The sequence below is a fragment of the Haliotis rufescens genome, unplaced genomic scaffold (assembly GCF_023055435.1).
Source record: "Haliotis rufescens isolate VD_foot unplaced genomic scaffold, xgHalRufe1.0.p SCAF_13, whole genome shotgun sequence".
Lineage (NCBI taxonomy): Eukaryota > Metazoa > Mollusca > Gastropoda > Lepetellida > Haliotidae > Haliotis > Haliotis rufescens.
Window position 1 is genome coordinate 7,577,027 of NW_025963813.1, and position 847,500 is coordinate 8,424,526.

General features: G+C 39.9%; 6 protein-coding genes and 2 long non-coding RNA genes across 29 annotated transcripts in view; 3 read left to right on the plus strand and 5 right to left on the minus strand.

Annotated features, from left to right (window-relative positions):
• Positions 1 to 12,252, minus strand: part of LOC124149290 (neprilysin-1-like) — a 70,796-nt gene extending 58,544 nt beyond the window's left edge. The window contains exons 1-2 of one of the 2 annotated variants that reach the window (XM_046520778.2): positions 12,095 to 12,252; positions 1,040 to 1,136 (exon numbers count right to left, since the gene is read on the minus strand). In XM_046520778.2, the coding sequence (XP_046376734.1) occupies positions 1,040 to 1,122 (83 nt within the window). In that variant the 5' untranslated portion in view covers positions 1,123 to 1,136; positions 12,095 to 12,252. Of the gene's footprint in view, positions 1 to 1,039; positions 1,137 to 12,090 lie in introns of both variants that reach the window. The other variant, XM_046520779.2, reaches the window with a different exon arrangement.
• A 12,641-nt stretch (positions 12,253 to 24,893) lies between these two features.
• Positions 24,894 to 29,777, plus strand: LOC124149289 (proteasome subunit beta type-6-like). The gene is made up of 6 exons (XM_046520776.2): positions 24,894 to 25,048; positions 26,152 to 26,219; positions 26,450 to 26,581; positions 27,666 to 27,795; positions 28,564 to 28,708; positions 29,529 to 29,777. Exons 1-6 carry the CDS (start codon positions 24,947 to 24,949, stop codon positions 29,657 to 29,659), a joined length of 708 nt encoding a protein of 235 aa, XP_046376732.2. The 5' UTR covers positions 24,894 to 24,946; the 3' UTR covers positions 29,660 to 29,777.
• Positions 29,778 to 33,201: 3,424 nt separating this feature from the next.
• On the plus strand, positions 33,202 to 39,962 carry LOC124149288 (ankyrin repeat domain-containing protein 49-like). Of its 2 annotated transcripts, none has more exons than XM_046520775.2 (5): positions 33,202 to 33,317; positions 34,185 to 34,269; positions 35,784 to 35,880; positions 38,428 to 38,588; positions 39,420 to 39,962. In XM_046520775.2, the coding sequence occupies exons 2-5, from the start codon at positions 34,198 to 34,200 to the stop codon at positions 39,753 to 39,755; spliced, it is 666 nt and encodes a 221-aa protein (XP_046376731.2). In that variant the 5' UTR covers positions 33,202 to 33,317; positions 34,185 to 34,197; the 3' UTR covers positions 39,756 to 39,962. The 2 variants fall into 2 exon arrangements, with proteins under 2 accessions (XP_046376731.2, XP_048250093.1); XM_048394136.1 differs by having other exon boundaries at positions 33,212 to 33,321.
• Positions 39,963 to 51,975: 12,013 nt separating this feature from the next.
• LOC124149287 (agrin-like) lies at positions 51,976 to 524,258 on the plus strand. Of its 8 annotated transcripts, none has more exons than XM_048394137.1 (37): positions 51,976 to 52,584; positions 208,288 to 208,323; positions 294,568 to 294,780; positions 359,028 to 359,264; positions 446,550 to 446,765; positions 452,129 to 452,179; positions 456,573 to 456,788; positions 459,463 to 459,572; positions 462,647 to 462,749; positions 466,189 to 466,280; positions 470,524 to 470,638; positions 475,675 to 475,893; positions 477,787 to 477,907; positions 482,010 to 482,122; positions 489,655 to 489,804; positions 491,251 to 491,343; positions 493,058 to 493,222; positions 495,138 to 495,278; positions 496,957 to 497,193; positions 497,607 to 497,762; positions 499,207 to 499,338; positions 499,477 to 499,629; positions 499,955 to 500,156; positions 501,238 to 501,450; positions 502,815 to 502,954; positions 504,476 to 504,583; positions 504,725 to 504,862; positions 505,365 to 505,487; positions 506,570 to 506,687; positions 508,830 to 508,941; positions 510,057 to 510,074; positions 516,826 to 516,942; positions 517,557 to 517,743; positions 518,262 to 518,343; positions 519,263 to 519,502; positions 520,061 to 520,164; positions 521,611 to 524,258. In XM_048394137.1, exons 1-37 carry the CDS (start codon positions 52,125 to 52,127, stop codon positions 521,757 to 521,759), a joined length of 5,580 nt encoding a protein of 1,859 aa, XP_048250094.1. In that variant the 5' UTR covers positions 51,976 to 52,124; the 3' UTR covers positions 521,760 to 524,258. The 8 variants fall into 8 exon arrangements, with proteins under 8 accessions (XP_048250094.1, XP_048250095.1, XP_048250096.1 ...); XM_048394140.1 differs by lacking the exon at positions 51,976 to 52,584 and adding an exon at positions 163,325 to 163,773; XM_048394138.1 differs by lacking the exon at positions 510,057 to 510,074.
• Positions 226,138 to 227,950, minus strand: LOC125378585. The gene is made up of 2 exons (XR_007220328.1): positions 226,791 to 227,950; positions 226,138 to 226,392 (listed from the first exon to the last, which is right to left on the minus strand). It is a non-coding gene; the product is annotated as an uncharacterized LOC125378585 (long non-coding RNA).
• Positions 524,259 to 545,378: 21,120 nt separating the features above from the next.
• On the minus strand, positions 545,379 to 547,585 carry LOC125378787. The gene is made up of 3 exons (XR_007220497.1): positions 547,428 to 547,585; positions 545,669 to 545,693; positions 545,379 to 545,621 (listed from the first exon to the last, which is right to left on the minus strand). It is a non-coding gene; the product is annotated as an uncharacterized LOC125378787 (long non-coding RNA).
• A 9,585-nt stretch (positions 547,586 to 557,170) lies between these two features.
• Positions 557,171 to 847,500, minus strand: part of LOC124149284 (D-glucuronyl C5-epimerase-like) — a 349,514-nt gene continuing 59,184 nt past the window's right edge. The window contains exons 2-12 of one of the 13 annotated variants that reach the window (XM_046520758.2): positions 826,269 to 826,320; positions 763,271 to 763,361; positions 714,872 to 714,953; positions 676,293 to 676,360; positions 652,314 to 652,467; positions 621,862 to 621,985; positions 570,266 to 570,412; positions 568,911 to 569,109; positions 567,650 to 567,821; positions 565,295 to 565,531; positions 557,171 to 564,067 (exon numbers count right to left, since the gene is read on the minus strand). In XM_046520758.2, coding sequence (XP_046376714.1) covers positions 563,034 to 564,067; positions 565,295 to 565,531; positions 567,650 to 567,821; positions 568,911 to 569,109; positions 570,266 to 570,381 — 1,758 coding nt within the window. In that variant the 5' untranslated portion in view covers positions 570,382 to 570,412; positions 621,862 to 621,985; positions 652,314 to 652,467; ... (2 more) ...; positions 763,271 to 763,361; positions 826,269 to 826,320 and the 3' untranslated portion in view covers positions 557,171 to 563,033. The other 12 variants (XM_046520755.2, XM_046520759.2, XM_046520763.2 and 9 more) reach the window with 12 other exon arrangements.
• On the minus strand, positions 772,408 to 774,315 carry LOC125378849 (extensin-like). Its single transcript, XM_048394822.1, has one exon. It carries the CDS (start codon positions 774,313 to 774,315, stop codon positions 772,408 to 772,410), a length of 1,908 nt encoding a protein of 635 aa, XP_048250779.1.

The window sequence follows — 847,500 nt, forward strand, 5'->3', positions numbered from 1 at the left end:
TCATGATCATGGGTTCGAATCCCGGTTCGCCCTCATTATGTTTTCAAGTTTATCAGCACCATAACCGTACCCGTGGGTTTCACCAAAGTGATAAACGTTCAAGACCTTCATCACTTCGGGCTTCCTCCCACACCAAGTGAGTGAGTGATTTGGGGTCATGTCGCGCATAACTGTATTCCAGTTTAAGCAAACGTAGAGCAAGAGGCGACTAACGGGATCGGGTGGTCTCCATCCTGAATTAACCAGGGTATCATATTTCCATTCTAGAATGACAAGTATCCTGGACCCATACTCTCCTGTAGCTTCGTTTTCAGTTTGTCATACAGTCCCTGTCCCAGCTGGAGCCACATGGTCGTGGCACAAACACATTGCTATTCATCAAACATCTTATTACGGTTGGAAGAACAAACATGGTGATGTTATATTTCTATCATGCAAATTATGCCTATAGTGAGGCAACGTGGATTCTTCCTTGACATAGACTCTGCCAGCGAGTATCATAAAGCTGTACCCGCACCTGTCTAAACAAGTTAGAGTGCATAAGATCAAGGATAGCTTTTGTTTGTTTGTTGTTTAACGCCACACTCAGCAATATTCCAGCTATATGACGGCGGTCTGTAAATAATCGAGTCTGGACCAGACAATCCAGTGATTTACATCATGAGCATCGATCCACGCAAATGGGATACGATGACATGCATCAACAAAGTCAGGAGCCTGACCACCCGATCCCGTTAGTGGCATCTTTCGACAAGCATAGTCGCCTTTTATAGCAAGGATGGTTGCTGAAGACCTATTTTACCCTGGGTCTTCACGGGTAGGTGCTATCTGCGGGATGACTCCAGTCCAAGCTACAGACTCCCACGTCAACAGTTAATGAGCATCCTTAAAGATTTATATCACATCATCCAAATTAACTAAACGTACTGTTCAGGACTAAAACAAGACAAGCCAATATGGATTCATTCCAGTACTGTTCGAGGTCATTTTATGGAACGTTCCTATAAGGTGAGGACTAATGCTGTAATGTCATTCTTACGTGATATCTTCCGCGTACAGAACATTTTTACTTCCGGTGACGCTTGCTAGACTTCCGGCCTTACTTCCGTCGGCCATGGCCATTAACTTTGAATCTTCTGAAATGAAAATAGATCATGTTCATTGTGAAAGCAACATTTGACGAAGAAATATCGGAACATGGGATACAAGACAGACAGAGAGACGGATATTTTATTAAAGTCTCACCTCAACATCTGATACATACGACCGCCTCCGTGGTCTTGTGGTAGAGCGTCCGCCCGGAGAGCGGAAGGTCCGGGGTTCGATCCCCGGCCGCGTCATACCAAAAGACGTTAAAAGATGGTACTTGTTGTTACCCTGTCTGGCGCTCGGCATTAATGGGCTCAAACAAGGACTGGTCGGCTCGGAGTCAGTATACTGTGTCTGAGTGGGGTATTCATGTTAAACTGCGGCATGGTATCTCAGTGAGCTAGCACTATAAATCGGCATCAGTCCGGACTAGTACAAGCAGCCACAGACACACACGTGCATGCACGTCGCTATATAAGTGCAATAATCTTGGACGCGACGTTAAACCCAATTTCACCTCACCTCGGAAGTGTCCTTACCATCTCTCTTTATCTCTTACATGAGTACATTCTGATTTGAAAACTAGCGATCGTCAGAGTCATGCTATTGGAATCGGGCTCAAAGTGAAGCTTTTAATGTGAATGGGTCCTGGGTATCTATCATAGTATGATGGAGGTATGATATCCTGGACATGTGATAAAGCAAAAATGCATCCCAAAAACCTTAGACAATTGTTACAAATTAAATTAAATGATATAAATGCAGAATGGTTTGACCGTTTCTTTTTTTTTAGTAACTTTAAAAAGTGGAATAATGCACAGAAACTTTCCCACTGTTTTAAAAAGATCTTTGACAATCGGTCAGGAATGAAATTAGCCTTTTTGACGAGGTGGAGATATTGTTCAAGGACAAATACGTTCACTTGACTGACGTGGGCCCTTTTAGAAACTGTTATGGGAAACCATAGATACTTATTTGGAAGACTTGACCTCGACGGCTAGCCTTTAATATTTAAGTTGAGCGAGTATGGTTTTACACCGCTTTTAGCAATATTCCAGCAGGTGGACACCAGAAATGGGCTTCACACATTGAATCGAACCTGGGTCTACGGCGTGACGAGCGAACGCTTTAACCACTAGGCTACTCGACCGCTCCTGGTGACTTTGTGACTCATACTTTACATGTTCATGGCTTCATATAATAACCATGACAACATATATTTATTCAAATTATATTATTTCTGAATGTGTTCTTCAGGCACCAGGACTTTTTTTAAACTGTGTCATAATTATTCCAAATATGAATCGAGCCCGGGTCTTCGGTTGACGAGCAAACGCTCTACACACTAGGCTACACGACCGGCCCTTTTTATGTAAGACGAACATGGACGTAATTGACGCATTTGTACGGAGACTACATCGTTGTTATCATCACAGAGAACTTAAAGTTTCAGTACATGCGAATAGTTTAAACGGTTGGTCAACCCACTTCCAGTGGTTGCTTGGGACAATCCAAATACTTGGACTCAACTTGACAAATTGGATATGGAGACGGGCATGACAAGCCATGCGTCACAAAATTAACCCCAGTGACATATAATGCTACCACTGATTCACAAAATGATGTTTTCATAGAAAAACGAAGTCAAGCGCATAAACTAGTTCACGGAGAGACATACTTCAAGGTTAACAATGTTCACTGTACAGTAGGCTACATTATTACCCGATTCGGAAGTCGTTAAAAAGAAAGCGTAAGCATTAGAATTCTCAATATATTTTCATACACATTCAAATATTGTTCAGACTAATTGTTTCATTTCGGAGTTGTTTCAGTTACAGCACTGCAGATTTCATATTGGGGACTGATCAACCTCATACTAATTTTTGAATGTTTTATTTCAGGGTTCTATGGTGCAATATGCATGGAGCAAGGCGCATGTGGACAACAGAAATACCGTCATGTGACGTAAAATACAATGATGAGAATTCAAATACAGTCATCAGATTTGAATATTTCATGGTCATGTTGTCCACTTACACATATAGGGTCGACTTTGAACTTTCGGGGGTGGGGGGTGGGGGGGTGGGGGGGTGGGGGGGGGGCGAATAAGATTATTCATTTTTTATTCAAGTTTACTTTCACAAGGAAAAATGATACAGTCGGTTATTGCTGTAGAGTTATCAGAGAATGCACTCAGACAGTTCCAAGGATTCATAATACATGGAAACCTTTCTTTCGAAACATGGATGATACATAATATCAGGCCAAGAACAGGCAGACCCAGGGTGACCACGCCCCATGATGACCGGTACTTGCGTACCTTGCACCTCCGAAATCGCTTCCTGACAGTGACGTCATCGGCGACAAATGCCATAGGTCACAAGGTTAGTCGACCGACAGTGGCCAGGAGACTCAGGGCTCATGGAATCAGGGCTTTTGGACCATACAGAGGACAGCTATTGACAGCGCAACATCGTCGTCTACGATTGAGATGGGCCCGTACTGTACGACGTTGGCAACGACGTGACTGGCAGAGGGTTGTCTTCACTGACGAAAGTCGATTCTGTATGATTAGGGCTGATGGAAGACAACGTGTTTACCGCCGAAGGCGGCATGTTGCTTGCAGGAGGTCGTACCATATGGTGGCGGGAGTGTCATGGTGTGGGGAGGGATCTGTGGGCAGGAGAGGACACCGCTGGTCATCGTTGACGGAAACTTGACAGCTCAGCGTTACATGGATAACATTCTTCGTCCAGTTGTCCTACCATTTCTCCAACAGCAGCCACGTGGTGTCATGTATCAGCATGACAACGCTAGAGCCCATACAGCCAGAATTGTCACTAACTTCCTCGCAGCCAACAACGTCAACGTCCTGCCGTGGCCTGCACGCTCACCCGACATGTCCCCCATAGAACACCTCTGGGACTTGATGGATCGTCGTGTTCGACAACGACCACACTCTCCAGCCAACCGGCAAGAACTGATCTTGGCCCTCCAAGAAGAATGGCGTCAAATCCCACGTGACCTCATCAGCCGACTGACTTTTTCTGTGCGTCGAAGAGTTTTTGCGTGTATTGAGGCATTAAGTGGTCACACACGCTACTAATGACTTGTTATTGAACATGAGCGATTGTTTATGTACTCTGCCTATTGTCCATGATTCTGAAAGCTCGAGTTTTGTACCACATTCAACTTTGGGGAGCTCTGACGTCATTCTCGGTCGTGGTATGATTGTCATTTTCAGTGTTGCTTATGTTGATATATTGATCTTCTCAATACACTTTACTTCATGCATGTATGGTTTGTTGTTTTTGAGCAAGAGTGATTTCAAACTCTGGTAAAGTTTCTTTTGGACGTCAGTTTACTTCCCGTGCTTTCTTAGTGAAGTTCGTCAGATGTCGTCATCTATGGCTAAAACAACTGACGTATTTCATCTGCTCTTTCTGGTATTGACACGAATCATACAGCCATTAAACAAGTCGCTGGACGGATAAAAGATGGAGAGAGAAGTATTTTTGTTGATTTACGCCTTATTTCACAACAGAGTGTGAAAGCAAAGGTTATTTTGCATAATTTAGACTTATTCATGTCAACCTGAAATGAGTCCTTACAGTCGATTTACTCCGTAATTCTGCTCATATGCATCAGAAAGGAATGCCATCACTGTCCACATAGTCTGAGCTGAAAGTGTCACATGTTTACATGCATTAATGCTCAGCCTTCCTCGTATTTTCCTACTCAATTGTTCATAGTGGTTTAACATATACAAATTGCAGATTGATGGCCGGACCCTTTTCTGCACCTCATCCGCTGTGGTCTGGTCCACACCAAATCAATCATCTCGCTACATGCTTGCTGTCCAACAAGCTCTGGTGCTAAGACATCACACCAGCTACGAGGGCCTATTCTCTGTCCTTAACATCTCCCAAGATGTCACCCCCAGCTACTAGCTGTGAATGCATCAGCTTACAGTGTCAGACAATGACCATTGAACACTCTTGCAGTTGTAGGAACATTTCATCCGTCACTTCGATGGCCAAGCCAAGGACTGAGCAGTGTGATGGGACAAGGCCGTGTGTTCTGACATTGACTTTTGTTGTGGCCTCGCAGACAGTGGACAGCCTTGGGTATACCTTACCAATCAGGACACGATCTTCTGTTTTTTTAGACCAGAGAGCAGCCAGTATATTCGAAGGGCCAGATACATCTGAAATATTTTTTTCGGAACGGTGGTGCCATATTTTGGCCATAAGCAGTGACATTTGATATTTTGTAATAATTGATTGCTTGTGTGTTGTAATTGATTAATATATCCTGATGTGTATGCTTTGAGGTTATACGAAGTTACATAGGATCATTTCTCTTCTTCTTTGGTATGTTGCTCAACATATAACCCCCTGTTTTTTTCTGGCTATTTACAGACCAGAGGGGCGCACGGGTGACCCAGTCGTCTAAGGCGCCGCGATTCGCTGTGCACAGTTGCGTCCCTTGGGCACGCCAGAAACCTATGATTGTGGGTTCGAATCCCGGTTCGCCCCGATTATGTTTCTAGGTTTGGTCAGCACCATACCCGTGCTCGTGGGTTTCACCGAAGTGGTAACGTCTGAGACCTGCATCACTTCGGCTTTCCTCCCACATTAAGCTGACATGCCGTGATATAACTGGAATACTGTTAAAAGCGGCGTAAACCAACTCACACACTTTTGGTATGTTAGTATATTTTGAAGGTGATCATATTCGCTGTTTTTCCGGATATTACTAAATATTTGAAATTGATGACAAAGAAAGGTCAGACTCGATCACTTTAAAAGATACCTTTGACACAAGCAGAGTAGTGCGGGCTTGCAGTTGACCTGGACACATCGCCATCACTCGTTTACCCATTCGGGCCTACCATGTCTGGTTTAGAAGTTGTATTTTGAGGGGGGATGGATTGAAGCTCAGTACATTGTTGTGTTAATGGGCCAGTACATGAATACTGACTAGGGCAGTTGGGAGTAACTGTAATCCTTGACCAGGTGAGTTGTATCGTCATGGCTAACATTGACCGTGACGACACGGAACGACAACTCGTTTTGATCACTGTTGTAGGGTCCCAATAGACCAAAAAGACAGACAGTCGAGGATGCACCTATCCTATGTTCTTACACACTTTTGCATCTAATTCAATTAGAGCTTCGATAATTGATGATCATGGCTAGCATTTGAAGATGCGCTCGCTGCAACACCTACTCATTGATGTAGTAGTGAGTGAGTGAGTGAGTTAGGTTTAAACGTCCGTTTTTAACAGTATTCCAGATATACCATCGCGTGTACCACTTTGGTGACACCCACACGCACGGGCAGGGTAAAACCTTGAACATAATCAGGGCGAACCTATTCATGCTGAACGCATTTTCAGAACTTCCAACATTCTCAGAACTGCTCCTGTTTACAAAGTTACCATCATTCAACCACGGAAGGGCTACACGCACCCGCAAACTATCCTGAGCAAAGAACATTCAATTCATGCACGGATACACATTAACTGACAGAGTGCCATGCAAGGCTGGAAACAACAGGTCTAGTGGGGTACACATATTTGAGTTGACAAATCGTACCTGTTGTGGCCTTGGTCGTTCACCCCGCAAAGTACACAGTCACTAATTCATATGAATGTCCTGCTCAGTGTATCGTGACCATACTGCCCTCTCAGTCAGGTGTATCAAGGTACGCTGTCGCGCGGTATACTGCCTACATTCACTAAGAGGATGGAGGTGGTGAATTGGAATGGGTTACACATGGCGTTCAGGGTCCTTTGCACTTACTTATCGACGTGTGTGTGTGTGTGTGTGTGTGTGGTGTGTGTGTGGGTGTGTGTGTGTGTGTGTGGGGGGGGGGGGGGGGGGGGGTAGAATTGGAAAATGGGTATTCGATTAGTGATGTTTGGTGATACCGGTCGCGTCCAAGATTATTGCACTTATATAGCGTGTGTGTGTTTGAGAGAGAGAGGAGAATGAGCGAGAGAGAGAGGGAGAGAGGTTGCCATGCTGCAGTTTTAACATGAATACCACAATCAGACACTGTAAACTGACTACGAGCCGGTCAGTCCTTGTTTTAGCCCCTAAGTGTCTAGCGGCAGGCAGGGTAACAACAAGTACCATCTTTTAACGTCTTCTGATATATGACGCGGCAAGGGAATGGAGCACCCAACATTTCGCTCTTCAGGCAATATCACGACGGGGACTCCTGAAATACTTCAACATTGTTGGGAATCGAACCCGAATTCGATGTAAATGACCTACATATACAGAGCATCATTGTCTTGTATTGAAAATGCATTTTGTTCAAAGTTATGGACCAAAACACGAGACCAAATACCGAGGATGTCCATGTGTTAGTTATAAATAAATGCGCCAAGATAATTTCCATGATCAAAAGAACTCTCTGCTAAAAGCAGAGTCCATTGCACGATTCCGAATATATCATAAGCATGTATTTCAGAATCGGGTGTGCGCGAAACTGTGAGCGTATCGTGCTCCAATTTGGCACCCATCACAAACACATGCAAGGGCAAGTCAGTTTTTCACCAGAAAAAAAATCAAAATAGGGTATTGCATCGGACATTATTTTGGTCATTGATGCGTCAACAAAGCATGCCCGGTGTGGCAATACATGTGACCAGAATTGGAATTGTGGCCCTTTAAACGAAAACCAATACCTATTGAGCAGACAAATAACCTATACAGACCCACCAGTCGAACGCTAGAGAGTTGAGACAGAATAACTTCCCGGTACTCCAAATCGGAAAAAAACAATGTTTGTTAGTTTTGTTTGTTGTTTTACGCCGCAGTCAGAAATATTCCAGCATTATCGCTGTGGTCTGTGAGTGAGTGAGTTGGGTATAACGCTGCTTTTAACATTATTCCAGTTATATCACGGCGTGTCAGCTTAATGTGGGAGGAACGCTCGAAGTGATGCATGCCTCAGACGTTTACCACTTCGGTGAAAACCACGAGCACGGGTATGGTGCTGACCTAGAAACCTAGAAACATAATTGGGGCGAACCGGGTTTCGAACCCTCAATCATAGGTTTCTGGCGTGCCAATGGGACTCAACTCGGCAAAGCGAATCGCGGCGACTTAGACGAATGGCTCACCCGTGCCCCCTCTGTGGTCTGTAAATAGCCAGAAAAACCAGGGGGGGGGGGGGGGGGGGGTTATATGTTGAGCAACGGTTGACATCGTCGCACCGAGCCTGACCACTTGACTCACTTGGTGTTTATGACGGGTCCCACCTGTATGGCAGGATACGCTCACCTTTTCGCGAACGCCATCTTCACAATTTGATACATTTGAATATAAAAAGGGTTTCGTCGCTTTTATTTGTACGACAAGTTTATGTTGTTTGGCGCATATTGTAATCCGAAATGCACGCATGGTGAACTTGGTTAGAATTTAGACAGGTGCCATCTATGAGGTAATCATCTGCCACCTGTAACACAGTATCACTTAGAGTGAGTGAGTTGGGTTTAACGCCGCTTTTAACAGTATTCCAGTTACAATACGGCGTGTCGGCTACGTGGGAGGAAAGCCCGAAGGGATGCAGGTCAGACGTTTACCACTTCGGTGAAACCCACGAGCACGGGTATGGTGCTGACAAACCTAGAAACATAATCGGGGTGAACCGGGAATCGAACCCAAAGGGACGCAACTCTGCACAGCGAATCGCGGCGGTATCACTTAGAAGTTGAGGGGAGTCGAATAGTTCATCTTTGCAGGTAGCAGCATTTGGGGGAGCATGGTTTCACGCCACTTTCGGCAATATCACGGGGGACACAAGAAATGGCATTCATACATTGTACTCATGTGGGGAATCGACCCCGGGTTTTCAACGTGAAGAGCGAACGCTTTAACCACTAGGCTATCCATTTTATGTCATATTTCGGGCGTTAGTTTGTGACCTGGCGTATTGTATCACATCGTTCCGCGAGGTTGGTTCACTATTGTTCAATCACAGGTTCGTATTTGGGACTGGGGTAGAGGGGATTATGCTTCATTTCTGGTGTCCCCCGCCGTGACAGTGCTGGTCTATTGCTGAAAGCGGCGTAAATCCATACTCACTCACTCACTCAGACTGTTGGAAAACAATCAATTGTCTGCCACAAAAATTAGATTGTGGTAAGGTGTTATTTGTCTAAAAAATATTTTGACTCAAGTTGCAATTTTTTAAAAACAACTGTTTTTGCATCTGAAGCTGAAAAAAAAATCAATTCTCCAAACAAACAAAAACAAACCCGAATGTCAAATGGCTGATCCCTAACACTGATCAGATTACTGACACGATGTTCGGGGACATACATAATGCATTACCAAACTATCCTCCACCAGTGTGAAGTGAAGCGTTCAGCCTTCAAGCGTGCTGATTTGTAATGTTGTATGTCCGACAGCACGTCTCCATCCTGAATTAATCAGGGTATCATATTTCCATTCTAGAATGACAAGTATCCTGGACCCATACTCTCCTGTAGCTTCGTTTTCAGTTTGTCATACAGTCCCTGCAACAAATGTATCCATTACAGCCCAAGCCAGTCTATAATAGACGGCAAGTCTAGATTACTGCAGTTTCTCACCCGTGAAGATACGGGATAGAATAGGTCTTCAGCAACCAATGCCGTAAAAAGCGACTCTGCTTGTCGTAAGAGGCGATTGACGGGATCGGGTGGTCAGGCTCGCTGACTTGGTTGATACATGTCATCGTATCCCATTTGCGTGATCGATGCTCATGATGTCAATCACTGGCTTGTCTGGTCCATACTCGATTATGGACAGACCGCCGTCATACAGCTGGAATATTGCTGAGTGCGGTGTAAACAACAAACGAACAAACATGCTGCTTTACTGCCATTTAAGGAGTCAAAAGGAAAGTCGCCCTTCAAATTTTCTTTCCCTTTCAAACTGATATGCACCTCTTATAGGACATAGCAATAACCAGAGATTTCACCACAAAGTTTTCAAAGGACACAAGCAGAAAATTAAGACTTTTCAACATTCAATTTTCACATATTTTGAAAATCTATGGGGTCCAACTTCAGCCTAACAACAAATCATTCAAAGTCTGCCAAAGGAAACACATTGATGTTGAGTCATGTTCTTCTAAGGGATCACTATTGAATTACAAAATGACGATTATCATACATCTGTTTGCCAAAAGATTGGTTGACCTCACTGCTAAAACAAAAGGGTTAACGTTCGTCCGTTATTAAATATTACCCATAAATTTGACCAAAGCTTTTGCACAGCCTGATTAGATGTTCATATGCTATCGCTATGTCTACTCCTACAAACATAGCAGAAAGTATGTGAAGATGAAGTAATCTAATGCCCCTGCCCAAGTTTGACCACACACTGCTGTGTCCTGCTTACAGCTGCTGCCTTTCAACCCACATTGGACAGGAGGTCAATTTTGTCCAGATTGTAGATTTGTCAGAGGAAAATAATATGATTGTGATTCAAACTTGGTTCCTCTTATACTGGCTTGGCACCAGATTTGTTAAGAGTTATATGATTCTGCCCTGTGTCCAGCTGGGCAATGGTTGAGGAACTCTGGAATGTCAGCTGACCATGTTCCTGATCTGGCGGATGTACAACAAACAATATCCTTCAAGATGTGGTCATATTCTGCGTATTGCATTTGAGAATATCAAGGAAGGGAGAACTATGTTAGATAACGAATACCCCACAGTTCGGTTTAGCTCGGGGATTTGATGAGTAGGCAAGTAATCTGTGGAATGGCGGTAATAAAGTAAGGTGGAATAAATCTACTGCTAATTTCACCGAGCTGGAATAAATCTATAGACGTGGAAATAATACCCTATCAATGACACAGTTACCTCAGTGCGACATTTAACAAGGAACCCTCTGGGAAGTAGTTCGTACAGAGTTACACAAATTATAGCTGTTACTTTATCTGTTCCTTTTGGATACATGGGTATTGGGAACGATATCAGTTAATTCCCTCCTCGTGCTGGAAAACGCGGTTAAATGGGTATCGGTTGGCCACAATGAGTGCTCTGTGTGGACAATATTCTGTTGTCAATCACTCAATATAATTTATTCAGAATGAAGGCCTCTCAGCCCATAATTCTCAGTATAAGCAGTTTATGTCATAAATAATTACACATTATCCTAATTGCCATTACAAATGCGTATAAACAGAATACAACATACTGTAAACTACGGTTATAACGAACTCAAAGGGACCACCCATTGTAATTCGAAATATCCGTAGTTCGTTATAAGCATATATACAGCATATACAACAAATGGCCATGACTAAAAAATAAGTTCGTAATATCGGTCAGTTCGTTATAAGCGTGTTCGTTACAAACGTAGTTTCATGTACTGCTTACCTCTCGGGGGAATATTCTGTTGTTGTTGTCACATAAGTAAACTGTTTGCTATTTGTACTGGCGTTTCTTGTTCATGTGATCAGTCAAACAAAAATGCCACAAATAATTGTAGATATATATTAACTTAAAATAATTAACGTGTCCTGTGAGGATTCATCACAAAACGACCTGTGTGATGGATGGACGATCAACCTCCTTTCCGCTGTCGATTGTAATATACACATCAAGAGTAGACATAAACCAGACATTAACTAAACATATAAACTGCCGGACAAAAAAAAGTATACAAACGTTCCTTGGTTGAAAACAGTCGCTGAAACACCGCAAATTTTAGGTCTAAAACACAACTGTGATTCCCGCATCAAATACATCACCATCGAATGACCATTTCTTGTTTGTTTCATTTTTTGTCACCATCAAACATAGTTGTGTACTTTCTCTTGGCCGGCAGTTTAGTCACCATCAAACATAGTTGTGTACTTTCTCTTGGCCGGCAGTTTAGTCACCATCAAACATAGTTGTGTACTTTCTTTTGGCCGGCAGTTTATATATTTTGTGTATGTCTGGTGGTGTATGTCTCTTAAATATAACGAACGATAAAGTGGTCGTACCTACCTTCGGGTAATTTCCCTCTGTTTAAACCAACGCCGTTGAAGTCCCCTCAGTCTGACCCGATGTCTGAACACCGTGTCGATTATGTGAGATCTCGAGCTACCCGAGTGTGTTGAATATCTGACGCTCGCGACGCGACCCGTGTTTGACCCGGCATCATTGTGTCTTCTGTCATTTGAATGTGGCATTATATGAAAGGGACGAGGGGGTACAGAAAAGAAGTGGAGCTGATGGGGGTCATATGCAACGGTGAGGTGAGGTAAAATGGGGTTAAAGTTGCTTTCAAGATTACTGCACTTTTGCAAGCCCTCTCCGGGCGGGCGCTCAACCACGAGGCCATGGAGGCGGCCCATATGCAACCGAATATAAACAACTCTAACATGTAACATAATCATGTAAACTACATGTTCTTTTACTTTACTTAAACTTATGTATATACATCTCGAGGCGAGGTGCGGGGTTTAACGTCGCGTCCAAGAGGTGTGTGTGCTTGCTAGTACATGTAGAGTTTACAGTGCTAGCCCACCGAGATACCACATAGCAGTTTAACATGGATACCCCACTCAGAAACAGTATGCAAACTCCGAGCCGCCCAGTCCTTGTTTTATCCTTGTTTTATCCTTGTTTTATCGCCTTGGAGTAACAACAAGTACCACCTTTTAACCTTTGTGGGCGTGACACGGGGATCGAACCACCGACCGTCCGTCCTCCAGGCTGACACTTTATCCACTGCACCACTGAGACTGTATACATTTCTGGAAAAAACAATATAGTTCTTCAAAATCGAATCCTGTATTCATTTTGGGACGAATCACCAGTACTGGAGGAACATACTGTTTTCTTGTGTAGTTTTTAGTGAGTATCGGTGGTATTTAAGACATTTATCATGATGTTTGTTTGTTATTTAACGCCGGACACAGCAATATTCCAGCTATTTGACAGCGGTCTGTAAAGAATCGAATCTGGACCAGACAATCCAGTGATTGACATCAAGAGCATCGATCTACTCAATTGGAATACAACCAAGTGAGCTAGGCTGACCACACGATTCCGTTAGTCGCCTCTTACGTCAAGCATAGGTTGCTGAAGACCTATTCTAACCCGGATCTCCACGGGGACATTTATCATAATGAGACCAGGGTCATATGTAAATGTGTCCAGCATTTTTCTAATTGCACAATCCTAAAGATCTCACTGTGGGTGTTGACCTACGTGTTAATGCACAGTGCGTGCAAAAAGCCTGATCTGATGGATCAACCTGTATCATTCTCATAACATAACAATTTAATGAATGAGTCTGGTTTAACGCCGCTTTGAACAGTACTCCGGTTATAACACAGCGTGTCAGCTTAATGTGGGAGGGAAGCCCGAAGTGATATAAGGCTACAAGGCTTAACCCACTGTTCTACGCACGCACATATACCCACATCAGTGTACACGGTTGTCACCTGAACAAAATACGTGTAACGGGGCAATCATACATTGTAACAGGGCAACCATACATTGTTACAGGGCAATCATACATTGTTACAGGGCAAACATACATTGTAACAGAGCAAACATACATTGTAACAGGGCAAACAAACATTGTAACAGGGCAACCATTCATTGTAACAGGGCAAACATACATTGTTACAGAGCAAACATTCATTGTAACAGGGCAAACATACATTGTAACAGGGCAAACATACATTGTAACAGGACAACCATACATTGTAACAGAGCAAACATACATTGTTACAGGGCAAACATACATTGTAACAGGGCAACCATTTATTGTAACAGGGCAAACATACAATGTTACAGGGCAAACATTCATTGTAACAGGGCAAACATACATTGTAACAGGGCGAACATTGTAACAGGGCAAACATACATTGTAACAGGGCAAACATACATTGTAACAGGGCAAACATACATTGTAACAGGGCAAACATACATTGTTACGGGGCAAACATACATTGTAACAGGGCAAACATACATTGTTACGGGGCAAACATACATTGTAACAGGGCAACCATACATTGTAACAGGGCAACCATACATTGTAACAGGGCTACCATACATTGTAACAGGGCAAACATACATTGTTACGGGGCAAACATACATTGTAACAGAGCAAACATCAATTGTAACAGGGCAACCATACATGGTAACAGGGCAACCATACATTGTAACAGGGCAACCATACATTGTAACAGGGCAACCATACATTGTAACAGGGCAAACAAACATTGTAACAGGGCAACCATACATTGTTACAGGGCAAACATACATTGTAACAGAGCAAACATACATTGTAACAGGACAACCATACATTGTAACAGGGCAAACAAACATTGTAACAGGGCAAACATACATTGTAACCGGGCAAACATACATTGTAACAGGGCAACCACACTTTGACGAAGGTCACAAACACGGACATTACAATTCTGTTTCAGGGGAATATGTATGTACAGACACACATGATAACGTAAAGTGGATTATATCAATTGTCTGACAGGTGCATGAGTGGAAAGTTGAAAGAAACTAAAGTGTTAAGAGTGTGATGATATAAGATTTTTAGGTTTTATGTGACTCTTAAAGCTGTGAGTGTGTGTTTGTCGCTCTGCTAAGCGTGAGTAACCGGGGCGTTATTGAAGGATGGGGTGGATCTATGGGTGAGTGGGTTTCAGCCGTTTACAGGTAACAGGCAGTTTGTAAGAAACATATTGTGGGATCAGCTTACATGATGCCTGTTGACCACCACACTCTCACTGGAAGCCGGCTCAGAAGCGGATTACCAGTCGTCTGAAGCGTCGCCATTCATGATTCGCCTTTTATTATTATTATTGCTTCGTCCGCACTATACCCTTGCTCCTGGGTGCTTTTGTATAATTATACAATACATTTGGCCAGGGGTCCGCTGCTTCTGTTTAACCATACAATTCACTACTCGAAGGGGCACTTGCTTTAGTCTCATACAAAACACTACTTGAAGGGGCACTTGCTTTAGTCTCACACTACACTACTCGAAGGGGCACTTGCTTTAGTCTCACACAATACACAACTCGAAGGGGCACTTGCTTTAGTCTCACACTACACTACTTGAAGGGGCACATGCTTTAGTCTCATACAATACACTACTTGAAGGGGCACTTGCTTTAGTCTCACACTACACTACTCGAAGGGGCACATGCTTTAGTCTCATACAAAACACTACTTGAAGGGGCACTTGCTTTAGTCTCACACTACACTACTCGAAGGGGCACATGCTTTAGTCTCATACAAAACACTACTTGAAGGGGCACTTGCTTTAGTCTCACACTACACTACTCGAAGGGGCACATGCTTTAGTCTCATACAATACACTACTTGAAGGGGCGCTTGCTTTAGTCTCACACTACACTACTCGAAGGGGCACATGCTTTAGTCTCATACAATACACTACTTGAAGGGGCGCTTGCTTTAGTCTCACACTACACTACTCGAAGCGGCACATGCTTTAGTCTCAAACAAAACACTACTTGAAGGGGCACTTGCTTTAGTCTCATACAATACACTACTTGAAGGGGCACTTGCTTTAGTCTCATACAATACACTACTTGAAGGGGCACTTGCTTTAGTCTCATACAATACACAACTCGAAGGGGCACTTGCTTTAGTCTCACACTACACTACTCGAAGGGGCACTTGCTTTAGTCTCACACAATACACAACTCGAAGGGGCACTTGCTTTAGTCTCACACTACACTACTTGAAGGGGCACTTGCTTTAGTCTCATACAATACACTACTTGAAGGGGCACTTGCTTTAGTCTCACACTACACTACTCGAAGGGGCACATGCTTTAGTCTCATACAAAACACTACTTGAAGGGGCACTTGCTTTAGTCTCACACTACACTACTCGAAGGGGCACATGCTTTAGTCTCATACAAAACACTACTTGAAGGGGCACTTGCTTTAGTCTCACACTACACTACTCGAAGGGGCACATGCTTTAGTCTCATACAATACACTACTTGAAGGGGCGCTTGCTTTAGTCTCACACTACACTACTCGAAGGGGCACATGCTTTAGTCTCATACAATACACTACTTGAAGGGGCGCTTGCTTTAGTCTCACACTACACTACTCGAAGGGGCACATGCTTTAGTCTCATACAAAACACTACTTGAAGGGGCACTTGCTTTAGTCTCATACAATACACTACTTGAAGGGGCACTTGCTTTAGTCTCATACAATACACTACTTGAAGGGGCACTTGCTTTAGTCTCATACAATACACAACTCGAAGGGGCACTTGCTTTAGTCTCACACTACACTACTCGAAGGGGCACTTGCTTTAGTCTCACACAATACACAACTCGAAGGGGCACTTGCTTTTGTCTCATACAATACACCACTTGAAGGGGCACTTGCTTTTGACTCATACAATACATTACACGAAGGGGCACTTGCTTTAGTCTCATCATACAATACACAACTCGAAGGGGCGCTTGCTTTAGTCTCACACTACACTACTCGAAGGGGCACTTGCTTTAGTCTCATCATACAATACACAACTCGAAGGGACAACTGCTGAAATTTAATGATACAATACACTAGTCCAAGGCGGCACATGCTATATGTTATCCATACAATATTCCTCGGGGCACCTGCTATAGTTTTGTCATACAATACCAACAGCATACGGCGTGAGTCTCGTGATATTCAATCGATTATCAAGCTCTCAAGTCAAGATCCAATCGTAAATGCTAAAGACAAATTTGGAGGAAAATATTGTTTAGGTGTGATGCCTTTTCCTTTCTGCATGTCTAGAAATAGTTTTTTTCTGAGTTGGAAAACTATAAAACGTCATACACTTCTGAGGTGGTTCGCCCCATGAACCTGGCCCTCAAGCCCTGAACAAAAATAGGATTGAAGTGAGTGCGTGATTGAGTGACTATGGTTTTATGCCGTTTCAAGCAATATTTCAACAAACACAACGGGGGACAACATCCATTGTAACATTGGAAGCTCTGCTGAGCTGGTTCAGTGTCGTGGACTTAGAGGGGGATAATTGCGTACAACAAATCAAGAGTTATCTCCCTTTTACCCTTAGCCGAGCGCGTGACACCTTCGTTTCTCATCTGATAGCATCGCTGCCACGAAGGTTGTTGGGGCCTTCGTCAGATCAGGTAGCACATTAATCTACCCGAGGTAGAACTCCGTACACAGAAATCTACCCAACCACCGCAGTGCTGACAATGCGCGAGTCCAACACACTCTCACCGTTCTGAATCCGGTTTAATTTCCGGAAGAGTTTCCTTTTTTGAGAAAGATGGCGACCTCGCATTCGCACAGGTCCCAGAATTCGGACAGCATTGAGACAATTTTCTTTGTTATCAAGACATTTTAAAGAATGCCCAGCTTCACCGTGATCGAGACCGCCTCCGTGGTCTTGTGGTAGAGCGTCCGCCCGGAGAGCGGAAGGTCCGGGGTTCGATCCCAAGCCGCGTCATCCCAAAAGACGCTAAAAGATGGTACTTATTGTTACCCTGTCTGGCGCTCGGCTTTAATGGGCTAAACAAGGACTGGTCGGATGGGAGTCAGTATATTGTGTCTGAGTGGGGTATTCATGTTAAACTGCGGCATGGTATCTCAGTGTGCTAGCACTATAAATCGGTATCAGTCCGGACTAGTACAAGCAGCCACACACACACACATACACGTGCATGCACGTCGCTATATAAGTGCAATAATCTTGGACGCGACGTTAAACCCCATTTCACCTCACCTCACCGTGATCGATGGGATATTATCCACAGATTGCGTGGGGTAAAGCCCGATTAAGTCGTTGAGAAAGACTTAAATACAATCACAATCGAGGCGGGAATGACGATAAAACAGGAGGAATCGATATTTACAAACCGGGAAATTGCAGAATGGTAAACCAAATGGTACCAAATGGAATGGAAACGTCCAATCCATGGATCCTGACTCTCAAGCGGTGAACTGAGATGGTGTTGGAAGCTTAGGTTTTCTCATACAGTACACTAGTCTTCGGGCACCTGCTATATATACTCTTGAAAAAAAGAAACGCAAAACGGATATTTTTGGCCATAAAAGCAAAATTAGCGGACCAAAAGGTGCAAAATGAAGAGGTTTGATGTGTTATAGTGTCAGTGACAAATTTCCCGGATCAAAATGATCACAACAAGGACATTCAAACCGTTAGTCGGGAAACACGGACGATGCTGAAAAACGCACCCAGTGCATTAGCAAAAGGGGCACGGAGCTGCACGCACTGCATGTGCAGCAGCACTATGAACGGTATTAAAGTACAGGATTTTGATCTGCGTCAATCGAACAGTGACAGTTCAACAACATGTCAAGATAAACAGAAGTGCAAAGAAACAACGTCATAGGCCTCTTGCAGGCAGGGGAATCTCAGTCAGCTGTGGCCAGGGTTTTCAATGTAGCGCCCAGCATCATCATCATCAAGGCTATGGGATCGGTTTCAACAGCATAGGTCAACACGTGATTGTGGGACATGCCGAAGGTAATCGATTCTATGAAGTCAAAGTCAGGTGACATTTGACCATGCAACCTGTTACGTCAGGTAAAGGTGACCTTACACGTATACCTTTTTAGACACCCCTGAAGACTTTGCTTAGGGCTAGCGAGAACTGAGATCTGATTTTAATGCGATTAAAGTGTGCGTGTGTATGCGCGCGCGCGTGTGTGTGCTTGTACTAGTCTTAACTAATGCTGGTTTTATAGTGCTAGTCCACTGAGATACCATGCCACAATTTAACATGGATACCCCACTCAGACACAGTAGACTCCGAGCCGAACAGGCCTTGTTTTATTCACTTAATGCTGAGCGTCAGCCAGGGTAACAACAAGCATGTCTTTTGGTATGACGAGGCCGGAGATCGAACCGCAGACCTGCCGCTCTCCGGGCTTGAACACAGCTAGCTGGAAGATAGGCCCAAACCTTACTTTTATAGATCCTGGAGTTTAATTGAAAATCATCTGCAATACTTGTCTAGCATTTGTATTTTGGGGTCTCTGTCAGACACAAATTATTTCTCAAGTCGCTGCTTTCATGTGCCGTTGGGTAACCATGCGGTTAAAGCGTTCGCTCGTCACGCCGAAGGCCCGGTTCAATTCTCCACATGGGTACAATGTGTGAAGGAATATTGCTAAAAGCGGCGTAAAACTATACTCACTCACTCAGTGCTTCCAGGGTCCAGACATGCAATTTCTCTCTCTGAAAGGAGGCGCCAACATTATTTTTTAACACACATTATTTTCTGGACACACAGCATGTCTGTATCCTCGATAATCGAGTTTGTCATCCAAAACTGGCTCCCACAGGAAATAACTACATTGTTACCATGACGTCACAATGGAATGACATCACTAATGGCAAGCCTCAGAGTTTTTCCACTTGTATCATCTCGTGTTGATATTTTTCATATCAAAAGACACTCGGGAGGTTTGGAGGGGGATTCTCTATTTATTATATCTCCTTTCTATAACGATAAATTCCCTGGACCCATTCGCCTCCATAGTTCACTTTTAGAAAAAAGCTCGAGGCCATAGGTTGATGACGCATTTGTTTTTAATGAATTTTTATTTTCTAAATACATTTTGCTTTTATCAGTTTCACCAGGAGCTTTGACAAAGATCAAAGAATATTTTTGGGCTTACAAAAGTCTACAAATATCCAAATCACTTTATCTTCCGCATGGTAAACACATAATCGAATATCTGTTTTCACCCCAAGGGGGACCTGTGTTTCAACTGCTTTCATGTCTCTGTTGCTTGTCGTAAGAGGCGATTTAATTATAAATGAAATACTTCATCTACCGACTGCGGCGTATTCAACAACAAGCATACAAACCGTAATGAGAGTTACTTAAAGTGATACGATTACGTATTATTTAAAACATATGTGGCCACCATCTCGGAAGGAAAATCCATAGCGTCAAGACTGCCTCCGTGGTCTAGTGGTAGAGCGTCCGCCCGGAGAGCGGAAGGTCCGGGGTTCGATCCCCGGCCGCGTCATACCAAAAGACGTTAAAAGATGGTACTTGTTGCTACCCTGTCTGGCGCTCGGCATTAAGGGGCTAAAACAATGACTGGTCGGCTCGGAGTCAGTATACTGTCAGTCCGGACTAGTACAAGCAGCCACACACACACACACACGTACATGCACGTCGTTATATAAGTGCAATAATCTTGAACGCGACGTTAAACCCCATTTCACCTCACCTCACCATAGCGTCAACGCTATCAGAGCATTGCGGGATAGACTCGGGATTTTACGCCCGCTTCAAATAATAATTGATAGCTCAGCCTTGTTCCCTGGGGATGCTGCCCTGGTCAGTGTAGCGCCATCGCAGCATCCCAAGGCAACCAGGCTGATGATAGATGAGCCAAGTCTTTTCTGAAAATGGAAATTATGTAACATGTGAATTTTCACCCATAGTTTTGCATTTATGTTGACAAATAACACTGAGAACGTCAGGGTTGGCACATGAATGTGTATGATATATTCATTATCCCTGCACTAATATAACAAGTTCAAATAGATGTCCTGGCACATTGTTCCTTTGGTTATAAACTGCCGGGCAAAAGAAAGGATGCACCCATGTTTGACGGTGCTAAAAAATGAAACGAACGAGAATTTAAAAAACATTGTTCGACAGGGATGTATTTGATACGGGTATCACATTTGTGTTTTGGACCTCACGTTTGTAGTGTTTCGGCGACTGTTTTCAGTCAAGTTACGTTTTCATAACGTTTGTAATTTTCCGTCAAATAAAGTTTTCAAGTGTATACTTTCTTTTGATGGGCTGTTTAGTATTGTATTTGAAAGAAGCATTCAATGACAGTGTCGATCTGTTATTCTGTGTCATTTAGGTTATACAATGGGTTGTGTTTACATCTTGTTTGTTTGTTTGTTGTTTAACTCCGCACTCGGCAATATTTAAGCTGCATGACGGCGGTCTGTAAATAATCGAGTCTGGACCAAACAATCCAGTGATTGACATCATGAGCATCGATCCACGCAACTGGGATACGATGACATGCATCAATCAAGTCAGCGAACCTGACCATCCAATCCCGTTAGTCGCCTCCTACGACATCTCTGCATATTAAGTGAATGTGTGAAAGGCAATGTTGTCCACAACACAATCAGGCATATTTTAACTATATAATCGAGTCAGGGCCCAGCAAACAAATGGTTAATGGCATGTGCAACGTCCCACGGTGTGTGGAGCTTGACAGTGAAGAAGTTAGGATTAAGATGGTCTGATAACACATGTCAGTATGTGTAATCTTCAACGCATCAAAACTGACAAAATGGCAAAACACGTTTCTCATCGCCACTTTCGAGTAACACGAGGAATAACGGATACTATCAACCGTACAGATTGAAAGATCGAATGTAACACGGGGTATAACGGATACTATCTCCTGTATGGACTGAAAGATCGAATGTAGCACGGGGTATAACGGATACTATCTCCTGTATGGATTGAAAGATTGAATGTAACACGGGGTATAACGGATACTATCTCCTGTATGGATTGAAAGATTGAATGTAACACGGGGTATAACGGATACTATCTCCTGTATGGACTAAAAGATTGAATGTAACACGGGGTATAACGGATACTATCTCCTGTATGGACTGAAAGATTGAATGTAACACGGGGTATAACGGATACTATCTCCTGTATGGATTGAAAGATCGAATGTAACACGGGGTATAACGGATACTATCTCCTGTATGGATTGAAAGATTGAATGTAACACGGGGTATAACGGATACTATCTCCTGTATGGATTGAAAGATTGAATGTAACACGGGGTATAACGGATACTATCTCCTGTATGGACTAAAAGATTGAATGTAACACGGGGTATAACGGATACTATCTCCTGTATGGACTGAAAGATTGAATGTAACACGGGGTATAACGGATACTATCTCCTGTATGGATTGAAAGATCGAATGTAACACGGGGTATAACGGATACTATCTCCTGTATGGATTGAAAGATTGAATGTAACACGGGGTATAACGGATACTATCTCCTGTATGGATTGAAAGATCGAATGTAACACGGGGTATAACGGATACTATCTCCTGTATGGATTGAAAGATCGAATGTAACACGGGGTATAACGGATACCTTCTCCTGTATGGACTGAAAGATTGAATGTAACACGGGGTATAACGGATACTATCTCCTGTATTGATTGAAAGATTGAATGTAACACGGGGTATAACGGATACTATCTCCTGTATGGATTGAAAGATCGAATGTAACACGGGTTATAACGGATACTATCTCCTGTATGGACTGAAAGATTGAATGTAACACGGGTTATAACGGATACTACCTCCTGTATGGATTGAAAGATTGAATGTAGCACGGGGTATAACGGATACTATCTCCTGTATGGATTGAAAGATGGAGTGTAACACGGGGTATAACGGATACTATCTCCTGTATGGATTGAAAGATTGAATGTAACACCAGGTATAACGGATACTATCTCCTTTATGGATTGAAAGATTGAACGTAGCACGGGGTATGACGGATACTATCTCCTGTATGGACTAAAAGATTGAATGTAACACGGGGTATAACGGATACTATCTCCTGTATGGATTGAAAGATCGAATGTAACACGGGGTATAACGGATACTATCTCCTGTATGGATTGAAAGATTGAATGTAACACGGGGTATAACGGATACTATCTCCTGTATGGATTGAAAGATCGAATGTAACACGGGGTATAACGGATACTATCTCCTGTATGGATTGAAAGATCGAATGTAACACGGGGTATAACGGATACCTTCTCCTGTATGGATTGAAAGATCGAATGTAACACGGTGTATAACGGATACTATCTCCTGTATGGATTGAAAGATCGAATGTAACACGGGGTATAACGGATACTATCTCCTGTATGGATTGAAAGATTGAATGTAACACGGGTTATAACGGATACTATCTCCTGTATGGACTGAAAGATTGAATGTAACACGGGTTATAACGGATACTACCTCCTGTATGGATTGAAAGATTGAATGTAGCACGGGGTATAACGGATACTATCTCCGGTATGGATTGAAAGATTGAATGTAGCACGGGGTATAACGGATACTATCTCCTGTATGGATTGAAAGATTGAATGTAGCACGGGGTATAACGGATACTATCTCCTGTATGGACTGAAAGATTGAATGTAACACGGGGTATAACGGATACTATCTCCTGTATGGATTGAAAGATTGAATGTAACACGGGGTAAAACGGATACTATCTCCTGTATGGATTGAAAGATTGAATGTAACACGGGATATAACGGATACTATCTCCTGTATGGACTGAAAGATTGAATGTAACACGGGGTATAACGGATACTATCTCCTGTATGGATTGAAAGATCGAATGTAACACGGGGTATAACGGATACTATCTCCTGTATGGTTTGAAAGATCGAGTGTAACACGGGTTATAACGGATACTATCTCCTGTATGGACTGAAAGATTGAATGTAACACGGGGTATAACGGATATTATCTCCTGTATAGACTGAAAGATTGAATGTAACACGGGTTATAACGGATACTATCTCCTGTATGGACTGAAAGATTGAGTGTAACACGGGTTATAACGGATACTATCTCCTGTATGGTTTGAAAGATCGAATGTAACACGGGGTATAACGGATACTATCTCCTGTTTGGACTGAAAGATTGAATGTAACACGGGTTATAACGGATACTATCTCCTTTATGGATTGAAAGATTGAATGTAACACGGGTTATAACGGATACTATTTCCTGTATGGTTTGAAAGATCGAGTGTAACACGGGTTATAACGGATACTATCTCCTGTATAGACTGAAAGATTGAATGTAACACGGGGTATAACGGATATTATCTCTTGTATGGATTGAAAGATTGAATGTAGCACGGGTTATAACGGATACTATCTCCTGTATAGACTGAAAGATTGAATGTAACACGGGGTATAACGGATACCATCACCCTTACAGATAGAAAAATCGAAAAACAACTTTCCAATATTTGCACATGTGCATTTAACGATTCTAAAACCTTTGCATCCATACAAAAACATACAGTGTCACACAGTCTTAACAAAAACATTCTTAAACGGTATATCTTAATTTTTTCCACACATATCTTGCTATCTAGAAGCTAGGTATTGACAAATGACTGAACTGTATCGCCGTGACATTATTTTTAAATTTTGAAAAAGGAGAAACAAATGCGAAGGTTTTGATATTCACATTATAGGAAGACATATATTCAAATTTTCTTCTGAAGAAAATATAAATACTAACAATACACAAAAAGTAGAGAACATGTATTATTAATTTGCAATAGCCTAATGGTTTTGGATGAGGTTGTTTAAGACAAGATATGACATTCATTTAGCGGCCTATATATAGTGTCATTTATTAAAGGGATGGGTGTTAAGGTTTGGGGAGGGGCAAAAAAATGACACAGTTCTTTTTTTTTTAAATGAAATTTTATATTTTTTTACATTATTTAGGGAATGCTCATTTATTTATTTAGGGTGAGGTGTCACGGAAAATTGTTACATGTATTTGGGGGTGGTATGATAATATGCTACACAAAATGGGGTGGTAGTGGTGCCGCAAAATATTATTCAGTCCTCAGACCAATCTCACCACCCCCTCTCCCTTGTAATAAATGACAAGTCCCTTTCACTGCTTCACACCCATCATTGCAGCTGAACACTGCGTGGAGCTTTGGTATGAGGTTACCTCCCTTGTGGACGAATCCGGTAACAAACAAAAATGGCTGCTACCATGATGACCAGCAAGTTTGGTGCAGGGCATTCTTCTGCCGTTAACGGCGATTTAACTCCAGATTGGTTAAATGCAGAACTTACAACTGGTGTAAGTATAAAACGGGAAAGGAAACCTGTGTGATACCCAGTACTCTGATCGTGTTGTCAGTTATATGCCTGACCAACACCATTCACATGCACGCTTCTCAGTTCTCTCTGTCTCACTGGGGAAAATCATGTTCGTTTTCCCAGTCTTTTGTCATTTTGACGAATGGTTTATCATTGGGAACTTTCTACATGTTGAACATATTGTGTTCATGAATAAAGAATTTAAATTTGGGTGTTTTTTAGGATAAAACCGCGTTCCTTTTGTAGGATCTTGTTGGTATCTGCTCTGGGCCTTCAGCCGTTGAGGCCAATGCAATTTGTAACTCGAGATCAGACAGTCAAGTCCTGAATCACATTTGGGATTTATGATATATGAGAACAACAATGCAGGCATCGGTTGAAGCTTCGCACTAACAATTGCCTCCAGCTTCAGGCTGTGCCTTTCATTTCACTGATAGAGCTTGCCTCTTCAATTCTTCGGGTTTGTTCTCTTTGGGTAGGTTGCTTGCAACTCTATCCTTAGCCCTTCGATACCATTTTCGATCAAGCACCCCTTTACAATCATTTGGTTTTGGTACCTGTTTCGATCAAACACCCTTTACATTCCTTGGGTTTTTGCTTCCTTTTAACGTCAAACATATATATTTATTTACAATGTCATGCAAGCAGGAACCTCTACTTTTCTGGTTATCTGATTTACATACTGTCATGGTTACTGGTCATGCATGTTGCATTTCATGAGCATTTTAATGGAGAAATGCTTTAGCAACATGTTTAATGAGATATTTACCATTAATTTGGGAAGTACTTGATTCTGATTGGTCAATCAGAAGTTTCAAATTTTAAAAAAACCCACCTCTGATTGAAACAGATGATTAAATGAGCTAAGATGACTGTATCACTGCAGAAGCTATTATTTATAGACAAGAACTTCACAATGATTGTCAGGCGGCATTTTGATATAATATGTACAATTATGGGTTACAAAATACGTTTGTTATGCAACAATATTCAAAGTAAAGCTACAGTTAATCCAGCTCTACTTTAAAAACACTATGTTTATCTCCTAATCATGCTAAGTATCATACTCATCTTGATTTACAGACGACAATAGCAGCAGTGGAGTTTGATGGCGGAGTGGTGATTGGAGCTGACTCCAGAACAACAACTGGGTAATGGTTAATTCATAGAGTCACCAAAACAGTAAAATATAATGTATCTACTGTTTAGGCTTTCATTATGTTCGTTGATATTGATAAGTGTAAATACCTATTTACCATGGTTTTCCATCTGGATAATTACTTTTAGAATCAGATCCAGGTATTCATGGTATCATTGATCAAAAGATATATAAAGCTGTTCTAAATACATGTTTTCAGTGTATGTGTTTTGCTTGTCTCAGATCATACATTGCCAACCGAGTGACTGACAAGCTGACGAAGGTGACAGACTACATCTACTGCTGCCGATCTGGTTCTGCAGCTGACACACAAGCTGTCGCAGACATCGTCAACTACCATCTCAACTTCTACAAGTGAGTCCCAAGTCAATCCAAACAATATTCATGTAAATCGTCAATTTGAAATTTAGTTTTCTTATTTTTCAGATTAACATATCACTCTGTCAGAATTTTCTTAGACTGGGATAAAATTGTGTTATTGGTCTTATATTTGATTTTGAGCTGACCTGACTGAATGTCAAGTGAGTTTATGTCATGAGGTGGTTTCCCGGTGTCTGCCATCAGTACCTGTGAACATTACCTCCTCAGAAACCATAAAACCAATGAAGCTAAATGTAGTTCATGTCCTTGTTCAGACCAATTGTGAAACCCAAATTTGTTCAAGGGGTTTGAATCTGATTCGACCGCCTCCGTGGGCAAGTGGTAGAGCGTCCGCCCGGAGAGCGGAAGGTTTGAGGTTCGATCCCCGGCTGCGTCAAACCAAAAGGCGTTTAAATATTGTACTTGTTGTTACCCTGTCTGGTGCTCGGCATTAAGGGACTGAAACAAGGACTGGTCGGCTCGGAGTCATTATGCTGTGTCTGAGAGGGGTGTTCATGATAAACTGCGGCATGGTATCTCAGTGGGCTAGCACTATAAATCAGCATCAGTCCGGACTAGTACCAGCAGCCACACACACACACACACACACACACAAACATGCGTGCATGTCGCAAAGTAAGTTCAATAATCTTGAACGCGACGTTAAACACCATTTCACCTCACCTCACCTTGAATCTGATTCTCAATATGGCCGCCATGACACACATTGAAGATCCATTTTATTATTGAAATGTATTTAAAGTGTGTGTGTTGTTTGCAGAGGGAGTCAACATATATGTTCCATTCTTTACGATGTTTTAATTTTTTTACCTAGATTTGACCTTTGCACTGTAACCATGCTCCTAGATTTTCCTAAATCCGTTTACTTGCAATGTAGACTTCATCTCCTCAGAAACCCAGGACCAGTCATTAATTCTGATTATTTGTTTTTCAAATGTTCACCTCCATCCCAGAATTTCAAGTCACAATTGTTTACTGCATGAAGGTGATCAGTGTCTGATGTATAGAAGCTTATGTTGCACAGGTTTACAGTAGATTATGTTATATTTTTTATCAGAATGGAGATGGGCGAGGAGCCTGAAGTGAAGACAGCAGCCAATGTTTTCCGAGACCTGTGTTACGAACACCGCGACAACCTCACGGCTGGCATCATCGTCGGGGGTTGGGACAAGCGAGGAGGGGGACAGGTGAGTTGATGATAACCGTCACTAAGATTATTATGCACTCAGCCTGCATTTCATGACGCATATTGTTGCTATCAGACAGAATGTATCCATGGAAAGATCTATCTTTAACTCTCAAAATAATTATCATTAACTCTCAAAATAATTATCAATAAATATCTAAATAATTATCATTACCTCTCAAACATCATTATCATTACCTCTAAAAATCATTATCATTACCTCTCATAATAACTGTCAATACCTTTAATAACTTTGAACAAAATGACACTAATAACAATAATATGCACTATAAGTTGACATAGTGTTATTACCTCTGTACCTGAACATATTTGTATTTTCGGCACAAGGAAAACTTTGGTCAAATGATATAACCATGATAACAGTCTTTGTTCAAGAGGGGGCACAGGTGGCTCAGTCGTCTGAGGGGGCACAGGTGGCTCAGTCGTCTGAGGCGCCGCGATTCGCTGTGCAGAGTTGCGTCCCTTGGGCACGCCAGAAACCAATGATTGTGGGTTCAAATCTTGGTTCGCCTCGATTATGTTTCTAGGTTTATCACCGAAGTGGTAAACGCCGGAGACCTGTATCACTTCGGTCTTTCCTCCCACATTAAGCTGACACGCCGTGATATAACTGGAATACTGTTAAAAGCAGTGTGAAACCCAACCCACTCACTCACTTTGTTTAAGGACAAGCACAAGTCATGTATTTTATAAACGTTGGTACTGTATACAAAGTGATATATTTTTGTGTGTGTTCTACTCGTTGCAGGTGTTTTCTATTCCCCTGGGAGGTATGCTGGTGAGACAACCGTTTGCTATTGGTGGGTCCGGCAGTACCTATCTGTACGGCTATGTTGACTCTCAGTTCAAAGTGGGTCTCTCCAAGGAGGAATGTCTGCAGTTTGTAGCAAACGGTAAGCAGTCTGAACTCAGAGTCTAGTACATTTTCTTCTGGTTGAGTACGATCAGTTTATACTAGTCCACATGCTGAGACTAAAATCCCCTGAAAATAACGACAAGTTTACAGTCCTTGTAGGCTTAAAACCTTTGGGCACCGCTCAAGTTGGAAAGTAGCATTAAGAAGCTTTGACCATACCTACTGTAGCACCAGCTGTTGGTAGTTCAGCTGCAGTAGTTTTTGGTTTGGTGTTTCATTTTTCACCACGCTCAAATTCCAGCTATTTGACAGTGGCCTGTAAATAAAAAAATAGAGTATGAAAGCTGTGATTGGTATAGTGAGCAACGCCCCACTCTGTCTGGACACAATGACATGCCATCACCAATGCAGTACACCATTTAGTCTCTTTTATTGAGACGTACTCACAAACACTCTGTCTCCAGTAATTTATGGCAAGACCTGTACCCGTGGTACCAGACTGTTGGTAGCTAATTGAAAGTAACGCCATCAGTTAATAGCTACAATAGTAACTCCTGCAGTTTACAGCTTTTAGTAACACAGACAGTTAGTAGCAAATTTTAGTAACAAGCTGTTGGTAGCTATACATAAGTGATTTGTTGCTACTGTAAGAAATACAGTTGTTAAATTGGTCAAAGGTAACTGTCAGTAACATAGGTATCCTATCTTGACCAAATATTCATTTAAGTTAATGGTTCACAAGTATTTCTGATATAAATCAATGTTCACCTTGTGATATTGTATGACGCTCCTATAATTTTCAGTGTATTCTATACTGATTGTCCAAAGTGTATTTGTGATTTTTTGTGTACTTTCAGCTTTGTCACTTGCCATGAACAGAGACGGTTCCAGTGGTGGGATTGTCCGCCTCGCCGCAATCACGAAGGACGGAACTGAACGATTCACACTAACAGGGGATCAGATCCCCAAGTTCTATGAGGGCCATTGATCTTACTCCTGTAACTTAAATCTGTATCATAAATTCATACACGTCAGCCTGTCCATGTTGTTCCTGTGAAGAGCTTTGTGCTATGGTTATAAACTGAGATAAAACGCTGTAACGTCCATTATGAGTTTGTTGATTATTTCACTGTGACTTCCTGGCATGACCCTGTGGGGATTCCCTGTTCGTAAAGGTCACCAGCAACCTTAGTCGTAAGAGGCAACCAAATGGATCGGGTGGTCAGCCTTGGTAACTTGCTTGATTATGTCGCCTTGCATCCCAACATCGTGGATTTTTGTTCATGATATCAATCATTGGAATGTCTGATCGGGATTGGATATTTACAGGCCGCTGTCACATACCTGCAATAAAGCTGAGTGCAGCATTAACAACAAACAAAGGGTATTTCTTAGTATGTTGTGTCAAGCTGCAGTCAGCTATGTTCAAGCTTTGTCAGTGACAGGGCAGTAGGGTAGCCAAGTGGTTAAGGCGTTCCCTCGTCACATGAGGCCCCAGTTTGATTTCCTACATAAGTTCAATATGCAAAGCCCATTTCTGGTTTTCTGGTTGAAGAAATGTAAAAACTCAAAGTTGTGGTGGTCACTTGGAGAGAGTGTTGGCGGAGAAGGAATGTCAGTATGAACTCACAATGCGAGGAATGTTAGTGGTTCACTTCCCCAATCGTATCAAGAGTCATTAAAATATAATTGTTTCCCTGCCTGGTGCTCCCCAAACAGGAGATAAAACAAGAACTAGTCAGGTCTGAGTCGGTCACAACATAAGTGAAATACAGGGATGCCTGGAAAGTTCTGAGCCTCACTATGGGATGTATGGTGCACTATGAACAGTTTGCGTGTCTTAAGTTCAATACTTTTCATTCTAACACACTGCATTTGAACCCAATACACACCCAGACAGCATATATCTGCAGGCATCAAACTGACAAGGTATTCTCTATTGAAAAAATGGCCACTGCGCTAACTGAGAGGGATCATCCCATACCCGTGCTTTCCTCCCACATTAAGCTGACACCCGTGATATAACTGGAATACTGTTAAAAGCTGCATTAAACCAAACTCACTGACTCCAACAGCCATCCATGCGGACATTGTGTCAACTTTTGGGGATGATGCTCCTCCTTTTGCCACTGTTAAGACGTGGACAGCGGAGTTCATTGGGGGAGCCACGAATATCATCCAAGATCAGGAAGACCTGTACCTGGCACGAGTAAGGAGAATGTATTATGATTATGGATGCTCGACGAGTCACCACACATTGAATTCCCAAAGCAGGAGGCATCTCTCACGAGACAGTTGATAACATTCTGACTTCTGACTCCTGATGATCCTAACTCCCATACCTTAACATAGGCTTACTGTAGTCTTAGCGCTGACATCGCTTTGTGCAAGGGGCCCTGATCAGAGCAGCTCCAGGTTCATCATCACGCGTGAGAATTTACTTCGTTTTGAAGCACACCCAACTGATTTTGTTGAGCGATCTGTAACCAAGGATGAGTCTTTGATTCACCACTATGAGCCAGAGAGTGAACAGCAGTCCAAGTGGTGTCATCATCTCACGTCTCCTTTGAAGAAGGCAAAGTCTGTCCAGTCCGCTGGCAAGGTCATGGATTCTGGCAAGGTCATGGCTTCTGTGTTCCGGGATTCCAAAGCAATCTTACTGTTGGGCGGATACCAGGCGATTCGTACCAGCGAAAATGGCCAACCCGTATAAACTTCCCGTCAGATTCGTACCTGTTTTGGGGCATTCGTACTTTATTTGGCTGACCCGAACACAAAGTTTTACGACCCGTATTCAAATTTGGACGACCTGTACCCATGCTTTTTCATTTAATCCTATACATTCATTTTACAATTCAAACATTCGTTCATTATTCATTTCAAACATCCATTCATAAAACATTTCGAATGTTCATTTATTATACAGTTAAAACATTCACTGGTGGTTAGTTAATGACGAATGGACATGATCAGTGACACTAATTAATTAACTAACTACTAACTAACTACTAAGTTCTTGGAAGTCGGCCTGTGTGATAAGAAGGTTACACTGTCGGTGATTGGACTACCCATGTGTTGTTATATGAAACACAAAACAAACAAGCGTTTTAACGTGGCGTTCAAGGTAACTGCACTTATATACATGTAGCTAGGTGCATGCACGTGTGTGTGGCTACTTGTACAAGTCCAGACTATTTATGCCGCAGTTTAACGTGAGTGAGTATGGTTTTACGCCGCTTTTAGGAATATTCCAGCAATGTCACGGCGGGGGACACCAGAAATGGGCTTCACACGTTGTACCCATGTCGGGAATCGAACCCGGGTCTATACTGACTCCGAGGCGACCAGTCCTTGTTTGTAGTTCCTTAATGCCGAGCGCTAGGCAGGGTAACAATTTTTGAGCGTATTTTGGTATGACGCGCCCGGCGATCGGACCAACGACCTACCACACTCCGGGCAGACGCTCTATCCACTAGACCACGGAGGCACTGAACATACTCCGTATTCACCTGATTTTTCACGGTCACATTTACACCCCTTCCCAAAGTATTACGCAAATAATGAAAACATCATTTCGGCTGTGGATGATTTTTTACACAACCAGGAGACATCCTTCCACACCAGTGGGATCCAGGCACTCCAGCATCGTTAGCAGATATATGTGGACCTCGGATTTTTTTATGTTGAAAACTGATTAACAAGGAACTCCACCAACGCGGTCCATCATTTTAATCCCAGAACTGTTCGGCCACTCTCGTAATCTTGAACCGTTTCACCTCACAGTGACGTGTGAGCTAGGGGCCACGGGTGGCCAAGTCGTCTAAGGCGCCGCGATTCGCAGTGCATGGTTGCGTCCCTTTCGGCACGCCAGAATCCTGTGGGTTCCAATCCCGGTTCGACCTGATTATGTTTCTAGGTTTGTCAGCACCATACCCGTACTCGTGGGTTTCACCGAAGTGTTAAACGTCTGAGACCTGCATTACTTCGGGCTTTCCTCCCACATTAAGCTGACACGCTGTGATGTAACTTGAAATAATGGTAAAAGCAGCGTAAAACCATACTCACTCACAGTGGCGTGTCAATAGGATTTGGCAAGGTAGACTTCAGCATGAGCAATGATCCACGCTCTTGAAGAAACACAATCAGCCCGAGTACAAATGCTAAATACCCGATTCTTATGTTAGTAGTTTCTTAAAACTAATTTTGGATAATTCTTTGCCCGACATTTAGAAGTTGGAAGAACGTGAAGATATGTCACGTTTATAGATAACATCTTTATTGTTTGAAAGGACGTTTAAAGGGCTAAATCGTGTCCCTTCACGTGTATCTCTTCATACTCTCTCGGCTCTGTTAAACGTACATTAAAGTTATCTGATTAGTATCCGTTTTAATAATATTCTATGGTTTATATTTCTTTATGGTTCATATTGACCCCTTTCTCTTTTGGCGACTTTGGTGATTTTATGAGCGATTCGTACTTTGGTACAAACTCGTAACAATGCGTGGATACACAGCGACTCCTCCTAAAGGGCAAGTAACTCACACGGCCTCGCAGAGGTAAACATGTCGGTCACATTTTTCGAGGAGAAGTGTTTTGATTGATTTTGCGGAATCGGGCCTTGTCTCGAAGAACTTGAAATCAACAGGCAGGTGTTACATCTAACTCTTCATCAGTTAACGTTGCCATAATCGAAACGACAGAAGTCGTTAATAATAATATTCTCACGTTTAGTGACGATCACTGTCGATCATCGACTCGATGTGGTGGTGATAATTGAAGTGTGACATTTCTGCCTACCGACTAAACATAAGAAAATGAAAAAAATGAGTTGCTCAACTGTTTGAGAACTGTTAACGGTAAAACTTCCGCCCATATCCCCCTTAAAAAATACATGATAAAAAGGACTGACCACCAATGCATACATACATAACTTTTGGAGGGGGGATACGGGTGGAAGTTTTTCCAGCAGGATAAGTATAGATCTAAATGATATTTTTAACCTAAAAAAATCATTTACATGGCCCCCTGCCCTTGCTGTATCATTTTTTTATTTTCATCGGCTCCCCCTCCCCTATAATGAATTACCAGAGGGAAGGGGGCAAAGATTTTACAAGAAACTACAACCTGTTATTATATAGATCAAAGTCATTGAAAAATGACATTCACTGCGTTCAAATATGGATCCAAAGTACCCTAATTCTTCTGTTTGGCACACATATAAAAAAGCTGTGGTTACCGTATCTCTGTGCTGTTCTCTTGACACTATTTTGATGTTCACTTTTCACAACTAATTGGATCAGATTTGGATCTATTTGGAAAACACTATGGGACAGCCGGGAGCACTGTGTAGCAGTCTGTCAAAGTCAAACTTGTTTATAAGTAGCAGTACAGCACCTTAGCACCAGTTGCACTGAATTTCTGTCCCAGCTTCAAGTCTTAGAGGCTAAGATCTTGTGTAAGGAGGTGCTTTAGACTTTGTGCAGCAATCATAATCTTTCTGTACGATTAACAGGCACAGATGGAAGATGGCCGAGCCTGATGATTATGATGATGTGCCTGACCAACTAGACCCTGAGTGTGCTGATGTTCTTCATCAGGTTAGTGCTGCTCTTAAAATACAGCCCCAGGAAGATCCGAGTTAGAAGTCTTTATCAACCCATGGTTGTTGTATGGGGCTTCTAACAGGATCAGATTCGCTGACTTGGTTGATGCATGTCACACGCCGCTTTTAGCAAAATTCCAGCAATATCACGATGGGAGACACCAGAAATGGGCTTCACACATTGTACCCATGACCTGAATCGAACCCGGGTCTGCGGTGTGACGAGCGAACGTTTTAACCACTAGGCTACCCTACCACCTCCATCATGCTTGGGGGCTTAGGTTCAATTCCCCACATGGATCTATTGTGTGAAGCTCCCTTAGTGCTACTGCTGGGAAATTGGAAAATGTGGAGTAATACCAACTCACTCACTCACTCACGTTACTGTGTCATCAAAGGCTGATTACGTAGGTCAGTGTTCACACTATCAACTGGTGCTGGGACCATACACCGGTGCATCTGTGGATCGCAATTTACACACTAAGTAAAAAGTATTGATTCTTACCTTAAAGGGGAAGGGTACACGCAAAAATCACTTTCTTTCTTTTTCTAAACAAAACGCAATTTTAGAATTAGTTAGTATCTGTGTTTGAAAATATACACTCATTTTTTCTCACAGTGAAAGTAGGAAGCTCACAATAGTGTTAAAATGATATGCCGTTATGAGGCCTTCGTTTTACGAGCAAAACAGGCCTGAGTTATCCCCCTTAGATTATGACGTAATTGGTGCTAATTCAACTGGGTCCCTGTCTATTCTCAACACAAAAGATATCAAGGACCAGTTTTTATGTAAAACAACATGGTCTACGACACACTCCGGCGCAGTGGTGACTCAGTATAACACAATTCTGGCTGGCATCTGAGACGCTAAAATCACAAAACTGTACCTACACCACGTGAAGCGGCTCTAACAAAGCATGATGACGTCATAATGTTTATCAATTGGCACCAATGACGTCATATTGCAAGGGGCATAAGCCATGGTGTTTTTGTTATGGAAATAGAACACTTAGTAAATGTGAAAAATATAAATCGTTTTAATGCAAAAAATATGTTAATTAAATATGATGTTTTTATATTTTTGTCTATGACACTTCTATGTTAACACTTTTATGTGGAAAAAGTACAAGAAAAATTGGTTCATTTCCGTGTGAACTTGCCCTTTAAATGTTTGCTTTGATAACCGTAACACTGAACAACTAGTAATGAAATTTTACAGTGAAAATGTAAATATTTTCATCCGTTGTGCCATACCTCAAACTGCCGACTGGAAATCAGGTATTTGGCCATCCTGTCTAAGAAAAAGGGACCACAGATAAGAGCACATGCAAGTATCATATCGGATCGTAGGTAAGGTATCGTGATACATACTGGATCGCAAAGTTGGTGTATTGTCCCAGCCCTGCTATGAACCACTGGTTTGTGTTACTACAGGAGCAATTATTACCTGTTTCAAATTTTAAACTTTCATTTTTGACTGTTGGTCTTCATTGCAACACTATGTTCCAGATTCTGCAGGCCAAGGATGGAGAGCCAAACAAGTTCCAGAGTTTCTGGGAGAATGATGAAGATGATGTGAACGAGTTCACACAGGAGGAGATTGAAAGTGAGCTGTAGAACTGTCAGGGGACCTCTCGGGGTTCCTCTCAGGCAAGGGTGGAAACTGGACTTTTAAAGTCAGTTAACTCTCTTGCCTCGGGAAGATGCTCTCAGGGGAGCTCTCAGGGGACTGCAGGGTCATTGGAGGTCCTGTCCCTGTCCTTGTCCCCGGCTGCTATTTTGCCGTGCTGAGTTACCTCCCTTAATTATGTTAATCATGTTAATACATTTAAGGATCGGATGTCATAATGGTCACGAGTGGCCCAAATGTCTAAGGTTCTGCAATGTGCAGTGCAGACTTGCGTCCCCAGGGGTAGAAACTAACAGATTCAGTCCACTAGTCCTTATAATGAGAACATATAGCAAAACCCCCAAAATGGCAAATTTCTACTTGCCTTATGATACCTTTGCTATTGGGCAGATTGGCAAGGACTACAGGACCAGTGCCAATTTCTAACACTGGGACTCCCTTTGATGTGTCAGGATTAGGTGATCATTGGTTGTTGCAGCAATTTTATGATTTGTGTGCTCTTGGGTTTCACCAACGACTTTCCTCCCACATTAAATTTAAGTCATCACACCTTGATAGAACTGAACTGTCTAACAGCATTAAAACAAATCATTATAAGTCAGTCACTCGGTGACCTTATGGTGAAACCACATTAACTTGAACTACTGCAAGACTTCAATCTCATTAAAATCAGATCTTAGTTCCCACTGCCGCTAAACAAAGATCTGAGGACATCCCATTACGGGTCACGTCAGACTGACCTTTCGCGAAGTTTACCTGACCAAGGAAATGACTGACAAGAAGTCGACATTAGCCTATCAGAAGGCAGCTTTCTCGTGCTTTACAGCACTAATTTCAAATTGGCGACTACGCTTCGAAACATTTTGTCAAATTCTCGCTTAAAAATGTGAAACCAGAACAAAAGAGCATTCTCGAATGGCTAATATATGGTCTAGATTGTATAGATTTAGTCGTTAAGCCCGTAACTATCGTTCGGAATTCGCTGTTTTAAAGTTTTCGAGGTTGCATGATTAGAACTTTCTGACTGTCATGTTCATGATCTGGTAAGCGACGCTCTGATTGGTCGGATGAAAGGTCGTTCTGACGTGACCCCTAATGGGATGTCCTCAGATCTTTGTTTAGTGGTAGCGAGAACTAAGATCTGATTTTAATGAGATTGGCAAGACTTCATCTAAAGATTAATCTTACCATATATAGTCAATGGCCAGCTATTCCTCTGAGGATATTTGGAGGTGGGGTGAACAAGGTTTTTGCATTTATATAGCGATGTGTATGTGTGAGAGAGACTTACAATCATAGTGAGACCAAGTACTAACTTTTAACATCTTTTGCTAAGACGCAGCCGGGAATCAACCCACTGACCTTCCACACACTGGGCAAACGATCTATCCACAACACTACGAGGGTGGTCAGAAGTCAATAAACAATGCTATACATAATATTTGATGCTAACAATCTCCTCAATCATTGCCTCTTGGCAATCCTCGCAAAATTCACTTTGTTTGTCTTCTATTTCCGATTTAATGTTTGCATTTGTTTGTTTGTTTTCCATTTCCACTATTCCATTTGTGTTATGTGTCTGTAAATAATCAAGCCTGGACCAGATAAGTGATTGGGGATGCGATGACATTCATCAACCAAGCCATGTCAGTGAGCGTGACCATCTGATTATGTTAGTCGCCTACTGCGAAGAGCATGGGTGCTGAAGACCAGTTCTAACATGATCTTTATTGGTGACATCACAAAGTGGGAGTTCTGGAATTGTCGGTTTCATTGGGGTGGTCACTGACTTGATGATTTCAATAAATAGTTTGTTTTCAAAAAGTCAAGCATATTTGCAGGTTCTGTGCCTATTGATCTGAATGACTCCTGGCACATTAGTGTCAGATTTTACCGTATTCGACGTAATAAGCGCCCAGGGTGCTCTCAAAATTAGAAATAGGGGGCTCTTATTAGAATGTACTTTTGGTGAAAGAGTTAAAAGATCATAAATTTCGTGGTTTATGCTGACAGCCTTAAATGATACAAAAGAAAAGTCTGTGCGTATTATACACGACAGATATATTTTTCAACAATTTAATTCCCCGTAATTAAGGGTGCATATAACACACGTGTGCATATTATAACGAATTAATATGTCTTGTGTACATTGATCAATCGGAAGGGTGCTAATTGGGATTGTTCACTTGTCATTATATTAGCAAATATCGCCGGGGGCGCTTATTACTTCGAATACGGTAAGTCTGTTTCATTTGACTGATGTAACACAATCACCATATGATGGCACAGTGAGTGAGTGAGTGAGTGAGTGAGTTGGGATTTACACGGCAGTCATGATATCATGGTGGGGCACACCAGAAATGGGCTTCACACATTGTACCTATGTGAAATTATTTGTGATCATTTGTGGTCAGCCGCCTCCACCCCCTGGCATTTGAGAAGCACGAGTGTCTTGGCTCCCAGCATGGGAAGATAACGTGGAGCCTGTCCATATCTATGTCTGACTTGAGTTTCCCCTTTCAGATGACCCTGAGAAGAGAATACTGTGGGCTGCTGAGAACAACAAACTTGCAATCGTTGAAGAGACGTTGCAATCTTGTCCTCGACTTGTCCACTCCCATGATACCGACGGCTACACACCCCTGCATCGAGCATCATATAATGGACATCTCGACGTCGCCAAGGTGAGCCCCTCACAGATAATGGTTAGAATGGTCCCCCAGTAACTGATGCTTGTCTAACAGTGACTAAATGGATGGGACATCAGTCTCGAGATTATTTACAGACTGGCTTAGTCATAGTATTGAGCCTTCCACAGATAATTGTTAGAATGGTCCCCCAGTAACTGATGCTTGTCTAACAGTGACTAAATGGATGGGACATCAGTCTCGAGATTATTTACAGACTGGCTTACTCATAGTATTGAGCCTTCCACAAATAATTGTTAGAATGGTCCCCCAGTAACTGATGCTTGTCTAACAGTGACTAAATGGATGGGACATCAGTCTCGAGTTTGTCTTACCCAGACTTGATTATTTACAGACTGGCTGACTCTAGTATTGAGCGCTCCACTACAATCTGTAAGACCAGTCTGGAAAGTAATCCAGTGGTGCCCTGTACTATGCCTGAACAATTTCTTGTGAATGTTATAGATTATTTACAGAAAGTGTGGAAGGGGTATAAATTGTTTCGAAAAAGTTTCCTCAAAGTTTGTTCTCTTATGGTTGATCTCTGACAACATTTCAACTTGTACATGGTTTTAAGGAGCACACACAAACACAAATGCAAGCACTCACACACATGCACTTGTCACTCTTCATGGACGCTTATTACATGGAAATTGGAGGCTGGATTATTGCTCACTTTAGCATTAAATAAAACAAACAAAAAGGTTTTCGTGCTGAAATTTCATAGCTTTTTCTGTTGCCGGGTTGTTTTCTGACGAATAAACAATTCTTCAATTGTCAGAATTGATTATTGTTTTAACCAAATTATGAATACATAATCTGTTACAGTGCTTGTATTCCCATGGAGCAGACATCTTAGCAAAGACAGTGGATGGATGGCAGCCATTACACAGTGCGTGCCGATGGAACTCCACAAGTGTGGCTAGTTTCCTGCTGGACAACGGTGCTGATATTAATGCTCAAACAAACGGAGGATTAACTCCCTTACACTTAGCCTCATCGGAGCAAGACAGTCGTGAAACTCTGGAACTGTTGCTTATGAACCCTTTCATCGACCCTACCATTAAGACTAAAGTCGGGGAGACCGCCAAGCAGATTTGTCAGCGAACCAGTAGCCATCACTGGTTGTTTGAGATTGTAGAAGACAGCGTGAATAAGATTTGATTTTATATACATGCTGGATTTGTATGCTCTGAATAAAACCATGAAGGGATTTATGTAAGATTCCCAACTTAGTGCCCTTGGGGGACAAATTCAGGAAAAATATTATTTTGGTCGAAATTGAGATTTTTATATTTGTATTTTAACATTGAATTTTAACATTGCTTCAATGCAATGATGTGAAACTAAATATTAAAGACTCTTCTTCTATATTGTTCTTGTTATCTGTGAATTCTTTAATTTTCATATCACATTACTTAGCCAAAGCGTGAGTTGGGAAATATTACTGCTGCAAACCTGGAGCTGAATATCAGCCTCTAAACAGGTCTAGGTAAATCCCCCATGTGGGAGAAATCTTGTCAGATGGGATGCATGAATGTGTTATTGTGGAAAATGGGTTGCCGAAAGTGTTTGTGCAATTAATTGACATTTTCCAGCCAGTGAATTCTGTTTGAAATCGACTGCCTCCCTGGTCTAGTGGTAGAGCGTCCGTCGGAGAGCGGAAGGTCCGGGGTTCGCTCCCTGGCGGCGTCATACCAATAGACGTTAAAATATGGTACTTGTTGTTACCCTGTCTGGCCCTCGGCATTAAGGGGCTAAAACAAGGAATGGTCGGCTCGGAGTCAGTATACTGTGTCTGAGTGGGGTATTCATGTTAAACTGCGGCATGGTATCTCATTGTGCTAGCACTATAAATCGGAATCAGTCAGGACTAGTACAAGCAGCCACACACACACATGCATGCACGTCGTTATATAAGTGCAATAATCTTGGACGCGATGTTAAACCCCATTTCACCTCACCTCACCTGTTTGAAATCTGTGAATGATTATTTTCAGTAATATTTGGTCATTTAATGAATTGGGGATATTCAAACTGATTTAACAAACATATATAAGTTCGATAAACAAGGTTTCAAGGCCAGTTTTAAGGATTCCAAGTAGATGTGTTTGTGGACAGAGAGTTCGGCTATTTAATTCATTGTTATAACTTATGAACGATACTGAAAAACAATGTGTTGCTTTTTTTATCTTTAATCAATCATGATCATTAATCGATCATCAGCTGGCTCGCCCCCTCACTTTTACATTTCTGGCCAAATCTCTGGATTCCCTCAATTCCCAAGACTGATTGCCACAAGACAGTGGTGTATTTAGCAAGTGTTCTCCTTCTGGCAGCCATTTTGTATTGTATCTGAGGCTGTGTTTTATATTTTGTGTGTCCTTGATGAACACAGGTTAACGTCTTTGAACTCGTGTTGAATTTCGTCAGATATGTAGTAACCTCGGTTCACTCAAAGTTAAAAATCGAACGCTCGAACTGTCCGTCTGGGTGTCGTGAATATTTTATGTCTGTTTCAGTGTCTTTTGTCCGCTGAGACGTATTGAAATAAATGTACTCTCCCTGTTAAAAATAGTTATACCCAGACGTCCAAGTCTTAAAACACTTTCTCCACAATTTTACTTTTCACTTGGGAATTGGTTTTTAGATTCAGTTCTTCACGAAGCTGTTATTTTCTGCTCTTGGGCCGATATATTCTGTTGGGAGACCTGCCACGTGTCAGTTGTTAGCTTTGTTTGTTGTGGGGAAGCTCTGAGTGAAACGGGGGCAAGGGTGGCCCAGTCGTCTCAGGTGCCACGATTCGCTGTGCAGAATTGCGTCCCTTGGGCGCGCCAGAAACTTATGATTGTGGGTTCGAATCCCGGTTCGCTCCGATTATGTTTCTAGGTTTGTCAGCACCATACGCTCGTGGGTTTCACCGAATTGGTAAACGTCTGAGACCTGCATCACTTCCGGATTTTCTACCAAATTAAGCTGACACGCCCAGATATAACTGGAATGCTAGCCGCCTTAAACCCAACTCACTCACTCAATCAATGAGTGAACAGGTCTTAGACTTTTACGACAAAGGTGAAACCAACGAGTATGGTGTTGGCAAACCAAGGATGATAATCAGGTTGAATCTCGGAATCGAACCCACCTTCACAGTTGGTTGGTTGGTTGGTTGTTTTTCACCGCTCTCAGCAATATTCCAGCTATATGACAGCGGTCTGTAAATAATCGAGTCTGGACCAGACAATCCAGTGATCGACATCATTGACACAGAGGATTTTCATATTTTGGACCCCTTCCTTTTAAAAATCATGGATCCGCACCGTGAAGATCCGTGGTATAGAGGGATAGAATAGGTCTTCAGTAACCCATGCTTGCCGTAAAAGGCGACTTTGCTTGTCGTAAGAGGCGACTAACGGGATTGGGTGGTCAGGTTCGCTGACTTGGTTGATACCTGTCATCGGTCCCAATTGCGTGGATCGATGCTCATGATGTCAATCACTGGATTGTCTTTTCCAGACTCGATTATTTACAGACCGCCGTCATACAGCTGGAATATTGCTGAGTGCAGCGTTAGCAACAAACAAACAAAACATAGTACAGAGTGGTATCCAACGACTTGTCAGGACAGCCAAAAGGCCCGATCCCGTTCACCTTTAAATCGCGTTGCCGTGACGTTGTTAGTTGTGTCAACGTCCTTGCAGCTTTGTGACAATTATCAGTAATGCTTTATGTGAATATATGTCATGTCAAAGCGCACGTAAAATATCTACTTTCGCGGCCTGACAGCGCGTGTGATGCATCGGCTCACTGTGGCGGAGGTACAGTAACAAGATAATAGATACCACACGTCTCCCTTAACCCTGCAACAGCTTGGTAGACATCACGGCCCATTCACAGATAACTTGACGAGAGAATGTCTGATAGTTGAGCTGTTTTTTCAATGAAGTGACGGATTGGAACTCTCGGCTATATATACCTGTCTTTGAACGAAAGTATATATATTGTCGAGGTTTCATTCAAAATTGGTACTTCCAATCCTTAAGTATTCATATGCTACACAAAACAGTTAAGGACCGCCTAATTCGTTCATATTACTATAGTTAACCTGTCATGTCAGTGCGTTTGTTATGTCAAGTACAGTATATTTTCTCAGTATTTTATCTCGTCGTAGGCGACAGCCCAAACATGACGCTGCAAACACATTGATGACAAGGCGATATATTTATCCATGAGTAAGAAATATGAAACCGATATGTCTGTCCGCACTTGTCCTCAACTTTCCACCCCGTCTATAACGCCTCCTTGTCTCAGTATACCGCGGATCGGGATACATGCCAAGTATGTCCCTCGCTTCTCGTAAGGTTGGACTGAAAAAAGATCCGTCAGCCGTCGTGGGTGTGATTTTGATAAGGTACAACGCCTCAGACAAACTTTCGCCTGTATCAGTAGACCTATGGTACGCCATCAGCTGATGGTTATGACCTGCTCGGACAAGGGAAAAATATAAATCGTTGTTATATATTTGTTTTAAACATCATAAGATGTCCGTTACAGAGATTCCTTTGTAAATGATGTCACCCGTGAAGATCCGGGTTGGAATAGGTCTTCAGCAACACATGCCTGTCGTAAGAGGCGACAAACGGGAACGGGGTGTCAGGTTGTCTGACTTGGTTGATGCGTGTCATCGATTCCCAATTGCTGAGATCGATGCCCATCTTGTCAATCGCTGGAATGTCTGGTCCAGACTCGGTTATTTACAAAAAGGCGTCAAAAAGCTTGAATACTGTTGAGCGCGGCTTTAAACAAAAAACAAATGAAAGAAATGTTATTGATGTCCGTCACAGATATTCATTTGTAACAGATGTCCGTCACAGAGATTTATTTGTAATAGATGTCCGTCACAGAGATTCCTTTGTAACAGATGTCCGTTGTAGAGATTCCTTTGTAACAGATGTCCGTTATAGAGATCCCTTTGGAAATCAATTTACGTTACAGAGATTCATTTGTAATAGATGTCCGTTATAGAGATTCCTTTAGAATAGATGTCCGTTGTAGAGATTCCTTTGTAATAGATGTCCGTCACAGAGATTCCTTTGTAATCGATGTCCGTTACAGAGATTCCTTTGTAACAGATGTCCGTTGTAGAGATTCCTTTGTAACAGATGTCCGTTATAGAGATCCCTTTGGAAATCAATTTACGTTACAGAGATTCATTTGTAATAGATGTCCGTTATAGAGATTCCTTTAGAATAGATGTCCGTTGTAGAGATTCCTTTGTAATAGATGTCCGTCATAGAGATTCCTTTGTAATCGATGTCCGTTACAGAGATTCCTTTGTAATAGATGTCCGTCACAGAGATTCCTTTGTAATAGATGTCCGTCACAGAGATTCCTTTGTAATCGATGTCCGTTACAGAGATTCCTTTGTAACAGATGTCCGTTATAGAGATTCCTTTAGAATAGATGTCCGTTGTAGAGATTCCTTTGTAATAGATGTCCGTCACAGAGATTCCTTTGTAATAGATGTCCGTCACAGAGATTCCTTTGTAATAGATGTCCGTCACAGAGATTCCTTTGTAATAGATGTCCGTCACAGAGATTCCTTTGTAATCGATGTCCGTTACAGAGATTCCTTTGTAATAGATGTCCGTTATAGAGATTCCTTTAGAATAGATGTCCGTTGTAGAGATTCCTTTGTAATAGATGTCCGTCACAGAGATTCCTTTGTAATAGATGTCCGTCACAGAGATTCCTTTGTAATAGATGTCCGTCACAGAGATTCCTTTGTAACAGATGTCCGTTATAGAGATTCCTTTAGAATAGATGTCCGTTGTAGAGATTCCTTTGTAACAGATGTCCTTTATAGAGATCCCTTTGATATAGATGTCCGTTAGAGATTCCTTTGTAATAGATGTCCGTTACAGAGATTCCTTTGTAACAGATGTCCTTTATAGAGATCCCTTTGATATAGATGTCCGTTAGAGATTCCTTTGTAATAGATGTCCGTTACAGAGATTCCTTTGTAACAGAAGTCCTTTATAGAGATCCCTTTGATATAGATGTCCGTTAGAGATTCCTTTGTAATAGATGTCCGTTACAGAGATTCCTTTGTGATAGATGTCCGTATACCCGTGAAGATCCGGGGTAGAATAGGTCTTCAGCAACCCATGCTTGCCGTAAAACGTGACTATGCTTGTCGTAAGAGGCGACTAACGGGATCGGGTGGTCTGGCTCGCTGACTTGTCCGTTTTAGTGTTGATTCCATAATGACAGATGTCCGCTTTAGAGGTGAATCTGTAATGACAGATGTCCGTTTTAGTGATGATTCCATAATGATACATGTCCGGTTTAGTGATGATTCCATAATGACTGATGTCCGCTTCAGAGGTGATTCTGTAATGATAGATGTCCGTTTTAGTGAAGATTCCACAATGACAGATGTCCGTTGGACCAGGTCGTTCCTGCCTTGATTCAAACCTGAGCCACACTTAAGTATCGGTGCTATCACCTTACGTTATCAGTGAATATCACACCCAGTCGACACCCTCCTTGTCGAACATTTATGATACACTACAAACTGTGCCATGGCATATTGTTGACAAGTGCTATAACAATATTTCACTTTCAACACCTGTTGTATGCGATTTCGACCAATCATTCCGCTCTGTTTCACCTTGATCCACATTGACATGTAATTCCCATACGAAACTAAAACGATGCAGTGTCCCAATCAGTCATCTAAACTAATATACATCTGAAGGTTGATGCAAACCTGACAGTAATATGAGAAATATGGGAATAGAAAACGCCACACACACACAATGTATGCTCCCTACCGTGACCACACACTTTGGTCTTGGCGTAGATCAGCTGCTGCTTATCACTAAGTGAGTGAGTGAAAGTTGTTCAACCCTACAGTCACAAATAACCCAGCTGGATCATTGCGGCCTATAAATAAACGAGTCTGATCCAGATAGCCCCGTGAAGTTCCGGGTTAGAAATGGGCATGTCATCGTATCCAAATTGCTCATTATGTCAATCACTGGTTTGTCTGATCCAGACTCGATTATTTACAGACCTCGGCCATATTGCTGAATATTACGAAAAGAACCATCGTTAGTGCGGCGTTAAACAAAAACAACAAACATTCAACTAATGTCGTGACATCAGGAAGTCCGACCAAGACATATACTGCTGACCGCAGCGTAAAACAGCATCACTCTGAGGAGAAACACGTTTCTGTTCGGGTGGTTACTGTCATATTACGACCCGTGAAGATCCGGGGAAGAATAGGTGTTCAGCAATCCATGCTTGCCGTAAAAGGCGACTATGCTTGTCGTAAAAGGCGACTAACGGGGTCGGGTGGTCAGGCTCGCTGACTTGGTTGATGCATGTCATTGATCCCAATTGCGTGGATCGATGCTCATGATGTCAATCACTGGATTGTCTGGTTCAGACTCGATTATTTACAGACGGCCGTCATATTTAGCTGGAATATTGCTGAGTGCGGCGTCAATCAACAAACCAACCAACCAATCAACTGTCATTTCAAATATTCACGACTGTTGCATTTATGTGTTTTCCAAAGAGAGCAAGTGTTTATTAAGCCAAAAGTCATTTGATCATGACCACGGGACAGTAAACCAAGAAACTCATTTCAAAACGAGGCTCCCCAGCCTCGGTCCTGAAAGGATGAAATATGGCATGTTTGGAATGCAGCGATATCCTTATATGAAATTGACCGCCCTGGCCAACTTGACGAAAACGATGACGTTGGCGTTTCTCTACAACTGAGAAGGCTCTGTTTTCATATATCCTCTCCATGTATCGTGAGCGGTTTTGGACCATAAATTATCTCAGGACATTTTCATGATTTAATCATGTTTTAACACGTTTTGTTTGTGTGTTGTCGATGCCACAGTCTGGTCCAGACAAATCAGTAGTGGACATTAATCGCAACGACCTACGTGATCCGGGAGGTTGAAGTCATCCAATTCATGAAGCCTGACAACCTGATCCAATTTAAAGTCGCTTCTAACGACCAGCAAAAGTGTTCTGTGGACCGATTTAAGACCCTGTCTCCACGGGGTTCCATTTTTATCTCACTTTCCAAAACAATTTTATTTTATGTGTTTATTTTATTGCTGACGACACTCGAAAAACAATTTTGTCAGTGACCTGAAATATGGACCACTCGGAAAGCCTGACCAATTCAACCTGTCTGACCCAGTGGCCTGCACATGCCACCAGGCGCTGGGGCATTCCAGTGGTTAAAGCGCTCATTCGTGTCATGCTGGTGTCCTCCGTCGTGATATTGCAGGAATATTGCTAAGAGCGACCTAAAGCCATACTCACTCAGTCGAATTCCAGACTAACCCACCGCCTCCGTGGTCTAGAGGTAGAGCGTCCGCCCGGAGAGCGGAAGGTTCGGGGTTCGATCCCTGGCCGCGTCATACCAAAAGACGTTAAAAGATGGTACTTGTTGTTACCCTGTCTGGCGCTCGGCATTAAGGGGCTAAAACAAGGACTGGTCGACTCGGAGTCAGTATACTGTGTCTGAGTAGGGTATTCATGTTAAACTGGGGCGGCATGGTATCTCAGGGAGCTGGTATTATAAATCGGCATCAGTCCGGACTAGTACAAGCAGCCACACAAACACGTGCATGCACGTCGCTTTATAACTGCAATAATCTTGGACGCTACGTTAAACCCAATTTCACCTCCCCTCACCCAGATTAACGGTATCCGTTGTCATCCACTACCCGGGATTATGCACAGTGGTAAATGTCTACCACATGTGGCACTGCAACCGCAGATCGCCTTTTCAGATCACTCATTTATGAACATGACACATATTCCACATGTTCTATGATAACAGAAGCCACTGGTTTATCTGATTCTCACCCGAAGCTAAATGTAAGAACTTGTAAATGAAGATCGGACCCAATAAGATCCGGGGTAGAATATGTCTTCAGCAACCCATGCTTGTCGTAAGAGGCGACTAAAGCTATCGGGTGGTCAGGCTCGCTGATTTGGATGATCATATCAATTGCGTGACTCGATGCTCATGATATCAGTCACTGGATTGTCTGGTCCAGACCATCGTCATACTGTTGGAATATTGTTGAGTGCGGCGTTAAACAACAATCAATCACTCAATCAAATGCAGATCGGATGGTCACAGTGTGTTGCTGGTTGCTGATGCTATCAACCACTGGTTTGCCTGACTTCGACTCAGTAGTTAATATACCGTCGTGATATTGCTGGAATAAGGCTGACTGCGGCTTTCAAGATTCATTCACTCGCTCCCCCATGGGATGGGCATGGGACCTTGTAGCCTACCACATTCCAAGCAGGGGACAATTTCCCTGGTCTTATCCCATCACATTTATCAAAGATGAAAACAAATATCGCGTGAATACGCTTTGATATTCATATCTACAGGTGCGCGTCATATATGCCACGAGACAAAGGATTAGAAGCCGTCAACGTGACACCTGAAAATAGTAGCTCTAAAATATGAAGGAAACCCTCGTGAAAATATTTGGATGACATTTACTCAAATTAATAAGAATTAATGGCAATATGTCATGTGTTAACGTGACATTTTGAGTCACACACCAAGAATAGTTAAACTCAAACATCGTCCCTGCTTCATTTCCGGGGTCAAAAATGATCATGCACGGTGCGAATGTATCGTGTTTAAATGTAACTGATGAAATAACGGAATTATAAGGTAATAAACACCATTGTAACAAATAACGCGCTCTCGAAAGATCTAATTGTATATGAAATACTACACATGGATGGTCAGGTAGTCAAATTTGCGATTCGCTGTGCAGAGTTGCGTCCCTTGGGCACGCCAGAAACCTATGATTGTGGGTTCGAATCCCGGTTCATCCCGATTATGTTTCTAGGTTTGTAGGCACCATACCCGTGCTCGTGGGTTTCACCGAAGTGGTAAACGTCTGAGACCTGCATCACTTCGAGCTTTCCTCCCACATTAACACGCTGTGATATAACTGGAATACTGTTAAAAGCGGCGTTAAACCCAACTCACTCACTCACTCACTCACTAATAAACACCATCATTGTAAAAAATACCGCGCTCTTGAAAGATCTAATTGTATATGATATACTACACATGGATGGTCAGGTAGTCAAATGGTTTTTTTGTGTTCTTCATGCCCGGGTTCGATTCCCCGTCTGGGATGCGCAAATTCGGTGCCACCCCCTCACTATAAAAGACTGAAATTCATCCTCACTTTGGTATCATCTACCTTGACAGTAATATAAAAGAACACTCTCACTAAACATGGTTGACATTAACATTAGTTCGGGGATAAAACAAGGACTGTTCGGCTCGGAGTCAGTATACCGACTGTGTCATCGTATACCGACCAGTGCTCATGCCTGTCAACCACTGGTTTGACTTTCCTGACACAGACTCGATTAATAACAAGACAACTCAATTTGGCCGGAATATTTCTGACGGTATATGGCGTCAAGCAGTATTCACTCACTGCATCACTGCAATCATGACCTTATATCGGTTTTGTCTGTGATCCTAAGTTTCTTGCATTTCAAAAGCAAGATGCGCGTGTACATGCACGTGATTAACACCTGTGTCATTGGATGTTGACACATAGTTTGCATGCGAGCAAACGCATTGTTTGTTTGTTTGTTTGTTATTTAACGCCGCACTCAGCAACATTCCAGCTACATGACGACGGTAAGTAATCGAGTCTAGATCAGACAATCCTCTGATTGATGTCATGAGCATCGATCCACGAAATTGGGATACGATGACATGCGTCAACCAAGTCAGCGAGCCTGACCACCCGATCCCTTTAGTCGCCTCTTACGACAAGCATAGTCGCCTTTTTCGGCAAGCATCGGTTGCTGAAGACCTATTCCACCCCGGGTCTTCACGGGTCGCAAACGCATTGAGTCTTGAACGGGTAACAAGCCGACCGTTTCATCTACTTCTGTATACACTGTCAAGTATTTAATGAACCAAAGATGCAAAACAGGTGATGTCCCAAAGTTAAAAGTTTATTATTAATCACGGTCATGTGTCGATGTGGTTGTTGTCATTCCACTTTGTTCTAAGATACGAAATTTATTCGGGATATCCAACATACTACTTCTTCAGGTCTCAGGCCTCCAAGGTCTAGCGGTAGAGCGTCCAATCAACGGCCGTGTCAAACCAAAAGACGTTAAAAGATTGCACTTGTTGTTTCCCTGTCTGCATGGCGCTCGGCATTAAGGGGCTAAAACAAGGACTGGTCGGCTCGGAGTCATGCAGTATACTGTGTCTAAGTGGGATAGTCATGTTAAACTGCGGCATGGTATCTCAGTGGTCCAGCCCTATCAAATCGGCATTAGTCCGGAGTAGTTCAAGCAAACACGCACGCACGCACGCACGCACGCACGCACGCACGCACGCACACACACACGTGAATGCACGTCGCTATATATAAGTGCAATAATCTTGGACGTGACGTTAAACACCATTTCAACTCACCTCACTGGTTTATGGGATACGACATGTATCATACTACTTGTTCAGGAGATACGATCTATATCATATGATTTTGTTCAAAGATACGATATACATATCACAATACTTTCTTCGCGATATATGATATATATATCACATATCTTCATTCACCTAATACGATACTTATTTCACACAGGAACAACAAAGAACGTCTCTTTGGGTGGCAGGTACTTGGTCGGTCCTTCCTATTTATAACTGCTAATGGTATCCGACGTGACTGTTGTTTTAACCGCATGCAGCCATATTCTTGTTGTTTGATAACGATTTATTGAGGAGAAAAACAAACTTATAACCCCTACAAAACTCTTACAAAACCCAACAAAAGACAAATAATCGATAAATTACAAAAGAATATACAGTTCTAAACTTACTTGCTTTCGAAGTATTTGTAGTTTTGGCCACAAGGCCTTGATGTTGTATGAAGATCTCTGTTTGTCATCATTCGGTTCTGATGTTATATCTGAAAGTACGGCTGATCATGTCGCAGTTCCCTTCTTCCATGCATAAAAGACAAATCCCATGTGAGAGCGTCAGATTTTACGCCGCTTTTAGCAATATTTAATCTCTGTAACGGCATGGAATACCAGAAATGAGATTCACGCATATGATTGTACCAGTGTGAGAATCGACCCACAAATAATAAAACAGGGACTGTTTATACGGACGGTACCGTACCAGAGCTACGTAAAATACCCCCCAGAACCCAATTACTTTCAATTACGTTGCCTTCAGAAAAGCATGCATTAAATGGAAAACGCAATTGTTTGAAAACAGCACGCGTAAATACCCAATGAGATTTTTTCAGCATGCGTACAACGGAGCTAATTTCCGAAACACAATTACGAGCCAATTTACTGTCCAAGGCAAGCCTATATTTAGGACCGTTATATACATCTAAAACATTATTTCATTTTTCTTTTAATCTCAAAATGCGTTCTCATTTTGGGAAAAAAAACCAATAGGGTGATGAATAGATGAGTGAAAAATATTGGTTACCCAATGAAAATGCAATAACCCAATTAAAATAGAAACCTTCGAGTAAAAACTCAATTGCTCAAATAGTTATCTGGAGCTCTGCCGACCCCCACCCCAACCCCCTCCCTCCCTCCCTCCCTCACACACACACACACACACACACACACACACACACACACACTTCCAATAAGGTGTAGGATTGCAGGATTTCCATACTAATGGGGTTTCACTGTATATGACGAAGCAAGGCCGTAGTTAACTATTTTTAAAAATCGGGGGGGGGGGGGGGGGGGGGGGGGTGTGGCACTACGGCACTGCGAAGGTAGGTGTTGTAAAGCATCTCACACACATACTACATTACATTGGGCGGAAGCGGGTGCACGCGACATTTGGCAAGTTTCGCAGATAACTTTCATTTGTTCACTGCTGGTAAGAGAAGAAAAAAAGCATAATTCCTTTCAAAAAGTCGTGAACATATCCAGGGGTTGACACCTAACCTGAAGTATCAAATCGCAGTCTCAATTGTTACTCAAGATTTGTCCCTTAAGTGACTTCCTCGCCGCCTCAGTGCATTACTTTCGCCCTGCAAACATTTACGCATTCACTTTACAACCATGACACAGAACGATACAACAAACTTGACCGACATTACAAATGAAAAAAAAAACATGAATGAACGTTATATTTAAGCTGAGTTCGTTTTCTCTACCGACTCTAAACATACCCGTATAAAATATGGGTCGCATGCTACAGTTGACGTCCTGGGTCGATTGTATGTCGTCTGCTGTGTAGTTTTGACAGGTCGGTACTACTCGGGTATTTCCGCCACATTCCGGGAGGTGTCGGGAAGTCAGTGAATGACAGTCTGGCCTGCGATATCACCTGGTTCAGGTAAAAGTTTGTGCATGGAGTTTATCTGAGCAGCTGACGGATTTTTACCTGGATAATTTCGCCTGAAGAGGAAACAAAGAGGAATCTGGACATTGGAGTACACAGTCATGGAGTTAACTCAATCGGGCAAAGGGGGACTTTGTCTAACGGGACTCGTACTGATACTGAGCCTTCAGTTTACCTGTGGTCGACCAAAATCACCATGCGTTGAACAACCCCTCGAATACCGCGAAGAAATAGCTAATGTTGTTATATCGGGGACTGTTAAAGACATTATGCCCGATGCTAATGGGAAAAACATGTATAAGAGCGAGATTGAAGTTAAAAGGGTTTTTAAAGGCGACAACATTGTGAATGCACATGTCAATTTTGAGGACCCAGTAACCCATCATAAAATGCTCATGATAGAAGGTTTCGGGGATGAAGGCATCTGTGACAGTAATGTCCGAAAATTTGACACGAGGATATTTTTACTAAATAAAGGTTCCAACGGGGATTTGAAACTCAATTCAAGTATCGTCCGAATATCGCTGAGGAACTTGGAACACACAGACGCTGTTGTAAAAGGTAGGAGTATTCTGAGCGTGATTTCTCGCCCAACTTTTGACAATTTGTATTGGGATTACATATAATCCATGTTTATACCTTTCAGTGGCACAAAACTTTGTTTCAGGTTTAAGTAGAGAAGAGATCAATATGTCTCAAAACAGTCAAATTCTTGACAGGATACTTCCAGTGTTTATAACGCTCGAACTACCCATGTATATGAAAACCCCACACAGGACGATAAGAAATCTAAATTTGTCGCTGATTCGTCAATAAATATGTTCTTTCCATTCGCCGTTCTGTTTACCAACCCGTAATTTTATATTGTACTTTGAGTAGCGGACGTGATATTTATAAACCTTCAGAGCTGATAAGAACCAAAAATGATCAACAGACCACGTTTTTTTCATTCGTGTGTTCGTATCGACATTCACGATCTATATGAACGGCTCTTCTGTTTAATGTAACACTCGTGGAAATATTTTGACTCGTTTTTACTTGTGATTTCAGTCACGAACTTGGGTGATTAATTATATATATGCAGAAACAACAAGCATGTTTGGCAGCTACGTGTGTGAATCTCATCGCGAGCACAGGGGGTTGTGTTTAGAAAAGAAAATCCATTCATGACGACTCTGAGCTAAACACTTATCACCCACTTGTCAAATGTTCCGTTATACGTGGACAGTATGATAAACAATCACACATACAGTTACACAACCCGTTTAAATCACGACACGTGTGTCTAGGAAAAAAAACAGTCTGCAATACCAAAACGACCCAGTTCATTAACCCTTTATCAGATGCCGCTGCCTAAAATAGCTCTTCTGCAATTTGCTGACACAGTGAAATCTCCCTCAACCATGAAGTGGTGGAGAAGTACGGAATGTAATGGAATGAAATAATTCGTGTTCATTTTCTTTCATGGGCTTATTAATTGAAGTGCTTGAGTAGGTAACACCTTGTGACTAAGAGGATCAATTGTGGTGTTAATCATGTCATTGTGGTGTAATTAGTGTTAATGGGATAAGCATACTAGGCAGCTTATTGCACTATATGAACTGACAGAGGTCACAGTCGTCAGAGTGGCCATGGCGGTCCTGGGAATTATCTCTCATCAACACACACACTTATCAGTGGGATCTTGTAACCTGTGATATACATTCTCAAGCCTTTCGGCTTGTTTTATGTTCTTTATATTATCAATAGTTAATGTATATGAACATAGCTATTTAATGTATAGCTCCTAAAAATATTGATGAAAATAACATGCTTGTAATATTCATTATCCATGTTGATATTATTACTATGTCTGAAAATATGGAATGTGATTCCAAAAACTTGATTTACCGTATTCAACATAATAAGCGCCCAGGGTGCTCTCAAAATTAGAAATAGGGGGCTCTTATTAGAATATTACTTTGGTGGAAAAAACAGAGTTGAAAGATAAATTTCGTGGTTTATGGTGACAGTCTGAACTGTTAATATACGACAGATACATTTCCCCAGAATTTAATTGCCCATAATTAAGGGTGCATATAACACACAAGTGCGTATTATACACGAATAAATAAGTCTTCTGTACATTGATAAATCGGAAGGGGGGCTAATTGGGATTGTTCACTTGCCAATATATTAGCAAATATTGCTGTGGGCGCTTATTAGAGCGGGGCGCTTATTACGTCGAATACGGTATGTCATAAAATGTGGTGGATGCAAAGCTGAATACATTGGACAGACAGGGGGGATACCCTAAGAGCATGAGTGAGAGTCCACCGACAACAAATTCGGGACCCCTGAGAAAGACAAAAGACAGTTATTTTATTAATACCTACAAACCAAAATGAAATGGCCTCCAATAATTGAATTATTTTATACAGTTATTGTAGATTTCCTGCCACTACAATACTTATTTCTGTATGTGAGGTATGCACGCCCAACACAATGTTGTTCATCTTACTGTGATGTCACAATATGTTAGATTGCACTATGGCGTCATACCATGTTTGAGCGAACTGTGACATCGGTATAAATGTACTCTTTAAAACCACGTTTGTGAAACTGGTTGAGTAATTATACAGCTCATCTTTTGACTTTTGTATTATATAATATATTTGTAACATAGGTTTAAAAAAAAAGACTTGTACTATTTTTTGTTCAGAGTATGAATTTTGTACTTCTGTACATCCTAGCTTGAAGACACAAAACTTTGAAAATGAAGGTCATGTCACTAATTACAATGTTTTCGTGGTTAGTGATAGAATATCATGGAGCATGTTGAGTTGACAGACAAGCATTATGATTCATAACAACCAGATGTAAATATATACAAGCAGTACAGCCAGCCAATAATAATAATCAGGATAGTGTGGAGTCAGCCCTTATATCCCTGTGATAGTGAATGTTTCATCACAATGCAAAGAAAAACTTCTTCTTCTTTAATGAAGTGTTCAGAGACAAAGACTTACTTTGTCTGGTTTAATGACATATCTTATGCTGAGAGTTCATAGAAGCTGGAGAAATTAAGTATCCTAATGTTTCTGTGTTTTTTAAATGTGAAGAAAATAGACAAAGACTTATTTTGTGTGGCTTAATAACCTGTCTGAGGCTGTGGGTTTTATGGTAACTGAAGCTGGAGAAATTTACATAGTTTTGAAAATGTTAAAAAAAAATCTTTTCTTGATATAGTGTTCATAGACAAAGACTTATTTTGTGTGGCCTAATAACATGTCTGTCACCTCTAACAGGTGCCCTCTGGACAATACACAGAGCGTGGCCTGTGGCAAGGATGTGTTTTTATGCGATGCCTTTTATGCATGACAGCAGAAGACTACATTTCTGACCATGTTAATGCAGGAAACAGGATAGGTTTATGTCTCATAGCCATGCTAAACTGATCCTGGCTGGTTATGGCAACAATGAGCAGGGGGGGAACAGATTGGGTATATTTTCTGTCAAATTCTCATGCATGGAAGTGTATTCTCGGGGATGTTTTTATGAGAGGCTTTAGAAGGTGTGATGTGAAGGTGTAGCTTTACAGATGGTTTAGTCATAAAGGAGCGAGGAATTTTTCCATCTCGTGTTCATGTTTCGGTGTACATCTTTTGTCTATTCCATGTTTTTGATGTTTGCTTCAATATTTTCAGTTTTATTTGAAGTCTGGACAAAATATGGAGATTTATTATTTTTTAATATTGCTTTCTCTATTCACTTCAAAATGCTGTTTCTGTATTTTTAAAAAAGTGTTTAAATTGAGAAATGTGTTACTTGATTTAAAATCTAATGTACATCCTGATTCCTAAATTACTGAATAAACTGTCTGTCAAAACCAGCATGAAACCGTACCGTACTTGCTCACACACTCACCAGTTACATACTGTTGGTTCCAAAACCCTTTGTTGTGGACATCGAAATAATTGGTTTGTCTGAATGATCTCACTGCGAAAAGCACCTTCCGCAAACCTTCCATTCAATTGCTTTTGGGAACATCTTTAAACAATTGAATTTACCAACTGTGTTATCATGATTCAATGATCTTGAAATTTTTTGTCTAGATTATTTCCCCGGCATTGACTTTCAAGAATATCAGGGTTTAAGTACACCAGGTTTAGGTATAGTGTTGTACCTAGTATATTATTATACCTTTGTATAGTGTATAATATTCACAGCTGGTGTTAAGTGGAACACTTACTCTGGATATTAAGTCAGTTTTCGTGCTGAAGCATAATGCAACCTGGGTCAGTTTGACAGTGTGTGAGGTTGCCTGTTGCCTCCGTTCACACACATTAACACACATAATCACACATCATAAACTCAGCATTGGTTGGAGTACAGCGCCTCAGTAATGGTTGGAGAATATTATCTCACGAAATAGTCACCTTTTCCACCTTTGTAGATTTTGTGTGTGTTTGTTGTTTTGTGTCACAATCCTCAATATTCCAGCTGTATCATGTCTGGCTGTAAATCATCCAGTTTGGACCAGACAAACCAGGGGTTGATATTATGAGCAATCGTTGTATGATTACACACAACCAACCAAGTGTGATCTTGTCACTTCTTCAATGGAGTGCTGGGGACCCCTTCGGTCACTGTGCCATTATATGTAGAAAGTATATATATTTTTGTTATAGAGTTGTTGAATTGTCGTGAAAGGCGACTAACGGGGTGGTCAGGCTCACTGACTTGGTTGATGCATGTCATCGATCCCAATTGTGTGGATCGATGCTCATGATATTAATCACTGGATTGTCTGGTCCAGACTGGATTATTTACAGACCATCGTCATATAGCTTAAATATTGCTGAGTGCGGCGTAAAACAAGAAACAAACAAACAAACCTACCAACTAACATATCTTGTAGCAAAGAAGAAGGACCTCAGCTGTATGCAAGCTTTATTTGTCAATATCAATGACATTTGTTCCCATACAGTACATGTTACTGTGTAGAGTGCACAGGTCACATACCAGGTGAAGTGGGGCAATGTTGGTCAAGAGCAGGCAATTGGGTGACCGTGTTCAGCAGGACTGACTCCTGAGCGTTTTAAGGGCTTTGGAGCTGCCTCACTCTGAAACAGGTTTTAATAGGCGTCTTTATTCTAACTCTTCCTCCAAACAACCAGCAATGAATGGGTACCAAGTAGGTTGAGATGGTAATGTAAGTTCAAAATTTTTAGTGCCTTGTAACATAAGGAAGAGAATCTATGGATATCAACTTCTTTGTAATTATATGCTTACTCCTCCATGAGGTGAATGAATGCTATGAGACAGAAAGCACATATATGTACATGTAAGGACAGCAAAATTAATAAGATAACAAACAGTGAAACTAACAAGGTGTTGAAACTAATAAAAGTTCTGCAAAAATATTCAAGGGAATGCAACAGAAATTGTTAATTTGGTAATTAAGTGTTTGAATCAACAGAATGGTCATGGTTTTACTTTTAGTTATCAATATCTTAGACTAAAAGTTGACCATGCATGACTCTACATTGTGCTTATGACTATAAAAAATATGCAGTGAAATACAATGACTCCTTTTCTTAGGCTAGGTGATACCCTCAGTTACAGTTTAACACACATTTGGACTTATATTTTTCTCTTGCAAATTAAGTGCATAATCACAATAAAACAAAACGAAATGGATTTTGCTGAAATAAAACTCAAAGAAAGATGAAGATGAATGCCAATGGATGTTTGTTTATGATGGTGAAGGAGATAGGGATGTACAAATGTTTTTCAGAACTTTTTGGTCTACGATATCTCCTGGTAACAATTTATACATCCAGATCTGAACTGATTGTGTCTGCCTACAGTCCCTTTGTTTCATAAATCTGCGCTGAGTTAGATTTCACCTTGACTGAATTGTGTTTTCAGTAAGTGTCAGTTTTGATCGTCTGTGACAAAATATTTTGCAGATAACACACAAATATCAGTTAAATCTAGAAGATAGTATTCTTTGTCTTTCAATCTTTGAAGGTAGAGGAAGTTAGATTTCGGGCCGATTAATTTGACATCTTATGTTCGGAGATTATAGTGTCTGCTGGGATCTGCTTTTCGTCACTTGACGCTGAGTGAAGTCAGTCGCACGTTAACGTACACGTATAATGTTCAGATATGCTGGGAAACCATTGAATGGTGAAACAAGATCGCATAATTTGATCTAACAATGAAGATGTTATATGAATGTATCCTTGTGTGAAATGCTCAGTGGATAGTATTGCGGTTACTTGCCGAGGGTATTACAGTTTCAAACTTAAATGTGTCAAGTTTAGTTTGTGAAACAGATTTGGTTAAGTAGCTTCAACAATGGTGGTTTTGACGAGTATCCAGTCGCTCAAAGTTCAAGAGCTAGTGGAAGGTTTTAAAGGTGTACTTTCTAATTGAATTTGTTTTTAGCTTATGAGTCTGTGCAGTTCATATTTTCACACCTATCCACCTTTATTGACATAGCAGTGTAGTAGCTTTGTTGTTGGCTTGTCACCTCAAACCCCATGTTATTTTCCCACATGGAGAGGGTGGTCAGACTCGCTGACTTGGTTGATGCAGGTCATCTTATCCCCGTTTCGTGGATCGATACTCATGATGTCAATCACTGTATTGTCTGGTCCAGACTCGATTATCTACAGACCGATGTCATATAGCTGGAATATAGTGTGGCAAACACAAAAACATACAAACACAATGTGTGAGACATATTTGATGTCCTCGTCTGTGATATTGTTGGATTATTGCAAAAGGGGTATTAAATCATAACTCAGTCATCATGGACGTGCTTCTTATCACCATTTTGTATGGATGAATATTTCACAATCGATTTGCATCCACATCTGGTTACTGCTGTTTGTGTTATGAGTGATTCATGAGGTGCAGGACCCAGGTAGAATAGGTCTTCAGCAACCCATGGTTGCCGTAAAAGGCGACTATGCTTGTCGTAAGAGGCGACTAACGGGATCGGGTGGTCAGGCTCGCTGACTTGGTTAATGCATGTCATCATATCCCAATTGCGTGGATCGATGCTCATGATATCAATCACTGGATTGTCTGGTCCAGACTCGATTATTTACAGACTGACGTCATATAGTTGGAACGTTGCTGAGTGCGACGGGAGGGAGGGAGAGGGGGAGAGAGAGGGATGGGGGGAAGGAGGGGAGAGAGGGAGAGCTTAAAATTACAGGGCCATCATCACAATCATCATAAACACAATTTTTCAGTTTCTTAGGCTAAAAAAATAATAGTCTTGGTTCTCAGGCATTGCACGTTCTGCTTTTGTTTCCATTTTCCATTTTTTTTTGTGCATTGTGTTTAAGTATTAGGATTTTTATATTTTTTTGAAAATGGAAATAACAACAAAATGTGCGGCAGACTTTATGATGATGCGGGTGGTGCCGGAGAACCAAGACTATTATTTTTTTTTAGCCTTAACAGTATTAACCCGTGTTTTGAGTGTAAAAAGTAACGCGGACCAGCTTCAGAGTCTAGTGATGTCATTTGATTGTGATGTCATGGTTACTGATCATGTCACAATGGTCTTCAAAGCACTGTGATGCAATTTCATCTGCAAGCAGTCTCCCAGGATATATCACTTTATCTCCCTCAAGTGATGTAGCCTGTGGTAGCCAGTTTTCACTGGTAAATAAACACAAAAACTACACTATCCCAGGCTAATTGGATCAGAAGATCTCACGGAGCACTTTAAAAGTTTGATTTTGAATATAAATCTTAATTCCTTTTATTTGGTGATGGGGTTAACAGGTCTGCAAGTTTTTCATCTGACAAAATCATGTTTAAAGTTTTTTCTGCAGTTCAAGACAACACATTACAGCTCTAATCACCATGCTTTACTCTGTCAGAGCATCATCAATATTGTGAGTAGAACAAGTTGAAATACAAGGAAAATCGTGCAAGTTCGGAAACTTAATTTGGTGGGTTGGTGATGGTCCACAAACTCTGTTGTGCTGTACATTTATGTTATAATTTATGGTTTATTTCTTCATGATAATCTTTTTGAGGATGTCAGTATTTTTCCAATTAAGTTTGAAGGGGTTTGGGGCAATGTCTCCAAACTTAAGGAGTACTGACATGGATCTTTTGAACAGCTGACCCTGATGAACTTGAAAAATAGTTCTTTATTTTAGCGAAAGCAAGTAAAGATAGTTTTCTTATCCTTATTTTGACTTATGGAAGTGTATGGTGAAGCAATCACAATCTTACCTGGTCCCGCTTTTTGTTCATTCACACAGCAAGCTCAGTACTTTTTGCCAACAGGTGGCAGCAAAAATATGTGGTACAAATTTGTGCAATACCAGGGCCCACTTGCACAAAGTGATCTTAGTGCTAAGATGATCTTAACTCCCATACTTTAACATAGGCTTATGATAGTCTTAGCGCTAAGATTGTTTTCTGCAAGTGGTCCTCAATTATGAATGTGAATATACAGGGAGACATGCATACTCCTTGAGAGTTTTGAGTGATGAAATTAAAACAAAGTGCTCTGCTGGCGTAATTTTGGCAAGAGCAATTTCATTCACAACAGATTTCACCCAGTCAGCTATATTTTTTTTTATTCAATGCAGAAGACCAATGATTGGCTGCATTAATGTCGTCCTACTGAAGCTTACGAGAAATTGACCACCACCTGTTAGGTAGACAAGACCCAGTCACACATAGCTCTATGGCAAAACCAGTCACCTCAGAGCTTAACCTGGAATTCTTGTTTCATACTAGCTTACATCAAGCTCTCTGTGAATGACCCCATTGGTATTCCTGTTCTGAGTAGGTCCCCAACACCTCATGCTTGTTTTAAGAGCTACAATAAATGAGGTTACAATGTGTGACTGGTTGTCTGTTGTCATTCCCTGACAGTGTGTTGATTGTTGTTCATGCTATCGACCTCTAGTTCTCTGACCAAAACATGGTTATTTGAGGCCAGAGTTCTATTGCTGGAATATTGCTGACCATGGCATAAAACTACATTCATTAACTCACTCACTCTACTACAACAAATGAAGCTAGAATTATCATTTCAACCTCACTGATTCTTAAGAATTTTACTTTTTGTTAATTTATAAATTTTTAAGGGCTTGTGATAATTTCCAACACTACAGATCCGTGAAGATCCGGGGTAGAATAGGTCTTCAGCAACCCAAAAGGCGACTATGCTTGTCGTAAGAGGCGACTAACGGGATCGGGTGGTCATCCTCGCTGACTTGGTTGAAGAATGTCTTTGGTCGAAATTGTGTGGATCAATGCTCATGATATCAATCACTGGATTGTATGGTACAGACTCGATTATTTACAGACCACCGTCATATAGCTTGAATATTGCCAAGTGCGGCGTTAAACAACAAACAAACCAATCCTACACTGCCTTTACAATTTACCTATCACAGGAGTTCAGTTATGTTCAAACTTTGTTTCAACTCAGGGAATATGAGTGTTTCTGTGTTGATTGGTTTGTGGATGTGGTATGGTTAAGTTCTGTCCTGGTTAGACAAGGAGGTTGGCTAGCCAAATTGTTGAAGCATCTCCTCATTATGTTGATAGACCAAGGTTCGATTCCCTGCAATATGTGAAGACCATTGCAGGTGTCCCTGCTGTGATGTGCTTGAAATGTTGCTAGATGCTGAATTAATCCATACTTGAATTTCTGGTTTAACACAAGGGAGCATGGGGGGTTCAGTCGCCTCAGGTGCCACAATTCTCTGTCCAGAGATGTGTCCCTCAGCTGTACAAGAAACCTATGATCAAATTGGTTCAGATCCCAGGTTGCCTTGATAATGTTTTTAGTTTTCTCAGCGCCATACCCTTACTTTTGATTTCACCAAAATGGTAAACATCTACAATCTGCATCACTTAAAGCTTTCCTCCATCATCAATCTGACATGTCATGATATTACTGAAATACTCAAACAGCATAAGACCAAACTCGCTCACTCACTCACTCACTCACTCACTCACTCACTCACTCACTCACTCACTCACAGATTAAACATTTAATTCTTACTGTTCCCTGTTGCTGAACAACTCCCAATGCAACACTAAACCAAATTCCTAAAAATTGATGACCAACTATTCTTAACCCCCACATTGTATTTATTTCCCTTGCCATTCAGAGTAGGGAGTCGCAGGATCCTTTGAACGAGGAGCTCGGCGCACCACACTAGGCATGTGATATTAATGTTGTCACAGCATGTGGCCCTGTCAGGAGTTCAGGTCTGATAAACTTTACCCCATTCCTTCGTCTTTTATATCAGTGACAGTGAAATCTGAAACTAGGTATGTGGTTTCGTGAACAGATTGGATTTTGAGTATGTACAGATGCTTTACAAAGAGAATAAAACTGTGTTGTGTAATAATGTCCTATAACAATATATGGACGTTTTATATGATGTTTGTGAAACTTTATGAAACTGTTTGTGTACATAGCTCTCGTACGTTTTGGGCCATTGAGGATTCACCACACTGTGAGAGAGCCTGTTTGTATTGGATCACAAGTGTATTTCAAACCTTTTTTGGCTGAACTTGGTAAAAACTTTTATTTTCATATCTTTGTGGAGGGAAACAACCTAAGAAATTTAGGTGAGGTGAGGTGAAATGGGGTTTAATATCATGTTGTGCGTGCGTGCGTGCGTGCGTGCGTGCGTGCGTGCGTGTGTTTGTGAGTGACAGCACTTCTACTCCTCGACTAATCTTGACATGTTGTGTGTGTGTCTATGTGTGTGTGTGTGTGTGTGTGTGTGTGCGTGCGTGCGTGCGTGCGTGCGTGCGTGTGTTTGTGAGTGAGAGCACTTCTACTCCTCGACTAATCTTGACATGTTGTGTGTGTGTCTATGTGTGTGCGTGTCTATGGGTGCATGTGTGCATGCATGCGTGCGTGCGTGCGTGCATGCGTGTGTTTGTGAGTGAGAGCACTTCTATTGCTGTTATAGTGCTAGCCTACTGAGACACCATGCCATGGTTGAACATGGATTCCCCACATTGACACAGTATACTGACACTGAGCCAACCAGTCCTTGTTTCAGCCCCTTAATGCCAGGGAAACAACAAGTACCATAATTTAACATCATTTGGTATGATGCAACCAGGCTTTTGAACCACCGACCTTCGCTCTCCAAAAGAGAATGACTAAAGTATACAAAATATTTGTAAATTCTGAAATAATTTTCAAATTTTTAAAAAACAAAAACTTTGTTTCTGAATTGAAACAATACTTCCTTCATTCTCTCATGTGGTGAGCAGAGAACATCTTCATTCTTCATTAAGAAGGCAGACATTTCCTACTATTTCTGTAACTGCCTCCGTAGGGCAGCAGATAGAACATTTGCCAGAGTGTGGAAGGTCATTGGTTTGACCTTGCATCATACTGAAAGATGTTAAAAGATGGTACTTGTTGTTTCGCTGCCTGGTGCTCGGGATTAAGGGGGTTAAAACAAGGACTGATTGGCTCGGGATTCAGGGGGCTAAAACAAGGACTGACTGGCTGGGGGTCTGTATACTGTGTCTGAGTGGGATATCCATGTGCATTAATCTGTCACCAACAGCGGGACAACCAACATTTCCTTTTAACACATACAAACAGGGACATATCTTGGAAGCAAGAAAAGCTGCGAGGTGGTTGACAGGATCCAGACTTGTAGATTGTCTGCCATTAGGACTGTGACAGAAAGGATCGTTGAAGATAATTCATTCCTTGATGTCGACACCAGTGTTTACTCTTAATCTGAGGTGTAAACCACAAAGCCATAATGCTTGTGTGAGCCTGGTGACTTTCAAGCTGACATACGCCATTATGAAGATATATATACACCAGTGTCCAGTGGTGAGTGGTTGAGTGGACCTGGTCATTGCTTGGACAGATGCTGGGGTCATGCATTTCTCAATAGGTCACGACAGAGTTTAAACATTATTAATTAGTTTGAGGATTTGAGTTGTGCCATACTTAAACCCCAATGATTGTGTGCATTAAACTAAGTGAATATATAAAAGTGCACTGTTCACACAGAGAATTGACAAAGGGGGCGCTTATTAAAACCAAACATGAGTTAAATATATTTTTAGAGATTATACGGTAGTGAATGAACTTAGTTAAAAGTCAATGAAAGTAAGATTATTTTTATGATAGTTACTAGGCCATTATTTAACCCCTTTTTCACTGCTGGTTTATTTTTGTTAAAAAAAGTGGAATGTGTTCCTTCTTAGTAGGGGGTCCTCATAAAGACTATACAAATTGATCAATTAGGACAGAGTGCTTAATACAGAGATTACGGTTTATCATGTGGTGATTGGTCAAATACTTGCTTGTAGTCAAAGTTGTTTGTAACTTTAACATTTGATATTTCTGACGCACTTTTATTTTTTTTTAGTTGGTTTACAATTGTTTAGCCAGAACTCATTGTAAATAGCAAGAAAAAAATATAATAATTCTCTGCTTCAAGATTAATATTGCAACTAATGAATGAAAACCAAACATGTTTTGGATGCTGCTGCAAAATAATTGATTGTGGGACTTTTTAGAATAAATATATTCATGCATGTTATTTCCCATTACTTTGAAACATTGGTGTTAAAATGTCATGTTTTTTTGTTCATTTTACCTAATTGTGAAACACGGTCCGCCAAATAAACATTCTTTCATATTTCAGGGGTATATCTTGTTGGTCGGTCTTGTAAATCAACTAAAAAAATATAAGTCCTTGTGGGCCAAAAGGGCCCTTATCCAACCTGGTACAACAAAAATGCAAAGCTCTACTTGTTTAAAAGGCTTATAAAAATAAAAGAATTGGTTCTCAGGCAATGGTTTTTGAAAATATAGTGCAGGCTGGTGGTGTATTTTTTTTCTTTTGGTTGTTCAAGCTAGTACGTAACCAAACAAACAGCTGTAAAACCAAATAAACAGTTGTTTTCAATCAACCTGGAAAGGGCCTCCCTACATAAATGTTTTCCTTGATGAGTAAAATACTGGAATACAATATTTGACTACCGTTGGAATTATTGATGTTTTTTTTTTAAACATTTTTAGCTTAACATGCACAGTCTTCATTTGGGCAACAGAATTTTGGGCTAACAGATTAGACTGATTGGAGTCAAAAAACAATCAGAACTAAAATGTAAATGGTTTCGATTAATTGTTTATTTTATATTTTTTTCCCACTAAAATGACCTACTGAAAGACCAAATTCCAAAATTAAAATATTCAGGTCCATAAATTTATTTAAATTTCGGAATTGATTGGGATAAAGTAAGACGAGTTTGGCCGGCTAGACTGCAAGCACAAGGTATTCACCAGAGACACACCAGATTAAGACATTTGTGTTGGTAGCTGAAGCATGAATTTCAATTCACATCAGATGGAGATAAGGTCCGTCCATTACCGAGTGTGTCCAAGCAGTGACCGACTGTATATCACGGCTCACTTGACCACCACCTGACATGCACACATTCCTATGTGTAGTGTGAGGATATATGCAGAGGTACGACTGATGCCACATGACCTTTGTAGTGATGTACATGTTTTGTTCGTTTGTTTTGTTAGACTTTGTTTTATAACAAATTGATAAAGAGTTGTATATATATTTACTTGATCAGTGGTATGGGATATCAGGACATATTTATTGAACATCAAAACTTTAAAAATGAATCAAAAAAGATATTCTGTTTATTATAGTGATTCCATTATTTGGCCATAACTGTGATGATATTTGGCAAGTACATGGTGCATTATTGATGCATGGTCTAAAAGAAAAAATATGTAAGAAACATTGAGTTGACTGCAGCAAAATCCCGACTTCACATGCGCATGTTGTTGCTCCCTGAATGAATAGAAAATAGATCAGTTTCTTTTTGGGTACATCCAATAAATACAGAGTTAGCCCAGTGTATGCCAAAATGAAAATCTTTTTCATCTTAACAGTCCCCGAACTAAGTAGTCACTCAATTCCTGCATTAAACATGAGATATTGCTGTTTAAATAAACTGTTCATATTAGCTTAACATGATTTCCTGACAGAAAAGCGTCAAAAGTCTTGAAAACGAATATAATCAGGGAGTTCCAAATGCAAAAAAAAGTAACCAGGTTGTTATATTGTTTCGGATATTTTAGACATCCTGTCATATCTGAGCACCACGGCAAAAAGTGTACTATCTAGGGTGTGTTTGTGTTTTATGGCGGTTTCTTTTGTTGATTAAAGTAGTAAACAAATGAAGCTGAAACGTTTAAGAAAGCTGACATCTCACTGGCCCTCTCATCCTTCAGTTAGACTGGGCAGTCACAGTTCTCTTGGTTCACCTAACATTAGTGGTCATCAGATTTTCATGTAGAGAGGTATTGTATCGGAGTAAGAGATCTGATTTTAGTGCAATTGCATTTCATCAACATATTTTAGTGTCATAAAACAATTTTGGCAATTGGCACCACAACGAATGAGGAAGGAGGACATTTTATCCCAAATGGTTACATGAACGACCATCATGTGCATGCACAAGGAGAGACTTTTTAGTCCTCTATGTTACTGAATGAGTCCCATGATGGGATTCTAACCATGGACCTTCTGATCCTGGGTCGGACGCCTCGTCCACATGACCAGAGAGGTTAACCCCGTCAGCAAGCTGACAAGGTTGGGTATCATCTGTGGGATGACTCCAGCCCTGCCACATGTACATGTTCGTTTCTTGTTTGAATGTTTTTTCGTTCTTATGGTTCTAATGTATATATGTCTGCAACATGTAACTCTAGCCCGGGGTTTCACACCACCATCTGATCGTCCTTTCCTCTGGGGATTAGCAAGAAAGACAACACTGTTGGAGTAAGCAAGCTGCCCCTACACCTGTCGACATTGAATACATCATCTGACAAGTCACTGGATACTCTAGCTCCATCCATACCTATTGTTCACACCAAGATCAAATGGACATTCACATACATGCTCGTTCATGTGAACAACTTCTATTTTTTAGGGTCCATCTTGAACACAAGGGTGGTTATTTTGTTTGAAAACATGTAGCTTGCCCTAATAGCAGACTGTCGTGAAGTCTTGTGCCTGACTGATCAACTGGAAATTCTTTTATCCTCAATCCCTCTATTTCCCTTTCGGCATCTCAAAATCAATTTACCTATGTATACAGTTTCCGCCATGGTTGAAGTCAAAATGGTTTATGATAAAAAGGGATTAGCATCCTGTCGGGATTCAATTCCCAGTTTGAAGGGTCATGGCCCCTGAAAGGGGCTAATACAATGGTAGTAAATGAGACATGGTATTCCATTTGTAAATTGATGATCAAGGAAATCTGATAAATTTAGGATTCCTTTCGGCTATTGAGTTTTGCTATTCTATTTTTTATTAAGGGGGGAGGGCGGTTGGGTAGCCTTGGTTAAAGCATTTGCTTGTCACGCCAACCCGGGTTCGATTCCCGACATGGGTACAATGTGTGAAGCCATTTCTGGTGTCCCCTGCCATGATATCGCTGGAGTATTGTCGTCCCTGCATTCACTGATTTTAGTCGATCCAGCAAATCTGACACAGCGTGATACATTGGGGTTCAAAACTCCTTGCATTAGAGTACAAATGACATATTTGGAATCATTATGAGACAGTTTTAAAAAAAGTCCTTGTGCCTGAAGAACACATTCAGAAATAATTTTATTTGAATGAATATATGTTGTCATGGTTATTATATGAAGTTATGAACATGTAAAGTATGAGTCACAAAGTCACCAGGGGCGGTCGGGTAGCTTAGTGGTTAAAGCGTTCACTCATCACGCCGAAGACCCGGGTTCGATTCAATGTGTGAAGCCCATTTCTGGTATCCCCCGTTGTGATATTGCTGGAATATTGCTAAAAGCGGTGTAAATCCGTACTCACTCACAAGGTGAGAATTCAGACATTGAAAAGGGTACTACCGATCACAGTGGAGCGGAAGAGGAACACTTTCTGCAGTATCACTGCCTTATATATCTTCCTTTCGGTGATATGACAGTCAGTGAGAATGGATGAAAAATAAGCCTCACATTTGAAATAAACATGTAAAGTCACCCTGAGAATTCAGACATTGAAAAAGGGTTCTATCGATCACAGTGGAACGGAAGAGGAACACTAACTGAAGTAAAATATATGTAGCTTGTGGTGACATGACAATCAGTGAGAATGGATAAAAATATTCTTCTGTTGAGCACGCTGAATTACAAAGGCACCTACCGTATTCGACGTAATAAGCGCCCATGGTGATATTTACTAATATATTGGCTAGTGAACAATCCCAATTAGCACCCCTACCGATTGATCAATGAACACAAGACTTATTTATTTGCATGTAATACGCACCCTTAATTATGAGCAATTAAATTCTGAAAAAATATATCTGTCATATATAAACATTTCAGGCTGTCAGCATAAACCACAAAATTTATCTTTCAACTCTGTTTTTTTTCACCAAAATGATATTCTAATAAGAGCCCCCTGTTTCTAATTTTGAGAGCACCCTGGGCGCTTATTACGTCAAATACGGTAATCATGTCTGTGCTAGCCCTATTGCACACTTGAAAATGAAATACATTTTATTCCCTGTTATGATGTTTTATGTTATTTCCTGTGAACATTGGTACTCGTGCCATATGACAGCGGCCTGTAAACAATCAACACTTTACCAGGCAATCAACACATTTTCTTCAACAATAAGGAAAAGGCAAACTGACACAAGATAAGACATGGTTTGAATCAAGAAAATGGCATATTGGGTGTGAGTGATAATCAGTAAATTACATTTAATTGTGTTAACTGTGTGCCTGAATAGTGTTGTCTGTAACAGTTGGTTAGATATGGGGGCATTCAACTTGTTGTGGCCTAAGTCTGTAGTATAGTATTGTCTGTAAGGCTCGTGTAAGTTAAATACTGGTGACAGTATTGTCTGTAAGGCTCATGTAAGTTAAATACTGGAGACAGTATTGTCTGTAAGGCTCGTGTAAGTTAAATACTGGAGACAGTATTGTCTGTAAGGCTCGTGTAAGTTAAATACTGGAGACAGTATTGTCTGTAAGGCCTAAGTAAGTAAAATACTGGAGACAGTATTGCCTGTAAGGCTCGTGTAAGTTAAATACTGGAGACAGTATTGTCTGTAAGGCCGGTGTAAGTTAAATACTGGAGACAGTATTGTCTGTAAGGCCTAAGTAAGTTAACTACTGGAGACAGTATTGTCTGTAAGGCTCGTGTAAGTTAAATACTGGAGACAGTATTGTCTGTAAGGCTCGTGTAAGTTAACTACTGGAGACAGTATTGTCTGTAAGGCCTAAGTAAGTAAAATACTGGAGACAGTATTGCCTGTAAGGCTCGTGTAAGTTAAATACTGGAGACAGTATTGTCTGTAAGGCCTAAGTAAGTTAAATACTGGAGACAGTATTGTCTGTAAGGCCAGTGTAAGTTAAATACTGGAGACAGTATTGTCTGTAAGGCTCGTGTAAGTTAAATACTGGAGACAGTATTGTCTGTAAGGCCTAAGTAATGTAAATACTGGAGACAGTATTGTCTGTAAGGCTCGTGTAAGTTAAATACTGGAGACAGTATTGTCTGTAAGGCTCGTGTAAGTTAAATACTGGAGATAGTATTGTCTGTAAGGCCAGTGTAAGTTAAATACTGGAGACAGTATTGTCTGTAAGGCCTAAGTAATGTAAATACTGGAGACAGTATTGTCTGTAAGGCTCGTGTAAGTTAAATACTGGAGACAGTATTGTCTGTAAGGCTCATGTAAGTTAAATACTGAGACAGTATTGTCTGTAAGGCTCGTGTAAGTTAAATACTGGAGACAGTATTGTCTGTAAGGCTCGTGTAAGTTAAATACTGGAGACAGTATTGTCTGTAAGGCTCGTGTAAGTTAAATACTGGAGACAGTATTGTCTGTAAGGCCGGTGTAAGTTAAATACTGGAGACAGTATTGTCTGTAAGGCTCGTGTAAGTTAACTACTGGAGACAGAATTGTCTGTAAGGCCTAAGTAAGTTAACTACTGGAGACAGTATTGTCTGTAAGGCCTAAGTAAGTTAACTACTGGAGACAGTATTGTCTGTAAGGCTCGTGTAAGTTAAATACTGGAGACAACATTGTCAGGTCAATACTGTCTCCAGTATTTAACTTACACCGGCCTTACAGACAATACTGTCTCCAAAATTTAACTTACACAGATAATACTGTCTGAGGTATTCAACCTACTCAGGCCTTACAGACAATACTGTCTGAGGTATTTAACTTGACTAGGCCTGACCCGACAATACTGTCAGTTATATTTACTTTTCTAAGGGTTTCCAAGCATTGGATTGCGGAGATACTGTTTAGCACGCCAATGAATGCACTTCCTCCTCCTGTGTGTAAACTGTGTCTCGAGACTCCGTGACATGAACATGAAGCCGATCAGTCCCTCTCCTTCCCATCATGCACTGTCCAGACTCCTGACTGCTAAATGAGTTAACTGTAGGCCACCAAATAGTTGAATAATACTTCTTGGCTCTGTGTTAAGGTGGTGTCATGCCCTGCAAGATTAGCACTGTCAACATCTGGACCTGAAAGAAATAAGCAAATTCAGGTCTTTGTTCATTTGGGTTGAAATATATGTTGATTCCAGCCAATTATATGTTGTCCACAAACCTAATTCATAAACATTGTCTTTCACCTGAGTACAATCCTATAATTGTTGAACCAAATATGTCCATAGATGTATGTCTTTGGACGACCAGAAAGCTGAGACACAATTTTGTTTACAGATTCACTTTAAGCAGACAAAAAGTGAAAAAATAATTTGTAAAGCAATATTTTTGTTGTTCAAAAAAGATCAATAGGTTAAACTTCATGACGATAGGTTGCAATTGGGTATATGATGGGACAAGCTTAATAAACACAGGGAACATAGAGAAAAATAACGTAACTAAAAATATGATCTGAAATATATTTTTTATGTTATTTTTGTTTTACCTTCCTACCTACTTTTCCCTAAATATGCTGTATACGAAGAAATAAAGAGTCTAAAGCTGTAAGCATGTCACTATTTAGTCATTTGTAAATATGAAACGTTAATGCCAGAGAATAATCTCGATAGCCTCGATTATCTGCCAAAACAGATCCACTGTGCACAGAAGTCAAAATTGCAGTGAAAATAACATGAATGGATCACTGAAAATCACACCAGGAAGTTGTAATCTGTACTTTAAAATATCTGCCAGGAGCCCATCCTCCAAATCTTTAAAAAGATAAGATAAAAAGTGGTAGGACGGTATGATCTGCTGTTGATGCAATCTGTGTCGTTCTACAAATATTCGGAATTGAATCTGGGGTCATGAATCTGAGGGGTGAACACTACATGAGGGGGGGGGGGGGTCCATAAGTTTTGCAACTTCAATATAAGACCAAGTCGCAGAATATCTTTTGCACTTTTATTTTTCAATATAATCTCCATTCACCTCAATACACTCATTCCATTTGTCCCTCAAGCTTTTGATACCACTTTTATAGAAATCCCCAGATTGGCCCTCTAACCACGCCTCTGTGGCAGCCTTTATGTCCTCGTCATCCTGGAAGCATCTTCCACGAAGGGCAGATTTCATTTGCCGGAACAGGAAATAGTCACTTGGGGCTAAGTCTGGGCTGTAGGGTGGGTAATTTAACTGTTCGAATCCACATTCACATTCACATATTCACATATGGATCTCTTTTGCTTTGCATCCCTCCTTGGTAAGGAACTTTATTACAGCGCGTTGTTCATGTTTGAGAGAATTCATGATTGGGACCACCCTTAGGTGAATGAAGCCATCACATCTAACTTATTGTTGTGTCTGGAACGTGTTATGACACGTGTCAACCTAATGTTATGACTAGTGTCACACCTGCTACAAGTTGACATTGTTTGTGTAAACACAAATGCCCAAGTTGCAAAACTTATTGAACACCCCTCGTAAGTCTTGATGTGAACAGAGCCTATGACACAAAGATTGACACAGGTTAATACATGAAGCGTTCGACAAAATATTGGGTACTCATCCCCTGCAATCCCCACACTCCCGCCTGGTTCTGCTAAAAGACTGAACCACGGAGGCGCGGTTGGGTGGGGTTGATGAGGCGCTTTTGGTGAGAATACTCTATTCCTGAATATGCTTGTAAAAATAAAGTTGACATTAGGTTTTATCCCCAAAATAAATCACTCACAGGACATGCAAGATGTTTTGAAAAATAATATGTTGTGGGGCTAAATAATTATTGCTTGGTTACTTTTTTCACCTAATTGTTTTTATGAATAGGACTGAAAGAATATTCCGCCTCAAACAAATATGACGGTGCCAACCCCCACTCCCAGAACCCCGAATACAATCTAATTTTAACTTCAACACTCATTTGTTCACCCTTAATCCTTAATACTACTCGATAATGGCAGAACGAAAACCAAAAGAACATGTTCCTTTGTCATAAGAGGGTGGGATTTGAAGTTAAATTACAGATAATATATTGAAAAAGGAAAATATATTGAGGAAATTGTGACGGGGTTTATAATGTTCAATCTGCATACCAAATACGATTTTACTTGCTTTCCATGTGCTACACTGCTGATTCCTAAATACCCTCTATATATACCCTGAATCCCATGTGCCAGAAGGGGGTTAGCAGACTCAAAATACCAAGCTTCCCCCAAAGAATACCATATTAAATATTTTTTTCACTAACAGTGAAGTAATTTCCTTCCTGAACACATTTTATAAACCATTAAATGATTAAAGTGTTTGATATAGAGAAAATAATGTCCGTACATTCTTAAATTCTGAAATGTCATCTCTTGCACAAGCAGCTCCTGCAGGCGAGGCACAGCGAGACACAGCGTTAAATACCCTGTGTAAATTAGTTCTGGTTTTGGTCTTAAAAGCAAGAGTTATAAAAACAGGAGGGAGATATTTAACGCTCCACAAAGGGGCTCCACACTGCGGGAGTGGTTGTGCACTTGTCTCCGAGTTAGATTGGCTGGACATTCCGATGGAACAGTTCATTCAAAGGTGAAATAAGGGCCTTCACCTTTGACCTGATTGTCTACAGCATTTGCTTGTCATGAAAATATGAATGAATTATGAGAAATATGTGATATAAAATATATGACATGTGCTATATTAATTATGATAAATATACTTTATGCATTATGAGACATGCTGTATGAATTATGTGAAATATCCTATATGAACTTTGAAAGATTTTCCCTTATGGAAAATGAGAAAAATACTATGTTAATTATGAGAAAAAGTCCATATGAATTGTGAGAATTTATGCCATATGAAATATGAAAATATTCCATATTAAATATGAAAAGAAATATAAAGTGAATTATGAAAAATATTCTGTATGAATTATGTGAAATATCCTGTATGACTTATTATGCGAAAATCTATGTGAATTCTGAGAAATATGCCATATGAAACATGAAAATGTTAAAAGAAATACAATATGATTTATGAAAAATATCTGTATGAATTATGAGAAATATGAAATATGAAAATATACCATATTAAATTTGAGAAAAATCCTATATGAATTATGAGAAATATGCTATATGAAATATGAGAAATATTCTATATGAATTATGAGAAACAAACTATATAAATTATGAGAAGAATACAGCATCAATTGTGAAAAAAATCCTATTTGAATTATGAGAAATATGCAGGAACAGGCTTTGTAAGCTGCAACTATTTTTCAGTAAATATTTCTAAGCAATCGTTGGATAACTGAAAAGCCACAATGGATTATTCATAAAAACCTGTTGTTTTACACAGTGTGTGCACTGATTTTTATGTATATATCTCCATAAACGCAACGAAATTGAAGTAAATACTTGATAAAAAACAGTACTGTTCAAGTAAAGAAAGAAATGAACACTTCTAGAGATTTTTTGTCTTAGGGACAATGCAATTGTGAGAAACAGGCTGTTTGGTGGTGATATGGTATCAAATTCTAATTTTTAATCTGTTATAGCCTTACATTATTTTCAGTGAATGGATTTGAGAAGATTCTCTCAACACTTGAATGCTTTTTGTATTAAGACACATGCATCAGTGACAAAACATGGCATGTCAGAACTGATCGTAAATACTGTGTCTAAATATGATAACAATATTTAAAGCCGTATATCTTTAAAACCATTATGAGATGAGAAATTGTATGTTGTTTGCTTGCAGTAAATTCTAAATAGTGAGTCGACCATCTCACCAGCGACTTACAGCCATTGTTTACACGTCCGGCCAGGGAGGGTGTTATTTTATTGGAAAAGTATTTGCTGAATGAATTAAGATATGCCTTTTATGATTAACTTATTGAAAGGTAATCAATATAAGATTGCAATTCAAACATTCACTTGCATTGACGCTAAAAGTCTATTTGATCTCTGCCAGACATCAGTTTGTTTTCATTTTTTTACATACCTTTCAGTGTGAATGACATTATGCTAAAGTCTAATGTATTTGTTTGTTTTACAGTTATTTGTCATTTGCTAGTGTCACGTAGTAAACTGTCTAGATTAATGCAGTTCAAAATAAGTGTATAAATGTTTATATAATAGCTCTCATTCCTCTTCCATGAACCCCATTAAGATTCAGAGTGATATATCCATATTTACCTCCCACCTTGAGGGTCAGAGTGATTTACCCATATTTACATCCCACCTTGAGGTTCAGAGTGATATAGCCATATTTACCTCCCACCCTTGAGGTTCAGAGTGATTTACCCATATTTACATCCCACCTTGAGGTTCAGAGTGATATAGCCATATTTACATCCCACCTTGAGGTTCAGAGTGATATAGCCATATTTACCTCCCACCTTGGGGGTCAGAGAGGTATACCCATATTTACCTCCCACCTTGGGGTTCAGAGTGAGATACCCATATTTACCTCCCACCTAGGGGTTCAGAGCGATATGCCTATATTTACCTCCCACCTTGAGGGTCAGAGTGATATACCCATATTTACCTCCCACTTTGAGGGTCAGACTGATATTCCCATATTTACCTCCCAGCTTGAAGGTCAGAGTGATATACCTATATTTACCTCCTACCTTGGGGTTCAGTGTGGTATACCAATATTTACCCCCACCGTGAGGCTCAGAGTGATATACCCATATTTACCCCCAATCTTGAGGGTCAGAGTGATATACCCATATTTACCCCAAACCTTGAGGTTAAGAGTGATTTACCCATATTTACATCCCACCTTGAGGTTCAGAGTGATATAGCCATATTTACATCCCACCTTGGGGGTCAGAGAGGTATACCCATATTTACCTCCCACCTTGGGGTTCAGAGTGAGATACCCATATTTACCTCCCACTTATCATATCCTGCAAAATGAAGTGAAAAATTATCAGTATAACTTCAAACAGAGTCCACATATTTTCATTCATGTCCCGAGTCACTGAGAGATTTGCGAACAGGGTACAATAAATACTGGTGTAATCTGAGAGCTTGTGATCAGTTAGGATCAGTGTGATAATGTATTAATTATATGACATCAATCACGCTTTATTGTTTCGTCTGGCGTCGGCGTGGGCAACAGACGAGTGTCGTACTCGGACAGGTAATCAGATTATGGCTGACATCAAAAGCAATGACGAGACTAATCAGCTGTAGATCACCTAGATACAATGTAACAATATTGAGGGTCAATAGGTCGTCGGGATGATCTACGCTGTCCTGGGGCTGACTGTCAACATTTACTGAACACTTTGTTACATGCCTGTCATGTTTTTCTCCATGTTTCTTTCTTGTTTCTGCATATTTCTTTGCCGAAGGCATAAATCTGTACCTTCTGGAGTTTGACATTGTGTTTGATGGTGTGCTTTTGCCAGAGTATTAAGGGTCAAAGTGAGTGAGTATGGTTTAACGCTGCTTTTAGCAATATTCCAGCAATATCACGGCGGGGGACACCAGAAATGGGCTTCACACATTGTACCCATGTCGGGAATCGAACCCGGGTCTTCGGCGTGATGAGCAAACGCTTTAACCACTAGGCTACCCGACCGCCCCATTAAGGGTCAAAGAGTTTCTTATCATAACATATGGTGTTCATATCGGTCTCACTCACTCACTCACTCACTCACTCACTCACTCACTCACTCACTCATGACTTCAGAAAAGCTCAAAAGGAAGTCATTTATATTTGCGGAAATGTAAAAAGGTCAACATTCATGTTATATAGAGCTTCAAGAATTTTGGCCACCTTGATATTACTGGAATAGTGCTAAATATGACGTTAAACCATACTCACTCACTTACTCATTTTTTTAAGGGATAAAATGCATGTAAGATGGTTGCTGCTGGTTGAGAAATTATCATGATTTTTTCCCCATGAAATTCAGTGAGTGGCTGTAATGGCTCTGGACAAAATGTCAAACAATTGATTAATTAATTTGTAGTACAGATGAATAAAACAGTTTATGAAACAATATGTATCATAGGATGAAGCGTATGCATCGTAATACTGAGTGTAATATGGTGCTCTCCTCGCACATGAACCTGAGATGCAGTGGTATAACCCGAATACTGTTCAAAGCAGCACTCACTCTCTAAAGCATGGTGAATCGTCTCAGTCGTTATACCTCCTAAGGAAATCATCTGAAAGTTCATATTCATATGGAAAAGGATGTGTTAACTTCACTTGCTCCAAAAACCATGACTCCATAATTTCCCTAGAGTTAAAAGATGCAGATAGGAACATCCATGCCTGTTCCACTTTGCTGTTGTTATGGTGACTGATAAGTAGATGTATAAGAAGTTTATGTTTGTTTTTATCTCAAATTAATATCTTTTTATAAGAATCCTGCTTTAATACTCCTTTCAAATTTTGTATTCTTGAAATTTTCTGTATTGTATACAAACTACAAGGAATCTCACAGGGCATATTTTTCAATTTCTTCAATCAAGAATAAAATAGTTTTATTTACACTGGTTTCAGTACGTTGTGGTCATCCTTTGTGAAATAAGATTGTTTGGAGTAACAGAACTTCACCTATGTTAATTTAAGCAACACAGAGACCCTAAGTCATTAATGGTGTATAGAAGCTATATCGGGCAAGTCCTGATTTCTCCATGACAATTGACCCAAGTTCTCACAGGGGTGATAAGTGTCGACAAAGAATTGTGGCCAAATTGGACTGTACGAGCTAGTTACACAGATGAATGCCTTTCCCTAAATTACCCACAATGCTCATTGTCCGTCTTTATCGCGTGTATGCTAGTAACCCAGTAATTTTACATCTACTTGGCACAATGTACACAGATTCAGACACCATCTCGGAGGGTAGATCCGTGTTGCTGGTCTTGAACATGTGTTCAAAGGATGGGAGGGGTGTGGATGTTGTAAAATATTGTCAATATTTTCAGTACAAGGTGTTACCATCCTGTGTTTGCAGTCAATTGAGGGAATATGCTGTGGGTGTGCTTTGGGAGAATTCTAAAACGTTTCAATAAGTTAAAAGTATTTTATTCATTTAATTGCGCAGAATGCTTAAATTTAATTTAAGCACCATTTCTGATGAAAAAAATTATTTTAAAGATCTATTATTTATCAGAGATTTATATGGAATATGGATATTCCCAGTGGCTGATATTCAGCCCCAAATCTGCAATAAATGTGAGAAGCAATCCCAAACTTGAAGTTAAACTGCACGAAAAATATATGACTTAATATTTTGGTAAATGTTTTTTACAAAATTACAAATAAATAACTAATTTTTGGTTTACATATGTAAATTGTTTTTCAAATGAATCATTTGTGTCCTTTTATTTTAAGTGCACACCCTTTTAAAAATTGTGGAATAAAATAAAATAATTTTATTCTGCTGAACCTTTTAATATACAATTAATATGTAGTTCACTAAAAAAATTAAACCATCATTGCTATCAACTCAATTTTCAAGAGTATGTATGTACTAAATGTTGCTGTTGCTTTCTGGTTGTGGTAGTTTTTGTTTTAATAGTCATATATTTATTTTACCTATTGACAATACAATTTACTGAGGACTTTGCAGTTTTATTTGTATTTCGACCACAAACCCTATGATTTTGAGAGAAACATATAAACCAAACATTAGGTAATAAAATGCCTAAATTGGAATACCAATATTTCTGAAACAAACATTATGTTTGAAAAATATTTATGACCATAGGTTCTGGAGTTCACCTGCATTATGTTAATACAATTGATTTATTCTGACCCCGGCGTTCTCTAGCCTGAATGGCATGCAATGTGTATGTGCACCGTGTAACTGATAAATCCTGTCATTGTTGAAATATTATATATGTAAATGTTTAAGAGGCCAGAAGGCTGTTGCAAAAATATGCTTCCGTTGCGCTTTTCCTGTTGTACGTGTTTTTGATCTGTATCCCATACCCATACCCGCATACCCGCATACCAGCATACCAGAAATGTAGGTCAAAGACTTCCATGAATTCGCTTTTGTCGTTCTCAAGTGCGATTTAACTCCATTTATTTTTTCCCCATTGCTCGCAAATCTACGGCTTGCTCCCCTGTGATTCAATTAACTTGTCTCGATTCAATCCTCAACCGACGACATACCGTCAAGTGGCATTCACCTGCAATTCAGGTCATGAGTGTAGTCTGTTCAATTGCATATAAATAATCTTTTTCACGTAACACATTCAGAACGATTGGGTGAAAATAGCTTGCAATGTGTATCATTCTGTTGCTTGTGCGTGCGAGTCTTTGTAGGACGGTTTGTTTGTATGTGTGAGAAATATCACAGATCAGAAGTCATGGGAAAAGGGTTGTTTGTTTATTCCAAACAATGCACAAACTATTTGGGCGGTTTGGCGGATCAGGAAAGTATGTTTAGCTGCAAAGAAGTTAATTTGGTGTAAACTTCTTGTATATTTGATTCATAGACGATATATTTCTCTGAATAAGCAAAAGTGAATATTCACAGAACTAACTGTTGGAAAACTTTAAGCATGTAAATTCAAATAACAATTGAAAAGTTATATTTAATTATGATTTAAAAATTTTTTTTACCGTATTCGACATAAAAAGCGCCCAGGGCACTTTCAAAATTAGAAATAGGGGGCTCTAATTAGAATATTTTTTGTGTGAAAAAGACAGAGTTGAAAGATAAATTTTGTGGTTTGTGCTGACAGCCTGAAATGTTCATGTTTGAAAGATATATTTTAATTGCCCATAATTAAGGCTGCATATAACACACCAGTGCGTATTATATGCGAATAGATAAGTCTTGTGTACATTGATCAATTGGAAGGGGTGCTAATTGGGATTGTTCACTTGCCAATATATTAGCAAATATTGCCGTGGGCGCTTATTAGAGTGTTGCGCTTATTACGTTGAATACGGTATTTGGAAAACTTTTAATGTAAATTCTACTCAGATCATCTGACCTTTTATGAAAAAGAGTAAACATAAGGCCATAAGATATTATAATTTCATCACCTCACAACCAGACACCCCACCTCACATCACTTATTGTCCCCAAGGACCTGGAGACAAAGAAACTCACTGCATGTGTTGCCTTCTTTCTTTACTGGATGAGGAGGGTGAAATGGGGTGGAACGTTGCATTCAAGATCATTCCACTTTTATAGCGACATGTATGCACATGTGCATGTGTGTGAGTCTTCTATTCTAGACAGGACTAATGCTGGTTTCATGGTGCTAGCCCACTGACATACCATGCCACAGTTAAACGCGAATACCCCACTCAGAAACAGTATACTGACTCCGAGCCGACCAGTCCTTGTTTTAGCCCCTTATTGCCAAGGTTCAGGCAGGGTAACAACAAATACCATTTTTTTAATGTCCTTTGGTATGATGTGGCCTGGGATCAAATCCCGGACCTTCCGCTCTCTGGGCAGATGCAGTATCCACTGGCCCTTTTGATGAAATACACCATAAATATAGTCCTTTCAAACATTCATGCTTCATGTATATGGGGTGGTCAGGTAGCATAGTGGTTAAAGCGTTCGTTTGTCACGCCGTAGACCCGGGTTCTATTCCCGACATGGGTACAATGTGTGAAGCCCATTTCTGGTGTCCCCCGCCGTGACATTGCTGGAATATTGCTAAAAGCGGTGTAAAACCATACTCATTCAGTCACTCATGCTTCATATGCATTTCTGTCAACACAGATGCTTTAAACAGTTAATAAAATAAAATGGTAAAATGAAACATACAAATGTCTCCTGCCTCAAATTAAAAAAAAAATTAGGATTTAAATCAGGAAGAAGTAAAACCATATTATAGAATCAAACTTAAACGCTCCGTGTCGTTGAGTACAGAAACTACTCCATTCATGTGTCTTCATTTAACTTGAGTCCCCGGAGATTTATAACAGTGCTTGTAACTGGACCACTGATGCAATGACATGTAATTATATCCCTGAACAAGACACTATACAATAGCCTTGTATAAACCATAGTCACAATTAGGAATGGACGTCAAGACATCCTTGTTATTACCCCAAGATTAAAAGTTTATAATAGGTCCCTCAATTCAAACAAGATGGCAGCAAACTCCAAGACCCCTGGACTCACCGTACATGGGACGAGGCTTGGGATAATTGACAGTCATGACAAGCTTTCTTCAATTCATCCACTTCGTTTCACTGCCTGCTCAATTTTTATGTTGAATGAGATTGTTTAGGAGTTTTGAATTATAATTACCTCATATATGTGTGCACCAATTATGATGTAGATCTCAATTGTGTACATGTATTACAGAATATAAGCCAGTGGCACAGGTACATTCATTCATTCATTCATTCATTCATTCATTCATTCATTCATTCATTCATTCATTCATTCATTCATTCATTCATTCATTCATTCATTCATTCATTCATTCATTCATTCACTCAACCAACCAACCAACCAACCATCCAACCAACCAACCCAGTCAGTCAGTCAGTCAGTCAGTCAGTCAGTCAGTCAGTCATGTTACACACTCTCAAATTTTGCAATTTTATGGAATCACCACACTTTCAATCTCCCCGGTGTTTTCTTTATATTTCCTTACCTCAGGCCAGCATCAACTTACCTGTCATGGAGAAATATTTTTTAGGGGAATTAAAAATCTCATTTTTGAGTTTTAAAAATTTATGGCAGTGACATTTCCCCTCAATTTCAAGAACAATTCAAACCTCATTATGTCAGTATATCACAATGTCAGTAATATGGCCCCCTGTTTTTTTTAAATTTCAGTATGATAAATGAATTTAATTTCAGGCATTAAGAACTAAATGGCATGGCCATTTTGTTGCAGAATTTCTGCCAAAAGTGTTGAATTCCAGATTCTCCCTGATATTGTTTCTACATTTGTCAACACTTACCTGTTCTGGGGCAGTCGGGTAGCCTAATGGTTAAAGTGTTCACTCATCACGCCGAAGACCCGGGTTCGATTCCCGACATGGGTACAATGTGTGAAGCCAATTTCTGGTGTCCCCCGCCGTGATATTGCTGGAATATTGCTAAAAACGGCGTAAAATCATACTCACTCACTCACTTACCTGTTCTAAAAGCCTTCACGGTCTTAGATCTGCATCACTTTTAACTTTCCTAGAAAGTTAAGCTGACATGATGTGATATAACTGAAATACAGAACTGTGTTAAACAAACCTCGCTCACTCTGTCAAAAGAACCATATGAACTTCTGTATTATATAGTGAGTTGGGTTTAACACCACTTTGAACAGTTTAACACCATTTTGAACAGTATTCCAGTTGTCATGGCATGTCAGCTTTATGTAGAAGGAAAGCCAAAAGTGATGCAGGTCTCAGACGTTTACCACTTCGGTGAAACCCACAAGCACGGGTATGGTGCTGACAAACCTTGAAACAAAATTGGGGCAAAGCAGAATACAAACCCACAATCACAAGTTATCACTTCTATTTCCAAAATTTTATGAGAAAGAACACTTTGTAAAGGTTACACTTTGGGCATCAATGATACATTTAGTTCTACTAGTCTTTCGATGAGTCATGTTAAGTAAATCATTTTATAAGCAGGTCAACAAGTATTGCAGCTATATCGTGGCGGCCTGTATGTGATAAGTCAGGGAAAGGGAACTAGTGGTTGACAGCATGAGCATCACCCAGGGAGTGGTGACACATCACACATTGGAACCAACCCATCATCAGCTGTAGTGAGTGAGTTGGGTTTAACGCCGCTTTTAACATTATTCCAGTTATATCGCAGCGTGTCAGTTTAATGCGGGAGGAAAGCCCCAAGTGATGCAGGTCTCAGACGTTTACCACTTTGGTGAAACCCACGAGCACGGGTATGGTCCTGACAAACCTAGAAACATAATCGGGGCGAACCAGGATTCGAACCCACAATCATAGGTTTCTGGCGTGCCCAAGGGACACAACTCTGCACTGTAATAAGCGACCCGGTTGCTTAGAAAATTGACAAAAGGGGGTGTTTACTAAATCCACACACAAGTTAAATGTGTTTTCCGAGATCAAGCATTAGTGAACTCAAACATTTTAAATAATAGTTACTAGGCAGTCATATATCTCTTCTACGGTACTGTTTTCTGCGACAATCTGTATCGATTCCACATTCCATTAATTCTTATTCGATACATGAACATATTTCAATGTTCGTTTTGTACATCTCAACCCATTTGGGTGAATGAAAAACACAATAATTACATTCAAAGAATTTGAAAGGGTATTCTGAAGACTTCATTGAATATTCAAGAGTTGTGGACATCAAAGATGTGTCAGGAATGCAAAAGTGTGCATGTTGTTGGGGAATGTTGAATGGAGATTTGAGGAGGGGGGGGTGGAGGGGGGGGGTGAGGGAGAGGGGGATGTAGTCAGATGGGGGCAGGATGGAGGGAGGGAAAGAGGACAGGGTCTGTGGGGTAGTCTGGGAGGGGGGGGGATAGAGAGGGGAGTGAAGTCAGATGGGGGCAGGATGGAGGGAGGGAAAGAGGACAGGGTCAGTGGGGTAGTCTGGGAGGGGGGAGATGGAAAGGGGGGTGAAGTCAGATTGTGGCAGGATGGAGGGGAGGGAAGGAGGACAGGGTCAGGGAGGTAGTGGGGTGGGGGGGGATGGAGGGTTATGTCAGATGGGGGCAGGATGGAGGGGAGGGAAGGAGGACACGGTCAGGGGGTAGTCTGGTCTGGGTGATGGGAAAAGTAATCTCGGGTTAATCCTGGGGAGGTTGGTGTAGGTCTCTGATGGGGTATGTGTGTGAGCAGCCATGTTGACACACTTGTCAGACTGTGTCTGACGTGTGATCGGACCTCCATGTATGACCTTGGTGACCTTTGCACTGACTGACTGAACGGCTCACATGAACTCATGGTGCTGACTGGTCGGATGCACGTTTGCAACCAAAATACTCAAAATAATAATTCAAACCTCAGGTCGTCTGTAACGTCACAACTAACCAAGTATTTGTTCTTCGGATGGTGAGGATGTTATTAGAGCCTACTGTTTTCAGAGCTTCGTTATTCTGATTTAAGCGTTATTTTGGCACTACAGATTTTCTTCAGTTACTGTATGTAAAAAATAGCTGATTAAAGTAAACACACATAATTTTGGCATTTACTGTTAAAGCCCCACCCTGACTATAAATAGCCCGCAAGGTGGCGGTGTTTCAGTTTCCAACAATGCCTGACAATGTAAACACAACCGAGTGTCGGGAGACGTTTTTTGAAAACCATACGGGAACCAGATCACCATTGACCGTCAAACTTCGTATCAACTTGAATGACAAACCTTGGATACAACAAATGGCTCCATATCAAGATATAAGTCAATAGATTTTCTGTAGTTTTATCATAAAAAATCGTATCGATCGTGTTTGGCGTCTGCATCAATCACAGTGGGCGGAGCTTATTTACGGTTGCGCTATAAATAGCAAAGCACATGGTCATGTGTACATGTGACACATTCAATGCATTTGTGGTCAAAGTGAATTGTGTTGCATATTTTTACGGCAGAACAGCAGCAGAACATCAGTTTCGGTTAATGTAACAGTAACGATATTTAAATACGAAATTGACGACGCGATTCTTTGAGTTCAATCCGAAAATTACAGATATTTGTTTAGTTTTGGTCATTTGCATTCAACAGTTAGATTTGTGCCACACAATAATCAGTTTATATTTATAAAACCTAAATTATTACACAGATTTTTCAACTAGTGTTTATGAAGGGGCCTAATTTGAAGCACTAGAAGTTGCGCCAATATTTCTCAGCTTGACTACAATAGATGAATATGTCACGTGTATCAACATAACAATGCACATAAGCAACTGGTAAATAAGTAACGAAATATACTTGATGTTTTGACCTACTGAAGGCGTATCCAGATAATATTGTACTTACGATAAACGAAAACTCCAATACACATATTCCAAGACAACTTTAATTATGAATTTCCTTTTCTTTCACAGAATTTTCACACACAAAACTGAGTTTGATCATTAGATCCACACTTGTCCCATGTATTTTTTGTTCGGGATATTTGGATACACTTCGCGCACAAGTTTTAAAATATAATCTGGGATCCCTTTCCCGTTTTGTCCACACCGATCCTTCATCTGCTGCAACGTTTATTTCCGTTTCTTCAAGTCCAAGTATCTACGATCTCTCCAAACATTTCGTTTATTTAGCTCAGTCCAGAAGCAATGTGTTCGAATCGACGAATTTCTGCAACATGGTGGCCGCACCATTCCCTAACTGCGATTGCCTGTGCCGTGTCACGCATGGTTGACAAAAGAAATGTGAACATACATATTCGGCTTCATCTGGTTCCACAATGAAATCTAGCTGTGACACTGATTCACTAATCCCAAGAATCGGCACTGAATTTATCAAAGTTTCTGTTGCACTTGCAAGGGCGGGAAGAGAGGCGCCATCTTGTCGATTCGAGTTGTGAATCGGAATGATGTCATCTTGAATTGGAACTTTCTCCACGATAAAGTCACCAATGTCATAATCGAAATTACCTAAGGCTCCCTGATTATCTCGAACAATTCTTCGTCAAATTAGGCTTCACATGAAAATGTTTTGTTGCACATATTGAAGACAAGCGAAATTGCAAAGTTCTTGACAGTTGTAAGCAGCAACTCGATGCGCTCATGGGGCGTGGTTGCTAGGAGATCGCGTGGTCAGAAAGGCGAAAATAAAAAGTTTTAGAAAGTAATAAAAGAAATGCCCAGAGCAATCCAAAAGTACCATGTACAGGATATTAAAAAAAAAAAATATTCACGAAAACAAATCTTTTCTAAAAATGCAAAATAATTTATTAATTTATCCCAAGGTCGTAACCCTGATCACGTGGTGGGTATTTGGAAGGAATCTTTGCGATGAGGCCGTGTGTATTACATTGTTGAAATCAGCTGCCCAGGAATGTTGAGGCATTGACATTATGACAGATGTTCGTCATGGATGGAGAGGAAAATGTATCTGAGAGAAACGTTGTTGCTTTGAGCTTCGAGACAAAACATGTGTTAATGCCGAAGTAGCCAGCGACCTGAATGTAAGCTTGATGAAAGTAATGTTGAAACCCATTTTCACGCACATGACAGAATTAATGTAAACAAATATTTATCTGACCATCGTTTCGAAGTCTGTGAGGCTGTCCGTATTTGAATATTTTTATCTCCATTCCGACGTGAAATAATATAATGTCTTCGTGTCTCAATTTTGCTGCCGCTGTGGAAAATTGCGCACCGATCTAATAAAAGAAATACTACTAGATCTACAATTGCACCGTCATAAAAGAACCAGGTCAACTTTATCTTTGTTCCGTTGTTTATTAAAAATTCGTTTCCGAAGAAAAGCGAATCGATCTACATCATAAATTAATTCATAGACTAGATTCTAGTACCAAGTGTTGAACCTTTTTTTTAAAATGTCATCAAATAACTTACACAATTATTGAAAGACTTTTTTTGATAAGTCATATATTTTATTTCGTCCGCCCGGTCTCTGATTAGTTGAGGCTTGAGGGGAGAAACACATACAAAAAATATGGATGGCCTTATGCAAATGACACTTGGCATGCCAATCAACAGGGATCTGGGTCACTGGGACCCGCCAAGTTTCACAGATCGAGTTACTTCGGCATGAGGAGCTTCATCGGACAAGTGAGACTTTGCCAAAATACATTGCTACTGGGCAATGAAAAAACGACAAGAAACTACTTTGATCACTTGAAAATATTTTTGACCATTACCAGGGTTTTTTACACGACCATTGTCATCCAGATTCCAGATGAGGCAAGACGAACACAACGAAGAAAAATATTGTTGAAATCACCGATTACTGTATATATTGTGAGAAATGCAGATATACCGTACACCACAGGATAGCGATTGGTGCCCCAACACATATTATGTTTCTTCATTTACACTGCTCATATGCATCACGACAAACGTATTTCGTTCTAGTCCAGAGATCTAGAACTATAATTTGTGTGTTGGATAAATCGTGGACATTCCACGGTATCATTTTATGAAGATGTGAAGACGACATGGCAGGTAGGTTTTGAAACCAAAGACGTACGCGTTTGTTGAAAAGTCTTGGAATCGTTTGGTAGATATTTATATTACCATTAAAACTTACGTCCTTGTTGTCAAACGACCCACGTGGGTGGGTGTTTACATGACGTCATTCGTTTACGTATTAACCAATGAAATGTATGTGTTATCATGACGTCATATTGACCTGTCAAATCACTTGTATAAGCTCCGCCCACTAGAGTGCGGTAGTTACTACCGCAGATGGGGCTTTAACCAAAACCTGTTAATCTTGCCACCAAATATTGGAGGCAGTATGGAAAGTTAAAAAGTAGCAAAAAAAGACGTTTTTTACCAGAAAATAATGCTACAAAAAGTCTTGTGTAAAACAAAAGGAAGAAATTCAATAGAACAATTTACCAACACACTCTTGATTTTGAACAGGTTATCAGATATACTGAGGATAATGCAAGTACAACTGGACATTCATTACAAATAATATACAAACCAACGAAGCTGGCGAGTATTATTATTTGTAATGAATGTCTGACTTAAAATACAACATGAAAGTAACAAAATACTGAGTAATCAGACAGAAAGTTATAATTAAATTAAATTAAATTAAATTAAAGACAACATCAATATGCTGCACAGTTTTCATGCAGTACGTACATAATACATGAGAATCTTTAACGTCATGCTTCGAAATTCGTGCTGCATTTGAACTAGCCTGTGTATTCTCACTGAACATGTATCTTGAAAAATATTATGCGCAGAAGAAATTACACCGATTTGATCGTTGTAGCAAGTACATTCATAATGTACATGCTTAGAACTACCATATTTTCTTGTGTATAGTGCGCACCCAATTAGGGTCCAAATTTACTACCCGAGTACCCGCCCTCTATTACCCAACCCTACCTGGGTACCCACTCTAGGTCTCAGGAGATGTCTCAAAATGTCCAATTGGGAACTTTTTTAGCATAGCCCTGGCAAAACATATTAAGATACATGTATTGAACAATCTGGTCATGCATACACTGAAGTTGACTTAAGTTATATCTTTATTCAACCATATGAAAAATCAGAAGGAATGGGTGCTAATCAGAAAGAAAACCTAACATAAATGACTTGTAATATAACCATAGAGTTCCAGATAATTTTAGTCACTTAGACAATATATAACGCGACTAATCACAGGTCTGGGTAGTCCTGTGGGTACCCGGATCCTACGCTGTACCCACCCGACCCGGGTACCTGAGTTACCCGTCCCAGCCCTACACCCAAGTATAATGCGCACCCCCCTCTAGTGGATTCGGTATTTTGAATTTTTTTTTTTTTTTTAAATATTATGCGCAGAAAGAAATTACACCGTACCCCTTCAGCGAATTCCGGTAAACGAACGGGTGAGTAGAAACTTGGTCAGTACAAATTTGAAATGTTTGAGCTTACATTTTGTGTCGCAGAAAGTAGGTCAGTAAACTGTCAGTTGTTGCAGTTGAAACAATAGCGTGACATCGGAGCTGTGTACTAACTCCAGACAATACAATGTTTGAACATATATCCTGTCTGATGTTCACAACTATGTAAAATTTCAGCAGACATTGGAATAATGAAACAATCTGATTCAATGAACGCGTAGAAAACAGGATTTAGACTCAAGGCACATGGTTCTCATGCACCCACGGTTCTGGCTTGTCGTGACAAGCAAGAGTCAAAACGCTTTTCAGTTCCTTTTTTCTTTAAGAAAAAGTGTATTCATCCTTGAATATTATATAAGGATGTGAATTTCTCACAAGCTTGCCTGCATTGATAAAACAGAATATTCGAGTATTTTAAACATACACTGTCAAAGTATGTTCAGATATATGAATATTTTGAATGTTATCAATGGTATTTGATAAAATTAAATGAATTATTTAAAATGATTGGTAGGGAGATAACAATATTGACATTTGTCTTTCTGCAATTCAAAAAGTATGTATGCTAAAGGCCACAAAAAATAATTATTAGATTTTCCATGAAATTTCTAAACATGTGAGTTGAAAGCATTTTATTTTTTACATATATGTTTGAGAAAAATAGTTTTAATCATCTGTGCACCTTAACTGTCAAAGGATTATCCATATGAAGCATGAATGTTTGGTTGGTTGATGTATATAATGTATTAATTCCTGTGAATCCTTTACCTCTTTTCCATCATAGCCATAATTCCTGTATTTTGGCTGCAGACACACTATAACGAAATCATTAGATTTTCAACAGAAGTCCTCTTCACTGTCAACTACACACAACTAGTTGTTCCCCTAATAGCACATGTAAAGAAATAAATCAACACATATACCAATTTGTTCTTGAGATGAAAACAGTTTCCAGGGTTGCCAATTACAAGCCTTGACAATCTTCATAAGGAGGTGGTTGGGTAGTCGAGTGGTTAAAACATTGGCTCATGCCAAGGACCTGGTTTGAATCCCTACATGGGTACAATGTGTGAATCCGTTTTAATTTATGTGAATAATCAAGTATGCACCAGAAAATCCAGTGACTGACATCATCGATCTATGCAATAGGAATACGATGATATGAATCACCAAGTCATCGAGCCTGACGACCTGATCTCATTAGTCGCCTTTTACGATAAGCATAGTCGCCTTTTACGACAAGCATAGTCGCCTTTTACAGCAAAACAGTATTCTCTTCACATCACAACTATAATTACTTCCTTCCAAACTGCCTGAGGGAGGAGACACACGTCCCCTTGTTAAAAGAGGGACATCTGTGTCCCAGGTATTTTAATTTATTCATATTTTACATACCTGTGTTTTTACCTGCACAGGTAAGACAAATGGCAGTTGTTCAGGTGAGTCTGTCAAGGTCCAGTTTAGACAGAAACGTTGTCTCGACTGGGTTCCGTGAAGTGTTCTAGCCTTTGCTAGTCTATCATTGCCGGAAAACTTAATACAATCAGTACCTGAAGGCTAAATTCCGGATTTACTAAGTTAGTGACTTTGATTTGATACAAACAAATATCACTTATATCAGTGAAACAATAGTTCATGTGATTAACAGGGGTGGTCGGGAAGCCTAGTGGTTAAAGCGTTTGCTTATCACGTGGAAGACCCGGGTTCGATTCCCGACATGGGTGTCCCCCGCCGTGATATTGCTGGAATATTGCTAAAAGCGGCGTAAAACCATACTCACTCACTCACTCACTTGTGATGAACACATGGCAAAAACATACAAAATAATTCCAGACCCTAGGAGATTACATGATTGGTCCCCTGGCTTCAAGATGAGCATCGTTCCTGTTCTGCTATTTCCCGCGGACTCGTGCTCCTCGTCACAAAGGCAGGGTGGGGAGCCGCGCACTGATTGTGGTATGCAGTTGGCCACTAGAAATGTGTGACAAGTATGATGTATGTCTTCTCAAGGGGGTGTTTCTCTGGAAGGTGGGTGGATGGGGTCGGAATGGGAAAACATACTTATCATGTTTGTGGTGGTAGTTCTTCGTATACAAGTCTCAAGTGCAATTTTGTCACTCAGGTTTTGATGGGGCCTGTTTCCTGGACAGTAAACACAGCGTTAAACTTTTGGTATAGGAAGAGAAATGTTTGATTAAAAGCTTTGAACACAATGAAAGCAACATTTTCATTGTTGTTTGTATAGTCAACAGATTGAAGAATATTGTTTGAAAAAAATTAAATTTATTATTTTAACGATGAAAATGCCCATTAAAAGATCCTACATGTTTTTTGTCAGAAATCTGTTTGCCTTAGGTGAAAAGTAATTCTTTTCATATTTCTTTTCCCCTTCACTTCCCTAAGAAAAACAACAAGCACAACAAAACAAACAACAATCCAAACAACTCCCTGTCACACTCCAGCCTGTCCACTTGCTTCAGAACATCTGTCGACGGCTGGTCAAGCTGTCCGTCCCTGTGTTTGTATTCAAACCTGACACCCTGCATCTTGTATCGTCATCTATGCTACCATGTCCCAGTGAAGGCCACAGCTTTTAGCCAGATTCCCATGTTTCCAGTACAAGGCTGACACACCTTCACTCCATACTCCCATGTCCCAGTACAAGGCCAACACATCTTCACTCCATACTCCCATGTCCCCAGTGCAAGGCTGACACACCTTCACTCCATACTCCCATGTCCCAGTACAAGGCCAACTCATCTTCACTCCATATTCCCATGTCCCCAGCACAAGGCCAACACATCTTCACTCCATACTCCCATGTCCCAGTACAAGGCCAACTCATCTTCACTCCATATTCCCATGTCCCCAGCACAAGGCCAACACATCTTCACTCCATATTCCCATGTCCCCAGCACAAGGCCGACACATCTTCACTCCATACTCCCATGTCCCCAGTGCAAGGCTGACACACCTTCATTCCATACTCCCATGTCCCCAGTGCAAGGCCGACACACCTTCACTCCATACACTCATGTCCCAGTAAAAGGCCGACACACCTTCACTCCATACTCCCATGTCCTAATACAAGGCCAACACACCTGCACTCCATACACCCATGTCCCCAGTGAAGGCCAACACACCTTCACTCCATACTCCCATGTCCCAGTGAAGGCCCACAGACCTTCACTCCATACTCCAATGTCCCAGTACAAGGCCGACACACCTTCACTCCATACTCCCATGTCCCAGTACAAGGCCAACACATCTTCACTCCATACTCCCATGTCCCCAGTGCAAGGCTGACACACCTTCACTCCATACTCCCATGTCCCAGTACAAGGCCAACTCATCTTCACTCCATATTCCCATGTCCCCAGTACAAGGCCGACACATCTTCACTCCATACTCCCATGTCCCCAGTGCAAGGCTGACACACCTTCATTCCATACTCCCATGTCCCCAGTGCAAGGCCGACACACCTTCACTCCATACACTCATGTCCCAGTAAAAGGCCGACACACCTTCACTCCATACTCCCATGTCCTAATACAAGGCCAACACACCTGCACTCCATACACCCATGTCCCCAGTGAAGGCCAACACACCTTCACTCCATACTCCCATGTCCCAGTGAAGGCCCACAGACCTTCACTCCATACTCCAATGTCCCAGTACAAGGCCAACACATCTTCACTCCATACTCCCATGTCCCCAGTGCAAGGCTGACACACCTTCACTCCATACTCCCATGTCCCAGTACAAGGCCAACTCATCTTCACTCCATATTCCCATGTCCCCAGTACAAGGCCGACACATCTTCACTCCATACTCCCATGTCCCCAGTGCAAGGCTGACACACCTTCATTCCATACTCCCATGTCTCCAGTGCAAGGCCGACACACCTTCACTCCATACACTCATGTCCCAGTAAAAGGCCGACACACCTTCACTCCATACTCCCATGTCCTAATACAAGGCCAACACACCTGCACTCCATACACCCATGTCCCCAGTGAAGGCCAACACACCTTCACTCCATACTCCCATGTCCCAGTGAAGGCCCACAGACCTTCACTCCATACTCCAATGTCCCAGTACAAGGCCGACACACCTTCACTCCATACTCCAATGTCCCAGTACAGGCCGACACACCTTCACTCCATACTCCCATGTCCCAGTGCAAGGCCAACACACCGTCACTCCATACACCCATGTCCCAATGAAGGCCGACACACCTTCACTCCATACTCCCATGTCCCCAGTACAAGGCTGACACACCTTCACTCCATACACCCATGTCCCCAGTGCAAGGCCGACACACCTTCACTCCATACTCCCATGTCCCCAGTGCAAGGCCGACACACCTTCACTCCATACTCCCATGTCCCAGTGAAGGCCGACACACCTTCACTCCATACACCCATGTCCCAGTGAAGGCCGACACACCTTCACTCCATATGCCCATGTCCCAGTACAAGGCCGACATACCTTCACTCCATACACCCATGTCCCCAGTGCAAGGCTGACACACCTTTACTCCATACACCCATGTCCCAGTGAAGGCCGACACACCTTCACTCCATATGCCCATGTCCCAGTACAAGGCCGACACACCTTCACTCCATACACCCATGTCCCAGTGAAGGCCGACACACCTTCACTCCATACACCCATGTCCCAGTGAAGGCCGACACACCTTCACTCCATATGCCCATGTCCCAGTGAAGGCCGACACACCTTCACTCCATATGCCCATGTCCCAGTACAAGGCCGACACACCTTCACTCCATACACCCATGTCCCAGTACAAGGCCGACACACCTTCACTCCATACTCCCATGTCCCAGTGAAGGCCGACACACCTTCACTCCATACACCCATGTCCCAGTGAAGGCCGACACAGCAGGCTTCAGAATCACATTCACAGACATTCTTGTCCTCCCTATAGTATTCATCTCACTCGTTCAAGGGTTAAATTTCCTGTCTTTCAAATTCCACTCCATATGGTAGCGCTGCTATTTATTAGAAGTCGTGATCCTGTTTTATTTAACCTTTCATTCATGTACAACCTTAGCACTGTGACGAAAGAATTTTTACATGCGTCTTGGTAACAGATGTGTATGTGTTTTTAGTTTTCTTAGGATGTGGTCCTGTTTTTCTCAAGTATTTTTCGAGTATTGAAATGCTTAAACATCAAATATTTATTTTGACAACAGATCCAACTTTGAAAATGTTTTTTTAATTTTGAACCTGACAGTTATGCGAGAGTGTATGTTTGGTGGAGTGCTGGGCTTTTGTGTCTATACTTGTGGGTGGTTTGTTAACAAAGACCATCTCTGTATAGGATACAACTCTTGGGTTATGAGTTCGAGGTATGAGACAAGCTGAGGAACAAGGCATGATTTATTGTCACTGTTTCTCACGTGCCCACTTACCCCATAATCCAGAGAAAATAAACAAGTTTCCTATTTTCCAACTGCGCAACTATTTCAATAATAACTATGTCAGAAAAGTAAAAGAAATATATAATGATTTCTTCAAATTCAGCTTCTAAGAGACATTTTTTTGGTACAAATTATACATTATACCTGGTAACAAATGCATGAAAAGGTAATAAAATATAAATTCTAAAAAAAACTCACTCACTCACTCACTCACTCACTCACTCACTCACTCACCCACCCACCCACCCACCCACTCACTCACTCACTCACTCACTCACTCACTCACTCACTCACTCACTCAAGGATTGTGAGGACTCTTGTCATTCATCTAAGCTCAACTGCTTGGCAAAAGAAAGTATGCACTATGTTTCATGGTGGCTGAAAATGAAACAAACATGAAATGGTTATTTGATGGTAATATAGTTCATACGGGTATCAAAGCTGTGTTTTGGACCTTACGTTTGCAGTGTTTTCCAGGTCTGTTTTCAACCAAGTAACATTTTTATAACATTTGTAATTTTTTCTTCAAATCCAATATGCAAATTTATGTTTTCTTTTCCCTGTCTATTTTTGTGTGTCTGTTTTGATATAATAGATTTGAAAACACATTATTGATATGGATGTTGGTGCAATGATTTTCCATTTTCATCACTCTAGGTTTCACATGACATTGGCAGATAAATAATTAAAACATCATTGATATGAGCATGTGAAAACATGTCAGCGTTGATTTACGCCTGATCAAATACACATTAATCAATTTCACAGGAAAATCACACATTTCCAGATGAGAGAGCAACCAAACTGACCAATTTTCAATTATCCTTTTGATTTTTTGTGCTTAATCGGCCCACTGGACAAAGCATATCAATACTGTATTTTGATTTTGTTTGTCGAACATAGAAATGCTATTTCGATGACGATTATTGAGTGCTAGCTGTGATGGTGGGAAAATTGGACGTTGATTTCTTCAGGTTTTGGTGTTGATATAGTCAACATGATCATGATCAACAACAGGGTGTGGTAAAATGAAGTATTCGGAAATCCATTATAGAATAATCTGGATTTATTTGATGTTTGTCTTTTATTTGTTCTGCCGATTATGTAAACGCTGGATATTCAGGGTTGCAGCTAATTGCAATGTGATATGTGATATTGACGCAGAACTGAGTTCTATTGTGATGAAAGTATTGATACACTCAGCTTAATGGGGACCCACTCATTGAGCAGCAGTACCTTATTCTAAATGATGGAGAAATTGCCGTGTCCATTCGCTCTTTCTTCCTCTTGTGTCTTTTTTATTGGAGTTTGATTGTTATAAAAAAAGTCTTTCTTTTTCATTCTTACATCTGTATTAATTCCTAAAGTTTTTCTTTCACTGCTCTGAACAAGGTTAGCAGATATATTCATACATAAAAGTCCAAGACTATTGCTCTTATATAGTGTGTGCATGCATCTCCTTGTACTAGTCCGGATTTATGCCGGTTTTATAGTGCTATAGCCCACTGAGATACCAAGGGTTGAGCATGGATGCCCCTCTCAGACACAGTATACCATCTTCCCGAGGCAAGAGAGTTAACTGACTATAAAAGTCCAGTTTCCACCCTTGCCGAACTAGGCTGGTATTATGGAGTTACATTTTGGCTGGACTAACGAGTCTATGCATAGTCCAATCAAATTCACCCACCGAATCGATATCCAGTTCATAAACTGTCATGCAGATTTCGGTCGATTGCAGGATTTGCAAAGCATGTGCACCGCCAACTCATTGTCAACAGATATTTTTTAAACCTTTTCATGTGCTCAAGGTGCTCGCGTGATATGATGCACTTCGCGATGTTAGACACGTTTTTTCACAATATATATCTTGATTATTGATCGCGATGTAAGACTCGTTTTATGACAATATAGACCTTGATGATTGACCATATCGTCTTGACTGGGCGCCGCCATTTTGTTTGAAACAAATGCAAGTGATGGGATGGGATTGGTCCATAGGAGAGGCTCAGAAGGGACATAACTCATAATAGCCACTGGTTGCGCTACGATCCATCCCGAGAAATTCCAGCCTAGTTTGGCAAGGGTGGAAACTGGACTTTTAAAGTCAGTTAACTCTCTTGCCACAGGAAGATGACAGTATACTTTGTTTTATGCCCTTAAAGCTGTACTTTAGACAAAAACCATGCCACAGGTTTTCAGTATTTCTACTTTCAAATTTATGTATTACAGTGAAGTGGTATGTGGTTTGCCTTTCTTGAGGGCAGGGTTGACCCTCGTTGTCCATTGTTCGTTTATGAATAGCACTCAATATGTGCTTTAAAATGTCCCTCCTTGTAATTTGGCGATTTGTTTGTTATCAATTGAGACAGTTATGCCTTCGCTGTGGATTTTGTATCTTATCAATGTTACCCTACTGATATAGTTCGTGCTTGTGAGGGTAATGACCGAGTGTGAATGGCGAGTCTTGACTATCATGTTTCATTTTATTCACTTCATTAAAGATCCATTGGTGTTTTGTTAATATATGATATATATGCAGTCAACATTTCGGTTGGTGGTTGAGTGGGTGGGTGAGTGAGTGATTGAGTGAATGAATGAGTTGGACAACAATAAAACCTTGTTTTATTAATATATTTTCGGCAGTTTAAATGTGGATGGTCGGATGAGTGACTGGTTGGGTGAGTGAGTGAGTGAATGAGTGGGACAACAATAAAACCTTGTTTTATTTATATATTTTCTACAGTCTACTTGTGGATGGGTGAGTGAGTGAGTGAGTGAGTGGGACTTAATATATTTTCTGCAATTTTAATGTGGATGGTCGGGTGAGTGACTGGATGGGTGAGTGGTAGGAGTGAGTGGGACAACAATATATCCTTGACAAAATGTTCAAACTGTCCACTCAGTGTCCAAGCCTTGGAACATTAAGGTAATAGAGCCCCTCCATCTCCATGCCATTGTCAAACAAATGCTCAGGGTACAGAAATAATTTCCACAAAGAGTGACCAAATACGGCATTTTGTTCTCGGTTAGTGATTCAATTTTGGTAATATTCCGAAGTCGGCATTATTTCAGCGTCAAACAGCAGTGTCTTGTGAAAGCAAATTAATGGTCTTGAACTGGACCAACAAGATTTTTTAATCCTGAATGTTGCCATGGAAACCTACTGCATAATGTCGCAATCAAAGTCAGGATTAAGCGGATAAATTGGTCTAGCCTTTTTAAAAGAGTAACAGAAGAATGTATTTCAAAATGATTCTGGCTTGATATAAATGGTGCTTCAGTGACCCCTGTGTTTGCTGGTGATTGCCTTGGTGTTCAATTCCCAATATGGTTAAATCAGGAACAGAAGTTCGCATAATAGTTTTTAGATATTTTTTGCCTTTTCTGCTAATCAACTTTATGGGTTAAGCTATAGTCACTCACTCATCCTGCAACATGAATTATCAAGATGTCTCACTGGGTAGAGTTGTGTCACTAAGGTGTGCTAGAAATTAGAATCATAGGTTTGAATCACAGTTTGACTGATTTTGTGTCTAGGAGTGTCAGCACCATACCCATGCTCGTGGGTTTCACCAAAGTGGAAGACATTTTGGATGTGCATCACTTCAAGCTTTTCTCCCACATCAAGTTGACATGCCATAATATTACTAAAACTAACCACTCACTCATTCACAATATACTTCCAACATCACTTCTCTGTATGTGTTTGAACATTGAACCACGTCTTATAGCCAATAATGAACACTTAAAGGTAGATTCCAATTGATCAGTCTTGTAAGAAGCTAATTTGGTGTAAAATTACCCCAAGCTGAGAGCCAATATGTGAGTCTCGCTCCACTGATCAAGTACGCTTGTCTGCACCTTCTTTGTAGCACTAAGTGATTGTAATACCAGCTCACAGATTTGTCTTTCAGTGTGATTGACACACCTGAGTTACTTCCCTTTGAAAATATGAATTATGGCTAAATGGTGTTTTGTACTGTGGTGAACTCCATGTGAAGAAATGATACTGTTTCTTGTTGGTGCCTCAGCTATTAGTTTTCTTTCACACATGAGCTGTATACCAAATATTTGCCAAACAAACCTTAATAATGTCCCTGTAAGTGGGATTGCTTGTACTTTGTTGTAGGTCAACTGTTGTCAAGAACTGAAAGTTTTTGTTACTGCCTGGAAATCTCTGTGCTTAATAACTTGTAGAGTCCTTCATTCATTTCAAAATATTTGGTTGATAATATTTTGATTTTTGGCCACTCACATGTTTTGCTTGTTTTAATTCTTGCCAAAAAGGCAAAATATGATAATTATGTTTTGTGCTTAAGAACTTGTACAGTTTTTCATTCATTTCAATACAAATTTTTAGGGAATATTTTTGTAATTTATTTTGGACATGACAAATGTTTGCTTGTTTTAATAATTGGTTAATGCTAAGAGGCAAATTATATAAAATTGTTGTCAGTGTTAGTTTGAGGTCAAATTATTATGTAAATAACTGTAAGTGACATAAAAAAGCGATTTTCAATACAATTATTGAAGGGAAGGTGTTTCAATAAAACACCAAATAAAATGATCGGGCAGTGAATCAAAATCCTATTTGACTTCTTGATGACATAGGGCGGATAAGTAGCCTAGTAGTTAAAGTGTTAACTCGTCACGCCGAAGACCAGGGTTCGATTCTCGACATGGATACAATGTTTGAAGCCCATTTCTGGTGTCCCCTGCCGTGATATTGCTGGAATATTGCTAAAAGCGTCGTAAAACCACACTCACTCTCGATGACGTAATTGTTACAAATGATGTTTCAAAATATTTCTTCAAATTAAAGTTGAGATAATTAAAAACAGATTTAATTTCTTTCCAGAATTGTGATAACAATTAAAGTTATTTCCAAATATTCTATTCAGTTTTACTTACAGAATGTAGTTTTCAACATTTATAAAATGACAAAAAGCCAAATTTCTAAGTTGCAAAATAAATAAATAAATAAATAACCAGAGATATATATCATGATATGCTCCGCTACAGCCACTATCAGACCGGTGCTTGGTACCCTTGCCCTCTAGCTCTCTGTTCACTTTCACATTTCTGCTATGTTTGTTCAGGCAACATCCTAACCCTGTGAGAGGCAGACAGTAGACAGAGTCAGTTTGGACAATCAGCTGGACCCCTTTTTACCCATGTAAAAACTTAAAGCTCAGCCCTCTCAATCCTCGAAGTAGGAACGCTGAGTTTATTAGAGATGCGCTATCGCTGTACCGATGTTAAACATTTACTGAGGGTGTAAAAATAATTTGTTAAAATTGAGTGACAGAAGACGTTATGCTTTAACCACAAGGCTGCCCCACCGCCCCCTGAAGTCATAAAGCATCTAACAGGGTAATGAAATATGATTCTCTGAACATAGATTCCGAATAAGTCATACATGTTCATGTTGGTGAGGAAAAAAATATACTCAAGAACATGTATGATTAATTCATCATCTGACAGGTAAGGTTAAACGTGAGTGCAGATGGTAAACACACTCCAGCAAATGTGTGCAAGCATTGTTTACACTGTGAATGACAAGGTGTCATTCTCACCTGTGTGGGTAATTAACAACCCCGTCGTCATGTTGTTAACGTCTGTTGATGTCATTTCCGTGGTAAGAGTGTTGATGGATATATCTGTTGACAAATCACTGATTGGTTCAGGGAATATTTTTTGTAAAAATTGTTTCACCACAGAAGATTTGTCCATACCATACTTGAGCCCTGAGAGCCTAGAGATGGTACTTGTTGTTACCCTGCCTGGTGCTCGGCATTAAGGGGCTAAAACAAGGACTGGTTGGCTCGGAGTCAGTATGCTGTGTCTGCGTGGGGTATTCATGTGAAACTGCAGCATGGTATCTCTGGTCTAGCACTATAAATATGGACTGGTACAAGCAGCCACACACACACGCACGCACACATGTTGCACACACATTTCGCACACAAATGTCGCATGTCGACACATGTTACACATGTTGCATGTCGCTATATAAGTACAATAATCTTGGCTGTGACGTTTAACTCCATTTCACCTCACCATACTTGTAACTGCAAAATTGATGAGCTGGCTAATGCTGCCCACATAGGAACATCCTCAGAAGAAACAAATAAACCCATTTATGTTGAAAATAAGCCCCAGAGAGATGGGGAAATGAGGAATTAGATGAAGCAGATCTATACTTGCTTCATGTAGGGCTTTGCATAACAAAATTGGCTGGGCAGATGGTAAAATAATAATAATAATAATAATAATAATAATAATAATAATAATAATTTTTTAAAAATAATAAAAAAATAATAATAATATCTTTCAGGGGATGAGAGACAGACTTTTTATGATCAGTAAATATTTTGATGAACATACTAACATACAGTAAACTACCTTTATAACGAACATGCTTATAACAAACTGGCGGATATAACAAACTCTTTTTGGTCCCGTCCATTTGCTGTATATATGCTGTATATATATGCTTATAGCGAACTAAAATTAGTGGTCCTTTTTAGTTCGTTATAACCGTAGTTACTGTAATCTGAAATTTAAAAAAAAATAATTTTTTCACTTGTGACCAAGATGTTTTAAGAAAGTATTTTGAATCACCATCACCGATTTGGCTTCCCTTGTGGCCGGGGAATAATAATTACAATAGCAATTTAGCGGCATGGGGGACAACTACAGCAGGTCTCCAGTGTCTGATTCTTTTCACAAGAGCCAGTAGGGATGTGTGATGTATATGATTGTGTCATCGTATCACGTGGACTGGCTTTCACACTATCAACCTTTGGTTTGTGACTAGAGTGGCAATAACATCAGTTTTTTATTTCGTAAGCTCAGGTTGTGCCACCATGTGTTGGGATAAGGCGGTGGTCTTTGGCACTCCCTCATCAGTAATAATGGAATATTGTTGTATAATTCTCTCTCCTACAATTAACATGTATTCAGTTACTTGAGCTGTCTGAATTAAAATAATTGATTATTGTGTCATGTCCACTTTATGTCTTTGTGTTATTTGTGTTATTCAAAATTCATTGCAATCCATGTCAGTTTGTCATGATTGGTGGGCTTTGAATTATTTGAATTAGAAGAAAAGAATGGGATGGAAATGAAGGATGTAGTTAAGTGACTGCGCGCAGGTGTTTCACTCCCAGCCTTGTACACAGTTTTCCATCAACATCAGCATCAGCATCAATTGTGCATTCAAGTTCTCTGACGAATGGCCGTTCTCTTCTCAACTGAGGGGAGGTCGGGTGGCCTCGTGGTTAAAGCGTTCGCTCCTCACGACGAAGACCAAGGTTCGATTCCCTACATGGGTACAAAGTGTGAAGCCCATTTCTGGTGTCGACTGCTGTGATATTGCGGGAATGTTGCTAAAAGCAGCAAAAACCATATTCAGTCACTCTTCTCAAAACTTTTGTTGAATCACAAGTAATATAAATTTTGTCAATATGTTGATGCAGAGATGTTTTGGATGGATTTTCATTCAATTTGGATAGTTTTGGGTTTTTCATTTTATTTGCAGTTTTATTTATGTACATATCTCTATATCACATCTCTCCCACCGCCTATCCAACTTCTGTCTCAATATCACATCTCCCCCGCCCTGCTGTCCTACATGTATATTTCTCTTTGTCACATCTCTCCCACACTGCTATCCAACTTGTATCTCAATATCACATCTCTCCCACACTGCTATCCAACTTGTATCTCAATATCACATCTCTCCCACACTGCTATTCAACTTCTGTCTCAGTATCACATCTTTCCCTCCTGCTATCCTACATGTACATGTATATATCTCTATATCGCATCTCTTCCACCTGCTATCCAACTTGTATCTCAAATTCACATCTCTCCCACCTGCTATCCAACTTGTATCTCAATTTCACATCTCTCCCTCCTGCTATCCTACATGTATATATCTCTATATCGCATCTCTCCCTCCTGCTATCCTACATGTACATGTATATATCTCTATATCACATCTCTCCCACACTGCTATCCTACATGTACATGTATATATCTCTATATCACATCTCTTCCACCTGCTATCCAACTTGTATCTCAAATTCACATCTCTCCCACCTGCTATCCAACTTGTATCTCAATTTCACATCTCTCCCTCCTGCTATCCTTCATGTATATATCTCTTTATGACATCTCTCCCACCCTGCTATCCAACTTGTATATATCTCTATATCACATCTCTCCCTCCTGCTATCCTACATGTACATGTATATATCTCTATATCACATCTCTCCCACACTGCTATCCTACATGTACATGTATATATCTCTATATCACATCTCTTCCACCTGCTATCCAACTTGTATCTCAAATTCACATCTCTCCCACCTGCTATCCAACTTGTATCTCAATTTCACATCTCTCCCTCCTGCTATCCTTCATGTATATATCTCTTTATGACATCTCTCCCACCCTGCTATCCAACTTGTATATATCTCTATATCACATCTCTCCCTCCTGCTATCCTACATGTGTATATCTCTATATCACATCTCTCCCTCCTGCTATCCTACATGTACATGTATATATCTCTATATCACATCTCTCCCACACTGCTATCCTACATGTACATGTATATATCTCTATATCACATCTCTCCCACACTGCTATCCTACATGTACATGTATATATCTCTATATCACATCTCTTCCACCTGCTATCCAACTTGTATCTCAAATTCACATCTCTCCCACCTGCTATCCAACTTGCATCTCAATTTCACATCTCTCCCTCCTGCTATCCTACATGTATATATCTCTATATCACATCTCTCCCTCCTGCTATCCAACTTGTATCTCAATTTCACATCTCTCCCTCCTGCTATCCTACATGTATATATCTCTTTATGACATCTCTCCCACCCTGCTATCCAACTTGTATATATCTCTATATCACATCTATCCCTCCTGCTATCCTACATGTATATATCTCTATACCACATCTCTCCCTCCTGCTATCCTACATGCATATATCACTATATCACATCTCTCCCACCCTGATTTGGCAAGGCTCTCAACATACAAGCTTGGCTCTGTGTCTCCGTATTCCATGTGTGTGGACTATTAGCTGCTCTCCGTGTCACCTCACACAAGGGGCAAGGCCCTGTCTAGTGGGGACATTTTTTACGCCTCGTTAACACCATGTGACACGGCCAATCAAATTCCTTTCCTCCCACCGTCTGACGAATTCAGAGGTCATTTTTCGCTCGTTTGTTTCATGAAGAATGGTTGCCTTTACGTTCCAGAGTCTTGTTTGCGAGGCTGTCGCATGCATTGTATTCAGTCGGGATCATTTCTGAACGACTTTGTCTGGGAATTCTACACCGATTTAAAGGTGCACTTGCATTGTGTAGAACTATGGGTATATTTAGCTACATGAATTATGGGGAGTAAGTGGGGTGGGTACCTCTCACAATGAGGAAATTGATTGTGTTTGTGATTTCATCTGACACAGCTTGACACCCCAATGCATTCCCTCGACCTTGATGGGCTCACGTTGACCCCATGTGTTAGGTGCATGTCTATGAGGTGTCTGAAGTTGATGATTATATTTATTTTCATTCTGAAACAAAAATTGTGAAAAGACAAAAACTACTTTTACATGGTGGTTTGAAATAAGCATCCTGTAAGTTCGAGGCTGCTACCATCCCTATCCCTCAGCTTGAGGCTAGTTTTATTTTTCAAAATCTGTAATCCAGCTCCAAGCAGATCAATACCCAGCTGTACTTCATAACACCAGGACACAGTATTTCTGTATCTTTTACAGTTTTTCATTACTTTGGGCAAACAAAATTTGATATAAGAGGGTTTTCTAAATTGATAAGGACTTTTTCAATTCTATCTCATCAAATCATTCAATGCCCCTTTACCATTTACGGAATCTTCCCTCCTTTAAAAGGGCGTTCAGGTTGCTTGGTGGTTAAAGTGTTAACTCGTCACGCCGAAGACCAGGCTTCGATTCTCGACATGGGTACAATGTGTGAATCCCATTTCTGGTGTCGACTGCCATGATATTGCTGGAATATTGCTAAAAGCGGCGTAAAAAACACACTCACTCACTCACTCACTCACTCACTCACTCACTCACTCACTCACTCACCCCTTTAAAGACCCTTTTCACAGTATCTCCTTCTGTTGTGATAGACACGTACCCTGAACTTTGACTAGCCGATGACAAAACATGAAAACTATGTGGACAATCTCAACATGATACCGGACACCAGCACTTACACAGACAACTCTCGTAATGTCAGCTATTTTCATATCCCTTTAATCTTTGTACCGATCTACCAGTCTGGCTTATGTTCTGTCGAGCCACCCAGACTGCCAACTCACATGTAACACTCGTTAACGACCCCCGCAACTCCCAGGTGCCTCTCCGATCAAGTGACTTTTTCTTATACCATTTTGATAGCACAGGTTTTCTTTTGTTACATTTTAGTGTTATTTTGTGTGAAGATTCACAATGCCTTGTTTTCATGAGTAGTCTTCACAGCCTCTCAGGCAGCTGTGTTTCCAGCAAGGGAGGTACACTACTGATCACAGTTGGCTTAGTCTGAGGTGTCACAGTACAATGTGCTGAAATGCTTCGCTTAGTTGTGCCAGGGTTAGAACCATTCATCACTCTCCCCTTCCGAACCTGCAAGAAGACTCGTCCCCCTGTTGATGAATGTTATATGCGAAAAAAACACAAACCAATCAGAATGTGCATATGACTTCAAGTACAGTAAACTACGGTTATAACGAACACGCATATAACGAACTGACCGATATAACGAATATATTTTTCAGTCCCGACTATTTGTTGTATAAATGCTGTATATATGCTTATAACGAACTACGGTTATTACAAACTAAAATTAGTGGTCCCTTCAAGTTCGTTATCCCTCAGGAATAATTTTGCTTTTACACATGTCTAAAGATATACCCTAGCTACAGTTAAATGTGTCCAATCATACTTTATAGATTCTGTAAGTCCCGATGTGTTTAAATTGCATACATGAAATAGGGGGAAATATACGCGAATCATTACGCAACAAGTTGACAGTTCTTTCAACTATGCCCATTTGCTCTTAGACAGAACCAAGTCGCAAAAATGGCCATAGTTTGTAAGCACAATACCTGCGTTAATTCATTCACTCATACTGCTGATATGTGTCCATATAAAATGCCTCTGGTCTTGTCGACGACTGGGGAGTGGAATGTCGGTGTTCAATCCCCAGGCGCATCACACCAAAAGACATTAAAAGATGGTACATGTTGTTTCCCTTCCTGGAGCTAGGCATGAGGGGATAAACAAGGACTGGTCAGTATACGGTGTTTGAGTGGGGTATCCATGTTTAAAAATGGCATGGCATCTCGGTGGGGGGGCTAGCACTTTGAAACCAGCATTAGTCTGTACAAGTACATGGATAGGACTATTTGGTTGGGCAAGGCTATCATGAATGTTTTTGACAAGAACGGGAAATGAGAATTTTATTCTTTGCATTGCATTATAGGTAAAAGTCAAATGTCTTTTCCTTCATAAACTCTCCATAAAAGTCCATAATAAAATAAATGGTATTTATATTGCATGGATTAGGTATGATAATGAAAGCATTCAATTTTCAATAACTTGTATGATTCATAAAGGTCCTGCATTTCTTTGTAAGGTCAAATTTTATGGCAGTTCATCCACGTACAGTGTGAAAATATCACACATTTTTCCATCATTTTTTGTCTGGTCGGAAATCCATTTAAGCCATAAATGGGCCAATCACTATGAGGGCTACTTCATGTGAGTGCGTAAAATGAAACTCAAAAGCACCGTCACATAATGAGTCTGTGTGTGATGTGGAACCCTGTGGTGTCCCCTTCTTGTGGCCCTTCAAGTTTTTCCCCATGTTAGCCCCGAACCCATATCCCACTGTGCAGAGCGGGAGCCGGGACGAATGCACCCACAAGCTGGTGTCGTTCAACTATCTAGCGGAGGCTAGACACAATAGCCATCAGCACAAGCTAAGGTGTGAATACAAGCATGGATTTTGACACCAGTGTTGCCGACTATGGGATATTCTCACTAAATTCTTGTACACAATGTTCCCCCGCATGAGCGATCTGTCACAAATGACGTACCCTTGTCTCAGACTGATAGTCGCAACAGACGTCTCCTTTGTAAATCATGTTATCTCAGGATGGAGAGATCGGAGATAAATTACCATAAATCGCTGAATAAATGAGACGGTAGATAAATGTTTGCCAAGGTGTTGAGGCATTCATTCACATCACTGACATGGGGTATGCCCAAATGCTATCTTTATTGGTCAAAGGTCTCAGCGGCATGGGTAGGACGGAATCTGGACTTGATAATTTTCATATTATAATAAAAATTAAAATAATAATAATAATAATAATAATAATAATAATAATTATAAAAATAATAATAAAAATATTTTTTGTTTTGTTTTAATAATGATGATAATTAGTTTAGAATCTGTCGAACCCTACTTGCCTTATTACCCTTTCATACCAGTCACATGCTCATATTTATAGCTGTTCCCTTACTGCTTTCCATACTTATTTTTTCGATGCAAAACTATATTTTATTATTTATTTATAAATAGTTTGCAACTGATGGTTGAGGATTTTGCTCGCCACACCAGGTTTGATTCCCCGGCATGGGTACAATGATATTGCTGGAATATTGCTAAAAGCGGCTGAAAACCATACTCACTCACCCATTCCAGCCTGAAACTTGTATCTCATTTCTGATTCGTGCATATACACATGCATCTCCGTTGCCTTGTCACTCCTGACTGTTTGGACGAATTGCAATATGCTTGTACTTGTCCCGACTTGTGTCACTCACTCACTCACTCCCGGTTAGAATAGGTCTTCAGCAAACCATGCTTGCCGTAAAAGGCGACTATGCATGTCGTAAGAGGCGACCAATTGGATCGGTTGATCAAGCCTGTGACAAGCCTGTGTGCCCCAAGCCTCTTACCCCCACGTCGTATGACGTTGCACATGCCATTAACCATTTGTTTGCTGGGCCCTGACTCGATTATATAGTTAAAATATGCCTGATTGCATTCTGGGCAACATTGACTTTCACACATTCACTTAATATGCAGAGATGTCGTAGGAGGCGACTAACAAGATTGGATGGTCAAGTTCGCTGACTTCGTTGATGCAGGTCATCATAACCCAATTGCATAGATTGATGCTCATGATGTCACTCACTGGATTGTCGGGTCCAGACTCGATTATTTACAGAACGCCGTCATAAAGCTGGAATATTGCTGAGTGTGGCATTCAACAACACTCACTCACACACTCAATCACTCATAATCACGACTTCTCACCCACCCACTCACTTTTTATCAAGACTCACAAACGACCGAACGAAGGACATGACTTCCCCTTCAAAATCTGCTTGTAGCTAGTTTACCAGGAAAGGACATGGTGTTCATATTCATGTTTGTTGGTTGACATGTGATTTTCAGCTAATTCCAGTTAAACTCCAGCCATTAGATTCCATTCAACCCATTACAAACCCTCTAAATTGAGGTGTATGTAAACAGGTCTCAAGAAGGAAATGAACAGCCCCGCCACTTCATTTCCCCGAACTGACCGCTGTAATCTTGCTCGACCAGAGTTAAGAGCGTCCCTCTTGACCAGCTTGTATTGTTATAAAGGTTTCGCATATCATTTGTGTTGGTCAAAGTTCAGCCAAAGGGTCAAATTGTATCAGTGGTCTTTGATAGTACATGCAGGAAAGGTTTAAATGTTTAACAGGGTGAAATTTAAGATGGTGGTGAAAGGGTATATTTAGGACTCGGCCAGTAAGGTTCTCCCTAATTGTGGTATGATTATGGTTGGTCATTTGAAAGTAATTACAGGTAATAACGGGTATTTACAGGTGTTTAACTGACCGTATGGGCAATTCACTATTCATGGCCCACAGGACAGACATTTCAACCTCTTATTATCTTGGATTAACTTAATCCCCAGATGAGGAGGGATTATCCTACCTGATTTTATCGGCAAGATTGATATCAGCAGCAAGTGTGTTAGGAATCTGCTTGGTACAGGGTAAATTGTTTTCGTCATCTCCATCAAAGTAAGCCCAATTTAATTTAAGTAAACAGTTATTTATCTGAAACACATCGTTGATTCTTTTTAATGAATATCCTGGACCCATTCACAACCATCCTCGATAATACAGGGTATTACGTCTCCATTCTATTGTTATAAAAACCTCGGAACTAATATCTATCATTGGTATATTTTGAGTCCGATTCAAATGCACATAATTATCGTTGGATCATAGGTTTTCGGACATCATGAATTTTTTGGACGGCCATGTTTATCGCGATTACTAGCACTTTAGCAAGGGTTGGGGCTCACACGGACATTGAAAATACTCAGATGATCGCCTGTTTTTAAGATAAAGTCGTCTTTTATAAATGAGTGAGATAATTTACAGTTCTGGTGATTAGAGAGAAAACTATGAATGTTTCACAAGCGTCCGAGAACCCATAACACCCATTAATAGTCATCTAATTAAATTAAACTTGTGTGCAAAAGATATTCTGTGTGAACTTGTGGATGGTGCTGGAAGCGTTCCTTTCCAAAGGAAGCAATTGTGGTGAATGAGTCCAGGTGTGTGTCGTTATTTGGACATATTGTACACTGGATACCGTATTCGACATAATAAACACCCAGGGCGCTCTCAAAATTAGAAATAGGGGGCTCTTATTAGAATATTATTTTGGTGAAAAAAAAGGAGTTAAAGGATAAATTTCGTGGTTTATGCTGACAGCCTGAAATGTTTATATACGACAGATATATTTTTCCAAAATTTAATTGCCGATAATTTAGGGTGCATATAACACACGATTGTGTATTATACGAGAATAAATAAGTCTTGTGTACATTGATCAATCGGAAGGGGTGCTAGTTGGGATTGTTCACTGGCCAAGATATTAGCAAATATCGCCATGGGCGCTTATTAGAGCGGGGCGCTTATTACGTCGAATACGGTAATTATTAAATTAAAGGCTGGCTGTACAATATCTCGCAGCTCGAAATTCTTTGTCTGAGAGTGCAATGACACTTCTGAAATCATAGTGTCTGATGGGCACACTCAGAAATCATGTTGTTTAACAAAAATACCTTATGATGATACAAATTACATGAAGCCAGAGGTTAATTTACTTTTCCAAGCCAAGATTTGATCATTTTCCCTGAGATAGAACAAGATCCCTGTAGTGATTCCTGGTTAGAACTGGTCCACAGCAGCCTATGACTTGCTTGATTCCATGCCATCATACTCTGATGTCAAGCGACATTGTTAATGATGTCTATCACTGGTTTGTCTGGTCCAGACACAATTATACACAGGCCACCTGGGCTATTGCTGTGTGCGGCATTTTACAATGAATCAACAAAAGGGATAGAACTTGTCAACAGCTAATGTCAGGTTTTAACCTCACAACCACATCCCCTACCTCACATCATTTTTTTGCCCCAAGTACCTACATCAATGATTAGTTTCTTCTATTGCCTTTTCCCTTCACTGTATAATGTTCCTACTAGGGCTGGGACGAGTCCAAATTTACTACCCGGGTACCCACCCCCCCTATTACCCAACCCTACCTGGTTACCCACTGTAGGTCTCAGGAGATGTCTCAAAATGTCCGATTGGGAACATTTTTAGCATAGCCCTGGCAAAACGTATTTAGATACATGTATTAAACAATCTGGTCATTCATACACTGAAGTTGAATTTAGTTATATCTTTATTCAACCATATTAAAAATCAGAAGGAATGGGTGCATAGTCAGAAAGAAATGTGAACATTAGTGACTTGTAGTGTAACCATAGAGTTCTAGATAATTTTTGTCATCAAACAATATATTACGTGACTAACCACGGGTCCGGGTAGTCCTGTGGGTACCCGGGTCCTACTCAGTACCCACCCGACCCGGGTACCCGAGTTACCCGTCCCAGCCCTAGTTCCTACCAACCCATTCCATTCTTCATGTGAATCCACATCGACCCACAGTTAATGTACACGTCTGCTTGGAACAGTTTGTTACAGTATATTTTCAAAAGATGTCTCCAGAGTTAATGAATATTCTGCATATCTTTCCAGGCTATAGTTTGCTATTTTTGTTTTTAGTATTTGCAAACACATTCACAGTAACAACTTGAACTAATGTATAAAAAAGGAGGCGGGAGATGTCTTTGAGTAAAAACACACTCTAGTTTTTTGTGGGTTTGTGGAACAGTTTCATGTCGAGTGAGTGAGTGAGTTGGGGTTAACGCCACTTTTAACAATATTCCAGTTATATCACGGCATGTCAGCTTAATGTGGGAGGAAAGCCCAAAGTGATGCAGGGACAGACGTTTACCTCTTAGGTGAAACCCACGAGAACGGGTATGGTGCGGACAGTGTTATTCCAAATGTCTTACCAGCCACAGATTGAAGTAGATCGAAGCTATGTCTATATCCATGATGTACTGATGTGCACAAGAGGTGATACCATATAACTGGAAATATCGTCATATTATGGTTTAAAATAACCACAGGTGACACAAATTATGAAAAGATCTTTATGAGATCTCTCCCTCACTAGAATCTGTGCAAAAGGATTGACAGAATCAACAAAATAATATGTTTCAAATAAATTTTCTGGTTGGTGATTGTCTGTGTGTTCTATCAGTGAATGTTAGAACAAGGCATATTTACATTGCAACATAGCAGTGAAACAGAGAAACATTTGTGTTGTTTATGCTGGGAAGAGTTGTCTCCCTTATTGTATGCGGCCTGATTTATATTCTCTGACCCCGTAAACCAATTTTCAGTCTGATCTTATTATGCAGAACATCTCAAAGCTTCACAGCAAGATTTATTATGAAGCAAGGTCATATATATTTTTTGCTTGTTTTACAATACTGAAAAAAAACCCACTGAAATGAGAAAACAAATATGACTTTTGACAGCATCAATTTAGGCCCACTGTTTTACTATATGGTGTAATGAAAATACCATGAGATTTTGGTCCCTGGGGTTTGTGACAAATGGTGAATAATACATATGAAAAAGATGGTACAGAAAAATGTTTACCGTATATCGCTGTGTATAAGGCGACCCCACGTATAAGACGACCCCCCTGTACACGCCTTAAAAATCAACCCAAAATCCTATACTCCGTGTATAAGGCGACCGGGAATGAAACACATCACAAGTCTGACTGATATAGAAGATTTAACGTGCGCTTTCCGACTGTAGCGTATTTCGCACACATCACAAGTGCGCACACAAACCTTATATATGCAATAAAAATATGTTTATCTTGCGTTGTTTTTTTTTCTATAATGATAGGTCGCGTGTGTAACTCCAGCACACGTCGCCATTTTGTGTTTACACGGTACGACACCTAATTGGGGCCCGTAAAATAAAATTCATTTATGAAGTAATAACATATAAGAGACAATGGTGAGTAATTTAATCGCCAATTAACTATGTTGTAACTAACTAGGCTTATGTTTGCTTCACATTCAGCGTGTATATTCCACAATCACTTGTACACACCGTCTCCAACACTTGTTAATACAACTGTAAAAACAGCGGGAATTGATTTCAGCTTCACCAGTTATCACATGTTAGGTCACATGTGCAATATGCAAATGCTTACCGGTACTTCCGGCTCTCTGCTCACAGATGTTGATTGTTTTACCGTGTCAGGTGGTTTGACAATCTGCATTGAGGCGAGGGTCATTTCAACTTTATTTGCAGAAAGTATTAAACTTTATTCAAGGAAAAGAGATACAAATCATGTTTATGTATGGAAATAGTTATTGGAACAGTTATTTAGGACGAAATGCGAAGTTTTATTGTCAAATGCTGGGCTGGCTATCGGACGCCGGTTGACATCGCCAGTGGAAAAAAATGTGAGATCTTTGACTCCGTGTATAAGACGACCCCCCTTCTTAGCCCCCTCATTTTAGGTATGAAAAACTCGCCTTATACACAGCGATATACGGTACCAATGCATGCGGGAAGTGAGTGGAGAGTGTCCATCTGTATGAAACCATAACTTTCTATATTTAACATATTCGCTGCATTAAGTGCTCCCTGACCCATAACGTACTCCACAAAATGAACAGCAGGTTTGAGGATTTTATTCATGGTACAGCAGCAGATGATGTGGGACACAGGTTAATAAGTTTTTAATTTGAAGTTTACACGATATACAGCTTTTCCATTGGTCGAGAGGTCGGTCACATGACCACGAAATTGTCGTTCATAAGTGTATAAGCTTAATGAATCATAGGAGGAAAAGCTAAATGTATGTGAATGTGATTGCAACTGATTCATTGTTTACAAGGAAATATGATTAAACAATCACCTTGTCCAGTTAGTTTCATTGACATTTGAACAAATTTAACTTCTCTCTCACTCGATCTCTGCCATCATATTTAACTTGTGTGTGAGTTCAAGAATAGACCCGGATGTGTCATACCAAAAGACGTTAAAAGATGGTACTTGTTGTTACCCTGTCTGGCATCGGCATTAAGGGGCTAAAACAAGGACTGGTCGGCTTGGAGTCAGTGTACTGTGTCTGAGTGGGGTATTCATGTTACACTGCGGCATGGTATCTCAGTGAGCTAGCACAAGGTACAGGTTATTGACATGAGGATTGTGAAAATATGCGGGAAATACCCACCTGTGCATAAAATTTACTTGTTCGACATTGCTGAGGTCGGATTCTATTGAGGGAGTCATCATTATTTAAATAGTGGTTTATATTTTTAAAGCTTGTACCTATTATCAACATCCTTAAAGAGGCTGTACATAATGTTGATATCTTCTATAAGAAACAACTCCCACTCGTCGTTTATTTCTTAAATATAAATTTGACATATTGTGATAATTATTATTGTGTCCTAGGCAAGAGAGATACAACTTCACCTGACCAGTTATAAGAAATTGAACCATATATCCTTAGTTATTTATGCTAGAATAAAAAAGTATGAATTCATGGTTACAGAACAAGAAGTCAATGTTAAATTAATATTGTGAAGTAAGTATTCAGCACAAGCCATCTTTCATTTCTTGAGCTGTAAAAGATGTTAAGAGTTTTTTTCACACTAAGAATACAATGCAGGGTCTGTTTGCTATCAACCATCTGAAGCGGAACTTTTATATGCAATAAATGATCTAAACTCATTTGTGTCCTAAGCTGGGGTCCATAAACAAAATGAAAGACGAACCATTCGTAAACTTCGTAAATGAATTCTTTTTCAACAGAGATTTATTGTTGAACATGAAAAACGGTTTTATGTCCCTCTTAATAGGAGCTACTCATATAAATGTGTGGTTTACTCCCTTGCATTTCAAGAGGAAGTGTTTAATGATGCTCGACAATATGGTACCCGGGTAAAACAAGCTCCTTGTTCTTTCCTGAGTAGAGGGTGATGGGGCTGCCTAGTGGTTAAAAGCGTTCGCTGTTCAGTTCCCCACATGGGTACAAAGTGCAGCACACGTTGCACACGTGGTGTCTCCTGAGGCAAGTGACTTTGTTCGAAATGTGCCTTTGTTCTTCCAGCAGTGAATGGGTACCCAGTAGGATGAGATGGTAATGTGGCTGTTAACCTTCTAGCACCTCACAGGCTGCTTGGGTTGTATACTCCCCAGGGAGCTGAGAATGAAAATGGAGTGCACACTGATCTATTTACCAGAGTAATAATGTAACCCTTTGAGCATGCTTTAAGGCATGGATTTGATGTATTATAAATATGCACATTATAGTTATTAAAGTGATGCCCATTTCTGGTGTCCCCCATTGTGATATAGCTGGAGTATTGCTAATAGCAGTGTAAAATCTAACTCGCTCACTTCATGAGAAGTAAATCGATGTTTATAAACTGAGTCTTGATAGCTGATTGATAACTAGTTATTGTGATGAAATTGCAAAAGTACTTTTTCCAAATAAGTCAAATCTTTATTTCACTAACTGGACTGTATTTGTAAAAAATTATTTTAAGGATATGTCATATATTGATTTGGAAAAAAAACATCCGCCTGTATGGTTACAAGCATCCTGATGTAATCGGGATGTTTCAGGTTTTGTCAGAATTTGATAACCACTGCTTCACTTTGTTTTTGAAATTACTTAGTTGTTGGAAGGGATATCATATTATAATTTCCTTAAAAGCTTTTGGACAGTGTGGTAGCCTTGTGTTTCAAGTGTTAGCTTGTCACTCCGAAGACCCAGGTTCAATTCCCAACATGTGTCAAGCCCATTTCTGGTGTCCCCTACTCACTCAGTTTTGTTTTTAGCAATGGTAGTGAAGGTCTGCTTCTGTTTTTAGCAATGGTAGTGAAGGTCTGCTTCTGTTTTTAGCAATGGTAGTGAAGGGCTGCTTCTGTTTTTAGCAATGGTAGTGAAGGGCTGCTTTCTGTTTTTAGCAATGGTAGTGAAGGGCTGCTTCTGTTTTTAGCAATGGTAGTGAAGGTCTGCTTCTGTTTTTAGCAATGGTAGTGAAGGTCTGCTTCTGATTTTAGCAATGGTAGTGAAGGGCTGCTTCTGTTTTTAGCAATGGTAGTGAAGGGCTGCTTCTGTTTTTAGCAATGGTAGTGAAGGTCTGCTTCTGTTTTTAGCAATGGTAGTGAAGGGCTGCTTCTGTTTTTAGCAATGGTTGTGAAGGGCTGCTTCTGTTTTTAGCAATGGTTGTGAAGGGCTGCTTTCTGTTTTTAGCAATGGTAGTGAAGGTATTCCTCTGTTTTTAGCAATGGTAGTGAAGGGCTGCTTCTGTTTTTAGCAATGGTAGTGAAGGGCTGCTTCTGTTTTTAGCAATGGTAGTGAAGGGCTGCTTCTGTTTTTAGCAATGGTAGTGAAGGGCTGCTTTCTGTTTTTAGCAATGGTAGTGAAGGGCTGCTTCTGTTTTTAGCAATGGTTGTGAAGGTATTCCTCTGTTTTTAGCAATGGTAGTGAAGGTATTCCTCTGTTTTTAGCAATGGTAGTGAAGGTATTCCTCTGTTTTTAGCAATGGTAGTGAAGGGCTGCTTCTGTTTTTAGCAATGGTAGTGAAGGGCTGCTTCTGTTTTTAGCAATGGTAGTGAAGGGCTGCTTCTGTTTTTAGCAATGGTAGTGAAGGGCTGCTTTCTGTTTTTAGCAATGGTAGTGAAGGTCTGCTTCTGTTTTTAGCAATGGTAGTGAAGGTCTGCTTCTGTTTTTAGCAATGGTAGTGAAGGGCTGCTTCTGTTTTTAGCAATGGTAGTGAAGGTCTGCTTCTGTTTTTAGCAATGGTAGTGAAGGGCTGCTTCTGTTTTTAGCAATGGTAGTGAAGGGCTGCTTCTGTTTTTAGCAATGGTTGTGAAGGGCTGCTTCTGTTTTTAGCAATGGTTGTGAAGGGCTGCTTCTGTTTTTAGCAATAGTAGTGAAGGGCTGCTTCTGTTTTTAGCAATGGTAGTGAAGGGCTGCTTTCTGTTTTTAGCAATGGTAGTGAAGGGCTGCTTCTGTTTTTAGCAATGGTAGTGAAGGTCTGCTTCTGTTTTTAGCAATGGTAGTGAAGGTCTGCTTCTGTTTTTAGCAATGGTAGTGAAGGGCTGCTTCTGTTTTTAGCAATGGTAGTGAAGGGCTGCTTCTGTTTTTAGCAATGGTAGTGAAGGGCTGCTTCTGTTTTTAGCAATGGTAGTGAAGGGCTGCTTCTGTTTTTAGCAATGGTTGTGAAGGGCTGCTTCTGTTTTTAGCAATGGTTGTGAAGGGCTGCTTTCTGTTTTTAGCAATGGTAGTGAAGGGCTGCTTCTGTTTTTAGCAATGGTAGTGAAGGGCTGCTTCTGTTTTTAGCAATGGTTGTGAAGGTCTGCTTCTGTTTTTAGCAATGGTTGTGAAGGTATTCCTCTGTTTTTAGCAATGGTAGTGAAGGTATTCCTCTGTTTTTAGCAATGGTAGTGAAGGTATTCCTCTGTTTTTAGCAATGGTAGTGAAGGGCTGCTTCTGTTTTTAGCAATGGTAGTGAAGGGCTGCTTCTGTTTTTAGCAATGGTAGTGAAGGGCTGCTTCTGTTTTTAGCAATGGTAGTGAAGGGCTTCTTTCTGTTTTTAGCAATGGTAGTGAAGGGCTGCTTCTGTTTTTAGCAATGGTAGTGAAGGGCTGCTTCTGTTTTTAGCAATGGTAGTGAAGGGCTGCTTCTGTTTTTAGCAATGGTAGTGAAGGGCTGCTTCTGTTTTTCGCAATGGTAGTGAAGGGCTGCTTCTGTTTTTAAATTGGTGTCTCAATGGAATGGGTCATTGCTCTATCTTTCATGGGTCCAGACTCAAGTGAGTTGGTTTTATTGCCACTTTGAACAGTATTCAAGTTATAACACAGTGTGTTAGCCTACTGTAGTGAGAGGAAAGCCCGAAGTGATGCAGGTCTCAGACGTTTACCACTTTGTTTAAACCCATGAGCACGGAATGGTGCTGACAAACCCAGGAACATAATTGGGGTGAATCGGGATTCGAACCTATGATAATAGATTTCTGACATGTTCAAGGGATGCAACTCTGCACAGCGAATTGCGACAACATAGACTGGACTATCTGTGCCGGTGAACTCCCCCAGATTCAAGGCCTCTGTAGCTGGAGTATTGCTGAAGAAATAATGCATTTTCCGTTATAATTACATTGGTGTAAAGCATGGCCTGTCGAGGGCAATTTGATTCCACCAAGTGATCCAACTCAGTGAAGGCGTTGTATTGGACAGGATTAAAATTATCATTGATCATCCTACTCTTAGATATGCAAATACACAGGCAGTGCAATCAATAATGCGCACAATAAAGATTTCAATATTATTTTTAAATTGCATGCAAACATTTAGCCGTGTCTGATTTGGAATAATTTTCCTCTTTCTTTTGATGATACTTTATACGTGAATTAAATTAAATGACAGTTGTATTGTAACATGTAATCAATTCTTTTCTCAAAGCATTTGATTGAATAACAACCAAAGATTATATATAATGATGGCTTTGTGATTCTGAAAAATATTGTTAGACCTCTTGGTAAAAAGTAAATTCAATGTTTCCATGATTGATGACAACATTGACAGAATCTCTTAAATTCCAACTGGAAGAGTTGATGGTGCAATAAGTTTTAAGATACGGATAATTCATCATCTGTCATGATCACTATCATTAGCTCATCGATCATGTTGGACTGATATTATCAAAAATGCGTAACGAGACATAATTAAGTGTGATTCATTTCACTCAAGCTTTTGAAATTGTTTCCCATCATATTTTTGTGAAATGTTATTTTACATCATGAAAAGTGTAAATTATACATGCAAATGTTGAAGTAATAACTTGTTATCGTTATTTTTTCCCTCTTAATAGGTGTTTCTCAAATCATCATTCATTGTTTCAGGAGTGATTAAGTATAGAAAAACTGTTTATATGGGTCATTAAATCTTGGAAAAGCAAATGGATCGGAATAAAATGTTTAAAGACCTGAACAGATTTGGAAAATGGCAATTTGCCAAAAAGTAATGTAACTGTCTTGGAATTTCTGGATTTACTCCTTAAAGTTTATGATACTGAATTAAACTCTCTGATTGAAACAATTGACCATCATAATGTGTTTATTGATTAAAACTCCAAAAACTGCTAACCAATACACAATGTCCACTGTCACAATGTCCTCATTGAGTTAAACTCCGAACACTGCTTACCAATACACAATGTCCACTGCCACAATGTCCTCATTGAGTTAAACTCTGAACACTGCTTATCAATACACAATGTCCACTGTCACAATGTCCTCATTGAGTTAAACTCCGAACACTGCCTACCAATATACAATGTCCACTGCCACAATGGCCTCACTGAGTTAAACTCTGAACACTGCTAACCAATACACAATGTCCACTGCCACAATGGCCTCATTGAGTTAAACTCCGAAACACTGCTAACCAATACACAATGTCCACTGCCACAATGGCCTCATTGAGTTAAACTCCGAACACTGCTAACCAATACACAATGTCCAATGCCACAATGGCCTCATTGAGTTAAACTCCGAACACTGCTAACCAATACACAATGTCCACTGCCACAATGGCCTCATTGATTTAAACTCCAAACACTGCCTACCAATACACAATGTCCACTGCCACAATGGCCTCATTGATTTAAACTCTGAACACTGCTAACCAATACACAATGTCCACTGTCATGATGTCCTAATTGAGTTTAACATCGAACACTGCCAACGCACACACTCACTCACTCACTCACTCACTCACTCACTCAAGTCTCAGTAAAGTCTCAGTAAGTTAGCTGGAGGGATGTTTTAAAGTTGTATTTCATTTTACTGCATTTGATGTGTCGTTGATCAAAGTCAAACTCAATCTCTCCCTCTGGTGTATGACCATCTTCCCAAGGCATGAGAGTTAACTGACTACAAAAGTCAAGTTTCCACCCTTGCCGAACTAGGCTGGTATTATGGAGTTATATTTTGGCTGGACTCACGAGTCTATGCATAGTCCAAAGGGTGGAAATTGGACTTTTAAAGTCAGTTAACTCTCTTGCCGCGGAAGGATGGGGTGTGAGATAGCTTCTTTGTTTTCGTTTTGGCGAGTGAAAATACAACCTGGGAGGCCTGGCTGGCTTAAGTTTCTATCTAATGAACTATAAGATATAAACCTTTCTTACCCATCCAAAATGTTCACTTAAAAGTAAGACCAGTTTTTGAAAACAGTAATATTTCCTGTTATTCAGCTGTCACAACTTACAGAAGTTCTGCAAGTGAAAAAGATCTCTTTGATTTGTGAGTCTTTTTACTAGGGCTGGGACGGGTAACTTGGGTACCCAGGTTTGCTGGTTACTTAGTAGGACCCGGGTACCCACAGGACAACCTGGACCCGTGGTTAGTTATGTAATATATTGTTTAATGGCCAACATTATCTGGAACTCTATGGTTACACTATAAGTCACTAATGTTCGCATTTCTTTCTGATTATATATATATGCACCCAATCCTTCTGATTTTTCATATGGTTGAATAAAAATATAACTTAAGTCAACTTCAGTGTATGAATGACCAGATTGTTTAATGCATGTATCTAAATACGTTTTGCCAGGTCTATCCTAAAAATATTCCCAGTCGGACATTTTGAGACCTCCCCTGAGACCTAGAGTGGGTAACCGGGTAGGGTAGGGTAATAGGGGGATGGGTACCCGGGTAGTAAATTTGGACTCGTCCCAGTCCTACTTTTTACCCAAACAGATACAACAAGAAATCTGGAAGCAAAGAGGCCCAAAATAATTCAAGTCACCTCGCCATCCTGGCAGACTGGAGTAGGTGAAAAATTATTTCACACACATCCTCCCTCCGAACTTTCCTCTGACTGCACATTAAACAAAAACATATCAACCAGCAGACATCCTCCTGATCTCAAGCACTGATGACCAGGGAGAAAGCGGTCCACACCTGAATAAGTGTGTATTTTCTTCAAGGGATGTAACTCTTCTTGGTTTATCTTGATATACTGTAGACATTTTAAGGTGCTTCACTAGCCTTTACGTGAAAGCACACAAACTTACAACAGACGTTATATCAATAAAAAAACATGAGAGGTGACAGTATTTGAATAAATTTAGGTACTGTCTGGTATGTGAATCTTTTCCTGGGATTTCATTCAACAGTTATGTTCAAGATGATGTAGATTCTATATGTAAGGCTGTCAATGTTCTTTTACACTGTACTCGGCAGTATTCCAGCTGTATCACTGTGACCTGTAAATAATCAAATCTTTGACAGACAATGAAAGGCAGAGAGTATTAGCAGCAATCCACACTGGTTATGATGACCTACAATCCTGATCCCATTTATGTCACCGCTTATGGCAAACATGGGCTCCTGAGCATCTGTTCTGCCCTGGGATCACAGAGGTAGTCTGTTTGTCAGAGAGGGTATCTTCCAAAAATATAATTATCAATGAGATTGAGTTTTCAACAATTGATCTTTGATCAAATATTCCTTGTGTGTAACTCTGTTTCACCTTAAAATGCAGATGATCAACTTTTGAACTTTCGTTGCTGAGAGCTCTGATCTTTCCATTGTAGCACCACAAGCACCTGTTTTTTTAGCACTTACAATGGCCAGGAAATATCTGAAGAAGTTTTCAAGATCAGGTGCTTTTCACATGAGAGCATCTGAAAAGGATTCACCAACACTGTTGATAGCTTCTAAGTGGAGGAGAATGTTTTAGAGGGAATTGTTATTGATGCACAAGAAGTGCTGCCATCTGGGACACTGCAGATACAAATGGCACATTTCCAAAGAATCACTTCAATGCCTTGATCCTGTCTAGGAAGCGTTTTTACACATCTGATGACACGTGCAGGTTTTTTTATACAGTGACAGAGACCTTCCATTTATAACACTACCAGGAACATGGGTGCCACAGTCGTCTAAGATGCGGACATTTGCTGTGGAAAGCTGCATCCCGTAGTCATCGTGGGTTCAGATCCCGAATCACCCTCATGATGTTTATACTCAGGACGTAGGTGATGAAGGGCATGGGCGCCCAGTCGTCTGAGGCGCCGCAATTTGCTGTGCAGAGTTGGGTCCCTTGGGCACGCCATAAACCTATGATTGTGGGTTCGAATCCCGGTTTGCCCCAATTATGTTTTTAGGTTTGTTTTCGCACCATGCCCGTGCTCATGGGTTTCCCCAAAGTGGTAAACGTCTGAGACCTGCATCACTTCGGGCTTTCCTCTCACTACAGTAGGCTGACACAGCGTGATATAACTGGAATACTGTTAAAAGTGGCATCAAAAACAACTCACATCACTTTGGGCTTTCCTCCCACATGAAGCTGACATGCCGTGATATAACTGGAATACTGTTAAAAACAGCGTTAAACATAACTCAATCTCATTAAAATCAGATCTTAGTTTTCGCTACCGCTAAACAAAGATCTGAGGACATCCTTTGACCGACCAATGGAATGACCAATCAGAAGGCAGCTTTCTTGTGCTTTACGCCACAAATTTCAAACTGGCGACTACGCTTCGAAGCATAGTTTGACAAATTCTCGATTACAAATTTGAAACCTGAACAAAAAACATTCTGGAATGGCTAATAGATGGTCTAGATTGTAAGGATTCAGTCGTTAAACCCGTAACTAACGTTCGGAATACGCTATGTTAAAGTTTTCGAGATTGCATGATTAGAAATCACATTCCGACTGTCACTTTCATAATCTAGTAAGCGACGCACTAATTGGTCGGATGAAAGGTCGTTCTGATGTGACCCCTAATGGGATGTCTTCAGATCTTTGTTTAGGAGTAGCGAGAACTAAGGTCTGATTTTAATGAGATTAAACATAACTCACTCACTCACTTGGTGCATCACTTGATATTTTCCTCCCACATGAAGTTGACATACTGTGATATAAGGGAAATTCTGTTCAAGCTGTGTTAAACAAAGCGCACTCATTACTGAGATGGAAGGTCAAGGTCAAAAGACAAAATGTAATGTCATATCAAGTTTACTTGAGGCATGTTTTCAGTTCTATTGCATAAATACTTCATTTGACCAAAGTGGATACATTGTCACTAGGAGTGCTTGGAACTTCCTTATTAAGGCTGTTAGAGGCATGGCAGATTCTGTTATATGGTTGTATCACATTAGAGGTGTGATTTACAAAGCTAGAAGTCGTAAATGGCATCATCTGGAGAGCCTAAAAAACTCAGTTACAGGAGCCAGAGACATCTGACTTTTGGGTTTCTAGTGGCATGAAATGACTGGAAATAATGTCGTAAGTCTCGGCTGAATGTCTTGTGTGATACTTTGTATCTTAACCAGATGTGATCAAACCTGAATAGAAAGATGTGGGCTGTCACCATCCAGGAAAACATGGTGCTTTGTCTGCTCCCTTTGGTGTGTACTGTAAAGTCCTTTCTTGTTGCTGCTGCTGAGGTGCTGATAAAGATAGTGGCGATGAATGAAGTGATGTTTAGGAGATAAGGATAAAACCAAAGGCAGTGGTGATGGAGGTGTTGTGATGAAGGTGTGATGTTAAAGGTGTTGTGATGTTAAAGGTGTTGTGATGTTGAAGGTGATGTGATGAAGGTGTGATGTTAAAGGTGTTGTGATGTTAAAGGTGTTGTGATGAAGGTGTGATGTTGAAGGTGTTGTGATGAAGGTGTGATGTTAAAGGTGTTGTGATGTTAAAGGTGTTGTGATGAAGGTGTGATGTTGAAGGTGTTGTAATGAAGGTGTGATGTTGAAGGTGTTGTGATGAAAATGTTGTGATGAAGGTGTGATGTTAAAGGTGTTGTGATGAAGGTGTGAGGTTAAAGGTGTTGTGATGAAGGTGTGATTGTTAAAGGTGTTGTGATGAAGGTGTGATGTTAAAGATGTTGTGATGAATGAGTGATGTTAAAGGTGTTGTGATGAATGAGTAATGTTAAAGGTGTTGTGATGAAGGAGTGATGTTAAAGGTGTTGTGATGAAGGTGTGATGTTAAAGATGTTGTGATGAAGGTGTGATGTTAAAGGTGTTGTGATGAATGAGTGATGTTAAAGGTGTTGTGATGAATGAGTGATGTTAAAGGTGTTGTGATGAAGGAGTGATGTTAAAGGTGTTGTGATGAATGAGTGATGTTAAAGGTGTTGTGATGAAGGTGTGATGTTAAAGATGTTGTGATGTTAAAGATGTGATGAATGAGTGATGTTAAAGGTGTTGTGGTGAATGAGTGATCTTAAAGATGTTGTGATGAATGAGTGATGTTAAAGGTGTTGTGATGAATGAGTGATGTTAAAGGTGTTGTGATGAAGGTGTGATGTTAAAGGTGTTGTGATGAAGGAGTGATGTTAAAGGTGTTGTGATGAATGAGTGATGTTAAAGGTGTTGTGATGAATGAGTGATGTTAAAGGTGTTGTGATGAATGAGTGATGTTAAAGGTGTTGTGATGATGGTTTCATGAGGGTGATGATTTTGAGGTTGGTGATGATAATTCCTACAAGGAAATACACGGACTAAAAACACATATTACCAAATAGTAAGTGACGATGGAAGTCTAATTACAGCTGGGCTTGAGCTGATTCTGAATTGACATCACTGTGTTTGCAACAACGGTTATGATTGATGGTTCCTGTGAGATATGCAGCTCTTCACATGTCCACTCCAAGAGAGAGTCTATTTTTGTTTTCCTTATGAGGAGTCATACACCACTTAGACACTGAAGGAGTCTTTTCATCAGAAAGACCCATCCGAATAAGTCCACTTATTCAGACCAGATGAGTACATTGTCTATTCCCAACCCAGAAATGTCAAACACTGATGTTCGAACCAAAAATAAGGCGCACTATATGTAATTACATTCTCCCAAACATGACGTCGTATGTGTCATGATAAGTGACAGTTTTCTGTGGTCAATTACGCTATTGACGAAACACTTGACATTGTGGGACTTTACGGTCATTTGCTTATTTCACAAGCTTTTACGTTCATTACCCTTAAGGAAATTGCTGCCTAAACAGCTTCTTCAAGGCAGGACTTTTAGATTTATTCTTTATCAATTAGTATGCCTCTCCTGGGAATAATAATCAATTATTAGAGAATAACAGTGGGAAAAGTTGTCGGTAAGTCAGCGTCAGTGGATTGCTGTAAGGAAGAGGGGCAATCCTGGGTCTGGTTGTGTCCGAATTAGCGGTGTCTATCTTGCTGGAGCCAATAATGACATTGACAATTATCGGAGATGTCATTTATTGGTTTCTCCATCAACAACATTTACAATAGTTAGATTATGGGAGATTTTGCCACATGATTGGCCCGAAATCTCTTGGCGAGCATTGTTGTTCTGAACAGCTCGTTTCTAGTTTTGACATGTGTCTGAAAGGTACATAAGGGCAACATTGTTTACTTGTTTGTTTCACATTATCATCAGGGTAGGAGTTTAAATATTACAAAAAATGTTTTTAAACCAAGGCCCTGTCATGATACTGCAGTATTATCTTCAAATTTACTTGAGTTCCCATACAGATAATATGACCCACTGCCTGTACAAAATGGTCAACCCGCTCAGAAATCCATGTGTAGCCTGTCTTCTTCATGATGGGGTATACGAGATTTATTCTCCTGCTCAGAAATTTATTTCCCTCCCAGGCAAGATACATAGCATTTTATCAAGATCATGTGAACCAATTAGATCTTACATTCAGACATGTAGGTATGGTAACATCTCTTAATACCACAACTCTCTCATGCATGCATCCCACCTGTCTGCTTGCCTGCAGAATTTAAGCCATAAGTTCAAACCCAATGTCTTGTGAAATTTCTTTTGGTCTCGTGAAAACAGATAATACTAGTCTATGTAATAGGTGAGGTGAAATGGGGTTTAACGTCGCGTCCAAGATTATTGCACTTATGTAGCACCGTGCATGTACGAGTGTGTGTTTGTGTGGCTGCTTGTACTAGTCCGGACTGATGCCTATTTATAGTGCTAGCTCACTGAGATACCATGCCGCAGTTTAACATGAATACCCAACTCAGACACGTACAGTATACTGACTTCGAGCCGACCAGTCTTTGTTTTAGCCCCTTAATGCCGAGCGACAGACAGGGTAACAACAAGTAACATCTTAATGTCTTTTGGTATGATGCGGACAGGGATCGAACCCCGGACCTTCCGCTCTCTAGGCGGACGCTCTACCACTAGACCATGGAGGTGGTCAGTCAATGTAATAAGAGCGTCTGTCCGGAGAACAGGAGGTCGGTGGTTCCATCCCGGCCGTGTCATGGCAAAAAATGTTAAAATAAGTTGTTTCCCTGCCTGACTTTCGGGAGATGAAAAAAGGATTGGTCACTTTGAAGTCCTGTGAAGGGTATCCATGTTAAACTACAGCATGGTATCTCAGTGGGCTGACTATGTGACACAAGTCTGGACAAGTACAAGCATATTGCAATTCATCCAAACAGTCAGGTTGGTTGGTTGGCTTGTTGTTTAACGCTGCACTATTTTCCAGCTATATGACAGCGGTCTGTAAATAATCGAGTCTGGACCAGACAATCCAGTGATTGATATCATGAGCATCGATCCACGCAATTGGGATCGATGACATGCATCAACCAAGTCAGCAAGCCTGACCACCCGATCCCGTTAGTCGCCTCTTACGACAAGCATAGTCACCTTTTACAGCAAGCATGGGTTGCTAAAGACTTATTCTAACCCGGCGTCTTCACAGGCCTCCAAACAGTCAGGAGTGACAAGGCAACGGAGATGCATGTGTGGGTATGCAAGATTCAGAAATGAGACACACCATTCAGGCTAGAAGAGTCAAATGTACTTGGGAGAGATTGATCATTGATCCTAAAACTTAAAATCATGAGGACTCATGCTGCTGTACCTATACTGTTCATAAGAGACAACATAGTGGATTGGGTGGTCCGTGTCTGTGACTTGGTTGATTGCATGTCATCGTACCCCAATGTCTCGGATCATTCTTCATTATATCAATCACTGGATTGTCAGGTCCAGACTTGATTATTTCTCAAGGTTGTTGCCATACAGTTGGAATATTGCTGATTCCATAGAATGAATATTGCGAAAAATGACCCCTCATGTCTCGAAGATCAGACGCAGTAGACTCATCCATCTGGTGATGTGGAACGCAGATGTCAGAAACCTGGCGCGACTGTCAGAAAACATTTACAACAATTATCAGTCTCTAGATGTCCCTGGTGGTTTGTGCTTTAATGGAGATTCTCAAATAGATGCTTTCTGGATAATGGACAAATGAACACCATGTAACTAACGGTTAGACTCGTTATCCGAGAACTGGGGAATTGGGCTTCAGTGATTGCACATGTAGCCACACATAATGACAGGCTGGGTCCTTATTAGGGCAAATTATGTATCGATATTCCTACATTATAAAGACTTATTGAATTAGGTTAATATCGCAAGATCATATGCTTGACTGGTATATTTCTGTCAGTGAAGAAAGAGAGTTGTGTACTTTATCATTTTAGCTAGTTACAATGTTTAAGGTCAGGATCAGTGTGTCTCGAAACATGGATTATTTAGGAATTCTGAGTGAGTGAGTGAGTGAGTGAGTGAGTTGTCACTTTGAACAGAATATCAATGATCCAGGAATTATATAATTTTTTTAGCGTTATGCTATGAAATTAATATTTACATAAGGTGAAGTAGGGTTTAATGTTGCTTCAAGATTATTGCACTTAGGTGCGTGCATTAGTCCATGCTAATGCTGATTTTATAGTGCTAGCCCACTGAGATACCATGCCACAGTTTAACATGAACACCCCACTCAGACACAGTAATAGTGGCTCAGTCCATCCAGTCCTTTTTTTGTTCCCTTAATGCCAAGCGCCAGGCAGGGTAACAACAAGTACCATCTTTCAACATCTTTTGGTATGATGCAGCCAATGATCGAACTTTCTCCCTTCCACTCCCTGGGCAGAAGCTCTATCTGAATTATTATTTTGAGTGAATGAGTATAGTTTTATGCCACTGATAGCGGTATTCCAGCAATATCACTGTGGGGGACGCCAGATTTAGAGCTTAGAACACACTACATGTGAAATTGCTATCAAAGGAAACGTTCCATCTGTTGAAATGTACTATTACTAATTCATGTTAATTAAAAGCATCAAGCATTTAATGAAAAGATGGAATCAATTAGTTTAGTACATAATCATAATGTCAGTTTTTGGGGTTATTCACAAGTTTCAGGATTAACCTATTTGTGTATAATGAATTGTAGGAATTATACGTGTATATACTTTTTTTATGATTTTATGCACATAAATAGGTAGAGGACATCAATGACATGGTGTCTTGGTAACCAAGCTTTAATATGGCGTATGTTCACTTTTTATCATCTGTTCCAAGAGGTGATATTTACAGTAATTAATATTTATGGTGTGGATATGCAAATCACAAATTAGCCATACGCTTGTACAGTTTAAACTGTCGAACACATACATATTTACCCCAATAACTAAGGGTCAACACAACTGCAGTTGATTATAAGGACAGGGAATGTGTTTTAAGACAAACAGGTCTTATTTCTGTATCTCAAATATGAATCTAATTGGGGAGTTCTGAATGCAAAAAAATAAAGCTGCATCATTATATTGTTGTGAATATTTAAGACTTCTGAGCGCCATTGCATATACACCAAAATGGGTATACACTCTAGGGTATATTTGTGTTCTGCGACTTTTTTTGTCATTGCTTTGATCAAAATTTTAAAATTAAGAAGGTACCAAAATAAAAGCAACTCGTTTTAGAAAAGTGACATTTAACTGACTCAAGATACCACACATCCTTTAATTGGATTGGGCAGTCAACATTCATTGACATGACCGTCTATGGAGGTGGCGTCAGATCTTAACAAGAGAGGTATTATAGTGGAGGGAAAGACAGGGTCCCACATAGATATGATAGAGGGCGATGTGTGGTACAGGGTCTTGTGCTCATTTCTGGCCAAGGTTTGTCATTGCAATTTGTGCACCTTGTGTGAAACTGAGGCACAGTTTCTGTGTAATTAGGGTCATCTTAAATTTCTAAATTGATATAAATCATAAGTTTTGATCTGGAAGACAAACAGAAGAGTTTTGAGGGTCTTCCAAAAAACTTTTTTGGGCTGTCACTTGGCATGAGAATAGTCCCATAAATTCAGTCTTAAATTTCACTAAAACGGTAAAGGAGAATGCTAATGACCACTTGTGTTGTGTAGGTTTAATGCAGTATCTCTCAGACTACATTTTTTTAACATTCTTTATGGATTTTTTTACAGCTAAATACATGTCAGTAAGAGAAAGAAATATAACAAAATATAATAAAAAGCAATTCAGATTTTTTTAGTCTTCTAATCGTCTACAAGTAGGCTGGTATAAAAAAATAGCTTCTTTGATGTATCTACAAAAAAATCTTGTTTGTTTGTTTATTAAACATTGATGCAGAATTATCAATCATGGGTCTTTTTGTCAAAAATATTTTTGGCTGTTATAAGTTAATAGTTTTTCAGTAGGACGAAAAAAGGGCAAAATCAGAATTTTATCATTTTTCATTTCAACAAAATTTACAGTCAGCAGATCTGTAAAGCAAGAAAAAAATAATGTGTCCCCAGTAAGGACAAGAATATTGATGCTGTGAATTCAACTGACTGCAAGTAACCTGACATTCCAGGCTGTGCAGTTTGTCATCATACATATGTGGATCTTGTCAGTTCAACTGAGATTATATTGACAGATTTGATGTGAGGCGAAACATTTTGTCAGTTTCCATTTTTCAAAACCGTAGATGAGGAGTCATTATAAATTGATTCGTTATTTACAGACAGCTGTGGGAGATAAATGGTTGATTTGTGAGCACATAGATATGACATTAAATTTCTTATCTACATCATTTTAAAATCATTGTCTTACAGTCGATTGGAGAAGATTGAACTGGTGTATATTATACTAGTCAGTGTTGTCTTTCAATTCAAATAAGTCACAAGAGATAAGAATATACCGTAAATCTTGAAATTAACGTGAGCGTGAATTAAATGCGAAAAATGTGAGTGGTCTTTGCTCGCATTATTAAACATCGCATTTATATCAACAATATGACATTTTGGGTAGCAGAAATACCAACTTAGACATACACTGAAAACAAACAACTATGTATTCCACAACACTGTTTATTGAGCAGCACTTGTTACAAGTACATAAACAATGTCATTCAAACAGTAATTACATCCTGTGAATTGTTACTGCTGGGGTCAAGATAAGAGTTCTACCTGCTTATGTCATCACTGATCACACCTGCAAGTCCAGACAGATGCAACCCAACACGGTGTCTTTGCTTTTTGTGACTGCGTCAAAGGCCGACACGATCCAGCGCGCATGTATTGTTTTAGCGGAAGTACTCTACTCAGAGCTAATAAGCAGGGCTATTTGGTGTGTGATTGGTTTATGCATGGTTCGATTAAAGTGAGGATTCTACTGTAAACCTGACAGAGGTGTTTTCTTTGTATATAAATCCACTGATGCTTGAGAGGAGGAAAGCGTACGTTAAATCTCCAATGTAAGTAAGTAAGTAGGAGAGGAGGGGGGTGTCGCATTCATATTGAGTCACATTTTTGGCTAGGGACCAGCGGTCACATTCTTTTGGAGACACATTAATTTCACAATTTACAGATCTGATATTTACAAAAATGTACGAGTTCAATTAGCTATATTCGTAGTCTTTAGAAACTGATGTATAATTTAGGTGGATAAGTGGTGGGATGGGGTGGATAAGTGGTGGGATGGTTGGATAACTTGATGGATAAGTGGTGGGATGGGTGGATAAGTGAGTGAGTGAGTGAGTTTGGTTTTACGCCGCTTTTAGCAATATTCCAGCAATATCACGGCGGGGGACACCAGAAATGGGCTTCACACATTGTACCCATGTCGGGAATCGAGCCCGGGTCTTCCGCGTGACGAGCGAACGCTTTAACCACTAGGCTACCCGACCGCCCCGGGGTGGATAAGTGGTGGGATAGATGGATAAGTGGGTGGATAAGTGGGTGGACAAGTGCTGAGATTAATGGATAAGTGGTGGGATGGGTGGATTAGAAGTGAGTGATTAGCAGTGGTGAGTTTGTGGTCTCCCATCTACTTATGACATCATAATTTAGGCAGACAGGAAGATGTTGTCAGTATGTCAGGCCATCATCACTGAAAACTTGGTAAAAATCCCAGTTTTACTCCAGTTATGATCCCTCAACTGTCAGTACTAATAGCTTTCTCAGAAATAATAAATGTCAAGGTCCTGCATCACTTTCGACTCCCACCTCATTAATAATGCATGCTGGGATATGACGAATACTCTGTTCAAGGCTGCTAAGTCCCACACACCTCACTCAATTACGTCTCGCTCAATTATATCACAATTACAGTCTAAAAAAGTCAGCGCTATGAAGGAGCAGGTGGGTAGTCTTGAGTCAGTGGCTGTAGTTCTACACCACACCAAAGTCTTCATGTCTATTCCCTACATTGGCACACGATGTGATGCCCATTCATGGCACCAATGCAAATTATCTTGACTATTCGCCTTCGTATCTCCCTTGTAATTACCAATCTGGTTTCTTCTCTGGTGCTTTAGTGTTCATTGAACACTTTATTAATTGATAAAGACTTTGGATAAGTCTCCTGTTGGTTAATTGCAAGTTGAAAGCTCTCCTGGCCTAACCTAGTGTGCCATAAAACCCCAACTCACAGGACTGTGGCCAGTGCAGGCAACCTATTCTTTCTGGAGGGGTTCACTCAACTCTTGCCCTTTGACACTATCCTCCTCTAAAATAGGAGGGCGTTCGGGTAGCCTAGTGGTTAAAGCGTTCGCTCGTCACACCGAAGACCCGGGTTGGATTCCCGACATGGGTACAATGTGTGAAGCCCATTTCTGGTGACCCCCGCCGTGATATTGCTGGAATATTGCTAAAAGCGGCGTAAAACCATACTCACTCACTCACTCTAAAATAGGAACGGGTGGTCAGGCTCTGTGACATGTGTGGCATCATGTCGGTGGTTTGGCTTGTTTGATTTGTTTGTGAACATTTCCTTGCTTTTGCTGCCCTGGTCTCGATTACAGGGTGGTGGTAGCCCAGTGGGTAAAGCTGGAGACCTGGGTTCAAATCCTTTCCTGGAGACCACCACTGTGGTTGTGTTGAAATATTGAAAAGTTGGTGTTGAATTCATAACCATACACACTCACTAACTCACACATCATGAATTGGACTTTAAGAATTCAAATTTCTTAAACAGTTAAAGGGGGCCCTTGCCCCATGACACATTTCCAGCCTGGATCAAGTTATCCTAATCTGCACTATGTGTGAAATTGAGATATTTTCTCTGTGTCATTAGGGTAATACTTAACTGCAATATGCATAACAAAGCGAGAGTAAGCAGACACATGTATATGTGTGTCTGAATAACTTGAAATCCTTTAAATTGCTATTCTTTAGGACATCTTGTCACTGCCTGTCAATAGAAACTGGAAGATGGAATAAAATTCTGTTGAATGAACGTTTATGCAAGTTGTGTGATAGTTTTGACATTGGAGTTGAATTTCACTACATCTTCAATAAACAAAGGGACATGTACATCCAAAAACACAATTCGAAAAGACCAAATGTGTTGCAACTCCAGCAATTATTTAACTGCCATACGATCTGTCTAAAAGAAACTATGCGAATTTGTTAACATTATAATGAAAATTGTAAAAATGTCAAGTTAACCTCTTTCCACCGCAATGAAAATACTGTTTGTACTTCATATGCTGATGCACTCTGCCTGAGAGAAGTAAAGTTGTTCTGAACTAAGTTTGAGACTTCCCCATTGTCCTGACCACAGTGCCCCTTTAAGTCAGAGGAAACCATTAAAGAGTTTCCAGATAAAACAGCCGTTCAATACTAAGCTCTAACAGTGATTTATCTTTGCAGAGTTAGATGATATTACCCAGCTAAAGTAACTCTTTGCTATCAACATGGCGATAGATCATGTCCTTGTTTTGTTCTAGCAATTTCATTGTTGACATGCCAAATTAAAATCGAAACAAATTCACTTGTTGTGCTGACATTTCTAAACAACCTTCTTTGGCATACTGGTAATAGCCTTTAAAACAGCAAAACAAGATGCTCTGAACGACAGGCCATTTTCATGCCCTGTTTTCCGAGACAGAAAGAAAGAAATGTTTATGGTTTCAGGAAAGTTTTTAACGTTTGACTTAAATGACTTCCTCCTTCTTCTACCACATTTTCCCTTCGGAGCTGCTTCAGGAAATAAAACAGAGCTTTCAAGGCAAAAGAAACAGCAATGTGATACGTCTACTTGTTGAAGTGTCAACGATTGGCAAAGTCTCCACAAGGTTTAACCGAACTCTGTTGATTGGACGAGTTGGCCTAATTGAGCAATTTAATCTTTGTAATGGAGAAATCTAAATACAAGGCTTGCTTGGTAGATGCGCAAGCACGAATGATTGATGTTTCTCCTCTGCTGCTATGCTGATTAAGAGCAATATTTCAAACATTGCATACGTTTCACAGGGGTGAAGTAAATACAGGCGCTCTCCATTTTGTCAGGAATCCTGTTGTCAGCTTTATTACCATCTTAAGGGATGCAGTCATGTTTACAAAAATAATTTGTTTGCAACCAGAAAATGATTATTTCTGTTTGGACTGGAACTCTTATTAATTAAATCTTACAGGTGAATAAATGTGTGAAATGGGTTTTCTTATTGAATAACTTTTCTTATTTTCTTAAACTGAATTGTAAACAGTATCACTATTTCAGTTTAAAAAGAGGATTTCCATTGGATATTTTTTAACGTCCTCTCAACATTGACAAGCAATGTGTTAAAATCTTGAGGTCCCAGGAGAGACAGGTTGGTGTTGGCCGTGTCTACATCTTCCTACTCATCCTGACAGTCAACATCCCTCCATCCCTCTGTCTGTTGCAGCAACTGAGTACTTTCATCTCAATCTTAATTATATATGACAGTTCTGACATTCAGCTTCTACTGACATTTCAATACTAATCCGTTCTTGCTGAATAGACATTTTGTGTTAAGGAATATATTCCAAAGGTCTAAAGTTTGAATATCAGAATAGCCTGCCTTGACCTGGCTGTTTCTGATCTAAATTTGGTCATTGTTGAAAAAATGCCATCGTTTCCCAATGTTTAATTGCCATCATGGTGTCAATACCATGATTTCTTACAGTGCTTTTTGTCTGCTGTGATGTGCCAGTGGACTGTCGAATATCAGCCAGTTGGGGTCCTGTGGTATAAATGGGACAATATGCTTTGCAGAGTTGCATCCCTTAGCTTTGTCAGGATCTGCTAGTCATGGGTTTCAATCCTAGATTTGTCCAATCTGGGTCAACAAGTGTCAGCTGATTGTCTATCATCAGCCACAGGTTGGGCCTGGCGTTTCCAGTGATGTGAACATGTGTCATACCAAAAGACATTGATGGTATGTCTTGTTTCCCTGTCTGGCGCACGGCATTAAGGGGCTAAAACAAGGACTAGTTGGCTCAGAGTCAGTATACTGTGTCTGAGTGGGGTATCCCTGTTAAACTGCCATATGGTATCACAGTGGGTTAGCACTATAAGATTGGCATTAGTGAATGTGTGAGTGAGTGAGTATGGTTTTACGCCACTTTTAGCAATATTCCAGCAATAACATCGTGGGGGACACCAGAAATGGGCTTCACACCTGCATTAGTAGTCACACACACGCACGCACACACGCAAACAAACAAACAAACAAACAAATACATACAATTAATGTATATGTACAATAATCTTGAACACAATGTTAAATGCCATTTCACCTCACCTTCACCAGTATGATGAAGCAATAATAGTTCAAATCAATTTAAATGCTTAAGCTCAAGACAACAGAAAGACTCTTCACACAAATAAATTAAATTTATTTATGACAACCAGAAGATAGTCACAAGCAAAAATTTAATTCCTCTTTCATTTCATTCTCTGCCTTCAACTAGAACTAAACACTATTCAGAAATTGACAAAGGATAATTTGGTAGGTACATTGTACTATATTTGATTTGTTTGGCCTGTCTGATTACTTTCCTAAATTGGCCCGGGTTATTGGAAACAGACTGGCAATGGAGGCCAATGTTATAACAATATTCTACACAGTATTGTATATATTGTATATCAATGTGTGTGTGTGTAAATGTCAGTTCGGTGTCTGACAGCTGGACATGCAGCTAGCAACTGAATAATGTATGCTGCACTGAGCAACAAATCATAGATATCATATCAAAAAGATTTTATGAGGGAGTCGGTATAATAATTATCATATTTTGATCCCTTGTTGACCTTTGTTGCTAAGTATCCTGTTGTCAAGGAGGTTACTGTTGAATTTACTGCTTGGATAAAAGTCATGACACTTCTTGGTATTTTTTTAGTTGAACATTCGTGCACACCACTCAACCTCTTTTACAAAGACCATTCTGCTTGTATGGTGACTATGCTTTTTGTTAGACAGGTGAGGTGAGGTGAGTTGAAATGGGGTTTAACGTCGCGTCCAAGATTGTTGCACTTATATAGCGACGTGCATGCACGTGTGTGTGTGTGTTTGTGGCTGCTTGTACTAGTCCAGACTGATGCCGATTTATAGTGCTTGCTCACTGAGATACCATGCCGCAGTTTAACATGAATACCCCACTCAGACACAGTATACTGACTCTGAGCCGACCAGTCCTTGTTTTAGCCCCTTAATACCGAGTGCCAGACAGGGTAACAACAAGTACCATCTTTTAACGTCTTTTGGTATGACGCAGTCAGGGATCGAACACAGGAACTTCCGCTCTCCTTTTGTAAGACGGGATCGGATGGTCAGACTCGCTGACTTGGTTGATGCATGTCATCGTATCCCAATTGTGTGGATTGATGCTCATAATATTAATCACTGGATTGTCTGGTCCAGAATAAATTATTTACAGACACAGTCATATGTAGCTGGAATATTGCTGAGTGTGGCGTTAAATAACAAATAGACAAAAACCAAATGTTAAGTCCCATACAGACTGATCGTTAGGAGTGCCCCTTTAAGTCTGTGGCAACACATACTGACAGGTTAGTCAGTTCGATAATTCACTTCTGATAGTTAGGAATGCTCCTTTAAGAACAGTGCTGTATCGTTTCTCCAAGAAGGCAGCTTGATTACCAAGACTCCCCATAGCCAGCTGTTTTTCTAAAGTGTTTCTGATAATGTGCAGCTTGAAATACATAAATGTGACATGATCTAAGCACCTTGTGAAACACTGGAAGTTAGAACATGTCAAATAACGTTCAAGTTTATTAGGGGATAGATCAAACCATTTTCAGAGTTCAGCTTCAAGGGAGTCCAAGCATTGAAGGGTAATCTTAAGGGAAAACCATTCCTTGAATGTGTTCGCAAGTTGACTAAACTGTGCCGAGAATAAGATTGTATGATGTATTTCATCAGTTGATCAACTCCGACAATCAGAAGAAATGAAGTCCGCCCTGTGAAGATCGTTAGCATAAGATTCGGAATCAATGTTCAGCCCGCAGTAGAGGAGAGAGGGAGCATCACCCTGGTCAATGATTTGGTAGTTTCCAGCATGTGGGTTTTCATATTGTACCTGCAAAAATAGCTGTAATTTACAGTGTGTTTTGATGAGCTTGTCATGTACAACAAATAGAAACTGTATTTATTGCTTTTGCAAGGGTTGTAAATGATGACCCGTTCTGTAGAAGAAGTCCCAGTCCGACATTAATACAAGTAACAATGTCCGCCGATAATGAAACTGTTTCGTGTACCCAGTACATTTCTCAAGCAAGGAATGTGTTCCTGTTGGCGACAATGCTAATTTGTAAGGGAGAAATGATTGTAATGCTAGTGATAATTTGTGACGATGTCTTTTAAAGTAGAGTTTTAAACTTGGGATCTCATTTTTCTCGTGTACGGTGTTAGAATTTAAATAGTTATGCCGACCCATGCAAGGGAGCTGCGTCATCTGTCTGTTGGAATGTGAGCTCTGCGGCTGCTGGTTTTCTCAACCACAGGCTTATAAGTGAGTGAGTTGGGTTAAACACCACTTTTGATAGTACCGTATTCGACGTAATAAGCGCCCCGCTCTAATAATACCCACGGCGAGATTTGCTGATATATTGGCTAGTGAACAATCCCAATCAGCACCCCTTCTGACCCCTATTCACATAATTCGCACTCGTGTGTTATATGCACCCTTTATTATTGGCAATTAAATTCTGGAAACATATATCTGTCGCACATAAACATTTCAGGCTGACAGCATAAACCACGAAATTTATCTTTCAACTCTGTTTTTTTCACCAAAATAATACTCTAATAAGAGCCCCCTATTTCTAATTTTAAGAGCGCCCTGGGCGCTTATTACGTCGAATACAGTATTCCAGTTATGTCACAGCGTGTCAGCTTAATGTGGGAGGAAAGTCTGAAGTGATGTAGTTATCATTCATTTAGGTTTTTGGTGAAACCCATGAGCAAAGATATGGTGCTGACAAACATAGAAACATAATCAGGGCCAACTGGGATTAGTTGGTTGGTTTGTTGTTTTACGCTGCATATATTCCAGCTATATGACAGCAGTCTGTAAATAATTGAGTCTGGACCAGACAATCCAGTGATTGACATCATGAACATCGATCCATGCAATTGGGATCGATGACATGCATCAACCAAGTCAGTGAGCATGACCGCCCGATCCCGTTAGTCGCCTTTTACAACATGCATAGTCACACTTTACGGCAAGCATGGGTTGCTGAAAACCTATTCTACCCCGGAATCTTCACAAGTCTCCAAATTGGATTAGAACCCATGATAATAGGTCTCTGGCATGCACAAGGGTGCAACTCTGCACAGCAAATTGCAACGCCTTTAACGACTGGGCTTAAGGTTTATGACAGATGTTAAAGACATCATGCTGGAAATTGTTTCTGACATATGATTCAATAACATTGAAGGTCAAGGTCATTCAGTTGAGCTTGGCATTAGAAAAGCTTGTGAATGAGATAACTTAAAGGAATAGTTCTGTGTGTTTTTAAAATCATGAATGAAGTCATTTCGGAGTGCAACGTCATACCTTTAGTTCATGCCTGATTCAATTCTCAAAACAAGACAGTAGAGCTTGACACAGTCAAGCTGACAACTCAAGTGCTGCGCAGAATTAACCATGTTTAGTCATGTTTTTCATTGGAGGCAAATTGAAGAGATCGAAAGCTTGTGTTGTTTTCTTACGGATGAGTTACAAAATACAAATTGCCAGCTTGATTAGATCAGAAGCCAGTGTTTATCAAAGCCTAGATTACAATGTAAATATGCCTCAGTCGTTTGAAGCCAATCAGTCTCCTACCCAGAGTTCCTTCAGCCAGCCTAGTAACTCTGTCACATCATCACATCTGACACTGTCCATTGATGTTTTTTAGCTGTTTTATTTTGGAAGGGTCTACACATTTAGAAAACATATGTAAAGAAATGTTTAACTTTCATTGTGAAAATATCCTAAAACGTGAAAAACTATTTCCATTTTCATATTTCTCCTCGATCCACTTGCTTTCATTCCAGCCAGCCCTATGGAGAGGTAGCAATACAGTCACCTTGATGTGTAAAGCTATATTGTCATGCACCTCACTGTTGCAGTTGTAGTAGTATATCTATATCATTTTGCAAAACAATAGGTAAAGGCTTGTACTAGGCCCTCCTTATTTGAGAATCAGTATGTTTGTTTTTAAACAAGAGAAAATTCTGGTCACATGATAATTATTTAAGAATTGAATTTTATTAGACTTCGTGTACATGATCTCTAAAGCGAGTTCTTGATTGTATAAGGTCAGGGTCACTTGATGTTAAATTATGAAAGTATTGGTAGTAGTAAGATATGGAGGCTAAATATTTGTAATGCCACTTGGAATCAAGGGTGAGTAATTTGCGATCGCCAAAAACCCAGGAGCGTAGGTTCACCAAAATGCGAGTCTTGGACATGTAGATAGGATACTAAATTTGCTACAAGCAATGTTCTCGTTAGCATTAAACATAAATGTGATAAATTGTCAGTGGGTGTCAGGGACATTTGGCCATAAATACCAGGGAGATATTTGCATATTTTAAGATAGCAACCTTTAAGTTTAATTAATAATTTACAATGGATTAGTACCACAAAGGTCAGTTCTTATCCATTCTCATTTAACTTGCTTACTAGGCCTTTATATATTTAACAGACAAAAAATAAGAGAATGTTAATTTAAATTTATCTCAAGTTAATTTCTTGTTTTTTTAAAAAGGACAAAATAAATTATTAAGTCTAAATGATGCATGAGATTTGTACCTATTTACATTTTTAGATTTAAGATAACAATCGATCAATGATAATTTCAGATAATAATTAATAATAGCTGTACACACACAAAATATTTTTTATTGATCCTGTATCCATTGGCATACATAGGGCAATAATAATAAAAAGATTTACAATCTACCCATATCAATTTCGGTCAAAGATCATCTCAGATAAACGCAACAAATGTTGAAATTTAATGATAGGTATAGTTTGACCATTTAACGTTGTGTTCTATCTTACCAATCTTCTGGGTTGATGCAGTTATGGCAGGATTCGGTTAAAATATGCCATAGAAATATCAAGCTTGTTTATCCTGACTCAAAATAATTGCCCCTTATTTAATTAAAATACTATGGTTTTTTTCTGTTTCTGTCTGCTTTGGTATTGAATTATGTACATAGTCTGACAACTTCGCTTCATAAATGTCCTAGAAATGTTCGCTCCATTCAATTTCCAAGAAATGTATGCCATGTTTGGAAATGCTTTTATGTTTTTACTACAATTTATAAATGAAGTGCCTCGTTGTCTTTGTTGACCTTTCTGACCTAGCTGTGTATCAATCTTATTGGTTGAGTAATACCGTTGCATGCAAATGAGATTACCGATTTGGGACACTTGCCGAACTATCAGCCAATCAGTTTGCATAAAATAATCACGTCATACATGCTCGCTAAATTTGACAAAGTTCGATGCGTTGATTTTTCTGTCCAATCAAGTCACAATGTCAGCTGAAAGGCAAATTAACATGAGGCTTACTTTAACTTTGACATGTTGTTTTGTCAACTACCAAATCCACCAATCACACATTACGTGGTCTCTGGAGAAGGCGCATGCTGGTCTTATTTTGTTTTCATTTCCGAGAGTCTAATGGCGTAACTTTGAGGTATAGTGACATTTTAGCATAGTTTCTGATAAATTTGATAACCAATAAAATCATATATAACTGGGCTGTTCATATGTATCTAAGTTTGTATTAAATTATGCAGGAATATATACACGGAGATCTTGAAATTAATGTGTCTCGAATTAAATACGACTGCTGACCCCCATCTAAAAATGGGACTCAAAATCAATTTGATTCCCCCCCCCACCCCATCCTCAGTGTGGAATGATACATATCCTATCTTTTTGCTGATTTAGAGATTTTGTCTGAGATGATGGCTTTGCTATATGATACTGTGATGTTGTTGTGCTGAATGTAAATAATAATGTAACTGTAGTTATGGAAGATAATCCAGTAATTAAACACTAACAGAACAGTACTTATCTTTAATGCCAATTATACAATGTATGCTATTGCTCATGTCACTATCAATACATTGCTATTTGTATATGTACCATGTTTGGGAGAGGCATTCAGATAAGCAAAATTTGCTTGTTTGCCAATCCCTGACTGACTGACTGACTGATATAGGAGATTTAACGTGCACTTTCCGACTGTAGCATTTTTCGCACACGGGCCTGGCCAGACCATTTAGTGTATTCCGAGAAGGGTGAAAGTGGTGTGTGCAACACAAGAGGGGGCTTTTTAGGGGTTGCTCATATTGAATTTTTTGAATTTTTAAATTTGGAATAAATGCCGAAGTGGGTGGAGGGGGGAACTAAGGGAGCCGGGTGAGGTGGGTGTTTGTATGTTTATTGGATTTTGGATTGGTAGATTAATGAGTTTTTAGATGCGCTTAATTAGATCTGTTTTGATTAGGAATACGCCTAGGGCCTTGAAGTTTTCTAGTTTATTTTGAGGGTTTAGTATTTCATCTAGAGTAGGAGCCTTATTTAGATTGAGGGTGGTTTGTAGTGTGGTTCTGTGTGTTTGGTAGTGGATGCAGTGGATGAGTGCGTGTTCTGAGTTTGGATGAGTTTGTTTTAAACTATGCAGGAATATATACATGGAGATCTTGAAATTAATGCATCTCCAATTAAATACGACTGCTGACCCCCATCTAAAAATGGGACTCAAAATCAATGTGACTCCCCCACCCCATCCCCAGTGTGGAATGATACATATCCTTACCTAAATCCAATCAAACAGCAAGTAGCATCGCTTAAAGCACTTCTGAAATAACAATAAACAGTGTTTTTTCTGTTATCTGGCATAAAGGAAGTTTAAAGGCAATAAAATATTTGAACCAATAACAGTTCACTGATTGGAGTGGTCAGTAATGCCTAGTGATGCCTAGCGATGCCTAGTTTGACGTGAGTGGGAAGAACTCTTGACCCCAGCAGTGATAACTCACTGGATGCCTATTGTGTGGTCTCCTATTCTTTAAATGACATTGTTATAAACTTGTTACAACTGCTGCTCAATAAACCATATTTGTGTTTATATTCAAGTTGGTATTTCCCCTATCCAAAGTGTGCAATGAGGCCGTCTTATTGTTGATAGTCATTTTGGAGACATAAATGCGAAGTTTCATCAATACGAACAAAGACTACTCCCATTTTTCGCATTTAATTTACGCTCACGTTAATTTAAAGATTTACAGTACTAGGCTAATTATTCATTTCAAGTGCAATCTCATTAAAATCAGATCTTAGTTCTCGCTACCGCTAAACAAAGATCTGAGGACATCCCATTACGGGTCACGTCAGACCGACCTTGCGCGAACTTTGACCGACCAATGGAATGACCAATCAGAAGGCAGCTTTCTCTTGCTTTACGGCGTCAATTTCAAATTGGCGACTATGCTTCGAAACATATTTTCACAAATTCTAGATTACAGATTTGAAACCCGAACATAAAAACATTCTGGAATGGCTAATAGATGATCTAGATTGTAAGGATTCAGTTGTTAAACCCATAACTATCGTTCGGAATACCCCATGTTAAAGTTTTTGAGGTTGCATGATTAGAAATAACATTCCGACTCACTTTCATAATCTGGTAAGCGACGCTCTGATTGGTCGGATGAAAGGTCGTTCTGACGTGACCCCTAATTGGATGTCTTCAGATCTTTGTTTAGGAGTAGCGAGAACTAAGGTCTGATTTTAATCAGATTGTTTCAAGTGCCCTTGAGGCACCTAGCTTTTCTGACAATCTGAGTTTTATTTACAGTTTACATTGTTTTATCGTTCAGCATATGGATTTAACTACCAGCACCAGTTGATTACTAGACAAAAGCCCCCTAAGGTTGACCGTGATAAGGGTCCCTCCCGGACAGATCGGAAGATATCACATGTGTGATTAATTGTTTGACACATGACAAGACTTCTATATGTTATTGCACAGCTTCATCTAAAAGATCAAATTGGTGCATGTTTGGGTGTATACAAAACCTGGATTCCAAATAAAAAACGGAATTGTGAGTGGAATTGTATTCCAGTATCCATATTGATGTGAAATGGTTAGGAACACTTATCTGTTCATGATGGAATGTTCCCTCTAGTGATACCCTTCAGAGGAATATATTCTCTACTGTCGTAGAATGATCTAACCTGCTGGCATGATTGAGTGAATGAGTTTGAGACCAGATAAAGTTTGCTTAATAGATTGACAACCAATGTAAAATTAATTTTCCTGAACTTGTTTAAATATTGATAACATATAACAAGACTTTTAAGAAAATGGTTAATGGGTCTCCCAGACTTGGAAATAATGAAAAGTAGACAAAATCAAATCTGAAAGGTGCTTTCCTTTTGTTCTTTCAAATGCAAAGTTACATGTTCACCATAACTGTTGTTGCATACAGTAGACTGCAAGACATTATAAGACCTGAATATACTACTCACATGACAACATGTTCAGACAACTCTTTGAAGCACAAAAATAAATCGGAAATGTCTTTATTTCATTTCACACCTCCCCAACTATTTATCTCACACACAAAAAATCTAAGCAAACTAGTGAAAATAGGACATCTTGCGGAAGGCATCGTTTCAACTGGGGCAGATTGTTTCAGAACAGTTGGCAAGTGCCTTATGTTGTCTCTGCAAGATCTGCAGTAATAAGGTTGTGATTGGGTTTGGAGATGACATTTGGGGTTCATTGAGTATGATTAGATGAGGGACCAGAATCTTAAATACATACTACCGTATTCGACGTAATAAGCGCCCCGCTCTAATAAGCACCCACGACAATATTTGCTAATATATTGGCTAGTGAACAATCCCAATTCCGATTGATCGATGTACACAAGACTTATTTATTAACGTATAATACACACTTGTGTGTTAATATGCACCTTTAATTATGGGCAATTAAATTCTGGAAAAATATATCTGTCGTACATAAACACTTCAGGCTGCCAGCTTAAACCATGAAATTTATCTTTCAACTCTGTTTTTTTTCCACCAAAATGATATTCTAATAACATCCCCCTATTTCTAATTTTGAGATCGCCCTGGGCGCTTATTACGTTGAATACGGTATATTTTGATGATTGTGACATCTGAGTTGAATTCCTTTGGGGATTTGGAGCTAACTATGTCCCTAAGCTCCCCATGCTAATTCGAAGACCTGTGACGATTCCAGTGTAGAATATGTCCCACCACCCAATGCTAATCATAAGCGCCGACTATAATGAGGTTTCAATGGTTACAATGCTTGACCTCACTTTTTGTGTGTCAGCATACCACAAAGGTGTGGATCATTGCTTGTACTGTTTGTTTCTGGTCCAGACTATGGATGTACAGGCTGCTTAGAACTAGAGGAATCTAGGGAAACAGGCAGGGATGAAAAAGGCTGTGAAAAAGACTCCAAGGGGGACATCTTCTATGGACATTCCCTGTATAAGTTTGATGTTCTCATTTGTCTAATGTATGATACTAGTCATTGTCTCTGTGTAACATTAGCTGATTGAATGATCATACAACTGGCTGACAAGCAAAATGGTTTGGACACTTGAATCAAAATTGCTTGACTGGCAGTTGTCCGGAGCATACAGCCTCTTTAACTGAGAGACGGGACGATCACGCTGGCTCTTGCTGGACTGCTCATACAGTTGACGCCTGATAATGAGATTGACCATCTCTGGGTCCCTGTGTTTGAACTACAAGTACGCAGAGCCCTCAGTGCGAAAAGTCGGTGGGACCAGTTGACCATCACCAATAATCTTCATTATAAATGCAGGCCCAAAGGCCCTATCAGATTCCTTCCTATCGGCCTGAAATGAGCAGTGGGGTAGCCGATTGATTAAAGAGTTCATTTGTCACATGAACTTAGGTTAGATTCCCCACATGGGTCATCTTCCTGAGGCAAGGGAGTTATAAAAGTCCAGTTTCCATCCTTGCTGAACTAGGCTGGCATTATGGAGTTACATTATGGCTGGACTAACGAGTCTATGCATAGTCCAATCAAATTCGCGCAACGAAATCAAAATTTGGTTCGTAAACTGTCGTGCAGATTTTGATCAATTACAGGATTACAGCATGTACACCGCCAACTCGTCAACAGATATTTTCCAAATCTTTTCATGTTTTTAATGAAGGTGCTCACATGATTTAATGCATTTCGCAATGTAAGATCCGTTTTGTCACAATACAAATCTTGTTTATCGATCAGATCGTCTTGACTGGGCGCTGCCATTTTGTTTGAAGCAAATGCAAGTGATACGAGAGGTGGAATTTGATTGGTCCATAGAAGAGGCTTAAAAGGGACATAACTGGTAATAGCCACTGGTGGGGCTATGATCGAGCTCAGAAATTCCAGCCTAATTCAGCAAGGGTGGAAACTGGACTTTTTAAGTCAGTTAACTCTCTTGCCTCGGGAACATGCACATGGGTATGATCTGTGAAACCCATTCTTGTGTCCTCTACTATAAACATGACAGGAATATTGCTTGAAGTATAGCTAACTGTATGTTTGAATAAGAAGAACAAGTTAAACATTTTCAATAATCTTCAGGGGCAGTTGAGTAGCCCTGTGGTGAAGGAGCCATACAGAATTCTCCAGTTTGATTCCCCAAGAGGAACAATGTTTCATTTAAGCTGGACTAATGCTTGAAACATGGAAGCACCATGGGGAGTCCGGGTGAGAATAGCTCCTAACCTATACTGGTTGCTAGGCAACCTATGCTGGTTGCTAGGCAACCAATGGATCAGATTGTCAGGGTGGCGACTTGGTTGATTGCATGACCTTCCCCACCAGCATGGTATATTGCTCATGATATCAACCACTGGTTTGCGTGTCTCCAACTCTGTTATCTACAGGCTGCACCGTGTGTCTTGATTATTGCTAAATGTGGTGTTTGAAAAACATTTAAATAGATAATAAATATAACAAAGAACACTCTGGAACCCAGGGTGCACTCAATAATTTTGCACTCAGAGTTTGTTTTGAAAATGCGTTCATTAACCCAGCGTTGTCCATGGAGTCGTTTGACATTAGTAAGGCTACTCCCAGGAACAAATCCCTTTTGTTGCCATGATTGCAAGCCATGTTAATTTCGGTGGCTGACACAGTTACACCCCGCGCTGGTTTCAAGTCAGGGCATTTTGTTTAGGTTGGAATGAATTTAACACCAGCTATGCAATTAACGTGGAATCTTGACTTGTATAGCTGTTTATTTGACAGGGGATACTTTAAAAGCACTTTGTCATTTATTGATGAAAGTTGTTCCCCGACTACAATGATTAAACACTGATTTGATTTGAGTTAGTTGAGGAAATGTGGTAAATGCATAAAGTGCTCTTAACCTGATGATGCTGGGGCAGTGTTCGGTGTTACGATAATACCATCAGACAGAATTATGCAGACTATTGGATTACCTTGCTATCACACATTCACAAAACTCGCCATAATTGACAAGATATTTGGTATTGACATATCTACGTCGTTTGTCTATCTATACTGTCTCTTACACTGATCGTTGCATCTTCTTGAAAGGTCACTGATACAAACTTGAGCAATATACCTCTTGGAAATAAGCAAGTATCTTTCTGAAATGGAAATATGTTCCATGTGATGAATATTTCACATTGACATATACTGAAATAATGTTTTATTTTGGATTGTGACTATCTGTCAGGAAGATAGTTTTAGGTCAGCAATCTTGCTTTAAGGTTAATGATCACTTGACGTCAATGAGTTGTAGTTCATACATATATCTTCCACTAACAGTACATGTTAGAGAGGACAAATCAGTTAAACCTTTAAAATAACTAGAACGCTCCAAACATCCGATATCAAACTACCGTATTTCCTCTATTTGATGCTATGCCGTCTATTAATTTCGCGAGAGCCCTTGACTCGGCGTGTATTAGAGACCTGGCGTGTATTAGAGGAAATATAGATATGTTTTACATTTCATATGGGGGTGATTGATCGGCAGCCATTTTCTATGAATCGATGTGTAGGCTATCTATGTATTCATACGCATGTTTTTTGTGAAAAGGCTTAATATATTTGAAAGGGGTTTCTGTAGCAAAAAGGAAACCTCTTTTTAACCAATCAGAATCAAGCATTCATCAATTTCATGGTAGAATATGAAGTACCCTATCACTATCACTCAGTGTATTATTGGCCTATTGTATATGAGGTTGAATGTCTTAAGCAAGGAAGACAGGCTTATGACAAACAGACCTGTCCAAAATACGACATGTATATATAACTGTTTGTGTGTTTGTTGTTTAACGCCGCTCTCAGCAATATTCCAGGTGTATGACAGTGGTCTGTAAATAATCTAATCCAGTGATAGACATCATGAGCATCGATGTACACAATTATGATATGATGACATATATCAGGACCCGTGAAGATCCGGGGTAGAATAGGTCTTCAGCAACCCATGCTTGCCGTAAAAGGCGACTATGCTTGTCGTATGAGGTGACTAATGGGATCGGAGGGTCAGACACGCTGACTTGGTTGATGCATGTCATCAATCCCAATTGCGTGGATCAATGCTCATGATATCAATCACTGGATTGTCTGGTCCAGACTCGATTATTTACAGACCGCCGTCATATAGCTGGAATATTGCTGAGTGTGACGTTAAACAACAAACCAACGAAACCAAAGACATATATCAGTGATTGAGTATGGTTATCATCCAGAAAGTGAGTGAGTGAGTATGGTTTTACGCCGCTTTTAGCAATATCCCAGCATTATCACTGCAGGGTACACCTGAACTGGGCTTCACACAGTGTACCCATGACATGCATCAATCAGGTCAACAAGTCAGACCACCCGATCCTGTTAGTCACCCGTTACGCCAAGCATAGACCAATTCTCACCTGGATCTTCACAGTGTGAATATGTGACAGAAGTTTGAATGCTACTTTGTATTCATAACAGATACACATAGGAGATATACATACTGTGTTGTCAGTGTAGGGATAGTTTACCTGTAGATTTAACTGCGAGGAATTGAGTGAGTGAGTTTCGGCTTTCACCAATATTCCAGCAATATCACGGCAGGGGCACCAGAAATGGGCTTCACACATTGTACCCATGTCGGGAATCAAACCCGGGTCTTCGGTGTGACGAGAAAAGCTTTAACCACTAGGCTACCCAACCGCCCCCAGTGCAGAAAATAGTTGACGCACGTTGCCAAACCATGTTTCAATCAGAGGTGGTTATTGGGATTTGAAACCTCTGACTGACCAATCAGTTGATTAACTATAGGAGAGGGATGTAGTCATGGTGTACAGAACTATGTTATCTAAAAAATGGCCATTTATGTGAAAAAAAGGTGTGTTGTTTATTAGACATGAAAGATGTTTTTGTATTACTGAAATACTGTTCAAAGCAACATAGAAAAAAGCTAATTTGCTCACTGAAACTTCAAACATGAGATACTTAGTTATTTCCCTGAAATTCCCTTGTGTGACATAAGAATTAAAGAGATCATTATCTGTCACAGCATTGAGGACCTTGGCATGAAAGTGTATCACATTTAGGTCACCAGACGGTAGGGTGATAAAATCCAAGATGTTTCGGATGAGGTGTTCATTCAAAATGCTCAGTTATAAGATAAAACCTGTAAACCTCAGATTGAAAAATCTTGACCTTTTAACTTTCTCACTCCCCAGCAAATCTTGAAGGTCAAACGTATATAAACTCTCTTGAGTCTGGTTGGAAAGGACAATTTGATTTTTCAATGTATTAGGTCACAGTAACAAAAACATCCAAACATCTGTCCAGCATATATCGTAATTTTACATTGCTCTGAGGGGCACAAATATCTTCATCATGTCTGTTTGCCATTTGTTTTTATTTGTGGTTGTGATATTTGTGAGATTGATTGTCATTACATATGTGAACATTCTGGTTAAATTCTTCTTAGTATTTTATTGTGTTCCAAGACGAATATGGTTTGAGAAGTACGAACTTGTATAAAATATTATCTGAGTTGAAGTTCTGGGAACCATCAAATATGTGGCAAGTTACTTATAGCCTGAGACTCAGGGGGCCAATTTTCTGATATTAGAGTAAAATGTGAAGAATTTGTTAGTTTGTTGTTAAACGATGCACTCAGCAATATTCCTGTCTGTGAATATCTGAGTCTGGACCAGAGAATCCAGTGATTGACATCATGAGCATTGATCCACACAGTTGGGTCACCGAGTCCGACCATCCGATCCATTTAGTCGCCTCGTACAGCAAGCATGGGTTGCTGCATACCTATATTCTCACCCGAAATCCCCATTGGTTTTCTCATCAGTAATCTGAGGGACACCAGTGTGACATTGTGTTAATGAATTATCCTGTGCTGCTTGTAAATGTGCTGCCGTATGTGGATCCGGAGGTCACAATGGCTGTCACTTCACACACTATCTGCCATGTTCACTGTCGGTCATGTTCATCATGTGTCTCACTGTCCCATGCTTGTTCCAAGAGCTAATAGGGGCGGGGGACCGCTTCCGTGGTCTAGTGGTAGAGCATCCGCCCGGAGAGCGGAAGGTCCGGGGTTCGATCCCAGGCCGTGTCATACCAAAAGACGTTAAAAGATGGTACTTGTTGTTACCCTTTTGGACGCAACGTTAAACCCCACCTCACCTCACCTCACCTCACCTCACCTCACCTCACCTCACCTCACCTCACCTCACCTTATGGCCCTTGTTATATCTATATTTTTTGCGTTTGGCCAAATGAGGATACGGGTTCTGAAACTTTGCGTAAAAATCAAGCAAGTGTCTTTGAAGTTCCAATTAGGGTAAAGATTGCTGCTGGTTCCAAAGCTTTCATTATTTCTACGTGAAATTTGTGCAAGTGTATTCGGGTAGTTGGGAGTGGTGGCTATTGTTTTCACAGAACTCAAAACTATTTTTTTACAATTATAAGCATGCAAGGATTGCAGGTAAAATGGATGACTGTCTTCTTGTTTACAGACTAAAGTGATATACTGTAAATCTTGAAATTAATGCGAGCGTGAATTACATGCGAAAAATGCGAGTGGTCTTTGCTTGCATAAATGAAACTTCACATTTACGTGTCCAAAATGACTATCAACAATTGGCACACTTTGGATAGCGGAAATACCAACTTGAATATTATTGAGCAGCAGTTGTAACAAGTACATAACAATGTCAAGTAAAGGCTGGCGGAGGTCGCATTGATTTTGAGTTGCATTTTTGGCTAGGGCCAGCAGTCGTATTAATTTGGAGATGCATTAATTACAAGATTTACAGTAGCTGGAATATGGCCAGCCTAGAGTTGTTATTACACAGTTGCGGTACAGATGGCCTTTGGTTTGTTTAATCTTTGAGAATTTCTTCCTTAATGTGTCACACAAGGACTGTCTCAGGCTGCCTTTTCACATTGTCCACCCCGGCTAAATGTGTGAGTGAGTGAGTATGGTTTTATGCTGCTTTTAGCAATATTCCAGCAATATCGGCAGGGGACACCAGAAATGGGCTTCACACATTGTACCCATGTCAGGAATCGAACCCGGGTCTTCGGCATAACGAGTGAATGCTTTCACCATCCACTAAGCTACTCGCCCGCGGCCCCCCCCCCCATACATCAAAAAGTGTGGCCTAATATTTAAATGTAAATAAGTGCCAGTTTGAAATCTGTATTAAATGTTTCCTGAATTGTATGTATGTTAAATTAACTGGATCGTCATTTTCATACACAATGGGAAAAGTTCACTCTTGAATACAGTTAATATGCACTGCTTTTAACACTGTGCAACAGACACACATCAATAACATTTACATATAACTGTACATGTAATATGCTATCATTCTGATACAATGGGTGGTTGCAAAAGCAGGATCAAACTTGAAAGTGGAAGGTTATTACAAAACATTACTTTGTGTGGAAATGTAACAAGTAACAGTCTGTGATGTGATTTATCTGCAGACAAAAGTTGAAATTACTGGAGGCAGGACGTGATCATGGTTATTTTCTGTAATTGTGCAGGCATACTGTCTGGGTTATCAATGATAATTTAAGTCCTGGCTTCCTGTTGTCCCTTGTTATCAACTATCAGCACTAATTTACTGTGAAGTGTTGGCTTCCATTTGTCCATTGGAATCACCTATCAGCGCCAACTGTCTGTTGGCTTCCCTTGTTAAGTTTCCACCTTTGTTATCTTATTACTTTTGTTGTTCTTACAGGTACATATATATATGTTCTCTGCCTCATAGCATCCATTCACCTGATGAAGGAGTAAGCATAAACTCCAAAACGTTGTGTTCCTCATAATAAAGAAGTTGACATCCATAAATTCTCTTCCTTATGTATCACTTCTAAATGCTTTTTAAGACTTGAAACTATCTTGCCCCACACGAGGACATACGGTACAAGTCAATATAGAGAATTGCATCAGACATCATTTTTGTCACTGATGCGTCAAATTTGAAAATCTATTCCACATGTCTACCATAAAACATTTTGAAAGCTTTACTGAGGAATAAGGCAGCCATTGGTGATATGCTCTCACTGGCACGAAACCTGAGCTACAGAAGAGCAAACTGCAGGTCAACTGAAGTTTTAAAAAAAAACATGAGCTCTTCTTAGACCATTTTGAGAAACATCACTCTCTTATGGCTTGAATAAACATGGCAGAAACTAGACTTAATCAAATTCATATTGATATGTCTTGCGGCAAAAGCTCAGTAAAATATCAATGACCATCAATATTTGATTTGATAAGGGAAAACTTTTAGTACCCAGTTTCACCCCATATTTTTCTCCAAGCTGTCACTTTTCATTTTAAAATATTTGGGAAATACACATATCTGGAAAGTGTCTGAGGACCCATGTATGTCTGTGAGTGTCAATATTTTGTCTCAGATCTGTCATCAAATCCAAGGTGAGGTGAAATGGGGTTTAACGTTGCATCCAAGATTATTGCACTTACAGAGGAACGTGCATGCACGTGTGTGTGTGTGTATGTGTATGCTTGTGCTAGTCCTGACTGATGCCGATTAATAGTGCTAGCCCACTGAGATACCATGCCGCAGTTGAACGTGAATACCCCACTCAAACACAGTTTACTGACTCAGAGCTGACCATACCTTCTTTAAGCCGACCGCCAGGCAGGGTAACAACAAGTACCATATTTTAACATCTTTTAGTAAGACACGGCCGGGGATCAAACCCTGGATCTTCCGCTCTCCGGTTGGACGCTCTACCACTAGACCACAGAAGCAGCCAATCAAATCAAAACTCAAAATCCCAAACCAATATGTCCCCAAACATGATCTGTCGTCTGTTGCTGAATCCAGTGCCCTACTTATTCTGTGCACACAGCAGGATTAGCACAGCTCTGTGCATACTTACACCAGAATTATCCTGATCTAGCATAATCTACCCTGCATGAAACTGTTTACTTTGAGATATTTCGATTTCCACACCATAATGCTGAAGTTAAGTAGCCCCATAATGGAATCCCGAGTCACTGAAATATATAGGGCACATATCAACTAACATGAGCCGTGTTGGTTGGCTTGTGTTGTCTTAATTGCCAACAGCAAGTTGATATTTCACGGCCTTCTCCTGAAACACTCTGTAAATTATGGTAGATTTTTTCCCAACAAGGTAAATTTTATGTGACAAATAAATGAGGGTGGTTTTCCATAACAGTTTAGACTGTCAATTTTGGCCAGGATGGAGAGAGTGTGTTGTGTCTCCAACACTGAGGACCAAGTCACTAATGTGACAGTTGATGGAAAAATCAATACCATCCTTGGGGTATAATGGTGACATTCAAATGTGATATCAAACATGATGATACCGTTTGAGGTACCAGGTGTCAATACAGATGAACAAATGCAGTCATAATGGAATTTAGTCTTGGAAATTTAATCATTTCTATTTTATATTCTTCCCATTAGACTAAAAATGGTATCTAAGGAGAAGGTGCAAGATCCGCTTCTGGTTACAGGTCTCCAAATAGATAAGTCTTCAAGTATCTTCAGCCACAGAAAAATATTTGTTTTTCATCCAATTTTGTCAATATATATATTTTTTTAAAACAAATCATCAATGCATCTGTCAATGGATTTAGTTCACAGGATGTGTAAATGTTTGGGCGGACTATGCACATGGTGTATTTTGTCAAGTAAATAAAAACGGGAACAGACATTGCGATTTTTGTCTGGATGTATTTGGGGACAATGAAATGATGTGAATGATACAAAACCTCACTCACACAACCCATGGTAATTCCTGGTGAGACATGCTGCTAGGTAAACACCTAAGTGGGTTAGGTGGTCAGACACAGTGATTTTGTTGATGGCGTGTCAACGTACTCTGATGGCGTGGATCGTTGATCATAACATCAATGGCTGGACTCTCTTGTCCAGATTCACTCACTGGCTGCAATCATAAAGTTGGAATATTGTCAAGTGCTAGGTTAAACTAACTACTCACTCACTCACTCTTTCACTCACTCACTCACTCAACCAACTACTCTCTCAACGACCCACCCACCCCATCACCCAACCACTCACTCACTCACTCACTCACTCACTCACTCACTCACTCACTCACGCACTCACTCACCCAACCAACTACTCTCTCTCAACGACCCACCCACCCCATCACCCCATCACCCCATCACTCACTCACTCACTCACTCACTCACCCACTCACCCAACTACTCATTCCCTCACCGACTCACTCACTCACTCACTCACTCACCCAACTACGCATTCCCTCACCGACTCACTCACTCACTCAGCCACCCACCCACTCACTCACTCACTTACTCAGTCACTCACCAACCCTCCAGTTGTTGGTCTGTCTGCACCAAGCTTGATCAAGCATTGTTTGTCACCATTAGCTATAATTCCCATTTATCAAATCTTCTGATATCATCCTTGCAACACCTTTTTATATTTGATGATGCCTCTCTCATCTCTGAGGCTGTTAACACCACACTACCGTGGAACAGATTTTCTAAACCATTAGCAATGGAAAAAAAGCAAACCTTTGATGTAATGTTTGGTTGTGCACTTTTGATGAGGTGCTGCCAAAGTGCAGCAACTGCACCCACCGTTGTTGTGCAGATCCACTGTGTGAGCACCACAAATGGTAAATCCTCTCAGTTGTAAATAATTACCATAGCAACGCCATCATATGTTATGGTTAACGTAATTACAGTTCCGCTCTGTGACTGCGATGTGATAAACTCATGGTAGACCTGAAAGGCTGGAAAACAGGAAATGTTTTTTTGGCATCAGCGTGTCACTTAAACCCTGCATGTCAATCATTTTTATTGCCAATAAATATCTTTTTGAATTTCGTGCATCATTTGAAGTAGACTCTGTTGATGACAAGCTTCATGGAGAGCCGGTGTCAGTATGTGTCCATCTGTGTTTGTTTGTATTGCTGGTGGGAATAATATAAACAGCGTTCTACGGTGGCCCATAAGGGACATGGAGTCTGTTTTTCTATATTTTGATGTTTCACTTACTTTTATCGTAACCTTTTGCAAATTAACACAATTTGTCATGTGATAAATCATGTATAAAAACAACCGAAAACATGGAAAAGTAGCTATTGAGTCGCTGAAATGTGAAGCGAAAATGTCACAAACTAAAATGGAAATGTCAAAAACCAAAACGAAAAGGTCAAAAACTAAAATAAAAATGTCAAAAACAAAAACTAAAATGTCAAAAACCTTAATGAAAATGTCAAAAACAAAAACGAAAATATCAAAAACTAAAATGAAATCACAGAAAACTATTTCCACCGCGGTGATAATATTATCACCGTGGTGTAAATAGTTTTCACCGCGGTGGAAATAGTTTTCTGTATTTTCATTTTAGTTTTTCACATTTTCGCTTTTGTTTTTGAGTGAGTGAGTGAGTTTGGTTTTACGCCGCTTTTAGCAATATTCCAGCAATATCATGGCGGGGGACACCAGAAATGGGCTTCACACATTGTACCCATGTCGGGAATCGAACCTGGGTTTTCGGCGCTTTTTGTTTTTGACATTTTCATTTAGGTTTGGGACATTTTCGTTTTGGTTTTTGACATTTCCATTTTAGGTTTTGACATTTCCATTTTAGTTTTCAGCGATTCAATATCTTCTTTACACATGATTTATCACATATTTGTAAGACAAATCGTGTTAAATTGCATAAGGTTACGATAAAAGTAAGTGAAATATCAAAATGTTGAAAAACAGACTCCATGTCCCTTATGGGCCACCATAGCATTCCTCTATAATTACTGTTGATTTCAATATATATACAAAACCAAAAACATTTGGGATCATTGAATAATATATTCCATACTCATCTAGTGAAACTCACTGCAAAAAAATAACCCCCAAAATATTCATGATTCCTAATATTTTGGGTTCTGTGTATAATACAAGAAACTCCTACCTCCCTCATGCACGCCCTGAGTATTAATTTGCATTTCAGAAAGTAGGTCAGTAAACTGTCAGTTTGTTACAGATAATTTACAGTAGAAACAACAGTGACATTATTTAAGCTGTTGTAATGCAGAAGTTTCTGAATCCCCAGGTCTGTTTTGTGAATCATACTGTGCATAAACATGTTTGAATATTGATTTTTTTATTTGTATATTCATATATACAAATATTCCTTTTTACAAATGTAAAAATGATGCACTGAGAAAGACAGATATTTTATAAGTACCTACAAACCAAAATTAAGTGGCCTCCAATAATTGAAATATTTTATACAATTATTGTAGATTTTCTTGCTACCACATACTTATTTCTGTATGTGTCATACCCCTGCCCCACACAATGTTATGCGTCTTCTTGTGACGTCACAAAGTTAGATTCCACTATGACGTCATGCTATGTTCGAGTGCACTGTGATGCCAAAACAGCGTTACAGTATAACTGTACTCTTGAAAACACATTCATGAAACCGATTAAGTAAATTATACAGCTCATCTTTGGACTTTTGTATTTTATATATATATGTATTTACTTGTCACTGGCTTCGTGCAATACATGTAAGGTATATGTTATTACTTATTTCAAATATACCTTTACAATTTTAATCATGTTATTGCCACTCTAATACAAGGAATATCAAAGCCTGGCAACAGTGGTATAATTATTATATATGTAATAGTATCACAACAGTAATTTAACTATCCCATGCCTATTGTAATATTTTTTATGCCCCCCAATAGTTATAGCCCAATCTATTGCCAAAACTTACGGACATATTGACTCCCATATCAACTGGTAGCCCAGGGTATTGTGACAGGTTGATTTATGTTGGAAAATGGCTGTTGCGTGTCCAGTGGAAATGGATTGCCATCCCCAAACATCAAACAGCCATTTTACTGAGCTCTTTGTGGCCGGTCATTTATTCGTTTGGAGTTGTGCCCTTGGGCACCGTTTTATTTGCCCAACAGATCCTTGTTGATAAGTATTGTTTTGTAATGACACAGGACAACACAGTGTTATAATGCAGCCTGCCACTTGGTATTGTGGTGCTCCAATTTGCAGTACTTGGTGCATGTTTTCAGCCTATGTGTTGACAAAAACAATACTTTATATATATTCATGAATGCAATGTGATAGATCAATGAAAATGAACAGATATCAGATTCTCCAGTTAGGTTTTTCAGAGAGTTGGGGTAGACATGTTGTCAGTGTTTGGTCCTCGTGTCATAGTCTGGGTTTTATTCTCCAAATGGCTATTTCACTCGAAGCTTGGTGTGGTCGGGTAGCCTAGTGGTTAAAGCGTTCGCTCGTCACGCCGAATACCCGGGTTCGATTCCCGACATGGGTACAATGTGTGAAGCCCATTTCTGGTGTCCCCCGCCATGATATTGCTGGAATATTGCTAAAAGCAGCGTAAAACCATACTCATTCACTCACTCACTCACTCACTCACTCACTCACTCACTCACTCCAAGCTGTGATATTGAACTTGGTGCTGTAGTTGTATCAGTCCTGTGTACAGCACACGTCACAAATCAGGTGAAATAAAGCAACATTGGTTGTTTAATGGGTGATCACGGTTGGCAGCTTGACTTCAGAGAGATCCGTGGGCTTCGGTCCTGCCCCACGCTGACACACAGATTACAAGTGACTTTGTTCAAAGTATGCATCTCTTCACCCAGCAGTGAATGGGTACCTGGTAGTATGAGATGGTAATGTGACTGTTAACCTTAGGTTTTATACTCCCCAGGGAGAGAGAAAGAAAATGGATGCATTTACCAGTCCATCCATCTGTCCAATTCTTAATGGTGACAAATTTTCTCAAAACCTATTTAAGTTGAGAAATGAAATTTCACATACTGATGTTACTGGTCACGATGTGAAATGAGTTAAATTAATTTTTTACAGAGGCCCTTGCTCAATGCTTTTCAACTTTGTGCATACTTCATGATATGGTGACGAGTTTATTCAGACTGGAAGTTACCTGAATGAAACTTGCAAACTTATCTAAGAGATACTTATAAAGACTGACTTCTAGAATTGGTGCCATAAATATTTTTTTTTAAAGACTGAGCCTTTTGTCTGTTTTAATTTCACATTTAATCATTTTTTCTGATGACATAAGCGCCAGTCTCTTTTTAAGGCTTTATAGGACTCATTTTAAAAGTTGACATTAACTTCTATTTTCTTCACCATTGTATGAAAAAAACCCAACTCAAATGTGCCGTGTGAAGGGGGATAGTGACAGTGCTGTTTACTTGTCCTCTTATTATTTCAAATAATTAGTAAAAGTGTTGAAAGACTGTACTAAAACACTCATTCTATATACTGTATTCCCCGTAATATTATATCGCTCTAAAAATTAGAAATAGGGGGGCTCTATAATTAGAATAATATTTTGGTGAAAAATAAACAGAGTTGAAAGATCATAGATTTCGTGGTTTATGCTGACAGCCAGAAATGTTTACATACAACAGATGTATTTTTCCAGAATTTAATTGCCCATAATTAATGGTGCATATAACACATGAGTCGAATACGGTATTTTTTTTTTTTTAACCAACCCTATCTCAGCGATTTTGGCAGAGATATTATTCTGAGGTTGTTTTTTTGTTTCTTGCCACCACACTCAGAAATATTCAGCCAAATAACAGAGACAGGCAAATAACCAAATCTGGACCAACAAACCAGTGATTGATGCTATGAGCAACGTTCCATTCTGATGAGGTATGACGACGTGCAAGTCACCGAGTAGGACCACCAGAACCATTAGTACAATCCTGGCCCAGACTCCCGTTATTAGTTAATATGAGAAACAGATAATACTGAATTAAAATTCATGAATATTCTTCGAAATAGAAATCTTATTTTTGTGAAAAGTTGTTCCTTGTTTGCCATTTTATTGAAGTCATCTCGAGCAATGCCCTGACTGTGGGAACAATTAGCTGATGGTTCTGTTTTTTGTGCCATTTCTGACCTTTGGCATGGTTGTTGATGGTGAATTTGACAACTAATTCAAACAACACAGACTTATGGAATGTCAGAAATGTTCAGTTGGGACATTTTCAAGAGATTCGTAACACCATTGTCGTAATGAAACCTTTACACATTTGTCAATAACTGACATCGACACCCCAGTGGTGAATTGGGTCAGAATAGGTCTCATGTTTGTTGTCAGCATTTAAGTTGGATATTTAATGTTAATAATGAAAGCTGACTGTTCGATACATGGCTCTGTGTAGAGAATAGGCCTTTAGCAAGCCATGCTTGTCATGACAGGTGACTATGCTTGTCATAAGAACCGATTAATGGGATCAGGGGGTCAGGTTAGCTGACTTTGTCAATGCATGTCGTCGTATCCCAATTGCATAGATCGATGCTCATGATGTCAATCACTGGATTGTCCTGCCCCAACTCAATTAATTACAAACCAGCATCAGATAGCTGCAACCAAATAAATCTATCTAAGTGTGCACAAGTTCTGTGAATTGACAGGTTTAGAAAGCACCGCCGTCATATTGCTGAGTGAGGCATTTACCAACAAACAAAAATTACAGAGCTAGGTGAGCTACAGTGCCATTGCACTATTTTTGACAGTAACACAGTGATCAATTTTTTTTGAGGGAGGATAATGATTACACATAGCTTCTGACACAATTAGCACTTTCACGATTTCGTTGTGGCTCACATGATCTATTTATTGAAACAGGCGGATATGAAGGTATTGCAAGAGAACATAGACTTTGTAGGATTTGTAAAACTGATTGTATTGAAGATGAATATCATTTTTTATTTGAATGTCCAGGGTATAATGATTAAAGAGCAAAATATCTGAATAACTATTTCTACCACAACCCAAACAGTAACAAATTTTGTAAATTAATGACTTGTGATTGTGCAGAAACTTATCAATGTTCATTTGTCATGCTATAAAACTAAGAAAATGTATGAATTTGTAACACGGCCCAGACAATGTACTATAGGCCTTATGCCTCATCAGTATGAATAAATATTTATTGATTGACACCATAATCTGCTTTAAGATTTGGCTGTCCTGACCATTTTGTGAGAATATAATATCTTATATCACGGAAACAGCTTTACCAAATGTAGTCAAGGATGCTACATAGATATCATTCTGCCCTCAGAATCACACGACACAGCCAATCAACAGCCAGTTGACTCGAGATGCATGGTAATTCGAAATTCTAATTAGTATGTATCACAATATGTTTGGAAATTACCGATACATCATGTTTTTTATAATCATGCAAATTTCCGTCATGTTGGCAAAGTTTACATCAGTGACAAGGCAAACTGAAATTCAGAAATTAGGAACTGATTCCTCTGGTTGAGAAATCAAAACTATTCACAACCAGCCTCCTGCATATATTGTGTCTATAACGACTAAAACAGCATCCAACAAAATGGTGGACGATGAGGAAGTTGTCACAAAAGTGCAGGGGAAGTTCGACGTATGGGTCCATCTCGGACTTAAAAAAAGAAACCATGATGAGAAAATAGCAGATAACATTGTTACGTGTCAATTCCCGGACAATGTGAAACAATGTGTTAATCCAAAATGTGTACGTAAAAGCACTTAGTGTGAAACAACAAACAAGTTGTATACAATCAACAAATGTATTGCACAAATAACTAAGTTCCGAAATCAATACAAATTACTGCACAGAAATTACAAAGGCAGAACACATAGCGTGGTTGTCCAATATTCAATGGTAATATATAATATGATGGCAGTTGTCAGTATCAAATACCAAGATACAGTGGTGATAGCAAAAGTCAGTGATGGTACAGTGATCCTTCGCTACAACGCTACCTTTGGGGTCCAAATAATTGATGAGCGCTATATATATAGACGAACAAAGGTTTAACCAAGATGGAGTCACAGGGGGTAGATGACCAACACAACAGTACATACTTTCTCTGCAACAAATTGCAATACGAAAGTCAGGCCAATCCCTGTGACTACAGTTAACAGCTCTGTTCTCCTTACTTGATGGCCAAAGGTTTCACAGTAAAACAATCAGCTATCTTTGCAGGAACCAGGAGAGATATTGTGTCTGGTGCTATTTTGTGTGGGTGGTGATCACCAAGTGGTTTAAATAAACTTTTTTGGCGCACTATGCTGATGCTCAGTGTTTTGTTGCTCCCTGAAGTAATGTGCCTAGAGTTTGGTTTGACAGTGCTTTGAACAGTATTTCAGTGTCATAACAGCAGGATGTGGGAGGAAAGCCAAGCTGATACAGGTCTTTGAGGTTTGTCTAGTTGGTAAAACCCAGAGACCAAGTATGGTGCATAGAAACATATTCGGGCAAATTTATATTCCAAATCACAATCCTAGGTTTCTGGAATGCCTATTAGGGAGGCAACCCTTCAGTGAGTGAGTGATGAGGACAACTGGGCCACCCTTGGTCCTGATGTTGCCAAAACATCACTTAAATATGGGAAAAAAACAGGCATGAGCACCCACTTTCAGTCAAAGGTGTGTTCTGACTGAACATGTTTGATTGCATTTTGAACGATGGAAATGCAGGACTTCAATCATTGGAAATGTATTCTTCTCACTCTCCCAGGCAAGTTTCAAGTTGAATGTTGAGTCTGGGCAAACCTAACTATTTACAGGAATGGGTATGGAATGGTGTGTTACAGAGAAAAGAATGAATTATTTAAAACTGGCTGCTATTTGTGGTGAAAGAAAATGCAATCAAGAAAATCAAACTTAACGTAAAACTGTTCAAAAATAGTCTTTCTGCATGTTTTATGACACATGGAACCAACCCTGTGCTTAGCTTCTTTTCTTTCCGGTGGACCTTTTCAATCTGAAGAGTAGTGTCAATATGTCAATGCCCCCCCCCCCCCCCCCCTCCCTCCTGATTCAGAAGTGATCCCCAGCCATCTATGCTGGTTGTAAGAGCAGCCAAAAGGATTGGATGGTCAGACTCAGTGGCTTGGTTGATGTCATTTCAACATACTCTCCAATGGCATTGATCATTGCTGATAATATTACAGTTACAATCATTAACAGGCTGCCATTGCATAGCTGGAATATTGGGGTGTGTGGTGTTAAACATCAATCAAATATAAATTCAAATATGTCTTTTCAGTTTGGGGTTTTGAAATGGTGGCCAAATTCCATCCCCGCCCTCACATACCCTCATCCTCCTGACATTTGACAATCATATTAAGATCCCAATGACATAACCCATCAAAAATAACATTATCCAATCATATTAAGATCCCTATGACATAACCCATCAAAAATAACATTATCCAATCATATTAAGATCCCTATGACATAACCCATCAAAAATAACATTATCCAATCATATTAAGATCCCAATGACATAACCTGCCAGAAATAACATTATCCAATCATATTAAGATCCCTATGACATAACCAACCAAATATATTATCCTTTATAATATTCAAACACAGACAATATCATCGTTATCCCCATTTTGCTTAGCCCCTCTCCCCCCAAAAATCAAAATGCACCTGTCATCACCACTAGTTTGTCTGGATTGACTCACCATGATATATCTTTGAACAACATCTCACAAAACACACCCACTCAATTGGTAAAGTTCATCGTGTTTCCCGTTTCATAGAGCTGAAGGTGAGCTTCAGCAGCCAGCCTCAAGTCTTCTGTAAGACCTTAATTCTGTCCAGAGACAATAGTCTATATTTATTACAACATTTGCCGATTCAATCTTTTATGATAACTATGCGTTTCAATTGGATTGCATGCTAATCACATTGACTTCTTACTCCATAGCTCTGACCTTTCCTTTTCTGAATTAATGCTGGAATTCTAATTGGAAAGTTAATAAGAAACCCAGTATCTCAAAGCATGAGTAAGACAAAGCAGAAGCAGAAAATGCCTGGCGTTAACGTGTAAAGATACATGCTGTTTCCGATTTTATGCTAAATTTACGTGGTATACATATATTACAGGATAAAAGCATGAATTCGTACTTTGATCTTTTCCAATGTATTTGATCGTGAAACTCTTGAATGAGATGTTTTGTTTAATCAATAATGTTTGGCATGGACAATTGGAGGTGATTTAGTCGTGAAATTTCATGAAAGCATCAAAAACATGAACACTGAACAAAGCAGTTTTTGCAAGTAATTCAATTTGCTCACGTACTTAAGTGCTCAGTGAATTTTTTAAGGGTGTGGGTTTTATTGTTTGGAACACATAAACAGTGTCATGCATGTTTACTAAACTTTTGTAGTCATTAGGTTTGCCAAGTAGTGATGTTTGCTCATCACATAGAGGAAACAAGTTCTATGGTTTGTGTCCCGTCATAAGGCTGGATTATTGCCTGAAGTGGCTGAAAATCATACTCACTCACCTACTTACTTTCTTCTTATGTTGATATCATGAGTAAACCTGGCTTTCAAGATCATTGCCATGTGTGTGTGGCTGTTTGTACCAGTCTTGGCCTATGCCGCATTTTCACATTGAATGACCACGCGGGCACAATATGCTGACACTACGCCAACCAGTCCTTGTTTTTATCACCTTAATGCTGAGTGCTTGTCCGCGTACCAACAATTTTTTTTTCGTCTTTTCGTATGATGCGACCAGGGTATGGAACCGCGGACCTTCCCCTGTCAGACGCTCTATCCATAAGAGTGAGTGAGTGAGTGAGTTGGGTTTAATGCCGCTTTTAACAGTATTCCAGTTATAACGCGGCGTGTCAGCTTAATGCGGGAGAAAAGCCCGAAGTGATGCAGGTCTCAGACGTTACCAATTCGGTGAAACCCATGAGCACGGGTATGGTGCTGACAAACCTAGAAACATAATCGGGGCGAACCGGGATTCGAACCCACAATCATAGGTTTCTGGCGTGCCCAAGGGACGCAACTCTGCACAGCGAATCACGGCGCCTTAGACAACTGGGCCACCCGTGCCCCCTCTATCCATAAGATCACGGAGGAGGTTCACTCACTTGCTTATTGATAGTCAGAGTATGAGTCTGGTGTTGTGCCTTATCTCACTGTTCAAATGAAACTGGTGGATCGTTTACATCAAGACTGACCTCACTATAAAGTAGATTAACAGGGATTAACCAGGACTCACTGATTAGATTAACAGCCAACGTAAATGCTGTTTGAACATCAAATATTTATCCCCCTATCTGCAAGGAATCATAATAGAGTTAGTGTCTTGACATGTCTTGAGAACATTGATATAAAGCAAATTGCTTAATTATTCTTTTTGCCAGAATTTAATAATATATTTTGGTTTAGAATTTTTCAAGAATCATTTCTAACTTTGTAAAATTTACAAATTAAGCATTTTGACCCCCAAAAATTGAAAGCTCCTCTTTTCTTTAATTCTCAGATATTCTATGCTTCTAATACAAAAATGAAAACATTAGCCATATTGGCCTATGGGAACAGGGCTGAGATAAATTCTCAGTCCTCCATTGAGAAACTATGCCTCTCAATATTTGATAGGGACATTTTTTTTAGAGTGTTGCGTAACACGAGGATAACTTATTGAACTGTTTATTTATGGTTAATCGACTTGAAATAAAGCTTCATTTCTTCAGTTCCAATAAATATCAAATGCTGTTATTATGACAACATATATTAGCAATCAGTCACATTCCAACCCTTACTTATCACTCCTAGAACATCAAAAGTTGAGTATGTTAATATTTAATATGTAATCTGTTGTTCTCAAACAATTGATGTGTTTCTGATATAAGAAAATTTGCTGATTGTCATGTTAGGTAGTGAATACTTCCAGCTGACCAGGTAGACTTTGCTTTTGTTACAAATGATCATTCGTTATGTAGTGTATTATGAATTTGAGGGGGGCATGGGTGGCCCAGTCATCTAAGGCGCCGCGATTCGCTGTGTAGAGTTGCGTCCCTTGGCACGCCAGAAACCTATGATTGTGGGTTCGAATCCCGGTTCACCCCGATTATGTTTTTAGGTTTGTCAGCACCATACCCGTGCTCGTGGGTTGCACCTTAGTGATAAACGTCTGAGACCCTTGTCACTTCAGGCTTCCCTCCCACATTAAGCTGACACGCCATGATATAACTGTAATACCGTTAAAAGTGAGTTAAACCAAACTCACTCACTCCCTGAATTTGACTTAAGTCAAGGACAGTAAATTTTGCTGACCAAAGCATAAAAGTTTCACGAAAACAGTCCCATCCATCAACACCTCAGGCTCTCACTCAGTTTAAACTACTGCCCTCAACACTAATGCCAATGAAGGCGGGACTTAAAAATGTCCATTACTCAGAAATTTGATACAGATTGTTTGGCCTTTTTTTGGTTCATTTCATTTCATTTACTCACATTAGCTTTCATTGTATCCCAAATTAAGACTTACCTTCTATCTGCCAGTAGTCCGGGTTTTGGAGTCTGTTGGGACTTACTGTGTCATGCCTTTCCGACTCAGATACCAGCTTGCAATAAATTTGGGTTGAACTCGTCAGACCAATGTATTCCCTTGTTGGCCATTACACCCTCATGCAACGAAGCCATAAAAACAGCTCTATCTTTTACCTTTTGTCGAGAAAATCCAGATTTAGAAAAAGACTTTAAGTTTGGAAGCATGCTGCCCGATTCAATTCACATTTCTGCTTATCTTTATGGAGGCTATTTCCTGAAAAAAATCCTGAGTGTTGCATTTTTTACAAATTAGGGACATAAACTTATTGTTTTTATCTGTGTCCTATTTGGTTTTCATGAGTTGTGTTAAACAGAAATCATTTATATACTATAATGATTATCATATCAACCAAATTATTATTGATATCGAAAAATTTAAAAATTGCACTTTTATCATTAATCTTTAATAATTAAAGAAATTTATTGCATGTATTTCTAATTTTTAATTTATTTGCCCAAAGCTGTGAGCCATTTCAGTCAGGTTGAATGTGTAAAGTAATATTTTGGATAAAATATTTATTGAACCTATTTATGGTATAAAATATATCTGTTATCAGTGAAACATGCATTATTCCAGAGGTAAACTAGTTGACTTAAACCCTGCTCTGTCTCTACAACAGGTAGGAAAAGATTGTCGAGAAACCAACACCCATCCAGGCTGTATTGATTTCTGTTCAGTGAACACTGTGAGGCTCCTACAGTAGCGTTCTTCCTGTATTGGACGCTAGTGGAAATAGCTACAGTGATGGTCAAACAACCATAGGATGGTCAGAAATACGAATATGTATAGCTTGTGTTTCAATGGGTTGTGACTTACCGTCACCTTGTATATAGCACCTCTGTCAACGGAAGTAGCGATGGATGGTGGACGATGCTGATGACCGTGTTGGAGCATAATTGACAAGTGTTGTCATTTTGTGACGGCGTGTGACAAAGTGGATTGGAATGTTATTTTTTTATTTTGCTGTTCATTTCTGATTGAGACCCGTTTGGAAGGATGTCCGTTACAACTGTTGCCACGCTAAAGAAACGGCACTTTCTTCCCCAAGGTGTCCGTAAATGTGTACGAGCTAATAGACTTGCTCTTCTTTGCTGTTCCTTTGGATTATTCTGGTGTTCTTTAGCGGTTGTCATGATCCTACTGTACTCCAAACTTATTCTTGAAGGTTTGTAAAAGAAATTATTAACAAAGTTTTGTGTATAAACTCATACCCATACGTCATAATGAACTTTATTTCAGGTAGAAAGCACAGTTCTGTAAGTCTTCAGGCTTGAAACTACTGAAGATTGGTATGTGTGCAGTAATCATCTAATGACAAGATAGTATTGATAATCAACTTCTTTATTACAATTGTGGTGATGTTTTCATGTTAATTCTAACACCATTATCAAGCTAGTGATGGTTGTTATAAAGAAATCGATCATCCATGCTATATTATCCTGCTTCCACCTGACCCTCAAAGACCCAGTGTTGTAATTATTGGCCAGAGTTTTCCATTTCAAGTCTCAGAATCTAACACATGTTATCAATTTCAGGAATTTCCAGACTAATATTTGTTGATATTTAGTTCTAATAGTAGAAATACTGTCTTGCCTTCAGGATTTGGGACTGATTTATATTTACCGACACATAATGTGTATAGATGATAACAATATTTGGTGTCAGTTACATATTTATACTGTATAATTTGAAAGAAGGAAGAATCTACAGTAAAGATAACCTTATGTTTGATGGGAGTTGAACAGTTTCTCCCGTGGTAATTGAGCACTGGGGATACTGTATATGAAAATAGTTTCTGCCCTCAAGAAGCGAGTTCCTTGTCCAGAGCCTGCCTTCTCATATTCTTGTTCCGTCAATGCTAGAATCTAGCGGAAAGGGAGTGAGTTACACTTTTACGTCGCTTAGAAAGTCAACAGTTGACATAGTAACAGCATAGCAGGAAGAGTGCTTCCACTTTAAAGGACATTTGTAAAGTTGTTTGTTTTCCTTTGAGGAAAATTATCAAACACAGTCATTATGTCAACATGGAAAAGAATATTTTCTCTGCAAATGGGTAACTGCTGATTTATGGGACATGCTTATTCTTGCTGTGTTTCAAAAAGAGGCTGTAGGAAAAGTTTGTTTTCTATATTTTTAAAAAAAAAAATATTATGATCAATGAATTCTGGAAAGCTATTTATCATCTAAAACTGGTTCCCCAGGAGATGCTGCTTTGGTGAGATGAAACGATATCTCCTAGTAGATATCGGACCCGTGAAGATCCAGGATAGAATAGGTCTTCAGCAACCCATGCTTGACATAAAAGGCGACTATGCTTATCGTAAGAGGCAACAAACGGGATCGGGTGGTCAGGCTCGCTGACTTGGTTGAAGCATGTCATCGTATCCCAATTGCGTGGATCGATGCTCATGATGTCAATCACTGGATTGTCTGGTCCAGACTTGATTATTTACCACCGTCATATAGCTGGAATATTGCTGAGTGTGGCGTAAAACAACAAATCAACAACTAGTAGATATCGGTGCAATGAAATTGCATTATAATGCTTTGCAGACCATTGTTACATCATCAATTACCAAATGACATCACATTGTTATTATATTTGATATCAAAAGACATTTGGGGAGATTTCTATATAACATATTTAAACATTTATCTGTAATGGTGAAAATACAGATTTTATTCCCCACATAGCTAAAATGTGCAAAGCTCACTGCTGTGATGTGGTTGGAATATGCTCATCTTAAGGTTACAGTAAAGTCATACAAGCGACAACAAATCTGGAGAACACACAAAAACATAATTGTATCATAATGTACTAGCTGCATTCTTAGTTGCACAAATTTTAAAGCCCCAATGTCTGGGGCACTGGCCTAGTCATCTGAGGCGCCGTGATTCGCTGCATAGAGTTGCATCCCTTGGGCACGCCAGTAACCTATGATTGTGGATTCGAATCTGGGTTCGCCCCGATTATAGTTCTAGGTTTGTCAGCACCATACCCGTGCTTTTGGGTTTCACCGAAGTGGTAAACATCTGAGACCTGCATCACTTGGGGCTTTCCTTCCACATTAAGCTGACATGCCGCGATATAATTGGAATACTGTTAAAAGCGGCGTTAAACCCAACTCACTCACTAACGGTGTGCCTGCTGATCCACCAACTTTGGAATGCCCCTTTAAGACCAGTCCCATGTGGAACAAGTGATAGGACAATCATCTCCAGATAATCTATTGTGCGACTCTCGCTTCTACTCCAAGCATGGAGCCAGCGCAAGACCATAGCGTCTCCACGGGAAGCTGGTTTGGATAATGTCAATAATGAAGCGAGGATAGTAAGCTCAACGGTTAAAGCATTGGCTTGTTCCACCTGAGGTCTTGGTTTGGTTCCCACATGGGTACAATGTTGTAAGACTATTTCTGGTGTTCCACAGCCTTTCAGATGGAGGCAACCTAACTAATGAGCAAATTTAAGAGATTTTGATTCGTTCTGAAACAATGTACAGAGATTAATTAAAAAATAAACGATGAGTAGTCGTTTTTTATTGTACAGTAAAACACTGCAGGGAGAATAAACCATGAGTGATGAAGCATTATTTACATCCTTTAAATATACATATCTTTTTAATGTTCAAGCTTTAAATATTTAAAGTATTTAGATAATGCCTCCCTGAATACAATCTGAACTCTGCAATGTCGGACAAGTCCATTTTATGTACAGGGCAGTTAAACTTGGTATTTCCCGGATATTCTCACAATTTTCACATCGATTACCTGTACCTTTTCTCCCAATACAGATTGTCATAACTTGCCCACTTTTGAATGTGATCGTTCGGCCAGCACATTTATCTTCATTGCCCAGCGACATCTATGGGGAACAAGTCACGAGACACTTCCTTCTAATAAAATAACCTCCAATTTACGTCTTATAGTTGCGAGCACATGTTCGAATCTCCAGAAATTATGTCGTTATAGAAAAATGTTTTATCGTGAAATAAACCATGCTTTGTTCTTCATTTTTCTGTGCAATTGATCACATAGTATCTTAAATTATAATATATATCATACATTTTACCACAAGACCACGGAGGCGGTCTGGTCTCCAGTAACTCTTGGCTCAGTTATAGTGAGTGAGTGAGTTGGGTTTACCTGGGTATATCACGACAGGGGACACTAAAAATGGGCATTATGAGCAAACACTTTAACCACTGGGCTACCCCTAGTCCCTTAAGAAGCGATATGTGCAGAGTTGCATCCCTTGGCCACGCCAGAAACCTATGATTGTGGGTTCAAATCCCTGTATGCCCTGATTATGTTTCTAGGTTTATCAGCACCATACCCGTGCTCCTGGGTTTCACCCAAGCGGTAAACGTCTGAGACCTGCATCACTTTAGGCTTTTCTCCCACATTAAGCTGACACACCGCTATATAACTGGAATACTATTAAAAGTGGCGTTAAACCCAACTCACTCACTCACTGAATTTGACTTAAGTCAAGGACAGTAAATTTTGCTGACGAGAGCATAAAAGTTTCACAAAAACAGTCCCATCCATCAACACCTCAGGCTCTCACTCAGTTTAAACTACTTCCCTCAACACTAATGCCAATGAAGGTGGAACTTAAAAATGTCCATTACTCAGAAATTTGATACAGATTGTTTGGCCTTTTTTTGGTTCATTTCATTTCATTTACTCACATTAGCTTTCATTGTATCCAAAATTAAGACTTACCTTCTATCTGCCAGTAGTCCGGGTTTTGGAGTCTGTTGGGACTTACTGTGTCATGCCTTTCATTGCCAATACTTTAAACATGTTAAACAGTATATGCATTCATATTTTCTCACTTAAGAAGCGATAAGATGGGTATCAGTTGGTCACAATGAATGATCAGTATGGATAATGCAAGGAAAAGTATGACCTGGGTGAATGTGTTTATTGACATCTTTTGCTGTGGTAACAAACACTTCTATTACAAGCACATAATATGTTAATTACTTGCAGATTAGGTTGATTATTTGTGAAGACCTTTAGCCAATGGTATGTTAAACATGCATACATTTGGGAAATAGTGATTAGTTTTTTTTAGAATTGAATGATTTACCAATCTTTTTTTACCTTACATGTAGAAAAAAAGTTAAATTTAAGATAAAAAAAGCATTCCCTGAGGGTATTATCCATTGTTTGATTGTAAGATGAAAATTGTTTATTCCATCACTGTCGCGGCAAATTAGGTTTTAAAAAGAAATTCCAGTCTACAGATATCTGGTTATGTTCAAACTGCTGAAATCTAAAAAAAAGGGACGAATAGAAATGTCTTTGTTCATCTGTCACAGACAACTGGAGCACTGCTGATGCAAGGATATTAACCATTTCTCCATTAAACAGTGAGTGAGTGAGGTTTTACGCTGTTTTTTAGCAATATTCCAGCAAAATCTCGGCGGTGGACACCGGAAATGGGCTCCACATATTGTACCCATAATACAGATGTATTACAAAAGACATGCTGTTTAATTAACGATACTTATTTCACATATGTAAAACATGCATTCTGCATGTGTATTTAAAGCCTCATTGATTTTTTGTCTTTAAATTTGAATAAGTCCTTGTATTTTTTTGTCAAAGTCATCGTGTAGGATCTTAATTTTTGCTCTCACTTTCCATTTAGATGTCGGAGGTGGACCAGTGGTTTGATTTTTTTGCGCCAAAATTTCACTGTACGGAGTTGCATCCCTTGTCTGTATGAGGATGTGCTGGTCTTGGGTTCAATTGCCAGATTCCCTGTCAGCTTGAGGGTTTGAACAAAGTCTATTTGAATTTTCCTCCCACATGATAATAAAGTGGTAAAAGTTAAGTGAGAGTGAATTAGTGAGTAAGTTAAAATGATTGCAGCCATATGTGGATGGCAAACTTTGCAGACCTGCATCAATTTAGACTTTTTTTGGCATAAAAAAATGACTGCTATCTTTGAAAACAGTGCAAAACTCATCCACTTTCTCGGTCTCCATATGTTCTTGTACACTGAATAAGGTAGTAATAATTATTAAGATTATCTGCCAAAACAGATTGACTGGATCACTGAGTGCTGAAGGCACTTGAAGCACATTGGAAGCACATTGCAAGCACATTGGCATGAGGAATAAGATTATACCTTCTGTCCCCTGTGAGGCCACATAAAAGATAACACAGCTGTTGCTAGATTGGATTTGTCAACAAGGGTTTAGCAAATGGTCTCAACGGTGTTTGGATCAGTTGCAAATTTGGGGTCCTTTTGATAAATGTAATCAAGCCATTCAGTTGTCTGACCATTCACTGGTTCTAAAAGATGCTTGTCTTGATTCCTAAACAGTGGCATCTTTCTAAACTGGACTTCTGTGGGTCCAGCACCGAGGTCCAGATAAGTAAGATTAAAGCAGATGATAAAGAAACTGGGATTATTGGTAAGGGGTATTATTTGTCATAGCATAATCCTGACTGTAAATGTCGTCTGGTATTTATAGAAGTCTGGATTAGTCAGAGTCAGGTTCTGATCCTTTCACTCCAGCTTCTCCCCTCGTGCACCGTGCTCCGCCCCACATGGACTACAACCTCCCTCCCACATCTCTCCCACACACCCCATCCACATCCCTCCCACACCACACCCTCCCAATCTAACCCGCCACACCATCCTCTGTACCCACCCTCATACACTTCCCCCCATACACACCCCTCCACATCCTTGTCACAACACACCCTGCCACCCTACCCCCACCCTCTCCCACCCATACCACCCCCCACCCCCCACATCCTTGTCCCAAAACACTCTCCCACCCTACCCCTCTACCCTAACTCTCGTGGGTTTCACCGAAGTGGTAAACGTCTAAGACCTGTATGACTTCGGGCTTTCCTCCCACATTAAGCTGACATGCCGTGATATAACTGAAATACTGTTAAAAGCGGCGTTAAACCCAACTCACTCACTCACTCACTCACAGTAACATTTCAGGTTCATTAAATCCATGACTGCATGTAACCACCATTGTTGGAAGATCCTTCAGCTCCACATACATCGTTCAGAATTCATGTTGTTGGCTTATCCATCAAGAACCATAAAATACCAAATAAAATCCAATAAACCCAAACAGTTGTATCAATGCAAGGCCCCCCACTGGTATTTGATTACTATAAGTATTTAAACACCTCTTAGACCAGTCACAGTCCTGTACATCATGTCTAGACTACCCAAGCACTGGAGGCACAGCACAGCCAGCAGGGAAATCTTAATTGATAGCCAAACAGTGACACTCCTATCTTACCAGTACAGAGATCTGAAGAGTATTGGGCTTAAAAGGGAAGTTTCAGATTTCCAAACAACCATGTATTTTGGACCCAACAGTGTTGGAAATTGAGAGGTGGCTTGGGGGCAGTCAGATTTTCAGCAATAGTTTTTTTGCATAAAGACCCTTCAGCCTTTTTGAACATAACTATAAAATGCGAATCAAAAGACCATGATCCTTGTTTTCTTAACATTGAAACAAGCAGTTTTTTTATATTCATACTTTTTTCAAATTTTTCATTTTACACATTTTTTTTTGTCACCATGTCAAGATGCAAGGGGGAGGGGGATTTAAAAAAAATTCTAATGTAGTCACTGTTGGTTGAAGGGTGATAACTTCAGGTGACTTCTCTCTCTCATGTATTAACTCATCAAAGTTTTGTATGTACTACGTACTCCACTACAATTACATTATAATGAGGAAAAGGTTTTCTCAGAAACAAATACCGTATTCGACGTAATAAGCGCCCAGGGCGCTCTCAAAATTAGAAATAGGGGGCTCTTATTAAAACATTATTTTGGTGGAAAAAAAGTTGAAACATAAATTTCGTGGTTTATGCTGACAGTTTGAAATGTTTATGTATGACAGATATATTTTTCCAGAATTTAATTGCCCATAATTAAGGGTGCATATAACACATGAGTGCGTATTATACGCGAATAAATAAGTGTTGTGTACATTGATCAATCGGCAGGGGTGCTAATTGGGATTGTTCATTAGACAATATATTAGCAACTTTCGCCGAGGGTGCTTATTATGTCAAATATGGTACATACAAATGTTACTATAAAAATGCTTAACATTGCCATGTTTAACAGTATAAGCATTCATATTTTCTCTGTAAACCAATTGACCCACACAACTAATGCCAAATATACAAATTATAATTTTGAACTACACAAATGTTATTTTTTTATTTTTTTATTTTGACCTATGCAAACAACTTAATGCCAAATGATAAAATCAAAAGTTGAATAAAACAAGTGTATTATTGTTTTATTTTGACCAACCCAAGCTAATTGCTGAATTATTTTTAAAAAATTAACGAAAGTGTTTAACAATAAAACAATAACAAAAAAAACCATTGTGGCCATAGGAAGCCAACACCCCTGATGTTAATAGTAGACTGAAAGGGACGAGGTTGCGGCTGGGGTGATGGAGATATTGAAGATTTGCTGCAGCTATAGATCGTATTGTGAAGATGGATTGGCTGGTGTAACTGGCTACCTGTGACAGTGAGAAATGTTGGTCTGTTTTTAGCTCATTGTTTCTGTTGTTACACGAACAAATTGAAAAACCCTGATCCAACATTTGTTTTTATTAGACATTAGTGTAAATCTGTTGTCTGTGAATACAGGAGTTCCGGCCTGTGACATATGTGTTTGACGACATTGTAAGACATTGATCGATGTGCATATGAATCACAGACTCTATACGTCTGATCTGTCAATATGTATAAACTAGCTTATCTATTTTACTGCATTATGTATGGTTGACTTTGAAAGAATGTGATAATGAGAGTCCTAAACTGATTATTCGTTTGAAATATATTTCTTTCTTTAAATAGTAGGTTTGTTTTCATATTCCTGACCTGCTATTTCAAACTTTGGAATAGGCATGTTGAAAAAAGGTGAAGTTTTTTGCTCAATTGACTGAAAGTCAAGTGAGGTTATGCCATACCGCAAGTCATAAGCATAGTCGTCTCTTACGGCAAGCATGGGTTGCTGAAGATGTATTCTCTTCCTGGATCTTCACGGATCTCTGGAGCTTTGAATGAAAGATGCCTGCTATGGTGTCTCAAAAAGTTGCGCACAGAATTTTGATTTGACTTTAAACATTTTTTTTCCTATTATTTCTTCATGATTCAGTGAGCTACAGAGCCTTGTGCTCTGTATGTTTTTATTGATTGGTAAAAGAAACAAAATGATCACGTAGAAAAACTATACAAAAAAACAAAACTTAAACATCAAATGCCATATTATCCTTAAAGTATATTCAGCCACATAATGAGAAATATATATATTACTCAACGTTACATAGGGAATATGCTTTGAGATGTTGTCATACTAGCATCATTTTGACATTGTCACAGAATTTGTGCTTTTCTAGCATTTGTGGCCCTGTCGTCTATGGCATCACAGATGATGTGTTCCATAGGTGTCAGAAAACTATGAGACCCATGATTTTCCGGGGTAGAAGAGGTCTTCAGCAACCCATGTTTGCCATAAAGGGCGACTTTGCTTGTCGTAAGGGGCACCAAACGGAATTGGGTGGGTGGTCAGGCTCGGTAACTTGGATGATGCATGTCATCGTATCCCAATTGCGTGGATCGATGCTCATGATTTCAATCACTGGATTGTCTGATCCAGACTCGATTGTTTACAGACCGCCGTCATATAGCTGGAATATTGCTGAGTGCGTCGTTAAACAAGAAACAAACAAACAAACATTGTGCCAAGACAAGGTTGTGGATTATTGCTCATGCAATCCACTACTTGTTGACCTGACCTAGACTTGATTGTTCAGGGGCCGATGTGATATACTTGAATATTGACAATGGTGTGAGACAACGTTCATTCAGAAACTGACAGAAGTGACCCTGTCTTGCAAAAGTCTTTGTGATGTAGTACGCATTTCCCAATCTGTTTTACATACCAGTCTTCAGTTCACATGGATAACAAGGAACACAAAACTTTGTGAAGCAATAGGTGGTATTTTTGCATGTCAACAATCATTAGGTTTCTGTTGGCTGCTGAATTATACATCTTGTACAGCTTGCCCTGCTTATACCATGAATCTAATGATATATTCTGTTGCTTTTTGTGAAGGATGGTTGGAGTTATCTGCAACAAAGTGTCACTTATCACATGTCGACAGACATCAAGTCGTCGTGTTTTCATGATGGGTAAATGATATCTCTGACCATTGTGTTCATGAAAATGACTTTGGAGAGAATGAGTTATGTACTTTAAAACAATCCAGTTTTTTAAAGCAAAAGCAAACTCATCTTGCCAATGTTCAATTGGGACATGGAATGTTTTTGTTCTCGGTATGCCACAAGGCACACTTTACCCATTTTCAAAATTGGTGAATCTTGTTTCAACACGGGACAGATAAAAAGCAGTTGTTATTTTCAATTCAATTTATGAATCCCCAGGTATAGTTTATGAATGGGAATCTAATATATTTTTGAGTACCCTATTTTCAAACAACACCTATTTTCGAACAGCCGAATATTATATTGATTTGTCGCATTCTCACGAGAGGTGTGACATCATCAGACGGCCAACTTGAGAATGCATACTTTCGGGCTGTCAACATTGTAGTCATGTGAAGTACTGTACACCTGTCAGAATATTCCGTCGTCATTCAGAATTTTGGTGTCCGTGTCATGATGAAGAGGAATTGTAAAATAGTCTGAACACCATAATTTGACCAATATTCATATTTTGTGAAAACTTTTAATTACTTGTTGAGTTTTTATGCTGACCTTCAAGAATTATGTCCAAACCAATCTGGTGTTAGAAAATAGGTGACGTCATTTTGAGTGCAGCGGAAGTTTACAGACGCGCAATGGAGGTCACGCCTTTTCTCGAGGAGTTTTTTTTTCTTTCAGAATGTAACTGAATTCTATTGTTGAAGGGGCCACGGGTGGCCCAGTCGTCTAAGGTGCCGCGATTCGCTGTGCAGAGTTGCGTCCCTTGGCCACACCAGAAACCTATGATTGTGGTTCCTAATCACGGTTCGCCCCAATTATGTTTCGATATTTGTCAGCTCCATACCCGTGCTCGTGGCTTTTACCAAAGTGGTAAACGTCTGAGACCTGCATCACTTCGGGCTTTCCTCTCACATTAAGCTGACACGCCGAGATATGACTGGAATATTGTTAAAAGCTCACTCACTTACGGTGTGCCTGTTAACTGTTGTATACTCATTTCCCATTTGTACTTTTATCACGAGCTTCATGTTTGAAACATTATCAAAAGGTGTTGGGTTTTAAAAAGTGTTTCTTAGTGTGTTCTTCAGGCACCATGAACTTATTTTAACCATGCCAATATGATTTTAACCCTGAAAATACTTGAACTTAACACCCTTGATTATTCTGTGTATTTTATCTCATCATAGATTTATCGCTAGTTACATTATATCTTTGACATTTATCTTTTATTCTTATCAAAAATACTTTTCGATACTTTTGTTTTCTGAAAAATAATTCTGATGCCTAAAAAAACCTCTTAATGATCTTTTTCTGTGACATACACCACTTAAATATCCTTGACAATGGGAAAACTATGGGGGCACATGGATATGTTAAGAATTTGTGTTAATATTTCACAAAGTAAATTCTTGATAAGAAAAAGCTGGTTCTGCTCCATGAAGCTTATTTTGGATGGTCTTTATATTGAGAGTGTAAAAAAGCTTACATTACATTTAATCTTTTTCCAATAAAAGGTTAAGATATCATGTCACATCGAATTATCAGCAATCTCACTACCAGTATAAGGCAGTTAAGGATTTATGTTTTAAGTTATTGGTTACAGTGGAATTGGGAGGGTTTTGAAAGAATTTTTGCGATTTTCACTTTTTATACCATCGAATGAACTCTTGCTTCATAAACTATGTCCTGTGATGGATGGTTCCTGTATGTATTTATTATTAAAAGGCATGATGTATGTGTGTTCATAATTTGTCTTTGGTTGGGTCCATAATGCAATGAGTAAGTGAGTGAGTATGGTTTTACGCCGCGTTTAGCAACATTCCAGCAATATCATGCCGGTGGACACCAGAAATGGACTTCACACATTGTACCCATCGGGTATCGAACCTGGGTCTTCGGCGTGATGAGCGAAGGCTTTAACCACTAGGCTACCCTACCCTACCTCCCACCATAATTAAGGGTATGCATTCTGAAGCATTGATTTTCTGATTAAGGATCCCTTTATACAGTAAAACCTTGTTTATGTGGATTCTGTTAATGTGGAAATCCTGTTTTACGGCTGGAAATGTCTGCAACAGGAACAAAAGGAACTGGTCATATTCTTTCTGAACTTTTTGACTTAATTTTAAGTGGAAGCACTTGCTGCCTCTGTGGTAGTTAAAGACTCCGGCCAGAGAACATAATGTTCATGGGTTCAATCCCAGGACTTTAAAAGGTGGTACTTGTTGTTACCCTGCCTGGTGCTTGGCATTAAGGGGCTAAAACAAGAACTGGTCTGCTTGGAGTCCATGTACTGTGTCTGGGTGGGGTATTCATGTTAAACTTTGGCATGGTATCTAAAAGGGCTGTACTATAATTCTGGCATTAGACACCGAATAAGTGCAATAATCTTGAACGCTACGGCAAACAAAATTTTGTCTAACCTTTAGAAGCATATAACTCAACACATATGTCTAATGTTTTAGAGATTCCAAGTGTTCTTTAAATATTACAATTGTTCCATACTAGTGGGGGGCACGGGCACAGTTGTCTAAAGTGCCGTGATTCTCTGTACAGAGTTGCGTCCCTTGGGCATGCCAGAAACCTGTGATAATGGGTTCGAATCCCGGTTCGCCCCGATTATGTTTTCTAGGTTTGTTAGCACCATACCCGTGCTCGTGGGGTTGCTCGTCTGAAACCTGCATCACTTCGGGATTTCCTCAAACATTAAGCTGATACGCCGCGATATAACTGGCATACTGTTAAAAGCGGCGTAAAACACAACTCACTCACTCCATACTAATGATTAACAATCAGAAAATAGCCAGACAGCTTCACTGGGAATCCTACCATCAAAGTCTGTGGCATAAGCATCTACTCCCTCTGAACTTTGTCATCAAAAGCAAGGTCATGCTCACTAACAGTTGGGAAAGTTTGTCAAGTCTAGCCTGTAATTCAGCCTTGCAATCCTAAACAGAATTTATCAGTATCTAACAAGAATCCAGATATCTGTCGACAGCTTCTGAGGAAAAAAGAGGCAAAGTTTTTTATGCGTGTCACTCGATGTATTACTTGGTGTGTGTCTTTATAGATGGGACTTATTACTGCTAAAATTAACACTTTGAAGTTTACATCAATAACTTGACATTGGCAGGAAAGGCTTGACTGGTCTCGTTAGGGTGATTGAAATATCTGAGTCTGTTTTATGTTTTGTTTCAGTTTTGTTTTGACTGTCCCAAATGCATTAATGAATACATACATTAGGCACAAAAACTTTCTTTGTTCTTGAATTAAATAATATATTTATCTTTCACTATCTGTAGCATTTCATTTTTGTTGTTCTTCTGAAACCTCCGTTTCACTCACTCACTCGCTGACTGACTGACTGACTGACTGACTGACTGACTGACTGACTCACATGGTTTGATCCCCGGCCAGCCCTTAAAAGATGGTACTTGTTGTTACCCTGTCTGGCGCTCAGCATTAAGGGGCTAAAACAAGGACTGGCCGGCTCGGAGTCAGTATACTGTGTCTGAGTGGGGTGTTCATGTTAAACTGCAGCATATTATCTCAGTGGGCTAGCACTATAAATCGGCATCAGTCCGGACCAGTACAAGCAGCCACACACACACACACACACACACACACCGTGCATGCACGTCGCCATATAAGTGCAATAATACTGCACGTGACGTTAAACCCAATTTCACCTCGATCACCTCACCTCAACTCAGTGATTCTTTATAACTTGTTTACCTGACCACACCGCCTCGCTTATACCCACATACAGGGGCACGGGTGGCCCAGTCGTCTAAGGCGCCGCAATTCGCTGTGCAGAGTTGTGTCCCTTGGACACGCCAGAAACCTATGATTGTGAGTTCGAATCCCGGTTCGCCCCAATTATGTTTCTAGGTTTGTCAGCACCATACCCGTGCTCATGGGTTTCACCGAAGTGGTAAACATCTGAGACTTGCATCACTTCAGGCTTTCCTCCCACATGAAGCTGACATGCCGTGATATGACTGGAATACTGTTAAAAGCGGCGTTAAACCCAACTCACTCACTATACCCACATTCATAGCTGTGAAGAATGACCGCCATATCCATGTTACATGATATGCTATGATAGTTAAGAGGCCCATGTTTTCTTGAACTTATCCTTGGGCTAAAAAAATTCTAAAACTCATCAGGACAGTCTTTTTCATGTGTACTTCCCCAGCAATAGCCTTTCTTCCCTAGGGACTTAAGTCATTGCAATTAACGATGTACTTAACCTTGCACTTAATTCTGCAGCTGGTGAAATAGACGATCAGCTGATGAAATCGACGTCCCCTTGTGCACTCTAGGTTCTGTTAAGTAGTGTAGGTAAATAACCGTGCTTACTCATTTGGCGGTAATCTGAAATGGAAAAAAATCTCGTTCCTTATCGTTGTAGATGGTTGAAAGAAATTCCAACACAAGGTTTATGAATGACAAGATCTCCTGCTAGTATTGATTCTGGGAATAAAGCAGGCTTTTTTCCCCTCATTTCTTCACAGGAATTGAATATGTGGTTAATCCAAACTGTCACGTTGAAATATACTGGTCATATTGGACTTGTCAGCCTCTTAAAGGGGCAGTGTCCCTCTCTGAAATGTCTCAGCTACATTGTCACTGAAAGAATGGTATACGTGTCTTTATTTAGAAACATTAATTAAAAAAATTGTTTTGCCTGAAGACATATATTGAAATGTTATCCTTGAAAACATAAAGAGATTTTTTTATTAATTAATCAGTTGAATTGCGGAATGACAAATTTACACAAAAGTGAATATATAAAAATAATATTTTCCTTGAAAGTTGTGTTTCCCTCTTAACCTTATTTTAGCAGTTTATGCAAATAGGGAAAGGGAAATAACTCTTTGATTTCACATACACAGACATATTTCCATTCTACATTTGCCTCACAATACCTGAAAGTGACTTCAACAAAAATATGGTAATTGTTCCACAACACAATTGCAATGGTATGACTGATTCACTCACTCACTCACTCACTCACTCACCCACTCACTCACTCACCCACCCACCCACCCACCAGCAAGCAAGCAAGGACATGCTCACTGACAGTTGGGAAAGTTTGTCAAATTTAGCCTGTAATTCAGCCTTGCAATCCTAAGCAGAATTTATCAGTATCTAACAAGAATCCAGATAGCTGTCGACAGCTTCTGAGGAAAAAAGATGTAAAGTTTTTATGGGTGTCACTCACTGTGTTACTTGGTGTGTTTCTTTATAGATGGGAGCTTGACTTATTACTGCTAAAATTAACACTTTGAAGTTTACATCAATAACTTGACATTGGCAGGAAAGGCTTGACTGGTCTCATTAGGGTGATTGAAATATCTGAGTCTGTTTTATGTTTTGTTTCAGTTTTGTTTTGACTGTCCCAAATGCATTAATGAATACATATATTAGGCACAAAAACTTTCTTTATCCTTGAATTAAATAATATATTTAGCTTTCACTCTCTGCAGCATATCATGTTTGTTGTTCTTCTGAAACCTCCGTTTCACTAACCACTCACTCACTCACTCACTCACTCACCCACTCACTCAACCACTCACTCACTCACTCACCCACTCAACCACTCACTCAACCACTCACTCAACCACTCACTCAACCACTCACTCACTCAACCAACACTCACTCACTCAACATTCCACCAGAAGAGAGTGTGCTCCAGTCCCCCTCATTCACGCACTCTCTCCATCACCTCAGCATATTGATGCAGCTCTGGTCGTTTGTATCAAATTACAAATACCTGTCAGTCATCTTGTATTGATATTTCAATTAATTTAGAAAATCAAAAACATTTTCGCCAATTAATGAAATGAGATGTTCATATCATCCATACATTCCCATTTGTGGAGGATTGATCAAAAGAAAACTGAAGCCCTTTTGCCATAAAATGAATTTAAAGGACCTCTTCCAATCTAATTACCTGTGATGGATGAAATCACATTACAGAGCTGCATCTCAAAAACATTCCTAAAATATCATTTTTCATCTTTTTGCTGTCTGTTATCAGATGTTTCTTGAAAACCTTAATTGCATTTGAATCGAAAACTAATTGAATTTTACATCTCGTTAAAATAAAAAAAACATGTTTGAGAAATGTTTCTATTTAGCTCACCTGATTGTTGATCTGGCAATTGATGATTTGTTCCTTCAACTCAACTTCTGTTTTTATCAGTTTAGGTTTGCTGTCCAAAATTCTTATAACCTCATTGGGATTCCTGGGTAGAAGAGGTCATCTGTTTTCCCTGTTTGCTTAAACAATGACTTAAAAGTGTTGTGGATCAATACTGCAATCCGGCTGACTATGTGTTATTTTACCCTAAAGGTGTTGAGTGTTGTTCATGCTATCAACCATTTCTTTACCTGATCTAGATTTGTGAATTTGTGCCCCACTGGGGATTCAGGGTAGGTGAGTGAGTTTGGTTTTACGCCGCTTTTAGCAACATTCCAGCAATATCATGGCGGGGGACACCAGAAATGGGCTTCACACATTGTGCCCATGTCGGTAAACGAACGTGGTTCTTTGGGGCGTTTGACGAGCGAACGCTTTAACCACTAGGCTACCCGACCGCCCGGATTCAGGGTAGGACGTGCTCCCCAGCAACCTATGCTTGTTGTAAGAGGCATTTACTTTGTGGATTGGATGTTCAGATTTGGTGAAGCCCAAGTCGTAGATTGTTGCTCATAATGTCAACCACTGGGTTGTCTGGTCCAGGTTCAATTATTTACAGGTCATCATCATATTGCTGGAATATTGGAACATGTGGCATTAAACAACAATCTGAAATAACACCATTCATTTGTAGGAGATGCCAACTTGATTATTTGTTGTCAATGAGAGAAATGGGCAGCTGGGTTTGGGTAGGATTGAGTGGCTTGGATGGAGTTGAATAGTGTTGGGTGGGGTTGATTGGTGTAGGCTGAGTGATATGGGTGGGATCTGTTGAGGTTTATTCGTGTGAGGTTTAGTTATGTGGGTGGTGTTGTGTGATATGGGGTTCAGTGGTGTGGGCAGGGTCTGATGGGGTTTAGTTATGTTGGTGGGGTTTATTAGTGTCATGGGGTCTGGTGGAGTTGTGTGGTGTGGGTGTGGTTAGGTTGAGTGAATTGGGGTGGGGTTGAATGTTGTGGGTGGGGTTGAATGGTGTCTGGTATGGTTCAGTGGTGTGGGCAGTGTCTGATGGGGTTTATTGATGTTGGTGGGGTTGAGTGATATGGAGTGGGATTTATTAATGTGGTGGGGTTGTGTGGTGTGGGTGTGGATTGGTTAAGTGGTGAAGGCATGGTTGGGTTGAGTGAATTGGGGATGGGTTGTTTGGTGTGGTAGGGGTTGGGTGGAGAAGATAAAGAAAATAATGGAAAAGTCACTATGAGGTAATTCAGATGGAGAGCCATAGAATACCACACAACTTGGGGAAAGGTAATGAAAAATGTGTATCATGTTGGTAAATTGGTAAGTTCAAGTACTGGAGAACACAGGGGACACTATCTTCAATAGCAACACAGTCAGCATTGCAGAGTTGTTTCCCTTACGAGTGCCAGAATCCTATGATTGTTAGTGTGACATGATTTTTTGTTTGGCAGCACCATACCCATGCTTATGACTTTAGCGAAAGCATAATGTCTTACACATGTATGACTTTGGTTTCCCTTCCAACATTAGCTGTCACTCAATATGTAATATAACTGCAGTGTTGGCCCCAGCTCACTCACTAATACTGACATACATTGTTGTCCCTACATCAAACACAGCAAGTGAAGAAGGAGAATTCAGGAAAAGCCACTATTATTCATTGCCATCTAATAGCGCTGTAGAAATACTTAACAGTCTGACCTTTTGATACTTGAGCACAAAACCTGTATCCAACTCTTTGCTAAGAGCTATCTGAAAGACATTTACCGTATTCGACGTAATAAGCGCCCCGCTCTAATAAGGGCCCACGGCGATATTTGCTAATATTTTGGATAGTGAACAATCCCAATCAGCACCCCTTCCGATTGATGAATGCACACAAGACTTATTTATTCATGTATAATACGCACTCGTGTGTTATATCACCCTTAATTATGGGCAATTAATTTCTTGAAAAATATATCTGTCGTATGTAAACATTTCAGGCTGTTAGCATAAACCACGAAATTTACCATCTTTCAACTCAAAATAATATTCTAATAAGCGCCCGATATTTCTAATTTTGAGAGTGCCCTGGGCGCTTATGACGTAGAATATGGTATGTTTATTTTATCAAGATGATTTAAACATGGGTTCTTGTGCCCCAAAACTCATGTGACCTTTAAAGGTCATGTGACTGTCAGATGTCATGCAGTGCTTCCATGATAAGAAACTCTAACTGATAGCCATTGGTGTCTGCGTTTGTTTTGTACATGAGATATATGACAGATATTAGATTCCGATAAGACAGGACCAAGTTTGGTTATTGTGATTGTGATTTAGAAGAGCTGGGAAAATGACGTATTGAAAATTGCCATTCATTTCAGCCATTGAGTCTATCTTATTCCCTATGACAAACACTCCCACTATCCTTCTATCCATCTTATGACAATAAGCACTCCCACTATCCATCTATCCATCTTATTCCCTTGACAAACACTCCCGCTATCCATCTATCCATCTTATGACAACAAGCACTCCTCTATCCATCTTATTCCCTTGACAAACACTCCTGCTATCCATCTATCCATCTTATGACAACAAGCACTCCCTCTATCCATCTATCCATCTTATGACAACAAGCACTCCCTCTATCCATTTGTCCATCTTATGACAACAAGCACTCCCTCTATCCATCCTATTCCCTTGACAAACACTCCCGCTATCCATCTATCCATCTTATGACAACAAGCACTCCCTCTATCCATCTGTCCATCTTATGACAACAATCAATCCCTCTATCCATCTTATTCCCTTGACAAACACTCCCGCTATCCATCTATCCATCTTATGACAACAAGCACTCCCTCTATCCATCTGTCCATCTTATGACAACAAGCAATCCCTCTATCCATCTTATTCCCTTGACAAACACTCCTGCTATCCATCTATCCATCTTATGACAACAAACACTCCCTCTATCCATCTTTCCATCTTATGACAACAAGCACTCCTCTATCCATCTTATTCCCTTGACAAACACTCCCGCTATCCATCTGTCCATCTTATGACAACAAGCACTCCCTCTATCCATCTATCCATCTTATGACAACAAGCACTCCCTCTATCCATCTGTCCATCTTATGACAACAAGCACTCCCTCTATCCATCTATCCATCTTATGAGAACAAACACTCCCTCTATCCATCTATCCATCTTATGACAACAATCAATCCCTCTATCCATCTTATTCCCTTGACAAACACTCCCGCTATCCATCTATCCATCTTATGACAACAAGCACTCCCTCTATCCATCTGTCCATCTTATGACAACAATCAATCCCTCTATCCATCTTATTCCCTTGACAAACACTCCCGCTATCCATCTATCCATCTTATGACAACAAGCACTCCCTCTATCCATCTGTCCATCTTATGACAACAAGCAATCCCTCTATCCATCTTATTCCCTTGACAAACACTCCTGCTATCCATCTATCCATCTTATGACAACAAACACTCCCTCTATCCATCTTTCCATCTTATGACAACAAGCACTCCTCTATCCATCTTATTCCCTTGACAAACACTCCCGCTATCCATCTGTCCATCTTATGACAACAAGCACTCCCTCTATCCATCTGTCCATCTTATGACAACAAGCACTCCCTCTATCCATCTATCCATCTTATGACAACAAGCACTCCCTCTATCCATCTTATTCCCTTGACAAACACTCCCGCTATCCATCTATTCATCTTATGACAACAAGCACTCCCGCTATCCATCTATCCATCTTATGACAACAAGCACTCCCTCTATCCATCTGTCCATCTTATGACAACAAGCACTCCCTCTATCCATCTATCCATCTTATGACAACAAGCACTCCCTCTATCATCTATCCATCTTATGACAAAAAGCACTCCCTCTATCCATCTGTCCATCTTATGACAACAAGCACTCCCTCTATCCATCTTATGACAACAAGCACTCCCTCTATCCATCTCATCCCTATGACAACAAATGCTCCATCATCCATCCATCCTTATCCCCATGACAAACATGCCTGCTACCCGTCTGCCCGTCCATCCATCCATCCATCCATCCTTATCCCCATGACAAACATGCCTGCTACCCGTCTGCCCGTCCAACCATCCATCCATCCATCCATCCATCCTTATCCCCATGACAAACATGCCTGCTACCCGTCTGCCCGTCCATCCATCCATCCATCCATCCTTATCCCCATGACAAACTTGCCTGCTACCCGTCTGCCCGTCCATCCATCCATCGATCCATCCATCCATCCATCCATCCATCCTTATCCCCATGACAAACATGCCTGCTACCCGTCTGCCCGTCCATCCATCCATCGATCCATCCATCCATCCATCCATCCTTATCCCCATGACAAACATACCTGCTACCTGTCTGCCCGTCCATTCATCCATCCATCCATCCATCCATCTTATCCCCATGACAAACATGCCTGCTACCCATCTGCCCGTCCGTCCATCCATCCATCCATCCATCCATCCATCCTTATCCCCATGACAAGTTTGCCTGCTACCCGTCTGCCCGTCCATCCATCCATCCATCCATCCATTCATCCATCTTATCCCCATGACAAACATGCCTGCTACCCGTCCGTCCATCCATCCATCCATCCATCCATCCAGCCTTATCCCCATGACAAACATGCCTGCTACCCGTCTGCCCATCCATCAATCCATCCATCCATCTTATCCCCATGACAAACATGCCTGCTACCCGTCCGTCCATCCATCCATCCATCCATCCATCCATCCTTATCCCCATGACAAACTTGCCTGCTATCCATCTGCCCATTCATCATCCATCTATTCATCTTATCCTCATGGCATCAGGCACTTCTCCCTTCATGTATGAACAAAACCTTCCTGACAATGTGTGTGACATGCACTGCTGCCCACCTGCAAGCGTCTGCCACCCACATTGCATATCTCACATAGGTTATCAGAGACTCTGTGCACTGTCATGTTTCACACTGATTTGCAGCCAAATGTCAGGCCTGAATATTTACAAGACAAGTTGTAAATTGCCAATTTATGAAACGGTTGAGAGGATCAGCAATTTTCAATGGTCTAAGAGAGTCAGTTTTCGGCTGCTTTGGATGTAATGAACCTTCGAACAGTGTTATAGTTACGTCACATCTTCTCAGGTTAATGCGTGGGGAAGCCACACAGATGCAAGTACCTCTGTGGAGAAACAGTGAGGAGAGGTGTGGTGCTGATACACCATTGTGTAACCATTAATGTCGTAACTCAGGCGTTCATACATAGACAGAGAGTTGGGGTGCAGGGCAGACCGTCCACTTTTGGAAGCATACAATGAAAATCATGTTGATCAAAATGAGATAACTAGCTAATTTGAAGACATGTTTTCAACACAACAACTCAATGACTTATTTGGGGCTAACATATCCCAGATTATATGTCAGTATTATATGCTAGATCATATGTTTGTATTTTCAGTGAGTGCCCTACTTGTAACTGAAAATGTTACTGGCTTGCTTCACACCATCTTTCTCCTCTGATGCCACTTAATAATAATGATAAAACAACAACAACATCTTTTTCTTTTTGCTTTGTTTACAAATCCGCCAACCTGAAAAATTGAAAATTCTGAAAATATATAAAATAAGAATGACAAAGTTTTTTATACCACTGATGGTAAAGATTGTTTTGACAATAAGAATAATCCAATTCATATGACAAAAACAAAACTATTTTCTTTTGTTTTCTTTTTCACATTACAGATCCAAATAAAACTAAAAGATAATTTACAAAATCCTGCACAATGCATTATATTTCATTCAACCCACCCACAAATATTTTACTGTTAAAATCTGTATAAAAAAACAAAAACTCGAAAAAGACATAGATTGTTAAATGTTAGGATCGCCATCATGAGAAGGTGAGCTTCATGACCTCCACTGGTACTTTGCTCTGGTTTTTGATACGTCTGTTGCTTTTGGGAATGTCTGACAGGTTCACAAGAAGACAATTAAAGATATGCATCGTGATGTAGTGAGCCTCCTCTAGTTGGAGTTAATGCAGGAAATTAGGCTATTTAACCCTGTCGTTTTCCAGAGTGAGCTAACCGAGGTCCCCCTTGCATAAACACTTCTCAATCTGGTGTATACCTCTCCAATCTCCTGTGTTAATACCTCGCTTATCTCCCTTGATGGACTCTCCAGACATATGTGATATTTGGTGTGTGCAGACGATTACGTCTCGAGACAACTATCGAGAGACATCTTCTCAATTAGCTTTGTCTTGGTGTCTGGCTTAGAGAGTAATTAGGCATAATTGATACATTGCAACAAGGGCAGGGTGGTGTACAGTCTTGAACCGTCACACCTGTCATTGTTCGTAGTGAAAGTCAAAACTGCTGTGTATGTTGAGAAAAGGACTTCATTGACCCTGTGTTCGGACTGTGTGTGGATTCCAGAACATGAATTAAAAGGTGGAATTTTGGAATAGATGACATTACCTGATCTTCGTTTCTGTTGAAGAGGCTTGGGGCCAGTTGTCTGAGGTAGCGTCTAAGACCTGTATCACAGCTGAATGGAGAAAATGAAATCATGTTCAAAAGGGTTTTAAACCCAGCTCACTCACTCTTTTAGTTGTCTCTTACAGCAAGCAGGGGTTGGAACATTGGTGATCTCCTGTGAAGCTCGAAGACATATTGGATTAGGCTGGCTGTATCACCTCATCATACCCAAACAGAGATATCTAAGGTTGATAAGACAGAACTAGCTGTAAGATCTGCTGGGCACTTATATAACATCAAGGTTACACACAACCAAATGTTTTCCCATAGACTTCTATAGTAACATTATATTTTTTTTTAAATAACTAAGCATTCAACAGCTATTACCTGTACGTGTGTGCACAGTTTGGCCTTAGAGCAGCAATAAAAACATAAAAAATTACTAGCTTAACCAGCTCCTTTTCCGAGTACAGGAAGCTAAGCACACCACCCCCAGTTTCGCACCAAATGTCACCTACTTGAAAATAGCTGTGGTCACATTCAGCATAAGTCATCATGTTGAAAAAGACAGTACTAAATATAGAAAAACATGGTCAGTTTTAATAACTGGACGGATGTACATTTAAAAGACATAAAAATCTTACAGAATATCCTCCAATCACAGCCTGCAGATATCTCTCGATCTGCACTGAAGGCTCCCAACTGGTTCTGATTTGGTGTAGTAGAACCTCAAGGGACAAGGTTTTATGTTGAGGAACCAGAAACAATTTGCAATACTGGTATTTCAATTCATATATTCTATAAAAGAATTGTCCAACACCTTAAGAAGCATCTGATCCTTTCAGTCTGTTTTTTTCTGATGCTGGGCCGTTTCTGTCTCCATTCCAGAAAGAGCTTATGTAGATTGTACTGTCAGAAGAAGCTAATCCTTTGTGGGGTATTGATGGTCAAGTCATGTAAGGTGACGCGATTTACTGTGCAGAGTTGCGTGCCAGAATTGTGTGATGGTGGGTTGAAGTCCTAGATTCTTCTCAATCGTGGTTCTTGGTTTGTCAGTAAATACTTATCCTTGTCGGGTTCATAATGGTGGTATATGACCTACATCAGTCTTAGCTTATCCCCCACATTAAGCTGACACGATATGGTTACTGTCCAAAGTGGCAAAGAAACTCGCTCACTCACAAAGTCATTCACTTACTTACTCCCTTTTCTTGACAGTTTCAAAATTCAAACATCTTTCAAGCAATTCTTTTACAACTCATTCGCTCACTCTATCATTCTAACCATTTGTATTTCTGTTGTTATGATGCTAGACCGTAGAAAACGTCTGAGAAATGTGTTTTTTGGCAGGAAGATTCATTCAGGTCTAAAGTCGGATAGTGAATGTAGTTGAACACGGTAGTCAGAAATATTCTTTTCAGGGGATGACGAACCAGTGGATAAAAACATGAGCACTGAACCATGCCGTCAGGGGACACATAACCATCTCAAAGTTCTAAATAGCAATGCAGCGAAAAAACGAAGTGGAACCCAGAATTTCAATTGCTCGTTGTTTTTCAACTTTTACAACTTCGGGTAAATTATCATTTCACACTAAGCATCATTTTATCGTCATTTTACCTCACACTTTTATGGCAAACATTAGACCGTATTACACTTTGTGTTTTTAATTCATTTTCCACCAGTCAGTAAACCCACCAGGGCCTTCTTTCCCATGGTTGCTTAGCTACCCCAACTTCTCATGTATTTCATGTAAGACTGAAATTTCCCTGAGGTAGTTGTAGATGTAGAAGAACTCCACATGCTGAAAATACTTGACATGGAATCCATCACGACAGTGTTACTACCAGGGTGAAGTAGGGTGGAAATAATAGGATGGTATGCGGGAGATTTATGATATCGCATAAAGCCTCATTCAATTCCGAAAAGGACATGACATTGATCTGACTTTTGAAGCTGGTACTTGAATCCTCCTTCATTCAACATGAATGTTCTCCACCGTACCATAGACCTAAAGGGACTTTCCACAGTTATTTTTGGCATTGCTGTGAGATCTATAGAGAATCTGTACCGAGTGTCTTTTGATACCAAATATATCAATACAGGTTGACAGAAGTAAAGCACCAGGGTGCCTTTGTACAAAACAACCATAGCGCTATGACTGTATGGGAGGTAAGGCATGGAGGTACGATCCCCTTAGCGCTAAGATCACTTCGTACATTGGCACCATGGGCTTGCTAAGGAGATGCAGATGACATGAGATGAGATGAGATTCTGTTCATCATCCAAAATCATTCTTGCAACTTTTTAAGTTTGTAAACAGTAATAACCTGTAATAATAATAATAATCATCATCATCAACAACAACAACAACAACAACAACAACAACAACAACAACAACATCATCATCATCATCATCATCATCATCATCATCTCTGTGCTGCTCCCTGTGGAAGACCACCCGATCCCGTTTGTCGCCTTTTACAGCAAGCATGGGTTGCCGAAGACCTATTCTAACCCTGTTAATTTCTCAAACATATACTAATCTTAGACATAAATACATCCCAGGAAAATACAATGTCCATCCTACATTAAATAAGTTTAACATATTGTTGTCATCATGCCATGCCGAAACCTTGACAAATCTTTCATTATTTATATTCCATTCCATGAATATTAGAGGCTCTTTAGTGGCCATTGTGGACCTGACTATCTCCATGTTCAATGGGCCAATGGCCTACAGTGTGTAATGAATAAAGAAAAAGATTGTTGCCTGTATTTGAATGTTCCTTCAGTCGACATGAACATTCTCCACGGAACCATAAGTCTGAAGGGAGGTCACCATATTGCTGTTGTTTTGATTGCTGGGAGATCTATCATGTTATGATGCTTAATATGAGTGGTTGGAATGAAACATTGATGCTTATTCCCCTGGGGAACTATTGTGCTTAAAGAATCGCCGACTGATACTTGTTAAGGAGGGACTCTGGTTGATGGTCTGACGCCACTTGTCAGTGTTGGCCCAGACATGTAATGTATGCCTTTAGAAATCTGAGACCTTGTTTCTGTGCAGTTGGGATAGTCATCATTATAATAATAATAATAATAATAATAACAACAACAACAACAAACAATAATCATAACAATAATCATAATAATAAGAAGAAGAAGAAGAAGAAGAAGAAGTCCATTTATACTGCGCCAGATTCCATTATCTGAGAGACTGATACGTACATCACAAACTGGAACACAAAATGGAACAAATGGACTTGCAGGAATCAAATTTTTCTTCGACTGCCAATTAGCCTTGCTAAAAAAGGGCACCTAAGCATTCGGTTCCAAATTATCATTAGCCCGAGCAAAGTGCCCCAATAAAGAGAGATATCCAACAACCTTAAATATTATTAGTCTCAGTATGTAATTAATGCTACGTGTACAATTTGTCATCTCAGTGTAATTTGGGTTTTAACTGACAGACTGATTTATACATATGACTTATTTGACATTAAATTGTTTGAATGACGTGAATAAAATTTGCTAGGACTGCACGTCCATTTGACCTTGCCTAGACTGCCTGAAAATGTTATCATCCTGAGGACACTGTTAATTGTCATGTTGTTTGGAATCGCAGGGTTGAACTGCCAGGTTCTCACTATCCCAGATCTTATGGATGTGGGCGGGTATGTGTTCAATGAGCAACTCGGACTGTCGTCTTTTGGGAGTCATTTCATGAAATGTGCAAATGAATCTATTGCAATGATGCACTGCAGACAAGAATCATAGACTAAACGTCAAATCGTCAAGTATTTTGTATAATGTATCAAACAAAAAGTGAATTAATTACCATTTTATGACAAGTCACATTTTGCTTCTGGAAAAGAGACTGAAAATAGTGCCACATTTTTCTTAAACTATGACAACACTGCAGTGTAACATGGTATCATGACATCACAGAACATAGCCATTGCTCGCTAAAACTCAACAGAAAAACGTAAATGAGCAATTTTTATCCATTTGCAAATACATTATTTGCATGTAAAAGATTTCTCGGTGCAAAACCCAATACATCTAACACAATGGTTTATGGAGAATGTGGTAGATTTCCTCCATTCATATATTCACAGCTGAAAGTCATAAAGTACTGGCTGAAACTTCATAAAATGAATTCATTGAGATACCCTAAGAGATGTTACAATATGATGATGTTATATGATATGAATGAAAAGACTAATTGGGTAACTTATGTGAAAAAATTGTTATTCAAAAGTGGTTTTGGAAGTGTTTGGTATGATCAGTTTGTACAATCTGAAAAGGTATTTACCAATTCATTTCTACAGAGGTTAAAAGATATTTATCGTGGACATTTTCGTTGACATTATCGAATAAATTTTTATATTATAGAATGTTGAAAACTCATATATACACTGAACAGTATCTGTTTTATATGAATATAAAGAAATACCACAATTCATTGGCAAGATTTTGATGTTCATCCCATGATTTATGCATCGAGAGTGGGAGATACACAAAAACTCCAAGGTCAGAACGATTATGTAAAATGTGTAATAGGCAAGATGTAGAGGATGAATATCACTTTTTACTTGAATGTCCATTGTACTCCACTGTGAGAAAAAAATATATTCCTGTATACTACTTTAAATATTTAAATATTGTGAAATTCCGACAATTGTTAAAGAGTCTAGATAAATTAATAATGCAAAACTTAGCCATGTTCATATTCCAGGCACTGTTATATAGAACCAAATCTGTAAATAATAGTTAAAATTGTGTGCAACATCTCTGTCACATGTACTATAGGCCTGGGGCCTCTTAAGTACTTGAATAAAGATTGATTGACCTTTAAAATACATTATCACACAAACATATTCATTAGGATTTTTTTGTTTTAATGCCAAATTGTTAAATGGTGAGTGATTTCCCTATAGGCTGCTTCAGAAAAGTGTGAATTTGGCATGGTATAAAGTTTGCCAAAAGCTAAACCCTTCTTTTGTCATTTGGAAAGTTTGATTAAATCATCTTGATTTAATTTTTTTTTAAATCTTAGAAAAGTGAAAATACTCTGAATACAGTCCAGCTGAGAGCCATAAAACAGGTGAATGAGGATGGAGTGGTAACGGGGTTGTCTTGTCCTTCTTCCCTGCTGACCTGGATTGTTGCTCATGCTTTTAGCCACTAGTTTGCCTGGCCCAGACTCTGTCACTTACAGACTACATGATACAGCTTGAATATTGTTTGTTTTTTGTTTAACGCTGCACTCAGCAATATTCCAGCTGTATGATGGCAGACCAGACAATCCAGTGATTGACTTCATGAGAATCAATTGATGTATTAGGGATACGATGACATGCATCAACCAAGTCAGCAAGTCTGACCACCAAGTCCCGTTAGTTGTAAATTTTGACAAGTATGGGTTGCTGAAGACCAATTCTAACCTGGATCTTGTAATAACATTGTACATAAAGGTAAGGGTGCACTATTCCTGTGAGTGTCTGGTGTCAACCTACAGCTGGGAAGTAAGGGTGCACTATTCCTGTGTGTGTCTGGTGTCAACCTACAGCTGGGAAGTAAGGGTGCACTATTCCTGTGAGTGTCTGGCGTCAACCTACAGCTGGGAAGTAAGGGTGCACTATTCCTGTGTGTGTCTGGCGTCAGCCTACAGCTGGGAAGTAAGGGTGCACTATTCCTGTGTGTGTCTGGCGTCAACCTACAGCTGGGAAGTAAGGGTGCACTATTCCTGTGTGTGTCTGGCGTCAGCCTACAGCTGGGAAGTAAGGGTGCACTATTCCTGTGTGTGTCTGGCGTCAACCTACAGCTGGGAAGTAAGGGTGCACTATTCCTGTGAGTGTCTGGCGTCAACCTACAGCTGGGAAGTAAGGGTGCACTATTCCTGTGAGTGTCTGGCGTCAACCTACAGCTGGGAAGTAAGGGTGCACTATTCCTGTGTGTGTCTGGTGTCAACCTACAGCTGGGAAGTAAGGGTGCACTATTCCTGTGAGTGTCTGGCGTCAACCTACAGCTGGGAAGTAAGGGTGCACTATTCCTGTGTGTGTCTGGCGTCAACCTACAGCTGGGAAGTAAGGGTGCACTATTCCTGTGTGTGTCTGGCATCAACCTACAGCTGGGAAGTAAGGATGCACTATTCCTGTGTGTGTCTGGTGTCAACTGACAGCTGGGAAGTAAGGGTGCACTATTCCTGTGAGTGTCTGGCGTCAACCTACAGCTGGGAAGTAAGGATGCACTATTCCTGTGTGTGTCTGGTGTCAACTGACAGCTGGGAAGTAAGGGTGCACTATTCCTGTGTGTGTCTGGTGTCAACTGACAGCTGGGAAGTAGCTATTGCCTTGGGTTTCATATTAAAAACACCAAGGTCATTTTCTCTACCAAATGAGCTTCAGCCATTTTTCGTTGAAGAAGGCTCAATTTCTTGAACTCTCACAAATGCAAAGGTTTCTTGAGTTTTCTGTAAAGATGTTTTGTTTTTCAGCAAAATACATCAAGTGTTTGTGAATTGGTTTATTCACTATGGAAACAGACTGATTTAGTTTTTACAAAACTTCAGTTACTGTTGCTTGTTCATTTTGAATAAAGCCAGGGCCAATATATTTTTTGTTTTGCCAAATAGGATGCAAAACATTGAACTAGACGTCAACAGCAAAATAAAATATGTTGTTCTGTTAAAAGTGGCGTCCAGTGTGGTGATATTCGATCAGAATAGGTCAGAATAGCTGACAGCCTCCGTGGTCTAGTGGTAGACCATGCGCCGGGAGAGCGGAAGGTCCGGGGTTCGATCCCCAGCTGCATTATTCCAGAAGATGTTAAAAGATGGTACTTGTTGTTACCCTGTCTGGCGCTCAGCTATATGGGTCTGAACAAGGACTGGTTGGCTCGGAGTCGGTATACTGTGTCTGAGTGGATATTCATGTTAAACTGCCACATGGTATCACAGTGTGCAAGCACTATAAAATCGGCATTAGTCTGGACTAGTACAAGCAGCCACACACAAACACACACATGTGCATGCTCGTCGCTACATAAGTGCAGTAATCTTGTACGCAATGTTAAACCCCACCTCACCTCACCTCACCTCACCTCACCTCACCTCACCTCACCTCACCTCATCTCACCTCATATGAGCTGACTAATGACTCACTCACTCATGACCCTTGCTCAAAATAGCAATGACTCGATTCACTCGAATACTCTGATCCAAACTCTACTATTTACAAGCTGCTGTCATATAGCTGGAATATTACTCAGTGTTGTGTGAAACATCAAATTCACTCATTCACTCACTCACTCGGGGTTTGGGGGTAGCCTAGTGGTTAAAGCTTTCGCTTGTCGTGCCGAAGGTCTGGGTTCAATTCCTGATATGGGTACAATGTGTGAAGCCCATTTCTGGTGTCCCCCACAGTGATATTGCTGGGATATTGCTGAAAAAGTGTTTTAAAACCATACTCTCACACTGGCATCAAGTCAAAATATGGAATGGAAAATACTGATAGATTAAGGAAAGCTAAACCCCAGGAAAAGAGATAGCATTTCTTTTATTTTCAGACAGGTTTCTTTTTTCACTGTTTTAATTTTGTGAGAGAACACAAAAATTGAGTTAAAATTTGTTTGCCATATTTTCGTATTTTAGCAAGTACCTGATAGGAATACCATATTAGCATTCTGTTAACTTTAAATAATGTTATATTTTATCCAACTTTTTGTATATGCCCAATGGCATAATGTGCATCTTGAGTAACTGGTTGGTAGTTGCTATTTTCTAATACTTCTCAACTTTATCAGAAGGAAAGGAAAGCTATTTGATTAGAGATGCTGTAATTTTCTGTGCAAAGTTATTTCCCTTCATTGTGGCAGGATCTGCTGTGACTTGTAATACTTCTGGCTCTGGCTTTCCTACCACATTTACCTAACACCCAATGACCTGAGTGAAATACTATTCAAGTGACATAAATCCCATATCACTCACTGCAATTGATCGAAATCTGGTATTACAAATTGTTAAGTTCAGTCATGTGAACAAGTTTTCCACTAAATATCTATCAGCAGAATTCAATGCATAAATCAAGTGTACCAGATGAGAAAATGAATGTTTTGACCCAATAGCTTAAAATTCTGGTGTATTTTTATCAAAGAAATATACTCTTTTCCAATATATCAAATTTCGTGTTATTATTAAAATATGTAAATAAATATTTCGTGGGTACAAGTGATATATTTAAGGCATATGTTAAGTCTGTGGAGTCAGTTAATCAGGTTTTAAGCTTGAACTTGTAATACATATTGCTTGTATTTTGTGTGTGAGCGTATTTGTTGACCTTTTGCCCTCTCCGAGATCCTAATTGTAATTGATGGTTGTGTGATTTGGAATCTGTTTATGGCATGTTTAGAGATGGGATGGAATATTGTATACCTTGACTGATGGATGCTACTCTTTGAGACCCCAAGGGGATTCAGGGTCACAATAGGTCCAGCGCCTGTTGGTCCTCAGTATATTTCTGTATGAGATAGTTAGTCATGACAAGTGGTTATCTGATCTACCATATTTGACGTAATAAGCGCCCCGCTCTAATAAGTGCCCACGGGGATATTTGCTAATATTTTGGCTCGTGAACAATCCCAATTAGCACCCTTCCGATTGATCAATGTGCACAAGACTTATTTATTCGCGTATAATACGCACTCGTGTGTTATATATATGCACCCTTAATTATGGGCAATTAAATTCTTGAAAAATATATCTATCATACAAAAACATATCAGGCTGTCAGCATAAACCATGAAATTCATCTTTCAACTCTTTTTTTTTCACCAAAATGATATTCTAATAAGAGCCCCTTATTTCTAATTTTGAGAGTGCTCTGAGCGCTTATTACGTCGAATACAGTATCTGAAATATTGAGCATTTTGGATGGTCTGCATTGATTGTTGCTCATGCTATCAACCACTTGGGTGCCCGTCCTTGGCTCTAATTATACAAATGATTTATCTTATAATGGTTCCCCGTGAAGATCTGGGTTAGAATAGGTCTTCAGCCTCCCATGCTTGTCGTAAGAGGCGACTAACAGGATGGGGTGGTCAGGCTCGCTGACTTGGTTGATGCATGTCATCATATCTCAACTGCGTAGATCGATGCTCATGATGTCAATCACTGGATTGTCTGATGCAGACTCAATTATTTACTGACCGCCGTCATAAAGCTGGAATATTGCTGAGAGCAACATTTAACAGCAAACTAATTATATGATGGGTTGGTTTCTCAGCAGAAAAAAGCCAACTGATTAAAATAGTATCTGTTGGGGTCATTTACAAACATATGTATAAAAATAAAGCAGGTAGTACTTTCAGTGTTATCAAGCAAACATGGCATCACCCTTGGCAATAGTCGATCAGGTCAAAATTGACCATCAGGAAGCTGGACAAATTAATGGGATAATAGCACACAGTTCAATTGAGAAGGCAACTCGGTTCAGATCGATGGGACAGATACCGAAAATCAGTGTCTCAGAGATAAGTCTCTGTTGGAAGTACATTGCCTGTTGTGACTGACTCGTCACTGGCCCGATACAAACTCATGTGCATATTCCAGGTATACCTGTTCAGGTCCTGCTTATGATAGAATCCTATTTTCGATAATAGAATTTTTTCCTAAAGACATAATATGATAACGAGTTGGTCACAATAATGTTTTTTGGGATGATACACATGCTGTGTTGGGTTTAAGCACTGTGTATTCAGCTCACCAAGGCCTCACTGAATACAATGTCTGTTCCAAATAATGGATCTTTACCATCCACCCAGTGAAGATCAGGGTTACAATTGAGATTCAGCAACCCATACTTGCCGTAAAGGCGACTATGCTTGTCGTAAGAGGTAACTAACCAGATCGGTGGTCAGGTTTGCTGACTTGGTTGATGCATGTCATCGTATCCCAATTGCTTGGATTGATTCTCATGATGTCAATCACTGGATTGTCTGGTCCAGACTCGATTATTTATAGACCTCCGTTATATAGCTGGAATATTGCTGAGTACGGCGTTAAACAACAAACTAACCAACACTTAGCAGTGGTCGGGTTTGCATGTCATGATATCCCAATTGCGTGGATTGATTCTCATGATGTCAATCACTGGATTGTCTGGTCCAGACTCGATTATTTATAGACCTCCGTTATACAGCTGGAATATTGCTGAGTGCAGCATTATAGAACCAATAAACCAACAAACTGTTACCATCTCAAAAAACACTTGCATGATATCCTCTGTTTATCTGAAATATTACTGACTCTGTATTGCACAGCAGTCCTCACTCACTTGTTTTGACCTTAAATTTGGTAACCCAGTGGTTCAGGTGTTAGCTGTTCCTGGGTTTGAATCCCTGTGCGGATTAATATTTGCATGAAGACTGCTCTTGGTGCTTCCTGACCATCATCTGGCAATGACCATTCCTAAAGAGTGACATTTCTATTCATATCTATTGAATTATGAATCTGCATCCTTCTCAAACCAAACATCCAGCGTGGAGCTGACATTCCCCCGTTGTTTTATGTGTCAATGTCTGAAGGATTATGGCGACATGAGTATGTTTACTGTGTATCGTCATCACTCTCAGGGAATACTGGCTTGCCGACTGAATTACACAGCTGTGCACATGCGCAATCCAATGATTCAGTGCTGTGTCAATGTGACGATTATAGTTCTGAGTTGTCTGTCTGCAACAGCTCTACAATATTAAAGCTAGGAATATATTTCACATAATATTTTTCATAAATTTAAATATGTAATGGTAATATCATTTGAGTCTGCTGATTCCAAAAATCAACAAACCACTTTTGGGCTCAATGATTCTACTTCCGGAATCAACAAATTCGAATGATTTGGCTCGTTGATTCTGATATGGAAAATACAGATTCAAGTGATTACTCCCACGGAAGGGAGGGTCTAAGTTTGTTTTGATGGCAATTTGAGCTGCATTTACGTCATATCACAATAGGGAAGAAAATCAAGAGTGATGCGGACACTTTTTTTAAACCCACATGTGTAAGTATGGTTCTGACAACCCAGAATCATAATCAGGGCGAAACTGGGATTTGAAGCAATGATCATACTTTCCGGAATGATCTTGATGTAGAAAACTGGGTCACGCATCCGCCAAATAATTACTCATGTAATAGTGGGTGAGTATGATTGTATGCCGCTTTTAGCAATATTCCAGCAATATCACAGCGGGGGACACCAGCGATGGGCTTCACACATTGTACCCATGTCGGGAATCGAACCCGGGTCTTCGGCGTGACGAGCGAACGCTTTAACCACTAGGCTACCCGACCACCCATTACTCATGTAATAATGTTAAGTGTCACATTGTCATTACATTGACATATAACCTTTTTTTCTGAATGCTTGTGGATTCTTGGTCAGACTTATCTTTTCATTGTCCATTGTCATAATTAGGATGCCCATCGCTCGATGCTCATCATGCAATGCCCTAATCCTGCATGACTCCGTGTTGCAGTAGATAGAGCATCTGCCAAGAGGGTGGAAGGTGGGTGGTTCGATCCCCAACTGTGTCATTCCTTGTTGTGACCTTGCATGACCCTTGGCATTAAGGGATAAAACAAGGACTTACTGGGTCTGTGTCTGGGTGGGGTATCAGTGTTGTGGCATGGCATCTCAGTGGGCTAACACTATAAAAATGGCATTAGTATGGACTAGTACAAGCAGGCTGTGACAGACACACAGACAGACAGGCCAGCAGACATTGACACATGCATCCACAGACACACACACGCACGCACACACACACACACACACCTGCATGTCACTATGTAAGTACAATAATCTTGAAGGTGACGTTAAACACCACTTCACATCCACCTCACCTAATACTTCATAACCAAATACAGTCAAGTCCCGTTAATCCGACATCGTTGGTTGCATATGATTATGTCGGATTAACGAGTATGTCGGATAAATGAAATTAAGTAGTATCAACGTTCGTGATCGAAAATCGGACAACTACACAATAGGTAATGATACAAACACATAAAAAAAATGAAAAATGAAATATTCATATTGTTGTATTACATTGTTAGCGGAATATGTTTTCTAATCATGCATCGTTTAAAGCTTAGCACAAAACAACTTTTACGGACTGTATGACTTATTCAAAATAATTTAGAAAGGAAAGTCTGGAATGGAAGTCGCCAGTTTGAAACTGGTACCGCAAAGCTTGAGAAAGCTGCTTTCTTAGTGGCTAACGTTGACTTCCTGTTAGGCATTTCATTGGTCGGTCATAGTTCATGAAAGGTTGTTCTGTTGTGACCTGTAACGGGATGTCCTCGGCAATAGCGAGAACTTGTATCTGATTTTAATGAGAATGAGGTAATCTAAGCATGTGATTAATCCTGTATTTAAAGCATTAATTGTTTATTGTTAAACAAGTTTATCTCTGCATCCGTTGTAATATGCAGCTACCAGCCCACTTGTCTCGCATCTAAACACTGGCTGTGTACTCTTTGGCTGATCACTGTGTCGGATTAACGAGACTGATTGATGAGTGATTTCGGTAATTCGTTGACAATTTGGTGTGTCGGAGTCGGAGTGCGAGACTGTCGGATTAACGGGTCTAAATAGCACTGATTTAATCGGTTCCCATCATTAGTGTCGGATAAAGCCGATTGTCGGATTAACGAGTGTCGGATTAACGAGACTTGACTGTACTTTCAAATGCTGATTAACTGAACAGGTTCAAAGGCCACAGATATGAAATAGAATAAAGTTATTACATTATTTTCATTTCCCCACCCTACTCAATAAATATCAGTTTTGATATAAAAATTACAAAAAGTAAAATTTACTGTATATTTTTTAAATAATAACTGATAAGATATTCATTGCTTTAATTCAGTCAGATATCTGGCCCTTAACATGATGCATCCAGAAAAGGTATTCTAAGAATATTTTCTTTCTTAAATGTATCCTTCACTGACACTTACGAAAGTTGTTAGATATTCAGCAGGAAGGTAACCTTTTATCATGTTTCATCATTGCAGAATAGAAACAGATAATGCACCAATTATTGACCTAATTTGCCTCAGATTTTCTCAGCTGTTGAAATCAATTTGGAGCGAAGTGTTCCAATTTCGGCCTTTGTTGTGACAGCATCTTCATTTCCGTATGGAAATGGTTTTGTCCGAACTATTCCTGCCCAATCCTTCATTTACACTTGCTGAACAATTTGTTTCCATGTCAGCCTTTTTCAACTGACAAAATTGATTTTATTCATCTTGATATCACTTTATCTATTTTTTCTGAAAAAAAAAGTTTATTAAAGTTGATCAATTGCAAACTGTGCCGTTTACGTTTTTGTTTAAAGACGTCTGAGGAGAGGCTTGTGTTATTGGTTGTCCGTGCATTGATAGAAGGGATCTAGTGTTGGTTGTTGGAAACTAACTGTAGAATGTTTGTTTTATATGATTGCTTTATTATGTGAGATGTGAGTGAGTGAGTCTGGTTTTACACCGCTTTTAGCAATATTCCAGCAATATCACGGCAGGGGACACCAGAAATTGGCTTCACACATTGTACCCATGTCGGGAATCAAACCTGGTTCTTCGGCGTGATGGGCGAACGCTTTAACCACCAGGCTACCCGACCGCCCCTTATGCGCGATGTACTCCCAATATTTGTATTGCTGCAAAAAGCTGCAAGATTGCTGAAGCGATGTAAGAACAATAATCACTCACTTACCCACTCAATATTTATGAAAAGATTTGATATGACTGTCAAGATGTGTGAATGCAAGATTTAAAAGTAAATGTTTGAATTTGTTTGTAAATATAAAATCTGGGGGTGATGAGAGTGTAGATGCCTTTCTGCTTTATTAAAGGTGAGAGCAGAGGTCTGTGTGAGGGGGAAAGGGTCATTAAATTAGGGGAAGATGGAAAGAAGAAAGAATATAAGAAGGTATAGAAGAATCAGTGAGTGAGTGAGTGAATGCTGCTTTATGCCTGAGTCACAGTGATGTGACCAGATAGATTATAGCTTCAATGAAAGATGAGGTCAGATAAGAGTGAGGTGTATCGGTCTTTGAGTGAGGGAAGATGGAAAGAAGAAAGAATATAAGAAGGTATAGAAGAATCAGTGAGTGAGTGAGTGAGTGAGTGAGTGAGTGAATGCTGCTTTATGCCTGAGTCACAGTGATGTGACCAGATAGATTATAGCTTCAATGAAAGATGAGGTCAGATAAGAGTGAGGTGTATCGGTCTTTGAGTGAGGGAAGATGGAAAGAAGAAAGAATATAAGAAGGTATAGAAGAATCAGTGAGTGAGTGAGTGAGTGAGTGAGTGAATGCTGCTTTATGCCTGAGTCACAGTGATGTGACCAGATAGATTATAGCTTCAATGAAAGATGAGGTCAGATAAGAGTGAGGTGTATCGGTCTTTAAATGAGGGAAGATGGAAAGAAGAAAGGATAAAAGAAGGTGTAGGAGAGTAAGTAAATGTTCAAGTCGGGGCTTGTCACAGCTGTGGTTCACAAACAACAAGCCATCATGACAAGACACTGTTTCAGACAGATCTTGTAATGCAGTCTTCATGAAGGACACTTGTTCAACCAGATATTACAATCTTCATTTTGTCGACCACTATGACGATGCAGCATGGGGTACTGCAAGGGGACCACTGAATTCTGCCCAAAAATCCACACTAAGGATTTTCTTCTGGATTTCTAAGTATTAATTTTCAAGAAAAACTATTTTCAACAAAATCCACACCCCGCTGCCACAACAACCAACAGTTTTTTATTACTGACAAAGGAAAACATTGTTTAAGATAAAAAGGCCTTTAAATATTTAATTTCTCATTTGTGAAATGCCTTGTCTAATCTACCTAAATGAATTGTGAAGACATGACACTTATTTATGGATAGCAGCTTCTTTGTATTCTTCGTCTATTGGCTATAAGTGAGATGAATCAGGTACAAAGAATAAAAAGAAGCTTCTATTCATAAAAAAGTGTCATGTATTCATAGCAATATTCCAGCTATATGACGGCGGTCTGTAAATAACTGAGTCTGGACCAGACAATCCAGTGATTAATATCATGAGCATTGATCCACGCAATTGGGATCGATGACATGCTTCAACCAAGTCAGCGAGCCTGACCACCCGATCCCGTTAGTCGCCTCTTACGACAAGTCATCTTTTGCAGCAAGCATGGGTTGCTGAAGACCTATTCTAACCAGGATCTTCACAGGTCTTTGATGCAAAGAAATTTGGATTGGAGTGAGGATGTGGAAGATGGGAGTGAGGATGTGGAAGATGGGAGTGTGGATGTGGAAGATGGGAGTGTGGATGTGGAAGATGGGAGTGTGGATGTGGAAGATGGGAGTGTGGATGTGGAAGATGGGAGTGAGGATATGGAAGATTGGAGTGTGGATGTGGAAGATGGGAGTGAGGACGTGGAAGATGGGAGTGTGGATGTGGAAGATGGGAGTGTGGATGTGGAAGATGGGAGTGTGGATGTGGAAGATGGGAGCATGGATGTTGAAGATGGGAGAGTGGATGTGGAAGATGGGAGAGTGGATGTTGAAGATGGGAGAGTGGATGTGGAAGATGGGAGTGTGGATGTGGAAGATGGGAGAGTGGATGTGGAAGATGGGAGTGTGGATGTGGAAGATGGGAGTGAGCATGTGGAAGATGGGAGTGTGGATGTGGAAGATGGGAGTGTGGATGTGGAAGATGGGAGTGTGAATGTGGAAGATGGGAGAGTGGATGTGGAAGATGGAAGTGAGGATGTGGAAGATGGGAGTGTGGGTATGGAAGATGGGAGTGTGAATGTGGAAGATGGGAGAGTGGATGTGGAAGATGGAAGTGAGGATGTGGAAGATGGGAGAGTGGATGTGGAAGATGGGAGAGTGGATGTGGAAGATGGGAGTGTGGGTATGGAAGATGGGAGTGTGGGTGCGGAAGATGGGAGTGTGGATGTGGAAGATGGGAGTGAGGATGTGGAAGATGGGAGTGTGGATGTGGGATGGGAGTGTGAATGTGGAAGATGGGAGAGTGGATGTGGAAGATGGAAGTGTGGATGTGGAAGATGGGAGTGTGGATGTGGAAGATGGTAGTGACGATGTTGAAGATGGGTGGGATGTGGAAGATGGGAGTGTGGATGTGGAAGATGGGAGTGTGGATGTGGAAGATGGGAGTGACGATGTGGAAGATGGGTGGGATGTGGAAGATGGGAGTGTGGATGTGGAAGATGGGAGTGTGAATGTGGAAGATGGGAGTGTGGATGTGGGATGGGAGTGAGCATGTGGAAGATGGGAGTGTGGATGTGGAAGATGGGAGTGTGGATGTGGAAGATGGGAGAGTGGATGTGGAAGATGGAAGTGTGGATGTGGAAGATGGGTGGGATGTGGAAGATGGGAGTGAGGATGTGGAAGATGGGAGTGAGGATGTGGAAGATGGGAGTGAGAATGTGGAAGATGGGAGTGAGAATGTGGAAGATGGGAGTGAGAATGTGGAAGATGGGAGAGTGGATGTGGAAGATGGGAGTGTGGATGTGGAAGATGGGAGTGAGGATGTGGAAGATGAGTATGTGGATGTGGAAGATTGGAGTGTGGATGTGGAAGATGGGAGTGTGGATGTGGAAGATGGGAGTGTGGATGTGGAAGATGGGAGTGTGGATGTGGAAGATCGGAGTGAGGATGTGGAAGATGGGAGTGTGGATGTGGAAGATGGGAGTGAGGATATGGAAGATGGGAGTGAGGATGTGGAAGATGGGAGTGAGGATGTGGAAGATGGGAGTGTGGATGTGGAAGATGGGAGTGTGGGTGCGGAAGATGGGACTGTTGATGTGGAAGATGGGAGAGTGGGTATGGAAGATGGGAGTGTGGATGTGGAAGATGGGAGTGAGGATGTGGAAGATGGGAGTGTGGATGTGGAAGATGGGAGTGTGGATGTGGAAGATGGGAGTGTGGATGTGGAAGATGGGAGTGTGGGTGCGGAAGATGGGACTGTTGATGTGGAAGATGGGAGTAAGGATGTGGAAGATGGGAGTGTGGGTGCGGAAGATGGGACTGTTGATGTGGAAGATGGGAGTAAGGATGTGGAAGATGGGAGTGTGGGTGCGGAAGATGGGACTGTTGATGTGGAAGATGGGAGTGTGGATGTGGAAGATGGGAGTAAGGATGTGGAAGATGGGAGAGTGGGTATGGAAGATGGGAGAGTGGATGTGGAAGATGGGAGTGAGGATGTGGAAGATGGGAGTGTGGATGTGGAAGATGGGAGTGAGGATGTGGAAGATGGGAGTGTGGATGTGGAAGATGGGAGTGTGGATGTGGAAGATGGGAGTGAGGATGTGGAAGATGGGAGTGAGGATGTGGAAGATGGAAGTGTGGATGTGGGATGGGAGTGTGGATGTGGAAGATGGGAGTGAGGATGTGGAAGATGGGAGTGAGGATGTGGAAGATGGGAGTGTGGGTGCGGAAGATGGGACTGTTGATGTGGAAGATGGGAGTAAGGATGTGGAAGATGGGAGTGTGGGTGCGGAAGATGGGAGTGTGTGGATGTGGAAGATGGGAGTGAGGATGTGGAAGATGGGAGTGTGGGTGCGGAAGATGGGACTGTTGATGTGGAAGATGGGAGTGAGGATGTGGAAGATGGGAGTGTGGATGTGGAAGATGGGAGTGTGGATGTGGAAGATGGGAGTGTGGATGTGGAAGATGGGAGTGTGGATGTGGAAGATGGGAGTGTGGATGTGGAAGATGGGAGTGTGGATGTGGAAGATGGGAGTGTGGATGTGGAAGATGGGAGTGAGGATGTGGAAGATGGGAGTGTGGATGTGGAAGATGGGAGTGTGGATGTGGAAGATGGGAGTGAGGATGTGGAAGATGGGAGTGTGGATGTGGAAGATGGGAGTGTGGATGTGGAAGATGGGAGTGAGGATGTGGAAGATGGGAGTGAGGATGTGGAAGATGGGAGTGAGAATGTGGAAGATGGGAGTGAGAATGTGGAAGATGGGAGTGTGTGGATGTGGAAGATGGGAGTGTAGATGTGGAAGATGGGAGTGTAGATGTGGAAGATGGGAGTGTAGATGTGGAAGATGGGAGTGTGGATGTGGAAGATGGGAGTGTGGATGTGGAAGATGGGAGAGTGGATGTGGAAGATGGGAGAGTGGGTGTGGAAGATGGGAGTGTGGATGTGGAAGATGGGAGTATGGATGTGGAAGATGGGAGTGAGGATGTGGAAGATGGGAGAGTGGGTGTGGAAGATGGGAGAGTGGGTGTGGAAGATGGGAGTGTGGATGTGGAAGATGGGAGTATGGATGTGGAAGATGGGAGAGTGGGTATGGAAGATGGGAGAGTGGATGTGGAAGATGGGAGTGAGGATGTGGAAGATGGGAGTGTGGATGTGGAAGATGGGAGTGTGGATGTGGAAGATGGGAGTGTGGGTGTGGAAGATGGGAGTGTGGATGTGGAAGATGGGAGTGTGGATGTGGAAGATGGGAGTGTGGGTGTGGAAGATGGGAGTGAGGATGTGGAAGATGGGAGTGTGGATGTGGAAGATGGGAGAGTGGGTGTGGAAGATGGGAGTGTGGATGTGGAAGATGGGAGAGTGGATGTGGAAGATGGGAGTGAGGATGTGGAAGATGGGAGTGTGGATGTGGAAGATGGGAGAGTGGATGTGGAAGATGGGAGTGAGGATGTGGAAGATGGGAGTGAGGATGTGGAAGATGGGAGTGAGGATGTGGAAGATGGGAGTGTGGATGTGGAAGATGGGAGTGAGGATGTGGAAGATGGGAGTGTGGATGTGGAAGATGGGAGTGTGGATGTGGAAGATGGGAGTATGGATGTGGAAGATGGGAGTGTGGATGTGGAAGATGGGAGTGTGGATGTGGAAGATGGGAGTGTGGATGTGGAAGATGGGAGTGTGGATGTGGAAGATGGGAGTGTGGATGTGGAAGATGGGAGTGAGGATGTGGAAGATGGGAGAGTGGATGTGGAAGATGGGAGTGTGGATGTGGAAGATGGGAGTATGGATGTGGAAGATGGGAGTGTGGATGTGGAAGATGGGAGTGAGGATGTGGAAGATGGGAGTGAGGATGTGGAAGATGGGAGTGTGGATGTGGAAGATGGGAGTGAGGATGTGGAAGATGGGAGTGTGGATGTGGAAGATGGGAGAGTGGATGTGGAAGATGGGAGTGTGGATGTGGAAGATGGGAGTGAGGATGTGGAAGATGGGAGAGTGGATGTGGAAGATGGGAGTGTGGATGTGGAAGATGGGAGTATGGATGTGGAAGATGGGAGTGTGGATGTGGAAGATGGGAGTGAGGATGTGGAAGATGGGAGTGAGGATGTGGAAGATGGGAGTGTGGATGTGGAAGATGGGAGTGAGGATGTGGAAGATGGGAGTGTGGATGTGGAAGATGGGAGAGTGGATGTGGAAGATGGGAGTGTGGATGTGGAAGATGGGAGTGTGGATGTGGAAGATGGGAGTGTGGATGTGGAAGATGGGAGTGTGGATGTGGAAGATGGGAGTGAGGATGTGGAAGATGGGAGTGAGGATGTGGAAGATGGGAGAGTGGATGTGGAAGATGGGAGTGTGGATGTGGAAGATGGGAGTGAGGATGTGGAAGATGGGAGTGTGGATGTGGAAGATGGGAGTGAGGATGTGGAAGATGGGAGTGTGGATGTGGAAGATGGGAGTGAGGATGTGGAAGATGGGAGAGTGGATGTGGAAGATGGGAGTGTGGATGTGGAAGATGGGAGAGTGGATGTGGAAGATGGGAGTGTGGATGTGGAAGATGGGAGTGTGGATGTGGAAGATGGGAGTGTGGATGTGGAAGATGGGAGTGTGGATGTGGAAGATGGGAGCGTGGATGTGGAAGATGGGAGTGTGGATGTGGAAGATGGGAGAGTGGATGTGGAAGATGGGAGTGTGGATGTGGAAGATGGGAGCGTGGATGTGGAAGATGGGAGTGAGGATGTGGAAGATGGGAGTGAGGATGTGGAAGATGGGAGCGTGGATGTGGAAGATAGGAGTGTGGATGTGGAAGTGAGGGAGGTGGTGTAAAGATGTCATTGATGAGATAACTAGTCACTTGATGCCTTCTTGCTCTATTATAGTCTGACATGCATAGTTCTGGGTGAACTTATTGTAAAACTGTGACACATGCGCTCCTATAATGCTGTCAAGTAATTCTGTTTTTCATGATACAACCATTAATCTCTGAACGTGTTTGTAGAATTACCCCAGTGCATCATGGGATACCTGTTCAAACACAATCAGTCACGACACACTGTCTGTCATTAGTTGTGTAATCTCCGCTAATGCTGAACGTGAATGTGATGCCTGATCCACAGTTCAGCGTGCCCCAGGGATAAGACATGTTACGTGTAGATTGAGGCACTGTGACATGTTTCCATATGTTTGTAGATTTCTTATATACTCCAAACCAAAGGTAGCTGGATCTCCCCCATGTGGGATATTAAATCATATATTATTGATATTTTGTCAATAATACCTTTTCCTTTTTCTACAAAGAGATTTGTAAGCAATCCTGGTTATAATAGGTCCCCATGGATCTGTGGTCAGACTTGGTGACTTAGTTGATTGCGTGTCATCGTAACCGGATGGTGAGGTGAGGTGAGGTGAAATTGGGTTTAACGTCGCGTCCAAGATTATTGCACTTATATAGCAACGTGCATGTATGTGTATGTGTTTGTATGGCTGCTTGTACTAGTCCGGACTGATGCCGATTTATAGTGCTAGCTCACAGATACCATGCCGCAGTTTAACATGAAAACCCCACTCAGACACAGTATACTGACTCCGAGCCGACCAGTCCTTGTTTTAGCCCCTTAATGCCGAGCGCCAGACAGGGTAACAACAAGTACTATCTTTTAACGTCTTTTGGTATGACGTGGCCGGGGATTGAACCTCGGACCTTCCGCTCTCCAGGCGGACGCTCTACCACTAGACCACAGAGGCGGTCCGTACCCAGATGGCAATGGAAGTTTCTTATAGTATCAATCACTAGTTTGTCTTGTCCAGACTTGATCATTTGCAGAGATGCTTTCATGTTGCTTCAAACATTCTGTGTGAAGTGTTCTACGAAAAACAAAAAACATAATTTTGGTGGGTTGTGTCCTTATGTTGTTGCTCTCAAGTTGCCCAAACTAATGCAGCTTCTCAAAATGAATGAAGGGAAGAATTGTCTCTGTACAGACTTGAATGCTAGGCTGAAGTGTTAATTTAAAATATGAGCTAGTTAAGAGTAAGAAGACAGAGATGAGACATTAGTGTCACTTGGTGGTGTAAACTGATCGCAGTTGATCAAGCATGTACCATAAATACAAATGACTTGCGATTAAAACCAGGTAGTTTAGAATGTCTGCAGAATCTGGTCAGAATGGACAGGAATACTGGAGAAATCTGGTGGTCATGAACATAAATGTGAATAGAATTTGTCAGTCATGGCTAAGGATGTCCATAGAATCGAGTGGTCCTTACTAAGGCTGTCCAAGTCATTTGATCCAAGGGGGCACGGATGGCCCTGTCGTCTTAGGTGCTGCGATTCGCTGTGCAGAGTTGCGTCTCTTGGGCACACCAGAAACCTATGATTGTGGGTTCGAATCCCGGTTCGCCCCGATTACGTTTCTGGGTTTGTCAGCTCCATACCCATGCTCGTGAGTTTCACCAAAGTGGTAAACTTCTGAGACCTGCATCACTTCAGGCTTTCCTCCCACATTAAGCTGACACGCCGCAATATAACTGGAATGCTGTTAAAAGCAGCGTTAACCCCAACTCTCTCACTCTCTCACATGATCCAAGGGATCAGGAGGAATCTATGTCCATGGAATAAGTGGTGATTGCCAAGAATGCTCAGGAAATCTAGTTGGTTGTCAAAATTGAAAATGTCATTAGAATTTTGTTGTCATGGAATCCAGTTGTCATGCTCAGATTGGTCGATGTAATCTGGTTGATTGCCAGGATTGTGCATAGCGTCTGGTAGTCATAGAATCTAGTTGTCATGCTCAAGATTGTCCTTGAAATATGATTATCAAGGAATTAGGTGGTCATGATCAAGAATGGCCATGAAATCCAGTTGTGATAGAATCTACCTGGCATACCCAAGAATGTCCATGGAATCTGGTTGTCAAGGAATCTAACACACTAGACATCAAGGAATCTGGTGGTCATGATCAAGAATGTCCATGGAATTTACCCAATGAACTGCTTGAGATTTCCTGACTACTTAAGTACTGATTAATTAACCACATTCCTCTTCTTGGTTGATACAACATTATCTTGAGGCAGACTGTAGCAGTTGACATTCCATGCATGTTGTCATGGAGTACCAGGTGACTTGTAGAATGCTTATGCTCCAAGAGATTAAATCAGCCTATAGTGAAGAAATAAATAGATAAAAGGTGAGAGTGAATTTGAGACCTGGAAAAATCAGAGAATTGCAAAAATTATGGATGGAATTTGTGGTCATGACAAAGAATGTCCAAATAATCTGGTTGACTTAACCAAAGGTATGTTTGAATGTGGTCAGTCTTGACCAGGGATATTCTGGTAGTCATGTCGAGGGAACCTAGTTCTCATGACCAAGAATGTCCATAAAATCTGATGGTCAGTACTATAAAAACAAAAGCATTGAATTATTTAGTTGATTGCTAATTACATGCTAATAGCTTTATTTTATTTTCCAGATATACCTTACAAGAAGCCAGAGCTTCCAAAGAAATGTGAGTAAACAAACTCTACATTTTATTGTATTTGTCGTTGTCATAGTCAATTGCAACACATTCATGATGTTTACAGTTTGGTCGCTGATGGCCAGGGATATCTACTGAATCTGGTTATCATGACCATAAAGTCAATGGCCTCTGTAGGTGATGGTCAAGAATGTCCATGGGCTCTGTAGGTGATGGCCAGGAATGTCCATGGGTTCTGTAGGTGATGGTCAAGAATGTCCATGCCCTCTGTAGGTAATGGCCAAGAATGTCCATGGGCTCTGTAGGTGATGGCCAAGAATGCCCATGGAATCTGTAGGTGATGATCAAGAATGTCCATGGGCTCTGTAGGTGATGGTCAAGAATGTCCATTGAATCTGTAGGTGATGGTCAAGAATGTCCATGGAATCTGTAGGTGATGGTCAAGAATGTCCATGGAATCTGTAGGTGATGGTCAAGAATGTCCATGGCCTCTGTAGGTGCTGGTCAAGAATGTCCATGGAATCTGTAGGTGCTGGTCAAGAATGTCCATGCCCTCTGTAGGTGGTGGTCAATAATGTCCATGGAATCTGTAGGTGCTGGTCAAGAATGTCCATGGAATCTGTAGGTGCTGGTCAAGAATGTCCATGGAATATGTAGGTGATGATTAAGAATGTCCATGGAATCTGTAGGTAGTGGTCAAGAATGTCCATTGAATCTTCTAGGTGCTGGTCAGCAATCTGAGATTTCTTTTGCAAAAGCTAATGTGTTCCAGATAATAATGGGAAAAAAATAATTTTGACGAGGGTTGTACTCAAAACAATAATAAGTCAACCTTGTACCGTAAAATCAACACAGACACCATGGTGCTGTTCATAATACTGTCACAAAAACAAATTGTCAAACTAGCTAGTGAACAATTCCAATTAGCATCCCTTCTGATTGATCAATGTACACAAGACTTATTTATTCTTATATAATATACACTCGTGTGTTATATGCACCCTTAATTATGGGCAATTAAATTCTCGAAAAACATATCTGTCGTGTATAAACATTTCATGCTGTCAGCATAAACCACAAAATTTATCTTTCAACTGTTTTTTTCACCAAAATAATATTCTAATAAGACTCCCCAATTTCTAATTTTGAGAGCGCCCTAGGCGCTTATTACCTCAAATACGGTATTAGAATATATCTTTGAACATAGACATGATCATATCACATGCTATTCCCTGTGGAATTCAATGTCTACACAAAAAACTTTTGTATAATGGGAATAAAAGTGCATATGGAAGAACTGTTTCATGTTTCATGAAACTTTCTCAGTTAAGTCAATCCTGTTTCATCACATATTTTATTCAAATATTACAATTTTCAAGACTAAGATGGATGATAAACAAATGTTAGTGATTAAATCAATCGCGTATCATATAACAATTTTCATGTCTGGCTTGCCTGTGGCCAAGATATTAGGATGACGACAACAAACTTTGGGTAGGAGAATGGAAAAATTAAGATAGTAATATTTCTATATTGTTTCTTCCATGTGGTTATGAGAATGGAGGGAGTATATAAGTGAGTGAAAGCAGAATGAATTGAGAGAATATTGCATTGATAGCCTTTATTCCACATGAAGCTTGTAAGTAATGAGAAACTATAAACTTTGGTGCAGACGGAGGGAAGCTGACCTTCAACTTCCTGTAGGCCGCTCACCAGGAGGAAGTTAACATGGATGTACGAGTGTGTTATGTGAGAAGACCAGTTCTCGGGTGATAAAATACAATTGATTTTAACTTAAGAGTTCATCAGTACGAGTCAATCCAGTAATTGCAATTCTTAGCTCAATTGACCACCTATAGATCTCCGAAACTACATCCTAACGCTTAAAACATTGGCCTGAATAACAATATGCTCCATGACTAACCATGCACATTAAGTGTCGGCAATATATATATTTGTACCAAAACTACTTCCCTAGTAAGTTATTTCAGGAGTGGTGTCATTAATGTATGTCATTTGGAAATCGTAATGGCCTCAGCCAGGTTTGGGCCTCTAATTTATTGTTCAATACTGGATCTTTGTGTCTAATTTTCTTGACCTCATTGTCATCTAACTCAAACATCATTTATGCAAACGGAGAGGGCTATTTTTGTTTTCTTGAGCTCAAATTTTAGAATTTTTTCTTTGAATCGTTGTTCCCCTTTTGTAAAATTAGGGAAATAAAAATTGGTTTAGGCAATATTTTGAAATTACATTTATTTCTATTTAAGACTGAAAACTATTTACTCTTGACATTGTTAATATTGGATTAAATAATAGAAAAGCAATTAGGATAACAGCAATTCTCATATCGTGAGTGAAATTATCCACGTTTATTTTACTCTGATAATAACTAATGTTTTAGCTTTGCCAAGGTGACTTGTGCTTGCTGATAACAGGGCAATAAAAAGAAAAACACTTTCGCATCATTGCGTTGAAACTACCCCTGAATTAAAGAAAAATGACTTTAATAGAATTCACAATTTAAAATGAATAAAATATTTTGTTCCCAATTACCCTGTCATGGGTATTAAGTTTACAAGCGGAGATAAATCCAGTATCATAAATTTCTATTATAACCGGATTATTTTGCTGTTCTGAGTGTTTGTGCTGCTGTTCAAGCTATATCAGCGACTACAGCTTTGGTGGTGAAATGGGGTTTTAACATTGCATTGAAGATAATTGCACATATATAGCAGTGTGTGTGTGTCTCCTTGACCAGTGCTTGTTTTACAGCCTGGCTTACATCATACCTTTATGGTATGGATAGTTGCTTGTCTTGTCAACCACTGTCCCAAACATGCCATAATTCCTGAGAATCCTCTACTTCTATTACATCATAGCCATAAATCCTGCATTTTGGCTGCAGACACACTATAACTAAATCTTCAGATTTTCAACAGAAGTTCTCTTCACTGTCAACTACACACAACTAGTTGTTCCTCTAATAGCACATGTAGCTCATCAGCTCTTCTGTGCAAAAAGGCGGGAAAAACGTCACTTCTTTCCAAAACATCTCACCACTGGAGGCAGATGAATTTGGGAGGTGGGTGGGAGTACTTCCTAATGTAATAGAGGTTGTGTTCTTAGAATTATTAACAATGACAAATATTGTTTGATGATTTCATGCACGATATAGCTGAAACTCCATTGAGATTCCAAGTTGGGATTATCCCCAGTAACCTATGTTTGTCATACAAGACAACTAAATGGATCCATTTTTCACAGACTAATAATATCAATCACTGGTTTGACCCAGACTCCATTTTTCACAGACTGCTATTGTATATATGGGATTTGCTGAGTTCAACAACAAATAATTGAAAACAAATACTGCTGACAGTTGCGTAAAACAACATTCACTCATATGCTGATGCAAGGTACATATGCTGTATTCTAGTATAACAACAGACATAAAGTAAAAGTGTTCCTTCTCTGAAATACTATGAGGCGAAGGATGGTCAAGTGGTTAAAGTGTTTATCTATCCCGCCATTACTTAAGTTTGATTCCCAAAATGGGGAAAATGGGTGAAGCTTTGACTTAAATTGCTGCAAACGACATGTAACATTATACATCCACATGTGGGAAGACAATCTCACACAGAAGTCTTATATAAATTTTTAATCCTATTAAGATAGTAGAAATCATCACTGACAATCATCCATTCATCGGATAATATATAATTAATTTGGTTATCTTTTCAAACTTCCAGCTCTCCTGAATTTTTAAAAGGACATAGTTTGCATTTATTATCTGAAATATTTTCGTTGATAGTGATCTGTTTGTAAATATTCAGGGTATAATTTATCTAGTCAGAGATAGACTGTAAAGAAACAAGAAATTGGGACTTGGATGAGTTTATTATGAAAATGCTGGAAAATTGACTCGTGTGTCCTATTTCAACCATCCAAAGTGTTGTAATCCTAGGCGTTCTGGCCATACCATTGACGGGAAGACACAGTTGGTTTGAAAATGATATGGCCAATTAACTTCCTGTTCATGTCTGGCTGCAATAAAATTCCCTTTGAAGACTCTGACAAGACTTGACGGAGAAGAGATGAAGAAGATGTCTTTCAAATATTACCTTCTGAAAACTGTCAGAGTATTCTGGGAAATCCCCAGAAATGATGTATGGAGCAGCTCTTGTTTCGAACGTACCAACGCCAAAACCTATACCAATATTTTGAAAAATGTCTGCTGTGGCAGACGACAAATTTCCTCAATTGCTTCCACAACAATACCCTTGATATTGGTGTGTGTGCTTGGTGCTTTCAGAAGCCTGATTATTCGTCATGAAGTTCCTCTTCGTTATGAGAGCACACACAATACTAGCAATTCTATTTTCCAACTTTTCAGGCATCCCACTCAACGACATTGATGCACTGTAGACAAACATGGCCATTTGAGATGTACAATTGTAGTCCATTAGTGTTAAATCATGCTACGTACCCACCATTTCGCCGAGGACCACTTAGCAACGGAAAAAAGGGATATTATTTATGAGATTTGTCCCAAACGCTGCTTTGAATTCCCAGTTTCCATATACACACCATTTTCAACCATTGTCAGAATGTTCTGGTTGTGACGTTTTGTGACCTCACTTGGAATTCATCTGATACTGTCGAGCAGTCGTCTGTTTTTATGGGCCAGATCCAGCTCAACATAAGGAATATCAGGTGGCCAATAATCCTGTTTTATGTACCCCGGATTGAGAATTCGTTTTAGGTATGATTACTTTGATGGTGAATAGGCAATTTTATGGGTTTGAAAGTGGTATAAATAATATAGAACGGACATTGAAGTAAGTATGAAAGGATTTTGAAAACTCTTAATGAGTTTTGTCGTGGCACTCTGTTCTGTTTTTGAATCTATTCTTTTCAAATAAATTGAAATTGAATCTCAAAAGCTCCTTCATCAGCTTCAGAATAGGGAAAATATGACACACCTATTGAATAAGGAAAGCAGTGTTGGGACTATCTTCGACATTGAATAGATATAATATATTTTACGCTTTTCATCCTACTCATGTTGATGGCTGTTTCATGCCCATGAAATTTCAGGACACAGTTTATTGCCTTCTAAAAGATTTCAACTATTATTTTAAATCTGTTTTTTCTTGTTAAATTGGTAAAAGAATTCAAAGCAGATATAAAGTATACTTTATTTGTTTTAATGATACAGACATATATTGTTGAATATTGCTTTTTCAGGTTAAAAGAGCAATGAATATCCATGAGGTTTATCTTCAAGCCAATATATTTTCTAAACTTGAAAATTTTCCACAAATTATTTTAAACTCTTGTTCATGAAATAAATGTTTACTAGATGCCCTTTTACAAAGTTTTCCAAAGATTATGGCTTTATTAACACTACATCCTCATGAATATTTTAACATGTCAAATTTAGTACAGTAGAACTTTTTTATCTGAAACTCTATTAACTCTAGTATATTGTTAAAGACAATGTCACTTTAAGCGTAGTGGAATCACCCCAAGGAAATGCCATCTGCTTGTCTCAAAATATTATGAGCTTAATGTGATATTGATATATTTATTTGCGGAAGTTTTCTAAAGATTATGGCTTAATCAACACTACATCCTCATGAATATAGTAACATGTCAAATTTAGAACAGTTGAACTTTGTTATCTGAAACTCTGTTAACTCTAATATATTGTTAAAGACAATGGAACTTAAAGCATAGTGGAAGCATCCCAAGGAAATGCCATCTGCTTGTCTTAAAATATTATAAGCTTGAAGTGATATTGATGTTCCCATCAAGTTATCTTTATTTGGAAACAAATAGATGAATAATAATAATGATAATAATAATAATGATGATAATAATAATAATAATAATACCAGACTCAGTTTTTCAAGGTTTGACTATCTGAGCTACCACTGCATCGAGTTTATGTGCAGTGTGTTGAGAACATCAGCAACCCTGCAGAGTCCTTTGCTGGGATGAAGTCGACTGGCCTGAGAAGTGAAACAAAAGGCTTTCTGTTTGCTGCTCAGGACCAGTCACTTTCCAATCAAAACTGTCGATGTGTGATTTGGCATCAAAATGTAAATATGAAATGTAGATTATGTAATGAATTTAATGAGACTGTCCAACACATTGTCAGTGGATGCTCAGCTTTGGCAAAAAACATGATGGAGTAGCTCGATCATTTTATTACCGTCTTCGCCCTGCTTGTGGTTTTGAAGTACCTGGGTTAGCTGTCAGGAATACAGCCCTTCTGACAATCCGGGTAATGCAGAAGGCTGCAGTGTTGGGGAGTCTTCACATTCTTCGAAAAACTTCTGGGTGGGTTTGACTAGGCAGCGCTTCCTGGGAGAAGTCCCATTCGCTGTCTGGGCTGCATGTAGAGGGGGCAAGGGCCCTGAGCTGATGATGAGCCTAACCAGCCTGACTGTGCCAGGATCACCCAAACCCTCTTTGCTGTATTTATATTTTAATCTGTATACCTGTATAATGAATGACAAGTATATGGAGCCTCATTTCCAATGCATAGACGTTCAATGATGTTTGTAAGTATATTCAGATGTAATTTATTAAAATACATTAAACCATTCTGATGTGACATCAACCTATTGTTGTTGCAGTTGAATCTGAGCCAGGAATTCACTGGCCATTCTGAATGTGCATTTTGAACAAATAAAATTGATGCAACTACTCAATATAGGTCTTCAGCAACCCATGCTTGCCGAAAAGCCGACTATGCTTGTTGAGGCAATTAACGGGAATTGCATGGTCAGGCTTGCTGACTTGGTTCATGCATGTCATCGTATCCCAATTGCGTGGATCGAAGCTCATGATATCAATCACTGGATTGTCTGGTCCAGACTCGATTATTTACAGACCGCCGTCATATAGCTGGAATATTACTGACTGTGGTGTTAAACAACAAACAAACAAACATGCAGAATTATAGAGAAATAATATATCAACAATAACATAGTTAAAGTCGTAGAAATAACTCCTACTACAAAAGTCCAAACTAACAGAAAGCTCTTCAGTGGACCCGATGCTGTCAAGCCAGGTGACCATTGTCCACCGTGAATGCACTGACCAACCAGGAAGCCTCCATGTGGTGGTCACAAGCCTGACCAAAGGCAAAAATGCAAGTTTTAACTTCAGCATTGTTGAATCTATACTGGAAAAGATTCTGAGAAGTAGTGGGTTTTGTACATTCTCAAGAGAATTTCTATGCATTTTTGCACATTTGAGTTCAAGTGGAATAGCTTCCCATTATCGTATGGTCTAACAGAACACAGAGTGATAAGGATTCTACCGGGACCAGAACGTGATCACATCTTAAAACAATATGGCTGCTTCAATAAAACCACGGTCTTAATGGTGTAACCCGTAAAGGGAACACTTACCGTACTCGATGTAATAAGTGCCCCGCTCTAATAAGCACCCACGGCGATATTTGCTAATATATTGGCTAGTAAACAATCCCAATTAGCACCCCTTCCGATTGATCAAAATACACAAGACTTATTCATTCAAGTAAAATATGCACATGGGTGTTATAACACCCTTAATTATGGGCAATTAAATTCTGGAAAAATATTTCTGTCATATATAAACATTTCAGGCTGTTAGCATAAACCACAAAATTTATCTTTCAACTCTGATTTTTTCACCAAAATAATATTCTAATAAGAGACCTCTATTTCTAATTTTGAGATCGCCCTGGGCGATTATTACGTCGAATACGGTAATCAGATTTTACCATCAGTGTTTCAACAATTAAGGTGCTTATCTACCTGGTTAGTCAAGTTTAAGAATTTTTCCATAATACAAACAGAATATATTTGCACTTCAGGTTTTCTGCCCCAAACAAATATGGTTCTTTTCGTGACACAGTCCTGTTGATTTTCTCAAAAAAACATTGGTCCAGTGGAGATTCTGGGTTAACAGTGGTCCCCTGCATCGTGTGCCCTTCGAAAGCCACTACATTGTGGATTGGGTGGTCAGGCTCAGTGACTTGGTTGATGGCACATCATAACACCCCAATGGCAGGAATTGTTGCTCACAATATTAATTATTGGAATGACTGGTCCAGAATTGACTCTTTACAGGATCAGTACCCGTGAAGATCCAGGTTTGAATAGGTCTCCAGCAACCAATGCTTGTTGCAAGAGACGACTATGATTGTCATAAGAGGCGACCAATGGGATCGGGTAGTCAGGCTCACTGACTTGGTTGATGGATGTCATCGTATCCCAATTGCATAGATGCTCATGATTTCAATCACTGGATTGTCAGATCTAGACTCAGTTATTTACAGACTGCCATCATACAGCTGGGTTATTGATGAGTGTGGCATTAAACAACAACAAACAAACAAACAAACAAACAAACAACAGGTCACAATCATGCACAATGGCCACAGGAAATGATTCAAATGGTGGTCTACAGGTCACTGTTGACTATATTTCTCTGATTGGAAGTGGAAATCTGGTGCGCAATCAGCAGCCTAAATATCCCTTTGTGGTACATTATTTTTTCAATGAAGATTAATATGCTTGTCCTGATCAACATGACTGGTAGATTCGTCCGCTGGTCAGCTGGTCTGTGTCAAACACTGTCATCATTCATTTCTGTTAAATATTACTTGTAAGGAGTTTTCCAAGCAAGTTCCAGATGTGATTAAAGTGTCATACTTGCACTGAAATCATCATGGTTTAATTGGTCTGGTTACACACAAAATTTTCAACTCACCTGTTTCTAGGGAAAAGGAGTGAGTGAGTGAGTTGGGTTTAACGCCGTTTTTAACAGTATTCCAGTTATATCACAGCGTGTCAGCTTAATGTGGGAGGAAAGCCCGAAGTGATGCAGGTCTCAGACGTTTATCACTTTGGTGAAACCCACGAGCACGGGTATGGTGCTGACAAACCTAGAAACATAATCGGGGCAAATTGGGATTCGAACCCATAACCATAGGTTTCTGGACAAAACTCTGCACAGGGAATCGCAGCACCTTAGATGACTGGGCCACCCATGCCCCCAAGGGAAAAGGACATTCTTGATCTAACTATTACTTGATTTTGTTGTTTTATTAAAACCATTAAATATTCTCAGGGATGGAGACCTGGAGGCAAACCTTTCTATCCCAGTTTTTCACAAACAATAAATATTTTTGAAAAGATCCCATCCCCGCACGACCATCCTACAGGAGTGGATGTGGGGGTGGTGTTGGGGACCTGGGGGGAAAGGAATGGAGGAAGGGGGCCTAACAGATAGAGTAATTAGTCTGTGTTAAAGAGCAGCAGATACAACAGAGACTGCACTAGCTTCACTTTGTTGGATGAAATGGGCCCAGGGCTCATAATATAATGATGACTGGCACAAGTAAGCGCAATGGTCCTGGACGCTGCCAGAGCGTTTATCATAGTTTGATGGTCTTGCTTCCGATGGTGGTCTGTCTGGATAAGTTCAAGATTCCGGCCTATCTTTATTGTGTCCAAATACAATGAGATTGATTGCCTCAGCGCCATGCATTTTTCACTGCAAGACATCGATAGATATGAAATGCAATGCTCTCATTCTGATTGGGATATAGCAGAAATTAATTGGTGCCAAGTGCTGTTTGATACTGGGCAGACGTTTGACAGGGCACACTAATATTACATGTATATTGAGTATGAAGAAAAGCCTTTAGGTGCGTTTAACCTTTTATATGTTGTTCTATTGAACAGGATCATTTGACTTGGTTGATGGCTTTTGAAGGTGAAGGTCACACATAGGTCATTACGTTTTTTACTGTTAACATTGTGGGGATTTGGAGGGCCAATTAGGTGTGCCGAAAATATTTTGTTGGTAAAATGAACCATTATGTAAACTTTGATGAAAGTGATTGAATATAGTTCTTAAGAATACAGTATGTTTAAAATGGGTGAGGTGGTTAAGGTGGTCTCTGATGGCATATTTACATTTAGATACTCTTTTTAAAGCCAATATATATTTTCGTTTGCCTTGCTGTTAATTCCTAGAAACAGTGAGTTAAGAATAACTCAGTCCCATATTATATTGTTTTGCCTGAAGTCATTTGCAAATGTCATTTAATGTCAGTGTCATAAACATTCATCTTATGTCGCAGTAGCCTGGGAATTGTCTGGGGGAGCAAACCGGTGATTGATGGCATGAACAACTATTTTCAATGTGTTGTGCCTGATAACACGCCATCATTGTAACCAAACAAGTCTTATTTATTCACTCTTACGACAAGGATTCCTTAACAATGATGCTCTCAGAACAAGCACTTACCCAAGGACCCCCCTTCAAGACCCCTTCTGAATACCCATTGACTCCCCTTCAAGACTCCTTCTGAATACCAAATGACCCCCCTTCAAGACTCCTTCTGAATACCCAATGACTCCCCTTCAAGACTCCTTCTGAATACCCAGTTACCCCCCTTCAAGATTCCTGAATACCCAACGACTCCCCTTCAAGACTCTTTCTGAATACCAAATGACCCCCCCCCCCCCCTTCAACACTCCTTCTTAATGCACACTGCAGCTCCTGCTAAAGTGAATTTCATATATATATTAGTTGACACATCCAGGCTGTAGAGACAATTGAAGTTTATTCTCTTGTCTGATGCTGAAGGCCAAATTGGCTTTTATCGTCACCTGGAAATGCCAGACGTAGAATTTCCCTTGTCTTGTCTCCAGGTGATGGGGATATTTAATAACCAGGCGGGTCAGAAACTAAAACCTTGACCTTGACTGTATTCCTGTCTGTGAATCTCAACTGATATAAATGAGGGAAAGCCCATCCAGTGACAATAAGTACCCTCCTCTTTGATGGGGAAAATAATTATTGGTTGTCTGCTGGTCTGACTCCTGAAAGGGATGGTTGCATCAAAACTGATATATTGAGTCATTCAAAAGTCATTCAGTTGTTTGTTGGGATAGATCTGGTAATATATAGGTTACTGTGCTTGAATAATGTTGGAGGTTTTGTCTCGGAGATAGCAATCTGCTTCTTCAGGGGTATTTGCCACAGATCTTTAGCATAGAAAGACCCTGTGAGGATTCTATTCAGAAAAAAGTCTCTGTACTGATTGGTCAGTGATCAAGCCACTTAAACAAGTATTGAGTGACCACAATGGCAGACGAGTATGGACAGATACTTGTCATCTGATACATTTTTTTTCAATAGAGTATGGATCAAAGTTCAGATTTTTTTCAGTCACCATGGGGATTTCAGGTCTGGTTAGGTCCTGCTTGACTGTCATATTTAATAGATGATCAGGTGGTCGTGATTTGTCATTCAACCCCTTTGGCATGGATTTGTGCTCATACCATCAACCACTGGTTTGCCCAGCCTGAACTAGACCAGTTCTAGCATATTCAGATGAGCTACAGATCTTCTGGTTCTAACTTTTTTCACTTCACAGGTAGGATCTTGAAACAAAGTTGCTTTTTCAAGAAACATGAAATTATATTTTTTAATTTGTGAGAAAATTAATGTCCACTGTGTGTACCCATATGACTGCATAAAGAATGGTTCAAAGCAGATGTGGATGAATACTCTCCGTCTGGCTATTCCTGATGCAAGTATATTGATGATAGCTCCAAGGATTACACTGTATTCATAATGACATACCAGATTAAATCCTTTTCTGTGGCAGATGACGGCGGCTGGAAGAAAGAATCCAAGAAAGCAAACATCGTTACAATTTTTTTGTGAAATTTTCTGTCAAGTTGTTCCTTAACATGTTCTCACAAGCTTGTTTAAGGGAAGATCTAAAAAAAAGTGGTATTAGTCGATAATTTATTCGAAGCTGATGAAATCGATCACTCTGGGCCGTGATCAGTGTCCAGAGAACAAATGTAATTAACTTTCAAAGTCATGTTCTTTGATTTGCCTGCCTCAGCAGGTTTTGAATTAGCAGGAACGCTGAGAGCCTAAGTCTAGTGTACGTTTTCTCTGACACATTCCCAATTGACATTTGTCGTGAAAAAACATCTCACTTTGGTAGCCAATAAATGCACGTTAGGCCTTTGAGACCTCAGCGCTATGAGTAGAAACGTCTTGTAGCTGAAACAGAATCACCAGCTGTATTCTACACCTACACTTGTCCTTTTGTTACGGAAATAAGAGTGTTTTTGTATGACTCTTACTGGTCGTATTGATAAATCAACAGAGATGGGTTATTTATCTACTAGAAAAGAAGTGAGGTGGAGTTTTTTGGTTGGCATTTCATTGCAATTCTGGTAATTCAATATCGACATTGTAGCTCACTTTAACTCATGGCTTTTTCAGCTGGCTGTGAAGTCTTTGTCTGTTTTTGTTCGCACATGAAATATATTTTTTAAACATTTGGGACATAAAATATGTTCCTTTGTTTGGCATATTTACTTTTATATTAATTTGGTTTCGATACTTAATAGTTTTGTTTGGCATTTTTACATTAATGTTAATTAGGTTTTGGTAATTATCTTCTTTGTTTGGCATTTTTACTTTAATGTTAATTAGGTTTTGGTAATTATCTTCTTTGTATGGCAGCATATAATAAGGTCTTTAAAAGGCATTTAGAAGTAATAAGGAAGAGAAGATAATATATGGATGTCAACTTCTTTATCATGAGGAACACAACGTTTTGTAGTATTTGCTTACTCCTTCATCAGGTGAATGAATGCCATGAGGCAGAGAGTGTATATATGTACAGGTAAGGACAACAAAATAATAAGATAACAAAATAAAATATTATCACTAAATATGCTATACCCACAGGACTTAGCATGTCATATTTATTTTGAATAAGTAAAATCTAACAAACATCAAGAATTACTTGATATTTCTGTAGCTCTGTTCTTGTCCTTTAATAAATAATAGGTCAAAATAGGACGAATTTCCCTGAGCGATGGAAGAATAACGATAACAATAGCATAAACATGACATGGAACAAACAATGACAAGTGTGTACAGTGACCGAAACCACTGACGCCAAATTCTAACCCGAATCTTCAGGGGCATGGGGTGACCATGCAGCCAATCATCATTAGCCGTCTCTTAGGACAAGTGTGAGTACTAGGGGTAATTGATCCTAGGAATCACCACAGGATTGCTCTCATGTGAAAAAATACCCAATCAAACTGAAAATGAATCAAATGAAACCACAATAACAGACCTCTTAACAAATGTGAAAAAAAACGTACACTGGTGTGAAGAGACAATTATTTGATGTTGTTCTGTAAGCCACAGACAGATACATCGTCTGCTTATTCCCATCTCCAAGAATGGCTGCGGAATATTACCAAATGTATCCGGGTCATCAGGGAATATAGGTAATGGAGGCCAGCATGCAATCCTTCAAGGGAGACTGTCTCGCTGGATTGGCTATACTGACAGGTGGTCGCCTCATAGTCTGAGGAATCATTGGAATTATGCAGCCATTAGCTAGAGTGTTGGTGGATGTTGATGTTACAGTCTGTAACATGGCTGTGGTTTACCTGTAGGAGGAAACATCGCAGTTATGCAGCCATTAGATAGAGTGTTGGTAGATGTTGATGTAACAGTGTGTAACATGGCTGAGGTTTACCTGTAGGAGGAAACATCGCAGTTATGCAGCCATTAGATAGAGTGTTGGTGGATGTTGATGTAACAGTCTGAAACATGGCTGAGGTTTACCTGTAGGAGGAAACATCGCAGTTATGCAGCCATTAGCTAGAGTGTTGGTGGATGTTGATGTTACAGTCTGTAACATGGCTGAGGTTTACCTGTAGGAGGAAACATCGCAGTTATGCAGCCATTAGCTAGAGTGTTGGTGGATGTTGATGTAACAGTCTGAAACATGGCTGAGGTTTACCTGTAGGAGGAAACATCGCAGTTATGCAGCCATTAGATAGAGTGTTGGTGGATGTTGATGTTACAGTCTGAAAACATGGCTGAGGTTTACCTGTAGGAGGAAACATCGCAGTTATGCAGCCATTAGCTAGAGTGTTGGTAGATGTTGATGTTACAGTCTGTAACATGGCTGAGGTTTACCTGTAGGAGGAAACATCGCAGTTATGCAGCCATTAGCTAGAGTGTTGGTAGATGTTGATGTTATACTCTGTAACATGGCTGAGGTTTACCTGTAGGAGGAAACATTGCAGTTATGCAGCCATTAGATAGAGTGTTGGTGGATGTTGATGTTACAGTCTGTAACATGGCTGAGGTTTACCTGTAGGAGGAAACATCGCAGTTATGCAGCCATTAGCTAGAGTGTTGGTAGATGTTGATGTTACAGTCTGTAACATGGCTGTGGTTTACCTGTAGGAGGAAACATTGCAGTTATGCAGCCATTAGCTAGAGTGTTGGTAGATGTTGATGTAACAGTCTGAAACATGGCTGAGGTTTACCTGTAGGAGGAAACATCACAGTTATGCAGCCATTAGATAGAGTGTTGGTAGATGTTGATGTAACAGTGTGTAACATGGCTGAGGTTTACCTGTAGGAGGAAACATCGCAGTTATGCTGTCATTAGATAGAGTGTTGGTGGATGTTGATGTTACAGTCTGTAACATGGCTGAGGTTTACCTGTAGGAGGAAACATCGCAGTTATGCAGCCATTAGCTAGAGTGTTGGTGGATGTTGATGTTACAGTCTGTAACATGGCTGTGGTTTACCTGTAGGAGGAAACATCGCAGTTATGCAGCCATTAGCTAGAGTGTTGGTGGATGTTGATGTAACAGTCTGTAACATGGCTGAGGTTTACCTGTAGGAGGAAACATCGCAGTTATGCAGCCATTAGCTAGAGTGTTGGTGGATGTTGATGTAACAGTCTGTTACATGGCTGAGGTTTACCTGTAGGAGGAAACATTGCAGTTATGCAGCCATTAGCTAGAGTGTTGGTGGATGTTGATTTAACAGTCTGTAACATGGCTGTGGTTTACCTGTAGGAGGAAACATTGCAGTTATGCAGCCATTAGCTAGAGTGTTGGTGGATGTTGATGTAACAGTCTGTAACATGGCTGAGGTTTACCTGTAGGAGGAAACATCGCAGTTATGCAGCCATTAGCTAGAGTGTTGGTGGATGTTGATGTTACAGTCTGTAACATGGCTGAGGTTTACCTGTAGTCGGAGACATCAGATTCCAGTTAATCAGGTTAAAAGTGCAAGCCTCAATTAGAAAGACAATTATTTGTATGTGACATGTTGCCTGTTGCAACCATAACCAATATTTTCATTGGATTCCAGTCTCACTGAAATAAAATCTTTTTCTCCAAACCTCTGTGTGAAAAACTGAAGAGACCCCAAAATGAGGTGGCGTCTTGAGAACCCTAAGTGACCACCTGATCTAGATGAAGGATGCATAGATTCTTGAGCCAATCAGATGTAACTTCATTGCTTCATTTCTTTTCGACCTGTGAAGATCCGGGGTAGAATAGGTCTTCAGCAAGCCATGCTTGCGCCTATGCTTGTTGTAAGAGGCGACTTACGGGATCGGGTAGTCAGGCTCAGTGACTTGGTTGATGCTCAATCGCTGGATTGTCTGGTCCAGACTTGATTATTTACAGACCACTGTCAAAGAGCTGGAATATTGCTGAGTGTGGCGTTAGACCCGTGAAGATTCCGGGGTAGAATAGGTCTTCAGCAACCCATGCTTGACGTAAAAGGCAACTATGCTTGTCGTAAAAGGCGACTAACGGGATCGGGTGGTCAGGCTCGCTGACTTGGTTGATGCATGTCATCGATCCCAATTGCGTGGATCGATGCTCATGATATAAATCACTGGATTGTCTGGTCCAGACTCGATTATTTACAGACCGTCGTCATATAGCTGGAATATTGCTGAGTGCTGCGTTAAACAACAAACTAAGCAACCAAATCTAAATTTCGGATATTTACTCGGAGAAATGAATTTAAAAAAATAGCATATTAGTGATCACGGGTATCTGTCTTTTATGAAATCACCAATGATCATTCCAAAACATCTCTGATGACCCTAGAATTGTTTCGAATGTTTTGGAAAATATGCAAACACGAACGCTGAAGTGAACTTTCCGCCTTATTGGATAGTGTTTATAAAATCATTTTTTATGTACACCGGTTATGAGATGCCTGTAACATCACATTCATTTCAAACTTAGCTGCGATACATACATCCTTGAATTCCTCATACATTTAAGAATCAAATGATTAATGGTCTTTGTCACCAATACAAAGTGCCTAGATGAAATCAACCAAAATAAGTTAGGTGTGAAAACGGATGCTGTGCTCGAAAAACTGCACTTGTTTGAAATGTAAACACAGCAAAATTCAGATTTTACACAGTGTAGCATTTTGTCCTATTTTGAGCTATCCATTTGTCTATTTGTTCAAGATATTGGCTCATCATTTTCAGAATATGCATGGGAAGAGAATCGTAGGAAGAATTAGGGAATTTAAAATAGATACATTGCAATGATTTGATATTTTCAACAGAAATTGTCATAGTTACTGTCCTGTGTGACGCCATGACTGACGCAAAATCATGCTCAACGACAACGGTATTTATCAGAATTTCTGATGGTTTCAATGAAATATATAACAACAAATAACAGTACATATATTGTCAGAATGTTTCTGATAACTTACACGTCACATTTATGTATAAACGATCCCTGAATCAATGAAAGACCCCTCATAAAATCCCACGTACTGTTGACAGTCAACACACCATTTTGTAATAGTCGGTCATTGGTAGTGATGTCATACGTCAACATTGTTGTCCATATTTGGTCATTTCTTTGAGGTGAAGGTCCCTGAATGAGAGTGCACACGATCGTTGTATCATTTTTTCACACAATTAATTTCACTTTGGATATTGTCAAATATAGGCCACAACATGTATGAACAAACCTTTGATAATCTCCTGTTTGTTTGAACATTGTTTACATCAGAATTGATAGGTTTATACGATATTTCAAATACGATATTTCTTTCCTTAGGAAAAGTGTTACAAGATGAAGTGTAAATGTAACTGCAGCATGTACGTATTTCTTGGGATGTGTAATAGTCAATACTATAAGTTCATATAACAAATGTCCATGAATAGGCATTTAATTTTATTTTATAACTAAAACTGAACATATTACTTTAACAAAATGGATAATATTTTTCGTTAAAATATATGCTTACATTTCTGAAAGAGTTGTCTTGGTCTTGGAATTGTTTTTTTATGTCGTTTGATACACAGAACAGTGATATTAAATGATTTGCCAGGTGTGCATTAGTCACAAACAATTTATGAATTATTCCTCTCGTTTTGCATTATATTATCAATGGGTTCATTCTTTTTTCAATATTGTGTTATTTCTCCAGGAATTGTAAAAAGTATAAAAATAAAACCCATGCCATGTATCCTGGGCCGTTGGTTCAACCTGATACGATTATCCTGATAATTCTATACCAATAGAGCTTTCTTTGCATCTTTTATTGTGTAATTCTAAAACAAGATAAAGAGAAATTATTACATAATAATAAACAAATATATTTCCAATATTGAATATAATTTTGGTTGTTTTGAAATATTCTTTAGGGTATTTTTCGTTACGAAAATTGATGCCAAACAGGTGCGTGTCTTGTCATGATACACGATAAACTATCTAATTGTTAATTTATCATCCAAAACTGGCTCCCACAGGAGATATCGCTTGGGTGAGATCAAGCGATATCTACACTGTAGATATCACATTTGCGATATCTACACTGTAGATATCGCTGTTCTGAATCACTGATTGGCCAATATAGGTCACATGACCATTATGACCATTGGGACTACTTTTACCTAATAAACATCAACAAACATGGCCGACATAAACATCAAAAAGTTTTATTCAGGTGACAAAGTGTCAATTGATGGGTCTGGGCAAGCAACAATTGTTAAGAATGTTGGTGAAGGAAACTATCGGTGTAGACTGGATGGAATAGACTACGAAATGGAGCTAATGGAGACCAGAATCAAGCTCATCGGCACATCAAAGAGATCAGGTGGGCAGCCGTCAGCGTTAACGTCATCAAGGTCAAGTTCAAGTTGCACAACTCCAGGGTCGAGCGAGTCCCGTACACTCCCTGAAACCAATCCCAATCCACGCCAATCGAAGTCGATGATAGTGATATAGACAAAATGATCGATATGCAGGAAAATCAAAACACTGCTAGAAAAACCCTTCATGACATGAAATTGTTGAACCAGTTCTTATTGTCTATCGGCGAAAGTCGTCTTATTCATGAAATTCCACCCAAAGATCTCAATACAATAATCTGCAAATTCATAATTTCTGTGCGGAAAGAGGATGGGGGTGAATTTGAAAGGAACACACTGCGTGGTATTGGTTCATCAATTGAGAGATACCTGCGCCGACACAATTACGGCTACTCACTTCGAGATGACACTGGGTTCACTCAGTATAGAGACATAATGAAAGCAAAACAAAAACAATTGAAGTCAAAGGGTAAAGGTAACTTACCAAACAGGTGTGACGCTATATCCGACAATGAAATTGAAATGTTGTGGGAGACCAAACAATTTGGAAATTCGTCGCCAGATGCCATAATTAACACTCTTTGGTTTAATAACACCACACATTTTGGTCTCCGTGGGTCCGACGAACACAAAAAAATGTTGTGGGGGGATGTTGAGCTTCGCGTTGACACAAATAGTCTGGAGTATCTCGATTTCACAGAAAGGGTATCCAAGACAAGACAAGGTTCCGATCCCAAGGGCACTAGGGATGTTACTCCTAAAATGTTTGCCACTCCAAAAAATAAAGCTCATTGTCCCATTGAAATGTATAAGCTCTACCGTAGTTTGAGACCTGGCGATTACTCAACTCCAGATAGACCTTTCTACATTGCAAGCTCCACTGTCAAAATCAAGGTTCATTACCAGGTCCATGGTTTAGAAGGCAAACTGTTGGTATCCACAAAATTGAATCCATAATGAAACGCATGGTAACTTCTGCGGGAATGTCAAGTGACAAGAAACTGACAAACCACAGTGCCCGTAAATATTTGGTGCAAAAGTTGAACGATGCAAACATCCCACCGTCTCACATTATGCAGATATCAGGCCACAAAAACGTACACAGCATCAAAAATTATTCCCATATTAACTCTGAACAACACAGGGAAACATCCTCCATTCTTTCAGGATCAAAGACCAGAGCACTTGTACCGCGTTCTTCTGAGGTGAACAGGGAGGTAAACAATGCCAGCTGTTCGCGGTATAGCGAGGTGTGTCCGGTTGCTACCATGCCGCCTGCTTCGAACTCAACATGTGCTTCGTCGGTTTCATGCACTTCTTCAATGAAACGCGACCACATATCTTCAGTTTTTGGATCGAGTAACATTTCAGGTGGCACTTTTACGATTATTGTCAATTATGCTTCCAAAAAACGCCGAATTGCCGTAATAGACAGTGATTCCGAATCTGATTAGCACTCCTCTCGCCTCTGCCGCAAACTTGCAAATGTCTACGTGACATCTCGCACATGATGATGTTATTTACTTATTGCTGTTAATATTTTCTTCCATTGAAATATTTTTGGGTGATAAAGGCACATAAAAATGCAATGATGCATTCATTTTGCCGTATGAACTGTGACTTTAGTCGAGATAACGGCAATTTCATTGTGCACTATTTTTTGTCAATGAAGGTACACACAAAAAATCTGTCGTTTGTTTTTATTCACATGACGTTGCTAAATGTATTCATACGCCAATAATCTGCCGTTCGCCCCGCGAAAGTTCTTTTTTCGCATATTTTGATTTAAGAATGATATTGGATGATAAATAAAATCTCACCCGAGTGTCTTTTGATATCAAATATATCAACACTCGTTGATATATTTGATATCAAAAGACATTCGGGTGAGATTCTCTATATATTCAAGACATTATTTACTTGGTGAAAGCAGTCATTTTATGTTGTGTCGAAAAAACATCAAATTCTGTTTTACACATCGAGAAATTTACATACCATGAACAAAAGTTAGGGGAGATATATTTTAATCAAAATACCAGTGTCGTCTTTCTCCGAAATTATCAAAGACATAAAACCAGCCATGACGTCAAAAGGAATGGTGTTATCTTATTGGTATTTATCATTACATTTGATGATAAGGTTAGTGCTCCATTAATAATGGTGCAACATAAGTCAAATTACACTTACAAATTCAGGAGAATGTTGGAATCTAAGGACTAAGTTATATCTCAGATAGGGCCATCCATTTATCTTTTACCTCTTTTTTATGAAGTACGATTTCATCATTTCTTATTGGTTTTTTTATAACTAAACGTATACAGTTTCAATATTGCTATTTGTGTTGGAATAGTTTAGTTCCTCGTGAAGAAAACACCACAGAAATATATTGTCGTACGATAAAAAGCAGAGGAATTTGCTGTTTTTCAACGCAGAATATATTCTCGGACAACACTTAGCAGTGTCATTTTTTAAAACCGCTTTCATATTTGCAGTTAAATTTACACCATCAAATTGCGTAATTTTATAGCCAGAGGTAGATCCAGTGCCGCGCGAGCGCAATTCTCGTACAACCTTCACTTTTCCGATCTCAGGAAAATGTGCGTCAGAAAAAAATCTCGGCATCCAGAGGGTAAACAACAAACAAACATACAAACAAACAAACAAACAAACAAATCATTTCTTTTCCACCTCAATTTGGAATTTCGATTTTAGCAAAAGAGACCCCACATTGATCACAGATATACCGTTGATGGTGACACTTTTGGAATGCATGCAATATGTACTCAGAAACAACAGGCTGTTTAACATACACAACATATAACAGTGCAGCTTTATTATTTAGCATTCAGAGCTTTCCGTTTATGTTTGTTTTCAGAAATGATATATGTCTGAATACTTTGCTCACACATGCTTAGAATTTAGAAGCCTTAGCGCTAAAGGAGTGTCCTCAAATGTTCAATCAGAGAGGTTACACATCAGTGCCAAAAATTCTAATTTGTTGCTCATGCTATCAACCACTTGGGTGCCCATCCTTGTCTCTTATTTTCAAATGATTTATCTTATAATGGGTACCCGTGAAGATCCGGGTTAGAATACGTCTTCAGCAACCCATGCTTGTCGTAAGAGGCGACTAACCGGATCTGTTAGTCAGGCCAACTGACTTGGTTGATGCAAGTCATTGTATCTCAACTGCAATGCTCATGATGTCAATCACTGGATTGTCTGGTCAAGAGTTGATTATTTACAGACTGCTGGAATATTGCTGAGCGTGGCGTTAAACAAACTTTTGAAATTATAAAAAATAAAGTCTTCAGTTGCATTATTGTGAACGAAGTATAATTCATTAGTTTGTGTATTCATCATATTGAAGAATTCCTTTCATCATACAGTTTTACATCTGACATACCAGTTTTGTTTGGTCTTCAGGAAAGCATGGAAGGTCAACAAGTTGTGAGGAGGATTCCTCACAAGGAAGTATTTGTATGTCAGTTTCAGGATAACCAGACATGATGACCAAGAGTGTCTGGCTTCCTTATAATCGTGTATAGAGGAATTGCCTGGTAGGCAGGGACAAGTCATTTACCTTGCTTTCTTGAGCATCAAAACACATGAGTATATTACACATAACCTAGACCAACATCTAGTCTCTGAAATAAACATATTTTACAGAAAAAACAGTTGTTAAATAATGGTTATAAAATATATTTAAAAGGAGTCCAGAGACTTTCTTCATTTCCTGATACTGGAGTAATCTGGACCTGCCAAACGTTAGGCCAGGTGTTTTATATTTTTGGGATTACGGACTGGCTGATTGGATTTCAGGAATCAGATTTCCATTTTTTTATCCCCGCTGATAGCCGTGTAGTCAGTTATTTTATTTGTTATCATCGCCTTTTAGTAAAAAACATATGAATTTACCGTTGTAAACTAGTAAAGAGATACATAATCGATCTTTGTTGATCTCGAAGCCGAACATGAATAGCCTCCCTTGACAATTGTCCGTGTTGCGAGTGGTAGACATCTTATTGTTACAAGGGGCTCTATCGTCACCAATGGCGGTTTTTAAGCACAGAATATGTTCATAAAGTATGCCAGAGGCATTCTGCATTAAAAAAAAAATGCTTCTTGCTGTCTTTTTCTTTTTTTTCCCTCCTCCAACCCTGGACTATGGGCTGAAAAAACCGTAATCCTACAAATAAAAAAAGCCTGGCCTTATAGACTTGCATGGGCTGTATTGGATATATTTGTTTCAGGGTCTGTATGACAGACTATACACAACCCCATGGCTCCAGTTAATCTTTCGAGCCACGGAGTATTTGCTCACCTGTTTTCATTTACTTTGCGTATTGATAGTTTTCTCTTGGTATTCAATATATTTTTACTCCCTTGGTATTTTTACACCAATGAGTAAACATTTTTCCTAATAATTTTGTTAAAATGCTGTTTCAGGTGACTTCTAATTTGTATTTGTTTGTGTACTCTCCCAAGTGTGTGATATGCTGCATTACCTTACAACAGCAATACACATGTCAGTGCACTTTTTGTATTATGCACTGCAGATGAGGTCGTGTTTGTGTGATACCTGCGCTCAATTAGTAAATACAAATTTATAAAGAAATACATATTCTCAAATTGAAAAGAATACATTAGGTAATTATTTGTTGTACTATTGGGTTTTGGAAACTCAAAACTAATTAGGTAATGGTGATTTGTCTGCGAATGTAACACAAATATCAGGAGCTCTGCAACCCTAAATCTAGGTTCAGGTTTCGTAATAATTGCCTTCCTATGCACAATGCACAGTAGAAAACTTAAATAGCTTTCTTTGAGTAAAGTTGAGGATGGAACTAACAGAAGATGACAAACTTGTTGAAAAAGACATCATAAAAGTAAATGTTTTGAAAAAGATTCGTAGACACGACATGTTTACAATGTTAATGGTATTTCCCACTGTTCTGTTAGGCATTTGTATACACAGGTATCAATATTATCGAATGTGATTTTTTCATTAAATAACCTGGAAATAGCAATCACCTGAACATATGCTTTTTTTCCCTTGATCTAACAGTGATTCAATTAAAATATTCATTAAACAACACAAGTGATTTTAAATGCACATGACAAAGAATCTCTCTCTTATGAAACTTCTACCTCTATTACATATCTGCCATATATCCTGTATTTTGGCTTTAATCACACAAACTAAAATTTTCAGATTTTCAACAGACGTCCTCTTCACTGTCAATAACACACAACCAGTTGTCGCCAAGTAGTCTTGTAATAATGGCGGCAATATCACCAGTGAAACAATATTCTGACATCTTGTCGTTTTTGTTGCTTGTCCTAAGAGGCAACTAACGGGATCGGGTGGTCAGGCTCACTGACTTGGTTGATACATGTCATCGATCCCAATTTCAATCGATGCTCATGTTGTCAATCACTGGATTGTCTGGTCCAGACTTGATTACTTACAGACCCGCTGTCATATAGCTGGAATATTGCTGAGTGCAGCGTTAAACAACAAACCAACAAAACAAACAAACCAAGAAGACAAATGCAAGTGGGATTTCATTTTAAACAGTTATTTTTTCTTAATTAATCAATTTGGTACCAAATTAAATTTAGCAGTTTTACATCTACAGGGAACCCAGCCCTTCATTGAAAACACAGAACGTTTATCCCCCAACTCATGAACTATATGCAATCGCAAACATTGAAACCATCCACACATCCCTGCTTTCTCAATGTCAGTATTCTTTCAACCCTGTGAAGATCTGGGTCAAAATTGGTCTTAGTAACCCATGCTTGTCATAAGAGGCAACTAACGGGATCGGGTGGTCAGGCTTACTTACTTGTTTAATACATGTCATCATATCCCAGTTGCATAGACTGATGCTCATGATGTCAGTCACTGGATCGTCTGGTCCAAGCAATAATACAAGTACGGCGTTCAACAACTAAAAAACAGTATTGTTTCAGAATTTGGAAAGAGATATTTGCCCATCCTTACCATAAAGTTGTGTCTAATTATTTTCCTGTACAAAATTATTACAGATTCCAAATAACGTAATTATGTATAACAGAATTAGTTCCCAATTCATGAGTTTCTGTGGTTTGTCACCAAAACACTTTAATCGTGGAGAAAATCGACTTTTTTGTGAAATTTTGATTTACTTTTTGATTTATTGATCAGACATGTAATATCCTGCTCGATCCTATTCTGTAAAGAACAAAACATTTGTTTCTTTAATATCCGTGTTTGGGCGCTGTCTTTTGAATAAAGACCAATATATTCCCCTCATAAATATTATTCCATCGACATGATTACAGGAAGGACATAAACTTCTTTGAAAGATGGTGGGTTTTCGTGTCCAAAGCAACACACGCACAACATCATTTTGGAGGAAAGGAATTTTCCATCCTTCTCGGACCAAACCCGAAAACAGACGGGACTTGATGTCACACAAACTTGAAAATCTGAATGAAAACATTGCCAAGATTATTCATCTGTTATAAGCTGATTGTATGCGATCAAAATATTCTTGATTAACAATGGAGGATAGTTGATGGTCTGATCAGAATGCTTTTATGACCTTGAATAAGACGTTGCTCTGAAATGTTCCACTGTAGATGACGTCTGCTCGACATTATACGATGGAGGATATTTTATTACCTAATTGCAGTCGTGAACGCCGACAATGTGTGGAGAAAATGTTTTATTTGCCAGATTATTGACGTATCGACTGACAATGTGAACTTGGCCTCAAATACAATTTGGAATTAACAGCAACTTTCGCTTTCCGTTACGAGAAATATTCTTTGAGGTTTACAGTAATGGGCCAGGTGAAGTGTGTTTTTTATGTTTATTTCCCATGTAGTGAAATGGATTGTTGAATATTTGATAAAAACTAACAGTGAATGGTGACGTGATCAGATGGTTGACAAGCTACCTTCACTGTCGTTGGATTTTTCACATTCTTCATGTTGTTATATGCACTTCAGCTCAGAAATGGACATTTTCGGTCTTGTCAGAAGAAGGTATGGATCAGGGAAGCTAATGAGTAGGATACAATTTGCCTTAGAGATTAATCCCCACCATAATCATTCCAGCAGAGGGACTTGTTTGCTGTTAGGATTATACCCCTGAAAGAAGTTCTCTTTCCTATTATCCCAGATTAAAACTGAAATTCTGCTCAATTTTTGCGAGATTCACCTATTTTCCTAGTTTTCAATATGTTTGGAACTGGCTTGCAAATTCTGAAGATCTTTTTCGTTCGCTTATGTTGTAGGGAGGACGATGTCAGGGACTGGATTGTCTGTTCCAAACTTAATTATTTACAGACCGCTGTCATATTGCTGGAATACTGACTAGTGCAGCGTTAAACAAACAAACATATGTCAATGGAAATTATGTGGATTCTACTCACCTCGGTGAACCTCACTCACTCATATACTCTATATATATATATATATGACCATTTGACAAGATATGATGAATGTGCCAATTGGTCTTGCATCAACACAAGACAAGACATGTAGACCTATGCAGGAGTCACTCACTCACTCACTCACTCACTCACTCACTCGGGGGGGCCCCGGTTGGCCCAGTCCTCTAAGGTGCCACGATTCGCTGTGAGGAGTTGCATCCCTTGGGCACGCCAGAAACCTTATTGTGTCATGTATAATACACACTCATGTGTTATATGCACCCTTAATTATGGGTAATTAAATTCTGGACTATATATCTGTCATGTCTAATATGCACAGACTTTTCTTTTGTATCATTTCAGGCTGTTAGCATAAACCACAATATTTACGATCTTTCAACTCTCACCATAACTATATTCTAATAATAGCCCCCTATTTCTAATTTTAAGAGCGCCCTGGGCGCTTATTATGTCTAATACAGTAAATTGGTTTGTGTCGTGTATTCTGTTAGTTACTCATTTAAAATGACATAGGTCTCAGTGATGCCATCATACACCGGGGGTCAATGAGAGTAATAATTGTTTGGGATCCCCAGCACACAGGAAAAAGCAGCTCTGCTTACTCGTTTTGATTGGTCATCAGTGAGTCTCCATTTTATCTGTTCATGTCAGTGTGTTACCAAAACGTTTGTCAGCGTGGACATGAAAGCTTTAGGTGATGAATTATCTGGTTATCATTTGGAAGCCTTTTAAGCACTTAGAAAGGAGATTTGTACTGTTTTGTTGATAGCTGCAGTGATAGCGGTGAGGATGTTTTGAAATCAGATTGGACACACTGAATAAAGAAGAAATAATTTTGAAACTTTTTTGACAATTTACGACATGGTTGTGTGGTAGTTTTGTTTGGACAAGTTCAGTGGCTGTCGCTTGTGAAGGTTTGATGAAAAGGTGGTGGTGGGGAAGGAGAGGAATTTAAATTCTCAGGGAGTCTGATTTTCTGAAATTTGTAAGGTTTCTGGTTTGACTTCATCTAGAATGGTTTGATGGTCCCTCCGAGACGAAGGAGCAAGACACAAGATTCAGCTTCTCATGATGTGTCAGGAGGTCTTGGTTGTAATTCTTTGATTTCAAAATTAGCTCATGCATACCAATTCACTCTGATAGGTTTTTGGGTGCTGAGCAAATGGGCAATCTTAACATGGCTAGTGTCTATAATATCCCTGTTGCACGTCTGGAAACTGGTTAGCCCAGTGTTTGAAGTATTCATTCGTCAAGTGGTGGTTCTGTTGGGTACAATATGTGAATCTTTTACTCGGTAAAAACCTAAACTGCTTAAAATCTAACACACTTTATCACTTTTTTGGTTCTGATATGATATGATCATATTTTTATGTAATTCTTTTCCAAAAAGATTATAATGCAGGTGTTTAATGAAAAAAAAATACCCTTCCTCACCATACCAACCCCAATCCCCCAACAACCAACCACAACCCACTAACAACCACCCACCAACAACCACCCACAACCCCCCAACAACCACCCACCAAATAGTGGTCTCTCTCTACCCAAACTGATACCAACATCAACTCACTCACTCACCTGGCGGTCGTCTAAGGTGTTTATTTTCTTCCCAATAGATACAAACATCAAAGTGATCCCGAGCCTTTGATCCTTTTCTCATCTTCTCACACGTGCTTCTTTATCAAACTGGGACACATTGCACTTCCTGATCGACATCCTGCCCTGATATTCTTTACGTCAGAATGCATTTATTGTTAAATGAAACTGAAATCCTGTTCATGGCCATATGACATGTTTGATAAAACTTTGTTGATATGAAATGACATTACCAACAAAAACAAATTCTGCCAAAGTTACTTTTTTAGATGATTTAAGATTCCAGACTCATTATTGTTAGGCTTTCTTGTTCTGGCTTGCTTCCTTTAATAAGTGCCTTGTCAGCATTTCTTTCAGTCTTGCTAAAATGACTTGTTTACGCAAGATTCCTGAAACAACAATACAAAAATTATATTATTTTCTTCGAGCAATTAATAATTCATGTTTGACAACCATATGTGTAGTTGCCATTATCAATTCATTTTGTAATCTTTCTCAAATTCCTGCATGGGGAAGAAATTTCAATACAGAGCACACAAGGAGATTAGAATTTCTATAATGTTTCAATTGATTTTTACGTCTAGTTGACTGTGAGTGTTTAGTGAAGCAAATTCAGAACTCTTTATGATGACATCCAGAAAATAACACTGCTGAAAGAAAAAACCCATTGAAACAACAATTCCTATTGATAACACATTTTGCAATAAAGTAATTTATTTTGATCAAAGCGTTCTTTCCTGAACTTTTGAAAATGTAGAAAAAATCAATAATCATATGCAATAAAATTCAATATTTTGCGTGAAAATAGGAAAGAAATCTAAAATTGGCTTCCATTTTAATCCATATTCTGACGATATTTGAACATGTAATACCTTTGAGTGACACCCAGTCCAACAGGTTTAAAATTGTATCCTGTTATGATCAGGATAAAAAGATTTATTTTCATGTCAGCAAAACATTCAGAGCAGAATGGAGACTAGAGACTTCCCCTACCTGCAAATATATCCAATTTAGAAAATCTTAAACTCATCCATGGAATTGGTCATTCCCAAGAGTTATTTAGTCCTGTGTTTGCTAAATTCCAATAGTTTCGTATTCCCAGACTGGCGTGTTATTGTCATAATCCACGATCTGCGGGCAAGACGAGACATATGATTATGGCTTGGGTTGAGAGTAATTGTTTTTGGCCATACGTGGTAGATTCGTTATCATCCAGAAATTGCACACTGGCTCTTAAAGTGAAATCCTAACTCTTTATGGAATCAATGGTAACTTCTGCTGGAGATTAAGTTTTGGCTAGTGCTTCCATTGTTTCTGTTGTGTGGTTTTCTTGTAGTCTCACGGATCACATGAACTGTTTGTGTGATCACATGAACTGTTTGTGTGAACAAGTCAAAACACTGTGAAAGAGGGAGTTTGTGAAATCAAGAATTCTGCTTTTATATATAGAAGACCGCCTCCGTGGTCTTGTGGTAGAGCGTCTGCCCGGAGAGCGGAAGGTCCAGGGTTCGATCCCGGGCCGCTTCATACAAAAAGACGTTAAAAGATTGTACTTGTTGTTACCCTGTCTGGCGCTCGGCATTAAGGGGCTAAAACAAGGACTGGTCGGCTCGGAGTCAGTATACTGTGTCTGAGTGGGGTATTCATGTTAAACTGCGGCATGGTATCTCAGTGAGCTAGCACTATAAATCGGCATCAGTCCGGACTAGTACAAGCAGCCACACACACACATACACGTGCATGCACGTCACTATATAAGTGCAATAATCTTGGACGCGACGTTAAACCCAATTTCACCTCACCTTCAAGATATAGAAAGTTGATCAGGTGTGTTTTATTGGTCTATCAAGGGGATGAAGAATCTGAGAGCTATAATGCAGAATTAGGATTTTATATTGCAGAAACTAAAGGTCGAATACCTCTGAAGAAGTCTGGAATTGCTCTGCCTTTATGTTGAGAGAAGGTATCGGGTCACCCATGGGTGCCATGATCAGACTATGTTCCCAGTCCACAATGAGATTCCTGAAGGTCAAAAGAAGGATGGCAATGTCTTTCTGTATTTGTGTCTCGATCTGGGTATTTATCTGTCTATCTTTCCACCTTCCCCTTTAAGGAGCTGTGAGGTAGCCTGGTGGTTAAAGCATTATCTTGTCACACCAAATACACAGGTTCGAATCCCACATGGACACAATGTGTGAAGCCCATTTCTGGTGTCCCTTGCCATGATATTGTTGGAATATTGCTAAAAGCGCGTTAAACTCACTCACTCACTCACTCACTCACTCACTCACTCACTCACTCACTCTTTCCTCTTTATTCCATCCTGTGTTTACCTTTCATTCCTACTTTCATTCCTTCCTTTCGTCTTTGACCTCCTCCTTCAGTTCATGCCTCCTTCCTTTATTCCCTCTTGTTGGCCTCTGTTGATTCCATCCTTTTTCCTTCATTAATTTCCTCCCTTCCTCCTTACCTCTTGCCTCCTTCCATCCTCATTTATTCTCTCCTTCCTATTCCTTACCTCCCTTCATTCTTCCTTCCTTCAGTGAGTTCCTCACTCACACTGCTTCTGTCTACACCATCATCAACTGTTGATGCTTCCATATATTCCTTCTCTTAGTGTCTAAGATGCTGTTTGTCATAAACCTGTCTATTTTCACACCATCATCAACCGTTGATGGTTCCTTCTCTAAGATGCTGTTAGTCATAAACCTGTCTATTTTCACACCATCATCAACCGTTGATGGTTCCTTCTCTAAGATGCTGTTAGTCATAATCCTGTCTATTTTCACACCATCATCAACCGTTGATGCTTCCTTCTCTAAGATGCTGTTTGTCATAAACCTGTCTATTTTCACACCATCATCAACCGTTGATGCTTCCTTCTCTAAGACGCTGTTTGTCATAAACCTGTCTATTTTCACACCATCATCAACTGTTGGTGCTTCCTTCTCTAAGACGCTGTTTGTCATAATCCTGTCTATTTTCACACCATCATCCACTGTTGGTGCTTCCTTCTCTAAGACGCTGTTTGTCATAAACCTGTCTATTTTCACACCATCATCAACCGTTGGTGCTTCCTTCTCTAAGACGCTGTTTGTCATAATCCTGTCTATTTTCACACCATCATCAACCGTTGGTGCTTCCTTCTCTAAGACGCTGTTTGTCATAAACCTGTCTATTTTCACACCATCATCAACCTTGGTGCTTCCTTCTCTAAGATGCTGTTTGTCATAATCCTGTCTATTTTCACACCATCATCAACCGTTGGTGCTTCCTTCTCTAAGACGCTGTTTGTCATAAACCTGTCTATTTTCACACCATCATCAACTGTTGGTGCATCCTTCTCTAAGACGCTGTTTGTCATAATCCTGTCTATTTTCACACCATCATCAACCTTGGTGCTTCCTTCTCTAAGACGCTGTTTGTCATAATCCTGTCTATTTTCACACCATCATCAACCGTTGGTGCTTCCTTCTCTAAGACGCTGTTTGTCATAAACCTGTCTATTTTCACACCATCATCAACCGTTGATGCTTCCTTCTCTAAGACGCTGTTTGTCATAAACCTGTCTATTTTCACACCATCATTATGTCATCCACCAATCATGGGCTTCACACATTGTACCCATGTGGGAATCAAACCCAAGTCCTTGGTGTGACAAGCGAACATTTTGACCACCCCTCTGGCCACATCTATGAAATCACTCCACACCCACTTGTCATAAGGATAAGGGTGGAATGGTTACAATGTGTGACCATGTGTGTCATCAGCTTGGATTATGGCAGTTGTTGATATCTGGTTGTTTGCCTGGCACCTGTGATATAACAAGAATATTGCCATGAAAAACAACATTTACTCGATCATGCTTTTATTTTCGCTAAATTTTTGTCATTTCAAATAAAGGGAAAGAAATAGCTAAGGTCACGGAGAAATGGACCCATTCTTCTGCCAGACAAGAAAACAATCTGTTGAGTCCTGATTTCCTTACCTCACCCTACCCCTACCCCTACCCCTACCCCTACCCCTACCCCTACCCCTAACCCAACCCCTACCTCTACCCCTAACCCTAACCCTACCCCTACCCCTACCCCTACCCCTACCCCTACCCCTAACCCTAACCCTAACCCTAACCCTTGTCATGTCTTCAGCAGCAGTTATGTTATGCCCACATAAGTAATCATGTTCTTTTATAACCCTTAACCCTGTCTATATGTTTGAACATCCAATAGTGCATTATGTGAACTTTTACACACTCAGAACAAGGAGGCTTAGAGGCTTGGAGGCTTGGAGGCTCAGATTACCTCCCTTTGCTCTAGGCGTGACATTAATTCCCTTTCTGAGGTCTAATTGTGACAAAAAGCTGAGCCATGTATGTCTATGTTCAAGAAACGCTTACATCCCAGACAATATAAATCTGATTTCTCAGATACATTTCATGTCCCTTTAGGTAGGTGTGTTCCAAATGTCAAATTGTTATTAAAGTAAAGGTTCAGGGTCTATGTCATTAATTAGTTCGAATAACAAAGCTTCATGTTTCATAAACAGCCATACACTGTTAGTCTGGACTCAATATTATTCTGGATGTCAAACCTTCCGTAGCGTACTCAGATATTTGTTTCATGACGAGGACGATGTTGGAGATTCTGGTTGTTCTGCAGACTTTTTTTGGTACATTTTTATGTTTTACATTTTGACTCAACCTCCCCTTCCTCCCTCGCTCCCTCGCTCCCTCGCTCCCTCGCTCCCTCACTCACTCTGAGAAGTGCAGCGTTAAACAAACATGTTGGTACAAATGGAAATTATGTGGGTTCTGCTCACCTCTGTGAACCTCACTCACTCAACATTGATGGAATATTACTAAAAGCAACCTAAACACAACTCACTCACTCACTCACTCACTCACTCACTCGCCCAACACCCACCCACCCACTCCTGCAAGGAGATTTCAGAGTGAATCAATACGCCAGATCTATATGTGTAGATGAACATCGCAGTTGGTTGCCATGTTGAAATGACCTAATGGGTCAAGCTGGTGCAACATTGTTCATCGACATCAGAAATGAAAATACAATCTGACAATGCACATTTGCCATCAAAGTGTGGAATGAAATGGCAAGCGCCAGATGATAAAAGCTTGTTGAAGTAAGAACGATGATGGAAATGTATCTTGGGATCACACAAGCCGGCAGATGGATAATGGATATGACTGATCTACATGCTTGGGACAGATTTCACATCTCTGGCCTGCAGCCATCTTTCTAACAGAGTTTATTTTAAAGTATCAACTGTGAACTGTCAAACATTTCTCACTGGTGTGAATATGTATGCAGCTCAAGGAGTGTATGAGTTCTATGAACATTTAACCTGCATTGGAGTGCAGACTGACAAAAAACATCCTTCATCTTTGCACAATGGCATATCACTCGCTCACTCGCTCACTCTCACTCACTCACTCACTCACTCACTCACTCACTCACTCACTCACTCACTCACTCATCTGGCTTATTCAGCATTCAAAATGGCTTGTTCAAAACTACGGACAGGATACGGGATTTTTTCTAGTGAACTGGCATTTTTACCCTTAGAAGATGGCAACTCTTTAGCATTTTTTAAAACTTATGAACACAGAAAAAATAATTTCCAACATTTGAAACCTTCAGTGGGGTTGGTTTCAAATGATATTTCGAGGCATCAAATGCTTTTTAACACCTGCAACACCAAAAGTCTTGGAATGCCGGTTTTGTCGATTGGTTGTTGCACTATCATTTTGTTAATGTTACAATGTGTAATCACACAACACATGTCCTTGAGTTTCGTTCACCAACATCGTTAACAAAAATAGACATTTCTTTAAAGTTCCTCTCAAGATGGGTGATCGGTGATGGATCATGTTTTTACTGAGAAACAAATTAGTCTGCGTGACATGTGCATGCGCAGAATTTTTTTCTGTCAATCTTGTCTGCGAGACTATTTGCAAAGGTGCAAATTTCAGTATTTAATGAACATCTCCTGTCAATATGATGGCATGACGGATTCCATCCATGAACCTATAGCCTCAGATTGTCAATATTGTAGATGAAAGATGGCTGTGACTTTCTTCAGAAGTTATTATAGTCCAGCCTGTCTTGCCATGACTCCATCTACAAGTAATCGGGCAGAGAGTTAGTGAGTCCCTGGTGGGTCATAGCTCTCTCATCAGACAGGTAATCTCGAACTAAACAGGACCAACTGAAAATGACCTGTCTAGACTAACAGACTCAATGTCATGGCAGCTAATAGAATAGACAGGTGTGACTATATATTGGCCCTCATAAAGAAAATTTTGAAATTTGTGGTTTCATTTACAAAAAGAAGTTGTGTTGGAAGGTGAAAAGGTGATAGACAGTTACGAAATTGGTTAATTCTTTTTTTTAAAACCCCCAGAATATTATTGTATGAGGGTTGCATCTAGACACACAGACACCACAGATGCGACTTTGTTCTCACAAAGGCCATGTGGTAAAGTAAAACCCTGAACCAACCACATCTGCAATATTACAAATATTGAAACAATATATATCAGATGCAGGTATACACATACAGTTTAAATGCATACTAATACTGATGAAGATGCACTTATTTGCTGTGGTACAGATTTTATTCCTTTACTGAAAGATTGCTCAAACACAAATTCCAACAAGAAAACAGAAACAATGGGACTCATCAGTGTTAATTCTTAAGTGCATTTGTATTAAAACACGCCACACTGTTCTGCCCACCCCAAGTAACATCCTAGATTCTCTGCCCACCCCTCAGTAACATCCTAGATTCTCTGCCCACCCCTCAGTAACATCCTAGATTCTCTGCCCACACCTCAGTAACATCCTTGATTCTCTGCCCACACCTCAGTAACATCCTTGATTCTCTGCACACACCTCAGTAACAACCTTGATTCTCTGCCCACCCCTCAGTAACATCCTAGATTCTCTGCCCACCCCTCAGTAACCTCCTAGATTCTCTGCCCACCCCTCAGTAACCTCCTAGATTCTCTGCCTACCCCTCAGTAACATCCTAGATTCTCTGCCCACACCTCAGTAACATCCTTGATTCCCTGCCCACACCTCAGTAACATCCTAGATTCTCTGCCCACCCCTCAGTAACATCCTAGATTCTCTGCCCACCTCTCAGTAACCTCCTAGATTCTCTGCCCACCCCTCAGTAACCTCCTAGATTCTCTGCCTACCCCTCAGTAACATCCTAGATTCTCTGCCCACCCCTCAGTAACATCCTTGATTCTCTGCACACACCTCAGTAACCTCCTTGATTCTCTGCCCACCTCTCAGTAACCTCCTAGATTCTCTGCCCACCCCTCAGTAACCTCCTAGATTCTCTGCCTACCCCTCAGTAACATCCTAGATTCTCTGCCCACCCCTCAGTAACATCCTTGATTCTCTGCACACACCTCAGTAACCTCCTTGATTCTCTGCCCACCTCTCAGTAACCTCCTAGATTCTCTGCCCACCCCTCAGTAACCTCCTAGATTCTCTGCCTACCCCTCAGTAACATCCTAGATTCTCTGCCCAACTCTCAGTAACATCCTTGATTCTCTGCCCACACCTCAGTAACCTCCTTGATTCTCTGCCCACCTCTCAGTAACCTCCTAGATTCTCTGCCCACCCCTCAGTAACCTCCTAGATTCTCTGCCTACCCCTCAGTAACATCCTTGATTCTCTGCCCACCCCTCAGTAACATCCTTGATTCTCTGCCCACCCCTCAGTAACCTCCTAGATTCTCTGCCTACCCCTCAGTAACATCCTTGATTCTCTGCCCACCCCTCAGTAACATCCTTGATTCTCTGCCCACCCCTCAGTAACCTCCTAGATTCTCTGCCCACCCCTCAGTAACCTCCTTGATTCTCTGCCCACCTCTCAGTAACATCCTTGATTCTCTGCCCACCTCTCAGTAACATCCCCGTTATTCCTTGATTCTCTGCCCACCCCTCAGTAACATCCTACTTACTCTGCCCACACCTCAGTAACATCCTAGATTCTCTGTCCACCTCTCAGTAACATCCTTGATTCTCTGCACACACCCCAGTAACATCCTAGATTCTCTGCACACACCTCAGTAACATCCTTGATTCCCTGCCCACACCTCAGTAACATCCTCGATTCCCTGCATACACCTCAGTAATATCCTAGATTCTCTGCACACACCTCAGTAACATCCTTGATTCCCTGCCCACACCTCAGTAACATCCTAGATTCCCTGCATACACCTCAGTAATATCCTAGATTCTCTGCACACACCTCAGTAACATCCTAGATTCTCTGCACACACCTCAGTAACATCCTTGATTCCCTGCCCACACCTCAGTAACATCCTCGATTCCCTGCATACACCTCAGTAATATCCTAGATTCTCTGCACACACCTCAGTAACATCCTTGATTCTCTGCACACACCTCAGTAACATCCTAGATTCTCTGTCCACCTCTCAGTAACATCCTTGATTCTCTACCCACACCTCAGTAACATCCTTGATTCTCTGGTCACACCTCAGTAACATCCTTGATTCTTTGGTCACACCTCAGTAACATCCTTGATTCTCTGCACACACCTCAGTAACATCCTAGATTCTCTGCACACACCTCAGTAACATCCTAGATTCTCTGCACACACCTCAGTAACATCCTTGATTCTTTGCACACACCTCAGTAACATCCTTGATTCTCTGGTCACACCTCAGTAACATCCTTGATTTTCTGCACACACCCCAGTAACATCCTAGATTCTCTGCACACACCTCAGTAACATCCTTGATTCCCTGCCCACACCTCAGTAACATCCTCGATTCCCTGCATACACCTCAGTAATATCCTAGATTCTCTGCACACACCTCAGTAACATCCTAGATTCTCTGCACACACCTCAGTAACATCCTTGATTCCCTGCCCACACCTCAGTAACATCCTCGATTCCCTGCATACACCTCAGTAATATCCTAGATTCTCTGCACACACCTCAGTAACATCCTAGATTCTCTGCACACACCTCAGTAACATCCTAGATTCTCTGTCCACCTCTCAGTAACATCCTTGATTCTCTACCCACACCTCAGTAACATCCTTGATTCTCTGGTCACACCTCAGTAACATCCTTGATTCTCTGCCCACACCTCAGTAACATCCTTGATTCTCTGCCCACACCTCAGTAACATCCTTGATTCTCTGCCCACACCTCAGTAACATCCTTGATTCTCTGGTCACACCTTATCCTTGTTTTTCAGCCAACCAATTAGTAACTCACAGAAATGCATTTTGGAAGAAATACTGTTTTTTTAAGAGATGTTTTAAATTAAATCAAATTACAACACCTGTGAAAAAAGGTTATGTCAGATGCACTTGCTGTGACATGAAGAAATGTGACAAATTAGAAAAGTTGCATGGTGGGGTTTTTTTTAACAGGAGGGTTTTCAAAATTTTCTACCTGATGAAAAAAATACAATGATTTGTTATCTGGCAAGTTGCCATCTTAGAGAAAGTCCTTCGTCAGCAGTTCTGCAGTTTCGCAGTATACCTTCGGTGTGTGTGTCAGACTTTTTGGTTGTGTGATCAGATGTTGGAAAATGCTGATGGCCCTTGACCTAGTAAATACAATCCTCAAAGAATGCCATCAGAATAATGCTGATGTTTTTGCTGTATATGTGAAGTGTATTGATTTACGTAGACATTAAAACAAACAGATACAATCAACTCTGTGGAAGCCTGATATTTGAAGTATAGTTCTTCTGAAAGTGGACCTGTTCCTTAGGCACATTTCTGTTTTCCTGTTTTGTTAAGTTAGGAAAAGGATACCCTATAAGTTTGTAGATAAAATACCGTGTTGAGTCCTCTGATCTACTCCAGTGTGACATAGCTTTATATCACAGACCATGTTGAGCATCACTAAGATGATAATAACTCCCATACTTATCATTAACTTACAGAAGTCATTGTGCTAAGATCACTTTGTGGAACAGAGTCTGGGGCCATTTCCACACAGAGATCCTTGTACAATTCTACATAAGATACAGCTAACATACATCTGTTGGTCAGACTTGGCAAGACTTGTTTATTTGGACTATCATGATTTGAGTACAGGCCATTGTGATATAGCTTGAATACTGCTGACTGGTGTAAAACTGCATACAATAGACCCCTCCCCATCCCGCCCCCCACTCCAACCATCACCAACCCACCCCACTACCCCACCCCCCACCCCCCAGCATCACCACCACCCTTACATCACCACCAAACCCACTCCCCCTCACCACCACCAACCCGCCCCAATCCCGGTCCCCCCAGCATCACCACACACCCCACCACCACCACCACCACCGCCACCACCATCCCAACCCACCACCCCCACCCCCTCAGAAAGACAAAACACTTGTCTGTGTGTCTCTGTGCTCACACTCTCCACCACTGGTTTGTCTATTCCAGGCTTGAACACTTACAGGCAGCTGGGGATCTTTTTGCCCTGTTTTCACTCTTTCACTCTTGCTCCAACCCAACTCTAGGAGAAAACAGTATGCCACTTATTTTGAATATGAATGTGTCGGTCTTTAAAATCTGCACATAGCAAATGCTTTTCTGTATCATCAAAGAATTACAATTTCAAATTTCCCCTGTGCAACTGTTCCTTTGAAATAGAAATAGAAATAGCCTGCATTCAGAACTGTTTCCCCGAGTGACTGTGTTCTGATGTCATTGGATGTGTACGCAGTCAACTTATATAAATATATCACCGAGCCTGCCTAACAATATCCTGAAATCAGCAGGAATGGGTCCAAGTGCTAATAGTGCTGTCAGACACTCTGAAACTCAATTATCAGCAAAATTATATTTTCTCAGGCTTATATGTATAGCACCATATATATATTATTAATAGCACACAGGTGCCAGATTTTGTTGTGAAGAGTTAAGCCCCTTTTTCATGCTAGGATCCGCTGCTTGTGGTTTTTAATCCAAAATTCTTTGGATGATAATCTCTCATTTGTCAGCACCATTATTGTGCCTGTGGGTTTCGACAATGCGATAAATATCCAGAACATCTTCAGACTTACCTCCTGCAATGAGTGGAGGTATCATGACAAATGACAACATGTATTCAAAGTAGCATTAAAACCAAGTCATTTATTCACTGCAACATTTTGTATTGCAGTTAGGCTCTTGCTTGAGGTCTTTCAAAATATAAACTCAAACAACCCCATCCCATCACCAAAACCACCCTAGTCCCATCCCAGCACCACTCAAACCCACCCTTGTGCCATCCCAACACCACTCAATCCCATCCTTGTCCCATCCTAGCACCACCAAACCCACCCTTGTCCCATCCCAGCACCACTCAAACCCACCCTTGTCCCATCCCAGCACCACTCAAACCCACGCTAGTCCCATCCCAGCACCACTCAAACCCACCCTTGTCCCATCCCAGCACCACTCAAACCCACCCTTGTCCCATCCTAGCACCACCAAACCCACCCTTGTCCCATCCCAGCACCACTCAAACCCACACTAGTCCCATCCCAGCACCACTCAAACCCACCCTTGTCCCATCCCAGCACCACTCAAACCCACCCTTGTCCCATCCCAGCACCACTCAAACCCACCCTTGTCCCATCCCAGCACCACTCAAACCCACCCTTGTCCCATCCCAGCACCACTCAAACCCACCCTTGTCCCATCCCAGCACCACCAAATCCACCCTTGTCCCATCCCAGCACCACTCAAACCCACCCTTGTCCCATCCCAGCACCACCAAATCCACCCTTGTCCCATCCAAGCACCACTCAAACCCACGCTAGTCCCATCCCAGCACCACCAAACCCACCATGTAAAGCAGATGAATTAGTTAGACAAATTAGCTACAACGTTTGTTCTGGGCATGGACATGGATTGTTGCTCATGCTATCAGCCACTGGTTCGCTTGGGACAGCATATTTACTGGCAGCCAGATGTATGGCTAGAACATTGCTCATTACAGTGAACACTATACTTGGGCTTACCTCTTACAAATTGGGACCATTCTGGTTTTGACATACAATGTAGTATCAATGAACAGGTGAGAGCATTCTCACTTGGAGAAGAATACTTCATCTAATTATATCCTGGAAGTTTTCTGCACAAGATTCTGCAGGCAACTTTGGACCTGCTGTATTTCGACATAGTGAAAACATTATTTGTCTTTCCTCATTAATAACCTTGAAATTAACTTATGCAGAAAACATGTCATCATTATCTTGGCATTTTGACACGTCTTTCAATTTAACCATTTTCATTACTGCCTCATTTTACCCCAAGGAAAGAAGGTGGCGTGTTCTTTAATATTAGGCCATGAAAATTGATTTTGTTAATTTATGGTGTGGGTAATACAGCTGAAGATGACAGAAAGTGAGGGGACTTCGACAACTCGGAATCAAAATGTTTGCCATTGAATCTAAATTGTTGTTTAACTGGTTGATTTTGAAATGTTGTTTAGCCTCGGTATTGATTCTGTGATTTGGCGTTTTTGAAAGAGAGTTTTGATATTATTTCCCATGCCAATGAAAGGATAACTCGTCAATTACAACAGCCGCAACTTTTGGTTCTGAATTGAATTTAGCATTTTTAACAAGTTGATTTTCAATCATTCCGTCCTAAATTAAGCTGTTTTATTAATGTTCATATCGTTAGGAGACTTTAAGTTTGGCTTTAAGTGGACAGGAGAAAATGTGTATTGTTACCATATTTTATTAAGTGCTCTCTATTAAATTAAATTGACAGATGATGTTTTGGTGAGAAAGGTGGTGTTATGAATGAGGTCGAGGCAAGCTGTGTAATGTTGGTCTGTCAAATCTGTCTCTGTGCTTATTGCTTTGTCACCTGCTATGGGTATATCATGCCATGCTTAATTCTGCTGCTCATCTAAAGGTATCCCAGACCCTTTGACCCGACACGACCTGGGTACCCGCTGTAGGTCTCAAGAGATAGTACAAAATGTCTGATTGGGAAACGTTTGACCATACTTATGTCAAAATGCATTTAGAAACATGTAAAAACCAATCTGGTCATGTATACACTGAAGTTCATTGAATTTTTATCTCAAGTCATAGGGAATGTGTGCATAGTCAGAAAGAAATGTGACTACTTGTCACTTATAGTGTTACCATCGAGTTCTTGATAATTTTTGCCATTAAACATTATAATCACGTGACTAACCACGGGTCTGGGTTGTCCTGTGGGTACACGGATCCAACTTAGTACCCGGCTGAGTACCTGAGTTACCCGTCCCAGCCCTTGTGTTCTACTCGTATCTTCATTGATGGCATTTCAGGTGATAAGCTCTTTTTCTGCAAGGACATTCTTGTTCAAGTTTGTTCATTTTCCAAAGGTCACAGACCCCTGCTTGAGGTACTGACTTGTCCCAGTGAAACTATTTGCTCAATCTACATCATTTAACTATCCCCGATTCGAACCCACACTGCCAGAGTGAGGCACCTAATTGCCAGCACACAAAGTCAGCGATCTAACCCACTTAGCCACAGAGGCTTCCACAAAAATTAAAGTCCCACAACTGGTAGTCTAGATCGCGTACTTTGTGTACCCCTCTGACTTTTCGCTGAAATTGTGTGCTGGCATTTTGGTGTGCCTCACTCTGGCAGTGTGGGTTCAAATCCCGGATGAGACTCACTCCCCCCCCCCCAAAAAAAGTACTAGAATCTATACTTTACTGAGAAAGTGTTATCCCAAATATAACATTTGTTACAATATCTAAAATTGTCCAAATGCCAAATACATATATATATATATTCAATCCTAATAAAAAAGTCCTTGAACAAGCAGTTTCATGACATATTTCTCTATGTGCCTTCCTTAAGTATAAGTGCATTCAATCGTGAACAATACCAGGTTTATTTAGCAAGTCTGTATTTTGCCCTCGATAAACTGAGGAGGGACAGCCAGAGATTAACACTTGAGGAGAAACTCAGCTTTGATGTGTGACACAGATGAATTCTTAATGTTAATGCCTCTCCCAGGAAAACTTAAGCCTCGTCCCAACCTGTCTGTGAATCCCCAGCCTTGCCATTGTGTTGAGCGTGATCGCCGTTTGTTGGCAGGCCTCACAGCGGAAGCCAGACTTACTGATCAGGGACTGAAGGCCATCGGTGGTATAAAGGTGTACACCATCCAATGAAAGGCGTATTATAAAGAAAGTAATGAGCTCCTCAGGAACCGCAAACATAACTGCCCATAGGGTAGTGGCAGTAATTGGCCAGATTCTGATCGCTCCAATATAGGATCATGCTGAGGACAGGAAGATTGAAAGAACTGGGAGATAAACTGGTTTCCTTTGACACTTTGAAAAAAAAAATGTTATGGTTTTTGACGGATACTTGAAAGTTTTGAAAATTTTATGATCTGTCGTGTCACATGTTTGTTCGATAATCTGAAGCAGTAGCCCAAGGTATGGTAGCTGTATGCTTTGTTTGTTATTGGATTATTTTTTTAAATTTGAAATATTTAGGGTTTGATGTATGGTTTAAAAGAATGTTTTACTGTGGTGAAAAGCCACATTTTCTGACAAAAGTTAGCATGACACTGCTGTGTGGAAAGTTCCAAATGAAAAGTTTTAATTACAGGTGAAAACGAGGTTATAGATTGATGTTTTAAAATCTCGGCTCGGCTCGTTGAGGTGAGGTGAAATAGGGTTTAAACATCGTGTTTATTTAGCGATGTTTTTGCACATGTGTACATGTGCTTGCTGTTATTGTACCACATTTTAAAATGAATGCCCCACTCAGACAGTGTACTGACTCCGAGCCAACCTGCATTGTTTGATCAGCTAGGGACCCAACCACCGATCTTCTGTTCCCCAGGCAGATGCTGTGTCTACTTTTCCACCTAGTGGAAGTCCATTATTGGGGTATGTAAAATAGTTGCGCGATAAATCGCAAAGAACAATGTTTGTTTGTTGTTTAAAGCTGCACTTAGCAATATTCCAGCTATATGACAGCAGTCTGTAAATAATTGAGTCGGGACCAGATAATCCAGTGATTGACATCATGAGCATCGATCCACGCAATTGGGATCGATGACATGAGTCAGCCAAGTCAATGAGCCTGACCACCCGATCCCGTTAGTCGCCTTTTACGACAAGCATAGTCACCTTTTACGGCATGCATGGGTTGCTGAAGACCTATTCTACCGCGGATCTTCAGAGAACAATGAAGAATGAAGTGTGGTTTATTTCACAATAAGGCATTGTTCCATTATGACGTTATTTCTGGAGATTCGAACATGTGCTCGCAAAGTGAAGACGTATAAAAGTCGACGTTATTTTTGAGATGGGAGTTGTTCCCCAAAGACGTAGCTGGGCAATGCAGATAAAAGCGATGGCCGAACAAGCTCTTCGAAAAGTGGAGAGATATGACAATCGGTATTGGGAGAAAAGGTACAGATAGTTGACGTGAGGATTGGGAGAATATACGGGAAATACCCACCTGTGCATAAAATGGACTTGTTTGAGATTGCCGTGGTTGGATTCTATTCAGGGAATCATCATTATATAAATAAGGGTAAATATTTTTAAAGCGTGTACTATTTGCTAACATCCTTAAAGAGGCTGTACTCAATGTTGACATCTCATATAATATGAGATTATAATTGACTCGTGGTCATTGTTTATCGAACAATAAACAACTCCAATTCATCTTTTATTTCTTAAATAAAGACTGCTACTGAAAACTGAAGAAGATGTCACAATAATGAAATTGCATCACAATGATTTGCAGACCATTGTGATGTCATAGATAACCATGACATCACATTCAAAAGACATCACTAATCTCTCTGCCACTGAAGCTGGACAGCTGTAGACTTTTGTTATACACTGTTTACAAACAAGAATGCTTTTGGATGATAAATAGAATCTTACCTAAGCGTCTTTTGCTGTTGAATATATCAACACTCGTCAGTTACAGTTTAAAACCCCAAGTCAAGCCTCGGATCTCTGACTTAAAGGGGGAAACAGGTGGCCCAGTCATCTAAGGCATGGCAATTCACTGTGCAATTCACTGAGTGGCTTCCCTTTGGCATGCCAGAATCCTATGATCGTGGGTTCGAATCCTGGATCGCCCGGCTTATGTTTCTAGGTTTGTCAGCCCCATACCCGTGCTCGTGGGTTTCACCAAAGTGGATTTGGTAAACATCACCTCCCACATTAAGCTGACACAATGTGATATATATAGAATACTAAACAAGCTCCCGTGTAATACCAATTTTATGAAACGAGTGAATAGTTCTGGTATCTGACGAGCGAAAGCGAGTCAGATACCATAACTATTCACGAGTTTCATAAAATTGGTTTTACACGGGAGCGAGTTTAGTATTTTATTTATTACTGGCCATTTATAACGTTTTTAGAATTATACTGTTGAGTGTGAATAGGCTGACACCTACACGATCCATGGCATAATCCAACTGAGTTTAACACAGTAATACTTCAGTAATACTTCAAATACGTCAAAAGTTGAAACGTGTGAATTTAATACCATCCAACGGTCCACCTTTAGAATTCAGGCGTCCGTTCCACAAAATTATCGTAGCGTTAAGGTTATCGCAACTCATATACCTTAACTTTGACCAACGACTGTCGTCGCGCTACCGTACGATCACCTTGTGGAACGGGGCCTTGCACCTCAAAGTTTACAATCACGTCACAATACCCGATTACGTAATTTGTGGAATTTTGTTGCAAGATCCTTCGGCGAAACAATGCCATGTGACGTCAACCTAGCAACAAGGTTGCTGGGGTCATCCAGTGTGCATAAGCTCCTCTCAGTGATCTATCATCTCCACAAGCAATGTCGTTGAATAAGCCAAGGGATGTTGAGAGCTTTCAATATTTGTTCGTGAAACGTGTTCCGAGAGTACATAAGCACGCGTTTTGGTATTACACAATGTGTAATACAGCTGTATGTTTATTAAACGGGTGATCTCTTCACGGGCAAGTAATAAAAAAGGAATACTGTTCAAATAGGTGTTAAGCCCAACTCACTCACTGACTTTGATAGTGTTTGAGACAAACAATATTGTCCACATTATGCAAAAGAAGTCAAAAAGGGTATACCGGTAAATATACCATGAGTGATAAAATGCTGATCTCTCATTGGACAATATCATTTATAGCCATTTGTTAACATTTGACTTGTATCCCATAGGAATCAATATTCTGAAAAAAAAATTTTTTTTCAATTGGTGTTCTTAATTTGGTTATCAATGAATATCTCTCTCTCTCTCTCTCTCTCTCTCTCTCTCTCTCTCTCTCTCTCTCTCTCTCTCTCTCTAAAGTGACAGATTCTCAGTAATTTATCATTAAACTTTTTCCTTGAAATTAAATACCAGTCAATTAGCCACCTGCAAATTTAGTTTCCAATTTTCATTTGCAAGACAGATATAACGACATTCCTGTGGTTAGACATTTCACAGTATGCACTTGTAACCATTTTAACCGAAAGAAAAAACACAGGTTGTACGTCTTTAATTTTATTAAAATGTGCTCTTGAGGCGGGGACAAATTGTCTTCAGCTTTACAGGACAAAAAAGAAGCAATCAAATAAATGGGACAGTACAGCTAATTGTGGGAGGGACGTTCAAACTGGTCGTTTATTTTTTTATAATGACACCCACTACTGATATGCAGTTACCATTTATACCCATTCTAGCATTTCTATCAAATGTGAGAAAAAAAGAATGTTATACTGCGATAACCCATGACAATGCATATAGCAGAAACGTAATTCCCCATGCAATGCAGCTAAGAAGTCATTGAGCTTTTAAGTACACATTGGAGAGAGATCGGAGTAGGTCGATAATGTAAATTAGATTTCAAGAGCAAGATGGGGGAAAAAACACCTGCACGTAACTAGCGTCATTTAAATGGTGCAAGCAGATCACCCTTGTTAAATTTTCTAATCTTCATCTTCAGGAATTTTTCCAATGCCTTGCCAAGATCAAGTATGAAAAAGATCCAATGCCAAAGGTTTTGAGGACTACCTTTTAGACCCAGTTCTTGGAGTTTTTGTTCCGGATTAAAATTTCATCCGAGCCATCGTTTTGTCCGCAAGGTTTTCATATTTATTTTAGTTAAACACAGTTATCAGGCTCTAGTGTTTCGGGTCTTGACTGAATCAATAAAAAACTCAATTGTGAAGCTTTCACCTTTTTGCATCTTTGATTACATTGTGAAATTTATGTTTGTTTCAACCGGTCTCCGGTAAAGACGGCTGATTTTGTATAATTGTACTTCCTTGTGTGAAGGTATCGATTTGAAATTTGACACTTTAAGTAAAATGTATATTGTTTTAAGGAGCATTGCTAACAGAAATAGAAAATAATGCGTTCCTGTTTGACTGAGGTTGCGGTAATATTAACCAGTGACACTGACATTTAGGACTCTTTCTTTTGTCCAAGAAAGTTGGCAACCTAATTTATGTTGTATGACGTTTTTGAAAAAAGAAAACAGATCAAAGGAATTAGGTAGAAATAACACCTTCATTTGATTAAAACTGTTACTTTTTCAAAGGCCTGTTCAAATTTGATTAGTGGTTTTGAATTAAGTCGTGTTGTTCAAATATAATCAACTTTTTACCATAAACCTAACAGTTTTCAAGTTGTTTTCCATCTTCAGTGTTGATATACTTGTGACAGAATGATGTTATTTGGTCACAGTCTGGAGGTATTGATAACATATATTTTGTAAGTTAAACTTTTGCATGCTCAGCCCAATAAGCTTTATACTTCATGTGAATCACAACCGTCCTTCGTTAATGTATATATAGAATACTAAACGAGCTCCCCTGTAATACCAATTTTATGAAACGAGTGTATAGTTCTGGTATTTGATGAGCAAAAATGAGTCAGATACCAGAACTATTCACAAGTTACATAAAATTGGTATTACACGAGATTGAGTTTAGTATTTAATTGTTACTTGCCATTTACAACTTTTTTTAGAATTTAACTGTTGTGTATGAGTGGGCAGACACCTAACGTGACCCACAACATAAGCCAACAGAATAATACTTCAAACACGTCAAACATTGATACATATTAATTTAATACCATAAAACGGCCAACCTTTAGAATTCAGGGCCTAGATTTTCAAAACGATCGTAGCCCTAAAATTATCGTAAAGTTATCGTTAGGAAATCGTAGGCTATCGTAGCCTATTTTCGAAACTATCGTAGCCCTAAGATATCTTAAGTTTGTCGTAAATCTAAGATAGCCCTATACCTGTCGTAAGTTTATTTTATCTTCATCCAAGATGGCAGCATACTTTTCCATAGATATTTTGCCAAACAATTAGTCCGCTTTACGTTCAAACATTGACATTTCATTTTGTAAAACTGAGTGATTCAAATTGACACTTCGAAAACACGAAGAACGCATCAAGGATTTCACGTCAAAAATGTTCTTAATCACGACAGCGATCCACATAACTGTGGAGTGGATAGCTTACATTATCTTTCTATCCGAGTCCATGCTGAAGAAGTGTGAAACAACATACCTTTACGAAAATTTGGGAAGGATAAAAACGGCAGGTTACAGTAATGACCGTGACCTCATTGATAACTCAGGGGGAGCTAATCTTAGTTCAAACTCTAGTTGAGAGTGGTTTCCCTGGGACACCTTCCTCAATGTTACAGTTTTCATAAAACACAGAGTTCCGCTGTTATATTTTCTGGATCGCATTTGTGTCAATGCTTTAGTCTTGATTTTCGCATTTTATAAAATTATATCAATCTACATATGTAAAAAAAAACCTGAAAGGTTTCGCATAAGTTTTTACATCTAAAATCATGTGGGATGGGTGGTTTTAATAATTGAATTTTAACTATACAGTGTAGTATTTATTGACTTAACAAGGAAATACATGTGATCAAATATTTGTATACAATATCTAATATTTTTCTTGCAAAAGTAATTGTAATTTGTTTCGTTTTACCACTATACTTATTGATTAAAACATTTTTTGGCTTTGAAAAATGCTATTGCATGGCACACGAATGCTTTTTGAGTTTGGTTAGTCATGGCATCTTTTATCATAAGAACAACACGTCTACATATGTAGGACATATGTAGGATTGTACAGAATTTCACTTAAATATGTGCGTTATAAACAATGTGACCTGACAATGTGATCATGAATTCCGTGTCATTTATCTATGTTGTTGTTATTGTCAGCAGCTGGGAAATCCCCGTGACGTCATTGGGAAACACCCGCTTTTTCGATCTCTAACACAAATGAGTTCTCTGTCAGAGTTACGATAGGTATCGTAGCTCTGAACGATCTGCGACAGGTTTACGATAGTTTCAAAAATCTATCTTATCTTAACCTTAAGATATCTTATCTTTGAACGTAAGTTGTTAAGATTTATCTTAGCTAAGATCGTTTCGAAAATCTAGGCCCAGGGGTCTGTTCCACAAAGTTATCGTAGGACTAAGGTTATCGTAACTCACATCTCCTCACGCAATGTCGTTGAATAAGCCAAGAGATGTTCAGAGCTTTCAATGTTTGTTCGTGAAACTTGTTCCCGCATTACATAAGCACGCGCTTTGTTATTACACAATGTGTTATACAGCTGTATGTTTACTAAACAGGTGGTCTCTTCACGGGCAAGTAATAAAAATCAATATGTTGTCATAGAAAATAAAAACATTATGATATAAAACTATTTCTTGGTCCTGTCGTCTTTCGGCACTGTGGAGAACTGTGTCCCTCAGACATGCGAGAGACCTGTGGTTGTTGGTTCAAATCATAGATTCACACTGATTATATTGCAAGGTTCCTCAGTACCATACCCATGTTGTGGGTTTCAGCAAAGTGGTAGACCAGTGAAGACCCGGGTAGAATAGGTCTTCAGCAACCCATGCTTGCCGTAAAAGGCGATTATGCTTGTTGTAAGAGGCGACTAACGGGATTGGGTGGTCAGGCTCGCTGACTTGGTTGATGCATTTCATCGTATCCCAATTGCGTGGATCGATGCTCATGATGTCAATCAATGGATTGTCTGATCCAGACTCAATTATTTACAGACCGCCGTCATATAGCTGGAATATTGCTAAGTGCGTCGTTAAACAACAAACAGAGTAACAGACAACAAAGTGGTAAACCTCTAAGACCTACATCACCATGGCTTTTCTCATACATTAAGCTGACACACCATGATATAACTGAAATATTGTTCAAAGTGGCATTAAACTCATTGTACTCAATATAAAACAACTATACCAGCGAACAACCACTCTCCATTATCCACCAAAAGAAATTCCATTGGGTATCAAATAGTCTGTCTTACAGACCCTGATACAAATATATCAAATACAGCCCATGCAAGTCGATAATGTTTGGCAAGTCTAGATTTCTGCAGTATCTGAAAATGAGCATAGTCTCTGGGCTCCTTTTTATTAAATTTTTATTAAGATAATTTAACTATTATTTTTCTGGGATATGTTCATTTCAGAGACTAGATGTAAGTCTAGGTATCAAAGGCAGAAAAGTGGTGAAAATTATATGAATGGATCACTGACAATCAGTGATGACACCAGGTGTTCACGAAAAGTGTAAGCATGTCCTGCCTACCGGTAGCACCTGCCACTCACACAATTTGCATAAAAAAGTTAGTATTTGTTGCCTGACAAAAAACAAGGCATATTTGGAAGGGTTTGGACATGCTGAATATTAACAACGATTGATGATGCCGTCTAAACACTTCCAAACATTATTCCCTGCGTGAGATTGTGCTCCAACTTGAACTTCAGTCGAAGCCTTTGTGCACACCAGTAAATTAGGCACGAACAAGTGCACACTGCCCTATGGGAGAAAACCAATCGTTATCAGTAAGCCTTATTTTGACAGGTACTTATTGAAAAAACAGCACTTATTCAAGGAAATGTTTCAGCAGCAGCATCTATAAGAGGATATGTGTTGTTTGTGTTCCAAGGATGTTGACACTAAACCATGATATCTCCGCATGAGAATTTCTAGCTTCTGAAGGCAAGATGACAGAAAATATTCTGAAACACTTGGGGGAGTGTTTCAAGACTCCATCTAAGTTGAAGGAAACTGGTATCCTTTTCTTGCAATTATTATACATTTCATGCCTTTTACCCAATGTCATTTTTGAATTTGTTTCTCATTTTTCAGGATCATATTCGGTTGAACCACTTAGATCATTCAAATGAAACAAATTTCTCCCAGAAAATGATGACCTCGTGGGATATTACATAATGGTAGATGACTTTCTCCTCTGTCATCTTGTCACTAGGGATGCTGCACTGTTTCGTTGGTCTTGACATCAGCTCTAAAGATATTAAATTTATCATTGACTTGTTAGTGTTGGATGGCATGCTTATTTATGGCGTCCGTTAGGCTTCTTTCATATCAGGCTTGATTTAATTTTTATAGAGCTTTAACCATTTGATATAAATTTTTAATATAAATTCATCAAACAAGATTAATAATGTAAAGAGGTTCTTGTTGTTTCATATACTCAGTATGATGTAAAAGACAGCATTGGTGGATTTTATGTTCAACTGGAATTTTATCTGAAACATTTTTTTCTGATCCTATATAGTTCTGTTTTCTTGGACTTTTGAAATACCCGAGGTTATTGGGAGATAATTTGTAGGGGAAATGACACAACCAATATATTGGAGAAGAGGCTTGCCAAAAGACAGACTGTCTATTAAAGATTTATAGTTTAATTTCTTCTAAAAATGTAAATTGTTCAATTTGAACCATAAAAGTGGGGAAAATAATAATAAATGCCTAAGAGAAGTCAAAACTAAACATGCTGAGACAGCAAAATATAAAAATGTAAAATACACAAAAGTGGCGATAGGCGATGGTTGAGAGGAAATTCCACACAAAAATGACTGAACTTCCATCCTGTTTGGAGACAATTTCAGGAGTGTCTTGTGGTGTTCTGTGGAAGTTGGCGCCAAGTCCAAACCATTGAAAAGGGCACAGGAGATAAAAGGTGACACTAACGTCTGACAACCACAGGGAAACACCGAGGGTAAAGGCTGCTTCACAGCTCGGTGTGCTTTATGAGGAATTACTAATGAACTATCTAACACATCGCATAAAAGTGTTATCTGTTATAAACTCGTGTTTGTAATTTCATTAAGTTAAAAATTTATTTGTAATCCAGGTCTCAAACCATCCCAATTTGTCAAACAGGTGTGGAACAGAATGGGTCACTTGTACCCAATGCTTGTCATTAGGGTCAGGGGCCTTGGGGCAGCCTAGTGGTTAAAGCGTGGCTCGTTATGACCAGGTTTTGGTTCCCCTCATGGGTACAATGTGTGAAGCATATGTGCATCATCTTCCTGAGGCAAGGGAGTTGACTGACTGTAAAAGTCCAGTTTCCACCCTTGCTGAACGAGGATGGAATTTCTGGGCTCAGTCGTTGCGCTACAAGTGGCTATTACAGGGTAATGTCCTTTCTATGTCCCTCCTATTGACCAATCAGATTCCACCTCAAATAAAATGGCGGTGCCAAGTAAAGATGATCTTATCAATAATTTTGTAATAAAACAGGCTTTACTTCGCGAAGTGCATCAAATCATGTGAGAACCTTGATTAAAAACATTTGGAAAATATATGTTGATGCTCAGTGGTCAGTGCAAATTACAGTTGGAATGTTTTTGCTGATTGTCAATCATTCAGGAATGAAACAATATTTCATTTGACCTTGACATTGATTGAGTGCTTCCATTACATAAAACTGCTTTTTTAATGACCACGATAACTTGAGTGGTAAGAATATATATGGTAGTGTTTGGATTATACCACCGCCAGCCCTGACAAAAATTCTTCCAATGATTCAAGATTTCATTTCTTCCAGTGTCCATCCCCCAGTCTCGCACATTCCGGAAGTTTTTATGAGGAGACGTTGCACTCAAACTCTTACAGAACTGAATAAAAACATGGACTCCTTTGTCCTATTTCATAGCATGCTCCCAAGCAAAAAAATACCCATCAAGGTTAATTAAATTTGATTGTCCAAACCTGACCTGTTTCCTTGCTGAATGAAATCATATCGACCGTTTGGTAAATAGTTGGACTCCATAAAACAATTTAACGGGGCCGTCCGGTCGAGTTTTCTTCCGCAGCGGTGTGAAAAAGTGAGCCTTTTCATTTCAAAATAACATGACGTCGATTACTTAGTGAACGATCCAACACTATAAAATGATTAACAGGCACATGAGTGAATGTCGCTTTAGAGTATCGTCAGTTTCAGAGTCAATATTCATTCTTGTTCACCACTTGCCTTCTACCCTAGTCATTGATTGTAATTTAGACTTCTAATATTTAGACAGAAAGATGTGAAATGCCTTGGCTTTAGTGTGAAGACGTCCAGAGCCATGCCAGTCATTGTGTTACAGTTTGAATCGTGTTACCAGGGACAAAAAGGGCTTGAGGAATAACATTAGTGTGAAGATATGCCAAGCCATGACAGTCATTGTGATATGGTTTGAATCATGCAGCCAGGGATAAAATGGAGATTTGGGTTAACAGATGCCTTTATGAAAACGTAAAGACGTGTCACTGTCGTATGGTTTGGTTCGTGGAAGCAATGATAAAAAGGGGATGAGAAATAACATTTTGAACATTAGTGTGAACACATGCAGAGCTGTGACAGTTGTGATATACTTTGACTTTGTGACAAGTGAAGTGAAAGGGTTAGGTTCACTTGATGCCTTTGTGTACTTTAGTGTGAAGACTTGGTGAACAGTGACAATCACTGAGATTCATGGAATATAAAGCCTATCACAAAAAATAGATAAGCTGTTTTACTTGAATAGTATGTTTATCTATGGTCCCCTAAGACTTAACCATGTTTGCGTGAACAGCACTGTAAGTGATGTAATTCATACTGCTTCGTATTCAAATTGAAAGTTTGCGATATTCAAATTTAAAGTTTGACAGTTATTCCTACAAGTTCAAAGCTGTGACAGTGACTTAGTCTCTTAATGTTCTGAAAGAAAGAATAGAAATGTTGACAATTTGTTTGTTAGAGATTCTTAGCAATTTTCGGGGGTACATTTGGTCCTGTCATCTACGGCGCCACAATTCGCTCTGCAGAGTTGCGTCCCTTGGGCATGCTAGAAACCTATGATTGTGGGTTCGAATCCCGATTCACTTTGATTATGTTTCTAGGTTTGTCAGCACCATACCCGTGCTCGTGGGTTTCACCAAAGTGGTCAACATCTGAGACCTGAATCACTTCAGGCTTTCCTCCCACATCAAGCTGACACGCTGTGATATGACTAGAAACTCGCTCACTCATAGCAATTTTCCTTGGAATTTTGAGCCTTTAGTTCAAATATTTCTGGAAAAAAATAACATGATGCCAAACTATTTCTTTATAGTTCTACTTTTTTATGCGTATGATGTTTTGTAACACGCACGCCTTAGCAACGGAGGAGGCTACCGATGGCTGGGTCTGTGATAATTCACCATTAGTAGAAGTTGCCCTAGGGCAGACTTCCTAACAGAACAAAACTGTGGTATTTATGTCTGTCTCGGACACACTATGACCCAATGGCATATCGTTTGACCGTGGTCAATATTTGTGCTAATGCTGACATGACACTCTCATTTCTTGGTCAGATTAAACGAGGTGATGGGTTCACGGGTCCGTAAAGTCAATTACTTGGGTACATTGCCAATTACCTGTATTTGAGCCTTTAAAGAGAGCCAATTTGCCGTTTCCAGGGATGTTATTTAAATGTGGATTTCTGCATTGTTACTTAGGGCATGAGAGTTCAATGTTTACTAAATGACTTGATCAGAGTCGGAACTTGCAGTGAGAAACGTCTACATTTGTAACTGTTTCTGCTTCACAATGCATGCACACTGTACAATATGAAACATTTCTTAATTGCTATTGATTGCTCAATATTCAACTGCCCAACTATTGATATTCCCAATTATTTTTAAAATCCCCACTATTTTAAAATTCACCACTTTTCCAAATTGCCCCCATTCCAATTCACTATTCCAAAAATTCCCACGTTCAAATTCAACACCATTCAACTAACCCATTATTTAAATTCACCCCCATTATGAATTCCAACATTCAAATTCAAGGAAATAAACAAATCTATATTCAGTTGAAGAATTTGAAGAAAGAACATCTGAAGCAGTCAAAGACTTTCAGAAATCGGCACAGCTTCAAAGGATCTCACAATGATAACTTGAGCTTCCATGGTCGTGAAACTACACCTACTCTGAAAGGAATAAAATCACATTACACTGAGACAGGAATATTCTTGCTTAGCGATGTATCATGCAAAATGTAAAACCTTTCTATTCCATATCGACATGATCGTCAGCAGCAGGCTTCAAAGAAAGTGGTCAAATTTAACTTTATTCACAAGAGGTTAATCCAAAAATCATCTTCTCTCTGTGTGTTCAGACACACGTGTTTGCCGCAATTAATTTGTCCGAGGCTCTTTTTCCTCAATGCAAATCTTGACGTGTTTTCGGACGGTGACCATCCGTCTCGCAGAATCAATACTGCTTCTATTGACCCATGGAGCAATGTTTGACTTGGGATCATTTTGTCATGAAATTTTCATGTGACGTAATGCCATCGGTTTCCATGAGAGCTTTAGATCCTCATCTATCAGTAAAGAAGAATTACCATATATACCAAAGTCAAGACATTTTCCATCCTGATACCAGATCTGTTTGATTTTGCGTCGCCTTGGTTGAAAATATTGACTTTATCTCTTTTTCCGTGAAAGCTGATGCTGACAAATTTATGTTTTTCCATATTCTCATCCTGGAACTTCTCCTTCTGTGAGAACCTCGTGTTTAGAGATGACGTTTAGATCTATATATCTACATTTCTATTTGATAATGACAAACAGATGGTACCCCTTAGATAAATAGCAAACATGATTGAAGACATGGCCATGTTGGGAGAGGAAACACTTTTGAGAGTTTTGTGGTTGTTTGGTTGGGCCATGAACCTTAATAGTGTTATATTGGTCTGTGTTTGGGCCATGAACCTTAATAGTGTTATATTGGTCTGTGGTTGGGCCATGAACCTTAATAGTGTTATATTGGTGTGTGGTTGGGCCATGAACCTTAATAGTGTTATATTGGTCTGTGGTTGGGCCATGAACCTTAATAGTGTTATATTGGTCTGTGGTTGGGCCATGAACCTTAATAGTGTTATATTGGTCTGTGGTTGGGCCATGAACCTTAATAGTGTTATATTGGTCTGTGGTTGGGCCATGAACCTTAATAGTGTTATATTGGTCTGTGGTTGGGCCATGAACCTTAATAGTGTTATATTGGTCTGTGGTTGGGCCATGAACCTTAATAGTGTTATATTGGTCTGTGTTTGGGCCATGAACCTTAATAGTGTTATATTGGTCTGTGGTTGGGCCATGAACCTTAATAGTGTTATATTGGTCTGTGTTTGGGCCATGAACCTTAATAGTGTTATATTGGTCTGTGGTTGGGCCATGAACCTTAATAGTGTTATATTGGTCTGTGGTTGGGCCATGAACCTTAATAGTGTTATATTGTTCTGTGGTTGGGCCATGAACCTTAATAGTGTTATATTGGTCTGTGTTTGGGCCATGAACCTTAATAGTGTTATATTGGTCTGTGGTTGGGCCATGAACCTTAATAGTGTTATATTGGTCTGTGGTTGGGCCATGAACCTTAATAGTGTTATATTGGTCTGTGGTTGGGCCATGAACCTTAATAGTGTTATATTGGTCTGTGGTTGGGCCATGAACCTTAATAGTGTTATATTGGTCTGTGTTTGGGCGCAAGTTGAAGAATACCGTTTCATAGTTCTGATAAAAGAACATGTTTTACCATTTTTCCTTGGACCTTTCATCATAGAAGCTTGCTTGTGGGCTCCGATGCTTCCAGTTCTCAAAGAAAGAATTAAAGAAACATGTTTTCTTTCTGTAACGAAATATTGAGCCTGTATTTGTTGAACTTACAAGACGACAAACTTAAATAATTAGTGGTTCTTTGAGTACATGATATTTTTTATGTCTGTGAAATGTAGTTTTTTTACAATGGAAACAAATAATCTTTTTATCTGTTTTCATGTATTCATGTGAACACTATTTGTCTACAAATAACATCTTGTCATGAAATACAATTAATATGCATACCACAAATCTTTTGAAAAAAAATTGGATGAAAAGTTAATCTTTTTTTTTACCTGAGGTTTAACGATAAATTTGTATGTTTTTTTTATGGATGGTATTTTGTTTCAAAGTTTACAGATTTTTTCAGTGGCAATGTAGAATGAAATAAATATTTAAGCATCTACATACTATTTATTCTTTTGCGATTTTTGTTGATTGGGTTGATTTTTACACTTAGTAGAGGAAGAACATCGAAATATGCAAGATGCAAATTATCTTTACAATTTCCAGTATTCACTTCTTTCAGAAAAGGTTTTCTTCTCCAAGTGTTCCAATGATGTATTAAATTTTTCTCATAAAAAAAGTCAAGAATAGATTGAATTCAAAATAATCAATAATTCTATTGGTTTCTTAATACTTTTTTGTCACTCAGGAAACAATATTGACCCGTGAAGATCCGGGGAAGAATAGGTCTTCAGCAACCCATGCTTGCCATAAAAGGCGACTATGCTTGTCGTAAAAGGCGACTGATGGGATTGGGTGGTCAGGCTCTCTGACTTGGTTGATGCCTGTCATCGATCCCAACTGCGTGGATCGATGCTCATGATGTCAATCACTGGATTATCTGATCCAGACTCGATTATTTACAGACCGCCATCATATAGCTGGGACATTGCTGAGTGCGGCTTTAAACAAACAAACAAACAAACAAACAGGAAACACTATTAATAAATGCCAGATTGTAGAAACATATATGTTAATTATATGTAGTTATATAAGAGTAAGTAAAATGCACTTGATATCAGTACATGATGACAGTTTAGTAATTAATTCAGATTAATAGAAATAATTCACATTTATGTCTACAACATTATTTTGATCTAGAAGTTAATAAGTTTCTTTGAACATGTCGATATGTTCACGACATGATGGCACTCTTCACACAGCTTGTGAAATAAGAAAACCCTGAATCCACGAGGCGTTTCACTCAGTTCATCCACTGTCGATTACAACAACACTAATGTATTATTCTAAGTCACTCAGCGTCTTCCTCCTCTGAAGTGTAGTCAATTTCTAATAGGCCATCATCAGTATTTCAAAGACTTGAATGCATGCACTGTCTACAACACTTGTTATTGGCCTGTCAGATACAAGGCAGTGATTTCCAAACTTGGTTTGATCAGTATGGACGGGGCTGTGCTCCCTATCTCATCCTAAATGTGTTTGTTCTGTGTGAGACGGGGATTTTATTTGCCTGTCATACGATATTGCATTCACTCTCAACCGATAATTCTCTGTGAAATCTTGTCATTCGACCCAGCCCATGGGTTTGCCGTTGGGCCCGAAGGAATCATTTTAGCTTCACGATTCAGTAATGATTATTATTTTTTATAAAAAAATTTATTATAATTAATTGAAAGATAAATGTTTCTGCAATCGTTTTATATAGAATATAACCAAATAGGAACAAATATGCCTATAAATATTTATATGATACCCCTGTGGGGGATCTTGGTTAGAATTGGTCCCCTGTGCTAGTCGTGAGAGGCCAGTTAACGGATCCGGTGGCCAAGCTTGGTGTTTGGTTGATAGCGTGTCAATGTACCCCAATGGTGTGGGTCATTGCTCATAATGTCGGTCACTGGATTGTCTGGTACCGATGCAAGTATTTACAGGCTGTCATCTTATAGCTGAAATAAAAACACTATAATCCACCAAATCAAAATTACATAAACACACAAACATCCACCATACCCAGCTCCCTTAGTTCTCCTCCCCTACCCCATCGGCATCTATTCCAAATCTCAAAATTCCCAAATTCTATATAAGCAACCCCTAAAGCCCCCTCTTGGGTTGCACACACCACTTTCGCCCCTTTCGGAAACACATTAAATGGCCTGGCCGGGCCCGTGTGCGAAATACGCATCAGTCGGAAAGCGCACGTTAAATCTCCAAAGTAAGTAAGTAAGTAAGTATAGCTGAAATATATATGGCTGTGTGTGGCATTAAACAACAAACATACACATTTTTACAACGCACTAATTTACAGATGCATAATATAAATGAATAATATTTAACCATTACAATGATGTCACGCTATTGGTGTTGCAGTTGATTCTGAGTCAGAATTCACTGGCCATTCCGAACGTGCATTTTAAGCAAGTAAAACTGACACAATAGGTCATTCAAAATTATGGAGGAATTATATATTAACCATAACATGGTTAAAGTGAGAGAAATCACTCGAATCTGTTGGATCCAGAAGTAGAAACAAGTCAAATCAATGGCCAAAGATTTGTTATTTAAGACAATCTTTTTCTTATATCCCATGTTGGTCTAGGCTCAAGACAAAACAGATACATGATCAGATTGTGAATGAACCAAGGTCTATCAGTGCAAGTCTGTTGACCAGATGATGGAGAGAAATGATCAATACACATAGAAATGTATCATGTACGGTTCATATCACCAAAGTTGTTATCGATGTGCACTCGTGGACCTTACTCTTTGGTTATGATTTAATATTAAATTCAAGGTCACACTTGGAACTGAGAGTGTTAGTGAATTCAGTTTAATAATGTTTTGAACCTTGTTATCCCCCCCGACATATAATGCGGGGGGATATAACAATCATCCAGTCTGTCTGTCTGTCTATCCATCTGTCTGTCTGTTCGTCTGTCTGTCTGTCCGTAATCATTATCTTTTCTGGGAAACCATTCAGTGTATTTGATCGAAACTTGGCAAATCTATGTCACATACTGAAGTGGTGCCTTTTGATATTTTGGGATTTTTCGAATTTTTATTTTAAAAAATCTTTATGGAATTTTTATGGAAAGAAGTTGGACATACACTTCATTGGGGATGGGGTTCGTTTATGGGGCAGAATTCTTAAACCATTCAGTGTCGCGGGTATATTTGATTGAAACTAGAAAGATGTATCAATCACATGCTGAAGTGGTGCCTTTTGCTATTTTGTAATTTTTAAAATTTTTATTTTTAAAAATCTTTTTGGAAAAGAAGTTTGACAAGGAAATGATTGCTAGTTTCACGGATAATTTTTGTGCAACTTGTTTTTGGAGAGTTACAGAGTAGTTTCTTGTAATTTGTCATGTGTTTGCATAAAAAACACACAGAAACACACTTGTTTTACTTTCCATTTCATATGGATGTGACCATGGTGGATCTTTTGTGGGTAAACAATGTATGCTTCTTCAAGAACATTCAACTCTTGACTCATTACATACAGAATTGCACATTTACTTGTGGTTACTTTACAGACAGCAGCCGGGGGGATATGTCATCTTTCTCATGACTCTTGATTTCTTTCTCAGTATTACGTTTGAGGAAATCTCAAGATGACACTCAGGTGTTTACACTTTTGAGAAACAAATCAGTGCAGGGTGCTGAAAAAATGAGGTTCTGAATCAGGATAAATGTAGGAGTTGAAGCCAACATTATTGGATCCTGGCACATCTAGGGGAAGTGACTGCACAGAAAATTTCAGCATCTTAGACCACTAAAAATACACTCTAAATAGTTCAGTCATCAAAGAATTGGATTACTTAATTTCTCATGGACCTGGGACCACTTGCACAAAGCGATCTTAGCACTAAGACTGTTGTAAGCCTATGTTAAAGTATGGGAGTTACGATCATCTTAGCGCTAAGATCGCTTTGTGCAAGTGGGCCCAGGACTCTGTTCCACAAAGCGACCTTAGCACTGCGATTGTTGTAAGCCCATGTTAAAGTATTGGAGTAAAGATCGTCTTTGCGCTAAGATCGCTTTGTGGAATGCTACCCTGGCATGAGAAACCTACTTGAGATAACTGGTATCAAACATATGCATGAGATTGAATTCTAGGCCCGTGATTGGCTACTCCGTGGTGATGACCTAAGGTCAGGCTATGAGAGACTACTTGTGGTTCTGTCGACTTCACCCTCGTCTGTGTGGAAACTTGATGGTTTCAGAGAGTTTAAGGAATGTTCTTTGATCTTATCTTATCATTGCCTTGATAAGCCACAAATATGATGGAAAAGTAGGGTGACATAGGGTCACACTAGGTGTGATTTTAGGGTGAGTAAGAAACCGGTGCCTGTCTCATCATATGACAGAAACTCATGTTATTATCTATATCTACTACATGCTTGACAAACACAAGGGATATCATAGAAAAAGGACTTTGTGTCAGAGCACAGAACATGTTCTTGTAAGAAACATATTTGTATGAAACTGCATCAAGCTATGAATGCTGTAAGGTAGCTCACTGAAAGGTGTGCTTGCTCATTATACAGAAGGTCTGGGTTTGAATCTCAATATGCACTATATATGAAGCCCTTTGTGGTGTTTTGGCCTGTACTGCTAGCACACACAGAAGGGATGATTGTGTCTCCAATGAATAGGACAAAGTGCAACAAGGCCCAGAGGATCTGCAGACCTGGGTTATTTAAGAAATAAGCACATCCTATAGAAATTGTTGGAAACGGTATCAATGTGTTTATTTGTAACTATAGGTTATTTCAACATGTGCATTTTTTAGACTTCAAACACTAAGCATATAGGAAAGGCTAAAAATGTCAAAAGACTGATTTGTGAGATTTTTGCAGAGTGTTACTAATATGAATAAGAAATTTACCCAAGATGAATTAGGAGAGGTGAGCAAAAAAAATACAAACGGGCTTGTTCGTGTTTAGAAATTTGCCTTTGAAGTTAAAAGAATCAGCCATTTTTGTTCATTTTAGCCATACATATGTCACAAGTCAAAGGCTTAGAAGGAAAAATGGCTGTTTTGATAAACCATTATAACATATCGGGTAATTTTATACCAATATTCCGAACTTATTTGAAACTTTGAAATTTGACGTTTCTAGCGGGCCAGACAGGGCCCTTTAAACTTCTGTCAGAGGGTGGCATTGTAACAGTATCATGAATAGGACTGCCAGGTGGCTATTTTGCAAACCTTCCCTGTGTGAAAAGGCAAAGTACCTGTCAAAACTACTGGGATTGTCTTCAGCAGGTATGACACCAACTTTTCACAAGTGCATCTCTGCAACTGACCAACACGTCTGTTTGTACCAGAAAGTGTAAAACAATCTACTCCCTCATTTGAAAACCAGTGGTAGGCACAGGCTATTATCCAATTGATATGTCTGCCTTGCTTTCATTTTGTTGTCAAAGAGAGTAATATTTTGTGAAACATGTCTGCCCAATAGACAATAGTTAGGAAGCTGATGCATGAAGATGACATGTATGGGCATCTCTTAGCTGGATCTAGGTTCTATCTTAGGACTTATAACCATGGAGCACCGAATTCACCCGAGTGACAGACGTTTACAATACTCGCATTAAATACAGGGATCCATGGGAGATCACATGATGTAGACATCTTGATTGGTGAAAAAGTCTGCCTTGTTTGTTTTTGTGCAAACTGTGACACGCCTGAACACATAAATATAGTGTCTGTGTTGTATTGTTCTAATGACTGTCTGCAAAATGTATTTGCTAACAGTGAGTGAGTATGTGAAGGTGAAAGGGTGTTTAAGGATGTGTTCAAGATCATTTCACTTGCGTGGTGACTTGCATGCTTCTTGTACTCGTCCAGTTTTATAGGGGCTACCATATTCGATGTAATAAGCGCTCAGGGTGCTCTCAAAATTGGAAATAGGATCCATATTATACACGAATAAATAAATTTTGCGTACATTGATCAATCTAGAGACCATATACGTTTATGGTCACTGATCAATCGGAAGGGGTGCTTATTGGGATTGTTCACTTGCTAATATATTAGCAAATATCACCATGGGCGCTTAATTATGTCGAATACGGTACCATGCTCAGTTTAACATGGAAACACTACACGGGACACATTATACTGACTCCCAAGCTGACCAGTCCTTTTTTTCATCCCCTTAATTCCGAGCGCCAGACAGGGTAACAAGTACGATCTTTGAACATCTTTTGGTGTGACACAGCCAGCAGTATTGAACCACAGACCTTCTGCTATCTGAGCAGTCATTCTGTTTCACTAGACTACAGAGACCTAGCTTCCTTCAGACCCTGACAGACTGCAGTGATATCCATAGTGTGCATGAAAGGTATTGTCAATATCAGCTCTTTGATCTCCTGCCTGTCATAAAGTTAAGATGAAAGAAATTATTTTTCCTTCTAAGAGGGTGCATGTCTGGTCACCATTAAAAAATCGTGGCAGAATTCTCAAAATGTTTGAAAGCATTTCTTGTTTTTTGGTAGTGATTGACAGAACGTGTAAGCTTTGTTTCTTCTCAAAAAGAGATGTCAAGTTGATGCAATATGTTTCAATGGTCTTTAGTTTTTGAACAGAAGAATGTTTCTCGTCAGCCATTCTGATCTGAGCAGCATCTCTGTGGGGAGGCCAGCCACCTATGCTACTTGTAAGAGGTAACCAAATGGATTGGTCGTCAGGCTTGGTGACTTGGTTGATAGTGTGTTCTTGTACCAAGACGGCATGGATAGTTGCTCACAATATCAATCACTAGATTGTTTAGGTTGGACTTAATAATTTACAGGCCGCAGTCATATAGCTGGAATGTTGCCGAGTGCAGCGTTAAACAATAAACAAACAAACACACAAACAAACAGCTCTGTGCATCATTCCAGAGTCACCTGTGGAAATGATGGAATGAGTGAGTGAGTGAGTGAGTGAATGAGTTGGCGGAACAGCTGTCTAAACAGTATTTCAGTTGTATGACACCATTTCAGTTTGTGTTTGGTAGAAAGCTAAACGTTATTAAATTTTCCTTTTTGGGATCATCAGCAAATATTTGATTGGAACCCATGATCAGCAGATCCTGGCATTGTTAAGGGATGCAACTCTGTATGATTGAATGTCGCTGTTCTCTAACCATATGAGGATCATGATGTCACAATGTGTGACCTTGCTTATTTTGTATCATTGTTCCCTTATAGCATGGATCATTTGCTCATGCTGTCAACCCCTGGTTTGCCTGGTACAAACTTATAATCTACAGCCATGATAAAGTTGGAATGAAGCTGACTCTGTTTTCAGCTGTTTTGCAACACTACATTCATATGCTGTCATGTTTCTATACCCTATGTGAGTGTACCACCTTCTTGTCTCCGGACCACTATGGTTGATGCATAAGACCTCCTCCGTGGTCTAGTGGTAGAGCGTCCACCCGGAGAGCGGAAGGTCTGGGGTTCGATCCCCGTCCACGTCATATCAAAAGACGGTAAAAGACAGTACTTGTTGTTACCCTGTCCGGCGCTCGGCATTAAGGGGCTAAAACGACGACTGGTCGGCTTGGAGTCAGTATACTGTGTCTGAGTGGGGTATTCATGTTAAACTACGGCATGGTATCTCAGCGGACTAGCACAATAAATCGACATCAGTCCGGACTAGTACAAGCAGCCACACACACACACACGTCACACGGCGCTATATAAGTGCAATAATCTTGGATGCGACGTTTAACCCCTTTTCACCTCACCTCACCTCACCTCACCTCACCTCACCTCACCTCACCTCACCTCACCTCACCTCATTAATTACTATTGTTTAAATTTATGACTGAATCCATGTCAGGTTATTCTGGCAATATATGCCTTGGTCCAGAGAGGAAGGAAGGATCTCACCCTTAGCCAAGATAGTGTAAGGCTAGGTGCTCGAGAGCACCACCACCACTTTGACTGTATGCTGACCTGCCGCATAGTGCTTCTTGTACAAATCTGCCTGTACATGAATCATATAAAGTATATCACGGCAACCCCTTGTACAACTGGGCCACCCCTTGTGTGTCATCATACCAAGGTGTTTGCCATGATAAGTGAACACACAAACTATTTGGCTGATTGGTGTTGCTATCAAGTCCAGGCACTGTACTTCCACCTGTGATGTTCTACCCATAATTGCAAGGACTACACAACATACAAATGCTCAATTTAGAATGTACAAAGAGCGTTGATTTCTTATTCATCATTTCAATTCCAAGACGTTATTCTCTCTTTGCCTGACCTCGCTTTGACTTTTGTGACCAAACAAGATGGCGATTACGACAAAAGCACAATTTGACTGTTTCCGTCAGAAGACATGTGCTTACTGCAGAAATATTTCCTACCTATCGATCCCATCCATGTCCTCATCATGTTTGAAGATGGTATCAAATCATTGATAAAGATGAAAAATTGGCTTGCCATTATTTTCGATTGGTCAGAAAATCAAAGCCTCAGGCTCTTTGAACATGCTAAAGTGGGAACAGTTAAACTAGAATCATGTAGGAAGGAATTAACTGTAATACTGCAGAAGAGAAAGGATCTTATTCTCTGGCGACAAACCTTTCTCGGCATAATCAGTGAACGATGTAAATTTGTTTCGATAGATTAATGCCATCTTTACCATTCTTAAGATTTTGTGAAACTACTTAAGTTGAGTGCCAGATCAGAAGATTGCAAGAAATGATAGTTTAAATGGCATGTTGAAACTGGAAAATGTAGCGCTTATTGGTGTGTTGAAGAGTTCTGCATGATCTTTGATATTTTGCTTGAATACCTGCAATTCTCTCATAGACAAGAAATCGTTATCTCTATTCTCTATTCTCCTGGTGCTTTGAGGTACCGTAATTCTCAGCCATGCTATAACGTTTGTTTTTGAAATTTTTTCATAGGCTCAAACAGATTTTTGTTGAGAATGCTTTTACATGTTTGAAATCTAAGAATCAAGTTTTTGTCTGGGGATGAAAATTATTGGAAGTGTGGGTTTCAAAATGAGTTAATTTCAGAGAGCATCCTTTTGGAATATTGAATTTTAAGCTCACCTGACTGATGCTTTTATTTATTATGTGCAACGAAGCTGAGGTCCAGCCCAAATTGCATCCTATTGGTAAGAAAACATCTCCAAACAAACAGTTTCAGATACAGTTCTTCTCATCATTGCATCAAAAAAAATTGAAGTTATATAAGTGGGTAATTTTAACCGAACACAGATAGATTGGGAGAAAATGTGTGTTCAGCCGATTGCTGTTTCCGGCTTACAATACAAAATACACACAGTAATCTTGATCTCTGCATATAAAACAATGCTTACCAGAACAGGTTATATCCTCATTCAACCATATGAAAAATCAGAAGGAGTGGGTGCATAGTCAGAAAGAAATGCAAACATTAGTGACTTGTAGTGTAACCATTGAGTTCTAGATACTTTTTGTCATTAAACAATGGATCACATGACAAACCACGGGTGTGGGTAGTCCTGTGGGTACCCGGGTCCTATTCAGTACCCATCCGACCCGGGTACCCAAGTTACCCGTCCCAGCCCTAATGCACGCATCTTGAACACAGCATGAAACCCCATTTTAAGACATTGAGTTGATTCAGAATCTCATGTCAGAATAAAAGATACACTTCAGACATCTCATTTGTTTCATCATTCCATTTCCATATGTTCCCTATTCATTGTTTTTAGGTAACCCTATCTTTAATGTATTTTGTGGACAGGCTTTATTGATATTATGGATACACAATGGTCATGTTGGCAAACAATGGAAAAAATTGGCACGAAGATTCCTTTCCACTCTCTTTCCAAACACTGCCTGTTCTGCTTGTCAAATCATCCTACGACTTAATTACATTTTCTGCTGAGTTCACATTATTTTCTCAGAATGATTTATACTGTTATTTTATGCGCAATTTGCTTAGAACCTGGCTGGTAATAATTATAGCCACCATTGATTGCTATAGCAACCAAAGATTACCATGGTGACTGTACATTATGATTGTAACTAATAACGCACACTGATTTGGGGAACGATATATCTTTTTGCATTTTTCCCTTTTAATTCTCTCGAAATAATTTGATAATATGCAAGTGTTATAAGAATCATGTCCTCAGGGAATTACAGGAAAATTTATATTATCAAGCCACAGTTCACTAATGATTTTAATGGAGAAGGCAAGAATAGGCTAAATTGCTGTAAAGGTATTTTTATCTAACTGAATTACGAAAATGATTGACAATTGCGTGGAATTATAATATAAAAGTATGACCACCTCAGATGATTATGTTATTTGTTGGAAGTAGATGAAATCGTTTATGAAATTGTGTTGTCCCTAAGAGACTTAAAATAATTGTTTGTAGTTGCTAAAAGCCGGTGTGCAGCCTTGACACTTGAGATTACTTGCCTATCACTTGTGGAGACAGGGTGTTGTGTGCACACACATTAACAGTAGGTAATGGATGCCGCCGTGTGCGGCACTCTCGTACCTCATGCGTCTGTGTAAATACAGCTAAGTGACTCACAGTCTAGCTTCTCTTAGGCTGTCTGTGTTGTTTTCTGTGTTTGTCATCATCTGCCCATCCTAAGTTACTGTCCTGCTCAAAAATATTTGATCAAGTTTTATGTCCACCCTGTCACAAACAAAGAAGAAAAACTGTTGTACAAAAAAACACCTTCCAAGAAGATGTTCAAAAACTCAACTTCATTTTTTTCTCCTTTCTGCTTTGTCTTTTGGGGCTGAAAAGTATTCAACACTGATACAGCAACAGTTGCACAAAGAAAATGGCACAAACAATAGGTCCATGATATTCAAATTCTGAGACCGCCTCCGTGGTCTTGTGGTAGAGCGTCCGCCCGGAGAGCGGAAGGTCCAGGGTTCGATCCCGGGCCGCGTCATACAAAAAGACGTTAAAAAGATTGTTACCCTGTCTGGCGCTCAGCATTAAGGGGCTAAAACAAGGACTGGTCGGCTCGGAGTCAGTATACTGTGTCTGAGTGGGGTATTCATGTTAAACTGCGGCATGGTATCTCAGTGAGCTAGCACTATAAATCGGCATCAGTCCGGACTAGTACAAGCAGCCACACACACACATACACGTGCATGCACGTCGCTATATAAGTGCAATAATCTTGGACGCGACGTTAAACCCAATTTCACCTCACCTCACCTTCAAATTCTGAACAATTTTTGTACATTTCTTAGTATGGATGGGAAACGTGTGAAGCCCCTATCTGGTACCTCCGCCATGATATTACTAAGATATTGCTAAAAACGGCTTAAAACCCAACTCACTCATTCTCTTAATATGGAACGGACATAATATGGTATGGATGGCCTTATTTTTATGAATGTCCACGATGTTTCTTATCATTAGGGCTGTAATGATTCACTGATACCTGCAATATCATCGATACTAAGGTACAGACGATACTTGAATCATCAGTTTGTGAGATTGTGATATACTACAAACAGCACAAATACTGACAGAGTTACCTCCTGTAATGGCAGAAGTAGTATGGTGCAACTTCCAAGCATGGCAGAACACGAGGACATGCCTGCCATTAAACTATTACATTTTATAACCATCCCTTCATTTGAAACTGTTTTGTTCTTATTTTTTTGTTCACACGTTTTTGTTTTTGAGTGATTTCCTTATTTTTTCCTATTTGTTGGCGTATCGTGATACCAGTGGTATTGTCGGTATCATGATACATATTGTATTACAAGATACCAGGCGATACTCAGCTGTTATGACTGGAATACTGTTCCTATCAATCAATCAATCACTCAATCAATCAACCAACATACTTGTTTGGGTGGGGGGGATTTGGGGTCAGGGTTGTGCAAGTTTGGCCTGGAGTTGCTGTTCAGAGTTGTCTCCCTTATAGGAATGCCCAAATCTCAGATTCACCCAAATATGATTCTTCATTAATCAGTGTCAAACCATACATGCTCATGGGTTTGCAAGTTTGGCCTAGAGTTGCTGTTCAGAGTTGTCTCCCTTATAGGAATGCTAAAATCTAAGATTCACCCAAATATGATTCTTCGTTAATCAGTGTCAAACCATACATGCTCATGGGTTTGCAAGTTTGGCCTAGAGTTGCTGTTCAGAGTTGTCTCCCTTATAGGAATGCCCAAATCTAAGATAAACCCAAATATGATTCTTCGTTAATCAGTATCATACCATACTTGCTCATGGGTTTCACCAAGGGGGTATCTTTCAAATCTCTGCTTTCCTTCCACATGAAACTGAGAAGCTGTGATATCACTGAAATACTGTTAACCAGCACTGAACCTAACTCCCTCACTCACTCACTCACTCACTCACCCTCCCACTCACTCACTCACTCACACACTCACTCACTCACTCACTCACTCACTCACTCATTCTTTTCAACTGAGCTGATCAATTGTGCCAAGTCTTGTGAAGAAAATGGCATTTGTAATTTTCAAAGCATGCTTGTTATTTGTATGGATGATCTGATCCTGGTTTGATGTGACCTTTGTGCAACCTGCACAGCTATGAACAATTTCCAGTTCCTACACCCTAGCCTCATCTATTATGTATGCTGTTATTCTCTGATTTCCTGTGTCAGACAACATCCTGTCACACAGATGCAGGCACAGTGACATGCTCTATATGCATTTTTAGACAAATTTTTATTTGTTTTGTTTAACACCACACTCAACAATATTCCAGCTTTTCGATAACGGTCTTTAAATAATCAATCCAGTGATTGACATCATGAGCATCAATCCACCCAATTGGTTTACAATGACATGCTTCAACCAAGTCAGCGAGCCTGACCACCCGATCCCATTAGTCGCCTCTTACAACAAGCATAGTCACCTTTTACGGCAAGCATGGGTTGCTGGGGACCTATTCTACCCCGGATCCTGAAGTCTATTTGAGGAGTCAAAATGGTTTATGACAAGCTCTTTGTGTGTCATGCTAGGAATTAGTGCTTGTTCAATCCAAACTTGGTTATTCAGTATACATCCATTTTTGATAGAGGCTTAAAGTGAAACAAAAAAAGAAGTGGTTTTTCAATGTATTTAATACGGGTCTCATAGGCAATATTGCGTTTGTCAAATCGATGAGTGTCTCACAACATGTGATGTGCAAGTGATATCTCATGCTTCATGTCCCAGAATCTGATGATTTGTGGAAATTGAAGCATTGACATGCAAACAAAACCTTTTCCCATTCATAAGAAATGAAGATGAGAATACAAAAGGAAAATATCAAACCCCGCTCTAAAGATTGAAATGTAGTGTTATAGACGTTTCTCGACAATCAACTTTCATCATGACCATCTCTACACAAGCACATGTATGGAAATGCAATAATATTTCCCCAATAACAAATCATACAATTCCATAGCAAAGTGCATCAATAAAATACAAGCCTCGTGTATGTAATGTCTGTCTCTTGTTTCCAGTGACATCAGTTCAAAATGTCACGGATATGTTTGGGGAATAATGTGTTTCAGAGGTCAAAGGTCATATCCAACCAATCAGAAGAAATATGACCTCAATGACCAGGTCAATAGCGACATGTACCGTGGTTGCAGACACCGTGAACCAATCTATTTGCTAATAAGCTAACATCCTGCATGGTCTTCCATTTGATTTTGATACAAGAACTGGCGGCAGATTGCTTCAGTGATTCACTACAGTCATACTGAGAAATCTGCTTACTATCTTAATTGCGATCACTGAATGCCAATGGTCGCACTATCTGCGTATAAATCTGATATAGCTGATTCAATTGGTCATAAAGTTTGTTGATAACGGCAATTGGTGATCTTTTTCTTATCTTACTATCATTACGCTAATGAAAAGAGTGCCATGTTTTTATGAGAGGGGTTGTGATTTCCATGCATACTACTCAACTGTATTTCGTAAACTTGTTGAAGAACTGATTTTTTAGGAGTACTTTGAAAATTAAACTTTGAAATGAGGTATTGACTTCTTTCAAATGGATGTAGAAGTTGTACAAAAACACCTTCAAATTATTTTATCGAAAAGATTGTAAGTGTTCTTGATGTGTTCAGGAATCTGTCAGGTTGTTTTTTGGCAGTTGGTGAAAATTAAAGGGGGACTGTCTGCTCCAGGGTCTAAAGTCCATAATTCCCTGTGCATAGTTGCTAGGATTGGGAGGAGTCCAAATTTAAGTGTGTAAATACCCGACCCCCTATTACCCGACCCTACCTGGGTATCCAATGCAAGTCTCAAGAGTTGGGAACAACTGTCTGATTGGTAATTGTTTTACCGCAGCCCTGGCTAAAACTACTCAGGACCCACCCGACCCGAGTACCCAAGTTACCTGTCCCCAACAGTTGCATCCCTGAGGTGTGCCCAAAACCAATGACTGGGTTCAAACCCATAATTCAGCCTGATTATGTTTCTAGGTTTGACAGGACCAACCTGTACTCCTGGGTTACAACGAAGGGGTAAACGTCTGTTACTTGCATACCACGTGGCTTTCCTCCCACACGAGGGGGCACGAGTGGCCCAGTCATCTTAGGCGCTGCGGTTTGTGCAGAGTTGCGTCCCTTGGGCACGCCAGAAACCTATGATTGTGTGTTCGAATCCCAGTTCGCCCCGATTATGTTTCTGAGTTTGTCATCACCATACCTGTGCTCGTGGGTTTCACCGAAGTGGTAAACGTCTGAGACCTGCATCACTTCAGGTTTTCCCCCCACATTAAGCTGACACGCTGTGATATAACTAGAATACTGTTAAAAGCAGCGTTAAACCCAACTCACTCACTCACTCACTCACTCTTCCCACATGAAGCTACTTCGCTGGAATACTTTTCCTATCTCTCGATAGATTGATCAATCAGTCAATCAACCAATCAGTCAACCGATCAACCAACCAACCAATCAATCAATTTAAGTTTATCCAGTTAGTTACTGAACATATACTGGTGGAAAGATATAAAAAAAAATCAGAGAACAGATAGAAAGGGCAGTAACTCTGTGTCAGCAGTTTAGCAACTTTAGGTTCATCTGTGGGTCTGATTATGTTCACGTTTTGAGTATAACATGGTAGTAGATATTCCTTGCATACATTCTTATATGCCTCTTTTCACCCAGCAGCAAATGGGTACCTGGTAGGATGAGGTGGTAATATGACTGTCAAACTTCCAGCACCAAAAAGGCAGCTTGGGTTTTGACATCAGAATGTAGTTGAACAAGTTGACGCCATGCTATAGGGCATGGATAGTTTCGGTGTTACATGTTTTCAGTGCTTTTGTGTATTTCAAGATGTCTGGAGATGAAAATGTGGGAGAGAGTTGTCATGTTATTTAATTACACAAGACTGCCTCCGTGGTCTAATGGTAGAGCGTCCGCCCGGAGAGTGGAAGGTCCGGGGTTCGATCCCCAGCCGCGTCATACCAAGAGATGCTAAAAGATGGTACTTGTTGTTACCCTGTCTGGCGCTCGGCTTTAAGGAGCTAAAACAAGGACTGGTCGGCTCGGAGTCAGTATACTGTGTCTGAGTGGGGTATTCATGTTAAACTGCGGCATGGTATCTCAGTGAGCTAGCACTATAAATCGGCATCAGTCCAGATTAGTACAAGCAGACACACACACACACACACACACACACACACACACACACATGTACATGCAAGTCGCTATATCAGTGCAATAATCTTGGATTCGACGTTAAACCCCATTTCACCTCACCTCATGACACAAATATTGTACATAGCCTACAGAACGCAACCTCAGGTCAAACATATCAGACATATTTATGAAGTACTTGTTCTCCTTGGTCATTACAATAGTCCCAAGTTTAGACCGAGAATATTATATTTCTCAAAGTGATGAGTGAAGACCCAGGCCAGACATATCCGTTATGTTTATGACAGCCCGTATAACCTGAAAGATCCTAATTAATTGCTTCTCTTTTGTTGGTTCTTTTGACAATGGAAACTATGCAAACAACATTTCTCAATTTTGGAGTGTTTTCGTGAGATAGGAAAGTGATCTGTCACAGCTCTGATTACTTTTGCTATAAAAGTGAGAACTTGCTGCTGGCTGCTTCAACCAGATAGGGAAATACCCTGTCTTTATGGCCACTGTTTTGGGGGTCTGATTATCTTTGTCCAACATTTCAGCTGTTTTATCATAGTATTAATGTGATTTGGGGATAGGAGAAAACCTGACTTGATAAAATTTGTGATAAAAATCCCAAAATATCACCCTTGTAAGTGTGTAAATACCTGATAAAGGCAGTCAATCAGGTCTTTTTCACATGCAAAAAACACTTATAGTATGGAAGATAACAAAACTGATTAAGTTTTTCCATTGATTAAGTAACAAAATCCTTTATCTTAAACAGAAATTGTGCTGTGACATTACAAAAAGTTTGATAGGCATTCTATTATGTAATCAATCAGATAACACAAAGTCCAAAGAGTCAGACAGTATCTCATAGGAAGTAAAAAATGAAATAACCTCAATTGCATTTTTCGAAAAAAAATAGATTTCTATTTTGTTTTTTTGTTGTTGTGATGTTATACTTGACTGAGGCTGTACATTTTTAGGTCATTTAGAATCTTTGGTTCAAGATTTATTTGTAAGGATTTACACAGAGTGCAAATACATTGAAGTCATTTGTGACAAATACATATGTCAACAACAACAACTTCACAGACTGCTTGTTTAATCATTTACATAAAAAACTGATGACAATAATACAAAACCAATACATCAGTCATTGCAATAATACAACACAAGCCCCACCCACTCTATTATCAGCCAATCAGGAAACAGTAGGTGTGGCCTAGTTGTTTTTAGATTTATCGATTGCTTGGTTAACCAATCAAATGCCAGGGAATCAGTTGCAATTTATGTGCTAATAATATTATTTTATTATTATTTTATGATTAACCTGAATCAATGTTCATCTGACCTGTGAAGATCCAGGTTGGAAAAGGTCGTCAGCATCCAATGCTTGTCGTGAGAGGCGACTAACAGGATTTGGCGGTCAGGCTCACGGAGTTGATTGATGCATGTCATCCTATCCCAATTGAGTGGATCGATGCTCATGATATCAATCACTGGATTGTCTGGTCCAGCCTAGATTATTTACAGACTACCATCATAAAAATTGGAATATTGCTGAGTACAGCATTAAACAACAAACAAACAAACAATGTTCATTTCTACAGTTTCTGATTCATTGAAATCATTCTTTAGTGTCTATTGAAGCTATGAAAAGTCTTCATTTTTAATGTAGACTAGCTTACAGTTTTGCTTGTTTGTTTGTTTGTTGTTTAACGCCGCATTCAGCAATATTCCAGCTATATGAAGGCGGTCTGTAAATAATCAAGTCTGGACCAGACAGTCCAGTGACTGACACCATGAGCATCGATCCACGCAATTGGGATACGATGACATGCATCAGCATGCCTGCATCAGACCACCCATATATTCTGATATTTGCGGATGTGCACTTCAGTGATTCTCAATGCTAATTGGTCAGCTGAAGCCATATGACGTCACAGTGCTTCATTGTTGAGAAAAATATATGACGTCATCCATATCTCATGATGTCACAAATTGATGTCATGACATCATCTGAACAATGGCTGCACCCAGTGATGTTTATCAGTATGGTTGACGTTTCAAATGTTTTCCTTCATTTTCTCTCTTAAAATGTCTATGAGTAACATACAGAATAACCTATGTGGGACTTGCAACTTTCATTCACTCGAGACAGATAATCCATAATTCCTTGTAGCTGATTGGTTATTCTCTGAACAAAAAATGTTTTATACATTTAGCTTATTCTGGATTTGGCCAGGCTTACAGAATTAATTTGTCATACAAAAGTCTGTGGTCAGTTTGTAGTGGCCATAAAATTTCAGAGTCCCATGATGGGATTCGAACCACAGACCTTCTGCTCTAAGGTTGGGCACCTTGTCCACGGGCAAAATTAATAATGTCCAATAATGTCACCAGGGTTGATTTGGTGTAAATTTTCCTAACAAAATCTCTTGAATTTTAAGTGTTAACAAAACTACAAGAAAAAAGTTGTTTAAAAATGCATATTTTCAACTGAAGACTGAATTTATGTTTGTTTTAACTTTTGCAATGTTCTGGGTTGACGAACAAATATTCTGGTCCTAATTATAAGAAATATGATTAAGTGATATTTTTGTTAATTTAAATTGAAAGCAAATGGTCATGAGTCATGCTTTTGCTTTTGTCATGAAACAAGTGGTGATATTATGAAACAATTTCATGAAAAACCTAAGAAGAAACCCTTTGTTTCAATGGGAGAAAGCAATTGGACAATTTTTCGTTGATGTCATTGAAAGTTATTAGAAACAGAGTTTTTGGTAGGTGTTATTTTCAGACAGCAAGGATTTAGTTTTTCTCCGTCTATTAAAAAACTATCAATCATGGGTATTAACTGCTTGTAGCATTTTGTTCACTCAGTCGAAAGTTTGATAATTATTCATATTTTGTCAGTTTACAATCCATGAATAACATGATCCTGTTATTATCCACCTGTCAAAATGCACTTTGCCTTAACATCAAATAATCATTAAAAAATAGAATTATTTCTTTGGTTGTCAGTGAAAAAAGGATAAATAATTCATTCTTTAGTCTTCGTAATCTGATGCAGCCAAAACAGTACGGTAATCAAAGGTAATGAAATGCTGGCATTACTAGCCTCATCTCTGGAAGGGCTTGCATCAGCATTTCTATGAATATAAACGACTGATTTGTGCGACTGTTTTGGCCAAATGGAAATGATGCAGTCGTGGCGAAGGCGCATCTGGGATACTGTAAAAACATGAGATTTGTTTCTGTAGAAACATTAATAGGGAATTGATGAAAGAGACATTGACGCCAAGAAGATTGTTTTTGTATGGAATCAATGAATTGGAAATATGATAAGTTGTAAAACTCTTTGAGAGACAGACTCACAGATGGAAGGGTTGAGCTTCATGGCTGGAGCAGATCAGAGGGAAGATTGGTGAGGTAGTTGTGTGGACAGATCAGTGGGTAGCCTGGTGGGGCAGGTCGGTGGACAGATTGGTGGGGCAGGTTGGTGGGGCAGGTTGGAGGACTGGTTGGTGGACAGATCGGTGGGGCAGGTCAATGGGCATATTGGTGGGGCAGGTTGGTGGACTGGTCGGTGGACAGATTAGTGGGGCAGGTTGGTGGGGCAGGTCGGTGGACAAATTGGTGGGGCAGGTTGGTGGGGGAGGTTGGAGGACTGGTTGGTGGACAGATTAGTGGGGCAGGTCAGTGGACTGGTTGGTGGACAGATCGGTGGGGCAGGTCAATGGGCATATTGGTGGGGCAGGTTGGTGGACAGATTGGTGATGTGGGTCGATGGACAGATTGGTGGGACAGGTTGGTGGATTGGTTGGTGGGGCAGGTCAATGGGCATATTGGTGGGGCAGGTTGGTGGATAGATCAATGGTGTAGATCAGTTGACAGATTGGTGGGGCAGGTCGGTGGACAGATTGGTGGCGCAGGTTGGTGGACAGATTGGTGGCGCAGGTTGGTGGACAGATTGGTGGCGCAGGTTGGTGGACAGATTGGTGGCGCAGGTTGATGGACAGATTGGTGGCGCAGGTTGGTGGACAGATTGGTGGGGCAGGTTGGTGGACAGATTGGTGGCGCAGGTTGGTGGACAGATTGGTGGCGCAGGTCGGTGGACTGGTTGGTGGACAGATTGGTGGCGCAGGTTGGTGGACAGATTGGTGGCGCAGGTTGATGGACAAATTGGTGGAGCAGGTTGATGGACAGATCGGTGGCGCAGGTCGGTGGACAGATCGGTGGGGCAGGTTGGTGGACTGGTTGGTGGACAGATTAGTGGGGCAGGTTGGTGGACAGATTGGTGGGGCAGGTTGGTGGACAGATTGGTGGGGCAGGTTGGTGGACAGATTGGTGGCGCAGGTCGGTGGACAGATCGGTGGCGCAGGTTGATGGACAGATCGGTGGCGCAGGTCGGTGGACAGATCGGTGGGGCAGGTTGGTGGACAGATTGGTGGGGCAGGTTGGTGGACATATCGGTGGGGCAGGTCGGTGGACAGATTAGTGGGGCAGGTTGGTGGACAGACTGGTAGGGCAGGTTGGTGGACAGATCGGTGGGGCAGGTTGGTGGACAGATTGGTGGGGCAGGTTGGTGGACAGATCGGTGGGGCAGGTTGGTGGACAGATCGGTGGGGCAGGTCGGTGGACAAATTGGTGGGGCAGGTTCGTGGACAGATTGGTGGGGCAGGTTGGTGGACAGATTGGTGGGGCAGGTTGGTGGACAGATCAATGGCGTAGATCAGTGGACAGATTTGTGGGGCAGATCAGCAGAACTAACGTTAACATTATTTCACTAGTCTTCAGAGTATTTGAGCCAGTCCTGCTTCAACAAGACAAAAATGTTTACTTTTTCTGTCAGTTTTATTAAGTTCCAATTTGTAGCAAAACAAGCACTGAGAAATGCCACTAGTCAAGGAATACCATCACTGGATATGTCCTTGTTCTCAGCACAACAAGTTAGCCTCAGGTTTGCAGACTTGTTCCAGAAGTCTGCCCCAGGAGATTCCTGGCCAGATGAAGACCCCAACATCCATGATGGTCATGAATGCAAACTAACATTGTTGTGTCCTGACTGGTTGTGGATAGATGCTCATGACATCAGTACCTGGTTTATCGTGCCAAGGCTTGTTGTTTTGACATACAGCTTGCTGAAAGAATTAATGATACCATCCATCTACCATACTACTCAGAGAATGGTAGATACATTCTGAAAATGCTGATAGCATCATGGAATATGATAAAGTTCTTATTTTAGGTTCTCATTAAGATTTCTCGAAGTGATAAACAAGGTATTTGAAATCTTTTGTGGACTATCTTGTGGTGAATGCACACACATGACATGGATGAGTGAACCAGTTAAAATATCAAATCAGTGAATTACTACATTTTATTCATGCCGGAACTCCTTACAATCCTTTTTCAATTTGTGTTGAATGATTATTTTAATTGAGGAAACACTTTTTGTAAAGCCTGGAAATTAATATTATCTCAGTGTGATTGAGAAAATATTCCAGTTCCAAAGTTGATTATACCCAAGTGGATGTATTCCTTTATAGTTTTCTTGATATTAGTATCCAATCAGCTGATGTTTTGTATCTACATGATCTTAATTGAATGACCTCTACCATGACCAATTGACCTCTACTGCAAACATTTGACCTTGACCCATACCTATAGACAGTAATAATTATCTTTACAGTTCCGATCCGACCTCAGTTATAGGAAAAGGTCAAAGGGTATGAGAACCTGCAAATGAAATAAGATTTCTTTGGTTTTGGAGTCCAAATGCAATATTTGTATAATGTCTGGGTCAATATGTGCAAGTTGAGCCATGAATAGTTGCTTGAAATATAATTGGACAAGACTGAATAATGTGTGGTTAATATTTTTAAACTTCAGCGATGAGTCAGTGCATTTCAATCTGTGAAACCAGTCGGGTATTTCAGGCGCAAATCACATGGCAAGTGAGGACATACGCATCAAGCCCTAAAGATACTGAATTAGCTCTTTAGTAAATGTGTAATGATATATTGATTCTGGTGAATTGAAATTCATTATATCAGTACAATCTTGCTGAACCTATTTTGAAATCCGATACAATCTTACCATAGCTTTTTTTTTTTTTACATTTTTCTGTGAGTTTTCAAAATGTCACATGCATATAGTGATGCATCAGAGTTAAGTGCACTAATTTTGTCCATTAATCATCAATACAATCTTGCAGAACCCGTTTTTCTAACAGATAAAGAATGTCTCAAAAGACAATGTATTTAGAATGTAGCAAGGCACAAAAAGTGAAGATAGCTTCACGAACCAACCAAAATAGCAATAAAATTCCAGATTAAATGATAAAACATACATTCTGCGAATGTGCACAATGAGAGGAGAGTCATTTCACATGTTCATCATCGTTCTACATCTCGGTCCTTGTAACATGCAGCCACTGCAGCTGTAGTGCTTTTGAATGGTAGTTTGTGATTTCCCCATGTGTGTGTTCTTAATGAAAATGTCATGCAGGGCCCTGTTCCAAAAAGCGATCTTAGGGCTAAGTTGATTGTAACTCACTAGGTACGCGATCTTAAATTTTGGTTACGATCAGCCGCCCGTTCCACAAAGCAATCTTAACTAAGAGAGTTGTAAGTTAAGATCAAAATGCTAAGTTGCTCCGGACCAACTTAGGATCGCTAAAATCAATCTTAAATATTGTACCATAACAACAAAGATGGCCATATTTCGACAATGCGTCGTCTGCTAAACATGACCAAGGAAGGCCACACTTAGGGAAACTTTCGTATCTTCATGGCTGAAGATTCCGATCTTTGTTAAGATCGGCTACTAAAGAACTTGTAAAGTTACAATTGCCCTAAGATCGCTTTGTGGAATGGGCGTAAACTTTAGCTAAGACGATTTTATAATCGAAGTAAGTCTCTAAGATTGATTGTAGTTACGATTGCTTTGTGGAACGGGACCCTGGTTGAAGCATTGAAGACAATAAGTGTTGAGTAGATGACATTGGTGTTGATACAACAAGGCTGGTGTCTATAAATACCTCCTACAACTAATGATTGTGTATTACCCTCGGAGTAACATGATAGTCTTTGTAATGCATGCATGCATATATATTGTTGTGGACTCAGTGTTTGACTCAGCACTTGACTCAGTGTTTGACTTCGTGATCGGAAATTCACCATGAGTTTGAATCCCAGGTTAGGCCTGATTATGAGCCCTGGTTTGTCAGCACCACACCCTTCTGTGGGTTTGATCTATCCTGGGTTTGAATCCCAGGTTTGGCTTGATTACGAGCCCTGGTTCGTCAGCACCACACCCTTCTGTGGGTTTGATCTATCCTGGTTTTGAATCCCAGGTTAGGCCTGATTATGAGCCCTGGTTTGTCAGCGACACATCCTTGCTGTGGGTTTGATCTATCCTGGGTTTGAATCCCAGGTTAGGCCTGATTATGAGCCCTGGTTTGTCAGCGACACATCCTTGCTGTGGGTTTGATCTATCCTGGGTTTGAATCCCAGGTTAGGCCTGATTATGAGCCCTGGTTTGTCTGCACCACACCCTTCTGTGGGTTTGATCTATCCTGGGTTTGAATCCCAGGTTAGGCCTGATTATGAGCCCTGGTTTGTCTGCACCACACCCTTCTGTGGGTTTGATCTATCCTGGGTTTGAATCCCAGGTTAGGCCTGATTATGAGCCCTGGTTTGTCTGCGCCACTCCCTTGCTGTGGGTTTGATCTATCCTGGGTTTGAATAAGTGGTGTAGAGGTAGACTAGTGGTTACAGCACTTGCTCATCACACTGAATTCATGGGTTCCGATTCCTCACATGGGTACAATGAACTGATTATTGATGACCTAGTTACATGACTGGAATATCAACAAAATAAAATATACTCAAACCCATACTCTAATATCAGACTTCATAGGTTGATTCGATCTAAGATCCTATCCATGTAGCCATTGTGGTCAATGGATCTCCATGTTACAATATGCATGTAATACTTGGAACTGTAATCCTGGCAACAAGTGTCATACTCCCAAATCTGTTTATAAATACTTGGTACTATTTTGTCAAATAAAGTGAGTGAGTGAGTTTGGTTTTCCGCTGCTTTTAGCAATATTCCAGCAATATCATGGCGGGGGACACCAGAAATGGGCTTCACACATTGTACCCATGTCGGGATTCGAACCAGGGTCTTCGGCGTGACGAGCGAACGCTTTAACCACTAGGCTACCCGACCATTCACCCCTTGTCAAATAAAGACAATACTTGAGTAGAGCACAGTCACATACCAAGTGTCATGACATGATTTGGTGAGACAGTGGTAGAGTGTCTGAGTGCACTGGTTTGGAAAACTCTCATGGCATCAATAAGTGGAGGAACCCCCCTGGGGTACAAGCCAGATGCGTCGCTCACACTCTCGACGACTCCTAAATAAATGGTCAACGTCGCGACCTCTATAATGTGATAATTTTCCTGCTGAGCAAATCCAATTTATAGAAAAATAAATGTATTTGTGGTAAGAAAATTGTCCCATTTTGCCCCATGGAATTAACAAGGTCTCCAATGAATGTCTCAAATGCATGGCTTCAGGCAAGACAGGCTGGCTGCTGAAAGGGATTTGATTTTCAATATGTAGCTACCCATGTTTCCTGGGCTGCCTTACACTGACATTTGTAAATAGAGGACCTCTTGTTTATTATTTCAGTGCACTTGGACTTTGGGTCCTTGTGACCCCCAGTACTATGTAACATCATTCCTTCAGGGAGGTTGCTAGGGATGTTGTTAGGAATGTTGTTAGGGATGCTGTTAGGGATGTTGTTAGGGATGTTGCCGGGGAGGTTGTTAGGGAGGTTGTTAGTGTTGTAGTTAGGGAGGTTGCTAGGGAGGTTGTTAGGGTTGTAGTTTAGGGAGGTTGTTAGGGATGTTGTTAGGGAGGTTGCTAGGGAGGTTGTTAGGGAGGTTGTTAGGGTTGTAGTTAGGGAGGTTGGTAGGGAGGTTGGTAGGGTTGTAGTTAGGGAGGTTCCTGGGGATGTTGTTAGGGCTGTAGTTTGGGAGGTTGTTAGGGAGGTTGCTAGGGATGTTGTTAGGGAGGTTGTTAGGGCTGTAGTTGGGGAGGTTGTTAGGGAGGTTGCTAGGGAGGTTGTTAGGGTTGTAGGTAGGGAGGTTGGTAGGGAAGTTGGTAGGGTTGTAGTTAGGGTTGTAGTTAGGGAGGTTGTTAGGGTTGTAGTTAGGAAGGTTGCGAGGGAGGTTGTTAGGGAGGTTGTTAGGGTTGTAGTTAGGGAGGTTGGTAGGGTTGTAGTTAGGAAGGTTGCGAGGGAGGTTGTTAGGGAGGTTGTTAGGGTTGTAGTTAGGGAGGTTGTTAGGGAGGTTGGTAGGGTTGTAGTTAGGGAGGTTCCTGGGGATGTTGTTAGGGCTGTAGTTGGGGAGGTTGTAAGGGAGGTTGCTAGGGATGTTGTTAGGGAGGTTGTTAGGGCTGTAGTTTGGGAGGTTGTTATGGAGGTTGTTAGTGTTGTAGTTAGGGACATTGCTGGAGATGTTGTTAGAGAGGTTGTTAGGGATGTTGCAGGGATGTCGTTAAGGATGTTGCAAAGGATGTTGATAGGGATGTTGCAGGGGATGTTGCGTAGATTGTTGCTTGGGATGTTGTCAGTGAAGTTGCTTGGGATGTTGCAGGGAATGTTGATAGGGATGTTGCCAGAGATGTTGCTAGGCATGTTGCTGGGGATATTGTCAGGGATGTTGCCATAGATGTTGCTTGAGATGTTGCTAGGGATATTGCTGGAGGTGTTGCATGGGATGATGTTAAGGGTGTGGCTGGAGATGCTGCTGGGGATGTTGCCAGGGATGCTTCTACTGATAGGGATGTTCTTGGAATGCTGTTAAGGATGTAGGGAGCACCTTTAGAATGTAGTACCACAACTTCTCGTGAGGATGATAACTGGCAAAGGTCACATGACTCAGAGACAAGCAACCAGTTTTTGTGAGAATCTGTTGGACGTGAACTCACGACCTTAAGATGATTGTTAGCCCTGAGACTGAGACTGAACGGAAAGGGTCGAAGAGTTGACGCAGACTACAACTAGGGGTAGGCATGGTGTTAAACTAATACTTAGTCAGTGAAAACATGTCTTTTAAAAAAAAAAAGTTCTTTGGAAGAACCTTTCCTCTTCTGCTGTTTTTGGGTGGTTTCCATGGGGAATCAAGCAAACCAGACTTGGTTAGTTTGAACTAGACTTGCCTAGGCTTTTAGTAAAAAAAATACCGAACAAATATAAATTCCACAGTCATGGTGCATCATGGTGTTTCACGACTATATTCTACAGACACTCACAGGTGATCCCGATGCCATCTGGCACTCGTTCCATTCCGTAATCTACAAGATGCTGAGTGGTGAGGTATGAGTGGTGAGGTATGAGTGGTGAGGTATGAGTGGTGAGGTATGAGTGGTGAGGTATGAGTGGTGAGGTATGAGTGGTGAGGTATGAGTGGTGAGGTATGAGTGGTGAGGTATGAGTGGTGAGGTATGAGTGGTGAGGTATGAGTGGTGAGGTATGAGTGGTGAGGTATGAGTGGTGAGGTATGAGTGGTGAGGTATGAGTGGTGAGGTATGAGTGGTGAGGTATGAGTGGTGAGGTATGAGTGGTGAGGTATGAGTGGTGAGGTATGAGTGGTGAGGTATGAGTGGTGAGGTATATCCACGAATGGCTCCAGGCATCAAACGTTGAATTCATGAGTAGGCATGAAATGCAGGGTTTTAATAATTCGTTGGGTGATTTTGTCACAGAAAAGTGTGGTTTGGAACACTATAAGGATAACGGGATTGTAATAAGGAACTAGGAAGGCATAAGCATTGCTACTGACACCACGTGGATGAGTGTTTGGTCTGGCGTGGTTTAGATGTGTGCAACGTCAATAATTAAATACCAAATAAACTGCCTTCCTGTGCATAATAATTTAAACTAAAGAAGCCAAAAAACATAATATGCATATTAGTACGCATTTACAATCCATTCTTCCACATGAGCTTATTTGAAACCCCAAAAAACATTTTTGAAAATATAAATTCTTTCATAAATTTCTGCCTGCTATAAAATGTGCCGTCGCAGGCTAAACAAATATTGAAAACTCTCAACATCACTGGGCTTATTCAGTGACATCTCATGTGGAGATGATAGATCACTGAGAGGAGCTTATGCAGGCTCAATGACCCCTGACATCACAGGGCATTGTTTCACTGGTGTATCCGGCAACACAATTTGACAAAGTACGTCTTTGGGTATTGTGACGTGTTTGAAAAGTTTGAGATGCTGTATTTTAAAGTTGGGAAAGTTTCTTAGAATGTTGTTAGGATAATGCTGGGAACGTTGCATGGGAGTTATAGGAAGTAGAAATTCTGTTATTGTCTGTAATAAGGTTATGAATGTGTTCTGATTGGATGCTTCTTCAAACAAGTGGCGACACAGAAAAAAATAAATGGTAAAATTAATGATTATAAATATTTGATAATATTTTTACATACATGAAAACTATTGAGAATGTAATATTGATGTCAACTATTGACATTGTCATCAATTTATTGCCTATTAGCCATAGACAAAAGCAACACATCAATCTGCTGTTTCACTTCTATCTTTTGTATGTATACTTGATCAGAACAATGGCAGTATTAAATTTAATCCTTTCTCAGCTTGCTGTTCCAGTGTTATATATGGGTGCTATGACAGCCATATCAAATATGCCAAATCAGGAATATTTTGTCGGGATGTACCGATATTGAAACTCCTATGATACTAAAAGGATAATTTTATGTTGCTTGGCAACAAGATGGGTACTAAAATATCTGGCTTCCCTCAAAATAATATGATCCATGTGTGATTAATCGATTCAACCCAGATATAACACTCACTTCAGATGGAACTTACGAGAAACATAATGAATCAAAGAAATGCAATGATAATATTTGCACATCTGTTGATGACATTATGGGAAAACATGTGTCTCGACATGTATTGATGATCGAAAAGACTCAGTAATCAATGACTCTGTGAATAAAAACATTGTGATACACTGTCCCAATGTCGTCATGTTCTTGACTCAGTTGAATAACAGTGTCAGTTTAAAGAAATTCACTTTGGGGCCTTAAGTGGTAATGTCGCCGGGAATTGAATTGCAGTTGTCAAAGATTATGCCATTGAGTCTGATAGATCCTGTCAGATTATTTTCATGTTTTTCATACATACATTTGGGAATTTTATTCACTTTGGAAACCTCTGTTGGAGGTTTTGAAATAAAAAAAACATGTCTTTAATTGAATATTTTATTAATTATTTTTTTCAAAGATTCCCACCAGACATTTATATGAATATTTTTTTGCTGTAAGAGTTGAAGGGTTTTGTCAGAAATAAGGGATGTTTTGACTAAGGTTCGCAGTTTCAGATGTTATTTTTTTCAATTTATCATGAAAGTAAGAAATGCGTGGAAGAGTGTCAATCAATGTAACTGAAGGAGAAGGATGGACATTTCCTTTGACATTTCATGTCATTAGCTGGAAAGTTTTCAAACAAAGTTTGTCTTTTAGTTGTTAGCAGTGGTACACCTGCTATCATTAGGTTTGGTTTCATGTGAAGACCACCTCCCGAAAACACCCGAGTAAAATCTGTGTCCTTTTGACCAATGATTGAGTATTGGTCAAGAACAACTCCTGAAAACACCCAAGTAAAATCTGTCTCCTTTTGACCAAAGATTGAGTATTGGTCAAGACCACCTCCTGAAAACACCCAAGTAAAATCTGTGTCCTTTTGACCAAAGATTGAGTACTGGTCAAGAACCACTCCTGAAAACACCCAAGTATAATCTGTCTCCTTTTGACCAAAGATTGAGTATTGGTCAAGACCACCTCCTGAAAACACCCAAGTAAAATCTGTGTCCTTTTGACCAAAGATTGAGTACTGGTCAAGACCACCTCCTGAAAACACCCAAGTAAAATCTGTGTCCTTTTGACCAAAGATTGAGTACTGGTCAAGAACCACTCCTGAAAACACCCAAGTATAATCTGTCTCCTTTTGACCAAAGATTGAGTACTGGTCAAGACCACCTCCTGAAAACACCCAAGTAAAATCTGTGTCCTTTTGACCAAAGATTGAGTACTGGTCAAGAACCACCTCCTGAAAACACCCAAGTAAAATCTGTGTCAAGACCACCCCCTGAAAACACCCAAGTAAAATCTGTGTCCTTTTGACCAAAGATTGAGTATTGGTCAAGACCACCTCCTGAAAACACCCAAGTAATATCTGTGTCCTTTTGACCAAAGATTGAGTACTGGTCAAGACCACCTCCTGAAAACACCCAAGTATAATCTGTGTCCTTTTGACCAATGATTGAGTATTGGTCATGAGGTGACCAAGAGCTGATGGCCCTGGTTTACTTAAAAATTGACTTCAATATTGTTTGTGTTTATTAAAGTATGAATGTGAAAACCATACTGTGTAAATATATCAACAATAATAACTTCACAGACTGCTTTTTTTATCATTAACACACAAAAATGAAAATGATGTCAACTTGAGATAGAAATGAAGTGTGACACTTATTTTTTTTTAATAATTCAGTTTGATCAGAAGCAATGTCGATAATATAAGCAGCTTTGTAAATATTAGAAAAGATTGATCCTTAGTAAAATATCTTGCCATTGATGTGCCACATTCCACTAGGCGGCATCAATATCACAATATGTAATATCTACGCTTCACACAATATTTGATTAATCAGACAGAGGGTGTGAGTACCATCACACCAATGTAAGTATTTTGCCGGATCAGCTGTTCTTGAGACCTGCTGTGGCATCGGCCTTTATTAGCTATCAGTGTAAATAGCAAGGACAAACACTGGCATTGTTGATGAAGTAATTTGTGTGGGTGATTTGAGAGGGAAAGCTTCTGATCAAGTGGGTCATTGGGTGGGTCTGTTAGTGAGTGAGTTGACGTTGGAATCATTTGGGGGAGAAATTAATTAACCTTGCCCAGAAAACAATTTTAAAAAATGATTCTTCCAACTTAAAATACCAAAAGGTGCAAGTTCACCATGGAGTGAGTGAGTGAGTGAGTGAGTTTAACGCCGCTTTTAACAGTTTCCAGTTATATCGCGGCGTGTCAGCTTAATGTGGGAGGAAAGCCTGAAGTGATACAGGTCTCAGACGTTTACCACTTTGGTGAAACACATGAGCACAGGTATGGTGCTGACAAACCTAGAAACATAATCGGGGTGAACCGGGATTTGAACCCATAATCATAGGTTTCTGGCGTGCCCAAGGGATGCAACTCTGCACAGTAAATTGCGGCTCCTTAGATGACTGGGCCACCCGTGCCCCCCTCACCTTGGAGTGAGTGAGTGAGCAAGGCCTCATTATATTCAGATCAGGTCTAGCATACAACATAACATACTTGGTTTGAAAATTACAAGTGCTGTTTTCTTCACAAGATCCCAAAGACCCGGGTTCAATTCCCCACATAGGTACAATGTGTAAAGCCTGTTTCTTGTGTCCCCTGTCTTGATATTGTGGTAATATTGCTAAAAGCAGCGGAAAACCATATTCACTCACTCTTCACAAGAATTGACACCATGTTATCAGTTCAGTGGAAAATAACTAACTTTGTTCAAGGTTCATCTTGAGGAGAATCAGTCAGTGATCTCATCCAGCATAAAGCTGTTAGTCGATGATACAACCGAAATACAGAGGAATCATGCTTGGCCTGACCCCACTTATCCCAGAACCCGTCTATCAAGCGCCTTTTATGAAAAAAAAGAGCAAAAAAAACCGCACTGTTATGAAATGGCCGATTTATCTGCAAATCCGGTTTCCGGAACCGGAAGGTGAATTTCACTAACCAACAATTGCACACAATTATGTACCACTTACCGGACAGCGTCATTGGGCAACCATGTTTGTTTAGTAGAGCATCACACGGCAGCCAACATCAAAATATCAGGTTGCATTTGATCACAGTGGATTAAGATGCTGTTTGGATTGATTGACTGGCTATTTATCCAATTTTGATTGGACAATAAGTACCAATTAGAAATTTGACACTAATTTGCCAACTTTTAAACAACATATTGGTTGCTTGCCTTTTACAGTCAGATGAGGTCACGTGACAAAAACTGAATAGAGAATGTGCACATGAAAGTTAGCTTTTTGTTTTATAGTGTGTTTGCATTTGGCAGGGGAGCTAACTCTTGTCAGTTTACTTAGTGATTTACAAATATAGAAATCCATTTGTCTGGATGAATACTTGAATTGGGATAATCAGGGTTCCTCTGTATCTTTTAATGCCATGTGAAATCATCTGACTGAAAGTGAAATTTGCCTATGTTATGGCCAGGTTGTGCCTCATCTGTTGACATCAACATCTGCCTGTGCATCTTAAAACAACTTACCTCAAAGACCATATGTATTGGACCACTGAAGTTGAACTCTGACATACCTGTTCCGACCAATGATAACACCTGAATATATGCAAGACATTTTGAATATGATTGTCAATATGGCCGCCATGGTGGCCATATTGAAAATCCTGTAAATGGATATTTATAGATTTTTGTTTTAAATTGTAATGAAATTTGGTATATATGTTGTTTGTCATGGGCTCAACATTTTTGTGTCCTTTTTCAGCTCCCTGTGAAACAAATTTCTGTGCTTTTGGGGCCCACTGCATGGTTAACAGCACAAGTGGGACGCACTACTGCAAGTGTGACACTTCCTGCGACGACCTCTTCGCGCCAGTATGCGGCACAGATGATGTCTCGTACATCAACGAATGCTACCTGAAAAGGGAAAGTTGTCTCTCAAAGCGTCGCATTAAAGTGAAGCGTCAGGGAAATTGTGGTAAGTGAAATATTTTTCTCAGGCAGATACCCAGCTCCTTGAAAACCCTTGCTGATGCGCTGCCTGGTCAGTTTTTCAAAATGTTTGTTCCTAGCCTTGAAGAAAAGTGTTGCCAAAGGTTTGCTTCAATTTTTTCTTCAGAATGTATACTCCAATGTATATTTTTTCCAGGAGATATATCTTCTTCATTTCTTCCTGTTTCTTTTGTGAAATAATTGTTTTGATTTTTTTTCCAGATGTTTGTTTATAGCTCATTCAATGGCATTATCGTTTTACATGCATGTAAAATATTTCTGCAATGATGAATTTGTTATGTAACATTTGGGCAATTCAATTCTGATTCATTGAAATATTTCTCAGAAAACTGGAAAAGTTTCAAATACCTGGGGATAAAAAATTGTTTTTGATTATTTGTAGCAATCCTTCCTGTTGAGATGGGGTTTCGCTCTGGTATCATGTTATGAAACTAGACCAATTACAGTCTCATACATTTTAGATACCGTATTCAATGTAATAAGTGCCCACAGTGATATTTGCTAATATATTGGCTAGTGAACAATCCTAATTAGCACCATTTCCAATTGATCAATGTACACAAGATTTATTTATTCGCGTATGATACGCACTCGTGTGTTATATGCAACCTTAATTATGGGCAATTAAATTCTGGAAAAATATATCTCTTGTATATAAACATTTCAGGCTGTCTGCATAAACCACAAAATATATCTTTCAACTCTGTTTTTTTCACCAAAATAATATTCTAATAAGAGACCCCTATTTCTAATTTTGAGAGTGCCCTGGGCTCTTATTACGTCGAATACGGTATACATTAATTTTAATTCAGACCTCAGAGGACAAGTTGCCAACTTTTTTAAGTGTATGATCACCATACATTTGCCAACTCACTCTAACTAGATACAAACCAGATTCAACTTTAGTTATTCCAATGCCCCTGACATCATACATTTACTGGAGGAATTCCTGTTATCAAAAGCAACTATCTGATTAAATTATGTTTTTGAATTATGACCATGTTTAAAGTCCCCTTTGGTCATATTGTGGTTTGCATATTTTTACCCCTGTATACCATGTGCCCCAACAGAACTATTTCATTTTCACATTGTGCAAGTGAGAAAGCACAGACCAGACCCTTGAGGATTCCGAGTACGAATGTACGTCCCGAGCAATCTTTGCTTGTAAGAGGTGACTAAATTCGGGGTCAGGCTCACTGACTTGGATGAATGCAGGTCATCATATCCCAATTTCATGGAGCGATGGTTATGCTGTCAACCTCTGGATTGTCTGGTTTTGAATATTTACAAATAGCTGGAATATTGCTGAGGACACCCCACCCCACCTCTCAGCCCTCCCCCCACCCCACCTCTCACACCTCCCCCACCCCACCTCTCACACCTCCCCCCCCACCCCACCTCTCAGCCCTCCCCCCACCCCACCTCTCACACCTCCCCCACCCCACCTCTCAGCCCTCCCCCCACCCCACCTCTCACACCTCCCCCCCCACCCCACCTCTCACACCTCCCCCCACCCCACCTCTCACACCTCCCAACAAGAAGTTAAGACACAGAGCACTTACATATACAGTGTGGATATTTATCTTTTTTCTTGTCAAATGATATGTTTATCTCATTGAGTGACCTGATGAGTTGATATTTTCATGAGTGGCACAACCGCATGTGGTAATGTGACCAGTGGAGATCCGGGGTAGAACAGGTCTTCAGCAACCCATGCTTGCCGTAATAGGTGATTATGCTTGTCGTAAGAGGCGACTAACATGATCGGGTGGTCAGGCTTGCTGAGTTGGTTGATGCATGTCATCGTGTTCCAATTGCGTGGATTGATGCTCATGATGTCATTCACTGGATTGTCTGGTCCAGACTCGATTATTTACAGACCGCCGTCATATAGCTGGAATATTGCTGAGTGTGGCGTTAATCAATAAACAAACCAACACAGACACAAACAAACAAACAAACACACACACAAACCAAAAAAACATGCAGATGTCAACTTTGATGGTTATGAATACACAATGCCTTTTAGAAAGGGGTTAAATGTAACAGTACTTTTTGGGGTTAAGTCCCATCCAAGTTTTGAACCCACACTCTCAGAGTGAGGCACCTAATCGCCAGCACACAAAGTCAGCGATCTAACCCACTCAGCAAACTTGCAGGCCATGTTATTAATTTGACAAGAAAAAGACAAATATTCAATGTACTATGTATTTTCTTGCATGATTTTCCTGATCTATCTGAAAACCTGAATATCATTGAGGTAAACTGAAAGTAGTTCTGGCTTAGACGGTTATTTCACTCGAGTGAAATATATCGATTTTATATATGGAGATAACCATAGTATTTCCCACTAAATAAACAATAACGCCTCGTACTGTTCACAGTAATAATTTTAAACAGTCCATGAGTAAAAAGTGATGGATGTTCCTTGGTTGATTTGTGTCAAGAACAAGGAATAACAGTCAGGACTGATGTTCATTTCAGATTAACATCATTACTGTCCCATCTGCATTATGGTCTATCCATAGAAATTCACGTCAATTTCGAAATGAATGCATGTCAATTTCTCCACGACGTGTCAGAAACAAAGTACCAGTGAGCTCTATGAAGGAATTGATAACGGATGAAGTAATAGGTGTTTTCTTCCCTGATGCTGCCTGAACAATATCCAATTACGAGAATGCTGATGGCCCCAACATTTTGTCTGGTTTATATTAAAACAGTTTCTGAAATATAACATGATTGGTTTATTTTGAGGAAAACTGGTTAATTGAAGGTATAGAATTTAGAAAGAAATCCATGAAAGCTGAGAAAATGTCAAAATACCAGATCTTTTTTTAAAATTTTGAATGTGAAACAATGTTCATTACATTGCAGAAATATTTTTTCGCGAGGTTCATGGAAATGGGTTTTCGCAAAACAAGGGAAATCATACATAGATATTTTTCAGATTTGTCAAATTGGGAAAATTTCTCTTCAGAACCTTTTGATTTTAAAAGGAATATGGTGTGCAGACCTGTTCTTAATTCATGTTACTTGTTTTGCTGAAAATTCTCTCTTGTAGTGATGTTATGTCATGAAACATTGGGATGATTTTTGTCAGAAACTCAGTCTTTTTCTGTCCCTGCTTGCAAATATATATTTTTATTCTCAAACCAAATAATTTAAAAACTTTTCACATCAGAGTATTTTTTACAACATGTCTAGCAAACTATTTGTCTTTTTTGATAGGACGAAAGCTGTATTAGTTAATGGGCCAGGGTATTCATTATAGGCGGATCCAGAAGGGAGATTCCCCCACCCCCTTTTGGACACCAAATAGAGAGAGGATTTTGATATGTTGGACACATCCCTTTTAAAAATGCTTGATCCACCCTTGGTATTTATAGTGATGTTTTAGAGCTATGTCATTCAAATCAGACTCAAAAGTAAATGTTATGGTACTGAGTGGGTCCAGGGTATTTACCTGGAAGGAAGATATTATATCCTGGATAAAAGAAGATGAGAAAAAAGTGGGGTGGTGCTAAAAAAGATATAGATTTTGGTTCATCCCCAACATTTTATGGCTTATGTCTTATATATTTATTACTGTATTACCAAGCACAAGGCAAATATTTGTGCAATATAACTGCATTTTTATATAATGTTATTCTGCCAAGGTAAGTTCTGCATGTATCAGATTTGCATGAAAATAGATTCTTGGTTCCGAGGCATAAGGTCATTGCAAGTACATATTCACATCAAAATCATTAAACCTAGGGACATTGGGCAAAATAGGTCCCCGAGCCAAAACCTTTTCTTCTTTTTGATAATGTGGTTCAATGTGTGACCTGACTGATTGTTTGTCATCATATCCTGATGGCATGGATCATTGCTTATACTATCAACCACTACTTTTAACTGTTTCAGTTATTTACAAGCTGCGGTGATAGCTGGAATATTGCTGACCGTGGTGTAAAACAACATTCACTCACTCCCCAAAAACAGACTCATCGTCACCAACAATGCTTGGGAACCATTCATTATTTGCCAATATGCTTTGTTTTCCCCCTTAATGCTTCTTTTTTCCCTTGATGCTTCTTTTTTCCCTTGATGCTTTTTTGTTTCCATTTTATTCTTCATTTTTTCCATTAAGTTTCATTTTTTTCAGATGGTTTATTTTCAACTTTGCAATGGTATATGCTTTGTGTTACTGCCAGTTGGTTAAACTTCCCCTACATTTTCCCTTTTTTTTGTAGCATGTTTTGATTAAAGATTATTCCCGCATGTGTGTTTTGTTGTGTTTTGTTCCCATGCATGGATACTTTTTTAAGCCTGCGCTGCTGTTTGAGCAATGTTTCAGCAAACAGACATCATGGATGCTACTGTCAGTGGGGTAACACTGTCAGCATCAAGCCATATCGTCAGCATGGGTTTGAAATGGTTCCACTTGATTTGTGGCAATGATTGATGAAGGATATTCAGTTCAGATAGAGATTTTATATATTCCCACAAGTGTACAGTTTGTCCTTTGAGTTCAGTATACACAGCTGCAGACGTTGATGACCCCTTGCGATGGAGCAGCCAACAGTCACGACTGCTCTGTTCCAGTTCGTCTTCATCACTCTCTCCATCCCTCCACAGGGAAACTATTGTGTATAGATGGAGGTGACCCACTGCACAGTTCTTATGGGCAACACAATGTAGATCTTGTATGTTAAAGTAAGGTTGTGGACGGAGAACAAGTCTAGACAATGGAATGGGGATTTTCTGGTTGAAGGCAGATTGCCAGGGACATTCAGTACACAATAAGTTGTGTTTACAACACTGACATAACTGTTGGGTCTTAGCTTATTCTGAACAGTTGTAATAATTAGATACAATGTTCAAGAAAGAGAGAATCTCACCTGACTGTCTTTTGATATCAAATTTATATCAACACATGTTGATAAAAGTGGAAAAACACCGAGGCTTGCCGAGGAGTTTTTCCTCTTTTATCAACTAGTGTGATATATTTCATATCAAAAGATAAGAGGTTGAGATTTTATTTATCATCCAACATCATTCATCCAACTTTTTCAGTTTGTAGACAGTAATAAGCAGTGTCTCAAGTGTAAAAAGTACTGCTAACAGCTTCAGTAGCAGAACAATTGGTGATGTCATTTGTTTGTGACGTCATGGTAACAATGACATCACAATGGTCTGCAAAACCTTGTGATGCAATTTCATTGCAGCAATATCTACAATGGATATATCGCTTGATCTGACCCAAGCAATATCTCCTGTGGGAGCCAGTTTAGGATGATAATATTTAATAATGATATCATGGTGAATTCTTAGAAATAATGACACTTTAGCAAGCACTATGATGCTTCCATTACACAACCTTCTAATTATAGCTTCAAAAGGAAACTGCCTCCGTTATTTAGCTGAAATGTGTGCAGTATTAAACAACAAAGAAGGAAGCTGATTCCTTTAGGGACCATCATTTAGCTACAGTGGAATGTCATTAGGAGATGAGCCTGTAATCACACTTACAAGTTAAATATGGCGCTCTGTGTCGTGTGATTTGATGATGCATGAGGTCAGACATCCCCTTGACTTTTTACTGTGCACTTATTCTAATGTTATCATGACTGTGTACAGGGTAAAGTAATACCTGTCGGTATTTAAGATACAGTCAAGTCCCGTTAATCCGACATTGATGGTTGCATGTGATTATGTTGGATTAACGAGTATGTCGGATAAACGAAATTAAGCAGTATCAACGTTCGTGATCGAAAATTGGACAACTACGCGATAGATAAAGATTCAAACACAAAATAAAAAAAACATAAAATAAATATTCATATTGTTATGTTACATTGTTAGGGGAATATGTTTTCTAATCATGCAACCTTTAAAGTTAAACTAAATAACTGTTACGGACTGTATGACTTATTCAAATTCTTTAAAAAGCATGTGGAATGGAAGTCGCAACTTTGAAACTGATACCGCAAAGCTTAGAAAGCTGCTTTCTAAGTGGCTAACGTTGACTTCCTGTTAGTCATTTCATTGGTAGGTCATAGTTTGCAAAAGGTTGTTTCTTTATTTGAAGCATTAATTGTTTATTGTTAAGCAAGTTTATCTCTGCAGCCGTTGTTATATGCAGTTTCCAGCCGACTCGTCTTGCATCAATACACAGGCTGTGTACTCTCGGGCAGATGACCACGGAGTACAATGATCACTGTGTCGGATTAACGAGACTGATTAATGAGTGATTTCGGTAATTTCGTTGCAAATTAGGTGTGTTGGAGTCGGAGTGCGAGACTGTCGGATTAACGGGTCTAAATAGCGCTGATTCAATCTGTTCCCATCATTAGCATCGGATAATGCCGATTGTCGGTTTAACGAGTGTCGGATTAATGAGACTTGACTGTATAAAGTATTCGCTCCCTTGTACAGTGTAATAAAGGATAGTTTTGCCCTGAACTATAAAAGTTATAGCACAAGGACCAAGGATATGTTAGATCACGGGGGAGGTATTTGAACAGCATCTTAATGCAACTCAAAGAGTGTACTTTATCGCAGGATAAAGTATAGTCGGCGCCTTTGATCTTTCAGTGAAGCATCTTAGAATAACCGGTTAATTTAGGGGTTTTCATGCGGAATTGTTGGTTAAAGGGTTAGAGCATCATTTTTCAATTTGTATTTATGTTATTGTTATAAGTAGAAACGAGAGATCCTGGAAAGAAATTTGTATAGTGTTTTCATACAGATGTTTTTCAATAATTACACTTTTTATGAAGGTTTTGGTTTTGAAATGAACCAAATCACAAAGGTTTTTTTATAAATCTACATTGTGTTTCCCTTGTTCAGTGATGGCTGTAAAAGATGGATCTCTTTCCAATAGGGTGAAAGAGGAATAAAGGTGATGATTTATCAGATTTGAAACAAAGTTGAAATTAATAGCCAGAACCAGTGAAATCTTAATGTGGGTATGGAATGAATACTAGCATGAGGCATTGTAATTGATTGGGTAAGATTTGCAGTGATCTAAAAGGCTTAAAATGAATTTGGTTTAACCTTTTTGTCATTGACCGTCTTTCTGAAGGAACTATGGGCTTAGATGATTAGTTCATAATGAGATTTTCACAGCGGAGTAGGAAATTGCTGGTTCTTTGGTTGTTGGTTTTCGGTTATATTTTCAATTATTTTTTCTTTTGTTTAAAAAGTGGTATTCTTTCAGTCCTTCTGTGAACTCAGGAGCAGATGTTTTTCAAAGTAAACTTACAATTGATTGGTTATATTGATGAAGCAATTATTGGAGTGGCTTACTTTTCAGGGGAAGTGTCAGACATCTACTTTCCGAGGTGAATTCCATGCCCTGTTTGATTGTGAAAACAAACTTGAGATTTCGGACAAAAAACATGTCATGAAATTCAACTGTTCTATAAACTGCGCCTGAGGTGGAATAATTTGTGAAGTTATTTCCAATATTTGAACAGGGATTTGTGAAATTCATTCCAATTGGCAGGGACGAAAGTCAGGAATTTAAACATTGTGGTCAGAATGGAAGAAATGATTTTTTCTTCTGAATGCAGTTTTCCATAAATTCAGCACTTTTAATTTAAAAAAAGGTATTTGAAGTATTTCTTTGTTAAAAAGTTAGGTGTTAGACATTTGTCGATTCACAGGAGTGTGGTTTAAAAAATTGTGGTCAGAATGGAAGAAATTATTTTTTCTTCTGAATGCAGTTTTCCATAAATTCAGCACTTATAATTTAAAAAAAGGTATTTGAAGTATTTCTTTGTTAAAAAGTTAGGTGTTAGACATTTGTAGATTCACAGGAGTGTGATTTATTTCTGCATATATCACAGACGTTGTTGAATGTGAGATGAGGTGAAATAGGGTTTAACATTGTGCTCAACATTACTGCACTAAATGTGCATCCACTTTTTTGTGTGGACTAATGCCACCTCGGTAGCGCTGAGATTCCATACCACAACTTAACATGGATCCCCTATGCAGACACAGTATTCTGACGCTGAGCCAACCAGTCCTTGTTATAGCCCCTTAATGCCGATCACCAGGAAGGGTAAAAAAAAGTACCATCTTTTAATGTCTTTTGATATGATGCGGCCGGGGATCAAAGTACCAATCTTCCTCTCTCATTTGAACAGATGGATAGAAGAAACGATAGCTTGTTTAAGTTTTTCTGTCTTAGTTTTTGAGGAGAGGGTTTAATACGGTCTTAGTTCTTTCTTTAAATGTCTTTTAAGTTTATTGACCTCTTCATTATGACTAATTATTTCACTGCCACATGCTTGGAAGATTGATGCATTAAGGTACATGTTTCACGATCTGATGAATGGGTTCACAGAACCCTACGTTTGTCATTTGGCAGCAAGATCATTCAAAAAAGTTTCACCTCAGGTTGTAATTATTGTGAATGATCAGTTCTTGTAGCTATGGTAACCAATCACTGCCATCTTCAGGTTTATTGTGCATAACATCCCCCATGGGAATTCCACTGTCATCGATCCCAATTGCGTGGATCAATGCTCATGATATTAATCACTGGATTGTCTGGTCCAGACTCGATTATTTACAGACAGCCGTCATATAGCTGAAATATTGCTTAGTGCGGTGTTAAACTACAAACCATCCGACCAAAAACAGGCGGTGGGGTAGCCTGGTGGTGAAGCGTTCACAATTGTCACGCCAAAGCCCCGGGTTCGATTCCTCATGTTGTATCGCAGTGATATTGCTGGAATATCGCTAAAAGCAGTAAACCTCTCATCCACTCACCCACCCAACCACTTACTCACTCACTCACTCTGACTGCTGAATTAATCAATACTCATTCACTCTTTGTCTACATAAATGATCAAATCAGTGTCAAATGTAGCTATTCTTTACAACAATATACTTGACAGCAATATTTTGTAAAGTTTCATCTGGAATTTAAGTTTCAATGTTACAAGTCTCGATGTAGTTTCCTAAGAATTCACTTTGAAATAGCGCACATGACCCTGAATACTGTAAAGCCTTTGAACAGATGAAGATTATTGTGAACCTCAACATTTTTCCATCTGTTTTCAATTACACCAAGAAATCTAAGCTGAGCCCAACATCAACTTTTTAAGGATCAATGTGACTGAAGTCTGACTGACAATATTCAAAATTGAAATTGTATCTGACATGGCAGATTTGGTTCTATAACTAAAAAAATTAGCTTATTATTCTAAAAGGTTGATTTGAAATGTTAAAACATGCAGAGACATGTGCTGTATTTTTTGTTAATATCCTTAATGCAAAATTTGAAAACAAACATGATTGAATGTTCTTTGTGGCGATTTAAAAACCAAACAATCAAGCATCTTTTTCTGATTGGTAAAGGTCAGGACAAGTGTTCAACACATGACAAGATCTTCTTCAGCACCAAATTGAATGTTTTAAAGCGTCAATGTCCTCCAGCTTCTGCAAGACACACTTCTAGAGCATTGGTCTTTGGACTTTTCCCACTCCTACAGATTGAGTTGCTGGTGCAAATGCATTAACTTGGGGGAAATAATACCTTAAAATAATTTCGTCCTTAGACACCAAGCACAATAGTGTCTAGTTAGGCTATCAAATGAGGAGAAGTCCATTTGTAAAAAGTGAATATGGAGCAGGCTCCGATCTTGCTTCTGCTCACTGGCTATAGGTCACGACTGAGGATGGTCTGTTTTCACTATGGCTCGGTGTGCGGTGAAATATGAAGGGTGATTGGGGTTTAACATAGCATTCGAGATTGTTTAACTTTTGTAGAGACATACGTACATGTGTACTAATCTGGTTGGTTTGTTGTTTAACGCACACTCAGAAATATTCCAGTAAAATGACGGTCTGTAAATAATCGAGTCTGGACCAGACAATCCAGTGGTCGATATCATGAGCATCGATGACTTGGTTGATGCACGTCATCGTATCCCAATTGCATAGATCGATGCTAATAATGTCCATCACTGGATTGTCTGGTCCAGACTCTAATATTTACAGACCGCCGTCATATAGCTGGAATATTGCTGAGTGCAGCATCATGCAATCAATAAACAAACAAAACAAATAATAAAGCCATTCCTTCTGAGAACCAGCTATTCCATGTACCACAACGCTGTCTCCATTTGGAGACCCAGGGCAGAATAGGTCTCAAGTACCTACTGCTTGTAACAGTATTAATTCCCTTGGGGATTCCAGCAAAGAATATGACCGTGTATCACAAATATGTCTTCCCATGGTGATTCCAGGGCTTTCTCCACTGGGTTCAGGGTCAGAATTGGTCCCCAGTTCCCATGTTCATGAGAGCAAAGTGATGAGGACTGGGTGTCATCATACCCCAGTCGCAAGCAGTGTTCATGCTATCAAGCTATCATGCAATAACACTCACTCACTCTGAGCTTTAATATTTCTGATTGTGGCATAAAACAACACTCATTCACTCAGAGATGGGATATTGCTGGCTGTGGCATAAAACAACAGTCACTCACTCAGGGGTGGAATATTGCTGACTGCCATAAAACAACAGTCACTCACTCAGGGGTGGAATATTGCTGACTGTGGCATAACACAACATTCACTCACTCAGGGGTGGAATATTGCTGACTGCCATAAAACAACATTCACTCACTCAGGGGTGGAATATTGCTGACTGCCATAAAACAACATTCACTCACTCAGGGGTGGAATATTGCTGACTGCCATAAAACAACATTCACTCACTCAGGGGTGGAATATTGCTGACTGGCATAAAACAACATTCACTCACTCAGGGGTGGAATATTGCTGACTGCCATAAAACAACATTCACTCACTCAGGGGTGGAATATTGCTGACTGCCATAAAACAACATTCACTCACTCAGGGGTGGAATATTGCTGACTGGCATAAAACAACATTCACTCACTCAGGGGTGGAATATTGCTGACTGCCATAAAACAACATTCACTCACTCAGAGGTGGAATATTGCTGACTGCCATAAAACAACATTCACTCACTCAGGGGTGGAATATTGCTGACTGCCATAAAACAACATTCACTCACTCAGGGGTGGAATATTGCTGACTGGCATAAAACAACATTCACTCACTCAGGGGTGGAATATTGCTGGCTGTGGCATAACACAACATTCACTCTTTTAGAGGTGAAATATTGCTGAACGTAGCATTAAACAACAGTCACTCATCAGAGGTGGAATATTGCTGACTGCCATAAAACAACATTCACTCACTCAGGGGTGGAATATTGCTGACTGTGGCATAAAATAACATTCACTCTTTTAGAGGTGAAATATTGCTGAACGTAGCATAAACAACATTCACTCACTCAGGGGTGGAATATTGCTGGCTGTGGCATAAAATAACATTCACTCTTTTAGAGGTGAAATATTGCTGAACGTAGCATTAAACAACATTCACTCATCAGAGGTGGAATATTGCTGAATGTGGCATAAAATAACATTCAATCTCTCAGAGGTGGAATATTGCTGAACGTAGCATTAAACAACATTCACTCATCAGAGGTGGAATATTGCTGAATGTGGCATAAAATAACATTCAATCTCTCAGAGGTGGAATATTGCTGAACGTAGCATTAAACAACATTCACTCATCAGAGGTGGAATATTGCTGACTGCCATAAAACAACATTCACTCACTCAGGGGTGGAATATTGCTGGCTGTGGCATAAAATAACATTCACTCTTTTAGAGGTGAAATATTGCTGAACGTAGCATTAAACAACATTCACTCATCAGAGGTGGAATATTGCTGAATGTGGCATAAAATAACATTCAATCTCTCAGAGGTGGAATATTGCTGAACGTAGCAATAAACAACATTCACTCATCAGAGGTGGAATATTGCTGAATGTGGCATAAAATAACATTCAATCTCTCAGAGGTGGAATATTGCTGACTGTGGCATAAAATAACATTCACTCTCTCAGAGGTGAAATATTGCTGAACGTAGCATTAAACAACATTCACTCATCAGAGGTGGAATATTGCTGAATGTGGCATAAAATAACATTCAATCTCTCAGAGGTGGAATATTGCTGACTGCCATAAAACAACATTCACTCACTCAGGGGTGGAATATTGCTGGCTGTGGCATAAAATAACATTCACTCTCTCAGAGGTGAAATATTGCTGAATGTGGCATAAAATAACATTCACTCTCTCAGAGGTGGAATATTTCAGAACGTAGCATTAAACAACAGTCACTCATCAGAGGTGGAATATTGCTGAATGTGGCATAAAATAACATTCACTCTCTAAGAGGTGGAATATTGCAGGTGGCATAGAACAACACTCACTCATCAGAGATGGAATAATTCTGACAGGCATTAAACAACACTCACTCATCAGAGGTGGAATATTGCTCACTGGCATAAAACAACATTCGCTCTACAGTACCGCCAAGATTGTTTGCTGACATGGATCTCGTCCAGAAGAAGAACAAACTTCTTGTCTTTAATGCTGAACCCTTCCTCCTTGCATCACAGTCCGAGTTCTTGAATCAGCAGTAACGGGAATATTTTGAATTTAATATTCCAGTCACTTGCAGTTAAACTTTGAGTGTCTTTGAAAATCTTTTTGTCTGGAATAATTGAAAACGCCCCTTGCAAAGTCATGTAGCAAACAAAATGTCTTCATAAATAACATCAAATGCAGGTTTGGTCATAAAATTTGTGGCAAAGCCTCTTAATTAAACGGCAAATTTGACATCGGAACCCTGTTCACCGGGTCCTGCTTCGGCCTTAGAACCAGGGTACTTTCATTTGCAGCTAACAATCGCCTGTACCGTTTTTTACATGATATTCTCATGCTTTAATTGGTTTGGCAAAGAATTTCCATGAAAAACATACCGCTTTAATTGAAAATGCAAGAGTACTTCGTTTATTAAGGCAGAGAATTAGACCTAAAAACTTATTATTGATTTTTTATGGGTAATGGACTGTGTGTGCAGATTAATTGAAGCGACAACAAAAAACAACATCAAAAGGATAAGAAATACTGAAATTGTGTAAACGAACTGACCTAGATGTTCTGTGAAAGTGTTCCACAAACCGTGAAGGAACGCGGATGTGTGCATACTTGTAGGAAAGCTGTGAAGTTGAGAGGGCATTCTCACCGCAACGCTCCATTAAAAACCAACTGCTGTTCCACCAATTCCTGGTCAAATAAGCTACTTGGATTGATGCCTTTTTTCAAGGCCAATGTAGAATTAATAGTCAATATCAAACCGGGTTTGTGAAGAGTTAAGGAATATGACGGGAGTCACATACTGAGGGTATTTTTTAAAAAAGGTCATTAATAATCAAATTCAGATTTGCACCGAACAACATTCGCATTGGTTGAGTTTCGGGGTAAAGAGTGCAGGTATTGGAGGAACTATTTTGAATGTAACATGGTACTTAACTGTTTGTCACATAACCCATGAATGTGACCGCGCCAATTTTCATCAATTACACCATGACACAAGTCTATAAGTACACCTCACACACGCACGCACGCACGCACGCACGCTCACACTCACGCACACACACACTCACACTCACGTACACACTCACGCACACACACACACACCAGACTGCATGTCATGCAATGCCACTCCACGCCACGAAACACACCACACCACACCACACAATAACACTCCTCACACACCACACCACACCACACCACACCACACCACACCACAGCACACCACACCACACCACACCACACCACACCACACCACACCACACCACACAATAACACTCCTCACACACCACACCACACACACCACACACACCACACAATAACACTCCTAGCACACCACACCACACCACACAATAACACTCCTCACACACTACACCACACCACACACACCACACAATAACACTCCTAGCACACCACACCACACCACACAATAACACTCCTCACACACCACACCACACACACCACACACCACACACACCACACAATAACACTCCTAGCACACCACACCCCACCACACAATAACACTCCTCACACACCACACCACACCACACCATACACACAACACAATAACACTCCTCACACACCATGCAATGCCACGCCGACCCCCCCCCACACACACACACCATGCCACGCCACGCCATGCCACACCATGCTACGCCACACACACACACACACTCCAACCTCACATGAAAGAAGTACAATTGCCAAATTGCCTGTATTCGAAACCAACTGAATGCTGAGTCATCAGATGTGCTGTTCTTGTTTTAAATATGATTACTGTTTACGTTTGGAGGATGTTGATAACGCCAGCCTTTTATTGATGGACATCTCACCGAAAGAAGCCGAGCCCTGCAGCACTGAAGGAAGGAAATTACATTGTGTTGAGGGGATAGCGAAATTACAGAGCAAGGGAGGCTACTCTTCCTGGTCTCACCTGGGAGATGACCACTTTGATAGTTATGATTTCAGAGAAAAGAGCTCAGCCATAGATTTGTCATATAACATGGGCAGTTTTCTTGACAATAGCATTTTGTTTGTATTCCATTGATGTTTAATCAGTATTTATTGGTATGTAAATAAATTGGAAGTGATTTTGTGGGTACAAAAGCAAATATATTTACATAAAAAAATAATAAAGGCCACGCCCACTAAAAGACTACTGGTGGATAATAGAATGGTTGGGGCTTTGTTGCATTATTGCTATGCATGATGTCACAGGAGTTTTTGTGTGTTAATGGTCAAATAAGCTGTCTGTGAAGTCATTATTGCTGGCATATTTATTTATAATAACTAAGTTCACTATTGTATGTTAAAATGTAAAAATGTATGCAGATTTACACAGTATGCATGCTGGCTTTTATGTGTATAACTCCATAAAAGCAAAAAAAATATGGAAATCCTATTTTTGGTATTCATGATCTCTAAATAAAATATGTGTGTGTAATTGCTTGAAATTGTGTGAAGTGCCATTTTCATAATTGGTTAAAAGATAAATGTTTTACTCAATTTAGTTTACCAGCAGCATGAGACTTGTATTAGAAGTGGACATTATAAAAACAAAGTACACCTTTACCCTGAAAAATGCATTTAAATGGGATATATTCGTTGATAATTATGTTATCATTTATTGCTAGATATGAGAAAAAAGTGAAGTTTCACAATATTCCTCATCCTTTCAATAATTTATCGGAACAATGAAGTAGCCTTCTGGATGAACTGGTAAGAGGGGACCAACCCGTCCTCCAGGTATCTGGTCTTCACATCCAATTATTTGTTTGTTTGTTATTGAACACCCCGCTTAGCAATATTCCAGCTATGTGACGGCGGTCTGTAAATAATCAAGTCAAGACCAGACAATCCAGTGATTGACATCATGAGCATCGATCCACACAATTGGGATGCGATAACATGCATCAACCAAATCAGCGAGCCTGACCCCCCGATCCTGTTAGTCACCTCTTACGACAAGCATAGTCGCCTTTTATGACAAGCATGGGTTTCTGAAGATTTTTCTACCCTGGATCTTCACGGGTCGACATCCAGTTAAAGACCTCTTGAGCCATATCAGTGTACACAATTGTTATGCTTCAAGTAGACTGGGATTGTCACACTGAGTACAGAAACTGGTAGACTTATAAGCTCAGGGCTAAATATTTTATTGATTTGTTACTATTTGTAAGAAAAAGAGACAAAAATAAAATTTTCAACATTGAAATACTGGCATCGGCATACCAGGTAAACATTTCATGACATCCAAAGTACTCCACTGCAGGAATTCCACTCCAGAAACCACTTAACAGACCTCGGCATTCAGCGTACCGAAATGACAGTGACACATTCTATTAACACAACAGGCCAAAGAAATACATTGTTTCAGTTGGCCACATGGGTACAATGTGTGCGGCTATTCTTGTCATTCCCTTGAGTGATATGTGTGGAATATTGCTAAACTCAGCATCAACTGTTTCATTAATACTTCCTTTCACTTTTTTAGAAATCTTTATTTTTTAAATTCAATGTAACCAATTAATCACCATCAACAACATTGATATATGGGTAGTTTGAAGTAGGTGTAAAATCTCTCTTCAGTGGAGGAAATGTTATGTCCAAATTCAGGGTATTTATCATACTATCCTACAGCCTTCCACAAGACTTGACAAATTTACAACTGTCACCAAAAAGCAAATAAACACAGACCCCATGTGCTTGGGCATTCAACAGAATAAAGAGAATTGAAAAGTGGTTTCCTAGATCTAATTTAACTTTAACGGAAGGTGTATGTTCAGACAGAAATAGGAAGGTGATTAAATAACTCCCTTTATTCATTAAGTTAGCATGCCTCTAAATGAAATATTCACAGTTCGTCTTGAGGAAAAACTGAGGCGCGAGATAAGGGTATATCAGATTGACTCCATGAAGCTCCAGCTTCCAAGTGTTAGAAAAAGTTTGCTGATAAAATCGTTACGTTGAGAGTAATTTCATTATCTCCCTTGAATGGAGGGAAAGGTACAATTGATTTGTATGGTTGTCTGGGAGGGTTCAGTGTTGAAGACATGTGAAACGTGATTTACACAAAGATGGCCTTTGAATGTCACTGGTCCCATTGCTTGCATTTTTAACAAGATTGTGAGTGTCATTTTGATTTAAGGCCCTTGACTGTAATGTCGCATTTGAATATTCTTGAAACTCTTATCAGTCCTTAATCAAGCACTATTGAGGATGTTCAAATACATTTAGGTGTGTTACATACTTGGTATTAACCGTGGGTTATCCTTCTTTTAGATACTGGAGTCACCTGAGTTATGCTTATTAAGTTATTGACATTTATGGAGCATCGAGGCTGTATTCATGTTGTTATTGCATCAAGATATGTGAGTTGTTCCAGTGGCTGTGTCTGTATCAGATGTGACTGATGCTATTTCACTGACATCTGTTCAGACACCTTGGGTATAATTGCTTGTTAACTTCTATGTATGATTGAAGAAAGGTTGCTGTGTGTGTACCTATAGTTCATTAGGGTCAGACCTTTTAGTAGCGATGCAGATATTTTACCAAAAGGTCGCGTCAGTTGATAAAAATAAAGATAAAATGCATTTTAAAATAATTTGTTTAATCTCCCCTAACTGCTTAGTAGGTAAGGCAAAAATGTTGAGACGGGAGTTTTTAAGATAAATTTTTCAACATCTTTTCATTATAGTATTTTAATAATGTACTTACATTTGAGAAGCGACAGAAAGGGAGGTTTGTTTTTAACATTTTACTTACTTAATGGTGGGATAAAACACCCACTTCTTTTTGTTTGTTTTTTAAATTTTCACATTTCGATTTTTTGGAGTCAGTGGATTCGTAAAACAAGTTTTAAGAAATGTCTGGTCTGGATATTGCTGGATCTCGAAGAGTAATATTTGATCCTCTTCAACACGGACACTGACATCTTCATCAGAATATTCAGATTAACAAGAGTCCAGACCAACTCACATTGGACTTATAATAATGTTGTAAGTTTGAAACCAAGGAATCCATTGTTCATGAACAATACTTGCATCCTAAGTTTATCTCAGTCCGAGATCTGTGTTACCATGACAACAGAGACTGCATTGAACAATTCTAAAAAGATTCTATTTCTCCTGGGAATCTTCCACTGACATTTTGATCCTCTTAATGTTCATTTTTAAAGATTGCCACAGCTTTGCCCAGATGTTCATGGTGCCACATTTAATTGTGAAGAGTTGTGTCCCTCAGGCACGACAGGATCCTATGATCGTGGATTCAGATTCCAGATTCGCCCTGATTATGTGTCTTTGTTATTCCAATACACCTTGCTCATAGGCTTCACCAAAGTGGTGATTTAGATGTGTGAGACCTTCATCGCTTTTGCTTTCCACTGACATAAAGCTGTAATACCGACATTAAACTGAAATAACGACATAAGGCTGAAATACAGTTCCACTCAATTTAACTCGTCTTATACGTTCACCCCATGTTAATCTCAGCAACAGTATCAGGATATAGACACATCTGTTTCATTTTGGAGAAGAGTAGAAAGAAAGAAATCTGAAAGTCCTTGGAGTAATGATGTGAAACATCAAAGAAATGAAGCAGTAAATCCACCGAGACACAGTTCTGAGAACACACAGTACAGGGAAAGGGTCTTGTGTATATGTGTGTCTGTCTCTCTCTCTCTCTCTCTCTCTCTCTCTCTCTCTCTCTCTCTCTCTCTCTCTCTCTCTTCATCTCTTGCTCACCCTCTTTCTCGATTTCACCCCCTCTCTCTCATTTATTTCTCTCTCTATCCCTCTTTCCATGTCTCTCTAACCCTTCTCTATCCTTCTTTTTCCAACCCTCTCCCTCTTTCCATCTCTCTTCCTTTTCCCTTCTCTCTCTCCCTTTTCCCCTCTCTCCAGTCTCCTTTGCTCCCTCCCTTTCTCTCTCCCTCCATCTCTCTCCCTTTTTCCATCTCTCTCCCTTTTTCCAACTCTCTCCCTTTTTCCAACTCTCTCCCTCCCTCTCTCTCTCTTTTCTCCTCTCTCTCCTCTCTCCCTTGCTCCCTCCCTTTCTCTGTCCCTCCATCTCTCTCCCTTTCCTGTGAATAAGGCATCGATTCATCACATATAAGCACAGAGTTTGATTCCTAACGAGGGTATACTGTCTGAGGCCCATTCTAAGCTCATTATGAACAGTGTAATTGAACACTAAATCTAGGCAGTCATCACCAAGTTCTGCATGAAGTGTGGACAGTTTGTCTGCGGTTCCTGGTAACCTTGTCAAATAATCGTATATTTACAATAAAAACACTGCTTATCCATGTTTGCTGATTAGTTTTTATTGTGTTTAGGTGCATGAATTTTACAACACATTTTAGCCAGGGTTCGGCGATACATGAATTTGGTGATGCATTCATTTCATGGTTTATAGTATAACTGGAAACTTGCTAAAAGCAGTGAAAACCTCACTTCCTCCAACCAAACCCAGTTAATCTTACAATATACACATAGGATATTCTCATGCTCAAACCCAAATATGAATAATATATACAGTTAATATGAAAGTATGTTTATATTTTTATGAAATTAATCTATACTTTTAGATGAAGGTGTAGCAAAACACTAGATAACACAACATGAAAACATAACCAATCTAATTCATCATCTTGGGCCAACCAAGCACATTCTCAATCAGGATTATTCAGACTGCACAATCTGATAGTACAGTACAAGAGTCCCCCATAAAATCTCTACATCCTCCCATCAATAAGGCTGAGCTGTAGCAGGAGGTGGTGAGGTGAAACGTCGCGTCCAAGATTATTGCACTTTTGAAGCGACGTGCATGCATGTATGTGTGTGTGTGTGTGTGCGCGCGTGCACGTGCGCTTGTTAGTGTGGCTGCTTGTACTAGTCCGGACTGATTTATAGTGCTAGCTCACTGAGACACCAAGTTTAACATGAATACCCCACTCAGACACAGTATACTGACTCCGAGCCGAACAGTCCCCTAAATGCCAAGTGCCAGACAGGGTAACAACAAGTTAACGTCTTTTAACGTCTCTTGGTATGACGCGGCTGGGGATCGAACCCCGGACCTTCCGCTCTCCGGGCAGATGCTCTACCACTAGACCACAGAGACGGTCAGCTATTGCAGTTTGCAAGATGAGTATTTTCATGGAGAGTGTAGGAATTATACCCCAAAACAAAGCAACTTATAATAATTTATCATGTTGTAATTATTTACACAAGCAGGACTCAATACTCCTTTTTTATTCTTTAAAGACAATAGGTTTTTAATTTTAAGTTTTGTTGATTAAATAACAAATTCATAGATTAACATTCAGATTCAGTCTGGCAAGTTTTGTGGTGATGGTGAATGTCTGGGTTTTCATTGAGGGACATACAGCAGATTAAAAGAGGAAGAAAATTTGTTTGAAAAATATTTGCATAAAAACAGCATCAAATTACCTTGACTGTATTGACCACAGGTTCTGGGGTAGTTTGGAGTCCATAAAGTCAGTATCATCATAATTATTATTAATTTTAAGTCATCAGTTTATATGATCATAATTCATTTTGGTTTTTCGTATATGCTGCTTCAGTTCAAATTGCTTTTTTTAATGTTCTAGGTTTTCTTGATGTCAGAACATTCAATTTGATCAAAGTACTAAAGTCAAATGACCTCTGAAAGTGTATGTCATTATTATGCACCCTATCAAGTGTTTGTCCTGAATGTGAATGACAAAAATAATCCAAAATATTATGTTGTCATTAAAAAAGCACAAATATTGGTAATATTTAACAGTAGACTAACTCCATTGTTTTATGACGCATGGTTCTCAGGGATCATTACTTGGTGATGTGTACCATGGCAAATTGGGAGCCAGACAGCTACTCCAGACAGTGCCCAAACTGACTCAAGGCTAAGGAGATTAGCATTACTTTCCTTCTACCTGAGACAGTCAGCTTGATATACTGCGACATGGAAACTGAGAGTCTATCCAAGCAGCACTGTTTAGCTCACCTTATTCTCAAAGTCAAGTGTGTTTCTGTCATGGCGCATTGTTCATTCGAACCTTGCTCACCGACTTCTCCTCTGAAACTTCAAGCCTGTGGAGCTGAAACTGTGTATCTCAGGGTCACTAAAATCTGGTTGCTGTTTCTGATTTGAGTATAAACATGGCTGCCACGGCGGCCATATTGAAAATGTAACATTTCCCCATTACTCAGGCATTTCTGCATGTACCATTATGAAACTAGATATGCAGCAAGTATATGGCATGTGAAACCGTATATGCTATTTTTGGGGGGCATGTGTTGCTTTTTTATTATCAAACTATGACCTTTGAACTGCTGTTTTTCAAGTGTTGTTGCACTTTTGACATCACAGAATTGCTCACAGAATTCGAGACCCGTGAAGATCCGGGGTAGAATAGGTCTTCAGCAACCCATGCTTGCCTTGAAAGGCAACTATGCTTGTCGTAAGAGGCGACTAATGGGATCGGGTGGTCAGGCTCGTTGACTTGGTTGATGCATGTCATGGATCCCAATTGCGTGGACAGATGCTCATGATATCAATCACTGGATTGTCTGGTCCAGACTTGATTATTTACAGACCGCAGTCATATAGCTGCTCACAGAATTCCAGACCCGTGAAGATCCGGGGTAGAATAGGTCTTCAGCAACCCATGCTTGCAGTAAATGGCAACTATGCTTGTCGTAAGAGGCGACTAACAGGATCGGGTGGTCAGGCTCGCTGACTTGGTTGATGCATGTCATGGATTCCAGTTGCGTGGATCGATGCTCATGATATCTATCACTGGATTGTCTGGTCGAGACTCGATTATTTACAGACCGCCGTCATATAGCTGGAATATTGCTGAGTGCAGCATTAAACACCAAACCAACCAACCAATCACAGAATTCCAAATCCAATTTTCAACATGGTAGCCAATATTTTCCTTATAATTCAGATGAGTTTCAGAGACTTGTGTCTCTATTTTTATTTTATTTGGCATGTTGTTTGGGTTGGTCGTGTTAATCGGAAAAAACAAATGTGATTTGACCATTTCTTTTGTCAAATTTGCTTTAATTTTTTTGTGTCTCTATGTTCTTCTAATCCATCAGTTACATTTTGGAGCAGTTGGCCAATAAAACCAAATTTTTATTTACATTTTATCATTCTGGAATTTGCTTCAGGTGACTGCAATCCATAAGGGAAAAAACAAAAAAATAATCAGCTTCCTTTATGTTATATTCTGGTATGATTGCTTGTGTAAAACATTCTTAAAAAACTGAAATGTCTCCTTTAAAGGTTTTCCCTTTTGGGAATTTAGCCAGTGTGGGCTGTAGACGGCCCTGTGTAGTTTTAAGCTATCAAATATCAGGGTCAGTTTGATAGGTCTGTCTATCCACCTTTATTCACAGAGGTCAAGCGGTGATCTTGGGCACTTGGCCAGAATCTTCTTGGTAAACATTCCTTTAATGTGTCCATCAAACCTGGCAATCTTGTGTGTGCTGATTGCAATTTTGTTAGCTTACCTCATGCGAGCAAATAATTATTTTCTTCCTTCTCTCAATACTGATGACAGAGTGCATCAGAGATATTGGTTTGATACATCTTACCGAGGCCTTCACTGACTATGAAAGGCCAGTTTCCACCCTTGCTGAACTAGGCTGGAATTCCAGAGTTACATTTTGGCTGGACAAAGGACTTTATGCATAGACCAATAAAAAAAAGCGTAACAAACTAGACATCCGGTTCATAAACAACATCGATTTCGATATGCAGATTTTGGTCGACTGCAGGATTTACAGAGCATGTGTACCGTCAACTGGGCGTTGACAGACATTTTGCAAATCTTTCAGGTTTTTAATCAAGGTGCTCAATTGATTTGATGCACTTTATGTGGTAAGACCCGTTGTATCACAATATAGATCTTGACTGGGCGCCACCATTTTGTTTGAAGCAAATGCATGTGATATGAGAGATGGAATCTGATTGGTCAATAGGTGGGACATAGTAGGGACATAACTCATAATAGCCACTGGTGGCGCTACGATTGAGCCTGGAAATACCAGCCTAGTTTGGTCATATTGATACAGTTCTCAGGAAAGAAGGCAACGAAATGTGATTATCATGCACATTCCATAAAACTCATGAATACTTGGATACAAAACTTCTCATACAAGGTCAGATCAAAAAGTTCAAAGCCTGACTAACTTTCAACTATGGGCCATAACAAAATAAACTAATCAATGCAGTACAGTGTTGAGTAGTTCATTGCAAGTGTATTTGGTCTGTTGATGCCGATTGTATATTAGTGACAGCCAGTTGAACATGATAGGGGTCCAAATGGACACAGAAATGGAAAAGAACAGGTACCAAAGTTTTTGACTTCAGAGAAAAGTACTCCCCAAGAAATTCATGACCCCATGTCACAAGTGTATGGGGCTAAGTGCCATAGCTATTCCACTGTTAAACTTTGGGCAGCTATGTTTGAGGCTGGGAGAGCAAGCCTTGATGATGACCCTACGTCTGGTCGTCCCTCAACTTTCATCAATGAAGATTCCATCAAGGAAAAATCAACTTATAATGTCAGATAGACGTATTACCATTGCTGAACTTGAGGTAGACACAGGTCTAAGCCATGGATCCATTGAGATATTATTCATGAAATTTACAGATGAATAAGATATCTGCTTGTTGGGTGCCAAAGTTTCTAAATTCTGATCTTAAGGAAAAAAGAACTGACATTCCAGATAAAGTTTAGAGCTAATTGAGGAGGAGGATTTCAACAAATTTAAAAAGAGATTAGTAACGGGTGATGAAACATGGGCTATCACTATGATCCCGAGTTAAAATGTCAATCGATGGCATGGCAACATTCCCAAGGCCGTAGTTAACTTGTTTTGACAGGGGGGGGCAAATATTTGTACAAGTATCACTTGTCCCCAACTTGATTCAAATAAAACTGTTTTCTATAAAAAATCTAGGGGGGCAACTGCCCTCCCTGCCCCCCCGGCTGGCTACGGCACTGATTCCTCTTCCCCGGCATCAAAGAAATTCAAGTCTTCAAGGTCAGTGAAGAAAGTTATGGCCACTCTAATCTGGGGTGCAAAGGGTGTGATCCTTGTTGATTACTTTGAAAGTCAAAAGACAATTACTGTACCATGTGGATTTGCTTCATTACCTGAGAGATTCTATCAAGGAAAACGGTGATGAATGCTGACTGCTGGAGTTCTACAATTTCATGACAATGCCTCTTCTCACACCTCTCGACTTGCAAAGGTTGGTGTTCAACAATGTTGGTTCCTCACCCTCCATACTCACCATACCTGGCTTCACCTGTTTCTTAAACTGAATGAAAACCTTTGTGGAAAGCGTTGTGATGACAACGATGACCTCGAAACTGCCGTGAATGGGTTTTGTAGGGTGGCTTCAGAAAACTTCTTCCCGACTAGAATTAAAAATTTACTATCTATATGAGAAGTGTACTGAATATCAGGGAGATTTTCACAATAGTTGGTTTTTGTTTGTTAGGCTCAGAACCTTTTGACCAGCCCACATACTCGTTGAGGGTCATGGGCGGCGTAGCTGTCTCAGTTGCTGTTCCCTGATTATGTTTCTAGGTTTGTAAGCACTGTACCCTTGTTCATGGTTTCGACCAAAGTGGTAAACGTCTGAGACCAGCATGCCTTTGGGCTTAATTCCTCCCACATTAAACTGACCTGCTGTGATATAACTTGAATAACGTTCAAAGCGGCATTGAACCCAAGTTACTCACTCTGATACTCGTTACATAAACAACTTACAAACACACAAGCTTCTTCACCACAAGTTAATATTAAGTGTGGCAAATGAAAATTATAACAGTCATGTACATATTGCTCAGCCTCAAAGCTAGAGAGAGATGAAAAAAAAAGCAGACTTTCAATTGTAAAATAGTATCTGGCCCAAATATCATGATCTTTACGAAGACATTTCTTGCAAGACTGATTTTCATGGTTAATTTTGCAATTGCATTCATAACTTTCAACAATTCTAAAATATTTGGGACAATATTTGGAAAACACATCATGATTTTCTGATTGAAATAAAGATTTGCTGAAATGTTCCATTAAGATTGTCGGCATATAATATTTCAATTTTGACAACATGATACGACCTGAGAGTATTGATCTGATCTCGTGTTTTGTGCACATAATCAAAATTAGAACTTGCGAAAAATGATGTAAAAACATTTGAGCCGAAAATATTTCATTTTGACAGCATGACATGATTTCTGATTATTGATTTGATCTCAATGTTGTGTGTGAATACGCCAATCTAGAGGTGTGGGATGTTCTATAATGGCATCATTACAACAGATTAGCTACCAAATCCTTTGGGCACTGGGTAATTGGCCCAATACTTGCATGTGATTTGAACAGATCGTAAAGAGGAGAGGTTTAGCTGGATCTACGATGGATCTATTCACGAGGAATTTCATTCTTTGGTTCAAGGTGGTGTCGAGGGGGTTGGAATTCATTTTTTGACATGGTTCATATGTAGGTAATAAACATGTTAGTGACGTTCCAAAGGAAATAACTTGAAGAATGGTCATCAATTTTCTGCGTGCCCTTGGTTCAGAACCATCCACTCCCAGAACATTTCTGCTGGGGTGAGGTTAGGCTGAAATAGAGAAATGTTTTTTAGGTAATGGTGCATCACTTTAAATCCTGCACATCTGTCATTTTTATTGCCTTTAAATTTTAATTCCCAATGTGTTGATTGCATACTAGACAGCTGACATTATATTCAAGAGCTGAGGTCAATGTGTGCCTTGTTGTGTTTGTTAGTATTCTTGGGGGGAAAATGAAAATAATGTTCCTCCTTCATCACTTTTACTTTAAATATAAACATTTTAAAAAGTTCAACCTCACCTCACTTTTGAAAGAAATAAGACTGAAAAACATTTTTTTTAAATGCGTCCTTTTGGTTTCTGGAAATTCATATCCATTGGGAATCTGAGGTGGGCTTTGTGGACAAAGATCCTGCAGTTGGATGTGCAGAGTAGTATCCCTTAGATGTTACTGGATACACTGGGCTCAAATCTCACAATCATCACAACTAGGATTCTTGGATTGTCACACCATGCTTGTGGTTTTCAGGAAAGCTGTGAACATGACCCTAAATTGCTTTGGTTTTTCCTCCACCATCAAGCTCTCATGCAGTAAAATGAGTGTCTGTGCTGAAATCTGATTGCTTGAAAAATGTTGTTAAATAGGATGGGATCCTCGAAATCCTGAGAAATTTTCACGAGGTATGAAAACTTTTCTTGATGCATATCTAGCCTTTTCTCAATTCCAATCTTGAAAAACAAACATTGGTTAATAATACTACACCAATATAATATTAAGTTTGATAAATAATTATTAACTCGTCCAAATAAAATGTACAGGCATTGAATACTCAATACCTATAAATCTGAACACGCATAATGTTTATCTCTCAATTAATATGTATGTGGGCGATTGATCGGTATTGTTAGGGATGTCAAACCAATGGTAGATGGAGTGATGAATTCATGTTGTCATGGTGATACAATCTCCCTGGCAACAGAAATCTCACTCATCCAAAATCTATGCATTTTCTCCTGCCATTGGCGCCACAGAGTCCTGATATATTTGCCTCTTCTGAGACATTCCCCCTTTGCTTCTATTCTGCATTGGAAACCCCTTGAAAGAGGTCAGTTTGAAGTAGCATTAATACTGGATACTTAAGAAGCAGCTAACAGGCTAGGCTGTATTCACTGTCCACTGTAATTATCTTACATTTGTAGAGGGAGGGATAAATACAATTTTTGTACCATTGTAACTAAAGGTGCAAGTTTTGGTATGAAATGATTGCCTGGTGTTGTTTCAAGATGGCAAGAAAAGAAATTGTATGAAATTATATCTTAATTAGGACATGATGATGATGATGATGATGATGATGATGATGATGATGATGATGATTTTGTTGGAGATTTTATTATTGCGATTTTGTTGGAGATAGTATGAGTGATTCAGGAAGAACCAATTTTGCACACAGGATACACCGTTGCATGTGAGGAGTGGATGATTAGATGAGAGTAACTGTATTTTAAAAGATAACCTATGAAAAAACATATTGACAGATTCCAATGAGTAAAACTATGTGTTTCGAATAGTGTGGGTTTGGGGAGTGAGTATCGTCTTGATTGTGTATCAGGGTGTGGAGCAATCCCACAGATGACATTCTTACCATGTCAGCATAACAGAGTTACCTGTTTGGTCATGTAGACAAGGTGTCTGACCTCGGTTCTAATCCCATCACAAGACTCATAAATGTTATGGCCGCAACATTGTGGTAGGATGTTCTCAAACAAGGCGCATCACTGGTTGTTCTATATATAAGATCTAATGTCAGCACTCTGTGAGGCTAATGGATGGCACCATTTCCTCTGTGGATGTGCAGCAGTGCTCGGAACCAGACAAGCAATCAGCGCTGACAATGGGCCAACTAAGAACACAGCATGGCAGACATATTGTGATGTTATGTGTAATTATGAAATGACATTATCTCCTTCACTATGTGGCAATTACCAAGGATGAGGCTCTTGTTTAGGAACAGAGATGCATATGAGCTGATGATTCAGCTCATTATCTGTAGGGAATGTCCATCAGTTCTCTATGACAAGGTTGCTGAATATTACATACCGTATGCGACGTAATAAGTGCCCCGCTCTAATAAGCGCCCATGGCGATGATATTTGCTAATATATTGGCTAGTGAACAATCCCAATTAGCACCCCTTCCGACTGATCAATGTACACAGGACTTATTTATTCGTGTATAATACGTATGTTATATGCATTCTTAATTATGTGAAATTAAATTCTGGAAACAATATATCTGTCGTATATAAACATTTCAGGTTGTCAGCTTAAACCACGAAATTTACGATCTTTCAACTCCGTTGTTTTTCACCAAAAAAACAAATTCTAATAAGAGCCCCCCTATTTCTAACTTTGAGAGCGCCCTGGGCGCTTATTATGTTGAATACGGTATTTTCCTTTTGGGAGGGTTGAAGGTAAAACAATTGCATTATTTTTAGAGGGGTTAGAATTGAATCATAGATTGATGCATGTCATCATATCCAAATTGCGGAGATTGATGTTCATGATGTCAATCAGTGGATTGTCTGGTCCAGACTTGATTATTTTTAGACATCTGTCATATAGCTGGAATATTGCTGAGAGCATGTGCCAACAAACAAACTCATTCTAGTTTTGACAGCTTCATACCTGTGCTTATACATGGGTTGAAGACAGTGGACAAGTGATGTTGCAAGTGCATGTCATGCTGGTGTGTTTCCGCGCCAGCCTCTCACGTGGTTGTGTTTTTGCAATTTTTCCATCTTTTCACCAAAATCTGCAGGACTTCCTTCTTTTCACACATATCAATCCCCATCCTTGCAGAAATGACCAATTCATGATGATGGCAACACGCTGTCAGATGTTTATGATGTTAATACTTTCGAATTTCTTTTTTGCAGAGTATATTTCTAATCTAACAGTATTACTATGATCTGCAAAACAAACTTACACCATAGAAAGCAGACATAAATCTGATTGCAACTCATATGAAAAACATGTATAGCCAGACTGGCGCTCTTTAAATCTTTCCTCAACCCAGCAAAACTAAGATATATAACTCCACTTAATTCTCTGTTGTCCTCCAAAGCTCTCCACAACAGCATTGGACTCACTTTTGCATATGGTCTGCATGCACAAGCAGTGCTGTGATTAAGTATATGAAAGGGAGATAACTAAGTTTCTTTCATTGAGCCAGAATTCTCAAAGCAATCAGTTTGATTATTGTAAGAAACTTTATGACATTAATAAATGAATACCTTGCAGTAAATTAGGCTTTCAGGAAGTTACACATTTTAATTTAATTTAATTTTAATTAAGAGATTTTTATTTTGAATGACCTGCATGTGTGTGTCTGAATGATCGGAAGCTACACCAAGGAAGCTCGCAATTTCAAAATGTTGACTGAAGTTGAAAAAACACGAAGTGCCTAAATGAGCTTCAATCTGAGGTATTGTTTTATTTTATTTTTTACCAGTTCATCTTATAAATTGCATTCCTAGTTTTAACATTTTCACCAATTACTGAGCGCCTGTTGGAGATTTCTTCTTAATCTAAAGGACATATTCTAAATGAAATTTAAAATTCCTGTAATTAAAGAAGGCTTAGAATGACACTTCTTGCACTGTGAGTGAAGTTAAATTAGGAATTGATTTTCTCTCAGGACAAAATCATTAAGCCTTCTCCCCTCAAAGGGAATTCCTTGCTTTTGGCATCAATGTAATCTTATTTTTTTTTCCTGAAGAGTTCATCTGGTAAATGATTCAAAGCAGACCTCGGCTTAGATATTTCATCTATGGCATACAAAGATCGAAAAGCAAACATATTTCGCTCTGAGAAAAAAATTATTGGAGAAAAAAAGTGAGGTCATTATAATAGCATTTAGCTTTTGTGAAGCACAGTGAGTATTCTCAGTGCTTGAGAATCTATTTTAGTTACATAAGCCTTCCCTTAACACGATGGATAATTCATAATGTGTGTGGTGGCGTTTCTTATAAAATGTACAAAATATGAATAAATTATTTTACTTTATCAATGCATGCTGTAATCTGCTTCGACATATTTGTGTAGATCGGTTCCCTTTGGAAATATGTATCTTGTGGGTTTCACTTTTGAATAATATTATAGTTTCACAAATAGACTTTGCTAATCGTTGAGACTGAATCAATGTCTGGCTTGGCTAACTGTTACTGATTCTAGTGGACATAAATTCAATGCAATTCCAAAGATCGTTGGCGGTATTATTCATGTTAAAATAGTGTCATTGATGTTCTGTGCTATCAAGGTTTCTTTCACTGTACGTCTATATCCCTGAGGAAGAGAACAAGCTCCCTATGGCAGTCATGGAGATGCGATTTTAAAGTCATCTTATTGGATTATTCTGAGATCACAGTGGTCAGCAAGGATAGGCCTGTCACTCTGAACCCTCTTGGGGCATTTCAGGGCCAACATGGAGTAAGGAGTCGTTGGCTAACATTATTGTCATCGAACTGAGAACTTGGCCAAGAGACTATTGTGCTATAACTGTATTAACATCCATCTTTTAGCACTGTTTGTTTGTTTGTTAGTTGTTTAATGCTGCACTCAGCAATATTCATGCCTTGTAATGGTGGCCTGTAAATAATTGAATATGGACCAGGGTGCCGTTGTACAAAACAATCATAACGCTATGACTGTCGTAAGTCTATGTTATGGTATGAGAGTTACGATCACCTTAGTGCTAAGATCGCTTTGTACAACGTCACCCAGACATCCAGTGATTGATATTATGAACATGATCCTTTCCGTTGGGGTATGATGACACACCATCAACGAAGTCACGGAGCCTGACCACTCTGTCCATTTGGTCGCCTCTTGAGACCATTATAGGTTGATGGGGATCATTTAAAGAAGAACTCTCATACAATCCATATTTTAGTACTGACTAATAGTCTTAGCAGTACAGACTCTGCAGAAAACATGTAACACGATAAATATCGTATCTCTCATTGTGTATTTTCATCCTCTCATACTTTGGAAGTGCTTACATCACTTGTATAACAAGTGTAAAAGATGATCAGTTTCACAGAGGACCCGTGAAGATCCGGGGTAGAATAAGTCTTCAGCAATCCATGCTTGTCTTAAAAGGCGACTGTGCTTGTCGTAAGAGGCGACTAACGGGATCAGGTGGTCGCTGACTTGGTTTCTGCATGTCATCGTATCACATTTGAGTGGATCGATGCTCATGATGTCAGTCACGGGATTGTCTGGTCCAGACTTATTATTTACAGACTGCCGTCATAAAGCTGGAATATTGCTAATTGCAGCGTTAAACAATAAACAAACAAACAGTTCCACAGAGAATTTATTCCAGGCAGACATAGATCGAACTAGTGAAGGTGTTATCTGGTAAAACTGGTTCCTGTACTGAACGTTCTATTACAAAAAACCCTGGACAGAAGATTGAGTAGAGATGGTCCAGTCATTTACTATGCCTCAAATAGCTGTATAGAGTAACATCCCTTTGGCATGCCAGGATATGCTGACTGTGGGTTCAAAACAAAGATATTGCCCTGATAACGTGCCATGGTGTTTCAGCACCACATCCTGCTTTTGGTCTTCAATGTCTACGACGTCAGACTGACTTAAAACAGACATAAAACTTCATGCTGTGATTTAATGTGACATTAACACCAGCTCACTTGCCCAGATACTTCTATATTTACAGGGTATCATTGTGAGAGTGAGTGAGTGATTATGGTTTTACGCCGCTTTTAGCGATATTCCAGCAATATCACAACGGGGGACACCAGAAATGGGCTTCACACATTGTACCCATGTCGGGAATCGAACCTGGGTCTTTGGCGTGACGAGCGAACGCTTTAACCACTAGGCTACCCGACTGCCCCTCATTGTGAGAGTTATATTGCTGTGGTGTACCGTGTGACTCTCAATTATTCCCTTCCGTATCACCGTGATGGTTTCAGATGAAATCAGTTGGTCTTTCCAAACAGTTAATATTTCAGACTGACCTACATCTTATTTTAATGTCAAATGTCCTGATATCTCAAACCTCTTCTTTGGTCTACAGCTTGTGTCTTGAATGCAAAATAAGATAGAGAACATGAAATATCAGTTTACATCCAACACCACTGAGCCTATGTTATAACAATACAAAGTCATTCAAGGCCAGACACTTTTTAAAACTATTTTATGAACTCACCAAAATGAAATTTTTTTTTTTTTAATTCCACAAAGAAATCAATGAAATGTAAAAGAGAAATTTTCAATTAGTGTCGCTATTAATATTTTTTAATAATTTAGAATACTCTAAAAAAAACCTAGAAAATTATCTTAAAACTCCCACTCCCACTTTTTTATTCTACCAACTTACATTTTGAAGGGAAAGAACAAACGGTCAAAGGAGTGTAAAACACAACTGGCCACGGTCATGGTTCTTTCAAGATGGCAGTGCTGTCCTCTTTTCAGATTATGTTCGATTTTGAAGTGACAAATCCCAAGGGAGACATTACTGAATAATTTAATGCTTGTTTTGTCCCATGATGCATTGGAGGTGTCAGGTCACATAATGACCGCGGGACTCGGGGGATGGAATTAACTCGCCTTAATTTCTCCTGTAGTAGGTATAGAACTGCCTTCACAGTTGTATAGCATAACACTGCTGGCATACAATTACAAGGGCTAGTTGATCTCAAAGGATAATAAGTACAGAAAATACACAGTGACTTAAATGTTCTTCTTACCTGACAGCACACCCAGGGGGACAGGAGTCCAGTTACATGAAGCAATCATAGCGCAAAGATGATTGTAACTCCCAAGACCTTTACAGTGACTGGCAGCTGTTGTTGAGCTAAGATCCCTTTGTGGAACTGGGCCCAGGTTTAGAACAGATCCCCAGTACACTATTGCTTGTTGTATGTTAAAAATTTCCAGTGACGACAGGGTGGTCGGGCAGCCTAGTAGTTAAAGCATTCACTCGGGCAGCCTAGTGGTTAAAGCATTCGCTCGTCACGCCGAAGACCAAGGTTCGAATTCCGACATGGGTACAATGTGTGAAGCCCATTTCTGGTGTCCCCCGCCGTGATATTGCTGGAATATTGCTAAAAGCGATGTAAAACCATACTCACTCACTCCAGTGACGACATCCTATTGTTCTCCTGTCAGGTTAAATCTCATGAACAGGGATGTTATAATATCACCATGGATTTTATTAATACAAGTTCTGTTTTTTTATAACATGTAGATGTTTCTCGCTAGAAATTTATTTTGCATTTGAACACAATGCAATGAAATATAAAGTCAAATGACAAACGTTTTCTTTATATTCCCGCGGATCGAACATCAACCTTCTTGTCTGTAGCCCAGTGAGTGTTCTGTTTCCTAAGGTTCATGGAAAGTATGTTTGAAACATAAAAATGTTGATACATGTTGTTTTAAGTTTCTCTTTTTGGTTTACAAGTTAGATAAAACACTTACCCTCGGGTTTTAATGAGATTCCAATCCGAATCCAAGCGATAAAACTGAGGGGCATCAGATTCTCTGACATGGTTTATCCTACATACAATATATTGGTTTCGGTTGTTCAGTTGACTTACTGTTATTGTACCCTGACAGTTTTGAACATTGCTCATAAGGCCAGGCGTTTTATATTTTTCGGATTACGGACCCGCCAACTCTAATTTTTGAGAAAATGTAAAAAAATAATCAGATTTCCATTTTTTCCCCTGCCGATAGCCGCGTTGTCAGTTATTTTATTTGTTATTATCACCTATTAATAAAAAACATATGAATTTACCGCTGTAAACAAGTAAAGAGATATATAATCAATCTTTGTTGATCTCAAAGCCGAACATGAATAGCCTCTCTTGACAATTGTCCATGTTGTAAGTGGTAGAATTTTATTGTTACAAGGGGTTTTATTGTCACAAATGGTGGTCTTTTGAGCACCGAATATGTTCATAAAGTATGCCAGAGGCATTCTGCATTAAAAATATGCATCTGGCATTTTTTTTCCCCTCCTCCCACCATGGACTTTGGGCTAAAAAATCTGTAATCCTAAAAATAAAAAAAGCCTGGCCTAATGTCAACCACTTGTTTGTCTGGCCCATACTTGATGATTTACAGGATATAGCATGAGCAAGACTGACTACAGCATAAAACTACACACAATCAAAAGACTCCTGCAGTTATTACATAAAGGGGGGCGGTCAATAGCCTAGTGGTTAAAGCGTTCGCTCGTCACGCCGAAGACCCGGGTTCGATTCCCGACGTGGGTACAATGTGTGATGCCCATTTCTGGTGTCCCTCGCCGATGATATTGCTGGAATATTGCTAAAAGCGGCGTAAAACCATACTCACTCACTCACTCACTCTACTCTTCAGGTCTCACCAGGAAGAAGTCAAACTTTATACTGGGTCTTACTAGTAAACTGTAAAACCTCATGACTGGGATGAGGTCTTACCCCGAAAACTTAAAACAATCTAAGAGGTTATTACGAAAGAACAAATACAGTCCAAAACAATGGTCAACATCTGTGATAGGTTTATGATCATGTCCAAAGCCTGGATTTGATTCTCTAAAATGGGTACAATGTTTGAAACTCATTTCTGGTGTCCCCCGTCATGTTATTGCTGGAATATTGCTAAAAGCTGCATAAAGTTAAACTCTCTCCATCTTGTATTTATGGTTGAAAGAGTTTGAAGCACTGATCATATTCTAGTCTTAATGATTGCCAAACAATATAAACAAATTCAGAATTATTTTTAAGGTTCTTTGTTAAAAATCAATAGATTCATATCAGCATTCAAAAGATATAGCTTGACATCCTGACACAAGACAAAAAAATGTAAAGTTAAACCTCATTCAATGTGATTCCGTAAACAAATCGGACCAGCCGACACTATTTTTTCTACGTTGGACATGTTGAATTGATTGTAAATGTGCTTTCCATTGAAATGTTGTTTCTGATCTGTTATTTGATTTTAAGAACACAATAATCTCATCTGTACGGCTCATTGAGTATATCGGAGAACTCTGCAACTGTGAATGTTTGATATGTCGTGAGTGAATTATTCAGTTTGGAGTAATGGAGCCAAATGCTTGGTTACACTCCAGGAAATTGCGTACAGCTCTTAAAAGCATTTTCAGTTTTACAAGTTTATTACCAATTACAGAGGAGAATTCCTCAGTTCCATATCTTTGATCAGCACAGAATGCTTTCCTGAAAACTGGTTTTGTAAGAACAGCGTGAGACTTTGAAAGCCTTTAGACGCTGTCTGTCAAAAACAGGTTTATCTTAGAAATTACTCATTGCATGCAAGTGATGGGCACATGATGGTTCTTATAAATTCTTTATTATCTAGTGGTAGTAAACTGTGGAGGTCTTCCTGGGTGTGGGTGTGAATTCAGCAGCTGAAGCGTTTCAGATTCACAGACTGTTTTATTAGAATTCATGTGCTTTGCTTAAAAAAAGTTAAAGTTAAAGAAAACCAGGAAATAAGAAGGAAACTTTTCTCAAAGTCTGTGATGAATCTTATACATGTTCTGCAAGCCAAAACCCATTTCTGGTGTCCCCCGCCATGATATTGCTGGAATATTGCTAAAACCATACTCACTCACTCACTCACTCACTCACTCACTCTGCAAGCCAAACACCATAGTATCTAATCAGGATACAAGATTTTTTATGACCATATTTACTCCTTAACTCTAACCTAGGCTTACAATAGACAAGCACTAAGATGATTGTATTTACACCTAAACTCTAACATAGGCTTACAATAGACTAGCGCTAAGATGACTGTATTTACTCCTAAACTCTAACATAGGCTTACAATAGACAAGCGCTAAGATGACTGTATTAACTCCTAAACTCTAACATAGGCTTACAATAGACTAGCGCTAAGATGACTGTATTAACTCCTAAACTCTAACATAGGCTTACAATAGACTAGCGCTAAGATGACTGTATTTACTCCTAAACTCTAACATAGGCTTATAATAGACAAGCGCTTAGATGACTGTATTTACTCCTAAACTCTAACAAAGGCTTACAATAGACTAGCACTAAGATGACTGTATTTACTCCTAAACTCTAACATAGGCTTACAATAGACAAGCGCTAAGATGACTGTATTAACTCCTGAACTCTAACATAGGCTTACAATAGACAAGCGCTAAGATGACTGTATTTACTCCTAAACTCTAACATAGGCTTACAATAGACAAGCGCTAAGATGACTGTATTTACTCCTAAACTCTAACATAGGCTTACAATAGACAAGCGCTAAGATGACTGTATTTACTCCTAAACTCTAACATAGGCTTACAATAGACAAGCGCTAAGATGACTGTATTTACTCCTAAACTCTAACATAGGCTTACAATAGACAAGCGCTAAGATGACTGTATTTACTCCTAAACTCTAACATAGGCTTACAATAGACAAGCGCTAAGATGACTGTATTTACTCCTAAACTCTAACATAGGCTTACAATAGACAAGCGCTAAGATGACTGTATTTACTCCTAAACTCTAACATAGGCTTACAATAGACAAGCACTAAGATGATTGTATTTACTCCTAAACTCTAACATAGGCTTACAATAGACAAGCGCTAAGATGACTGTATTTACTCCTAAACTCTAACATAGGCTTACAATAGACAAGCGCTAAGATGACTGTATTTACTCCTAAACTCTAACATAGGCTTACAATAGACAAGCGCTAAGATGACTGTATTTACTCCTAAACTCTAACATAGGCTTACAATAGACAAGCACTAAGATGATTGTATTTACTCCTAAACTCTAACATAGGCTTACAATAGACAAGCGCTAAGATGACTGTTTTTACTCCTAAACTCTAACATAGGCTTACAATAGACAAGCGCTAAGATGACCGTATCTCCCATACTCTAACATAGGCAATGATAAGTGTAATCATCTTGAATGCAACATTAAGCCACATTATCTCACCGTACTTTAAAATACTAGCTTCTGATTGGTTGAGGAGCAGGCAATTATTTTCCATGAAGCCCAGAGCTCCTGATAAGCTGCGTATCTGCGTAAAATACGCATCAGAAATGCAGAAATACGCAGTAAAATAATATCCAATCGTATCAAATACGCAACAAACATTACAGATACGCTACAAAAATAAAACTTGTGCGTATCATCAAAATGTTGTGAAGTAACCCTGCGTATTCGATTGGCAAATCAGCAACTTATTTTGAAATTATAAACGGGCATTCCGTCAACCTTGCCAAACTCCACGATGATCATTTGCCATCACACTTTCTTGTGGAAATATCGTGGTATTTTTGAGTCCTATAAAGCTCTCGAACCCACACAACACCAGTTTGCAGGGACTAGATGAATAGTGTTTTTAAATATTTAACTTAAATACCCACATGTGTAAAAACTAGTGGGTAACAGAAATGTGAATACCCAGATAGAATTACTGATACCCAGTGATTTTAAAATGCATGGGTAAAATACCCACAACACCAAAAGCTTATCTGGAGCTCTGAAGCCCCTACATGTTCCCCGCTGAGAAATCAATGGGAACACACCTGAGGTAACTTGCTTATCTCGCATAAGTATCGTTGAGCTAACATGAACCGATGTTTATCTAAATGCTTTCGGTAATAGGTAGTAACTCGATTCATTGTGTCGTCTGCTAGTTGTTTGTTCGTTTGTTGTTTAATGACGCACTCAGCAATATTACAGCTATATGATGGCGGTCTGTAAAATAATCGAGTCTGGACCAGACAATCCCGTCATTGACATCATGAGCATTGATCCACGCAATTGGTATCAATGACATGTATCAACCAAGTCAGTGAGCCTGACCCCCCCAATCCCGATAGTCGCCATTTATGACAAGTATGGGTTGCTGAACACCTATTATACCCCGGATCTTCACGGGTCTGATAGTTTTCAAATTGCTGAATCAAAGCTTTTTACTCAATGAATCTTTGGACATATATTCCGTGTCTGTGTGAATGAATCTTAGTGAGATAAATTCGTTATCAGTTGATCCCTTTGGGCATTTGGTGTGATGTACCTTGTGTGTGAGCCTATGTACCCTGTGTGTGAGCCTATGTACCCTGTGTGTGAGCCTTTGTACCCTGTGTGTGAGCCTTTGTACCCTGTGTGTGAGCCTTTATGGCTTAGGGTACATAGGCTCACACACAAGGTACATCTCACCATATACCCCTCAAGATTGGATGACAACTTATATTGCACCTCACCTCACCTCACCTCACCTCACCTCACCTCACCTCACCTCACCTCACCTCGTCTCACCTCACCTCATCTCACCTTGTCTCACCTCACCTCGTCTCACCTCACCTCACCCTGTCTCACCTCATCTCATCTCACCTCGTCTCACCTCACCTCACCTCGTCTCACCTCGTCTCACCTCACCTCACCTCATCTCGTCTCACCTCATTTCATCTCACCTCACCTCATCTCACCTCGTCTCACCTCACCTCGTCTCACCTCACCTCACCTCATCTCATCTCGTCTCATCTCACCTCACCTCACCTCACCTCACCTCACCTCATCTCATCTCACCTCACCTCACCTCAGAATCTCTTCTCAGGAACCTCATGTTATCTCTGTTAGGATTGCATAAATACCTTCCCACAGAGCACTGCTGCAAATGTCAGGGGTTTATATTTGAACAAAGAAAATCATTTTAAATCTGATTCTTCACTTTTAATGCACAAGGTAGCAGTTCTGGGGAACTATGATATGTGATCTATTTCTTGACAGAAACAAATTCTATTTACAAACGATGGATTGAAAACTTTGCCATGAATACAAAATCTATATTGGTCATATCTTAACCGATCCTTGTCAATCTGAAAATCAGTGGAACCCTCAACAACTTTTTATTGGACAGATTTAGACAGAGATTGAATGAAGTTTCATAATCCCAAAGGAATAACCTGCCAATTTTCACGGAATCTTTGCCACTTTCTATAGCTGTTCCAAGAAACCTCCAAATGCCAAAACACCTCCTTTGGGATGTTCTTTAAAATGGTTGGACTCCCAACTCAGAATTCTGGTAAAATACAATGAAAACCATTTTGTGTAAGGAGGACAACCAGGTGAAACTAGTAGACACATTCAGCTTAGCCAGTTTAACACTTCACCACTCAAATTGTATCATTTAATAATGCACTTTGGACTGTAGTGACCCATAGGAATAACCGGACCGCCTAAAATCAATATGACTGACAATTTCATAAAACAGACATTTTGTGCAAAATGATTACCCAATTATGTTCTGTGCTGGGAAGAAATCTTAGTAAAAATCAATGGGGACTTGTCAGGCAATGGTTTTGAAAAAATTATGTCCAAATAAAAAAAAGAATCATGAGGTTAAAAAGTGTAGTTTCCTGCACTGCACTGCCAATTTCCAGAAGGAAAAAAATGAAGTAAATAATTCTTTTATATTATAAAAATAGAATTGAGTGTAAGACTTCTTTTTTTTAAGAGTCCTAAAGGTTCCTCAACTTTCTATGCAGAGTTGTGTCCCTTTTTTATGCCAGGATCTACTGATCATGTCTTTGGATGCCAGATTTGCACTGATTGTGGTCCTTAATTTGTCAACGCTATACACATGAGTCATTTTCCTCCAAGTCTTCTGACATCCAATGAAATGGTTGAAAATACTGTTAAAAAACAAACTCCAATATTTCACACATCAAGAGAGTGCCCAAGTTTTCCAATGAGAACACATCCTTTTTGGGACAGTCTGTCCAATGCGACTTTAATTTTTGATTGGACTAAATTTAGCTACTGCTCGCCACTTGGCTACCTAAATGTAAACATTACTGGCGACAATATCTGTTTATGATATGAATAGAAAGTAATTTCAAATCTTGTTTACGAAGTTGTGTTTGCAAGGCCAATGCTGTATACATAATTAGTTATAAATATTTCTTACCATGATGTATATTTATTAACAGTTAATACAATTACAGGGGTTTCATTTATGGCTTGGGTTTTGTTCCCTGTTGCATAGGAATTAACATAAGTGATATTCTACCATAAGAAAAGATTTACATTGTTATGTAGTGTACCTGTCTATTACAATTGAATACCTGTCTTTTGACTTTAGATAAATACAAAGTTCTTTGGAATAGGTCTGTGTACAGCCTTAGACCTATCCAGGCCAACAAACCTGATCTTGTCCTTTTTGATAAATCCAATGAAATCATGTATATCATTGAATTTTCTGTCCCTTTTGACAATTATATGATTGACAAGATTCAGGAAAAATATGGCAAATACGCTTTCGAAATGTCGAGCTTGCATCCCGAGTACCAAGTTGTACGACTCCCCATTGTTCTCGGTGCATAAGGTTTGGTAGAGAAGTCTCATTCGCTCTCTGGGCTGCGTGTAGAGGGAGCAATGGCCCTGACGTGATGATGAGCCTTACGAGCCTGACTGTACCAGGATCACCCAAACACTTTACTGTGTTACTTTATTTTAATCTGTAGTAGTAGTAGTAGTAGTAGTAGTAGTAGTAGTGGTAGTAGTAATAATAATAATAGCAACAATAATATTTTTTCTTAATACAAGCCAAGGATGATGATTGTGTTGATTGTTCTGTACTGCTGGAGGGTACGAGTGTCAACTAAAAAAGGTTCCATATTAGTTGGCACAAGCTCAGTTTGCAAGAAAAGGCTCTCCAAACAACCACTGCATTGAGTTTATGTGCAGTGTGTTTAGAAGAACAGCATCCCTGCTTGGATGAAGTCATCTGGCCTGAGAAGTGAAACAGAAGGCTTTCTGTTTGCTGCTCAGGGCCAGTCACTTCCCACTTGAAAATGTCAATGCGTTATTTGAAAAGTTTATTATGCAATGAATTTAATGAGACTGTCCAACACATTGTCAGTGGATGCCAAGCTTTGGCACAAACACAGTATCTTAAGCCAAATGATGGAGTGGCTCGATCTTTTTATTACCATCATTGCCATGCTTGTGGTTTTGACACAGAGGTCCATCCATGGTATAAAATGATAGTTATATAATTTTTTGTAATTGGTCGGTATACAGCCTCAGACATATCCAGGCCAACAAACCTGACCTTGTCCTTTTTGAAAAATCCAATGAAATCATTTATATCAATGAATTCTCTGTCCCTTTTGACCTAAATGTGATTGACAAGATTCAGGAAATAGACAGCAAACATGCGGACCTCGCTTATGAAATGTCACGGTTGCATCCCAAATACCAAGTTGTCTGACTCCCCCTTGTTCTCAGTTCCTGAGGTACCTCACAAACTGTTGACTGACATTGGGAGAGTACCTGGGTTTGCTGTCAGGAATATAGCCCTTCTGACAACCTGGGTAATGTAGAAGGCTGCAGTGTTTGGGAGTCTTCACATTCTCTGAACAGCTCTTGGTGGGTTCGACGAGGCAGCACTTCCTGGGAGGAGTCCTATTCACTGTCTTGGCTGTGTGTAGATGGGGCAAGTGTCCCCCGCAGTGATATTGCTGGAATAGTGCTGCAATATTGCTCACTCACTCACTCACTCACTCACTCACTCACTCACTCACTCACTCACTCACTCACTCACTCACCCACCCACCCACCCACTCACTCACTCACTCACTCACTCACTCACCCACTCACTTTTCTTATATGTTGTAAGAAAATGTCTGAACATCTCTTCAAATTATCAGCATTGTTATTACATTGTCAGTAATTTGTCGTGTAATACCATGACTCGTACCAAGATGGCTCCACGTCTGCAAATGTATAACATGTATTATATGTTTGATGTTGGTGATAATGTCTCTGATATTACTCTATCAAATGTCAGGTTAATATATCAAAGCTGTACCTTCCCACAGACTGTTGGATAGCTTGTGTGCATGGGATTTTGTAATCACAGTAGAAGTTGCAGAAGAAGATCTGAGACGAGAGCGGGGATGTTGTTGATCATGACTATATACTACAAATCATGAACTTAAGTAGAGGTGCATGACTGAAAATGAGGTCTTGGTGGGAGTAGTAAGACCTGAGGGGGGATAGGTCAGAGAGTAATACCTGAGGGAGGATAGGTCAGAGAGTAATACCTGAGGGGGGATAGGTCAGAGAGTAATACCTGAGGGGGGATAGGTCAGAGAGTTAGACATGAATTTCTATGGTTGGGATGAAGTTTAAGTGATACTTTGCATACTGACACCGCTAGAATATCTTTGAATGCTTATGAGTGAGTTGGCTTCAACGTCGCTTTGAACAGTATTTCAGTTATGTTCAGTGTCAAATTGATGAGGGAGGAAAACCTGAAGTAATGCATACAGGTCTCAGACGGTTGCCACTTTTGGGAAACCCACAAGCATGAAATTAAACCTTGAAATATAATCAAGGTGCACTGGGATTCAAACCCTTGATCTTAGGTTCCTGGCATACCTAAGGGACATAACTGTGCACAGCAAATTGCAGTTCCTTTGCCTCTAATATGCAGTGCTGAAGGTTTAACCTTGGCAAAACATACTGGAAGGTCATTTTATTCTCTCATGTTGCCATGTAAGCCTTTCCTCCAACCTAATAGTTACCAATACTCACTCATTCATTCACTCAAACACACTCATTCACTTAAATTCACTCACTCACTCACTCACTCACTCACTCACTCACTCACTCACTCACTCACTCACTCACTCACTCACTCACTCACTCACTCACTCACTCACTCACTCTTCACATTCTCTAAACAGGTCTTGGTGGGTTCGACAGCACTTCCTGGGAGAAGTCCTTTCGCTGCCTGGGCTGTGTGTGGATGGGGCAAGTGTCCGCCCCCCCCCACCTTGCTGGAATAGTGCTGCAATATTGCCAAAAGCGGGATAAAACCTCACCCACTCACTCACTCAAAAATTGTCTTCATAACTTTCATCTGAGCCATGTTAAACAATAACTCACTCAATTGTTGGTGCAACTTGAGGCTTAATTCAGCACACACATTAACTGAACAAATTTAAATCCAGTTAGATGAACAAGACGTTCGTGCTTAGGGGGTCGTAAAACACTCACTCGCTGAGAGAAATGCTTTGTCATGAGAGATCCCCAACAACATAACAACATGTGCCGCTTGCACCTTTCATTCTTTCAACTTTCTTCAGTAAACAACAAGAAAATAACCTACAATTAACATTTTAGTGCAAAAATGTAATCCCAACAGCAATACAATCTGACAGACTTCCTATCATCTTCTGATTATGGAAATAGATACTTGGCCATTACACCAACAATATGTGAGACGATTATGAAGATTTAGGACTTTCAGAGGAAAAGTAATTTCATTAATCCCTCATAAATAAAGGCGTTATGGCTGCCGGGAGATTGTGACTATGATAAAAGGTGCCCAGACGATACATACGAGGACTTTACAGCATTTGATTGTTCCTCAACAAGGGGTAATTATATATAAACATGATGAAGCATTCTGGATGGTTGAAGCCTCAGTGTCTCAAGGATTTTGTGTTCTGTTAATAAGTTTCTGGTGTCGTCACAGTGAATAAAAGCATAATTACATAAGTTAATTAGGAGGATATATTGATTTTGATAAATCACTTGTTTGAGGGGCTTTGTGGGATCTTACTTAGGAAACGTGAGACGGATGATGAAATCTCTGAACTGGTTGAAGATTTCATGGGAATACAGGGAAAGAAAGGTCTCCAGTAGGGTGGGGAAGGTCTCCAGTAGGGTGGGGAAGGTCTCCAGTAGGGAGGGGAAGGTCTCCAGTAGGGAGGAAAGATCTCCAGTAGGGAGGGAAGGTCTCCATTAGGGTGGGGAAGGTCTCCAGTAGGGAGGGGAAGGTCTCCATTAGGGTGGGGAAGGTCTCCAGTAGGGTGGGGAAGGTCTCCATTAGGGAGGGGAAGGTCTCCATTAGGGAGGGGAAGGTCTCCATTAGGGTGGGTAAGGTCTCCAGTAGGGAGGGGAAGGTCTCCATTAGGGTGGGGAAGGTCTCCATTAGGGTGGGGAAGGTCTCCAGTAGTGAGGGGAAGGTCTCCAGTAGGGAGGGGAAGGTCTCCATTAGAGTGGGGAAGGTCTCCAGTAGGGAGGAAAGATCTCCAGTAGGGAGGGAAGGTCTCCATTAGGGTGGGGAAGGTCTCCATTAGGTGGGGAAGGTCTCCAGTAGGGAGGGGAAGGTCTCCAGTAGGGAGGAAAGATCTCCAGTAGGGAGGGAAGGTCTCCATTAGGGTGGGGAAGGTCTCCATTAGGTGGGGAAGGTCTCCAGTAGGGAGGGGAAGGTCTCCAGTAGGGAGGAAAGATCTCCAGTAGGGAAGGAAGGTCTCCATTAGGGTGGGGAAGGTCTCCAGTAGGGAGGGAGGGGAAGGTCTCAAGTAGGGAGGGGAAGGTCTCCAGTAGGAGGGAAAGGTCACAGAAAGCTCCAGACAGGAGTTTTGTTCTAGAATTTAATGATGTGACAATTTCTGCAGAAATTCTGCAAGAATGTTTTGAGTGTAAAAGACAACACAGATCACAAATAAGGAGAAGTCAAGCACCGTTGTTCTTGGAGAGTAGGTGGACAGGCATGTCTGACCGTTACTATGTTGTGAGCCTTTGAGGTACCTGGTCATGGCGATGACAAGAAGGGTTAATTGTCTACAGGGACCCATAGGGCTACTTTTAGGATGTTGTGACCCTCTAGGGTATCCTGTCATGGCTGGACATGAAGGGTTAGATATCGGCAGGGATCCATTGGTCTCTCTTCAGGATGTGGTAAGCCTTTAAGGTACTTGAAGGGTTAATGGCCAACAGGGATCCATTGGGCAACTTTGTGATGTGGTGACCAATATGGTGATGACATGAAGAGTTAATTGTTGGCAGGGATCCATTTGGTTCTCTTCAGGATGTGGGGAGCCATAAGTGTACATGAAAGGTTGATCGTTGGGAGGTATCCATTGGGCAACTAGGGGGCACAGTCGTCTAAGGCGCGGCGATTCGCTGTGCAGAGTTGCGTCCCTTGGGCACCTTGTAAACCTATGATTGTGGGTTCGAATCCCGGTTCGCCCCAATCATGTTTCTAGGTTTGTCAGCGCCACACCCGTTCTCATGGGTTTCACCAAAATGGTAAACGTCCTGCATCACTTCGGGCATTCCTCCCACATTAAGCTGACACACCGCGATATAACTGGAATAATGTTAAAAGCGGCGTTAAACCCAACTCACTCACTCATTAGGCAACTTTTGGCATTCATGGCTAGGACATGTAGGGTTAATTGTCGACAGGGATCCATTGGGCTACCTTTTAGGATGTGACGACCCTGTAGGGTATCTGGTCATGAATGTGATATATAGATTGTATGGTAGACTGGTTCAATGAGCACCTATCATTAATCATTTCACAGTTGGTTTTATTGATGAAATTGTCATCAGGCAGCGTTTCAGATGGCAGTAATCAAATATTCATGAATAGATCGTAAATCTTGATAAATTGAGTGGTCATGTTTCCATTACACTAATGAAATAAATCAAAGGGTTATCAATAAAAGCATGTTGGTAGCATAGTAAATAAGATTAATATTTCACAGTCTCTCTGCACACAATCGAGCACAGTGGGTATGTTTTATGTACTTAATAGGATGAGATTAAAAGCATCCTGTGGCCATTCAGGGATAGGTCTTATTTACCCACTTGTCATTGGAGTTGTTCCCTGTGGAATTAGATGGCCCTGAATGGCAAGAACGACCTCGTGATTGTAATCACCCGGCAATATGTCCAATAGTTACGAGGGGTGTTCGATAAGTTTCGCAACTTTAATATAAGACCAAGTCGCAGAATATCTTTTGCACTTTTATTTTTCAATATAATCTCTATTCACCTCAATACACTTATTCCATTTGTCCTTCAAGCTTTTAATACCACTTTTATAGAAATCTGCAGATTGGCCCTCTAACCACGCCTCTGTGGCAGCCTTTATGTCCTCGTCATCCTGGAAGCGTCTTCCACCTAGGGCAGATTTCATTTGCCGGACCAGGAAATAGTCACTGGGGGCTAGGTCTTGGCTGTAGGGTGGGTGATTTCACTGTTCGAATCCATATTCACATATGGTGGCCTGTCCAATTCTTGACTTGTGAACCGGAGCATGTAAGGAATTTGATACAGCATGTTGTTCATGTTTGAGAGAATCCATGATTGTGGCCACCCTCAGATGAATGAAGCCATCACATCTAACTTATTGTTGTGTCTGGAACTTGTTATGACACGTGTCAATCTGATGTTATGACTAGTGTCACACCTTTCCAAGTTGCAAAACTTATTGAACGCCCCTCATAAATAGTTAAAAACTGTTGCTGAAAGCTGTGTTAAGCCATATTCACTCACTAAGTTAAAAACCTACAGTGATTCCATGTGAAAATTAAGCCCCCAGCAGCCTATGCTTGCCGTAAAGGGATTGGGTGGTCAAGTTCGGTGAATTGGTTGAGAGCGTGTCAAAGTATCTGGATTGCATGGATTAATGCTCATAATATCAACCCCTGGATTGTCTGGTCCAAACTCGACTGTCATCATGTCTCGGGGATATCACAATAAACAAGCGAACAAAACTCTTCAGTCACCAGGAGATTATATGTTGTGAACCTTTACTTTCCCATAATGTTGTGCAGGGAGTCCGAGTTTGAACGACCCGTGAGGATTCTGGGGTAGAATAGGTCTTTAGCAACCCATGCTTGCCGTAAAAGGTGACTATGCTTGTCGTAATAGGCGACTAACGGGATCGGGTGGTCAGGCTCGCTGACTTGGTTGATGCATGTCATCGATCCCAATTGCGTTGATCAATGCTCATGATATTAATCACTGGATTGTCTGGTCCAGACTCGATTATTTACAGACCGCCGTCATATAGCTGGAATATTGCTGAGTGCGGCGTTAAACAACAAACCAACCAACCAACCAACCAACCGAGTTTGAACAATTCCCTAGTAACGTATGCTTGTTGTAAGAGGCAACTGAATGGGCCTTAATCTAAATCTTGGTGATCTGGCCGATTGTCAACATATCCCAACGGTGTAGGATGTTGCTCATGATATCAACCACTAACTTGGAATTTTGCCAACATTTGCTGTATATGACAAGCTGGTACTCAAGACTTTTCATTGGTGTAGATTCCGGGCATTCTTTGACATGACTCTGTGACATGAGTCTGTATACATATAATTGTGATTGAAAAATAACTGCTTCCATGAGCTTGTAGATATATCATTTGCCCACTGAAGTCTGTGGTTCGATCCCTTGGCCACATCATACCCAAAGACATTACAATAGTTTTTTTCCTTGGTGTTTGGCAAAAAGAGTGAGTGAGTGAGTGAGTGAGATGGGTTTAATGCCACTTTTAACAGTGTTGCAGTTATATCGGGGCGTGTCAGCTAAATGTGGGAGGAAAGCCCGAAGTGATGCAGGTCTCAGATGTTTACCACTTCAGTGAAATCCACAAGCAGGGGTATGGTGCTGACAAACCTAGAAACATAATCAGGGCAAACCAGGATTCGAACCCACAAATCGTAGGTTTCTGGCGTGCCCAAGAGATGCAACTCTGCAGTGAATCGTGGCGCCTTGGAGGACTGGGCCACCCGTGCCCCCTTTTGGCATTAAGGGGATAGATAAGGACTGGCCAGCTCATAGCCAGTATACTGTGAACAACAGAGGTCCAGGAGATTTCCACCATTTTTATCTCATTTAGTAATTTTTTTCAGCCACACTACCATTTGTTATCCCCCCGGCATATAATGCGGGGGGATATAGCGATCAGCCAGTCTGTCTGTCCGTCCGTCCGTCTGTCCGTCCGTAATCATTTCCTTTTCCGGGGCAGAATTTGAAAACCATTCAGTGTATTTGATCGAAACTTGGCAAATCTATCAGGCACATACTGAAGTGGTGCCTTTTGATATTTTGGGATTTTTCTAATTTTTATTTTTTTAAATTTTTACGGAATGAAGTTGGACATAGACTCAATTTGGGATGGGGTTCGTTTCCGTTGCAGAAATCCAAAACCATTTAGTGTATTTGATCGAAACTTGGCAAATCTATCAGGCACATACTGAAGTGGTGCCTTTTGATATTTTGGGATTTTTCTAATTTTTATTTTTTTTAATTTTTATGGAATGAAGTTGGACATAGACTCAGTTGGGGATGGGGTTCATTTCCGTGGCAGAATTCGAAAACCATTCAATGTATTTGATCGAAACATGGCAAATCTATCAGGCACATACTGAAGTGGTGCCTTTTGATATTTTGGGATTTTTCTAATTTTATTTTTTTTAAATTTTTATGGAATGAAGTTGGACATAGACTCAATTGGGGATGGGGTTCATTTCCGGGGCAGAATTCGAAAACCATTCAGTGTATTTGATCGAAACTTGGCAAAGCTATCAGGCACATACTGAAGTGGTGTCTTTTGATATTTTGGGATTTTTCTAATTTTTATTTTTTCAAATTTTTATGGAATGAAGTTGGACATAGACTCAATTTGGGATGGGGTTCGTTTCCGTTGCAGAAATCCAAAACCATTTAGTGTATTTGATCGAAACTTGGCAAATCTATCAGGCACATACTGAAGTGGTGCCTCTTGATATTTTGGGATTTTTCTAATTTTTATTTTTTTAAATTTTTATGGAATGAAGTTGGACATAGACTCAATTTGGGATGGGGTTCGTTTCCGTTGCAGAAATCCAAAACCATTTAGTGTATTTGATCGAAACTTGGCAAATCTATCAGGCACATACTGAAGTGGTGCCTCTTGATATTTTGGGATTTTTCTCATTTTTATTTTTTTAAATTCTTATGGAATGAAGTTGGACATAGACTCAATTTGGGATGGGGTTCATTTCCGTTGCAGAAATCCAAAACCATTTAGTGTATTTGATCGAAACTTGGCAAAGCTATCAGGCACATACTGAAGTGGTGCCTTTTGCTATTTTGGGATTTTTCTAATTTTTATTTTTTTAAATTTTTATGGAATGAAGTTGGACATAGACTCAGTTGGGGATGGGGTTCGTTTCCGTTGCAGAAATCCAAAACCATTTAGTGTATTTGATCGAAACTTGGCAAATCTATCAGGCACATACTGAAGTGGTGCCTTTTGATATTTTGGGATTTTTCTAATTTTTATTTTTTTAAATTTTTATGGAATGAAGTTGGACATAGACTCAGTTGGGGATGGGGTTCATTTCCGGGGCAGAATTCGAAAACCATTCAGTGTATTTGACTGAAACATGGCAAATCTATCAGGCACATACTGAAGTGGTGCCTTTTGATATTTTGGGATTTTTCTAATTTTAATTTTTTTAAATTTTTATGGAATGAAGTTGGACATAGACTCAATTTGGGATGGGGTTCGTTTCCGTGGCAGAATTCGAAAACCATTCAGTGTATTTGATCGAAACTTGGCAAATCTATCAGGCACATACTGAAGTGGTGCCTTTTGATATTTTGGGATTTTTCTAATTTTAATTTTTTTAAATTTTTATGGAATGAAGTTGGACATAGACTCAATTTGGGATGGGGTTCGTTTCCGTGGCAGAATTCGAAAACCATTCAGTGTATTTGATCGAAACTTGGCAAATCTATCAGGCACATACTGAAGTGGTGCCTTTTGATATTTTGGGATTTTTCTAATTTTATTTTTTTTAAATTTTTATGGAATGAAGTTGGACATAGACTCAATTGGGGATGGGGTTCATTTCCGGGGCAGAATTCGAAAACCATTCAGTGTATTTGATCGAAACTTGGCAAATCTATCAGGCACATACTGAAGTGGTGTCTTTTGATATTCTGGGATTTTTCTAATTTTATTTTTTTTAAATTTTTATGGAATGAAGTTGGACATAGACTCAATTGGGGATGGGGTTCATTTCCGGGGCAGAATTCGAAAACCATTCAGTGTATTTGATCGAAACTTGGCAAATCTATCAGGCACATACTGAAGTGGTGTCTTTTGATATTCTGGGATTTTTCTAATTTTTATTTTTTTAAATTTTTATGGAATGAAGTTGGACATAGACTCAATTTGGGATGGGGTTCGTTTCCGTTGCAGAAATCCAAAACCATTTAGTGTATTTGATCAAAACTTGGCAAATCTATCAGGCACATACTGAAGTGGTGCCTCTTGATATTTTGGGATTTTTCTCATTTTTATTTTTTTAAATTCTTATGGAATGAAGTTGGACATAGACTCAATTTGGGATGGGGTTCGTTTCCGTTGCAGAAATCCAAAACCATTTAGTGTATTTGATCGAAACTTGGCAAAGCTATCAGGCACATACTGAAGTGGTGCCTTTTGATATTTTGGGATTTTTCTAATTTTTATTTTTTAAATTTTTATGGAATGAAGTTGGACATAGACTCAGTTGGGGATGGGGTTCATTTCCGTTGCAGAAATCCAAAACCATTTAGTGTATTTGATCGAAACTTGGCAAAGCTATCAGGCACATACTGAAGTGATGCCTTTTGATATTTTGGGATTTTTCTAATTTTAATTTTTTTTAATTTTTATGGAATGAAGTTGGACATAGACTCAGTTGGGGATGGGGTTAATTTCCGGGGCAGAATTTGAAAACCATTCAGTGTATTTGATCGAAACTTGGCAAATCTATCAGGCACATACTGAAGTGATGCCTTTTGATATGTTTTTTTTTACGAATTTTTATTTTTTACAATTTTTATGGAAAGAAGTTGGACCTAGACTCAATTGGGGAATGGGTTCGTTTCTTGGCCAGAATTCGAAAACCATTCAGTGGGTAAACAATGTATGCTTCTAAAAGAACATTCAACTGTTGACTCATTACATACAGAATTGCACATTTACTAGTGGTTACTTTACAGAAAGCTGCCAGGGGGATATGTCATCTTTTAGATGACTCTTGTTTGATTAGGCCAGGCTTTTTTAATTTTTAGGATTACAGATTTTTCAGCCCAAAGTCCAGGGTTGGAGGAGGGGGAAAAAAAAGCCAGATGCATTTTTTTTTAATGCAGAATGCCTCTGGCATACTTTATGAACATATTCTGTGCTCAAAAGACCGCCATTTGTGGCAATAAAGCCCCTTGTAACAATAACAAATTCTACCACTTACGTACAACACGGACAATTGTCAAGGGAGGCTATTCATGTTCGGCTTCGAGATCAACAAAGATCGATTATGTATCTCTTTACTAGTTTATAACGGTAAATTCATGTTTTTTATTAAAAGGTGAGGATAACAAATAAAATAACTGACTACGCGGCTATCGGCGAAAAAAAATAAATGGAAATCTGATTGATTTTTTTTACATTTTCTAAAATATTTGGCGGGTCCGTAATGCGAAAAATATAAAACGCCTGGCCTTATTTAAAATTGTCAAAATTAACTTTTGTTTTAACATGTCATAGTTATACTGTCAATAAGGACAATTGCAAACCATCAATAGTTTCATCAATTGCTATTGTGCCCCTATTACAGGATATGTGCAAAAACAATTTGAGTCTACTGGCCAAGACTTGGCTCTTTGTATCTGTTTCTGCAGATAGTAGTGTAACAATAAGGATGATTATTAGATGAGTTCACTTGACCAAACAGTTCTTCACTTAACTTGGCCTTTGGACTTCGCCGACTGCTATCACTTACTATGATTTATATTTATTGACTCCAAACATACTCCTCAAGCATGGTAGGGTGGTGGGGTAGACTGGTCATGCTAACAGTCCGAGTTTGATTCCCCACATGGGAACAAGACTATTCATGATTGCCCTCCTTGCTGGAATATTGGTGAAGGTGCTTTGGTGTTTGTGATTAATTAAATGCACACATCCAAACATGTGTTACAACACGAAGATGCCCCCTGCCGTGATTAAATATTGTGAAAAGTGGCTTAAAACACCAAACTCGCTGACCCACCCAAACATGAAAGACAGCTGCGGTTTTATTGACCCCCTGTATCCGAGACCACACATCACGTGCGAACACAATGCCGCATTAGTAATTATGACAGGCTTTTTATTTGCACAGTTCTCTGTCTGGTTGATTGAGCAGAAGAACAGGTGCTGTGTGTTGGAAGGGATTCGATTACCAGACATGCTAGTCAGTGCGCTGGAATCTGGCTGCTGGGACAATTACGGCCATCATTAAATCATAAGCCCATCTCGAGCACTCTACCTTGTACTGTACTTAATGAGTTCAATGAGTATAGTGCATTTCCATTTACCTGAAGCAGAGTGGAAGTTTTGAGTGCAGTATTGTTTGTGGTATTTACCGTTACAAATTGGTCTTTTGGTCTGGTGTGACCAGTTCAAACAAGCCATGTCAGATGTGCATGTAGTGTATTTGGATATATTTCCTCTGTTGGGTACCAAGTGAAGATTATATACTGGTATTTGATTTACGCTTGGCACTTTTATAACCCAATTATACACACATTATGATCACTAGAACCAAGTATTGTCATATAATAGTATACACAATATATCAGTGGAACGTAGTATTATCATGCAATGATGTTGAAAGTAAGGATAAGATATATGGATGAACAACTTCTTTGTTACAATTAGGAGCGATGTTTCGGTGTAGGTTCTAACATTGTAATCAAGCTCATCCATATATCTTATCCTTACTTAGTACTCCAACTTCAAATGCCTCTCAAAGAAGAAATGATATACATATTACATCACTGGAACAACGTATCAAGATTCAATGATATACACATTATATCACTGGAACTAAGTATCGAAATTCAATGATATACACATTATATCACTGGAACTAAGTATCGAAATTCAATGATATACACATTATATCACTGGAACTAAGTATCGAAATTCAATGATATACACATTATATCACTGGAACAAAGTGTCGAGTTTCAATGATATACACATTATATCACTGGAACTAAGTATCGAAATTCAATGATATACACATTATATCACTGGAACTAAGTATCGAAATTCAATGATATACACATTATATCACTGGAACAAAGTGTCGAGTTTCAATGATATACACATTATATCACTGGAACTAAGTATCGAAATTCAATGATATACACATTATATCACTGGAACTAAGTATCGAAATTCAATGATATACACATTATATCACTGGAACAAAGTGTCGAGTTTCAATGATATACACATTATATCACTGGAACTAAGTATCGAAATTCAATGATATACACATTATATCACTGGAACAAAGTGTCGAGTTTCAATGATATACACATTATATCACTGGAACTAAGTATCGAAATTCAATGATATACACATTATATCACTGGAACAAAGTATCAAGATACTCCTGAAACAGGGGCCTGAAACAGAGGCCTGAAACAGAGGCCTGAAACAGAGGCCAGAAACAGGGGCCTGAAACAGGGGCCTGAAACAGGGGCCTGAAACAGAAGCCTGAAACAGAGGCCTGAAACAGGGGCCTGAAACAGAGGCCTGAAACAGAGGCCAGAAACAGAGGCCTGAAACAGAGGCCTGAAACAGAGGCCAGAAACAGGGGCCTGAAACAGAGGCCTGAAACAGGGGCCTGAAACATGGTGGGTGAGATGGTCACCTCTGGTAGTACCAAGGATAGCTGCCAGTGGCCATACTGGAGAATACAAAATATCATGCGTAACCTATGGAAAACAACTTCTCCTCATGATCCACTTGACTGATGAAGCATAAACTTCACATGCTTGTTCCCACACCTGAATTGGTTAAATTTGAGAGTTTTTTAATACTCATGCAGAAAATGTTTGGATTGGAATCAGTATACTCACAGTGTCTGACAGGGTTATGGCTAAAACTGGACTAGAACAAGCAGCCCCACACAAATACATACACGTTGTTATATAAGTGCAATAACCTTGAGTTAAACCCCATTTCACCTCACCTTACCTAAGCAACATATCATTTACTGCTCCAAAAACATTTACTTGCAAAGAAATTTTGTTTTGTTATCTCTATACGTTACCCAAAAGTAACAGTGATGCAGGAGAAGGACACTTGCGTGTTTGTTGCAGAGTTGTAACGGGAGACTGATTGGTCATGACATCGACATCAAAAGAAACTACAAGACACTCCAATTAACCAGCCACCTTTACAAAGGAAACATGTTTTGTACACAGTTGTAAATCACCAATATTCTCTGTGATAAAAAGCTAGAAACATAATCAGGAATTAGTGTAAGGAAGAAGTGTTGTGAAACAGAAAGCCAATATACCGCATGGAAAACTAAATTGAAGAATTCATCACAGAGTAGACAAATTGATACGTCTAATTTCCAGAAAACCGAAAAATAAATAATTTCAGTCCAAATAAGGAAGTACAAAGATCCATCAAGTTAACTGAAGCAGCAGTATCACCTCATGGCAATACATCATCGCCGACAGCCCCCATATCAAGATACACTACGAAGTGTAGTTTTACTGTACATGTTAACCGATCGTAAACCCAAATCCACGAAGGGAAGAAGCCACATAGAAGCCATAACATGAAATGTACATTTAGTTGGTTGATGGGTGGACAGGGAGTTGTCTTTTGCTGTTATTTATCCTTCTGCAGAGATTTCTCTTCACCTGTTAATGTCTTCGTTTTCTGATGCCGGTCTTGGATGGTTGATGTTTGTGTCAGATTGTTGTACAATATGGGGGGAAGTTTTGCTTTGGTTTCTCTGAGAAAAAACAGAGAAGGAAAAAGTGCAAAAGAATTTAAGAAAAAAAAGTAAGTTCTCATTTAATTTTTTACCATGAAACTAAACAGAGAGGAATAAGGAAGATTAACGTACAAAAAAATAAAATAAAAGAGCTTGTTTTTTAATCATTAGTTGCTCCTACTGTATCCGCAGAGGGCCGGGGCAGAAAGGCAATTCGTTGTTAAAGCCTTTGCTCGTCATGCAGAAGACCCGGGTTTGATTTCCAACAAGGGTACAACATTTGAAGCCCATTTCTGGTGTGCCCTGCAGTCATATTGCTGGAATATTGCTAAAAGTTGCATAAAACCATACTCCCTCCCTCACTCACTCACAAGTCATGTTAGGCGCAACAGTCAGCTGTGCTCTTTGATTCTTTAGACTGATCCTTTAGGCTGATACTTTAGACTGATCCTTTAGGCTGATCCTTTAGGCTGATCCTTGAGGCTGATCCTGTGTTTGAATCTCAGATTGCCGTGGTCTGTTTAGCAGTTACTATTGAAATCATAAGCTGATGAAAATAAAACTGTTGCCCTTAATGATAGGCGATCTTTATCCTTGCTGTTTTACAGGTTTAGCCCACTCACGATTATAGAGAATGTCACCCGAGTGTCTTTTGATATCAAATATGTCAACTGAAGTCCAACAAATGTTAACACTCAAAGGCTTGCTGAGATTTAAACATTTATTGAGTGTTGAGATATTTGGTATCAAAAGGCACAAAGGTGAGATTCTATTCATCATCCAAAACCATTCTTACAAGCTTTTCAGCTTGTAAACACGAACAAGCAGTGTCTTGAGTGGAAAAAGTACAGCTACCAGCTTCAGTGGCAGAGCGATTAGTGATGTCATATGATTGTGATGTCATGGTAACCCATGATGTTACAATGGTCTGCAATGCATTGTGATGCAGTTTCATCATTGAAATATCTCCTTCAAGATATTGCTTGATCTCACCCAAGTGATATCTCCTATTTATTAAACACATGGTGAAGATATAGGTTGTAAGATACTAAATCTGTTCGTCACATGTGTGTTGTACAAGGTTGACCTTGTTTTATTCGTTTTGATTGGATAACCGTGACCTCTGTCACATTGTAACTACTTTTTTCATTCATAAAAAAATCAAGCGACATTGTTCACTTTTACAACTACAAGGCAGAACTGAAGGTATCTCATGGAAGCGAGTGACATTTGCACACTCCTTATTAAACCAAACAAGATGGTCACAGGCAACAAATTCACGTTGCATTATATTAGTTCTGCATAATAATTGTCCCATGCCGTGCTAGTGTGAAGTCCAGGTGAGTGAAGGAGACCATCTGGAAGTGGTGATTCAGTTTGTGATACAGATGTTGCCATCTCTGTTTTCAGCCATGTGATACCCTACACAGTGTCCAAAATGATTCAAAATCTCAATTACTTTCCTGCTGCTAGTGATACTTTTAGCCCAAGTGCAAGATTTAGATGTTTACCTGGTTTGATAGTTCCGTTTGAAGTATTGTATAGAACGTCATCTGCTGATGACCTGATGCATCTCTCAGCCTTGACACCAGGTGATCTTTGGGCCTTGGAGAGCCTGTATACAATGTTCTAAAGAATCGCATTAAATCACAGGAGGGTTGACCATTACCCTTTCCTATAACTTGTGCTGACAAGGGCAATGATAGATCCTTTGACTCATCTCACATCCTGATTATTTCCTGCCTCAGAATAAAAGCTACATCCACTACACGTGCAGAATTTGACTTTGCTTGTGCCTCAGTGTACAAGACCGCATCCTCATTTGATAGACTTCAAGAAAAAATTACTTTTCCTTTTCTGTTGGAGGATTTGGTACTCTTTATTTCATTCTTGTACTTGTTCAGTAATTTAGCTTCCACCTTCTGTGCACTGTATTTAGATTCACTCCCAAGCAATGTCACATATTGTTTATGCAGAGATGTGAGGTATTCAGCACCATTTTTAACAATAATTTCTTGTTCAATATAGAGTGACAATGTCCTGAAGGCCGTCTCATGTGCATTGTTGGTCAGAATGCTCCATAGATGCTCCCTGATTGATGGATATATTTTCTGTTCTTTTGAGGTAAAGCCTACGACAAGAATGGTGATATTTTACTTCCTTCGATATGAAATCTACGTCACAAATCTGAGCTAGTAGCGCTTGGTCACACAGGGTTTTAGCAGCAGATTTTTTTTTTTCTTCAGCATCAAAACTCTCGCATCTTCATTCCCAACACACTTTGAAACAGCTTTGCAGAAAATGCACACATTTTCAAATACCCCAGAGGAAGTACAAGCAATACCAGGCAATTTTGAACGTAGTAAAACAGATGCATTTCTTTCGGGCTCAGTTATCTCTTTTGGAATAGCTGTGAAACTTTTGTAGCAGATGATATGATATCCATAGGACAGTTCAATGGCATCTAGAGTTCTCATGCTTTATGGTATTTTGATGAAGAATACTTGTTCAGACGAAGTTTGGCAGCATTTTGTATTTTTTGCCACGACTCACTGTCAAACCTTTTGACTGGTTCTTTTGAATGTTGACCCAGATGCAGAATACATTTGAGATTTTGATCACCCATTCTTAATATTTAAGTGCCTCTGCAGTCAATGAATGGTGTTGCTACTACACAGCATCTAAAAAACAAACAAATTGCTTTATAAATGATTAATCAAACTTTAATAGCCCCAAACTAATACAACAACTGCTCACTGGAAATACTTGTAATTAAGAGTAGTCTCCCTTGATAACCTTAACTTTTTGCAGGAGCTTTATAACTGATCACAAGACTTCATACTGTTGAACTGGTGATGATATTTTCTGTGGATCATTACACAACTTATGACAAACAGTGTAAAAGTTACTGATAAGGGTATTTACAACAACTCAACCTTTCCATCCTGCTGTCTACATGCTTCCAGCATTGTGGCCATCTTGGCATCAGGGACCAGTCATTGCACTTGATTGAAATTATATACTAAAAACTATTCATTAGAAAGATTAATTGATTAACTCTATTCAAATCTGGTCCTTTTTATTACATTAATTGTACTTGAACTGTCTGAAATGTCACAGTTTATGATTTAAGGATGGGGTTATCTCCCTTTACCAAATATAAATCATTCTGACTCCTTTGAATAAAACTCTGAATCTTTATGAATAATCATTTGAAAGTATAGAAAATGAATAAAATTGTTTCAATAATGTTGGGCTTGTAAAGCAAAATTACTGAGAAAATTAAGACCTCATATTACAGGAGTAAGAAGAAACAAAAAATGGTACTTTGCAAACAAAATCATAAATATTATATTTCCTATCACAGATAAGACATTTTGATATAGTGGGTGCAATATTGTGTTCTTTTATAAAGTATATGCTCATACCTTCACTTCAATACCCAAATAACTTTAGTCATTCTCAATTTTTATTAAACTTATCGCATTTTCCTTAATCACATGTGCGCTAAAAACAATTGCAGAGTCATGCCTTTAATGGCATACTGTGAGGAAATGGTCAAGATACAATTTGTAAGAAATTGATTTTTTGAAAATATACTCAATTTTCTTCATGATCCACATTTCAAACCTTTTGGACCTCTTAGGTAAATAAATTCCATGCTTTCTCTTGGACTATAGAGCTACTACAGACATTATAGAATCAAGCTCTGTCCATATGCAATGTAAGACTACTGATAGATCTTTTATCGAGGGTACCTATGAGTGTGACGCACCCGACCACTTTCGCAAATTTCAATTTGATTTGACGTGAAAGGTTAAGCGTGGTGAAATGAGATCAGTTTAAACTAGCTGGACAGATATCTAGACTTACGTTGCATGCTCCGGTTGTGCCATCAGTGTTGGTCTGAGAATCAAAGCGCTGTGTTGACTCTATAAGTTTTCTTTCAGATGTCCTGCGTACTAACAGCAATGCGTTTGAATTACCATAAGTTGAAGACATTCTTAAAAAAAGATGTTGAGCATTGATGTTGTCATGTTTGCACACACAACAGCAGGAACATGTTGTTAATGCATATGCATAGAAATGTCAACAATGCCCATATTTGGGCATATATCAATATTCATGCGCTACCAGATTTGCAACCAGTTTCAGTTAAGTCTGTTGACAAAAGAAAGTTGTTATATATTTGCATTTCATACACTTTTAACATGGGTAATAAATATTATACCACACTCGTTCTCGTTAGATACCATTTTTATGAAATGTGAACTTTCTATATGGTATCCAACGAGAATGAGTGTAGCATTCTCTATGGATGCCAGTTTTTGATGACAAATCCTTGTTTTCTACAGATTTAGTTCCACTCCAGTGGAAGTTTTGAATGAAGTGTATCACAGAGCCAAATCAGCATATCTGACAGTGTCCATATTGATGTTATTCGAAAATTGAAAAACATTAGCTCTACCAGTGCTTTCATTGCTTTGATAAGTCCCTAGAGATGTTCCAGACAAACCATGTCTGATAAATGTAAGTGAAATTGATGGAAAGGGAACTGCAAGTTATTGCCCTCAATCAAGGGAGGTAACTTTGCAAGAAGCATACTGTTTAGTGACATCTCCCAGACAGATTGTCTATATGGCTTATGTTTAAAAATACAGACATGTTGTGGTTGCCAAATATTATCAAGATCAAATATTTACACAAGTGCAGGATTAATCATGGTCAAATACAGCTATTTCCTTTACCAAATAGGGAATTATGGAAATAAACATGCACAAGCTGGACACTGAGGACTTGCTTACTTAATGTGGAAAATTCAATGACGGAATTGTCCTTGCCGATCGTGCCAAGCCAAGCGAATATTGAAATTGTGACCCTGAAAATGAACCCTCTTAGTTACTTGATGGTGCAACATATCATTATTATCATAATAGTCCATCATGCAAAATATTTCCATCCAAACCCTGACATTAAGGACTTCTTGGGCAGTAAGTTGGCGCCCAGTATGGCTGCTTGGCAAGAACCTACCGGTACTTGAACTGTTATAGACAGTCTTGTCAGGTTACCATACACAATACCATTGTAGACGGAGCCTTTGTGAAGGAGGATGGGGCATGGCCACACTTCATGAGTGAGTGAGTGAGTGTGTGAGTAAGTGAGTAAGCTTTAATGGCGCTTTGAACAGTTGTTTTTGTTGTGTCACGGCATGTCAGGTTATACATGGGAGGGTTTTTTAATGCCTGAAGTGATACAAATCTAAGACATTTACCACGAGCATGGGTATGGTAATGACAAACAAAATCATCATTATAATAATATTATAATTCTACTAGCCTGTTGGGCCTGTACGCTTTTTCACACTTGCTGTCAATATCTATTGTCCTCTCACTTCCTCCAAAATCGCTGTGCCAGACATGAGTCTTAATATTTGAATGTGTTTATAATGCATTAAAGATAGAAATTTGAAAGTCTTCTCATTTTATGAGGACTAGCAACCTCTTGCAGCACTATTAGAAAATGAATCCCACTGGCCTTGTGGGTTTGTATGTGTTTTTAGATAACTTCCATCCCTGCATGAAACCCCTGATTCTATTAGTCCATAAGCGAATGATTCATCTGAATGTATACATACCATGAACTTCTCATGCGAATGAGTCTAACTAAAGAAACCTAATTATTGCACTGTGAATGTTTCACATCGTGAGCCCAGAATTAAGTGTGTCCTATAATTATAAGGCCAAGCCTACTGTAGCTGGAGTAATGCACATTCATTAGCCGATGGAAAGATCACAGCCCAAATAAAATGCATGCCGGCGATTACTATTGGCTGAATAGTCCCAATGGTGGGGAGTGATTTGGCATCATATGATGAGAGTATTGATCACTGCTATTGATGAAGTACTAATAGAGAGAAGGGGTAAGGGTATTGATGTGAAGGTCACGGTCGACAGTTGTCATATCATCTGTCAACTTGACACGAGGCTGCTCCCTCGTTATGTCTTTGGACTGTCAGGAGTTGACAGGTGCAGATGTAGGTGTGTGGATCCCAGAGCTTGACAGGTTCCTGGCATAATTTTTTTTTACTGTTGGGCTAAAATGGGGATCAGATGATCACAATGGTTGCTAGGAATGGGCTGGCAGAGTGAGTAACCTTGATACAGTGTAACTGTAACCCAACTATTTGTGCAATATGTACAATATATAACAACGCAACTCTAAATACAATATACAACAACTATGAATACAACATACAACAACACAACTATAAATACCATTCCCAACAACACAGCTATAAATACAATAAACAACCACACAACTATAAATACAACATACAACACAACTATAAATACCATAAACAACATTTCAACTATAAATACAATATATAACAACACAATTCTAAATACAATATACAACAACTATAAATACAACATACAACCACACAACTATAAATACAACATACAACACAACTATGAATACAATATATAACAATGCAACTCTAAATACAATAAACAACATTTCAACTATAAATACAATATATAACAACACAATTCTAAATACAACATACAACACAACTATAAATACAATACACAAGAATACAACTATAAGTACAATATACAACAATACAACTATAAATACAATATGCAACATCTCGACTATAGATACAATATACAACAACATATTCTTTATACAACATACAACATAACTATAAATACAATATACAGCAATGCAACCATAATTCAATATATAACACAACTATAAATGCAATATACAACAATACAAGGTTAAGTGCAATACACAACAACACAACTATCAATTCAATATATACAACAACCAGTTTCATGTGGCAAGACATGTGGGTTGTAGGTTCAGTCTTTATTATGTCGGGGGCAGGGGTGGCCCAGTCGTCTAAGGCGCCGCAATTCGCTGTGCAGAGTTGCGTCCCTTGGGCACGCCAGAAACCTATGATTGTGGGTTCGAAACCCGGTTCGGCCCAATTATGTTTCTAGGTTTGTCAGCACCATACCCGTGCCTGTGGGTTTCACCCAAGTGGTAAACGTCTGTGACCTGCATCACTTCGGGCTTTCCTCCCACATAAAGCTGTCACGCCGCGATATAACTGGAATACTGTTAAAAGCGGCGTTAAACCAAACTCACTCACTCACTCCTTTACAGTGACCTTGAGCTGCAACAAACATAAAGTCATTATAAACTAAGCTGAAATAGCAATTGTTGTCAGTTCTTAGACATACCCATGCTTGAATAAGACAGTCTCTTCAGCCCAGAAAATTCTTGTTCAGTGATAAAAGGAAATGACAGCTGTGTTTTCAACATGGACGTAGACCTGCCATCAGCCTCTTTAGGGGGTGTCAGGAAGTCATACAAATGCTTCCTGATATATTCCTCTGTAAATTTGCCCAAAGTCTCACATTTCACTGTACAGAGTTGTATCCCTTTGCCTGGTGATGATCCGGTGATCATGGGTTTAAATTCCAGACTTGGTCTGATTATGATCCTGGAGCTGTACATCCTCGAATAGCCCCCGGGTTTAATTACTGACACAGGAACCCTTACAAGCATGGATATTTTTGTTTTAAAGAGGGTGAGCACAGCTTTTTTAAACAGGAGTAGGGGGTGCACTTAAAATTTAAAAAAATATGCTGGATGAATGAAAATAATGTGTTTGTAAACCATGACATATTTAAGTCATGGTTATTTTTGTTGAAAACATGTTGGCAAATGATTCAGTTATTTATTTTTGATATGTTAACATGATTACTACATTATTATTACATTGTGTGTCTGTGTGTGTGCGTGCGTGCTTGCGTGCGTGCGTGCGTGTGTGAGTGTGTGTGTATATGTGTGAGTGCGTGTGTGTGTGAGTGTGAATGTGCATGTGTGTGTGTGTGCGCATTTTATTTTTAGAGAGATTTTTCCATCAATTCTTTTTAATTTGTGTCATTGTCTCTTCACGATATTTCAAAGTATTTAGTTAAACAAGACCTTATTCAATCAGATGCTTATTCAAAGTAGGTATAATTGTTCGGGGTTCAACAGTATATTCCTGACTAGGGCATAAGAGTCTCTCATTTTGAAATCCTCAACTTCATCAATTCTCAGATTACAATGAAGGAGTAGAATTGTAAAGTGTAGAAATTGGTTCATGGAAAAACTTGAAATAGGCCATCAAACTGGTGATGGGTGTTGAACCACTGCCTGTCACACAGTCATCCTGCACGTCAGGCAAGGCAGCCCTGCAATGGGTGAATGTGCCAACATGAAATTGTAGCCTTTCAGTTCAATATTGAATTCAAATTCAGATTTAATCCGTTCATGTCAGAGTGGTATCCGGATGAAATTGATGAGTAATATTATTAATTCTTAATATGATGATTAATTTTCCTTTTTTTGTGTGGTCAGCTTAGTTAATATGTGTGGAAAGGCTATGTAATGATATATAATACTGCAATTGCAATAAAAAGCACTTTGTGAACGTAAAAAATGACAATGGATGCTTTTTAGAACCCTACACAGCATCTTAAATTTGTTGTCAGAGATCGAGCAATATAGTGACCAAACTTAGTACAAAAGTCAAGTAAACTAAAACCCTTTTGATCATAGTTACCAGGCAATTATACCCCTACAAATGTGTAATATATGCTAGAGAATATGGAATATATGTTAAAATATGTAACTTTTCAGCTTATACAAGGGCACATATGTAAAGATTAAAGATCTTTATAAAGATAAAAATCAATTGCTAAATATGGTAATTACGGTACATTTATACAGCCCTTGGCCATACTGGATGTTATGATCGGGACAATACATATGTGTCAGCTTGAATTTTATTCCCAGCTCCCTGGGCAGTATGCTACCCCATGCTGTGCATTCATCATCACTTAAGCAAAAAAAGCCATTTCTCGACAATGTTGGTGAATATTTATGTTTGTTGGGCCAAGCAAGACAGAAACAATCAATATGAGCAGAGATCAAGAGGGAAAACAACTCCAGAATTTCATTTTTTAGGGTAATTTTATCTGACATAACAAATGTAATTTCGCATGTTTCATTATGTTATTGAGAGGCTCGAGAATTGATTTTTGAAGCCATGCACAATTCTCATCCTAGAATAACATACCCTGTTGTTAGAGTATTACATTTGCAAGAGGCCTTCAGTGTGAGATTACTGAAACGTTTGTATGATATCCTTACATTGCCATGGCGAACTATTACCGATGTCAAGTTATACGACATGGCCATCTCAGCAGAAGGCTGGGGATACGGAATTCGGGATTTATCTGACATATGGCGGAGCTACGTGGAATTAAATGTTTTATAAAGAGGAGGGTGTTTGCACCAGTTCAGGCATACAGCTCATATTGTCAGAGATGCTAGGCCTCTTTCACTGAAGCGCAGTTTCGAGTGGAAAAGCAGATTCCCAAGTGAATGATTCATAAATATTTCAGAATTATTGGCAGAGTGTTATGGGAGGGAGAGAGGAGCACCAGTAAACGAGCAAAATTTGTGCTAGACATCTCTCCCATGGTCGGTTGACATAATGATTTGATTTTCAATAATACCAATGGAGAAAAGCTTGGTGAAGACAAAGGAAAAGTGTTTCAGTGCCATTATTGGATTTTGCTAGAATTTGGCGGCATTGTTGCAGAATGTGAAGCTGGAAGGCAGCAGTGTAGCTACGTTGAAGCTACAGGTCTCGTTAGCTGGAGCATGGTGTATTGGGGCTCGAGTACATGTATTGGAATCAGCCTTGGAATTACTTTGTATTATCTGACTGGCCTCTGTCAACAACTAGGCTGCAGTGACAACGGGTGGTGATTATATCCCAGCATTCTCGGCTGAAACTAAATCCGCGATCGTGACAATGTCGTCTGCGTGTGAAGCTTTACCGCGGACGGAGGAATGAATGTGCGATGCCGTTATTGATTTCCTGCAAGGATGCCGTTACCTACAGTTCCTTGCATGACTTGATGCCGTGTTACCGTGATTCAATTTTATGTGTTCACGTGTGACCAAACACCCGAGTTTTCTATTTATGCAGTAATTCTGCATCAAGCAAGCATTTTCCAGCATCAGTGACACATAGCATATACCATCATGCCTGTTGGAATAGCCCACGTTCCACAACACACAAGTGCTTCATCGCCTAGTGGTATGCCAGAGGGAGTTCATACCGTCAAAGAAAGATCAAGGAAGGTCTATTTTTTTCAGAAAGCTGAAGGTGTATCCCAACCTTGTCCAAGAAACAAATCCTCTCTCTCCATGAGAACAGGGACTTTAAAATCGTGGAAAACTCATTTTCAGAAAGCGGAATTCTCGGGTATCCATTCCAAACCCTCTTTGATGATGCTGGGGCAATTGGCGGTGCAGGTTGTGATAGTCATGTTTTTATTCACTGACCCTGTAATGGCATGTTATAAATTTCCTCCAGGGAAGAAGAATCCATGTCAAGATCACCCATGTAACTTTGGTGCGATATGTGTCCCATCCCTGGATGGCACCTCACACAGATGCACGTGTCAAAACCGCTGTGACTCGTACGGAGACAACGTCGGAAGTACGCCAGTTTGCGGGAACAATGGAGTCGACTACAAAAACATGTGTGAGCTGGAGAGAGCAGCATGCACATCCATGAAAGAAATCCGTGTCAAATATTTTGGAAAATGTGGTATGTATATTATGCTTATGGTGTTGGGTCAAACTAACCTATATGTTTGAAGGGAGTTAATCCAAAAACTCTCCCCAGTTTTGTTTCATAATCCAAACTCACCATTTATTTCATGTTTATTAACCTTAGATTGTTTCACAACCCTGTTTCGTAACTCGCAAGCAATTTGCAAGATGACAACTTCTTTGTTTACAGTGAGGTTTAGGAACAGATGCTTCCACCTTTATCAAGCATTCGTACCTAATCCCTACCATGCCAATCACATGCCATTCACCCATGAAAGAAGGTGCTATGTCCTTTTCAAATATATTGATCATTTTCTTTTTTCAGACATGTTAATGAATTGTTTGCTTCAGAGGTTGATAATTTCTTGAAATACTCATTCTGATCATGTATGTTTCTAAATGTTTAAACCATGTGTGAGAAGTCAGCCATGTTTTTTCCTTGATGCCCAAGTTGGAAATTGGTTTCACATTTTTGTTTCAATTAACCCTTTCTGTCACATCTGTGATGTTTCTGTTTGACAGATTAAGGTTAACAGCAACAGACAGTGGTATAATCTGTTGCATAGCAACTGTTGTACCAATAATGCAAAATGGACAGATGAAGGCAATAAAAAATGATTGCAATCTAAACTTGAAACTGAGTTGCTGTTTCTCATGTTTCTGTGATAAACGTAGGGCTCAGGTTATGATTGATAAGATCGGCACACAGATCACTGAAATATATATCCCAGGATTCAGGATCACCTGGTGATGCTGTACGTGATGCTGCAGGGTCTAGTAGCTCTCTTGGGCTAATTGTTTTGTACATACTGAGATCTCTGTTCTCACAGGTTTTGTGTGTTATATTTCAATGGAAGATGTCATTATCTTACTGAATTTACTGAAAGATAACGAACAAGTTCTGTTAGGCTACAGCAAATCTCTGTTACAAAAAAAGTTTGTTTCTATTTGCCATTTCTTCTATTTTTCTCCAAAAAGTGCCTTTCCTTTTATCTTTTGTGGTGAAAAAGTAGAAAGCAACTGAAATCGTATAATTTTCTTGAGTGTTTTCCAGTTGTTTTTCCATTGTTTTTCATTTTTTTTAATGAGGGGTCAACTCAAAGAAGACAAAATGTGCTGATTTCAAGTTGTGTTTTTACAATACTAAAAAACGCAACCAGTAATGATGTTCACTGAATCGTTTTCTAGGTGAAGATAACAGAAAATCTAGTTGTCATATTTTCATGTCATTGGTTGTGACTATGCTAATATATTTTGTAAATGTAAGGAAATGTTGTTTTCCACAGCAAACTAAATATACTACCAGTACTAAGAAGTAAAGGCATGACAGATAAACTCTAGTAATATGAAAGAATCAGGTGGTCATTAACCTCTTTTGAGTAGTATATCTAACAGATTATGCACATCCTTAGTTTATGAAGATTAAGGAACATTTTACAAACTATTTATAGCTGACATCAGAAGAAATAGAAGCCATAAGACTGCCATGCCCCATTCAAGAAATGCATGCTTTTGATAGCTATGTTGGACACTAGTCAAACAATGATCAGAATGAGTGAGTGAGGTATTATGCCGCTTTTAGCAATATTCCAGCAATATCATGGCAGGGGACAACACAAATGGGCTTCACACATTGTACCATGTCAGGAATTGAACCCGGATGTTGGTCGTGAAGATCAAACACTTTAACCACTAGGCTACCCGACCGCCCACCATGATCAGATATGCATATAGAAATTTTAATGTGTCAACAGAGAACACCGACAGCAGAGAAATACTCGTCTGTTTTCTGCTAAATCAGATTCCATTGGGCATAAAGGGCAAAATACGGGTGAAAATGATATCAATGGATCACTTTAACTCATTGATGATAACATGTTTGTGTGAAGAACTCAAAAGCCTTTGCAGCTCAAAAGGAAAAAATACCAGCTCTCCTTTAAAAAAAAATGTTTTAATTTCTTTGCTTTGGTCTGACCCGGCCCATCCCTCCAAAGTTACATATATATAGTATTGATTAATTGACTAACAGCTCCACCTATGCAGACCTGCGTGATTGGTTCTTTTACCTTAGAGAAATTGGTTTGAACCTCTTGTATATCACTGGGTGCGACGATGTGCAATTACTGCGAACTTCACTCCTCAAGACGAATGCATTCATGTTCTCAGTTGTCTCAAGGGAGTGGTTTCCATGGGGGGGGATCGGAATAGTTTAAATTATTTATCAGATTTATATGGTTCTTAGTTGTAGTGCATTGAGACAAGAATTGTCGATTTTTCTAGATAGTGTAAATTATTTATCAGATTTATATAGTTTATAATTGTACTGCATTGAGATAGGAATTATAGGTAATTTGTAGACAATGGAGTTTTATTTTTTGTTTCTGGATGATTTTTATGTAGTTATTTTCAAATATGTTGTTAACTGGACCATGATAGATGTAAGATATCCTTGAAGTATTGCTTGCTAGATCATGATAGATGTAAGATATCCTTGAAGTATTGCTTACTAGGCCATGATAGATGTAAGATATCCTGGAAGTATTGCTTGTTAGATCATGATAGATGTAAGATATCCTTGAAGTATTGCTTACTAGGCCATGATATATGTAAGATATCCTTAAAGTATAGCTTACTAGGCCATGATAGATGTAAGATATCCTTGAAGTATTGCTTGCTAGATCATGATAGATGTAAGATATCCTTGAAGTATAGCTTACTAGGCCATGATAGATGTAGGATATCCTTGAAGTATTGCTTACTAGGCCATGATAGATGTAAGATATCCTTGAAGTATTGCTTACTAGGCCATGATAGATGTAGGATATCCTTGAAGTATTGCTAACTGGACCATGATAGATGTAGGATATCCTTGAAGTATAGCTTACTAGGCCATGATAGATGTAAGATATCCTTGAAGTATTGTTAACTGGACCATGATAGATGTAAGATATCCCTGAAGTATAGCTTACTAGGCCATGATTGTAACAGTGGCGAGTGTTTTGACTCTTGATGCCAAGATCAGATTCAGGAGGATCACAAGTTCCAATGTATAATGCTTGACCTCCAGGAGACAAATGTCCCTTGTAACAGTGGCCAGTGTTTAGACTCTAGATGCCAAGATCAGATTCAGGAGGATCACAAGTTCCAATGTATAATGCTTGACCTCCAGGAGACAAATGTCCCTTGTAACAGTGGCCAGTGTTTTGACTCCAGATGCCAAGATCAGATTCAGGAGGATCACAAGCTCCAATGTATAATGCTTGATCTCCAGGAGACAAATGTCCCTTGTAACAGTGGCCAGTGTTTAGACTTAGATGCCAAGGTCAGATTCAGGAGGATCACAAGATACCAACACATGGTTCTTCATCATTCACATCACACAATTGACAAAAAAACATTCTTTGCTTTCCAACCAAGCAAATCATGCACTAACATTGTTCCTTCTTCCAGATTTTAGTATATTGATAAACACTGTACAAACTAATTCAAGTCAAAAAACTTTAAAACATCAAAATCAGTAAAATCCATCCAATTAAATGAAAAGAAAAAAATTATGATCAAAATCAGTAAAATCCATCAAATTAAATCTAAAGAAACCAATATTTGAAATTGTTTTTGAGGGGAGTTCAACTTACTCTTGTAGAGTGGTCAGTTTCAATTGAGCCTTCCATTCCAAATCGGTGTTGCTTTTTAAAATTTTGCAACATATTTTTACACCCAGAATGTCCAGAGAAGATTTATCTTTTTTAGTAGTGGGAACACCTGAGAACAAATGACTTTTTCCCTGTCTTTTCTGGATGAAATTGCCTTCTTTATATATATATGAGTTATTGAACTGTATTCCAGTTATATCACAGCAAGTCTGCTTGATGTGAGAGGAAAGCCCAAAGTCATGCAGGACTTAGACATGTACCACTTTGTTGAAAGCCACTAGTAAAGGTATGGTGCTGACAAACCAAGAAACATAATCAGGGCAAACCTGGGACCATAGGTTTCATTAGGCTTGGTGACTTGGTTGATGCTTGTCATTGTATCCCAACTGCCTGGATCAATGTTCATGTTATTAATCACTGGATTGTCTGGTCCAGACTTATTTTTACAGACCACCGTCATATAGCTGGAATATTGCTGAGTGTGGCGTAAAACAAACAAACCAACAAACCAACAAACCAACATACCATAGGTTTCAGGCATACAAAAGGGACACAAATCTGCACAGAAAACTGTGGCACCTTAGACAACTGTACTAACCTCCTGTCCTTAAAACAATAATAGCAATTACCAGGATCTATTTCCACTGAACAATCTGACCCAAACAATTCCATGCCAAATAATTTGAATTATTTCTTTTCAACTGACCCAATATATTTGGTTAGCAATAACCCATAAACCCTGAAAGAAGTGTGGCCGAATATTCAGCCCAACATGGTATCCCAGTGACCTCCATCTGCTGAAAATGTACGATACTCTCCAGGGTCTACTCCTGCATCAGCAACTACTCCAACATCCATATCAGCATCACTACATTATCACCAGTTTCAGTCAGCATACACAATATTCAATTAATGCTGTTTTTGTCTAGACTGTCTCAGGAGGGCTACACGCCCCTAAAACAAGATCTTGATTAATGCCATAAAGTCATCCTTTACAAACCTATTTGACAAACTGGACAGACTCTCTTGCTGCCATTTACGGTACTGGTACATTATAGTTAAACACAAAACTAAGGACGAATGTCTTAACTAACTGATGAACCATTTTACTGCAAGAAATTCCATAACAAATAAGAAAACATTGGGATACCTTAGAGTGAAAAAGAACAGTAGTCACAGTACAAAGTGAATTCGATGACGAGAGGCAAGAGAAATACCCTGTGCAGCATGAAGACAACTGAAGTCATGACATGTAAGATTGAATACCCTTTCATCACCTGCCCCAGTGGCTCAGTGGGAGAACAATTGGTTATAATATATGTTAGGTTGCAGGTTCAATTCATTGAATTTCCACGTGAAGAAATTGTGACTTTTTAACCAGTCAAAATTTGACATTAGAAACATATTAAAAGGCTGTTAATACAATTCGACTGTAGAATCTAGGTCATACTATCTTTCGAGTATATCTTACAATTCATATTTGAAAACCCCTAAACTAATGGGATTGGTGGTCAGGCTTGCTGACTTGGTTGATGCATGTCATCGATCCCAATTGTGTGGATCAATGCTCATGATACCAGTCACTGGAATATCTGGTCCAGACTAGATTATCTACAGACCACCGTCATGGAGCTTGAATATTGCTGAGTGTGGCATTAAACAACAAACAAACAAAGTAATAATTATTAATAAGTAATAAGAATCTCATGATTGTGGGTTCATAGCCAAGATTCACCCAGGATCTGATTCTTGGTTTGGTAGCACCATAGCTGTGCTCGAGTGTTTAACCAAAGTGGCAGTTAAGATGTGCATCACTTTTGGCTTACATTTAGCTGCTTGTTGTGATGTATCTGAAATACTCTCTAAAACAGTTCAGTGGTTACTCTCTCATTCACAAGGGGCATGGGTGGCCAGTTGTCTAAGGCGCCGTAATTCACTGTGCAGAATTGCGTCCCATGTGCATGCCAGAAACCAATGATTGTGGGTTCGAATCCCTGTTCACCCCGTTTCTAGGTTTGTCCCCACCATACCCGTGCTCGTGGGTTTCACCGAAGTGGTAAACGTCTGAGACCTGCGTCACTTCAGGCTTTCCTCCCACATTAAGCTGACACGCCGTGATATAACTGGAATAATGTTAAAAGCGGTGTTAAACCAAACTCACTCACTTACTCACTCTCATTCACACCATCGCATAAGATGTTTTTAATGGAACATTAGAAAACTTGAGGAACTTTTCAGTATAGCCAAGAGAAATAAGATGGGAGTTATTTCAAAGAAAAATGGCACATCAAATATTATAAAAATATTGTTCTGTTGTCAATTTTCATCTATCACTAATACAGGCTGAAGCAAGGAAGCATTGGTTTCTTAAGAATTGATTTTGCTTTTTGGAAAGACATGATTCAAAGTCAGTGTTTTGCATATTTTGATACATTTTTGGGGTCCACTTTAGAATGTCTAGATTGATTTCGACTTTCATTAATTCCATTATGACAAAATTATTTTCCAGTAAAACTTCTAATTAATCACTGCTGTCAAACCAAATCACATTTTGCCATTTAAAATATGTTTCTTTCCCAATATTAACAACAAGTGGGAGTCCTTCAGTCTGATGGCCTCATCAAAATTCGTTGGGTTACTTCAGTAATTGGACTTTGTTCAAGAATTATTCAGACTCAAAGCTTTTGTAATTACAACAGAAACAGTGAAGTAATGGTTATTGAAACAAAGTATCAAGCATTTTGATTAATACATAAAAAAAACCACTGTGAAAGATATTAAATATGTTTTCATGAGTTAAGGTTTTCATTTTCCATTCTCTCTCAACCGTTCTTGTTATAAAGATACTAGCATGACTATTTGTGTATGATTGAGGTACTGATCCTTGTCCTAAGGCACTCCACCCCTAGGTGAGATTTGGCAACACTTGTTCCTTCACACTGCACTCAAATGTGAATATTGGCATAGCTCCTTCCAAAATGCTCAGCACAAATATGAACCGAGGCAACACTTGTTCCTGAGTACTGTGTAGCAGGACGTGGAGTCATCCCACAGATGACATCCTCGCCTTGTCAGCTTGCTGACGGGGTTAACCTCTTTGGTAATGGGGACAAGGGGTCCGACCTCTGATCAGAAGGTCCGTGGTCCGAATCCCATCACGAGACTTAGAAATTTTATGGCCGCTACAACTGCATTCATTGTGAACATTGGAAGATGCTTCAAGGTAAATAATGCTGTGTCCTTTTTCATTGGTGAAGAGGTTTTTGTTTATTTTTTATGCAAATTCAAAACAGTGACAAATAACGTGCAAGTCTTGCATGCTCTCCATAGGGGTGGCCACTTCATGCAGGCTTTGATATGAAATAGCTGTTCTACTTGCTTTATATGCAGGTAAAGTTTATTGATGTGAAAAGTAAATTATGTATAATCACATAAAGCACAATTCTTTGTTTAAAGACTATTATCGGTATTTCCTGAACTGAAATCAGCAATGCGTTGAAAACAATGGGCAAAACCCACTCTTCTTCATTTAATATCTTTGGAAACCCCAAAGAGTTTGCGTTTAATTTTGTCATGGTAGAAGGGAGACAAACACTGTGTTTCCCATTCGGAGCTAGATAACTACCTGTAGTTTTTACTATGCTAAATTAAACATTTGAAACCTCATGCTGTGCGTTCGGTCCCAAAGTCATTTTAGTAGTGTTAAATCCACAGGTAACCAAGCTCTAAATTGAAAACCCAGTTTGAATATATCCTTATTCAATCTTCTCAAACAAAACATATGCATGCCTAGTCTTGTTGATTTGATAGCTGATGGAACTAATCTATCAGCTTCCATAAAGCTAAAGTTGCCAGTCAAAATGTGGACATTTTGAAATCTTACTTCAGAGTGGGCAACACAAACATTTGCTGGTATGACCCACTTCCTAAATGACAAAGTTGAGAGCTAGAACTGTTATTGCACCTTTCATAAAGACCAAGATATTACTCTCAGACAGAACTGTCCCATTCCAAGGATATATGGCAGGAGTTATGTCCCCTTGGGGGCAATTTCTCAAGATACCACATCTCTGGTAATGGTGAAATGCTCTGAAAAATAAATCAGGTTCTGATATTGGGTCACGAAAATACTGTCAATCAGCAGAGCAGTCAGGAAGTATATTTTTCATTGTCTGAATTCAAAAAGCTGTGACAATTTAATGGTTTATGTCTGTAGAATTGAAATGCACAATTAAATGTGAGTAAGGGAGGCGAGGTGAAAAGGGGATTAATGTTGCGTTCAGGATTATTGTGCTGATATAATGACATGCCTGAGTAGGACTGTACATATCAGTTACATCACAGTGTTACAATATATTATCTTTACTGTTGACAGTGTTACAATATATTATCTTTACTGTTGACAGTGTTACAATATATTATCTTCACTGTTGACAGTGTTACAATATATTATCTTCACTGCAGACACAGTGTTACAATATCTGATCTTTACCGTAGATTGGTTGGTTGGTTTGTTGTTTAACGCCGCACTCAGCAATATTCCAGCTATATGACAGTGGTCTGTAAATAATCGAGTCTGGACCAAAAAATCTAGTGATTAATATCATGAGCATCGATCCACCCACTTGGGAATGTTGACATGCATCAACCAAGTCAGCAAGCCTGACCACCCAATCTCTTTAGTCGCCTTTTATGGCAAGCATGGGTTGCAGAAGACCTATTCTACCCCGGATCTTCATGTGTTTACTGTAGACATTCTTGAGGTTTTGACAGTTCAGCACAGTTATGATGGTTGAAATGTTAGTATCAGAACATATGATGCTGTGACATTTATCAGTCCATAAAGGAACTCAAATATGTCTTCATGAAATAATTGTAAATTGTGTTTAATTAAAACTTGATAAACTAAATTCTTCAGGGAAATCAAATGGTAGAACATTATTGCGTGATCCTGTTATGACATCTTCATGATATAATAATTAAATGTTCATTGAAACAAAAGTTTGCACATTTGTTTTTCGATTCATACCTCAAACAAATACCGAAACACAGTCAATCCTTAATTGGCTTTGGAAGAAGATTAACTCACTGTTTTCCTCTGACAAAGATGGTTATAAGTTCTCCTTAAGACAGTGAATATTGCTTAATGGCATCATTAATTTCAAAACTCATGACTAAACATATTCTAAATATGTTGATGACATTTGGTTTGAATGACTACTTCTTCAGGCAAAGACTATTCCAATCTCTGCCAATGAGGTTTTTTGTAATGTGTACCAGAACTTATATGAGGTTCAGAGAGGTTACTAGCCAAGTGTGTTTCTATAAATGTCATATGTTAGGAATACACACCACAGTAGGCAGGCATATGTTTAATCTTTATTCATCATCATCATCATCATCATCATCATCATCATCACCCAAAGGATTCCGCACTCACAGAAAGACACGCACATCTTTCTACATTAATCGGAACTTTAGGCAATAGTTTATTGAGCTAGTAGGCATTGCATATTGTGTACAATTTAGCACAAGTAGTTCCTGACACTTGACATGATTTGCATACTTATCTAATCATGCATGGTTTATGTGATTGGTGTAGGTGATTGGTTTATCTGATTGGTCAACAATGAGATGAGTACGATATGTTTGTTCACCATGTCATGCTGTTGTAATCCCGCAGCACAAAAAGTAAACTTAGCAGTCTTATGACATGATATATCTGTTTCAAATGAATGGCAGACACATTTATTTTTCTTGTCTGAAACCAATAAAAAGGTCATTTGAGTTGTTTTTTTCTCTTACAAATTATTTACACAGTTCTATATATTCTTTTTTATCTTTTGTTGCACTTTGTGAATGTACAATAATAATAACAAGCATGAAATATTTCATATCCCCACCAATGTGACATTTCTGTTACTATGGCAACTCGAAAAACAAATTTTTAAAAATTCCCAAACCATCAAAAGGCACCAGTTTATCTCTAGACCTATCTATGTGCAAAGTTTGGTTAAGATATCTCTCATGGTTTTTTTAGTTCTGCTCCGGAAACAAAACGTGACGGATGGACAGCACCCATTCCTATGTCCCCCTTCCTATGTCCCCCTTCCTCTTGGTGGGGGGGATAATAAGTTCACTGTTATGCACCAAATTCCATACACAAGTGCATGCTTCTAGCGCTGCAGTTACAAAAAATGATGCATTATATGAAGAACACATTCCTGGAATGGATGTTCTCAGTCCACCCTTGAAAGATGGAAGTGTGGGCGACAGTTTCAGTTCTTGTGGCAGTCGGTTCCACAGTGGAGCGGCCCCAAACTTCTCTCTGACAAAATGATTTCAGTCTGGTTGCAGTGATTTTATGCTGAAGTTTGTTTTTCTTGAAGGTGTGTATTTCTCGAAGAGCTCAGACAGGTACAATGTGACTTACAGATGTGTGTTGTTTATTCCTGTGTGTGACAATATTATTGTTAGGCGTACTTGGAAATACTATGGGGAAAATATAAGACATCAACATCACAGAGTTATCCATTGAAGTTTAGCAACATCGGTCGCAGAGTCCTTGGATGGATAATTGAAGGCTTTGGTCCTGCCCTATGCTGTAGCACAGGTGGTGTTTCCTTAGGCAGGTGATAGCAGGAAGCAGTGAATGGGTCAGTGGTAGGATGAGATGGTAATATGACTCTTTCCTTCCCGCACCTCACAGGAAGCTTGAGGGTATACTTACCAGGGAGCTGAGAATGAAAATTCTGATCCAGTGACGAGGGTAATAATAACACCTATCATTGTCTGAGGGCATTTGGGCAGTTAGAAATTGTAAAGTGAGCTATACAAATTCTTCAGAGATATGATATGATATGATATGATATGATATGATATGATATGATATGATATGATATGATATGATATGAGAATGATATCTGGCATGGAAAAGTGCCATACAAATGGTCTATTATTGATTTTTTTTTTATTTGCTAGCTGTAATAATTTTGGCACCAGCATGCATTAGTGGTGTTATGTTCACATGTACCGTACTTTAACTGCTTTGCTGAAGGTAATTCAGCTTCAAATCAGGCAAGGCATTTACGCTTATGCTTTGCTGATTTAGGTTCTCCATTGGTTTTGAAATAAACAAATTGCATGTTTTGATAACATTTTCCTGCAAGAGAGGGCGTTATGCCTTCAGATGGATGCTTTAATGTTTCATCCTAACCAAATACATTTGGCAGCTTTCATACATGAAAGATTAGGATCCTTTGTGGGACTCAAAGCCAGGTAATACACTGGTTGACTATTTCCTGTCTAGCGTGCCATGAGATCGTATAAATAGATGCTGAAGAGATTCAATATGTTTCAATCATCAATTCTAAAAAATTGTAGAATGCTTGTTCCATACCTGACATATCTGTTCTGGTTAAAAATGCGGAAGGTCCAGGGTTCGATCCCCGGCCGCGTCATACCAAAAAACGTTAAAAGATGGTACTTTTGTTATAACAAGGACTGGTCGGCTCGGAGTCAGTATACTGTGTCTGAGTGGGATATTCATGTTAAACTACGGCTTGGTATCTCAGTGAGCTAGCACTATAAATCGGCATCAGTCCAGACTAGTACAAGCAGCAACACACACACACGTGCATGCACGTCACTATATAAGTGCAATAATCTTGGACGTGACGTTAAAACCAATTTCACCTCACCTCTGGTGAGAAGTACACTCAAAGTTCAGAGTGTGATTGGTTGATTGTCATAAATATAACATTTATGCAAGTTTTCAGATTTCTGCGCATGTGCAAAGATATGACTTCAGTGAAATTCCAAATCTAGTAAAGCATGCCAAAGGTCACAGCTTACGACCCCAGGTTCATGTCTTGGATCCCAAAACTTATTACCGAGAGAACCCTGTGGGAATTCCAGGTTAGAATAGCTACCAAGCAATCTAGAGTGGTCATTAAAGTGACCCAATGGTGGTCAGACCCGGTGACCTGGTTGATTGCATGTAATGCAACTCCATTACATGGATCGATGCTCATGATGTCAATCACTGAATTGTCTGGTCTGATTATTTGCAGACTGCCTCATACAGCTGAAATAGCTGAGTGTGGCATGAAACACCAAACAAAAGCAACCATTAGACTCAAAAAGAGATAGAGCAGGTAAATCCTGGGGAGGCCCACATATGTTTTGTGAGTGTAATCACCAGATTGCGAGACTTGGATTGTGCAAAACAGGAAGTGCCGTCTCATGATGGCATGTATTGGAATGGAGACTTGCATCCCCTTGGGGGGTTGTGTTTCTGTGTCAAACTCAAATTACTCTCAGTCACACACCAATCAATATTGCCAGTACTGGCGTCCAATATTGTTTTTGCTGACACTTGATCATGGTCATTGAGGGTAGCGAGGCCTGTACCCTTTTGACATTAGTGCTGAAAAAATATATTTTGTTTTTTATATACTGTAAATCTTGATGTTAACGCAAGCGTGAATTAAATGCGAAAAATACCAGTGGTCTTTGCTCGCATTATTAAACATCGCATTTAAATCAACAATAAGACTTTTTGGACAGCAGAAATACCAACTTAGACATACGCTGAAAACAAACAACTATGTATCCCACATCACTGTTTGTTGAGCAGCACTTGTTACAAGTATGTAAACAATGTCATTCAAACACTAATTACATCATGTGAATTGTCACTGCTGGGGTCAAGACAAGCGTTCTACTCACTCATGTCATCACTGATCACACCTGCAAGTCCAGACAGAAGCCACCCATGCAACAGGGTGTCTTTGTTCTTTGCGACTGCATCAAAGGCTGACACGAGCCAGCGCGCACACATTGTTTTAGCTGAAGTACTCTAATCAGCGCTAATAAGCGGTGCTATTTGGTGTGTGATTGGATTAATGTGAGGTTGGATTAAGGTGAGGGTTCTCCTGTAAACCTGACAGAGGACATTTTGTTTACATATAAATCCACTGATGCTTGAGAGGAGGGAGTGTCGCATTTTTGGCTAGGGGCCAGTGGTCGCACTCTTTTGGAGACACATTAATTTCACGTTTTACAGTATATTATATACATCAGGTCATTAATGTTATGTTAATTAGTGTCATTTGTGGTTGTTTACATGAATTTAGTTATAAGTACATTGTATATTGGTGTCATTGGTGACTGCTTTGGAAAAACCTAGGCCCACTTGCACAAAACGATCTTAGCGCTAAGATGATCATAACTCCATACTTTTACATAGGCTTATGATAGTTGTAGCACTAAGATTGCTTCGTGCAAGTGGGCCCAGATGACATCACTGATATTAATCAAGATGGTTGTTCTCTGTCATGTTTAATATTTGCGTGTCTGTCTGTTTACATTTACCATAATCAGTTATTGATTTCATATCTCTTTATACAACGGTGAAGATGTGAATGTGTGTGTGTGCGGATGGTCCCGCATCTTCCCGGGGCAAGAGAGTAAACTGACTTTAAAAGTCCAGTTTCCACCCTTGCCGTACTAGGCTGGAATTCTGGGTTCGATGGTAGCGCCACCTGTGGCTATTACGAGCTATGTCCCTTCCATGCCTCTCCTATGGACCAATCAGATTCCACCTCTAGTATCACTTGCATTTGCTTCAAACAAACTGGCGGCGCCCAGTCAAGACGATCTGATCGATAATCAAGATCTATATTGTGATAAAACGAGTCTTACATCGCGAAGTGCATCACATCACTTGAGCACCTTGATTAACAACATGTGAAGATTTAGAAAATATCTGTTGACAATGAGTTGGCAGTGCACATGGTTTGCAAATCCTTCAATCGACCGAAATGTGCATGACAGTTTACGATCCGGATTTCGATTTCAATGTGCGATTTTGATTGGACTATGCATAGACTCGTTAGTCCAGCCAAAATGTAACTCCATAATACCAGCCTAGTTCGGCAAGGGTGGAAATTGGACTTTTATAGTCAGTTGACTCTCTTGCCTCGGGAAGATGGTGGTCCCGAGGGGTGATGCAAGGTGTCATGCCACACACTTTCAGTCACCTGTGTCAACTGGTTCCAGTCCCTTGAGTATATGGTATGTGCCACACCCCTTTTCAAAATCATCCTCATCTTCGAATTTATCACACACACGATTCTGACACACATGCTATTTCTATTTACCTAATTTGCAATCAGTTTGGTTGGTTGGTTTGTTGTTTTACGCTGCACTCAGCAATATTCCAACTGTATGATGGTGTAGCAGGGCGTAGAGTCATCCCACAGATGACATCCTTACCAGTTTGCTGACGGGGTTAACCTCTTTGGTCATGTGGACAAGGCGTCCGACCTGTGATCAGAAGGTCCGTGGTTCAAATCCCATCACGGGACTCGGAAATTTTATGGCCGCTACAATGGCATCTGTAAATAATCAAGCCCGGGCCAGACAATCCAGTGGTTGACATCATGAGCATCAATCCACGCAATTGGGACCGATGACATGCATCAACTAAGTCAGCGAGCCTGACAACCAAATCCTGTTAGTCGCCTCTTACGACAAGCATAGACGCCTTTAATGGTAAGCATGGGTTGCTGAAGACCTATTCTAACTGATTAGCTTGGAAATATTAACCTTAAAGACAGCCAGAGTCTGAACATACTGAAGTTTTGACTGATAATACCCCATTCTGAGAACCTCTTTTCTAACTTGGAGACTTTATGTTCAGCACCTCAATACGAGGAATAGTATTCTTGTAAATATTGAAATTGTGACAATTGTTACCCCACCTGGAGCCCCTCACTGCTGGAAACGTGATGATACAAGCTACAGCAGGTTCCATTGTTTTGAAACCCTCAGCTTTCAATGACAAGGAGACAGTGGTTTATGTTCAGCACATTGACTCAGGTTAATACCAGGAATATATTTTATATGATCTTTTGTAATACTGCAATAGCGACAGTTGCTACCCCACCTTGAGCCCCTCACTGCTGGCACCTTTGATGAGACAAGCTACAGCAGGTTTTCTAACAAGGACACAGTGATTTATGTTCAGCACATCTGCAGATTCAGAAAAACTACAGGAATATATTTCATATGTATTCATGTAATACTGGGGGTGGTCTAGTGGTTAAAGCGTTCGCTCATCATGCCGAAGATCCGGGTTTGATTCCCGACATGGGTACAATGTGTGAAACCCATTTCTGGTGTCCCCCGCCGTGATATTGCTGGAATATTGCTAAAAGCGGCTTAAAACCAAACTCACTCATTCACTCACTCATGCAATACTGACAAAGTGACAGTTGGTACCCCACCTCGAACCCCTCACTGCTGGCGACTGTGATGAAGCCAAGCTACAGCAGGTTCCACTGTTTGTATAAATAAGTAATACCCTCGAAGCCTATGCTCCATGACCTCATCACCCAGACACACATTGTCCTATCTATCATTCACACCACTATTGATGACATTATTAATTAATTAGTTTAATTTACAAAGTGGTAAATGTTCTCCTGAATGAGTTACGTTGGTGAAGTCTCCGTGACTAACTCCCACCAACCACAGTGAGAGGGTCTTCATGTATGTGTTATTGATCTGACAACGTTTTACAAGATATTGTGTTCATGTAATCAATTTCATTAATTGATGCACATGTGTAAAAAAGGTTTTCTGTCTCATGCGATGAAATGCTAAATAATTCATTACATTGCCATTGCCATCAATAAAGGAACCTGTTCATGCAACCATATTTATGTCATTTTGGTCTTACATCAATGATGCTTTCAAATGATAGTTCAAACAGTTTTTCTTTGACAGTAACAGCAGCCAGGTTATGGGTTACCTTTTCGTTTCCACTTTTGCTCATAACACATAAGGGGCGGTCGGGTAGCCTAGTGGTTAAAGCGTTTGCTCGTCACGCCGAAGATCCGGGTTCGATTCCCAACATGGGTACAATGTGTGAAGCCCATTTCTGGTGTCCCCCGCCATGATATTGCTGGAATATTACTAAAAGCGGCTTAAAACCATACTCACTCACTCACTCACTCACTCATAACACATAGGGGGCACAGACGGCCCTGAGTCATCTGAGGCCCTGCAATTCAATGTGCAGAGTTGTGTCCCTTGGGCACGTCAGCAACCTATGAATTCCGATTCGCCCTGAAAATGTTTCTCGGTTGGTAAGCACCATGCTTGTGCTCATGGCTTTCATCAAAGTAGTTCACTCACTCACTCACTCACTCACTCACTCACTCACTCACTCACTCACTCAAAGAGTGAAAGTTGGAAGAATGATGTTGATGATAAATCTCACCCAAGTTTATATTGATGTCAATTATATCAATGTCCTTTAACTATTTTAATTCACACTTCAGTATAGAAACGCATACCATGTTAACAGTTTTGCATAAAAGTAACATAAATAGTATTTAACCTTTCATAACATATGGCCAAAATATTCGACTATCAGAAATTTTATGTAAAAATAATTTCTCTCTGTAAATGTGCACAAGTTTTAGCAAATTTATAAAAACGTGCGCATTTATGTATTTTCCAAAATTTCTAATACACTGGGTTCCACTGATATCACAGCACAGCGCCATGACGTCAGTAACACGATACAGTGAAGTTACGTCGACGTCATTGTTTATCTCATTCACTTTTACAGTAAGCAGTAAACAACCTAACATCAAATGGGACCTAATTTGCTTGTTCTCTGGTACATTACGCAGTATATTTGATGATTTGACTTAAAGTCTGTGATTCTTGGTTTGATCCCTCAATGACATCAGACTGAATTGATGTGCCGGTATGTCACAAGGAGACAAGCTGCGCAGTGAAGACAAGACTGGACCAGCAGACATTCTTAAGTTGCTTTGATAATATGTTCAAAATATGCCTCCGTTCAACAAGTGGGTACCCGGTAGGATGAGATGGTAATGTGACTGTAAACCTTCTACATCTAGCACCTCACAGGTGAGATGAAATGGGGTTTTACGTCGCGTCCAAGATTATTGCACTTATATAGCGACGTGCATGTACGTGTGTGTGTTTGTGTGGCTGCTTGTACTAGTCCGGACTGATGCCGATTTATAGTGCTAGCCCACTGAGATACCATGCCGCAGTTTAACATGAATATCCCACTCAGACACAGTATACTGACTCCGAGCCGACCAGTCCTTGTTTTAGCCCCTTAATGCCGAGCGCCAGACAGGGTAACAACAAGTACCATCTTTTAACGTCTTTTGGTATGACGCGGCCGGGGATCGAAGCCCGGACCTTCCGCTCTCCAGGCGGACGCTCTACCACTAGACCACGGTGGCGGTCAGCACCTCACAGTCAGCTTGGGTTGTGTCCTCCCCAGGGTAATAATGCATCGCTTCAAGCATACATGGAGTAATGTGTGGAGTAATGCACTTTACAAATGGACAACTACAGCAGAAGGACAGGTCATAGTTATGTCATACTCACTCAGCTCAGTCAGGAAATTAAAAGCAAACAGTTCCATTAACCGTTGTTTTGAACGTCATGAAGAATATCGTTAATGGCTGATTGTTCCTTGAAAGATGTTATGCCTTCAATTAAACAACTGTTTTGTTATCTCAGCGCAGACCATCTTGAATTCAGGAGTATTAAAGACTTTGGATTAACTTTGTTTTTTTTCAACTAAGTATATTTGCACTTAGATTAGGAAGGGCATCCAACAGCTTTCAGTTTAGTTAGCTATGCACTATCTAAAATATTTATTCACTTCGTGGAAAGTTTAAACAAGACTTAGCATGCAGTGTTTCAGCCAATCGATTTTGGTTCGAGCAAACAATTCCATACTCTCATACATATTCAGGGCCTTGATGCTAATACATGTTAACCATACAGATTGAGGGATAAAAAGTGGTCCAACGTAAAAAGTTTGTTTGTACACCTGTATGTGACCAACTCTTGAAATTGCCTAAATTCTGTTTTACTTTCAAGAGCATGCTGAAGGTCAGGCTTGTTTAAATTCTGACTAAATACAAGTTCAAACCGGATCAATAATTGTACGTTGGAAGAAGAGAACGTCAAGAAGTTTGTTTTCAAAATTAATGGCAGTTCTGATTATGCATGTTTTGGGCCAACCTGAGGGCTCAATAGAGAGATGCATTTTTGCTGTAACAGGAATTGTCAAGATCAGTTCTTGGTGCGTTTAAGGCCAAATTCTTTTGTTTTCAATTTTGTACATGAAATTTAAATGTAGATAGACCTCAATGAGATGCAAGCAAATTCCTTCAGCTTATTTATGAGTGGATTGTGTTTTCTCTGCTTTTTGCAATACACCATTGATATTATGGCAGGTGACATTATAAACGGGCGTCAAACATTGTGTTTCTAAGTTATATTGACAGTTGAATAAGTGAGGTGAGTTTAAAATTAATATTTTTCATGAATGCCTGGTATCTTCACTGATTCTCAGTGATCCCTTCATGTAATTTTCACGGCTATTTGCCTGTTACACCCAATGGCATCTGTTTCAGTGGATAATCAAGACTGGTTATTCTCTGGCATTGACCTTTTATGTTTTTTGGAACAAGGTTCATGGCGCATGGCTGGCCCAGTTATCTAAGGCGCCACAATTCATTGTGCAGAGCTATGATCCAAAGACGTGCCAGAATCTATATCATGTTTCTAGGTTTGTCAGCGCCATACCCGTGCTTGTTGGTGAGCATGGTAAACATCTTTGTTCTGCATCCCTGCATGCTTTTCTCCCACAAGCTGTCTTTGGCGCCACATTTCGCTGAGCAGAATTTTATTGCGATGGCAAGAACTTTTTTTATCATTGCTTCTATCCTTATTATTTTCCTTGGTTTGTCAGCATGATACCGTGCAAGTTGGTTTCACATCGTTAGCATCCAAGACCTGCATCACTTTTGGCTTTCCTCCCACATTAAACTGTCAGACTGGGATATAACTGAAATACTGCTCAAAACAGAGTCAACCTTACTCAATGTTTAGTGAGCAAATGGGAGTAGCTGGGGAACGTTTCTGCCCCACAATCCCATCGAGCATTTACTGTTTTTGAAAACTCAAGTCAGATTGGATGTTCAATATTCTACTTCATATCTTCATCAAGTGTCATGCAAAAAAGCCTGTGCATGCTTACCAGAAGTTCATCTTTTATGTCAAGATTGAAACGATATGAAGTGAATAACTGATGTTTGCTCATGCAATTACTGTTTCATGACATAGGAATTAATCTTGTAACAAAATCATATTATGTTCCTTTCGGTTGTCTACGTTTGATGGATGATCTTATTGGTTGAGAAACCTGTTTCGATCACTCTCTGATTGGTTGAAGGAAGTCACGTGACTGGTTGTGATGGTGCCCATATCTAAAGCTCATGATTTAAACATATTTGGGATTGTATTTCAATTAAGATCTGTTCTTGTTTTCATGATTCTCTTATTTCATGTTCATATCATGTTGATTTGATATTCTTGAATTTACATTGTACATGGCATGATCAGGTTTTTCTACAATAAAAACAGTTTAGTACTTTGACTATCGTATGTCAGCATTCATATACTGTTTTGTCAAAACAAGTTATTGCAAACCTTTCAAGCTTCTGTGATACAATACTTTCTGTGTGCTCGATTTACCTTTTCTGTATGGCTGTTTGACAAAATATGTAAAACATTTTTCTGCCTCGTTGATTAAGGAGTGAAAACAGAAATTTATTGTGATATTGTATTTTTGACATTCAGCTCCCTTTCTGAGAATTCTCATCATTTTCCATTTTCAAAAAGGCTGCTGCAAAAGTAACTACTCAAAGAATCACAGTGAAATTGATAGAGCTTTCAAAATCTTTAAGTTAGTAATAGCTCCTGCAGCCATTTTGAATATGTGTCATCTTTTCATAAATTGGTGGTTGTCAAGATTTTTGTCACTATCATTAAATCGCTCTGAAATTAAGGACCACTATTTAATATTGGGGGAAGCTGGGATTTTATTAGAGACAGGATATATATTTCTGGTATACTTCAAAACATGCAATTTTTTCTGTGAAGAAAGCAACTATTTTCTATTTTTTACAGAATCCACAATGTTCTATTTTCTATTGTTTGTTTCCAACCAATTATTTTTAAAAAACAATACAGTACATCAGCTAGATGCAGAGGATGGAACAATGCTATTACACAGTTGCAGTTTTATTCTTGACATTGTTTTGCGATGCTATGCATCATATTTACAGTGAGTCATTAACACTAATTTACTCAGACATCAAAGTGGGTATTGAACAACTTGAATAGAACTGCCAGGGGCTGACAAATTGCCCAAGCCTAGATCCCCTGTAAGGTCAAGGTCACGATGAAACATTGATAGTCTGGTTTCTGGAAGATCCACCTTCTAGACACCAGCTGCCTAGGAATGCTTATGTTTTGTTTGTTTGTTCTTTAATGCCGCACTCAGCAATATTGCAGCTAGGGGTGAGAATCTTCCGTGGATTCATGAATTAACACAAATTTTAGTGGCCACAAATTTGTTAAATTTGACCTCTAAACCCCATTAACACCTACAAATTATGGACCACGCTCCATTGAAAAGAACTTTCAGCTGAAAAGGAAAATATGCATTCTCATCCCTGTGTATGGTGGCGGGGAATGTTTCTGTGCATAAAAATGACATAACTCTATACCCATGATTCAATAATCCAGAAATTGGTTAATCCAGACAATTTCAGTACGATCAACAGCTTCTGGAGCAATGGGGTTTCGCAGTATAAGTTTTAGGCTTCACACAGTCCCTGAATCATATTATTTTCCTTTGTGCAAAGAGTTTACGGTAATGCTGTAGCCCTAAATGAAGCAAGTCTAGATTTTTCACAGGTTTCCTATCTCACTGGGCCTCCTATTCAAGTTAAATGTAGTTGCCTGCTTCTATCAAAATAATATGTTTTTAGAGAGTACGAGCAAGTCTGGATTTCTCTCTGCAGTGTAAGTTAAACAGTTTGTCAGGAACCCAAGGCCTGGAGGTAATCATGTGTCTAAAGAAGAAATATTGTTGAAGTGTTCAGTGGCCGATACTGGGGCTTCAATGACTATAATCAGCATTGACAAGAAATGTGCAGCCCTGAAATCAATCATAAGCCTCCAGGTGAAAACAGACGAGGATGCTTTTTTGTCAGATTTCATTGTTTGACATCAGTTGTGCATGAAATCAAAGAAGAATATTCCTGTCTTCAACTTTGAGGATTGCCTCAGAAAATAATTTCAGATGTTAGTAATTGTTAATAAGTTGAAAGTATGTAACAATGCATGAAAGAAGATGACACACGTTTTTGTTTAAGAATGATGTAATTTCTGTCATGTAATTCTTCTGGCTCCATATTGGTTGGTACCTTGTGTGGTTTTTTTATGGTATTTTTCCTGTGAGTTCCATCAGGGTCTTACAGTGTTGTGTGCATTGATGTTGAGGTGAGTTGGGTTAAAATTAGGTTTAACGTAGTGTTTAAGAATATTGCGCTCATATAGCGACGTGTGTGTGAATGTGGCTGCTTGTAATCGTCCAGATTTATGCTAGTTTTGTGTTTAGCCTTGAGATACCATGCATATGCAGGTTAATAGTGTTAGTGTTCTTTTGTACTATTATTTCCAGGGTAATTATTCCCATGGAACAGTGTTTTCAATGAAAATGATTCCTCGATACATTTACACGAGCAATACTTGTTCAGGATGGCATTAACTCCATGTGAAGTTGACCATGGTTAACACAAGCTCACTGACATACCATGCCACATTTTCTAACAAGGATACCCCACTAAGACACATTATACTGACTCCGAGCCAACCATTCCTTGTTTTTTTATCTCAACTTCAAGTACCGTCTCTTCACGTTTTTTGGGACCTGTGAAGATCCGGGGTGGAATAGGTCTTCAGCAACCCATGTGTGCCTTAAAAGACGACTATGCTTGTCGTTAAAGGCGACTGACGGGATCGGGTGGTCAGACAAGCTGACTTGGTTGATGCATGTCATCGATCCCAACTGCGTGGATCGATGCTCATGATGTCAATCACTGGATTGTCTGGTCCAGACTTGATTATTTACAGACTGCCGTCATAAAGCTGGAATATTGCAGAGTGCGGCGTTAAACAAGAAACAAACAAACAAACTTAACGTCTTTTGGTATGTCGGCCAGGGATCGAACCACCTCCCAACCACTCTCCAACAGATGCTGCATCCACTTGACCACGGAGGCTGTTGTGGAGGTCATGGGGTTGGAGGTCATGGGGTTGGAGATAGCACATTACCCATCAATCCTTCACTGCCAGTAGTCACATATACTGCATTATCACGATTAGCAGCCGGCTCGTTGGGCTTTTAGTCAAATTGGATAACCCAACACAGAAATCTTGATGAATATGAATAACATTGGAACTCTTTAAGTGTACAATCACATCAGCTTGATTTGGGATAAAGCATCAGAGCCCAAAGATTTATCGAGTCTTTTCTATCAAATATTAACATTTAATCAGTCAGTATGGGTATTTTATAGCAACCTAGGGGTCTGGAGTTCCTCTGTATTAGTGTCTTTCATTAGGACTGGAACCCGAAGGTTTGGTGAGGGGAAATTTATGACAGCTAGACTTGCTTTACTATTCAACTAACTTGATTACCGTCCAGGAGATGCAGAGAACATCCTCACGTGGTATTAGCTATACTGTGTCATGAGGCTGCCATGTCATAAATATCAAGTGCTTGGATTCAAGTCAAATGAAAACCAGTTTATGTACCTTGTTGGAGTGGCCGTGACCGGGATTGTGCTGTGTATAGGCTGCCAGCCAAGTTCTGGTTCATCTGATTTGAAAACCGTTGTGTTCTCTGTACCAGAGGTCATGTCTTGGTGGTGAAATGAGAGGAAAAGAAATGTGTATTCATAATGTTTTAGTTTTGAAAATAAGTGTAAAGCGTTTGTATGGCTTTTTAGATACACATAACCAAGAGAATTTATTGATGTCAACACATTTTGGAGTACATGCTTACTCCTTCATCAGGTGAATAAATGCTATGAGGCAGAGAACATATATATGTACCTGTAAGAACAACAAAAGTAATAAGATAACAAAAGGTGGAAACTTGACAAGGGAAGCCAACAGATAGTTGGCGCTGATCGGTTATTGCAATGGACAAATGGAAGCCAACACTTAATAGTAAATAAGGACTGATAGGTGATAGCGATGGATACCTGGAAGCAACCCGATACCACATTCAGAATCACTGTTATGCAGAAGGGGCATGGGTGGCCCAGTCTTCTAAGGCGCAGCGATTTGCTGTGCAGAGTTGCATCCCTTTGAAACCAGAAACCTATGATTGTGGGTTCAAATCCCAGTTCGCCCAAATTATGTATCTAGGTTTGTCAGCACCATACCCGTGCTCGTGGGTTTCACCGAAGTGGTAAACGTCTGAGACCTGCATCACTTTGGGCTTTCCTCCCACATTAAGCTTACACATCAAGATATAACTGGAATACTGTTAAAAGATGCGTTAAACCCAACTCACTCACTCACACTCACTGTTATGCAGTTCCAATACAACTTGTATTAAAACTGTAAAGCATAAAAACCACCTTCCCTCACTCACATGTAGAAACACAATTATTTTGTACGGTGACTTTCAACACCAAAATAATTGCTGGACCAAGTACCCCCCATTTCCACTTCGCAGAATTCTGAGTCAAGCGAAGGTTAACTTTGATCTGAGCCTAATCAATAAGTCCCCTCACCTTCCTGGCAAAACTTGTTCTAACTCCATTGACATTTGAATTAGAGACAAGGGTACTTTTTGTACCCAACTCGCTGCTTAACGCAAAGAATACCCAATAATCCAATTCAAGCTCTTCCCATCTTTAAGCTGTTGTGGAGGTTTAAACCTCTGTCAGTGTCAGGAGCTTCACAGCTATGTTGAGAACCTGCAGCTGTTCAACATGGTGTCCAGAGCTTGTTTGAGTTAACGAAGCTCAACAATTAGAGGGGGACTTAAAATTTAAAAGAGCCTTTTCTGTCTCCCTACCTCAAGAGGAACTTCCTTGCTGTGACAAGGCGACAGAGGGCTGGAGATGTTTTGTATTGTGTATAATGTAGCCCTTGGGAAGCATGAGAAAAGTAATTTCTCCCTCAATCGTATATAGGTGCAAAAGTTTCCTTCCTCGCCAAATGAAGAGTCTAGTAAGTTCGGGGAGGAATTCTTTGATCTGTGGAATTATATGGGCTGAAATTTCAATTTGGGAAAGATAACAGATAACAGTGCTTTTTACTTCCATGACTCAACATGCAAGGAGCTCCCATATCTTGTGTAGAAGATCAATGTTTGTTCAACTGATAGAGCCATTTAATGAGTCATATTCCTTGTATACATATGTATTTGTGGTTATTGTCCTTGATCTTCATGGTTAAGTGGATAGAGAGTATGCCTGGAGAGTGGAGGGTCGATGGTACACTGTGTCTGCAGCGTAGTACCACAGTGGGCGAGCTCTATAGAACCAGCAGTAGTGTTTGGGCGAGTTCAAAGCAGACACTGCAGACACAGACACAGACACAGACACGCACACACGCATGCACACACGCACCTATTATTGCAAATGCAGTATTATATATCATTACGTAGCCTTTCCACACATATTAACTTAACTAAGCTGACCACAAAAAAATGAAAATTAATCATCATATTAAGAATTAAATATATCATTCATCAATTTCATCCGGATACCACTCTGACATGAACGGATTAAATCGGAATTTGAATTCAATATTGAACTGAAAGGCTACAATTTCATGTTGGCACATTCACCCATTGCAGGGCTGCCTTGCCTGACGTGCAGGATGACTGTGTGACAGGCAGTGGTTCAACACCCATCACCAGTTTGATGGCCTATTTCAAGTTTTTCCATCAACCAATTTCTACACTTTACAATTCTACACCTTTATTGTAATCTGAGAATTGATGAAGTTGAGGATTTCAAAATGAGTGACTTTTATGCCCTAGTCAGGAATACACTGCTGAACCCCGAACAATTACCTACTTTGAATAAGCATCTGATTGTATAAGTTCTTGTGTAACTAAATACTTTAAATTTGTGAAATATCATGAAGAGACAATGACACAAATTGAAAAGAACTGATGGAAATGTCTCTCTAAAAATAAAGTACACATACGCACATGCACACACAGAGAATTTTAATATATTATGTAACCATCTGGAATCTACTGGCCCTGAGTGAGAGGGTGGGTTTTGTAATAGTGCTGACTGAACACTTTTCAAACATTTTCTGAATTCTTCATCTGCCTCTGTATAACAGAAGTAACGTCATGATATTAATGACATGTTGATCTGCAGTGTTGCTTCTATCCTCGAATTTGTTTTGTTCTTGATATGCATGTGGATAATAACACTTTCCTCCTTTTCATTCATGTACAGTTTTTCGCTGTCTATACAGCCAGTTTTTGGTACCTCAAGTGAGTGGGATACGAAGGGGGTCGTACTATGCACAGGGTAGAAGATCTCTCATTTCTTTCTTTCTGTTTCAGTCTCCTTATAACAGTGTAGACAGGGTATTAAATTAGCAGGGATCACATTATTGTAACCGGGTTTTCTTGGCTTTATCCATTATTTTATACAGATGACACCAAGACGGCTACGGGGTGTGAGGCTTGTAGTAGAGCTTGGGTTGTGATTCATCACTGAGGGGCTGGACTTAGAATGATGGGATAAAAACAAACCTCTGTTGAATATAGTTCAACAAAAACAAAACTTGAAATAGTTTTATTTACAAACAAAGCTAAAATACAATTATATACACCTGCTACATTATTGGCAAAGTCAGATTATAGATGGATATACAGGCTATGCATATCAGCATCTTCAGATACCCTGTCTTATTACTTGCCCGTGAAGAGATCACCCGTTTAATAAACATACAGCTTTATTACACATTGTGTAATACCAAAACGCGTGCTTATGTACTCTCGGAACACGTTTCACGAACAAATATTGAAAGCTCTCAACATCCCTTGGCGTATTCAGCGACATTGTGTGTGGAGATGATAGATCACTGAGAGGAGCTTATGCACACTCGATGACCCCAGCAACCTTGTTGCTAGGCTGACGTCACATGGCATTGTTTCGCCGATGGATCTTGCAACAAAATTCAACAAATTACGTCATCGGGTATTGTGACGTGATTGTAAACTTTGAGGTGCAAGGCCCCATCCACAAGGCGATCGTACTCTTGCGCAACGACAGTCGTTAGTCTAAGTTAAATTATGTGAGTTGTGATAGCCTTAGCACTACGATCATTTTGTGGGACGAACGCCTGAATTCTAAAGGTGGACCATTGTATGATATTAAATTCATACGTTTCAACTTTTGATTGTTTGAAGTATTATTCTGTTAAACTCAATTGGATTATGCCATGGATCGTGTAGGTGTCAGCCTATTTACACTCAACAGTATAATTCTAAAAACATTATAAATGACAAGTAATAAATAAAATACTAAACTCGCTCTCGTGTAAAACCAATTTTATGAAACTCGTGAATAGTTGTGGTATCTGACTCGCTTTCGCTCGTCAGATACCAGAACTATTCACTCGTTTCATAAAATTGGTATTACACGGGAGCTCGTTTAGTATTCTATATTTATAGAATATGTCTTCATTGGGAGATGTATCAGATGTCTTGAGGGGGAAGACAGAATCCCCTCTCTTCCCTACATCTTTTAACTGAAAGTGATTTTTCTATCTTCTTTCAAAAGAGTCCCTAATTGTGACATAGTGCCTGAGTTAAGTCCCTTTGAGTCTTTGATCTACAAATGGCTTTTATGAGTCTGTGGATCAGGACAGGCTTGATGTGTTAGTTCCCCATTCTTAAACTATGACTTAATAAGGTAAAAGGTTTTTGAGACAGTCTCGTGACAGGGCAATATGTCTTCTTTCATGCTACACAGTTTTCCCATTTCTTCGTGTTTCATTTGGTAAAGAATTTCCACTATTTTTGTTTGTCAATGATCTTTACAGATTTAAGATCAGTTCAAAGATGACTGAGATTGTTTCTCGAGGATAGAACTAATTTAGACATGTTCCCTGTTGTGTATTTTTGTAGCTTCCAAGGACATTGTTGTGATATTTCTCTCACTGAAGAAGGAAAGAGGACCAACAATCTGTAGCAACTACTGTAACGTGTTCAAGTTTCCATGTTAGGTTGATACAAAAACTGGGAATTCAAAATAGGATATGAAACGTGCTTCTTATTCATAGACAATTTGTTATTATCATAACAACATCATTAGTTTTGATTGTTGGACTAATTAAAATTAAAAATAAGAAATTTAATTACATTAACATCTACGACTATGGGGATTTGGAGTGAAATCCACCCACTTCATGAACAAATAGGTCATGTATCTACTGGTACTGTTCATGTCGTATATCACCAATTAAAAGGTCATCTGCTTTTTGTTGGTATTTCTTGTTGAATTTTGCTCAAACTATCAACCACTAGTCAAGCTTGATTACTTTACAAAATAAAATTGAAGGGGGTGATTTCATTATTAAGTCATACCCAACACATCAAATTTGTTGTCAGAGAGAACAAACTTGTTTCAAATATCACTGAAACTAGAAAGAAATTTTTGATAGCAGTTAAAACCAGTCACATATCCAATCTACACTGTTGTTATGTCTGTTAAAAATCTGTAATAAACCAACAAATATATGGACTGTATTATTTATTAATTATTATTTAGCTGATCATGGGACACTTATAATGATTACTTTAATACAGATTGGTGTAAAAGGTGGGCAGGGGTGCTTATTGGACAGGGTGTTTAATATGATGAATACAGTAGCTGTAATATTGCTGACGACAGTAAAATGTCTCACTCACTCACTCACTCACTCACTGCTGATGGGTTAAAAAGAATATTTACTGCCTCACCAGTTAACAAATCCCAAGCTCCTGCTGTACAAAGTGATCTTATCGCTAAGATCATTGTAAGTCTATGTTAAAATAGCTAAGATTATTTTATAACTAGCCAGTACATTGCATTATTGATCAGGGCCCACTTGCACATAGTGATCTTAGAGCTAAGACGATCGTAAGCGTAAGCCTATGTTAAAGTATGGGTGTTACGATCATCTTAACACTAAGATCGCTTTGTGCAAGTGGGCCCAGGAGCACTAATGCAACTGTGACTCCCATAATATGGGGGTATTACACTTTTAGCACTAAAGTATCTTATTGAATCAAAGGCCTCATCTCAATAAGCAATCTTAGCGTTTTATATAAAGCTACACTTATATATTCACAACAGTCATAGCGCTAAGATCAGTCTTTGGCATACTAATTGTAGTGCATTAGCTGTTGGCAACATGACCCATTCGTTCATTAATGTATTAACCAAGATGTATTCTCATAAGGTGGTTATGGCTTTCATATTTCTTATCTTTTTGCTCGAAGAGCTCTTTGTGTGGCATCGGATTCTACTAATTCTGTTTTGAGGATGCAATCTGGATTCAATTAGTTTTAGGACAAGACGGAAGTGTATCCACTCTTGTCTTAACACTTCAGAGGAGCAACTAATCTGACAAACCAAATTTATTAAACCATGGTCGACTGGGACGAAGTTTGGTAATGGTTCTGTTAAAGTATATAATTTGAAATAATGAACACTCCCTGGCCTTGGTGTAGTAAGGGGAAATATCAATAAGCATTTCTGAATGTAACTCTGAAATTCTTCCCATACAGAGTAATCTAAATGTAGATAACTTCTTTAACATTTTAAAAAAACAATAATTCACTTAACTCCTCAGAGTATTGAATTTACAGCATCTAAAAAATAGCATGTATTATTCAGAGTAGCTAAAAGAACACCCTTTTTCATATGTCATGGCCATGGTCAGAAATGTAAATTAAGATAACTATTTTAACAGTTTCCTAGGCCTATAATTGATTCAACGCCTAAGAGTATGAAGTTCACAGTATCACAGAAATAACACATACTACTCAAAAGAAGATATGAACACCTTAATTTCGTTTTGAGTAGTATACATTATAAACATACAAATTGACTAAATGTGAATGCTGAAAAACTATCTTCGCCAAATAAAACTAATGGCTTGTGTTACTTTTTCCATTACTGTTTTGCATTTATAACGGAAAGTAATTTTTTCCTGTAGAGCAGCACACTTATTGAAAATAATTCCTACATGATTGACAAGGTGGAGGACAAAAGGTGATATGTCAATTTCTTCGGATCTTTACCCAAGCCTGTGTCTATCTCAGAGGAGTCTTCCTTGCAATTACCAGTCAATTTGCTCCGGTTGTAGTTTTTGTTGTCTGGAATTGAAGATTTTCTCCTTTCTGTACTTAATGAGTAGTTGATTACCATCTGTAAGTTGATAAAGAAACTATGGCAATAAAATAGTCTACAAGACACAGATAAACATATTTTAATTTTCACTTCAAGGCCTTTTGAATATCGTCTCATGCTAATTGTTATACTTAGATGTCTTTGTGTCATAAGAGTGAGTACGGTTTTACGCCGCTTTTAGCAATATTCCAGCAATATCACGGCGGGGGACACCAGAAATGGGCTTCACACATTATACCCATGTCAGGATTCGAACCTGGGTCTCAAGCGAATGCTTTAACCACGAGGCTACCCGGCCGCCCCTTGTGTCATAAGACCTGGAAGTATCTACCAGTGGGAGTGTATCAAGATATAATGAAGGATAGTTAAGTTTGTAAGAGCAAAACAAGTTGGAAGAGTTCCAACATAAGGTCTGATTTAATTGTATATATCTTTCATCACACCTGCATCTGCTCTAGTGCATTCCTGTACCTGCATTTATTACCATGCCCATAAAATGCCAAACCCCACAAACATGCCCTCTTGCATGCCCTCTCACACACCCACAAACATGCCCTCTTGCACGTCCACAAACATGCCCTCTTGCACGTCCACAAACATGCCAATGCCACCACCACAAACATGCCCTCACCCACAACCACAACCATAACCACACCATGCCTATAGCCAGACCTCATGCCCACGCAAACACCCACACCCACACCCTCCTCCACACCCCACACCCACACTCACACACTCCTCCACATCCACACCCTCCTCCACACCCACACCCTCCTCCACACCCAACACCCACACTCACACCCTCCTCCACACCCCACACCCACACCCACACCCTCCTCCACACCCCACACCCACACCCTCCTCCACACCCTCACCCTCCACCACACTCACACCCTCCTCCACACCCACACCCTCCTCCACACCCACACCCTCCTCCACACCCACACTTACACCCATACCCACACCCACACCCTCCTCTACACCCCACACCCACACTTACACCCATACCCACTCCCACACCCTCCTCCACACCCACACTTACACCCATACCCACACCCACACCCTCCTCCACACCCCACACCCACACTTACACCCTCCTCCACACCCACACCCTCCTCCACACCCACACCCTCCTCCACACCCCACACCCACACTTACACCCATACCCACACCCACACCCTCCTCCACACCCCACACCCACACTCATACCCATACCCACTCCCACACTCACACCCTCCTCCACACCCCACACCCACATTCATACCCATACCCACTCCCACACCCACACCCTCCTCCACACCCCACACCCACACTCACACCCATACCCACTCCCACACCCACACCCTCCTCCACACCCCACACCCACACTCATACCCATACCCACTCCCACTCCCACACCCACACCCTCCTCCACACCCCACACCCACACTCACACCCCCTCACTCTCATCCATGCCCATGCTCACTCTCAGGGCCATGCCCACCTACTCCTACTCATCCAAACCCACACCCTCAAACACACCCCACACCCTCAAACACACCCCACACCCTCAAACACACCCCACACCAACACCCATGCCCATGCTCAGGGGAGGGGGGTAAGAATTGTCAAACATTTTAGGTGGTCACTCGAAAGATAACATACATTAATGGAGGGCTTCTTTAAAAAATGAAGCATATAATTCCTGGAGGTCATCTTGTTTCTCAAAATGCACTCACCCATAAACTTTTCTCTGACAAGTCTTGGAGATATTGATTGTGAAGACTTTGGGATATTCATCTACTTGCATCACACTCGGTGGTGGGACACTGCATGTTTTGCTGAAGTTTCCTGCGTGAATCTCCACTATACGACATCTCAAGGGGCATGTTAAACATGATGAAACTACAAGTTTTCCCACAATGCCTGAAAGCCTCCATTATTTCCTGATAATTGAAATCAGAAATCTACAATTGGAGGATGGCATCATCTTGTCAGGACTACATCTCAATCTACTAAAGGTCAAAGTTTAAAACCGTCCCATGAGATGAGTATATGGCAATGTTAAATGTCCAATTTAATGCGCCTGTGTGGCCCTGTTGTCTCAGTGAGGCACCATGCAAAGTTGTGTCCCTTAGGTGTACCAGGATCCAATGATGTGGTGTATGGATCCTATGACCAAAGAATTGTTCATGTTTGTTCATTTTGTTCGTGTTAGAATGCATACCTTATCTTCAAAAACAATCGATAACAATTTCAAAGTGAATTGAGTCATGCATAGTTTGTGAAGATTTCAGATCAGAACTTTATTTCTGTAATCTTTTTTGACAACTGTCAGGACAAATTTGTGTACAAATTTGGATGAGCAAGCTTTTCAATGATTTGTCTTTTGGGGAAATGTTTTTTGAACACCAAGTGTCAAGGAGCATAAATCAAACCACAGTTTGGGTTTCTTTGTGTCCTTGAATGAAAGGAAGATTGTGCATGTTGTGTTTGGAAGGTTCCAAACAATATTCTTTACAAGAAGATCCGGGGTAGAATAGGTACTCAGCAACCCATTCTTGCCGTAAAAGGTGACAGTGCTTGTCGTAAGAGGCGACTAATGGGATAGGGTGGTCAGGCTCGCTGACTTGGTTAATGCATGTTATCGTATCCCAATTGCTTGGATAGATGCTCATGATGTCAATCACTGGATTGTCTGGTCCAGACTCGATTATTTACAGACCCCAGTCATATGGCACGAATACTGCTGAGTGCCGCGTTAAACAACAAACAATTAAATAACTACAGTTGGTACCCTGCATCATCAGTGGTTGTGCAGGTCTTGTTTCATCAAGGTTGGCCAAGAAGCTCCTACCACTTACAAAGAGTTAAAGATGAGGACAAATCAGGATGAAATTGTTTTTTACCTCTAATTTCCTATCATTAAAAAGTATGACTTTCATGAATTTTTTACATAAGTTGATAAAATTAGAAATCAGTAAAAGCATCTCAGAGGGGCTGCCAGTCTGACATAATAGTTTCAAATTCATTCTGTGGTTGTGTTGTCTGAAGGAATGGACGTTAATTTGACCTCTTGTCTGAACATGTCGTACTGGTACATAGATATTGATTACATTTCACAAGATTCTTTCCTCATGACTTATTCATGTTCAATTCCGTATTACCCACAAATTACACTCATACCCTGCGCATGGAGAAAGGATACATCTGTCTCAATCAAATTCCAGATATTTAGTGCTGTTTCCAACAGGGCTTCAGCACACGACTACCAGGGCAGAATAGCTTCATGGAGCATGTTACTGACATAGGAGCATTGGGTGGACGATGTGTTTGGTAGTGTTTGGTGGTATGGTAGTGTATGGTGGTATGGTAGTGTTTGGTGGTATGGGTAGTGTTTGGTGGTATAGTAGTGTTTGGTGGTATGAGTTGCATGGGAGTTTCTAGCCACTTATCTGAAGGTTTAGAATCACATGAGAGATCTCCTGTCAAGGGAGTTTCTAGCCCCTTATCTGAAGGTTTAGAACCACATGAGAGATCTCACGTTCAATGGAGTTTCTAGCCCCTTATCTGAAGGTTTTGAATCACATGAGAGATCTCACATTCAATGGAGCTTCAAGCCACTTATCTGAAGGTTTAGAATCACATGAGAGATCTCACATTCAATGGAGTTTCTAGCCACTGATCTGAAGGTTTAGAATCACATGAGAGATCTCACGTTCAAGGGAGTTTCTAGCCCCTTATCTGAAGGTTTAGAATCCCATGAGAGATCTCACGTTCAAGAGTGTTTCTAGCCCCTTATCTGAAGGTTTAGAATCCCATGAGAGATCTCACATTCAATGGAGTTTCTAGCCACTGATCTGAAGGTTTAGAATCCCATGAGAGATCTCTTGTTCAATGGAGTTTCTAGCCACTTATCTGCAGGTTTTGAAACTACAACAGAATTCCAAAAGTCAAGGCAGTCTCCCTGGCTTTTTATTTTAAGTTTAACGATTATACCTGATTCCTGACATTCACCGCAGTTCCCTGCCACCTGTCTGATGTTAGGGATTACTCCAGAGATTTTAAGTTCAAGGTTCATCGTCAGATCTTCCAGTTGATGCATTTACACTGAAAGCCATTTACCAACTAAACCTGTCTTGTCAGAAAAACAATACCATTACATCAGGTTCCAAAGAGCATCATGTCACGAATGTCTGACACAAAATGCTGCAAAGGTGTCAAGACTTATTCCAAGTTCTGTTACAGACTCAGGGGATAAAAGCTTTTAACATTTAGCAGGGGATCCTTTCCTGGTTGTGCCAAGGTCGGCCACAGGATCCATCAACTTTTCTGGAAGATTTGCTATTTATGGTTTACTTAAAGGGTTAACTCACACCAAACCTGAAGGTCCTTCTTAACCATGACAGTATGATTCCAGGCAGTTTCTCAGTGCATCTCAAGCATCATAGGGCTTCCGTTGATGTAAGGCCTATTTTAACAAGTCGTTTGTTGCTCTCTGTTGCTGGAGCTGCCATTTGTCATTTGATGTGGCAGTCTGGAAGAATACAATATTAGATTACGTATCGCACATACAAATTACCATTGGCATCAACAATCCCTGTAGTCTATGACAGGTGTTGATGCCTTAAAAGCCACCATCAATATTTGATTAGTAAGTTAGACATGGGGAAAATGGATGGAAAGTAAATTGAGATAATTGGAAGTGATAAACAGATTTATGTTTCTACCCCTGTGGGAATTCTGAGCAGGTCGTCATTCTCTGTGAATGTCCCAAGAGGTAACAATGTTGGAGATTAGGTGGTCCCCATTCCCTGTGAATGTCCCAAGAGGTAACAATGTTGGAGATTAGGTGGTCCCCATTCTCTATGAATGTCCCAGGAGGTAACAATGTTGGAGATTAGGTGGTCCCCATTCTCTGTGAATGTCCCAAGAGGTAACTATGTTGGAGATTAGGTGGTCCCCATTCCCTGTGAATGTCCCAGGAGGTAACAATGTTGGAGATGAGGTGGTCCCCATTCTCTGTGAATGTCCCAAGAGGTAACAATGTTGGAGATGAGGTGGTCCCCATTCTCTGTGAATGTCCCAAGAGGTGACAATGTTGAAGATTAGGTGTCCCATTCCCTGTGAATGTCCCAAGAGGTAACAATGTTGGAGATGAGGTGGTCCCCATTCTCTGTGAATGTCCCAAGAGGTACCAATGTTGGAGATGAGGTTGTCCCCATTCTCTGTGAATGTCCCAAGAGGTAACAATGTTGAAGATTAGGTGGTCCCCATTCTCTGTGAATGTCCCAAGAGGTAACAATGTTGGAGATGAGGTAGTCCCCATTCTCTGTGAATGTCCCAAGAGGTAACAATGTTGGAGATGAGGTGGTCCCCATTCTCTGTGAATGTCCCAAGAGGTAACAATGTTGAAGATTAGGTGGTCCCCATTCCCTGTGAATGTCCCAAGAGGTAACAATGTTGGAGATTAGGTGGTCCCCATTCTCTGTGAATGTCCCAAGAGGTGACAACAGTGGACTTCTAGTCAAAATATGACTTTTGTACGGGAATATATGACCAGGCCACAGTTGAATATTGAAAATAGCTATGCCCTAAATGTAGATAATTTAGATTGATATTGATAGACCCTATGTATAGGAGCATATACATCATGAGAAAATAATGATGAGTTAGTGGTAATGATTCCATGGTGACGATCCATCTGCATCCACAGTCTGCTTGATGCTCCTTATATCCGTCGCTAATCGGAACTACAAGACCCAGACATGGTATTCTTGAACTTGTCTGGCAATAGCTGACAAAAATAGCTTCTCTGATTACAAACATACGTACCTCTCAATCTATTTTATGTTGTTCTGTGGGAAGTCAATATGTTAACCAGTATGTGTAACTCCTTGTTAGCAGTAAATAAAGAAACAGTACTATTTGGTCTGATTTCTTTGGTTGGTGGTTGTTTTATGCAGCACTCGGCAATACTACAGCTATATGACCGTGGCCTGTTAATAATCAACTTCAGACCAGACAGTCCAGTGATCAAAATCATTGACAACGATTCGGGATACAAGGACATGCAGTGAACTAAAACACCCTGCCTGACCACCTGATCCATTTGGTCCCCTCTTAAAAATACCATAGGTTCCTGGAGACAAATTTTAACCCATGGGGACCCAGTTTCTTTTGGAATACAACACTGAACACATTTGTTAACTGATCACTGGGCTTCTGTTAAAAAAAACTCCCCCATGCTTGTCAAAGAGAAGGTCACATGAGGATCAGGTAGGAACTATGTGTTATGTTTTGTGTCATTGTATTTCTGAATATGAATTAGTTTTCATATTGTCAACCATTGGTTCATCTTCCCAAGGCAAGCGTGTCCACTAGCCTATATGAAAGCCTAGTCCCCTTGGCAAGTGTGTCCACTAGCCTAGATCAAATCCTTCTCTCTGTGGCAAGTGTGTCCACTAGCCTAGATCAAATCCTTCTCTCCGTGGCAAGTGTGTCCACTAGCCTAGATCAAATCCTTCTCTCCGTGGCAAGTGTGTCCACTAGCCTATATCAAAGCCTAGTTTCTACCCTTGCCACATCAAGGCCACTTTTCTGGGCTCCACCCTGGCGCCACCTTCCATAGATCACAAGTTGTGCCCCTTGTAATGAAAACTAGATATACAATCAGATCGCTGTTCTTAAAGATGGCGACTACCGGAGGTAATGAAAAAAGTGCGATTTCATAAAAGCGTAGGCAATTGTTGGGGGGTTTAAAAGATCTAAAAGACATATTCATGTCCACAAAGACAGACTGTGGTAAATCACTTTCATACGAAGATGTCATGGATGTTGACTTTGTGAAATTTTCTCTAATTGGACTATTGATATGTGTCCAATCATATTTAGCACAGGAAAGTGGGCTTGATGTGGCAAGGATGGAAACAAGACTTTGATATAAAAAAAAGGAGAGTGAATGCTCTTGCCTCGGGAAGATGTCATTGGTTTGCCTTAAATTGCCTAGGTTCAAACATTTGCAGGTTGATGGGACATAGCTTTCAACTTCCTGATTGGTGCAGAGCATGATTCAGTCAATCACTCATGAGCCATGTTTCCTTTGTGATTGGTTGGTTGGTTGGTTGGTAGGTTGGTTGGTTTCTTGTCTTACGCCGCACTCAGCAATATTCCATCTATATGACAGCGTCTCTAAATATAATCGAGTCTGGACCTGACAATCCAGGGATTGATATCATGAGCATCGATCCACGCAATTGGGATCGATGACAAGCTTCAACCAAGTCAGCGTTCCTGACCACCTGATCCCGTTAGTTGCCTCTTACAACAAGCATAGTTGCCTTTTACGGCAAGAATAGGTTGGTGAAGACCTATTCTACCCCGGATCTTCACGGGTCACCTTTGTGATATTCTGAAGATGTACTTCTGTAATTACCCAATATAAAATACGGTAACATCAGTTTCATCACAAAAGTTAAACATGTTAGATTTTGACCAAATGACCTGTATGTTAATTTTAAGAAATTTGCACATTTGAAATTTGTTTTGATGAGTCATAAAGGAGAGTTCTCAAACATAACCGCAATTATTAAATGAGTTTGAGTGTATATGCTATGAAATGTTACAACAGAATTCATGTACAAAGAAAATGCACCAAGTGATGTGTTTGATCATTGAATTGTGTAATGGGAAAAAATAATGTATAATTTTTCTTAAAACATCTGGAAAACAGATCATAAAAGTAACAGCAATGTTTTACAAATTCAACTCCAGTGATCCTGAAATAACAGTCCCACTGAAACAAGCCTTGATCACCACTCAGTCAGAAAATGTCATGAAACAATGGCCATGTTTCAGCTTGCATGTATTCACAACGTCTCCAGGGATATTGTTCATTTATATATCTGACAGGGTTATTTCAAACTTTAACTTAGATGAATGGACTTGTTTCATGTTTATCTAAATGTAATACTGACTTATGGATAAGAAATAGACGGAAGCTAATTCTCCTGAGCAGTGATAATCATCCATGTGTATTTGCATGTCATGCTGACATTCTGAATTTAATATCAATGCAGAATTTAGGCTTAAAGATCTTCAAAGACTGAATTTTATTGAAATGTAGATGACTGTTTAAGGAACTTACACAAAAGAAAGTAAGCTTTTGAAAATGATATTGGCTGTAATAGTATCTGGAAATTTGAGTCTTTACTGGTCAATTCAAACAGAAAGTTCTAAGGTGGTTGACTTTGAAACGAAATGAAAATCTCCCATTCTCCTGTCCCCTAATGAGTCATGGTGTAAAGTTTTGATGTCTTGGTCAATTTGTCTATAATGCTTTGTGATAATTTAAATCTAAAAAAATATATGGCTTATATTGCATAGTTTAGTTTGAATATGTCAAGGAATATGTCAAGTTTTGATGTCTTGGTCAATTTGTCTATAATACTTTGTGATAATTTAAATCTAAAAAAATATATGGCTTATATTGCATAGTTTAGTTTGAATATGTCAAGGAATATGTCAAGTTTTGATGTCTTGGTCAATTTGTCTATAATGCTGTGTGATTAAAACTTAAAAAAGACAATATTGCTTGTTTAGTTTGAATATTTCAAGGAAGTATAACGAGTTGCGTAAATTCTTACTTATTCCCTGTATTGCCAGGAAGCATGGGCAGACAAGTGGCCGAAAGCATTGACCTGACCTAATCTATTTCAGAGGGGGAAGGCCAGCCTAGGACAGCTCTTCCCCTTCTGAATTTTGATATACTGTTTGTAAGAATGGCAAGGTTTAGCCTAGGACAGAAGGACAGCTCTTAACCTCTGAATTTCAGATATACTGTTTGTAAGAATGGCAAGGTTTAGCCTAGGACAGCTCTTAACCTCTGAATTTCAGATATACTGTTTGTAAGAAGGGTAAGGTTTAGCCAAAGCCAGAAGGACAGCTCTTAACCTCTGAATTTCAGATATACTGTTTGTAAGAAGGGTAAGGTTTAGCCTAGGCCAGAAGAGCAGCTCTTAACCTCTGAATTTCAGATATACTGTTTGTAAAAAGGGTAAGGTTTGGCCAAAGCCAGAAGGACAGCTCTTAACCTCTGAATTTCAGATATACTGTTTGTAAGAAGGGTAAGGTTTAGCCTAGGCCAGAAGAGCAGCTCTTAACCTCTGAATTTCAGATATACTGTTTGTAAAAAGGGTAAGGTTTGGCCAAAGCCAGAAGGACAGCTCTTAACCTCTGAATTTCAGATATACTGTTTGTAAGAAGGGTAAGGTTTGGCCAAAGCCAGAAGGACAGCTCTTCCCCTTTTATATTTTGGATACACTGTACATAAGAGGGGGAACCATTTCACCTCACCTCACCTCACCTCATTTCACCTCAATTTTTTATTTAAATTTGTAAAAGAAGTAGTTATCTCAATCAAGCCTCACAAATAGTAGAAGACTGAATAAAACCACAATGTAAAAATGTATCAATTTTTGAGAGTGGTTGGGCAAAAATAAAATTGAGATCACTTATATTAGATTTGGTTTCATGTCTTGTTATTCCATATCTTCGAGAAGGTTGGCCGTCTGAGTTATGTAACATGTCTCCATTCTCCACTGACATTTTGAACTTCAAGGTGGAATGTTGCCACAGAAATCGAGTTAATAGTTTGACTTTTATTATGAAATGACAGAAATACGGAAAGAATTCACTTTGGCGCCTGTGAGTCTGGAAACGGAGACAAGTGATTTTACAAAGCCTGGTTCTTGGCAAGGATGTCAGAACAGCATAGGTCAGAGGTTTAAACAAAAACCAAGATTTCTTTACTTGGCGAAATTGAATTAGCAAGCAAATCATGGGAGAACGCATTCTGTATTAAAGGAACACAAGAAGAACGGCTGATTGTTGGTTGAGACTTGTTCTGCTACAATATCATTTCATTATGTGGGGGAAAACAAACGAGTCAGTTTGGGCTAAAGGTGCCATTAGATATGGCGCTGTGGTTTCTTTGGGCGTTTCTAAATAATTGTTGTGTGTCCTTTTTGATAATGGTCATTAACTGAAGAGCTTTCTCTTGTCATTTTGCATCATGACTGACAGAATTGAAGGATATAAGGAAGTACATTTAGATGTTCGTGTGCCAGGAAGATCTATAATTCAATTAAGGGCAATGAATTTGCCACTTGAACTAGGAAATGAACTCAGGGTTTGTTAATTTTTTTGGCCGATTCTTTTTAGAATTGATTTTGAATTGAATTTTTTTCATTGAAGAAAACATATCAGTTTGTGCGTTGTGGGGTTTATTATCTTTTTAAATAGAAAAAGTGATGTGATTGGAATGGAAGATTAAAAAGATTTCTAATTAAGTTAAGCATTGCTTTCTTTAAGTTTTGACACCAAAAAAAATCAACATGAACAGTTAATGGCCACAATACAGAAGTACAGGTTTATTGTTATCACAACGGGAGAACAGTCACGTTCAGGGTTTATTTTTTCATATAAAGGAAAACTTTTCAGAACTTTTATAAATAATTTCAATTTGAACTGAACAAAACATTAACTCTTGAAAAGCAAATTGTTTCAGAACTGTAGTTGATCACATATCAAATTATTTTTATTGAAGAACAAGAGTGATTTAAAATTTTGTGAATTAAAGTGAAAAGGGAAGTTAATTTTCAAGACTTTTTTCAGTTTTGTTGCAGTTATTCATATTTATGTTTTCTAGAGTACAAGTGGTATGTTTGTCTCTCTGACTCTTGTGCTTCTACCCCCTGTTATCATGTCATTGTGGCTCAGATTTTGTTGGGGTTTCCCTCTCCCTTTTACTATTTTCATATGATATTTTTGTTACAATGGTAGCTGACTTGTGGGCTCACAGCTTTATATAAACATGTCCATGTTTTAAGGAGAATGTCTGGCTTGTGGGTTTCACCATCTTCCCGAGGCAAATCGTTGACTGACAATAATGTCCAGTTTCCACCCTTGCTGAACTAGGCTGGTATTATGGAGTGACGTTTTGGCTAACGAGTCCAATCAAAATTGCGCAACGGAATCGAAATCCGGTTCATAAACTGTCGTGCAGGTTTCAGTCTATTGCAGGATTTGCCAGAAACTATTTACCGTATTTGACGTAATAACTGCCCTGTTCTAATAAGCGCCCACGGCGATATTTACTAAAATATTGGTTGGTGAACAATCCCAGTTAACCTTCCGATTGATCAATGTACACAAGACTTATTTATTTGTGTATAATACGTGTGTTATATGCATCCTTAATTATGGGAAATTAAATTCTGGAAAAATATATCTGTCGAATATAAACATTTCAGGTTGTCAGCATAAACCACGAAATTTACAATCTTTCAACTCTGTTGTTTTTCACCAAAATTATATTCTAATAAGAGCCCCGTATTTCTAATTTTGAGAGCGCCATGGGTGCTAATATGTCGAATACGGTAAACCATTTTCAGTTTTCACTGTTTATCTTACATTTCAGGTATGGAGAATGCTAGGGACCCAAATAAAATAGAAAATTTATCAAAAGTGGTGTTTGTAATAAACTGGATAATCAATTCTTCAAAAAGAAATGTGATGGATCTCCCATTAAATGACCAGGAATGGTCAATATCTATTCTCATAAAAACATCACCTTGCACGCCTCTCAGTGGGCTCCATGATTTTTTATAGAAACCAAAACTACACACAGTCTATCACTTTCCACAGACTTATCTGTCTATCACACACCAACTGTCTCCATTTTTAATGGAGAATCACTTTTTGTGCAATTTGTCCCATTTCTTGCTGGTTCAATATGCAACCAATTTACAGAAGTGTCTCTTGAAGATCCTTCTAACCTTGTAAGGTACAAATCAATTCTTAACAAGGACCTGTTCTTGTGAGAAGGGAGACCCTACCTTTCTCCTCAACACTTTGAAGTGACGGTTGCATACAGGTTGACCATCGGCGCCTGAACCCAGATGAAGCAACACTCATGAAGAGCATGCTTATGGTGACGGCCATGGGATTGTTTAGGTAGTTCTACTCACAAGAATTGGTTTACTGGAACTGTACAGACTTCACATCGAAAGGATTAATTCAAGCGCCGCTGTAATGGGCAGGAGTCAATTAGAGATTAAAGAAGATCTGCCAACTCAGATTTGGACGCCCTTTTCCATTTTCGCTCAGTAATGAGACGCCATTAGACGCACTTATCTTCCGTGATTAACTTTTCCCACAATCCCTTCCCACAGGATGTGTTCATGCAAGGCTCTTTAAAGCTTTGTAACCTTTTCTTCTGTCATCCGGGCAATGGTACCGGTATCTTCAGGATTCCATGTATCGTTGCAGCTTTGCAGTGACTTAGAAATTCTTGGCAGGACATTCCTCACAAAGTAATAAGAATGTGTACATTGAATATTTTGAAATCTTGGAAGAAAATAAAGTGTTGTGTCTTTATTCAATATACCGTACATTGAAAATCTTGTGAATGTATGTGTTTAGATGTCAAAACTGGTTCATTAATATGATCCACACTAATCTACTGTCAGAAGGTTTGTTTTCAATTTGAATATTTGAGAAAATTTATTCTAATAAAAGGCAAAACAATTTCTGAGTTTCTATATAAAAATGAATTGGCACAGACAATGAAAACTCAGCTTCATTTGATTTGAATGCAAACCCTATCAAGATCCATTTACAAGAAAAGGTTGATGCATGTTTTATTTGCGTATACTGTTTACCTAACAAGTAGTCTTTGATTTAGTGGAGAGGAGTCCCACTCGAAAACAGGGCTGGAAAGTCAATCACACTTGGGGCAACAATATTATGTCATTTATTAGCGTAGACTTCATTTGTGGGACTTGCATGTTTCTCATCATGTTTCTCATCATGTAAGATCAGATTATACATAAGATCTTAGCTATATTTACCAAGCTGTCTCAGTGTTATATGCAAGGGGTCTAGACAGCTAATATAATACATTGTAGATGTGATGTTGTGTTAGCTACTGTAATCAGAGGCTCTTAACGCCAAAGGTCCAAGCAAATGACCTCCAGCGAGAGTCGCGACTTGATTCTTACCCTGGTTGATGGCTGTGATGGGTCTGTACCTTCCGGCTGAAGTTCATTCACAATTATGATTAGTTGTATGACAAGGAGTACCTGAGGCCAAGTAGCTTGTTTGCATGTGCATCGAGAGATATTGCCGAAAGGGGTAGAAACCATCTTGGACAGAAAGCGACCCTGTCAATAATTGCTTCCTCAACATGATTCTGACATCTCCAAGACCCATGGTGCCTACAACAGCAAACATCGGCCTGATGAATGTAATCACTGTACGTGACAAACATGGACATTTATTCTTTTTTAAGAAAACAGAAATCACAGATTGTAGGAAATGTACCTGTACACAACTACTCATGATAAGATCTAATTGTTGCCAAACTGTTCATTCCCATAACTCAATTATTGTTTTCAACAATTTGTGAACGTGCAGTAGCTTGTACCATCAAGATCAATTATAACAGAAATTAAATTTGATTTAATTTAATTTTTCAAATTTTAGTGTGGTTGAAACTTGAAAGTCTTGTAACTTGTTAACTTGTAACATCAAGAGTAATTTTTTACAGAAACTGTCAAATTAGTGTTTAAATATTAACTTGTCATGGGTTATATCAGCCTTTGTTTCTTGGGATGTTGTTTAACCTTGTGGATACAGTGTTGATTCATCACATCAAGGTTAGTTCAATTCCCCTTCCATGAAATTGATTTAAACTTTTATACAATTGCTAAAGCGATAAAAAAATAAAAGCTACAAAATCCTCTCCACAATCAAAGAAATCTTCTCTCAACCTCACTTTCATCCCACTTGTTTTCTTCGGTAACCTCTCAACCTCACTTTCATCCCACTTGTTTTCTTGGGTAACCTCGTGGTCATAGTGCTTGTTTGTCACACTGAAGGCTTGGGTTTGATTCCGAACAGTGTGGGACAATGTATGAAGTTCTTTCCTTGTGTTCTCTGTTAACATATTGCTGGAACATTGCTAAAAGAGGCACTCACTTCCTACATTGGGTGGTCCGACTTGCTGACCTGATTTATGCATGTTATTATATCCCAAATGTATCCCAAATTGAGTGGATCTTTGCTCATGGTGTCAATCACTGGATCATCTAGTCCAGACTCAATTATTTACAGACCGCCATCATATAGCTGGAATATTGCTGAGGGGGAATGAGACAAACTTTTGCCCAATACCGATGATCATAAATGTCAATAAAATATGTTTAAAAACAAACAAACAAGACTAACACCATTTAATTCACCTATATTTTTTATTGTTTTTTTAAGTAATTGAAAACACTTTAAAAGTTGTTTATTTATTATATATAGTCATATTCAGTGAAAGGGTATTACTTCAAGAAAATCCCCCTGCGAGGATATCGTAAGTCCTTGTCATTAAAAAAATATTTACATCTACTATGCTTTTAAACGAAGCATATTTGTCATTTTAATGTACAATGGCCAGTGACTAAAGGGTGGTGTAAATCCTGCTGGGGTCCATGCAGGTAGCAAAGGTACTGTTAGCCTTGGTCCTAGTATAATGATCTACCTTCAGTGTCTGGCGGTCTATAGCTCATTTTCATCATGTATTGTTACGTATGGTGATATATTTTTATGGTTCTATTCTAGTTTTAAATAAAATCAGTGATAAGTCTAGTTATTTTACTGTCCTTCGACAACAGGTTTTTATACAATTTAAATATATCTATTTTCAATGTAGTACTTACTCTCATCACAATATAGCTGAAATATTCCCGATGTGACGTTAAATTTTAACTCACTCACCCACCACTTCAACAAAACCCGTAAATATTACAAGCTTGACAGTTACTCACTATCAGCACGAGACACATTTATGAGACATGAGTTATGAAAGCAGATCAAATCGAATGAAACCTTTTAAAATGTTGTTTCATCAGAACCAACATGGGATATTTTTGTCTTTGAAGAACTGTAGCTGTAGACGACCACTGACCTGTCCATTTAACGGCTGGTTCTCAGGCCACTCCAATCAGATGTAGAAAGGTTGAGGTCATCCGGGATAAATCTGTAATAAGGGAGATCAAACACTTTCATTTCCTCGTCACACTAGAGGTCTGGGGTCGTGCTTTGGTCGCGATACCCGCTCTGTGTTTCCGTATGAATAGGAAATGAAGTCCAGTCCAATTCATGCTCAGACGCATACAAGTCGAAATTTGCCTGAAATAAATTGTGGATTCAATTGATCTTGATCTACACCACTGGTCTATCCATCTTACCTCTGTCACCGGCGTTTACAAAGTTTGACAGATTAGGAACCAATCGAGTGTACACACGGCCGTAATGTTTGGCGAAAACAGATTAATGTGCATGATTTATCATTCACAACGCGTGAAATCAAAGCATTGTCTCTTGCCAGCTTTCTTATTGCTTGAATTAATGATTTTTGTATGTTTTTGCTCTTTTTCTATTTTTACTTTTGGGGAAATCTTTATTCATGTTTTTGAATCTTATTAGCCTAAAGAAATACTATCAGTCATCCCATAGTTGTTCTTGTATAACTGTATGCACCATTGTTGTTGCTGGGCCCACTTGCACAAACGATCTTAGCACTAAGGCTATAGTAAGCCTATGTGAGAGTATGGGAGTTAGGATCATCTTAGCGCTAAGACTATAGTAAGCCTATGTGAAAGTATGGGAGTTAGGATCATCTTAGAGCTAAGATTGCTTTGTGCAAGTGGGCCCTAGTGCCTTTTGACCAGTTCTGTAGAATCAGTTGAACCTGTTTTGAGGGGGCATGCAAAAATGTAAAATAACATAAAGATCTAGCATGTTCAGGGCATTCAAATACTGCAGCAGCAAACATCAGGTTTACCAGGATTAGCCTCAGTGACTAACACAGAGAACCCACCAAAAAGACTAATCCCCTGTTTTCAGCCTACAAAAGTATGAATTCCATATCATTTTTGAAAACAGGTCCAAATAAGGGAACACCAATCTAAAATGGGCTTGTAATGCTAAATTTAATTTTGACTTCATCTCCAGAAGGGGCATGGGTGCCCTGTGGTATTTAGCATTATAATTCACAGAGTTGCATCTCTAAGTTGTGCCCTGATCTGATGGTTCAAATCCAAGATGTGCCTCCATAATGGTTCTTTGTCTGACAGCAGCAAGCTAATGAACTACAGTCTGCAAGACTTTGAGGCTTCTCCCACATTAAGCTGTTGAAGCAGAAAAGTACTTTTATCAGCTGTGGTTTATTTCTTGAATTCTGCAGTTGTCTTTCATCAATAATTCCCTGACTGTCCATCCATCCATCCATCCCTGCCATCCCTGTCCCTATCCCCACCTTCTGTCCCTCTTCCATCCATCCCCCTCCCATCCCTCTTCCCATTGCTGCCTCACCTGCTGCTGCTGATTGTGGTCAGAGACGTTGCAAAGATGTAGAGTTAATGGCCACACCTTAGTCTGCTGCCTCCCAGCATGTTGTGCTAATGTGTTCGTGCTCAAGCAGTCATCAATTAGTGATGCCACTAACAGGCTTCTTCTGCATTTCAGGTTAATTGTCTGTTTTGGATGTTTTTCGGTTGAGGCTTGCAAAGGTTTCTCGCCTCATCCTGAGATGTCATTTTATGTATCATAGGCCATTACTTTTTTATTTGTTTCTTTACGGATCTGCGGACCCTATTTTCTTCAAAATCATCTATAAGACTTATGATGCTCAATTTGACATTAATCAACCGATGTCATCCTCAAAACCAGTGGAAACTTATATTGCATCCTTCTCTGCCAACATACACATATTCCCTTCATATTTAATCATATTTTAAAAAAAAGATTTATGTTTCCAAATCTTTCCGTGAACAGGAAGTCTTTGTCAGAGTTTTTATATAAAGTTTACAAATATTTGAAATTTTCAAGGAAATCGGCACCAATTCACCCATGATATCATGGATCGATATTCTAAAATCGAAAAGATTCCAAGTATAGTCCCCAATGCATTAATGGCAATATCTATTTCAATAAATAAGAAGACTTAACTGACATCTTATTTACAAAAAGCCTTCTGAGTGTTGTGTTTGCTGATGCAGTTATTATTTATATTAAAAAACACCTGACAATCATATTGTAATTTGTTTTGTAGATTTATTTTTTTGTGAGTTATGTTTGACACAGCACAAGCAGTATCCAATCAGCACAAATAATTAAAATTAAACTTTCATGGAACAGAACTATTTTGAAAAATTGAGTGAGTTGGGTTAAATGTTAAATATATATTTCATTTCTATCAGAGTGTGTCAGCTTTGTGAAGGCAGAAGTCCAAGAGCATGGTATAGTTTGTTGTTAATGGACCCGGGAAGATTCCAGGGTAGAATAGGTCTTCAGCAACCCATGCTTGCCGTAAAAGGTGACTATGCTTGTCGTTAGAGTCAACTAACGGGATCGGGTGGTCAGGTGCACTGACTTGGTAGATGCATGTTATCGGTCCCAACTGCGTGGATCGATGCTCATGATATCAATCACTGGATTGTCTGGTCCAGACTCAATTATTTACAGCCCGCCGTCATATAGCTGGAATATTGCTGAGTGCGACGTTAAACAACAAACCAAACCAAATCCAGTTATATGAGGGCAGTCTGTAAATAATCAAATCTAGACCAGACAGTCCAGTGATTGACATCATGAGCAGAGATCTATGCAATGGGATGACATGCATCAACAACTTCAGCAAGCCTGACCACCTGATCCTGTGACTTGCCTCTTGTCACAAGCATCGGTTGCTGAAGCCCAATTCTAACCCGGGTCTTCAAAGGGCCATGGCATGGTAATGATGATAATACACAAAAGATCATTATTATGGCAAATCCGGGATTCAAACATTTGACAGTTGACCCTGTTGAAGTCAAAGATCAAGGGATTTTCGTGATTAAACATACTTGAAATTTTTCGTTTAAACAAGAAATTGCAAGTTAGCTTTGAATGAACTTAAATTGGCCGTATTCCCTTGGCGCCAGCCATCTTTAAGCTTATGGAAACCAGGGAATTTGTTCCAAAGAATCCTGTGTTTAAACAGACAGCTCTGCATGATGAACAGAGCTGTTATTGACAAGTGTGACCAAGTATTGTTGACTGTACGTGGTTGGCAATGCTTCGCAGATTGTATTCAACACTTCTGCAAACGTCGCTGTTGAGGTAACTCAGAATGGTATGGCCACAGCAATCTGAAGTAGCATCGATTCTGATGACGGACATCGTTTGTCATGACAATCTCGGGGATATTAGTGAGCGATTGAAGTTTCTACCAATAATGACACCGATTTACTGGTCAGATCCTTGATAGACTGCCATGTCCCCTTGCTGATATTCGTCCATAATCTGGGGTCAGTGCTTGTTAGTTTTCATCAAGTCCTGTGGGAGTTCTTTGAGAATAGACACAATTGATTTTGCATTTGCTGTTGATAATATTGAATGTTTAAAAATTAGTTTTCAGGTATGTATCATAATTGTTAAAGAGAAATTATAAGGAGGTGTTGCTGAAAAACAATTCTATCCAGATGATCGTGGGTGAAACTGTATAATATGCTTGAAGGAAATACCAAATCCAAAAAATCAGAACATGTGGTTTCTTCTTATAGAAGTGTATTCATCAATGTCAAATTGGGAAAAAAAAATTCTTTCTTATACTTAACACACATTATTGGGCCCAGATGGTTTGAAAGGGTAATTGTGCCCTGCGTACCTGTCTGTGATAACTGTGTTGCCGGACTGGTGAAGCCTGTAGACTGATAGACACATTACACCATTCTCTTGGACATTGCAGAGCGTGTGATTGGCTTGCACAGTGGCATGTGTGTGTGATGTGAATATTGGTGAAGGTTCATTCTTTCCAGGTTTATGACATGACCTGTCTGTCACACATTTGGTAGACGAGGGACCATGGGTTACAGAATTATTCCTGGGATTTAGGACCAGATAAATATTGGAAGCGTAATTTAGCATATTTTGATTGTTTGCAATATGTAAAGAAAATGGGATGTTGAAATGAATACCAAGAAACATTTTGTTTTGTAATACACTTAACTATGTTTATAATGAACGTGCTTATAACAAACCGACCGATACAACTTATATTTTAGTCACGGACATTAGCTTTATATATGTTGTATACATGCTTATCATGAACCACGGTTAGTACGAACTAAAATTAGTGGTCACTTTCAGTTAGTTATAAACGTAGTTTACTGTATAAACAAATCCCTGGCACTGATGCCCAAGATGAAATAATTGGTACCTAACCCGATCGTAAAATATTTCATAAGGCAACAATCACCCTTGTGGACTGACTGATAGATGATAGAAGGATGAAGGATTTCACCACATTACATTGTTGCCATTGCTGCTATGCATACAACACTGGCTTCATAAATACTCATCTCAGCTGTCATCAGTAATGACATCATTTATCATATGTGCTGCTGATTCCAGTGTCTGAGGCCATAGGTTCATTTAGTAAAGTAGAGAGTGTTTCCCAAGCACCTGCTTGTTGTAGGGGCCCACTGGGGGCACGGGTGTCCCAGTCGTCTAAGGCGTTGCGATTCGCTGTGCAGAGTTGTGTCCCTTGGGCACGCCAGACACCTATGATTGTGGGTTTGAATCCCGGTTCGCCCCAATTATGTTTCTAGGTTTGTCAGCACCATACCCATGCTCGTGGGTTTCACCAAAGTGGTAAACGTCTGAGACCTGCATCACTTCGGGCTTTCCTCCCACATTAAGCTGACACGCCGTGATATAACTGGAATACTGTTAAAAGTGGCGTAAAACCCAACTCACTCACTCACTGTAGGGGCCCACTAAAATAAGCCTCAAATAGTTGCATCTTAATTGTGTGTTATAGCTTGATCTTGCAGTCAACCACTGGTTTGCTTAGTCCCGACTTGATCGTTTGCAGGCTGCCTTGATGTAGTTTGAATATTGGGCTAAAATACTTGATGTCCTCAAATTTCAAAACTGAGATTTATCTCCTAATTTTGTCATGAATTTGGGAAATACTTGATTCTGATTGCTCAATCAGAGGTATCAAATCACAGTAACCACCTCTGATTTAAACAGCTGATTTGATCCTTGCAACACCGTGGAAGATAATATTGATAGAAGGTACTTCTTCTGTCATTGTTGGTAGGTATTTTAAATAATTATATTTACAAATATAGGTTATTCAATGTAGATTTGAGGTAACTACAATATTCAAAGTATTTTTAGCAATACATTTTGTGCAGATGACATGATAGAAATCGACTGAGAGAGTATTTCAAGTTTTAGGAACATCATTGAGTTTGAAACTTGGCGCTTTTCAATAAACGACAGTTACATCATATTTTTTGCATCCCAAAGTTTGCTCTTGTTTAGGGGCGCCTTCTTCATGCTGCTTACAAAGTAGCTGTGCAACACTATTTCTATGCCTGCGCTAAATGATAGTAAAGCATATTGAAATAAACAAAATAATGTTCATGCACAGAAAGCGCTGCACTCAGGTTTCTTTCATTCAGATCGACAACCCCCTCAAAACATTGGACTCTTCACAATGCCACTTCACTCAATATCTTTGCTTAAAAATAAAATTTGCTTTTTATTTTCTCATGGGAGAATGGAGATAAACATACTGTGTTTTCGGCTTTGAGCTGGGTTACCTGTAGATTTAACCATGTAAATTAAACATTTGAAACCTCACGCTGTGCCTCACTTCCAAATTCAATTTCACGCTGTTAAATCTACAGGTAATCTGCTCTAAATTGAAAACAGAATACACTCTGATATAGAACACATTGACTTCACTTCATTGCCCCAAACCAATGGTAGAGCTAATGATGTAATGATTGAACAAACGATACAATGATAAGATATTGTTGTTAAGATAGCCTCAATTGTTGGTGTGTTCCCCCTTTTCATTAAAGTTGATCCTAACAGCGTTTCACGTAGCCAAAGTATTACACAAGGATGAACTTTGAATGATTGTGTAATAGCCACTCTGGAACTTTCCGAACTGATGTGACAGGGGATTCTGATACTGAAAATGTCGCAGACAGTTTTATTAATACCTGTCCATTCTGGTTAAGGTGTGATAGTGGACGCATTGCTTCGTCTGGTCCGAGATTGATGTTTGTAATCCTTTCATATCGCACTCAGACGACTGTTTATCGTCTGTCACTCTCAATAGGTGGAAATGAAGTCGAAGCACTGGGGAATATTGATGTTGGCCACAAGAGCTGAAATATGTCATCGGTAATTGATGGATGTCAGATTTCTTTTTGGATAAAAGCTAACTTGAAGTATCAAGCTTAGAGGTGATACCTTTCCTCTGAACCAGTCCTGTGGGGAATCCAGCGAGGACAGGTTTGTCCGGAGATGTACTTGTAGGCGTTGGTCATGATGGTCCATTGTAAGATGTACTTGTAGGCGTTGGTCATGATAGGCCATTGTAAGATGTACTTGTAGGCGTTGGTCATGATGGTCCATTGTAAGATGTACTTGTAGGCGTTGGTCATACTAGGTCTATCAAGAGATGTACTTGTAGGCGTTGGTCATCATAGGTCTATCAAGAGATGTACTTGTAGGCATTGGACATGATGGTCTATCAAGAGATGTACTTGTAGGCGTTGGTCATGATGGTCCATTGTAAGATGTACTTGTAGGCATTGGTCATGATGGTCTATCAAAAGATGTACTTGTAGGCGTTGGTCATCATAGGTCTATAGAGAGATGTACTTGTAGGCGTTGGTCATGATGGCCTATTAAGAGATGAACTTGTTCTTGGCATTGATCATGATATGTCTAGATCTATTCTAAGGTATACTAGAAGGCATCGATCATGAATTACAACTTTTTCACTTTTTCACTCCTACTCGCTCCAGAACCATTGGCATGTTGCAGACATCCGTCTTTGCTGACAACCTTTTCAAAACCCCATCTACTCTGATCATGTGAAATATCATCAGTCTTAGTTTGAAATATCATAATGCCAAAGAGTTTACAAGTTTACATATTGATATTTAGATAACTGTATATGTGTAATGTCACCTTTCAAATTTAGATGTAGTTTGAGATCTTAAAACTTTAATGTATCTGAGAAAACATTTTTATGCTTATGCAACATTCTTTTTATCTACATGAGATTTTCATATTGCAGGAACATTATTTCACAGGTGACAAAGCATGCACAACAAAGAAATGTCTCATAAATCAATTTGAACTTAATACCAACCTGGTGGCAATAAATCTCTAAAGCTTGAAAAAAGAGAAACATGATAAATCTCCTGCTGTGAATTCTCGTCTGAATGCATGGCCATTTGCCCTGTGATTAACGCTGTCATATTTCCATGGGAAGGTCCACGTGGGCTATAATTCATGGAAACAGAATATCTGGGAGGATTATGTCTGCTAAATTATTCCATAGAAACAGATTGATGGATATAAGAGAGAGTGGAGGATGAAAAGAAGGCTAGTTGTAATTGGACAAAGTTTCAATACTTACTCTGTGTGGGTCCAGGGCATTAATATCCCCAGGACATCATTATTGTCACCTCATGGGATTTAATGACAGAAAATACCCCCAGTACACCATGCTTGTCTCCCCATGGGATTCAATAACAGAAAATACCCCCAGTACATCATGCTTGTCTCCTCATGAGATTCAATTACAGAAATTATCCCCAGTACATCATGCTTGTCTCCCATGGGATTCAGTTACAGAAAATACCCCCAGTACATCATGCTTGTCTCCCCATGGGATTCAATTACAGAAAATACCCCCAGTACATCATGCTTGTCTCCCCATGGGATTCAATTACAGAAAATACCCTCAGTACACCATGCTTGTCTCCAATGGGATTCAATTACAGAAAATACCCTCAGTACACCATGCTTGTCTCCCATGGGATTCAATTACAGAAAATACCCCCAGTACATCATGCTTGTCTCCCCATGGAATTCAATGACAGAAAAGATCCCCAGTACACCATGCTTGTCTCCCATGGAATTAAATAACTGAAAATATCCCCAGTACATCATGCTTATCTCCCATGGAATTCAATTACAGAAAAAATCACCAATTACCCTATGTCTGTCTCCCCATTTTTGTCATTAAACAATATATCACGTGACTAACCACAGGTCTGGGTAGTCCTGTGAGTACCTGGGTCCTACTCAGTACCCACCCGACCCGGGTACCCGAGTTACCCGCTCCAGCCCTATCCTCTACAGTAATGTGTGAATCTGTCACTGTAGTTAATAAGTCAGGCTAGTGCAATATTTCATTCGGAGAGTTTGATTAAATAAACACCTATCTTAAAAAGGGAACACTCTGAATGGACTTAAAGAGACTTAAAACTAATAGTGCTGACTAAGTTGACGTAGTTGAGCATTCACCAGGAGAGCAGAAGGTCTGGGGTTTGATCCCTGGTGGTGTCACGCCAAAAGACGTTAAAAGATGGTATTTGTTGTTTCCCTGCCTGGTGCTCAGAATTAATGGGATAAAACAAAGATGGGATGTCTTGGAGTCAGTATGCTTGTCTGAGTGGTGTATTCATGTTAAACTGGAGCATGGCATCCCAGTGGGATTGCACTACAAAAACAGCATTAGTCTGGACAAGTACAAGCAGACACGCACGCACACACGCACGCACATACATGTCGCTATATAAGTGCAATAATCTTGATGTAGATCCCCATTTCACCTCACACCACTTAAGTATAGTGACTGAAGAAGTGAGGCGAGTTTCTCACTGAAAGGCAACGATTATTTCCACTTGATGGTGCAGTCAGGCAGACAACTAAGCCAACATGTAACTAGTGATCTGATGCAGACAGGTGCTGGAGGAACATAACCGATAGAGACACTCATGTGTTGATAGCTTGCTAAACTCTCTGTAAGCTTGCCTTTCCAGATAGTCCACTTGCACGCAGGCTTTGAACTTACTGGATGGAGAAAACAATCCCACAATGAGCATTATATCAAAGGGCAATCCCAGCTGGGTTATCAGCTGAAAATAGATTGACCAAAACTAATCACAAAAATCTATCTATGTCCATCATAAAGATGTTCCAGCACACGGACATCAAGGAACCAGTCTGTGTGAGAGAATCATTGCTGTGTTGGACATATTAATTTTGCATGAGACATCATTGCAAGGTGTTTGGGGAAATCTGTATGTACAATAAATGGTAATTTCATACAAAATAATTCCCAGTGCAGATTGGGCCATGCACCTTTGATATTGTTTTTATACATACACATTGCCCCATATATCAATGTCGTAATCTCCCCAAGGAGATGGCTAGACATGAAGAATACATTGTGTCCCAGAACTGGTCATAATACTGTCTGGCCCTCCTCCACAGCAGACATTCTTAGTGCCAGATTTATTGGATATTCCCTTCCATGTAAATAGATCATTATTAACATCATCATGTGATTGTCTAATTCACATCCTTCTTCTCACACAACCTTTCTTCTGCCTTGCCCTCTCTCAGTGTTACAATAATAATACTTCTTATCAATATCGCGGTCATAAAATTTCCGCACAGACCTTCTAATCCACACCCTGTTCTGTCATAAATCAGGCCCATGAAGGTTTTGGGGTAGAATAGGTCTTCAGCAACCCATGCTTGCGATAAAAGGCGACTATGCTTTTCGTAACAGGCGACTAACGGATCAGGTGGTCAGGCTCGCTGACTTGTTGATGCATGTCATCGATCCTAATTACGTTGATCGATGCTCATGATGTCAATCACTGGATTGTCTGGTCCAGACTCGATTATTTTCAGACTGCCGTCATACAGCTGGAATATTGCTGAGTGCGGCGTTAAACAAGAAACAAACATCAAGAATCAAACATCTCAACCCAAGACCTACTCAGCCCCAATGAAAGTGCAGTGTAAATTTGTTATATCTACAATTCTACAATCGTCACAACAGCAAGCTAGATATATCTTTATTCCAACATAAAGCTATGAACCATAATTCAACCATACAGATCAATACAGACTCATAGTTCACCAGTAATAAACAGTATTTGTTAGGAATATAGTCCCTCAGCTCAGTAATGCTAAATGGACCTAAAAAGCAATGATTATGGAAATGGTCCAATTATCATAATGAGTCCAGGATGTGTGTCTATTGAACTGAAGGGAAGTCGTTTTTGCATACACCGTCTTCAATAGGCTTAACCTCCATGGGATATGGTGTAATTTTTGGCATGGCGAAGTGCTATCGTGTATTCTGGTGTATTGGTTTCCGACAGTCTTTGTCAGTTGAAATGTCTCTGTCTGGGTCAGGGAAATAATGGGGGAAATTGTGTCACTTGAGGCTGGCATTGATCTGGAATTGTATCTTGGAGGTTTGGTTTTGCCTCATGTCGTTTATAGCAACCAAGTACTTTTCGTGTAAATAGCTAAAGAAATGCCGACTTGAAACACCGTTGACTGAACAAGCTTACTCGTGATAAGTACTGTTTATCGTACATGCCAGGAAAGGCATGGATCATTGAATCATATTGAGGTACACAGATATATATTGATATATTGATGATGCATATTGGTACTTAGTTAAGGTTTCTGAATTCTGTTTACAGACAGACAGACTGTCTCAATTCTGTTTGATACCATTATTTGATATTTCACAAAATCGTTATTTTATGCTGAAAAAAAGAACTTGTGGTGGATGCTTCTTTTGAAGTCAATATGATTTTGGCCATCGTGTCCGGTAATTTTTATATTTGATAAATTTACATATATATTTCCAGTAATTTTATCATCAATAACACCTTCAAATCTGAAAATAAAAGCAACGAAAAAATAATTTTCATCATCACAAGTAATCTCTTCTAAAAGTGTCCGTTGTACGATTCTGTCCAATAGTGATGCTGCCAGTCATTCGCGAAAAGATGAGTGTATTGTGCCCCACTGGTGGCAACAGTCACAAACACATGCAAAGGCAAGTCAGTTGTTCCCCTGAAGAAACACAGGATAATAATATTATGTACAAGTCAAAATATAGAAATGCATCGGATATGATTTTTTTCACTGATGTGTCAAATTTGGAAAATCCTCTGCTTGTAAATCATAAAACTTTTTGAAAGTTTTTAGTTTCTATGATTATTTATTGATACAGTCTACTTACTTTTCCAAGATTTCTTACACTTTACATGTCCAGATTGAGACATATATCTTAACAAAAAAAAGTTTTAAAAGTTCTTTTATGTTTTGTTTGGCTCATTGCTTTGTGATATAGCCACTCATTCTGCATATTAAGTCCGTTTTGCATCCAGCTTTCACAAATTGCATTCAGACCAATGAATTCCTGGCAAGTTCTTAAATCTATTTAGTTAATCTGGACATTGTAACAGTGGTTGATCCTGGGTGGAATATCAGACACCACTGAAAGGTCATAACATCCTAAATCTGATCCCAAACTCATTTATTCATCAGTCAATTGGTGCGCGTTGTCTTACACAATGGACATCATCAGCCTCCCTCCTGAATACCTTAATTATCCAGTGGCAAGTCATCAGTGACGTTTCCAGTACTAATGTACAACCACCTCTGCACATGGCTGCCTCTGATTCCATGCCATCACAGCTCACAGATTCCAGAAATACCAAGGGAATCTAAATGTTTCACCAATGAACCTTAAAATGTTGTAGCTGTATGTTTTAGGTGTTGAAAATTGCCCATAGTTTTGAAAGGCCATAAAACAAGGCCCACCTTGTGGCAACCGATCATCTGGGATGTTCTGTGAATGTTTGTGAATTTTCTATTGCAATCTGGTTTGCAGTTCAATAAGAACTGGTTTTTTTCTAATTAGCTAGTAAGGTGAGGAGATAGTGTAATGAGATTCTAAACTGATCTGTTCAGTCCAACTTGTTTTTTATCCAGTGTCAGCCGTCTTGTTCTTTTTATATTTCTGGTTAAATTTGAGTCTTTCTTCCAGGAGGTAATATATATGCAAATTTGTCATCAGTATAGATTTAGGTCCAGCATTATTTCTTATAAAAACCAATGGTGCAGTTGTTACTGTTTGTGAGGGAATGAAATGGTGTTATATTCTGTCAGTGATATGTTTGTCTGGTGATTTCATTGTTTTGTTTCAAATATTTCAATGTGTTGTTCAGTGAAGTGGTTTAATTCTTAAGTTCAAGTTTTGCTTTTCTGTTTAACATGTCACACTGTTGCTTATGTTTTTCCGCCAGCAAGCAGGCTAAAACATATTCTTCGGTTTGGTTTCCTATGAATACACATTTTGGTGTCCCCGGTGGAATTTTGCTTAAAAACCAGCATTAATATACTCACTCACCCAATTTCTAGCATACTAGAATACAAGCATTCTGCTTGCTCTGAATGTTGGACCCAGTCTTCTGAGGTGCCTCAGTTTGCCCTGCAGACCTGCAGACCTGCAGACCTGCAGACTTGCATCCCCGAGTCATGCCAGAACCTATGAGGTGTTTGTGCGTTCTAATCCCAGTTTACCCTGATTGTGTTTCCAGGTTTGTCAGCATTATACCCAAGCTAAGCTAAAATACTCACTCACTCACTCACTCACTCACTCACTCACTCACTCACTCACTCACTCACTCACTCACTCACTCACTCACTCACTCACTCACTCACTCACTCACTCACTCACTCTACATGCAGGTACAAATTTAGCCTTTATAAAATTACCCGACTTACCAGTTCAAGCTATTACAATGCCTATCATCATACGTGTAGTGGGATGGTGGGGTAGCCTTGTGGTTAAAGCGTTCGCTCGTCACGCCGAAGATCGGGTTCGATTCCCGACATGGTTACAATGTGTGAAGCCCATTTTTGGTGTCCCTCGCCTTGATATTGCTTGATTATTGCTAAAAACGGCGTAAAACCAAACTCACTCACTCACCCATACATGTAGTTGATATTTACCGTGGGAAATAGATTAGGAGTTGATATACGTAAATTATAAAATATTCATTTTTGAGGTGATGAGGCTTGAGTCTCAAATGAGATTTGCATGTCTCAATAAATTTCCCTTAGCTATTATTTACTTATAACAAACTACGGTTATAACAAACTAAAATTAGTGATCCCTTTGATTTCGTTATAACCGCAGTTTACTGTATTTTGGAAAAAATATCATCAACATGTATCCGTGAAAGAAGCATGATGCTGAAGATTATGGTCAATTCCGTCGGATTCTGTTTCCATTTGTCAAAAATCGCTATCCAAATATTCCCATGCAATTTTCATCACTTGTGTTTGTACTCCAATTTGCGAGGACATCGTAAAGTTGCGGATTCCCTGAAGAGGAGAAATTCATGTCGACCATTTCATAAAGATGTGATGTTTGGCCTGCATTTATCGAGAGGGAGGAGAATGGTGGTGGATTCCTCACAGACGTGTCGTTATTAGCATCATCGGCATTTCATTGATTTTTATTAATAGTTTGTTGGGGCTAGCAAAAAAACGAGAGCCCATTTTACATGAAATTATTGATCGGGGAGAAAGATTTTTTGTGTAAATTGTCTTATTGCAATTTTAATGCATCGGCTGGGGTATTTGAAATGATTGAACGCATTGGCATCAAATGGGCTATTTCTGGACCTGTCGAAAGTAGAAATACATGATCTAATAAAGAAAACAGTGATATACTTACAGACATATATTCTTCGATTTCCTTGTGTAAAGTATATTGAATCCGAAATGGCTGGTATTTTCTGTGTGATTGTGAGATACTATGTGTGTTAGATGCTTTGTGTTTATCGTGTTAGATGCTTTGTGTTTATCGTGTTGACGCAAGAACAGGGTCTTATTTTATTTTTAATGTGGTTTTTGTTTCACTTCTTTGTTGTTTGACTCTGCTCTCAGCTATATGATGGCAGTCTGTAAATCATCGAGCCTGGACCCAACAATCCAGTGATTGACATCATGAGCATCAATCTACGCAATTTGGATACGATGACATGCATCAACTATGTCAGCACATGTGGCTATATGTGTCAATCTGATAAACTGCATAAAAAAAAAATCTTATTTCGCAGATCAATAATAATCATTTTCTAACTATCCATTATATATTTCTCAAAAGAAGTTAAAGAACACCCATTTTTTTCATAAGTCTATAGTTAATATGTCATGGCATAACACGTTAATAATAGTTGTATGAATAATTTGGGTGTTCTTTTACTTTTCTTTTGAGTAGGACATTCTCCACCTCCACTCCCTCCCTTAGCAAAGGTTTCCAAAGGAAGGTCTTATTACTGACCTAATGTATCAAGCAGTATCGCCATCAAATTAACCATCAGATTACTCTGAAGAAATTCTGTGAGAAACATATCGGAAATATATAGCCTTTTAATGTTGCCATAAGTTCTGCGAAGTCACTATTCTATCTTCAGAATCTAGCTAACGGATCCTAAAATCTCAATTATGGCTCGTCTGTGCTTTCGACCATATTGGGAACGTACCGTTTGACCACCTTAAGAATAAATCTAAGCGAGTGTACATAAAGGGTATTATCCAAGAATTCCCATGGTTATTTGTGTTTGCAAAGCAGCTGATTAGAGATGCACTTTCTTCACCTTAAGTCCCGAAACAAATTAATTAAGGAAGTTTGAATCTGTGTGATGGAATAGACTATATTCATTGGGTGGGATGGATTCATTTCGTTGTGTGAGCCGTGGTGGAGAGCATTTACTACGTTAGCGCCGGGATGGAGATGGTAGTATCCCAGAGTGCCATGATTCCCCTCACCATGTTTTATTGCTCAGTGGAATTGTCCGCGGGAACGGGGGTTATTTGCGAAAGAAAATAAACAGTTTGGTGTTTCCTGGTTATTTCAATCTTCGGCCAGCCTTCCTGGTCTCATGATTCGGTCTCACTGTCATTAAGCAGCTTCGTGTATATTGGGATGCTTTAAGGTTTTGAAAACCACCAAATTTTGTTTCCGAATCCTTGTTGGGTGGACATCTCAGGGATATCGTATAAACTATGTAATGTTCCTGTTTTGACCTGGAAAATATGTTTTGAAACTTTTATCAGTCCTGGGTCAAGGTCATGCATTCTCAAGGTCAAGGAACAATGAAGGCGGTGAGACAAACAAATAATTTTCCATATTTGTATTTGGATGCCATCTTTGAAAAAATCAAGCGCTTCATGAATCTTTCATTCTCCATGCATGAACAATGATTACGGGGACAGTCCCGACAGTATCGTGTTACAGATTTATTGCCGCGTGTTACAGGAGTACAATTTCAGGATTTAATCAGATCAATGTGTCATTTCATTCAGTGGAATCAACAGTCAAGAAATATAAGTCACATCTGTAATTCTGTATTCGGTCCTCAACAAATGCACTGGCCCGGTAATGTTAATCCAGCAGGAATCATTAAGTGATTTGTGGTATTGGTTGGAGGAAGAGACCAAACTTTTACACACAAAATTATCTTTTACATTTATGGACTAATAGAGATAAATGAATTATCTGACTGATATTGCAGAGGTTGACTTGTTTAATAGAAATTAAACATATTTATGATATAATTAAAGAAAAAGAACATATTTATATTTTTGTGTTTTATTTATGTTTTATTGATAATTTGTAGTTGTGTGGCAATATTTCCATGGGAAGAGTCACTTTTCAGTGGTCCATTTCCTGTTGACCATTTGAAAATTTCCCTGTGAGGATTCCAGGTCAGGAGAGGTCCCCAGTACTTCATGCTTGTCCAACAAACAGACCTGATCTGGATTAGAATTGGTCATCAGCAACCCATGCTTTTTGTAAGAGGTGCCTAACTGGATCAGGTGGTCAGATTCAGTGACTCATACGTCTCATTGTATCGCAGTTGTGTAGATCGATGCTCATGATGTCAGCCATTAGAATGTCTGGTCCAGACTCGAATATTTACTGACCGCCATCATACAGCTGGAATATTGCTGAGTTTGGCGTCATCAACAAACAAACAAATCTTTTGAACAGATTAAATTGGTGATTGGATGGCCAGGTTCTGATTGTGTCATCCAAGCCTGATTGTGTGGGATGTTAATCATGCTGTATCAAGCACTTGGTTGCCTGAGCAATACTGGATTATTTACATGCAAAGATAACTTTGCAATATACAACAAACAAACAAACAAAATTGAAAAGGTGGTACTTAGGTAAAATTCTAATTTTTCTCCTTGAGCTTTAATGCTTTTGTTGTCACTTGCAATGCCGAAAGTCCTTCATTGGCAATTAAATCCCCCACTTTCAAGGAAAGTTTTTTGCCTGAAAAAAACCCTCTACCTGCTTCGTTGTTAGATTGAAAAAGTGTGTATCGTTAAGTGTAAATGGGAAAATGATCAGACCTTTGGAAACCCTGAATGACCTGCATTATCATTGTATCCCTAATGCAGACATTTCCCAGCATGCAATTTGAGCCGCGTGATAGATAATCGCACAGTTCTCGTTTCATGTGATGCCTTCTCAGGATCTCATTGATTTAGGCTGCCATTTTGCCACAGAAGTTCATGTCACTGTTTGATAAGGCAAGGAGATTTACCACTGGTCAGACCCTGGTCACTTGTGGTTGAAAAAACATGCCGTAATTGAGGTTGAAAAAGGCCCAGGAGAATGGAGGATTATATGCCCCAAAACTAACTTTATTTTCACACAACTCAAAGCTATCATTTCCTGCTGCATCAAATTGCACATGAGTTTGGCAATGCGATTGGGAGATTTTTATGGGTTTTTTATAATCTTTCACAAAAAACATTTTCCTCATTTTCCATCTTCCTGTGTTTTGGACATGATTGAAAGCCTGTTTGGAAATTGATACACATTTCAAGTCAAGACCAGGGTACTGTCATGCAGGATGTGTGATTTCCTGTAGAATTTCCCTTGTTGTTTTTATAACCACGGCAGAATTCAATAAATTGTGTTTACCACTAACTGTGGAAAAGCAAGAGGGTTGCATGCTGATATGGCAGTGATGCAGATGAAGAGACAGGAAAACACTGATGACTGGACTCGTTGAAATGTCATGCCCATGCATATGCAAGAAGGGTTATCAGTTTTCTTATAAAGGTTATAATAGCCAAACGTAACTCATGTTTGGGTCTATTGTTATCAGTGATGACATTCTGACAAGATTTCCATTACCTTGACTGAAAGGTTTGGGAACCTATGCTGACACTTCCATCGAGACAATTATCACACTCAAACATCGTGATGACTTCGCAGTATTCCACTGTCACAAACTAATTTACATTGTATGTGACCGGATTCTTTTCTTTGTTTGTGAACCAACGCGCTAATACTGTAATCAAACCCAATAATAGAAGTATCTATTACTGGTCCTAATGGGACTGCATTCAAATGGATTAGTGAGTGAGTGAGTAGGGTTTAACACCGCTTTTAACAGTATTCCAGTTATATCGCGGCGTGTCAGCTTAATGTGGAAGGAAAGCCCGAAGTGATGCAGGTCTCAGACGTTTACCACTTCGGTGAAACCCACGAGCACAGGTATGGTACTAACAAACCTTGAAACATAATTGGGATGAACCGGGATTCGAACCCACAATCATAGGTTACTAGGGTGCCCAAGGGATGTAACTCTACACAGGGATTCGTGATGCCGTAGACGAATGGGCCACCCGTGCCCCCTCAAATGGGCATAACATGAGACATATCCGAAGTAGGTTTATAGTGTTAGCACAAAGAAATAATCTCTGAGTCCCTTTGATGACAAAAGATATGTCTTGCAAGATGGTGTTCGCACATGGTTATGGGTGGTCAGGTAGCCAAGTGGTTAAAGCGTTCACTCGTCACACCGAAGACCCAGGTTCAAATTCCGACATGGGTACAATCGGTACGAATCAGTGTCATGTTGAACACAAGGAACCCTAGGCAGATCAGAGGACAATGATGTTACCTATAGTGTTCGAAATCAACATCGGCCCCTAGGCCCAAGGCCAACAGATTTCTTCTCAAGCTGATAGTTTTTAATTTCAGCAGGCCCTTACAGCCTGCAGTTTATTTAAGTAATTAGTTATTAACCATTATTTAAGTAATGTGATCAACATAACTTTCATATATATAAACAGTAGGATTAGACCTTTCAAATGACAAGAAGTTACAAAGATGCTTTACAAGTTGATAATTTCCTGATAAATGTTGGCTTCATCTATCACCGAGTCTCTGAGAATTCAGTGTGGTTGCAGGAAAAGCTTCTGGTTGACTGGTTGTGTTTTGTAATTTATATTGCAAGAGTATATCACCCAGCTTCAGCTAAAATCTTTGGTCCTACAGTTTTTCCACGGGGCCTACAGTTTTTCACGACAGTTTTTCAACTGGCCTACAGTTTTTCCACTGGGCCTACAGTGTTTTAAATGCACTGGCCTACTGTTTTTCCACTGGGCCCACAGTTTTTCCACTGGGCCTACAGTGTTTTAAATGTGCTGGCCTACAGTTTTTCCTCTGGGCCTACAGTTTTTCCACTGGGCCTAAAGTGTTTTAAATGCGCTGGCCTACAGTTTTTCCACTGGGCCCACAGTTTTTCCACTGGGCCTACAGTTTTCCCACTGGGCCTACAGTGTTTCAAATGCGATGGCCTACAGTTTTTCCACTGGCCTACAGTTTTTCCACTGGGCGTACAGTTTTTCCACTGGCCTACAGTTTTTCCACTGGGCCTACAGTTTTTCCACTGGCATACAGTTTTTCCACTGGCCTTCAGTTTTTCCACTGGGCCCACAGTTTTTCCACTGGGCCTACAGTGTTTTAAATGCGCTGGCCTACAGTTTTTCCACTGGGCCCACAGTTTTTCCACTTGGCCTACAGTGTTTTAAATGCGCTGGCCTACAGTTTTTCCACTGGCCTACAGTTTTTCCACTGGGCCTACAGTTTTTCCACTGGGCCCTCAGTTTTTCCACTGGGCCTACAGTGTTTTAAATGCGCTGGCCTACAGTTTTTCCACTGGGCCTACAGTTTTTCCACTGGGCCCGCAGTTTTTCCACTTGGCCTACAGTATTTTAAATGCGCTGTATGCCAAACATGGTTCTCTGACACAAAGCCATAATTCTGGCATGTAAGCCTGTCTTATCCTCGGAGGGGATTCCTGGAATCAGTGTCACGGTTGTTGTGGCAGACTATATGCAAGAGATGATAGAGGTACTTTGATGGCCAACAGCCTGTGTAGAAGAACTTTAGATCTTATTGATGTGTTATCTCTATATAAATGTGCAGACACTTTTGATCAACCACTGTTTCTTGGGTGGAATCAGAGCCCAGAACTGCACTCCTCTCACTCATTCACTCACTCACTCACTCACTCACTCACTCACTCACTCACTCACTCACTCACTCACTCACTCTAATCCACTTAACCATCCACACAATCAATCACTCTCTCATCCACTCAACCACTCTCTCATCCACCCAACCACTCACTCATCCAACCACTCACTCACTCATCCACCTAACCACTCACTCACCCAACCACTCACTCACTCACTCAACCATTCAACCACTCACCAAACCGTTGACTTGAGGTCAGATCATGTTCTGAAGGTCGTCCAATGTTGCTGTCTCTGGTGAATTTCACTCCCTGAGTGAGTTAAAGCTCTGACTCTGGCAGCAACAGAAAGACTCATTACAAAAAACATGACTTTTGTCAGCAAACAATGCATGTGACAGCTTTAAAGAACTGTCACTTTTTTCTTGTTAGTTCCCAGAATGCATTTCATGAGTTCCTTTGATCCAGGAACAAGGGATTCCAGTTTTACAAACCTCAGTTCGTGCATTTTGGCAGATTTAAAATTCTAAATGAGATTTTTACCTTTGATCGTTGTACTGGTTAGAGTTGAGGAATGTTTTTATTGGATACCTTTTTTTAGTCGATCACTGAAGTTTCTGCACATGGCCTCTGAAGTAGGGTATAAACTCTGGCTTGTGAGTTTTGTTTTTGTGGTGGAAGTTATTTGACTTGATCTTTATAAGATGATGTTTAATGAACAAATCTGAAAGAAACTCTTAAAGCACGTCCATAGTTTTACATGCTCAGCTGTAATTTGATGGCATCAACTGCATGTTACTGTAGGGAGTGAGTGAGTGAGTTTGGTTTTACGCCGCTTTTAGCAATATTCCAGCAATATCACGGTGGGGGACACCAGATATAGGCTTCACACATTGTACCCATGTCAGGAATCGAACCCGGGTCTTCGGCGTGACGAGCAAACGCTTTAACCACTAGGCTACCCGACCACCCCTGTTCCTGTAGGGATGTGTCCCCAGAACTGCATTGCTTATTATATAAGCCTTAAGAGTATATTAAGGTCTTCAGAGTAAATTGGGAACCGACCTGTGAAGATCCGGGTTAGAATAGGTCTTCAGCAACCCATGCTTGCTGTAAATGGCGACTATGCTTGTTGTAAGAATACGTTCGATCATTCAGATTGGTTGATTAAAAAAGTCTTTCCCACGACTTACAAATAAATAGTAAGAAATTAAATACAGCTTTTGACAACACCTTAATGCTGGATGTAGAAACTCTTCTCACATTTGACTTGCATCCAAAACGTCTTTTAAAATTTATGCCGCCACTTCATATACTATCAAAGGTGTTTGTAAGAATGGAATATTTTCATCCATCATTGAGTAACCAGCCTTCTGGATACAAGACCGGTCTTCAAAGGCATTTGAAAGAAACTTTGTAGTGGCTTAACTGTCATAATTTTCACTTTTGACCAGAAATATATCTGAAAGAGAAGATCAAAGCGGACATAGGGACATTTATGTGACTTCAACAGATCCTAGAATTCTGTTTCCTCTATTAAGACCTCTTGTTGGGATGCCCTGCAATCGTGCATCACAATTTTGCCCCCCGGCTTTGACTTGTGTCAAATGATTGATTTTCTTGTCACTTTGTCTTGGTATCAAAATCGAAGTCTCTCAAGCTCATGGCTTTCCCTTGATTTGGTCCCATTTGATCAAACTAGCTCAACCTTGTGATTCTATGTTGTTAGGAGGGAGGGAGAGCCCTTCCTGATCAAGGTTTTCGGGATACTTTTCTACAGGCTAATCATGTAACATAGTGTTGTATATCGGTTGAGGTTGTTTGACATTAATTTAATCATTTGATGTTATATCTTTATGAATGAGGAATTATTTGAGTGAGTGAGTTGGGTCTTATGCTGCTTTGTACAGTGTTCTAGTTTTATCATTGTGTGAGCTTGATGTGGAAGCAAAGCCTGAAGTGATGCAGGTCTTAGATGTTTACCACTTTGGTGAAACCCATGAGCACGGGTATGGTGCTGACAAACCTAGAAACATAATCAGGGTGAACCGGGATTCGAACCCATTGATTATAGGATTCTGGAAGGCCCAAGGGACGCAACTCTGCACAGCAAATTGCAACACCTCAGATGTCTGGGTCCCTGTGCCCCCAGACTTATTTGAACTGACGAGATAAACGAGTGTTTCTATTCCTTACTGTTGTGACCTCATGATGTTGCAGGATGAAAAGGGCTTTGGTAGCTGCTTAAAAAACAATGCCTGTAGTTATAACTAAGTTTGTGGTATCATTTTGACAGAAAATGAGGTACTTAGCTGACTCTTCTAGCTCCCATCAGCTGAAGGTTGCTGATGCGATATAATTGAATTTTCTCAGTCATTCTCTCCAACCTCATTGAAGAACAAGGACTCAATTTCTGCAGTCTCATGTTGTCAGATAAGGGACTTAACAATAATCACTTATTCCAGTCTGCATGAAATAGATTTAGGCTATGAAGAATTACAAACATGTTTCTCATTATCCTCATTCTGGTCATAAAAAATGCATCGTGATCATTACTTTTCAGGATGATGAATTATTCTTACTTGTGTTGGTTATCTGTATATAATAGTAGTTGAATGTGGAATGACCAGGTTTTGATGGAAGAGTTGTCTCTCTTGCATCAAGAGTCAGCCATTGTTGAGTTCAAGGAAAGAGTTGTCTTTCCTTATTTAGAGTTTAAGCCCAGGTTCTTTTTGAGACTAACAGAAGAGTTGTCTTTCCTTGTTAAGAGTCTTAACCCATAAAGATCTGGGCCCCGTTCCACAAAGCCATCTTAGCGCTAAGGTGATCGCAACTCCCATACTTTAACACTGGCTTACGATAGTCATAGTGCTGTGATCACTTTGTGGAAAGATGCCCTGGGTTAGAAGTCTATGTGAAATGGGACTGACAGGGAAAGGGTGATCAGGCTCAGTGACTTGGTTGATGCATGTCATCGTATCCCAATTGCGTAGAGCAATGCTCATGATGTCAATCATTGGATTATCTTGACCAGACTTGATTATTTACAGACTGCCATGATATAGCTGGACTATTGTCGAGTGCGACTTTCAAGAAAAAATAATTTAAAAGTGTAGAATCTCAGTGACAGATGAAGATGAATTTATTTTATTTTCTGCCTTCTGAGATAATGTTTTTGAACACCATCACTGATTTTCAGTGGTCTATTCGTATAATTTTCACAGCTATTCTGCCTTTTTATTTGTGTCCATGGCTTTAATTCATTAATCAGTGTATTGTATCCAGAAACATAAACAGTGTATATAGTTGTCAAGAAACATGCATGTAGCTGATAAGCTTGGAATGATTCCTGTTGTTGTTTATACATCAAAATAAACCTCAGAAACACTCTCCTACCCAGAGTTCCATGCGGCCGGCAGCGCCATGTGACGATTCGTCACATCTTTCACTGTTCATTCAAGATATTGAATATGCTTTTCATCCGTTTCATGTTTGACAAGTCTACACATTTTCACATACAAATGTCACAGAATGGTTACGGTTCATTAAGAAAGTATCCCAATACGTGAAAATCTATTTGTTTTTGCATAATTATCCTATGTTTACATTGGTTGTACGTCTCCACGTGCTGTCATCGAAGCCAAAACGGAGAGCTAGCGATACGGTCACTTTGATGTATAAATATATATTGTCACGAAATTCACTGTCGCAGTTGCAGTAACATATCTACATAATTATGCAAAACAATATGTTAAGCGCCCCAAATACTTGCATTAGTCCGTTCTATACTGATATCTGAAAAAGCGCGTTTGTTTACAAACAAGAGAAAAGTCCGGTCACGTGATATGCAAATTAGCCTGTGGCAGTGGTGTTATGCTGAGTCACCACTGCGCCGGAGTGTGCCTCAGAACCTCATCTTACATGCTTTGAATAACTGACATGAAGAGTGCCCTAGATTCAGCACTTTATTTCAATGATCATAAAGTTATCCCTTAAAATCATAGTTGTCACGCTTGTTTAGAATATACATATGTTACAACTGCAAACTTAATAAAATGAAGACCACAATATTCTTACATCAGAACATATTGATTAATAACAAGAATAAAACCATTTAATAATTGAACATCCTATCAAATGTCTTCTTGTTTTGAACCATATTAAGAGCCACCATCTTAGGTTTGGGGGCATATTAAGGCTAATATTTCTCATATAATGTACCTCAGTATCTTCCAGATCTTTATACCGATAGTATTTCAAGCAATAAACTCCCACTTTTATTGGTTTGTTGCTTTGAAAGGAGACACATTCTTTCTTTAATTGTATTAGGGATTGATGAGACAAGGAATGGCTCAGGTTAAAAGTAGCTAATATATTGAACATAATGGGGTTTTTTTGTTAAAGAAGTTCTAAGACTCCAATTAGTCTGTCTATATAGCAATTTGATGAGCTATTCAAATTGAAATTTGTTTAAATTTCTAGTATCTATTAAACTTAAAAATTCAAGTTTTCTTAATCTCAAAATCCTCAGAAATAGCAAAACCATGCACAAATTCAATCAAATTGTGTGGAATGTCTACAGTAAATACACAGTAAAAAAAGTGTTGCACCCCCACATTAATACGTTTGATACATCACAACATTTAAAACGCCCGACTCTGGTTTTAATGGTAGGTATTCCTTGGGGATCTGATGTTAAATGTGTAATGTTTTCGGAGGGAAGATGATCACCAAAACGTAGCAATCAGCACGTGAATTGCATGGTGCATGACATTTGCAGATTGCAGTATCTTCTTAAGCTCAACATCGCCTTTAAAAGATGTTCTCTGACAGCCCAGTTTATTGTAACCCACAATGCCGGGTAGACGATTGTCAGAAGCAGTCAAGTGGCAGATTATTGGCCTTCATGGAGCAGGTCTTTCGTTCAAGGAGATTGGCAGAAGAACCGGACATCACTACTCAACAATAAGCCGTTTGGTCAGAAAACACGCACAAACTAATGATGTGAGGAATCGCAGACCCTCTGGCAGACCACGTGAAGACCACAGTTAGAGATGACAGAGCGTTGTTGAGGGTGGTAAGGCGTCATCCATTTGCTACAAGCACAACCTTGAAACGTCTTTGGCTTCCTCGTCAACAGTTCAGTACCCAGACCGTGAGAAATCGTCTTAAAGCTGCAGGGTTGAAGTCCAGAAGGGTTATCAAGCGACCTAAACTCACAGACAACCACAAACGACTACGTCTAGCCTGGTGTAGACTGAGACAGAACTGGAACTTGAGGTCCTGGAGAAGAGTCCACTGGTCGGACGAAAGCAGGTTCCTTCTGCATGTTGTGGATGGCAGAGTGAGAGTATGGAGGCGTCCTGGAACAGCTTATACTGCAAGAAACATCATGCCAACTGTACCATATGGAGGTGGATCTGTTATGGTCTGGGGATGCTTCTCATTTGATTGTAAGCTTGATTTAGTGACCATACAAGGCAACTTGACAGGGGAGCGCTACATCCAAGAGGTGCTGAATCCAGTTGTGGTGCCCCATTTTGACAATCATCCACTGGCCACCAGACCGATATTCATGGATGACAATGCCAGACCACATCGTTCACGAGCTGTGACCCAGGTTATCCACAACAATGCTCCGACGCAGATTCCATGGCCAGCAATGAGTCCAGATCTGAATCCTCTGGAACATGTATGGGACATTTTGGGACGCCTGATTTATCGTCGGGACCCTCCTCCACAGAACTTGCGTGAATTGGAAGCAGCATTACACGAGGAGTGGCAGCAGCTGCCCATGGAGCAATTCCAACGTCTGGTGAGGAGTATGAGACGAAGACTTCAAGCTGTGATCCAAGTGCTTGGTGGAAGTTCTCGATATTGACTTACTGTGTTCGTCAAATCTCCATATGACATTCTTACCCTATTGGATGAATTTGGTCACTAAAAATTATTGAGATGTCACCATACTTAATGCGTCTTCGTTGTTCGTTCATTTTTCGTAAAAGTTCAGCATGAGATTATTACATGCCATAAGGTCATGGAATACCCCATTTCAGTTCATTGTATAGACAATACACTGGTTTGTTGGTATACACGAAATCCTGGTTATAATATTAATTCGGTTATCTTTACACCCTTTCAAAACACCCCTCCATGAAAAAGTATAGGGGGTGCAACACTTTTTTTACTGTGTATATGTATCTAAAGCCAACATTATAATTAGAGCCAGACTCAACATACCTGGTAATCAAGTTTCAATACACAACAAATCCCCAAAAATTATTGATGAAAATGTGAAAAGACCATGCATGTGTGCGAGTTCGTTGTATCCAGCCTTGAAGCTAGGGGATATTACATTTTTTAAAGGTCCAAGAGCTGTGTATATGATCTGGGTGTAAATAAAGAGCAAAAAAATATCATTTTTGTCAGCAACTGAGGAAATACAGTAAGCTACGGTGATAAGGAACACGTTTATAATGAACTGACGAATATAACAAACTGTTTTTTGGTCCCGTCCCTTTGCTGTATATACCGTATTTGACGTAATAAGCACCCAGAGCGCTCTCAAGATTTGAAAGGGCTCTTATTAGAATATAATTTTGGTGAAATAAAACAGAGTTGAAAGATCATAAATTTTGTGGTTTATGCTGACAGCCTGAAATGTTTATATGTACGACAGATATATTATTCCAGAATTTAAATTGCATATAATTAAGGGTGCATATAACACACGACTGCGTAGTATAGACCAGTAAATAAGTCTTGTGTACATTGATCAATCGGAAGGGGTGCTAATTGGGATTGTTCACCTGTCACTATATTAGCAAATATGGCCTTGGGGCGGGGTGCTTATTACGTCGCATACGGTATCTTATAACAATTTATGGTTATAATGGCAAAAATCAGTGTCCTCTTTGAGTTTGTTATTACCGTAGTTTACTGTACCAATAAATATATATTATTCTATCCTAGTTTTACATTGTAAAGCTGGCTTGTTTAGCTCTGCGCCATATTGGTGAGGCGGTTTGATGAATGGGTTCCAGATATATCGGTTTCACCTCTTGACTTAAAAGATTTGCTCCTTCCATTTAGCCTATAACTCTTTAGTAGACTAAGTAGAAAAAGTACTTCTCCTGTCGAATTGTGCATGCTGGCTCTAGAGTCCATTGCATTGTGGGTAATAAGGTCATGGAATTGAAGTAGTGTCATTTAGTCAAGATCGCATTCAGCGTTGATTTCATCAGCTCAGTTTCAGTTCTTCTGAGGGAAAATTTGATTTGGGCATTAGGTGGGATGTGTTTGAATTCATTGATTTCTGATTTGTCTTGTAGAAGGAAACTCATCCGAGACCACTGGATGATGATTCGGAAGGAGTATATATGGTTGTAGGGTTCACATAAGGACATAAGCATATGGGTTTATTGATTTGTGTTTCAGTGTCAGATAATGTCAATACTAGACTTTATACTTATGGAATATTGTCATTTTTTATAAGGCGAGTGAAATATTTAATAAATGTTGTCAATGTCAAAAGTGTTTTGATTATGATTACCGTATTCGACGTAATAAGCGCCCTGCTCTAATAAGCGCCCACGGTGATATTTGCTAATGTATTGGCTAGTGAACAATCCCAATTAGCACCCCTTCCAATTGATCAATGAACACAAGACTTATTTATTTGCGTATAATATGTGTGTTATATGCATCCTTAATCATGGGAACTTAAATTCTGGAAAAATATATCTGTCGTATATAAACATTTCAGGCTGTCAGAAAAAAACACGAAATTTATGATTTTTCAACTCTGTTGTTTTTCACCAAAATAATATTCTAATAAGAGCCCCCTATTTCTAATTTTGAGAGCGCCCTGGGCACTTATTGTCGAATACAGTAATTAATCTCAGATGCAGTGAAATAAGGCATTATTTGGGCCCCAAAAGGTTTTGTTTCGGGATGATTCCAAAGAGTAACACTTTTGTCGAAATAATGATGGGCTTGTGTAAAACTCATTTTTATTGTCCTAAGAAGGATTTTAATCATTGTTCATTTCCTCAGGCTAGGTGATGGATGTTTGACATTTATACACAAAGAACAAAACATTTACATAAAGCCTTGTATGTTATTCTGTGTCTTGTTTTTTAGTGAGAATATGTTTTAAATAAAGTGTGTGTGTTTCTTGTTGATGGGAGGGTTGGATGTTTGCTGTAGTACACAAATTTAGCTTAGTGTTTGTTTGTTGTTTCCCGCCACACTCAGCAATGTTCCAGCTGTATGACAGTGGCCTGAAAATATTCGAATCTGGACCAGACAATTCTGTGACCAATATTGTGAGCAGTGGTCCATGTCGTCGGGGTTAAATTAAATGCAATCAGCCAAGACACTGAGCCGACCATCTAATCCACTTTGTAACCTCTTATGACCAGCATATCTTGCTGAAGACCCATTCTAACCCAGAATCCTCAGACCACCTCCGTGGTCTAAGGTAGAGCATCCCCCCGTAGAGCGGAAGGTCCGGGGTTCTATCCCCAGCCACGTCATACCAAAAGACGTTAAAAGATGGTACTTGTTGTCACCCTGTCTGGCGCTCGGCATTAAGGGGCTAAAACAAGGACTGGTCAGCTCGGAGTCAGTATCCTGTGTCTGAGTGGGGTATTCATGTTAAACTGCGCATGGTATCTCAGTGGGCTAGCACTATAAATCGGCATCAGTCCGAGCAGACACAGACACAGACACACACGTGCATGCATGTCGCTATATATAAGTGCAGTAATCTTGAACGCGACGTTAAACCCCATTTCACCTCACCTCACCAGAATCCTTAAGAGCAAGACTAGATGACATCACCCAACCCATTAAGTGACCTTGTAGGACCAGCATAGGTTACCTAGTATCCAAACAAAGGCCTGTGAGAATTATTGTCGTGTGACCCTAGGGGCAATATATCAGTTCTAAAAATATAAAACTACTAGATTGTATCCTTTCTGTTTAGTGCTAGACTTGTACATTACCAGAAATACATCAAACAAATTGAATTTGTTTGACGCAAAGAATCCCAATTTTGCCCTCCAGACTTCACTTTTATAATATTAGCAGTTCTCACAGATGTGTTTATGCTCCCAATATACACCACCATGTATCAGAATGAATACTTCGAAAGACAACATCCACAAATACACTCAACATTTATCACAATAAGACAGGTTACAACATATTTTTGGAAATTTCAATTTTTGTCATCATTGAATTTTTTTGCACCTGTGTGTCCTGAGATGAAATATTTTGTGTAGTGAGCAGTTTCATTACCATGCAGTCCTGTTTTTGTCTCGTTCGCTGGCTTGATGGAAGTGAAAACAGTTTCCGTTCTCAAGGTTTTTGAGGCAACGCAACAGTTTGAAATGACAAGTAACAGTTTCGACTTATTGATTTCACGTCCACGTACGGAAATTGGTGTACAACAAAGAGCTTCCATTTCAATTCACTGTGGTGTATCTATTGCCAAATCCACGTTTTTACTCCGTGGAACAATACTTTGGGAGACGTTTGAACGTGAAAATCAATTCAAAATCTTAAACTGTCACCAGTCGTGACAAAAAATTAATGTTTGCAATTGCTGTTGGCTGGCAAATTGAAAAACAGAATTTCCTCATGTTTTTATTGTGTGTTAGGGCTGTGACCATCATTGATGTCAATTCTAGGCACTTGTAGCCTGCATGGTTGCTTTGAACCGCAAGCCGAGAATCTCCAAGGACAAGTCAGTACATGAGCTTCTTCAATTACATAAAAGCTGAAATGGAAGAACAGATTCTTTTCATCTACATGTTGTATATTATAACCCAGATTGACATTCAAACTTCCTTAGAAAACAAAATTATTCTTTGAATCAACATTATTGAAATGGAGCCTTCTTGGTTAAGAGGGGAAGACAGTAGTCAAATAGACACAGTGTTTGTTTATCATGAAGTAGGCCCAAGTTTGATTCCCAGTGTGGGTACAATATTTGAAGTCTGTTTTGCTTTGTCCTCTTTTGTGATTTCACTAGAATTTTCTTAAACATGACAAAAAACAACCTGATTAATTCTTAATTTATATTATGATCACATAATTTAGCTATGGATTCATTTTGGGTGAAATGATGGATCAATATTCATGGCCCAATTACGATACGAGGAGTAGCTCAGTAAATCTTTTTCTATGTGAAAATTTGCTTTAAAATGTCAGAAGGTGTTTTTCAAATTTGAAATAAATGTGTGACATGACCAACTTAAAACATTCAAGCCACTTATCATGTTGTGGAGGATCATCAAAAACTCTTCAAAGATAATTTTAAAAATATCTAAGGCTTTGATGATTACCAAAAAAAGCATAAGTCCCTGAAGTTGACAGAACTTGGCAATGACCATAAACCATTCACAAAGCTGGTCTGTCTAAGATCCCTTTATAAGTTCCAAAACATCCAAATAAGGGGATAGTCTTGCATTGATCTTGATGTAGCCACAGATCCAGAGAGTTCGGGGAAGTGGCAGCATGGAGGCTAAAGGGAACACTTTCCATGTTAAATGTCAGTAGCTAATGCCGGCTATGGCAATTTGCTTAAATGGAAGCAATTTCGTCAAAATGCCCAAAGTGAAAACTACCCAAAGCATCCAGCATTAGCTGTCAATCGCACCAGGCTTCACGATACCTTGGTGTGACTCGATGTTTTATGAATGTAGACACTTTAATATGAATCTTCAGAATAATGTAGTTTATATGTATTGCATGACAGTGGAAGAGATCTATTTCTGTCCCTTATCTTGATAGTAAGATTTTTATATTATTTTTTAAATCATCACCATTATAAACGTAGGGCACCAATTGTTTGATGGGGGTCTCACTATGCAATAAAAATCTGGACTGTTAAAAAAAATGGAAATGCTGAATATATTGCCAGACTTTTTCTTGGATTGTGGAAGTACAGTGGACGCACAAAAATGTTAAAAAGTCACACATGATATGTAAAAGAAGTTTTTCCACTCTAAATATCCTTGGCGATATCATCGTGAGAATTTACTGTATTGAATAGTTAGTAAAAGGATTTTGACAGTGAAGAAGCATGATATTTCCTCCTTATTGTGATCCTGTAAATATATCTTGAACCTCAATGCCATAATCTGATGAGGACATGGGTACCTATGAGTGAGTGAGTGAGTTGGGTTTAACGCCGCTTTTAACATTATTCCAGTTATATCACGGCGTGTCAGCTTAATGTGGGAGGAAAGCCCGAAGTGATGCAGGTCTAAGACGTTTACCACTTCGGTGAAACCCACGAGCACGGGTATTGTGCTGACAAACCTAGAAACATAATTGGGGTGAACCGGGATTCGAACCCACAATCATAGGTTTCTGGCGTGCCCAAGGGACGCAACTCTGCACAGCGAATGGCAACGCCTTAGACGACTGGGCCACCCGTGCATGCCCCTGTGTACCTATGAAATACTAGAATGTGACATTGTCTATGGGGACTATTTTAATTATTTAAGGTTGGGTAGCCAAGCGGGTAATGTGTTCATGCAGAAGATGTGTCTGATTCCTTGGCTCTCATTCATCTTCGATCTACCAGTTCTTGTGACTTGGATGTGGCAGAGGAGCCCAGAAGTCAGTGGTTTCGCTTGTCATGGACAAAACTTGGAGTATGGTGGAGGTCATTGTAACTATTGCAATAGTTTCCAACAGTTATAAATATTGAGGTATTAAAATCAGGCCATGTGCAATCAGTTGTAGGACTATACACCGATACATCAGTGGATCACGATTTTTACTTCTCGGTACAAGTATCGATCACAATCACATACAGAGTAAAGAGTATTGATTCTTACTGTAAATGTATTCTTTAATAAATGTTACATCAAACACTAATTACTAGTGAAAATTACTAGTGAAAACGTAAATATTTTCATCCATTGTACCATTCTTGCCACTGCCAACTGTAAATTGTTGGTGTGTCACGTAATTGGCCTTCCTGTCTATAAAAACACATGGCTTACACACCACAGATAAGAGCACATGCAAGTATCATGATACGTATCGGATCGTGAGCAAGGTATCGTGATATGTATCAGATCGCACAGTTGGTGTATCGTCCCAGCCCTGTGGGTAAAACAACACATCAATAGCTCATTCCACACCCCCAGTAAAGGCCTTGGTTCCTATCTTGCTCATTGTCGTCTGTAAAACTCCCCAGGAAAGTTCCGCTGTGGAAGGATCACAGGAAGCATAATGTCCATAAATGTCCATAAATGTCACTTTTATGTGTCCATTCTCAAACAACATACATTTTATATTAACCCAATCTGAAAAAAGCAATATTACGGACATTAACTTCATATCAAGCTTCAAAGTATAACTCCAAAAACAAATCTTTGTTGTTCAAGCAATGATGCGCTGCTGAGGAAATGCTGTCCTTAAGCCTCAGGTTCAGGAAATATTCAGTGAACACTTCAAGTGAAAACAAACTCTACCTCAACCAAGACACATACTTGTCAGACTTACTTTCCTAAATCCACTTGTGCTACAAGATTTATAGCATGAGCTGTAATAATGCTCCTTTTGCCTCTTTGCAATTTGTTTTAAGCTGAAGTTGTTCTTTATACATGGACAAATCCACATGGATATCTTTATGAGGATTCTGCTACTGGATTGCAGATCACCCAACTCTGTAGAGTGTTCATAAATCTTGCCTTGCCATCATGTGAATGCTGCTCTTAAAGGAAACCTGTCTGTAAAAATGAAACAGGCATGTATTTTATTTTCCTGAACAGATTGGTTGATGTTTTGACAATTCAACTGTATGATCTGTGCATGCAGTGAAAAATGACAGTTTTGCAACTGGATTGCAGATAACTCAAGTTTTGTGAATGTTCATAAATCTTGTTTTGAATCATTTAATGCTGCTCTTAAAGGAGACCTGTCTGTAAAAATGAAACAGGCATGTTTTTTTTATTTACCTGATCAGATTGGTTGATGTTTTGACAAGTAACTGTATGATCTGAGCATAGAGTGAAAACTACACAATATTTTGTGTTTAGAGAATTTTGTGAACTGAATAATTGCTTTTAGTGAAGTTTGTGTCCTGAATTTGGGGTGAGTCCTTCTTTAATCTCTGTATTATCAGTGCGTGTGAGTGCTCGATAATATCCAGCTCATAGAAGTCAGTGCTTCTGGTTTACAGGATCACTTGTAAGAGTTGGTCTCTAGTGACCTATGCTTGTCTAAGTGGCACCTCTGGACCAGGTGGTCCGGTGTGTCATCATAACCCAGCTATATGGATCGTTGCTCATAATTTCTGTGTCTTTGATCTTTTTAAGTGGTGTGCTATTGCTTGTATTGGACGTTCAGTTGAACCAAATATGTAATACGTTAAGTTCCTTGATGAACATTTATATGTTGTCAAACTGTTTTTTCATGAGCTTTTATTCTGATGGAAAAGGACCCGATGCAGATATTTCTGATCAGATTCTTTCATCAAATCTTACAAATATTTTTTTCATGTTTTTTAGCAAATGTTTTTATGGAGTTACATGTTTGTGCACTTTGCAAAATTCTGTTGTTCTCCTACTTGAAACCAAGTAGAAAAATAATATTTTCAAAACAAGATTGATTTTTTAAATTTTTTGCAATGAAAACTTTGCAAGTGTATAAGGCACTGAGGGCATTTGATATTTAGTAGAAGTGTCAAACTTTGATAGTTACTGGGAAGCAAAATGTTACCAAATTGCCAAAATCAATTTTAGTAATATGTTTAACACATACACACTTTCATCATAGATGGAAAAAAGTATCCCTTTTAGAAGATCCTGTTTAATGACTACAAGCCGGGTAGCCCAATGGTGACACTGAACACCTAGGTTCAGTTCCATACATGGTTAAAAGTAATGCGGTCGATCCATCCCCCATCCTGAAATTGCTGGAATACTGTTGAAGGTGGAGCTCAACCCTGCTTTACATATCTGCCATTAACTTGTTTGCCACGATGTGTGTGTAGCAGGGGTCGTGGAGCCATCCCACAGATGACATCCTTACCTTGTCAGCTTGCTGACGGGGTTAACCTCTTTGGTCATGTGGACAAGGCGTCCGACCTCGGATCAGAAGGTCCGTGGTTCGAATCCCATCACGGGACTCGGAAATTTTATAGCCGCTACATGTGGTTAGGTAGCCTTGTGTTTAGAGCATCGTGCCAAAAGCCTGGATAATGATTCCCCATTTGAGTAAGAAGCCTGTTTCTTGTGTTCCCCACTAGTGCATTGCTGGACTGAAGCTAAAAGGGTCCTTAAACTCCTCTCACTCTTCCCATGACATTAGAGCTGGAGTTGGTGAGTTGCTTTGTTTATTGTTAGAGTCGATTGTTTATTGGCCGCCATCGCATATGGCAACAAATCTAAAACATAATTGCAAGGTATTTCAAGGTTTAGTAGCTGGTGGAGTCTGCTCACTTGTTTACAGTTTATTGAATTTTTTGAAAGGTTTGATAGACAGTTCACTGGGAAGTTGGAAGTTGAAGGAAAGAATAAGAATTTGTTAAAATAAACTGACACCAGCTCTCTTTTTTTAAAATGGATCATGGAATTTTTTCGCAAATGTTACCCGTGAGAGGAAGAAAAAATTACGAAAAAACTAAAGAATTCTCCATCTTTAGATCCATTGTCTGCTAGAAGCTTTGTTTAATTGTTGTTTTTTTCTTGGAAGACAAAGGGAGTTAATTTCAGCAAATTCTGTGTATCAAGGACAAGGTACATAACTCTAGATTTCTTAGGGAAGGATTTTGGCAACAAACTTTTGGCAAAATATTAATGTCAACACTGAGCATCACAAGTTGTTTTAGTGACTTTTTAAAACACTGAATAATCTCCAAATAATTTGGTGTGCATGCATGTTTATACGCACACAAAAATAATGTTTTCTCTCCGATTTTGAAGAAAATTGCATCAGTGGATCTGTGATCCAACAAAGAAAAAAATAATGGCCTAATGTCAGTTCATTGGTTTGTGAAGTAGACCAACCATGCAACTATCCAGTCTGATGGAACACTAAGGTTGACTGGTCAGTTGATTAAGTCCATCAGTTCAAATTCATTCATCAGCTCCCCTTGCTTATTGGTTAGTAATTATGCTGCATGGATTTGGTTGGTTAGATATCCTATTTGCTGGTATGTCAATTTCTGGCACTGATTCAGTTGGTTGGTGATGTGATCCAATGATTGTATGTTTCGATAAGTAATATCACCACAATTCAAGACAGTTTCGGATTCAGACAAATTGACAAGTGATAAAGTTCCAGTAATCAGTCCTCAAGACTCCCCAACAAATCCATTGTTACATTTCAAGCAAAAGGTCTTCGAAGATGAATCTGTCTGTGTTGCCATCTGTGAGATCTTTTTTCTATGGCCCTCAGCAGAGTGCTACAGTGTGTGTATTTATATCTGTAATGTATCGTGGTCATTGGTGGAATCCGAAATGTTGTGACAATCACAGCTAGTGGGGAGAAGGCTGGTATTGAAGCTGCTGTGGACAGGTTGACCCTAGGGGGCTATAATTGCTGGCAGCAGGTGATGCTGGACAATGGAAGCTGATGATAGATAAATGGCTTATCTCCTGATATGGAATTGACATGCACCATGAGGAGTCCTTTGGGAAATCTGGGGATATATGGGTCTCTTTTGAGAAATCCTTGGGGATTTCTTTCAAAAGAGTATGTCACTTGTTTGAGGAATTATTTTTTTCAGCTGAAGGTCATTTGAGGCCTCTAAACAGTTATTTGTTTCTAGTTTCTTGCAAATACTGTGAAACCTTATCAGCTTAAACTTCATTAAGTACCGGTAGACATGGTGTCTTATCTGACAGGGGGTCTTATATGTCTCTCCCCCACCCCTACATACAACTGAGAGGGGAGGTCGACAAAATATGATTGATCTCTCGCACACACCCCAACTCCCCACCCCTCACCTCACCTCACCTCACCTCTCTCCCCCACCCCTTCACCCCTACATACAACTGAGAGGGGAGGTCGACAAAATATGATTGATCTCTCACACGCACCCCAACTCCCCACCCCTCACCTCACCTCACCTCAACTCAACTCACCTCACCTCACCTCACCTCACCTCACCTCACCTCTCTCCCCCACCCCTTCACCCCTACATACAACTGAGGGGGGAGGTCGTCAAAATATGATTGATCTCTCACACACACCCCAACTCCCCACCCCACCCCACCCCACCCCACCCCACCCCACCCCACCCCTCACCTCACCTCACCTCACCTCACCTCTCTCCCCCACCCCTTCACCCCTACATACAACTGAGGGGGGAGGTCGACAAAATATGATTGATCTCTCACACACACCCCAACTCCCCACCCCACCCCACCCCACCCCACCCCACCCCTCACCTCACCTCACCTCACCTCACCTCACCTCACCTCACCTCACCTCACCTCACCTCACCTCACCTCACCTCACCTCTCTCCCCCACCCCTTCACCCCTACATACAACTGAGGGGGAGGTCGTCAAAATATGATTGATCTCTCACACGCACCCCAACTCCCCACCCCACCCCACCCCTCACCTCACCTCACCTCACCTCACCTCACCTCACCTCACCTCACCTCACCTCTCTCCCCCACCCCTTCACCCCTACATACAACTGAGGGGGGAGGTCGACAAAATATGATTGATCTCTCACACACACCCCAACTCCCCACCCCACCCCTCACCTCACCTCACCTCACCTCACCTCACCTCACCTCACCTCTCTCCCCCACCCTTTCACCCCTACATACAACTGAGGGGGGAGGTCGACAAAATATGATTGATCTCTCACACACCCCAACTCACCTCACCTCACCTCACCTCACCTCACCTCACCTCACCTCACCTCACCTCACCACCCCTACCCACCCCACCCCAACCTACCCCATCCCCACCCATACCAAATGTACAGCTCCTAACACAAGCATCGTCCATAACAGACAATATAATTCCGTTACAGAGCCACTTCATGGTACTGAGACATGTCAGACAGCAATAGGCAGAACCATTATTGCTCAGTGCCATTGTCTTGCCACATTCTTATACAATGGTTCCAAAGGAATATGTTCTTGAAAGAAAATACAAATCTCCTGGGTAATAAATGCCATCCTCCTTAATGGTATACATTTGGGTAGGAGTGCCTTCATGATGCAAATCTATTATCAGTTGAAGGACGGAAGTGGGACAATACAGGATATGCATCCCCAGGGATATATTGATTGTATTGTACAGTCTATGAGATATGCTCTTTATGCTGCTCCCGGGGGTAGTTTAATGATATCTTACCTTGGATGGTCAGAATATAACATAGTCTAAGAGATGTGGAAGGGTCTGGCGTTTGTCGAACGGGATGTAATCGTGACATCACATGCATTCCGACTTCCTTCCAACCTTTGATGTATTCAACATTTTTCCATGGGGTATTTTTGTGATATTGACTATCCTTAGGTTGTATATATGTCTGGCATCTGAATTACCTAGATATGGTAAGAAAATCGGTCTATTTCTGGATAGGTTCAGGGTTGATATGACCTGTGAATATGCTTTAATGAGAAGCCTGGGTTCTTCATGCTTGTTGTGGAGTGTGACTCAGTTGTGTAAATCAGTTGGAAGACTGTAGTATAGTCGAGTCTTGGATAGCCCTGGGGAAACTCTGGTGCAGAAGGGGACCCAGGTCCCCATGTTGAAAGAAACAACAAAAGAGGTGTTGTGTCATGAGGTTCAACGTTGCATTCAAGATTATTGTACTAAAATAGTGAGGTGCTTGCGTGTGTGTGTGTGTGTGTGTGTGTGTGTGTGTGTGTGTGTCTGTCTGTGTCTGTGTGTGTCTGTGTGTGTCTGTGTCTGTGTCTTTGTGTGTGTCTGTGTGTTTGGCTGCTTGTGCTTGTCCAGACCAATATAGTGAGATACCATGCCACAGTTTATACATGACAATCCCACTCAGACATAATACCCTAACAACAGGTAGGGTAACAACAAGTATCATCGTCTTTTGGTAGACACAGCCAGGCATCAAACCCTGACCTTCCATCTCAAGGCTGACACTTTATCCACTGGACCATGGAGGTGGTCAGCATCTGATGAGGAATGGACAGTGTGATGTGTGACCTGGCTGATTGTGTATAATCGTACCCAGACTTCATGGACCATTGCTCATGTCATCGACCACTTATAGGCTGTGTATAATTTCAGACCGCCATGATTGATGACAGTGTTATTCAACTGACTGGTGAAATTCAAACATTCACTCATAAACTGTAGTGAGTGAATTGGGTTTAACGCCGCTTTTAACAGTATTCCAGTTATATCGCAGCGTGTCAGCTTAATGTGGGAAGTGATGCAGGTCTCAAACGTTTACCACTTCGGTGAAACCCATGAGCACGGGTATGGTGCTGACAAACCTAGAAACACAATCGGGGCAAACCAGGATTCAAACCCACAATCATAGGTTTCTGGCGTGCCCCAGGGACGCAACTCTGCACAGCGAATCGCGGCGCCTTAGACGACTGTGCCACCCATGCCACCGCTGATTTAAGAGCTCAAAAGCAATGGACTATATGAGTTTCTACTCGCCAGGCCACCACACTGCACTGTTGGTTCTGTACTGGCTAAAGGAATAGATGCAGTCAACAACATTATCATGTTTTCTGATAAAACTTGGTGCCATCATCTTATGGAATTCAGGTTTGCAAGTTGCTGGGACGGAAAGCCAGCGGCCATTTCCGTATATAATGCTAATAGAATCATATGCATATAATGTCTTGAAATGCATATGAAACTGACACTTAAATTGGCGTTTACTGCCATCTTTGATGGACACAAGGCCATAATACTTGCAAGACACCAAGCCTTGATTAGAGTAATATTGAGATATTACCAACATTATTTCTTGAACATAACAGTTGCAGCAGGCATCCACCTTGTTTCTATGCATCCATTAACACAAGGGGCATTTCCAGCGTTATTTCTTGTACACTAAAGACGCAGCAGACATCCTCCATCAACACGGGCATTCAAGGTGCACGTGTATGCATCATTCAGTACAAGGGCATTCTGCACATGAATGCATCAATCAATACAAAGGCATTCTGCACATGTATGCATCCATCAATACAAGGGCATTCTGCACATGTATGCATCAATCAATACAGGGGCATTCTGCACGTGAATGCATCCATCAATACAAGGGCATTCTGCACATGTATGCATCAATCAATACAAGGGCATTCTGCACATGTATGCATCCATCAATACAAGGGCATTCTGCACGTGAATGCATCCATCAATACAAGGGCATTCTGCACGTGAATGCATCCATCAATACAAGGGCATTCTGCTCATGTATGCATCAATCAATACAAGGGCATTCTGCACATGTATGCATCAATCAATACAAAGGCATTCTGCACATGTATGCATCCATCAATACAAGGGCATTCTGCACGTGAATGCATCCATCAATACAAGGGCATTCTGCACGTGAATGCATCCATCAATACAAGGGCATTCTGCACATGAATGCATCCATCAATACAAGGGCATTCTGCACATGAATGCATCCATCAATACAAGGGCATTCTGCACATGAATGCATCCATCAATACAAGGGCATTCTGCACATGAATGCATCCATCAATACAGGGGCATTCTGCACATGTATGCATCAATCAATACAAGGGCATTCTGCACATGAATGCATCCATCAATACAAAGGCATTCTGCACATGTATGCATCAATCAATACAAGGGCATTCTGCACATGTATGCATCCATCAATACAGGGGCATTCTGCACATGTATGCATCAATCAATACAAGGGCATTCTGCACATGAATGCATCCATCAATACAAAGGCATTCTGCACATGTATGCATCAATCAATACAAGGGCATTCTGCACATGTATGCATCCATCAATACAGGGGCATTCTGCACATGAATGCATCCATCAATACAAGGGCATTCTGCACATGTATGCATCCATCAATACAGGGGCATTCTGCACATGAATGCATCCATCAATACAAGGGCATTCTGCACATGAATGCATCCATCAATACAAGGGCATTCTGCACATGAATGCATCCATCAATACAAGGGCATTCTGCACATGAATGCATCCATCAATACAGGGGCATTCTGCACATGAATGCATCCATCAATACAAGGGCATTCTGCACATGAATGCATCCATCAATACAAGGGCATTCTGCACATGAATGCATCCATCAATACAAGGGCATTCTGCACATGAATGCATCCATCAATACAAGGGCATTCTGCACATGTATGCATCCATCAATACAGGGGCATTCTGCACATGAATGCATCCATCAATACAAGGGCATTCTGCACATGAATGCATCCATCAATACAAGGGCATTCTGCACATGAATGCATCCATCAATACAAGGGCATTCTGCACATGAATGCATCCATCAATACAGGGGCATTCTGCACATGAATGCATCCATCAATACAAGGGCATTCTGCACATGAATGCATCCATCAATACAAGGGCATTCTGCACATGAATGCATCCATCAATACAAGGGCATTCTGCACATGAATGCATCCATCAATACAGGGGCATTCTGCACATGAATGCATCCATCAATACAAGGGCATTCTGCACGTGAATGCATCCATCAATACAAGGGCATTCTGCACATGAATGCATCCATCAATACAAGGGCATTCTGCACATGAATGCATCCATCAATACAGGGGCATTCTGCACATGTATGCATCAATCAATACAAGGGCATTCTGCACATGTATGCATCAATCAATACAAGGGCATTCAAGGTGCGCATGTATGCATCCATCAATACAAGGGTATTCTGCACATGTATGCATCAATCAATACAAGGGCATTCAAGGTGTACTACATGTATGCATCCATCAATACAGGGGTCTTTCAAGTCTTCACAGGCTTGCTATTGTAGGCAGGTCAAGGACATTATTCTTTGAATATTCGAAGGACATGACCGACTGATGTTTTGTTGGGTTTTAAACAGTTATATATGACTATTGACTGGTTAGATTGCTGAAGATAAGTGGAAAAGTGAAAATGGTTAATAATTGAAAAATGGTAAATATGCATTTTAAAGAGCAAATTCATTTGTAAGAAGATTGACATTTATATTTGGATATCAATAATGCACCATGTATTATACTCTATTGAAATTAGTTAATGTGTTGTCTTTAGGGCAGTTCTATTTTCCATCTTGGCCTTGGGAGTGGTTTCCTCAGTGATAATTGAGTTGGAAGACGGTGGTTGTTACAATTTGTTGATCTTCAATAAACGAATGTAGATGTGTGTATATCCTTCATTGAAAGCCTTGTTAGCTTTTCATACATAAAGTTTAGTTGATCCTGTATGCTTCAGCTTTGTTGGAAATCAAGGGTATATGGTATATAGTGGACAGAGTGTCTGTTTGGAAAGCAGAAGCTTGGGGGTTCAATCCCCAGCCTCATCGTACCAAAAGATGGTACTTGATGTTTCCCTGCCTGGTGCTCAGCATTACGGGAGCAAAACAAGGACTGGTATCTCAGTGGGCTAACACTATAAAACTGGCAATTTTGCTTGAAAGAATGCTTGAGGCCATTGGTGATGAACTTTGACACAAGTAATCCTCAATGGGCAAGAAGACAATATATCTTTCATTAAAATATTTTGTTTCTTTTTTCAGAAATGTATTTGAGGGCAGCTATGCCTACACTTTGTGTTTGTTACATGTTTCACTATAAGGTGGCCATACTATTCAAGCGACAACACTAGTTCATTTGGTTTCTTCCAATTTATTTTTCAAAATTGAAACGGCATTTTTTATTTTTTTTTATTTTTATGTTGCTGAAAATTGACCATCTTGAAGGGTATTTCTAGCGTCCTGATAGCCATGATTGTCAGGTGTTGGTCAGCATGACAAGAAATGGAGGGATTTTTTAAATAAATTGTCAAATGTCCTTGTTATGAAATCTTAAATCAAACCCATTTTTATTTAGGATAACAAAGAATTTCTATTCTTTGGATTTATTTTCATCTTATCTTGCAGAAATTCCCAAAGGTTAAAACAAAATATGGATCAGCCTTAAAAAAAAATCAAGATCATTTATTGCTCTGTCAGAACTTCAAACTGTTTTAGTTTGTTTTTTTCTTTCACTGCATCTGGTTTCAAGGACATTTTTATTTTAAAGATGTCTTTTACAAATCTAAAAAATATGAGACTGGAACAAAGATAAATTGATTATCGATGGAAGTGTTCTAAATAATGGTGGAAAAATGTCAGCATGGGCCTCTGCAAGAAAACAGCGGATGTAATTGCAATTCTTTCTCATTTTGATGGATATGGGTTAAAAAGATTTCTGACACCACTTGTTCAGAATGTCTAGAAATACCACAAATGAGAAAAGAATTATTTTCTTAGTCAAAAGATGGCTGTACCTATACAATCTCTGTGTAAATCTGAAGCCATGGTGTTTGTGTCATGGCAAGGGGGGAATATTCCCTAATCCAGCTTGTGCGTGGAGGGCTGCATGGGTCTACATTACAAATGTGTTTTTTTATATAAATGTAACATTTGACCAAAATGACCTTTTAGAACATGTTTAAGACATGGTAAGAAGAAAAAGTGTTTTCTGCAAAAGCCAAACCTTCCATGTGCCCAAACATCTTCATACCAAAACTTCTCTATGTCAAAACTTTGAAGATGCAACTAATATACACCAGCCATCAAATCAAATCTCCAAGTAGACCATCCACACACCATTATCTCCAAGTAGACCATCCACACACCATTATCTCCAAATAGACCATCCACACACCATTATCTACAAGTAGACCATCCACACACCATTATCTCCAAGTAAACCATCCACAGACCATTATCTCCAAATAGACCATCCACACACCATTATCTTCAAAGAGACCATCCACACACCATTATCTCCAAATAGACCATCCACAGACCATTATCTCCAAATAGACCATCCACACACCATTATCTCCAAGTAGACCATCCACACACCATTATCTCCAAATAGACCATCCACACACCATTAGCTCCAAATAGACCATCCACACACCATTATCTCCAAGTAGACCATCCACACACCATTATCTCCAAATAGACCATCCACACACCATTATCTCCAAGAGACCATCCACACACCATTATCTCCAAGTAGACCATCCACAGACCATTATCTCCAAGTAGACCATCCACAGACCATCATCTCCAAATAGACCATCCACACACCATCATCTCCAAATAGACCATCCACACACCATTATCTCCAAGTAGACCATCCACACACCATTATCTCCAAGTAGACCATCCACAGACCATTATCTCCAAGTAGACCATCCACACACCATTATCTCCAAGTAGACCATCCACACACCATTATCTCCAAGTAGACCATCCACAGACCATCATCTCCAAATAGACCATCCACACACCATTATCTCCAAGTAGACCATCCACAGACCATTATCTCCAAGTAGACCATCCACAGACCATTATCTCCAAATAGACCATCCGCACACAATCATCTCCAAATAGACCATCCACACACCATTATCTCCAAATAGACCATCCACAGACCATTATCTCCAAATAGACCATCCACACACCATTGTCGCCACAAACCGTCGACAAGCCATCGATGGACCATTACCAACCCACAGACCATCAACAGACCATCAACAGACCATCAACAGCCCATTATCATCCAATGTTACATCATCCATCCATCTGTCCACAAACAGCTTTCATACAGCAGCCATCTCTGTTTTCAGGCCCGTGCAAAGATTTTCACTGAGAGGGGTCCGTAGTGTATCATCGAGACAAACATACATACACATACCTAATAAACCAGCAATCTCTGTTTTCAGACCCGTGCGAAGGCTTTCGTTGTGAGGAGCCCGAGGTGTGCCATCTCGACAAACAGCGCAAGCCCATCTGTCGCTGCAATTTTCAATGCGCTGACGTCTTTGAGCCAGTTTGTGCCACAAACGGACGAACATACAGCAATAAATGCTTACTGCGCAGGGAAGCATGCAAAGCTCGTAAAGACATTGATGTGTTATATTCAGGCGAATGCACTCCAGGTTGGTAATCCGTAGTTATGAAACGCACTCCCATGCACATTTAATTTATGGTTTTGTTCATGTTGTGTTCATGGGTTTTTTTATTGCCAGAGCATTCCAAGCCAGCACACAGCCAGATAATTGAAGATATATACATTGAGTGTGATACAGACACAACTGTCTGCATGTTTCTTAATGTACTTGTTACTATTTTGAAATTTTTAATCATAATAAAATGTTTTTCATAAGCTATCGAAATATTCCTAAGAAATGCCAAGAAACAGGTTTGACACTTGATGTCTTTTTTGCATCACAAGATATTTGGCTCAAATAAATGTCTTTGTATCATTTAACATATCTTTAAATATCACACACACAGATATCGCTTTCTTGTTTGGAATTAATTGAGAATTATTTGGATTAACAGTTCTGATCTGAATTTACCAGTAGTCAAATTCGGGTGTGATATTGGAGAGATTTGGCATTTTTGCAGCAAGTTATTGGAGCTGGTCTTTCATTTTAGATGGTTGTTTTTTGTCTATAATAGTTTTGATGTTTTTTTAATCATTTTATTAATGTACATAATGTAACTTTATTATTACATGTTATTTGTGTACAAAATTTTTGTATTTTTTGTAATCTTATCAAAATTCTTGGAAATTGTGCGGAAGAAATGTGTTTCTGAAGTCATTTGCTTCGTATAACAGCTACCAAACTTTGCAGTTTTTATATTTTATTTCATTTTGATTGAAGCACTTAAATTTTCTTTTGTAACAGTGACAATGTTCAATCTCATTAAAATCTGGTGTTTTACTCTGATATTACATCTCTCTGCATGAAGATCTGAGGACATTTTGAAAGGAGGTCACATAAGGTGACCTTTCTCATCAACCAATCAGTGTCAAGGCTTCTTAATTCTCGATTTGAGTGAGCAAAACATTCAAACCAGCATATCTCATCTCTGTATCGGAAAAAAAGGAATATATTCAGAGTGCAAAAAAATAAACCTACGCTATTTATGTTGTTGATATTTTATAAACCATGTCATTTCTGAGAGTCATGGCGTTTACACCAAAAACTGTGTACTAAGGAGGGGACCTGTGAAGATTCCGGGGTAGAATAGGTCTTCAGCAACCCATGCTTGCCGTAAATGGTGACTATGCTTGTCGTAAGAGGCGACTAACGGGATCGGGTGGTCAGGCTCGCTGACTTGGTTGATGCATGTCATCGATCCCAATTGCGTGGATCGATGCTTATGATATTAATCACTGGATTGTCTGGTCCAGACTCGATTATTTACAGACCGCCGTCATATAGCTGGAATATTGCTGAGTGTGGCATTAAACAACAAACAAACAAACAACTAAGGAGGGTTTATTTGAGTACTTTGGCAGTTTTCTTTTGCTGAAATCAAAATTCCCAAATTGAGGTGGCACAGTGAGTGTAGTTCTACGCTGCTTTTGGCAATATTTCAGCAATATCACAGCAGTAATGGGATTCACTTATTTGACCCATGTGGAAATCAAACCCGGGTATTCGGCGTAACAAGCGAGCTCTTTAACCACTAGGCCCACCGCCCCTCTAAATGTTCATTAAGTTGATACTGTAAGAAATGAAAGTGAATCATTCAGAAAATTGACACCTGACACAAACTTCTTTGGAGTCGTCCTCAAATCTTTACTCAGAGAGGTGACATATCAGATCAAAAGATCTGATTTTCATGAGATTGGAAGAATATTTAACCTTAATGATCACAAGTCTTTCATCAGTCAGTATTGAATATATATTTAATAGAATAAGGATACCACAACAAGAAACTTTAGAGCACCCTGGAATATGTACAATCAAATTTCTACAATTGTTATACTGACTATGCAACATGCACAATTAATTTATGATCCAAAAAATTCAGAAAAATTTAAAAAAATATTTTTTGTGTTGTTTGCAGCATTATAAATTATCACACTTTGGCTTAATTGAAGAAAAAGGTCTGCATATGGGACAGTGTTGTCCTTGAATGTATGGATACATCAGTGATAGGACTAAGCCTTGTGCCCTCATTTCATAATTCTGATGGGGATGGCTGCAAAATTGCTAAGGCGGGTTAATTGCAAAATATGTCTGTGTTCATATTGTCCTGAAACAAAATTGATTTTCATTCAGCTATCAGTAATATTATTTCATATAAGCCAGTTTCAAGAAAGCAAAAGTGAAAATATTTAGGTACCATCCGAAGGTTTGTTTTGATATGTATAATTGCTCAAACATGTTCAAATTCTCAAACTCCTATTAGTTCAGATACAGTAAACTACAGTTATAACAAACCAAAAGGGACCACTAATTTTAGTTCGTAAAAACCGTAGTTTGTATAAGCATATATACAGCATTTATGCAAGAAATGGCCAGGACTAAAAAATAAGTTTGTTATATCGGTCAGTTTATTATAAGCGTGTTTGTTATAAACGTAGTTTAATGAAAATGCTATGACTTGGACAGATGGCTTTCAGATTTGGGGAGGGGCTGAGAGACTTATGGCCTAAAAAAGTTGTAGGTAGAAAAATATAAAATATTTAAACTTCAAATATATTTTATTGGAGCCCTCAAAATGATGAAGGTATGAGGAAAATGGGGATGGGGGAATATGGTAAGAAACAACACCAAATGTCTTGGCTGGATTGGCTGTTTATTGCAATAATAGGTCCTTGAATCCACTGTGTTTGCTTCTCTCCATCTTTGAGAGAGCAGAGTGTACCCCCCGTGAACATTCCGGGGTAGAATAGGTCTTAGGTAACCCATGCTTGCCGTAAAAGGCGACTATGCTTGTCGTAAAAGGCGTCTAACGGGATCGGGTGGTCAGGCTCGCTGACTTGGTTGATGCATGGCATTGATCCCAATTGCGTGGATCGATGCTCATGATATCAATCACTGGATTGTCTGGTCCAGACTCGATTATTTTACAGACCGCCATCATATAGCTGGATTATTCCTGAGTGCGGCGTTAAACAACAAACAAACCAATGAGAGCAGAGTGGACAGGAGGCTGGATGTCCTTCTACTTCTGCCCATGTATACCAACAGTAAATTAGTTGGGTTTCAATGTCTAACTGCGAGACTGTCCCTCCACCCTGGTCACACAGTGTGGCTTTAATCAAAGAAGGAAGTGAAACAGAGCTCACCATGTTGAACTTAACACCTTAAATACCTGATATTACAACATATCACAAAAAGTTTAAAACAATATATTGAAATATGTAGAATATATGAATATTTTAAAGCAATTAACATATAAACAAACCTTGGTCAGCTGATGAAATGATTTATATTCATTTATTCATATTTAATAGCATCTGTGATAGCACAATATTTGAAATTATTACCTGAAACTATGAAACATGAAACTCAGTTGGCTGTGTAATGATATCATCAATGTTTAGGAAAACAATAAAACATTTGATGCACAGGGCAGCATGAACAAGATGTTTTGTATCAGGTCCTAAACAATTTAAATCTGTTCTAGAACACCCTTTTGTGATAGTTTAGAAATGCTTCTTAATTTGTATACTTTTTTAACTGCACTGGTTTAGTTTTGGTCAAGATGAACATTTTGAAGATCACAAGCATATAACATTTCTCTTCATACTGTCTGGAAACTTCAATGTCCGATATTTATTGTTACTTTTCATTACAACAATTTTGAGGAAATGAATACTCACTCACACTTCTTACAGTTCAGTTTTACCAAATCAAGGGCGGATCCAGCATTTCTAAAAGGGAGGGGTTCAAAATATCAAAATCTTCTCTCAGATAATTTTACTGCCTTCAACATACATTTGGTTTTCAAAAGGGTGGATCCGGACCCCTGGACCCCACCTCTGGATCCGCCTGTGCACATCTTCCCGAGGCAAGAGAGTTAACTGACTTTAAAAGTCCAGTTTCCACCCTTGCCGAACTAGGCTGGAATTCCAGGGCTCGATCGTAGCGCCACCAGTGGTTATTATGAGTTATGTCCCTTCTGAGTATCTCCTATGGACCAATCCGATTCCATCACTTGCATTTGTTTCAAACAAAATGGCGGCATCCAGTAAAGACGATGTGATCGATAATGTCTTACATCGCAAAATGCATCAAATCACGTGAGCACCTTGATTAAAAACATGAAAAGATTTGGAAAATATCTGCTGACGAGTTGGCGGTGCACATGCTTTGCAAATCCTGCAATCGATGGAAATCTGCACGACAGTTTACGAACCAGATTTTGATTTCGGTGCACGACTCGTTAGTCCAGCCAAAATGTAACTCCATAATACCAGCCTAGTTCGGCAAGGGTGGAAACTCGAATTTTATAGTCAGTTAACTCTCTTGCCTCGGGAAGATGCCTTTGCATAACTCATATGAAAACAGCTTCATGGGGTCCAGTATGATTTTGAGTAAGCAGTTGTGTCGGGGGCAGTTAACAAATGCCTCAGTTTAATTTTATTTGGAGAACGCAGGATAATGCAACTGAGATCATACAATAATATCTTGATCATTAATTTGATGGCAAATACAGGTTGCAGGTTTGTAGGAAAATGTCTGGATTCCAGTTTGTTTTTATTACAATTCATATGTCACTAGATGCTTGAATACATTGTCACAAGGAAAGTCAAACTGAAGTGACAAATCATGTTATAAAGTATCTTTTCGCAGCAAGAGCATCAACTAGCCTTTTTATCAAAGTTTTGTTTCCACCCTTGCCACATCAAACCCACTGTGCTCAATATGTGCGATAGTCCAATCAGAGAATGTTTTCAAAATCAACATCCACGACTGGTGCTCCTTCGTATGAAAGTTGTTCCCAAAATCAACATCCAAGACTGGTGCTCCTTAATTCGTATGAAAGTGATTTACTGCTCAAATATGTCTTTTACATCTTTTAAACCCTCAACGATTGCCTATGTTTGTATGTCAGGAATGAATGTTTTCCTTGTCTGATCGACTTCGTTGTCGCCATCTTTTTGAAGCTATACAGACAAGAACAGCTATCTGATTGGATATCGCATTTTCATAACAAGGAGCCAAGAAAAGTGGCCTTGGTGTGGCAAGGGTAGAAACTCAACCTTGAGATAGGCTAGTGGACACACTTGCCTCAGGAAGATGGTTATAAAGGTCCAAGAACCAAATATCAAGAGCAACTTAGCAATAGACAATGAAGCTGGAATCCATGCAATGTCTTAATTTATATGCCACTCAAACAATATCATAAGGACAAAAGAAACTTTGACATGATTTGCACTTTTGTACAAGAAAATGTCAGACAGATATTTAAGTTTGAGTTCTGACTGTGTTGTGTATGGTATATAAGCTGTTATTACATGACTGTACATATGTTATATGTATGTCACCAGGAATAAACGTTATCAGTCCTGGGGCTGTACAGGATGAGTATAAGACAGACGGTAATTTTGACACGCCCACTTTCTATTTCTAGATTACCCATATTTTTAATCACACACTGTTCACCTGATGATGTTCCTTGAAGTTGAGAAAGCGTTGCTCTGGCATCAACTATTTTTTATAAATTCATAATTTACGTATTTTCTACTTTAGTTGTTGTGATTGTGCTTTTTGCCCTTTTCATTCTATGACATCTAAAATTATGCAGGGAGCAGATTTTCATTGTCTATATGAATATTTTGAAAATTGTAGTATTAACGATAAATATTTTGATAATTGAATGATGTACTTCTTTAGGCATTGTTGATGTCATTGCAGATGAATTTATATTTCTCACAAGTGAAACTTATGACACAACATTAACACTTAGCACAAGCATTGCTATTGTTGCAGTCTAACATTTCAGCTTTTTTAAGCCATGGTTTCCTAAATCAATTTCAAATTTCAGAATCTACAGTTTCATTCTTTTTCCAGGCTCTAATACAGCAGTTTTTTTCTTCATAGTTTGTAACAGCCAATCAGCTTGCAGTGTAGCTGTCATTGGTCAGAACCATAACAATAGGAACCAATCAGCTTTCAGTGCAGTTGTGATTGGTTGAAACTAAGCATAACAACAAATCAACTCAAACATTTTATTAGTCAAAGCATTGTAATAGCCAATCAGCTTGCTGCAAGATATGATTAGTTAAAATATTAGCCAATCATACTGCAATATAGTTTCAAAAGTTGAAAGAGAGGGAAATTTGAAACCAAGGCTGCTATCACTGTCGTGATTCCCTTTCCCAATGGGTGTTAGACCGTATGATGTTGTGTGGTGAATATTGTCTGGTTGTATCAATATTGTGTCTTCCTCTAACTTTCTCTATTTGATGTTGAGTGACAGATGCTGTTTTCTATGATTGCATTGGGTTCTCAAAGCCAAGGCCCAGGTGTGACAGAGCTTGTTATAAAAACTAATGACTTATATAAATATAACCTGGAACAATACAAAACTTTTGCTTGTTACAAAACAACACACAAATATATCCTAGCTATTGTGTTTTGTCAATAATATTATAATCACCCTCCAAGACATAACAAGTTCATTACTTCTTGCAAAATTCCCTGTAGGGGTTTCGGGGAAGTATATTGTCCCCAGTATCCTCAGACTGAAAATGGAATTTGTGTTGCAAAGATGTCCACTAAATATTGAATAATAGCCTAAGAGATTCAAGCTTCTGTGTGCTACTGTATGCAAAAGGCAAAGCTCACCTCCACACAGGCAATCTCTGGTTATCTGCCCTTGGCACTGGTTGGGTAAAAAATGTGGAATTCTAAGTTTAAACTGAAAAAAGATCATCATTCAAAGTTTGGTAATGTCAAAGTTGATTTTATTTTTATCGAGTTTGTGTGCAGTAAGATCATTCAAGTAATTAATTGAATTAGAAAAAGTCCAAATATGGGTGTTATAACATAGTGTCTGTATGCTGCCTGACATCCTGTTGATGAAACCAAGCATACACATCCAGGAGTTGATAAAAACTGTCTGAATTGGAAATCACTACGTATGAAGCCAGGGATGGAAGATTTATGGACCATTTCAAGAATTTTCAATTTTGTTTGAAAAATGTTTTCTTAAGTAAATTAGAGTCATTTGTCTTAGCAGTTGTAGTCATCGTACGGAAAAGACAATTCTCAATTCTATTAACTGAATGAAACAAACTGCCGAAACTGCAAGGAAATTAATGATTTTGCTGACTTAAAAGAATGATGTCTTTTTTTCCATTGAGACAGGTCCCAGTTTCAATACCAGTAGCTTCAGAATTTAGCAGAACACTTTAAGTGATTAGAAGTTCTAGTGTCAGTGATAAAAATTTGACATATCGATACATCTTCAGCTTAAATTTCTTCTGAAAACTATTACATTTTAACTGTGAAATATTCATTTAATGCACTGGGTAGCAAAAAAGATTTATATTGATATTTTCTAAATTTTAAGCAGGTATATTATGCACTTGAAATTAAACTATTTTTTTACAATTGTGACAGATGATAATATAGATACATGTTTTATTCATAGTTTATTTCATTGGAATTCTTTTTTGGAATAATTTGGTCATACAATCACATACATTTAAGATTGAAAAGGATTCATTTATATTTAGGAGATTTTGGAATATTTTAACTTTGAAAGTATAGTTTTAGGTTATAAGGGCTCATCAATTGTAACACAACTATAATTCATATCACCCATATAAAATCCATCTCGAAAGAAAAATAGATTTATTGGAACCGAAGTAAGATGAATTGAGGCTTCAAGAGAAATTCTGTGAACTGTGTACTTCAATTCTGCAGTCTTTTTCACATCCGTACCATTGTTCACATGATCAATAATGAAATAAAGCAGCAGAAAATTATTAATTTGCACTTAACATTTTTTGTTTAATTACATGAATGATAAATCAAATATTTTAATAGTTTATCTTAAATACACCTTACATCACTAAACAGTTGTCAGTGAATATAGGTTTCAAGGTTTCAGTTTTCGGTGCAGAGTTGTCTCCTTAACTGTGCCAGGATCTGCTTGTCATGAGTTTGAATCCCATACTGATTTGGTAAGGATCCTCGTTTTGTCATCATGATTCCCATGCTTGTGGGATGCACTTATAAGTACAACCTATAAAATAAAAGATTCAGATGACTGAAATTCTATGAATTGAAGGTGAGGTGAAATGGGAGGTTAAGGTCGCTTACATTCGAGTTTATAGCATTAATATAGTGACAGGCATGCATGACTGTGTGTGTGTGTGTGTGTGCTGCTACTTGTACTTGTCTGAGATAATGTCGGTTTAATTGTGCCAGCCCACTGAGATACCTTGCCGTATGAATACCCAACTCAGATACAATATACTGACTCCGAGCAATAAGTGTGCACATGTGCCAAATCCCAGTCTTTTCGGACAATAAAATATATTTAAAGCAAACAAGAAACAGTATACTGCCTCTGAAGCCCCTTAATGCCGAGTGCCAGGGCATGGGATCGGACCGCCAACCTTACATTCTCCATGGCGATGTACAATCTACTACAAAATACTGTTTAAAGTATTTGGATTGAGGGTTAAGGTTCTTTATGTTTTTAGTCTCCATAGCAACTTTGATTAGAATATGGTTCAAATTCTATCATTTAGAAAAGCTTTGTGTTGTTTGTCAGTGTGTTTGATATTGGTGTTTACTAATTGTTTATTTTGATGTTTCTTTTCGATGTTTATTCTTGTTGCACATTTGTGAAATACCATTTTCATTGAAAATGACATCAGTATGTATAGAATTTATTTGTTTATTTATTTGTAACATCATTTACAGTAAGTGTCAATATTCATTGATAAAAAGCAGTTCATTAGAAACAAGAAGTAATAATTGTCAAACGATGTAATGAAATACCTCTCGACATTTCCTGCAGTAAAAACTGTCATTTTCATATAACACCATTCTTTCATGAAGTTGATAAAGATATTATTCTTCATAATCACTTTGATACATTACTGTTTCTAACATTTTTGCCAGTTTTACTTCATGAAGAAATTATATATATTTCTTTGTCATTCAAAATGGTTACCCATTTAGAGGTTTATTGTGAAAAAACATTCCACAGTTCCTCATGTGCCAGGATGCTAATGCATGCTCCAGTCCACACTCTGAGAATGAACAATTCCTTAATATATTTGTTCTGAAGAACGTTGCATCTATACTAGAAAAACTCTGTTGTCACTTCCATTATAAACTTTGTTATGCTGTAAGTGTAGCCTACAAAGTCTGCATCAACAATCAAATTGTTTAAAAAACAGATCCTTTACTTTTGTGCAAAATCTTTCAAATTCAAAGAATATGAAGTGAAAATCTTTATTGTAACTCATTTATCACATTTTATAATTAAATTAAACATACATTTTGGTATATATTCACCTTTAAATGTCCTCATTTTTTAAGCATAATTTGAAATCAGTGGTTATTCTTCAAATTCAGATAATTATGTTATTATTTGTAACTCTGTAAAAATAGATTTGACTCTGGTGCAGATTTTGTTAAGATGTGAAATAATATGCCTAGAAGCAGAATTGTACATTTGTATGTCTGTTGATTTCTGAAGGTTAGTGAGATGTTCTTTTGGATTGTTGGCTTAAAGTATATGCTGCATGTAAGATAGAGCCTGTATAACCGTATAACATCATGCATGGTCTATACCCATGAGAAGCCAAAACTTATAAACACACACTCAAGAATATTCATCAAAATCCGGATTTTGCAGCAAAGAAATTTTCTTGCAAAAACATGGAAAATTTAGTCGATTGAACCACGATGTTTATTTCAAATATTAAAAGTCATGTCTCAATTTTTTTTCGACCAATCCCATTACAGTAACTAACCCATGTGACAAGATTCGCTGCGGAGATGAAGAAGAATGCAGTGTTGATCGGCAAGGACGTGCCTCCTGTGTGTGTCCTCCACCATGCCAACCAGTTGTCCGGCAAGTCTGCGGCAATGACAGCACGACATATGACAGCGAGTGCGAACTACGGCGACAATCGTGTACACAGAAAGTGTATGTCGTGGTAGTTCACACAGGCCCCTGTGGTAAGAATTAAAGGTTGAGGAAGCATTTGCCATACATGAAGTGGGCCAGAAATGTATTTTAAATATTTGCATTGTAACCCTCTTGATAAAGAGGACCCATGAAGATTCCGGGGTAGAATAGGTCTTCATCAACCCATGCTTGCCGTAAAAGGTGACTATGCTTGTCGTAAAAGGCGACTAACGGGATCAGGTGGTCAGGCTCGCTGACTTGATTGATGCATGTCATCGATTCCAATTGCGTGGATCGATGCTCATGATATTAATCACTGGATTGTCTGGTCCGGACTCTATTATTTACAGACCGCCGTCATATAGCTGGAATATTGCTGAGTGCGGCGTTAAACCACAAACCAACCAAACCAACCAACTTGATAAAGAGATTGGTAAATTCTTGTCAAATCAAAGGTTATGTTTTTCAACTCTGAAGACAGGATGATAATAGTAATTTAAGGGACACTTTTAAAAAATATATTTGTCCACAGTTACAACAACAGCCCAGAATAACGGAACAGTTAAAATGGTTTGAAATTTTTTTCTATTCACCTGACTGCTCTGTCTTTGATGGACCAGAAAAAAAGAAGATTACGACTACTATAACCTTAATGAAAAGTAAACGGTGAGGTTTTAACTAATCAATGATGGAATGGACAGTTATAGATATGCGTATAGTTTTGTCTGGCCACGATAAGGTTTGTAGGAGAAAAAGATGAAGAGAGATAAAGCCTTCTCCATCACAAGTAAATAAATGCTCATGTCACTGTAAAGGTAATAAGTATCCTGCACTTTAAACATATTGTTTCATACTAAAACTAACCATCCCAAACAACCCATTCCCCCATAACTGTAAAAAAAAATGACCAATACAAAAATATTAATATTTTGACCTTCCAAAACTAAGAGTTGCTTGAAAGGGCCGAGGATTATGATGAATGACTCATGTGGCCGTCTGTATATGAGTATTGAGTGTCTGTAATTCCTACCACGAGAGTGATTAACAGCTCTCATAATTATTTTTTATTGTTTATTTTGCCTTGGTAATGTTGTTTGAAAAAGAAGAGCTTGTTTTTTCTTTTATATTTTCAACTATTTTAAAAAATACCTGTAATAAATCTTATTTCAATTCAGTATGTTACATTTGAAAATCATTTGAAGAAAATCTCATATGGACATAGTACTAAAAAATGTATGATTTTATAATTGATGTGACAAACTCTAAGTAAAAAATTATAATCCACTATGATGTATCAAAGGGCTTGTACGTTGCCTGTGATAATGTCACTCAAAACTCAATTTACTAAAAAACCTATCTCCTCCGTGAAGATCTGGGTTAAAATTGGTCCTCAGCAACCCATGCATGTTGATTTGGTTGGTTGGTTTGTTGTTTAATGCCATACTCAGCAATATTCCAGCTATATGACGGCGGTCCATGCATGTTGAAAGTGAGTGAGTGAGTTGGGTTTAACGCCGCTTTTAACAGTATTCCAGTTATATCGCGGCGTGTCAGCTTAATGTGGGAGGAAAGCCCAAAGTGATGCAGGTCTCAGACGTTTACCACTTCGGTGAAACCCACGAGCACGGGTATGGTGCTGACAAACCTAGAAACATAATCGGGGTGAACCAGGATTCAAACCCACAATCATAGGTTTCTGGCTACCCAAGGGACGCAACTCTGCACAGCGAATCGCGGCGCCTTAGATGACTGGGCCACCAATGCCCCCGCGTGTTGAAAGGGGTGACTAACGGGATAGTCAGGCTCACTGACTTGGTTGATGTCATTAGTGAGTGAGTGAGTGAGTGAGTTGGGTTTAACGCCGCTTTTAACAGTATTCCAGTCATAGCACGGCGTGTCAGCTTAATGTGGGAGGAAAGCCCGAAGTGATGCAGGTCTCAGACGTTTAACACTTCGGTGAAACCCACGAGCACGGGTATGGTGCTGACAAACCTAGAAACATAAATGGGGCGAACCGGGATTCGAACCCACAATCATAGGTTTCTGGCATGCCCAAGGGACGCAACGCTGCACAGCGAATCGTGACGCCTTAGACGACTGGGCCACCCGTGCCCCCGCATGTTGAAAAAGGTGACTAACGGGATAGTCAGGCTCACTGACTTGGTTGATGTCATTAGTGAGTGAGTGAGTGAGTGAGTTGGGTTTAACGCCGCTTTTAACAGTATTCCAGTCATAGCACGGCGTGTCAGCTTAATGTGGGAGGAAAGCCCGAAGTGATGCAGGTCTCAGATGTTTACCACTTCGGTGAAACCCACGAGCACGGGTATGGTGCTGACAAACCTAGAAACATAATCAGGGCGAACCGGGATTCGAACCCACAATCATAGGTTTCTGGCATGCCCAAGGGACGCAACGCTGCACAGCGAATCGTGGCGCCTTAGACGACTGGGCCACCCGTGCCCCTGCATGTTGAAAGAGGTGACTAACGGGATAGTCAGGCTCACTGACTTGGTTGATGTCATTAAATCTCAATTGCCTGGATCGATGCACATTGGATTGTCTGGTCCAAATCAAATATTTATGGTTCTCCATCATGTGGCTGAAATATATTGCTGGGTGCTGTGTTTAACACACACAAAAAAAATATTCTACTCACATGACTTAGAAATTCTTAAAATTATTTCTCCAAGTTTTTTGTAAACATATCTCTATTTTCTTCCTCAGGTCATGACATCCCCTGCCGATCATTCAGGTGTGACTATGGTGCGATGTGTGTGGTCAGACATGGCCAGCCCTCCTGCCAGTGTCCATCATGCAATGAGGATTTTGACCCGGTAGGTGTTCCATATCTGTCAACAGAATGATGACCCTTTTGGGTGGTCATATATTTCCACATTCAGTCATCAATGGGTTTGATTGAAGAAACATGATCTTGTTAGTATTCCATACTTTTCTTAGTTGAAGAAATAATGGGGCAGCAGGGTGGCTGTGTGGGTAAGGTTATGCTGGAAAACTCTGTTTGGTTCCCTGCACCAAAGATGTTAATTCCATTCCTCAGACCAAAGACAACAATGGTACTAATATCAACCCAATTCCTGAAGCTCCCCCCACAACCACCCACATCATGATAATGCTAAATGGTGTAGAACTCTACCCTCTCACAAACATATCAAAGAATACAAAATGAATGACATGAATTCTGTCTAACTATATCTTGAAGTAATTATGTGTTTGCCTTGTCCATGATCTAGTGAGGTAAATCAATGTATAAAATTTCAAAATTGATTTCACAAAAATGTCATCAATTATTTGTATTATTTTGGTAGCTCTTGTAATGCTGGCATGCCAGTCTGCTATTAAATAATTAAATTTTCAAAAGTGACAGATAATATCAGTATTATCATTTTGAATAAATTTTTTTTTTAAAAACCCACCTCATAAATAGTCACCTTTGGGTAACATGGAAGAAAGAGTGCAATAAACAAACTGGTGAAAACATTAAAAAAAAAACATGGAGCTATCCTCTTGAAAAAGATACAGGTGTTTTGCACCATTAAAAGAAAAACATTTAGATTACAAACTGACCATTTTGTTTGAAAAATACATATCAGCTGCACTCAGAGTGTGAAATGTTTTGTTTTCCAATAAATTCTTATAGATTCCACAAATGGCTTGCAGGGAAACCAAGCTAAAGGATCATCATTCTCTTGTATCTTTGATTATGGTGAAGACCCAGGTTCGGTTACCAACACGGTCACAATGTGTGAAGCCTATATCTGGTGTCCCCTGCTGTGATATTGCTGGAATATTGATAAAAGCATTGTAAAACCAGACTCACTCCCTCATTTGATTGGCCACATAGGTACAAAGTGTGACATTCTTTTCTGGTTTACCATGCTGTGATATTGCTGGTATAGTGCTCGAAGCAGCAGGATGACTATGGTTCAATTTTATCTGACACCAGTGGGATTCTCTCTCATACCATTTTCAGTCCTCGCAATTCACTGAATAATAAAGTGACAGTCGAGGCATTGCACGTACTGAAGTAACATCGTGTTTGTGCCACCATTTTCTGTGTGATGTCCTCATAAACTTGAACAACGTCTTCTTCGTGTCAGTGGCATCACCTCAGATTAGTGTCAGTGTACGCGAGGAGTGTGAACATCAGTCCAGCTGTGTGATATATGAATCATGTATGATGTTTTTTATGTGTCCACTTCATAAAATATGGACCAGAAAATCAATAGAAATCCTTTTTGTGTGGTGTTTTCCCATCTCAGTTCCTGCTTTTTTCGTGTTTATGTCTGAAATCTTGCAACAATTGTTTCGAGTAATGTGTTTCTTGTCATATTTTGTCTGAAATTGCAATTTACTTATTTTGGGGTTTATATGGAGCTCTGAATAATTCACATGTTTTGGACACTTCAATTGTTTTATGCATGAAATTATTCCAAAATATTTTTTCATTACTTTTATGTGCTGGATGTTTGTGTTTGAAATGATGTGGTCTTTTTCAAAACTTTGTAGTCATGAAAGTGATGGAATTATTCTCAAAATATGTGTAAATCATATGACATAAAAACAGACTTGCCTATATTTGCATATTTTTGGTTCAGGGCAGAACTTAACAGAAATAGGTTTTAAAAAATGGTTTAGAAGTTACGACCAGCTCGAGACAGTAATCTTTGTATCTTAACCTGACTGAAAAAGTTGACATCTAACCCTACTCATTAAATTATCAACAAACAAACAATGACATAAACATGTTATTTGACAAGGAAGCCAAATATCCTGCATTTCCTCATGGGTGGCATCAGCGGCTTATCTAAGATTCGCTGTGCAGAGTTGCGTCCCTTGGGCACGCCAGAAACCTATGATCATGGATTCGAATCCTAGAGTTGCCCTCATGATGTTTTCAGGTTTCTCATCCAGTGTCAGTAACTTTGGTGTTCTTTGCTTAGGTCCCTGTGCTGGTCACAAGAGGCGATTAGATTTGGAACAATTGGGGATAAGGTTGACACCATCAACCAAGTCACTCAGCCTTTCAACCCTATCCAACTGGTCTCCTCTTATGACTGGGGGCACGGGTGGCCCAGTGGTCTAAGGCGCCGCGATTCGCTGTGCAGAGTTGCGTCCCTTGGACACGCCAGAAACCTATGATTGCGGGTTCGAATCTCGGTTCACCCCAATTATGTTTCTAGGTTTGTCAGCACCATACCCGTGCTCGTGGGTTTCACCGAAGTGGTAAACGTCTGAGGCCTGCATCGGCTTTCCTCCCACATTAAGCTGACACGCCGCGATATGACTGGAATACTGTTAAAAGCGGCGTTAAACCCAACTCACTCACTCCTCTTATGACCAGCATGGGTTGCTGGGGAATATGGCTAAGATGAATAGAATTATCTAAAACCACTCGCATGTTATCAGAAATGAGTGGTCCACTGTAACTTGACAATGCCCTCTTATTGCTTGATGACGGGCCATTATCACGCCCACTGTTAGGTGACGTCATACTTATGTTCAGTAGTGACGTCATCTGGTTTGTTCTGTGACGTTTCCGTATTTGTAAAAGTGGGTCAGTGACATTCGTTGTGTGTTGATTGCAGTAAATGTTTCACGACTGATATTGTTGTTTATTCTTATTTGATGACAAATTCTATCGATATTAGGTATTATAACGGTTATGCTATTTTTCAGGGCATTATCATTTACAGAAGCCCTTGGTCGTTGCAGCTGCCCTCCTTCGTCGGGCAGTTAATGGATGACCTCAGGCTTCTGCAAATGATAATGCCCTGAAAAATAGAGTTACAGTTACACAAATTGTAACTCAGAATCTCCACAGAAATAGTGTGACCTCAGACAGCCTGCTGTCACCTGACATGTGACACGTGTACCTGTGGTGTTGCAGGTGTGTGGCGAGGATGGAATCACCTACAATAACGAGTGTAAACTCGGGCAGGAGAAGTGTCAACACCGGATCAACATCCGCATCAAGCACAAGGGACCTTGCAGTAAGTTTTGCAGTATCTTCACCATTCTCATGGGAATGTTATTTCAAGAGTAAATTGGAAAATTGGAAAATAAAATGTTCTATCATAGGTTTGAGTAGAAACAGATTGTTCTTGTTCTGGGTTCTAACTGCGGGGGGCACGGGTGGCCCAGTCGTCTAAGGCGCCGCGATTCGCTGTGCAGAGTTGCATCCCTTGGGCACGCCAGAAACCTATGATTGTGGGTTCGAATCCCAGTTCCCCTCAATTATGCTTGTGGGTTTCACCGAAGTGGTAAACGTCTGAGACCTGCATCACTTCAGGCTTTCTTCCCACATTAAGCTGACACGCCGCGATATAACTGGAATACTGTTAAAAAGCAGCGTTAAACCCAACTCACTTACTGACTCTAACTGCGGGTTCTGGATGTAGGTGCTAACAACAGGTTCTTGCTATGGGATTTTGCTGTCGGGTTTTGCTCGAACTGTAGATTCTAACTATATGTTCTGGTTGTAGGTTCTCACTGTAGATTCTAACTTTAGGTTCTGGTTGTAGGTTCTCACTGTAGATTCTAACTATAGGTTCTGGTTGTAGGTTCTCACTGTAGATTCTAACTATAGGTTCTGGTTGTAGGTTCTCACTGTAGATTCTAACTATAGGTTCTGGTTGTAGGTTCTCACTGTAGATTCTAGCTATAGGTTCTGGTTGTAGGTTCTCACTGTAGATTCTTGTTCTTGCTGTGGGTTCTGGTTGTAGGTTCCTGGGGTATGTTGTTGCTACATGTTGGTGTGGGGTCTTGCTGCAGGTTCTTGCTTAAGGGTTCTGCTGTTGGTTCTTGTTCTAACTGTAGGTTCTAACAATGGGTTCCTGATGTAGGTTCTTGCTGTAGTATCTAGTTTTAGTTTCTAGCTGTAGATGTTTCTGTAGATTATTGCTGTAGATTCTTGCAATGAGTTTTTGCTGTTTCTAACTGGAGGTTCTTGATATGTTTTTGATGTAGGTTATTGCAGTAGGTTCTTGTTGCATGGTTTGGCTATAGGTTCTTGCTTCATGTTCTTGTTGGAGGTTCTGACTGTAGGTTCTTGCTGTAGGTTCTTTCTATAGGTTCTAGCAATGGGTTCTTGTTGTAAGTTCTAACTGTAGGTTCTTGCAATGGGTTCTTGTTGTAAGTTCTAACTGTAGGTTCTTGCAATGGGTTCTTGTTGTAAGTTCTAACTGTAGGTTCTTGCAATGGGTTCTTGTTGTAAGTTCTAACTGTAGGTTCTTGCAATATGTTCTTGTTGTAAGTTCTAACTGTAGGTTCTTGCTATAATTTCTTGCTGTAGGTTCTAACTGTAGGTTCTTGCAATTGGTTCTTGTTGTAAGTTCTAACTGTAGGTTCTTGCTATAATTTCTTGCTGTAGGTTCTAACTGTAGGTTCTTGCAATGGGTTCTTGTTGTAAGTTCTAACTGTAGGTTCTTGCAATGGGTTCTTGTTGTAAGTTCTAACTGTAGGTTCTAGCAATGGGTTCTTGTTGTAAGTTCTAACTGTAGGTTCTAGCAATCGGTTCTTGCTGTAAGTTCTAACTGTAGGTTCTAGCAATGGGTTCTTGTTGTAAGTTCTAACTGTAGGTTCTTGCAATGGGTTCTTGTTGTAAGTTCTAACTGTAGGTTCTTGCAATGGGTTCTTGTTGTAAGTTCTAACTGTAGGTTCTTGCAATGGGTTCTTGTTGTAAGTTCTAACTGTAGGTTCTTGCAATGGGTTCTTGCTGTCAGTTCTAACTGTAGGTTCTTGCAATGGGTTCTTGTTGTAAGTTCTTACTGTAGGTTCTTGCAATGGGTTCTTGTTGTAAGTTCTAACTGTAGGTTCTTGCTATAATTTCTTGCTGTAGGTTCTAACTGTAGGTTCTTGCAATGGGTTCTTGTTGTAAGTTCTAACTGTAGGTTCTAGCAATGGGTTCTTGCTGTAGGTTCTAACTGTAGGTTCTTGCAATGGGTTCTTGTTGTAAGTTCTTACTGTAGGTTCTTGCAATGGGTTCTTGTTGTAAGTTCTAACTGTAGGTTCTTGCTATAATTTCTTGCTGTAGGTTCTAACTGTAGGTTCTTGCAATATGTTCCTGTTGTAAGTTCTAACTGTAGGTTCTAGCAATGGGTTCTTGCTGTAGGTTCTAACTGTAGGTTCTTGCAATGGGTTCTTGCTGTAAGTTCTAACTGTAGGTTCTTGCAATGGGTTCTTGTTGTAAGTTCTAACTGTAGGTTCTTGCAATGGGTTCTTGTTGTAAGTTCTAACTGTAGGTTCTAGCAATGGGTTCTTGTTGTAAGTTCTAACTGTATGTTCTTGCTATAATTTCTTGCTGTAGGTTCTAACTGTAGGTTCTTGCAATATGTTCTTGCTGTAAGTTCTAACTGTAGGTTCTTGCAATGGGTTCTTGTTGTAAGTTCTAACTGTAGGTTCTTGCAATGGGTTCTTGTTGTAAGTTCTAACTGTAGGTTCTTGCAATGGGTTCTTGTTGTAAGTTCTTCCTGTAGGTTCTAGCAATGGGTTCTTGTTGTAAGTTCTAACTGTAGGTTCTTGCAATGGGTTCTTGCTGTAAGTTCTAACTGTAGGTTCTTGCAATGGGTTCTTGTTGAAAGGTCTTACTGTTGGTTCTAGCAATGGGTTCTTGTTGTAAGTTCTAACTGTAGGTTCTAGCAATGGGTTCTTGTTGTAAGTTCTAACTGTAGGTTCTTGCAATGGGTTCTTGTTGTAAGTTCTAACTGTAGGTTCTTGCAATGGGTTCTTGTTGTAAGTTCTAATTGTAGGTTCTTGCAATGGGTTCTTGCTGTAAGTTCTAACTGTAGGTTCTTGCAATGGGTTCTTGTTGTAACTTCTAACTGTAGGTTCTAGCAATGGGTTCTTGTTGTAAGTTCTAACTGTAGGTTCTTGCAATATGTTCTTGTTGTAAGTTCTAACTGTAGGTTCTTGCAATTGGTTCTTGCTGTAAGTTCTAACTGTAGGTTCTAGCAATGGGTTCTTGTTGTAAGTTCTAACTGTAGGTTCTTGCAATGGGTTCTTGCTGTAAGTTCTAACTGTAGGTTCTTGCAATGGGTTCTTGTTGTAAGTTCTAACTGTAGGTTCTAGCAATGGGTTCTTGCTGTAAGTTCTAACTGTAGGTTCTTGCAATGGGTTCTTGTTGTAAGTTCTAACTGTAGGTTCTAGCAATGGGTTCTTGTTGTAAGTTCTAACTGTAGGTTCTTGCAATATGTTCTTGTTGTAAGTTCTAACTGTAGGTTCTTGCAATTGGTTCTTGTTGTAGGTTCTTAATGTAAGTTCTTAATTTGGATTCTGGCTGATGGTTCTAACTGTCGGTTATTGCTGTAGGTTCTAACTGCAAGTTCTTTCTGTAGGTTCTTGCTGCAGGTTCTATATATATTAGCTTCTTGCTGTGGGTTCTTGCTATAGGTTCTACAGGACAATGTTCATTATACATGCTTTTGATTTCAGATGGTTGTGAAAATGTGAAATGTGACTTCCATGCAGTGTGTAACAGCGATGGGCGCCGCGCTGAGTGTGTCTGCATCGAGAAATGTACTGATGTAAGTATAGATTCAGTGTTGGGATGAGTCAGTGTGTGAGTGTATGAGTGAGTCAGAGTTGGAGTGAGTCAGTGTTGGGATGAGTCAGTGTGTGAGTGTGTGAGTGAGTCAGAGTTGGAGTGACTCAGTGTTGGAGTGAGTCAGTGTTGGAGTGAGTCAGTGTTGGAGTGAGTCAGTGTTGGGATCAGTCAGTGTGTGAGTGTATGAGTGAGTCAGTGTTGTAGTGAGTCAGTGTTGGAGTGAGTCAGTGTGTGAGTGTATGAGTGAGTCAGAGTTGCAGTGACTCAGTGTTGGAGTGGGTCAGTGTTGGGATCAGTCAGTGTGTGAGTGTATGAGTGAGTCAGAGTTGGAGTGAGTCAGTGTGTGAGTGAGTCAGTGTGTGAGTGTATGAGTGAGTCAGTGTGTGAGTGAGTCAGTGTTGGAGTGAGTCAGTGTTGGAGTGAGTCAGTGTTGGAGTGAGTCAGTGTGTGAGTGTATGAGTGAGTCAGTGTTGTAGTGACTCAGTGTTGGGATCAGTCAGTGTGTGAGTGTATGAGTGAGTCAGTGTTGTAGTGAGTCAGTGTTGGAGTGAGTGAGTGAGTGAGTGTATGAGTGAGTCAGAGTTGTAGTGACTCAGTGTTGGAGTGGGTCAGTGTTGGGATCAGTCAGTGTGTGAGTGTATGAGTGAGTCAGAGTTGGAGTGAGTGAGTGAGTCAGTGTATGAGTGAGTCAGTGTTGTAGTGAGTCAGTGTTGTAGTGAGTCAGTGTGTGAGTGAGTCAGTGTGTGAGTGAGTGAGTGTATGAGTGAGTCAGTGTTGGAGTGAGTCAGTGTTGGAGTGAGTCAGTGTGTGAGTGAGTCAATGTGTGAGTGAGTCAGTGTGTGAGTGTATGAGTGAGTCAGTGTTGTAGTGACTCAGTGTTGGAGTGGGTCAGTGTTGGGATCAGTCAGTGTGTGAGTGTATGAGTGAGTCAGAGTTGGAGTGAGTCAGTGTGTGAGTGAGTGTATGAGTGAGTCAGTGTTGGAGTGAGTCAGTGTTGGAGTGAGTCAGTGTGTGAGTGAGTCAGTGTGTGAGTGTATGAGTGAGTCAGTGTTGTAGTGACTCAGTGTTGGAGTGGGTCCGTGTTGGGATCAGTCAGTGTGTGAGTGTATGAGTGAGTCAGAGTTGGAGTGAGTCAGTGTGTGAGTGAGTCAGTGTGTGAGTGTATGAGTGAGTCAGTGTTGGAGTGAGTGAGTGAGTGAGTGTATGAGTGAGTCAGTGTTGTAGTGACTCAGTGTTGGAGTGAGTCAGTGTGTGAGTGAGTCAGTGTGTGAGTGAGTCAGTGTGTGAGTGTGTGAGTGAGTCAGTGTTGTAGTGAGCCAGTGTGTGAGTGTATGAGTGAGTCAGTGTTGTAGTGAGTCAGTGTTGTAGTGAGTCAGTGTGTGAGTGAGTCAGTGTGTGAGTGTATGAGTGAGTCAGTGTTGGAGTGAGTGAGTGAGTGAGTGTATGAGTGAGTCAGTGTTGTAGTGACTCAGTGTTGGAGTGAGTCAGTGTTGGGATGAGTCAGTGTGTGAGTGTATGAGTGAGTCAGAGTTGGAGTGAGTCAGTGTGTGAGTGAGTCAGTGTGTGAGTGTATGAGTGAGTCAGTGTTGGAGTGAGTGAGTGAGTGAGTGTATGAGTGAGTCAGTGTTGTAGTGACTCAGTGTTGGAGTGAGTCAGTGTTGGGATGAGTCAGTGTGTGAGTGTATGAGTGAGTCAGAGTTGGAGTGAGTCAGTGTTGGAGTGAGTCAGTGTGTTAGTCCGGCAGTGTTTGTATGTCCATGTGCGTAACAGTTTGGGTTATTATGCTGTGGTATACATTGGTACAATGAGACACTGGTTAAAGATTGATCATCCTCAGGCTGCCATGAGATCTGTGAAGTTTGGTGAAGACAATCACCCAAGAGCAATGTGACTCTTTAATAGTGCCACAGGCTAAACATTGATACCTGGATAGAAGACAGTGATTGAATGTTGGCTCTCTCTTGGGACTTCATGGCTAGTTCAGTGCACATGAAGTAATATGAACAATATTGGAATCAATAAGCTTCATAAAGCACACCTCAGCATAGTTTAATCAGCAGTTTAAATGGAGCCCAAAAATATAGTGTTTGAAACAGCAGTTGTCTCCCCTCACAATAGTGTCACCTCAATCTGAAAGCTAAAACTTCAGGTAGACATTAGTATGACATCAATAAAACACAATATCATATTTAATTTTCCAAACTAGAAATGGGTGATCTGAACAGGTGTTATCAGTAGAGCTTTCAAAAATATTAGGGTCAAATAAAATCATCTTGTGAAATACACACAAAAAATTCACATGCAATTGAGTAACATTTTCATCACATTCTACTTGATGAAATAAACACATCATGTGGAAGATCGGAGAAGCATCCATTATATATTGATTAACGTAGAAAGCCATAACTCTGGAATAATACAATTTCATGAGCTGGTAGACTTGTTAATTCCTGTATATCGCACAGCGGCAGACACACCACGAGACTTGTGTGCCAAGAATAAATCTAGAATAATTTAATTTTCATTGGCACTGTGGGTGCTTCGTCAATGCCAGAAACCATCGAGAGGCCGTATCTCTGTTTCCTGATTATGAAATGGGATCATGTATAACACCTACTGTGCAAGAACATTGAGCGACTGTGCACGGGTGAGGTGTGCTTTTCTCTGGTATTGAATTTTGTCAGTACAACTTGGTCACAATGTGTAATAATCACAACAACGTGAAATGGTGTTCACCTGTTTTCTATCATGTATGGAAAATGTTGTGTTGTATTCTGTTGGAGCTGACTTTTTGACACAGAGAGATCCCAGGTGTACAGAAATACTGTTTCTGATCAGTGAGTGAGTGAGTGAGTTGGGTTTAACGCCGGTTTGAACAGTATATTTCAGTTACATCCCAGCGTGTCAGCTTGATGTAATCGGAAAGCCTGAAGTGAAGTCTCAGGCTTTTACCTCTTTGGTGAAACCCACAAGCAACCGGGATTCGTCCCACAATCATAGGTTTCTGTTGTACCCAAGGGATGCAACTCTGCATAGCGAATCACAGCGCCTTAGACGACTGGGCCCCTGTGCCCCCCAAAGATTTTAGAAATCTTTATGAAATTATCAGATATGTTCGTGTGAATGTAAATTAGATTTTTGTTTCAAAAGTCTGGTAGGGTATCGACAAACCTAGAAACGTAATCAGGGCGAACTGGAATTTGAACCTATGATTATAATTTAAGTCATGGTCAAGGGATGCAACTCTGCACAACTGCCCCGTTTCTGATTAAGCTGACCTGGTATGTGCTCGTGTATGAGAACCCTAATATAATGTATAGTGGGTAAAAAATCAAATGCAGATGTGCATACAATCGGCTAATTAAGCTAATTGAACACAAGTTAATTACTGACAAAAACAAAGCATCATGCTCATACCATTAGTTGCTTGGCTCGTACATCCTTAATTTTCACATCAGACGCCGCTTTTACCACAATTCCAGCAATATCACGGTGGGGGACACCAGAAATGGGTTTCACACATTGTACCCATGTCGGGAATCAAACCCGGGTCTTCGGCGTGACGATCAAACGCTTTAACCACTAGGCTACCCGACTGTCCCCAGACTGCAGAGAAGTGTTAAGAGGTGATTTCCAAATAACACAGAAATTGGTTCACACAGAACTTAATTGTAAATCAGTAAATGACAACACGCAGTATCAATGATTAATCCACAAACTCAATTCAAACACTCAGATTTAGGTTTACAATCAGAAAGCCAATACTAGGGCCACATTATTGGCAGCAGAAGTAAGTAACAGGCTCCATAATAAATGTGAGTGCACAAAAGTTGATTGTCTCCATCCTTGAATCCAGAATAGTGATGAAGCTGGCAGGAATTCAGTGTTATCAGATAGGTATCGAATCAACACTAACAAGTAGATAATATACAAATCAGGTCGAAAAAGACCTGGAATCGCCCTCTTCTTTCTTTTACGTAATAGGTACAGCCATCCTTCTAGAAACTGTCTCATCCTTAAAGTCTTGAATGATCAAGCCTGACATGTTCATAAACAATCAGGGGCAGTAACTCTAAATTCCACTTCCGCCTTCAAATCTGCCAATGAAAGGCTCATCATTTTACTGGCACTTAAATCATTTTGCTGCCTGACAATTTCTACAAATAAATTTACAACAGACATACTGGCCACTTGACAGTATTATTTTCTGTCTTTATATCCAGGTAAGAGATCCAGTGTGCGGAGACGATGGCATCACCTACAAGAATGAGTGTCTCATGAAGGTCACATCATGCCGATATCGCAAGTTCGTCTCCAAGGCTTCCGGTGGAGAGTGTGGTAAGGGACTGATCTGGGCCCACTTGCACAAAGCGATCTTAGTGCAAAGATCATCATAACTCTGTTATTTACCATAGATTTACGACAGACATAGCATAAAGATTGCAGCCCGGGACCCATCTGACCAAGTGATCATAACACTACGTCTATCGTAGCCCTGATATTTTAATAACAACTTATGACAGTCTTAATGCTGACACCATTTTGTGAAACTGGACCCATGACAGTTTACAATCCCATTAGTGATACTTATAGCTCTTAAAGGAAGACTCCACTTTGTCAAATTGGCAGTCATGGCAAGTTTATTTCTAGTCATGTAGGGTTATTTTGGCTGCTAACTCAAATTTGATGATGTATGTCAGACAATGTCAGGGTCTGGATCTAGAGAGGAATGGGCACCATGTCAGAGTGGACCATATTTATTTTTTAACCTCCAGTAGAAACTAGTCAAAACCAGTTTGGAAGAATATAGCCCTTGTCTCTTAAAGACACCAGGTCTTGTAAAAGTGTACATGAATGATGCCCTTTAGGAAAACATGCATATAAAGAATAGTTCCTAAATCGCCCTGAAGAAATTGGACATGAATAGATTGCTGTGTCATTTTCAAGTCCAAGGTGAGATTAGGTGAAATGGTGTTTAACATTGTATTCAAGATTATTGCATTTACACAGCAACGTGCATGGAACGTTTGTGTGTGACCGCTTGTAGTAGTCCGGACTAGGGCTCGGACGAGTCCAAATTTATTACCCGGGTATATCCGACACTCTACCCTACCCCGACCTGCTGTAGATCTTAAGAGTTGGGTACAAAATGTCTGAATGTGAATTGTTTTACCGCAGCCCTGGCAAAAACTGCTTAGATACACGTATAAAACAATCTGGTCATGCATACACTGCAGTTGATAGACGCTTTATCCTTACTCAAACATATACAAGTCAGAACGAATGCCTTCATAGTGAGAAAGAAATGTGAACATTAGCTATACTTGTAGTGTAACCATTGTTTTATTGTTAATGTCATTACATTATATCACGTGACTAACCACGGGTCCAGGTAGTCATGTGGGTCCCTGGGTCCTACTAAGGACCCACCCGACCCAAGTACCCGAGTTACCTGTCCAAGCCCTTGTCCGGACTAATGATGTTTTCATAGTGCGAGCCCACTGAGACCCTGCCACAGTTTAACAGACACAGTATACCAACTCCTTGTTTTATTCCCCTAATGCGGAGTGCCAGGCAGGGTAACAGCAAGTACCATCTTTTGACATTTTTTGGTCTGACATAGCCGGGGATCGAACCACTGACCTTCAAACCGGGCAGACGCTCTGTCCACAACACCATGGAGGCGGTCTGTTATGTCCAAAACTATAAAGGGAACATTGTCTAATTTTGGTAACCATTATCAGCTTGATCGATATACATCATAAATTGGATAGACGGGCAGAGTGGGTTTAGAAGGAGATGAATCAAACTTGCCAGGACTGCCAATTAACCTGGGCCTTGTACCTCTTTATCAAATTTCAGGAACTGAAAAAAACTTCACAGGAGGTAAAAAGTGAAGGGAACTAACTCTTTGAGTAGACTTTAGAAGCAATGTTTCTTCTCTATTTCATGTGAATGCCAATATGTTTGAGGGATGACTTAAAAAATTCTTTTTGTATATTCTATTCATCCATTGACACAATCTGGTTTTGTAAAGAAATTTGTGTAGCAAGTAATAAAAAGAGAAGACTGGTGGTGCTACAGACTGATAAAAAAATCAGGAACACTCTGTTCCTGGGAACACTGAAATGTTTTTTGTTTTTTGCAAGCACAGTGTGATGTATTTTGAAGTTATCGCTTTGTAGTGTTGTGTATGTCAGACCTGTAGAGTGAGTTAAAATTTAAAGTCACATCGGCAGTATTTCAGCCATGTCTTGACCATCCAAGCCCAGTGTGATGTATTTTGAAGTTCTCTTTGTAGTGTTGTGTATGTCAGACCTGTAGAGTGAGTTAAAATTTAAAGACACATCAACAGTATTTCAGCCATGTCTTGACCATCCAAGCCAAGTGTGATGTATTTTGAAGTTCTCTTTGTAGTGTTGTGTATGTCAGACCTGTAGAGTGAGTTAAAATTTAAAGACACATCAACAGTATTTCAGCCATGTCTTGACCATCCAAGCCAAGTGTGATGTATTTTGAAGTTCTCTTTGTAGTGTTGTGTATGTCAGACCTGTAGAGTGAGTTAAAATTTAAAGTCACATCGGCAGTATTTCAGCCATGTCTTGACCATCCAAGCCCAGTGTGATGTATTTTGAAGTTTTGTTTTGTGTATGTCAGATCTGTAGAGTGAGTGAGTGAGTTAAAATTTAAATATCACATTGGCATTATTTCAGTTGTGACTGTCCAAAGTTATTCATAAGAACAGACCTGTAGAAGGAACTGTTTTGGTTCTACCTAGTTTCTATCAGGGTTGCAGACTGCTTACTTGAAGATCATTGCCAGTCCAAATTGTATGGCATCAAAAAGTGACGATGCATCTTTATTTCAGTTGATACTAATATTACATCAAACTTGATTTAGTCAAACCATATAGGAATATTAGGTCACCTCGTGACACACTTCAGTATTATAATAGCGAGGTTTAATTTCATGAAACCATCTTCATTTTGTTTCCAGTCTTCTGATTTTAATACTCACGATAAACATTAATTTAATTTTAAAATAGAAAAATAAATTTTAAATCTTTAATATTAAGTAGTTTGGTTTGAGATGACAATTTTTTGTTAGCATGTGTGAATGCCGATTCCTGATAAAATGATACCGGTATTTAGCTAATCACTCATGTGTTTATATTTCATGGGATTTGCAGTACACTAGGCTAGAAACTTCTTTGTACTTGAGATCAATAATACTGCATTACTTCTCTTTTTTAAACATAAAGGGTTCTTGACTTTTTGTACAAAATTGTACTAATTGGTAGAAAAAATATAACTGTCCATTATATGGGTCATTTTTGTATGACACCTGTTTTCAGTGGAAATAGGTGAGGTGAAATTGGGATTGACGTTGTGTCCAAGATTATTGCAATTAATTACCAACGTGCCTTAATGCGTGTGTGTGTTTGTCTGCTTGTACCAGTCCAGACTTATTCCGATTTTATAGTGCTAGCCCACTGAGATACCATGCCATAGTTTAACATGAATACCCCACTCAGACACAGTATACTGACTTCGAGCCGACCAGTCCTTGTTTAAGCCCCTTAATGCTGAGCATGTCTGGCGACAGGGTAACAACAAGTACCATCTTTTAACGTCTTTTGGTATGACGCGACCAGGGATCAAACCCCGGACCTTCAGCTCTCTAGGGTAACGCTCTACCACTGGACCACAGAGGCAGTCCCTTGGTGTTATTAACCCATCACTGATTGTTGGACAGGCTGTTCTTTGCAACTCTGTTTCAATTGGTAATGGCATCTCTCATCTGTTTCCTTTCACATGAACGACGAGGGCAGACGACTGGTCTGGATAATCACATACACTAATCACCTGGAGACTGGGCTACAAGACTTCCAAACACTCTTAATCTGATTCAGTTTGGAATTATGTTTGATATAATATTATATGTGTCTTTGATATAATATTATAGTCACTTTCAACTGTTTCACAACAAGACAGCCTCTTGATAGGTCCCACCCCCCAATTGTATATCACATTGATTATCACCTAAAGACTTTAAGACTAGACCAATTGTATATCACATTGACTTATCACCTAGAGACTAGGCTTTAAGACTTCCCAACATTTTTTATTTGATTTATTTTGTGTGTGTTTGGTATAGTATATATTTCCTTTGATATTATATTTTAGTCACTTTTAACTGTTTCCTAGCAACAAGACTGTCTGTTGATTGATAGGTATCCCGCCAAACATAAATCAAATTTTGATAGGGACCCATTCACCACCGTAGCTTAGTACTTGTTGTTACCCTGCCTGGTGCTCGGCATTAAGAGGCTAAAACAAGGACTTGTCAGCTCGGAGTCAGTGTCTGAGTGGGTATTCATGTTAAACTGTGGCATGGTGTCTCAGTGGGCTAGCACTATTAAATAGGCATTAGTCTAGATTAGTACAAGCAGAGCGTGCGCGCGCACGCACACACACACATGTTGCTATATAAGTGCAATATTCTGGTTCAACCCTGTTTTACCTCATCTCACCATAGTTTTGTGTCTGGGTCCTGTTCGAATGTGACAATGAGGTCCGATCAATATATAACGTCTTCTATTATGATTTAAGCAATGATGATATCACCAGTATTCTACTTTTGCATGTCATTTAAAATACAACCAGACTGAAGCATCCTCAGCTTATGCAGGTTCCCTGTGGGAGTTCCGTGTTAGGAGAGCTCACAAACAATCTTTTCTTGTTGTAAGAGGCGACAAACAGGATGGCGTGGTCAGGCTCGCTGACTTGGCTGATGCATGTCATTGCATCCCAGGGTGCCCTGGAAAAGTGGGGATGATACATCCCTGGTTATAATTAAGCTCAGACCAAATATTGTTAGGGTGTTTTTAGTGTCCCCTGAGGACTTATATTCTTACCAAGAATCCACAAGGTAATTTTGTTGGTATGCCTGGGCCCATTTCACAAAGCTATCATAGCACTATGACTGTCGTAAGTCTGGATTTACGCAAGTCGAAGCACTTTGATCACTTTGAGAAACAGGCCTTGTATTAATCATATATGTCCTCAGGTCAGTTTCCTTATGGGATTAATGGAAGAGTTGTCTTTCCTTGTTAAGAGTCTCAATCCCATCTATGCTTGTTGTAAGAGGCGACTGACAGGGAATGGGTGATCAAACTTGGTGACTTGGTTGATGCATGTCACCATGTCCCAGTTGCGTGGATCGATGTTCATGATGTCAATCGCTGGATTGTCTGGTCCAAACTTGATTATTTAAAGACCAACATCATAAAGCTGTATTATTGCTGAGTGCGGTGTTAAACAACAAACAAATAAAAAATACACACCAAATAAACTGATTTTCCTATTTTTCAGGCAGATGTTCTGGCAAAGTTTGCAGATTTGGAGCCAACTGTGAGAATGGTGCCTGTGTTTGCCCGATCCTATGTGAAACTACCCACAAACCAATTTGTGCAACAAACGGTCAGACGTACGTGAACCGCTGCGATATGAAGCGTGCAGCATGCGCGCAGAACATGGAGTTGGACGTGGACCATGAAGGGGAGTGCCCGGACCATTCTGGATCTGGTGATGGTACTCTTCTTGTTGTTTTTTGTGGCTGTGGTAGGTTTGGCGGATGAAGCTTTCAGGAAAATTCAGAGGACATGCTGACTTTTTTAAACCTATAGTGTAACAGAAATAATACATGTTGCACCAAATGGTATATGGTCTATGGTTGGGGATATATGTTTCTGTTGTAGTTACTCTGATTATACGTACTATATCAAAGGGAGACTACTGCTGAACAAGCTTAAGGAATATCAGGACCTGATAAATTAACTGACATATCTACATAATCCATGCCATCAACAACAGGGGTGGCAGGTTTGCTCGTGGGCCAGTCCACATGGTGCATTGATAAATAAACTAAAAGAATGAACATCATTCTCCAATGCTGTCCCCTGTTAAATGGATATGGCTTCTTCCATTGCAGGAGAATCGCCTACTGTCCGAAAACGTGATTTAATTCACACTGATTTTTCTTGAGATTGTTTAGCAGAAGAGTTGGGGTAATTTGAAATTCAAGCAAGTTTGATTGAAGTTATTTAAACATAACTTTGGCTGACTTCTAAATCAATCAAGCTGTTGATAGTGACCCTATTGTTTCAAAGGTCATGCACATCCCTCCTTCTTCAAGGCTGCTTCACTCCAGCTTCAACCAACCGAGTTTTTGTCAATGTAAACTTTGTGGTTAGGCAATTTTAATTTCAAGATGTATATTTTCTGCTGCTCTTATTTTCTGTGTAAATGTTTTAATTTGAATTTTTGATGTGTTTTTTTAATTCTATGTATCTTCGTATTCAGTTTGTTATATTTGGCAGGCAGCAAACAGTTGCAGCTAAAATGTCATTTGTGTGAATCCACATCAACAGGATATGGTACAATAGGTTGTGTTCAGAGTAGGGTTAGTTAGACTCATTATAATAATAATTTTAATAAGAATTACAGCATGACATTCTGGATACTTGTCTCCTTGATACTTGTCTCCAATTGGTCTAGTTATTTGTTCCATAATCAACTTCAGATATAACAAACTGTAAAAAAACTCAACTTTGACAAAAATGCCACTCGAGTTGAAACTATCTGAGACCAACAGTACCAGTATTTGACCTTGTTTTAAGTTTTATGATGCAGTATTCTTATGCATATAACTCTAAATATTACAAACTGTTTGTGGCAAACAAAAAGTTAAATATATGTCGGTGTCACATGAAACAGTTAGATTCATTCACTTCTGTGTTGGGGGGCACGGGTGGCCCAGTCATCTAAGGCACCACAATTCACTGTGCAGAGTTGCGTCCCTTGGGCACGCCAGAAACCTATGATTGTGGGTTCGAATCCCAGTTCGCCCTGATTATGTTTCTTGGCTTGTCAGCACCATACCCGTGGTCATGGGTTTCACCGAAGAGGTAAACGTCTGAGACCTGCATCACTTCGGGCTTTCTTCCAAAATCAAACTGACACGCTGTGGTATAACTGGAATACTGTTAAAAGCGGCGTTAAACCCAACTCACTCACTCACTCTATTTATTTGTTCCATACAATCAACTTCAGATATAACAAACTTTAAAAAAAACTCAACTATGACAAAAATGCCACTTTAATTAAAACTATCTGAGACCACCTGTTCCAGTATTTGACCTTGTTTTAAGTTTTATGATGCAGTGTTTTAATGCATATAACTCTTGATATTACAAACTACTTGTAGCAAACAAAAAGTTAAATACTAGGTATATGTCGGTGTCACATGAAACAGTTAGATTCATTTACACCTGTGTTGATTCACACACCTGACATAAGTTGTCTAACTAACCTTATCTTTTATCAAACAGCTGACAGGTAATGTATGGAGGTCTGCCAGCGGTGGTCATGTGACTTTTCAAATGATCACATGACCTATCATATGATCACATGAGTTATTTTTAGAGGGTTCTGGTGACTTCATGGAGAAATGTGACGACACAAGTTGCCGTTTTGGTGGCATTTGCACAGCAGCTTGGGATGGCTACTTTACATGTGCTTGCAACTTTAACTGTGAAGCCCTGAGGTAAGACGGTTTACTTTAAGGACGAGAGTTTATGGATGTCAACTTCTTTATTATAAGAAACACAACGTTTCGGAGTATGTGCTTACTCCTTCATCAGGTGTGACCACATTATGTTTCTCATAATAAAGAAGTTAACATCCTTAAATTCTCTTTCTATGTGTATCACTTCTAAATGCCTTTCAAAGGCTTGACGATTTCCTTGTTAGGTTTTTTTGTTTGTTTGTTGTTTAATGCCTAACGCAGCATTATTCAAGCTATTTGATGGCACTCTGTAAATAATCAAGTCTGGTATAGACAATCCAGTGATTGACATCATGAGCATTATTCCAGCAATATCATGACACCAGAAATTGGCTTCACACATTGTACCCATGTGGGGAATCAAACCCGGGCCTTCGGTGTGACGAGCAAACGCTTTACCCACTAGGCTACCCAACCATCCCTCTAAATCCCTCTAAATTTCACTTCTTATGACAAGCATCTTGTCTTTAATCATTTGGGGGATATAATAGTGAGACACACACAGATATTATTACCCCAAACTAGGCCTGCGTAGGACCTCCACAGAGTATGTTCAATAAACTGATAAACTAAAGAATGTGTTGCAAGAAACATGCTGCTTTAAACTTCTTCACTGGCCTAGATGATCCCTTTAAAATATTGATCCACTTTAAAAGGTTTAAACCCTTGCACCTCAAAAGTTGGCAAATGTAAACATCAAAAGCTGGAGTTGCAGCAATATTGCTCGACATAAAGGGAAAGTTTGTCATACAGCCTTGTGGAGAGTGTTTCGTCAATCTGAATCTTTATGTGGGGGTACGGGTGGCCCAGTCGTCTAAGGCGGCGCAATTCGCTGTGCAGAGTTCCGTCCCTTGGGCACGCCAGACACCTATGATTGTTGGTTCAAATCCCGGTTCCCCCCGATTATGTTTCTAGGTTTGTCAGCACCATACCTGTGCTCGTGGGTTTCACCGAAGTGGTAAACGTCTGAGACCTGCATCACTTCGGGCTTTCCTTCCATATAAAGCTGACACGCCGTGATATAACTGGAATACTGTTAAAAGCGGCGTTAAACCCAACTCACTCACTCACTCACTGAATCTTTATGCATAGATCTAAGTATGAAACAGATGAGGTGGTTTCACTGGTCTCCATTGATACTTGTTCAGGTGGGGAAATCAAGGGAATAGGTAATTTGACAGTTATTGAACGATAAACAATGCCCTAAATATACGATGGACATATATCATATGGACAAAACCAATCACCATTAGAAGTCATGTAATAGGAGGGAGAGGAATTTTACATTTATATTTTTGTAAGATATATTGTTGTTGTTATTTTCCTGAGCTGTGTGATTTTGTGAATTTGTAGGAAAATCCTTTTTGATGCAATGAACTCATTAATGCTAAAGATGTTGCCACTCGGTTATTCCATAGCTCCTAATTTTGAAACCATTATTCCTATGAAGCTTAAATTTGCACAGAACATCCACGGTATAGTGTCTCTGAATATTTCTCACAGAATTCAAAGCCAATGTTTATTTATGGCAACACCGTTGTAGGTGAGGGGAGGTGAAACGGGGTTTAACATTACGGTAAAGATTATTGCACTTCTATGGCGATGTGCATGCATGTGTATGTGTGGCTTCATGTACTAGTCCAGACTAATGCCTGCTTTACTGTTCCTGCCCACGAAGATACCATGTCAGAATTTTACATGGATACCCTACTCAATCTCATTAAAATCAGACCTTACTTCTCGCTACCGCTAAACAAAGACCTGAAGACATCCCATCAGGGGTCACGTCAGAACGACCTTTCATCCGACCAATCAGAGCGTCGCTTACCAGATCATGAAAGTGACAGTCGGAATGTGATTTCTAATCATACAACCTCGAAAACATTATCACAGGGTATTCCGAACGATGGTTACGGGTTTAACAACTAAATCCATACAATCTAGACCATCTATTAGCCATTGCAGAATGTTCTTTTGTTCAGGTTTCAAATTTGTAATCGAGAATTTGTCAAAATATATTGCGAAGTGTAGTCGCCAATTTGGAATTAGTGCCGTAAAGCATGAGAAAGCTGCCTTCTGATTGGTCGGTCAAAGTTTGTGCAAGGTTGGTCTAACGTGACCCGTAATGGGATGTCCTCAGATCTTTGTTTAGCGGTAGCGAGAACTAAGATCTGATCTTAATGAGATTGATACCCCACTCAGACACACTGCTGACTCCAAGCATCCAGTCCTTGGTTTATTCCCTTTTAAGATGAGTAACAGGCAGTGAGTGAGTGAGTGAGTATGGTTTTACGCCGCTTTTAGCAATATTCCAGCAATATCACGGCGGGGGACACCAGAAATGGGCTTCACACATTGTACCCACGTCGGGAATCGAACCCTGGTCTTCGGCGTGACGAGCGAACGCTTTAACCACTAGGCTACCCGACCGCCCCTCAAATGGATGAAATGGGCTCCGTCAGGGCAACAAGGGTTGACAACTCCACGTGGACAAAGATTCCGTTGTACCACAACTCATTTTTAATAATTAACCCATGCTTGTCGTAAGAAGCGACTAATGGGATTGGGTGGTGAGGCTTGCTGCTTGGGTGATGTATGTCATATCCTTATTGTGTCAATTGATGTTCATGATGATTATTTGGTGTGGCAGACTGGGGATCAAACCACAGACAGTTTTCTCTCCGGACAGACACTCTATCCACAACGCCATGCATGGGGTGCTTTGTTGTAGTGATGTTTGAATAGCAAGGTGGGCCCTTATGGGTGCCAGCTAGGATTTGCAAAGATAAAAAATATGAATTGTATATGAGAATCTTCAGTTTTGAATCTAACCAGTTCCCCCAAACGAAATATTCAAGATGTGAATTCAAAATAAATTGATTTCCCCGTGCTTTTGATGTGACCTTTTTCAAAAAGAAACTGTCAAATTCATCCTGAAAGCATTCCTAATCTTGTGAAGCTCACAATCAATACAAGACCATCTGGGCCTGAGAGGTTGGAAATCAGTGTCTGTTGTAATTGTTGCATGACATAGGATGCAAGCTTCTGTTGGGCGAGAGATAAATTTCTTTATGCATATTTCATATTACAAGAAGTGAAGCATGCTTCACCTTTCAAAATTTGACAGTTTTGGTTTGAAGCACTTCCCATCAGGCCTTGCAGGCAAACCCCAACTTTAACTGTGGCATTTCATGTCATTTCATGTCATCTTTGCTACCCAAAAATTTTGTGTCATTTTTTTTTACGTGACCCTAAAAATGTTGAATGTTGGCAGTGAAATGAACATGCGAAAGAACACAAGTTAAAAAAAATCTTGATTTATTTGGAATAGTATTGCTGAATCAGGGTAATTACCCTGCAATTAAATAGCAGTTGACAGTCTGTGCATGTTTAGGAGGACAGTACACAACGATGAAAAGCCGATTTCTGAATTGAACAAGTGAAGGAAAAGATGGAAAAAAAGTCTTGACTTATTTGAATGGTATTGTTGAATTATGGGTAATTACCCTGCAAAAAAATAGCAGTTGATTCCCAGTGCGCATTTAACAGAACAGAACACGACCGCCCAGTCATCCAAGCCACCGCTATGCAGGTTATGTTTCTAGGTTTGTCAGCTCCATACCAACATTAAACTGACACTCTGTTCAAAGTGGCGTTACACTCGCTCGCTTGCTCGCTCGCTCACTCACTCACTCACTCACTCACTCACTCACTTATTCACCCACCCACCCACCCACCCACACACCCACCCACTCACTCACTCACTCACTCACTCACTCACTCACTCACTCACTCACTCACTCACTCACTCACTCACCCACTCACTCACTCACCCCACCCACTCACCCCACCCACTCACCCACTCACTTCTTCCACGTATTCTCCACCAAAGCTTGTCAGTGTCCCTCCCTTAAGCACACAGCCAAGTGTGCTCCATGCAGTGGTGCAAGGTGTCCTAATTTACCAAAATGTCTGAGACATTAAGCTGACACAAAGCAGGGTCAAGCCAAACTCAGTCATTCTGTGTTTCCGATGTCTCGGACAAGCTGACTGTAGCTGTTTCTAACCCTTGCTTCTGCAGGTCCCCTGTGTGTGGCTCGGATGGCAAGTCATACCCTAATCAATGTCAGATGAAGTACGAGTCTTGTCAACAACAGAAAGAGATCCTTATCCAGGACAGCGACAACTGTGATGGTAAGTACAGCTGATAAAGTAGGAAATGAAATATGTCTAGGAATCATTATATCTCATCGAACTACTGCCTAAATAAAGCCTTCCAGATCTCTCCGTTCTCAGAATAACCACCTGCTACAATTCCGGGAAACCCGTCACAAAACCTTTGGTCAGAGATCTTTCCAGTTCTGCGCTTCGTCGCTATGGAACAAACTACCATCTGATCTTAAGCTCTCGCCATCACTTTCATCCTTTAAGGCTCATCTGAAAACACACCTTTTCAGACAACACTATCAACTCTACTCCCCTTTCATCAGCATTATTTGCTAAAGCTATGTAACGCCATGAGCATTAACTTGGTGAATGGAATCTGGCGCATATAAATGGACTTATTATTATTATCTGCAGGGTTGGTAATTTGGACCAGTCAATAGGACTAGACCAAAACATACATGTTGAACTTTGATGTGTCGAACTTATGGTGGTCTCAAAGTGAAAGCTTGGTCTCTGCATTTTCCCTCTTTATTCATCATTTTCGGTTGTGTCGAACCTCAGACAACTTGAAACATTATGTAGGTCCCTTCAACTTCGACACAACAGTGTTTGACTGTATTTCACAAACATCCACAGAGTTGGCAGTTGGCACAGCTATATTTCAATATGTAGTAACATCATCTGTTACTGTAGTCATCGAGGACTAACATCATTGAAGTTTTAGTTGTCCTCAGCACTTTAGTTCTTAAAGACTGATGTGTTGTGTAGATGGTTGGGCCCTGGTATGGTCATCTTCCTGAAGCAAGTGTGTCCACTAGCCTATATCAAAGCCTACTCTCCGAGGCAAGCATGTCCACAAGCCCATATCAAAGCCTAGTCCCTGTGGCAAGTGTGTCCACTAGCCTATATCAAATCCTAGTCCTTGTGGCAAGTGTGTCCACTAGCCCATATCAAAGTCTACTCTCCGAGGCAAGCATGTCTACTAGCCTATATCAAAGCCTAGTCCCAGTGGCAAGTGTGTCCACTAGCCCATATCAAAGTTGACTCTCCGAGACAAGAATGTCTACTAGCCTACATCAAAGCCTAGTCCCTGTGGCAAGTGTGTCCACTAGCCTAGATCAAAGCCTACTCTCCGAGGCAAGCATGTCCACTAGCCTATATCAAAGCCTACTCTCCGAGACAAGCATGTCTACTAGCCTATATAAAAGCCTAGTCCCAGGGGCAAGTGTGTCCACTAGCCCATATCAGAGTCGACTCTCCGAGGCAAGCATGTCTACTAGCCTATATCAAAGTCTACTATCCGAGGCAAGTGTGTCCACTAGCCTAGATCAAAGCCTACTCTCCGAGGCAAGCATGTCCACAAGCCCATATCAAAGCCTAGTCCCTGTGGCAAGTGTGTCACACTAGCCTATATCAAAGTCTGCTCTCCGAGGCAAGTGTATCCACTAGCCTAGATCAAAGCCTACTCTCCGAGACGAGCATGTCCACAAGCCCATATCAAAGCCTAGTCCCTGTGGCAAGTGTGTCACACTAGCCTATATCAAAGTCTACTCTCCGAGGCAAGCATGTCCACTAGCCTAGATCAAAGCCTACTCTCCGAGGCAAGCATGTCCACAAGCCCATTTCAAAGCCTAGTCCCTGTGGCAAAGGTGTCCACTAGCCTAGATCAAAGCCTACTCTCCGAGGCAAGCATGTCTACTAGCCTATATAAAAGCCTAGTCCAAGGGGCAAGTGTGTCCACTAGCCCATATCAAAGTCGACTCTCCGAGGCAAGCATGTCTACTAGCCTATATCAAAGTCTACTCTCCGAGGCAAGTGTGTCCACTAGCCTATATCAAAGCCTACTCTCTGAGGCAAGCATGTCCACTAGCCTATATCAAAGTCTACTCTCCGAGACAAGCATGTCTACTAGCCTATAAAAAAGCCTAGTCCCAGGGGCAAGTGTGTCCACTAGCCCATATCAAAGTCGACTCTCCGAGGCAAGCATGTCTACTAGCCTATATCAAAGCCTAGTCCCAGTGGCAAGTGTGTCCACGAGCCCATATCAAAGTCGACTCTCCGAGACAAGAATGTCTACTAGCCTACATCAAAGCCTAGTCCCAGGGGCAAGTGTGTCCACTAGCCCATATCAGAGTCGACTCTCCAAGGCAAGCATGTCTACTAGCCTATATCAAAGTCTACTCTCCGAGGCAAGCATGTCTACTAGCCTATATTAAAGCCTAGTCCCAGTGGCAAGTGTGTCCACTAGCCCATATCAAAGCCTACTCTCCGAGGCAAGCATGTCCACAAGCTGATATCAAAGCCTAGTCCCTGTGGCAAGTGTGTCACACTAGCCTATATCAAAGCCTACTTTTCGAGGCAAGCATGTCCACTAGCCTATATCAAAGTCTACTCTCCGAGACAAGCATGTCTACTAGCCTATATAAAAGCCTAGTCCCAGGGGCAAGTGTGTCCACTAGCCCATATCAAAGTCTACTCTCCGTGGCAAGCATGTCTACTAGCCTATATCAAAGCCTAGTCCCAGTGGCAAGTGTGTCCAAGAGCCCGTATCAAAGTCGACTCTCCGAGACAAGAATGTCTACTAGCCTACATCAAAGCCTAGTCCCAGTGGCAAGTGTGTCCACTAGCCCATATCAAAGTCTACTCTCCGAGGCAAGCATGTCTACTAGCCTATATTAAAGCCTAGTCCCAGTGGCAAGTGTGTCCACTAGCCTATATCAAAGCCTACTCTCCGAGGCAAGCATGTCTACTAGCCTATATAAAAGCCTAGTCCCAGGGGCAAGTGTGTCCACTAGCCCATATCAGAGTCGACTCTCCGAGGCAAGCATGTCTACTAGCCTATATCAAAGTCTACTATCCGAGGCAAGTGTGTCCACTAGCCTAGATCAAAGCCTACTCTCCGAGGCAAGCATGTCCACAAGCCCATATCAAAGCCTACTCTCCGAGACAAGCATGTCTACTAGCCTATATAAAAGCCTAGTCCCAGGGGCAAGTGTGTCACACTAGCCTATATCAAAGTCTACTCTCCGAGGCAAGTGTATCCACTAGCCTAGATCAAAGCCTACTCTCCGAGACAAGCATGTCCACAAGCCCATATCAAAGCCTAGTCCCTGTGGCAAGTGTGTCACACTAGCCTATATCAAAGTCTACTCTCCGAGGCAAGTGTATCCACTAGCCTAGATCAAAGCCTACTCTCCGAGACAAGCATGTCCACAAGCCCATATCAAAGCCTAGTCCCTGTGGCAAGTGTGTCACACTAGCCTATATCAAAGTCTACTCTCCGAGGCAAGCATGTCCACTAGCCTAGATCAAAGCCTACTCTCCGAGGCAAGCATGTCTACTAGCCTATATAAAAGCCTAGTCCAAGGGGCAAGTGTGTCCACTAGCCCATATCAAAGTCGACTCTCCGAGGCAAGCATGTCTACTAGCCTATATCAAAGTCTACTCTCCGAGGCAAGTGTGTCCACTAGCCTATATCAAAGCCTACTCTCTGAGGCAAGCATGTCCACAAGCTGATATCAAAGCCTAGTCACTGTGGCAAGTGTGTCACACTAGCCTATATCAAAGCCTACTTTTCGAGGCAAGCATGTCCACTAGCCTATATCAAAGTCTACTCTCCGAGACAAGCATGTCTACTAGCCTATAAAAAAGCCTAGTCCCAGGGGCAAGTGTGTCCACTAGCCCATATCAAAGTCGACTCTCCGAGGCAAGCATGTCTACTAGCCTATATCAAAGCCTAGTCCCAGTGGCAAGTGTGTCCACGAGCCCATATCAAAGTCGACTCTCCGAGACAAGAATGTCTACTAGCCTACATCAAAGCCTAGTCCCAGTGGCAAGTGTGTCCACTAGCCCATATCAAAGTCTACTCTCCGAGGCAAGCATGTCTACTAGCCTATATTAAAGCCTAGTCCCAGTGGCAAGTGTGTCCACTAGCCCATATCAAAGCCTACTCTCCGAGGCAAGCATGTCCACAAGCTGATATCAAAGCCTAGTCCCTGTGGCAAGTGTGTCACACTAGCCTATATCAAAGCCTACTTTTCGAGGCAAGCATGTCCACTAGCCTATATCAAAGTCTACTCTCCGAGACAAGCATGTCTACTAGCCTATATAAAAGCCTAGTCCCAGGGGCAAGTGTGTCCACTAGCCCATATCAAAGTCTACTCTCCGAGGCAAGCATGTCTACTAGCCTATATCAAAGCCTAGTCCCAGTGGCAAGTGTGTCCACGAGCCCATATCAAAGTCGACTCTCCGAGACAAGAATGTCTACTAGCCTACATCAAAGCCTAGTCCCAGTGGCAAGTGTGTCCACTAGCCCATATCAAAGTCTACTCTCCGAGGCAAGCATGTCTACTAGCCTATATTAAAGCCTAGTCCCAGTGGCAAGTGTGTCCACTAGCCCATATCAAAGCCTACTCTCCGAGGCAAGCATGTCCACTAGCCTATATTAAAGACTAGTCCCAGTGGCAAGTGTGTCCACTAGCCCATATCAAAGCCTACTCTCCAAGGCAAGTGTGTCCACGAGCCTATATCAAAGCCTAGTCCCCTTGGCAAGTGTGTCCACGAGCCTATTTCAAAGCCTACTCCCCTTGGCAAGTGTGTCCACTAGCCTAGATCAAAGCCTAGTCCCCTTGGCAAGCATGTCTACTAGCCTATATCAAAGCCTAGTCCCAGTGGCAAGTGTGTCCACGAGCCCATATCAAAGTCGACTCTCCGAGACAAGAATGTCTACTAGCCTACATCAAAGCCTAGTCCCAGTGGCAAGTGTGTCCACTAGCCCATATCAAAGTCTACTCTCCGAGACAAGCATGTCTACTAGCCTATATTAAAGCCTAGTCCCAGTGGCAAGTGTGTCCACTAGCCCATATCAAAGCCTACTCTCCGAGGCAAGCATGTCCACAAGCTGATATCAAAGCCTAGTCCCTGTGGCAAGTGTGTCACACTAGCTTATATCAAAGCCTACTTTTCGAGGCAAGCATGTCCACTAGCCTAAATCAAAGTCTACTCTCCGAGACAAGCATGTCTACTAGCCTATATAAAAGCCTAGTCCCAGGGGCAAGTGTGTCCACTAGCCCATATCAAAGTCTACTCTCCGAGGCAAGCATGTCTACTAGCCTATATCAAAGCCTAGTCCCAGTGGCAAGTGTGTCCACGAGCCCATATCAAAGTCGACTCTCCGAGACAAGAATGTCTACTAGCCTACATCAAAGCCTAGTCCCAGTGGCAAGTGTGTCCACTAGCCCATATCAAAGTCTACTCTCCGAGGCAAGCATGTCTACTAGCCTATATTAAAGCCTAGTCCCAGTGGCAAGTGTGTCCACTAGCCCATATCAAAGCCTACTCTCCGAGGCAAGCATGTCCACTAGCCTATATTAAAGACTAGTCCCAGTGGCAAGTGTGTCCACTAGCCCATATCAAAGCCTACTCTCCAAGGCAAGTGTGTCCACGAGCCTATATCAAAGCCTAGTCCCCTTGGCAAGTGTGTCCACGAGCCTATTTCAAAGCCTACTCCCCTTGGCAAGTGTGTCCACTAGCCTAGATCAAAGCCTAGTCCCCTTGGCAAGTGTGTCCACAAGCCTAGATCAAACCCTAATCCCCTTGGCAAGTGTGTCCACTAGTCTATATCAAAGCCTAGTCCCCTTGGCAAGTGTGTCCACTAGCCTATATCAAAGCCTAGTCCCCTTGGCAAGTGTGTCCCCTAGCCTATATCAAAGCCTAGTCCCCTTGGCAAGTGTGTCCCCTAGCCTATATCAAAGCCTAGTCCCCTTGGCAAGTGTGTCCACAAGCCTATATCAAAGCCTAGTCCCCTTGGCAAGTGTGTCCACAAGCCTATATCAAAGCCTAGTTTCTACCCTTGCCACATCAAGGCCACTTTTCTTGTCTCGACCCTGGTGCCACCTCGCCTAGATCAGGTAATGAAAATGCAATATCCAATCCAATCTGATCCCTGTTCTTATCACGTATAGCTTCACAAACATGACGACCTAGTCGATCAGATAGCGTAAGCATTCGCTATTTCATCTCTGACACAAAAACATAGGCAATTTTTGGGAGGTTTAAAAAATGTAAAAGATGTGTCAATAAAGACAGGCAGTGGAAATACACTTTCATACGAAGGTGTACCAATCACCTTCTCTGATTGGACTATCGATATATGTGACAGTCCAATCATATTTAGCACAGGAAAGTGGGCTTAATGTGGCAAGGGTGGAAACAAAACTTTGATAAAAGTGCTTGTGAATGCTCTTGTTACGGGAAGATGTGTTATGATGAGTTGAAGAACCCAAAACAGAGCTGACCTGCATCCAACAACATTATCACCATGGTAACCTGGACATGTTATACAGAGAATCTCACCCTGGAGCCTTTGTTTAAGAAATATAGCTTGCTCTCTTCTCTTCTCCTTTTTATAGGAAACGACAGAAAATATATTTTATATCGATCGTCATCAGTATTGAAAGATATGCAACTTGACTTGATTACTCTCATAACAACATCTGCTAAAATATCTTTAAACCAAGTGAAAATTGTATCCGGTCAACACAAACAAGAAGATGAAAGGGGAAGATGCATTAAGAACAATAACAAATGTGGACTATAACTTTAAAATTTGTATTGATCCATGCTAGTGACAAAAAATTGCCCTTTGAACTGATCCACGAAAATATTTGGCCCCCAAATCGTAAAAAAAGATGTTTATCAAATTCCAAATTATTTTTCTAATGGGTTGAATAATCATCTGTGAAGAGTTACCTCCCTTAGCATTGCCAGGATCACGGTCAGTCTTTGGTTTGAAACCCCGATTTTCCCTGATTATGATCCTTGGTCTGTCAGCACCATACCCTTGTTCATACTGTTAAAATCAACATCATCAGACACCATTGATTCACTAAAACAAAACAAACGGGCATATACAAACCTGGCTGTGCTATGGCAGTAAAAATTCACCTTCATGTATTTAAAGGAATTAATTTCAAAAGAAATGTCATCAAATGGCAGTATTACTGACTCTATGACTACACAGATTGATAAACAGGTTATTCTGCTCATGTAGCAGAAACTGCACTGCTATAGATATAGGCACAATGACAGAATTGAGTGATTACATGTCTGCCTGAAATATTACTAGCTGGGGAATAATTACGTTTTAATGAGCACACAGAATTTTTCACACTGATCCTTGTTCAGGGCCTAACTGGTATCACATTCTGTCCCTGATTATGGATTAATCATCAGGGTGGTCTGAAAGTTGGAACCGAAATGCGGTGAACTGAAACAATCTTTCTCGACCTTTTTCCAATATGTCAGTTGTAAAATTATCTTCAATGGGCACTGCACACAGATTATTTTGATAACTCAAGTCATTTTATCATTCAAATGAGAATTGTCTTTTTTCAATGATTATTTTGCTTACTGACATACTTTGTAATTAGTGAAAGGTTCAGAGGATGGATAAAATATCAATTCTCTTCAATATTTATGAAACTTAAGTCAGTATATCGGTATTCCAAATTGTCAAAAAGTACCCACTAAAATATTTGATACCGTTTTCTTTACAACAGAGGTTGGCCCTGAGGAACCGTGTGATGGCAACATGCCGCTGGTGAACGAGGCAACAGGGGCAGACTACGACTGCAGCAGCGGGCGTGACAAGTGCCCCGCAGGCAGCTACTGCCATCAGAGTCTCACCTTCTCTAAGTGTTGTGGAGAAGGTATGGCAGCCATTTTGTTTTTTCTTGCTTCTCTGTTTGCAATGGAACTCAGTTTGATTAAAATCAGTTTGCTCTGATTCAAAACCTGTCTCAGTCAAATTCTGACAAATCTTCAACAGGAGGTCACATCAGGTGAACTTTCTGATCAACCAATCAGTGTGGAGAAGTTTATATTCCCGGTATGAGTGAGTGAAGCGTTCTTTTAGAAAACTGACATCTGATTGGCTTAAAAACAAACATGTATTGTCATTTCAATCTCATTTGAATCAGATCATATACTCCGATACAATACCTCGCTGTATGAATATCTGAAGACACCCACACAGAAGGTCGCATCAGGTGAACCCAAATCAAACCTTGATCGCCCAATCTAAATGAAGAATGCATGTGCTCGACGAAGCAGATGTCAGCTTCATTTCTTTACCACCTTGATTTGGAAATCAATCTTTGGAAAAATAAAAATGCCATGGCACTCAGAAACAACAGATCCACAAAAGTATAACCGCATAGATTAATTTCTTGCCTTCATATTATATAATCGTTTTCAAGATACAGAAATCAGATATACTTGCCTGAACGCTTCAAACACTTGTACCAAGAATTTAGAACCGTCAATGCTGATTGGCTGATTAGAAAGTTCACCTGGTGCAACCTCCTGTTGAGATGTCTGCAGTCTTCATGCAGAGAGGTGTTGGATCGCAGAAAAAGATCTGATTTTACTGTGATTGATTTCTTTTGCATCCAATATGACAACTACTCCTTCAGCATTATCATGATGATGCCTGAGATGAGAATATTTCGTTATCATATATCCTAGGTTTTCGGACATCATACATTTTCGGACGGCCATGTTTATCACGATTACTCGTGCTATAACAAGGGGTGTGGCGTCACACAGACATTGTAGATACTCAGATGATGACCTGTTTTTAAGATAAAGTCATCTTTTATAAGTGAGTGAGATGTTGTTATTGTGATTAGCGAGAAAAACTATGAATGTTTCTTGAGCATCCGAAAGCCCATAACACAGGGATATAGGCAAACTGACTGTTTCGTTATGTGTTTTGTTGTATTCAAGATGATGCATAACTTAAGGATCACAGGAGGCGTCTGCTTGAAGTTGGTTTACTCCGGAAGTCAGTACATGAAGTGACGTGATGTCCCGTTGACATATTTGGGGACGTGATGCACAAGATGAATATTACATATCGTAACACTGACAATGTCAACCACTGTAACCCCAGTGTCCAGGTTCAATGCTCACACAACTTATTCCTGGTATGCTTGTTTCTGACATGACAACACCTTGATTTTCTCCAAGTAGAGTAATGGCACCAAGAAAAAAATCAGCTATTCACTCAATCATGCACTCATATTTGAAAAATAAATATTTGATTGTTTTGTCTGTTAATTTATAATTAGTGTAAGAATCCTTTTATTTTTCAGAAATAGTTATATCTCAATGCTCGGACACCCAATATGGCTGTTGTGCGGATGATTTGACTCCTTCCCCTGGCTTCAGAAATAGTGGTTGCCCAGGTAATGTACTCAGCCAGGGAGCAGTTATTGTTCACCTAGGGAGCAGTTATTGTGTACAAACTGTATAGTATCATATTTAAACACTGTAATAAGATAACAAGCCAGTCTCACTGAAAAATATACAGATTTATGAACAGGACTATTCATATCGGAATAGAAATCATTGAAATGTACAGAATTCAAGGTACCATTTATGGTTTTTAACTTTTAAAGAAAGCTTAAAGTTTCCAAACTTTGATCATCCTATGAATATGTTGTGAATAAAATACTTGAAGGAACCTTGAAATAATTTGTGGCGATCTGGTTTTAAATTAATTCATGATACTTGAATGAAATAATCTTCATGATAGCAGGAAGCCCCCAAATCCCATGTTTTATCAAATTATATATGTTCAAAATTAAATAATATTGTTGCAGAGTACAATTGTGACCAACCATGAGATAAGGAACCCTATGGGTGAAAAATCACATTTTGACTTTTCATTATATTTTAAACTGCAGCATCTTCGGAACACAAAAATACAATTCACAAGCTTCAATTCATATTTATTATATGACATCAAACATATCAATCTTCACTGAAGTAAGCCGACGTCAAAGGTCTTTATGATGTCATAGCACAAGTGTATCAAAGCAACCATAAGGTCCCTTTTCTTCTGGTGGGTCACAATTTATGAATTTGATATGTTGAAAGTATGATGAAATATGACTGATGAAACACTTATTCAGGTTTATCATTGATATATCTATATGTGCCACTGCCAGGGTTTATAGTTACTTAGTAATATGTATAGAGGGGCAGAGTATGTCCGCAGTACTTCATTGTGCATATGGGGGCACGTGTTGCCCAGTCACCTAAGGCGCCGCGATTCGCAGTGCAGTGTTGTGTCCCTTGGGCACGCCAGAAACCTATGATTGCGGGTTCGAATCCCGGTTCGCCCTGATTATGTTTCTAGGTTTGTCAGCACCATACCCGTGCTCGTTGGTTTCACCGAAGTGGTAAACATCTGAGACCTACATCACTTCGGGCTTTCCTCCCAGATTAAGCTGACACGCCGTGATATAACTGGAATAATATTAAAAGCGGCATTAAACCCAACTCACTCACTCACTCATTGTGCATATAATTTGTAATAATATTCATTTTACAGTGAAATCTTCATAATTCAAGTGCTACAAGAGTTACTTCCCTTGTATTACAAATGGCTCAATCCCATGATCTCTTTGCCCAATGATGTATGATATATAAAAAATAGCTGCCTGCCAATGTGTCATGGATATTTGTTTTGATACATTATGTAATTTTATTTCTATTTCTGTGTTTCCTCTGTGTTGACTTTTTTTATTTGAGCAATACCAGTGTTCTTGATTTTGTAAAAAATATAAAACTAAGATATAACAAACAATTTAACTGCAAACAGATTTCAGTCTATCAGAGTAACCACTTAATATTTAATACAGTTTTAACATTTATCATGTTAATGATATTCATGAAATTGCCTTTCCTTCTATGAAATTAAGAAACATTTACTTTCTTATGTTTCATGATCATATATTAAATCCTTGACGAAAATGATATTCTTAAAAACTATTAACCAGTATTTACTTTTTTTCCAAATTTTCATGGTTGTTATAATAACTCCTGGCTGCGTGATAATATTGATATGAATAAACCCAGGCTTTGTATGTGACAAGCGTCCTCTGTGTTTCCTAGAATACTGCCATTGTAACAATATGGGCTCGTACAAGACCACCTGCGACCCTGTCACGCGTCAGTGCAGCTGCAAGCCAGGGGTCGGGGGTTTGCGCTGTGACCGGTGCCTGCCTGGCTACTGGGGGATGCAACTCATAGAAGAAAAAGGAAACGTTGGCTGTATACGTAAGTCTTTGTTGAAACTGTGGATACTTGTTCTTTAAGGAATTAGCGCTGTAGTAATAATGCCAATGTATGCTACTCAAATGAAGTTAAGGACCACCAAATTCCTTCATATTACTGTAGATAATCTTTCATAGTGTAGCAGGGCGTGGAGTCATTGCTGACCTTGCTGACTGGGTTAACCTCTTTGGTCATGTGGACAAGGCATCCGACCTTGGATCAGAAGGTCTGTGGTTCGAATCCAATCACGGGACTCGGAAATTTTATGGCCGCGACATTGGCGCCCAACGTGGGGCTGAGCACGTTCATATTAAATTTGAGCAAAATAAGCCTACTACCCTACTATGCGGCTCGGGACATGCCTTCTGTTGACGGGGGAGTATGTGGCAGGGCGTGGAGTCATCCCACAGATGACATCCTTACCTTGTCAGCTTGCTGACGGGGTTAACCTCTTTGGTCATGTGGACAAGGCGTCCGACCTCTGATCAGAAGGTCCGTGGTTCGAATCCCATCACGGGACTTGGAAATTTTATGGCCGCTACAATACCATGACAGATTAACAATAGTCATAAAATAAGGTGTTCCTTGACTTCTATTGAATAGTATAAGATTTCTGTTTGATTTGAACAGCATTGATGTGAGGTTGAAGATTATTTGACTTATATAACATATTGGTGTGTTGTTTGTACTTGTCCAGACTCACCAGTGAAGATCCGGGGTAGAATAGGTCTTCAGCAACCCATGCTTGCTGTAAAAGACAACTCATTATGCTTGTCGTAAGAGCGGGTGGTCAGACTCGCTGACTTAGTTGATGCATGTCATCGTATCCCATTAGGGGCGGTCGGGTAGCCTAGTGGTTAAAGTGTTCGCTCATTACGCCGCAGACCCGGGTTCGATTCCCGACATGGGTACAATGTGTGAAGCCCATTTCTGGTGTCCCCCGCCGTGATATTGCTGGAATATTGCTAAAAGCGGCGTAAAACCATACTTACTCACTACTCACTCGTATCCCATTGCATGGATCGATGCTCATGATATCATTCAATTATTTACAGACCGACGTCATATAGCCTGAATATTGCCAAGTGCGTTAAACAACAAACAAACAAACTTCTCCAGACTAATGCCAGTTTTATAGTGCTCGCCCATTTGCAGTTTAGCTCGGACACAGACACATGATACAGAGTTTTAAAGCTTTCTGAAGACATCTATGTTTGATTCCCTGCGTGGGTGAAATGCTCGAAGCGGCATAAAATACAACTCCCTTACTCCGAGCTGACCAGTTCCATATTTTATCATATTTTGGTATGATGTGCCCAGAGGATTGAACACTGACCTTCCTCTCTCCGGGGGCAGCTCTATCCACTACACCATAGAGGCAGTGAATTGCCTTGAAAGGGATTCAGGGACAGGTGGCCTTGTGGCTAATGTGCCAGCTCCTGAAACTAAAGTCCTGGGTTCAATTCTTCACATGGTTACAATATGTGAAGCCCAAGCATGATAACCAATGCTGGGATATTGTTGGAATGTTGCTGAAACAGCAGAAAACCATTCAGTGGGATAGCCAAGTGTCAACTTATTCCACTAAAGACCTGGGTTTGATTCCCTTTGTGGATATAATGACTTCTGTCATGATGTTGCTGGAATATTGCTGAAACAGCATCAAACCATACAGTGGGAAAGCCATTCACAGCTTCTTGGAGAGTTGCAACTCAAGTTGCCAGTAAGGCGACAGAGTAGATAAGAGGAACAAGAATGTTGGATCTTCACACTGTTAAAACTTGAGTTCGATTCCCTACCTGGATATGTGAAACTAATTCTTTGTGGCTCTGCCGTGATATGACTTAACTAAGAGCAGAATGTTAATGTTCTCCTATTTCCTACACACATGCACCCTGTTTTTGTCCCATCCCTCCAGCCTGCAACTGCAACATGCGCGGTGCTGTTCGTGAGGACTGTGTCCAGATGAGCGGCCGGTGCATGTGTCGACCCAACATCAGCGGCATGAAGTGCAACCTCTGTCTGGACAAGAAGTTGCTTGGGCCCCTTGGTTGCATAGGTAGGGACGTATTCATTTTGATTGTAATGTTCATTCTATAAGACTTTCCAAATTATAAACATGACAAAATTCAATTTTGACATCCGATCATCAATAGCCTCTTGGTTACAATTTTATATTCATTAATGTAAGGTCCAAATCGGTTTTTTATGTTGGTGTTTGTAGATCACTTGATTGTGATGGTGGTTACGGTGCTGCTGGTAGTGACATTGGTAAATCTGAAAGGATACTTAGACTACTGTATTCACCGTATTATGGGCTCTGCTCAAATAAGTGCCTCCTGACCAATATCCATACAAATTTGTAATCTTAATAAGTGCCCCCAAGACCAAACATTTACCCGACACCCATATTTACTTGTGTTTATTACTCAGTACAGTTATAAATGTCAACACCAGTGTGCACACTTGGCATAAATACATTTCTTTTGTCAATTCTTAAACATTCTTTGTGTCAACTGCTGTGATATAATAACTGGAATAGACCTGTGAAGATCTGGGCTAGAATAGGTCTCCAGCAACCCATGCTTGCCGTAAAAGGCAACTATGCTTGTCGTAAAAGGCGACTATCGGGTTTGGGTGGTCAGGCTTGCTGACTTGGTTGATGCATGTCATCAATCCCAGTTGCGTGGAGCGATGTCCATGATGTAAATCACTGGATTGTCTGGTCCAGACTCTATAGACCTCCGTCATATAGCTGGAATATTGCTGAGTCCGACGTTAAACAACAAACAAACAAACAAACAAACAAACAAACAAGCAAACAAACAAACAAACAAACATAAAAATAACTGGAATAATGCAAGTAGTACAGCAAAACTTACTCACACACTTCCTTGAGAGGCATTTAGAAGTTGGAGTTCTAAATAAGGATAAGATATATGGAGGAACAACTTCCTTATTACAATTAGGAGCAACATTTCGGTGTAGGTTCTAACACTACTTGTTTGCTTGACAACGGTGTCAGAACGTACACCGAAATGCCGCTCCTAATTAAAATAAAGAAGTTGTTCATCCATGTATCTTATTCTCACTTGGAACTCACACGCTGTCTCTCAACGACCCAAATCTAACACGTTCTTCTTGAAGATAAATTAAGCGCATCTTCCCGAGGCAAGTGAGTTAACTGACTATAAAAGTCCAGTTTCCACCCTTGCCAAACTAGGCTGGTATTATGGAGTTGGACTAACGAGTTTATGCATAGTCCAATCAAAACCGCGCACCAAAATCAAAATCCGGTTCGTAAAGTGTCATGCAGATTTCGGTCGACTGCAGGATTTGCAAAGCATGTGCACTGCTAACTCGTCAACAGATATTTTCTAAATCTTTTCATGTTTTTAATCAAGGTGCTCACGTGATTTGATGCGCTTCGCAGTGTAAGACTCGTTTTATCACAATATAGATCTTGATTATCGATCAGATCATCTTAACTGGGCGCCACCGTTTTGTTTGAAGCAAATGCAAGTGATGCGAGAGATTTAATCTGATTGGTCAATAGGAGAGGCATAGAAAGGACATAACTCGTAATAGCCACTGGTGGCGCTACAATCCAGCACAGGAATTCCAGCCTAGTTCGGCAAGGGTGGAAACTGGACTTTTAAAGTCAGTTAACTCTCTTGCCTGGGGAAGATAAATTAAGCGTGAAGGAGAGTGTGATGGTTTGGTATCTGGTGTTTCAGCACAAACGCCCCCCAGATCATGTGCGGAACTGGACTGCCAATTTGGCTCCATATGCAAGGAGAAGAACGGTGAACTCTTCTGTGACTGCAGCCATTTCTGTTCCGGTTATGATGACGAGATTGGGAAGAGTGTCTGTGGCAGTGATGGCAATAATTTCCCCTCAGAGTGTCAGCTGCGCCAGTTCGGATGTCAGATGCAGCAGGAAATTCACATCCAGTATTACGGCCATTGTCGAGGTAAGTAAAAGTCCATACAATCAAAGCTTTCAACTATTCCTGGTCAGTATAGCCAGTTCCCTTGTTCCCGAAGCTGGTCATGTGAGCAGACTAATGAGAATCGGGTGGTTACAATGTATACAGTGTACTGACTTCGAACCGAAAAGGCCCTTGTTGTATCTCTTTAATGCTGAGCGCCAGGCAGGGTAACAACAAGTACTATCTTTTAACATCTTTTGGTATGATATGGCCAGGTTAGTAAATAACCGACCTGTCCACTAGACAATGGAGGCAGTATGCATCGGCATTAAGTGACCTGGTGACCCGTTAAGCAATTTCAGATGTGTTAATACTTGTCGTAACAATATATAAATTGATTGCAATGGGTGCAAAAGCTAGTAGAATGGATTAAAACTGTTATAACATTTTTCCAGCAGCCCCATCTATAAGGACAACAACGCCAATGCCGTCAACAACACGATCTCGTAAAACAACTCGTCACATCACGGGACCGATACCACCAGATGTGGAGGATGTGGACACTGCAGGGACAGACCAGCCCTCCATCCCTGAAGTGGAGACAGCTTGTGGTGAGTCAGGCCACATGCTTCTGGGAGTACCTCGAAGTGGCATTTTAGAACATGAAGTATCTATGACAATCTCATTAAAATCAGATCTAAGTTCTTGCTGCCGCTAAACAAAGATCTGAGGACATCCCATTATGGGTCATGTCAGAACCACCTTTCGCTGACTTTGACCGACCACTAAAACAAGTAACATAGCTGGCATCAGCCAATTAGAAAGCAGCTTTCTCAAGCTTTACGGCACTCATTTCAACCTGGCGACTTCCATTTTAGACTTGAAAAATATGTTGACGCAGTTCTCATTTAAAATTTTGAAAACTGAACAAACGAACAATTCAGAATGTCTAATATATGGTTGCGATTGTATGGCAGTGCTTCCCACATACTGTGCAACACCTCCTCCATTCAAATGTTTATCCCACGGAAGCAAGAGATAGACGATAATTTTGACGGAATCAGTCGTCGGAATACCCTGTGTTAACTTTTTCGAGGTTGCATGATTAGGAATCACATTCCGTTTGTCACGTTCATGATCTGGTAAGCGACGCTTTGATTGGTCGGATGAAAGGTCGTTCTGACGTGACCCGTAATGGGATGGCCTCAGATCTTTGTTTTGCGATGGCGAGAACTAAGATCTGATTTTAATGAGATTGTATCTATGAAGACAACTTGCTTGATGAGGATACTTGCATCTGTAGAAAAACTTGCAATGACAGAATAACGAAGTATTAATGTTTGGGAAGATCTTTTTCTGTACCATTGAAGTACATACTCAAGGTACATTTGGAAGTCATTATAGTCTCTACTATTCAAGTACCCACTTAAAGCAAAATTTGGAGGGATCATAATACTTTCTCAATCATTCAAGTACCCACTTAATGAACATTTAGGGTTGTCATTACTATATTCTGTAGCATTCAATATCAAAATGTACATTTAGAGGGGTGGTAGGGTAGCCAAGTGGTAAAGGTGTTCGCTTGTCAAGCCAAAGCCCCTGGTTTGATTCCCGACATGGGTACAATGTGTGAAGCCCATTTCTAGTGTCCCCTGCTGTGATATTGCTGTAATATTGCTAAAAACAGCATAAAACCATACTCCTTGCTCACTCATGTACATTTAGTGGGGATCATAATAATTTCTCAACAGTTCAAAATCCCTCTTTTTGTACAATCCTAAGTCCTTGTTTTGAGCTAAGACTGCAGTGAAAGGAATGTCTTAAACTTTGGTTGAACTGCATTGTGTGTTCACAGTAATGTGTAATGTGTAATATTTAGCTGCAATACCAGTTGATGTAGACGGTGGAGTAGGCCTAGAATTAGTTCATCACACCAAAGACCAGGTTCAATTCCCACATGTGTTTAGTCCACGTCTGGAAGATTGCTCCAAGCAACAACCATGCTCAGTCTCTCACTGAAACTGAAGTTGTCCATTCTCTGCTTGACACTCACAGGCCTGATGGGCAAGATCGATGACCTGTGTCTTGAAGACTCGAACTGCTGTGTGAACAACAGCCGCTGTCGACTTGGACTCTGCACCTGTTTCCAGGGTTACGTCCCTTCCATCGACAACAGACAGTGCATAGGTTGGTTCTCTTCATTAAATGTTTTTATTGTTCACAGCATCGTGAAACAAATCACTTCCTATATTTTTGCACACATACAAATGTATCCTTCAAGGTAAAGTGCATGTTGATAATTGGGCCATCTCTTTGACTTTTCAGAAGTATTTCGAACCGACTCTATCAAAACGGAAGATATCGACAATGCGTGCATGCACTCTCCATGTGAGAACGGTGGAGAGTGTGAACTTGACGACTCTCTTGGCTACCGCTGTGTCTGTCCTCTGGGCAAGACAGGACCACTGTGCAAAGAGGGTATGTGTGATGATGATGATGATGATGATGATGATGATGATGATGAGTGAGTGAGTTGGGTTTAACGCGCTTTTAACAGTATTCCAGTTATATTGTGGTGTGTCAGCTTAATGTTGGAGGAAAGCCTGAAGTGATGCAGGTCTCAGACGTTTACCACTTCGGTGAAACCCACGAGCACGGGTATGATGCTGACAAACCTAGAAACATAATCGGGGCGAACCGGGATTCGAACCTACATTGATTAAGATGATGATGATGATGATGATGATTATGATGATGATGATCCTGGAAGTTCATTGTTTCTTCTTTTTGTATTTTATTTCAGACAATGCATTTAGTGTGCCATCATTCAGTGGCAAGTCCTATCTGAAGGTGCCACGGATTCGCAAGGCCAACAAGAATCTTAACATCGAGGTGGTGTTCCAGACTCTCAACAAAGATGGCATCCTTCTCTTTAACTCTCAGATTAAGAATGGTTCCGGAGACTTCATCTCTCTGGCCATCAAGGATGGATTTGTGGAATTCAGGTGAGCATTATACTCTTATCCAGAGAGTGACGAGGGGAAGGCATTATACCTTTGTGCAGCATATGCACCATCGTAATAATCCCAATACCAGGTGTAAAGATAACAACAGGAAGGACTTACTCATGTTTTGTTGACCAAATTAGCACAAATACCAAATGGAGAATCTCACCCTTGTGTCTCTTGACATCAGATATTTCACATGAGTTGATAAAAGATAAAAACTTTGAGGCTGACTGAAGGGTTTTAAAATTTTAGCAATGAGTGTTGATGTGCATGATATCAAAGGACCCAAGGGTGAGATTATGTTGTTCATCCAAAATCACTCTTCAGCTTTGGGAGTTTGTAAACAGCAATAACCAGTGTCTTAGGTGTAAGAAGTACAGTTAAGCAGCTTCAGTGGCAGGGAGTGTGATCTCATTTGATTGGGACATCCTGCTTAACATTTTACAGTCAATTTGTGTAAATAAAAATGTCAAATGTAATAACTTAATAGACTGTTTTTTCTCTTTAACACTTAAGAAATGTGGGCAAAAATGAGTGACATCATTCAGTGCTATAATGCAACACAAGCCCCACCCATTCTGTTATTGGGGCAGTCGGGTAGCCTTGTGGTTAAAGCGTTCGCTCATCACGCTGAAGACCTGGGTTCGATTCCCGACATGGGTATAATGTGTGAAGCCTATTTCTGGTGTCCCCTGCATTGATATTGTTGGAATATTGCTAAAAGCTACGTAAAACCATACTCACTCACTCACTCAGACCTACTATGATATTGCTGAAATATTGTTGAAAGCAGCTCACTCACTCACTCACTCACTCACTCACTCACTCACTCACTCACTCACTCACTCACTCACTCACTCACTCACTCACTCACTTTTGTGCACATGGCCTAATTTCTGTTTTTGTTCCTGGAAACATAAATGCAAAACAAATTGTTTAGTTAGCCAATCAAATGCCATGGAATCACCTGCAACTGGTTTATTCAGTAATAATTTCAGCAATGCAGAAGTGTTTAAGGCAAGAGCCTATCTAAGGGTCTGAAATGATCGATTATCAAATGTTGACTTCAACATTCCAGATACAATCTTGGGGGCGGTGAATCAACCATTCGCAGTAAGACACTTGTGACGCTGAAGAAGTCTCATCGTGTGGTGATCAAACGGAGAGGAGAGAATGGCATCCTCATCATGGACAACGAAGACCCTGTCTCAGGCGCCAGCGACCACACCCACACGTCACTCAACCTGGGAGATCCACTCTTCGTTGGCTATGTGCCAAATGCTTTACCAGAGTATGTGGGCTATACCTGTTTAGGGAGATCAAAGTTTTTTATAAGTTGGCTGCTGGAACAACAATAGGGAACTTATGGGAAGATTTATGGAGGTTCCAGGGAAGATGGGGAAGATGTTGGAGGTTCAAGGGAAGATGGGGAAGATGTTGGGGGTTCCAGGGAAGATGGGGAAGATGTTGGAGGTTCCAGGGAGGATGGGGAAGATGTTGGGGGTTCCAGGGAAGATGTTAGGGGTTCCAGGGAAGATGGGGAAGATGTTGGAGGTTCCAGGGAGGATGGGGAAGATGTTGGGGGTTCCAGGGAAGATGGGGAAGATGTTGGGGGTTTTGGGGAAGATGTTGGGGGTTCCAGGGAAGATGGGGAAGATGTTGGGGGTTCCAGGTAAGATGGGGAAGATGTTGGGGGTTCCAGGGAAGATGGGGAAGATGTTGGGGGTTCCAGGGAAGATGTTGGGGGTTCCAGGGAAGATGGGGAATATGTTGGAGGTTCCAGGGAAGATGGGGAAGATGTTGGAGGTTCCAGGGAAGATGGGGAAGATGTTGGAGGTTCCAGGGAGGATGGGGAAGATGTTGGAGGTTCCAGGGAAGATGGGGAAGATGTTGGAGGTTCCAGGGAAGATGGGGAAGATGTTGGGGGTTCCAGGGAAGATGGGGAAGATGTTGGGAGGTTCCAGGGACGATGGGGAAGATGTTGGAGGTTCCAGGGAAGATGGGGAAGATGTTGGAGGTTCCAGGGAGGATGGGGAAGATGTTGGGGGTTCCAAGGAAGATGGGGAAGATGTTGGAGGTTCCAGGGAGGATGGGGAAGATGTTGGAGGTTCCAGGGAAGATGAGGAAGATGTTGGAGGTTCCAGGGAAGATGGGGAAGATGTTGGAGGTTCCAGGGAAGATGTTGGAGGTTCCAGTGCTGTGTATAGCAGCAGCACATGTTATCACAGTTGTATTGAACATTAAACAGCTGGAACGTTGTTGCCTAATTACCCACCAATATCATTTAAATCAGATCTTTTACCCAAAAGCCCTTCACCAGAGGTTGTGTTAGATGAACCCTTCTAAATGAAGGATGCATGGATTCTTGAACTATTCAGATGTAAAATTTGTAAACACAATCTGCTTCTTCATTTTGTAACAACCTAAATTTGAAAATTTCTATCACAACAAATTATAAAAATACAGAGAACACAATTATTCCTTCAATGTTTTGGGTGTAGAAGACGTGGCATTCTGAACTGATAAGGTTTATAAAATATCCACAATATTATGGTGAAGCCTTTATTATTTCAATTTGGAACTGCCTGTTGGAGTAGTGATTGGAAGAAGGTGCATCAAGGTGCTTGTTCAGCTACTGTATATATTTGTTTGCAGTGTGTACAAGCGTATCGGCGTGAGCCTGGGGCTGGTCGGCTGTATTCACGTGCTGAAGGCCGGAAACGAGGGCAACCTTAGAGACTACAACTTGGAATACCCAAACAGGAATACTGACATTGCCGATGGCGCCGATATTGGTAAACTGAACATACTTGTGTAATTTCCAGTTATATAGTGACTTTGGTAGCCAAATAGTCTGAGGCACCGATATCAGTAATGTTCAACAGACCATTAGGTTTTCCCTAACGCTCCACAGGAGGCCATCTGGTATAGGCGCCAGACTTAAAATACAGACTACTAGACTTCCCCAATATTCTATCTTCTCTTGAGAGAACAAGTGGACATGTGACATAAGGCACCAATATAAGTAATACTACACAGACGAGCAAGTTTCCCCTAGTAGTGTATTCACTTCTTGGAGTACCAGCTACAATGTGGATTGGATGATCACAACATTTGGGTTGGCTGATAATATGTCATTGTACCCAAACTTGATCTTTGCTCATGTCTGTGTCAGGAGGGGTAGAGCCGGGTTCGATTCCCCACATGGGTACAATGTGTGAAGCCTATTTCTCGTGTCCCCTGTCGTTATATTGCAGAAATATTGCTAAAGGCAGCATAAAACCATACTCACTCGATCACTGTGCCCGAACTTGATCTTTGTCATTCTGCCAACCTGGAGCGGTGGGGTGGCCTAGTGGTTAAAGCGTTGGCTCATCACACCAGAGACCCGGGTTCGATTCCCCACATGGGTACAATGTGTGAAGCCTATTTCTGGTGTCCCCTTTGTAATATTGCTGAAATATTGCTGAAATATTGCTAAAAGCGGCGTAAAACCATACTCACTCACTCGCTCACTGTACCCTAACTTGATCTTCGTCATTCTGCCAACCTGTATTGATGGTGAATGATTGTTTGCAAGTTGATTTGGCTTCAGTATTGCTGAATATAAAACAGCACTTCTCATTATCACTCTTGATAATGTTTTAGCTTCAAAATGAAATTTTAGGGCACCAAGTACTCACTAACACCCCTAATCTCCTGGGACAGGTAGCTCGGGTACTCGGGTCAGGTGGGTACTGAGTAGGACCCAGGTATCCACAGAAGTACCTGGACCTGTGGTTTGTCACATGATGTATTGTTTTCTGACCAAACTTATCTTGAACTCTATGGTTACACTACAAGTCACTAATGTTCGCATAATTTTCTGATTATTCACATTCTTTCTGACTTTATATGTTTGAATAAAGATAAAACTTCAGTCAACTTCAGGGTGTGCATGACCAGAACGTTTTATATGTGTATCTAAATACATTTCGCCAGGGCTATTGTCAAACTATTCCCAATCGGACTTTTATAGCTATCTCTTGAGACCTACAGCGGGTCCCTGGGTAGGGTAGAGTAATAGGGGTTGGGTAATAAATTTGGACTCGTCCCAGCCCTTATCTCCTGAGTGTTAGGGGCAGTCGGGTAGCCTCGTGGTTAAAGCGTTCGCTCGTCACGCCGAAGACCCAGGTTCGATTCCCGACATGGGTACAATGTGTGAAGCCCATTTCTGGTGTCCCCAGAAGTGATTTTGCTGGAATATTGCTAAAAGCGAAGTAAAACCATACTCACTCACTCCTGAGTGTTAACCTTCTGTTGTGTGTTTGGTGCAGGTGAATGTGGCAACAACCCCTGCAAGTCCATGCCATGTCTGAATGAAGGAGCCTGTATGATGCAAGACCAGAGGAACTACCAATGCCTGTGTAGAGAGGGCTTCACAGGTGAGATCAGCCTCGGGGCTTCGGAGCGGGAAACATTGGAAATTATCTACAGAAACAAATTACCCTTGATGTCATATTAGTTCACGTGTGTGTTGAAATGTCATTGTCATAAATATACCACAATATCTATCTATGTTCTAGGGCTTCTGTGTGAAATCCTGGTCGACCCCTGCGCGAGCCAGCCATGCCAGTATGGAGGAACATGTATAACGATGGGTAACGATGTTGGCTACGAATGTCTGTGCACTGAGGGAAGGTCAGGAACCAGGTGTGAAAAAGGTAGGTCAAGGTCAAAGTCAAGGTCAGACCTGAGGTTGTTCTGTTCAACTGGGGATGCCAATTATAAAATTTGTGCACTGTTATTTACAGCACACTTCTACATCTCCAACTGGCTACAAATCATGAAATATTTTGATAATTGTAAACCTTTATCTCACTTTTCTAAAGGGGCGGTTGGGTAGCCTAGTGGTTACAGCGTTCGCTCGTCACGCCAAAGACTCGGGTTCGATTCCTGACATGGGTACAATGTGTGAAGCCCATTTCTTGTGTCCCCTGCCGTGATATTGCTGGAATATTGCTAAAAGTGGCGTAAAACCATACTCGCTCACTCACTCACTTTTCTAAAAGAACATACAGGGGTTTTTTTTCATAGAAATCAACACTGGAAACCTGTCATGGTGTTGTGGAGGTGGCCATTTTGTTTTCATTGAGTTGATAAAACAGTATTAGTGTCAGTGTTGTTTGAAGTTTGACGAGAAATGTTTGTTTCTATATTTTCCAGAATCGCTGAAACGTGTGTTTGTACCACAGTTTGCTGGAGACGCATACATGGAGCTCCCCCTAGAGGACAATGTGGGCAAACAGCTCACGATAGAAGTCTGGTTTAAGGCCTTCAAGCCAAATGGTACATTGCCAAATACATGTACTATGAGTCATTGGGTGAATGTTAGTTTATGGGAGTAATATCACAGGGCTTTTGGCTAATAGAGCTGACTAAATTGTGGATCTGTTGTCAATATGTATGACCTGATTATGAGTCATGATTTTCTGAACAGCTCGTATGCCTTGTCCTGACTTGATTATTCTCAGGCATTCATTGATATGGTTGAAAGGAAACACTTTTCTTCCTTTACAGATTTTTTACTGGAAAATACCTTTCGGTCTTTGAGAGAAAATAAAGAAAACAAGCCATTTAGATTAATGTTTTAGATTTCTCATCCTCTACATACTGACTGGTATGAAAAAGAGCTTCTTTACGTTTCTACATGAAAATCTTGTTTGTTTGTTAAACATTGATGCAAAATTATGAATAGTGAGTGGGTGCTTGTTTAGAATACGCTAAACTATGCTTATATCGAACTGGCGGATATAACGAACTGGTCATTTGGTCCCAGGTATTTGCTGTATATATGCTGTTTGTAGGTTTATAACCATCTTCCCGAGGCAAGAGAGTTAACAGACTTTAAAAGTCCAGTTTCCACCCTTGCCGAACTAGGCTGGAATTCCTAGGCTCGATCGGAGCGACACCAGTGGCTATTACGAGTTATGTGGCTTCTGTGCCTCTCCTATGAACCAATCAGATTCCACCTCTCGTATCACTTGAATTTGCGGCGCCCAGTCAAGACGATCTGATTGATAATGAAGATCTATATTGTGATAAAACGTGTCTTTCATCGTGAAATTCATCAAATCGTGTGAGCACTTTGATTAAAAACATGAAAAGATTTAGAAAATATCTGTTGACAAGGAGTTGGTGGTGCACATGCTTTGCAAATCCTGCAAACGACCGAAATCTGCATGACAGTTTACGAACCAGATTTTGCATTTATGTCCTAAGGAATCTGTTTCAGAAGATATTCGAGACTTATTATTCCCTGATGTTTTGAATTGATTGTCAGGCAGTGACTCCTCGGAGATTCAATCTCTCTTTTTTTTGTTTATTTACCATGTGTAGTTTAACCCCGGCATGTGTCTGATGTGTTGTAGGCATGATCCTGTTCGCGACCCAGTTCAATGGTGGCAAGGGTGACTTCATCTCCCTCAATATGGTGAAGAGGAAGCTGCAGTTTCGATTCTCCCTCGGAGACCGACCAGCGAAACTGGAGTAAGTATACTCAGACTCCACTTGTTTGGACAATCTTTGTTGACCCAACCTAGGTCATTTTGCATAATTATGATGCTTCATTCATAACACAATCTCATTAAAATCAGATCTTAGTTCTCGCTACCGCTAAACAAAGATAGGGGTCATGTCAGAATGACCTTTCATCCGACCAATCAGAGCGTCGCTTACCAGATCATGAAAGTGACAGTCGGAATGGGATTTTTAAATCTGCAATCTCAAAAACTTTAACATGGGGTATTCCAAACGATAGTTACAGGTTTAACGACTGAATCCATACAATCTAGACCATATATTTGCCATGTTCTTTTGTTCAGGTTTCAAATTTTTAATCGAGAATTTGTCAAAATATGTTTCGAAGCGTAGTTACCAATTTGAAATTAGTGCCGTAAAGCACGAGAAATCTGCCTTCTGATTGGCTAATGTCGACTTCTTGTCACTCCTTCCATTGGTTGGTCAAAGTCTGACGTGACCCGTAATGAGATGTCCTTGGATCTTTGTTTAGCGATAGCGAGAACTAAGATCTGATTTTAATGAGATTGTTCATAACAGGAAGTGGTGTAAAGCACATATTACATAGGTATCACAATTTATTTTTGGCAATTGTGCAATGATATAGTGTAAAAAATAGGGGATTTGCAGTTTGACAATCTTGTTTAATGAAACCAGCATCAATGTGTTAGAAGTTATCTGTCAACAATGTGGAACAAATATCAAGAAACAGTATGTGTAGAACAGATTGAATAGGTCAGCTGATGTGCGATAATACGATTATAAATCAACTACTGTAATAATATAGCATGCCTTGCTAGGAGAAGTGTATGGTGATAATTGTATATGGAATGCTTGGAGTTAAATTGTATGAAAGACTTTATGCAACAATATGAGGAAATAGACCTCGTATTTTCTGAAGAAATATAGAATTGTGTCTTATGGACCATGTGCCCGCTTTTGTTCTATTGCAAGAATGACATGGAAAGCTATAATTTTAACAGATGAAGGTTGTTATCGGTTAATATTTTCCAGGGTCACCGATGAAGGTCACTTTTTGTAAATATTTCCTTAGAGCACAGATGAAGGTCACTTTTTGTAAATATTTCCTTAGAGCACCGATGAAGGTCACTTTTTGTAAATATTTCCTTAGAGCACCGATGAAGGTCACTTTTTGTAAATATTTCCTTAGAACACCGATGAAGGTCACTTTTTGTAAATATTTCCTTAGAACACCGATGAAGGTCACTTTTTGTAAATATTTCCTTAAAGCACCGATGAAGGGCACTTTTTGTAAATATTTCCTTAAAGCACCGATGAAGGTCACTTTTTGTAAATATTTCCTTAGAGCACAGATGAAGGTCACTTTTTGTAAATATTTCCTTAGAGCACCGATGAAGGTCACTTTTTGTAAATATTTCCTTAGAGCACCGATGAAGGTCACTTTTTGTAAATATTTCCTTAGAGCACCGATGAAGGGCACTTTTTGTAAAAATTTCCTTAGAGCACAGATGAAGGTCACTTTTTGTAAATATTTCCTAGAGCACAGATGAAGGTCACTTTTTGTAAATATTTCCTTAGAGCACCGATGAAGGGCACTTTTTGTAAATATTTCCTTAGAGCACAGATGAAGGGCACTTTTTGTTAATATTTCCTTGGAGCACAGATGAAGGGCACTTTTTGTTAATATTTCCTTGGAGCACAGATGAAGGGCACTTTTTGTTAATATTTCCTTAGAGCACAGATGAAGGTCGCTTTTTGTAAAAATTTCCTTAGAGCACCGATGAAGGGCACTTTTTGTAAATATTTCCTTAGAGCACAGATGTAGGGCACTTTTTGTAAATATTTCCTTAGAGCACAGATGAAGGGCACTTTTTGTAAATATTTCCTTAGAGCACAGATGAAGGGCACTTTTTGTTAATATTTCCTTGGAGCACAGATGAAGGCCAGTTTTTGTTAATATTTCCTTGGAGCACAGATGAAGGGCACTTTTTGTTAATATTTCCTTGGAGCACAGATGAAGGCCAGTTTTTGTTAATAATTTCTTGGGGCACAGATTTTGATCATGGGTATTAAATTCTTGAACATGAAGTCCTGTATTAATATAATTGTATGATCACCCCTTTTCTTCAGAACCAGCAATCACATCCATCTCAACAAATGGCACCGAGTGGTGATTACGCGCCTGAATGAGAATGGCCAGATGACGCTGGACAAACGTCCGACTGTCAGGGGCAAAGCACCAGTATGTATTGTGCAGATTATACAAGAAATATTTCTTGCATGAATTTTAAAATATTATGACAATCTCTTTATCCTGTTTTGATCTGGATACAGTAAAGTTCAGATACAACAACCTCAGGAAGAGGGAATCCAGTGTGTTATTTACAGTGGGCCCTAAAAAAAGCTGTCAGAAATATACTACTCTAAAGAAATTAAGGAATAACCGATCAGGTGTTCTTTAACTTCTTTTGAGTAGTATGTAATTCGATTATTACATTCCTACTTTCGTTAGACCCTGATTTTCTGACATAATGACTTAACAATAAAAGAATCTGACCAAACTCAGATTATTTTTGGTACTTGTGTTTTATTGTCATGAAGAAAGAACGAAAAAAGAGTGTGTTATTGTTACAAATACACTTTGAGGTCTTTCTTTGACAAAAATGATTCAATGCTGATGAGGAGCCAACGCGCAAACACATCAACTACACGTGCAATGAAAGAGGCATTTGTATTTACATTTTGAGATGTGGTGAGTACAAAACTTAAGCGGAGATGTGTTATCATAATGGAATAATTCATGATGATCGGGGGTTTCAACTATTTGGCTGATCTTGTCTGTTGGAAATAATACATGGTTAGAACAATTGAGTGACGTCACAAGAAATATGTATGTTTTGATAAAAGTTCTTGTATCAGTTTGGGATGTAATAATCAGTTTTTTAAGTCTGTTTGAGAATATATGATAACAATTATTAATGATAATAATTAGTAATGTAGATCTGGGTGATACAATGAGGTTGTTGTATCTCTAAGTTTGTTGTATCTGTTATTTGTAATCATGTTACTGTAAAAATTTGAACGATGTAATTTCAGATAACTGTTGATTTCTATTCTAAATTTTGTCCATTTTAATTTCAGTCGAATTTTTCATGAAATTTTAATCATCTCAAAAAGAATCATTTAGAGTGATTATTATTATTATGTTTTGACATGAAATGATAAAGAGGTTATCATAATAATATGCTTTATGAATTAATGAACATTTTCAGGTGTAATCTGCTAAAACCACCTGTCCGTTATCCCTTTCACACAGATTCTGTATAGTTTAACTCCATTTAACTACATTTAATTCAGGAACCTCCCCGAGCCAAGGTGAGTCCCCTCTCTTGTGTGTTCTCTGCCAGGTTGAAAATTATCTAATCTGTCAAAATATTCATACCAAATCGAACAACCGGAACAGTTTTCTACTCAACTATTGACTGGAATATCCTGAATAGGAATGTGTCTAGTTGTTATGGAGATGTTGTCATACAAATAGTATTTGATATATAAATGGAACTGAAGCATTTGCAGCACTATTTAATGTTGCAATAAAATATTGATATTGATCACTTTTTTTTCATACCTTTCTACACTCTGAGTAATGGAACAGTATGAATTATATGAAGATTTTTTTATGGATGACTTCTTTATTATTATTTGTAAGGCTTAAAAAAATCAAAGAATTGGTTCTCAGGCAATGACTTTTGAAAATATAGAGCGGACGGGCGTCGGTCTTTTCTTTTTTGCTTTTTCAAACTAGTAGGATTTTCGTATAGTGGGAGTATTGCTGAGTGCAGCGTTAAACAACAAACAAAAAAAACAAACTAGTATGGAACCAAATATACAGTTGTGTACCATCAACCTGGGAAAGGGCCTCCGTACATAGACAAGCATACAAACTCCTATTGCCGCCATAGCCATAACACGAGATGTGCAGTAAAGCAGTGCGCATGTAAAGGGAAGTAACTGCATGCTATTGTGGATCGCATTGTTTTTAAGTATTAGGATTTAATTATATATTTTTTTAATGGAAATATAAACAAAACGTGTGGCAGACTTTATGATGGTGTGGGCGGTGCCTGAGAACAAAGACTACTTTTTTTAGCCTCACCCAAACATGCAGCTTATCAGGAGAGTGCCGCCTCCGTGGTCTTGTGGTAGAGCGTCCACCCGGAGAGCGGAAGGTCCGGGGTTCGATCCCCGGCTGCGTCATACCAAAAGACGTTAAAAGATGGTACTTGTTGTTACCCTGTCTGGCGCTCGACATTAAGGGGCTAAAACAAGGACTGGTCGGCTCGGAGTCAGTATACTGTGTCTGAGTGGGGTATTCATGTTAAACTGCGGCATGGTATCTCAGTGAGCTAGCACTATAAATCGGCATTAGTCCGGACTAGTACAAGCAGCCACAGACACACACGTGCATGCACGTCGCTATATAAGTGCAATAATCTTGGACGCGACGTTAAACCCAATTTCACCTCACCTCACCTTATCAGGAGACACTTGCCACTCCGCCAGGTGATTGGTTCAAGGCGCAAGTAGTTGGGAAATGTTACAAGCAATAATCAAGTTGTTATCCAAACAGTTTCATGTCTTCATCCCGTTCCAACTGCTAAATGCAAATCAAAGACTTAGTATGAACAACTCTCTACCCATAACAGTAATTGAGGAGTATATGTACATTTCATTTGGGCAAATAAAAGATCAATGTATGAAAAATTTACAATTTTGGGAAATGATGCAATGACAAAACATCATGATCATCAACATACCTGATTTGAACTCGTTAGGTCAAGTAGCAATCTTATTAAAATCAGATCTGAGTTCTCGCTGCCGCTAAACAAAGATCTGAGGACATCCCATTACGGGTCACGTCAGACCGACCTTTCATCCAACCAATCAAAGTGTCGCTTGCCAGATTATGAAAGTGACAGTCGGAATGTCTAGTATCATCCAGCAACCTGAAAACGTTAATACAGGGTATTCCGAATGATAGTTACGGCCCGCGCGACTGATCCATCAAAATTATTGTCTATCTCTCGCTTCCGTTGGATAAACATTTAAACGGAGGAGGCATTGCACAGTATGTTGGAAACACTGCCATACAGTCTCGACCATATATTAGACATTCCGGAATGTTTGTTTGTTCATTTTCAAAATTTTAATTGAGAACTGTGTCAACATATTTTTCAAGCGTTGTCTGAAATGGAAGTCGCCGGGTTGAAACGAGTGCCGTAAAGCTTGAGAAAGCTGCTTTCTAACTGGCTGATGTCGACTTCTTGTTCGTCATTTCAGTGGTCTGTCAAAGTTCGCGAAAGGTGGTTCTGACGTGACCCGTAAAGGGATGTCCTCAGATCTTTGTTTAGCGATAGCGAGAACTAAGATCTGATTTTAATGCGATTGGTCAAGTAGATTCTGAAAGTGACACAGCTGTGTATAGAAGTGCATGTGCCTTTGGTTGCAAGAGCGACAATAGCCATAGGTGGTGACGTGTCCTTCAGAGCTTAAGCTATGGTTTCATCAAATAAGCAACAATCCAATTATTAATTTCTTTAAATTTTCCATGGCAGCTTGGTAAAGTTGCTTGCATTATTAAAAGGTGTTAAAACATTAATTTATTCTTTAATTTCCTTTTAAGATATTCCATGAGAAAAAAAATGATTCTGACAGCCTTCATGACAGAAAATTATTAATTAAAAATTAGATAAGGAAATATCTATAAATTGAAATCAAATTGTGAAAGCTTTTTATTTATATATTTAGTATCATTTGGATTGTGAAAGTTTGCGATCTGTTGATATTTTCATATTTGGGGGTCAATGAATTGTTTTGACAGATTAGAAAATTTCGTGTAAGATGGCCTTATTCTGAAGGTGTAATGCATGATTCACATGGTGTTCCTGTCTGAACAGTTCTGCCAGTCGGTTTTGAAGAGTATTGTGCTGATGCATGGCATTAATAAATGTTGTTCACAATTTTGTTTCATGCCACAACGTTTTATATTGCACTTTTGATATTTCTCATAAAAACTGCTAATGAATATTGAATATTGTAAAAGTATGAAAATGTTTAATTTTTCTTATTCAATACAGATGTTATCAAAGTATTTAGTCCTCTTGTTTCCTTATGGGTCCTGAGACTCTTCCTAGATAAGATTTGATTGCATATTGCTTAACTGATAGCACTCTGAATTGCACAAATTAGATGTGCTCAAAGGCACTGAATAAATGCTTGTATCTCTCACATTGTATCTGATAAAACAACCAATCATAAAGAAAAGGATCACATTGTTATAAAAACCAAGAGGAGTAGGAAAACAACAACATTGAAAGTGACAAGCTCCTCACAGCGATAGCCCGTTCGCGGAGCTCTCTCTATACTATCGCTGCCACCAGTCAAAACTCCCCACTGTGATAGGTGGCCACAACCATGCTTGGAGTTGAACTCGCAACCGAATGACTGTTATGTTTACAAACAAGTGACGACTTGCGTGATGCCGAATACACTTGCACTGCCAAATTACTTTCTTTGTTTGTCAATTTGAATTTCTATTTCATTAAAACTATCCTGTAATTCATATAGTAAGAATGTAACGAAGAAGTTGGTTGATTTTCCGTTAGTCTGCAATCTCGAGCCAATCTGATGATTTAAACTCATCTGGAAAACATGGTCAGTCATAAACCTTTTCAAAATGAAATATGATGGCATTCCCAAAGACATAAAGAAAAGTATAAACGTTACTACATTTGTGGTTAGAGGGCAAATTTCAAGATTCTTGTAATGGCCATGCCCACACTGGTGGCAGCGATGTTACCGAGAGTGTAACAAAGGTGTCACACGCTGGGAAGGAGCTTGTGAAAGTGATGGATAAGGGAGGTAGCCCTATTCTTGCCATGGTGTCGTTTAGAGTTATTTCCCTTTGTCTCCTTTACACTTTAACTTGTCTTACTGCAATCAGACATCAGTAAGATTTCTGAACATACTATTTTTACTCGGAAATATTGCTTTTAATAATCTCTCTGACATATAGTTAGTAATGATCTGTCTGAAATATTGATAATAATAAACACAATATACAAATGAGATCGGATACAATCCATACATAAAGTTGATTATCGAGAGATCCAGGTTTTGTTAATTGAGTATCATCCCTGCACTCAATTTGTCACCCCATCAAGGCACCATTTAGATTTTATTGCAAACCTCTTTACCAAATTTTAAAATGTTGTGTGTGCACAAATTTGAAATTGGCAGACAAATATGCTTTAAAAGTTTTCAAACATCTCCTGAAGACTATTTTTATGTTGTTTGTGTCTTTGGCTTCATATATGTAGTTAGTCATACTCTAAACTGTTTGTAGTTAAGTTGAATCAATATGAATGATAAACATATTAAAATATTTGCCCAGTTAATATCTTTAATATAAAGTGTTGGTATTCAGAATGATAACCACATGAGAAGTAGTTCATCAGCCCCCCTAGTGTGATATATGTCTTTATGTTAATCGGGGCGGTCGGGTAGCCTAGCAGTTAAAGCGCTCGCTCTCACGCCGAAGACCCAGGTTCGATTCCCGACATGGGTACAATGTGTGAAGCCCATTTCTGGTGTCCCCCGCCGTGATATTGCTGAAATATTGCTAAAAGCGGCGTAAAACCTCACTCACTCACTTTATGTTAATCAAGGGTCCTGATGGGGGGGTTCACATGTCGGTAGTCAGTAACATTTGGGGACTTTAGTCAGGAGTCAAATTACTAAACATTTACTAGTTTTGTTGTGTCGTTAGATCCAGTTGTTGCATGACTTCTACCAGATTTTGGCACACTTACGAAAAACTGTAAAGTTTAAATATACAGTTGTCTTTCGACAATTTACATTAATGTTTTACAATACAAATTTGACTCATCTTATGTTTTCGATAGGTTTCTTATTTGTTTTATGCCAAACAGTATACTGCTGAGGACCCTCTTTTTCCTGGCATTGTACCTCCCTCACTTACCGTAAATGACCGCGTATAAGCCGAATTTTGAGGACCAGAAAAAAGATTCTGTAGAAGGGGGTCGGCTTATCCACGGGATCCACTTTCATGATAGTATTTTTCAGATCGTGATCTGTCAGAAACATCGCCTGAATGACGATGTATGTTGAATAATCACAAATAGACAATGACTGATCCAGATATCAAATGCTTAGTGTTTAGCTTGACACTGACTCTTGGATAGAATGGAAACAGGTCTTGTTCCTTATATAAATTCTAAAAATAATATTAAAAAAATCTGAGATATATTTTGTCCCTCTTCTCTGGTGTGTTCCTAATGCATAAATACCTCCTGAAAACAACCTTTTTTTAACTAATGTTTCAGACAAAACTGATCTTTTGTATAATACATTTTGTTAGTTTGTTATATAAGACATTCTTTACATCTTATTATTCTATAGCAGCGGCTCCAGATGAAAGTTAAAGGAGTGGTATGAATGATGAAATAAGGTTTTCTTGGTTGTTTTGCTGTGTAATGTTTGGAATCCCACACATTTCTAACACTGGTTTGTGAAACGTTGTCGTAGATACTGCTTCCACCGCTAAGATGGTGACTTGCTTGTTTCATGGGTTATATCCAGGCTAGCTTCGTCCTGTACTAATATGCATATTGCAGCCGTGGCGACCACACTGCTTCCATAGATGTCGGAAACATACCTTACAAAGAGGCCAAGGATGGATTCAACAAACGCAAACTTGCACTGTTTTTTATATTAAAAAACACACCTCTTTAAGTTCCCTTTCACAAAGATAAGCTTCTTTTCACTGATGTCTTATCAAATTGAGGGGCATGATTATAATATTAATATAATAATAATAATAATATTTACAATTCTTATGAATAGGCAACCTCTATTACATCACAGCCATAATTCCTGCAGTTTGTCTGTCATCTCACAGATTAATATTCTCAGACTGAAGGGAATAACTATAATATTTATATTTCTGGTTACTGCAAGTATTGAAACTACTGAATCCAACTCTATTTTGTAACATTGTCTTTGGAGATTGACAATACATTATGTGGTTCATGTTCAAACAAAATGTATACTTTTATTTCTCATGGATGTCTGCTGGTACTAGAACTGTTGTGTACTGGGTGCTTACAACATATCTAAAGTCACTCTATGACAGACATGAAATGGTGCAACTGATTATTATATACAAGAAAGATGAATCATCGAAGACATTCATAATATAACAAACCACAGGTAGGGTATTGGTTGGGCCAGGCATTTTATATTTTTCTGATTACGGACCCACCGACTCTAATGTTTGAGAAAATTAATTTTTTTTATCAGATTTCCATATTTTTCCCCCCCACCAATACCCACATAGTCAGTTATTTTATTTGTTATCATCACCTTTTAGTAAAAAACATATGAATTTACCATTGTAAACTAGTAAAGAGATACATAATTGATCTTTGTTGATCTCGAAGCCGAACATGAATAGCCCCCCTTGATAATTGTCTGTGTCGTAAGTATTTTTAGAATTTTTATTGTTATAAGGGGCTTTATCGTCACAAATGGCGGTCATTTGAGCGCAGAATATGTTCATAAAGTATGCCAGAGGCATTCTGCATTAAAAAAAAATGCATCTGGCTTTTTTTTTCTTTATTTTTCCTTCTCCAACCCGGGACTTTGCCCTCTTCTTGTTTCATTTTGAAAGTTAGATGAAATCATTGAGCGTTACAAAGTTCTTGACTTTGGAAAAGTTAAATACTCTGAATACAAACCAGCAGACATCCTTGCCTAATAATTTCTGTTTCAGTTCTAGAAAGTACAGTAAACTACGTTTATAATGAACACGCTTATGACGAACTGATGGATGTATACATTCTTGGTCCCTGCCATTTGTTGTATCTACATGTATGCTTATGACAAACTACGGTTATAACAAACTAAAATTAGTGGTCCCTTTTAGTTCATTATAACCGTAGTTTACTGAACTAATTACATTGTTGAAATATATGCTGTTGGTTTTTTAATAGGTAGGTTTGAGTTGGAAGTTTCCTTTTTTAAAGACATGGTGTGGATGTTTCAGGGCACGATGAAGGAGCTCAACCTCGGCCGACCTCTCTACATTGGGGGTTACAAGGGGGAGTCTTCCCTCCCTGCTGGTGCTGAGATCTCCGCCAACTTCTCCGGGGCAATACAGAGGGTAAGTGATGGAGAGGTGGGATATGTTACGGCAATAACATGGACTCGTCAGACCAGTGGTTAAGAGGATGAATGAGTTGATAAATAAAGTGGAAGGAGGATATAGAAAATGGTGCTGTCCATCTCCCTGTCACGTTTTGTTTCCGAAGCAGAACTAAAAGACAACGAGAGAGATCTTAACCAAAATTGGCACATAGATAGGATTAGTGGTGAACTGGTGCCTTTTTATAGTTTGGGATTTTTTTAAAAAGTATTTTCAAGTTTCCATGGCAACAACTTTGACATAGACTGAAAATGGCGGTAGTGCTCCTTTCCGGAACAGATCTTGAATACTATACAATATTTCATCGTCAAACTTGGCACATAGATAGGTCTAGTGGTAAACTGGTGCCTTTTAATAGTTTGGGATTTAAAAAAAATAAAAATTTCAAGTTTCCATTGTAACGTCCAAAAAGGTCCAGTGAACACAAACGTCATATTGGGGATATGAGTATTTAAGGTTTGTTTAACTGTAAGTAATTGACTTTACAAGCATTCCGCCCTAGAATCCCACAGGGTGTGTCAGGTCAGCTCGACAGCGTTATGGCCCTTGGTATATGTTTGCTACTCCTTCAGATAACTATCAACGGCAAGACCATCGACAGCCTGATGGAGTCTGCGGAGGAGATGAGGAACATTGAGGAGTATGCAGGCGCCCCATGCAACATGAACCCTTGCATGAACGGCGGGGTGTGTATCCCCAAGCTGAATGATGCTGACTGCAGGTGCCCCCTGGAGTTCATGGGGGAGAGGTGTGAGAAGAGTAAGTGTTGATCAATACACTAGTCCTAGCTGCATATCTCTAATCAATTATTGTTTAAAAATTTATTTTTTTATATATGTTGATGTAAATCCTAAATCGGCCTTGGGGCTGTGTTAGGGCTGAACATATTGTGGTACGATGAACATTGTGTTTTATAGGCTGAACATATTGTAGTACAATGAACACTGTGTTTTGTAGGCTGAACAGATTCTGCTGTAATGAACGCCTTGTTTTGTAGGCTGAACAGATTGTGCTGTAATGAATGCCTTGTTTTGTAGGCTGAACAGATTGTGCTGTAATGAACGCCTTGTTTTGTAGGCTGAACAGATTGTGCTATAATGAACGCCTTGTTTTGTAGGCTGAACAGATTGTGCTATAATGAACGCCTTGTTTTGTAGGCTGAACAGATTGTGCTGTAATGAACGCCTTGTTTTGTAGGCTGAACAGATTGTGCTATAATGAACGCCTTGTTTTGTAGGCTGGACAGATTGTGCTATAATGAACGCCTTGTTTTGTAGGAGCTGAACATGTTGACAAGGACCAGCCTGTCAAGTTTGATGGCAATACATACCTGCAGTATCAAAATGAGAAAACACAAAAGTAAGTATGTTTTGGATAATGTAATAATGTAGAACACAGAGGGACACTTTCTGACCTGGAATCCCATGGGCAGACACTGGGGACACTTTCTGACCTGGACCCACTTGCACAAAGCGATCTTAGCGCTAAGACTATCGTAAGTCTATGTTAAAGTATGGGAGTTACGATCATCTTAGCGCTAAGAACGCTTTGTGCAAGTGGGCCCTGGAATCCCATGGGCAGACACTAGGGACACTTTCTGACCTGGAATCCCATGGGCAGACACTAGGGACACTTTCTGACCTACAATCCCATAGGCAGACATTAGGGACACCTTCTGACCTAGAATCCCATAGGCAGACACTATAGGGACACTTTCTGACCTGGAATCCCATGGGCGGACACTAGGGACACTCTCTGACCTAGAATCCCAAAGGCAGACACTAGGGACACTTTCTGACCTGGAATCCCATGGGCAGACACTAGGGACACTTTCTGACCTGGAATCCAATTGACAGACACTAGGGACACTTTCTGACCTGGAATCCCATGGGCAGACACTAGGGACACTTTCTGACCTGGAATCCCATGGGCAGACACTAGGGACACTTTCTGACCTGGAATCCCATGGGCAGACACTAGGGACACTTTCTGACCTGGAATCCCATGGGCAGACACTAGGGACACTTTCTGACCTGGAATCCCATAGACAGACACTGGGGACACTTTCTGACCCTGAATTCCATGGGCAGACACTGGGGACACTTTCTGACCTGGAATCCAATGGGCAGACACTGGGGACACTTTCTGACCTGGAATCCAATGGGCAGACACTAGGGACACTTTCTTACCATGAATTCCATCGGCGGACACTCGGGACATCAATATTTTCATGCTGATGTGAATTGCCATGGTAACTCCTGTCATTGACATGTTTCAGATCTCAAGCACAGAGAAACAACAACATCAAAATAAAGTTCCGGACAAAGGAGCGGAACGGTTTGATTGCCTTCCAGAACAAGGGGACCAGTGTCATGGGAGACTATCTCGCTGTGGCCGTTGTCAATGAACATGTCGAGTTCAGTTTTAACCTTGGAAAACAGAGCGAGAAAAATCTGTTTAAGATCCGATCTACAGTGGCTGTCAGTGATGGAAAGTGGCATATGCTTACGGCCATAAGGTAATGCTTTGTTTAAAATGAGGCAAGCCTTGGCTCTTTGGCTTACCGTATTAGACGTAATAAACTCCCCGCTCTAATAAGTGCCACGGCGATATTTGCTGATATATTGGCGAGTGAACAATCCCAATTGGCACCCTTCCAATTGATCAATGTACACAAGACTTATTTATTCATGTATAATACACACTCAAGTGTTATATGCACCCTTAATTACGGACAATTAAATTCTGGAAAAATATATCTGTCATGTATAATATGCACAGACTTTTCTTTTGTATCATTTCAGGCGGTAAGCATAAACCACGAAATTTACTCTTTCAACTCTTTCACCAAAATTATATTCTATTAAAGAGCCCCCTATTTCTAATTTTGAGAACGCCCTGGGCGCTTATTATGTTGAATACGGTATACTTTTTAGTAGAATACAGGAAGAAATATTTAACATATACACAACAAACTGGGATCTTATTAATCAATAGCACGTGTGTAGTCAGTTTAATTCATTCTTCACAAAGTTTTTGGAATGTGTGCATGATGCACTGCTGATTTACATTCCAGAGAGCTGTCTGAAGGTCGTTTGCAGGTGGATGACGAGACAATGATGTCGTCCATGTCTGGTGCTGGAGCTTCACAACTGGACACTGATGGAAATCTGTGGATAGGTAGGTCTTCATCACAGTCTGTGGATTGGTAGGTCTTCATCACAGTCTGTGGATAGGTAGGTCTTCATCACAGTCTGTGGATTGGTAGGTCTTCATCACCATCTGTGGATAGGTAGGTCTTCATCACAGTCTGTGGATAGGTAGGTCTTCATCACAGTCTGTGGATAGGTAGGTCTTCATCACAGTCTGTGGATAGGTAGGTCTTCATCACCATCTGTGGATAGGTAGGTCTTCATCACAGTCTGTGGATAGGTAGATCTTCATCACAGTCTGCGGATAGGTAGGTCTTCATCACCATCTGTGGATTGGTAGGTCTTCATCACCATCTGTGGATAGGTAGGTCTTCATCACAGTCTGTGGATAGGTAGGTCTTCATCACAGTCTGTGGATAGGTAGGTCTTCATCACAGTCTGTGGATAGGTAGGTCTTCATCACCATCTGTGGATAGGTAGGTCTTCATCACAGTCTGTGGATAGGTAGGTCTTCATCACAGTCTGTGGATAGGTAGGTCTTCATCACAGTCTGCGGATAGGTAGATCTTCATCACAGTCTGTGGATAGGTAGGTCTTCATCACAGTCTGTGGATAGGAAGGTCTTCATCACAGTCTGCGGATAGGTAGGTCTTCATCACAGTCTGTGGATAGGAAGGTCTTCATCACAGTCTGTGGATAGGAAGGTCTTCATCACAGTCTGTGGATAGGTAGGTCTTCATCACAGTCTGTGGATAGGTAGGTCTTCATCACCATCTGTGGATTGGTAGATCTTCATCACAGTCTGTGGATCTTCTTCGTCAAACTGTTTATTTTGTCTTGTATTGTATACTTGTATTTCAAACATGAGCTATTTACATTTTATTTATCAACTTATTGTATTTGTTTCTGGAGCCATGGTGTGCAGGTCATGTAAGATGCTCAGTTAGCTGTGCAGAGTTGCATCCCTTTTTCATGCCAGGAATCACTGGTCATGGGTTCTAGTCCAAGGTTCAAGTTGATTTTGACTCTCAGATACTGTACCATAGCCATGCTCGTGTGTGTGTTTGTTTGTTTATTGTTTAACGCCATACTCAGCAATATTCCAGCTATATGACGACGGTCTGTAAATAATCGAATCTGGACCAGACAATCCAGTGATTGACATCAAGAGCATCGATCTATGCAACTGGGATAAGATGACATACAATCAAGTCAGCATGACTCACCACCGGATCCCGTTAGTTGCCTCTAACGACAAGCTTAGCTGCCTTTTCCGGCAAGTGTGGGTTGCTGAAGACCTATTCTAACTCGGATCTTCACAGGTCACTTGTGTGTTCACCAAAGTGGTAAACACCTAAGACCTGAGATGCTCTAGGCTTTCCTCCAACATTGGGCTGACAAGCCATGACATATACTGAAACACTGTTCAAAGCATTGTTAAACCCTACTCACTCTTTCACTCACTCTATTTCAGGAGGTAAGCCCGACCTGCCATGGGGACTGCCACCCGAGTACTATTCTGGATTCACTGGCTGCATCGATGAGGTTATAATAAATCGGGTTGGCCTTCACCTTGTGGAAGACCGTGAGAGCCACAGCAGTACAATTGCTTTTTGCTCATAACTAAACGACATGGTAGTCATAATGTCATAATAGGACAGCCTCACTTCTGGCGATGCCCTTTCCCACCGTTGAATATTTCGCGATCCCCATCCTTCAAAGTTCAGGCCTGTTCTTTGATGTGAACGCACTAGTACGTAAGGGCAAATATCTGTGGGAGCAGAGGAATGGAGAGAACTCTGCATCAAGATTTGTTATGCGGTGACCTGCAGCATATCACAACCCCCAAAATATGTGACCTTAACCTTCAGTTTGACATGACCTCTGGGTCACGACCTTGACCTTAACATGGTGTCGTATACTGAGAATTATTCATTTGTGATTGTGAACACTTTCCTACAACAAACATTGATGCACAACCCTGTGAGCTATGTTTAATAGATGCACAGGACAAATTATTGTGCCTTTCTTTCGGATTACCATGAGTGGAACATTTCAAACCATGTCCATGGAACGTGGAATAATTTGACATTTGATTTTCAAGTGTGCTCTGATGAGAAGATTGAAGACATTCAGAGTTGATCAGGAATCTTTTTTCAAAATACCAAATTTGTGTATACCAATATCCATCAATTGAACATTTTGAATCCTATGAATATTTTGTGAAAAAAAATTCAAAGTATGAATATAAATTCATTTAACAGTTTCTTATATCAGAGTATAAACCCTATACTATTATCACTATAAAATATATAACATAAGTTAATATGAGCTTATTCTTGTTACAATCTACTTAATACTTCACCATACTATTCAAGAAAACTTATTATGATACTCAGGAGAAAAGTAACATTGACCCAAAATTACACAATGACATTAGTTTTGAGGAAACATCATATTTGGTATTAAAATTAACCATGGTTCCTTTCTCTTGAATGGATGGGATAAATGGGTGGTCAAATCAGGTGTGTATAGAGAGAGGGATAATGGATTTGGGAAAGAATGCTAATCTTTGCATGATTGAGGCTTGATTAGTAAGTAATCAATTTGTGATAATCATGGTCAGACAGACACTTTGGAGGTTCAACATTGGTAATAAGATCTGAAGATCAAGGAGATTGAAAACTAGATTTAATGATATTCTTGTGTGCCCCCAGCAATCTATGAATTTGCATTTTAATTGTATATATTGTGTTGTGTTGTATTGCATACATCATCAGTAAGCAAGACTGTTTTCCTAACTACTGATGATATCAAGGCCAAGAAAAGATATGTAAATCTGAACCAGTTCTAGGAAAGTAGTTTTAGAGTTACTTATCAGTTGTATAAACTGAAACATTCCAAAGCAAATATTTTAGAAATTGTAAATATGTTATTCTTTGTTCTTTTCTTGGCCTATATTCACAAATATGTGTGGTTATAATATTGTGAAATATGTCCCACTGTAGTAGCTGTTTTCGTTAATTACGAACTGAGGGTCGGTATTGGGTACTGATGATCGCGACAAGCATTATGTCAGTTAGTGCTTCGTCATTAAACAGTAACAAGCACACGTTGAGTCATTATGTACATGCACCAATGACAGGAAATTTATCATTACATCAATCCAGAATAAACAGTGGTTTAGAATGAGATAGGTCAACACATTGTTGAGTTGGTTTAGTTTTCTGTTAGTCAGGACCTACGTTTGGAACCCTCGTAATCTTGACATGTTGATTTGTGGTGAGGACAGTTGATGTATTGTTGAGACTGTACCATCAGCTTGAAATGTGATATATTGCACATCTTACACATGTACATTACATTGTATATTGCATAGATTCACCTATGATGTTGTGAAACCCCATACCACATTTAATGATGAATCATTTCATGCTATGGTCTGACTATAACTGATTATTCCGGTCGTTGACCTTAGGACATTTAGAAGTTGAATACCAAAAACACGAACCATCTAATCAATTTTTGAAAAAATGGGTATTCTTTGATATCAGTAAAATGCATCAAAATTAACTTTGATGAATTTGTGAACATCAGTTTGTTATATTCATCTAATTCATACCTATATATATTTTTGTATTTATAAAGCATTGCTGTAAGTGTTTGGATGGTTGTAGCCACACTTCTAGATCTTGCGATAGTGTTCGTAGCTTCAGTTTTCACAAGTGATGCTAGTGAGATTAAATTTTTGCTGATGTAGCATGGTGTGTGGGGTGGAGTCACCCCACGGATGACATCCTTACCTTGTCAGCTTGCTGACAGGGTACGCTTTTGGTCATGTGGAGAAGGCGTCCGACCTTGGATCAGGTCTGTGGTTTGAAACCCATCACGGGACTCGAATATGTTGTGGCCGCTACGCTAATAACATACATGGAGTCAACAGGCATTATATAATAGAACATAGGATGATTTCTCACACCATGCATAATGTTTGTAGATAACTAAAGTCCATGGTTACACTTGCTACTGGTAAAGCTTTAACTAATCTTAAAGGAGGACGGCAGATTGGCAGACCCATATAGTTTCATTCAATCCATTTTACCGTATTCGACGTAATAAGCGCCCACGGCGATATTTATTAATATATTGGCTTGTGAACAATTCCAATTAGCACCCCTTCCGATTGATCAATGTACACAAGACTTATTTATTCATGTATAATACGCACTCGTGTGTTATATGCATCCTTAATTATGGGCAATTAAATACTGGAAAAATATATCTGTCGTATATAAACGTTTCAGGCTGTCAGCATAAACCATGAAATTTATCTTTCAACTCTGTTTTTTTTCACCAAAATACCATTCTAATAAGAGCCCCCTATTTTTAATTTTGTGAGCGTCCTGGGCGCTTGTTACGTCAAATACGGTATTTGTCTGCTGGGGCTGGTGGGGTAGCCCAGTGGTTAAAGCATTCACCCTTCACACAGATAGCCCAGGTTTGATTCCCAATATGGGTACAATGTATGAGGCCTACTTCAAGTGTCCCTGCTGTGAGATTGCTGTAATGTGGATTCACATAGCAGAACACTGTACTGACTTTTACTTACTTATTTTTCATCTAACTTCATTTTCCGATATATACAGCTAGCAGTTCCACACATAGCTCTGATAACAATTGTTTAGGCCTTTGCTGGAAACTAGTACCAGACCATGGAGCATGCACAGTTCCACTAAACATACTGATTCTAAAGTAATTTCTTTTTTTAACGACTGCAATTTCAGCCAGATTAAACATTGTTCGATAGGCATTTCTTAGAAGTAGGTGAATGACAAAGTAGACACAATGTATGGATAACAACCTCATATTTCCGTAATGGTGACGTTTCGGTATAGATACTTCTATCCTTGTCAGGGAAGGACAATGCTATAAGGGTCTACAAAACATCACAGTAAAATAAAACAAAACATTACAGTAAAATAAAGAAGTTGTTATCCATAATTTGTGTCTACTTTATTAGTGTAAGACACTTACCTTTGATAAGGAGCGACATATGAACTTGGGAATGATTTGGGGAAAGTCAGTGGATCAAAGATGCCTGATATTTCGATAGACAGCGATATCGATTTATATACTACTGGAGACACAACTGCCTCTAGCATTCAAATGTCAATCAAACTGAAGATATCTTTGCTGTAGGGATACAGGACTCTTTCTAATTCACATACAGTACTGTGACAGTATTGTGACAGTACTGTGATAGTACTGTTGCCTTGTTTTTCAGGGTGAGTATTACAGGATCTCGTGTGTTCACCATGCGGTATGAAGTCAGACACATGTCATTGTTATATGAGCGGAAGAGAAGCTTTCTACAGGGGACAACAGATTACTTATCTATTGTTATGAAACTGTTCTGAAAAATTTGAAGGAATTCTATTTTTATGAAATGAGAATTTGTGGCAACTTGCCATACTGGTGTATGCTGTAAATTTGTCAGTTTAGTTTACAGATCTTAACAGTTTTACCTCAACATGGATGGTAGTTCCTGTTCCCTGGGCCCCGTTCCACAAAGCGATCTTAGCGCTAAGATGATCGAAACTCCCATACTTTAACACAGGCTTACGACAGTCGTAACACTAAGATCGCTTTGTGGAACGGTCCCCTGATGTTCTAGCTGTCTCTGCCTGTGTGTACAGTCAAAGAAGGATGTGTTTACATACTGGAGTTTGGCATCATAAACATGTTTCATTCTGTTATACTCCTTGTCAATTGTAACATTGTTGCTACACTTCAAGCTTAAATATTAAACATTCACTGTCTATCCCTGACAAGTGTGGACAAAGGGTCATGTTAAAAAAGTTTGACCGCATGTTGAATATTGTAGAGTTGTGGAATAATAATTTCAGCTGGTCACTCTTAATGCACCAGTGTCAACCATTTGTGTTTTTAATAAATATCCGTCAACATCATGTTCAGATAAGCCCTGTTCTCTATCAACAACACCGTGTAAGCATCTGGGAGTGTTTTGAAGCACTAAGTCCTTTTTATACAGTTTTGAACACGTAACTGACCGAGCAATACGAATTTATGTTCCCAGTTGAAGTAACACACTTGTGTACTAACTTAGTTTGAAGAGTTTGATATTGTCCTTTTGAGTCAGTTAAAGGCATTAAGGCAATAACATGTTAACATCTTACAGTAACTTAGTGAAGCCCCCATGCAGTAGCTAGTTCATGTTCCCCAGTGTAATGACAGCACAGAGGGCGGAATGAAACATGGTGGCAGCATATTGTGATACAGAACCACTTGGACAATGCTGTGATTTGCTGGAGTTCAGTGCTGGAAGGGTAGCCCAGTGGTTTGAGTGGTCGCCTGTCACACCATAGACCAGGGTTTGATTCCCATCTGTAGTTAATGCATGAAGCCATAATTGGTGTCTCACACTGTGATATGCCTGGAATATCGTTCACATAAAACAAAATTCACACTCAGATGAAGCCTGAGCCCAAAATGTCTTGGTTTGTCTTGAAAAAATATCAGATTTTACTGATAAATTCAGATTTGATGTGTAGCGAAATGTGTGGTATCACTGCCTCCATTACATCCCGATTTATTGTGATATGGTTGGTATCACTGCCTCCATTACATCCCGAATTATTGCGATATGGTTGGTATCACTGCCTCCATTACATCCCGAGTTATTGTGATATGGTTGGTATCACTGCCTCCATTACATCTCGAATTATTGCGATATGGTTGGTATCACTGCCTCCATTACATCCCGAGTTATTGTGATATGGTTGGTATCACTGCCTCCATTACATCCCGATTTATTGTGATATGGTTGGTATCACTGCCTCCATTACATCCCGAATTATTGCGATATGGTTGGTATCACTGCCTCCATTACATCCCGATTTATTGTGATATGGTTGGTATCACTGCCTCCATTACATCCCGAATTATTGCGATATGGTTGGTATCACTGCCTCCATTACATCCCGATTTATTGTGATATGGTTGGTATCACTGCCTCCATTACATCTCGAATTATTGCGATATGGTTGGTATCACTGCCTCCATTACATCCCGAGTTATTGTGATATGGTTGGTATCACTGCCTCCATTACATCCCGATTTATTGTGATATGGTTGGTATCACTGCCTCCATTACATCTCGAATTATTGCGATATGGTTGGTATCACTGCCTCCATTACATCCCGAGTTATTGTGATATGGTTGGTATCACTGCCTCCATTACATCCCGATTTATTGCGATATGGTTGGTATCACTGCCTCCATTACATCCCGATTTATTGCGATATGGTTGGTATCACTGCCAACATTACATCCCGATTTATTGCGATATGGTTGGTATCACTGCCAACATTATATCCCGATTTATTGCGATATGGTCGGTATCACTGCCTCCATTACATACCCAATTTATTGTGATATGGTTGGTATTTCTGCCAACATTACATCCCGATTTATTGCGATATGGTTGGTATCACTGCCTCCATTACATACCCAGTTTATTGTGATATGGTTGGTATTTCTGCCTCCATTACATCCCGATTTATTGCTGTTTCTGCTACGTGATACCTAGTTTGATGACTCACTCGCATTTAGCTTACTGTCTATATATGTTATGTACAGACTTTTGTTGATATATCGGCTAATTAATTGACATTCACTGTGTATCGGAATGTGTATACAATATGATGAATAAATTTCATAGAAAACAAAATAGTGTCTCAGTCTTTTCCTTGGGTGGTAGCCTTGTGGTTCATGTGTTGGCTCATCACGCTGAACATCTGGGTTCAGTTCCCACATGGGTGCAGTGGTAAAACCATTTGCTCAGTTTAGGAGATACTTTAAGTGTTTTCAAAATTTGTCAGTTTTTTTTAGTATTCCATGCCAAGAAATGCAAAGCTTTCTGGCCATCTTTAAGGCCTGCAAATCAAAACACATAAGGTTATTGACATTGTAAAATACAATTTGTTTGTTTGTTGTTAAACGCTGCACTCAGCAATATTCCAGCTATATGACGGTGGTCTGTGAATGATCGAGTCAGGACCAGACAGTCCAGTGATTGACATCATCCTCATGATAGGGATACGATATATGCATCAATCAAGTCAGCGACAAGCATCTTGTTTGTTTGTTTGTTTGTTGTTTAACGCAATATTCCAGCTATATGATGGCAGTCTGTAAATATCAAGTCTGGACCAGACAATCAGACACTCAGACTTACGATGACGTGGCCTCCTGCTGGCTGGAGACGATGTGTACAGTGAAACACGAACATTGGTAAAAATTCAGCATCCCTTGTATCCTAATTAAAATAGGTAAATGAACACATTTCTGTGCAGGATTGCTATATTTAAGTAGACATAGGTCAGAAGGTCTTCTGTGTCAAACAGTTTTATTTACTGATAAACAGGAAATGTGTTAACTTTGCAGAAGTAGGTTCATCATCTTCTTTTCCCATATTAGTTGTCAGTACATCTTTAAGAAAGAAAATCTCTTGCCTCGTGTTACTTTAAATAAGAGAACAGTTACTGCATACTCTTCCAAATATGTGGCATCATTTTAATTGTTTAAATAAATGTCTAATTAATGCCGTATAGGTCATAGTTGCAAATAAACACCCATCTCTCCGTCCATGACGATCGTAAATCTCCAAGGATGGGTGAAATAAAAAATAATACCGGTCTTCAGAACGGGTTATATATTTTCTGCCATTTATATAGGTTTTGTAAGATAAGTGTCATTAAATCCCCCAAATGGTTAGGATATTTGTTGTTTCATGACTAAAATAAAACCTAAACGCAAGAGTGAGTGAGTATGGTTTTACGCCGCTTTTAGCAATATTCCAGCAATATCACGGCGGGGGACACCAGAAATGGGCTTCACACATTGTACCCATGTCGGGAATCGAACCCGGGTCTTCGGCGTTACGAGCGAACGCTTTAACCACTAGGCTACCCGACCGCCCCCTAAACGCAAGAGAAAAAACGGTCTCAAACAATCAGGTGATTTGTCAGAAATCCAGGCCGGTATAGCAACAAAACTACTTTTCTTGTACATGAAGTTATGGAGAGTTAGTCACAACTGCAGCAGAAAGCAACGAGGCACTGTAGCTCACTTGGATGTGTAGTCAACTCCTTCAAATGTCAACAAGAGTTATGAACACACAATGCCGTTTGGAAAGTGGTCAAATGTTATATTTGGGCAGAGACCATATATCGGTATATGGTCTCTGATTTGGGATAACACTTCCTTTGTAAAGTACAGATTCTCGTATTGTTTTGGGTTGAGTCCCGAAATACATGTTGGACACTCAGGTGAGGTGAAATTGGGTTTAACGTCGCGTCCAAGATTATTGCACTTATATAGCGACGTGCATGCACGTGTGTGTGTGGCTGCTTGTACTAGTCCGGACTGATGCCGATTTATAGTGCTAGCTCACTGAGATACCATGCCACAGTTTAACATGAATACCCCACTCAGACACAGTATACTGACTCCGAGCCGACCAGTCCTTGTTTTAGCCCCTTAATGCCAAGCGCCAGACAGGGTAACACCAAGTACCATCTTGTCGTAGTTGTTTGGCGAGCACGACTGTTGTTGAGGAGATAGCAAAAGCTTATGATAAGAGACACAAAAGGTGAATTTTAGGAAGTGAAGTCGTTAAAAGTTTCTGATATAAAAGAAAATATAAAGGGGACATTGGGAACCACAAAGCGAAATCAGGAAACAACGCGAGGAGCTATCAACGATGAACTAAAATTCTCAGAAGTCCGAGAAGACGACATATTCATTAATGTGGTTCATCAGCTCACTCCCTACATCCCCCCTCCCCCCACCCCCTCAACTTCCATGTCAACTTGAGTATTTTAACAACCCCACCTCTTTTACGGGAATGGTAAACGTCAGAGACATGCATCACTTCGGGCTTTCCTCCCACAATAAGCTGACACGCCGTGATATAACTGGAATACTGTTAAAAGCGGCGTTAAACCCAACTCACTCACTCACTCACTCACTTTTACGGGAAAAGGCTGAATGTGGTACATTTCAATGCGTTCGGTCGAATTCATTCCCCTACGGGCTATTTATAGCATTCACGTACAAAACGGGAAAAGCAAGGTCACGTGTGCCAACACGTGTTCCTTGACATCCTTTTACACTTGCAAGAACGAGATTGGCACAGTTGTGTGGTGGCTGATATTTATCAATATATCTTAGTGAGGACTTTTTTTGGACCTTAAATCACCGGCCCAAAATGTAAGTAAAAGTTTGAAATAGATTTGCAATAGCCTGATTGTTTGGACGTTGTCAGGTAACATTACGTTCTAGGGCTGGGACGAGTCCAAATTTACTACCCGGGTACCCCCTATTACCCGACCCTACCCGGGTACCCACTGTAGGTCTCAGGAGATGTCTCAAAATGTCTGATTGGGAACATTTTTAGCATAGCTCGGCATAACGTATTTAGATACATTTTTTAAACAATCTGGTCATTCATACAATGAAGCTGAATTAAGTTATATTTTTATTCAACCATATGAAAAATCAGAAGGAATGGATGCTTTGTCAGAAAGAAATGCGAACATAAGTGACTTGTAGTGTAACCATGGAGTTCTTGATGCCCCTGTGCTTCTAATTTCAATTTCCGACCTCTGATTCGCACAGACCCATCATATGGTACAAGTTAAAATTGGGAACAGATAGAAAGGAAAGTTTTAACTGACACTTGGGGCGGTCGGGTAGCCTTGTGGTTAAAGCGTTCGCTCGTCACGCCGAAGACCCGGGTTCGATTCCCGACATGGGTACAATGTGTGAAGCCCATTTCTGGTGTCCCCCGCCGTGATATTGCTTGAATATTGCTAAAAGCGGCGTAAAACCATACGCACTCACTCACTTAAACTGACACTCACTATTTAAAACAGTTGATGGTCACAAAGAACACACTTGTGATGGTGTTTGATAGGATGTAGATCAAGAAGTACCATCTCTCAACTGCCTCCGATACAGTTTGCTATCCAACCTCATCAACGGAACCATCATCCTTTTCCATGACGTTTCCTTTACGACTAAGCATCCATCTTGAGAAGGCGGCCATCTTGTTTCCAACAGGGTGGGTGTTTCGGCTGTAGATCCTGAGAACATGAATTGTCAGGATGACTTGAAGGACGCTTATTCCCATCAGGATTCCCAGGAAGTGGGACAGATTTGAGACACGGTCGGAATTCTTGGGAAGACTGTCTCCGAGGAACGAGAGAAACACTGTGAGTGAGTGAGTGACTTGGGTTTAACGCCGCTTTTAACAGTATTCCAGTTAAATCACGGCGTGTCAGCTTAATGTGGGAGGAATGCCCGAAGTGATGTAGGTCTCAGACGTTTACCACTTTGGTGAAACCCACGAGCAGGGGTATGGTGCTGACAAACCTAGAAACATAATCGGGACGAACCGGGATTCGAACCCACAACCATAGGTTTCTTGTGTGGCCAAGGGACGCAACTCTGCACAGCCAATCGCGGCGCCTTAGACGACTGGGCCACCCGTGCCCCCAGAAACATAGTGAAGGACAGAAGCATGGTGATGGAAACGGACAGCTGCTCCCCAGCGGCCACTGGAATCAGGAACACCAACGGGTTGAGAAAGGACAGGACGACGATTGGCAGGATCGACTCAGGATACAGAATGTCTGCTTGCGAACAAGATGTATCTCCATGGTAACGACACTGACACTTTTTCCTTCAACCAACTCATCATCTGTGATGATGTTTGAACTTTCCAACAGCCAATCCCCATTCGGCTGATATGTCCTACCATCGCAGCTCGCTGACTTGCTTGATGCATGTCATTGTATCACAACTGCATGGATCGATGCTCATGATGTTAATCAGTGGATTGTCTGGTCCAGACTCGATTATTTACAGACCGCCGTCATATAGCTGGAATATTGCTGAGTGCGGCGTTAAACAACAAACAAAGCTGAGTCCCATTGCAGGATCTCATATGTCAAGGATATGTCAAGGACTATATTCAAGATAAGGATCTGATCAGGCTCTTCAACTTTGAAAACACTCAGCAGATTAATGACAATATCCACTTCAACAGTAGTACTGGAATTCACTACTGGGCGCAGTATTGGGTTATAGCTCTTGTTGTTTAGCAACAGACTTGTCAGATTGAAGTGTTCATCATACGTAGCTTTCAACATCTGTGGGTCTCTTTGATAATTTGTTCCAAACAACAAAGGCATTACAGACAAAATTAAGAACGAGTTCCTCGTTTTAGTAAATTTGAAATGAAAGATATCATCCTTTTTAATGCACTCCGAGGATAACACGATATCTCAAACATTTCTGTACCAGGTCCCATGTTACAGTATTCAGTGGCTTGTCCAATGAACGTGACTTATGTCGGATAAGCCTTTCTATTCAGTTAAATCAATGACAAACCGAAACCAGTGCTGGGACATTGATTATTACAGTAAACTACGTTTATAACGAACACGCTTGTAACGAACTGACCGATATAACGAACTTATTTTTAGTCCCTGACATTTGTTGTATATATGCTTTTAACGAACTACGGTTATAACGGATTAAAATTAGTGGTCCCTTTGAGTTCGTTATAACCGTAGTTTACTGTACCCTCAACACATTGTCATTCTCCATTTTTCTGATTCTGTTAATCCCTAGAAGCTTTCTAGAAGTCATGCTTTGTATTTTTCAATGTCTAAAAACCAATACAGATGGATGGGAATAGGTCTTAACAGAAGATGGTTTCCCACCGTGCAGATGTAACAATGACGGGTAATTGTGTTATCATCAGATTTAGACCCGCGAAGATCCGGGGTAGAATAGGTCATCAGCAACCCATGCTTGACGTAAAAGGCGACTATGCTTGTCGTAAGAGGCGACTAACGGGATCTGGTGGTCAGGCTCGCTGACTTGGTTAATGCATGTCATCGTATCCCAATTGCGTGGATCGATGCTCATGATGTCCATCACTGGATTGTCTGGTCCAGACTCGATTATTTACAGACCGCCGTCATTTAGCTGGAATATTGCTGAGTGCGGCGTTAAACAACAAACAAACAAACAAACAAAACAAACTATGGATGACAACTTCTTTATTGTATAGTATAATGCGACGTTTCGGTATAGATCCTTATACAGTTGTCAGGCAAGTCAGGTACGACAGCAAAGAACAAGCTGTTATATTTCTAGAATAGCTCACAATATTCTTGTACGAATAATTTAGACCACAAACAATAATACAGAGGCGGTTAAAATTATCATTATGAGGTTACTGATGCAGTTAGCAAATCACATGGTGTTCGTGTTTGAGGGCTACTGTCCCTGTGAATTGTGTCACACAGTGACTGACGTCCGTGCATGGCTAGTCGCTGTTCTGGTCCCGCTTATCTGGTTGTCTCTACTCAGATCGTGTTGGCATTGGTTTGTCTTTGGAATGATTTACGGGGTAACATCACCTGTCGTTTAGAAACAGTTTGTCCGTGGTTAGAGTTGCTTCCCTTGTCTTCTTGCTTCCTTAAATGGAACGTAAACATTTCTGTCGATGCACCATTTCTGGTGGGCATTGTTCACTGCTTCCAAACCGTGTATCTCTGAAGCGGTCGGGTAGCCTAGTGGTTAAAGCGTTCGCTCGTCACGTCTAAGGCCCGGGTTCGATTCCCGAAACGGGTACAATGTGTAAAGCCTATTTCTGTTGTCCCCCGCCGTGATTTTGCTGGAATATTGCTAAAAAGGGTGTAAAATCATCCTCACTGAAGCCCTGGTGCTAGTCAGGACTCGTCAGCGTGCGTCCAGGGTGGCGAACCTGGCGACAGTCGTACGAGGTCTTGTGGAGAGTCGTGGGCCGGTCCTGTGTACAATCGGTGTAACACTTGAGCTCCTTCACAAATTTCATAATCAGATCTCAAGTGTCTTCTCTTGGCATTTCTGGTATTCCTTGGAAAATTAAATTGTCTTATTCAGTGAAGGCTGCTGGGGCTGAGAAGGGGATGAGGGTAGGCTGCTGGGGCTGAGAAGGGGATGCGTGTAGGCTGCTAGGGCTGAGAAGGGGATGCGTGTAGGCTGCTAGGGCTGAGAAGGGGATGCGTGTAGGCTGCTGGGGCTGAGAAGAGGATGCGTGTAGGCTGCTGGGGCTGAGAAGGGGATGCGTGTAGGCTGCTGGGGCTGAGAAGGGGATGCGTGTAGGCTGCTAGGGCTGCTAGGGAGATTTACGAGTTGTGACATGTGCTCCAGGAGCGAGAGACGAGCTCTCTGTAACACAAGTAAGTAAATGACTCTGGCCTAAGCAGCATCACCACGAAGTAAGAAAGGTCGCATTGTACTGGAGCCACAATGTATGTGATGTGAGTCGTGTCATTTATCTCTCGCTATATACTCTTTCAAACACACTAAAAGTCAATACACATTTGTCTCGGTAAACATTGCAAGTGAAAATCATATAGTGAAAATCATAAAAAAATTCTGGCGATTTTTAGAACCACATGACACTATTGCTACTGCCCATTGTAACACTAATGTTGAGTCAAAAGCCAACGAGGAACCTGAAGCAGCTGTCGGGAACCATTATCGCAATTTCATTCTGCAGTATGCTCGTGATCTAAAGCTTAAACTTTGGGACTCCCAAGTAGGCATCAATAAAATAGTTTTAACAATATTGTATTTCCATGAATAATATGGATTGGTCAACAGACATAATTTCTATTTGAAGACACCCCCAGTACACATGGGATTGATACAATGTTCAAAATAACACACTATAGACAGTTATAATAGCATACACTTGTTAGATAGTAACAGCCCGACTTAGGCAAAAACATAATTTACACAACGTAATCGTGTTGTATAACCATGTAACACTTGTGAATTTCTAAAGCGATTGGTTTGGGTAAAATAATCATGAACAGATTCAATATCTTTAAACTTAATGCAACTGGCAAATCTGAGTTATCGAACAATATAGTTATTATACGGTATTTCATATTGAAAAAAAAAAGTTGGCTGAAATTTGAAAACTGCAAAAGATAATTAAAACTGTCTTCGTAGTAAAATTCACAGCTTCGTGTTCAGATGTAAAAATAAAACGATTAAATTTGTGTTTATTTTGGCAACCAATTCGAAGTTCACACTGAGAATCTGATTAACTCTAGTTCCATGTTTGGAAGATGTGGTCGACATTCCTTTATGATAAGCGTTTTTTATGAAATAAACACAAATAGTCTTTCCATCGAAGAGTGCCATCCAACATATTCGCGATGCAGATGCTATATGATTTTTTTGGTTCGTTTCTGTGCGACAAAGTGGAATTTGGATTATGTCGGAGGACCTTGTACCCAACGTGGAACTGGGGGACACGGAAGTACATCTGAAAGCTAATCCGGCGTTCTTTTATAAAACATTTTTTTAAAGACACATTTTATGAGTTTGAGATGCTCAGAGATGAAGAACCTGTTTCATTATAGATTTTGGAATGAGACACTCCTCTGACAGATCCACATATGGTTCTTAATGCATCTAAAGGAAGTTTTTCTAACAGTATTTCTTTGTTCTTAGTACAATTATTCCAGATGTAATCACCATAATCAAATATTGGTAACATGAATGAGTTATATAAAGTTTGGAGGCTATTCCTTTGAAGACGGTATTTCAAGCTTCTTAAACAGTTGATCATTAGACTAACTTTTGAAATAATACAATCGATATGCACCTGCCACTGACAATCACGCTGCAGAGTAACAGCTACAATAACATTTATGAGGTAATTTAAACCAGGAATGAAGACATAGACACAGTCCATATATGGATCCATTCTACTAAAGTCTGACCGCCTCCGTGGTCTAGTGGTAGAGCGTCCGCCCGGAGAGCGGAAGGTCCGGGATTCGTTCCCCGGCCGCGTCATACCAAAGCGTTAAAAGATGGTACTTGTTGTTAACCTGTCTTGCGCTCGGCATTAAGGGGCTAAAACAAGGACTGGTCGGCTCGGAGTCAGTATACTGTGTCTGAGTGGGGTATTCATGTTAAACTGCGGCATGGTATCTCAGTGAGCTTGCACTATAAATCGGCATCAGTCTGGACTAGTACAAGCAGTCACACAAACACACACACTACATGTACATGCACGTCGCTATATAAGTGCAATAATCTTGGACGCGACGTTAAACCCCATTTCACCTCACCTTTGCTAAAGACTGATATTCCGGGGTTATGGTGATTAATGTTAAAAAATAACAATTGTATGACCATTCTTGCTTCGATATTTGCTGGCACAAACCAAAATTTTCCACATCAACATCAATCACTGGAAAAATGCAATGCTAACTTAAAATTACCAAATATCATTTCCCTGTCATTTGAAATAATATTTAGAAATTCCTTCTTATCATGATCATGAGAGGTACACAGTCATAAACCACTGAAGTTTAGTGCAACATTTAGTTTTCTAAATTATCAAATTCATTGTAAATAATTTTCATCATAATGGTGAGTTTTTACTGCAATATATGTAATAAATATTTTGGTAAAAGGATGTAGTCACGAATTTTGTGAGATACATTATCACTATCAGGAAAATTTATGCATTTGTCTGTCGTCTTTTAGGCTATCCATCATGGATCATGGTAATAAATATTTCCTAGAACATAAGAGGCGCAGGTGAATAATTAGATGTAAAAATGATTAATCAATTACCACAATTAAAATATGCAGATTCCACTTTTATTTCTTTTTTGTAAGAATAAGTAAGAGGAAGTTTGGTGGGGGACTGTTTTTTCTAACATATCACTAATTAAAACAGTATATTGGAAATGTTACTATTTCCTGTGCAGGTGGCCATCATGTGGTATAATGTTACTATCTACTGTGCAGGTGGCCATCATTTGGTATAATGTTACTATCTACTGTGCAGGTGGGCATCATATGGTATAATGTTACTATCTACTGTGCAGGTGGCCATCATGTGGTATAATGTTACTATCTACTGTTCAGGTGGCCATCATTTGGTATAATGTTACTATCTACTGTGCAGGTGGCCATCATATGGTATAATGTTACTATCTACTGTGCAGGTGACCATCATGTGGTATAATGTAACTATCTACTGTTCAGGTGGCCATCATTTGGTATAATGTTACTATCTACTGTGCAGGTGGCCATCATGTGGTATAATGTTACTATCTACTGTGCAGATGGCCATCATGTGGTATAATGTTACTATCTATACTTTGCAGGTGGCCATCATGTGGTATAATGTTACTATCTACAGTGCAGGTGGCCATCTTGTGGTATAATGTTACTATCTACTGTGCAGGTGACCATCATGTGATATAATGTTACTATCTACTGTGCAGGTGGCCATCATGTGGTATAATGTTACTATCTACTGAGCAGGTGGCCATCTTGTGGTATAATGTTACTATCTACAGTGCAGGTGGCCATCATGTGGTATAATGTTACTATCTACTGTGCAGGTGGCCATCATGTGGTATAATGTTACTATCTCCTGTGCAGGTGACCATCATGTGATATAATGTTACTATCTACTGTGCAGGTGGCCATCATGTGGTATAATGTTACTATCTACTGTGCAGGTGGCCATCATGTGGTATAATGTTACTATCTATACTTTGCAGGTGGCCATCTTGTGGTATAATGTTACTATCTACTGTGCAGGTGGCCATCATGTGGTATAATGTTACTATCTACTGTGCAGGTGGCCATCATGTGGTATAATGTTACTATCTACTGTGCAGGTGGCCATCATGTGGTATAATGTTACTATCTACAGTGCAGGTGGCCATCTTGTGGTATAATGTTACTATCTTCTGTGCAGGTGGCCATCTTGTGGTATAATGTTACTATCTACTGTGCAGGTGGCCATCATGTGGTATAATGTTACTATCTTCTGTGCAGGTGGCCATCATGTGGTATATTGTTGCCATCTACTGTGCAGGTGGCCATCATGTGGTATAATGTTACCATCTACTGTGCAGGTGGCCATCTTGTGGTATAATGTTGCCATCTACTGTGCAGGTGGCCATCATGTGGTATAATGTTACTATCTATACTTTGCAGGTGGCCATCATGTGGTATAATGTTACTATCTACTGTGCAGGTGGCCATCATGTGGTATAATGTTACTATCTATACTTTGCAGGTGGCCATCATGTGGTATAATGTTACTATCTACTGTGCAGGTGGCCATCATGTGGTATAATGTTACTATCTACTGTGCAGATGGCCATCATGTGGTATAATGTTACTATCTATACTTTGCAGGTGGCCATCATGTGGTATAATGTTACTATCTACAGTGCAGGTGGCCATCTTGTGGTATAATGTTACTATCTACTGTGCAGGTGACCATCATGTGATATAATGTTACTATCTACTGTGCAGGTGGCCATCATGTGGTATAATGTTACTATCTACTGTGCAGGTGGCCATCTTGTGGTATAATGTTACTATCTACAGTGCAGGTGGCCATCATGTGGTATAATGTTACTATCTACTGTGCAGGTGGCCATCATGTGGTATAATGTTACTATCTACTGTGCAGGTGACCATCATGTGATATAATGTTACTATCTACTGTGCAGGTGGCCATCATGTGGTATAATGTTACTATCTACTGTGCAGGTGGCCATCATGTGGTATAATGTTACTATCTACTGTGCAGATGGCCATCATGTGGTATAATGTTACTATCTATACTTTGCAGGTGGCCATCATGTGGTATAATGTTACTATCTACTGTGCAGGTGGCCATCATGTGGTATAATGTTACTATCTACTGTGCAGGTGGCCATCATGTGGTATAATGTTACTATCTACTGTGCAGGTGGCCATCTTGTGGTATAATGTTACTATCTACTGTGCAGGTGGCCATCATGTTGTATAATTTTACTATCTACTGTGCAGGTGGCCATCATTTGGTATAATGTTACTATCTATTGTGCAGGTGGCCATCATGTGGTATAATGTTACTATCTACTGTGCAGGTGGCCATCATGTGGTATAATGTTACTATCTACTGTGCAGGTGGCCATCATGTGGTATAATGTTACTATCTATACTTTGCAGGTGGCCATCATGTGGTATAATGTTACTATCTACTGTGCAGGTGGCCATCATGTGGTATAATGTTACTATCTACTGTGCAGGTGACCATCATGTGGTATAATGTTACTATCTACTGTGCAGATGGCCATCATGTGGTATAATGTTACTATCTACAGTGCATGTGGCCATCATGTGGTATAATGCTACTGTCTTCTGTGCAGATGGCCGTCATGTGGTATAATGTTACTATCTACTGTGCAGGTGGCCATCATGTGGTATAATGTTACTATCTACTGTGCAGGTGGCCATCATGTGGTATAATGTTACTATCTACTGTGCAGGTGACCATCATGTGGTATAATTTTACTATCTACTGTGCAGGTGGCCATCATGTGGTATAATGTTACTATCTACAGTGCATGTGGCCATCTTGTGGTATAATGCTACTATCTACAGTGCATGTGGCCATCATGTGGTATAATGCTACTGTCTTCTGTGCAGATGGCCATCATGTGGTATAATGTTACTATCTACTGTGCAGGTGGCCATCATGTGGTATAATGTTACCATCTACTGTGCAGGTGGCCATCATGTGGTATAATGTTACTATCTACTGTGCAGGTGGCCATCATTTGGTATAATGTTACTATCTACTGTGCAGGTGGCCATCATGTTGTATAATTTTACTATCTACTGTGCAGGTGACCATCATTTGGTATAATGTTACTATCTACTGTGCAGGTGGCCATCATGTTGTATAATTTTACTATCTACTGTGCAGGTGGCCATCATTTGGTATAATGTTACTATCTACTGTGCAGGTGGCCATCATGTGGTATAATGTTGCCATCTACTGTGCAGGTGGCCATCATGTGGTATAATGTTACTATCTACTGTGCAGGTGGCCATTGGTTAAGTTGAATGTGTCTTAGAGAACTGGGTAAGCCATCTTATTTCTATCGTCCCTAGGTGTTCAAGACAACAGGGTTCGACTGTAAGTGTATACATGTACTAGTATTGCAGGATTTGATTTTTTTGCAGCATGTTGTTTACATTGGAAGAAGGGGCGGCCGGGTAGCCTAGTGGTTAAAGCGTTAACTCGTCATGCCAAAGACCAGAGTTTGATTCCCGACATAGATACAATGTGTGAAGCCCATTTCTTGTGTCCCCCGCTGTGATATTGCCGGAATATTGCTAAAAGCGGCGTACAGTAAGCTGACACACCGTGATATAACTGGAATATTGTTCAAAGCGGTGTTAAGCCCAACTCACTCACTCACTCACTCACTGTTGGACAAGCCAAGTGATTGTGGGTTCAAATCCCGGTTCACCTTGATTGTTTCTTAGTTTGTCAGCACCTTACCTGTGCTTGTGGGTTTAATTGAAGTGGTAAACATCCAAGACCATATAACTTTCAAAGTGGCGTGAAACCAAACTCACTCACAAACTATTATATCGTTGATGGTTGATGATCACTTCATTGACATCAGGGGGCGGTCGGGTAGCCTAGTGGTTAAAGCGTTCGCTCGTCACGCCGAAGACCCGGGTTCGATTCCCGACATGGGTACAATGTGTGAAGCCCATTTCTGGTGTCCCCCGCCGTGATATTGCTGGAATATTGCTAAAAGCGGCGTAAAATCAAACTCACTCACTCATTGACATCAACCATTTGTTGTCATTGGTGGGTAATCACATTGAGAATTAATTGGTTTAGAGCAGCATAAAACCAAGTACACTCACTATTTCATTGTTGATGGTTGTGAGGAAAACAGTTAGGCCAGACCAAAGTATCATGAGTGAGGTGCACTAAAGACATGGGGTTCGGAACCACTGAGGAATTCAACTCTGTTCAGCAAATTTCAAATTGGGCCATTGTCCCCAGAAAATCTGGCTTGTCCTATTGGCTGAGGACTCTGGGAGCTCCTATTTTGTCAATGGCTTCGGCTCAACCTTTGTAAATAGTTGACAGAATGATTGTCCTTCATGGATGATTACATTGACAATTGGTTTATTATCAGTTGACGTTGGTTGTTCTTAATGGATAACGGTAATCGCTTTGATAGTAACAATTGATTGTTTTTGATGGGTAATTAAAGCTCCTAAGATAAGAATCTTGTGTGAATGGGTTGTCAGTTAAAATATTTTAGAATCTATAAAAAGAGCACAAAAACATTTCTCAAAAATTTCAATCCAAGGTGGTATTTTACTGCAGCTTCAATTTACAATAATTATAGCACTTTCTAGGAGGAAGAAGTTTCATATTTGGCCTACAAAACACGTATTGGTTATATATGTAACTATGATAATTAATTTCTTCTTCACAATATTTTTGGTTTCTTTTTGTGAATCGAAATGACCACAATTGTAAGTACTTCACATATATTTCCACTGTCGAAATCTGCATATGTAGAAGCCATAAATCAAACAGTTACTGGCCCATTTGATTGTTGTCTGCTGTACAAGTCATGTTGTTTAGTTTGACACTAATTGTTAGTTAAGTTATTTAAGCTCACATCTTCACGGCAGGACGGACGTATTACATTGATCTTCAGACAGTGAACGTGACACAGAAACTGGTAAGACCTGTCTCTTATCCTTACATTGTCATTATCTACATCTCTGTCATCAGGGATAGTCTTCAGTTGCTCAGTGATGCAGCTTGGCATTGGATCACCATCAAACTAAACAATTGGTAGGTTCCATCTACTTACTTCCGGCCACGTCCTTCTGGTGCATATTGAACAGGAGTTGGTGTTTACACAGAGTTTGTTTGATCATTTCCACCAATGTTCTCTCTGATGGTGGAAACACATGGGTCATACCCTCGAATCTTGTCCGGTTGAGCACAATTTGTTGTACTTCTGTTTAAAAATACTAAATCAAATGTCATTTATGTCTGATATCTCCGGTCTGGAATATAAGCTGCACACAATCTTCTCAATTCAAGAAACGTTTTCTGATGGTATCTGGGACAACCCCAGACACTTAAACGTAGATGAGAAGGCTTCCGATGACCGGACCATTTGCAAGGTTGACACTTTCCCTTTCTGATGAATGCAGCTGTGTAGTCGCACCCTGTGAAAGTGTGTACAGACGGTAGTACTTGACACATCTTTGCCAACTACAAAAGCTGCTGCAGTATTGTCGATGTAGCGCTTTGTGTTGATGAGGCTGTTTCCTGTATCCATCAGGGGGCACGGGTGGCCCAGTCGTCTAAGGCGCCGCGATTCGCTGTGCAGAATTGCGTCCCTTGGGCACGCCAGAAACCTATGGTTGTGGGTTCGAATCCCGGTTCTCCCCGATTATGTTTCTAGGTTTGTCAGCACCGTACCCGTGCTCGTGGGTTTCACAGAAGCGGTAAATGTTTGAGACCTGCATCACTTCGGGCTTTCCTCCCACATTAAGCTGACACGCCGTGATATAACTGGAATAGTGTTAAAAGCGGCGTTAAATGATGGCCAAGTTGTCCTGAGGTGCTGCAATTCACTGTTCAGGGTTCGAATCCCGGTTCGCCCCGATTTAGCACCATACTGTGTTCGTGGGTTTCACCAAAGTGGTAAATGTCTGAGACCTGCATCACTTTGGGTTTTCCTCCCACATCAAGCTGACACGCTGTGATTTAACTGGAATACTGTTCAAAGCTGCGTTAAACCCAACTCGCTCACTAAATCTGTCTGTTAACAGGCAAGCAATCCTGTAGCTGGGTGAAGTTGTCTAATGGTTGAAACTCAGTCAAGACATTCATCCATCTTGATGTCTGACTTGTAGTCCGGTCTATCCTTGACCCCAAGTGGCAACTGTTGTCTGTGGCAACTTGCCCCTGACTTGTAGTCGGGGTCTATCCTTGACCCCCAGTAGCCACAGTTGTCCATGGTGACTTGCCCTTGACTTGTGCCCCGGTACACAAATGTTGTCCATGGTGTCTTGCCCATGCATCCATCTTGATGTCTGACTTGTAGTCCGGTCTATCCTTGTCCCCCAGTAGCCAGAGTTGTCCATGGTGACTTGCCCTTGACTTGTGCCCCGGTACACAAATGTTGTCCATGGTGTCTTGCCCATGCATCCATCTTGATGTCTGACTTGTAGTCTGATCTGTCATAGTCCCATGGTAGCTGCTGTTGTCCATGGTGACTTGCCCCTGACATTCAGTCTGTTGGACACTGGTGAACCATGGCTTGGGTAGATACCGCTCCTCCTGTACCGTCTTGTACCATTCTGTTACCTTGTTGATCAAGTGTAAGCCCATGGTCTTGTTACCGACGGTTCTCTGGGTTGTTTTTTTTGTTTGTTTAGCGCTGCACTCAGCCATTTTCTAGCTATATAGCGGAGGTCGGTAAATAATCTTTTCTTGACCAGATAATCCAGTGATTGACATTATGAGCATCGATGACATGCATCAACCAAGTCAGAGAGCCTGACCACCCGATCCCGTCAGTAGCCTCTTGCAACAAGCATGGGTTTCTGAAGACCAAGTCTAACCCAGAATCTTCACGGGACGGTTCTCTGGTGACGGTTGTGACACCGGACACTTCCTCATAGAACCCGTGTTATGGTAGCCAACAGTAGCCACTGTATGTGCATGATCCAGCCGGTACCAGGACGGTAAACATTGTCCATGGTCAGACGTCATGCCTCTCTAAGTTGGCTTTGATGGTCAAAAGGACAAACACAAGCTTTGTATCACACACCAACTCCTGTTCAATATGCACCAGAAGGACATGGCCGGAAGTTAGGTTCCATCTACTATCAATTGTTTAGTTTGATACTGAGCAACTGACGGCCAACCCCGATGATTCAGATGTAGATATTGCTGATGTGAGCATCACTGACAGTTCGGACAGTGAAAGTGACAGACATGCATGAAGAAGATCAATGTGGTATGTTTGTTGTGCCTTGATGTGAGCTGGACATACATGTCACTTAGCATCTGGAGAAACTAAAGATAGTGAATAACTTAAATAACAATTTGTGTCACGACTTTTACAGGAGACAACAATCAAATGGGCCAGTAACTGTTTGATTTATGGCTTCTAGATATGCAGATTTCGACAGTGGAAATGTATTTGAAGTACTTTCAATCATGTGGTCATTTCGATTCACAAGAAGAAACTCAAAATATTATGAAGAAGAAATTATCAAAATTACATATATAACCAATACTTGTTTTGTAGGCTAAATAAGATATGAAACTTATAAATCCTTGTAAATTGAAGCTGCAGTAAAATACCACCTTGGATTGAAAATTTTGAGAAATGTTTTCAGTGCCTTTTTTTAAAAAAGGTTCTGGCAGTTGCAAATAAATTCTCTTCCATATAATAGCTTTCTTATTTTTCCAGTGAGTGAATTGATTGCTAGCTTGTAAATTGCTTTTGCGGTCTTTCACCAGCTTTATCACAGCATGGAACCTGTTTCAGCAGTACATCTTGCCTCGATTCACTTGCAAAACAGGACGTGTCAAACCAGCAAGCTTCTCTGGTTTATTTCCCATATTTACAATTTCACAAGCAACACTGTACAAGATGTGATTAAGCACTACCAGTTTTGTTCAACGTCGCACTCAGCTACATGATGGCGGTCTGTCAGTCATTGACATCATGAGTATCGATCCACGCATTTGGGATACAATGACATGCATCAACCAAGTCAGCTAGCCTGACCACCCGATCCGTTAGTCGCCTCGTATGACAAGCAGTCACCTTTTACGGCAAGCATGGGTTGCTGAAGACCTATTCTACCCCGGTTTAATTTTTCCAGTCCCCACCAGTGCCCTATTACGCCACAGAGTCAACTATATTACTGGTAGATACCCCTTAATCAAATTGGGCAATAACTTATTAATGTTTGTTTGTTTGTTTGTTGTTTAACGCCACACTCAGCAATATTCCAGCTACATGACCGCGGTCTGTAAATAATCGAGTCTGGACCAGACAATCCAGTGATTGACATCATGAGAATCGATCCACGCAATTGGGATACGATGACATGCACCGACCACCTGATCCCGTTAGTCGCCTCTTACGGCAAGCATGGGTTGGCTGAAGACATATTCTACCCCGGATCTTCACTGCCAACTTACAAATGAGTAAGTTTAACAGTGATTGAGTGAATGTTTAATGCAAAAGTCGGCAATAACACAGTGCAGTAAACATTGTCAACTCCGTAACAGGCAAACCAGTGATCAGTGGTCTTGACAGAACTTTCCAGGCCTTTCCAAGGTTTCTGGTAGGCCTGGGGGCAACTCTACCGCCTGTAAGGACAAAAGATGCCTGTCAGATGTTTGCCACTATAATGAAACCCATCAACACAATGAGCGCGTTTGGTTTAAGCTGCTTTAAACTATTCAAGAGGTTTAGTGACGACTCCGCAGACACCTTCTGGTGCCGCTCCGTGCAGACGTACTTGGACACTCCATGTGTACCTTTCGAGTGGGCAGACATTTTGGCCTGAAAAAACAAATATTGGTGTTGCATTATGAATCCAATAAAAGTTTGTGTCTCCATTCATATCAGACAAAGCAAACAGTAATCAGCTTGCACATTTGATGTTTAATTCTGATACTTGGGCCTCCCAAAGGAGTTCAAGACAACCTGGAATTTGACACATCCTGTTGGACAGGAATTCGCAGGGACCAGAAGGTTCAACACAACAAGGTTCGACTGAAGTTATTTTTCATGTGTATCAGAGATGATCTAAAACACTCTTTCTTCTATGTTGTTTGCATGGAAACTAGTGTTTGTGTGCATTGGTTATAAAACATAATCCATGTCTTAAAAGTTTCATCATAACGAACTATCAAAGCAATTATCAATAAATATCAAAGGTTCGCCAGAGTGAGTGAGTATGGTTTTACGCAGCTTTTAGCAATATTCCAGCAATATCATGGCGGGGGACACCAGAAATGGGCATCACACATTGTACCCATGTAGGGATTCGAACCCAGGTTTTCGTTGTGACGAGCGAACGCTTTAACCACTAGGCTACCCGACAACCTGGTTCGCTACAGCCTGCATACTGCCAACTGCATGCACTGTAGCCTCGGTTATCCAGAGTATTCTACCTCAATTCTATCATGACCATGGCTTTGTTTTGGAAGTGACATCACCAGCAATCTCTTATCACTAAGCATAAAGTTTCTCTCGCTAAATAATAAGCTTGAAATCATCAACCAAAGAAAATGAAATTAAAGTAGAAATGAAGCTATGGTGGCGGACGGGTCCTGGAAACACAGAACGAAGATATACAGTACACTGGCTTATTGAGGATGTATGCACTGGAGACAAAGAGAAATCTCATTAAAATCAGATCTTACTTCTCGTTATTGCTAAACAAAGATCTGATGACATCCCATTACGGGTCACGTCAGAACAATCTTAATAAAATCAGATCTAAGTTCTCTCTTCGCTAAACAAAGATCTGAGGACATCCCATTACCGGTTACGTCAGAACGACCTTTCCCGAACTTTGACCAACCACAAACGAAAAACAAGAAGTCGATATCAGCCAATGAGAAAGCAGCTTTCTCGAGCTTTAAGGAACTCGTTTCAACCTGGCAACTTCTATTTTAGACTACTTGAAAAATACCTTGACACAGTTCTCCATTAAAATTTTGAAAACTGAACAAACGACTCGTTCGGAATACCCCGTTTTACCGTTTTCGAGGTTGCATGATTAGAAAACACATTCCTACTGTCACTTTCATGATCTGGTAAGCGACGCTTTGATTGGTGGATGAAAGGTCGTTCTTTGTTTAGCGGAAGCGAGAACTTACATCTGATTTTAATGAGATTGAGAGAAACCGGTTACTGTCACATCACCTTGAGATAGTTATTTCAATGATCTGACTTTGACCAACTTCAGAATACTCAGTACAGTCAGCCTTAGAAATTCGTTCTTTTCACTAGTCCTCCGAGTTTGTATTAGTCCTTGAACCAGACAAAACTGTTTACAATGTTTTTATTTTCTCTCCGTTTTATTCAGTTCCAATTAGTAACATTTGTTACAGTATTTGAAGCATCGAGAACTGGTTCAGAATTTTTGCTCTCAAATGCTGCTAGTCTATGAGGACTACCATCATTGCATTTTTACTTGTCCTCCGCACATTGTTTTAGATTCAGGTGGCGCACTGACACGAATTTCGAAGGCTGACAAGATGATAAGAGCCACATGTGGACTGTCACCTTCAGCTTGAGATCCCCCTCACTCCCCTGCCGCCCAGGGTGGGTGATTCCGCCTTCCTCCAGGGTGGGTGTGGCTTGGGAGTGTGCAGCATCCAGACAGGGATGGGGCTGACAGTACAGCAGTCTCCCCTGCAGAAACACAGCATCAGTCAACAGGCACACTGCATCATCTTTTCTTACTAAAATTATAAACCTTCAGTGACCTCTTCCTATTGAGCTGTCACTGTATTTATATCTCATAAAATCACAAACTTGTGCAAGACCTGGGCCACAAAGGCACTGATAAATCACACTGCCCTTAAGAATCTTTTTTCAAGAACATAAAAGTTTCCAAAGGTTCAAAGAAAGTGTTGAAACATGAAATGGTTGATAATATTTCAGTTTTCTTCCAGTGAAGAAGCAAGATAAAACACTTCCCCTCAGGATTTCACAAGATGTACAGTTGCCTGTGGGGCCTAGGATATATTAACATATCATTCAATAACGTAAAACCAACCATTAAAGCCGTACTAACACACACTGACATAATTGTGAACGTTTTAAATATCTTAATTTGCGGTCAAATACCAGCTTCTGGGGTGAGGTGAAATTGGGTTTAACGTCGCGTCCAAGATTATTGCACTTATATAGCGACGTGCATGTACGTGTGTGTGTGTGTGTGTGTGTGTGGCTGCTAGGTACTAGTACCAGCTTCTGAGTAGGTCCAAATAAATCATTGTTATGTTCTCTCGATAAATAATAAGCTTGAAATCATCAACCAAAGAAAATGAAATTAAAGTAGAAATGAAGCTATGGTGGCGGACGGGTCCTGGAAACACAGAACGAAGATATACAGTACACTGGCTTATTGAGGATGTATGCCCTGGAGACAAAGAGAAACCCAATATCATTAAAATCAGATCTTACTTCTCGTTATTGCTAAACAAAGACCTGAGGACATCCCATTACCGGTTACGTCAGAACGACCTTTCCCGAACTTTGACCAACCACAAACGAAAAACAAGAAGTCGATGTCAGCCAATGAGAAAGCAGCTTTCTCGAGCTTTAAGGAACTCGTTTCAACCTGGCGACTTCCATTTCAGACTACTTGAAAAATACCTTGACATCATCCTTCAGGACGTATCTTGATGATCTGGGGGGGGAGGTCTCTGGAGGTCATGTAGCCACGCATTACTGCAAATACAGGTCAACATGTCACAACATTTTCTTTGCAGCTACAAACTTTCAATCTTTGAGTACCCTGTTTTTACCACGGCTCTCAACATTATTCCAGTTATACCATGGCGTGTCAGTTAAATGTGGGAGGAAAGCCTGAAGCGTTTACCGCTTTGGGGAAACAATCGGTGCGAACCGGGATTCGAACCTACCCTCATTGGTTAAGGGTGTACCCAAGGGACGCAATCCTGCACAGCAACTTGCGGTGCCTCAGACGACTGGGCCATCGGTGCCATTGTTCAATCCCCTCACTTAAACCCCAGTGTAGTTCCTTCGTTCTGTCATGCAAAGGCAGAAGCAACCTTGATGCAATTGCTAATAAAACCAGACAAAGGACACGGCAGGTCCAGGGCCCACTTGCACAAAGCGATCTTAGTGCAACGATTATTGTACGCCTATGTTAAAATGTGGGAGTTACGATCATCTTAGCCTAAAGATCTAGATCACATTGTGCAAGTGAGCCCAGGGGCCCGTTCCACTAAGCGATCTTAGCGCTACGATTGTCGTAAGTCTGTGTTAAAGAATAGCAGAGTGGAACAAGTGAAATACCACATACGCCATCTACAGTGGGGTTTCTTGTTCCACCGGCGATAGACATGGTATATAGATTAGCACAGATTTTAAACATTTCTGTGAAACTAAGGTACTGCAAATTGAAAGACATCAAGATTTACCTCAATACGTTTTTCTTATATTTTCATGTATTTCGCCGAATGCCACTTGAAGTATGTTGTTTAACGCCGCACCCAGCAATATTCCAGCTACATGACGGCGACCTGTAAATTATCGAGTATGGACCAGACAATCTAGTGATCGATATTGTGAGCACCGATCCAGTCCATGAGTGTCCAACCAAGTCACTTACAACCAGGAATCCCCACGGAGAACCAAGTGAGTGAGTGAGTTTGGTTTTACGCCGCTTTTAGCAATATTCCAGCAATATCACGGTGGGGGACACCAGACATGGGCTTCACACATTGTACCCATGTCGGGAATCGAACCCGGGTCTTCGGCGTGACGAGCGAACGCTTTAACCACTAAACTACCCGACCGCCCCACGGAGAACCAAGAACCAATGCTATACTGAACAGAGCGGCATAAGTATAGGTACATCCATAGGCGTTGAGAAGTTCATGTGCTGTAGGCCGGATGTTCTGACATCTTCTGCCTGGGGAAGCGGAATGTCATCGCTGTATATAGTCTCCGGTGTCTTGCGTGGGATGCGTTCACAGATATATCAGTGTTAAGGTAAATAACTAAGCAACAGTGTCTTGTTTTGGACCACGTATCATTACAAACCCAACGTTCTTCCACCCTTCCACAAAACAAGCTGACCTAAAAGTGCACGTAGACAAATAGTTGCACTTATCAAAAACAGGTTGCACTGGTGCATGTTTTATATAGCTAAATCGAGCCCCGGTACGAAATTAATTCTAATCTCCCAAACAAGCCATACACCGTCCATAAAAGATATGAGAGAAACTGACGGGAAGACCAGTTCTGGACAGTCACACAACATCAACGTCCGCTCGACAAACAGCGTCTACAACAGGACACAGCCTTGTAATAAGTATGGACACAGCAAACGGATGACATGCTCCATGACAGTTTGCAAGCGTCTGCCAACATCTGCAATTAACATTGTTATGATTATGATTGTTATTATGGGCATGTGAAAAGTGAATGTGTCCTTGCCCTTGGTACAGAAAACTTTCACACTTCCAGTTTTCTTCATGTGTTGTACATGCCATTTTCAGCAATATTCAAGTTTATACAATGGGGGTCTGTAAATAATCGAGTCTGGACCAGACAGTCCAGTGATTGCCATGAGCATCGATCGACGCAACTGGGATACGATGACATGCATCGCTCAAGACAGCGTTTGCCGCCTCTAAGGACAAGCATGGGTTGCTGAAGACCAATTCTTCGCGAGTCCATACAAATTGTACTTAGGCTTTAGATCTCCCAGTATTTGTGATTCAAGATAGCTTGCTTGATGTTCTGAGGAATGTTAATTACTATAAGCCATGGTAGGTAGCCTAAAACGATTATGAAGGTGTGAGTGAGTATGGTTTTACGCCGCCTTTAGCAATATTCTAGCAATATCACGGCGGGGGACACCAGAAATGGGCTTCACACATTGTACCCATGTCGGGAATCGAAACTGGGTCTTCAGCGTGACGAGCGAACGCTTTAACCACGAGGCTACCCGACCGCCCCTATCATCAAGGAAGATCCATTTCCCTGACTGTGTTCGTGTATTTCACATAGTTTTTGACTACATTCTTCAGAATATTAACATGTTTAGCCGTGTATATTTCACCATGAGGATGGAAGGTATTTACAATTGATTTGATAAAGTAAGAAACTAAATTATGCACTTAACTGCACTGGTTTAAATTTCGGCAGTATACTTCATGATCATAAGATGGATTTTCTAAATATCATGAACGGTAATTTAGTAATTTTCAGTTATCTAAATTTGCCTCAGAATTAATGCTTAAAATCTGGAATATATTCCCTAATACGAAGCAGCCTCCATGACAAGAACCACGATTACCATCAATGAAATCAACAAAATCTTATTCGTCTTCTCATGTTGCTCAGAAGGAGAAAATACATCCACAAGCTACGGATAAGCAATGTCATATGACACGATATGTTCCCCCTCATCTGCCCAATGTGATAAAACAAACATTTGGAAAACAGGATTCGTTGGAAGAGTTCCGCCCGTTTCCACTCCTCCAAAACATATATATATATATATGTATGCATTGCCGCTCAATCCTTGTAATTATATATATGTTTGAGGGAGGATCTTTCCTGGATTTGTTCTAAAGTGAAATTAATAATTTTGTAAATCAATGTTTGAAAAATGAAGTAAAGATTTGATCAGAGAGCCATTTACTGTAACTTAGCCTTCATCTGCCATCGATCAAACTTAGTCGCCTTGTACGGCTGGCAATGGCGTGTCGAGAACATACTACCCTACAGAAAACAAGTTAGAAGTGAGTGAGTGAGTATGGTTTTACGCCGCTTTTAGCAATATTCCAGCAATATCACGGCGGGGGACACCAGAAATGGGCTTCACACATTGTGCCCATGTTGGGAATCGAACCCGGGTCTTCGGCGTGACGAGCGAACGCTTTAACCACTAGGCTACCCGACCGCCCCAGAACAAGTTAGAAATAATAATATGTAATGGTTGCATGAATACTACACTGTCGCTCTATACTTTTGTTGAAATTTGAGTAACAAAATAAAATCACACAAACTTCTATTTACAAGTAACATTGCAAGAGAAGAAACATATACCAAAATACAAACAAAATAAAGAAGTAGTTAAAATTATCAAATTTATACTTAATTCAACATTTGAAAAAGGCAGTCCATTTGCTTACACTAGTTTTATGTATTTTCACTAATGCATGCAACATACCATCGACTTTGTTCAAATCATTAAGCCGTGAAAGCTGCGCTGTGCTGAACATATCGACTGATCACCAAACCACGTGTGCGTCCTGAACGTGAGGTGCGCACGTGCAAATCAAGCTTATCACGTTCGGCCACTCTTCTTGCACGACTTGCACGTGTTTTGTATGACATGGCATGTTACATAAAGTCATCGTTGTTGTTGACTGAATTGATTGCAGAAATACATTTAAATATGTTTTCCCCAAAATACTATGATGTTACTTTTTTTTAGTCGGGGTGAATCTTTCCTTGAAATTGCTACTACTCCAGAAAAAGAAATGAGGTATTCTTGTTTGAATGCTTCCTTCACTCCTACCAAACATGCAAGACTTTGAAGTCTCGACGCTTTTTGGCTGATTAAAAAGTTCCCCCGATGATTCTCATTATTTGTGCCAAGATCGAATCCCATACTCATCCTGATTATGACCCTTGGGTTGTTGGAGGTGGTGAAAAATGGTGAACTTCGCGTTCAACATTCACGCACTCATAACACGTGTGTGTGGCTGTTTGTACAAGTCAGACTAATGCCGTGTGTTCAGTGCGAGCCCACTGAGACACCTTGTCCCAGTTTAACATGAATAACCTTCTCAGACAGTTTACTGACTTGGAGCCGACCAGTCTTTTTATCCCCTAAATGCCGAGCGGCAAGCAGGGTATTAAGTCGCGACTGGGAAACGAACCCCGACCCCCTGCTCTCCGGGCAGACGCTCTATCCATTAGACCACAGAGACGGTCTGGTTTGTTAGAACTATTTCCATGATTGTTGGTTTCACCAATATGGTGAAATGAATAAAATAATATTTTGTGTAACAATTTGTAATACCCTCTCCTTACTTTTAATACCATATTTCCCGTCAGAAAAACCAGTTAGTACACAAATATGAATGTGTGCAGGTGAAGTCACGAGTCTCCTGCAGTCTGCTGAGCTCCAGCGGTAACCCTGATTCACGAAAATTCAAACCACACTTGGGTCAAGACCTTCATCGCTTTAGGTCTTTGTCCCTGCATTAAGGGACCACAGCTGTGGTTTAGTGGATAAAGCGTCTGGGGGACGAAACGTTGTGGTTCGGCTGCATCATTCCAAAAGACATGAAAGATGGTACTTGTTGTTACCCTGCCTGGTGCTTGGCATTGAGGGGTTATAACAAAGACTTGCCAGTACACTGTGACCCATGCTTGCCGTAAAAGGCGACTATGCTTGTCGTAAGAGGCGACTAACGGGATCGGGTGGTCAGGCTCGCTGACTTGGTTGATGCATGTCATCGATCCCAGTTGCTTAGATCGATGCTCGTGATGTCAATCACTGGATTGTCTGGTCCAGACTCGATTATTTACAGACCGCCGTCATATAGCTGGTATATTGCTGAGTGCGGCGTTAAACAACAAAGCAACCAACCAAATCCTACAGAGGATGCTGGAAGCGCTCTAACTTAGGATACCTACAAAGGGTTCAGTCTTTTTAAGTGTCCTTGTTCAAGGTTAAAATGGAGTCCAACGAGCTTCTGTAAAAATAGCTTTCATGGATTAACGGCCCAGGCACACATATAAAACACAGGTTGGCAAGACAACTGCCGGTAATGCGTTCCCGATATACTGTTCGTCACAATACTGTACTGCACAATTATTTAGGTATTTCAAGTTATGGATCAGACGTAGCGTTCCATATTGGTACCCAATAGGTGAGACGTAATTTGAGGTATCTACACAGACTCGTCAGCAACGTCAGTCAACAATAATTCAGGTTCGCTGTCTAGGAATAATACCGTATTCGACGTAATAAGCGCCCAGGTCGCTCTCAAAATTAGACATTGGGGGCTCTTATTGGAATATTATTTTGGTGAAAGTTGAAAGTTCGTAAATTCGTGGTTTATGCTGACAACTTGAAATGTTTATATATGACATATATATTTTTCCAGGATTTAATTGCCCATATTTAAGGATGCATATAACACACGAGTGCGTATTATACACGAATAAATAAGTCTTGTGTACATTGATCGGAAGGGGTGCTAATTGAGATTGTTCACTAGCCAATATATCAGCAAATATTAAATAGCTTATTAGAGCGGGGCGCTTATTTCGTCGAATACGGTACTTCTTTGGGAGTAAATGCAGGGTTTGGAAAAGAAAAAGGTTCTGTTTTTTCAGTGAGGGAAATTCAACACCATTAATTTTCCAGTCCAACACTGTGTCAATGTTCGCCAAGTTGATGGTCGTAAACAAGGCATGGTATAAGGGAGGTAACTCTCAAACTACTGTACACAACATCAGCCGGCTCGTCGGTAGAGTGTTCGTCATGACGGTCTCAATACTACGTCAAACAAGTATGGGAACACACACGATATCCATAATATCTCAATGGCTACAAAGACAACCAGGAAACATTGGGTAATTTCAGATACTGTGGCCTTTTATGGATGATACCCAATCAAATGATACCCGTATGATGAACGGAAAGTGTAAGCGGTCATTTTGAGGTGAGGTGAAATTGGTTTAACGTCACGTCCAAGATTATAGCACTTATATAGCGATGTTCATGCATATGTGTGGCTGCTTGAACTAGTTCGGACTAATGCCGATTTTATAGTGAGAGCCTACTGAGATACCATGCCGCAGTTTCGCATGAACACCCCAATCAGACACAGTATACCAAGTCCGAGCTGACCAGTCCTAGTTTTAGCTGCTTAATGCCGAGTACCAGGTAGGGTAACAACAAGTACCATCTTTTGACGTCTTTTGGTGTGATGCGGCCATGGATTGAACCCCGAACCTTCTGCTCTGTGGGCGGACGCTCTACCACTAGACAACAGAGGTGATCGGGGGTCATTTTGAAATCACATGCCATTACACAGTGAATAATGGGTGTGACCACCCTGGTTCCTGACGGAATCTGCACATCGATTTCTCATGGACCTGGCAAGTATCCGTCATGTTTCCTGGGTCATTCTTGCTGAAGGAATCTGCGGGGCTGTTGCAGGTTTGCAGACAGGGGATGAATATCGTGAACACAAAATGTCCCAAACATGTTCAATTGGGTGAGGTGAGGTGAAATGGGGTTTAACGTCGCGTCCAAGATTATTGCGCTCATATAGCGACGTGCATGTATGTTTGTGTGTTTGTGTGGCTGCTTGTACTAGTTCGGACTGATGCCAATTTATAGTGCTAGCTTACTGAGATACCATGTCTCAGTTTAACATGAATATCCCCCTCAGACACAGTATACTGACTCCGAGCCGACCAGTCCTTGTTTTAGCCCCTTAATGCCGAGCGCCAGACAGGGTAACAACAAGTACCATCTTTTAACGTCTTTTGGTATGACGCGGCCGGGGATCGAACCCCGGACCTTCCGCTCTCCGGGTGGACGCATGTTCAATTGGGGCGAGATCAGGGGGAATATGCTGGCCACTGCCTTTTGTGAACGCCCCTCTGAGTGAGAAAGTCGGTGACAACACGTGCACTGCACGATGTGGCCTGGCATTATCATCCTGAAAAATGGCACCAGGTCCAATGTCGTTGTGAGACGGATTCACAAGGGTCCAACAACCTCATCCCTGTGTTGGATACCAGATTGCCATGGATATGATAAAGGGTGCCCTGTGATGCAAACCGATGCCCCCCACACCATGACAGACCCTCCGCCAAACCTGTCACGTTCACAGACCATCGCATCATGGAAACGTTCACCTCGCCTTCTGAACACACTGAAACGGCCATCTTGATACTGCAAACTCAACCCACCATGACCAGCACGGTACCAGGGAAACTGTCGGTTGTAGAATGTGGAGAACACGTCACTTCCTCCTCTTACTAACTAAAACTTCCAGCTTCCAGGGTAACAACCAAGACTCGGCTTTCGTGAACTAAAAAAAGTGATTTCGGGCCACTGCTGCAGATATAGCTGCTGCACATAGCAAGACTGGACAAAACACACTCGTACCGAAAAATCTCGATTGGGGTGTGTGTGTGTGTGTGCAGGTTTTTCAAATGCACTTTCAACACCACAAAAAGATTTCCTAGTTCATCTGAGAGCGTTTCATTTGCCATTGGGGATTTCCACCAATCACCTGCCACCAGATCCATATTTGTCATCTTCTACGACCAGCATTTGCGTTTTAATCCCTTTGGAAATCAACTTTGGCACATATTTGAGAGTGAGTGAGTGAGTGGGTGAGTATGTTTGAGTGGGTTGCTTGAAATTTAACTGTTGATTTGTTTTGGAGTCTTGAGGACTGATCACTGGAACTACATCACTTGTCCTAATCACGAAGGACTTGACCAACATGAACCCAGTAAGCATGTTGATGGTGGCATGCATCCACATGAATTTTAGAAACAAGAAAGTGGCTACGACAAATGAGTGGGTGAGTGAGTGAGTATGGTTTAACGCCGCTTTTAGCAATATTCCAGCAATATCACGGCGGGGGGACACCAGAAATGGGCTTCACACATTGTACCCATGTCGGGATTCGAACCCGGGTCTTCGGCGTGACGAGCGAAAACCCAAAGTGATTGATGCAGGTCTCAGACATTTACCACTTTGGTGAAACCCACAAGCACAGTTTGGTGCTAAACCAGGGCGAACCGGGATTTGAACCCTGAACAGTGAATTGCAGCACCTCAGGACGACTGGGCCACCATTTAACAGACAGATGATGGAGATAAGCTTGCCATGCAATACCTCTTATTCAGGAATCATACTGTGGCATGCTGGGAGATAACCCCTCGTGATGAGTGAGTATGGCTTTACGCCTTTTTTAGCAAAATTCCAGCAATATCAGGGCAAGGGACACCAGAAATGGGCTTCACACATTGTACCGATGTGGGGAATCGAACCCGGGTCTTCGGTGTGACGAGCGAATGCTTTAACCACTAGGCTACCAGACCGTCCCACGTATTTGATACTGATTTTTATATGGTGTTGACGTTTTGGATAGGTGTCAAGGGACCAACTCTACGCTGGAATCCCATCCGGTGAACAAAAATGTGATTGAATCTTGTTTTAGGCCTCATTCAAATATAAAATCTTCTTGAAAAACAACAGACATGTAAGCAAATATTATTCATTTTTTATTCATGATATATTTTGATTTTTCAAAATACACTTTTTTCCACAATCTTCTCTCACATATTAACATATTATTCCAAATATATATATTTATATGTATTTATATGATATTTACAACTTAAACAACCAAAATATACACAGATTAACCTTGGGATGAACTGGAGACATTAGTAAGCTCCCTGTCACCACGCTCATGTGGGACAGAATAAACAAACATACACAGGAATGACACCACACACATCAGTTCAGTCCTCACAACTTCCTCCTTCAGAGATGTACCAGTACACTGTTACAATAATTCCATACATTTACATTTACATTTTCTCTCATTTAAAATAAAGATGCAAAGATAGCATTACCAGCTTCCATTTCCAAATTTGAAGGACACATTACCTGGATGTAACATGCGATATACAGTATCTTAGACGTTGTTCTCAGAGAGGGGCGCTACATCATTCAATTACAGGAACGGTTCTATATATTTTCACTGGAACCTGAAGTTAATTATAAAGGAAATTCTATGTATCTTACGATTAAAAACCCCTCTTTCTCTAAAAGTATGAATCCATCCACCTGACGAAGGGGCAAGAAGAAGCCCTGAAATGTTGTGCATGTATACTAAAGAGGCTGTCCATAATACTCTGTTATCATTATTTCCAATTGCTAAATGCCCATGGAGCTCTCGCCTTATAAACTCTTTTACTTAAAGGCTAAAAAATGAATTGGAACTTAACTCAAGTTTGGATCACGACATACCATTAAACAGAAGAGGTGAATGAAGAAATCTGTCAAAAATTTGAAAAAAAGTAGTCCCACAATGTAAATCCAGAAATGTGAAATAAAAATACAAATAAAGGTTAGTTTTGTTCAGCAACACTTGCGATAATGAAATGAAGGTTGAATGGTGTCAAATAATTCAGATATAAACAGAGCACATGGCATAAACCACAAAAAATATCCATGGAACCAACGTTTTACTGTTGATACTGTAGATGTGGACTGGCTGATGGACTTGGTTTGCGTGCTTGGATGTCACTGGAGCTGAATCAGAGTGACCTTATTGGCCAGGGCCCCGTTCCACAAAGTGATCGTAGCGCTAAGATGATCGTAACTACCATACTTCATCATAGACTTACGACTGTCGCAGCGCTACAATCGCTTTGTGGAACGGGACCCAGGACCCCATTCCACAAAGTGATCGTAGCGCTAAGATGATCGTAACTACCATACTTCAACATAGACTTACGACTGTCGCAGCGCTACTTTTGCTTCATGGAACGGGGCCCTGTAGAATACAGATGTAAGGATGTGTTAAATAGGGTAAGTTACGAATGTTTTTCTTCACAACCAAATGACAAACAAGCACTATGAGGGGAGATAACAGAGAGCTTTCCCTTTTATGTCATATGTTAAGGAATATATTTTATCTACCATGAGAAACTGATAAACATAAAATAACATACAAAGGTATCTACATTCTCCAACAAGGACCGTTCATTTAACATAAGAATGGGGAGTGTCATTGAATAATTTGGGGATGCTAAATATTACTGGGACGTTCGTTGCAAGGAGAGATTTTACTGTTAAAGAATTGGCGCCAGACATTGTAGGGAATCAAGAATGGGTGTCTGGTGTGATGAGTGAACGCTTCTACATCTTGCTTACCCACCAACTCCATAAATGATAAATATTTTACATTTTCATGAAATAAAGTGATTAGGTGTCACAAGTGAGAATGTTTATCACAGCTTCAGCCACATTTCAGCAATATCCTGGCAGGGACAGTGAGGCTGTTTATCTATTATTAGTTGGTTTACAAAATGTTTGGTATAAGATTCATTTTGGTGGTCGAAAAATATTTTTTAATTTTCAGCTTCCAGATTAGCACTGGTGCTAATGAGTGAAAATAAAAACAACTTTTTACATGGCAAGATGTGTATTTCATTTCATCTTATTCTCAAAACTCTTTTCTAATTTCAATTTTTTTGTCAGACTGTCTCATAAACCCTCAAAGATCTTCACACATCATGAATGTTGGGGAATTTAATCCAGGCTTTCAATGTGAACACCAAATTAGGTCAGACGTTGATTGGATACAGATTGTGGGCGGGGTTTGGACTTCACACTCCATGACAGGAAATATTAAATAACCGGTCCCTTTGAATACAGGGTGCCACAAACAAAGGGAACTCAACACACACAAATTATTTAAAACAATGGAATGTGTACTTTTGATTAGACACTGTTATACTGCTACATCACATACATGACATCTAAATGCATTGCTTAGGCCAACATGTAATAATCACTAGCATTGAGCATATGGTATACTTAAGCAGTATGTATGAAATATTATATACGAGATCCTCAGAATGTGGTAGATTTCATTTTCAGTCCAATGGTTCAATCTCTATGATAAAATAATTGCATTTTCAAGCACAATTTAAAAACATTTGGAAACAAACCAATCTTAAAATGACCTGTCAGAAATTTAAAACATCATAAAAACACCTTATTAAAACTTTTGTGTTTATTCTCAACACTAGCTTAAAATCAATATTAGGAACAGCGATAGTTTGAAAACTGCTCCTCCACATTTTATTTACGTTAATCACTTGTCAAATGAAATAATACAACTTGATGAATAAATTAAACCAGTTGTATAACTGTTTTGAAAACAAATGTGCCTACAGCGTCCATGTTGATTATTTTAGTCTCAAATTGATTACAATGTTCTAATCCCAAAGAGACAACACAAAATTCATTTGATATTTTGTATGTTTGATTCAATGAATAAAATACGAAGAGAAAACAGTTTAAAAAGGAATTCATTTGTATTATCCTCTGAGGTAAAATAACCATTTCATTCATTAGTTTTGTAATGGGAAACTCACTGGTTTAATTTCCTCAGATTTGCACTTGTCGTGGAGCTACCATTGCTTTGTGCAAGTGGGACCGGACACTTTTATCAACCAACAGTCAATGGTACCATGGACTGGACAGTCTATATTTGAGACAAAAACAATAACAATGTGGTCTTAAGTTTAACAATATATATACACAGACTTCCTAATAAGGGAATAGAGACTATACACTGAATCCTGGTACTTACAGATGTCACTTTAAACCTGAAGTTAATAAATCACTTTTAATTTGGGGCTTTGATGATACAAGGTTTAGGAGATGATATGTATCAAGAAGATACACAAAAAACGAATGTTCAATGTTATTGGATGTATTTTAAGGCTACAAAATATCTGGGCAACAATTTGGGCAGGGGACACCAAAAATGGGCTCCACACATTGTACCCATGTGGGGATTCTAACCTGGGTCTTCGGCGTGATAAACGAACGCTTTAACCACTAGGCTACCCCACCGCCCGTAAACTTATATGAAATATTAGGTTGGTAGATCAGTGAACCAAATGATTTGAAGATCACTGCCTCAGTGGGCAAACCAGAGACCCCCAATACAGTGGAATCTGTCCGAGACTAATTCGGATCTATCTCTTCTTGAGGTGAAACTATTATTTCAAAGGGAAGAGAATTTATGGATGTCAACTTCTTTATTATGAGGAACATAACGTTTTGGAGTATATGCTTACTCCTTCATCAGGTGAATGAAGGAGTAAGCATATACTCCGAAACATTGTCCCTCATAATAAAGAAGTTGACATCAATAAATGTGTATCACTTCTGAATGCCTTTCAAACACTTACTATTACAAACTTAATTTGACTGTGAGATACAACAGAGATAGCTCATTAACAAGAATTAAATTTTTGTCTAATCTGGACTGCACAGTTTGGTTACACCAGGTTCCACTGTATTATAAACTTCTGGTACCAGATCATGGGATCACAGACTAATACCTTAAAATACAAGTTGGAGTCTGTAAATCTTAAAATTAATGCGTCTCCAAATTAATACGACTGCTGACCCCTAGCCAAAAATGCGACTCAATATCAATGCGACTCCCTCCACCCCATCCCCAGTGGAATGATGCATATCGGTGCGTGTTGGGTCGTGTCGGCCTTTGATGAAGTGTTGCATGGGTGGCGTCTGTCTGGACTGCTGGAGTGGTCAGTGATACCTACTTTGACACGAGTGGGTAGAACTCTTGACCCCAGCAGTGATAACTCACCGGATGCCTATTGTTTAATTTCTATTCTTTGAATGACATTTTATATACTTGTTACAACTACTGTTCAATAACCGTGTTAGTGTTTATATTTAAGTTGGTATTTCCGCTATCCAAAGTGTGCAGTGAGGCCTTTTTATTGTTGATAGTAATTTTCGAGACAAAAATGCGAAGTTTTGCGAACAGAGACCACTCGCATTTTTCACATTTTATTCACGATCGCGTTAATTTCAAGATTTACAGTATTGGACAACATGGAAAACATTTTCTGCTTCACTTGTCTCCTGCGGCCACTGTCAGCTGATAATGGTATCACCAACTCGGGATCTGTATCAGCACAGCTGCCCTATATCAATATATATGATAAAATTAGTTGCAAACAGAATCATTTGATCCATATACATCTTAAAATATTGCTCTAGTCTGTTAAAGTAATTTAAAACACTCAGTAAAATGCTGCATGAACGTAAATCTGAAGAATATGGGAGTATGTAATTTCAGTTATTGGCAGTGACTTCAATCCATTAACATTGAAAGATTTGGCGTCAGTGTAAGCAGTTATGTAAAAATAAAACGTTATCAACCATTGAATTAGAGCATGTGCATGTCAGAAAAACTTAATAATATTGGCTGTCATAAAAAGTCAATATTTTGGCATCTGTGTCATGATATTACAGTTTGTATGAATGATCATTTCATCAATCTGATGACTAAAATATAACTGCTGTTCTTATTCACTGAAACCACAAGAAGCCTTCATGACAGAAAAAGATCATGTCAACCTGACCTAAAGTCATTTTACCAGGGAGAAGGGAGATAATTTCAACGTTCTTGAAGTTACCTCCCTTTGTCCTAAAACTGACATCTTTGAAAGGTCAGAAAGGTAGCGAGTTCACACTGAATATCTACAGCCACATGAGACAAAAGGGTTGTCCAACACATTTATACAATATCACTGTATTAATAATGATGGATACTTGATATATGGTGACCTACATATTGTATAACCCATATTTGACCTATAATAAACACCTTTCACTAAATTACAAGACCCTTTCTCAAAGACATCTCAACCTATACAACATATAGAATTTAAATTTTAAATGATAGGGACACTTTATTCCTAATTCCCCACAATTTTCAGAAAAATATCACAACACGATGTATCTTTTTTTGCTACAAGTTGAGATTTAAATGTATGTAGAAAACTGGTATACTTGTGAATATTTTTTTCTTCAAATTGTACAGATCAATCAAGATTCATCCAAAGAGCATCCTTGGAGAAAACTGAACTCTGAAATGAGCGTTGTATTTTAACAATCAGATGAAGTCTTAAAGTTTTGAATCTCTCTGTCACAGTGGAATCACAACCAAACTCGGCGCTGCATCAATGACAGCCTTAATTACACCAACATTGCACAGATGCTGTGCACGCACCTCATCCTGAACGCCAAAATTGAGCATCTTTGTCAAATGTACCAATCTGTTCGAACATCACATATTCTGGGCTTGATGAAAGAGGAATAAATTCAGGTTTAGAAGGACAGACTGACATCAGTTCCATGAAGTCGAGAGATCACAAATGATACATCGGTTCGTCCACAATTCATCATGATTCTCTGAAAGTGAACTCTTTCCTTTCCTTATATACACTATCACTTGAATCCATGAACACAACATGAAAAAGGAAGGAGACTTCGTCTGATATTTCCTAGTTGTGTTTCGCTCTCTTCCCCTTCATGTAGTCTGTCCACCGATTTGCCGTTGTTTTGAATAACGGATCCCGCTCTATAACACTGAGCTCCAGTAATTGGTTGATATGTGTTGTATGATAATCCCAACGAGCTCGGTTTGGGGCCAGACCTAAAGTAATATGCCGCAAGTCGTAAAACGTTCCCGAGCCTGTATCAAACATACCCAACATGAACTTAAGAGAAGTCAATCCACGTTTATACAAATTATTTGCCATATCGGCAGCTTCACCTGAGGCTGTTTCTTTAAGGTCGTACAGACCAAGAAGTGAATATATGAATCCATTCAACACAAAACTGCTTGGAGTCGTAGGATATTCTTCATACCAGTCGTATTCTCCTGCAAACTTTGCCAACACTCCTCCCTGTTCGCTACTGATTTCAAACAATTTCATTGCATCAATAGCGGCTATTAAATATTTCTGGGCCTTTGTTTTCCAGTATGCTCTTACAAGAAGTGACATTGCTTGACCTTGGGCCATCGCGGAGTACCACCCTGGGGGAAGCTCGAGCAGATTCGGAATGAGTTTACGCCGCACAGCGATTGGCCATCCTCCACGGTCATTCTGATGACTGACCAACCAGTTGGCAGCATCATAGAAATGCTCCAAATGTGCTGATGATGATAACGTCAAATTATCCAGGTGGCCATGACCCCGTATGGTGATCTCCCGAATTTTGGAAAACTGATATTTCATTTTAATTCGTTTTGTTTTGGAATATTTCAATCCAAGGCCCTTCTGAAGGTCTATAGATATATCCCTTGCTATGTGGTGCCATCGTCCTCTTGTGTCCCCGAGGCCGTAGTAGATGTCTTTGCCCTCGCATATGATGAGGGTGTTGCTCAGGACATAGTGCAGGTTGAACACAACAGTACTGAGGGTCTCCACACTCACAGTCAAACTGCCGTTGGTGGAAAATTTCAGGTCGGCTGTTACATACTTGTTCACTTTTTCATCAGCAACAATTCTTATACCCGGGAGCTTGGTGGAATCTGGAATTGTCAAAACAATTAGAAAAGTTAGGTTACTGTTAGCTTACACTGTATCTATGGATGTGTCACATATAAACACACCAGTGAGTCTCTTAGAATATCTTATCTCATCACTTGATATAATTTTGTTTGAAATATTTTTTAGTTTCTACAGAATGTTAAAGGTCTCCAAACAAATGCAGACCAGGGTTCATTCTTAGAAAAAATTAATTCATTGCTTCGAATTCATAATATTTATTCATCCTTTCATGTCAGATTATTACTTAAAACATTTCCACAACGAAATTTAATGGGACTCTCAGCATGAAAGCTGACTAAAGGGAGATAACTCCTCCAGGCTTACCGTGCCCAACTATCCGGTGGTGTATTTGGGCCACTATCATAGCAAGCATTACAGATTTTCCAAATTGTTCAAAATTACTTGGTGTGTCAAAGGATTACAGAAAGTGTACAATTTTATGTGGTTTAGTTCAATAAATATTGATCTGGAGTTGCTGTATTTCAGTCTGAAGATCCCTTTCAATTTTAACATCATACCAAGGACCCCTGGCCACTGAACACTGCAAGTGGTTATTCTTAGGTGAAATGGGATGTAAGGACACATTCAAGATTTTTGTACTTCTATGTGTAGTGTGTGTCTCTGCTTGTAGTGAGAGTGAGTGAGTATGGTTTTACCCCACTTTTAGCAATATTCCAGCAATATCACGGCGGGGGACACCAGAAATGGGCTTCACACATTTTACCCACATTGGGAATCGAACCCAGGTCTTCCCCGTGACGAGCGAACTCTTTAGCCACTAGGCTACCCGACCGCCCCTAAAAGTCCAGACAAATGCAGGTTTTAGAGTGCTAGTGCCACAGTTCAACATGGATATATACCCCGCTCCGAGCTGACCAGTCATTTTCATCCCCTTAATGCCAGGCAGGGTAACAACAGGTACACTCTTTTACAATCTTTTGGTATGAGGGGATCCAACCACCAACCCTCCCATCTCTGGGCGAATGCTCTATCTACTCCACCATGAGGCGGTTACTTCTTTCATGAGGAGCGGTCGGGTAGCCTAGTGGTTAAAGCGTTCGCTCGTCACGCCGAAGACCCAGGTTCGATTCCTGACATGGGACAATGTGTGAAGCCCATTTCTGGTGTCCCCCGCCGTGATATTGCTGGAATATTGCTAAAAGCGGCGTAAAACCATACTCACTCACTCTTTCATGAAGTCAACATACCTGATGTCAAAAATTGTACTACATGTGAGAACTTGGAGGCATCATTCTTCAAAACAGCAAATGACCGCTGTTCTGGGACTATCCAGTCTGCAGGGCTGTCCTCCTCTCCATCCTCCAGGATTATCACATCCGGCTCTCCATCCATCATGTACTTGCTGTGGTGACTCAAGCCATACTGGGCGATCTGTATCGGGTAGTAGTGACCTTCTGGAGTCCACTGTGTGGAGACTGGTACACCTGTGTAACACATAGCAGGTGAGGAGTGGTGCGAGGAGCTTACAGTGACAAAAATACTTAAAGATGTGAGGAGGGACAACACTGTGTGGAGTTGCGGACACCTGTGTAACACATAGCAGGTGAGTAGTGGTGTGAGGAGCTTACAGTGACAAAAATACTTAAAGATGTGAGGAGGGACAACACTGTGTGGAGTTGCGGACACCTGTGTAACACATAGCAGGTGAGTAGTGGTGTGAGGAGCTTACAGTGACAAAAATACTTAAAGATGTGAGGAGGGACAACACTGTGTGGAGTTGCGGACACCTGTGTAACACATAGCAGGTGAGTAGTGGTGTGAGGAGCTTACAGTGACAAAAATACTTAATGATGAGAGGAGGGACAACACTGTGTGGAGTTGCGGACACCTGTGTAACACATAGCAGGTGAGTAGTGGTGTGAGGAGCTTACAGTGACAAAAATACTTAAAGATGTGAGGAGGGACAACACTACTGTGTGGAGTTGCGGACACCTGTGTAACACATAGCAGGTGAGTAGTGGTGTGAGGAGCTTACAGTGACAAAAATACTTAAAGATGTGAGGAGGGACAACACTGTGTGGAGTTGCGGACACCTGTGTAACACATAGCAGGTGAGTAGTGGTGTGAGGAGCTTACAGTGACAAAAATACTTAATGATGAGAGGAGGGACAACACTGTGTGGAGTTGCGGACACCTGTGTAACACCAAGCTCCTTCCCAGCGCGTGACACCTTCGTTACACTCTCGGTAACATCGCTGCCACCAGTGTGGGCGCGGCCATTACAAGAATCTTGAAATTTGCCCTCTAACCCCAAATGTAGTAACGTTGATACTTTTGTTTATGTCTTTGGGAATGCCATCATATTTCATTTTCAAAAGGTGTACGACTGACCATGTTTTCCAGATGAATTTACTTTGTTATTTTAATAATCAGATTGGTTCGAGATTGCAGACTAACGGAAAATCAACCAACTTCTCCCTTACATTCTTACTATATCAATAACACGATAGTTTTAATGAAACAGAAATTCAAATTGACAAACGAAGAAAATAATTTAGCAGCGATAAGTGTATTCGGCGTCACGACAGTCGTCGCTTGTTTGTAAACATAACGGTCATTCGGTTGCGAGTTCAACTCCAAGCATGGTTGTGGCCACCTATTCACAGTGGGGAGTTTTGACTGGTGGCAGCGATAGTATAGAGAGCTCCGCGAACGGGCTATCGCTGTGAGGAGCTTGGTGTAACACATAGCAGGTGAGTAGTGGTGTGAGGAGCTTACAGTGACAAAAATACTTTATGATGAGAGGAGGGACAACACTGTGTGGAGTCTGGGACACCTGTGTAACACATAGCAGGTGAGTAGTGGTGCAAGGAGCTTACAGTGACAAAAATACTTAATGATGAGGGAGGGGACAACACTGTGTGGAGTCTGGGACACCTGTGTAACACATAGCGAAGAGGAGTGGTGCTTACACAGCTTACAGTGACAAAAATACTTAAAAGATGAGAGGATAGATATTTGCCATGAAAAATTAACAAAACATATTACTTAAACCTGTTGGCAAAAAAACTGCCAAAATGTAAAATAAATAAATCAGAATGAAAGTACAATGATTTGCAATTAAAAAAGTTGAAAAAAAGCAATTCTTTCACCTTGTTTACAGTCATAAACATCCAATAAAAAAAAGTAAAGGCAAATATGACTAAGATGACTAAAATGTTTTTTTTTACCTTTATTTTGTAATCAAGTTTTTGTCAAGAAATAAACCCTGACAATGTATTATTTTACTTTTTTTTGCCTACTGACCAGGGAAATCTCAACAACAAGTGACATCCATTATGACATATTTCTTAATTGGTGAGTTTTGAACGTTTTTCAAATGTGGTAAAACATTTGTGTCAATTCCAATCACTTAAGTCTGTTTATACATGAAACAGAATGGCATTTGGATAAATATAAAAACTGTATTAATTTCAATAACTCAAACACTTCAAAGGGATTAAAAAATTCCCAAACAACAGCACATTCCCATGGGGATTATCCTGTGTAAATGTTCAAACAGATTTTTCTAACTAAACCAAACAAACAGCGTGAAAAGATACCTTCGAAGCCACTGATGCATTTTACTCGGTCCCTCTGTTCCACGTTGTAATACTCGAACGACATGAAAATGCCGCTGGGAGAATATTTGGGTCGAGGTTTGTGGATCTTTGAATTCGAATGTTGCCATTCCAGTCGGTCGTAACCGTCTGTGTTGACAATGGAACCATATATCTGCAACACAAATAATAAAGATACATAATAATCACGAAGATAACACATTCTCCAAATAATGCTGACCATTGTAAAATTTACAGAAGTGATCGATATTCCAGCAAATTCCTGGTGGAGAATTCCAGGAATTGGCTTATATCCATGAAGGGAATAGAACCTGGGCCTTTGCCGGGACAAGAAAACCACCCTACTGCCCTGAGTTACAGAAGAATTTTAGAACTAATTTGATTCATGGTTCCAATGTTACCATAACCATAGTAACAGAGTTATTAAATATCTATCTGCAATGTTATATAAAAGTTGAGATCAGTAAATCATTGCACAAACCCTGTAGTAAGTTTTATATACCATATACCGTATAGCCCAGAGTGCTCTCAAAATTAGAAATAGGGGGCTCTTATTGGAATATTATTTTAGTGAAAAAAACAGAGTTGAAAGATAAATATCATGGTTTATGCTGACAGCCTGAAATGTTTATATACGACAGATATATTTTTCCAGAATTTAATTGCCCATAATTAAGTGTGCACATAACACATGAGTGCGTATTATAGGCGAATAAATAAGTCTTGTGTACATTGATCAATCGGAAGGGGTGCTAAATGGGATTGTTCACTGGCCAATATATTAGCAAATATCGCCGAGGGCGCTTATTAGAGCGGGGCGCTTATTACGTCATATAGCATGTTGATCAAAAATATCCAATGTCAATTTATTTTGTTTCAAATTCTATTACATAACAAAGTTGTACATAATTGCACCAGGATGGTGTGAATGAATACAATATTACACCTGCATGTGATATTGTGTTGTTTTGGGAAAATATTTATGCATTCACTTTCTGCAAGTAAACTCCATACATGAAGAAGAAAACTGTTATAGTCAGTCATGTTGGGGATTAATTAATACCCATGTATCCCCCCATGAAGAGAATCAGGTTTGTTTACGACTGCTTTGAATAGTATTTCAGTCATATTACAGCTTAATGCGAGAGATAAGACAACCTAAGAATCACAGATCCCGGCACGACCAAGGGAGGCAACTCTGTACAGTAAATGAAAAGGATTGGTTGAATGGTGAGCTGCAAACCTCAAAGTAGTCCTGGATGAACCGGAAAGGTACATAGACCTCACTTCCCTCCCGGCGACACTTGACGGCATAGTCGTCATTGATGACACAATCAATCTCCTTGTACTTGATGAGGGGCGTGTCCTTGTTTTTGATGGAATTGGTCCCCCGGGGGACGTTCATGTGATCATCGTAGCTCCTCTCGCCTGTAACGTCTTCTCTGTAGAAAATAAACTACCATTCAGCAAAACATATCTGTGTAACCAAAATGAAATGAATTATAGTCCTTCACCACATGATGGAATTTCCAACAATGTTCTATCAGAAAGTTTTCCAGTCTCGATATATCACCAATAGAAAGTAACAATTTATTCCTTGATACTGGATATTTATCAGTACAAATGGAACTACTCACACAATGAAAATGAATAATCATGTTTTGAAGGATCAGAGTTTTTGTGCTCAAGTCCATCTTAAAACACATCAACCAAAACATTGTTGTGTTTGATCACCTCGTGCCTCGTATGATTTCTGGGCCCATTTTGCCAAATATTACAAAATATCAAATCTGTGATTTACTATTCTATGTCGCTACACTGATTGAAATACATGCTATGATATCGTTCAAGTACATAAAAGACCTCAGGCTTGTGAACAATTTCATAGACAGCTTGCAATATTTTGTGTAATTATCAGCAATATTCCTGCTCTGTGTATTGAACCGTCATGAGAAGACAGTGTATTCATACATCGACACTTCAATCCATCACTGACACTCCTGAAATATAAACTGCCTACTTTCTTACCCCCCAGTTTGACAATGAAATATTGTGATGACACAACTGTGTGTATTAAATATTGGCAGTCTGATGAATAATACAGCGAGCTGAAAGAGATCTCCACAACAAGAAGACATGCAATCATTCATTCAAACTTTGGGAGAGGTGGACGAAAAGTTTCAGCATAAATTTCACAAATACTTGTTTCAATAAAATCGCCAAAATATATCTTATATTGGGAAAGTTACAAATACATACCAATTGATTATTGTTTTTTTTTTAGTATCACCACACTGATAGTGAGTGAGTGAGTATGGTTTTACGCCGCTTTTAGCAATATTCCAGCAATATCACGGCGGGGGACACCTAAAATGGGCCACACTAATAGGAAGTGCATCGCAGACATATGGAAATATTACATTGTAAAATGAACTGTTATGTGCAACAAATTCTGGATAGTCACTGTATATGAAGTAGCACATATGCTTCAAATCTGATTCAATATTTTTCCGATATTTAGACAACAGAATAGTGGTAAAGGATGCCAACCATGCCTCTTGAATGCAGAAAATGAATATGAATGATTTGACATTGTACCTGTAGAAGTTGTTATCTTGCCTGTTGATGGTGCACTGACTCCATAGACACACAGACAAGAAGGCAGACGACACGACCAGTGCCGCGAAGAACTTGATGATTCTACTCCTTCGCATCCTCAGATTGCCTCATACGGCCATCTCGCATCTGAAACAAGGAAGACAAAGCATGAGGAATATCGATTACAAAACATTGAAAGATATATTGGAAATACTAAGATCAAAGATCCTCATCAGAATTGACAAAGATATAATATGGGAAACAATGACCATCCACACTGCCCAAATGATGCAGTAAAACGTCGCCAATAATTAATATAACAACATTGGAAATGAGGAATCAGAAACGAATACAAAAACAATGAAAATGTAGGTGTCACCATTATAAAAACACCGGAAATAAAACACAAAACATAAGAATCAACGAGAACCGAAACTTCAACAGCTTTTCTGAAACCATATTCCTTCAAAGGTTAACATTCTATCTTACAGCTGAAAGCAACAGCTTGACTATCTTCACAGACTCAACAATGTTTCTCAACTGTTGAATCTCACGCAAGTATTCCCCTTCAAACTCCTCCAATCTATGGTAGACATCTGTTCCCGTCTGCTGTTCATATCCTTATATGAAGCTGTACCAATCCCATCATCCATTTCCATGCAACCAAAACTACTTTCAAATAATCTACACAACTGTTAAAAAAAGAAAATCGCTCCACATCTCAAGACAATATGCAACCTCAATTTCTCATGCAGATATTCTGTTCAAAGCTAAAACTCATAAATTTCAAATTTATGAACTGACTCCAAGTTCCCACATTTAGCAAGGCAGATATTAATCATCTCCAGCCCAGATGCACCTAAACCTTCCCAGGCGTAATGACGAAGCAGGTAGTATCTATGTTGTAGCCACCTTCGCCATTATGACGTAACACACCTGTCAACACTGATCTCATTAACCTGCAAACATTATACATAATATCCTGCCAAGACTTTACCCAAACCTGGTAAAACTGTCTACACCTGCGAGAAATATCACAAATAGCTTTCTTTAGACAAACATTCCAAATTTATCTGGACGTTTGGCGATTTTCTTCTTAAGTTGCCAAAGAGCCTTGGGGTACGATATTAATAAATAATTCATTTTCTTAAGTGACACATAAGAGGAATAAGTTCCCAAAATGGCTGTTGTGGTTGATTAAATGATATTTTGCTGAATGACAAGCGTGGGAGGCAAGTAGTCGCATTAATTGAAAAGTAAATTTGACATTCGGATAGATTGCCAATAACATCCATTACAGTTTACACTGTGTATCATGGCTGAACGGAAACTCCAGAACTCTCATCACAAAAAAGATCCGTTAAAAATAAACTGAAGCACTATAAAGATTAGAAAATATCCAATGATATTAGTTTCATAAATGATCAAAAATATTTTATCAATATTCCTTATCTCCTTCAGAATAAAATCGATTTGAGATGACATAATCGGGACTATTTTTGTAGGGTGTTGTTCACAGGGTTTCATTCTGTTTGCGAATGTATTTCGGGAGCAGAGAATAGGCTGGCTGTATTAACATTATACATTTGGTGTAGAATATTCTAAACAGAAAACTGGATTGGTCATCAGGCAAACATCGATTTTCAGACCTTTCCAGTACAAATATGTTCAGAAAAGTACAAAACAATATGTTGGTAGTGTGGATATTTTAAAGTAAGTTCTTGTTTATGCATTGTGAAAGGGTAAAATAATCATGGTCAGATTCAATTATTCTTGTGTCACTTCTGTCACTTGTGTCGGTGTTATGGATAATGGAATCTGTCAGCACCAGAACAAACACACAGTTGCCGATGTTAATTTATCATCAGCTAAAATAGGACCTCTTCTAGACTTTCTTCACTCAGGTTTTCAGACTGAAATTGTCATTTTTGATGTTGCACTTTTTCATAAACTTGTAAAAATTATCCAGTCCTCCCAGCCTTAACTTCAGGCTTTATCTACTGAATCATCATTCATTATCATCATCATCATCATCATCATCATCATCATCATCATCAGTATCATCATCATCATCATCATCATCATCATCAGTATCAGCAGCAGCAGCAGCAGCAGCACAGAGGACCGTCATAACTTCTTATAAATCAGAGTGCAGAAGGTTGATGGTTTGATCCCCTGGTTGTATCATACCAAAAGATGATAAAAGATAGCACTTGTTGTTACCCTGCCCGGAACACAGCACTAAGGAGATTAAACAAGGTCTGGTCAGCTCGGAGTCAGCATAATGTGTCTGAACAGCTGTAGATACTAACATTTTTAGTCCACTAAATAACATATAGCATAACACTGAAAAAAGGAAATTTCTACTAGTTCTCATGATATCTTCACCATTGGGCAGTTTGGCAAGGACTACAGGACTAGAGTCAAATTTCTAATGCTGCTGAATCAGGTATCCATGTTAAACTGTGGTATGGTATCTCAGTGGGCTAGCACTATATAAAAAAACATGGCATAAATCCTGACCAATACCAGCAAGTGCTCATTCACGTTGCTACATAAGTGCAATTAGTTTGAAGGCAACGTTAAACCACATTTCACCTAACCTATAAATGGAAGTCAAAGAGTGAGTTGAGTTCACCGATTTTAAACAACATTTTAGCCATATGAGGTATCTCTGGAGGAAGCCTCAAGCAGGCAGACATTTTCCACTTGGATGAAATAATTAGTATTGGAATGGTGCTGACAAACAAAGAACCATATTCAATACCAGTCTAGAATTTGAAACCATCATCCTCGATCCTGACACTGAATGATCTGTAAAGCTAATCGCAGCACCTTAGACAATTGGTCTATACAACCCTTAAATAGGTGATAATTGACACTGATTGGATCATTATCACAGCAACAGCAATAAGTACATTCCCATGAACTTCACACCGAATTCAATAACACGCATGAAAATATAGATAAAAAACTAACCAACAGAACCAACCTTTTCCTGCACAATCGCTCAAGGCACTACAACAAATTTTGTCTTTTACAAGCAGAAGAAATGTTCATACAAACTGAACACAAAACTACACCAACAGGCTCGGACCGAGCTTTTTGACACAATGAATGATGCCTTCATACTGTCTGAACTCGCTGGCTCCAGTTGACTCCAGGACTGACTCCATATCATGCTGACATCCCCATGTATGTACCTTCCAGCAAACCCTAGGCAAGACAATATCCACTTTTTCACCAATTCAACAGCGTTATTCCTTGTCATGCAGAGAAAACATTTTTATGGCGAGATATCTGTAAATACTTTATGGCCAAGTTTGAGTGTAGGGTACAGACCCCTTTGGCTGTGGAAATGAAACAATTCATAAAAACATAAATCACTAAAGTTGGTTTCATGTCATGTTTTGTTTGTTTCATAGTTCTGGAATAACTTGTATTGAAAACAGCCCCAGGGCTTTTGAATATGACATATTTTCTAACATGTGTATGAAGAGAATTTTTTGTGAGAGAATTGTGTTCAAAAATGGCAAGTTTACTTCAGAAAAGTAAACACGCTAAAACTTTTGAAAACACATCTGTTTTAACTTATACCTTGAAATGTTGCAAAAAATATAACTTTCATACAAATCAGACAGCTTTTAGTTTGAATTTCACTCTTGTATGGAGATTAATTACCCTTAAAAATCCTTTTTAAGTGAAAATGATTTTTTATGCAGCAATGAAAAATATTCCAGCTGAATAATCGAGCACGATCCAGGACACCAATTTGTTTACAGCATGAGCAACAATCAGAGCTACAAGGTGCAATGACACAAAATCCAAGGCAAACATTTGACCACCAAATTTGGTACATTTAAACTGACATTACAGCAGATTGAATACACACTGGGTTATTCATCAATAATAAAACAGGAAGTGATTCCATGGCATTTGATTGGTTCACCAAGCAATCTTTTTTGCGTTTATGTTTCCATAAACTAAAAAGAATTTAGGCCACGCCCTCTAACAGACTACAGTTCCCTGATTGGCCAACAACAGAATGAACAATGTCAACATTGTCTTTGTGTTAATTGACTAGTCTGTGAAGTTGTTATTGTTGACATGATTGTTTGTAAAAATTAATTTCAATATGTTTTTGCATTTATGGAGCTATAAATACAACAAATGGTGTACACACTATGCACATCTGTTTTTACATTTATACCTCCATAAATGCAGTGAATTCTTAATCCCAATCTGGCTTCCACCATCTCTCTGCCCCTGAAGATAGTTAGCTGTGCTTTTCCCACGGAACACTGTTGACTACTGATAGCAACACTGAAAACGTTGGACGATTGATTGTGGATAATGTATAGGTGAGGTGAGGTGAAATTGGGTTAAACGTCACGTCAAAGATTATTGCACTTACATAGCGTCGTGCATGCACGTGTGTGTGTGTGTGTGTGTGTGTGTGTGTGTGTGTGTGTGTGTGTGTGTGGCTGCTTGTACTAGTCCGGACTGATGCCAATTTATAGTGCTAGCTTACTGAGATACCATGCCGCAGTTTAACATGAATACCCCACTCAGACACAGTATATTGACTCCGAGCCAACCAGTCCTTGTTTTAACCCCTTAATGCCGAGCGCCAGACAGGGTAACAATAAGTACCATCTTTTAACGTCATTTGGTATGACGAGGCTTGGGATCGAACTCCAGGCCTTCCGATCTCCGGGCGGATGCTCTACCCCTAGACCCCGGAGGCGGTTAGATAATATATAGAATGTTACCTTTGTTTCTTTTGATATCAAATACATTAACCCTCACCAGAGGTGTAAACTTTTATCAACTTGTGTGATATTAGAAGACACACAGGTGAGATTGTCTAAGTATAAACCTTCACGTTACAAGAAATGAATGCAGATCTGTTGAAAACCATGAGGCAATGCTAAGAATTGAATTTTTTATTGATTACTTCACCTCTGCACCAGCCTAGCATAAGGCCCAGCATAAGGCCTAGCATAAGGCCCAGCATAAGGCCAACATAAGGCTCAGCATAAGGCCCAGCAAGGGAAAGGGAAAAGATAATTTCTTTAAACAGACAACCCCCATAAATCAACCTTTTTACATCAGAAAAGAAGAATATTTGTATGACATTTTTAAACCATTTTGTGCAGAACTCTCTTAAACATTCTAGAGAGTTGGGAATAAAATGGTGCTAAACCATCCCAATCTGTACGAATCGTAAACTTGTAATTTTGCCAATCTTTCAGCTGTTGGGAGATTTTGCAAGAAGCATTACTGAGTCTTCACAGTGGACGTGTCAACACTCAGGCTGAGTTCCTTCTCATGGCCTGCTTGGATCAGTAAAAAAACAGCAGAGAAACTGAAAACAGCCGTTAAGTCTTCTATTTTAAAATGAGCAAGGTAGAAAAAACATCTGTGTACAAATCTTCATAACTTTCCAAAAATGATCACATTTATCATGCTATATACTACAGGAGCTACAGACACTGCATATCAGGAACCACAATACTACAGGTTCTGTATCAGGCACCACATGGTACAGGTATGTACTATATCAGATACTCCAGGTACTGCATCACAGACCACATACTACAGGTACTGTATGTATCACACACCACATACACCGCCTCCGTGGTCTAGTGGTAGAGTATCTGCCCGAAGAGCGGAAGGTCACGTCATACCTAACACCGTTAAAAGATGGTACTTGTTCTTACCCTGTCTGCCGCTCAGCTTTAAGAGGCTAAAACAAGGACTGGTCGGCTCGGAGTCAGTATACTGTGTCTGAGTGGGGTATTCATGTTAAACTGTGGCATGGTATCTCAGTGGGCTAGCACTAAAAATCATCTTAAGACTAGTACAAGCAGCCACACACACACACACACACACACACACACACACACACACACACACACACACACACACACAAACACGTGGCTATGCAAGTGCAATAATCTTGGACGTGACGTAAAACCCCATTTCACCTCACCTCACATACCACATATTAGGTACATATGAATACTCTGTAAGGTACTACATGAGATACTACACATTCTACAGGTACAATATGAGATACCACATATTCATGTACCTTCTTCTCCATACACATGCAATGTATATGCAATTCAAAATGTTGCTTGGTGGTTGTTAAAATCTTTCAAAGTAAAAAATATACTCACAGTTTCTTAAGACAATCCCAAATACAAAGACCAAATACCAAGTCCACATGCACCAAACACAGATCAAAGCAAACAACGAGTTACTTACACAGCAACGCATCCAAACCTAAACACATTCAGTTTCAACAAGAACACGAAAGGAAGACGCTTTGCTCGAACTGCTCTTGATAACAATTCACACCAAGATGTATCTCGAAATTCAAAAAGAACAAAATAGCCTGGTGATGAAGTCTCAGAGATAGGAGGTAGGTGAATGAGATTTTGTTATCTACTGTCTCTCAACAAACGCCTCTAACATCGGCAACCATTATGTTATCATTAAAAAAAAGTTATCTTAATAGAATCGGCTCTAGGACCCGACTGTCAGCTGCTCTGATGTCGTTTCAAAGCTTGTAAATATAGATATCAACGTGATATGTCCCCCTTTCACCCAGGCCATCATTAATAAAGCATAGTCACAGTTATCTGGGTCCCCACAAGAAATGAATTTGTAAAAAATCCTAAAATGACATTATCTTGCAATTCTACTTCCTGTAACATCAGATAAGTTGAGCATTCCTTTTCCAATGCATTTAAGTTATTCCGGGGAATAGGGTCAAAATGCAATGAAAACAATGACAGCTGATTTTTTTATCCTTCAGGTCCATGAGTGAAACTCATAGAATCTGTTTGTGCATCGTCTGTACTGGAGAGAGCTGCAATGTTCTCCATATCATTTGAACATTTGAGATATACCAATCAGGATAGCACTAAGATGTTTCAACAGTTCATTTCAAACTGTAAGAAGGGAGAGAGACCAAAAACAAAACTTTGTACATGAAGCATACTATTTCAATTAGTCTTGCAAGCTAACTCGAGCATATACCTTTCACAAAACAATAGTTCTCAGCAACCTCCCCTAGTCCATTCTCAAACCCAATTTGGCATGAGGTGAGGTGAAATGGGGTTTGTTTGATTGTTTATTTGTTGTTTAACGCCACACTCAGCAATATTCCAGCTATATGACGGCGGTCTGTAAATAATCAAGTCTGGACCAAACAATCCAGTGATTAGCATCACGAGCATCGGTCCATGCAACTGGGTTACCAAGACATGCATCATCCAAGTCAGGGAGTCTGACCACCCGATCGCATTAGTCACCTCTTACAAAAAGCATAGTCGCCTTTTACGGCAAACATGGATTGCTAAAGACCTATTCTACACAGATCTTCACAGGTCGAAAATGGGGTTTAACGTCGCATCCAAGATTATTGCATTTTATAGCAATGTGCTAGACCACTGTGATACCATGTCGCAGATTAACATGAATACCCCACTCAGACACAGTATACTGACTTCGAGACAACTAGTCCTTGTGTTATTCTTTTAATGCTGAGTGCCAGGCAGGGTAACAATGAGTAATATCTTTTAATGTCCCTTGGTATGACACTGCAGGGGTTCGAACCCTGACTTTCTGCTCTCGGGGCGGAGACTCTAGACCATGGAGGTGGCCCAAATTGGCATGAAATTAAGAGACTTGAGAGCTCCTTAATAATCAATGACTCCTTTACAGAATACTTTTGTATTAAACCTCAAATGCTACTCAAAACCTGATTCTTCCTATCACCATAGTTACTGTGTCATGCTGTGACAAATTAACCATAGTAACAGGAAAGAATTGGGTGGTCCTTGACTTCTTTTGAGTAGTATAAAAACTCTTTTTGGAGGGCTGTATGTTCGCATATATTTCAAAGTTCCACCCCAGCTAGCAGCTGAGAATTGTAACTTGAGCACTGATCAACCTAGAATGGAATTAAACAGGGTTTCCTTCACCAACTGATATCCTAGATTTCTTTCACCACTGACGCCAGAGAAATCCCAGTCCTTCAATAACGATAAGTCATTCCTGGGTTTATCCCTCCTCGCTTCTAAATGCATGACTTAGCCCCAACACTGCCCATATCTATCATCTGACTGCACTTCCTTAATGGGCTGTTTGCATGGAAGTCCTGTGCTGAGATACATACAGACCAATTAACATGTAAAATGCATGGATTGCTTAATTCGGTCCAGTGAAAACTGGCGGGGGTGGAACTTCTTTCATGAGGGCAGATCACAGAATGTACTCTGTACAGAGCTCTGTAATCATCCAATATGTTCTTTGATTAAAATGCCTACATTTCTTGTTAAAACCATCTTTCAGTTCTCATCAAAATTATCTGAAATGCTATTGAGGATCAGAAGATGAAACACTTGGAAGTTCAAGATGAAAATGAAATATTTTCAATGTTTGAAGTGCGTCTAAAAATTTACTTCCATGGATTATGTGCCTTTTTCAATTGGCCAAATATAAATACAGAATTACCATGAAAAAAAAATCATTTGAAACTGAAACTAAGTAATGACAAACTAGCACTATGTGAATAGTGAACACAATCTAGCACTATGTGAATAGTGAACACAATCTAGCACTATTTGAATAGTGAACACAATCTAGCACTATGTGAATAGTGAACACAATCTAGCACTATTTGAATAGTGAACACAATCTAGCACTTTGTGAACAATATCATGTGACATTTTGATCTGAAGGGACATATTCCTAATCTTCTCGAATGTATAATATTGTGATTAACATTTAAACCAGAAAAATACATCTTATCGATTAAGGATTACCTCATCCAAAATTTAGTAAAATAGAAAAAAGATATAAATAAAATTGCTGTGTAAGATTGAAAATATGCCTTAAAAACCATCTCTTTCTTCAACCATTTCCTTCAAGAGCTTTCTTAAGAATTAACCTTGACAATATTCTATTTAATTGTTGCATCCTGCAAGTACATTTTTACATCAAGAAGTTAAATCCTGACTGGCCTGAAAAAATCTAGCTGATATATTTTCTCACGGGTTCATAATTCTATATATACCGATTGACAAAATGGCGCTTCGTTGTTGATGGCAACATTCGACGACCACTATGAGATTAAAAAAAGACAAGAAATGCTTCCCACATTATGAGAGTGGATGACTGGTTTGTTAAATCTTTATTAGAAATAATAATGACTTTTTCAATATAATTACAACGTTTTTCTTCTTATATTATTGAATATCTGCGTACCAGCTACATGTCTTGCAGTCCGACTTCGCACTGTTGTTTGCCTTTCACTTCCTGGTTCAGCTTATCAATAGGTCATATCATTTCTTTCGTATTTCAATGGTCAAGTTACTACCTCGGCTTATCTACGGGGTCTGCTTATCTGCGGTTATATATGGTAATTCTAATTTGTCCAAAAAAGTTGTATACACTAGCATATTCTCCGTACGCGTGACAAATGGACTGAAAAGAAAAAATCAACTGGCTAATTACAAAGAACATAAGTCACAAACCAAATATGTTCCACGAAGACAGGAAGTCTTAAAGATTTTCAAATTAGCTCCAAATGACAGTTAACTAATTTGGAGGATGCGATCCAACATGTCTTCCATCTGTTTCTGACAGACTTCCCCAGAAGACTGGTTCAGTGAGTGTACTGAAAGTAAGTGACTACATGTGTTCTGTCTTACATCTACAGATACGAAAGTTCAGTACATACAAACCAACAAACATATGTTTCCTTACAACACACACAAAACAAGACCGTCAGCAAGATTGCCAAAAACGGAAATTCTTGATTTGGTTCTTTGAGGCCTTCCAAAACACAAAGGTGTTCACTCAACCAGAACTGTTTCAACCATTCAACTTATGTCCGTGGGTTTTTTCTAATCAGGTTTGAAGGGTTCATTCCTCACAAGTCTCAAAATGGAAGATCCTAAAGATTGCTGACACATGGAATTTTAGTCTGTCTGTGTAAGATATGCGAGCAAATGAGTGAGTTAAGATTTTACAGTGCATCAGCAATATTTCAGCCATAGAATGATGTAAGATATGGGTGAACTTTGTTCATCCGGTGAATAGGATGAGGTCCCAAGAGTGTTTGTTTGTTTGTTTGTTTGTTTATTTGATACCGCTCTCAGCTATATGTATGATGACAGCCTGTAATTTGTTGATATTGTGAGCAACAATCCACGTCATCGGAATCACAAGACTGACCAAGAACCAAAGATGTATTCTTGTCTCACAAATCAGTGAGTAGGGCTCCCGCTTTTAGCAATATTCCAGCAATATCATGGCGGGGGACACCAGAAATGGGCTTCACACATTGTATCCATAACCAGGTCCTCGGCATAAAGAGTGAACACTTTAACCACTAGGCTATCTGACCGTCCCCGTTCAAAAAGGAAGAGACATTAGAGTTGCCTTTGAAACAATTAGGTCTATTCCAACATTCCAGAAAAAAGAAAGATAATGGACTCTTTTGTATGAGTGAGTTAGTGAGTGAGTGAGTGAGTGAGTGAGTGAGTGAGTGAGTGAGTGAGTGAGTTTTACACCGCTTTTAGTATATTCCAGCCAAATTATGGTGGGGGACACCAGAAATGGGCTTCACACATTGTACCCATGTTGGGAATCGAACCCGGGTCTTTGGCGTGAACACTTTAAGCACTGGGCTACCCGACCGCCCCAGATATGCTTTCCATTTGACAAAACACCCAAGGAACAATTGTATTTGTTAAATTTTAACTCACTCACTCACAAAGAAAACTTTTAAGTTTTGATGCACTTCATAATTGTGTAAACAACGGGGAAAAAATTTATATTAGATGCACAATTATCTTGCATTGGGAATAACTTTCAAAGGCAGAATATTTTTATCGAACAGAAACATTTCTAAACATTGTAAACATTAAGAAGATATGACACAAAGTAAGATAGGGCATTAAAAGGTTTTAGCAACCATGCATAATTTACTCCTAAATAGCATTTACTGCTCCAGAGAGTTTCTCCAAGTATCGACTTTTTACAAACAGAACTCGTTCACACTTTTCTTCGGACTTACAATCTGTGATAATTTCATTATCAGCTGAAAACATTACGACTTGGAGATGTGAGCTGCATTTTTAACATCGTCAGGATTATTTGGAGGCCCTGAAACACATTTTTAACACTTTGCCAAATATTTATACCACATGGAGTCTCTTTTTAACAGTAAACTGGAGCAATATGGCAACAAGAGGTGACAGTGATCAAACACAGCTTTATATCCCTGCAACTGCTCTCAACATTTTGCTTCAATAAAACAACCCACCAAATTCTTTCAAAGCATTTCATCATGAAATGGACTTTGGTAAAGCCTATTTGTTAAAACCATGAAGACAGCATAACAAGAGTTACCTCCCTTTAACTTAAGGTCAGCTTGCTTTTATCACAGTGGGGTTGGAAGTAATATGTATTTAGTGGATACTAAAGTGTCCATTATCAATAGTTTTATAGAAAGTTTGACGCGGATTTGCTCGGATGCGCCCTGTCAGACAATGGGTGACATTTACTGGTAATCACACGAGTCCTAATGCTGATAACACTGTCTTTGTTCTGGAGTGTTGCGGTAGTTTCAAGTCTACATTGGATTCCAATGAACTTCCAACATTGTTACAATTGATCTGGACAAACAATTACACACTGACAAAAACATAATTGATTGTGTATGGACCACAAGGCTATCGATGTTGGATGGACCGAAGTTATAATACAAGCTAACCTGATATTGGAAATAGACGGACAATAGCACTGACACCGATATCGAGTCAGTGGCGTTTAACACAATCAGTAGTCCAATAATCATTATCATCAAATTAGTACTAAATAATGAATTGTCTGATCAACTGGATGATTGCATGTTGAGAGTACAATTTCCAATTTTCACACGAAAAAAATAAAAAAAGGGAACACATATCAGACTGTATTACACCCAAGAAAATACAATAAAGACTACATTTTTTGAACCGTCAGGGCAGTGGGCCGTGCTGTAAATAGAAGAGTAAAACCTCACTCACTCACTCACTCAGTCAATCAGTGTAGCAATTTACGCTATGTGATGGCTAGGGTTCTACCCAGTAAGTGAGTGAGTGAGTGAGTGTGGTTTTACGCCGCTTTTAGCAATATTCCAGCAATATCACGGCGGGGGACACCAGAAATGGGCTTCACACATTGTACCCATGTCGGGAATCGAACCCGGGTCTTCGGCGTGACGAGCGAACGCTTTAACCACGAGGCTACCCGACCGCCCCTCTGTCCAGTAAGCAGCAATGGCATCTTGTTACCAGGATTAGGCAAACAAGTGCAACTGAAAATCGTGTGTCTTTCAAGAAGTGAGTTGAAATGGGGTTTAAAATTGCGTCCAAGATTATTGCACTTATACAGTGACGTGCATGCACATGTGTGTGTGTGGCTGCTTGTACTAGTCTGGACAAATGCCGATTTTACAGTGCTAGCCCACTGAGATACCACGCCACAGTTTAACATGAATACCCCACTCAGACACAGTATACCGACTCCGAGCTGACCAGTCCTTATGACCTTAATGCCTCGCAAGACAGGGTGACAACAAATACCATCTTTTAACGTCTTTTGGTACGACACTCGCCACCTAAATATTTGCAGGTCACAGCTTCCTGTTGTGGTACATCCATCCCACACAATTGCAGTCAATCTGAACAGCCAATCCTCTCTAGACACCTTCTATATCCAACCTGGACATATCCCCACAAGGGCTCTGATAAGTCAGCCCCCCAAACCCATCTCCGAGCTGTCAGGATTGTGTCAGTCGTATCTGCAAGTTGGGCCTTCATCAGGCTAATACAGTCAGCTGACTGGCAGTCTCATTAGACAAGGGATCTCATTTCGTTTGAAATACAATCCAGTGACAGACTGGCACCGACTTTGCATGCATATTTTCTATTGGTTCTCTCAGAACCAATAAAATAAGTCTTTACAAAATCTGTTGAATGTTTTATACATGTATCTGATTTTGGTATGTATTTTACTTTTATTTTAAAACTCCAAAAGCCAAAATATCACATTTAATCATATTTCCTTTCAAACCTTACAATACATATATAGCGATTATTAACCATACAAAAAATAGTTCCTAAAATATATGATATCAACAAATACATGAGTAACAATCACTTCATCATATAATGTCATGTGTAGTCAAAGTTCAAGTTTTTCTGAAGTTTTCTGAAGTTTACTGAAGTAACTTTAGAAATAGCTCATGAATACAACGCCTGAGTGAACTGCCCTATAATATAGTGCCAAACGACTTGCAGCCATGTTTGTTTACATCAGCACTCACATGAGGAAAATAAAAACAATTTGGGGGAATATTATACAAAGGTTTTTGAACAAGCTGGTATTGCATTAGACTAACATTAAGTCTATGAAATCTTATACTACACAATATCCTTCTTGACTCTAATTTTTTTTTTTTAAATCTCCCTATGCTGATTTCATTTGTGGAATAGAGCTAGCTAGAGCTTGCTAGACTTGCTTTTGTATGCGTTTCTAGATTAATTTTTTTCCATAAAATAAATATATTCCACAGTCATGGTGCAGGACAAGTATTGCATCTATGCATGGTGTTTCTAAAAGTAGTTGCCTTATTTGCATCTTTATATGATTGTTATATCGCAACAATAGCAGATGTCCATGTGATATTTGTTCATAGTGTTTGTCATTTATGTATGTGCGTAGTTTGTAAGATTATCTATTTATCAATCTATCTTATGATCAGTGTTTAAAATAACCGATAAGCTTTACATCCATGAATTCCAATTTAGGTGAGTATTTTCTCCTAATGACATTGCAACCCTTTTTCTAAGATATAAAATTACGTACTGGTTTTGATGTGGTTAACTTTATTAATTATAATGATATGATTAATTCCACAGATCTAAAAACTTCATATCAGATTAGCCCCACTAACAAATTAACTTAACTCAACTTGATACCTCTGATGTAGAAAAGAGTTAGTGGGCTTTTTGCATGTGTAATTACATGAACATTTCCTGAAACATGTACAGATATAGATTCCTGTTCTAATTAGGAAGAAAATTTACAAAACACTTTTGAAAACAGAGATGTTTAATGTTTCATTTGATCAATGTGAGTAAATGAGAGAGTGTGAGTGAGTGAGTGAGTGAGTGAGTGAGTGAGTGAGTGAGTGAGTGAGCTGCTTTCAACAATATTTCAGCAATATCATAGCAGGTCTTGGATTTGAATCCATGATCATAGAATTCTGACACAACTACCGGTGGCATCTCTTCACAGTGATTCCCGGTCTCAGAACATGCATGCTCCCAGTTTTAGAAAAAGTTCTTTCAGTCATTCAATTAATATATATTCAAGTTCTTGATGTCATGCCTACAAAACAATAAATCACATACAAACGAACCCAAACATCTCAAAACTTCCTTTTCCTTTTACTGTTGAAAAAGACAAGTAAAACTTTCAATGCTTCATTTACAGTGAGCAATCTGTTACAATTGTGCTACAAGATATGCAATTACTGACATCTGCAATACATATGATCAATTCCTCACACACACCAAACAAACCAACATGTCTCATTCAGCAACTTTTAAAGCGATTAAAAAAACGAATTAAAATGCTTGCCCTCAATTCTAAAACACCCAACTTTCTTAAGTCATTTTAAAACAGGGCACCATCTGAAGATGCAACCATCTGTGCTGGGTGAGAAGCTCAGTGGTGTCACACACTGGGAATAGTCTTCCCTCCCGGCAAACCCATCAAAATATCCCCATCCTTGAAACCAACATAGTTTCAACACTCTTGAGGCTGTTATTCTCAGCTTTTGGTCAGAATGTGTCACTGGTAATTTTCTTCTCACTGCTAGAAACCCAACAACTGCAGCCCTTGTGCAAAAACAGGCCACATCTCTCGCTGGAAGAGTGTTACAAGTGAAATGACAGTTGCTACCAAACATTGGCGCCTTAGTCTGGGTCCCTTGTGAACACTTAATTAGAGAATGATTTTATATTTCATTTTTTAACCTGATATTTATATCCAATTAAAAATAAATGATTGTAAAATTTGTAACATGCATTTTATTCATGCTTTGGAAGTTGAAAAGAGTGTGTGGGTTTAATGTTGCTTTGAAAAGTATTGCAGTTACATCACATCATGTCATCTTTATGTGTGTGTGTGTGTGTGTGTGTGTGTGTGTGTGTGTGTGTGTGTGTGTGTGTGTGTGTGTGTGTGTGTGTGTGTGTGTGTGTGTGTGTGTGTGTGTGTGTGTGTGTGTGTGTGTGTGGGGGGGGGGGGGGGGGGCGGGAACTGGAAGTGATGCAGGTCTCAGACATTAACCACTAAGTGAAACCCACGAGCACAGGTATGGTGCTGACAAACCTAGAAACATAATTGGGGTGACCTTGGATTCGAAATCATGATCATCTGGGCAACTACAGACTGACAGACTTACTGATTAACTTACTGATTGACTGATTTTCAACAGTATTCACAAAATTAATGTCATCTCATGAAAAGTTTTACCTGTAAAACTATTTTGACTGAAAACATTTAACTTGATTAACATATCACACATTAAGAAGGGAAGCGAAGAAGTAGGTTCTACAAAACATCCTCCAATAAACTGTTCACAGCATTGTTCAAAATACAGACCCAAACAGAGTGAGATAATATTTCACATTAGCTGAAAACTTACTCACCAGGAAATCGGATTCAGATTACCAAAATAACCACTGTCTGCTTCATATATTTCGTGGCTTATTTGGAAGAAGACATTTTTGTCAATAGTCCCGAAATGAAGGGTGCAGTTCCAAGATTTAGGAGCCCTCTTGCCACCAAGTTCAATGTTATTATCGACAAATAATCCTAAATAAAGAAAGTCATAGACAATGCTTGGTAGCACAGCTGCCTCAAAGGGCAGTGAATGCATTCCTCTGGAATTATGTCCATTAATACTGGACTATATTCTATTGTGTAGCCAGCTTCTGAATTTATTGAGTTGAACAAAGATAAAAAAAACAAATCTGTGGCATTGTATATCAAGCCTAAATCTCCAGCTGCTTCATGAGTAGGCCATACACCTGGAACCAACGTCACTGATTTCTTTAAATTGAAATAAAAAGCAAGTAGAACGTATGTAATCAAAGCACAGCTTCTGAAAATAGGATCAGAAAGTCCTAACCTGTAATGGAGATAATGTTTTTTAAACAAATATTAAAAGGTCAAAGAGGGAGACACCTAGTGGATTTTATTTATGATGTCTTTAAGTGGCATTTCTGAAACTATCATAGCAATGCCAGCAGAGTTGGCTAAAGGATTTATACTTTTCTATTTCCTTAAATCCTCACTGGTTCTGTATGGAGACAGCACACAACAATAGTTAACTGTCTTCATGTGTATGTTATAGGGCTGGGACAAGTCCAAATTTCTACCTGGGTACCCCACCCCCTATTACCCTACCCTACCAGTACCAGCTGTTGGTCTCAAGATTGGGGTTCTAACATATCTCAACAGTATTTTTGAATGAGTAAAACAATTTGGAATTCACTGATTTCTCCCTCACTCTCAATTACAATACAAGCTTTGTGCTCTGGGTCCTGACATCTCAACAGTATTTTTGAATTGAATGATTTCTCCCAGACTCGACTCACTATGTTGTATCATAACGTGATCCTAGTGTGTCCGACAACTATTGCATTACATATGGAATTAGATCCCTTCATCCCAATAAATGTATCGCTTCACAACCCTTAGGGGAATATACTATTCAACTTTTGAAAGGGATATTTCTATCTTTCCATGACACACAAAACAGAATCTCATCATGTCAAGTGTATTTAAATGGAATGACATCTGATTATCCCATTCAAATATTGAGTAGCATGTATGGCTTATATCAAAATGTCCTTGTGTAAGTTAAGGTAATCATGAACTAAAAGATCGATCAACATCATAAAATTTCACTTAAAAGACAATCAAAGTAGTTTGGGAATGCATTGAATTATATTTCCAATTGACTCGAGACTCGTCTCCCTTCAAGGAATGCTACACACATTTCCCATCAAACCAAATCACACTCTTTTGGGGAAAAATGTGAAAACATCAAGAAGACTTGCAGAGAGAGATCTTTAACAAAAGACTGGTTAACCACTGCGAACCATCAAAGAAAATGAAATGACAATATTCATAAATTGTCGAGGCAGAGCATTTAAGTCATTATTTTCATCCCAAATAATGGAGATGATCCCAGATTTCAGACCAGTGTGATATAACCATTGGTTGAACTCCCAGACAGTGCTTCATCCTTGAGTTTTTGTGCATATTTCAGTGTCAGGGGGGATTGTTCTGACTATCTCAACCACAACCTAATAGGAAGGATACAGGGCTATTTCGAACAAATGAATGGCAGCAATGTTATTGACAGTGCCCCATGTCATAACATGACTTGATTGGCCATGAACATCAAGTGGTTCCTCGCATCGATTGATCAGATGAATTTGTCCCTTGACACTCCACGATTTAACTTTTGAGGCCTACAAGAAAACAGCAGGCAAGGAACTGGAATCTGCATTGACAATCACTTGTGACTCATAGTTCCTCTCCGAGTCTGGTTTTTGTTGTGATCTGTAATTTCCTTTGAATACACAACGATTCTGTCCTGTTGCCCCATGATAACTACAAATTGAGGTCTCTTAAATGCCAGTCACAATGTTGAATATTACATTTCCGTTCCATCGTGCATCTATCTATATGTATATATAACGATACTGCTATCCTAAAACTATGCATATATAATGATACTACTGTCCTAAAACTGTGCACATGTAATCATACCTTTAACCAAACCCATGAATGTGAAATGATTCACAGAGTTTTTGTAGACATTATTGCAAGTACATTAAATACAATTAAATATCCTGAACACATTATTGTATGTTCCCATGCATATAACAATGGTATATTATCATTTATCGTATCAAAGATTACATCAATCAATGGTTTCATTTTTTCACCATTAGTGCCAGACCAATTCTTTTTATTCATTTCATGCTGTACTTGGTCGAAATTTGAGTGAGTGAGTGAGTGAGTGAGTGAGTGAGTGAGTGAGTGAGTGAGTGAGTCATAACACTGGTTTTAACAGTATTCCGTTATATCAGGGTGTGTCTATTAGAGAAAAAAAAATTGCAAAAGAATTCAATATTAATTTTACCTACCTACCAATATTCTGATCAACAATGCAGTTGATAGGCAAACCAATGTATGAAACATAAATTATGCAACAGCCAATCCCTTAATACCATCATGTCAATCACTAACTGCATAGATGAAGCAACGACAATAATGTTATATAAATCATACACAAACTACTATCCACTGCATCCAATATACCTCATAGCTCATACATGATATCTACGTATATTCCAAATTTCGGGATGCATCCCATATATGTGGACCGCATGTCTAGACAGAAATATATCCATGCCTCAACAGAAATAGATGACAATCAATCAGACTGTAATATTTCTGTCAGCTGGATGTCAAATTATGATTAAATATTACATAATGGCTTCCGATGTGGAGAGTGTCACTCACTGATGAAGAGTTGTGGAGGACTACACACAGATTTACAGCCATGGATAGGGGGTCCAGTCATCGAGACCATGTGCATAGATTTGTAATAATAATAATAATAATAATAATAATTAGAAAAGAAAAGAAAAATAATTTAAGAAACAATATTCAACAGTTCTCTGTCACTATTTTTTACAAAAGAGGAAATTGTCTAAAATATTTTCACAAAGTGATCAAACAGAATGACTTTACAACTTTACAAAACATTTTTGTAAAAACATTTCAAGCCTCCTAACACTTCAGCTAACAACTGATAATTCAAGGATTTAGAACAGCTAATAAATTCAGAACATGAAAACAAATTTAAAAACATATAAAAATGTAAATTCTGCTCGGAAAAAAAATATCCACAAAAACATCTTAACATTTTCCGCTGTTCACCAGCTCATGAAAATAACACTTAGAAAAATCCTGCATAGAAACATCGGAAGTAAAAACAAAATCGTTTCTCATAGAACCCTTGACCTGTTTATAACAAATCAACACCTGTCCATTTCACAGGGAAGGTTGTTCCGCCTGGACAAAATGTCTATCACTTCCCCAACCCACAACACCTTGTCAGCGTTCATTACACTATGAAAACAAAGACTGCAATGTAATTGATTACAAACCTTTGATTGTCCATGACATCAGGACTCACCTGCCTCTTTCTGCCAACACACGCTCTACAGGGCCATACTTAACTCTTGCACTGCCAATGGCAGCAACGTAATCAATCATTAACCCTTCAGGAGTAGACAGGCCAAGTATAATGTTTAAGAATATTTTTATTCAGCATGACTCATGGCTAAGAGGATAGTTAAAACCAGTAATTTGGATCCATCCTAAAAGAAAAAACTGGCAAAAAACAAACAAAATCTGTCCATCAATGTCACAGTTTAAAAGATCTCTTAAAAACAACAGGGTTTGTTTTTCAGACTGAAAACCTGAACATTTGACAAATGAAGCTTACTCAAGCACTTAGCATTTTGAAAGAAGTATTCTTTCTATCAAATTATCTATCTTGTCATTCTAGGCGAAAGAAGAAATAAACTTCACATTAAGAGAGAGAAGGATGATGAACATTTAATAATCTCATGGAATCTCAGACAGTATTTAACAGAACCCTGATAAACTCCACAAAACACACACATTAAGCTTTAGATCATTGTGAAAGAAATTCATCTAAAATATATAAAAAATAATGTTTTCAACATGCATTTCAAGGTAGTTAATCAATTAGAGCTGTATTCCCCAAGCATTCCTACCACTGGAAATCTATACATAAACCAGACTTAAATCTTGAAATGAAATTCTTTCCTCGTTATCAAATTCAGGCCATGAGCCTTTAAGACAAGAAATCCCTTTTGTCAATACTAAGCAAGCTGTGCCACAAGAAAACACTTAAACCTATTCTATTTTCTTTCAACTGAGACACAAAGCTCTCAAAGCTAAGTTTCCACATATGAAACAAACATCGCAAATACATTTTCCTCTGTTGTAAGTTCATTTCACTCAATTGTCCACAGGCTTGACAGGTGAATGGCAGATGTGACTTTTGATTGACAAATCAGATCACTTTCACTGGCTTGATAGAAAATATATGAAAATCTGTTTCTAATTGCGTGTCACAAACATTGACATGTTTTGCCCAAATTGTGCCATTCTTTAACTCAAAATATGACACTGTGTTCGTGTTTGCATCTTCGCCATAATCAGGCCATTTTACCCTTGACAAAAGCAATGTGATATGCCTTGCATTATAATGCATGTGTAAAGATCATATGCTTGTACATTTACCGAGTTGGTTGTCATTAATTTCATGGCTCAAGGTCATAAATTGGTTCAATAGAGCAGGTTTATAGAAAGAAACTTTAAACACAGAATCCAAAAGCATTGAATTTGGGATCAGATTACTATTATGGAATAACAGTAAAAACCGACTCAAACCGAACATTAACAACAGCTTTTATGAACCAAGGATAACTTAAAGTTATTGTTTAGATCAATGGTCATATTCAAAACATAATATGAAACATGCTTTATGTGTCCACACATGCCAGGCTCCATCAAGGACAAACTACACCAAGGGGACAATATTCTGTTTCTGGAAACATAATGAACTTCTTGTCTTATATGTAGTTTAATTGTGTTTCACTTTTTATCTGTATAGTTTGATTGAACCTGTGATATTCACGTTACTGATTTATTGTGCATGCTTTTCTATGTATGTAAAACTTATTTTCATTGTATAAGGCTGAAATATTGCATATGCAGTGTAAACTTCATCTGCCTCATTCATGCTGTCCACTCACAGTCCACCACCCTCTCACTCACACATCTACTCACTCACCCACCCACACATCCACTCACTCACCCACACATTCACTCACTCACCCACACATCCACTCACCCATCCACTCACTCACTCACACATCTACTCACTCACTCACACATCTACTCACTCACTCACACATCTACTCACTCACCCACCCACCTACTGCCTGATTAACAGACTCAAACTCCCACTCACTCACTCACCCTGACATCCACTCACTCACTCACCCACCCACACCCACATACTCACTCACTCACACATCCACTCACTCACACATCTACTCACTCACTCACACATCCACAATCCACTCACTCACACATCCACTCACTCACCCACACATCCATTCACTCACTCACTCACTCACTCACTCACTCAAACCCACCCACTCACTCACACATCTACTCACTCACTCACACATCCACAATCCACTCACTCACACATCCACTCACTCACTCACTCACTCACTCCCATCAAGAGTGCCATATAAGCCTAACAAAGTCAACTCATTCAGGTGCCTGGCATGATGATTAAATGAACAAGAGCTGTATTAGGCATCCCCAACTGAGTCAGTCTATTCAGGCTTGTTGGATGGCTAACTTGTGGAATGTTTGCTAATCTCCATTGTCTGCATTGTGCAGTCCAGGGCCCCTGGCCTTAAAGCTGTTTCACACAACAACATTAATGTTCAAGACATTGCAACCTTCGGCATGATAAACCCCGCATAACATGAACCTTGTAATGTGCTTTTAATCGCCTGTATTATCTGCATTGCAAAAAACTTTCTTTATGCCCATGTTAACATAGCAGTTTGCTGAATGTTTGTGCAGGTCATTAAACATGACACATCTTCGTTTATCATGTAATTTACATCAAAGAAGCTTCTCGTGGTCAGTTTTTTTATCAGGATTTTATTTCTATTATATCAAGGTGGATCATATTATATCTCACAGTACATCTCATAGTGGGGCACAGATATCTACAAGTGGATCACAGATATCTACAAGTGGATCACAGATATCTACAAGTGGATCACAGATATCTACAAGTGGATCACAGATATCTACAAGTGGATCACAGATATCTACAAGTGGATCACAGATATCTACAAGTGGACCACATATATCTACAAGTGGATCACAGATATCTACAAATGGATCACAGATATCTACAAGTGGATCACAGATATCTACAAGTGGATCACAGATATCTACAAGTGGATCACTGATATCTACAAGTGGACCACATATATCTACAAGTGGATCACTGATATCTACAAGTGGACCACATATATCTACAAGTGGATCACTGATATCTACAAATGGATCACAGATATCTACAAGTGGACCACAGATATCTACAAATGGATCACAGATATCTACAAATGGATCACATATCTACAAGTGGACCACATATATCTACAAGTGGATCACAGATATCTACAAGTGGATCACAGATATCTACAAGTGGATCACTGATATCTACAAGTGGATCACTGATATCTACAAGTGGACCACATATATCTACAAGTGGATCACAGATATCTACAAATGGATCACAGATATCTACAAGTGGACCACAGATATCTACAAGTGGACCACATATATCTACAAGTGGATCACAGATATCTACAAGTGGATCACTGATATCTACAAATGGATCACAGATATCTACAAATGGATCACATATCTACAAGTGGATCACAGATATCTACAAATGGATCACAGATATCTACAAGTGGATCACAGATATCTACAAGTGGATCACAGATATCTACAAATGGATCACAGATATCTACAAGTGGACCACATATATCTACAAGTGGATCACAGATATCTACAAGTGGATCACTGATATCTACAAATGGATCACAGATATCTACAAATGGATCACATATCTACAAGTGGATCACAGATATCTACAAATGGATCACAGATATCTACAAGTGGATCACAGATATCTACAAGTGGATCACAGATATCTACAAATGGATCACAGATATCTACAAGTGGATCACAGATATCTACAAGTGGATCACAGATATCTACAAATGGATCACAGATATCTACAAATGGATCACAGATATCTACAAGTGGATCACTGATATCTACAAGTGGACCACATATATCTACAAGTGGATCACTGATATCTACAAGTGGATCACAGATATCTACAAGTGGATCACAGATATCTACAAGTGGATCACAGATATCTACAAGTGGATCACAGATATCTACAAGTGGATCACAGATATCTACAAGTGGATCACAGATATCTACAAGTGGATCACAGATACCTACAAATGGATCACAGATATCTTCAAATGGACCACAGATATCTATAAGTGGATCACAGATATCTACAAGTGGATCACAGATATCTTCAAATGGACCACAGATATCTATAAGTGGATCACAGATATCTACAAATGGATCACATATCTACAAGTGGATAACATATATCTATAAGTGGATCACAGATACCTACAAGTGGATCACAGATATTTTCAAGTGGATCACAGATATCTTCAAGTGGATCATGGATATCTATACTGACCTCCCATATAATCCACTGAGGTTTCATTTCATCTTATATTATAACATTTAAGGTCTAACTGATGTATTTGCCAACCCCTCATTATATCAGACGACAAGAGCCTTACTGACCATGGTTATTTGTTTAGTATGACCATCAATTGAATTACCTAGCTTTCCATCAGAAAGTTTTATGAGGAAAACACTGACCCCAAAATAATAATGTCAATCAATTAATGTCAAATGTTGCATGAAGACACTTCTTTCCAACAACATAATCCTTTTACAAACAAAGGAGAGATCAACAACAATAGTTTCATTTGAAACTTATTATTGGATGAAAAGTATTTCAAAGAGAATTCATGTTTTTGTAATTAAACTTCAAAAATAAAAATTATTCATGGTGATTGTATTTCTTCACCAGAACACGTCATGACGAATGAGCTCTTGTTATCCTGATTAAAATATTCCACTGCATGATCGCAAGACATTCGTCTGCTGTATAATTTCACCCCAAGGATTCCGGATTTGCATACACGCTTGTAGACATGGCTCCCATCTCCAACATTTGTTATCTTAATTATGGTCCTACTATTTGTATGCCCCTGCTTTTCCGCATACAGCTTGGGGGAGTTTCGTTTACCTTGGGAGAATCCCTCCACTACATTAAAGAGCATCTGATTACGATCAATTTCGTAGATATTTGCACGACCCATTAAACAGTTTAAACTGGTGGTGAAAAATATTTGCATTTACATTGAAACAATACTTTTCTTAATTTTAAGCATTCGTTATCAAGATCTCATTTTAAGTGTATTGATCCGATCCTGTCGTCTATTTCCTCCTGTCAGAGCAAACATGTGCATCTCAATAGTATTGATACCTTTTGTTTTTTCTTCATGAATTCCTTATTGAAGTGTTTTTGTAAAAGACGAGAGCAAAGTTTAGTTTCCCAGGAGGAGAGGAAATGAAAGTGCTAAAATAGCAACAGAAAATAAAATTGACAATGTCTGTCAACAGGCTTGTTGCTAATGTATTTTCAAGAGGTAACGCAAAACAAAAACTATGTTTTCACCTCTGGCATATTCGAGAATCGTTTCACTTAAGTTTTACTGCGATTTATTGTGTTAACTATTAATAAACGCATTACTTTGGCTTCAAAATCATTACAAATGTGGCAAAAGATATTCTATTGCTACACATGGCGTTAATGATAAATGAAGTGTACACACGTATTAGTTACATTCCCATGTTTTAGAGTTTTTATTAGTCGTTATAAGTGTGTCGAAAGCCAAGACATCTTTGGAAGGCTCTAAAATTGCTTCCACCATTTTCACTAGTTAATTCTCTGTACTGTTTGTTTGCTGTTTAGCACTGCAATCAACAGTATTCCAGCTATTTGACGACAGTCTGTAAATAATCAAGCAAAGAATGGATTCTGGACCAGACAATCCAGTGATTGACATCATGAGCCTCGATCCGCACAACAATTGGGATACAATGACAAGCATCAACCAAGTCAGTGAGGCTGACCACCAATTCTCATTAAAATCAGATCTTAGTTCTCGCTGCCATGAAATCCCATTACAGGTCACGCCAGACCGACCTTTCGCGAACTCTGACCGACCAATGGAATTACTGACAAGAAGTTGACATTAGCCAAGCAGGAGGCAGCTTTCTCGTGCTTTACGGCACTAATTTCAATTCGGGAACTACGCTTCGAAACATATTTTGACAAATTCTTGCTTAAAAATTTGAAACCTGAACAAGAGAACATTCTCGAATGGCTAATATATGGTCTAGATTGTATAGATTCAGTCGTTAAGCCCGTAACTATCCTTCGGAATACCCTGTTTAAAAGTTTTCGAGGCTGCATGATGAGAAATCACATACCGACTGTCACTTTCATGATCTGGTAAGCGATGCTCTGATTGGTCGGATGAAAGGTTGTTCTGACATGACCCCAAATGGGATGTCCTCAGATCTTTGTTTAGCGGTAGCGAGAACTAAGATCTGATTTTAATGAGATTGCTGACCACCCGATCTTTCAGTTGCCGCTCAAGACGAGCATGGGTTGCTGAAGACCAATTCTTACCCGGATCTTCATGGGATGGTATATGCAATAAACACAACTTTTAATAATAGTGATGAACCATATCAAGCTCACAGAATTACAAAAGTTTCAAAAGAAAACTTTGAGACATTTTTACAACACATTCCTTCAATCAAGGGCAGATGACTTGGCTGCTTTTTGTGGCTTCTAAGATCAATAGTTGTTGGTGAGGTGAGGTGAGGTGAGGTGAGGTGAGGTGAGGTGAGGTGAAATTGGGTTTAACGTCCATCCGAGATTATTGCACTTATATAGCGACGTTCATGTACGTTTGTGTGTGTGTGTGTGTGGCTGCTTGTACTAGTCCGGACTGATGCCGATTTATAGTGCTAGCCCACTGAGATACCATGCCACAGTTTAACATGAATACCCCACTCAGACACAGTATACTGACTCCGAGCCAACCAGTCCTTGTTTTAGCCCCTTAATGCCAAGCGCCAGACAGGGTAACAACAAGTATCATCTTTTAACGTCTTTTGGTATGACGCGGGCTGGGATCGAACCCTGGACCTTCCGCTCTCCGGGCGGACGCTCTACCACTAGACCACAGAGGCGGTTCAATAGTTGTTGATTAACAGCTGTCAGTATGTAACTAGTAGGAGTTCATAATAAACACCTGTTGACAGTTGATCAATCACAACAGGCCAACATGTACCTAGGGGTCATATCAAAAGTGAAGTTGTATATTTTTCAACAAACTTTGTTGTTAATTGAGATTCTGTATGATCTGGTGTTGATACAACCATCACAAGAACCATAACATCATCTATAGTCCACAACATCCTTTTATGAGTGTTATTGCAAACAATATAGTTTACATGACGTAGATAACATAGAAATTCAGACAACTTTACACAATAAATTGTTTTAATTGAACTGAATCAAAATAATTTTTTAACACAATCACCCTACCTATCTGTCATCAATACGCAGGACAATTATGTAGTAAATATTGCCTTAAAATAGGTGGGGTGAAATGAGGTTTATTTGCATGTGTGTCTGTCTGTCCATCTGCCTGTGCATACGCGATTAAGTCTGCTTGTTCGAGTCAGGACTAATGCTGACTTCATAGTGCTAGCCCACTGAGATTACATGACACAGTTTAACATGGATACCCCCCTCGGACAAAGAATACGGAATCAGAACCGACCAATCCTTGATAATCGAGCACCAGGCAAAGTAACAACAACTGTCAACAGGTACCATCTTTTGGTATGATGCTACCAGGGATTAAACCACCGACCTGCTACGTGGGCAAACACTCTATCCACTACACCAACACACAGACATAAGGTGGGAACATGATCTTGTGAGTGAGTGAGTGAGTGAGTGAGTGAGTGAGTGAGTGAGTGAGTGAGTGAGTGAGTGAGTTGGGTTTAACAGTCTTTCACTGTGTGTCAGCTTAATGTTGGAGGAAAGCCCGAAGTGATGCAGGTCTCAGACGTTTACCACTTCGGTGAAACCCACGAGCACGGGTATGGTGCTGACAAACCTAGAAACATAATCGGGGCGAACCGGGATTCGAACCCACAATCATAGGTTTCGGGCGTGCCCAAGGGACGCAACTCTGCACAGCGAATCGCAGAGCCTTAGACGACTGGGCCACCCGTGCCCCCACATGATCTTGTGAGGCAGCCACATACCAATGGGAAGATTCACAGACATAAACTATGGGTGGATTAGACCTACACACTATCTGTCACCATGTCTTGACTTATTATTTCATATAGGTGAGGTGAGGTTGCCAAGTTGTTAAACATGGTTCGTCACATTGGGGGGCAGATGTTTACCCAATTTAGTTCAATATAAATGAAGCCCATTTCTGGTGTCCCCTGCTGTGATATTGCTGAAATATTGCTAAAGGTGGAATAAAACAATTCTCATTTACTATTTCAGCATTCAGTGATCAGTGTACAAAGATTTCTTGACCTTTGACATTCATGAGTCAATTATGAAGAGATACCTAATCTTAATTATCCATCAAAACAGATTCCATTGGGCAAAAGGCAAAATAGCAGTGAAAATTATATGAACGGATCACAAAAAATTCGTGATGACACAAGGAGACTTTGCAAAAAGAAAGAAACCAGATAAAATATAATCCGATAACCTAAACTTCTCACGTATTAACAAAGTTACAATTTTTTCTGGTCTGCTTGGAAACTTAAACTTATCTTTGTTGTTGATAGCCACAACCGATATTTCAGAAAAAACGTTTTTGTAGCTGACCTTTATGAAGTTGACCTTGACGTCACTCTTCTAACAAACAACTCAACTTAAATTGAAAAGGAACACCAGTGAGAAGGGAAATTCAAAATCTAGATTAAAAATTTTGCTTCATTAAGAGCTGTAGCATTACTATTTTCAGTCATTGTCGGTAGGCGTATTTAAATAATTATATCTACAATTACAGGTTACAAAATGCACAGATGCGGTTAATACAATATTCAAAGGATGTGTGGCAATATATTTCGTGCAAAAAACACAATAGAAATCTACAAATATATATGTGTGTGCGTGTGTGTGCGTGTGTGTGCGTGTGCGTGTGCGTGTGCGTGTGTGTGTGTGTGTAGTGCGAAAACCTTGGAAAGCTTGCATTGTTTTCTTTAGGGGTGCCCACCTCATGTTAGCTTACCAAGTTCCCATGCTTAAATGCTTTAAATGCCTGTCATATGATCGAGTGAAGTATTACTGTGTAAACAAACTGCTTGAGTATATACAGCACCATAGTTTTTTTGGTGATTCCGTAATTCAGATCAACAACCCACTCAAAACACTGGACTCAACCCATGCCGCTTCACTCAGTATATTTGCTAACACCAAAGAGTTCACATTTTATTTAATCATGGTCGAATGGAGATAAACATACTGTGTTTCAATGTAGAGCTAGGTTACCTGTAGATTTAACCGCGCTAAATTTAACATTTGAAATTTCAAATTCAATTTAGCAGGGTTAAATCTACAAATAACCTAGCTCTACATTGAAAAAACAGTATATCTCCTAATCAGCCCATACTTTCACCACATGGCTAAAAGAGGCAAGACATCATATCGTGATCTCAATCCATACCGTCACTGTAAAATGTTGTGCATATGCTTGATACATCCCCTGCATGGAGTAACAGTACTTGCACACTGAGAAGTGTATTTAGTAAAGGTCATCGCTACCGAAACCTATACTTAGTCTACACTGGCTGAAGCCATGCCGGGACCCTGAGTCACAGTTTACACAGATAGACACAGATAGACACAGATGTTCACTCTGTCGTGACACACATACAACAGATGTTGTCACACACTAAGTCAAACATAAACATTTAATTGTTGCGACTCTGGTTTTGACACATTTTTTCAACATTATGTTAGAATTAATTAAACATTTATTGTATCACGATGTAGTCCTATTAAATTTTCCACAATGTTTAATTTAAATAACATTCTTCCACAAAATATGTAATTAACCCAAAAATATCTATTCATACACATGATATAGTGTATGATTATATTAATAACTTACAATAAGCTGTAAAGGCACATAAGGCATTACATTGACATATTTCAAAATTCAGGACATTTTAGACCATTCAAATTACAATATGCCAAAAAATTGAGTGAGTTAAAATTTGATGTCACATCGGCATTATTTTAGCCAAAACGTGACAAGAACAAGTTGATGTATACGCAAGTGAGTCATGAATATAAAGTTATAATGTGTCAAACATATTTGGTCAAAACGACATTATTTATACAGTGAGTCAGTGAACGAGTATGGTTTTATGCCGCTTTTAGCAATATTCCAGCAATATCATGGTGAGGGACACCAGAAATGGGCTTCACTCATTGTAGCATTTATTCATACAGTTTAGGGGGATATCAAGCAGAGGGTTCACGCATGGTACCATGGTGAGTGAGTGAGTGAGTGAGTGAGTGAGTGAGTGAGTGAGTGAGTGAGTGAGTGAGTGAGTGAGTGAGTGAGTGAGTGAGTGAGTGAGTGAGTTGGGTTTAACGCCGCTTTTAACAGTATTCCAGTCATATCGCGGCGTGTCAGCTTAGTGTGGGAGGAAAGCCCGAAGTGATGCAGGTCTCAGACGTTTACCACTTCGGTGAAACCCACGAGCACGGGTATGGTGCTGACAAACCTAGAAACATAATCGGGGCGAATCAGGATTAGAACCCACAATCATAGGTTTCTGGCTTGCCTAAGGGACGCAACTCTGCACAGCGAATCGCGGCACCTTAGACGACTGGGCCACCCATGTCCCCTCTGTGGAGAATAGAATTCTAGGAACCAGAAACCCAATAACAAGATCCATATGTAACTTTAATGTCCAACTCTGGAAAGTCTTCGAAAGCTTAAATTTCTAGATATTACCATGAATCCATCAGAATTTTCTGAACAATTTCAAAATTTCATTTTAATATAGTAGTTTCAAATATGGAAGAAAATGACATCTTCTAAAGTAAACATTCCGCAAATGTAAAAATAACATTCAATTGTTAACTATCCCAACCAGACAATATGCCACTGCCATGTGGCCGACACTCAAGATTTCAGCACTGACCTACAGTACTCACCACATAGTATGAAGCTGTCATCTCCAACACATGCTAATGGAGGTACTTTCCAAGTGAAATATATACTGCCCTTTCCACCTAGCATCTCAACCATGGCCTCCAAAGTCCACCGTACTATTGTCATGTCTGCACTCTGTTTACATTAATATCGCCTCTTCAAAGCATTGTTATCATCGGCCTGTATTACCCATCAGATCTCTCATTCATACATGGGGCTCGTATCCCACCCACGCCTCATTGGCTGAACAAATGAGGTCACAGTGAGGTCGACACCAGCACCTCCTCCAGGGCTGAAGTACTTTGAGATGAAGGACTATTTGCTTTCAGCATGGTTAATAGTATTAGACAGATGGTTGTTGGAATTTATGGATGCATATGGCACAATCACTTCTCCTGACGGATGTATGGCACTCTTGTGAATGTCTCAAGTGGGATCATAAGGACCTATTTAACTGTCGCCTTTGGATGTAAATATTTACCTTTATTAATATCACTATTCCTATGGAAGAGGAGTTGTGTAAGGATGATAGGAAGATCTAGGCACTTATTTAATGAATACACAACATCTTATGATGTATATTAACAATAGCATCAAGAATTCCAGAACATGGTACCTAGTTTGAAAGAGGAAAATCAGGGGGGGGGGAACAATTAAATAAATATCTACATGATACACAACATCGTATGATGTATAAAAACATAGAATCAAGAGTTCCAGAACATGGTAGCGTAGTTTGAAATAGGAAAATCAGGATACATAACATCATATGATGTATAAAAACTTAGTATCAATAGTTCCAGAACATGGTACCTAGTTTGAAAGAAGAAAACATATTCCATTGAAATTAATAGTTTACCTAGATACAAAGTCCTGTGTTGTTGTGTTGCAATATTCCCAGTTAAATGAATACCTACATGATATACAGTGTCACATGGTGAACAAAACCTCAAGAGAAATTGAACATGGTAGCTTGTTTGAAAGAGGGAAAATATCTATCAATGGAACATCCACAAGATGATCTTTCTGTCGAAATCTTAAAGATAAAGATGAAAAAGGGTACAAAAAACCACCAAAATACATAAAATTTGATTAAACTGAGTACCTGATTTTATGCTTGGGCCAAACAGATGGCAGTCCTTGTGGTTGCCACCTGTGCATTGTGGACAGAGAGGTTAAAGGTGAAAGACAGAGGTCGAAGGTGACTGATGGCAGATAAAAGGGGATGACATCAACACATTAAACCTGGGTCCGAGACTCAACAGGTGATCTGCAATGAGGGATGAATTGGAAGGCCCTGTGTGTTACCAATGCTGGGACAATTACTTAACACATTTGTGGAGAAATCCTTAACACCAGCTCCTCTGTTAATGTCAGAATTGACTAATTACTTGTGGGACTAATTCAAGTTTGCCTCAGCAAGACAAGATGATGTGGCTTAAGTTGGACAGGAAAGATAAATTTGACTACAATCACATTTTCTTTAAAAATACAAGCTGAAAATTAAACACTTTTGCCTTGATTTACACACTGTGAGCCTGTGCCATGGCGCCAAGTTTAATCATTATGATTTATCCTGAACAGACATTTGAGGAAAAAACATTGAATAATGAACGAATCACTTGCATGTGTGTGAACAGGCATGCTGTAAATCAAGATTGATGACACCATGAATGATGGCAAACAGAGGTCAAAATATAAGAGACTTTCAAAGTTTTCTGAAAAATCAAGTACATTAATTTTGTTATTTTCTATTTACATGAAGAACAATAATAAAAATTATCTATCATTTATAAATGATGAGTGAGTGTTTGTTCTTGATATTGTCATTAATCTGCTGAGTGTTTTCAAAGTTGAAGAGGCTGATCAGATCCTTATCCTGAATATGTTCCTGTACATATCCTGGACAGATGAGATCCTGCAATGGGACTCAGCTTTGTTTGTTTGTTTGTTTGTTGTTTAACGCCGCACTCAGCAATATTCCAGCTAGGGCAGCGGTCTGTAAATAATCGAGTCTGGACCAGACAATCCAGTGATTGATATCATGAGCATCGATCCACGCAATTGGGATCCGATAATATGCATCAACAGAGTCAGCGAGCCTGACCACCCAATCCCATTAGTCGCTTCTAATGACAAGCATCATAAGAAGCCTTTTACGGCAAACATGGGTTGTTGGAGTCCTCTTCTACCCCGGATCTTCACGGGTCAATGAGTAAGTGAGTGAATTGGGTTTTAATGCCTCTTTGAACAGAATTCAGTTATGTCACCAATGTATTCCAAACTAATGTAGGAGGAAACCTATAAGTGAAGTTGTAGATGTGAAGTCATAAACAGGCAAAATCAGGATTAAATAAAATAGGATCCTGACATAACAAGGGACATAACTCTACACAACTAATTGCAGCACATCATTGGGTCATGCTGGGCTAGTATTTCTAAATCGAAAATTGGACATATGTTCCATCTCAGTGTAATGATTCATCCACAAAAGACAAAAACCTAATATAACTCAAAGGCATGTATTCGTTGTGCTGCAGTCCTGACACTTATCATGTATCATAATACCAAGTCATTGTCAGATCAATCGGAAGCAGATTACTAATCATGTGTTATGTTTTCCAATCAGTGAGCACATTTTACAAATGTTGCTGGTAACCTCATCTACATGTGTCTGTTTCTACAAGATATTTCCAACATATTTACAAAAATAATTATGCCAAGAATGCATTTCAGTATCAATAAATCATTACTGTTTGTACACTGTTGCTAGGAGACGTACATGTCTGTTGCATGCCTGTTGCTAGGGGATGGAAAGAAACTTTCACTGTTCCCAGACTTTCATTCGGTCACAGTGACTAAGAAAGGTATGAAATACTCTTTTTTTCTTTTTCTTTTTTTTTCAACAAAAAGACTTTTTTCTTCACAACAGATCTACTGCATGCCAACTGTCTGTTTGAATTTTTGAGTGTTGCTGTGAGAAACTACAACCTAATGCTCTTCTAGCTAGCCATGTCTCACAACACATACAAATATCCCATTAATCGCCAGGGTTAGTTGCAGAGTCTGGGCAGGACACACCGTTAGGTCACACAAAATGATGACACCAGGTGTTTGTGAGGTGAGGTGAGGTGAGGTGAGGTGAGGTGAGGTGAGGTGACATTGGGTTTAACGTCGCGTCCAAGATTATTGCACTTATATAAACGTGCATGTACATGTGTGTGTTTGTGTGGCTGCTTGTACTAGTCCGGACTGATGCCGATTTATAGTGCTAGCTCACTGAGATACCATACCGCAGTTTAACATGAATACCTCACTCAGACACAGTATACTGACTCCGAGCCAACCAGACCTTGTTTTAGCCCCTTAATGCCGAGCGCCAGACAGGGTAACAACAAGTGCTATCTTTTAATGTCTTTTGGTATGACGCGGCCGGGGATCGAACTCCGGACCTTCCGCTCTCGGGCGGACGCTCTAGCACTAGACCATGGAGGCGGTCAACAGGTGGTTGTGAAAAGGTACACACGACAAACACGAGACTTACATCTAGTCTCTGAACTGAACACATCTTACACACAAAAAAGAACAGTTTTTAAATCATCTTAATAAAAATAACATAAAAAGGAGCCCACAGACGTTCCTTGACACTGCAGTAATGTAGACTTGCCAAACATTATAGACCTGCATGGGGTGTATTGGATATATTTGTTTCAGGGTCTGTATGACAGACTAGACAAACACATGCAAAAGCAAGTCAATTGTTCTCCTGAAAAAAACCCATAGGAACATATGGTTCAAGTCAAAATAGGGAATTGCATCAGACATCATTTTTGTCACTGATACATAAAATTTGGAAATGTCCTCCACATGTCTACCATAGAACGTTTTCTCCACATGTCTACCATAGAACTTTTTCTCCACATGTCTACCATAGAACGTTTTCTCCACATGTCTACCATAGAACTTTTTCTCCACATGTCTACCATAGAACCTTTTCCCCACATGTCTACCATAGAACTTTTGAAATTTTTACTGAGGCTTTGAATGTTGTAGTACAATAAACCCATCCTCAGCCATCACAAAAGTAATTAAATGAGAAGAAGTGTGAGTCAACATCCTTGTATTTTGATAAGCTTATAAAGAGGGTGCAGATGGCCCAGTCATCTTAGACGCTGCATTTCACTGTGTCAAGTTCATCCATTGGGCACTCTGAACACCTATGATCGTGAGTTTGAATAAATGTTTCATCCTGTTATGTTGTTAGGATCATACGTGTGGTCATGAGTTTCACCAAAGTGTTAACATCTGACCTACATCACTTCAGGGTTTCATCCCGGATCAAGCAGACATATTGTGATATGTCTGGAATACTGTTCAAAGCAGCGTTAAACCAAACTCACTCACTCACGGCTTGTGTGAGTGAGTGAGTATGGTTTTATGCCATTTTTAGCAATATTCGAGCAATATCATGATCGGGGACACCAGAAATGGGCTTCACACATTGTACCCATGCGGGGAATCGAACTAGGGTTTTCGGCATGACGAGCGAACGCTTTGACCACTAGGCTACCCCACCGTCTCTCAAGGCTTGTAAAGTTGGTCACTATGACAACTATTGACGCAGGTTGTAAGCATGCATTCTCTTTAGATCTTCTGGTTACAAACCAAATGTCAAACATAAAGATATCAAGTCTGGAATAACAAAAAGTAAGCATCTTTTGCTGTTCACCCACATTGTTTATGTACGCTTAACAAGACAAATACACCATGTAAGTCAAACGAAATGACAGAATCTCATCAAAACTTTACTAAAAGGATGAGAAATGCTTTCAAATGCACTTTTTCATAGTCAACCAAGACTGTGTGTTTCTGGCAATGGGATTATAATGAATGTCATGCATGAAATACCACCTTTATGTCGAGTCTACCAACATAATGTCAGTGCATCCAAACTGTTATAAATCTACTTCTTTTAAAATGATAGAAAATAGAATCTAACGTAGTGAAAGTGATGGTGTATAGAATAAATCTGAATATTTCAGTGGATTGAAATGTACTAACTCATAAAAGGTTCACAAAATGTTTAAATGTGCAGTTCAGCGTGAACCACTTACAATTCAGTGAATTCCAGGTCTTTCCAGCTTACCTGACGAAAGCAAGCATCGGTCCATGTAATGACTTCAGGTGGTACTTTCCACAAGACATACAGACTAAATCAGCTTTATATCCATGCTTTCCACATCCATGTAATGATATCTCGGTATATTCTCTCATACTTTTCATGTGGTACTTTCCACAAGACATACAGTCTAAATCAGCTTATATCCATGCTTTCCACATCCATGTGATGATATCTCGACATATTCTCTCATATTTTTCATGTGGTACTTTCCACAATACATACAGTCTAAATCAGCTTATATCCAATCTTCCCACAACCATGTGATGATATCTCGGCATATTCTCTCATACTTTTCATGTGGTACTTTCCACAAGACATACAGTCTAAATCAGCTTATATCCATGCTTTCCACATCCATGTGATGATATCTCGGTATATTCTCTCATACTTTTCACGTGGTACTTTCCACAATACATACAGTCTAAATCAGCTTATATCCATGCTTTCCACATCCATGTGATGATATCTCGGTATATTCTCTCATACTTTTCACGTGGTACTTTCCACAATACATACAGTCTAAATCAGCTTATATCCATGCTTTCCACATCCATGTAATGATATCTCGGTATATTCTCTCATACTTTTCATGTGGTACTTTCCACAAGACATACAGTCTAAATCAGCTTATATCCATGCTTTCCACATCCATGTGATTATATCTCGGTATATTCTCTCATACTTTTCACGTGGTACTTTCCACAATACATACAGTCTAAATCAGCTTATATCCATGCTTTCCACATCCATGTGATGATATCTCGACATATTCTCTCATACTTTTCACGTGGTACTTTCCACAATACATACAGTCTAAATCAGCTTATATCCATGCTTTCCACATCCATGTAATGATATCTCGGTATATTTTCTCATACCTTTCACGTGGTACTTTCCACAATACATACAGTCTAAATCAGCTTATATCCATGCTTTCCACATCCATGTAATGATATCTCGGTATATTCTCTCATACTTTTCATGTGGTACTTTCCACAAGACATACAGTCTAAATCAGCTAATATCCATGCTTTCCACATCCATGTGATGATATCTCGGTATATTCTCTCATATTTTTCATGTGGTACTTTCCACAAGACATACAGTCTAAATCAGCTTATATCCATGCTTTCCACATCCATGTAATGATATCTCGGTATATTTTCTCATACCTTTCACGTGGTACTTTCCACAAGACATACAGTCTAAATCAGCTTAAATCCATGCTTTCCACATCCATGTAATGATATCTCGGTATATTCTCTCATACTTTTCATGTGGTACTTTCCACAAGACATACAGTCTAAATCAGCTAATATCCATGCTTTCCACATCCATGTGATGATATCTCGGTATATTCTCTCATATTTTTCATGTGGTACTTTCCACAAGACATACAGTCTAAATCAGCTTATATCCATGCTTTCCACATCCATGTAATGATATCTCGGTATATTCTCTCATACTTTTCATGTGGTACTTTCCACAAGACATACAGTCTAAATCAGCTTATATCCATGCTTTCCACATCCATGTAATGATATCTCGGTATATTCTCTCATACTTTTCATGTGGTACTTTCCACAAGACATACAGTCTAAATCAGCTTTATATCCATGCTTTCCACATCCATGTAATGATATCTCGGTATATTCTCTCAAACTTTTCATGTGGTAATTTCCACAAGACATACAGTCTAAATCAGCTTATATCCATGCTTTCCACATCCATGTAATATCTTTCAATCAGGCCAATACGAATCAAGGAAAGTACCAATGCCTTACAATAAAATACCTTGTTTTGAACCTTGTAAAGCAAAAACAGTTTAAAAAAATGACAATGCAATGTTAACAGCTCTATACATTCATTCTAATCTTGTTAAACAGACCAAGTAGAAATACCTATCAAAAATCAATGCATACAAGAACAGTTACAAATTTATACAACCTTCCAAGCCTGCTAAAAAGCTGAAGAGAACAAAAACATTATCACAAAGCTGAATACATTCTCCCTTACCTACTGTAGAGGCAGACTGTGGACAGGTGTGCACACATCTCCTGCAACCTTATATAATCCTACCTGTTGTAAACGTCCTCTCTAAGCTCATCAATATCAGTGCAATTCCTGCAGTGGGGCAGAGCATGACTCATGCTAACACAACACATCATGCAGCGACTTTGAGTGTTGATAGCATATCAGTATGTCAATCAATGTGTCACTGTCGACAATAGATGATACAACATTATTATTGGAGAAGATACGAAAGGGGACGGAACAACACCATGAAAGGGGAGGGTAGATTGTAATGATATAGCATCATTAAAGGGCACGATTAAGTGTCTTTAAAGGCAGGACATAACGTCATAGGAGAAGGTATAACATCACAGGGTAAGGGGATGTTATAAATATATAACATCATGAAAGTGACGATACCAACCGCTTTAAGGGGACGAAATAACATCACAAAATGGCTGATACCACCGACTTTAAAAAGACGATATAACATCACAAAACGGCTCATACCACCCAATTAAGGGGACGACACAAGCCAATTTAAGGGGACGATGTAACATCTCAAAATGCTGACACAAGCCAATTTAAGGGGATGATATAACATCACAAAATGGCTGATACAAGCCAATTTAAGGGGATGATATAACATCACAAAATGGCTGATACAAGCCAATTTAAGGGGATGATATAACATCACAAAATGCTGACACAAGCCAATTTAAGGGGATGATATAACATCACAAAATGGCTGATACAAGCCAATTTAAGGGGATGATATAACATCACAAAATGCTGACACAAGCCAATTTAAGGGGATGATATAACATCACAAAATGGCTGATACAAGCCAATTTAAGGGGATGATATAACATCACAAAATGGCTGACACAAGCCAATTTAAGGGGATGATATAACATCACAAAATGGCTGATACCCCCCAGTTTAAGGGGACAATCATACATAACAGAAGGAACCTTATTTGAATTTGGAGTAATGATATTGTAAATTTCATAAGTTTTACTTATTTGAAAAAAGCGGACACAAAAATGCACAGCTAGCACCAACTCAGCCTCCCTGTGATCCCGCTCCTGAAAACTTGACACAGTCACATACTCTCGCATATGCACTGGGAGCAGGGGCTATCCCCCTTCCTTTTCAAACCACTATACACACTAGCGAGCTCGGCTGCCTCTCAAACCCCCACCCCCCTTGAAACCACAGAGCTGGCGGGTGAGTGACAACCACCCACCACCCCCCCACCCCCACCCCTTGAAACCACAGAGCTGGCGGGTGAGTGACAGCCACCCTCCCCCCACCCCCACCCCCCTTGAAACCACAGAGCTGGCGGGTGAGTGACAGCCACCCTCCCCCCTCACAAACACCTGTAATTCAAGTATACATTTCCCCTTTCTCACATCCATTATTCACAGCGAGCTGTACCGATCAATGAAGCATGGTTCACATCAATTTATCTTTCAACACATACTGCTGATTTCCTGTTAAATATTCATGCAATTTACATAATTTGAGCATATTTTTTATCCAGTGGGCAATTGTTTTGAATTTTCAGGTTAAAAATAAATAAACTGGTTTCATGTTAAAGTTTCTACGGTGTATTAACTTTAAAGATTTACAAATGTTATTAACACTTTTGTGTGTGGTAAACAGCAAAACCATGCTTTTTTTAAACACCACTTTTGCCAATCATGATAATTCTAGGTAATGCATTTTCTAAAACGAAATACAAAATTACTTTTTAAAATCTGATAATCAAGACTTAAATATACAAATGAAGTTCAATATCAAAGATGTACACACACACACACATATATATATATATATATGGTGAGTGAGTCTGGGTTTACACCAATTTTAGCAATATTCCAGCAATATCACGGCGGGGGACACCAGAAGTGGGCTTCACACATTGTACCCATGTGTGAAATTGAATCGAATCCGGGTCTTCGGTGCTACGAGCAAACGCTTTAACCACTAGGCCACTAGGTGTTCGCCCCTATATATATGGAATTCATAAGCATCAACGTTCATTTCTTATAATAGACTAGGATATATCCAACATATGTATTTCACATTCAAAAGTAATTCTAAAATTCATACAACATAAACTGAACTTGACCCGCTACAGACTGGCAATGTCAGCAGACACACAACATGCAGGCAGACAAATTCAAGACACATGTATGCCATATACCTCAGCTGGCGAAATTCAGTGAGATGAATGTTACAATGAAATGGTGACAATTTTGTGTTTCACACACTTTACAAATTTTGGGGCCAAAAGCAAAACAGTATTTTTCTCCACAAAATACAACTTCACCCAAAAAACAATATGTGTCAGTGACCTCTAAAAAGTAGGTATATGGTGCTCATAATATCAATCACTTGATTGTCTGGTCCAGACTTGATTGTTTACATTGATGGTGTCTTCAGTGATCCATTCAAATAATTTTCACTATTTTGCTATTTTTGGACAGATATGCGAGACTGATAATTCTGACGTTGATGTTTTGAAGTTGAGGAAAATTAAAAGGGTAGTATCAATGGAGAAAGATATAGAACCTGATGTTAAATAGTTTTGGGGGGAATATTGGATAACCAAATGGGGGTTAGCCATAAAAACGGCATTTCTTTTTCACACTTGTTCAATATTTACGATGCATTTCAAAACACTGGTAATATTATTCTACATTCAATTCAAAATAGTTCAATTTAATCTGGTAAAAATCATGTGTCAACTAATTAACAGATCGTACCAACTCACCATTGTATTATGTAACACTGACCAACTAATGCCTTGAAATGAACCATAGCAATCGCATTCAAATCAGATCTAAGTTCTCGCTGCCGCTAAACAAAGATCTGAGGACATCCCATTACGGGTCACGTCAAAACGACCTTTCATCCGACCAATCAAAGCATCGCTTACCAGATCATGTAAGTGACAGTCCGAATGTGTTTTCTAATAAATGCAACCTAGAAAACGTTAACACGGGGTATTCCGAATGACAGTTACGGCCTGTTCGACTGATTCCATCAAAATCATTGTCTATCTCCAGCTTCTATGGGATAAACAATTGTACAGAAGAGGTGTTGCACAGTACGTGGGAAGCACTGCCATACAATCCCAACCATATATTAGACATTCCGGAATGTTCGTTTGTTCAGTTTTCAAAATTTTAATCAAGAACTGTGTCAACATATTTTTCAAGCGTAGTCTGAAATGGAAGTCGCCAGGTTGAAAAGGGTGCCATAAAGTTCGAGAAAGCTACTTTCTAATTGATGTCGGCTTCTTGTTAGCCCTTTCAGTGGTCGGACAAAGTTCGTGAAAGGCCATTCTGACATGACCCGTAATGGGATGTCCTCAGATCTTTGTTCAGCGATCGCAAGAACTAACATCTGATTTTAATGAGATTGTGAACCATAGTTGTGAAATTAGGTATTTTTTTTATATATCTGTCATACATGCCATGACTTGACATAAACTTCGTCATCGTTTAATGAATCACTAGTAACGCGTAGGAGCAAAGGCAAACATACGTCAATGCAATTACTATTTCTGGGTCATCAAGAACATCAATAAGGATTACAGCATTACACTAACAGGAAATAGAAAGAGAGTTGTCAATCACCCTTTATCAATGTTTCAAATATAAAGTATCTTTCCGTAACTTGATCTGACAAAATTTTACTTTCTGTGCATGGTTTTAAGCCCAGGGAGCTTTTTTCGTTTTTATTTCAGCAAATACATTACAAATATTCCTGTGTCATGTAGCCCTGTATAACCATACCCTCTTTAAGTGTTACGGATCCAAACTACATCTTACAAGAAGCAACACAAATGTATTACACCGAAGGCTTGTTTCTCATGGCCTGCTCCTAACACATTTATTTAAGCACTGTTAAGATCCAACTTTTGCAACTCAAATTTCCATTTTGCAACTGGATTCCGACTTTTTGAACATGCCAAGGCATGCCATTCTCTCTGCATCAGAACTGCATGAGGAGCAAGCTGGGTGTCAGACCGGGCCATCAATTAAAAAATGAAAACAGTACAACCGCTACATCGAGTAACAGCTATGAACCTGACATCCACATGTTTTTAATAACCAACGCAAGTAAGACCTTTTGACGGACAACTTTTGCAATAGTAGACATGTATGACAGTAGGAAGTTAAAATAAAAGAGTAAAGAGCTTGTAAAGGTTTATTGTTTTAGATATATTTTGGTAGTAAACCTCTTAATAATCAATTTGTGACTTAACTGAGTTGATCTTAGAAATAAATGCAGAACAAATGGGTAAGTAAAAAGCAAGTTTTGTAAGTAAACTTTAAGCTGCTTTGTCTAAAGTTCCACACGTGTACCATTAATATGTGATGATTGTTACACACAAGGAAAGAGCAATGTTTTGTTCACTCACAAACAATATCAAAACATTGTGGCAAATAATATAGTCTCTGAAATGAACATATCATACAGAAAAAACAGTTGTTCAGTTATCTTAATAAAAGTATAATAAAAAGGGAGCCCAGTGATTCTCTTCATACTGCAGTAATCTAGACTTGCCAAACATTATAGACTTGCATGGGCTGTAGTTGATATATTTGTATCAGGGTCTGTAAGACAGACTAGCAAATAATTTAAGATGATGTTTAATTAGGTATAAATGGCACAGACATCTGTCATAATGTATTTCCTCGAGTACAACTGCCCAGGTACGTGCTGCCTTCATTGAGTTGGCAAGAGGGAGCATTAGTCTGTCTTACAGACCCTGATACAAATATATATCAAATACAGCCCATGCAAGTCTATAATGTTTGGCAAGTCTAGATCACTGAAGTATCTGAAAATGAAGAGAGTCACTGGGCTCCTTTTTATTATATTTTTATTAAGATAACTGAACAACTGTTTTTTTATGTACGATATGTTCATTTCAGAGACTAGATTTTAGTCTAAGGGAGCATCTTCATCAACTTATCACAAGTACAAGTATCATGGAATAAGAAGTAGTGTGAAGTTTCTTCATGGTGCTGTGACAAAGCTGGGTGTGAGGTTACTGCCGTCACTTCAGATACCTGAGGTCAAGTCACTGACAGAGGTCACAACCACCAGTTAGTTCCCTTCGTGACTGAGGTCGATGCGTTCAAGGCAAAGCTGGTTTACAGTCTACCTTGGTTTACAGAGCCAAGACCAACACCGCGCCAATTCATCGTATCTATGAAGACGAGATTTAAAACCTGCGTTGTCACCAAGACGGACCTGACGGCTTGCTGTCCCACATTCAGTAACAACAGACACAGCACAGGAAGGTTAACACTTCAAAATACACTTCAAAAGCGCATCCTGACGTGTACGAGGTGAGGTGCTGGGAAGAGCAGTCTGGGACGGAAGTGAAGCTTGCTCAGTTGAAAGGACCCGGACAGAACATCTCATGAATCATCTCAACACTGGCAATCGACTACACATACCATCTTCAGTGAGTGAGGAGTTTGGTTTAACACCCCTTTGAACAGTATTCCAAATATATCATAGAGCTTCAGCTTAATGGGAGGAAAGCCCGAAGTGATGCAGGTCTTAGACATTCACCACTTTGGTGAAACCCACGAGCGAGTATGGTGCTCAAAATCCTAGAATTTGGTTGGTTGGCTTGTTGTTTAACGCAGCACTCAGCAATATTCCAGCTATATGACGACGGTCTGTAAATAATCGTGTCTGGACCAGACAATCCAGTGATTGACATCATGAGCATCGATCCATATCATGTCATATGTTAATGTTTGCCTGCAAGTGAGTGAGTGAGTGAGTGAGTGAGTGAGTGAGTGAGTGAGTGAGTGAGTGAGTGAGTGAGTGAGTTTGGTTTTACGCCTCTTTTAGCAATATTCCAGCAATATCACAGGGGGGCACCAGAAATATGTTTCACACATTATACCCATGTGGGGAAATCGAACCCAGGTCTTCGGCATGATGAGCGAATGCTTTACCCACTAGGCTACCCCACCACCCTGCCTGCAATAGGAAGTGTCTGTACTGTAGAAGTCTATTTTTGCCGTTTTTATGATACAACTTGGACATCGAAAGATCAAATTAACTCAATCACATCATTTACCTGGCCCTCTAACAAATTTGACCCTACCACAGTACAGATATTCTACATCCTGGCCCCTGGCCCCTGACCCCAGCTGTGGGCTGCCCACATACCCCAGAACAGGCAACATGGGAGGCTAGAATCAAGATAACATTTAGATAGGAAACCAAAAGAAATAAAAAATACCATGATAAAATATTATTAACTTACAGACCCTTACCAACACATATGAACATGCCTCCCTATCTGGTATGTCCACTTCAATCACCAGGGCTGAACACAACTAACGATAACAGCTATGCCATGCTGTTAAAGACAGGTGAGACAGAACTAGATCTATGTCACTGGATGGGTCTCATACCTCATGTCAAGTGTTACTACGGCTATTTCATGAAATAGAGCTCCTACCTTGACATGCACAGCTCATGACATGTGGGAGTAGTCTGCTCGTTAAAGTCTGACAGGATATTATTAGACAGCCGCACTAATTAACTACTGCTGACAACTCCTGGAGGCAATTAGGGCCATATTTTTCATCTTTAATGGTTTACAGCTAATCCATTAGCTTGGGTCGGTTAAAACAAAAATACACTTGTGTAGCTTAACTTTCATAATTTTGTATTTGGCATAATATTGTTTTGGCTAGTGGTAAAATGGCAAGACAATGCAAATTCTGATTACTTCCGGAGAAAATTACAGTGACCACGGACTTTATACAATGCATTTGATCAATCTTATATGGAAAGTAAACAGTCACACGCTTCTTATATTAATACAAACATTTGTAGTTTTATCTTTTTACTTTATGACCGCCTCTGTGGTCTAGTGGTAGAGCGTTTGCCAGAGAGTGGAAGGTCTGGGGTTCGTTCCCCGGCCACGTCATACCAAATGACGTTAAAAGATGGTACTTGTTGTTACCCTGTCTGGCGCTCGGCATTAAGGGGCTAAAACAAGGACTGGTCGGCTCGGAGTGAGTATACTGTGTCTGAGTGGGGTATTCATGTTAAAACTATGGCATGGTATCTCAGTGTGCTAGAACTATAAATCGGCATCAGTCTGGACTAGTACAAGCAGCCACACAAACACGCACATGTACATGCATGTCGCTATATAAGTGAAATAATCTTGGACATGACGTTAAACCCAATTTCACCTCACCTCTTTTTACTTTATAATCAATCAGGATTAAGACAAAAAAATAATCCCATATTTTGAATATTTTCTGATGGTGGTGTGTGGCATAAACCGACAAATGACAACAGTGTTGGCGCAGGGAGACTGGTCCCACATGTCACAGCCAGGTTATCTTGGCACAGATCCAGTTTATTTATGATGCTCAACAATCATTGGCTGTTACAGACTTGAACCGAACTAATTTCCTGACACGATTTCCACCATTGACTCATGAATACAATTATATCATATGCTAATTACATAATATTGCCCAGTGGTATTATTAGCCACAACCAACAAGTATATATTAATAGGTTGTTATATTACAAATGTCCCAGTAGATATGACCATGTTATCACATCCTCTGTATGTTACTCAACTCTTAATAGTGATAGGGAGTGTCTAGCTGGGTCTGAATGTGACTGATTGCTGGATATCTTCAGCATATCTGGGGTGGTGCAGCTTCCCGAGGCAAGTGAGTGAGTGAGTGAGTATGGTTTTACGCCGCTTTTAGCAATATTCCAGCAATATCACGGCGGGGGACACCAGAAATGGGCTTCACACATTGTACCCATGTCGGGAATCGAACCCGGGCCTTCGGCGTGACGAGCGAACGCTTTAACCACTAGGCTACCCGACTGCCCCCCCGAGGCAAGTGAGTTAACTGACTATAAAAGTCCAGTTTCCACCCTTGCCGAACTAGGCTGGTATTATGGAGTTACATTTTGGCTGTACTAACGAGTCTATGCATAGTCCAATCAAAACAAAATTATAATGTATTCCAAGACATTATATGATGGCTACAAGTCACAATAAGTCTCACTCAAGTAGTATCTGCAAAATGTGATCTGAACATGAACGTGTAGACCATCAAACTACCATTTAGCTGTTTAGTCTGCACATGATGACTTCAAAAGCAGCTTAAACACCATCAACTTTCTATTTACTCAGGAATGATTTTGAAAAGTGTCTTTAATGACACCATCTGCGTCCTTGCAACCTAATTTACAGCAACGATCAACACAACTCACGTCGTAAAGATGTTTATGTAGTTAAATGTCAACAGGCATAAGTTTTCAAGTTCACGTTATTGTTAAAAACAAATGATGTTTTCCTTACGCTCATCGCAGTGAGCAAATATACATGTAATGTTGAGTTTTCAAGGGTTTTAGAATGAACTTTGGGGTGATTCTAATAGGCAATATAAAATGTTTATTCAACGTTCAATACTTGGAAAACGTCTGTTCAGATTTGAATAGGCTGGGAGCATAAAAGCTTTCTACCATCTGCAATTCTTTTGAATTATATTTGATATAGTCAAAGTTATGCTTCAGCAAATATTCAACAGTCATTTGAAGGCTACAACAAAATGATTATTTGTTTGTCAGAGTCCTTGCCATATTTTATTCCCCAACATATTAAACTATTTGGCAGGATTTTAAGCTGATGGTCAAATTTAGCTCTAAAGGCTTCAAAAATCATAAAATGTGACAGTTTGCTAGTTTTTTGTGATTATTTGGTGATAATGCATTGTTGAATACGATTTGGGTCGTGAGTGAGTGAGTGAGTGAGTGAGTGAGTGAGTGACCTTCAAAAACTACAGTCAGCCATTTTCACACAAGATAATGACAGCATGTACTTAAAGTATTATAAAGTGTTAAAGATATAATTGTTAAATATGCTTGAACAATAACTGTTCAGAATGAGCGAGGACCCCACAGAACCCCTGGCTATCACCTTTTTTTGAAGAAATACAATCGGGGCGAGCTGGGATTCAAACCCACAATCAAAGGTTTCTGGTGTGCCCAAGGGATAAACCAACTCGGCACAGCAAACTGTGGCACCGTAGACATCTGGGCTATCCGTGCACCAGGCAAATTTCAGAGACTGGGACCTTGTCTGTATCTTGAATTTTTATTTTAATGAGAGATTTGTAATATTCATTGTTATGTTGTGAGGTTTTAAGTGGCTTTTAAAAAAAATATATTACCAGAGATCATTATTTGGGGCGAATATGGCATTTGAAAACATATGCACTTGATCCTGGCATAGCCAAGGGACGCAACTGTAGGACGACAGGGCCCTGTGTTCCTTTCTCCAGTAAACTAACAAACAATCTATTCCGAGTGAACTAAACACTAAAATAGAAAAAGGGTGTGAAGTCAATTGTGATAGTTTGCAATATGTCTTGCCAAACCAATAAAACATAATCATTGATCACAACTGTTCTAAAAGCCTTTATAAATTTCTTCATTCAGGCATGGGGTCCCACAGGAATAAGTCTGTGATTGAAGTAATTAAAAAAGTATCCTATCTGATTGAACAACAAAACATCCCCTACATGTCCGATACAGCGGTTAAACAGATGCACATTACTCAACAAAAAGTGGTTGCAGAAACAATTAATCAAGCATTATTTCACAGTTGTGCTAGCTTTGTCAGGTAATTGGAAATCTTGGTTTTTAAAACCTTTATCATAAACAGCCAATCAGAACTTCCTTGAGACAGAAGTCCTGATAGAAGGGATTTCTTTCCCCACATAAGTAAGACATGTCAACAGTCAATCACTGCCACCCAAGCAATTTGGCAGATCATCGCACACAACAAAACACTTGCAGCAACAATACTTTGTGGGTGAATGGGTTCGTATAGTCAGCCTACCAACATCACAATGAAAGTTTTTTTCTTACAAAATTGGCCAAAAAACACATATCCAACATATTTAACAAAATTAAGCAAGGAAACGGCACCAGAGACATCATAAAAACCAAACTAACCAAATATGCAACCATTTATCAAGATAGCAACCATACTGCAACAGACATGGAAAGAGATTCACAAAACTTACAATGGAATTATCATATTTTTAGCCAATAAAATAAATACTACAGAGAGAAAGCCGCCATATTTCACGCAAATTGCGCAAGGAGAATGGTTATCTTCGTCTGCCGCTCCAACAGGACCAGATGTGAGACGGGTGAGTTGGTAGATCTATCACAATGTCTGGCCTACTCAATCACACTTGCTTCCCTCTCGTCCCCCTGGGATAAATGAACAGGGAGGAGGTAGGGGGGAGTTGGACACCATGACCCAGCTTGCACACGAAGCCATCATGACATTTTCGAACTCATGCTGGGATTCAAACCATGCAGTCACTGCTCAAACACCTTGTCAACTTGACTAAAGAGGTTTCTCCCTGCAAGCAAGCTGCCACATCAAGTTGTCAGCTGTGGGATGACTCCACGCTCAGCTGCCCCCGCACACACGATGGAGCCTTACAGCAACCAAGGGCGTCAAACTGCATTCAAATTTGTGATTATTTTACAGCACTTATTCTGTTTGAAGATTAAAATGCTGTCCCTTGGAGCAATGAGGTTCGTCATCATTTACAGATGACGCAACAGCTGAATGTCTGCATACATTATATAAGAAAGTAGACATTTTGTTGATGTGTGCATGACCAGAGGGTTGATCATTTACAGGGATTATCTTGCCTCAAGGAACAAGAACCTCTCCTTGTTCCACTGCAATAAAATAACACTTCGTTTTCACCTTCAATTATTAGCTCAACTCAAGGGAATGAGCTGGTTTGAGGAAAGTATTCATCAGTTATTCAACTGCATAACATAGGGGCATTGTGGGAGGAGGATTTCGCTCAGAATCTTGTCAAATTAGGCGAGAAGCTTTTTACGATTTCAATGACATCACTGCATGTCTGCCTAATGTGGCAGAACATTGTGACTGAGGTTGTAGGAATGTAGAATCACCATGACTCCCTCAGTATCAAATGATGCCGCAAAACTATGGATCAGAATCTGGATAAAAACTCGCGGATACTGGTAGTAAAGGGAGGCAACTCAGCTCCACTGGGCTACCTTTGTCATTCACTGAAGCACATACAGTATATTTACTGACAGTAGCAGTTTATCCAGTACTTGCAGTAAGATGTCAAGTGTAAATATAGAAACTGTCATCCATGACCAGAACAGAGCTACTTGTGTTCAAAACTCAATACAAAATCTAACAATATTTGATGAACTACTATTAATCGACTTATAAAAACCTGCATAAAAAATTAAGTCAATAATTAAGATTATTGCACTTATATAGCGACGTGCATGCATGTGTGTGTGTGTGGCTGCTTGTTTTAGTCCGGACTGATGCCGATTTATAGTGCTAGCTCACTGAGATACCATGGCGCAGTTTAACATGAATACCCCACTCAGACACAGTATACTGACTCCGAACCGACCAGTCCTTGTTTTAGCCCCTTAATGCAGAACGCCAGACAGAGTAACAACAAATACCATCTTTTAACATCTTTTGGTATGACGCGGGCAGGGATCAAAACCCGGAACTTCCGCTCTCTGGGCGGACGCTCTACCACAAGACCATGGAGGCGGTCAGATTTTTATTAAGATTGGACTATAAATAGCTGAGCTTACCGGACTGGAAGTAAAATATAACATCCCTGTGTTACAGCTGACTGTATTTAAGAACCACTGGACCGTTTACTACATGATAATCATTATCATTTGAATTGTGTAAGAAGATGATAAAAAGTTGTATAAACATCTGTTCAAAACAACCAGAAACTCTGCTAATGAATAGACACACAATGACATCCCTCAGTCACTAATCACTATTTATATCCAGTTACTCCCTGCATCCTTTGTCACATCGTAAGAGTGGTATCCGTCCATGTGTAATATACTGTATATCACATACTTACAGTATGTTGTTGTTACATTGTGTAAACCATAGATCATAATCAGTAACACTTGAGTCAAGTGACCCTAAAATCTTCTACTTCAAACATTGTGGGTTCGAATCCTGGTTCACCCCGATTATGTTTCTAGGTTTGTCAGCATCATACCTGTGCTCATGGGTTTCACCGAAGTGGTAAACGCCTGAGACCTGTATTACTTCAGGCTTTCCTGCCATATTAAGCCGACACGCAGCGATATAACTGTAATACTGTTAAAAGCGGTGTTAAACCCAACTCACTCCCACTCTACTTCAAACATCAGGCTTATACAAGGAGTGAGTGAGTGATTATTGCTTAATACTATCTAAGCAATAAGGACACTCTGAAATAATTTCAATCACTGCACTGTACCAGGAATTAAACCCCAATCTTTTCTATATGATGAGCAAACACACTAACCACTAGACTTCCCTCATCCCATCAAACAAACAAAAGTCCTAATTTAGATTTTGTTGGCAAATTCAGACTTTTCAATAACTGTGGAATTTTATGAGGTTAAATAAGTAATTTGTGATACCAATGCATCAACATCTCAATAATCTGTACAATGATACACATATTATCAAGAAGCATATCTTCTGATGGTATCATTTATCACATATCTATGTCCACAAATTATCAGCTCTAAATCAATACATTGTTAGGTGTTGATTATTTCATAATATGTCATATATTCCCATTAGCTGTTCAGCACAAGAGGTCAGTGGGGTAGCCTAGTGGTTAAAGCGTTTGCTTGTCATACCAAAGGCTCAGGTTCTGTTCCCGACATGGGTACCAAGTGTGAAGCCCATTTCTGGTGTTCCCCGCCGTGATATTGTGATACACCATATTCACTCACTCCTGTTTAGTACAAGACACTGAACATCAAGAGATATCTTCTGAAATCTACAGCATCACATTAAGGTATATCTGCTGATATCTCTACTATAAGAAACTTACACTCAAGGATCGAACAGAAAAATGTTCACAACCGTCAATTACAAGCATCTGTCAAAATAACCCCCATAATGTCAACATCAAACATATAAACATCAACACCATGAATCAGATATACTTTCCAGACAAACATCCTCACTTTTTCAAAGGGAATGAGTTAACATTCCACCATTTTTTAACAACAAAACCAGTACCAACCTCAGCTGGGAAGTCAATTCACCCGATACTAACTCCCGAAGCCTCCCCAATAATCCAGGCTCTGCATATATACAAACGTAAGTAAAAACCAGTCTAGCAACGCCAAGTACTACCTGCATACAAAGCAGACACTGCTTGCCACTAATTATCTCTAATACATATACAGGATGAGGGATAGAGACACTCTATACAGAACCAGCAGACTGTAAATTTATATTCTATTCTGTTCACTTATCCCACATAAAATCCTTTCATTTGAAACATTATCTGAGTTTATGTTGGCTGTTTAAAAAGATGCTTTTGTTGATAATTGTAAACTTGAATACGAATGGTCTTGACAACCACTGCATTTTAAACTGATGTCTATTTTGAAAATGATTTTCAAAATATTTTTTTGATACAGCTCCACTACTTCATGATATTGTAGTGAAAATATACTTGTCGTAATTGTTGTTACAGAAAAATGCTTTTTGGGATTCAAAATATTTTCTCATACTGACGATATTTCAATATTTATCATTCCACTATTTCAGGACGATTTCAAACAAACCTAAACAAGAAAATGAATTTTAAGGTATATAAATTAGTAATGTTGATTTACAGGCAATGACAACAGTGAGCCCAAAGTTTGACACAGCTTCTCAATAGTACAGCCATGTAGCGATCAAACATATAAGTACCAAGTTGTGAAACACATGAACATGTAGAAAAAGAGACGTGACATCAAAAGATATTTGGTAACACTCCACAAAACTCTTGCAAACACTGAGGTCACATCAACACCTCACTGGGCTAAAGACTTGCATCCACATACAGACTTGACTCAAGCATATTATTGCTTTAGGGCCAAGAGCAGACATGGTCCATTCATGCTGCATGGTGAAAAACTGCCCCAAAGCTATCACATTCTTGACCGCATTTAAATAACTCCTAAATCTGATGAGACGTACACACACCAAAAGGTAATTTACCTACCTGATTTTCAACAGAAGTAAAGTCCATTACTTCTCACAAGTCATCAGTCATGAGCACTCTACATGTTGGCTGCACACGCTCAGTAAAATCCATCACTCCGCAAGTACATCCAAGCCTGTGCTACCTGTGTATGACAAAAACATTCCTGTGAACCATGGCTATCATCCCGGACCAGGTGGTCGTAACACGAGCCCTCCACTTTGCTCTACCACCTGCCGTCTGCTCCACACAAATGCTTTCACAGTCCCTACACCATAACCTTAATCTGTTTTTTTTAAAATTAGGTACAAACGTTTTAAAAAACAACCAGTGTGACAATATTTCTTTTAAAAGGATTCAAAATTCTCTTTCAAACAATGTACCATATGGTGGGTGACAAATTTGGATGAAAAAAAAACAGAGAAAATTATCAACATGTGTGACAAATCATATGAACCAGACTAAAATTGCCTTTCAAATGCATTGCCACATGTTAGACTTGGGAATAATTATTTCAGGTCAAGGTTTTGAGTGAATTGAGCATTAACACTGTAAGAATCAAAGAAATCCTTCCCACACTCAACAAATCCATCTGTTTATCCTTGACAGCAATAGAGACTATCCCAAACCACAGCTAAGATCCTCAGATCGAAGCTAAGTCAGCGAGGACCAATCCTTGAATGACCAACGCCACCAGGGCAGATCTAGTCGATAGTGGTCAGTGTCACATGACCCCTGCTAACATTAACGATGCACTTATCACCATGCTCCCTCTCCCATACTCCTTCCCCAACACAAAGGGGACACAATTTCACACTATTAGGGCCGTATCCCTCTTCAGGAAAGGGTTACGTTGTGACCTAATAGTTTATTTTACAGCTGACTGCCCATCAAACAAAGACCCCTTACACTGAGCCTACCTGATCTAGAAGATGCTGAGCTCCTATCGGTTCACATCTTTTCACGCAACTTCAACAAAATGGTCTCAAAAGGAGACTGGTGATAGTTATGCTTGTCAGCGAAACAGAGCAGGAACCTGCTCCTGTGCTATCTACACACAGATAATTAAAAGGTTATCTGCTGATCACTGTGTTCTGATAAAGAATTCAACATAGCTATGCCCATGTGGGTTAAGCCAGGGTAGCTGTCATGGCCCCAGTTAAGATCAAACTGAGGAAGATCTATGTCTGGTTTTGAGGAGCAAGTATTCTTGTGAGGCCAACACAAAACAAAATTTGTTTGTCCCAATGCAACCGAAACATTAAAAATATAAATAATCTTATGACCTTTACTCAACAATTGTATTTTTATTTACTAACAAGACTGACATGTCTAATCCCACAAATTTTGACTCTGACTACTTTTGAGAAGTTGTATATTTCAATTAACTTATCATCATATTCATACATTTACTGCATCAACTCAGGACTTCACCATACTCTAACAAGATGACAGAAGATGATGCCAAGATACATCTTGTTTCTTTATTAATTCATCATTATTCATGATGGGTATCATTGAATAATTGATCTCTTTTTATCAATAATGAAAGTCGCGCAGAAATTGATTTACCTGGTAATACATCTGGTTAAATATGGGCAAAACAGTATCTTTTTTGAAGGCCAAAAATCATCTATTTACCACAATCCTGATATTGGGAAATTCGCAATGTACAAATTCAAGAGTAAAACTTGTTATACTATCATCTAAGATCAGCTTGGAATTAGTGTACAACCCAAAAGTCTAAAATGAAAATGATATTCATATATACATGTCAAATTAAGACACTGTCTTGTACTACAAGCCATATACTATGTTTTAGTTGGTTAACAAGACATACCAACCAAAAAGCCTGAAATTAGAATAAAAATAAATTGACTTTCGACAAAAACAATTTCTGCTGACTTGGTTTTACTCTTAGGTGAAAAATAGGACTTCAAGATTTTATCATCAGTGTTTATGGCGAATTATACATCTGAAGAAATTTATTCTAACTGAAGAAACAATCGAGTCTCTATTGGTATCTTGCCACTAATAAAAAACAGAAGGCCTAAACATGATGTTATTTTTACATCTGCGCCAAAATAAACAAAATATATGTAAATACTAATCAAAGCATGACATTATTCAAGGCAAAGAAGTATATTTAACAAGTTTTGTAAAAAAAAGTCTCATCTTATTAACTTGTAGATTACACTAAGTAACATCGACAACGAACATAGAATTTAATAACAAAACTAAATTAGTCAGCATAATTGATTTCTAACAGTTCTTGTGCTAATAAAATGGTGTTGATTTCCATATTGTGATGTATCACATCTCATTTATATTCATATAAACAAGACCACAATGTGTTGTGAATTTCGTAGAATACAAAATGCCAGATCATGAATATTTCATTCATAGTACTCTCCTGAGCACAAATGTTGACAGACAGTTATCATGACATGATTGTTCCATCAACACCCACATTGAAGAGTACTTACATATTCCTTTGGTTCAAAGTCACACAAAGTTCTATCAATAATTCATTCTCATAATTGACACTGTATCAACCAGCATCTGGAATACACACCAGCTATTGATGGACAGATAGCAATACACACCAGCTATTGATGGACAGATAGCGATAACACTGTACAATCACTTGAAGGGACATGACATTTCCCCTTGCAGGAAATGTGCGTCTGACGTTATCAGTTTAACCCGATGCATAACTTCATGATATTAATGTTCTGCTAGGAAAGATGTACATTCATATTCTAAGGAGTGAGTGAGTGAGTTGGGTTTAACGCTGCTTTTAACAGTATTCCAGTTATATCAGCGTGTCAGCTTAATGTGGGAGGAAAGCACAAAGTGATGCAGGTCTCAGATGTTGACCACTTCGGTAAAACCCACGAGCTGACAAACCTAGAAACATAATTGGGGAGAACCGTGATTCGAACCCACAAGGTTTCTGGCGTGCCCAAGGGACGCAACTCTGCACAGCGAATCGCGGAGCCTCAGACGACAGGGCCACCCATGCCCCCAGATTGTCAATGAAAGTAAGACGAAAGAGTAATGAAAAGATACCATAAGAATATGAACACATGAGAGAAAGACAAGAAGAGCCATAAGGAAACATTTACCATACCAATGTGTCAAAGTGTTCAAGTCCCAGATAAGATATGTACATATTTATGACAGAAATCAACACCTCCACTCAACCCGATCAGGGAAGTCACATAACGACCATGAAAGTCCAGTAGCCGATGACCTTCGATGACAATGAAATTGACATGAAACTGACGTGTCAGGTGAATGATGACTGAGATTGACAGATAACGAGTGTCCGACAGGTATTCACCTGTGCATATACAAGCCGAAAGCTGACAACCTGCTCCTGTGGTTATCAAAATATAATGAAACCCTACCCTTCTAATCAGATCCTTGGGTCTTACAAGGCTCTTCAAGGACGATTTATTTACATCAAGATAAAAATGTTTCATTTACACCAAGATCTGTGTGAACAACTTTAACCCATCTAAACATAAGCTCATTTTGAGTAACAAGAATACCAGCTCTGGTACGGCCTGGTTGAGACGGATCCCGCAAACCTTTTGATTGTAAGGACAGTTTGCTCACACCAGTCAGAATCTTTAAGGTTGTAGAGTCTGTATTGATACAGTGGGCATTATCACGTGTCTCCGGATCAACTTTTATTCTTTCCAACTAAATAGTATTCAAGTAATTTGTGTTAATTGACAAAACCCGAGGAAAGGGGATGTCTGCATGGAAGACATCAATCCTCTCCCGGGAAACGCGATACCGAGATTCCCTCAGAATAAATATACATGAAGTGCATGCAGAGTGGATCAATGGATTTAATTTGTAGGATTATTTGATGTATTTCTGTGAGTGAGTGATTGTAGTTTTTTCGTCAGCAATATTACAGCTTCATCACGGCAGCCTGTAAATAATTCAGTCAGAACGCAGACAAAGCAGTTTATAGCATGAGCAAGTAGTCAGATCGATCCTCATTTAGAGCCATTGTAAGGGCTTTTAATGTTATTTTGATTAATTAAGTAAACATAAAGTTCCAAACCTATTGTTCTAGTAGAAGAGAGGTCATCTGACAGTCAGTTGTTATGTAAAAGGGTTAGGTGCCGAAGTGGGATTCTGGGGGAAAACACCTTATTTGGTGTACACCATCATCATATTGCTGAAGAAAAAGGTTTCGTGAATAAAACTTACTTTGTTTGATACTTATTGCCACACTCAGCAATATTCCAGCTATATGACGGCGATCTGTAGATAATTGAGTCTGGACCAGACAATCCAGTGATTGGCATCATGATCAACAATCTCAAAACATCAACTAAGTCGGTGACCACCCCTTCCCATCAGTCGCCTCTTACAATACACATTGTTGTTTATGCTTGTTATTCTGAGTGACTAACCAATTCTATTTTCAATATTACCCTGGAATACATTAAAACTTGTACAAGTCTGTATTACATTTGTGATTTATCAATAAATCACATTTTGGGGGGGGGGGGGATGAAATCAAAATTTATACAATACAATTTTTCGGAGATAACTTTCAAGAGTTGATAATGCACATGATCAGCCCAAACAATTCTAACACAGGCTAAGATAAACGATGAACAAAATCAACAGATTGTCCCCATTGTGATAAGCCTTCTGATATAGATTTCTACACATATGAAAACGGTGTAGATAATGCCCTAACTTAAGAAGTGCTTACACAGGAATTAAGATTATTTTCTCGTTATGGAAACGTCCTTAACGGCTGGAATACTGATAAATGCCTTATCAGCAGTGAGGGGCTGATTGATATCAAAACCAGGTTACACAACCATGCCGTCAATTCAACGAGGAAGTTTCTCAAAACAATGACAAAACACCCCAACATGTTTCCAGAACATCTTCCCTTTGCAAAGAGATATTTAGAATTTTTAAGTGAAAAAGAATTTTTATCTCTTGTATATTCCAAAGTTTTTGAATTCCATTTATTAATAGCTTGAGTCATATACCTATATCAAAAGAGATTAGGTGGGATTGTTCATCTTTCAATAATGTTCCTAAATATTTTCAAATGTTTCCTGTAAAATAAAATTGACATTAACAAGAACATATTGGTTTGTCCTGCTTTCATTTTCAGATTCAGTCTGCTTTTTCAACTTTTGAAAAAAACAAAATCAAAATTTAAGTTCACTTCAAAGAGCATCCCATATATCTTGCTAAAGTGTTGGAGGAAACCCTTTGGCACTTTGCAAGTCAAATTCATAAATATTGATGTTTTAATGTTTTATAACAGTAGGTTAAGGCCGTTGACATCAACATGTTTTAGTTTAGACAAAGGGCCATTTATAAATATCAACCCAGTAGACCTAGGCATGTCCCTTGTTTAAAGCAGCACTATTCCAGCAATCTGATTGCTGTCTGTCAATAATGAAGTCTTGACAAGACAATCTAGTGATTGACATCATGAGCATTGATCCACTCAACTGGGACAAAGGCCCTTTAAGAGTGACAACCAAACAAACTTCAGTGTCATCCCTCCCCACTGTGTTAGATCTGATCCCCAGCAAACTCTGCTCGCTGCAAGTGAGTGAGTGAGTGAGTGAGTGAGTGAGTGAGTGAGTGAGTGAGTGAGTATGGTTTTACACCGCTTTTAGCATTAATCCCACAATATCACGGCGGGGGACACCAGAAATAGGCTTCGCACATTGTACCCATGTCGGGAATCGAACCCAGGTCTTTGGTGTGCAAGCGAACGCTTTCACCACAAGGCTACCCGACCTACCCTGGCCATAAAAGGTAAACTATAGATGCCAAAATCAGTCTAAACAAGAAGATTGAAGTGTGATGTCATAATTTTAAGAAGTTTCAAATTTACAAAATGCACCCAGCCCAGGCCTGAGTGTGTATATAACACTAAGCCAAACAACGGCTAACCATGCAGTATTCCCCATTACAGTATACAAGCAAGCCATTATCTGGTATCTTTGAAACAAGACACTCTAAAGGTGTCCTAACAGTCATTTTATAGCAAGGCTCATGATTTATACACGCAAACTGTCCCAATACCGTTCCCATATCTCCAACAGTTCAACACAGCAACTGGAGAATTTGTTGTCGAGGTGTAAATAGATTAAAGAAAGGTATCACTGAGCCATGATTGTATCAACCAATAACTTATCTCCCTTGATATGGATACTCTTTAATCTTGGAGGCAGAAACATTTCAAACATCCATTGACAAACTGGAATGTGGGTCTTAGGACATAAGTATCAACTTGTGACGTGTGATAACAAATTACTGTAATAGTGCTCGTTTGAGAGTTTGCCGCTGATAATAGTGATTTCTTTCACTGTTTCTTCCTATCCCTTGAGTCAGGCTCCCATAGGTTACCATAGAGACGCTCAGATTCAATGGCATTGGTGACTGGCGAAACAAAGACAGTTTCTGAGAAATGAGTATATTTGATGAAGATAGTACTACTTGTATGTGTCTGCATATTAAAGACACTTCATCATTTTTGTGTGACAACAGTTCATATTTCATGAGATCTCCCATCGGTAATCCTGCAGTTCTAACTGTTGCTAAACATGTGACTTGTCTGCATTCTGCTTGACTCCCTCTCTCTGTCAGTAACCAGCTGCTATTCACGGGATGTCGAATATGAATACGTACCATGAGAGGTCTCCTCGTACTTTATGTTCGGGACTCTGATAATATAATAGTGCTAGCCCATCGAGATACCATGCCACAGTCTGACAGGTGAGGTGGTGAGGTAGAAATGGGGTTTAACGTCACGTCAAGATTATTGTACATGCGAGCGCGCGTGCGTGCGTGCGTGTGTGTGTGTGTGTGTCTGCTTGTGCTAGACTGATGCCGATTTATAGTGCTAGCCCACTGAGATACCATGCTGTAGTTTAACATGAATACCTCACTCAGACACAGTATACTGACTCTGAGCCGACCAGTCCTTGTTTTATCCCCTTATATCAAATGCCAAGAGCCAGGCAGGGTAACAACAAGTACCATCTTTAAATGCCTTTCTTAAATTAATCTTCCAAAAATATGCCAATCAGGATTTTCTACGAACATTTAATATTCATGTTATATTTGTTTATATAATTGATTCTGGAATTGAATACAAGGAAAAAAACAACTCACAAATAATATCTAATCTTGAATCAAAACAAAATGGCCAATCCAAAACATTCTGATTTCCTAAAGACAATTTTTTAAGATATGTAAATGAAATCAACATATTTTTCAAGGCATAACCTGACTCAATACTTGAGTTATTGAATCAGTCATGGAGAAATTTGACAGAAAAAAACAAGACAAGCTTCTGATATTGTATCTGAGCGAGACAGTGGACGTTCTACCCAATAAAGTTCACCCCATCTGGAGCTCCCGTCGCCAAAGACTTCCACACCTGAAACTCTACATCAATCTCTTCTAACACCTTTCACAAGCAGAGATCTCATAATTGCAGGTTCTATTTAAATGTGGCCTTGCCATAAAGAAATGCTGACAGTTTAACTTCATGGCGGTGCCACTTGAATGATATGAGCTGTAACAACTATGATTAATTCACAATCTGTTTAAAGTTTTGACAGGTAGATTACAAATTATTTGCCTGGATCTACCGCCTGACCTTTGGAGCAGTTATTACTGGGCTACAAGGTGACACATCCTGAAATATTTATAGAGTTTTTCCGTATTTTGTTTGTGATGGCAGGAACAATTTCTGTGTTTCTAAATCCTTAAGATAAGATGAAGTTTATTTCTGATCTGAAAGATTTCAAGATCGTCATAGCAACAGTTGAAACTAATGAACTAATTTAGCACTGTCCTTTCTTGATCTTCCTGTTGATCCAAAAGTCATGTTTTAGTTTCCCTATTTACATATAACTGTGGGGCTTTGGAAAAAAAAGAAGTATTTTAATTGATAGCCTGACTTGTTGTTTTACTTTCATATGTTTATAAGATGTGATGAAAGAAGCCAATCAACTTCACAAGTTGTTGTCTAGTTGGAAACTGAACCTGTCCGTATTCCACCTCAAGCAAATACAAGAACCATGTCACATCGTTACCTATTGATTACATTGACCCTCATTATTTCAATCACTGGATTGTCTGGTCCAGACTCGATTATTTACAGACCACCGTCATATAGCTGGAATATTGCTGAGTGCGGCATCAAACAAAAAACAAACAAAACTAATGATTTTATCATCAATAAAAGCTACACAGTTCATAACAGATTCCTTCTCTTACTTTTTACCATCAGTATATACAGAGTGAGTGAGTGAGTGAGTGAGTGAGTGAGTGAGTGAGTGAGTGAGTGAGTGAGTGAGTGAGTGAGTGAGTGAGTGAGTGAGTTAGTGTTACATACACCAGTCAGCAATACTCCAAGGAAAAGACAGTGTACATAATCAAATCTGGAGCAGACTGGAAGCATGGGCAATGACCCTTAGGCTTTAGGGTATGAACATAAACATGCATCATCTTACGATGGATTGGTTCAGCTCGTTGATGACACAAAGAGATAAACTTGGCATCACAATCCGATATATTGAGTCACTCTGCATGAGCTACTTTTAATCTCCAGCCATCAATTCAATATATGCTTGCTCAGTAAACTATTGGCTAATTTCCCAAAATGTTTAGAACAGGTTTTCTGAAGTGTGGGTGATTATATTGGTTTGTTGTTTTACGCCGCACTCAGCAATATTCCAGCTATATGACAGTGGGTGATTATATAGACAAACATGGCCGCAAATCATTGAGGTGATTATATAGAGAAACATGGCTGCAAATCATAAAGCACTATATGATAAACGAGGCAGATCACTCACACACTGAATTCATATGCAGTTTCTAATAATAACACTTAGGTTATTAAACATAATGTAAGAATGACATTATATGATTCAATGATTATTACCATAATCATAAATAGCAAATATTAGGAATATTAAATATGTATTATGCTCACCTTGCATAATACAATCCAATCTATCTTAGTCGACCATTATGACAGCCATAGGACACAAGAGACTAGTCCCACGCCATGATTGTGGAATACATGTATTTTAGAAACACAAACTTGACTGCTCTATTCATATCAGCATCAGTAATTTTTAAAGTAGAGAACTGCATTGTGTAATAAAAGATTTGCTAGGCTATATGTTAATCTGACCTATATTCAGACACTTGGGTGTACAGGGGTGTATATTTATACACATGTTTATCCAGTCTGTATGTTTCTAATACACAATGACTGTCAAACGCAAGGGTGGTCTTCAAAACTTTTGGCTTCATCACGTCAAGGGAAGGTCCCATTTAACTTTTGACAATCACAGGTCCCCTTCAATCCCTATTTTGTAACTCTTCACATTGATATTCATTTCAAAACTGCTCTGTTGCCACCTTGACCTAGAAACCCACTAAAGAACACCTACAAAAAGCCATCATATGATACAAACAGAACAGTAAACTGACTTCTCCTGTGATGAGGTGTGACCCCTGAAATACCCCGGGTGTCAGATTGTGTAGCCGATCCTGCAACAACCCCTTTGAACAAGCAGCGAGACTACATACTACTCACCTATCTCTAAGTGATTTCAGACCCAAGAAGTTGAAAAATGCCGATTAAGTGTCTCTAAATAGTAGGATACCCTTTTGTGTCTGTTCCCCTTTAAATGCCCCATAGGGATACAGAACGGTCACCATCCATGGTTGAAGGAGCAAGGTTTCATATTTTGACCTTCAGAATTGTTATGATAAAAACACTTTAAGAATTTATTTATCATACAGGGATATGTATGGAAGATAGGTCAAAAGTACAAGGATGTCAATCTTTTATTGGTTATTTTTTAAATTATATATACTTTCCTGTGAGACTTATGCAAGTCTATCAATTGACATAAACCAAAACATTGCAATTATATCGACTGAAATTATTATTGTATCGTCAGTATGTTTAGAATAAATATTATTTTGTGTCAAAGAGCATACATGCAGCTCTCTCTCCCTGTGTATATATATACATAAATCAAGAATCAAGAATTTGTATTGTACTGAACACCCTCGTGGGGCAGGGTACAAACTATCTACATATGTACATGCATATAATTATAGATATGACAGGTATATATATATCATGTACATTATGCATAGAGGTATTACATGTTATTTCATTTACATCATATAAACATTTATGTATATTAGGATATTGCTGGCAGCGTACACTTAGTTGAATTGAATATAATAAAATTTTCTCATGGCCTCAGCTTGAACATGTGAAATATAGTCCGGGCAACAAGACTTGACCATTCTTTTGGTGGGTTCATAAAGTGTTTAAGGAGGTTGGTTTTATCAGTCTGGAAAGGGTCGCCTATTTCTATCAGTGGGCTGAGATTTCTCCATGTGTAGGTACTACATGTAAGTATGTTACTAGTTTTGTGTAAATAGCTTTGTACTCTGCCCCACCAGGGTGGTTGTGTACAATAAGTAGTGAATTCTTGATTCTTGTACCCCACAAACATCATCATGTCTCAGTGCACAAGATGAATTAGTTCTCTTGTAAATGAAGACCAAAGCCAATCACCATGCAGCCCCCTAGCTTCTCCGACCATGCTAAATGCCCTTATCTCCAGAGGGCAGGGGTTACTGGGCACTGTTGACAGTCAATGAAGCAAGGCTAGTACATGTGGAAGACTCTACCAGGCTTAGGCCCATGGGATAATGGGCGCATTTGCTGCTAAGCCACTTTCACGACTGACTGAACACTAAACTAGTATTGGTATGGACATTGTCTAGACCTACAGGGGACAATTACATAAGACTTGTCTTTATCAGGAATTCCATCAAGAATTGTCTCTTCAGCTGCTTAAAATGGATAAAGATTTTTGTTGTTGTTGAACGCTGCACTCAGTAATATTTCAGCTTTGAGACAACAGCTTGGAAAGAATCAAGTCTGGACCAGAAATTCCAGTGATTGATATTGTGAGCAATGATCCACGCCATCAGGGTATTATGACTTGCATCAACTGAGCCTGACCCCCCATCTCTTACAACGAGCATAGGATGATAGGGTCTCTTCTAACTGCATCACTTCGGGCTTTCCACCCATATCAAGTTGACATACCAAGATATAACAGGAACACTGTTCAAAGCAACGTTCAACCCAACTCACTCACTCACTCACTCACATACCGCAATATAACAGGAACACTATTAAAAGCAGCATTCAACCCAACTCACTCACTTACTCTAACCCGGTATTCCCATGAGAGCTTAGCTAAAAAAGACAAGATGAATAATACAGAACGATTAGTTCATAATTTGGTTTTACGCCACTTTTAAAGCTCTGCACGCTAACGTCGAACCCATTCGACAGAGGTGTCACTTCCCGTGCATCTGATGTTGAACCCAAATAATTCTTCAATTGGCCCTTGTTTAATGAAGCACCGACTGTTTGAAATCACCCACCCTCTTTAGAGCGCCCTATGCTAAAATTAATCCAGCAGGCAGGGGTAAGAAGTGTGAAAATAATTCAGCAGGCTAAAAGTTAAGCAATATCTTTGCAAAAGACAACGTGGGAGACACAAAGATCGCTTTAAGCATGGTACCCAGGTAGAGAATCAAACCTAGTCTTCAGTGTGACCAGCAACCATTGTTGCACTTTCACCATTAGGTTACGCAACCAACAGAAGAGTCAAAGATCTGATGGAACATGAACAAAACCGAACTTAGAAAGGGAGACAACTCAACGAAGGATTGACAAACAGCCGCTATGAACATGTTTTATCATATACAACACAAATTTTTTTTAAATAAAATAGTATAATGCTCCATACTCACTTCAAGCTAGGTATCAACAATGTATTTATTGGAAAGTAAGACAATAAGATTATATGAAGGCACAAATTGATTATCTGTCTCATGATCTTTTTAAAGCAAAAACAGCAGATATTACACAGATTCATCAATATTGATTGATTTCAACACAGTATATCTCTCTGACATAACATTTTAAGAAAACTATCTTGCCATAACGTTTTCAAAGAATACAGACCCTTTTTAATTACTCGATAAGGAAACACAATTATCCCAAAAAGGATGTCTTCCATTAGGAAATTACATTTGTTAACAATCAGTTTTGTTAATTGATCACCCAGGAAACAATTCCTCTGACAATAATAAAACTCGACCATGCTGAATATTTTGTCCAACAGTAACCTTCAATTTCAAATATTACATTAAATCAAACAAAAACTTTCAATGAAGTCGTCCCTTTAGACACTGCAAAACAATTTTTCATAAGTTCAATATTCTCACATTATCCAGAATGGAAGACAAGAACATTGACATTACTGGCTTGGTACACACAGGACTTGTTGACTCAAAACAAACTGGATTAAAAAAACAATTTCGTTCAATCCTTCCACAAATCCATCCTTAATATCCTAAGATAAGTTCACACCATAATCATAAAGCAAGTTTTCAATTTGCCAATTTCTCCAAACCTTATTCAGCCTGAGAGTTCAAGATTTTCTGTCATGAGTCATTCAAATAAATCTGATTGCTAAACTCCCTCCAGTGTGCCTGTTCTTCATCATTCTGAGGCATGAATCAGTGGTCAGTTAACACTAATAGGGGGCACGGGTGGCCCAGTCGTCTAAGGCACCGCGATTCGCTGTGCAGAGTTGCATCCCTTGGGCACGCCAGAAACCTATGATTGTGGGTTCGAATCCCAGTTTGCCCCGATTATGTTTCTAGGTTTGTCAGCACCATACCCGTGTTCGTGGGTTTCACCGAAGTGGTAAACTCCACAGGACACCTCCATCATCCCAGACGCTGTTCCACACAGCAATCTTAGCGCTACAATTGTCGCAAGTCAATGTTAAAGTATAGGTGTTGTGATTGGTTGGTTGGTTTGTTGTTGAAAGCCGCACTCAGCAATATTCCAGCTATATGACGGCGAACTGTAAATAATCGAGTCTGGACCAGACAATCCAGTGATTAATATGCAATTGGGATCGATGACATGCATCAACCAAGTCAGCGAGCCTGACCACCCGATCCCGTTAGTCGCCTTTTACGACAAGCATAGTCACCTTTTACGGCAAGCATGGGTTGCTGAAGACCTATTCTACCCCGGAATCTTCATGGGTCATAGGTGTTATGATCATCTTAGCACTAACAGGACTATACTGTATAAGGCAGTTGTTGGGCTCTGATCAATAACACAATGTATTCGTGGCTACAATTGTCGAAAGTCAATGTTAAAGTATAGGTCTTATGATCGTCTTAGCGGTAAGATCAGCTGGTGGAATGAGGCCATGGGTCCATGAAATAGAGCGATGTAATGACTTTGACTATTTTAAGTCAAGTCCAAGTTTAAGCTGTTACGATTGTCTTAGCATTAAGATCGCTATGGATCCTATCAATAAAGATGTTTAACGCCACAAATAAACTATCTTAACTCACACACCGTATTCGACGTAATAAGCGCCCACGGCGATATTTGCTAATATATTGGCAAGTGAACAATCTCAATTAGCACCCCTTCCGAATGATTAATGTACACAAAACTTATTCATTCGTGTTTCCTACGCACTCCGTGTTATATGCACCCTTAATTATCGGCAATTTAATTCTGGAATAATATATCTGTCGTGTATAATACGCACAGACTTTTCTTTTGTATCATTTCAGACTGTAAGCATACACCACGAAGTTTACGATCTTTCAACTGTTTTTTTTTCACAAAACTTTTATTCAAACAAGAGCCCCCTAATACGGTATTCTAACTGACTTATGATCGTAGTGCTAAGAATGCATCATTTAATAGAGCCGTGGATGAACAGGAGTTCCCCAAACCCCATTCGTCTCATATCTTGTCCCCAATAATATACAAGGAAGCATCTCTTCATCACATCCCCAGGCAAAATTCCCCACCCATATCAACCTGACTCTCTCTATAACAACCACTTCCCCAAATATCCCGGGCATGTTCATTCAACAAACTACCAATAACTATTCCCATCTGTCTAAATTCCACCCCTCCCTTTAACCACAACTGATTCCAAAATCCACAAACTTGCAGACACTGACTTCAGACTCCCCCTCCCTCCCCCATCCCACCAGTGCCCTTCCATGCACTCACAGTATCATCCTCTGTTTTCCAGGCCAGTATTACACACAGACCCCAAATGAATAGGTACAACGCTGTCTGCATTTCCCAGGTGATATCCATATTTTCTCTCATTCCCCCTCCCCTCCCGCCACAGGACCCATCCATGCCTGCACAACATCCTCCACTGCTGTCCAGGCCAGTATTACACACAGACCCCAAATGAATAGGTACAACGCTGTCTACATTTCCCAGGTGATATCCACTATTTCTCTCCTTCCCCCTCCCCTCCCGCCACAGGACCCATCCATGCCTGCACAACATCCTCCTCTGCTGTCCAGGCCAGTATTACACACAGACCCCAAATGAACAATGTGGAACACAGTCTACATTACCATGGTGATAACAACTGTTCCTCCCTCATCTTCACTAAGAGAATCAGTGAGATGGAAAATCTATACTGACAACTGGCTCATTATTTGGGAGCCATGATATATCCGTAAAGGTATGGCTAGACAGTCACAAGATATTTCTTAAAAGAGATTTTCATGACTAAGAGTACGTAACCAGGGCAGTTTGACAAGCCCTCTGGAAAATATCCCGTGTGAGGTTGCTGATGAAATTACACCTCCCCTGTTAATGTATAGGAACAGTAATGGCCATTCTTTGAAAGTAATGTTCGCAGAGGTGTTCCATGGATTACAAGTAGCTGTTTCATAAAACCTTTTATCCCTAAATACTATAATTATTTTTAAAATTGAATAAAGCCTTGTCATTTAAGGAGAATGTTCACAGAACTTTTTAGCACAGTGATGGAGGTCCTATTTTCAAGAGACACCTAAGGATAACCTTCTCTTGAAAACCAGAGACACCAGAAAACGTTCGAGCTCAACAAATAGGATTCAATGTTGAGTCACATTCAGTTATTGAAATTTGTATTAAAACCACTGACAGCTTAAAATATATTCCATTTCTGAAGATTGATAAATGTGGATTGACACATCACTTTGTTTGCCTTAAAGAGGGGTGGTCCATCAATTCAAGTTATCAACAGTGCTGCACTTTCTAGATCCTCATGATCCTTTGTGATCAGGACTGATACCTAACAGTGAGTGAGTGAGTGAGTGAGTATGGTTTTACGCAGCTTTTAGCAATATTCCAGCAATATCATGGCGGGGGACACCAGAAATGGGCTTCACACATTGTACCAATGTCGGGAATTGAACCCGGGTCTTTGGCGTGACGAGCGAACGCTTTAACTGCTAGGCTACCCGACCGCCCCCTGATACCTAACAATTTGGGATTACACTTTCTCAGTAAAGTACAAATTCTAGTACTTTTGGGTATTCGAACACATACAGTCAGAATGAGGCACGTAATCGCCAACACACAAAGTCAGCGATCTAATACAAGGCCACACAGGGACTTTAGAAAACATGATCCATATTCACAAAGTGGTCTCAGCAAAGGACTGTCCCAACGCCCACAGTTCATCAGACACTGGACAGTCGTAGCCATAAGGTCTCTCTGAAAAAAGGGGCTCCGTACTTGACTAAACTGATAAAGCAAATTTCATGATATATTTCATACGACTGTTACCTCCAGAGTGAGTGAGTGAGTGAGTATGGTTTTACGCCGCTTTTAGCAATATTCCAGCAATATCACGGCGGGGGACACCAGAAATGGGCTTCACACATTGTACCCATGTTGGGAATCGAACCCGGGTCTTCGGCATGACGAGCGAATGCTTTAACCACTAGACTACCCGACCGCCCCTGTTACCTCCAGAAACTGATAACCTTTGCGAACCGAAGGCTTGCATTCTTCCAACGTGTGTCACATAGTAGGCAGCAGGGACTTAAGGAAGGCAAAGCTGTCAACATCGCGTACTTAAGACTGACTTCAATAATGTATGGAGGTATGGAGATATTAATGTAAAAAACGGTGTTGAAACTGTAAAAACGCTGCAGATTTATGCAATGTGTGCACGCTGGTTTTACATTTAAATATTTGTTTGTTTGTGTGTTGTTTATGCTACACTCAGATAATTTCCAGATATATGATGGTGGTCTGAAAATAATTGAGTCCGTACCAGACAATTCAGTGATTGACATCATAAGCATCAATCCATGCAATTGGGATATGATGACATGCATCAACCAAGTCAGTGAGCCTTAACACTTGATCCTGTTTGTCGCCTGTTAAGACAAGCATGGTTTGGTGAAGACCTATTCTATCCTGGATCTTCAAGGTCATGTATATATGCAAAACGTTTATATGTTCCGTAATGGAATGTTTCTTTCCATATCTTATCTTATCCTCATTGAAAAAAAACAAAAACATTTTGAAGTCTGTTCTTAAAAATAAATACAATAATAACATCACAGGCTGCTTATTCAAAGATTAACAAAAATATAACTAAAGACATCGTTCATCGCAATGATGTCACACAAGCCATGTCCTTTCTATAATCACCCAATCAGTGAACAGCAGTCAGGCAGTAGCCATGGCAAGATTTTCTAAATATGGAAATGTAAATGTAAACAAATTGCTTGGTTAGCCAATCAAATGCCACGGAATCACTTGCAATGCACTCACATATGTAACTTGATATTCCCATCCAACACTACAATAACCTATGGATAATAGCCTTGTGGTAGCAGTGATAGCACGTCACATCTGGGTACGCCTTCATAGCATGCTACAGTTTGGCAAAGGTTTGAAAAACAACATTAATAATGTTTCAATCCCACTTAAAACCCTGCTGACGGCAATTAAACACAATACTCATGTTACAAATTTCTACACAATTGCAATCAGGCTGAGAGCACTGAAAAACGATATTCATTATGTTCATAACCTTACAAGCTGAACATGCTTGCAATCCTACAAAAATCAATAAAACAGTCATCCTAACTTTACAAACCTGTACACAAACATAATCCTGCAAAAAGCAGTTAATATTTATAACTTTAGAAATCTGAACACATGTATAATCCTGCTAAAACAGAAAAAAACAAAAAAAACAATTCCAAACTCAACAGCTTTTGTACTGCAACCTTTTACGATCAACTCAAGGACATCATAAGGACTGAAAAGCAAACTTCTTTTACTTAAGGGAGAGAAGTTTGTACAACTACAAATACTTTCCACTTCCCTTGGCCCCGACCACACAGTGCAGACTGTTTCAGAGGGAGGGCCGACCTACAATTATGCAATATTTACTTACAAATCAACACCAGTTCACCCCCTCCCATCATGGTCATACAACCCAGGGTAACATCCAGCCTGAACACTTGAATAATAGACACATATATAACCAGCCCCGCCAGATCAATCTCTCCCCTGCTGGGACAACACGGCGGCACCAGCAACAGCGATGTCCCCGTCCTCACCCTCATAACAGACCCCTGGGGGCCATGACAGTCTCAGGAGAGGCTGCATTAATCTGTAGATATGTCCTACACCATGCAGTTGTCAAAAAGAAAACACAAATAGAACAAGATCGAGGTTTCTTTCAACAAATAAAAGCAACATGGTGACTTAAGTTTCTGTTTATATATAGAGAATTTCACCTGAGTGACATTTGATATCAAATATATAAAACACGAAAAAAAAGTTAAAAACTTCTAGGCATGCATTGGACACTCGTTCTGCAGTCCTTGCCACACTGCCAAATAGTTAAGGTATCATAAGGACTTGTAGAAATGTGCCCTTTTTAAGGGTTTTCTTTCCTATATGTTATCATTACAAGGATGAGTGGACTAAAACTGTTGGTTTCTAACCCTGTTGGAGTGTTGATATATTTGAAAGCCTGAAGTGATGCAGGTCTCAGACGTTTACCACTTCGGTGAAACCCACGAGCATGGGTATGGTGCTGACGAACCTAGAAACATAATCGGGGCGAACTGGGATTCAAACCCATAATCATAGGTTTCTGGCGTGCCCAAGGGACGCAACTCTGCACAGCAAATCGCGGCGCCTTAGACGACTGGGCCACCCGTGCCCCATGATTTCATTTGTAGGTCAATCATACAATATAATGTTACAACAGGGGTCAATTTTTATAGCCAGGCATCCACTCAAAAGTCACATTACATCATGTAACTTTTGTGAGGAAAAACTAGTTATTACCTGATGATTGAGAAATTCACAAAGACACACAAGTTTTCATAGAAATGCCAAATACAGTACATTATATGGATATCCCGAGGCAGCTATTTCATGGTCTGGGACTACAACACTTTCAATCTGTCATGAAAAATCATTCACCCTTCAAAAACAACTTTTCTATACTTAGATTACACAAAAATTAAATTCTAAAATGCATCACCAACAGATCACATTGTAGTGACAACCTATTTAAAACATGGATTGTTGAGAGAGTGATGGTTTAATAAGAGCTCCCTTGGGTACAAAACCAGCCATGGGGCGCTAAGTGGAAGTGAAATGAACACACTATTACAATTAATTCATGTGGAAAAAATGTAGATTTTTACTAAGTGATGTGATCAAAAGGAAGACTAAACAGAGAGGGGATCCCCTTGCAGGCACTTTGCCTGTGTAGGAGAGCGTGGTGAAATGTTCACTGGCTTAATGCTATGAGACAGGACACACCCAACCTGACAAGCCACTATCACTGACAACAGAAAACAACCAACCCCTTGGGGATTCCGGGAGAATGGAGAGGATCATTTGCTTGGCAAACCGTAAAGGTGAGAGAGAAAGAGAGAGAGATGTATGTTTGTTAATATCTTTGCTAATGAAACCGTAAACGATACAAAAGAGATTTGGTGGTCAGGCTCTGTGACTTTGTACACTGATGGCGTGGGTGGTTGCTCATGCTATCAATCACTGGTTTGTATGGCACAGACTCGGTAATGTACACAGTAATAAGGCTGGACTGTTCCCTCACTTACCCCCCAGACAAAAAAAACAGTTGATTCAAAACTAAGGCAATATTTGGTTATTCTTTGGTTGAAAGCTTTGGCCATTTTTTGAAGTGACAGTTGCCAAGCATACAGTTTAAGGATTGTATGCATATGAAACAGAGCCGACATCCAACTAGACTAACATCTTGTCCCTGATATGAACAAATTTTACAGAAAAAACAGTTGTTAAATTATAGTTATAAAATATAATAAAAAGGAGCCCAGAGACTTTCTTTCATTTTCTGCAGCAATCTAGACTTGCCAAACATTATAGACTTGCACGGGCTGTTTTGGATATATTTGTTTCAGGGTCTGTTTGACAGACTAACACCCAACCTGTACAGATTTTGTCCATGTATGTTTGTGTGTGTGCATGTGCGTGTGCGTGTGCGTGTGCGTGTGCATGTGCATGTGCATGTGCGTGTGCGTGTGCGTGTGCGTGTGTGTCTGAGTGTGTGCGGGTGCTCGTGCTCATTTCATCTGTTAACATTTATGCAAAACGCACAGAAAAAAGTCGAAATCTGAAATGCTTATTTTGTTTTAATCATCTCCACCTATTATTGACCAGGTATTTCCCATTTGGTTCTTTCTAAAAAGCTGTATGATATAAATCAATGTCTGCCACTGATATGTCTTACCATATCACCTTGCTGACAATATGCCCTACCAAAGCTCCACCTGTGTCCATAACACTGTTTCTCCTCCAAGACAAATGTTCCCTCAACATCCAATGTAAAATAGCCTCAGGAACTATTTCTTCTCTTTCAAGTGCTCACAGTGAACATAAGCTACACCATTAATGGTGGTGTTGGGAGTTTGAGGTGTCTGGCACAAACCTCCCACCTGCCCAACAAGAACATATCCACAGCAATTGTTTGAAAACCTCCATAAAAATAGCATCGTCGCCTTAATGACTTAACAGTCTGTGGAAATCAGAAACGAAATGTCTTTGCCAAATAATTTGTACTCTCCTCTCGATTCGTTGCAGCCATGGGCTTGCTCGTTATAAGCCAAATATTTGTCATTTAAGAGCTGCTATTTGGATAAAAGTGTTTTAAGAGATCTGTGCATAAATGCCCAGCTTGAACACACTTCCTATGGGCTTCATTTTCAGTATTTTAGTTTACAGCTTCTTGTCCTTCTTGATCTTTGAGGAGTTTTCTGTAGAGTGAGTGAGTGAGTATGTTGACTTCATGAAAGAGTGAGTGAGTATGGTTTTACGCCACTTTCAGCAATATTCCAGCAATATCACAGCGGGGGACACCAGAAATCGGCTTCACACAATCTACCCATGTCGGGACTCGAACCCAGGTCCGAACCAGAACGAGTGAACGCTTTAACCACAAGGCTACCCAACCGCCCCTAGCTTTCTGTAGAAGGATTAATAAGAATACTGAAGTATTGCCATGATACTTAAATGCTGGTTTCTCATTATTCGTGGAGGTGTATACTCTATCTGGTGGGTGGATGCCTTCGTGTGTGGGTTAGTGGGTTAGTGAGTGAGTGAGAGAGTTTAATTCCACTTTGATTGTTTGTATGTTGATCAACGCTGCACTCAGCAATATTCAAGCTATATGACGGCGGTCTGTAAATAATCGAGTATGGACCAGACAATCCAGTGATTGATATCATGAGCATTGATCCATACAATTGGGAGTATCCACCCGATCCCATTAGTCGCCTCTTACGAAAAGCATAGTCGCTTTTTACGGCAAGCATGGCTTGCTAGAAACCTATTCTACCCCGGATCTACACAGGTATACCACTTTGCTGAAGACCTATTCTACCCCGGATCTTCATGGGTCTACCACTTTGCTGAAGACCTATTCTACCCCGGATCTACACAGGTATACCACTTTGCTGAAGACCTATTCTACCCCGGATCTTCATGGGTCTACCACTTTGCTGAAGACCTATTCTACCCCGGACCTACACGGGTCTACCACTTTGCTGAAGACCTATTCTACCCCGGATCTTCACTGGTCTACCACTTTGCTGAAGACCTATTCTACCTCGGATCTTCATGGGTCTACCACTTTGCTGAAGACCTATTCTACCCCGGATCTTCATTGATCTACCACTTTGCTGAAGACCTATTCTACCCCGGATCTTCATTGGTCTACCACTTTGCTGAAGACCTATTCTACCCCGGACCTACACGGGTCTACCACTTTGCTGAAGACCTATTCTACCCCGGATCTTCATGGGTCTACCACTTTCCTGAAGACCTATTCTACCCCGGATCTCCACGGGTCTACCACTTTGCTGAAGACCTATTCTACCCCGGATCTCCACGGGTCTACCACTTTGCTGAAGACCTATTCTACCCCGGATCTACACGGGTCTACCACTTTGCTGAAGACCTATTCTACCCCGGATCTACACGGGTCTACCACTTTGCTGAAGACCTATTCTACCCCGGATCTACACGGGTCTACCACTTTGCTGAAGACCTATTCTACCCCGGATCTCCACGGGTCTTATTTCACTTTGAACACTACTCCAGTCATAGCATGATGTATTGGCAGGTAATAGCCAACAGTTGGTCAAAATATCCTTTATCCTCACTGCCCATTAGGAAGACCCTGTTTAATTAGCTCCGCTCCTACAATGACCACTCACCAGGGTACACAGTGGACCTTGCGAAACCCTAGCAGATGTCAGGCGTGAGGACTACTCCCCTCCTGGTGGAGAGGATTTATTGAGTAAACACTTGGCCATGTTGAGTGATATAACCAATTATCAGTACAGACAATACCACATGGAAGTCTGGATGACTGAGCGACATTTGTATTCCACTGAATATGAAGCTATCAATATTCCATCGACATCAGGACAGCCCCTAAATAATCAAAACTGGGCCAGACAAACCAGTGACTTCCACCACATTCAGAACTAATCCAGCTATATTTATGTGGGTGAGGTGAAATGGGGTTTAACGTCAAGATTATTGCCCTTATATGGCGATCGATGTGCAGGCATGTGTGTTTGTATGTGTGTGTGTGGCTACTAGTACGGACTAATGCTGATTTTATAGTGGTAGCCCACTGAGATACCATGTCACAGTCCTTGTTTTAGCCCCTCAATGCCAAATGCCAGGCAGGATAACAACAAGTACCATCTTCAAACGTCTTTTGGTATGACGCGTCAGGGGATCAAACCCACGACCTTCCGCTCTCTGGGCAGACACTTTATCTACTAGACCCCAGAGCTCTATTATTGCCAGGAAAACCACGTTAATAATATTCCATCAATATCTCAGAGGCCTGTCAATAATCGAATCATGAATCACTGAATAACATTCTGGCCAGCCAACTTAGGTACCATACCGCAGTTTAACATAGATACCCTACTCAGACACAGTATACCTACTCTGAGCCTACCAGTCCTTATTTTAACCTCTTTATGCCAAGCGCCAGGCAGAGTCACAACAAGTACCATCTTTTGAAATATGACGCAGCCGGGGATCGAACCCCAGACCTTCTACTCTCTAGGCAGAAGCTGTATCCACTAGACCACGGAGGCGGTTGGAGTGGCCATTGTGATAGTCCAGTTCCTACTCTTTCAATCATGATGTTGTTTTTGACCTTTTCGGAAACAGAAGTCAAGCATTTTCAACTCTTAGAGCCTAAACATGAGTTGCAAATAAACATTTTCTCTATCATTTACAGGAAATGTAAGCCTGATACTCAAATCTATTCTTTGTGATAAGCACATTATTTCATGACAAAGTCATTTTCCCTAATCATCTCAATAACCATTATCATAAATACATTTCCCTAATCATCTCAATAACCATTATCCTAAATACATGACAGGTCATTTAAATCCAAAAGAGCTGGTACACGTTGTGGTTCTAAAGATCCAGTATTTGTCTGCCAACAATATACTCTCCAATTAAGGGAAACCTAATTTCCTGAAGGACGGCCATATCCCAGACAAGTATAAACCCTGAAATTAAGAATAAACTATTTGCTGCAGTTTTCCTGATAATTAGCAGTCAGGGCAAAGACATTAGTCTGCATTAAAAATAATCACAAACTGCATGCAGGCATTTTGGAAAAGACATCACACTCAAGAAACACGATCACTGATGAAAGAGGAAAAACATCAAACAATGATGAGGAAAACTTTGGAATACGAAAATTGAACAGAAGTGAATGAGATGGGCTTAAACCGATGAATCCTCGCTGGAAATACTTTCTCAAGTGTTCAACATTTACAAAATCTCTTCAAATTCCCAAGTGATGATGGTGAAATTAGTTTCGATTCTTTGAATTTTTGCTCCAAAGTTAAATATTTATATAAGATAATTAATGTCTACAGAAAGAGCTCATCAGATGTAAATTCTACAGAATCACCTCCTGCTGTTTATGCCAACATCAAGTTTAATGCTATGTACAGAACAAGTCAGGTGGTAGACCAACATTACATCTGTGAAATTGTTATCAACAACAAAAAGTATTTGAGTTTTCTCTTTATATGTAACATAAAGAAGCCCAGAGAATCTCTTTATTGTCATCAACTAATAATATTAATCAAGACACCAAAGAATATATTAATATATCAGAAATTATTTAGCAAGATAGATTGTCTCAGCTTTGAAATTAAACTGTTCCTGACTGCAGATGGATTTTATTTATTTATTTTGTAGATATATTTTGAAAAAAGATAACTTTATTCTTGGACTGAATGTTTGTCAAAATTTTGAATGAAAGACAAGACAAATGGTTCATGAACAAGTCTGTGCTGGACCAATTGAAAATGTTACAAAAACTCTTAGTTTGTTTCCTAATCTAAGTGAAGGTTGCATGTATTTGAATGCTGTAAATGTTTAATGTTATTTCAAGACGTTCTTGCCAGAACAAAAGAGTCCGGGTAAGTGGCACTTTACTGTACCGACTCCCCATTCAGTGAGTCAGCTTATGTAGGAATAAAACTCCAAGTAAAATGAAGGTTATTCAATTTAGAATGACGTGATAAACCAAGGATCATTATCACTGGATCCTGGAACAGCTAAGGGGTGCAACTCTGTACATCAGATTATGGGGCCTTAAGCAGCATCGTCAACCATGCCTCTTGTGATACCAAAAGGTAGACAACAATGAAAAGGTCATCACAAAAGTCAGGGTGACAATCTAAAGGCTCAATCTAGTGAAGCATTGAAGACAGGAAAAAACATTCAAAGTCTTCACAATCCTACTAAAACAGTATTATTTAAATCTTAAACCAACAAGGCTCTTAAGGTTGATAAATCTTTCACTAACTATCTCCACTAACTTGACACGGTAATAAAAGGCCTTCTAAAACAGAAACCCTCATTAGTGGGAAAATGGTTATCTGCTAATGACAGAGAACATTTGGTTTGCCAGAGAACCAATAATTAGCAAGCTGGGTCAGTAGATCCTTTAATAGAAAGACTGCAGGGACAATTGATGACTGGAGGGAATAAATAGACCCCAGCAGCAGATGTACCTTGAGGAAATCTTAACTCTGCTTTGAAATTCCAACCATGTAAATTTGATTTCCTATGGGAGCCTTGAAGATTAAGATTCAGTTGATGATATCTAGACAGTAATAGAAGTTGTGGGGAAAATAGTCTAGACTGTATCAAAGCAGATTCTTCTTTATGAGAAGAGAGTGTGAAAGAATTCAAGTATTCTGAACATTCAAATAAAAGGACTCGTATTATTAAGTGGGAGCCGTATTATATTTAGTTGTTAGGAAAGCAGAATATTGAACATTTTGGTTGAATCTCAAACCAAACTGAATAATTTACTGTCAATACAAGCACTCAATCAAAGCTACAAAAACAGTTATTTTCCTAAAAACACATCTCATTTGAACAAACATAGAACAAAATAGATGCAAAATACGTTCTGATAAGACAGACAAAATGGCACCAGTTGTACATCATACATTCCATACAACTTTTCCTGCCATATTTTCAAGAGTAAAAGCCAAGACACTAATAAAAAAAATCAATGATGATCTTCCATGTCCTCCTTGAAATGCTCCCAATTAAAGTTAACATTTTTAAAGAAAACTGATTTTTTCAAATCGCTGTGACAGATTAACTATAGTCACATGAAAATATCGGGTGTTCTTGAACTTCTTTTGAGTAGTATATATCAGTGACTCCGTAATTAACATGTCCATCCTTTCAAAACCCTCGCATTAGTATCAGAGCTTTTGTCCATAGAGAACACACGGAAACCCTGGCACACAGAACACATTAATAAAACATCCCCTTTTACTTTGATACCAGTACCGTATTCGACATAATAAGCGCCCCGGGCGCTCTCAAAATTAGAAATAGGGGGCTCTTATTAGAATATTATTTTGATGGAAACAACAGAGTTGATAGATTGTAAATTTCGTGGTTTAAGCTGACAGCCTGAAATGTTTATATACGACAGATATATTTTACCAGAATGTAATTGCCCATAATTAAGGGTGCATATAACACACGAGTGCGTATTATACCAAAATAAATAAATCTTGTGTACATTGATCTATCGGAAGGGGTGATGATTGGGATTGTTCACTAGCCAATATATTAGCAAATATCGCCATGGTAGCTTATTAGAGCAGGGCACTTATTACGTTGAATACAGTAAGTCTAACTGAACAATTTAATTGCCCATAATTCAGGATGCATATAACACACATATTTATACACGAGTAAATAGGTCTTGCGTACATTGATCAATCGGAAGGGGTGCTAATTGGAATTGTTCACTAGCCAATATATTAACAAATATCGCCGTGGGCCCTTACTACGTCCAATACGGTATATAGATGGGTTGATTAGGGAGACATTGTGCTTCAAATAGCTTCAAAGAGTCAGGTGAAATGGCTTTCCTGAAATTAATTTCTTGTTGCCATTATCATATTCTCCTTAAAACTGTTGATCATTTTTGTCAAGGGATACAAAGGCATTATGGTTTATAGTATGTTCAAGCTACTCAAGCATGTGAGTGTTTTGTAACCCATCTCTTCGCAATATTCCATATACTAGTATGTGACAGCAGTCAAATAATCATGTCTGGATCAGACAATACAGTGATTTACACTATGAGCATTGATCTATGCAATTAATTACAGTGACATGCATGACGCCAGTCAGTGAGTCTGACCACCCGATCCCATTTGGCGCAGCTTGCAGTAAGCACGGGTTGCTGAAAGCCAATTCCAACACAGATTTTCAAAGAGATTGCATAGTGGATTGCAGTACGTAGCATTGGGGGGCATGAGCTTGGGGAGAGTGGTCTAAAGAACCTCAAGGTCATAATGATAATTACTATCCTCAGTAAGTCTGTCTCCCTCCCTGACTCTAGAGAATAAATTAAAAAAGGAATTACGACTGCATTAAGCATTAAGCATCAAGCATTGACCTCCCACCCCCGTTCCACAAAGTTGAACGGGGGGGGGGGGGGGAAGACGATCATAACTCCAATACTTTAACATAAACTTACAGCAGTCGTAGCGCTGAGATCGCTTTGTGGAGCAGGCCCCTCTCCATTTGGATTTTTTATTTTTTATTTTGTTGATACATAATTTCAAAAAACATAACTTTATTTCTGGGACTTTATGTTAATCTAATCCTCAGTCTGTCAGTGCTAAACCTGTTCCATGTGGTTTACGCATTAAACAGACATGAAGGACTCACCAATTCACATGATCTGGGTAAAGGGGTCCCCAGTTACCTTGGGCACCAAACAGCTGGGCAGAGTTGTGTCCCTTAGGCATGCCTCTGACCGTGGGTTCAAATCTTGATTCTTCCTGATTGTGTGCTAGGTTTGTCAGTATCATGTCTGAGGTTTCACCAAAGAGGTAAGCGTCTAAAACCTGTGCCACTTTTAACTTTCTTCTTACACTAAGCACACTCTCTGTCATAAGGCTGGACTGCTGTTCAAAGCAGCATTAAACCAAACTCACTCATTTACAGACCCGTGAATATCCGGGGTAGAATAGGTCTTCAGCAACCCATGCTTGCCGTAGAAGGTAACTATGCTTGTTGTAAAAGGCGACTAACGGGATCGGGTGGTCAGGCTCGCTGACTTGGTTGATGCATGTTATCCATCCCAATTACATGGATCAATTATCATGATATTAATCACTGGATTGTCTGGTCCAGACTCGATTATTAACAGACTGCCGTCATAAAGCTAGAATATTGCCGAGTGCGGCGTAAAACAACAAACAAACAAATCAAACACTCATTAACATTATCTCCCTTTCTCATACACAATTCTCATTTTATATTATTTATGCTGCTTAGATACAAAATGAATGTGCCATTTAACTACACTCTGTCAGTCAACTTACACTTCTTTATTCATTCATAATTTATTTAATTTTATTTCTCAATGCTGGAATAAAAAAATATATGGTTGTACGTTTAAGTCTTGAATATCCTAATTGTTTCAATGCCATATATGTTATTTACTTTACTCATGCCAAATTTTGATATGTGTGTAGAAGGTCTGATTTTGTTGGCTCTCATTCAGCAAACCAAGTATTCAGACACTCCATATGTGGGAGGGTTGGGGGCGTTGTTGGCCCAGTTGTCTTATGCGCCGCAATTGCTGCGTAGAGTAGCGTTCCTTGACCACGCCAGAAACCTTTGATCATGAGTTTGAGTGAGAGAGTGAGTGAGTTGGGTTTAACGCCGCTTCTAACAGTATTACAGTTATATCACAGCATGTCAGCTTGATGTGGGAGGAAAGCCTGAAGTGATGCAGGTCTCATACGTTTACCACTTTGGTGAAACCCACGAGCAGGGGTATGGTGCTGAAAAACCTAGAAACATAATCGGGGCGAACCGGGATTAGGAACCACAATCATAGGTTTCTGGCGTGCCCAAGGGACGCAACTCTGCACAGCGAATCGCGACGCCTTAGACGTCTGGGCCACCCTCATGAGTTTGAATCCCAGTTACTCCCGATTATGTTTGAAGGTTTTACAGCACCATACCCGTGCCTGCGGGTTTCACCGAAGTGGTTAACGTCTGAGACCTGCATCACTTCGGGCTTTCCTCCCACATCATGCTGACACGTGATAAAACTGGAATACTGTTCAAAGCCAACTCACTCACTCCTGTATGTTAGGTGTTACGTCCAATAGAAGTGCATGTCTTATAATCAGTTAAGTAAGTCTAATTATATTGAAAATTTATTTGAAATTGAAATCAAACAAATTCTTTTAATGTAATAGCAAGACAAACAGACAAATTTGGACATTTGAGGCCTCTTGCTCTTCAGTTGATAGTCAGCCTTTTTGCACTAAACTTTAAATCTGAAATTCAGCAATATTCTGAATTTGTTTGCACCGGAATTCCCGTCCATGTTTTCTAAATTTCCTGCAACATCCCGATGAAAGGTTGCTGTTACAACCAAGCATCACTTGTAAACACCAAGAAATAACAAGACGGCTCACATGTAGTATGGGCAAAATGCCATGTGCCGTAGTCAACACAATAACCACCTACTCCAATATGTGCTGACGCAGCATTGTCACAGCATGACCAAGGCAAACCACAGTCAACACAAGAACCATGTGATATATGCTGACACAGCATTTTCATAATTACCACTAATCTGATATATGCTGACAATGCACTTTCATAATTACCACCTACTCTGACATGTGCTGACACAGCATTTTCATAATTACCACTAATCTGATATGTGCTGACAATGCATTTTAATAATTACCACTACTCTTATTTGTGCTGACAATACATTTCCATAATTACCACCTACTCTGACATGTGCTGACAATGCATTTTCATAATTACCACCTACTCTGACATGTGCTGACAATGCATTTTCATAATTACCACCTACTCTGACATGTGCTGACAATGCATTTTCATAATTACCACCTACTCTGACATGTGCTGACAATGCATTTTCATAATTACCACCTACTCTGACATGTGCTGACAATGCATTTTCATAATTACCACCAACTCTGACATGTGCTGACAATGCATTTTCATAATTCCCACCTATTCTGACAGTTGCTGACGATGCATTTTCATAATTACCACCTATTCTGACAGTTGCTGACGATGCATTTTCATAATTACCACCTATTCTGACAGTTGCTGACGATGCATTTTCATAATTATCACCTATTCTGACAGCTGCTGACAATGCATTTTCATAATTACCACCTATTCTGACAGTTGCTGACGATGCATTTTCATAATTACCACCTACTCGGATAGTTGCTGACGATGCATTTTCATAATTACCACCTATTCTGACAGTTGCTGACAATGCATTTTCATAATTACCACCTACTCTGACAGTTGCTGACGATGCATTTTCATAATTACCACCTACTCTGACAGTTGCTGATGATGCATTTTCATAATTACCACCTACTCTGACAGTTGCTGACGATGCATTTTCATAGCATACAGAATAATCACATACTTTGATATGTAAGGTGAGGAGTAATGGGGTTTAATGTCGCGTCCAAGATTATTGCACTTATAGAGCGACTACTTTGACAGGTGCTGACATGGCATAGTCATAGCATAAAAAGGTAAACTGAATGCAACAACATAGGTCAATATGTGCTGCCATGATGAAGGCAAACCGTTTCAACGGAATTACCACTTACTATATAGATCATACATGGGGTTTGAACAGACAAGCATTCCCAGGTTTCAGACAGATTCAATAATAGAAACTCAGTTTACAGGAAAGCGGTATGTGAAGGATATAGAAAGCTGGGATGGAAAGGTTAAAGATAGTTTGACGAGTCACCACCTCGGGCAGGAAGTCCAAGTGCATTACATCAACATCTCTCTGTTCTATTGTTCATATCTTGATGCCTTACATATAAATACACATGAGTTTCCTTATAAATAAATCCATATCTCTACAATGATGGAGGGCATGGTAACAACAGATACGGAAACGGCAGCTCGACCTGGGGATTCTGGAATCTACGAGGGAATACAAGGTTTTTGTATGGAACCAAACGATGGGGCTGTAATTTTCAATCTGGACTATTAAAATGAAAAAACAATATGTTTTACTCCCTCAAACTTTAAGAGCATCCATAACATAGTGAATGAATTCAGGAATGTCTTTGTCTGCAAGGGTTTAGTCTTTGTTGAAAAATGAACGAACTGTGTGTTTTCAATGGGGAAATAATAAACTAAACATCTGTTGAAATTGTTTCACCAACTATAAGACACAGAGCCACCATAGCATATTGAATGACTTCAGGAATGTTTCAGTCCCAAGAGGACAACCTCTGTGAAGAACCAAACGCTTAATGTTTGGTGCCTGTGATTTTCAAAGGCGTTAATTATTTTTTTCTTTGGGTTGAAAGATTAGATTTGTTTTACCTACCCAAGTTACAGTTATAGATGACGTGATGATGATATGTTGACATCAAGGGATGTATATCACGGCATCAAGTATCAATATTGACAGCAATCACAGCAGCCTTTAGACCTTATTTTTTTCAGTTGGTTTATGAGACCTACCCACCAACAAGAAACAACTGAAATTAGAAAAAATAAAATGACTCTTGAAATATTATGCTAACTGTTTCGCAATCAAGTGAAATGCAAAAAACATACAAGATCTTACTCACCACACTTACTGAGCAAACAAATTCTCGATTCTAACAACAAAAACCTACAGACAATTGTTTGTTTTCATTCATTTTAGCTTATCTGAAAGTTACAATATTGTTTTGAATTTCATTTTGGACCACCAACCTTGAATTTTAGGGCAATTTTGTGGTGAACTACTAATAAAATATATAGGGCCTAATTTAACAGTAGTATTCATGATGCATGCAAATGCTCCATTTTCATAGAATTTGGTATGTTTACTGGGATAATATTATAATCTAAATTTGACATATTTGTGGATATGCCACAGTAAGATCTACCACAGATGTTAGTTAGCACTGCTTACCATAGAAAATATTCCACAGATCTTGGAATCTGCCGTGGATTTGAAGGTTGAATATTTTCAACAATGAAACTCCCTACCTGTGATGATACAACACCTGATTGCCTGATTGTTTTTTGTAAAGTCCCCCTTCATTCGAGGGGGGCTGCACTACGGTGTGAATTATGGATGAGATGGGAAGATTTCTGGCAACCCTATCACTTTCCCTTTCGAAAACACCAAAGGTGGTAATGTTGATTTCAATCTTTGATTACGTTGATGAAGCATGATCACCTGGAAATTGTGGGATTGATTTCTAAACATGCAATTTCAGTGAAACATGTTTACATGATCAAAATTGTATTTCTAGTCTAATGAAAACATAAAAAAACTGTTCCAAACCAAGAATCACATCTGCTCAACACAGACTGACATTGAGTTAAAATTAAAGTTTGATGAAATAATTTCTGTAAATTGTTTAAGTGTGCTTTAAACTTGCCCAAAGATAAGCCACAGTAACTATATTACCGCTATCTACTCCTGCGCCATGACTGTGGATTTTTTATTTATATATAGTATTTATTTTACTAAAAGCCTTGGTAAGTCTAGATCAAACTACACCAAGTCTAGTTTCCATGATTCCACACGAAAACAGCAAAAGAAGTGAGGTTCTTTTGAAGAAAAATATTTTTTTAAAGAAATATTTACATTGTCTAAGTGTAAGTCCACCGGTATCTGTACTCCCAATGTATTTATACACCATTAAAATGCACTTATACACCACCAACAAAGATACCGTATCGATTCATTTTAGAATCTAATATCACATTCAAACCCTGACATGACAACATTCTGTCACATTTATCTCCTAATGGGAGTCCTGGTATCTGATAACACAGATACAGCTGATGGGTAGATAGGAAGGAGTGCTCCCCCCCCCCCCCCCCCCCCGATCATAGTCCCAGTGCACTGATTACATCACTGCCTCTTATCTGTTCACACTGTCATGTGCTCACTCAGCATGCATCATGCATATCTCCACATGTATGCGCCCACATATGCATGCATATTTCTGTTTTCTTTGATGCTGATTTTTCTTGCATTTTAATCTAGGACAAGTTTTGTTATTACCTCATGTGAATTTCTTACATTTGTGACATGGTCTAGTTTGGGGATTTTAGTGTGCTAGCCAGATGATTTGGTTGGTTGGTTTGTTGTTTAAGGTTGCACTCAGCAATATTTCAGCTATATGTCGGCGGTCTGTACATAATTGAGTCTGGACAAGACAATCCAGTGATTGATATCATGAGCATCGATCCACGCAATTGGGATCATAACATGCATCAACCAAGTCAGCGAGCCTGACCACCCGATCCCGTTAGTCGCCTCTTACAACAAGCATAGTCGCCTTTTCCGGTAAGCATTGGTTGCTGAAGACCTATTCTACCCCGGATCTTCACGGGTCGCTAGCCAAATGAGATGATGATGCCGTTTAACAAGAATATCCCACAAAGACACAGAAAACTGACTCCGAGCCGACCAGCCCTTTTTTGAGCCCCTTAATGCTGAGTGCCAGGCAGGGCAACAACAAGTACAAAACTATGGTGGTGAAGACTTGATATACTATTGGGGGAATACCCCGGACCTTCTGCACTACAAGCCGATGCTCTACCACTAGACCACGGAGGCGGTCGCATAGGAAGAGAAGCAAACACATATTAAATGACTCAGCTCTTGAGAATGGATGCATATAAAACTATTTTTATACACAGTGTACTGACTCTGAGCCGACCAGTCCTTGTTTTAGCCCGTTAATGCCAAACGCCAGACAGGGTAACAACATATACCATCTTTTAACGTCTTTTGGTATGACGCGGCCCGGGACCGAACCAGTAGACCACAAAGGCGGTCTTAAAGTGGTAGTTTAGTTAGCATGTGACAAGAACGACTTCGACAAAATTATTGTGGGCTATCATGTTTCTGATAGTATATAGTTGTGGACTGAGTCCACCTTCACTTGTGTGAGGGCAAAGTCATGTTTATTACTATTTGCATAATGTATTCATGAGATGACACAGCCTCAAGGACATAAAGTGTACCGGTACTAATCTCTGCCTACAAACAGTAAGCTCATACGCTATTTGAGATAAGCGATTAAGGGACTGGTGTGATGGAAAGGTCATACATATCATTATACTGTAAGGATGTGGAATAATTGTGTGTTGCACAGCAATATTTCTCTTTATTACTGTAACAGTTCACTATGTCATCTGATGTACTCTTGATTTATGATACATCAGTCTTTAAATAAAGATAACCTTCTCACTTGATGAAATATTTTCTGAGATTATTACTTCACATCAAGAGCACCAATGTTGGAAGAAAACACTAAGAAACCAAACAGGACACATTTTTCTTTTCAATTAAATTTGAAGAAGAATCTTGACAGAGATATGTGTGAAACTTACTGAGATATTGATGAAAAGAAACATTAAAAAATTATGACCGATGCGATTTCCAAGTTGACTTACCTTTGCATGTGTTCTTCCAATTTGATTAAGTCAGATTTCAGGACAATAAGACTACATCTACATTAAACAAGTACATCAGTCTGTCTCAGTAAGCAAGACAAACCCATCACCAGTAAGGGATTATTATGAAGTGACAGGGGATCAAACCAGCTGCCTTCTGTTCTAATCAACAAACAACGGACAAAGTCCTTCTCTATAATGAATATTTCACGATTACCTGTTTTGAAGAGGTGCCTTGTGTATATTGTATATAGGAACCATTGAGTACAAAGGAACTCTCTTAAATTCTCTTAATTCCCAGGCAAGAATAGAATAAAATAAGTGTTCAGAAGATATCAGTCAAAAATGATGTCACCAATGACATTAACTGTGACTTCATCAAACACTATCACCGATTGATAAAAGGAGGTTTTGGTTGGTTTGTTGTTTAATGCAGCACTCAGCGATATTCCAGCTATATGAGGGCGGTCTGTAAATAATCGAGTCTGGACCAGACAATCCAGTGACTAATATCATGAGCATCGATCCACGCAATTGGAATCGATGACATGCATCAACCAAGTCAGCGAGCCTGACTACTCGATCCCGTTAGTCGCCTTTTACAACAAGCATAGTCACCTTTTACGTCAAGCATGGGTTGCTGAAGACCTATTCTATCCCGGATCGATATAAGGACGTGCTTACTAAAACCAAAGATAACTAGTTGAACACAGTGTGCAGTTTAGTAACTTGTTACTGTCTATGATATATCTACAAACTCCTCACAGGGTGTATCAAGGTAACATGTTACTGTCTTTGATATATCTACAAACTCCTCACAGGGTGTATCAAGGTAACATGTTACTGTCTATGACATATCTACAAACTCCTCACAGGGTGTATCAAGGTAACATGTTACTGTCTGTGACATATCTACAAACTCCTCACAGGGTGTATCAAGGTAACATGTTACTGTCTATGACATATCTACAAACTCCTCACAGGGTGTATCAAGGTAACATGTTACTGTCTGTGACATATCTACAAACTCCTCACAGGGTGTATCAAGGTAACATGTTACTGTCTGTGATATATCTACAAACTCCTCACAGGGTGTATCAAGGTAACATGTTCCTGTCTATGACATATCTACAAACTCCTCACAGGGTGTATCAAGGTAACATGTTACTGTCTGTGACATATCTACAAACTCCTCACAGGGTGTATCAAGGTAACATGTTACTGTCTATGACATATCTACAAACTCCTCACAGGGTGTATCAAGGTAACATGTTACTGTCTGTGACATATCTACAAACTCCTCACAGGGTGTATCAAGGTAACATATTCCTGTCTGTGACATATCTACAAACTCCTCACAGGGTGTATCAAGGTAACATGTTACTGTCTTTGATATATCTACAAACTCCTCACAGGGTGTATCAAGGTAACATGTTACTGTCTGTGACATATCTACAAACTCCTCACAGGGTGTATCAAGGTAACATGTTACTGTCTATGATATATCTACAAACTCCTCACAGGGTGTATCAAGGTAACATGTTACTGTCTGTGACATATCTACAAACTCCTCACAGGGTGTATCAAGGTAACTTGTTACTGTCTGTGACATATCTACAAACTCCTCACAGGGTGTATCAAGGTAACATGTTACTATCTGCGACATATCTACAAACTCCTCACAGGGTGTATCAAGGTGACATATCTACAAACTCCTCACAGAGTGTAGTCCTACACCATGACCGTGGAATATATTTATTTCATGAAAAAATAATTATCTAGAAACGCAAACAAAAGCAAGTCTAGCCAGCTCTAGCTAGCTCTATTCCACATCAGCATAGGGATTTTTTCTTTTATTTTTAGAGTCAAGAAGGATATTGTGAAATATAAGATTTCAGAGGTTTGGTTTGGTTTGTTGTTTAACGCAGCACTCAGCAATATTCCAGCTATATGGTGGCGGTCTGTAAATAATCAAGTCTGGACCAGACAATCCAGTGATTAATATCATGAGCATCGATCCACGCAATTGGGATCGATGACATGCATCAACCAAGTCAGCGAGCCTGACCACCCGATCCCGTTAGTTGCTTTTTACGACAAGCATGGGTTGCTGAAGACCTATTCTACCCCGGAATCTTCATGGGTCCATAAATGTTAGTCTACACGGGGTGTATTAAGGTAACATGTTTCCGTCTATGACATATCTACAAACTCCTGACAGGGTGAATCAAGGTAACATGTTACCGTCCATTATAGAAGCTATCATAAACTCACCTTAATAGTTTTGATCAGGGCACAAGTGAGCAACAACAAGACTAAGCTTTCCTTTCTGCGAGGGGGAAATCCTCCAGCCTCCAAAGCTTTAAAGTTTGAGCTTTTTGTGAACTTGTGTAGGGTCACCCTGGCACAGTATTGGGTTACAACCCTCAACAAAGACCTCTGAACATAAATAACAACATTTTGAACCCAAAATGGCAGCTCAACCACTGGAATGCAGGCTGCTTTCAGGGTTAGATATGCCAGCTATTGACGCCAGTGGATAACCTGATGAAAAAACAGCTCTCTGTGGATGTGGAAGCTGTTGCAATTGAAGGAATGTGATTGGGAACAAATTGCTCACGAGCGTTCAGATCATCCAATGCATAATTCACCACCACAGGAAAACTGCCCGAACGAAACTGAACACGCATGTTAATCTAACATGTAAATTGTTGGTGTTGAAGAAACCAGTCAGTTTGTCTGCTCGAAATCATAAAACTGTCGAACCAATACCTAAAACACTAGACTTAATATCTACAAAAAGAAAAATCGAATTAAAGAGAATAACATCAAACATACTTTTATAAAAAGTTGTGCAATTATCATCTCTTTTATTAGATACTGTTCTTTTAATTTAACATATATGTTTTACAATAAGACTTTGATAGCATATCTGATGACAAGCGAGTAATAATACCTTGAGGGTTACAAACAGACAACCTGCCTCTGAACCTTGTGTCTTGTGTCTTGTGTTACGTTCAGGCAATCATTTGCTTACAAATAAAACCCCAGTTAATGATCTGTGCTGATATAAACAGGCCACAGGTAACCTGTGTAATCTGATACTGTTTGTACAAATCTTTGTAGTGTTTTAGAATTATGAGCTAACATTCCCACATACGTCCTAGTCCTCATTCCTTGCGCTAACCTGTAATAAATTACATATCATGCTTAGAAAACTGTGTTATATTTATATATATGGATCAGATGACAATCCTAATTAAAAACTACATATTTTAACTCTCAAAATGATCTGAAATGGAAACAAACTGCCCTTTTGTACCATTTTTGCAGTGAAACAGGCACACAATTACCATATTCGACGTAATAAGCGCCCAGGGAGCTCTCAAAATTAGAAATAGGGGGCTCTTATTAGAATATTATTTTGGTGAAAAAAACAGAGTTGCAAGATAACTTTGGTGGTTTATGCTGACAGCCTGAAGTGTTTATATACGACAGATATATTTTTCCAGAATGTAATTGCCCATAATTTAAGGTGCATATAACACCCAAGTGCATATTATACAGAAATAAATAAGTCTTGTGTACATTGATCAATCAGAAGGGGTGCTGATTGGGATTGTTCACTAGCCAATATATTAGCAAATATCACCGTGGGAGCTTATTGGAGCGGCACGCTTATTACGTTGAATACGGTAAGTCTAATTGAACAAGTACCTTTCTGTTATATGCACTTTTCAATATATAATCGAGAAATGAGGAAAACAGAGACAAACAGATCTTTGGTATAAGGTACATAAATAACTGCATTACAGATGAAAAAAATTGTCAGTCAGCCCTGATAATTATTTTCTGAAATGTTTATGTCTTAAACATAAATCCCCAAAACTTACACTATGAAAGGATATTTTTTCATCTGGCATCAAACATCCATAACATGACTAAAAATTTGAAACATTATTTATAAGGATCCATAAAAAAAGTCTACAAAACAATTCTATTATTACACCTCTGTTAATCATCATCATCATCATCATCATCATCATCATCATCAAACATGCTCTGACACATGTGCTGAACAATAGCAGCATTCCATTGTAATTTTGATACTCTGCTCAAAGACAAAGGTTGAACTATTTTTTGTAAGCATAACAATGATGAATAATTACATACAAATGTCATAACAGGGTTCAAAAAGAAATTTACTTGACAAATGTTTGGCCAAAATAAATATTATTAAAGCCAAAAGAACTAAACTGACATACCAGAAAAATTCATTTGAAGCCTAGATGCTTTAACAAAGAATACTTGGCATGATTAAAAATACACTGCCATTACATGAGTTTCATTGGATTTTCAAACAACTCCATCACTGCCAGCTACTTTTCCTGACATAATCTTGGATTCCAACTTAAGCATTCATGGAAAACAAATTGCCTGAATTCCAGTCATATCATGGTGACCTGAAAATAATCCCCAAACTAGTGGTCGATAGCATGAGCACTGATCCACAAGGCTGGGGCACAGATGTAGATCTGGAGATCACACATGGTATAACCACGATCCCTATCTGGCAGTGACATCTAGTGACAAGCTTGGAGGCCCCACAGGGTCCAACTTCAAGGCATTTTCAAGCCTGAATTAAGTGTGTATTAATGAGGACATATTTCACGACTTAATGGATGTTTTGATGCCAAATGTGGTTCTAAAAAAGCACTTTCTCCGGTTATGACGTGGAAGTGTGCACTCTGCTACTAAATCACAATCATGGGCTTCTTTAATTCAAATATAAAGTCATAAAACTCTGATAAACCGCAGATCCTGTGATGCTTGGGAGAAACCGAATACAGGTAGGATTTACATTGGATATCATTTAATTATATACACATAAAAGTACAGAGAAAGTGGGAGGAGCTGTACTGCTGCGCGGAGTCAGGCACCAAAAAAACACTTACTTTTTTTTATGGAGAAAGTAACCTCGTGTGGGCTGATGGGTTAATAAAGGTAAACACTGTGACGTCATGTCTATCTTACTGGGCATGCGCAGACTGTTTGGAAGTGCATTGTGGGAAGTAATTACTGTAACATGATCCAGACGGAATAAAAAACACATTCAGATGACAGAGTTTTTAAGAAATACAAAAGTAATGGGGTGATTGACCTGTAATTGGTAGATTAAATATGAACACGTAAGTACTGTTGTTGTTGCACAAACTAAAATATCAAATTACCATTTACTTTTTTATGTAAAATGTGTGAGTGTCGGTGCTTCTGGTACGGCAGGACACTATCATTTGTTTTCAGTGATCCATTCATATAATTTTCACGATATTTCGCCTGTTACAACCAATGGAATCTGTTTCGGTGGATCATGTAGACTGGTTATTCTCTGATTGTTTATGTTTACACACTAGCATCTTGGGGGCAAAAGTAAAAAAACAAACATTCATGATAGTAGTTTTGTAAAACTATTAAAAATCAACCATAGTAAACTTTCATGACAATTAGGCCACATACAATTATTAAGGAAAATATTAATTGATACTTCAAGATTACAAAATGTATTATTTCATCTTTTCTTTTAATATTTTAAATGAGTTTGGATGGATGTAGATTATGCATGTATTCTATACTATAGTCTTAATAAATCAGGTGTTCCTTAACTTATTTAGAGTAGCACATTTAGTCCTTGCAATAGCTAAAATGTCTAAGATTTAGGGTTCCAGATTCACATGCCTTCACAGACAACAGGAGTCCCCTTAATTTCACACACAGCCCCATTGCACAAAAGGAGGTGACTGCTTAGCTAAGTGGTTGAATAATAAAGTGACAAGACCCTATCCAATAGAAATCTCTGCATAAAGCAGAGTTGATTGAACAATACTAGTATACCATAAGCATGTGTGTATGAATCACTATCAAATAGTTATGATACCAGGTGGTCGCGAAAAGGTGAGCGTATCCTGCCCCACCAGTGGCAACCATCACAAACACATGCAAAGACAAGTCAATTGTTCACCTGAAAAAACACGGGAACATATGGTACAAGTCAAAATAGGGAATCATCAGACATCATTTTTGTCACCGATGCGTCAAATTTGGAAATGTCCTCCACATGTCTACCATAGAACTTTTTGAAAGCTTTGCTGGGGCCTTGAACGTTGTAACCTTGATCACATGCCGCAGGAACTGGAAATATTCCCCACATGGACACCTTGTGTGAAGCAGCCTTGGATCATGTTATGGCTAAGACTGTTATATTTTCATTAACATTTCAAGTTTGGAGAAAGATTTAAGTCAGACAGTGATTGAGTGAGTTGAGTTCAATGCCGCTTTGAACAGTATTCCAGTTTAATCACGTGTCAGCTAGATGTGGGAGGAAAGCCCGAAGTGATGCAGGTCTCAGACGTTTACCACTTTGGTGAAAACCACAAGCATGGTGCTCTGAATGATATAGGGACACAATCGGAAGAACCAATGACAAGAGATTTCTGGGGAGACCAAGGACTGCAACTCTGTGCCTTCGGTGTGTAGAGGAAACATTTTAAATGCTGGGCTACCATACCACTCCAACAAGAAATGCTTGAACTTATATTTAGTATTTTTATTAATGTGACGGACGAACAGGATTGACAGTAATTCAATAAAATAACGCATTAATAACACATAATGTATCAAAGAAGTGGATGATACTCTTCGGTAGGAAATCTTTCCAAAACCATATTCATAAGAAACAATAGATAATCACTTTCCATGCAGACAACAGAGATTTATCTAGAATTCAAGACAAAGTGCCGTGGGAATAAATACAATTTTGTTGATATTTTTCTTATTACCTTAAATTCACAAGTCACCTCTACGAAACAATACCATGAGCTATAATATATTAATCATGTTAACATGAACTGGGAAATTCATAATTTCAATTCAGGAATGGTACTGACATTTGCTGACTTCTAAAATAAATATTCATTAGTGCCTTAACTAAATTGTTTTCTATTTTGGTGTAAGTTACAGGTTAAGAAGACAACTGATTGAAGACAAAAGTCAGCTACAGCCAGCCATGATGACATTCACATACTTGTGCAATATGTTTGTCAGTAATTCTTGTTTTCCATCACCCTGTAGTTTATGAGGTTGTATTTTGAGATTACAAATGTAACTGCTTATTCACTATCATATATCTTTAAGGTTATTTCCCTCAGTGTGTGATGGAATCTCGCAGACATGGGGCTATGCAGATATAATGAAGATTTATAGAAGCCTCCAAATTTATCTGATGTGACATCTTAACTGGTGACAGTTTACAGGAGATATTTACACAAATAATCACTAGGAAGTCTTGAACATAAACAAGGAGAAATAACTTAAAAACAGCCCCTAGAATACCAAATATCAAATTGTCATGTTTTACCAAAAGAGACAAAACTAGAACCAATTCTAGTGAAGACATTCTCAGCATTGTATTCAGATTGTACAATTTTATCCAGTTGTACACCCCCCCCAAAAAAAATATTTAAAAAAATAATCTCATACCAACTTTTACTGGAGTAGGTCCAATTGTTTTTCAGATATTGAAGTAAACGTTGGTACCTTAAATTAACTTCCAGACTATACCTTCATGTAAAACACACACGGTCAACATTCAGACACATATGTTGCACAAACAGTCAAGTACCTGTGTCACGATAATGTCTCTAAGTAGGTTTATATCGCATGGATGTAACGTGTCATTCAGACAGCACACTTGAATGGCCAGAGCTAGACTTTGGTGACTCCTGTTGATGTATTGATTGTGTAGCCCATTGTCTAATTCTGACCCACATTTGTGAGCATGTCAACAGCATTGCCTTGTACTTGGGTCCATGTCAAATCTATCCTAACATTTTTTCTGAATGCTCTGGGACTGTGTCAAAACTATCAAATAATTTCTAACAATCCAGGTACCTTTTGTCAGAATGATCCATCACATTTTCTGAAAGTTCAATGTCTGTCCCATTATCATAATTTCCATACTGATCTGGGACCTTGTTGATACACACCTTACCATTTCCACTCCATATAGGGACCATGTCAATACACACCTTATCATTTCCATTCCATATAGGGACGTGTCAATACACACCTTACCATTTCCACCCCATATAGGGACCATGTCAATACACACCTTACCATTTCCACCCCATATAGGGACCATGTCAATACACACCTTACCATTTCCACCCCATATAGGGACCATGTTGATACACACCTTACCATTTCCACTCCATATAGGGACCATGTCAATACACACCTTACCATTTCCACCCCATATAGGGACCATGTCAATACACACCTTACCATTTCCACTCCATATAGGGACCATGTCAATACAAACCTTACCATTTCCACCCTATATAGGGACCATGTCAATACACACCTTACCATTTCCACTCCATATAGGGACCATGTCAATACAAACCTTATCATTTCCACTCCATATAGGGACCATGTCAATACACCTTACCATTTCCACTCCATATAGGGGCCATGTCAATACACACCTTACCATTTCCACCCTATGTAGGGACCATGTCAATACAAACCTTACCATTTCCACCCTATGTAGGGACCATGTCAATACACCTTACCATTTCCACCCTATATAGGGGCCATGTCAATACACACCTTACCATTTCCACCCTATATAGGGACCATGTCAATACACACCTTACCATTTCCACTCCATATAGGGACCATGTCAATACACACCTTACCATTTCCACTCCATATAGGGACGTGTCAATACACACCTTACCATTTCCACCCCATATATGGACGTGTCAATACACACCTTACCATTTCCACTCCATAGAGGGACCATGTCAATACACACCTTATCATTTCCACCCCATATAGGGACGTGTCAATACACACCTTACCATTTCCACCCTATATAGGGACCATGTCAATACAAACCTTACCATTTCCACCCTATATAGGGACCATGTCAATACACACCTTACCATTTCCACCCTATATAGGGACCATGTCAATACAAACCTTATCATTTCCACCCTATATAGGGACCATGTCAATACACACCTTACCATTTCCACTCCATATAGGGACCATGTCAATACAAACCTTATCATTTCCACTCCATATAGGGACCATGTCAATACACCTTACCATTTCCACTCCATATAGGGGCCATGTCAATACACACCTTACCATTTCCACCCTATGTAGAGACCATGTCAATACAAACCTTACCATTTCCACTCCATATAGGGGCCATGTCAATACACACCTTACCATTTCCACCCTATGTAGGGACCATGTCAATACACACCTTACCATTTCCGCTCCATATAGGGACCATGTCAATACACACCTTACCATTTCCACTCCATATAGGGACGTGTCAATACACACCTTACCATTTCCACCCCATATATGGACGTGTCAATACACACCTTACCATTTCCACTCCATAGAGGGACCATGTCAATACACACCTTATCATTTCCACTCCATATAGGGGCCATGTCAATACACACCTTACCATTTCCACCCTATATAGGGACCATGTCAATACACACCTTACCATTTCCACTCCATATAGGGACCATGTCAATACACACCTTACCATTTCCACTCCATATAGGGACGTGTCAATACACACCTTACCATTTCCACCCCATATATGGACGTGTCAATACACACCTTACCATTTCCACTCCATATAGGGACCATGTCAATACACACCTTACCATTTCCACTCCATAAAGGGACCATGTCGATACACACCTTACCATTTCCACTCCATAAAGGGACCGTGTCAATACACACCTTACCATTTCCACTCCATATAGGGACCGTGTCAATACACACCTTACCATTTCCACCCCATATAGGGACCACGTCGATACACACCTTATCATTTCCACCCCATATAGGGACCATGTCAATACACACCTTATCATTTCCACCCCATATAGGGACCGTGTCAATACACAATATAACATCCAGACCATTTTGAGACCACGTCGTTTGATCAATACCATCTGTCCTTATTGCCAAACCACACAGGGACCATGTCAAATCTATCCTTATCACTTACAGACATGTCAATTCTTATTTTCAGAAAGACCAGACTGCTTAGTGACCATGTGAAGTCTATTCTTGACAATTCTAACCACTCACCAACCATGCCAAATCCATACTACACCAGAATCAATATGCTCTCAGAATGTAAGGAATATCCTCTGAGTCAAGAATACCCTTCTTAATGGAAAATCGCCTTTGATTAGTGGTTCATTGTATTAGAGGTTGAAATTTCAAACAACCTGACCATAAATTACTGGAGACTTTGTGAGTTAACCCTCAAATCTCAAATCTTGATGACTAGCCAAGATGGTGTTTCCTGGGACATCTTTTCTTATTGATAAAACTAAAAATGCAATTGCTCCTACACCAACTAGTGAGTGAGTGAGTTGGGTTTAACGCTGCTTTTAACAGTATTCCAGTTATATCACGGCGTGTCAGCTTAATGTGGGAGGAAAGACCGAAGTGATGCAGGTCTTGAACGTGTAATTACCACTTCAGTGAAACCCGGGTTTGGTGCTGACAAACCTAGAAACATAATCGGGACAAACCGGGATTCGAACCCACGATCATAGGTTTCTGGCGTGCCCAAGGGACGCAACTCTGCACAGCGAATCACAGCGCCTTAGATGACTGGGACACCCGTGACCCCCTTACACAAACTTAAGTTACATAAAACCTTGAAGAGTCAAGCCACTAACTAATGGATTAATGTGTACATCATTGGCATTGAATTACAGAAATATGTCAATCTTCAAATTGCATAATTATCACAAAATGTCAACAAGTGTCAATAAAACTTGCCACACATAAAGAAAGAGTCAAAACACAGAAAAATGACATACCTTTCAACAACTAGGATCCTCCATTCCACAGATCAGTTTTAAATATCTTGTTTGTTGTTCAACGCCGTACTCAGCAATATTCCAGCTATACGACGGCGGTCTGTAAATAATTGAGTCTGGACCAGACAATCCAGCGATTGATATCATAAGCATCGATCCACGCAATTGGGATACATGCATCAACCAAATCAGAGAGCCTGACCACCCGATCCCGTTAGTCGCCTCTTACGACAAGCATAGTTGCTGAAGACCTATTCTACCCCGGATCTTCACGGGTCTTTACATATGTAATAACCATACTACACCTATGGTAATTTAGGGTTAAAGCTTGGATTTATAGGAGGCTTTACTGATCAAATACAAGTTAGATAAGACAAAAGTTAACAGCAATGTGTTTAAGTAGTTGGCAAACACAGGCCATGAGGCAGGTGCCTCAATACTGAATCAAAAGTTACGAAATCTAATTTATTTGAAACAGAATATTTCTTTTTGCCACCTGGTCAATAGGACAGGTAAACTTGTGACACCTCTTGAAGCTTAATGCACATACCAGGGCGCTGATCCACAAAGTATTTGTGGTGTTATGACAGCCAAAGTCTATATAAAATAATAGCTATGTATCGCAGTGCTGGGAATCCAAGGACTGGGGCCATAAATAAGGTATCATGGCTAATACCGATCATGAACTATCCAAGACATAATCAAGTTTTATTGGACATTTTAGCAAGGACTCTAGCTGGTCAGTTTCTAATGAGGGATAGGCGGCCCTGTTGTCTGAGGCAGGTTTCTAATGAGGGATAGGCAGCCCTGATGTCTGAGGCAGGTTTCTAATGAGGGATAGGCGTCCCTGTTGTCTGAGGCACCATATAAAATGCTATGTGTTGCCTAGCTAGACATACAAGAATTCTATTATGGGTTTGAATTCCACTTACTTCTGCTTTGGGGTTTCACAAAGTTATTAAAAGTCTGACTCACTTTGACTTCAACTTCCTCCAACATTAAACTGAGACCCATGATATAGCTGAAATGCTATGCCAAACTGTTGAAGGTCAAGTTCTAGGTCAGTGGTTATGTGATGAATGGTGACAACCAATTAAAAGTCCATTATCCATTTTAACCACTGCTGCTACTAAACTGCAACAATGTAATAAATAAAACCTTTTTCAACCTTCAAATGACGACTTTAACGACTCCGTCTCGCATGCCCCTTGTTACATTACGGAAATCTATTAACGGAGTCTGTAAACAACAAATGTGAGACACATAATGTCCCTATTATTCAAGGCAATAACTTGAAATCAGGACAATACCTGACACAGACACGTAACTGTACGCGTTGATTGTCCGTCTGTTATAAGATAACAAGTAAACACTGACCCAAGCTGACAGCTTGTTCTCAGAGGATGTTTATATTTCTTGATAGGAGTACAGTTTGAGAGATAAACATCTCCCATGGATCACAAGTGTAACATAATAAGCAATGCCCTCGTGGCAACAGGATCTACCTGCCTTGCTACACTGAGAAACCCTGTGGGGACTCCAGGTTAGAATGGGTCGCCATCAACCTATGATTGTCATACCAGCTATTTAATCGATTGGGTGGTCAGACTCGGTGACTGTTTGGATAGAGTGTCATCATACACCAACAGTGTGGAATGTTGCTGTAGTTTTTAGTTGTTCTATGTTGATACTGTTTGTTTTACATTGATATTTCATTTTAGTTTCACATTGATACTATTGTTCCACACTGATATTATTGTTGTTCTACACTGATATTATTGTTGTTCCACATTGATACTACTGATCCACACTGGTATTGTTGTTGTTTCACATTGATACTATTGTTCCACACTGGTATTATTGTTGTTTCACATTGATACTATTGTTCCACACTGATATTATTGTTGTTCCACGTTGATACTTTTGTTGTTTAAAATTGATACTATTGTTCCAAACTGATATTATTGTTGTTCCACACTGATACTATTGTTCCACATTGATATTATTGTTGTTTCACATTGATACTATTCTTCCACACTGCTATTATTGTTGTTCCGCACTGATACTATTCTTCCACATTGATATTATTGTTCCTCACTGATATTATTGTTGTTCCACATTGATACTTTTGTTCCACACTGATATTATTGTTGTTCCACATTGATACTATTGTTCCACACTGATATTATTGTTGTTCCACATTGATACTATTGTTCCTCACTGATATTATTGTTGTTCCACATTGATACTTTTGTTCCACACTGATATTATTGTTGTTCCACATTGATACTTTTGTTCCACACTGATATTATTGTTGTTCCACATTGATACTATTGTTCCACACTGATATTTTTGTTGTTCCACACTGATACTATTGTTCCACATTGACATTATTTTTCTACATTGATACCATTGTCCTTCATAGATACTATTGTCCCTTTTTGATACTATTGTTACACTGATACTTTTGTTCTATATTCCTGCCATTGTTCCACACAGATACCACTGTTCCACATTGTTCCACATTTTTCCACACTCCTATTGTTAGCTCTACACTAGGTTTCCACCTGGGAGTCCTCCCTCCAACTTTGACACATAGTTCCACGTGTCTGCAATCATGACCTGTCAAAATCTCTGCTGAGATTTACACTTTCCTTGTCAATTTCCTCATAAAAAAAATATGTCTGTGAATATTCCACATATGAAATACATCACTACAGCTTATTCCATAAAGTGCCCTCACATGAACTTGCCTAGACACTCCATAACTTAAACAGGTCAACTTTTATTCACAATCTGAGACAAAAACCTCTTGCACAAACAACGTATGGCATTAATCTCTTTTAGGACCTTATTTTCTTTCCAAGTCAACCACAAAGGCATAAAGACCATATATTTTGGTTCAGGTTACTGTCACAGAATTTTTCCATAATCCTGAATTAATACCGTAGTACTTTCAAGTTCAGCCCTGGAAAAGCAAAATAAACTTTTATCAAAAGTTGCTAACATACTCCCGCATTTATCACTTCTCCAAGGCCATAATACTTTACACCTCAGCTCAGAACTGGTATATTTAATATCAAAAGATTAATGACAAAATTTCACGATCATGCCTCGAAGACAAGCTGTCAAGCAAAGCCTTAATCCAATCAGTGTGGAAACAGGATACAACACAAGGACTCATCTGACCTCAAATCTTCTGGTAGAAGTAACCAAAAAACTTCCATCCATTGTCGAACATGAAAGAGTCACCTAACCAAATCTGGTGTCTTGTTTACCTTGTGAAAGAATGTGTTAATCCCATCATCATCCTCAGATGAACAACATGATGAAAGTTTTCGACAGGGGCTTCTGAACACAAACAAAATTCGGAATCGGATTCTTATCTTGTTGATGGAACATTTCTCTTTTGTTAAAGTAAATATTCCAGGTCAATGACTATAATGTACTTAAACTCTGGATCTCTCCAGAAGATAGTATTTGCTATGAATGTTCATAAACATAAAATGTCCAGGCCAGAGAGCGAGTGAATATGTTTTTACTCCACTTTTAGCAATATTCCAGAAATATCAGCACTGGGAACAACAGAAATGGGCACATTATACCCACGTGGGGAATCGAACCTGTGACTTGGGGCGTGACGAGTGAACGCTTTAACCACTAGGCTACCCCAGTGCCCCCCAGGAAGCAGTGACCGAAGATATAATCTTAAAAATTGACAGCATAACCAGTCTTGATTCCATTGGGCATAAAAGCCAAAATTGCAGTGAAAATGATTTGAAGATATCACTGAAAATCAGTGTTGACACCAGGTGTTCATGAATAAAAAATGTGCCCCAAACTGGGCCATGTGAACAGTCTGGGACAGACAAATTTAATCCATGCCTTTAAGAATGACGTCACAAATCATCCAGGTCACTCAATCATGGTGACCACTTGATCTTCATTGTGATCCACTCTTACAAGCAATAGAAAATGGGATTCTACCCCTGAATACAATATCTTTGATAATTTTCTGGGTTCGATTCTCCACATGTATGAATCCCATTCCCCTGAATGGATGTGGCTCAAACAGACATCTTAACAGAGCCACAAAACAACATTCACTCTTACCATAGGGGCAAGAGGAAAGCAAATTTTCGACATTTATACATTTGTGCACAGGATAGGGTTTACCTCAAAACTATTACATATGTTGGCAGTGAAAAGGACATCTGTTGAAAAATCTAAGGATTTTTTAGCATGATTACAGACAAGACAGGAATTTATGGCTCGGATGTAATAGAGGTGAGGTATTCAAAGGAATGATACGACTTTCAAGCTGTTGGTATAAAAACACCATTGTATCATCTAACGTACAAATAATTTGCTTTTATCTTCAATATAAAGTTGATTTGCTGCAAGCATACACTTAACGTTACACCAGCATTAAAAGAATAAAACCATGTGAACCCTAAGTCAACCCATGATTCCAGTCTTAACTTCCTTATTAAACCAGATAGTTCCATTTCATTTTGCTCACCTGTTACTGAGAAGAAAATAATGTATTTTCACAAAACTGTCAACAAAAGTTTCAAAAGCAGTGATTATGCTTGGAAAAAAGCGACAAAATCCTTTCCATATCCAATAGAAATCTCTGCTTAAAGCAGAGACAGTTTACAATTCCGACTATATCATGAGCATGTGTTTATGAATCACTATCAAATAGTCAGGGCATTTTCATGATTTTTTGTCATTTTTGGATATGACATTATTCTACATCAATACTCAGAAGCATCTGTGAGACATTTTGAATAACAATGAGTCAATGTGCCAGGAAGTAAACCAATCTGAATCCCTGAAAAATATTGACAAAGATCTTCCATCAAATAAACAGGCACGATTTTAAAAAAACCATACACACCAATGATTTCAGACGTGGTTTACAAAAAATCATGCCAAATAATAGTTATTTTTTTAAGTTCTTAATAGAGGCATCAAAAAAGCATAGCAGCAAAATATTTACTCACGCAAACCAGTGCTTGTCATGTATTGAAAAAAACCACCACCACAATGGCTACCTTGGTGTTCTTTCCCCATTGACAATGACCCGACTAAATCAACCAATCACGGACACCATCACATCGTCATATTTCCAAAGATCCCTACCATGCCTCTGTCAAAAGTCTCCAGTTCCCTATTCATATTTTATATTAATCACAGCTATAAGTCATCAGATGAAACCTTGAGTGACACATCCAGTGACCCGCACTGGCCACCAACTCTCTGGACAGTGTCCAGAATGTCTTGGCTTGCCAGCTCCAATTGTCGGCAAAATAAATGATAGGTTTTGTATTGTTCCCAGGTTGTATTGTTCCAAGATCTATTTGTCCTACAGGGCTGCTCAAAGAGAAGGCTAACATTCCTTTGTAAAGTGTCAATGACAACAAAAGGCTAGCAGGGTGCTATCTCTTGCCTCAGTGTTAATTCACACTACACTGCAAAACTTGCCAAGACTCTGTTGAGAATTTTTCAAGCTCTGAAAAGTAATTTCTGAGTATTCTGAAGTAGGGTGTTTATGGTGGACTAATATTTTCTTCTTTACCTTCAAAGCTGAGCAAGTATTTTTAATCACAACCTCATGAATTGGCAACATTTATATGGATGTAAAGCAAATTATACACTGCAAAATATTTTCTTATGGAGTAATATTAAGTATCTATGAAATGGTTAATATGCATGTTTGGTTGACTTAATGTATACGTTAATTCTATTTGATGGCCAAACAAAGAAGAAACCCTTAATCTAAACATGGAAAACAGATAACAAATCACTTAAAGTTGGCGACACACACGCATCAACCAAATGGTATTAGCCTAAGACAGGGTTCATTTAATTCTTAATTTGCAAAACATGTCTCCTCTCTCATTTACAAATTGTTCGTGCTAAGAAAGTCTGCATCTCCTCTCTGAGACCTCAAAGTACCCATATTTCTGTCACATTGTATATCTTCATAACCCATGCACATACTATATTGCTTCCTTTATAACGAGGGATGTTCATGCCCTGAACCATGCCCCATAGACTTGCTCCAAGGCTGTACTGAAAGAAAAGTCCATGGATGTGTAATTTTTTCTTCCTAATAGGCAAGTCTAGATGTATGGACCATACAAGGACTCCAGTCTCTTATGGGGACAACTCGTTCCTATTATTTACATAATCTTATGATTTAAACTTTAATTATTGCCTTAGAGACTTGTGCAAGTCTACATGCCTCACTGTGTGTGTTAATGTAACATGAAGTCTTCTTGCATTGTGTTAAGGGCATGTCAAATAAAAAATATTTTGGATCATAACAAACTAATAAACCAGAAAACTTACATGTTCGTTTTAAAGAGGTGAAAAAATAATGAAAAATATACATTTGAGAGGAGTGTTTTATGCAGGCTAACATTTTAATCTTTGAAATCCTTTATAACACTATGTGGGGAATCGAAACTTGAGTCTTCAGCCTGCGAGAATGCTTGAGCATACCACATGCTTAACACAAGGCTACCACAAGGCTACCACAAGGCTTAGTACCACAAGGCTTAGTACCACAAGGCTTAGTACCACAAGGCTACCACAAGGCTTAGTACCACAAGGCTTTATACCACAAGGCTTAGTACCACATGGCTTAGTACCACAAGGCTTACTACCACCAGGCTTAGTACCACATGGCTTAGTACCACAGTACCACATGGCTTAGTACCACAAGGCTTAGTACCACAAGGCTTAGTACCACATGGCTTAGTACCACAAGGCTTAGTACCACAAGGCTACCACAAGGCTTAGTACCACAAGGCTTACTACCACAAGGCTTAGTACCACAAGGCTACCACAAGGCTTAGTACCACAAGGCTTAGTATCACAAGGCTACCACAAGGCTTAGTACCACAAGGCTTAATACCACAAGGCTTAGCACCACAAGGCTTAGTACCACAAGGTTTGGTACCACAAGGCTTAGTATCACAAGGCTACTACAAGGCTTAGTACCACAAGGCTTAGTACCACAAGGCTTAGTACCACAAGGCTACCACAAGGCTTAGTACCACAACGCTACCACAAGGCTTAGTACCACAAGGCTTAATACCACAAGGCTTAGTACCACAAGGCTTAGTATCACAAGGCTACCACAAGGCTTAGTATCACAAGGCTACCACATGGCTTAGTACCACAAGGCTTAGTACCACAAGGCTTAATACCACAAGGCTTAGTACCACAAGGCTTAGTATCACAAGGCTACCACAAGGCTTAATACCACAAGGCTTAGTACCACAAGGCTTAGTACCACAAGGCTTAGTATCACAAGGCTACCACAAGGCTTAGTATCACAAGGCTACCACATGGCTTAGTACCACAAGGCTTAGTACCACAAGGCTTAATACCACAAGGCTTAGTACCACAAGGCTTAGTACCACAAGGCTTAGTATCACAAGGCTACCACAAGGCTTAGTACCGCAAGGCTTAGTACCACAAGGCTTAGTACCACAAGGCTTAGTACCACAAGGCTTAGTACCACAAGGCTTAGTACCACAAAGCTACCACAAGGCTACCACGAGGCTTAGTACCACAACGCTACCACACTGCAGCGAGCAAAATGAGGGTGAGCAAGTATTAATCCAGTCATATCCTAGGGGGTGGGGGTGGGGGACACAAGATATGTGCTTCATGCATTGTACCACAATGGGGAACTCAACCTGGGGTTAAACCACCAGGCTACCACACAACCTCAAGATGTCTGCTATAAGTTTAAGAAAAGGTGTACATAATAATGTCTCTGCATTCTCTTTTCCTTTGTCAGGTATTGTTATAATGCTGTAAACGTTGGAAGCTGTGAGTGTTGCCTGTGTTTTGCTTCCCAAGCATACATGACCCGATAAGGTGAAATGTGACAGGCTAAGGCTGCCTCCAATTGAGAACCCATACCACAGGCCAGTCAAGATGGTCACATAAAACACCCCTTCCTTAAAGTGTCTTTGTTAGAACTGACCCAATATTATAAATCAAACACACTATAGTCAACACAGCCACAACTTACTGCTGAGGTTCCCTCCATTGTGTCAGTGGTTGTAAACAGAACGGTCATTTCGAATCTCCAACTCTTTGGAGAAGGCCTCACAGCTTAAACAATTCAAGCTGTAAGTGTATATAGATTTATAGTCAACAAGACGACATAGACTTCAGCATATTTACTGGGGCAGAACTTGTGAATGGCTTTGAAAGCTGAAACCGTAATGAAAATTCTTACCTTGTCTCACACTGCTGGACCTAACGAGAGGTAGTGCGGTCGTAACACATGCAACAGGTATGAATGGAATAGTTAGGATTGTTATCAATAGTGATCCTTTGTTTGAAAAACAAAATTGAAATCATAAACCTTGCAGTGGAGCACATATGTAGTAGTTTCATGTTAGACTGTTAAAACTAGTTGCTGGAGATCTATAATCACCTGGAATCTGAACAGAGAGACAAGCATATGTCACTTAGGACCTATTCTAACCCAACATATGCCAGGGAGACAAGCATATGTCACTTAGGACCTATTCTAACCCTACATATGCCAGGGAGACAAGCATATGTCACTTAGGACCTATTCTAACCCAACATATCCACGGGGAGACAAGCATATGTCACTTAGGACCTATTCTAACCCAACATATCCACGGGGAGACAAGCATATGTCACTTAGGACCTATTCTAACCCTACATATGCCAGGGAGACAAGCATATGTCACTTAGGACCTATTCTAACCCAACATATCCACGGGGAGACAAGCATATGTCACTTAGGAGCTATTCTAACCCAACATATCCACGGGGAGACAAGCATATGTCACTTAGGAGCTATTCTAACCCAACATATGCCAGGGAGACAAGCATATGTCACTTAGGACCTATTCTAACCCAACATATGCCAGGGAGACAAGCATATGTCACTTAGGACCTATTCTAACCAAACAAATCCACAGGGAGACAAGCAATGGTTGAAGAGAACCTATTCTAATCCAGAATCCCAACAGGGAGACGGACATAGATTTCTGGAGACATATACTAACCTAACATAAAGCAATGGTTGAAGAGAACCTACTCCAATCCAGAATCCCAACAGGGAGACGGGCATAGATTTCTGGAGACATATACCAACCTAACTTAAAGCAATGGTTGAAGAGAACCTACTCCAATCCAGAATCCCAACAGGGAGACGGGCATAGATTTCTGAAGACATATACCAACCTAACTTAAAGCAATGGTTGAAGAGAACCTACTCCAATCCAGAATCCCAACAGGGAGACGGGCATAGATTTCTGGAGACATATACCAACCTAACATAAAGCAATGGTTGAAGAGAACCTACTCCAATCCAGAATCCCAACAGGGAGACGGGCATAGATTGCTGGAGACATATACTAACCTAACATAAAGCAATGGTTGAAGAGAACCTATTCTAATCCAGAATCCCAACAGGGAGACAGGCGTAGATTGCTGGAGATATATACCAACCTAACATAAAGCAATGGTTGCAGAGAACCTATTCCAATCCAGAATCCCAACAGGTTGCTGGACACTCAGTATAATCTGGAATCCCCACAGCACAGGTTTCTGGGGACTTCTTCTAACCCAGAATCCCAAAGGGGGCTGCTTTGCGTCACCCCGATTATGTCATGGTCATGACATTACAACATCTTATCAATGAACACACTGAATCAATACTTCAGGGAATCAATAAAATCCCAAACTTCATTGATGCTAAATATGTCAGAACATCTATATTTGGTCATGACAAGTTCATAATTACTCTCTCTCTCTCTCTCTCTCTCTCTCTCTCTCTCTCTCTCTCTCTCTCTCTCTCTCTCTCTCTCTCTCTCTCTCTCTCTCTCTCTCTCTCTCTCTCTCTCTCTCTCTCTCTCTCTCTCTCCATCAAACTGCTGTATAATACTTACCCTGATATTGCTACTTAGTCAAGGCAGTTATGTAAGGGGCATTCTCTCATGCAGTTTACCATGTATATCTGAAAATAATGAAAGATTTGTTAGTTTGGAGAAAGATTGTGCTACTGGACAACAAAAACAAGGACTCTAAGAGCTTGAAGACATTAATTTAATGAATTACTCTCCAGTTGCTAACGGGGGGCCTCACTTGATGAATATTTGACAGATTGAGATTGTGTTTACAGTAGTGACGCATAATATTGACATCATGTTAACGAGTGTCCATTTCAATTTTCAAGGAAGGCTGTTTTATCATTATTTCCATAAATGATGTGATTTCTGCAAGTAAATTGACCCATAAAAGCAATTTGATTATGAAATTGCCTCAAATGATGCCTATTCGGATAATATAGCCTTCCAAAGAAACACAATTCAATGAAAATTTGTTGAAACGAAGTATTGATCAATTTCCTTTTTAAAGTTTGGCTGACGTTACATGTAACCATGTTATTTCATTTTGTGGTTTTATACTTTGCAATCAAACATAAAAATACTTTTATGGGAAGCAAAAATTTTAAGTTATATTTTTCAAGATTGCTTTCATAATAGACGCAATTGTCTGATGAGACTTTTATGGTTCAAAATTAAAATTTATGAACAAAAAACGCAAGTCAATCCAATAGTCATAGAGACAACTTCAGGTCATTTACTTGGACTTTAGTCGTAAAATGCAGCCCAATAAAACCAAAACATGCACAACACCATAAATCCCAAACCAACAGCGCTCTAAACCTCACGTGTGGTAAAAATGATGCAATTTTTCAAATAATCAATCTACGTTTTATAACGATAATCTCTGACATAAAGACACTCTTTAACTTTTATCTCGTCCCATCACGTCCTATGAAATGGTTCAAGTCAGTAAATAATTGCTGATTCAGCACACTACCTCTCACAAACTGACACTGCTTATGGTCCCAAGGATTTCATACACCTGTAAAATGTGGGCATCTCTTTCCATAGTCCCCTGGAATCAGCCACATAGGGATCGGAATTCCCGTATCTATAGCATGCATCCGTAATATCTCAATCTTATGCCTCACTGTCAAAACTGCTGAAGTTGCAATTCAGATGGACATACCATGTCATGTTTGGAAGGGAAAACAACAGCTGAAATTTACTTACTTCTTAATTTTTATAAATATGTTTTTAATAAACAAATCTATAATATACTTAAACTAAAAGGCCTGAAGTCTGCATAACCCCCTTCATTCTGTTCTTCAATTCATGTAAGGGTTTTAGGTGCATTGTTGCATGATTAAATTTCTTGGCCAACAAAACATGATTGACTGATTGCTGATTTACCTTGACTGAGGTAAATCATAATACTTTCATGATTAGACTTTATTAGAGCATTAATCAGCTTGTACTCAGTGATCATAAACAATACTGGAAATTTCAAAAATATTTTGCGAGTTCATTTGGTGGACTAAATATAATTACATAATTACACATAATGACACACTCTGAAATGCCTTGTGTATTTTTTTATTTATCCACAGTCATCAAGGTGCCCTTTTGACAAAATTGGTTTACAGATGAAAACCCAGCGATTGTTTACATAAGATCTGAAAACAAAGAAACCGATGAAACTGTGCGACCTGGCCTGAACTGTATAATTGTATGACAATGTCTAAACAGGATAATTGGCAGTTAATTGAGATAGGAAAAAAATACTGCCATTTAAACATTTGTACAGGATTATGAAGACACTTATACAAGTTATGGCACTATTGCAACACTGGCACAAGAACAAGACACAACAAACCCTTTGATAATTTCAGAAACCATGCAACGTTTCTTGTGACAGGATTCAGGAGTCAGGTGTATGCTAAAGGTGTGGATCGTTGCTGATAATATTAATCACTGGTTTGTCTGTTTTGGCCGCTACCAAGAGGTGAGTGACACAGGATTCATATAATATTTGTTTGTTTGTTGTTAACGCCTCACTCGGAAATGTTCCAGCTATATGATGGCAACACGTGCGTGCGTGCGTATGTGCGCTTGTTCATGTGTGTGGGTGTTGTATAATGCCTCACTCAGGAACATTCCAGCAACAGGAGAGTGTGTGTGATGTGTGTGATGTGTGTGATGTGTGCGCATGGTGTGTGTGGTGTGTGTGATGTGTGTGATGTGTGTGATGTGTGTGATGTGTGCGTATGGTGTGTGTGGTGTGTTGCATTGTGTTGTGTTGTGGTGTGTGTGCAATTTGTTTAACACCTCACTCAGCAACATTTCAGCAATATGATGGCTGCTTGTAAATAACTGTGTCCAGACCAGACAATCCAGTGATTGATATAAACGTAAACAAAAACAAAATACAATTTTAAATTCTGAAGTGGTAGAATATCATTCACTTAAATTTGTCTGTACTTTTGACTGGCTTTGTGTTGGCCTCCCATACCAAACTGTCTACTGACTGTCATCTCATTAACACCTGTGAACCATACAAGGCATACTGCAAGTGACGAGTGTGACACGAACCACACATCGCATCCTCCCTTACACAAGCATCCCTGTCTAATAGCCTCATCACCACAGAACATCAAGGAGACTTATCTGTGATAAAACCTTTAAGGATTATATACCCTCTAACCCCAGCAGCGACCTCTAACCCCCTGAAATGAACATACAACACCTGGAACACAGGAACTAGCCTTGCTCCAGGATCACTGGAAGAACACATTAGTGAGGTTTTAGTTTATTTGTAATTATCAAGTCTGGATAAACTGACCAACTTTGTTAGGGAAACAATACGTTAAGACCCTTTTCAACAGCAACACCTAACTGTTAATTATTTATTGAATAATAAAATAATTTAAGGCTTGTGCAAGTCTAGTTTGATCTGGCAGGAAGCTGTGTACATCAAGACAGGAACACTTGAAACTTTTCCCCTGTAGCCTTGCTCCAAGGCTGTACTGAATGATAAGTCCATGGATGTACAGTAATTCTATCCTTATAACAGGCAAGTCTAGATAAGCGGACAGCACAAAGGATGTCAGTCTTCCATAGGGACACCTTGATCTTAATGTTTGCATACATACATAATCTAGAAATTATGATTTAAACTAAATACTATTGCCAAAGAGCCCAAAGAGCCGTGTGTAATTGATCTTCCTCTGTTGCTTCCAGGCTTCTTGTCACACAGAATCCAAAATATGCATGTGTTGAAATTAAGAAAGTCTAGTTCACATGAACATATCGGATAACTAGCTTTCATAACAATTTCTTAAAGTTTTGCTAATTTCTGAAATAATGCATATCGTGTGGGCGAAAATGTTTCCAGTTATTTTAATAATACCAGTACCACATCAAGAATGTAACTAATCAATAATTAATAAAGAGCTTGTCAAGAAACAATATTACAAGCATCTGTTAAAAAAATGCATTTCTTCTCATATTATTGTTTCACTCCCAATCGCTAAGATTATTAACGCCTGTGATTTGCCAACTTCAAACACGAATCTTTCCAAAGAAAGATACAAGAGACGTAATCACTTATCACTGGTGACAAGCTGAGAAATAAAAGAGGAATTCCACACTGGCTTGTGATGCAGAATAAATTGGGATAAAGTGGGATGGTAAACTTGCCAGCAAATCAACTTGGCAAGTAAAGTCACTCTTATCAGGAGTTCATTTTGTTGGATTGTTGGCGCCGAGATTAAGGGTGTTTTGATACTTCTACAACTCAGGTATTGAAATTATCTACTTTGCTCTTATCTTTTCTTAAACAAATATTTAAAGAGTAGAATTTCTATTAAATACTTATCATACCTATGTTGCTGAGATGAGTTTGTAAACATCGACAGCAAGCCGTATTAAGATAACTTAAGTTCACAAAGCACTGACTGACGTCCATTACTTTCAGATGACTACAGTGATGGAATTGAGTAATCATTTGTTATGATAAGTAGTCATTTATATCAATACTCCCAAACAGCATACCCATTAGAATACTCCCTGCTTGTACTAAGTCCCTAGACTAACATCTAGTCTCTGAAATGAACACATCATACAGAAAAAAAAACGGTTGTTCAGTTATCTTAATAAAAATATAATAAAAGGGAGCCCAGTGACTCTGTTCATTAATCTAGACCTGCCAAACTTGCATGTGCTGTATTTGATATATATTTGTATCAGGGTCTGTAAGACAGACTACTAAGTCCCTTAATTTGTTAGTTATTTGACTTTATATACAAGTCAAAAGAAATTAAAGAACACCTGATTTTTTCAGATGTCTGTAGTCAAACTTTCATGCCATGAGTATTCCTTTCATCTTGTAAGTTTTATATTATCTGATTCAACCTGACAACATTCACACTTACATGTCACAATTTCACACAAGACTTTAATGGTTTATTTATTTATGAATGGGAGTGTGTGCTGCTATCTGATTGGCTGAAAAATATGAATAAATGGGATTTGATTCCTGGCCATCTCTTGGCAGAGCTATTTAGTGTGCAAAGTCTTTTTGTTCTGTATCCCCAGTTTGAAAGGAAATACATTCTGCTAGGTGAAATGGATACCATATGAATTAAATATTAAGTTTGATCAATACTTTATAAGAATGACTTTGATTTCAGTTCAGAGTGACGTCTCCTCTGTCTCAGCTGTCAAGAAAAAGTGCTTCAGAAAATGATGGATAAATTTTGTATTTTACAATGTCGATAAACAATCGAAGCCCAGACATTTTAACATTTAAACCGTCCGGCTGATGCTGTTAGTTCGAAATGAAATCCCCAGACATTGAATACTCAATAAAACCCCCAAGTCTGAAAACACATGATGTTTTTCTCTCCAGTCAAAAACCTTTGAGCCTACAATCTTCTTTTACTGTCATTTTATATATATATATATATATATATATATATCATCATCATCATCATCATCATTTTATATCAATATTATTAGATTTATCATGTTAATCATCCCCACCACTATGTCAGAAATAATCATAAAGGTTTTGTCGAGGAACATCTTGCCTAACAACTGCTTGGGACGGCTTACAGTGAAGAGGACATCTGTTGAAAATCTAAGGATTTTTTTTTGTTTTATTTTAGCCAAATGGCAGGAATATTGGCCATGATGTAAAACAAGTAGGATAGTCAAAGAAATTTACATCATAATCATCATTAACATCATCACCACAAACATCATTATCATCATCACCATAAACATCATTAACATCATCACCACAAACATCATCATTAACATCATCACCACAAACATCATTATCATCATCACTACAAACAACATCACCGCAATCATCATTGACATTATCACCACAAACATACAACATCATCACCATAAACATCATCATTAACATCATCATTAACATTATCACCACAAACATCAACATCATCACCATAAACATCATCATTAACATCATCACCACAAACATCAATAATATCATCATCACAACATACAACATCATCATCATCATTAACATCATCACCACACACAACATCATCATTAACATCATCACCACAATCATCATCATCATCATCATCATCATTTGTAACCAGTATCATCAGGTTTGTCGTCATCATCATCACCTCCACATAAAAGGAAACACAAAACCAACAGCCAAGAAGTGGTTGACAGGGGGTAAAGCTATCCTATTTCTGGAAACTGTTTTATAATCTAATCAGATCTGGATTACCGCTATTATGCTGGCGACCAACGTAAACAATCCGACAAAAGCTCCTCCATCGTATAACATGGATGATGTAACAGTAGTCCTACCCCCTGCCTGGAGAATGGTATACGATGTCGCTATGACAACACAATGTGGGCTGAACAAACAAGGTAAAATGTATCCTCCTTGCTTCACACCACTCTCAACCCTTGAATTCTCGGCAAAAACATGCATGATCACCAACCCAACACACAACTGCCCCATGAACATACACACATGGTCACGATCGCGCACAGATGAACTGGGAGAGTCCATGTGGAAACAATAACCTTCCACGTAACATTTCGGCTGGATTCACCTTTTGCAACTTCTGTCAGAAAGAGCAAAGATCGGAACCATTTACGCATATTGTAAGGCAATACATTTGAACTCCATTGTGTTGGTATAGTCTATACATGATGTTCTCATTGTCAACACAGACACCAAGGTCCGGGCATTCTAGTGTTGATACATATACTCAGCCTAAGGAAATTCCTACACCAGTACAAGGAAAAGACCTCCGTAGTTGAAGAGGAGTCCCTCAATGTGCTCTGTGACGTAAGACGTAGGGCAGTGAGGTAGTCTAATGGTTAAAGTGTTCACTCATCATGCAGAAGGCCCGGGTTTGATTCCCCACAATGTGTGAAGCCCATTTCTAGCGTCTGCCGTCATGATAAACTGGAATATTTCTTAAAAAGCAGCTTAAAACAATATTTCAAAATATTTTAACGGATATTGTCACTCTAGCTTGATAAAGGTGTAAGAATCCACATCGAAACATCGCAAAAAACACAATAGACCAGAAGTTGTTATCCATAAAGTTGTACATTTTCTTATTAACTTACCAACTTCGGAAAAGTCAATCAATCAGTCATATCTTTAGTTTCAAATGCAGTGAAAAATTGTTGATAAATTGATAGACATGTATGTGTTCTACTGAAACATTAATGTTTTTAACTTTGGATGCCTCATTTTGAATATTTGATAATAATAAAAGTTGCTAATTCCAGCTTTGCAAAACAATATGTATATGTAAATGATTATTGACATCAACATTGAATAATTTTTGATAAAAATAGTTGTGGTACATTAGATTCAAATGAAAGGGCGTCAAGAATGCACATTGAATACACAAGGATTTAATGTACACAACTGACCACAATGTATATACCGGGAATAGTATTATCATCATATTAAGGGTGAGTATAGATTGATATTGTTGTCAAGGTTGTTTGGCATTGATGTCAGTCAGCGCCATCTCTGGACAAGGTCACAGACCAAGGTTGAGGGCATATATTCCCTCCCCCCACCCCAAGACTTTCATAAACATCTTAATGCTCTTGTCAGACGTACTACCTCATTACCTAAATAAGTTGCCGATTAAATAACCATCAAACTAGTCTTCCCAGCGAGCAATCTCTTTCATCAAACAGTGGGTAACAGGGCATTTAGGCTTCGTCAGCAATATTACAATCAAATTATGACAGCCATTAAAGGAATCATGCCTGGCCTAGACAAACCCCAGTGCTGATCAATGATGACACAATCAGCTGAGATCAGGCACTGTTCCAGAAAGGGACCACAGTGCAAAGAGTGAGTGAGTGAGTGAGTGAGTGAGTGAGTATGGTTTTACGTCGCTTTAAGCAATATTCAAGCAATATCACGCTTTTAACCAATAGGCTACCCGACCGACCCCACATTGCTAAGATGTTATAACTCCATACTTAAACATTGCAATAATATGGCAATTGGTAATACATGGCCTTAAACAGAGAAACCTCATCAGTGAATGAACACCGCTACTCTGGAAACCCTGGCAACCTGGAAATCCCGTCTTCCGGACAACTACAGTTAGGAACGTCTAATACATCCCCGAGTTGTGGGTTTTCGGACCCTTGAGAAACATTCATAGTTTTTTCGCTATTCACAAGAACAACTGTAAAATATCTCACTCACTTATAAAAGACGACTTTATCTTAAATACAGGTCATCATCTGAGTATTTACAATGTCTGTGTGATGCCACACCCCTTGTTACAGTGCGAACATGGCCGAAATCGTATAATGTCCAAATAACTATGATCTGATTATATACAAATCCAGAAATCTGTTTATCCACAAATTTGCTAATCTGGAAATTTGCTAATCCAGATTTAATTGGGAATTACATTGTCTGGATCAACAAGGTTTTACTGTATATAGTAGGCATTGTAGCCAACCAATATCAGTTCAATCTTACAGCAGGAATGAATCACGGGCCACCTTGCGAAGCCCGAGTTCAGGGCAATCCTCCTGGGGTGTGAGTAGAGAACCACAAGTTGTTGAGCACTTTCATCACTTGAGCATAGGCTAATATAACGTCATTGAGTGACAAAACAACATCATCAAGTTGTTTTTCCATTTCAAAGATAGGGCACAGGTGCAGTCAGTTGGGGGTAGATATGGTCCGTGAGATAGTGGAACAGGGTTCAAAGTCGGCTATAAAGGCTGAAGATGGTTTCCACAAAACAGCCTCAAAATTGGCATGTTTTTTAATATACTTTAGACATGCAGCAGGTTATTGGGTAGGGTGGTGATGGTTTGTATGTTGTTAAACACTGCATTCAGCAAAATTACAGCAATACAACAGCGGTCTGTAAATGATTGAGCCTGGACCAGATAATCCAGTGAATGACATAATAAGCATTGAAACACGCAAATGGGATACGATGACATGCATCAACCAAGTCAGTGAGCCTGACCACCCGATCCCTTTAGTCGCCTCTTATGGCAAGCATAGTCACCTTTGTAAAATGAACCTGGACCAGACTATCTACTCAGTAGGTCTTGTGAGCAAGTTCAAGGTCACTGAGCCTGACGATCCGATCCATTAATTTGCCTCTTACAACCAACATAGGTCGCTGGGGACCTATTCTAACTCAGAATCCCAATGGGATGTCAGTCATGTGACAAGCAGAGGGCTGGGGACCTATCTTGACCCTATTAGGGCCTCACTATGGATCTTTGAGTGAATGAGCAGGGATCCTCTCAGCCACTAGAAAATCTAGAGGGACTAGTTGTAATGAATAATCCACTTGTCTGCGGTGAGGTGAAATGGCGTTTAAGGTCGCGTCCAAAATTATTGCACTTATATTGAGAAGTGCATGCCAAGTTTGTTTGGCTGATTGTACTAGTCTCGACTGACGCCGATTCATAGTGCTAGGCCACTGGGTACCATGTCATGGTTTAACATGAATACTCCACTCAGACACAGAAAACTGACTCTGAGCTGACCAGTCCTTGTTTTAGCCCCTTAATGCCAAGCACCAGACAGGGTAACAACAAGTACCATCTTTTAACGTTGTTGTTGTTGTTTGTTGTTTAACGCCGCACTCAGCAATATTCCAGCCATATGACGATGGTCTGTAAATAATCAAGTCTGGACCAGACAATCCAGTGATTATTATCATGAGCATCGATCCACACAATTGGGATCGATGACATGCATCAACCAAGTCAGCGAGCCTGACCACCCGATCCCGTTAGTCTCCTCTTACTACAAGGATAGTCGCCTTTTACGTCAAGCATGGGTTGCTGAAGACCTAATCTACCCCCATTTCTTCACGGGTCTCATCTTTAAACTTCTTTTGTTATGACGCAGCTTGGGATCAAACCCCAGACCTTCCTGCTCTAGCACTAGACCACAGAAGCGGTCCCACAATTCTGAAATGAGCTGGGCCATCAGCATATGCTGAGTGAATACTACAACACTAAGCTAACCTACCATCCATATCTCAGAGGAGATCTAATTAACGAATTCTATCTGACCATCCTCAAAATTAACTCAATAAACTACCTCTACTTAAAACAAGCAAGTGACAGTAAATGGTCGCCAAGCAACTTAATTCCTTTTAACCTTGTCCTGTCCAACAGCTCAGAGTCCTGATGACCACAGTGCTCCCTTGGTTCCAGCTAAAGTCTATAGAAGCCACAGATACAATATTCTCTCCAGGAGATAACAGACAATACAGCATGTTCTCGTCATGTCTGGCCAGACAGGTGAAGTATATCATCTCGTATTCACACCCAGGGGGGTTATCATAGACATGGGAAGGGTTACAGCACTTGGTGGAAATGAAATGACGAGAGAGGCTATCACTTTAGGGAGAGTAAATCCACGTTCAATTTGCCAATTTCTATATGCTTGCTATATATTATCAGATAATGCCATTAATTTATGAATATCAGATAATGCCATACACTTATGAATTTCAAATAAAGGAATGAATGAGTTAAAATTCAATGCCAAATGTGTTCATTTATGATTGTCACATGAGACTCATTCATGAATTTCAGATAGTGTCATCAGTTTTGTCATTTCAACTTAATTGTCAGGGTCTTTTTGCAATTTAGACTTATAGCAGTGGTAGAAACTAACATTTTTAGTCAACTTGTCCTTATAATGATAACATATGGCACAACCCTTTATAAATGGCAAGTTTCTTCTAGTCCTTATGATACCTTAACCTTTGGGCAGTTTGTCAAGGACTAAAGGACGAGTGCCAATTTGTAATGCGGATATTGGTGACATAGCTTTTGACAGCTCTCACTTTAACTTACAATTACAAGATAACACTTATGACCAGACCATGCCTGTTGTTTCATTGCCTTCATTGACTTTGAGACATCTTTGTCAACAGTATTCATGACGTCACAGACATTTTTTAATAAAGCTGAAATATATTGTTTTCAGGCCTTCTTGCAAAAGACAATTGGCTTGCAAATCCTTTGTATAATAAAATGCTGAAATTGCCTTGCCTATGCTCAAGATTTACAAATTGTATTCACTGGGACAGGTCATTTATAATTTTAAACATCTTGTAGGTTTTTCTCTAAATCTGTGTCCCCAAGAAAAAACTGCAACAACTGATCCATATATCGACATAAATTGTTCTTCTACTTCCGAAAGACAATATCAAAATAATAGCCATCGTGACACAGGCATCCTCCTTAATGGCATCTCCTGCACATAATACCACCCTGTAATGAGCATACCAGATCTATACACAAGGCTATCACAGTCCATTCACTCTTGCTTATCTGAGCTAAACAGAGGGTAGAGGAAGATTGCTGCCCACAGGATCAAATAAACCTCTTCCAGGGAGGTAGGGACTTGTTTACCATAAAATACTGATCCCCCTAGATTTGAACCCAGACTGGCAGGCTGGGGCTCCATGTCACACACCTGCTTGCCTAATTGAGTGTGTGAGCTCGATTAGGAATTAATAGAGTGAAGAGCCCACTGATGATCCCCCTACATGTCTGACAATGTGTTCTGGGATTACATGGAACAGATGATGTAATGCGATCACTTCGCAAGTGGTAGACCATCTTGGCTTCAGAGGATGAAGGTCTCTTGAACAAGCTGGTTTGTTGGTATCCTGGCTGTTTCAGAATTATTTATCTTTTCTCGATTTCACAATTTATTAGTTTGTGTTGATGGACATCATTTCTTCAAACATATCACTTATTATCCATAAAACCTATACAGATTCATTTCAACTGGTAACTCTGAGGTTTGTGAGTGAGTGAGTGGTTTTGTCACAGCCTTTTTAGTTATATCTTGTTTAACTTACTTCTTGGTGTTGCGTGAGTGGGTGAGTGAGTTGAGTTAGTGGGTAAGTGAGTGAGTGTGTGAGTGAGTGAGTGAGTGAGTGAGTGAGTGAGTGAGTGAGTGAGTGAGTGAGTGAGTGAGCTGGGTTTTATGCTGCTTGTAGCAATATTACAGCAACAACGTGGCGGAGAGTACGAACATGGGCTTCACATTGTAGTGAGTGAGTGAGTATGGTTTTACGCCGCTTTTAACAATATTCCAGCAATATCACGGTGGGGGACACCAGAAATGGGCTTCACACATTGTACCCATGTCGGGAATCGAACCCGGGTCTTCGGCGTGACGAGCGAACGCTTTAACCAGTAGGCTACCCGACCGCCCCCTTCACATTGTAACCTTTGTAGTGAAGCAAACCTGTGACAAGCTGTAACCAGTAAGCTACCTCACCCCAGGATATGGAAGTCCAACTGGGGAATATTGTGAAGTCCAGGAACATGTATACACATTCTTCTCCCAACACTGACCGATTTGAACTGTGTGCATAGCCACTGGGCAAACAAACTGCGGCTGTGTAAGTCAACAGCTGACACAGGTAAGTCTCACAAGTGATGCAGTTCTGAAAACACTTCTTATACGAACATTCTACGATTGGTCCATGATTATTCCACAAATTTATTTTTTTTCTGGGGTGAAGGAAGCTTCAAGAAACTATACTACTCAACATTTGCCAAGGACTAATATAATCATATATATATAATCCTTTGCAAATGTTGAGTCGTATATTACTTGCACAACCTATTATGGCCAATTGACAGTGACGAGGACTTCAGTTGAAAATCTGAAGATTTAATAAGGTGATAAGATTAAGAGTATAGATTTATGGCACTGATGATGCATTCGCAAAAATTATTTCCTCTTAAAGATTCCCATACTATATTTTTCATTTTCTGCATTATTTGTTTAAATACCTCTTTTCATTAGAAGTACACACTTCAATAGACAAACAAGATTAATCCACATCAGGCATTGTTGTCTTGCCTTCCCCCTATCCTCATGTCCATGTTTCCAATCTAGTTGAGTCACTGCAGTGAAAAGGGCCTCGACATTGCGTCTATTTTTTCAACAAATAGTTCTCTAAAACATTGACCAATCCTTCTATCAATACTCTAAATCCTTCCAATCCCACCACAAACAAACCCTACCTAAACTACCTGAATATCTGCACCATACTACCCCCAAATAAATAAATAATCAAAATCGATACTCTTGGAATTTCATTTCACATTTACAAAATGGACACTTAAGTCCAACATGTAAATCAATGATAATTATCAACAAACCACTTTTTTAAAGGAGCCCTCCCATTCCACAAAACTTGAACATCAAACACAGAGTTTCCACTTCCACTCAACAGACTACATTCCAACCCAGAAAGCCTGGATCGACTAAGAAACAGAGAATCTTCTAATATTTCATCATCTGGTAAATATTTGGAGTTCATACAAGAGCAGTGGAAAGTCAAGTGAGGTAAGTGCACACTACCAGTATGAAATGACAGCACTTGACTTGTTAATACAATGTTTTGACCATGTGCAATAAACACAGCGTGGATGGACACATGTGTAAACACGTAATTAAGACGCCATAAACAGCAGATAACTGAAAATCATAGCACGCAGTACTGACATACCAGGGGACTACTGGGTAGAGGGACCAGACTGAAGTGGGTAATGTGCTTCAGGTTAATCAAACAAGCTTACAGTTTAAGCTCATGCACTGCGGAATAGTCCTAAGTACTTAGAAGAGACCTTAAAATAGAGTTCAAAAATATGGTTTGCAAAGTACTTTGACTCCAAATAATTAAAATAGGAAAAACTGCAGGAAGAACGAGACGAGATCAACACTACTCTCCAACAAACATATTCAGATCACTTTTTAAAATCAAAATCAAAATCGGAACTGTCGTTTTATTTATTTGTTTCACAGAATTTTCAAACCAAATTGTGTGAACTCAGAAATTAGAAAAAACTACCTAACCCAAACACACAACAGACCAGTTGATTTTCACAAGAACAACCCCATGATCTTCAAGCAAATTCATCAACACCAGTCACATACAAGCAGCAATTGTGAAAATACAATTTTTTCATTCAGATCCATTTAAAAACCATTGTGTCATAATTATGTGAAACAATTTGAAGAAAAATTACAAGAAGAACTGGCAAGGAGTCAAGTGATTTCTCGCCTGTCTAAAACAGAACCAGACATGGGAAAACGGGCAGACAACTATTTTGGAACAGCAGACGGCAATTACGAATGGTCAAGCAGCAATGTTGAACACTCCGACAGAACATTAAAGACAGACAACCCCTTATTCAACTTATTTTGGTATCTGATTTTTGTTCAAGGGGCATTTAAAAGACAATCTTATGAAATATAGGAAGTGAAGTGACATATGTTGTGTTTTTTGTTGTTGTTGACAATATGCCAGTGGTTGACAATAATTGAGCAATAACTGTAACAGTGAGCACAACCTTTCAACAAGTAATTATGACGAGAACACTGACTGCATCACATCACGAATTTAAAAAAGCTGGGATGTCACATTTACCTGAGAGCAAAACTATATAATTCTTTAAAAATAGAAAAATAATTAAACATAAAAAAAACCCTTACAAGTATTTCTTAGCAACTGTAATGATATTACATTCATATTACATTCATATTACAATCCTAATGCCACCAAACCACATGGTAATGTAACTTCTGCCTCCCTGGAGACATCTGTTGCACAACAAAATTAACTCTAATTTGCAATATATATTCAAAGACTGTTATTGATTTCATGTAACCGTTATCTCTTCATAATGCATGGAATTATCCTTCCTCACCCTGCCACAAGTGTCCTGGAATTGTTAACAAAACTAGTGCCTATCCCTGGACTTTAATCTGGAACAATTTCTTATTGTACATAAGTCAGTAGACATATTTAAACTACCCGATGTCAATTTCAATAAACACAGACGTTCAGAAGGCAGACATTGGAGATAGTTCAGAAGCTTGTATAAACTGTGATCCTCCATTTCAGGAGCAAGGAGAGCAAAGTGTACACGCCTGTGAAATACTGATGATATTTTGTTTGATAGGCATTACTTAGAAGTTGACGAATGACAAAGTAGACACAATTTATGGATAACAACTTCTTTAATACAGTAAAGGCGATGTTTCGGTATAGATCCTCATAGAACTCATTAAGCAATAATCATCACGCCTATGAAAACTTATCCTGTTTAATCGGCTTCATGTCCCATTGGCTTCCACCTGTGTGTTCTCTGTCCATCGTGTTGTGACAGTATTATCCTTTTGTTGTCATTACCTACTCATGTTATCCCACTCATGTATGCTTTGTCCTTACTGTTAATCCAGAACTGTTAATCCTCCACCTACTATATTCTGTTCAATGTTCCCCATTCAGTCTTGCTTGACAACAGTAGAAGGATCTATACCGAAACATCGCCTTTACACTATTAAAGAAATTGTAATCCATAAAGTGTGTCAACTTTGACGGACGATATAATTCACAAAGAAGTGAGGTCCCTTCTGCTTGATTTTGCCTATTCTTTTTCGACAGAAGGCGTGGTTCCACACCGATTTTAGGAATATTCCAGCCAATGCTCTTCACTTGATGCATGTGGAGAACAGAAACCAAGCAAACACTATAGCCACTCAGCTACCCATCTTCCCGAGGCAAGGGAGTTAACTGACTTTAAAAGTCCAGTTTCCACCCTTGCCGAACTAGGCTGGAATTCATGGGCTCGATTGTAGCGCCCCCACTGGCTTTTACGAGTTATGTCCCTTCTAAGCCTCTCCTATGGACCAATCAGATTCCACCTCTCGTATCACTTGCATTTCCTTCAAACAAAACAGCGGCGCCCAGTCAAGACAATCTGATCGATAATCAAGATCTATTTCGTGATAAAACAGGTCTTCCATCGCGAAATGCATCAAATCACGTGAGCACCTTGATCAAAAACATGAAAAGATTTGAGGAAATATCTGTTAACAACGAGTTGGTGGTGCACATGCTTTGCAAATCCTGCAATCGACCAGAACTGCATGACAGTTTATGAACCGGATTTCGATTTCGTTGCGTGATTTTGATTGGACTATGCATAGACTCGTTAGTCCAGGCAAAATGTAACTCCATAATACCAGCCTAGTTCGGCAAGAGTGGAAACTGGACTTTTAAAGTCAGTTAACTCTCTTGCCTCGGGAAGATGTGAGCTACCCTGTTCCGGTTCAATTCCAAATGAGGATCGATATCCAATCTACATTTCTTGACCAACATATACTCTATGAAATCCCTTGTCATAAGAAGAGTCAATTCCAAGCAGCCACCTTAACCACTCGATCACCCTACCTGAGTTGACCTTTCATATGAGGAATCAATATCAAATCCACATTTCACACAAGTTTGTTTGTTTGTTTATTTGTTGATTAACGCCGCACTCAGCAATATTCCAGCTTAATGACAGCTGTCTGTAAATAATCGAGTCTAGACCACACTATCCAGTGATTGATATCATGAGCACCGATCCACACAATTGGGATCAATGACATGTATCAACCATGTCAGCGAACCTGACCACCCGATCCCATTAGTTGCATCTTACGACAAGCATAGTCACCTTTTACAGCAAGCATGTGTTGCTGGAGACCTATTCCACTCTGGATCTTTACAGGTCTTCACGCAAGTAATATTCTATGTGAAGAGTCGAAACCAAGCGAACACCTTTACCACTTAACTTCTCTACCCATGTTCACTTTTCACTTAAGGAATCATTATAAATATATTTCACATGGGTGATATTCTATACAGACAGGCGACAGCAAGCAAACACCTCAACCACTAAGCCAACCTACCCATGTTCACCTTTCACTTGTCATATTCTTTCTCTTTTACTCCTCATGTAATAAATTCTCAAGATAAATCTTTAAATATTTTAGGAATGTCCCGATATTTTGCTTCTTTCCTTCAACCAACCGGCACTACTTGCCAATCTCGGATACCTGCAACTGCAATCTGTATGTCTGCTTACCCGATAACAAGCTGCAGGCATAGAAAACACATTGGTGGCAATTTGCCTTTATAAACTTTTGTGAAAACATAGAAACAAATGTAAACATTCCCGGATACTCTCAAGATGATTCGACTTTTTTAAAACTTGGAACTGAAAAACTGCCGATGCCCCTTTAAGTGGTAGCGAGTTGGCAGAGATTGCGGTAATGCACCCTTGAGGAATCTCATCCTGACCTGACAATGCATAATGTTGTGTGTGACGGAGTCCTAAACACTACATGTGTTATCAAACCAACACTTACCCTGCCTCACTACCAGCATGAACTCTCAGTCAGTAAAATCCCCGTTTACACAACGCCTTGCCTGGTTCATGTGACAGAGCTCGATACCGGGCTAAATCAATAACAACAGTGAGCAGAACATGTGTTGAGTCCTCACAAACCTGCAACAGCCCAATTCCGAGATGGTCAGTTTAAATCAGACCTGAAATTTACAGTTTGAGCTTCATGTGTCCAATCCTGAATGAAAACATTTGGGGAATGAGAATGTTGCTGTGGAAGCCTCACACACCAACACACACACATGGGGAACACAACACCACGATTCTAACCTGTGCACTAGTGGTGGAGCTTGTCCGCTGGCAAAATATCCGTTGGATTGTCCGACAGGTCGCTCAGTAACTGGACTCTGTTCGGTCAGTCTAAAACACACATGGGCTTCAATATCCCATGGAGGAACGAATCCATGGACTCAAACCAAAACAGAGGTAGAGGATATGGGCTTGGCTATGTGCCACACATCTCCACCAACTCCTGGCCCATTCTCTTGCCTCCTGGAACCAATATGGTAATTATTTACAGGAATAGTTCTTTGTCTTTTTATCTTGGGAGTCGTCAGCAGAGGGAGCAACTGTCCGCCATTTGCTTGGCTCCACAGACAGGAGCAACTGTTAATAGCTCCGAGTACACTGATAATTGATTCTTCACTGGGAGACTCTGGGACTAGCTGGTCGACTACAGGATTGCGAGGGCTTCCGTGGTTGCCGTTACTGCCTGCTCTGCTGCTGGTCGGTGCAGACTGGAGGTAAGGGTACTGGCTGAGTACCGCAGGGAGCTACAGGCACCAGAGAACTGTCATAGCAGTCACAGCACCACGACACCGCCAGCAGAGCGCATCAGAAGAGACTGGCTTTCATAAGTGGGGAATTTATTCTTATACAGACTGAGACCAAGAATTTAAGTTTGGGCTATTTATAGACCAATAGTCACAGATTTGATTTGGACCATGTGGGTTTCTCGCCGCTGTGGAGTACTTGAAGCATTTGCAAATTCACCCTCTTAATCATTTTACAAATATGATTTGTTTTAATTGAAATTTTAGAAAAGAAACAGAATACTGAAAAAATGATTTCATCTGTTTAAAGATATGAAGAGATATCGTATCATTGTAATTAGTGTACAGTAAAAAATAGTATTTACATGAGAGACAAAGCAGTTTCCATCATTTTCAAATACATTGTTTTACTCTACCATTATGTTCAATGATATGCATACATAACCCTGGTAAATATGCAATATCACTTCGTTGAAAATAAAACAAAAATATTGACTCATAAAATTTTGCATGCTGAATGTTTTGACATTATGCAATGTTAAAACTATCACTTACACACACAGGCTGAGCATATTGGGATAACATAGATGAGAGTGGGGAGATGTGGTTTGTTTGGGACTGACCTTTTGAAATGTTTCCGCACCCCCACATGGAACATGGAAATTCCAGACTAGAAAAATATACATCATGATGAGTGGGTCATTGTTTGTTCTGACGGCAGGATAACTAGCGAGTTGTGACAGTAGGGTAAGTAGAGAGTTGTGACAGTAGGGTAACTAGAGAGTAGTGACAGTAGGGTAACTAGAAAGATGTGACAGTAGGGTAAGTAGAGAGTTGTGACAGTAGGGTAAGTAGAGAGTTGTGACAGTAGGGTAACTAGCGAGTTGTGACAGTAGGGTAACTAGAAAGTTGTGACAGTAGGGTAAGTAGAGAGTTGTGACAGTAGGGTAAGTAGAGAGTTGTGACAGTAGGGTAACTAGCGAGTTGTGACAGTAGGGTAACTAGAGAGTTGTGACAGTAGGGTAACTGGAGAGTTGTGACAGTAGGGTAAATAGCGAGTTGTGACAGTAGGGTAACTAGCGAGTTGTGACAGTAGGGTAACTGGAGAGTTGTGACAGTAGGGTAACTAGAGAGTTGTGACAGTAGGGTAACTAGCGAGTTGTGACAGTAGGGTAACTGGAGAGTTGTGACAGTTGGGTAACTAGAGAGTTGTGACAGTAGGGTAACTAGAGAGTTGTGACAGTAGGGTAACTAGAGAGTTGTGACAGTAGGGTAACTAGCGAGTTGTGACAGTAGGGTAACTAGAGAGTAGTGACAGTAGGGTAACTGGAGAGTTGTGACAGTAGGGTAACTAGAGAGTTGTGACAGTAGGGTAACTAGAGAGTTGTGACAGTAGGGTAACTGGAGAGTTGTGACAGTAGGGTAACTAGAGAGTTGTGACAGTAGGGTAACTAGAGAGTTGTGACAGTAGGGTAACTAGAGAATTGTGACAGTAGGGTAACTAGAGAGTTGTGACAGTAGGGTAACTAGAAAGTTGTGACAGTAGGGTAACTAGAGAGTTGTGACAGTAGGGTAACTAGAGAGTTGTGACAGTAGGGTAACTAGAGAGTTGTGACAGTAGGGTAACTAGAGAGTTGTGACAGTAGGGTAACTAGAGAGTTGTGTTCTACATTAATGCCCACCATCTCCCTCATACGGAATAATTAACTTTACCCAAATTGATTGCATTGAAACCCGGTAGAGAACTGAATAAATGCTGATAATGAAGACCGACAAATTAAGGACTACAAAAGGTTAAGTAGGTTCCCTCGATGTTAAGCAGCAAGTGTATGAATATTAATACACACAGACTACACAGGATAGAACAGATCGAGGCATTAGGGAATCTGTACAGACCAGTGCCCCAGGGACTGGTCAGCATGAATGGAGTGGTCAGTGAGGCTGTATAGGTCAGCTCAGTTGAATGGGCTACAAACAGGGTAACACTCCAGCTTCTGATGAAGGCCAGGTCGGGTCAATCAGCTGCTGGTGGTGTTGCAATCAGCTGTTGATGGTGTTGCAATCAGCTGTTGATGGTGTTGCAATCTGCTTTTGGTGGTGTTGCAATTAGCTGTTGGTGGTGTTGTAATATGCTGTTGGTCATGTTGCAATCAGCTGTTTTTAGAACTGCAATTAGTTGTTGGTGGTATTGCAATCAGCTGTTGGCTGCATTGTACAGACTACTGGTTCCATTGACATCATCTAGTGTAGGATTTGATGGATAACTCCATAGGGCCCTCATCTACAAGGATGGTCCGGCAACACACAGCTGGCTTAAATGTGTGGGGTCACAGACCGGCAGGCTTGAAGATCCAAGATGAGATGAAGTGGCTGTTAGGCTTGATGGTTCGGAGATAGCCATATCTTCAAATTTTATCAAAATCCTTTGCAGACCATTGTGACATCATCTGTTACCATGACATCACAACCAAATGACATCACTAACATCTCTGCCGCTCAAGCCAGTTAGCTGAACTTTTCACACTGAAGATACTTATTATCACTGTTATATAACAGTTCACAGATGACGTCACAATCAAATAACATCGCTCATATCTCTGTCGCCCTTTTCCAATCAAGGCATTGGTTGTTAATGACTGACAAAAGTTGGAAGATTGATTTGGGATGATAAATAGAATTTTCCCTTTGTGTCTTTTGATATTTAATAGCTTTTATGTTGATATATTTTATATGAAAAGACACTCGGGTGAGATTGACATTATCAGACACAGGGACGGACTAGATCAAACACACTAATGGAAGGTTTGTTTGGTTCTTTGTTTTGTGTTTAATGCCTCACTCAGCCATCTTCCAGTTTTATGATGGCAGCCTGTAAATAATCAAGTCGGGACCAGACAATCCAATGATTGATATTATAAGCAATGATCCAGGCCATCGGGCTGCAATGACATGTTATCAACCAAGTCACCAGGCTGACCACCAGAGTCACTGAGAGGCCAGGGATGACCAGTATTGGATGCTGGGGACCATTTGAAGCCTGCCCCCCCTGGGAGACAAGCACAGGTTGTTGGGGACCCATTCTATCACATAACCCCCACAGGACACAATCATCACCAAGACTCCAAAACAAATATCTACAGTACTTTGGCAAGTCAGTTTCTGAAGATGAAGAGATTCCCTGGGCTTCTTTTAAAGACAATTTAACACAAAAAATAGTAAAATGTTTTCCCTCTAAACTAAATGTTAGTCTGCAGGGCTCGGTGTCAACAGACAGGTCAGCCTGTTTTTGTTATTTTCATAGATGATACAATACAACACATACCTAAAACAGACTCAGTCAGGCATCAATGATAACAGTCTACAGATCTCTGGCAAGGAGAAGTTATCAAGTTAGCCTCCACACAGTAAGCCCCACTGGAGGAACACTGTCGGAAGCTGTCAAGCTTTCCTCATCCCTGATCTGTGTCAGGGCACTGATTTGTTTTCTAATGTGGAGCCAGAGATACACACAGTCTGAAGACACAGAACTGTCTGATGTCTGTAATTGAGATCCTGTGGGGGCGGTCGGGTAGCCTTGTGGTCAAAGCGTAAGCTCGTCATGCCCAAGACCCGGGTTTGATTCCTGCCATGGGTACAATGTGTGAAGCCCATTTCTGGTGTCCCCCGCTGTGATATTGCTTGAATATTGCTAAAAGCGGCGTAAAACCATACTCACTCACTCACTGAGATCCTGTGTTTGGAAAGTCTGTGATTTATTCCAGACTGTACATGATTTTTGTTTGTAGTTTTTCACCGCAATCACCAATATTCCAGCTATATAATGGAGGTTACTAAATAATTGTGTCTGGACCAGACGTTCCAGTGATTGACATCATGAGCATCAATCTATGCAACTGGGATATGATGACATGCATCAACCAAGCCTGACCACCCGATCTCGTTAGTCACCTCCTACGACAAGCATAGTCGCCTTTTATGGCAAGCATGGATTGCTGAAGACGTACTCTGCCCCGGATCTTCACGGGTCGAAGCCATACTGTTTGTTTGTTTGTTTGTTTGTTGTTAAATGCCGCACTCAGCAATATTCCAGCTATATGATGTAGGTTTCTAAAAAATCAAGTCTGGACCAGACAATCCAGTGATTGACATCATGAGCATCAATCTACACAAATGGGATATGATGATATGCATCAACCAAGTCAGCCTGCCTGACCACCTGATCCCATCAGTCACCTCTTACGACAAGCATAGTCGCCTTTTACAGAAAGCATGGGTTGCTGAAGACCTATTCTACCCCTGATCTTCATGGGTCGACCACTTTAGTAGAAGTCATAATCACAGGTATGGTGCTGACAAACCAAAAACATGATCAAACTGAATCCATGAAGATCCTCATCTGTCTGGGAAACACAACTAAACACTTAAATTACCTACTTTTAAGAAAACGGTTAAAAATGATCAAAAAGTTCTCAAGAAAACTTAATTCATAAAAAAATCTCCTTTTTTGTCCATCACCCTTTTTAAAAATCAACTCGGTTTCAGTTAACTAACAATAAAAACAAATCTTCAGTGATCGCTAATAAGCATGTCTCAACTCATTATTCTGTCCCGATGAATTCTATTTCCTAGCCGAGAAGAGTGATGTTAGAATTCCTGATTTCCATGTACGCTTGCTTCCTCATCATAAAACTTGAAACTTTTAAAAGATTCTGCAATGAACTAAAAGCTTGAAGGCTTTTTTTATCAGTATTCACTAAAAGAACTTTGATAATTTGGCCTACACCTCTTTGATCTTACATCCGACCAAATCCTGTTTTGAGAACAAGTGAGTGCACCAATGATTTGACCTCAGGAGGGCTTTTTCCCTAATCTTTGCAATCTATTATGGTCATTGCATAAACAAGGTCTTCAAAAGTTTAGATATTGGTGGGCTCCAAGAAAAAAACCTTGCCTTGCTTTAAGTTGCTCAAAACAGGAAGGACAAGCATACTTTTTTCAAATTTGAAGGATTATCTCAAAATGCGAGACATCATTTTTGAAAGAAGTTAGATTTATGCCTGTTTGATATGGATTTATTCATATATGCACAAAATCAATACTTTTGCTTATCAGACACGAACATAAAAGAAATAATTGCATTTGTAATACCTGCTCTTAAATAGGCTTGGAAGTTCTCATGCATGAGTTGGTTGGTTGGTTTGTTGTTTAACGCCGCACTCAGCAATATTCCAGCTATATGATGGCGGTCTGTAAATAATCGAGTCTGGACCAGACAATCCAGTGATTGATATCATGAGCATCGATCCTATAATTGGGATCGATGACATGCATCAACCAAGTCAGCGAGCCTGATCACCCGATCCCGTTCGTCGCCTTTTACGACAAGCATAGTCACCTTTTACGGCAAGCATGGGTTGCTGAAGACCTTTTCTAACCCGGATCTTCACGGGTCTGAAGATGAGTACTTGTAAATGGTGCCAGTTCATGCATATAATTTTGATTGGCAGGTATCAATGTCAAAAGCTGCTCTCTATTTCTATTCTATAAATAACAGGGAGTGAGGTGAGGTGAAATGGGGTTTAAGATTATTGCACTTTTATAGTGATGTGCATGCACATGTGTGTGTGTGTGTGTGTGTGTGTGTGTGTGTGTGTGTGTGTGTGTGTGTGTGTGTGGCTGCTTGTACTAGTCAGGACTGATGCCGAATTATAGTGCTAGCTCACTAAGATACCATGCCTCAGTTTAACATGAATACCCCACTCAGACACAGTACACTGACTCCGAGCTGACCAGTCCTTGTTTTAGCCCCTTAATGCCGAGTGCTAGACAGGGTAACAACAAGTACCATCTTTTAACGTCTTTAGGTATGATGCAGCCGGGGATCGAACCCTGGGCCTTCCGCTCTCCGGGCGGACGCTCTACCACAAGAACACGGAGGCGGTCAATAACAGGAAGTGATATAGCCTCCAGGAAGTGGATTTGTGGGAGGGAGGAAGAATGATGATGAGGATGATGATGATGATGATGATGATGATGATGATAAAAATCAATATTTTGTGATGCAATGATTATTTTCATAACGGTGAAGATGGCAACGATGATGATAGCAACAAGAACCATCTTTTAACGTCTTTTGGTGTGATGAAAACAATGCAAATGATTGCAAACATAATGAATACAATGATGCTGATGCTGGTATTGTTGCAAGTGTTCGGTGTACCCCAATCTTGGATCCTATACTCCGATGTGATACCTCTCCATGTCAGAATCTGAATTACGTCCGGTGAACCCATTCGGAAGAAGGCTGAGAGGGTTCTTGAGCCAATCAACTTTCTAAAATGATTTAATTTTACCAACTTGATTTAAGAAATTTTGATTTGTACAAATGATGATCCACACAGAACACAAACATTCCTTCGAAATTACACCTTTCCATTGCTGATGAGCATGGTGCTCAGGGTGTTTAAAATATCCACAACAATACAATGGCGCCGCTACACTTTTCACTTTTTTTACTTGTAATTTGTTTCAAGATATAGGGACCGCCTCCGTGGTCTAATGGTAGAGCGCCCGCTCGGAAAGCGGAAGGTCCGGGGTTTGATCCCCAGCCGCGTCATACCAAAAGACGCTAAAAGATGGTACTTGTTGTTACCCTGTCTCGCGCTCAGCATTTAGGGGCTGAAACAAGGACTGGTCGGCTTGGAGTCAGTATACTGTGTCTGAGTGGGGTATTCATGTTAAACTGCGGCATGGTATCTTAGTGAGCTAGCACTATAAATCGGCATCAGTCCGGACTAGTACAAGCAACCACACACACACACACACACATGCACGTCGCTATATAAGTGCAATAATCTTGGACGCAACGTTAAACCCCATTTCACCTCACCTTCAAGATATAGAAACAGATATTCTGGCTTGAATGCTTTGCTTAGTCATACCGAGAATTTAGAAACCACGACACCAATCGGCTTATTAGAAAGTTCACCTGACGCGATTTTAATGAGATTGGGTGTGCTACTGCTGAGGGCCTACAGATTACTGAAATGATGATGATAATATTAATTAACAAGGACAATGATAATGATGTGGTGGTGGTAATAATGAACACATTGACCAACATAACATAACGTACATAGAGTGATGACGAAGTTCCTGACATCTATGTTGAAGGCCACTGCGACACCGGCAAATGTCAAACTGATTTGAAGATGAGCTGATTCAACATCATTAGCCTGTCAGTGGAGGTAACAGTCTCTATTTTCATCTTAAGATCATTCACACAGATTCATCAATAATGAAAGCCATTAGCAGCAAAGTTTAACAAGGTGCTCTGATTACTGCTCCTTAACAGGGCCCCAGCTGGGGCCCACACCTTCTACAATCGGGGCTGGATGGTGGGCGCCAAGTGTCAGGACGGTAATTAACTGACTCAATGAAAGAGGTCTCCAGTAAGATTGATCAATAGTATTGCTTTTCCTTCTCCTAAATCTAGCAGTCCACCTATGGTGCCAGTGGAACGTCACGATCCTCATCAAACGGTGGCTTCCAATAATGGATGCTCATTACAAAATTTGTTCCTGGAAGTTGATAATTATTCTCAAAAGGACAGATTATTATGGGAGCATGGCTTCCAACAATGTTGCACCTACACAATCAATGCTTACATCATCCAATGTTGGGGATGCTTGTGACTAGAACTCCTTTAGGAGCCATGATTGTGGGAGCATGGCCATGACAATGGCGAACCTGTCAATCTCAGTGTTCTTTTCGTCCAACTTTTTGGATGTCTGAAGAGTGAGTGGGTTGAGTTTAACACTGATTTGAACTGTATTCCAGTCATGTCACAGTATGTCAGCTTGATGTGGGAGGAAAGCCCAAAGTGATGCAGGTCTAAAGATTGTTTAACACATTAGTGAAACCCACAAGGACAGGTACAGTGCTGACAAAGCTAGAAACATACTTTGGGTGAACCAGATCTATGTAGCACTTGATTAGTCTTTTAGAACCATACAGTGACCAAGGGAGCAGGGCCCTTACAAAAAACTCATTTGTGTGTTTTTGACTTTGAGCTTCAGGCGACCCTGATACCGTGGACTTAATTGTACCCACTTCAATTCATGTCTAGTCACAGATCCTGTTCACTATTTCTTTCAGATCAATATGACTTATCCAAAAATTGTGTCTCTGAAATGTATTAATTCTTTCATGGGATACTCTGATATGAAACAGTATACCCTTCAAGAAGGCTCATATATGTGCAAGCCCCAAGCCAATCCCGACATCGTCTTTGAGCTATCATAATGGGTATGGCGTATCAAAGAACGACTGCACCGCATCGATCGATCATCATCATTCACATCAAAATCAGAATCAGTGAGAGCAGTTCGGCACAGGAGACCCATAACATGGACATATGGTCTTGTAAGATGTTTTATTTATATCACCTTCATTAGAAAATTTCTTTAATTTCAGACTTTGAATCATTCTTTAGACAACTTGCTTCCATCAACCTCAGTCAATAACATGTTCAAAAGTTTTCCCGAGAGATCTTCTGTAATTTTCCAACAAACATCATACTGTCTTGTGAAAGAGAGAATGAGCTTTGAGCAGGATTTCATTCATATCCCAATCTCCATCTTCCAGAGACAAGTGTGTCCACTAGCCTTTATCAAAGCCTAGTTTCTACCATCTTCCCGAGACAAGTGTGTCCACTAGCCTTTATCAAAGCCTAGTTTCTACCATCTTCCCAAGACAAGTGTGTCCACTAGCCTTTATCAAAGCCTGGTTTCTACCATCTTCCTGAGACAAGCGTGTCCACTAGCCTTTATCAAAGCCTAGTTTCTACCATCTTCCCGAGACAAGTGTGTCCACTAGCTTTTATCAAAGCCTAGTTTCTACCATCTTCCCGAGACAAGTGTGTCTACTAGCCTTTATCAAAGCCTAGTTTCTACACTTGCCACATCAAGGCCACTTTTCTTGTCTCGATCCCGCGTCATCTCGCACAGATTACGAATTGTGCCCCTTGTAATGAAAACATAATATACAATCAGATCGCTGTTCTTATCTCATACAGCTTTACAAAGGTGGTGACTACAATAGGCAACAATCCAGGTAACAAAAATATTTGCGATTTCACCCCTGAAACAAAGATGAAAAAGACGTGTCAACAAAGACAGGCAGCGGTAAATCACTTCCATACAAAGGTGTACCAGTCTTGGATGCTGATTTTGTGAAATGTTTTACTATTCCAGTCATATTTAGCATCAGGAAAGTGGGCTTGATGTGGCAAGGGTGGAAACAAGACTTTGATAAAAAAAAGCCTTGTGGATGGCGATGCACAGTCCAATGATAATGGGAAGCCCAAAGTGATGCAGGACTTTGATGTTTACCACATTGGTGACAGCTATGAGAACAGGTATGTAGCTGATAACCCGAAGTTCATACTCAGTGGGAGGTGAAATGGGGTTTAGTATCACGTTCAAGATTATTGCACTTACATAGTGACTAATGCCAGTTTTATACCCCACTCAGACACAGTGTACTGACTCCGAGTTGACCAGTCCTTGACTTATCTCATTCATGCCAAGTGCCAGGCAGGGTAACAACAAGTACCTTTTTTTTACATCTTTTGGTATGACGTGGCCGGGGATTCAGAACCAAACAAACATCAATTACAGATACAACTCCTATGAAGTCTTTGCCTACTACTATCAGTTCTAATGTAACTCCTGGCTTCCATTTGCCCTTTGCTCATCATCGATCTCCTTTAAGTGCCAGGCAGGGTAACAACAAGTACCTTTTTTTTACATCTTTTGGTATGACGGGGCTTGGAATATGGAACCAAACAAACATCTATTACAGATACAACTCCTGTGAAGTCTTTGCCTATTACTATCAGTTCTAATGTAACGCCTGGCTTCCATTTGTCCATTGCTCATCACTGATCTGTGCAAATTGACTGTTAGCTTTGCATGTTAATGTTTCCACCTGTTTTCTTATTACTTTTATAGTTTTAATGTGTACATATATATATGCTCTCTGCACGCACACATTCATTCACCTGATGAAGGCCTCCGTGGTCTAGTGATGGAACGTCCGCCTGAAGAGCGGAGGGTCCGGGGTTCAATCCCCGGCTGCGTCATGCCAAAAGACGTTTTAGATTGTACTTGTTGTTACCCTGTCTGGCGCTCGGCATTTAGGGGCTAAAACAAGGACTGGTCGGCTCGGAGTCAGTATACTGTGTCTGAGTGGGGTATTCATGTTAAAACTACGGCATGATATCTCAGTGGGCTAGCACTATAAATCGGCATCAGTCCGAACTAGAACAAGCAGCCACACACACACACACACACACACGTACATGCATGTCGCTATATAAGTGCAATAATCTACGATGCGACGTTAAACCTCATTTCACCTCACCTCACCTGATGAAGGAATGAGTGCAATCGATTCTGAAACGTATTCCTCATAATAAAAGAAGTTGACATCCACAAATTCTTTCTTTTAGCTTTTATGTAATTCTTATAGTTTTAAAAACAAAATGAAGGACTGAGAGCAGGAAATTTCCAACAAAATCTTAAAGGAAACATTTTATTTCTTCCACTCAATGAAGATTTCAGGTAAGAATAGGTTCCCAGGTTGGTTGGTTTGTTGGTTTGTTGTTGAACGCCACACTCAGCAATATTCCAGCTATATGGCGGCGGTCTGTAAATAATCGAGTCTGAACCAGACAATCCAGTGATTGACATCATGAGCATCGATCCACACAATTTCAGATGGATGACATGCATCAACCAAGTCAGCAAGTCTGACCACCTGATCCTGTTAGTCACTTCTTACGACAAGCAGTCGCCTTTTATGGCAAGCATGGGTTGCTGAAGACCTATTCTACCCCGGATCTTCACGGGTCAGGTTCCCAGGAGGTTGGATGGATGCAAAGTGGGCACTCATAAAAGATCTGAGTTAGATTTGTTCTTCAGCAATCCATGTTTGTCGAAAGAGACAACTAACAGGATCGGGTGGTCAGATGGTAGACTTGGTAGATGTATGCCAACATATCCCAATGTGTAGATTAATGCTCATGATGTCGATCACTGGACTGTTTGGTCCAGACTTAATTATTTACAGTCCACCATCACATCGCTGGTATTGCTCAGTGTGGCATTAATGAGTGAGTGAGTGAGTGAGTGAGTTGGGTTTAATGCCACTTTTAACAGTATTCCAGTTATATCACGGCGTGTCAGCTTAATGTGGGAGAAAAGCCCGAAGTGATGCAGGTCTCAGACGTTTACCACTTCGGTGAGACCCACGAGCACGGTTATGGTGCTGACAAACCTAGAAACATAATCTGGGCGAACCGGGATTACAACCCACAATTAGGTTTCTGGCGTGCCCAAGGGATGCAACTCTGCACAGCGAATCGTGGCACCTTAGACGACTGGGCCACCCGTGCCCCCCAGTGTGGCATTAAACAACAGACTACAATGAGTGGCCTGGCTGATTGTGTTATGAGGTGTTGCTCATGCTGTCAACCACTGTTTTCTCTGGCCTTCATTCGCCTTTTCTATTTAGTGATAATCCAGGAACAGTGCTGAGTGGGGCATTGAAATCATTCACTCATGCAGTCAATTTATTCTTAACTATCTACCCAAACATTTTTCAGCATGAAACGGGAACCAAATTATCAACAAAAAATTGTCCTGGTTGTTTCTATTGTTCATCAAATTTGTCAACCCAGCTTCCGGACCCATTAGTCATTGATCCAGAAATTTGTTACTTTGAACAAAAAAAATTGGAATTTTTCCAACTGGGCTTTTCCTGTACTATATAACAATGCCAATATGAAAATTACATGCTATTTAGAGAGAAGCAAATTTGTCAACCATCTGTAATAAAACACTTCAAGTACAAAGTTCTTCAAAGCATTTCAAAATTATAGTTTTAACAAAGCCACATATCATCATTGTACTGGTTATAACCTAGACTTGCTCACAGATAGACTTGCTTGGAAGGATTCCTTTTTTCATCTGGGCGGAGAAACACGGAATGTTCCCAAACCATAAACAGTATTCCAAACATGTCACCTAATTCACAAAACAATGCCAGCGTTCTGTATTGTTCAAACTCCCCTACAGGGCCAAGTCCATCTCCTTCAGCCAAGGTGGAGTAGGACTCAGATGAAATTCTCAGTAGTCACTGTAGGGAGCTTTCCCTTTGTAATTAACCAATGTCGCCTCTAATGGAATCCCGGATCAGAATAACACTGAATGGCTGACCGGCATGCTCTAATCCCAAGCAAGGGCCTGATTAAAAGTTCCCAAATTCAAATTTCGGTAATCAAGATAGCATTAAATCTATTTATTGGTATTCTGATTGATTCAAAATGAGGCTAGATGATAAGGGAGAGAATTCAGACACGCAGAAAAAACATGTAATAGCACGTGTCCTGAATGCTGTGTGAAATTACTGCACAGAGAACCATTTAATGATACCAGAGACCGAGCTCCGCCAAAATTACAAAATAATATGCATTTCCCATCTCATCAGTATTAGCTGGCTAGGAGAGGATCCGAGAATCAGATTAGGGACATGAAATAATTAGTGTGACATGGCTCCAACTGAGAAGTTAATTGCCTACATGTGTTTATTTCATAATTCCTCATACAACATATTAAAATGTTGAGAGCCGATACAAAAATGGGCTAATGATTCATTGATATTGAATAATCTTGATGACAATATAACGTTGAAGGCGACTTTGACTGGATCAAAGTGATAAAGTTTGCTAAAAGCTTTTAAATCTTTTTATTGTCAGTCATATCAGTTATTAAATGAAAATACATACATCTTATCTGAATATAGTTATGTACTCCATGCTGGGTGGAAGAGCTGATAACTGGGGGAGGGGGGAAAATGGGGATAACATCGTGTTCCAGATTATTGTACTAAAATATTAATAACCATACATGTGTGGCGTGGGGTGGCGTTGGGTGGGGTGGCGTTGCATTGGGTGGGGTTGGGTCGCGTGTCATTAGGTGGCGTGGCGTTAGGTGGTGATGGGTGGGGTTGGGAGTGGTTGGGTGGTGTTGGGTGGCGCTGGGTGGGGTTGGGTGGCGTTGGGTGGCGTGGCGTTGGGTGAAGTTGGGTGGTGTTGGGTGGGGTGGCGTTGCATTGGGTGGCGTGGCGTTGGGTGGCGATGGGTGGGGTTGGGAGTGGTTGGGAGTGGTTGGGTGGTGTTGGGTGGCACTGGGTGGGGTTGGGTGGGGTTGGGTGGCGTGGCGTTGGGTGAAGTTGGGTGGTGTTGGGTGGGTTGGCATGGCGTTGGGTAGGGTTTTTGTGGGGTTGGGTGGGGTTAGGTGGGGTGGCGTGGCGTGGCGTGGCGTGGCGTGGCGTGGCGTGGCGTGGCATGTGTATGATAATGTTTCTGGTGCTAGCCCACTGAGATACCATGCCAAAGTTTTAACATAATTACTCAACACAGTATACTGACTCCAGGCTGACCAGTCTTTGTTTTATCCCCTTAACATCAAGTACCATCGTTTGGTCCAGCAGTGAAGCTGATACAAATATCAACAGTTATTGTGGCCATATTATAATCGTTGACATGTGATTTGTAAGAAGCTCATAAAATCTATTTTATCATCCCTCCATGTCAGAATGATGAGATCTGATTGGTCCACGGGATCATGATAAAATACTCTGTAACCCGCCTTGGAGGGTAATAAATTTCTCAACGGGGGAATAAATATCTTATACCCCACCATGAGCAAATCAGGCTGCACGTGGATTTCTGAGAGACAAAAAAATCCTTTATACCCCGCTTCAAAGCAAAAAGCAGCACGCTTTTTCCGAAACAATGGATGTCAAATGAAATAGCGCAAGCTAAGCTAACCTCAGCTCAATCGAGCAGCTGTTTCCTATCAATTTGGAATTTATTTGAATTATTTTACAATGTCATATTAAAACATGTCGGTAAGATAAAACCCCATGTACCCCCGCGTGATCCTGCTACAACTAAAGTCCTCTTTTGCTGGTGCTATAGCAAAATATCTGGATATTTTCATGGCTTGATACCAGATACTATCACCCTGTTTTGTTTGACAGCACAAATAAAATGCACAAATCACTTCCTTTGCAACGGACATCCCATTTTCAGTCACCTTTTTGTTCCTGCTTGACACAGTTGGAATAGGGATATGCAACAAGATCACATCCAGATACATCACAGCCATCAAGGCTCTCATTTGTATTTGAATGAATTTGTTGAAAATTAACTTATGCTTTCACAAGATGCAAATCATTTCCATGAGTGTTATACACACGAACAACAAAAATAACAAATTTGTTGTTGCTATTCTGTGTATGCGGAATCCCTCATAATAAGAACTGTAGTGATGTTTTGTTGTAACAGTGTGTGGGAGTGATCTCCTTGCTGAAATAGTGCTAAGTGTGTTGTAAGAACCATTAATTCAACAGGAGCAAAAAAACACTTCCGAGACTCTCCTACAATGCCACTGTCCCTCAACCTGCTTCCCTCTATAAGACTTACGCCTCCCTAACTTACCGTATTTGACGTAATAAGCGCCCCGCTCTAATAAGCGCCCACGGCGATATTTGCTAACATATTGGCCAGTGAACAATCGCAATTAGTACCCCTTCCAATGTACACAAGACTTACTTATTCGCATATAATATGCACTCGAGTGTTATAACACCCTTAGTTATGGGCAATTAAATTCTGGTAAAATATATCTGTCATATATAGACATTTCAGGGTGTCAGCATAAACCACAAAATTTATTTTTCAACTCTGTTTATTTCACCAATATAATATTCTAACAACAGCCCCCTATTTCTAATTTTGAGAGCGCCTTGGGCGCTTATTACGTCAAATACGGTACTTTCATCAATACCTACAGCTCCTCCTCCTATGGTATCACAGTGTCCGCATTGGATGCCGCAACAAACTTCCCTACGCAAATTATACCAGTTCACGCTCGTAAGTTTCAAGCTACCTTCTCACAAATCCCTGCTTTAACCTGCAAAAACCAACAACAAGAGGGAAGCAGAATTAGTTTTGTCCAAGAGTTTCTGTACAACTTTCATATAAATTTTTTTGCTTAAGTTTGTTTTGTCATTATTAATCATTCTGAATGCGCTTTGGGGGGTATTTTTCTCGTTTGGAACTTTTTTCTGGTCTTATGCGCATCACCTGATTAAAACATGGCCAACAGGTATCTGGTGTACAGCAAGCGTAGCATTTTCATCATCAATTAGACATGTACCACAGCTGGAAAGGAAAAGAAACTCTCTGTGACTTTCCCCCCCCCCCCAATATGCATTGAAAACAGCATCAATAATAATAATAATAATAATAATAATAATAATAATAATAACCTGCCTGACAGTGTTAGAACACCCCAACCCTCTTTGCTGCATTTTTCATTTTAATCTAAACATGTTTCATCTGTTTGTTTCTTTGTTGTTTAACGCTGCATCATCAATATTACAGTGATCGATATAGTGAGCAAACATTTGATGCATAGGTTGCTGCGGACCTATTCTAACACAGAATCCCCATGGGACAAAATAACTGTACTAAGTTTGTTTGTTTGTTGTTTCACGCCGCACTCAGCAATATTCCAGCGACATGATGGCGGTCTGTAAATAATCGAGTCTGGACCAGACAATCCAGTGATTGACATCATAAGCATCGATCCACACAATTGGGATACGATGACATGCATCAAACAAGTCAGCGAGCTTGACCACGCAATCCTGTTAGTCGCCTCTTACGACATGCATAGTCGCCTTTTACAGGTAGCATGAGTTGCTGAAGACTTATTCTTCCCCGGATCTTCGTGGGTCTACTGCAGTAAGGACAACATTTTGATGTATGGGATTTCCTTATAAAAAATGAAAACAACAACTTTAATAGGCCCATTTTTATGATGCGCCATTCCATTCAAAACATAGAATTTGTTCGCATTAATTGGCATAAAAATGGTTGCCAAATAGTGGGCTAGGTTACAGAGGATCACTAAAGATAGATATCAGTAAATACTCTGAACTACCTGGTAAAAAGCAGGAATTTACATCTTTCTTTGCTTCCTAAGTCTTTCTAACAACAGATGAGACGAAAATATGACGATCAAAATGTTTCTAAAACAGAACCAACAAACAGTCACATAGTCCTGCACCATGACTGGGAATATATTTATTTTAATAAAAAAAATAACCTAGAAATGCATACAAAAGCAAGTCTAGCCAGCTCAAGCTGGCTCTATTCTGAAATCAGCATAGGGAATTTTTTTTTTTTTTTTAGAGTCAAGAAGGATATTGTGTAATATAAGATTTTAGAGACTAAATGTTAGTCTAACAGTCACAGGTACAGCCTTTATACTGGAACTTTGACATCAAACTGTTGAACTAGCTAGTATGTAAAAGAAATATCACAGAATTTCAAAAAACAAAAAAACAAAATCTAAAAACTTTGTTTTCACTGAATAAAGTCATATAACATCTCAGTTGAAAGAAATATGTGTACTCCCATGACACAAAACTGACACAAAATTTATAAAACATACCACAATGTGCCAAGTCTTAATTGACTAATTTCACAAAATCTGGAAAACTTTCAAAAAAATAACAATAAAAACGAAACGCTCGCAAATAAAACTGTTTCATGAGAATTTCAGTGGAAAATTTCACCAAAAGGCCATGATGGACAGCTGGTAGGATACTCAAACCAGAAGTTATGTCCTCTGCTGTCTCTTAGACCTCTGTACTCAGCCTGTTATCAGATCAATTTACATGTAAAACATATACTATGTCCCTAAAAACAAACCTTCCTCACTTGAAATGGTTGCTGAATAATCCACACAGTTACTGGGTGAAGTTCGGAATGCTGCGAGTATATCTGACTATCTAAACATGCTCCTTCAACGGTTTAGATTTTGGAGGTTCATCTCCCAAAATAAACCGTTTGTATTGTTCAACAACCATCGAGCCACAAATTGTGGTGATTTTGACGATTGCCATTTCTGTGGAAACATATTTGTGAGTAGCGGCTCCATTGCATTAGAAACGGCATGCAGTAAAATACAATCAGAACATTGCAAGGGTGGTCTGTCTGGTGCGTGTGCGAGGGAGAGATACTGTGCCAGATTGAGATATAAAAACTCCATTTGAAAACAACGTTGGATATTTGAAGAAAGTGAATGTTTTACTTTCAAGCACCAAGTTGGGTCGTTGCCGATGGCAACTGTGGAGGCAATGATTAGAGGTTTTGGCCCCATGGAGAAAATGACACATTACTGTTTGTTGATTTTACAGTTCGTTTGTATAAAGACATGTATTACTGGTAGATTTAGTCAAGATACAATAACATTAGGGGGTAAGTTATGTCGATGGAAATATTCAGGTGAAAAATCTACATCTGAGCGTTCCAGTACATTTTGATTTTCTTTTCTTGCGAAGAATGATATCTGAAGAAGCATTAATATGCACAGACATCCATGTCATCATTTTGAAATGAATAATGACGCAACTTTCGAAGTAATGTGAACAAATGTGATCTTGCAGATCTCCAAATCTGAATGTGCTTTTTTATTGTCATTCCGAACTAACACTCACGGAATGACCTGTCTCTTGGAATGTCTGGTATTTCAAGTAAGTACGAAACATAACATGTAATTGAATTACACATTTTCTTTACCAAAAAATCTTAGAAGTTGAGATATTTCATATTTTTAATGTTTAATATTTCTTACATAGCTTGGTAACTATGGCTTGAATAGAAAGCACTGAATGGACTTCTTCCCATTCAAGATGTAAATTCAACCGGAAACAAACATCATTCAACAGTCATTAAAAAGTCCTGATACGTACATTTCAATCCATGATGAATGCCTTTCAAGTACTGTCCTCATCACTCTTGGACTAAATAATTCTTCTACACCTAGACCTCAATACTCAAATCATAAGGCATAAATCAAACCCTGAATTATACCACTGATTATCAAATCAGTGAAAGACGACAAACCCAGGAGATTTGGAATCACCAATCAAGTTGCGATCTAGGGTCCGAGTTCGTCGCCCTCACTTCATCAGCAGCACAGTCGACAAGTGGTGGCCATTTTAATCAACTCATGCATAAAACCTGTAAAGATTCACCAGAGGTGCGAGAAACGGTTCTGTATATAATACTTCATCTGGCTAAAACCCCTCGGGGAAGATTAGAAAATATGACGACATATACGTATCTATCTTGTCTGGTGCCCAAAGCTTGATATGTCTCTAGAGTACCATCAAAATGCAGACCCATAAAAGCTTAAGAACTAGAAGGTTCAAATAAAAACTAGAAGACCATGTGGAGTGATATCATGTACAAAATACTCTTGAGTCGCTGCATCAGTCCATGATGTGGTATCAGTTCATGTTGTAATGGCTAAAAAGTACCATGTGATGAAATACCATCCTTTGTGTGGTACGTGTTAATTAAGGATTGACTGTGTATTTTGTTCGGTTCATTGAGGTATGAATCGAAAAACCGATGTGCAAACTGTATGAATCCGCGTAGCACCGTCTCATCACCATTGAGAAATGAATGCAATAACACGTGACCAATTCAGCTAATCAGGATGCAGGAATTTCAATGAACACAAGGAAAATTTAATTATCATATTTTGGAGGAAGACAATCATCATCATGAACATCACCACTACCATCACCCCATTATTACCATCATCATCATCATCATCATCATCATCATCATCCTTGTCATTACCACTACCATCACCTCCACTATTACCATCATCGCCACCATCACCGTCATCATTGTCGTTACCATTATCATCACTATTGATGGTAATTCAATATTTTAGTTTGTGCATCGACAACAGTACTTATTGATGCACATAGAATTCACCACAATAACACGTCAGCCACTCCATTAATGTTTTAATCAACACAATTCCCAACACCACTATCATCTAAATTTGATATTTCTGTCTGGATTATGATACAGTCATTCTTTCCCACAATTTCCCACAACTGCACATGCCCAAACAGATGGGACCTGTGAAGATTCCTAGATAGAATAGGTCTTCAGCAACCCATGCTTGCCGTAAAAGCTGACTATGCTTGTCGTAAAAGGCGACTAACGGGATCGGGTGGTCAGGCTCGCTGACTTGGTTGATGCATGTGATCATCAATCCCAATTGCGTGGATCGATGATACTAATCACTGGATTGTCTGGTCCAGACTCGATTATTTACAGACGGCTGTCATATAGCTGGAATATTGCTGAGTGCAAAACAAACCAACCAACCAACCAACCAAACAGACGGACGTCATAGTGTTTACCTTTATTTACCCAATCAGCCTCACCCGAGTTTACATTCTCCATTCTTTCAACTAAACATCATCACCACCACCATCACCGTCGTCATTGTCATTTAGCAGCTTTTAATATGACTTAATATATCTGTTTTAAGAAAACTATAGAACAATCTTAGATTACCGGTAAATGTGACAACAACCAAGTGCTAGATCATTACAACTAATACAATAGGTGTTGACTCTAGCACACACAGGAGAAAAGTGAGGTTTCCCGCCATTACGCACGTCATAGCTATAGTGCTATTCGGGAACAACTAATTGTGTGTAATTGACAGTGAAGAGGACATCTGTTTAAAATCTGAAAATTTGTTTAGTGTGACTGAAGCCAAAATGCAGGATTTATGGCAGAGATGTAATAGAGGTAGAAATTTAGTAAGAATTGTAGTTGTTATCAAACGTCATGAACTATGAATAAGTTGCTGTCCACGTTAGATAGATTTACTTCTCAGCTAACTTCCAATGACATCAGTCAACCTGATGCTTGCTGAGGTAAGGCTTAGGCTTAGAGTTTAGTTCCATTTTGAAGGATTTGATAGTTCTTAGTTGTTAAGGTTAGTGTAACTGACAAACCAAGGGTCATAACTGGGACCACGTCTCTGATTCAAATCAACTGTGAAAACCCTTTCCATAATCATAAGATATCTCTGCTAAGAGATACTTTGACCTGGTGAGTATATCCTAACCACCAGTGGCACCATCACAAACACATGCAAAGGCAAGTCAATTGTTCACCCGAAAAACATGGGACATTAAAGTACAATGTCCTCCACATGTCAACGATGAAACTTTTCGAAAGTTATACTAAGGCCTTGAATGTTGAATGATTTGGTGCCAATTTTCAGCTTAGGTCTAGACACTCTAAGGACCTTGTGTGACATTGCCCTCCAGTAAAAAGGTAACCTTTTGTCGTCTTATTGATCTAGATGAAAAAGCAAGAGTTACCAGGCAAACAAACTTGTTTACCAGAGCTGCAGATTTACCCTAGCATTGCCCCTTTTTAACAGTGCATCCTGTAGAGACCACATATACCTATACTCCATTCTTCACAGAAAATGAATGTGATTATCACAAAGAGAGTGGTGACAGTGCATCTTTAATTCACTCCATCAATCAATTTGCCAGGTAACTTATCCAAACAAATATATTTGCATAAATCCAATGTCTATTTGCAAAAAACTAATTACATCTTTGCCGACATTAAACAAACATCCTACATATACAAACCACTGCATAGAGACCTGAGCTAGTAATACATGTATTTAATTGTAAATTGGATGTAAATTTGACTTCAATGATTTGTTTACCTTCTGGGAAACGTTCACCAGCTTCAACACTAAAGCAAGCATTAGATGACATCAAATAATATTTTTAATCTGTTCCAGCAGAAAATGGCCACTGCAAGCACCGAAGGCTGTTTTGGAGTCTGTACGATATTTGTTCACAGCTAAAATTGGCAGTATGGTACCCTCTGATATTTAATCTAGGAAATTGCATTAGATACACTTGTTTGATTTTGAAATGGCAAGATTATTCCTCAGGAGACTCGACAATGATTTGAGGCTCTGCCATGCGACGATCTGGCGTATGCAAAATGATGTCACCCTGAGGAAGCGTCTCCCGGTTCTGGGCCAACACGATACTGAAATCAATCAAATTACTTACTGTTACTGGACCGGGCTGCGCTTTATAAATCTCTTGGTGGAAGCCATGAAGCTTGATTTGATGCACTTTACAGTTTCAATCTCTGCAATGTAACAATAAATATGTCAGCATCAGCATCATATTATTTCGTGTTCCTTTTTGTTTGTTTGTTTTTCTAGAAGTGCTCATAGAACAAATCACTCATTACAATGACAGCCCCCAACAGGGTTGATACAGATTCAACAAATTCAAGACCTTTTCAAGGCTTTTTTCAAGGCAAAACATCATCCGGGTTGGAATCATTTGGAAGAACATGAGTAATTCACACAATCATCATGCAAAAGAGGTCTGCAAAATCACCTGCAAATTTTAAATTACTCTTCATCATGCAGTTTGGGTGTGATTAAAGGCCTTGTCAAGGCATAGTGCCTACTTGAAGCCTTTTGACAGCAAACGTTGATTTTAGGCCTTTTCAAGACAAATTCTAAAATTCAAGGCCTTTTCAGGACAAACTCTTAAATCAAGGCCTACTCAAGACAACACTAATATCAAGGCCTTTTCAAGACAAACTATAAAATCAAGGCCTTTTCAAGACAAATTATAAGATTCAAGGCCTTTTCAGGACAAACTCTAATATCAAGGCCTTTTCAAAACAAACTCTAAAATCAAGGCCTAATCAAGACAAATTCTAAAATTCAAGGCTGTTTCAAATTATGTGCGCACCCTGTCCAAAGACTCAAGCAGCGCCATGAGATGGAAGGCCTTCAGGATTGGTTTGGGGAGGTGTTGAGGGCTGCGTATTCCAGATTGGGGATTTAAGGGTGGATTATTTAAAATTCGGATCTAGGGATTTGATTTTCGTGTGTTTGGATTTTAATGGTTTGTGGTTTGGAATTCGAGCACTAGGGTAGGGAGTTGATCACTTGGGTAGGGAGTTGATCACTTGGGTAGGGAGTTGATCACTAGGGTAGGGAGTTGAGCACTAGGGTAGGGAATTGAGCACTAGGGTAGGGAGTTGAGCACTAGGGTAGGGAGTTGAGCACTAGGGTAGGGAGTTGATCACTTGGGTAGGGAGTTGAGCACTTGGGTAGGGAGTTGAGCACTAGGGTAGGGAGTTGATCACTAGGGTAGGGAGTTGATCACTTGGGTAGGGAGTTGAGCACTAGGGTAGGGAATTGAGCACTAGGGTAGGGAGTTGAGCACTAGGGTAGGGAGTTGAGCACTAGGGTAGGGAGTTGAGCACTAGGGTAGGGAATTGAGCACTAGGGTAGGGAGTTGAGCACTAGGGTAGGGAGTTGAGCACTAGGGTAGGGAGTTGAGCACTAGGGTAGGGAGTTGAGGACTGGAGTTGGATATGGGGTCTTAGTTTGGGAATCAGGCATTAAGGCTTGGGAGTGAAGGAAATATTCACAAAAATAACGGTACATCAAAATACATTTGTCACAGTGTGAGCCTGAGTTCATGCACCAATACAAGATACAGTGAATATTCAATCTTGCAAGAATCAATTTCAATTAGCTTAAATTAGATCGAGAAGAGACAAACATTGGCTTGACAGCATGAATATCTCTTATATGCTCTATTTCCATAAGGTGAGTGGGAACCGTTAAGATTTGTTTTCACCCTCTCTTGTCTTTCATTGGGGCAATTTCACCTTGAATCCCTCACAGGTTAAAACTGACAGTCACAAGTAAATCACTACTACATCAGCTATAATACAGCCTCTGCAAAATATAACACCAATTTTGTAAAATATTAAAAAGGAGAAATGTAGGAGATGTAGATTGATCGTCCCTGCACTTGACAACCTTAAGCATCCTGCATGATAATGATAAGAGGTTAAAATCCCCGTGCACCCTCTTCACTACTATATATACACCTCTGTCAGTGCACAAATAGAGGTTTAAGTGATTAAAATTAAAATTCACTCAAGATAGGGATAGGCTAGGTACATTCTTCCAAATCTCACCATCTTGAACCTACTAACAGTACATGCAAACTTTCAGCTCTTTGAGAACGAAATCTGGACCAATTCAAGTCATATGAGTTCAAAACATACATGTCCATCAAGAAAAAACTTCTTGTTCAAGACCATAACAGGTATAACTGTATATGTTACATGGGCCATCCCTGAACAGGACAAGTACCTCCAAGGATAATGTTCTCATTATTCAACTCAACAAGAAAGCCATTTAGATAGCACTTGGGTTAACTGCATGTATGAGACTGAATCTTTCCTGTCCTCAATGAATGTTCAACACACGTCCTCCTCATGTAGTGACAAGTAGATGGGATTTAGCCTCTGAACAGATAACCTGAACTAGTGAGTGAGTGAGTGAGTGAGTGAGCGAGTGAGTGAGTGAGTATTGTTTTACGCAGCTTTTAGCAAGATTCCAGCAATTCCCACGGCGGATGACAGTAGAAATGGGCTTCACACATTGTTCACATGTGGGGAATCGAATCCGGGTCTTCGGCGTGACGAGCGAACACTTCAACCACAAGGCTACCCCGCCGCCCCACCTGAACTTGTGGAAAATGTAGACCATAGCATTACAGTAGGGGCGGCGTGGAAGGGAAACTTCAGGGACTGAGACAGATTAGTGGGACCATTCAAACCCATCGTAGTGAGTGAGTGAGTGTGTGAGTTTGGTTTAAGGACATTTTTAACAGTATTCCAGCTATATCACGGCGTGTCAGCTTAATGTGGGAGGAAAGCCCCAAGTGATGCAGGTCTCAGACGTTTACCACTTCGGTGAAACCCATGAGCACGGGTATGGTGCTGACGAACCTAGAAACATTATCAGGGCGAACCGGGATTCGAATCCACAATCATAGGTTTCTGGCGTGCCCAAGGGACACAACTCTGCACAGCGAATCACGGCGCCCTAGACGACTGGGCCACCCATACCCCCCCAAAACTGTTGTAGAAAGGCTATGTGATAGTGAGAGAGTAGTGTGTGATGCTGCCACTAGCAATATTCATGCCATAGGGTTACGATGACATGCAATCTACCAAGTCAACAAATGGGGACCTATGTACATTAATCCGGAATCCTCATGGGTTCAGAAAGGATGAAAATAATATGGACTGATAGATGAAACTACGATTATCACCAAACAAAACAATGTTGGCTCTGCATGCATATAAAAGTTTAATTTGTTCTTTCGCCATTGTCAGCAATATTCAGAAACTTTGGTACCAAGTTTCAGACATATTACAAGCATAATGCAAATAAGTAGTTTTAAATTCCTCCATATAATGGATTTTCCTTTGAACAATACACCATGTCAGCTAGAAACATAATATCTTCATGTCAATTTCACAATGCTCCTAAAAATGTTACTGAAAAAAAGATTAAAGTATAAACAAAAACATTTAAGTAATAAAATATAGTCTTGAACTTTCACTGCCAGTTATAAACCAAACTAACTGGTTTCTATGTAACATGGGGACAAATGAGCTGCATAAATGTCAATAGGCCACAGTTAAGTTGTTTTATAACCAGCATGACTCAGAGATATTATGTTCATAATTCAAAAGAGACATCTATCCTGGTCGTGAGCAGATGCGGTGAAACCAAGAAACAGTGACTGGAATCTAGGGACTCCTCAACCAAGAAACTGTGACTATGATATCGTAAAAAATATATCTCCAAAATAAAAAAACAAAAATCCAAATGGAGCCCAGAACAATTCTTAATTTCAGATTGAGTAAAAACTGAGCAAGCCATTTATTCTCTCGGGTCTTAATGGCAGACTAATCTGAAAACTCCGCAACCAAGAAACCGCGATTATCCTGAATACAAGCCAAGGGGTTTTAAACTTTTATAGACTCATGTTGATATATTTGCTATCAAAAGAAACTTTGTGAAAACTATTACAGCATGAAACTGCCATCCATGACAACTTTCCCAGCATGCACTACTAATATAACAGGGGAGGTAACTGCACATAAGAAAACAGAGAAACTAACAACATGGATTGTTGTTTCAGAGATAATATCTAGCATCAGAGAGGATCACATCAATATTATTCTTGTGAACTGATAGAATATTTATGACAGTGAAATATCGGAGGAATTGCCTTTAGAGAAGGTGATGAGGTGTTATATCATACATGATATTATTGGATATAACGCAAATCTTGCCCTGTATATAATTCAGTGATTGATTGAAGAGCCTTCAAATTGTATTCCTTAATCTAAACAAAATTGTGAAACATTGCATAAAAGCAATATTGTGAACAACTGTGACATGAGCAATACTGTGAGTGAGTGAGTGAGTGAGTGAGTGAGTGAGTGAGTGAGTGAGTGAGTGGGTGGGTGGGTGGGTGGGTGGGTGGGTGGGTGGGTGAGTGAGTGAGTGAGTGGGTGAGTGAGTGAGTGAGTGCATGAGCAATACTGTGTGTGAGTGAGTGAGTGAGTGAGTGAGTGAGTGAATGCATGAGCAATACTGTGTGTGAGTGAGTGAGTGAGTGAGTGAGTGAGTGAATGCATGAGCAATACTGTGTGTGAGTGAGTGAGTGAGTGAGTGAGTGAGTGAGTGTGTGAGTGAGTGAGTGAGAGGGTGAGTGAGTGAGTGAGTGAGTGAGTGAGTGAGTGAGTCAGTGAGTGAGTCAGTGAGTGAGTCAGTGAGTGAGTCAGTGAGTGAGAGTGGGTTTAAGCCACTTTAGCAATATTCCAGCAATATCCTGGCAGGGGACACATTGTTCCTATTTGCAGAATTACATCCAATCCTTGGACTTACATGCATTCACGAAGGACAGATAATATTAATTCTCTGTTTCGAGTAGGTAGGTCAATATTACTCACTGTCTTTTCAACAAATAATATGAAGAAAAATGTCAACTCCACAAAATTAATTATAACAACCTGTTGTTAAGATGATACATACTGCTATCGATCGACGTCATGACCAGTGGAAGATATTATACAAATAATGACTGGTTTCTTCTTTATATGAAAACAAGGACCCAACCCAATGTGACCGGACCTTGACCTTGACCTTAGGATGATCTCACCAAGAGTAATCAATTGTTTTTTGTCATATTCATTTGAAAAGTGATTAATTTCACCTTTTTTTGCACTTTTCTTTTATTACAGTTACTGCACTTTTCTTTTATTACAGTTACAACTCAATCAAGAGCTTCAGAAATACTGGCAAACTGTGCATTGCTACTTGGATTTTTTTTTCTGGCAGACGATGTCAGTATTGATCACATGACAGGTCAATAGTGATCAAGGTCAGTGATGATATTTCACCTCATGGGATCAGTTTTCTTTAGTTGGCATTGATTTTCTTGTCTCATCATGTGAAATTCAAATCCTATAAGAGGCAAAACAACATTAACTTCTGTTCTCAACAATGAAGCAATGTGACGTCATATCTCTTCAAGTGACCAATCAGTATTGACAATCACCAAAATGTACACGTGCAAACATGGAAAGTTATGACGTTTATTATTTCTACCCTTAGGGATAATAAGAAAAGGTTAGCGCCTTTATAAAGGTTGATATGGACTTTTATTACCTGCATAGGCAGGTTGCTAGCCAGTTTATGCTACATGGGCTCCACAAGGTTGGTGCCCTTTGCACGATGATGCAAAACTGTCAACTGAGGCTTGTTCTCCTCATCAATCCTTCCAACTCGGTACGTTGCGTGTGCACGGATATTATGAAGCAAACAGTTGTATAATTGATGTTACTCACATGTATATTCCACAACGAAGGATCTAAAACGAATTCAGCTAAAAAATTGTTCAATGTCCATAAGTACAACTCATGCCATTCTCAGGCAGCCATTGAAGTAGAGCACAGAGAGGGAAAACATGGAATATCTTCGTCTAGAAAGCAGCAGACGAATGAGCCAGATCAAAGAATTTCCCACAAACAAGAAACCTCCAGCTTCCTCTTCCGCCTAAACTAGAAAAATTGAGACATTCACCAAACCTTCATTTCAGATTCAGTGAAAGATGTGTAAGCTGATAACTCAATCATTTGCACATCAAAAGATCAATTTTGGAAAAACCCTCGTATATCCATGATTGTTGCGAGATGCAGGAAACTGTCCAATCCCAGCCCACATCCGATTCTTCTTCAGGGTGATAATGAACCAATTCCACCCTATTTTTCACAGGCACGTTTTTACGGTTATTCTACGGCAGATCCAACCTGGAATAAATGTGTTTTTATTGCCAGTAGGGACACCAGGGGTGAAGGGCCCATCAACTCGGCGGAAAGTGTTCGTATTGTAAACCATCAGTGTTTGCTAAAGGTTTCACACCCTGTGCTTCAGTTGACCAAACTGGCCTTGAGTTCGGGGCAACATTATACAATTATAACACTGCCATTGATCTGTTGGGACACAATGAAGGTATTTCCTTGCAAATCTGCCCCCTTTCACAGGAAAAGGCAAGAGAGATCATTGTAATGCTCCTCACATCATGTGGTCAACACGTTCTGAAGTGGTTCCTTGTTTAGTTAAAAGTGAAAGCTTGCAAAAACATCCCCATGAGAAGTGTGTTATGCACGGGTACTACAGACAGAAGCTGGCAACACCGTGATGTCAGGGGGCTCAAGTTCTGCTTGTGTAATGTAGATTATCTGCTACACAGAAGAAGGTCTACAATCTGCTTCTCAGGAGAAGGAGATTTAAGTTGTTGTCAGTTTGATGTAAGACATGGTAGTTATCTGTCCCCCTCCACAAGATGAGTGAGTGAGTGAGTGAGTTGGGTTTAACGCTGCTTTTAACAGTATTTCAGTTATATCGCGGCGTGTTAGCTTAATTTGGGAGGAAAGCCCGAGTGAGTGAGTGAGTTGGGTTTAACGCTGCTTTTAACAGTATTCCAGTTATTACAGCAAATTGCGGCGCCTTAGACAACTGCGCCACCCATGCCCACGAGTGAGTGTCAGTGTGTCAGCATAATGTGATGCGGGTCTTAGACGTTTACCAGTTCTGTGAAATCCCACGAGGATGCAACTCTGCACAGTGAATTGCAGATGAGGTCTGTCACGACACTGTGAGGAAGTGTTCTATGAGTGAGTGAGTGTGTGTTGGGACTCCAGATGCTTCCAACAATATGCAAGCCTATAGTGAGTGAGTTGAGTGATTGAGTATGATTTAACGCCGCTGTTAGCAATATTTCAGCAATATCAAGGTGGGGGACACCAGAAATGACCTTCACATATTGTACCCATGTTGGGAATCGAACCCAGGTCTTCAGTATGACGAGCAAACGCTTTAACCACGAGGCTACCCGACCGCCCCTCCAAGCCTATAACAAATGCCAATAAAAAGTCCCAAATGGGCATTACCATTACAATTCCCAAATTAAATTAATATTGTTAAAACAAATTCAATGACTTGATGAAAGTGATTCATACACCCGGACCAATTAAGAGGAAAGCTTAACTTAACATTACTGCATTGAATGCAGTGTTAAAATACACTGTAAATACCTCTGAAACAAATTAAATAAAAATACCATTTTTCCAAACATGCCAATGGTTCTTACTTTGGAATCATAGATAGATCCCTGTGTCAAGCAAATTATGAAACTAGCGATGTACTTTGATTGTCTAAGGTGAGTTGAGGTGAAATTGGGTTTCATGTTGCGTTCAAGATTATTGCATGCACATGTGTGTCTGTGTGTGGGGCTGCTTGTACTAGTCCAGAATAATGCTGAGTTTATAGTGCTAGCCCACTGAGATACCATGCCGCAGTTTAACATGAATTCCCCTCTCACACACAGTATACTGACTCCGAGCCAACCAGTCCTTGTTTTAGCCCCTTAATGCCGAGCGCTAGACAGGGTAACAACAAGTACCATCTTTTAACGTCTTTAGGTATGACGCGGCCGGGAATCAAAACCCCCAACCTTCCGCTCTCAACGAGACCACGGAGGCGGTTGTGATTGTCTAAGGCTGATGAAAAATATAATAAGACCATGAAATATTGAGAGATTTTGATAGCCCCCATGGTTTCAACAGACATGAAACAATAAGTACTTTACTTTGCTTTTTGTCAGAACATCCGATCCCGTTAGTCGCCTCTTACGACAAGCATAGTTGCCTTTTACGGCAAGCATGGGTTGCTGAAGACCGATTCTAGCCCGGATAACCAACCAGCAACTTGAAGACACAGATGTGGGGAATCAAACCCAGCACTTCAGCATTACGAGCCAACACCCTTAACCACTAGGCCATCAACCTGTTGAGTGAGAAACATGAGGTCATCACAAGATGACGAATACCCTCAGCCCCGACAAAAGGCACTTTAGCCCCTGCTTACCGTATTTGACGTAATAAGTGCCCAGGGCACTCTCAAAATTAGAAATAGGGGGCTCTTAGTGGAATATAATTTTGGTGAAAAAAAAAACAGAGTTAAAAGATGAATTCCCTGGTTTATGCTGACAATCTGAAATGTTTATACACGACAGATATATTTTACCAGAATTTAATTGCCCATAATTAAGGGTGATATAACACACGAGTGCGTATTATACACAAATAAATAGGTCCTGTGTACATTGATCAATCGGAAGGGGTGCAAATTGGGATTGTTCACTGGCCAATATATTAGCAAATATCGCAGTGGGCGCTTATTAGAGCAGGGCGCTTATTTTGTCAAATATGGTAATACAAGTACCAAGTTGGGATAAAAGTCTTTCATGGTTTTTAAGATATGCTCCGGAAATGAACTACAGACAGACAATATCTCTCCCATTTTAAGCCGGGGGTATAAAAATCATCACACGTCCTAATATCAATCGACCTATTGGAGATCATGATGCCACACTATTTGACTCGACATACCCTTCACATCACAAATGTCTCCTTGAACACCTTCAGTTCCCCTACCAAACAGATCCAACTGTCATGAAAAAATATTACACAGGAAATAAATTTCTGTAACTATCCCAAGTAAGTCAGTTATCTGTGTTGTTTTTTACCTAGATTTCGGCCTCAAGGTTATTATACTACTTCAAGTTTCCTGTCACCAACACACATGACCACAACAACACCATCTATCAAAATAAAATATCTGTTTAATCCTAATTTCCCCTCCAGCATATAATGACTTACTAAAAAACACATTTCAAGGAAATACCAGCGTCACTATTCAGGAAAAATGAGAAAAAAACACGAATAAGAGCTGTTTCAACAGAAAGACGTCAGTTCGTCAAATATTTATCAAGGTGCTGAAAAACATCTCCAATACGGATTTCTCTTTTATCCAGCAGGCTTTAATCTGAAATAATTCACTCCATTCCAAAACGCACTTACCTAAACTTCCAAGGATAGAAAAAAGGTTTGTCACTGGATGAAGATATCACCAGATCCTCGGAAGAAGCAACAGGCGACTTGAGCGATGTAATTTCAGACCATTTAAAAATTGCACTAAAAATATAACTTCTTTACCAAATGTTTTTTTCTCATTTGCAATGCCCCATGAGACTTCAGATGATCATGTAGATCAATACTAGTGCCTCTTAATCAGGTCCAATATCCCTACTGCGACCCCCAAACACAAAAGAGCTATTTCAATTTGTCTAGCTGGCGTTCTCTAACAGAGGCGGTCCCTATTACACTATTCTCGATAACATCCGACATCAAAAGCTCCGTGTCCAACACGGCTCCGTTTAGGACGTTCTGCGATGGATCGTTTGCTTCGAAGGGGTATCTCCATTAGGGGGATTATTTCAAGTGTCAATGACAACGATTTCGCTGTCAATTCTGCATTTTTTGGATCCAGACTGCAATCGCTGATGCACTTTTTGAATAAGAGTTTGAATGGACCTTTGGACAAGAGCACGGTGTGGAGTGGATGAAAGATATTAAAAAGTTTCATTGGATTTATTGGGACAATGGCAACTTGAGGCTCGAGCTGGAAACATCTACCACTGGCAAGGGAGCCATCAGTGTTATTAGCACCATGTCTTCATCAGGAAGAACAGGATATGTAGCAAATCCCCAAGTTTCGGGCGACAAAGTGGCCCGAAGTAGACAACAACACAATTCTTGACATCCCATCATGTCTCAGGTTATCACACATGGTCAATTTGTAATTTTCTAAATTGTTTTATGTTGTACAAAAAGAATGACTTATTTGTTTTACACCATTCTGGGCGGCCACAGCTAGTCAGCTTCCCGTGGGAAGTCGTGCTGCTTCCTGTGCTGTCTGGAGTAGAACAGTTCCCAGTTTCCCATGCCAGTCTCCCTGTGGGTATTCTGGAATAGAAGGTCCCCAGTTTCCCATGCCTGTTTCCCTGTTGGTATTCTGAAATAGTTGGTCTTCAGTTTCCCATGCCTGTCTCCCTGTGGGTATTCTGGAATAGTTGGTCTTCAGTTTCCCATGCCTGTCTCCCTGTGGGTATTCTGGAATAGTAGGTCTTCAGTTTCCCATGCCTGTCTCCCTTTGGGTATTCTGGAATAGTAGGTCTTCAGTTTCCCATGCCTGTCTCCCTGTGGGTATTCTGGAATAGAAGGTCCCCAGTTTCCCATGCCTGTCTCCCTGTGGGTATTCTGGAATAGTTGGTCTTCAGTTTCCCATGCCTGTCTCCCTGTGGGTATCCTGGAATAGTAGGTCCATTGTCTCCCATGCCTGTCTCCCTGTGGGTATTCTGGAATAGTGGGTCCCCAGTTTCCCATGCCAGTCTCCCTGTGGGTATTCTGGAATAGTTGGTCTTCAGTTTCCCATGCCTGTTTCCCTGTGGGTATTCTGGAATAGTAGGTCTTCAGTTTCCCATGCCAGTCTCCCTGTGGGTATTCTGGAATAGTTGGTCTTCAGTTTCCCATGCCTGTCTCCCTGTGGGTATTCTGGAATAGTAGGTCTTCAGTTTCCCATGCCTGTCTCCCTGTGGGTATTCTGGAATAGTTGGTCTTCAGTTTCCCATGCCTGTCTCCCTGTGGGTATTCTGGAATAGTAGGTCTCCAGTTTCCCATGCCTGTCTCCCTGTGGGTATTCTGGAATAGTAGGTTTTCAGTTTCCCATGCCTGTCTCCCTGTGGGTATTCTGGAATGGTGGGTCTCCAGTTTCCCATGCCTGTCTCCCTATGGGTATTCTGGAATAGTGGGTCTCCAGTTTCCCATGCCTGTCTCCCTATGGGTATTCTGGAATAGTGGGTCTCCAGTTTCCCATGCCTGTCTCCCTTTGGGTATTCTGGAATAGTAGGTCTTCAGTTTCCCATGCCTGTCTCCCTGTGGGTATTCTGGAATAGTAGGTCTTCAGTTTCCCATGCCTGTCTCCCTATGGGTATTCTGGAATAGTAGGTCCCCAGTCTCCCATGCCTGTCTCCCTGTGGGTATTCTAGAGGAGAACATGTACCTTGTTATACTTCTCTATGGAGCACAATAGGTCCCTAGTTCCACTGTGGGTATACTGAAGTAAGTGAGTAAATATGGTTTTATGGCACTTTTAGAAATATTCCAGCCATATCGTAACGGGAACACCAGAACTGGGTAAGTTAAACATTTTAAGTTGGTTGAGTGGTTTGTTGTTTAACGCCGCACTCAGCAATATTCCAGCTATATGACGGTGGTCTGTAAATAATCAAGTCTGGACCGGAAATCAAGTGATTGATATCATGAGCATCGATCAACGCAATTAGGATCAATAACATGCATCAACCAAGTCAGCCAGTCTGACCACTCAATCCTGTTTGTCGCCTCTTACGACAAGCATAGTCACCTTTTATGGCAAGCATGGGTTGCTGAAGACCTATTCTACCCTGGATCTTAAATATTTTAAGATGAGAGGCCCATGAAAGTGGCATAATTCTACCTCTGCCAGACCAAACCCTTCAAGTTATTCTGTTTTCGAATCCTCAAGCATAGGAAGGGAGATTTATAGCATGTTTGACCTGATTTCATACAGAGAACACAAGCAGTCAAGGATAGAATTCTCCCACTAATCTGGAAGGTAGTATTGTCATTCTGTGGCTGCTTTGATGCGATTGCTACATAAATAATATAAATAAATTCCAGGATAATTCCTGCACACCTATTAGCAATGGTATTTTCCATACAACTATTTAACATCTAGACAGTCCTTAGCAGTGTATGCATTATGCATGAAGACATCACATTTATTTTTACATTAATCAGTCTACAGTGCATTTGTTTCATGCATGAGTGTCATAAATTTCAAAAACTAACAAACCTTTGTGGAGAATGTTACACAATAGTCTGATGCTTTTCGGATATTTATTGAAACTTATTCTAATGGAGACCATTCCAAGCAGAATCACTCACTGTTATCGCTGTCATTTGCATGTTGGGGAATCATTTGCTCTTTAGATGATAATACATACCACATATAAACATTCTCTTGGAGAATAATTGGGGTATTTGCTATTCTGGAAACGAGCAAACCATTTGGAAGTTCAGATTGTGACATTTGATCATGCAATATTTACCACTGATGGCTTCAAAATCTTTGCTTTTTCTTTCGATTTGTATTTATGTGTATGTGTGCTGGAGTCAAATTGCAGTTATGACTTATCACTGAGTAAATAGATTTTTTAAACCTTTTTTATATTTGAACCAAATAACCGAAGGGGAATAAGTGAGTGAGTGAATATTTTTGATTTGATCAGCACAAAATACAGCAGTCACATCCAAGCAGCCTAATAATAATCAAGTATGGACTAGACAGACCATTACTTGATTGCAATGATCTTTGTAATCAGGATACACAACACATCATTTGGACAGGTCACACATTGTAACATTCCCACATTGATGAGTTTTATTTCCCGGGGGACAATGACCCTGGCTTCTGTAGGGTCAGCCATTTGAGGACAACACTCGGACAGGGCAATAGTTGGGGGAACAGTTGGAGGTGAGACATGCCTGCTGACTGACTGAGTGAAGACAGTAGGGAACCACTTGGGAAGACCAACACGGGCTCCATGCTGAGTGAAGACAGTAGGGAACCACTTGGGAAGACCAACACTGGCTCCTTGCTGAGTGAAGACAGTAGGGAACAACTTGGGAGGACCAACACTGGCTCCATGCTGAGAGAAGACAGTAGGGAACCACTTGGGAAGACCTACACTGGCTCCATGCTGAGAGAAGACAGTAGGGAACCACTTGGGAAGACCAACACTGGCTCCTTGCTGAGTGAAGACAGTAGGGAACCACTTGGGAGGACCAACACAGGCTCCTTGCTGAGTGAAGGCAGTAGGGAACCACTTGGGAAGACCAACACTGGCTCCTTGCTGAGTGAAGACAGTAGGGAACCACTTGGGAAGACCAACACTGGCTCCTTGCTGAGTGAAGACAGTAGGGAACCACTTGGGAAGACCAACACTGGCTCCTTGCTGAGTGAAGACAGTAGGGAACCACTTGGGAAGACCAACACTGGCTCCATGATGAGTGAAGGCAGTAGGGAACCACTTGGGAAGACCAACACTGGCTCCATGATGAGTGGAGGCAGTAGGGAACCACTTGGGAAGACCAACACTGGCTCCATGCTGAGTGAAGGCAGTAGGGAACCACTTGGGAAGACCTACACAGGCTCCATGATGAGTGAAGACAGTAGGGAACTACTTGGGAAGACCAACACTGGCTCCTTGCTGAGTGAAGACAGTAGGGAACCACTTGGGAAGACCAACACTGGCTCCTTGCTGAGTGAAGACAGTAGGGAACCACTTGGGAAGACCAACACTGGCTCCTTGCTGAGTGAAGACAGTAGGGAACCACTTGGGAAGACCAACACTGGCTCCATGATGAGTGGAGGCAGTAGGGAACCACTTGGGAAGACCAACACTGGCTCCATGATGAGAGAAGACAGTAGGGAACCACTTGGGAAGACCAACACTGGCTCCTTGCTGAGTGAAGGCAGTAGGGAACCACTTGGGAAGACCAGTAGGGAACCACTTGGGAAGACCAGTAGGGAACCACTTGGGAAGACCAACACAGGCTCCTTGCTGAGTGAAGACAGTAGGGAACCACTTGGGAAGACCAACACTGGCTCCTGGCTGAGTGAAGACAGTAGGGAACCTCTTGGGAAGACCAACACAGGCTCCTTGCTGAGTGAAGACAGTAGGGAACCTCTTGGGAAGACCTACACTGGCTCCATGCTGAGTGAAGACAGTAGGGAACCACTTGGGAAGACCTACACTGGCTCCATGCTGAGAGAAGACAGTAGGGAACTACTTGGGAAGACCTACACTGGCTCCATGCTGAGAGAAGACAGTAGGGAACTACTTGGGAAGACCTACACTGGCTCCTTGCTGAGTGAAGGCAGTAGGGAACCACTTGGGAAGACCAACACTGGCTCCATGCTGAGAGAAGACAGTAGGGAACTACTTGGGAAGACCTACACTGGCTCCATGCTGAGAGAAGACAGTAGGGAACCACTTGGGAAGACCAACACTGGCTCCTTGCTGAGTGAAGGCAGTAGGGAACTACTTGGGAAGACCAACACTGGCTCCTTGCTGAGTGAAGACAGTAGGGAACCACTTGGGAAGACCAACACTGGCTCCTTGCTGAGTGAAGACAGTAGGGAACCACTTGGGAAGACCTACACTGGCTCCATGCTGAGTGAAGACAGTAGGGAACCACTTGGGAAGACCAACACTGGCTCCTTGCTGAGTGAAGACAGTAGGGAACCACTTGGGAAGACCTACACAGGCTCCTTGCTGAGTGAAGACAGTAGGGAACCTCTTGGGAAGACCAACACTGGCTCCTTGCTGAGTGAAGACAGTAGGGAACTACTTGGGAAGACCAACACTGGCTCCTTGCTGAGTGAAGACAGTAGGGAACCACTTGGGAAGACCTACACTGGCTCCTGGCTGAGTGAAGACAGTAGGGAACTACTTGGGAAGACCAACACTGGCTCCTTGCTGAGTGAAGACAGTAGGGAACCACTTGGGAAGACCAACACTGGCTCCTTGCTGAGTGAAGACAGTAGGGAACCACTTGGGAAGACCAACACTGGCTCCATGCTGAGAGAAGACAGTAGGGAACTACTTGGGAAGACCAACACTGGCTCCTTGCTGAGTGAAGACAGTAGGGAACCTCTTGGGAAGACCAACACTGGCTCCTTGCTGAGTGAAGACAGTAGGGAACCACTTGGGAAGACCAACACAGGCTCCTTGCTGAGTGAAGACAGTAGGGAACCACTTGGGAAGACCTACACTGGCTCCATGCTGAGAGAAGACAGTAGGGAACTACTTGGGAAGACCTACACTGGCTCCATGCTGAGAGAAGACAGTAGGGAACTACTTGGGAAGACCTACACTGGCTCCTTGCTGAGAGAAGACAGTAGGGAACTACTTGGGAAGACCTACACTGGCTCCATGCTGAGAGAAGACAGTAGGGAACCACTTGGGAAGACCAACACTGGCTCCTTGCTGAGTGAAGACAGTAGGGAACCACTTGGGAAGACCAACACTGGCTCCTGGCTGAGTGAAGACAGTAGGGAACCTCTTGGGAAGACCAACACAGGCTCCTTGCTGAGTGAAGACAGTAGGGAACCTCTTGGGAAGACCTACACTGGCTCCATGCTGAGTGAAGACAGTAGGGAACCACTTGGGAAGACCTACACTGGCTCCATGCTGAGAGAAGACAGTAGGGAACTACTTGGGAAGACCTACACTGGCTCCATGCTGAGAGAAGACAGTAGGGAACTACTTGGGAAGACCTACACTGGCTCCTTGCTGAGTGAAGGCAGTAGGGAACCACTTGGGAAGACCAACACTGGCTCCATGCTGAGAGAAGACAGTAGGGAACTACTTGGGAAGACCTACACTGGCTCCATGCTGAGAGAAGACAGTAGGGAACCACTTGGGAAGACCAACACTGGCTCCTTGCTGAGTGAAGGCAGTAGGGAACTACTTGGGAAGACCAACACTGGCTCCTTGCTGAGTGAAGACAGTAGGGAACTACTTGGGAAGACCAACACTGGCTCCTTGCTGAGTGAAGGCAGTAGGGAACAACTTGGGAAGACCTACACTGGCTCCATGCTGAGTGAAGACAGTAGGGAACCACTTGGGAAGACCAACACTGGCTCCTTGCTGAGTGAAGACATTAGGGAACCACTTGGGAAGACCTACACAGCCTCCTTGCTGAGTGAAGACAGTAGGGAACCTCTTGGGAAGACCAACACTGGCTCCTTGCTGAGTGAAGACAGTAGGGAACCACTTGGGAAGACCAACACTGGCTCCTTGCTGAGTGAAGACAGTAGGGAACCACTTGGGAAGACCTACACTGGCTCCTGGCTGAGTGAAGACAGTAGGGAACCACTTGGGAAGACCAACACTGGCTCCTTGCTGAGTGAAGACAGTAGGGAACCACTTGGGAAGACCAACACTGGCTCCTTGCTGAGTGAAGACAGTAGGGAACCACTTGGGAAGACCTACACTGGCTCCATGCTGAGAGAAGACAGTAGGGAACTACTTGGGAAGACCAACACTGGCTCCTTGCTGAGTGAAGACAGTAGGGAACCTCTTGGGAAGACCAACACTGGCTCCTTGCTGAGTGAAGACAGTAGGGAACCACTTGGGAAGACCAACACTGGCTCCTTGCTGAGTGAAGACAGTAGGGAACCACTTGGGAAGACCTACACTGGCTCCATGCTGAGAGAAGACAGTAGGGAACTACTTGGGAAGACCTACACTGGCTCCATGCTGAGAGAAGACAGTAGGGAACTACTTGGGAAGACCTACACTGGCTCCTTGCTGAGAGAAGACAGTAGGGAACTACTTGGGAGGACCTACACTGGCTCCATGCTGAGAGAAGACAGTAGGGAACCACTTGGGAAGACCTACACTGGCTCCTGGCTGAAAGAGGCCGGTACCTGCACATGGAGCCACTTGGTGTGGAGACAAGCACTTCACCAAGATATGGCTGTTGACCCCTACTGGTGTGTCTGATCTCACCTCAGCATCACACATCTTGCAGACTCCCATTCATCTTGGAGCTGTAATTTTTGCCGACTATGGCATAAACTGTAACTGCATTCACTTTATCACACTGAGCTGCCATTGACCAATGAAGGACCACCTGATTATTGGGCTATACAGACAAGGTCAGGATTCAGACTGGAAGTCCCTTTGCTGTAGATTTGGGGTTCATATCAAGTAAGTAAAATTCCCTGTTTTAAAACTCACACATGACTTTGGCAAAGGTGAACATAAACTGTGCCCTGATGTACCTCAGCTGTTAGTTTGACATCAATATAATGCATGATCTAGAAATGCAATATCACTGAAAATTGAAAACAGGAAATTACCTAAATGTCCGCTCAAACCTGTAGGCACCTCCATATAGAAATAATGATGGTTTCTTGAAAAAAAGGTCATCTATTTATTGTCAAGACATCTAGAAAATATTACAGGCCATTGTGTTGACTCTGATACTGATCTGGACAATTAAATGTCTCACTTTTGACATAGGACACAATTTAGCCAGTGAGTGTGTGAGTGAGTTTGGGGTGATGTTGCTTTTAACAGTATTCAGTAAATCTTTGGGAAGGAAAGCCCAAGTGTTGCAGATCCTTTAGGTTAACCATAGAAACCCCATGAGCATGGTTATGGTACTGGCAAATCTATGACAAGTTAGGATCCTGGTACAGCAAAGGGACACAACACTGAACAGTACATTGCAGTGCTTCAGATTCTCAAAACTAGGTCACAGACCGCACTGATCAATATGTCTTGCAATTCATTTCATTTTTTCATGCATTACACTGAAAGGAACGGAAAATAACCTTACTAAATTCATACTTTAACTACAAATTAGCCCTATTCTGTTTGATCTGCAACTCTAGCAAGATGCCAGTTTAGCAGTATCTCGTTGTTGTACAATGAGTTGTACAAGTGACTGGTCTTTGATCAAAATTCCAGAATCAAGTTTAACCTTATAGTAAGGAACTATCTGTTCAATGAATAACAAAGTGAGAGTATAACTGATCTATTTCAAGAACATTCACCAGCCTTGCCAAGTCATTACAATTATCATCTTGTTGACCTTAGTTACCACTGCCAAGGCCACATGAAATTCCAGTTTTACGCTTCCAAATAACTTTAACTTCATCTCATCACCATGAATATGAATGGCTCTTCACGGCAGTGTATATGTCCTGGAACGTGATATCTTTCATTGTGAGACCACAAATGGCAGTCAAGGGGCCAATCCAAAGATTGAAACTTGGCATGGTGCCAGCTGTTATGTACATCAGAGTGACAGTCAAAGCTGCCTTGCTGTCAATCAAGGTACACTTTCTATGTACACATTTAATAACCCGTCAGAACCACAGGTTCAAAACATTTCATGGGTACTCATTTCATGAGCTACAGAATGAAATGTGTGCCCAAACTGTATCGTCTTGCTTCTTTATCTACATACTTGGACCCGTGAATATCCGGGGTAGAATCGGTCTTCAGCAACCCATGCTTGCCGTAAAAGGCAACTATGCTTGTCGTAAGAGGCGACTAACGGGATCGGGTGGTCAGGCTCTCTGACTTGGTTGGTGCATGTCATTGATCCCAATTACGTTGAGCGATGCTCATGATATCAATCACTTGATTGTCTGGTCCAGACTCGATTATTTACAGACCGCCATCAAAAAGCTGGAATATTGTTGAATGTGGCGTTAAACAACCAACCAACCAACATTAGTTTGGACATGATTTCTTCTTTTACTAGGATGGCATATAAATGGCAGTATTCATTAATTGCAAAACATCTATTTGTGATATATACTCATCTGTTACCTTACACAAAATCATTTATATCATCAAAATATCTGTTATTAATTTTCCTAACTTTGCATAATACTCTCACTCTCTTTGCTTGTTCTAGTCCAGACCAACGCCAGCTGAGTGAGTGAGTGAGTGAGTGAGGTTTTACGCCGCTTTTAGCAATATTCCAGCAATATCACAGCGGGGCACACCAGAAATGGGCTTCACACATTGTACCCATGTCGAGAATCGAACCCGGGTCTTTGGCGCGACGAGCTAACGCTTTAACCACTAGGCTACCCGACCGCCCCATCCCCCAGCTGAGAACATGGATAACAGTACACTGACACCGAGCCAACCAGTCCTTCCTTTATCCCTTATGTTAAGCACCAGGCAGGGTAACAACAAGAATCACCTCAGACGACTGGGCTACCCGTGCCCCCCTCTATCTTAGAGCACAGGCAAGTACTCCAGTTCTGCGAACTATAAACTGCAGGTCGCACTCTAACCATTCACATTTGAAGCAGATTGCACAACTTTATATAAACTTAGGTTCGTGCATAACCAAAATAGTGACCACCCACTGGGCGAAAGTATTTGCCAGTGGTATAACAGCAAGCAAAGGTTGCTGGGAACCTATATTCTTATCCGGAATCCCCGAGGGTGATATATTATCAGAGTAATTACAGTACTATATTTAATGCGCACAACACCACATATTGTAGAGGTATTGACAGGCACCTTGGGGCAGGATGAATGTCATGCAGTCACCACTTGGTGTCATGACAAGCTACAGTACATACTGCCAGCAGAATATTATTTTCAAGCTGATTATTTTGGATTTATTGGCTTGAACAAACATTGGCCCAAATTTCAATGTATGTGGGTGGAAAACAGAACAAAGAAAATATGAGTGAGTTGGGTTTAATGCCGCTTTGAACAGTATTCCAGTCATGTCACGGCGTGTCAGCTTAATGTGGGAGGAAAGACCGAAGTGATGCAGGTCTCAGACGTTTACCACTTCGCTGAAACCCACGAGTACAGGTATGGTGCTGACAAACCTAGAAACATAATCGGGGATTCGAACCCACAATCATTGGTTTCTGGCATGCAACTCTGCACAGCAAATCGCGGCGGCTTAGACGACTCTCACCATAACTCCCTGATGATTCATGGAAACTTTTCCCAGATCATTCTTAAAATATCTTATTCAACAAAGATTTTATTCATAGTGTTTCAAATGAACTTATAAAATAAAGTGACAAAACCCCTTTTTTATCCAATAGAAATCTCTGCATAAAGCTCAGTCGATTGTACAATTCCGATTATATGATGAGCTTGTGTTAATGAATCACTATCAAATAGTGATGATACCAGTGGTTCGTGAAAAGATGAGTGTACCCATCACAAACACATGCAAAGGCAAGTGAATTGTTCACTGACAAAACACAGGAACATATGGTACAAGTCAAAATAACCAATGAAAGAATGAAAGAAAAACAAGCAAGCTTTAACTTTAGCATGACATCGAGAATTGTGTGGTTTGACACAAATTTCAGACATTCCGTCATCATTCTACATTTCTGCCGAGAAAGTCGAGAACGTCAGCTGGTATCAATTAATGGTGGATGACATTTAATTAAGAGTTAGCATCCAGCAACTGTTTGTTGTTGTTATAAAGCCAGTGAGATGGGGTTAACGCTGTATTTCACAGTGTTCCAGTTGTATCAGGGCGTAATGTGGGAGGAAAGCCTGAAGTGATGCAGGTCTTAAGATGTCTACCACCTTGGCGAATCCCACGAGCACGGGTATGGTGCTGACAAACCTAGAAACACAATCAGGGTGAACTGTGATTCCAAACCATGGTCATAGGTTTCTGGCATGCCAAGGGGATGCAACTCTGCACAGTGAATTGCAGCGCCTCAGATGCCACCCGTGCGCCATCAAACTTTCAGTTTGTTCTGTTTGTTTGTTGTTTAACGCCGCACTCAGCAATATTCCAGCTATATGACAGCGGTCTGTAAATAACAGAGTCTGGACCAGACAATCCAGTGATTGACATCATGAGCGTCGATCCAAGTCAGCGAGCCTGACCACCCGATCCCGTTAGTCATCTCTTAAGACAAGGATAGTCGCCTTTTACGGCAAGCATGGGCTGCTGAAGACCTATTCCACCCTGGATCTTCACAGGTATCTACGTATCGCATATGTCACCCATGAACCACCTGCACTTCATGCTATTTTGTTTCGACACCTGAATTTGTCAGTTCAGTCTACTTAGTTCACTGTATTGTTTACTGCTTTTTTTCACATGGCACGCGTCTGTGTGTGTTCACCAACCTTTCCGGTAGTGCTCTCAGGGCAGACGCTCTACCACTAGACCACGGAGGCGGTCGGGTTGCTGAAGACCTATTCTACCCCGGATCCTTACGGGTCCATCATACTTTTAAAAAATGGAAGGCCTGACATTGTCATGACACAGTCCCAAGTTGGACCACAAAAGAGCACCAGAACTCATAACGTGAGAGTAAACAGCAATGCTTCTAGAATAAACTTCATGAAGATGTTTCTAAGTCTGGAGGAGAATATGCTGTGACAGATGTAAGAAGCCATACTGTACATATATACTCAGTTGACCTTGAGGGCAGGGGAATAGTTTGTTCATATGTGATATAATTCTTTGCATTTTATCTCCTGTTTCCCTGCATGTGACATTTATGTGGACTCCACCCTCTTAAAACAAGTTCCATCATCAAAGGTCCTTTATCACCTACAGAGGAATTGTGTTCAGGAAGGGTGTTCATCCACAGAAACATGTCTCAAGTAAACACAATATTTATACAAGCATATGACTCATGTAAGTGAGTGACGGAGTATGCATGTGGGTGGTTGATTGAGTGATTGTTTGAGTGGGTGAGTGGGTGAGTGAATGATTGATTGAGTGAGTAGTTGATTGAGTGGGTGGTTGAGTGGTTTGGTTTAATTTGATGTTTACTCTGCAATGTTTCAGCTATATGATGGCGGTATGTAAATAATCATGTCTGGACCAGACAATCCAGTGATTGACATCATGAGCATCGATCCACGCAATTGGGATACAATGGCATGCATCAACCCAGTCAGCGAGCCTGACCACCCAATCCCATTAATTGCCTCTTACGACAAGCATTGTCGCCTTTTTCGGCAAGCATGGGTTGCTGAAGACCTATTCCTCCCTGGGTTGAGTGACTGATTGTCCGAGTGGGTAGGTGTGTGATTTGTTGAATGAGTGATTTGTCAACTGAGTGATTGTTTGAGTGCTTGAGTGTGTGAGTTAGTGTTTGAGTGATTGGTTGAGCAATTAATTGAGTGGGTGAGTGATTGATTGAGTGGTAGATTGAATCGTTGAGTGAGTGAACAATTGATCAAATGAATGAATGAACGTTGCTGGGGATCAGTTCTAACTCGGAATCACAACAAGGGGTAAGTGAATGAGTGAGTGAGTTGGGTTTACACGGCTTTTAACAGTATTCCAGTTATATCACGGCATGTCAGCTTAATGTGGGAGGAAAGCCCGAAGTGATGCAGGTCTCAGACGTTTACCACTTCGGTGAAACCCACGAGCACGGGTATGGTGCTGACAAACCTAGAAACATAATCGGGGCGAAACGGGATTCGAACCCACAATCATAGGTTTCTGGCGTGCCCAAGGGACGCAACTCTGCACAGCAAATCGCGGCGCCTTAGACGGCTTGGCCACCCGTGTCCCCCTACTTGGGGTAAGCAAAGTGTGCCGGGCCCTGTTCCACAAAGTGATCTCAGAGCTAAGACCAACACCAACAAACCATATCTGTACTGGACCAGTGAAGATCCGGAGTAGAATAGGTCTTCAGCAACCCATGCTTATCGTAAGAGGCGACTAACGGGATCGGGTGGTCAGGCTCGCTGACTTGGTTGATGCATGTCATCGATCCCAATTGCGTGGATCAATGTTCATGATGTCAATCACTGGATTGTCTGATCCAGACTCGACTATTTACAGACCGCTGTCATGTCGCTGGAATATTGCTGGGTGCAGCTTTAAACAACAAACAAACAAACAAACATAACTGTACTGAAATCACTAACATACCAAACAACTTTACTGACACATTGTGTCAAATCCATCCACAAGACACAGTGTGTGGTCCTACAGCAAACAACACATATCTAAATATACTTCTGATATTTCTTCAAATCCATGTTCCCTACAGCCCTATCTGCATACAAAAAAAGGTTTTTCAAAATAACACAGAAGCATCTTGAGGCTCGGAAACAGCTCACAATGCCCAGATATTAATCTTATCCAAGAAACGCAAACTAATGCTATTTCTTGTGAAAAGAGAAAGCCAGGCATATTTCGGAACCATGACGCCAAAGGCAGTTCCGAGTACAGTCTTTTCAGCGTAATCTCCTCGGACACAAAGAAGAATGGGATTATGTATGGGTGAAGAGATTTTCATATGCACCCAAAGGCCCTCGTCAACGAGAAAACTGTAAGCATGACGTACAGCAAGATTCTTTTGTTGTCCCAATAATGGCTAGAAAATGAGAAAGAGGAAACAAATTTGAGAGGAAAACATACATTAAAGATTCCTTTTCACATCTCTATCTGGCGTGGTTATTCATGAAGTGTGGCAGGCTATGCTCACCTTTTACAGACACCTGGTATCATCACCACTTGATGGTGATTCATAACCCATGTTTATTACATGGTCAGAATTGTTCAGTGAACTCGCTTTGTCACTTTGACATATTTATTATTATCATTTTCCATTATTCTAATGGTTTGGATAACAAAGATGTCTGTGAAATGGTGTAATCTGGAAATGTGCTGGAATTCAGGATGGCAGTAAATATAACAGACAATACTATATACGAGGGTGTGAAATGGGGTTTAATGTCACACCTGCTTGTAATGGGCAGGATGAATAACGAATTAACAGAGCTAGCCCAACGTTATACCATGCCACAGTTTACATGGATACCCCACTCAGACACAGTATACTGACTCTGAGCCTACCAGTGCTCAGTTTACCACCTTCATGCCGAGCATCAGGCAAGGTAACAACAAGTACCATTTTTTAACCTCTTTTGGTATGACACCGCCAGGGGTTGATCTTCATATCGCAAAGGATTCACAGCCTATGTAGTTTTGTGTCGGCCATGAAGTTAGATCTGAATTTGGAAACTTTATCTCTTCAATCATCTGCAGCGACCATGACAAAGGAAGATGTGTATCTTCAGGGAACTCTTTAACAAAAGGTTAATGGTATCTCTTTTTAAAGAAAATGATTAACTTTTTCAGTTAAAAAGAAATTTGAAACAGAAATAGGCCATTTCTGAATAATAAACTATACTTCAAGCTTGATTGCAAGTAGTTGCAAATAGATGCCATTAGTTCGGTAAAAATACATAAAAAGTATCCCACAGTACACAGATTGAAGGAGTATTTACATCACTAGTTTGCCTTTTATGTCCTATGGAATCTGTTCTGGCAGATTCCATAGAGATTATTCTGTGACGTTGATGTTTTTTATTTACCTTTAACCCCAAGCCTACCTTTCCAATTTAATTAAAAAAACACAGCAGGGACATATGTGCTCCATGCAGTTAGAAGTTACAATTAAAAAGCTGTCAAATCAAGGCCTTTGACATAATTTTAAGTTAAATCGGGATTAAAAAACCTGTCAGATATTCTGAGGTGAGGTGAAATTGGGTTTAACGTCGCGTCCAAGATTGTTGCACTTATATAGCGACGTGCATGTACGTGTGTGTGTTTGTGTGGCTGCTTGTACTAGTCCGGACTGATGCCGATTTATAGTGCTAGCCCACAGAGATACCATGCCGCAGTTTAACATGAATACCCCACTCAGACACAGTATACTGACTCCGAGCCGACCAGTCCTTGTTTTAGCCCCTTAATGCCGAGCGCCAGACAGGGTAACAACAAGTACCATCTTTTAACGTCTTTAGGTATGACGCAGCCGGGGATTGAACCCCGTACCTTCTGCACTCTGGGCGGACGCTCTACCTCTAGACCACGGAAGCAGTCTGTCAGATATTCTAGTTCTATATGAGTCAGAGTCTAGAATTCAAGACCAATCTTGTTACAAATTTCAACTTCAAAATAATCCATCTGTTTATAATTATGCTGCAAAATATATCTTTCAATCAATACTCAAACAAATTTTCAACCCTGTTCCCTTAAATTCTTCTCTCTGAGAAAACTACCATGAACCCCTCCTCCCTTGCTCCCTTGTATTCTCACCAAGTTCGATTTCAAAATCAACATTCTGTGTCACCTGTAAGTGCAATGTGAGATTCACTGCTCACTGCAAGGTACACAGTCAATATTTAACAAATCAGTCCACCTCAAATACCATGTGTATTTCAACAATTTCCTTTACCGTAATTAGTCTGAAATATTCATATTTCATAAATGTTACATAGTTTAAATGGAATTTTGCATCCATCTCATTACTATCATCTACAAACTATTTTTAGAGTGAGTATGGTTTTCGCTGCTTTAATATTCCAGACATATCACGGTGGGGACACCAGAAATGCGCTTCACACATTGTACCCATGTCGGGAATCGAACCCGGGTCTTCGGTGTGACGAGTGAACACTTTAACCACTAGGCTACCTGACTGCCCCTATTTTTAGAGGAACAGATGTCTTAATTCAGAAAAAAATGCACAAAAAATAAAGTGTTGTATTTTGTAGCAATTTAGCAAATATTCCAGCTATATGACAATTTGGGGTGGGATGAGAGTGACTGGGGGATATGGGAAAGAAGATCTTCAGCCCCACCAGACATAAATTTAAAAATTATGATCTATAAGACCAAAGAAATTGAATTTTCGAAACTTACTTGCTGTGCCAGAAATGGAGAAACCCTTTCATGTCCTTATTTTCTAAGTTCATAATCTGAAAATTTCTTTGCGGTGTTAATTATTCATGTTGTGCCCAAACTTACTTTCCCAGGTAGACTTATTAGAACATTAACGGTATTTCAACAACTCCATGAACAATATAAACTCTGACATATATCAATGAATCATTTTCAGTTTTTGCACACCAAATACTAACACGTCTCTTCAATCTTTTCCCTTTTCAATACAAAGTGCCCTGCAAATGGAAGCAACCATCATATCAGCTTGAGCAGCATCGATAATCTTCGCTGAAGGAGTGACTCTCGCCTAGTCGTTCAAGCAAAGATGAGTTTATGTTTGAGTAAGGTATTCTTCATGGTATTACAAGAGCAGTGTCAATACTCATGTAAGCCCCACAATGAAAAATCGGTTTCCAATTTTCATACAAAGACATGGTGAAAACAGTATGTGGGTCCTTTTCTTTCTTTCACTGGAACGTGTATGAATAATGTCGCCACGTGTAGCATTCCACCTCGATGTTATTGCAACTTAGCAACAGCCACAATGGTGGCATTTGTGATATAAAATCTGTGGGCTGTAAAATTGTAAATATTCAGACATACTGAAAGTAACAAAATCAAGGAGGATTTCAAGCTTCGTAATCCTTGTTAAGCTGAGCAGAATGGAAACAAAAGACCGTGAAAAGGATAAACCTGTCATGACATTTTGTAACAGATGATTGATTTGGGAGAGCAAACAAGTATCTTTGTCATGACCCAATACCATGCAGAACCCAAATAAACAAAAATTTGAAATCTGCATCAATCATTGTTGCAAATTCCAAGTATGTTCAAACTTCTAAATTCTTTAATGTTTCCTATTTGAGTGAGTGACTTGGGTTTAACGCCACTTTTAACAGTATTTCAGTTATATCACGGCGTGTCAGCTTAATGTGGGAGGAAAGCCCGAAGTGACGCAACCCTGCACAGCGAATCGCCGCGCCTTAGACAACTGGGCCACCCGTGCCCCCTCTTACTCAAAGAACTTAAGTCAGTAAATGTACTCAGATGCATGAGATAAAAGTGCAGACCAAGCATGGCTGTGCATTCTGCATTCTTTTACAATTTTTCACCTCAATGTTTAGAGAGTAAACACCTTTGCACCAGCTTACACAATAATCTCCATCTCAGTTTCAAACTTTAGCATCTCAATAACTAATATCTCACACACAACATGATCTAGGTCCTATGTCAAATTTGACAAAGATGTAGTAGATTCTCTGCTACCCACAAATGACAATAAATTATTGTTTGGGGAACTGATTGGCATGACACCAGGACAATATCGTCTTTGTACTTGGTTGTATTTAATATACATCAATGTTAACAGACCGAAACACCATATCCATACAAATTAAATGTTATTTTTATCTTTCTTCTAACAGTAGTAGCACAAGGTGAGTGAGTGAGTGAGTTGGGTTTAACGCAGCTTTTAACAGTATTCCAGTTATATCACGGCGTGTCAGTTTAATTTGGGAGGAAAGCCCGAAGTGATGCAGATCTCAGAAGTTTACCACTTCGGTGAAACCCACGAGCACGGGTATGGTGCTGACAAACCTAGAAACATAATTGGGGCGAACCGGGATTCGAACCCACAATTATAGGTTTCTGGCGTGCTCAAGGGACGCAACCCTGCACAGAGAATCGCCGCGCCTTAGACGACTGGGCCAACCGTGCCCCCTCTTACTCAAAGAACTTAAGTCAGTAAATGTACTCAGATGCATGAGATAAAAGTGCAGACCAAGCATGGCTGTGCATTCTGCATTCTTTTACAATTTTTCACCTCAATGTTTGGAGAGTAAACACCTTTGCACCAGCTTACACAATAATCTCCATCTCAGTTTCAAACTTTAGCATCTCAATAACTAATATCTCACAAACAACATCATCTGGGTCCTACGTCAAATTTGACAAAGATGTAGTAGATTCTCTGCTACCCACAAATGACAATAAATTATTATTTGAGGAACTGATTGGCATGACACCAGGACAATATCGTCTTTGTACTTGGTTGTATTTAATATACATCAATGTTAACAGACCGAAACACCGTAGCCATAAAAATTAAATGTTATTTTTATCTTTCTTGTAACAGTAGAAGCACAAGGCTCTGTAGCTCACCTGAATGTTGAAGATGAAATTGGGTTTAACGTCGCGTCCAAGATTATTGCACTCATATAGCAACATGCATGTACGTGTGGGTGTATGTGTGGCTGCTTGTACTAGTCCGAACTGATGCCCATATATAGTGCTAGCCCACGGAGATACCATGCTGCAGTTTAACATGAATACCCCACTCAGACACAGTATACTGACTCCGAACTGCCCAGTCCTTGTTTTAGCCCCTTAATGCCGGGCACCAGACAGGGTAACAACAAGTACCATCTTTTAACGTCTTTTGGTATGACGCGACCGGGGATCAAACCCCGGACCTTCTGCTTTCCAGTTGGACGCTCTACCACTAGACCATGGAGGCGGTCCCCTTAATGTTGAAGAAGATATGGTGGTCATGTTTAAAGTCAGATTGGAAGTTTGTGAGCACTTGTTGGAGACATCATAGCAGGGATACTCCATACAACGTTTCAGCTCCAAAGAATCGCAGTTTCAGTGGTGTTGAAAAACACATGCAATAACATGTGAAAAAAGGCTGATGTTTGATAAAAAAATATGAATATGAAAAAAAAATGTATCTTATGTCATACTGCAAACCACATACTTGCACATGAAATTAACAAATATGCCTGCAGAAATGCATGAGAAATGGGCAAAAATGACATTTTCAAAATGACAGCCATGGAAGGCATGGTTAAAATGCAAAGCCTAATTCAGTAAGGACGATTTAGAGACACCACAGCTGGGATCTCTCATACAGAGTTTCAGATGCATAGTCCTTGACGTTTCAAAGCAATATGTCAAAAATGTAAAAGTTTACAAAGGACGGAGAGCAGGGAAGACAGCCGGATTATGGACAACACGCCACAACATAAGCTTAAGTTTAAATTTAAACAGTACTAACAAGGTAATGGTGGCAGTTAATACAGCACAATAAAATTTGAATACCTTAGACAGAAAACGTTTGCATCTATCTCACTGATATAAAGCTAAATTGTGAGCTACACTGTTGACTAAATTAAAGCGGACAAATAACAAGAGATGGATATTGTCTCAAGACTTTATAAAATGGAACTGCTCAAAGTTCAGGGCCACAATCAAGGCTGAAGGTCAATATTACAGAGTGAGTGAGTGAGTTTGTTTTAATGCTCCTTTGAATAGTATTCCACTTTTGTCATGGCATGTCAACTTTATGTAGATAGAAATCCCAAAGTGATGATCTCAGAAACCCAGAAACATAACCCAGGATTTGAACCCACAATCGTACGTTTCTGGTGTGCCCAAGTGACGCAACTCTGCCTTAGATGACTGGGCCATCCATGTCACCAAAGATTACTGTGTCTCTGCTGTAACATGGCTTAACTGAAAAGACATTTCTGATTGGTTAACTACATTTGACACTTGATCATTCCCAACTGTCCGAATGTTGATGACGCTCTGAATATTCATAAGCAGCTGTTCATATTTTAGAAAGTATTTCCATCATGAAACAACTGCTGCACATCAAATATGTTTGTTATGCCATAAATGGAATTGCAGCATTTTACGAACCATGTTGACTTAGCCCTAATCAAATAATTTTGTTGTTTTAATCGCCAATGTTGGAGCTCTCGTATATGATCGTGGATGGGAGATCACTGCACTTTTACAAGTAAAATTTAAACATTTTGAATTATACACTACTCGAAAGTATTGGCTTCCATTTGTTCATTGCTAATCACCTTTCAGGACCAAGAATCTCACTAAAATCAGATCTACGTTCTTGCTCCACAAAACGAAGATCTGACGACATCCCATTACGGGTCATGTCAGAACGACCTTTCGCGAACCTTGACCTCCCACTGAAGTCAACATCAGCCAATTAGAAAGCAGCTTTCTCGAGTTTTACAGCACTCTTTTCAACCCGACGTCTTCCATTTCAGACTACGCTTGAAAAATATGTTGACACAGTTCTCGATTAAAATTTTGAAAACGAACACTCCGGAATGTCTTATATATCGTTGCGATTGTATGACGATGCTTCCCATGTACTGTGCCACGCATCTTCTGTTCAAATGTTTATCTCACACAAACGAGAAATAGACGATAATTTTGACGGAATCAGTCGTACGGGCCTAACTGTCGTTCGGAATACCCCATGTTAACGTTTTCGAGGTTGCATGACAAGAAAACACACTCTGACTGTCACTTTCATGATCTGGTAAGTGATGCTTTGAGTGGTCTGATGAAAGGTCATTCTGACATGACCCGTCACAAAGCGATCTTAGCGCTAAGATGATCGTAACTCCCATACTTTAACATAAGCTTACAATAGTCTTAGCGCTAAGATCGCTTTGTGCAAGTGGACCCTGATGAAGGAGTAAGTAATGAGCAGTGCTATTTGGTGTGTGATTGGATTAATGGATTAACTTTTTCTTTTGATGTAAATCCACTGATGCTTGAGAGGAGGAAGGTGTCGCATTCATATTGAGTCACATTTTTGGCTAGGGACCAGCGGTCGCATTCTTTTGGAGACACATTAATTTCACGATTTACAGTATATACTCTGAAACACTGGACACCTCATGACAAAGAAGTTGACATCCATAAATTCTCCTCCTTATGTGTATCACTTCTAAATGCCATTCCCCGACATGGGTACAATGTGTGAAGCCCATTTCTGGTGTCCCCCGCCGTGATATTGCTGGAATATTGCTAAAAGCGGCGTAAAACCATACTCACTCTCTCACTCACTCACTCTAAATGCCATTCATGCCATTATCTCTCAGGTAGTCAGTGTGTTCAATATATACACAGGTCTTCATTCTCCACACAATGTAGGTTATTATCTCTCTGGTCGTCAATATGCTAAATATATACACAGGTCTTCATTCTCCACACAATGTAGGTCATTATTTCCCTGGTTGTCAATATGTTAAATATATACACAGGTCTTTATTCTCCAAACAGAGTAGGTCATTATTTCCCTGGTTGTCAATATGTTAAATATATACACAGGTCTTTATTCTCCACACAGTGTAGGTCATTATTTCCCTGGTCGTCAATATGCTAAATATATACACAGGTCTTTATTCTCCACACAGTGTAGGTCATTATTTCCCTGGTCGTCAATATGCTAAATATATACACAGGTCTTTATTCTCCAAACAGAGTAGGTCATTATTTCCCTAGTTGTCAATATGTTAAATATATACACAGGTCTTTATTCTCCAAACAGAGTAGGTCATTATTTCCCTGGTTGTCAATATGTTAAATATATACACAGGTCTTTATTCTCCACACAGTGTAGGTCATTATCACCGAGGTAGTCAATATGTTAAATATATTCAGAGGTTTTCATTCTCAGTACAAAGTACCGTGTTTTCTTGAGTATAGTGCACACTTTTCCCCCAGAAAACATAGCTGTGTAGAAGGGGGTGCGCATTATACACGCCATAATGTGTTTTCATAGTTTTCCCCGACACAAAGGCATGACCATGAGCACATAACACTGGAAATACCATGTCCACAAATCCTTACTGGAGTACATAATGTAATCTTGTAATTACACTGTCTGGTTACAAAAACTTATATATCTTGCTTGCTGTATATCTGGACTTATGTTTGTAACTTATTTCATTAATTTTATTCAAAATTCCTTTCAAAATTGTTTTCATAAATTTCGGTGAAATCGTGTGTGATGCGATTGGAAGATCGAACAACTCACCGTTATTAACAGCTACCACGGTCAGATTACTGCTATTGACGCCTTGAAATGAACTTAGTTGACAGAGAACGGATACATACATCATAAATGCCATACTTTGACTCGTTAAAAGTCATATTTGTTATAGTTTAACGATTCTATGTCAACACGTAGTTCTTGCGATCACATAAGCCGGAGCTTCGATGGTGACTGGTCAAACTGTACAATGTGAAAATAAATAACCGTCAACAGTGATTAGCTGCACTGAAGTGCTACGCTAAGGGTTATTATTATTTAAATATATTCAGTTCAAGCTACAACTAAAATAACATGATATTAGAATATATTATTCCTGATAACAAAATAGTTTCAGATACAATCTTTTCCAATCCTTGCATCAAAATCATTTGAAGTTATATCATTGGGTAAGTTTCAACTGAATCATCGGCAGATTCAAAGAAAACGTGTACAGCTGATTGCTGTTCCCGGCTTAGTTTACAAGAACATACACAAGGTAATCGTAATCCCTGGATGTAAAACAATGCCTTGCAGAACAAAAAATACAATCTAAACGGTAAATCAACATGTCTAGTGATTTTTTATCTCAAATTTAAAATTGTACTGACAAAGTTTCTTGTCCACCGTTCATTTACCAGAATTCGCTGAAGGGGTACGGTGTGATTTTTTCGGCACATAATATTCGATTTTTTTTTTCTCAAAAATACTGAATCCGCTTGAGGGGTGTGCATTATACTTGGGTGCGCACTATACTCAAGAAAATAAGGTACACAGGTCTTCATGTTTTCTGAAGAGTGAGAGCAGTATCCATAACTTGTAGCTAAGATCTGCTAATCCCTCATTTCAGTCTCTTCGCACAAGCAAGTTCTACAGGATACAGTTTCCATCAGACATAACACTTGTATCCTAAGATCTGTTACAGCAATAACATTTTACTGTCATTAATATCCTAGACCTTTAACAACCGAAAAAATAAAGATAGATGGCGTGCAGTTGCTATAGCAACATTTACATCCCCCAACTCCTATTTTATTGATTAACCTTTGTTTCTTTCCTTAATAATCTCATATCAAACCAGTCAGATTAATACAAAAAACACTTGATCCTGACAAAAGCCATAACTTTTAGAAGTTAAAAACAATTAACGAAAGAAATAGTTCCCACATCTGTCATTATCATTAAATACATCATTATCTCAGAGCCTTTCAATTATAAGGTTACCCAAAAATATCTAAAAGCTGAAAACACCTGTAAAATAATTTCAAGGTATATTTTTCGAAAACATCATTAAATCCTATCTAATGCGCTGGTATAACTTGATACCTACTCACTCATCTGACAATGACACAATACTGACTGGCATTTCCCATCAACTGTATGGCTGTCTCCTGATTACTTGTAAATGCCAAATGTTGAAATGTATTTCAATCATAAATTTTATACTTAATGCCAAGATGAATCAAATCATGAACTTAATACTTCAGTGTGTGTTGTAGCTGAAGACAGAGTGAGTGAGTGAGTGAGTGAGTGAGTGAGTGAGTGAGTGAGTGAGTGAGTGAGTGAGTGAGTGAGTGAGTGAGTGAGTGAAGCATTACTCATGACAATGACTGGGACACCAACAATGTGTCTGAAGTGGTCAGTAAAGCAGGGAATGCAAGTTGTTGATGTCACACTGTGGTGTAATGAAGGTATAGAATAACCCTGTATCCCTGTTTCCCTGTATCCCTGTACCACTGCTTTCCAGGGCCCCATCCCTGTATCCCTGTACCACTGCTTTCCAGGGCCCCATCCCTGTATCCCTGTACCACTGCTTCCCAGTGCCCCATCCCTGTATCCCTGTACCACTGCTTCCCTGTGCCCCATCCCTGTATCCATGTACCACTGTTTCCCTGTGCCCCATCCCTGTATCCCTGTACCACTGCTTCCCAGGGCCCCATCCCTGTATCCCTGTACCACTGCTTCCCAGGGCCCCATCCCTGTATCCCTGTACCACTGCTTCCCAGGGCCCCATCCCTGTATCCCTGTACCACTGCTTCCCAGTGCCCCATCCCTGTATCCCTGTACCACTGCTTCCCCGTGCCCCATCCCTGTAACCCTATACCACTGTTTCCCCGTGCCCCATCCCTGTAACCCTATACAACTGTTTCCCCGTGCCCCTTCCCTGTAACCCTATACCACTGTTTCCCCGTGCCCCATCCCTGTATCCCTATACCACTGTTTCCCCGTGCCCCATCCCTGTAACCCTATACCACTGTTTCCCCGTGCCCCATCCCTGTATCCCTGTACCACTGCTTCCCTGTGCCCCATCCCTGTATCCATGTACCACTGTTTCCCTGTGCCCCATCCCTGTATTCCTGTACCACTGCTTCCCTGTGCCCCATCCCTGTATCCATGTACCACTGTTTCCCTGTGCCCCATCCCTGTATGCCTCTATCCCTGCAGCCCTGCAGCCCCACCAGAACCCAATGTCAATGCTCCTGTTCCCCGTTACAGTTAAAGATCATCCCTGTCAACAACAGAAACAGTTACACCTCAGCTATGCTCATCGAGTTCTTCCTTAATGACTGCATGAAAACAGTTGTCAAGATGAGTAATTCCTTGTCATGTCACAGTCATGTCATGACTCATGACACTCAATACTATCATGCAATTAGTGTGGTGGAAATCTAAACAACTAAATGTGTGATGAAGTTAATTATTTACTTTTGACATACACAAACCTGTTTTTACATGACTGGAAAATCTGACCATACAAGGCCAAAAAAATGAAATAAAGAATCAATACCAATGACACATCAGAGACACACTTGTATACATAAAACAACTCACACATCCGAAAAGATCTACAAACACAGACATTTACAACCCCTGAAAGATTCTCTTTCAAACACATTCTTAGACCCTAACATAAATACAGAGACAGCCGCAATTCAGTTCACGCAATTCAGTTCACGCAATTCAGTTCACGCAATTCAGTTCACTCAACCGTAGCCCCAAACAAATCTACCACACAAACATGCCAAACATAAAATCTCTCTACCTCTCAGCTCCAGCCAAATTATCCCAGAATAGGTCCACGTCAGTTGGTGATGGCAGATATTTCCTACCCATGTGAAGTTATGTCCCTGTCTGGGGGGGGGGACGTACAATAGCTGTAGTTGGCTAGTCTATTCACCCGTTTCACCCCTTAGTAAGCAGAGTCAGGTATTCATGGTATGACAGGTGTTTCACAGGGTCAACAGCTATTTACAGCCACATGCACAGCTAGCGACATACACCTTTGTACCGTAGCCTCATTGACTGTACCATGAATCATTCAGCCATTGTCGTTGAAACAACAAACAGATCTGTGTGACAAAGTCACCTCTCCTTCAACAGCTGTACTACACACAGGAAGCCATGTTCAGACCCACGGAATGAATGATTTTACAATAAGAGCATTGTGCGACCTTCATGATCTCCAGGAACAGGGAAGGGAGTGAGATGAATATCGTTGGACACCGACCTATAAATATCGAGGCCTCAATGTCCCCATGTTCGGGGAATGTATGCATGACCTACCTGAGTAAGATGAACCTCATCTCAACATGAAGCGTTTACATCCAGGTAGCAGGGAGCAAGTTGGATGTAGTATTGACAGTCTTACACTCCTTGCCCCGAAAGCATTGACATTTGCTTGCCTTACGAGCAAGGGGGCATCTCAAAATCGAGAGGTTGTATTTTTGTATGACATGTGGTAATAAATGGGTTATAAGGCTGCAGGATAGTATTTGTGTGTCAGGGAGACTATCAAAACCTCAAGATTCATTTTGCTCAAAGTTGCCATCACAAATTACCACTCGTGCCAGGGTTTACTGCTGTAAGTATTCAAAAATAACATGAGTGCCCTACATATTAGCCTGCAGCAATTTGTCATGTGAAAGGTATCTCCAGGCAAGTAGAATGTCTTGTTTTCGAAAGTTTGCCTGAAAACATTCTGGCAAACACTCTTAGCATCATTTTCAGTAGATGGTAGTGTTGATGTATGGACTGTTTTGTTGAGCGTTCTAGACCAAACAAAAGTTAAACAGAGTCTGGATTCAGACAAGTTGCTGAAGTCGTGGGCTGTATATACAATTCTAAGATGTTTCCCTAAAAGATCAAAGAAGCTGACTGTACAGTATCTTGTGATAAAGTACACTTTAGAGTTAAGTCATAATAAGCTGCCATCATGATGTTAAAATCACCTCCCTGTATTCGAATGTATCCATGGTAATTGTTCTTTCATTACCCTCATGGCCCAGTCGTCTAAGGCGCTGCGATTCGCTGTGCAGAGTTGCGTCCCTTGGGCACGCCAGAAACCTATGATTGTGGGTTCGAATCCCGGTTCGCCCCGATTATGTTTCTAGGCTTGTCAGCACCATACCCGTGCTCGTGGGTTTCACCGAAGTGATAAACGTCTGGGACCTGCATCACTTCGGGCTTTCCTCCCACATTAAGCTGACACGCCGCGATATAACTGGAATACTGTTAAAAGCGGCGTTAAACCCAACTCACTCACTCACTCACTCATTACCCTCAATCAAGATGGCGAATCTCCATCAGTTAAATCTGTCAAATTCAGGCAAGTGCTGACAAAAACAGGTTGTTTTCAACTTGTATTTGTAACATGGCTGATTCAGTGGGTTTGTTTTTCTAATAATTCCATAACTAAACAAATGTGTTGGTGTTTCGTACGAAATATGGGTCCCAAATATTGAAAATACTTTCCAAATATAATTGACAGAGTGGGATGTTGTCAAAAGCTTATGTAGCTATTTAATGACACATACATTCATATTACAAAATAAATACCGATAAGGTATCCAAAACATGTTTCTTCTTCTGCTTGAATAGCAGGAACAGGTGGTGGCAGCTGACAGAAACAGGGGAAAGTATTAACACTGGTCTCAGCAATACACACACAAACCCAGTTCTACATTGCAGGACATTTTTAAGGTTGTGCATTGGCCCCACTTGGATCACTTTTAGCACATCCCAATATATCCTGGTCATATGTAAACAGTTAAGAAAGAAACAGAGTGAGTGAACGTTGTTTTATGTCACTGTTAGCATATCCCTAGATATCCTGGTCATATGTAAACAGTTCAGCCAGAAACAGAGTGAGTGAACGTTGTTTTATGTCACTGTCAGCAATATTCCAGTTATACCCTGGTCATATGTAAACAGTTAAGCCAGAAACAGAGTGAGTGAACGTTGTTTTATGTCACTGTCAGCAAAATTCCAGTTATATCCCAGCTATATGTAAACAGTTCAGCCAGAAACAGATTGAGTGAACGTTGTTTTATGTCACTGTCAGCAATATTCCAGTTATATCCTGGTCATATGTAAACAGTTCAGCCAGAAACAGAGTGAGTGAACGTTGTTTTATGTCACTGTCAGCAATATTCCAGTTATATCCCAGCTATATGTAAACAGTTCAGCCAGAAACAGAGTGAGTGAACGTTGTTTTATGTCACTGTCAGCAATATTCCAGATATATCCTGGTCATATGTGAACAGTTCAGCCAGAAACAGAGTGAGTGAACGTTGTTTTATGTCACTGTTAGCATATCCCGAGATATCCTGGTCATATGTAAACAGTTAAGCCAGAAACAGATTGAGTGAACGTTGTTTTATGTCACTGTCAGCAAAATTCCAGTTATATCCCAGCTATATGTAAACAGTTCAGCCAGAAACAGAGTGAGTGAACGTTGTTTTATGTCACTGTCAGCAATATTCCAGTTATATCTCAGCTATATGTAAACAGTTCAGCCAGAAACAGAGTGAGTTGTTTTATATCACTGTCAGCAATATTCCAGTTATATCCTGGTCATATGTTAACAGTTCAGCCAGAAACAGAGTGAGTGAACGTTGTTTTATGTCACTGTAAGCAATATTCCAGTTATATCCTGGTCATATGTAAACAGTTCAGCCAGAAACAGAGTGAGTGAACGTTGTTTTATGTCACTGTTAGCATATCCCGAGATATCCTGGTCATATGTGAACAGTTCAGCCAGAAACAGATTGAGTGAACGTTGTTTTATGTCACTGTAAGCAATATTCCAGTTATATCCTGGTCATATGTAAACAGTTCAGCCAGAAACAGAGTGAGTTGTTTTATATCACTGTCAGCAATATTCCAGTTATATCCTGGTCATATGTTAACAGTTCAGCCAGAAACAGAGTGAGTGAACGTTGTTTTATGTCACTGTAAGCAATATTCCAGTTATATCCTGGTCATATGTAAACAGTTCAGCCAGAAACAGAGTGAGTGAACGTTGTTTTATGTCACTGTTAGCATATCCCGAGATATCCTGGTCATATGTGAACAGTTCAGCCAGAAACAGATTGAGTGAACGTTGTTTTATGTCACTGTAAGCAATATTCCAGTTATATCCTGGTCATATGTAAACAGTTCAGCCAGAAACAGAGTGAGTTGTTTTATATCACTGTCAGCAATATTCCAGTTATATCCTGGTCATATGTTAACAGTTCAGCCAGAAACAGAGTGAGTGAACGTTGTTTTATGTCACTGTAAGCAATATTCCAGTTATATCCTGGCCATATGTAAACAGTTAAGCCAGAAACAGAGTGAGTGAATGTTGTTTTGTGTCACTGTCAGCAATATTCCAGTTATATCCTGGTCATATGTTAACAGTTCAGCCAGAAACAGAGTGAGTGAACGTTGTTTTATGTCACTGTAAGCAATATTCCAGTTATATCCTGGTCATATGTAAACAGTTCAGCCAGAAACAGAGTGAGTGAACGTTGTTTTATGTCACTGTTAGCATATCCCGAGATATCCTGGTCATATGTAAACAGTTCAGCCAGAAACAGAGTGAGTGAACGTTGTTTTGTGTCACTGTCAGCAATATTCCAGTTATATCCTGGTCATATGTTAACAGTTCAGCCAGAAACAGAGTGAGTGAACGTTGTTTTGTGTCACTGTCAGCAATATTCCAGTTATATCCCAGCTATATGTAAACAGTTCAGCCAGAAACAGAGTGAGTGAACGTTGTTTTATGTCACTGTTAGCAATATTCCAGTTATATCCTGGCCATATGTAAACAGTTAAGCCAGAAACAGAGTGAGTGAACGTTGTTCTATGTCACTGTTAGCAATATTCCAGTTATATCCTGGCCATATGTTAACAGTTAAGCCAGAAACAGAGTGAGTGAACGTTGTTTTATGTCACTGTCAGCAATATTCCAGTTATATCCTGGCCATATGTTAACAGTTCAGCAAGAAACAGAGTGAGTGAACGTTGTTTTATGTCACTGTTAGCAATATTCCAGTTATATCCTGGTCATATGTTAACAGTTCAGCCAGAAACAGAGTGAGTGAACGTTGTTTTGTGTCACTGTCAGCAATATTCCAGTTATATCCCAGCTATATGTAAACAGTTCAGCCAGAAACAGAGTGAGTGAACGTTGTTTTATGTCACTGTCAGCAATATTCCAGTTATATCCTGGCCATATGTAAACAGTTAAGCCAGAAACAGAGTGAGTGAACGTTGTTTTATGTCACTGTTAGCATATCCCGAGATATCCTGGTCATATGTGAACAGTTCAGCCAGAAACAGAGTGAGTGAACGTTGTTTTATGTCACTGTAAGCAATATTCCAGTTATATCCTGGTCATATGTAAACAGTTCAGCCAGAAACAGAGTGAGTGAACGTTGTTTTATGTCACTGTAAGCAATATTCCAGTTATATCCTGGTCATATGTAAACAGTTCAGCCAGAAACAGAGTGAGTGAACGTTGTTTTATGTCACTGTAAGCAATATTCCAGTTATATCCTGGTCATATGTAAACAGTTCAGCCAGAAACAGAGTGAGTGAACGTTGTTTTATGTCACTGTAAGCAATATTCCAGTTATATCCTGGTCATATGTAAACAGTTCAGCCAGAAACAGAGTGAGTGAACGTTGTTTTATGTCACTGTAAGCAATATTCCAGTTATATCCTGGTCATATGTAAACAGTTCAGCCAGAAACAGAGTGAGTGAACGTTGTTTTATGTCACTGTAAGCAATATTCCAGTTATATCCTGGTCATATGTAAACAGTTCAGCCAGAAACAGAGTGAGTTGTTTTATATCACTGTCAGCAATATCCCAGTAATATCTCAGCTATATGTAAACAGTCAAGCCAAAATCACAGTGAGTGAGGGTTGTTTCATGTTACTGTCAGCAATATTCCAGTTATATCTCAGCCATATGTAAACAGTCAATCAAAAACACAGTGAGTGAAAGTTTGAGACAGAATTTGTTTTGTTTTACTTGTTTGCTGTTTAGTTAAATATTCCAGCGAAATGAAGGTGGCCTATCAATAATGTAATCTGGGCCAGATCCAGTGACCGATATTGTGAGCAACAATCCATTACTTCAAGGTACAAGGCCATGCTATCCACCAAGTCCCTGAATCCTTTGGTTGCTGGGGACCAAGTCTAACCCAGACTCCCCATGGGAGAAATCAACATAGAAAATATATCTAAAAAACTGTGCCACTGCCCTCTAGCTCACCTGATAAACAGTCGTTTAACATAGCTGTTGTTTCATTGATATTCATTTTTGGGGGGCACATGTATTGGAGGATAAATCCTAACACTAAAAGCTATGGATAAAAAAAACCCAATATATGTGGTCATCAAAAGATAAAAACATATATGGCAAAGTTCAGCTTCCTCAGTCTCCAAAAGGAGAAAAGGTTTATAGAGCAAAAAATAGTTTTGAGTGAATTTAAAAATATGGTCAAAACACAAAGGTTAAATTTAACAAAATCCCACTTCTATCTGAACCATCACAAAAGTTCATTTCTTTGTGAACAACAATGAATGACAATAACAATAATAATAATAGTTGTATTTGTATATCACTTCTCCCTTGCTAGGTATCATATTTAAAAGGCACAATTATTAACCCGGTCAGTGGATAGCCAACGCTTGATTTTCATTCTCATCTCCCTTGGGAGCATACAACCCAAGCTGCCTGTGAGGCGAAGGAAGGCTTACAGTCACATTACCATATCTCATCCTACCAGGTACCCATTTACTGCTGGGGGAACAGAGGCACACGTCCACATATTTCAAACAAAGTCACTTGCCTAAAGAGATGCCTTATGTGCTTCAGTGTTGGACATGACCCAAGCCGCAGAAACTCTTATGAGTTGAGCTGCCGAACACAGTCACCCATCCAACTACTTTCCATGACCGGGGGCACAGGTGGCCCAGTCGTCTTAGGCCGCCGCAATTTGCTGTGCAGAGTTGCATCTCTTGGGCACGCCAGAAACCTATGATTATGGGTTCGAATCCCGGTTCGCCCCAATTATGTTTCTAGGTTTGTCAGCACCATACCCGTGCTTGTGGGTTTCACCGAAGTGGTAAACGTCTGAGACCTGCATCACTTCGGACCTTCCTTCCACATTATGCTGACACGCCGCAAAATAACTGGAATACTGTTAAAAGCGGCGTTAAACCCAACTCACTCACTTTCCGTGACCAACGTGGCTTATCTGTACTTCATTTGTGACCTGTGACCTGTGACCTGTACACATGACCAAGTGTCATCCTTGGTGGCACCAAGCATGTGCGTTACAGCTTCATCAGTCCTGTCATTTCTGAGGAGATGATGTTGCCTTTAAAATGAAATGCAATTTGAGAGAATTTAAAAACATGGTCCAAACAAAGGTCAAATTTTAATTTTGCTTGGTGACACCTGGACACACAGGAAAGAAGTGATGTTTTCCCTCCTTGCACATGTGCAGCTGAGCTTCCTGTCAGGGATAGGATTTACCTCACAACTATTTAGATAGAATGGCAGTGAAGAGGAAGTCTGTTGAAAATTTAAGTAAATTCATAGTGTGATTGACAGTCAAAACGGGAATTATTGCAATGATGTAATAAAGGTAGGGTATTCAAAGGAATTATACAGATCAAATGTGTTGAGCCCACTTACTAACTACAGTAAACTATGGTTATGGCGAACTCATCGTTTGTTAATACAGCATGAACACACAATGCCATTTAGAAAGAGGCATTGTGTGTTCAAAACTTTCAGCCATGGGAGCCATGCCAATTTACACTTGTCAGAGATTACACAAAGTAGGTGATCCAGACTACCAGTTGTCAGACTTTCATTTTTTGTGTGGAAGTCTCGGTGGCTGAGTGGATTAGATCACTGACTTCGTGTGCTTGCGATTAGGTGCCTCACTCTGGCAGTGTGGGTTCGAATCCCGGATGGGACACAACCCCCAAAAGTACGAGAAAAGTGTTATCCCAAATTTAACGTTTGTTACAGGTAAACAGCAAATGGCCAGGGCCAAAAGACCAGTTCGTTATATCTGTCAGTTCGTTATAAGCGTGTTCATTATAAACATAGTTTACTGTATTTAGATACGAAATTGCATGACATTTTGAACAGAAATGGCTGACTAATGGCATCAAAGATTTAACTTCATGGCTGCTGTAGTGGCCATATTGAAAATTGGATTTTACCTCTTGACCAAACTGGGGAGTCATCATCTATGGGAAAAAGCATGTGAAACATTATTTGTCTCAGGGTCTCAAGGACATGATCTTGACAGACGCACGATGGATGCATGTTGGATGCTGGACAAATAAGCCATGACATTCACTCACTTGACTTTCAGTCTAAAAATACTTTTCAGGAGTACTTACCAGTAAAGTGTACTTTGTGCAGCACTTGTGCTCCATGGATTTAACCTTAACTAACACTAAAAGAAAACAAAAATCTTTGACCTAATGCACTGATTGGCTATTGATTTTGACATCATCAAAAACAGAAACATAAAAATATTCACTTTTCTCATTTCTTTTATTACCATCATTATAATTTCCTGAAGGGGCTTTGAAACATAATGTCTGTTGATCTTTCAAAGATTCATAAAAAATAATTTCACCACTGAAGCAAAAAAAACCCTTGAAACCTCATTGTATATTTCCAGGTGGCAAAAACCCCTGTTAACAAGATTGAACTGTTTGCCCTTTGTCACTTGTCTAGACAGATCCCAAAAGTAGCAAGGTAAGGCTGAATAAACATTTCAATAATTCCAGGATACCTTTGCCTCAAAGGTGATGAGGTAGGCAGGACCTTTTACATTTTTTATTGAAAATAAAAGTAATGAGGGTTGAACACATTAACTTTTTTTCACACCAAAAACACCAACAAACACAACTGGGAAATCACTGAACTCGGCTCTTAATACAAAATAATGCGGATAACCGTGTCTGCTTCATATGACATGGGAAGTTTGAATTTTTTGTTATTGGGTACAAAAATGACTGACACCCTGGACTTAAAGTGACTTGCTTATTCCTGAAACATGACATACTGCAGAGGCCATTGGGGATATTTAAAATAAATTAAATCAGAATATCTCGAGGACAAAACTGTGGTTGTCGACAAATTTGATTAAATTGAAACTGTGCCAGAATCTTCAATTTTTGTTCTGCAAAATGAGATATAGAATCAATAAAAAAAATGACCACCTACATAAAAAAAGTAATAATATCTAATCAACAAAAAATGGCCTTAGGTAAAGCAAAGAGTTCTCAAGTGATATAAAAGGAAGTTAACGGAGAAAATATCCATAGGCAAATTGTGTAGATTCAAGAAAGACTGTAAGTGAGCCTTTAAATAATTGTTTAAAACCTGTGGGAATTTTAGGTTAAAATAGGTCCTCAGCAACCTATGCTTGACGTATAAGATGACTGAACGCATTGGGTGGTCAAGCCTTGTGACTTTGTTGACTGCATGACATTGTACTCCCACAGGTTGGGCTGTTGCTCATGATATCAATCACTGGTTTATCTGGTCTCAATCTTGTACAGACCCCTGTCATATAGCTTGAATATTGACTCCCTCTATTACAAAATACATGTAAATTAAAGTATGTGTAACATTAGTCTGTCTTAGTCCCTGAACCATATCATTACTGCAATGCTGTAGTGCCAAATGAAGCAAGTCTAGATTTTCACAGGTTCAGGTTCTGACACCTCCATTTCACTGGGGCTCCTTTTCAGTTTGAATGTAGTTGCTGGTTTTTGTCAAAATCATGTATTTTCAGAGACTAAATATTGTCTCGTTTTGCATATAATCGTGGATTTGTTCACTGCATGTGCTGACTCACTATAGTAATAAAAATACCATTTTTCTACCATTTATTTGTCACGCTGGGAAATTAAGTAGGAAAGGACGCTGATCGACTGAGAACACAATTCTTTTTCTGTGTAATGAAAACATAACAGTACTTTAAACACTGAACTAACTGCCTGTCTCATTTCAAAGGCTGATTCAGGTTAATGAGTACTACCTGACATCACTACCTAAACACAGAAATGAAAAAAAATATTTACAAATACATTAAGTGTGGAAATTTAAATACATTTCAAACCCTCGCAGACTACAAAACCCAAGATCAAACAAATTCGATTACTGGAACTTTCACAGATCAAGATAAAAAGAATTTCATTGCTTTTGTTACAATAACTAACATCAGTTTTACAGATGAAGCTGTTACAGTTCACTGGGATTGCTTAATAATATATTCAATCAAATCAATAACATCAAACTCCACAGTAAGTGCACTATGTACTTCAGAGGCAGACGCACAAATAATTCCATTGCTTAGTTTGAATTGCATCTGGATTTATTCCCATATTGAACAATTGCTTCTGTACAAACGTACCATCAAACTAATATGACTTGGCAGTGTGAGCATTGATTGTTACTCAAGTAACCCTTTTTCCAGACAAAAGCTCAATTAATCAGTACAGTAATTTAAGTCATTGGGACTGGAAATAGAATTGTCACATAAAGTGTTAATTATAAAGTCACTTTGGTTCAATAGTCTTCCAGATGCAATGCTGCAAATGTTGGTTTGTTGGTTTTTAACAGTATTCCAGTTATATCAAGGTGCTGACGTCAGCCTTTTTTTAAACTGGATCAAGGAATGTTTCTACATACCGTATTCGACGTAATAAGCACCCAGAGCGCTCTCAAAATTAGAAATAGGGTGCTCCTATTAAAATATTATTTTGGTGGAAAAAAACAGAATTGAAATTTCGTGGTTTATGCTGACAGCCAGAAATGTTTATATACAACAGATATATTTTTCCAGAATTTAATTGCCCATAATTAAGGGTGCATATAACACATGAGTGCGTATTATACGCGAATAAATAAGTCTTGTACATTGATTAATCGGAAGGGGTGCTAATTGGGATTGTTCACTGGCCAATATATTACCGAATATCGCCGTGGGTGCTTATTAGAGCGGGGTGCTTATTACGTCGAATACGGTATGTTACTCACTAGTTGACTTTCTAAATTCAGCCTTTATCGTTTTAAGAATATCGTTCATCGTCTCGCCACATTTGGCCTCATCAGCAATAGCATGCTTAGTTGAACACTCCCTCAGGCAGGGACTCAACTCTGCATCACCACGTTGCGGCATAACAGATATGTACGATAAGATTTTGTGAAAATTGTACAGGTGTACACATGTTTTTGCAGCAATTATCCACGGAAGTCATCGTTTTGAGTTTCGCAGTGTGTCCCAATATAGACAACCACAGACATCAGAAGTCAAATTTCATAGTTGTTGCCAAGGATGTGCCGCTTATCTTAATTGTTGGAGAAATCAAAATACATTTCTGACAAGGACAGAAGCACCCAACACGTACTCTCCAGGTATCATTTTGTTTGTTTGTTAATTTGTTGTTTAATGCTGCACTCAGCAATATATCAGCTATATGATGGCAGTCTGTAAATAATCGAGTCTGGACCAGACAATCTTGTGTTTGTTTGTTTGTTTGTTTGTTTGTTTGTTTGTTTGTTGTTTAACGCTGCACTCAGCAATATTCCAGCTTTATGATGGCAGTCTGTAAATAATCGAGTCTGGACCAGACAATCTTGTGTTTGTTTGTTTGTTTGTTTGTTTGTTGTTTAACGCTGCACTCAGCAATATTCCCGCTGTGTGATGGCGGTTTGTAAATAATCAAGTCTGGACCAGACAATCCAGTGCTTGACATCATGAGCAAGACAATCAAGTGATTGACATCATGAGCATCGATCTACACAATTGGGACACGATGATATCCATCAGACAAGTCAGCGAGCATGACCACGATCCTGTTACAGGGATCCCTCGCTACAACGCTACCTTAGGGGTCCAAATAATTGATGAGCATTATAGATGATCAGCGGTTTAAAAAAGGTCGAGTCGTAGGTGGTAGATGACCAACAAAACAGTATACATGCTCTGCCTACCTAACACGATCTACGTTGCACGTTTCAGAGTTTCAAAAAAGATTAGAATAGAAGTTACTTATGATTCATAGTGTAAAAAAAGATATATTGAGTATAATATGCGCTTTCAAAAGAAACAACACATCGTATCCCTTCAGGTGAATAAGCAGGTAGATCTATAACAAACTTAGTCAATAAAAGTATGAAATTTGATATAAAACATCACTAGACATGATGATTTACCATTTAAAATGTATTTCCTGCTCTCAAAGGCATTGTTTGCAGAGATTAAGATAACTGTGTGTATTTTCTCGTAAACTAAGCCGGATATAGCAATCAGCTGTGCACACGTTTCCTCCCAATCTGCCGGTGATTCTGTTACCAGTGATACGTACCCAGTGATACCACTTTAAAGAAATATGATGCAATGGTCGGAAGAAATTGTATCTGAAATTATTATTTTATCAGGAATAAGAAATTCCAATATCGTGTTATTTTAGTTGCAGCTTCCACCATATATACTTAAAATTATAAGAACCACAAGCGCAGCACTTTGGTACAGATTGTATGCAGGATATTTTTTGATGTATGGAACGATTTTGACCAGTCACCATAGGGACTTCCCACGCTACATGTATTTTGATTGCGAAAACGTTATGTTGACATTTAATTGTCAAACTTCCTCGAATATTACTTTTAGCGGATCATGGTACGGCATTTATGATATGTATATCCATTCTCTTGCAACTAAAATTCGTTTCAAGGTGTCAATAGCGTTAATCTGACCGTGGTTGCTGTTAATAACGGTGAGTTGTGCGATCTACCGATCACTTCGCATACGATTTCGCGAAATTATTGTAAACATTATTATAATTATTGAATGAAATTTTGAATATAATTAAAAAAAATATATTGCAAACATTAGTTCAGATAAACAATGAAGTCACAGGGACAGCGTGGTGCAAAAGTGTGATTGTGGAACAGAACCTTCACCCAAAGACCATCGGTACGCTGTCCCGGGTTCTTTTTGTCGCAAGGTAAGCAGTGAATGCATTAAGGAGTAATGCAGGATAAGTTAAAAATGGATTAAATTGCGAAGTTCAGTTCGGATTTGTTGCCTAGTTACCGGTGTTACATGATCGCAGTGATCAGCTGATAATGTTTTCTGAGATGGGGGAAAACATTGTGTCATTGGAAAACTTTATTGAAAATGTTAGTAAATTTTGGGAGCCTTGCTTTACCGCGCACTATAACCGAGTTAGCGCTATATTGAAGGGCGCAATAACGAGGGAACACTGTTGTAGTCGCTTATGACAAGCATAGTCGCCTTTTACAGCAAGCATGGGTTGCTAATGACCTATTCTAACCCGGATCTTCACAGGTATCTACGTAGCGCATATGTCACCCAGGAACCACCTGCACTTCATGCTATTTTGTTTTGACACCTAAATTTGTCAGTTCAGTCTACTTAGTTCACTGTATTGTTTACTGCTTTTTTTCACATGGCACGCGTCTGTGTGTGTTCACCAACCTTTCCCGTAGTGCAAACTGCTTGCATAATGCCGTTTTCCAGGCATTTAGGTTTCAAACTGACGAGCCGATGTAAACAGGATGTCTTACCTCTAGCGCATGCAAACACATTCTTGACTTTCTTGGTTAATTTCTATCATTCAAGGGGGGCACGGGTGGCCAAGTCGTCTAAGGCGCCGCGATTCGCTGTGCAGAGTTGCGTCCCTTGGGCACGCCAGAAACCTATGATTGTGGGTTCGAATCCCGGTTCGCCCCAATTATGTTTCTAGGTTTGTCAGCACCATACCCGTGCTCGTTGGTTTCACCGAAGTGGTAAACGTCTGAGACCTGCACCACTTCGGGCTTTCCTCCCACATTAAGCTGACACGCCGTGATATAACTGGAATACTTAAACCCAACTCACTCACTCACTCACTCTATCATTCAAGAACACAAGCACCTTAATATTAGTCTCAATATATAAGCATATTTAAAAGATATTCAAGAACTCAACTGTGATATGCCCTGTGCTCTCTTAGCTTTTTCGCACATGCATATCGCGCTTTGGCAACTCAGGTCATCAAATACAATTCATACAAGTATACAATTCACTTATTGGGCCAACTTGAGCACATTTATCAATCACCTTAATATTACTTGCCCATGCCTGGCCTATTATATGCAAGCATAGTCCTAAAGAAAAAGAGTAATATTTAATCTATAGAATAAGATACTATATAATTACAAATGTCCCCAGTCATACATGGATTGACCATTAGTGTTGTTGTCAGTAGGTATGTCATTGTTAATTCCACATGATTTCTTCAATTTTGCTGCAGCTGCCTTCATTTGTTAGCCTTTGGTACAGGTTACATGAGTTTGAATCCTAAAATCAATTATTGCATCATCAAGGTGAATAGAAGTTCCAACGTTTCTTATTGTGTTTAAGGAACAATTCATGTAGTTAATGGCCACTCCAAGACAAAGCAGACATTTTTTTAAGTTAAGAATATTCAATGATTTGAGACATCGTTCTCAAAAAGCATGACACCAGTATACATCCTGAAAAAATCTTTCTTCTTTTTTGTGTACACAATAAATAATTAAGTTAAAGAAATAACTGAACGACATGTATATCTAGGTGAGCTAACATGAAATGAACACTTACCCCAATGTCAAATGACGAAGTGGATGGATTACAGGAGTCTTGTAATCAATATGAAATGCTTTGCATCCTTTTCAATTCCCCATTACTCCATCTTTAAAAAAACACAAAGATCACACATCAACAAATTGATACAGAGACTGAGTAAATGCCTGACAAATAAAACGGAACTGATGCCGATGTCTTATAATGCCAGGGCAGTATATTGATTAAGATAATGTACTCATATTTCAAACCAATACAGGAAGATGATTTCAACAACATTTTCAAATCCTTTAATGCATTTCCTGAAATCGGACGACTTCTATGATCTGAATGTAAACTTGATATGTTGTTGGGGAAGCGTTTTTTCCTCAATTGTGAGCGAACTGTTTCAGTGTAAGTCATTCCAAATCCTTCACACGATACCCACATACATCATACGTGAAGTTCACCAGCTATTTTTTGCTGAATCATCATTAACCATGACAATAAAAAACAAGAGTCATCCGAAGATGACATATCCCCCCGACGTGGCATATCGGTAAACTGTGTGTACCTTCAAGGTATTTAGAATGGCAAGGAAATCTTTTTCCTTGATGCCAAAACTAGAAAAATAATGAAGGTTATCAAATATTGGTTCATGTAGCTCACTTTCTGATGATCTCATGAAATTGTAATAACAATAACTTTGCGGATTCACATATGAATAGCTCGATCTGTAGTAGCCTCATGACACAAAGGCATAAAGAGAATGTACTAGGTTATGTAGCTCATATCATATATAGTATATGATATCAGTAAATAGTACTCCTTAGAATTATATGTCAGGGGCTACAAATTAAAAAGATTAAAATCTATAAATAACTGCACTACTAGTGAACATGATTGATATGTGCATTAAGTTTGGTGAATCTCTGTCGCATGGTTTAGAAGAGATGCTCCAGACGAGGACATTACCCTAAGTTCATCAATCTTCAATTTAAATTGAACAAGTATTTGTCACAGAGTGACGAAATATCCCCCGCCTGTACACCATAGTACCAAATATGAAGACAATCCAGCGATTAGTTCTTGAGATATTGTGGCAACGCCGTTTTCCAACTCCAAAAACAGATTTGCCTGCTGTGACCTTGAAAATGGGGTCAAGGTCACCAAATCTGACAGGTGTATGCGGTGTCTGTATATACACTATAGTTCCAAATATGAAGACAATCCAGCGATTAGTTCTTGAGATATCGCGGCAACACCGTTTTCTAACTCCAAAAGCAGATTTGCCTGCTGTGACCTTGACAATGGGGTCAAGGTCACCAAAACCGACTGGTGTCTGCGGTGTCTGTATATACACCATAGTTCCAAATATGAAGACAATCCAGTGTTTAGTTCTTGAGATATCGTGGCAACACCGTTTTCCAACTCCAAAAACAGATTTGCCTGCTGTGACCTTTAAAATGGGATCAAGGTCACCAAAACCGACTGGTGTCTGCGGAGTCTGTATATACACCATAGTTCCAAATATGAAGACAATCCAGTGTTTAGTTCTTGAGATATCGCGGCAACACCGTTTTCCAACTCTAAAAGCAGATTTGTCTGCTGTGACCTTGAAAATGGGATCAAGGTCACCAAAACCGACTGGTGTCTGCGGAGTCTGTATATACACCATAGTTCCAAATATGAAGACAATCCAGTGTTTAGTTCTTGAGATATCGCGGCAACACCGTTTTCCAACTCTAAAAGCAGATTTGTCTGCTGTGACCTTGAAAATGGGATCAAGGTCACCAAAACCGACTGGTGTCTGCGGAGTCTGTATATACACCATAGTTCCAAATATGAAGACAATCCAGTGTTTAGTTCTTGAGATATCGCGGCAACAAACAGGTTGGACGTACGGACGTACGTACGGTGAATACTATATCCCCCGCTTCGCGCTTTCGCGCGGCGGGGGATAAAAAAGAAAAAAAAAGAAAAAATCTGTTGATAGCAAAGGCACCACTACATAACCTGCTTGATAGGCGTAAAAACTTTTGAGAAACTAAGTTGTATGGTTCGAGAGATATGGTCCGGACAAGAGCACTACCCTCAAATTTCCTAAGTACATCATATTTCCATGGAAACAACAAAAATAAAAATTTCTAAAAGTCTCGAAATAGCAAAAGCCACTACAACTGAGCCTGATTGTTAAGTGTATCAAGTTTTGGGAAGCTAGGTTGTACGGTTTAGGAAATATGCTCCAGACAAGAGCACTACCCTCAAATTTCCTAAGTCCATCATATTTCCATGGAAACGACAAAAATAAAAATTCAAAAACTCTCTAAATAGCAAAAGGCACTTCTACTGAGCCTGATTGTTAAGTGTACCAAGTTTTTGGAGGCTAGGTTGTACGGTTTAGGAAATATGCTCCGGACAAACAATGATTACAGACGGACAGACAGACAGACAGACAGACGGACGGACAGACGGACATACTGATGGCTATATCCCCCCATTATTATATGTCGGGGGGGATAAAAACACAAACCAAATTGTCAACGTTATTATAGGTTTTCATTTGTGCTGTATATCTGTTATCGCATCTGATTTCTTATTTGTAATGGCTTACCGATGTGGTGTGAGGTGCGATGAAATGAGGATTGATGTTTAACGTTTCAAAGGTGAGGTGAGGTGAAATTGGGTTTAACGTCGCGTCCAAGATTATTGCACTTATATAGCGACGTGCATGTACGTGTGTGTGTTTGTGAGGCTGCTTGTACTAGTCCGGACTGATGCTGATTTATAGTGCTATCCCACTGAGATACCACGTTTCAAAAGCATTGTGCATGCATGTGTGTGTGTGTGGCTGCTCGTACACATAGGTCTGGACCTATGCCAGTTTTAGAGCTGAATGAGATACCATGGCACAGTTTAAGATCAGGGTAACAACAAGTACCATCATTGAAAGTCTTTTGGTATGATGGAGGAAGGGGAACAAACCACAGACCATCTGCTCTTCAAGCAGCCATGCACTATCTACGACACCACGGAAGCACTCAGTAATTGCCATATTCCAGCTGTATGACGGCGGTTTGTAAATTATGGAAACTGGACCAAACAATCCAGTGACTGACATCATGAGCATCAATCCAATTGTGATATGAAGGCATGCATCAACCAAGTTGGCGAGCCTGATCACCCGATCAAGTTAGTCGCCTCTTACAAGAAGCATAGTCGCCTTTTACACAGCAAGCATGGGTTGCTGATGATCTATTCTAACCCGGATCGTGAGATTGTGAGTGAGATAGTGAGTGAGTGAGATAGTGAGTGAGTGAGATCATGAGTGAGTGAGATCGTGAGTGAGATAGTGAGATCGTGAGTGAGATAGTGAGTGAGATTGTGAGTGAGTGAGATCGTGAGTGAGTGAGATCGTGAGTGAGATTATAAGTGAGTGAGATAGTGAGATTGTGAGTGAGATCATGAGTGAGATAGTGAGATCGTGAGTGAGATCATGAGTGAGTGAGATCGTGAGTGAGATCATGAGTGAGTGAGATCGTGAGTGAGATCGTGAGTGAGATCATGAGTGAGTGAGATCGTGAGTGAGATCGTGAGTGAGATCGTGAGTGAGTGAGATCATGTGTGAGATAGTGAGATCGTGAGTGAGATCGTGAGATCGTGAGATCATGCGTGAGATAGTGAGATCGTGAGATCGTGAGATTGTGAGTGAGTATTCCGGAACGTTACAGCATCATATGAGTGACCACAGTAAACATGTGGCATGGCAACTGCCCCTCTATAAATCTCGGAACCTACTTCAAAAGGCAGTGTGAGCCTTCTACCCCCAAGAAGCAACCTTGACAGTTTGTACTTCCAACTATGAGCACAGAAATGTACTGTGTCAAACTTTCTGATGATTGGCCACAAATGTCCCAAGCGGAGAGGACACATCCGTTATATCACCACAGTCACATTTTTTACAACACATGGTATAATAAAGTCATATATCACACACGGTGTATCGACCGTGTTCATACACAGGGACTTATCTAGACTTGCTCAGGGGTCGATATCTTGTTTCTAGTGTAAGGTCTACAATTGTCAGCAAAAATCCTAAATTTGAATTGAAACTTCCTTTCCTGTTAATATACTTGTAACTGAAGTGGGGGCGGTGGGGTGGCCTAGCCGTTAAAGTGTCACACAGAAAACCCAGGTTCGATTCCCCACATGGGTACAATGTGTGAACCCCTTTTCTGGTGTCCCCCGCCGTGATATTGCTAGAATATTGCTAAAAGCCGGGGAAAACAATACTCACTTACTGATGTTATAGCTCTGTTGACACAGATAACAGGACCAAGAAACAGGAAGTGGCTTCAAGGCTTAAAATTTTACATTATTTATTGAAACCCAATACAATGAATACCACAGAAAATAAGAAGTTTCAAATATGCCAGTTTGAAAAGATTTGTATTTTCCCCCAATTTACATGCAAAGGGCACAATGTTTGGAATCCGAGCTAAATCTGTGCATGCATGGAATTAACGTCATCAATCAGGTATACTGAGATAAGCCCAACAATGTGGTGTGCACTTCATTCTGCCTGATTAAATAAGCATTGCCGAGGAATTGACTCTCTAAAATACAATTGATTTATTTCTATGTCTTGACATTGAGATCATTTGTGGAGGTGAGGTGAGGTGAGTTGAAATGTACTAGTCCGGGCTAATGCAGTTTCTATAGTGCCAGCCCACTGAGATCCATGCAGTTTAACATGACACAGTATACCGACTCCAAGCCGATCAGTCCTTGTTTTAGCCCCTAACTGCCGAGTGCCAGGCAGGGTAACAACAAGTACCATCTTTAAACCTCTTTTGGTATGATAAGGCCGGGATCGAACACCAACCCTTCCGCTCTCGGGGCAGATGCTCTACCACTAGACCACGGAGACAAACCGTTCATTTGTGGAACAGTCAGTATCTTCCCCTCTTTACCATGTAGAAATGATGCATTGAAAAAAGACAATATATAGCTTTTTAATGGTTTTTCAACTGAACACTCCAATCAATATTTTGCCGAGATATCATTTTTCTAAAGGCCATAGTCAGGTTTCTGCAACTGAAATGAAACGTTTCTGTAAAAAAAATGTTATTCTTTCAACAACAGAACTCTATGAAAAAAAAGGGAAATGTTAAGGATATTCAGAAAATCAAATGAATAAAAACAAATTCTGTACTTTTCAAAACAGAAGGTGATATTGATTTACATATATGATTTGTTTGTTTTTTAACTCTGAGCACATCAATATTCAAGCTATATGACAGTGGCTTGTAAATAATCGTGTTTGGATTCGACAATCCGGCGATACAGTATGGTGACATATATCATGAAGTCTAGCCCGAAATTCCCTGCGGGCGATATACATATAAAGACATAAGCACATTACGAGAAGCATGAATATGTCCTCTTTTGGTACAAATAAATAAAATATGTTAAAAAATGATGGCTGATGGTTGATTAAGATTAGAATAGTAAAAGAAAGAGGTGGATGATGGTTTGGAAATCACTTGGGTTGTGGTAAAAGAGAATAGGTGGGGGATGGTGGAACATCAGTGATGGATGCTGGGTGGGGGATGGTGGAACATTAGTGATGGATCCTTGGTGGGGAATGGTGGAACATCAGTGATGTATGCTGGGTGGGGGATGCTGGATGGGGGATGGTTGAACATCAGTGATGGATGCTGGGTGGGGGATGGTGGAACATCAGTGATGGATGCTGGGTGGGGGATGGTGGAACATCAGTGATGGATGCTGGGTGAATGGTGGAACATTAGTAATGGATGCTGGGTGGGGGATGATTGAACATCAGTGATGGATGCTGGGTGGGGGATGGTGGAACATCAGTGATGGATGCTGGGTGGGGGATGGTGGAACATCAGTGATGGATGCTGGATGGGGGATGGTGGAACATCAGTGATGGATGCTCGGTGGGGGATGGTGGAACATCAGTTATGGATGCTGGGTGGGGGATGGTGGAACATTAGTGATGGATCCTTGGTGGGGAATGGTGGAACATCAGTGATGTATGCTGGGTGGGGGATGCTGGATGGGGGATGGTTGAACATCAGTGATGGATGCTGGGTGGGGGATGGTGGAACATCAGTGATGGATGCTGGGTGGGGGATGGTGGAACATCAGTGATGGATGCTGGGTGAATGGTGGAACATTAGTAATGGATGCTGGGTGGGGGATGATTGAACATCAGTGATGGATGCTGGGTGGGGGATGGTGGAACATCAGTGATGGATGCTGGGTGGGGGATGGTGGAACATCAGTGATGGATGCTGGATGGGGGATGGTGGAACATCAGTGATGGATGCTCGGTGGGGGATGGTGGAACATCAGTTATGGATGCTCGGTGGGGGATGGTGGAACATCAGTGATGGATGCTGGGTGGGGGATGGTGGAACATCAGTGATGAATGCTGGGTGGGGGATGGTGGAACATCAGTGATGGATGCTGGATGGGGGATGGTGGAACATCAGTGATGAATGCTGGGTGGGGGATGGTGAAACATCAGTGATGGATGCTGGATGGGGGATGGTGGAACATCAGTGATGGATGCTGGGTGGGGGATGGTGGAACATCAGTGATGAATGCTGGGTGGGGGATGGTGGAACATCAGTGATGGATGCTCGGTGGGGGATGGTTTGAACATCAGTGATGGTATTGCTTGGTGGTGGATGGTGGAACATCAGTGATGGATGCTGGATGGGGGATGGTGGAACATCAGTGATGGATGCTCGGTGGGGGATGGTGGAACATCAGAGATGTAGGCTGGGTGGGGGATGCTGGAACATCAGTGATGAATGCTGGGTGGGGGATGGTGGAACATCAGTGATGGTATTGCTTGGTGGTGGATGGTGGAACATTAGTGATGGATGCTGGGTGGGGGATGGTGGAACATCAGTGATGAATGCTGGGTGGGGGATGGTGGAACATCAGTGATGGATGCTGGGTGGGGGATGGTGGAACATCAGTGATGAATGCTCGGTGGGGGATGGTGGAACATCAGTGATGGTATTGCTTGGTGGTGGATGGTGGAACATCAGTGATGGATGCTGGGTGGGGGATTGTGGAACATCAGTGATGAATGCTCGGTGGGGGATGGTGGAACATCAGTGATGGTATTGCTTGGTGGTGGATGGTGGAACATTAGTGATGGATGCTGGATGGGGGATGGTGGAACATCAGTGATGGATTCTGGGTAGGGTTTGGTGGGACATCCGTGATAGATGATCGGTGGGCGATGGATGAAGATTGATACCTGATGGGTGGCAAAGTGATGGTGGATGATCGATTGTGAATGGCACCAGCCATGACCAAACACAACTAGCTAACAACGGTATCTCAGTATGTCCCATCAAATGGGAAAGCTGTCGGGTGTCTGGAAATATTTCTAGTTACACACAACAGTCTTGTAGAATCTCGGTTCACAAATGTTATTGTTTATTCACTGTTAAATATCTGCCAGGTTATTTACTCTAAGTGCAATAATCTTGAATGTGACGCTAAACCCCATTTCACCTAACCTTAGAGTGTGTGACGCAATCAATCATTTGACTTTAAGGAAGAACTCCTAGATGTTTCTATTTTGAGTTGATATGAGAACTCGCAAGGTGACAGAATCCTGAACCAGAAACATGGAAACCTCTAGACCGGGGGCGGTACATGATATTAATGAAGCCATATTGAGAGGAGTGTGCAGGTAATTCTTTGCCTTCAAAAACAGCAAAAATAAAAGATGTTCAAATAAGATTGCTTCAAGATTTTTTCCTGTTGTAAATTTTAGATTAGTTAGTCAACATTAGTTTATCAGAAAACCTTATACATGTAATTCTGCATTTCATATCTATAAAGCTATTATACTGACATGACAAATTAATACCATCTTTTAAGCTCTCTCAACACCAATATATTCAAGTCTTTCAGAAATGTTTTCTGAATGTAATTCAATATAAGTAATCCAAAATAAGCAAGAAAATATAAACACAGAAGAATAACGTGACATCTAAGTCACCCATTAGTCTTTCTAATGCAAAACCTTCCGTGGTCTAGTGGTAGAGCGTCCGCCCAGAGAGCGGAAGGTCCAGGGTTTAATCCCCGGCCACGCATACAAAAAGACGTTAAAAGATGGTACTTGTTGTTATCCTGTCTGGCGCTCGGCATTAAGGGGCTAAAACAAGGACTGATCGGCTCGGAGTCAGTATACTGTGTTTGAGTGGGGTATTCATGTTAAACTGTGGCATGGTATCTCAGTGAGCTAGCACTATAAATCGGCATCAGTCCGGACTAGTACAAGCAGCCACACAAACACACACACGTACATGCACGTCACTATATAAGTGCAATAATCTTGGACGCGACGCTAAACCCCATTTCACCTCACCTTCTAATGAAAATGGTGCCATTTACGTTTTTCTGATGAAATGAACCACGAAGTGACCTTCAGTTACCGTTGCCAAAGTTTTAGCAGAGAGCGTTGTAATCTCTTGCTATTTATAAGTTTTTAAAAAGCTTGGAGATTAAATTTGAAAAATGATACAGAAAATTATCAAACATTTTTCATTTCACAATCCAGAAACATCCGATTCTATTCAGACATTTAACCAATATATTTTTAAGGCATTATTATACCTTCATATGTTGATTGGTAACAACAGTGAAATGTGCTCAAATTGAAAAAAAATCAATCATGCTCAGGCTGTAGGGACCGTTGCTTATAATTTCCATCACTGGATTGTCTGATATAGACACAATTAGGGCTGGGAAGGGTAACTCTGGTACCCGGGTACACACAGGACTACCCGGACCCATGGTTAATCACGTGATTAGTCAATTATCTAGAACTCTATGGTTACACTACAAGTCACTAATGTTCGCATTTCCTTCTGACGATGCAGCCATTCCTTCTGATTTTTCATTTGGTTGAATAAAGATATAACTTGATTCAACTTCAGGGTATGAATGACCAGATTGTTTAACACATGTATCTAAATATGTTTTGCCAGGGCTATGCTAACAATGTTCCATATCGGACATTTTAAGACATCTCCTGAGACCTACAGCGGGTACCTGGGTAGGCTCAGGTAATAGGGGGTTGGTACCCAGGTAGTAAATCTTGACTCGTCCCAGCCTTAGACAGAACTATTAATGAAGGATGGTAGATGGAGGAAGGTAGATGGACGATGGTAGATGGAGGACGGTAGATGAATGATGGTAGATGGAGGACGGCAGATGGAAGATGGTAGAGGTAGGATGGTAGAGGTAGGATGGTAGAGGTAGGATGGTAGATGGGGGATGGTAGAGGGAGGATGGTAGATGGAGGATGGTAGAGGTAGGATGGTAGGTGGATGATGGTAGAGGTAGGTTGGTAGAGGTAGGATGGTAGATGGAGGATGGTAGAGGTAGGATGGTAGATGGAGGATGGTAGAGGTAGAATGGTAGATGGAGGATGGTAGAGGTAGGATGGTAGATGGAGGATGGTAGAGGTAGGATGGTAGATGGAGGATGGTAGAGGTAGAATGGTAGATGGATGACGGCAGATGGAGGATGGTAGATGGAGGACGGTAGATGAATGATGGTAGATGGAGGGTGGCAGATGGAAGATGGTGGATGGAGGATGGTAGATGAATGATGGTAGATGGAGGATGGTAGAGGTAGGATGGTAGGTGGACGATGGTAGAGGTATGATGGTAGATGGAGGATGGTAGAGGGAGGATGGTAGAGGGAGGATGGTAGAAGGAGGATGGTAGAGGTAGGATGGTAGATGGAGGATGGTAGAGGTAGGATGGTAGATGGAGGATGGTAGAGGGAGGATGGTAGGTGGATGATGGTAGAGGTAGGATGGTAGAGGGAGGATGGTAGAGGTAGGATGGTAGATGGAGGATGGTAGAGGTAGAATGGTAGATGGAGGATGGTAGAGGTAGGATGGTAGATGGAGGATGGTAGAGGTAGGATGGTAGATGGAGGATGGTAGAGGTAGAATGGTAGATGGAGGATGGTAGAGGTAGAATGGTAGATGGAGGATGGTAGAGGTAGGATGGTAGATGGAGGATGGTAGAGGTAGGATGGTAGATGGAGGATGGTAGAGGTAGAATGGTAGATGGATGACGGCAGATGGAGGATGGTAGATGGAGGACGGTAGATGAATGATGGTAGATGGAGGACGGCAGATGGAAGATGGTAGATGGAGGACGGTAGATGAATGATGGTAGATGGAGGATGGTAGAGGTAGGATGGTAGGTGGATGATGGTAGAGGTAGGATGGTAGATGGAGGATGGTAGAGGGAGGATGGTAGAGGTAGGATGGTAGAGGTAGGATGGTAGATGGAGGATGGTAGAGGGAGGATGGTAGATGGAGGATGGTAGAGGTAGGATGGTAGAGGGAGCATGGTAGATGGACGATGGTAGAGGTAGGATGGTAGATGGAGGATGGTAGAGGTAGGATGGTAGATGGAGGATGGTAGAGGTAGGATGGTAGATGGGGGATGGTAGAGGTAGGATGGTAGGTGGACGATGGTAGAGGGAGGATGGTAGAGGTAGGATGGTAGAGGGAGGATGGTAGAGGTAGGATGGTAGATGGAGGACGGCAGATGGAGGACGGTAGAGGTAGGATGGTAGAGGTAGGATGGTAGAGGTAGGAAGGTAGATGGAGGATGGTAGATGGAGGATGGTAGAGGGAGGATGGTAGAGGTAGGATGGTAGATGGAGGACGGCAGATGGAGGACGGTAGAGGTAGGATGGTAGAGGTAGGATGGTAGAGGTAGGAAGGTAGATGGAGGATGGTAGATGGAGGATGGTAGAGGAAGGATGGCAGATGGAGGATGGTAGATGGACGATGGTAGATGGACGATGGTAGATGGACGATGGTAGATGGAGGACAGCAGATGGAGGACGGTAGAGGTAGGATGGTAGAGGTAGGATGGTAGAGGTAGGATGGTAGAGGTAGGATGGTAGATGGAGGATGGTAGATGGAGGATGGTAGATGGACGATGGTAGATGGAGGATGGTAGAGGTAGGATGGCAGTTGCATAAAGGTCCATGGTTAGGGGTGGGGTATGTGAGAGCTGGGCTGGGGAACAATGGGTACAGATACTAACGAGTGGTGGACACACAATTATACACTAACTAAATATTCCCACTCCCATAAATCATTCTGTGAAGACTACAGTTATAACATAACACCATAATTGCAGTTTTAAACTGTTGACAAGAGACATGTCTGAACCTGAACAAACAGCTGATTATTTATGGCAGACATCAAGACAGAAATACACACAATGGAACACAAACATTCCAGGATATTTGTCACCTCATCATAATCCATAATTATACAGGCTGCACGTGTCATATCCTAAAATTATACTCTCTCTTACAATGAAATCACTATGTTGCCAACTTCAATTCTAACATTAGCTGACATGATAAGTATTATCACAATCATCTGTGGTGGATCGCAACCCTGCCTTACTAACAAGTCCTATCATGGTTGACATGTGCCCTGCCTCAGTGCAAGTTACGTCATGGAAGTAAGTTAAGTGATAGACACAGTCCCCGAAATAAAGTCATGGCAAACGTCAAATAAAAACAAGTGTATAAGGAAACCCTCAAGTGTTTAAGGAACCTCTGAAAGTTGTAAAGGAAAGGCTGCTACAGCTGAGAAGGAGATGTGTATAGGCTGCTACAGTTGAGAAGGAGATGTGTATAGGCTGCTGGAGCTGAGAAGGAGATGTGTATAGGCTGCTGGAGCTGAGAAGGGGATGAGTATAGGCTGCTGGAGCTGAGAAGGAGATGTGTATAGGCTGCTGGAGCTGAGAAGGAGATGAGTATAGGCTGCTGGAACTGGGAAGGGGAGTATAGGCTGCTGGAGCTGAGAAGGGGATGAGTATAGGCTGCTGGAACTGAGAAGGGGATGTGTATAGGCTGCTGGAGCTGAGAAGGGGATGAGTATAGGCTGCTGGAGCTGAAAAGGGGAGTATAGGCTGCTGGAGCTGGGAAGGGGATGAGTATAGGCTGCTGGAGCTGAGAAGGAGATAAGTATAGGCTGCTGGAGCTGAGAAGGGGATGAGTATAGGCTGCTGGAGCTGAGAAGGGGGATGAGTATAGGCTGCTGGAGCTGAGAAGGGGATGGGTATAGGCTGCTGGAGCTGAGAATGGGATGAGTATAGGCTGCTGGAGCTGAGAAGGAGATGAGTATAGGCTGCTGGAGCTGAGAAGGGGATGTTTATAGGCTGCTAGAGCTGAGAAGGGGATGAGTATAGGCTGCTAGAGCTGAGAATGGGATGAGTATAGGCTGCTGGAGCTGAGAAGGGGATGGGTATAGGCTGCTGGAGCTGAGAAGGGGATGAGTATAGGCTGCTGGAGCTGAGAAGGGGATGGGTATAGGCTGCTGGAGCTGAGAAGGGGATGAGTATAGGCTGCTGGAGCTGAGAAGGGGATGGGTATAGGCTGCTGGAGCTGAGAAGGGGATGAGTATAGGCTGCTGGAGCTGAGAAGGGGATGAGTATAGGCTGCTAGAGCTGACAAGGGGATGTGTATAGGCTGCTGGAGCTGAGAAGGGGATGGGTATAGGCTGCTGGAGCTGAGAAGGGGATGAGTATAGGCTGCTGGAGCTGAGAAGGGGATGAGTATAGGCTGCTAGAGCTGACAAGGGGATGTGTATAGGCTGCTGGAGCTGAGAAGGTGATGAGTATAGGCTGCTGGAGCTGAGAAGGGGAGTATAGGCTGCTGGAGCTGAGAAGGTGATGAGTATAGGCTGCTGGAACTGGGAAGGGGAGTATAGGCTGCTGGAGCTGAGAAGGGGATGTGTATAGGCTGCTGGAGCTGAGAAGGTGATGAGTATAGGCTGCTGGAGCTGAGAAGGGGATGAGTATAGGCTGCTGGAGCTGAGAAGGGGATGAGTATAGGCTGCTAGAGCTGACAAGGGGATGTGTATAGGCTGCTGGAGCTGAGAAGGTGATGAGTATAGGCTGCTGGAGCTGAGAAGGTGATGAGTATAGGCTGCTAGAGCTGACAAGGGGATGAGTATAGGCTGCTGGAGCTGAGAAGGGGATGTGTATAGGCTGCTGGAGCTGAGAAGGTGATGAGTATAGGCTGCTGGAGCTGAGAGTGAGTGAGTTGGGTTTAACGCCGCTTTTAACAGTATTACAGTTATATCGCGGTGTGTCAGCTTAATATGGGAGGAAAGCCCAAAGTGATGCAGGTCTCAGACGTTTACCACTTCGGTGAAACCCACGAGCATGGGTATGGTGCTGACAAACCTAGAAACATAATCGGGGTGAACCAGGATTTGAACCCACAATCATAGGTTTCTGGCGTGCCCAAGGGACGCAACTATGCACAGCAAATCGCGGCGCCTTAGACGACTTGGCCACCCGTGCCCCCGCTGGAGCTGAGAAGGGGATGTGTATAGGCTTCTAGATCTGAGAAGGGGATGTGTATAGGCTTCTAGATCTGAGAAGGGGATGTGTATAGGCGTCTAGAGATGAGAAGGGATGAGTACTGGAAAGAACAAGAAAGTCATTTTTTTCAAATCACTAATTAGAGTTCACAAAAAACATCCACTATTTAAGACATTACATCTTGCAGTTGACCCGTGAACATCCGGGGTAGAATAGGTCTTCAGTGACCCATGCTTGTCGTAAAAGGCAACTGTGCTTGTCGTAAGAGGCGACAAACGGGATCGGGTGGCCAGGCTTGCTGACTTGGTTGATGTATGTCATCGTATCCCAATTGCATGTCAGTCACTGGATGGTCTGGTCCAGACTTGATTATTTACAGACCACCGTCATATAGCTGGAATATTGCTGAGTGTGGCGTTAAACAACAAACAAACAAACATATTGTAGTTGACTTTAATTACTTTAGATGATCCCTTGCCCATATTCAACCACAAACATGTATTTAATGTCTTTAATATGACTTAATGCTCTTATTGTAAGCATTGTGATTTTTATATTTGCATGCTGTCAGCTAAAACTAACCCCATGTTGACACTGCCTATGTGAAATTTAGGGAGATGAGCATGATGTTTTCAAAAACTGACAGACCGCCTCCGTGGTCTTGTGGTAGAGCGTCCGCCCGGAGAGCGGAAGGTCCAGGGTTCGATCCCGGGCCGCGTCATACAAAAAGACGTTAAAAGATTGTACTTGTTGTTACCCTGTCTGGCGCTCGGCATTAATGGGCTAAAACAAGGACTGGTCGGCTCGGAGTCAGTATACTGTGTCTGAGTGGGGTATTCATGTTAAACTGCGGCATGGTATCTCAGTGAGCTAGCACTATAAATCGGCATCAGTCCGGACTAGTACAAGCAGCCATACACGTGCATGCACGTCGCTATATAAGTGCAATAATCTTGGACGCGACGTTAAACCCAATTTCACCTCACCTCACCTCACCTCAAAAACTGACATATGACGGCTGTGATGAAAGAAATGTGTCATCACTGACATATTCCCCGCTATGCCAGAACACCTGTAGCTTTCAAAACTATAAAAAAATATAACAAATTTTTAATGTGAAAACTAGAATTCTTTGATAATTATTTTATGTGAAACCAGAAGATTCTTTGAAAATTATTTCATTCAATGCATTTTTAAAATTGGAATCTTCAAACAAATTCCAGTGAAATCGGATAATTGGTTGCAAGCAATGGCGGCAGTATTTTGGCCAAAAGTTACACTGAACTCTGTCCTGACTAGTGTGTCATCATACGAAGATGGGGAAGACAAATGCTCACACTATCAACCACTGGTTTGTCTGCTCCAGATCCAAAGTTACACTGTCGACTTCTGTGAAACAGTTGTAAAGATACATGATCATCCATCTGATGAGGAAAAGCTCATCAATCTGACAACTATGAGTGAGTGAAGGTTATCTTATTATTATTCCAGCAATATCACAGCAGCATGCGGTCGACAGCCTGAGCAACAAGCCAAGCCCCCTGTGTGAGATGACACACAATCCACTAGGTCACGCTTTGTAACACTCTGTAACACTCTGATTCCCATTAGTCAGCTCTTACAACAAGCATTTTTTTTTCTTAGAGCGATTGAGTCGGGTTTAACGTCGCTTGTAACAGTATTCCAGTTATATCGCTGCATGTCAGCTTAATGTGGGAGGAAAGCCCGGAGTGATGCAGGTCTCAGACATTTACCACTTCGGTGAAACCCACGAACACGGGTATGGTGCTGACAAACCTAGAAACATATTCGGGGCGAACTGGGATCGAACCCACAATCAAGTTTCTGGCGTGCCCAGGGGATGCAACTCTGCACAGCAAATCGCAGCGCCCTAGACAACTGGGCCATCCGTGCCCCCTCTTTTTCTTGGAGCCTGATGTACCAGATCCATATTATACAAGTGAGCACTAATATTTCTGAGGTTCATAACTGCTCCAATGATAAGTTGAAAATACTGTTTTCTTCATTGTTGTATTTGTTTGCTTATTGTATAAAGCCATACTCCAGCTATATGACGGAGGTCTGTAAATAATCGAGTCTTGACCAGACAATCCAATGATTGACATCTTTGCCTGATCACTGATCCTGTTTGTTGCCTCTTACAAATGCATGGATTGCTGAAGATCATTCCAACATGGACCTTCACAGGGTTGTAACTGAGAAAACTAAACTAACCTAAATATTCGCGAGGTTGACAGAAGTTTCCTCAGCACTTTTCAGGAATCACAAACAAAACATTATCTAATGGTTTTCCAGACATTAAGTCAAGGTGATCCACAATCTCAGCAAATCAATTTCCACTCATAAAAAGCACTTCCACCATAAAACAAGCAAAAAGAGCCACCACGGTTCAAATAAACCATCCACTCTTTTTGTGTAATTGCAACAAAATTAATTCTATTAGGATCTCTTAAAATTTGAAAAATATCAGAATGCTTCAAACGCCTTCTTTTCTCTTCCTTCCTGTTTCCCGAAGATTGTGTTCTAAGCCATCACGCAAGAGTAAAACTATCTTTCCTTGTCTTGGGATGTCAAGCCTTCACAATTAGTTGCATCTCTTTTTTCCTCCAACTAAACGTTTCACTTTATCTTTTCACTGGAGACAATTGCTTGAGCCTTCAATCCCAGAAAAAGTAGTTAACAGTGGCACTGACTGATTAAAACAGGGGAATTGTCAACATCACCAACAAAGTTTCTCACTAAAAAAACACAAATGCAAGAAATACATCACCAGTAGTTTGCAACTGTTACAACTGAAGTCTCCAACAGAAGCTTTTTATTTTGACCACAGAGGTATGAACAGTTGTGTTGACAGTAGCATAGCTGTGATCAAGTAGGTTTTAAGTGACCGATTGTATAATGGGAGCAAGTCAGGGTGTTTTTGCAGTAAACATCAATGATGAATCATTAACTCTGAAGACATGCACACAAACTTGTAAATAAAAACATTTATGCTATATGTCACTATACATTCACATTTACACCAAGCCTTCAAAGCAAGACACAATTAACTTCATTAAGACATTTATGACTTTCCAGAATTCTTATCAGAGCTGTTGTTTTATATCAACCAATTTGTCTCTCTCAAACCATGGAAAATTCAATATTTGTTTTTCGATAGTCAAAAAATAACTTCAAACTAATACTGTATTCGACGTAATAAGCGCCCAGGGCTCTCTCAAAATTAGGAATAGGGGGCTCTTATTAGAATATTAATTTGGTGAAAAAAACAGAGTTGAAAGATAAATTTCGTGGTTTATGCTGACAGCTTGAAATGTTTATGTAGGACAGATATATTTTTCCAGAATTAAATTCCCCATAATTAAGGGGAGGGTGTATTATACGTGAATAAATAAGTCTTGTGTACATTGATTAATTGGAAGGGGTGCTAATTGGGATTGTTCACTAGCCAATATATAAGCAAATATCGCCATGGGCGCTTTTTTGAGCGGGGCGCTTATTACGTCGATTACGGTAATCAAAATTTTGAAAAATTGTTGCAACACATATAAAACACATTCTAGTTATTCATCAAGAATCTGAAGAAAAACCTACATCCCTAATGACTTGCTGATCTGGATGAAAAGTAAAACAGAGCTTCACAGAATTTGGCCACATTGCAAGAAAATGGAGATAATCTTAGTGATAGCCTCATTATCTGTTTCGACATTTAGGCCTTGTCACGCCTTGGGTTCTTGGGGCAACAATTCTCATAACATACTTTTACATTGGCTAACATCAGTTATGATGCTGTTTTGTAGAAAGAGCCCAGGAGCTGAATTTTGTTATTGTCAATACCAAATATATTTCCAAAATAATCTTGACAATAATATGTGACAAGATCCCCCACTAAACTAACACTGACAAACTTCTTCAAACATTCATGTGAAAACAAAGCTCCTCAAGTGTTTTGTTTGTTTGTTTGTTTGTTAACACCACACTCAGCAATATTCCAGCTATATGATGGCAGTCTGTAAATAAACAAGTCTGGACCAGACAATCCAGTGATTGACATCATGAGCATCGATCCACTGATACTATGATATGTATCAACGAAGTCAGCTAGCCTGACCACCTGATCCCATTAGTCGCCTTTTACGACAAGCATAGTCGGCTTTTCTAGTAGTCCATAGTAGCATAGTAGCCCTATTCTACCCTGGATCTTCACAGGTGGCTCCTCAAGTGTTCGGCCTCCTGTACTTGGGGGTCAAGTTGCCTGGGGGTGGGGGAAGGGACTCACCCCCAGGCATATCCCTTGCCACAGAAATCTAACTGTTTTCAATGGAGTTGGATTATAATTGGCTTTCTATGTGGAGAGAGAACAGGAGACGGAAACAATCACTAAGACCCACTAACAAAACATGGGACACGTTTAATTGGACAAAAGTAGATTGTTTAGTTTCGCACCATGGAATTCCGAAGACGCCCTGAGTGGGACAACTGCATGGTTTCCACTTATTTCGATTTCCACAAAATGCTTGACAGGTTTTCTGAATAAATAAAACATAAAATCTTTCTGTAAGTGTCTGAGATGCTTATGATTAATAACATCCTGTGGAGTTCAATACAGGCATTGAGAATCTCCTGTTGAGGTAGACAATGACACATTCTACACAGAGCGTCTGACTGGTGGGAATACAAATAAAAACAACAAAACCCTTTTGCGCATCAGAAATCTCTGTTAAAAGCAGTCAGTTGTCGATATTCCTACTATATCATGAGCATGTTTTTATGAATCACTATCAAATAGTGAAGATACCAGATGTTTGCAAAATATCTGTTACGAATCCTGCCCCACCAGTAGCACCTGTTGCAAACACATGCACAGGCAAATCAATTGTACACCTGAAAAAACACAAAAACATAGCAGAAGTCAAAATAGTGAATTGTTTCAGTCATCATTTTTGTCACTGACGCGTCAAATTTAGAAATGTAAACCACATGTTTAAATAATTTCATAATGTTTTTGAGAGCTTAAATTTTTTAACCTAGATCAAACCCTTTTTGAGGAAGAGCTGTATGAAATCTTCCATTGTGCCTCACAAGTTGGGAAATGAAGCACCAAAGGCTGGAGCTGCTCGAACAATACTCATTTTAACGGGAAAGTTGACTCGTGGAAAGTTGACGTCAAAACAATCAGGCAAGTAAACAGTGGCTGAATCTTGTTCAGTGCTGGACCGCCTCCGTGGTCTAGTGGTAGAGCGCCCGCCCAGAGAGCGGAAGGTCCGGGGTTCGATCCCTGGCCGCGTCATACCAAAAGATGTTAGAAGATGGTACTTGTTGTTACCCTGTCTGGCACTCTGCATTAAGGGGCTAAAACAAGGACTGGTCGGCTCGGAGTCAGTATACTGTGTCTGAGTGGGATATTCATGTTAAACTGGGGCATGGTATCTCAGTGAGCTAGCACTATAAATCGGCATAAGTCTGGACTAGTACAAGCAGCCACACAAACACACACACGTACATGCACATCGCTATATAAGTGCAATAATCTTGGACGCGACGTTAAACCCATTTCACCCCGCCTCACCTTGTTCTGCCCTATTCCAACTCTACGAGGGAGGGTCGGGTGGGGTTGGCTGAAAAGTTCCGAGCCTAACTATGATGGATTGATTGATGGAGTTGGTTGCTAATAATTTTTCAACATAATCCCTCCAAGATCCACACATAACGATGCTGGAGTCTCTGAATCTCACTGATGTAGAACCCATCCTCCCGGTGGTATTCAACTTAATCCGTAGCAGAGATGAGATCATTATTTGCATAAAGTTTGGGAATATAAAACTAAAGATCAATAATATTCATACACAGTGAAAAGTAAAAGAAAAGATTTCCAGGATCCAATCCCATCTAACAATGTTTTTCAGATTTCAAAGCATACTCCCATTTATTTCACAACGATGTTAAATGCCGCTGTTAGCTGAAGTACAGTTTGGTCCTAGATCATCATGAATATAGGCTGACAAACCAGTTTTTGAGTGGTGATCCATGAAAACAGAGTACAGAGACACTCTATCATCCATTTCCACTTTGTAACCACTAAAACTCTGTGTGCTTCTGTGATAAATTTGAAACACTGGGAACCTACCCAAAACTCGTATGACAGGCTGCATCTTATGAAGTCACGCTATCCATAATAGTCAGCTTCTGCAACAGGCAGGAAGTGATGGTGACCTTTCCTGCTGGAGAACGCCCACAATTGATCCAAGGAAATAAAAAAGTACAGATATGGGTCTGCGTCAAAATAGGGGGCACGGGTGGCCCAGTCATCTAAAGCACCGCAGTTCGCTATGCAGAGTTACATCCCTTGGACACGCCAGAAACCTATGACCGTGGGTTTGAATCCCAGTTCACGTCATTGTGTTTCTAGGTTTGTCAGCACAATACCCAAGGCTGGGGTTTCACCGAAGTGGTAAATATCACTTTGGGCTTTCTCCCACATCAAGCTGACTGGAATACTGTTAAAAGCGGCTAAATTTGAAAAGGCCAACTTGCAAACTTTAGAACTTGTCTCGTTGGAAGGAAACACTTGAAACAACACCACACACAATGCTCTTCTAATTGTTCTTCAGACCTAGACACCAAACTCCACTGTCATTGCCTTAATAATGTGTGTCTGGCAGGACCGATTCTCTCCACCTTCAGACTATTGGCCTCCATGGTGACAATGAGTCAAAATGGCCACCGCTCCCATCTGCTTCCGAAATGACTTCTGAAGAACCACCTGCTCCAGTAAGTTAAAATTGGCCACATTAAATTTGCTTAATGTTTTTTAAAGTCCAACAAAGGAAACCCCTCTTTTAGTCTGCCCTTACGTGTCATGTCCAAATTGCGGAAACAATCAATGCCTTGCTGTCCTATGTCGGCCATAGATTCATGGTTTAGCAAATTAGCTACATTACTACTATCTCTTGCTAAGTAACACGAAAAAAATGCCAGTTCACCTACACATTTAATTTTGTCAACTGGCTGAATAAACGTTATCTCAAGTTCCCAATTCTTCCCTGACATTAATGCAACAAAGATGCATTTTTTACACTTGTTGGTTCAAACGAAGGAGCTGTTGTCTGGATTCCGTGACAGACATCTTGTATCACTTTTCCTTGTTCTTGCATGCCTTTGTCAGAAAAGTAACTCCCAAAAGGTCATTGTTAAATTGGTTTAACAACAAGTCTCCTAATTTTTTTGTAACCATTTCTGTGAAAGTAACAGTTTGATTAGGTAAATTTAGATTCGCATGCTGTCATTCATATTTAATAAAATAATTGTATCACTGAGGAAGTCAAAATTAGGCTTTCTAACAGAGTCAAGATTTTCACCAGGAATTTCATCATCTGTTTATTATCAGCTTCGCCTATTAAAATAGTAATTTGAGACAAATAGAATGTTTCCTCAATCACATGTTTGCCTCTGGTACCCTTTTTAATGTTCAAACTCCATGTATCAGGTGAAGTGATGTGTTAATGTCGATCATTATCCAAGTTTTAGAGTTATTCTCAAATCTCTATTCATTCTGAGCAAATTTGATTTAGTGTTCTGACAAATAAACACATTTCCTGTTTGTATTTGACAGAAATCCATTATGAATCGGATATATTTGCAAACTTTAATCAATCATTTGAATTGTGACGACCAGACTACTGACTGTCTATGCTGCATTTTTAAGCCCAAGTCTAGGCTAACATCAAATCTCTGAAATGAAAATATTTGAATGAAATGAAAAACCAGTGGTAAAATTTTCTCAATAAATATGATAAAAAGGAGCCCAGAGATTCTCTTCACCTGTGACTGCAATAATCTAGACTTGCCAACTATTATAGGCTCACTTGGATATATTTGTACCAGGCTCTGAATGACAGACATGCCCTGAGTCCAGTACGAAAGGATTCAAATCGATCACTTAGAAGTGAGGAGAGGTGAAATATGGTTTCATGTTTTGTCCAAAGTTTCTGCACTTAAATAGCGACGTGCATGAACGTGTTTGTGAGTGGCTCCTTGTATAAGTCAGACTGATGCCGATTTATAGTGCTTCCACACTGATATACCATGCCTCAGTTTAACATGAATACCCCACTCAGACACAGTATACTGACTCCGAGCCGACCAGTCCTTGTTTTTGCCCCTTACTGCCGAGCACCAGACAGGGTAACAACAAGTACCATCTTTTATCGTCTTTTGGTATGACGCGTCAGGGGATCGAACACCTGACCTTCCACTCTCCGGGCAGATGCTCTACCACTAGACCAAAAATCACAATACATAGCACAAACCAGTTTGACAAGCGCTTACATTTATCTTATAAACATAATATATTTCAGCACTAGGCAGAAAATTGTATTTAGAACAGAGGCCCCTAAATTCTAGTTTTCCCATTTTAGGATTCTTGTCTGTCATCACCATGACAACTCCTGCATCCTTTGTATCAGCTGACACACTGCGATATAACCTAGTCACCCACACACTGCGATATACCCTACTCACCAACACACTGCGATATACCCTACTCACCAACACACTGCGATATACCCTACTCACCAACACATTGCGATATAACCTAGTAACCAACACACTGCGATATACCCTACTCACCAACACACTGCGATATACCCTACTCACCAACACACTGCGATATACCCTACTCACCAACACACTGCAATATACCCTACTCACCAACACACTGCGATATAACCTAGTCACCAACACACTGCGATATACCCTACTCACCAACACACTGCAATATACCCCACTCACCAACACACTGCAAAACAACGAGTTCACTTTATCAGCTAACATAGTGCGATATACCATATTCACTGACACACTGCAATAGACTGTTTTTAATGTATCAGCTTACACATTGTGATAGATTGTATTCACTGACACACTGTGATATACCATATTCACTGTATCAGCTGACACACTGTGATATACTGCATTCACTGACACACTGTGATATACTGCATTCACTGACACACTGTTATATACTGCATTCACTGACACACTGTTATATACTGCATTCACTGACACACTGTGATATACTGCATTCACTGACACACTGTCATATACTGCATTCACTGACACACTGTGATATACTGCATTCACTGACACACTGTCATATACTGCATTCACTGACACACTGTGATATACTGCATTCACTGACACAGTGTCATATACTGCATTCACTGACACACTGTGATATACTGCATTCACTGACACACTGTCATATACTGCATTCACTGACACACTGTGATATACTGCATTCACATTCACTGACACACTGTCATATACTGCATTCACTGACACACTGTGATATACTGCATTCACTGACACACTGTCATATACTGCATTCACTGACACACTGTGATATACTGCATTCACTGACACAGTGTCATATACTGCATTCACTGACACACTGTGATATACTGCATTCACTGACACACTGTCATATACTGCATTCACTGACACACTGTGATATACTGCATTCACTGACACACTGTGATATACTGCATTCACTGACACACTGTCATATACTGCATTCACTGACACACTGTCATATACTGCATTCACTGACACACTGTCATATACCGTCTTCTCTGTATTAGCTTACACTGCAAAATACCATTTTCACTGACACACTGCGATATCTCTGTTTTCACTGACACACTGAGGTATACCATATTCGCTGTATCAAGTGACACATATATTGTTCCATCAGCTGATATACAGTATATCCTGTATCAACCGACACACTGTGATATACAATATTCACTTTCTTTGTAAATGTGTTGATTTTTTATCAATTGTATAAAAATGTACTCATGTTGGTATTTCTGCATTTTCTAAGAGCAGCGACATTCCATATCGTCTGATGACATCTTGAGACGAGGCAAATGTCATGCAGTTACATAGTTTAAAGAATTTCCCGCGCACATTTGTGAAAAGTAACATGGCCAGTCCGTCCTGTTGTAAAAATAGGAACCTTATGTTTGATATGTTGTACAATATAGGGGTGACTATTGGTCTGGAAATCACTATTGCAATAACTATTGATATTGAAATAAACTATTGCGATCACTATTGACATTGCAAGCAACTATTGCGATAAATATCGATAGTTTTCAGTGTATCAATTTAGATGGATTTTAGAGTTGAATTAAACCTTGGCACTGAAGTTTCCTTTGAATGTGATAACCGTAACAACAAATAAAAAGTAAAGTTTGAGATTTGACTGTTTTTTTTTTTCTTTGCACTAATAATTTGAGAAAAAGAAACCTCCACATCACCATGTGTAAATTACTGCCACTCATGATCAAAAGAAAAACAAATTTGAACAGCATTGCATGTATTTTATTGATATATGGTAAATACAATCGAAACTATCGATATTCCAAAATGAAATTGATACATATTGATCAGAAACTGATTTGACAATTGATTTATTGACTTCAAGTGCTTACCAATAGCAATATAGCAATATTTTGATTTATCGTGACACCCCAATTGTACAATTTCTTAGACAGATTTGATATATCATTCTCCACTGCAAAATATGGGTGACAAATTGAGTGAAAACATGTTGAAGAACTCCCATGAGATGAACAGGGAACACCAAACTCCATCAGCAGACATCCTTCAACTCCATTGCCTTGAGCTGTTGTTGGATGGAAATCGATGGTAGAGATAGGTACGTAGAGCCATGGTATATATATATATAGCTTGGTGAGACCCTAGGTGGTTCAAGAACAAAAAAGGTTTTGATAAAACCAATGATCATTCATTATCACAGGTGTTGTATTTCGACAAGACCCACCTGAGCATATTGACACAATACACCTCTTTCCCGCCACCTATCTCCCAGGGACATATATGAGTATCCTTTAACAAAACCACCGCCAGAAAAAAAGTTCTTAGAAACCAATTTCAAGCCTGAAAGAAAAAAAACTTTTGACGTGTAGCAGAGATGCCTTGCTTCTACTAGTTTTTCAATTTCCGTTCTTGCGGAGCCAAATTAGTCTTGATTTCAATGGGGATCAATCCTGGTTATTTTGGGAAAAGCAAATACATTCCTTAATTCTTCAGCAAATGAAATAGGAAGTTAGCGGGTCACATTATCAGGACAGATCCAAACAACATTGCCATCATGGTGTAACAGCATCAGTGATGGTACTCCTCATTATCCTTGAACAGATAATTATGGCCTTGATCCAACCACAAATTCAAAGTGTTGGCTGCAGGGCTCATGTTGGGCAGTTCTTTTATCCGGTGATTCCTGGAGATCGGTAATGGTTCATAGTACTTTCATCTAATACAGACCTTACTCGAATGGACAGAATCAACTTAACACTGTCTATAAAAAATCAAAATCAGAAACATAAATACTGTTAGGTTTGGCCAGTGATGTTTGATAATGATTAGAATTCTATACCAAAGTCATGGAAGGTTTTGATAGAATTATAAACGCAAGACATTTTTGGTCTTGAAAATATATCCCTGAAAGAATGTTATTTTTTGTCTCAGATTAAAAATAAAGATTTTACATTCATGTAGAATACATTCCTACAAATGCAAAAAGAGGTATACCATTTTGGGAAACTTCATTGCCCAAAGTTGTCTGTGTTTTTATCGGAGGGGTTGTACAAAATTAGGATTTACCTGACATAGATGGGAGTGTGATTTTACACAATTCTTCGCAATACCACGGAGCTCCTACAGCATCCATATTGACCAGGGTCCACTTGCACAAAGCGATCTCAGTTCTACAACAATCGTAACCCCCATACACTAACATAGACTTAAAATAGTCGTGCTAAGAATGTTTTGTGCATGTGGGCCCAGATAACAAGGAGAAGCTAGACTTGGGCCCTTCTTGGCCAAATGGAAATGACAAATATTAAGTTGTAGAAAACTGTTATCATCTACAGATCAAAATCAGCTTGGGTAAACGACTCATGTTCAATTATTAGAAAACAATTCATAATTCAGTATCATCAATGTGCCCTGCAGATTTTGACACACCCAAGCGCTGAAAACACTTGTAAAGGAGGTAGAGTAACTAGTTTCTGAAATGAACATATTTTACCAAGAAAAAATACAGTTATTAACATATCTTAATAAAACATTAAAAAGGAGACTTTCTTTATTTTCAGAAACTGCAGAAATCTATGCTCTGGGGTCTGTCATAACTACATTAAAAATGTATCCCAACCTTTCACAGCACAGTGTGGACTGAAATTCATGATTTTTGTTTGTTTGTTGTTTAACGCCGCACTCAGCAATATTCCAGCTATCTGTAAATAATCGAGTCTGGACCAGACAATCCGGTGATGGACATCCTGAGCACAGATCCACGCAATTGGGATACGATGACAGGCATCAACCAAGTCATCAAGCCTGACCACCCGATCCCGGTAGTCATAAAGCAAGGCGATCAAGAGACTGTCACCTTTATCAGGTGAGTGAGTGAATGAATGCTGCTTAATGCCTCAGTCGGCAATATTCCTGCTACCATTTTATCACGCCTTGATTGCTAAGGGCAGGACGAAGCTTATTCACAAGTACAAACCCTTCATTATACATCCTTTAAGATCCAAGAGCATTCCTCTCCACTATCTATAAATCTTTGATTTGAAGCTGTTCAGCCAATAAAATTAACCAGAAAAGAAATGATTAAATTTGTGAATCCACCATGTTCCCGAAAAAGAAAATTTGGAATTTCTGGCATTTTGGAACAAAAACCAAATGTAGGAATGAAGGAAACGAAGGCTCTAATTGCCTCATTTTCTCGCCCAATTATAGAATGATAGATCAATTTTCTTATTTCAGTTTAACAGAATCACAACACCTGTGCCAAATTAGCGTTTCTTGGCCTGAAATCTCCCACAATCCCTCAAAGAGAAGCTCCATCGTTCTGCAAGTGTTTGATCTGGATATGTCATAATTACCTTCAACAAGCATCAAAGTCATCTTGGGGGCTTTGGGAATATTATGAAATGAGTTTTGTGAAAAATACTGAACTGATAGTGTTGAACATGAATGGAACGAAAAAACACATTATCAGGTACCTACAGGTGTGACTTTACCTGAAAACTCATTAAGATGGGTAGTTTACAGATTACACAGCTGATATTTTACTGGTCGATTGGTAAAGAGAAATACAAGCTGTATATATAATTCTTTCTAGCAAATATATATTATTGAACACAATAGGGTTTTTTTTCCGTTTCCCACTGTAGTCATAAATGCCATATTGGAGGTATGCTTTTGAATTGTTTTATTCAAGGTCATGTTGGTGCTATAAAACATAATGCACATCATAAACCATCATCATAACATCCAACGATACACCAATGCAGCGTTAGAAATTGGCACTGGTCCTATCGTCCTTGCTGAACTGCCCAGAAGTTAAGGTATCCTAAGGACTAGCAGAAATTTGCCCTTTTTAAGGGTTTTGCTATATGTTAGATCTTTTATTAGCTTTTGCTATATGTTTGATTTTTTTATTATTAACCTTCCTTGGCTACTTCTTTGTTTCAGCTACTCATTTGGAAAATTAACATGAAATATGTTTTCTTGAAACATGTTGTTACTATTGTTGGCTATGGTGCTTGTCATGATCGACAGGTCACCAGTTAAAAAATCGACATACCCAGCCTTAGAATGAAAATACCAACTACCTAATAAACATTTTCTGAAGAAAATATATGCAAATATACTAATAATTACATCTAGTTTTGAATGAATCAGCGTTTTTAGAAGTAACATCACTTCGCATAACACCTGCCACAGGTTATTTTGCATATCACGTGATCAGACTTTTTTCTCATTTTTAAACATATGCTGCAATCAGAACAGACTGGCGCTTTACACATTGTTTTTCATAATTATATAAATATGCTACTAAAACTGCAACGGTGAAGTGCACGACAATATATATTACTATATCAAAGTGATCGTATCGCTACCTCTCTGTTTGGCTTCGATGACAGGATGTGATGTATAAACAAAAGAAAACTATTCCAATGGAAATAGTTTTTCACATGTTGATGTATTTTCTCATTGAAAGTTAACCATGACAAATGTGTATCTTGATGTGTAGACTCCTCAAAATTGAAACAGAAGAAAATATAATCATTGTTGAATTGAATCATACAAGTTGGCAATGTCGCGGTATGTGGTAAAGTGGGCCCTATGGAACGGGGTAAATGTTAGACGTCAGTTTTGGACCACACAATTTCGCTGGAATTAATGATAGTTTGAATAAAATTTATAAAATAGATAACAAACATAAGTCCAGATATACAATGAACACTTAATTAGTGTAAAAAAAGTGTTAACTTGCGTAATTCAAACCAGATTTGTTGACATTCTTTTCCGAATGACAGATCATGACAGGCATATATACTGACAGCCTGAAATTACACTAAAGAAAAATCTGTGCGTATACACGCGAAATATAATTTTCTGGTATATAATTGCCAATAATTAACTTAAGGGGGCGTATACATGAGTGCGTATTGTACACAAAAAAATATGTTTTGTGTGCATTGATCAATCGGAAGGGGCGCTTATTGAGATTGATCATTGCCAAAATATTAGCTTATTAGAATGGGGTGCTTATTAGGTCAAATTCAAAGTTGGTTGTTGGAATAATGCTGAGTACAGTGTTACACAACCAATCACAATCCCCTGGCAATATTCAGCCCCGTGAAGACGCCGGGGTAGAATAGGTCTTCAGCAACCCATGCTTGCCATAAAAGGTGACTATGCTTGTCGTAAAAGGCGACTAACGGGATCGGGTGGTCAGGCTCGCTGACTTGGTTGATGCATGTCATCTATCCCATTTGCGTGGATCGATGCTCATGATATCAAGACTCGATTATTTACAGACCGCCGTCATATAGGTGGTATATAGCTGAGTGCGGCATTAAACAGCAAACAAACCAACAAACCAGCCAACCCTGGCAATGTTCAAGTGTATTTTGGTCTTTTTCTCATATTTCACAAACATTGGCACTGATGCAGTGTTGAGCAACAATCACTCACTCACTAGACGCAAACCTGATGCTTACAATTCTCCAACCTTTATACATAAACTATCTTCATAACTCAAGAAGCATTTCGGACATTTTTTGGTTTTCCAATTATCATTCCCCAAAACTAAATATGAATTTAACAACTTAGGCCTTTGAACAGCATCATCACCCAAGTTTTCTACAGAAGGCTCATTATATGTTTACATTTAAGAAACGCTAAACACACATCTGCCTCCCTCCAGAAAACTGCTTACATTTTGCCATACACAAGAAATTGCATTCAACAAAATTACCGCATATCATCATTCAAAGGAAAGCAATCCACTGAGGAGACAATATTTTTCCAAAGATGTCCACAGACCCAAAAGATTAGACTCCAAGTTTTGTCAGTTTTCAAGATTTTTTCCAATATTTCTTCCCATATTTCTGTATTTGCTCCAAGCGATGTGGTTTATTGCCCACCTGCTCTCAAGATAGCGGCAATTTATGACCACGAGAGTGGCAATTTACAGCTACAGGAGCCGGGGTGTTTATTGCACATGTGGTGTCCAAACAAACAACGCCACAGAATGGCAAGGTTAATCCTGTCGCAGCGGTTACTTGTGGCGGTGCTGAAAGTGTATGCTTGTTTTAACAATAGACCTACTACATACAAAGCATGATGGTTGTTTGTTGTTACTCTTACTCAAGGAAACAACCATGAGGCAATGGACAACATGTAAATAAACAACGAAATAACACACTAGACTTGCTGAGGCTCCAGTTGCATGTGATAACTCTAATTTACTGCATGTCTTATCAACGTGACATAATTGTATCACTGTAAAATATGTGTACCGTATCCGACGTAATAAGCGCCCAGGGCGCTCTCAAAATTAGAAAAAGTGGGCTCTTATTAGAATATTACTTTGGTGAAAAAAACAGAGTTGAAAGATAAATTTCGTGGTTTATGCTGACAGCCTGAAATGTTTATGTACGACAGATATATTTTTCTAGAATTTAATTGCCCATAATTAAGGGTGCATATAACACACGAGTGCGTATTGTACGCGAATAAATAAGTCTTGTGAACATTGATCAATCGGAAGGGGTGCTAATTGGGATTGTTCACTAGCCTATATATTAGCAAATACCGCCGTGGGCGCTTTTTAGAGCGGGGCACTTATTACGTCGAATACGGTATTTGAGAACACAGAGGACACAGCATTCTAGCCTTGCTTTGGCTTCATTTAGATTTGATAACTATTTATTGCATGCCATAAAGTGAGTAAATTATGTCAAAGTACATTACATGGCTTCTTGAACTTAGAGAAAACAGCACTCTAGCCTTGCTGAGGCTCCTGTTGCATTTGTACTGTATTGCATGTTGTAAAGTGAGTTTTACTTATGTCACTGTTTAATGATTGTATAACCATTGTTCTATAATTGTATTATCACTGTTTTATGATTGTATAACCATTGTTCTATCATTTTATTATCACTGTTTAATGATTGTATAACCATTGTTTTATCATTGTATTACTACTGTTTCATGATTGTATAACCATTGTTTATCATTGTATTACCATTGTACTATCATTGTATCACCACTTTCCTTTGATTGTTTTACCACTGTTCCACCATTGTATAACTATCATTGCTTGTCATAGTTTTAGACTAACATATAGTCTCTGAAATGAACATATCATACAGAAAAAACAGTTGTTCAGTTATCTTAATAAAAATCTAATAAAAAGGGAGCCCAGTGATTCTCTTCATTTTCAGATACTGCAGTAATCTAGACTTGCCAAACATTATAGACTTGCATGGGCTGTAGTTGATATAAATGTATCAGGGTCTGTAAGACAGACTAGTCATAGTTTGTCTACCGGTATGATTTTTTTTATCATTGTATCACCATTGTACTATCATTGTTTTATCATTTTTATATTTTTTATCATAAATTGTATCATTGTATTATAATTTTCTCGGGTTTGCATCATAAATTGTATTATCATTGCACTATCATTGTTTCATAAGTTTTTAGGTTGTGCATCATAAATTATACTACCATTGCATCATTATTGTGCTATCATTTTCTTGGTCTTACATCATAAATTGTACTACCATTGTATCATTATTGTATTATCATTTGTTTGGTCTTGCATCATAAATTGTGCTACCATTGTATCATTATTGTATTATCATTTTCTTGGTCTTGCATCATAAATTGTACTACCATTGTATCATTATTGTATTTTAATTTTCTAGGTTTTTCATCATAAATTGTACTACCATTGTATCATTATTGTATTATCACTGTTTTATTATCATAATAGAGGACAAAGGTGATATCAAGTTTCGTTCATATGTTGTTAATTTCTCCATCCTGAAGTATGAACTGAAATGCAACCTATTAACACAGAACATTTCATTAATGGCTTATTTCCCTGCATGTCGTAATCAGATTTATAACCGGAAATCTAAACCACAATGCTGCAAGTTAAACATGGCAAGTCCAGTTTTCTACCCTTACAAACCATATCCATAACATTCTGCACAGTCAGCAGTATATGAATTACCAGAATACACCAAGCCTCTTCTACATTCCTGCTTTGGTTGTTATTCCATGTGAAAACAATGACGAAATGAACGCCTTACTGAGTGATATAGACATCGAAATAGACGCCTCCAGCATGTGGTGCTACCACAAACACTAATATTATCCATGTGAAACAACAATGCCACACAACCACACTAACAGTATGTAATTCCTACACCTAATCCTTAAATAAGTTTATTTATACATGCAATGGCTTTCTCAAATATCAACACCATGTTTGTTTATTGGTTTCTATATTCAAAATCCTTTTCAAATGAGGTTCAGTTTGTCTGTGGCCTTTCTCGGAAAAGTAACAATGTTGCAGGTTTCATTGCTGAAATTCTCTGACGTCTGCCATTTCTAAAAGATATTTACTCAAAAACAAATCATAAATATTGTGTGTATGTATAAACTGTCAAGCGTCTCACAGGTTTGACATTGTTTTATAACTATATAAATGGTAGGAACATCAGGGGACATTTAAAACATTTCATAAATATGGTGAGGTGAGTGAATGGTTTTACGCTGCTTTTAGCAATATTCCAGCAATATCACGGCGGGGGACACCAGAAATGGGCTTCACACATTGTACCCATGTCGGGAATCAAACCCGGGTCTTCGGGGTGATGAGCAAAGGCTTTAACCACTAGGCTACCCGACCGCCCCAACAGGACTAGGTACTCAGGCTCGCTAACTTGGTTGACGCATGTCATCATATTCCAATTGCGGAGACTGATGCTGGTCATGATTTGGTTATTTACAGACCAATGTCATACAGCTGGAATATTGCAGAGGCCACAAACAAACTAAGAAACTACCAAACTATTCCCGCTCCATGCCACTTCACATTGTCCTCACTGAAGTAAATGTGCAACCACGGAACTGCTTTCTCCACTTCCACATCACAAAACAAGTTCAATGCTAAATATTCCACTACGATCAGGTACTTAAGAAACAGTACAATCAAACAATTAATAAATATCGTGGCAAATACATGATCAATTTTCAAGCCTATTTCATCCAATCCATCACGCACTGACTCAAAAGACACATCAATTTGAGGGAAAATGAGTCCTCATTTTTTAGCTGGAACTATTTTCAATTTCACCGTGTCAATATACCTCAGGGTAATATACGTTAAAGGAAGAACACAGCAGATCGATTAATAATTACTCACAATAAATCACAGAATGACTGGCCTACTGCCGTAGTCTTTCTTTATTGCTGTAATTATCATGTTAGTGCTTTGCTCCTAAGTTTATTTGCTGATAATCACTGCCAATCAATAATGAAGATAATACGCAAGTCATATTTGCACCAAGGGATTGCGATAAAATGTCAAAGCACCAGAAATTGTTTAAGGATCCCATGGAGAAATATTGTAGGTGTTGAATACAGTATTGACTTTTTGGTCGAAAACAAACACTATCTCCCCGAGTAAATACGTCACAAATAGTCTTCAGACTTGTCACTTTCGACGGGATCTGTTTCGTGGGCAATTAATCCCAAATAATCAAAGCCGATCGTAGCATGTTTTTCACCGATCACTGTGTATATTTCACAGATTGTGGCATGTATTTCACCAATCCTTGTGTATGTTTTGTCGATTGTGGTGTGCATTTCACTATCGTGGTATGCATGCAGTTAAGCATAATGTCTTTCACCAATATCGATGAATATTTCATTGATTAAACACTCGTACTTTAATGAGGAAAAAGAAATCCCCGAGTTTGAAATAATATTGTTTTAAACATGATTATGCAAGATGGAGGAGGCAAACACATTATTCTACATCATTATCCAACAAATCAATGCAAACAATAAACACAGAAATACAGCTGAGAGTTGTATTGATCTAATCAAACAACAAATCATAATCATTCAATATTTTACAGTCCTATCCATTTGAGCGAGGGAAATGGGTTTAACGCTGCTTAGAACAGTATTGCAGTCATATCAATGATGGTGATTCAGCTTAATGGGAGAGGAAAGGCAGAATGATGTAGGTCTTGGGCGTTTACCACTTTGCACAGTATGGTGCTGACAATCTAGAAACATTAATTCGGCAGACCTGGATTTGAACCCCAAACATTGGTTCCTGGAGTACCCAAGGGACGCAACTCAACATAGGGAATTGTGGCACTCTAGATGACATAGCCACCCCAGCCACCCCCACACCCTGAGCTAAAGCATTTGATCACACAATATCACATCTTTATCATACTGGATTGACCACTGGATTTACCAGTGGGTGACAGTATGAGCAATGATCCACGTCATTGTGACCCAACAAAATAGACCATGAGTAATACACAATCAACCACAACCACATCTCCAGATCAGGTTGAGTCCACTCTTTTGATAGCAGAGATTACTGGGTGTCTTTTTGAACCTGGAATCGCCACCACATTGGATGAAATATACCATTGCCAAATGGTCAGGAAACAACTACATAAAGGCTGGGACGATTTCAAATTACTATCCGGGTACCCGACACTATATTACCCGGCCCTACCCGGATACCTGCTGTAGGTCTCAAGAGTTGGGTACAAAATGTCCGAATGGGAATTGTTTTACCGCAGCCCTGGCAAAAACTATTTAGATAGACGTATAACACTGTCTGGTCATCCATACTCTGCAGTTGATAGACGCTTTATCCTTACTTGAACACATAAAAATCAGAACAAATGCTTGCATAGTGAGAAAGAAATGGGATCATTAGCTATACTTGTAGTGTAACCATTGAGTTTCATTGTCATTATTCAGTATGTCACATGACTAACCACGGGTCCGGGTAGTCATGTGGTAACCCGGGTCCTTCTCAGGACCGACCCGAGGACCCGAGTTACCCGTCCCAGCCCTAAACTACATGTACATCATAAAACACAGCCAAAACCAAAATCCAAGTGTTTAGAAAAGGGATAGGCAATTATCCTAAATTATCATTCTTTGAAGCTATTTTGAAGGTAAACCAATCCAATGTGAGTTTACAAGAGAAATCAGTCACTTGATATTTTAATAGAACGTTGCCATTTCAATTGAACATGTTGAAAGCAATATCATTTAAACATTTAACGAAATTCACAATCCAATCTTTATATTCATATATTATGTACACATATTCATACAAATATACATGACCAACCAAGAGATAAGGTACCTTATGGGTGAAAAATAACATTTTGACATTTTACTATATTTTAAAAACACAGAATCTTCAGAACACAAAAATACAATTCACAAGCTTCCATTTATATTTATAACATTGATACATGACCTCAAACATTTGACTCATGTTCCAACTGCGAACTGATTATGTTATAATTGCAGTTTTTAGACATAATGTCTGATGAATATAAAGTAGACATGGATGCTGAAAAGTTTTGAAACAATGTTTTTATTACATTACGAACTGACAAGAGGAAAATAGGATATTTTTGTACAGTCCGCACACATGGCGATCTTCACTGATGTAAGTTGACGTCAAACGTCTTGATGACGTTACAGCACAATTGTATCTTTGTACCCATAAGGCCCCTTTACTCCTGCTGGGTCACAATTTTACTGAAATATGGGTATATATTACCTACGAAGGCAAACATATCGGGTTCATAAAAATCATGTGCCCTTGGGTCATACCATGTCACGAAACAACAGTGTATTGTTTCCGTCATCCGGATGGCATAGTTGACGTCATTCAAATCTCTTATGACATGAGTTAGGAATGATGTCACACTAGAAATGATGCCACAGCTGAAGATTGTTGACATCATTCGGGAAACTGTCGTTCCGCTGATGTTGCAACTTGCGGTCCTTATAGGAACACACTAAAATTCATCTCTGTACGTAGACATCTTATTCGGTAATAAACAGAACATCATATTCGTGTTTATGTCATACTATGTTTACGACACTCGTGCCTAAATTCAGGTATTTAGACACTCGTGTCATAAACATAGTATGACATGAACACTCGACAATATCCTCTATGACCTTTCAGAAGTGTCAAATGCAAACAAGATCAATCACAGGGGAGCACCGACTTTTCAAAATAAAATCAATAAAATATTTCTAAAATCATCATACACAAAATGTAACAATTTGTAAGTAAATACAACGGTTGAGGTCACCGTGGTTTGACAAAGAGCTTCAACATTTCTTCCCGACACACAACCTGATAGGTGACCCAAACTCCTTGCCAGCGTGTTACACCATTGTCACCCTTCCAGCATCATAACTGCTACCAGTGGGCAAGCAGCCATTACAAGATTCTTGAAACTGTTCCTCCTAACCCCAAATGTAGTGGCATATATATATTTTTGTGTAGATCTATGTCTACGGGAATGCCATTATAGTGAATTACGACTGAATTTCTATTTCCCAGATGAATTCTCTTTTGTTTAATCAGATTGGCTCGAGACAAACAGAAAAGCAACCAACTTCACCCCTACATTCGCAGTAAACTGATTACAAGATAGTTGACGTGAAATAGTGATTCAAACTGACAAACAAACAAAATAATGTAGTGGCATGAAGAGCATTCAGTATCAGAACCAGCATCACTTTGTGAACAGAGCGGTCAGCTTGACGTAAAAGGCGACTAGCGGGATCAGGTGGACAGGCTCACTGACTTGGTTGATGCATGTCATCGTATCCCAATTGCGTTGACAATGATCTAGGTGTCAGTCACTAGATTGTCTTGTCCAGATTTGATTATTTACAGACCGTGTTCAAAAAGCTGGAATATTGCTGAGTGAGATGTTTAACATCAAACAAACATCAGTTGTGAGTGAGTGAGTTGGGTTTAACGTCGCTTTTAACATTATTCCAGTTATATCACGGCATGTCAGCTTGATGTGGGAGGAAAGCCCTTAGTGATGCAGGTCTCAGACGTTTACCACTTTGGTGAAACCCACGAGCATGGGTATGGTGCTGACAAACCTAGAAACATAATCAGGGTGAACCGGGAAACAAACCCACAATCATAGGTTTTTGGCGTTTGTCCAGGGGACGCAACTCTGCGAATTGCGGCGCCTTAGACGACTGGGTCACCCGTACCCCCAAAAATCAGTTGTGTGTGAGTTCACAACTCCATGCATGGTTGTTGCTGCCTATGACACTGAGGAGCTGTGATTGGAGGCAGTGATGGTATAGAGGCTACCCTGAGTGGAGATTGATATGTGACCCGGCTTCCACGAAATGGATAGAAGGAAATACATATTCAAATAAGACATGCATGAATACAGGTGATTTAAAGGTTCAAGAGTTGCTACACATGTTAAAACAATCTTTAAACAATATGTTTTGCAAAATAACATCTGCTGTTACCTAACTAGGTATTACAAAGTTGGGTTTGAGCATTGTTTTGTGTTTATTTTAACAAGAATAGCGCTTAAGGAAAAAGTTGCAGCAACAAATAAAACAAAATGGTTTCTGGATCACCTATCTCTCAAAAGTGAGGGGAGAGGTTTTTGAGTAAGTGAGAGAGTAGGCGGGAGGGTATGAGTGAGTAATTGAGTGAGTGAGTGAGTGAGTGAGTGAGTGAGTGAGTGAGTGAGTGAGTGAGTGAGTGAGTGAGTGAGTGAGTGAGCTTGATGTGGGAGGAGGAAAGCCCAAAGCGATGCAGGTCGCAGACGTTTACCATTTTGGTGAAGCCCACACGCACGGGTAGGTTGCTGAAATTATCCAGGTGAACCGGGATTTGAACCCGGGGTTTCAGCCTGAACACTTAAAGCACTTGACCCTTGAAAATGGAGGAACACCATGTATTTTCTACCCACCATGAAGACCAACACAACTAGGCCTATACTGAAGTCTTAAATACAATGCCAGTGAAGTTCATTTTATGGATAACAGAATCTGCTTCATGTAACACAGGAAATTTAAAAAATATGTTTTAGCTGCAAAATAAAATGACTGACGTGCAGGATTAAAGTGATGTGACAAAGCCCAAGAAACATTTCCTTTTAGGTGATTAGCTGGGACAAGTTTTGTAACAATAAGACAATCAAAATCAATATATGCTGTTAGTATTGATGAACAACAGTGTCTTGTGGCGTCTTTCACCATTAGGCTTTCAGGTCAAATAAACTATGAAAAAATGTTTTATTCAGAATGAGTGAGTGAGGTGGTGAAATTGGGTTTAACGTCGCGTCCAAGATTATTTGCACTTATATAGCGATGTGCATGCACGTGTGTGTGTGTGTGTGTGTGTGTGTGTGTGTGTGTGTGTGTGTGTGTGTGTGTGTGTGTGTGTGTGTGTGTGTGTGTGGCTGCTTGTACTAGTCCGGACTGATGCCGATTTATAGTGCTTGCACACTGAGATACCATGCCGCAGTTTAACATGAATACCCAACTCAGACACAGTATACTGACGCCGAGCCGACCAGTCCTTGTTTTAGCCCCTTTATGCCGAGCGCCAGACAGGGTAACAACAAGTACCATCTTTTAACGTCTTTTGGTATGACGCGGCTGGGGATCGAACCCTGGACCTTCCGCTCTCTGGGCAGACGCTCTACCACTAGACCACAGAGGTGGTTGGGTGGTTGAGTGGTTGAGTGAGTGAGTGGTTGAGTGAGTGAGTGAGTGAGTGAGTGAGTGAGTGAGTGAGTGAGTGAGTGAGTGAGTGAGTGAGTGAGTGTGTATGCTTTTACGCCACTTTTAGCAATATTCCAGTAATATCATGGTGGGGGACACCAGAAATGTGCTTCACACATTGTACCCATGTCAGGAATCGAACTGGGCACTTCCGTGTGACAAGTGAACGCTTTAACCAGTAGGCTACCGGACCACCCCCTTTTGTTCAGACGGTTGGTTTCAAGTCTTAACAGGGTATGAAGGTGTTTCCCTTACAATGATGTAGATAATATATTTTGCTTCAATGTTTTGGTATAGGGCAAATACGGACCACTTCAGTGAAACATTTAACACCTGCCACATGGTTCCTTGACTTCAAATTGGAGTTATTTGGTTTATTGAAACTGCTCAAAATGCCAAAGACATATGCATGTGAAATAAACAAAAAATAAAAATGTCTAAAAACCAAAGTATCACACTTGGCATAAGTTTGGAAAACAATTCTGATTTATTACCCATCATGCACATTTATTACCCATCATGCCCATTTATTACCCATCATGCCCGTTTATTACCCATCATGCCTGTTTATTACCATCACGTTACAGGGGTTCTACATGTTAAATCATATTTCTTCAGATCAGTTGCAATTGAATGTATAAGTGAATTTCGTTTTTCCCCAATTCAACATCAAAATAAAGAGTAAAAAATGTTCCTGAAACATTTCCATATAAAACAACACAGAAAACTGCAAATCATATAAAAGATTGTGTACTCTAGGCAACTGGAGGCAAAACAACTGCAGTGTGATTATTGATTCTAAGTTTCTGGCCTACTTGAGTTTCTCCCTGTGTCGAGATGTAACAAAATATGTTACACAATGTCTGATTTGATCAGAGCACAATTCCGCCAACATGCAGCACGTAACAATATTTAGGTAGACTATCATCTGTCATACTCCTGCTCAAAATGAACGCAATCCCCATGAATTGTTTCATCACAATCTCCATTACGACATTGCCTGCTGTTGATGTTGCATTATGGGAAATGGCCGTATTCCAAGCACGCACCAAACGTAAATTCAATTTCTTGTTTGAAAATTGTGACCTTCCCTCAGAGCATGGGTAGATGTTTTTAAGAGTCAATCAACACATGGGTCTCCTGTTTTCACTTTTAGAAATTTTACATTTCAAAGAGGGAGCCCAGCGAAACGCTGTTCGTCCACACTCTGTTAATCCAGTAGCACCTTCTGGACAATAACGGCTGGGAAGGCCTACATGCATACAAAGAACCATTACAATGCAATCATGATTCGTCAATATTTTGGGAAGTTTGCTAATCCAGACAGTTTTACTTGGAACACAACCCAGATCTGGATGCCCATGACACTATCAATGGATCATGGGTACACTGTCTCCACAGAACTAACAAATTCATGGATCTGCACTAAACTAAATGAACGTGATGTTGGAGGTCAGCTGACCAGTCCTTGTTTTATTATCCCTTTATTGCAGAGTGACAGGCAGGGAAAACAATCATTTATGGTGGTAGCAACTGTTCCCCCCCACCCCCACACCCCCCACCCCCTTCCTGTGCATACTGTGTAAATCTCAGCAGCTGCAATTTTCAGAAGCTTAAATACTCACTGCCAAAAGAATCATGAACCATAGAAACATATAGAGAAGTATGTAAGTTAAGAGATGTTTCCAATATGTACCACTTAATGACTATAATCAAAATCTGTCAAGTGTTACCACAGAGGGTCTTTGTTCTTATCATGACATGCTGCACGTGATTTCTAAACTTAAAATGCTAATCCAGCACGAGACAATTGGTATCATGGGGTCTATGACGTCACATGTGATGCGTTCATGAGCGTCGATTCACACAACATACCAGTATGTTCATTTGTGCATCAAACAAATCTAATATCTCTTGAACATGAGAAATTCTTCCTATATAAACCAACATGTATGGTATTGGCATTTCTTTTGTCAGTGAGAAAAAAATCAATGATTTCTTTGTGTTTACAGGTATGTATGTCTGTATGTACAAATCATAAGGATTGTCATTTAAATATTGCATCTGTTCCGTAATAGAATGTTTTCTGCAATAAATGTTATCTTATTTTATAGCTCAAATGGATAGAATTATCATAAAACCACCCACATGCTATAAGAAATGAGCGGGCCAGTGTAACTTGATAATGCCCTCATATTGCTTGACGACAGGCCATTATCATGCACGTTGTTAGGTGACGTCATAGGGTAGGGATAGGTGACGTCACGTTCAATAGTGATGTCATCTGGTTTGTTCTATGACGTTTCCATATTTGTAAAAGTGGGTCAGTGACATTCATGTTGATTGCAGTGAATGTTTCAAAACCGAAATTGTTGTTTATTTTTATTTGACAACAAATTCTATCCAGCTGTAATAACGGTAACGCTATTTTTCAGGGCATTATCATTTGCAGAAGTCCTCGGTCTTTACAACTGCCCTCCTTCGTCGAAGACCACGGGCTTCTACAAATGATAATGCCCTGAAAAATAGCGTAACCATTATTATCTTGCCTTATCTTATCATTCAGTGAAGTGTTTAATTGTTCACTTCTTTGAAGGAACAGAGAGCAAGGGGCCTCACATCCACCACTGCTGTGTCATGCTGCAAATGATCACAAGTTAGAGTGAGTGAGTGAGTATGGTTTTACGTCACTTTTAGCAATATTTCAGCAATATCACGGCGGGGGACACCAGAAATGGGCTTCACACATTGTACCCATGTCGGGAATCGAACCTGGGTCTTCGGCGTGACGAGCGAACGCTTTAACCACGAGGTCACCCGACCGCCCTCACAAGTAAGAAATGTACGAGTGAGTGAACGTGGTCTTGTTCCTGTTTGGAAACCCCGAGAGACAAGTAGGTTGGTTTGATGCTGCTTTGAACAGTACAGTATTTCAGTTATATCAGTGTGTCAGCTTTAACTGATGTGCTCGGAAATCTGATGGGCTGCAGGTCTTAGACGTTTACCACTTTGGTAAAACCCAAGAGCTGACAAACGGAGAAACATGATCAGGGCTATAAAGGATTTGAATTGACAATCATAGGTCTAAGGAATGCAAATATACTCAGTGCATTCGCAGACGAGTCTCAGACGACTGGGCAACCCCTGCCACCTCCAAGAGACAAGAAACTACCTTGGGTTGAATGATGGTCAATTAGGAAGAAAAGATTTTATTTAACGTTTTTCTTGTAAGAATTCAGCTAGGGCTTGTTGATTATCACCTAGACCACAAGTCTTATTTTATGAAATAGTGTTGCATCAAAAAAATAAAAAAATAATTGAAAGCATTTGATTGAACATTTTTTCTTAAAGGCAGGCAACTGGTCAAGCCTGACACTGACCAAACAGTTCCCAGATACAGACTTCCTTTCTGACACTCTCCCAGAGATCTTGATCATTATCTAATCACTAATCTAAATGAAAACAACAGCATTGATCCTGCCAAACCCCCTGTCCCCTTGAGCTAACCTACTATGTACATGCTAAGCCAGGGAAGTCCAGCCAGTGGGCCAATCTGCATGCCTTCGGGTGTACCCACCAGGAGGCCATGTTCAAACGCTTCGTCTCTGTTTGCTTTGACCTATGGGGCTCAGACGAAGTTGACAGATATTTCGGGCTCCAAGTCACTAAGCGGAATTGCACACATACCATTTGCCGAAATTTCCCAAGTTCCGGATTGTAATGCCCTGGCCCACGATGCAATACAAATTGCATCCCTTGTCAAAATTCACTTGCCGTGGAATAGCTTGATTGTTGTGTCTGCATACAAATATGGTGGGATGGCCCTCTGTAAATTGTACGTGGTCCCTTGTACCTGTCAGATCCTCAATTATCTGTGTCTACAATGTCACGTCTCAACCTGTGTTGAAAGGCTCCAGCTCAAAATATTTTCGTGCTTTGCCTCAGTTTACCAAAGTAGCACTGGAATCTGGATTAACATCACATAATGAACCACATTCTAACATAATATGAGTTGAATGTTCTTTGAGGGAACAAGACCATAAAGAGTAAAGTCCTTGGAATATACTCTCAGGGACACATGCAACATGTGTCATCACTTAAAGATTTAATTCAGTTAAATTTATTTTATTTTAAATATCTTGTCACCAACCAGAAAGACCCATGAAGATCCGGGTTAGAATAGGTCTTCAGCAACCCATGCTTGCCGTAAAAAGTGACCATGCTTGTTGTAAGAGGCGACTAATGGGTGGTCAGGCTCGCTGACTTGGTTGATGCATGTCATCGATCCCAATTGCGTGGATCGATGCTAATGATGTCAATCACTGGATTGTCTGGTCCAGACTCGATTATTTACAGACCGCCGTCATATAGCTGGAATGTTGCTGAGGGCAGTGTTAAACAACAAACAAACAAACAAACAAGCAAACAAACAAACCAGTATACAGTCTATATGATGAGAGAGCGATGTGAGTGCCATCAACCCATTGGGGTTCCACAGATTCCTAGCACCTTTAGATTTTCATAGAGGAAGTCAAACTTTAGTAGTGTTACTGTGTGACTCAGTTGATGAGTGAGGAGTTTGGTTTTACGCTACTTCTAGCAATATTCCAGCAATATCACAGAGGGCTTCACCCCTTGTACCCATGATGGGAATCGAACCCAGGTCTTCGGCGTGACAAGTGAACGCTTTAACCACAAGGCTACCCGGCCGCCTGACTTAGTTGATAGTGTGTCATCATGCCCAATGTGCTCATAACATCAATCACTGGCTCGTCTAGTCCAGACTCGGTTACTTACATGCCACTGTGACATTGCTGGAAAACTGCTGACACTATTTATAACAAGCCAACACTCAATATGGGGTCATGTACTCTTAGCTTGAACAGTCAATTGTGCCATGGAGTGTAAGCAATGTAAGTATGTAACCTATCAGACAGCTTGATCTTAGCAGGGTCTCACATGGCCTGTCAGATGGAAGTAATGTTATCTCACATTAATACTTGTAATTTTCACTCTAGTGCAAAGTTGTTCAGCCCAACTAATGCATTTAAGACACCAATTAATTAACCAGCAGCATTCTGGAAAGTGTTTTCCGGTTAAACACAAATTAGCTCGCCTGGGAGATGAATTTACCAAATAAAGACAAGACATTGGGAAGGTTCAAATGAGCTACAGTGAAAACTGAATACAACTAGAAAGTGTTTTTACTCGTAAAAACATATGTCTCCCCCCACTTCCCTAACCCCCATTCATTCGTTTACTTCACGTTAAACCCCATCTCTTCATTCCCACCCTCCATTACTAAATAACAGTGACAACAATAGAACTCCTAGAAATTTCAAACAACTAATGGGCACCACTTCAGGACTTGGTTAATATGTTACAACTTCATGAAATAATATTGAACAGTTTTTGAGTTATGGTCCGGAAACCAAGCTTACCCCCATTCAGAGTCTATGTTCAAGTTATCTCCATGGAAACGAGAAAAAATAAAAATGTCAAAAATCTCTAAATAGCAAAAGGCACCACTTCAGTGCTGGGTTAATGTGTATACAAAGTTTTCGCGAAAAAATATTAAACGGTTTACGAGTTATGGTCCGGAAACCAAGCTTACCCCCATTCAGAGTCTATGTTCAAGTTATCTCCATGGAAACAAGAAAAAAATAAAAATGTCAAAAATCTCTAAATAGCAAAAGGCACCACTTCAGTGCTGGGTTAATGTGTATACAAAGTTTCGCGAAAAAATATTAAACGGTTTCTGAGTTGTGGTCAGGAAACAAAGCTTACCCCCATTCAGAGCCTATGTTCAAGTTATCTCCATGGAAACGAGAAAAAATAAAAATGTCAAAAATCTCTAAATAGCAAAAGGCACCACTTCAATGCTGGGTTAATGTGTATACAAAGTTTCGCGAAAAAATATTAAACGGTTTCCGAGTTATGGTCCAGAAACCAAGCTTACCCCCATTCAGAGTCTATGTTCAAGTTTTCTCCATGGAAACGAGAAAAAATAAAAATGTCAAAAATCTCTAAATAGCAAAAGGCACCACTTCAGTGCTGGGTTAATGTGTATACAAAGTTTCGCGAAAAAATATTAAACGGTTTACGAGTTATGGTCAGGAAACAAAGCTTACCCCCATTCAGAGCCTATGTTCAACTTATCTCCATGGAAACGAGAAAAAATAAAAATGTCAAAAATCTCTAAATAGCAAAAGGCACCACTTCAATGCTGGGTTAATGTGTATACAAAGTTTCGCGAAAAAATATTAAACGGTTTCCGAGTTATGGTCCAGAAACCAAGCTTACCCCCATTCAGAGTCTATGTTCAAGTTTTCTCCATGGAAACGAGAAAAAATAAAAATGTCAAAAATCTCTAAATAGCAAAAGGCACCACTTCAGTGCTGGGTTAATGTGTATACAAAGTTTCGCGAAAAAATATTAAACGGTTTACGAGTTATGGTCCGGAAACGGTGGGAACGCCGACGCCGACGCCGACGCCGACGCCGACGGGAACCGTGCCAAAAACAATATGTCTCCCTCCATTCTGGGGGAGACATAACTCCCTGGTGAGTGAGTGAGTGAGTGAGTTGGGTTTAATACCGCTTATAACAGTATTCCAGTTATATCGCGGTGTGTCAGCTTAATGTGGAAGGAACGCCCGAAGTGATGCAGGTCTCAGACGTTTACCACTTTGGTAAAACCAACGAGCACAGGTATGGTGCTGGTAAACCTAGAAACATAATCGGGGTGAACAGGGATTCGAACCCACAAACATAGGTTTCTGGTGTGCCCAAGGGACACAACTCTGCACCCATGCCCCCACGACTCCCTGATGATTCATGGAAACTTTTCCCAGCACAATCATAAAACATATAATTTAACAAAGATTTTATACATAGTGTTTCTTATGTACCAAAAGAAAAACTAATGGACATTGATTTACCAAATTTAGAGTCGGTTACCAAAGGCGAAATAAAAAAACATAATGCTCCCTTCTGAAACGCGGGAAAGGATTGTTGCATAGATTATTATGGGGTTATATACAGGATTAGTTGTATTGCAAACAGTCCCATGTAACACAGAGAGGAGGTGATATGTATATAATAGGAGCCTCATCAATTTGGATGGAAGTCAGATTAAAGGTTTCCTTCTTCTGCAAAGCATCTCATCTTAAATATTGATCAGGAGCTTGCGAGATATGATGCCTCGAGTGAGTGAGGGAACAGTCTCACATGACGGCATGTCAGCTTGAGGTGTTATTAAAGCCAAAATAACCCAGCAGAGATATTTACCACTTGGGTGAAACCCACCAACATGTGTATGGTGCTGACAGACCTAGCATCATAAATCAGACCTGATTTGGGATTTGAACCCATGATCATAAGATCCCGGCATCAGTAAGGGATATAACTCTGCAAGGCAAAATCTAAGAGCACTGCGCCACCATAATACAGCAACAGTTGTGTGTATGTTTCATGATCACGGGTTTATTTAAGAAATCACGATGCGTGCACCCCTCATGGTTTATTCTCCTGTAGTGTTTTATTGTATGATAAACGACCACGAGTCTTATATTTCTTATATGACATATCAACGTACAGTCTCTTTAAGGATGTTAGTAAAAAGTACACTCTTTAAAAATGTTAACCTGTATTTAAGCTATGATGACTCCCTGAATAGAATCCGAACATGGCAATGTCGAATAAGTCCAATTTATAAACAGGGGGTTAAATCTGGTATTTCCCGCATATTCTCGCAATGTTCACATCGGTTGTCTGTAACTTTTCTCCTAATACTGATTGTCATATCTCTCCCACCTCTCCCACATTGTTCGACCATTACGTTTATCTACGTTGCCCAGCTACATCTATGGGCAACAACTTACAAGACACTTCCCTCTAAAAAATAATGTCGTCCAATTTAGGATGTCATCAAGTTGTGACCACATGTTCGAATCTCAAGAAATGATGTTATGATAGAACTGAAAACTCTAAACTCCTTCTGGCTTCTATAACATTTAATCCACACCATTCAGCATGACATTACACAGCCATGTGCGCTTGTCTCATCGCACAGAGGGACACACAGACAGACAAAGTTAGTTTACACAACTTGTGATATCGGTAGTTGCGTATCTGAGGAATGTTGACATGTACAATGTGTCTCATCTTTGTTCTTCATTGTTCCCTGCATACCTATCTTATATAGTGATATGAGTGTGTGGATCTGCTTGTGCAGTCTGGACTAATGCAGGTTCTACATTGCTAGTCAACTCATACCATGCAGCAGCTTCACATGGTAACCTCACTCAGACACAGTATATCGACTCCTAGCTGAACAGTCCTTGTTTAAGCCCCATGCTCAGCATGAGGCAGGGTAACAACAAGTACCACCTTTTAACATCTTTCAGTATCGTGCGGCTGGGGACAGAACCCCAAACCTTCCACTCTCTGGGCAGACATTCTATCCACTAGATCATGGAGAAAGTCCCCTTGCCCCCAAACAAGCAAGAGACATTAAAAGATTTTCTCCATTTAATGAAGAATTTCTCCTCATATTAGGATCCCATAAACAAAAATAACACTCTAATTAAGGATAAAATTGACAATGATATGAGAAAGCTGCTGAATTATCTAGTGATGTAGTGCTTTCAGTTTTCTTCCAAACTTCCTGTTCAATATCAGTATGATCTCAAACCAACAAGGATCTATCATGTGTTGCCTGTGTTCATTGCTGGTGCATTCTGGCCTGTTGCCAACATAAAACAGAACATCACAAAACAGCCTTCCTCACAACAGCTTCTTATGGTTGTTGAAAATTAGTTCCTACAGGCAATAAGCGATGTATTCATCAAACTGGAAGATCCAGCTATTGAAAAAGAGGAGCATCAAAACATTCACATCAACTATAACATTCACAGAGCTAGTGTATTCAACTTTCTCTTCCAACTGGAGTGAGTTTGGTTTAATCACTGCTTTGAACAGTATTTCAGTCATATCAATGCATGTCAACTTGATAGGGGAGTAAAACCTGGAGTGACATTTATTACTTTGGTGAAACCTTCTTTGGGCGAATATTGGAGGTTGTTCTGACACACCTACATGACACAAATACACAGAAAAATGCAGTGCCTGAGACAGCGAGGCCACCAACATCCCAACTGAAAAAGATTAAAAAGCAACTTCATATTCTGACACAAGAGTGAGTGAGTGAGGTTTTACGCCGCTTTTAACCGTATTCCAGTTATATCACAGCATGTCAGCTAAATGTGGGAGGAAAGCCCGAAGTGATGCAGGTCTCAGACGTTTACCACTTCAGTGAAACCCACGAGCACGGGTATGGTGCTGACAACCCAGTAACATAATCGGGGCGAACCGGGATTCGAACCCACAATCATAGGTTTCTGCGTTGCCCAAGGGATGCAACTCTGCACAGTGAATCGCGGCGCCTTAGACGACTGGGCCACCCATGCCACCTCTGACCAAAGAACATTTCCAGAATACAAATTCAAGCCAAAATTACTGCAGCAATTTTATCATTTATCAATTTTAACAGACCAGATATTTCCATAAATTCCAGTTGAATACAGCCTTGTAACAAAGAATAAAAGAATTTATCTACAAACAGGACATGTGTTAACTCACAAAACCACCACAAAAATAGTACCACATGGCTTCATAGTTCGCCCGATCTTTTCTGGAATATTTGTAACATTAGATTATAGAGCTCATAATTACAGGGTAAACAAGAATATGGAAAAAAACATTGAAAAATATTTCATAATGACAGGCCACTGAAAAGTCAATAATCAAATTACAACAGAAAACATAGAATACATTATTCTGGATATTGAATTAATAACAGGATATCAAATTCAATAATGATACATTTTGGCGGAGATACAATTGTTTGACTCATGCATGCAAAATTCCCGCATGAAGACCTCGTGGTTTCAGACGAGATAGTGCCAATGTAATGGAACTTCAGACAGAGCACCACAACACAAATACAAGTATTGCCTACTGTCTTCAACACAAGCGCAATCCAGAAACCAGTGATCGTGGGATATGAATATAAATGCAAATGTGATTTAATATAACATATAAGTAATCAACAGATGGTAATCGATTGTTCAAAATTGGCACACATCATTGTCATTGACCCATGGCTCACATGGAACAGTAGATTTTCAAGGTGAAGGTCATCTGTTCTCAATATCTTGTGTGGCCACCATTAGAGTCCCAAACTGACTGGCATCATTGTCCCATGGAAGCAATCAGATCCCGAATTGTAGCCTGGGGAATGTTCACCCACTCTGCCAGCAGTGCTTGTGCCAGCTGTCGGAGGTACTGTGGTTGTTGCTGACGTGCTCGCAGTCGTTGATCAAGCGCATCCCATAAATGTTCGATTTGGTTTAGGTCTGGAGACCTGGTGGCCCATGGCAGGACCTGGATGTTGTGATTCCTGAAAAAGGCTGTTGTCAGTCTTGCCTTGTGAGGTCAGGCATTGTCTTTTTGGAAAATGATGGTCGCCTGTTGCAGAATGGGAAGGATGTGTGGTCAAAGAATCTCATCCGTTTCACATTGTGCCATGTAATTCCCCAGAACTTGCACCAAGACTCTTCTAGTAGTGTAGGAGATGGCTGCCCACATCATCACACTACCACCACCAAATCTGTCCACTTCCTGTATGCAGTTTTGTGCATAACGTTCCCCCGGACGCCTGTAAACACAATGTCTACCATCGCAAGGTGAATAATAAAACATAACTCGTTACTGAACCAAACTTGTCTCCATAGCAGCTTTGGCCATACTCTATGACATTGACATCATTGACGTTGCAGCTGACAAAGCAGGTCGGTCAAAACGACACCTCAAACTGGTCGTCTTGCACAACCTTCACCTCGTAAATGGTTCCTCACTGTCTGGGCTGATATCCCACGCAATCCAGGTATTGCCAAAGCTGTAGAGGTGGCCGTGGTGGTTCTTTCACGCAAGTGACGTAGCCGTATGAATCGGTCCTGTGCTCTAGTAGTGCTGATCACTTGCTGTGAGATTGTGATGGCATGCAAATGAAAACCCAATGTTTTTTATAGCCCAATAAGTGATGTTGCATATGTAAGTCATGCTGGTGTGTTTTGGCGCCAGGCTCTTGCGTGGTTGTGTTTTTGCAATTTTTCCTTCTTTTCACGAAATTTCTGCTGTGGCAAATTCTTTGAACACAAATCAATCCTTTTCAATAAAAATATTACCAATTCATTTATGGTATTAATTTTGTAAGGGTGTCAGCAAACACTGTCAGATATTTACGATTTGACTACTTATGCATTTCTTTTTTTGCAGTGTATATGTATGAAACATTTGAGATCTAATACTGTTATAAGTATGTGGCTTTGTAGGGGAAAACATTTGAGATTGAATACTGTTATAAGTATGTGGCTTTGTAGGGGAAAACATTTGAGATCTAATACTGTTATAAGTATGTGGCTTTGTAGGGGAAAACATTTGAGATCTAATACTGTTATAAGTATGTGGCTTTGTAGGGGAAAACATTTGAGATCTAATACTGTTATAAGTATGTGGCTTTGTAGGGGAAAACATTTGAGATCTAATACTGTTATAAGTATGTGGCTTTGTAGGGGTAAACATTTGAGATTGAATACTGTGTTACAACTGTGTAGCTTTGTAGGGAAAATTATCAGATTTAGCAGACAATATTTTTTCCCCCGCAAATTATAAGATTTGTACGTTGTAAACAAATTACAAAGAACTCTCTAGAATGAAGAGAGACAAGGAGAGACGAGTTGCTGGGGTGAGACTCATTCTCCAGAATGGAGAGACAAGGAGAGACAAGGTGCATGCAATAGATTAAATATCCAAGAATTGAGAGACAAGGAAAGGAGGTGCAGGATTCTGAAAGTCATTACAATAGAAAAGAGAAGTAATTTCTATTCCATTTCTTTCTTTGTTATCAACCTCTAACTTGTCCTAACAAAATAGTTTAGCCTTCTACATTTAGCCATACTAGCCTAGAAAAACAATAAAGAATGCCAATCTTACTCCAACCAAAGTAGGGCTGGGCAAGCGGTCGAAGATGGACCTCAAACCAAGATGAATAGGAAATAAAATCAAAAAATAAATCTGGTATGTGTGATTCAAGTCCTTCCTCCAACCCATCAACAAGCTCTTCAAAACTTAACAAAGCAATATACATGCTCGCACATTTAAAAATGTGCCACCTTCTAACGGATAAAAATGTCTCTGTTTAGCTGAACATACTTTCCATGAGTGTCAAGACACATTAGGCTTGTCTAGAAATCTGTCGGGACGGAGTTACAACTCCCGGACAGGTGAGCCCCGATGCAGGTGTGAGTGTACAAAGAGGATGGAAATGAGAGTTCCCTTCTTTTCCGGCTTGCTGTAATTCTAATCCTTCATCATTAAGCCACCAACACCATCAGGGAACAATTAATGGATATCATTTGCTGTAATGTATTTTTATCAACAAAGGCTGTACCTTAAGAATGTCCTTTTTGTCAGGATAGTGTTCCCATTTGTGTATTGTATGGTGTTAACAACGTCATCTGAATCTGGGCCTGGGATCATAATGGCCAGTTATCATTCACAGAAACATTTCCGTTCTTTTCAAGAATATCATGTGAATTTCAACTCTCAAGCAAGTGTCCAATTTCGGGGTTGTTATTGAGGCTTGCAATTCATGTGAACTGTGAGTCTTGGAGATTGCTTTAGACATGATATCATCATCATCATCATCATCATCATCATATGAAAATGTGTAGTGGTAGAGCGTCCGCCCGGATCATCATCATCATATGAAAATGTGGTCCATTTCAGAACACACAGATACACACAGATACACACACAGACACACACAGACACACACACAGACACACAGAGTTATTAACAGATTTCAAGGCATTGTTTTTCAAACCATGAAAATATATTGTTACGTTGAGGTCATAAACATGTGATGGAGATCGGTCAGGACATTTCAAGGCAAGCTCATTATCAATTTAAGTTCTTTTCAAAGCAGAACCTAAACACAAGGACAGTTTAAGGCCTTTAATGCCTGTCAAGGCCTTTTGAAGCCCCTGCAAACCCCGACAGTGCTAATTACCTTGGGTCAAATAATAAACGAGGGTGCTCATAAAACGTTTTACAGTATTTATCATTCTCTTGCAAGATAGCTCACAAGTGAGTCAAACGGCACAAGATTTGATGACAACAAAATTCTCATTGAACACCTCATAAAGAGCAGGTGTCCTTCAGACACCTTGTAACCCTGACCGCTGACAGAATGATGTTTCTTAAACAAACACTGGCGATATCTTCACTGAGTAAATGACCATTCAGACTTTTGATAATGGTCTCGAGCCCTCCGATGATCTTAGACTCTGCAAACACCATCTGACTGAGGTGGCGAATGCAAAACCAGCAGTCGGGGAGGATTTGGCTTCGAGTCAACAGCTCCTGTCTGCATTGGAGTCAGAGTGATAATGGCGCACGGCAGTGTAGTAGGTAACGGTTGTTCAGAGATGACATGAGTATAATGTGGAATAGATTTCTCCGATTCAGACATGAACTTCCAGAAGTGTATTAAGTCTCGACATGAAAAGGAATGGAGAGTTTTGTCTAGACGATAGTGCTGTGAGAGGGAGTGCATGTACATGCGTAGAATGCACACCACAATAAACAAACAGCATGTCTGGCAGAGAAAGAATACATTCACAGTCCCTGGCTACACCCTTCACCCCTCCCAACTCTCACAGATGGACTTGTCAGACATCAGAAGTTTTGAATTTCTTGAGAATTTTCAAATTTCTTTTTGAAATATCTGCTCATGACAGTTATTTGAAAATTGTATTTATAGGCTGATGTACTCTCTGAAATCCCTGGAATAAATGGACTAAAAATTGAGCATAGATAGGCCTTAGAACTATTAATATTTTCATAAGAGCAGTCCAAGTGCTGTACCATTTCAACGGCCTGAAGTCAAGGTTGGCACTGCCATCTTTGGAAGAGGTCCACTATTTATAGGGGACATAGGCCTTTAAAAGGAATGGGCTGACAGTAAGGTGGGCTGCTTGAGCGAGATGGCTTGACATTTGGTGAGTGGAGTGTGATTGCTCGGGAAAGAATTCACACAGGCAGCCAGCCAATCACTGTCACAGATGTTCCTTCATTCCCTTTTATTTTTCAAGCTTTTCTTTCACTATTGTAGGTACCCCCGTATACCCTTTACCCTCATACTCAACATTTGCAGCCATACAACTTTATATAACCCTTTACCCAGAGACTCAACACCCAGAGACACCATACCCCTTACATTATGAGCCATTATAATACCTACCCAACCAACTCAATATCCCGCGCAACTCAATATTTCCACCCCACCAACTTGATATCCCCACTCCACAAAGTAAATATCCCGAACCCCCCACCAACTCAATATCCCCAGCCCCCACCAATTCAATATCCCCAACCCCCACCAATTCAATATCCCCTCTCCAACAACACTATATCTCCCCTCCACCAACTACATATCCCTACCCCACCAACTCAATGTCACCACCCTACCAACTCAATATCCCCACCCCACCAACTCAATATCCCCACCCCCACCAACTCAATATCCCCACCCAACCAACTCAATATCCCCACCCCACCCCCACCAACTCAATATCCCCCACCCACAACCAACTCAATATCCCCACCCCCACCAACTCAATATCCCCACCCCAACCAACTCAACATCCCTACCCCCCACCAACTCAATATCCCCCCCCCCCCCCCCCCCCAACCAACTCAATATCCCCTCTCCAGCAACTTAATATCCCCACCCCCACCAACTCAATATCCACACCCCCACCAACTCAATATCCCCACCCACCCCCACCAACTCAATATCCCCACCCCACCCCCACCAACTCAATATCCCCCACCCACAACCAACTAAATATCCCCACCAACTCAATATCCCCACCCCCACCAACTCAATATCCCCACCCACCCCCATCAACTCAATATCCCCACCCCACCCGCACAAACTCAATATCCCCCACCCCCAACCAACTCAATATCCCCTCTCCAGCAACATAATATCCCCTACCCCACCAACTCAATATCCCCACCCCCACCAACTCAATATCCCCACCCCCCACCAACTCAATATCCCCCACCCCCCACCAACTCAACATCCCCACACCCCACCCCCAACCAACTCAATATCCCCTCTCCAGCAACTTAATATCCCCAACTCACCAACTCAATATCCCCACACCCCACCCCCACCAACTCAATATCCCCACCCCCACCAACTCATTATTCCCACCCCCCACCAACTCAATATCCCCACCCACCCCCAACCAACTCAATATCCCCACCCCCACCAACTCAATATCCCCTACTCCCAACCAACTCAATATCCCCTCTCCAGCAACTTAATATCCCCACCCCACCAACTCAACATATCCACACCTCACCCCCACCAACTCAATATCCCCTCTCCAACAACACAATATCCCCTCTCCACCAACTCAATATCCCCTCTCCAACAACACAATATCCCCTCTCCAACAACTCAATATCCCCTCTCCAACAACTTAATATCCCCTCTCCACCAACTTTATATCCCCTCTCCAACAACTTAATATCCCCACCCCACCAACTCAATATCCCCACCCCACCAACTCAACATCCCCACACCTCACCCCCACCAACTCAATATCCCCTCTCCAACAACATCATATCCCCTCTCCAACAACACCATATCCCCTCTCCAACAACTCAATATCCCCTCTCCAACAACTTAATATCCCCACCCAACCAACTCAATATCCCCACCCCATCAACTCAACATCCCCACACCCCACCCCCACCAACTCAATATCCCCTCTCCAACAACACAATATCCCCTCTCCACCAACTCTATATCCCCTCTCCAACAACTTAATATCCCCACCCAACCAACTCAATATCCCCACCCCACCAACTCAACATCCCCACACCCCACCCCCACCAACTCAATATCCCCTCTCCAACAACACAATATCCCCTCTCCACCAACTCTATATCCCCTCTCCAACAACTTAATATCCCCACCCAACCAACTCAATATCCCCACCCCACCAACTCAACATCCCCACACCCCACCCCCACCAACTCAATATCCCCTCTCCAACAACACAATATCCCCTCTCCACCAACTCTATATCCCCGCCCCACCAACACAACATCCCCACCCCAATTACTCAGTTAAAGAAGTCTCTGCTCATAGTGCAAACAAATTGTTTTCTCTTTCAACCCACAACCATGACAGTATAGTTTTATCATGACTTAAGTAATGTAATTAAGCAAAATTCTTTGTATTTAACATTCCAATTATCGAAAAACGATTCATCTATAAATAACAGGCACTTGATGACATGGTCGAGTGGAAACAACAATATCCCTTATTCCTCAAACAGGCACTCGACCAAAAATAGCTCTGTTCCATTGTCAATTGTTTCTATTGTCAAACTTCCCTGTCCAGGAAATCTCCCCAAATATCCCACACTCCTATGTTTTACTTCAAAAGCAAAAAACTCATATTCACTCTGTGCTTATTTATAAAAATCACTGACTGTAAAAAACATATATTTATTATGCATAGATCTTATTGGAATATCAAAGCAACAAACAGGATTATTGATATAAGCTGGTGATATTTGGTGCATACCACTCTATGCATAATGTTCATGAATCAAAAGGAATTTGTAGCCCCAAGTTTAGGGAGGTATATTATGGGATTATTGTTCGCAATAATGTTGAGGTGAATGCAGCACTTAAAACTATTATAGTTCAAATCAATACTCACTTACAACGTTCATTCCTGTCAACAATACATGACTTGTAAGTAATCCAAACATTGACGGTCTATACAACGTACAAGAATTGACATGCTATCAGGATTTATAAGCCAATAACAGACACAAAGACTTCAAAATAATCTCCTTAATCCAAACTGCACATTATCCCATAGTCAAAAGTACATGTCTAAAGAGGACAAAAGATGTCATGGAGCGTCATCCTTATGCGACAAGCAAGACCGAACAAGCAAAGATCTCCTCTATGAAACCAAGTTATTATGTTTATTAAGTTCAAGACAGCACATGTCCCTTAAGCCAAACATCATAAATCACCCACACCCAATACTATTAACCCCTAATGTCCATCAGGGGTACTTAGGTGGTAAAAGCATTCAGCATTATGCATGAGTGGTCTCCCCTTTGTTAGCTCTTTTGACACCAGGGGACCTCAATGGCACCATTTTGTTTTCCTAATCAAACTTTCATTGCAAAGTTCTGGAATCATCACCTTGAGGTAGTTGTTTTTGTGGTTCATAATCAAATGGAAACTTTGTCATACATTTTTCACAAGGTAAAGGATCTAGCTTCATGTTTTGGATGCTTTAAACTTTTAATTCAGCCTACTTGAAATGTTACATTTCATGGCAATGATTCAGTGTGGAGTGATGGGAGTGAGGGAGCAAGGCTTTCTGCCACTTTCATCAAACCATCAGGAAGCATTTCTGATCAATACATTTTTTGCAAGCTTAAATGAAATTAAAATTGTGATAGCTTGCATAACATTGTTAGAGAAACCATTTCTGGACTCGAATTTCATTTATAATAATCATAGTACCGCTTCATTGATCCTATGTTTCAGAGAAAAAAAGCAAGTTTATGGATAAAGCTGTTGAATAATGGACAGTTTGTGAAGACATATACTAAAAAGTGCCACGGTTAATGAGCTGATAGCTCAAACAAGCTTGCCTTTAATGCCCATGAGCTCTTAAAGTTGAACAAAAAGAAAATGGCTTTTAAGATATATAAGAACAGACAGGTAGCCAAACACTCTCCTTTTTGACAGGAAAAAAATATTCTATTTGTGTGTCAAACTTTTCAGGCTCATTTAAGATAGTTTGAAACAGAGGAAAAATGTTTTAATGGGGGTGTTTTTGGAAGGAAAACTATTCAATTGTAAAAAAAGAAGAGAACTGACTCTTTTATGATTCTCGTTTATGTCATAACTCTTATGACACACCATCAATTTTAGCATTTGAAGCTGCTAACTACACACAAAAGCCATATTGGTTCCATATGACATTAATTATTCAATGACGCCTGCAAACATTTGAAAATATGGGTTATGTGAAGGATCTAGGGATGTGTGGAATGGGCAACTCAGGTACTCAGGTCGGGTGGGTCCTGATTTGCAGGAAAGTAAATATATTTTAATACAGTAAATCTACACTGACTGTCAATATTAATACAGTAATAAGTACATGCTTTATACTGGACAACTTATCGGACAGGTTGGAATGAATTTTACCTCTACCATCAGAAAAGTTACCAGCCACGGGATAGCAGGCAGCAGCTATTTTGGCCACAGATTGGTATCAAATAGTTTCATACCACCAAAGCCTAATGGGTGGGGCCCAGTTGGCCCAGTCTGAAATGCTGCAATTTGTTGTGCAAAGTTCATCCCTTGGGTCCGCCAGAAACCTATGTTTCTAGGTTTGTCAGCATCATACCCGTGCTCTTGGTTTCACCAAAGTGGTAAACATCTGAGACCTGCATCACTTTCGGCTTTCGTCCCACATTAAGCTGCCACACCATGACTGGAATAATGTTCAAAGAGTTAAACCTTACTCACTCACTCACTGAAAGCAAAACAAACTCAGAGCATGCATACATGCAGCATTACTCATAATGTTTCAGTAGAAGAGCAGAGCACCATAGTGAGTGAGTGGGTAAGTTGGGTTTTACGCCGCTTTTAACAGTATTCCAGTTATATCGCGGCATGTCAGCTTAATGTGGGAGGAAAGCCCGATGTGATGCAGGTCTCAGACGTTTACCACTTCGGTGAAACCCACAAGCACGGGTATGGTGCTGACAAACCTAGAAACATAACTGGGAGTCGAACCCACAATCATAGGTTTCTGGCGTGTCCAAGGGACGCAACTCTGCACAGCGAATCGCGGCGCCTCAGACGACTGGGCCACCCGTGCCCCCTTCAGAGCATCATAGACAAAATTACCATTAATTGCCTCCAAATCACCAACTCATGTTCAATTCATCAGGTCATCAAAGGACATTGTTAAGTTTCTGTCAAGTTGAACAATCCCTCCTCTAGTCCTTAGTTCAGTGGCCACTAACCCTGTCACAGGCCATAAACTTGCAGATTTACATTGGTCTCTAACACATTGGTATAGATTCAAGGCATTCTTGAGGGGCCTTTTATGGCATTCTCACAACACCTTGGACTAATGATTGTAAACAGATCCTGTGATTAACAGTCCCCACCTGGCTCCCATGAACCCTCCATCACTGATAACCCTTTAAGAGCAGAGGCAGGGGACTTAATTTATACCATTTTACCTGTCCGAAACCTTAAAAGTTGAACTTAGAACATGCAAGGACCACCATCAAGATTTCAGTTAACCCATTACCAGCCAAGATTCTTATTAACCCAATATGGTCCCATACACTTTCTTGTATCACTTGATTGAAATCAACTCTTTTAAAATCATGAATGTAATGTATTTGTGACATATGCAAGGGAATGGAGGTTGTTCGAGAGAGTTCAAGAGAAAGAAAGACCGATATCAAGAGAAAGAGAGAGGTATCAAGAAATAGAGAGAGAGAGATCAAACTCAAAATCATCTATTTTTTAGAAAAAACACCCACGCTGTACATGAGATATAATTCTATACAATTTTTATTATGTACAAAATGACAGCATTTAACAAGAATAATAACAATAAGATACATGGATACTAATACAATTTACCAATTGTATTGTACACAATTTATTGCGATTTAGATAGCGAGAGAGATATATATCGAGAGAGATAGATATATCTCAAGATATATATATATGAGAGAGAGAGAGGTGGAGAAAGAGAGGGAGAGAGGGGAGGGAGAGAGGGGGAGAGAGGGGGGAGAGAGAGACAGAGAGAGGGAGAAAGAGAGGGAGAAAGGGAGAGAGAGGGGGAGAGAGAGAGAGACAGAGGGGGAGAGAGGGAGAGAGGGGAGACAAAGAGAGGGAGAAAGGGAGAGAGAGGGGGAGAGATAGAGAGACAGAAGGGAGAGAGGGGGGACAAAGAGAGGGAGAGAGAGAGAGAGAGGGGAGAGAGAGAGAGAGGGGGAGAAAGAGAGGGAAAGAGGGGGAGAGAGAGAGGGAGAGAGAGGGAGAAAGAGGGAGAGAGGGAGAGAGAGAGGGAGGGAGGGAGGGAGGGAGAGAGAGAGAAAGAGGGAGAGAGAGAGAAAGAGAGGGAGAGAGAGGGGGAGAAAGAGGGAGAGAGGGAGAGAGAGAGAGGGAGGGAGGGAGAGAGAGAGGGAGAGAGAGAGAGGAGAAAGAGGGAGAGAGAGAGAGAAAGAGAGGGAGAGAGAGAGGGGGAGAGAGAGAGAGGGGGAGAAAGGGAGTGAGAGAGAGAGGGGAGAGAGAGAGAGTGGGGAGAGAGAATCAAGAGAGAAAGAAAGAGAAAGAGAAAGAAAAAGAGAGAGGAGAGAGAGAGAGAGAGAGAGAGAGGGAGACTCATGAAGCAATCATAAAGGGGTGACATTTCCCAGTTTTTGTTTATAAAATACAAAATGCAAAACAATTGTGTTATCATTTGAGAAAGTCCTTGCCTGCAGCGAGGCTGACATTCTCGAGTATCTTCCTAGCCATTAGCTAAGTTCAATATCGACAGTCAGAGATTAATGTATGCCAATGACAACAAAACTAGCTTTATCTCAATGACGTGCCCTACTACTTATAACTCACTGCATAATGACACAACCTGACAGGCCTATTATCCAAGATGACACTTTGGCTTTTATGAAAACATTAAATAAATTGAATCTTATAGCCATAAAATGTCAACCACTCTCTAGAATATGCCCTCATACGGCAGGAGCAATGAATTTAATCTAAAGGCAATTCAGTCTGAAAACACCAGGCCAAAATGGCCCTAATATTAACATTTCACTTCTGAGATGAACACTATTCTTACAAAAATATTTCACCAAATAAAAACAAACTTGAGGGAACTTTAGCTTTAATGGGTTATTCTTTTTACTTAACATTATCATAACCTTTGACAGAAATGTAAAAAAATAGCTTTGAACAAATCCACAGTGAGTTGTTTTTGGAAAGTGCAGGGGGTGAAAAGTTCTGTAACAGCAGCTGAAACTTAAATGGCTTCTACAATGAAGTTCTATACCGAAAGACTTCCGCACTAATAGAGTTTGGAAGGTATGAATTCCGTGTATGTGCCATGTGGCCACCTTATTGGCTGAGCCTGTCTCCCACACTGGCAAACCAACCCCAACTCTTCATGCTGCTAGAAAAATGTACTTAGCAGAATAAGCCTGAAGTCTATTTGAGAGTCGTAAGTGTTGACCCAAGCAATATAGCATGGCCATGTGTGCAACCGAAGTGTTTCCTCCATATGAATAAGATTCTGTGTCGAGTAAAAGGCCTAATGGCACATTTGGAAATTACATAACGGTGCTCCTACATTTGGAAATGGCTGATCAATTTTATATTTTTTTCACTCAAGTGATATATTTTTTTCATTTTCACTCCATTCGCGAGGAACATCCTGTAGATTTTGAAAGTAAACTGAAGACATTGAAATGCTGTTGTAAAACACATCGTTATGAAAGAAATCAAAAGCAATTTTTTATTCTGGAGAAATGACAGTTGCATTGAAATATGATCAATTTGAAAGAATGGAAACGGAATCCCCATTTTGAAATTGCCTCACAGGAAATAATATTTGCTGCAAAATAAAGATGGGGAATGGTACTTCATTTTCAAAGTGTTTCAGAGCTGATTGATAACATATTTCACTTACAATTCCAATCGATAATGGAAATATTCTCAGTGTAACTATTAAATCCTCTCACCCAAATTTATAAAACCTAATCTTGCATTGCCCTCATCCAGTGTACAACAATTACAGTTAACAAGTTAACACCGATTTCATTACCTTCCATTTCTTGTCTAATCATGAAACCTCCATTTATGCAATTTTATGGGATGAGATAATCAAACAGCTTGAATGAAATCTTTTCTACAGTTCCAGTAAATTACACAAAAGAGTACCAAGTTCTTAGACTCTGATCCTCATTGCAATACAAGTGAAGTGCAATGTGGAACAATGTTCCGAACTTTCCAATTAACTTTCCCCAAAAGAAAAATAGTTTGTGAGGAAATGTGGAGTGAATTGAGAACATACATGGCTATCACGCAGTGATGATTCTATTAGTGCATTCAGAAAAGTGCTGTATCAGCATCTTAATTTTCATTAATGGATCTGACCTTGGAGTTTTTGTTTTTGATGTTTTCGGCTTTAAGAGAAGCGGTAATTTATGCTAATTTTGTTGAGTACAATTTCTGATTAATTGAATTTAAAAAATGAAATGAAGAAGGTAATGAAAAAGACAAGTAAATAAATTGGCAGTTTTCGGGCTGATCGTAAACAAGACGAGGTTGTCGAGTTGGAAGAACAGCATCAGGATTCTGTTCATGGCGTCAATTCACGATATGCTGTAGCGGTTATTCAATTAATGACGACATACGGGTTACTCAATTCATGACATGACATACGGGTTACTCAATCCATGACATGACATACGGGTTACTCAATTCATGACATGACATACGGGTTACTCAATTCATGACATGACATACGGGTTACTCAATTCATGACATGACATACGGGTTACTCAATCCATGACATGAGATACGGGTTACTCAATTCATGACATGACATACGGGTTACTCAATTCATGACATGACATACGGGTACTCAATTCATGACACGACATACGGGTTACTCAATTCATGACATGGCATACTGGTTACTCAATTCATGACATGACATATGGGGTACTCAATTCATGACATGACATACGGGTTACTCAATTCATGACATGACATACAGGTTACTCAATTCATGACATGAAATACGGGTTACTCAATTCATGACACGACATACGGGTACTCAATTCATGACATGACATACGGGTTACTCAATTCATGACACGACATACGGGTACTCAATTCATGACATGACATACGGGTTACTCAATTCATGACATGACATACAGGTTACTCAATTCATGACATGAAATACGGGTTACTCAATTCATGACACGACATACGGGTACTCAATTCATGACATGACATACGGGTTACTCAATTCATGACACGACATACGGGTACTCAATTCATGACATGACATACGGGTACTCAATTCATGACATGACATACGGGTTACTCAATTCATGACATGACATACGGGTTACTCAATTCATGACATGACATACGGGTTACTCAATTCATGACACGACATACGGGTTACTCAATTCATGACACGACATACGGGTTACTCAATTCATGACACGACATACGGGTTACTCAAATCATGACACGACATACGGGTTACTCAATTCATGACACGACATACATGTAACTGGAAGACTGGTACCAATGAATCATTTGTAAACTTTAGATGAACGAAGCAAAGTGGCAAATTATGTCCTTGGTTGATCCGGTAAAGTTATTTGCAGCAAGTATTGGTTGAGTAATCAAGGATTTAATCTAGGGTTAACATAGTCAGTCCATAGTTAATTAAGAAAGTGTTAACAGTCAACACAGCAAAGTCCTTTGTCAACAAGCTACAACTAAATTGCATGTGATTTTCTTCATTGGCTGTAAATAGAATGGGTGAGGCTTGTGTAGCGGCCATAAAATTTCCGAGTCCCGTGATGGGATTCGAACCACGGACCTTCTGATCAGAGGTCGGACGCCTTGTCCACATGACCAAAGAGGTTAACCCCGTCAGCAAGCTGACAAGGTAAGGATGTCATCTGTGGGATGACTCCACGCCCTGCTACATACTCCCCCGTCAACAGAAGGCACGTCCCGGGCCGCATAGTAGGGTACTGAGGCTTATTTTGCTCAAATTTAATATGAACGTGCTCAGCCCCACGTTGGGCGCCAATGTAGCGGCCATAAAATTTCCGAGTCCCGTGATGGGATTTGAACCACGGACCTTCTGATCAGAGGTCGGACGCCTTGTCCACATGACCAAAGAGGTTAACCCCGTCAGCAAGCTGACAAGGTAAGGATGTCATCTGTGGGATGACGCCACGCCCTGCTACATACTCCCCCGTCAACAGAAGGCACGTCCCGGGCCGCATAGTAGGGTACTGAGGCTTATTTTGCTCAAATTTAATATGAACGTGCTCAGCCCCACGTTGGGCGCCAATGTAGCGGCCATAAAATTTCCGAGTCCCGTGATGGGATTCGAACCACGGACCTTCTGATCAGAGGTCGGACGCCTTGTCCACATGACCAAATAGGTTAACCCCGTCAGCAAGCTGACAAGGTAAGGATGTCATCTGTGGGATGACTCCACGCCCTGCTACACTTGCATCGCATAATTGCGCTGAACGAATTCACAGATTTCGTATAGTCTACAGTTTTGTGTTTATGCTCAGATACGCAGTCTGTGAAGTTATTGTTGGGAAATATATTGAAGTCAGTTGTATTTGGGCTTCACATAATGAAGGTTCATAACTTAGGAATCCAAACTGTGTTTTCAATGTGCAGAGTAACCTTATCTGCTCAGCTACCCTTCTCACCAGATGTCTGGTTTTGTAGTAGCAGTAGCCGTAGTCCAGTCTGTAAACAACCGAATCTGGACCAGACAAACCAGCTATTGATATCCATTCCATTCATTTTATTTCATATACATATAGGCCACAGGCCTTTGTGTACAAAAGTTGAGTACAGACAGGTTTTAAGCTTTCAGCTTCGCATTCCTTACTTCATTTGCACAATATAGATATTTTGCTAGATTTGTAATAATATATGTATCTGGTGATGACAGAAACATATTAAATTTATGAACGTTAGGATGACAATAGAACTTTGCTTTGAGATATAGTTGCCGTAACTTGACATACGATGGACAAATAAGCAGGAAGTGGTACTCGGTTTCAACACAGTCTAATTTACAAAGTTTGCATTTTCTTAAATTTCTTGGGATTTTATAATGACTTCCATTCTCAAATTCCAAAGTATGACAACTCAGTCTGACATCAGCGATTGATATCATGAACAACAACTATTGCTGTTGAAGTTACGAGTCACCATGTCTGACCACCGATCCATTTCGTCATCTTGTACGAAAAGCATCCACAGGTGCTGGTGAGCTATTCTAACCGGGAATCCCCACCAGGAAAACATAGGAAGCAAAAAGCCTACCTTTCTTGATCGTCAACAGACTGCATGCATCAATCTTGTCATTAATCACCACCTGAAACACCATTAAATCATAATTTAAAAACTGACAAGAAAGAGAACATTTTTTCATTCAACTGTTGTCGTAAGAGGAGACAAACGGGATCGGGTGGTCAGGCTGGCTGACTTGGTTGAAGCATGTCTTCAAACCTAATTGCGTGGATCGATGCTCATGATGTCAATCAATGGATTGTCTGGTCCAGACTCGATTATTTACAGACCGACGTCATATAGCTGGAATATTGCTGAGTGCAGTGTTAAACAACAAATACACAAACAATCCATACAATTGTTTGTTTATATGTTTGATGTTTTTCAACAATATGAAACCTATCTTCTTGCCGTTAACAACTAACACTTTAGCCGGTGGGCCACCACTCCTAGATTACTCTGCCTTGTCCAACATAAATTGTTTTACACCGTTTTTGTTCAGATTTGCAATTTCACACAATTTATGAATAGTTGACAAACAGAAGAATACATGATCATTTTTATCCCAGTCAAGAAGTAAAGGCAGGGAAATGGTCATCAGGTGATATGCAAATTGTTTTGATGCAATTCAAAATTAACATATCGTTTATAGTTTCATCATGATCAGTGTATTCGCTATCGTGTGACTGGATTTCTAGTCCATAGCAATTGTCTGGTTTGTTTACATGCTGCCTTCGCATGAGTGGTGTCTGATGCAACAAACACATACTATTCATGCAAGTGTGAGTGCTGGGTGCTACAAGTTGGGCAGGACATGCTCAACCATTTCCCAAACACCTGCTGTCATCACTGGTTTTCAGTGATCCATTCATACAATTTTTACCTTTATATTGCTTTTATGTCCAATGGAATTTGTTAAGTCAAAAAAGTTGAGACAGGTTAATGGTTATTAGCTGTTGTTGCATTATATATTTGTTAGGTAAGCTATTTCAACAGTTCAAAATATGTAAGGTTTCCTTAGAATGTAAAAACAAGATAACACAATCATTAGTTTTCTGCCACATACATACGAAAAAAAGAAGGAAAAAAAAGAATTGCCAACAGCAAAGGGTAGAAAGCTCAATTGTTTGGTAAGGTAAGCTTACAAATGACCCAATACTTTCAAAGAAGAAAAGTTTCTTTTGAATGAAAAAACAAAGACTGATAAATATTATCTTTCTCACACAAACATCTTACATAAACACCCCAAAGTATTATTCACTTAAACCAACACATGCTGGCTCAGGAGAAACAATACTGTACTTAGTACACACCACCTGTTGGCCTCCGGGACCCCACACTCACAACAGGGCAAAAGACTGCCAGGAATTCTTGTCAACCTGTGGTTCTTGTACCAAACAGATCAGACTCTGTATCACCTACAAGGCGCCAGTGACGCTATTTGGTATTTCTGAACAAAGGAATCATTGAAGAACAAGGCACATTTGGCGGGGGAAAAAAATGGTTTTCTGCTAAAACAACTCATCAATTATTACACCTGAGATGCTGCAGTTGGTATAACATCAGTAATTAGATGCCAAGAAAACTCATGCGAACATATAAAACAAAAATATTAATAACAGCTTTCCTATCCACCACTACATGTCAGAGGGCATGTTGAAAATCATTAAATGAAATTTTCCCCCAGTTTTCTTTACACACGTGAACTTGTAGTAGTATTTTCAAGTCTATTTGACAAAAAGTAAAATGAAATTGTTATATTTGACTGTAGTGTTTATTTAATCAAAAGAATTCATAATGTATAACAATAGACCTAGACAAGAGGTCAGCAACATTGATCTTACTGACCCTTTATGGCTGCCATTGTCCAATGTCTCAGTACAGTCGTCTACAGAAGCTAGTTCATGACTGGCCCAATAGTGTTTCATTCATTCATTTTGTGTATTTTTGAGCTTTCTATTTATAAAGTCCTTTCTCATGAATTAAATGTTTGAAGTTACTAACTCAGTAATGTGTAACACATGCACACCATTATACACATTTCTTTGTGGACTACCACTTTCACCATCCTTCATTTCCTTGTAGACTACCACTTTTACCATTCTTCGTTTTCTTGTAGACTACCACTTTTACCATCCTTCATTTCCTTGTAGACTACCAGTTTTACTTTCCTTCATTTCCTTGTAGACTACCACTTTTACATCCTTATTTCCTTGTAGACTACCACTTTTACCATCCTTCATTTCCTTGTAGACAACCACTTTTACCATCCTTCATTTCCTGGTAGACTACCACTTTTACATCCTTCATTCCTTGTAGACTACCACTTTTACCATCCTTCATTTCCTTGTAGACTACCAGTTTTACTTTCCTTCATTTCCTTGTAGACTACCACTTTTACATCCTTATTTCCTTGTAGACTACCACTTTTACCATCCTTCATTTCCTTGTAGACAACCACTTTTACCATCCTTCATTTCCTGGTAGACTACCACTTTTACATCCTTCATTCCTTGTAGACTACCACTTTTACATCCTTATTTCCTTGTAGACTACCACTTTTACCATCCTTCATTTCCTTGTAGACTACCACTTTTACCATCCTTCATTCCTTGTAGACTACCACTTTTACCATCCTTCATTCCTTGTAGACTACCACTTTTACCATCCTTCATTCCTTGTAGACTACCACTTTTACCATCCTTCATTTCCTTGTAGACTACCACTTTTACCATCCTTCATTCCTTGTAGACTACCACTTTTACATCCTTATTTCCTTGTAGACTACCACTTTTACCATCCTTCATTTCCTTGTAGACTACCACTTTTACCATCCTTCATTTCCTTGTAGACTACCACTTTTACCATCCTTATTTCCTTGTAGACTACCACTTTTACCATCCTTCATTTCCTTGTAGACTACCACTTTTACATCCTTATTTCCTTTTAGACTACCACTTTTACCATCCTTCATTTCCTTGTAGACTACCACTTTTACATCCTTATTTCCTTGTAGACTACCACTTTTACCATCCTTCATTTCCTTGTAGACTACCACTTTTACCATCCTTCATTTCCTTGTAGACTACCACTTTTACATCCTTATTTCCTTGTAGACTACCACTTTTACCATCCTTCATTTCCTTGTAGACTACCACTTTTACCATCCTTCATTTCCTTGTAGACTACCATTTTTACCATCCTTCATTTCCCTGTAGACTACCACTTTTACCATCCTTTATTTCCTTGTAGACTACCACTTTTACCATCCTTCATTTCCTTGTAGACTACCACTTTTACCATCCTTCATTTCCTTGTAGACTACCACTTTTACCATCCTTCATTCCTTGTAGACTACCACTTTTACATCCTTATTTCCTTGTAGACTACCACTTTTACCATCCTTCATTTCCTTGTAGACTACCACTTTTACCATCCTTCATTTCCTTGTAGACTACCACTTTTACCATCCTTATTTCCTTGTAGACTACCACTTTTACCATCCTTCATTTCCTTGTAGACTACCACTTTTACATCCTTATTTCCTTGTAGACTACCACTTTTACCATCCTTCATTTCCTTGTAGACTACCACTTTTACATCCTTATTTCCTTGTAGACTACCACTTTTACCATCCTTATTTCCTTGTAGACTACCACTTTTACCATCCTTCATTTCCTTGTAGACTACCACTTTTACATCCTTATTTCCTTGTAGACTACCACTTTTACCATCCTTCATTTCCTTGTAGACTACCACTTTTACATCCTTATTTCCTTGTAGACTACCACTTTTACCATCCTTCATTTCCTTGTAGACTACCACTTTTACCATCCTTCATTCCTTGTAGACTACCACTTTTACATCCTTATTTCCTTGTAGACTACCACTTTTACCATCCTTCATTTCCTTGTAGACTACCACTTTTACCATCCTTCATTTCCTTGTAGACTACCACTTTTACCATCCTTATTTCCTTGTAGACTACCACTTTTACCATCCTTCATTTCCTTGTAGACTACCACTTTTACATCCTTATTTCCTTGTAGACTACCACTTTTACCATCCTTCATTTCCTTGTAGACTACCACTTTTACATCCTTATTTCCTTGTAGACTACCACTTTTACCATCCTTATTTCCTTGTAGACTACCACTTTTACCATCCTTCATTTCCTTGTAGACTACCACTTTTACATCCTTATTTCCTTGTAGACTACCACTTTTACCATCCTTCATTTCCTTGTAGACTACCACTTTTACATCCTTATTTCCTTGTAGACTACCACTTTTACCATCCTTCATTTCCTTGTAGACTACCACTTTTACATCCTTATTTCCTTGTAGACTACCACTTTTACCATCCTTCATTTCCTTGTAGACTACCACTTTTACATCCTTATTTCCTTGTAGACTACCACTTTTACCATCCTTCATTTCCTTGTAGACTACCACTTTTACATCCTTATTTCCTTGTAGACTACCACTTTTACCATCCTTCATTTCCTTGTAGACTACCACTTTTACCATCCTTCATTTCCTTGTAGACTACCACTTTTACCATCCTTATTTCCTTGTAGACTACCAATTTTACCATCCTTCATTTCCTTGTAGACTACCACTTTTACCATCCTTATTTCCTTGTAGACTACCACTTTTACCATCCTTCATTTCCTTGTAGACTACCACTTTTACCATCCTTCATTTCCTTGTAGACTACCACTTTTACCATCCTTCATTTCCTTGTAGACTACCACTTTTACCATCCTTCATTTCCTTGTAGACTACCACTTTTACCATCCTTCATTTCCTTGTAGACTACCACTTTTACCATCCTTATTTCCTTGTAGACTACCACTGTTACCATCCTTCATTTCCTTGTAGACTACCACTTTTACCATCCTTCATTTCCTTGTAGACTACCACTTTTACCATCCTTCATTTCCTTGTAGACTACCACTTTTACCATAAGCTATTTTAGCAGACTAGTGAAAAACAAATTCAATTTCTGACCCTGCTGTCTTAGTGAGTGAGTGAGTGAGTGAGTGAGTGAGTGAGTGAGTGAGTGAGTGAGTGAGTGAGAATGTAATATTTAGCAATATTCCAGCAATATCACAGCAATATCAAGCAATATCTGGTGTCATTTCATTGACAACAGAAATGGGCTTCACACATTATGACCATGTGAGGAATCGAACAGGGGCCTTTGGCGTGATGAGTGAACGCTTTAACCACAAGGCTACCCCACCATGCCCCCTGCTATTTGACCCGATTGATTGTGTGTCATTGGGCACAGATGACACAGATGACTCAGATTGCTGTTTATGCTGTCAACCAAAGATTTGGTCAAGACTGGATCATATACGCCTGCTGTGACAAAGCTGGAGTGCTGTTGACTTAGGCCAAGGCCACAACACAATAATTATTTTCATAAAAATGTTTAAAAAGAAATGTGCGTTGGAAGGTAATTTATTTAAACGTTTTTTGTTCAAACTGTTCAAGGTATTTGGTTGGATTCAGTGTATGGCGTAGTCCATCAAGTGAATATAGAAGGTAATACACACATAGTTATTTTCTTTGTATGTAGAGGGTATAGTGGTGAGGCGAGTGGTAATCTACCGTGGAGATTCTTGATAAGAATATAGGTTCCAGCAACCTATGCTTGTCATAAGCACCGACTTAATGGATCTGGTGGTCAGGCTCAATGACCTGGTTGATTGCATGTCATCATATCCCAGTTGGGGGGGGGATCTATGTTCATGGCATCAGTCACTGGATTGTCAGGTTCAGATTTGATTATTTACAGACTGCCATCATAGACCTGGAATAATGGAGTGCAATTAAGGCTACAACCACAACAAAATATTTTTTTTCTTCCAGATGTGATCAGGCAGGAGCCATTTTATTTATCTAAAAGCAAACTGTTCAAGGCATATTGTTGGACTGAGTATATGTTGCATTCCATCAAGTAAAGAACACACCGATGTGCATAGTCTGTTGGTACTTGAGGAGAAAAAGATGATTCTGACTCCAGTGGACATGTTACCTAATAATTAATTTATTATGGCCTAAACATTCACTCATCATCTGCAGCTATAATTGCCAACCATCCCATTACTTTTTGCAACAAGCATTGTTCCTAAGGTCGTAGTGAACCCCATACTCCCAACATTATGAAGAGACAACAAAGGAAGGTCATGACATTGCAACAACAGCATTTCTCACAACAGATGTCATATGATATGATAGATGCGTATTCATACAGCTTTTTACAGTCTGTCAAGTGCCTTCCAAGGTAATGAAATTATTTGTAAGTAATTTAGGTGATAGTTCTGATTTACCCAATGACAATCAACGGAGTCCATCTGAAGAGGCCCATGAATGTTTATTCTATCTAATGAAGAATGTATTTGCACTGAGAGCAACCCTGTTGAGAATAACAAAAGCTGATATTTTTTTGAAAAACAGACAGAATATTTGAAACAAGAGCCGACTAACATCAACAGGAGAAGAATTACGAGAACTTTCACAGCCTCTGACATGCAGCAGTCTTGTAAGAATATGCCAAGTCTGTCTGCCATGTTGATAGCTCACCTGGAAGAACAATGGGAGCTAATCTCATAAGTACATTGTTTGCTGCCATTATTTCCGTGTGGCATAGCTATATCTTTGCATGACTGACTCCTCAAAATGTGTTGGCCAAAAAAAGTGACATGAGGCTCTGAAGCTCTCCTATTTTTGAGGATGTCTTTTGGGACAGACCATAGGATATTCTGGGGGAGGGTGGGTGATGGGGGCTTGGATTTTGTATCAAGATTAGACATATTTTACAGCTACAGCTACAAAACCCAATATTTTCTTTTATTTAAATCTATGAGCCTGATAGTTTGTTTTAAAAAAAACAAACTTGCAACAAGTAGATTTAATAGCAATTTTTTTTTCAACTGAGTCAAGCATATTTATTTTTGGGGATAAAAAAACAGAACAAATTCTGATTCAATTACATGTATAGGGGAGTTCAGCTGCTAGCACCTGTCAAAATTATGGAATAAATTCTAATAAAAAAGAATATTCTGCACTATATACTATCTGAATCAAACAAGAATGTGACCAGAGAAGATCCGGGGTAGAATAGGTCTTCAGCAACCCATGCTTGCTGTAAAAGGCGACAATGCTTGTCGTAAAAGGCGACTAACGGGATTGGGGGGGTCAGACTCGCTGACTTGGTTGATGCATGTCATAGATCCCAATTGCGTTGATCGATGCTCATGATGTCAATCACTGGATTGTCTGGTCCAGACTCGATTATTTACAGACCACCGTCATAAAGCTGTAATATTTCTGAGTGTGGCGTTAAAATAAAACAAATAAGAATGTTATTTTTCTCAACATTGTTGTTACATGTTTTGAGAGATTACTTCATTTACATCAACTGACAAACCTTATTTCCTAATTTGGGCCCCTGGGGAAAGACCATCTGCACAAAGAGCGGAAGGTCTGCACTTTGTGTACTTATACAGCGTGTGTGCGTGCGTGCGTCCGTGCATACGTGCGAGTGTGTGAGTGCGTGCCTGCATGTTACTAATTATTGAGTGCATGCTTGCGTTTCTGCTTGTACTCGTCCGGTCTTACGTCAGTTTTGGTGCTCATGCGAATACCCTGCCACAGTATAACCTGGACACCCCATCCAGACAAAGTATACTCACAGTATACAAGCCGACCAGTCCTTGCATTATCACCTAATGCCAAGTGACAGACAGGATAACAACAAGTACCATCTTTTAACAACTTTTGGCCTGACGTGACCTGGAACTGTATCACAGACTTTCCGCTCACCAGACAGACGCTCTCTCTATCCACAAGACCTTGTTGACAGTCCCGTCACATCAAACTCATACAATTGATATCAGATTCAGAAGAAGAAGAACCATCTATTCACTGGATCAATCCACCACTTTCAGATAATAAAACATTATTTCACTATAAAAAGAATAATTAATGAATCAATTAAAATATAAAATACCCAATGGATCAGAACCGATTGAATAATCTTCAGTGTCATCATTGGTGGGAACATGTCTGCCACATTTCTGCTTTATCGTTCAGCCGTTTTAGAAAAGAAAAATTGACAGACGCTGAAAAAAGATTCAGGCTTGAATTGTTGAAATCCATACTGCAGAAACTTTTGATATCAGGGCGGGCCATAAACAACAAAATATGAGCTGGGATGAGCCAATGAGATTGGACATGACACTGATAAAAAAACACTGAATGATTGATGCCATAATTATCACCAAAACAATGACCTAGACTCACATGCAGAGCAGCCAGTAAAGGGAGGTAATATTACACTGCGACCCATTCTGTTTTATCTCGCCACTAAAATCTACCAACCCTCCCCCAACCCACCTTTTAAAAAACAATGTGATGTTTTATGGGCCCAGGACTTTGTTGGTTACTGGGTGCAATGAATGCCTTTTCTATCTCTGCAGACAACTCACTGATGTGTTATTGATTCAAGTTCCTGCACGGTCACTTTTTTCATTTCCAAAAAGTTCATCGTCAATTGTCAGGCCAATGAATAATGATATGTATAGGACTGTGCATATGAAAACGACACGTAAATAAACGTTAATCACAAAATGAACAAACTGAAAGTGACAGTCGAATTATTTGGCGCTCATCGAAGAAGAAATGTGTTCAGCCAAGCTGAAAATCTTCTAATGTATTTCCCTGGAAAATATGGCTGTAGGAAAATAGTTTTTTCGGTTTAGATCAAAGATCCTGATTCCCAAGGAATAATTACGAAACTTTATGACTCATATCAGGAGGAAGATTAGGTCATGAAAGAAAATAATTGATTCCCAAGCATGGAAGTATAAGAAACCTGTATCAGCAGGATTTAACTTTTTTATGCCCACAGTAAAGACAGTTACTTTTCTGAGCCTGTGCAAAGTCCACATTTTTCTCTGCCAAAGTCTCACACGAAGTAGAAAAGTTAGATCAAACTGATATCTGAGACCTGACGTTCCACCTTTGAGAAATATCGCCTTGCAATCTTAACTGTGAAGTCAACACTTAACGATTTATGACTTAACTTTACTTTCCTATATCCATGTGAAGAGTTCTGTGCTTTTTCAGTTCAGACTGACATCCGAAGTCCGGCATTCCCTGCTTCAGGAACCATCTCTGTATTCTTAAAGACACACTGCTTGGTATTGTTGTTGATTGTTCATCCCGCAGTCTGCAATATTCCAGGTACATCACAGCGGCCTTTTAATGGTCAAGTCAGGACCATCTCCGTATTCTTAAAGACACACTGCTTGGTATTGTTGTTGATTGTTCATGCCCCAGTCTGCATTATTCCAGGTACATCACAGCGGCCTTTTAATGGTCAAGTCAGGACCATCTCTGTATTCTTAAAGACACACTGCTTGGTATTGTTGTTGATTGTTCATGCCGCAGTCTGCATTATTCCAGGTACATCACAGCGGCCTTTTAATGGTCAAGTCAGGACCATCTCCGTATTCTTAAAGACACACTGCTTGGTATTGTTGTTGATTGTTCATGCCGCAGTCTGCAATATTCCAGGTACATCACAGCGGCCTTTTAATAGTAAAGTCAGGACCATCTCTGTATTCTTAAAGACACACTGCTTGGTATTGTTGTTGATTGTTCATGCCGCAGTCTGCAATATTCCAGGTACATCACAGCGGCCTTTTAATAGTAAAGTCAGGACCATCTCTGTATTCTTAAAGACACACTGCTTGGTATTGTTGTTGATTGTTCATGCCGCAGTCTGCAATATTCCAGGTACATCACAGCGGCCTTTTAATGGTCAAGTCAGGACCATCTCCGTATTCTTAAAGACACACTGCTTGGTATTGTTGTTGATTGTTCATGCCCCAGTCTGCATTATTCCAGGTACATCACAGCGGCCTTTTAATGGTCAAGTCAGGACCATCTCTGTATTCTTAAAGACACACTGCTTGGTATTGTTGTTGATTGTTCATGCCGCAGTCTGCATTATTCCAGGTACATCACAGCGGCCTTTTAATGGTCAAGTCAGGACCATCTCTGTATTCTTAAAGACACACTGCTTGGTATTGTTGTTGATTGTTCATGCCCCAGTCTGCATTATTCCAGGTACATCACAGCGGCCTTTTAATAGTAAAGTCAGGACCATCTCTGTATTCTTAAAGAAACACTGCTTGGTATTGTTGTTGATTGTTCATGCCGCAGTCTGCAATATTCCAGGTACATCACAGCGGCCTTTTAATAGTAAAGTCAGGACCATCTCCGTATTCTTAAAGACACACTGCTTGGTATTGTTGTTGATTGTTCATGCCCCAGTCTGCAATATTCCAGGTACATCACAGCGGCCTTTTAATGGTCAAGTCAGGACCATCTCCGTATTCTTAAAGACACACTGCTTGGTATTGTTGTTGATTGTTCATGCCCCAGTCTGCATTATTCCAGGTACATCACAGCGGCCTTTTAATGGTCAAGTCAGGACCATCTCTGTATTCTTAAAGACACACTGCTTGGTATTGTTGTTGATTGTTCATGCCGCAGTCTGCAATATTCCAGGTACATCACAGCGGCCTTTTAATGGTCAAGTCAGGACCATCTCCGTATTCTTAAAGACACACTGCTTGGTATTGTTGTTGATTGTTCATGCCGCAGTCTGCAATATTCCAGGTACATCACAGCGGCCTTTTAATAGTAAAGTCAGGACCATCTCTGTATTCTTAAAGACACACTGCTTGGTATTGTTGTTGATTGTTCATGCCGCAGTCTGCAATATTCCAGGTACATCACAGCGGCCTTTTAATAGTAAAGTCAGGACCATCTCTGTATTCTTAAAGACACACTGCTTGGTATTGTTGTTGATTGTTCATGCCGCAGTCTGCAATATTCCAGGTACATCACAGCGGCCTTTTAATGGTCAAGTCAGGACCATCTCCGTATTCTTAAAGACACACTGCTTGGTATTGTTGTTGATTGTTCATGCCCCAGTCTGCATTATTCCAGGTACATCACAGCGGCCTTTTAATGGTCAAGTCAGGACCATCTCTGTATTCTTAAAGACACACTGCTTGGTATTGTTGTTGATTGTTCATGCCGCAGTCTGCATTATTCCAGGTACATCACAGCGGCCTTTTAATGGTCAAGTCAGGACCATCTCTGTATTCTTAAAGACACACTGCTTGGTATTGTTGTTGATTGTTCATGCCCCAGTCTGCAATATTCCAGGTACATCACAGCGGCCTTTTAATAGTAAAGTCAGGACCATCTCTGTATTCTTAAAGACACACTGCTTGGTATTGTTGTTGATTGTTCATGCCCCAGTCTGCATTATTCCAGGTACATCACAGCGGCCTTTTAATAGTAAAGTCAGGACCATCTCTGTATTCTTAAAGAAACACTGCTTGGTATTGTTGTTGATTGTTCATGCCCCAGTCTGCAATATTCCAGGTACATCACAGCGGCCTTTTAATAGTAAAGTCAGGACCATCTCTGTATTCTTAAAGACACACTGCTTGGTATTGTTGTTGATTGTGAATGCCCCAGTCTGCAATATTCCAGGTACATCACAGCGGCCTTTTAATAGTAAAGTCAGGACCATCTCTGTATTCTTAAAGACACACTGCTTGGTATTGTTGTTGATTGTGAATGCCCCAGTCTGCAATATTCCAGGTACATCACAGCGGCCTTTTAATAGTAAAGTCAGGACCATCTCTGTATTCTTAAAGACACACTGCTTGGTATTGTTGTTGATTGTTCATGCCCCAGTCTGCAATATTCCAGGTACATCACAGCGGCCTTTTAATAGTAAAGTCAGGACCATCTCTGTATTCTTAAAGACACACTGCTTGGTATTGTTGTTGATTGTTCATGCCCCAGTCTGCAATATTCCAGGTACATCACAGCGGCCTTTTAATAGTAAAGTCAGGACCATCTCCGTATTCTTAAAGACACACTGCTTGGTATTGTTGTTGATTGTTCATGCCCCAGTCTGCAATATTCCAGGTACATCACAGCGGCCTTTTAATAGTAAAGTCAGGACCACATTAACCAGTGGTTAACATTATGAGCAATTCCCCAGGCCATCAGGGTAGGAGGACATGCAATGAGTCATGTTACATAACCACTTAGCCTTGCTCCAAGGCTATACTGCAAGTTTGTTTTTGTTTGTTGTTTATTTGTTGTTTGACACCATACTCTACAATATTCCAGCTTTATGACGGCGGTCTGTAAATAATCGAGTCTGGACCAGACAATCCAGTGATTGACAGCATGAGCATTGATCCACGCAATTGGGATCAATGACATGTATCAACCAAGTCAGCAGCCTGACCACCCGATCCCATTAGTCGCCTTTTACGACAAGCATAGTCGCCTTTTATGGCAAGTATGGGTTGCTGAAGGCCTATTCTACCGCGAAATCTCCTATACTGCAAGAAAATCAATAGTAATTCTACCCTCCTAATAGGCAAGTCTATATATGTGGACAGTACTCTCCAGTCTCTTAAAGGAACTACTTGTTCTTATTATTTACAAATTCTAGAACTTATGATTTAAACTAATAATTATTGCCTAAGAGACTTGTGCAAGTCTAATGACCACCCATCACATTTAGTCAACTCTAATGACAAGCAATGGGAACTTGATTCCTGTTTTAACTTGGGGTCTTGGTTCATGAATTTTTCAACCCTACAGTAGGTTAATTAGTGAGCAGAATGAGTAAGTGAGTTGGGTTTAAAGCAGCTTTGAAGTGAGGAAGTGAATGTTGCTTAATGTCACAGTCAGATATACGACACCTTATCCAGTACACCTGAACTTTCCATGAACATTTCAAACAGGTTCATATGACTCTTGGTCAAAAGTTGTTTGTTTATGGTAACAACACTCAGGGCTTCAGTGTCAGTGAATCTTTCATGTGGAGGACATTTCCAAATTTGACGCATCAGTGACAAATATTATGTCTCGTGCATCCCTATTTTGACTTGTACGGTATGTTAGCGGTTTATTTCAGGTGTACAATTGACTTGCCCTTGCGTGTGTTTGTAATGTGTGCCACTGATGAGGCAGGGTATGCTCATCCTTTTACAAACACCAGGTATCATCACTCTTCGATAATGATTCATAACATAAACACGTGCTTATGACAGGTCAGAATTGTACAAAAGAGATTTTTCATGATTCCGAAAATGATTTTTTGTCGCTTTTAATTATATTCAACTTTAATTCAATTTAGGGTACCACTTTCTGGATTAACTAAATCACTTCTCCCAAATAACATTGAATGATTTTGAATAAATAGTTATAATTTCAGTACTGCTAATGCTTACACTGAACAAATAGCAGCCAAATACAACTTTATGTCTATTTCTGTCACATCTTGTGAGACAAGAGTAGAAAGTGCGTAGACCCTTCTAACGCCACATAAGCCACGTATGTCTTTAAAGATTGGGGATAAAACAGCAGATGGAAGGACATGGCAATATGTCTATAAGCCTATGAAACCATTTTCAAAGAAACCATCTGTGATGAGATTTTTCAGTGCATCAGGTTAATGGACAAATTAGCACATCTGCTACAGCAACAGAGGCACTAACCTCTTACCTCTTGAAAACAGGAACTGGGTCATTATGCCTGCTGAACTTTCAATAATTCTCCCTCACATGGAGAAAGAAATCCAAAATGGTATCTTGTGTCCAAAAAAATCAAGGGAACCAACATCAATCAACCCTGCTCTTGGTATGACGTGTTTCTTTTGATATGTCACAATCCTTCTTCAAGATTTTATTAACCTATGCAAAAACATCCTTTCCAAAAAAATTACAGTCCTTGGCGCTGGTAAAAGAGTCCCAGGTTAACAAATTTTCAAGAATTATTCTCAAGAACCGACTGTAAATTTCCATCACTTGTCTTCAACAGGCATTATCAGGGCATGATCTTTACAGAAGTCTATCAGGCTGGGGTATTGTATCATTTATGAAAACAGGTTAAGAGAGAATCAGGTTACCCTCTGGGGAAGGTGAATAAAAAATAATACACATATATTTGGAGGATCATGAAAAGACAGGACACTTTATGATAAAATATAAAGCGTTTTTGTATTTGTCTTTTCAGGGAAAATTTACAAGAACATGGGTAGAATAAACCCAAAATATGACAAGCATTCGGGGTGGTTATTATTTTCAGTACATTTTTGCATCAAAATCCTCTACCCCTTCCACCCTTGAAAATATATGACCAGTCCCTTATAACCCATGTGCCGCCTCCGTGGTCTTGTGGTAGAGCGTCTGTCCGGAGAGCGGAAGGTCCAGGGTTCGATCCCCGGCCGCGTCATACCAAGAGACGTTAAAAGATGGTACTTGTTGTTACCCTGTCTGGCGCTCGACATTAAGGGGCTAAAACAAGGACTGGTCGGCTCGGAGTCAGTATACTGTGTCTGAGTGGGGTATTCATGTTAAACTGCGGCATGGTATCTCAGTGAGCTAGAACTATAAATCGGCATTAGTCCGGACTAGTACAAGCAGCCACACACACACACGTGCATGCACGTCGCTATATAAGTGCAATAATCTTGGACGCGAAGTTAAACCCCATTTCACCTCACCTCACCTATAACCCATGTATTACATGTTGGTTCTGAATAGCAGGTCACGTTCATGCTGTCTCCCCTGTCCCCTGGTGGCTGTCCTTCTGCTTCTTTCGCAGCATCAGCTAAAGGTTTATGCTACCATTCACAATGATATAAATCTGATGAAAATCAGATTTTACAATGTCACAATCTTACAAAACATCATTCTTAAATACAGAAAATAAATCAACTTTCATTTTCAAATATTCAAAAAATATCAACAAGATGGAAATGGTTCTTTGTATACTACTACTCAGAAGAGTGAGTGAGTGAAGTTGGGTTTAACGCCGCTTTTAACAGTATTCCAGTTATATCACGGCGTGTCAGCTTAATGTTGGAGGAAAGCCCGAAGTGATGCAGGTCTCAGACGTTTACCACTTCGGTGAAACCCACGAGCACGGGTATGGTGCTGACAAACCTAGAAACATAATCAGGGCTAACCAGGATTCGAACCCACAATCATAGGTTTCTGGCGTACCCAAGGGACTCAACTCTGCACAGCGAATCGCAGCGCCTTAGACGACTGGGCCACCAATGCCCCCTACTCAGAAGAAGGCATGACAATGTAAGCACAGTAATAGGAAAGAATAAGATGTTCTCTAACATCTTTTGAGTGGTATATATATATACATGATAATACACTAACATTTACATTTGAATCTATCCAAAATAGATTTCAGCAATGTCCAAAATATCTAGCATGACATAAAATTCACAGTGACCGACATCGGAAGCAAATACACCACACCACTATGATGCTCAACTGACGTTTTAAAACTCATAAAAAAATTATTCTATCAATGTTAAAGAAGCCATGCAAGAGAATTGAGTGATTGGCATTGTAACTTCCTGGTATAACATTCACCAGATGAAGAGCTACATCAGTAGGCCAGTTTCAAAACACTGACATAGATATAATATCTTTAATGACAATCTGACATTGTGCATGTCACGAGATGACGTATCTGCTGTCAAGCCAGACATGCTGTTTCAATCTTAGCATGGCTACCTATGACACAGACAGGCGGAGATCAAATTATGACTTTACTTTGGACTGCCAAATCTCATTCCAGTTGACATACGGAAGTCTCCTGGCTTCAGAGAGTTCATTTCATGTCATGTTGTCACATCATATTTCCCCTTGTCAGCCATGATTGCAATTGTTGCTGAGCTGGCAATTTTGAATAGTGCTCAGAAGATGACAAGACTTGAGGCCATCGATATCTGAGTAACAAGAACCATGAAAACTGGATGAGTTGAGTTGAGTATTCCAGTTAAATCGCGGTGTGTCAGCTAAATGTGAGAGGAAAGCCCGAAGCAGGTCTCCGACGTTTACCACTTTGGTGAAACCCACGAGCACAGGTATGGTGCTGACAAACCTAGAAACTTAATTGGGGCAAACCGGGATTCGAACCCACAATCATAGGGACAAAACTCTGCACAGCGAATCTGGCGCCCTAGATGACTGGGCCACCTGTGCCCCCTGAGTTGAGTTGAGTTGAGGTCAGACGTCTTGAATATTGATTATTGAACTCAAACAGTGACGTGCAGGATTCGGAAATTTTCCAAGGACAAAAAAATATCAAAAAATCAAAATGTAAATCACACTTCCGATTGACGTAGCAGTCACACAAGTAACTTATGGTAAGTTCTCAAATGATCACAGTATGCTATTTTATCAGTCAATTTTTCAAAACCAAAATCCAACAGGTTAATAATTTCAATTATTTACTGACTGGAATAAAGGTGGAATATTGCTTAATGCAGCGTTAAACAACAAGCACACACACCTGATGTGGGTGTGAGGTGAGGTGAAATGGGGTTTAACCTCGCGTTCAAGATTATTGCGCTTAAATGACATGCATGCACGTGTGTGTGTGGCTGCTTGAACCAGTCCGGACTAAAGATGATTTGATACATCACAGTTTAACATGAATACCCTAATCAGACACAGTATACTGACTCCGAGACAACCAGTCCTTGTTTTAGCCCCTAATGCCAAACACAAGGTGCCAGGCAGTGTGACAACAAGTACCATCTTTTAGCATCTTTTGGTATGACGCAGCCGGGGATCGAAACCCTGGATCTTCCACTCTCCAGGCAGACAGTCTACCAGCAGACCACGGAGGCAGTCCCTGATGTGGGAGGAAAGCCTGAAGTGGCGCCATGGGTTAGAATGAAAATCTAAGGATATTTCACTTTGTTATGGCATCATCTCATGGGTTTGTATTAATATGATTAATGTGATGGATTCTTCACTTTGGTTGATCTGTCATGGGTTAATGCTGTGAACATTTCACTTTGCTTTGGGAGATCAAGGCTGAATAGGATCTGACAACACATGAAGGGTTAAAGTAGAGCATACAAACACCTAATGCTGACCTGTTCAAAAGCAATTTTTCATACAGAAGGACGTCTATTTGAGGAAAATAAATTTAAATGGACGCACTATCTGAAACAGGCACAACAACAGAGATTTGACTGGTTCAAGGATGCCTGGCAAGATACCTTACTAAGCCTTAACATGGACATCCTAAAGTGTTGTGAATATTTGCCGACCTCCTCAAGGTCACACCAGAAAGGGTTAACATGCAAGGCAGACATCAGACAGAATACATCATTAATGATAAATTCATAAGACAAAACTAAAAGGAAAAGATCAGAATTGTTTATTGTATAGTTTTGGTTTGGTTTGTTGTTTAATGCCGCAATCAGAAATATTCCAGCTATATGACAACAGTCTGTAAATAATCAAGTCTGGACAAGACAATCCAGTGATTATTATCATGAGCATTGATCCACGATATTGGGATCAATGACATGCATCAACCAAGTCAGCAAGTCTGACCACCCGATCCCGTTACTCGCCTTTTACGACAAGCATAGTCACCTTTTACGGCAAGCATTGGTTGCTGAAGACCTATTCTACCCTGGATCTTCATGGGCAAATTACTGTATGGATGTGCAACAAATTTTGAACTGGATTACTAAATACAGTCAAGTCCCATTAATCCAACATGGTTGGTTGCAGGTGGTTATGTCGGATTAAAGAGTTTGTCGGATAAACAAAATAAAGTAGTATCACCGTTCGTGATATGACAACTGCGTGATAGATAATGATACAAACACATCATAAAAAAAATGAAAAATGAAACATTCATATTGTTATGTTACATTGTAAACGGAATATGTTTTCTAATCATGCTGAACAGAAAACTATGGTTACGGGTTGTATGACTTATTCAAAATACTTTAAAAAACTGTCTTGAATGGAAGTCACCAGTTTGAAACTAGTGCCGCAAAGCTCAAGAAATCTGCTTTCTTAGTGGCTAATGTCGACTCTCTGTTTGAAATTTCATTGGTCAGTCAAAGTTTGCAAAAGCTTGTTCTGACGTGACCTGAAATGGGATGTCTTAAGCGGTAGCGAGAACTTTTATCTGATTTTAATGAGATTGAGGTAATCTAAGCATGTGATTAATCCTGTTTTGTTTATTTAAAGCATTAATTGTTTTTTGTTAAGCAAGTTTATCTCTGCAGCCATTGTAATATGCAGCGACCAGCCGACTGTCTCGCATCAAAACACGGCGCTGTGTACTCGCAGGCAGATGACCACGGAGTACGCTGATCACTGTGTCGGATTAACAAGACGGAGTCGGAGTGCGAGACTGTCGGATTAACGGGTCCAAATATCACTGATTTAATCGATTCCCCTCATAAGTGTCAAATAAAGCCGATTGTCGGATTAACGAGTGTCGGATTAATGAGACTTGGCTGTACCTGATGAATGATCCTACTTCATCCATTTTGAAAGTTTTGAAGTTCTAGAGGACGATTAGTTAAAAAACCCATCAAATTCTTCTTTTATTTTCAGTCTTTTCATAATTTGAAATGTGAATGTTGTTTATTGCCACATACAGCAATAATTCAGTCCTATCAATGGGGCGGCTTGTAAATTATCACGCCCTTTGAAGATCTGGGTTAGAATTGGTCTTCAGCAACCCATGATTGTCATAAGAGGCGACTAATGCAATCAGTTTGTCAGGCTCTTTGACTTACTGATGCATGTCATATCATCCTAACTGCATAGATCGATGCTTGTGATGTCAATCACTGGATTGTCTGGTCCAGACTCGATTGTTAAACAACAAGCAAACAAAAGAAACAAAGTAAATTATCAAGTCTGGATCAGGCCAGCCAGTGGTTGATCACATGAACATTGATTGATTTATGATGTCACTGTACAAAAGTCAGGACATCTGTTTTGTTGTAAGTACGATTAAATACTTGGTTTGTTGAAAAGAAATATCTTGTTTCTCAAGAGCTGCCCAGCCAGAAAATTGCCCCCACTCCTCACATTCTTATTTTTAAGAAAAACTTTTCCATCTAAATTTTTCACTCTCCAATTTTCACACGTTCTATGACTTTTTATAGTACGGTATGTCAGATAAACATAGGAACAGAGAAGTGGATACTCTCTTCATACTTCAACCACAAGGGCCATGGCCAATGGTCATATGGTACAGTCTGCATACAACATACATTATCATCCCTCCATGTCAGAATGTCGAGATCTGATTGGTTCACGTGATCTTGACAAAATATGATGTATCCCGCCTGAGAGGGGAATAAATTTCTGAGGATACATCCCTTTACCCCGCCAAGAAGAAAACAGGCTGCACACGGATTTTGCATGTGGACAATAAATCCCATATACCCTGCTTCAAAGCCGCACGCTCTTTCCGATTCAAGTGACACAAGTTAACCTCAGCTCAATCGAACAGCTGTTTTCTATCAATTTTGAATTTGCTTTAATATTCTTTCACAATAGCAGATTAAAACATGTCATGATCAGCAACTTCATAGCAGCAGGATCACTCAGGGTACATGGGGTATAAAACTTTACGTGGGATGCATAAAACCCCATGTTCCCTGAGTGATCCCGCTACAACTTCTAACAACAGCCTTCCCCAGTATAGTTAGATATAACTACAACCATTTGGAAATGCTGGCTAAGAATTACAAGGCCAAAAACTGATGGTCTAAGGGCAGTGATACTGCTTGAGGCAAATAGCATTTGGGAATTCTATGATTTCATCAACTTTTTACAAGACATTCTTGAATTTCAGGTTCAAATTTAAAAAAGTGGTCATTAACTTTTTTGAGTAGTATAGTTTGTTTCATGCTACATCCTAAGCCAACAAAATTGAAACAAAGCATATACTCTGAAGACGCAGCCACAAAGAACCTGATACTGCTGAAGTTAAATAAGTTGTCCGTTAATTACCACTGACAGCTCAGGTATAAGGCTGACGATGTAAGTCACCTCCTAGAACCACAAGCAACACTTGATGCTTCAAACAAATACCAGTTCTCGGCTACAAATCAATTCTACACACAAAACATGATTGTTTTCCCTCTAGTTTCATTACGACTATGATGTATGGGGATGTTGATGTCACTAATACTACTTTAAACGCTGGCTGTTATTCTTACTGCAACCCAAGACACTGGCTGTTGTTTCCTGGTACATTTCTTGACATTTTCAGTGAATGTAGGTGGTGTTTATCCTCTAGATAAATGTGTCTTTGTGTTATAGCTACAGAAAAAGTCTTCCTAAGCAGCTGCATACTTCTGAAACAAATACAGTATTTCCTCTATTAGACACTCGACCTCCCATACACGCCGGCCTCTAATTGATGCTGGGTCACAGGCTCTGTCCAACAAATAGAAGCCGGATCTCTATTAGACGCCAGGTCAATCATTTGATGAAATTAATTATCCCTGTCACATTACCTTACAGTGTGTAATAATTACTACCTTCACTTAACAATGACCATTTCCGGCAGATGTATTTGGATTTCAGTAAGGTTGTGTGCTAGCATTAACAAAATAAACACCAGGCTTCTAATAGATGCTGTGTCAACATCTTGCACAAAATTAATAGATGCCTGGTTGTCTAATTGAGGTAACACGGTAGTAAAAATTATTTTCCTAATTTGTTATTGCCACCAGTAAGTTGAAAAAGCATCATTGTTCCACACTGATCATTGCCAAAGGAGTTTGGAAAATAACTGTTCGTGATAAGACGCATAATCAGAATGAACAGGTCATCCATTTATTTAGCCACAAAGTGAGTGATTTAGTGGGTATGGTTTTACACCGCTTTTAGCAATATTCCAGCAATATCACGGCGGGGGACACCAGAAATGGGCTTCACACATTGTACCCATGTCGGGAATCGAACCCGGGTCTTCGGCGTGACGAGCGAACGCTTTAACCACTAGGCTACCCGACCACCCACTACCCACAAAGAGAAAGAAAGTATTATTACTCTGACTGTAAATGGGGACAGGGGCAGTGGCAGTTGTCTGAAGATTTGCTATTCACTGCACTTAGTTGCATCCCTCAGATGTGCAATATTCGTAAGATTTGGTTCAAATCCCAGATTCACACTCATTATGATAGAACCATACCTGAGCTCATGTGTTTCACAAAATCACCCCTGAGATATTGCTTAAAGATTACCATAGTAATTAATCAATGGCCATTACATTTGTGCTGGCATTTGATTGCCTGTTGTCGTAATTAGATTACATAAAAGTGTTTAAAAACT

Bases quoted from the DNA above. Each gene is read 5' to 3' on its own strand.
- LOC125378849 (XM_048394822.1), bottom strand. From the start codon at position 774,315: ATGGACCTTTATGCAACTGCCATCCTACCTCTACCATCCTCCATCTAC.
- LOC124149287 (XM_048394137.1), top strand. From the start codon at position 52,125: ATGGAGTTAACTCAATCGGGCAAAGGGGGACTTTGTCTAACGGGACTC. The intron at 491,344-493,057 runs GTAATGTACTCA...TGTGTTTCCTAG, and splicing joins CAGAAATAGTGGTTGCCCAG to AATACTGCCATTGTAACAAT. The intron at 497,194-497,606 runs GTAAGTAAAAGT...ACATTTTTCCAG, and splicing joins GTATTACGGCCATTGTCGAG to CAGCCCCATCTATAAGGACA.
- LOC124149288 (XM_046520775.2), top strand. From the start codon at position 34,198: ATGGCCGAGCCTGATGATTATGATGATGTGCCTGACCAACTAGACCCT. The intron at 34,270-35,783 runs GTTAGTGCTGCT...ACTATGTTCCAG, and splicing joins GTGCTGATGTTCTTCATCAG to ATTCTGCAGGCCAAGGATGG. The intron at 35,881-38,427 runs GTGAGCTGTAGA...TTCCCCTTTCAG, and splicing joins CACACAGGAGGAGATTGAAA to ATGACCCTGAGAAGAGAATA.
- LOC124149289 (XM_046520776.2), top strand. From the start codon at position 24,947: ATGGCTGCTACCATGATGACCAGCAAGTTTGGTGCAGGGCATTCTTCT. The intron at 26,220-26,449 runs GTAATGGTTAAT...TGCTTGTCTCAG, and splicing joins GACTCCAGAACAACAACTGG to ATCATACATTGCCAACCGAG. The intron at 26,582-27,665 runs GTGAGTCCCAAG...ATTTTTTATCAG, and splicing joins TACCATCTCAACTTCTACAA to AATGGAGATGGGCGAGGAGC.